General features: G+C 43.1%; 30 protein-coding genes, 3 long non-coding RNA genes and 2 pseudogenes across 158 annotated transcripts; 17 read left to right on the forward strand and 18 right to left on the reverse strand.

Annotated features, from left to right (window-relative positions):
* Positions 1–1274: 1274 nt before the first annotated feature.
* On the forward strand, positions 1275–34085 carry DGKZ (diacylglycerol kinase zeta). 20 transcript variants are annotated; one of them, XM_081279914.1, is made up of 34 exons: positions 16002–16165; positions 16298–16372; positions 17471–17587; positions 20927–21673; positions 21989–22097; positions 22406–22501; positions 22798–22875; positions 23922–23978; positions 24379–24447; positions 25277–25348; positions 25452–25568; positions 25661–25732; positions 26036–26131; positions 26397–26479; positions 26578–26638; positions 26734–26847; positions 26928–27068; positions 27594–27672; positions 27821–27876; positions 28004–28066; positions 28167–28240; positions 28323–28434; positions 28817–29016; positions 29469–29569; positions 29676–29755; positions 29840–29909; positions 30042–30082; positions 30606–30745; positions 31760–31791; positions 32062–32105; positions 32547–32667; positions 32742–32775; positions 32980–33094; positions 33302–34085. In XM_081279914.1, exons 2-34 carry the CDS (start codon positions 16311–16313, stop codon positions 33431–33433), a joined length of 3585 nt encoding a protein of 1194 aa, XP_081136040.1. In that variant the 5' UTR covers positions 16002–16165; positions 16298–16310; the 3' UTR covers positions 33434–34085. The 20 variants fall into 20 exon arrangements, with proteins under 20 accessions (XP_081136053.1, XP_081136047.1, XP_081136052.1 ...); XM_081279916.1 differs by having other exon boundaries at positions 16002–16885; XM_081279931.1 differs by having other exon boundaries at positions 16002–16372; positions 16466–17587.
* Positions 34086–34143: 58 nt separating this feature from the next.
* On the forward strand, positions 34144–37118 carry MDK (midkine). 5 transcript variants are annotated; one of them, XM_081279957.1, is made up of 5 exons: positions 34144–34488; positions 35504–35580; positions 35698–35865; positions 35985–36146; positions 36790–37118. In XM_081279957.1, the coding sequence occupies exons 2-5, from the start codon at positions 35505–35507 to the stop codon at positions 36813–36815; spliced, it is 432 nt and encodes a 143-aa protein (XP_081136083.1). In that variant the 5' UTR covers positions 34144–34488; position 35504; the 3' UTR covers positions 36816–37118. The 5 variants fall into 5 exon arrangements, with proteins under 5 accessions (XP_081136083.1, XP_081136080.1, XP_081136081.1 ...); XM_081279954.1 differs by having other exon boundaries at positions 34145–34701; XM_081279955.1 differs by having other exon boundaries at positions 34217–34800.
* A 1219-nt stretch (positions 37119–38337) lies between these two features.
* On the reverse strand, positions 38338–39774 carry CHRM4 (cholinergic receptor muscarinic 4; the record flags this gene model as incomplete). Its single annotated transcript, XM_081281792.1, has 1 exon — positions 38338–39774. The coding sequence occupies one exon, from the start codon at positions 39772–39774 to the stop codon at positions 38338–38340; it is 1437 nt and encodes a 478-aa protein (XP_081137918.1).
* An 8358-nt stretch (positions 39775–48132) lies between these two features.
* Positions 48133–238633, reverse strand: AMBRA1 (autophagy and beclin 1 regulator 1). Of its 5 annotated transcripts, XM_081279911.1 has the most exons (19): positions 238411–238632; positions 199458–199711; positions 199045–199103; positions 198334–198517; positions 197443–197615; positions 195961–196027; positions 194504–194650; positions 193218–194254; positions 164039–164125; positions 159541–159717; positions 146490–146570; positions 145274–145374; positions 97122–97232; positions 81657–81845; positions 80112–80266; positions 67801–67940; positions 59402–59494; positions 57770–57963; positions 48133–49693 (listed from the first exon to the last, which is right to left on the reverse strand). In XM_081279911.1, exons 2-19 carry the CDS (start codon positions 199590–199592, stop codon positions 49197–49199), a joined length of 3627 nt encoding a protein of 1208 aa, XP_081136037.1. In that variant the 5' UTR covers positions 199593–199711; positions 238411–238632; the 3' UTR covers positions 48133–49196. The 5 variants fall into 5 exon arrangements, with proteins under 5 accessions (XP_081136037.1, XP_081136035.1, XP_081136038.1 ...); XM_081279909.1 differs by having other exon boundaries at positions 193218–194650; positions 238411–238633; XM_081279912.1 differs by lacking the exon at positions 164039–164125.
* A 13286-nt stretch (positions 238634–251919) lies between these two features.
* Positions 251920–260381, reverse strand: LOC308641382. 2 transcript variants are annotated; one of them, XR_014020442.1, is made up of 3 exons: positions 260235–260381; positions 258492–259310; positions 251920–252693 (listed from the first exon to the last, which is right to left on the reverse strand). It is a non-coding gene; the product is annotated as an uncharacterized lncRNA (long non-coding RNA). The 2 variants fall into 2 exon arrangements; XR_014020443.1 differs by having other exon boundaries at positions 260188–260330.
* A 273-nt stretch (positions 260382–260654) lies between these two features.
* ATG13 (autophagy related 13) lies at positions 260655–311029 on the forward strand. 7 transcript variants are annotated; one of them, XM_081279947.1, is made up of 19 exons: positions 260655–260990; positions 261563–261675; positions 287791–287872; positions 288824–288904; positions 289363–289482; positions 291743–291789; positions 292689–292829; positions 294661–294701; positions 295178–295274; positions 295620–295718; positions 296393–296486; positions 300120–300218; positions 300957–301067; positions 301475–301611; positions 304193–304307; positions 305101–305178; positions 305391–305507; positions 305991–306119; positions 308851–311029. In XM_081279947.1, exons 3-19 carry the CDS (start codon positions 287804–287806, stop codon positions 308926–308928), a joined length of 1653 nt encoding a protein of 550 aa, XP_081136073.1. In that variant the 5' UTR covers positions 260655–260990; positions 261563–261675; positions 287791–287803; the 3' UTR covers positions 308929–311029. The 7 variants fall into 7 exon arrangements, with proteins under 7 accessions (XP_081136073.1, XP_081136076.1, XP_081136072.1 ...); XM_081279946.1 differs by lacking the exon at positions 261563–261675 and having other exon boundaries at positions 260656–260990; XM_081279948.1 differs by lacking the exon at positions 261563–261675 and having other exon boundaries at positions 260656–260990; positions 300984–301067.
* Positions 311030–313388: 2359 nt separating this feature from the next.
* Positions 313389–339204, reverse strand: ARHGAP1 (Rho GTPase activating protein 1). 2 transcript variants are annotated; one of them, XM_081260633.1, is made up of 13 exons: positions 339081–339204; positions 335187–335346; positions 334878–334973; positions 322075–322162; positions 317974–318105; positions 317240–317326; positions 316984–317082; positions 316572–316679; positions 316423–316499; positions 316145–316222; positions 315565–315693; positions 315258–315361; positions 313389–315131 (listed from the first exon to the last, which is right to left on the reverse strand). In XM_081260633.1, the coding sequence occupies exons 2-13, from the start codon at positions 335317–335319 to the stop codon at positions 314943–314945; spliced, it is 1320 nt and encodes a 439-aa protein (XP_081116759.1). In that variant the 5' UTR covers positions 335320–335346; positions 339081–339204; the 3' UTR covers positions 313389–314942. The 2 variants fall into 2 exon arrangements, with proteins under 2 accessions (XP_081116759.1, XP_081116758.1); XM_081260632.1 differs by having other exon boundaries at positions 335187–335358; positions 339081–339201.
* Positions 339205–339372: 168 nt separating this feature from the next.
* ZNF408 (zinc finger protein 408) lies at positions 339373–345372 on the forward strand. 2 transcript variants are annotated; one of them, XM_081260623.1, is made up of 5 exons: positions 339377–339628; positions 339928–340196; positions 340820–340881; positions 341288–341547; positions 342435–345372. In XM_081260623.1, the coding sequence occupies exons 1-5, from the start codon at positions 339580–339582 to the stop codon at positions 343961–343963; spliced, it is 2169 nt and encodes a 722-aa protein (XP_081116749.1). In that variant the 5' UTR covers positions 339377–339579; the 3' UTR covers positions 343964–345372. The 2 variants fall into 2 exon arrangements, with proteins under 2 accessions (XP_081116748.1, XP_081116749.1); XM_081260622.1 differs by having other exon boundaries at positions 339373–340196.
* A 6554-nt stretch (positions 345373–351926) lies between these two features.
* F2 (coagulation factor II, thrombin) lies at positions 351927–370609 on the forward strand. Its single transcript, XM_081260651.1, has 14 exons — positions 351927–352236; positions 352601–352764; positions 353282–353306; positions 353481–353531; positions 355097–355202; positions 355278–355414; positions 357565–357879; positions 358190–358318; positions 358398–358524; positions 359026–359193; positions 359719–359892; positions 360109–360290; positions 369893–369963; positions 370079–370609. Exons 1-14 carry the CDS (start codon positions 352158–352160, stop codon positions 370217–370219), a joined length of 1869 nt encoding a protein of 622 aa, XP_081116777.1. The 5' UTR covers positions 351927–352157; the 3' UTR covers positions 370220–370609.
* Positions 370610–373095: 2486 nt separating this feature from the next.
* CKAP5 (cytoskeleton associated protein 5) lies at positions 373096–484531 on the reverse strand. Of its 6 annotated transcripts, none has more exons than XM_081279045.1 (45): positions 484462–484483; positions 440413–440498; positions 439874–439967; positions 437947–438140; positions 436211–436417; positions 431504–431675; positions 430620–430752; positions 430300–430400; positions 428210–428323; positions 426923–427027; positions 422917–423006; positions 422638–422802; positions 421961–422089; positions 421057–421239; positions 417238–417351; positions 416952–417062; positions 415991–416083; positions 412908–413093; positions 411507–411601; positions 408762–408819; positions 408541–408666; positions 407525–407664; positions 406669–406843; positions 405382–405495; positions 405013–405141; positions 399616–399810; positions 399133–399268; positions 397243–397331; positions 395393–395518; positions 393944–394093; positions 393469–393672; positions 393158–393293; positions 392399–392592; positions 390677–390849; positions 389342–389515; positions 388973–389093; positions 382096–382275; positions 381256–381443; positions 380363–380438; positions 379469–379657; positions 379235–379372; positions 378631–378714; positions 378384–378543; positions 373980–374131; positions 373096–373812 (listed from the first exon to the last, which is right to left on the reverse strand). In XM_081279045.1, the coding sequence occupies exons 3-45, from the start codon at positions 439928–439930 to the stop codon at positions 373567–373569; spliced, it is 6102 nt and encodes a 2033-aa protein (XP_081135171.1). In that variant the 5' UTR covers positions 439931–439967; positions 440413–440498; positions 484462–484483; the 3' UTR covers positions 373096–373566. The 6 variants fall into 6 exon arrangements, with proteins under 6 accessions (XP_081135171.1, XP_081135170.1, XP_081135168.1 ...); XM_081279044.1 differs by lacking the exon at positions 484462–484483 and adding an exon at positions 453621–453685; XM_081279042.1 differs by lacking the exon at positions 440413–440498 and having other exon boundaries at positions 484462–484531.
* LOC308641802 (meiotic nuclear division protein 1 homolog) lies at positions 473270–473508 on the forward strand (the record flags this gene model as incomplete). Its single annotated transcript, XM_081280394.1, has 1 exon — positions 473270–473508. Exon 1 carries the CDS (start codon positions 473290–473292, stop codon positions 473506–473508), a length of 219 nt encoding a protein of 72 aa, XP_081136520.1. The 5' UTR covers positions 473270–473289.
* Positions 484532–488524: 3993 nt separating the features above from the next.
* LRP4 (LDL receptor related protein 4) lies at positions 488525–551458 on the reverse strand. Of its 7 annotated transcripts, XR_014020694.1 has the most exons (40): positions 550665–551458; positions 535996–536142; positions 534415–534531; positions 534063–534176; positions 533600–533716; positions 533151–533279; positions 532794–532913; positions 532323–532448; positions 531664–531789; positions 531339–531473; positions 530820–530945; positions 530103–530333; positions 529044–529200; positions 526992–527209; positions 526659–526835; positions 526115–526237; positions 523746–523954; positions 523500–523581; positions 522524–522629; positions 512600–512801; positions 510407–510596; positions 510190–510321; positions 509343–509483; positions 508886–508972; positions 508608–508779; positions 507987–508149; positions 507641–507866; positions 506966–507269; positions 505243–505461; positions 504951–505085; positions 504059–504167; positions 502173–502317; positions 501808–501921; positions 501234–501366; positions 499052–499119; positions 497904–497991; positions 496270–496411; positions 494854–494915; positions 493820–493917; positions 493570–493674 (listed from the first exon to the last, which is right to left on the reverse strand). XR_014020694.1 is itself a non-coding variant. In XM_081282721.1 (39 exons), the coding sequence occupies exons 1-38, from the start codon at positions 551104–551106 to the stop codon at positions 494871–494873; spliced, it is 5814 nt and encodes a 1937-aa protein (XP_081138847.1). In that variant the 5' UTR covers positions 551107–551458; the 3' UTR covers positions 493532–493917; positions 494854–494870. The 7 variants fall into 7 exon arrangements, 5 of the variants coding, with proteins under 5 accessions (XP_081138844.1, XP_081138847.1, XP_081138845.1 ...); XM_081282721.1 differs by having other exon boundaries at positions 493532–493917; positions 494854–494912; XM_081282719.1 differs by having other exon boundaries at positions 493532–493917.
* Positions 551459–561661: 10203 nt separating this feature from the next.
* CSTPP1 (centriolar satellite-associated tubulin polyglutamylase complex regulator 1) lies at positions 561662–752567 on the forward strand (the record flags this gene model as incomplete). 4 transcript variants are annotated; one of them, XM_081282728.1, is made up of 10 exons in its annotated part: positions 561662–561762; positions 563636–563947; positions 601790–601892; positions 655817–655947; positions 728449–728533; positions 745460–745545; positions 747215–747410; positions 747974–748134; positions 750439–750502; positions 750755–752565. In XM_081282728.1, exons 2-10 carry the CDS (start codon positions 563902–563904, stop codon positions 750921–750923), a joined length of 1041 nt encoding a protein of 346 aa, XP_081138854.1. In that variant the 5' UTR covers positions 561662–561762; positions 563636–563901. The 4 variants fall into 4 exon arrangements, with proteins under 4 accessions (XP_081138854.1, XP_081138856.1, XP_081138855.1 ...); XM_081282729.1 differs by lacking the exon at positions 561662–561762 and adding an exon at positions 598363–598510 and having other exon boundaries at positions 563820–563947; positions 750755–752567; XM_081282730.1 differs by lacking the exon at positions 750755–752565 and having other exon boundaries at positions 561664–561762; positions 748025–748134; positions 750439–750506.
* LOC308634881 (large ribosomal subunit protein uL16-like) lies at positions 611198–616868 on the forward strand (annotated as a pseudogene). The gene is made up of 4 exons: positions 611198–611247; positions 615975–616204; positions 616422–616658; positions 616732–616868. The product of its transcript is annotated as a large ribosomal subunit protein uL16-like (transcript).
* An 802-nt stretch (positions 752568–753369) lies between the features above and the next one.
* On the reverse strand, positions 753370–763266 carry ARFGAP2 (ARF GTPase activating protein 2). Of its 2 annotated transcripts, XM_081282723.1 has the most exons (17): positions 762759–763266; positions 762473–762591; positions 761822–761894; positions 761177–761308; positions 761018–761098; positions 760205–760286; positions 759816–759872; positions 759146–759187; positions 758739–758791; positions 758199–758335; positions 757982–758113; positions 757029–757157; positions 756815–756949; positions 755609–755735; positions 755361–755454; positions 755123–755241; positions 753370–754529 (listed from the first exon to the last, which is right to left on the reverse strand). In XM_081282723.1, exons 1-17 carry the CDS (start codon positions 762828–762830, stop codon positions 754509–754511), a joined length of 1605 nt encoding a protein of 534 aa, XP_081138849.1. In that variant the 5' UTR covers positions 762831–763266; the 3' UTR covers positions 753370–754508. The 2 variants fall into 2 exon arrangements, with proteins under 2 accessions (XP_081138849.1, XP_081138850.1); XM_081282724.1 differs by lacking the exon at positions 759146–759187.
* A 261-nt stretch (positions 763267–763527) lies between these two features.
* On the reverse strand, positions 763528–771354 carry PACSIN3 (protein kinase C and casein kinase substrate in neurons 3). The gene is made up of 10 exons (XM_081282734.1): positions 771161–771354; positions 767701–767791; positions 767394–767550; positions 766488–766723; positions 766223–766378; positions 765479–765654; positions 765233–765353; positions 764933–765069; positions 764403–764524; positions 763528–764064 (listed from the first exon to the last, which is right to left on the reverse strand). The coding sequence occupies exons 2-10, from the start codon at positions 767752–767754 to the stop codon at positions 763949–763951; spliced, it is 1275 nt and encodes a 424-aa protein (XP_081138860.1). The 5' UTR covers positions 767755–767791; positions 771161–771354; the 3' UTR covers positions 763528–763948.
* Positions 771355–777525: 6171 nt separating this feature from the next.
* LOC308643086 lies at positions 777526–781688 on the forward strand. 2 transcript variants are annotated; one of them, XR_014020696.1, is made up of 3 exons: positions 777526–777712; positions 779011–779300; positions 781193–781688. It is a non-coding gene; the product is annotated as an uncharacterized lncRNA (long non-coding RNA). The 2 variants fall into 2 exon arrangements; XR_014020697.1 differs by having other exon boundaries at positions 779187–779300.
* Positions 781689–784290: 2602 nt separating this feature from the next.
* DDB2 (damage specific DNA binding protein 2) lies at positions 784291–799066 on the forward strand. The gene is given in 13 exon segments (XM_081282726.1): positions 784291–784604; positions 785955–786091; positions 786446–786637; positions 792969–793114; positions 794855–794954; positions 795045–795222; positions 795538–795680; positions 797692–797856; positions 797991–798036; positions 798342–798397; positions 798400–798432; positions 798434–798450; positions 798452–799066. Coding segments are annotated over 13 exon segments (1389 nt in total). The 5' UTR covers positions 784291–784483; the 3' UTR covers positions 798507–799066.
* Positions 799067–799222: 156 nt separating this feature from the next.
* On the reverse strand, positions 799223–806614 carry ACP2 (acid phosphatase 2, lysosomal). Its single transcript, XM_081282725.1, has 11 exons — positions 806419–806614; positions 805745–805840; positions 804997–805083; positions 803867–804019; positions 803663–803761; positions 803494–803583; positions 802914–803046; positions 802112–802194; positions 801892–801995; positions 801600–801775; positions 799223–799765 (listed from the first exon to the last, which is right to left on the reverse strand). Exons 1-11 carry the CDS (start codon positions 806533–806535, stop codon positions 799632–799634), a joined length of 1272 nt encoding a protein of 423 aa, XP_081138851.1. The 5' UTR covers positions 806536–806614; the 3' UTR covers positions 799223–799631.
* Positions 806615–812513: 5899 nt separating this feature from the next.
* NR1H3 (nuclear receptor subfamily 1 group H member 3) lies at positions 812514–821270 on the forward strand (the record flags this gene model as incomplete). 4 transcript variants are annotated; one of them, XM_081279247.1, is made up of 11 exons in its annotated part: positions 812514–812670; positions 812840–812988; positions 813642–813721; positions 814225–814404; positions 814912–815178; positions 815424–815632; positions 815738–815917; positions 816109–816208; positions 820518–820631; positions 820843–820937; positions 821124–821270. In XM_081279247.1, the coding sequence occupies exons 3-11, from the start codon at positions 813679–813681 to the stop codon at positions 821268–821270; spliced, it is 1335 nt and encodes a 444-aa protein (XP_081135373.1). In that variant the 5' UTR covers positions 812514–812670; positions 812840–812988; positions 813642–813678. The 4 variants fall into 4 exon arrangements, with proteins under 4 accessions (XP_081135373.1, XP_081135374.1, XP_081135376.1 ...); XM_081279248.1 differs by having other exon boundaries at positions 812514–812578; XM_081279250.1 differs by lacking the exons at positions 812514–812670; positions 814912–815178 and having other exon boundaries at positions 812677–812988.
* A 954-nt stretch (positions 821271–822224) lies between these two features.
* On the forward strand, positions 822225–874360 carry MADD (MAP kinase activating death domain). 48 transcript variants are annotated; one of them, XM_081279196.1, is made up of 36 exons: positions 822347–822822; positions 826306–826342; positions 826571–826729; positions 827309–827905; positions 828324–828627; positions 829133–829264; positions 830150–830263; positions 831004–831084; positions 833407–833585; positions 834366–834601; positions 835206–835362; positions 835644–835747; positions 835840–836030; positions 836418–836671; positions 836920–837059; positions 838582–838683; positions 839963–840022; positions 840382–840484; positions 840844–841030; positions 841127–841277; positions 841584–841790; positions 844490–844590; positions 845868–845951; positions 846272–846430; positions 848768–848870; positions 849149–849211; positions 849443–849563; positions 849669–849774; positions 851419–851529; positions 854388–854495; positions 868376–868540; positions 868770–868842; positions 868949–869055; positions 871126–871195; positions 872978–873024; positions 873343–874360. In XM_081279196.1, the coding sequence occupies exons 3-36, from the start codon at positions 826668–826670 to the stop codon at positions 873445–873447; spliced, it is 4884 nt and encodes a 1627-aa protein (XP_081135322.1). In that variant the 5' UTR covers positions 822347–822822; positions 826306–826342; positions 826571–826667; the 3' UTR covers positions 873448–874360. The 48 variants fall into 48 exon arrangements, with proteins under 48 accessions (XP_081135366.1, XP_081135322.1, XP_081135368.1 ...); XM_081279242.1 differs by having other exon boundaries at positions 845868–845948; XM_081279243.1 differs by having other exon boundaries at positions 845868–845939.
* Positions 874361–874498: 138 nt separating this feature from the next.
* On the reverse strand, positions 874499–893072 carry MYBPC3 (myosin binding protein C3). Its single transcript, XM_081279251.1, has 31 exons — positions 892972–893072; positions 892762–892869; positions 892598–892681; positions 892364–892512; positions 891537–891654; positions 890959–891007; positions 890770–890799; positions 890560–890613; positions 889795–889815; positions 889423–889586; positions 887522–887663; positions 887095–887219; positions 886909–887014; positions 886648–886814; positions 886110–886275; positions 885367–885473; positions 885237–885266; positions 883691–883830; positions 883410–883490; positions 882444–882603; positions 881721–881825; positions 881444–881632; positions 878870–879004; positions 878567–878734; positions 877837–877925; positions 877466–877661; positions 877090–877229; positions 876749–876908; positions 876519–876655; positions 876067–876253; positions 874499–875858 (listed from the first exon to the last, which is right to left on the reverse strand). The coding sequence occupies exons 1-31, from the start codon at positions 893066–893068 to the stop codon at positions 875848–875850; spliced, it is 3615 nt and encodes a 1204-aa protein (XP_081135377.1). The 5' UTR covers positions 893069–893072; the 3' UTR covers positions 874499–875847.
* On the forward strand, positions 879370–880784 carry LOC308634887 (methylthioribulose-1-phosphate dehydratase-like; annotated as a pseudogene). The gene is made up of 2 exons: positions 879370–880297; positions 880746–880784. The product of its transcript is annotated as a methylthioribulose-1-phosphate dehydratase-like (transcript).
* A 2710-nt stretch (positions 893073–895782) lies between the features above and the next one.
* On the reverse strand, positions 895783–913090 carry SPI1 (Spi-1 proto-oncogene). Of its 2 annotated transcripts, none has more exons than XM_081262380.1 (5): positions 912905–913090; positions 909708–909804; positions 898808–898995; positions 897850–898012; positions 895783–897482 (listed from the first exon to the last, which is right to left on the reverse strand). In XM_081262380.1, the coding sequence occupies exons 1-5, from the start codon at positions 912947–912949 to the stop codon at positions 897163–897165; spliced, it is 813 nt and encodes a 270-aa protein (XP_081118506.1). In that variant the 5' UTR covers positions 912950–913090; the 3' UTR covers positions 895783–897162. The 2 variants fall into 2 exon arrangements, with proteins under 2 accessions (XP_081118506.1, XP_081118505.1); XM_081262379.1 differs by having other exon boundaries at positions 909708–909807.
* Positions 913091–916490: 3400 nt separating this feature from the next.
* LOC308641340 lies at positions 916491–928658 on the reverse strand. Its single transcript, XR_014020438.1, has 4 exons — positions 928302–928658; positions 925814–925952; positions 918286–918515; positions 916491–916629 (listed from the first exon to the last, which is right to left on the reverse strand). It is a non-coding gene; the product is annotated as an uncharacterized lncRNA (long non-coding RNA).
* Positions 928659–938097: 9439 nt separating this feature from the next.
* SLC39A13 (solute carrier family 39 member 13) lies at positions 938098–946325 on the forward strand. Of its 2 annotated transcripts, none has more exons than XM_081282571.1 (10): positions 938098–938257; positions 939657–939965; positions 942415–942528; positions 942826–942947; positions 943321–943422; positions 943529–943618; positions 944347–944397; positions 944636–944768; positions 944927–945026; positions 945133–946325. In XM_081282571.1, exons 2-10 carry the CDS (start codon positions 939665–939667, stop codon positions 945206–945208), a joined length of 1089 nt encoding a protein of 362 aa, XP_081138697.1. In that variant the 5' UTR covers positions 938098–938257; positions 939657–939664; the 3' UTR covers positions 945209–946325. The 2 variants fall into 2 exon arrangements, with proteins under 2 accessions (XP_081138697.1, XP_081138698.1); XM_081282572.1 differs by having other exon boundaries at positions 944636–944764.
* On the reverse strand, positions 944882–954657 carry PSMC3 (proteasome 26S subunit, ATPase 3). Of its 2 annotated transcripts, none has more exons than XM_081282568.1 (12): positions 954406–954657; positions 954088–954171; positions 953349–953474; positions 952833–952937; positions 952655–952717; positions 952270–952407; positions 951675–951818; positions 951425–951573; positions 950288–950384; positions 949927–950072; positions 948825–948906; positions 944882–944920 (listed from the first exon to the last, which is right to left on the reverse strand). In XM_081282568.1, the coding sequence occupies exons 1-12, from the start codon at positions 954478–954480 to the stop codon at positions 944897–944899; spliced, it is 1233 nt and encodes a 410-aa protein (XP_081138694.1). In that variant the 5' UTR covers positions 954481–954657; the 3' UTR covers positions 944882–944896. The 2 variants fall into 2 exon arrangements, with proteins under 2 accessions (XP_081138694.1, XP_081138693.1); XM_081282567.1 differs by lacking the exon at positions 944882–944920 and adding an exon at positions 948473–948651.
* A 6658-nt stretch (positions 954658–961315) lies between these two features.
* On the reverse strand, positions 961316–969927 carry RAPSN (receptor associated protein of the synapse). 2 transcript variants are annotated; one of them, XM_081279565.1, is made up of 8 exons: positions 969409–969927; positions 968546–968884; positions 964763–964921; positions 964188–964286; positions 963988–964110; positions 963438–963479; positions 962117–962316; positions 961316–961592 (listed from the first exon to the last, which is right to left on the reverse strand). In XM_081279565.1, the coding sequence occupies exons 1-8, from the start codon at positions 969598–969600 to the stop codon at positions 961520–961522; spliced, it is 1227 nt and encodes a 408-aa protein (XP_081135691.1). In that variant the 5' UTR covers positions 969601–969927; the 3' UTR covers positions 961316–961519. The 2 variants fall into 2 exon arrangements, with proteins under 2 accessions (XP_081135691.1, XP_081135690.1); XM_081279564.1 differs by having other exon boundaries at positions 963426–963479; positions 969409–969920.
* A 10284-nt stretch (positions 969928–980211) lies between these two features.
* CELF1 (CUGBP Elav-like family member 1) lies at positions 980212–1064183 on the reverse strand. 16 transcript variants are annotated; one of them, XM_081279557.1, is made up of 17 exons: positions 1064001–1064128; positions 1057937–1058012; positions 1017415–1017454; positions 1011411–1011562; positions 1001996–1002183; positions 1000209–1000291; positions 999769–999817; positions 997318–997452; positions 996513–996592; positions 995888–996049; positions 993255–993330; positions 991325–991453; positions 990861–990974; positions 989789–989974; positions 987551–987694; positions 986521–986687; positions 980212–983140 (listed from the first exon to the last, which is right to left on the reverse strand). In XM_081279557.1, exons 4-16 carry the CDS (start codon positions 1011479–1011481, stop codon positions 986560–986562), a joined length of 1545 nt encoding a protein of 514 aa, XP_081135683.1. In that variant the 5' UTR covers positions 1011482–1011562; positions 1017415–1017454; positions 1057937–1058012; positions 1064001–1064128; the 3' UTR covers positions 980212–983140; positions 986521–986559. The 16 variants fall into 16 exon arrangements, with proteins under 16 accessions (XP_081135683.1, XP_081135678.1, XP_081135675.1 ...); XM_081279552.1 differs by lacking the exons at positions 1011411–1011562; positions 1057937–1058012 and adding an exon at positions 1005526–1005666 and having other exon boundaries at positions 1064001–1064137; XM_081279549.1 differs by lacking the exon at positions 1057937–1058012 and having other exon boundaries at positions 990861–990971; positions 993255–993318; positions 997318–997449; positions 1064001–1064137.
* A 10766-nt stretch (positions 1064184–1074949) lies between these two features.
* On the forward strand, positions 1074950–1083684 carry PTPMT1 (protein tyrosine phosphatase mitochondrial 1). The gene is made up of 4 exons (XM_081279568.1): positions 1074950–1075543; positions 1075649–1075729; positions 1081557–1081748; positions 1083414–1083684. The coding sequence occupies exons 1-4, from the start codon at positions 1075370–1075372 to the stop codon at positions 1083543–1083545; spliced, it is 579 nt and encodes a 192-aa protein (XP_081135694.1). The 5' UTR covers positions 1074950–1075369; the 3' UTR covers positions 1083546–1083684.
* An 876-nt stretch (positions 1083685–1084560) lies between these two features.
* Positions 1084561–1089268, reverse strand: KBTBD4 (kelch repeat and BTB domain containing 4). Of its 3 annotated transcripts, none has more exons than XM_081279545.1 (4): positions 1089140–1089268; positions 1087604–1088221; positions 1086805–1086911; positions 1084561–1086142 (listed from the first exon to the last, which is right to left on the reverse strand). In XM_081279545.1, the coding sequence occupies exons 1-4, from the start codon at positions 1089156–1089158 to the stop codon at positions 1085282–1085284; spliced, it is 1605 nt and encodes a 534-aa protein (XP_081135671.1). In that variant the 5' UTR covers positions 1089159–1089268; the 3' UTR covers positions 1084561–1085281. The 3 variants fall into 3 exon arrangements, with proteins under 3 accessions (XP_081135671.1, XP_081135672.1, XP_081135673.1); XM_081279546.1 differs by having other exon boundaries at positions 1089035–1089181; XM_081279547.1 differs by having other exon boundaries at positions 1087604–1088217; positions 1089035–1089176.
* On the forward strand, positions 1089253–1096223 carry NDUFS3 (NADH:ubiquinone oxidoreductase core subunit S3). The gene is made up of 7 exons (XM_081279567.1): positions 1089253–1089363; positions 1089475–1089540; positions 1090971–1091068; positions 1091281–1091430; positions 1093704–1093829; positions 1093966–1094085; positions 1095874–1096223. The coding sequence occupies exons 1-7, from the start codon at positions 1089300–1089302 to the stop codon at positions 1096039–1096041; spliced, it is 792 nt and encodes a 263-aa protein (XP_081135693.1). The 5' UTR covers positions 1089253–1089299; the 3' UTR covers positions 1096042–1096223.
* A 1346-nt stretch (positions 1096224–1097569) lies between these two features.
* Positions 1097570–1099416, forward strand: FAM180B (family with sequence similarity 180 member B). The gene is made up of 3 exons (XM_081282246.1): positions 1097570–1097762; positions 1098739–1098809; positions 1099000–1099416. Exons 1-3 carry the CDS (start codon positions 1097624–1097626, stop codon positions 1099150–1099152), a joined length of 363 nt encoding a protein of 120 aa, XP_081138372.1. The 5' UTR covers positions 1097570–1097623; the 3' UTR covers positions 1099153–1099416.
* A 225-nt stretch (positions 1099417–1099641) lies between these two features.
* C1QTNF4 (C1q and TNF related 4) lies at positions 1099642–1107694 on the reverse strand. Its single transcript, XM_081279782.1, has 2 exons — positions 1105086–1107694; positions 1099642–1101716 (listed from the first exon to the last, which is right to left on the reverse strand). Exon 2 carries the CDS (start codon positions 1101709–1101711, stop codon positions 1100725–1100727), a length of 987 nt encoding a protein of 328 aa, XP_081135908.1. The 5' UTR covers positions 1101712–1101716; positions 1105086–1107694; the 3' UTR covers positions 1099642–1100724.
* Positions 1107695–1119783: 12089 nt separating this feature from the next.
* On the reverse strand, positions 1119784–1141577 carry MTCH2 (mitochondrial carrier 2). The gene is made up of 13 exons (XM_081272129.1): positions 1141351–1141577; positions 1139020–1139104; positions 1138764–1138870; positions 1133489–1133515; positions 1133261–1133323; positions 1130523–1130580; positions 1130213–1130264; positions 1129765–1129824; positions 1128251–1128344; positions 1126417–1126464; positions 1125552–1125619; positions 1123307–1123382; positions 1119784–1121304 (listed from the first exon to the last, which is right to left on the reverse strand). The coding sequence occupies exons 1-13, from the start codon at positions 1141435–1141437 to the stop codon at positions 1121218–1121220; spliced, it is 912 nt and encodes a 303-aa protein (XP_081128255.1). The 5' UTR covers positions 1141438–1141577; the 3' UTR covers positions 1119784–1121217.
* Between the last annotated feature and the right edge of the window lie 9172 nt (positions 1141578–1150749).

Raw genomic sequence — 1150749 nt, forward strand, 5'->3', positions numbered from 1 at the left:
ACACACATATACAATTAAAGAACTAATTATAGAGCAGTGTGATTAAAGAATGTTTGAGGAAAGCACGATTTCCTCCCCAGAACAAGCCCTAAGGATAAAGAGTGTGCCAAGGCACACTCCTATAATCCTAGCAACTCGGGAGGCTGAGGCAGGAGGATCCCAGGTTGGAGACCAGCCTCAGCAACTTAGGGAGGCCCTAAGCAACTTAGGGAGACCACTTCTCAAAAAAAATAAAAAGGGCTGGGGATGTGGCTCAGTGGTTAAGCACCACTGGGTTCGATCCTGGTACCCCAGTCCCCTCCCAATAAAATGAAGGAATAACAAGTAAGTGTACACATTACTATTTATTTGCCAAATCCTCATGATGTCTTCAAACTCCAGCACAGCCTAAGCTCTGGAGATCTTTCCAGTCCCTGGTCACATTCCTCTGGCTCCTGTTCTCCCAGGTCAGCATGTGAGGCACTCTCTTGATTCATTTAGGGCCGTTCTCAAATGTTGCCTCAGAGGAGTGAGGTGTTGCGTGCCCCCTCCCCCCTCCCCCTTCATTTTAGCTCCCTTTAATGCACATGGCAATACCTGACATTGTATTAGGCATGGATGGTCAGTTTCCTGGTCATCTCCCCTGCCCCCAACCTCTGAGCCCTGTGAGGACAGAGCCCAGCTTCCTTGCTTACCATGATACTCTCCAATACAGAGCCTGGTGCTTGGAAGGCAGCCAATATGTTTTGATCAAATAAATTAATTTGCAAACCTTTTCACCTCCTAATTAACACATCTGTGCTCTATGAGTCTGAGTTATTATTCCATTTTACAGATGAGAAAATTGAGGCCCATTAGTTTACCTGTTCATATCTTACCTTATTTCAAACATCTTCATTGCTGCTTTTACTACCATCACTGTCCCTGTGTTGGATGGTTGATGTACACAGAGAGCTGCTGTGGGCTGGACGTCCCCAGCCAGGGTACCAGGGGGCATCGTGAACTGAGAGACCTCAGCAGGAGCAGGTGGTACAAATCAGACAAGTGAAGAGGAAAGCCAGGTCGGGTCGAGATGCAGAGTCGAGTCCGGACAGGCCTGGTGATTCTGGAGTTTCCTCCTGGCTGTGGGCTGGGCTTGTCCCCACCTGCCCCTTGCCCTCCCATGCAGCTCTTTGCCCAGCCAGCGTCCTGCCCCAGCCAGCGGAAGGCGCCTAAGAGCCCTGTGGTCCTCTGCTTGGGCGGCCAGCGGCCTCTAGCAGGGCCCCCCCCGGTCAGGAAGTGCCGAAAGAGGAAGAGAGTCGCCGGGCAGGATGAGCGCGCTGGGGGCTGGCCACAGTGCCGGGGGAGGCTGCAATGTGGCCGCAGCTCTGGGCCCCGCTGAGGCGCTGGGGACAGAAGAAAGGGAGCTGCCGGGGACACTGAGGCAGATGTGGCGCTACCGCTCCTGGGACGTGCCACAGATCCCAGCAGAGGCCCCCCAAGCACAGTAGGTACAAGGGTGGCCTGAGAGTGGGCCTGGGGACCTCCATCTCCCGGAGGGTGGCAGGGTAGCAGAAACCAGGTGACCTGTCTATCCCCCAGCAGCTCTGTGGAGCCCAGCAGAGGGCAAAGAGGTTCTTGGCAGGGTGTTGGGAGCTCTGATGTCAAGGCTGTTGGGTGGCAGCTTGGTGAAGGGCCGAGCTGCCTGGAGGCTAGGAGCTGAGGGAGCAAGGCAAGGCTGCGGAGAGAAGCGTCCACAGGGGTGTGGCATTTGGTGCTGGTGCTAAAGGTTTCTGAACAGGCTACAGGGCTTTGTGCAGACTCAGTGGAGTCCCCAGCTGCCCCAGGCTCTTCCTTTGGAGCTTGGTGTCAGTACCATTGGAAAATTTCCTCAAAGAAAGCACATGTACCCCAGGAGGCCAGCGTCGGGCCAGTTGGGGACTTTTCTGCCAGCCTGGCACCAGTTGCTTACAGGAGGGCTGGGGCCCCACCACCCTGCTCAGAGCTTCACCAGGCCCACAGGAAACTTGAAGGGAGCAAGGACAGGGGTTTGGGTTTCAGGGTGCTGGCTATTTCTCAAAATCCCAGACTTGCTCACAGGTCACAGTACCCCCAGCCTTAGCTATTTGTGGTTGTCTCAGGCTGGAAAATGCCAGAACCCCAGAGGAATGGGTGAAAGTGAGGGTGACACAGGATGTGGCTTTGCAGAGTGAAGTGCAAACTGAAACAGTGAGCAGCTGGTGTGGGCACCAGGGTGGCAGGGTTAAGGGGGTGGAAGGCCGGGCTCCAGCCTCCCAGCCTCCCTGTGGGGCCATCAGACACCGCCGGAGCTGTGGATCAACAAGCATGTGTGATGGTTGTGTCCCCACAGGCGACTGTTCTGGTTCCAATTGCTCATTTCTGGAGGACAAATTCTGCTGCCTTTGGGGGTGTTTGTGTGTGCCCATGAGGTCTATTTTTGGGGTTGTGTGAAGAGAGAGGGATGAAGTTCTGTAACAGTTGTCCTGGGCGGGTCATTTGTGTGTAGGAGATAAATGTGTATCTCTACTTGGGTGAATAAGTGGATGAGCTTGTAGGCTGTAACTGTTGTCCTGAAGTGTGATATTGGATGGAGTGTGTAAGAGGTGTGCAGGTGACCCCTGCAGTGTAAGAGATCAAGAGGAGCCACTGGACACTGTGGGGGGGGGAATTCGTGTTAGACAGAGTACAGGATTGGAGGCCACTGTGAAGAGCCGTGGAAGGATGACCTTGAGAGACGTGGAAGTTCTTTGTTGGTGTGCAGGAGGGTCATTAAGTAACTCCGGGCTGCCCAGTGTGAGGCTGGGGTGGGAAGTCTGGGTTTGAGTAATGAGTGAGCTGAATTGTGTGTGAGAGGTGTGTCTGCTCTGTGTCCATGGGGAGCGTTGTGTGACTTTCATTCCGTGGGTGTGATTTGGGAGAGCCAAGGGGGTCAGGGTGGAGATCGTAGGAGTAACTGGGTGAGCACAGAGAGTGTGAGTGTGCGAGAAAGCAATATATTCCTTGTGGATGTGGGAAGGGAGGTGGTGACGACCGCCCTCGCGGGTGTACACTTGAGCGTGTGGGTGTTTGGGTGCGGGAGAGCTACAGGCAGAAGACGCCCGGGTGCACACAGTGCGCGCCGTGTGTCAAGCCAGGAGCTTCTGTTCAATCCAGGCTGACCGGCCCCCGGGGCCGAGGAGGCGGGGCTTCTGTTGCTCCGCCCCTCCGGGCCTCCTCGCGGGCTGCGGCGCGGGCTGCGGCCAGCAGAGGGCGCCGTGGGCCCGGTGCCGCTGCGCGGCCGAGGGGGCGTGCTCGGCGGCGGGCAGGCAGCGGCCCGGCCAGCTATGCGGGGTCCTGCGGCCGCGGCTGGCGGCACTTCCTGGAGCGGCAGCGGCGGCCGCTTCCCGGGCACCTGGGCGTGGGGCGCGGGGGCGCGCGGCACGGGGCGGGCGGAGCGAGCGCGCGCCATGGCTGCGGCGGGCGGCGCGGAGCGGGCGTGCTGAGCCCCGGCCGCCGGCCCGGCATGGGCGTCTCCCGCAGGCCCGCCGCCGGCCGGGGCTAGGGCCGGATGGAGCCGCGGGACGGCAGCCCCGAGGCCCGGAGCAGCGACTCCGAGTCGGCCTCCGCCTCGTCCAGCGGCTCCGAGCGCGACGCCTGTCCTGAGCCGGACAAGGCGCCACGGCGCCACAGCAAGCGGCGCTTCCCAGGGCTGCGACTCTTCGGGCACAGGTGAGCGGGGCGGCGGCGGGACGGGCACCACGGCACTTTGCTCGGCCACTGGCGGGACAGGCCACGTCGGAACTAACTCCCAGGGGTGTCTCCCACTGGCACGTCTGTCTTAGCGCTGGCACGGCATGGGGGTCATCCCCCAGCACCCGGCGCAGGCGGTCCCGGTCGTCCCGGCACTGGCACCTGCTGGCACACTGGCCTCATCTGTAGCACCGGGTGGACTCACTCCCAAACATAGGCGGGGAGAAAGAATCTCCCTGGGCATCAACAGGCAGGGTACCCATGACCGGTCACCCACCCCTTCTGGACACTGATAGAACAGGGCCTCCCCGAGCCTCTTGGCACAAGTGAGGCGGGGATCACACTGCCCTTTGCGCGTCCGTGGGACCCATTTGCCTGCCACCTCTGTTTGGCATCTGCTGAATGTGGCCCCGCTGATACTGTCAGACACATGGCTGTGCCCAGAGCACTGGCCACTGACTTAGTTGCTCAACATCTTTAGCTTCTCCCTGGGTTTCGGGGTATCTGGCCACCTGCTCTACCTCTGCTCTTAATTAGCAGGGAAACCCCAGCCCTTCTGGTGGGCAGTCATCTCTTTCCCTACCAGTTCCAGTCCTTGCTGGAAAAGGGATGAAGTGGGCTGTGGTCTGGAGTCTGTGCTTGCTGTTCAAGCTCTCTTAGGCTCCCTCCCCCCAGCACTCCAAATGTCACCATATTGTGCCTGTGACAGAGCTTTGAGCAGGACACCGATGGGGAACTGGGGGAGGGTATGGAAAGATTGAGTGCAGGTAGTTGGTGGCTGTGTGCTGGTCCTGCCTACCCTCCGCTGCCTGCCCTCGCAGCTCTAGGGTAAGGTGAGGGAAGGTGCTGCCCCTGGGGTACCCCACCTGGCTCTCTGAGTTTTTCTTGTCTGACCCTGGCCCTACCCTACTGGCCAGAGAGCTTATAGCCAATCAGCTAAGGACCCCAGTGCTACCTCAGAATGGACTCTGCCCACTTGGACTCTGGCCAAACCCTACCTCTCTCTTTTCTGCAATTGCCAGGCTTCATGGTATTAAGCGCCTCCTGGGCTTTGCCTTGTCTCTTCCGAGGGTAGACTATCTACCAATAACCTGGGCAGTTTTCTGTTGTGTGGGTTGGTGTAACTATGATGCTGACCAGTGCCCTCTGCCAGCTTTACTCTAGCCAAGGCCCTGCTCTTTGCACCTAACACTTTGTCACTGAGCACACACTATGCACAGAAATCTGGATCCTTACACTGGCAGATGGAGCTCCCTGGGCTCTCCTAAAGCCATGTGGGCTTCAATGTCATGTAAAACAGGGCAGGCAGTGAGACTTCCAGTACTTCTGTTTTGTCACCCACAGCCCTGCATGATGGAACAGTTTACACCCAGCTCTGCAGGATGTAGCCTCTAATGTTCACAGGCTCCGGAGGGGGAGGGAGGGGCTCCACCAGAGGCTTCCTGTCACTGCCCACAGGGCACCAAGTGTTAGGTGCTTCTGACCTGTAGCTGTACCCATTTTGAAGGGCACAGGTTTGTGCTAGTAGAGATGAGCCTCAGGCACATTCTGGAGGAAGAACAAGAAACCAAAGAACTGACAGGTACCTTTATATAATTGCCTAATATAAGCAGGATAGGTGTTATTTCTTCATTTTTTTTTAATAGATGAAAAAAACAGGGTCAGAGAGAGAGGTGCTTTGCCCAGAATCACATAGCAAGAAGAGGCAGAGACAGTGTTTGAACTCAAGTTGGTTTGATTCCAAAATCTACATCTCTCTGTGTATACCAGGATTCCAAATAGAACATCACAGGGGAATGGGGAGCTTTAAGAAATACTCGGATTCTTAGATCTTGCCCTTGGCATGTCTGGCTCATCGGATATGCAGGTAGGGCTTGGGCATTTTTTTTTTTTTTTTTTTAAGAGCTTCCCAGGTGTGTTTCTCAAACTTGCTCCCAAGTTTGAGAAACACAGATTTACATCACTCTGGGCATGGTAAACCAGGGTACTTAATGAGAAGAAAATCAAAGAGCACCTTTGGAAGCTTGGAAGGAGTATCCATTGCTTGGTAGCACTTCACTGGGGGCAGCAGGGCCTTCAGAGACCAGAGGGATGAGGCTTTCCCCTGGCAGGCCTGGAAGCTAAGAATCAGTGCCTACAAGGGCTGACCTCCCTCCTTTCACTTGATTTGATGCAGGGGAGTGACGTTTAAAATAGTGCCCCTGCTCTGGGGTCTACCCTCTTTAATTCTTCTTTCTGGGCCAGTTACCATTGTTGGCTGATGGATGGCCACCAGTAAAAATCCTCAGAAACCTTCCTTCCATCTTCTCCCAGGCTCCATGCTCATTCATAACGTCGTTCTTGCTTCTTAGACACCATCCTCTTTAGATTCCCATCCTGCTCCCCCATCCCACCCACATTCACACCTCAAAACCTTGGGGCTGAGGGGTCTGACAAATGAATGGGCAGCAGCTAGGAGGGGGTTCACGGGTAACAGAAGGTTGGTGGCTGCTTGAGCTGTGTTGGGAGCACTGTACTGGTATCTTGGCTCACCTGGGAGTTCCAGAAACAATTATTGCCTATTATGAGTTTGGCAGGGGGGTGTGATGGCACATGGGCCACAGGTTTGCCATCTCTGGTCCATTCAGAAGGAGCAGTCTTTGTGGCATCTTACTTAAAGAGCCTTTTCCTTAAAGCCAATCTCTGTCCCCTACAACTGGCATCATTTTCTGGGAATCTGGGGAGCAGTTTGCCATCTCCCTTTTTTTAGCCCAGTGAGACACAAAACTGAGCTGTGATCCTCCCCAACTTATGGATTCTTCCCGCCCCCAGCTCCATCCTGCCTCACTTCTCCTTGCTGGGAACCATCAGCCCCCTCCCTGAGGAGGAGAGTGAAGAGGAGGTGTAGGCCTGTTCTAATCCCAAAGCTTCCGGTTTTCTTCTACCCTGAGTTAGGAGGGCGGGACCTTTGCATTCAGGTTCCAAGGGCCTAGAGGGTTGGTCAGTCACAAGTGGGAGGGAGGTTGACTCCTCCTCCTGCTCTAGGACCCACTGGGAGAGAGGGAAGACTTGCTTATCCTCTGGCTTGATCCCAGCAGCCTGATCCTGGGCAGGTCGAACAGTTTGTGGATTAGCTGGTTTTGCACCCCAGGGGCATCAGAAATTACCTAGCACTTTGCACATCTAGACAGAAGGAGCTTTGGCCGACAGAGCCCCTGGGAGCCTAAGCATCTGCTCTACCATCTCCTGCCCTTCATTAAGCTCAAAGTCATAAGCTCTCAGAGGGCAGGAAACGCACCTGTTGAACAAGTTTGAGACAATAGGTCTCATTTATAGACAATGCCGCATGGCCCCAGTGAAGACCGTCCTGAAGTCAGAGGGTGCCCGCCAGGCAGCCTAAGCAGAAGCAGACCTTGTTTGGGTTGGTTTGCAATGAATGGGGAGGGACATGTTGAGGGATGCCTCGCATTCAGAGAGAGAACCCTGTCTGTGGTGCCAGGATGTCTGGGAGCAAAAGGGAGCCTCTGAGCGGTTGTCTCAATTAGGCCAATGCTGGGAACAGCACAGGTGGCTGTGGGAGGCAGGCCCTGGAGTCCTTGGGTTCCAGCCAATTTGGGGAAGAAAACGGGGCCTCAGTGACCAAGCTGAGTCCATCTCACTGTTCACTCCCCACACAAGGCCATGTGCTGGAATATGGAGCTTGTGCAGGTGGGGAAATGAGGATAAGAATCTCCTGGTCCCCATCTGCTGCCACCTGGCCAGAGCCTCTGGCCTGATGATTGAGGGAGGAGATAGGTGATTCCTGTCTTTTTTGTCCATGCGCCATAGTCCAAAAAGGTTAAATCCCAGGAGGTGGAGCCACCAGGATTTGTAAATGGCACAAGAGAGGACAAGAGTGAGTGTCCTCTCAGGCAAGGACAGAGGAAGGACTAATGACCTCTGGTAAGAGAAAGCCTAGGTCCTGGATAGCTGGGACTGGGAGAGAGTGACAGGCCTGCCCTCCTCATCTTCCTGGAGGCCTCTCCAGAATTCTTCAATATCTTCACGGACCAGCCAAGCAGAGGAGGGGGTCAGTCAGGTTATCTGGCCTTGAGACTTGGGCTGAGCTGGTCCCTAAAGGAATCAGGAACCTGAGTCCCTTCTGCCCCCACAAAGGCAAGAGTTTGGAGCTGCTCTGCAGAGTTTCTGCTCTGCAGTATCACTGGAGGGACACAAGGGGGCAACAGCTGCCACTGGGGGAGGACAAGGGGTGAGGAGATTCTTGTGGCCAGTTCACTTGCTCTTGCTGTGAGTGGACTCACAGACATCTCCTGATGGTGAGTATCTGATATTCTGGCTGCCACGGTGGAGCCAATCAGAGTGAGGCAGAAGGTGTGTGCTTCCATCGCTGACCCCATCCCTCCTGTCCCTGAAGATCAAGGCCCAGACAGGTAGCCTTGACTCAGCTGAGGTCTCACAGCTGGGTAGGGGTTGTCTGGAATCTAGTGCTGGTCTTGGGTACTGGGGGTTGAACCCCGGGCCTTGTGCATTAGGCAAAGCTCCACCCTGAGCCACACCCCCCAGCCTCCAGCATGGGTCTCTTAGCTCCCAGGGCCATGTTCATTTGTGCCACATCACAGGATGCCAGAACCTTGCTTGTCTTCTGAGAAATCCTCATCTGGCCCTTTCCAGCCTGTCTTCTGCCTCTTTTGACTGTCCTGGAGGCTGCCGCTGCTCCTGAGCAGCCCTCTTAAGTCAGCACAGGGAGGGGCTGTGTGTGTGTGTGAGGAGGGGGAGCAGCTGCACCTGCTTCCAGACCCTCGCCCCCCTCCTTCCTCGAACTCTTCTGGGTGCTGCCAAGCACTTGTTTCTTTCTCTTCTCAGCCACCTCCTCTGTTCCATCTGGGGTCCCCTGATGCCCTCAGGGTATCAGGCTGTGGTGCTGTTCCCCCATCCCCTGTGCACTCAGCATGGTGGGAGAAGGGTAGCCTGGAGCAGGGACCAGATGGCTTGTGGAGCTACCATTCTCCCACCTTTCCTCTTTTCCCTTGCCTAGGCTGACACTGTAGATAACGGGGTGGGAGAGTGGGTCTGAGTGAGGCCAAGGGTTCTTCCTGAGCAGGGAAGTTGGGAGTTGAGGGAGGAACACCCCCCACACACAGGTGAGTTCTGTCAGCTCATCTCTTTCTGGCCACTAACAGGTGCCAGAAGCTTATAAACCCATCAGTTTCATGAAATCTTCACAATGTACAACAGTTGGTCTTAACTCCTGTTTTACAGATGAGGAAACCAAGGCTTGGAGAGGTCAGGGGCTAGCCCAGGATCTTTTTGGGTGTGTATGCTGGCGATGGAACCCAGAGGTGCTTGACTATTGAGCCACATCCCCAGCATCCTCAGCCCTTTTGTTTTTTATTTTGAGACAGGGTCTCTCTAAGTTGTCCAATCTGGCCAGGAACTTTTGTTTTTTATTTTGTTTTTTATTTTGAGACAGGGTCTCTCTAAGTTGTCCAATCTAGTCTCAGCCTCCTAAATCACTGGGATTACAGGCGGGCACCACTGGGCCTGGCTCTGGCCCAGGATCTTGAAGCTCACACTGGAGCCAGCCTTAGGGTCTTCCACAACACTCGGCTGCCCTACTTATTAACACTCTTTTCTTGTGTTTTCCATCCCTCAATTGGTAGAGCCTAAGAAGGAGTTTGAATGCTTCATGGGGTTTAGTGAGAAGTAGTTTGCCTCACGTGGAAGCAGTGTGAGACCCTGAGTTGATCTGTTCCTGGATTCCAGGGCAGGACTGCCACCAAGATCCCTAGCTTCAGGAGGCAGAGGTTGGGCTGTAGAGATCCTAGGTAGGAGCTTGGGGCTGGAAGCCGGTTGTCCCTGGCTGGATCTGAAGTGGAGGGGCACATCTGTGACCTTTTATCCTGCTTGGTAGGTACAGAGGGCAGAAGGCCCAAAGGGTAAGTTCAGAGGCACCCCTGAAAACCCCCTTGGGTCAGTGGGTGGCCGATGGTGGGGAGACATTGGGCAACATTTATACCCAGCACCTTCTCCCTCTACTGTCACCTGCTCCCCGTTGCTCCTGGCAGACACCAGTGCAAAGCTCCCCTAGAGAGGCCTCTCCTCTGCCAGGGCTGAGCCCCAGCAGCACAAGCCAAAATAGCTGTCTGGGAGCCCGGGCCTGCACCACCCACGCCCCAGCATCTTGTGGGTTAACAGCTTGCTGTCTCTCCGCCCCCCTTCCCCAACTTGCTGACATTTTACAGAGAGAGGCGGGGGTGGTTATGAAAGGGGGCAAGCTGGTTCCTGCTCCCCCACCCACACAGACGCCCCACTGACACAACCTGCCACTGCCCACCCACCTCTGGAAGGCATCCCTTAGGGGGAGACCTGCCTTCCTGTCTGCCTGTTATGAGACAGTGACACACCATTGAAACTAGCTGGTGGGGGAGACCAAGGCAACCCAGGGAGCTGATCTCCCTCTGAGAGTCCTTTTAAGAGATTATTTAAGGGGCTGGGGATGTGGCTCAAGCAGTAGCGCGCTCGCCTGGCATGCGTGCGGCCCGGGTTCAATCCTCAGCACCACATACCAACAAAGATGTTGTGTCCGCCGAGAACTAAAAAATAAATATTAAAAATTAAAAAAAAAGATTATTTAAGAACCCTTTTTAAAGCATTAAATATTTTGCAGTTAGAATACTGTACAGAATAATGAACTGCCCACTGCTTATCTTGGTCAAATCTAACCATTCCACCCTATTAGCTTTAGGTAGAGATAGAGGCCAAGAGTCTTCCCCAGAGGAAACCAGAAGCCTCATTTGGGTGTTTGTTGTTCTGTTCCTGTTCTTAAAGTGTGTCTAGTCAGTGTGCATCTCTACCAACATATAGTACTGTTTGCAATTATCAAGGTTTTCACCTTGATTTAAATAATTTCCTGGACATATTCTAAATTTGTTTCTCCCCGGCCATTGTTTTAGAGATTTGCCCATCTAAGACCCAAGCTCAAGGGAACCGGGCTTACCCTGCCGCTTACTTCCTTGTCGTCTTCTGTTGGACATTCAGGAGGTTTGCAGTAGGCACCCCTGCGGGTAATCCTCCAGAGGCCATCTGGCACCCTGCTCCTTATGTAGTCCGCCCACAGTGCTTGGTTACTGGCATGTGTGTCTTTAGCTTAGACAGATGTTGCCAAAGTGAGTTCCAAAGTGGTGGTCCTGTGTATAGGCCTCTGGGGACATAGTTCCTTTAAACTTCTGGTAAACTGAGGAAACGGTTACCATGACAACACTTTCTCTTTCAAGCATACAGCAGTCCTGTGAGGAGAACAAGGTAGGCATTCATGTGGTTTATCAGAGGAGAGTGAGGCCCACACAGATGAAGAGGCTTAGCCTGAGGTGGTGCTGGTTAGCCTCAGAACCCCTCTGGACCTGTTTCCAAATCCACATTGAAGACCTGAGTTGCCTGTGGCTCGGCGTTTAGGCACAGTTCCTAATCCAAACTCTGGATTGCGTGGACTCCTGGAGAGAAAGTGTACCCTGGGTGCTGATAGCTGAGCTACAATCTTCCAGGTAGTGAGGGAGGCCCCTTTGGGATGGGAGCCACTGCCCACTCCGATTCTCCATGGCTTTCTTTATGAGACGCAAACAGCAGGATTGGGTGACAGAAAGTCACAAAGCGGGAACAGCAGGGGCTGCCTTGGGTGCCTAGGGCTGGGCCTGAGGTTTCAGAAGGTTGGGGGGACGTTAAATCTTGAATGAGGGGTGAGGGGGGATGTTTTGCCTAGCAGATGGGGAATGGAGCTTGTGCAGACACAGGAGAAGGTGAGGCGAGGGAACTAGTCACCAGAGACGAGTGGGGGTTGGGGTGCTGTAACAAAGGGGCCCAGTTGGGAGACTCAGAGGGAGACATACTGGCCTTCCCTTGAGGGATCACTTTCAGTGCTGTCTTCAGGACACAGGACTCCGCCCAGACCAGCAGCCTGTCTACCTAGTGCTAGCAGGAACACCTCAGGAGGAGGCCCTCCAGCCCTGATCCACGAGGCTGTGGGGACCGTTCACTTTCCCTCACTTCACTCTCAGGCCACACCCGGCACTTCTACACCCTGGGGATGCAATTACTAGCAGTACGATATCTCTGGGGCTCGCCGTCTTGTGGGGGTACAGACTCCCAAACCAGGACTGCTGGCCCAGAATAACTGAGAGAGGGCGTGGGAGCAGCTAACCCCCTGGGAGAGGGGAGAACTTTCTGGCAGATCCAATATCTGAGCCAGCTCTTACAAGATGAGAGGGAAAGAAGAGGCAAAGTTCAGTAAGCAGAAGAGCAGACTCATATTCCAGTATAGAGATTTCAGGTGCTAAGCATAGAGGCATGTACCGTGTGACAAAAGCGTTTAGAGGTAGAGGTCTGGACCTTGGAGCACACTGTAGGGTTCACACCCCAGCTCTGCTGCCTCTAGCTGTGTGGCCTCTAGCAGGTCACTTAACCACCGTGTGCCTGTGCCTCAGTTTTCTTACCCATAATCGGAGGACACGGGTAATAGGGATAACCATTAATTAATTTTATAGGATGAATAGATCAATATTTGTAGAAAATTTAGAGGCATGCAGTGGCTGAGTGAGGTATGTTTTTGTCAAATAAAATAGACAACATAGGAAATAGCTGGGGGGCTATTGGCAGTGGGGAGCCAGCGATACTAATGAGTGCCTTCAAATGAGTTCTGGGGGCCACAGGAGGACGGCTGGAGAAGAGGTGCTAAAAGGATGAGTCAGTTTCTCCTGCTCATTCCACATGCCTCTGTCCCAGACCTGGCAGGGGCCAGGCCCTGAGACAAGGCCCCAGGACATGAAGGAGAAGAGACTGGGGACATTTCCTTAAGGAGCTCAGTTAGAATCCTGGCCCAGCCCCCAAGCATCTGAGGCAGCCAGCCCTTCTTCTCCCCTCCTTGCCTCACTCCCACCTTGTGACTTTGTGTCACCCAATCCTGCTGTCCAGGTTTCATAAGGGAAACCATGGAGGGCTGGGGATGTGGCTCAACTGGTAGCGCGCTCGCCTGGCATGCGTGCGGCCCGAGTTCGATCCTCAGCACCACATACCAACAAAGATGTTGTGTCCGCCGAAAACTAAAAAATAAATATTAAAAAATTCTCTCTCTCTCTCTCTCTCTCTCTCTCTCTCTCTCCTCTCTCCTCTCTCTCTCTCTCTTTAAAAAAAAAAAATAATAAATAAGGGAAACCATGGAGAACATGGAGTGGGCGATGGCTCCCAGCCCAGAAAGGGGCCTTCAGCTGTCGCTCAGATCTCCTGGAAAGGAGAGGAAGGTAGCCACGAAAACAAAGGCTGTTACCATCCCCTTGTACCCAACAAAGAGAAGTGGCCTGGGCCTGTGGCCAGCCCTTGGGTGCGGTACCCAGGGGAGGAAGCCCTTCTCTTCCCTGAAGGTTGTGGCCCCTCCTCCACGGAATTCCCTGTTCCTTCCTCCTGAGCTGAAGAGCAGTAATCACCAACTGACTGTTCGGCCTGTGCTGGTGTGCCCAGTGGACCAAGGCCCAGCCCCTAGGAACTTGTGGTCTGATGGAGGAAGGAGGTGTGGGCCTGGAAGAAGCAGGCTTTCAGGGGCTCCGGTGGCACAGCAGCCAAATGGCTGATGTGAAGGCCTGGGCGTGCCTCGGCTGGCGGCTGGAGCAGCTGCAAGCAGTGGAGCTTTTGAGAGCCCGTGGGGAGGGAGGCCCGGGTTCAGAAAGAAGGTGTGCCGGGTATGGGGCACCATTTTTACCTGAGCACCTGACAGACAAGCTAGTCAAACTTGGGTATCTGGCAGACATTTTCGACATTTTCTCAAAAATGAATGAAGTGAGCCTGTCACTTGGAAAATAGTGAGCCGGACAGCCAGACTGGACAGAAGATGGTTGGCTTGGTTAGAACCAAGGGCTTGTGTCATGGCCAAGGAGACTGAGTTAGTACCACGTCGCAGAAGCCACTTTGGCCAGGCTGGAGGATTTAGAACCCACTGTGAATCAGCAGGTAGTAAAGTATGGTCCTCGAGTGTTTTGGGGGTTGATGAGGGAACAAGGTGTACAGAGCTGTTCTGGTTCGCAGTTGGCTGTCCTAGGTGCACCTGACCTGATGTTGCGGAAGCCGTGGGGGTGCAGCTGCTGGAGTCTTCACACCCATCCCAACCCCGCCCCCCCCCCCACATATCACTGCACCCACTCCATACTCTCAGGTTTTTTTTTTTTTTTAAGTAGTAAAAATCGCCGGGTGCAACGGCACATACCTGTAATCTCAGCAACTTGGGAGGTTGAGGCAGGACAGTTGCAAATTCGAGGCCAGCCTCAGCCACTCAGCGAGACCCCATTTCAAAATACAAGTGGCCGGGACGAAGCTCAGTGGTAAAGTACCCCTGGACTCAATCCCCAGTGCCAAATAACAAAGAAGTTAAAATTACTACCTTTATTAAGTCAAGACCCTGAGCGTTTGTCTTTTTAATATCCTGGGTGAGGAACTACGGAGCAAGCAAGACGAGGCACTTTTGCTGCTGCCGCCAGGCCTTGGTGAGGAGGAGCGCTAGGCCGCCACGTCGCAAGCTGCACCCATCACTTTTTTTTAAGGAGCACCATTTTTACTTGAGCACCTGACAGACAAGCTTGTCAAACTTGGGTATCTGGCAGACATTTTCTCAAAAATGAATGAAGTGAGCCTGTCACTTGGAAAATAGTATCAGTATTTGTTTCCAGTGAGAAAATTTGAGCTTTTGAACACAGATGAGATTTTTGGAAACCTTGTATCCACCTTCTAGATACAGATAACTTCCCAGGATTTAAAACTTTCTGATGAGATCAGTAGTGATAGCAAATGTGATCTTTTGATATTGTCTGATGAAATGTGTCAACATCTGGAAGACCTGCATAGCCCAGGAAATTAATATTCTCCAGTGACCTCGCTTGATGTTACAAAGTTCACATTGCAAGATAGCCTAGGCCTGGTGGTGTGATCCATAGCCCCAGCCACTCTGGAGGAAGAGGCTGGAGGATAGCTTGAGCTCAGGAGTTCAAGACCAGCCTGGGCAACATTGTCTCAAACAAACAACCTGCAAGATAGTCCCAGAAAAAGGTCATTAATATGCTCTCAGATTCTACCCTTCAACAAACCTTTAGCAAACTATTACTTGTCATATTTGGTGTAGAAGCTAAGAAGAATGTTTGTAGCTACTGAAAAGGCTGGTAAACTACTCCTTCCTTTTCTAATTACACGTCAGTGTGAGTTCTCTTGTGCTTCAACCGGAGCAACCTGTGGTAATAGACAGCTACAGGAGTAGATGTTGCCCGAGAACCCAGCTGCCTTCTGGTAAGCCAACATGAGAAGAGGTTTGCAAAAACATGTAACAGTGCCACTCTTTTAGCTAATATTTTTGTTTTAGAAAGTATAGTTTATTTTCATAAGCATGTTATCAAGGTTAACGTGATGAGATTCTTGTTTTTAAATGAGTTAATAAAATTTAAAACATTTCTCAGTTTTAACTCTGGATATGGTAAATTTTAATAGCTGCCCCCCATCCCTGGCCCCCACAGGAAAAAAAAAAATTTTTAGAATCTCCAGTATTAAGAGTGGAAAGGGATCCAGAATCAGGACGTTTGCTGCCACTCTAGATCCTAGGGAGCCATAGCAGGACTGTGAGCTAGAGGATGGCAGTCCAGGTAGGGTACGTGTGACACACCTGCCCTGTCCTGGGTGTCCTTTAGCTTGGCACAAGCAGGGGCGGTTCTGAAAGGCTTTTTTGGCAGTGCCAGAGGACACATACCCTGGAATCCCCAGTCAGCCACCAGCACTTCTGGCCCCATCTGTTCCTCAGGGACAGTAGGCCACCTGCAGGGAAACTGCTGTCTCCTGCATGATAATGCTGGTGAAGGAAGCTTTCCTAAGGGGTGAAACACTTCTCAGATATTTATTTATGTGGTTGTTTTGTCTAGAGCTTAACTGCCTCGGACCCCAGAAAACGTGTCCTTGGGACCCAGCGCTGTCTTCTTGAAGGGGAATCTTGTTGGACCCCCACCTCTCCCTCCTTAGTTAGACCTTGTCCCTGAGCAAGCTGAGGCATGGCCTGAGCTCTGCAGGGAGGAGAGGCTATTGATGGGGCTGTCACGCAGCCTGGCTTCCAGACTTGGGGAAGAGGAGCCAGGAGGCAAGGCTCGTTCGCCTTTTGTGCCACCGGGTGCCACCCACCCACCCACCGCCTGCCTGCTGCAGGGCCTGGAGCCGCCGCTGGGAGAGGAAGTGCAGTCGGTTACCAATTGGGCTATTTTCATAACGGCTGTCACAGGCTAGGGGGAGGAGGGTGGCGAGGGGGAGGGGGCAGATAAGCAGCCACTGCAGCTCGAGCTCCAAACTAGGACTTGCTCAGCGGAGGAGGCCGGTAGCCCAGAGCTGGAGCCAGAGCCAGAGCCGCCTGGAGACCCCAGCCCCCACCTGCTTGCCCACCTCCTGCCTGCCACCCTGCCTTCCAGATCAGGTCAACGGGGCTCCCCTGACCCTTCCCTGCCTTCTGATCCCTCCCTTCTGCATTTTCTGGGTGGGTCTGGAAGGGGTGGATCCGCACGGGCCCAGGCACCACTGTTCCTAGAGGAGGGACTTACCCTGTCAGGTCCCCAAAGCTGATGGAGAAGGAAAAGGTCCCGTCAAGCTCACACTCCTGCCCAAGCCACGGGGGCCCTGGAAGGTAAACGTCCTACTGGCCTGGGCCCCCCTTACTGTCCAGCCCTGGCCCCTGGATCCCTGTGTGCATTTGTGTTCCTTGTTTTGTTTTCTGCAGGGTCCTTTTAGTGAGTGGAGGCCTGGGGAAGTCAGGACCCTGCCTCTCCCACTCCTGGGGATGTGCGGGCTCCCTTCCAGCTCTCCCACCTCCTCCGCTCCTACCAGGGCTGTGGGAGCCGAGCAGCCAGATGTGGCTTCTGGCCAGCAGCCCCCTAGGGAGGCAGCTGCAGGCCCTTTCTCTGGGGCTGCTGGAATAGGAGCATCATGCTCCATGCCTGGCTTCACTGAGCAGGGGACTAGGGGCCCTGGCCACAGCATGGAATGGCCACTTTAGCTGGATCCCACCGAGTTCCTGTGCCAGTTCCTCTGGAGGCAGAGGAGGCCCCAGGGATCAGCCTGATGCCAGAGCCAAGGGCACTCTTCACAGCACGAGCAGACGCCCAGGTGGCACAGGCTGCCAGGCTCTGTTCCTCATGTGGTGAGTGGTAGCCACCCAGGCATGCCTGCTTCCCATTCTGGGATTCCACCCCCGCTGTGGACAGGAGACCCTATGAGGTGGCACAACCACAGGCTCTTGGTCTGTTTGGATGTGGGCCCCGCCATGCCCCTGCTCTGCCAGGTATCGTCTGGTACCTTATGTTCACCATTGCTTCAGAGCCACCCTGTGCCAACCTTGGGAACTAGGAGGCATGATCTCCATTTTGCAGATGAGAAAATGGAGAATCAGACTAGTCAGCCACTCTAGGGTAGCAGTGGCAGATGCAGGGTTCCAATGTGCTTGGTCCTTCTCACTTGCTGCTGGCGTTAGGAGGCGGGCTGACCCAAGGCCGGGATCCTCCCTGGCTGGAAGCTGAAGCACTGAGCCCCCCCACCCCCGACCCCACTGCACCTGCCTCAGCCCCACCGTTGCAGCCTCAGTCATCTTGAGCACATAGTCAGACACCACTGCACCTGTCTCCAGGCGTCCTTGTGTTCCCACTGGCCTCCCGTCCTCAGGGCAGGGCTGGAGGTGGACAGGGGGCCCCATGAACCCTTTCCCTTCTTGTCTCCTTGGATGTGGCAGGTTTCTTCCAGGGTCCGGCAGGAAGCCAAGGGGCAGTCACTTTGCTGTGCTCTCAGTGTCAGAACCCTGTGGGGCTTCCTGCAGTGACCTTTATGTGTCCTGTGTGGTGTGTCTGAGGTGAGAAGAAGCTGCTGCTGGGGGCTGCACCATGGGAGAGGCTCAGGCCCAGGCAGGGTTTCCAACAGGTCCAGGCTGGGCTTCTGGTGAGACCCAGAAGAAGCCTCTGCAGAGATAGGAAGTAAGGAGTCAGGCGACTGCTGACCAGAGGACAGAGGTTTCTATGGAGACCAGAGGAACAGGAAGCATGGGACCTGGGGGAGGGGAGAGTGGGAGCCCAGAGGTGTGGGTGCCTAGCAGGAGAGCTTGTCATAAAACCTGAGCCAGTCTCACGGTCTCCTCGGACAGACAGGGAAACTGAGGCTGGTGGCACGTAGTCGTGCAGTGCCGGCGCTGCCTGGCCTGCCTGGAGCCCCTCTTAGGCCTGCACCACTGGGTAGCTGAGGATTCTGCACACATGGGACCTGGCCTTCTGGAAGCATGTGGGGCTGGGTTCTTTAGGAGCACCTGTAAACTGTCTCCATGTTGTGATGGGGGTTCAGGCCACCTCTGCCTCCTGGCTCCTGTCATTAGTACAGGTCTGGGACAGCGGGCAGGGCTGGCCCTTACCACCACCCAGGGAGCACAGCAGCACCTCCCCCACCCACACTGTGGCCTTTTGTTTTCTGGGTGACACTAGCATCAGGCGGTGTGTCCGGGTGACTAATCTGTTCCAGGCTGGGCAGCTGTCACAGGGCAGCCTGGGCAGATGGGTGGGGAAAGCTGACACCCTGGGGAGTGCCGGCAAGCCAGTGTCCTGGCAGCGGTGGTGGCTAGGCCTTCAGGAGCCTTCCCAGGACACAAAGCAGACCCCAGATCAGGCAGACCTGGGCACAGGTCCCAGCTCTGCCGCTGGCTGACCGGGTGACCGTGGGCATGTTACTGCACCTCTTCAAGCCATTTCCCTCATCTTGCGAAGGAGCTGCTGGTCCTGCTTCCTTCCCGGGGCTGCAGTAGGAATCAGATGAGGCAATCAAGGGCTTACCCAGAGCCTGTCACTGTCACAGGACCAGAGCACATAGAATAGCTAGTATATCATTCCCTTCCCAACCCCTGAGTCCCCACCTCAGGGGCCAAGAGGAAAGACCCGATGCTTGTCCATCTGGGGTGCAGGGCTCACCACCGGGTAGTGTAGGTTCCCACACTGTCTGCACGGGGATTGGCTGTGGACTTCAGGCGGCACCTCTCTGCACCTAGTTTCCTGGGCAGGAATGTAGCACACAGTACCGTTCCTCAGGGTCGCTGTGGTTTATAACATACGTGTGTCGAGGGCTCAGCACAGTGGGAAGTGAGAGTTAGCTGGGATGATGCCAGTTTTAGGAAATCAGGGACAGTGTGCCCAGGCCTGCTCTCCTATCCCTGGGCTCACCTCCTGCTCGGTCCATCTGTTTTGAGGGGACCGCCTTTGGGGGTGAGAGCTCTGTTTTGCGCCCGCCTGTCTTGAACACTGCTTCTTCAGGCACAGCAGCCTCGCTCTCTGATGGCGCCAGAGCTCAGAGCCTTCTGCCCACTGGCCCTCTGCTTTCACCCTGCACAGGTCGTGAAGCTGCCTGGGAGACCACAGGGCAGCAACAGGGCAAGGACCGGGAGGCACTAGGGGTGCAGCCATCGTCTCTGGCCCTGCTCCCTCCTGCCCACCACTGGTCTAGGGCACACCCCAATATCCGACTTCAGCCAGACCCTCGGTGGGCAGAAGTCTTTTCTCCTGTCAGCCTAGGCAACATCATTTCATGGCTGTGACTTGCACTCTGTGGCTGCTGGGGACTAGGCTGTCCTACCCCCATGGACTTCTCCCCAGGCTCAGGGCACAGGGCCCAGAAGATAGGGGTGCTCTGGAAGCATCACCACCCTGAGCTGTACCAACTTCACACCCTCCTCAAAAGTTAGGAGGCTGGGTGTGGTGGTACACACCTGTTAATACAGCACCTGAGGAGACTGAAGCAGGAGGATCACAAGTTCAAGGCTAGCCTTAGCAACTTAGGTGGACCCTGTCCCAAAATAGAAAATAAAAAGGCTGGGGATGTGGCTCTGTGGTTAAATACCCCTAGATTCAATCCTTGGTGCTCCCCCCCCCAAAAAAAGAAGTGTGGGCACAAGAACCGGCTGCCAGTGGCCTGTGGAGGAGGGAAGGGCGGAGAGGAGGGGAGCTGGCAAAAGGAGCCCAGCTCAGAACGGCATGAGGGTGGCCGTGGGGTGCAGGGTGGTGTCCGGAGCCTCTGCCTCCTTGCAGGAGGGAGCTCTGGGAAGCTGGTGCTGGGAATTGTGGGTCGTGGGGCTTCTAGAGCAGGCTTCCTCGGCAGCAGTACTGGCAGGGTTTCCAGGCATGGCGCATGGAGTGTCGTATCTGCCCCTTCAGAAAGGTGGAGATAGTCGCTGGGAACAAGAAAGTTCTTAGAGACAAAGGTGTGCACACATGTCGGTCCAGGAGGCTTTTCTTTTGGCCCAAGCCTCTTGCTTCCAACCCCTGAGTGAAGACAGTGTGGCTTTCCCTGAGGGGCTGACATTCCTGTTTTCTAAGGCCTGATTTCCCCAGGGTCTCTGATCCTGACCCAGAGTCATAGGACTGTGTTCCTAGGTGCCACCCTCACTTGGGCTGACCCCAGGGCTGGGGTTAAGAGTTCTGGAGTCTTATCAGGACTGAATTCCTTTGCGGGATGCCTTGTGTTATAATCATTGCTTGGTTTGGGCCCTGTTCCAGCAAGGGACCCAGCCTGTTCCACATTCAGGGCAAAGCAAAGGCTGGCTGTGTGTGACAGCGCGTACCTGTAGCTTCCCCAGTTCAGGAAGCTGAGGCAGGAGGATGGCAAGTTTGAGGCCAATGTGGACAACTCAGCAAGACCCTGTCTCAAAAAATGTAAAGGGCTGGGGGTGTGGCTCAGTGGTCGAGCACCTCTGGTTCCATCCCCAGTACTGGAAAACACAGATAGAAAAGGCCAAAAAAGGCTGCTCAAGAAGGAAAGGCCCCGGGCCCCACAGCCTGCCTGTGCCCGCTCAGACTCCCAGTTTTTCCTTTCTTTTCCACCACCTTCTGGCAAAGGGATGAAGCCCTTTAGGTCCTGGGCTTTATGGATTCTGGTGCCTGGGCAGTGGAAGTCCCCTTTCCCTAGGACTTCAGAGACAGTCTGGGGTACAGCCGGGGAGAACATCCTTGCCCCAGTAGCTGTAAACGCGGGTTACTCTGTGTATCCTCCCAGTACCCTCAAACACTCTGCTCATGGAAGCCAAAGGCCAAGGTTATCCTTACCCTTAACTCCAGTGTCCCTTCTCTGTTCATGGGGCATGGGCTGTGAAGGGCTCCTGGGCACAGACTGGCCACAGCCTGGCTGAGTTCCTGATGTTCCTGGTCTCTGTGCTCAACAGCCACCAGCCTGCCCCTCGCATGGAGACCTTCTTTAGGAGACATTTCCAGCGGAAGGCACCAGGCCCTGGAGCGGGGCAGCGGCGGCCCAGCGGTGTGGGGCTGCTCACGGGCAAGGCCCGGCGTCGCTCCCCTGCAGGGCAGGCCTCCTCCATGCTGGCCCAGCGGAGGCGCTCCAGTGTACAGCCCCAGGGCTGCCTCCTGGGCTGCGGGGTGGGCACCCAGGGTACCAGCCGCCGTCGCTCCAGCACCGCGCCCCCTGCCTGCAATCCCCGCTTTGTTGTGGAATCCGTGCCCACCCCTCCGCCTGCCACCGTTGGGGCTCAGCTTCTGGGTGCACCTCTGCTCTTGGCTGGGCTTGTGGGCATGAAAGAGGAGGAGGAGGGTGTCCAGGAGGAGAATGTGACTGCTGGGGCATCAAGTGCCACCCAGCCGGGCACCAGGACACCTCCCAACACTGCAGGCACCCGGCTGCTGCCAACCCTGCCCCGATGCCTGCGTCGAGCCTCCTCCCACCTGCTTCCTGCTGATGTGGTATATGATCATGCCCTCTGGGGCCTGCATGGCCACTATCGTCGCCTCAGCCAACAGCGGCCCTCTGGCCAGCACCCTGGCCCTGGGGGCCGAAGAACCTCAGGCACCATGGTGGGCGCCATGATCCCTGCCCGGGTGCGCCCGCTGACCCGCAGGCGCCAGGTAGCCCTGCGGCGCAAGTCGGCAGGACCCCAGGCCTGGAGCACCCTGCTTGTGTAGGTATAGCTGCAGCAGGGGGGCCGTGCTGCAGCCTCTGAGGGGCTGGCTAGGGGTGTGGGCCTCAGAGCTCTGCCTGGCCCCTCTGGGCAGTGCCTGAAGCCAGCTCACCCAACAAAGCTATGAAAAGGGCTGAGATGCCCACAGGGAGCCTCAGTGCCTGGGCTGCTGTGGGATCCTCTCCTTTCCCTCCTGTCCCAGTCTTGGCCTTGGTGGAGGCCACATGAGGGCAGAGATCCCATGTGGCGGGGAAGGAAGTAGAATCAGCAAGTGCACAACTGGCCCTAGAGCCTCAGCTGTCCCCGTTTTTGTAGGAAAGCTATCACCAAGTCGGGCCTCCAACACCTGGCACCCCCTCCCCCAACTCCTGGGGCCCTGTGTGGCGAGGCCGAGAGGCAGATCCGGAGCACTGTGGACTGGAGTGTGAGTAGCTGGGTACTGGGAGAGGCATGTACCTGAACACTACAGGCATCGGCCCCGCTGGGCTCTGGGACCTGGGAGCAGCCCAGGCCTAGGGATCCTCTGAGCAACTGAGAGAGGAGCCCTGGGCCAGTGGAGTTTGGCAGACTTCCTGCGGGTGGCTTCCCTTGAGCCAGACCTAAGTAGTAGTGAGTGGGAAAAACAGGAAAATAGATTGTGGTACCTGGAACAGGTTTGTCTTGTGAGATGGGGCTGCTGGTGGGCAGGGGAAGCTGAAGATATGCACTGAGCATGTTCATCCCGTGGTCTAGGAGTCAGCAACATATGGGGAACACATCTGGTTTGAGACCAACGTGTCGGGGGACTTCTGCTATGTTGGGGAGCAGTACTGTGTAGCCAAGATGCTGGTGAGTGAGCACTGCAGGGCTTGCTGCCCCCTTGTGGTGAGGCAGGGTCTAGACGCCTGCCGGCCAACCTCTGCAGGTAGACCTTCCCAAAGGTGAACACAAGCTCTCACCTGAGCAATCCTGCTTGGGCTGCCTAGGAGCGGGAGAAATGGGCTTTGTCCTGAGGCTGGATGCTGGGGCTTGAGATCCTGATGCACAGAGAAGCTGTGCTGGGGCAGGTGCAGAAAACTGCTTGCCCTGAGGCAGTGTCTGGGATGGAGTTACCTGGTGCCTCAGGGGCCCTCTCTGTCTTGCAGCAGAAATCTGTGTCCAGGAGAAAATGTGCAGCCTGCAAGATTGTGGTGCACACCCCCTGCATTGAGCAGCTGGAGAAGGTGAGTGTGGCCACTCAGCCTCCCTTTTGGGTGTGGAAGCACATACACTTGTATATCTGCATACAGATGTGTGCATTACACAAACATCACCTGGGTTACACAGTTTGTGTGGTAGTGAAGACTTAAGGACCCTGGAGCCAAAAATGCCTGCATTTGAATCCTGCCTCCCCCCATTTATTAGCTGTTGTACCCAGTTCCTTGAATACCTGGCATAGAGTGGGGTTTGTTGTATATGACTCAACAGCATGAAGTGACAACGGTATTGTACCGTTCTATCTTGTCCCAGCTAACAAATAGAAGAGGCCATGGAATGTGCTAAAGCCTGCCCCTGTCCTCTACATTCTGCTTGTTCAGAGACCTTTCTCCCAAGGACCATTGGGCACCCTGTGTCTGCCGCTGGGGGCATGTCTGGGCACTGGTGGGGGGAAGGGAACACTGGTGAGTGGGCCCATCAAGGTAGGTGGGGTGGATGAGCTCCCCAGCCTGCGGAAGCCAGGCCAGCATTCAGGAGACTGTGTAGGACTAGGAGCGGCATGAGCAAGGCCCACGCGGCTGCTTCCCTTGGCCCAGGAATCGCAGAGCCTCCCTAGAGCCTCCCAAGAATTGCAGAGACTCTTCTGAGGCTGCAGCAGGGACAGTTAGGAAAAGAGGAGTAGAAACAGCCCTAGGCACTGCAGCCCCATTGACAAAGGTGGAAATTGAACCTGGGTTCACCTCATTAGCTAAGGGTCTCCAGGGGCTGCTCAACAGAGCTGTGAGCAGGATGGGGTTCCTGCATTCACCTAGGTCTGGAGTGCCAGAGGGTGGGAAGAGTAGAAAAATGAGTAAACCGTGGTCCCAGTTTAGTGGGAGAGGGCATGAAACGCTCAGCCTCTTCGTCCCAGAATCCTGGGCAGAGGAAGGAAAGAAAGATCCCTTCTGGTCAGTGGGCATGTTCCAAGGGTTACTGGGGTAATCTGGGGCTCCCGCTACCTTTGATGGTGACTCTGGATGACCATGTCGAAAGGAGATTCTGACATTTTGGTGGTCATTGCAATGTCTCACAGATAAATTTCCGCTGTAAGCCATCCTTCCGGGAATCTGGTTCCAGGAATGTCCGTGAGGTATGTGTACACTGTACTTAGGGTCAGGGAGGCCCCAGGTTCCTGAGGGATTTCTCTGCAGTGCTTCCAGAGTGCCACTAGGGGGCTCAGCTCCTTCTAGGCAGCTTGGGGTCTGGGCAGGTCCTGGGATGAGGCTCTGAGTCTCCCAAGGCCAGGCCTGACTGGCGCTGCCTGAGAGAGCTGCGCATCGCATGCCTCTCTGTGCCTCCCAGCTCTCTCTTTCCCTCCGAAGAATCTCAGTCTTCCCTCCAGGCCACAGACAGAAGTCTTCACATGCAAGACTGCAGAGAGCCCCGTAGCCCCCAGCCCTCACCATGAGACATTGAGGGGCCTAGGCCGTGCTCAGGGTCAGCCCTAATTCACCCCTCCAGTGATATTTTTCTCCCCCCTCCTCCCCCAGCCAACCTTCGTACGGCACCACTGGGTGCACAGGCGACGCCAGGATGGCAAGTGTCGGCACTGTGGGAAGGTGAGGGTCCTGCCTAAGATTGCTATCTGCCTACTGCCCATGGACCCTGTGTGTTCAGCATGGCCTGACCCCACCAGCTGTGGCCCCAGAGTGCAGACTCCCCAGCTGGCTCTAAGCCTGGCTGTGGCCACTTAGTCTGCAAACACCCTTGCCACACTCTTGGTCTCTGGGCTAAGGAAAGTTTCCTTCTAATGTGGTAGGTCTAGCCTGTTTTGAACTTGGGGGAGGGAATTCTTTGAGAACCATGTAGACTTTTTCATTCGTTAACTCAGCAGATATTTATTGTGCAAATATTGCATGCCAAGCCCTGAGCTGGGCATCGGGTTCCTGCCCCCGAGGGGAACATGGCTGAAGACGGACTGCAGAGCATCTTCCCCAGCACAGCCCGCAGTTGTTTTGTTCACTTACTTTTTGCCTCTTGTCTGTCTCCTTCAGCAAGTGCAGGCTCTCAGAGGTGTAGGGGCTCGTTCCTCCATTTAGGCTTTGTTAATGTTTTGTGGAGGGGAGAGGGAGTGAATGCCGTGGGTACCACAGGAGGCCGTGCAGCACTTCGGAGGCCCGGCAAGCTCTGGAGGCAGGAAGGAGGGGAACCCAGAGTTGGGCGGTGGTTGGCCCTCAGATCTTCAAGAATACATGTGCACCCAGACTTTGCAGTTAGCTCTAGTCATGGGCCCCTAGCTAAGCATCCCTGCCCTTGAGGCTTATTGTGTATCTGGGGCTTTTTTCTTCTGCGCTCAGTTTCCCTGTGTGGAGAGAGGTTGGCAGCAGAAGTGGGTCAGGGGCTATGCTTTAGGTCACCCTGTGCCCCAGCCTCCTTGTCCACCCTCAGGGCTTCCAGCAGAAGTTCACCTTTCACAGCAAGGAGATCGTGGCCATCAGCTGCTCCTGGTGCAAGCAAGCGGTAAGAGGTGACCCCACCCCATGGGCCCATGCCACACAGTGCTGAGCTTGGGTCCCAGGACTCAGCCTGGCGCAGCTCAGCCTGGCCCGTCACTCCCCTCCAGTACCACAGCAAGGTCTCCTGCTTCATGCTGCAACAGATCGAGGAGCCCTGCTCCCTGGGGGTCCACGCAGCCGTGGTCATCCCACCCACCTGGATCCTCCGTGCTCGGAGGCCCCAGGTGAGTCCTTCCCACACCCTTGGCATCTCCCACACTCTTGCCAGACAAGCCAACTCACCCTCCTTGTCACCAACACCCCATTTTCCTTGCAGAATACCCTCAAGGCCAGCAAGAAGAAAAAGAGAGCGTCCTTTAAGAGGAAGTCCAGCAAGAAAGGGCCTGAGGTTAGATAAGGGGCTGGTGGGAGGGACGAGTTGGGGGCCAGAAAAGGGGAGTCTGTTCCTTGGGATCTGGAGCCCCTGAGCCTGATGTTGCCAGCTCAGCCTTCAGCAGGTCAGTTAGGGCCTACAGGCCTGATGAGGGCAGAAGATGGCTCCAGTTTTCCCCATGGCCAGGTTCCCCATGAAATCTGACCTAGTTGGTACCTGAGGGTGTGGTGTGGGATGGGGTGTCATCCAGGGATCTGCTGAGGATGAGGGTAGGGTCTCCAGGGCAGAAAAGAGCCTCAGAAACTGTGTGTCTCCAAGGAGGGCCGCTGGAGACCCTTCATCATCAGGCCGACCCCTTCACCCCTCATGAAGCCCCTGCTGGTGTTTGTGAACCCCAAGAGTGGGGGCAACCAGGTGAGCACAGCTTTCCTCTAGAGAGATTGCCATAAGGGTTGGGGTCACTTCCACCTACCAGTTGTTCCAGCGTCCATTTCAGGCTTCCAACCCTGGCCCTCTACCTCAGGGATCCTAAGAAAAGCCATCTCTGTCCCTCACCCCTGCTGAGCCTGGTTCCACAGTCACATCCTTTTCCCTGTGCTTCTTTTCCCCACTTCACCCCGACTGCTTCCTCCTGTCCCCCCTCATCCCTTCTACAACACTTGGCTCCCTGTCCCCCCAGGGCGCTAAGATCATCCAGTCCTTCCTCTGGTACCTCAATCCTCGACAAGTCTTTGACCTGAGCCAGGGAGGGCCCAAGGAAGCGTAAGTCCTTGCCCAGGTTCCTTGGGGAATGGCAGGGGGCTTGCCTGGCTCTGGGGCGTGGCACACATCCTGACTCCATTCTGTCTTCCCCGGCCCAGACTGGAAATGTACCGCAAAGTGCACAACCTGCGGATCCTGGCGTGCGGGGGCGATGGCACGGTGGGTTCAGTGTGGTGGGTTCTCCCAGGGCCTGGATGGGGCCTGCGGTGCTGTCCCCTGCCAAGCCCAGACTTTTGGTATTTTGCCCTCTCCAGGTTGGCTGGATTCTCTCCACCCTGGACCAGCTGCGCTTAAAACCTCCGCCCCCTGTTGCCATCTTGCCTCTGGGTACTGGCAACGACTTGGCCCGCACCCTCAACTGGGGTGGGGTAAGCAACTCTGGGAGTGGGGGGTGGTCATGGGGGTCTCTAGCCACAGGAGAGGCTCAGTCCTTGCTTCCCTCCACCAGGGTTACACAGATGAGCCGGTGTCAAAGATCCTCTCCCACGTAGAGGAGGGGAATGTGGTGCAGCTGGACCGCTGGGACCTCCGTGCGGAGCCCAACCCCGAGGCAGGGCCTGAGGAGCGAGATGAGGGGGCCACAGACCGGGTGAGTCAGCCGGGGCGGGACAGGGTCTGTGGTGTCTGAGATTCTCGGCAGATGGGGGCTGGGCCCCACTCTTCCACTGTTGCCTCTGAAAACTTAAATGAGTCTCTTCAGTTCTCCCAACTTCAACTTCTGTCTCTGTCCCAGGGGAATAATGGTCCTCAGCTCATGAGATAGCTTTTGTATCCATCCACCTGGCAAATATTTCTCAAGGCCTTGTTACGTGCCCAACACTGTTCTAAGCAGAGAAGACAGAGGCCCATGCCTGGAGCTCATGCTCTGTATGGTGTGTGGGGAGGCAGTGCTGCGGCATCCAGCAGGCGCTCATGGAAGCCTCTCGGGATCTGGGAGGGCAGGGCATGCCTTGTGACACAGTGCCAGGTGGGAAGCACTCAGGGAGGTTTCACTGGACAGACAGCCTCTAGGAGCAGACAGAATGCTGAGCAAGTGTGAAGGCTGGACCCGGCTTGGGAAGGGGAGGCATCGGAGAGGCCCAGGTCTCTTTATGGTCCCTTGACCTTTTTCTAGCTGCCCCTGGATGTCTTCAACAACTACTTCAGCCTGGGTTTTGATGCCCATGTCACCCTGGAATTTCATGAGTCTCGAGGTTGGCAAAATTCTGAGGGCAACATGGGAGGTGGGAGCAGGGTGGGCGACAGGAGCATCTGGCTCCCCATTAAAGCACACTCGCCCAGCCTCTCCCCACTTTAGCACCAGCAGGTTAACTGACTGTCCCCCAATTTGTCTCTATCCAGAGGCCAATCCAGAAAAATTCAACAGTCGCTTTCGGAACAAGATGTTCTATGCCGGGGTAAGTCCAAGGTTGGCCAGCCCCCTACCTGCAATGCCCATCAGTGTCTGCCAGGCCACGGGAGCCCTGCTGCACGGAGGCAAGGGTGTTCCTGTCAGGAGATGGTGATACCCTCTGTCTCCCACAGACAGCTTTCTCTGACTTCCTGATGGGCAGCTCCAAGGACTTGGCCAAGCACATCCGAGTAGTGGTGAGCAGGGCTGAACCAGCAGGTGGAGTAGAGGGCCAAGCAGGGGAGGAGACCACCTGGGCACTCACATCCCCCGACGTTCCCCCATGCCTCTCTACAGTGTGATGGAGTGGACCTGACCCCCAAGATCCAGGACCTGAAGCCCCAGTGCATTGTTTTCCTAAACATCCCCAGGTGAGGAGGTTGGGCTCCGGGTGGACCCTGCTCTCTTGTCCTGCAAAGACTGTGCCGAAGCCAGGCCATTGCCCTCCCTCAGGTACTGTGCTGGCACCATGCCCTGGGGCCATCCTGGGGAACACCATGACTTCGAGCCCCAGCGGCATGACGACGGCTACCTCGAGGTCATTGGCTTCACCATGACATCACTGGTGAGTGGGCCTGGCTCTACCTGAACACTTCTCTGCCCACAGTTCCTGGGAGCATGGCCTAAAACTGGGGGTCACCCATGCTTCCCATGATTGGCCAGGGTTGAGGAGTTCACCTCACTTCCCTTCTCTGACCCAGGGCTCACTGTCCCTTCTTCTCTCTGACTTGAGATGACTCTGAGCCTCTGTCTTCTTTCTGTCACTTGTCCTGATTGGGAAGTCACTCTCATTGCCTCCATCTCCTCCCTTCCCCTCTATTCTGCACTCTGTCTGGGGTCCCTGTCTCCTCTCTGCTCTGGTCAGAGCCTCTCTGGAAGGAGCAGAGCTCACCCCCTGCCTCCATCCCATCCTGGCACCACCTGACTGGAGCTTCCTGTACCCACAGGCAGCACTGCAGGTGGGTGGGCATGGCGAGCGGCTGACACAGTGCCGAGAGGTGCTCCTCACCACGGCCAAGGCCATCCCGGTGCAGGTGGATGGCGAGCCCTGCAAGCTCGCAGCCTCACGCATTCGCATTGCCCTGCGCAACCAAGCCACCATGGTGCAGAAAGCCAAGCGGCGGAGTGCCACCCCTCTGCACAGCGAGTATGTCCCTGCCCTGCCACCATGCAACATGGGTCCTGAAGCCAGGCACAGGTCCTCTTTTTTTTTTTTTTTTTAAGTTGTAGTTGGACACAATATGTTTATTTTATTTGCTTTTATGTGGTGCTGAGGATCGAACCCAGGGCCTCTTATGCTCTAGGCGAGTGCTCTACTGCTGGGCCACACCCCCAGCCCAACGGGCCCTCTTTTGATCTTTGGTTTCCCCACCTGTAAAAGGAGCTGGGAATGAGGCTCAGTGGTGGGATGTTTGCCTACCATGTACCAGGCCCTGGGTTTGATTTCCCAACACCCACAAAAGGGGAGATCTAATAGTCCTTCTGCCCCAGGGAGCTGGGCAGGACATCCCTCCCAGCGCTTGGTTTGGTGTCTGGACCAGGGCTGGTACCCTGGGCAGGGCCCTTGCCGAGTCCCCTCTCACCAGCCCTGCCCCACAGCCAGCAGCCAGTACCAGAACAGCTGCGGATCCAGGTGAGCAGGGTCAGCATGCACGACTACGAGGCCCTGCACTACGACAAGGAACAGCTCAAGGAGGCCTGTGAGTGCCAGCAGGGCTGGGGACAGGGAGGGGTGAGGAGCTGCCAGGTCCCCTGGGGATGGACAGCAGAGACAGCCAACTGTTGATGGGCTGTTCTGTCCTCCAGCTGTGCCACTGGGCACCGTAGTGGTCCCTGGAGACAGTGACCTAGAGCTCTGCCGTGCCCACATTGAGAGGCTCCAGCAGGTAAGGAGGTACCACCTGCCCTGCACTCCCCTCCCTCCCTACCCCAGCTCTGTTCCACCTTGACACTTGCTTCTTTCTCAACAGGAGCCTGATGGTGCTGGAGCCAAGTCCCCAACGTGCCAGAAACTGTCCCCCAAGTGGTGTTTCCTGGATGGTGAGTATGCCCTGAAGGGTCAGCTCCTAGCAGTACCACATTTGCTCTTATCTCTTGCCTGAGGGAGCCTGGGTTGGGCCCAGAGGACTTGGAGAAGGACCTCCCTTATCCTCAACATCTGTCTCTCCACAGCCACCACTGCCAGCCGCTTCTACAGGATCGATCGGGCCCAGGTGAGCCCCGCAGGCCTGCTCCGCTGCAGCTGGTCTCTGTACCACACACCCCTCTCTCCAGGGAAGCCTTTTCTGTCAGCTCCACAGGCATACTGGCCTCTGTTCTCATGTCCCCTAGTCCACTTTCATGAGGCCATGACCAGGTGTGGGTGGCCCTATCCTCTAGGCTAGCGTGCATTGGAATGGTGCCAACAGAGAAGGGAGCTGGGGCACACAGGAAAGGTTTGCTGGCTGGCCTTGGAGCACAGAGCAGTCCAAAGAGATGGAAGAGAGTGGCCAGGGCCAAGCTACCTGGCTAGAGGATTGGCTGTGGGAAGTGGCTGTGGGCCTAGTGGGACTAGGTTTAGACGGCAGGGATGGAAAGGAGGCGGCGGGAAGGATTGGCGGTCCCCAGCCTCCCTTTGCTGTTTACGCTTATATCAGAGGCTTCTCCAGGTTTGCTGCCCCTCAGCCTCCACCATCAGGTACCTAGAAGGCTAGGTGCCTCGGCCCTGACCCTGAGCTTTGACCTTCCCACCCACAGGAGCACCTCAACTATGTGACCGAGATCGCACAGGACGAGATTTATATCCTGGACCCTGAGCTGCTGGGGGCATCGGCCCGGCCTGACCTCCCAACCCCTACTTCCCCTCTCCCCAATTCCCCCTGCTCCCCCACGCCCCGGTGAGTGCCAGGGCCCCATCGCCTCCATTTCCCTTGCTTTGAATCTGTCTTCAGGCTGGCAGCTTCCAAATTCCTGCCTTCAGCCCCAGCTCCTCCAAGAGCAAGCACCAGTGCATACACCAGCTAGCTGCCTGCCCAGCCCCCTACCTGGTGACAAAATGGCATCAATCTGAACTTGGCCAGAGCCCAACTTGGAGCCCTCAGCCTCACAATTGTGGCCTCCCCCAGAGAGCAGCCTCATGTCTACCCTGCTGCTCAGGCTCCCTCCTTGCTGCCTCAGCCCCTACCCATACCTGGCCTTCAGCAGGTCCCACAGTGCTCCCCCGCCACGGGAGCACTCCTTCCCACCTCAGTGCCTGGCCCCCAGCTCTATGCCCCATGCCCTCTGGTGGCCCAGTCTCTACACAGGCTAAGATGCAGGTCGCTACAAGCATTTCCCAGCCTAGAACCTTTCTTAGCATCCCCCAGTCATGGACCCTCCTGGGTCCCACTGCCTGGGTGCCTTGACCCCAGCAGCCTCCCCTGTCCCCCACCACAATCCAGCAGCACTTGCTTCTTAGTGGCCTGAGGCTGGCCCAGCTTTGGACTTTTGTCCTTGCTGCCACACACTTGCTTTCTTCCCAGAACACCTGCCCCAATTTCAGTGTCAGCTTGGCTCTTGCCCCTCAGAGAGGTCTTTCCCAGGAATGCCATCTAAAGGCACCACTATCCCTAAGGTGCTGCGGTCCCCTTGGCCACTCAGTCACATGACCCTGTCTGTATCGATAGCACTTCAAATTTCTTATTTATTGCTCGACTCGTGTGTGTCCTTACACTAGAATGTGAGCTCCATGAGGGCAAGTTCTCCATCTGTCTTGTTCCCTGCTGTATCCCTTGTGCCTAGACTAGCGCATGACATGCAGTAGGCACTTAATAAACTGTTGAAAGAATGAAGGACGCCACCCACTGGGCTAGGGAGGGCAGCCAGTTGGGCCTGGCTGAGCTGGGTCACATTTCATCCTGCTCTGTTTGTAGGTCACTGCAAGGGGACTCTGCACCCCCTCAAGGTGAGGCCTTTTCTCCCAGGGTCCCTCCCCTCTCCCCCGTCATAGGTGTGAGGCTCTGTGGGGGTGAGGCCCATAGCACCACACAAGGACAGCCTGAGCCCTACATGGTCACGTTTTTCCACAAGCCCAGCCCTCAGCAGCCTGGCCCTAGCAGGAGTGCCTTTCTGTACAGTGATGCACACACGTGTACACAGTGATGAAACACGAGTGCAGCACCAACATGAGCCTGAGCCTCAGACCTTAGAGTTTAACTGGCAGTGTTTTGTGCAGGTGAGGAGTTAATTGAGGCCGCCAAGAGGAACGACTTCTGTAAGGTACTAGCTCCGGGATGCAGCCTATCCCCTGCAGGCCCTAGGGAGTGGGGCATCTGGGTGGGGCCAGAGCTGACCTGTTCAGGAACTGACACCTGTGACATCTGGCTTTGGTGGGTCTCTGCAGCAATTGTCCCATCCCATCTTTCCCCATGTGTCTAGACCACAATAGATGTCTCCCAATACGGGCTTCCTTGCCCAGTCCTCCAGTCCCTGGTGCTTAGGGGCAAGTTTTAGGGGAGCAACAGGCTCCAAGGCTTGGTGGTTAATATTCCTGAGGTGAGAGAAGCCCACTGAATCTCCCCTTAACACTCCAGAGACCCCCAGGGATGCCTAGGGAGTAATGCATGTGAGCCTGTTCTGGCTTACGTACCTGTGGGCCTGTGTGAGACTGGGAGAGAAGGCCCCCAGGAGCCCCAGACCTGCTCTGCCTCCTGCCCTCAGCTGCAGGAGCTGCATCGCGCAGGAGGCGACCTCATGCACCGGGATGAGCGGAGTCGCACGCTCCTGCACCACGCGGTCAGCACTGGCAGCAAGGAAGTGGTCCGCTACCTGCTGGACCACGGTGAGCTGTGCTCCTGGGGCCAGGTGGGAGGAGGGGAGGATGCCAAGCCTCTGACCACACCCTTCCCCCTACAGCACCTCCAGACATCCTTGATGCTGTGGAGGAGAAGTAAGTACCTGGGAGCTCAGGTTCCTGGCTGTCCTGGAAACCAACCTTCTCCATACCTTCCCATTTGGTCAGAGCCCATGAACCTTTGCTGACCAGCCTGTTGTCCTCTGGGCTGCCCCTTCCCTCTGGTCCCCAAACTTCCTGCCCTTTCTGATGGCACTTGGGAGAAGGCCTGAAAAGGGACTAGAGGAGGTACACAGCCAGCCTCTGCTCCCCCAGCGGGGAGACCTGTCTGCACCAGGCGGCAGCTCTGGGCCAGCGCACCATTTGCCACTACATCGTGGAAGCTGGTGCCTCACTCATGAAGACGGACCAGCAGGTGAGCAGGCCAGCAGGGCACAAAACCAGCATCCCCAGATGTGGGGGTGGGGACTGCCCTTGTGAATTTGAAGCTGTCCTTCCCCTGACAAAGTCCAGATCCTGAGAAACCCGAGCCAGCAGGGGAGGAGGCAAGGCAGAGGAAAAGACTCTGCCCTTTCCTAAACGGGGTGGGGACCTTAGCCTGTGGCCACTGCACTGATTGCAGCTATCTCAAATCCAGGGTGACACTCCCCGGCAGCGGGCTGAGAAGGCTCAGGACACAGAGCTGGCTGCCTACCTGGAGAACCGACAGCACTACCAGATGATCCAGCGGGAGGACCAGGAGACGGCTGTGTAGTTGGGGCAGCTGGAGGGACTGTGGCCAAAGGATGAGCTCCTGCCCTGCCCACCTCACTGCCACATTCCAGTCAGATGGCCACGGGGGGACCCATGACCCAGGGAAGGAGCCCTGTGCCATCCCTGAGAAGCCACCCAGACCTAGGGCTGGACTCTGAGGAGCTGGGGCTCTTACCTGTCCCCCTGAGGTCCCCAGTCTGACCCCTAGGCTCACAGGGGGATCAGGAGGCTCACAGGGGAACAGGAAACCGGCTGGGCTGGGAGACTGGAGCTGGGCGGCTTCAGGGCAGCCCCACCCTCACTGCAACAGATGTGCTCCGCAGCGGCTGGACACTGGGCCGGGCAGAGTGGCCGAGGCACAGTCAGGGAGGCCTTCAGGAAGAGGCTTCGCAAACCACCTGGACTTTAGGACCCGCCCCAGGCTCCTGGGAGCTTAGACCCTCTCCTGCCCTGACACCCCTCCGGGCCTCGACTCGGAAACCCAAGAGCCGGCTGCACTCGCCTGCCCGCTGCCCTGCTTGGCACCTACCCCGTGACCCTCCCGTGTACCAGTCATTCATCGAGGGCTGTGTGGCCTGGGGGGTGGGGGTGTTCCCTCGGTGACATGTTTACAGCTGGGTGTGACTCAGTAAAGTGGATTTTTTTTTCCCTTTTCTGTTTTTCTCTCTTTGCTGGGGAGGCCTTCCGGAAGCCGCAGCGCCTGCTGAGTTACCCTCGGGGTGGGGGCTGGACACTGTCGACCCGGACCCTCCCAGGAGGCCCGGGCTCCCCAGGGGGTGGGCCTGCCCGGCTCCTGACCTCTGCCCGGCCCCGCTCGTCGGGCCGGGGGCGGAGTCGGTTTCCTCGGCTTCCCGCTTCCCGCTGGGGCGACAACAATGAGAGTGAAAGGGGGGAGCTGGCCGGGGTCCGCCGGCCCGTCGCCCCGCGGCCTTGGGCTAGCACCCTCCCCAGGCCTGTTTCGGGGGTCGGGTGAGGTGAGCCCCGTGGCCCCGGCTGGAGGGGGTGGGCGTCTCCCGCCGCCGCCACGGTCGGTCTGGAACTTCTCAGACGGCTCTGGTCAGCTCCAAGTGCCACCAGACCGAGCCTGCGGGCTCCTCCGCCCGCCCCCTCCAACCAGCAACCCGGGGAGGCGCCGGCGCCCTCCGCGCCCCAGCCCGTGCGCCCTCGTCCCGGCTCCGGGCTCTCCGCCGCAGGGCCGTTACCTGCCCCGGGGGTGGCGGCGCGCCCTCCGCAGAAACACGCGGGAAACCCGGGGGCTGCCGGCGGAAGGTGGAGTGAGACCTCGACGGGCTCAGCAGAGCCCGGGGCTTGTGACACACGGGTTCCGTGACCCTCCTGGGACTACGTCTAAGGCTCCAGGCGGCCCAGGTCCCGGGCGACCGGCGGGGAAGGGGGACGGGCCTCTGAGGGAGGCAGAGGGCCGGGAGGGAGAGATGGGGCCAGGGGCTGGGAGTGCGAGGCCGGGACGGCGGCCCAGGGCCCGGGGTGGGGGCGCGGGCGGGGAGAGGCGAGGGTGCGGGGACCCAGGCCGCGAGGCCGGGGCAGGGGCGCGGGGCGGGAGCGGAGGCGGGGACGCCGGGGTCGGGGGCGGCGCGGGGCTGAGGGGAGGGGGCGGGGCGGGTCCTTTCTCGGTTGGGGGAAGGTGGGGAGGGGGCGGGGGCCCATGTGACCGGCTCAGACCGGTTCTGGAGACAAAAGGGACCGCGGCGGCCGGAGCGGGACGGGCCCGGCGCGGGAGGGAGCGAAGCAGAGCAAGCAGCGAGCGAGTGAGCGCGCGGGGCGCGGAGGGCGCGCGGCGGCCGTGGCCCGTCTCCGGCTCGGTCGCTACCACCCCGGGGGCTGAGGCGGGATTGGGGGTCCGAGCCGCGTCCCGGGCTCTCGGTGACGCCAGGGGACAGACACATCCGGAGACGCGACCTGGCCAGCGGGAGGGGCCCGCTCCAAGCCCTCCCTCTGCAGCCCTGTTAGCGGCCCGGAGAACCGAACAAATGGGGTGGGAGGTCCCTGCACGCGGCCCCCAGTAGTGGGGAAGGGGACCGGCGAGGGACTCTGACCCCTGCTCTTCCACCAGGATGCAGCACCGTGGCTTCCTCCTCCTCGCCCTTTTCGCGCTGCTGGCGCTCACCTCCGCGGTGGCCAAAAAGAAAGGTGATGGTGGGGGCGGGCAGGTGAAGCCGGGACCGGCCGCCGGGTTTCCGAGCTCGGAAACCTCCGAGGAAGTCTCCGGTGGCCCGCGTCCTGAACTCTGTCCCCTGCGCGTTGTAGATAAAGTGAAGAAGGGCGTCCCAGGGAGCGAGTGCGCAGAGTGGACCTGGGGACCCTGCACCCCCAGCAGCAAGGACTGCGGCGTGGGTTTCCGCGAGGGCACCTGTGGGGCCCAGACCCAGCGCATCCAGTGCAGGGTGCCTTGCAACTGGAAGAAGGAGTTTGGAGGTGAGGTGGGGCGCAGGCGGAGGGCAGGAAAGGGGGCACAGTTTCACTGAACCCTGGGTAGGGCCGTGGAGAGAGGCCACCAGCCGCCCCAGCTCTAACCCGGGCCACTCTCGCGCCAGCCGACTGCAAATACAAGTTTGAGAGCTGGGGGGCGTGTGATGGGGGCACAGGCACCAAAGCCCGCCAAGGCACCTTGAAGAAGGCCCGGTACAATGCCCAGTGCCAGGAGACCATCCGCGTGACCAAGCCCTGTACTCCCAAGACCAAAGCCAAGGCCAAAGGTCAGTGAAGGGAGTTGGGTGAGGCTGTCGTGGGGGGCTACCCTCCACCTGAAATTTTGGGCCCTGGCGCGTAAGGACAAGAGGGAGGGCCACTGAGCTGCTCAGGAGATACTAAGTGATCTCTGGCTGGAGGAGGGACCCACTCATTGTTCTGTTGAAACATTTAGTTTAGGACCCAGGGAACACTTGTCTTTGTTATCTCTCCAGCCAGAGGGATTCTTTGGTCCTCTCTGCCCCTTTCTGGTTGAGGAAGGACTTTTCAGTGGAAAGGTCTCTCTTACTTAGCTCATTCCTGACTCACAACAGTCCAGACAGGCCAATGGGCAGAAGTAAAGCTGCGCTTCTAACTTTTCGGTGGACACATCTTTGTTTTATTTGTAAAATAAAGGTGCTGAGGATCGAACCCAGCACCCCGCGCATGCCAGGCGCCGCGTGACTTGGAAGTTTTTTGATCCTGGTGAAAATATAAAGTTGAGGGAGTAGGGAACATCTGGCATCATAATGGCTGCCCTGTCCCACCTACTTCCAGGTTAGCTGGTAGAAGACCACTAGGGGGCAGGATTTTCTCTCTGATGTACCTGGAGGGGGGTCTCTCCTGAGCACTGTAACTGGGCTAATGTGGTGTTTCTTTCTTGTTTTACAGCCAAGAAAGGGAAAGGAAAAGACTGAGGCCAGGTCGGGATGCCAAGGAGCCCCTGGGCTTACCCAGGACCAGGCCTGCACCCTTCCTGCACCCTCAGGCCCAGGATGTAACCTACCAGTGCCTTTGTCTGCTTATTAGCTTTATCAATCATGCCCTGCTTTTGTCTTTTACTCCCCACCCGACTCCAAGTGCCCCAAGTGGGGAGGGACAAGATTCTGGGAAGCTTGAGCCTCTCCCCAGAGGGATTTGATTCCCAATACCCGCTTTGTTCTTCCCCACCACGATACCTGTTACTGAGAAATAAATAAAATGAATCGACTTCTTTTTTTCCCGAATAAAAGCTTTTTTTTTTTAAATATATAAAAGCCCCTTCCCAGGGAGTTTGCTGTGCAGCTTTGTTTGTGGGTGGAAAAGTGGGCAAAGACAGGCGGTAGGGATTGATGGACTGAAGGGAACTGGTAGCTTGGTGGTGAGTACTCCCCAGAGCCCATGGAAACAGCATAAAAGGGTCCCCCATCAAATCCAGTCCTCATTTCTTCCAATAACCACACCAGGGCTGGGGAAGGAAACCAGGATGACTCACTAGAACGAAGCCTCACCAGGTCAAAGGTCTTTTGGTCCAGCCCACTCTCCATCAAAGGGCTCTGCCCATTGGGGAAGGTAGAGATGGAGGGTGCTTGCCTGCTTCACCCTGCACTGTCATTGAAGCCTGCATGGGTCACCAACTTTACCCCCTTTCTGTCTCCCTTGGGCCCACATCTCCTTCAGGGCAGAGGCAGAGTGGAGAAGATGGTAGGGCACTGCCCACTGCAGCCCCCCCCCTTTGGTGTGTGACCCAGGATAGGCTCTCTCCTGGGGGAGGGAAGTCCATCTACGCTGGACCACAGAAGCCTAGACTTCAGTTCCTGAGTGAATCCCTGACCTCCCAGCTGCCCCACCCTGAAGTGACAAGGACAGTGCTACAGGGGAAAGGGAGGTGCCTCAGAGCACTGAGCCTAGCCTGGCCTGCTCCCCCATGCACGTAGCCACCCAGAGCCCTGGTTGAGCAGCTGCAGGAGGGAAAATTCTGCCCCTGGAGTGGGGTTTTGGGGGGAGGAGCTGAGCCTACATGCAGGGTGCAGGGAGGCGGAAAGCACCAATTACAGCAGAATGGGGGACCCCACCCTTCTACCCTTCCAAGACTGGCCCCTTTGCACCTCTGGAGACGCTCCTGGCCTCTGCCCCCTTCCGGGTGTCCATTCTCTTGTGATGCTCCTACGAGGGGGCAGCGCTCACCCGGGCCAGTGCCCCCCAGCTCCCTGAGGCAGGGCGACAGACATGAGCCAGGTGGTCCCAGTTCAGAGGCTGAGCCCCCTCGGCCTGAGCCGGGATCTGGTCTCTGAATCCAAACAGAGCCTCTTCCTCGAAGTGTGGTGGAGAGCTCAGTTCTCCTCTTCAGCAAATGCAAGCACGGAATGGGGCCTCCTAGTCTCTTCCCCACAGCAGGTGAGCCATGTGGTCTCCCAGCACACGTGCCACACCAGCACCTTCTAGGGCACGCCTACCTGCCTACCTGGCAGTTCCGATGTTCCGATACTGGCAGAGCAACAGGTGCCGGAAGGTCTTTTTAAAGGTGGCGTTGCAGAGTGCGTAGCAGGCGGGGTTGATGGTGCTGTTGACGTAGCAGAGCCAGTAGCCGATGGACCACACTGTGTCAGGGATGCAGCTCTGGCAGAAGGTGTTCACCAGGACCATGACATTGTAGGGTGTCCAGGTGAGGATGAAGGCTAGCAGGATGGCAAAGATGGTCCTCGTCACTTTGCGCTCCCGGGCTGCCATCTGCCGCTTCTTGCGCACCTGGTTGCGAGCAATGCTGGCAAACTTGCGGGCCACGTTGGCTGCCGGACGCATGCCAGCTGGAGTGGCAGGTACAATCTCGATTGCTGTCACACACTCATTGCCTGTCTGCTTCGTCACAATCTGGATTTTGGACCATTTGGAGGCGGGGTTGAGGGTCCGTGGCTGCAGATTAGGGGCAGGCATGGCGGGCGTGGTGGCCTCTGTGGTAGACAGCTCTGTGGGTGGTCGTTCCTTGGTGTTCTGGGTGGCACTGCCTGAGCTAGACTCATTGGAGGTGTCCTTGTCAACCAGGGGGCGTGGTGGCGGTGGCAGGGCTGGCGGAGGGGCCTCCTCTAGCTTCCCGTTTCTCAGCTCCTCCCGAGCTGCTCCTCCCGGTGGGGGTTTCTTGACACTCTGCTTCATCAGGGGGCTCTTGAGGAAGGCCAGAGTCTTGGCCTTCTTCTCCTTGGGGCCTTCAGGCCGGTGCTTGTGAACTCGGCTGCGACTGGCTAGAGAGATGTGGATGTAGAGCACCGTCATGATGACCACGGGCAGGTAGAAGGCAGCAATGGCTGTGCCAAAGGTCACTGCTGGGTTGGACAGGAACTGGATGAAGCACTGGTTGTCCGGCACTGTCCTCTTGCCCACCACGAACTGCCAGAACAAGATGGCAGGGGCCCAGAGAACGAAGGACAGGACCCAGGCAGCAGCAATCATGAGGCCCGCCATCTTGGTGGTACGACGGGCGGGGTAGGTGAGGGGCTTGGTGACGCAGAAGTATCGGTCAAAGCTGATGATGAGAAGGTTCATGACCGACGCATTGCTCACTACGTAGTCCAGAGCCAGCCACAGGTCACAGACCACAGCCCCCAGGGGCCAGTAGCCCTTGATGATGTACACGGTGTAGAGGTTCATGGAGAAGGCGCCTATGATGAGGTCGGCGCAGGCCAGGCTGAACAGGAAGTAGTTGTTGACGGTCTGCAGCTGCCTGTTGACCTTGATGGACAGCATCACCAGGATGTTGCCCACAACAGTCACCAGGCTCAGTGAGCCTGTCACTGTGGCGATGAATACCATCTCCACGGTCTCATAGCGGTTATGAGTTGACGTGACCAGGCGCACAGACTGGTTGCCCGAGCTGCCATTGACTGGTGTGAAGTTCGCCATGTTGGTTAGTAGCAGTGGGGTGGCTGGGGAAGGAAGGAAAGATAAGGGATGAACTGTTGAAGAGGCTGGGGGTGGGATGAAGAGAGAAACTGGTATCAAGGTGATGGAGGAAAAACACCTGGCAGAACATAAGTGAGCTCTGCCATTCCTCGTGTGCTCATTCACTCAACGTTTATTGTGGGCCTCCTTGGTGCCAAGCGCCATTCCAGGTGCATGACACACACGGTCCCCATCTCAGCCTGTATAATCTATTGGGGGGCAGGGAAACGTGGGCAATAGCAACAAATGCTAGAAAGGAAACAAGGCAGGGTGTCCCAGAGTGAGGGAGTCGGAAGACAGGACGGGGATGGTTCCTTGCTAGGTGACCAGGAAAGGCCTCCCTCAGGAGATGAAGAGGGTGCTGACAGCCTGCAGCCACAGGAGGCGCTGTAGAGGCCAGTCCTGTCAAGGACTATGGCCTGAGCACAGGCCGCGCCAGTGCGGCTGGTGCCCAGGGAAACAAGGGGGAGGGAGAGGATGTCCAATGAGTGGCACTAGAGGCTGTGCGTGTGGTCTGCTGAGAGGTGCTCATTCATACACGTGGTCATTTTCTTTTCATTTTTTGTTTGTGCTGGAGGTCAAACCCGGGGCCTTGACACATTCTACACTGGAGACCAAAGCACTAATAGTATACATCACCTCCCCAACCCATATTCATTGTCTACCAAACACTTTTAATAATAACAGTATTAACTCACGACATTCTCACAATAAATGTAGGAGGCAGTTATTTTTCACTACCTACACATGGGGAAACTGGCACGGAGATGTCAAATAACCTAACCAAGACTTGGAAACCCCTTGATGTCCTGTTGTTGGAGACGTGCGTGTGGGATGAGCTGAGAGCTGTCCCATAACTCAGGGTTCTAGCAGAGGGAAGCCAGAGTCACCAGAGCCGGTGATTCCAAGGGAGTGTGTGTGTGCGGGGTAGGAGGGATCCCAGAGGACGAGAGGAGATGAGGAGGAGCGGGGCACTTCCAAGAGGAGGAGCAGCAGCTGTGCAGAAGAGTCTCAGTATTCCCTCCCTGGCCCTCACCTCCAGCCCAAGCCACGGGGAGCTAGCGCAGGGGTAGCTGGCGCTCAAAGCCCCAGGAGTCAGAAGCCTAAAGGATCCAGCAGCCCAGGAACAACACGTGACTTCCCCAGGGCCAAGGCCAGCCCTGAGGCTGGGCCGGGAAGGCAAAATAGAAAAGGATTATCTCAGGGAGACCCTCCCACACCCAATGCAGAGGCTGCCCCAGCTGGGGTCTCCCAAGCCCCAGGCCCCTGCCCTGAGCCCGCGCTCCCTCCCACCAGCCTCTCCTCAGCTCTCCTCCTCCTCTTCCTCTTCCATACATGTGAGGGAGGCCCACGCCCAGCGTGCTGTGCCAGGGCAGCCGCTCAGCCCAGCCTCCTTAACACCCGCCAACACACACACCATTCCACATACGCACACGGCCCCATCTCAGCCACACGCAGGTCGTAGACGCAGTTCTGTGCGTCTGTGTGTGTGAAAGAGGAAGAGCGGGCGTGGCAGCCGGGTGTGGAGGAAGAAGCACTCACCCTGCAGCCAGCTTGCTAGAAGCCCAGCGGGGTGGGTAGAGGGCAGCCCCAGGGATGCCACCTCGCCTGCCTTCCTGCACCTCCTTTCTCATTTGCTGAACAGGATCCTGCCCTGAGACAACCTCCTGAACAGCTTTGGGACTGGCCCCTCAACTTCCTCTCCAGCCTGGAAATGGCACTGAGGGCTGGAGCCTAGCACCAGGGTGTCCCCCAAGCCTGGCCCCAGTGCCCTACTTCACCATCACAGACACAGACCCAGCCTCATGGCCTCAGACTTCAAGTCCTCCAGTTCCAAATCCTTGGTTGACAGGAGGAAAGGCTGAGGGAGGTAAGGCCACCCCCAAGGTCACTCAAGGAATCAAGGGCAAAGGGCAAAGAGGGCCTTCGCCCAAGAGTCTGACAGCTTCGTTCAGCTCTGAGAGCCTCTGAACTAGATCCTCAGGTGTCACCCTCTGAATTGGAAGGGCAGTAGCACCCAGCACATTGAGGCTGCCCAACCCAGGCACATGCCCATGAGAACAGGGTGGGCAAGAATGATCCAGTCAGCCTCCAGGAAATCCTCACACTGGCATCATAGGGTCAGGACTCGGGCAGCAGGGAGTAAGAAATAGGGGGGCTAGATGTGCCAAATATGAAATGAAAACAGCTCTTGTTTATTGAGTGTCAAAGTGACACAGGAACCCCTCAGAGCTTTTTATATAGATTGTCTGGTTTATGCTTCTTACAACAGCCCAATATATCCAGGTATATTAGTAGTCTAATCTTATGGATATAAATATCCTCTTAGAGAAGGATAATAGTAAATAGCTTGCCTAAGTCACTCAATTTGTAAAGCAGGGCAGGGGCAGAATTAGAACCGAGAGCCACCTTCTTAACTCGGGGTACAAGTGCACAGTCCTCCCGTTCAAAGCCACACAACTGGGGGACCCATTAGGTCCTTGGTCCCTTCCTATTTCTGCCCTCTCCCGCACTTAACTTTCTTGGACAGGAGACCTCTTGTCCTGGATGGGGTTAGGCTGAGCCTGAACAAATAAGTGGCCGGTGATTTAGTTTCCTTCTGGGGCCTGCCAGTTGCAGACAGGGCAAACTCTGTCTCCACAACTTGATCCAGGCTGTCTTTCTGGACCCCTCTGGGTCATCCGCAGACAACCTGACCTCAGCTCCTTTCCCTGGAATCCAGGCCCGCCCAGGATCTGAGGAGGCGAGCCAGATGCCGGCCGCCCGGAGCTTGCGCACCACTAGATGGCAATGTCGGTCCCTGGGTGCCAGCTCGGGGACCCCGAGTGGGCAGCCGCTCGCCACCGCCCCTAACTTCAACCCGACCGCAAACCCCGAGGAACCCCTAGGCAAGGCTTCTTAGGGAAGGGGCATAGGGTTCCATTGCCAGACCCTACTTGAGGTCGCCCACAAAACTGCCCTCAACTCTGCCAGGGGTTCAAGGGTTAGAAAGTTTAGGGCGCCCGGATTCCACCCGGCACCGGGAGAGGAACGTGTGGGCGGGAACGCGAGTGCGAGCTCTGTTTGTGTGTGATTACCAAGGAGCGCGAGTAGACGCTACTAGCTGTCTGCATGTGCGTGTGTGCGCACAGCCACGCCTGGATACCAATGCGCCGGTAAGCGCGTGAGCATGCCCGCGCCATGTGGACACGTGCATGTACATGCATGTGCCTTCCTGGAGCATGCACACACACGGTGCAAGTGGCTGTGCTTGCGAACTTGTGTTCACGAGCAAATGCAGGGCCGACCCATTCCAACCGAGGCCGGTGGACTCCCCTAGATTTAGCTGTCTTCCTGAAGGCCGAGAGGGTCCGCCAGGAGCCAGCGCCCGGATGGTGCCTGGCTTGTAGATGGGGAAGGGCTGAGGCCAGACTACACTACGGAAAGCGACGGACCCCAGACTTTGAGACATCATTTAGTCCGACGCTTGGGGTAGTCCGCGTCCTCAAGGATGAGGCGTGGAGTCCCAGCCTTGCAACTGACTTCTGTCGAGGGCTGCAATAGTCGCCCAACTTGGCCTTGAGGGACCCCAGGCTCAGCTCAGCGTGCCCAGTGGTGAGAAGGCAAGGGCAGCAGAATTACAATGGAGAGACCCGGCTTGGGCTTGGGTCAGACAAGTTTAAGATTCTTTCTCTCCTTCATTCGTCACCCTGCATCCCTGCTCCCTGCTAGAGAGGCCCTGCCTAGCCCTTGGGCCAAAGTAGGCACCGTTTTCCCAAGCCCTGGGCTCAGGGGAGACGCGAGGATCAGCTTGAGGATTACTCCTGGGCCCATCTGGGGGCTCCTCCACGGCAGGGTGGTGGTCGGTGAAGCCCTCGCTCTCCGGTGCCCCGCCCTCCCGCCAACCCTCTAGCACGCAGTTGCAACAGCCTCTGGGCGTGGGCACCAGGCTTTCCCGGGTCCCCAACCCTTCCCCGTGCAAGGCAGATGGATGCTCTGGCATCCTGTGTGGTGGTTTGGGACATTCGTCCTCGGTTTTGAAGCTGCCATTCCAGGGCTCTGGAAAGCTGTGGCCCCTGGATTTGTCCCTGGGGCCAGAGAGGAGACTCCGGAGTTCAGGGGAGGGAGAAGGGTGTAGGGGATTCGGAATGGACGAGGAACCCCACACTTCCGCTGCGAGTCCGGAGGGTGGGGTGGTGGTGGTTGAGGCTAGATTTCCTCGGCTCAGAGCCTGGGCCACAGCGGGGGTTAGTCCCCGGGAGGGGGAGGGGCACTGGGAGAGGGCAGGGGTGTTTTCCGTCGGGGTTCAAGGTCGCTGATAGAGGACTCCATGGGCTGGAGTGGGCTGGCAGCTCCCGGGCAGTCAAGGGAGGAGGGGAGGGCGGGGAGACGAGCGGGAAAAAGGCTCTATTGGGCACCAGAGCCCGGAACCCTGCAGAGCTGCCAGTGGGAGGGATGGAGTGCAGGGTCCCGACCCGACGGCTGTCGCTGGCTTGGGGGGCTGCTGTAGGCGGGCACTCCTCTGCCCCGGACCTGCTGAATGGCCATCTTTCCCTAGAGGCGCACCTGGAGCAGTCTCCGAGAGACCCCGGGCCTTTCTTCCAGAGGGGTGGCCCACCCCCGAGGCCCTCTGCCGCTCCCAGCACCGCGCTAGCCCCTGAAGAGGTCTGGGGCCCTGTGCCAGTGGAACCCACCTCTGGAAACCCTCAGAGGGTCCTGAAGCCCTGCAACCTTCTCTTCCAACCGAGCCCCCCGCCCCCGCGCCGCAGCGGAGTCACTCACCGGCCGCCGCTGTCCCGCTTCCTTCGCGTCGGACAGACGGCGGGACAGACGGGAGGCCCCGCGGGCCGGAGGGGCGGGCGGCCTGGCCGTGGGCCGGGGGCGGGGACGGGGTGCCGAGGGGCGGCCCCTGCTCCGCCTGCAGCTCCCGGCGCTGTGGCTCCGACTCGCGCTCACGCTCGCACTTTTCCCCGAGCCGCGTGATGTCACGGGGAAGCAGCCAATCGTGGTGGGGCCGCGCCGCCCGCCCCGGGCCGGTCACCCAGCGGCGACGCGCGGGGGTCACCACTCGGGGCGTCGGGGACCCCAACGGCTTGCGCCTTCCCTGAAGCCGGCGGGGACTCCCGTCTCGGGCACCGTGGGGGCACCGCCCACAGTCGCCAGTGCGGGTTAGCAGGGGGCGCTGCCCTTCGGGGGGTGGGGGGGGTGTTAGCGTTGTCATGGGGACGCGGCGCCCCCTCGCGGGATGGGAAGGAAGCGGGCTCTGGGGTCTGACTTCGCTCCCCGCCTCCGCCCTGACCACGCACCCGGGACCCCGAAGTGTTTTCGCGCCTCTCCGGGACCTCACCCGGCTACACTATCCCGCTGGCGGTTCGACCTCGGGCGCGAGTATTTGACCCCAACAGGAGGTTATGGGTGGGTGAGGTGGATTCGACCACCACGGTTCCGTCGGGGCAGAGGCCGGGAGTTTCTAGCCTTGGGCAGCAGCCGGGCAGCCCACAGGAGGGGCGCCGTCGGGGCCTGGGAAAGAGCAGGACAGAGACGGGCGAGGGTCTGCCAGGGATAGAAGAGCGCGCCCACCGCAGACAATGCGCCCCCAGCCCCTCCCGGTTCCCCGATTTGCGCTCCGAGCCGTGGAAGAGGCTCCTACCCACTCTGCCAGCCCTAGGATGGGACGGTGCACCGCCCATCCAGCCGCGGCTCGTAAAGCGAGTTTACCGCTGCTTGTGAGGTAAAAAGCCAGGTGCTCAAGGTCACCTGGGACGGAGCCCGGGAAAAGACCCCAAGGGCAAATCGCCAGTGTCCCAGATCTCCCGGGACAGCGCTGGCTGCAGCCTCAGGTCGGCGGGCCTTGCCTGCGCAGGGCCGAAAGTGGGCGGCTTCAGCACCTCGGAGAGCACCACCTCGGCCTCGGCCACGAGGCCTCGACTCCGCCGCACTGGCCACCGCGCTTGGGTCTCCCTCTTAGCCCTTTCTGAGGCTAGGCAGGGTCGAACGCGCCCCTCCGCGTCCGGGTCCTGGGACCTGCCACCCCAACACTGAGCTTAAACAACCGGTTAACCTTAAGGCGGTTGGTTCCTTCTCTTGGATAAACAACCCAAGTCCCGCCCTCCCGGGCCTGCGGGGGGCCGTTGGGGGAAGGCGGAGGCGCGGACGGCAGTGGAGGAGAGGCTGAGGCGGCAGGAACTTCTCGGCAGAAAAGCGGGGAGCTGAGCAAGAGCCAGTGCTGTGGGCCCTGAGTGTGAGATTCTCCATGCTACACAGGAAGTGGAGGTCGGGTCCCCTGTGCGACGGCTTGTCAGAGTTGGGAACTTCAGGGCTGGACTTGAGTTTAGGGCTAGTGTGGGAAGCCATATTCCCTCACCTGGGGGATCTGATCTCCAGCTATCCTCTTAACAGGGTGAAAGGAGCACTATTGTTCTTGCTCCACTTCACAGAAGAGGCTCAGTTGGTTCATATGACAATGACAGACCTGCGCTTGTTCCACTTTGCTATATTCCTCCTAGGGGCGGGGGTGGGAGTGCGGGATGCTCTTAGGAGACTGGAAATGTGTGTGTGGATGGGGAGGGCAGAATCTTAGATGGGGAAACCACCAAGGCCAAGGACTGGAAGCCCCAGAAACGAGAAACGAACGTCCCAAATTGTCTTTGAGCTCTTCCAGAAACTGTCAGGCAAAGCCACGCTGGTTTCCCCACAATCCCTGCTATGGGCTGGGACTTTATCCTCCCCTACCCCCTAATCCCAGAACCCACAGTGGAACCCTGGAGGGCTGATTTGGGAACCAGAGAACATGGTTTAGTCTCTCTGCTCTCCTTTTGATCCAACTGGCCCAGTAGACAGGTCACAAGTTTCTCCGAACGTGCCCTCATCTCCAAAGGGATTTATTCTTGATCTTTGTCCTGCTGATCCAGCAGCCTTGTGTTGTGTGAGGGGTCCTGCAAAGGTCCTCTTTGCTATCAAGGAGGCTACCACTAGGTGAGAGCCAAGGGAAAGGGATGGTGTGGAGACAGGCAGGTGTTGATAATAGCCTCCAACAGGGAGCATGTGGACTCATCCTTGGCCAGAGCTCACAGAGGTGGATCACGCAGGGCCAAAATTGGACCACCTCATCCACAAGGCCTCCTCATACCTTTGTTCCAAAAGCAACAGTGCAACTCCAGGTCCCATTCTGTTTTTCCTAAGCTGTCTTCCTTCTGTAGGAATTAGTGGCCAAGATGTGTGCTCTGGAATCATACACTACCGAAGTCCAAACCCATGCTCTCCGACTTAGTTATGTGGTCTGGGGCGATGGCAGTAACCATTTTAGAGGGTTTTTGCATGTGGATATAATATACACGGAGTCCTTGTCATGTGGTTTACACTAAACAAATCCTTCAATATTTATTTCAAATCCTACTTTTTAAGGTAGGCCTGCCCTCACTATGTTCTCTGAGCAGGAATGACTCAAGATTATAAAGATAAAACTAACTTTTTAAGACTTTGCTTACGAGGCTGGGGCTGGGGCTCAGTGGTGGAGCACTTGCCTAGCAGTGAGGCTCTGGGTTTGATCCTCAGCACCACATTAAGCATATAAATAAATAAATAAACAAACAAAAAAAGAGGTTGCTTGCCCAAGGCCATACAGCTGCTGATGGATCTTTTAGTTCAGCCTACTGATATAATTTTCTAGAAAATTTGAAAGTTTCTAACTATTTAACTTTGCATTGTTCTGGAAGTACTTGCTACCCACGAAACACCCAGGGTTTGTCATATTTTGTTACACCTCTCTTAAGTTGGGGCAAATATCCTTCTCCCACTTTCTAAAATGGCTTGGAACTTGGAAGTGGCCAAGTCCCAAGGACAATGCAGGCTTTTCAGTCACTGTCTGGGAGACACACATGAAAAAGGCAGACCTGGAGCAGAAGGCATGGCACCTTCAGGGTGCCTGCAAACAAGAGCAGCTCTCTGCTGGCTGCAGAGACACCAAGGCAGATGGTCTCCCTGGATTGAAGGGGATCTATTGCTTTTGCCATTTACATCTTCAGGTCCATAATCCTGGGTAGGAAGGGACAAGGATGAGCAACCACTCCTTCCTGCCCACCCACCACTGAGAAGCTGCCCCAATCCACAGCAGGCACCTGGGAAGCAAGGGGTAATGGTCTAGAAAAGCTGTGTGAAGCAGAGGTGGTAGCCCCTTAACCCACCGGCTCAGCCAGGGTCAGCCAGGGCTTTTCCACTAGAACAGCAGTACCACTGAAGTACCTGGGGAACACCAGAGGCTGGCTCAGTTCCACATGCCCCCCACCTCCCAATTCCCACCCCTCCTCCATTTTCCATAGAAACAAACAGAGGAGCCTGGCGAGGGGCATGTCATCATTTTAATGATGTAGATCTTTGGTGTTTCCCTCATTAGCAGTAGACTATCCCCTCTCCTCCCACCACAATGTTTCTATGATGAGTGACAAACAGAAAGGAAATCACATTTTCATACTAAAAACAAAATGATCAGAGCCTTGATTTCTCCACTAGAAACTACACATACAGTTCAAGATTCCACATGCAACACCTTAAACCACAGACCAAGACCTCACATTCTGACCCGGAGTCTCATCCCCTCCCCCGCCTTGGGCGGGCTTTGGCCTAGGCTCAGATAATACTGACACCCACAGGTGCTACTCTGGGGGCCTTGGAGGAGGGAGGAGCTTGGTGGACAAGCCTGGGGGTGGGCCAGCCTACATCCCCCACTCCTGAATGAGGACCTGCCCACCATCCCATGACCCCATTCTGTATCAGGGAAGCAGGCTGTCCCCTTCACCCCACAATTATTCCACACCAAGTGTGGAAAGTCCCTGCCCTCAGGAACCCGGGAGCCCAGACTGACCCCTGACTGTGTCTCTGGATGGGATAAGATGATGGAGAGAGGCTGGAGCTCTGGAAGGCTCAGAGATGATGGTTTCTGGGGACAATGCCACTCCTCCTGTTTCTGGGCTCCTGGTGGCTCTGCCCACCTCACAGGTGGGCTGGGCAAAGCTGCCCCACTGGCCTCTGTCCAGGATGGTGTGGGCCAGGTCTGGAAGACTATTCACTCTTCTTGGGCTCCTGTCCAGGGCTGAGTCCCCTGAGCCCATGATCCTAGGAGAAAGGGGGGTTCATGGCAAAGACACCCACTTGCTCCTCCATTCACACTAGGCCCAGCAGCTTGGCTCTCCTGGACTCCAGATTCTGGAAGCTTCTAGTCCCATGGCGGGAGCCTTGCCCACTACACTGCCTCTGGCCCACTGACTAACTCCTCCTCATCCCCACCCTCTTGCTCCTCCTGTTCCTGGTGCAGCCAGCAGCGCTTCCGTGTGTACAGTTCCCAGTCAGCTGTGAGGTCCGGCTTCTGCTCAGTGGCTAGAGGGAGGCACCAGTGCACACCATTGTCTCTACCTGTTCCGTGGCTCCCCGCTGGGGCCTGTAGCCTCCCCCCTGCTGCCACCACCTCCATCAGGAAGGTGGTTATTATTGGTCAGGTTGTAGTGCAGGCTTGGTCGCTCAGTGCTGGGAAGGGGAACAGGAATAGGGACAGGGGAGGAAGGGGGCAGGGTTGGCTGGGGTGGCTCCCGCCCAGAGGTACCAGGCTGGTCCCAGGAGGCTGTCCGGGGGCTTAGGCCTCGCTCTGTCAGTTGCCCAGGTTCTGGGAGCAGTCCCCGAGAGGTGGAGGGCTGGGGAGAGGAGGTGCGGGCAGCTCCAGATTCAGTGCCTGTCTGGGAGCTGCGGTGAATGCGGTGACTGACGATGATGTTGTTGCCAAAGCCACCCATGGAGGCCATGGTGGTGCTCTGCTCCCGCTGCACCACAGCCGTCATGCCCCCCTCGGCCATCAGTCTCTGAATCCTGCTGAGGGCATCTTCCCCACTGGCACCGTACTCTGAGCCCTCACCTGGAAGGTACGAAGCAGAAGAGAAAGGGAATTAGCTGCTGGCCTGGGCCATTGAGTCAGCTGGCAACTGCTGGCAGGAGCTGGCGGGGTTCTGGGCAAAAGCAGGAATAATAGGCCCAACTCTGTTACCATGAAAACCAGACTCCTGAACATGAAACAAAAATCCCCATATGATCACAATTCAAGACTCTGCATTACTGGTAGAGAAACTGAGGCCTAGGTGGTCAAGGATACTCAGCTGTTCAGAGGCAGGACAGGACCTGGGCATGGTGGCAGATACCTGTAATCTCAGTGACTAGGGAGCCTGAAACAGAAGGATCCCAAGTTTGAGGTCAGCCTCTGCAACTCAGCAAGGACCTAGGCAATTTAGCAAGACCCTGTCTCAAAATGAAAAATAAATAAAAAGGGCTGGGGATGTGGCTCAGTGGTTAAGAGCCCTGGGTTCAATCCCCAGTACCAAAAAAATGAAATATAAACAAACAAACAAATAAATAGAGGCAGGGCTGGACCCATGGTAAGTGTTTGCCTTTGATCAAATCTATCCTTTCAGCACTAGAGGCAGGGTAGTCTGAAAGAAGGCTGAGCAGGTGGGCCCACAGCTTGCTCTGTCTGCTCTTGGGTGATTTAGAACCAGGGGATGGGATGGGGAGAGCTGCCTGGTCTTTGGAGAAAAGAGACACCTTACAGGGTGCAACCACAGGCAAACAGCCTGCTTTGCTTTATTTCAGCACTGTTTTCCTGTCCTTTAGTGTTGTTTTGTTTATGTTACTTTCTAAAAGCCTAGGAGGAAGCTTGGGGTTTTAACTGCTCCCTAGGAAGAGTGCTGCTGCCTCCCTCCCTCATCTCTTTTCCCTGTTATCTTCTAGTCTTCACAAGTTCCTAAGTTACTGTTCTCCTGGGGTTAAATGTCTCCTGACACCATATATTCAGAGAGAACCAACTGTTCAGCCCAGGTATGAGGCCCCAACCTGCAGCTCTAGGGAGAGAGAAAGGGATTCTGTTTCCTTTCAAGGCTTTCCCCTGTGGGGGAACAAACAAGCTTTGCTCAAATCTCAGCTCTGCCACTTATTGACCAGCTGGCCTTGGCCAAGGCCCTTATTATCCACCTTGTATAGTGCTGGTTAGAGGAAATGAGATCATACACACCAGGAACCAGCCCAGTTCCCAATCAGCCCTCAGTAGGGTAAGAACCAGGTCAACCCATGTACAACTATGACCAAGGCTCTCAGACTGCCAGAAATGGCTCTAGTGAACAACGAGGCTACTCACTGGACAGGTTGGGTTTTGAAGGCCTTGAGCATGAGTTTTTTTTTTTTTTTTAAGGGTACTGTCAGCAACTACTTTTATTTAAGTTAATTAGCTAACTAATTTATTTATTCTGGGGTACTATGCACTGGACCCAGGGTCTGGCACATGCTAGACAAGCACTGTATCACCAAGCAATATCTTTTTTTTTTTTTAAAAGAGGGAGTGTGAGGCGGGGGGGAGAGAGAATTTTTTAATATTTATTTTTTAGTTTTCGGCGGACACAACATCATTGTTTGTATGTGGTGCTGAGGATTGAACCTGGGCCGCATGCATGCCAGGCGAGCACGCTACTGCTTGAGCCACATCCCCAGCCCCCAAGCAATATCCTTTTTAAAAATTTGTTTTTATTTTATTTAGTGAGACAGGGTCTCACTAAATCGAAGAGGCTGGCCTCAAACTTGCAGTAGACTCTTGCCTCAGTCTACTGAATGGCTGGGATTACAGGTGGGTGTCGTCAGGTTTCTTTTTTTTCTTTTTGGCAGCAGTGGCGGGGAGAAAAGTGCTATCATGGGGTACTAGGAATTGAACCCAGGGGTATTTTACCACTGAGCTACATCCCTGGCCCTTTTAAAAGTTATTATTTAAAAAAATTGAGACAAGAGTCTTTTAAGTTGTTGAGGTGCTGAGGCTGGCTTCGAACTGGAGAGCCTTCTGCTTTAGCCTCATTTTCACAGCCAAGCTGTGTCTAAGGCCTAAATCTCTTCCCGTTCTCAAGTGCTTGCTCATGGTTCTCCCTCTGGCTCTGAAACCATTCTCCCCAAAACCATTCTTCTCTGCTTGGGTTTTAAGTGATGTTCAGCTTGCTTTTCTCAAGGCCTTCTGAGAACTGCTCCCATCCCTCAAGATGGCTGCTCTCATTCACTGTCTCCTGAGCAGTCCAACTCCAGCTTCCTGGACTGAGAAAAACCCCTAAGGGCTCTTGAGTCTCTCTAGGCAAAGCATTCTAGCAATGGGGCAGAGGGTAAGGAGAAAGGCTAACCTAAGGCCTCAGTGCTAATGCAGCCTCTACCATGTGAGCTGCCCATGAGGACCTCCCAGGGCTTGCAAGAGCCCCCACTGCGCTGCTTGACAAGTCGTCTCTGAGGATCTCAGCCTGGGCTGGGATGTGCAGTGGGCTGGCCTGAGGCCTGCTGGTGCTGGAGTTCACCATGCTGGGCTCTGTGCCTGCCGAACTACCAGCTCTTTTCATAAGCTCATTTCTAGGCATATGAAAGGCTGCCTTGGGACCCTAAAAGAGCTGCAGCAGGCATTCAATTGGGGCCCTCTACCATCTCCCACAGTTTGCCTGAAGCTCTGGCCCTGGTCACCTCTCTAGAATCATAGTAGCTAGTGGTGTTTCCTAATGATCTTCTTGCTTCTGAGCCCCTTTTTCAGCTGGTGTCTTTTATGCTGCTGCCATTAACATTCTAATTCAGCTCTAATTGGGATCCAGTTAAGTACAAAAGCTGTGTGAAGCCCAGTAGCTCCATGAGCCCTCAGAGTAGTTAAAATCTCTTAGCTTGACAGCTGAGGGCCCTGAGGTCCTCACCACTTTTTGGACCACACCCTTCTGCCCACCATCTTCATGGAACCCAAAGGTACTCTACCACTGAGCTACACCCCCAGCCCTTTTTATTTTTTAATTTTGAGACAGTTGCCTAGGCTGACTTCAAACTTGTGATCCTCCTGCCTCAGCCTCCCGAGTCACTGGGATTACAGGTGCGCAACACCACACCCAGCTCCATCATTCTCTTTTGAGTACTTTGTACCTGGTGTTAAATCAGGTAACAACATTTACCCAACAGCTTTTACTCTACTAGACCTGGTCCTGCTTCCTGCCTATGCATGCTGGGACACAATATGCAAGTTCTATCTCCTTGGTCACAATTCTCAGATTCAAGTGCAAGTGGTCACACTCTTTGACCCAGATGGAAGGGATGCTCCTCTCAAAGTTGTGACAGTGCTCCACATCTCTATTAGTTATTGGTGGCTGTGGCGTTTCTCTTTGAAGCTATAAATTCCTGAAGATCTTGGACTGAGTTTTATTAGGTTCTGGGGATCATGTGTAACACACAGTCTGACATACAGCGTGTATTCGTTTAATACATGTACAAATGACTAAAAGGGCTCTCAGGCTACACATGGGGCTTCAGATTCATAGCAATTTTGAAAACTGGTTTGAAAGTTGGTTACTCTGCTGCTGAGGCATTTGTACGTCTGCTTCCTCCTGGGCTTGCTCTTTAAGGGACAGAACATGATGATGGCTTCCTTTCTGAGCGTGATTCCCTTTCTAACACCTTTGGGTTCACAGTACCTGATATAACACCAGATACAAAGTGCTCAAAAGGGAAAGATGGAGCTGGGTGTGGTGGTGCGCACTGTAATCCCAGTGACTCAGGAGGCTGAGGCAGGAGGATTGCAAGTTTGAAGCCAGCCTAGACAACTGTCTCAAAGTAAAAAAGCGGGGTGGCGGGGGCTGGTAGAGTACCCTTGAGTTCCATCCCCAGTACCACAAGCAGGGTGGGGAGAAATGTTTTTTTTTTTGTTTTGGGGGGGTGGTACCAGGTATTGAACCCAGGGGTGCTTAACCACCAAGTCACTTCCTCAGCCCTGGATGAGAGATTTAAAAATGTGCACAAAAAGGGTTCTTGGGGCTTGGGTGTGGACAGCTTCAGTGAGGAGCTATGAGTTGTGCTTCTCTCCTGGGAATGCTAAGCTGAGGCTAAGAGCCACTGAAGGCAGCTGGGATATTCTTCAAGAGGAAAATACATTGAGGATCAGGGAAAGGGTTCCAGGAGCAATGGTGGCCACAGGGATTAATTCTGATGTCTTCTTCCTTGTTGCAAAAGTATTTCTCTTATCTTTGAAAAATGGGAAATTATTTAGTTTTGATGTGAGATCATTTTCTTGGCAAGTTCTAAGGTAGATTGTATTTTGTTTTTGTTTTTGGCTGAGGACTGAACCCAGGTCTTCACACATGCTAGGCAAATGCTCTACCACTGAGCTACGTCCCCAGCCTCCTGAGGTACATTTCTGATGGAGAGGTGAGGGTAGGATCAGCAACTTCCCATGATGCCCTGCAACTGCATTTAATTCTAAGTGGTTTCACTGCCTAGAAGAAAAAAGGAGGGAACCAAGGTTCAGAGAGTCCAGAGAGGGGTTGCCCATCCTGATCTGAGGGATACTATTTTCCAGCTTCTCCCTTTTTACACTTGCCTTTTTCTGGCCCAGGGCTCAAGGTGCTGCAGCAGGTCTGGCCACCATCTTTATCAGTCAAGAAATAGGCCCAAGGCTCAGAGGCAAAGCCTCTCTCAGCTCCATTCATTCCTCCTGCATGCCTAGTGCATGCCAGCCAGGCAATGGCTCAGAGCGAACAGTGAGCCCAGCCAGAGAACCTTCCCTTCCTTTCTAAACTGCCTCCTACCCAGTAAGAGGGAAAACTGCTGCAGGGGCAAGTTCAAGTTCTAGGGGAATTCAAGCTCTTTTGTTAAAGCTGGACCAGTAAAAAAGCCAACACCAGTCAATGGCCCTGTAAAGAGTTCTTTCTGAAGTTCTGGGAAAAGCTTTTTATGGTTTGGATCTGGAGTGTCCCCCAAAGGCTTATATGTTGAAGGCCTGGTCCCAGCTAGTGGCTCTACTGGGAGGTGGTAAAAATTTCAGGAGGTGGGGCCTAGTTGGAGAAAGATGTCTCCCTTGAAGGGTATACCTTATTCCTGGCCCCCTCTTTCTCTCTCTCCGCTACTCAGTTGTGAAGAGGTGAGCCTCTTTCCTCTGCCATGTCCTATACCATGATGTCTTGTCTCACTACAGGCTCAGAAACAATGAAGCCTAGTGACCACAGATGGAAACTTCTCAAACTGGGAGCCAAAATAAACCTTTCTTCTTTCTTTCTTTCCTCTTTTTAAGTTGATTTTTCTTAGGTATTTTGTCACAATGATGGACAACTAACACAGAGCTGAATGGATTTGAGAAAAATTATTATTTTTTTAATATATATATTTATTTTTTACTTATAGGTGGATACAATATCTTTATTTTTTATATTTATGTGGTGCCAAGGATCGAACACAGTGCCTCACACATGCTAGGCAAGCGCTCTGCCACTGAGCCACAACCCCAGCCCTGAGAAAAATTCTTATGAAGAAGTGAGAAGTAGCCAGGAACCCTTTGCTGCTGATGGAATGGGGCTAAAGGAGGTACAGGCACAGGACAGCGATTACTGAAAGCAGATAGGGTCCCCACACTGAAGACTGGCCACTGTGGGGTGTGTGTGTGATGGCATTCCCCTTCTACCTAGTCCCAGCAGGGTTCACCTCCTTGACCAGGGTTTTCCTATCCATGTTCCTGTAGACCTGGCTACCAGTTTAGTTAAAATGAGGAGAGGAGTCAGGTGTGGTAACACTCAGGAGGCTGAGGCAGGAGAATAGCAAGTTTGATGCCAGCCTGGGTGACTCAGCGAGACCCTGTCTCAAAATTTAAAACAGGCTGTGGTGTAGCTTAGTGGTAAAGTGCCTCTGTGATTGATTCCTGGTCTCCACTGCAATGAATCTGGTTTATCAGCTGTGGGGAAAGCACCTCAGCGCAAGGCTCCTGGCTTTGGGAGAGAGACAGCAGGACAGACACACGCACCAGCCAATTCCTCACCCTCCTGTAACCTACACTTCCCTCCCTGTTTCTGAAAGAGACTAGTATGCGCTGAAGACTTTGGAGTCCACAGCTCTCAGCAAAGCTTGCAGGGCCACACACAGAAATAGCAAGCCATCCTAATTTGCCTTCTGACCAGTGTCTGGGCCCAGGCTCCCTTTACTACCTGTTCTGCTTTATGAGGGGCACAGACAGATAAGGAATGAGGTTCTGGTCTCTTGAGACTGGGAAAGACAGCTTCCTCTCTCCTACCTGCCCTTGGTCCCTACTACTCAAAAAAGAAAGGAACAGGAGCTGGAGATGTGGCTCAAGCGGTAGCGCGCTCGCCTGGCATGCGTGCGGCCCGGGTTCGATCCTCAGCACCACATACCAACAAAGATGTTGTGTCCGCCGAGAACTAAAAAATATTAAAAATTCATTCTCTCTCTCTCTCTCTCTCTCTCTCTCTCTCTCTCTCTCTCTCTCTCTCTCTCTCCTCTCTCACTCTTTCTCTAAAAAAAAAAAAAAAAAAAAAAAAAAAAACAAACAAAAACTGACTGCAGGTCAAAAACAGCAAGACAAAAAAACAGAGGATTCTCTGGAAGGTGAGACACCAGGGGATGTGCTTCTTGCATTGGAAGCTCCTGCTCCCATAGCTTCTGCTGCACTTTACCATCAGGTCAGAGTGCCCTCTAACCAGTGCCTTCTGATGTCGGCCCACCCCCCTCACCCACCCTCAGTTCTCAATGTGTACGAGATGTGCCACGAACATAAACCTGTTACTGGGCCTCATCGCACTGAAGTAATCATCTGCTTAGGTGTCTGTTTCCTTCTCTAAACCGCAAACTTCTTGGGGGAAGGAGAAGCTCATTCTCCATCCCCCTCATGGGTAACCCTCAGGCTCTCTGGGTTCATCACAGGCTCTCATGGATGCCTGTCCAGTGAGGAGGGTTGGGCACTATTGTCCCCCATGAGCCTGGCTCTCTGGTTTCCTGGAAGAGGCCTACTGGACTCCAAGGCAGCTCAGCATCCACAGAAATCTGCAGAAGTGGGCCTGGAGGATGGCTGGTCTCCTCCTCATTGAGGCCCAAAGATGCAGCTGGCTGCTTCATCCAGCACTGCCAGCTGCTCATGTCCCTAGCAAGGGGATTGCCAACCCACAAAGAGCCAAAGGCAGGAGATGGGCTGGGCCACAGACCAAAAAGGGAGTTTGGAAATTTTCAGTTCATGGCAGAGAGAGGGAGAGTGCCCTGTGGGGGACTACAGTGTAGAAAGCCATTCCCTGGGGGTAACATAGGCAAATTTGTTACTCTTTGCCTGATCCACACCAGGGTTTCTCTTCCCATGGTCTCTTTAAAGCAAATGGCTCCACCAGACCTAGAAATGTCCGTTTGGAGGCTGCCTTGTTTGAAGCTGGGAGCAGCAAGGGGGCTAGGGACAGGGGGTAGGGAGAGTGAAGAGTGAGAACAGTCTGTTTAACACAGCTGCTGATGGCTCAAAAAGTGGCCTGAGCTGACTGCTGGGAAGTGCTAATTGGTTCTTAAAAGTGTGAGGCCAGCACAGAGAGCCAGCATTTTGGAGGTTGGCTGGGCCACACCTGAGCTCGGTGAGAGGAAGTGGCTGACAGCATGACTGGCTGCAGCCGAAAGAACAACATGCCATGGTGCAACAGGAGCGGCAGCTCCCTGCCTGTGGTAGCATCACCTTGCCACACCAGCTGTGGAAGACACACTGGCCCCGGAAGCCTGAGCCCTGGGTACATGCCTCTGGGAGGAGAGCTGGCAGCAGCCTCACTTGCAGTCAAGACTGTGACCTGTGTCCTCGCTTTGGAAAACCAGCCTGGGACCTTCCAGTTTTGAAGAGGGTCAGATTACTTGGGGGGAGCTGAGCAAAGCTGACAGAGTAGTTCAATTTACTGGAGAGAGTGATCCAGCTCAAGAAATAATGTCCTTGTTCCTGTTTGAGGTGCCTCCAACTGCCACCAGGTAGGCATTACCCAAATCTATGGAGTCCCCTTCCTTACTGGGGAGTAGCATTCATGCAGCACCCTCAAGCCATGCAGAGGGCCAGGGGTCTTAGGGTACTTTCCCGGGGGGGGGGGTAATGATGCTCCCAGCAGGCCACCCCCTAGACACATTTCCCCTTTTAGCAGCATATATATCCTACCTTCACCAGGACCCGAGGCCACCATCCCTGGCTCCTGTTCCTCCCTTTCAGTCTGTGTTTCGGCATTCTGCAACTGAAGAGCCAGAGTCTGGGTGCCCTGAGATGTCACGGAGGTGGTGGGGTTCCGGGGCTGCAGCCCAATCGCATTCATCAGACCCATGTCTCTGTCTGTCCTCCAAGTGGCTCTGCTGGTTCTAGGGAGGGAGAGACAGACTGAGGTCAGACTTGGGATAGCAACCTTCACAGAGCTCTGAGGAATCTACCAATTCGCAGGATATGGCATGAGCCAGGACTGCAGGCTGAGAAGAAAGCCCTATGCTTCCACAGCTACTCCTGATGGTGGCTAACTGCATCCACTCTTCTCCGAAACCAGCCCCTGATCTGTGACAATGAAAGAAGGCCATGAAATCACCAGATCCTGCACACCTAGCTGGTTTAGCCACTCCTTAAACAACAGGCTAAAGGAGGGTTGATCTCAAAAGATCTGTAATCAGATTAAGGAAGCTACTAAGAAGATCTGTGAGACAAAGAGTAAGGAAGTCCATTCTTCTTCTTCCTCTTCTTTTTTTTTTCTTTATAAAAGATGGACACAATATCTTTATCTATTTTATTTATTTATTTTTTATGTGGTGCTGAGGATTGAACCCAGTACCTCACAAGTGTGAGGTAAATGCTCTACCGCTGAGCTATAACCCAGCCCCAGGAAGTCCATTCTTAATTTTACCTTCCTTCTAACTACATATGATAAGACTCCAATTTAAATCCTTGGACTTTCCAAGTGAACTCTACTTTGGAGGAACGCATAGGACCTCTAAGGAGGATTCCAGAGAATCCTCCTTCCAGGGCCTTCTGAAAACAGCCTCTATTAGTTAGGTGGCAAAACTAGTTGCCCTGCAAGGAAGGCCCAGGCCCAAGGCAAGTACCTCCTTTCCTTAGGCATTTCCCAGGCAATGACTTTTGGGACTGCTGGAGCTGGCACCAAAGGAAACCCAACAGTTTTGACACTGTCCAGAGATACTTTTGGGACTTGCCTCCAGCTGTGCTGAGCAACTCCTATAGGAAGCAGGAACTGTACCCAACTTTCATTTTTCTCAAAACATTCTAGTCTTCAAGCATGAAAAGAGGATCAGTACCAGATTCCTACTCTCTCACTGGTGCCTGGATCACCTATTTCTGGGCTGCAGCCCTGGCCAGCTTGGTCCCTGGAGCATGGTCATTTGAGACACCCCCCCAACACACACACACACACACACACACACACACACACACACACACACTCCCCCTGGCTCAAGGAACAGAACTCATGGGATAGCAATTTTCTCCAGTGTCCTCCTGTCTACTGTCCTCACCGTTAAGTGTGCCTAGACACCACAGCCAGGATGCGGGGAAAGGGTGGGCAGGGCGTTCTAAAGCAAGACTCTGAAAGGATAGGTTTTGTTCTCTTTCTTGCCATGGAACACTTTCTCAAATGAAACTTCATGTAAAAGCTCAAAACATGAAATGGATAAAGAGAAGCTTGGCTGTGGAGGAACCCGGAGCCTTGAGGAACAGTCTGAGGGCACTGCTCCAGAATTCATCAAAAGGAGGAAGGGAAAGGCCTTTAGACAGTTTCTGCCCTCAGTTTCAACTTACCCAGGCCGCTCGCTGCTCCTGCTATTGGAATGAACAGTGAAGACGGTCTCATTCAGCTGGTCCCAGTAGTACTCAACACCAGAGTTTAAGGCCCTGAAAATCAGTTGGGAAGAGTGGGAAAAGGTGGGAGGTATTAGTAAAGGGTGATAAGAACTCCTTAAAGTTCCTGGGCTTTGGGGACTGTGGCCTGCTGGCCCATCCTGCCTCTCCTGGACAGACTGAGACCAGGACTAGAGATGCTCCCTCATCCGGAGGACACTCAGTGCTAGAGCACTTCAGACATCTGATCTCAAATGGCACAAATGTCTGCAACAGTGCTTTAGTCTCTTCCTTTCCCCGGACAAAGCCTGAGCAACTCCTCGCTGGGGCCAAGAGGCAGCTAACACAGCAATAGCAGACGTAGGTAGTGTGTTCCTGATGTTCTCCAACACCAAGAAAGGAGCTGATGACAAATTAAAGGATGGAACAAGACCCACTGGAGAAACACAGTGCCATGGACAAGTGACAAAGGGCATGCTCAGTCCTCAGAAGCAGGGGCTCTGTAAAAAAGACAGTTCAGGGTCACACCCCTAAATCCTTCCCTAATGCCATGGGCTGGAAGAAGAAGAAAGGTACCTTAACATTCTTAATTTGCCTGGAGCTCAGAAGTCTAAACAGGAGGTGACACAGTGGTACACACCTGTAACCCAGCTACTCCTTAGGAGGCTGACATAGGAGGACTGCAAGTTCAATGCCAGCCTAAGCAACTTAATAAGACCATGTCTAAAAATAAAACCAAATTATGGCGTAGCTCAGTGGCAGAGCACTTGCCTAGAATGTGCAAGGCCCTGTGTTCAATCCCTACTACTAATCCACCCTGCCCCCCCCCCAAAAAAAATGTCTAAGTGGAAAAAAGCCCTCACTGAATGAGAATGATCCACTTTTTTTTTTTTTGCTTAGAGTCTCCTTGGCCAGGTCAATGGGACAAACAAATGGGAAAGGTGCTCAGTTCATGCAGATCCTACAGGCATGTGCCAAGTTCCTAATGGAGTGGGGGAGAGAGACCCTCTCATGGTGGTAGGCTGTGCTGTTCATGGCAGAAGAGACAATTTATATCTGCTGAGTTCTCCAGGCTGCCCACCTCTCCCTGCATGGATGACCAGGCAGTTTCTTCTGATCTCAAGCCAGCTTCCAAAAGGGAAGCAGTGGCCTCTCATCTTTCATACTGATTTAGAACCTCAGGCAGCAATCCTGGCTGACAGTTGTCAGTCCCAAAACACTGAACTACTTTGCTTTAAAGATTCCTCCCCAAAGAGGAGTTGCCTAGTACCAGTTACTGTGGTGAAGAGAAGGGTACCAGTGGTGACTGTGAAGTATGGGAACAGAAGAGGAGTTTTTGAGTTCACTGATTAGATCTCTGGTGCCGAGGTAGAGATCTTAAGAGATACTCAAAACATCACACTGATTCTAAATAGGGTGGGGCACACACACACATTCTTGAAAAGCGCTGCAGCCTTAACCCCCAATGTGTGTGAATCTGAGGGTCTTCAGGAGGTAAATAAGGTTAAGTAAGTTCAGAAGGGTGGACCCCAATCTGAGAGGAGGGCGGAGAGAGGAGAGGAGAGATATGCCTTTCTCTCCCCAGCAATGAGAAATGGCCACGCAGCTAGGAGTGGTTGCACACAAATATAATTCCAGCTACTGGGGCAGCTGAGGCTGGAGGATTGTGAGTTTAAGGCCAGCCTGGGCAACTCAGTGATATATCATTTTTTTTTTAATATTTATTTTTTAGTTCTCGGCAGACACAACATCTTTGTTGGTATGTGGTGCTGAGGATCGAACGCGCTACCACTTGATCAAGCGAGCGCTACCGCTTGAGCCACATCCCCAGGCCCCCCCCCCCTTTTTTAAGGTAGAAGAAAGCTGTTATTTATAAGCTGGGAAGATAGCCTTCACCAGAAACCAGCTCTAATGGTACCCCGGATCTTGGGCTTCCACCCTCCAGAAATGTGAGAAAATAAATGTGTTATTTAAAGCATCCGCAGCTATTTGTTATAGCAGGGTAAGGGGACTGTGGAAAATTCTAGTAAAAGCTAGCTTTTAACCTAGAGGCTTGGGTCACCCTCCTTAAAAAAAAAAGAACTTACTCCACAGAGAGTAAACAGATCGAAGTCAGGGAGTTTAAGTACAATCCAGAAGAAGGTAAGTTTGGGGAGACAAGTGAAGGGCTTTCTTTCTAAACAGGAGTAAACAGGAAAGGCCTGACAGACCTAGATGAGAGGGTACTGCACAAGGAGGCTGTGCCACCTCAGACAAAAGGCAGCAGGACCAGGCCCCAAGGCCCCAGATCTGAATGGCTTTAGGGGAAGGGGGAGAGACCTAACATTATGGGCACAGGTACATTTCTTTACAGGGAGAGACCACAGCAAAACAGAGGAGCTCTTCCTTTCCTGCTCTGCACTAACCCCTTTTCCAGCTCCTGTCGGAGGCCTGCTGGGCTGCAGACCTGCTGTGATATTGAGACCATTCCTTTTAATGGTCGTTCAGTGGGGGAAAATGTGTGTGTGCAAAAAAATAAAAAGCAGTGTTTCCTTCCTCCTCCAAACACTCAGCTACTTCTTTGAGACTGAGGCTTTCTGAGAACAAGACTAGCACTTGAGGGCAAAGGTGAGAGCAGGTGACCTTATGTTAGGAATTAGGCAAACAGCCAGAAGTCAATCGCCAAGGCCTCCCAAAACAGTCATCACTGCTTTTTTGGTGATCGAACCTTGGCTGCATTAGGCATTATGTGAAGCCAGCTGCCAGGAAGCCTCTCATTTACAAACTTGTCAAGGTTTTATTGACAGGTTGAAATACCATGTAGGCCCCTGCCAAATCGCTCCTCTGTAATTCTTGCTAGCCAGGGCTGGTTAGTGACAATAAACTGTTTGCACCAAATGACAACAAACAATTATGTATTGACCAGGAAACTTCCTCCCGATCTCATAAAGGAAGCTGTGAGAAGGTCCAGGAGCTAAAAGGGGGTGTCAGTCCACATGATAGTTACCCCCTCAAATGTGTTCCACTCAGGCAGCATGTACCATCAGCTAGAAGCACTGGGCAGGACTATCTATCTATCTATTGTGGTATTGGAGACTGAACCCAGCAGCTGGCCATGCTAGACAAGTTCTCTACTACAGAGCTACAACCCCAGTCCTTTTCTTATTTATTTATTTATTTATTTATTTATTTATTTATTTATTTATTTATTTATGGTACTAGGGACTGAACTCAGGGGTATTTCACCACTGAACTGTATGTCTAGCCTTTTTTATTTTTTATTTTGAGGCAGGGTCTCACTAAATTGCAGAGGCTGACCTCTTCCTTGGTGTCCCAAGTTGCCAGGGTTACAGGTGTGTTCCACCATGCTTGGCTTTATTTTGAGACAGGATCTCAGTGAGTTGCCCAGAGAGGCTGGGATTATAGGTGTGCCCAGGTTTGGCTACTCAATGAAGAAGTCCACCAGCAAAGAGAACAGGAACTCCGGCCACTGTAGCAATGTGCTGTTCCACTCGCTTTCTACCTCAGGTCACTCTCCACAAACAGGTCTGACCCTAACCGGATCTGCTCTACATCTGTAGTCAGCACCTGTTGACTGATTTCAATTCCCAGCACTGTAACAAGGAACAGAGGTGAAGATAACACCTCTGGCTACTGAGTCTTAGCGTTCAGTGTCCAATGTCACTGATTTCTGTCTTTAAGGTAAAGAATGACCATAACCAACATCTTCCTTCTTGGTTCTTGGTGAAAAATGAGTCACCAGGGCTGGGGATGTGGCTCAAGCAGTATCGCGCTCGCCTGGCATGGGTGCGGCCTGGGTTCGATACTCAGCACCACATACAAACAAAGATGTTGTGTCCACCAAATACTAAAAAATAAATATTAAAAATATTCTCTCTCTCCTTCTCTCTTAAAAAAAAAAAGAAAGAAAGAAAAATGAGTTACCGTTTGCTCTAGATTCTTTCTGGGAGTTAAGACAAACAAAAGGGATGAAGAAGAATGGGAAGGCCAGTCAGGAGCAGTCTGTTCAAGTGGATTTCCATTTAACACTTGGCCTCCTGCAGCAGCATCTGTGAGTTGGGATGGGCTCAACAACTTCTTTACTGCTGGGAACTTCTTGGGCTTCTTAAATATGAACAGCCAGCCTGGCTTCCTCTGAGGTCCCATACTTTCTCTACACAACTTGTGACTCTTGAGCTTTCCAATGTCTGGGGAATACTCCCTTCAAGAACACTCTTCTTTAGGCCTAGATGTAAATGTCTCCTTCGAAAGAAGGACTGATTCCAAGAGACCAGCATTAAAGTGGGCACCTGGTTTCCATGGGTCAGCTTTGGAGGATGGACTCTCTGTAGCCATTCTGGCTCCCCCTTTCATTCAGAAGTGGGCCTTTCCCCTCCTTGGGCCATAATGCTTGATTATAATTACTATTTACAGTGGTAGCTCACTCTAAAGGGACAGGATTGGGGCTCTGTCAGAAGTCCCACACTTGGCCCACAAGCCACATACCCCTTCTCAGTCTACTTCCCTTCTGCCACTAGTGCCTCCATCTGTCTTCTGAACTGACTCTGAAAAGCAGTGGTCTTCCTATCAACACCTCCCTTCCACCCCCATTTATAGGACCAATCTATGAAGCTGTAAGTGAGCAAGCACCCCCATCTCTATGGTAGTCAGCCCCAGGCCCAACAGCAGCAGCCTGGGACTTCTCCCAGAGCAGGTGGGGGAGCAAACCAAGGAGAAGGGCACGCCTCGCTGCTGGCAAGGGCAGGGTGGTGGGCTACCAGCCACTTTGAAGGCTGGGGAGAGAGGCTGGAGGGCCAGTTGTTTGTATTCTCCTATGTCCTAAGACTTCTTTCCGTGGTGAGAGGGAATATTCTCTAATGCCTTTGTCTACTGTCAAGTGGGGCTTTAGTACCACCAAGAGATGTCCAGAGCTCGTTGCCTGCCTTTGTGCTTGGCAACAGTGCTGAGGCTAAGACAATGGGAGAGAATCAGGAGCAGAACTGAGAGAGCACAGAATGAGGTGCAGCTGCCTGGGCCTGGACAAAGGCAGACAACCACCTGTTTCGGAGGGGGGGCTGCAATCTTGGCTCAGATGGTTGGTTGGATCCTGTGCCCTTGGGAATGGGTGTGCCAGGGAGCTGCATTACCCAGGGACAGGCAGTGAGCCTAGGCAGCTGCCTATGAAAGACAACCACCTTGAGCTCCTGCTTCCCTGTTTAGGCCAGAGACCTACCATATACTGTTCAAAAGATGTCTGCATTCCCACTCATCCTCTCATTTCTCATCACACCAACCACACTTCTACACACACTCCAGAGCTTCCTTCTTTACCCAGAGCTTGACAGAATCACAAAATTATCTGTGTTCCTATGGTATGTTTTTCTATAGAAGACTACCCTGCTTTCTTTTTTCTTTTCTCTTTTTTTTTCAGTACTGGGTATCAAACCTAGGACCTCACCTGTGCCAGACAAGCATTCTACAACTGAGACACATTTCCAAGAGTACAGATTTCATCAGAATTTTAAATGGGTTTTTGATATAAAAAAGGTTAAGAATCAGCTATAGAAAAGAGCTATGTATTGGAAAGTTAGGAAGCCAAATTCTGTCCCTGATCTGTCGGGAGGCCTAAGGTGAGTCTTAACTTCCTCACCCGTACATTGTTCATAGTTTTCCTTGCCTAAGCAAAAATGACAGATATGAGAACTGGGGAAGATTTGAAGAACTGAGGACAACGTCATGTCCATGTCAAATTTAAACAGTACCCTAACTTTCCAGCTCTGAGGTTTTGGGAACCCAAGAAACGGCAACACTATCTTTTTTAGATGGGTTAAATTAGTTTCTTCCCATTCCAAAACAAATTGGTCTGTGATGGGGCACTGCTCCATGTGCCATTTTACTACAGGAAGAGTTCCAGTGGGCATGAGTTCCCCATAGCCCAAGAAGTCTGGGGCCTGCTGAGACTCTAAGACACTGAAAACAACATCTGAGTAGAAAAGAGAACACAGAGGCAAAGTCAGCTTCATGTTTGGCTGAGGAGCCTGTGACACATCCCAAGTATGTGGGCTGGGGTTTTAGACACAGAACCTTAAGAGCAAATGACTGACAGGACAAAGCACCCCCTGTCTTCAAGACAGGACTGATTAAATCAGGTCTAGACAATAGGTTCTCTTTGAGAGAGACTCCAAAAATTGTAACACCTCTTTGAACCAGGTTTTCTCATTCTGGAGACACCCACCTAACTTAGCTGACAAGGTCAACCACTAGTCATCTACCCAAGAATTGATCCAAATATACAATCTAGGAAAAACCACCATGGGGCCCCACAGAAAGACAGTGTGACTGAGCCAGGTGTGGTAGTGCACGCCTGTAATCCCAGCAACTCAGGAGGCTGAGGCAGGAGGATCTCAAGTTCGAGGCCAGCCTCAGCAACTTAGTGAGACTCTGTCTCAAAATAAAAAATAAATAAAAAGGGCTGGGGATGTATCTTAATGATAAAAATACCCCTAGGTTAAATCCCCACTACCCACCCCCCAAACACAAAATAAAGGCAATGTGGATGCTCCCAGTAGCCGGAGACCACACCAGACCAGTTGTGCCACACTCTGATCGGCAGAACACCCTGGGAGAAGACCACACCAAGTAGCATTAGGACAGCATTTAGGCAGAAGTGGCATTTAGTCGGCTGGAACCCTGCAGTGTCCCGCACAGCAATCAGCCTGATCTGCAATAAAGCACAGAGCTTCCTGCTCCCCACCTGGCTGGGTATGGAAATTGATGACAAACCTGGCCAATTCCCAGAGTCTAAACGAAGGCCTGGATATGGTCCTTTACCCTCCAACAAGCCAGAGAAAGGGAAAGGATGTCATCAGGACAGAAATGTTTTGGTTCCCTGTCCCTTCTTACTCCCTACTTCAAGACCACATAATAATCACTTTGACTTTATCTTAAAAAGTGTTTGTTTGATCCTTCTACTTCAGCCTCCCAAGTCACTGGGACTACAGATGTGTGCCACCACACCAGGTTTCACTTTGACTTTAAATTGAGCTTTTATTTCTTTTTTGTTTTTTAATTTAGTTTTTAGTTGTAGTTCGACACAATACTTTATTTATTTTTATGTGGTGCTGAAGATTGAACCCAAAGCCTCTAATGTGCTAGGCTCAACCGCTAAGCCACACCCCCAGCCCTAAATTAAGCTTTTCAATCTGCTTTTGCTATTATGAGCTAAAGCTTCAAGCAGAAAAGAAAAGAGGCAGGACATGGAACATTCTGTTAGAGATCAGTGGCTTGACAAATTAGGGTTTTAACAATAGTCTATTTCCAATTTTACTTCTTAAGTTAATGTCTATGACATTTACATAAATCCAAGCCCACCTGTTGAATAAAAAAAAAAAAAAAAAAAAAAAAAAGAACATTTGATGTCTATCCTTTTGCCTGCAGGGACTTTACTATCACCAGGAAACCAGAGAACAAAAGGCAACAAAGGAAAAAAAAATTACTGCCTTAGAGTCCAGAGAGCACTATTACTAAAGCAGTAACCCTTACCCCCTGGGGCTGAGGACTGAACCCAGGTCTTTGTGCACACTGAGATAAACCCTGGCCTTTTTATAGATTCTGAGACAGGGTCTTGCTAATTTGCCTAGGCTGGCCTCAAACTTAAGATCCTCCTGCCTCAGATTCCTGAGTAGTTTTTTTAAAATACATACATTTTTTAGATGTATGGACCTTAATTTCATTCATTTATTTATATGTGGTGCTAAGAATCGAACCAAATGCCTCAATACATGATAGACAAGTGCTCTACCACTGAGCCACAGCCTCAGCTCCTGATTTCTGAGTATTTTTTAAAAAACATTTATTTTTTAGTTTTAGGTGGACACAATCTTTACTTTATTTTTACATGGTGCTGAGAATCGAACCCAGTGCCTCATGCATGCTAGGCGAGCAAGCTACAGCTTGAGCCACATCCCCAGTCCCAGAGATTCCTGAGTATTAAAACAGTCATTTGACAAAAAGGAACCTGAGAATACAGTAGGCTCTAGCAGGATTTTTTTTAGGGCCTTGCTAAATTGCTGAGGCTAACCTTGAACTTGTGATTCTCCTGCCTCAGCCTCCAGAACCACAGGGATTACAGGGTATGAATCACTCTGTCCAGATTTTTAAAAAAATTTTGAGAGTCTCACTATGTTGCAAAGGCTGGCCTCAAACCTGTGAGCCTCCCAAATTGCTGGGATTATACACCTGTACCACCATGCCCAGCTCTAGCAGGATTTTGATTTAAAAGCCTTCCCTTCCCCCCACAGCTGGTCAGGCCCACTGTTGACTGCTACTTACTTCAGGTCTAGACCCAGATACTCTCCACCCCTCACCCCTTAGCAACTCACTCTGGTCGGCAGATCACCAGGTCTCCTTTGTTGGTGCCATAGGCTAGGCCGAGCCCTGGCTCAGGCAGCCAGCGGGCAGAGTTGATGCTGACATGTCTCCGCTGATCAGCAGGCATGGGGTAAAGTACATTGAAAACTCTCTGGGTAGGGGAGAAAGAGGGAAGAAAAGAGAATAGGAGGAGAAACAATTTGTTACTGTTAGAATAACAAAATCCAGGGAGAAACAAATTAAGCATAGGGAGGAGAGGAGCCACTAGGCTGGAAATAGGCTGACTTGCAGCTCATGTCTGAGAACTCAGGGAATCTCTGAGTTCTCTGAACTCTGGGAGGGGAGGACCTCTTACTTTTGGTGAGAGCTAGGTTTCTTTTAATAAATACCAGGGGTGTACTTGCTGTGATTTCAGAGCCACTTTGAACCTCATTGCTTAGATGCTAACCTAGGGAAGGCCCCTCCAGAGCACAACACACTGGGAAAGACTGTCCATAACTTTCCTCTGACCAAAACAACCGGTGAGAGGCAACTTGGGCTGGTAGTCCTATTACCATGGAAACCACAGCACTCTCACAGTAATGGGGAACTGGAGGTGACAGGGGGGCGGGAGGGGGTGATAACATCAGAGAACAGTCTTAATTCATCTAATTAAAAGCACTGTTAAAATTGGCATTGTTAAGGAAATCTAAAGTGTATTCAGATGGAGGAAGCAGCGCAGAGGGGAATCTTGAACATGCAGGTACATAACTTCCTTCTAGCTTATATAAATCATCATTAAATCTATCTCCCTTTCTCAAAGGGAGAGATTCTCCTTTCAACATCTTCCCAAGCTAGTGTTTTCTCAGGGGAAGTCTGGCTGTCACAAGGGTTTGGGATGAAGCAAAAACTTCGTGGTCTCTTTTGTTGTCACCTGCAAGATGTTTCAGAAGCACCCTTAGGCAGAGATAGGGGCAGGACAGGAGAGGGATGCACTTTCACTTAGAATGCCTTGGTCTTGAGCCTTGATGCGATTGTGCAATAATTTCTCTAGATCTGGGCTTAAAAAGAGCACCTACATTTAACTATTTAGGGAGATTAAAAGAGATGATGGGAGTTGGGGTGTAGCTCAGAGCTAAAATGGCTTATTGCATGCATAAGGCCTGGGTCCCATTCCTAGGACTGCAAATAAATATATGAATAAATAAACAAATTTAAAAATTGCATAAGCAAGAAGGACACAAAAACACTCAACACAATGCAAGCTTATAAATGTTAACTGCTGCTGCTGTTACCAGGAACCAGCATCTGGAATGTCAAAAAGGGCCTATGAAAAGGACATAGCTGGGCATGCTTGTAATTCCAGTTACTGAGGAGGCTAAAGCACAAGAGTTGCAAGTTTAAGGCCAGCCCAGCCTAATCAGGAAGACCCTGACCCTATCTCAAAATTAAAAGGGCTGAGAATGGAGTTAAATGGTAGAGCTTGTGCACAAGGCCCTTGGTTCAATCCCCAGCAATGAAGAAAAAAGAGATTCAGAAAGCAATATTCATAAAATGAATTAGGGTGTCTTATATACATACATACATGTATTTTTTCTGAGAAAGGGTTTCTCTATGTTCCTAGACAATTCTGATTCATGAGCTCAAGTGATTTTCTTGTCTCAGCCTCTCAGGTGCATGCCTGGGATTACCATCATGTACAACCATGCCCAGCTTAATAAATTCTGATAAAATTCAAAAAAGGGGAGAAAAGTAAAGAAGTAATAACTGAGCTAAGGATTCACTCCATAATTTATACAAACCAAGTGACAAACAGTCCTAGATTTGAGAACATGGGCAGATGTGCCTTGGGTACCTACCTACCTAAAAGGCCAGGACTACCTCCAGAATAGAGAAGACACAGTATCTAACTAACTAACACACACACACACACACACTCCTGTAATGAGTAATTTTCCAGGTGCTAAGAAATGTGCCTGGTAGCTAATGGCACCCTTCCAAAATGTCCTTGCTATATGGTCCTGACATTGATATAGATATATGTAGATATGGAATTGGATTTGGCTTGAGACTTAAACTGACTTCCCTGTGGGTGCTACATAAGAACATCTTATGCCTTCCCTGTATGAGTCAATTCTAGTTGTAACAATTAGCAGGGATCCTTAAATCTTTGGTCTAGCAGAGGAGACTATTTAAAAATAGAGTTCAACAGAATTTATAAACTTCTATACCAATTTTTGAGAATTAGTATAGCTCCTTGATCTGTGTATAATCTCCTCCTTGTACATACATATTGACAGTAGCTCTGAGCAAATTCATGGACTGCCCTCCTCCTGACCTCATTGCTGATGACCCACTCAGATGGCAATACAATTCCTTTCCATTTGCACCCAACAGATCATGGACCTTTAAATCCAGAAATGGGTGTGTTGGCTTTATTGTTTCTTTGCCCAGAAGATAATCAATGGTCTTTGTCCAGTGTATAGGTTACATAGTTAAATACAATGTGGCGAATAGACTAAAAGGATAATATGCCCATGACCAAAAAACTGTGGCTGGGATTACTTAATCTCTTTAATTTTCCTCTCTCAAATGGCATGCGTGCATATACACCCAGAGTTAGGGAGGGATGACTACTGACTTCAAAGGGTTCAACTAGGGGAGCTATGGTTTGAGGCCTGTCTCACAACAGAATTCCCCTAAAACCAAACCGACTTATTACAGGGAATGGGGCAGAAGGGCTAGAAAAATGACTTTGCAAGAGGGAAAAACAAAACAGCAAAGTGCTAGTAAATCAGATGCTTACAGGTTGTGCTGAGTGTTTTGATGGGAGTCAAAAAATAACACACACGCACACCCTCTTTTCTAGAAATTTTCCAGACCAAGAAAGAAGTAAACAAGTCTTTCGTATGTCACAAAGTTACCTTTCATTGTCTGTTGCTGCAGAGGGAGTAACAGACAAATACAACCAATTTGCTTCTTATTTTAGGAACTTGCTTTGGGGACATAACTCCCAAAAGGTCAATAAGGGAAATGAACCCAGCTTAGGAGACAAGATTGCAGAGGAATTGGAAAGAAGTAATTTAGGGTTGAGATACACCATTGCTACATGCCCCACCCCGGCCACTTGCTAGCCACTTGACAACTTCTGAGGCGACAGGAGTCATGGGGAACATAAGATTTGTTGTCCTTGGGCTATGCCTCACCCCACCCCCTACCAATTAAAGTCCTTAAACAGTGCTGAAAGGGCAACTCCCAAGGGCCCACCTCCTGCAATTTTGGGGTATTAGGCTAAATCCTGCTTTGTGGCAGTAAGCCAGAAAATGTCCTGTGAAGATCAGCTGCCTCCAGAATTCCTGATAAGCTCTTGCTTGTTCACTCTCCTCCAGTGTGGGCAGGACAGAGGGAGATGAAGGTAAAACACACAGCGGGAATGGGAGCCCAGAGAGTGCAGGATAGGTAGCAATTACTGACTCTTAGGTTCTAGAGGCCAGCTGGACCCGGTGTCTTTATTGCATACATGTCTGCAACATAAGGGCCCTACAGCATTAAGAATCTGGCTCATTCGGAAAAGCACCCAGAAGTGTGGTTTCGATCCTTTCCCTAGTCAGAGTTGAACAGTTCTCAATACATCTCACCAAGGGGAAACAGATCTCACAATTAGTCAGCCAGGGAGATGAGAGACTATCCTGGCAACACCTTTGCTGATACAGATTGTTAAGTAGCCCCAGCTACTCCGAACCATTTATGGTTTCACCTACTAGTCTTTCCAGACTCTAGTCTTTCACTAGAGTGAACTGTGAGTTTCCTCCCAGATTTCAATGGGGACTGGCTCTGTAAATTCAAAGTTCATCAGTACTAACAAGAAAGAAGATCCAAGATAGTGTTAAGGATTACCCTGACCTTCATCTAAAGGCTCCCAAAATGCAGCTTAAGTAAAGGTTTCCTTAACATAAGTCAGGTGCCCTGAAGCTCCCCAGATGATATTAAGGACAAAAGTGTCTTGACAAATTTGACATCCCATGAGGTACAACACCAAGTTCTATTACTCTAGAGGAGGATTATCAGGACCTGGGGACCCTCTGTGGGGCTGGATACAAAACAGAGCTGCGGATTCATGTTAGAAGAGTTCTGGTTTCACCTGTCTCAGCTTCAGCTTTACCCTGGTATATGACAGATGCTGACAGCCACCTCCTTCCTGTCCCAAGAAGACTGTTCTAATTTCTGTCTAACATCTATGAAGGAAATTAGAATCAATATGCTGGAAGGAACAGATTTTTTAGAGTCAGTGCAGTCTCAGCACATCAATAGGGAATGAGTCAGGTCACCAAATCTTTATGGTTCTAAGGAAGAGAAGAAAGATAATGATCCCTCCTCTTCTGGGGTCCAACACAATCTCTTGTATCACTTGCCTCTCATCCCTAAACTTTAACTAATAGGAAGTAGGAGCAAAAGAAGACATTTCAAAAAGAAAGATTTAAAAAAAAAAAAAAAAAAGGTCTGTTTCTTGTTCAAAGACAGGCTGGAAAAGAAAGAGAAGTTAGTGGGAAATCTTTCTCTCTATCCCTTTAAAACTCAGAGAAAAAAATGTATTTCAGCTCTCAATGAGATGCTTTCTCTTCTACTGCATGCCAATAAAACTCAGACCATTAGTCCAAGCAGCAAACTACACTGCTCAGATTAGATCAAGAAGAAAACATTGTGTGGTTGTTTAATTTACATTTATGAATCCCATCATTTGAAAAGGTAAAACCTTACAGGGATAGAAAGAGGTCTATGGCAAATGGCATATCTCATTTATAAGACAATGGAAACTGGTTGGAGGAAGGTGACTAGAAATGGAGGTTGGAAGGGCCATGGGAGAAGGTGAAAGTCGGGGGCTATGAGTAAGAAAGGAACTAGGAACTGTGAAGAGGTAAAATGGGTAATGCTGGGAATTATTGGAAGCTTTAAGTTTTCAAGACTGGATACCTAGAAGAGAATCAGCTGTCCTGGAAGAAGGGTTAAAAAATAAAAAAATCAGAGACAGCTAACCTTTCTAGTGGAAATGGATGGATACTCACAGGCTAAGAAATACACATATCCCATTGGAGGCTGGGGAGAGACACTAAGGTCACTGTTTCTTGCTTTTGAACTGTTGATTTGTTTAGCTTCATAAATGCTTGGAGTTTCTTCATCCCCAGGAAAACCTGATTTTCTAAAAAGTTTTTCAGAAACTAATTTTATTTATTATCTCGAAGTCTTCCTTTTTTGTGTAGTGCTGGGGATTGAACCCAGGAGCACTTTATCATTGAGCTACATTCCCAGACAGGACCTTGCGAAATTGCTGAGGCGGGCCTTGAACTTGGGGTCCTCCTGCCTCAGCCTCCTGAGTCACTGGGATTAAGAGGTACATGCCAACACACTCAGCAAGCCTTCCTTATATTCTATTTGGGGTTTATAGCTTCCAGAATGTTAATCCAAATTTTTTTTGCTTATTTTTGTTTTTTGGTGTTGCTGGGGATGGAACCCAGGGCCTCCCACTTGCTAGGCAGGCAATCTACCAATTAACTACACTCCAGTCTGGTCTGGCTTTTAAAGTGGTTATCTGAAAACAAATCACTTAATTCTCCCCCTTTCATTCATTTGAAACAGGAACAAATCTGCTTAGATCACACTTGTAAAACCAAAGCTATCCCAACAGAATGGTAGAGCAAATATCTCTTTTTCTTAATTCTTTGTACTTTGTTGCTATGTATAATTTACTGCCTTAAAGTAATTTCTAGCCAATCAAATCAGGAGATTTATTGAGACCTCTAAGCTTTGTCTTAGTTCATTTGTTCCTCATAGAGATTCCAAAGATAAAGATCCTCCTTCTTCCCTCCCTCCCTTTTGTTCAATATTGGGGATAGAAACCAATGGTGCTCTACCACTGAACTACATCCTGAGCCCTTTTTATATTTTATCCGGAGACAGAGACAGGTCCCATTAAGTTGCCCCAAGTGGGCCTTGAACTTGTGATTCTTCTTCTGCCTAGCCTTCTAAGTCACTGGGATTACAGGTGTGTGTGCCTGCCTTGGTATAACAATACTCGGCTTTAGATCTCATGGTCATTTTTTCAAACTGCTATCTAGCCTGGTTGCTGGTAGTGGCAGAAACTTGTCCCAGGACCTGGTTCTTTTCCTGGGTACCACCTATAATGGCTCAATAAACAAATGCTTTTATTTCAGAGCTTCCTAGGTTTCAAGAGTGTTGGCCTAACATCCATGGTAGGGGTGAAATAACATTTTCTCAAGTAAAATGCAGTATAGACTCCACTCTATTAAGAGGACACAGGAAAAAGAAATTGTCAGAGCTATATGAATCTGTCATGGAAAAATTTGCCTAAAACTAATGGCTTTGACTGCAGTTGGAATGTTATTTTTAATTTTGTATCTTACCCTCTCCCTTCCCTGACAAATTGCATCCCAGACACCTCTTACGTCTCCCATTCCCCTCCCCCTTTCCCTACAATGTTCTGAAGAAAGGAACTTTTTGAGGATAGATGCTTTGTACCACATCTCAGAAGTCAACTTTAAGATAATTGCAGCGGAAGCAGCTTTTAATCAACTGACAGGCAGCTTTAAGAAAATTAACGAGGACAGAATCTTAGGAAGGAGTAAATCACTTCTGATAACAAAACTGTCTCTCTTTTATCCCAATCTCCCCTTGAAGAAATAGTACCCTTCCAGGAAGCAAAAATAAAACATCTTTATTTTTGGTATTTGCCTCCCTCAAGGCCAGACAATTTTAAAAGGCAGCTCAGTTCCTTTAGATTTCTGACTACTCTGGATTCAACTAGAGTTCTGGGTCACTTTTGAAAATTAAACTCTTAAAATCTAGGGATGATTAGGATTATATCACAAGCTAAATTCAAGGGCAGGGAGGGAAGGAGTCATAGTGAAGATTAGATATTGAAGAGTAAAGATAGGACAGGTCAAAAGAGTTTATAAATATGAAGTTATATAAACATTGGTCAGGGCTGATGGCACCAGGCAACCATCCTGCCTCAGGATCTATAGTTGTGGTAATTTGAGTACTCTGGATACCAACACTTTTCTATGGTTCATTTTAATGAACTTTTAATAGTCTGCATAATGAGGCTATGTGATGTGATGATGGCTATGAAACAGTAAAATTAAAAGCAAGCCAATGCATGTTTTCTTATGGTCAGGATGACACTAAAATACTCATTAATAGGTATCTGATAGGATATCCCATCCAAGGATAGTAGTGAATTGAAAAGGGACTCAAGAAATAATCCTTCTAGAAGCCAGGTGTGCCAGGTGTGGTGCTACATGCCTATAATCCCAGCAGTTTACAGGAGGATCACAAGTTCGAGGACAGTCTTAGCAACCTATCAAGACCCCTGTCTCAAAATAAAAAATAAAAAGGGATAGGGATATAGTTCAGTGGTAAAGCACCCAAGGGTTTAATCCTTGGTACTTTTTAAAAAACTTGTATTAAAAAAGGAAATACTCCTTCAGACAGGGAAGGGGCTGAAGAGAGATGAAGATATTACTGCTTACACTTTGGGCAAAAAGAGTTCCGCATTCCTGCATGGAAACAAACAGATATGGGCTTCCAGTTCAGAGTATGAGTAAAGTCAATTGTGGGCAGGCAAGAATGTTAACCAGAACTGGGAGAAGGCCTCATGGCACTAGTCCTTATGCTCCTCAAGGTCCCATCAATGAAATGCTAGCATAAAAGCTCAGGAGCAGGAGATACCCCTACATTTCATAATTGTCTAGAAATCTAAAAGATCTGGTGAGTTGGACCCAGGGAAGTAAACCAGATGATAGTCTATTGCTGAAAAGCAGAACTCTTAAGGGCAACAAGGGAGGAGAAAGGAAGGGAAAGGGAGAGGGGAAGTGAAATGGAGTCTTTAACACCCCCTCCCAACTACAGATCTGTTTGGGCATTTCTCAGCCCTTGAATACATTTTTATCACAGAGCAACAAAGTTTCCAATAAAACTGAACCTATGTATGTGAAGCTTTGCCTTTAAGAACACAATGCTGTTGCACGGAGAAGGGGGAATTAGACTACTTTTTGTCCTAGACCTTCTCCCAACAAAGTCAAATGATGGTGTCCATTTTCAACAATTAGGCCAACAAAATGACCAGAGAGAAAAGTAAACCAGAACCTGTGAGTTGAGCTCCTAGTGCCTCAAGGATCTGCAGGGTTTATGCAATGAGGATCCTTTTCCAATTTTTTTGTTTCTTTTTTTTTAATAATAATTTTATTTTATTTATTATGTGGTGCTGAGGGTCCAATCCAGTGCTTCACGCATGCTAGGCAAACGCTCTACTACTGAGCTACAACCCCAATTTTTTTTTTAATATTTATTTTTTAGTTTTAGGTGGACACAATATCTTTATTTTGTTTTTATGTGGTGCTGAGAATCGAACCCAGTGCCTCACGCATACTAGGCGAGCGCGCTACCACTTGAGCCACATCTCCAGCCCCCCCAATTCTTAATAAACCATTTTTATGCCCACAATCCCCACCTGCTGGGGAGGGGGTGGTATATATATCTGGAACAAAGAGTACCTACCTGTTGATTCCTGTGATGAAAGCACTAATCCTTATTCTTGCTTTCTAGCTCAAAATGTGCTTACACTGCCCACCTTATCCTGCCCCTGTTGATGACTTTTGGCCCATCCCTAAGTAACATAGCACTTATTACAATACAAACTGAATAGTTGGGTACATAACTATTTCTGGCTTCATTAGTAATTTTGTATTTTTATTATGCTTTCACTTGGTTACAACCAAAGTTATTATAATGTGCAAGTTGCCACTATTTTAGAAAATTAATTGCAGTTTTCTGTTACAATATTGTGCCTGTTCCAATTAGAAAATGAAAGCCGTGAGGAATACAGGCAGTTTAATGTTTTGAGAATTCAGCAAAACTTCAGCTCAGCAGTCTCCAAAGCCTAACTTGAAACAAAACAGAAATTAACAAAAAGCCCTCACTGGCTCAAGTGAAAGGGAGTCAAACAGAAGACTCTGAGTCACAGAAAGCAGCGTATCTAGACTACAGGAATTGTTGTCAAAGGACAGGGAGAAGGGAGACAGAAAATAAAAGTTGCGTTGATTTCTCCTGGTTTGCCAATATTATTTGCCAATAAGGCTGGTCTGTCTCAGTAAAGAGAAGGGGAAGACTAAAAGGACCCTGGCTTGTAGAAATAAGGATAAAAATTAAAATGAAAAAACATGGGAAAGAAAAGACTCCTGCACATATGGACAGATGAGGGAGAAACCTGGAGAGCAGCAACAACTGGGAAAAGATGGGACACAAGGTGCAGACAATCCAAAGGCTGAATCTGGGAGGAAAGAGAACACAACACTATGCCTGCAATAAAATCAGCAGAGGATTAAAGCATCACATGCAAAAAACCCCAAGCTAAGTAACTCTGAGACCCTGGTTATCTCTACCTTGCTGTTAAGGCTGAGGGCAAAAAACTAAAACAAAGGAAAGAAGATATTAAGAAAACTAGCTCTCAGACTTAAAAGTATACCAGAATCATCTAGAAAAGTTGTTTTAATAATACAAATACTGCTCCCATTCTTTTATGACTTGAGGTCTGAGGTGGATCTATATTTTAACAAGGACCCCAGTTTGAGAAGCACTGATCCAGAAGCCTGAAGAAATGCTTAGAATAAGTGCACTAAGGTTAATTAACTGCAATTAGTAATTCATTTTGGAAGAGTTTCACATGGGATTGTGTAAGAGATAGTCTCTTAGGGAGATATTCACTTAGTGGGAATTAGAATAAATCAATACCCTGGAGGATGTTCTCCTGGGAATGGATATTGGCCCAACAAGTTTGCCTCTCTGAACATTACCACAGTGACTTCTAAGAGGTAACACCAAAGAGAAGGGAATACTGGGAAGAGAAGCGCTAGAACAAGTCTCTTACCCACACAAGTATTCCCTCAAGGTCAGAGTTGCCATTAGGGATGCAGACACCACCAACCCTTAGCTGTGCAGAGGGAGATACTGTGCAGTCTATTAAATCCTCACTCTCTGTTCTAAACAAAAGTTCACTGGTGCCTTAAGCAGTGGTGTAGCATAGATATGCACACAAGCTGCTGTCTTCCTGATCATCAAAGAATAAATTCAGGAACATCTGTTGGTGCTTCGGTGCCCCTGGGCATGAGAGCAGCCAGGACCTGGAAAACCAAAAGCCTTTCTGTGACATGGGTTTAGTCAGACTGGGTAGACACAAGGTTTGCCTTCTTGAGATGCCTTGATCCTGTCTTTCATGAGAGAAACATTTCTCAAACAAACTTTTTCTAGCTACTTTAGCTCCCTTGCCTAGTGGCAGATGGTACCTACTGAGAATCAAATATTCTCACTGGGAAGTCTCGGAAATAGCTCTTTTCATGAGGCATACAGCTGGCTGGTTGCCATGAGCCCCTTAGCAGGACAGCAATGGACTGAGTGGTTTACCACCTCTCCTCAGCAGAGTCCTCCAATAGCATTCCCTTAGTTGCAAGCCAGTATATGACAAAAGATCCCACCATCTTAGCTTCTACTTTATAGTTGTTGCCCTTAGCCAGATGTTTTGGGCCAGGATTCTAGGTGGTGAAGGGCAGATATCAGGCGCTTTTTTACTTTTCACAACTGCTAACAATAAGCCAAGACATAATTAACTAAAACTCAACTTCCATCCCCTAATATTCAGAGAAGAAAAAATCTTGACAAACTTCTCTCCTTTACCCAATGCCAAGTATTTTCAGAGTCATATGGAATTCAAGAATCAGAACTTTCCTATTGTATAACTGTAAGGGCAGTGACTGCCTTGTTTCTGCCCCTTTCAGAGGCTTGCAGAGATAGGGTGTCACTTGTCACTGGTTTTACTAGTTACCACCTATGTTAATGAGGATGATTTCCTTGAGATTCTCTTTTCATTCATTCAGTTGCTACTAAATGTCAGGTTCTCTATCAGGCACTTAGACTTCAAAAAGAGAAAACAGACATGGTCTCTGATCTTGAGATAAATCCAAGTTAACAGACCAAAATGAAAACTGGTAAATGCAGTTTGGTGTGATGAGTATTAACCTAAGAACGTGTGTAGGTACAGTGGTTGCACAAGGAGTAAGTGATTAGTTTTATATAAAGGAAGGTGCCTGAGAAGGGGAGGAGCTCATGGGCAGTTGTAGATGCCTGAGACAAGGACATTCAAGGTTAAAGTGCCCTGGAAAAAAAATGCCTTATCAAATTTAAGGAGCTTGAAAAGCAGTTCAGCATAATCAGCTAGAATATATTAAAAAGAGTCAGGGAGAAGAGGCTGGAGAAGCAAGGACCACACCAGGCTACCAATATCTCTAGAATTTTCTTAAAAACAAAACAAACCAAAAACCCTTCTCATTCGAGGGATTCAACAAGCATCTATACACAGAGCACTAAGTAGGGATCCTGGGGGATATGCCCCTAAAGAGCTTATACTACACCAAATTGGGCAGATTAAACATACATAGCACACGACTGAAGAAAACAGAAAATACACCAACATGTGCATCAAACTACAAATAACACAAACTACACAAGGACTAAGGGAATTAATTCACAGGTTCTTAAGACTGAAGCAGAGCTTAAATATTATCTAATTAGAGAACTGTTCAAATGCTTGACTCCCCTTCACAAAATCCTAGCCAAATGAGCTCCCATGGGATATGGGAAGCTCAACCGGGCACATTAATTTGGCTGAGTTCAAAGGCCACTAACCACACAATTTGCCCAGAAAGTTTTTATGGTAATACAAGAGAGGTATACCTTAGACAAGGGATGGCCCTAAGCAGGGCCTTTTCTGGTGAAATGCATGGTACAATTAAGCACAGAAACTGACTACAGTCCTTACCCTCCATCACAGTTATGATTTCAGGGTATATGATCACATTTTATAGTGTGCGTTTTCAAAAAAATTTTTTCACTTAATAAGCATAAATATCACATTGAGTCCTTTATGGATCTCTATACTTAAAGTTCCAAGTTGAGGTAAGAACGTCTTTTAAATTTATTCTTTCTCTGAAGATACTCTCAGCATCTTCAGGCCTCTGGGGGACTAGCTCAGTATCAGGCCTCTGGGGGACTAGCTCACTATCTAGGGTGTCAGAAAACCCATGTCTCTCAACAGTCCAGAGCTCCCCAAAGTGAGGCCTGCTAGTCCTGAATGGACTAGACCGGGGCCCTTCTTTACTGCTTCAGACCATGACAGTTCCACTTCCAGTTGGGAGATCACAGCATGTGTGTCCTTCACTACCCTGCCTAGCCTAGGGAAGCTGTATATAATGCAGACACATACAATGGCACTCACCCTCATGGAGGTCTCGCCACCATGGGCCTGTTGCAGCCTGAAGACCTGGGCCACCATGTGCTCTGTGGAGGGGTGCAGTAGGATTCTTCGGGAGGCCAAGCCCACCATTACGTATCGGCCCATCGGGGACAGACTCACTGAAATGGCATTGGGACCTGAGGGCCAACAGAACAGAGAAACATTTCCCAGAGTTCTTGCCATTTCAAGGAAATACACTCCTCGTCTTTTTTCCAATCTTCATAATGGTTTGCTCATACGGTTGTAGTGCATAGTAAAATGAGAAGGCATACATGTATTGAGTACTGTCTGATATATAGAAAGTTCTTAATAAATGTTAACCATTGTTACCATGTAACCACATTAAAATATTGGTATCAGTCTATAAATATTGTTTTGAAATCTACTTTTTCACTTAGTATATTATGAATGTTTCTTTATTATTAAATATTCTTCTGAGAGCACTTTTTTGTTTACCTTGGCACTGGAGATTAAACCCAGGGGCATTTTACCACTGAGCCACATCCACAGCCATTTAATTTGAGACAGGGTTTTGCTAAGTTGCTGAAGCTAGCCTTAAACTTGCAATCCTCCTGTTTCAGCCTCTGAGAGGTTTGTTTGCCTTTTTTTGGGTTACTGTGGATTTAACCTGGGAGCATTTAATCACTGAGTCACATCCATAGCCCTGTTTATTTAGAGAAAGGTCTAAGTTGCTTAGGGCTTTGCTAAATTGCTGAGGCTAGCCTAGAACTTGCAATCCTCCTGCCTCGGCCTTGCAATTATTGGCATGTGTCACTGAGCCTGGCCTCTGAGAGCATTTTTAAGGCTAATTGTATTCTATCCTATTATTGCATCATCACTTGTTTAAGCAACTCTAAAAGAATTCTTAAAGCAATAATCTTACATTTTTCTGTATGATAAAAAATACTGCTGTGAACATCCTTGTATGTAAATCTTTGCACAGGATTTTAATTCCTTGGAAGTAGGATTTCTGGATCAAAGAGCACACATATTTGGGGTTGGGGCATTTTTTGGGTACCAGGATTTAAACCCAGGGGTGCTTAACCAGTGAGCCACATCCTCAGCCATTTTTAATATTTTATTTAGAGACAGGGTCTCACTGGGTTGCTTTAGGACTTTGCTAATTTGCTGAAGCTTTGAACTCACGATCCTCCTGCCTCAGCCTCCTGAACCTGGGATTATAGGTGCGCACCACCATGCACAACCTTTGGGGGTGCTTTCAAAGTCAAACTGCCTTGCTATATGTGTGCTCAGTTCCCCACACCACGACCAAAGCACTCCTTTCTTGCTCCCAGCACCATAACAGAGCATGCTTGTGATGCTACTGTGGTAGAGAGGACTCTTATTATTATTCTTCAATGCTACTAGACAAGATTCTTGCAAAGCAAGCTTTCTCTGGCTTGTGCCCTAGTGAAGGTAGGGGCAGTGCGTGACCATTACTTTCACCCAAGCCATGCCTCACCTAGGAATTCCCATGCCAAGGCACCAACGTCCCTCTGTCATTAGGCTGGGCTTCCTATCCCTTACCAAATCGCTTGGTGTAGAGCATTTCACCCAGGTTGTGGGGGGCCAGAGAGTACACTGCCAGGATGCCTTCATCAGGAAAGCCCCTCTGGCTGCTAGGAATGAAAGCTGCCAGGAGCTGGCCATCTGCAGAAATGTCACAGCTGGCATCATTGTAGATCTTGCAGTTCTGCACCAGCACATTCACGGAAGCTGCATCACAGAAAGAAAAGAGGAAAAGAAACTCTGAGTGTATGCTGTAAAAAATTCAGAGACAAAATTTGGGGCCTTCCCAAGAGCCTGAACCTTATCTATAAAAATGCTATACAGGATGCCTTATTATTCAAACTGTCAGGGAACAGGATACGTGAGAGGCAATAAAGACATCTTTCCTACCACTTCAGTAGACACTACAGGATGCCCACAATCACAGTCACCTACCGAGTCGTCTTAGTTCACACTTAGGAAACATCACTTGAAGATCAACTAAGGAAAACTTACTAAAAACTTTACCAGAGAACTTTCCCAAACTGTTATTGTCCAGGAGATCAAAACCGAGACAAATGAAAACACAAACCCAGTGACTCCAAGGAAAAGCAGAAACAGGTAGAGTTTTCGAGGGTGGGAATCCTACTCAACACCTGCTCTGTGATCTCGGGGAGGGAAGTGGTCTCACCAATTTGGGCTGTATTTTCTTTTTTAAAAAATTGTATGTGTGTATATACACACACAGTTGTTGATGGACCTTTATTTTATTCATTTATTCATATGCGGTGCTGAGAATCAAACCCAGTACCTCACACATGCTAGGCAAGCACTCTACCACTGAGCCACAACTCCAACTCTTGCTTCGTATTTTTCTTTGCACTAATCCCTAACTTCACAAAGTGGGGATAAAGAGAAACAAAGCCCAGTCCTGGCTGAATGGCTGGGGCTCCTTTTGTTTCTCACTAGGCTCTGTCTTTTTCCATATTGTGAACCAATGTAATGTACACAGGAAGAACTAGTCGGCACTTCGCAGTTACTCAGACTAAAGCATAGCACTGGCCAGAGAGCAGGCTCAGGCTGTTAAGGTAGCAGGATGGGGGCTGAGGGCTTGTCTGTCTGTGAAAATCCATTCCACATGATAGGACACTGAGATGTTAGCCAGCATGGGGAATGTACCTGCATGCCTGGCACTGGTTTGCATTTGAACCCCTCTGCAAGTCCTACTGTGTGATTTCCTGCCAGGATGAAGTTTCTTATCCTTGATGTGAGATGGAACATGATACTTCATGGGTACTGGCAGAACAGAACAACAAGCTTCTCTGGGCTTTCTCTCACTTAGATCTAATGCATGCAAAGTGACTTTCTATTCTGTCTCCTATTTGAAGGAGATATTAATTGTCAGAGGCATTATGGTTAAAAAAAAAAAAAAAAAAAAAAAAAAACAGCCAAGCTTAGCTGCCCTCACCAGGTTCTAGGTGATTTGCTCCAGTAAGCAGATAGGACTGGGAAGTCAAGAGCAAGTTTTCCTAGGAAATCAGCCCAAGGAAAACAAACAAAGAATTGATTTTCCAGGGTGCATGGGATCAAAGACTCAAAATAATCGCAAAACTCTGCATTTGTTCCTCTTTCCCTGTGTGTTGCTTATGAAGCTACAGAGATGACAGTAAATCAAAAAACACATGAGAACACATTGACTCGCTGTTGTGCCAACTCTCGGGGGCTGACACCTACAGCACAATTACACATAAAACTGAGGAGGGACCACAAGGATGGTTCTGTTTGCTAACTAATAAAATAATGACATCCAAATACTCATGCTATCACCATTAGGCCTCTACTGCTCAACTCCCAACCCACCATCTGCTCTAGCCTGTATGGCTAGATTTATCTAGTTAGCACTAGGACCGTCTGCTCCTGACACAGGGTCCCAAGCCTTTTGCCAAAAACATGACAATTTCCTTTTCCTCCTCTGTACTAACACATGATGCCAGTTGGGGACACAGAATCAAAATGACTGTGGGAAGCTTCAGGAGTGAGTTCATTTGGTTTTTTAATCTTGAGGTTGGTGTAACCCTCAAAAACATTTAAAAAAATTAACAATTTAGAATTGTACTAACAAAGGCAGGGGGAAAGAGAAAAGTACCCAAAATATTAATCAGGACATGACAATACATAGGGAAGAAGGGACCCTATGGATTCTAAGACAGCTTTGCAGCTACCATTTTATCTATCCTTAATGTAGATAAAGTTCAGTGGGTATTTTTTGCTCTTTTATCCTGCTGTTACATAGATCTATCTCACTGGGTATTAATATGTATTTTGGTCAAATGCAGAAGCGTATAAGGACCCTCAAAGTTCTCCACCAACACACACAAAAGTTTCCAACTGTTTACAGGGATAAAAGGTGAAGAGAAAAGTGTATGTGAGGTTTTCCTTCTTCTGGAAAGTTTGGCTTGAAACTCCTAAAAATTGGGCAGATGAACAAAAGCATTTTGTCAGCCTCAATTTCAGGAATTGTGCTTGTATTTCTATTACCTAAAATTTGTCCCTTCCTTCAATGCTACCTATTTTCACGTATGTTCCAGGTTATTATGGTGAGCTGAGAGACATGCAAATGATAAATAAAAAGAGAATGCTGAAAATTATAACAGATTCTCTAGTGGCATATTTGGTTTCAGGAATTTGCAGCTAGTGATCCAGCTGTACTTCTACAATAATGAAAGGGCTGTGACGGGCACAAAGTGATTTGGTAGCTGTATTACAGCAAGTGCGGGGCTGTGTATTTACAGTTTCATTTTTATTTCAAAGCCCCAAATAGCAACTTAACTGACTGATTATTGCCTATTAATTTCCCACATGGAAATGGAAATGGTCAGTTACAAAGGTGAATGGTCACTGCTTTACCACGTGTGCAGCTTCCTCTCATAAAGCTAAAATTGTGATGAGTTAATTTATTCAGGAAGTGATTTTTTGATTTCTATTATTTGATTTCTATTACAAAAAAGTAATATCCTAATGATAATGGAGAACTCATCCTTTTTGGATTCATCAATAATACACGCTGGTAGAAAAAAGTGAAGCAGTCCAAATGTCACGGGAAATCTTTTTGTGCTCCATGCCTTACTTGGCAGTGGTGGTTCATAACTAGAGCAGGCACCACAGTCACCTGGAGGCGATATCAAAATACTGACTGCTGGAGCAGGGCCTGAGAATTTACATTTCCAACAAATTCTTAGGTGTCCCTGATGCTGCTGATCTGGGACCACACTTGAGAACTCAGCAAATGGCTTTCACTTCCACGTAAAATCATACTGGAATAGATGATGAGGCAGTTAGCTAGGTAGCTAAGAATGAAATAAAGGCTAGGAAAGAAAACATATCTCAAATCAAAACTGCTGAAGAGCTTCAGGGGGCAGGTCCAAAGGGAGAAAAAAGGATGTAGGAGACAGCAGGAAGCCATGTTCCAGACTCTGCAATGTAATCTCCTCCCAATTAGAAATTATTTCCAAGTGAGAATGCCCTAGCAGGGAATGGGAGGGGCTAGAAATACTGATGCCTGGAGGAGCAGATGGCTCTGCCTTCCTATCAGCACCATAAATTATAAAAAAATACCTTGTACAAAGATCAATGGGTAGCCTGTTGCTGGCTGGTCAGATGAGGCCATGGGAGTGATTAGTCGTTGCAGTGCCTTTGCAAATGCATTATATACTGATTTGGAAAACTCAAGGGGGTTGAAATCAGCAGGAAATTTTCCTCTTGACTATCTTTGAACCTCTCTGATTTCAACAGAAGACCAGAGTTCTACATGACACCAAGCATCCCCAAAGGCACCAATCACTATATCCCTTGTGGTACTACCCTACACTACTTATCCACTGGATTTCTCAAGGCCTATTCCACCAGGAACCCTAGTGACCTAAGCCATTCACCTAATAAAAGTTTACTCTTGCCAGGTGCAGTGGTGCATGCTTATAACTCCAGCAATTAGGAAAGCTGAGGCAGGAGGATTCCAAGTTCAAAGCCTCAGAAACTTAGTGAGTCCCTGTCTCAAAACAAAAGATAAAAAGGGCTGGGATGTGGCTCAGTGGTTAAGTGTCACTATGTTCAATCCTTGGTATATGCATGTGTGTGTGTGTGTGTGTGTGTGTGCGCGCACACACACACTCTACTTTTAAAAATTACATTGAGTCAAACTGTGGCACATGCCTATAACTGCAGAGACTCGGAAGGCTGAGGAGAAGGATTACAAGTTTGAGGCTAGCCTCAGGAGTGGGGAAAAGCACCCCTGCGTTCAATCCTCATGAAAGAAGGAAAAAAAGAAAGAAAGAAATAAGTTAGAAAGAAAGGAAGGAAGGAAGGGGGGAGGGTGGGAAAGAAATAATTAATTTAATTGTGCTATTTTTTTCCTGAAAAAGCAGTTTCAAAATTATCTATGCATATGAGGCCTTATTCATAAACTTCTGAACTCTGCAGATTCATAACCCCCCTAATGTTAAGTGAGAGAATGGTAGGAATTTTTAGGGTGAAATGCAATTCAGATTATGTCAGATGACCAGCAACGTGGTGGCTGCTGAACCCATAAGTAAAATTCAGAATCACAGTTCCTAGGTCCAGGCTGTTCCAAAGTTAAAGGCTACCCTCTATTGGGAAGCAGGTGACTTTGAGAAATGAATTCTACAGTAAAAGTAATTCCCAACTTATGCTACTAATCATCAAATCTATCAAGAGTGAAGGGCTCAACTGTAAATATGCCTCTTTTGGACCAACAAGGAAACAGTTAAGAGTGAGCTGGGCATAGTGATGCACACTTATAATTCCAGCAACTTGGGAGGGCCTAAGCAATTTACCAATACCCTGTCTCAAAAAAAAAAAAAAAAAAAAAAAAGGGCTGGGGATGGACCTGGGTGGTAAAGCATCCTTGTGTTCAATCCCCAGTACCAAAAAGAGAAAAAGTGAATGATACAAACCTCAGTTAAAAGTGACTTCATCTAGAGGATAATACCATGGAAAAGAACATTGGCCATTATGAGATATATGTGTCCTGACTCCTAGAGTTCAGGATTTTCTCAAGAATCAAACTCTTTTTTTTTTTTTTTTTAAAGAGAGAGTGAGAGAGGAGAGAGAGAGAGAGAGAGAGAGAGAGAGAGAGAGAGAGAGAGAGAATTTTTAATATTTATTTTTCAGTTTTTGGCAGACACAACATCTTTGTTGGTATGTGGTGCTGAGGATCAAACCCGGGCCGCACGCATGCCAGACGAGCGCCGCTACCCCCTGAGCCACATTCCCAGCCCAAGAATCAAACTCTTAAAAAAAAAAAATAATAAGGTACTGAAATTGAACTCAGGGGTGCTTAACCACTAAGCCACATCCCTAGCCCTTTTTATTTTTTATTTTAAGACCGGACTCACTAAGTTGCTTGGGGCCTCAAAGTTGCTGAAGATGGCTTTGAACTTGTGATCTTCCAGATTCAGCCTCCCAACCCTCTGGGATTACAAGCTTGCAGCCACTACCCCTGCCAAATACAACACTTTTAAAATGCTAAATTCTAACAATTCAAGTGATTTAAATAAGAGAGAAAGGAGAATCATAACTACATAAGCTGATTTGGTTGTTCATGATGCTCTAAGATCAGCTCAAGTTTTACAAGTCATATTCAAAGATGGAAGAGGGCACACAGAATCAATGACAAATAAAGAAGAAAATGATAGGAAGCTGTAGTGTGAATGAATTGAAGCTTGCAAAAATTTTACTTATTTATTTATAGCACTAGGGACTGAACAGAGGGCTACTCTGTCATTGACCCACATCCCAAGCTCTGTCGCTTTTATCCCAGAGTTGCATGGATAATTTAACATACACAAATCAACAAATGATTTACCACATAAATAAAATTAGGGACAAAAATCACATAGTCATTTCAATAGCTGCAGAGGAAAGCCTTCAACAAAATCCAGCACCCATTCATGATAAAAACACTGAAGAAACCAGGGACAGTAGAAACTTACTTCAACATCATAAGGGCTATATATGACAAACCCAGAACCAACATCATAGAGAACAGGGAAAAACTAAAAGCTAAAATCCAGGACAAGATAAGGATGTCCATTCTCACCACTGCTAGAAATTCTAGCCTGAGCAATTAGGCAAGAGAAGGAAATGAAAGGGATAAAAATAGGAAAGGAAGAAGTCAAATCATCACTGCAGATGATATGATCCTATACTTAGAAGATGCAAAAAGCTCCACTAGAATACTGCTAGAACTAATAAACTCAGCAGAGGTTACCAAATCAATATACAAAAATCAATAGCTTTACTATATACCAATAATGATATTGGTATCATTATTAAATGGTGGTATTCATTTAAATAATAAACCTGCTAAGAAAGAAATCAGAAAAACAATCCCATCCATTATACCCTCAAAAAACAAAACCTAACAATAAATCTAACCAAGGAGGTAAAGGACATCTACAGTGAAAACTCTATAGAACAGTGAAGAAAGAAACTAAAGAAGACACGAGTAGTGGAAAGACCTTCCATGTTCATGTATTGGCAGAATTAATATTGTTAAAATGACAAAGCTACCAAAAACAATATACAGATTCAATGCAAAACCCATCAAAATACCAATAATGTTCTTCACAGAATTAGAAAAAAACAAAAATAGTCCCAAAATTTGTTTGGAAGAATAACAGGCCCAGAAAAGTGAAAGCAATTTAAGCCCCAAAAGCAATGCTGACTTCAAATTACACTATAGAGCTGTAATAACAAAAACTGTATGGTACTGTCTTAAAAATTCACAGACTCATGGTACAGAATAGAGGACTCAGAGACAAACCCACACATACAGTCATCTATTCTTGACAAACGTGTCAAAAAACATACACTAGAGAAAAGACAATGTTTATAACAAATACTGCTAGGAAAAAATGGTTATCCATATGTAAAAGAATAAAACTAGATCCTTATCTCTTATCCTGCACAAAAGTCAGCTCAAAATGGATTAAAGACCTAGAAATTAGACCAGAAACTAAGACCAACACTCCAACAAAGATAACAACTTTTTCAATAGAACTCATAAAGCTCAGGAAATAATACTAAGTAGATTAACCAATGAGATGGTATCATATTAAAACGCTTCTGCATAGCAAGGAAAATAATAAAGAATGTGAAGACAAAACCTACAAACAAGAGAAAAATTTTGCTAGCTACCGTTCTGACAGAGAATTAAACCCCAAAATTTTTAAAGAACTCAAAAAACTTAACATGAGGGGCTGGGGATGTAGCTTAATTGGTAGAATGCTTTTCTCCTATGCACAAGGTCCTTGGTTCAATCTCCTGCACTGCAAAAATAAATAAATTTAAAAAAAAAGACTTAACATAAAAAAAAAGACACAATTAATAAACGGGCAAGCTGGGTGTGGTGGCGCATGCCTATAATCCCAGTGGCTTGGGAGGCCGAGGCAGGAGGATTACAAATTCAAAACCAGCTTTAGCAATTTAGGGAGACCCTGTCTCTAAATAAAAAATATAAAAAGGGTTGGGGATACGGTTCAGAGGTAAAGCAGCCTTAGGTTTAATTCCTAATACCAAATAAATAAATAAACAAAATTTCTATTTTTTTAAATTTATATATATATATATATATATATATATATATATATATATATATATATATATATATATTTTAGTTATCAGCGGACACAACATCTTTGTTTGTATGTGGTGCTGAGGATCGAACCTGGGCCGCATGCATGCCAGGCAAGCATGCTACCGCTTGAGCCACATCCCCAGCCCTAAACAAAATTTTTAAATGGGCAAAAGAACTAAACACTCCTCAAAAGAAAAAATGCAAATAGTCAACAAACACATGAAAACCTTTTTAACATCTTTAAAAATTAGAGAAATGCAAATTAAAACTACACTGAGATTTCACCTTATTCCAGTAAGAATGGCAAACATCAAGAATACAAACAATAGTAAATGCTGGACAAGATGAGGAGAAAAAGGAAGACTTTCACACTGTTGGTGGAATTGTAGATTTAGTATAACCACAATGAAAATCAATATGGAGGCTCCTCAAAAGACTAGGAATGGACCACCAGATGACCCAGGTATCAATCCTAAAGAATTAAATTATCACCCAAAATTTAAAAAAAATTAAAATCAGCATACTATACAATATATGAATACCCATATATACAGCAGCAAAATTCATAATAGCCAAACTGTGGGAATAACCTAGGTATATGTAAATGAATGAAGAGATTAAAAAAAAAAATTAAGCATATATGCACAATGGAGTTTCATGTAGTCATAAATAAAATCATGTCCTTTGTAAGACATTATATTAAGTGAAATAAGCCAAACGCAGAAAGTCAAGGGTCATATCTTTTCTCTCATATGTGGAAAATGGGGAGGGGGGGGAAGAAAGGTGGTAGTGGGGGAATCTCATGAAAATTGAAAATTGAAGGAAGATCAGTAGTGTAAAGAAAAAGGACCAAGGGGAGAGAGGAAGGGAGAAAAAAGGGAAATACTGGGGAATCATATGAGCCAAATTATATTGTTATATCACATGCATATACAAATATGTAACACAGATTCCATTATGTATAATTAGAATGTACCAATAAAAATATGGAAAAAAAGGGCCAGGGTTGTAACTCAGTGGTAGAGTGCTTTGCTAACATGCATGAGGCACTGGATTTGATCCCTGGTACCACATAAAAATAAAAACAAATAAAATAAAGGTATTGTGTCCGTCTACAACTAAAAATATTTTAATAGTATTCAATAGTACTTGATACATGTTAATTCTTTTGATTCTCATAACAATCCTATGAAGTTTGCATTATTACATTATTACAATCTTTATTTATAGACAAGGAAAATTAAGTATAGAGAGATTAAACTACCCAAAGTCATACTGCTAGATGGTACTTGAGCTGAGATTTGAACTAGTGTAGTTTAAGAATTATGTACTTGGGGCTGCTTGCTGCGCATGCATAAGATCCTGTATTCAATCCCCAGCACCCATCTCTCTCTCTTCTTCTTTCTCTCTCTCTCTCTCTCTCTCTCTCACACACACACAAAAAAAAAATTATGTAATTATGTACTTAAGCCAGGAGGAATGGCTCATGCCTATAATCACAGTGACTCAGTAGGTTGAAGCAAGAGAATCACAAATTCTAGGATAGCTTTGGTAACTTCTTGAGACCCAGGATCAAAATAAATATCTCAAATAATGTCAAATAAAGTTGACAGAAGGTTATCAAAGCATTCACTTCTCTTTATGTTTTAGCTGTGGGAGAGAATCAGACCCAGATCTTTAAGAGCAAAGAAGGGTAAATAAGGGTTTCCTTGGGCAGCACATATACTAAAATTGGAACAATACAGAAGATTAGCTTGGCCCTTGCATAAGGATGACATGCAAATTCATGAAGTGGTCCATATTTTAAAAAAAGGTAAGTAACTCCAATACTGCTCTGAAGTTCTTCCAGTTATTCTTTAAACAGCTACAGACAAAATAAGGAAAAAGAAGTTATATTTGTAACACAAACAACACTAACACCACACCTACAAAAATATCATTAAAAAACAGAACCACCAAGATCCATTTTGTTTATCAATATCAATGAAAAAATACATTAAAACCAGGTAGGGCTTAACCAACTAATATAAGAATGGGTGAAATGTTATATGACTTATTTTTTTGTACTGGGGATTGAACCCAGGCCAGGGGAGCTTATCCACTGAGCTACCCCCAGCTCTTTTTATTTTTTTAAATTTATTTTTTTAAATATTTATTTTTTAGTTGTAGGTGGACACAATATCTTTATTTCATTTTTATGTGGTGCTGAGGTTTGAACCCAGTGCCTCATGTGTGCTAGACAAGCACTCTACCACTGAGCCACAACCTCAGCCCCTTATTTTTTATTTTGAGACAGGGTCTCACTAAGTTGCTTAGAGCCTTGCTAAGTTATTGAAGCTGGCTTTGAACTTGTGATTCTCCTGCTTCAGTTTCTGGAGTCACTGGGATTACAAGTGTGTGCCACCAAACATGGCTATATAATTAACATAATTGATTACATTAGATCTAAGAAAAGAAAAATTATAAACTCATAATTACAAAAATTATAAATTATAAAATCATAAATACTGAAAGGGCATAAATAAGTTCAATACTATTCTTGATAAAAATGACTAGTAAAAGAGGAATATCTGGATAATTTTTAAAATAATAAAAGTAGTTCTAGTTCAACCCTATAGCTAGTAATACACTTAATGGGGGAGGGTATATACAATATCACTATTATTAGGGTTAACACTAATGTACTTAGAGAAAAGAAATCACAAGCTGAGCACCATGGCACACACCCACCTATAATCCCAGTGATTTAGGAGGCTGAGTCAGAAGGTGTATAAGTTCAAGGCCAGCCTCAGCAACTAGGCAAGACCCAAGCAACTTAGTGAGACCCTGTCTCAAAACAAAAAATAAAAAGGGCTGGGAATGTGGCCTTGTGGTAAAGTACCCCTGGTTCAATTCCTAGTATCAATGAATTAATCAATCAATCAATGTGATGTGGCTCAATGGTAGTATGTCCCTGGGTTAACCCCCAGTATTGCAATAACAAAATCACAAATGTAAAAAACTGGAATGGAGAGGGTAAAATCATTATCTCCAGGAAGCATACTTAGATAACTCCATGAGATTTAATAAAGTAAATACTATAACCAGTAAACAAAGGCAGTATGACAGTTAAAAATCTTAAGAAATGTATAGGATTTATATGAAGACGACTTTAAAACATTCCTATGAATACAAGAGAAATTTGGATAAACTGAAAATCATATTGTAGGATAAGATAAAGATATTTAATCTCCTTAAGTATTTATATAAATTAAATGTGATTATAAAAATTATACTGCCAGATTCTATTTTTAAATTTTTTTAAAATTATGTATTCATTTTGTGTATGTATGTATGTATGTATGTATGTATATCAGGGACTAAACCTAGGGGTGCTTTACCACTGAGCCACATCCCCAGCCCTATTTTGTATTTTATTTAGAGACAGTATCTCACTGAGTTGCTTAGTGCGTTGCTGTTGCAGAGGCTGACTTTGAACTCATGATCCTGCTGCCTCAACCTCCCAAGCCACTGGGATTACAGGCATGTGCCACCGTGCCAGGCTAAAAGGTAGTTTTAATGTTCCTATCAAGAGAAAAAATAAAAATGTAGTTAAAAAAAATACAAAAGTAGACAGAAAAACTTAAAAAAAAAAACAAAACACAAAACAGTAAACTAGTTCTACCAGATTCTAAATCTTCTAAAATGAAACCCACACTGGAAAAAGTGGCACATGCTTATATACTTGCAGCAACTTGAGAGGCTGAGGCAGGAGGATCATAAGTTCCAAGCTAGCCTCTGCAACCTAGCAAGTCCCTGTCTCAAAATAAAAAATTAAAAAAGGGTCTGGGAAGGCAGCTCAGTGGTTCTACTCCTGGGTTCTACTCCCAGTACCACAAAACACAAAAAACAACAAAATCCATGTGAACTCTCATCTGAACAATCAGCTCACTATAATAGAATAGCCAGAAAATATGTCTGGATACACACAGAAAATTAATAGTATGATGAAAAATGACATTCCAAATCAGTGGAAACAAATGGAATATTAATGGGCTGGGACAAATAATGAGCCATAATGGGGAGAAAGTTGGATCAGTCTTCTTATGGGGGATTAAGTTTCCTAAAGAATCAAGGATTTTAAATACAAAAAATTAAAATATAAAGTACTAAATGATCTTAATGATGACACAAAAAACTAGGAACCATAAAAGGAAAGTTGTATAATTTTGATTTAAAATAAGTTCTATGACAAAAATAACCTTCAGCAAAGTCAAAAGATAAATGACAGGTAGGAAACTCTTATTATAAGTTAATTTTCTGATTTATAAAGAGCTTCTGTAGAGTTGCTGAGGAAAAGACCATTAACACAATAGAGAAAGAGGTAAAGCATGTAGGCAGGTCAAGACAGAGCAGCAAATGGTCAAGTATACAAAGAGACACACAACCTTGTTTGGGACCAATTTAAAATGTGCACATACTACATTTTAACCATCATATTTGCAAATATATAAGAATTCAATAAAAGTTATCAGAAAGAGTTTAGGGAATCAAGTACTCTCATGAATTGCAGGTAGGAATTTAAAGTGGCACAATATGCTCAAAGGGCAATATGGTAAGATCTACCAAAATTACCAATGTACATACTCTTTTCCTCCGTGAAATTTCAATTTCTAGGTATTTATCTTATCAATATGCTTATTCATGTGCAAGATGACAAACTGTAATATAGTTTGTATAGCAGAAGGTTGAAAACAACCTAATAGAACACAAGTTAAAAAATAAAATTTATTCAATGAAATACAAGGCAGCCATAAAAAATGAGTAAACTCACTGACTGAATGTAGTATTGGGGATTGAACCTATGGCCTCCTGCATGGTAGGCAAAAATTCTACTACTGAGCTACACATCCTCAGCTTTGAATAATTTCTTTCTATACTGATATGTAAAGATCACTAAGATATACTGTTAAAGAAAAAACATAAGAAAAATAGGTACAGTGTGCTGCCATTCAGAATACATAAAAGGTGGGAAAATATTACTTTGCATTTGTTTTTATACATACATAATATCCTTGAAAAGACAGACAAGAAACTGTTAACAGTGGTTGCCTGTGGTAAGAAATGGTAGGTGGCAGGGAACAGGATTGGAAGGCTTCATATTGTACATCTTTTTATATTTCTAAAATTTTTGAACAGTGACTGTATTACCTAATTCATATTATATCAATAGAAAGTGACAAATTAAGGAAACAAATTACCTGTAAAAAAAATTACAGCCAGTAAGATTTGGGCCAGAAAAGTAGAGATGAACAAACACATTTTGGTTTTCTTTCTTCTTTCTTTGGGGGTGGGTGGATGGGTGGATACTGAGGATTGAACTCAGGGGCATTCAACCACTGAGCCACATCCCCAGCCCTATTTTGTATTTTATTTAGAGACAGGGTCTCACTGAGTTGATGAGCGCCTTACTGTTGCAGAGGTTGGCTTTGAATTCGAGATCCTCCTGCCTCAGCCTCCCAAGCCAATGGGATTACAGGCGTGTGCCACCAAACCCAGCACATTTGGTTTTTGATAAGGGAAAGTAAACTGCTATGGATTCCTAGTAGGATTAAAGAACAGATTATTGGACATACCTGGATTATAAACATTTAGAAAGAAATGGATGAGATTTCACTAAGGAACAGAACATAAAAAAACCAACCTCATTTCCTTTGATAAAAATATCAAGAGTGTTATACAGTTGGGGGCAGAGGCCTGTAATCTCAGTGGCTCAGGAGGCTGAGACAGGAGGATCATCAGTTCAGAGTCAGCCTCAGAAATTTAACAAGGCACTAAGCAACTCAATGAGACCCTGTATCTAAATAAAATACAAAAACGGCTGGGGATATGATTCAGTGGTTAAATGCCCCAGGATCAATCCCCGATAACCACCTCCCCACCCCCCACACACAAAAGAAGAAAACACTGGCATACAGGGAAATGCCACAAATAGACAACATCTTAATTATTTTAAGGTATCCAACAAATCCTTTCTACAGATAAGACAGGAAACATATACTTCAGATGTGAATAACTAAGTCCTAAAATGTAATTTATGAACCCAAATCAACAGACAAAACCCACAATACAACAAAGCTTAGTGCAGTGTCCTGATTCACTGATTTTTCTTTTCTTTTCTTTTCTTTTGGAACTAGGGATTGAACCCAGAGGTGCTTTACTACTGAGCCACATTCCCAGCCCTTTTTATTTTTTATTTTGAGACAAGATCATGTTAAGTTACTCAGGGCTTCCCTAAATTGCTGAAACTGGTCTTGAACTTGCAATCCTCCTGCCTCAGCCTCCCAAATCACTGGGATTACAGGCCTGTGCCACCATACTTTGCTTTGATTTATCAATTTTGCTAATAATCTGAAGGAAGAAAGGGGAAGGGTGTTTATCAAATTAGTAGATGATATAAGAATGAGAGAAGACTAATCAAAGTTCAATAAGATATTGAGAGGCAAGAGCTAGGAATCAATGATGCCATGATAAAATTTCATGAAAACAAATACAAACCTGCTTTGGTTTTTAAAAGATTCCAGCCACACAAGTTAAGTACAGAGCATTTGAGTTTTGGCTTAATAATAATAAAGCAAGAAATTTTAAGTGACTGCAAACTCAATAGTGGCTTCAGAAAAAGCTGTTGAAATCTTAGGGAAGATGAATACTGTCCAAAGTACTAGGTACAAGCTCATGTCAAGACTCTTCTATTCTGTTCTGTGTCACCTCCCCTCCCACCTCCACACCCTGCCAAAGTTAAAATGGAAGATGAGCAGAACTGCCAAGGATTTGGAAGCGACACAAGATAAAGCAATCTAAGGCAGTAAGGCCTGAAAAGAAAGATTTAAAGGGAAAAGGCAATTTACCTTCAAATAGCTAGAAGAATGTTACTTGGAAGGCATCATTAGGCTTGTTCTTACTTTTTCTTTCTTTCTTCTTCTTCTTCTTTTTTTTTTTTTTTAGATTTTTTTAGTTGTAAATGGTTGGTTGGTTGGTTGGTTGATTGATTTATATGCAGTGCTAAGGATCGAACCCAGATTGATTGATTGATTGATTTATATGCAGTGCTAAGGATCGAACCCAGGGTCTCACACATGCCAGGCAAGTGCTGTACCACGGAGCCACAACTCCAGCCCCTCATTAGGCTTATTCTATGGAAATTCAGTGGTAAAACCGAACAGGAAGAAGGGGAACAGGGGCTCACAGTACAATAAAGAACAGTTTAACAGAAATTCTGCAGTGATGGTTAGAATCTCTAGTCAGATGAGGCCTACCATCAGAAGAAAACAAGCAAGGTCTGAACTACCACTTTTCAGGAATGTGAGAAGGTCCTTCCTTAAACACCAAATGAAATGAAATGTCTACAAAGTTGTGATTCCAAGTGAATAATGGGAACATGAGACTACGAACTTCTCCAGAAGCAAGGAAAAAAGAAGTTTTAGACAGATATATCTGTAAAAAAAGAAATAAACCATACCACTCACTTCAGTCCAATCAGGACTGGATTTATAAATGAGCTTAACATCACTATATTCCTCTTCAAGGGTCACAAGGTGTAGCCTTCAGTCCTGATACTACCTTCTATTTCTGATCCTTTTAGTTCCATCTAACTTTTAGACTTTGGCCAGTGAACTACTAGACCATAAATTCCTCAGGGCTCAAGACATGTTAGCTGGAGTGCTGAGGTGAGCAGAAGAGCTGTAGAATGGCCTGTGTCCATCAACTACCCAATGAGACGATTAAAAATCCAGTGCTACGTGAGGCTTTGAGTTCTGGCTCACCAGAAATGTATCCCCTTCCACCAGGACCCCAGGTTGATACTGGCTTACCATTACTTATCTCTGGAAGGTCAAACTTAGTGAAGTCCCACCACTGGAGCCGATAGGTGGTATTAGCAATGTTACTGGCCACAGCAGACTGTCCATCACCAATCACTGCCCCTGATGGAGGAGAAAACAAAGACAGAACAATACATCATTTATCTGCATGTTTCCATTGTAGAACAGAAAATAATAGTGAGATTAGTAGAATGGAGAAAAGAGAAAGAACCACAACTAAAGTTGGGGGAAAAAAAAAAAAACCTGTGGAATCTCATATGGCAAGGTTTTTACCTCAAAGAGGAAACATACTATATCCTAAGGAACAATTCTATGTGGAAATATAATTCCATTTATCAACCCTTCCGTTATCACTTAACATTTATTTTGTGCCAACACTATGGTAGGTCCTGTACGTATACCATCTAGTAGAAGGCTCATGATCTAAAGAGACAGATGTGTTTTTATAAAAATGTGGAGAAAGTAAAGTAAAAAGTGGGAGGACACCATGAACATGGAAAAGCCAAAAGCTAATTTTAGTCCTTGGATGTTTTGATAGTAAGCAGCACTGTTTTGGAGAAAGCATCTCCTTTGTAGATGACCTTCTTCCTCATAATACATCTCAAAAGAAGGCTCCCTTCAGGGAAGAGGCAGCTAGCACACAGCTGACTGGATAGAGAGACGGTAAAGAACAAATGAGGAAATATTTGTTAATCTCTTTCAGAATCCTGGCATGTAACAGGGCAGAAATTCATGAGCTAGTTTTGCAGCATCAGAATATTTTTATTAAGACAATTTTTTATAATTCCCCCCCAAGAACTTCCTTGAATCCAGATTTGCTTGTAATATTTCACAGTTTAACTTTCCCTGATATATACTTCTGTATGACATTTTTCCCTTGGTAACCAATTAAATAAAAATGGATTTTTTTTAACAGGGTGACACTTTAATTTGCAGTTGTATTTCATTTACATGAACATGTCATTTCCTCCTCCTCCTTCCGAGGTGCATTTCATACACAACCACCCTTGTGATCAGACAGAGCCAAACCCTCTTGGGAGAATAGAACATTCTTAGATGCCAGATAAGCTAAACGGTATTCTCTGTTACAAATCAACTCCTATTTTCAGAAACTGAACTTGTTAGAGCATACTAGCTTTGGAACGATGGACAATTTTATACCTGGATTCTTCAATATTAACCTACTCTTTCCCCTCCACATATCATTGCAAAAGCATCTTGTGATCTGTGATTTCTTTTTTTTTTTTTTAAGAGAGAGTGAGAGAGGAGAGAGAGAGAGAGAGAGAGAGAGAGAGAGAGAATTTTTTTTTTAATATTTATTTTTTAGTTCTCGGCGGACACAACATCTTTGTTGGTATGTGGTGCTGAGGATCGAACCCGGGCCGCACGCATGCCAGGCGAGCGCGCCACCGCTTGAGCCACATCCCCAGCCCCTGTGATTTCTTTTTCCTTTTAGAGAGCTGCATTTATTGCTCTGCTAATCCTGATGTTTGCCTATTCTTTCCTCAACTGATCAAGGTATTGTTCAGAGAGAAAATGTCTTCCATACAAGGCATAAAATAAAGAAACACATTCTTTTTACTCTTATAACTGCTGCAGGCCATCAGAAGACACTTTTCAACATTAATTTATTAACAGTCCTTGTCCCAGTTTTAATTTGTAAGGAAAGGTACAAGTAACAGTTCATTTCCAAGGATAATGATATATCTCTAGATTTCTGAGGTCTCAGCATGGGTGATATTGCCTTCATGGGGGTTAAAACTGCATGAGGGCCAGGGGAAGTGAGATAACCATTCCCAAAAGACACTGTAATCATTTGTTCCCCTCCCAAATGCCAGAGTATATAAATAATTTTATCTATGACATTAAAATTTCATGGAATGATGACTGGGGGAAAAATGTCTAAAAAGGTTTCTCAGGAGGATAATAATGAAATAAAGGTTGAAAAATAACTGTTCTAGAAAAACCAATACCCTTAATTTTTGAATCTTACAAATTCACAGATAGTCCCAAACTATCATGATCTACATGAAAACCTGAGAAAGATAGCATTTAGGAGTGTTGTCAACATACCCACTGACCTCAAACCCTTATTGAGGACCCTATGTCATACTGTTCAGATGAGGTTAAAGCATGTTCCTTCCTTTAACCTTAACAGAAAAATGTTTCTTCAATAATCACATGTGATGTGAGAATATGGGAAACCTTTGGTCATAAAGAAGGTCAGATACCAGCCAGACTTTCTTTTTGAATATTTTAATCAGCTTTATATTTTTTTATGATTCTGGAATCTGGTAACACCTCATTCCATAAAACAATGAGTTTGCAGAATTTTCTTAAAATGCACTTTCTTGTTTTTCCTAAACTATATAATAATACAAATAATTTTTAGTTTGAAGTTCTACCATTTTCTTTTAAAGACTTAAGTTTCATTCTGACCCACTGAGCTTCTTAACTGTTCCCCATGCTTGCTTATCTATAATCTAGATGGCTGATATCTATCTCCCTTTGACTACCAGTCTCACAAATTACTTTAGATCCTTACAATTTCCTCCAACTTTACTAGAAGAGCATATTACACAAAAGGAAAGAAGGTAAATTACTTTTTTAGTCTGTGATGAACGAAATGCTAGTTGCTAAGAGAGGAAGGAAAATAAATGAAGGAAACAAACTTCATATTCTGGGAGCTTATTCTGGGGGAGGAGATGGTAGCTACAAACAGGAAAACAGTTCAGGAATAACCAGATGCTTTCCAAGTGCTGTGGATCTGCAACTGGGAACACAAATGATAAAGACTCCAACCCCCCTCTCCAAAGGCATCCTGTATGATCTATGCCTCAAGAAACATTTTCTGGAGAACAGCTGTGCAATAAAATAAACGAGTAGGGTAGCACTGTGAAGAGACTAGGGAGGTGTTTTCTGCCAATGGTGCCAGAGTGCTGAGGAGGAACAGAGCCTGGCACCAGGGAGAATTGATTTTCAGTGCCATGTAAACACAGATTAGGGAGCTAAAGATGCCAGCAACAGATTAGAATATTATCACCAGGTTCTCTTTTGTAAGAAATGCAGGCCAACTGAGCCTGTCTCTTAGAAACATCAGGAAGAATATAAGTACTACTCTGTTAAAAAAAAAAAAAAATTTAGTAGGCCTCTGGCTGCTAAGTTCAAGGTATAGGAAATGTGCCAGAGCAAGTTAATGGACCAAACCACAAAGTATTTACAGAGGAGGCACTTAGCCTCAGAAAACAAATCCTGAGAGTCTGCCTAGGGATTTCTAAGGCTTCAAGGTTCTCCATGTAACAACAGAATGTAACAAGCTAGACTCAGGATTTCTCAAGCATCACTCTGCTCGTGTTTTGGGCCAGAGAATTCTTTCTGGGGGTAGGGAGGACTCTCATGAATTGTAGGACATTTAATGGCATCTCTAAACTTCATCCACTAGATGCCGATAACACCCATCTCCATCTAGTTGTGACAACCAAAAATGTCTCCAGACATTGCCAAATATTCCCTTGGGATAAAAACAATTCTTGTTTGAGAAACTCGACCCCAGATGAATACAGCCTACATTTTACCTCCAAAAATGGTACTTGTGAAAGCACCACTTCTGGAATGCCTGCTGCCAAAGGCACCAAAATTGTTAGTAACACTGATCATAGAAACTAATCAAAGGCAGAGAATTATACAAATGGTATTCTGCTTCTCCTTAAAAGAAGACATTTCAAGAGAAACTTATATTATGAATTAGGACTAGGTAGGTCAATAGAAGAGCACCTGCTTAGCATGCTCAAAGCATTGAGTCTGACTCCCAGCACTGCCAAATTAATTAATTAATTAATTTTAAAACTAAATTGAATTAAATAAAAATATAGCTTATCAAAATTTGTGGGATGCAGTAAAAACAGTGCATAGAAAGAAATTCACAGAATTGAATACTAAAAACCAAATGATATAACTATGTAGACAATCCCAAGGAATCAAAAACAAAAAACCTGGAACTATTAAGTGATTATAGCAAGCTGCAGAGTAAAAGTCTTATATACAAAAGTCAACTGCTTTCAAATATACCAGCAGTGAACAAAGAAATGGTTTGAACTACAACACCATTTACGTTAGCACACACATATATACACGAGAGAGAGAGAGAGAGAGAGAGAGAGAAAGAGAGAGAGAGACAGAGACACAGAGAGAGAGAGAGAGAGAGGAGAGGAGAGGAGAGGAGAGGAGAGGAGGGGATGGGAGGGGATGGGAGGGGAGGGGAGGGGAGGGGGGAGGAGGAGGGTATATGGATCTAAAAAAGTATATAGAAGACTTACATGCAGAAAGCTGTAAATCTGGTGAAAGAAATTACAAAAAATACAACTAAGTTGGAGAGATATCCTATGTTCATGGACAGCAAGACTTAATACTGTTATGTCGATTCTTCCCAAACTGGATCTATAGATTCAATGCAATTCTAATAAAAATGCCAACAAATTATTTTGTGATTATTAAGAAAATTATTGTAAAGTTTATATGGAAATGCAAGAAACTCAAAACAATATAGAAGGAAATTTAAAAGTTGGAGGACTGACACTGACATTACTTAACTTCAACACTTCCTATAAAGCTATGATAATCAAGACAGAATGGCTTTAAGGGCCGGAGACATGGCTCAGTGGTAGAGTGCTTTCCTAGTGAGGCCCTGGGTTTGATCCCCAGCATCACAAAGCAAACAAACAAGACAGAATGGCACTGGCAAAAGAATAGACCCAAAGATGAATGAAACAGAAAGCCCAGAAATAGATCTGTATAAATCTAGTCTGCTGATCTTTGACAAAGAATCAAAAGCAATTCGATGGAGAAAATATAAGTCTTTTCAACAAATGGTGCTTATATAACAACTGGATATCCATATGCAAAAAATGAAAACAGAAAAAAAGCATCCAGACACAAATCTTACACTTTTCACAAAAATCAACTCTAACTGGATCACAGACCCTAGGATAAAACACTAGAAGATCTAATCCCTAGAAGACTTAAGAGAAAATCGAAGTGACCTTGGGTTTACTGACGACTTTGAGATATAACACCAAAAGCACAACCCATGAAATAAAAAATTAAATTGGACCTTATTAAAATTAATTTCTGCTATGAAAGTGATTGTTAAGAGAATAAAAAGATGAGCCAGACTGAGAGAAATATCTGTCCAAAACATTTATCTGATAAAGGATTGGTATCTAAAATGTAGTTTAAAAAAAAAAAAAACCTCTTAAAACTAACCAAAAACAAATGACAACCTTATTTTTGAAATGGGTAAAGGACCTGAATTGACAGCTCACCAAAGAAGATATATAGATGGCAAATATGTTTATGAAAAGATTTTCAACACCACATTCATTAGAAAATTTCAAATTTAATTAAAATAAGAAACAACTACCCACATATCAGAATGGCTAAAATCCAAAACACTGATAACACCAAATGCTGACAAGATATGGAGTAACATTCATTGCTGGTAGGAACGCAAAATGGCATATCTACTTGGAAGAGAGTAGGCAGTCCTTGCAAAACTGAACATACTCTTACCATATGATCCAGCAATCCTGCTCCTTGATATTCATCCAAATGAGTTGCAAACTTATTTCCACATAAAAACCTACACATTGATGTTTATAGTAGCTTTATTCACAACTGTTGAACCTTGGAGGCAACCATGATATCCTTCAATAGGAGAATGAATAAACTGTGGTTACAATGGAACATTGTTTACTTCTTTAAAAACACACTATCAAACTATGAAAAGACAAGGAAGAATCTTAAATGCATATTAACTAAGTGAGAGAAGCCAAAAGACTATATACTATATGATTCCAACTACAGGTGGGACATTTCTAATCTGAAACCCAGAAACCCAAAACCTGAAATACGAAACTTTAAGTCTATGCAAATATTCCAGAATCTGAAATACTTCTGGTCCCAAGCATTTCAAATAAGGGTCCCAATCTGTATATGACAATATGAAATATGAAAAAGGCAAAACTCTGGAGACAGAAAAAGGTTGGTGGCTGGTAGGCAACGGTTTGGAGGGAGGGAGAGATGAATAGGTGGAGCCCAAAGAGATAGGGGGAGGGCAATAAAGTTATTTTGTATGATACTACAGTGGTAGATATATATCATCATGCATTTGGCAAAATCCATATAAGTTAAATCATCAAGAGTGAACACTAACATGTACTTTGGATTATAAAACTACGTTAGTCCTTCCATTGCAGCAAATGTACCACTGTGGTTTAGGATACTGATGATGGGAGAGGCTGTGAGTGTGGGAGAAGGGGTATATGGGAACTTTCTGGGCTTTCCATTCAATTTTTCTATAAATCCAAAAGCCTTTTTTAAGGGACTGGCAGTGTAGATCAGTGGTAGAACTCAAACTTAAGTTTGGTTCAAGGCCTTGGGTTCCATCCCCAGGACCATAAAAAAGGGGGATATGGGCAGGGAGAGAACTTTTTTAAAAAGTCTATTAAGAAAAAAAAGAAAAAAAAAGAGCCAACACTTTTATTAAGTTCCAGGAATCTTTTTTTTTTTTTTTAAAAAAATAGGCTTCTAATTTTTATTTAATTACTTCACTTATTCTTTGTAGGTACTGGGGATTCAACCCGGGGCCTGATACATGCTAGACAAGTGCTCTGCCACTGAGATACAAACCCAGTCCTCAGAGTCAGGTCTTTAATTAATTGGCTGGAAGCTTCAGAAATGTGTCTTGTGGGGTTGATGTTGTAGTTCAGCGGTAAAGAGCTTACCTATTGTATGAGGTCCTGGGTTCAATCCTCAGCACCACAAAAAAAAGAAAAAAGAAATATCTAGGGATAAAAATCATAATATTCATATGAGAGTCACCTGATTGGTCTACCAAGTCTGATTGCCTGCATGCATCTCTGTGCCTCTGTTTGTCTCAGATTCTCTCTTCTGTAGCTTGGAAAAAAGAACTGGGAACCTTTTGTCAAAACAGTTTCTTAGCCTCTCTCTAAGATCTGTTCTAGAAGCAGGGAAATGATGAGTATGATTCAACAGTTCAGTGAGAATACAGAACAATGGGAATCATTAGCAAATCTATCAGAAAAGCTAATTTGGGGAGGGTAAAAAAGGGTAAATTGCAAAGAAGGAAATAATTAAATTACATTTCAGTCCTATAAAATCAGTTTCATTTCAGGCTGCATAATTCAAAATGGCCATGTCTGTTCTTTTTGTTGCTGGGAAGATGAAATAAGAATGGGGCTGGGGGTACAAGTACTCATTGACCTAAAAGAAAAAATGGCAATCTTTCTGCTTGGTAAACTGAGGTAAGAATCAGCTTGTTAACTGGTCAGCAGAGTTGAGCCTAGAAATCCCAGGGCAGTTCCAAATGAATAACTTTTCAAAATTCTTCTCAGAAAGCCACATGGTGCATGATTCCATTTATATAAAATGTCTAGAAAAGGCAACGCAACAGCTATGAAATGTAGATTAGTGGTGGCCTAGGGCCAGAGGGAGGAGGGAAAGGAAAATGATTACTAAAGCCTTACGGGGATTTTTAGAAGGTAATAAAAATGTTCTGAAATATGCTGGGTGAAGTGTGGCAGGAGGCTGAGGGAGGATCCCAAGTTCAAGGCCAGTCTTGGCAACTTAACAAGACTGTCTCAAAAATTTTTTTTAAAAAGGCAGGGGTGGGGGGTGGTGTGAGGATGTAGAATGCCCCTGAGTTCACTCCCCTCCCTCTGAAAAAAAAGTTCTAAAATATACTGATAATAGTGATGGTTGTACAACTCTGTCTATACTAAAAACCATTGAACTGCAAACCAGTAAATAGGTGGAACATATGGTGGGTGAATTAATAAGGCTGTTTATTAAACACTCTTTAATATAAATTTTGGTCAATTTGTTAAGTAAAAAAAATGATACTTCTAATTTTGGTATCCATTTGCACTTCTTAATAACTTAGAATACTGGTGAGCATATTTTCATTTGTGTATCAGAGCTTGATGTATTTCTTTTAATGTGCACAGCCTACCCAAATCTTATGCATATTTTTATGTTTGTTATTTTGGCTTTTTCTATGTATTTGTCCAAGCCCTTTTAAAGTGAACAAACTGGCTTCTGATAATGAAAGGTAATCCTTCTTAGATCAGTATAACACAGAAATATTTAGCCATGAAAACCATCTTTCCTAAGTGTATAACTGAATATAATCCTAGGAATAACCACTTAATATTTTCAGAAAGTTTCATTCCAATACAGTCTTTAAATGTGTCCTAAGAACAAGGCATAATTAAGCACTCAGTCCCACTCACTTTGTCACCACTTAACAATCTCATCTAAAATTCATAGTCAAGTATTCTGTAGTGGGGCCTGAAAAGGGTGCCTGATGGCAAATAACAAGATTTCCTCCCATGAGACAAGTGCCCCCAAGTTTCTCTTAGTTACCATTTATGGTTCTCATTGAGTAAAAGGGTCAAACATGTATATTTCTTTAAAATTTACAGCTTTATCAAGATATACCTCATCATACCTTACAGTCTGCCTATTTAAAGAATTTGATTCAAAGGTTGTTAGTATAGTCACATAGTTGTGTAACCACCACATCATCAATTGTACAATCATCACTATTGTGTAATCGCAGAACATTTTCATCATAATCTGTCAGAATCCTTTACTCTGTTATATTCTCTCCCTATCTCTTCACAATCACTATACTTTCTTTCACAGTTTTGTTTCTCAGGAACATTCATGCAATAATCATAGTAAACCTACTAAACTGTATAATTCTTTCATTAGCATAGTGTTTTTAAGGTTCAGATATGCTATACAATGTCTCACTACTTCCTTCGTCTTACGGGTAAATAATATTCCATTGTACATTTATAACTGAGGCATAGGTTTACATGAGATACTAGTATTAGATATTAGTATTTTTTAAAATTTGATAGAAAACATGCTGCAAGGAAGCACATAAAAATACTCAATGCTCTGGGTTTGATCCCCAAAACCACATCTCCCCCAACAAAAAATTTTTCAAGGGAAACAATTATTTCCTTTGGAAGGAAAAGGTAGGGTATCAAAGATCAATTCTCTATAGTTGCAACTGATTCTTTGCTTGAGGCCAAAATTAAAGATAAGAGTAATATAAGAGGGAATATCATTTTCTGTCAACACACACATACACCCCAAAACAAACAAACAAAAAACCCAAATGCAAAAAGACACCATGTGGGTATCAATGATTCTGGCACAGGAAATAGTCTATGTAAGGCATTTCATCTGTCATTGGATTTAGGCTGTCAAATAGCTGCTTTAATGGTCACTTCACCTAGTGCTGAGCTTTCTTTCTTTCTTTGGTACTGGGAATTAAACTCAGGGGTGCTTAACCACTGAGCCACATCCCCAGCCCTTTTTTATTCAGAGACATGGTCTTGCTGAATTGCTTAGGGTCTTGATAAGTTGCTGAGGCTGGCTTTGAACTTGTGATCCTCCTGCCTCAGCCTCCCTAGCTGCTGGGATTACAGGCGTGCACCACTGTGCCTAACTCTGATGCTGAACTTTCTTTTTTGAACCTAGGGCCTTGTCCGTGCTAGGTAAGCACTCTACCACTGAACTACATCCTCAGCCCTAATATGATATTGAGGTCAATTATCATATAAGTTTGAAATATGTAAATTTAATGTGAATTAAAAGGTAAATATTTTGTTAATATAGACTTCAATAATTACATGTGTTCTTTGCAGAAGTGAGGCCCATAAACCAACAAAATTTTAATTGTTCAATTGCTAAAGGATCCAAAGCTCCTGCTCTGAATAACAAGAGTAATATTAGTCCACAGACAAATCATGAGCTTTAGGGGCAGAATCAAGAAAGATATTATTCAGAAGGCCAACAAAATAAATGATAGTCAAAGAGCTCAACATAGAAATTACTAAAGCCTAGAATATGGGTAGTAAACAAGAAAAGAAATAGCCATCAAATATTTCTATACATCACAAGTTTCATAAAAATTTTTTTTTCTCAGTTCAAACTAGGATTGTTTGGCTACAGCAAAGCAAAGTTTACAACAGGCCAAGAGAAGCAAGACAAAACAGTCTGATGCTCATTGTAGCCACAACAGTGGTTAGAGCCTTCCTATTCAAAGTAAGTGTAAGCAATATGAAGAATCTGGTATTGTTTTTTTTTAAATGGTGGTAAAAAGCACATAATATAAAATTTACCATTTTAGTCATATTTAATTGTATATTTGCCAGAGTTAAGTGTATTTACACTGTCATGAAACAGATCTCCAGAGCTTTTTCATCTTGCAAATCTGAAACTCTATGTCCATTAAACAACTCACATTCCCCATTCACCAAACTCCTGTAACTACCATTTTATTTTCTGTTTCTGTGAATTTGACTACTTTAGATATTAAGTAGAATTACATGGTATTGATGCTTTGGTGTTGGCATTTGACATATGCCTTGAAAGAAGAGATGCCTAAATAGGGCAGCATGCACACAAAGTCATTCACAGTCATGGCATGAATTCAGAGCAATACTAAAATCTAGAAGAAAGTAGTTAGGTCTAACTAGAGAATGGAACTTCTAGACTAGCACAACCATTCTTCTTAAAAAAAAGTAAGTAAAAAGGTCAAACAGAGGACAGAGCCCATGCTCTGGGCAGACTGGGGATAGCAGACTGCCATCAGTCTATTTTGTTTCCTAATTCAGCAAACCCCAATGATTCAGTCACATTGCCTTAAATGCACCGGTGTTATCTGGAATTCTACAATGTGTTACCACCTTCCCCACAAAAGGAATAAGATCTCCTTATCGAGTCCTTCCTCCTTCTTCCCATGGTATCAAAATCCAGGATTAATCTTGGCTACTATCAAGGCAAATGAGCTTTAGGGGCAGAATCAAGAAAGATCTAGATCTTGACCTAGATCTCTGAGGTCAAGCTAAGAGGCTCCTGTGTGGGTAGATGAAAAGGCTGAAGCCCATTTTCATCACCACTGTGGAGTCCTGCCCTTCTTCAATATATATGTCCTAATGAAGCAATTACCTGCACTTATACTAATGATGTAATTGGGACAAGTAATTATGAAAGCAGAACATCCATTTTCAAAGAAATGAATATCATTACCTTTCTTCCACCCACAAACATTATTTAAGACAAAAACAAATAAGCTCACAAGAACACATGTACTGAAAGATTCTTAGGAACAGCATTCCAAAAATCACAGCATTTAGGTAAGGGGGGGAGCAGAACCTCACAAAAATTCCCAAACAAAAAACACATAGCATTCACTCCCACCAGACAGGGATTTCCTCAAAGCCTCTACCTGTGACAGAAGACATGCAGATAAATGAAATTATTCTAGGGGCTGGGATTGTAGCTCATGCTCATGAGACCCTGAGTTCAATCCCCAGAACCACATAAAAAAATAAAATTAACAAATAAAAATAAAGATATCATGCCTATCTACAACTAAAAAAATATTTTTTAAAAGAATTATTCTATCTCCACTTATACATCCTGGCATTTCCTATATTTAGATCCTAACAACCTGGTTTGGCTGGAAGCATGCTGGCTTAGCCAGATCCCTTGGTGAAGCCAGGGAAGCCAGATCCTCCAGTGCCTCAGCAATATAAGGACAGGCAGAGAGGGGAGGGTGGGAGGAGGACTGAGGGGGAAAGGTGAGAGAGAGCCACTGACTGACTCAAGCACTGAATAGCTCTCACCAATCACTTGTCTTAAATTGCTGTGACTCCTGTGGTTTTTATTGTTTGGTGAAAGCACAAGTGAGTGAAATTGGACCAGAGGGTCTTGGGCTTGTCAGCAGCAGGAGGGAAACGACCTTTATTGCTGCAAAAAGGATGCAGATTTCAAAAGCCTAAAATCTGCAATGAAGGGAAATGGAAATGTGCTGAACGTGGGTTTGACTGGCAGCTTTCCTCATCTGTCGATCACAGGGTAATAAACACTGGGAGATGGCAGAAATGAAGATAAATGCTTTCAGCAGCACCATTCCCCACCCTCCCCTCCTCTTCCGCCCCCACTCAGCACATGACAAGAGAGTTAAAGCAAGAAAATAAATCAGCTTCTTAACCAACTCTTTTGTTAAAACTTTCCTTACAGGCCACCTACACGTGAATTACTGCTCTATGAGCCTACATTCTCATTAGGGGGCCCAGTTTCTAAAGGGTGAAAAGCTCCTGTCAAAAGAGCACCTGTACATTTCAGGGTACAGCATCACACATTAATGTCAGCTGGGGCCAACAAGAAAGAATCCAGGCCTGGCCTCGGAGAGAGAAAAGGCATAGAATCCTCAAGTCTGTCCAAGGCTAATGCAAAGCTTGGCACACTCAGGCTCCATAGACAACACGGCGATGTCACTTCACTTGTTACCATTTACGCAGGGACAGAAAGATTAAGCTCCAAAGGCTAAGAAAGAAGCCTCCAGACACTCAAGGGAATAAAAAAAGGTGATGTTAGATCAGAAAACAGACTCTAGAATCCAACTGCCCACCAATTTCACATTCACACTGAAATGAAGGAAAAATTTAACAGGCCAATGATTTTATGGGTTCAAGGGAAGTATTTCTTTTGGGATGTGAGATAAAGGATTTAGAAGGGACTGGTTTTTGTTTTGAGACAGTGTCTGGTTATGTTACCCAGGCTGACCTTGAACTTGCAATTCTCCTGCCTCAGCCCCCTGAGTGTCTGGGATTACAGGCCTATGCCAATGCATTCAGCAGAAGACTAGAGTTTGTTTGTTTTGTTTAGATACTGGGGATTGAGCCACAGCTTCACCCATGCCAGGCAAGCACTCTACTACTGAGCTACATCCCCAGGCTAGGACTACAGTTATTTGGGTATGGGCAAAAGATTAGCTATTTCTAATCCAAGTGGTAACAGCTGCTTCTAAGATGGCTGGGAATTTTGTAAAAACTAGATCCTGATTCTGCTAAAAGTAGGCCTGACAAAAATGTTAGTATGTAGATGATTTAAAAGACATTCTGCACTGATGGGCCAGACACACTGTTTTCCCTTAGATTTTGAGGGGGAAAAAATTCCAAAACTTTATTTTCAAGTACAGGAATCCAATGGAAAATTGGTAGCAAAAATAAAAGGGAAGAGCATGGTGAATAAGCCTGTTACACTACAACCTACTCAGATACTTTAGTCCCCAGAATGAGGCACATGCTGTGGAATCCTGGGAAGCATTGCACTTACCATACAGATAGCTAATGTGGAATCATTTCTAAATTAAAATCCAGTGTTCAAACATTAATACCAGGCACACAACAGAAAAACAATATTAACAAGCCATTTTTGAGATGCTGCTAAAAAGATGCAACTGGAAGACGACAATCCAGATTAGCCTTTCTAGTCTTAAGACCCAAATAAAATCTTACCTCCTCCCAGAAGCTTTCCTCAATCACAGAGAAATTCCTGCCCACACAATATTAGCTATTTTCATAACACAAAACACTTGTCATCTGTCGAGTTACCTGACTACCAATACATAAAGTTTGTTCTGAACTCAAATGTTTCTGTTTCTGCATGAAGCCATCAGTTTTTAGTTGGTACTGCATGGTTTTTCCTGCTGGTGAGCTACATGAAAGAAGGATCTGCTTTCCTCTTTAATTTTAAATATTGTACCATCATGGAACTTAAGAATGTTGCTATTCATACAGTAAATATGAAATACACAAGGATGAGAAAAACTGATGGTTTTTTAAACTGTTTCTCCTACAAGGGAGATGATATGTCCTAGACAGCCTTTACAACTGGTATTAGCATATTTTCTATTGCCAATAACACGATCACAGAGTGAGTGAGTTATAAGGAAAGAGATTTATTTTGGCTCAGTCTTAAGATCCAAGGTTGAGGGACTACATCTGGTGATGGCCTTGTTGGCAGAGTACCAAGGTGGTGTAGGTCATCACATGGCAAGAAACAGGAAGCACACTGCTGGTCTCTCTCCCTTACTAAGTCACTAGCATTCAATCATGGGAGCTAATTCCAATCACTTCCCAATGGCCCCATCTATTAAACCTCTGGCAGAAAGGAAGACATTAAAACATATCTTAATCTCCTTTTACTTTCCTTTGTAAAACTGATAAATTTCTTAGAAATGTATCTAACTTCACATTAAAAATAAGCTCTTGGGGTTGGGGTCGTGGCTCAGTGGTAGAGCGTTTGCCTAGCACTTGTGAGGCACTTGGTTTGATCCTCAGCACCACATAAAATAAATAAAATAAAGGCATTGTGTCCATATACCACCTAAAAAAACTTTTTTTTTTTTTGTACTGGGGATTGAACTCAGAGGCACTCGACCACGGAACCACATCCCCAGCCCTGTTTTGTATTTTATTTCGAGACAGGGTCTCACTGAGTTGCTTGGTACCTTGCTGTTGCTGAGGCTGGCTTTGAACTCAGGATCCTTCTGACTCAGCCTCCCAAGCTGCTGGGATTACAGACACGCGCCACTGCGCCCAGCACTAAATTTTTTTTTTTTTTTTTTAAATAAGCTAGTTGGGGCTGGGATTGTGGCTCAGCAGTACAGCACTTGCCTCGCACAGGCAGGACCCGGGTTGTCTTGTCTTCAAGGTAAAATGGTACATGGCATCAGAGAGCACTGATGAGAAAACATGGGGACTGGCATGTGTGAGTGTTTCATCTGTGCAGATTACTGTTCCTAGTTTGAACACAGAAGCCTGCAAGTCTCCATGATGATGGGATACAAAGTTTGTGTGGCTTTATGTCATTCATAGCACACCAATGCAGTAGCACAAGCTTCAACTTGATTCCAACATTCAGGACATGTTTCTGTGGGTGTAATCATTAATGTCAGGAATTCCAAGCAAACAGAATGTAGCTTCCCTACCCACTTTAGAATTTAGTGGGACTCAAAAATCCAAAACTATTTCATGATAGCCAATTACTACTCCCCCATCCATACCTTAATGGACAAGGCTTAAAATTATGGAAAAGCATGTAAATGTTCTTCTTTCCTTTGTATTTCCAGTCGCTTGTTTTTCTGTTTGTTTCTTCCTTACTTCTTATTGTGAGAAATTTTTTTAAATACCAAAAAGTAACCAGGCACACTGGTGCACACCTATAAGCGCAGAGACTTGGGAGGCCGAAGTGGGAGGATTACAAATTCAAGGCCAACCTGGGCAATTAAACTAGACCATTTAAATTTTTTTTACAAATAACAGCAAAAGGAGATTAAGATGTTAAGTTTTGGCATCTTCCTTTTTGCCAGAGCTATTTGCCTGCACCTTTCAGAAATACTGAATCTGCTATCAAATCTCAAGGATACCTGTGAAACAACTAGCATATTATGTGCAGCACACACCTTTTAAAGACCAACTCTGTTGCTGGTCATCACAAAGACTGCATAAAGACCTGCAAACTTCTCTAAACACCCCTTAGAGTATGGAAAACATCATGAAGTCACCTAGCAGTTAACCCTAAACAACTGGTCCCCTTCCCTTACAAAACCATCTCTTGTCTTCTTTATTCTTCTCACTACATCTTTCAATGCCAGACTGACTGTTTTTAAAAGCAGACTCTTGATTGTATCACCTACTTAGAAAGCTTTAATGGCTCTACAATGCCTAAATTAGGGTAGACTCCTTAGTCTGCTATTCAAGGCCCTTAACAATTTACCTATGCTCTACATTTCTGTGCTTATCTTCCACTGCTGGTCATTCACATCATTTTGTAAATGTGTTTTTAAAAATATTTTTATAGTAGATGGACAGAACACCTTTATTTTATTTTTATGTGGTGCTGAGGATTGAACTCAGTGCCTCACATGTCACTGAGCTATAACCCCAGTACTGTAAATGTGTTTTAAACATATCCTCATATTTATACTTTTGTTCATATTGCCTGCTACCAAGACGCCTCCCTCCCTCTCCCCTAGTAAATGCTTACTAAAATTCCCTGATCCCTTAGCTTCTGTTCCAGACCACTTTTAAGTTTTTTTCTGATTTCACAAACCTGATATGATGTCCTCTTGGTAGCCCCATAGCATTTTCTCTCTCATTTTGTCACTTTCTTTCCACTTGATTTCCTACCCTTCTGTTCAGGCAGTATGCTCTATTGTCATTCACTCTGCCTGAGGACAGGTCTAAAACTTCCACCACCAAGGGCCAACTCAAAATCTACAAGCCAAGTGTACTTACTTGTACCCCTGCAACACTATCCCCACACCTGTATCCCCTTAGAAATATGTTCTTTTGTTAGCAAGGGCACACACACTTTCGTCTTCTTTGAATGAAATACCTTAATGGTCTGACACAGAAAGTATGTAATAACTCTACACTAAATACAAAACAAAGGATCACTTGAGTATGTCTGACTCTTACTACCAGCCTGTCAGCTCCTTAAGAGTAAGAAAAATCTTAAATTGCCCTGAAAGATGTAAGTACCTCCAAGTCCTTGCACCCAACTAAAGAGCACCCTGTACAATGTAGAGTTGCAACTCAATTTGTTGACTTGACTCAGATAATGTCTGGCTTTGAGAAATACTCAACCAGCAGAAGAACGCTTCCAGAATTCCTAAAAACACTTTTGTTTGATTTCTGCAGCTCCACGAAAGCACCCAACCTCTGAAAACATCTAGCGCAGTTCTCGGGGCACTAAGAAATTGATGGTTTAGTACAGGAAAATAGTCCAAGATTTTACTTCTTTCATAACTGCAGCCAAAACAAAGCGGGGGTGGGCAGGTTTCCCACAGCAAGTTGGTAAAATGTAAAAAAGTTTTCCCCTCTGGCCTGTGGAGGATCCAAGCTGGGAGCAGGCCTTCTCCTTTGTTGGCCTCTGCAAGGCTTTTGCCTTGAGGCCAAGAGGATTAGCACAGCCATTTCATGCTCTGAAAAGTCAGAAAAGGGAGATGCTGGAGCTTTTTACTTTAGGAAATGCCTACCAGTCAGAGACTGGTTCTGTTTCTGTTCAAAAGATAAGCAGGGATGCTGAGGTTAAAAAGCAAAATTTGCAACAATGGTTAATGAAAGGTTTGGAAACAATGTACAGAATTAGGCATGGGATAAACTCCAAGAGGAGAGGAGCAGGTGCCAGAGCAAAAATGCAGCAGATAATCAGCACTAGACATTTTCATGCATTCAAAAATTTCCATGTATTTAAAATGTCATCAGGACGCCCTGTGAACAGAGATTTGATGCAGCAATTAGGGAATACAGGCTTATCCTCTTGGCACAAATACCCACAAATAAGCTTCTGGTATAAAGTCAAAAGAAAGTAGAAAGAAAAGCTTTACCATAAAGTCGAGCAGTTGCTACATTTTCCAGCTTTAATAGTTGATTAGCTAGAAACCCTCAAACACTGTATTAAAAAGACACAGTGGTTGCAGGACCCAAGCTGGGTTTTGAACTTTGGGGTCTGGACTTCAGAAGGCTCAAGAAACACTGTAATAGCAAATAATCTTGTGCATGAGTGCACAGGTATGTGTTATTATATTAATCATGTTTTTAAATTGCCTGACATCTTGTAGGTTCTGCAGACAAAGGACTGCCTTTCCCAAGGTTAGTTAATTTCTAAAGGTAGCAAATAACTTGCAAACCAATTAATTCAGAGCCCATAACCCAACAATCCCCTCTATTAGACTGGTACACACCAAGCCCTAAATTCCCAGGGCAAGGCATAGACAACTAGCAACTACTCCTACAGCCCAGAGATCTGAGACAAAATTATTCAAACTAGTCTCATTCTAAACTTCTTCAGCATACCGACTCCTACTTTACCCAATCTATCCCCTGAAAGCTCCAATAAAGGCCATTGCCCCTTGCTTCCCCTCACCCCATTCTGCCTCCTGACTTCCTGGTACTTTTTCATGTGACTTTGTGTTACTTGGTGTGGTATGGTGTGATACCCTGTCCAGTGACAATCATCTCCTTATCCACTGCCCTTACCATACCCGAATAAAATCAGAATCCAACGTATACATAATGCATTTTTTTCTAGCGTAGGGCCCAAGCTTTGACTCCAATATTTCAGAAAATTCACTGTCCCATAAAAGATTAAGAACTAGTGAGCTACATGTTTCAGGTCACATTGGAGCTTCATCTTAGTGGGTAAGGACACATCTCAGATGAAGCTCCTCTAGGATACATGCAAAGGCAGGTGATTGTTCTCAGAACAAAGAGAAATAGTGGAGGTTGCAGAGGGCTTTGTTTACTTTTGGCATTTCTTGGTTCTTTGCAGCACAGGAGATCATGATACAAAGGAATATAAAGGAAGGTTCATAAATATCTAGTGATAGTAACAACAGATTAGCATTTCTCCCAAATAATAGAAAACCTCTGAAATATATAGATATGATTTTGTTTAAACAGTCACAGAGTTTGAAAGATAGAAATTGTCCATGTTATGTTCTGTAAAAACAACTGAGGCAACCAATGACAAATCGCCTGCGAAGAGATAAAGACTTGGCCTTCAGCCTCACAAAGGCTAACAAAGATACAGATTCCTGATGTAGACCAAAGTACAGAGTCTTGAGACATGCCCAGAATAGAGAGGACTGATCTCAAAACAGAAAGCTTTTTGATGGCTGAGTGGGACCTGAATATTAAACAGATATTTATCAAACATAGCACTGTGGAAGATGTATATAAAATGGTAATAAGATGTGCTTCTTGCTTGGTTGGAGCCCACAATCCAGTTGGGAAGATAAGACTTTCATCAAAAATATTATAAACAAGAAAAGGGAATGTGAGTGTCTAATGAGGGGATAGATAACTAGAGCCTTCTAGGAGGGAGTCACTGAGAACAGGCAGGCACGTGAGAAAGATCAGGAAAGAGGAGCTAGGGCTTGAAGGAAAAGTGACAGAGTTTAGAAAACATCTCAGAAAAAAAAAATAAAGAGGCTACTGCTCAAGGTGTTCAGGGTTGAAGTGCTAATATTAGTTTGGTGAAGAAAAGGCTCACATAAAGAAGAATAAAAAAATCAGATTGAAAAAAGACATAAAATTTGACATCTGTGTGGCAAGAAACAAATACTTTGAGATTTTTAAAATAAGGGAATAACATAGTAAAAACTTTTGTTTTTGCTTTAAAGTCAAAGTACTACATACACTTTAATTTTAAAAGGTAAGGAGTATTACAAGGTTAATAACGTTAAAGACCCATGATCCATTCTCTTAATTTTTGCTCCCTAGAGGCAATTTCTTTTCATATCTTTTTGCTGCTTTTCTTCTGACAATTAACCATCATAGTTCTATTACTGATTTTTCTATTTGAGCTGTTGTCTTATAGGCTTCCTCTGATGGGAAATGACTTTTTCCTATCCTCATTCCTCCCCCACTCATCAAAATAGTTACATCAATTTTTTTTGTTACTTACGGTATTACTGCTATCTCAAAATATAAATGCACACCCATTCTCTTGGGAAATGTAAATAATAAATTATCTTTCAGTAGCAGTTGTCTCTTTATCTGCTGCCCTTACCATAGTATGTTTATATTTCCTTTCACATGCAACTTTATTTCCTCTTAAGGAGAAACGCTCTAAAATCTAAAAAACTATTTAAAACACTCAGTGTAAACCAGATGTGGTAGCATACACCTGCACTCTCATCCACTCCAGAGTCTGAGGCAAATTCAAAGCCAGACTGGGCAACTTATTGAGACAGTGTTTCAAAATAAAATAAAAAAGGGCTTAAGGTATGGCTTAATAGTGGACTACTTGCAAGGCCCAAGATTTAATTCCCAGTACCAAAATATTAAAAAAAAAAAAAAAGATCCACTCAGACCAACTATGTGTTTTTCAACTGTCTCTCCCAAGTGTTTGAATAAGTTCTGAAATCACATAAAAAAGGAATGGAGAAAAGGTTTTATCAGCTTTTGATTAATAATTCAATAAATATGCAGAGTGATTAAAGAGCATGAGCACAGAAACTTATCCAAAATGCAAATTTTTATTACCCAAATTGGATCTCAATTAGGGAACAGCAATGTGAACATTCATATCTAATATATTTTAATAGAAATTGCCTTAGGTAAAATGTGGCGTTGTATGCTGAACTCTCTAGCTCCTAACCTTTTTCCACCTCTAAAAATGAAATTATTGTTTTTATTATTTTTTAAAAATTTCTCTCAATGTCTTAGGAACCTTGGTAAAATAGGCTGTAACAGAAACATTGGGGACCAGAAATATGAAAAAAGACAAGGTTCTTTACTGGAGAAACTAACATTTTAGAAGAAGAGAAAAAATAAGTATACAAGTATCAGAATACAAGAAATAGTATAAATACACTGAACAAAGTAAACATAATTTGAATATAATTTTTTTTAAATAAAAAACTTACACATAACAATTGTACACATTTATGGAGAACAGTGTGATAATTTGACACATTTATATAATGTATAATGATCAAATCAGAGTATTTAGCATTTCTTTTTGCTGGAAAACTTTGAATTCCTCTCTTCTAGTTATTTTGAGATATATATATAATAAATCATTAAAAAATACAATCACCTTATTATGCTATAAAACATTAGAACTTATTCTTCCTCTAAATATATTTTGTGTTATAACTAAAATGAACCTAAGAATTAGATAGCAATATCTATCTGTCTGTCCATCCATCCACCCATTCACCCACCCACCCATTCATCTACCTACCTACCTGTTTTTATGGTACTAGGGACTGAATCCAGGGGCTCTCAATGACTGAGCAATATCCCCAGCCCTTTTTATTTGAGACTGGTTCTCCCTATATTACTGAGGCTGGCCTGAAACTTGCAATCCTCCTGCCTCAGCCCCCAAATCCTAGGGATTACAACGATAAGTATCACAATACCCAACTCATTATTTAAAATTATAATAATCTCATATCCATATATTGCATTCTGATGTAACTGAGCATTATGATTTATGATCAATTTTTAATGTATGTAGGCAGGATATTTTAAACATTATACAAACAAGAACTGCATTATGTTTCTTAGAGCCTAGTAAAATTTACCATTTACTACCATTTTTTAAATGTCTATGAAGTGCCAAGTGGCATGGCAAATTTTTTAAAGCTCTCAACCTTTACCCTAAATGAAGTCTCATTAGGCAAATGATTTAATGACTGCCTATTTATTACATGTAATATATAAGCAAAACAGACAAAAATTCCTATCCTCATGGAAATTACATTCTAGGGGAAAGAGATCAAAGATTAATATGTTTGCCACATAACATTAAATTATATTAAGTATCATGAGAATTACGAAACAGGGAAAAGGAATGAAAAGTGGAGGACAATTTTAGATGGGATAGTTTTTGCAAGGTTTTGCTGAATCCCGATTTTACAGACGTCGGGGAATTGAGAACCAGACAAGTTAAACAAATTGCCTGTGGTCACCCAGTTAGTAAGAGGTAAGGTAAACTCTGAATTCAGCTGCCCTTATTATTAAACTCTCTTAATTGGGTCTCCAAGTAAGTAATAAATTCAGAAACGAAGATATGCTTTACTGGATATTTCCTTAAGTCTATGTTGGCATTTTTAATCCCCCAAAGAATTAAGAAATAACTTTCTATTTCAGTATTTGATGTTTCATTTCACAAATTAACTTTTTCAAAGAAGTCATGAGTGGCCTAAGATCTTTGGTTGATATTACGTTCTTGTAAAAGCTGAGAAGAGATCAAAATAACAATTAGCCAGGGATAGTCAAAAAATACTTCTTGAGCTACATTCAGCCTATGAGATTATGAACAAATCCTGGACAAGTCCTACCTCCTTCTCCTCATTGCTGCTGTGGCCACCTCTATTCAGTTCAAAAAGAAGTTTCTATTTTTTTTTTTTATTGGTTGTTCAAAACATTACAAAGCTCATGATATATCATCTTTCATACATTTGACTCAATTGGGTTATGAACTCTCATTTTTACCCCAAATACAAATTGCAGAATCACATTGGTTACACACTCACATTTTTACATAATGGCATATTAGTGACTGTTGTATTCTGCTACCTTTCCTATCCCCTACTATCCCCCCTCCCCTCCCCACCCATCATCCCTCTCTACCTCATCTGCTGTTGTTCAATTCTCTCCCTTGTCCCCCCCCCCTTCCCCTCACATCCTTTTCTATGTAATTTTGTGTAAGATTGAGGGTCTCCTACCATTTCCATATGCTTTCCCTTCTCTCTCCCTTTCTCTCCCCCCACTCGTCTTTGTTTAATGTTAATCTTTTCCTCATGCTCTTCCTCCCTGTTCTGTTCTTAGTTGCTCTCTTTATATCAAAGAAGACATTTGGTTCTATTTAATGTCCCAAGGGTGCCTAGCACAATTCAGATGTTTCTTAGAAACTCCTTTTATTAAACTGAGATGGAACCTTTTCAGCCACCTGAGCCTGCTTCTTAGTATTAAGGTGTTCCTGTCACTGAAATATCAATGGTTGGCAGTCCCAACTTGTCTCAAATAGCTCAGGTACTGCAAATAATGTAGGTGCTAAGGCATACATATATTTTGATTCCTTTTGGCTTTAGATAATAGCTTTTTCAAAGGAAGGTAGAGATACCAATTTTTCCTTCTTAATGCTGGAAAAAACATGGAGGTAGGCACCACCCCTTTACCTGCCAAGTGGACCGAGATTAAGTGACTCACTCAAATTATTTGGCAAACTAATGAATGAACCAGAATGAGAACAAGTCGGCTGTCAACTACGTCATTTTCTAAAACACGAGATCAGTAGTTCTCAACATTTTTGTGTTCGTGACATATATATTTGGATAACTGACATTTTTGGTAGTTCAACTGAAGTCAGGAAGGTTAAAACAACAATAAAATCAACAACAATAATAACAGGATCACTATTATAATGAGGCAGTATCTAAGAGTCTCTATCTGGCGGCCTTTAGCAGTGTGTCATTGGGCAGAACTGTTCTCTCTGTACTGTATTCAGTCATCTACTCACGAGGCAAACTTCTCTCAGCTCCAGTAAACACAAACTCACTCTTTGGCACGAGATTCTCACTCTTAACAATCTACACCTCACTCTGGTATACAGTATGTGACTTCTGACCTCAACATCAACATGACATTGCATTAAGGGTTTTAGTAAAAGTGCATTGATCAAAGAGTTCGTGGCATACGAATGTGCTATGTCATACAATAAAAGTCAGTCTACCTTAAAGATAGAACAGCTTCATCAGATAAGAGGCCAACTCAAATTTAGTAGTTGATTAATATTTCAATGCAGCATCACCAGGAAATAAGCAACTGACAAATGATTCCAAAGGTACTCATTAAGGACTACATCCTCCTGTACCATATCAGAATGACAGCCAGGTAGAGACAACTGACCTTGTCTCAGGAAGCCAAAACTGCAAAGACATTGTAATTCTCCCAAAATGCTTGTTGAGGTAAAGACAGCTGTTTAAGTATGATTTTAGTGGTAGGAACTTTAGGGAGACAGGGAAAACAAGAGAGGTGACTTGAAGTGATAATTTATATTTTTGTGACATTTCTCTGATAAGTAAAGCCCTATAATAGAACAAAGTTAGGAACTGGGGTTGTTAGTTCAGTGGTAAAGTGCATCCCTTGTATAGGCAAGGCCCTGGGTTCAACTGCCAGCAACAAAGAAAAGGAGGGGGAAAAAGGACAAGAACAAAGTGTTACTATTACTTGGTAAAACTGTGACAGAATGATATAATGATGGAGGGTAAGAAATTACATAAAAGTCAGAATTTTTATATATATATATATTTTAGTTGTCAATGGACCTTTATTTTATCTATTTATATGTGGTGCTGAGAATTGAACCCAGTGCCTCGTACATTCTAGGCAAGTGTTCTACCACTGAGCCTCAACCCCAGCCCCAAAATACAGGATTTTTGAGTGTAGAATGACAATAGTAATTAAGGAACTGAAAAGGAGGAGAATAATATCAAATCTAGGACACTTTTTAGTGAAGTTAACAATTTTCATCGTTAAAAAAATTCATATAGGGGCCAGGGTTGTAGATCAGTGGTAAAGTGCCTGCCTAGCATGTATGTGGCACTGGGTTTGATCCTTGGCACCACATAAAAATAAATAAATGAAATAAGGGCATTGTGTCCATCTATAACTAAAAAAAAAAAAATATTTTAAAAAAGTGCATGTAGCCAGGTGCAGCAGTGTGCATCTATAGCCCTAGCTATTCAAGAGGTTCAGGAAGAGGATCACTTGAGCCCAAGAGTCTGAGGACAGCCTGAGCAATACAGTGAAAGCCCTAAGTCTTAAAAAAAAAAAAAAAAAAAGCGGGGGGGGGGGGGCTGGGAACATGGCTCAGTGATATAGTGCTTGCCTAACAATGTACAAGGCCCTGTACAGCACCACAAAAAAATTTTCAATTTTTTAAAAGGGGAGAGGAGAGGGGCTGGGGATGTGGCTCAAACGGTAGCGCGCTCACCTGGCATGCATGCAGCCAGGGTTCGATCCTCAGCGCCACATACAAACAAAGATTTTGTGTCCACCGAGAACTGAAAGATAAATATTAAAAAATTCTCTTGGGCTGGGAATGTGGCTCAGGCGGTAGCGCGCTCGCCTGGCATGCGTGCGGCCCGGGTTCGATCCTCAGCACCACATACCAACAAAGATGTTGTGTCCGCCGAGAACTAAAAAATAAAATATTAAAAATTCTCTCTCTCTCCCTCCTCTCTCACTCTCTCTTTAAAAAAAAAATTCTCTCTCTCTCTCTCTCTCTCTCTCTCTCTCTCTAAAAAAAAAAAGGGGGGGGGTGAAACCAGGCACACTGGAGCACACCTGTAATTCCAGCAACTTGGGTGTCTGAGACAGGAAGATTGCAAGTTCAAAACCAACCTCAGCAACTTATTGAGGCCCTCAGCTAAGAGACACTGTCTCAGAATAAAAATGGAAATGACTGGGAATGTAGCTTAGTAGTAAAGCGATCCTGGGTTCAATCCCCAGTCCCAAAAAAAGAAAAGTGGGGGCAGTGAGGGCACACAGTAGCACTCAAGAAGAACCATCCAAAGAATATATAAAGTTGAAAAGAGGACTATTATTATCCATTTGGATAGCAATGAATGCAATAGCAAAATCTATCAGTTTTGTTATTTTTCTTGGTTGCATAATTTTATGATGAAGTTACTAAACATTAGCACCATTGTCGGGAAATACTTTCCAAGGAATAAGGGGAAAAATGAACAAGTAATTGTATATGATCAATAGGTACTTCTCAAATAAAAAAGATATATATCATTCTAGTCTTGTTGTTTTATTTTTTTTTTTTGTAGATGGATACAATAACTTTATTTTGTTTACTTATTTTTTTATGTGGTGCTGAGGATCGAACCCAATGCCTCACACATATTAGGCAAGTGTTCTACCACTGAGCCACAAGTCCAGCTCTCTGATCTTTTTCTCTAAAGCACTTACATCATCTGATGGACAAAAGAGGGGAAATCCATAAAGAACCAAGACTCTAGGATTTTCCCCTGGTTCACAGATTAAGAGTAGGCTCAAGGACAAAAATATAGTACTGGTTCACCGAAAATGTCTAATCTGTATAAACATCTTCCAAAAAGAGACACTGGACATGGTGTTTAAAGACAGAAAAGTGGAAAATGCAAAGATCAAGAAAGTCAAAAGAGAAGGAGCAAAGTGTACAGTTAAGAAATGAAAATTTTAAGGTTCAGGTTGAGAAGGTTCACAGCTATCTTATACCATAAGGAGCTGACCTCATGAAGTTCCTACAGGATCAACCTGAGCACTTGGAGAGATGAGAAAAGAAAATGAGTGGGGTAGATCTGGGTATATTAACTGGTTAAAAAAAAAAAAAAAAAGCCAAGGAGAAAAGGGAAGGAGGGGAGGGGGAAAAAAAGAGAAAGAGGGAGGAAGGAAAGATGGATGGATTGATTTTAGGTCCCTTGGCAAAGCAGAATAACAACTAAACTAACTTCAAACCCTAGCCAACCTATCTGGTAGGCAGCTTCCAAGGCCTAATGCTATGAATAATTTGGAATATAAAATATTAATCACAATTAAGAGAAAACTTAATCTTTGGTCTCATAAAGAAGGCAGGTATGATGTGTTTCCCTGACATTTTCTAGTGTTCTACATTTAAGAACATCAAAGCCAAAGTGAAATATTCAGTAAGTTAATGTGCAGGTCCTTACTTAAAAAAGTGAACAGGGGCTGGGGTTGTGGCTCAGCACATGCAAGGCACTGGGTTCAATCCTCAGCACCACATAAAAAATAAGTAAATAAAATAAAGGTCTTTAAAAAAAAGTGAACAGACAGACTTGCATATCTTTGGGGAGTAGACTGGCCCTTAATCCCACATGCATTAGTTTGCAATATTCTTTCACTGAATCCATTCTTCTGAACACAAAGTACTCCTCACATCAGAAACTACTCAACCAAGAAAGGAAAAGATCTAAGAGAAACTCTGAGTATAATTTAATTTGTCAAAATTAGAAGGCTTAAGGACTCAAAATTCCAACCTTTTCCTTTAGTAACAGGGCCCCTGACGCCATTCCCAGTTTGATAATTTATTTCAGCGATGCTACCAATACAAAAGTTATAAGTCATATAAAATTGTAAAATGTCACATAGTCAAGTTGCAACCAATGCTGCTTATCTCTTTATAAAAGAGAATCCTATAATCTCTATTCCTTCCTTCCTTTCTTTTTTTGATGGTACTGGGGACTGAAATAGGAGTGCTCTACAACTAAGCTAAATCTCTAGCCTTTTAAAATTTTTTTATTTAGAGGCAGGATCTCACTGAGTTGCTGAGACTGGCTTTGAAGTTGTGATCCTCTTGCCTCAGCCTCCTAAGTGGCTGGATTACAGGCGCTCGTCACTACAACATAATTTCTTGCTTATTAGATAAACTAATTAAAGCTAAAATAAATTGTTTTAAATATCCAGTTTCTTCATTCCTATGCTGTAGTTGGAAGACCACAGGGACAGATTAGGAGCAACTTCTGTGAAGAAGTTTCCGTCATTCTAATCTTTTCTTAGCTAGAAAGAATTTTAAGGGTGCAGTGAGTGGCGCACGACTATAATACCAGCAGATTGGGAGGCTGAGGCAGGAAGATCAAAGCCAGTCTCAGCAACAGCAAGGTGCTTGGCAACTCAGTGAGACCCTGTCTCTAAATAAAATACAAAATAGAGCTAGGGATGTGGCTCAGTGGTTGAGTGCCCGAGTTCAATCCCTGGTACCAAAAAAAAAAAAAAAAAAAAAAAAAAGCCTGATGATACAAGTATTGGTGAGGTTATAGAACTATGGGAACTCTGAAAACTATGAATGGGGGCTGGGGTTGTGGCTCAGTGGTAGAGCGCTTGCCTAGCACGTCCCAGGCTCTGGGTTCGATCCTCAGCACCACATAAAAATAAACGAAATAAAACTATTGTGTCCAACTAAAAACTAAATATTTTTTTTAAAAAAAACTATGAATGGGAGTGTAAATTAGTATGCTCACTTTGAGACAATTTGGGCAAATCTAAAAAGTTCAAGAGGTGCACCTGGGTATAAGGAAATGTGCAGCATTGTTTCTAATAGCTCCCACTGGAACAACTGTGTGTCTCTAGAGAAAGAGAGGAGGTGTGGGGTCCTCACACTCACTCATGGAATTCTATTCAGCAGTTAATCAATAGATTAACTCTCCTTCTCTCTCCCTCTCCCTCTTTCTCCCTCTCCCTCTCCCTCCCTCTCCATCTCATCAATATTGATAAATCTTAAAATCTGAAGTTACAAAATGACACATAAAGTTTGAAAACAAGCAAAGCAAAACTATATAATGTTTTAAGAATTTAGGCTGGGGTTGTGGCTCAGTGGTAGAGTGCCCACCTAGCATGCATGAAGCACTGGGTTCAATCCCCAACACCACATAAAAATAAAATAAATATATTGTATCCACCTAAAACTAAAAAATAAATATATAAAAAAAATATATGGCTGGGTGCAGTGTCATATGCTTGTAATGCTTGTGCAGTGTCATATGCTTGGCTGTGGAGGCTGAGGCAGGAGGATTGCAAGTTCAAAGCCAGCCTCAGAAACTTAGTGAGGCCCCAAGCAACTCAGCGAGACCCTGTCTCTAAATAAAATATTAAAAAGGGCTAGGGATGTGGCTCTTGGTAAAGCGCCCCTGGGTTCAATCCCTGGTACCACCAGAAAAAAAAAAAAACAAAACAGAATACAGACATTTGTATGATTTACTATAGTATAAAAACATGCAGAAGAATGCTAAACACCCAAGTCCAAAAATCCTGCTGGTCCTGGAAAAGAATTGGGATGAGGGAGGGGTATGCAGGTGGTTGAATGGCATCTTTAATATTTTACAAAATTTTTAAAAATTGAAGCAAGGATGGCAAAATCTTAGGTTTAGAAGAACTGACTACTGGCAATACAGGTGTTATGCTTTTCTCTATAATCTTCTGAGATTTTAAATACTTCACGTAAACCAAAAAGGATCGGTAGAGAGCATTGAGAGGAATAGCATTCTGGAGAAAGTGAGTATCATGATGGGAAAGCACTGCACTTTCACCAATGATGCCTTCAAGGAACTGGGAGGCCAGTAGGCCTGGATTTAGAGGCCTTCAGGGGCAGAAGGAGGAAGGGAGGGCCTTCCAGACCACACCTTGGTCTAGGTCTTTATCCTGCCAAGACCTGCCTAGCAATTGCCCAGCTATCAGTTTTCTTGGGAGGCTCCAGAACAATGAGGCCGAGCTGCAGCATTGGGCCTTGAGCCTCCAGCCCTTCTTCAAAAACCGAGGGCAGGAGCAGGTACGGAGACCCCGGCAGGAAGGTTTATCACCGCCTGGGATCTCAGAGCCCATTTTTTCTTACTAGGTGCAGCTCCAAGTGGTCTGGGACCTGTGGTCAGAGGCACAGAGGCCTGAATTTGAATTACAGCTCTCTTGCTTCTAGCTTATAACATTAGTCAAATTTCTTTGCCCCGCTGGGCTACTCTTTCTAGCAAAGACAGTCACTGAGCTTATCTCACAGGATTAATGAGATGAAATGAACTTGGGAATATGTAGTGCCGACAGAGTAAACCCCTAATGAGTATTAACCATCATTGTCATCATTAACAGTGGCAGGTTTCTTAGACCTGAGAGGGCAGTTGGGGTTTGGTGTGCACTGGAGGCACAGGCTAGAGTCAGGGGAGAGCAACGACCTGGACATCCTGTGCCATCTGAGCCTGAACTGGAGTGAGGCAGTTTGTGCAGCACCCACATGCTTCTGATGCAGTGAGGAAGAGGGGCAGCCCTCAGCAAGTGTCCTGAACCTTCATGGCAGCCTGTTCATCCCACCTGGGAAGGCAACCCCAGGTGGTCTCATCACTGCCCCTCTCATGGCCCTGACAGTAAAAGAGATTGCAGAGGTGCACCACCAGCTCCAAAATGGGGACACACTTCAGCTACTCCCATGAAGGACACTAGTCTTTCTCCCAAAAGAAGTTCAGTCATGAATGGTGGCTCTTCATTCTGACCTGGCTGCTGACTGGTTTCCCCCCAAAGTGGACTTGAAACTAAATAGCTAGCTTCCGCCTGAGACCTCCGCCTGGATAGGAGCTGGCAGCACTGACTTCCTCTGAGCTGTTTTTACTTGCTCTTTGGGGCTCTTTGTGCACGTTAAATCAGGTAAAATGTACTTCCTGATGGTAACTAACACTCACCTTGAGTGCCTGTTATACACTAAGCAAAGGGCATCATTGCATTGATAGTTCTTTAGAGTCCTAAAGAATAGGAACTAGAATTATCTCCTCTTTACAGATGAGGAAACTGTGGCACAAAAAGAAAAGGTAATTTCACAGGTGAGTGGTAGAACTAGGACTTGATCTCAGGTTCAGCTAATCTAAAACTTCAGAAAAAAAGGTGCAGCTCATGCCACTAGACTAGGGAGGCTGACCCTTAGGGGTGAAGAGGAAGTTGGCAAGTCAGTAGGTTCCGGGTGGAAGCTATTGCTTCCTTGGCACCCACTTACCTCCCAGCTGGCCAGCGCATCCCAGCTGTTGGAAGTCAGCAAGGGAGGGAGAGAGTGGCCAGACCCCTTGGGACTAGCTCAGACCCTGCCAAGAGCTCTTTCTTCATTCCAGTTGCCTGCCCTGGACTCCACCCTACACATGGTTCTGCTTAGAGCCAGCCTGAACCCAAATGCCTTCATTACTCCCCCCAGAGGCCCTCTCTTGAGCCCTGGGGCATGGCCTGCAAGGAGCCCTCCATGATCCAATAGATTTGTACAGACTCTTGTTGGCAGCAGCTCCCTGCTGGCGCCACTTCAAAGCAGGGGCGTCAGGCTCCTCCAGGTGTCAGAGGCAGCTGGCATGTTAGCAAAAGGCCTCTGGCAGGAAGGGTTATTGAGCCAACTGCCATCCACTGGAAAACAGCACTTGTGGATGACCTGTCTCTGAGAAGATTCCTTCTTGAGCCCCCTGAGGGTGGTGGTGTGGGTAATGAGGAGTTTTGAATTCAGCCTGAAAGAGTTGTCTGTGGAGATGGACAACCTTTGACCTGAGGTTGTCCCTGTTACAGAAGACAAAGATGCACCAGTAGCTTCCTGCCTGCATTTCCCCCACAATTTGGCTGGGATTTCCAAGCAAGATGCAGATACCCAGAACTTCCATGGGTCAGAGCATTCGTTTGGAGATGGACAGTGAAGCAAATGGTGTTTTTTAAAAACACCTTTATGTAAGTCTTTCAGCATTTGCTGCAGTCACAGCCTCTGAACAGCCAACTTTCCCCCACCTGAACCAGCACCGGCGGTTCTGGTCCACTCTGCCGGGATTGGAGCAAACAATCTGGGATATATGAGCCTTTCAGCTTCTGCATGAACTTCTCCAGCAACAAGCAGCTCACTCTTCACAAAGCAGCCACAATCCTGAACCTGGGAAGCTTGAAAAAGTCTTCTAGAGCCAAACTCAATATCCCTGTGATATCTTCCTCAGAGGGGCCCTCCAAGAATTGGGTTAGTGGGCACAATGGTGCATGCCTGTAATCCCAGCAACTCAGGAGGCTGAGGCAGGAGGCTAGCAAGCTCAAGACCAGCCTCCACAACTTAGTGAGACCCTTAGCCACTTAACAAGACCTTGTCTAGAAACAAAAAAGGATTGTGGATGTAGCTCAGCAGTAGAACCCTCCTGGGTTTAATCCCCAGTACCAAAAAGAAAACAAAAAAAGAGTTGGGTCTCAGCCCTCACTTCCTCTGAGCCTTTTCTGCTAAGCCAAAGGATCTAAACACAGCCATTTGTCTGATGTCATAGTTTTTAGACTTTGTACCACTCTGACCCCCTTTTCCATGACTCTAGTTTATCCTCCTAAATGGACTGTCCAGAACTGAATGTAGTGTCAGGGTGTCATCTAGCCAGGGGAAAATAAAAGGGTAGCAGTAGTGTAAACTTTCTTACTTGTTCATGAATTTAACAGATATTTACCGAGTGCTTGTTCTGTGCCAGGCAACATGCTGGACCCCGGAGTCAAGCAATGAGCAGGGAGACAGAGTTGTCACTTGGTGGAACTTACAGTCCTGGGGCAAAGGCAGGTAATGAGGAGTTTTGAGTTCAGCCTGAAAGAGCTGTCTGTGGAGAACTGCGGAAAGAAGAGAGAACTGCGGAAAGAAGCCGGCAGTAGGGAGGCCCGCCGCAGTCTGGCAGGTGGTTTCTTCTCTCACTTCAGGCTGTGCAGGCAGGAGTAAGGTGGGGTAGGGGGTGGAGCATTGTAGGAGAGGAACAGCTGGTGGGGGACCTGGGGAAGGAGGCCTGGGGAGGACTGCAGGATGAGCGCAGCTAGAGCAGCTGACATTTGATGAAGGATGCTCCCGGGGGCCCTCAAGTCGTGAGAGCTAAGGGGAGATGGGTGGATCGGGTAAGCTTATAAACCAGGGCAAGAATGGGGGACTGTGTGCTGAGGACAGTCAGAAGCCTGTGAAGGATTTTAGGCAGCAATGGTAAAATGGTCAAGTTTGCATTGAGTACCAACCACAGTGTGGATCCCCAACTAGAAGGCAAGTAACTGCAGGAAAACTGGGGAGGAAGCTGCGTCATCAGCAGGAAGAAAGAGGTGGAGGCTACAGAAGTGGAGAGCTGACTGAAGAGAACTTTCAGCCATAGGATTGACAGGATTTGGTGATTAATTGATTGATTGACTGGGAGGGGGGGAGGGAGTTTCAGGATGTCTAGGGTGCCTCCCAGGTTTCTGGCTGAGAGAACTAGTAGGTGTTGTTGCTGTAGGAAAACCAAGAATCCCATTGGCTTTGTGGCACCCAGTATCACTGTTGGCAGTGGAGAAAACTCCTCAGACCTTTTCACACAAATCCCAGCCACATGACCCTTAGAAAGAAGGCCCCTGCTTCTGTCTGTTTCCCTTGACATGCCCACTGTCCCTGCCAACCCATAGAAGTTTCAGACAAGCAGGCAGCCAGGACAGGAGCAGCGCACACCAGGGCCACCCTGGCCCCACCAAAACTCGCCTTATCGTAGGGCCCATCTTCAAAGAGGGGCTGGTCTCTCTTTCTTGTCACTGCCTCCAGAGGTGGCAGCCATAATGGCCACCCCTGAGACCTTTTGTGAAACCCAAAAGACCAAGAAGTTCATCTGGCACAAGTCTGACCAATATGTCAAAATTAAGTGTAACTCCCAGGCGCCGTGGCGCTCGCCTGTAATCCCAGCAGCTCGGGAGGCTGAGGCAGAAGGATCGTGATTTCAAAGGCACTAAGCAACTCAGTGAGACCCTGTCTCTAAGTAAAATACAAAATATGGCTGGAGATGTGGCTCAGTGGTTGAGTGCCCCTGAATTCAATCCCTGGAAACCACCATCCTGCCCTCCCACCCTCAAAAGAACATTGCTTCTCTCTATAGCTAGTTAGCTGTTTAGAAAAAAAGTCCTTCTCCAACACCAGAAAGACAATAACACCACAAAACAAAGGATGCGGGGTAGGGGAATGGGCTCCACTTGGAGCCTGAAAACATAGGATTGATAAATCCACATTAATGAAACCTAAAACACGGGAGTAACTAAAAATAATGGTGGACAGTTTCAAAAAGCATGCAGTTGAGGGGGGAAAACAGCCAGTCAGCCTTTCCTTCAATACTATAATCTCCAATTCTATAGCCAACTTCTCTGTTACTTCCACCCAATGGCAACTTGAGAAATTTTATAAATGAGTCTTGTTGTTGGCAGCTGAGTGGCTAGGGTGGAAACAGGTTAGGTGATTTCTCTTGAAGCTTCCAACAGAGCAAGCACACCACTTTTCACTATTTTGAGGAGTGGCTTTGGTGTTGATGATAGTGCTGAGGAGGTATCTAAAGTATCCCACAGCAAACCTTAATGCTAAGGCTGCTTCTAATCCATAGGACCTTGAAATTCTTCCTAGCTAAGCCAAATATTAGAATAGCCAGAAACTTCTTCTTTTTTTTTTTTTAAAGAGAGAGTGAGAGAGGAGAGAGAGCGTGAGAGAGAGAATTTTTAATATTTATTTTTTAGTTCTCGGTGGACACAACATCTTTGTTGGTATGTGGTGCTGAGGATCGAACCCGGGCCGCACGCATGCCAGGTGAGTGTGCTACCGCTTGAGCCACATCCCCAGCCCCACCAGAAACTTCTTAGCAATAAGAGCTCTTAAGTTGTCCCTGAGGTCTCTCTACCTACCACATGTGTGTGAAGCAACTGGGCATCAAACAACTTACTAGAGCTTTGCATTGATATTTTCAGGTTAAATTAGTTTACCTAAGAAGTAACATACCATTTTACCACTTTTCCCCAGTCACCTAACTTTAGCAGAATCGATGAAAGTATTTTTTTTGTTGTTGTAGATGGACACAGTATATTTATTAATTTTTATGTGGTACTCTGAGGATCAAACCCAGTGACTCACATATGTGAGGCAGGCTCTCTATGCTGAGCTACAGCCCCAGCCGTCAAAGAAAATATTTAGATCAACTTTGTGGCTTTTACTAGCTCTCTATTAGTTCCTATGGTAGCTGTATTAGTTCTAATTTAAAGAAAATAAAATTCTGTTTAAATACTGAAACCCACGAGAGAGAAAGAGAAAGGGAGGAGGAGAAAAGAGAGCCACAGAGCAAAGGCAAAAGAGGACACTGGCTGAATCTCATCTCCCACTCTTTATCAGGCAGGAGGAGATAAGGTGGTCTATTTTCTTTGGGGAGAGTCTCTGCCTCTTTAGATTACAGTCTGTACATTTTCATTCTCAGCACTGCTGTTCCTTTCCGGAGTGTATCGCTGCTCCACCTCCTCTTGGGAGTGGAATCTACATTTCCCACTTACCCAGCTATATGGCGATGTCACTTCACTTCTCTTTCTGGGAGCATACATGGCCACACACACATCTCTAGCTGTGACAGTGGCCCCCTTTTTGCCTCACAATCATTTTATGAGCCTTGGTTAAGCTCTGAGGCAAGGCAATGAGATGTTTAACAAACAAGCTAACCCACAGGATGCCCTGCCGAGCTCCATGAAGCTCTTGACACAGGCAGCTTAAATATTCAAAGAGACATTTTTTTCTTATACAGAGTCTATACTATTTAAAATGCAACTGCAAGTGCAAAAGCCAGGGCTTACAACAGCAGAGCCTCCATCCCACCTCATGGGACAGCTCTGAAGAAACAAAGATATCTGAAAAGGATGACTGGTGATACCGAATCTGTCTATATGTGACCTGAGGCTCAATTCAAGTATTCACGTTTGGAAACCATAAAGTAGTGTTTAACTAATGTCTGAAAAAGCAAAAATTTCATACTTGAGAAGAATTTAGTTCCACCTCCTTCCAACAATCACTCCAAGAAAGCATCACGTGCCACAGTGATTGGACACACAAAGATCCCTTGCCTTAGATTTCAGGAACTTTTCTTCCAAGTTGCTTCTGTTAAAGGAGCTGTGGATTATAAATGATACCATGGGTACAGGTTCACTTACAGCCAATTTAGTAAGTGCTCACACAGTTAATTCTGTCAGTCTTCCTCCTACACAGAAATACACGTGGCCCCAAGGGGTCTAACCACCCACAGAGCTCTTTTGCACATCTTTTTACCCTCCAGCACACAGAAATAGAGGGCTACAGCCCAGTGAACACCCAGGGAAAGAGAAAAGGTAGTTTCTCTGAAATGTGACATCTAGAAAACTAGAGCTCAGATTCTTATTTGGATGTCATTTATAAATTCATTCCCCCCCTCCAAATAACCCAAATAATGATCCAACATATGCTTAAAAGTTCCAAATCTGTACACCAACATCCCTTGGCATGCTGAATGTGTTCTCAGCATATATGTAACGACACTTTTTTTAAAAAAAAAAAATTTGTTTGGAGTAAGCTACTAGATCTACTCAGGGCAGAATGTATATACAGTAGTGGTCCCTAATTATTTAACCTTTCCAAGGAGGACCCTTGCCTTTAAAGTCCCTCCCTAATCTGGGTTTAGCCACAAGGTTTAAGCTTTAGCTATGGGACAATAACAAAAAAGGCACAAAGACTTGCAAAGCCCCCAGGACTTGCTTGGGGCCTGATATCTCTTTCTTCTTTTTAGAGCCCTGAGATACCTTGTAAAGAAATATGAGTTAATTTATTGGTGAAGAGAAAAGTGACAAGACATCCTGGTTAAAGCCAACCCTCCTGCCAAATGTCAGATATGTATATAAGGTCATCTGTATTAGTTTTCTATGGTTACCAAAACAAATTACCAGAAATTTAGTGCCTTAAACAACACAAATTTTATCACATTTCAGTTCTGTGGGTCTGAAGGTTTCATTGGGCTAGACCCAAGGTATTGAGACAAGGCTTCATTCCTTTCTAGGAGATCAAGGGGAGAGGATCTGTTGTTTTCAGGCTCATTTGAGTTGCTGGTACAATCCTATTCCCTGTACAACTGAGGTCCCCATTTCCTTGCTGGCTGCAACTCAAACTATTCTCATCTTCTAAGGCTGCACCTCTCTGACCATTCTACCTTCCTTTTCTAGATGAGTAGAATACATTGGGTCTACACAGATAATTCAGGACAATCGCTACATTTCAAGATCTGTAACCCTCATGGCATCTGCAAAGGCCCTTTTGTCATAGAGAGTAATATATTCACAGGTCCTGGGTATTAGAACGTATACCTCTTTGGCAGACTATTATTCTACCTATTACACCATCTAACAATACCCATATCCAGTCAAGAGAAGTCAAGTGGCCCAGATCAGATAACAGCACCCAAAGAATTGTAAGAACAATAAATGTTGTTTTAAGTCACTTAATGTTGGGGTGGTTTCTTGGGCAGCAAAAGCTAACTGATACAATAACCAATGCTATACACCACTCTTGAGATCTATGCAACCCTTTAGAGCAGTAACTTTCCTTCTATGCACTAGTTTAAAAAGCATCGACTAGGAGGTCACTGGCAATCTTCTGTTTTCTGAATCCTAAAATTTCTTTTTCTATTTCTTCTACTCTAGCCAGATCTGAATATTACTGTTGAAATTAAACTAAAGTTGGCCTTACTATCTCAATACAGCCTTAAGAGGGGCTTTTTGATGTACAACTAGAAGACATATACATGAAAAATAAACATGCTGGAAGTCTTTGAGAAAGATCTGTAGGAAGGACCACCTTTTGATAGTGTGAAAGCTGCTGATGGAAGAGGTAAATTTCACTGTCACCCAACCATCACTGCTCTCTGTATAAACAGCAAGGAGGACTTTGCAGCAGTCTCATAACAGGGGTCTCTAACCTTTCATTAGGCAAATACATTTTCTCAAACAGGCTCCCTCTCAAGTTTGCTGATGTTTGAAGGTCTGGAAAGCTTCAGCAGAAGGAAAATGCCAATAGCAAGTTAATGTCCCCTTGGCTCTTTTGGCCGACTTCCCTGTGACTGGGTCTTGACTATTAATTGAATGCTATTCAGATTCCATCTCAAAAACAAATGAGGATGGAGACCAGAGGCCTGCCTTCCCCAGACTGATAAGAGCAGCACAGTGCAATTATACCAAAACAGCTTTGTTTTGGAATGTAATCACCGCCCCAGCCTTCTTCCCAGTGGGATGGCAACAGTGTAATTACCTCTTCAGGATCCATTGTTTGGGAATGTAATTCTGCTACAGAGCCTTCTTTCTAGCCAAAAGGAGCTACAAGAAGAATATAAGAATATAAGAATCTGTAGCCTCCTGGCCCTTAGCACTCTTGCAAGCTGAACAAATTATTTTTCTTTTTTTTTTTTTAAACCAAGTTCAAATTTCAGCCTATTTTCCACCAATGAAGACTCACCTACACCTCTCAATGGTTCCAGGTGAAAAATCCCAATCTAAAGCCAGATGGGCAGAGTTCCAATTCTAACTTTTTCAAGTACTACCTCTGATCTTTGGCAAATTACTTTATCTCTCTTTAGCCTCAGTTTCCTCATCTGTAAAAATCAGTAACAAGAGTATATCATAGAAATATGTGAAGATCAAGTAAATTAAAATGTGAGAAGTGCTTAGAATAGTACTTGAGTAGCATAAATGCTCTTTGTTTGTTTCTATACATTTTGGTGCACTATATTCCATAATCACCACATTTTAGAAGTATGGCTTAATAATAGCTCATGGCCAAATCTAAGCTGCAGTTACTAAATTCTGCCTTTTCACAATCCCTTGGCCAGTTTAGTACAATGGGCAATGTTTTGGATAATTTCAAAGGTTGCTACAGAACTGTCACAGTATCAGAATTATTGGCATGAGTGAAACTTCATTCTAATAAATAAGGATGACTGTGGATATTTCCATGTCATTGTTTTCATATATGTTGCTGCTTCAAGAGAAACTACAATAAGGGCAGTGTTGTGAAATCTTGCTATTGGGGAAAAAAAAAACATTACAAAAAGCAGTCAATGGCGATATATCAATATGGCAGATCATAGAAACAATTCACCTTACTAATAATTTCCATTTATGAAAATAAATACTATATTTTCTTCATGGGTCTACTATGCATCCCACTTCTCTTTAAATTCCCAGATTGTGCAGCTTTCCTTCTTTTCCTTTGGCCTAAACCAGTAAAGGAACATCTTGGATTCTGTTTTACCAGCCACAAGCCACAAAAGTAAGAATTATGAGTTGACAGGCAGCCCAGAAGAAAACAGCCCCATAGCTCAAGACTGGGCAGTGAAGCTGGGTCCTTCCTGAATGGCACACAGCTGCAGTTGGCTTGGTTAAAATAAATGCAGGCACTCACTTAGACACCCCTGTAAGATGAGAGAGTGTCTTTACAGGATAAAGTGGTAAAGGGACGAATACCTGGTTCTGGAGTGACACTCAATAGATACCCCACCAAAAAAACATGGCTCCTCCATTGCAGTCTAGGATCCTGAGGCAGTCGGATCACAAGTTCTTGGCAACTTAGTGTGAGACCCTTTCCCAAAATAAAACACAGCTCAGTGGTAGGGCTCATGGGTTCAATCCTCAATACCAAAGTCGGGGAGGAATACTCCCAGGATTCCAAAGGCCCCCATTCACCCACCTGTAGTTCATGGCTTAAACCAAGACATCCAATGATGTTGTTACAGTTGACAGACACAAGGACCTTGGGGACAAGCTGGCCTTGTGGATCAACAGGCATTAAAGAGAGGAAATTAACACCCACAGGTTGGCTCTACTTTGGTAGAGAGGGTGAGAGGTGCTGTCTGCCAGCTCCCATGGCATTTCCAGCCAGTTTGGAATAAATGAGGCTGCTTGGGGACATGAAAAGGGAAAGAGAAAGAAAAAACTAATGTGAGCTCAGAGCCTTAAAAAGAAGTGGAGCAGAAGTCAGCTTGGGTTATTAGCTTCTAGCACTCATGCTGATCACTTAGGGAAAAACTGATGGAATACTAGGGACAATCAAAAGGGTTGTTCCAAGTCTTTCCAGGACTAATCCTAACCAAGTTTTACACTTGAGAAATTTCTAAAGAAAGCTGCTGTTGCATCCACTGGAAAATATGGACTTTGACCTCACATTTGGCTTTTTCTTCCCTTACATCTTCTTTGCACATTTCTAGATCATATCATTTTGGCCTTGGGATTGTAAACATCTCAAAGTACATACCAATCATCACCTAAACAGAGAAGTTTAGGATTCTGGCATTACAGGTTAGAGAGCATCTTTAGCCAGCATCTTCAAAATGGGCAGTAATCTAGAGTACACAACCTTGAGACTTAATAAGTTTTGAGATCACACAAGATTCACAGAGGCCTCAGAGGACAGAGAACTTAAAATACAAGTAAACGGTTGGGGAGGAGAGGGTACCCAACCCAGACATAGTATAACATTTCCTTTTTTGAAAGAGGAAAGGAACAAGTGCAAAGTTAAGCTATAAAGTTGGAAGAAAGGTTGTAAGGTAATCTCTCCTGGGAATGAAATGCCAAACAGACATGATGAGAACCTGTTGTCCCAGCACATAAGCTAAATGATCTTTTATTTTCTGCTGCAGAAATGTTGTAAGGTTCCCTGAGCTCTCACAGCTAGCCTTCTGTTTATACTTTATTTTACCATTTAGCATAACACTCTCTATCCTATAGCTCTTTATGAGCACAATATTCAGTAGGAATATGCCTATAGAAGACAGAGATAGTATTTTGTTCATCTGAATACCATCAAATACTTAACACTATACTATAAAATAGTTAAATAAATGCTTATTGGGTCAAAATGGCTAATATACTAGCTAAGCACTCTGCAGGCTATAAATTAATTCATTTCCTCACATTATTAATAGCTCCAGACCAAGAGTTACGCCTCAGGAGCTCACCAGCATGAACACATCTTGTGTTCCTGGTGTGCATACCCCTTTAAATGTGGTACCAAGTCATCTCTTCCCATGCCTCTGCCTTTGTTTTTTGGCTTGAAGAATTAATCTAGGCAGTGGTTCTCAAATTTTAAAGTGCACCAGAATCACTGGGAAGACATTTTAAAACACAAATTCCTGAGCCCTAAAACCAGAGTTTCTGACTCAGAGGTTTGGGGTACAGAACAAGAATTTGCATTTGCAATAAGTTCCCATGTGATTCTGATGCTAACTATCCAGGAACTACATTTTCCGGAATCCCATGTTGCCATGACTACATAACAGCAAGTACTTTATCTACAGAGTAGATGTTTATTTCATCAGCAAAGAAAAGAGTTTTTTAGGGGCTGAGGTTGTAGCTCAACAGTAGAGTGCTTGTCTGGCTTGTGAAAGGCTCTGGGTTCGATCCTCACACCACATAATAAATAATTAAATAAAGGTATAAAAAAAAAGAAGAGGGTTTTTCAAATGCAAACTTTGTGATTACTATTTACTCTTTGGGTAACATAGCTGTAGGCAACAGTGGATACATAGATTGTCAAACTGTCAAAACACAGACCTTCAGTTACCGTATGTTGGTATCCTGGAGCCCAGGCTCCCAGTCTTTCCAACTCATTATAGCAAAGGGGACAAAGCCCTGCTCGGGACCCAGAAAATGCACTTCTGGAGAAAAGGCTAAAGCTATGAGAGATTAGTATAGTTCTATCAGTGAGGGAACTGCCATAATTCTAATACATATTGGCTCCAAAACTTATAATAAAAACCATATAATGATAATAGCTAACATCTATTAAACACTCATTGCATGCCATACAATATTACTCTTAAGTATTTCAAATATACAAGTTGAGGAGTTGAGTATCCCATATTCAAAATGCTTGGGTCTAGAAGTAATAGTATTTCAGACCCACCCATTTTGGAACATTTGCATATAAATAAGGAACTTTTTGAGGGATGGAATTAATTTTCTGCTAATCACACAACACGGAATTCATTTATGTTTCACATACATATAACCTGAAGGTAATTTTAAATAATCTTGTACATGAAACAAAGCTCCATGATATGGAATTTTCCACTTGTGGTGTCATGTTTTTGCTCAAACAGTTTTGGATCTTTAAGCATTTCAGATTTTGGAATTAGGAATGTTCAACCTATACTAAACTCATTTTATTTTATCCTTTCAACAATTCTATGTGCTAAGTATTATTCTTAGGACCATTATACAGATGAAGAAACGGAGTCCCAAAAGGTAAAATAAATCACCAAACATTAGAATGCTAGAGGTTGGGCAACGTAGCATACACCTTAATTCCAGCTAATTTAGAGGCTAAAGCAGGAGGAATGCAAGTTGAAGGCCAGCCTTAGCAACTTAACAAGATCCCAAATCAAAATAAAAAAGAACAAAGACTGGTGATGTAGCTTACTGGAAGAGTACCCCTGGGTTCAATCCCCAGTAAAACACACACACACACACACACACACACACACACACACACACAAACTCTCTCTCTCTCTTTCTCTGCTAGGAAGTACCAGAATGAATATTTGAACTTAAACAGTTTAGCTCCAAAGCCCAAACTCTCTCTTAAACATTTTGCTATGTTGCCTCACAGGTAAATGGTAGCTATCTTTCCTGTGCCTCACTCAAAAGATGAATGGGGACACAAAGAATTTTATGAACCATATTCGAATACAGATAGTATTGATCAAGCCTACATTTGAGCTACAGATCCCTTAACAAAACTCTTAGGATTGGTAGTTAAAATCATAGGGGAAAGGATTAAATTTTTAGTGGCAAGGTCAAAAACAAAACAAACAAAAAACCAAGCTGGGCTCTGTGGCATATGCTTGAAATTTGACTGACTGGGGAGGCTAAGGCAGAGTAACTGGCAACTTTAATAAGTAACAACTTTAATAAGACCCTCTTTCAGAATAGAATAGGAGAGATACCCTTGTAACACACATATACACACACCCCAACACAAAAACACAAATTCTTACTATTTCCTGGCTTGATTATAAACTCCATAAGGGCATTTAATTCTCTTGTAATACCCAAAGTGCCCTGGAAAAGGTTAAGCACTTAGAAAGTGCTGTGTACATTCCAAAGTGACAATACATAAAGGGCACAAAAAGAAGTAAGTGGGGAAAGCAGCACAGAAAGCAGCAGTGGGAAAAGATCAAGAGGAAATTTCCTGGGGAGAGACAAAAGCACAGGAAAACTGAGTCAGACATAGGAGGAGAAAAACTCACTGACAAGGCCCAATATTTTCCCTAGAAAAGCATAAAGAAATACAAACAATTCAACATAGAAACTGGAAGCCAGGTTCCCAATAAGCACACCCCTCACTAGTGGTATAAGATGTGGTAAAGGGCTGGATAGAAAGCACATGAATGTTCCAGGATCAGTGCACACCAAATAAGTAAAAGGCCCTGGGTGCTATCAGGCAGCTGGGAAGGCTGTGTTCTCTGGGAGGAGTGCTACATTTACTTCTGTTTCCCAGGCAACCAAGCAAACCCCTTATCGCTTCACTTCCATCACTGGAGCAGAAGGAAAGGTAATTGGGTTAATTATTAAAGCAGCACTAGTTAGTACCACCACCACTAATTGTCCATTTATCTAGGGTTTATAAACAGCCATCCTAATTGATGTTGAGTTGGAATGTGCCACTCACTTTATTTGCCTGGCTACTGGGCACCAGAGGGGTATAGAGCAGAGAGAGAAAGAGTTCAGCCGAGGAGATAAAGGGTCCAACACCAGGATTATTATTCATTTCTACTCATACTCACTTCAATAATAACATGAAGGCACTTGGCTGCATTAACTATAACCCATCTTTTCCAGTTTTGTGACTTTTAGTGAAGATTTGATAGTGAGGGATCAAGCAATTTGCTGTACTGGACAACTGTGCTATCAGGTTGTGAAATCAGGCTAATTCCTAAAAGTCAATAAGCCCTAGGCTCCAGATGCCCACTAAGTAGCCAAATTAAACTAGAAGCCCCTCTGAAAGCTTCCCTAAGGAACCAAGCAAGTGGGGACCATCTAAGAGAGAGCAATAGGAGGGGAAATGACAATCAAAAATAAAGTTAACAAGGGAAAGATAAGTAAATTATTGTCAATACCAGTCACCAAACTGAAGGATGCCTGGGCATAAGGTTACATAAAGCAATATAATTATTGGATATGTAATATATATTTGTAATATACATGACAACAGTAGCCCAAAGGAGGGGAAAGGGAATGGAGCCATAATGGAGAATATTTGTTTCTTACCAGAATCAAGCCTTATAAATCTGAAGTAGAGCCTAATAAAATATACTTCAAAATTCAATAAAGTGCTAGGCACAGTGACACGTGCCTATAATCCCAGCTTTTCAGGAGGCTAAGGAAGGAGGATTGCAAATTCAAGGCCAGCTTAGGGAATGTAATAAGGTTCTGTCTCAAAAGTAAAAACAATTTTAGCCTATAATCCCAGTGTCTTGGGAGACTGAGCCAGGAGGATCATAAGTTTGAGGCCACTCCTTGGCAACTAAGCAAGATCCTGTCACAAAACTAAAATTTTAAAAGGGCAAGGGGGGATGTAGCAAAGTTATAAAATGCCGTTGGGTTCAATCCCTAGTACTAGGGGAAAAATTTTTTTTTCTTTTCTTTTTTCTTTTTTTTAAATGTCTGGGGACATAGCTCAGCAATAAGGACTGGTTTCAATTTCCAGTACCTCCCACTAAAAAATCAGGACTGGAGTTGTGGCTCTGTGGTAGAGTGCTTGCCTAGCTTATGTGAGGCACTGGATTTGATCCTCAGCACTACATAAAAATAAAATAAATTAATTAAATAAAGGTACTGTGTCCAACGACAACTAAAAATAAAAATCAATAAATGAATTAAAATGGTATATTAGAGGATATTCATTTAATACAGAGTCAGTATAGGAAAAACTGAGGAATAAAGAAGACATTAAAAATATGGAAAACAAAATGGTAGACAAAAATCCACAACGGCGTTAATAACATCATTAAAAGTGAGAGGACTAAGTAATCCAGAGGTTGAGACTGTCTGGCAGGATAAAAAAACAAGAGATGAGCATGGTGATGCATGCCTATAATCTCATCGACTAAAGAGGCTGAGACAGGAGGACTGCAACTTCCAGGCCAGCCTCAGCAACTTAGCAAAACTCTGTGTCAAAATAAAAAATAAAGAGGACTGGGGATATAGCTCAGTGGTAGAGAACACAGTGAAATTAAATAAGAAATAAACAACAGAAGAAAACTGCTGAAATTCACAAATATTGAAATACTGAAAAACACATTCCTAAACAGTTAATGGGTCAAAGAAGAAATTATAACAGATATCAGGATGACTGGGCAGAAAGCCATCTCTAGCCTAAGATATTTGACCAGGCTCCAATGACCTGTGGGAAAAAGCAGGAAAATCCTGACACTTCCCATTGATTTTAATCAAAATAGTAAATTAAGTACATCAGGACCACATCTGCCAGGAACAGATGCTCATTAGGATGAAAGTCAAAAAAATTATGCAGGACATATAACTAATATCCTAAATTACCCAGGTCGCTATCCCTCAGAAGATTTTTGTTCTTTCAGTAATTATAAGGAGGCTGTCAAATGTCAGGACTTCTCATTTCACTTTTATGAAGCCTCAAACATGCAGAAAAATATTATAAGATTAAGAACCTTTTGGCAGTTACTCCCTACTTGAATAAGTGAAACAGCACAGAAGATAGAATAAGAGGTTTTATGAGTCAGGCAGACATGGTTTAAGTTCCAAGTCTGAGACAGACATGTAGCACAGTGGTAGACACTTGCCTGGCATAAGGTTCTCTGTTCAATCCCTAAGACTGGAGAGAAAAAGGAAGGAATGAAGGAATGTAAGACAGCCTCTCACAGTAATACAATGGGCAAGTGACATAACTTCTGTGAACCTGTTTTCTTCCCTGTAAAATGGAACCACCACCACCTGCCTCATAAGGCTGATACAATGATTAAAGGAGAGCACTTAGGACAGTACCTGGTCCACTGTTGGAAGCCCTTGGCATCACTACACAGAACTAGACTTATCTGCTAAAAAGTCAGCAGGGGGAGCTCCCTAGACTTCTGCCAGTTTCCCCAAAATCTACCTGGCAGAGTGGCAGTAGCATTAGATGTATTTACACCTCTTTAAGTATGGATTCAGCCTGAACCTGGGTTCATAGGCGGCTGGAGGCCACCAGAAATCCACACAACTGTGGGGAAGGCACCACAATAAGGCAGAAGGAATGGAGATTAACACACTATCAGAATTCCTGTGCAGTAGCTTCTGTTCTCTGTTATCATTCCAAGGCTCTTGAGGGAGAAAGTAGACTGAAAGGATCTTAATTTTCTGCACATCCATTTTTGTTGATGTTTCTGAATAGCTTTGGTAAGGGTCCACAGGAGACTCATTAGCTACCAAAGTAATGGTCAGACCTCCTAAAATTGCAGGTGAATGTCTGCTTTGTCCCTCCAGACAGGCCAAATGTCCATACTTCACCCCTGCAAAAAGCCTCTCACCATACAAAGGTTCTACTAACATCTGGAGCCAAGAACTAAACAGCAAAATTAAGGGATGGCCTGCCAAAGAGACTTGGAGCTACAGAGGGCAGGGATCACGTCCATCTTATTTACCCTACTAGCCCAGAACAGAGTCTGGCACATAACAGCTGCAGAATAAATACCTGCTGAATGTAATTATTCTGGGACCATCACAATCTCATTTCAATCATACAAGAGAAAGTGCCTTTCTAGGAAAATTGGGAGTGCTTACTGCTAAAAGGCCAATTTCTCTATCACTCTGAAAGCCATTATTACAACAGCTCAAATACATGATCACAAATAAGTTTAATAAAAAGCAAAACTTCTATATTCAGGAGGATAAGAAGGCTTGAGGAAAGGGCTGTTATAGTACAAAATTTTCTTCAGTAAGCACCATTGGGTTATAAAAAGTCATGTCTAGGAACTACATAAAATGAAGGAATTAAATAACAAAAACTCTAAAGATCAGATAAGTTCCCTGGAACTAACCCACCCTTCCTTCCTTCCTTCCTTCCTTCCTTCCTTCCTTCCTTCCTTCCTTCCTTCCTTCCTTCCTCCCTCCCTCCCTTTCTTCCTTAATACCTTTATTTTATTTTTATGTGGTGCTGAGGATCGAACCCAGCGCCCCGCACATGCTAGGTGAGCACTCTACCGCTGAGCCACAACCCCAGGCCCTCTTTCTTTGTTTTATTAAAGGTCCTGGAAAAGGAATTCTACTTTGATGCTTTCTTCTTTAAAATAACAGTGGTCAGGCAGACCAAGAAAGTGGGTAGACTGCCAAGCCCTGAAGTCTACTGCAGGGCCCATTTCTGACTCCTCTACTTCCTAGCAGCATCACTGTGGGCAAGTTAATCAGGAAACAGCACTCCTTTCATAGAAATGAAATATGTGAGCTGGGTGTGGTAGCATATTCCTATAATCTATTCTGGAGGTTAAGGCAGGAGAATAGCAAGTTCTAGACAAGCTGGGGCAATGTGGTGAGACACCCCCCCAACATAAAAAAATAATTTTTAAGATAAACTGAAAAGAAGAAATATGTGTAATGCACTTAAAACACTCCCAAGTACAAAGCCAAGTACTCAAAAAATATTAGGTCCAAATATTTACAAATGAAGGTAGCTTTAAAGGAAGACCAATACTCTAACACATACCTTAAGAAAATAAGAGAAACCCATCTAATTGTAAATAAAAATCATTTGTAATTTAACTCAAGAATGAGTTCCTTTTGCTAGTGGCATTTAGCATCATTTAATAGAGAATTGTTCTTAGTAAACTCCACATCTATAAACAATTGCTGCTAGAACACAGCCCATAGTTTGAAAGAAATCTATAAGTGCAATTAGGCCACTTGGGGTCAGACCACTGGTCATAAAGCAAGGAATAGGAAATGGAGGTAAGAGTTACAGGAGGCGAGGAGGAAAAAACAACATACAGCTGTTCCAAAAAAGCTAAATGCCAAGAAAACAGAGATTTGCCTGCAGTAGAGGAGCAGGAGGTGCTGCAGGGGGTGGTGGAGGCAGATGTCTGAAACAAAGAAGGGTGGAAAAGATCTCTGTAGTATTACTGTCTGGCAGCAAATGATTATCTGCCAGTGAGGAGCTTCCACATGCCTTCAGCCAAGCCACAAAGCAGTGCCAGGCAAGGAGAGGCACAAGGCCACAGGGTCTATTTAACAACTAGGGCAAGAGTCCTCCTCAGACAAGGCTGTCAGGAGATTGCAGCATAATCTGTTCCCCTGCTGGGCGAGGGCCTATGGAGTACTGATGTTCAGCTGAGAAGCCCCTAAGGTTTCTGGGATTTCTTGGCCTTGATGTTGGGTCACGGATACTACTTTGGGGAGTTCAGATCCCATGGCTGCCTGCCTGTATCACAGCAGCTTGGTAGAAATCCCTATTTAAAAAAAAAAAAAAAAAAGTCTGAAACATTTTCCCAGCCTGACAGCACCACTGTCTTTCTTTGCTTTTAAACCACCACATAGCCTAGGTTTCCACACCAGAATGGCATTTCAAAACTTCTAATAAAGATGCTTATTAAAGATATTCCTAAATGGGGCTTGAGTTTTATTCCTTTTTGGCTTTGCATACATAAACGTATAAGCTGGTAGTGAAGATGGGAGTGGGGGTAAAGAATGTGATGGGGAAACAACCTTTGTCACACACAAAAATTAGAATTCTGCTTTGTTTCCTTCTCTGGAGACTCTCAAAAGCTGATGCTCTCACCGTATCTCAGAGCCTGGTCACATAATATCTCAGAGCTAAAAACAGAGGTCCCTAAGCAATTCAGTCATCATAAAACTGCCTCTTTGGGGTTTACCCAGCCCATTTTTTATTCTGTGAAGAGTTTTGAGTCAGCTTCATGAGTCTGTTCCCTCCTCCTTCCTCAGAAGATTCCACAGTGCCTGGAAACTCCATGTGCTGGCAATAGCAAAGGGTTGGAGAGGTGTACATTAAGCTCCTAATTAAATCATGGGTCTGGATCATGAGGATCTCACAAACCAAAACATGAACAAGATATCTTCATGATTCAATTAAAAGCAGAGCCAGGATTTAATTGCTAGATTAAAAACCAAGTGGTTTCAACAATTTCTTTATTTATTTTCTTCTTTTCATAACAAAAAGGTCTGAAGGAGGTAGGAATAGACAAGAGAAATGGTTTTCCTCAACACTTTTTCCTGCCTGAAAGTGAAGAACTGAGTCTAGGACCCAAAACAGAGTTTTTAGCCAGATGCCAAGATACTATCATACTAACACAGGTAAAAGAAAGAGAAGTTTCATCTGGCTTCCTGCCCCTTCACAATTTTATAAAATCCAAAGACACATTTCCTTACCTGCCAGGACCCTGTTAACAGAAGAGTGAGTAGCCAAACCAGGCTGTCCACGTTCATGAAAAATCCCAGCATAAGGCAGGTACTCAGGCAACAAAAAACGCCTATAAGAAGAAATCATGTGTGAAAAGCCAATTAAAGACTAGAATAAAACAAAGGCAATACTATCTACCCTCAAAAATCTAGGTTAAGGGCTGGGGTTGTGGCTCAGTGGTAGGGCACTTGCCCTGCATGTGAGAGGCACTGGGTTGGACTCTCGGCACCACATAAAAATAAATAAATAAATAATTTGAAAAAATCTAGGCTAAGGGATATACTGATGCTAAGCATTCCACAGAAGTCCAGAAACATACAAGAATTCCAAGAATCATTAGGTGTGGTGGTACATGCCTATAATCCTACAGACTTAAATGGCTTAAGCTGGAGGATCACACATTCAAGGTCAGCCTGGGCAACTTAGTGAGATACTGTCTCAAAAATTTTTCAAAATGGGATGGGGATGTTGCTCAGTGGTAGAGTGCTTGCCTAGCAGGAGTAAGACCCTGAGCTCAATTCTCAGTACTATAAAAAAATAAGACAAAAGTCCCAGGATCTATCCTTGGACAAATTATATTTCCTTCCTGCTCCTCTAAAGTAAAGCCACCAGCCAGGCTTCTATCTTTGAAGAGAACACTCCCAGTGCCTTTTTTCTTCTTCTTCTTTTGTGGTACTAGAGAATGAACCCAGGGACTTTCTATCACATCAACAGTCCTTTTTACTTTTTATTTTGCGACAGGGTCTCACTAAGTTTCACTGACTGGCCTTGAATGGGGTCTTCTTGCCTTAGCCTGCTTAGTAGTTGAGATTACAAGGTGTGCACCACTGTGCCCAACTTCAATGCTATTTTTCTATCTATTTTCATTGCAGCTAATAATGTATCAGGAAACAGGGCTAGAGTATAGGCTCACTAGGAAATAATTAAAGTTAGAGATAATCCAAAGACCCCAAAGTAGGTTTAAAACTAAATCCTTGGGCTGGGGATGTGGCTCAAGCGGTAGCGCCCTCGCCTGGCATGCGTGTGGCCCAGGTTCGATCCTCAGCACCACATACAAACAAAGATGTTGTATCCGCCGAAAACTAAAAAAAAAATAAATATTAAAAAGTTCTCTCTCTTAAAAAAAAAAACTAAATCCTAGGCTCTCATAAAGGCTCCCTCTATTCTCGACAACCTAGTTCTTACCTTGGGACAAAGCGTCCAAGTGAAGGCGCAGACATCCGGGCATTTCGGGGAGCTCGGTGCCTGGATCTGTCACCATTATCCCTGGAGAAGACAAAAAGACTACACATAAGAGAGTCACTAAGGCAGAATCATCCACCAGCCTAAAAAACAAGAATCCCCCAAATTAAATTCCTATTCTTAGAGGAGATGAGCCCACAGAAATCAGTGATCTGGTATCTCATTGATTTGGATGGCATATTACTATACTGCATTTCTGGACTACCTCAATAAAGGCTCTACACGAATTTACCAACAGTTCAGGAAGAAGAGAATTTTTCATGAGTTAATGTGATCCCTGAACATGGCAGCATGTGAAATTAAAGTCAAGTTTAGGTTTTGGGAACTGAAATATATATATATATGTGTGTGTGTGTGTGTGTGTGTGTGTGTATGTATATGTATACACACACACACACACACACACATATACACACACACAGTGTGTGTGTATGTGTGTGTATGTAAACTTGTTTTACTGAATTGAAAAACTGGCTTTTGAGGATCCTGAAGGAAGAAAAATTCCTCCTACCAATATCATTTGGCAAATGGTCATCTTCAAATAAATCTGTTCAGATCCCTATGTAGAAAAATCAATGACAAGTGAAAGGAAAACAAGAGCACAATAACAAAACTAGTTAGATACTTCTTGGAAAGACTGAAAAATATGATAATAATGGAGACTATCAGAAAATATAATCCTAGGGCCCGGGCTGTAGCTCATCAGCAGAACACTTACCTAGCACGCATGAGGCACTCTGTTCAACCCTCAGCACCACATAAAAATAAACAAATAAAAAACTAAAGGCATTCTGTCCATCTACAACTACAAAAAGAAAAAGAAAAAAAATGAAATACTAAGCTAAATCCTTTGAGTAAATACAATCTGTTTTCTTTATGGACTATTAAAATAATAATAATAACCACCATTTACTGTCTACTAAATTCCTATACTACGTCATTAACATGTTATTCCACTTAATCTTTCTAGCTATCCCATGAGGTATCATTAGTTTTGTTTTACAGATAAGAAAACTAAGAACCAGACAAATACCCAAGTATACACAGATACTAAGAGGGTAAGGCAAGATTCAAGATCTGAATCTTTCTGCTACTTTTCACTGCTTCTTACAAGAAAAGAGAGGAAAGGAACTTCACATGGTTTAGTTTCCAATGCATCAAAGGAACAATAAGCCAAAGGGCACTGGCTGGACAGAGTAGTTAATTAGCTGCTTAAACAACTCTACAAAATAACTGACCCTCTGACAGCTTGATCTGGAACTCTTTTTTTAAATTCTCCCTTTGGATTATCTTCAAATCAATGAAATAATCTTCAAATTGGCCCTGGAACCAAAGTGAAGGCAACACTTTGACTTTTAAGTGGACCACTGGGAGATATACAAGCCAGAAACAAATGCCTAGGAAGGTTTTTACATCTTGATAGAATTGGCTGCTGAGCATTAAGAGGAATCAATACTAAGGATATTGGAATCTGAACCATTAAAAGGATTTGGTTTTTATTTTCCCCAAAGAGAAAGCACACTATTATTTTTCTTTTCTTTTTTGTCATATTCCTTTGACTTGAAAGTCTATAAAGAAAAGGAGATAAGACTACACAGAAAGTAAAAAGGACATATAAAAATAATGAGATCAGAAGTCTCTGACCAACAGAATGCAATTATTCTATAGCCCCCAAAGTATTACACATGTACACAATGAAGTACCCGAATATCAAATAAGATAGCTCCCAAATTAAGCATACTATTATTTTTCAAAGATATGCAGAATCCAGTTATGATGAGTTAAAACACCAATTCATTTAAAAGTGCAACTGAATTCATGATGGCTTTTTATTATTGTACATTTAACTTAACAATGGGCACAACCAATTATCATGAGAGGAATTAGGAAATATTTTGAAGTTAAAAAGTGTCCTAAGAAATGCAAATCAAAACTACACTGGGGGCTGGGGATGTGGCTCAAGCGGTAGCGTGCTCGCCTGGAATGCGTGCGACCAGGGTTCGATCCTCAGCACCACATACCAACAAAGATGTTGTGTCTGCCGAGAACTAAAAAAAAAAAAATTAAAAAAAAAAAAAAAAAAAAAAACTACACTGAAGGCAGGTGTAGCGGCACATGCCTATAATCCCACCTGCTCAGGAACCTGAGGCCCTAAGTATTTTACAAGACCTTGTTTCTAAATAAAATAATAATAATAATAAAAGGGCTGGGGATGTGGCTCAGTGGTTAAGCGCCCCTGGTTTCACTCCCCAGTACAAAAAGAAAAACTACACTGAGATTTTTATCTCATACCAATCAGAATGGCAGCCATCAAGAATATAAACAACAGCCAGGTACATGCCTGTTATCCCAGAGGCTCCGGAGGCTAAGCAAAAGTGAAGCCCTAAGCAACTCAGTGAGACCCTGTCTCTAAATAAAATAGGAAACAGGGCTGGGGATGTGGCTCAGTGGTCAAGTGTCCTTGAGTTCAATCCCTGCTGCACCCCTGCAAAAAGAGTACAAATAATAATAAATGCTGTAAATGATGTGGAGAAAAAGAACCACTGTTACACTGTTGGTAGGATTGTAAATTAGTACAATCACTACGGAAATCAGTATGGAGGTTCCTCAAAAAACTAGGCATGGAACCACCATATGATCTAGCTATACCACTCCTTGAATTTATTCGAAAGAACTGAAGTCATCATGCTATAGTGATACATGCATACCCGTGCTTATAGCCACACAATTCACAACAGCAAACTATGAAACCAGCCTAGGTATCCATGAATAAATAAAGAAGCTGTGCTATATATTTACAAAACAATGGAGTTTCATTCAGCCTAAAGAAAAATGGAATGGAATTATGTCATTTGTAGGAAAATGGATGGCACTAGAGACCATTATATTAAGCAAAATAAGTCAAGTTCGGGTCAAAGATCATTATCTTTTGTCTCATATGTGGAAGCCAGAGATGAAAAAGAAAGGCTGGAGGGGATAGAATCTCATGAAAATCAAAGGGAGATTTATAGAGAAAGGGACCAGGGGAGGGAGGGAAGAAGTATAGGTTTTTGATACTGACCAAATTATATTGTTATATTGTGTGCACGTATGAATATGTAACAACAAATCCCATCATTATGTACAGCTATAAAGCATCAATTAAAAAAAAATGTGGTGGGGGGGGGGTCCTAAGAAGGAAAAAAGGCACAGACCCCTAAGCTTCAAGAAGATAAAAAACTAAACTAGAAAGAAGCACCATGGGGCAAATCCAATTACTCTATGGCTCTGGGAGAGAGCTGGCCTCCAGAATCACATTAAGGAGCTGACAATTTGCTCCTGCAAGTCCAAGTTCTAACTCCTTCTGGGCAAGAAAGAACACTCTATCTGGTATTAGTAGATATGAAAGGCAAACAAGGAAGGAGATGCAGTGTGTAGGACAGGGCTGATGAGTTGCCTGCATCCAAAGAGCTTGGTGAGAGGACTCGGAAAGACAACTTAAAACAATGTACAAACACCAGGACTAGGAGAAAATGTAAATACCTGTAACGTGCATCACAAATCTCTTTTTGTTGTTATTAAAACCTAAAAATAGTCAACTTCTTTCTGATTCATTTTCTTCCTCCATTTATTGGCGGTGGGGAGGTAGCAGGGGAGATGCAATACTAGATTGAACCAGGTGAACTCTTCCACTGAACTACATCCCCAGCTCCCCCCTTTTTTTTTTTCTTAATTTTATTTTATTTTTTATTTTGAGACAAGCTCTCTCTAAGTTGCCCAGGCTGGCCTGAAACTTGTATTCCTCCTGCCTCAGTCTCCCAAGTCACTGGGCTTACTGAGGTACTCCACTGTGCTGGCTTCTTTGTCCATTTTTTTAAAAAAAGCAGAGAGGATTAAAATAATATTTGTATTATATTTATTTTACCACAATAAAAAATTAAAATTGGACAAAAGAGAAAGGAGACTGGGCTGGGGATGTGGCTCAAGCGATAGCACGCTCGCCTGGCATGCGTGCGGCCCGGGTTCGATCCTCAGCACCACATACAAACAAAGATGTTGCCCGCCGAGAACTAAAAAATAAATATTAAAAAAAAAAGATGTTATGTCCGCCAAGAACTAAAATATAAATATTAATTCTCTCTCTCTCTCTCTAAAAAAAAAAAAAAAAAAAGAGAGAGAGAGAAAGGAGACTGAAACCTGTCTAGAGGTAATGATTTTAAAGTGTTCATAATTACCAGAGGATATAAAACAAAAGAAAGAAAGATCAGCTGGCTCTGGCTCCAATGCAACCAAATTCTCAGATGAAAGAACAATATAACATAGTAGAGGCTAAAGGTGTAGCTCAGTGCTGGAGCACTTGCTCAGCATATGTGAGGCCCTGGGTTTCATCCTCAGCACTGCAAGAAATCTTTAAAAATAATTTTTTTAAAAAAGTACAAAACACTGAGTGGCAGTGCCTTTCCTGGTACATAGCTTAACATCTTGGCTAAGGATAGGAAAGTAAGGGTTAAGTGGCATCGAAGTAATATAGAGAAGTCTTGAAATTAAAGTGTTAAGACTCTAGCAAAGAAGGAGAAATGACATTACAGGAACCAGACTTATTAGGAAGATAGGAAATGCTGCAAACACACAAATGAGATGCTGCCTGGGGCAGAAGGAAACAGCTTCTGGAGAAAACAGCCCATCAAACAGCTCCCTCACTCCCTGCCCCGGAAAACCTTATAAACAATGGAGTAAGGTGGCAAAGGTCAGAATGCTCAACCAAAGGACAAGGCAGAAAACAAGAAATTAAAAAGTAGGGCTTGAAAATCCCAGGCTAAAGGTATGGCTCCCAATAACCTAGAAGTGAAAAGATAACTAAAGACTCTTCAGATTCTAACTGTCTACAAGAAAAAGAAGAATCAAAGAAAAGAAGACTGGGAAACAAATTTCAACAAACAGGAGATTTGCGAAGAGAGCTAAAGAGAGAGGAGAAGGATAATGTTTAAGAGTCTCAAGAAAAGACCAAATGAATTAAAAGTTCTTAAAATAATGATGTAGTCAGAAAACTAAGAGTCTGCCATGCACTTCAGTGCTGATACAAGGTCAACATAAGGCAAAGCTCCACAGGCAGAATGACACAAAATAAATCAGGTAGAGACTGAATGTGAATAGACGGGAAGGTGTTTGCCAGATGAGAGAGAGTTTATCTTAGAAATAGTGGAAGTGCCAAATACTGGGCTCCAACAATATAGCCAATACCCCTTTTTATGTGGGAAAGTGGGGGGCTTTAAAAAGTGAAGAACAGATTGTGCAAAGCTCGTCCAACACAAGAGGAATACTTTCAGGGAAACACCAGAGAAATCCGCATCAATTTTAACAGCCAGAAACTGCCTTAAAGTCAGCAGGATAGAAGCTGGCTGGGTTATTAATGGCTTTCCCAGTTGTTGAACTCTGTACATCTCTGATTAATCTCAGAGGGGTATTTGGGAAAGAGAGGAGAAAAAAACTAAAATCTTTTTGTAAATGATTTTACAAGGAAAAAACACCCTTCAAACAATCAAGTTTCCAAGGCAAGTGATGAATAAAAGAAGCATCTTCAGAACAAGGGAGAAACACAACAGCACCTCTTTGCTAAATGACCAGGATTAATTGCCTCAGAGAGAGGCTGTTAATTTAAAGGAATGAAAAATACACCTACAGACTACTGTCTTGAGTCCTGACCAGACAGTCAAGTTGTCATTGCTCCTCGGTGACAAATAGCTCTGACTTGAGCTTTTATAAATGAATCTCTTCCGCCAAGAAGCTCAAAAGGCCATTCTCTTCTTGACAGCACACCGTTGATGTTGCTGAAAAGTAGAGCATTTTAAGAGCATTTGTTTTCCCTATGCTTCTCTGTTTCTACTCAATCTCTAGGCAGTATTCCTGCACCTAGAGGGCACACAATGATCTCAGTGATCTCGGTCAAGTCCCTTCCTTATTTGGTGCTGTAAGAAAGTGAGGCCCTGGCCCAAGTCTGTCCAAGGACTGTACACTTAAGCAAGAGCTTTGATTTCTGGGAGAAAGGCAGATTCCCAGTAGAAATTATTCACAGAGGATACTTAACAACAGACCTAGAACTGTGGAGTCTTCATTTTCTTCCAAGGAATAGTAATATAAGAGATAATTATCACTTACAAATTCCTCTCCTCCCTTATTCTTTCTACCTTTTAATTTCATCGCCTACGTTATGCTAATTCATATTCATATTATGCATTTTATGATAAAAAACATATAAATCTAAGTGGTTATGTATTCTTCCCCACACCTCCTGGCTGTTTAATTCTTTCTTTCTGTATTTTCCCATTTTAAGCCTGGGAACAACCCAGACGTATTCCACTTTCTTCTGCTTCTCTTTTTCTATTTGTTTCTCTTTTTCTATTTTTTCACACAAACAAATATTTATATATATTTTATTTGTCCAGAAAGAGTACTAATTTAAAGCTGTTAAGTAATATTATACATTTCTAATCAATAGGTCAAAATCCTATAATAACATTCAATTAGGTACTTTTTTGGGGGGGCTACTAGAGATTGAACCCAGGGGCTCTTTGTCATTGAGCTATCCTTAGTCCTTTTTATTTTTTATTTTGAGGATAGCCTCAATTTGTGATCCTCCTGCCTCAGCCTTCCAAACTTTGCCAGGATTGATAGAAGTGCACCACTGCACTGACCTGGGTACATATTTTATAGACACTGAGGCATGAAAAGGATTAATAGCCTATTTCCTAATCCTTAGAATATCTCACTTTCCTGAGTCTTTTCATTTTTATACATCTTTCTGAGTATAAGGGAAAATAGTAGTTAACACCAACAAAGATCCAAGAATCTTTGGACCAACAGAAACCTAGACGATATTTCATCTCATTTAACAGATTTAACAGATCAGACAATGAGGCCTATGTGGGAAAGAGACTTGCTCAAAATCCAGTGAGAAGATACAGGCTCAGCCAAGACTAGAATCCAGACAATAAGGCCAGCAGATCTTACATCCAATCTGCTGCTCTGGGGGTCAGTGAATTTACAAACTTAGTTCAAAACTGGCTCCAGTAAGAGTAAAAAAGGATTTGGGTAGAATTTCATTTGGAGAAGCAGGAAGTGAGATGGCTGAGCTCTCAGAACATCCACAAACAGGCTCCACTCAGAGAAAACACAAGGACTCTTGGACTCAATACTTAAAATTCAACCCTCAACTGTCCTATGGCACTTGCTCTCTTTCTGGCTCTCCTGCATCACTACACTTGCCTCAATAGGCCATCTAAACCAGGGCTATCAGAGTCAGTGCCTAAAGTACAATGGCCTCCCCTACCCTACTCCATGCAGTAAACAGAAAGACCAAACCTCCCACCCAGGCATTTCGTGCCCTCTGATCTCTCTCCTACCACCAATATTCCCAGTTCTAGTAACAGATTTATTTAGGGTCCCTGAATAAATCCTATAAATCTCCAGTCTCTGGGCTTTTTCTTGAGTTGTTCCCTTTATCTAGAAACTTTTTGCTTACAACTATTCTCCTCATGCCTCCACCTTCCAAAGTCCTATAGTCTTCAATGTCCAGTTCAAATCCATGAAGCCTTCTCACATTTCTCCAAATTCTCTCCTCCTCATACAAAGATATCCAGTGTTTCAGTGGTAATTTATTACAGTCTATCTTTTCAGATATTTATGACCATGTTATTTCACAGCTTAAACACTTCAATAACTCCCTGTTTCCTACAGGATAAAGTTCACCTTCTTTGCAAGTTACATCAGACTTGTTAAGATCTTTGCCATGTCAACTCTCAGGGCTCACCTCCTGTGAAGATCTTAGCCTTTACTCTAACCAAACCATCAATAAGATTTCCAAAACACTCCATTCTGTTATACTATACATCTAGTTGCCCTTCTCCTAAGTACAGGTACAGAAAGGGTCTATTTTAAGACTTACACCTTTCTATTTAATAAGCCTCTTTACAAAAATTAATCAACCACTGTAAAACTTAAGTAAGTGAAATTATTTAAAATCTCTAGTAAATAGGAAAAGATTTTCTTTTAATCTCATCTCACATTAAGAATTAATTCGCTGGGGTTGTGGCTCAGTGGTAGAGTGCTTGCCTTGCACGTGCTAGCCCTGGGTTAGATCCTTAGAACCACATAAAAATAAATATATTACATAAATATTTTTAAAAAAATTAATTCTGGGGCTGAGGATACAGTTCAGCTGGTAGAGTGCTTGCCTCATATGCACAAGGTCCTGGGTTCAATCCCCAGCACCACACACACACACAAACAAAAATTAATTCTGGGCAGGAGTTGTGGCTCAATGGTAGACAGCTTGACTAGCATGTGTGAGGCACTGGGTTTGATCCTCAGCACCACATTAAAAATAAATAAATAAAATAAAGGTATTGTGTCCATCTATAACTAAAAATATTTTTTAAAAAATAAGAATAAATTTGTGTATAACCACAAGACTGGGTTCCTAATTAGATAAAATGTACTCCATGTTTGAATAAATATGTCAAAATATACTCTACTGTTATGTATAACTAAAAAGAATTTTTTATGAAGTATTCTGAAGCTGGGTGTGGTGGCACACATCTATAATCCCAGCTACTCAGGAGGTTGACACTGAAGGATCACAGGCCAGCCTAGGCAACTCAGCAAGACCCTGTCTCAAAATAAAAATTGAAAAGAACTGGGGGTGAAGCTCAGTGGTGGAGCATGTTGAGAAACCCTGGGTTGCACCTCAGCACAGTTAGAACAACAACAAAAACAAAGTATTAAAACTACCACTCAACAAATGTAGATAATTGGTAGATCTCTGGCTGATTGTAGTTCCAGTCTACAAAGAGCAAGTAGTTCAAGTCTACAAAGAGAATAATAATTTTACAGTGTTGACTTTCTCTTAAACTTCTAATTTCAGAGTCTATAGTTTACAGGTCAAAGGAAGAGACAAAAACAACACTATTTCAAAATGAAATAAATGACATCCCTCTGAAGATCAGATGCCAAAAGTTACCCTTCCATTTCATGGCTATAAGTTATGTATTTATTAAAGACTAGTCACTGACTCCTACAGAAGTCCTGGAAATCCCAGGGTCAGAACAGAGGGTATGAGCAAGTACTAAGAAGGACATGTGGGTTCACTCTGCTGAATTTCTAGCCAGGAGAACATGAAGTAAATATATGAATCTCACAAAGCCATCAGGATTATCGCCTGATTATAAGAGGAGTGTTATCTGGTTTCTAACATATTTTCTTTGCCATGGCTGAACTAAATTTCAGTTATACCAAAAGGAAGATGAAAAATATTAATAAATTAAAAGAAGCAACTTCCCCTATGCCACATACAATCAGATATCAAAGCTGACAGTCTTCAGAGCTCCCCTCAGTGACATCATGTACCAAGGAGACCTGTTAAGGACTTCCTTGCAAGAACATGTCTAGCGAGGGTCAGCTAGGCAATGTGGCACAAACCTGTAGTGCAAGCTATCAGGAGGCTGAGGTGGGTGGATCACTTGAGCCATGAGTTCCAGACAAGATCAGGCACATTCAGGTTGGTGTGACTGTTGACAAGCCAATGAATTTCAGAACAGCCTTAGCAACAGTGCAAGACCCCACCTCAAAAACAAAAAGAACGAGAAAGAAGCTCCCAATATAGGAGGTTCTCTGTACATTCGTATTACTGCTAGAACATATTATGCCAAATGAAGAGACCAGAATTCATCTCTGGCACCCAGAGAAACTGCATACTTAACACTATACATCATTGTGTATTTGATGAATATATGGATTTCTAGGTAAAGCAGACCCACATGAAACAAGATAAATTTATAAAGTGAAGAAAATAAATTAAATTAACCTAAAGAGACTTCATCTTAGAGCCAAAAGACTAGGATTCTCATGAGATGTTTTTCCTAGGCCAAAGTCCAAAGTATATTCCAGTGTCACAACTGGGAATGAAGGGTTTGTTTCTCTTCTGTGCTAGCCACAATTTTAAAGAAGCTGGATATAATTACCCAGTGCCTGGTATGTATGGTGAAAATAACTGTGGTTGATCTTATCTGAAGCATCTCTAGTACTGGCTATCATTAGCAAGGAACTTTGCTTAGGGTACCCTTTGCCTTAGAAGGTAAAATAGCTCTAGAAAGAGGTAAGAAGGGCAAGGATATGAGCTGGGATGATTCTGGGACTATAATTAGATTCAGAATTACAGATAAAAAAGAAAGGTACAATGCTAACTGGAACAATAGTCATAAAGGCACACATACCACCTCTTTTGCAGGCTTACCAACTACTAGGAACACAGCACTTAACCTGGGATTTATAAGAGCTATCTACCCTATCCTCTTTCCAAAGGATAATGAAAATTAAAACAGAAGTTTTCCTTATGTTTATGTGCCATTGACATTTTAGTAGTGGTCTGGGTTTGTGGTCTAGGTCTAGGCAGACAACATCACAAACAGGCAAACAACAATATCACAGGCAAACACACCTTTCATCTCTTATGAATATCTTTATGTAAAGACAACTGCTGAGGGCTTCAGGAGAGACTTGCTGACAGCAGGTTTCTGAATGCTGTTTGTGCATTCTGATAAACACAGGATCCTGCCATCTCAATCTTCACCACAGACAGAGATGAATGGCAGAAGACACCTGCCTGGGAAGATGGTCATTAACCCAAACCATAAGAGAATAGAAATTTTAACCTAATGCTGACCAATCTCCAAGGCTATTTTCCCTACAGATAAATCTTAATGGTCTTATTCCACAGCAAGCTTATGAATAAGCTCAAATATGATAGTATATAATTTTTTAAAGATTTTAGATCTGCAGGACAAAGTATAGGATATTAAATATGCTTGTTTCTGTTCTTTCTCATCTGAAACATCTGATTTGGTCAAGTCTCAGTATCCTCATTTAGAAAAGTACAATAGAGTAAATAACTAGCTAATTTGGTTACTGTAAGGATTGAACAAGGTGTGTATGTGTGTGATGTTTTGTTTGTTTTTTGATTTGGTGGTTGTGGGTGATTTAACCCAGGGATACATACCCACCCCATTTTATTTTTAATTTGAAACAGGATCTTAATAAGTTGCCAAATATTTGCCTTGAATTTGTGATTCTTCTGCCTCTGTCTCCTAAGTAGTTGAGATTATAGGCACACGCCACTTTGCCCAGCTAAACAAGGTTTTCAACTCTGTATCTTTATCTAGATATAGATATATAATTATATTAAATGGATACATTAGTATATATGATACAACTATTTTATAAGTTATCGATCAGTATACATATAAAACAATATTATAGCTGACACTTTTCATTCAGTAGATGATGGAAGGGAATCAAAGATAGGATCTGAGTAATGGCTCCCTTGGTTTTCTGAGAACTCACTGCACTTTGATGGGAAGAGCTCAACAATGCCAAAACAATCTATGATTTAGCAAATGAAAGAAGAATAGAGGAGTCAATCAGGGGCATAATATGACACGCAGGTGAGGAACCCAACAAAAGAATAGTGACTCTTAATGGTGTCCCATGTGTTAGGAGGATTTGAAACTGAATGTATCTTACCTGCTTCTCTGTACCTGAAAGAACTATGAGTTGTGACTATATAATCCTCTAAACCAGTTACCAAAGCTAAGGAAGATAATTAGGGTATAAAAATTAAAATAGGCTAGTACATTCCTTAATTTCTCACTCTCTCCCTCCTCAGCACTAGAAATTAAGAGAAGAGAAGCAAGTTTACAATAGGGAAGGAGATAGAAAAAGAATGGTCAGACAGTACAACAGTATCAACCAGCCAGCAACACCCTTCACTAGAAGACCTGGACTACTAATGTTGAGGTGACTAATCCACAGCTGCTATTAAAAACAAGATTAAAGTGTGCATCAGCCCCCAGAAGAAAGGCAAACAGACAGGGGAGGGACTTTCAGAGGGGCATCAGAGAAATTAGCCCATTGTTATTAACCAGAGAATGATACAAGATCTCCAGGGAAAAAACAATGGTGAGCCAGTGCATGAAAGGTGAAGAGAATGTGAAATCAGGTCGTGCTGAAGCCAGGGGGGAGGTGAGAGCACAGGTGGGCTGGGGGAGCTCAGGAAGGAGGCAGTCTGACACAGTAAAATCGAGGGGGAAGGAAAGGGAGAGGGAGGAGGTGGTAGCAGAAGAAAGGGAAGGTAAGATGAGAACAGAACATTTTAAACTAACCCAGAACTCCATTGTGAAGGACAAGTCACGAGGCAGGATACAGCTCAAAGGTATGAGCCCCACATTTCAACACTTGCTAAGAGATAACATAGCTTTCCAAGCATGCACAGAAAGGGGGCTAGACGATCCACAGCACTGACTCCCAGGACACCACAGGATTATCAGCAGAAAGACATTTTCAGCAGCACTAAGTGCCAGTAGCCTAGCATAAATGGTTTTGGGGGATTTGTTTGTTTGTTTTGATTTGGTGTAGTTTCCATTGTTGTTTGCTGTGTTGAGGATCACCAGGGCCTCATAAGTGCTGAGCAGGCATTATACCCCACCCCCTTGGCATGTATGTTTAAACAGCTTTTCTGAATGGACCCTGGTGCTGAAAAAAATCTATGGAGAACATATGTCACTACAGGTGTCTGCCTAGCTAAGGGAATGGAGTTCTGTTCACTGCCGGCATATGCATCCAAACTTGCCCCTAAGTGGACAGAGGGAGAAGCATTTCCATTGTCATGTTCATGCAAAAAGGAAATACACAAGTTGCCTGGCAAGCCCCAACCATCCTTTCCCAGTCTGGCCTGAGGCCCAATGGACCATCTCTTCCCACAGGCTCCAGTGAATCAGCAAACTGTCAGAGGTGGGAGTACTTTGGGGCATCTGAGCCCTCTGTCCTTTACCCCAACCTATTACTCATAAATAAGAACTTAAGGGTTGGAAGCAAAATGTTCACCATTGTTGGTCAGGCAGTGGCCAACTTGGAAGCACTCACAGCTTGGGAGGAGGAGAAGAAATCAAGCTGAGTATGTACTTACTCAAAATCCTCAAATTCCAAGTCGGTTCCCTCTACTGATGGACCCTGGTTGTCTGAGGAAGAGGAGGTGGAAGAACGGAGACGGTTCTGTTGGTAGCGCATAGAGCGCTGGCGAATACTGTCTCTCCGTGAGAGATACTGGATCATCCTCTGGGCGTAGTATGCAGCAGGAGATAATCTGAGTGAGACAGAGATGGACAAACACAAACTAGCACTAATGTGGGGAATACTGTGAGAGACAGTAAATTCAGCTCTCCCATGGTATCTCCCTGCTGAGGCAAACTCCAGACACATGAAAAATAAAGGGCATTTAACTAACTAGGAGGTTTGTTCTGTACAATGTTTATCAGACTATCGCAGTATTTATGTTCTGAGATAAGGCCAATAGGCAGTTTAATCAGTCATATTCTAATCAAAGCTGCCCATTCCCAAGAGGATTAATAATGGGCCTTTCTTTTAAACTTCTCAAGGGACCTGTCTTAGCTTCTCAGAGTGCACTTAAATAGATTCACAGCTTTTCCTTGATCACTACCCATATGCAAAATGTAAGAAATGAAAGATACCTTAGCAATCATCTTCTCTTTCATTTAACAGATGAGAAAATAGGTCAGGAGATGGTAACCTTTAGATGCTTAAAAAAGGCATTCATGGGCATCATTTCACTAGGACTTCATTCCTCTCCAACAAACACACAGAGTGCCAGATTTGACCTAGCTCCTTAAAATGATCTCTCTGCACCTCTTATCATTTCCTTACATATTAATCATAGATATTTGTAACCTGGAGAAAATATTCAAGACAGGGGCTGGGAGTAATATATACTTGGGAGAACAAAAGATCTAACAGAAATTTTTCTGTTCTTACAAATCACCACACTAGGGCTATTCCAATAAATAATCAGACTTACATTCTTCAAACGAAGGCTTAAATAATATCTTGATTCTCCCTGACAATTTCTAGTGTACCATAGAATTCCCAACATTGCATTCCCTCCTTTCCTACATCTTTTACATCACTGTTATATAATTTGAGGCTATGAACTAAGAATATGAGGAACAATAACTAAAATGTTTTATATGATATTATTAAGTGGATTGCTAAGCAATTTCAAGACTTAAAACCTGAGGCACACACTATGACTCAATAATGCCACTAGAAATATTATCCTACAGAAAAACATAAGATACACACCAGGAAATTCATTTGAAACATTGTCATCCTTAGTAAAAAGAAAAAAAAAAAAAAAACAGGAAATAATCCAAATGCCCAACAACAAAATAAATAAATTATATCCACAAAAAGAAATACTATGGAGCTATAAATAAGCATGTTATATGCTCAAAAGGAAAGATATCTAAAATAAAATTTTAAGTAGGGAAGAAGTCTGAAGAATGATATGTATTTACTAATATGTATACAAAAATATATATTTTTCCAATTAGGAAAAAAAACTAAAAAGAAACACAGCAATCCTCATGAGGATTCTTGGGGACTTACATTTCATATACTTAAATAATGTTTCAATATAAAAAGGAAAACAAAGTGTCTGTTTTTCCATTTTTTGTTTCTTTAAATGGGAATTTGATAGGAAATAAAAAGTTGTTTCCAAATGATACAAAAAAACTTTGTTACCAGGTACAGTAGTTTGTACCTATAATCCCAGCTACTCAGGAGGCTGAGGCAGGAACATTGTAAATTAGAGGCCAGCCTAGGCAATTTAGAGTGAGATTCCCCTATCTCAAAAACAAAACAAAACAGGCTGGGTGCAGTACTACACCCCTATAATCCCAGCAGCTACAGAGGCTGAGATAAGAGAATCCCAAGTTCAAAGCCAGCCTCAACAATTTAGTGAGATCCTATCTCTAAATAAAATACAAAAAAGGGGACTGGGGATGTGGCTCAGTGGTTAAGCGTCCCTGGGTTCAATCCCAGGTACAAAAAAAAAAAAAAAAATTGCAAACATCCTACAGCCTGACTTTTTAGTACTCTTGAGACTTTGTCCTCAATAAGTCTACCAGCCCAGGCCAAAGGAGATCCTGCAGTCAGCTGCTATAGAAACTGAAGCTGTCTCTGAAATGCCTGTCATCAGAGGTAGTGTCCTTCTCGCCAATCATCAAATGGAATTCCCAAGGAGGTGGCTCACAATTTCTGGAACTGAAAAATGTGTGATACAGAATAACAGGCTACATTGAGCAACACTGAATACAATTTATGTTTGAATAATAAGTAGGCATGAGATGCACAAATGCTTTGGCCAAGATAACCAGAGCACAAGAATTATTCCCTAAAAGCCTCAATTGATGGAATTTATCATCCATTTGGGTCCCTCATCCCATGCATTTCACAAGAATGAATCACGGAACATGAAAATTTCAACAGACAGAAGTCAATTCTCTTGAGTTGTTCTTATATTTACCAAATAATTGGTGATGATGGTAAATAGAATACTGATAGTGATAATAATAAATAAGGACTGTTCTATTATGTGGGGATACAATCATTCAGCACTAGGTAACCCTAGTTGTTTAATTCCACTCTAGGACAGAAGTTCCCTAAAACTATGATGTTATATATCAATGGTAAGAAAGGAAAAGAAGGAAAACTGATTCCTGACATCCTGACCTTTGTTCTTTTATTATACAAAGGGAAGTTGAGTTTCATGCTAAGGAGATATCTCACAAAGGCTTTGACCTATACACAGAATATAAGGTGTAGCCTAAGAAGAAAAAGAAATTAAACAACAGGTGATGAGGTAATGACAAGCATCCTCTTAAGGAAGAGCTGGAAAACCATCAAACAACCCTAAAGTGCTCCAAGTGAAATTTTAAGAGTTTAAATAAATCCTCAAGTTTTCTTCCAAGAAAAAACAATTTTCCTTCAAAAAAAATCTATTTTGTGTTCAAAAAGAAAAAGTAAAAATACAACACCACAAAGTATGACACTGTTGGTAATTCAGAAATCAGAGTAGAAATAAATAACAGATCACATGAAAGGAGGACAAATAACAGTCTTTAAGAACCACGGTTAAATTCTGCCAGGCTAAAATTTCTGGGGATAAGACTTCCACTGCTGTCCTCAAAGAAACTGTTGTACATCAAGAAGGTGTCCACCTCTGTTTCAAAGTATTTGATTCACACACACACACACACAAAAAAAAATCCTTCCTTTGTCAAGAGCTTATAACTATAACTTGCAAACATAATTAGAGGCTAACATAAACTTCCTGGCTTCAGTCATCTTCTAAGTCTAATCTATTTTTTGTTGTTTTCCAGTACTGGGGATGGAACCCAGAAGTGCTCTACTACAGAGCTACAACCCTGATCCTTTTTTTAATTTATTAATTTTGAGACATGCTCTTGCTAAGTTACTGAGACTGGCCTAAACTTGTGACCCTCTCTTCCCTCAACCTTCCAAATAGCTGGGATTAAATGTGTGCACCACCATGCCCAGCTCTGCCTACCTGTTTTAAAAGTCATCCATTCCTATGTTCCCTGATTCTTAAGATTTGCCATTTCTGGGGTGTGGAAACAAAAGTAAGAGGATAACAGAGAACCCTTTCACTGGTATCTCAAAAAGAATGTGCAGTTGTCACGACATAACTGCCCCAATGACAAAATCATTTAGTATCCCTGAAATCAACTTGGTCTAACAATGCTTCCAAGTGGACTTAAAAGTCTTAATTTTGAGCAAAACTAATTTAGTTTTATTTGACCTATATTGCTAACTTGCCAACCCCACCATTATAAACATTATAAGTTATGCTTTTCTTTTGGCAAAGCCTCACAATGTACTCTGCTCCAATAATGTACAGGTTACCCCTTTTTAGATGATTAAAAGATCAGTACATCCTGCTATGAGCACCCCAAGGCACTGCTCTCTACAAATAAACATTATAAAAGAGTTCAATGTTTCATTCTTGGTTCACAAAAATGGGCCCTGAGCTAATCTAAATTTTCTTCTCCTTAAGAATTTTTCAAACATCTTCTAAAAAATATAAACCAAGCACTTGTTTCATTCAGTTTATCTCTTCCTTTATCTCTTCTTCAGGTAGTCTCCAAATATTCAGTAACTAAAGGAACTTGGCTTCTGCTCTTTGATATTCCAATTATCGCAAATAGGGTTTTTGTTTAACTGGCAAGTATTTTCCCTATTATTGTAATAAACTCCTCTTTCTCTTTTGGTTGTCCATCTGACATGCAACAGCTTCGTGGGCCAGCAGGAAAGAATATCCTCTGATGGCCTGTGGCCTTCACAGGTCTCTTTTCTAGTGCCCCAACGACAGAAGTGAGCCACAAAGGACAAGAGCTCAGTCTCCAGAGGTGCTATTCACTTACCTGCAACACTTCCCAATCACCTGAACCACCTGTCTCAAAAACTTTAACTGAAGAATAAAAGAGCACCAGGACCAGAGAGGCACAAGGACGGGGCTTCCAACAGCTTGGCAACCCCAAGGGCCGCCCCTCCCCCCCACCTAGTGCCATTTCTCACTTTGGCCTTACCTCGCTGGGTCTGGGTAAATTGGGTGCTCTCTGGATCCTGCTCCATCATAACGGGATAATGAAATGAGGGAAGACTCCAGCAGCCTCCTAGCAGAGATTAAAAAAATGGCAATAATCCCTGTCAATTACCAACTCAGAGGTCATTTATTAGGGGAAATGGGGGAAAGATATATAACTTCCCCCATTGTTGCCTGCTAACACCTATTATCTGGGAGCACACACTTCAACAAGCTAAGTATGTAGAAACATAAATTAAATAAGAGCTATAGCGCTCCCACACTGGATGCAGCCACTGTATTATGCTGAATATTGTTCTTCAGTGAGTAATGAACAAGTGCCTCAGAAACATGATCATATTTCTATTTGCAGTACCATCAATAGACAAACAGAAGGTTGGGATCAACACAGGAGGGAAAAACTAGGTGCACTTGGAGATTACTACATAGTGCCAACATTTTTCTTGGCGTTCAGTTCCTTTGTACCATTATAATCCACATCCCCTTATCTTCTTCTCATTCTGCTCTGCCCATATTCTTTTCGTGAGTAAGAGTATTCTTAGGATTCCCTTAACAACTGACAAAGACCTTATATGATCTAGCCTAACCAAAAGTACAACTCACCATGTGCGATACACACTTTATGGAGCACTTTTTGAGTACCAAGTGGTATACTAAGAACTTCACATGTATTTAGTTAGAGACCTAGAGACAGATATCACTAAATACATGAGAACACTGGGCCTAGAAGTTAAAGTATGTCGCCCTGTGGCACACAGCTGTTAAGAGATAGTGTCAGAACTCCAGTGAAGGCCTATATTAAATCTAAAATACTTCAAGCCTCTATGCTGTACTGCAGGACCTTCCAGGGCCCACCCGGGGAAACAAGTACATAAGGGACACAAGTGCCTATTGTATGCATTCCTCATGAGCAAGGGATACTGGTAAACAGGAAGGTATGTATCCCATCACTCAACACCAGCAAACAAGCTACAACTGCGCTAGTGTTGCTGGCTCTTCCCATTCTTTGAGTAAAGCCAAAACTTTGGACTTTTACATGAAATCTTCTGATTATTAAGAACATAAACTTTTTATTTCTCTTCATACAATAAGAGCCAGTTAATATGGCCCAGGGGCTCCTTGGTCTACCATAGCTGCCATACTACTTCTTAATTCATATAAGCCTTGGCATCCAGTAAAGCTCCTGACATAGAAGACATTCTTAAGAAAGTGGTCTCAGAGCTGAGCTCAGTGGTGCAATTGTCGGGGCGCCCTGAACAGGAGCTGAGCACACCCCCTTAGCCTTGAGTAATGAGGGTGTGGAACTGGCACATGCAATGGGAAGTAAGCGGGCCTTAACTTCCCTCAGCAAGGAACTGCAGCTCTGGGATTGGGCGTCACCCAACAGATTGGGCTACACCTCCCTGTTTGTTGTAACACAATCTCTTGCTTTATTTGGGTGGAATATTCTATCGAATGTCTTCCCCTAATAAATACTAGGGTTTGGAGTGTGCTCGCTCTCTTGCCTCTTGTCTCCCTTGCCCTCCAGCATGGGAGTTGACACCTGAGGTCTTAGAGCTGTCCCTGGCCCTGGAAAAAGGTATTTCTGTGTTTGGGTGGTCTTTTAGTTGCCGGCCAGTCAGGTGATGACATCCAAAAGACTTGAAAGGCTGACGCAGGAAGATCCCAACTTTAAGGTTGGGAGATACAACTCAGTGGTACAGCACCCCTGAGCTCAATCTCAAGTACCACTACACAAAAAGAAGAAAAAAAACAAAAAGTGGTCTCAGAAGTAAGTGCATATTGTTCCTCTCCAGCAGCATTTTGCTTAAGACTCCCAGAGTCTACAGTTCCCTGCCAGATTCTTCTTTAAAGCAGATCTGCAGGATAAGGACAGCAGCTACCAATCTTTTCCAATTGATTTAATTCAATTCAGCGTTATTAAAACCAGCTGGCTTTAGGTATAGTCATGTGCAGTCACTTTACTCCAGCAACTGGCCTACTGCAACATTTCCCATAACAGCCCAGGGAAAAGATAAAGGCAAGGCCCCATCAACCTGGCTTACAACCATTTCTGCTCCTGAAAACCACCTGTCAAAGATGTTTTTTGTCTAGAAAAGAACTATATGCCCACAATTTAACGCCACTAAATGTGGAAAACACAATACAACCAGTGAGAAAAAGAGGAAAGCAATAAAATACAACTCTCTAGTTGAACACCCAACTCCTCAGTGATATCACAATGTTCACAGAAATGGTGTGCTCTTCATCAATTCCAAAACACTTTTTTTCCCCTGCGTTCTAAGGTGTCAAAAATTTTTTTCCAATCGGGACACATAAAAATTGGCATATCCAAAGTTTGTTTTTTTAGTTGTTGATGGACTTTTATTTTATTTACATATATGTGGTGCTGAAAATCAAACCCAGTGTCTCACACATGCTAGGCAAGCACTCTACCACTGAGCCACAACCCCAACCCCTTGTCTTTGAGTTTTTGAAATACAAAAATGCTTGTGTGCAGTAGGTAAGTGAGAGGTGCATAGGTTGGAGAAAAAAAGAAAAGCAAAATTTTGAGAAGAGTATCGACCTAGGACATTTAAGTCCTCCTTCCAAAAGCTTATTTTTTAAGTGATACATAAAACATAAAATTGTAGATATTAGTAGGATACTAGGTAATGCTTTAATACATGGACACAGTATATAATGTGTAAGTCAGGTTAAACGTCTTTTTCTTCAAATATTCTTCATTCTTTATGGTGAAAACTGTCAAAATCTTTCTTCTAGTTTTTGAAATGCATAGAACACTATTATTACCTATAGTCACTCTACTGTGCAATAGCACATCAAAACATCTGTTTCTATCTTAACTGTAACTTAGTACTTATTGATCAAAATGTTACCTTATAATAGTAGTATTATATTAACTAAAACTAGTTCTTTAGGATCAAAGAATGAGTTAAAGAATGAAAGCAAGATCTGGGAGCAGCTGCCTGCCCTAGAAAACCTAGACAATTGTTCCACTCTTAAGTGCTTTGGAGTTAGTCCTGAGTCCCTCCCAGCCCTGTTGTACCATCCTTGAAACAGCCACTTAGTAAAGCAGAAGAGCTTTGGTGAGGAGCATCCTCCAGTGTGACCAAAATATATCTAGTAGTTAGGCCTGGAAAATTAACCTGGTAAGTTATGAGGCAAATATTGCCCCCTACTGTGTCAAGGCAACAACAGTACTCAAAGAAAAAACATATCAGGGATGATATAAAGGAGATTCCTGAACTGGAAGAAAAAAAAGCAAAGAAAATTTGATTTAAAATTTTGATTTTAATGATTCTACTTGAAAATCCTACAGTCCTACTTCCCACTCTTCCTATCTTAATTAGGAAGACTTCTTTAAATCAGAGTAGAATCAAAATGTTAAGCTTTGTCCCTGTGGAGTCTCTGATGAGATTCTTTTGGAACATACATTCCTTGTGCCTACTTACTACAGAATCTTCTGGCACTAACTGCTACCCAGACAACATAGAAGGACCAGCAAAAAAAAAAAAAAAAAAGTATTATGTATTATGTATATATGTGTGTGTGTGGGGGGGGGGTATATGTACATACACACACACATATGTGGCATTTTAGCTACTAATACTCAAAATCCAGAGAGCAAATAAGAATGAATAGTACTTCTATACATATACAAATCAGTGATAAAACATAAATTCTCCCCAAGTAAAAATAGAGCTCTCCAATCAATTTGGAATAAAGAAACAGAGCTACTAGATAGGTACCACCACCACTCCTAGAAATCTCAAAGAAAAATCTTTCTCTCATATTGTTAGCTTCTTTTAAAGAGCTATCAACTGGAAATGGCATGAGAAAATGGAATGGGATAGTAGCTGTGCACCTTCTGCTCTGGCCCCCACAAATCTGACTTGACTTAATATCATGCAATTTGATAATGCAAAATCAGGAAGGAATGAGGGAGGGGTCAGTTAGGGTTGTTAAGGCTTAAAGCAGCTATTTCATTCTGACCTACAAACTCAGTTTAAAAATATTTGGGGTGGGGTACGGGGAACTGAACTCAGGGGCACTTGAACACTGAGCCACATCCCTAACCCTATTTTGTATTTTCTTTAGAGATAGGGTCTCACTTGGTTGCTTAGCGCCTCGCTTTTGAATCTCAATCCTCCTATCTCAGCCTCCATAGCCATTGGGATTACAGGAATGCACCATAGCACCAGGCTAGAAATATTTTAAAGAGTTAATGGAGTGTGGTGGCACACGCCTGTAATCCCAGCAGCATGGGAGGCTGAGGCAGGAGAATCGTGAGTTCAAAGCCAGCCTCAGCAACTTAGTGAGGCCCTAAGCAACTCAGTGAGACCCTTTCTCTAAATAAAAACACAAATAAGGGCTGGATATGTAGCTCAGTAGTAGGCACCCCTGGGTTCAATCCCTGGTACAAAAAAAGGTCACTGAATTGGGGCACGATGGTACCAGCAACTCATGAGGCTAAGGCAGGAGGATCACAAGTTTGAGGCCAGCCTTAGTAATTTAAGAAGACTCTGTCCCAAAATAAAAAGGGCTGGGGATTTAGTTAAGTGGTAAAATGTCCTTGAGTCCAGTCCCCCACTACCACCAAAAAAGCGGGGGTGGGCTGTCACTGAGGCCTTCAGAACAAAACAAAAACCCTTTAAAACTCCTTTCTTTTCTCCCTCAAGTGCCTGGTTCATCTGTGGGTTATTTATATGGGTTTTTTTTTTTTGGGGGGGGGGGCAAGGGAGAGGTACAGGGATGACTGAAGTCTTTGCAATTTTTCTGCAAGTCTGAAATTACATCAAAATAAGAAAATAAAAGCATCCAATGTACAAAAAATATAAAAGTGAAATACTGAAGTCAAAGGGGGTAGTCATTCATTTTCACAATTATTCACTTCTAAAAAAGATTCCTTCACATCATGTACTACCGTTTATGTATGATGTGTCAAAATGCATTCTACTATCATGCATAACCAACTAAAACAAACAAACAAACAAAAAATAAATAAATAAACAGTCCTTCAAATAGCAATTTTCTCTAATGCTCTACAGTCAGTTTGGTAAACTATAACCCTGTGTGAGACAGCTTTTTTTGTAAATAAATTTGTCTGAACACAGTCACATCCATTCATTTACGTATTTTCCTTGGCTGCTTTGGAGCTAGCAAAGCAAAGTTAAGAGACAAAGCCACTTAGCCCTTTACAGAAAATGTATGCCCACTTCTGCTCTAAAATATTTGCTTATGTAAAATTCCTTGAAAAACAAGGTACAATTATTAAGAAACAGAACAATAATAACAATAAAACTATAAATTAAAGTTTTATGCATTAGTGAATGTTATCAAAAATGATTACTGGAATGTATGATATATCAAAAGTACATAAATGCATTCTATGGTCATATAATTAAAACAAATTAAATTTTTTTTAAAAAATGATTGGGCTAGGAGTGTTAGCTAAGTGGTAGAATGCTCGCCTAGCATGAGAGAGGCCATCCCCAGCACAAGAAACAGAAAGAAAGAGAGGAAGGAGGGAGAGAATCAAGGAGGAAGTAAGGAAAAAAGGGAGGGACAGAGGGAGAGAAGAAGGATATTAAGCCCTGCTGAAGCCCTCAAGAGGCACACAATTCAGGCTGTAAAAGTCCTAACACTGTAAATGAACATGACTATCTGTTCCTTCAATTAATATTTTAAATATTTGGAAAGGCGTTACTTATATCAGCTCTATCTTTTGATGACTACTGATGTCTAGGAAGACAATAAAAATAGCGGAAGAAAACTCTTGAACAGAAAAAGTGATCAGGGTAGATGAGATGAACCATCTTTTTTTGTTGTTTTTTTAAAGGTTTCCTTTCAGATTCAATAGACATCAGTTGAGAAGCAGAAAGTCTGGGAACTGGTCTAGACAGAATGAACAAGTCAGTGACAACTCCTCCCTGTTAAACAATTATACCCTGAAGTCATTCTTTTAGCTGGTTGTCAGATCTCAGAGGAAATCAATATTCTAAAGCAAACAAACATGTTCAGACTTTCTCCAGACATTGGAAACAATCAATCGCCAGAATTGTGGCCTCTTCAGTTAGGGAAAGCCTGCTACCAGAAGCTAAGATGCCACTGGTGCCCCATGCTTAAGGAGTTATTTCCTTGCCTGGTTTCAAAGTCAGGGTGGCATCTGCTATTTCAATTCAGCAGAGCCAAACCCAAACTAACAGCTCCCTTCTGCCCAGGAAATAAAATACAAATTCCTCAGCCTGGCATCCAAAGCTTTGCAGCAGAACTTCTCATTCCTTTTGGATATACTATATGCTCTAGCCCAGTGTTTTTCTTTCTTTTTCTATATTTTTTGTTTTGTTGTGCTTTGCAGTACTAGGGAATTAACCCAGGGGAGGTCTACACCACTGGGCTACATGCCCAGACCTTTTAAATTTTATTTTGGACACAGTCTCACTAAATCGCCCAGGCTAGTCTTGAACTTACGATTCTCTTAACTCCCAAAGTGCTGGGATTATTGGCATGTACTACTGCACCCAGCAGAACTGAGGAATTAATACACAAGCCCGCGTTCAATTAGCCATTAGAATGACATCATTACACATCATGTAACCTTACTGCATACCTATGAAAGGATGACAGTGAAAAACACAAAGAACATTTTTGCACAATTATAAAAATAGCTTGACTTTGGGGATCCCAGACTACACTTTGAAAAACATTGCTCTAGCTGAACTATACAAACCCTTACTATCCTGATCCTGTACTTATCTTGACTGTTTTTTCTTCCTGGAAAGTTCTTCTCCCTCATCAATGCCTGTAAAAATTTTTCTAAGTTTAAATGCCTTACTCCTACAACCAGAAATTCACCCTCCTCCTTGATACCCCATAGCATTTTGTACCTTTCTTAAGAGACCTTCTCCCAAGCCACCTTATTTTGCAGTCACTTAGAAATATATATAGTCTCTGCTACTGGACTATAAGCTACATGAATGAAAGCAAGTACTGTTTCCAAGACATCTTTTTATCCCCACCAAAACTCACATCCTAACTCACATGTAACAGAGACCAACAAATATCAAAGTGAATCAATCAGCAGCCCTAACTAGAATAGGAAGAAGTAGTAAGACAATTTATCTCTTTGTCCCTCAGTGACCTGGTGACTCTCAGACAAGGTTGCCAGATGTCAAAAAATTCACATCAAAATTTCTATAGGAACAAAGTTTTCAAAAACTGCTTACATCACTCTTCATCATTCTGGTCACTTAAGCCACTCAGGTTAAAGTGCTGACACAGTTGTCCTGATAAATGCAGTGCTGCCTGGTCCCTGGGAGACTCATTAAATCACACAGTCAGAGGCTGGTTATTTGCCTAGGAAACTACCACCGATGCTCCTAGACTGTATATTGCCAAAAGAGACCTTAGAGAGGAAAGAGGGCAATGAAAGGGGGAATGAAAAGGCAGGAGGTCAAAGAAACTCAGTTGCACTACTAGTTTCATTTCTGAATCTTGCTCTGTAAGCCCAAATCTGTGCCTTAGGCGCATGCTTAGGCTGGGAGATGACAAGCCCTTATTCTTTGTAAAAAATAATTGTGTGTTCTGAAACGACACCTCTATTATGATTTCTGAATTGACATCTCTGCTTTAAAGCAGAGGCTTCCAAGCCTCCCCATTTCACACACTAGCAATTATCGTTTAAGTTATCCAATGATAGGCACTCATCTGATAACTGCAGGGCCCCCTACATCTAGGAATGCACTTATAGCACGTGGTGCAGTTGCCAGCAGAGCCTGGCAGACAATTCCTACTCCTGCTGTGGGGTGGACCAAGGCAAGGCGGCATTGCTAAAAGACTAACCTCAGAGAAAAAAACAGACATAGTACAGAAAGGGCTCATACTGCCTATGGTATAGCTCAGCTTGATTTTACTATCATCAAGCATAAACAATTCACAAGGCTCAAAACAATGCCTTCTACCAGAAAACCTCAACAATGTCTATACCAACATTAAAGTACTTCACAATGCCTCTGAGCAGTGAGCAATAGATGGTAAAACATCAGAACACAACATAATCACATAGACACCAAAAGGGAAGAGGCTGGCAACAGAAATTATATATGGTGCACAATCATGTATCCAGCTATATAAAAGTCTTGCTTGAAAAGTCAGCCATGCTCCTTGGGGAACAAATGACCCTCTGCTGTTTGGTGAGTGGTTATTTTTCATACATTCATGAAAATGATTGCTCAGCACTACGATTAGCTCTTACACACTCTCAACATATTACAATATGGTTATAAAACTTTATTTATTTAAAAAAATTCACTTTTGTCTACATATAACTCAAAGGCCCAAAATGATCTACAAGGATGTCTACATTCAAATCCATTTTTGCCAGCAGGCTTGGAAAGTCTATTCACAGACCTGACTTGTTTTCAAATCAAGAATTTAGATCAGAGGCTTTTCACTAGAAGATGAGTAAGAGCAGGACTATGAATAAAAGTTCCACAGCTAGCTCTGATACTCATATGCACACATGTTCCACAAGCAAGAGCTGGTATATATAGGTTCAAACCTTAATTAAGAGGCAGTGCATCCTAATCGACTGATTAAAAAAAAAAAAATCAAGGAGAGACTTACAGAATTCCATAACCATGACTTCTCAGTGAACTTTTTGTGTGTGTGTGTGGGGGGGGGGGGGGCGGGTACTAAGGATTGAACCCAGAGGTACTCAACCACTGAGCCACATACATCCCTGCCCCCCCCCCTTTTTGTATTTTATTTAGAGACAGGATCTCACTGAGTTGCTTAGGGCCTCACTAAGTTGCTGAGGCTGGCTTTGAACTTGCAATCCTCCTGCCATAGCCTTCCAAGCTGCTAAGATTATAGGCATGTGTCACCACCCCACCATCTGTTAACTTTATTCAAAAGAACATAAATCCTAAAAAGTATAACTCTGGGTCTACTAATTCTACAAAGAGTATGTTGACAGAATCCTCTGCTCTTCAAACAAACCAGTGTAGTCCTCTAAGATGATTTTTCACATTCCTGACCTTAAGTGTTAAAAATCCTTGACTAAGACCATTTATTAAAAAGTGACCTGACAGACAGTGCTCTATAATTGAAAGTAAAATCTTTTTTTGAAGTGGAAGATACTGGAGATTTAACCCAGGGATACTCTACCACTAAGCTGCATCTCCAGCCTTGTTTATTTATTTATTTATTTGAGACACTGTCTTGCCCATACTGGCCTAAAACCTGACATTCTCTTGCCTCAGCCTACTGAGTGACAGGAATTGCAGGCATGCACCACTGTGCCAGGTTTACAAAGTAAAAACTTAGGGCCAGCATCAGGAAGGCAGTGAGAGTGAGTATGAAGCCTTACTAGAGAATATGGAAAAAGGAAAGTACAGTGAGTGAGCTGGGGCCCTCATTAACCAGAAGCAAAGAGGCAGCTTTCCTGGCTCAAATCTATTCATATAATGAGGTTTGGGGATTCTAAAGAAATAGACAGGAGGGCAAAGACTCCAGCTTGGCCCTCAAACAATCTACTGGTAGCTCTTGAGCTAACACAAAGTTCAGAGTACATTCACTTTCCTTATAACCAAGGTTCATTCGGAACTGCTTTCCTTAGTAACATTTGATCTGTACTAATTTACATCTGGGGATATACTACTTGCCTTTCCACTGATCCTGACTTCAACAACCACCTTCATTCCTCTTGGACTCAGGATCTGAGACTCCACTGGAATAATTTCTCCATCATTTCCCTCTGTCTAGACAACATGAAATTGTCATAAATGACACCTAAAGTACAATTAGTAGAGAAACTGCAATTTCCACTCTCCTCCCCCGTTCCCCAAAAGAATCGCACATTATCATCCTCCAGCATGTCAATCAATACTACCCTGATGAAGATTAACTCTGTGGAGTCTGGAAGCCATTTAATTCCCAGCTTGCTAAAAACTATGCATTTCTCCCCTCTACTATAATTAGAAAACATGTAAATTGCCTTCTTTTACCAGTACTAATGGCTATAATCGCAGAGATCTGAATGCCTGCTGAATCGATACCTGTGTAAAAAGTCCTTGCAAATACCACTTTACCCAGCTGCATATTATTTAGGAGAATCACAGACAAAAGGGGAAGAAAAGGCAAAGAAGGGGAGAGTCAATGAAAGGCATGACTCAAGACCATCATAACCAGGCAATACTAGTATAATTATTATAAGAATAATGATTTGTAGTTGCTGCCAGTTCCTTATAAAATATATTAAAACAACAGAAAGATCAAAGGACAACACTAATCATCAAATGATTTATCAGTGGTTTTTAATGGGAGGAGGGTTTCCATGGGGGCTATTTGGTAATTTCTAAAGACAGTTTTGCTTATTGTAACTGGTGGGAAGTGCTACTACTGTCTATTAAGTACGGCAGGACTACTACTAAAGTCCTACAATGTATGGGACAGCCTCCCACAATAAGAAATTACCTATCTGAAAATGGCAAAAGTGCTATTGTTGAGAAATCTTCTGATATGTCTTAAGTGTCTGAGTCAATTCATTAGAAACGAAATAACTAAAATACAAAATAATTTGGTATTTGAGCTTTAGAATCAGGCAGATTGCCATTTAAATTCCACCCTGTATCATTTATTAGCTATATGACCTCAGACATGTTCACTATCTTCAGCTTCCACATTTTGAGGGGAAATCTCTATGTCATAAGATTTTTATCATTAACAGCTCTGTGTGGTGGCGTGTGCCAATAATTCCAGTGACCCAGGAGGCTGAGGCAGGAGGACCACAAGATTCAGGCCAGCCTTGGCAACTTAGAGAGACCATGTCTCTAAATAAAAAATAAAAGGGGAATGGGGATATAGCTCAGTGGTAAAATACATTTCGTTTCATTCCTCAGTAGCACAACAATTAAAAAAAAAAGTTTACAATTAAGTGAAGTACAGTAGACATATATTACAATAAGTAGCCCACTGGTTTTTTTCTTCCTTGGATTACAACCTCCAAAATACACAGAGGGAATATGATGTACCATGACCACTCAAATCACTATGCCTAAAAAGAAGACATGTGTTAAAGAAGAAAGTATACTGTAAAGGCATAAATGAAAATCACATGAATCCTATTGTTGTAGGGACAAACGAGGCAAGGCACTGAAGACAGCAAGAAACAGTTTTATTTGGCTGCAGCCAGGTTTAGAGGGCACAGCTTTTGCTGTAATCAATCAATCCCCTGAACCCCGAGTTCTGGTAGTTTCAGAGTTTTATTACCCAGCATGTAAGGGGAGGGGCTCAAAAGTTCAGAGTCTGCAGAAGTTCACATAAAAGCAGCTTTTTCTTTCACTGTTTTGGGCAAGTTAACCCTTCAAGAACAACACCTGAGAAGGGGAGAGCTTCTTCTCCCCTTCTTTCCTCCCGCTGCCAGCTGTTACCATGGCACCCAATTGTAACTTATCTTAAAAACATAGACATCTCTGTGAAGCCCAGCTCAAGGCCAGAGGCCTTGTTTGCAAATTTCTTCCAAGTACTATACTGGATACGTTTGTGAAAAACTAGTAAGGGGGAGTCCAGCACCTAGAGTGCTGGTATCTTCTCTGCCAGTGGCCAAGTAAAACAGGGAGACACAAAAATAGGAAGTTTATCTACATTGAACTCTTTGGCAGAGACTCTTTAGCTGACAGTCCTAAAATCAGCCATGGTGAAGATTTCTGGAGAAGCCCAGTTATGACTTTTCTGTGGAGAAAGGGGGTGCCACTTCACTATCAAGTAAACCAAAAGGAGCAGTAAGACTGCCATCCACTAATCTATACAATCTTTGATTCAAATTACAAATACTAACTGCCCACTATTGGTTATCTATTAATATAGGATGAGTACTTCTTACCCAAAACCAATCAATCAATCAATAAAAGCATTCCCTTATCCCCAAAATGCTCATGGGTGCTCAAAAAGTTCCAGTTGGGGGCCTTTTGTGTTTGGGATTAGAGATATGTGATCTGTATATAAATAGATATGGTTGTGCTCACTTTGGCAGCACATGCATTAAACTGTAACAATACAAAGAAGATTAGCATGGCTCCTGCATGAGAATAACACACAAACTCATGTTCCAAAATTTTAAGATGCAAAAGATCACCAAGACTCTGTCCAAGAAGAAAGAGAACAAGAAATAAAGTTCCCCTTGTATGCTTATATTTAGTGCCCTTGGTGATTATATAGATCAGCCATTAAAATAAAATAAGCCTTTATCTTTACGGGGAAAAAAAATAGAAATATATATGGTCCCTGTAGAAGTTCCTAAGATGGAATCCACTTTCTGGCATTCTCGCCCTGTGTAGTCCCTTCCCACACTGAACCTAGACTGGTATATGGCTTGCTTTAACCAAAAGAATGTAGTAGCAATGCTAGTTATGGACCTACTTTTTTAAGATAATTGGCAGCTTCCATTTCCTTTTTCTTAAAACGACCACTTCTGGAAGTCTTAAGTTGCTGTGTGAGAAGAGGCCATGTAAGAGGCCACGTACAGAGACAAGTCCCTGAGACGACGTGGAAGGGAGAGGGACCCAGTTGTCCCAAGTGAGCGCTCAGTTGGCTCTCGAGAGAACCAAGGAAGACCAGGAGAAGAACTTACCCTCTAAGCCAAGTCTAGCCAAAGAAACATGAAATATAATAAAATGGTTGCTTTAAGTCACTAAATTTTGGTCTGTGTCTTGTTATGCATCAACTTATTAAAATATATATATATATATATATTTTTATTTTGTAGAGCCTTCAATCTAGTCATAATAGCAGCATTAGAACTAAGTCCTTTAAGTTAGATTACAGCCCTAAAGAAACTACATCTGAACTCAAAGAAACCAAAGGAAGAAAAGAAAGGATGGAGGGAAGGGGAGAAAAGAGATGATAACAATAAGACTATAAATTTGCTCACCATGTGTGTAAAGCATGAAGCCCTGATATTGGTCAGAGAAACAAACTAAAGTGAGAATGAAAGACTCATTGCTCTTTCCTACCTACCGCTATAAGGTTCCCAATATGAAGAAACACTTCAGCCCTGGATAGCTACTTCTCCATGTCTATAAGGTAGTTTTAGACTTTGGGAAATTAAAGCTTTCTGAGCTTCCTCACTTACCAAGAGACAGGACAAATCACTAAAAGAAAGTGCAGGAAGCAAGATAAGGTTGTGTACATTCAATCCCAGCCACTTGGGAGATTAAAACAGGAGGATGGCCCCAGAGTTCAAGGTCAGTAGCATGGACTACATAGAAAGATACTGTTTGACTGATTAAGTGTGGTGCTGGGGATTGAACCCAGTACCCTGCACATGCTAGTGAGGTAGGGGAAATAGGCAGTCAGAGCAGAAAAGAACAGTGAGGATCAATAAGGAGGACAGATGTCAGGATCACCATTTGAGGTGTGCTCCAGCTTGTCAACATCTGTTTCCCAAAAGGGACAAAAGACTCCATTCTAACAAAAAGATACTTATGCAATTAAAATCTCAAGGACAGGTTATAGGGGGTTAGTCAACTTCCTCCTTACAGTATGCCTTTAAAAGAAGGAATGCCAAGAGACCCTGGCCATACTCTTGCTTATCCCAAACTGTCCTTTGGGAAATTTCTTCCAAACCTTAACTTCCTCTATAATAAATTTCTTCTACTCACTTGCTTACCTTGGTGTTCAGCATGTTCATTCTTCAACTCCATGGAACACAGTGGACCCAATCCCAATTTCTACAGATAACACTAGGGCAAGTGCTTCACTACTGAGCCATTTCCCCAATTTTTTTTTAATATTTTATTAGTAGGTGATGGACCTTTATTTATTTATATATGGTGCTGAGGATCAAACTCAGTGCCTCACACATGCTAGGCAAGCGTTCTACCACTGAGCGACAACCCCAAATGTTTTTAAATTTTTATCTTGAGACGAGATCTCACTAAACTTAGTGTTCAGGCTGGCCTTGAACATGTGACCCTTGCCTCAGCCTCCTGAGCACCTGGGCTTACAGGCGGGCATCACTGCACCCAGCTGCCTTAAAAAAAAAAAAAAAAAAAAAAGAGGAGGAGGAGGAGGAGGAGGAAGAAAGAGAAGAAAGAAGAAAGAAGAAAGAAGAAAGAAGAAAGAAGAAGAAGAAGAAGAAGAAGAAGAAAGGCGAGGGGCCAGGGGCAGGAGAAATTAGGATAATATCCCATTCCCTTGCTGAACTAAACTATGTTCTGTATTATGGCACTTTCTAAAATAGATCCATTTTGTGTCTCCTGCAAGTAATTAACGACAGTAACCAGCCTCAGCCCTATCACAACAGCCATGCCTTATGCTCCCTTTAAAAGGGAACCTCACTTTCCACTCAGCTTACTCCAACTTTAAATAGTGGGTATGTTAGTCAGCTTTTAGTTGCTGTGACCAAAATACTTGATGAGAACAACTTAACAGAAAAAGTTTATTTTGGGATCATAGTTCCAGAAGTCTCAGCCTATGGTCAGCTGACTCCACTGCTCTGGGCCCAAGGTGAGGCAGAACACCATGGCATGAAGGAGGAAAGTTGCTCAGCTCATGGCAGCCAGGAAACAAGAGAGAGAAAGGAAAGGCCAGGGGACAAACACAGTGTAGGCCATGCCCCATAGTGACCTACTTCCCCTGGCCATGCCCCAAATGCCACCTAGTAGTCCATTCAAATTATCAATCCATCAAATGGATTAATCCACTGATGAGGTTACAGCTCTCATGATTTGACATTTCACCACTGAACATTCCTACACTGACACATGAGCTTTTGAGGAGACACAAAAGATCCAAACCATAATGGTGGGATCTCATACAGGAAGCCTTTGCTTCATAAATTAATACAAGTGGACAGAAAAGAATGATATAGCACATACCTATAATCCCCACAACTCAGGAGGCTGAGATAGGAAGATCACAAGTTTGAGGCCAACCTCAGCAACTTAGCAAAGCCCTGACTCAAAATAAAAACTAAAAATGGGTTGAGGATATAGCTCAATATATGTATTTATGAACCAGGTTATATTTATGAACCAGGCATAGTGAAACACAACTGTAATCCCAGGTGTAGAATGTGTGTGTACGTGTGTGTGTGTGAGAGAGAGAGAGAGAATATATATAAATTTTTAAAAAATAAATTTAAGGGACTGGGAATATAGCTCAGTTGGTAGAGTGCTTGCCTTGCATGTACAAGGCCCTGGGTTCAATCCCTAGCACCACAATTAATAAATAAACAAACAGGGCTGGGGATGTGGCTCAAGCGGTAGCGCGCTCGCCTGGCATGCGTGCGGCCCGGGTTCGATCCTCAGCACCACATACAAACAAAGATGTTGTGTCCGCAGAGAACTAAAAAAAATAAATAAATATTAAAAAATTCTCTCTCTCTCTCTCCTCTCTCTCTCTCTCTCTCTCCTCTCTCACTCTCTCTTTAAAAAAAAAAAAAAAACACATAAGAGCAGAAACTAGAAAACTTCTGGAGAAAACAACAGAGGAACGCTTCCTGACACTGGAATAGGCAATGATTTCTCACATATAACATCAAAAACATAAGCAACAAATGAGACATCAAACTTTAAAACTTCAGTGTAGCAAAGGAAATAATCAATAGACTAAAAAGGCACCCTATGGAATGGGTGAATATACTTGCTAATATACTTGCTAACCAAATATCAAATGAGGGTTTAATATCCAAAATACATTAAAAACTCAACAACAACAACAACAACAACAAAAAACCACAACCATTTTAAGAACTAGAAGACACTCCTCCAACAATATTACACAAAAAAAACCAATGTTCTTATTAAGAAAAGATACTCAATACACTAACCATCAGGGAATTTAAATTTGAAAAACTATTAGCTGGGTGTGATGGTGCACATCTGTAATCCCAGCAGCTTGGAAGGCTAAGAAAGGAGGATCACAAGTTCAAAGTAGGCCTCAGCAACCTAGCAAGACTCTGCTTCAAAAAATAAATAAATAAATAAATAAAATAAAATAAAAAAGGGCTGGGGATGTGGCTCTGTGGTTAAGTGCCCCTAGGTTCCATTTCTGGTACCAAAAAAATAAAAAATAAAAACACAACTATTACCAGGTGTGATGGTAGGTACATGCCTGTAATCCCAACTACTCAGGGAGGATAATAAATTCTAGGCCTGCCTGGAAAATATAGTCAGACCTTGTTTTGAAATAAAAAACAAGACAATTTGGGGATATAGTTCAGTGTTAGAGTGCCCTTGGGTTCAATTCTCAATGTGGGGGGGGAAAAATTACCTAATGTAGTCAAACTCACAGACATACAAGTAGAATGGTGGTTGCCCGGGGCTTATTAAGTTGTTCAATGGATGTAGAGTTTCTTTTTTTTTTTTTTTTGAATTTTTAATGTTTATTAATTTTTTTAGTTCTCGGCGGACACAACATCTTTGTTGGTATGTGGTGCTGAGGATCGAACCCGGGCCGCACGCATGCCAGGCGAGCGCGCTACCGCTTGAGCCACATCCCCAGCCCCTGGATGTAGAGTTTCAACCATGTGGGCAATATGAAAAACTTCTCAAGATTTATTGCACAACAATATGAAGACAGTTAACAATATTGTTAACCATCGTGAATCCTTGAAAAATTGTTGAGGGCAAATCTATGTTACAGATACCAAAAAGTGGAGGGGTGTTACATCTGTACCTAGAACAAAGAAAGAAAATTATAAAAGCCATCTCACCAAGGTGAAGTGATCTAAGAGGGCAGCAGGAAGAAATAAGCCAAAGAAGCTGATAACCACATAAACATATGTAGGAGAGGGAAAAAGTAGGAGAAACAAAAAATTCACACGTATACCTTCTAATACAGCAAAGGAAAGGGGCACAAAGTCAACAAGCTACAATTCTCTATGACAGGTCACACTATCTGCCTCTGATTTATTTATTATTACAATTTTCTGCTTCTGCTCATAATTGAATTTTTAATTTCCTAGCAGGTGACACCCAAGTCAAGCACCCCTTTCGCTGTAATACACCCCTCTCTCCAATGTGCTCTGTTCACAGGGACAAGAAGGTTTTTAAGTGCTCCATTTCCATATTCCAAAAGACGGTTGTTCTCGTGCTAGGTAACCTGACATAACAGAGATCTACTCTCTAAAGTGAGCCTCATGCAACAAATTAGCTGAGAACACCATTTTTCCCCCTTTGGAAACAGAAGAGGAGTTTGTTAATTGTTGCTATTTTTAAAAAATCAGGCTCTTTCTCAGGTGAAGGGGCTGTCAGCATGTCAGCCTAAGCCAAGAGAGGAATTTCTATGAGTAAACTAAACAGGATAGGTGGGATGGAGAGGAGGGCCCTGCAATATCCAGTGCCTCCAGGGTGAAGCTCCATGGAAGGTCACTTGGGAAATATTCTATATCTAACCATCAATGTATTTCACTTGAGTTAAAGCAATGGTCACATACAGAAAAGTCAGTTTTCAGTTGGAAATATGTCAGCCCTAGTATAAAGTAAGGCATCAAGGAGGTCCATGCCTCGACTCAAGAGACAACAACTTTCAACTCCTGCTGTTATGTGGAAATACAAATCAGTGTTGCCTGATTTTTGTGATTTTTTTTCAATCAAGCCCAAAAAGCTGAATTTATGTTGGAAACTTTTAAATTTTTTAAACATTATGAGAGCCAAACATACAATGAAGATATTTTGTAATCTCTGGGTAATTACCAGGCCTACTCACTAAAGCAGAATTTGCTCACACAAACATGTTGTCAAGAGTACTCTCAAGAAGGAGCAAGCTGGGTGTGCTGGCACACATCTGTATTCCCAGCAACTTTGGAGGCTGAGACAGGGACATCACAAGTTTGAGACTAGCCTCAGCAATTTTGAGAAGTCCTAAGCAACTTTACTGAGAACCTGTCTCAAAATAAAAAGGGCTGGGGATGTGGCTCAGTGGTAAAGTGTCTCAGGGTGCAACCCCCAATAACAGAAAGAAAGAAGGGGAGGGGGAAAAGGATAGGGAAGGAAGGAAGGAAGGAAGGAAGGAAGGAAGGAAGGAAGGAAGGAAGGAAGGGAGGGAGGGAGGGAGGGAGGGAGGGAGGGAGGGAAAAGAAAAGAAAAGAAAAGAAAAGAAAAGAAAAGAAAAGAAAAGAAAAGAAAAGAAAAGAAAAGAAAAGAAAAGAAAAGAAATAAGGTGTACTGGACCTTCCCCACAACCCTACAAATATATAAGAAACTCAGGGGCAGAGGGGAAGCTACTGCTTAGCTCTACTGGGGCTGGTACCGACTACAATAAGCAAAATATATTATGCAAATGGAACCCCCACACCTGGGGTTATTGTCTGAAAAAACCTTCAATGCCCACTTTAGAGCACTACTCTGATAGACACAGGAAAGAAGGGGACCCAAAGTGAGAAAGATGAGTACATGGGAAATTGTATTTGCAGCAAACATATAGATTTCACTACAGTCCCTGTGGTGCTCCAACCCACTGAGCTGACAGAAGTGGTTACATTTTTCATGTTTCAGTTTGTATACAAAGCACACCCCTCCAGAGAGGGATAATTTAGTTCAGCCTAACAGGTGTTAATTTGACCTGCACTGGGAAAAGGGCTGCCTGAGGACCTGGGGGGTCATACCGTCCCAGCCAGGGTAGCTGCCTCACTTGCACGTAATTCTCAAGATACACCTAAAGTGAGGATGAAGAACCTTGCTTCAAGGCAGACAGTACAAGAAACAAATTCTTTAAGCACTTATGCCTGCATCTAGTCCAAATTACAAAGAAAGAGAACAAGAAAAAGTAGAGGAGTCCCCTACTGACCTCTTCTGGACCTACACTGTCATGAAGTCTTTTATTACTCTAGGACCTGACTCTTCCAAATCACTTTCATATAAAGCAGGATCGACAAACTGAAACTCGTACGCCAATTCAGGCCCACTGTCTTTTTGTACAGCACAAAAGAATGGTTTTTATACTTTTAAATGATTGAAAAACATCAAAGATTTTTATGACTTGTGGAAATTATAAAAATCAAATTTGTTTCCATACCCAAAGTTTTACTGGAACACAGCCACTCTCGTTTACATATTAGTCTATGGCTGCTTTGGAGCAGTTGCAACAGAAACCATACTGCCTGCAAAGCCTGCAAATATTTAATTGCAAATATTTATCCTTGTATATCCATAAAGCACCTATTTTTAAAAACTATAATAGAAGGAAGACCAGAAGAGTAGAGGAAGGAGAATAAGGGGAGGAAGGAGAAAGAAGTACTAGGGACTGAAGTGAAGCAAATTACATTCCATACCTGTGATTATGTCAAAATGAATTCCAATATCATGTTTGACTATAAAGCACTAATAAAAACATTTTAAAAGAATAAGAAAAAATTAAGCTTAAAACAATGTATCTTGTCCTGTAAATTTACAGAAAACGTGTTCCAATCCCTATCGTAGAAAGTACAGCAAACACCAGACTCAGAATTCAAAGAGGCTCAAACAAGTGAATGGGGGCTAAAGATGTAGCTCAGTGGTAGACACCTGCTTAACATTAGTAAGGCCTTGGCTCTGACACCCAGCAGGCATGCGTGTTCACACACACACCCACAAACACACACAAAGAAGTGAGCAGCAAAGGTGAGAAAGATTAACAGCAATAGTACCTCTCCTCCACTCTACCCTCATCTCCATGTTGCCAAAGAGAGAAATGAGTTGCCTAACCACCCAGGATGACAAATATACAAGTGTTACTGCCTTATGATGAGCAATGAGCCAACTGGATTCTTCCAGTCATTTAACAAGACCAAGTGGTTCAAAGCCTATGTATAAGTGAATGTCAGAGATGGGAGGGGGGAGCATGTTGGAGAAGAAAAGTACAGTAACACCTCCAAGTGGCAGATATTTGGAATTAATAAAAAAGTCTTTCTCAGCCTTGAAGAGGGGGTTCCTGAAAACCAAATGATGAGATGACTTTACTACTAAGAAACTTAAGACATATTTATAGGGCAAAAAAACAAACAAACAGGATTAGAAGTCCCAATCTCTGAAATTATGACATCTATGAAATAATGTCATAAAACAGGATATAGGACTTATTTAAAGATAAGTGGACTTATTTAAAGATAATAATAAATACTCTAACTTTCATTTACTGTTAACACTCATCTCTTTGGCCCTAACAACTCCACTTCTAGAAATTAATGCTCTAGAAACACCAAATATGAAAAGTTACTATGGCACTGTGAGACAAAAAAAAAAAATCCAGATTCTACCAGCAAGGGACTGCTTAAATTAATTATGATGCATTCAATTGTTGGAATACTGTGTCATTATAAAAAAAGAACATTAAACATGAAAAAATGACCATGATATACAAATCAAGGAAAGAAATTTTTTATTTGCATAGAAAAAATTCTGGAGTAAACACAAATTATTAACAGTGGTTATCTCTAAGCAGTGGCTGTGCAGAGGACATTTAGTTACTAATATCACACATTTCTGAAATGTTTAAATTTTTATAAATAAATTTGCATTAGTTTTGTAAGAAGCAAAACCTAGAATTTTAATTTCTATTTTTAATCCCTGTTCAATATAAATTTTTCAAGTTCTCCCTTCCTCACAGTTTTAGTAACACATTTCCTGACTTGAGGGTTGTAGGGGAGTGGAGGGGTATTGTTGTAGGTAATATGCCTAATAAAGGGAATGATTGATTCATTCATTGATTCTGCAGCTCTTTATCCACATATTTAAGGTTTTTCTTATTCTGACACATAGTGACTCTTGCCACTTAATTTTCACCATAGTTAAAACACAAAATTAATCTAAAAGTATGTGAGGTAGGTATAACTTTAATTTACCCCATTTAGCAGAGCCTCCTCAGTCTATTCTTAACCAGCAGCCACAGTGATCCTTTTAAATCACAGAAGATCTTTAATATAAAATATCATGCCAATCTGATGGCATCTCAGATCACTCAGAAGAACAGGCAAAACCCCTTAAATGGCATAAAAGACCCTACCTAATCAATTAACTCCTTCTTGTGCTCAAGCTACACAACTGACTGTGGCAAGCACCTCTAGGATGTTGCATTTGCTCTTCTCTGTGTGGAATGCTCTTGCCCTCGATATGGGCAGGGTTTGCTCACATAATTCCATGAGGTCTCTGCTTCAATGTCACTTATCAAACCTCATCTAATCATCTTATTTCAAACTGCAAACTTTTACCCCAGCGCACCCTACTATTTTTAATACATTTTTCTTTTTCTAAATATAATTTTGTTATCACCTAGTATTCTAGATATTTCATGTATTTACTTATTGTGAGATTAAGGCTAATATTTAAATGGTTCCTAGTACACAGCAGGTGCTTAATAAATATCTGTTAACTGAGTAAGTGAATAGATTAATCAGACTATTCATTTTCCAAGCCCAAGTCTTGGGGTTACTTTAAAAGCCAAGCTCACATTTGGGGCAGCCCTATACTACATACTCCACAGCTCCTTCCTCAGAGGCCTTAGCTTACCTTCCCCCCCTCCCCCCGCTTCCATTACCTCTTAAAAACCAAGTTGTTTAATTCCACCATAAGCTTTGTCCCCTTTTTGACTTCCCAATACCTGGTTCTCTCTTTTCCCAGAAAGAACATGATTTGCTCATATCACAAATAAAATTCTCTTGATTGGGATTCTTCCCTATTGTCCCTAAATACCAAACTTCTGAGTAAGAACTCAAAACGTTATATAAGAGTTCACTGTATCCTGAATACAAAGACAATAATTCCACCAGGCTTTTTAGGGACAACTATTCATATTCTACATAATTAGAGCTGGGCATGGTAGCACATGCCTCTAATTCAAGCTACCTGGAAGGCTGAGGCAGAAGGATCAAAAGTTCAAAACCAGCCTCAGCAACTTAGAACTCTTCTTTAAAAAAAAAAACCTTACTTAAAAATAAATCAGGGCTATGGATATAGCTCAGTTGGTAGAGTACTTGCCTCACATGCACACAGGCCCTAGGTTCAATCCCCAGCACCAAAAAACAACAACAGCAAAAAAACACCTTGTTCATACAGAAGAGGATTCTGTCCTGCCAGGCAACTGCACTGCACATGCCTATAATTCCAGTGGCTCAGGAGCCTGAGTAAGGAGGATCACACATTGCTTCAGCAACTTAGTAAGGCCCTAAGCAACTCAGTGAGACCCTGTTTTTAAATAAGATACCAAATACACCCACCCCCCACACACACAAAAGGGCTAGGGATGTGGCTCAGTGGTTAAGCACTCCTGGGTTCAATACCAGATACTAAAAAACAAAACAAACATTCATTCTAATGATAATCAGACCCCTCTCTCAAAAGGAGATGAAGCATACACTTTCTTAAGTACTGATCATCCTAATTCTTTTTTTTTTTATTGGTTGTTCAAAACATTACATAGTTCTTGACATATCATATTTCACACTTTGATTCAAGTGGGTTATGAACTCCCATTTTTACCCCGTATACAGATTGCAGAATCACATCAGTTACACTTCCACTAATTTACATATTGACATACTCATGTCTGTTGTATTCTGCTGCCTTTCCTATCCTCTACTATCCCCTCCCCTCCCCTCCCCTCCCCTCTTCTCTCTCTACCCCCTCTACTATAATTCATTTCTCCCCCTTGTATTATTTTTCCCTTTCCCCTCACTTCCTCTTGTATGTAATTTTGTATAACCCTGAGGGTCTCCTTCCATTTCCAAGCAATTTCCCTTCTCTCTCCCTTTCCCTCCCACCTCTCATCCCTGTTTAATGTTAGTCATCTTTTCATGCTCTTCTTCCCTACTCTGTTCTTAGTTACTCTCCTTATATCAAAGAAGACATTTGGCATTTGTTTTTTAGGGATTGGCTAGCTTCACTTAGCATAATCTGCTCTAATGCCATCCATTTCCCTCCAAATTCTATAATTTTGTCATTTTTTAATGCAGAGTAATACTCCATTGTGTATAAATGCCACATTTTTTTTATCCATTCGTCTATTGAAGGGCATCTAGGTTGCTTCCACAGTCTTGCTATTGTGAATTGTGCTGCTATGAACATCGATGTAGCAGTGTCCCTGTAGCATGCTCTTATTAGGTCTTTAGGGAATAGACCCAGAAGGGGAATAGCTGGGTCAAATGGTGGTTCCATTCCCAGCTTTCCAAGAAATCTCCATACTGCTTTCCAAATTGGCTGCACCAATTTGCAGTCCCACCAACAATGTACAAGTGTACCCTTTTCCCCACATCCTCGCCAGCACTTGTTGTTGTTTGACTTCATAATGGCTGCCAATCTTACTGGAGTGAGATGATATCTTAGGGTGGTTTTGATTTGCATTTCTCTGACTGCTAGAGATGGTGAGCATTTTTTCATGTACTTGTTAATTGATTGTATGTCCTCCTCTGAGAAGTGTCTGTTTAGGTCCTTGGCCCATTTGTTGATTGGGTTATTTGTTACCTTATTGTCTAATTTTTTGAGTTCTTTATATACTCTGGATATTAGGGCTCTATCTGAAGTGTGAGGAGTAAAGATTTGTTCCCATTGATCATCCTAATTCTAAGCAAATTCAGTGAAAAGCCTTTCACAGAAACAAACAAACATAAATAAATAAATAAATAAATAAAGCATCAATGGGAAACAGAACCTTCACATTTACTTTCAATTATTCACATCTAATTTGGACTATAACAAAATTAAGTGCCAGGCCTGCTAGCGCACACCTATAATCCCAGTGACTTGAGAGGTTGAGAAGGGAGGATCACAAATTTGAGGCTAGCCTGGGCAACACAGTGAGATCTTGACTGAAAATTAAAAATAAAAGTGGGTGGATAAGCAGTTTAATGGTAGATCATCTACCTAGCATGTGTGAGGCCCTGGGATAATCCCTTGCACTGAAGGAAAAAAAAAATCAAGTATACCTTCATCAAAACTGCTGACATATCTTTAAGAAGAAAAAAATGTCAATAGCTTTGAGCAACAGAGATAATAAAGTTACTGAGATGCCAAGCACATGACCCACCAGATTTTATTTCATCACCAGAAAGAGTTAACTATTGCTGCAAGCAGTGCCACACAGCTGTAATCCCAAAAGACTTGGGAGACTGAGGCAAGAAGATCTCAAGTTTGAGGCCAGCCTGGGTAACTTCTGAGACCCTGTCTCAAAACAAAAAAGGGTGAGGGTGTAACAGTGGTAAAGAGAGACACATTTGGGCTAGGAGTGTAGTTCAATGGTAGAGAGCTTTGCCTAGCATGAATTCCCAAGAGTGATCCCGAGCATTGAAAGACAGAGAGTGAAACTGGACTAAATAAGCTCTAGATTCCCTCCAGTTTTAAGATGCCATTTCAATACTTTTCTGTTTCTTAGTAGCCTTTAAAATCCAAGGTACTCCTACTGCAAGAAGCCAAATTATCCTGATCTCTTCTTTAATAAGTCTGTGTCCTCACACCAAAAAGGAAGTTTCTGGTACTGAAACAAAGGGCCTGACACCCAACATGTAAAGTGGAGTCAAACTACAGAAAGCTTGCCCTCTACTGCCCATAGGCAAAAGGAGACAAACCGTGTAGCAATTTTTACCATGCAGCAACAAAGAGTTATACTGAAAATACACACTGTGTACTTATTAATACTGTTGGTATTTGAATGCACTATTAACTATCCCTGCAGTACCAAGAATCATAACACACCTCCTTAGCATATCTTCCACTACAAGTCCAAAGAACAAGACCCTTTCCCTTCACATACAATCACCTTTAGGGAACTCTGCTCACTTAATAACAGCAGCACCTACAAAAAAACTGCTTTGTTATAGCCGGGTGCAGTGGTGCACACCTGTAATACCAGTGGCTCCACAGGCTGAGACAGGAGGATCATGGGTTCAAAGCCAGCCTCAGCAATGGCAAGGCACTGAGCAACTCAGTGAACCCTATCTCTAAATAAAATACAAAATAGGACTGGGGATGTGGCTCAGTGGTCAAGTGTCCCTAACTTCAATCCCTGGTACAAAAAAAAAAAAAAAAAGGCCTTATTATAAGATCCAACCTCCTACACAAACAGTAAGGATATCTCTTCTTCTCTGCCATCCTAACCCAGCAGCAGAAGCAGCAGCAACAGTGGTGACCCAACAGTGACACCTGCTGGAGAAATATAAGCAAGGGCTGACCCATCTGCCCTTTAGAAAGCGAAAGATACTGATTAGCACCTGTTTAGACTAGTGATTTACACCAGAATATAGCCATCCAATATATGAGGAAGCAATGGCCCTTATTTAACATGTATGCACTTAGAATATTTTACAACAGACCTCATCTTTGAGCCAGTCATCTCATGGTATACTATAACCTAGCTCATTTAAAAGTGACTCCATAAATAATGGAACTACTGTATTAATTCACTATTTTCCATTGAGAAATATGCAAAAAGCAAAAAACAAAGATAAAATTTTTATAACAGGATAACAAGGGGACTTTTCTACAACATACAATTTTAAATGTTTAAATTTTATTTAAACCTCAACATAAACTATTTTCATCACCAGAAAAAAATATATGTAAACAAAACTTCTGGTACATCCTTAAAAGCTTCTAGGTTTTAAATGACCTACTTTATGATGATCAATATTTTAGGTGTAGAAAGTAGCCACTAGTCACAGGTGGCTATTTATATTTAAATTAATAAAATTTTTAAAAATGTAGTTCCGGGCTGGGGATGTGGCTCAAGCGGTAGCGCGCTCCCCTGGCATGCGTGCGGCCCGGGTTCAATCCTCAGCACCACATACAAAGATGTTGTGTCTGCCAAAAAAAAACAAAAAAAAATGTAGTTCCTCAGATCCTACTAGCAGCATTTCAACTACTCCACAACCACATGTGGCTAATAGTTATCATGCATTTCCATCACTGCACAAAGTTTTATCAGACAATCTTATTCTAGAGAAACAGTGAAGTAGTTACAGACAAAATTATACGATGTCTGGGTTGGGTAGCTGGTAGTGGGTATAGATGAAAGAATGTTGGGTAAGCATTGATAATTTTTGAAGTCAAGTGATAGGTACATGGTAGTTCATTTAGTACACTTTTCTCTTTATTTTTATGTTTGAAGAGTTCCATAATAAAAAGTTACAAGGAAGGAAAAACAAAAGGCTCACTTAACAATGAGGTTATCATCTGGGGCTGGGGTTGTAGCATAGTGGTAGAGTGCTTACCTTCATGCATGAGGCGCTGGGTTCAATCCTCAGCATCACATAAAAATAAATAAATAAAATAAAGATATTGTGTCCATAAAAAGAAAAAAAATGAGGTTATCATAGTAAGGAATGTTAGGTGGCAGTTTGGTCAAAGTCCTGTCATGTAGACCAGAGTTCAAATCCTCAGAGACCTACTAAGTTTTTACGAGAAATTCTGACTCTGCTAAGAGTCTTGCTTTTCTATAGCAAAATAGGAAACATAACACCTGCCTTGAACAGCAGAGTTGTAGAAATTAGAAATAATGACTTTACCTCATTAATCTCCCCAAAATTAAAAGAAAGATCAGTTCCTGCCAAGCACAGTAGTACATGCCTGTAATCCCAGTGGCTCTAGAGGCTGAGACAGGAGGATCGCAAGTTCAAAGCTAGCCTCAGCATCTTAGCAAGACTGTCTATAAAAATTGCCGAGGATGTGGCTCAGTGGTTAAGCACCCCTGGGCTTAATCCCCAGTACAAAAGAAAAGAAAAAGAAAAAGAAAGATCAGTTCCTAACACATAGTAGGCACTCAGTAATTGGTATCTGAAATTATCATCATGCAGTAGAGTTTATTTTAACCACTTGAGGATTGCTCACAAGAATACCACAAGAAGGACTATCAGAACAGAATGAACAAAAACTGACCAGAAGCCCAATGCTACCATGGAGGCAAGAACTGCTAGAACAATAACAAGACAGTTCTTTTATGGCTGCCTTTACTAAACTTCAAGAGTCTACTACATGTCAGCGCTGTGCTGGATCCTTCTCATTGTTCTTGACAAAGAGAACAGAATCCTAAACTTTTGATATGGGCCATTATGCAAGACAAAATATTCCAAAACCAGGAACTGAGCTGTTTGTTCATCCAGACTGGTCTTACTCATTTGGACACAGTGACTATTCTCCATTAGTTTGGCCTACCCTTCATATCCTGCCAAGCTTCCCTCTGTCCCCTTAGTAACTACTTACATACACCATACACTTAAGTCCTTTAGTATTGCTGAGCCCCTAATACAAAGGTCTTTGTCTAAATCCTACCATTTTTCAAGATGCATTTTGTTAATTCTTGCTTGATGTTACCTCACCACTTTCTCTAAAATGACTACCTTTTTTATTATTGTTGTTTGTTTAGGCTACACTTAATCTCAGTACCACACAAGGAAGCGCTTGGTCACCTATACTTTTTCTTTTTTGATGGAACTGTGGATTGAACACAGGGCCACATAGATTGACCTACATCCACAGTCTTTTTAAATTGTGAAACAGAGTCTCACTAAATTTACCTGGTCTGCACTGGAATTTGTGATCCTCTTGCCTCAGCCTCCTGAGTGGCGAGAATTATGGGCCTGTGCTACCACACCTGGCTGATCATCTAAATTTCTGATAAATTTCATATAAATAAGTCTTGCATTATAATAACACTGTATACTCCAGTGGGCACAGTGCCTCCAAGTGTCTAACACAGTGCTAGAAAAATCATAACCATTCAACTAATGCTTATTGACTGAGTGTCTGTCTAAAGTAACCTCCCAAAATAACAAGTACATTATGTGCATAATCCCTATTCCTCCCCTTGTTAGAAGCTTATGGCAGAGAAATTTCAGTTGCTTCAGCAGAGGATATAATGCAGAACAATATGCTGTTTGGATCCAACAGGCATATTCTGGGAGCTAGTGATTTCGCTAGATTTGACCTTTATAAAATTACAGAAAGAAGTCCCTAATAAATCAAGATAGATGCGCACGTAGCCATTCATGGAACATGTAGTGGGCGATCAACTACACCCACTCTTGTTTCTTTCATCAAAGAGTTGGCCAGGATGCCAATCCATGTATGGAGAAGCCTTCCTTCCATGAATTCCTTTTTCCCACACCAGGATGAATGTCCATCTGAAAGGTCCAGTCAAAGAATCCTGGGGCTTTGGATGTAGCTAAGTGGTAGAGTGTGTGCTGAGCATAGAGGAGGCCCTAAGTTCAATCCCCAGCACCAAGAAAGGAAGGGTGTCACACACCTATCATCTCAGTTTTCCAGGATGCTGACGTGGGAGGATCACTTGAGTCCAGAATTCAAGACCAGCCTGAACAACACAAGGAAACCCCCATCTTAAAATAAATAAATAAAAATCCTCAGAAACAAACAAAAATACCACAACAAAAAATTTTAGTTGAACAACTTAGGTGCTATCTAAAGACATGTATCTAGCCAGGTACAGTGGCACATGCCTGTAATCCCAGCAACTGAGAAGGCCAAGGCAAGAAGATCACAAATTCAAAGCCAGACTCAGCAATTTAGCAAGACCCTGTCTCAAAATAAAATATAAAAAAGGACCAGGGATATAGTTCAGTGGTAAAGCATCCTTGGGTTCAAACCCCAGTACCAAACAAATACACACACACACACACACACACACACACATACCTGGAAAATGTTTTTGAATTTTACTTACTTTACATAAATATCTCTGTGTGTGTGTGTGTGTGTCTTTGCCCTTTGTCAAGCTGCAGTATTCCAAAAGGGAATGAGAAAACATACAGAGCCAGTACAATATACTAATCTAAACCAAAAGGAGTTCTCTTTTGCCACTTATTCCCAGACACTCTAAGACATTTTCTTACCTCATAGTAACTACTCCTACATATACAATTCTTAAGAAGGTCAAAAAGCAGGGCAGAGGTCAATGGTTCTATCTCCTCATGCCTCTCTAACCTATCTACACTCTTTTCAAGGCCAAAACCAGGGCCTTGGATTTAGCCAGAAATAGATCTAGTACTGCCAACTGACTCATCCTAGACCCAATCATATCTCTGCCACCAGAGAAAAATTTCCTAAGATGATGCAATGAGGAGATCAGAACCAGATGCGTGGGTCCAAGACACTTCAGCTAGAGCCACACCATCTATAGGACTGAAGGAAAAGATATGAGGACAAAAGGCAGGGATGCAGAGGAAAGCAACGGCTTACCTCCTGAGGGAATCTTCCTCAGAGCTTTCCTCAGGCATGTCCTGATGTAAGGCTTCCTGTGATACAGTTCCAGATCTGCTGGACTGGGTGTAAATTCTTTCCCAGTGGCCTGTCTCCTGGTTAAAGGCCACCCCCACAGTCCTCTCCTCCTGTGGACTAGCGGAGTTGCTCAACTCCAGCCTGCTGGAGCTGGGCGTCTGGCCTTCAGTCCGCTCAAGAGGTGGTAACTGGTTGCCACTTGATGGCATGCCCTCAAAGGAGGTGGGGACCTGCCAGGAGGAGCTAGCCTCACTAGATGAGTAGTTAGGTGTGGTTCTTTCCCAACGCAGGGTATCATTGTTGAAGGTCAGGAGATTATGGCAAGCTCGACAGCGATTCAGGTGGCCACGGGACAGGTTAGAGTTGTTCTCACTGCTGTGTGGAGTGGGCTGGTGGGAAGGGCCTGGCCTCTCAGATTCAATGTTATTGTTGAGCATTTCCTGGGCCTGTTGGGTCTGAGGAGCTTCCCCACTCAGGCTCTGGTCCAGCTCCTGCAGCCGGTCATATTCCAAAAAGAAGCGTCTCAGGTCACACTGAAGCTCGTGGCGAATGCTGCCTGAGTTGTTTTGGCTGGAGCCATTCCCTCCATCTGACTCAGTTGCCAACCCTGACGCTGGAAAACCCCTCCCTTCTGTGGCTGAAGTATACACAGACGCCTGAGAGCCACCTTCCTGCTGTCTCAACACAGACAGCAAACTCACTGAGGAGGCACTGGTTCTAGGTGGGGGCATGGATTCCGCCTCAGAACGTGAGTTCAGACTGAGTACTGTCCGGGTCCACTCAGATCCTGTCAGCCCAGGGGCTATTTCTCGGTGATACCTAGAAGGGTGGCTAGACAGAGGGCCTCCCAAAGAGCGACGGGTGGGACCCAGACTGAGGTTGCGGAGCGTGTTGCCAGCAGTGCTGCTCTGGACCGTACTGAAGGCAGACGGCCGGTTCAGGAGGCCCTGGTCCTGTTGCGTTGACGAGGCCTGCTCCGGGGGATGGAAGGGCTCGGTCTGTACAAAAGAAAAGGAAGGGGTAGTAGCTCTGGCAGAAGCAGGGGGGACACTGTCCTGGTGTGGCAAGTGGGAAGGAACTCGAGTGCCAGAGCAGCGGCTGCAAAGGCACAAGATCCCAGGGTGCTGGCAGCACTCAACTGTGTTGGGGTAACTGACCCGCTGTCGGAGCCTGATGTAAGCGGAAGTCCTGGGAGGCGGTGGGGGTGAGGGGGTAGCAGAATCTTGCACTGTGCTTTGCTCTCCCACCTGGATGCCAGAGGAGCGGGAGGACAGCATGTGCAGGAAATTATGGAGGAGAGGTGTCCGACGAACTGGCTGTGATTGCAGGAGAGCACGCTGACGGTAGTGGGATAATTCTGTTCCATCTATAGGAATTTCTGGTTCGTCATCACCCTGTAACATGAACCAGTGTGGGGCAAGGGTAGAGCAAGGCAGTTAGGTAGAAATTCCAAGTAAATCAAGAAAAACAACCACTAATCTCCAAAGAGAACCACCTTCTTAGATGAGCAACAACTTTCTACTCTTGAAGTACTAAGTACTAATAGACTTCAGATTCAGAATCATCATTCTGTTCAATTACTCACTTGCAATTAGCAACATATTTGAATGAGTACAGTTAGCAAACCAATTCTCTTATCAAAAGCATCTCCATGACATAAAAGTAGTGAGGGGAAACTCAATGTAAAGCAGCCAGAGACACACGAGTGATAAGCTATTCAACACTCCATATTGACGACAAGTGTTACTTTTAATGAGGCAATCACTTGGAGGGGATGTTAAGAATTGACTCTACTGTTTCTTTTCAGCAGCACATATACTAAAATTGGAACAATACAGAAATTAGCATGGCCCCTGCGCAAGGATGACATGCAAATTCGTGAAGCGTTCCATATTTTTTGGAATACCATTTGACCCAGCTATCCCCTCTCCTTGGTCTATACCCAAAGGACTTAAAAACAGTGTACTACAGGAACACAGCCACATCAATGTTTATAGCAGCACAATTCACAATAGCTAAACTATGGATCCAATCTAGATGCCCTTCAGAAGATGAATGGATAAAAAAAATGTGGCATATTACACAATGGAATATTACTCAGCAATAAAAGAGAATAAAATCACGGCATTTTCAGGTAAATGGATGGTGTTGGAGAAGATAATGCTAAGTGAAGTTAGCCAATCCCAAAAAAACAAATGCCAAATGTTTTCTCTGATATAAGGAGTCTGATTCATAGTGGGGTAGGGAGGGGGAGCAGGGGGGTAGGAGGAGAAAGGAGGGGGCAGGGAGTTAGAAATGATGGTGGAATGTAATGAATATCATTATCCAAAGTACATGTATAAAGACACAAATTGGTGTGAATATACTTTATATACAACCAGAGAGATGAAAAAATGTGCTCTATAAGTGTAATATGAATCGTAATGCATTCCACTGATATATATATAAAATAAATAAAAAATATATAAAATAAATAAAAAATATATTTTATATATGTATATATATATAAAATAAATAAAAATAAAAGAATTGACTCTACTGTCGAGATTATGGCTGTAACTCTAACTATATAATCCGAAATAAAGTCCTGACTAGAAAAAAAGATCCAGATTCTGAGAACTGAAATCCAATCCAATCAGAATTAAAGTTCTCATTTAGAAAGTAACTCAGAGTTCAGATGGAATTGCAACTGCTGGACTCTTACCTGCTGATTAGAGGGGTTAACAATTGCTGTGAGTAAATAGTGTCCAAGTGGATCAAATCTCACCAGACTGGAATCACAGAAGAAAGAAATAAAGACATACATAGAGAGATTATGTTAACTGAGAAGAGAAACTATCTTCTAATTCACAACAATTGTGGGATTACCTAGGTATACACTTCATGCTTTCAAAACATTAAGAGACTTAAACAGTAAGGCTAAATATTTCTTGCCAAAGTAAAGGAATGCATATTACAAAAATAACAATTTCACTTCTGAAAAACACCTAGGTTTGCATCTGAGAAGGCAGCATCATTAAGTACACATCTGTTCATATCTAAGAGCCCACTTCATAGTGAAGCACAGAATGCTCCTGTTTTCTACGGAAGGTTCAGTTCCTCCCTTATATAGCAGCTACACTGGCAAGAAGTATGTGCTCTTGTAACAATGAACAGTATCAGTATCAAGCAACATAGTTGAAACCAGAAAATCAGAATATATCCAACTACAATAGCAAAAGGATCAAAAGAAAACAATATATCAAAATAAGTAGAATTTCCTGTTTTATTTCTATGTCTTTTTTTTTTTTCTCCTTTTTCTTTTTGCAGTGCTGGGAATTGAATACAGGGCCTTATGCATGCTAGGCAAGCACTCTGCTACTGAGCTACATCTTTGGCCTACCATGTGTAGGTTTTGTTTTTGTTTTTTAATTGTAGATGGACACAATACATTTATTTTTATTTATTTATTTTTATGTGGTGCTGAGGATAGAACCCTGTGCCTCACACATGCCAGGCGAGTGCTCTACCACTAATCCACAATCTCAGTCTCCCATGAGTGTTTTGATCCTGAAGGCTCAATAAATAACACTTAGCAAATTGAAATCTCTATTGTCCAGTTCCACAGACAACAAAGGGTGAGAAATCCCCCACCAAGCTATCTAAAAGACCACCCAAATCTCTTTCAAGTTCCCCTGAGGAGAACAATATCAAATATAGCTTTGAATCTAAAAATAGTTTCTAATGACCCTGGGTCTACAAAGACCAGAAAATGAAGCTAATAAAATTATGATGGCTAGAATGAAAAAAATGAACTGATTAACCAGCTGTTTAAAAGCAGGAACAACGCTGGCACGGTGGTGCACATCTGTAATCCCAGCTACTTTGGTGGCTGAGGTAAGAGGATAACAAATTTGGGGCCAGTCTCAGCAACTGAATGAGATCCTGTTTCAAAATAAACATTTTAAAAAGGGCTGGAAATATAGCTCAGAGATACAGCATTCACAAGCCCCAGTCAGGTTCAATCCCCAGTACCACTAAAAAAATAAATAATAAAAATAGTAGAAGGAGCTGTGGGGATAATAACCTGCCTTGAATAGAGATAACAATTGCCCTAAGCAGGGATAACAACCTGTCTCCCAAAGTGTAAATGTTCTCTGCCCTGTCAATCCTGTGCCAGACATTGCCAGTGGGGCGGAGCACTCACCGGACCCGTTCCATCTCACTAGCTGTTTTCACCACAGCAAAGGGCTCCCGTCGGCTCCAATCCCAGAAGTGGATCTCGTTGGCAGTAGCGATCAGCAGGAGCTGAGCCGTAGGGTGGAAAGCCAGGGAGGCAATGGCATTGTTGCTGTCTGTGAACCAGCTTTCACTACCACCCTGCAAATGAACCAAGCCCAAATATTTTCAGATTATAAACTGCTAATAGACTGGGAAGTTAATTTCAAGATCAGTCCAACACTTGCACAGCATGTGCAAGGCAATGGGATCAACCCCCAGCACTGCCAAAAGAAAAACAAAAACAAATGAGCAACCCATTTAAGATAAAATGATTACTTAATAGGACAGACTTTAAATATGTCCTTCATACAATAATGTTCAAGATCAGTGATCTGACAGTGACACTAATGTATCAAATAATACTGTCAGGTCAGTTCTTCAAGTTGTTTGCAATCTATAAGCAACAAGAGTTCCCCCCAGTTCCTGTTTCTGAAGCCCGAAAAAACTCTAGTGAGGTGCGTGACATGGTACAGAACAACCAACCCACTGGCCAGTCAACAGGACAAGGAACAACCTGCTTTGACAATCATGATCCAAGTACAGTACAATCCTGCTCTTAGCTCTAAGGCATTAGAAATCCAGCATGAACACATCTAAAAACCTTCTATTCTATCTCACAATATGCAGGTAGAAGGATAGTCTAATAGTTTTTCATCTCAGAATGGAAAACTATGAATTAGATTGCCTATCCATTAAGTGGGAAATGATTACACACACTCAGATGAAGTCCTTAAGACCATGGCTAGCTCTTCCAGACTTAAGAACCCAATGGCAAATAAGAATACCAAAGAAAAGGGCAGCCTAAGAAAATACTTACATGTAAATCCCAAATCCTAACCTCCCCATCTAGGCAGCCAGAAGCAATAAGGCCTGAGATGGTAGGATGAAAAGTAACACACCATGGAGTGCGGCGATGTCCAATTAGAGAATGAACACACTTGCCAGTCTTCACCTCCGTAATATAGATATTATGGTTCACGTGGGTGGAGGCCAAGAGAGTCCTAGGGAATCAAAGAGTAGGAATGAAATTAAGAAGCATGTAGGAGGATAATAAACTTTTTCATTTTTGGGCAACAGAGAAAACTGACACTATTCCCATCCCAACATGAAAGAAACTAAGACTTGTGCATTAGGCAGCATATCTATGTACAACAGAAACAATCTAATCTTTAAAAGCTTTGGTTTTTCCACACTGTCCCCAAGTGACACTTATTATCTCATAAAATATTTTTTGCCAGCTGATAAGGCCATCATGCCACCGGTGTCCAATATCACCCAGGCAAAGGATTTGTTACTGAGAAACTTTCCAAGTTTTAATGTTCACAATTTCCTTTAATATTCCCATTATTTTTCTGGTTAGCACTGCTCATCTACTTTCTTTTCTTTTATGTTAAGCTGGCAAAGTTCCACTTACACAGTGTTTCAGAAAACCTCTAAGGATTAACTTGGAAGATCAAGCTAGCCCAAACATACAAAAAGTAATGCTATCACAAATCTTAAGGTGAAATTACAGATAAGGACTAGGTACCTGTCCGGGCTGAAGGCCAGTAAGAAAGTAGAGCGTGGACTATCAGGAAGTTCTACTCTCTAGGAGACAAAAAATTAAAATATTTATAAACTATGGCTTAACCTATCTCAAAAGCACATGGACCATTCTATATTAGAATTCATTATAAGTATAGGTTAAAAAAAAAAAAGCTGGAGACAATAATCAAGTTACAAACTGAGATAAGTCTAAATTACCATCAGAAAAAATGTCTAAACAACGATATTCCTAGTCTTTAAATTCTTTCAAAATTTGTAAACTATCTCCCCAAATCATATATTCCAATTGTTCCATACAAGATAAATTATATTTCAATTCTCTATCATTAACCCATTCTAAGGTCCCATTCTACTGTCATCCCTACAAATCTATGTCAAAAATAACTGTTTGCCTACCTTGCCCTCCCATTTCATCCACCGGGTTTTATCTTCCACCAACTCCTGCAGAAGCCGCTGAGCTCCCATGGCCCGAGTGCCCCGTTCCCGGCCCCAGAGTATCCGGACAGCATTCTTCTCTGGGACAACCTTCATGGTGCTCAGTAGCCACTGTCACACCAGGTGCAAGAAACAAAGGAGCAAGTAATGGCTCCACACACTGAAGCAGCTAAAATGAGTCCATTCAGGTGCTTGTCAGTTGTCCTCATGGAAATCTAAGGAATGGAGAATAATATCAAAGAACATCCATCCTGCAATTAGGGAAGTTTCCCACTACAAATACAATCCTAGCTCAAAGGGAAAAATATTCCTTTCCTATTTAATCATACCTTCCCCCAAAAGACACTTCTCCCCAGAATTTTTCTTTTATCCTGCCCTACTCTACATATCATTACTTTATATCTAAAGATCAGGTCATTCTCTAAAATAGCTAATCCGTAATTTTTCTTTCATCATGCAGGGAAAAACTTTTGCTCCTAATAAAAAGGCCTAAAACCCAGCTTTTAAAAAGAAAAAAAAATCACTGAGCATGGTAGTACATGCCCATAACCCCAGCAACTCAGGAGGCTGAGGTACAGGGATCACAAGTTCAATTCCAGCCTCAGCAACTTAGAAAAACCCTGACTCAAAATAAAAGATTAAAAGGGTTGGGGATATAGTTTAATGGTAAAGCATCCCTAGTCTCAAACTCCAGGACCAAAAAAGAAAAATAAAAGTAATAATTATGTATTATAAAATGTCATACAATATTTGGTTCCTTACATTTCTCAACAGGCTGCAATCTAAAAAGTACACAACCAGATGCATACAAATACAAACAGAAAGCCAATGAAGTGGCACAAGCCTGTTATTTGGAAGGTTGAGGCAGGAAAGAAGGGCAAGTTCAAAGCGCCAGCAACTTATCACCTGTCTCAAAATTAAAAGAACTGGGGCCGACCGGTTGTGAACACCTATAATCCCAGCGGTTGAGGAGGTGGAGGCACGATGATCATGAATTCAAAGCTAGCCTCAGCCAAAGCGGGGCTAACTAACTAACTCAGTGAGACCCTGTCTTGGCTTATTGGTCCAACGCCCCCGAATTCAATCCCCAGCACCAAAATATAAATGAATGAATGAATGAATGAATACATAAATAAATAAATAAATGGACTGGGGGTGAAGCTCAATGTTTAGGGGCCCCTGGCTCAATCCCCAGTACCTAATAATGATAGTGATGATGATAAAAGAAAGTAATGGGTTAGGGATGTGGCTCAAGCGGTAACGCGATCGCCTGGCATGCACGGGGCACTGGGTTCAATCCTCAACACCACATAAAAATAAAAAATAAAAGATGTTGTGTCCACCGAAAACTAAAAAATAAATATTAAAAAATTATCTCTCTTTAAAAAAAAAAAAAAGAAAGTAGTAATTTCAGGCTGGGATTGTGGCTCAGTGGTACAGTGCTTACCTAGCATGCGTGAGACGCTGGGTTTCATACCCAGCACCACATACATACATACACACACACATAAATAAATAAATAAACAAACAAACAAACAAACAGTGATTATAGTAATAGTAGTAGTCATATTCCACAGTAAGAAGACTCCCAAGTTCCTAGCCCTCTACAGCACACAGCTCCCTAGAAAGTGCCAAGGGAACAAACTTTAGACTCTATCCTCAAGATACCCCCCCCATCATTCTTTGTTTTGTGCTGGGGATTAAACCCAGGCACGCACTCTACCACTGAGCCACACCTCTGGCCCTTCATCAATCATTACTAAATAATATAAATATGCACATAATAAAAAAATCAAAGAGCTGCAGGCTAACCTCCTATATAGTATAAGAATAAATTATCAAAGGAAATAATCTTGGTGTCCCTGACAACTCACAAATTAGGACAAAAATTCTACATGTAAACCTAACCCAAGTTGCCCTTTGATCAAACTGCTACATAAGTGAATAATTACTAACCAGACAGGTGCCACCTTAATGGTCCACTGAGTCTGTAACTTTTTTTTTTTTTACCTAATATAGAGACATTCAGAAGACACACTTTGAAGATTCTTTATTCTAAAAGTGCAATATAAAAGTACTTTCAAGAAATACATTTAAGCCATTTATAATTTTACAGTGAAAACAGCAGCAGTCCAATTAAAAAAAAAAAAAAAAAAAAAAAACCCTGACCTTCTGACCTCCTGAAACTCAAGAGGAAGAAGAAAATATAGGTCATGAGCATTCATGACTCAGAAACTGTGATGTAACCTTAAGTTCCTAAAGGAATCAGAAGGAAGAGGAAAGAGCAGCTATAAATATCAATATCGAGACAACTAAAAAACTAAAGCTCAGGATTATCAAAGAGCATGTCTTACCAATTTCCAGGGACCTAAACACACCAAAAGTTCAAAGGAGAGAAAATCTGCCTAATTAGAACTGAGAGGGACTAAAACAATTGCATTTTTCTTTTTTTAAATGAAGACAGCTATTTGCTTTTGCTTTAAAAGGACAAGGAACTTCTCTGATATGCTCTTAATAGTTACCTGAGAAGAGATTTTACTGCATTCCCTATAAAACAAAAGGAGCTAAATCAAACTGAAGTCAGAAAGGCCTGTGGCTAAGGAAGAAATGCCAGTCAAGGGTGTTTTTCATTTCTCTTTTTTTGAAAGGAAGAAAGAAGTTTCCCAATCTGTCCCTTAAAGTAAAAGTAGACTTAGACAAAGGGTGCCAAGAATAGTCTGTGATGCCACTAGAGTCCCCAAATCAATTTTCAATCACTAAAGGCATTACGCACATAGAAGCAAAAGGATGACTGGAATATCTACAAAAGATAAATGCCCAGTTTCTTCCCCATTTCCAAACACACACCACCACCCAATAACATGAACGGACCCTGACAAATTTTTTTCTGCTTAATTATAAGACATACTTATTATTTATTCACTAGTCGTAAAAATCACCTAGAGTATGCTACAACACAGTGGAAACTAAGTTTATTCACGTTCCCCTTGCAATTTGATCATTTGCTGGCTTATTACTCCACCCTCTAGCTATATGGCTTTGGATATGTTACTTAACCTATTTTTTTCTCTTTCCTTTTTTTTTTTTTTAAGTTGTAAATGGACACAATATCTCTTTATGTATTCATTTTTATGTGGTTCTGAGGATTGAACCCAGTGCCTCACAGGTATGAGGGAAGCACTCTACCACTGAGCTACAGCCCCAGCCCCTACTTAACCTCTTTGATACTTAGTTTCCTCCTCTCTAAAACCAGAATTGCAATATCTATTTCACAGACTTGTGGTAAGGCTCCAAAAAGATCAGAGATATAGAAGTGTTAACATCATTACTGCTACTGTTGTCATTATAACTGAATCCTCTTCAGGGTTCATTAAGGATTCCCTCACCAAATAGTAGCAACTAAAACCAGAGTCCAGAATGACACAAGTTCCCCCAAAGTAGCAGATTTTGTTTTTCCTCTGGTACTAAGGATTGAACCCAAGGGCCACTCATCTGCATTCTCATTCCTTTTAATTTTGAGACAGGATCTCACTAAATTGCCAAAGATGGCCTCAAACTTGAGGTCCTTCTGCCTCAGTCTCCTGAGTCACAGGGATTATGTGTGTACCACTGAGCCGGAGAAGTAGCAGATTTTTCGGGGGATGGAGGGCGGGTGTTACTGGGTATTGAGCTCAAGGGTACTCAGGACCACTGAGCCACATCCCCAGTCCTATATTGTATTTTATTTAGAGACAGGGTCTCACTGAGTTGCTTAGGCCCTTCCTAAATTGCTAAGGCTGGATTTGAACTCCCGATTCTCCTGCCTCAGCCTCCCGAGCTGCTGGGATTACAGGCATAAACCACCAGCAGAAGTAGCAGATTTTACAAACAAAGTAAAAAGTATGGGGTAGGGTGGGGGGAATAAAATACCTTTGTCTGGCAACAGTAATTAAATGTGATTTGGGATACCGCTACATAGGTAAACTAAAAACCAGAACCAAGGCTGAGATATAGCTCAATAGTAGAGTATATGCTTAGCACACAGAAAAACTCTAGATTAGAGCCCAGCAGCAAGAACAAAAACACCAAAACAAACAACTTAAGGCTGTATTTGCAAACTAATAATTCAGATCCTAAACTTTCCTTTGAAAAACCTCTGGGAACAGTAATTCAGTAAACTATAAGACCTACAAGGTTTTGTTAAAATGGAGTCCAATGCTCTCATTTATTTGAGTAACTGCATCTCTCCTCTACTTCAACATGTCTATGAAGGCAAAGTCTAAGGATCAAATCAGCTACATACTAACAAATATTCTATAACACACAGATTAGACAAGAATTTAATTCTTAAAAAAAAAAAAACAAAAAAACTGGGGCAGAGTGGTGGAGATCAGTGGTAATGTGTGATTATCATGTACAAGGCCCTGGGTTCAATCCCTAGAAGTGGGGGGAAAAAATTTTTTTTAACATACTAAATATAAAATTGCAATCCTCCTGACTCAGGCTCCTAAATCACTGAGATTACAGGAGTATTTGTTTTTATTAATAAAATCTTCCAATAGGGCACTGCAGGATACTTCAAATGACACTGTACAGAACCCCAAGTCCAAAATCCAAGTACCACCAACCATAATGCATCTTCACACAGCCTTGGCCTGACTCTTAAGAATAGACAGAACTTACAAAAGGACACAGAATTTTGGGCCACGCATCACAAATCAGAATTGTAAACAAGTAACACATTCTGAAGACAAACACACCCAGAAACAGAAAAACTCCAACTATTACACAAACTGTTTTTCTACTAATGTATAGACCACTAAAGCATATTTTAGTATATGCCAACACGCTGTGGTTAAATATAGATGGAGAAGTTAAAAGTAGTGTTTATTTTATTTTTATTATTCATAATTTCTAAATTAGAGACAGTATAGTAAGTATAGTCATACATATGGACCTGATAATAAGATCGGCTGATCAAATTGCAGCTCAGGGTAGGGATGGAAGTGAGTGATAGAGTAATTGCCTACCATGTACAATGTCCTGGGCTGGGTCCCCAGCACCTAAAATCAAACAAACAAAAAGCTTTTGTGTGTGAGTGTGTGTGTGTGTGTGTGTGTGTTTGTATGTGTTTCATTTTGTTTGTTTGTTTTGTTTTAACAGTCATTTAACCTCCCTGAACCTTAGCTTCCTCATCCATAAAATATGACTGCTGATAGCATGTACATTAGGCTTACCCTGAGGATTAATTAAAAGATTTACCATGTGAAAAAGGCATGGTGGCACACACCTATAATCTCAGCTTATTGGGAGGCTGAGACAGAAGGATCACAATGTCTAGGTCAACCTCTACAATTTAGCCAGACCTTGTCTCAAAATATAAAAAAGGGCAGGGGATGTGTCTCAGTGGTTAATCAGAATCAAATCAGTTACATACTAACATATATTCTATAATACACACCTGTGGGTTCAATCCCCAGCACCAAAAATAAAAATAAATTCACTCATCTGGAATCCTCATAAATCAGTCAGTCAGCAGTAGATTCAAAATTCAAACAGTCTGGTTCCAGAGTCTAAATACATACTTATCTTACTACAGAAAGATAAAATCTCCAACTGTCTCTCTCAATATTTCATGTACAAGGCCCACATGTATGGGGGCTTCAATCATGTTCCAATGTATCAACTGAAAGGTGGCTTTCTATTTTTGATATTCATTTCCTCAGAGGAGGTCAAGACCACTATCCAATGCTGTGGTACACACCAGTAATCCCGAAGATTCAGAAGCAAGTTAGTAACTGAGCAATGTAGTAAAACCCTGGTTGAAAATAAAAAAATTAAAAAGGCTGTGGATGTGGTTCAGTGTAGAGCATCACAGGGCTCAATCCCTAGTACAGTAATTAAAAATAAATAAAAGTAGACTGCTAAACAATAAATAAAGGAATGATGCTGAGGAAAAATGAAAATCATTCTTTCACTCTCTCCTTTCTAACAATATATTTACATAGCTTTTAAGAGACAAAAAGGACTTCAAGTCCTCTGACACGAAATAACTCTGAAATCAATGAAGTACAAGAATATATACATCATAAAATTCAGCTACTCTGTATTCACTCCTTCAAAAAAAAATAAGAAAAATTACCTATCAGGATATAGAGACAGATGCCATAGTAAATATACTTTTGTCTGGCACCTGGAATAAGCCATTCATTTCAAAAAATAAAATCAACCGAAAATGTAATTGCAGAGTCTATCAAATCTGTGTATATCTTTTTGTCAAACATGAAACACAGAGTATAGATCAGAGGTAGAGTGCTTCCCTGGCCTCAGGGTAAAGGCCTGAGAATCTGTCCCCAACACCACACACACACACACACACACACACACACACACACGTTATATAAACATGAAAAACATAAGTATACTATGAACAGAAAAAAGGAAGTTTTCAGCAATACTCTCATGCCATCTTTTTCCCACCCACATGAAAGACACATGTGACTAGTGACTCTTGCAATTTCAGAGTTGGACCCAAATAAGGATTCTCTTTAACTACCCTCAGTTTATCTGCCTGTGAATTCTACCCAAAATACTCCCCACAAACTCCTTATAAATGTTAAAAACATGTTCTGCCAACAAGCAAGACCCCCCCAATTCTTGCTCTTATGCTATCCTACACCTATAAAGAACCAAGAATAACAGGATACAGTGGGGCACTCTTGTAATCCAAGTGACTCAGGAGGCTAAGGCAGAAGGATCACAAGTTCAAGGTCAACCTCAGCAACTTAGTGAGCAAGACCCTATCTCAGAATATTAAAAAAAAAAAAAAAAAAGGCTTGATGAAAAAGCACCCCTGGGTTCAAACCCAGTACCAAAAATAAATAAATAAAAATAGAAGTGAGAACCTATTCTTCCTTCCTTGAATATGAGCTGAACTTTTATCTTGCTTTGACTACAGAATGCAGCAAAGGAATGATATGCTAAAGAAATGCAGGATGCCCTGGAGAGAAAAACCACAGAGAAAGGTCCTGGATATTAAGACACCACAGGGAAGGGAGAGAGAAGGGAAATTGCATGGAAATGGAAGGAGACCCTCAGGGTTATACAAAATTACATACAAGAGGAAGTGAGGGGAAAGGGAAAAATAATACAAGGGGGAGAAATGAATTACAGTAGAGGGGGTAGAGAGAGAAGAGGGGAGGGGAGGGGAGGGAAGGGAGGATAGTAGAGGATAGGAAAGGCAGCAGAATACAACAGACATGAGTATGTCAATATGTAAATCAGTGGAAGTGTAACTGATGTGATTCTGCAATCTGTATACGGGGTAAAAATGGGAGTTCATAACCCACTTGAATCAAAGTGTGAAATATGATATGTCAAGAACTATGTAATGTTTTGAACAACCAACAATAAAAATTTTTTAAAAATTTAAAAAATTAAAAAAAATAATTCCTGGAAAAAAAAAAAAAAAAAAAAAAGACACCACAGGGAAAGAGGGAGGCCACAAGGAAGACTGTCAAGGTCTGACACAAATGGACCTTCTAGCCCAGCCCAATCACCAGCTGAAAAGCAAACAAATGAATGATCCTCAACTGATGCCATATAGGACAGAAAAACCATCCAGACCAGCCCTATCTGAATCCTAATCCACAGAATTTTGAAAAATAATCATCGCTATTGTTTTTGGCCACAAATTTTGAGGTAATTTGTGTACGGCAATATAGAACTAAAACATCACCTAATATCCAGTGCTGACAAATTATTAAGAATTTTCTACAGAAAATCTACTATCATGTGCATGAGGTGGCTCATACCTATAATCCCACCTGCTCAAGAGGGTAAGGCAAGAAGACCACAAGTTTGAGCCTCACCAACTTGGAGAGACCCTGTCTCAAAATTTAGAAAAATAAAACAAAAAGGACTGGGTATATAGCACAGTAATAGAATGCCCCCTGGATTTAATCCTTAGTACCATTAAAAAGAAAAAGAAAAAAAGAAAAAACCTTCTCAATGCTCTGAAATGTATCAAAAATATAAAAATTAAATAAATTTAGGTAACTACAGGTATCTCAAAATTATTTTTGATTTTGTCACATTTGAAATCCCTTGTTAAAACTCTTTCTTACTAAACTGCAGACTCTACGAGGACAAAACAATCTCTGCAGTAGTCCCAATACCTAACATAGTGCCTAGCATAGAACAGACTGAATATGTGTATATATTTATATTCAAAGTTATGGGGCGGGCAGAGGAGAGAGAAAAGAAATTCTCAAAAACAGCAACATTGAGAGAAAAATGTGGTCAGTTATGGGATGATACAAATAGATTCAAGGTCATAAATTCAGTTTCTACCAAATACCTTTAAAAAAGAGAAAAATCTGTACCATTACCAACTTATTCTCTACCATCATTATACACCTATTAGACTTTGTCATTAATCACATGAGAGCCAGGCAACAGAGTATAAAAGAATAAATCCATCAACTCCCATTACCATGGGAAGGAAACATTAAATATATTTAACACTCACACACATACATACACATACAGACCTCAAAGATGGACAGGTACTTTGGTGCACTCAAGTAACCTTAGTAACTCAGAAGGCTGAAGCAAGAGGGTTGCAAGTTCAAGGCCAGCCTCAGCAACTTGGTGAGGCCCTAAGCAACATAGCAAGACCCTATCTCAAAAAATAAAAAAAAAGGCTAGGGATGTGGATCAGTGGTTAACTGCCTCTGAGTTCAAATCTCGGGTACAAAAAGAGAAAAAAAGATGGCAGCAACACTTTTAATATCCTTGTATTTGAAACACAGTATATTTAGAAAAGAGAGGCAATAGATAGTCTGAGAACACAAACTTGAGAATGTTTGATATAAACTTGAAGGCTGGGGATGTGGCTCAGTGGTAGAGCGCTCGTCTAGTACATGCGAGGCCCCTGGGTTCAATCCTCAGCACCGCATAAAAAATAAATAAATAAAGGTATTGCGTCCAACTATAACAAAAAAATAAATATTTTTATAAAAATTTCAAACCTGAGAATGCTAGATATAAAAATTTCATCCTAATTTACCCTGAAAAAGTTGATCCTGCAATGGGCAAAGTAGGGGGGGGGTAGGTCAATACAACACCAATGTGATTTAATGGGTAAAGATAAAATTAAGAGGTAAGAAGCCTTGATGGTTTTTTTTTTTTTTGGGGGGGGGGTACCAGGGATTGAACTCAGGGGCACACGACCACTGAGCCACATCCTCAGCCCTTTTTTGTATTTTATTTAGAGACAGGGTCTCAATGAATTGCTTAGCACCTCACCATTGCTGAGGCTGGTTTTGAATTTGCAATCCTCCCACCCCACCCTCCCAAGTCACTGGGATTATTAGAAGTGTGCATCCCCACTTGTGAGTATGAAGTTCTTAAGAAAGTCTCAAGTTTGGGTCTTATGGTTTTCTGTTTTTCTTATGGTTTCCAGTTTTAATCACACTTTGTTTTGAGTATAAGCTTTTCTGTGTTTCATGCATTAGGTAGCATCATTGTGAGTTACTTTAGGAAGCTCTAGTAACCAATCTAGCTGAAAACCTGGTGCTTCATCCCCCCACCCCTCCAGTCAACTGGCATGGTGGCAACTCTTTTTTTTTTTTTTTAAGAGAGAGTGAGAGAGGAGAGAGAGAGAGAGAGAGAGAGAGAGAGAGAGAGAGAGAGAGAGAATTTTTTTTTTAATATTTATTTTTTTTAGTTCTCGGCGGACACAACATCTTTGTTGGTATGTGGTGCTGAGGATTGAACCCGGGCCGCACGCATGCCAGGTGAGCACGCTACCGCTTGAGCCACATCCCCAGCCCGGTGGCAACTCTTATAATCCCAGCAACTCAGGAGGCTGAGGCAAAAAGATGCCATGTTCAAGGCCATCCTCTCCAACTTAGTAAAATCCTAACTCAAAATTAAAAAAAAAAATTAAGTGGACTGGATTTTTTTTTTTAAAGAGAGAGAGAGAGAGAGAGAGAGAGAATTTTTTTTTAAGAGAGAGAGAGAGAGAGAGAGAGAATTTTTAATATTTATTTTTTAGTTCTCGGCGGACACAACATCTTTGTTTGTATGTGGTGCTGAGGATCGAACCCGGGCCGCACGCATGCCAGACGAGCGCGCTACCGCTTGAGCCACATCCCCAGCCCTGGATTTTTTTTAGATATATTTTTATAACTTTATTTACTTATTTGTTTATTTATTTATTTAATGTGATGCTGAGGCGCAAACCCAGTGCCTCACCCATGCTAGACGAGTGCTCTACCACTGAGCTACAGCCCCAGCACCTCAAAATTAAAAAAAAAAAATTTTAAAGGGGGCTGGGGATATAGCTCAGTGGGTAGAGTGCTTGCCTCCTATGCACAAGGCCTTGGGTTCAATACCCAGCACCACAAAAACAAAACAACAACAACAAAAAATTTTTTTTAAGAATTTTAAAAGGACTAGGGATGTTGCTCAGTGGTAAAGCACCCCTGGGCTCAATTTTCAACACAAAAAGAAAAAGAAACTAAAGCCCTGTGCCCTATTATAAACAGTTAATAGAACCTGGATCTCAAGTAACAACATTTATGTTCAGAATTACAAACACTCCAATGTAACTGTTCTGCATCCAAAAACTCACACTAACAGGTAATGCTGAACCAATTACCTGGTAGAGAAGTTGCCAACCTAAACACACCAAAATGATAAACAAGCAACGTAACCTATTTCTGTTCTCAAATTCACCTTCTCCCCCAGTGATTTTTATATACAAACTCATTATAAGGCAGACCTCTGTAGGAATATCACAAATAGGCTAACAACTTCATAAAACACTTTGTAGATACATAATAATTCTAATTGCTGTTATTACAATAAAGCTGGGGGTGGGGGGTGAAGCACCAGGATTTCAGCTAGACTGCTTACTAGAGCTTCCTAAAGTAACTCACAGTGATGCCGCCTAATGCCTGAAACACAGAAAAGCTTATGCTCAAAACAAAGTGTGATCAAAACTCTAAATAGAAAACCATAAGACCCAAACTTGAGACTGACGATTTTCTTTTTTTTTTTTTTAAAGAGAGAGGGGAGAGAGGGAGAGGGAGAGGGAGAGGGAGAGGGAGAGAGAGAGAGAGAGAGAGAGAGAGAGAATTTTTAATATTTATTTTTTAGTTCTCGGCGGACACAACATCTTTGTTTGTATGTGGTGCTGAGGATCGAACCCGGGCCGCACGCATGCCAGACGAGCGCGCTACCGCTTGAGCCACATCCCCAGCCCACTGACGATTTTCTTTACTCTCACTTACCTCAGAATGAAAAAGAAAAAAGAAATGAAGTTTTATCTGGAAATTATTCTGGGGAAAACAGTGCAATGAAATCACAAATCTCCTAAAAACTCAAGGAAGAACAAAGAGGAAGTCAGTGAACCAAAAAGAAATTAAAGCAAACTTTTTGACCTGGAGCTATCTATAAAGAATCAATAAGACCAGGAAGTCTATCCTTAAGAAATCAAAAATAGCAAGAGATTTTTCTATTTGCAAGAAAAGAAAAAATAGTAGCTTTTGATGGAAGAATTTCACAGCGATATAAACAACTTAACCCCAGAAATGGGGACTGAAACCAGCTGCCTCAGACAAACAGGCCTAATGACTTTGGCAACAACATATTCTCATCTACCAACAATATTAGGAGGCTGAAGTAGAGCTAATTTCAAATCATGAAGGATCACATCTCTCTGTCTTCTGCATAATTTTTGGCAAAGAGTATCTCTTCCCTGGAGCACCATATTGCCCCCAATTCTTCTTAGAAATCCCTGGAGCTACAGCAACAATATTATAAAAAGCTTGACACCAGGCATGCCTGTAATCCCACTGACTCCAGAGGCTGAGTCAGGAGGATCACAAGTTCAAGGCTAGCCTCAGCAACTTGGCCAGACTCGGTCTCAAAAAACTAAAAGAGCCAGGTGTGGTGGCACACACCAGTAATCCCAGGGACTCAGGAGTCTGAGGCAGGAGGATCATAAATTCAAGCCCAGCTTCAGCAATTTAGCAAGGCCAAAAGCAATTTAGTGGGACCCTGTCTCAAAATTCAAAATGAGCAGGACCTGGTGGCGCATGCCTATAATCCTAGTGGCTGAGGAAGGAGGATCATAAATTCCAAACCAGCTTCAGCAACGACAAGGCAGTAAGCAACTCAGTGAGACCCTATCTCTAAATGAAACACAAAATAGGGATGGAGATGTGACTCAATGGTCACATGCCCCTGAGTTCAATCCCTGGCACCCAAAAAAAAAAAAAAAAAAAAATTAAAAATGGAAAGGGGTAGGAATGTGGGTCAGTAGTTAAGTTCCCCTGGGTTTAATTCCTGGTACCAAAAATAAATACATAAATAAAATAAAAAGGGCTGGGGATACCATGGTAAAGCTCCCCTGGGTTAGATCCTCAGTACCAACTAGAAAAACAAAGTTTAGAAGAGGTTAAGAAATCCACCTAGGTTCACTGGATGAGTCAGTAATCAAGGCAGAATTTGAATACAGTTTTGCCTTCAGATCATCTCAGAGCTTGATTCCCAGTCCTTGGCACAATACAGTGTTCAGTGTCTCCAGTCCTAAGAGTCAGCCCAGGTCAGAATCTTGGCTAACTATAACAGGGAAAGGAAAAATTTCCCTCAAGGATTCAGGAAAAGGAGAAGTCAAATTTTTAAATGCAGAATTATGCTAAAAGGTTCACATGCCCCTCTACTCTGCCAATCACATTTCTCAGCCAGTCAAAATAAGACACTGAATTTAAGAACCTAGATTCCAATTCCCCAACTTTCCACATAAGAATACTAAAAAAAAATAAAAAATAATAAAAACACTCAGGGGCTGGGGTTGTGGCTCAGTGGTAGAGCACTTGCCTGACATGTGTGAGGCACTGAGTTCTATCCTCAGCAACACATATAAATAAATTTAAAAAATAAAGGTTCAGGCTGGGGATGTGGCTCAAGTGGTAGCTCACCCGCCTGGCATGTATGGGGCACTGTGTTGGATCCTCAGCACCACAAAAAAGTAAAATAAAGATTGTGTCCACCTAAAACTAAAAAATAAATATTTAAAAAAAAAAGGTTCACTAACAACTACATACATATATGTACGTATATATGTATGTGTGTATACGAATATATATATATATATACACACACACACACACACACACACACACACATTTATTTATTTATTTAAAAAAAACTCAGGAGGGGAACTATACAAAACACAAGAGTAATGACAGCCAGCCAATGGATGTTTATTGAGTACATATTATGAACTCAAATTGTTCTAGGCACTGAGAAAATAACAAAATTCCTGCCCTCAGAAGCTTATGTGACCACTGATCTATAACAATAAACTATAATAAATATTGCTATATTGCTATATAACAATAAATATTAACAATACTTTCAAATATTTATACATGCTAGGAAGGAAAATGAAAATACAAAAAAAGTCAACCTAGGGTGAGCAGATAAAGTCTCTCTGACATATCTGAGTTGAAACATCCTGTCTCAAGATGGGGACATAGTTTAGCAGTAGATTGCTTTTTGAGCATGTGGAAGCCCCTGGGATTGAACCCAGGTTCAGAGAACCCAAAAGTCCTTTTTAACACCCTCCCTTAGTAACTAGCCAAAGGAACTCAAAATCCTCTGTGATGTTCTAGAGGAGATACACTTGCTGGCTGACAAAGGCCCCACTCAGACTGCAGCCTCAAGGCCACATTCCCACCCCACAAAAACCCTCCCATCCCTTGATCTAAAAGGGCAGAGCTTTGAGAGTTAGACCCTTTATTATTTTTTTAATATTTGTTTTAGTTGTAGGTGGACACAATAAATTTTATTTTATTTTTTTTAATGTGGTGCTGAGAATCGAACCCAGTGCCTCATGCATGCCAGGTAAACGCTCTACCGCTGAGCCTGAGCCCCAGCCCCAGCCCCCCCTTTACCTTCTTTTGACCTGGCCATAAATAAACCTGATTCCTTCCTACCAACATTCCTCTCCCAAATACTGGTACTCATACTGGAGCAGTAGGCAACCAGGACATTTGGTTCCAGTGACACTATTACTTTGATGCTAATGAAAAACATAGAAATCAAGGTAAATAAGTTAAGTGCACCAAGAATATAGAGAATGAACACTCCAAAAAGGAACTACTTTTTGCCTTTAATTATTTTAATTGGAAAAAGTAATACCTACCACATGACCCAACAATTGCACTCAGAAGATTCATCTCAGAAAAATGAAAACTAATGTTCACACAAAAACTTAGATATAATGCTGGTGCATCCCCATAATCCCGGTGACTCCAGAGATTTAGGCAGGAGGATTGCAAATTCCAGACCAGCTTCAGCAACTTAGACCCTTTTTCAAAAAATTATCAATGGCTGGGGATATAGCTCAGTGATAAAGCACCCCTGGATTCCATCTCCCAAAACAAACAACAAAACCTCAAAACAGAATCACAATAAACACATATTACCCTGTTGCCTACTTTATTTATTTATTTTTTCTTCCTTTATTGGTACTGGGAATTGAGCCCAGGAGGGCTTTAACACTGAGCTACATCCTCAGCCCTTTTTATTATTTATTTTGACACAGAGACTTATTATGTTGCTAAGGGTGGCCTGGAACTTTTGATCCTCCTGCCTCAGCCTCCAGAGCCACTGGGATCACATGTGTGTGCCCCTGTGCTCAGCTCCTTTTTTACTAATTATAACTAAATCATAGCTTCAAAAAAAATTTTTTAACCTTTTCTAAGCACCAGACGAGAGGCTAGTACAGGATTCTTTCAGGCTGGAGCAAACCTAGCAAATGTTTACCAAGCTGATGTAGGACAGCTGAGTCAGTCAGAAAAAGACAGTGTGTGCAACGTGGAAGTAGCACTGTAAAGAGATCTGCAAAAATGGAAGGTCTCCCGAAGGAGCCCATCCCCACTCCGTGCCATAGAACTAGCCTGTAGAACCACAAAGGAATTAATCTTAAATGATTTCAGCATTAAATTACAAGCGGGGGCTGGAGATGTAGCAGTTTCATGGTAGAGCGCTTTCGTAACATATGCAGGGCCCTTGTCAAAAAAAAAAAAAAATCCTAAGAGGGCACTTTACCCCAGATTTTTTTTTATTTTGAGACAGGGTCTCACTAACTTGTGGAGGCTTACTTCAAACTTGGGATTCTCCTGCTTTAGCCTTTGGCATCTCTGAGATTACAGGTAGTGTTACCCTTATGGAAGTACAGTACTATTGTTAAAAATCAATCTATCGGGCTAGGGTTGTGGCTCAGTGGTAGAGCACTCGCATAGCACAGGCGAGGCCCTGGGTTCGATCCCCAACACCACATAAAAATAAAGAAAGATATTGTGTCCAACTACAACTAAAAGATAAATATTAAAAAAAAATCAATCTATCCTCCCAAAAGCAAATCTCTCACATTAGTTTCCTTACAATTATTCTAGTTTCAATTCTGCTGATAGTTTAAGTTTATAAATAACAAATTTCCCCTCTTGATTCCAGGGCATGAGGTTCCCAAGATCCTTTTACACAAAACACTGCTCTAGACATACTCAATAAGTATGCACATAGGCCTACCAGTCAAGTCAGCATAAACTCCCTTCCCCAAAAACAATGCTGTAATTTTTTGAAACTCTGGCAATGAAAATTCTTTAACTTTTTTGGTTATATCATGGATATGCTAGAATTAAATGTGACTTAGACATCATTTAAACACAAAATCTTGAAATCACTTGCCTAATAATTACAAGACTAAGGACAGCTCTGAGAAAAAAAAAAAAAAAAAGAAAGAAAAAAGAAAAACAGGTCCTTTCCAGGGCTGCTTCTTTTTTTAAGTCCAATAAAAATGAAATTCAAGTTTTCTCATTCATCAATAAAAGCTGCATCCATGGGGGGAAAAAAATAATTCATCCCCTCTATAGTGGCTCAAGTCTGTAGTCCCAAATCAAGAGATTCAGTCAGGAGGACAGGAAGTTTGAGGCCAGCCTCTGTGAGTTTAGCATACCCTGTCTCAAAATAAAAAATTGAAAAGGGCTGGGGAAGTAGCTGAGTCACAAAGCACCCCTGGGTTCCCAGTATTTGAAAAAATAAAAATAGCAATTTAAAGGTAATCTGAAGCTGGATACAGTACAACACCCCTATAACCCCAGCTATTCAGAAGGCAAGCCTCAGCAATTTAACAAGACCCTCAGCAACTCAGCACAACCCTGTTTCAAAATAAAAGAAATTTAAGGGGCTGGGGTTGTGGTTCAGAGGTAGAGCGCTAGCCTAGCATGTGCAAGGTGCTGGGTTCAATCCTCAGCACCACATAAAAATAAATTAAAGGTATGTGTCCAACAAAAACTTAAAAAAATAAAATAAAGAAAAGAAATTTAAGAGAACCGGCAATGTATCTCAGTGGTAGAGCTCCCCTGGGTTCAATCACCAGTACCAAAAAAATTTTAAATGAAGAGGCCCAGTGGCATACACTTATGAACTCAACTAGTTGAGAACCTGAAGCAGGAGGATCACAGGTTGGATCACAGGACAAGCTGATCAATTTAGCAAGATTCTGTCTCAAATAAATAATAAGTTAACTATCAATCTGGGCATGGTAGCACATGCTTGTGGCTCAGGAGGCTGAGACAAGAGGATCACAAGTTCAAAACCAGCCTCAGCAAAAACGAGGCGCTAAGCAACTCAGTGAGACCCTATCTCTAAATAAAATACAAAATAGGGCTGGGGATGTAGCTCAGTGGTTGAATATCCCTGAGTTCAATCTCCAGTATTAAAAAAAAAAAATTAACTATCAAAAAACAAACACATTGGGGCTGGGGATGTGGCTCAAGCGGTAGCGTGCTCGCCTGGCATGCGAGCGGCCCGGGTTCGATCCTCAGCACCACATAAAAAGATGTTGTGTCCGCCGAAAACTAGAAAATAAATATTAAAAAATTCTCTCTAAAAAAAAAAAAAAAACAAAAACACACAAACACATCAGGCACCACCCATAAGGTATATATAGTAGGTAAAGAATTGCATTTTGTTGTTGATATACTGGGGACCGAACCCAGGGACTTGCACATGCTAGAAAATACTCTTTGACTTGCCCCCCCCTTTTTTTTTAATTGTTTTTTTGTTTGTCTGTTTTGGTACACAATACCTCTATTTTATTTATTTATTTTTATGTGGTGCTGAGGATCCAACCCAGAGCCCTGAACATGCTAGGCGAGCGCTCTATAGCTGAGCCACAACCTCAGCCCCTGACTCACCCTTTTTTATTTTTTTTATTTTTATACTGAGACAGGGTCTCCCTAGGCTGGTTTTAAACTTGCAATCCTCCTACCTCTCAGCCTCCCACCAAGAAACCAGGATTATAGGCACACACCACCATGCTCAGCAAGGACTTTCTACTCTTGGTATGTATGGTAGAAGCTTTTAGGCATTTGAAAGGGAATTGTTGATATACCTTTAAAAATTGCCAGCAGTAGCGCTGGGGATGTGGCTCAAGCGGTAGCGGTAGCGCGCTCGCCTGGCATGCGTGCGGCCCGGGTTCGATCCTCAGCACCACATACCAACAAAGATGTTGTGTCCGCCGAGAACTAAGAAATAAATATTAAAAATTCTCTCTCTCTCTCCTCTCTCACTCTCTCTTTAAAAAAAAAAAAATTGCCAGCAATAACATTATCAACATTTTACCAATAGCTGGTACTGGAGGTGATTACTCTGAACCAGGAACCTGTTATTTCTAACCCTTACAACCATTCCTGAAAGGTGGGTTTATCACCAGACACAGTAATCCCAATAGCTCAGGAAGCTGAGGCAGAAGAATCACAAGTTCAATATCACCTTGGGAAACTTAGCAAGACAGTGCTTCAAAAGAAAAAAGAAATGGGGTGGAGGATGTAGTTCAGTGGAACAGGACCCCTGGGTTCAATCCCCAATACCAAGGGGGGAAAAAAATTTTAAAGGTGGGTATATATCCATTATATATATATATATATATATATATATATATATATATATATATATATATATATTTATCTTTGGCCTCCAAGTTTAGACAAGTATTCCCAGATCACACAGCCACCCCAGGGCTAGGCTAGAATTCAATCTATTCCCATAATACCAAATTTCCTAAGAACAGCACTGAATGTATGGCCGTGAAATCATGTCACTTCAAACTTTGACTCAATCTGGCCATCTTTTCAATCTCTAAATTGTAATTTAGCCTGGTAGTTACATAATTTAGACAGCTTTTCAATGTTCATATTGTTTATTTTATGATTCCCTAGATTAATGGTCTTCCATGTTTCCTTTTAAAAACAGAAGCAAAATTATTTTTTCAAATAAAATATTATGTTAAAAAACACTAAAATATAAAACAGGTCAAAGATGAGATACTCAAAATTTTAAACAGAGGGGTGGGGATGTGGCTCAAGCAGTAGTGCGCTCACCTGGCATGTGTGCGGCCCGGGTTCAATCCTCAGCACCACATACAAACAAAGATGTTGTGTCTGCCGAAACTAAAATAAATAAATAAATAAATAAATTTTAAACAGAGTGGGAGATCCAAAGCTTTTCCTTAACTCTCATAGCCATTTCCTTAACTTTCTTGGGTACCTCCAAGGAATAGTTTGCAGAAACACTGGGTGAAACACAAGACTGTGCTTTCTCCATCTCTGTTCTGCCATTCTCTAGTTGTAGTCTAATTTTTGACAATAAAGAATATTTCAGGGCTGGGGATGTGGCTCAAGCGGTAGCGCGCTCGCCTGGCATGCGTGCGGCCCGGGTTCGATCCTCAGCACCACATACCAACAAAGATGTTGTGTCCGCCGAGAACTAAAAAAAAATAAATATTAAAAATTCTCTCTCTCTCTCTCCTCTCTCACTCTCTTTAAAAAAAAAAAAAAAAAAAAGAATATTTCACTTTTTCTTATCCTTTACAATACAGATATCACTATTTACTTGGTAAGCTTGTGTCAATACATGGAGAATAAAATCTTATACATAGTAAGTATTCAAAAATTATTCCCCACCATTGTAGAACTATAATCCCACCTACTCCAGAGGTTGGGGCAGGAAAATAACAAGTTAAAGGCCAGTCTGGGTAACTTAGCAAGACCACCTCAAAATTAAAAATAAGAACATTTTTTTAAAAGGGCTGGGGATGCTAGGCATGGGAGCCCACACTTGTAATCCCAGTGACTCAGAAGACTGAGACAAGAGGATAACAAGTTCAAAACCGGCCTCAGCAACTTCAGGCCCTACGTAATTTAGCAAGACACTGACTCAAAACAAAAAACAAAAAGGGCTGGGGATGCAGCTCAGTGATAAGTCACCCTGGGTTCAATGCTCCATCCCATGACCTAATAATCTCCCAAAGGCCACACATCCTAATACCACCACCTTCTGGGCCAGGATATCAACATGAATTCTGACCCAACGTAAACATTCAGACCATAGCACCCTCCCAGGTCACCCACCCACAGACCCCAAAACATGATTTGATAACAGACAAGAGTTGTTCTATGAAATACCTTACTATAGGTATTAAGTGTGAGGTAGATAAGTTATGTTGTTCTGAGTACCCTAACACTGGCATTTCCTGAACTGAGTATTTAAACAGGCGATTTAATTCTGTATTTAAAAAGTATTTTTATGTTCACGTTCTATAACAGAAACTAATGTTCATTTGCCTATCGTTTGGGCCTTTCTTTCACTAAAGAGCACAAATTAAAAACACATCTATATTATTTGCACCTTCACCTAAGCAATTTTAACCTGGCATTTGTCTAAACTAGTCATAAAGAATCCATTACTGGACAGGATGCAGCAACACCTGTAATCCCAGATACTTGAGAGGATGAGGCAAAAGGATTGCAAAATTTGAGGTCAGCCTAGATGATTTAGTGAGAGCCTGTCTCAAAATTTAAAAATAAATAAATAAATAAAGAGGGCTGAGGATAGAGCACTTGCTTAGCAGGGACAAAGCCCTGGGTTCAATCCCTATTCCACAAAAATTAAAAATATAAAGAACCTATTACCTTGGTCTATTACTGCTAATGTGTTACCGTTTCTGCATGTATAATCAGAGACCAAAGCAACTTTTTAGGAAAGATATTCTCTATCCCCATCTAAACTCAGTCAGTAATCAAAGCAAATACTCTATGGAAGATGCAGGCTTTGGCTTTGATTCCTGTGGTTTAGGATAAACAACAACACATCACACAACCAAGAAAAGTCTCATTTAAGATTAATAAAAATAAGGCTGGGGTTGTGGCTCAGTTGTAGAGCACTTGCCTAGCATGTGTGAGGCACTGGGTTCAATTCTCAGCACCGCATATAAATAAATGAATAAAATAAAGGTCCATCAACATCTAAAAAAATATTTTTTAAAAAATGTGGACTAGGGCTGGGGATGTGGCTCAAGCGGTAGCGCGCTCGCCTGGCATGCGTGTGGCCCGGGTTCGATCCTCAGCACCACATACAAACAAGATGTTATGTCTGCCGAATAAATAAATAAATAATAAAAATTCTCTCTCTCTCTTAAAAAAATTAAGTTTAAAAAAAATGTGGACTGGGCTGGGGATGTGGCTCAAGCGGTAGCGTGCTCGCCTGGCATGCGCGGGGCACTGGGTTCGATCCTCAGCACCATATAAAAAATAAATAAAATAAAGATGTTGTGTCCACTGAAAACTAAAAAATAAATATTAAAAAAAAATGTGGACTGAACCTCTGAAAGTGTGAGCCCAAAATAAACTTAAAAAAAAAAAAAAAAAGCCAGGTGCAGTGGCACACACCTGTAATCCCAGAAGCTCAGGATACCGAGGCATGAGGATTGTGAGTTCAAGCCAGCCTCAAAAAGCAAGGTGCTAAGCAACTCAGTGAGACCCTGTCCCTAAATAAACTACAAAATAAGGCTAGAGATGTGGCTCAGTGGTTGAGTGCCCCTGAGTTCAATCTCCAGTACCTCAAAAGAAAAAGAAAAAAAAATGCCAGGGAGCTAGGCCCAGTGGCACACACATGTAATCTCAACAACTCAAGAGGATGAGGCAGGAGGATCACAAGTTCTGAGACCAGCCACAGCAACTTAGTGAGGCACTAAGCAACTTAGCAAGAACTTGCCTCAAAATAAATGTGGCTGTGGTACAGTACTTGCCTGACATGTGTGAGGCCCTGGGTTCCATTCTCAGCACCACATACAAATAAATGAATAAAATAAAAGTCCATCAACATCTGAAAAAAAAAATTTAAAGGGAGGGAGGGGCTAGAGATGTGGTTCCGTGATTAAGTGCCCCTGGGTTCAATCATCAGTACCAAAATATAAATATAAAATAAAATGCCAGGGATATTGTTTTGGTTAACCATCAATTATGTCCTGGGGCTACCAGCGACCTCAGTTATCTTTGTCATCTCCATCACTTCTAAACAAGCTCACACCTACATCATACCAAAAAGATGGTTACTAAGTCTTTAGGGAAGATATTTCACAATCACCCTTGGTAACATTCCAGTATCTTGTAGTCAGAAAGTTCTTTTGTTTTTTTAATTTATTTTTATGTGGTGCTGAGGATCGAACCCAGGGCTTTGCACATGTGAGGCAAGCACTCTACCCTGAGCCACAACCCCAGCCCCAGGAAGTTCTTTCCAACATGCAATCTATAGTCCTTCTGTTGCAATTAAAATATATTCCCTCTTGTCCTGTTCTTTGTGGAAGAACATCTGCTTAACACCACCTGAACAATACCCCTTCAAGAGAGGAAGCCCATTTCAAACAGCTTCATATAAATGCAACATGGCTTTATACAGGTCACCTTAAACAAAGAACATGATTAAGAGTTTAAATTCCTAATTCCATCACTGGCTTACTCTGAAGATGATAGGAAGTTAAAACCATGCAGATGCAATGCTTCAATTATCCCATCAGTAAAGCACAAATAATAAAATCCAATGTTAGAACTTAGTTCCTTAAAAAGTTAAAAAATGAGATTCTGAGTCCCAGTCTAAGTTCACCCAACAATCCTCAAATCACACACTCTATGGAAGCTGCAGATGTTAGATCTCCATTGGGAAGAATCTTAGCAATAACATCAATAACATATTACCATAGAACTTTGTAGTTCCATTCCAGTATATACCCAAAATAATTGAATATAAGTCCATGTACATGCATGTTCAGAACAACATAACTTATAAGAGATGTGAAAAAAATCCAAATGTCCATTAACAGTTATGTGGATAAACAAATTATGACATATACACTAAATGGAATATTATTCAGCCATCAAAAGTAAAAAAATACTGATATATACTCCAATGCGGATAAATACACCTCCAAAACATTATGCTAAGTCAAAGTTCCAAACACAAAAATCATAATATTACGATTTCACGTATACGAAATATCCAGAACAGGTAAATCCACAGAGACAAAATGAAGGCTGGTCATTGTCAGGGACTAGTGGAAGAGGGCAATAAAGAGAAACTGCTCTATTTCAAAGGTTTTTACTTTGCAGTGATAGAAATGTCTTCAAACAATAGGGAGTGACTGTAAAACATTTAGAATTAAACAAATGCCCCTGAATGGTTCACTTTAAAATGGTTAATTTTGTGTGAAGTATTATTAATAGCACCTCAATATGCTATTTAAAAAAAAAATACTAGGGAGGTGAGGCTGTAGCTCAGTGGTAGAGTGCTTACCTAGCATGTGTGAAGCACTGGGATGGATCTTCAGCACCACATAAAAATAAATAAATAAAATAAGGGTATTTTTTAAAATGCTAGAACTAATGGGGTTTATGTCCACAAAATGCTTAGCACTCCACAGGAAAGTTTTATAAAATTTTAGAAGCTAGGCACTGTGGTGAACAACTATAATCCCGCCTACTCAGGAGGATCAGAAGTTTGAGGTAAGGGCTGAGTTGTGGCTTAGCAGTAGAGCGCTTGCCTACCACATGCGAGGTGCTGGGTTCAATCCTCAGCACCACATAAAAATAAAAACAAGTAAAAATAAAGGTATTGTGTCCAACGACAACTAAAAAAAAAATTAAAAAAAAAAAAGTTTGAGGTAAGCTTCAGAATTTTAGCAAAGCCCTAAGTAACTTACTGAGATCCTGTTTCAAAAAATTTTGTTTTTAATTAACCTTTAATTTATTTATTCGTTTTGTGTGATGCTGAGGATTGAACCCAGGCCTCCCCTGTCCTAGGAAAATGCTCTAAAACTGAGGCCCCACCCCCCCACCATGTCTCAAAATTATTAAAAAAGTTTTTTAGAAAGGGGATATTGGGAATGTTGTTCAATGGTTAAGCAGCCCTGAGTTCAATCCCAAGTGCCAAAAAAAAAATTTTTTTAGACAGGACTGAAGACCAAATGTTTAATATTATCTTAATAAAGCCAATCAGAAAAAAATAAAAATAAAGCTAATCAGACTCTAAGCAATAAATGGAAAACAAAATAGAACCAAACATAAAGCTGGGTGCAGTGGCGCACAACTGTAATCCCAGCAACTCAGGGTCTGAGACAGGAGGATTTCAAATTCAAGGTCAGCTTCAATAATGTAGCAAAGCCCTGTCTCAAAATAAAAAATAAAAAGGGCTGGGATACAGTGCAGCAGTAAAATGCTCATGGGTACAATCCTTAGCCCCCCCAAAATATAAGGAAATAAAATAAAATATAGAGCATTGTCACAGTTACATAGTTTGTTAAATGGAATAAGGAGCCAATAAATGAGTGAATGAATAAAGAGGTTAACTAAGGACCTCAGCTAATTAAATACACCAACAATGACCACAGAAAAACAATAAGAAATAATAAAGATAGGGATGGAAAAATAAAAGCCAATAAACCAAGATACAAAGATTTTTTTTTTAAATATTTATTTTTTAGTTCTCGGCGGACACAACATCTTTGTTTGTATGTGGTGCTGAGCATCGAACCCGGGCCGCACGCATGCCAGGCGAGCGCGCTACCGCTTGAGCCACATCCCCAGCCCATACAAAGATTTTTTTCAGTAGGGAAGTGAAAAAAGAAAAACTGATGATAGCAAAGTTTAAAAGCATGCTAGGTTGTGCATGCCAGTAATCTCAGCAACTCGGAAGACCGAAACAGGAGGACTGCAAGCTTGAGACCAGCATGAGCAATTTAGAGAAACCCTTTATCAAAATAAAACATGCTGGGCATGGTGGAGCATACCTTTAATCCCAATGGCTTGGGAGGCTGAGGCAGGAGGATCATAAGTTCAAAGCCAGCCTCAGCAAAAGCAAGGTGCTAAGCAACTCAGTGAGACCCTGTCTCTAAATAAAATACAAAATAGGGCTGGCAATGTGGCTCAGTGGTTGAGTGCCCCCGAGTTCAATCCCGAATACCTAAATAAATAAACAAACAAACATAAGAAAGGACTGGGGATGTAGGTCAGTGGCATAGAGTACCGCACCCCTGGGTTATATTCTTAGTACCCTAAAGGTCCTTAGCTAACCTTAAAAAAAAGTCTGTGCCATTGTACCCCATGTTCAGGGAGCACTTCCTTTTTTTGGGGGGGTTCTGGGGATTGAACACAGAGACACATTAACACTGAGCCGTATGATAGCCCTTTTTATTTTTTATTTTGAGACAGGGTATCATTAATTTGCTTAGAGCCTCTAAGTTGTTAAAGCTGGCCTCAAATTTGTGACCCTTCTGCCTCAGCGCCTCAGACTCCCTGGTCTGGGATTACAGGTGTGTGCCACCCCGATCGGCAATCACTTCCTTCTTAAAAGAAATATACACCTGTTTCTGTAACACAATCTCTCAGATTGTTCTCTTAAATTCCTTAGAACTTGTTCTGGGGCACTCTCCTCATCCTACTATTTGAGCACATGCATTTTCTTTAGTTGTAAATACCATCTATATACCAAAACCACCCAGACTTCTCTCTAGCGCAACTTCCGAGCATCAGCCAAAAGACTGCTTCCTTGATGTCTCCACTTGTATTGAGGTATTCATTCCACTCCCCAACTCTAATCAAAATCTGCTATTCCTCCAATGGTTTCCATCTCAGAAATAGCACTGTCGTCTATCCAGATGCTCATGCTAGAAATATGGAATCATACTTTGACACTACCCTCCTCCCACATGACCAGTCAATCATTAAGTCTGTCCTAATTCTAAATTATCTACTGAATCTTGTATCTCTCTCCATCTTGCTGGCCTACAACCTAATCCAGACTATCATTATCTTTTGCCTGGACAACTGAAATGCATACTAACTATACTTCCCCCATTTCTTCTCTTTCTAAAACACTCCCCACAATGAAGTCAGGGTAATTTTTGTGTGGGGGGGAGGAGTTGTTTATTTTTATTTTTATGTGATACTGAGGATCAAACCCAGTGCATGCTAGGCAAACACTCTGCCACTGAGCTACAGTCCCAGCCCCCAGAGTAATGTTTTAAAAGCATAAGTTAGCCTGGGAATGGAGGCATATGCCTGTAATTCAGCTAACTACTTGGAAGCCTGAGGTAGGAGGAATACTTGACCCCAAGAGTTCAAGGCTAGCCTGGGCAATCCAGCAAGACCCCCATCTCAAAATAAATTTTTTCTTTTTAAATACTGGGAATCTAACCCAGAGGCCACTGAGCTACAATCCCATTCCTTTTAATTTGAAGGTCTCACTATGTTGCTGAGGGTCCCCATAATTTATTGAGCTTGTCCTTGAATTTGCAATCTTCCTGTCTCAGCCCCCAGTGTCACTGGGATTTGAGGCATGGGCAACCATGCCCAATTCAAAATTAATTTTTTTGATGTTTTATTTTATTTTTTTTAAAGAGAGAGAAAGAGATGGGGCAGGGGATGTGGCTCAAGCGGTAGCGCGCTCGCCTGGCATGCGTGCTACCCGGGTTCGATCCTCAGCACCACATACCAACAAAGATGTTGTGTCCGCCGAGAACTAAAAAAAATAAATAAATATTAAAAATTCTCTCTCTCTCTCTCTCTCACTCTCTCTCCTCTCTCACTCTCTCTTTAAAAATTTTAAAAAAAAGAGAGAGAGAAAGAGAGAATTTTAATATTTATTTTTTAGTTCTAGGTAGACACAACATCTTTGTATGTGGTGCTGAGGATCGAACCCGGGCCGCACGCATACCAGGCGAGCGCACTACCGCTTGAGCCACATCCCCAGCCCCTTGATGTTTTATTTTGAGACAGGGTCTCATTGAGTTGCTTAGGGCCTTGATAAATTGCTGAGGCTGGCTCTGAACTCACGATCCTACTGCCTCAGCCTTCCAAATCGTGGGATTACAGAGGTGCGCCACTTTACCAGGCCAAAATTAGAATTTTTAAAAGGGCTGGGTTTTAACTCAGTGGCAGAGAGCTGACCCACCTTGTGTAAGGTTCTGGGTTCAATCCTCAGTATAAAGAGGGAAAAAAAAAGCATAAATTAAGTCATGACATTCAAAATCTATAAAAACCTGGGTATGGTGGCATATACCCATGACCCTGCTACTCTAGCTGAGGCAGGAAGATTCCACATTTAAGGCCATTCTGGGCAAACCTAGCAAGATGCTATCTAAAAAATAAAATGAATTATGGATCTAACTCAGCTGTAGATCATCCCTGGGTTCAAACCTCAATACTGCAAACAATAAAATAATTAAAAAATAAACCGGGCATGGTGGCACATACCTGTAATCCCAGAATCAGAAAACGGAGGAAAAAGTATCCCAAGTTCAAGGCCAGCCTCAGCACCTTAGCAAGGCATAAGCAACTTTATGAGACCCTGTCTCAAAATTAAAAAAAAAAAAAAAATTAAAGGGATTGGGGGGTTTAGCTCAGTGGTAAAGCATGCTGGATTCAATTCCCACTCCAATTTAAACAAACAAGCAAACTGGGCATGGTGGCACATGCCTGTAAAAAAAAAAACCCAGTGATTTAGAAGGCTGAGACAGGAGGATCAGAAGTTCGAGACCAGCCTCACTAATTTAGTGAGGCCCTCAGGAACTTAGTGAGAACCTTTCTCAAAATTAAAAATTAAAAAAGGCTGAGGATATAGCACAGTGGTAAAGCACCCCAAGGTTAAACCCCTAGTACAAAAAAGAAAAAGAAAAAAAAAATCTTGTGATCCTCCTGTCTCAGCCTCCCAAGTAGCTGGATTAGCCATGCCTCAGCAACTTTGGGACTGAAACAAGAGGATCACAAGTTTGAAGTCAGCTTTGGCAACCTAATGAGACAGTCTCAAAATAAAAAATGAAAAGGACTAGGAATGTAGCTCAGTGGTAAACTGTCCCTGGATTCAATCCTCAATGGGGGAAGGAGGCAGGGGAGCAGCAACTGAGATTACTTGTAGTGCCACAATGCCCAATTGCTTATTTTTCAGAATTTTACCCAAGGAGATTTGTTAGCCTTGACTTTTTCCCTAAATATCATGCTTTTCCATTCATTTAGTCAACTTCCAAAGCTCTTAAACACCAATCAGTTCAAAAAGATGGCAAAATCAGATGGTTAGCTATTTTCTACCTGTTTTGCAAAGAAATGTTCTTCTAATCCTAAAATGACTCTGGCCTGTTTTGCTAAAATATCTTACAAAAATGTGTTATCTATCTTATATTTGGAACTCTGTTTCAGTCACTGTTGTTTTCAGGGCTTCTTACACCAGTAAAGACTCATCCTTCTGGTGGGTACAGTGGCACATGCCTGTCATCCCAGCAACTCATGAGGCTGAGGCTGGAGCATCGCAAGTTCAAGACCAGCCTCTGCAAGTTAGCAAGACTTGTTTAAAACTAAAAAAAATTAAAAACTCATCCTTTTAATGTAAAGGGCACTAAGGGAAAGGAGGGATAACTATTTTGTTTTACCTTCCTCTTCCCTATTAAAGTTTTCTCAAAAGCACCTATATTTCAATCCAAGTATCAATATTATTTCTTCTTTTGAAGAACGCATCTTTACTTTGTTATACTAATAATAGTAATGATAATAAAAGCTGGCATGGGGCTGGGGTTGTGGTTCAGTGGTAGAGCGTGCTTGGAAAGCATACATGAGGCACTGGGTTGATCCTCAATACCATATAAAAATAAAATAAAGGTATTGTGTCCACCTACAACTAAAAATATACATCATTTTTAAAAATAAAAAATGAAAAACAGCTGGCATATATAGTGCTATTCTAAAGGTTCTACATGTATTAATTCATTTAATTCTCACAACCATATGATATTTAACAGCTGAAGAGAAAGGTTAAGTAACTCACATAAGTTGCAGAGCCAGTAAGTAGTAGTACTGGGATTGGAACCCACCCAGACTATTTAGTCCCAGATTCAGTGCTGCTATGCTATTTATTATTCTAGAGTTAGGAAACAGACATTTTCTGCCCTATTTTCAATGATCGGTAAGACTGAAATAGTCAATTTCACTCCCCAAACCAAACAAGCGTATTAATCCTCTCCAATTCAGCAAAATTAGGGGACATGGTAATGCACACCTGAAAACCCAGCAATTCAGGAGTCTGAGGCAGAATTGTTACAAGTTTCAGGCCAGCTTCAGAAATTTAGTGTGCACCTTCTCAAAAAAAAAAAAAAAAATTTTTTTTTTTTGATAGTGCTGGAGATTGAACCCAGGGCCCTGTGCATGCAAGCCAAGCACTCTACCAACTGAGCTATATTGTATTCCCAGGCCCCTGTCTCAAAATTAAAATTTAAAAAGAATAGGGATATAATTCAGTGGTAAAGCACCCCAAGCTAGTGTTGTGGCTCAGTGGTAGAGTGCTTGCCTAGCACCTGTGAGGATTGAGCTTGATCCTCAGCACTACATAATAAATAAAAAAATAAGCACCCCTGGATTCATCCCCCCTCCAAAAATTATATACTTTATTATATCACATAAGCACATATGCACATACAAACATCTAACACAGTAATTTTGGTTCATGATAGAATACATGTTCTATGCTGGGGGCAGTAATAAAGAAATGATTAAAACATGAAATGTTAAATTTGCCTCAGTTCATTCTACAGATAAAAGCACAATTCCAATAAGGAGTAGTAAAAATTGTTTGCAAGACACTTTTTAATTTATTGAAAGAAAGGTACCAAACAAAATAGTAGGTATCATTTTATGTATACTCAACAATGGCCCACACTTTTCCTTCTCTCAATTTCACAATTCTCCTAAGTCAGTCCCCTAAATATAAGGCTCATAAGTACTTCAGCTTATTTATTCCCTACTGCAGATGCACCTGAAGGCAAATATCTAATATCCAAATATGTTGAACTCAACTTTCAAAGAAATTTAATTTGGAAAAAATTAATAAATGAAAACTAATTAAATTCACATTAAAGTAAAAGTTAAAAACCAGCCAGGTGCAGTGGCGCACATCTGTAATCCCAGCGGCTTAGGAAGCTGAGGCAGGAGGATCACAAGTTCAAAGCCAGCCTCAGCAACCTCAAGGTAGCAACCTCAACTCAGTGAGACCCTATAACTAAATGAAATACAATTTTAAAAAAAAGGGCTGGGGATGTGGCTCAGTGGTCGAGTGCCCCTGAGTTAAATCCCCAGTACTCCCCCCACCCCCCAAAAGAATAAAAAATTAGTTAAGCATACTGGATATTTATATCATATATATCCTTTAAAATGCCAAATTCAATGTCATAATAAGGACCAGACAAATACTACATGTACCAATCTTAAATGAAGATTTTCATGTTGATGGCGGCAGAGGAACTTTAATTTACAGAATCATGATGTCATGATTGTAACTTTTCAGGAGGATTATGGATCCAGGACTGGAGGCTCCAACCCCTGTGAACACCTAGTACCTGCCTCTTTCCCTTAAGCCTCTGTTAGTCCTTACTTGTTGCCTTCAGAGCAGTTGCTTCTGCCTATATATCAGTATTTACCTGATTCCTGGCCAACTATATTCCCTACTAGAATAAACTCCATAAGTGTAATAACACCCATGTGTACCTTGTATCCCAGAATCTAATTGAGCCTTCAATAAACATTTCTAGATGAAAAAACAAGTCTGAAAACATATCCAAAACAATTCAAGATAAGGCTGGGACATGGCTTAGTGATACAGCACCTGCCTAGAATGCGTGAGGCCCTAAGTTAAATCTCTAGTACCACCAAAAAAATAATTTAAAAGATTCAGGTCAGCTTACATGCATACATGCATACTCATATTTATTACAGTGCAACTCACAATAGCCAAGTTATAGAACCAGACATGGAACCAGCCTAGATGTCCATCAACAGATGAACAGATAAAGAAAATGTGATAAATACACACAATATAGTTTTTTTTTTATTGTGACGCAGGGTCTCTCGTAAGTTGCTTAGAGTTTTGCTAAATTGCTGAAGCTGGCCTCGAACTTGCAATCCTTCTGTATCAGCCTCCTGAGCCACTAGAATTATAGATGTGACCGACCACACCTGGCTACAATGGAGTTTTATTCAGCCATAAAGAATGACATTAGGGCTAGGGATGTGGCTCAAGTGGTAGCGCGCTCGCCTGGCATGCGTGCGGCCCGGGTTCGATCCTCAGCACCACATACCAACAAAGATGTTGTGTCCGCCGAGAACTAAAAAATAAATATTAAAAATTCTCTCTCTCTCTCTCTCCTCTCTCTCACTCTCTCTTTAAAAAAAAAAAAAAAAAAAAGAATGACATTAATGTTTCTGCAGAAAAATGGATGGAACTTGAGAGCTTTATATTAAGCGAAATAAGCTAGACTAGAGTCCTATGTTTTTTCTCATATGTAGAAGCCAGAGAGGAAAAAAAAAAGAGAAAAATAAAGGATAGGGAAAGACCTCATGAAATTTGAAAGGAGATCAGTAGAGAAAGGGGATCAGAGCAGAGGAGGAAAAAGAGAAGGCAATGTACTGGATAATGAAACAGACCGAATTATGTGTATTTATGAAAATGAAACAATGTATCCTACTACTATTTATAATTATAATGCACTAATATAAAAAGGTAATTAAAAAAAAAAAAAGAAAAGGTAGCCAAGTGCAGTGTTGCACACCTGTAATCCCAGCAACTCTAGAGGCTGAAGCAAGAGGATCACAGGTTCAAAGTCAGCTTCAGCAACTTAGTGAGAGCTTGTCTCAAAATTAAAAATAAAAAAGGGCTGGGATGTGGCTCAGTAGTTAAGCATTCTTGGGCTCAATCCCCAGTACCAAAAAAGAAAAAAAAAAAAAAAAAACTTGAAAAGGCAAGGGCTGAAACATAATCATAATCAAGCAACAGTTCCACAAAGCAAGTGGGGTGGAGGATGCCTGTAATCCCAGGAACTCCAGAAACTAAGGCAGGAGGATCACAAATTCAAGGCCAGCTTCAGCAGCTTAGCAAGGCCCAAGCAACTTAGTGAGACCCTGATTCAAAATAAAAAATAAAAAGGGTGGGCTGGGGATGTGGCTCAAGCGGTAACGCGCTTGCCTGGCACGCGTGCGGCCCGGGTTCGATCCTCAGCACCACATACAAAGATGTTGTGTCTGCCAAAAACTAAAACATAAATATTAAGATTCTCTCTCTCTCTCTCTCTCTCTCTTCCCCCCCCTCACTCTCTCTAAAAATAAATAATAAATAAAATAAAAAGGGTGGGGGTGCAGTACTTCAGTGTTAAAGTGCCCCTGGTATGTGAGCCCCCAGTACCAAAAAAAAGAAAACAAACAGCATCACAGGCTCTGGAAGTAGCTCAGTAAGAGTACTTCCCTATCATATGTGAGGCCATGGGATCAATCTCCAGCACAGTGAAAAAAGAAAAAGAACCAGAAGCCCAAAGGCTGAATGTGGTGGTGCATGCCTGTGATTCCAGCAACTCAGGAGGCTGAAGCAGAAGGATTGGGAGTTCAAAGCCAGAGCCTCAACAATTTATTGAGGCTCTAACAATTTAGCAACACCCTGTCCCAAAAGAAAAAATAAAAAGGGCTGGGGGATGTCCCTCAGTGGCTAAGTACCCCTGGGTTCAATCCCCAGTACCAAAAAAAAAAAAAAAAGAAAAAAGAAAAGAAAGTTCCAAAAGGTATAAAAGGGAATACTAGAAAGAAACCTCAACAGGGCCAAAAAAAAAAAAAAAAAAAAAAAAAAACAATACAAGAACAATACACAATGAAAAAAGGCAAAAGTTAAAGTAAAAAAGCAGAAATTGGGGCTGGGGATGTGGCTCAAGCGGTAGCGTGCTCGCCTGGCATGCGTGCGGCCCGGGTTCGATCCTCAGCACCACATACCAACAAAGATGTTGTGTCCGCCGAGAACTAAAAAATAAATATTAAAAATTCTCTTCTCTCTCTCTCTCTCTCCTCTCTCACTCTCTCTTTAAAAAAAAAAAAAGCAGAAATTAACGAACCTTAAAGCAGAGGAAGAGACAGAACAAGTCAGAGAGTTAGAGTTAACACTTACACTCATCTATAGACACATTAAGTCAAGACTTACTAAAAGAGAATGTGTAAATATCCTGAGTCTCATCCTAAGTAAACATGCAGCATCTAAAACTCCTGCCTTTCACTAATATTTACAAGCACTACTCCTCTCCACAGACATGTAGTAAACACATCCAGGGCTGGGTTTTTTCTTTTTTTTAGTTGTAGTTGGACACAATACTTATTTATTTATTTATTTTTATGTGGTGCTGAGGATGGAACCCAGCGCCTCCCACATACTAGGCGAGCTCTACTACTGAGCCACAACCCCAGCACCCCTAGGGCTGGTTTTAACCTTTGTTCACCTCTATCCTCAAGATTGTCTGACACAGGGCTGGGGATGTGGCTCAAGCGGTAGCGAGCTCGCCTGGCATGCAAGCAGCCCGGGTTCGATCCTCAGCACCACATACAAACAAAGATGTTGTGTACGCCGATAACTAAAAAATAAATATTAAAAAAAAAAATTCTCTCTCTCTCTCTCTCTCTCTCTCTATCACTCTCTCTTTAAAAAAAAAAAAAAAAAAAAAAAGATTGTGTGACACAAGGCTGCCTTGAAAGTAGAAAGGTGCCTAAGAACCTTCATAACAAGCTGATAGCTGCTCTAAGATAGCTAATATCTGAAGAACATTTTTAGATTTTGGTGTTTGTTTTGTTTTTGTGTGCTAGGGATTGAATCCAGGGCGCTGTGCTTGCTAAGCAAGTACTCTACCTTGCACTTCATCTTTTTAAAGAAACTTTCCCCAGTGTTTTTTCAACCAAAGCTTAATGATAGATATATTCTCCTTCCCATTCTTCTAATATAAACTAATCCTTAGCACCAAAAAAAAAAAAAAAAGTCTTAGATATGAATCTGCTATGTACCCTTGGGATATGACCAGAACTGGTCTCTTGGTCAAATTATTCACTCTCCCTAAGCTTCAGTATAGAGGAAGAAAAAATAGTATCTCCATGGGGAAAATAATATCTATCCTAAAGGGCTTTGTAGTATTAAATAAGTATAACACATGTAAAGAATATGACACAGGGGCTGGGGATGTGGCTCAAGCGGTAGCGCACTCGCCTGGCATGCGTGCGGCCCGGGTTCGATCCTCAGCACCACATACAAACAAAGATGTTGTGTCCCCCGAGAACTAAAAAATAAATATTAAAAATTCTCTCTCTCTCTCTCCTCTCTCTCCTCTCTTACTCTCTCTTTAAAAAAAAAAAAAGAATATGACACAATAAATGCCCCATCAAGGGCAGTAACCTTCCCTACAGCCTCCTTAAATAATTTGTACAAGATTTCTCAACTAGGGGCTGGGGATGTGGCTCAAGCGGTAGCGTGCTCGCCTGGCACGCTTGCGGCCCGGGTTCGATCCTCAGCACCACATACAAAGATGTTGTGTCCGCCGAGAACTAAAATAAAAATTAAATAAATAAATTCTCTCTTTCTCTCTCTCCCCCCCTCTCCTCTCTCTTTAAAAAAAAAAAAAAAAAAAAAAAAGATTTCTCAACTAGTAAGCTGGTAAGCTCAGGGCTTAAACTCAGGTCTCCTGATTCCCTAATCTATTTTCTTCTCATCACACTACATTGGCAGATTGCCACACACTACTGGGCACATAAATATAATTCTGACAATAACTGATCCCAAAATTCTTACCTATTAGTAACTAATCTTAACTTTTTGAAAAGAAAAAATAGCTCTTTAAATTAGCTTGGAGAGAAAGGACTTAAAAAGATCAAACATAAATTACTCCCAAACAGTAAGACAGGCTATATCATAATAATAATGTAAAAACAGAAATAATGACAAGAAACTGAAAGCTCTCTCTGGATTTATGAGGAACAATTGGAGAAAGAAGCAAAAATGACCAGGATTAATGAAACTTAAATTTGTTCTATTTTGGGGATGGGGGGTTGGTAAACCAAACCACTGGACAAAAAAAAGTACATCTCATTCCAAAATAACTCTATCAAGGCTGAGATACGTCTTAGCAAAAATGTGTTAAAAACAAAACTTTTAAGAGTGAGATAAACTGTTGACCTAAACTGTCAACATTCAAAAAGAAACTGAAGATAATAAATATTTGGATTCAATTTTCACAAACTGCACAAAGGAACGTGATCAAACGAATAAAAATAAGCTTCCTAAAACACACTGAGCTGGGTGTGGTGGCACAGGCCTGTAATGCCAGTGGCTCCAGGAGGCTGAGGCAGGAGGACTGAGAGTTCAAAGCCAGCCTCAGCAAAAAAAGCAAAGCGTTAAGCAACTCAGTGAGACTCTGTCGCTAAATAAAACTCAAAATAGGGGGCTGGGCTGTAGCACAGTGGCAGAGCACTTGCCTAGCATATGTAAGGCACTGGGTCTGATCCTCAGCACCACAGAAAAATAAATAAATAAACAAATAAAATAAAGGCATTTTGTCCATTACAACTACAAAAAAAAAAAATTTAAATACAAAATAGGGCTAGCGAGGTGGCTCAGTGGTCGAGTGCCCCTGAGTTCAATGCCCAGTACCCACCCCCTGCAAAAAAAACACATTGAAAATTATATAATGTTGAAATGTAAGTTATTAGCCTGTAATCCCAGTTCAGGGAGATGCAGGAAAATCAAAAGTTCAAGGCCAACCTCAGCCATTTAAGGAGACTCTGTCTCAAATAAGAAATAAAAAGGACTGAGGATGAACAGCTCATTGGTAAAATGCCCCTGGTTCAATCCCCAATACAAAAAAAAAAAAAAAAAGTAGTTATTGATGGTTATTGCTATATTAATAAAAAAATAACCAGCCTAATACACAGAATTCAAGATACTCAGGAAGCTGAGGCAGGAGGATTGTAAATTCTAAGGCAGACTGGGAAATTTTGACAGACCCTGTCTCAAAGTAGAAAATAAAAAGGGCTGGAGCGGGGCTTGGTGGCCTGTGCCTGTAATCCCAGCAGCTCTGAAGGCTGAGGCACTAAAACAACTCAGTGAGACCCTGTCTCTAAATAAAATACAAAATAGGGCTGGGATGTGGTTCAGTGATCACATGCCCAAGTTCAATCCTGGGTACCCAAAAAAAAAAAAAAAAAAAAAAAGGGCTGGGGTGTATAGAGAGTATAGCTCAATGGTAAAGCAAATCTCAGTTCAATCCCCAGTACCATAAAAACAGTTGTTTCATCAACTCTGTTCCAGGCTAAATTCTAGAATACATTCAAAGAAGTTCACACGTTTAATAATCCCCAAGAACTCTGTTACCACAATCTGAACCTAAACATTTCTGGAAAACGAAACCAAAAAAAAAAAAAAAAGCCCAATATGAATTTTATAGAACCACACAAGATTCAACCAAGTACTGGAATCCCAGTGAATGGGGAGACTGACCTGAGGCAAGAGGATCACAAGTTGAGGCCAGTCTTAGTAACTTAGTGAGATCTTTGGCAATTTAGTGAGACTATGTCTCAAATTCAAAATTAAAAAGGACTAGGGGGCGCTGGGGATGTGGCTCAAGTGGTAGCCCACTCCCACCTGGCATGCATGAGGCACTGGGTTCGATCCTCCTCACCACATAAAAATAAAATAGATATTGTATCAACCTAAAACTAAAAAATAAATATTTTAAAAAAGGACTGGAGATATAGCTCAATGATAAAGCACCCCTGGGTTAAATCCCCCCTTCAAAAAAATATAATATATATCAACCAAGCAAAATTTGTGTAATCTTCTATTTCAAAGCAAAGAAGCTGATAAGAAGCTCTATCCCTATCTATTAACCTCACACTCCACCTCCACTGAATTTCTACTCTACTTCAAGTCAACTTAAACCTCTGCCAATTATTTCCTACAAAAACAAAACAAAATGTTCCCAACATTTCTAAGTGTCATTCAATAGTAATCTCCATTTATTATTTAGCATTCATTAGGAGCCTCTGAGATACTACTTATAACTCTAAATTCTATGCAGAATCTATCAATCCCCAGCGGACAATGACAGTTCTTTCTCTAAATTCTTTCCTCTGATATACATTCTTTTTTTTTTAAGAGAGAGTGAGAGAGGAGAGAGAGAGAGAGAACTTTTAATATTTATTTTTTAGTTCTCGGCGGACACAACATCTTTGTTGGTATGTGGTGCTGAGGATCGAACCCGGGCCGCACGCATGCCAGGCGAGTGCGCTACCGCTTGAGCCACATCCCCAGCCCTGATATACATTCTTTTCTACCATAAAAATACTTTTTCAGAGAATTCACATTCTTAGCTTAATTTCCCAATCGAGATTCTCCTTAAAGATAGTCTGGTGGATGCTGGGCATAGTGGTGCACACCTATAATCCTAGCAACTCACAAGGCTGAGGCAGGAGGATTGAAAATTCAAGGAAGGGGCTGGGGATGTGGCTCAAGCGGTAGGGCGCTCGCCTGGCATGCGTGCGGCCCGGGTTCGATCCTCAGCACCACATACCAACAAAGATGTTGTGTCCGCCGAGAACTAAAAAATAAATATTAAAAATTCTCTCTCTCTCTCTTTAAAAAAAAAAAAGAAAGAAAAAAGAAAATTCAAGGAAGCCTTAGCAACTCAGCGAGGCCCTAAGCACCTTAGCAAGACATTGTCTCAAAAAATAAAAGGGCCTGGGGATGTAGCTCAGTGGTTAAGCATCCATGGGTTCAACTCCTCCTCCATGCCACCCCCATACCAAAAAAAGGGGGTGTCTGATGGCTCTTCATTAACCTTTTATTGGGAACACTGCAGTTCTGGTAACTAGGAAATTGCTTATGATCAAAGGCCCTTCATTTAAATCTCACTGATCCAGCTGGGGTTGTGGCTCAGTAGTAGAGAGCTACCATAGCATATGTGAGACACTGGATTTGATTCTCAGCGTCGCATATAAACAAATAAAAGTCCATTGACAACTAAGAACATATTTTAAATAAATAAATAAAATCCCACTGATCCCAGGGCTACGGGTATAGTAGCTCAGTGGTAGAGTCCTTGCCTAGCATATGTAAGACATGAGGCCTGGAACACAAAACATAATAGATCTTATTGGAAAAAAAAAAAAAAAAACATACACACACAAACAAACAAAGTTAGAGAAACAGTAGTCTTTCCAAAACTCAGAAGAGAATCCTAGAACTTCAAAGAAACACAGACCTATATAGTTTCTATCCAAAAACTAGGAATTTATTCCATACTCTAATCTTAAAAATATTCTCCACCAGATGCTAAATAATTTTTTTTAGCAGAAAAGACTTCTCCCGGAGGAAGAAGGGGACCCAAGAGGTGGAATCCCCAGATGCTAAATATTATGGAAACTTATCCAACGTAGGACCTCTAGGCTGATTTTTTTTTTCAATAAATAAGTAATACAGATTAAGATCGTGGTACTAAGTCCAATGAAAATTAAATAAGAAAACTTAGTCCCTAAAGTTTCCAAGTTGGGGGAAAAAGGGAATAATGGTATTCACATCACGTTAAACTTCAACTTAAGTATCTCAATATTGAAATTATTTTTATACACGGTCTTTTCAAGTCAGGTATACACAGGAAACTAAACCACTGATCAAATGTGACAAAACTGTTCCGAAAGAAACCCTTTGGGATTCTTTTGGATACTTCCTAGAAAGCAGACCCCAACAAGACAAGTTGCCTACGAAGTGTCTGAACTCTTTAAGTCTTAAGCATCCTCTGTAGGACACTAACCATAGCTGAAATTTTTCCGGACAACAGGTTAAAGAGAAGAAATCAGTAACAACCAGGTGGCAAACTGGAGGGGGCAAACAAAATTATTTATCAAGAAACAGAAAGAAACTATCATCGCTACTCCCGCTAAAATGATACAGACGTTGAAAACACAAAACCAGCCAAAAGATCACATAGTCCTCTTAACTTCCGAAGCCTCCAGTGACAGAATCTATATTCCTAGTAAAAAGTGGTCACAGGCAGACAAATCACTATGAGCCAAAAGTGACTGTTAAAATGGGAAGATGAAAAAAAGAAAACGGGTAAATGACAAAAAGTGACTTACTGAGCATTTAATGACCCGTCGGGGATACAGGGGAAAAAAAAAATCAGGTCTCAGACCTCAGCCTCAGTTTCCTTGCGGAAAAAAAAAAAAAAAAACAGACGGGGAATAACCTGACATTAGGTTCAGAAGAGCCCGAAGGCCTAGTTTCACCAGCCGCTAACCTACTCCAAGGTCCCTTCAAAGGCTAGACTCAGTGGGGATCCCCAGTGCAATTGAGTCATGACACCCGGAGCCTTAGGTGGGAGAGAAGGAGGCGGGTCAAAACACACACAGCTCTACCGGTTCCTGGAAAGCTATTTTCCCCCAACACTCTAGGGGTGCCGACACCCGCCCTAGACCCAACATCCCCTGCCGGGCAGCCCCAGCACCTCTCCCTCCTTCCGGCTTCTCCCTCAAGTCTGAACAGCCCTCCGGTCGCGCCCCCGAACACAGCCTGGCAGCCTCTCCTCAGGTAGTGTCTCGGAGGCCGGCCGGCTCGCCCACCCGCCAGCGCCAAGGTCTTCTCAACCCCGCGGCGGAAGGATGCCGGGCCAGGCCTCCCAGGCTCCTCCCGGGCCTACCTGCAAGGCGGGCAAGGGCTCGGCTTGCAGCCCAGCGGGCGGACTGAGCCACAGAAAGAAGGACTGAAGAGGCAGGAAGGAAGCAAGAGGTCCGCTCTACCGACCGGCGGGAGAAAGCGGCCCGAGCCCAGGGACTCGAGGGTAACTCAGCCCTCGACCTGGCGCCACCGCCGCCGCCGCTGCTCAGGAGACATCAAGCAAGAAGACGGCGCAAAAGATCACCGAATGCACGAACACCCCAGACATCAAAGGAAGAGACCCGAGCAATCGTTCAAGGAGCTACAGTAGAGTGTCGAAAAGCATCGCAACCCTTGCTCAAGGACCGGCTCCTGTCCAAGGCATAAGTAAACAAACCCAGATCATAAACTTTAGCGTAGTCGGCGCTTCTGCCATTTCCTAGTGGCTGCCTGCTATTTAAATTGTTTTGAGAATGGAGTTTTGTGTGAGCGTGCCTTAAGATCAACTCATAGCACAATAACATTGTTGTCTAGTTCAGCGACTACCTTATGGACTTCGCTACTTATCCCAACTGAGAAAACCACTTCACCTCTTTTAACATAAGTTTCCTAACAGTGAGGTGAATGAAATATGAGACTGAGGAACAAAGTCAACAGTCGCTATTAAAGTTCCAATTTAGCTCTTATAAGCAAAGCCAAGAGAACATGGGAAAACCCAGGGTTATGTATTCTGACCTTAGGGCAGGGGGAAAAGAGTACACGGTGTGCATATTTTCTTCCAAAGGCCTAAAACTGTGTGTTTCTTAGATGATGATCACAAGTTCAAAACCTGATTCGCATTTTCTTCACTACACTGGCTTTTCCTTTTTCCTGCCTTTTTTTTTTTTCCTTTTTGGGTGGGGGGTGCTAGTGATGCAAGCTAGGCCAGTGGAACAAATGAATATGCTCAGCACAAGTATGAATTGTATGCCCATTCCAGGTAAAATCCAATAAAACACAAGTATTGTATGGGTTACCAAGTATAAGCAATAAGCATCTAAACCTACCTCCTCCTAACTAGGGAGGAGACTCACAGAAGAAGGGTAAAAAGAAGGAAAAAAAGATAATCCAAGCCTTTAGGTTTTTTAATCCAAGCCTTTTAATAATTTATATTCTAAGTCAAAGAGTGCTTCTTAAAATATTAACCTCATTCAGAATTTACTGTGACTTTTTAAAAATCTCCTTCTAAGGCTGGGGAGGTAGCTCTCTAGCAAGTTACTTACCTCGCATGCACAAGGCCTGGGTTCTATCCCATGCACCACAAAAATAAGTAAATATATAAACCTCTTTTAAGTCAGTGAAAATGTTTAAAAAACAACCCATGTTATAAGATCAACCATCCATAGATGGACATAGTGGCACACACCTGTAATCCCAGTGACTAAGGAGACTGAGGCAAAAGGATCACAAGTTCAAAGCCAACCTCAGACTCTCAACGAGGCTCTGAGCAATTTAATGAGACCCTATTCCAAAAAAAAAAAAAAAAAAAAAAAGGATTAGAGTTGTGGCTCAGTAGTTAAGTGCCCAGTTTAAAAAAAAAAAAGGGCTAGGGATGTGGCTCAAGCTTGTGGCAAGCATGTGGTCCGGGTTTGATCCTTAGCACCACATACAAACAAAGATGTTGTGTCTGCCGATAACAAAAAAATAAATATTAAAAAAAATAAAAAATCCACAATATGCCATTCATGTGGACAAGAAACCAAGCTTTTCCTTTTTTTATTATTAATTAATTTATTTATTTTAATTAGGTATATGACAGCAGAATGCATTTTGATTCATTGTACACAATTGCAACACAACTTTTCATTTCTCTGGTTGTACACGATGTAGTGTCGAACCGTATGTGCAGTCATACATGTACCTAGGGTAATGATGTACATCTCATTCCACCATCTTTCCTGCCCCTATCGCTCCTTTGCCCAAAGCTTCTCCATTTTTTCCATGTCCTCCCCTCATTATGGATTCGCATCCACTCAAGCTTTTATTTTCTGTGATAGTTTTAAAAGCTTTTAAAATAAACATTATAGCAACATTTAAGAAAATCTAAAGAAAACAAAAGAAAGATCTTGAAAACATGCTTCCAAAACACAAAATTTTGCTCAGCATGGTGGTGCCTGTAATCCCAAACACTCCAGAGGAGGCAGAGGCAGGAGGATTGCAAACTCGAGACCAGCTTTAACAATTTAGCAAGTCCCTCTCTCAAAATAATATAAAGAACTGGAGTTGTAGTACCAAATTTGGTACTTGAGATTGAACCCATGGGCACTTTTACCATTTAGTTATATCCCAATCCTATTTTTTTTTTTTTTTTTTTGAGACAGGGAGGGTCTCACTGAATTGGTGAGGCTGGCCTTGAGTTTACAATCCTCCTTGGTTTACCCACCCCCATCACTGGGAGAGGTATTTGCCACCGAACCCACCTGGTTTCTACACCAAATTTTTAAAAGCTTAATTCAAGCAGAGATACAACTGTGTGTTTTGCATCATATAATTTCCCTATTAAAGGTTTTAATAAGGGGCTGAGGTTGTGGCTCAGTGGTAGAATGCTTGCCTGGCACACAGGATGCACTGGGTTCGATCCTCAGCACCACGTAAAAATGAAATAAAGGTATTGTGTTCACTTACAACTAAATATATTTATTTATTTATTTTTAAGAGAGAGAGTCATTTCCTTACAGTATGGTTTTAGCACACTTGTCAAAAGTCATTATAGCAGGGCTAGGGATATAGCTCATTTGGTAGGGTGCTTGTCTTCCATGCATAAGGCCCTGGGTTCAATCCCCAGCACCACAAAAAGTCATTACCCCAAGGGCTGGGATTGTAGCTCAGAGGTAGAGTACTTGCCTAGAATGTATGAGGTACTGGGTTTGATTCTCAGTACCACACATAAATAAAATAAAGGTTTTAAAAAAAGAAAGAAAGAAAGAAAATCTTTAATAGGCTGGGCATAGCAGCACATGCCTGTAATCCCAGCCACTCAGGAGGCTGAGGCAGGAGGATGGTAAATTTGAGGCCAGCCTGGGCAATTTAGCCAGTTCCTGTCTCAAAATAAAATTTTAAATGGGCTAGGACTGTAGTTCAGTGGTAGGGTACATGTGAGGCACTGGACTTAAGAAGGAAATAAAAATAAAGGCTGTAGTAATTGTTTTCAGTGATTGCACAACATTCCATTGAGAGGATATACTGACCATGTTCCCCATTGTTGAATCTATATGTTGCTTCTAAATATTTCCTGTGTAATAGGTATTGCTGCTGTTGAAAAGAGGCAGTTGTAACCTTATTATTTATGATAAGATCTTATTTTGGAGGGGGAAGTTACTGGAGATTTAACCCAGGGGCACTTTACCACTTAACCACATCTCCAGCACTTTTTATTTTTTATTTTGGGACAGGGTCTTGCTAAATTGCTTAGGGCCTTGCCAAGTTGCTGAGGTTGGCTTTGAATTTGTGTGCCTCCTGCTTCAGCCTCCCAAATCTGTGGGATTACAGGCCTATGTGACCACACCTGGCTCAGTCTCCTTTAGGGAACTCTTTCAAGTGTAGGTTTAAGCTTCAGTGTAACAATAAACTACTGCAGACACACTGGGGAGCCCCCATGAAAAACAGGACCTCCCCCACCCCACTCCGATTTAAGATGGGGATGAACACCTTTCAGGGGAAATAAGAAAGCCAAGCTAGCTCTCGTTTTCATGGAGTTGACGTCATACTAGAAAAGTAAGAGTTAAAAATTCTGCTGACGCCAGATGATGGCGCACACCTGTAATCCCAGCAATTTAGTAGACTGAAGCAGGTGGATCACAAGTTCAAGGCCAACTTCAACAATTTAGTGAGGCTTTAAGCAACTTAGAGAGACCTTGCCTTGAAATTTAATAAATAAATAAATAGGGCTGCAGATGTAGCTCAATGGTAGAGCATGTCCGGGATCAATTCCCAGAATAAATAAATAAATAAATAAATGTACCTTGCCAGTCAGGTGTGATGGAGTGTACCTGTAATTCCAGTGATTTAGGAGGTTGAGGCAGAAGGATCTCAAGTTTGAGACCTGACTGGGCAACTTAGTGAGACCCAGTTTCAAAATAAAAAAATATAAAGGGCTGGGGGGTGAACTCAGTGGTAGAGTGCCCTTGGTTTTAATTCCCACAACCACCATCACCACCACCAAAAAAAAAAAAAAAAAAAAGTTACTTGCCACTGTCAATCACATGGAATGAATTTGTAAAATCTATATGAGGAAAAGAGGATTGAAGGATGTTGGCTTGGAAAATTGTCTAAATTAAGGATTAAGGAGGAGACTCTTCCTTATCTTGGCTCTGTATTCTGAGAAACTACCTCTATAATGGTAAAACCAGGCTTGAACTAGGGTGAGACAACTCTGTAACAGTTCTTTTTTTTTTTTTTTTAAAGAGAGAGTGAGAGAGAGAATTTTTTTTTTAAATATTTATTTATTTTTAGTTTTTGGCGGATACAACACCTTTGTTTGTATGTGGTGCTGAGGAACGAACCCGGGCCGCACGCCCAGTTCAAAGCCAATCTCAGCAAAAGTGAGGTGCTAAGCAACTCAGTGAGACCCTGTCTCTAAATGAAATACAAAAGGGCTGGGGATGTGGCTCAGTGGTTGAGTGCCCCTGAATTCAATCCCCAGTACCAAAAAAAAAAAAAAAAAAAAAGAAAGAAAGAAAAGAGAAGAAAGAAAGAGAAAAATGAATGAGGTGCTTCCTTCTTTGTGATTATTTATATAGGATAAGTTTCCAGTGATGGAATTTATCAATACAACTTGAAATGCATGGACATTTTATATATATATATATTTTTAGTTATAGGTGAACACAATATCTTTGTTTTATTTTTTTTTATTTTTTTTTATTTTTTTTTTAAGAAAGAGTGAGAGAGGGGGGAGAGAGAGAGAGAGAGAGAGAATTTTTAATATTTATTTTTTAGTTCTCGGCGGACACAACATCTTTGTTTGTATGTAGTGCTGAGGATCGAACCCGGGAGGCACGCATGCCAGGCGAGCGCGCTACCGCTTGAGCCACATCCCCAACCCTCTTTGTTTTATTTTTATGTGGTACTGAGGATCAAACCCAGTGCCTCATGCATACTAGGCGAATGCTCTACCTCTAAGCCACAACCCCAGCCTGAAATATATGGACAGTTTAAGGCTCTAGAATGACAAAGGGGGCCGGAGATATAGCTCAGTTGGTACCGTCAATATGGTAGCTCAGTTACTATGATTTCCGAGGTCTACTTTTCTATTTACTACTGAGAGATCTCATCACTCAAATTTGATGATCCTAAGGGAGTCTTAGGGCATAGTCATGAAAAATAGAACTGTGAATTTTATGTGTTAGGATTGAGGTCCCCAGCTTTCAGGTAAGGTAGAATTTTGGACCTTTTTTTCCACATCATGGAGACACATGACTAAATCAATTAGGGTCACTACAAATGAATTTGGGCTAACTAAATAAAGACACAGACACAGAAAGTACCTTTTCTTTGGGTTCAGTGACCGCTGCTCCTCAGCCACAGCTCCCACAAGGGGGACAAGGCAGGGAAGAAAGAGAAGGAGCACACCTTTTATCTTTTTATTGGAGAGAAGCCATTCAAATGAGGGTAGGGTTACAACAAACAAGTGGGTGTAATCCAACCCCATCAGGTGACGCCCACTCCTGGAGCTGCACACCTGTCTTATCCCAGTGGAGGTAAGGTCCAATTGCATTGCAATGGGTTCAATACCAGTTCTGCACCTCTTTACTCAGGACTTAAAAGTGTGTACATAGCTCCTGTCCAGAGCAGCTCCTGACAGAACACAGTGATGGGATTTGTTGTTTCATATTCCTACATGCATACAATATACAATATAACAATATAATTCCACCAATACCACTCCCCAGTACCACCCCCTCTCTCCACACATCCCATCCCTTGGCTCCTTTTCTCTATTGATCTCCCTTTGATTTTCATGAGATCTGCTTCCACTTTTCCTTTCTTTTTCCTCTCAGCTTCTACATATGAGAGAAAACATAGGGACTTAATCTTCTGGGTTTGACTTATCTAGATATTTAGCTTAACATAGTGGTCTCTAGTTCCATCTATTTTCCTGCAAATGATGTAATTTCATTTTTCTCTCTGCCTGAATAAAACTCCATTGTGTACATACTGCATTTTCTTTATCCATTCATCTGACACCTAGTGTGGTTCCCTAGTGTGGCTATTGTGAATTGTGCTGCTATAAACAGTTTCTATCATTGTAGTATGATGACTTCAGTTCTTTAGGATAAATACTGAGAAGCCTAGTCTTCCATACTGATTTCCATAGAGGTTGTACTAATTCCTACAATTTTTGAAAACAAACTTATTTTTACTTAATTATTTGCATTACTGGGTGTTGAACCCAAGGGCACTCTACCACTGAGCTACATATCCACACCTTTTACTTTTTTACTTTGAGATAGGGTCTCACTAAGTTGCTGAGGCTGGTCTTAAACTTGTCATCTCCCTGCCTCAGTCTCCATGGTAGATGGTATTACTGGTATGCCCATCACAACCCAGCTGTACTACCATTCTTATAATGAATGAAGTCAACTCTGAGTCCATTATCTCTCATAACTACAATTTGTAAAATCTTGATGTGACCTAGAGAGCAAAATGAGCCATGAGGACACATACATACTCATTGTAAGATTTTTTTTTTGGGGGGGGGTACCAGGGATTGAACTCAGGGGCGCTCATCCACTGAGCCACATCTCCTTTTTTGTATTTTATTTAGAGTCAGGGTCTCACTGAGTTGCTTAGCCCTTAGTCAGGGTCTCACTTAGTTGCTGAGGCTGGCTTTCAACTCATGATCCTCCTGTCTCAGCCTCCCAAGCTGCTAGGATTACAGGTGTGCGAAATCACGTACAGCTCAATGTAAGATCTTTTATTATTATTATTATTATTATTATTATTATTATTATTATTATTTTAAATATTTATTTATTCATTTATTTTTAGTTTTCGGCGGACACAACATCTTTGTATGTGGTGCTGAGGATCGAACCCGGGCCGCACGCGTGCCAGGCAAGCGCGCTACTGCTTGAGCCACAGCTCCAGCCCCTATTATTATTATTATTATTATTAATGTCTTTATGTTACTTTATGTGGTGCTGAGGATCAAACCCAGTGCCTCACGCATGCTAGGCGAGTGCTCTACCACTGAGCCACAACCCCAGCCCAATGTAAGATCTTCTGATGTCTTATTTTCTTGTCCTCCTATCTATACCATTGCCAGGGACAGTGACACTAAGCCCAGTGTTTGAGTTATTTTCAGTTTGTGTAAGATAGGGATAAAAATCTTACTATGTGGCCCAGTGTAGACTGCATGCTAAACGTGCATGAGACCCTTTGCTCAATACTTTGCCCCAGAGGAAAGCAACACCAAAAACAAATAGAAACTTATTATTAAGTGTCTATTACGGGCTGGGGATGTGGCTCAAGTGGTAGCGCACTCACCTGGCATGTGTGCGGCCCGGATTGGATCCTCAGCACCACATACCAACAAAGATGTTGTATCCGCCGAGAACTAAAAAATAAATATTAAAAATTCTCTCTCTCTCTCTCTCTCCTCTCTCACTCTCTCTTTAAAAAAAGTGTCTATTACTTGTTTAGCCTCTGTTATTTGGTACTGGGGATTGAACCCAAGAGTTCCTTTCCACTAAGCTACATTCCCAATCCTTTTCCAAATTTAATTTTTTTTGAGACAGGGTCTCACTAAGTTGCCAAAGCTTGCCTGGAACTTATGGTCCTCCTGCCTCAGTCTCCCCCAGCCACTGGGATCACAAGGCATGCACCACCATGTCTGGCTCATTTTTCCCCAAAAATTTTGAGACAGAGTCTTGCTAAACTGCTGAAGCTAGTCTCAAAATCAACTCTTGTTCTGTTCATTTAAACCAAGAATATGTCTATGGTCCCTCATTTTTATAATTTAGAATTGGTAAACTAGTGAGGCTCCAATCATGTGTTATTTCCCCTTGATATAAGGTAGAACCTTGTGGTCTTGAAACATTTAAGGGCAAATCTGAAAAACTCCTATGCTAGCCAGACAGAGTTTTCTATGGAAAAATGAGGCTGGCATAAGATAGGCAAAATCCTGGATACTTTCCTAAAACCATGCCAGGAAGAGGATAAAAATCCACACAAAGGAACTCAAGGGGAGAAGCCTTCTCAATCAATTATAAAAAAAAAAAAACACCCTATTTTCCTATGTACATATATGTATACACCACAGTGAAACTCCATATCATGTACACAAGATAGGGATCCTAATTAGAATGTTATACTCCAGAGTGTATATCAAAATACACTCTGCTGTTATGTATTTCTAAAAAATGATAAATAAACTGGGGCTGGGGCCGTAGCTCAGTGGTAGAGGGCTTGCCTCGCATGCGTGAGGCCCTGGGTACAGTCCCCAGCACCACATAAAAATAAACAAATAAAAAAAGATATAAAATAATAATAATAATATATAAACTTAAAAAAAAATAAAACCACCTATGGACCTGGAACCTGTAAACCTCTGGAGGCTGAAGCAAGAGGATCATAAGTTTGAGGTCAGCTTGGGCAACTTAGTGAAACCCTGTCTCAGAATGAAAAATAAAAAAGGACTGGGAATGTAACTCAGTGGTAGAGTAGTAGAGTGACCCTGGTTTCAATCTCCAGTACAACAAACAAACAAAAACAACAACACAAGCCCAATCCCTCCCCTAGATCATTTTAGGGACAGTGTAACTATGGACTGAAAAAAATTTCTAACATAAAAATCCAGGTTGAGGGCTGGGGATGTGGCTCAAGCGGTAGCGCGCTCGCCTGGAATGCGTGCAGCGCGGGTTCGATCCTCAGCACCACATACCAACAAAGATGTTGTGTCCGCCCAGAACTAAAAAATAAATAAATAAATAGATATTAGAAAATCTCTCTCTAAAAAAAAAAAAAAATCCAGGTTGAGCAGGGCATGGTAACGCACATCTGTAATCCCAGAAGTTTGGGAGGCTGAGGCAAGAGGAGTTCAAAGTGAGCCTCAGCAAAAGCCAGGCGCTAAGCAACTCAATGAAACCCTGTCTCTAAATAAAATACAAAATAGGGCTGGGGATGTGGCTTGGTGGTCAAGTGCCCCTGAGTTCAATTCCCAGTACCAAATAAATAAATAAATAAAGTCCAGGTTGAACTGATATTAAAAGTGGACATTTGTTTTGAACAACCAATAAAAAAATAAATAAAATAAAAAAGTTTTGAACCAATAAAAAAAAAAAGTGAACATTTGTCGGTGCGCGGAGTACCAGGGATTGAATCCAGGGGTGCTTAACCACTGATCCACATCCCCAGCCTAGGCCTTGTAAAATTGCTTAGGCTTCATGCCGCTATGGCTCCCACTCAGGCTTCATGCCACCATCTAGTGAGTTAAGCTGTGAAAAACTACAGTATTTCTCTGTAGGGTGTGTGTGTGTGTGTGTGTGTGTGTGTGTGTGTGTGTATTTTTTTAGTTGTAGGTGGACATAATACTTTTTATTTTTATGTGATGCTGAGGATTGAACTCAGTACCTCACACGTGCCAGGCTAGCACTCTACCACTGAGCCTCAGCCCCAGTCCAAACCCCAGTATTTCTTACACGTAGTTATGTAAGGTTAAAATGCAGGGCATTTTCCTTGATCACACTCCACCTTGCTGATTATAATATGTGGTTGGTGGTTGGCAGTAACCCTTTCCTAGATGCCATATGCATAATAGAACAAAAACTTTATGGCAAAAACACCCTTGCTAAGTTGCTGAGGTTGGCTTTGCATTTGCCATCCTCTGTCTCATCCTCCCAAGCTGTTGGGATTACAGCATGCACCCCCACGCCCAGCTAAAGGTGTACATTTGATGAGTTGTCTTGTGGAATCATTAGGAAATAAAATGATTCCTGGGGAAAAAAACTGCCAGTCAAGTTCAGTCAGTTCAGTGCATAGAGATTGTCTTTGGTGTGCAAGAAAATAGACTTGAAATTGCTTTTGAAATCTCTCCAAGACTGTCCCTCCCACTCAGGCTTCATGCCACCATCTAGTGAGTTGTGAAAAACCCCAGTATTTCTTCCATTTAGTTATGTAAGGTTAAAATGCAGGGCATTTTCCTTGATCACACTCCACCTTGCTGATTATAATATGTGGTTGGTGGTTGGCAGTAACCCTTTCCTAGATTCCACATGCGTAATAGAACAAAAGCTTTATGGCAAAACACCCATTTCCAGAGACTAAGGAAAGACTGTGAGTCAAAACACTGCCTTATTAGAAAGACAAAGCAAGCTGAGGGTTGGGGTCACAATTTTTTTTTTTTTTTTAAGTACTAGGGATGGAACCAGGTCCTTGTGCATGTTAGATAAGTGCTCTACCACTGAGGTAAATGGCTAGCCCATTTTTTCTTTTTCTTTTTGCAGTTCATTAGAAAATGAACTCTGGGATACTATACAACTAAGCCACATCCCCAGTTTTTTATTTTTTAGAGCTTAGTTGCCCAAGCTGGCCTTAAATTTGTTATTCTCCTGCCTGGTTTTCTGAGTTACTAGGATTTAGGATTACAGGCCCCTGCTACTGCACCCGGCTTACAAGTAAATTTTACAAAGAAAAAATATATAACAGGGCACCTCTATTGTACAATAAATAGAACTAGTTTCCATTACCTCTTCATTGTTTACTCCCACCTCAATGATATCCCTGTATATATGAAGTACAACCTGCTGCCAAATGTACCCACTCTACATAGAGAAGGATAATGATGGGAAAGAACATTTGGAGTGGAAATAAACAGCAGATAATAATCCATAATTGTTTTTAATCTTGAGGATGAGTCATCTTCAATTTATTTCCAAATTTCTTCTGTCATCAGCTGTTCATTTCTTTACTTCAAAAATCACCAGATTAACACTGCCAAAGGCAGGTAGGAAAGGATCCAAGAGGACAATTCAGAAGTATCACATGGTGAGTGACTGAGGAACTGGGAACAAGACAATCCTCAGGAAAATCTTTTTTGTCCCAGCAAAGGCACCAATGTGTGAATCTAGTTCACACTTTCATTATTCCAATCAGGTTATTTTTATGTCAGTGTAATTTTAGAATAAGACTTGCTAGGGGATTGTTTCCTCAGAAATTCTGTCCATTATTCTGCATACAAAATATCTAAGGTCCAACTCCAGAATTTATTTCAAACCAAGTAACTCTTTCCTTTTAATCTCCCTTTTAAGATGTTCTACAGCCCTCTTTATTCCCTAAATCTTTTTTTCTGTATGAGAAATTTCAAAATGGAATGACCAAATAGATATGGTCATAAGAAACATAGAGCCTGGTGCATGGTGCACACATGTAATTCCAGTAACCTGAGAAGCTGAGGCAGAAGGATCCCAAGTTTAAGACCAGCCTTATCAGCTTAAAGAAACCCTATCTTTTTTTTTTTTTTTTTTTTTTTTTAAAGAGAGAGTGAGAGAGGGGAGAGAGGGAGAGAGAGAGAGAGAGAATTTTTAATATTTATTTTTAGTTCTCGGCAGGCACAACATCTTTGTTGGTATGTGGTGCTGAGGATCGAACCCGGGCCGCACGCATGCGAGGCGAGCGCGCTACCGCTTGAGCCACATCCCCAGCCCTCTTTTTTTTTTTTTAAGAGAATTTTTAATATTTATTTTTTAGTTCTCGGTGGACACAACATCTTTGTCTGTATGTGGTGCTGAGGATCGAACCCGGGCCGCACACGCATGCCGGGCGAGCGCGCTACCGCTTGAGCCACATCTCCAGCCCCAAGAAACCCTATCTTGAAATAAAAAAATAAAGAAGATTCAGGATAGGGGCTGGGGATGTGGCTCAAGTGGTAGCGCGCTCACCTGGTATGCATGCGGCCCGGGTTCGATCCTCAGCACCACATACAAACAAAGATGTTGTGTCTGCCGAAAACTAAAAAATAAATATTAAAAAAAATTCTCTCTCTTTAAAAAAAAAAAAAAAAAGGTTCAGGATATAGTTCAATACTAAGCACCCCTGGGTTCAATCTCTAGTACCATGCACACACAAAATGATAATAATAAAATAAACACACTGGGGGGACTGGGGTTGTGGCTCACTAGTAGAGCACTCACTTAGCATGTGTGATGCACTGGGTTTGATTCTCAGCACCAAATAAATAAATAAATAAATAAAGGTAAAAAAAAATAGACTGGGTTTTTAAACCCATTTAGCATCTAACTCTGACTCAGGGGTAAATAAGAGATTGGAGTTTAGATGTCTCCCCTAGGAACCACATTCAAAGTGTAGTCCAATTACCGCAAACATGCTAAAGATGGGAGCTTCAAATAGTCTTTAATGTCCTCTTTTTTTTTTTAAAGAGAGAGAGAGAGAGGAGAGAGAGAGAGAGAGAGAGAGAGAGAGAGAGAGAGAGAGAGAATTTTTTAATATTTATTTTTTAGTTCTCGGCGGACACAACATCTTTGTTGGTATGTGATGCTGAGGATCGAACCCGGGCCGCACGCATGCCAGGCGAGCGCGCTACCGCTTGAGCCACATCCCCAGCCCCTGTCCTCTTTTTTTTTTTTTTTACATTTATTTTTTAGTTGTAGTTGAACAAAGTAACCTTTATTCATTTTTACTTGGTGCTGAGGATCGAACCCAGGGCCTCACATGTGCTAGGCGAGCGCTCTACCACTGAGCCACAACCCTAGCCCTTTAATGTCCTCTTAAAAATACAAAGCTACTTGGGAGGCTGAGGCAGGAGTATTTCAAGTTCAAGGACAGCCTAGACAATATAGCAAGACCTTATCTTGAAATAAAAATTTTTAAAAAGGGCTGAGGCTGGGCATGGTGGTGCACACCAGTAATCCTAGCAGCTCAGGAGACTGAGGTAGGATGATTCTAAGTTCAAGATCAGCCCCAGCAATTTAGCAAGGCCCTAACCAACTAAGTGAGACTTTTTCTCCAAATAAACAATAAATTTGGTTGGAAGCCAGTGCAGTGGTGTACACCTATAATCCCAGTAGCTTGGGAAGCTGAGGTAGGAGGATCATGAGTTCAAAGCCAGCCTCAGCAAAAGCAAGGCACTAAGCAATTCAGTAAGATCCTGTCTCTAAATAAAATACAAAATAGGGCTGGAGATGTGTCTTGCTTGCCTAGTACCCCAGAGTTCAATCCCCCGTATCCAATAAAAACCAACCAACCAGCCAAGGCTAAAGATGTAGTTCAGTGGTAAAGCACCCTTAGGTTCAATCCCCGGTACAACATACATACACACACACACACACACATATATATATAAAGGGTTGGGGTTATAGCTCAGTGACAGAGTGCTTGCCTAGCATTTGTGAGGCCCTGGGTTTAATCCACAGTATTAACAAATAAAACACAAAGCCACGAACTCAGATCAATTGCCATTTACTTATATTAGAAGACCATTCCCTCAAATGGTCAATTCACTATTCACATTTGCCTACATAGGCAACAAAGAAGAAAAACTAAAGTATCACCCATATAATTTGGGACAACTATTTATTGTTTTCATTTGAAATACCAAATAATTGAAAATAAAAAAATGTTTTTGCTGTGTAGTTCCCCACTTTAGTATAACTTTGTAGGAATAATCATAAATGCTTGCAACCACTGCACTTTCAAATGAGTGGTGCTCAACCTGGAGTTCACTGGATAGTAGGAAACCCTTGACTTGGCTTCTGTTTGGTTGACACATTTTCAAATGAATCAAGATATTCTGGCATAGCTCCGACCCTTCTAAAACACACAGATTAAATGTCAATTTTTGACAAGTGTCTGCACACTCAGTCATGCTGGATGATAGAACTATGTAGGGGGTGGTGAGGGGGAACATTTGTCACAATTCCTTCTGGAAAGTCTCCTCCCTGTCTTCTACATTAGCTAAAATGAGTAAGCATCAGCTCCTGACGGATACGGTCAGCCTCTAAGTCCAGAGACTCCATGTGCTCATACTCTTCCTCAGGGGGCTGTTCCATGGGTTTCGTCATTGGAGAGGACCAAATATCCATTCCATGCTCCAAAGAGATGTTGTGGAGGACGCAACAAGCCAAGATGATGTGGCTGGACTTCTCTGGTGAGTACTGAAGTGCCCCCTTGGATCCATCCAGGCAGCGGAAACGGGAGCAGAGGGTTCGAAAAGTCTTCTCAATCACACTGTGAGTTGCAGAATGGGCCATGTTATACCGATTTTCAGCTGGAGTTTCAGGAATGGAAAGTGGGGTCATAAGCCAAGTGCGGAGAAAGAAGGAACTGTCACCTGTGTGGAAGGCCCAAAGAAATCATAAGTGATTATAAGTGTATTACAAGTAAGAAGTAAAATTCTGAAAGATATTGAGGATGGACAAGAAAATATAATGAACCAGGTGCAGTGGTGCACTGCTGTAATCCCAGCTACTCAGGAGGCTAAGGCAGGAGGATGACAAGTTCAAGACCAGACTGGAAAACATAACAAGACTGTCAAAAAAAAAAAAAAAGTCTGGGAATGTCGCTTAGTTTTCGAGAGCACCTGGGTTCAATCCCCATTCACAATCTCTCTCTCTCTCTCTCTCTCTCTCTCTCTCTCTCTCTCTCTCACACACACACACACACACACACACACACACACACATACAGCCTTTGGAACCAAGCACACCAGAAACAACAAGAGAAAAATGTTGTGGTAAAAAAGAAAGCTTGCCAAAGTCACGAGCTTAAGACATGAGTCTTGGCTGGGAATATCCTTGGTTAAAACCAACAGAAAAAAAAAAAAAAAAAAAAAAAGCTGAGAGCTAACAAAAGCCAAATCTGAAAAAAATACAGGAAAAAGGTGGAAGAACTGAAGGAAATAAAATTCCAGGGTTTTTGTAGTTTTTGAGGGCTGGGGATTACACCCAGGGCCTTGTGCAAGTCAAGCATTCTACCTTTGAGTTACACCCCAAACCCATGGATTTTTCTTTCTTTTTCTTTTTTAAAATATTTATTTCTTACTTATAGGTGGACACAATATCTTTATTTTTTATTTTATGTGGTGCTGAGGATCGAACCCAGTGCCTCACACGTTAAGCGAGCGCTCTACCACTGAGCCACAACCTTAACCCACCCATGGATTTTTCAATTCAGAGATATTTTTTAATAAAAGACTAAATATCCTTCTATCAAACAGCATCAGTCCCAGTGGTGCATGCCTATAATCTCAGCAACTCAGGAGGCTGCAGCAGGAGGAGCACATGTTTGAGGTCAGCCTCAGCAATTTAGCAAGACCCTAAACAACTTAGCATGACCCTGTCTCAAAATAAACCAAATAATTTTTAAATTAAAAAAGGACTGAGGATGTAAATCAGTGATTAAGTGCCCCTGGGTTCAATCTCCAGTAACAACAATAACAATAACAACAAAAGGGTTGGGGATATAGCTCAGTGTTAGAGAGCCCCAGAGTTCAATGCCCAATACCATAAAAAAAAACAATCAAAAGCATGCCAATCTTCAAAATCTCTAAAGAGCAAGAAAAATACAACAGAGAAAAAGAGTATTTCCAGCATGCTGGCATGTGCCCATAATCCCAGCTACAAGGAAGTCAAGAAAGGAACATCCCAAGCAGCAATTACAGATACACTGTCTCAAAATAAAAAGTACTGAGAATGTAGCTCTGTGATAAAACAACTTTGGATTCAATCCCCAGTACTGAATAAAGCGGGGAGAAAGGTGGGAGAGGGAGGGAGGGAAAACAAAAAGAAAGAAAAAGAGAATTCTACCAGAAGATCCCAAAACAATTGGGATTACTTTATCACTAAGCTTTCAGATCTGAAAATTCCTGAAAAATAGGAATTTCAAAGTATTCCATGGCACAACAATAATTTATCCTTCTAGAGCTGAGGAGGATAAAAGTCCCAGCATGTGTGGTAGTGATCAGAACTCAGGTGTTCTACCTTCCTAGCTATTGCAATAGAACTGGAACATAGTTTTGTCACAGAGGAATGGAAGAATTTTACATTAATAGGGAGAACATAAATATAATGATGTATAAAGAGTGAGAAGGAAATGTAATCAGAAGTCAATTAAAATAACACACATAAAGGCTGGGGCTGTAGCTCAGTGGCAGAGCGCTTGCCTTGCACATGTGAGGCACTGGGTTAGATCCTCAGCACCACATTAAAATAAACAAATAAAATAAAGACATGCTGTCCATCTACAACTACAAAAAAAAAAAAGCTAAAATAACACACACAAGGCATTCCCCTTAAGTGACTTCCTTATCAAATGATCCTGGGAAGTGCTAACAAAAACAAACAAAACTGGGGTGCAATGTCCTAACAGCATAATGATTCTATAATGTTTAATTGTCCTGACTCACTGTGTCTGGCAGATGAAGTGTGTCACACAGAGCCACATCCTGTTAGAAATCTGAGACAGACAATAGGCCCTGGAGTACCAACTTGCACAATCACTGTGCTTCTGACCCACCATCAATTACAGTAAATAATATGGATTGTTTAGTGCTGTGTTCCAAAAATAGAGGACTAGTTTCTTTCAGGAACTAATATTTCTTTTTTTTTTTTTTTTTTTTTTTTTTTAGAGAGTGGGGGGGGGGAGAGAGAGAGAGAGAGAGAGAGAGAGAGAGAGAGAGAGAGAATTTTTAATATTTATTTTTTAGTTCTCGGCGGACACAACATCTTTTGTTGGTATGTGGTGCTGAGGATCGAACCCGGGCCGCACGCATGCCAGGCGAGCGCGCTACCGCTTGAGCCACATCCCCAGCCCCAGGAACTAATATTTCTAACTGGATTAACTGCAAAAAACTAGAAAGCCACACAAAATTTAAAAATTTTATACTTATTTGACTTTTTTTCCTTCTTAGTATGACCTATTCTTTCAATTGACCTCATCCCTATTAAAACACCAAATTTAAGAAACTGATATTGTTGTGTTGAGTGTGGTGGCACACACCTATAAAGAAATCACAGTAACTGCAGAGGCTGAGGTGAGAGGAACACAAGTTCCAGGCCAGCCTCCACAATTTATGGAGATCTTGTCTCAAAACAAACAATAAGGACTGGGCATAGAGCTCAGTGGTAGAGTGCCCCTGGGTTCAATCCCCAGTACCACAAACATTGTTGTTTCCCTCCCTGCTTCCTTCCTCTTTCCACCTCTCCTTCCCTATCTCCCCTCCTCTGCTTTCTGTGTGGTTCTAGGTATTGAACCCAGGGCCACTCTACTACTGAGCTACATCCTCAACCCTTTTCACTTTTTATTTTGAAACAGGGTCTTGCTAAATTGCCCAGGCTGGCCTTGAATTTGCCATCCTCCTGCTTCAGCCTCCCAAGTAGCTGGGATTACAGGCATGTGTGAGGTTGTGCTAGACACTTTTAAATATTATTTCTTATTATCCAATCCCAACTCTACCAGGTTCGACATTAAATTCATTTTACAAACAAGAAGATCAAAATATATGTCATCCATCCTTTGATATCTCAGGCAAGGGGAAGAGCTTAGTCACTAAATGCTAATTTCAGATTCAGAATCACTAAAATAATGGTAAATGCCATAAAAGGAACTAAGATAAACATCTATGATGAATGCCTAAAAGCAGAGATGTTAAATAATATTTGTTATGATTTCTCTAAGAAATAGTATGGTCCCCAAATGGAGGGAGATATACAGGCCACCCAGTTAATTTCCTAAAATGTTCCACCATCATCAACTGGTTATACTGTGAACATCACTGTAAAACAGACACTTAAGAGGGGATTAGGATCAGAATTGTTAAACAGATTATAATTGCTTATATGATCAGTCATCCACAAGACATTCTGGCAGATTTTACCCAAAGCTGCTTAACAGGACTAGGCCAAGAACTGACAAAATAAGAACTCAGGCTGAATCATTTCCAGGAGTGGGTATATTTAGAGGAGGAGAATTTAGGTAATGCACCCAGAAGGGATAGATGAGAATGAGGACAGGAAGGGATACACTCTTAAGTGAATATATGCTAAAGAAACAAAGGAAAATCAAATCTTGTTCTAAGTTTGATATATCTAGAATATTTCAAAAATCTGATGGTGTGAAGATACAATCAGCTTTCTAATGTTTGTTACTCTCATTAAAATACCTCTTTTGAGCAGCTTGTCATTCCTCATACTTGAACCTTGTTTATTCCATTGTCCACACATCCTCTAGAGACCACTATCTTCCAATCATAAAAATCATTCAACACACTTGTTAAAAATGGATGTCTATGATGTATCCTTGAAAATTCTCATTCCTGAGTTTTGTTTTTTGTGATTCTGGAAATTGAATTCAGGGGTGCTCTATTACTGAGCCACATCCCCAACCGTCTTCATTTTTTACTTTGAGACAGGGTCTTGCTAAGTTCCTTAGGGCCTTGCTAAATTGCTGAGGCTGGCATTGAACCTGTAATCCTCTTGCCTCAGCCTCCAGATGCTGGGATTACAGATATAAGCCAAGGTACCTGGCTTTTTTTTTTCCCCCCAGCCTGGGAATTGAACCCAGGTTCTCCCACTAGAGTAGGCAAGTGCTCTACCACTGAGCTATATATGTATTCCCAGCCATACGATTTATTTATTTATTTTAGTAATGAGGATTGAACCCAGGGATGACGCTTTACCACTGAGCTGTATCTCCAGTCCTTTTTTTTTTTTTTTTGAGAAAGGGTTTCTTTAAATTACTGAGGGTCTCACTAAGTTGCTGAGGCTAGCCTCTCAAACTTGCCTCTGCCTCTCAAGTCAGTGGGATCACAGGTGAACACCACTACCCTGAATTATATGAGTCTTTTCATCTTGAAAATCTGTGAAACATTATACAAATCAGGGGTTCTCAAACTAGTTTTCCTGTTTAGAGCTCATGGAGACTTTCTAAGGGTATTTCTAAGGTAGTTAGTTTCCACTTTTTCAAATTCCATGGGTATATTTTTCTAGGTTTCTTCCTGCTTAGCATGTGGCCTGGGACCAAATTGCAACCTTAAATGTTGCAATATCCATCTCTCCCACCTCTACCCTAAACTAAAAACTAAAAACTAAGCTGTCAGGCTCAAGGATTTGGGATTTCTGTTTTGTTTGGTATTGGGGTTTTGGGGATCACACCCAGGGGTGCTTTACCACTGAGCTGTTACATCCCCAGCCCTTTTTAGTTTTTGAGATAGGGTCTCACTAAGTTGCTTCAGGCCTCAGTAAATTGCTGAGGTTGGACTTGAACTTGCAATCCTCTTGCTTTAGCCTCCAGAGCTGCTGGGATTACAAACTTATGGCACTCAGCCTGGCTTATTTTTTATTGGGACACAGGGTCTCCCTAAAATTTCCCAGACTGGCTTTGAATTTACAAATCTTCTGCCTCAGCCTCCTGAGTATCTAGGATTACAGGTGCATGCTATCATGCCTAGTGGGCAGTGCAAAGTTTTATATACTATATATATATATATAAAAATTTAGTTTTGCATACTTATGAACATGAATATTTAAAATAAATCCTTGGAAGTGGAAGACCTGGGTCAAATAATGTTTTTAAATTTAAGTAAATGTCTTTTTTTATTGTTGTTCCTGTAGTAGAGATTGAAACCAGAGGTGCTATACTACTGAGCTATGGCCCCAGTCCTTTGTTTTATTTTTTGAGATAGGGTCTTACTAAATTGCCTAGGTTACCCTCAAACTTTTGATCCTCTTGCCTCAGCCTTCTGAGTCACTGAGGTTACAGACATGTGCCATCACACCCAGCCTTAGTAAGTGTCTTTTTAAATGTTCATTATTTTAAACTATTAAGGATCAGGGGCTCAGGGTATAGATCAATGGTAGAGTACTTGCCTGGCATGCAGGCCCTGGATTTGAGCTTCAGCATCTCTCTGTCTCTCTCTCTCTCTCTCACACACACACACACACACACACACACACACACACGCAAAAAAGAAGGAGAAGGAGAAGGAGAATAAAAATTAATGCTCAGAGCATTTTTTACCTGAGATCTTACAAAAATTTCAAAGGACTCAGATTCAGGTCTGTAGACTCGAATACTTCATTCTACTCTACTACATAATTTTTCTATGACAAAGATTTATACCTGCAGACTTACCAAGAAGCCAGCTCTCTTTGTGCATCCCAGCTTCAAACTGACTGCTTAGAGAAGACTGCTGCAGCACAGCAAAGTCCTGTAGGCTACCTGGCCAGTTTGTCTCCACAGTCATTAGTGCTCCTCTGATGTCACACACCATCAGGCAGTTTAAAGAATGCAGACCCTTGCGGTTCACATAGGAGAGGTCTTCAGCATTTGGTGCCTTGATTGCCACATGGATACAGTCAACCACGCCTATCACCCCTGGCATCCCTGCCAACCCATAGAATTCATCTTTCAGAGCCTGTGTGGATGCTTCGTCAGTTGGAAAGTGAATGAACTGTGAGGCCCTTTCCACAAGTGCTTCTGTGACATTGGCAACACAACGACTCATAGAGGCCTGACTAATTCCAATAGCATCTCCCATTCGAGTCTGGAAGGAACCTGAGGTATAAAAGCCCAATGCTGCGAGGATTTGTGTCTCTGGGCTAATAGCCCTGGATCTTTGTGTAGGTCTAGAAAGACTTGCCCCCAAGAGCTCCACCAAATAATAAATGAATTGACGAGGAAACCCATACATAGACATCAAGTAGTCATCAGTTACATCGTCCAGTTTAAAACGGTCCAATGTCCGGTGACCTCGGCCATATAGCAAGAGATCACAATCAAGAACAGTTATGGGTATAGCCATACCAAATGTGAATGTTGTCTCTCCTTCTATCTGCTACTTTTTCTGAACTCTTCCCAATGAGGATGTTGGTACAAGAAGGTATTTAAGGAAGTGTCAGAATTCAACAGCTAACCACCAGTTAAATGGTTCTGACATTTATAATCTTCTGTCTGTAAAGGTTAAAAGAAAAAAAAATTAGAAACCTACTCAAGACATTAAAGTGGCTCAAACGCTACAACAGCACATTTTGAGTCCGTCCATTTTTGTTGAGGCAAAAGGGGTTGTATCTACAAGTTCATGGCTGCACGACAAACTTGGTCTGGTTTGAAGGATAATGGGAGTTAAGTTCGATGGTTCATTTAACACCTGGCATTTCAACTGAGAACAGCAAAAGATTAGTGGGGGTGATGGCACAATTATGGCAAGATAAAAGAAGGATGCTCCTATCTATACAAGCCACAAAACAGATGAGAAGTCATAACGACCTTGGTTAAGAATTAGTCATAGGTTTGTTATCCAGAGTCCCATGGGTCTACACAATAAATACCAGACAGATATCGGGGTGTCAAACCAGTTTCACGAGGGTGCGGAAGGGCGCGGGAGAAGAGAGGGGAAAAAAAAGTTTAGCAATGCACTACCCAGTCTGGGGGACGCGCACTGCTACAAAACTAGGCTGTGCCCTCACCAAAAGAATTCCAAACGGAAAGGCTAAAGGCTGGGAAGGAAGTCCAGTCGGTTTGAAAGGAAGGCGCCAAGGGAGAGGCGGAGAGAGCCAGGTTAGGAGGCGACTCCGCCACTTTTACAAAGGCGCGTTAACAAGGGATACCGAGCCCAGCGCGGTGGCCCATGCCTGTCATCCCAGCGGCTCTGGAGGCTGAGACAGGAGGATCTCCAGTTCAAAACCAACCTCTGCAAGGCTAGGCGCTAAGCAACTCAGTGAGACCCTGTCTCTAAATAGGACTGGGGATGGGGCTCAGTGGTCGAGTGCCCCGGAGTTCAAAACCCACTACCCCCCCAAAAAAAAAAAAAAAAAAGGCCGGGGGATACCGAAGTCTGACGGCGACCGCCAAAACGTCCCAAGGCTAGTCACCCACCTCGCTGTGGCTGCCAGGTTACCAGGCGGATACTCCACCCACCCAGCACAGGCCGGCCCTCCTCCGGAACCGGCGGCCGCACACAGGCTGCCACGAGGCGCAACAGCGGCACCACCCCCTTGGCGTCAGCGCCCGCCCCACGCCGCGTCCTCACTGCCGCTGCCGCCGCGGCCTACGGTTCGTCTCCGCACATTCCACACGGCTCTCCAACGGTCTCGATGTTTCAAAAACACCTCTCATTCGGTATTTTTTTGCTCCTGAGGGGCATGAAAAATTTTCCTAGGAAGACTTTTATAGAGGAGATATACTTTTTTTGTGGAGATTTTGGGTATCCAAAGGACTAAGTAGTGCTTTTTTTGGTGTAGCGAAAGTGCGGACGATGTTGGGTAGGTGGATTTCCGCCTAACTCTCTCCCTCCCCACCGCCAGCACTGAAGCGGATGAAAACAAACACTAACGATGGCGGCGCCGGGGAGCGACCGGCTGCTGGGTTAAGGCAGGGGTGATCGTTTGACCGGTAAGGGGAGTCCTGAAAAGGACCAGTCGAAGTGATTGAGACAACTTGCTCAGTGCTGCGAGCGAAACGCCTGGGGGGCTGCGATCCCGGAGCTTCCTCAGGCACGAGGTATCTGCGACCTGGGCTGTCACTGCAGCCCCGGAGCGCGGAACACTCAGCCAGGTGGCGCGGCTGGCGGGTCCCAGGCCCCGGCCTCCGGAATGAGAACTCCGAGCCGCTCTCTGTGCCGCAGCTTTCCAGGTATTAACTTTGGGGAAGGGTACCCCCAGATCTCTCAGCGCCCCCGGGTGGGAGGCTATGGATCTGCGGCCCGTCGGCCACCTGGTGGAAGCCGAAGCCTATTAGCTGAGGTTCCGTCCCTTGAGCCTCCAAGTTCTGTTGGGGAAATTGAGTTGGTGTAGGCCCAGTTGGTTTGAGAGGGGGGCAGTGCTGGGGGTTGAACTCAGAGGCACTTAACCACTGAGCCACGTCCCCAGACCTTTTTGTATTTTATTTAGAGACAGGTTTTCGCTAAGTTGTTAGAGCCTCGCAAAGTTGCTTGAGGCTTTGAACTCTAGATCCTCCTACCTCAGCCTCCCGTGCTGCTGGGATTACAGGCGTGCGCCCCCGCGCCCAGCCCCGTTGGCTTTTAATTGTTCCCAGTCTTTACGGAGACCCGCAGAGCTTCCTACTCTACTTTCTCAACTCTTTGGGTTAGGTCGTTAGGCTTTTTGTTGTAATTTTGGGGGCCATTAACTCCGGGGTTGGGTACCAATATGAATGAGGTAGGTTTTCATCCAGTCAAGATTTGTTGATATGTACCCCGCGTGTAGGTGAGGGTGACTGTTGACTAGTGAAAAAGGGGACCCAAGGTTCACGACTATCTTACTGGCAGTGGAACGACCTCTGGAAGCCTGCGATCCATTCACATTAATTAAATCTCTGGGTAAGTGGTTAAGTACCTTCTTTGGTTCATCACTAATACATCACGGTTTTCACTTACCCAGTCAATTATCTTCCAGTTGGTATTTCATCCTCCGCTGGCCATCCCATACCTAAAAGAAAAAAGGAAAAAGAAAAAAAAAAAAGAAAGAAAGAAAAATCAAAAGTAAAGCATTTGAAAGTACCCTGGTACTGGTACTGCAAATCCAGCCCCCTTTTCTTTTTTGAGACAGAGTCACTAAATTGTCCAGGCTGGCCTCGAACTGCCTCAGCCTCCAGCATTGCTGGGAATACAGATGGACCATACTGCACCCAGCCTAAAAGTACCTGTTATCTCATTCCATTTACTTTTTAACTCTTCTATCATGGAAGAATATTTTGAATACCATCACTAGGAGATGTACATAATAAGAAAAAACAGACCTTTTTTCCCCCCTTTGGTGTTGGGGATTGGACACAGGGGTGCATTACTACTGAGTTATATATTTTTTATTTTTAGACAGGGACTTTTTAGGTTTCTGAGGCTGGCCATCCTTCTGCCTTAGCCTTCCAAGTCACTGGGATGATAGGCCTGCACCACTGCACCCAGAATACAACAGACCCTTTCTTTAAACTCTGTCAACTTTGAAGTTTTTTTTTTTTGTGTGTGTGTTTTATGAGTATTAGCCCTTGTGTGGATACTGTATCCTTATCATTGGATATTATAACTGTAAATTATAAGGTTTGTTTTCAACTTTTTATTTTATGGCTCAGGAGAAGTATTATCAGTGTTTATTTATTTTTATTTTTTATAGTTCTGGATGTTGATCCCAGGCCTTGTGTATGTTGAGTGTTGAGAAAGGGCTTTACCAATGAACTATGTCGTAGTCATTTTTACTTTTATTTTGAGACAGGGTCTTGCTAAATTGCATGGTTTAGCCAGCAACTTTCCATCCCCCTGCATTAGCCTCCCTAGTAGGTGGGATTATAGGCTTGCACCACTTTGCCCAGCTAAGAATTTTTTTTTTTTTCTCTTTACCACTGAGCTTCACTCCAGCCCTTTTAATTTTTTAAATTTTGAGATAAGGTCTCACTAAGTTGCTTAGGGCCTCACTAAGTTACTGAGCTTGGCCTTGAATTTGCAATCAGTCCTCCTCTCAGCCTTCCGAGTTGCTGGGATTACAGGTGTTCGCCACTGTGACTGGCTTCCCCCAACCCTTTTTATATTTTACTGTTTATTTACTTTTTTTTTTTTTTTTTTGGTACCATGGATTAAACCCACGGGCACTCAACCACTGAGCACATCCCCAGCCATTTTATGTTTTATATTGAGACAGGAACTCACTAAATTGCTTAGGACCTCACTAAGTTGCTGAAGCTGGCTTTGAATTTTCAATCCTCCTACTTGAGCCTCCTGAGTCCTGGGATTACAGGCGTGTGCCACCAAGATAGGCTTAAAATTATTTAAAAATAATTAGTTGTTTTAAACTTTCTCTGAAGGCCAGTGTAGATTGTACAGGTAGTTTGTTTTATCCTAATGGTGTCCCTCATATGCCCTTGGTCACAAGAGAAGGGATAAGAATGTGAATCACCACTGCTTAGAATAACAACTCAATTGTACTGTTGTACTGTTGATTATTTGTTATCTTCTTAGTGAAAATAAAGTGAATCAAGAATTATTGAAAGTGATAATTTAGTGCCACTATGTTATAAAATACTACTTTCCTTTTTTGTTTATATACATGTGAAAGAAATAGAGTTAAAAATCATTTTTTGTTTTTAGTAATCTTATCATGTTCCCATCTCCTTTATCCTAATTTCCTTTGTATTGCAACAGTTACTAGGTCATTTGGAGATAATTCTAGATGCTTACTTAGATTAGATACCCTCATTGAAATAGAGGCTTAAAGTTTTTTGGTTTTGGTACTGGGTATTTGACCCTGGAGCCCTTAAACATTGAGCTACACGCCTAACACTTTTAATGTTTATGTTGAGGTAGTATCTCACTAAATTGCTTAAGGCTTGACTAAGTTACTGAGGCTGCTTCCTCTTTCACTGGGATTACCTGTGTGCACCACCCTGCCTGGCTTAAGGATGTTTTCACTACTAATTTATGTGTCTTGGAATTTTAAAGAAACCAGAGGTTGACCTTATTATTTGGATTGTTTTTTAAATTACTTCTAGTTAATTAAGCATAGACTTTTTTTCCCTCTTTCAATTTATTTTTGATTTATTTTGCTTTCTTTCTGGTTTCCAGAAATTAATATTTGAGTATTAATTATAAAGGTATTTAAATATATAAATTTACCTCTGAATTCTCATTTTATTGTATCATTTGTTTTGATGCCAAATATTCTGCATTTTGTTAATTTCTATATAATTTGTGATGTTGGTTTTTATTTCAGTACTTATTATTGAAAGGTTCTTAATTTACACATGGTTAACTTTTCATTGTTTATTTCTAGTTATTTGGATATAGGCAATATCACATTCGAATTTTTCCTTTTTATTTATTTTGGTTTTATGGCAATGTGGGATTGAACCCAGGACAGGATATCCAGCACGCTAAGCAAATGCTCTGTCACTGAGATATTCCCCAGCCAGTATTGGGAATTTTCCTGTAGCCAAGTGCACAATCAATCTATTCACTTTTATTTAATTATTATTATTATTATTATTTTTTTACTTTTTGCAATACTGTGGACTAAACCCAGAGGTGCTTTACCACTAATTTACATCCCTGGCCCTTTTTATTTTGACACAGGGTCTTGCTAAATTACCCAGGCTGACCTTGAATTTGCCATCTTCTAGCTCAGCCCAAGTCTTTGGAATTATAGGCCTGTACCACCTTGCCTGGAGCATGAGCTGTTTATGTAATATTCCTTGGACCTGAGATAAGAATGTGAAAGGTAGTGGGATGCAGTTCCTCACACATTTTTTTTTTTTGAAAGAGAGAGAGAGAATTTTTTAATATTTATTTTTTAGTTCTCGGCAGACACAACATCTTTGTTTGTATGTGGTGCTGAGGATCGAACCTGGGCCGCACGCATGCCAGGCAAGCGCGCTACCACTTGAGCCACATCCCCAGCCCCCTCACACATTTAATCCCAGTTGTCGGGGAGGCTGAGACAGGATTGCAAGTTCAGGGCCAACCAGCAATTTTGGGAGGCCTTAAGCCACAGAGTGAGACCTGTCTCAAAATAAAAACGTAAAAAAAGGCTTGGGATAAGAGCTGGGGTTGTGGCTCAGTGGTAGAGCACTTGCCTAGCATGTGTAAGGCACTGGGTTCGATTCTCAGCATTGGATATAAACAAATGAACAAAATAAAGATCCATCAATGTCTAAAAAATATATTTAAAAAAAGACTTGGGATATAGCCCAGTGGTCAAGTGTCCCTGATTCAATCTTCAGTACTAAAAACAAAAAAAGAAAATCCCTAGATACTGGGATTACAGGCATATGCCACCATGCCCTGCGATTTTTTATTTTTGAGACAGGGTCTTGCTAAATTGCTTAGGGGCTTGCTAAATTATGTTTAAATCCTTGATAAATTGCTGAGGCTGGCCTCAACCTTGGGATCCTCCTGCCTTAACCTATTAAATCACTGGGATTATAGGCATATACACTGTGCTCGGCTCCAGCCATTTTATATTTTTTGAGAAAGGGAATCAATAAATCATTTTTAGTTTGTCTCCATGAATACCTTTTTTAAAAATTGACTTTTAATTTTTAATTATTTTTTTATGGTGCTGGGGATTGAACTCAAGGTTTTGTGCATGGAAAGCAAGTACTCTACCAACTGAGTTATATTCCCAGTCCTCTATGAATACCTTTTGTTTGTTTATTTGTTTTTCTTTGCTGAGTGTTAAAACCCAGGGTCTTAAGCATGCCAGGTAAGTGCTCCATTCTGATCCAAATCCCCAGCTGTGCCTAGTTTGTTTTAAATATGTGCCCAACATTTTATATGAAAAATTGTACCAAGAATTTGTGAGTTAGGATGACCTTATCCCACATTTTAATTTTTTAATTTTTGGGGGTACCAGGAATTGAATCCAGGGGTACTGACCACTGAGCCACATCCACAGCCCTTTTTTGTATTTTATTTAGAGACAAGGTCTCATTAAGTTGCTTAGTGCCTCACTTTTCCTGAGGGTGGCATTGAACTTGCAATCCTCCTGCTTCAGCCTCCCGAGCCACTGGGATTACAGGCATGGGCCACCATGCCTGGCTCCTTATCCCATATTATTAAAACTGAATCGTAAATGCTGGGTTTTCACATACATATTTTTTGTTGCGCAACCTGCTAGTGAACTTCTGGGCGCAAGCAATACTCCTATCTCAGCCTCCCAAGTAACTGACTAAAAGTGTGTTCTACCTTACCATGTTTCACTTACATTTTTAACCAGTCAACTACAGATTTCCCTCAGTTCCTTCTTTAGGTTCAGTAATTTGCTGGAAATTCTCACAGAATTCACCAAAAAAAGTTTTGTTTTGTTTTTTTAGTATTGAATATTGAACCCAGGGGTACTTTGCCCAGCACAGTGTCCCATGTCTATAATCCCAGGACTCAGGAGGCTGAGACAAGAAAATTGCCAAATTCAAGGCCAATCTCAAAAATTTAGCAAGACCCTTTGTCAAAATGAAAAGTGCTGGGGATATAGCTCAGTGGTAAAGTGCCCCTGGGTTCAATCCACAGTACCAAAGCTACAAAAAACAAAACAAACAAACAAAAACTAGAGTACTCTACAGTTGAGCTACATCCCAACCCTTTTTTTTTTTTTTTTTTATCATTTTGTTTGGGTACTAGGGATTGAACCCAGGGTCACTTTACCACTGAGCTACATCCCGAACCCTTTTTATGTTTTTATTTTGAGAAAGGGTCTTACTAAGTTGCTGAGGGTCTGGCAGAATTGCTGGGGCTGGCAATGAATTTGAGCTCCTCCTGCTCTAGCCTACCCAGTCCTAGTCCTTGGGATTAGGTATGCATGACCATGCCCAGCTACTGAGCCCTTTTTTAAAAAATAAGTATTTTTTTAGTTGTAGATGGACACAATACCTTTATTTATTTTGGTACTGGGGATTCAACTCAAGGGTACTCAACCACTGAGCAAGATCCCCAGCCCTATTTTATATTTCATTTAGAGACAGGGTCTTAACTGACTTGCTTAGGCTGACTTTGAACTTACGATCCTCCTGTGTCAGCCTCTTGAGCTGCTGGGATTACAGGTATGTGCTACTGCGCCCGGCTATTTATTTTTTATGTGGTGCTGAGGATCTAGCCCAGTGCCTCACACATGCCAGACAAGCACTATACTACTGAGTCACAACCCCAGCCCCTACCCAGTTCCCTTTTTAAATTTTTTTTTACATTTGATAATAATAGGAAAAAAAGGAAAATTATTTTTGAGTTTTTAAATGTTACTTTTTTTCCTCTTTTCTTGCCCCTGTGGTACTGAGAATAAAACCCAGGGCCTCATACATGTTATGCAGGCACTCTACCAGCCCTTGAAATTTTATTTTTGAGATCGTCTCAGTTGTTCAGGTGGCTTTGAACTTGCCATCCTTCTGCCTCAGCCTCACAAGTCACCGGGATTACAAGCATGTACCTCCATGCTCAGTTGGACGCACTTTTTCGCCAGTTTATTGAAAAGGATATTATAAAGGATACAGATGACATACCAGAAGAGATCGACAGGCCAAAGTATGGGGTGGGGCCGTCAGGTGTACAGAGCTTCCATGCCCTCTATGGGTGTGCCACGATTTGGTGTTAACATTGGTGTTCAGCAACTTGGAAAGCATTACATCTGGTTATTCAAGAGTTTTTATGGAGCTTATCCTCCAGCCACCCTGCTCCCTCCCATGGGCAGGGCTAAACATTACAACCCTGTAATCCACTTAATCTTTTTTGTGACTAGTCCCATATTGAAGCTTTCTAGTGTCCCCACCCTAAATTAACTCATTAACATCAACTCCGGTATTATGGAAGGCCAAAAACTCTTATCACTCAATTTCCAAGTTTTTTGGAGCCCTTTGACAGGGACTGGGGATAAAGACTGAGTCTTACTTTATATCTTCACTCCCATTAAAGTGGCCATTATTAAAAAAAAAAAAAAAAGGAGGGGGGCAGGAGAAAATAGCAGAATTGGGTGAGGATTGAGAAATTGGAGTCCTTTTTAGTTTTGGTGGGAATGTAAAATGAGGACAGTTGATTTGGAAAATAGTATAGTGGTTTCTCAAAAACTTAAACATAGGATTACTATATGAACCACTTTTGGGTATATACTTAAAGAGAATTTGTAAACGGGGTGGGGGTGTGTACCGCACCTATAATCTCAGCAACTTGAGGTTGAGGCAGGAGGATCTCAAGTTCAAAGCCAGCCTCAGCAACTTAGCAATACCCTGAAAACTTAGAGAGACCCTGTCTCAAAATAAAAAAATAATAAGAGCTGGAGTTGTGGTTCAGTGTTAAGCACCCCTGTGTTTAGTTTCTGGCACCAAACAAACAAACAAACAAAAATAACCAGAGAGATGAGAGAAAATTTGTCACAGAAGGATAGGGAACTGAAGCTCCAAACTTCAATTCTTTTGTTGCAGTGAAAGAAAATTTTAAAATCGGACACCAAAAGTTACGCAAGAAAACTTTATTTTAGGAGAAAGTAAAGTGAGTGTCAAGCAGAGAGCTTTCTCAAGGGAGAGAGTAGGTTGTCTCCCAGCAGAGAATGACAAAGGAAATAGTGTCATTTCCAAATACATTGCTGTTTAATGTTTGCCTTGAGAAGTGAAGGTCCATCTGCTATACTGTTCGCCAGTCAGGTGTTCAACTCATTCACTTTTTCTTGAGGACTGAACGCAGGGATTCTTAACCACTGAGCCACATCCTCAGCTCCCCCCAACCTTTTTTTTAAGTTTAGTTGGACACAGTACCTTTATTTTATTTAGTTTTATGTGGAGCTGAGGATCAAACCCATGCTAGATGAGCACTCTACCGCTGAGCCACAACCCTAGCCCCAGTCCTCGGCCCTTTTTTTATATTTTATTTAGAGATAGGGGTCTCACTGAGTTGCTAAGTGCCTCACTAAGTTGCTGAGGCTAGCTTTGAACTTGTGATCCTCCTGCCTCAGCCTCCCAAGTTGCTGGGATTATAGGCATGCACCATCACACCACCCAGCTCCTTCACTTTCAACAGTGACATTTTGACCCTAGTTGGTCCTCTCTGGAACTGTCATGCTTTACAACTAAGCCATATCTCCAAACCTTTTTGTTCTTTATTTTGAAACAGGGTCTCACTCAGTTGCTGAGGATCTCACCAAGTTGCTAAGGCCGTTTTGAACTTGTAATCCTCCTGCCTCAGCCTCCTGAGTTGCTGGGATTACAGGCTTGTGTCACTGGCCAGGCTTTTTTTTCTATTTTAAAGTTTTGAGACAGGTTCTTGCCGTATTGCCCACACTGGCCTGGAATTTGCCATCCTCTTCCCTTGGCCTCCTGGGATTATAGGCACACTCCCCACACCCAGCTATTTAATTGTTTTATAAAAGAAAAAAATTCATCTTTCTTGTAAATAAAATATAGCAGTAGCACATCTATCTGGATTGTATATTATGGAATCATAGAATGAAAGAACAGAGGGACTGAAAAATAGGGAATTACTTGGAAATGAAGGAAGAAACCTATATATAGTCTGAGATCTCTGTCTCTTTTGTTCTTATTTTATATCTAGATCTTCAAATTCAGCCCACTACTCAATGTAAAATAGTACATCTGCATTGGAAAACAGTTTTGTAGTTCCTCAAAAAGTTAAATGTTGAATTACCATATGATCCAGGAATTTAGCTTCTAGTTATATACCCAAGAGAATTTAAAGCATATGTTAACCTAAAAACTGTACACAGATGTTTTTAGCAGTATTATTTATACTAGCCAAAAAGTCACAATAACTCAGGCCATCAAGTGATGAAAGGAAACACAAAATGTGGAATTTGTGTGTATATGCATGTATGGATATGGCTATGTGTATCCATATCCACATAGTAGAATATTATTCAGCCATAAAAATGAATGGTGTCCTACAACATAGATTGAACCTTTTAAACATATGCTGTGTGAAAAAGCCAGTCATAAAAGGTCACGTGTTGGGACTAGGGCTGTGGCTCAATGGTAGAGCGTTTGCCTGGCATACATGAGGCACTGGGTTCGATCTTCATACCATATAAAAAAGTAAAATAAAAGTATTGTGGGGCTGGGGATGTGGCTCAAGCGGTAGCGCGCTCGCCTGGCATGCGTGCGGCCCGGGTTCTATCCTCAGCACCACATACCAACAAAGATGTTGTGTCCTCCGAGAACTAAAAAATAAATATTAAAAATTCTCTCTCTCTCTCTCTCTCTCTCTCTCTCCCTCCCTCCCTCCCTCCCCCCCTCTCACTCTCTCTTTTAAAAAAAATAAAATAAAAGTATTGTGTCCACTTACAACTAAAAAAAATACATAATTTTTAAAAAGTCACATGTTATATGATTTCATTTATATTAATTTTCCAGAATAAAGAAATCCATAGAGACAGAAGGAACGTTAGTGTCTGATGATTCAGATTTGAGATTTCCTTTTGGTATGATGAAACTTTTCTACAAAATTGGTGGTGATGATCTTCATATCTTTGTGACTAATAAAACCTTAAGTCGTACATTTTAATATGCCTTTTTTTCTTTTTTTTTTTAGTACAGGGATTGAACCGAGAGGTCCTCTACTACTGAGCTACATCCCCAGCCTTTTTTGTTTTATTTTTAAAAATTGAGACAGGCCAGGCACAGTGGCACATGCTTATAATCCCAGTGGGTTAAGAGGCTGAGGCAGGAAGATCATGAGTTCAAAGCCACCCTCAGCAAAAGTGAGGCACTAAGCATCTCAGTGAGACCCTGTCTCTAAATAAAATACAAAATAGGGCTGGGAGTGTGGCTCAGTGGTCAAGTGCCCCTGAGTTCAATCCCCAGTACCCATCCCCCCCTCCAAAAAATTTTTTTTTTAAAGAGAGAGAGAGAATTTTTTTTTTAATATTTATTTTTTAGTTTTTGGCGGACACAACATCTTTGTTTGTATGTGGTGCTGAGGATCGAACCCGGGCCGCACGCATGCCAGGCGAGCGTGCTACCGCTTGAGCCACATCCCCAGCCCCAAAAAAACTTTTTTTTTTGAGACAGGGTCTTGCCAAATTGCCTAGCCTCTTGCTTGAGGCTGGCCTCCTACTTCAGCCCTCTGAGTTGCTGGGATTACAGGCATGTACCACGGCTCCTGGCTGTTGTAGGTCTTTTTTTTTTTTTTAAGTTGGTCTATTTTATTTGTATATGATAAGATTTGTTGTTACATATTTGTACACAATAATTTGGACACAATGATTTAGCCAGTATCATTCCTCCTCCCTCCTCTGTTGTAGAATATTTTTTTTTTTTTTTTAAAGAGAGAGTGAGAGAGGAGAGAGTTAGGAGAGAGAGAGAGAGAATTTTTTAATATTTATTTTTTAGTTTTCGGCGGACACAACATCTTTGTTGGTATGTGGTGCTGAGGATCGAACCCGGGCCGCACGCATGCCAGGCGAGCGCGCCGCCGCTTGAGCCACATCCCCAGCCCCTGTAGAATATTTTTTAAAATACATTTTTTATTGTAGTTGGACACAATACCTCCATCTTATTTATTTATTTTTATGTGGTACTGAGGATCAAACTTGGCACCCCACGCTTGCCAGGTGAGCACTCCACTGCTGAGCCACAACCCCAGCCCCGTTGTAGAATATTTGGTGGCAAATTTTTTGTTAACTTGATTTTTTTCTTGAAGAATTTTAGCTCTCCAGAGAAAATGTAAGAAAATTACAATGAATTTTCATCTAGCCTTCACCTAGATTCACACATTGCTTTTTCTCTTCTTTATTTTCTTTTTCTGTACTAAGGATTGAACTCAGGGTAACCTACCATTGTGCTACATCTCCAGCCCTTTTTATTTTTGATACAGCATTTCTGATATGTTGTACAGGCTGGCCTTGAACTTATCATCAACCTGCTGCAGTACCCCTAGTAGCTGGAATTGCAGATGTGTACACTATGTATGGCACTTCTTTCTCTCTTATATATCCTGTTTAATAATATGTTCCTTGTTTGTTTGTTTGTTTTTTCCTCCTTGCACCCTTGAAAAGTTACAGTTGTTATCTCCTGAAAATAAGAATGTTAACCAGAGTGTGTCAGGTGTGATGACAAAGGCCTGTGATCCCAACAATTTGTGAGGATAGGGCAGGAGGAAGCTAAGTTAAGGCCAGCCTGGGCAATTAAGCAAGATCATTTTTCAAAATAAAAAAAATAAATAAAGCTAGGGGCGTAGTTCAGTGATAGAGCATACCTTTAGTGCACATGAGATGCTGGGTTCCACTCCCAGTGCCACAGAGGTGGTGGGTGCTGGGGTGGTACATATACACAAAGAAATATTACTCAGCCATAAAGAAGAATGAAATTATGGCATTTGCTGGTAAATGGATGAAATTGGAGAGTATCGTGCTAAGTGAAATAAGCCAGTCACCAAAAAACCAAAGGCTGAATGTTCTGATATGTGGATGCCGACTCACAATAGGTGGGGGGAAGGGAGCAGTGGAGGTTCACCAGATTGGACAGAGTGTTTGCAGGGAAGGGAGGGAGGATGGGAATGGGAAAGACAATAGTAGAATGAATTGGACATGACTTTCCTGTGTTCATATATGAATACACAACCAGTGTAACTTCACATCATGTATAACCACAAGAACGGAAAGTTATACTCCATGAATTTATTCGTTTTTTTATTTTATTTTATTTTTATATTCCATGAATTTACGATTTGTCAGAATATATTCTACTATCACTTATAACTAAAAAGAACAACAACAACAAAAAGAGCTGGGCATATGAGTGTCCCAACAATGAAGGGGATTGAATATAACCAAAGTATAATTGTGTCAAATTAAATTGTATCAAATATAGGAAATTTAACATTTATGCATGTTGCCAATTGTTACAGTACTTTAGAGCAATTGGTAGGGGGCAGGTACTGGGGATTAAACCCAGGAGTACTTTACCATGAGCTTCATTCCCAGCTTTTTAATTTGAGACAGGGTCTGGCTAAGTTGAGGGGCTCCCTTAATTGCTGAGACTAGCTTCAAATTTTTCATTCCTCTTACCTCAGCCTCCCAAATTGCTGGACTTACAAGGAGTGTGCTACTGCCCCCCTTGCCTGTTGGTAGCAGCATTTTTAAAAATCCAGGAACTGGACTGGGGTCAAGGGTTTATTTTGTTTTTGTTTTTTGGTTCTGAGGAGTGAACCCAGAGCGCTTAACTGTTGAGCCACATCGCCAGACCTTTTTTATAGTTTTTACTTATTTAGAAACAGGATTTTGCTGAGTTGCTTCAGGCCTCTTTAAATTGCTGAGGCTAGTGTTGAACTTGCAATCTTCCTGCCTGAGCTTCCTGAGTTGCTGGGATTGCAGACATGCACCACCATGCAGCTCAAAGGGTTGCATGTAGTCATCATATCTCTTCATTTCTCCTTTATTCTAAAACAATTCTTGAGCCTTGTTTTTGTTGTTTTGCTAGTGATGGGGATTGAACTCATGGCAGCTCTATTACTGAGCTACATCCCCAGCCTTTTTAAAATTTCAAGGCAGGTTCTTACTACATTTTTGAGGCTGGCCCTGAATTTGTAATCCTCCTACCTTAGCCTCCAGAGTTGCTGGGATTACAGGCAAACACCACCTTGCCTGGGTCATTTTTATTTTTTGAATTTTTTGGATTTCATTTTTTAAAAATTTTTGAATATTTCCAAATTTATAAGGAGATATCTTGGGAGTGGGACTCAAGTCCTAACATAAAATTCACTTATATTTCATATACACTTTATATACTTAGCTCAAAGGTAATTTCTTTTTTTGAGAGTTTTTTAAATTAAATTATTTATTTATTCTAATTTGATATATATGATGGCAGAAGGAAATTCATTTCATATTACATATAGAGTATAATTTTTCAAGTCACTGGTTGTACACAAAGTATTTTCACATCATTCGTGTCTTCATACATGTATTTAGGGTAATGATGTCTAGCTATAAACATTGATGTTGGTGTGTCCCTGTAGTATGCTGTTTGTAAGTCCTTTGGGTATAGACCGAGGAGAAAGATAGCTGGGTCAAATGGTGGTTCCATTCCCAGATTTCCAAGGAATCTCCATACTGCTTTCCATATTGGTTGCACCAATTTGCAGTCCCACCAGCAATGTATGAGTGTACCTTTTCCCCACATCCTCGCCAACACTTATTGTAAAGCTGTCTAACCCATTCTACTGTCTTTCCTACTCCTCTGCCTCCTCCTTTCTCCTCCCCCACTTAGTTCTATCTAAAGTTCCCCCCCCCCATCTCCATTATGAGTCAGCATCCTCATATCAAAGAAAACATTCAGCCTTTGGTTTTTTGGGATAGGCTTACCTCACTTAGCATTATATTCTCCAACTCCATCCATTTACCTGCAAATGCCATGATTTTATTCTCTTTTAATGCTGAGTAATATTCCATTGTGTATATATACCAAAGTTTCCCTATCCATTCATCTACTGAAGGGCACCTGGGTTGGTTCTGCAATTTAGCTGTTGTGAATTGTGATGCTGTAAACATTGATGGGGCTGTGTCCGTGTAGTATGCTGTTTTTAAGTCCTTTGGGTATAAACCAAGGAGTGGGATAGCTGGGTCAAATGGGGGTTCCATTCCAAGTTTTCCAAGGAACCTCCATACTGCTTTCCAGATTGGCTGCACCAATTTGCAGTCCTACCAGCAATGTATGAGTGTGCCTTTTTCCTTACATCCTCTCCAACACTTATTGTTGTTTGTATTCTTGATAGCTGCCGTTCTGACTGGAATGAGATGAAATCTTAGAGTAGTTTTGATTTGCATTTCTCTAATTGCTAGAGGTGTTGAACATTTTTTATATATTTGTTGACTGATTGTATATCCTCGTCTGAGAAGTGTGTGTTCTGTTCCTTGGCCCATTTATTAATTGGGTTATTTGGGTTGGTTTTTTTTTTTTTTTTTTTTTTGGTGGCCATTTTTATTTTGATACAGGGACTTGGTAAATTGCCTAGGTTGACCTTAAAGTTTTTATCCTTCAGCCTTAGCCTAGCTGGGATTATAGGCCTGTGCCACCACGCCTGGCTTTTGAAATAGTTTTGAGGTTATTGCTTTTAAAGTTTCTGCGCTTAAAAAGTTTCTTGACTAAAAGTAGTCATTATGCAAATGTGAAAGTTAATGTGCAATTATTACTCAAAACAACTGAATGGGATTTATAACATTCATCCTTCGAATAAATCAATGAGGACTGGGGTTGTGGCTCAGCGGTAGAGTGCTCCCCTAGCATGCATGAGGCACTGGGTTCGAACCTCAGCATCACATAAAAATAAAGTCTCACATATAATTTTGCTTTTCAAAAACCCTAAAATTAGCTGCACTTGGCTATTACTATTTTAAATCCGTATTTTAAAAACATTGCTATTACATTATAATTGTCACCTTAGTTGATATCTTTGCTTCTAGTTTTGTCCTTCTGGCAGTTCTCTATACAGTAGCTGAAGCAATCGTTTATTTTCTTTCCCTGTAGTAATGACTGAACCCAGGCGTGCTCTACCCCTGAGCAACATGTCTAACACCTTTTTTTTTTTTTAAAGAGAGAGTGAGAGAGGAGAGAGAGAGAGAGAGAGAGAGAATTTTTTTTAATATTTATTTTTTAGTTCTCGGCGGACACAACATCTTTGTTTGTATGTGGTGCTGAGGATCGAACCCGGGCTGCACGCATGCCAGGCGAGCGCTACTGCTTGAGCCACATCCCCAGCCCACCTTTTGTTTTTGAGACAGGGTTTCACTAAGTCATTAAAGCTGGCCTGGAGCTTGGGATCATCCTGCCTTAGCCTCCTCTGTTATAGGATTACAAGCATGTGCCACAAGACCCAGCAGGAGTGTCCTTTTATAAAATCAACTTTATTGAGGTATATCTTGGGACATAAGATATATACATACATTTTAAATTTACCACTTGATCAGTTTTGGCGACACTTAGCTCTTATAATTACCACTACACTGAAAATGCAGAAATTCCTATCCTCTGTACCTTCTTCCCCTTTCCTTTTCTTCCATCCCCACCTCCCCTGTCACACCAGTCTGCTTTCTATCACTAAAGATGATATTTTCCTTTTCTAGAGTATCCTATAGCTGCAAGTCTCCTGTGTTTTTGTGTACCTTCTTTCACTTATTATGTGAGATTCCGTTGTATTTTTTTTTAAAGAGAGGAGAGAGAGAGGAGAGAGGGGGGGGGGAGAGAGAGAGAGAGAGGAGAGAGAATTTTTTTAAATTTTATTTTATTTAGTTTTTGGTGGACACAACATCTTTATTATTATTATTTTTTTTTTAGTGTGGTGCTGAGGATCAAACCCAGCACCCCGCGCATGCCAGGCGAGTGTGCTACCTACCACTTGAGCCACATCCCCAGCCCCTCCGTTGTATTTTTCAGGAAGAGTTTTTTGTCTGTATTTAGTGGGTTGCTGAATTGCATTATGTAATTATACCATATATATATGTATGTATGTATGTGTGCATGTTGGTTGTTTTTTTTGATACTGGTGATTGAATCCAGGGCCTCAAGCATGCTAAGCATATGCTCTACAACTGAGCTGTCCTATAATTCATTAATATATTTTCCCCTTATTAGATGTTTGAGTTGTTTCCCATTTGGAGTTACTGTGAATAAAGCTGTTATAAAATGTGTGTACAAATTTTTATGAGGATATATTTTTCATTCATCTTGTATGACTACCTAGGGATAGAATTGTTTGGTTATTTGGTAAGTAGTATTTTCTAATTTTATAAGAAACCGACAGACTTTTCAGAAGTGGTCTTAGCATTTTACATTTTGAGCTGCATGCTCATCCTTGTCCTCCAGCACACCAAGCTTTTTCTCATCCCTGAGGCTTTCTGTCTTTCCTTTCTTCAGAAATTCTCCTTGCTTAGAGGTCACCTCGATGCAAGGTCTTCCCTAATACCTTCCCTGCTTAATCTTTCTCTACAGCACTTATTTTTTCAAACATGTGTTTTAATTATTCTTTTTGTTGTCCTTTCCCCCATGTTAAAATATAAGCTCCTATAGATCAGTATTATTTGGGTTTTGTTTTTTCTTTTTAGAGGTACTGGGGATTGAACCCAGGGGCACTTAAGCACTAAGCCACATCCCCATCCCTTTATATTATTATCACTATTTATTTTTTTCTCAGTTATTCCTGACAGTAGAATGTATTTTGACATCATATATACATGGAGTATAACTTCCCATTCTTTCGTTGGTACATGATGTGGAGTTTATATTAGTCATGTATTCATATATGAACCTAGGAAAGTAATGTCCGATTAATTCTGTTCTTTCCTATTCCCATCCCCTGCTTTTTATTAGTTTTTATTTTGAGATAGGGTCTCACTAAGTTGCATAGGGCCTCACTAAATTGATGAGGATAGTTTTGAACTTGTCATCCTCCTGCCTTAGCCTCCTGAGTTGCTGGGATTACAGAAATGTGTCACCACACCTGACTAGTGGTATTTGATGTTGGTTGTGTGTTTGTGTATGTATGTGTGCGCACACATGTGAATGTGTGTGCATGCATGAGCATTTCTGGGGACTGAACACAGGGCCTTCCTTGCACAAGGTTAGCAAGTACTCTACCAATGAGGTGCATCCCTAGCCCAGATCAATGACACTTAAATAGGGGTATAGATTTCTAGTTAAATATGATAGATTGAGTATGTATATCCATCTACCTTTTCTTCTGAAACTCTATAAAAATTACATTAATAGAATAAAAGGGATATAGACATGTAAGGACAAAGGATGGGTCCCATGGAAAAGGAGATATTTCTCTTCAATTTTGGAAGTCAGAAAGTTAGAAAAGTGGTTGTAAATTATTTGGTGGTGCAGAAGAAGCCACAATCTGAGTGCTTAAGAGAGAATAGGAAGTGAAATAATTTGTACCACAGAATCCTGTGAGGATTAAAGAAGTGAAGGTACTACGTATCTACAGTTCCAATATCAAAATAAGAATGTGCCTTGTGGGGCACCATGGCACACATCTGTAATCCCAATGTTTTCAGAGGCTAAAGTAGGACCATCTCAAATTGGGGGTGAGCCTTAACAATTTAGTGAGGTCCTCAGAAACTTAGCAAGACCCTCTCTCAAAAAAAAAAAGAAAAAAGCCCTTGGGTTCAATTCCCATTACCAAGAAAACAAAACATGTACTAGGAATAGTACAAAGTTTGTGTTTGGGGTTGAGTAGAACAGTTAGCAAAAGACACATAGGGATAGATAAAGTGAAAATCAGCTTACTGATTTCTGCTACATGCTGCTTCCAGAAAACCGATAGGTAGACTCCTCCTCATGCCCAGCAATAGAGCAGAGACATCTGGAGACTTTCAGTAGTCCTAGAGGATATATGCTGACACTGGGTTTATCTTATTTGGGGGTGGGGGAAGAGCAGCACTGGTTTCTTTTTCTTTTAAGTTTTTTTTTTTTTTTTTAGTCATAGATGGACACAATATCTTTATTTATTTATTTTTATGTGGTGCTGAGGATCGAACCGTTTGCCTCATGTGTGCTAGAAAGTGCTCTACAACTGAGCCACAATCCCAGCCCTGGCAACTTGTTTCTGATGACCCCATTGTGAAGCCCACCAGTCTACCAGCCTCATCCAAACATCCTGGACTTAGTATGTTGGTGCCCCCTGCTCAAGTGTGAATGGAGCAACCAAGGGTTACCAGGCATTTGAAGAAAGACTCCCTGTTTTTAAGCCAAATGAAGAAGGAGTCCTGGGATAATGGTGTCCTGGAGGTTATATGTAGAGAGTTTGATATCCAAAGACCAGTGTCATCCTTCTGACTTAATGTCTCCAAAAGTTAACATCCAGTCTTCTAACAGCACAGAGAAAGGACATTTCTGGCCAGAGTACCATTAAGGATGGTGTGGAGCTGGGGGTGGCAGTGTAACTGCTTCTATGGACTTTCAGACAATACTGTCGTCGGCCCCATCCTCCACCAGGAGATTACTGATCTCTCTAAATCTTAGCCTTTCTTGGGTTCTGGGGTTTGGTGAGCTTACTTTGTTGAGTGTTTCCCTCATGGCTGGTTTGAATGTCACTTCTGTTTGCAGTCAGTTAGCCATCTTTATATTTTCCATCTTCTTGAACTTTGATGCTTTTATCTCTGTGCCTGTTCTTTTTGTCCATGTGGGTTTGTCCTTTGTACTTACCCCCTTGCCATTTTAGTGATATTTTACGAAGCAAAAATAAAACATAAACATTGATAATTTCGGGCTGGGGATGTGGCTCAAGCGGTAGTGCACTTGCCTGGCATGCGTGCGGCCCGGGTTCGATCCTCAGCACCACATACAAACGAAGATGTTGTGTCCGCCAAATACTAAAAAATAAAAAAAAAAATTTAAAAAAAAACATTGATAATTTCATGGTTAAACAGACTGTTTGCTTTTTGTTTGCCAATATTTTGTTCACACCTTTCATCTGCTATTTCCTCATCTGTTCTCTGTCTTTGAGCTTTATATATACAGTATTTCCACCTTACCCAAGGGGGATATATTCTAATATCCCAGTGAATGCACACCTGGTTTGAAGTCAAAATAATAGTGAACCCTATAATTTGTTCTTCTTAAGCTGAGAACTTTCACATTTTCCCTTAAGGTGAAAGAACTTTATGGCTTCTCTTTTGCATTGCAAAATCACCAACATCATTATTTTTTCTCTTTGGGGTCATTATTAAGTAAAATAAGGGTTACTTGAATACAAGCACTGTCATACTATGACAGTCAATCTGATAACCTAGGAGGATGCTAAGTGACTAATGGGCAGGTGAAACAGGAATGTTTCAGTATGGAGTGCAAATTAAAACTTCTGGATTATTGGCTGAGATGTATCTAATTCAACAAAGCTACACGTTTAGCATGATTTTATCCCTAGTACTGCAAAAACCAAAACCAAAAATCTTATGGATTTTTCTCCTTCCTTTCTTCCTTCTTTTACAGTGCTAAAGATGGATCCCAGGGCCTTCTACAGGCTAGGCAGGTGCTCTACAACTAAGCTATATACTAGCCTTTAAATTTTTCTGTTTAATATTTTCAGACAGTGGCTGAACACAGGTACCTGAAATTATGCAAAACCTCTTGAATATGGGGAGGACTAATGGAGCATAAATATTTATATACTTTTTTTTAAAGAGAAGAATTTTATTTAAATTTTTTAAATTTTTACTTGTAGATGGACATAATACCTTTATTTTATTTATTTATTTATTTATTCATTTTTTTTTTAGAGAGAGAGAGGGAGAGAGAGAGAATTTTTATATATATATATATATATATATATATATATATATATATATATTTTTTTTTTTAGTTCTCGGCTGACACAACATCTTTGTTGGTATGTGGTGCTGAGGATCGAACCCGGGCCGCACGCATGCCAGGCGAGCGCGCTACCGCTTGAGCCACATCCCAAGCCCTATTTTATTTATTTATGTGTTGCTGAGGATCGAACCCAGTGCCTCAATGTGAGGCCAGTGCTCTACCACTGAGCTATAATCCCAGCCCTGAAATATTTATATACTTTTAATTGAGGGTTTAAAAGATAGTTAAGATAATTTTTTTTATATAGTTTTGAGGATTGAGCCCAGGGGTGCCCTACTACAGAGCTATATCCCCAGCCCTTTTTCTATTTTATTTAGAGACACAGTCTTGCTAAGTAGCCAAGGTTGGCCTTGAACTTGAGATCTTTCTGCCTCAACTTTCTGAGTAGTGAGATATGCCCAGTGAGATTATTTTTTTCCTACTTACACGTAAAAATGTTCAAATTAATTTTTTCAGCTAAAAATAAAATTTCAGGGTTTAGAGTGGTAGAGCACTTGCCTACCATGTGCAAGGCCCTGAGTTCAGTTTGTAGCACTGAAAGAAAAAAAATTAGCATTTCAATACAAAGCTGAAATCTGGAAAACCTATATTCCTACCCAGTTATATGTTCTTCTCTCTGTTTGTCATTGTCATTTGCACTGAAGCATTGTCATAGAATCTTCTTTCTGGCCTTTGGATGTTGATGATTACTATGTAGAGTCATGAGACAAAAATGGGAGAATTAATTTTTTCAGATAAACTTTAAAACATTTTGTCTGCTACAAGTCTGTGCCTGTTCTTTAACACTTTGTGGAGCTGGGGTTGTGTCATTTGTTCTGAAGTTCTGTTTGTGAAAGTGACATGCAGAGAATGTTGCTAAATTGAAATTGCTACTTAAGGCAATAGTTTTATTTGTTTCTGCCTTAAGTCTTTTTTTTTTTTTTTAAGAGAGAGTGAGAGAGGAGAGAGAGGAGAGAGAGAGAGAATTTTTAATATTTATTTTTTAGTTCTCGGCGGACACAACATCTTTGTTGGTATGTGGTGCTGAGGATCGAACCCGGGCCGCACGCATGCCAGGCGAGCGCGCTACCGCTTGAGCCACATCCCCAGCCCCTCTGCCTTAACTCTTAAAGAAAAGTTTAATTAAATGATGTTAGTGGGCTGGGGTTGAAGCTCAGTGGTAGAGGCACTTGCCTGGCACTTGTGAGGCACTGGGTTCGATCTTCAGCACCACATTAAAAAAAATAAAATAAAATAAAGCTATTGTGTTCATCTACAACTAAAAATATTTTTTTTAAATGATGTTCTCAGGGCTGGGGTTGTGGCTCAGTGGTAGAGTGCTCGCCTAGCACCTATGAGGTGCTGGGTTTGATCCTCAACACCACATAAAAATAAATAAAATATTGTGTCCGTCTACAACTAAAAAAAAAAAAAACTTAAAAAAATGTTTTCAGACAAGAAATCTATAAATAAAGAGTCTACGGAAAATAGATGTAGATGAAGTTTGAAGGGACAGCAATATTTGGGGAAGCATTGTGATGTATAGATTGTATGAATATATTTTTTTACCTAATTAAGCCATTTTATAAAAGGTGACTGTTGGTAATTTAATCAGATATGAATGGCTGAGTGCTGTGGCACACCCTTATAATCTCAGCTACTTGGTAGGCCTTTATTTATTTTTATGTGGTGCCGATAATCCAATCCAGTGCCTCACACATGCTAGGCAAGCATTCTGCCACTGAGCCACAACCCCAGCCCCCTCAGTGACTTAGAGAGACCCTATCTACAAATGAAAATTAAAAGGGCTGGGGATGTGGCTCAGTGATTACATGCCCTTGGGTTAAATCCCCTAGTACCAAAAAAAAAAAAAAAAAAAAATCACTGATCTAGTAACCTTGTCTGATAATAGATAATAAGAATCCCATCTCAAAATGGTTCCTGGCTGAGGATTGCATATTCAAAGCCAGCCTCAGCATCTTAGCAAGGCCCTAAGCAACTTAGAGAGACATTGTCTCAAAATAAAAGATGCACTGGGGTTGTGGCTTAGTGGCTAAGTACCCCTGGGTTCAATCCCTAGGACCAAAAAATAAAAACACTTCTAGAAGAAAGTGTAGGAGTAAAAGGGCTTTAGACTTTGAGATCAGCAAAGATTTCTTTAATACAAATGACAAAGTGTTCAACATCAGAGGACAGGAGGACAGGATGAAACTGGTCATCAGAAGGTTCCCTGAGGTAGAAAATTATTGGGCAATAAAAAGAAATGGACTGCTGAGACACAACACAATACGGATAATCTCAAAAAAGAATGCTGAGGGCTGGGGATGTGGCTCAAGCAGTAGCGCGCTTGCCTGGCATGCGCGCAGCGCTGGGTTCGATCCTCAGCACCACATACCAACAAAGATGTTGTGTCTGCCGAAAACTAAACAATAAATATTAAAAAATTCTCTCTCTCTCTAAAAAAAAAAAAAAAGAATGCTGAGTGAAAGATGTCAGACAGAGGGTACAAACTATATGATTTAATTGATATAAAATTCTGCAAAATACACTTAGGGATAGGGAGTCTGTCCATTAAGGCAGGACCAGAGGGAGGAACTCCAGAGGGGTCTGAGGTAACTTTGGGGGAATGATGAGTTTGTTCACTATTTTGTTTATGGTGTTTTTTTTTTTTTGACGGGAGTTTATTTATTTATTCATCCATTCATACACTGATATCCGTCTTTTCACAGGTATTATTGGTTTCCAAGTTCATTTTCTTTTATTAAAATATTTTTTTTTAGTTGTAGTTGGACACAATACCCTCATTTCACTTATTTATTTTTATGTAGTGCTGAGGATTGAACCTAGGTCTCCCACGTGCAAAGCGATCGTTCTACCGCTGAGCCACAACCCCAGCCCTAAAATATCTTTATATTTTGAGTAGAAAGACATTATTTGAAAGATTCACCTGCATTAAGAAAACTTAATTTTTAGCCGTATAAAAAATATCAGATGAATGGATAATTGAATGAGGGGGATATGTCCAAGGAGCATCCAGTATAACTCTGCTGACATGGGACCTGGCCTGCCCATTGGCCTGGCAGAAGCCCTGACTGGGATGTGGGATACACTGCCAGTGTCTGTGGTGATTTTAAAGTTACATATATATGTGACACAAATTGTGCATTTGTATATGCTGCCTACTTCCAGTTTTACTTCAGTAAAGCTATTTTTATTTATTTATTTTTATTAATTTTTTTTATGGTGCTGGGGATTGAATCCAGGGCCTTGTGCATGTGAAGCAAACATTTTACCAACTGAGCTATATCCCCAGCCCCCCGTAAAGCTATTTTTATTGTGGAAATAAACAAGGACTTCCCAGATGAGAATAGGCAAAGGCCATTTGGAGCAAGAGAATCACCTGCCATCACTTGTATTTGGGTAGACAGAGGAACAGGAAAGGTTCATAGTAGAAAAGAGGGAAGGCTTTAGGTGTGCCTTGCCTGAAGGCATTTGGCATGGGGAAGCTGCAAGGGGGTCAACTAGAAATAAGGCGTCCTGTGTCACTGGTTAGGGGTGCACATTTGGCTTTCTCTGGTTAGTCCTAAATTGGAAATGGGACAAAAATTAGGGCATTAATCTAGTCCTGGCTGTTTGGGGGCTAATTGTAATAGTGGTTATTATTAGGCTACCTTAATGTATTTCGAGAGATAATCTGATTTCTAGATTGGTTACTGCAGATAGTAGGCTGACTTTCTGGCCTAGCTACTGAAGTTATTAGGCTGGTTTAATGGTCTGGTTGCTGCAGGTGTGGACCAAGTTTTTACATTTATAGACCAGCTTTTGTATATTGGTATATCCATCAGAAACATACCAACCATCAGATTCCATAACAATGGCAAGCCACATCTGGGGAAGATATGTATCCAACAAAATACTTATATCTAGAATATATTTTTGAAACTCCACTAAGACAAATCCAATATAAAATGGATAACAAGCTTGAACTAGCCCTTCAAAAAAGATGGTGTCTAAACAGCTCATCAGCATGTAAAAGAATACTAATAATTTTGAGACAGGGGTCTAGCTAATTAGGGAAATGCAGTTTAGGTGGGGTAATACTGTAGCCTTGTTACAATGGCTAAAGTTTAAAATTTAGCAGTACTGAGTGGTGGTGTAGATTTGAAGCAAATGGAACTGTCATACCCTTCTGGTATGATTTAAATTTGTATAGATGCAGCATAAGTGTTTGGCAGTGTCTATTAAAACTGAACATAGAGAGGCTGGGAATGGAGCTCAGTAGTAGAGCTCTTGCTTAGCATTTGCAATGTCCTGGATTTAGATTATCAGCACCACAAGAAAAACAAAACAAAAAACTAAATATAGATACTCTCTGTGGCCCAGCATTAACACCCTTGGCTTCACCTCTGATAGTAATGAATGTTTAGACACACACAAGAATAAAATAATTAAAAATAGGAAATAATCCAAGTGTTTATCAAAAGTAGAATTCTATTTATTTATTTTGGTTCCAGGGATTGAACTCAAGGTCTCTTTACCACTGAGCTACATCCCTAGTACTTTTGTTTTTTATTTTGAGACAGGGTCTGGCTAAGTTGCTGAGGGGCTCACCAAATTGCTGCACTAACTTGTAATTTGTGATCTTTCCAAATCCAAGCTAGCCTCAGCAATTTAGTGGATCTATTCCTTGTCCTCCCATATCACTAGGAATACTGGTGTGAACCACCACACCCGGCTCCAGTTTATTTTATTTTTTCCTGGGGGATTGAATCTAGGATCTCTTGCTTGCTGAGTATGTACTCTATCACTGAGCTAGACTCCCAGCTCCAGTAGAATTTATCTTAGAACTGGTGCTGTCTTTCTTTCTTTCTTTTTTTTTAGATTTTTTTTTTTAATATTTGTTTTTTAGTTCTAGGCAGACACAACATCTTTGTTGGTATGTGGTGCTGAGGATCGAACCCGGGCTGCACGCATGCCAGGCGAGCGCGCTACCGCTTGAGCCACATCCCCAGCCCAATTTTTTATTATTTATCGATGGACCTTTATTTATTTATATGCAGTACTGAGAATCGAACCCAGTGCCTCACACATGCTAGGCAAGCGCTCTACCACTGAGCCACAATCCCAGCCCCACTTGTGCTGTATTTATGAAATAAAGTATAGCAACGAAAAAGAATAAAGTACTGCTATATGAAGCAATACAGATGAGTCTTTTGGACATAATATTGAGTAAAAGACACTTGATATTATTTAATTATAAGAAATTTAACAGGACTTTTTGTTGATTAGACTCAGTAGTAAGGTGCTTGCTCATTATACACAAGGCTTGGAGTTCAATCCCCAGCACTTCAAGGGAAAACAAAATTAAACAGAATTAGCTTATGGTACAGTAAAGGTCAGAGTAATGATTACCTTTTGTTGTCTTTATTATCTGGGGTGGAGGTGGGTACAAGGAAGTCTTCTGGAATATTAGAAATGACCTGAAACTTGATCTGGATTGTGGTTATGCAGGCATAACATGTAAAGATGCTTATTAAGGGATGGGCTGTAGCTCATTGGTGGAGCATTTACCTAGCACGTGTGAGGCACTAGGTTCAGTTTTCAGCACCATATAAGAATGAATAAGGGGGCTGGGGATGTGGCTCAAGCGGTAGCGCGCTCGCCTGGCATACGTTTGGCCCGGGTTCGATCCTCAGCACCACATACAAACAAAGATGTTGTGTCCGCTGAAAACTAAAAAATAAATATTGAAAAATTCTCTCTCTCTCTCTTTCTCTCTCTCCTCTCTCTCCTCTCTCACTCTATCTTTGAAAAAAAAAGAATAAATAAGATAAAGGTATTGTGTCCATTTACAACTAAAACTATTTTAAAAAGGTATTTGTTAAGTTGTCGATCCAAGATTTGTGCAAGTCACTACTGTAAGTTGTTTCTCAATACATTTCTTTTTTTTTTTTTTTTTTTGTACTGGGAATTGAACCCACAGGAGGGGCATTTAACCACTAAGCCACATCCCTAGCCCTTTTTTTAAAAAAAATATATTTTAGTTTGAAATAGGGTCTCACTGAGTTGCTTAGGGCCTTGCTAAATTGCCTAGGCTGGCTTTGAACTCGTGATCCTCCTGCCTCAGCCTCCTGAGCCATGGAATTACAGGTGTGTGCCAGCACGCCCAGCTAATACACTGCTTTTTAACTCGTACTCATTATTTTCTGTTTCATCTCTCCCTTTTATTTACTCCTTTCCTTCAATCCCATTCCCCTCTGGCTTTCCTATTCTGTTGTTAAATGAAACTTATTATCTCACTTTTAAGTTATTCTTGTTTAAAACCCTGGTACTGGGCTGCAGTTGTGGCTCAGTTGCCTCAGCATGTGTGAGGCACGAGGCTTGATCCTCAGCACCACATAAAAATACATAAATAAAGGCAACTACAACTAAAAAATAAATATTTAAAAATAAATTTAAAAAAGTAAAGTTATTGAAATAAATAAATTAATAAACCTTGGCACCCCATGTCCCCTTTTTGCCATCAGTCTTTAAATCCTATCAGCACTTACTTCAAAATCACTCCTATCCATACTATTTTCAAAGCTTGCTTGTACTAGAATTTTAACTGTGACAGTCCTGAATTATTGCTCAGGTGCCTTTCTACAGTGCTGTTCTGTGGAGATGACCACACCTCTCACAGCCTTGAGTGGGATTCATCTCTAGCCTTCTAGATGTAGACCAGACTCCAGCATCACATTCAGGACTCTGGTGTGGTGCCAACAACTGTATCACTTCCTCAGACACTGGCAGTCTTTGGAAAATTGGAGCACTTAGTACTTCAAAACCCATTTGGCTTTCTGTTACTTTGACCTCTTTTGTTCATGCTCTTCATTCCCTAAGTGCCTTCTTCCTCATCATTACCTCATTACCATTATAACCAGGGGGTTGTTTATAATGTGCTTCATGAAATTCACAAATCCCCATGAAATTATCTGTAAGTATTCCCATATGTGCATTTTCTGGAGCAAGGGCTTTTTTGGCCATCATATTCTCAGAAAGGGTCTGTAACCCCAAAAAGTAGTTTGATTTAATGGCCTTCTAAAGTGAAGTAAATTTAATTCATTTTGTGTTGCTTTAGCATAGTTTTTATCTCATTAAAACTTAGTCCTAAAACCAAGGTGGGGGCTGCACAACCTGAAATCCCAGCAACTCCGGAAGCTGAAGTAAGAGGTTAACGAATTCCAGGCCAACCTGGGCAGCATAGCGAGACCCTGTGACACCAAGGACCAGGGATGTAGTTCAATAGTAGAGCATTTGCAAAGTATGCACAAGATCCTGGGTTTAATCCCCAGTGTCATCAAACAAGCAACTTAGTTATGAATACACTGAGTAATAAAGCATTTTAGAAAAGTTATGTTAAGCGCAGAGTTTCAGAATCAGGTAAAATGTCCTCATTATTTTATGTTCCTCAATATAGTTATTTGTGTGGAATTTAGTTTCTCAAGAGACAGTATCTTCATATTATCCATTGTGGATCTTAGTTAAAGGAAATTTTCCCCTCCCAATTCCACATGACTGTTATACAGAGAATAGACTACCATATCTGTGTGCGTTGATGTAACAATCCCTTTTTAAAGGTATTGGTCATGTTTTCATCACTTCTTTTTTTCTTTTTCTTCTGTTATAGATTCCTATAGGCAATGGAAACTGATCTCAATTCCCAGGACAGAAAGGACCTGGACAAGTTCATTAAATTTTTTGCCCTCAAGGTAACACGTCTATACTCTAGAGCTGAGAACTGTTAGAAATAACTTCCATGCTCCTCCCTTTAGAGAATCCTCTTTAGAAATGTGCATAACAGCTTGCAGCTTGCCCATTTTAAGGGATACTTCTGTCTGTTGTAAACCAAACTGTGAAGTATGGGGGTGGTATTGGGGGTGTAACCAAAAAGTAGCTTCCAATTTTCCACAGCTACTTGTTCAAAAAAATTTTTTTGCGAAGCTGTTTGAAGAAATGTCAAACTGTTATGCCAGGTTATTGGCACAATATGTTCCCTTGGGATGGGAACAAAGGCTAAACTGGAATGGGCAGCATTTGGGACGTCTTTCCCTAAATTTCACTAATACAGAAATGTCCAACTTTATTTATTGATCCCTTCTTGATAAATAGAGAATCAGAAATGGATTTTGAATGCTGTATTTTCCTGAATCCAAAAAATCACTTCCACCTGTATCACCCCTTCCTCGAAACAATTGCCATGCCAGAAAAATCCATGCTGTCGATTTTGGATGTAAAATTATACGGAAGATTTATGCCATATGGGCCAAGTGATATGAATAATTGTGGAATTCTTGCTTTAAATCTGCTATGATGACATAAGTTTGGTACCGTGAATATTTAAATCCCCAGTTGGACTTATTTATGAATATGAACGTCATAGCCACCACATGCAGCACTCCTTCTGCCATGTGAGATGTTACATAGATCAAGCCTTGAGCTCTAATGCCTATTATTGGTTGGCACTCTTTCCTCGGGAATGTTTATAGTATTGTTTTTGTGTGTATTTTTATTTCTGCTGTTAGGATTCTATTTTTTCCTGAAGTATATAGTTATCAATTGCTGATTAATAGGCATCTCTTTATCTGTGCATTGGTAAGGTTTTAACCCTGACTAAGGAACCAGTCCGTTTAATACTCTTCTTTTTTTGTTTTTCTTTTCAGACAGTTCAAGTGATTGTCCAGGCGCGACTTGGTGAAAAGATTTGCACTCGTTCATCTTCTTCTCCAACGGGTTCAGATTGGGTAAAATTTCTTCTTTGGGGGAATTTATACTGTGGTTTTTATCAGAAGGAATGAATGTAAACTTCTCAAGTACAGTTATAAGGCATGCTGTTTATAGTATTACTAAACCATACCATTAAAATATCTAGTTCCATTTGATCTATTCACATGGAAGGTATATTCCTTATTGAAATTAGTCCTGAATTTATTTGGTTCTTGACTTTCTGCTTTCGGAGATGAAAGGATTAGTCCTTAGAAGACAAAAATTATGGCTGTTACCTAATCCTTGTAATAGGTAACTAACCTTTTCAACCTGAGATCTGGGGCTTTGATGCCAGCTATGCCTTATGGGGAAGGGAGAAGTGCATGTATGTCTCCCATAATCAGCCCAAGCAATATCTGCATGACCGGCACGCTGCTTTGTATTCCTGCAGTGCTCCTCCAAAGTGCTTCACACAATAGTCCCTTTTGTCTTCTAGTTCAATTTAGCAATCAAAGACATCCCGGAGGTTACACATGAGGCCAAGAAGGCATTGGCAGGGCAGCTGCCCGCTGTGGGGCGGTCCATGTGTGTGGAGATCTCACTCAAGACTTCTGAGGTAAGTAAGGCAGTGGCTGGGATGGGGTCTTCACGCCGCACTCAAGGTTCCCCACCCTCTGGTTCCAATTCATTTCTCAACTTATTCCTGCACCTTTCCTCTCTGAACTTTTCATCGTTTTCCTAAGGGGCCTTGTTGGAGACTCGTTTGTTTTGCAGTGCTGGGGACAGAGTCCAGGACCTCACAAATGCTAGCCAAGTGCTCTACCATGGAACTACACCCTCAGTCCAAGGGTTGTGATTTTTGTACTTATTATTCCAGCAATATGGAGCAGACTCTTTGTTGCCCTCTTCTTCATATGACATTTCTACTCATCCTTCAACTGACATGCTCTAGGAAATCTCCCTTTTGAGGGCTGGGGTTGTGGCTCAGTGGTAGAGAGTTTGCCTAGCATGCACAAGGCATTGGATTTGATCCTCAGCACCACATAATTGTAAGATAGGGATATTGTGTCCACCTAAAACTAAAGAATGAATATTAAAAAAAATTAAAGAAAAGAAAATCTCCCTTTTGGGGGAGAGGTAACTGCTGTCCTTAGACTTCCTATGGTACTTTGTTTATATTTGGTTCCAGTATAATTTGCTATATTGTGAGTTTTAAAAATTGTCTTTGTTGGGCTGGGGTTGAAGATATTGTGTCCAACTACAACTGAAAAAATAAATATTTAAAAAAAATTGTCTTTGTTCACCCTAATCCATTATAGGATTGAGGCAAATATCGTTTTCATGAGTGTTTTTTGCTTTTGTTTGTTTGGTGGTGCTGGGGATTGAACCCAGGGCCTCATGCACATGAGGCAAGTGCTCTACCACTGAGCCACATCCCCCCCCAGTTCTTTTTGAGACAGAGTTTTGCCAAGTTGCGATCCTCCTGCCTCAGCCTTCCTACTTGCTAGAATTATAGGCATGCGTCATCTTGCCTGGCTGTTCTAGCATGTTTATTAATGTATTTCCACTAGTAGATTATGAAGCTTTATGATATAATAAAAGGCAAATGGAGTTTGGAGCTGTTCATAGATAAGTTTAGTTCCCAGCTGAGCGAATTTTGCCAGTTTACTTAACCCTGCCCTCATAAACACCACCAAAGTGACACTGCACTTCACAGTCTTGCAGGGCTATACTACTTTTTTCATTGAATCCTTAGTTTTAAACTGTTTCCCGTGACATATAATAGGTAATCAACACATGTTCCTGTTGCTCATGTTCTAACCACTCTTATTCTTAAGATCAATAGCTATGCCACTCATATATCCTTATGTTTTTGAGATTTTTATGAAATGAGGCAGAAAATAAATAACCACTTGTGTCCTCAGGACCAAGCATAGTGTCTGGGACAGCATGTAGTAAGCTTTCAAGATTTGTGTGTGTGTGGGGGTTACTGGGGACTGAACACAGGGCCTTAGGTATGATAATCAAATATTCTAACACTGGGCTGCTACCCCAGCCCTAAGAACTTTTTTTCCCCTTACTTTTGGTACCAGGATTGAACCCAGGGGCACTTAACCACCAAGTCACATTCCCAGCCCTTTTTACTTTTATTTTGAGATAAGATCTCACCAAGTTAGTTAGGGCTTCACTAAATTGCTAAGGCTGGCCTCAAACTTGTGATCCTCTTGCCCAAGCCTCCTCAGTTGCTGGGACTACAGGGGTGTGTCAACACGCTGTGTGTCAGTTTTTCTGAAGGGTGGTTTGGAAATCCATCAAAAGTCTTAGCTAAGGGTAGTAGCACTCTCCTGATAACCCAGGAGAGTGAGGCAGGATGAAGCTGAGCAGGATGATGGCAAATTTGAGACCAGCCTCAGCATTTTAGTAAGACCCTGCTTGAAAATTTAAAAAATCAATAAATGGGGCTGGGATGGTAGCTCAGGACTGGTACTGAGTTTAATGCCCAGTACCCCCCCCCCAAAAAAAAAATACAAGTGATAAAATAGTGTATATAGGGCTGGGGTTATGGCTCAGTGGTGGAGCGCTTGCCCAGTACATGTGAGGCACTGGGTTTGATCCTCAGCACCTCATAAAAAATAAATAAATAAAAATAAAGTTATTATGTCCAACTATGACTAAATTTTAAAAAAAATAGTATACATAAATGTGATCCAACTTTTTAGAAAAGCAACTGGTTAAATAGGTTGACATTTGTTTTTATTTTCCTTTTTGCTTCTGTCTACCTTTCAATATTTTTATTGGGCTATGTTGAGCTTTATAATTTAAAAATGAGATAATTTTTTGAAAACTGAAATGTTTTTTAATTGTCCCATCCACAGGGAGATTCCATGGAGCTGGAAATTTGGTGTCTTGAAATGAATGAAAAGTAAGTACTCTGTCTCAGGATCCGCGGCTGATAGCTGAGAATAGAGCAGATGATGACATCATGTGAAAGCAGGCCTTTGTGTTCAGAGGCACGGGGCCCATTTTGACCACTGAGCAGAGCCAATGGGTCTTTGCTACAATTTGCTTCATGCTTGGCTTCCAGCCTAGGCACAGAGATGACCTTCAGAGGAAGTGTCAGTTCAGAGAGCCTCACACACCACGGAGAAGGGAGCAGCAGAGAAACTGAAAAGGATTTTTTGTTTTCCCAGAGTACAGCAAGTTCTCTGATTAAATCCCTCGCGAGCTTGTGAAACATGACTGCTCTGTTTTGTCCGTTTTCTGTGTGGCAGTTGTCCAGGAAGGTCTCCCTGCACTGTTCTTTCACACACTGTGCCGGTCATGGATTGGAAATGCATGTTATCTCCTTCCTCCGATTTCTTTCTTTTAAGGCAAATTAGTTTACCTCCTACTTGAGGCTTCAGTTTTTAAGAAGTGTATACAGGAAGTCTTGAGGAAATATCAACCCACCAAAAGGAAAATCTCAGTGATAAGCATGTGTGGCAGGGGCATCATTATTATTATTTTAACAGAAGGCAGTTCAGTTGCCACGTTATGGTCCAAAATTTTAGTGCCAGACTGACTTCTTCATATTTTTTTGTATAGTTAGACAGCTCAAGTGTGCTGCTTTATTTCTTAGAAAGATAGCCGCTTCCAAACTAGAAAAAACATATAAGGTATTTTTTGGTGCTCATCTGCTGTGTCTCATAATTAAAGAAAGTCAACCTGGCTGACTTAGACAATCTGCTGATCAAGAACTCTAATCAGACCTTTAGTGAAGAACATGTTTAATAATGAATTGGCACGGTTCCAGCATTTAATAAAAGTCTGTGTGCTCCTCAGGTGTGATAAAGAAATCAAAGTTTCCTACACAGTGTACAACAGGCTGTCACTGCTGCTGAAGTCCCTTCTTGCTATAACTAGGGTGACACCCGCTTACAGACTCTCCCGAAAACAAGGGCATGAGTATGTCATATTGTACAGGTAAGCAGCATGGAAGCTCATCCTGATTTGGAGAAGGTGGTTGGTTGGATTATTGATAGTGTAGCTTCTGTGTGATCACTTTTCAGCCTTCCTTAAGAACCTCAGTGTTCCAGAAACACCAGATTCACTGCCCTTTTGTTTCTGCATAGTCATCATTTTGCCTCAAAGCTGGGAAAGAAGCTGAAGACTGAAAAACAGGCTAGGCTCTCCTGGGAAGATGCCACAGCCTCCTTGATTCCAGAGCTGACTTCAGACATATGGTCTAAGGAGCTGCTAATTTAACTGAAGTGTTCAAACTAGTTGTCTATGGAAGTAATGCTATGGTATTTTCCTTGCAGGATTTCACCTCCACACTGCATCGAGGGCCATTTTAGTCCTGACATTATGCAACTCTATCTTGGCCTTGCACTCGTATTTCTAATCAGATGGGAAAAGTTTGATATGTATTTTTATAATTAAAAACCAGTATTTGCAAACTGCATTGCAGTATTGGGGAAAGTACTAGGAGAACACAGAGGAAGAGAAAGATTGATGTTGGGGGGAGAAAGAAGACAGGCCTCATGGAGGAAGCTGGCATTCATGGTGAACTGTGAGGCAAAGAAAATTCAGCTGGTAGAAGTAAGGGAGAATAATCATCCCAGATGGATGTATAACAGCTGGCAAGGCATGAGAGCCATACTCAGATTGTCCAAAAGACTGGAGTGGAGGATATGAGACTATATAGAAAAATGTGAGCAAACAGGGAAAGCCAGAGCTCCTGAATCACCCAGGACTCTTTCCTTTGTGTTAGTGTTGAGCCATTGGTTTAGCTTTCGGATTACATATGTAGAGCTGAATTTTAGAATTTGTGTAATAGGATGGAGGGAGTAAGGGGTGTTATTTGTTTTGTCTGTTGTCTTTGTAGTACTAAGGATTGAACTCAGGCCCTTGCAGTTGCTTTACCACTGAGCTACCTCCCCTGCCTTTTTTTTTTTTTTTTTTTTTTTTTTTTTAAGAGAGAGAAAGAGAATTTTATTTATTTTTTAGTTCTTCGGCGGACACAACATCTTTGTTTGTATGTGGTGCTGAGGATCGATCCCGGGCTGCACGCATGCCAGGCAAGCGCGCTACCGCTTGAGCCACATCCCCAGCCCCTTTAACCAATTTTTAAAAAAATATTTTGTTTTAATTGTAGTTGGACACAATCCCTTTATTTTATTTATTTATTTTTATGTGGTGCTGAGGATCAAACCCAGCACCCCACACGTGTTAGGTGAGCATTCTACCGCTGAGCCACCCATTTACTTTTGAATGGCTCATGACAAGCAAGTAGAGTGGCCTGTAATTGAAAGCTACTTGACAAAACCTAGGACCTTCTCGTAGCAGTATCCTCTGTTTGCCAACTCTATTTATATACTTTATTTCCTAATAGGTATAATTTTCCTAAAAAAAAAATAAATATATATATATATATATTTTTTTTAGGAAAATTATATAATATATAATATAATTATATATATATATTTTTTGTCAATGGACCTTTATTTTATTTATTTGAATATGGTGCTGAGAATTGAACCCAGTGTCTTGCATACGTAAGGCAGGCACTCTACCACTGAGCCACCACCCCATCCCCCTAGTAGGTATACTTTTAAAACATCTCAGGGACATAGAGAAAAAACATAAATAGCGGTTTCTACTTAAATATTATTTTCTTCATTTCTTAACCAGCAATCTCCATATATATATATATATATACTCTATTTGATTTATTTGGTTTCCTGTTGTTTTGACCAGAGAGGTCCTGAGAGTAAAGAATCAGGTAACATTTCTTTTTCTTTCTTCCCTACAGGATATATTTTGGGGAAGTTCAACTGAATGGCTTAGGAGAAGGTGTGTATCATGGTCGGGAAACATTTGTAGTGTTAAGAGTGCTTCTAACTTCAAAGATGGGCTTGGTTGCTATCTGTTATAATACATGGCCCTTCATCTCCATACGTGTCATACAAGTAAAGCAAAGATAGGAAGGAAGGAAGTGGTCTATGTAGCTCCTAGGGAGGACCTAATAATTTTCCCAAAAGCACCTGGAACTCAGTAATTTTTATTTCTTTGAAGGTAGTTTTACCTGGGAATAGACTGCTTTTTCCTTTGCCAATATGGGGTCAAAATTGGATAAATTGGTAGGGGGAGTAAACACACATAACACACACACACACACACACACACACAAGAGAGTGAGGTTGTTGCACCCAAGATGCTAAGTGAATAATTCTAGAGACTGTACAACAGGCTGAATAATTAGGGAAAGACAAACTATGGTCCATGTGGCATTCTCTGGATAAAAGCTAATCACTTCTCTCTTTTCCTAGGCTTCCAGACCGTTCGTGTTGGGACAGTGGGCACCCCTGTGGGCACCATCACTCTTTCTTGTGCTTACAGAATTAACTTGGCATTCATGTCCACCAGGTGAGAGAAGCATCAGAATCCAAAAGAACCATCCCAGGGAGGTTAAGCCTCCTACCTTTCCCAAAACTGCAAGGCTAAGCCTACAGGTCAGCTTGCTGTTGCTGAAAGCATCCCCTTCAGAAGAATAAAATCAAGCCAAGAGTGTGCTCACAGTTGTCAAATTGGAGAATTTGAATGTCCCAGACTCAACTTGTCCAGAACATAGAGGTTGTAGTTTATATTTAGAGATTGCAATACCTAAGGCCAGTATCAGCCAATAGATATGAAGTGAGGGGCCCTCTAAGGACTTCAAGGGGGCTGGGAAGACATTCTAACAAATACTGCAATTTGCATATTGCATTACAGGCAATTTGAGAGGACCCCACCTATCATGGGGATTATCATTGATCACTTTGTGGACCGTCCCTATTCCAGCTCCTCTCCCATGCACCCCTGCAATTACAGGTGAGGAATGTGAAAGGTGCTTTCCCAAACTGCAGCTAGGTGAAAGCAGCCACTTGCCTCATGGACAGAAATCAAGGAGCTAGTTTCCCTTTCTGCTGCCTGTTAGGTACACTGTGACTTGGGATATGTAGAGTGTCCCAGAAAATTATTGGACATTTTGGATCTTGATGGTAATGATATGACTTCTCTATATGTCACAAGTTACTTGGAGAATGCAAGTGTGCCATTCATTTTTGGGGTGTGGTGGTTGCACACCTGCAATCCCCACTACCCAGGAGGCTGAGGCAGGAGTATCTCAAGTTCCAGGCCAGCCTGGGCAACTTAGTAAGACTCTGTATCAAAATCAAATAAAAAGGGCTGGGGATGTGACTCAGGGTAGAGCACTTGCCTAGCATGAGCCAGGCCCTGGGTTCAATCCCCAGTACCATATATACAAACAAACTAACAAACAAATAAATAAAAAAAGTCAGTAATTTGTGGAATATCCTGGAAAAATTAAATTGTCTTCATGTCGTCATCTGGCATTATGGACTCTACCTGAAAAAGTTCTAATAACAACTCCCATCCTTATTTTTTTTTTCTTCCCATCCTTATTTAACAACTCTTTCTCTACTTTCTGACATTGACTGCCATCACCACCACAGAATTCATTCTCTCTTCTCTCCTCACTTTAGAACTGCTGGGGAGGATGCTGGAGTGACATACCCATCAGTGGAAGACTCTCAAGAAGTGTGTACAACCTCTTTTTCCACCTCCCCTCCATCCCAGGTAGGGGGAAACAGGCTCTGGGCTGGTGGTGGTTACTTGGTGCGTGAGTTTGTATGTGTCCGCACACCTTATGGAATGGTATTCAAATTTATTAACAGTCCCTTTTTGTGGTGCTCACGATTGTTCAAGGGGGTTATTTTGAGGAGTGACCGTGTTATGCAGCACATAGTATTGCAGTGTTTCTCACCTGTAACCATTCTTAACCCACAGTATTACATAGCCTTTCCCTTCCTGGTAAGGTCTTAAATTCCCTAGAAAATCAGTCACTGAATTCCAAGTGCCTTCAGACACCAGAGAGATACTCCAGCCTACACTTGTTAATTTAGTAGGCTATTGCTCTTTTTAAGTGGTTTCTAATAATGGAAGGAGCCCAATAATTACTTAGTATAAAATGCCAGTAAGAAAGCAGTAATGTAGCTTTTCTTAATATTTAACAGTTTATCTGCCTGTTTGTATTCTTTTCTCAAACATTCTAACCATTAAATTTTCCACTGGAGTCAATCTTCAGGGACAAACCCAGTTTCAGTGAAACACTAGCTTGAAATGACATTGTCAGCTTACCCCAGGAAAGCATCTCTTCAGTCCTGCATGGATAAGGGGCTGAGATGACTTTGGCCAGGAAGTAGTTTTTACCAGTGGACTGAATTTCAGGGATACATTTCTTCCCTTCCACCCCAACTTCCTCCTCATTGCCTCCAGCTCCCTGTACTCCCTGCCCATCATCTCCATGATCTTTTTCTTTTGTGACTCTTACATTAACTAGTTTGTTCTAGCCCTACCCATTTCTACGTTCCTTTAGCCCCAGATTATCCCCTTTCACCATCTTATTTAGTAGCGCTACATTAATTAGCTCTCCATAAAACTTTTGTTTTCTGTATTATTTTAATTATAAAAATTTAAAAATTTTTCCCATCCTGGGTTGTTTGGGAGAAACCAGATTAAAATTGTGGTTCTCAGCTATTTCAGCAACATGAGTTAATGTCTGGGAATGACACTGCAGAATTCATGGGTCACTCTTACTTTTACTGAAAGATTTTTGCTCTAGGGCTAGAGGTGTAGCTCAGTAGTAAAGCATGTGCTTTGCTTTCACAAAGCCATGGGTCCAATCCCTAGCACCAGAATATAAAAGATTTCTATTCTAAAGTTGTCTAGATAGTTTGGTTTGGGGCGTAGGAATGATTCCTTTCCTATAAGTCTATGTGGGGCACGAGTGTCAGCATTATTCTGGCCATGGAGGGGCTGATGGTTTGTTTCTTGATGAGCAAAGTTGACACAAACAGAGAAATATACATGTTCTTATCTGGCATACATGTTCTAATCAGGGCATTCATGGGAGTAGATGATGATGAATGATGATGATGATGATGATGATTTTTGGTACCAGGGATTGAACCCAGGGGTGCTTAGCCACTGAGCCACATCCCTAGCCCTTTTTTGCTTTTTATTTTGAGGCAAGCACTCTACCAACTGAGCTATATCTCCAGCACTTTTGCTTTTTATTTTGAGATAAATATAGTATAAAACTAGTTTGCGTACAGCCTCGCTACATTGCTAAGGCCAGCTTCAAACTTTCAATCTTTTTGCCTCAGCCTTGTGAACTGAGGCATGCGCCACCATGCCCAGCTGGGAGTAGCTGATAAGAATATTTTATAGCTGATAAGAATATGGATATGTCACCTTAAACAGTCTAATTTTGTTTTATAACTGACAGATTCATGAACAGTAAATAAAGTTATGAGTCAGGGGATATGAGAGATGGTGATTCTGGACATAACACACCACTTTCTTTGATCCACTGGAAATGTGATCCTATAAGTTGTTTGTTGACCTGTGTGAAAAGAGGCTGCCTTTTTACGATATTTGTGACTGATGGTGTCTTGTCATTATTTTATCAATGATGTGCACTTCTTAGTGACCCCCGACTACCTCTAATCAAGGTTGGTACAGTTTGGTGCAGAAATATTTATTTTGAATGGATGATGCAGAAAAAAAAATGAGTTACTGTGAATTTTCTTCATTCCTGTTGATAGTTAATTCCTGTTGGGTGCCGTGGTGCACGCCTATAATCCCAAAGACTTGGGAGGCTGAAGCAGGAGGATCACAAGTTTGGGGCCAGCCTCAGCAATTTAGTGAGACCTTAAGCAATTTAGACCCTGTCTCAATATAAAATAAAAAGTGGGATGGGGCTGCAGCTCAGTGGTAAAGCTCCTGCCATGTATGTGTGAGACACTGGGTTCGACCCTCAGCACCACATAAAAATAAATAAAGATACTGTGTGTTTATAAAAAAATAATAATATAGAAAGGGCTGGGATGTGGCCCAGTGGTAAAACCCCTCTAGGTTCAATCCCTGGTACCAAAAAAATAAAAATAAAATAAAAAGGTCTGGGAATGTGGCTCAGTTGTTAAGTGCCCCTGGGTTCAATCCTTGATAACATCAATTAATTAATTAATTTTTCAATAGTTAATTCCTTGGCTTAATCCAGGTATTTTCATTGTTTAAAAACTTTTATTGGAACTTTTGCTTGAGTCTAATAAATACATGTTAATGTGATGTTTATTTTTCCAGTAAAATAAGGATCATTGTGTTACCTGGGCATGGACTTTAGGCATTAAATAGTTGTCATTCAGACCCTGCTACTGTGTCCTAAAGTCCTCCATCCCATTCTAAGCATTGATTAGCTAGTTGGACAGATTTGAAGACGGAGCAGCAAGACCCCAAACAATCATTATACCCTAAGTAGCTTTGTAGTCCTAAGAGTTTTGAGAGGACCCTGACTTTTACTCTGTCGAGTTGTCCCACACTGTCAGGGACTACAGGCATGCACATGTGTGTATGAGCGCGCGCGCGCGCGCACACACACACACACACACACACACACACACACACACACCTACCTCTGCATACCTCCTCATCTTCCCCAGGACAACATAGGAAAGTATACACCTGAGGTTTTTGAAGTTCCAGCCAATTATCCAGGTGTGGTCGCAAACGCTGCATCCCAGCAACTCAGGAGGCTGAGGCAAGAGGATTTCAAGTTGGAAGCCAACCTCAGCAATTTAGCGGTAGCCTGTCTCAAAATAAAAAGAAGGGTGGGGTGTAGCTCAGTGGTAGAATTCTTCTGGGTTCACTTTCTGGTATTGGGGTGGGGAGAAATTCTGGCCAACAAATGTCTGCTGTTTGAACCCATCCCTGAAGACTGTGGTTCCTTGAAAAAGGCTGCCAGTGTGACATTACACGCCCAGCATCCTTGTCCTTCTGCTCCCTTTGCACCTCCTCTCAGGCCCTTCCTATTAGAATTGTTCTCTGGCTTCCTCCCACCTTTTTCTGACTAACAAAGACTAATGCTTGGTTCAGGTTTCTCTGTTTGGCCGAGTCATAGCTGTTTGAGTCAGCTTCACTCCTGTCAGGGAGGCAGGCACGCAGGGTGCACCCTGGGGAAAGCATTCTTTCTAGGGACCCTTGAGGTTGTCGCTTTGGGAAGCCAGAGCGGTCTCCTAGCGCAGTCCTGAGTCCCTCCATCCCTCCAGCCTCTCACCGCAGCCCCCTCCAGAGGTGTTTCCACTTCTTTCTCAAGTCCCTTTTCTTTTTTCTTCTCTTGTTTCTCCTGTCTCTGTGTGTGTCTGTGCGCAGTGTGTGTTTACTGTCACAAAGGCACATTTTCAGACCCCTACTCCTGTGGTGACGGACACTCTGAGGGTCCCCATGGCAGGACTGGCCTTTTCCCATCAAGTGAGTTCATAATGGGAAGAAGGGGTTATGACGAGATGGCTTCTTCCTATTTGAAAAGTGCAAATGCAGTACAGTGTGTAGTTCCTTAAACATCCCTAACTGGTCTGTGGGATTGTTTTGAGTCTTGGTAATTGATTTTAACAGGACACAGCCACAGCCCAGCAGCCCAAAATAGGGATTTTCATTTGCCCCGCCTCCTTCTGTTGTGTGAAAAATACATGGAGTTATTTATATCAAATTCCAAATAAACAATTCATGACTGGTATTTTTTTCAATAAAAATAGGAACCTTCCCATACTCAGGGGTAATGGAGGGTGTTATTAGAGAAGATGGCCTTCTGTTTCAAAGGGACCTTAAGGACAAAGGAGAAAATAGAGTGACTTTGGAAAAACTGATGCCTTTGGCTGCAAGTTCTGCTCTGGGTTGCACCCCACAGATGTGCCAGGCTGGGACGGAAGCAGTTAGCTGAGCACTTGGGAAAGGGGAGCCAGGAGCTCGTTGGAGGTCTTCAGGAGGCTCCAGAGCCAGGGATCCCAATCTCAGTTTATACAAGCCTCTGAATTTTCTTACCTAAAAAGTGGTCTAAAAACGCCTGTCTTGTCCTTAATCCACACTGCACCAGGCCTGCAGGTGCCCCTGTGGCTGGGACCATTCCTTTCCCCTGCTGAGCCTGAGCTCACATCTAGGGCGCCTGTTTCTCCTGCCTTTCCTCTGCCCCTCTGTTTTTCTCTTGCTCAGCTCTCAAGCTCTCGCCTTTCCTATCAGCCTGCTGTCCTGGGCCTTGGATCAGCTGACCTGGCTTATCCAGTAGTGTTCGCTGCTGGCTTAAATGCTCAACACCCTCACCAGGTATCTTGAAAGCTGGGTGGACCGTGGGCTCCCCAGGGCTGTGTTCCCTCCCCGGGGCTGTGGAGGAGCTCTTACAGCGAAAGCATTGAACTGAGGGTTTGGAAGCAGAGCTCTTTGGTAACTGGAGGGCTGAAAGACTGAGAGAAGGGAACCGCTTAGACTCCAGAACAGAAAGACAACTTTCCCAGGTTCCTTCCCCCTCTCTTTCCTTCTTTCTCTGAGTCATTACATGCATGTCTTCCAGTAGCCAAGTCCCAGCAAGGATAAAGATCCTTGGGTGCCTGTCTACCTGGTGACAGATCTGGAGATGGGAAAGCCCAAAAGCAGACACCACTAAATTAGGGCACGCTGTTCGCTCATGCCCGACACTGACAAGGTTCACTGTCTCTTTCTATTTCCCCCCAAAGCTAATGGTTCCTGGGAAGGAAGGTGGGGTGCCCCTTGCTCCCAACCAGCCAGTCCATGGTGCCCAGGCTGACCAGGAGAAACTGGCGATCCACACTCCTGCAGATGTGGCCCACTGTGCTGCCACACCTTCCAGCAGGTAAGTCCCTGGCATGGCTCTGCCGCTGCTAAGGCCAGCCAAGGGCCTGCATGCCATGATACACAGACTTGGGCATGGCATTTGTGCCCCAAGTGGAAATCCTTGAATTTCTCTGATAAGAATCTTGGCATGAAGCTGGTATGTAAGGAGACTGGCCCAGGGCTTTGCTACTGACTAGAAAATAGCAGGAACGGGCAGGGGTTGGGGCTGGTGGTAGAGCGCTCGCCTGGCACATGTGAGGCACTGGGATCGATCCTTAGCAACTCATAAAAATAAAATAAAGGTATTGTGTTCATCTACAACTAAAAAAATATATATATATATATTTTTTGTGTGTATATATATATATATATATATATATTTTATATATATATAAAAAATAGTCATTTTCCTACAGTGTGGTTTTGACACACTTGTCCAAAGTCATTATACCAAGGGCTGAGATTGTGGCTCAGTGGCTAAGTGCTTGCCTAGAACATGTGAAGCACTGGGTTTGATTCTCAGCACGGCATATAAATAAATAAAATAAAGGTCTTTAAGGAAAAAAAAAAAAGCTCTAATAGGCTGGGCATGGCAGCGCATGAAGAAAAAAAAAGAAAAAGAAAATAGCGGGAGCTTGGTTCTGGTCACCCTCATCCTGTAGAGAGGTGGTCGGGTGTTTTTTTCCTCCCCCCAACATTTGTTGCTTTGGCATTGCCAGTGTTTGCTCAGGATGGAACAGGTGCTCACCACGGCCTGCCATCATGGCACCACACTGCATCTGCCATCGCAGGGGGATTGATCGTTTTCTGCTGCTTTAGAGCCTCATGGAGATCTTTTATTTAAGAAAAGAAATTAAATCTTCTGTCTTTTCTGAATACCAAAGTGACACATTTGATGAGATTAAAACCGTGAAGACAAGGATTAGGTAGGAAGTGAAAGTTCTTATATTTCAACCCTGCAAAAATGTCACTGTCACTTTTATGAGGAAGAGAGGGCTGGGGTGTGGCTCGGTGGCAGTACGCCTGCCTGGCACGTGTGAGTCCTGGGTTCCATACCCAGCACTGAGGAAAAAGAGAAAAAGTAAAATGATGACAGAACTTCAGGACCAAGGGATTGGCCTAAAATCTCTTAGCTTGCCCTACACTTGGGGCACAGGCTGCTCCTCTCCCGGGCCCGCGGCTCCCCAGTACCCTCAGAGCTCTCCCGGGAAGCTGCCCTTGGAGCGGCCCTGCCCCGCCTGCCCTTGATTTGGAAGGCCCTGGAGATAATGAGATTGCATTACCCCACCACATTCTTCATGAACTTTCTCATCGTTGAAATTCCTGGTATATTTTTCTTCATTCCCACAGTGGTGTAGTGGGCGGGAAATTGTTTGGGAAGATTATTTTTTGTGACATTTGTCAGGAAAAATAATTGACTCCCTCCTGGCTTTTCAAACTTACTTTTTTACCCCCCTCATCCTCCTTCTGTGGGATGATAGAGGAGATCTGCTTGTCACCTTATTCTCCAGTTTTCTGGTCCTCAGCTCCTGGGGCATGGCCAAGAGCAGCTACAGACAGAGGACCCTAGGGGAGCTGTTGGGTGCAGGTCCTCACAGCTTAGAACCCTTCCTCAGGGCCAGTCCCTGGGGCTCAGAGGCCACCTGCCACTGTCCTCCTGCCTTCCTTAAGACCCTACTTTTGTCCAAAAGACCTTTCTTGTCCCCTGCCACTCAAAACACTGTGACTGTTGGGCTGGCAGCCGCTGTCTAGGCCCTGTTTCTATTGTTTAGAGTCCCCTTGGGATCCAGGTCCCAGCATCAGTCCAGAGGGCTTTGGGGGATTGGGAGCCACAGGAGTAGTTGAATTAAATGTTTCAGTAATGGAGGGATGGTCGAGGGTGAAGAGGGGCAGATACGTGGTAGGGAGCACAGAGAATCCGGCCCTGGCCATCAAGAGTGAGAGAGCTCTGGCTGGCTAAGGCTTCAAATGTGGGATTCTTGTGAGCACATCCCTTGTGAGGCAGGGCTTGAAGTTAACATAGTGCTGTAAACTATATAGTTTTAGGTATTTTTAGATTTAATAACAACAACAAAAAGATGCAAAAAATGAAGAAGCTAAAATTTGGGGTCTGGCTATGTAATTGGTTAGTAATAACATCACGGTGGTTGGGCTGGGGTTGTGGCTCAATGGTAGTGCGCTTGCCTAGTAAGTGTGAGGCACTGGGTTCGATTCTCAGCACCACATAAAAATAAATAAATAAAGGTTCATCCACAACTAAATATATATAAAATTAAAAAGAAATCTTGGTGGTTTATGAGAGTGGCTTGCCTGGTTGATGGTCACTGTGTGCAAGGTAACTGATACTTGTCATTGGGATTTCAGATCAAATTTTAGGTAAGCTTTACTCAATTATGTATAGATTTTAATTGTTCAGGAAGTACAGCTCATGAGGCAGGGGGACAGCAGCAGTAGCCAGACCATGTAGTGTTGTGTCCACATGAACAGGCTGAGGGGCCAACTCCTGCCCAGGCTGCAGCCCCCCAGGAGGGTGGGCTTAGGGGACTTGTCTCGTTCTGCTGTGGCTTAAGAATGAGCACCAACTTCACTTTCTTCTCTAGTGAGGATACTGAAACCGTGTCCAATAGCAGCGAGGGACGGGCCTCTCCCCACGATGTCCTAGAGACCATCTTTGTCCGGAAAGTGGGGGCTTTTGTCAACAAACCCATCAACCAGGTGATCCTTCTGCCACTGCCACTGTGAGAATGTCTGAGTCCTTAGAGTGAGGCCCTGTGGGCAATATTTTGTGGAGTTACTTACATTGTTTGCAAAAGTGTGTGTGTATTTAAGTTTTTCTGTGTAGAGGATTTACAACTTGTGACCCCTTTCCAGAAAAAGTTAAGAATTATTGTTCTAGCTGGGCATGGTGGTGCATGCCTGTAATCCCAGCAACTTGGGAGGCTAAGGCAGGAGGATCGCAAATTATAGCTTCTATAATTTAGCAAGGCCCTTAGCAACTTAGCAAGACCCTGTCTCAAAAAATAAAAGGGCTAAATGGTAAAGTGCCCCTGGATTCAGCCCCCAGTACCAACACACACACACACACACACACACACACACACACACTCTCTCTCTCTCTCTCTCTCTCTCTCTCTCTCTCTCTCTCTCTCTCATCTGAGGCTCTTAAGTCTCTCACAGGAAAGAGACAAGATACCACTTAGTTCCCAGACACTGTGCTGTGCTGTCACCTCAGACTTCACATAAAACAGGAAGTTCCTCCTTGGGGGAGGGGGGCAGCAAAGCATTTTGTTCCTGTGGTCCTGTGGCTCAGGCTTCCTCAGCTGAATTCCCAGGGTCCTTGGGAACCCAGTCTTTATTTATGCTGTGGGCCCATGTGATGGGGGACAGGGAACCTGGGAGAGCAGTGTGGGCAGCCTAGATGTGCAGACTTTCTGGCAGCCTGTAAGGAAGGAAGCCCAGGAGCTGGGGGGAGGACAGGAACGAATGCCTTTCTCCTGTGTTTCTTTAGGTGACTCTGACAAGTCTGGACATACCCTTTGCCATGTTTGCTCCCAAGAATTTGGAGCTGGAGGATACTGATCCTATGGTGAGCCCACCGGTGACTACCAGTTTCCAGTAGATGTCGCAGTAGTCATCCCTCAGAGGCCACAGTCACTGCATCCTCCGCAGGCCTTAAGCCATGCCCCTTGGCTTATGAATTCGTAGCCAGCACTCACTGCCTAACCAGCTCCTCAGGTATTAGGAGGGACATGCGTCCAGTTTACAGAATAGCCCTGACTCTGCCTTATTCTGAACCAGGTGAATCCTCCAGAGTCCCCAGAGCCTGTGTCTCCTCTCCATGGCAGCCTGCACTCGGATGGCTCCAGCGGGGGCAGCAGTGGCAATGCCCACGATGACTTCGTTATGATTGACTTCGTAAGTTGCCCTCACCTCCCTTGACCTTTGCTGTCCCAGGGAAAATAAACCCAGAAGCATCTGTTCCCTTACAGAGACAACATAGGCCACTGCAGATAGAACGAAGGGTTTTGGGGCCCTGCCCTGACACCCTGCCTTGGGAGACATTTGGAGGCCTATGACTTGTGTTCCAAGTCTCTGGTTGAAATTCATAATGAAAGTCAACCCCACGAGGGTTTTGCAGTGGTGTCAGCTCGGGTCTGGCTCATGCCTGAATGGATGGCCCTTTACTTAAGAATGGAGTGAGCAGTAAGAGGACATGACCCTGAGAGGAGGGTCATCCCCAGGTTATAAGTTAGCAGCCCATAAGAATACGGTGTAGAGATTCCGCTTCCTAAGATGAGCCTGGAAGAAGGTTTCTTTGGTCATTTCTAAAAGGGTAAATTTCCTCTGATTATCCTTTGTGGCCCAAGGAAAGCTAAACTGATTGTCTTATTTTTTAAGAAACCAGCTTTTTCTAAAGATGACATTCTTCCGATGGACTTGGGGACCTTCTATCGTGAATTTCAGAACCCCCCTCAGCTGAGCAGCCTCTCCATAGATATCGGGGCACAATCCATGGCTGAAGACTTGGTATGGAAACTCCTTCCCCACACAGCTCATCCCTCGGCCTCCCAACCTCATTGATGGTCATCCCTGACCACAGGCCTAGAACATTCTTCCTGTCACTCCACCCACCTGTGCTTCCCATCTTCCCTGTAACAGGAAAGGGAGGTTTTTAGATTGTTGTCTTCACTTGGTCACATGTGTGATTGGCGCGGCACCTAGCAGCCGGCACCTAGACTTTGCTTGAGTGTAGCTCCCTTTCTTTGCACGTTCTCAGCAGCACTTCCTCATGCCCGCTCTGCTCCTGCTGTCCCCATAGGCTGCTCCAGCAGCCCCTCTGTTCAGCTCTGCAGTGGCCAGCAGATGCCCGTGGGGCAGGGGAAGAGGAGCACAGCAGTCCCAGGGGTCAGTGTTCTTGCGCTTCCCTCAGAGAGCGCCCTTCCTCCTGTAGCTGTTCTCTGACCGTAATTGCCACATCTCTGCTTAGGGCATTTCCTATTTCCTGCCTCAGAAGAGTACCACGTGGAAGCCACAAACTCGGGCTGTCCTACACCACTAAATCCCAAGGTCTCATGGTCTGAGGTGGGACTCTCCTATCTATAGAAACTAGGGACCCTAGGAATAGCTGCCCTTGATTTGGATTAAACAGAAAGCCATGCTCAGCGACAATATAGGAATAATAATAATTACTATTATTATTTTTTATTAAAGCTCTACAGTTCTACATAACAGTTGGGCTAATAAGTACTATTATGAACATTTATTGGGGCTTTCTGAGTTTTCTTTTTTCTGTGGTGCTGGGGATTGACCCAGTGCCTAATGCATGCAAGGCAAGGGCTCTGCCACTGAGCAACACCCACACCCCCTGCCAGGTGTTTTTAAAGTACTTTAACATGAACCACCAGCCCTAAAAGGTAGGCCGTCTTATGCCAGTTTACAAAAGAGAAAGCCAGCAGGCGCAATGGCACACGCCGGTAATCTCAGTGGCTGGGGAGTCTGAGGCAGGAGGATCGTGAGTTCAAAGCCAACCTCAGCAAAAGCAAGGAGCTAAGCAACTCAGTGAGACCCTGTCTCTAAATTAAATACAAAATAGGGCTGGGGATGGGGCTCACTGGTCAAGTTCAATCCCCAGTATCAGAGAGAGAGAGAGAGAGAGAAAGCCAGCACTGTGATTGAGTAACTTGCTGTGGTAACACAGCCAGACAAAGCCAGGTTGGCTCCTGCATTAGCCTCCTGCCGCCCTCTCCCCTGCCTCTCCTTTGACATGAGCTCAGAAGAAGGAGGGTCCCAGTGCTCTCGTCATGATCCCAGTGGTGCTAACCAGTTCCCAGGTCTTCTTCCACCTGGGCAGCTACACCCAGACCTGCCTCATTGTCAGGGTGTCCAGGCCACTGTCTGGGTTTCAGGCAGGAGAGTCTCTGACCTTTTGCCAGACCCTTATACTTAACCCCACCAGTGAAGGCAGGCCACTGCCTTATTTATTTATTTAATTTTAAAAAATAAGCTATCATTTTTCTTTTTTTAAAGAGAAAGAGAGAGAATTTTAATATTTATTTTTTAGTTTTCGGCGGACACAACATCTTTGTTTGTATGTGGTGCTGAGGATCTAACCCAGGCCGCATGCCTGCCAGGCGAGCGTGCTACCGCTTGAGCCACATCCCCAGCCCCTGACTATGTTTATTTGTACTAGAGACTGAACCCACAGTGCTTTACCTCTGAGGTATATCCCCAGCACTTTTTAAAAATTTTGAGAGGGGCTGGGGATGTGGCTCAAGCAGTAGCGCGCTCGCCTGGCATGCGTGCGGCCTGGGTTCGATCCTCAGCACCACATAAACCACATGTGTCCGCCAAAAACTAAAAATAAATAAATATTTAAAAAAATAAAAATAAAAAAAATAAAAATTTTGAGACAGGGTCTCACTAAGTTGTTTAGGGCTTCACTAAGTTGCTGAGACTGGCCTTGAACTTGTGATCCTCCAAAGTCGCTGGATTACAGGTTGTGCCACTATGCCCAGCTTCTCTTATATTAACGGTTGGTATTGTAGGGAGGTACAGCTAGCTGGTCACAGATCTGCTTTTCTGCTTCTCCTTTTTATTAACCCTCTCTGCCCCTTGGCTGGTGTGAAGATGCAGATGCTCACGCTTCCCTCAACGTGCAGGTGACTCTTGGCAGTGTAGCAAGGCTGTGTGGCTCCCTCCGGTCCTGCAGGGCATCCCCGAAAAGGGCATCAAAGCCCCTTTTCATATGGGCTGGGGCTGAGACTCAGTGGCAGAGCACTTGCCTAGCACATGTGAGGCCCTGGGTTCAATGCTCAGCACCACATAAAATAAATCAATAAATTATAAAGGTTACAAAATCTATTATTTAAAAAAAAACACCCTTTCATAAACTACTGAATTCATAGAGCTCTAAACTTGCAGTTTTATTCTGGGGTCGCTATCATCAGCCAGGGATCGTTCATGTTTAATTTCTGGACCACCCTGTTCTCTGGCATGGTCCACGTTCCTCTCTCATTTCGGGTATTGCCCACTTGAATTCCTATGGCTGTTGTGCAGTGCCACAGCCCCCACAGAGCCCTGACGGATGTGTCCCTCCCCTGACCAGCGCTCTCTCAGCTGCTCTGCCTCCTGCTTGCCCAGCTCGGCACTGCTCTGCTGAGCTCTTTGTCTCTACCTCACCCCCTTCCTCCACTCCAGTGGTGGGGCTGGCAGCCTCCCAAGGCCTGCCCAGTAAGCAGCTCTTCTCCTCCCTGTACAGGACTCTTTACCAGAGAAGCTGGCTGTTCATGAGAAGAATGTCCGAGAATTTGATGCCTTTTTAGAAACCCTGCAGTAAAGTTGTCCTCCAGTACCAGCAGCATCCCTTTTCTGTGGTCCCAGGGGACAGAGAGCCTCCCACTCCTCAGCTGCTCCCATCCCTCATGCTGCTCCCAGCCAGCTGGAGGGGAAGATGGTCCCTCCTTGGAGACCCAGAAATCCCTGCTCTTGGACCTCCTGGAGACTCCATGGTGGCAGTTAGGCCCAGTGACTGCATCTGTGAGGACCTGCCCTCTGCCTTTGGAGATGGAAGAGCCTTTGTAACCAAAGGGCCTCTGCAGGGCCATCTGTGTACCCCACCTATTGCCAGCTGCTTCACACAGGGTGTCATCAGTTCCTCCTGCTGCTGGCCCCCTGCCTGTCTGTCCTTCCTATCAACCTCTTGACATTCCAGCTGGTGGCCCCGTGAGGCAGAAGGAGGAAGGAAACAGTGCTGGGCAGAGGTAGGACGGTCCTGTTCTGTCTCCTCTAGTTCTAGGGTCATCTCCCTCTCGCCTCTCTCTGTCCCCACCCCTGTGCCCGTACTTTTTGGCAATACTACAGGCCTGCTCACCTGTGAGGGTGAGTGTTCCTGGGCCCTTCATCCTCACTGGGAGGGTTATCCGGCCCTTACCAGAGGTCTGTGCGGCCCCGGTGGCTGCCTATGCCCAGCTCCTCAGCTCCGCAGAGGAAAAATAAAAGCAAATCCTACGTCACTATGACATATTCTGTCATCGAGGATCACAGCAAAGGGCCTTCTCTTTTTCTCCCTCCTGTTTCTGCTTCTTGTTATAGGACATGGAAAATATTTATTACTTTCAGAGAAATCAGATATTTTATAGAAGAAATGTTTGCAGTTAGAGGTTTCACTTGGGGAAGGTGAGGGTGTCCATTCCTGAGATGGAGGCCTCCTCCTGAGAGGCTCCTCAGAATCTGGGTTGCTCAGACCATTCTCCTTCCCAGTATGTGTACGGTGGGATCTAAGAATGGGACTGACCAAGGGCAAGTGGCCTCCAGGCTTTGAACTGACAGTGGGCTTTCCCTTGTACCTCTGTGTTCTGGGTGGGAGCCTCCAGACTCGCAGTTTCTGCCGAGTCTTGGGTGCTAAATGTGATGACTCCCCAGAGTTATGCCACACGTAATGCCCAAGGGGCATTGTGTGTGCTCCCTACTTCTGGGGTACCTGATCCTGATCCTCAGGACTGGACTATGGAGCTTTTCCTCCTCCTGCTTTGGCCTGACCACCACCTCCGTTTAATCCCAGGGTCTCTACACTGCCCTGGGTTTACAAGCTGGATTGGTTCCCTGTTCAGAAACCAAAGCTGGGTGGATGATTTATTTAATCCTTCAGGTGTTGCTTGAGTAAGTCAAGTGCCTAGCCATCTGTCCTCCCCAGTCTGACCGGTGGCCTGGCTAAGGAGAACCAGTCTGCCCTGTTCCTCCAGTCTCTTGGGGGTACTCATTGGCAGCAGCTGTTCTTAGGTGCAGATGGCTCTCAACTGCTTGTTAGTAAACTGCATGTGACACTGTTCTCACCTACAAGGCTAACTTCTGGGCATCATAGTGGGCTCTGGGGGGGGGGGGGAGCCCTGCCCCTGTGCATGCTTCTGCTGCCATCAAGAAATGCTCCAGCAGTGCTGGCCATTGGCTGTCCTGTTTGGGGCTAGGGCACATCCATGGCCTGCTGAACCAATCAGATTCACCCCCAGGGCCTGGCACGCACAAAGGGGGGTGTCTCTGGTAAGTTACTGATGTCCCATCTCAGCTGCTGCCCTCTTTGCCTAGCATGGAAAGGCCTGGTAGCCATCGTCCACACAGTACTGACTTCCTGATTGTGGACTCCCAGGCAGCAGCCTTTCTCCAGGGCCCCATCTTTAGGGAGGCCAGGGAGGCTAATCCCTGACTGAGCTGAGTTTGGGAGGAGCCAAGCAACCAGCAAGGCCACCTCCGGCCTCTCAGCCTTGTGTCATAGAAGTGAGAAGGCCAGACCAACAACTCCTGCAGCACCCCGGGCTCCTGCTGGGACCAGTCATCTCTCCAGGTGACGGGGTCCCTCCTCTTCCAGCCTGTTTGTTTGGAAATGACTGAGGGATACTTCCATATGTACTCGAGATTTCCAATAAAATCTTTTCTGTACTTTATAGCTTCCAGTTGTGCAAGTTGTCTCCCACCTCTCTGTAGCTCCTGGTCATCAGCTGGCTCTGTGGCCTTGTGAAGGGCAGAAAGGCTTTGGAATAGGGCAGGGCTGCTTTAAATCCTGGCCTTGGCCACAGATAGCTGGGCAACATTGGGTTGGTCAGGAAGCTTTCTAGAGCCTCATTTTCCTCATGCTATTCCCCTGACATGTTGTGTATTTGAATATTCACTAAGAAAATGTATATGAAGTCCACCCATGGTAAAGTCGCCACAAAAGGAAGGCAACTGTCATCAGCTCTTTATGCCCCTTGGCCTGGAGCTGCTCTTGGCTTGGAGAGAGGATGAGTGAAGGTCCTGCCATGTTCCCAGAAGACAGGACAGGATGCTTGCTGGTGTAGTGAGTTGTGGCTGAGTGAACTGGAGGAAAGGGAAGGAATTGAGTCGAATAGTAGGAAGTTGAGGGCCCAAGCAAATTTGTGTTGATGCCCTGATCTCAAATGACTCCAGGAAGGGCACTGGGCTCCGAGAAACCATGAGGAATTGGAGAGATCTGCAGAGGTCAGTCCTTTCTGGCCACTGGGGTTCCGGCTGTAGGCATCTCAACCCTGGCAAAGCCAGCCCCTTCCTCCTAGCTGTGCCTCTAGTGGTGCAGGTGAGAGATGGTTCTAGATTCAAGATAACTGCCAGATCAGAACTGGGCAACTGCTGTCTGGGTTGCACCCTATCCTCCTTCGGGTTGAAGTCAGGCCCCAGGACAAAATAAAAGGGGGATGATCAAAAAAATTCTAAATTCAGTTCAATCCCAGGTCTGAAGAGAATGGAGCCAGCCCACTCTTGCTGGTAAGGGCCTAGGAGCCCTTGCCTGTTACTGAACTGCAGGTGACACTGACCCAGACCATGGAACCAGGCAGGGCCGTTGTCCAATCCCTGGGTCAGAAATGGAAAGCCTGTCCTGTGACTCCCTCTTCAATTGGGATCTCCAGAAAGTGAAGTGCCCAGTGTCCCATGACCAGCATTTGTGTCCTACTCCTTTAAAACATCTCCCCGTGCTCCACCCAGAGACCAGTTGTTGCTAAGGCCTTGGTAAATTGGCACTTGAAAAACTCGGCAGAGGCCTGCCAGGAGCCCAACCCAAGAACACAGCTCTCCCTGTATCTCATTCTCCTCTTCTTCCCTGGGTCACTGCCTCCGTGTTCCAGTCACTAGCTTAGAGCTAGAGAGCCAGCGAGAGGAGGGCGCTAGGGCCTCCTGCCTGGAGGTTCCTGGAGGGAGGCTCCAATTGTGCAATGAGACTACTTTCCTGGAGCTCAGGCCCGTGTTTAACCACCATCCTAACTGTCTCATCCTGCAGCTCTGGCCAGGCTGCCCTGCCTGAGCAAGCAAGAAAGGAGAATTAGGCAGGCCCACCTGGGCCACCACAGCCTCCTGATGCAGCAGCCAAGCCCTCAGCAACACCTGGAGCAGAATTCCGTCCTACCTTCACAGTGACAAACCATTTTTAAAGATTGGCACCAGGTGTGGTGGTGCAGGCCTGTAATTCCAGCTGGGGTAGGATTACAAGTTCCTAGCTTCAGCAATTTAGCAAGACCCCATCACAACAAAAAGAGCTGGGGAAGTAGCTCAGTGATAAAGTGCCTCTGGGTTTAATCCCCAGTATTTTGGGGACGGGGGTGCAGAACACATAAATATTTGCATCATTTTCAAGCACATTTTCCACCGCAGAGCCACACCCCAGCCCGCATTCACCATCGTAATCTGTAAAGCAAGGCAAAATGTGCTCAGAAGAGGAAATGGTGCAAGGTCTTCCACAGCCTCTGTGGCCAGGTGGCAGGTGGAGAAGCCCAGCCTCCCAGGCTGAGGCTGGGGTGGGAAGAAAGGGAGGTCAGGAAGTGGGGGTTTCAGTTCCCGCTGCCATATCAAGCTGGAAGTGTCACTTCACTCATTGTTAGGTACCACACACGTCATAGAAACATTTTCTGGTGAAAATAATCTCAGGTGAGATCAATTCTTTTTCATGCGTTACAGCTGGCCAGTGATTAGAATAAAAATTCAAACCCTAGTGTGTCTTCAAAGCTAATCCCAGTGTCCACCACAACCCCTCTAGTTTTCTGCCTTGCTTGCCTTAGATAAATCTAAGTTCACCTCAAGCTTAGGATGCAGCACGTGGAGACCGGCTGAAACGCTGAGGTGCAGGAGTGGAAGGTGACTACAGATACCTCCCAGCCCAGAAGATGGTCAGAAAGCTGGTCTCCTGAGTCAGATGGAGAAGGGGGCAGGCGGGCTGGGAAGGGGCTTCCTGACCGTCCCCCGCTTCCACCACATCCACTCTGCCTCCAGGCCTCACTTCCCCAATAGCCAGGTGGGCAGTTTTTCATCTCCATTTTTATTGAAGTATAAAAAGTGCAAACGGTGAAATACATGATTGGTGCCACTGAAGTCATCAGGTGTGAATGTGAACACTTGATTCACAGTACAAGTGCCCCCGGGGAACAGCCCAGCGGGGTAGGGGATGAAGAATGTCCAGACAGATCCAAAAGGCTCCCCAGTAAATGGGGCTGTGAGCAAGGCTTGATATACAAAGGAGGGCAGAAAGCAGGATGGCCCAACCCTGGGCCAGGCTGTAGACACAGGGGCTGACAGAACCAGCAGCAGGTCCACCCCCCTGGGTCTGATGTGCCAGAGGCCTGGGGACAGAGCAGTGAGATTGGCCCCGCAGCCCCTGGCTTACAGAAGGAGCTGCCCTGCCTGGCCATGGCTGTGGGAGAGGGTCACTGCAGAGATTCCCTGCCACTGGGGGACAAAGCTGTAGGAATGAGGTCCCCAGGTTCATTAGGAAGAAGTGGAATGAGGGATACCAACCATCGCTGGGGCCAGGTTTTCTGAAGGACAAAAGAACCCCGGGGCCCCACACTCCCTCAGAAGGTTGCTAGATCCCACCTGGCAGGGGCTCAACTATTAGTAAAATCTCTGCCCCTCCTGTGGGCACTGAGCCTCCACCAGACTCCCTCCAAGGGTCTCCAGTGGACAAGGCAGCTACCGTATATTCTGAGGCACCAAGTCACTTCTGGCCAGAGCAGGGACATGACTCCACAATATAGAGGTCCACAAGAGCCTATGGCCTCGAATCTGTGCATGTGGGACACAGGCAAGGCCTGAGTCACTGATACCCCCTGACACTAGGACTTAGGGGGCGGGGGGCACTATTTAAAATGGATGTCAGGACTCTGTCCTGTCATCCAACCTGCCATTCCTGGCATGTCAAGACATCCTGGGGCAGTACCACTTGGGGAAGGCGGACCCAGGAGGCAGAAATCGGAAGCAGACTCCGGCCTGGTCATTCCTCAGCTGTGGAATTACCCAAGGCTGAGCCTGTGGAGGGAGGGTGGGTGCAGGGTGCCTGTGTCCAGCTAGTGTACAGTGGGACTTCTGAAAAGCAGAGCAACTGCACCCAGACAGGGAGGCACCCTGGCATGGCCAGGGCAAACCATGGGCTCAGCTGCTGCTTCTCCAGCAATCAGGAAGGGGAGAACCAGCCCCAGCTACCAGCCCAGCCGGCAGTGATTTTGTCATCTACTGTTGCCAGGGAAACAGAGGCAGGAAGGGGTTACAGGGCTCAGGCCTTTTCCAGCTGGAAGAGCCAAGCCGGGCTCTGGAGCGCCTGGCAGGACCCAGGCACCCCAAGAGGCAGTGAGAAGTATAAGGCGAAGAAAAACGTCCCAGGGTAACAGCCCCCAGGCCTGTGAAGAGGAGGGCCAGACAGAGGGGAGAACCAGCCACCCAGCTAGCTAGCTCCAGCTTCCATCTCCTGGGCTTTCACCCCGTTCCTGGGCAAGAGCCCCAGGATCTGTGAGGCTGAAGCCAAGAAGAGGAGTCCAAACTGGGGGTATCAGAGAAGGGGCTTGGACGGTGGAGCTGGGCTCAGGGTCCCTTGCAGTCAGGGTTGGGGAACAACTCCCCTTGATGGTCCAGGAGGAACTTGGTGAAAGTGTTGATGGGATTAATAGCCTTGAGGGTGATGGCGGCATCCTTGGCCCACAGCAGGTTAGGGCCAAAAACAACAGCAAGGTTAGTGTTGGTCATCTTGTTCTGGTCAGAGTGGGCAGAAATCTGTGGAGGGAATCGGGGACTGCATCAGGAAGCCACAGGCCTGCCTCCTGGTTCCAGCCACAGTGCAGCTCCCCCTCCTCCCTCCCTGTACCCCAAGTGAGCAGTGGAGGCTGAGGTGAGTCTCACCTGCACCAGGAAGGCAGTCAGGAATCGAAGCACCTGGTAGTTCTCCTCAGGCAGTGTCTGGAGGACCTGCTGTGTCACCTCCACTCTCTGGCTCTCATCGATGTCTATAAAAAATCGGGTCATGGGGGAGCCGGGCTGGCTCAGGAAGCCCTGACACAAGGCAATGAGGAGACCCCACCAGACTTCCTGGGAGATGCCCGGGCCCACAAGCCTGCTGGCTGAGGTGGTGGGTAGACAGTCAAACACACCTGCCCCCAGTTTAACCCCAGACCAGGCAGAAGATGTGCAGGCTAAGAGGGCAACTCACTGAGGAAACCCACAACGTGGGGGTAGAGGTCAAAGGTTAGCAGGGGCTCTGGAAGCTCCCGAAGGAAGGTCTTGAGGATGACGGCTGGCAGGTGCAGCTCATTGTACTGGTCAAAATCCACTGGCAGCCCTGGGTGGGAGAGGCAGGCTGGAGATCATGTGGCCCAGCCCAAGGCCAGCAGCCACGTGGAGGCCAGGTGGGCCCCTTGAGGCCCCAGCCAGGACACAAGCCCCCTCCTCTCAGGAGCCACCTCTTACACCTGCCTCCTTTCCTCCTCTATGACGAGGGGATGCAGGTTCAGACCATGTGGGGGGAGTGAGCCCCCACCCCTCTGAACAAGCCTGAGCCCAGGGGACCCAGAGTCTGACAGCTGGCCTGGAAACAGGCAGGCACAGAGGGACCTATGTAGTGACACCAAATGCCACCTAAACCTCTGACAGGAAGAGACTCTGGGAGCCTTGTTTACAGGGTGGCAGAAAGCAGAGAACTCTTCTAAGTCACACGTGTGCCCTGTCCTCCCACACTCACACCCTCGGGGTCCACACCGACTCAGGGGCCTGCACAGCCCGGGGCCACTCACCCATGTTGTACTTCTGCTGCACCTCCCGCACGACCTGGGTGTTGGCTGACCTCCGGAAGATGCCCTCGGTGGTGAGAGCTGGGAACAGTGGGGCCTGGTGAGTCTCAGAGCTCTGGGCAGCGGGCAGCTTCCCAGCCCACTCTCTGTCTTCAGGTTCCAGGTAGAGTCAGTGGGGGTGGACCTCAGCCCTGCCCAGCAGCCTCCCAAGGGCAACTGGGGGCAGGTGACTTTGGAAGTTGGTGGCCCCATGACTGGGTGGCAAGGGCCCTGGCACTTACCATGGGCCTGCAGGTAGGCAACTGTCTCTCTGAGCACAAGTGGGATGGGATCCTGCTCAGGGTTCTTCTCCTGGAGGCTGTGGGGACAAGGGTGTTGAGAGGCTCTGCAGCCCAGCCTGGCCTCAGCAGCCCTCAGCCCTGGTACTCACTGCTGCAACGTGACCCCAAACTGCTGGTTGGGGAGGGGTGGTCGCGGTGGCATGGGCTTGGGGGCTGTTGCAGGACTCTTCTGTGTGGATTTGAGGAAGTCATCATACCTGTGGGGCAGATGGGACAGGGATCAGGCCCCCTGGCTTTGTAGTCAGCCAACTTCCTCAGGCCTTTATTGTGCAGTTTTACATGGATTATTTTATTTACCTCACAACCCAACTTCATGCTACCCATGACAAAGCAAACATTTAAAGAGATTGTCACACCCTGTGACAGAAATGGGGCTTGATTCTACTCTGACTCTGTCTGGGGTCCCCGAATCATGACACTCACTTCTTCTCATTACCCTGGGTTCTCCAGCTCCCTGCCCAGGGCCAGCTTGTCCTGCCCCCACGCACCCCCCCATCTCACTTGAGCACTTGGCGAGGGATCCCCAACTGCTCCAGCTTCACATGCTCGCTCAGCTCGCTCAGGTAATTCACGTAGAAAATTTTCCGCCCAAACTTGAAGCTGCCAATGGAAGGAAGGGCCTGAGTCAGGGCTGTGCCACCCCCCCTCTGCCCACCCAGCTCAGACAGAGGTCTGGCCCCAAGTGGTCTGCCGAAGGTGCTCGGGCCCCAAGACGTGCTGGAGGTGCAAAGGACACGTGTGAAGGCCACCTGCTCACCTAATGAGGGGTTTGAAGAGGATGAGCAGGGTTTTGATGAACATGGTTGGGTGCACAATGTACAGGGCCTTGATGTTCTTCTTATATCTGTGGGAGAAGAATGGGAAACTCAGGAGTGGACAGGGGTTCTTTGGTTATTTATTTATTTATTTTTTGGTTTCAGGGATTGAACTCAGGGGCGCTAATCGTTCCCAACCCCCTATTTTTTTTTCTTATTTTGAGTCAGGGGCTCACTAAATTGCTTAGGGCCTTGTTAAACTGCTGTTGACCTTGAATCTGTAATCCTCCTGCCTCAGTCTCCTAAATCACTGGGATTACAGGCATGCGCCATCACACCTGGCCAGATAGGGATCTTTTTGTGTGTGTGTGTGTGGTGCTGGGTTCGAACCCAGGGCCTTGTGCATGCAGGGCAAGCACTCTACCAACTGAGTTACATCCCCAGTCAAGATAGGGTTCTTAATGGGCAGTTTCTGATCTGACTACTCATGGTAGGCACTTGAGATAAGTGTCAGAGTTGCCCCATTTTGCAGATTAGAAAACAAGAGGCTCAGAGAGATTAAGTAACATGAAAGGTCACAGAATGAGGAAGTAGAGGAACTGGGATTTAAGCAGTGGCCCTCCGGATTCAGACTCTGTTTACCCAGGGCAGGGCTCCACCTCCCCCTAGCATAGCATAAGCTCCTGCCCACTCGAGGGCAGCCAGAGCCTGCAGAGCTGCTGGTTCCCCAACCCACTTTCTGTCAAACTCCCGGTAGGCATCCCGCAGCCAGCTGAGGGAGGGCTTGTTGTCACTGGTCAGCCCGTGGTGCAGGTACAGCAGCGTGTAGTCGCTCTCCACATACTGGTCCAGTGTGTGCTTCAGGTACCTTCAAGGGAAAAATGGCTCAGACATGACCTGCGTACAAGTGTGGCCCAGTCCAGGTGAAGACAGAAACCGGTGTCCTGGGAATCTGCTGCTTGCACCACACACACCCCCCACACCCCCCAGCCAAGGTCTGTCTATTCTGGCTGCATAATCAGTCGCCAGCTTCCTGTTGGGGAGGCAGAGGGTGGTGGCTGGGCCAAGCAGGAAAATAATGATAACAGCACTCATTTTCTTTTCCTTGGGTGCTGGGATTGAACACAGGGCCTTGTGCATGCTGGGCAAGTGCTCTACCACTGAGCTACATCCCCAGCCCCATAGCTCTCAATTTGAGCACTGACTAGAAGTCAGAAAACCTGGACTCTAAGCTGGGACCTCTTGCCTATCTGCAGTAAAAAGGGAACGACATTTCCCTCAGAGGATTGTCCCAAGTCAGTAATAACAAGAGCCTCTGTTTAGCAATGTAAGCTTTTAGGGTACGCCAAACACTTTCCATACATCATCTCATTCCTTCCTCGTAACAATGGGAACTGATATTATCCCTATCTACAAATGAAGGCAAGGAACAGAGACGTCAAGTGCTTATCCAAAGTTACACAGCTTGTGGTGTAGGGTGGAGGTGACATGTGCAACTCCAAAGCCTACATTCTTTTTTTTAAATTTTTTTTAATTTCTATTTTTTGTAATTATAGATGGGCAGCATGCCTTTATTTTATTTGTTTCATTTTTATGTGAGGCTGAGGATCAAACCCTGTGCCTCACACATTGCAAGGCAAGCACTCTGCCACTGAGCTACAGCCGCAGCCCAAAGCCTGCATTCTTGACTTTGGGACAGCATTGCCTTTCACATGTGAGCGCCTCCAGCACAGGCTGTAAAACACTGTGCCTGTGAGAGGCAACCAAGGTGGCCAGAAGATCCTCAGCTCCAGTTATTAGGCTATTATTAGACCAAAGAGCCACGCTTCAGATTCCTTATGCTCACAACATAGTACCTACCACCCCAACACACGCACATACACATGTGCTCTTAAGCATGCAGAGAACAAATGGAATGAAAAGAAAGGATGGAATAATTCAAAAAAGGGAGGGAAGTCCAGTGTAAAGTCCTCTTTCTGGCTGGTCAACCTGCCCCAAGGCTCCAGGAGGGACGCCACTCCAGACTGGGCAGGCCCAGCGCTAACAATATCAAAGAGGAGGAGAGGAGGGAAAATGCCCGGGGAAGTGCCCAAGGATTTGACCAAGTGCCAGACAGGACATGGTCGACCCGGAGAGGACAACCTAAACACTGTTCCTGGCACTGGCCTGGAGCAGCACAGGCAAGCATGAAATGCGGCTAATGCTGGATTATTACTGATTCCAATCGTTAACTACACAATAATTCACCCTTTACCCACCATGAGCACACTGCAGTTTACAAAGAGCTGTCGCGTAAAAGGACGGCATTTGCCACTTGAAAATAGCGGAAGACTGCAGTGAAAATGCACATTCTCATCTGCCGAGATGTCATTACCTTTTGGATAAATAACAAAGTGATGTTTATCAGGAGCTATAAAATGTTCAAACTCTTTGAACCTGTAAAAGTATGTCCAGGATTTAAGGATAAATGTGTTTCTGTTCCAAGTTGAACAGAAACTTTTTTGTAGGAGGCTTTCATCCCAGACTTTTATGATGGGGGGAAAAGAAAACAACAAAAATAGCAAGCCGTCCAACATTAGGGAATTGGTTAAAGAAATCATGTGACTTCTACAAATAGAATATCTCACAGGATGTTTCTTCAGAAAGCACTAATCTGTGAAGTCAGAATGTCAGAACTGAGGTTACTGTTTGAGGTGGAGACAAGGGACAAAAGGTCTCTGGGGTGTGCGTGACATGGGTATGTTCAGTTTCTAAAAGTCAGGTATGGTGGCATCTGCCTGTGCTACTTGAGAGGCTGGGGCAGGAGGATCATTTGAGCCCAGGGGTCTGGGGGCAGCCTGAGCAACACATTGAGATCCTGTAACGACAACAAAAAAATCAGGTAGCACACTTTACAATCTGTTCTCTTTCCTGTACACATGTTAAATGTCAATAAGTGTTTTAGAAGGATACCTTTGAGGAATGTTTAGTGCCCAGAAGAGAAAAACATCATGTAAGGTACAAAACTAACGGAAGGGTTCCTCATGTTATAGAAAAAAAGTAGGAAGTGAATCATAAAATATTAACCGTGGTTTTCTCTTTGGGTGGCAGGTTTATGGGAATCTTTATTTTTTCATTGTTATCTTTTTTTCTTTATATCTACTTACATTTTCCCAGCCTCTCAAAATAGTCACACTGTGCAAATATACACAATGTCATTTCATGTCTATTATCCTACCCACTGCTCACACAACCCTGTAAGGTGGGCACATTCTTTTTTTGTTTTGTTCTCACCGGGGATGGAGCCCAGGGCCCTGCACATGCTAGGCAACTGCTGTACCACAGAGCTATAACCCCAGCCCCATAGTTCTCATTTTTATACGGCTTGGAAGAAACTCGTCCCAAAGCACATAGCTACTAAGAGGCGACTGAAGTTTAACTGGCCTCTGACTCTAAGTTTCAGGCTTTTTCCATTTCAACCCGCAGAGCTGGCTGGGGAGCTGGGAAAAGCCAAGTCTGAGGTAATCTGACTGAAAACAGGACAGCCTGATCCCTGGAGGAAGAGCCTCTGCCCTCAGCACTGTGACCAGGCTGTGTGTGTGTGTGTGTGTGTGTGTACGCATGCACGCGTGCGCCTGCCTGCCCGGGAAGGATGGAGGGCCCAGAGCAGGGGTTGATGGCGGGGTTCTTGAACCTGGGGGAAGACCCAGAGCGGGTGCACCTCCCTCAACAAGCTGTCTCCCGAGGACTGGGTCTTTTCCATCCCCATCCTCTGACTTCCTCCCACGTGGACGATCATCGGCCAGCAGTCTATCACCTGGTACACCAGAGATGGTGAAAAAGCTAGAGGGGAGGGCAGGTGACTCAGCCACCCTCAGGCTGAGCTCCTTGGCTATTCCTGGCTGACCACGTGGTAGGCCCGGACAAGATTCTGCCTGCCTCTCCTGAGGAACAGTGGGAGGAAGTCAGAAGGCCAGAGAGAAAGAATTCACAGACACTGGGGGGACTCGGCCTCCAGCCCTGGCTCACCAGGGACTAGGTGAGACTCCAAACTCAGGCCGTTGCCCTTCCGCTGTGGCACCCTGGCCTTGCCCCCAAGCCCAGCCCATTCCATCCCCACACACAACCACCCGGGACCTCAATGAGGTCTAACTGCTACTGGCAGTACAGAAATGTTACATTTAGGGAGCGCTTTAAACTGGCCAGGAAAGAAGTACAAGATGGTCGCTCTGCACAGAGAAAAGGCAGAAGGAGGTCAGGTACTGCTCTGCTTGGATGCCCACACACCCTGACTGTGCTGGTCCCCAACGTACGCCCCGTGCTGGTTGGAGAGTGAATGGTTATCAGAACAGGATCTGCCACATGTCACCTTCAACTAGCCTATGAACTTGAATTCAGAGATGTCTCTGTTACATGTATCTGGCTAAAAGAACCCACATAGGTACAGAAAGCACAGGCACCAAATTTGGCACAAAATAATATCACACTAATTATGAATATAGATGACCAACTATCACGACCACATAATACACCATATGATAATTTGGATGGTATTTTATTTCTTGACACATTTTCACGTGCAGTATCTCACCCCATAAGGAAGGAGGACTGGATGACTGTCCCCCTGGAGAGTGAGAAAATGAGGCTCAAAGACACTTGCCAAGGTCACAGTTTCTGTGACTAGAAACTAGGTCTAAATCTTAGTCTCCCACAAATATAAAACAGCTCCTCATGGGAGGAAGTGAGGCATTAAGGGAGGTGGCCTGGTCCCCTAGCAGGGAAGGACAGTAAGGAAAATGGATATGGGCTACCTGGGGTCTGGGCAAAGGTCCCACGCCCCTTCTCCATAGGTACTCACCCCAGGAGCTTGCTGTGGTCCAACTGGTGGCTAGGGGGCATCCGACAGGCACTAAACACAATGATCTTCCGCCCATACTTGTCATCTCCTAGGTATGAAGAAAGATGGAGCCCAGTGGATTGAATGAACCAAAAGAATGGGGGAGGGGATGGGGTGTGGCTCAATGGTGGAGCACTCGCCTGCCACATCTTAGGCACTGGGTTCAATCCTGAGCACCACATAAAAATAAATAAATAAATAATAAAGGTTAAAAAAAAAGAATGGGAGTGAGGAACATAGAGGTGCCAGCCTGGAGACCTGTGCCAGTGAGTAACAGGCCTAAGCAGCCCAAGGACACTTCCTTCAGGCAGTGCTTGCACTCAGAGCATGCCACTTACGAAAGAGGGACTGGTTGCTTTCAGGCCAGTGAGCCAGGGTACAAAAACCAACATCACTTTTTAAAAAAATAATGCCTGGTATGGGCTGGGGTTGTGGCTCAGAGGTAGAGTGCTTGCCTAGCACATGTGAGACCTTGGGTTCGATCCTCAGCACCACATAAATATAAATAAGTAATATAAAGGTATGGTGTCCAACTGCAACTAAAATAAATAAATAAATAAATAAATAAATAAATAAATAAATAAATAAATAAATAAAGTAATGCCTGGTAGAAACAACCCAAATGCCCCCCAGTGGGTGAGTGGGTAGAGAAAATATGGTATATCCGTGCAACGGAACACTGTCTGGCCATTAAAAAAAAAAAAAAGGTTCTGATATGTGCTAATATGAATGAAGCCTGAAAACACGCTAAGTGAAAGCAGCCAGATTCAAACAGGCACCTACTGTATGATTTTATTTATGAGGTGTCTACAATAGGTAATTCCCTGGAGACAGAAAGCAAATTAGTGGCTTTGAGGTGCCGGGAGAAGAGGGACTGCTTAACAGGCACAGGGTTGGTACGGGCACAGGAGATGAGAATGTTCTGGAATCAGCTGCACACACTGTCCATATACTAAACACCACCAACTGTACACTTTAAAATGAATGATACTTTTAAAAAAAAACTGTGTTGGGTTGGTTTTTTTTTTTTAATTTTTTGGTACTGGGAATTGAATCCAGGGGTGCTTAGCAACTGAGCCACATCCCCAGGCCTTTTTTTTTTTTTTTTTTTTTTTTTTTTTTACATTTTTTTCAGAGACAGGGTCTTGCTAAGTTGCTTAGGGCCTCACTAAGTTGCAATCTTCCTGCCTCAACCTCCAGAGCTGCACCCCAAGGCCAGCGAAATGATTGATTTTGTTATATAAATTTTACCTCAATTTAAAAAACTCACATTCACCAAAGCATTTATTATCTTGCCAGTCATCTTAAAATCTGTCTGCACTTACGCACCCACTCTGAGGCACAAGTATCTGGAAAACCTCTTAAAGCTACCTTCTCAGCAAGTCTGAAGCCCCAGAGGAAATGAGCCTGGATACTTAATGGTCATGTCTTACTTTTAACCATTGACGACACATTCTGATTATACTACTGGAATGACCGATCACACTTCTAAAAATCATACACTTTCATATTAAAGAATCTGAAGAACATGGAATTCAAAGAGTGTGTAAACCTCTGGCAACAGGCTCACACGGGTGTGATCACCAGGGATGTCTGCCAACAGTTTAATGGTCTGACCAGCTGGCTCCATCACAATATATAAATGTCCCTGAAAATAGGTCACAGGACTCTGGGCTCCAGAGTAACACCATGCACACCTCCAACACATAGGCACTAAGCTTGTCTATGCCAGGCTGGGTTCAGCTTTCATACCAGACAGATCTTTCTTGAAGTTAACTCCAGTGAACGTTGGACACTCAACCTAATCTCCTCCCTGAAGCCTACATCCTCCCCTCCTTCCCTCAGAGAGGTGAGCTGCCCCTTTTCATGGCTCCCAGAATAACCTGTCATGACACTGACTCTCTCATGTAACTGTTAATACAACCCCTGTCTCCTCCTGACACCTGAAAGGTAGAAGACAAGAACTGTGTCTGGTCTGGCCTTAGATCTATAGTGCTAATCCAGTATGTGGCAGGTATTCAGTAGGTGTTGGAAGCCTGAAGTCACAGGTCACCAGAACATGGTACACACAGTTTCACTTCTGAAACCTGTTGATGTTTAGGTTACGAGTTGGACTGTGTTAGATAGTGAGTTTTCAAAGCCTGGGACAGAATTTCTCCTGACTGACAGAGAATCCTCAGTGTGCCAGAGGAAGTGCACCTCCTTCTCAGTGTGAAGAGGAAGTGCACCTCCTTCCAGAAGCACATCTACTCTGAAGGTCCAGATGCCACCTGCTCTCTTCTGTACCTAGCCTAGATGCTCATGTGCTGGGTTCCTTCCAGGCCAGCTGTGGGTGACTCTGGGCCTCTGTGCTGGCTCCAATTTACTTCTCACAGCTCTAGCAAGAGGAAGAACAGAGTGGCAGGGGACAGGGATAAGGGTTAGACTAATAGCCTGCTCACACAATCTGGTCTTCAGGAAGCTCAGGGTCTCCCACCAGGAGCCTGTGAAGACAAAGCACTCTGTCTGCATACTCTAAGCAAAGTAAATTCCCAGGATGAGGGGCTTCCAAGAGATTGTTCCTGCTGCTACCATAACAATAAGACAGCCCTCACTGCCTGGCAGATCTGAGGAGTTGGGGCAGAAAGTTGTGAGCTTTCATGGCTCTGGAATGTGAAGAGTTAGTAAGTGGCTAAGGAAGCAGTTGGGGTGAGTCCCAGGGGCCTGTGGTTCCCTCTCTCAGCTGGCCATAGCATCTGAAATGGGAGGCTTTGGGTTCTCAACAGGGCTCTGCCAATGCGCTCAGCAGATCCATCAACTCCCTGATGTTATATGAAAAATATTATAAGCACATGCACACTTTTTCTAGAGAGTTACCTACACTGGGGATACCTTTAGAGGTCTTGAAGAGGCCTCTGACCAGTTTTAAGAATTACTTCACTTGGGGCTGGGATTGTGGCTCAGCAGTAGAGTGCTCGCCTAGTACATGTGAGGCACTGGGTTCGATCCTCAGCACCACGTATAAAAAAAAAAAAAAAAGGTATTGGTATTGTGTCCACCTACAACTAAAAAAAAATTTTTTTTAAATAAAAAAGAACTGATTCGATTCCAACATGGCGGCGGGCGCGGAGAGATCAAGTCTCTGACCTCTTCAGCTGTGCAGGCATAGGGAGTCGTAAACAACCTAAATCTGTTTGCTCAGAATCACTAGGCAATGCTGAGCTGACGTGGATCTGGGGCGAACAGTCTGGGCCTCTCAGAACACACACTGAGCCCGGATCGGCTGAATTCAAGCTCCCGTTCGCCTGCTTCCCGCAGACAAACAGCTGTGACTCAGCACTAATCCATGGCTGAAACAACTGGTCAGCCCTTCTCATCCTACGGAGGTAAATGCCTACCGAGCCTTCATAGGTAGTGGCCACAGGTTTGAAACGGGGCTTGGGAGAGACAGTAAGGACCCACCCGTTGCATTGGTCGCCCGGCAAAGGGAAATGAACTGTCGCCATTTGCAAGAGATACCACCATGGCAGCGAACTGACGTCATCAGACTGCGGCGGAGGAGATAACTTCATTGAAACCTGCGGCTACAGGTGTGTAATTCCCTAGCCTTCCCCCTCCACACATGGGGAAACCTTAAGGGCCCCTCCCAGCTCTCCCATAAGGGCCCCTCCCAGCTCTCCCGTGAGTGCTACAGCCAGCCCGAGGGAATCAGAGGTGGTTCGGGTCCCGCGGCGCGGAACTACTGCTCCCACCAGGGCTGACAGCTGAGGTCTCTTGCACCAGCTACCGGGGGCGTGGCTACCGGAGGGCAAGTAAAATTCGCTGAAGATTCTCAGCCCCAAGCTCTACAAACTTAGGGTCTGAGGGAATGGCAAACTGGAAGAGTGTGCCCAGTCGTTCATGAAAACAGGGCTCCCAGGAGCAGCAGACCTGGCGTGTAGCCAGTATTGTCGTGAGCGGCACCCGTGAGAGGGGCCTGGCTAGAGGAAAAGTGGGAAGTGACTAGACACAAGAGGAGGCCCTAGGCACTCAGGATTGGAGACTCGCCCAGTCTGGGAGGAGCTGCTGCACAGTGATTGGTTCCCGCGTATTGACAGGAGAAACTTGGCCTGGTGGGCACAGCGCCACCTACTGGAAGAGAAGTTAATCAAACTCTAAGACTGCATTTATTAGTTTTTTTTTTCTTTTCTCTTTTTTTTGATTTGGGTTTTCCTTTCATTTTCATTTTTCTTTCTTGTTGTTTTTTTAAATTTTTTTTACAATTTTTAAAAATTTTTTTTCTTCTAATTTTAATTTTTTTATTATTTAAAAAATTTTTTCTTTTTTTATTTCCTATTTTCTTTCTTCTTTTGTCTTTTCATTTCTTTTAAATTATCTTATCCCCCCTTCCTTGAATTCTACCTGCTTACTCTCATTCTCTTTAGTGACTTCTTCCCTTCCCTTCTAATACCTTTCCTCCCAAGCATCAAATAAATTTATAGGAGTAAACAGTAACTCAGCAGTCAAACAGAACAAGAAGTAACATGAGCAACTTGAAAAAACAAGGAAGAAAAGGAGTACAAACAATGCAGGACAGCCTAAATATTCAGGAGGACCTAGAGTCATCAGAAAAATGGTCATATAAAGAACTCAAGGAACACCTTAGACAGATGGAATGGAACCTTAAAGAGGATACAAGACAGGAAATTCAAGCAGCGAAAGAACACATTGAGAATGAATTACATAAACAGATAAAAGAAGAAGTTAAGCATCTTTATCAGGAGATAGAGATTATAAAAAATAATCAAACAATAATTCTAGAAATGAAGGAAACGATAAACCAAATTAAAAACTCAATTGAGAGTATCACTAACAGAGTGGAGCAAGTAGAAGCCAGAACGTCAGATAATGAAGACAAAATATATCATCTTGAAAAGAGTCTAGCCAACTCAGAAAGGCTGGTAAAAAATCACGAGAAAAACATCCAAGAGTTATGGGATAACATAAAAAAACCAAACTTACGAGTCATCGGGATAGAAGAAGGTACAGAGATTCAAACCAAGGGAATGAGTAACCTGCTGAATGAAATAATTACAGAAAACTTTCCAGAAATAAAAAAGGAAACAGATATACAAATTGAAGATGCATACAGGACACCGAGCACACAAAATCACAGTAGACCAATGCCAAGACACATTGTTATGAAGATATCCAATATACAGAACAAAGAGAAAATATTAAAAGCTACAAGAGAAAGGAGACAGATTACATTCAGGGGTAAACCAATAAGGTTAACAACGGATTTTTCATCACAGACACTGAAAGCAAGAAGGTCATGGAACAATGTATTTCAAACACTGAAAGACAATGGATGCCAACCAAGAACTCTGTATCCAGCAAAATTAAGCTTCAGGTATGACAACGAAATAAAAATCTTTCATGATAAACAAAAGTTAAAAGAATTTGCAGCCAGAAAACCAGCATTGCAAAGCATTTTGAGCAAAACACTACACGAGGAAGAAATGAAAAACAATAACCAAAACCACCAGTGGGAAGTGCCTCGGTAAAGACAGAGGGCGAGGGGAAAGATAATCATGGAGAAACAAACTAAATTTTTTTTTTTAAAAAAGGATAAATAATCAAACATGGATGGAAGTACAAACCATATATCAATAGTAACTCTGAATGTTAATGGCTTAAACTCTCCAATAAAGCGACATAGGCTGGTATCATGGATTAAAAAAACAAATCCAACAATATGCTGCCTCCAGGAGACACATCTGATTGGAAAAGACATACACAGGCTGAAGGTGAAAGGATGGGAAAAAATATACCACGCACACGGTCCTCATAAGCAAGCAGGGGTGGCCATCCTCATATCGAATAAAATCGACTTCAAGACTAAGTTAATCAAAAGGGATAAAGAAGGACATTATATACTGTTAAAAGGAACCATTCACCAACAAGACATAACAATTATCAATATTTATGCACCAAATAATGGTGCTGCGACATTCATAAAACAAATTCTCCTCAAGTTCAAGAATCAAATAGACCACAACACAATAATTATGGGTGACTTCAACACACCTCTCTCACCATTGGACAGATCCTCCAAACAAAAGTTGAATAAAGAAACTATAGAACTCAATATCACAATCAATAACCTAGACTTAACTGACATATATAGAATATATCAACCATCATCAAATGGATATACTTTTTTCTCAGCAGCACATGGATCCTTCTCAAAAACAGACCATATATTATGCCATAGGGCAACCCTCAGTAAATATAAAGGGGTAGAGATAATACCATGCACTTTATCAGATCATAATGGAATGAAACTGGAAATCAATGATAAAAGAAGGAAGGAAAAATCCTACATCACATGGAAAATGAACAATACGTTACTGAATGATCAATGGGTTACAGAAGACATAAAGGAGGAAATAAAAAAATTCTTAGAGATAAATGAAAATACAGACACAACATATCGGAATCTATGGGACACAATGAAAGCAGTTTTAAGAGGAAAATTCATCGCCTGGTGGTCATTCCTCAAAAAAAGAAAAAAACCAACAAATAAATGAGCTCACACTTCATCTCAAAGCCCTAGAAAAGGAAGAGCAAAACAACAGCAAATGTAGCAGAAGGCAAGAAATAATTAAAATCAGAGCGGAAATCAATGAAATTGAAACAAAAGAAACTATTGAAAAAATTAACAAAACTAAAAGTTGGTTCTTCGAAAAAATAAATAAGATCGACAGACCCTTAGCCATGCTAACGAAGAGAAGAAGAGAGAGAACTCAAATTACTAACATACGGGATGAAAAAGGCAATATCACAACAGATGCTACAGAAATACAGAAGACAATTAGAAATTATTTTGAAAACCTATATTCCAATAAAATAGAAGATAGTGAAGACATCGATAAATTTCTTAAGTCATATGATTTGCCCAGACTGAGTCAGGAGGATACACACAATTTGAACAGACCAATATCAATGGATGAAATTGAAGAAGCCATCAAAAGACTACCAACCAAGAAAAGCCCAGGACCGGATGGGTATACAGCGGAGTTTTACAAAACCTTTAAAGAAGAATTAATACCAATACTTTTCAAGTTATTTCAGGAAATAGAAAAAGAGGGAGCTCTTCCAAATTCATTCTATGAGGCCAACATCACCCTGATTCCGAAACCAGACAAAGACACCTCAAAGAAAGAAAACTACAGACCAATATCTCTAATGAACCTAGATGCAAAAATCCTCAATAAAATTCTGGCGAATCGAATACAAAAACACATCAAAAAAATTGTGCACCATGATCAAGTAGGATTCATCCCTGGGATGCAAGGATGGTTCAATATACGGAAATCAATAAATGTTATTCACCACATCAATAGACTTAAAGATAAGAACCATATGATCATCTCGATAGACGCAGAGAAAGCATTCGACAAAGTACAGCATCCCTTTATGTTCAAAACATTAGAAAAACTAGGGATAACAGGAACTTACCTTGACATTGTAAAAGCTATCTATGCTAAGCCTCAGGCTAGCATCATTCTGAATGGACAAAAGTTAAAGGCATTCCCTCTAAAATCTGGAACAAGACAGGGATGCCCTCTATCACCACTTCTATTCAATATAGTTCTCGAAACACTGGCCAGAGCAATTAGACAGACGAAAGAAATTAAAGGCATAAAAATAGGAAAAGAAGAACTTAAATTATCACTATTTGCAGATGACATGATTCTATACCTAGAAGACCCAAAAGGGTCTACAAAGAAACTACTAGAACTAATAAATGAATTCAGCAAAGTGGCAGGATATAAAATCAACACGCATAAATCAAAGGCATTTCTGTATATCAGCGACAAAACTTCTGAAACGGAAATGAGGAAAAACACTCCATTCACAATATCCTCAAAAAAAATAAAATACTTGGGAATCAACCTAACAAAAGAGGTGAAAGATTTATACAATGAAAACTACAGAACCCTAAAGAGAGAAGTAGAAGAAGATCTTAGAAGATGGAAAAATATACCCTGTTCATGGATAGGCAGAACTAACATTATCAAAATGGCGATATTACCAAAAGTTCTCTACAGGTTTAATGCAATGCCAATCAAAATCCCAACGGCATTTCTTGTAGAAATAGATAAAGCAATCATGAAATTCATATGGAAAAATAAAAGACCCAGAATAGCAAAAGCAATTCTAAGCAGGAAGTGTGAATCAGGCAGTATAGCGATACCAGATTTCAAACTATATTACAGAGCAATACTGACAAAAACAGCATGGTACCGGTACCAAAACAGGCGGGTGGACCAATGGTATAGAATAGAGGACACAGAGACTAATCCACAAAGTTACAACTATCTTATATTTGATAAAGGGGCTAAAAGCATGCAATGGAGAAAGGATAGCATCTTCAACAAATGGTGTTGGGAAAACTGGAAATCCATATGCAACAAAATGAAACTGAATTCCTTTCTCTCGCCATGCACAAAAGTTAACTCAAAATGGATCAAGGAGCTTGATATCAAATCAGAGACTCTGCGTCTGATAGAAGAAAAAGTTGGCTCCGATCTACATATTGTGGGGTCGGGCTCCAAATTCCTTAATAGGACACCCATAGCACAAGAGTTAATAACAAGAATCAACAAATGGGACTTACTTAAACTAAAAAGTTTTTTCTCAGCAAGAGAAACAATAAGAGAGGTAAATAGGGAGCCTACATCCTGGGAACAAATTTTTACTCCTCACACTTCAGATAGAGCCCTAATATCCAGAGTATACAAAGAACTCAAAAAATTAGACAATAAGATAACAAATAACCCAATCAACAAATGGGCCAAGGACCTGAACAGACACTTCTCAGAGGAGGATATACAATCAATCAACAAGTACATGAAAAAATGCTCATCATCTCTAGCAGTCAGAGAAATGCAAATCAAAACCATCCTAAGATACCATCTCACTCCAGTAAGATTGGCAGCCACTATGAAGTCAAACAACAACAAGTGCTGGCGAGGATGTGGAGAAAAGGGTACACTTGTACATTGTTGGTGGGACTGCATATTGGTGCAGCCAATTTGGAAAGCAGTTTGGAGATTCCTGGGAAAGCTGGGAATCGAACCACCATTTGACCCTGCTATTGCCCTTCTCGGACTATTCCCTGAAGACCTTAAAAGAGCATGTTACAGGGATACTGCCACATTGATGTTCATAGCAGCACAATTCACAATAGCTAGACTGTGGAACCAACCCAGATGCCCTTCAATAGATGAATGGATAAAAAAAATGTGGCATCTATACACAATGGAGTATTATGCAGCAATAAAAAATGACAAAATCATAGAATTTGCAGGGAAATGGATGGCACTAGAGCAGATTATGCTTAGTGAAGCTAGCCAATCCCTAAAAAACAAATACCAAATGTCTTCTTTGATATAATGAGAGCAACTATGAACAGAGCAGGAAGGAAGAGCAGGAAGAAAAGATTAACATTAAACAGAGACATGAGATGGGAGGGAAAGGGAGAGAAAAGGGAAATTGCATGGAAATGAAGGGAGACCCTCATTGCTATACAAAATTACATATAAGAGGTTGTGAGGGGAATGGGAAAATAAACAAGGAGAGAAATGAATTACAGTAGATGGGGTAGAGAGAGAAGATGGGAGGGGAGGGGAGGGGGGATAGTAGGGGATAGGAAAGGTAGCAGAATACAACAACTACTAATAGGGCATTATGTAAAGTTGTGGATGTGTAACCGACGTGATTCTGCAATCTGCATTTGGGGTAAAATTGGGGGTTCATAACCCACTTCAATCTAATGTATGAAATATGATATGTCAAGAGCTTTGTAATGTTACGAACAACCAATAAAAGAAAATAAAATAAATTATAAATATCAAAAAAAAAAAAGAACTGATTCACTAAAGAGATAAACTTTTTTTGGCTGGGGATCAAACCCAGGCCTCACACATGCAGGGCAAATGCTCTATCATTGAGTTACACCCTCAGCCCTAGACTGTAAGTGAGTTTTTCCTCACTGGGCACTTAATACTGGCTTGTTCCAGAGTTCCGTGATATCATTCTACGAACTCACACTAAATGAAGCAAGGACAGGGATAGAAATGGAGGACGGCTAGGGTACAGTGAGGGATTAGATGACAAAACTCCCAGACAGGGAAGGAACGAGAGTAGGGGCAACCTTAGGGTCTAGCCCCTGCCCTCTCATCTCTGGGTTCAGCTTTCATACCAGACAGATCTTTCCTGAAGTTAACTCCAATGAATGTTGGACACACTAAAGTGGAGTCCATTACCCAAGTCTTTGGGTGGCCCGGTGCTTGGCAGCAGACAGGGCAGCTGCTGCAGCTGCTGCAAGAAGCCATGAAGAGGCACAGAACACTCCCAGCTGGCCCAGAAGGGAACCAGCTTCTGCCCTGGAGTCTTAAGGGAGAGGCTAAGCTGGCAGCTTTGCTGTCTCCAGAGGACCAGGGGAGAGTGCAACAAGGAGGGGCCTGAGTGTGTGGAAAGTGAGATGGGGCCCAAGAGTGAGGCCTCTGCATTCCCCAGATACCAATCAGGACTCTCCCAGGGTGGCCTGGGTGTTAATCAGCAACAGGACAGCTCCTCCAGCAGGCATTCTAGGCACTGCCGGACCAGCCCCAGCACTCACAACCTGCAGAGCAGGCTAAGGACACTCAAGAGGCTAGGACTGGCAGCCTACAGTGTGCTAGAGACACACATCTGTTAAATTGTCAGGAATTTTGTGAGCCACTTGACATCATGTTGGTAGCTTGAAACCAGCTGTGACAGAAATTGCAAATGCTTCAAATAATGGTCTTTTTTTTTTTTTTTCTTTTCTAGAGAGCCTCCTGTTAAACATTTACCAGCACACCACTGGAAAGAACCCACTGGCACTGAGTCAAGTTTGACTGAGGAGCATGACAGCCACTGCTATCAGGTACAACAGAGGCTGCAGAGGAGTTGGGGACACAGCCCACTCACCCTTCCTGCATGGGCTCTTTCTCTGTTTCTAGTGTCAGTGACATCACTGTGGGCTCATCAAACCAGCCTCATTTGGACAATACCAATCCAAATTACTCATCAACCAGAGAGGCATGCACATGGGGACACCATCACCCAGGGGTCTCCGAGCCAGCCCAGTGGCCAGACCTGATATGGATGAGGCCCCTCTGTCCCCTGGAGCTCCTTCTCTTTGGGCTCTGGGTGTGTCCCCACACAGCCTCCACCCTATCCTGCCTCCCATAAACTGCTATTTCCGGCTCCCAGGCTCCACGAGTTCCCAGGTTCCCAGAGTAGGGCTGCAATTAAGCTAGCCCCACTGGCCTCCACCAAGAGCCCTTCCTGATCAACAGCCCCAGAGGCCAGAGCCCAGAGAGGCCAAGCACAGAGAACTAGGACTAATACCTACCTGACTGGGCCCCCTCAGGCTCGTCATACCCTGGGGAAACAGAAAAATGCTACAGCTTTGCTGGCTGGGGAACAAGAGGACACTTGTGGAGGTGGGATGGGCAGCCTCCTCCAGCTCTGCCTTGTGACTTAATCACATAGGCTAAGAGGCTGTCTGGTAGACTCCTTCACATTGGACATCCCCACATTCTACCCAAGTTCACAGGGGGACTCTCCTGAGCCCAGGTCAGGACCAGGCCAGGAAGAAACTCTTAGCCTTGCTTCTGTAAGGGTGAGAGAGGTCAGGATCAAGGCCCCCAACAAAGGCAGACAACAGAAACACATTGGACATTAGGGGCAACCTATTCAACTGCCCCATCACCCTTCAGCCCAGCATTCAGAGGGCTGGAGCTCCCTGCTGCTTCCCCAGGCCAGATGCCTCCAGGCATGTGGCTTCTCCCACCATCAGTACCACCCTGGGCTCCAGGGGCTGCAATCTACTTGGCTCTCCTTGCCTCAGAGCAAGGCGAGGCTGTCACCCTTGCTTGTAGCTGCCTAGCCTCAAGGTTGCCTCTTCTGGCGGTGGAATCTATGGTGGAATCTATGGTGGTGGAATCTTCTGGCGGTGGAAGCTGTGGCTCACTACCTCCTGCTCCAGGTTTCTTCTGGGTCCTCCTTATGAGCAGGAAGGAGGAAGGTTCCTGAGGCAGAGACCCAAAGCGGACTCTCCATCCATTCAAGACAGGGTACACATCTGCCAGGAACTTGATACTCTAGGAGCTATGTTACTCTGAACTTCTGGAAGGAAGCTCTGTCCATTCCAGACATCCTTAGAGGTATGGTTTCCCAAGAGGGACTGACACGCCCCCTCATCTCCAATAACTGATTGGGTAGAAAAGTTGACCTCAGGGCCAAGGGGAAGGAAGGGGAAAAATGGGGAATGGAATGAATGGAATAAGGGGAAAGGCAAGGCTACTCACTCAGGGCCGACTATGCTCTTGCTCAGCACTAAGCCCTGACATACATTCATGATTTCATGACCCAGTGAGGAAGAGCTCAGAGAGCAGAGCTGGAGATCAAACCCAGCACTTTCTGACTTCAAAGTTACTAGGCCATATTGCCTCCCATGTATCATCTCAAACGGAAACAACAAAACCATAGATCAGGGAGGGGTGAAAGTATCAAGAGGCAATCACAATCAAGCCTGTGCTTTTTAAAGAAAGGTACATGTGCTGAGGAGCTCCAAGATCTTAGGTCAAACCATAGGTAGACACCAGCATGCCCCCCAGACCCCTCCCCTATGGTGTGAGGGGTGAGCTTCTTTAAACCAGGAGCACAGACCACGAGGAAAAAGGTGCAGAGCTGGGTGTGCTCACCTGCCACCTCCACAATCTGGTGCCGGGCAATGTCATAGTAAGGGTCATCCCACTTCAAGTGTGTGACTGGTTCCGGGGAGCTGCTTTTGGAGTCATCTGAGAAAAGGACAAAATCAGGGTATAAATCCAGATGGCTGATACAGTGCTTTCCCTGATACACCCTTGCTGGTCCTCTCCTCAGGAAGGCTTGTTTTCCTGGCCCAATCCTGGGGCTGTCTGCCCAGGTTGCTCCCCTGGGCTCTCCCTTCAGTAGGAAGTAGGTCTCTCCTCCAACGTGCCTATAGCTGCCCAAGACCTGGTGGTGCCCACCTGACTTGGGAAAGTCCGGCATTTCATCCGAGGGCCAGTTCTTCTCATCAATGGAGGCCAACTTCAGTTGGTTCAGAGCCTGGCTGGTGTCATCGAGGGTCAGGTCATCCTGCAGCTCTGAGAGCGGATCCATGGCAAAATCTGTCCTTTGTGGCAGAACCTGAAGGCAGAGCTGGGAGAGTTAAAAAGGTGGAGGGTCAGTAACCCCCTCTTTTCTTTTTTTTTTTTTTTTTAAGAGAGAGAGAGAGAGAGAATATTGATATTTATTTTTTAGTTTTTGGCGGACACAACATCTTTGTATGTGGTGCTGAGGATCAAACCCCGGCCGCATGCATGCCAGGCAAGCACGCTACCGCTTGAGCCACATCCCCAGCCCAAGTAACCCCCTCTTTTCACCTTCCGTAATTTTTTTGCAAGCCCTCCTGGCCCCTCTTCCCTCTCCTGGCTCCCTTGTCCCTATTCCTCAACACTTCTCATCTTGCCAAGAGTTCCATGGAGCATGTTGTCAGGAAAGGCAGCTGGGGCAGAGGACGGCACACCTTGGAACCTTCCCTCAGGTCCTCAGCTAGATAGGAAGATCTGTGCCAGGTCCTGAGCTGCCTACCACCCAACTGGCCGGGGGGTGCAGTCCCAGCTGCAAAGGGCAGAGGTCCATGTCCCTCTCCTCAGGGTTCCTGGAGTACAAAAGCCTCGTGGGTCCCAGCAGTTACACAGTGGATGTTAGAAGAATCTAAGGAATCTAAGGATTTCCAAAGTCCTTGCATGGCTGTGATCCTATCTTCTCCACCCCTCCCCACTGGCCTGAGAAGAGGAGTTAGCCAGAGATGTCAGGGTCCCAGAAAAAAAGTCATGATTGAGCAGCCCAACTAGGTTTGCCCCAGGACAGGAACCAGCAACAGGAATGGAATCTGCTGGCTAGTCCCAAAAGACAAATCTGCAGGTCTCCATGTTAAGACCTGTGGGAAGGTTCGCATACCACTTTCAAGGTGGAAAGGTGGACAGACTACTCTAAGGATTGAAGGGCACACATAGAAAAGGGAGTGGTTAGTGATATCTGGAGTGCTAAAGTAAGGTCAGCGACAGACAAGTAGGAAGCAGGGAGAAGAGGACACTGAACCAGGTTTCCTCGTCTGGGACCTGGCCATATAGTGGTGACACCCTCTGTCCTCAGTCGTATGGGATTCACCTCCTGCTCTCACCAGATGGGTGAGGGAGGGGTATTAATTCAATCCATTTTTCCAACCCTAGAAGAGACTGCTCTCAGGGCTGCTGCATTCCTGGAGCCCAGAAAATTACATATATGGTCAGAGAATCAGCAGGGCAGATAAGGAGAGCAGATAGGACTTGGGGGTGGGTAGGAAGGAGAGAGCTGTCATCTGAGATCCACAAGCTGGGCTCTAAGGCGACATGACAACCTCCCGCAAATTTCACAGCCAAGGACTCTGGATGGTGAGCCTGCTCCCTGAGCATAGCAACAACCACCCCGTTACCAGGGCAACCACTGAGTCAGTGGAAAAAGCTGTTTCAAGCTCCCAAATCAAAGGGTCAGAAAGTCCTCTTCTTCCTTTCTCTCTCCCTCTCCCCTGGCCTTATCCACATCCTCTCAGTGAGAACTAAGAACCCTCACTCTAATGCCTAACTCCCTTACTTCTCTGCAACCCTCAGCCCTCCAAAGTAGGCCATCTTCTGTCTTGAAGCGATTCACCCCATCCTTCTACATGCTCCTCCCCCATTCAACCAGGAGACTGTGGGTTGCTTCCCAACAGGGGCCTACAGCTGAATAAGAAGAACAGAATCTAATCCAAAGCAAAACCCTCTAGGCCTGAGCATTTTCTCCATCCTTTCTGTCTTGTCACTGCCCAGGCACCAGGGAGTCCATCATCACTAATAGATATCCCAGGGAAATCCTTCTGTATACAGTAGGTGCTTCATGTGATGGAAAAAGCATGGGGTCAAGTACATGGAATTCAGGGTTATGGTCCTGTCTAAGCCAACGAGTTGCAAAAATCCTGGGCCTCAATGTCCTCATCTGTGGAAGCTAAGGCTCCTCCCAGGAAAATAATTCTGCAGTGCTAAGAAATAACTTGTGCCGAAGTGAACAGAAGGATTAGAAGTAGCAGTTAGGGACTGAGCTATGTGTGAAGGAGAGAGAAGGACACATCTAACAGGGAGCTGAACTTGAACTCCACTTCTTTTCCATATACTCCTCCTCTGTCAAGTTTTTCTAAACTTGACCTCCCTCAATTCCCCACATAAACTCCTTTTTCAAAGGTAATCACAATGGTCCCAGCTCCCTGCCATACCAACTTCCCTAGTCCCCCTCTAACACACAGCTGTCGCCTTCTTTGAGCCCAGAAGTTTAGCTACAATCAGCAAGAGAGTGAAGAAAGCCAGTGAGTGAAAGAAAATTCTAAGATAAAGTAGTGGAAATCATGTATGCTGGCTGCCTAAGATACCAACCAATGGCAAGTCCTGTTCCATTCCATTCCATACTTCCCACTCTTGAGATCAATTTTTCCTTTTCAGCAGATCAACCATATAACTTTCCCCAAATCTTTGAGAATCACTTTAGGTACCAGTTTTAACTTTTGGGAAATGGTTGTCCAAAATGATGTCATTTGTGATCTTTTTTCCCTTAAAAATAGTCAACAGGTGTATGTAGACTTACGTGAAAATTTAAGGGGTCCACAAACCCCCTGAGAATCACTATTTAAGAACTCACTCAAAGGCTAGGATGCAGCTCAGTGGTACAGCATCTGCCTAGCATGCACAAGGCCCTGGTTTTCATTCCCAGTACCACAGAAACAAAAAACCTATTCATAATAATGCCTGGCACATGGTAGGTGCTCAATCATTAGGTGAATTACAGAATAAGTGAATTCTTTTCCTAAGTGGAGAAGGGAACTAATACAGTTGAGGGACATGAATTGGACACAAGCAATTAACTTCAAAACAGCACTGGTCCAGCATGTACTACCATGCCTGTTTACTGGGCCCATTTTACAGTTTGAGGAAAGTGAGAAGCAAATTGCAAAAAAGTCATACAGAGGCAAGATTTTAAATTTTTTTTTTTTTTTTTTTTTTTTTTTTTTTTTTTAGTTTTTAGGTGGACCCAATATCTTTATTTTACATTTATGTGGTGCTGAGGGTGGAACCCAGGGCCTCGTGCATGCTAGGCAAGCGCTCTACCTGGGAGCCACAATCCCAGCCCAAGAGGCAAGATTTTTAATTGTTCTCTGAGATAGACTCTTGGTGAAAGGCAATCCCTCAACAATTCATTTATGCGATTCTCAAGGTTCAAAAGAACAACTTCTCGATTAATCTTTCCTTTATGCAGACCAGAGATAGACTCTTGAAATCGTTTTTTTCTGGTGCTGCATTGGCCTATTAGCTGTGGCTCTAGAATTACAAAAACACATATCCCACACCATTACAATAACAAGACTCTAAACTACAATCACATTTGCGCTGAGTTTTTTAAAACCAGGATTGAGTGTAATTGATCTCATTTCACAAATTAAGAAAGTGATCTAAAAGCCTGGCGGAATAAGTGGCAGGGTGGAACACTTCTCCCCAAATTTCTCATCCTTAATGTTTCGCTAGATGGGATCTGGGAGACTTCTCCCTCCCACGGGCTTGTTCAAAGCTATCTGGCTTGGCCTCTGCCCTGGGTAGGGCAAGAAAAGTCAGCGAAAGAGACTATTTTCTCCCGGCAGGCGCCAAAGTGAGGGCAATCCCCGCAGCAGAAAGCCCAGGGCCCCAGGCGCAATTCCACCCCCTCTCCCTTTCCTTCGATCTGCTCGGGTCTCCCCTACCCAGATACCATTCCTTCAGATGACCAGGTCTTTCCCTTCCTGTACCCCACCCGGAGGGACCCCAAGCCCTGGAGCTTACCGCGCTCGGGCACTGCTCCCTCGGCCACGCCTGTCAAAGCTCGGCAAACATCCGGCTCCGCTGTGGAACGGGAACCGCCCCCTTCGGGTAGCCTCACTCCCCAACCACTTCCGCCACACCTCCAACCAGCTTCCGGTTCGCTGCCCGGTCTAAACATGGCCTTCCCTGGAGCCCCGTCCACTTCCCCGCACTGCCCGCCGAAATCCCTGCCTCGGGGAGGAACAACGTAACTGTCCGACTCGTGACTCCCCCGTTTCCGCAAGGAGGGTGATAGAACGCATTAGTTCCGCTTATGCAGATACTCGAATCCCTGGTGGGCCTCCAGAACCCTACGTTCGTATTGTTCTCGGACAGAGTTTTTCCTTCCAACTACTCCCAAATTCCCGGTCCTGTGCACCAAAGAGGTCTGAGTCTGGATTCTTTCCTAAGAGGAAATTTTTCCGGGAGGAGTTGAAATGAAGACGCTCACTTCCGGCGGAGGTAGGTATTTTGATCTGGGATGGAGGAGGAGGAAGCGCCGCACTTGAATGGGGAGACTCTGCAGCCGGGTGAGTAACTTGCCATGCCTACGGCCTTCAGCCCTGGCCTAAATGGCTCCAGCATTCTATACTCGTCTCTTTCCTCTCCAGTCCAGTCCTCTGGAGCCTGAGATCTTCCTCCGGCGTCCTCAGGGGCTCTCGGAGCTTCTTAAGAGTCCTCGAACCCCTTCAAACCTCTCAGGGGCCACCTTAGAGCCCTTGTTTCTCCCTCCCGACTCCTGAGGCCTCGCTGAGCATGCAGTTTCCTCCCGCATGGTTCCCAACGCCCGCATGGGCCGCTCCCTCATTGCTTTCCCGACTCTCTGCAGCCCCGGAACCGCGCCTGGACCCGGAGTCGGGATGGAGCCCATTCGAAGATTGTGCTCAGTGCCTCAAAGACTGCCCGCCTTGGGGAAGCCGGGCCATTCTCGCTCTAAAGAGCCTTCCCCGGGGCTTGGCCGTGGGTCCCTCACTCGCTCAGGAACAGCGTTTGGGGGTCTGGTGTGTCGGGGAACCCCTACAGCCAGGAATGCACTGGGACCTTCTGGAAGAAAAGGCTGTCTCCGAGAAGGGCGAGGAAGTGAAACGACAGCAGAAGGTAATGAAGGATGAGGCGACTCTGAAAATTGGGGGAAGATTTAGACATTTCCCGACGACCCTCCGGTTTGTTAGAAGCGAGTATTTTAAGCGGTTGGAGATGGTTTTGTGCCTTCTCAGCAAGGCTCTCCCTCCATAGTAGTTAAGGAATCAAGGTGTGTAAAGTTGTTAAAAGCTAAATTAGTGTAGTATCAGCAGTGAACCAAGGTCAAGAGCTAAGGTTATTAGACTTTATCCCAACCTTGTCACCTAGCTAGCCAAATTATATACATCCTTTAACTCATCTGTAAAATAAAGCAGTGGCTTTCTTCAGGATTATTTGGAAGACTAGATGAAATAGTGCAGTGCAGTAAATTGTTTAAGTCCATAAGTACTATTAAAAAATTATGTTCCTCTGTTAATGTGTTCACTCTACTAATTTTTCACACCCTTGGGAGGGAAATACTCTTTGGTCTTTATTAACTGAATCAGCCCTTAGATGCAGAGGCAGCACCAGAATCTGCTAACCTTACAGAAACTTTATCTTAGATTTGTCCCAGGAGAGGTTTCATCCAGTTTGGGTCCTCCTCTCCCCAACCTGGCTTCCTTAAATACATGTGAGAATGACTTATTGGTTTATTTTAGGACTTGTCACTAGACCCATGGGGGGCAGTGTGTGCCTGTGAGCAGAGTTCAGGCTGGACCAGGTAAGTACAGAAGCATACATTCTTTTTTCTTTTTTCTTTTTCTTTTCTTTTTTTTTTTTTTGAGAGAGAGAATTTTTATTTTTTTTAGTTTTTGGCAGACACAACATCTTTGTATGTGGTGCTGAGGATCGAACCGGGGCCACAGGCATGCCAGGCGAGCGCACTACTGCTTGAGCCACATCCCCAGCCCCAGAAGCATACATTCTGAATATGTTCCTTTGAGGCTTTTTTTAAAGGCTTAGGATGGAATCTGAAGCTGACTATCTATAATCCCCTACCCAAGGATATTTTCCAGTGTGTTTTTCAAGGGCATGTCCTCTGGGATTCACCCTTCCTGAGAGCTGGGGCTGTCAAGGAAGTTGGCTTGAAAAGAATCTGCTGAGCTAGCTCTTGATCTGCTTTGCAGTTTGGTGCAGCGGGGCAGGCTGGAGAGTGAGGGAAACGTGGCCCTAGTTCAGATCAACGAGAAGCTTCACCTGCAGGTGTACCGGGTTGTGCTGCCAGGCTTTGAACTGCTACTGTGGCCCTGGCCTCCCTCAGATGGCCAAAGCCCCACACAGCCCAGGCTAAAGGAGGAGGCAGCTGTGGAGGTGGTGGCAGAAGAAGAGTCTGATTTACAACAAGTGGCCTCCCCTGGAGAGGATGCAGCAGCAGACCCTTGCACAGGTATGGGTCACATAAATGCCTGCTTCCACATTCTCATCAAAACAACCTGTGATAAGACAAAGCAGAATTTATAGCTCAGTGTAGTAAGGAGAATACTAGAGTTGAGGTAGTCTTAAAATATGGTTTAAAGCAGGCCCAGTAGTGCCTATGATCCCAGCGACTTGGGAGGCTGAGGCAGGAGGATTGCAAATTCAAGGCCAGCCTTAGCAATTTAGCAAGGCCCTAAGTAACTTAGCAAGACCCTGGCTCAAAATAAAAAGGGCTGGGGATGTGGCTCAGTGGTAAAGCAGGGAGGGAAAATATGGTTTAAAGTGGATCTTGCAGTGTGGGATGAGAAGGTGGAGCTTGATTAGGATTGGGAATTTTCAGATACTTCTGTTGGAGTGTGACAGGTCTTTCCTTGTAATGAACAGTAAAGATATTTATAACTTTTATCTTTCTGAAGAATTTCCTGGAATAATAAGGACATATTGATGAAAACAGTAAGCTGTATACAAAGTTTACAGTTTCATAATTTTCTTATCTCTGGGGTGCAGGCAGGGATTCTTTTTGTTTTACAGAAGAGCTCAGGTGGGGAGGTTGGGGGCTTGGATCACAGTCTAAGTGTATGTCCCCAGGGGAGAACAGGAGGACCATACTCTGATGGCTTCCTCTAGGGATTAACTGTATAGGCAAGGTGCTGTGGTTTCCAGGAGTACTTCCCCAGAGGCACCTGAGACTGGGTAGGAAAAGAGTGTACATACAGCTCATGTTTCAGGGAAGAGATTGGTGTGATTGAACCCACTGAGGTTCGGGGGCTGGGAGAAAATACATATCCTGTAATTACCTGTCAATATCACCTTCTACCAAGTTCAATTAACTCCAGCACTCCATCTCTTGTTTTATAGATCTTGGTCACCAGTCACAGCACAGCATCCAGACAGAGAATGTGGTGAACTCTGAGCCTAAGTCCGAAGCCCAGGATCAGCCTTCCAAGAATACTCAACCTCTTGTCCCGTTGCTTCAGGATGGCAGTGTGGATAGTGTGGCTGAGGAGTGCCTGCTCCAGGCACAGATGCCACCTGAAACTCAGAGCAGCTTGGCCACCCAGCAGGGCACAGAGAGCAGTGAACCTGAATCTCAGAGAGGCTCCACTGCCCAGGTAGACTCAGAGAACTGTGAAGCCAATTCATCACCTTCTGCCAGGGGCACCCAGCTGCATGCCTGCCTGGCCAAGAAGTTATGTGGCCCCAATGATCAGTGCCCCCCCAGAGCAAAGACCTCAGAGCCCCGGGCCCAGCATTTCCCTGTACTCTTATGGAGCCCTGCTGGCCCTGCTGGAAATGCCCCAAAGCAGGGGCGACGGTACCAGTGTGGGGAGTGTGGAAAGGCATTCCTGCAACTGTGCCACCTAAAGAAGCATGCCTTCGTGCACACAGGCCACAAGCCCTTCCTATGTACTGAGTGTGGCAAGAGCTACAGTTCAGAGGAAAGCTTCAAAGCCCACGTACTGGGCCACCGTGGGGTGCGACCCTTCCCCTGTCCACAGTGTGACAAGGCCTATGGCACCCGGCGAGACCTCAGAGAACACCAGGTGGTACATTCTGGTGCCCGGCCCTTTGCGTGTGACCAATGTGGCAAAGCCTTCGCCCGCCGGCCCTCCCTGCGACTGCATCGCAAGACCCACCAGGTGCCAGCTGCCCCTGCCCCGTGCCCATGCCCTGTTTGTGGGCGGCTCCTGGCCAATCAGGGTTCTCTGCAGAACCACATGAGGCTCCACACAGGGGAAAAGCCCTTCCTGTGCCCACACTGTGGCCGGGCGTTCCGACAGCGGGGCAACCTGCATGGGCACTTGCGGCTGCACACCGGAGAGCGCCCCTATCGCTGCCCGCACTGTGCGGATGCCTTCCCCCAGCTGCCTGAACTGCGGCGCCACCTCATCTCCCACACTGGGGAGGCACACCTCTGCCCTGTGTGCGGAAAGGCCCTCCGAGACCCGCATACCCTTCGTGCCCATGAGCGCCTGCACTCAGGGGAGAGGCCCTTCCCATGTCCCCAATGTGGCCGTGCTTACACACTGGCCACCAAGCTGCGGCGCCACCTCAAATCCCACCTGGCAGACAAGCCCTACCGTTGTCCCACCTGTGGCATGGGCTACACTCTCCCCCAAAGCCTCAAGCGGCACCAGCTTAGTCATCAGCCTGGGCCACCCTCCAATCCCCCCTCTATGCCTCCTGCTGCTTCTGAGCCCACCATGGTGCTCCTGCAGACTGAGCCAGAGCTGGACACGCGCAGCCCAAGTGAAACATCTCCAGCCAGGGATGTTGTTGTCACCATTTCAGAGAGCCAGGACCCTAGCCCCAACCTGGTGCTAATCCATAAGGACATGGGCTTTAGTGCCTGGGCAGAGGTAGTGGAGGTAGAGACAGGCACCTGACACGTGGGCCTTCTCCTCACAGCTCTCCATAAAGTCTGTAGCTCTACACGTCTGCATCTTCTTTCTTTTTGGGTTACCTGGTAGGAACAGAAATCTAGGATGGTCCTTCCTGCTTATGAACCATTGAACTGTCTCAAGATTGCCAGGTCAAACCTCTCCTGGGTACTCTCCTTTTTGACTCCCAGGAGAACTTGCCCCTACCTCCTCCCCCGGGAACACCATGGATGCTTGTTCTGTGAGCCTCACTGAAGTGACCTTACCTCCATCCAGTGGGACAGCCAGTAGTTGGCAGTGCTCCTAAACCACTGGCTGTGTGCCAGGGTAGTACGCCCATTAAACTCTCTTGGGGATAAGCACTTCCATTTGGAACCAATTTGACTTCCAAGAGTTGGAAGAGCTCAGCTTGCAACATCACACATCTCTGTAGTTCATCTTTAGGTAATTTTGACAGCTTTTCATACCACCTAAGCCCTAAATTATCAATCTGTGCTGAAAGACAGCAAATTCCTTGGGAGGCAGCTGGGGCCAGATCTGCCCTTCTATGTACCTAACAGCCCAGTTCAGGGAAGGAGTAAGGAAGTAATGTGTTTTCATCTGCTGTGGGCTTGGACTGCCCTAGGTGCTGGGGGCCCAGCTATGAACAAGACAGAGGAAATGCCCTTTAGAACCACCAGGTCAGGGATGGGGCGACCAATCTTAGGGTAAGAGTTCAATGGGGGCACCACTAAGTGCTGTGGTATGTTAATAGGACTGACTATTTTAGCCTGGGGCACCAGGGTGGGCCTCCTAGTGATAACAAGGAACACTTTGGCCTTACTGTGAACCAGTGCTTTATGTGAGTATTTAACCCATGAAGCAACCCTGACAGGTAGGTAGCATTATAATCCTTGTTTTATAGATGAGGAAACAAGTACAAAACCCCTTAAGGATTCTGTCCAGGATCACAAAGCTACTAGTGTTTGAGATTCAAATCCACCTAGTCCTGCCAGCACTGGAGTTAGGCTCTTAACCTCTGCACTCCAGGGTCCCTTGTTCACTTGTGACCTGGATGAGCAGGTATTTGGAAAGGTATGATAATGGGGTGAGGGGTGAAAGCTGAGGTGCAGTCCTACAGTGGGTGGTCAGGGGTGGTCTTAGAAGACAACTTGAGCAGAGACCTCAATAACCCAGGGAAGTGAGCTGAGTGGACATTGGGGAGCAGCTTGAATCCTAGCAGATAACATGGTGGAGTAACGACTGAGGGGCCATGTCTGCGGGGGTAGTTACTTGGGGAGATCTGTTCACTGGGAGGTCCAAGTGACTGAATTCAAAGAATTGGTGGATAAAGAGAGCTGATCCTCACAGCTTGGGTGTTCTGTCTCCTGGGCGTGGGCCCAAGTAAACAGTTGGAAATAGGTACAAACCTGAGAGAAGAAAAACCTGGGAGAGGCAAATAGAAGATGTGGGAGTGGAAGATTCAAGGAGAGGGGAGGAGATGCAGGCCCAGAGTCAACATGGCCCAGTCCTTTAGGTTGGGGAGAAAGGCTCATGAGGGGAGTCTGAAATAAGCATCCAGTATAAGAGACATTTGCAAAGTGTGTGTCACTGCAGCTAAGGACACAGCATTTCAAAAAGGGGGAGGTGGTCAGCAATGCTGCTGTTGAGAGGGCTGAGGTTCATGGAAATCACTGGGGAGCTGAGAGTAGTTGGAAGCCACATTGAATTGCTTGGCTTTGAGGAAGAGTAGGAAGACAAGACAGGAAGCATAAACATTCTTTTTGCATGTGTTACTAGGGCTGGAACCCAGAGGCCCTTTTTGAAAATCAATTTTAAGACCTGGCCTTGCTAAATTGCTGAGGCTGGCCTTGAACTGGGAATCTTCCTCCTGTCTCAGCCTCCTGAGTAGCTGAGATTACAGGTGTAAACTACTGCCCACCCCATGGAGAAGCACATAAATTCTTTCATCTCTCCATTGCCCTACAAAATAGGTGATTCACAGATAAGGAAACTGAAAAACAGTTTTTAGGCTGGGTGTGGTGGTGCATGCCTGTAATCCCAACTGCTGGGGAGGCTGAGGCAGGAGGATTTTGAGTTCAAACTAGTCTCAGCTGAAGCCCTAAGCAACTCAGCTAGACCCTGTCTCTAAATATAATATAAAAGGGGGGGGGCTGGGGATGTGGCTCAAGCGGTAGCGTGCCCGCCTGGCATGTATGGGGCGCCGGGTTCAATCCTCAGCACCACATAAAAATAAAGATGTTGTGTCCACCAAAAACTAATAAATAAATAAAAATAATATAAAAAGGGGCTAATTGGGCTGGGGTTATAGCTCAGTGGTAGAGCGCTTATCTCTTGTACTTGGGAGGTACTGGGTTCAATTCTCAGCACCACATAAAAAATAAATAAAATAAAGATATTGTGTCCATCTGTTTAAAAAAGGGGGGGCTAGAGATGTGGCTCAGTGGTGAATCACCCCTGTTGAATCCCTGGTACAAAAAAAATTAGTTTTTAGTCATTCAACCTTGTTTCTTGGGGCTTGCCAAGTTCTTTTTTTTTTTAACATTTTTAGTTATGGATGGACACAATATCTTTTAAAAAAAATATTTTTTAATTGTAGGTGGACACAATATTTATTTTTATGGGGTGCTGAGGATCAAACCTAGTGTCACACATGCTAGGCAAGCGCTCTACCACTGAGCCACAACCCCAGTCCCCCCACATTCTTTTTTTTTAAGAGAGAGAGAGAATTTTTTAATATTTATTTTTTAGTATTCGGCGAACACAACATCTTTGTATGTGGTGCTGAGGATCGAACCCGGGCTGCACGCATGCTAGGCGAGCGCGCTACTGCTTGAGCTACATCTCCAGCCCCCCCACACATTCTTTTCTAGCATCATTCATTGTTAGGTTCAGCAGAGTGCACCTGTAATCCCAGAAACTCAAGAGGCTACAACAGAAGAATCCCATATTCAAAGCCAGCACTGGCAACAATGCAAAACCCTGTCTTAAAGTAAAATTTTAAAAGGGCTGGGGATGTAGCTTAGTATTAGAGCATCCCTGAGTTCAGTCCCCAGTTCTGGGGGAAAAAAAAAAAAAGAATCGCAATGAACTCCACTATTACGTAAAATTTTAAAAGTTTTTAAAAATAAGAATATAATCACATGTCATAGCACATCAAATTAATAAATATTTAATATAATCAAATACATAATCTACATTGAAATGTTATTCTCTCTTTTTTTTTTTATTTTGGTGTTGAGATGGGGTGTCACCATGTTGCACAGGCAGGGCTCAAATGATCCCCTCAGCCTAAGTAGCGAAGACTACATGTGCACACCGTCACAACCAGATATTTAAACATTCTTGTTTATCCAAAAAATGTCTTTTTATAGTTTTTGTTAAAAAATCTAAACCAATCATAGTAATTCAATTTGCTTTTGACCTTTGATTGTTAGGTCTCATAGACTCCTGTTATTCTGAATAGTCTTCCTTACTGCACCCCTTTATTTGCATGTCATGAGTTTGTCAGAGAAATGGGTCATTTGTCCTGTTGAATGTCCCTCATATGTTGAAGTCCCTAACATATTTAGGATTATGTTGGTCTCTAATTTATTCCTTTACCTTCTGTATTGCCTGTAAACTTGTGATTAAAGCTAGAGTTTTTATTAGATCATGTTCATGATTTTAGGACGAACCTTCACAGGTATTTGATTATATCATATCATGTAATAATGCTGCTTATTGGGCTGGGAATGTAGCTCAGTGGTAGAGTGCTTGCCTAGCATGCACAAGGCCCTGGGTGCAATCCCTAGTACTTCGAGAAATAAAAACAAATAAATAATGCTGTCTATGGAGTGCTTATTATGTGGCAGGCATGGCAATACTTAACATGTACTGGGGGGGGGCTAGTTTTTATTTCATACCATAAAGTTAATTCTGTAATTCAGCTAGACTTCAAGAGAGATAAAGGATATATGGAATCCAATTTTGTCTCCTTAGAGACAAAATAATAGCTGGGGATAAGATGAAACACAAAATTAAATTTATAAGAATGGCCTAGAGTCTTCTCCTGGTCTTGTCATTCTTGGATCCAAGGCACCCCACAACTTCCACAAGATTCATGCCATCTTTCACCTTGCTAAAGAGCACATCATCAGTCCTAGCTCTGCAGGAGACAACTTGGGAACTATTTGGTTGAGCCAAATAGTGGACAAGAAGTCAGGACCCATATTCTTCAGAATGAAGTTTCCATCAGCCAACTTCTCCCTCTATATTTACTGCCAGTGCTATAATGATGTCTAACTTCATCAGCCTGACACACAAACCCAGGAATAAATCTGAGAAAGCAGGAACCTTATAACCAGATCTCATTTTTCCAGTGGTCAGAGAACTGAAGTTTTAATGTACATTCTCTGTTGATAGATGACATTAAACCTTTTCTATAAATTTAGTGGGTGAAAAGATGTCACAGCACTAATTTATTTAAAATTACATATTAGGGGCTGGGGATGTGGCTCAAGCGGTAGCGCGCTCGCCTGGCATGCGTGCGACCCGGGTTCGATCCTCAGCACCACATACCAACAAAGATGTTGTGTCCGCCGAGAACTAAAACATAAATATTAAAAAATTCTCTCTCTCTCTCTCTCTCTCTCTCTCTCTCTCTCTCTCTCTCTCTCTCTCTCCTCTCTCACTCTCTCTTTAAAAAAAATAAATAAATAAGTAAAATTACATATTAGTAAGGGAAGTGAGTAGGACTCCTGAGAAGTAGGAGATCACCTTGAAGTAGGTGATCCCAGATGGCCTCCTTCTTCCCAGGACCAGCATGGGCCAGCCCTGGAAGGGAGAAGACACAGGAGGAGGACAAAAAACAAGGAGAGGCAAAGAGGGAGGTGGAGCTGATGACTGCTCCTTGTTCTCTTGCTATCAGGACTTCACAAGCCTGACAGCCATTCCAGCTTGAAAGAGAGCACTGGTTTGGAAGTTCATGCTCTGATCTTATCATCTGACAAATCGGAACTATAACAATATCCACCTCAAAAGGCTGCTGTTGAGATACTTCAGTAGGACCTATTGGTCTCTTTGCAGACTCTTATTTGTAGTTACAAGTTTGGTGAGTATGTGGCATGTCAGGCTGCCTTAACGAATTACCATAGACTGGTGGCTTAAGCAACAAGTGTTGATTTCTCACAGTTCTGGAGGCTAGAAGTCAAGGCCAAGGAGCCCCAGATTCAGTGTCTAGTGAGGATTCACAGATGGCTATCCTGTCATTGTGTCCTCACAAGATGGAGGACAGAGAGGATCCCTCTCTTGCCTTTTCTTATCAAGGTGCTAATCCCATTCAGAGGTCTCCACCCTCATGACCTAACCGCATCCCAAGTCCTCCCCTCCTCACAACAGGAGTTAGGATTTCAACATATGAATGCTCCTAACAATGGCCAACTCCTCAGCATGACCATTGATGAGGGGTTTTGTTGTTGTTGTTGTTGTTGTTGTTGTTTTGTACCAGGGATTGAACTCCTGGGCACTCAACCACTGAGCCACATCCCCAGCTCTATTTTGTATTTTATTTAGAGACAGGGTCTCACTGAGTTGCTTAGCACCTCACTTTTGCTGAGGCTGGCTTTGAACTTGAGATCCTCCTGCCTCAGCCTTCATAGCTAACAAGGATTATAGGCATGCGCTATCACGCCTGGCTGATGGGTAAGTTCTTGGCCCATATCTTCAGCAAGCTGTTTGAAGACAATGTTCCCAAGCAGAAAACTTCAGTTCTCTAACTACTAGAAAAATGAGATCTGGTTATAAGGATTTCTGCTTTCCCAGATTTATTCCTGGGTTTGTGTGTCAGGCTGATGAATTTATATATCATAATAGCACTGGCAGCAAATTTAGAGGGAGAAGTTGACTGATGGAAACGTCATTCTGAAGAATATAGGTCCTGGCATCTTGTCCATGACAACTATTGGCTCAACCAAATAGTTCCCAGGTTGTCATCTGCACAGCTAAGACTGATGATGTCGCCCCCACCCCCGACAGTCTTTTGTCCTAGAGACTTAAGTAAATCAGATGCCTACCTTATGACCCAGCAAATACCCTCCTGTAAAACTAAAGTTTATTTACACCAAAAGACATGTTCAAGAATATTCATAGGAGTGTGGTTCATAGCAGCCCCAAACTAGAAATTCACTGAAATGCTTATCAGCAGGTGAAGAAATAAACCAGATGTGCAGCACTCATGCAATGAGAGACCACAGAGCAACAAAGGGAACCAGCCTGTGATGCACACATCATGGGGGAATCCCAAGACAGGTGGAAGTAGAAAAGGCAGACATAAACAAATATATGCTGAGTTTCCATGTATATCAAGGTCAAGAACAGGCAAAACTGATCTCTGCTGATTGCAGTTAGGACAGTTGTTATCTTAGGAGGGACAGCTATGTGGTGACATGAAAGAGCCAACTGGGAACTGGTTACACAAGTTTGTACATGATTGTTTTATTGTCAGTACTGGGATTGAACCCAGGGCCTTGCACATGTTAGGTAAGTGTTCTACCACTGAGCCACATCCCTAGCTTGTATATATAATTTTGGACCAGTCACAGTGGCTCAAAAATTAAAAAATACATAAAATAAAAGTACATATAATTTGAAATTTATATATATGTTTGTGTGTTGTGTGTGTGTGTGTGAGAGAGAGAGAGAGAGAGAGAGAGAGAGAGAGAGGAGAGACATTTTTTTGTACTGGGTATTGAACCCAGGGGCACTTTACCTCTGAGTTACATCCCCAGCTCTTTTTATGTTTTTATTTTGAGACAGGATCTCATTAAGTTGTTTAGTACCTTGCTAAGTTGCTGAGACTGGCCTCAAACTTGTGATCCTCCTGCCTCAGCCTCTTGCCCAGTTTTTTGGTTTTTTGTTTTGTTTTGTTTGAGATGATATCTTGCTACGTTGCCTAGGCTGGTCTCAAGCTTGTAAACTCAAGTTATCCTTTCACCTCAGCCTCCCAAGTAGCTGATACTATAGGCATGCAACTCTATTTTGAAATTTGTAAATTCATATGTATTAGAAATTTACATAAATTTATGTAAATGTATATATAAATTTATATATGTAAATTTCAAATACATATGAATTTACAAATTTACAAATATATATGAAAATATATAGGAAGAAGTCTACTCAGGAATTAAGCTGGTTTGTGGGAGTCCTGGTCCCCAGGTCTCTTTCTTCCCAGGCTGTATATGACCCTGAACAGCCAGGCCTGGAGACAGGCAAGGCAAGTCAAGCACCTGGGCTTCTCTGTGTTCCTGCTCTTTGTCCCTCTGTTCTACTTAGACCCAGGACTAATATTTACTTTGCAAATAGGAAATGGGGGAGGGCAGGCACAGGCTGGGCCCAGAAGCTGTGTAGGACCAGAAGCCTCCCTAGCCTGGCACAGGGCAGACAGGTGGAAGAGAAGGGTCCTGCCCTGGAGACCCAGGGATTTGGACTGGCTCCTCCTAAGGCAGGAGATGGGAGAAGATGATACATGGAAGGCCCAAGAGGCCCTGGGCGCAGCTCCTCCTCCCAGACAGGCAACTGCCCCACACAAACAGTCCTCCACAGCACCCTAGCCAGGAAAAAGGAGAAATGGGCTGGGGCCAACGTTAGCTGTCCCTACCCCAGGTCATCCTAGGGCAAGGGGCCAGCTTCCATCCTGCCACACCCTTGTCTCCATTCCTTATACCTACGCACTATGATTACATAAACCTCCTCCTCGTTGATTTACATGTGTAGACCTACAAGTTATTAAGCACTTTCTGTATTTCATGGGCTTTACATTCATAATCTCCCTTAGTTCTGACAACAAAAGTATGATTCCCATTGTACAGATAGGGAAACTCAGGCCACAGAGGCTGAAGCACCCGTCACTATTTGTTAGGATAGGAAGGAACCTCAGGAAGGTCTGGTGGCCCCACTGACACTTTCACCCACGTCTCAGGGAGGGAGGGAGGGCATGGGCTATAAACTTACCTTTGTGACTTCCTCTCAGAAACCTGTCCCTGGTCCCAGGAAGACCTGTCCTCCCCAGTGGTGGGGGTGGACCAGAGGACTATCTGTCTACTTGTCCCCATGGCCCTGACCCGCTGACCTCTCCCTTTCCACACATTTCTTCATGTTGGTTCAACATTAACCGAGAGGGGTCAGGACAATCCCTCAGAGTCCCAGGAGCTGACGCACTATGGCGCACGTCCGAGGCCTGGGGCTATCTGGCTGCCTGGCCCTGGCTGCCCTGGTTATCCTTGTGCACAGCCAGGATGGTAAGGGGGCACTGGGAAGCTGGGGCAGGGTAGGGGCTATGGTGTGGGTCCGCGGGCTCAGCAGAGAGCCCAGGCAGCCTGGGGTGGGTCTCCGGTAGAGTGTCCCGCTTAGGGAAGTGGAAAGGTGCTTGGGGCGGGCAGGCCGGCCACTGCTTCTCCCAGCCGTGGTGGGGGAGTGGGCAAGGGGCACCCAGTTAGAGGAGGGGAGCTGGGAAGCGGTGTCAGCAGCCTGCAGGGAGTCGGCATCCCAGAAACCCCCTCTTGGAAGCCAGCAGGGCAGGCCAGGCTTGCTTCCTACCCACACAAAAATGGCTACGACAGCCGAGCTCTTTGAGGCCACCGTCCCACGACCCTCCTACTGCAGTGTTCCTGGCCCCTCAGCAAGCACTGTCGCTGCTCCAGCGGGTCCGGCGGGCCAACAGTGGCTTCCTGGAGGAGCTGCGCAAGGGCAACCTGGAGCGGGAGTGCGTGGAGGAGCGGTGCAGCTACGAGGAGGCCTTCGAGGCCCTGGAGTCCACCAGCGCCACGGTGAGCCTGGGCTGCTCCCAGGAGGGCGGCCGGCCGGCTCTGTGCCGCAGCAGGGGAGCAGGTCAGCCCTCCTTGTTGAGAGCTGCAAGATGGGTAGCCTCAGTGGCTCTTGGGAGGCCCCTCCACCTGGGATGTGTCACGGTCAAGTCCTGCTGAGGCTCCCTGACATCCAGGGCCTCCTATGTGCCTCCACTGGGCTCTTGGGGGTGCCTGGTCCTGGTGGAAGCTTTTCTGCCCTCTGCGCCACCCTTGGCCGGGAACTGGTGAGGCCAGGAGCCCGGGCTGGGGTCTCATGCACCTGGAGCTCTGGGCAGCCCTTCCCAGCCGGGGGCCCTGCGTGTCCCTCTCCCCCAGCCCACGGTGGGGTGTGTGCCGGGGACTCCTCTCTCCTCACACACTCTTCTCCTTTTGGAAGCAAAAGTAGGAGACTTGGCCCCACACCTCCCGCCCCTGTGTGACAGGCTGAGGGAGACAAACTCCATCCTGCCAGAGTCTCATCCCAGCCCTTGTTTTTCAGGATGTGTTCTGGGCCAAGTACACAGGTGAGTGCAGGAAGGGAGGCAGGGGGCTCCGGCCAGAGAACGCCCTGCCCCTGGAACCTCCTGGAGCATGCCACCCCCCCCCATCCCTGTCATCATCCCTGTCCCTGTCATCCCACTGCTTTTACTCCAGCCCGTCCCTGCCCCGATCCCAAAGGTGTTCCTGATCTCTTCCAGCTTGTGAGCCAGTGAGGAAACCTAGAGCCAATTTCATGGAGTGTATGGAAGGTGAGGAACGACACGGGCGGGGGCAGGATCTGCCAGGGCCACCTGGAAGATGAGGAGAGCAGGTGGGGAGTGTGGCCCTGACATTGAAGTCCCTGTCGTCAAGGATGTGTATTTGCATGTGGATCTCTGAGAGTCAGCAGGTGATTCATGTTGGAGGAACAAAGGAGTGAATGGATAATTAATTTTTAGACCCTCATTCTTGTTTGCCTGACTGGACCTTCTGTCTACCTGAGTCACAGCTCTGATGATGTCACATTTACTCTCTACAACCTTCAGTGACTCCCCATTACCCTCACAGAAAAAAAACAGGTGTCTTAGCCTGGCAAACTTTGCAGGTTCTGCCCTTAACTTCCTTTTCTAGACTTCCTGCTGTACCAAATGTGAACCCAAACCCCTGCTACTCTGACTACAAGCACTTCTGGAAGCATGTCAGGATGTTCCTACTTCTTGGTCCTTAATTATAGTGTCACCGTTCACTGCCCACTGAAAGCCCCTATTTCAATACTAGTTCACAGGCCTCCACCTTCTCTGAGCCTTCAGGGACCCTCCCTACTCCTCAAGTGTTCCAAACACATCTTCATTGTGACAATAGGCCGCATGACATGGAACTCCTATCACTAGCCATAGTTTCAATTGTTAAATAACTTAATAAACATTTTGGTAGGCTCCAGGCAGTGTGTCAGGTGCTGGGAATTTTAAGAAAATTGAACACAGTCCCTGCCTTCAAGGACCTCCCGATCTTATAGAAAAACAAAATACAAAACATGAACATGATCTCTAGAAAAGTTCTACTCCAGGTACCAAGAAAACACATGAGAAACTGGCAGCAGTGGTAGACGCCTGTTATCCCAGAAGCTCAGGAGGCTGAGGTAGGAGGATCGTGAGTTCAAAGCCAGCCTCAGCAATTTAGCAAGGCCCTAAGCAACTTAGCCGAGGCCCTGTCTCAAAAAAATAAAGAGCACTGGAGATGTGGCTCAGTGGTTGAGTGCTCCTGGGTTCAATCCCTGGTACAACACACACACACACACACACACACACACACACACACACACACACACACACGAGAAGCACATCTGGTTTGATAGCAGAAATCTGACCTAGAGGGATGCACTGGTGAAACCAGGAAACATGCCCTCAGAGGAAGTATCATGTGCAAAGGCCCTGAAGCATGAGCAACTAAGATGACAGGGGGAGACCAGAGCCCAATTAGAAGGACCTTGTTCACTTTTTCGTTTTGCTGGCCACAAGGAGCCAATGAACAGAAGCTCCATGGAGGCAGGCACCTACCTTGACTGTGACTGTCTTACTTATTGCTAGGTCCTCAGTACCTGGCATGGTACCTGTCACATGGTTCTCATGTAGTGAGCACTCAGTGACTATCTGGTGACAGCTGTTAAACGGGTTAGAGAACTGTTGTGTGCACAGGAGTTGCTGAGCAGGGATGTTGTGGGCTAAGAAGAGTGGGCCAGAAGGAGCTTGGGGAGGGTGGACAGACAGAGCTTTGCCAGGAGAGAAGGGGACAAATCCTCTGGATTCAGCTGACCCAGGCTGGGGTCTCTTTGCAGGTAACTGTGCCAAGGATCTGGGCATGAACTACCGAGGACATGTGAACGTCACCCGGTCAGGCATTGAGTGTCAGCTGTGGAAGAGTCGCTACCCACATAAACCTGAGTGAGTGGTGGGCTGAGAACGGGGAGTGAGGACAAGGGGCAGGCATGGCTCCTGCTGAGCAGTCTCCTATTCCAGCATCAACTCCACCACCCATCCTGGGGCTGAACTGCAGGAGAATTTCTGCCGCAACCCGGACGGCAGCACCACAGGGCCCTGGTGCTACACCACAGACCCCACGGTGCGGAGGGAAGAGTGCAGCGTCCCCGTCTGTGGTGAGCTGGGGCAATCAGGCGGTCGGCGACCAAGGCCCAGGGATCGTCCAGGGGTCTGACAGCCGGGAATGGGCAACAAGACCCTGGCTACCTTTACCACTGAAGTTAGTCATTCAAAACTGAATGTGCCTGTCAGGAGGTGGGGAGACCTGGGCGAGCCGACCTCCCTCTCGGGTCTTGGCTGCCTTCTCATCCAGGCTCTGGCACATTCAGAACCTGCTTTCTCTCTTGCAAGGCATTCTCTTCCAGGAAGCCTTGACCATTTCAGTCCCCAAACCCTTTGCTGAGCAACACAGAGCAAGCCTCAGACAGCTCAGGCCTGCAAGAGTCTGTTGTTCTCTCTTCCCATGGTGTGTGGCTTAGTGATAGCCACAGTAAGGCTGCAAAACAGCAGCTGCAGTAGCTCAGGGGCACGCAAAACCAGCATGTCCTTCTGGGCTGATCTGGGCTGGGCTGGGGTGGCTCTGCTGGTCTCAGCTGCACTCACCAGTGTGTCTGATGTCAATGGGTGTAGGCTGGGCTTGGCTCTGCTCCAAATGATGGGTCCAGCTGAGCCTGGCTCCCAGCTGCTCTGGCCCCAGAGCTGCTCCCTCATGCTCATGCTGGGGCTGAGGCTGCATGCCAGCAATTCCCTGGGGAAGCTCCTCCCCCCAGTGACGGCAGAATGTTTTTAATGTCTTAAGGCCTAGGCCAGAATGGGCAGTCAGTCCCACCCAAGTTCCACTGGCTGGAGCAAGTCACATGATCAAGGGCAACTCAAGGAGTAAAATACTGGCTGCCTCTAAAATCACAGGGAATGATGTGGCCGCAGGCAGGGATAAAGAATTCAGAACAGCGATTCCATCCAGGGAACGTGGGTTTCTGGGTTTTTTTCTTTCTGAATCCCTCTTGGACTCATAGCTTCCTTCTGGGTCTGGTCTTAAAGCAAGATACCAATCACCTTAACCAAAACAACTACTCTTATCTACCTTCCCCCAAACACACTGATGAGAAATGGGTTGCAGGCACGTTGAAACCACACAGGCATTCCTAGTAGACCCCATCAATCTTTCCTGCCATGCCCTATAAGAATACAGAACCCAAGCTGGGTGTGGTGGCCCAGGCCTGTAATCCTAGTGGTTTGGGAGGTTGAGGCAAGAGGATAGTTAGTTCAAAGCCAGCTTCAGCAATTTAGCGAAGCCCTAAGCAACTGAGCAAGACCCAGTATCAAAATAAAAACTAAAAAAGGCTGGGGATGTGGCTAAATGGTTAAGCATCCCTGGGTTTAATCCCTGGTACCAAGCAGTGGCGCACCCCTGTAATCCCAGCAACTCGGAAGCCGGACGTGGGAGGGTTGCAAGTTCCATCCTAGCCTGGGAAAATTAGTGAGGCCCTATCTAAAAATCAAAAATAGAAAAAGGGGCCTGGGGATGTGGCTCAAGCGGTAGCGCACTCGCCTGGCATGCGTGAGGCCCGGGTTCGATCTTCAGCACCACATACAAACAAAGATGTTGTGTCCGCCGAGAACTAAAAAATAAATATTAAAATTCTCTCTCTCTCTCTCTCTCTCTCTGTCTCTCTCTCTCTCTCTCTGTCTCTCCCTCTCTTTCTTAAAAAAAAAAAATAGAAAAAGGGCAGAGTGCCCCTGGGTTCAATCCCCAGTGCCATCAGAAACAAAAAAAAAGGCAGGGGGAACTCCATGAAGTCACTACCAATAAATTACAGATATTCAAGCCAGGTACAGTGTGTCACATAGCCTATAATCCTAGTGACTCTGGAGAGACCAAGACAGGAAAAGCCAGTCTGTTCAAAGCAGCCTGAGCAATTTAGCAAGACTCTGTCTCAAAGTAATAAATAAAAAGAACTGGGGATGTGACTCCATGGTGGAACACCCTCCGGTTCAGTCCCCAGTGCTGCAAAATAAAAAAATCAGAAAATCACCACCCGCCCTGGAGGATGAAGCTGGTTACGGATCTCCGGCTTGCCTGATGCTTATGCTGGACATTTTGTTTAATCCTCTCAACAACCCTGCAAAAGCACTAGTACTGGGGGAAAGCAGGGAACTGAAGCTGAAGAGGCCACTGAGGTCAGACAGACAGACGTCAGCTAACCCTAGCCTGCCGGGCTCCATGTATGGTCCACCCACTCTGCACCTGTCTCCTTCCCACCAGGTGAGGAGCGCTTCACTGTGGAGATGACTCCCCGCTCTGGAGGCTCCAGGGGGAACCTGTCACCCTCATCGGAGCAGTGTGTCCCTGAGCGAGGCCGGCAGTACGAAGGGAAACTGGCGGTGACAACGCACGGGTCTCCCTGCCTGTACTGGTCCAGCCCGCAGGCCAAGGCCCTGAGCAAGGACCAGGATTTTAGCCCAGAGGTGAAGCTGGTGGAAAACTTCTGCCGCAACCCAGATGGGGATGAGGAAGGTGCCTGGTGCTACGTGGCTGGGCAGGCTGGTGACTTTGAGTACTGCGACCTCAACTACTGCGGTGAGCAGGCAGGGTAGGGGTCTTGAGATGCAGAGGACAAAGCTGGGGGGAATAACAAGAACAGGCGCTGCCCCTTAGCCACACCAGAGTCTTCATCATAGCCTCACAGAAACCCAGGGTGTAGGTCCTATTCCCATTTCACAGACCAGCACATTGAGGCACTGAGGCAGTTGCCTAGTGACCCAGGTGTGTGTGTGTGCTCTTAACCTCAGCATCAATGTCTTCCAAGGCTGGCTGGGGTATATGGGGATCTAGGGCATGGGTGAGGAGTGCCCTACCCCAGCCCTAGCCAGTGCTGGGGTCCCTACAGAGGAGGCTGTGGAAGAGGGGCCAGGGGACGCACTGAGCGAGGATGGGGACGGGACCATAGGAGGACGCACCACCAAGGAGGAGTTCCAGACTTTCTTTGATGAGAAGACCTTTGGCAGCGGGGAGGCAGGTGAGGCATCCATGGGTGTCTGTGTCATGCTGGGGCTGGTACCCACGATTAGCCCCTCACCACCTGGTTTGCTCTGCAGACTGCGGGCTGCGGCCTCTGTTCGAGAAGAAGACAGTGAAGGACAAAACTGAAGATGAGCTTTTGGATTCTTACATTGATGGGCGCATTGTAGAGGGCTGGGACGCTGAGGTTGGCATCGCACCTTGGTGAGTCCTGGAGCTGTGCACTATCAGTCATTCCAGCCGGTGGGCTCTGCTGGTCCCCACCCCTCAGTCTTTGCAGGATCCCTCTGCCCAGAGGCTTGGGCTTCCCAGATGACATTAGCACCCGTGATCTCTTATCCACACAGCAACGTATGAGATTGGTTCTATTAATTGTCCAAAGCAGATGGCGGAGCTGAGGCCCAGAGAGCCCAAATGCCCCACCCCAGGCTCGCTGCAGCACTCCACTCCAGTTCTCCTGGCTCCAGAGCTGTGCTAAGCGGTGCAGACTCTGCCCTGGAGGAGGCTGGGAAGGGTTGCAAAAAGCAGGAAGCAGCCCTAGCATCACGTGGGGACTCTAGTCCCTCCAGCCCCCCAGGTCAAGTTGGGAGCCGAGCCCAGGAGGCTGCTCTGTCCGGCTAGGTCTTCAGTTGGGACTTCTTTCTACTTTTAGGGCTGGTGAAGGGCAGTGCCCCGGGTCCTAATGCCTCCTGCTCCCCTTACCAGGCAGGTGATGCTCTTCCGGAAGAGTCCCCAGGAGCTGTTGTGTGGGGCCAGCCTCATCAGTGACCGCTGGGTCCTCACAGCTGCTCACTGCCTTCTGTACCCACCCTGGGACAAGAATTTCACTGAGAATGACCTTCTGGTGCGCATTGGCAAGCACTCCCGCACCAGGTACAGAGCCAGTGACCTATGTGTGTCTGGCAGTGGTCTGTGTCCTCCAGGATGCCTGTGAGGACCCTGGTAGCTCCGGGGTATGTGGGAAATGTGTTCCTTCCCACAATATGACATCCTAGCTGTCCCCACCAGAAAGGCCCAATTGGCCATGTCCTGATGGAGGCTTGGAGCTGGGGTCAAAGAGTGAAACCCTGGTCTGTCCCCCACTCTACTCCAGACACCAGGACATGGCCCTGGTTGGAGTCTCTTCAAATAGTGACTGTGTGAACAGGGTGCATGGCCTGTGCTTCTGTCCTTGGCTCCTGGCCTGCCTGACCCCCAAAGCCCTGTGTGGGTTTAGGGCTGGGAGGAAGCTTCCAGGAGGCTATCAAGACAGGAACTAGCTCTGTCCCCTCCCTGGTGGCCCTGTGATCACCCTGCCTCCCAGACCCTGAGGACAGGCAGTTTACTTTTTGGGGGAACCACTGCCTCTTACTTGGGTGAGTCCATGGTCTCTCCGGGTCTCTGTTGGCACATGTGCAGGTACGAGCGGAATGTTGAAAAGATATCCATGCTGGAGAAGATCTACATCCACCCCAGGTACAACTGGCGGGAGAACCTGGACCGGGACATCGCCCTGCTGAAGCTCAAGAAGCCCATCACCTTCAGCGAGCACATTCACCCCGTGTGCTTGCCCGACAAGCAGACAGCAGCCAGGTGGGGCAGCCAGACCTGCGGGGGGCAGGATTTCTGGTGGGCTAATGAGGTGTGGCCTGGCTGCTGTTCCTTCCTCCTTGCCAGGCCTCAGTCTCAGGGAGGAAATGCAAGTTCTTTCCTGTGCTGGAGGTTTAGATTCTGGTCTCTAGGAGTGGGGTTGGGTTCCAGAGGCTGCTGGAGGGTTGGTCTTACCAGGTCCTTTTCTCTTTCCCCAAGCTTGCTCCAGGCTGGATATAAAGGGCGGGTCACAGGCTGGGGCAATCTGAAGGAGACATGGACGACCACCGTCAGTGAGGTGCAGCCCAGTGTCCTGCAGGTGGTCAATCTGCCCATCGTGGAGCGGCCCGTCTGCAAGGCCTCCACGCGGATCCGCATTACGGACAACATGTTCTGTGCTGGCAAGTTTGTGCTTCACAGGCCTGGGGACAGCAGGGACTCACACTGGTAGCTTGACACGAGTTATGGACACATACTTGGGGTTCTGGCTCCAGTCACTTATAAGCCAAGAGCCGAACCTCTTGGAGGCTTAGTTTCTTTCTCTGTAAAATGGAGATAAAATGTTCATGCCATAAGGTTGTGAGAGGGCCAAATGAAAGAGTGTATATAAAGCATCTGACATGGGGACAGCCACCAGTTCAGTGTTTAGTACACACGAGCTCAGCAATGAGAGGTCATGAGTGGGGAAAAGCCATTCATTCAATCATTCAGCAAATATTTATCGAGCGCCTGCTCTGCTCCAGGGGGTGCTCAAGGGTACACAATAGGGACCCACACAGAGGATACCTGTTTCCTGAGACAGCTTCCTTCCTAGGAGAGAATGTCAATGAACAGATCTAGAACATCAGTCCCTGTAAGTGCTATGAAGAAAAATAAGGCAGATTAAGGGAACAAGTGAGGATAACAAGGGTAATTGTGCTTGTAAATAGAGTGGGAAGAGAGGGTTGGAGAAAGCTTTAGAAGATGATGTTTGCAGAAACAGGAAGAAGCAGAGGAGTAACCGAGGCATGTTGAGGGGAAAGCACATGTCAGGCTGAGGGGGCAGCAGGTGCAAAGTTGGGAGAATGAGTTGGGAGAATGCATGGCAAGTCTGAGGAGTGCCAAGGAGGTCTGTGGGCTGGAGTATAGTAAACCCAGCAAAGCATCAGGAGATGAGGTGGGAGAGGAGTGCAGGAAGAGGGTGGGCACTTTCCTTAGTGCCTTAGTTCTTCTCCCTCCTCCCCCAGTATTAGAGATTGAAGGAACTACACCTCCAGCTCTTTTGCTTCTTTGTAAATTTGAGACAAGTTGTTGAGGGTGGCCTTGAACTTGCTATCTTCTTGCCTCAGCCTTCCAAATTGCTGGGATTATAGGAATGGATCACTTTGCCCTGCTTCCTGTCATTCTTTGAGTACTTCCTTACTTTCTGGTACAACAAGATGCACAGAAAAATGACTGCATTCTTGAATCAGTCATTTCTCAAGTAACCCTTCCAATAGGGAGTGGTATTTAGAAGCCAAGATGCAGGGGCTATTGTGCACATTGCTACTGGGGTGTCATGCTTCTAGGCACCTTTCTGTATGGAGAGAGCTGAATAATCATATGTGTACAATACCTGTAACAACATCCATATCCATTTTTATAGCTGTCTAATCAGAAATCAAGAATTCATACTGTGACCTCCAATTCCAAAGCAATACCACAAGATGCATTTTAGCTTCTCCCTTTCCATATTTGTAATTCTTGACAGTGAAATACCTGACTCCCATTATTCATGATGTGTTTATTTATTTGATCAATACCAGACCACACTGAGAATCCCTCATGCGTGACCCTGTGAAAATCCTGTTAACAAGAATTCAATATTTCTTAACCATTGCTTCCCTAAGAGTACACAGTGAAAATACTCAGTCCAAAAGTAACTGAGTTGGGTTGATTCTTCCCCACATTTCTCTGTATTATTTATTTTAAATACCATTAGACTTATTCATTTCTGGTTGTGTTCAATATTACCTCCCCCATCTTTGTTGTATTTACTTTTAAAGTAAGTGAAATGTTCAAGTGATCATAAAAGAGACAGGTACTGGACACTTTAGAGGTGACACTTCTGCTTCCTTCTATTCTCTCCCCATCCCCCTGCCTTCCAACCACATTTCCATCCTCTTCCTGTAATTAACCAATCTCATTTGTTTGTGGCTTGTTGTTTCTGTGTTTCTTTTTGCACCAATGAATAGACACATTTTCTTATTTCCTCTTATATTACACACAGCATAACACAGTATAGAAAATCTTTGTATTTCACTTTTTCCATATAATGAGTGTAACCTGGAAAAACATTCCATATTGGTTAAAGAGTTACATAGTACTCCATTATATGGGTATGCCATAAATTATTCAACAGTTTCCCAGGAATGGACATTTAGAGTATTTCCAGTAGTTCGCAGTTACAAACAATGCTATGGTGAATAATCTTGTGCACATCTATTTTTGGATCCTTGGAGGTATGTCTTCCAGTATTTCTAGAAGTGGTGTTGTTAGGTCAAGAGGTGAACTCGTGTAATTTTGTTAGGTATTTCCAAATTTCTTTCCACATGGGCTGTACCAACTTGCATTGCCATCTACTGTGTATGAAAATGCCCATTCCCCACAGCGTTGCCAACAGAATGCCATACTTTCTTATTTTCACAAACCTGAGAGGTGAGAGAGAGAGAGCATCTCCTCATAGTTTTAATTTGCCTTTTCTCATTGAAAATGAAGCCAAACACTTTTTCATATGCTTAATGATCATTTTCAGATAATTTTTGTGAATTGTTTTTTCTTGATTTTTAGCCCATTTTTTGGTATTTTTCCCATCAATTTTTAAGACTTCTGTGGGCACAGTGGTACATGCCTGTAATTCCAGCAGCTTGGAAGGCTGAGGTAGGAGGATTGCAAGTTCAAAGCCAGCAGCAAAACCAAGGTGCTAAGCAACGCAGTGAGACCCTGTCTCTAAATAAAATACAAAATAGGGCTGGGGATGGGGCTCAGTGGTTGAGTTCTCCTGAGTTCAATCTCTGGTACCCTCCCCTCTCCCCACACACAAAAAAAGACTTCTTCATGAACTTGTGATAGTAGGCCTTTATTTGTGATATATATCACAAATATTTTCTGCAGCTTTTCAGTTTTTAAAAAATTACTTATAATCATTTGCCATGCAATTAAAACAATAAATCTTATGTAGCTAAACATGGGGGCACATGCCTGTAATCCCAGCAATTTGGGAGACTGAGGCAAGTGGATTGCAATAAAGGTCAAACTGGGCAATGTAGGGAGCCTCTGCCTCAAAATAAAAACTAAAAAGGCCTGGGGATGTAGCTCAATGGCAAAGTGCCTCTGGGTTCAATCACAGTACCAAAAGAAAAGAAATTGAATCTGGATTTTGGTGCTGGGGATTGAACCCAGGTGCATTTTACCACTGAGTTACATCTCCAGTCCTTTTCTTTTTTAAAATTTTAAACTGATTTTTTAAAATATAAGTGACAGTGAAATGCATTACAATACTTATTACACATATGCAGCACAGTTTTTCATATCTCTGGTTGTATATAAATTATGTTTCCAGTCTTTTTTTAAAAAAATGTTTTAATGTTGAGACAATATCTTGCTAAGATACCAACTAGCTATCCCTACACCATTCATTCAAAATTCCATTTTTGCCCCTTTCATCACATTCTAGGTTTTTTTTTTTTTTTTTAGTTCTTGGCGGACACAACATCTTTGTTGGTATGTGGTGCTGAGGATCGAACCCGGGCCGCACGCATGCCAGGCGAGCGCGCTACTGCTTGAGCCACATCCCCAGCCCCACATTCTAGGTTTTTATGTGTACTTGAGTATGTTTTTGGACACATTGTTCAGTTATTTTGTGAGCCAGTAACACATTTGGGGGACGTTGCTGAGGATAGAACCCAGGGCCTCACCCATGTGAGGCAAATAAATGCTCTACTACTGAGCTTTGCTTTAGCCTTCAGGTTATTATAACTGGAGAGGCTTTAGAATATGTTGGGTGTCTAGTAGGGCTCATCTCTCTTGCTTATTCTTTTCCAGTGTTTTCCTGGCAATTCTTTCAGGTTTGGTTTTCCACATGAATTTAGTATCAACTTCTCTAGTTCCATTAAAAAAAGCATATTGACATATGTTACATTTATAAACTAATTTAGGGCGAACTGACATCCTTTTGATCTTCAGTCATACCTATCCAAGGGTAAGAAATGTCTTTCCATTTGTTCAAGTCTGCTATTGTCTTTCTTGAGTGCTGCAGTGGTTTTTTTTTTTTTTTTTCCCTCCTTGGTAACTTTTATATATTTGTTTTTTCTCCCTTATTTTTCTTGAGTAAATTAGCTAGTGGTTTGCTAGTTTTGCAAAAACAAATAAATAACACCTAGGAATTTGACTTGTTCCGTAATTAGGCCTATTGTTTTTCTTTTCTTTTCCATGAGTCTATCATTTGTCTATTCAGTAATATTTTTTAAAGATTATTTTAAAAGGGCTGGGGATGTGGCTCAAGCGGTAGCGCGCTCGCCTGGCATGCGTGCGGCCCGGGTTCGATCCTCAGCACCACATACCAACAAAGATGTTGTGTCCGCCGAGAACTAAAAAATAAAAAATATTAAAAAAAAGATTATTTTAAAAAATATTTAAAAAATTTTTTTAGATGTATGGACCTTTGTTTTACTCATTTATTTGTAAGTAGTGCTGAGAATTGAACCCAGTGCTTCACACATGCTAAACAAGCCCTCTACGACTGAACCACAGCCTCAGCCCCTTTAAAGAGTATTTAATTTTTTTTTTTTTTAGTTATTGAAGGACCTTTATTTTCTTATTTATATGTGGTGCTGGGAATTGAACGCAATGCCTCACACGCACGAGGCAAGCACTCTATGGCCAAGCTACAATTCTAGCCCCTATTTGGTAATATTTTAAATTTTTTATCTCCTGTGCTTTCTTCTGGTTTACTTTGTTGTTTTCTTTCTGACTTTTTGAACTGACAATGTGGTTTATAAATTTTTGTTTCTTATTTGGTCACTAGGGATTTAACCTAAGGGTGCTTTACTATGGAGTATACTCCTACCCCACCCCTCTTTTTTAAATTTTGAGAAAGGGTTTTGCTAAATTGTTGAGGTTGGCTGAAGTTTCTGATCCTCCTGCCTCAGCCACCTGAGTAGCTGATTCCTGGCATATGCCACCATGCCTGGCTGGTTTATTTATTTTTTATCTTCCATATCTATTGATTAGGGCCACTCATTTTCTTCTAGTTGTTGCCATTGTTTAAAAAAAAAAATCATTAAATTGTTTGTATTCCCTTTTCACCCAAGAGTTGTTTAAAGGTGATTTTTAAATTTCAGGACGGGAGCCAGATGTGGTGGCATAGGACTATAATCCTAGTGGCTTGGGAGGCTGAGGCAGAATTTCCTGAGACCATCTCTCAAAAAGTAAAAAGGAACTGGGAGATAGCTCAATGGTGGACACACCTGGGTTCAATCCTCAGAACAGTAAAATAAAATAAACATAAATTTCAAGATGAGAAGATCCTTCTGTATTTTGATTTTGCTAATAATTTTTAGTTTTACTTCATTGTGGTAAGAGAGTATTGTTTGTAATAATTCTACTTTTTGGAACTTAATTTTTGAGAGAATGATGTTTGACCCATTTCTGTATATGATACATATGTGCTTGAGAAGTGTGTCCTCTATTATCCATGTGTAGGTTTGATATAATATCCACTAATGTATCTTACTTCTTTAAAAAAATTTTTTTTGAAGTGGGGATTAAACCCAGGGGCACTTAACCACAGCCCTTTTTATATTTTATTTAGAGACAGGGTCTCACTGAATGCTTAGGGCCTCACTAAATTGCTGAGGTTAACCTTGAACTCACGATCCTCCTGCCTCAGCCTCCCAAGCTACTGTCTTTTTTTTTAGTTGTAAATGGTCACAATACCTTCATTTTATTTATTTATTTTTATGAGGTACTGAGAATCCAACCTAGGGCCTCACCTATGCTAGCAAGCTCTTTACCATTGAGCCACAACCCCAGCCTTTATTACTTCTTTTTAGGTAATTTATGGCCTTACTTAAATTCACTCAATCTCTTTTGTACCATTTGCTGTATTAAAATCCCTTATTGTAGCTGGGCTTGTAGATCAGTGGTTGAATGTGAGTTTAACATGACCAAGACTCTGGGTTTGATCCCTAGCACTATAGAAAATTTATTTGCTATTATTATTATTATTATTTTATATATATTTTTTAGTTGTCAATGGATCTTTACTTTTTTTTATTTATATGTGGTGCTGAGAATTGAACCCAGTGCCTCACACATGCTCAGCAAGTGATCTCTACCACTGAGCCACAACCCCAGCCCCCCAAATTTATTTATTTAATTTTTTGAAAATTTTTTAGTTATACATGGACACAATATCTTTATTTTGTTTATTTTTATGTGGTGCTGAGGATTGAACCCAAGGTCTCTCACATGAGAGGCGAGTGCTGTACCACTCAGCCATAACCCCAGCCCCAAAAATTTATTATTATTCTTTTTTCTTTTTTTTTAAAGAGAGAGTGAGAGAGGAGAGAGAGAGAGAGAGAGAGAGAGAGAGAGAGAGAGAATTTTTTTAATATTTATTTTTTAGCTCTCGGCGGACACAACATCTTTGTTGGTATGTGGTGCTGAGGATCGAACCCGGGCCGCACGCATGCCAGGCGAGCGCGCTACCGCTTGAGCTACATCCCCAGCCCCCCAAAATTTATTATTAATGTATTTCTGTCTGCCTCTTTTACATATGCTATAGTTTTTATTTTATAAATGTGGTTTCTTTATCATTTGGTGCAGATATATATAACTGTTACTTATTCATTTTGATTGTAGCTTTTAACATTATTCTTTAAATTATTTTCAGTTTCAGGATCACTGTTCCTGCTTTTCTTTTTAAAGAATTTAACCTTTATTTGTTTTTATGTGGTGCTGAGAATCAAACCCAAGGCCTCACCCATGCTAGGCAAGCTCTTTACCACTGAGCTACAACCCCAGCCCACTTGCTTTTTTTTTGATAACTCTTTGCCTAACCCTTTACTTTTAACCTTTATGAATTGTTGTTTTAGATGTGTCTCATAAATAGCAGATTCTTACTTTATAAGCCAAATTAAAACTTTAATAGGTGAGTTAAGTCCATTCATTTTTGTTGATGTGATTGATAGGGTTAGTATTAATTCATTATTTTAGAATTATTATGTATATTTCATGTGATGTGTTTTTTTAAAAATATTTATATTTTAGTTGTAGTTGGACACAATACCTTTATTTTTATGTGGTACTGAGGATCGAACCCAGGGCCTCGCACTTGCTAGGCAAGTGCTCTACTGCTGAGCCACAACCCCAGGCCATGATGTGTGAGCTTTGCATTTGAAAGTTTTATATATCTAGGAAAAGTTTAAACTGGGTGCAGTGGCACATGCCTGTAATCCCAGCAGTTTCTGGAGGCTGAGGCAGGAGGATCTCAAGTTCAAAGCCAGCCTCAGCAAATGGTGCTAAGCAACTCAGTGACACCCTGTCTCTAAATAAAATACAAAATAGGTCTGGGGATGTGGCTCAGTGGTTGAGTGCCTCCAAGTTCAATCCCTGGTACAAAAAAAAAAAAAAAATTACATTTTGCTCTGGTGATAGTCTTTGGGATCCCACCGTTTCAGACTGCCCTAATTCCTTGTTTTTCTTTTCTTTTGGTTGTGGTTATTGAACTCAGAAGGTGCTCTTCTACTGAGCTACATCCCAGCCCTTTTTATTTTTCATTTTGAGCCAGGGTCTTGCTAAGTTGCTGAGGCTGGCCTTGAGTTTGGGGTCCTTCTGCCTCAACTTCCCCAGTCACTGGGATTACAGGTGTATGCCACCATGTCTGACTTTTTTTTTTTTTTTTTTTTTTGATGGGATGTTGCTCTGTTATCCAGGCTGGGCTCAAGCCATCCTTTTTTTTTTTTTTTTTTTTAAAGAGAGAGTGAGAGAGGAGAGAGAGAATTTTTAATATTTATTTTTTTTAGTTCTCGGCGGACACAACATCTTTGTTGGTATGTGGTGCTGAGGATCGAACCCGGGCCGCACGCATGCCAGGCGAGCGCGCTACCACTTGAGCCACATCCCCAGCCCAAGCCATCCTTTCTTGCTTCCTCCTCGTGAAGCTCCTGAGAGGCTGGGAGTACAGGTGTACAATACCATGCTTGTCTTTGTTTTCTTAAATTTTCAATTATGCCTTTAAATTCCATCTGCCGGCTGTACGAAAATCAATGAGCTTATTTTCCTTTCCTCTCATATTTTTAGTTGTACTATTTCTACTTGTTAGAACAGTTAATTAATCCTCCTATTGAAGAATCCCACTCATATCTTTTTTTTCTTTTTCTTTTTAATTTTATATGGACACAGTATCTTTGTTTTATTTATTCATTTTTTTATGTGGTGCTGAGTATCGAACCCAGTCCTCTCACATGCAAGGCAAGCACTCTACCACTGAGCTACAGCCCCAACCCATCCCACTCAGCTCTTGGTTGGAGGAAGCTTAGCCATCAGAAGATTCTTCAAGAAGGGTTATGGGTGTGGAGTTTCCTGAGTCGTATGCTTGTTTTTTTTCATAGTCCTGGCATTAAAGGACAACTTTATTGTAACTAAAACCCAAAGTTAATATTCTTCTTTGAATTTTTTGGTACTGGGAATTGAACCCAGGGGTACTTAACCACTGAGCCACATTCAATTTGTTCTTCATTTCTGTGAAATTTTCTTGGATTATTAATGAAATACTGTTTCTGTTCCATTGTTTTATTGTTCTCCCTTAGGAACTCAAATGCCTTCTTTTGGCTTGAGTTCCATTTCAATTACTTTCTGCTTTTTATTTCTTCTCATTGTTTTGTCCATTTAGATTTTTTGGATTTCTGATTCAAGATTTTTTTTCACATGCACAAGTTTGAGGATATTTTATTCAGCCACAGTTTTGGAGTTGTATTCTGGGGAGAATTTTGTTGGCTCAGGTCTTTTTTTTTTTTTTTTTGAGAGAGAGAGAGAGAGAGAGAGAGAGAATTTTTAATATTTATTTTTTAGTTCTCGGCGGACACAACATCTTTGTTGGTATGTGGTGCTGAGGATCGAACCCGGGCCGCACGCATGCCAGGCGAGCGCGCTACCGCTTGAGCCACATCCCCAGCCCAGGTCTTTTTATTCTTTTTTATTAGAGACAGGGTCTTACTGAGTTGCTTAGCAAGCCTTACTAAATTGCTGAGGCTGGCTTTGAACTCATGATCCTCCTGCCTTGGCCTCCTGAGCTGCTGGGATTACAGGCGTGCGCCACCGTGCTTGTCAGGTCTTGTATTGTTTTCACATAGCCTCTGTCTATGGTTCTATTTAGTTTACATCCAGTTATTTGTAGATTAAGGGTTATTTATAAAATTCCCCATTTGACTCCATCTGCGTCTTCTATCAAGCAGCTATTTTCCATCTCATTCCTACATAAATTTCAGTATTTAGATATACAACTCAATATACTGAATTAATTTGAAATTTGGATGAGTGTTCTATTTATGTTGAAGGTGTGGTTTGTGTGTGTAGGCTGTGTGGTGGTTGTTCATCTCATTCTGTGTTGTTTGTTGAGGATAGTGGGGAGTTTTGGATAAAGGGAACAGCTATAATCCTCGGCTACCTATAAGTCTAACTTCCTTTAAAAAAATCATTCTCAGTTTTGTGTGTGTAGAGGAAGAATGGATTATAGGTGGGCAGAGTAGAACTGGGGAAACTGGTATGGCTCAGGGGAGAGGTCCAGGAGTGGAAGTGGTGAGACATAGTTGGATTTGGGATATATGCTGAAGGTAGAGCCAGTGAGATTTGCTAAAGGACTGGATGTGTGCAGTAAGGAATTGAAGAGGTCAAGGATGAGCGCTGGAAGGGGACAAGGGATCCTCACAGGCTATAGCCCTTGAATGGGAGTGGCTCCTGAGCCCTGCTGTTCTCTCTCTAGGTTATAAACCAGATGAAGGGAAGCGAGGAGATGCTTGTGAAGGTGACAGTGGGGGACCCTTTGTCATGAAGGTAAGCTTCTCTGAGGCCAAGGCTGGTGGGTAGATTTCAAAGGAAGCGGGAGGGTTGGGTGAGGAGGGACACTACCTTGGATTTGACTATTGGAAACTTCGTCTTTCTTTCTCAGAGCCCCTTTAACAATCGCTGGTATCAAATGGGCATCGTCTCATGGGGTGAAGGCTGTGACCGGAATGGGAAATATGGCTTCTACACACACGTGTTCCGTCTGAAAAAGTGGATACAGAAGGTCATTGATAGGTTTGGATAAGGGGCCACTCACTGCAAAGTGACAGAAACCAATCCAGTGAAAGAATTATTTTTTTGGTTTGTTTCTAAAAGGATAGTTCCCAATAAAAGTGACTCTGTCAATGAGTCTCAGTGCTCCCAGTGCTGTTCATGGGCAGCTTCCTGGACTTGGCTCAGAACAACCAGTAATACTACTGGTTACACAGGAAGACTTCAAAGAATCCACCATCTCCAGGACAGAGCCAGCTGAGAGGGGAGGTGGTAGGGTGAATATATAAGATTTTACAACATTCCACACCCAGAGCTTTAACAGATTGTCTTGATAATACTCATAAAATGTGGGTACTATCCAAACAAGAAGTAGGCAAGTGAACAGATTTGGAGAAGTAGCTTGTCCAGAGTTCCACATCTAAGAAAAATCAAAGTAGGAATTGAAACAAAGGTTGGTGAGGCCTGTGCTTATCGGCGGACACAACATCTTTGTTTTTATGTGGTGCTGAGGATCGAACCCGGGCCGCACGCATGCCAGGCGTGCTCTGCTCTAAAGAGCTTGTCCTAACCCCAGAGGAGAGGCTGGGGGATGGGGACACACGGAGATGCATCTGTCTTTACCTCAGACTTATCCTAGTAAGACCCTACATTCTTCTTCATGTCATTAAAATGGCAGATTTTTGCCAAGAGACTTGGTATTTAAAATGCCTTCATTTGATAGCAGTGCTCCTAGCATGACCTCTGGGTCAGATTTTGGCTCCAGCCTTGGATAGTACAACCATGGTTTAGTCCCTTGATCTCTCTGAGAAAATTTCTCAAATTTTAAAGGATGTACTTCTGTTCCCACTATTGCCTGGCAACTAGACTGGGTAGACATCCAGCCTGGCATGTTTGAAGTTTCTCTGCTGCTTACCTCCTCCCTTTTTTGATCCCCACAAATAGCCTATCGGGGGACTGTGGCTTCCTAAAATTCACACACAGCAGTTAAAACAGATTAGAGCAATTTGTTTTCCCAGGAAATAGGGCCTAGGGGTTGTTTAAGTGGATTTGTAAAAAGTTTGGATAAATTTAAAAATCACGAATGATAGGCTTTATTGTTTTTATTTTTATTTATTTATTTTTGGTAGCAGGGATTAAAACTAGGGGTATTAACCACTAAGTCACATCTCCAGCCCTTTGTACTTTTTATTTAGAGTCAGGGCTTCACCAAATTACTCAGAGCCTCACTAAATTGCTGAGGCTGGCTTTGAATTTGCAAACCTCCTGCCTCAGCCTCCAGAGCCACTGGGATTACAGGTGTGCGCCACTGCGTCCAGCTATGAAAGGACTTTAAAGATGCCCTTTCATAGCACATTCTTCAAGGTTATTGTTCACCCATTGATATTGGCTGAAGGGCTGTGTTGAGAGGTCACATCCCTGAGCTATAGGGAGTAAAACTTAATATCTATCTGCTTCAGGTATAGGATAGGGGAGTAGAGTATGGATGCCATGTGGTTCTCATTTTTGGCTTGGAATCTTCACTAACATGCATGGCTTTAAAGCAAGAAAGACTCTGAAGTAGTATCTTTAACCACAACCCCACATCCTTTTTCATTTTTCCATACATAAGGGAACAGAGAATTAGGACAGAGTTCCTTTCTCTCATTCTTTGGTTCTTGTTGACCAGAAAGCAGGGTAAACTGGGCACAGTGGTGCACACTTGTGCACTAGCTACTCAGGAGGCTAAGGTTGGGGGATTGAGAGTTTGAGGCCAACATGGGCAACCCAAAACCTGCTTTTTTAAACAAAGACACATCTCACCAACATCACTGTCTGTTGTAAGCTCTGGGCACCTGGGGTTTCAAATTAGTTGTGCTAATTCCAGACCAAAGTGCAGGCACTTTCCAATTATGCTCTTTTACAATGGCAATGAACTCCATTTTCCCTGCTGTGAACACTTACCCACTTCAATGCTTGCCCTATAAGGGAGAAAAACAAGGTTAATTTCAGGCAGACTAGGGACCACTTGTAGATGATGATTGGAAGTAACAGGGAATTCATTTAATAGAATAATCAAGAGTGGATTCAGTTTCCATCAGCCATTTTTTTTTTTTTTTTTTTGTACTGGGAATTAAACCCAGGGGTGCTTTACCCCTGAGTTACATCAGTTACATCTCCAACCCTTTTAATTTTTTGAGACAGGTTCTTACAAAGTTGCTGAGGCTGGCTTTGAACTTGCAATCCTTGTATCTCAGCCTCCCAAATTGCTGGGATTATAGACTTGTGTGGCCACACCTGGCTAGTCCTTCAGTTTTTGAATACCAGACGTATAGAAGGTGGGCTAGGAGAGCTTCCCAATTGCTTTAAGTCTCCCCCTGATCAAGAATCTTAGTCCTGAAGAGTCTTTGTCACCATGGAGGGAGGTTCTGTGGAATTTATTCCAGACTTGACTCCTGAGTTTACTTCTTGTTCCTCACTCATACTCATTGCAAAGCAACTGTTAGTCTGAACCAAGAGCTCAGATAACAGGAAATGACCAAGCTCTCCCCAACTCCATTAGTCCAATGAACCTAAATCCAGTTGTGGAGTTGGAATCACTATAGTCCAGCCAATACCTGAGCACAGTCTCATCTGTATTTGGGCAGCAAAGAAAGTGGTAGGATGGAAAAGCTCCTTGGAACTACTGGAGATGACTGAAGAAAAGTCATCACCAAGACCTCAAGATAGGGAAGGATGGAGACTTCCCTGCTCCCCTATGTGGAAAGAAGGAAAGGCAAGTCCTCCTGCCCACAGGAGTAACAGACAGCCCCAGTATGAGCTCAACAGGCAGCAATGAACCTTTTTCCAACTGGCTATTTACCCAGCTGATCCCCAAAAGGTGACAGAGCTGCCCTGCACTCCCAGATATGGAGCATCTTGGGAGACAGGTATAGTTAATGCAAACTTTATTTATAAAAGACTCTTAAATTAGTTGTTGTCTCATGCCATGCATTCATACAGAATACAGTGACCCTTCAGGGCTACAGGGAAAAGAGCTCACAAACTCAAAACTATTAAAGAAGTTCTAATAGTTAAAAGCTAGGAAAGATTAGGACAATTTTACAAATGAGCAATTAAAAATAAAACAAAAGAAAAAGGATATGGAATCTAGTCTGAGCTGAGTGGAGCAGCTGTTTACAAGTCTGTACACTAACCTAATCCACAGACAGTCTTCTAGAGGCGGGTGTCGATGGAGAGAAGCGGGGCACGTACAGACTTGTGCAACAGTTATTCCTCCCCCCGCTGCGGTCTGATACATACAACCAGTTTGTGTACACTAGGCCTGCCAAGGCCACTTCACACTATGAGGACTTCTAGTTTAGTAAACTAAAGCTGCAGGGTGCAGGGGGATGGGCAGCTTCATTTGCGACTGCTCTTTATTCTCTCCAGTCTTTTTTTCAAGTCGTCAATGTTAGTTGTGGAGGACGTGGAGGAGGTCAAAGTTCCTGCAGAGTGGGTCTGGTTAGAATCCAGGTCTGAATGCTGGTGCTGCTCCCGTGATTCCCGCAGCTGAGAGAGCTTGCTGTGGAGCATGTCTGTGGAAGAGGCAACTGGAGGAATTGCTGGTTTGGAGAGCAAAGAGGTCAGTGGAGGTCTGTCATCTTGCTGTTGAGAGAAGAAGAGACACTGTTTAAAACTGGGGAAAGCATGACAAAGGAAAAGATGCAGCTCTGGAACCACGTACACCAGGACGGAGCCACTTCTCTGTGGGGCAGCCTATCCCCAAACCATGTAACTGCTCTCCCTGACCCACAGTAGGAAAGGAGCAGTACCTTTGTGTTGTCCAGACCACATCGCTGTCGGAGGATTTTTAGCCTTTCCAGGTAGACAGATGGACCCACTTCTTCTCCATTTGTGTTACCTATGGAGGACACTGTGCTTGTGGGAGTGGGCACACATGTGACCTCCATCTGAGGGGAGATGCCTAAAGAGGAAAATGTAGAAGGAACATTCAAATATATACATACACTGCTTGGAGACTACTTTGGTCAATCTGTCACCAAAGAGAACAATTAAGAGTTTGTAGGGTTGGGGGTGTAGCTCATTGGTGGAACTTGTGTTAGCATGCACAAGGTTCTGGGTTTGGTCCCTAGTACCTAAAAGCAAATACCAAAAATTTCCATGGGTTTGAATTTTGCCACTGTACTTGAAAACTAAAAAATCCACAAGGATTCACCTGGATGAACTGGGTTCAATCCTCAGCACCACATAAAATAGATACATAAATAAAGTGTCCATCTACAACTAAAAAAATAATTTATATATATATATATATTTATATTTTCAGGCGAACTTCAAGGTTCTCAGATACAGAAAGGAAGAACGTACGTAAGTTGGATTGTCTGTATACAACCTGGTTATGCAAGCAGTTGCTATTCTAGTAATCCCAGGGCTAACTTGGACAATCCAAATAAAACAAACTATTCCTGAGTATACTGTAATTACCCAAATGAAAAACCTGAGGACCTTCAAATGTGTGGAAGAATCAGATTAGGTTTTGGCCAGGTGAGAAAACAAGAGAAAGCTCTTCTTCAAACCTGTAAAGGCCAGCAAGGAGCTCAAGGCTATGGGGTATTAAGGAAGAAGAGAGGGAAAAGCTGAAGTGTCCAACAAATATCTTTTTTTTTTTTTTTTTTTTTTTAAGAGAGAGGTGAGAGAGAGAGAGAGAGGGAGGGAGAGGGAGAGACAGAGAGAATATTTAACATTTATTTTCTAGTTTTTGGCGGACACAACATCTTTGTTTGTATGTGGTGCTGAGGATCGAACCCAGGCTGCACGCATGCCAGGTGAGCGCGCTACCGCTTGAGCCACATCCCCAGCCCTAACAACAAACATCTTTTAAAGCAGGACAGGCACCAGAGTATCTGTAACCTCATCATTAAGATCAATATTCTAACAATACAGGGGAAAACCAAAAATTAAACAAAAAATATAACCAAAAAGATCTATCTTGGTTCCAGGAGACTGAGGCAGAAAGACTGCCAGTTTGAGGCCAGTCTCAGCAATTAGGGAGACCCTGTCACAATATAAAATGAAAAGTGCTGGGGATATAGCTCAGTGTTAAAGTAACCTCGGGTTTAATCCCTAGTTAATGGTAAAAAAAAAAAAAAAAAAGCATCTAATTGTGGCTGGGCTTGTAGCTCAGTTGTAGAGCACTTGCCCAGCATGTGCAAGGCCCTGGTTTCCATGCCCAGCACAGAAAATCAACAAAATAAAACAAAAACTCCTAATTTGATTTCAATGAAAATGCATTATGTTTCCTAAGATAAGATACTGGGAGGAAAAACTACTTTATGATAAATAGAAAAGTAAAATGGGTATGTGCAGGGGTATGCACGCCTGTTAATTCTAGCAACTTGGGAGGCTGAGACAGAAGGATTATAAGTTTGAGGCCAGCCTTAGCAATTTAGCAAGACTTTCAGCAACTTAGTGAGATTCTGTCTCAAAAAGAAAAAAATAAAAAGGATTGAGGCACTGGGTTCGATCCTCAGCACCACATAAAGATAAACAAATAAAATAAAGGCATGCTGTCCTTCTACAACTACAAAAAATTAAAAAAAAAAAAAGATAAGAGATTATGTTGAGAGGGTGAGAAATGAATGAGGAATAATGTAAAAGCCAGTGATAAGAGATGTCTGAATAAATGAAACCAATTCAACAATCAATGGGATCACAGGCCGGTGTTGCAAATGTAGTGTTTAGGTCAATTAATTATAATTAAAAAAATTTTCTTTTAAGAGAGAGAGAGAGAATTTTTTTTTTTTAAATATTTATTTTTTAGTTTTCGGTGGACACAACATCTTTGTTTGTATGTGGTGCTGAGGATCCAACCCGGGCTGCACACATGCCAGGCAAGCGTGCCACCGCTTGAGCCACATCCCCAGCCCAATTAATTATTAATCAATATTAAAAACTTTGGAAAAGGAGCCCTAACCTGATCAACTGATCAACCAAACCATGGTATGTCCGTATGTGTATACTGTTTGACATTCTGCTCACTACCCTTCAAGAAAAAGACTCTGGAGGTTGGGGTTGTGGCTCAGTGGTAGAGTGCTCGCCTAGCATGTTCAAGGCCCTGGCTGGGTTTGATCCTCAGCACCAAATAAAAATAAATAGAATAAAGATATGTGTCCAACTACAACTAAAAAATAAATATTAAAAAAAAAAAAAAAAGAAAAAGACTCTGAAGGTTTTGGAGAAAGGGAATTTAAGGTGTCAAAAACAAGGAAAACCAATTAGTTAAGAGAATAACTGGAGCTTTACCACATGCAAGATACATGCTGAGAAAGAAAGCTGATTTGAGTCTGAAAACCACAGAGGAATTATGCTTTTATAGGTAAACAGCTTTGGAATGAAAGAGTAGGTGAACTTTACTAAACTTGGAAAAAATTTAACAATGGACAAATATGAGAGCTGAAGTCAGTTGGCCCCGATGAGAGGAACTTTTGCAATTGGGTCTGTGTTTCATTGGTTTAAGGTTGTGACAACTATTTTCTGTAACTGAAATCTTCTAAGTCTTCCTTTTGTCTCTAGATCCTGTGAGCACTGATTCTCAAACAATGGCTTATTCACTGTGGGAACAGTAATATTTCAGCTTAAACTTAGGATATACGTTCATCATTCATACCATTCAACAAATACCTAGTATGTGCCTGGCAGCAAAACAGATAAAAATCTTTCCCCTGTGGATTTTAAATTCTATTAGAGAGACAGACACTGGACAATTAACCTAATAGATACTATATCATGTTATGTTAGAAGTGGTTGAGTGCTATGGCAAGGTGAGGGTTAGGTTGCAAGTTTTAAATAAGGTCTCATTGAGATCGCAATATCTGAACACAGATGTGAAAAGAAAAAAGGAAGCTAGTGAATAAGGAAAAGCACTGTACATAAAAGACACAGCCAATGCAGGGGCTGGGTGGGGCCGTGGGTTCAGTTCCAAGCAGTGGGGGCAGTGGGAAGAAGCAATCCAAAGAACCTAAGGTACATGCCTGTGTGTTCTGGAAACAACAAGTGGGCTAGTGGGGCTGAAGAGTAGTAGATGAGGTCCCAGAGATATCAGGGGGTCAGACAATGCAGGGTCTCTAAGACCTTTATAAGGGCTTGCTTTTGTTTCTGCTGAGTGAAGGCTTCTGGAGAATGTTTGAGAAGACTCATTCTGATGCAATGTGTGGTTGTGAATATTGGAAAGCAAGGGTGGAAACAGGAAGATCAAACAGAAGGGCAGTGCTGCTCTAGTCCAGGTGAGGGGTAATGATGTATCTGACCCAGTAAGAATAAAGGTGAGTGACTCCGGAGGCTGAAGCAAGAGGTTCACAAGTTGAAGGCCAGCTTCAGCAACTGAGGAAGACCCTGTCTCAAAATAAAGCATAAAAAGGGCTGGGGATGTAGCCCAGCGGTAAAGTACACCTGGGTTAATCCCCAGTGCAAAAAAAAAAAAAAAAAAAAAAACCAAAAAAGAAAGAAAGAAGGAAGGAAGAAAGGAAGGGAGGGAGGGGGTAGTAGGGAGGGAAAAGATTTCCATGCATACATGAGTTTTTCAGGGCGAACCCAACTACTATGTATAACTAACAAAGCTTTAATTTAAAACAAACAAAAAAAAAAAAAAAACAGAGCCGGGTGTGGTGGTACATGCCTGTAATTCAGCATCTTGGGAGGCCAAGGCAGGAGGCTAAAAGCCAGCCTCAGCAAATTAGTGAGTCCTTAAACAACTTAGTAAGACCCTGTCTCTAAATAAAATACAAAATAGGGCTGGGGGGACTGGGGCTGTGGCTCAGTGGTAGAGCGCTCGCCTAGCATGTACAAGGGTTTGATCTTCAGAACCACATAAAAATAAATAAAAATAAAGGTATTAAAAAAAAAATAGGGCTGGGGATGTGGCTCAGTGGTTGAATGCCCTTGGGTTCAATCCCCAGTACCAAAAAAAAAAAAGGAGAAGTGTGAATGGATCCTGAAAACATGATTTGCAGATAGAGCCAAAAAGATTTCCTGACAGAGGAATTCCAAAAGCTCAGATTCTAACCAAACTAGAAGAAATGTTTTCTTCAATCAAAATGGAGAAGAGTACAAATGGAGCAGGATTGATTGGAATATATGAGCTTAGTTTCTGACGTGTTGAATTTGTGAACCGTGAGCTATATTGAGCTTATTCTTAAAGTTATGAAAGGAAACCATACCTGTTGAAGTGGGAATACGGCCTTTGCCCTCCCTCTCCATCTCAATCACCCGAAGGCCTCTTTCAACATAGCTCTGGAAGAACTGTGAGGAATTTTTCAGAAATGGTTCAATGTCAGCATCTGAATATTTCTTCTTATATTCATATAACTCTGCTAGGCCCTGTAAACAAGAGGTGGGGATAGATATCAATTAGTGCCCCTTTTCCACAAAGCAGATCCTCATTTGGTTTAATATTTCCATTCTCACCTCTTTAGTGTTTTCTTTAGATCCAATCTTCTTAAAAATCTCAGCTAAGAAATCATTCACTTTGGCCTTTGATGCTTTTTCATCCTGAAAAATTGGAAAGATATAAGAAAGGTCAGGTTAGACTTATTAATTAGGAGCCAATGGTTGGATATCAACAGAAAATATCTCAAAGTCTGGACCTTAATGGTATGTTCCTGCAGTTAATGGAGACACCAGCACTGCAGAGTCTGCAGCAGAACACCACTCTGGGTTACGGATGGCTCCATTCCCTGGTTTCCACCTCAACTCGATGAAAGTGGATACCAATTAAATAGAGCTCACAGTGTATTTATCAGTACCACTGCTTTGGGCAGAGGCAAAAAAAAAAAAAAAAAAAAAAAAAAAAAACCCAAAAAACAAAAACCTTCCTTGAGGACCAAAACACCACATGATTATTAGTTTATATTTTAAAATTTCAAGGTGGAAATGGTTACAGCATCACAACAGAAGACTAATTAGATCAATCCCTCACCTTGAGCCTTCAGTCTCTGGATGACCTAAATTTTAGACCAGATCTTTTCCAGTAAAACCTCATTCCCTCAATCTTTCCTATCAGGCCACTCACTATTCGAGATGCTCCCTTTTCTGTCTCCTTATCAGACTTGCTCCCAGACTGGTCCATACTATGCTTCATCATCCGGCAGAGGTGGGCCTCCAGTTCAGACTCATTCTTGTTGTCAATCATCGTGAGGTGGTCTAAGATCTTAGGGAGAAACAAACATATTCAAATAGAAGCCATGTCCTTTCCATGATGTTCTTTCAAGCACCCTTAGAGATTAGTTGTTATTCTCTCACTCACCTTGGGTCCTTTTAATTTGCATAAGGTGTGTAGCAAGGTTTTTAGGGTCCTTATGGGAAATTCACTTTTGCATTGCTTCAGTTTCTCTTTGGGGAAGACCTTCATGAAAATGTGAATGTCCAGAAGAATTCTGTCCAGGTTAATGCTATTGATAGTGTCAGGCAATAGTCTAACCATTCTCCAGAGACACTATTGAAAAAAGAAGTTAGGAGTGACTAAAGAATGAGGACAATTTTTCATTATTCATCTTTCTCAAGCTCAGGGGTCATATTTAAAAGATGGTCAGGGATATAAATGTGATCATATCCTTCCAATTCAGCTGCTACAACATGAAAAATTTTAATCATTTCATCAAGTCATGGAATCAAGTGTGACAAGTCATCCATCTACTCATCTACCTCCACTTCTCCCTCCCACTCCCCAGAGACAGGGGACATTATTTAATACTATGAAAATGTGGACCTTAGTACCTGAAAATAATTTAAACTCCTTAACTAAATCTAACCCAAGGAGACAAAATATTTTATACTACTGCAGTGCAATAATAGTATTATAATTTTATAGATATGATCATTTGGAGTCTTTTGTGAAAGAGACCAACATATTATAGGGCTACACACATATTATTCCCCCTCAAAGAAATGAAAATTTGTCTCATTGAACTTCTTGCCTTTTGATTCTAGAAAAAGTGGTAAAATAGCTATAAAGTAGCTCTTCCTTTTAACTTAGGCCAAGAAATTTTTGGCCTGAGCTTAGTGTATAAATTGGAAGATCAACTATATTTTTTTATTGGTTTTGGTTGACTCAGCCAATGTCTTAGCTCAAACTTCCTTTCCCCATATGTTAACAAAGTGATTGTGTCTTTTGAAAGAAATCAAATCATTTCAACTTTACCTTCATAACAAGCTCTGAGAATTTGGGAGAACTGGCTGTTGCTAGTAGGCTGTCTTGGAGCAAAACAAGTAGCGCACTAGAAAAACCACCAACACAATAGCATTAGTTAAGTTTCAAAATTCATTCTAATTAAAGTCATTAATCAAAAGGCAATATGTGAATATACTCAGGAACTGTCTTTATTACTTGACATTCAATTTTTTGTACCAGGGATTGAACTCAGGGACACTCAACCACTGAGTCACATCCCCAGCCCTATATTATATTTTTTTAAGTGTCAGGGTCTCACTGAGCTGCTCAGCACCTCACCATTACTGAGGCTGGCTTTGAACTCGTGATCCTTCCGCCTCAGCCTCCTGAGCTGCTGGGATTACAAGCATGCACGACTGCGCCTGGCTTGACATCCAATTATTTAAAAAAAAAAAGTCATCATTTAAGCTTTCAGCACTCAGTAAAGAGATAATGCTTATCATTCTATTTTTCATGTCATTGGTAGCTGAAAGATATCTACTTGAAATGTACACATTAGCAGATATAACTGACATATTTTATAGTCCTCTTCTAGCAGTTTTCTTCGAGAAAACTCATGGTTGTTACTTGGCTTACTGATTTGATATTAGTTTTAGGGGTTATCCCTGGCTAGAATACCTTTGGTCCACGTGGAAGAAGAGTAATAAAAAAACAAACAACTTATTAAGCAAACCTCAAATTACAACTGATCTAGTGACTTTTTTATTTCTTTCTTTCACTGAGCTATATATCTCCAGCCATTTTTTATTTTGAGATAGGGTACTGCTAAATTGCTCAAGATATTGCCAAGTTGACTTTCTGATTTCTATGTGTAGACTAAAGAGAGGCTGTTCTAGAATCTACTGCTAAAAGTATAAATATACCTCAGGATGTTGGTCTGGTCTGACTTCTCCAGAACCTTTACCACCAAGAGGTTCACAGAGCGGATCACCTGTTGTCCTTCTTCTAGATCTTCAATACGAGAATCCAGCATTAAGGTGATCAGGCCATGCATCAGGTCTTTCAGTACTCCAGTGGAGGCTTCCCGGGCCAGGCTCTCTATCTGAAATAGCTATCCAGTCCTAACTGTGTTAGGGAGGTTAAAACTCAATATTTGGAGCAAAGAAGATAAGTGTGATGGCATATTCTAATAAACATTCAATTATATTATAGTTTCAAAGCTCAGTCTTGAACCATTATATGGAAGTCTTTGATAATAGCCAAAATTCTTTTTGTGTGTGTGTGTGTGTGTACTAGAGAGTTAACCTAGGGGTGCTCAAACATGAGCTTCATCCCAGCCCTTTTTCTATATTTTGAGATAGGGTCTTGCTAAGTTGCTTAGGCTAGACCTCATTAAATTCCTAAGGCTAGTCTTAAAATTGTGTCTTCCTGCCTCAGACTCCCACATCTGGCTTATAATAGCATTTTAAAAGACAGCACATTTATCTGTGAAAAGCCAAATAGGGATTATACTGTATGATGGAGAAACTATCAGGAAGCAGAATTTTGGATAGCAGGTAAACATTCTACTTTATACCCTAATAATAAAGTAAACTGGAATGTATTCCAATACTCAATGCAAGTAAGCATCACCTTGCCATATATCATATATGGAAAATTATGTCAAATGACTCACTGCAATACCCGCACTGAGAACCTGGTTTGAGAAACTGGGTGGGAAGAAAAGATCAAAGGGAAGCTCCAATTCTGCAGAAGTGGCTTACCGAAATCATGTTGCCAATGATACAGCTATACAACTTGATGATCTCGTCCTTCTCCAACTTCTCGTCTGCCATATGTGTGTTGTAGATGAGTCTTAATTGCATGAACGTGGCTATCAGGAACTGATCAATGTGGCCAGACATAGCTTCAGCTTTGTCTTCCTGTCTCAGGACCTCATCTATCTGATAATAAAAATTCAAGATTTATTTTTCATATTTCGTACTGAAACCACATAGGACTTCTATAGAGTATATTAACAAAACACTTCCAATATCTTACCTTTCATAAAGCTTTGTGCATAAATATCTAGTCCTTATAGATTCAAACATTCAACATATATTTACTGAGCAAGATACTATTAAGTGAATTAGTTGTGGATCCTATTCTAAAAGGCTCATTGTCTAGTTCAGGGAATAATAATTCCTATGTTTAAATGTTCAATTTATTAAAAGAGTTCCTTTTAGACTCCTTATAGGACTGATATTATTATCTCCAGTCAAAAATAAAAAGACTGTATAAAGAAATAAAGGCTGGGCATGTAGCCTAGTGGTAGAGTGCTAATCCAGTATGTTGGAAGGGACCCGGGTTAGATCCCAGTGCTACGGAGGAAAAAAGTAAAAGATTAAAAAAAAAAAAAAAAAAAAGGAAGAGACCCATTTATGAGAAAAATGAGGCTCAGAAAGCTCAAATTAGTCCAACCTCAAATTTGAGATTTTCCGCACCTTGATCCAGTGGGGTTTAGTATACTGGTTGTCACTAATGGTAAAATATATATCTCCTATAAACTAGTAGAAGGATAGATTTTTTTTTTTAAAGTTATTATATTTTTAGGGCTGGGGATGTGGCTCAAGTGGTAGCGCGTTCGCCTGGCATGCGTGCGGCCCGGGTTCGATCCTCAGCACCACATACCAACGAAGATGTTGTGTCCGCCGAGAACTAAAAAATAAATATTAAAAATTCTCTCTCTCTCTCTCACTCTCTCTTTAAAAAAAAAAAGTTATTATATTTTTATACTTTTATTTATTTTTATGTGGTGCTGAGGATTGAACCCAGTGCCTCACACATGCTAGGCAAGTGCTCTACCACTGAGCTAGAACCTTAACCCCCACCTTTTTTGCTTTTTATTAGAACTTTATAGTTATATATATATTGAGCTTTTTTTCTTTTTCTGTCTTTTTTTTTTTTTTGAGTGCTGGGGATTGAACTCAGGGCCTCAGGCAAACTAAGCACACAAAAATAACTTTAAATAATACCCCAAGGCAACCATGGTAAATCTTCAGTAACCCTCCTTTTGAGTACAACTCCAGTTTGTGTGTGTGTGTTACAGTGGGGCCTCCTGGTGTTGTAGAAGCTATGGTCTTACTTTCATTATCTCTTTAAGTATGCAGACCTCATAAGCACAATTTTATGTAACTGGAAATGTTAACAATGATGTTTCAACATGAACACCATAAAAAATATTATATTCTTTTGGGAGACTTACTCCTTCCCATGGTGACTAACATTAAGAACCTGGCATATATTATTTCACGTTCACAATATCATATAAAAGTGCATGTATACACATATACAGATAGGATCAAGGTTTTAGGTATTGTTTATTTCATAATAAGATCGTAGCCAGGCATGGTGACACACATCTGTAATCCCAGTAGCTTGGCAGGCTGAGACAGGAGGACTGAAAATTCAAGGCCAGCCTTGGCAATTTAGCGAGGCCATTAAGCAACCTAGTGAGAACCTTGTTTCAGAATAAAAATAAAAAGGGCAGGGGGAGCTGGGATTGTGGCTCAGTGGTAGAGCACTCGCCTAGCATGTGTGAGGCACTGGGTTCAATTCTCAGCACTGCATATAAATAAATGAATAAAGGTCTATCAATGTTATCAATGTCTAAAAAAATTAAATTTAAAAAGGACGGTGTGTGTGTGTGTGTGTGTGTGTGTGCGCGCGCGCGCTGGGGTTGTGGCTCAGCAGTAGAGCTCGCCTAGCATGCACGAGGCCCTCGGTTTGATCCTCAGCACCACATAAAAATAAATGAATAATAAATAAAATAAAATATAAAAAATAATATAAAAAAATAAATGAATAAAATAAAGATATTGTGCCCAACTTAAAAAAAAAATTTAAACAAAAAAAGGACAGGGGATGTGGTTCAGTGGTTAAGCACCTCTGGGTTCATTCCCTGGTACCAAAGAGAAAAAATAAAGAAGATTATTGGTTGGGATTGGGGTTTAGCTGTACAGTGCTCACCTAGCACGTGCAAGGCCCTGGGTTTGATCCTCAGCACCACAGAAAATAAATGAATAATGGGGCTGGAGTTGTGGCTCAGCGGTAGAGTGCTCGCCTAGCATGCATGAGGCACTGGGTTCAATCCTCAGCACCACATAAAAATAAAATAAAGATATTGTATTCACATAAAACTGAAAAAAATGAATAAAAAAGGTCTTTTGTCCAACTATAACTAAAAAATAAATATTAAAAAATAAAAATAAAAAGAATAAATATTATAAACCAGCTATGATGGTGTACACCAAGCCTGTAATCCCAGTGATTTGGGAGGCTGAGGCAGGAGGAATACAAGTTCAAGGTTAGCCTTGGTAAGTTAGTGAGACTGTTTCAAAATAAAAAGGGCTACAGGTGTAGCTCAGTTGTAGAATGCTTACAGTAGATATACTTCTCTGCATCTAGTTTTCTAATTCAAAAGAAAATTATGAAACAACCCTAAAGTTAGTAGGAATAATCTATTTTTAAATGTTGCATAATAACCCACGTATGCATGAACCAAAATTTTCTCATTCTTTCTCTTACTAATGAACTTCCAGTGTTTTTACTTTGGCTGTTGTCTAATAAGTATTTTTGTATGTATATGTGTGTGTGTGTACATATATATATATGCGCTTGTGGTTTTATTTCTAAGAGAGTTCAGAGTATAATTTATCTGGGGAATATAATGCTTTTTTTGGGTGCTGGTCCTTGTGCATGCTAAGTAGCTATCATGTTAAGTAGCTAACAATTCATATTTCTACATTTAACACAAGAGAACTGCTTTTCCAGCATCTTTACAGCTATATGTATTACTACTTTTTGCCAGTTTTTTGGTTAATAGTGATTATCTTTTTTTATTTAAATATTTATTATTTTTAGTTTTCGGCGGACACAACATCTTTGTTTGTATGTGCTGAGGATTGAACCCGGGCCGCACGCATGCCAGGCGAGCGCGCTACCGCTTAAGCCACATCCCCAGCCCATGATTATCTTTTTTTTTAATGGATTCTTTCTTTCTCTCTCTCTCTTTCTTTCATTCACGGTGCTGAGGATCGAACCCAGGGTCTCGCATGTGCGAGGCGAGCACTCTACCGCTGAGCCACAAACCCAGCCCGTTTTTTATTTTTATAAGCAGCAGCACTTATAAGTGAATTCTAACCTTATTATTTCCTACTTTTAAATTCCTTCAGATTTTTTTCCCCCTAATTTCTATGGTTACTAAATCTTTATTTTAGTCTTTCATAAATAATAAATGCATTTCAGGCAGCATACCTTTCTTGAGTTTTACTTTTTTTTCCCCCCATTTTGGTACTAGGGATTGAATCTAGGCTGCATCTCCAGTCCTTTTTATGTTTTAATTTTGAGATAGGGTCTTGCTCAATTGTCCAAGCTGGCCTCAAACTTGTTATCTTCCTGCCTAAGCCTCCTGAGACTCTAGGATTACAGGCATATGCCATGCATTTGACAGAATTTTACTTTTCCAGTAGTTTTGCAGTGCATTATTTTCCTATTCACCATCAGAATTTTTATCTATTTATGTATGTATCTATTTTTGTGGTTCTGGGACTTGAACCTAGGGCTTCATTCATGCTAGGCAAGCACTCTACTCTCCCCAAATCATAATTATTTTTTGGATAAAAAGGCTATTTAGGGGCAATTTCACACTTTCAAAGTAGTCAGTATTTTTTATGACACTATTTATATGATTTATTTTTGAAAATGATCAGTGGAGATATGGAAAACAAATTATCTTTTCTGAGATTGTAAAGTTCCATGTATGAGTACATATTAAATTAAATCTAGTTTATTATTTTCTAACATTCTTTTTTAAAAATTGTTTTAAGAAAATGTTGGTGGATCTTTATTCTATTCATTTTCTTATAAGTGGTGCTGAGAATCGAACCCAGTGCCTCACACATGCTAGGCAAGTGCTATACTACTGAGCCACAACTCCAGTCCAATATTCTTTTTTTTTTTTTAACTGTAGTTTAAATATCATATAGCATAAGGTACAGATCCTAAGAGTACAACTTAATGACATTCTTCAAGTGTATACATCTGTGTACCTGCCATTGAGAATAAGCTCTAGGACATCTATTACACCAGAAGACCTCTTCCTCACCCTCCAACTTGGTACTGTTCCCTCCACCAGGGTTACTACTATATCTTATTACTTTTCTTACTACTATCCTGACTTCTAAACTGATAAAATTATTCAGATTTCCCTGTATCTTTACTTATTTTTGTCTACTGTATCTAAATCTCTCAATATATAACTTGCATTTCACTTTCCTTTGATGCACAGAAGTTTGAAAAAATTTTAATGTAGTTAAAATTTTCTATTGTTTTTTTGTGTAGCTTTAAAGAGATTCTTTCCTCCTACCTTGAAGCCAAAGATGTTCTCCTATTAAGTTTTGCTTCTCACATCTAGGTCTTTAATCCATCTGAAATATATTTTGGTGTAGGAAATAGCAAACTAATTATACTGTTGTTCTCATGGAAAATAATTAGTCCTAGCAATATCTACTGATTAATCAGCATTTATGAGAGATTTTTAATGTCCTCATCCCTTGATCAGGACAGTATCTTAATAACAGTGACTCTGTAACCTCTGCTGATACAAGTCTTCTCCAGTGTGTTATGTTTTAAAATTGTCTTTATACTTCTTAGGCCCTTCCATCTCCAGATACATTTTAGAATAATCTTCTCAAATTGCAAACAAACTTTTTGAGATTTTGATAGGAAATGCACTGAATTTATGGAGTAGACAACTGGTATCTTTCTAATCCTGAATCTTGTAAACAGTATATTTCCATCTGGAAATTCTCTAATGTCATTCAATAAAGCTTTACAGTTCTCTGTGAAGGTCTTATATACATACTGCTTAATTTACTCCCCAAAACTTAGCATCATTATTGTTGACAGTTCAATCTTTTTAAATTTTTATTTTCTTTAGCATAATAATGTGGTTTTATTTTAAATGTTTCTTTCTAGCAATACATAACAGTAGAATGCATTTTTTTTTTTTTTTTTTTTGGTTGGGGGCTACCAGAGATTGAACTCAGGGGCACTCAACCACTGAACCTTAGCCCTTTTTTGTATTTTATTTAGAGACAGAATCTTACAGAGTTGCTTAAGTCCTTGCTAAATTGCTGAGGCTGGTTTTGAACTCACAATCCTCCTGATTCAGCTTCCCTAGCCATTGGAATTATAGGTGTGAGCCACTGTGGCCACTGTGCTTGGCAGTAGAATCCATTTTGACATAATTATAAAAGCATGGAATAGATCTTGTTCTAATTCAATCTCCGTACCCTCCCTTCCCCCACCCCCTGGCTCTTCTCCCTCTACTGATCTCATCTTTTTAATATGGGGAGAATTAAATTTCTTTTGGTTTCAGGATTGAACTTAGGGTTGCTTTACCACAGAGCTATATACCTGTCCCTTTTCATTTTTTTTATTTTGAGACAGGTTCTTGCTAAATTGCAGAGACTGGCCTTGAACTTGTGATCCTCCTGCCTCAGCCTCCCAAATGCTAGGATTACGAGTGTGGGCCACCACACCCAGGCTTGATTCATGTTTTAAAAAGTGTAACACACACTCCCCATTCTGTGCCACCCCACACATTATACCCCATACCCAACACATGTGGACATCTTCCTCACTTTTCATGGGTTGGCTCCCTGCATGGACATCCTCTTCAACCTGCTTAGCCTCTGACTCCCAATTCTCTGCCACCCTTCTTTTAAGGACACCCTCATGATACTTGGGGTTTGAGATCCTCACGCTGGGCCACTATAGCTTCCTATTCTCACCCACTCACCACAACTGTGGGTGTACATCTAGCTCTGCCCTAATAGCTTCAAGATTGGACTATTAGGGAAGGGAAACAGATGAAGAGAACAATTTTTTAAAAACATATTGCTTCTGTTAGGGATGCAGCACAAGCATAAAGGTGTTTGATTAACATGTATAAGGTGTGCGCGCGCGCGCACATACACACACACACACACACACACACAGTAGCTTCTTTAACATTTTCTAATGGTTTCCCATCATTCGTAAAATCCAAACAACTTACCCTTGGACTTGTCAAGAAAGCCCTATATGAAGTGGTCACCCTCTGCCTCTCAAACCTCATTCTATACCATTATTCTACTCCCTGCACCCTATGCCCATATCTACATGGATCTTCCACTGTTTTCTTGAACACAGAAAGCTCATTCCTACCCTATAGCCTTGTGTACTAGCTGTTCCCTTCATTTGGAATGTTCTTACCTCTTATCTGCATATCCTGTTATTAAGACTTTCCCTGATCACTCAATCTAAGAAATTATTCAGTCCCTCTCCCATCACCCTACCTTTTCACAACAGTTACTACTACCTGACATCTTCTTGTTGACTTATCTCTGTATACTAAATTCTAAGTAAGTTCCATGACAGCTGGTCTCACTGGTCCCATTCCAGCATCTGTGCATAAATGCAATTACAAAAATGCAAGGTTTTATTACAGCTATGTCCTTTGAGGCAAGTGATGACTGAGTGTACTTTTTTCCTCACAAAAGTGACTTGGCTGGGGAGCAATTTATCATTCTCATTACCTGTGAGCATTCCCATTACCTGTGTCAGAGCTTGGATACTTGTGTTGATGTCACCACTGGCTACTTGGGAGATAATGAAATTGATTGTGGATGCTGTATTACTGTGCATATCATCAAAGTGTGGAGAAACAGCTCGGATCCTAGAGAGTAGAACAAAGGGGAAAATTCAATCTCCATTACAAAACATTCCAAAGAGTGGGAATTATGCAATTCCCCTCTAGAACCAGGTCTTAATAAAAAAAAAAAAAACAAAAAAAAAACAAAACTGCTATCAGCCAAAGAGTAATCAGTTCTAAGAAGTTTTAACTGCACATTTCCACTGAGGGCTCTTTTCGGATATATCCTCTGATGATCATTAACTGCTTATACTTAAATAAGTTGAACTTACTTGGGTTCAGGAATAAGGACTGGTTCAAAAATGTCATCCAGTTTGTGCTGAACAAGTTCTGGCATTTCACATCGAACTGTACCATTGTCATTCTCAATCTCATCTAGATCCAGCTGGAATTCTCGGCGAACCATTTGGGCTGCCTCAGGATGCCCACTCATGCTTCGGGCTTGGCTAAAGGAAGCAAAAAGAGGCTCCTGAACTAAGACAGACTTCTTAACCACAGGGCAAGAGTATAACTGACAGCTGACTCAAAGCTTCAAGACAGATGTTCAACTTCTGGTTTCAGCCCCCCTGAATGATTGAAGTCCTTGAGTCTAAGAAAGGTACCTTAGGCAATAACACTGCACTGGTTCATGAATGTCCTGAGAGTAGATAAGTTTAATAGTACTTACATTACCAGACAAGTTAGAAGTATTATCATTAATTTGCTAAAGTTAACAAAACTTGTACTTAGTTCTATTCCATATGGAACAGAAAATAACGTGTATTTATATGATTCAGACTCACTATGTATGGGCAAAAACAAAAGAAAAATATAGACTAGCTGGTGTTTTTCCACCAAATTAATCAGTGTTTAAGTTTTTCTAATCATAAACATTGCATCAGTCCATGTATACTTTGAAGGACAGTCACCCCTTTTTAAGCATCGTCACTCAACAGGTCATGGCCAGCATTATACCTCAGAAATAGGTATGTGATGTTTCCAAATTCAATTTGGTTAAAATTATACTCATGACACAACCCAGAATAGAGCTGTCTTGCTTAGAAGGCAGTATTTTGAGTCCCAAGCCAATTCTGGGTTGCATACTTTTTATTTAGCCTTATTTCAAGAACAAGAACCCGAGCACAACTAAATATAACCCAAGGAAAAAGGCAAATCAGTTTTTTAGCCACATTATAGTGAGGTGCCATTTCTGCTATCTACTGGACTTTTATGGCAGGCATGATATTTATGAATACCCTCTTTTCCTGGTTATAAACTCTAAGCCAGTCAGCCTCCAGAGGGGATGAATCCATGTTAGAAGTTAGAAAGATATAAGAGCCCTGCTAATGAAAATTAGCAGGCAGTACTTACATCCTATAAGTGCGATACATAATTCTGTCCACGGAAAAGCAGTGAAAGAAGGCACAAGACCATTTAGAAGTGGTTTTGAGACAAAGACAAAGACAATGAAGACTGAAAGATTAAACATTTGGTTACAAGACATTTACCCAGACACTCTGTCATGCATGATAATGACAAGAACTCAAGATTATGTTACAGGACAAGCTCTGAGCACACAAAGCTAAGTCCATAGAGATGCTCCCAGACAACTATCTCCATCCACATACTTGAGTTTGGAGGACATGTCTTCAGCTGGTCCCTTGCGTAGCATGTTAGCATTGGAGCTTATGTTCTGCATGCGCTGAGGTTTCTCTTCCACCTGTTTCATTGGTGCAGTAGAGGGCCTCTTTGCAGATCGCTTAATCCTCTCCTCAAGCATACTCATATCCTTTTCAGAAAGCTGTGAGACCAAATTTAACTTATTAGCATATCCATCTATAAAAATATGTGGATAATTAAAAACCTAATTAGAAGATTCAAGAATTATGTTGAAGCTACTATGCTAGGATTTTACTTTCAAAAACACTATATTATTAAATAACTGCTATTAATATCTGCCTACCTATAACAAGAGAAATTATAAAAAAAGGAAAGGATACAAAAATAAACTACTGATAATTACAATTTTTTTTTTTAGAGAAGAGACACACATGAATGCATTTTTACTCAAATTTATTTTACAGTGTAATTTTTAATTTCAATATGGGCAATTATTTTTTTTTAAAGAGAGAATGTGAGAGAGAGAATTTTTTTAATATTTATTTTTTAGTTTTTGACGGTCACAACATCTTTCTTTGTATGTGGTGCTGAGGATCAAACCCGGGCCGCACGCATGCCAGGCGAGCGTGCTACTGCACTTGAGCCACATCCCCAGTCCCTAATTACAATTTTATTAAGAGTTCAAAACTTAGATGAAGTTTCCTTGTTTTTGTTTTGTTACTACTAACTTGCTGGGTTGATTATGAACAAGAATCTTCATTTCTGGACATTTATAAAATTCCTACCTGTTTTCTCTCTTTCAACTGGGTGGCAGTAAAGATTTGATTAGATATAAGTAAATTAATTTAAGTGTAGGGTATATAAATGGTGCTAGGATGAGGTAACTGGAGTGAAAAACTGAGTATTAGCCATAGTACTGACTGGCTCAAAGGAAGCAAGGAGTTAGAAGCAGAATCTAATGTGTCTGAAAAAGTGGCTTGGAGCTGTAGGCTCAACATGTTTTCTTTTCCTTTTAAGATGGGGTCTTGTGAGCTGGGGTTGTGGCTCAGTGGTAGAGCGCTCACCTAGCAGGTGCTAGGTCCTGGGTTCTATCCTCAGCACCATATAAAAATAAATAAAATAAAGGTATTATGTCCAACTTCAATTAAAAAGTAAATATTTTAAAAAACCCACCAAAAACAAAAACAAACAAACAAAAAACAAAACAAAACAAAACAAAAAAAAAAAGAAAGAAAAAATATGGGGTCCTGTTATCTTGTTCAGGCTGGCCTCAAACTCACAATCCTCCTGCCTGAGCCTCATGAATAGCTAGGAATACTGGCATGCTTTTGATATGACAGGTAACAGTAGATAAAAAGTACTCCCTTGGGAACTATGTAACTAAAAACCAAATGCATTAAAAACTACAGAGCAGATTGCTGCGTAGAATTTAAATCCTAGACCAGCTCAGATTTCTTCATGTATAAATAGCTCTTATGTCTAAAGCAAACTGGTACAAATAGAACACTAAGAAAAGAAAATCTGATTTCCAGTAAAACAAAGCATAAATGGCCTTCAATTATTAGAGAATCCTCAATTGTCTATCTGGATTCTAGGATACACTGATGAGTCGAGTTTACTAACAAGTGGAAAAACTTAGGTATAGTTGATACTGCAGGACACTTGGCACCTAAGACACCTTGGAATACTTTTTATAAAACGCTGACACCACCCAGAGAAAAGTCACTCACATTTCCAATCAGTTTGAACACTTGATCTCCATGTACATTGTATACTGTTACAATGGTGTTGAGTGCAGCATTTCGTACAGCATTGTCTCGGTCACCTATGTGAATAGCAATCTCTTTTAAGGCTTTTCCTGGGGTTGGCTGGCAAACATTCATGCCATAAGACTCGACTAGACATCCCAGCTCTTCCAGGCACTCTGTTGGGGAGAAAAAGAACTAGATTACTGAGAATCAATGCACATGTGGCATACAGACTTCTCTTTTATAGGAAAGATTCCCTTTGGCATACATGAAGATTAAAATCTTATTCAAGCTCTACCTAGAGTTTTTTCTTGTATTCTGCCTCTTCTCAATGAAACAATGGTATTATAGAAAGTACTCCTGAAAGAAACGGATGTCTGTGAGTCAGATGGCCCCTGTGCACCTGATTTTGTCACCAGGGTAGTACTGAATGGTGTCTATATCACCCGATACCGACTCCATCAGTGTGCAACTCATCACTCTCACAGTCTAAATCAAAAGGTTGGCATCAACTACAAAGACACTGAAGAAATGTCCTTGTGTGTCTACAAACTATTTCTACAAGGGGGTCACTGTTGTAGACACTCACATCTCAATTTTAATTGTATAGACTGGTGGTATACCTCAGTGGCAGAGCACTTAACTAGCAAGTCTCTGGGTCTGATCCTCAGCATAACAAAAATAAACAAACAAACAAACAAATAAATAAATAAAAATAAAAAATAAAACAGTCTGCTTCACCTGCTCTCTGCTTAGAGTTTTTGGATTTGGTTCCTTCCATGATGAAGGGGAACATCTTGCTGGCTGGGTAGACAAGGCACATCCGATTCAGGATGGCACGAACATCTTTACGAATGACATCCTTTGGTTCTCCAACCTAGTCAACAAGGAAAATAAAGGCAAGATCATTCCTTGGCCACATCATGCATTACTGTATCTTGAAAGAGGAAAGGCATGAGGATATAAAAGAAAAAGAAAGAGGGAATAAATGTACAAAAACTGAAGTCAATTGGGAGCTTAAGCAATCTCCCAGGGTGAGAACAACATATTACCTTGAGGATGAGATAGGGAATGAAGGAAGATGCTTCATTCTCAGTAAGATGATATTCCTCCTCACTCAGCAGGGTAAAGAGCAATTTTAAATATTCCAGTGCTTTCATTAGGACGCTTGTATTGGTGTCAAAAAAACGTAGGGTAAGCCATTTTAAGATAAGATCCAGGCAACCAATGACACCTTCTTTTTCACTCTCCAAGTGCTTAAAATAAAACAAAACCCCACAAATGAGACTGTATAAAATTTTAAATTCTATCAGGCAAATACTTTTAAAATTTTACTGCATCCTTAAGAAAAAAAAAAGCTAGATTTTTAAGCCTTCAATTAAGACCTAAGAAATAAATTTATTTATTACATAAGAACTGAAAACATGGTATATTCAACTTCTTCTTTCCAGGCACTCTGATTATTTTATAGGGCTTAGTATTCTCACATGACTGAGATACATGCACATTTATCTATTGCAGACTTACATCAACCATGACAGCAAGGGCCTTATTGTGATGCTGAAAGTCTGAGTGAAACATCTCATCTTGTAACCATTTAGCTACACAGCTAGACATTTGAGTCTTGAGTTGTTCAATATATTCATCCCGTGGGGTAGTAAAATTCCATTTCAGCACCTGAAAAAAAAAAAAATTAAAGAGAGTTTGGATATAAAGTATTCAACTGAAATGAAGTAGAGAGCCTTATTTAAAGCAGCTGCAGGACTCAATAAATTTTGAATATTAAAATTGAAAAAGCACGTACCATTTTTTGGTATCTAATACATATATACATAAAGACCTACATTCAAAGATGTCTATGGCAGCACAGCTTGTAGTTGTCAAAAACCAGAAACAACCTAAAATGTTCAACATAATGGATAGGCGATAAAGAAGATATGCATATATAATGTGCCAGTAAAACGAAGTCACACACAGAATATTTATGATATTTTAAACATCATTAAAAGCAAAAGACATAGAACAAGTAGTACACTCTCTGAGGTGGGAGACAGGAAAGAAAGACATGCTTTTCATAGATACTTTAAAGACTATACTTTGTACTTGTTATATCATTTGAATTTCTGTTTTTAAAAACAATATATAAACTGAGCCGATGCAGAGGTGCACACCACTAATCCCAGTGACTTAAAGGCTAAGCAGGAGGATCATAAGTTCAAGGTCAGCCTTAGCAAATTAATGATGAAGCTCTAAGCAACTTAGTGAAAAAGGGCTGGGGATTAGTTCAGTGGTAGAGCACCAGAGCTTAATTCCCAATACTGTTAATAAACAAAAAATTTACATATTTTGGAAAAACAAATTTTAAACACTTAATAAAACCAATGATTTTTTTTTTTTTTTTTGCTTTGTGGAGCTGAGGATCAAACCCAGGGCCTTATGTATGCCCTGTAAGAGATCTACTACTGAGCCCAAGTGAAGTGATTGATCTAATCAAATATATATTTACTAAATCTTCATTTCAAAATACTACATACAGGGACAGGATTGTTGCTCAGTGGTAGAGTGCTTGCCTAGCATGTATGAAGCACTGGGTTTAATCCTTGGCACCCCTTTAACAAAAATAAATAAATAAAATAAAGTTATAAAAAAAAAGACATTACATACAAGAAAGATAAAGAAGCAGTCCATTGCATGTGTTCAATTAATAAAAACAAATGAATACTTATAATGTTTGATTAAAAAAAAAAGCAAAAGACTACAAAGTTACTTCTACTTAGAGGAAAAACAGGCACTAGGGCCTATAGTACTTTTTGTACCAATTACTGTTCTCGTACAGTAATCTTTGAGAATAAAGTACTATATAAGTAAAAGATTCAGTTAATTATCAGGTATTTAAAAATATGAATTTCATTCAGACTGAAAAGCTATTTATAAGTAACAAAATAAAACAAAGATAAGCAAAAAACTCTTCCTTACCTTCAATCCTTTTTCATCTTTCATTCTTTGCTCCTTTCCATTTGAAACAATAATAAAAATAGGCCCAGATTTGTCTTCATCTTCCTTTAAGCTGGTTTTGCTTGGCACTTTCTTTCCTTGTATACCCTACAACCAAAGTTCAGGGAATATTGATTAGTTAGGCCACTTCTACAGAATATGATGTTGCTGCCCAGGAAAAGGGCATTTTTACAAAAACCAGAGACATCTCTCTATATTATATTCCAACATGAAAGAAACAGTTGATACAAAATAAGTTTTTGTACTGTTTTCTCTAGAACTATCAGTTAGCTCTTGAGCTGGCAAGAAATATAGTTGGAAAAGCTATTACCTCTCTTAGTCTGAGTCACAGTCAATTTTTGTTTATTGGATAATTCTTTGCTTTCTTGAAATCTGATATTCTTTTATCTTTCATATTAATGATATTTTGAATGACATTTAAAACATTTCATATCACTTAGTTGAGAAAGCTCTTTTATTTCTCCCTATATTTATTTAATGTATCTATCAAAACAGCATAACTGGACCCCCTTTGAACCTTCTCCTAAAGTTGGTAGAAACACTTTAATGCTTATTCACTAATGTAGTTTTTAAAAATAATTCAAGATTTAGAATCTTTGTATCAGGTGAAAAGAAAATAGTGGGTTACAGTACATATAATTAAGGCAAAATTCAAATTTCATTACTGGAATTATTATTAGTATAAATGTAGCAAGAATTTACTATTTCTAGTTGGCCAGAATTTCTTTCTAGTCCAAACATTGAAGTCATTAATCAAAACAAATATGAGACTGCTTATGTAAAATTGTTTGTAAACTGCAAAGACAGGAAAAAAAAATTATGGCACTTAGAACAGAGTCAAAAATACTTCAATGCACTTGTGATCAAAATACTAAAATAAGCACTTGCTCATTTTAGGATAAGGAAGGAAGGACAGGAAAAGAACAACTTCAGTGCATAGTTTAGAAGATAATTACCCATTTAAATAACTCAAAGCTAAAGGACCCAAGCAGAGGGAAGAAAAATAGACAACTGTAATATATTTAAAGAAAGACTAGAAATTATCTATCTACTCTCTGATGGGAGTATAATAATAAGAGTACTGAGTAATATCTTATAATTTTTCATCCATTGCATATAGTTAATGAAACTGTTTTCTTCATTTAGATTTACTACTATTATACACTTCTATAATTTTCCTTTTGTAAGTATTAAATAATCAACAGTCTGAATGCAATGACCAGCTCAGAACTTTGATAAAAGTAACTGATAATTTGCTATGATTCAAAAATTAAATGAAAAAATTACCTGGGGCTTAGTTAAAAAATGAAACCCAAGAATGTATTTCTTTAAATCATCCAACTCTGCATGGTTATTGAAAAAATTAGTGATTCAAGTCCCACTGGCATAAGGACAAAAGGTATTTCTTCTAGACTATCAGAACACCTTCTAGTATTATGACTTAACTGAGCCAAATTGGAAGAGAGCTGATTACTATTCTTCTCGCAAATCCATATCAGTCTAAAGTGACCATTCTGCATATGCTTCCTTCTCTTTTCACTACTGCAAATCTTCCCTAGAGATCTGTATAACAGGAACCATGAGAGCAGGGTATCTGTTGTGGGGGGGGGGGTGTGTGTGTCTTACTAAAATGGATTGGAAACATAGCTCAATGGTATAGTGTTCCTGGATTCAATCTCAAATACTTAAAAAAAAAAAAAGTGATGTTCTATATACAATATACAATATGATCTTTCCTAATAGAATGACAACGCAATGTGTAAAACAAATGCAAGAGCAAATCTACATCTAAGTACGCTGAGTTTACACACCTTTACTTTAGAGGAAACCCCTGGAGCTTTGGCCTTTCTTGGATCAGGTTTAGCTTCTATGGTGCTGGAAACAGAATCTTCAACAGGTGCTTTGAGAAAGAAAGCATGTAAGATAAGGGTAAATTCTAATAATAACCCTTTTTATTTTGGGAAGGTTATACTAAGATAATAAGAAAACCAACCAGCAGTCTTAAACAAATCAATTTATAAGGTATTTTCAGTTAGTTTTTTTTTTTTTTACTAGTCTTTTTTCTCCCCAAATTCCTATTTTAGCATAACCTTAAAAAAGTAATTCAGGCAGGGCACAGTGGCACATGGTTGTAATTCCAGAGTCTCAAGAGGTTGAGACAGGAGAATCAAAAGTTTGAGGACAGCCTGGGCAACTTAACAAGACCCTCTCACAAAAAAAGTGATGGGATGTAGTGCAGTGGGACAAAGTGTTCAATCCTCAGAATTGGGGGTATAGGAAGAAAAAAGAAAATTCAGAAAGTCTACATCTCTATGTAAAATTGTGGATGTGTAACCGACGTGATTCTGCAATCTGCATTTGGGGTAAAATTGGGGGTTCATAACCCACTTCAATCTAATGTATGAAATATGATATGTCAAGAGCTTTGTAATGTTGTGAACAACCAATTAAAAAAAAAAAAAAGAAAGTCTACATCTCCTTTAACAACATTTAAATGGCAGTTTTAGCCAGGTGCAGTGGTACATGACTGTAATTCTAGTATCTAGGGAGTCTGAGGCAGGACCAGTGCAAGGTGGAGGCCAGCCTCAGCAACTGTAAGAGCCTACATCAAAATAAAAATTAAAAGGATTGGGGATGTATCTCAGTGGTAAAGCACCTCAGGCTTCAATCTTCAATATCAAAAACAAAAAACTCCTATAGTTTTAAAATTATCTTCAAATAAGGATTAAAAAATCACTTTTTGTCAGATTAGTACTGCCTTAATTGTAGTGTCTGTCATCTCTGAAACTGATTACCTGGGACAATGAAACTGAGATTCATTATCTTGTACGTAGTAATTCCAATAAATGTTAAAACTGAATATGTATGTTGATATGAAGAGTTTTACAGATGCAAAATTTCTAACTTTATAGCATCAATAATTTTTAAACTGCTAAATAGAATATTTTTATGTTTAATCAAGAAGTCTTTTTTAAAAAATATTTTTTTAGTTATACATGGGCACAAAATCTTTATTTTGTCTATTTATTTTTATGTGGTTCTGAGGATCGAACCTCACATACACAAGGCAAGAGTTCTCTCACTGAGCCACAACCCCAGCCCAACAAGAAGTCTTGAAATGAAGTGATTATACATTACAGAATTTTAACATAGGAATGAAGAAATTGAGAATATTCCTTTAAACATTAGTAGGGACTGGAACAAAGTTCAGTGGTTGTGTGTACTTTGTATGTACAAAGCCCTAGGTTCAAACCCCAGCACATGAGCGCGCGTGCATGCGCACACACACACATACACACACAATAGTAAATATTTGAATGGATTAGTAAAAAAGCAGGTAGCCAAGTGTGGTAAAAGGAGAACTCATTTGTGACTTAAGTAGAATTTTAAGCTGGCTTAGGCACTGGCTATTTGTCCTTATGCAAGTCACTAACCTCTTTGAGTTTCCTCATCTGCTAATAAAGTGGTTTAAACTAGATTTTCCCAATTCCTACTCTAACTGGAATAAACAATGTTAGAAAACAGTTGTAGAAATCTTAAAAACAGCATGGAATACTTTGAGAATTACCCTTGGAAACCAAATTAATCACTGTCATAACCTTAGCACAATTCCTGGCTCAATAAAAGGATGAAAACTGGATATCTTTTAGAGTTTCCTTAGGTTATTTCCTTTCCCTTCAACCTTCTCAAAACAGAGTTACCTGATGTAGGCTGGAATTTGGCTGGAGCTGACCCTCCCATTGGTTTGGATGTTGCTTTAGCAGGCGCAGCAGGCTTGGCTGGCATGTTAGCTTTGGCTTTCTCTAGCATGGCCAATACTTGATCTTTAGAAGTTGGCTACAGAGAGAATGTAACATAAATGAGAGGTAACATAAATGGTATACTCATACTAAGCTTACTAACAGATATGCTGTCAAATGACTGAGCTGCTAGCTTTGAAATACCAATGAAGGGAGGCAGCACTCAGTGCAAGAGAAACAATACACATTATGAAGTCACACTCAAGTTGCTATCATTCTGGAAGGTCACAGTTTTCACCCTGTAGGGCTGGCAGACTCTCAGAAATTCTACAATGCTAATTATTCTATTTTTGCTCTCATTAGGATTTCAAATATGATACTTTGCTTATATAAATTCATGTTCAATAGTTTACTAATGGCTTTAACAGCAGCAGCAAGTGGTACCTTTAGTTTCCCAGTAGCCTTAGCCATTTTTTCATATCCTAAGTGCATCATAAAGAATGGCAAAGCATCTTGGGCCTTCTTTCGTACATCTCCATTTCGATCTTCTAGGCAGGAGTAAAGATGAGGAACACAAAGGATAAGGTCTGTGGGGGTGGAACGAAGAGTAGGTAGTTTCTCAGCCAGCCAGCCCAGAAGCTGCCAAAAGAAAGAAAGATTAATCACACTTCAAATGGAAAATTGTTATTATTTGTGATCTCAGGCTTAATGATTTCATTAGTTACCAACACTGAATTAATTCTTATGCTACAAATTTTCCAATATGAAATCAGTATTTTTTATTGCTCAAGAACATTGTTATGTTGCTGGGTGCCACAATGCATGCTTGTAATTTTGGCAACTCAGCAGGCTGAGGCAGGAGGGTTGAAAATTTGAGGGCAGCTTTAGCAAATTAGTGAAGCCTAACCGAGTTAGCAAAATCCTTTTTCTTTTCTTTTCTCTGTCTTTTCTTTGGTAGTGGGAATTGAATCCAGAGGTGCTTTACCACTGAGCCACATCCCTAGCCCTCCTTTTTATTTTAAGATAAGGCCTAAATTTTTGAGACTGAACTTGAACTTGTGATCCTCCTGCCATAGCCTCCTGAGTTGCTGGGATTATCAGCGTTTACCACCATCCTCTGTTTCGCAAAGTTCTGTCTCAAAACAAAAAATAAGGACAAGGGATGTAGACCAGTGGTAAAGAATCCGTGGGTACAATCCCCATACAAAAAACAAAACCAAAAACACTTGTGTTACATTAAAATAATACGTGCAATGATGACAATCATCTTTAAGATAAGGACATAGGATCATCTTTGGGCATTACATTATAAAGTTTTAATAGTTTTTTTTTTTTAAATGGTATAGCAGTAACCTGGAGTATTCTACCACTTGTTTTTATTTTGAAATTGGGTCTTACTAAGTTGCCAAGATTGGCTTCAAACTTGTGATCCTCCTACCTTAGCCTCCCAAGTCATTGGGATTATAGGCATGTGTCACCATACCCGGTTCTAAATATATTTTAGGTGACTTTGGGATTGAACCAGAACTTTGTATATGATAAGCAAGTGCTCTACCATTAAGTCACGTCCCCAGCCTCCTTAATATATTTTAAAGATGAAAAACTTTCACTTACCTTCTTTAAATTCTAAAAAATATTTAAAGACCCAAAACATTTATTTGATCAGATGACAAATTCTATTAAGACTTCTATTTTATGAAATTTTTGTATATATATATATATTTTTTTTTATATAATTTTTCTATACTCCTAAAATAACTCACATCTCTATTTTTTCACTGAAATTTTTATTAAGATAATTACAGATTCACTTGCAATTATAAGAACACATAAAGATCCCAATTTCCTTCATTTATAACACATTACAAATGTATACTAAAATATCACAACCAGGCTATTGATACTGATACAATTCAGTGATCTTATTTTACTTGTACTCTTTTGTGTATGAATATTTATTTTTCTTCCATATTACCATGTATATGTTAATATATCTGCCATCACAGTGAGGATTTTGAATAGTTACAATCAAAAGGATTTCTTGAGCTGAACTTTTCTAACCACATCCCCTTTCCTGGCAACCACTATTCTCCATTTCCAAAATTCTGTCATTTTAAATGTGCTATATAGGACTGGGGTTATATAGCTCAGTGATAGAGAACTTGCCTAGCATTCACAGGGTTGGAAGTTTAATCCCAATATGGCAAATAATCAAAAGCAAAATAAAATAAAACCTAAATGAGTTATGAAAATGAAATCAAATAGTTTTAACTATTTGGGTTTGGTTTTGCTGTACAGCAAAATTCCTTCTGGAAAAATAGTGTTCCATGTATGAATGTTCAATAGTTGAAATTACCTGCTATAGGATATCTGAGCTGTTCTAAGTTTTGGCCATTTTGCAGTCAAATGTTATATCCGTTAGCTAAACCCGCAGTTTTAAGCTCTTATTAAGGAAGTTACTATGAATATTTATATTTCCACAAGCAAAATAAGAGTGATCACAATTCTCCCACATGGTTGCCAGTATTTGGTGTTACCACTATTTTTTACTTAACAATTTTGATAATTGAGTAGTGATACTTCACTATAGTTTTTTGTTTTGTTTTGTTTTGGGGTACCAGGTATTGAACTCAGGAGCACTCAACCACTGAGCCACATCCCCAGTCCTATTTTGTATTATGTTAGAGATAGGGTCTCACTGAGTTGCGTAGTGCCTCACTTTTGCTAAGGCTGGCTTTGAAATTTCGATCCTCCTGCCTCAGTATCCCCCCAACCCAGAGCTGCTGAGATTACAGGTGTGCGCCATGGCACCTATCACCTCATTTTAGTTTCTTTTTTTTTTTTTAAATCTTTATTTTATTTATTTTTAAGTTTTTTTTTATGTGGTTCTGAGGATTAAACCCAGGGCCTTGAAGGTGCTAGGTGAGTGCTCTACCTCTGAGCCACAATTCCAGCCCCTTAGTTTTTTTCTTTTCAAAAATAAAAAAATTTATTTTTTAGTTGTGGTTGGGCATAATACCTTTATTTTATTTATTTAGTTTTATGTGGTACTGAGGATTGAACCCGGGGTCTCGCACATGCTCTACTGCTGAGCCACATCCCCAGCCCACCTCATTGTAGTTTTAATCTTCATTTCTCTAATAACTAATAATGTCGAACATCTTTCAGGGGATAATTTGGCATTTACAAATCCTCTTCAGTGAAATGTATGTTCATGTCTTTTGCCCATTTTCTTTTTTCTTTTTTTTTAAACAGAGATTCCAGGAGTGAACTCAAACCTTTATTTTTTTTTTCTTCTTCTTTTTTTTTTTTTTTTTTTAAGAGAGAGCGAGAGAGAGAATTTTTTTTTAATATTTATTTTTTAGTTCTCGGCGGACACAACATCTTTGTTGGTATGTGGTGCTGAGGATTGAACCCGGGCCGCACGCATGCCAGGCGAGCGCGCTACCGCTTGAGCCACATCCCCAGCCCCCTGCCCATTTTCTAATGAATTTATTTATGTATTCTGGTGGTGGTGCTGGGAATGGAACCCATGTACGACAGGCAAGTGAGCTACATTGCCAGTATCCTCACCTCTCCTTTTTAAACTGCTGACTTTTTAGAATTCTTTACATAGTTTAGATATTAGTTCTTTTGTTTTGGTACCAGAGATTGAACTCAGTGGCACCTTCCACTGACCAACATCCCTCCCCCTACTTTGTATTTTATTTAGAGACAGGGTCTTACTGAGTTGCTTAGTGCCTTTGCTTTTTGCTAGGCAAGAACTGTACTACTGACCTATATCCCTAGTCCAAAAAGTTTTAAATTTTGATGTAGTGCAATATATTAATTTTTCTTATTATGGATTATGGTTTTAATTACAAATCTAAGAATTTCTTTTTTTTTTTGGTGGTCCTGGGGATTGAACCTAGGGCCTTGTCCATGCGAGGCAAGAACTGGACGAACTAAGAATTTCTTGCCAAACTTACATTATGATTTTCTATGTTATCTTTTAATAATCTTGTTATTTTTATTGTATATCATCTTTCCGTAGTCTTGACAGGTGCAGTGTTGCACCTGTAATCCCAGTGACTTGAGAGGCTGATGCAAGAGAATTACAAGTTCAAGGTCAGCCTCAGCAACTTTTCGAGAACCTCAGCAACTTAGCAAGACCCTGTCTCAAAATAAGAAAAGGAGAAGGAAATATATCGGAGTGGATAAAGCCCTTCAATCTCAAGTACAAAAAAAAAAGTTTCAGTCTAATGTTTTACATTTAAATCCTTTAAATCCATGATCTGTTTTAATTTTTGTGTAAGATATGAGGTTTAGGTCAAGGTTTAATTTCTTTTGTCTATGAATATCTTATTGTTGCAGAACAATTTGTTGAATAGGCTACCTTTTCCTCCACTGATTCACTTTTATAATTTTGTAAAAAATTAGTTGAATAGTGGGTGTGTTTGTTCATGCCTGCAATTCCATCGATGGGAGGCTGAAAGCCTTGTCAACTTGGGGAGACCCTGTCTCAAAATTTAAAAAAAGGGCTGAGGATGAAGCTCAGTGATGAGATCCTGGGTTGATCCACAGTGCCAGGAAACAAAAATGTGGTTCAATTCTGGGCTTTCTCTCCCACTCCACTGGTTTTTATTTTTATCTCTACCCTGTCTTCCTGTCACTGATACCACAGTGAATTGACAAGGTAAGCAATAAAGTAAACCTTAACATATGTAGAGTGATTTTTTCCTACTGTTTTTTTATGAAAACTGTTTTGGATATTTAAGAGCCTCTGCTTTTCTATATAAATTTTAGAATAAGCTTGCCTTTCTCTATTAAAAAAAAAAACTTCCTGGAATTTTTACAGGACATACATTAAATTTGTTGATCAATTTAATGAGAAGTGATATATCAACTGTGTTGAGTCATTGTAAGAGCTGACATCTTTATCTTGTTCCTAATCTTTAGGGCAAAGTATTAAGTCTTCTGCCAGTGACTATGATGTTATCTGTAAAGGTTTTTGTAGGTACTCTTAATGAAGTTGAAATAATTCTATTACTAACTTGAATTTTTTTAATAATAAGTGAGTATTGGATTTACTAATAATCATCAACTGATAAGATTATATGACTTTTCTTTATTCTATTAGCATGATGGATTATACTTTTGGACTTTTGAATGCTAAACTCTATTTTTTAAAAATATTTATTTTTTAGTTGTAGTTGGACAAAATATATTTATTCTATTTATTTATTTTTATTTGGTGCTGAGGATCGAACCCAGGGCCTCACATGTGCTAGGCGAGCGCTCTACCACTGAGCTATCTAAACTCTATTTTACCCCAGTCCTAAACTCTATTTTTATACTCTGATTAACATCTTTGATTTGGGGCGGGTGTGGTGGTGCACAATTGTAATCCCAATGGCTCAGGAGGCTGAGGCAGGAGGATCACCAGTTCAAAGCCAGCCTCAACAAAAGCAAGGTGCTAAGCAACTCAGTGAGACCCTGTCTCTAAATAGAATACAAAATAGGGCTGGGGATGTGGCTCAGTGGTCTAAGAGTTGAATCCCCAGTATCAAAAACAAAAACAAACAAAAAAAAATCTCTGATTTTACCATTTAAGAATTCAAAGAAAGAAAAAAAATCCCACAAAAATTAATCCTTTAAAAAGTTTTGTGAATGGAACGGGAAAGAAAAGGGGGGCATGAAAATACAAAAACTTTGGGAATTTGGTTTCAATTTTATTAACCTTTATAATAAAGTTCATTTTAATCATACTTCAAGTGTGTGTGTGTGTGTACAAAAGTTAGGCAGGCCTTGGCTCTTAAAGAGGTAAAGCACATGGTCAATTGATAAATTTATGGTACTAACCTCTTGCCTTAAGAAAGGATTTTCCTTTTTGAGCTCTTCAGAAAGATCTTCTCCCTCCAGCCATTCCTTCATGCCTGTCTGTTCTGCCCAAGCATTCACAGTTGCTAGCGCAGCAGCTCGAACATTGTTCTGACCAGAGAAGAGAATTGGAAAAAATAATATCAACTATAGTTTGGAGGTAGGGGAGAAAAGTTTATTATTTTATGAATGTGAACAACAGAGACTTCTCTAAGGTGTTTTTCTTCTAATTGTCTCATCTTTATAAACTTTTAAGCGTTTACATGTACTCTAGAAAAGAGAATTATCCTTAGCCCAAAAATGTGGCTGGTCTATTCCAGAACGCAGCATAGTGGAAAGGGTTAGGTTTACCTTACTGTCTCCAAGGACTGTGATGATAGGAATGCCTAAGTTCTTTACATGTTGCTTGATGTTTGGGCCCATGGCTACTGCCAACTGCTGGAGTATATTCAATGTCTGCTGCACCTGAATGGAAAGAGTCAACACTTTATGTTCAAACTATAAGCAAGATGTGCTCAAAGTTTTGCAAGATTGTTTGTTGCCATACAGTAAACACAGCAGATTTCTGGTCTGCTCAAGAGATAAAAAAATCTATTAAAGCTATGAATAAGTTTTAGCTCATAAAAGTGTATTGTTAGAATTTAAGATCATAAGTTATAATACGTATAATAATAATAATATTTTAAAGGTAAAAGCTTAGTTTAAGAAAACCCTGACATAAAAATCCAAATTTAAAAATTAGAAGCCGGGCACAGTGGCACACTCCTGTAATCCCAGCAGCTCGGGAGGCTGAGGAAGGAGGATCGAAAATTCAAAGCCAGTCTCAGCAAATTAGTGAGGCACTTAGCAACCAGTGAGACCCTGTCTCTCTATAAAACATAAAAAAGGGCTGGGGATGTGGCCCAAGGTAAAGCAACACTGAGTTCAATCCCTGGTATCCCCCCCCCCCAAAAAAAAAAATTAGAAATTAAGTGAGCACACACATGTGTGTGTACATAATGCATGTAGTTTCTTTTTGTTTTTTTTTTTTTAAAAAGAGACAGAGAGAGAGAGAATTTTAATATTTATTTTTTAGTTTTTGGCAGATACAACATCTTTGTTTGTATGTGGTGCTGAGGATTGAACCCGGGCCACACGCATGCCAGGCAAGCGTGCTACCGCTTGAGCCACATCCCCAGCCCTGCATGTAGTTTCATACAAAGATACTTAATACTGGATCCTTGTAAAAAGCAAAGTTTGAAATTAACAAAAATTTGATGAATAAGCTGGGTGTGGTGGCACATGTCTCTAATCCCAGTGGTTCAAAAGGCTGAGGCAGGAGGATTTTGAGTTAAAAGCCAGCCACAGCAAGAGCAAGGTGCTAAGCAACTCAGGAGACTCTGTCTCTAAATAAAATATAAAAAGGGCTGGGGATGTTGCTCAGTGGTGAGCACCCTTGGGTTTAATTAAAAAAGAATTGATGAATAAACCTGCAATATCTTGAGAAACACAGAAGAAATTTAATTTCCTTTAAGGAAGCTATTTCTAGGTCAAAGTAAATAAAGCAATAGTTTATTTTCTGCTAGTGAAGGATGTACTGATAAGGAATCTTCTGTACTGGGAAAGAAGAGAAAAAGAAAAGGCACAAGGTCTACATACCAAGATTTTATTTGAATCATTGAGTCGACCCTTCAAGGCAGTTGGAAGTTCACCTATATTTGGCTGGATAAATTTTGCTTCGTTGATAATTCCTGCCACTTCATCTAGGCCTTCTTTCCTTATCTTCCAATTTTTATCACCAATCTTGGACACCAACTCTGAAGTAATTTTATCACTGGAAAATAGAAGATATAACCTTTTATTTTAGGCTCCTAAAAGAATATGATATCACAGAAGTTCCCATCCCTGAATTCAAAGAGAAAGCACAATGAACTGGGTGCAGTGGCAGACACCTATAATCCCAGTAGGTATGAAGGCTGAGGCAGAAGGATTGCAAGTTCAAAGCCAGCCTTAGCAACTTAGTGAGAACCTAAGCACCACAATGAGGCCCTGTCTCAAAATAAAACTTATAAAAATGAAAAAGGCTGGGGATGTGTCTCAAGGGTTGAGCATTCCTGGGGGTTCAATCCCTGGTACAAAAAAAAAAAAAAAAAAAAAAAAAAAAAAAAAAATTTACAATGACGTGAAACTGGGCATGGTGATAACAGTTTGTAGTCCCAGCTGGGCTGAAGTCTCCAAAGTTACCCAGTTCTATAGAGTTATTAAATTTTCTTCCTCACAAAATCATCAATTTCTTATGAACTCTTCCAAGGAACATCACAAAGCTCAAGGCCAGCCTAGGCAACTTGGCAAGACCATGTCTCAAAATAAAAAGGGCTAGGAATGTAGCACAGTGATATAGTACTTACTAAGCATGCACGAGGTCCTGGATTCAATTTCCACTGCCACAAACACACACATCCCTGAAGAATTGAGTACAATGAATCAAGTAAATCATTCACAGGGTGAAACCAACCTGATCTCTGTCCTTGGCAAAAGATCGACAACATCATTGCCTCCATCTTCTGGTTCATCTCCATCTTCTCCTTCATCTGTACCACTTGTGCTATGCTTGGAAATCCCTCTGGTTGGAGCAGGTGGGCTTTGTCCCTGCATCTACACAAAAATGAATAAGGCAAATGAACTTGATGAAGAATATGAAAACAAACAGATTAGGGAAGGTGCCTATGTCAAACTATCTCATTCTGTCAAAATACTTACTTACATAGTAGATACACACACCCACACCCACACCCCATACATATATATGGTGTGTGTGTGTGTGTGTGTGTGTGTGTGGTGCTGGGGCAAACCCATAGATCCTCACACACAAACTTCTTAGAATCTGACTTCTTAATCACAAATTGCCCCCCGCCCCCTGGCATTACTGGGAACTGAATCCAGGGGTTCATGCATGCTAAGCAGCTCAGCCTTTTTTTTTTTCAATTAATTTTTTAATTTTCGGTGGACACAACGTCCTTTATTTTATTTTTTTTATGTGGTGCTGAAGATTGAACCCAGCGCCCCGCGCATGCCAGGCCAGTGCGCTACCGCTAGAGCCACATCCCCAGCCCTCAGCCCTTTTTAAAATTTTGAGCCAGGGTCTTGTTAAGATGCCCAGGCTGAGCAGGGACTTGCAACCTTCATGCCTCAGTTCCCAAGTAGCCGTGATTATAGATATATACCATGGTGCCTTGCTTTAGTTTACATTTTTTTTAAAAAGTTATTATTTTGTGTACTTTTTGAATAAGTAGTATGCTCACTATGTTTGAAATTTCAAAAGTACAGAAGAATATAAAGAGAAAAATATCTCATACCAGAGTTACCCGGTTCTCTTCACAAAATCAATTTCTTATGCACATTTTCAAGGATACTTTGTACACATAAAAGCAAATACATATATATTCTTCATTCCAAAGGTTTAAAAGTTTAGCCTTAATGAATGAGATTCTCAAGTTCACCAATGGACTGTAACATTTGTGGAATCTCTACCTTCTCAAATTCTGCATCTATCTGGGATAACAGTGCAGGTTTCTCATCCTCAAAGAACATTCGCAAAGAGGGACCAACATACAGGTACATCACGCCAAGCAGGGTAATGGCAGAAGTCCTCACAGCCTGCCAGAGAAAAAAAAAAACAACAACTTTCCAATCAGAACAAAACAGAACCACAGAAGGCTGTAATGCCCTTATGTGTGCCAGAATATACTCACTGGGTTTGTTGCAGCTAGAGCAGTCTTCACATTGCTAATGAATGCCTTGACATTCAACCTATAAGAAGAAATAACATTTAGAAATTGAAAACAAGGGCTGGGGATGTAGCTCAAGTGGTAGGGTGCTCGCCTGGCGTGTGTGGGGCGCTGGGTTTGATCCTCAGCACCACATAAAAGTAAAATAAAGGGCGGGCTGGGGATGTGGCTCAAGCGGTAGCGTGCTCGCCTGGCATGCGTGCAGCTCGGGTTTCATACTCAGCACCACATACAAAGATGTTGTGTCCGCCGAGAACTAAAAAATAAATATTAAAAAATTTCTCTCTCACTCTCTCTTAAAAAAAAAATAATAAAGATGTTGTGTCCACCGAAAACTAAAAAATAAATATTAAAAAAAAAAAGAAATTGAAAACAAATAAATGAAACCTTCAGAAGACTCAATAGAGCAATAGAGTTTTATAGACAGACTCTGGGATTGGATTCCTTGGGTGAAGTTTTCATCTATATCTACTTTCACTTTAAAGTAAGTTTTAAATACCATCTGTACGTTGATTAATCACATTATGCTTAATTAAGACTCTTAAATACAATTTTGAATTCATTCATGTACTCCAGATTCATTTACCCATCTACTTTATGACATTCCCATTTCTATGTCTCAGACATCTGACATCCAGTACATGAAAATTAAACTCCTGATTGTCTACCCGCCAATCTCAGAGTTCTCTAACTCAGTAAAGAGCCACATTCTTCTTCTAATTACTCAGGTTACTCTTGCGTCCATTCCTGATGTGTCTCACTATGTCTAATATCCTGTTCAGTTCTATTTTCCAAATATATGCTGAGTCATTACATTTACACCTCTACAATCTATGTCTAAACCATAATTTCTTGACAGGATTATTCAATACCCTATGAATTAATTCTCTCTCCCAGCTCTGCCAACTTTTGAATTGTAGTACTGCCATTCAACCCAGGATACTCTATTACTAAGCCATAACCCAGCCCTTTTAATTTTGAAACAGGGTCTTGCTAAATTGCCCTGTTTGGCCTGGAACTTACAATCCTTTTGCCTCAGCCTCCACAAGGACTGGGAACACAGGTGTGCACCACTGTGTCCAGCAAACAAGACTTTTACACTGCCAGAGGAAAAAAAAAAACTTTCCAATCAGAATTGAACTACAGAAGGCTGTAATGCTCTTATGTGTGCCAGTTCTTCTTTCAGATTATACCAAGTTGAAAACATCTAACCTTTTATCCTACACCTATAATCCCAGTGACTCAGAAGGCAGACGCAAGAGGATCGCATGTTCAAAGCCAGCCTCAGCAATTTAGTGAGGACCTCAGCAACTTAGACCATATCTCAAAATATAAATTGAAAGGGCTAGGGATGTAGCTCCATGGTAAAGCAACCCTAGGTTCTATCTCCACTGCTGAAACCAAAAAAAAAAAAAAAAAAAAAAAAAATGAGAAAGGTTTTTAAAAAGGAATTATAACAATAACTTGGACTTTGTGAGAACTCCAGAGATACTGACATTGAACAGTTCTTTGCTTAAATGATAATTGAACTGTATGGTAAATTCTCGAGTAGTGGAGTTTCTTCCATAAGTAGAATCAAAACACTGTTTTGTAAGATACTAAGAGGTCTGTTATAAAAAGTAACAAGGCACAAAGAAAGGCAACACAGTATATCAAGTATAGCATTCTCTTGAAACCAGAATGCCTAGATTCAAACTTTGGCTTTGCCACTTTCCTTGCTATAATGAGGGCAGTTAACTTAAGCATTTGGTCTTCAGTATCCTCATTTATAACTGAGCATAACACAATACTGTAGGTGATTTTTATAAGGTTGAAATCAAATTAATTATTATTTAAAAGGTGTTTTAAAAAAAACCTTGGATAAAGGAAGCTACATAAGATTTTGTTAAATAAAATAAACAACTGAATTCTATGTACAAGTAAGTTTGGGAAATAGTAGATTAAACAAAGTTTAAGGGGCTGGGGATGTGGCTCAAGTGGTAGCGCGCTCGCCTGGCATGCATGCGGCCCAGGTTCCTCAGCACCAAATACAAACAAAGATGTTGTGTCCACCGAAAACTAAAAAATATTAAAAAAAAAAATTCTCTCTCTCTCAAAACAACAACAACAACAACAACAACAACAAAAAGACCCAAATTTTAAAAATCTTTTCCATTATGGGATTTTTTAGAGTATTTAATATACCAAACTGCCCTGTAGGTCTCTAAACAAATGTGATTATATGTAGCAACTTCCAAAGTCATTTGAGTAGAAATCTTTGGAAATGGCTTTTCTGTGGAATAGTTATTAACACTTGAGGAAAAATAACTCAGAGGACTGTGTTAATGGATATAAAAATATAGAACACAAGCCAATACAGACTTTTAAGGATAAAAGTGGTTTTCTTGCTGGGAGTGATAGTACACTTCTGTAATACCAGGAACTCGGGAGGCTGAGGCAGGAGTTCAAGGCCAGCCGCAGTAACTTAGCAAGGCCCTAAGCAACTTAGCCAGCCACTACCCCTGTTTCAAAATTAAAAAAAAAAAAAAATAAAAAGAACTGGGGATGTGGCTCAGTGGTTAAACACCCCTGGGTTTAATCCCTGGTCCCCCTTACCCCCCCAAAAAAAGGCAATATTCTTTTATATAGACAATATAGCTCTTACTGCAATCACCAATTAGAGATAGCAAAACATTTAATTTTTACCTACTTTACTTCTTTCTGACTTACCCAGAAAAACCAAACTCTTTTATTGCATTAGATAGCCAATTCAGAGTTTCTGACTGATTCTTGGGATTCTTCTGTGAGAAAGCCATTGACATAACCTGGAGCAGGGGAAAAACAACATCAGATCTATGTTCTCTCATATTTCTTATAAGCATACAACATGACTTAAAGATGGCTGTGGGTTAAATATAGCTTTTTTGATGCTAAACAACTACAAGAAAAACGTAGGAACAAAAGATTTAACCCCCCCAAGAAAATGAGGTAAGTTACAGTAGTATTTAAAGCATGCGGGACTGCTTAAAATGTTTTATTAGTGGTCATTATGGATTTTAATGTCTTAAAAGGATTTTAATGTCCTTGTTGGGCACTGTGGTATATGCCTATAATCCTAATGACTTGGGAGGCTAAGGTAGTAGGATTCTAAGTCAGAAGCACAGCAACTGAACCAGGGGACCCTAAGGAACTTAATGAGACCTTGTTTGAAAATAAAAACTAAAGGGCTAGGGATGTGACTTTTAGTAAAGCACCTCTGGGTCCAATAACCCAGTACCAAAAAAAAAAAAGTACAGTCATTCTTTATAGACTATCCTTGACTTAGGTAAGCTTTCGTTATCAAGCAGCAATATATTAAAGGTAAAAATAATGTAATATTAAAAATGGTTTTACTAGGGGCTGGGGATGTGGCTCAAGCGGTAGTGCGCTCGCCTGGCATGCGTGCGGCCCGGGTTCGATCCTCAGCACCACATACCAACAAAGATGTTGTGTCCGCCGAGAACTAAAAAATAAATATTAAAAATTCTCTCTCTCTCTCTCTCTCTCTCTCTTTAAAAAAAAAAAAAAAGGTTTTACTAGGGGCTGTGGCTGTGGCTCAGCAATAGTGCACTTGCCTGGCATGTGTAAGGCACTGGATTTGATTCTCAGCACCACATGTAAATAAATAAAATAAAGGTCTATCAACAACTTAAAAAAAAAATGGTCTTACTTTAAAACTAACTTGGGGAGGCCAGGCATCATGGTGAATGCCTACAATCCCAGTAGCTTGAGAGGCTGAGGCAGGAGGATCACAAGTTCAAAGCCAGCCTTAGCAATTCAGTGAAGACCTAAGCAACTTAGAGAGACCATGTTTCAAAATAAAAATTTAAAAGGGCTGGGGAGGGGTTGGGGTTGTGGCTCAATGGTAGAGTGCTTGCCTAGCACGCATGAGGCACTGGGTTCAATCCTCACCACCACATAAATGTAAAAATAAAGATATTGTTCCACCTAAAACTAAAAAATATTTTTTAAAAAATGGCTGAGGATGTGGGTTAAGTGTGGTTGTGCACCCCTGGGTTTAATCTCTCTGGTGCAAAAAAAAAAAAAAAAAAAAAAATTAACTTTGGGAAAGAGCTTTGTGTTACTACTAACCTGTTCAGCAGTCCATGGTAACATACAAGCCTCAGCTATTGCTGTCATAGCTTCCTTTGCATTGTTTCCACATTTTACATCTCCAATTTTGTCTACAAGGCCATCTAAAACAATCTGAGCTGACGTTTTGGAAAAATTTCCCTTTTGGGCAATCAAAGCAACTATGTGAAGCTTCATCTGCATCACCTGAAAAGGATAAATATCAGGGTGTGAATTCTGGACAGGTAGAATAAGAATCGCTGAAAAGAGGTAATTTTATGTCTTACAGTAAAAAAAAAAAATAAGTCGCAAAAATTTCTTTCAGAAATTTGAAAATTAGCTAAAGGTTTGAAACACTATAAAAGAACAGTTAAAGAAAAGATACCAAGATCTCAGTAAGAAAAGTGAGCTTTCTGGAGATTTAATCTTCTTCACATCCTCCTCTCCCAGTCCATAGTATTCAAAACCATAGTCTTATAAATATGGTAACTGTGTATAGCTACTACAGGAGGCAAGACCAGGTTTGAAGCTCCTGAAAAAGTAATAATGACTATCATTATTTGACTAATTGGGCAGTATCCTAGAAAAGCCCCATTTTAAGGACCTGTTATTTGACCCGACTATCTAATTCAGTGGGAAAAAGGGCTATTCCCAGGGAGTTTGTTGAAAACAATTAGTAACAACTGTTCAATATTTACTGTTGGGGCTGCCTGCAGCTGCAATACCAGTTGAGGCAAGGGACCTTGGTCAACATCTTAAAAATAAGACTTAGGGAATAAGATGTCTACAGAGGACTTTGAAAGCTTCTATACATTCTCAAGAATCTAGATGATGCTACACATATTCAAGGCTGTGTGTGGGCACAGAAAAAAAATGAAAGGGCCCTAATATCTTACTTCTGGATGATTTTCAGGCCCTGCTAAGCAAGAAGAGAAGGCTGAGAAGAAGTTCTGGAGCACTCAAGGCATATCCCAACATACATACACACACACACCCCTGGCAAAAGGTAGAAGACATAATTGGTTCAAGGCCTTTAAGGAAATCTGTCTAATCACTAGATGACCACTAAGCCAAACCGAGCAGAGACTTTGGAGGCTGCAAATCAAAATTACAGCAAGATCATACTTCATACTCTCTAGGATGAAAAGAAAGAAAAAGAAAGAAAGGGAGGAAGAAAGGAAGGAAGAAAAGAAGGAAGGAAGGAAGAAAACCATTATTGGTGGGAATGTAGAGAAAACAGAACTCTCACACATTGCTGGAGCAAATGTAAAAATGATACAATCACTTTGGAAAACTATTTTTTCAATTCCTCAGAAAATTAAATAGAGCCAGGGGCAGTGGCACATGCCTATAATCTCAGTGGCTCGGAAGGTGGAGACAGGAGGATCACAAGTTCAAAGCCAGCCTCAGCAAAAGCAAGGTGCTAACAACTCAGTGAGACCCAGTCTCTAAATAAAATACAAAAAAGGCTAGGGATGTGGCTCAGTGGTCGAGTGCCCCTGAGATCAATCCCTGGTACCTTCCCCCTGCAAAAAAAAAATGTTAAATAGAGTTATCATATGATCCCTGAAATTCTACTCCTAGGTATATACTCAAAAGAATTAAAAACATAAAAATTTGAATGTGAATGTGCAAATGATTGGAAAAGTAAATTACGGTATATCTATACAATGGAATGTTATGTGACAATTAAAAAAAACAGGAACTAACACATGTTACAATATGGATGAAATTTGAAAACATTATGCTAAATATAAGCCAGACAAAAGGTCATATATTGTATTATTACTTTATATAAAATGTCTAGGAGAGGTAAATCCATAAAGATCAAAAACGGATTAATTATAGAGACTGAGACTGAGGAGGATTAGACAATGACTGCCACTGAGTATGAGGTTTCTTTTGGAGCGATGAAAACATTCCAAAAGTAGAGCTGCAGAAGTTTGTGAATATACTAAAAACAACTGCATTGATCTGGGTATGGTGCTGCATGCCTATAATTCCAGTGACTCAGGAGGCAAAGCAGAGAGCACAAGTTTGAAGCTAGCCTTAGCATCTCAGTGAGGCCCTAAGCAACTTGGTGGAACCCTGTCTCAAAATAAATTTTTAAAAAATTAAAAAATTTAAAAAAGTGCTAGGGATGTAGCTCAGTGGAAAAGCACTGCTGGGTTCAATCCCTAGTTCTTAAAATCAATCAATCAAAACAGTGAATTTTATAGTTTCAATAAAGTTGTTATTAAAAATATATACATAGGGGCTGTGGATGTGGCTCAGCCATATAGTGCTCGCTTGGCATATGTGAGGCCCTGGGTTTGATCCTCAGCACCACAAAAAAATAAATAAACAAATAAAGATACAATACCTTTGTGTCCAACTACAACTAAAAAATATATACTGAAAAAAAATATATATATACACATACACATAAAGGGCTGGGGTTGTGGCTCAGTGACAGAGCACTTGCCTCACACATGTGAGGCACTGGGTTCGATCCCCAGCACCACATAAAAATAAACAACAAAATAAAGATATTGTGCCCATGTATACTAAAAAAATATTTAAAGTATTCGTATATTTAAAATATTTAAAAAATATATTTAAAATATTTAAAAAAATATATATAAAATTATCCCTTATGGATTTAACCAGGAGGGTTTGGCTCAAATCAGGTGTCCTCCTTTCACTTATCTAGATGGCTGCATGAAGAAGAGTTTTAAAAGTGGCAGTATGGGGGCTGGGGATGTGGCTCAAGCAGTAGTGCGCTCGCCTGGCATGCGTAGGGGCTCTGGGTTCGATCCTCAGCACCACATAAAATAAAAAAAAGATGTTGTGTCCATCAAAAACTGAAAAATAAATATTAAAAAAATTCTCTCTCTCTAAAAAAAAAAAAGTGGCAGTATGAGGGAAAGATGGCAGGATGAGAATCTATCAGAATATATTTAGCCTTTGTGGTGATGACTGTCCTGGCTGAGGTGAAGAAACATAGGGAGGCTAAGGGGAATAGTGTTATAGATAAACTCCCATTTATATAAGTTTCACCTCCACAGGATGATGTAATAGAAATTACTTCAATAAAAAACATTAAATTTACAACTAAAAAATACCTGAAAATTAGTTTCTTTCCATCCAGGTTTCTTGGCCAGCATCCTCACTAATGCCTGGCATGGCATTTCAGTACGATCCATTAGTTCAACAGCCTTGAAATAAATAAGACAGTGAGAGTTAAGGGTTAAATATTAGTTACTAAGGAAGGTCAAATACCAAAGTCTAGTACTTGGTTACCTTTGAAGGAAGAAGGGGAATAGAATCGAGCAGGGTAAAAGAGGGAGCTTACTTAACTTCTATTCTAATGTTTTTTAATGAGAAATAATGGATACGTGGTACATGGCCATTATATTTATATCATTGAAACTATTCGATTTTACATTTTAGGAATTCTCAAATAATTTGCTCCAAGGAAAGTAATAGTAACAGTTTTCATATTTGCTTATTTTGTGGCAGAAATTGCTAATATGTATTTTATCTTACTTAATTTTCCTAAAAATATAGTGAAGTAGTAGGATAGAAGTAGTTAAGCATTAAATTTCAAAGACATACAAATTTAGGTCTAAATAACACAAGTGGCAGATACCAAACTGTAAGGTTCTTGCTTCAAGTCCCACTGCGCTTTCAGTTTTTCCACAGCTTGCTCTCATGAGAATCACAGAACATGCCAAAATAAGCCATGATGAAGTTTTTCAACACAAGTTTTTGATAGTTTTTTCTACCAACAGATGATGTCTATACCACTAAGAAATGATGACACAGTGGGTAAATACAGAAATGGATGAGGAATGGCTTAAGTGGAGAGATCTGTTTGCTTATAGAAGTCATTGAATGAAGACATTGAAAGATAAACAGCTACAAATAACAAAATAAAAAAAAAACCATCTCATTACTTAATACTATGAAACATGTTTGTTGCTTGTAAAATACAGTAATTAAGATACATTCTTCATTATGGATTTCATTATTTCCCCATTATCTTAATTTTCTTTCACAGTAAACTTATCCCTATGTATCTACCTTTTGGAACTCTTCCATACAGGCTAGCCTTTCCTTCCAGTTACTGCTGTCTAGTAGCTGTATACAGGTAGGGGGAAGGACAACTGAAGCTTTTTCTTCACAAACTTCCATCTGTAAGACACAAAAATATGTCAAAATTAGAAACTGCTTAAGGAAACAGATGGCAAGAATGCAAAAATACCCCAGATAAAACTTAAAGAACACTCCAATGGATATGCTATACTATCTGAGAATCTTCAATATGTCTCAACATTCCCAGCTTGGAGGCACAGTGCATCATACTGACCGAGAGTTCTGGCTCCACAATTTCTTTGGTCTCCAGTCCTTTCTTGTTCTTGGTTCCAGTGTTCCCTGCACCTCCTGGTGCAGCTGGTTTCCCCTTCTTAGGTGGTCCCCCAGGCTAAATGCAATTTTTTAAAAAATTAAATCATTTAAGGTTTAGAAAGTAGCTGCTAAACTTTTTGGATCATAAAACCCTCTGAAAATTTGATTAAAATGAAAATTACCCCAAAATAAACTTTTTTCATGCTCACAGAAAATTTGATTAAAATGAAAATTATCATGCTCAGTTTCATGGGCATAAAGACTCCCTTCTGAAGACCACTCATGGGGATAGAAAGATAATCTGCACACTGCATGTTAAGAACCTCTAATTCAAAATGAGTAGTGAAATAAATGAGACAAAAATAATGAAGTGGAATTGTATTAGATTTACAGATTAATTTGAGAATGACATCCTGATGTCTTTAAATGCCTTTACATTCCTTCTTATACCAGTACAGGACAGTCTCTAAGTTATAACATTTACTCAATACTTAATCCCAAGGTACTTTAATATTAGGAGAACATACTTATTTCTCATAATAGATCTATATAATTTACAAAAGAACAGAGGGGTTTTCATGAGAAATCTTACTGTTCCACTTATGTTGAAGATAAATTTCTTATAGAATCTTCTTGTTTTAGAATTCTTTCTAGGTGATTTGCTTTGAGTTTTAAGAATATGATTATACGAGCTATAAAAATGACAGTTTTGCCTCTCAAAATACCTCTTAATTAATACCTCTTAGTTAATATGAAGTCACTAAAAAATAATAAAGGTACTAACAAGCAGTTCTTCTCACTTCAATAGGATTATCTCCAGAATTTCATCATTATTAAGCACAATGCTGTCTTTGCTTTGGTATGTCTACTGCTATTTGTACATCTCTCTGTGTGTGTGTGTGTATGTGTATATACATGTATATATACACACATTTTTAAAAAAACATATTCAAGGACTGGGTTGTGGCTCAGCAGTAGAGCGCGTGCCTAACGCATGTGAGGCGCTGGGTTCAATCCTCAGCATCACATAAAAATAAATAAATAAAATAAAGATATTGTGTCCAATTACAACTAAAAAAATCTTAAAAATATACATTCAATCACGTCAAAGTATCCATTCATTTCTTTTTTCTTTTTCTTTTCTTTTCTTTTTGTTGTGCTAGCGATTGAACCCAGGTCTTTGTGCAAGCAAGGCAAGCACTCTTTCAACTGAGCTATATCCACAGTCCCATACCCATCCATTTCTATGTGGTTAAAATGTTTTATGAAAGGCAGGCACAGTGGCACGTGCCTATAATCCCAGCAAATTGGGAGACTGAGGCAGTAGGATTTCAAATTCAAAGCCAGCCTTAGCAACTCAGTGACTTGCAAAGCAACTTAGTAAGATTCTAACTCAAAAAAAATATAAAAAGGGTTGCGAACGGGCAGGGGTTGCAGCTCTGTGGTAGCGTGCTTAACTATTAATATGTAGTGTTGAGTTTGATTCTCAGAACCACATATAAATAAATAAATAAGATAAAAGTGTATTAACAATTAAGAAAATATTTTTTTTTTTTTGAAAAAGAAAAAGGGTTGGGAACATAGCTCAGTAGTAAACTGCCCCCGTGTTAAATCCCTAGTACCCAAGAAAAATCAACAGAATAACCAACCACCAAATAAGACAACCCAATAATGGGAGAAAATACTTGGAAATCATATATGGGAGAATTCCTAAAACTAAACAATCAAAAACAACACAAAGAGCTGCGGTTGTGGCTCAGTGGTAGAGCACTTGCCTAACACATGTGAGGCACTGGGCTCAAATCTCAGCACCACATATAAATAAATCACCAAAATAAAGGCCCATCAGCATCTAAAAACATATATAAAATAACAACTCAAATCAAAATGGGCAAAGGTCCTGAATATATATTTCTCCAAGCTGGGCACGGTGGAGCATGTGACGTAATCCCAGCAATGTGGGAGGCTGAGATAGGAGAAGTATAAATTTGAGGCTAGCCTCAGCAACTTAGTGAGATCCTGCCTCAATTTTTTTTTTTTTATGAAAGAAAATGTAGGAATTTATTGAATGCTTCTTAGGGAGTAAAGAGAAAAGGTTAACACTCTATATTACAACAAAAATCTAAAAATATTTGAATATTCTCCCCCCACCTCCCTGGCCCCCAAAGTTCCACTATATACAGTTGTCCAGTTTTCATCAAAAAATTGAAATCCTTAGCCATAGCACATACCTGTAATCCCAGACCCTTGAGAGGCTGACTGCCTCAATTTTTTAATATATTATTTAGAGTAGATGGACACAATAACTTTATTTTATTTTTATAAAGTGATGCTGAGGATCAAACCCATTGCCTCACTCATGTTAGGCAGGCACCCTACCAACTGAGCTATAGCCCTAGCCCGGTTTCAATTTTTTTTTAAATATTCATTTTTTAATTGTAGTTGGATACAATACCCCCATTTATTTATTTTTATGTGGTGCTAAGGACTGAACCCAGGGCCTCACACATGCTAGGTGAGTGCTCTACCCCTGAATCACAACCCCAGCCCAAATTTTTTTTTAAAAAAACTAAAACAAAACAAAACAAAAATGACTGGGGCTCACTGATAAAGCAACAAGAGAGACAGAGAGAGAGATAGAGACAGACAGAGAGAGAGATAGAGACAGAGAAAGAAAGAAAGATAGCTAATAATCACATGAAAAGATGTTCAACATCACAAATCATTAGGGAAATGCTGATCAAAATTTCAGGATAAATGGACAAGTAAAATGTAGCATATCTATACAACAGAATGATATTCAGCTTTAAAAAGGAACAAAATACTGACATATGATACGTTATGGATAAACCTTCGAAATGAAATAAGTCACAAAAAGACTAATACTGAGGCTGGGAGTGTAGCTCAGTGGTAGATTGGCATGTCTAGCATGGGTAAGGCCATGGGTCTGATCCTTAGCATCACAAAGAAAAAAAGAAAAACAAATATTGATGAGTCTACATAATAAAGGGTATCTAAAATAGCCAAAATAACAGAAACAGAAAAAAAGGGCTGGGGATGTGGCTTGGTGGTAGAGCACTTGCCTAGTATGTTCAAGGACCTGGGTTCAATCCCTAGCATCACAAAAACAAACAAGGGAAAGAAGAATGGTGATTACCAGTGGGTGATAAAAGGGGGTTTGAAAGATTATTGTTTAATAGGTATAGAATTCAGTTATATAAATGGAGTTATGGAGATGGATGGTAATGATGGTTGCACCAATTATGAATATTTAATACTACTAAACAGTATACTTAAAAATGACTAAGACAGCTGGCCTAGTGGTACATGCCTGTAATCCCAGAGACTTGGGAAGCTGAGGCAGGATTGCAAGTTTGAGGCCAACCTCAGCAACTAAGGGAGATCCTATCTCAAAAAAAAAAAAAATAAAAATAAAAAAGCTAAGGATGTAGTTTAGTGGTAGAGTACTTGCCTAGCACGTAAGAAACCCTGGGTTCAATCCCAAGCACTGTCCCCCCAAAAAAGTTAGGAATAGTAAATATTGTTATGTATATTTTACCATAAATTTTTTTTTTTGGAAAAAAAATGCACTCCTGTAATTTTTATCTCTGTAAGCCAAATATATTTCTGGAATATATGTCTTCATTAACACATGCTCTGCTTTATTTTCAATGTGGCCAATGAACTCATTTCTCAAATGAAGTCAGACTGGAAGAATAATCATGAACCTCAGACTCAAACTCTACCTTACTAAATCCTCATTTTTAAACCATCTATTAACCTTAGCAGTAGGTGCCTTTTTTAAGAGTCCTGGTTTGGGTGCTGAAATGTCCTTTGTGTCTTTATCTCCTGCAGCCCCTGAAGTAGTAGTCCTTCCAGGCACAGGTTTAAATTCCTTCTTATCAGCTACTAGTCCAGCTTTCTTACCATGAACCAATTCTACTTTTTCTGAACATTCTTTGATCTAGAGAAAGAAAGTGACATAAACATCATTTAGCCCAACTTTGAAACATAATAACCACATTATTACTTATAAGTCATTTCCAAACCACGACCATATATATAAGAATTCAGAGAAAAGTTTCCTTTTTAAAGATAAATTATCAAGATTTTCTTAATAGTAGATGTATTATAGGTTTTACTTCTTTACAAATCAGAATTATAATAAACTTATGATGGCCATAATTTTGATGGAAGACATTCACATTTAGAAAGGTAATTTTCTAGAATATTAGAAACGAATTTATCTCACAATGCTGTTTTCATCTTCTCTACAGATTGGGCACTCAGCTTTTGTTTGGTTATAATTTGAAAGATAGTTCAAATATCACCATTGTAGCCTAGGATAAAATTTAAATCCTCAGTAGTTATGCTTTCAAACTCTACATCTGAACTACGAGTAGAGAATGAAATAAATTTCACAAATTGATTATTGGCAATTTTTTCTTAATGAACAGAAAAGATTAAATTGCAAACAAAAAACACCAAAAAACATTCCCCCAAATTGTTTCAATTGTGCATGGGAGTATGCAATGTAATATATCTTAATGGGAACTGTAATTTTTAAAAAAATGGAGAAATCTGGATCAAAACTATACTAATACTTTCTAATTTGCAAGAGACAAAATCACAACACCAAGAGACAAGACTATTGTTTAATTTCTTATAATTCATTACTAACCTACCTTATCAAGTTTGAGTTTGTCTACATCGGCTAAGAATGGGTTTACTGCTTTCTCACCAACCACCTTCAAAGCTGTACCCAATGCTTCAAATGCAGCATCTCTGACTTCAGGAGCAGAATCATTGATGTGCTACACTCGGGAATTAAGCAAAAATATTCATGAATACAAAGTACTTTAGGAAATATTACTTCAGATATTTTAATTCAGGTTGGTAGTTCTTGGATAAAAATTACATCTTTCCTTTGCCAATTAAGAGTCACTTTTTCATAAATTATTTTTGGGTTAACAAAAACTCTGGTTATCTACTCAGCAAGCCAGTGCTTCCTTTTTTCCCCTTACCATCTGTCTAAAATTCCTCACTCCCAAATGATCCTCAAATACTTCAGATTTGATGCCTAAGCTTGGAAAGATCCAGTGTACTATGTGACCAAGTAAGAAACAAAATGTGTAACAAGTAGTAGAATAAGAAAACTAACTTGTGCTTTCCTTCAAGAATAGGAACACAAACAGTTACTAGAATTTGGATTCAGTCTCAAAAAATGCATAGGATCTACTCCTCAAAAGATCATTAATCTACAGTATGAAAGTCAAGTAGTTACTGTATATAATTAGTAAGAAGAAGGAAAAAAAAACTTGCCTAAGTATAAAATATCCCGAATTATAAAGATAGTCCATACCTTAAGTAGAGCAGCACAAAAAGGCTTTAACAAGCTCTTTGGCAGGGTAGAGGCAGTGCAGTGACGGAAACTTCTTGCAATAAAAAGAGATGTCTGTTGCTTAATGGTTGGATTTTTATTATCCATTACTGCTAAAACATCCTCACTGATGTTCTGTAGTGTGGTCTTTAGAAAGAAGATTGATCAATGAGATTTTCTCAGTTGTGAAGAATAGTTAATATAAAATTGATATAAAATATAAAATTTAGATAAAGCCACAAATTCACTCCATCAACTTACAGTAAGGAAGATTGCATCAATTGCCTCCTGCAAGGCTTGTACAACTTGAGGTTTCTTCTCTTTGAATTTCTCCAAAATGGTTGGCACAACCTGCAAAAGTGAAGAGCAGTAATTATATCTGGCAACAAAAAGGAATGAGGGGGCTGGGGTTGTGGCTCAGCGGTAGAGCACTCACCTAGTGTGAGCAAGGCACTGAGTTCGATCCTCAGCACCACATAAAATAAGTAAAATAAAGGCATTGTGTCCAACTACAACTAAAAATAAATTAAAAGAAAAAAAAAAAAAAGGAATGAGGGCCCAGGCTGTAGCTTAGTAGCAGAGTGCTTGCTTAGCATGTGTGAGGCACTGGGTTCAATCCTCAGCACCACATAAAAATAAACAAGTAAAATAAAGGCATTCTGTCCATCTACAACTACCAAAAAATAAATAAATAAATAAATACATACATAATTAAAAAAAAAGGAATGAAGCACAATATAGCATGACTGAACCAAAATTTTCAAAATTATGTTAAGTAAAAGCAATAGTCTCAAATGACCCCCATATTATATTATTCCATTTACATGACATGTCAAGTCCATAGAGACAGGGAGCAGATTAGTAGTAACCAGGGCCTAGAGGGAGAGAAGAGTGGGTAATGACTGCTACCAGGAACAGGGTTTCTTGCGGGGGGGGGGGGGGACTAAAAATGTTCTGGAATCAGGGATGATAGTTAATACTAAAACCACTGAATTATACATTTTAAAATCACAGATTTTTACAATATTTACCTCTCAAAAAATTATTAAAAACAATGAAGTTGGCTTTATTAAAAAAAAAAACATTAAAACTGAATAAAAAGTAATTTCCTTTTTAAAATTTTTTTAGTTGTAAATGGACACAATACCTTTATTTTATTTACTTTTATGTGGTGCTGAGGATTGAATCTAGTGTCTCACACATGCTAGACAAGTTCTCTACCACTGAGCCACAACTGCAGCCTCTAATTTTCTTTTTTGAAGGGCATAATAATCTTCCACTGGAACAATTAAAAGCTTTCATCCTGCTGTCTCTATACCCTGTATACAATCATAATCATTTCTATTTGTAACAGCTCTCATTTTACAAAAAGTATAAATACCAGCTAGGAGGATTCAGGTGAATAGTTGAGTATATAATTCTTTCTCTCCACTCAAGATGCTGATATACCTTATTGATTTGGGGTGTCATCTGTCCCTTACAACACAAAAGAAAAAAGAAATAGTACCAAAAATTTTAATAATTTGTTATCAGAATTATATCTTCAAGTCTCAGTGTAGATAGTAAAGTTGAAATTTTTATAGGTTTAGATTTATTGCCTAAAGTATTATTAATTCATTAAACATTAATGGCTAATATATACACTGAGTGCCAGGCACTGGGTTAGCAGGGAAATAAAAAATCTTTTTTATTTTTTAGAGGGTTCTGGGGATCAAATTCAGGGCCTGTGCATGCTAAGTATGTATTCTACCACTAAGCAACATCCTTAGCCCGAAAGATTTTTTCTTTTCAGTACTAAGGATTGGACCCAAGGGCCCTCTACCACTGAGTAACATCCCAAGCAATTTTTATTTTGAGATAGGGTCTCACCAAGTTGCCAAGCATGGCTTTGAACTTGTGATCCTTCTGCCTCAGCCTCCAGAGTAGCTGGAATTACAGGCGTGTGACACTACACCTGGCAACCAAAGATTTTTTTTTTTTTTGGGGGGGGGGGAGTATACTGGGTATTAATTTGCTAGGCAAATTCTTTACCACTAAGCCAAATCCCCACATCTTTCACAGACTTTTTTTTAATTTTTTTTTTTTAGTTGTAGTTGGGCACAATATCTTTATTTATTTTTAAGTGGTGCCAAGGATCAAACTCAGTGCTTCACACATGCGAGGCAAGAACTCTATCACTGAGCTACAACCCCAGCCCTGGCAAGAACTCTATCACTGAGCTACAACCCCAGCCCTATCAAAGATTTTTTAAAGGTTCAGAAAAGATAGCAAAGTCAATGGTATCCCCAAAAATTATTTTCAAGATTTCACAAAAGTGACCACAGACCAAGAGTAAGGTTTCCTTGAGAAATAAAATTGACTTTTTAATATAAGCTATAAAGCTTTAAAAAAATTATAATGGCTACAAAATTGAAGTTTACTTTTATAAATATCTCACAAAAGATAGTCTATAAATAGCTAAAGCAAACAAGGCTCATGCCTATAATCCCAGCAACTTGGGAGGCTGAGGCAGGTAGCTGGGAAGTCTGAGGCCAGTTTTGGTAACTCAGTGAGATCCTGTTTCAAGACAAAATAAAAAATACTAAGAGCCAGGGGTAGAGATTAGGAGTTGCCCTGGATTCAATCCCTAGTATCTCAGGGGGGAAAAAAACAAAGTCAAACACTAATATGTTTTGTTATCATACAGTATATATTGTATAGTTAAAAAAAAAAAAACCTTTAGTTTTTTATTTTTATGAGCTATAACCCCAGTTCCTACATCATAAAGTTTTGAGAAAAAAACAAAACTCCAATCATAGAGTGCTGGAGATGTCTTTAAGCTGAACAACAACGTGAAACAAAGCCAGAATCAGAACTCAAACCGAAGGGACTGGTAATTAGCCAAACATTATTTGGTAAATCAAAATGGGTTTTAAAAATTGTTTTTACCTTGAAAAGTTATTTATCAATAACACAAAAATGACCCAAAGTTAGTTAATATATTGATAGCTTACACATAGATATAAATACTATATACAGTTATAGATATAAATATTTGCTACTATAAAAATACATACTATTGATACAACTTATTTATTTATTTGGCTACCAAGGATTAAACTCAGGGGCACTAAACCACTAAGCCACATCCTCAGCTCTATTTTGTATTTTATTTAGAGACAGGGTCTCACTGAGTTCCTTAGCGCCTCGCTTTTGCTGAGGCTGGCTTTGAACTTGCAATCCCCTGCCTAAGCCTCCTGAACCTCTGGGATTACAGGTGTGTGCCACTGCACCTGGCCCAAATTATTATTTATAAAGGTTTTAGAGACCTCTTTTAAAAAATTATTTATTCATTAATTTTTGGAGATAGGGGTCTATTTTGTCCAGGCTGGTCTCAAACTCCTGGTCTCAAGTAACACTCCAGCCTCCTGAGTAGCTGGGAATATAGGCATGTGCTATGGCACCTGGCATTAGATCTTTATTTTTATTTCCCTGGTAAGAAATCAGTCATGGTTTATTTTTATTTAGTAGTATCTTCTTTGTTAAGTTGTCTGAAATTATTTTTAATGTTATGAGTAACCAACTTCTAAATACCATAGCTCAAGTGAAGCTAAATAATAACTTCATAATATAAAAACTGACACATGATTAGGGACTATAAAGGGACTCTTATGTCAATCTAGGAAATTAAATAATCAAGTGACTAGGAGGTTAAACTCTAAAGTTCAATTTTCAGGATGCTAAATCATTCTAACTAATTTAGACCAAATTTAGAGCTAATGAACAACTACCACAGTTAAAACACCTCAACACATTTTATATATTAACTTCATCTAATGTTTGATATTACCTTACCTACTATTAATTTCATTCTGGTCCTGGTTATTAAAATTCTTTTTGTGTGGGAGTAGGTATGCTGGAGAACTCAGGGCTCCTCTACTGAGCTATACCCCCTCCTCATGGTTTTATAAAAATTCATATTGTTATATTGCATATAGTTGTAAGAACAAAGCAAGATATTGATAAATAACAAGCAAATAAATCAACTCAAATAAGTACTTTTGGCCAACTGCCTGATTTTCCACATAAGCCTTATGAATTTAATAGTTGTAACTACTATCTGTTGATATTTGTGAGGAGCTATGTTGAACAATAAAACTTAGTGAGAAACTTATTTTGCCCAATATACAAAGATCTATGCCAAAAAGTTGGTTTAAAGCATAAAGCGGTCTAGCTGGCCATTTTTGATAATTTTGTGGATTTATTTCTAAAAAGAAGTGTTACTTACATGTCCTGCATATTGTCCAAATTTCTTTCTTAGCCCAACAGCCAGGCCAGTAAGACATTTTGCTGCCAAAGCTACTAACATGACATTGGTGTCCTTTCCAACAACCTACAAAGGGGGATAAAAAGGAAAACAAAACAGTCACAGCCCTATAGAAAGGTGTTAAAGTATACTCTCAAAAGAACTCTGAATGTTATTACACTCATGAAAGACAAATTTTATTTCCTATAAAAGAATAAAGTCTTTATTCCTCTTCGACAATAGTGAATTTAGAGGGGTTGGGGTTGTGGCTCAGCAGTAGTGCACTTGCCTGGCAATTTGAGGCACTGGGTTCGATTCTCAGCACCATGTTTAAATAAATGAAATAAAGGTCTATCAACAACTAAAAAAAATATTTTAAAAATAGTGAATTTAGGAGCCTCCCTTCATTATGTTTACTCTGCTATCTTCAAGTTCTACCAAAACACACACACAAAACCACAACTTCAAATTGCTAATTCTCTACTAGTGGCATATCACTGGCAGCACTGTAACTTGCAGGAGGAGACCCTGATAATGATAGAGAAGCTACAGGTTTACTGACTTTGCTTTGAGACAGGAAAACCAAAAGAATGTTATCTCTGAAAGATACCATAGGGCAGCAGTTCTCTAATATTTATACCCAAGAAGAACCAATGGAAACTGCTGCAGGTACCTTCAGGAAGGTAATGGGACTCTAAATTACAAAAATCTTTGCAACCATTCCTCTCTATATCCACACTGTTTGATCTCTACTTTAAGATTTTATTAAAAAAGAAAATACTGCATTAAAAAAAACTGGCAACAACATTCAACTTGGGTGGACCTACACAACACCAAAGAACTATTCTCTAAAAATGATTCTTTCTAAGTATTTATTTACTTTATAATTGATCACATATTTCTTCACTTTGCTTGGCATGCTGATGATATAATACACTGTGGTATCATTTGCTATTTAATAAAAAATACTGCACATTTAATATCTATACAATATTATATTCCACAGAATTACAGAACTATATTTTTGTTTTTAGATCAGGAAGACCCTCTTTTCTAATTTTTTAGAAGCTAAATCCTCCAAATTAACCTAGGACAATTTTAAAAATCTTTAAAAAATATATGTCTATAATCCAAATATCATCAATAGTGTTCCTTAAATGGCAATGTACTTGTGGTTAAAAAAAAAAAAAAAATTACTGAATCACTAATGAAGGGAAATTCAATGGCCTGGGCTGTTAAGATAGCAATGCTGAAACTCCTCCCACTTACCTTCTTTAATGCTTTTACTAAATCTGCATAGTCACCCGCTTCCAATTTGGGGTTCTTCACTAGTACTTCTACAGCCTCCAGGGCTTCTTTTCTTTCTTGCCATTTTTTTGCTTCCTGTAAGACGCAAATGAGTCACTTGAAAGATAGCAGAATGAAAGCCTATTTTTTGCACCCTACTAATTCAAAAGTGCCAAAACAAAACATAACTTTTTGTTTTCAGAAACTTTGTCTAAAGTTAAAAAACAAAACTGCAAAACTGCTACCAATCAGAATATTTTGTTCATACAATTTTTGTGCACGTATAACAATGTATTTTCAAAGATTTAATAACCTTAATATAAATACAATGTTGTACTTTTCCATCTCATTTTCTAGGCAAATGTTAATAAAAAGGCATCAAACAGAAAACATCATAAAAAGCATTTCTTGGGGCTGGGGATGTGGCTCAAGCGGTAGCACGCTTGCCTGGCATGCGTGTGGCCCGGGTTCGATCCTTCAGCACCACATACAAACAAAGATGTTGTGTCCACCAATAACTAATAAATAAATAAATATTTAAAAAATAATTAAATAAAAAGCATTTCTAGTCCATCTTATAGTGGCATAATTAAAATAAAGGAAATTCTATTTTGACAGCATTAAAAAGACAAGAATAATCATATAACCAGCAACCAAAACAGATCTAACTTTGGAAGTCAGTTTTCTGATTGTGAGTATAATTCTAATCCTTGTTTTATGATTATAAAGTAGAATATGTTTAATTTGAGATCAAATAATCATTCAACAATTTGAATACCCATTATTTGAAAGAACAGGGAATACAAAGATTATTGACACCCTGGAGGAGATTATAATTTAATCCAATTTATCAAATGTTTATTTGTTAGTCAGAAGTTAATTAGCTCAAGGAATTGATAGTATATCCAGAAATGTCTTCAATAAATAATTATGAGATCATAACTAGTATGAAGAACATGTACAAGCTGTTTTGTTACAGAACCAGAGAAATGAATTTAGTTGAGGTGGTTAGGACCCTCTTGAAAAAGTGATGCTTAAGGTGAGGCTTAAAAGCTGAAGAGGTATTATTTGGAGAACTATCGAGAGAGGAATATTATTGGTAGAAAAAACTGCATATGTTAATACCCAGTGGTTTTTTTAAAATGTTTTTTTAGTTATTGATGGATCTTTATTTATTTATATGTGGTGCTGAGACTCAAACCCAGTGTCTTGCACATGCTAGGCAAGCACTCCACCACTGAGCCAAAACCCCAGTCCAATACCCAGCGTTTTAAAAACAAAAATAGTGGTACTTTTGCTACTGGGAGATGCCCAGCATGGCCTAAAACAGGAGAGAGAGAATAATCAGAGAAATGGCTGGAAGGTAAATGGGGTCTTCAAATGTGCCACAAATGGTCTCCATGTCCATAGAATGATTTCTAAGACCAGTAGAAGTCACTGAAGAGTTTTATCAGGTTTTAGTATGGTAAGTTTGCATTTTAAAAAATGGTACCTAAAATTACACTGAGAAATGTGACAGGAAGAGGGAAAAATAGATGGTGGTAATTGGCGTAGGAATATTTTTTTTTTCAAATGGACATGTTAGCAATGTCTGGAGACATTTTTGATTATTATTATTTAAGGGAATGGTACTACTGGTGGGTAAATGCCACAGATGCTGCTAAATATCCTACAATGCACAGGAAGCTCCACCAAAACAGAGTTATTTGGAGGGGGGAAAAAAAAGGGCAACAGTACCAAGGTCAAGAAACCCTGAGTTAATGTAGTGGCAGTAGGGATGAAAAAAGGGGGATGAATTTTGAGAGCTATTTAGTGGTAAAATCAGATAACAAATGATGAAAAAGAACTCAAGAATAATGTTCTGATTTTTGGCAAAAAAATGAAACGAAAAGTACCAAAATATTTGCATGTACAAAGCAGTATGGGAGCTAAGAAAGCAACTAACTCATCCTACTAAGGGAGATATAGTCTGCAGGGGAATATACCAGAAAAGGGCTCAGCGGAACATTTTCTAACTCTGTCCAAGTAATTATTTAAAATGAAATAAATAAAAGAAGTTTAGCCATACTTACAATTTTGTCATAAAAGTCTTTGGGAAGTTTGGAAAGGATCTCTACTGCTTCCAAAAGCTCATAAGCATCTATTTGAGGCACCTCATCACCATCATCACCACCTTCGAGGAGGAAAAACAAAACAAAACAAACCTTAAAAATAGAAAGGTTTTACTTCAGTTACTAGTTCTTTCACATCCCTGAGGGGTAACAGTAATTAGTGCCACATGAAACTTAAAATTTATGAAAGCTAGTCCTTCAAAATATGCCCAGTAACAGAATCTTGTGGCAGTGGCAGTACTTACTAATTTTTATGGAAACTGGAGTTAAAATGAGCTTACCTCCCTCAGCATCTCCACCAGCAGACTGCTGCTGTTCCAATTTAGCTTCTAGTTCTTGTTGGGAACGCAGAAACCGACTTGGTTTAGGAGCACCTGTTGGCAGTTTGACCCATTCTTCTTCAAGTTCTTTCAACTGAAAATATAAAAATATTTTTATAAAACTTATCTAAATTCTACCGTTAGAGAACAAACTTAATATTTATATTCACTTTATATTGGCACTCAATTTCTTATTTATGTGGCTTTAATAGGGCAAACAAGAAAAAATAAATTTAAATTGTATATATTTTGTTGCTTAAGTCAAATCAACTTATATTTACTACATTGAAGATCTATGTCTCAAGCACTAATGGAAGAATAAAATCCACATTTTAAGACAATCTCATTAGTTCATGAATTCAGATTATATTCTATCAGAAATGTCTCCAAAACTAATTTTAAGAAAAAGCCAGATAAAATGTGCTTCACCAAAATAGAAAAGTCCAAGTCCTGCTACCTAATAGAAATATAAAGTGACATTTTAAACTGTTACAGATTTAACACTAGCATACAGGAATTAAGAATGGAGCTGGGGGGGCTGGGGATATGGCTCAAGTGGTAGTGCGCTCGCCTGGCATGCGTGCGGCCCGGGTTCGATCCTCAGCACCACATACAAACAAAGATGTTGTGTCCGCCGAAAATTAAAAAATAAATATTAAAAAGAATTCTAAAAAAAAAAAAAAAAAAAGAATGGAGCTGGGGGGCGGTAGCTCAGTGGTAGAGTGCTTGTATAGTATGTGGGATTATGTATAAGGACAGAAAAGGACAGAATATCAACAATGATAGAAAGGGAATATTTTCATATTAACCTTCTGCAAAGGAAAGTAGAGAACTTTGTGCCTTACCTGAACAGAATTTATATTTTGTAATGGGGGTCTCAGAGCATCCCGAATCCATCTGTAAATCTCCACAGCAATTAGTTTGGCTTCATCTCGAACAGCCTTTTCTCGCGACTCAAAGAGTTTTGGCAATACTTTGATAATAGGCTTAAGCAAGATGATTTTGGAACCAAATTCACTAGAAGTAAAAAATTGGGGGAAAAATTATCAACACCCAATGTACTTGGATTGGGTATGCAAGCATAATTTTATACCATTTATTAATAGAGTTATATACGTTGAACTTCTGTTTTTTTTTTTTTTTTTTTTTTTAAGGCAGCAAAAAGAAAAAAGGGGAGGGAGGAACTATGTATGTATTTGGGTGTCATCCTTAAAAGAGTATTTTTTAATGTCTAGGGCTCAAGATAACATTAACTTTCTAGGTAGTCGGACAAGGAATAATTCAAACTATAAAGGACAAAGACATGTAGTATCTTAACTATATAAAAAAATCTAAAAAAAGTAAGTTAGCTAATAAATATCTAGATGAGTGAAATCTACTTTAAGTAAACTTTAAATATTCTTATAATTAAGATAATTCACTCAACCAGAAGATCACAAATCCTAGCAGTGTTTCATTACTGATTTTGCTAGTATCATACTATAACTGCATGCAATTTAAATTAAATCTCTTTGCTTTAGTTTTTCATGGGGAAAATAATTGTAATCTGACTTCATTTAGAAAGGTATCATGCTGGGTGCGGTGTGGTGCATGCCTGTAATCCCAGCAGCTAGGGAAGCTGAGGCAGGAGGATTGTGTGTTCAAAGCCAGCCTCAGCAAAAGTGAGGCGCTAAGTGACTCAGGGAGACCCTGTCTCTAAATAAAATACAAAATAGGGCTGGGGGTATGGCTCAGTGGTCAAGTGCCCCTGAATTCAATCCCCAGTACCCTCCCCCCAAAAAAGTTATCATATTTAGAGCCAAGTAGGGATGCACATCTATAATCCCAGCAACTGATGCAGGAGTTGCATCAGGATGATGCAGGAGGATACCATGTTTGAGGCCAGCCTGGGAAATTTAATGGGATCCTCTCTCAAAATAAAATAAAAAGGCTGGGGATATAGCTCCGTAGTAGAACATCCCTGAAGTCAATTCCTAGTAGCAACCTCCCTCAAAAAAGAAGATAGCATATTTAACCTTATATATCTATCACATAAAATTTAAGAACTTGAAAATACAGTATGTGATAGATATATAAGTTTCAATTTTAGTTTTCTGAAATCACTACTAACATTTCTGAACAATAAATTCTGGAACAGGAAGGATTTACTTATGAAAGAAACACTGAATTTCTGAATGAGTAGTATGACCTAAATATATTGTTTATTATCTAACATGCATAAATATATTTAATTTGCACAAATTTAACAAAATTGTTCAGCAATAGCTATAGGCATATTCCAATAGATGAAAGAAAAATGTGAAAATACTTTCCCAAGAAAGTGATTTTTAACAATATTCCTGGCTATGTTATATATTTATAAATTAAAATAACTAAATGACTCTTAAATCTCCTTTATTTATTTATTTTTTTTAAAGAGAGAGTGAGAGAGGAGGGAGAGAGAGAGAGGGAGAATTTTTAATATTTATTTTTTAGTTCTCGGCGGACACAACATCTTTGTTGGTATGTGGTGCTGAGGATTGAACCCGGGCCGCACGCATGCCAGGCGAGCGCGCTACCGCTTGAGCCACATCCCCAGCCCTCCTTTATGTTATTAGGAAAGAAACTTAACTTGGCTCAGTTGATCTTTAAGACTAATGGAAAAATTAGAAATTATGGTGATCTTAAACCATTTAGTTTTGGGTTATTTAACAAGATGCCTGAAGAACCTAATAATTGAGTCTCTTAAATCTTCCTTTGAACAAAAGAAGGGGGAATTCTTCCTTTATATTACTATTGTTTCATCTTATTCTTTTTTTTGTTTCTCTATCTTAGCCTATTTCTGAAAAATAGAAACAAATAGAGAGAGCAAATCCACATGGAAAATAATTACCATAACAAATCCAAACCTAATTTTGATACTAAACATATTACTATAGAAAAAAATTGAAAGGTTTAAAGACTGTGTTAGGGACAACAGAATGTTTCTGAAACTCTTTTGAAGCTACCACTAACAAAGATAACTTGAAGAGATTTTGGAACTCCTAGTTTGGCTTCAAGGTTCAAGGTTCTTAAAGATCAGATATCTACCTAGTTCCACTATAGATTCTGAAATGCTTTAGAACAATTAAGAACCACACCAGGATGGACTAAATAACAAAATCAATAATGAAGACAGAGCTAAGGATATAGCATGAGTGAGGCCCTGGGTAAGAGCCCCAGTATTAAAACAACTACTACTACTACTACTGCTGCTGCTGCTGTAGCTGCTACTACAAGAGGAGGAGGATGACACAAGAAGAAATATCTAACTTGTTCTTTCCCTACTCTTATTTCCCAGTCAGTTAAAAGATGAAATAACTAGAGTATGTGATAGTTTAGACTAAGAACTTCTAATATAAAGGTAGAAGATTATAGTATATTTTGTATTTTATTAGGGAATAGAATTGTGCTTGTATCAGTAAAGCTGATACTTAAGTCAATTTGCTAAATTTCTATGAGAAAGAATAAATATATTATTTGATTCTCATAAAATACATATGTACTCTAAGCTAGAAATAAGGAAGACTTTATCACATAAGTATCTAGGTGAAATCAAATTTTTGCAAAAGACAATATAAAAGTTTAAGACAGGGGCTGGGGATGTGGCTCAAGCGGTAGCGCGCTCGCCTGGCATGCGTGCGGCCCGGGTTCGATCCTCAGCACCACATACCAACAAAGATGTTGTGTCCGCCGAGAACTAAAAAATAAATATTAAAAATTCTCTCTCTCTGTCTCTCTCTCCTCTCTCACTCTCTCTTTTTTAAAAAAAAAAAGTTTAATAAGACATAAATCAAAGTTAGTTTAACAACATTAAAGAATTATGATTTCTGGGCTGGGGATGTGGCTCAAGCGGTAGCGCGCTCAACTGGCATGCGTGCGGCCCGGGTTCGATCCTCAGCACCACATACCAACAAAGATGTTGTATCCGCCAAGAACTAAAAAATAAATATTAAAAATTCTCATTCTCTCTCTCTCTCTCTCTCTCTCTCTCTCCCTCTCTCCCCTCTCTCGCTCTCTCTTAAAAAAAAAAATAAAAATAAAAAAATAAAAAAAAAAAAAAATTATGATTTCACTGTTTTCTAAGGTGTCTAAAATGGATAGTATTGGAGATAGGATATCAGATTAGAAGGACTGCCAAATCAGAAAAAAAGTACTGATCTAAGTCAGAGTTTCATAACAAATTGCAGCCACTTATTTCTTTTCTTTTTATTTTTTTTTTACATTGCATCTACATTTTATTAGGTATTTTAAATAATGTACAGAAGACTTAAAGTATACAGGAAAGTGTACATAGGTTGTATGAAAATACTATATGAAAATACTTTGACATTTTAAATAAGGGACTTGAGCATCCATAGATTTTGATATCTGCAGTGAGTCCCGAAACTGAACCCCACTGGACACTGAGGGATAATTGTCCTTTCTTTTTTTTTTCTTTTTTTTTTTTATTGGTTGTTCACAACATTACAAAGCTCTTGACATATCATATTTCATACATTAGATTGAAGTGGGTTATGAACCCCCAATTTTACCCCAAATGCAGATTGCAGAATCACGTCGGTTACACATCCACAATTTTACATAATGCCCTATTAGTAATTGTTCTATTCTGCTACCTTTCCTATCCCCTACTATCCCCGCCTCCCCTCCCCTCCCATCTTCTCTCTCTACCCCATCTACTGTAATTCATTTCTCTCCTTGTTTATTTTCCCATTCCCCTCACAACCTCTTATATGTAATTTTGTATAGCAATGAGGGTCTCCTTTCATTTCCATGCAATTTCCCTTTTCTCTCCCTTTCCCTCCCATCTCATGTCTCTGTTTAATGTTAATCTTTTCTTCCTGCTCTTCCTCCCTGCTCTGTTCATAGATGCTCTCATTATATCAAAGACGACATTTGGTATTTGTTTTTTAGGGATTGGCTAGCTTCACTAAGCATAATCTGCTCTAGTGCCATCCATTTCCCTGCAAATTGCAGCCACTTATTTCTGAACGAAGATTCCATTCATGAAAAGCTTCATGCCAAATGAGAAATTCTAGGTTTGAAAATGACTTATTATGTAAAAGTCATTTTCTATTTGCTGTTGCTGTGCTTCTGCTTAAAAGCATATAGCCGTTTGCTTCCACTTTACCAAAAAGATATCTAAATCAAGATTTGTTATTGCCAACAAACTGTCTTCATAGCCAACACTTCAAAGTACATAAGTCTGTACTTGAGGACAGAAAAAGAAACTGGTGAAATACCTTGGGAGTACATTTCTACTAGATGGCTAATTTTGACTGGCTGACAAGTACCCCTGTTCACCTTCATTAGAAAGGGATTTAGAGAAAGTAATCACATAACACACTTGAAGGCTAAAACTACCCAATACAAAGTGCCACATTTGAGGAATGACTTCATCTTTTCCAGATCACTTTCCTGTTGTGGTATGCCAAGTCAAGTTTAGCAGTTTACATTTCTGTTTAAATCAGGAACCCAAACTCAGTTGACATCCTCTAGTTAAAAGAACTAAAGCAAAAGAAAAATCTTACCTTAAGGCTTTCCTCAGTGTCTCTATACAGGCCACAATTATCTTGGGGTTCTTATTGTCCAGGCCTTTTAGAAGCTCTTCTTGCACAGCCTCTCCTTTCTCAATCTCTATGTACATGAGACAAATCTCTATGCCAAGTTCCTTGGCTTTGGCTTTAGGCTGGTTGAATACTTTACTAACAACACCTGATACAACTTCTCCTGTGGTTCTACAACATAAACAAACACCACCAGACACAAAAGACATGCTTTAGTAGTCATGGAAATGAGGTATATAAGTACTTTTACAAATGCTTCAAAGTAAATGAGTTTCTAATTTGTAAATTTACATTTTAGAACATCAATAAAACCTTATGCAAGCGACAGTTTAAGACATATCACACCATAGCTTCAGTTTATAAATGTAAAAAAATTCAAAGAAGAAAGCAAAAATGGGTTTAAATCCTATCAAAGAAAACTATTTCCTATGTTTGATATCCATCCTTCTAGACCTTCTAGACCTTTCTCTCTTTCTCTCACGTATGTGTGGATATACAAGTATATGTTATAAAAATAAGAGTACAAAGTGTTTGCTTTAAGAAAAATTTTAAATCACTTTAAATACTTCTTTGGACAAGAGAATTTCTTCATACAAGGGCATAAAAGGATATATATACCTTTAATATGAAAAGACTGCTCTCAATTCCTCAGCAAAGTTTTACAGTAACGATTTGAGTCTCCTCTAAATAAAATCTGTACTCCTGGGGACTAGAAGAATTGGGTGGGTTGGAATTATGTACAGGATTTGTCAAAAAAGTTGTTTCTGATATTAAAAAAAATGAAAAAAGCAATGGTTTGCTGGTTAACTAAACTGTCATATAATTTCTTCTCTTTATTGGTTCAATTTTTCTGAATGTTTTTTTTAGTTGTTGAGAGACTTCATTTTATTCATTTATTTACAGGTGGTGTTGAGAATTGAACACAGTGCCTCACATGTTAGGCAAGTGCTCTACCACTGAGCCACAATCCCAGCCATATTGTTTCAATTTTTGAATCAAGTACATCTTTCTTGTGCACTTAATTCAGGTCCCAACATCTTTCTTGTGCACTTAAGTCAGAATCCCAACTTTGATTAGTATCAAAGATTCTAATCGATGACATAAAGACGTTAAAAAAAAAAACCAAAACATTAGGTTTACGAGGTATAGGAAAGAGGGTAAATGCAAACTTCTCTCACCTGTAGCTCAAGTCAAACAAGCCACGAGTCACAGAGTTTTAGTCAGCACTCCCTCTCCCAGGAGATAAAATGTCTAAACTTTAAGATAAAAGCTCAAGATCTGATTTCTATTTTTGGGGGGGAGGGGGTACAGGGGATTGAACCCAGGGGCACGTAACCACTGAGGTACATCCCCGGCCCTTTTTATTTTGAGACAGGGACTCAATAAGTTGCCTAGGTCCTTGCTAAGTTGCTGAGGCTGGCCTTGAACTTGTGATCCTCCTGCCCCATCCTTCTGAGCCACTGGGATTACTGTTGTGTGCCAATGTGTCCAGCTCTGACTTTTGTTTTAATCCTTTTAAAGAGATCCCAGGTACCATTTAGACTTTGAAAGTGAAAACTATGAAAAACAAATATCAAGGAGTTACAAAAGTAAGAAAATTCTTATATTCTAAAACTGTTAATAACTAAGGATTTATACATACATGTAACCTATATAGCTCCTGACAAGGATTGTTACCAGAACAATTAGAAACTGCTTACTTTCCTGCTACGTGGGCATTTTCAACATAAACAAGTGCAGCTTCTAGTCCTTTCAGTTGAACCACTGCATTGGAATCAGTGACAAATTTTTTGATCAATCCTAAGAACTTGGACCATTCTGGGCTCTTTTCATCCTTTATTTTCTGGAAGATCTTCAGGGCTTCTTCATATCCACTTAACCTTGCTTTCCACAGCTAAAATAAAAGTAATATTTTTGAAATATTAATAATTTTGAAAATATGATATTATCTACTATTAATCTGGAAGAGAAGAAGTAAAACTGAAAATCTTATACAAGTAATTTGAACAAAGGACCCCATGAATGGAAACAAGAAAGGAGCTTAAGAAATTCAGATAATTTTCAAAAAAAAAAAAGATAAATGTGTTTCATTTTGTTTCCAAGTATTAGTTGCCATTGAAGATATTAAAACTCAAGCATAAGAAATCACACTGATGAAACTTCCTATTCTCCAAAGGATGCTATTTTTAAGCATCATTTGTGTAACATTAGGAAGTTCTATACTATACTATCAATTTTAAAAAAATTGTATAGTTATACATAGATATAATATCTTTGTTTGTTCAGTTTTATGTGGTGCTGAGGATCAAACCCAGGGCCACACTTATGCAAAGCAAGTGCTCTACTGCTGAGCCACAACTCCAGCCCCTATACAACAGGTATTTAATATATAAAAACCAATATAGTTTTGGCCCTCCAGGAGCTTACATTCCAGTATTAGAGAAAGACTACTTTGTATGATTAAATACAAGGTAGCACAGTGGTAAAGGACTTGCCTAGACTTGCCTAGAATGCATAAGGCTCTTGTGGGGAGGGGCCTGAATGATGGTGATTATTACAGAGAATGAAGAAGTGGTTCTGTCTGAGGACACAGGAACTAAACTTTCAAATTTCTACTCTTCACAGGTAGAATTCTAATGATACAACTGTGTGAGTTAATAATTCTATTCTGTATTTTTAATAATCAACAACCATAAATTTAAATAATGAAGATTAAAGGAAACTAGTCATTAAGAACACAAAACAGGGGCTGGATATGTGGCTCAAGCGGTAGCGCGCTTGCCTGGCATGCGTGCGGCCCGGGTTCGATCCTCAGCACCACATACAAACAAAGATGTTGTGTCCGCCGAGAACTAAAAAATAAATATTACAAAAAAATTAAAAAAAAACACAAAACAGGTAACTTGAGAACTTAGAGGAGAATAAATTTACAAGGGAGAGAATGAAATACAAAAAAAAAAATCTACTAACTGGTAGATATTTGTTGTTTTAAAAATCATTAAAGCCAGGCATCATGGTGCGTACCTATAAACCCAGCTACTTGAGAGGCTGAGGCAGGAGGATTGCAAACTGAGGCCAGAATAGACAATTTTGGGAGATCTTGTTTCAAAATAAAATTGCATGGGATGGGGATTTAGCTCATCGATAGAGCTCTTGCATAGCATGTACCTCGCTTATACTTCTTAAATGTACAACTTACTTTCCACTTCACTAATATATCTTCCCTTCCTTCCTTCCTTTCTTTTTTAGAACTGGGAATTGAAAGCCTTTACTGCTAAGCTACATCCCCAGTCCTTTTTACTTTGGGACAGGTTCTTGCTAAATTGCTGAGATTGGCCTGGAACCTGTGGTCCTCCTACTTCAAACTACTGAGCCACTGGGATTACAGGCATGCAGCACCATGCCCAGCTCTGTTTTCTTTCTTCAATTCTTTCCCAAAACTCAAAAATATTTTTAAAATTGAGCTGGAGACACCTATTTTCAAAGACATGAAATAACATGCATCTAAAAGGCACTAGTGTTTTTTGAAACTGCCAATGTTTTCACATGCTTCTAAGTAAGAGAGCAATCCCATTGGTGCCAAAACAAGTCAATAACACTGAAATTTAAATTTCAGATGAGTCTTACCTTGTGTTCACATTTTTGATCAACTGGCAATTTCAACCATTCACTGTCATCTCCCATTGTGCTTCCAGTTTTTCCTTGGAATTAAAAGTAGTTCCTAGTCAGATAAAAGTAGACACTTATTATTTCCAGCAATCAATTTGTCTCTTAAGACAAAATTCTTTTTCTCAATTATTTTATATTGTATGCAATACAAGAGTAAAAAGTCCTTTCTCTGATCAAATGCCCATTAACAGAACATTTTCTAAAAACAACAACAAAAAAAAGTTAATCAAAAAATCTAAATTTAAATCAAGGTTAAGCATTTTTTAAAAAATGGTTATATATTTTGCCAAAGGAAAACTTAGATACATGACCAAATTAAAATAAAATCAAAGAGCTAAACTACTTGGCCTTTTAATGGGTATGGAAGACCAAAATATGCCACTCCAAAATCTATTTTTTGGGCATATTTCCATCTGGTCATTCAGAAAAGTTTAGACATGGGAATAGCTCTGAAAAGCTGTCCTTTTAAGAAGTTAATAAATACACAGGTAACCTACACTAGTAAATAGCAGAGGCAAGCAGAGGTCTTTTCTCTGAGGTCTTCCATCTGTCTAAAAATAGGATTTGGGGATGATGGTATCACCTGGAACAGAGAAAGATTGCCACAGATGTTACTTATTCTTCTGAGGGTAGTTCACTACCCATGAGAGACTTTATCAGCTTAAGGAGACAAGTTTCTATTTGCTGTGCTCTCCTCTCCTGCCTCCAGAAGCCCTGAGCCCCTATTTCTTTCTGAAGCTCAGGATGTTATAAAAACTTCAATCATTTCCCACATAATATGTTCATTAATTCAATTATCAAACTTTCGGAGGGCAAAGAAAAAAAAATTCTCTCCCCTAAAAGAGAACAAGAAAAGAGTTTTGGAGAAATCATTCTTTCAATTGTTCACCTAAAATTCCTTATAGAGGCCAGGTGTGGTGGTATATGCCTGTAATCCCATTGGCCAAGGAGGTTGAGGTAAGAGGATCACAAGTTCAAAGCTAGCTTCAGCAACTTAGCAAGGTCCTAAGCAACTTACTGAGACCCTGTCTCTAAATAAAAAGGGCTAGGGATGTGGCTCAGTGGTTAAGTGCCCCTGGGTTCAATCCCTAATACAAATAATAAAGGGAAAAATCTCAATGCTACACAACTCTCTATCTAATTCCAGTAAATATGATTCTAGTCCATGTTTACATAAATTAGCAAAAAATTAAATCCCTGAGTATTCCTTTATAAATATTGCATTTTTATTAAGGTTTATAGTCCATGTTCCTTTAACAAATGCTATCAATTTAGATAACACCCTTTTTTTCTGATTACAAAAGTAATGCATGTTAAATGAAAAAAATTTAGTACCTACTGAAAATACACAAGGAAGTACTGAAACATAATTTACCACCTAATAGTTATCAATTAGTAATTGCAATGAATGCAGTGTATAAATTATTTGAAAGAGCTGAGTGTGCAATGGTGCAGGCCTGTAATCCCAGCACTTGGGAGGCTGAGGCAGAAGGCTTACAGATTAGAGGCCAGTTTCAGCAACTTCACAAAACTCTGTCTCAAAAATAAAAAACAAAAAGGTCTGGGATGTAGCTCAGTTGTAAAGCACCTCTGGGTTCAATACTCAGTACCACTAAATAAATTAATAAATTAATTTAAAAAATGAATAAGAAAGATAATCCTCTTGTAACATTTCTCTTACCACAGCCATTTCCCCCTATTTGAGAATGTGACTTAATATCTACATAGCACTACATAGAAGAGATCCTGCTAACCTCTCTATTCCCAATCCTGGTTTCACATAAAATATATTTTCAGTAAATACTTGTTTAACAAATATATACTGCGGTAATTTCTATTATGAATTGGGTACTGGGCAAAGTCCTTTTAAATGTGTTATTACACCTGTATTAACATCAACTACATGGGGGAAAAAAGGGTGTTTTCCCCACTTCACACACTAGCTTCATAAAGATTAAGTAATTTGCCAAAACAACACAACTGGTAGGCAGTGTAATTATATCTTATTCCTTCCTTTCAAAAGAAGGAGATATTTCAGGAAAAGTTATATTTATATAAAAAGAAACCTGAATTGTGGAAGTTTTGTTTGTTTTGGTACTGGGAATTGAAATTACTGAGCTATATCCCCAGTCTTTTTTACTTATTTATTTATTTTTTTGGTACTAGGGTTTAAATCCAGGGTCTTTTAACAACAAAGCCACATCCCCAGCTCTCTTTTTTTATTTTGAGACAGGATCTCACTAAGTTACCTAACCTGCGAACATCTCAATTCAAACTTTTCAAATTCTATAGTGAAGGACTGTCCCCTCCTCCATAACTTGCTAAGTTGCTGAGGCTGGCCTTGAACCTGGGCTCCTCCTGCTTTAGCCTCTGGGGTTACAGGTATGTATCAATGTACCTAGCAGCAATGTGTTTTTAGAGTGAGTCAAATCATAATATAGGATCTGAAGAAACTCATAAATTCAGCAATGGTGGGACAAACTAGTGCAGTCATGTGGACAACAGTATAGGATTATCTAAATTGAAGATGCATGCATCTCACCATCCAGCAATTTCATTTCCAGGTATATACCCTAAAAACTGATGCAAAGGGACTGGGGCTATAGCTCAGAGGTAGAGCGCTTGCCTAGCATGGATGAGGCACTAGGTGTGGTTCTCAACACCTCATTAAAAAAAAAAAAAGTTATTAAAAAATGTTTAAAAAAATTGGATTGGGGTTATGGCTCAGTGGTAGAGTGTTCGTCTAGCACATGCAAGGTCCTGGGTTTGATCCTCAGCAACACATAAAAATAAATAAATAAAAGTATTGTGTCCAACTTCAACTAAAAAATATTTTCAAAATTTTTTTAAAAGTACAATGAATATATAGTGATGTATTCACAAAATGAAATATTAAATACCAGTGAAAAAGAATGAATTATGAAGTGCTTTTCAAACTCTATAGTGAAGGACTGTCCCCCCTCCATAATTAATTGTACACTGGCATGTTTATAAAATACACCAAAATTATTAGATTTTAAAATTCCCAAGGTAAATGCAAAACGGTCCAGTTGCTATGTAAACAATTTGGCACTTCCTCAAAATGTTAAACACAAAATTGTCATTTGATCCCACAATTCTACTATAGCCTAAACCAAAAACCAGCCCAAATATCCATCAAAAGATGAATAAACAGTGATATGTACATGCAATGAAATATCACTCTGCCATAAAAAGGAACAAAATACTGATAAAGCTACACCATGGATGAATCGCAAAAACAATATGTTAAGTGAAACAATATGTTAAGCCAAAGAGAAAAGATCCCACACTATACGAAACAGATAAATCTATTACAGAAAACATGCAGACTGGTGGCTGCCAGGAGTTTGGAAGAGTGGGGAATGAATAGAAAATGCTGAGAGGATGAGGGAGTACTAACAGGTTCTTTGGAATGATGGAAAGGTTTTGGAACTAGATTAGAGGTGGTGGATATACAACATGGGGAATGCACTAAATGTCACTAAGTTGTTCATTTAAAAATGGTTAATTTGAGGGCTGGGGAAGTGTGCTCTAAGAGCTGAGGGCATAGCTCAGTTGGATCAGTAGTAAAGTGCTTGCCTAGCACATGTGAGGCACTAGGTTCGATCCTCTTTACCACATAAAAATAAATAAAGGTATTGTGTCCATCTAAACTATAACAAAACATTTTAGAAAAAAAAAATGGCTAATAGGCCCTGGGTTCAATCCCCAGGACTACTTTAAAAATAAATAATTAAATTTTGTTATATGAATTTTACCTCAAATTACTTTTTAAAAAGTTCCTCTAGGTGATTCTAATGTGCAGCCTGGGATGAAAATCTCTAAATTTACTTAGTAAAAATTTGAACTGCAAAAGTAACCTTTACCTATCAGACTATTTTTCAAAGAGAAACACTCAATGAAAGCTTTGAAAATACTCTACAACCAAGATCATGTAAATAATAATATTCAGTTGTCATATTCTGAGTTCACTGCAATACAAAATGTTCCTGTTGTCCTATTCTCCTTTTAGAAACACAAAGGAAATGGCCAAACTAACTACCCCATATAAAATTTAGATGCATTGTGTTATATATTCAGAAATGACATCTGCTATTTTATAACCTGGTTTTTAAAAAGTTGTTCATGATTTTCTTCCTTCTTATGCAAAGGAAAGGCCTGCTTTATACTAAAAACTTATATGGCCACTAAAATAATGGATTCAGTGTTTGTGTATACATGTGACACTCAGCACTCTTGGTCTTTGTCTTTGTTCAGGATTGATATACTAAGAAAAAAAAAGAACTTCATTAACTTTTCCCCATAATTATTTTAATTTTAAAATATTTTCAGTATTTTCCACACACAAAAAACATACATAGTATATGTGTCAATGAGTTATGAAGTATTACAATAAAACTGGCATATCTACCAATCTAAAAATTGGAACACTGTCATTACTGTACCTGTGTGTTTCTTCCCACCCCATTCTTTTTCCCACAGAAGCACATTTCTGAAATGTTTGGGTTTATGCCTTAATCACATATCCCTAAGTAATAAAATTAACTGTGAATGATCATTTGTGAGCTCTAGAAAAAAGGTTATACTGTGTGTAGTCTTCTGTAACAAGTTATTTCACAATTTTGCTTGTGAAAAATAATCTGATGGTCCACTTTCAGGATACAGTATTTTGCCTTAAGTGTAAAATCAGAGGTAAGATAAAATCACAATCATTTTGAGCTTCCCAACCTGTATCCAATTGTAGCCATTTTAACTACAGCCCTTCCATTGTCCGCCCCAATTTTAAAATTAGCCAATCAGGCATATTGTAACCCCAAGCTCCTTCTATCAGAGCAGGGGCAGTGCTGCCTTAAGGATGAAAACAGGCAGACTACCAGCCCAAGTGTGCTTGCTTGCCGACTCTGTTCAGTAGCACACCCTTCTGCAGAAGTAAAAAGTTTGGCTTTCAGGGCTGGGGATGTGGCTCAAGCGGTAGCCTGCTCGCCTGGCATGCATGCGGCCCGGGTTCGATCCTCAGCACCACATACAAACAAAGATGTTGTGTCCGCCAAAAACTAAAAAATAAATATTAAAAATTCTCTCTCTCTCTCTCTCTCTCTCTCTCTCTCTAAAAAAAATGAAAATGTTAAAAAAAAAGTTTGGCTTTCTGAGTATGTGCCTAATTTCTTTGTGGGCTTGTTGTTGTTTATTTGTTTTGGACACCAGGGATTGAAATCAGGGACACTTAAACACGAAACCACATCCAAGGCCCTATTTTGTATTTTATCTAGAGACAGGGTCTCACTAAGTTGCTTAGTGCCTCCAGGTTTTGAAGGCTACAATCCTACTGCTTCAGCCTTCAAGCCGCTGGGATTAAAGGCATGCATGCGCCACTGTGCCTGTCTACATGCCTAATTTCTTGAGGCATCCCCATGTTTCTGACACTTATAAAATCTATCCAAGTAGTATACTATATAGTTCAGTGCTATTGGAAGTGTGCTCTAAGAGCTGAGGGCATAACTCAGTTGTAGAATGTCTGTCTAGCATGCACAAGCCCTGGGTTAGATCTCGAACACTGCAAAGAAACAAAACGAAACAAAAAAAGTGTGGTCCAAAGTCTTGTGCTGGCTCACAAACTATAACCAGAGATGAATACAGAAAGAGAGCTAAACATCTTAGAAATTTTCATAGCATCTGGTCTAACTTCTTTGATTTTGGTAGGTTTATTCAGCAAGGTTCAAGTGTAAATCCAAAAAGGAGAGTAAGAGGATGGAAAATAAAGTTGGGAAGTAGTCAAGTTTAGAACCTGGAAGGCTTTTGTAAGCAAATATTAAGTAACTTGGATTTTTTTTGTGTGTGTGTGTGTGTGTGCTGGGGATGGAACCCAGGGCTTTGTGCATGTGAGGCAAGCATTCTACCAAGTGAGCTATATCCCCAGCCCAGGAATTTGGATTTTAACCCAAGGACAAAAGATTCTGGAGGACTGTTGGTGATAAAATTACACATTATCAAACTTGGTTTTTTTTCAGAGATAATATAAATATAAAACAATATAAAGAATAGCTTGGAATATAGTAGAGATAGAGGGAAAACAGGTTGCAAGAAAGGTCTAAATAAAGATGATGGTAGCTTGCAAATATCAAAGCAGGCCCTTGTTGAGTGAATGTCGAAGAAGTTTAAGACAGTGATGGAGAAGGGGTCTTGGACAAACTGAGCTGGACATGCACAGTAAACAAGTATAGATGTGGGCAGCAGTTAGAGATTCAAGCCTGGAGCTCAAGAAGGAGATGTAACACAATGATTAAAATTTGGAGTTATTATATAGATTATGTTTATTACTTTCAGTTTCTGCCTGTGAATCTTAAGAAAAAAGAATTCTTTATCTTTAAAACCACTAATGATTTGCCGAGCATGGTAGCAAATGTCTGTAATCTCGGCAATTTAGGAGGCTGAAGCAAGAGAATCACAACTTCAAGACCAGCCTCAGCAACTTAGTGAGGTCCTCAGCAATTTAGAAGACCCTATACCCATTTGATTCAAATGTATGATATGTCAAGATCATTGTATCGTCATGTGCAACTAATAAAAAAATTAATATAAAAAATAAATAAATAAAATAAAAAATTTAAAGGGCTGAGGATGTGATTCAGTTGTTGAGCATCCCTAGGTTCAATCTCCAGTACCAAAACAAATAAACAAAACAAAAACCCCATTACCAACTTGAGGTGAGACCTTGGGTAAATATACTTAGGCAAATGTATATTGCCTCAGCACACTTTCATGTGAAGGAGAGAGAGAATAGTACCCACCTATTGGAAGTGTGCTCTAAGAGCTGAGGGCATAGCTCAGTTGGATCATTGTGGATTACGTGTTAGTTCTTGTAAAACTCTTAGACTATGTACTTAGCATTCTGCAAGAGTACAATAAATGGTCTTATTTTATTGTCATTATAAGTATTTGGCATTCCCAATTTGAAAATATTTCATTTTAAATTACATTTGACTTTATTTTGCAAATTAATAGAATTAAAAGAACAAACACAAATATCTCAAAATAAATTTAGCTAGAACATTTTGTTCATAAGTTACTTGAAAATGATACACTCATTAATAAGTCAAAAACACTTGAGGGGCTGGGATTATGGCTCAGTGGTAGAGCACTTGCCTAGCCATGTGTGAGACACTGGGCTCCATTTTCAGCACTGCATATAAATAAATGAATAAAATAAAGGTTCATCAATATCTAAAAAAAATTTTTAAAAAACCCAAAACACTTGAAAGAAAATAAAATGTACTATACCATATAGACTTTTGTTATAATCACTTTCTTTACTTTTATTTATGCATTTGCAAATTAAAGAACCGAAACTGAAAGCCCCCCCCCTTTGTTTAGTTAATACATGAGGGCAAGGTTCTCTTGTTTGTGCAAATATAAGATGAAATTAACACTGTTCTCATTTTGTCTTACTAGTCTACAAAAGAATTTTTTTTTATCTGTGCCACTAACCTGTGAGGTCTAAAAGCCCTTTTGGAGAATACTTTTTTTTCTTTCTTTCAGTTGTAGATGGACACAATACCTTTTATTTATTTATTTATTTATTTTTATGCAGTGCTGAGGTTCAAATCCAGTGCCTCATATAAATGCTAGGCAAGTGCTGTACCATTGAGCTACACCCCACAGAATACTTTTTAATGCATAAAATATAACACTATTAAAATTATGTTCGAACATATTTTAAAATGTGAATAATGATTGGGCTTCTCCACTAATATACTAAATAACAGGCGTTATTTAGCAGGTTTAATAACTACTGTTATTCTGAAGTTATAGTGAGCAAAAATATTTTGAGATATTGTGTCACACTTCCGTCGCATTTTATAATGTTTTTAAATATTTTAAGGTACACTGAACTATATCCCCAGCCCTTTTAATTCTTTCTTTATTTATTTTTTTTAAGAGAGAGTGAGAGAGGGGGACAGAGAGAGAGAGAGAGAGAGAGAGAGAGAGAGAGAGAGAGAGAGAGATAGAATTTAATATTTATTTATTTTTTCTTAGTTCTCCGCGGACACAACATCTTTGTTTGTATGTGGTGCTGAGGATTGAACCCCGGCCGCACGCATGCCAGGTGAGCGCGCTACCGCTTGAGCCACATCCCCAGCCCCTTAATTCTTTATTTTGAAACAGGGTCTTGCTAGAGGCTAGCCTTGAACTAGCAACATTCCTGCCTCAGCCTCACAAGTCCCTGGGATTACAGATGTGGGCTACCAGGTGCAGCACGTTCTGATTTCATGTCTTTTTTTTTTTTTTTCTTTTAAAGGTGTTAGTAATGTGGCTCTTCCCTATTAAACTACATGTTAAGATGCTCTTGAGCAAGAACTTTATTTATCTTTATACTCACAAATTAAAAAAAAAAAAAAAGGCTGTGGTTGTATCTCAGTGGTAGAGTGCTTGCCTAGTACCTGTGAGGCACTGGGTTTGATGCTCAGCACCACATAAAAATAAATAAATAAAATAAAGGTATTTTGTCCATCTACAACTAAAAGAAAACATATTTAAAAAAGAAAAGAAAATGGGATAAAGCAAGCATCATTATCCTCTTTTTACATATAGGAAAACAAGAGTGCAGTTAAATATGTTGTCCAAGCTCACTTAAGTAGGGGAGACTGGCCTATAGGAGGTTCTTGATTCCTAGTATAGTGAAATTACTACAATTTATTTACATATAGCTTCTAGATAAATACATACTTAAAACCATTCACACTTTATAAATAAGACATATTTTAATGATTACCTAACCCAACAAAAATAAAAGAATAAATGAAAGTATATGTGAAAAATAGTTTATTTGCTCCCAAAAGATTTAGGTCACTTAGAGAAATTTAAAATAGTTGGGAAGGGAGAATCAGCAGCTGCATCATAACCAAGACTAACTACCAACTGGATCTTAAAATATTCATCTGCCTTTGGATAAGAGAGACATGACCATAGTTTGTGATTTAGGGGTAACCATGCAGTTTAATCCCTTCCCTGGAAACCCTTATTCCCAGAGAGTTGAAAAGAAAACCTTTTCTTGACATGAACAACAAAATTATTTTTTCATGTGCATTATAAACATATATAACAGTGGGACTTGTTATGTATTTGTACATGCACATAATAGTATAAATTGGTCACTCTCATTCCCCTGTATCTCCCCTTTCCCTCCCCTCATCCTCTACGCCTTCCATTTTCACAAGATTCTCTCTTCCTTTCATTTTTCCTTTTTTCTTTCCAATTTTCACAATATTTTCAATATATACAGCAAATTAAAACCAAACATTCATAATAACCAAAAAGTGGAAATAACCCAAATGCCCATCAACTATCAAATAGATAAATGTGTTAAATTCATAGCATAAACATTATTATAAAGAAATAAAGTACTGACAGATTATAACATGGATGAGCCTCGGAAACATTATGCTCGAAGAAACCATTGAAAAAGGACTACACATGGTATGATTCCATTTTTACAAAATGTCCAGAATAGGGTAAAGAAAATAGATTTAGTGGTTGCCTAGGACTTGAATGTTTGAAGGTATTGGTAGTGGTAGTAGTGTTTGATGGCTAAGATGACTAAGAGGTATGAGAATTTCTTTTTGAGGTAATGAAAATTATTAAGTTGTATATGGTGATGGTTAACACAAATGGGTATACTAAAGGCCAATGATTTACATACTTTTAATGGGTTAACTGCATAGTAGTAAATTATATTCCTCAGTAAGGCTGTTTAAAAAAAAAAAAAAACTAATAAGCCAGGTGCAGTGGTGCATCCGGTAATCCCAGCAACTTGGGAGGCTGAGGCAGGAAGGATCCCAAGTTCAAAGCCAGCCCCAGCAACTTAATGAGGCCTAAGCAACCTATTGAGATCCTATCTCAAAATATCAATTAAAAAAGGCTGGGATGTGGCTTAGTGGTTAAGTACCCCTGGTTCAATCCCTGGTACATAAAAAAAAAAAAAAAATATTCACTCAATCTCCTTTCTAGTAAATAATAATATTCTCAAGGAATTTACAAATTTAAAAATTATATAAACAACGTATAATATAAAATATACTCTAAACAAATCATTATAATATGAAATATATTGTAGATGGAAAATGCACAAGAAGGGACAATAGGGTCATGGTAGTTCAAAGATAGGATTAGCAGCATGTGAGGGATCATCAGTGAGAACATCATAGAAAGGATCACATTTGAACTCAGTGATGAATGTTAGGTGGAAATTTTTCTTTTAAACAGCTGGTAGAAGCCAGGGGTGGCAGCACAACCCTATAATCCCAGCAACTTGGGACATTGAAGGAAGAGGATCACAAGTTTAAAGCCAGCCTGGCAATTTAGCAAGGCCCTAAGCAATTTAGCAAGACCCAATAAAAAGGACTGGGGTTGTGGCTCAGCGGTAGAGTGCTCGCCTCACATGTGTGACACCCTGGGTTCGATCCTCAGCACCACATAAAAATAAATAAGTGAATAAAGGTGTTGTGTCCAACTACAACTAAAAAATGAATATTAAAAAAAAATGTAGGGCTGGGGCTATAGCTCAGTGGTAGAGCGCCTGCCTCGAACGTGTGAGGCACTGGGTTTGATCCTCAGCACCACAAATAAATAAATAAGTTGTGTTCATCTACAACTAGAAAAAAAATATTTTTTTTTTTAAATGCAAAAACTTTATAAGATCAGAAAGGGAGACTATGGTCAGATCATGGAGATAATTAAATTATGCTAGACAGCAGGAAATGCTGGTTAATTGAAGCAAGGCAATAACATGATCCTACTTATTCAGATACATAAACTTAAATAAAATGAATCGGAAATGAAGCAAAATAGAGGTTTGATAGGAAATTATTGCAGTACTACAGGACTAAAATTGTGGTGCACACTTTAATTCCAGTGGCTCAGGAGGCTGAGGCAGGAGGATCATGAGTTCAAAACCAGCCTCAGTAACTTAGCAAGGCCCTAAACAATTTGGCAAGTTCCTGTCTCAAAATAAAAATTAAAAAGGGCTGGGGTTAAGTGGTTAAGCACCCTGGGTTCAATACCTGATTAAAAAAAAAAAAAAAAAAAGATTAAAAAGAGCCAGAACTGGAGGTCTTGACAATAGAAATGGAAAGGGGTGGGGCAGGGGAAACTGAAGTCTTTGGGAGGACAGGCAAGGAATTATGATGAGTTTGGCTTTAGACTTCGGAACTCTGATCTTCAAGTGATTAAAAATATGGTACCAGGAATGAAAAGAGGGATCTGAATTTTATAAACATAAACATAGAAAATCAAATTTTTTCATTAAGTAGCAGGGTTTGATACCTTGAGAGCAAATAATATTGCCAAGAAACATAAACATTAGTAAGATTTTAATCTGAACTATATATCATGCTTGCTTATATAGTTCATACAATCTAGTCCTTATTGAAATATCTAAAATTTCAAATTGTTCAGTGAGGTTTTACCCCAGTTTAAAACAGAGGCAAAGGAAAGGAGACCAGCTAAAATATATATGTTCTACAGCAATATCATCACCTTACCCCACTGATAATATCTAATGTCTCAAAGAGCTCAAATACCATATAGCTTATCCTGTTACCGAAAAACGTTTAGATGCAATTGTTTATTTTTAGATCAGAGTTTAAGAAATATTTTCAAGGTTATACATAAAGGTAGAACTTAGAATTCCAAATTGTTCAATAAAGTGCTCAGTGTTCAAATAACATTATTATGTACTATGTCCTATTGTAAAATATAGGCCCCAGCAACCTACCATTTTCTCATTCTTCAACAACTAAATAAAGTAAGGCACAGAGCGATTACATCATGAGTAATGTTAGAGCTGGGCCTAGAACTTGTCTCCTACTTCACAGTCCACCACTTTTCCCTAAACACCCACGGGCTCAAGTGTAGTGTCCTTTTATTTTAAATTCCTGTATTTTGAGAATCTGTAAGGATAATTATAGAGCTACTAACTAGATTGTTTTTGATTTCTACTTGGAGAAGCATTGACAGCATAACTATTTTATAGCAAATTCCCAAGATTGTGACCTACAAAAGCTCTTCACTATTACAATACAAGAGATCTGGACTTGATTACCTTTCTTGGACACCATGTCTGGCTAATGAGATGCTACTGCAGAAGCACAGCATGAGTTTGAGGGAGGTTTAAGGAAATGTTCTGCGCACTCAAAAAGCAATCTGGGGGCTGGGATTGTGGCTCAGAGGTAGAATACTTGTCTAGCATGCGTGAGGCACTGGGTTTGATCCTCAGCACCATATAAAAAAAATAAAATTAAGATGTTGTGTCCACCTATTAAAAAAAAAAAGCAATCTGCAGGGCTGGGGTTGTGGCTCAGTATAGAGTGCTTGCCTAGCATGTGTGAGGCACTGGGTTCGATTCTTAGCACCACATATAAGCATTTAAATAAATAAAGGTCCATCAATAACTAATAAAATATATTCTTTAAAAAAAAAAGCAATCTGCAACCCCTAAGTCAGGCAGGGTGGTACAACTGTAGTCTTAGTTACTTTGGAGGGTGACACAGGATTGCTTGAGCCCAGGAGTTTGGGGCCAGCCTGGGCAACATGCTATTACCTATTTCAAAACCACACACACACTCAAAATAAAATAAAATTAAAATAAAACTTTGAATGACCATTAAGGTGTGGTGATAGGTTCATTAAAAAATAAGACAGTAATTATGAACAAAGATAAAGAAGAATGCATGCACCCACTCAGAAATCTTTACTCAAACAGTGTCTAGGAAGGACAAGTGGACCAAAGAAGCATACAGTTATGTAACTGTCATAGAAAACTTAAGATTTTTATTATTTTGGTCAAGGCCAGACAAAATCTCATCTCTACAGGTAGCAAAAATGACAAGGCTTTCCATCTAATTTAAAAACTTTACTGCCTCAAGGTATTATCCATTAACCAGGGCAAGTGTTATTCTCTTACTGGCATATTCTGCGTTAACCAGAGACTAGAAATCTGAAGTGCTTCTCTAACAGGTCATCTAAGCAAACTTTGCTGTGTTTCTTTTCTCATTTTGGGATCATGGCTTCCTGCAAATTCCCTCAGAGATGAGACAGGTAAAGAGCTGTCTTTTACAGTGCTATTCGATCAGCAGGAAAGGTTAACTAGACTCTAATAGATGATCACTGTCAATGTCTCCAAAGGGGGACTGGATACAAATACAGGCCTGTGGGGAGAAGGAAAGCTAAACCCGGCTGTGAATTAGGTCAACTTTGAGAGTTACTGCTCTACTGTACCAAGGCGACTGAAAACCTAATGCTTACTCATCCCGAAGTTACCCAGGTGTTCCAATCCCAGGTTTAAGGACCAAAGGCCCAAAGCATTTGAGTCAGCTCCACCCACCCAGCTCAACTGGGTTACACTCTGGTAAAAGCAATCCTCTCCTCACCATAAGTAGAAACCAGGCTGGGGCAAAGCCAGGTAGCGGGCGCCGCTCACCCACTGCATATCCGAACAAGCACCCTAGGGACGCTGTCAACACCCAGAAGCAGAGCAGATGCCCAGGCTTTAGCTCACTGCAGCCGGCATTGTTTACGCTCTTTCACTGCCTTAGCCTATGATAGGCCAGGAAAGTCCCCAGTACGGTCCACCAGGACTTCCGGCACAGATAAGGGGGTATTTGCCCCTCAACCGCAATCTGACACTTACGCTCCCAAGCAGGGAGAGGTCGGGGGCCCTAAGGTCAGAGCAGGATCAGCAGGAACACCCAGCAGGCGGGCGGCGGAGGTATTGGTGCGGCGGAGCCGCTGGGAAACGCCTCCTCCGGGGGCGGGTCCGGAGCACTGCTGTCAGTGCCCGCCCCACCCTTAGTGCCTCTCCGCGAACACACTAGAGGTTTAAAGGGGCCGCAGCCCACCTTTGCCCAAAGGTTTTGCAGCCCTAAGGGTACTGCCTCCAGTCCACAGGCAAGAGCAGGATCAACTACGAAGACTACTGCACTTGAGTCCACCTCCTTTTTGGTGGAAACACCGGTAATGGTCCAGAGACAAAGGAAATGACCATTTCCCAATATCACAATCCTAATCCCCCCTCCAGGGGTAAAAAAAAATATATATATATACTGCAGGTAACAGCCAAACTACCACGGTAAATACACAGAGCCCATTTTATAAACTGCTCTTTTAACTTTCCTTAAAATTGAGCAAGTCTTCAAATGGCAATTCAAATACCCATTAAGGAATGCCAGCAGCCCCCAATGCCTGACCTTACTCTTTCACAGACTGTTCTATACAACAAGAGGAACTGTAGGCAATGATATCAGACAGGCATAAAGGTAATAGGAAGTAAAATAGAAAAGTACTCCCCCACCTTTATGGGGTACCAGAAATTGAGTTTAAGGGTACTTAACCACTGAGCCACATCCCCATCCCTTTTAAAAATTTTGAGACAGGGCCTCGCTAAATTGCGAGGGTCTCACTAAGTTGCTGGAGCTGGCTTCAAACTTGTGATCTTCCTAACTCAGCCTCTCAAATCGCTGGGATTATAGGTGTGCACCACCATGCCTGGCTATCTCCCCCTTCTTGTTAATGAAATGTGACATTTTAAAAAATGGCCAAGAATTCACTATGGCTCTATGTAAGTAAAGAAATAGTGCATGCAAAATACAATTGTGATGTGCATTCATCTAATTTTCCATGAAAAGTTACTAAGAAAACTGTAGGAGAAAATGCATTCGGATCTCAAGGAGTTAGGTCTTGACCTTTGAGATCTCCAAAGGTTATTAACAACTTTCAATTTTATTTTCATAAAAACAATTTCTGCATTTTGTCTCTTCTTCATACCAAAAGGAAAGAGATTTATGTAGTTTTAAGCCTATATTCCCCCCATGGTCTTCAGATAGATAAACATATCTTACTGAAGTCTTAGGCCATTAGCAAACTAGTGTGGGAATCATTTCAGTGAGGCTAAAGACCATCTAACCTAACATCTCCAGTCTGAACAGGTGTGACCAGACTCAGCCATTTTCTGGTTACAATAGTATCTACCTCAGGGTTATCAAGACAATTAAATGAATTAATTTTACATTTAATTAATTTTTTCTATTCAAGTAGAAATTTAGATTCCAAAGGACAGACATTGAAACTAGGAAGGAGATTCACTGAGGTTGTTACCCTTATTCAGAAGGTCTCAGAAAATTCTAGGATGAAGTTGTAGGGAAGAAGAAGCTGATTAGGATTAGAATAGTCTGATTTTGACCTGCCAAGACAATCTCATTCAATGCATTTACTGTGAATGATACTTCTGAATTAGGCAATTAACACCTCTCACTACAACCTCATCAAGTTTACCACTGTTCTGAGGGTAATGGTTAGCAGATCAGCCTTCCTCATCATATTTTGAGCACCTCTAGGGCAAGGACTGGATAGTATCTTAATTATCATTTCCTTCCAGTGTGATACAAAATAAGTACTCAATAAATATTTATTACAAAAGAGGGCTGGGGTTGTGGCTCAGTGGCAGAGCACTTGCCTCACACATGTAAGGCACTGGCTTCAATCCTCAGCATCACATAAAAATGAATAAACAAAATAAAAATATTGTGGAAAAATAGCATTAAAAACAAATATTTATTATAAAAGATATGACCAATGCTATTATCTAATATTTTTATAAGAGTGCAGATGAACCTCAATAAACATAAATGCGCACACACACACACACACACAAAATGGATTATATATAGCGTTACACTTTCTAATGAGTTAAAAATTAGAGGGAGAAAAAAAACCCCATAGATTCACTCTCATAGTTCACTCTCAAAATCAAAGCTTCAAAATTATTATTACAGGAATTTCTATCTCTGGTCCATTTTATATGGATATTCCTGAATAACTCTTGGATTTTCTTTTTCTATTTTTGCCATGCTGGGTATTAAACCCAAAGCCTCATGCTCATTCATGCTATGCAAGGCTCAACCACTGAGCTGTATCCCCAGCCCTATTTTGGTTATTGCTTCCTTTTCTTTACTATAACAAAAGAGACTAAATTGAATATATAAAACCTCCATAGTTCAACAAATTACTGGGCAGTAATTGTCTCCTTAACATAAGGAATGATTTGGTAAATATTTCACATGTATATAATAAACACTGGAAAACATGAGGAAACAATTCATGTATTAGAAGATGGCATTTCTAATGCTTTTAAAAAATCTCTACACCATAATTTTTTTCTGCTTAGTAAGAAGCTGGGTGTGGGGTACCTCTGTGATCTTGGCACCTTGGGAGGCTCAGAGGAAGATGGTGAGTTCAAAGTCAGTGTCAGCAACTTGACAAGGCCCTATGAAACTCAGCAACACCCTGTTTCTAAATAAAATATAAAAAAGGCCTGGGGATGTGTCTCAGTGGTCAAGCACCCTGGGTTCAATCCCCAACACACACACAAAAAAGTTATAGTTGAAGAAAAAAAAAACATAAAACATACATAACCAGCACAGGTAAAAGAAGTTTTACGTATCAACTGGAACTCTTTACCATATAATATTGAACAACAACAAAAAAAGCAGTCAAATATAGACATTAGGGCGATGGATTCTGCAGCCAAAACGAGTTCATTTATTTTATTTTTTAAAATATTTTAATTTTAGTTGTACACAATACGTTTATTGTTTATTTATTTTTATGTGGTGTTGAGGTTTGAACCCAGGGCCTCGCGCATGCTAGGTGAGCGCTCTACTACTGAGCCACAACCTCAGCCCCAAGTTCATTTATTAATGGTTGTACCATTTATTAATGGTGTGGCTGTGGGCAAACTCCAACCTTGCTGTGCTTCTTTTGTCTATTTATAAAATGGGAAAAATAATAAGTGTAACAGGACTTAGAGGTGGCTTTTGCTAAAAAGCAATGACTTCACTTGGGCTTGCAGATATCCAATGGATAACTAAAAGCAGTATAAAAGCTTAGCGTTTTTGTCTTCATTTTACATCTGTCTCCTTTGCTACCTTAAATTTTGGGTCAGATACCTGTTCAATTCTACATGTAGACATGTTAATCACTTAAGGAGCGTTCATGTAAAACTCATATTCCTCCCTTTTCAAGGTTGAATATATCAAGTTCAGAGTAACTAAAATGTTTTCAAGATTAGAAGGGATATCATAATTAGTAGATTGTCAATAAACAGCTTGTACAATGTCCTGTTCCAGACCATTGGAGCAGAGCCTACAAGTCTCCAGTCATTTCCCTAAACCTGAAGGAGGATTCAGTCATTGTCCTAACTCCATCTTGCCTTTCAGAATTGTTCTTTCTCTGAGTCATTCTCTTCTACAATCATTTTGGATCACAGGTCTGATACCTTAAACATCCTGTGACAAGATCTGAAAATACTCCCAGGGAGCAGCAACTTCCTTATCCCTAACAAGGCTGTACATGGCTGATACTGAGGTAATGATCAACCATACCACAATTTGATCAAGATTGTTGAACTATGAATACCCCTACCACCTTGTTCCTTCCCTACATAATCCTGAAACTTTTGTCAATAACCCAAAGATAGGGCTGAACATGCTGATCCTCCCAATGTGCCCACACTAAGAATAAAAATTCCTTTCCTTTGTTCTCTACCACTTGTGTCCTGTTTGGTTAATTGGGGAAAATGGCTGAGTCTGGTCCCAGAGTCAGGGGCCACTGACCTAGGACTCTGGTTACAATAATATCTACCTCAGAGTTATCAAGACAGTTAAACGAATTAATTTTACATTTATAAAGTGCTTATTAGAACAATGCCTAGAATAAAGTGCTACATGTTAAATAAAATATATTATGTTCAACAAATATTGTCTAGTTTATCTACCATATTTCTTTTAACGCTAAAAAGCAAATATATAGCCCCCTCACACTGGCTGCTCCAACTTCCCAGTGTTCCCAGCTGTCAGAGCAGAATAAATCAAGGATTAAAGAAGAGAGGGGAGCCCGACATGGTGGTGCACGCCTGTAATCCTAGCAGCTCGGGAGGCTGAGGCAGGAGGATCACGTGTTCAAAGCTAGCCTCAGCAAAATCGAGGTGCTAAGCAACTGAGACCCTGTCTGTAAAAAAAAAATACAAAATAGGGCTAGGGATGTGGCTCAGTGGTCAAGTGCCCCTGAGTTAAATCCCTGGTACCTTCCCCCACTTGCCAAAAAAAGAAAGGAGAGGGGAGATTCCCTGAGCCACGAGCTTTTATATTAAGTTGGGTTTACTAAGATATAAATCTTATACAGTAAAATCCACTCTTTACAGCATATAGTTCTGAGCTCTGACAAACACACAGTCACATATCCACCATAATCAAGACTACCTTATCTCCATCAGTCCAAAATTCCCTTGTGCTCTTTGTACTCCTCTCTGCACTCCTAGGACCACTGATTAATATTCTTTTCTTACAGTTTTATTGTTTGTTTGTTTTTTTTTTTGCTTTTTCCACAGTATTATAGAAATGACACCAAACAATATGTAGTATTTTAAGTCTGGCTTCTTCCATTTGATATAATACAACTGAGATCAAGGGTGGGGCATGGTTCAGCAGTAGAGTTCTTACCTAGCATGCACGAGGCCCTGGGTTCAATCCCCAACACTGCTAAAAATAAATCGAAAACCCCCCAAAGCACTGACAGCATCCATGCAGGGGCACATAATAGCTGTTTCTTCCTCTTTATTGCTGAATAGTATACAATATGTGATATAAATACATTTTGTTCCTTTACCAGTTCAAGATATGTGGGGTATTCCCACATTTTAGCAATTAAGAAAAAACTGCTCTCATCCTTCTCACATGGGTTTTTATATGAATGTAGTTTTTATTTTTTTTAATTTTTTTTTTAATATTTATTTTTAGTTCTCGGCGGACACAACATCTTTGTTGGTATGTGGTGCTGAGGATCGAACCCGGGCCGCAAGCATGCGAGGCGAGCGCGCTACCGCTTGAGCCACATCCCCAGCCCTAGTTTTTATTTATCTTGGATAAATGTGCAGGAGTGGGAATGCTGGGTGCTATGGCAATTGTTTATTTACTTCTACAGATAAATGCCTACCTGCTTTCCAAAGTAACTATATCGTTTTGTATTCTTACCCAATTATGAGAGTTCCATATTACTATGCATTACTAGTACTAAGCTCCAGAATGAATCTATATTTTTTATCTAAGATTTAAAGCCAGTTCTTTACACAATTTAATGCTCATGGATTTTAATATGCACTTCTATTTACAAATAAGTCATTGATCATTTGCTATGCATCTTAGATCCTACTTTATAACACTTTCAAAGGGAAATAACAATGAAAAAGGAGGCTGAGACAAGAGAGTTGCAAGTGTAACCTCTACTGCTAGAGGGCTTCCTATTGGGTTCAATTCCTAGTGTGGGCAGGGGAAATCACATCTGTGAATAATCAAATCTGGTCGTTTTATCTGGACTGACAACCTTTTTGCATCAACAAAAAGTATTTCTAGGAGGTAGAACAAATAAAAACATGCAAGTTAGCCAGGCATGGTGGCACACGCCTGTAATTCCAGCAGTTTGGGAGGCTGAGGCAGGAGGATCGTGAGTTCAAAGCTAGCTTCAGCAAAATCGAGGTGCTAAGCAACTCGGTAAGACCCTGTCTCTAAATAAAATATAAAACAAGGCTGGGGATGTGGCTCAGTGATTGAGTTCCCCTGAGTTCAAACCCCAGTACCAAAACAAAAACAAAAAACAACAACAACAACAACAACTTGTACATAAATGTTTATAGCAGCATTATTCATAATAGCCTGCGAAGTGGAAACAACCCAAATATCCATCAAACTAATGTATGAGTAAACAAAATGTGGTATCCATATAATGGAATATCATTCAATCACAATAAGGAATTCGAGGCATGGTGGCACACACCTGTAATTCCAGAGGCTTGGGAGGCTGAAACAGGAGAGTTCAAAGCCAGCCTCAGCAACCAAGAGGCGCTGAGCAACTCATTGAGACCCTGTCTCTAAGTAAAATATAAAAATAGGGCTGGGGATGTGGCTCAGTGGTTGAGTGCCCCTGAGTTCAATCCCCAGAACAACAACAACAAACAATATGAAGTAAGAAATGCTGCTACAACACTGATGACCTTGAAAACATGCTAGGTGAAAGATGAAAGATACTAATGACCATAGAATTCCACCGTTATGAAATGCCTAGCTTAGGTAAATGCTGAGAGACAGAACGTAAATTAGTGATTAATAGTAGCTGTGTGGGAGGGAAGGAGAAAGGAATGGGAAGTGATTGCTACTGGGTATGTAGTTTCTTTTAGGGGTGATGGAAATATTCTGGAATTAGACAGTAGTGATAGCTGCATGTTAAAAGTAATAAAATGATAAAACATTATGGTATATGAATTAACTCTCAATTAAAAAAAACCATTGACAGGAGACAATAAAAAAGCTTTGATATATTCACAGGAAAGATATTCTAAGGTCATGAAAACTGGAGGCATCTAACCATGGTGAGTAAAAAAACCGCTAGCTGCAAAACGAACATGCAGTATGATTATACAAACCCAAGCAATATAGTACTTAGAGATACATGTATTTGTGGTTAAATCAAAAAGGAAAGCACGGGAGGATATTCTGAAAAAGCAGCACAGAAAAGCCAGAGACTATAACTTGGGACACAAATAAGGAGAATTACACAGGATATTGGCAAATAATCTAGTTCTTCAGCTGGGTGGGGGAAAAAGAGTTCTGCCTCCAGCTAACAGAATCTTATAATTTAAATATTTGTTTTTTAGTTGTAGTTGGACACAATACTTTTATTTCACTTATTTATTTTTATGTGGTGCTGAGGTTCGAACCCAGGGTCTCCCACGTGCAAGTCGAGCTCTCTACCACTGAGCCATAACCCCAGCCCCAGAATTTTATAATTTAAAAACTTATACTCCACAGTGTACAAGCATAATTGTAGGAAGGCAACTTTTTTCCCTCTAATTTTTCTTTTTAGTCTGAGAATTGCCTTGGGCTGGGAGGCGGAAATCCCAGAATCCCTACTCTGCCATTAGCCATAAAACTTCAGAGGGCGCCTAATCTTTGAGGGCTTTAGTAATCTCATACATAAAACAATGAGTTTGTGTTGACAACTCTCCAACCTCTAAAAATGTTATGAAACAGTATTCCACAACAAATATTTATATATAATAAACAGCATACCCTCAATTCTACTAAGACAACTGCAGCAGTAGCAAAAATCTCATATACTCTGGTCCTTGGTTAAATAAATTACCATCAAGGAATGACAGTTTGCCTTATTCTACTATTACAGATAGAGTGGCAATCTAAACAGTTTGCATAAATGTGGATTATATCATCATTTTCCTTTTTTAGGCAACTTATCTCTGATAAAATATATTTTGACCCCAAGTCAAAAAGCAAGAATCCACACAGACTACTCAAAAGGCAAAATTTAGCCATCAGCCTATTAAGCTTAGCAATGAATGTGGCAAAAAGTATAAAGCACTAATTCAGGAAGTCAAAAATCTGAATTGTGTTTCCTTATTCATAATACAGAAAAGAAGAGTTTCTGGATCATCTATTCACAACTAGCACAATTTGTGGTACCAAGACATCTATATCAGATGGAGAGAATGCCTTCCTATGGCCTTGTGCACAGGGTGCCACACCCAGCTGAATAATCTACTAACCATCATTTAAAATGGTACACTAAAAGTTCAGGACCAAACTGCTTCACTGGAGAATTCTACCAAACATTTAAAGAAGAATTCATTTAGTAATCCTGAAATTTTTCCAAAAAAAAAAAAAAAATCAAAGAAGGAACACTTCCAAATTCATTCTACAAAGGCCAACATTATTCTGATACTAAAGACAAAGATACTGTAAGAAAACTACAGATCAATACCCCTAATAGATATTGATGCAAAAATAAAATAATTGCAAACCAAATTCAACAGCATATTAATGATGCAGGGTACAGTGCTGCATGCATGTAATCCCATGGGAGGCTGATGCAGGAGGATCACAAATTTAGGGCCAGTCCCAGCAACTTAGCAAGGCCCTAAGCAACCAGGGAGACTGTCTCAAAACAAAAAATAAAAAGGGCTAAGAATGTAGCTCAGTGGTAAATTGCCCCTGGGTTCAATCCCCAGTACAAAATAAAATAAAATAATATAAAAATAATACATCATGATCAAGTGGGATTTATCTCTTAGATAAGTTATGAGAATGGCTCAACATATGAAAAAATTAAGCGAATGTACCACATTAACAGAATGAAAGGCAAAAACTATATGACAATCTCAACTGATGCAGAAAAAGCATTTAACAGGATTTAATATCCTTTCTTATTAAAAACACTGAACAAACTAGGAATAGAAAACAACTCCCTCAACATAATAAATGTAACTTACATAAAGCCTGAAGCTAACAACATACTCAATGATGAAAGACTGAAAAGCTTTTTGTCTAAGATCAGGAACAAGCCAAGTAAATGGTTCTTGCCACTTCCATTCAACATAGTATTGACAGTTTTAGCTAGAGCAATTAATAAGAAATAAAAGGCATCCAAATTGGAAAAGACTTAAATTATTTCTGTTCACAGATGACATGATCCTATATGTGAAAACAAAAAAACTGTTAGAACAAATAAACTCAGCAAAGTTGCAGGGTACAAAAATCAACACACAAAATTAGTTGCATTTCTCAAGAAATTGTGCCAGTTGTAAATAGATAACCAATTCAAAAAGGAAATTAAGAAAACAATCCCATTTACAATAGCATCAAGAATAATAAAATACTTAGACATAAACTAAGTATTTTTTTTACCAAAGACGTAAAAAACTTAAGACAGAAAACTACAAAACACTGATAAAAAAAATTAAAGTGGAAAGACATCTCACATTCAAGGTTGCAATTCCTGGAACCTGAAAATGTTACATTATTTGGAAAAAGTTTTTTTTTTTTTTTTTTTTGCAGAGGCAATTAAATTAAGGATCTTGAGATAGAAGGATCTTGAGATAGATAAGGTATCCAGGTGGGCTTTCATAAGAGGGAGAAAGTGAAATGTGACACCCAATGGAGATGGTGATGTGAAGACAGAAGATTAGAAGAGGCTGAATGAAGTAAAGGGACCACAAGCCAAGAAATGCCAGCAGCCACAAGCAACTGGAAGACACAAAGAGAGATTCTCTAGGATCCTAGAGTCTCTGGTCCTGCAGACACTTTGATGTTTAACTCTATATATCTCAGTTCAGATTTCTGATCTCCAAAATTGTGAGAGAATAATTCCTGTTGTGTTAAACAACCAAATATGCGGTAATTTGTTACAGCAGCCTTAGGAAACCAATACAATATTATACATGTTTGACTGCACATCAAAAATTTCTAGAAGGATTCACAGAAAACTGCTAACCAAACTACCTCTGAAAACATAATATCCAGTTCTGCCTTAAAAAAATACAATGACCTTTAAAGTCTTTAAAACAATGTTTTTTAAGAGTTTTAAAACTTTAAAATTCTAGTTTAGAACTTTGAAGCTGGATATGCCCATATTCATCCTAATAAGCTGCAACTCATTTTTCCTTCTTAAATGTTTTTTGGGCAACCTATCTTCTTCAGAAGAAGAAACTAGTTTTTTGTTTTGTTTTTTTAATCCATCCTTTTCAAGATGAAACTAAATTCTATTCATTATCATACCAGCATCTAGCATAGCGCTTTGCATTCCAGTATATAATTCTCAAAATGCTAAAATTTCATCAAATCATAAAAAAGTGTCCCTTGTTATTTATAAAGAAAATTTTACACGTTTATATTTCAAATGTGTTGGAAAACATGTTTAATACAATTTTGAAGTAAATCCTTTTTCAAAATAAAAAACTGCTTTTTTAATATTTTTATCTTTTAGTTGTAGTTGGACACAATACCTTTATTTTATTTATTTTTATATGTGGTTCTGAGGATCGAATCCAGGGCCTCGCACATGCTAGGTGAGCACTTTGCCACTGAGCCACAACCCCAGCCCCCGCCTAAAACACTGCTTATTAAAAAAATTTCCCGATAAGATTTTTTGCTTACTCTTTGATTATAAAATCCACTAAAAAAGTATAATTAATTTTTAGAATCTATTACTTTGGCAAAGTCAACACAGAATAGTTGCCTGTAATAAATCTAACTTTAAAGAGCTCTAGTCAAGTCTAAACCTTGCTGGAAGGAGTAGCACACACCTATAATCCCAGCTACTCAGGAAGCTGAGGCAGGAAGACTGCAAGTTAGAGGCCAGCCTGGGCAACCTAGTGAGACCCTGTCTCAAAAAATAAAAAGCACTGGGAATGTAGCAGTACCCCTGGATTCCATGTTCAGTACCACAAAAACAAAAAACAAACCTGCTCTGCTACAGACTAGCTGAGCCTCAGTTTTATCACCCATCATAACATCACCATCTTCATGTGGTTCCTTTTTTAACACCACTTGCTGTGCATACATTATGTGCCCGGCACCATTCTAAGCAATTCATATGTACTTTTTTTTTTCAGAAAGAATTTTTTTTAAATGTTTATTTTTTTATTTTTTTGAGAATTTTAATATTTATTTTTTAGTTATCGGCGGACACAACATCTTTGTATGTGGTGCTGAGGATCGAACCCAGGCCGCACGCATGCCAGGAAAGCGCGCTACCGCTTGAGCCACATTCCAGCCCCTCATATGTACTTATTTAATCCTCTAAAACTCTGAAGGTGATATAATCATCCACATCTAGACAGATGAGGAAACTGACACAGAGGATAATGAAATGTCTAAAGTGATTTAATTGTTGTTGTGAAGACTAAAGATTTACCCCAGTACATGTTAAAAATCTTCCCCCTCCCCCGACCCAGGAAAAAAAAAAGAATCCCTCCCTAATATTTGTACTATTCTCCTATGCACCAAATAGGGTTGCACCAATCCGGTCATGTGAGGCTTCTATAGGCACTGAGTACAGGTTGTGCACAAGAGTCTGGGAGCAAGTACAATAAGAGAGAATAGCAGACACATCAGGTTTAGACTACGAAAGTCTCACTGAGAAAGTGATTTTTTAGGCTAAGAACTAGAGGAAAGTAACAGGGATTGACCAAGTAAAGACATAATGAATGAGAATAACAAAGACTATTTCAGGCATGCATGAAAATGTCTAAAACAGCTAAGAAAGAGTAAAGAGCAGGAACGTAACCCATGCGGTCAAATGGGTTGAGAGGATCAAAATGGAAAGGACCAGGTCATACAAATCCAGTGATTTTACACAAGTAGTAGTACTAATAGATGGCCTAGCAAAAGCATGAAGTAAACAATAGCTATCATTACTGTGCTGTTATTATACACATCATCCCCAGAATCAGAGATTTTAGACTGACTTTAGACTGATTCCTTACTTCAGTCTCTGGTTCAAGAAAGGACTAAGCCATGTTAGAGTTCTTAGGAAAATTACTTCTTTGGCTGTAAGAGTAATCTATTCCTTTTTAACCTACAGAAAGCAGACTCATCATTACTTTAAAAGCCAGATGCCACTAATAATACTCAAAGGGAATGTGGTGGCCCACACCTGTAATCCCAGCAACTCAGGAGGCTGAGGCAGGAGAATTACAAGTTCAAGACCAGTCTCAGCAATTTAGTGAGGCCCTGTCTCAAAATAAAAAATAAAAAGGGATGGGGATGTGGCTCAAGGTCAAATGCCCCGGGTTCAATCACTGGTAAAAATAATAACAGTACTCCTCAAAGGTACTGTCCATATTTTGTTTGGAGGAATCTCTCATATCAAACATTGCTCAAAATTAGCAAGCAGTCCTCTACAGCATGAAAATACAAAAACACAAAAAATTTATTGCACAGAGATTTCCAATATGTGATTTGGTCTTTACTCGAAGCATCCATGCTATTTCTAGACTAGGAAGTTTTCATGAAAGTTGGAGATAGATACAATACCTTTATTTTATTATTATTATTTATTTTGGTCCCAGGGATTGAACCTAAGGCGCTTAACCACTGAGCCATATCTCCAGCCCTTTTTTATGTTTTATTTAGACACAGGATCTCACTGAGTTACTTAGCACCTCCATAAATTACTGAGGCTGGCTTTGAACTCACAATCCTCCTGCCTCAGCCTCCTACGCTGCTGGGATTACAGACATGCACCATCACACCTATTTTATTTTTTTAATCGAGTGTTGAGAATCAAACCCAGTGCCTCACACATGCTAGGTAAGCACTCTACAACTGAGATTCTATTTTTAAACTTATCACAAAGAACCAGAAGTACAGAATTACAATATTGGTAAAATTCCCAAAATCTGCAAACAAGAGGCTTCATACTTCATACTGAAAATAAATGCAAAATAGAGGGAAAATTATAGCAAAACTGATTAGATAGCCAACTTTGCCAGATTTCAAGATTTATACTTATTTCTGAAACATTTCTATTTTATGTAACTTTAAAAATAAAAACTTCCTGGTCTTATTAAATAAAGTGTACTGATAATTATTTAAACTTTTCAGGATGATGCCTTTGGACAATCAATGCAATCCTACCCTCAAGATCTAGGGCCATAAATATATGAGAAAGTCCTTGCAAAAAACAAACAAACAAACAACAACAACAAAACCTTTTACTAAGGTGACTTTCTTGAGTTTTACTGTTTTACATTTTGTAGCTTTCCTTTCTCAACCTTTATGATCAAGTTAATACTTTTAGTTATCTTGTAGCAGTGTCCCTAAATTTAGCTCCTGATTTAAAGAACCAAACAGGCAGATATTGTACATAAAAGAAATAGAAGGGTTTGCTAGAAGGAAGTCAATACAATTTTTAATAAACTACTTAGGCTGCCAAAGACTTTTTTGGGGGGTTTATTTCCTGTTGTAGCCGACTTTTGGGTAAGTAAAATACTATTTTAACACTTATGATTAAAAAAAAATTAAATGAATTTCATTTTAAAATACTTGCAACTACTCAACTTTTTTCTCAACTTTAAAGAAAGGATCTAAGCCAGGCATGCTGGCCTGTAATCCTAATAGTTCAGGAAGCTGAGGCAGGAGGATCCTGAGTTCAAAGCCAGCCTCAGCAACTTAGCAAGGCCCTAAGCAATTCAGTGAGACTTTGTCTCTAAATAAAATACAAAAATGGGCTGGGGATGTGGCTCAATGGTTAAGTGCTCCTAGGTTCAATTCCTGGTACCAAAATAAATAAATAAAGGATCTAAAAGTCACGTTAATTAATTACAACCTCTAAGAAATATTACTAAGATATCAAAGAAATAGGTTTCTTATTTCTTCTCAAAGTAAAAAAAAAAATCATATTTTAAGATACAAATGATCATCATGGTTTATCTGCTATTATATGTATACCAGAAATGTAGGACCATTCCAACTGAATCAAAATTTGTGCTTTGAATACATATCTAAACAAAGACCATAAGCCAGGAACACACAACTGTTGCCAAGTCACAGAAAACAATGTTTTCTGTGGTACTTGAAAGGTGTTATCAGGGAGAAAAAGATCTCAGTAAGACAAATTACAAAGAGGCCATTTGTTCATGACCTAAATTTCCTCTGAAAGTGGGAGAATCTGTATCATTTCATATTTAGCTTAATATAAATACAGATAGAAAGACACAGAAATAATAACACATCTATGGGGATTAGTTTACATATATTACCTAATATTTTCAGCTGAGAGGGTCCATTTATGACACCCAGTAGCAACAAGTACCTGGATCTTGGTAGTATTCAGAAATACTACCACCCAGTAAAAGAAGCCAAAGTTCCTTGGAGAAATGTCTAATTCTAGGGGTGGAGCAGGGATAAAAAAAGATGAGCCTGGAGCATCTTGTATGTAGTACCATAAAGTAAGTATTTAAAAAGAAAAAGATGGGTGTATGTGAAAGGGACAAAGAAGCTCTGACTAATACTCCTCAAATTCATCAAAGACAGGAAGATAAGGAAAGACTGAGAAATTACCAAAAGACTAGAGGAGACTAAGGGAGATGATCACTGGACTGGATCCTGAAATAATAATAATAATATGAATAGAAGAACTGTTGAAATCCAAACAAAATATGGTTTTTTTTAAAAGTAATGTACCACCAGGCATGGTGGCACACACTTAGTTACTTGGAAGGTTGAGCAGGGGTATCACAATGTCAAGGTCATCCTGGGCAACCTATCAGGGCCCTGTCTCAAAATAAAAATTTAAAAAGGGCTGAAGGGCCGGAAGGGTGCCATGGTGCGTGCCTATAATCCCAGCGGCTGGGGTGGTTGAGACAGGAGGATAGTAAGTTCAAAACCAACCTCAACAAAGTTGTGGCATTAAGCAACTCAGTGAGACCCTGTCCCTAAATAAAAATACAATCTAGAATCTAGGGCTACGGATGTGGCTCAATGGCTGAGTTCCCCTGAGTTCAATCCCTGGTACCAATAGATAAATAAATAAATAAAAATAAAAAGGGTTGGAGGGGCTGGAGTTATAGCTCAGTGGGTAAAATGCTTGCCTAATATGTATGAGGCACTGAGTTCAATCCTCAGCCCCACACAGAAATAAATAAATGTATTTAAAAAGTAAATAAATAAAAAAGAAGGGGCTCAGTGGTAGAGCACTAGCCTAGTATGTGCAAGGAAGGCCCTGATTTCAATATTCCAGTATTGGAAAAAAAAAAAATGTACCTATGTTTATGCCTGAGTTTTGATAAAATGTACTATATATGATGTTAACAACATGGTACAGTGTGAGAGGAAATCTATATATCTGGTAGTAGAGATTGAACTTAAGGGTACTTTACCTCTGAGTAAAATCCCCAGTTTTTTTGTTTTTGTTTTTTTTGAGACAGGATCTCACTAAGTTGTTGAGGCTGGCCTTGAACTTGTGATCCTCTTGCTTCAGCTTCCTGAGTTGCTGGGATTACAGGTATGTGATACCAAGCCCAGCTTCATTTTTGCAACTTTTCTTTAATTCTAAAATTATCCCAAAAATGAAAAAAATTTTTAAAAAATATGTATATCTTTTTAGTTATAGATGGACACAATATCTTTATTTATAATTTATTTTTACGTGGTGCTGAGGATTAAACCCAGTGTCCCACATATTCGAGGCAGGTACTCTACCACTGAGCTATAGCACCAGCCCCCAAAATGAAAATTTTATTTTTAAAAATTTCCTCTTACTAAATTACCATTGTCTTCAAAAACAAAGTCAATGTCATGAAAACAAAAAAATTGGGTTGGGGTTGTGGCTCAGTGGTAGAGCCCTCGCCTAGCACATGCAAGGCCCTGGGTTCAATCCTCAGCATCACATAAAAATAAATAAATAAAATAAATGTATTGTGTCCAACTACAACTAGAAAATAAATTTTTAAAAAATTTAAAAAAAAGAAAAACAAAAAAAATGTTTAAAGTAGGAGCTATACCTACTAGGATGACTAAAATTAAAATTATAAAACTAAATGCTGTCAAGAATATGGGATGACAGGGGCTGGGGTTGTGGCTCAGTGGCAGAGCACTAGCCTAGTATGTGTAAGGTACTAGGTTAGATTCTCAGCATCACATATAAATAAATAAGATAAAGGTCCATTGACAACTAAAAAAATACGTGTGTGTATATTTATATTAAAAAAAAGAAGACTGTGGACTAACAGGAAATCTCATTCATTGCTGATAGGAATGTAAAGTGGTATAGTCACATTGGAAGATAATCTGGGAGTTTCTTACTATATGATCCAGCAATTATGCTCCTAGAAATTTACCCAACTGAATTAAAAACTTATACCTACCTCACAAAAATCTGCACATCTACAGCAGCTTTGTTCATAATTGTCAAAAACTGGAATTGGGGGGCTGGGGTTGTGGCTCAGCCATAGGTAGAGTGCTGGCCTACCACATGCAAGGCCCTGGGTATGATCCTCAGCACCACATAAATAAATAAAGATACTTTTCAATACCCATAACATTTTTCCCCCATTGCTGGGAATTGAACCCAGGGCCTCATTCATGCAAGGCAAGCGCTCTACCATTGATCTATATTCCAAGTCTCATAAAATGGATTATTATTCATCAATAAAAATAAATGAGCTATCAAGAAAGACATGTAGTAATCTCAAATTACATTGTGAAGCAAAACAAGCCAGTCTGAAAAGAGTATATATAGTATGATTCCAATTATATGATATTATAGAAGAGGCGAAACTATAGATATCAAAAATATCAAATGGTTGCCAGGATTTACAAGGAAGGGAGGGGCAAACAGGGATTTTTAGGGCAGTGAACCTATTCTGTCTCTTTTTAAAAATTTTTTGTTGTTGTTGAAGATGGACACAATACCTTTATTTTTTTATTTTTTTTTTAATGTGGTGCTGAGAATCAAACCCAGTGCCTCACAGGTTTTTTTGTTAAGTAAGCTACAACCCGAGCCCTCTCTCTCTTTGTAATCCAGCTCAAGTTTAATTGTACTAACAGCACAGGACAACCACCTCAGGTAGACAACACCCAGGGGTTGCACTAGTCCTTCTGTTATCACACTGGCAGACAGAGGCCTTTATCATGGAGATTCCATGGACACCTTTGGAAAGATGAGCTGACCTGAAGCTGAAGTTAGAGCTGAAGCTTCAGGTACAGCCTAGGCATGGGCCTTGGTCTAAACACTGGCCTTTGGCCAGCAAAGCCAAAAACCTTTAGCAATGTAGGAAAGACTGCCACTGCCGCAGTCTGGCTGGGCACAAATCACCGAGGTGCCACAAAGCACTTCCTGTTCAAACAGGAAACTTTATTGTGGAACTCCATGCACACTCCCTGGGAACTCTCCCAGCTCCCCCCCACCACCACCCCTTGAGAACTCAACCAGAACTCCAAAGTAGCGGGCTAGCAGGCGGGCCGGCAGAGGCAGCAGGAACCACCCTATTCCTGAGCCACCCTATTGCCGGACAGCAGGGGTTCATATACAACTGAATACACAGCTTAACATAACCATCATCATCTCAATGGCTCACCTCTCAACCACTCCCTTCTGGCAGAATGCCAAGAGTCATCCTCTGCTGTGGCCCTCAACATCCACTGTGGCCCTCAACATCCGCTGTGGCCCTCAACATCCGCTGTGGCCCTCAACATCCAACATCCTTTTGGGATCTTGGGCTTAACCTCCTTGGGATTTACGAGGTCTTTCACAGCCTGAGCAGGTACACTCAGAGCCTTGGTGCTGTTGGCCTGCATCTTCTTCAGGTCCTTCTTGTATTTATTGGCAAAACATATGCTCCTCTCAAGGCCTATCCCCTTAAGAGATGCATACCTTTGTGAATAGACTCACATCTTTGTGATCAGGGTTCCTTGATGTCATTTCTGGAACTGGTTGTATATGAACCTGACCATGTCTGCACCATTGCCTATTACTCCATGATCTTATAATGGTGGACAAATAACATTATGCATCTGTCAAAACCTACAGACTTTAACAAGAGTAAATTTTATTGTGTGCAAATTTATTTTTATTTATGGGGGGGGGGGACCAGGGATTGAATTCAGGGGTACTCGACCACTGAGCCACATCCCCAACCCTATTATTTAGAGACAGGGTCTCACTGAGCCTCGCTATTGCCATGCACGGGTGGCTGTGAACTCACCATCCTCCTGTCTCCACCTCCCAAACTGCTGGGATTATAAGTGTGCGGTATTGTACCTGGCCTATTGTGTGCAAATTTTAAAAAAAACATTAAGGATGGGAACAGAGGTACATGCCTATAATCCTACCAAATTAGGAAGCTGAGGCAGAAGGACAACAAATTGCCAGGACAGCCTAAGAAATTTAGCGAGATATGGTCTCAAAACAAAAAGATAAAAAGGACTGGGGATGTAACTCATTGGTAGACTGCCCTGAGTTTAATCCCCAGTACCAAAAAAATAATAAGACATTTAGGAGATTAAAATGACTTCAGAAATAAGTAGAATTCATAAAACTAAAGGCAAAAGCACTGTACTCTAAAATTGTTTTCCATTGGAGTCCAAAGTAATAATTCTAATACACACACAGATTTATGAACAACTCTGAATAACTAAATAAATGGTACAAGTCCCAGGCTTTTCACTGTTGAAGTAGAAATTCATATATTAGCAAGGGAAGGAGGATAGAATGATTCATGTGGTAATGAATCATATTTGGAGATATCTGTAAGCACTCATATTTAAATTAATATACATACAGATGGCCACATTTAAAAAATATTTATAGATACCTCTAATATACCTGGGGTTAACATATATACATACTATTCTGTTAATCAACTTTCTCTTATAACAAATAAATCAACTAATAAAGAGAAAAGGTTTATTCTGACTCATAGTTTTGGAGGTTTCAGTCCATGACTGATTAGCCCTGTTGCTTGTAGGCCTACTTATATCACCTCACAGCCATGAAGTACAAGATAGGAAGGGTAAGGGCTGGGGTCCAAATGCCCCCTTCAAATGCACACACCCAATGACTGGAAGACCTCTCACTAGGCCCCATCTCTAAAGTTTCCACCTGCTCTCAAGATTGCCAAACTGGGAATTAGCTGGGCACAGTAGCACACACCTGTAATCCCAGTAATTTGGGAGGTTGAGGCGGGAGGTTTGGAAGTTCAAGATCAGCCTCAGCAACTTAGTGAAGACCTAAGAAACTCAGTGAGACCCAATCTCAAAAAAAAAAAAAAAAGGACTAGAGATGTGGCTCAGCAGTTAAGTACCCTGGGTACAAAATATACACACACACTTTTTTTTTTTTTTTGGGGGGGGGTGCTAGGGATTCAACCCAGGGCCTTGTGCATATAAGGACATATAATACTTTTTAAAAAGGGCTAGGGCCCCCTGGATTCAATCCCCAGCACCAAAAAAAAACAAAACAACAACAACAAAAAAAAACTTAACTGGGAACTAAATCTGTAAGATACAGCCCTTTGGGGACATTTAAAATCCAAAATAGAGGGCGGCCTTGGCGACCCACCCGGCGCGGATCTCCGGCCTGGGCTGCGGGCTTGTGGTGGAGTGTGTCTGGGTGGGCGTGTGCCAGGGGAGCTCCGTGCGGCGACCCTTGGGGATCAGGCCTAGCGGGGCGGGAAGGCCCACAAGCAGCGCGCCGGGGAGAGCCGGGACTTACTTAATTTTCAATAATTGGAAAGCTTATGACAAGAGGGAATACCACCAAGTTCTACACTTATTGTGTTATGGTCAGCAGCTGGCCTAGGACAGATTAATGGAAGTTTTGAGTGACAGTTCACCCACTTTCTTCCCACTTGTTTTGAAACAGAAATCTTGTAAAAACTTGGATTGGGATTAAATTAGTGGAATGTCCTTTATAAAAGGTATCCTGTAGGCCCGCACGCCGACCCTGCTACCCGCACCATGAAAGATGTGTTTCAATTGAAAGACTTGGAGAAGATTGCTCCCAAAGAGAAAGGCATTACTGCTATGTCAGTAAAAGAAGTCCTTCAAAGCTTAGTTGATGATGGTACGGTTGACTGTGAGAGGATCGGAACTTCTAATTACTATTGGGCTTTTCCAAGTAAAGCTCTTCATGCAAGAAAACGTAAGTTGGAGATTCTGGAATCTCAGGATCACTAGGCAATGCTGAGCTGACGTGGATCTGGGGCGAACAGTCTGGGCCTCTCAGAACGCACACTGAGCCCGGATCGGCTGAATTCAAGCTCCCGTTCGCCTGCTTCCCGCAGACAAACAGCTGTGACTCAGCACTAATCCATCCGGCTGAAACAACTGGTCAGCCCTTCTCATCCTACGGAGGTAAATGCCTACCGAGCCTTCATAGGTAGTGGCCACAGGTTTGAAACGGGGCTTGGGAGAGACAGTAAGGACCCACCTGTTGCATTGGTCGCCCGGCAAAGGGAAACGAACTGTCGCCATTTGCAAGAGATACCACCATGGCAGAGAACCGACGTCATCAGACTGCGGCGGAGGAGATAACTTCATTGAAACCTGCGGCTACAGGTGTGTAATTCCCTAGCCTTCCCTCTCCACACATCGGGGAAACCTTAAGGGCCCCTCCCAGCTCTCCTGTGAGCACAATAGCCAGACAGAGGGAATCTGAGGTGGCGCGGGACCCGCAGCGCGGAACTACCGCTCCCACCAGGGCTGACACCTGAGGTCTCTTGCACCAACTACCGGGGGCGTGGCTACCGGAGGGCAAGTAAAATTCGCTGAGGATTCTCAGCCCCAAGCTCTACAAACTTAGGGTCTGAGGGAATGGCAAACTGGAAGAGTGTGCCCAGTCGTTCATGAAAACAGGGCTCCTGGGAGCAGCAGACCTGGCGTGTAGCCAGTATTGTGGTGAGCGGCACCCGTGAGAGGGGCCTGGCTAGAGGAAAAGTGGGAAGTGACTAGACACAAGAGGAGGCCCTAGGCACTCAGGATTGGAGACTCGCCCAGTCTGGGAGGAGCTGCTGCACAGTGCTTGGTTCCCGCGTATTGACAGGAGAAACTTGGCCTGCTGGGCACAGCGCCACCTACTGGAAGAGAAGTTAATCAAACTCCAAGACTGCATTTATTAGTTTTTTTTTCTTTTTTTCTTTTCTCTTTTTTTTTTTTTGATTTGGGTTTTTCTTTCATTTTCATTTTTCTTTCTTGTTGTTTTTTTAAATTTTTTTTACAATTTTTAAAAATTATTTTTCTTCTAATTTTAATTTTTTTATTATTTAAAAATTTTTTTTTCTTTTTTTATTTCCTATTTTCTTTCTTCTTTTGTCTTTTCATTTCTTTTAAATTATCTTATCCCCCCTTCCTTGAATTCTACCTGCTTACTCTCATTCTCTTTAGTGACTTCTTCCCTTCCCTTCTAATACCTTTCCTCCCAAGCATCTAATAAATTTATAGGAGTAAACAGTAACTCATCAGTCAAACAGAACAGGAAGTAACATGAGCAGCTTCAAAAAGCAAGGAAGAAAAGAAGTACAAACAATGCAGGACAACCTAAATATTCAGGAGGACCTAGAGTCATCAGAAAAATGGTCATATAAAGAACTCAAGGAACACCTTAGACAGATGGAATGGAACCTTAAAGAGGATACAAGACAGGAAATTCAAGCAGTGAAAGAACACATTGAGAATGAATTACATAAACAGATAAAAGAAGAAGTTAAGCATCTTTATCAGGAGATAGAGATTATAAAAAATAATCAAACAATAATTCTAGAAATGAAGGAAACGATAAACCAAATTAAAAACTCAATTGAGAGTATCACTAACAGAGTGGAGCAAGTAGAAGCCAGAACGTCAGATAATGAAGACAAAATATATCATCTTGAAAAGAGTCTAGCCAACTCAGAAAGGCTGGTAAAAAATCACAAGAAAAACATCCAAGAGTTAAGGGATAACATAAAAAAACCAAACTTACGAGTCATCGGGATAGAAGAAGGTACAGAGATTCAAACCAAGGGAATGAGTAACCTGCTGAATGAAATAATTACAGAAAACTTTCCAGAAATAAAAAAGGAAACAGATATACAAATTGAAGATGCATACAGGACACCGAGCACACAAAATCACAGTAGACCAATGCCAAGACACATTGTTATGAAGATATCCAATATACAGAACAAAGAGAAAATATTAAAAGCTACAAGAGAAAGGAGACAGATTACATTCAGGGGTAAACCAATAAGGTTAACAACGGATTTTTCATCACAGACACTGAAAGCAAGAAGGTCATGGAACAATGTATTTCAAACACTGAAAGACAATGGATGCCAACCAAGAACTCTGTATCCAGCAAAATTAAGCTTCAGGTATGACAACGAAATAAAAATCTTTCATGATAAACAAAAGTTAAAAGAATTTGCAGCCAGAAAACCAGCATTGCAAAGCATTTTGAGCAAAACACTACACGAGGAAGAAATGAAAAACAATAACCAAAACCACCAGTGGGAAGTGCCTCGGTAAAGACAGAGGGCGAGGGGAAAGATAATCATGGAGAAACAAACTAAATTTTTTTTTAAAAAAAGGATAAATAATCAAACATGGATGGAAGTACAAACCATATATCAATAGTAACTCTGAATGTTAATGGCTTAAACTCTCCAATAAAGCGACATAGGCTGGTATCATGGATTAAAAAAACAAATCCAACAATATGCTGCCTCCAGGAGACACATCTGATTGGAAAAGACATACACAGGCTGAAGGTGAAAGGATGGGAAAAAATATACCACGCACACGGTCCTCATAAGCAAGCAGGGGTGGCCATCCTCATATCGAATAAAATCGACTTCAAGACTAAGTTAATCAAAAGGGATAAAGAAGGACATTATATACTGTTAAAAGGAACCATTCACCAACAAGACATAACAATTATCAATATTTATGCACCAAATAATGGTGCTGCGACATTCATAAAACAAATTCTCCTCAAGTTCAAGAATCAAATAGACCACAACACAATAATTATGGGTGACTTCAACACACCTCTCTCACCATTGGACAGATCCTCCAAACAAAAGTTGAATAAAGAAACTATAGAACTCAATATCACAATCAATAACCTAGACTTAACTGACATATATAGAATATATCAACCATCATCAAATGGATATACTTTTTTCTCAGCAGCACATGGATCCTTCTCAAAAATAGACCATATATTATGCCATAGGGCAACCCTCAGTAAATATAAAGGGGTGGAGATAATACCATGCATTTTATCTGATCATAATGGAATGAAACTAGAAATCAATGATAAAAGAAGGAAGGAAAAATCCTACATCACATGGAAAATGAACAATATGTTACTGAATGATCAATGGGTCACAGAAGACATAAAGGAAGAAATAAAAAAATTCTTAGAGATAAATGAAAATACAGACACAACATTTCGGAATCTATGGGACACAATGAAAGCAGTTTTAAGAGGAAAATTCATCGCCTGGTGGTCATTCCTCAAAAAAAGAAAAAAACCAACAAATAAATGAGCTCACACTTCATCTCAAAGCCCTAGAAAAGGAAGAGCAAAACAACAGCAAATGTAGCAGAAGGCAAGAAATAATTAAAATCAGAGCGGAAATCAATGAAATTGAAACAAAAGAAACTATTGAAAAAATTAACAAAACTAAAAGTTGGTTCTTCGAAAAAATAAATAAGATCGACAGACCTTTAGCCATGCTAACGAAGAGAAGAAGAGAGAGAACTCAAATTACTAACATACGGGATGAAAAAGGCAATATCACAACAGATGCTACAGAAATACAGAAGACAATTAGAAATTATTTTGAAAACCTATATTCCAATAAAATAGAAGATAGTGAAGACATCGATAAATTTCTTAAGTCATATGATTTGCCCAGACTGAGTCAGGAGGATACACACAATTTGAACAGACCATATCAATGGATGAAATTGAAGAAGCCATCAAAAGACTACCAACCAAGAAAAGCCCAGGACCGGATGGGTATACAGCGGAGTTTTACAAAACCTTTAAAGAAGAATTAATACCAATACTTTTCAAGTTATTTCAGGAAATAGAAAAAGAGGGAGCTCTTCCAAATTCATTCTATGAGGCCAACATCACCCTGATTCCGAAACCAGACAAAGACACCTCAAAGAAAGAAAACTACAGACCAATATCTCTAATGAACCTAGATGCAAAAATCCTCAATAAAATTCTGGCAAATCGAATACAAAAACACATCAAAAAAATTGTGCACCATGATCAAGTAGGATTCATCCCTGGGATGCAAGGATGGTTCAATATACGGAAATCAATAAATGTTTTTCACCACATCAATAGACTTAAAGATAAGAACCATATGATCATCTCGATAGACGCAGAGAAAGCATTCGACAAAGTACAGCATCCCTTTATGTTCAAAACATTAGAAAAACTAGGGATAACAGGAACTTACCTTGACATTGTAAAAGCTATCTATGCTAAGCCTCAGGCTAGCATCATTCTGAATGGACAAAAGTTAAAGGCATTCCCTCTAAAATCTGGAACAAGACAGGGATGCCCTCTATCACCACTTCTATTCAATATAGTTCTCGAAACACTGGCCAGAGCAATTAGACAGACGAAAGAAATTAAAGGCATAAAAATAGGAAAAGAAGAACTTAAATTATCACTATTTGCAGATGACATGATTCTATACCTAGAAGACCCAAAAGGGTCTACAAAGAAACTACTAGAACTAATAAATGAATTCAGCAAAGTGGCAGGATATAAAATCAACACGCATAAATCAAAGGCATTTCTGCATATCAGCGACAAAACTTCTGAAACGGAAATGAGGAAAAACACTCCATTCACAATATCCTCAAAAAAAATAAAATACTTGGGAATCAACCTAACAAAAGAGGTGAAAGATTTATACAATGAAAACTACAGAACCCTAAAGAGAGAAGTAGAAGAAGATCTTAGAAGATGGAAAAATATACCCTGTTCATGGATAGGCAGAACTAACATCATCAAAATGGCGATATTACCAAAAGTTCTCTACAGGTTTAATGCAATGCCAATCAAAATCCCAACGGCATTTCTTGTAGAAATAGATAAAGCAATCATGAAATTCATATGGAAAAATAAAAGACCCAGAATAGCAAAAGCAATTCTAAGCAGGAAGTGTGAATCAGGCGGTATAGCGATACCAGATTTCAAACTATATTACAGAGCAATACTGACAAAAACAGCATGGTACTGGTACCAAAACAGGCGGGTGGACCAATGGTATAGAATAGAGGACACAGAGACTAATCCACAAAGTTACAACTATCTTATATTTGATAAAGGGGCTAAAAGCATGCAATGGAGGAAGGATAGCATCTTCAACAAATGGTGTTGGGAAAACTGGAAATCCATATGCAACAAAATGAAACTGAATCCCTTTCTCTCGCCATGCACAAAAGTTAACTCAAAATGGATCAAGGAGCTTGATATCAAATCAGAGACTCTGCGTCTGATAGAAGAAAAAGTTGGCTCCGATCTACATATTGTGGGGTCGGGCTCCAAATTCCTTAATAGGACACCCATAGCACAAGAGTTAATAACAAGAATCAACAAATGGGACTTACTTAAACTAAAAAGTTTTTTCTCAGCAAGAGAAACAATAAGAGAGGTAAATAGGGAGCCTACATCCTGGGAACAAATTTTTACTCCTCACACTTCAGATAGAGCCCTAATATCCAGAGTATACAAAGAACTCAAAAAATTAGACAATAAGATAACAAATAACCCAAGCAACAAATGGGCCAAGGACCTGAACAGACACTTCTCAGAAGAGGATATACAATCAATCAACAAGTACATGAAAAAATGCTCACCATCTCTAGCAGTCAGAGAAATGCAAATCAAAACCACCCTAAGATACCATCTCACTCCAGTAAGATTGGCAGCCACTATGAAGTCAAACAACAACAAGTGCTGGCGAGGATGTGGAGAAAAGGGTACACTTGTACATTGCTGGTGGGACTGCAAATTGGTGCGGCCAATTTGGAAAGCAGTTTGGAGATTCCTGGGAAAGATGGGAATGGAACCACCATTTGACCCTGCTATTGCCCTTCTTGGACTATTCCCTGAAGACCTTAAAAGAGCATGCTACAGGGATACTGCCACATCGATGTTCATAGCAGCACAATTCACAATAGCTAGACTGTGGAACCAACCCAGATGCCCTTCAATAGATGAATGGATAAAAAAAATGTGGCATCTATACACAATGGAGTACTATGCAGCAATAAAAAATGACAAAATCATAGAATTTGCAGGGAAATGGATGGCACTAGAGCAGATTATGCTTAGTGAAGCTAGCCAATCCCTAAAAAACAAATACCAAATGTCTTCTTTGATATAATGAGAGCAACTATGAACAGAGCAGGGAGGAAGAGCAGGAAGAAAAGATTAACTTTAAACAGAGACATGAGATGGGAGGGAAAGGGAGAGAAAAGGGAAATTGCATGGAAATGAAGGGAGACCCTCATTGCTATACAAAATTACATATAAGAGGTTGTGAGGGGAATGGGAAAATAAACAAGGAGAGAAATGAATTACAGTAGATGGGGTAGAGAGAGAAGATGGGAGGGGAGGGGAGGGGAGGGGGGATAGTAGGGGATAGGAAAGGTAGCAGAATACAACAATTACTAATAGGGCATTATGTAAAATTGTGGATGTGTAACCGACGTGATTCTGCAATCTGCATTTGGGGTAAAATTGGGGGTTCATAACCCACTTCAATCTAATATATGAAATATGATATGTCAAGAGCTTTGTAATGTTGTGAACAACCAATAAAAAAAATAAAAAAATAATAAAAAAAATAAAAATAAAAAATAAAATAAAATAAAATCCAAAATAGAGTAATTTGCTTGCTCTGTCAACTTAAAAGGCTTAAAAAAAATGATATCCCAGCAGCAATGAGAATACTTAGTTCCCAGGTCTTGGTTTCTAATAAAATTTCATTCTCCAATAAAATACTGACTCAGGTACAGGAAATATACAAGAGGAACCTAGAGCATCTTGCAGTACAGGAAAGTACTCAAGTATCAAGCACATCAATCGATGAACACACATATACAGAGCCAGGAGTGTTTGCACATGCCTGTAAATCCAGCTACAGGGGGCTGAGGCAGAAGGATTGTAATTTTGAAGCCAGTCTAGGCAACTCAGCAAGACTCTGTTTAAAAAAAAAAAAAAAGGTCTAGGGATGTAGCTTAGCACTTGCCTAGTACATACAAGGCCCTGGGTACACCCCTCTCCCCCCAACACAGATATGTCAGAAGGGAATAGACTAGAAGTCAACTAAAACAGTCATCAACAGACTAAGCTAGAACAATTTGAGCAACAACATATAGTAGTATTGGAATGCAGCCCAAAATATAAAATAAATATCCTTGAGCCTTTAGTGATATAAATAAATACTTCTATAAATAAATGGAGGGAGAGACAAATCTTCTATCTGGAATTCCAAATAAATTGTACAGATACTCCACCTTAAAAGTCAAGGAACATAACTCGCATTCCTTAAGTGTGGGCTGCACAGTGCCTTCCTTTTCAAGAGCACAGTATAGAAAAAGATGAAAAAGAGTAATTTTACAGTGGCAAAACTTTACAAACACTACTTCAGTCCCGTAACTGAAGTCAATATTAAGTCATAAATCATATTGATAGTATGTACCCTTAATAAGATGAGGTAAAAATGGTCCTTTACCTCTGTAGTCTTCCTACCAAAAACCCAGAGCCTCAGTCTAATCACAAAGAAAAAAGAAATTCAGAGAAATCCCAGCAGAATATCCTACAATATATTTAATTAGTGCCCCCCAAAACTAGACTAATTTTTTTTAAATTGGGAAAAAAAGATGAGTGTGGAAGCACACACCTATAATCCCAGCAACTCATGAGGCTGAGGCAGAAGGAAACCAAGTTCAAGGCCAGCCTGGGCAATTTTGTGAGACCATGTCTCAAAATTAAAAAAATAAAATAAAAAAAAAATCAAAGGGCTGGGCATGTAGCTCAGTGATTCACACTGGGTTCAGTCTCCAGTTCTGTGACAGATAGATGGATAGACAGATAAGATACTGAGACAGCCCACTGTTTAGTATATACTGTATTACTTCATCACATAGAGAAGACTATACTAGTTTTGGTCATTTGTTCAACAAATACTTTTTTTTCCCTGCAGTGGTGGTGGTGCAAAGGGGACCAAACCCACAGTCTCAAACATGCTAAATACTTTTTGACCACCTACATTATTCCAGGAACTACTTGACATATTGAGGTAAACTCAAAGAGGAAAAAAAAATATGTTGTGCTTTTTTTTCTGTCAGGGAATCTGACACAAGCAAACAATAAGTGACCTATCACATAATAATAAATAGAGGAAAGTGAGATGATTGTTGACAAGGGTATTACTCTAATTGGTAATTTAGAAAAATGTCTCTTTGGGGCTGGGATTGTGGCTTAGAGGTAGAGCACTCGCCTCGCTCGGGTGGAACCTGGGTTCAAACCTCAGCACCACATAAAAATAAAGGCCCCTTAACCCTACCCAATGTCACAGCTATTCATTTTCTACATAGTAAACACTGAATTTTGGCCTGCCCTTCAAAAAACTATGTCTGTCATTCATATTTCATTTATCTCTGATAAAAGGTGTTAAAAGGGGGAGGAGTTCTATCCAAAATCTGCTCTTGAATTGTCTTTAACAGAGCTCATTACTTCATATAGTATAACCATAAAAAAAAAATAAGGCCCTGGGGCTGGGGTTGTGGCTCAGTGGTAGAGCACTTACCTAATATGTGTGAGGCACTGGGTTTGATCCTCAGCACCACATAAATAAACAAAGAAACAAACAAACAAAATAAAGGTATTGGGTCCATCTACAATTGAAAAAAAATAAAAAATAAAAAAATAAGACCTTGGAAACAAACTTGAGGGGCTGGGGATGTGGCTCAAGTGGTAGCAAGGCTCGTCTGGCATGCATGCGGCCCAGGTTCGATCCTCAGCACCACATACAAAGATGTGTCCGCCGAAAAACTAAAGAATAAATATTAAAAAAGAAAAGAAAAGAAAAAGAAAAAGAAACAAACTTGAATTCAAATTCAGTTTCTATCACTTAGTTATATTATTTTGAGCAAGTTGGATAACCTTCCTCAGTTTCCTCATGTATGAAACATTGAAAGGATTAAAAAAGATAAAATGTAACCCCCAATGAGCATTCAGTAAATGTTAGCTACTGCTAGTAAGAGTATTTGGGAATTTATTTTGTTAAAGGACCAGGACTGGACTGAGGGATTATAGAAACTACAATGTGCTACAGTTAACTATTTGAAAGATAAAACTGTCAAACTCCCTTAGGTCAGGGGCTTTGTCTTTTTTTGGCTCACCAGTGCATTTCCTGGATCTAGAACAATGTTTAAACATCAAGCAGACATCAATCTCAGTATTTGTTGAATGAGTCCCCATTATGTCCAAGGAGCATAAGAGAGTCTAGCTTTACTTGAATATAAAGTTTTCATTCCCTATCAATATTTTTAAACTATTCAAATGTATTGTTAAAGATGTTAATCATTTTTAATTGTTTCCCCAAAACCTAGAACAGGTGTTTGTTAATATTGTTACTCATATTTTCTCCAACTAAAAGTGCTGCTAAAAGTGAACCGTCATAGTACACTGTATTTATGATGGAATTACCATACATCACTGTTCATAATTCAAAGTTGATGATCAAAACTTTAAAAGTAATGAACTATAAAGCATAAGGCATATTAATTGTTATGGAATGCCTTTGCCTTAAGTGAACAGCCTTTAAAAACTTGTGTAAAATTTTCTATTTGCAAGTTTACCAACCAGGTTGAATTTATGTTGGCAAAATATACTGATTTCACCTTTACCTATATCATTAAGTTTCATAACAACATTGCAGTTTGTCCACTCAAGAAAAATTTCAAAATGTCATTAACTTAGTTTATCTGCTCTTTAGGTCAAAGAAGGACTTTTCAGGGTCATGAAAATGGAGAAAAAGAGGAGCTCACCTTTCCAAAAATGAATTTTCAGTTACTATAATTATGTATAATATAAGACAGGAATCATATCTGGGCCAAGATTTGATGTCTTGGTTCCCATGAGAATTAAATTAGAGCCAATTAAATTAGAGCCATGCATAAATTTGGGGCAAGTTCTGCAAAACCTCCACTCTCTATTGATACTGAATGAAAAACTCATTAAGATTCATCAACACGAATATATTTGCTAACACACAGCCACCACTCTGGCAACATCTCTTTCCTGGTTTTCTATGCAAGAAACAAAACGAAAAGCATTAAATCCTGCCCGACAATTACCACGACAGCAGGTGGCTCCTCAACAGCTAGAGAATAAAAACTAAAAAGTAAGAATCCAGTTTACCAAGCCCCCAGCTTAAGTAGCAAGGCCTGCTTAACCCACACTGCTGGCTAAGGTATTGGTCCCCCCAACCTTCAGAGCTGGAAAGATACCTGAACTCTACTGACACCTTTTGAAAGAGCCAGCCAGATGTAAGGGCGGAGCGATGAATGATCAGAATCGTTAAAATCGCAGCGGGTAGGGACACAGGTGTGAGGGCAGGCCCCGGTACCACCGTCCTTGTCATGCTCCAAAGCGACCAGGCCCTCCACCACCACCACAGCCCTCGGCGACTCTCACTCATTCATTCATTCGACAATTACGCGAGGCGCGCTCCGGTAGGGCCGACTCGCAGGGCCCCCGCCCCAGCCCCAGCCCCGGAACACCTCAGCGGCCAAGCACGGCCCGGCGCCGCCCGCGTGCCCCTGCGCTGCAGCCCGCGCCCCGCTGCGGCGCGCTCCGGTCACCCGAATCACTGCCCCGGCCTCCACCGCACGAGCGCCCACGCCCCCCCCCCCGCCCTGCCAGCCGCGGGTTCCCCGGCCTCCGCCCCGCTTCGCCGCCTCAGACCTGCCGGGTTCGCGAGGCAAGGAAGGCGCGCGTCCGCGGAGCCCCCGCCCGGGGTGCTGGGACCCTCCGCGCGCCCGCGCGCGCGGCTCCCAGATCCACGGGCCTATGCCTGGGGGTCTGGCCCAGCGCCCACTCACCTCGTCGGGTCAGAACCGAGGGGCCTTCTCTAAGCCGTTTGAAACCGCTTGGGCCGCCGCACACCCCGCAGTGTCCTCGTTGTTTATTGGTCCTCGACGGACCGCCCATCGCCCTTTTATTGGTCCATTTGAAAGTACTGCGGGCACGCGCCGCCTGCAGTCTTAAAGGGGCCGCGCGCAGCCGCGTTTTCCTGAGAACCCAATGCTGCCTTTCCTTTCCAAGTCGGGAGCCTGTGGCTGGAGGGAAAGCTGCTGACCATCCCCAAAGAAGATGTGTGTAGATCTGTGCATTCAGGGCCGTCAGCATGTTTGTTTTACTTAATTACAGTTGCTATCAACAAATGACTTTTTATTTTTTGGAGCCACTGAATTCACCAAATGTCGATTGTGCAGTTAAGGTTCTGAGGGAAAACGAGAGATTTCTGAGAAGTAGTGGAAAGAGCAGTGACACTGGATTCCAGTGGATTCCACTGGAGCCAGGACACTGAGTTCCAGTTTTGACCTGCTCTGAGCAAATCACTTGTCTCAGTAAATCTGGAATTCAGCTTCCTCATCTGTAAGACGGAATAACAATATTTTCCTTACAAACTTAATGTAAGGATTTAGTATAATAAATAGAATATCTGGGACAGGGGTTTATGAACTGCAGTGCATTCTGCAAATGCTTAATACTCCTTTTATTATAATGAGAAGCTTGGTTAATACAGTCTCCAAAATTCTGGATCAGCTGTACTTTCAAGGTTTCTATAAGGTTGGATCTTTACTTCCAAGGAGTTTTGCGATCTACAGTAGTAGGATGAGTAAAACATATAGACAAATCACTAGAATTCAAAGTAGTATGAGAGCTACATAAGTGAAAAACCACTGATATTAATCAAAGGGAAAAAGTTGACCGAGAGGATCTATGAAAGAAATGGACTTTGGAGACTTAAAGGACATATAGTTTACAAACACTTTAAGTGATGGAGTGGGGTGGGTAAAAGTTAAATAATACGATTTTTGTTTTGTTTTGATCAAATTGACAAGGATAAAAAGATTCAACAATCTTTGGGTGGAAAAATAGATGCTCTATTGGTAAGCGTATAACTGGTGCAGCAAGGTGTGGGGCACACCTGTAATCCTAGAGACTGGAGGAGGCCAGCCTCACAACCTGGGAGACCCCCATCTCAAAATAAAAAGGGCTGGAGATGTCGCTCAGTGGTCTAGTGTCACTGGGTTCAATCCCCTGAACAACAAACTTTTGGTGAAAACTTTTAGGAGGACAATTTGGCAGTTACTAAAATGTAAAATCTACAGAATCTCTGGCCAATAATACCACTATTAGGCATTTATTGTACAAATCTATACAAGTATTCAAATAAAAGTGCACAAGAATGTTTACTGAAGCTCCTGGAAATCACATGTCCACCTGTAGGAAACATTTGGAAAAAGAGTAATTTATGTGTGCTGGAGTAAAAAGTGCACATATTTTAATTTTTTTTTTTTTAAAGAGAGAGTGAGAGAAAAGAGAGAGAGAGAGAGAGAGAGAGAGAGAGAGAGAGAGAGAATTTTTTAATATTTATTTATTTTTTTTAGTTCTCGGCGGACACAACATCTTTGTTGGTATGTGGTGCTGAGGATCGAACCCGGGCCGCACGCATGCCAGGCGAGCGCACTACTGCTTGAGCCACATCCCCAGCCCTATTTTAATTTTTAATTGAAAAGAGGCAAGTTGCAGAAAAGCTCATGTGGAATGATTTAATATATATAGTTATAAATGTATGTGTGTTTATGCTTGAAAATAGTTAGAACATTCCTGGAATTATAAGAAACTGAAAAGGATTGAATTCAGCAGGAAGGAAAAGGTAGGAGAAGGGTTTTTCCCTCCAATCAGGGTGTTACTTTTTTTCAATAGATGGAGCAAGGAGAATGTCTAGTAGCACACACAAAAAAGCAGCAAGATCAAGAGACAGAAAGTGCATTTTATATATATGGGATTGAATACGTGGATTTGATTTTAGGACAAGATTCATGGTGGGAAGCAGTGGAATACAAATTGAGAAATTTAGGAATAAATCTTGGAGGGTCTTGGATACCAAGACAAAGAATTTCTACTTTAAATAAATAGCTAGTGGGGAGCTACTGAAGGTTTCTGAGCAAGAGAGTGACAAAAATCAGGACTGTACTTTAGGAAAATTAATTAGCTTGATTATCAAAAATGAGTTAGAGCTAAAAGCCCAATTTGAAATCTGATATGAGATAACAGCAGTAAAAAGGATGAGAATAGATTGAAGAAAGAATGAAGGATTTAGCAATCCATTAGATTAGGTGCAAAGGCAAGGATGGGTCCCATTTAGAAAGATGAGTCAAAAAGAGTACCAGGATTTGAGCCTAGGGACTTGGAGGGCAGTTACTGCCCAAATGGAAGGAGAAAGTCAAGAGAAGCTGTCCCAAGGGGAAGGCAGAGAGTTTAGTTTCAGACTTGTTTACTTTAGGTACTAATGAGACATTCAGATGGAACCAATTCTAAGCAAGCCTAGAAAATTCAGGATGGAATCTGGGAAAATAAAGACTCAAATGATAGATATCTGGGGATCATTTCTATAGAGTGAATGAAACTATAAAAGGGGAAAAAAAGTGGAGAGAGTGAAAAGATGGGAGATGAGGACAGATTAACACTTAAGAGAGGAACCAAACTAAATGGTAACTTTCAAGGACTCTACAGAAATAGTCTTCTTCAGTCATTGGCCATTGGCATGTTTACTTTATTTAAATTTCATTAGAAATATACTGAAGATTACATTTAAGGAGAGGGTGATGGTGACCTGTAATTTGCTTCAGAAAGGATGTGTGCAGCCTGGATCCTAGAGAATTTTAGAATAAGATGGCAAAATCTTTTTTTTTTAATAATTTTTAGTTGTAGATGGACACAATGCTTTTATTTTATTTATTTATTTTTTATGTGGTGCTGAGGATCGAACCCAGTGTCTCACACATGCTAGACAAGCACTCTGCCACTGAGCTACAACTCCAGCCCAGCAAAATCCTTTTTTGTATTGAACCAGTGGGATGTAGCCCTAGTAGAAGATGAGCATTAGATGCCTGAATCCATTTATTTATTCATTCATTTAATAAATATTTATTAAGTACCTAGTATATAGAAGGTCTGCTCTAGGTACTTGGAATAATCAGTGAACAAATAGACCAAAACAAAACAAAACTTCCTTTCGCTCATGGAGCTCACATATGGTAAAGAGACATAGACAATCAATTCATAAATAACACATAGTATGTTATTAGATAATATGTGCAACAGGGAGAAAATAAGACAGGGTAAAGGATAGAGAAATGGGGGAGGAAAGAATATACTTTTTAAATGAGTTGGTTAGTTTAGGTTTCACTGAGATTGGAACAAAGACCTGAAGAAGGCTAAGTAGTTAGTCATGACTACATCTAGGGGAAGAAAGTGTCAGGCAAAGGGAAGGGCTATACAAAGGCCCTATGTTGGGAGCATGTCTGACAGGTCTGAGAAACAGGGAGACCAGTGTAGTTAGAACAGAGTAGTAGGCAGAAAGAGGGAGTGGGAGATGAATTCTGATAATGGAGGAAAAGGGCCTCATAGAAACCTAATATAGTACCTTGCCCATAGTGGGTGTTCAATTAATGTTTGTTCTTCATACTGGGGATTGAACCAGTACAAAGGTGCTATACCACTCAGCTGCATCTCCAATCCTTTTTTTTTTTTTTTTTTTTTTTTTTTTTGAGACAGGGTCTTGCTGAATTGCTGAGGCTGGCTTCAAACTTCCAATCCTCCTGCCTCAGCCTCCAGAGTTCCTGGGATTAAAGGCATGCACCACCATGCCCAGCTTTGCCAGTCATCTTTTACAGTCCAGGATTATTATCAAAGAGCATTTATCTGTGTATTTATTAGAGCCATGTGTGTCATTCCAGGGTTCTTTCAATAATTCTACATAAGGAGGATGGGTCAGCAGGCATTAGAGATTGCAGCATTCTTGCAACTGGAAGCAGGAAACTGATGTCAAACATTGTGGCTGCTGAGTAACTGTTAAACATTTCTTTATAAAAAAAAAAAGCCACTATTAGGGTTGGGACAGGTACTTATTCCACTGCAATCTCCTGCTGCATTCTTGTTGAAGCTTCCCCACCATAGGACATTGATCCATATTTCTAGCTTAAGAGGAGCAGCTTCAGTGATGAAACTTCCTTTCACCTTTCAATCCAAGTGCCCCTGCATTAGTCCCAGCAGATAGCAGTGGTAATATTAATACAGAGCTCAAATAGCTATGGGTTTTGTGCTTTAACTGGCCTCCAACCTATCCTAGCTTGCATTTGATTGCATTTAATAGGTAGTGGTTGAATGAAAGAATGAGGAGCCTTTTTTTTTTTTTTCTCATAGCCATTTCCCCATTTTCCATAGACTCCAAAATGCAGGCTGTCCAAGAACTTTGACCACAGAAACATCAGCCCCACCAAAGAGGAAGGAGGCAGTAGGGAGAGATAGGGACCTCATTAGCAGGCTATCAACAAGCTTTTAAGAATGGAAGGGAAACCATTGGGAAGCACAGGATATGTGAGTTCTTGGCTTTCTGTCTATAAAATGAAACAAGCAGATTGTGCAGCTTGGGGCTAACTTAGCCTTGGGTTTCAACTTAGACCCTTTATTAGGTTGTCTGGGTCTGTTTTAACACCAAGCCAAGTAGTCCAAAGTTGGGAATTCAAGCCTTGATTAGATATAAAACCATTGCCAATACTGAGCTTTGTTAGTTTCTGCCGGCTAGTTAACAGGAGAATGGTCCAGAGAGAAAATAAATAGGAGAGTAAGGGACTGTTTCAACAGACTGCCTAAAACATCCCCAAACATACATCCTATTAAGTGGATCATATGGGAAGTGGAGCCATCTTCCCATTAAAAAAAAAAAAAAAAAAGACATAGACTTTCCTCATTGTGAAAAGGACCCAACCACTTATTTCTTTTTTGTGGTATGTGCGGAGGGGTGAGCATTGAACTCAGGGCCTTGCACATGCTAGGTAAGCCATCTACTGCTGAGCTATATCCCTAGCCATATTTCATTTATCATTCATTATGCCCATAAATAGAAATCTGAAAACCAAAGCTTTCTGGATACCTTTGAGTGTCAGTGCATTACACTTAGAACTCTTGCACACCCAGCTCTTGACCATGCTCATTATTGCCTTTTAGTCTTCTTCAGGCCAAGGTCTGGTCAGCGTCAACATGTGGGTTGGAGATCTTTTTATCTTAGGTCCCACAATTTGTTCAGATGACACAGAAAGGCAGTGACTTTATTTTGAATTTTGTTTGAGAAAATATGTCTAGTGTTTTTAGGATTTGATCCACCTTCTGCCTACTTATCAGTTTCAGGTTTATATCCAGAGAACCAGGCAAGGAATTCTCAGACCTTGTTTTATCCTTGGTTTTCCTAGGTTTATCCTCAAAATTCTTTATCCTCAAGATTCCCGCTTTTCTATTGTTTTTGTTTTGCTTTGCTTTTAAAGATTAATGGGGGTGAGAGAGATGGCTATCCTTGAACTATTCCATTTGTTTTTGTTCTGGCACCCTGGCTTTTGCCAAAACTGGGGAAAATTATACTTTCTACTTAGATCTCTTGTCACTTACATATGAGAGACTTCTGTCTTTCTTGCTTTCATTATCTTTCTTCTTATTATTTCTCTTTTTTTTTTTTTTTGCAGGGGGTGGGGGAGTGTTAGTGATGCTGCTAGATTTTAAGCTCTGTAAAACTGTTTTGTTTAGGCATGGGCCTGGCCTATAGTAAGAGATGGATGGATGGATGGATGAATGAATGAATGAATGAATGGGGCATTATTTTATCAATGATTTAGGTTTAGAAAATAAACTATTGAGACTTAACATCAAATTCTAATCTATGCTAGATTAAATTCTAATCTAATCTAACCTAGCCTCGAGACTAGCATGATTCCCAATTTTCACTGATGGGTATTAGAGAACCTCAGAAAGAATCCCTAACTTCTAGTTCTAGTCTTAAGATATGCTGGATAAGCTATGAGATGTCAGCTTTTTAAAATAAATGGATTTTTTTTTGTATTGGGGATCAAACTCTGGGCCGTGCACATGCTAGGCAAGTATTCTACCACTGAACTATACCCCAGCCCTTTTTATTTTTTGAGACATTGTCACCGGCTAGCCTCAAACTTGCAAACCTCATGGCTCAGCTTCCTGAGTAACTGAGACTACACGTGTGTGCCACCACACCTGGCAAGTAAATGGAATCTTAATTATCATTTGTTCCATTCTTAGTAACTACAAAAGGTGCCAAGATCAAAGTTTTGTGACACTGAAGTCCTCAAAGATCTAAAACAGAAATAGAAGACGCATGGTATACATGCCATGACATTTCCTTCCAGTGCTAGAGATGTCACTAATGATCATGACACTCTTCCCATTGGTGTGGAAGGGCAGCTACTACCAACTAATGAGTTGGCACTCCAGATGAAACCTATCATCCCTCTTTTAGAAGAAACAAGGGTATTATAAGTTGAAGAACTTGTCTGGACTTGTCTCCTCAAGTTGAGCTGAAACTCCACCAGGAACCTCATACCCTTTATTGCTCTTCACTGTTCCCAAACCCCCATAGAACTCAGAGGTGATGTTGATAAGCAAGTTTTCTACAGCATGGGTCTGCCAGACAGAGCGGGTGTAGGATTAGTCACGACTCCAAGCCAGGCAAGATAATTAAGAAAAGCTAAATTTATATTAAATTATCATAAAGTCCTAAAATACTGAACATAGTGGTTAAATAACTCCAGAAAGTCCAATCTCTCCAGTGAGTAACGTTAAAACCATTACACATGAGCGCAGAACAATCACTTCCATTAGTTTAGGACAGAGAGATTTTGCTTTTTTACAGAGTAATCAGTGCTCAAATAGATATTTCCTCAAAAATGTCCTTCTACATTCTGAACAGCCCAAGTGCAATAAGAACCTTCCCCTGTCCAATCAAGAAAAGACCACTTTTCTACTTTCTCCTCCTTCCCAACTAAGAATATGAAGACTCAAATGCTTCTTCTTTTACTTCCTGGGAAATGTCCCCATTTCCGCCCAGAAGTGGCACCTTACCTTTTTCACTTGATGCACTGGAAAAGCCTTCTTGGCCTGGCCTGGCTGTTTGTATAGGTTCAGACCTGGGGCTGGCTACTGAGAGCATGGCTGAAGGCGCAGCATCTGTCTCTAGAGTTTGTTTGTTTGTTTTTAAGAACTGACTAGAAAAGATTTAATCTTGTCCTCTTTTGACCCACAGTTTGGCCCCTGATTTCTCAATACTAGTAACCATAAGAGATGTTTCAAATCAAGAAACTTCTCCTAAAACCCCTCCCTTCCATTTTCAGCCCCATCATCCTCTCCTGCTGCTTTTAATTCCTAGGGAGAACAGGCCTGGGTCTGCCCTGGGCTGGGAGGGCTTCATTTGTTTCTTTCTACCAGCCTACTATATGTTCACCCCTTTGCATCTTCATTTAGTCCTCCTCGGTGCAGGACTTTGGAGATTGCTTGTGCCACAAGGCTAAGTCAGAAAAAAGCAAACCAAGCCTCTCAAAAAGTAAAGAACTAGGGGAAAATTTCAGGGCAGCAAAAACTCAATTCCTTGATACAAGTCTGAGACACATACCCTTGATGTAGATGAGCATGAACCAAGTGGTGGTATTTCAGCATGGAAAGTAAGTCACAGCTGAGAAGAGTTCTGGAATAGGAACCACACCACCTCAGAGTCACAGGCTCTCTGTCCATGAACTCAGATATCTGAGTACTTGAGAAGGAACATAGGAGGTTCAACCCCGTGATATTTCTCTTTAGCCCCTGGGTATCCCATGTCTCTAATTCTCTTCCTGATCATTTATGAAAACGTCCAGTCCTTTGAAAGACTACCATTATAGGATATCTTCCTGCAGAATCCCAGAGAATTGGGGAGAGTGGCAGGACACTGAAATTTAGGTGGGATGCTATGTTTGGTCTAGACAGAGCTTAGACATTTTAGAAACCCAGCCCCCAGGTCCAACATTCACGAAGCCACTGGCTCACAACCTGATTACTTAAAAGACTTAGGAAAGGGATTGGCCAGTGGCAGCACCAGGAGAGAATTCCTAACAGCCAGTGTCCATATGATGAGGACCCCCCAGTCATCTAAGGTAGAAAAGACTCCAGACATTCCAGCAGGAGGAAGAACAGCTTGAGCCACATCCATGTCTCACCAGTATCTGTAGCTGACAAAGCAGTGACTCCTGGGCAAGAATGATGTCCACTGCCAGCAATGGACAAGACACCCAAGCCCAAGTATCCCCAAAGCTTTTTCATATTACCAACCCCCAAAGGTGGAGGTTTCCCAGGATGCCCAGACCAGCTGGGCTGATTCTTCCTTCTTCTTCTAGTCTCTATCCATCTCTCTTTACCCATGACCCCCTGCCCCAACCCCTGGTGGGCAAGTTCTCTGAGAAGCCGTCATGCTAGCTGTGATGGGTGAGAGGACAGTCTTGCATCATCAGCTCCATTGGTGCTGTGGGGCAGTCACTGAGGGTACCAGGGGAAAGGGAGGTGGAGCTCTACCCTGCAAGGAATTGTTACTGAGCCAAGTTTCAGGGGGCCCAGGACGGAGTGCAAGAGGTGAGGTTCATGGTAAAATCCAGGTTTAAATTCTTGAGAAGTGCCCTCATTTCTTGTAGCCAGGTAGTTATGGACTCAGGTGGAAAACAGCTCCGGTGGAGGACTTAGGAGAAGTTATGGGGTGGGAGGAGGATGAGCACACAGGAAGGAGGCCTGCTGTACAAGCGAGCACAGGACTGGAAGTCCATTAGAGGATACTGACAGGCAGGCAGGGAAGAGAACCCAGGCATTTAGACCTGGCTCTCCGAGGAGAGCTTGCGTTCATGTTTCCAGCCCGTGTCTGGCAGAGAGCTCCGTCTTTCTGGAGTGGCTGCAGTATGGACGCTGCTACACTCAGACTGCTCTTCCTGCAGTAGCTGCTCTGTCTCTGTGTCATCCAGAGAGCCAGAGCTGGCCTGGATGGACACTGTGTCTGTCTTCATGCACACATGATCCCGTAGAAGGCCCCCCCGGGAGCTGCGCAGCTGCTTGAGGTCATCCCACTCAGCATCATCCCCAGAGAGGAGGCAGATTCCTTCTACAATCTTGATTTTCTCCTTGGTGTAGTTGTGGTCAGGCCCACCCTAGGGTGGAGAGGAGGGACACATGGTTAGTTGGCTCTCTAAAGAGGATCTCTTTGTAGAAAGGAAGTAAATGAGGTAAAAATGGGCATGAAGAGCAGAAAACTCCACAAACTAATGTGATCACAGCAAATATATGAAGCCTCACCTAAGAAGAGGGGCAGCTATGATGATTATTACCATTATCATACAGGGTGGAGAATGATGGCTTCCGGTCCTGCATCAGCCACTCACTGGATATATCACCTTGGGCAAATTAATTAACATCTCTAAAACTCATTTTCCACATCTGCAGTGTGGGGAGAATAACAGTATCTGCACCTCACAAGCAATTACTGTGAGGGTTAAATGAAGTGATACACAAAATGCAATTGTTAGGATACTGGACTAAGTCGCACTAAAAACATGTTAGCTACTATTACATTTTTACTGTGGTTTATTAATGGGACATCATGCTGATATAAATAATCAAAAGTAATTGGCAAAAGCAATTCAACATGCATTTATTCAGGATTTTAACTACTTTATATATATGCTAATTTGTTCTTAATGATCTCTTCTTAATTTTGCTAAGGAGAAAACTTGAGAGGTACAATAGGAGGGCTCTAGAAAATCAACATATTTTCATTGATGAGGCCCCATAACCTTATAACCTTTCGGGGTAGGTTACTGTGGGCTGCTCCCATGAGCCCTGGGTTCATACCAGGGATAGCCTTGAATTCTGCTCAGGCTTCCTCCTTTATGGATTCCTCAAAGGGTAGCCTTTTTTCTTGGTTTCTGAGGATACCAATCAACATGCTCCCACTGCCAGGAGTAAATGGGCCACAGCTTGGGTTCTGGTATATTGCTTTGTTCAGATTTTTGCAACCATTGCTTTCTATTACTAACAATTAAATTCCATAGATAGTTATTAAGCCCCTACATTAAATAGGATACGTATTAGATGCTTTAATGATGGTCCCTATCCTCTGGAAGTGACAGTTCCCTCAGTCATGCAAAGGGATACGGATAGCACACAAGCACACATGGAGACACCCATTCACCCAGCACGCCCTCCAAGCTGAAATTAGTGTTAAGAGTTCTCATTACAGAGACAATGGGTAAGTCAGGGAGAGGAGTAGCATATGACACTAGTAATTCTGGGGACAGCATTCCCTCCTACACACACACAGCAACAGGTACCTGAAATCAAGAGGAAATCAGAAGAGAAAGGGTGAAAGGCTATCTGAGGGGTGAAAGAGCTGCTGAGGAAGAAGCAGACAATAGAAGAATCACATCATTTTTATTTTCTTGTTTCTTTCTTTTTTGGGGAGTGGGGATTGGTGCTGGGGATGGAACTAAGCAAACTCTTTACTACTGAGCTCTGTACCTAGCCCCATTTTTCATTTCTAACCAATGGCCCTCATTGTGCTTCTTTTCTGAAGCATCCATCACTCCATGAACCCAAGAATATTCAGTAATCTTTCTTTCAGCCATATTAACTGGGGAGGAGTCTATCATTCCCAAAAACTGCAAGCTGTTCTTACAGGTTCTCCTTTGTAACTTTTGTAACGGAAGATTTTCTAATATGGGAATTCATGGATCCAGAAAGCACAAGATTTCTTTATAAAGTGTATTCATTATGCCTGAGAACCCTACAGGTATGAGAGCAGGTTTGGCCCAGAGACAAGCCAGAGAAATAGGCTGATTAGGGTCTTTATAAGGAATACTTTCTTTCTTGGTACAAAGGATTGAATCCAGCAGTGCTTAACCACTGAGACACATCCCCAGCCCTTTTATTTTAATTTTGAGACAACGTCTCATTAAGTTGCTTAGTTAGAGCTTCACTGAGTTGCTGAGGCTAGCTTTGAACTTGTGATCCTCCTGCCTCAGCCTTCTAAGCCGCTGGGATTATAGGCATGTGCCACTACATCCAGCATAAGGAATAATTTCTGATGAAGGTTACAGGATTTTAGAAAAAAACACAGGTTATATCAGACTAGGAAAAACAATATCCCAGATTACTGCAGATCCCTTGTGGAAAGGGGCTATTTTTATTGACTAAATATTCAGCAAATAATTTTCCATTGAAGTAACATAGGAATTTTTTAAGTACATAAATTTTTAGAATTCTAGAGAAATCTCTGAAGACCCTGTGATAAGAGGAAAGATAATGAAAAACCAGCCCTTCCCAACCCTAGATTTGACCACCACCTTGGATCAGAGGTTAGAAAAGGGAGAGTTTAAGAGCTCTTGGGCTTTCTGGACATTGTCCAGGAGAGCTCCCTTCTATCATAGGGACACAGCCTCACTGTAGGGGAATGAGACTCTAGGAAGAAAAGAACCTATGATGCCTGAGATAGCTCTCCTGGCAGGGAGATAATATATTAATTGTTTTCAGACCTAAATCTTCCAAGATATCTTTCTAATCTTGCTCTAGAATCCCTCAAAGATTCTAGATCTCTCCAGAAATCCAAATTATATCTAGTTCTTCTGTTACTGTAACTTCCAAAATGGTAGAAGGAGCCACCTAGTATCCCTTACTAATCCATTCAGGCAACTGGAGCACAATTCCTCCTCCCCCCAGAAAAGAACTTGAATATAAATTTCCATTTTTACCTCTTTCTTATAGCACAGTTGATTGTACATGGCTGGTTTTGGGATTGCTTCAATTTTTACTTCCTGAGTAGAAGTTCGGTAAGAGGGATTGCTGTAGGTGAGGTTCCCCATTCCAGGATCAGTGAACTTGGATTTTTTGTGTCTTTAGGAGAAAAAATGAGAATTTAGTTCATATTTTTATGGAGATAAAACCTAGGGAAGTTGTAGCCTATATGTGGGAGGCAGCCTCTACAGGTTCTGGTGATCCCTGCCTCCTGGTATTCACCCCTTCTGAATCCTCTCCTATTGAATATTGAATATAGGCTGGACCTGGTGACTTGCTTCTAATGAAAAGATTATGCAAAAGTGATGGAGACTACATTAGGTTACAAAGAAACTAGCTCCCTTCTTGGGTTTGTATTTCCCCTCTCCATTGCTCTCTCTTGCTCTTGCTCTGAGGGGAGCAACCTACCATGGTGTAAATTGTTCTATAGAAAGATCCAAAAGGCAAGGGACTAATGAAGGAGGCCTCTAACCAACAGCCAATGAGGAACTGAATCCTGCCGACAATCATATGGATGTTCTTGGGAGGGAATCCTTCCACAGTCAAATCCTCAGATGAGAACATAACCCTCGTTGATACCTGGATTGAGACCTTGAGGCAGAAGCACCTAAGCCATATCCACATTTTTGATCCACACAAACTGTGAGACTATAAATGGCTGTCATTTTAAGTCAGTTCTGTTACGCAGAAATGGGGATAACTAATAACCTGAACTTTAGAATCAGGACAGTTGTCAGTTTCAATCCCACCTCTGTTACTTACTACCTGGGATCTTGGTAGACATAATCTAAACTTTCTGAGTCTCAGATCCTCATCTATAAAGTGAGGAATAATACCTGTGTTATAAAGTTGTGACATTGATACATATCCACAAAATGGTAAGTGGTTTTATTATTACTAGGAGCAGCAGTAAAATCCAAACATTTTTGCTGTGGTCTGTATTAAAGCTTTTTGGGGAAAATATAAAGAAAGAAGCACATAAGATCTTTTTTTTAAAATATATTTTTAGTTGTCAATGGACCTTTATTTTTTTTTAATTTTTATGCAGTGCTGAGAATCAAACCCAGTGCCTCACACATGCTAAGCAAGTGCTCTACCACGGAACTACAACCCCAGCCCTGCATATAAGATCTTAAACTGAAAATGATATATTCTACTTTCCTAAGATGATCTGAGCACCACTATATCAACCAATTTTGTAGTAAAGAATTATGTTTGAGTAGATGGAAATGATTTCCAATTTCAATGGTTTGAGGTAAGGTGGGTTATGAAAAGCATAGATGCTAGAGTTAGTTCACTTTGCCTCTTACGGTGTGACCTTGGGTAACACAGTAAGCATCTTAGCATCTTAGCCTATAATGAAAATCCCAAGGGTAGATTTGCTGTGGTCATTAAATGAGGAAACTGCATAAGCTGTGACCAGGGAAGAAGAGTAAGTATTCAGGTTTCCATCTTTTCCTTCTGCTTAGGGACCCAACCTTGAAACAAAGCTGCTCAGAGCTGGATTTAGTGAATTGTGGAGCTTCAGAAGATCCCAGATATGCTAATGAGGACCAAAGAGCACATGGCCCTGTAGCAAAGTTTAGATTACCTGTATAGCATCAGAGCCGCAATCACCACCAAAATCAGCAGAATACTGAGGAGTCCACCAATGGCATAACTGATATGAAGTCCTTCACCTAGGAAGAACAGAGACACACTAGGCTGGGATCACTGATAATCATCCTGATGGTGCTGGTGCAAAGGGTGGGAAGATAAAGGGTTGGGTCCATATGTTTTTGTTTTGTTTTGTTTTGTTTTATTTGAGGCAGGATCTTGCTATGTTGCCCAGGTTGGCTCCAAATTCCTAGGCTCAAATGATCCTCCTACCTCAGCCTCCCAAGTAACTATAATGACACGTGCGCACACTGCTCCTGGCTCGAAGGGCTTTTGTATGTGTGGAATCCCATACCATATGAGAATACTGAGGGCCTCGTTCTCAGATGAGAGCCATAAGAGGTGGGTGAGAAGGCTGAAAAGAAAACTATAATTCAGCCAGCATCTCCAAACTCAGTTCTACCTCTTGTTAGTTACATGACTTAAAGGCAAGATGTTTAATGTCTAAGCCTATGTTTTCTCATTACTCAAATATGAATCCTAAATTGCTCATGGGGCTGGTGGAGATTGAATGATAGTGTATACTCTTAGAGTTAGCCTTGCCTGATATATCGTTTCATTTTCCACAGTTTCAGTTACCAACAGGCAACCACAGCCCAAAAATATTACTAGAGTCAATGAGAATGTATGATATTTTGGGGAGAGCAAGAGAGATAACACAATCACATAACATTTATTATAGTATGTTTTATAATTATCTTATTATTAGTTAACTGTCAATCTTTTACTGTGCCTAATTTATCATAGGTATAATTTATCATGTATATATAAGAAAAAACTTAGTATATGTGGGGTTCAGTACTACTCAAGGTTTCAGACATCCACTGGTGGTCCTGGAATGTATCCCCCATGGAAAAGGAGGGCTACTGTATTCACACATACATATATATGGCATATATATGGCTTACCAAATGCCTGGCATATGGAAAGCACACTATAAGTGCTTTAATTATAATCTATAATCTACTCTATGAAGAGTTCATCAACCTCATGAGAGGACCCATGAAGGTTATGGAACATACCAGTAGACACTTAGATTCCTTAGATCTTCTCTGTCAAAACAGTTGGGTATTCAGGGCTTACCTGGAACAGCAGGTATGGCCTGATTGGAATGTGCACAGAGGCCTAGCCGGGCATCATTTTCAGAGCATCTGTGGGGCAGAGAAAACTGAAATGAGGATTATTTTTATGCAAATAAAATCTCTCCTTCCTCCAGGAAAGTGGGGAGAGGTATGAGAAGGTAACAGGTGGGAGATATAGAAGCATAGAGAGGCAGGACCAGAAAATAGAGAAATCGATGTGACTTACTATTTTCCAGCCAATGGATAAACTATGTTTAAATGTTTTTTCCAGTTTGAGAGTGAACTGGAAATCTGCAGAAAGATTACTAAGGTGAGCAATTCTAGGCTTTCTTAAACTACCAGGATGAGTGGGAAGCAGCTGCTAGCAAGGCAGATCTGATTGGTTAAGGGTTATCACAAGATCCACATATTTCAAGGTTTAAAATATATTTACCCCCCCCCACACACACACATATTTGTTTCCCCTTTGTTCTGTCATAAGGGAAAATACAAAACATCCAGAGGGAGCACTCAGATAACAAATCTAAAATGCTCAGAAGGTAACTGCTTTGTGGGGTATTATTAGCAGCCAACTAAAGGTATCTCCTTCAAGCCTGGAGAAATTTGCAAGAACATCTGAAGCCAAGAGGCATTGAATCTTCAAATGGTACTCCTACATTAAGGAAAGGTCTGAGGAGAGGTCAGAAATGTTCCAAATAAACCTAGGGGCTGGTGGGATAGATCAGGGGGAGAGTGCTTGCCTAGCATGGGTGAGGTCCTGGGGTTCAATCCCCAGCACTTAAAAACAAAACCAAAAGGACCAAAGAAAATCCAAGATTAATAATGACTGACAGAACCTCAAAGATAGTGAGAAAGCTATATGTTTATCCTCAGGCATTTGCTTTTCATTACAAACTGTACTACAAAGGGAGAGAGGGGCATACAATATATGTGCTTGATCATGTGCAAATCTTAAAACTTGGGAGACATTAAGTTTAGAGTACTTATTTGGAACTAGTATGCTTCTGCTTTCAGAATTGAAATTAAGTGTCAATTACATTTTAAGCTATAGTTGATATAAAATAAAGACATCAGAATATTTTAGTGAAGAAAAATTGTTCTAATTAGAAAAATGTCTGAAAAGATAAATATCAAATTATGAAGAGTAATTCCACACAGGTATACAGGGACTTATTTCTTTATTCCAATCTGTTTTTCCAGACTTTAAAAAATTTTTTTCATTTATTTTTTTAAATTTATTTTATTTTATTTATTCTAATTAGTTTATATATGACAGGAGAATGTAATTCAATTCATACTACACAAATAGAGCACAATTTTTCATGTTTTTGGTTGAACACAAGGTAGAGTCATACCATTCGTGTTTTTATACATGTACTTAGGGTAATGATGTCCTTCTCATTCCACTGTCTTTCCTACCCCTATGCCCCCGCTTCCCTTCCCTCCCCTCAGGCTTTTTTAAAATAAATAAATAAAAATGCTGAAGAATTTCTCTAGATTGAGTGTAACATCCTATCACATCAATTTTAAGATGTGCCTTGTTTCCTATATTCTAACATCTCTGAAGTAAGAAATGGGATTTAGTGGTATCTAATAATTGCTGCTATTCATGTTTATCAGTCTAATTTCTCAAATCAGAATGAATTAAATAACTGATAGCACTTTCAATTTAATGAAATATTTTATACTTGATGTTAGCCCTGTGTATAGTTATACTTGCTTATTTAATAATGGTGTGTATGGTGTACACAAATGCATATATGTTTGAGTGCTAGGGTCATTATAAGCTAAGGCCACCATACCTCTGGGAAAACTTTTTGTTCCAAGTCATAAAGCTACACAGCTCAGAGATCACTGTACAATGAGATCAAATACTAAACGTGACACAAAAGCAAGTGTCACAGAGACAGAGGAGGAAGGAGGAATGCATGTGCAAGACTCTTCCCAAGTGATTTCTCTTGAAAGCTGTTCTTAAAGCTTCTTGCCCTCAGAGCTACAAAGGGAATCATTTGCAAAATCTACAAGTCTAAACATTGTCCTAAATAGTGGAGACTGGTGGTTAATGTGATCTTCCTCCCATCTTCTGGTATTATGGTCTAATTCTGCTGGCATAATGGTCTAATGCTAGTAAGTCTTGGTGACATAAATCAAAGGGCCCTCAATCCTGTACTAACCCTACTTACCTGCCTTCCACTTCTTCCAGAGATATACGGGTCCTGGTGGTAGAAGAATGCAAGGTGGTAGGGGTGTTAGGCAGCACCGGGCTCTTTTCACTCATGCTGGTAGCCTTGGGAGCTGGGGGCACCAGACCAGGTACTGTAGAGAAAAGAGAATGAGAATAGGCCACCGGAGTCCAAAGCCTCTACAGATTGTCTTAAGAGTAGCAGCTGGAAGACTTGATAAAGCAATTTTTTAGTTTCCCTAATCTCAGGTACCCTCACTTGATTCTGTAAATAAAAAGGATTTGGATTCAAAATTAATAGTTCTGGATGGCCCATAAAGATCAGGAAGATAGAGTAAAGCACAGCCTATCATGGCAGAGATCTAGAATCAAGAGACCTGGATTATCTTCTAGTAAATGCCAGAGGTCAGACAAACTCAGCTCTGAATGATTCCAAAGCCTAAACACATTGCCGGCAGTCTTTCCACTCCACAATCTTTGGGAGGTGGATTCTACCCAGAAGGACAAAGTCGAGGCTGGTGATCCCCTGCCCTTCCAGGGGCCCTACTGTTCCAGGAGCCATTCAGTACACTCACCAAGGGAGCAGGGCCGGCTATCAGGCTCATCAGGACAGGCACACACAAAGTCTGAGGTTCTGGCAAAGCAGAGGTGGGTACAACCACCATTGTTCACGCCACAGGCATTGGTCCCTGGAAGGAAAGCAGATGAGTGTCTGGTCTAGGACAGAATTGGGTCTCCCAATTTAACACTTCTCAAAAAGTAGGATTACTCCACTCCCAGGAACAGTAGGGCAAGAAAGGAATAACAGTCACAGGGGTTGAAAAGATCTAAGAGCTTCAAATATGAGCTAAAAGGCTCTCCAGGGCTCCTAATTATCTTGGTTCACTAACAGCTAATCCCACTGATGGTGAGGAAGCAGGCTCAGTACCCAGGGGCCCACCTGTCTGTCGTTGAGGGGAAACCACGATGATGTCCATGAGTCCCTCCACATTTGCCAACACTGTCTCCTTGTTGCGGCCTGAGTACTTGTCAACACGTTGGATGGACTTGGTCTGCCAGTCTGTCCAGTAGATCCACCTGTCCTGCTACTCAATATGGAACCCAAAAGAGGAAATATCATTCAGTAGTCAGACCTCAATGCAGCTTTTGTGCTTCAGCATGTGCTACACCTTCTGCTGAAATGCCCTCTTCCTCTCTCATCTACTAGGTCAACGTCTGTGCGTCCCCAGATATGGCATGTTCAGGAAATCCCCTCCAATCCACACAGTTCTCCAAACTGTTCTGTACCTTGTAGTCACTTCTACATGTGAGTTTTGATCCTCTTATGGTAATTAGTTTATGTGTCTGCCTATCCCACCTGATTAAGTCCTTCAAGGACAAAAATGTGCCTCAAATCTCTAGTCTGTAGCATCCACACTCAGTCCTCAGTCAGTTGGTGTGAACTGCTCCCTGCCCAGCAAACAGGAGTAAACTTGTTCTCTTGGGCCTTTTGCTCAAAGGCCTGACCCAAATCCTCTGCTTACTTCTTCTGCAGACTCTTTCTAATACACTGATGGTGAAATTCTCAACCACGAGCGGGGAAGGGCAAAGAAGGTGTTTTTTTCTCCCACCCAGCAGTCTAACAGCAGAAACTCCAGGGGAAGTTTGTAGATTGAAAAAACTATCAGTATTAGCCTATCGTTAAGTAAAGCCAGACAAAATCTTTTTGGCTGATAGAATACAATACAAAATACAGGGCTGGGGGTGGGGTGTAGTTGAGTGGCAGAGCATGCCTGAGGTCCTGGGTTCAATTCCCAGGAAAGAAAGAAAATCAGAAAGAAAGAAACGATACAAGGAGATGATGTTTGTCAAAAAGGGAAAATATTTTAAATGACTAAGAATCCCTATTTAGCCTAAGACTGGTAGATCTTCTTTCTCCAAATTATCTTACAGTGTAACAATTCTCAAAAATGGCAGCTAAAAATAAACAAGATGATTAGAGATAATATGCAGTGAGTGTTTACCTTGTGCCAGGCACTGTGCTAATGTCCTGTGTATATATTAGGGGGATACTATTATTAAATTGATTTATTTTTTAGGTAACTGAAGCTCAGTGAGATTCAGTTCCTTGCTCAAAGTTGCATTGTTTAATAATACAGACAGGAAATTAAACTCAGGTATTTGGCTCATTGAAGGTGCGCAGCACACACTGACGGCTGGAGGCTTCCAAACTCTGTTTTTTTGTTTGTTTGTTTTGAGAGAGAGAGAGAGAGAGAGAGAGAGAGAGAGAGAGAGAGAGAGAGAGAATTTTAATATTTATGTTTTAGTTCTCGGCGGACACAACATCTTTGTTTGTATGTGGTGCTGAGGATCGAACCCGGGCCACACGCATGCCAGGCAAGCACGCTACCGCTTGAGCCACATCCCCAGCCCCAACATCTTTATTTTATTTGTGTGTGGTGCTGAGGATTGAACCCAGCGCCCCACGCATGCCAGGCGAGCGCGCTACTGCTTGAGCCACATTCCCAATCCCCAAACTCTGTTTTTTAACCACTACATAAGAGCTGCCTGAGCTCCAATGCTGGGACCACAATGTTAGGCTCAATGGTGTAGCTTATTAAAATGCATATTCCTGGGCCCAATCCTTTGTCCTTTGTGAGGACCAAGCAGATTCTCTATAGCCAGGACCCATGAGCCTGCAATTTTAACAAGCTTCCCAGCTGATTCTGTGCACCACTGTTTGAACATAGAAGTGGTGCAGCAGGAATAGCAAGGCACTTGGAGGCTTAGAACCCCAGGGAAACACCCAGTCAAGGAGGTTTAGTTACCTCTCTCCTGAGCCAGTACCTGTGTGAGGGCAAAGGGGTGGGACACATGGCTGACCAAGACCTGCCGCAGCTTCCCATTGAGGTCAGCGCTCTCAATCCGGTCCAAATGTGCATCTACCCAGTAGATCCTGTGAAGAAGAAAGAACGGTGGCTGCTCCAAATGCTTCCCCAGGAGCCCAGCTCTTCTCTCTCAGGACCTGTCTTTGTCCTCCAGAGCTGAACTGGCAGGTGCTGCCAGCCATCAAGAAGTACCTGTGATGAGAGGCTACTCTAAGTCCCAAAGCCAAAGAGGGAAGTTGGTGATTCATATGTAGGGAGGCCAGAAAGGCTAGACTTCAGAGGGGCCTCTGCCAGCCTCATCTTCAGCAACTTGATCACCCTTTGATCTCTACCCAAAAATCTTAGGCCAAATTCTTACAAATGGTCTTCAAGAAGAGAGTTCAGTCAACATGGCCCTTACCAAGGTTAAAGTAAGAGGGCACTCTGCCAACTCTCTAGGCGACCTTGATCCCTTTCCTTTCTTTAGGAAGGGGAACAGACTGCTTCAGAGCCTTTTTCCCCTCTCCTTCCTGCCCTCCAGCATTTTTTAAAATCTAGAGCAGGTATTGCAAATTCCAGTGTCCACAGGATTGGATGAGTAACAAATACAAGAACAGCTGTTGAATAGACAGGGAAGTGGGTCTTATGGTCCAGGCAGAGGACACACTGTTAAAGGCCCTCAAATTAAAAACACGAGAACCAGGCAGACACAAGCCATGTAAGGAGCTAGCTTTAGTAGCCCCTGCTCTAAGAGTATGTTCCCTCTTCTCACTGCTTCCTCTTCCCACCCTCCAGGGGCTTTCCATCTTTTCATTTTCCCTACTTCAGTCTCCACCCAATTTCCAGGAGGCTATTTGGAGCAGGATTCCTACCTGCGGGTATCATAGTCCAAGGTAAGGCCATTGGGCCAACCCAGGTCTGTGTTGATGAGTACCTTCCGGTCGGAACCATCCAGATTTGCCCGTTCAATCTTGGCAATGTGGCCCCAGTCTGTCCAGAAGAGGTACCTGAGACACAATAGTGCCATTGTCACCAAGGCATAGTCTGCCAGAAGCTGACAGACTATGGGGACACACCAAGACCACTAAAATATAGGCACTCTTCCCAGGCCTCTTACCAGACCCTTTCTTCCCTGGATCTCTTTTCTATTGGCCATAAACTTACCCCTTCCTGGGGAAAACAGCAATGGCCCGGGGCTCATCCAGGCTGTTGTTGATTAGAACTTTGCGGCAGGAACCATCCAGCCTTGATGCCTCGATGGTATTTCGGCCTGTATCTGTCCAGTACAGGTTCCTGGCCACCCAGTCCACTGCCAGCCCATCGGTAGTCTTCAGCCCATGCCCAATCACTGTCTCCATGTTGTTGCCATTCAGGTCTGCTCGCCTTGGAGAGAGCCCAGGGTTGGATGAGTGACCAGAATGACCAAGAATAACTGAAACTCCTTTTATCCATAATTGGACCCCCACTAGACTGTAAGCTCCACAGAGACAGAGACCAAGTATCTACTAGCAAATTCCTCAGCACCCAGCATGATAGCTGCCCAATAAAACATCTGCAGAATGAATGAATGAATTTTTAGGAGGACAGAGTATTTCCTGCAAACTGGAAACATCAGGCCTTAGGGTTCACGTCTTGCCAGAGGACAGATTAGTCACCCATCATATGTCTTTGGGAGGAGACAATGATCAGTAGGAGAAAATTATAAGGCAGATTTGTCAAAACCTGCCAAAGCCCTACACGAGAGAACTCAACTTCAGGATGAAGAATATATTATAATCACCTGGGGGACTTCGTTCTTGCGTAAGCCCACCTGCCCCCAGCATGAGATTCCAATACACACGCAGGGAGACAAAAGCAAATACCTACCCACTGTTCCCATGTGAAAATCTCAGCCATGGTAAACTGCTTTTTTTTCCTTATACTTTTTGCTGTAAAGATTGGGAATTTTACTGGGGATTGAACCCAGGGATACTCTACCACTGAGCCACATCCCCAAACCTTTCTATTTTTATTTTGAGACAGGGTCTTGCTAAGTTCCTTAGACTGGCTTCATACTTGTGATCCTTTTGCCTCAGCCTCCAGAGTCTCTGGAATTATAGGCATGTGCCACCACACCTGGCTTTGTGTGTGTGTGTGTGTGTGTGTGTGTATGTGGTATTAGGCCTAGAACCCAGGGGCACTTCATTAATAAGCTACATCCCCAGTCCTTTTTATTTTTTGAGACAGGATCTTGCTAAATTACACAGGCTGGCCTTGAACTCGCAATCTGCCTTGGCCTCCTGAAAGCTGGAATTACAGCTGTTAAACCACTAGCACTGATAGCAGGGCATCATAAAATATAAAAATATAAAATAAAAATATGAAAATAAAATCCAAAATATTAAAAACAACAACTTTGCAACCACAGTAAGCTTTGACATTTGGCCAGGGCTCCTATACTGCAATATGGATACTAGCTATGTATGTGGCCCCCTTATCAATGAGTCCTAGGTGTTCTTGAAGCTCCCTCAGGGCCCAGTGGTAGGTAGAATTTATCTGGTTTTTTTTGTGTGTATGTATTGTTGTTTATTTATTTTACATATTTCTACATAATCTTCATTTTCACTTATTGTTTGCGTAGGGTCCTTCTACATTACTCTGTCTGGCCTCAAACTTGCAACCCTCTTACCTCAGTCTCCTGAGTGTCTGAGATTTATATAATCATTAAACAAAAGTTTAGAACTTTGAACTAAATGATAACACTATAAAATGAACAAGTCAGAATTAGAACTAACTATCCAAATTGCCAAATCATTCAGTCCATTTAGACGTTAACACAGAATGTCACTTCACCCCTGGGGATCAGAAGCAGGTCTGTGTCCCCTGAAGGTTTCAGTGATACTCATACCTGATAACATCCAGAAACACATCTGTGTAATACACCTTCCCATCTACACTGTCATAGTCCAGGGAGATGACGTTGTTGAGCTCAGGAACAGGGACATGTACATCTGTGTGGTCGCTGGTGTCCAGTGAGATACGCCGGATAGAGCCTCGGCTGGAGAAGAGCAGGTAGGTCTCAGGAGAGGGGTCACAGGTCTTCCCATCGTCCTTCAGCTGGATGCCTGTGGGACAGGCACAGGAGAAGCCAGAAGGCCGAGGCAAGCAGAGATGAGAGCATCCACCATTTCTCGAACCACACTTGTTAAAACCTGGTAAGAGAAGCACAAGCTTTCACACCCAGCCTGGAATACTGCCCAACTCTTATAAAGATTCCAGTTTTTTTTTTTTTTTTTTTTGTGGCTGACTTCTTGCTGTTCTATGTGACAGGATTTGGTGTCTGGCAGGGCAGGAATGGGACAGATACAGAAGGAGTGTCTCCAGGAGTCCTTTAAAGGTGACAGCATCATTCAGTTGTAGTACCAGCCATACCCAGAGGGAATAGAGCCTGTTCCGGGAGGGGGCTTAGGCAGATCATTGTCTCTCTGACTGTAAAGTAGTTCTGTGCTCTGAATATAGCTCTGCTGTTGAGATAGCCCCAGAAATCCAGAGGCTCTGACCCAAGCCCCAGGGGTCTTCTCACCCAGTGCCTGCGTCCGATCCACAGCCTGGATGTCCATGAGGCCTGGCAGATTGGATCTCACCAGGATGACATTGCTGCCAGTACCCTTGTCAGCGCGGTGGATGCTACGGGTCTGCCAATCAGTCCAGTAGATATAGGAGCCAAGAAGGGTGAGGCCATACGGGTGCTGCACTGGTGATACCAATGTGTGCCGATTGGCACCATTTAGGTCAGCGACCTCAATTCGCTGCAGAGAGGAAGAGGGTGGGAAGTGGCTGTCAGTCAACTGGGAACCCTCAGTGCAGATGCTGGACAGGCCTTTTCCATCTTGCGAGGCTTCTGTGAAGCACCAGGGAAGAGTTCTCACCTCAGTGTGCGCATCAGCCCATAGCAGTTGGGAGCTTGCCTTGTCCACAGTCAGTCCATTGGGCCATCCTAGGTTGTTGTTGATGAGCACCGTTCGATCTGAGCCATCCATTCCAGACCGCTCTAACTTGGCATTCTCCCCCCAGTCTGTCCAATACATGAACCTAAATGAGGAAGAATAATAGCTGATTATTCTGGCAACCACTGTGTACCATGAAGACTTTATGTCAGACACTTTGCAAGGTATTTCACGGGCATTATCTCACTTAACCCTCACAGGGCCACAAAGTATGTATCCCTTTTTTACAGGTAAAGAAGTTGAGGATCAGAGAGGTTAAGTACTAGATTCAAAGTGATACAGCTAATACTTGATGAAAGAATATAAATCCTAGTCTTCCAACTCCAAGGCTCAGACTTGTAACCTCTGTATTGAGCTGGCACCCTGAAGGAGCCACAGAGGAGTGGAACAGTCCCAGAGAGGCCAGTCTACATTGACCTTCAGAGTTCACAATGTTCCTGTGAGGCATGCCTGCTATCCAGCTCTCCACTGCCCACCTCACCCTGTCCATAGCCCCAGCTGAGCCAGCCCATACAGCTACCCAGAGCAAGAGTCAGCTCTCACCCCATCTCATGGTATAGAACAATGGCCCGGGGACTGTCAAGGTTCTGCCACACCAACACTTTCCGCATGGACCCATCCAGGTTGCCCACTTCAATCCTGTTTGTTCCTGTGTCTGTCCAGTACACTTTCCGGCCAATGGCATCCACCGCGAGCCCATCTGTGGTCTGCAGCCCTGCAGGAAGTCAGAATATCACACTGGCTCCTGCTTTAAGACAGATGGGATATTTCTCCAGCTCTGTAGCCAGACAGGTGGTCCCTGCGCTGGAAGGAAGGCCCACCTGTGGTGATGATGTCCTCGTGCTGTGAGCCATCCAGACTGGCACGGCTAATCCGGTGCAGTGTGCTGTCAGACCAGTACACTTTTCCTGGAAAGGGAAGGCTTGGCTCAACCCAGGCCCCACCCTCCCACAATGGCTCACACAGCTGATCCATGCCCTGAGACACCAGTGCCTCTCAGAGACCCCCATGCTCCCTAGCAGAGGAAATCAAGGGAAACACAGAAATATTCTAACAGAATAACTCTTAGAAGAAATGGAGAGAGGAGGGCCCCAAACTGTGACTCCACAATCAGAGAGGAAGTGCTGCAGAGACAGGAGCATGGGCTATGCCAGGGGGTGGGGGGAAGGGCAGCTGGGCAGCCCCAGGCTCTTAGCAGGATGCAAAGGAGGTGGAAAGGAAGGACAGTAAGAAAGGGCAGGGTCAGAAGTCCAGGTGGGAAGGAAGGGCCACACAGACCTTCCTGGGGGTCTACTCCAATGGCAATGGTGTTCTTCATGGTAATGTTGATTGGCACCACCACGTCGGCAAAATAAGGGATGTCTAGGGAGACCATGCGTACATCTATCCTCCTGGCAAAGATGAGGAAACTGTTCATGCCTGCTCAAATGGAAAGAGGAGAGAGGACAATCATTCAGGAACACCAATAAGAGGATCTGGAATCAGACAAACTGAAGCTCATGCCCTGACCCTGCTAGTTTCTAGTTGTGCGATCCTAGGCAAGTTTTGGAATTATTTAAGCCTCGGTTTTCTGATCTATATAACCGGGATAATAACAGGGTGGTAATTTGAATGCTTATAACTGACGCACACAAATACCTTGGGAGTTTTGAATTCAAATGAAGCCCACCATGCAGCATTCCCAGGGGAAAACCCTGACTTCCAACATCTCAGTAGCCAGGTCCTGCTTCTGGGACCACCCCCTTATGATTGTCACATAGGTCATGCATGCAAAAGTGGCATATCTAAAGGAGTTAGGGAGGATATCATTATATCGTAGATATGATACATGTTTATATTTATTATACCTGAGCAGAAGGAAGTCAAGCATCTTGTTCTAACCAAATCAGCATGTTACAAATTTCCAACAGATGCAAGGAAAGAGTCTTGAGAGAGGAACATCTTTTTCTAAAATGCATGTATGTAAGAAGCAGTGGGACCCCGATTACATGCTCCCCTGGATCTCCCTCTTTTAAAAGTTTTGTCTCTCCCCTAAGCTTTTAGAAGTACCAGGATTTAGACCACATTGGAGCATATCTGCAGGGAAGAAAGCCATTTTCCATCCCAGATGTTATGCTTTACTCACCTGGTGAACAGGTCTTGCCATCAGAAAGCAGGTTGATACCTGTAGGGCAGGTACAGCTGAAGCCACTTGGACTTGGGGACCGAAGACATAGGTGGCTGCAGCCTCCATTCTCCATAGCACATGGTGTGATCACTGGATAGGGAGGAGGGAGGTCAGTGGGGCTGGCCAGGGTATAATAGGGCTGAGGAGAAGTCATGGCAGACTAAGGGCTGCTCACCTGGAGGCCGCCTTCGGTGGAAGACATGGATGTCCATGAGATTCTCCAGGTTCTCCTGCAGGGTCTCCCGGTCCAGCCCAGTCAACCGGTCAGCACTCTGTATACTCTTGGTCTGCCAGTCAGTCCAATAGATACGCTCTCCATAGAGAGTCAGCCCAAAAGGATGGGGGAGCTGGCTTCCAATCAGCACCTGCCAGGGACCCAGCACTTGTGTCATCCCCAACAAGGTCTGACATTACAGAGCAGCAGTCAAGAGGTGGGCATGGAGTCAAATGCAGCTCTGCCACTACCATTTACTGTGTGATCTTGACCAAGAGAGAGTCACATAATCTCTCTGCACCTTGATCTACCAATCTGTGATAACAACCATGACCATGCCTAGCTCCAATTGCTTGTGATGATTTTAAAAGATCAAGTATTGCTTATATAATCAAAGGAAAAATAGAGACTTTACAGTAAACACCCCCTTAATCATGCAATAAAATAGACATCAGGATAATGGGACAAGCCTACATCTGTACCTACTGGTGAGACACATAGAGAATTTAGGACATGACTCCACTAAATGTAGTATTCCTGTCCCAAATGCATAATCTGAATCCAATCACAAGGAAACATCAGACAAACTCAAGGAGTATTCTGCAAAAAAATTTTTACACTTTAAAAATGCAAAGATTGGGCTGGGGATGTGGCTCAAGCGGTAGCGCGCTCGTCTGGCATGCGTGCGGCCCGGGTTCGATCCTCAGCACCACATACCAACAAAGATGTTGTGTCCACCGAGAACTAAAAAATAAATATTAAAAAAATTCTCTCTCTCTCTCTCTCTCTCTCTCTCCTCTCTCACTCTCTCTTTAAAAAAAAAAAAATTAAAAAAAAAATTAAAAAAAAAATGCAAAGATTGGGTTGGAGATATACTTTAATGATAGTGATCTTGCCTAAAATGCAAAAAGCCCTAAATTCAGTCCCCAGTACCACAAAGAAAGAAAGAAAGAGGGGCTGGGATTGTACTTGGTAGTAGAGTGCTTGCCTAGCATGTATGAGGCACTGGATTCAATTCTCAACACCACATAAAATAAAAATCCACTGACAACTAAAAAATATTTTTAAAAAAAGCAGGCAAGCAAGCAGAGGTCAAAAAAGACAGAGCATGGTGGTACCTGTAATCTGTAATCCCAGAAGCTCAGGAGGCTGAGGTAAAATCGTAAGTTCAAGGCTAGCCTCAGCAATTTAGTGAGGTCCTAAGCAACTTAAAATAAAATATAAAATACTGTCTCTAAATAAAATACAAAAAAGGTCTGGGGACGTGGTTCAATGGTTAAGCAACCCTAGTTTCAGTCCCAGTAAAAAAAAAAAAAAAAAAAAAAAGGCTAAGGAAGTATTCCAAAATTAGAGATTAAAGAGACAAGATGCTAAATACTAAATACAATGAGTGATCCTGGATTGGATTCCAGAGGGAAAAAAAAGGAGGGGAAAGAAATGAACATTATTGGGAAATTGATAGTAAAACTGAACATGGATTATGGAGTATACAGCAATATTTAAATTTCCCAATTTTGATAATTTTACCATGGCTATTATCAAAATTAATATATATTAATATTATATTAATGTTAAATTTCCCAATTTTGTAATTTTACCATGGCTATGATAATTTTACCTTGTCCTTAGGAAATATGTACTGGGATATTTTGGGATCAAGGGCAGGATTTCTTCAATTCAATCACAGATGATTCAGAAAAAAGTGCATGCATGCACGTGAGAGAAAATAAGAGTGTAAGAAATGTGGCAAAATTTGGTTATTTATATATTTTTTTATTATTCTTGCCATTTTTCTGAAGGTCAGGAATTATAACAAAATAAATGATATCAAAAACCAAACAGAGATCAATCATGGGCCTGGTGTGCAACTGGTGACTAATTAGTGTTAGCTATGATGGGTATTAGGAAGGCCTGTGCATTTATACCCCCAGCCCACAAAACACACAAATCCCTAGTTTGCTTTCACCATCAACCAGCAGCCCCCACCCCTACTCCAGTTCTGGAGGGTGGCCACAGCTTCAGAGAAACAGCACATTCCCCATGCTCATCTCATAACCCCAAGGTTCCCCTACCTATCTCCTTTGAGCTGCCAGCCAGGGAGTCTGTCCTGGAGGCTGTTGGGGCTGTGGAAAGAGGCCTTACTGACACCCTTACCTTCCTCTTGCTGCCATCCAGTCCAGCAAATTCAATTGTCTTCATGCCAGCATCAGCCCAGTACAGCCGCTGGGACCCATAGTCAATAGCTAATCCATTGGGCCAGGTCAGATTAGAAGAGATGATGACTTGGCGGTTGGAGGCATCCATGCCAGCTCGTTCAATCTTGGGACTTGCACCCCAGTCAGTCCAATACATGTACCTGGGCATAGGCAAGGCATGTCTTACAAGCTTTCTAGTTAATATCCAGGGGGAGGCTAGGGCTATAGCTCAGTGGTAGAGTGCCTGCTGGCACATGTGAGGCACTGGGTTCAATCCTCAACACCGCATAGAAATAAATAAAGATACTGTGTCCAGCTACAACTAAAAAAATATTTAAAAAAAAATCCAGTGGGAATCCAGGATTGTGGGGAGCCATTCTGACACGTGATTGGGTGACTCCCGTTAAGGGCCTGAGGCACTCTGGCTGTGTCGGAGTTATCCCGACCCTTTCCTGATGAGAGAGCCCATCCGTGTGGGGGTGTGCGTAACCACTGACCCTGGAGACCCAATCACTGACCCTGACCTTGGAGTGCAGCCCCCCCTCAACCTTCATTGGATGGAATTCTCCCCTGAATCTCTTGTTTCCCCCAAATAAAAGGCTGATCCCCGGCGTGTTCGCTCTCTCTCTCTCCTGCTAGCCCAGAGTAATCCTCGCTGCCCTGCTGAGCGGCTGGAGGCAGGGAAACAGGGAGACCGAGCCGTCTCGGACCTAGCATTAAAATAAGGTACTGTCTGTGTGTTTTATTTTGATCTCTTCTAACTAACTGAATGCCAGAACCTCATTAATGAAACCACTGCGCAGGCCGCGTGGTAGAATTGGCGCCCAACGTGGGGCATTCTGAATTAGTTAGATTGAGTGGGAGCGCGCGCTAAAAAGATTAAGGGAAAGAAATAAAGAGGAAATAAGGAAGATAAAGAAATAAGAGAAAGGAAGAAGTGACATTTGGGTCACAAAAGTAATAAAGAGAATAAAGAAAATAAGAAATAAGAGAAAGAAAAAAGTGACATTTGAGTCACAAAAGTACCAGGAACTATTGAAGGAAAGAGACGTTAATTTACTTAAAATGGGAAATTCTACTTCTTCGGATAAGGAAATGTATCTACTATTTTAGACAGTATAATTAATCAGAAAGGAAAACAGATAAAGAAAACTCAGTTATTGCAATTCTTAAAGATTGTAGGTGAATATTGTCCTTGGTTTTGTGACCAAGAGTCTCCAAATTTACTTACTTGGGAGAAATTAGGAAGAAAGTTACAGAGAGTTTGTCTTTCTACTGAAATACCTGGAGGCATAGAGAATATACAGAAAACTTGGACGGCCCTAGAAATTTGTCTCTTTGAATACATGGACCAGAGTCCGTGGCCACCAGAAGAGCTTCTGAGAGGTATTCAAAGAGCCATTAGGTCTATTCAAATGGAAAATCAGCCTGAGGCTAAGTTAATTTCCTTTCCTTTGAGCCGTTTTAAAACAAAAGCGCTAGGAGCTAAAACAAAGGTTAGAAATGTGCAAGCTAGCCCGCAGACAGATTATACAGAACAGCATGATAAAGAAGAAGCATCTCTAATCTTGGAGAGCCCTCCAGAAGTGGTAACCAATCTTCCTGGAGAGGAAAATACAAAGGAAACTCCTAGCGGGGCTCAGGTTTCTTCTCAGCCACGTGAGTTAGAAACCCAAATTCCAAATGGCGATAGTACAGAGTCTGATAGCAGCTCGCAGTCTGAGGAAGAAGAATTAGACATAGAAACTCAGGACTTAGAGAGAAATTTTAATAGATTGCATTTAGCACCACCTGCCCAAGCTTTTAAAATTCAGCCGATACCTGCTAGAAGAACCAAATTTAACAGGTGTGCTGAATTAAAGATGACTTTTCTTACCCCAGTTCAGCAAGGTATTAAGAAGGCTCAAGAAATGGGGGAGGATACTACTGGTTTTCACCTCTTTCCAGTTTTTGAGCAAACTGATGAGCAAAATCAGAGAGTTAGAATTCATGCTGTAATTCCATTTAAAACTATCAAGGAATTAAAAAATGCATGTGAAACGTACGGCCCAAATTCGCCTTTTGTTCAGAGTCTGATAAAAAATATCTGCTCACAACCCCTTCCTCCTAGTGACTGGGTTTTTTTAGCCAGATCTTGTTTGAGCGGGGGAAATTACTTACTTTGGAAAACTTACTGGACTGATTTTTGTAATGAACAGACAGAAAGAAACAGAAGACAGGGCATAGAAACGCCAGTAACGATGTTTTTAGGGACTGAAGATTTTGCTGATTTAGAAAGACAGTTAAATTATGATTTTGTAGTGTACAATCAAATAACTGATTGTGCAAAACGTGCCTGGAGGCAAATTGTCCCCAAGGACCAGTCCAATTTAGTTCTTACCAAAATCAGACAAGGTGCCAGTGAGACTTATTCAGATTTCGTAGCCCGACTATATCAGGCTGCGAACAGGTCCATCGGAGACCCAGGAGCTAGCGAATTTATTGTTAGACAATTGGCTTTTGAGAACGCAAACAAAATTTGCCAAGATGTTCTCCGCCCCCATCGTAAGAAAGGAACAATTTCTGAGTATATTCGCTTGTGTTCTGACTTAGATTCCACTCAGTTGCAAACGGTAGCCTTAGCAACAGTATTAAAGGAAACTTTGGGGCCACAAAATTCAGTTCAGAAGTCCCGCAGCAAGTGTTACGTTTGCGGAAAACCCGGTCATTTCGCCTACGAATGTCGCCAACGCAAATTTAGGTTTAGGGCTCCATCTACTGGCGATAATAGATATTGCAGGACTCGGCGCCACGTGGTTGATTCGGGTGGCGCGGATGAGCCCGCCTTCTCGCCACAAGTATTTCCTCCTAGCGAGGGGACAAAAAACTTCCGTTCGGCCCCTCCCCGGGCCCAGAAACAATATGGGGAGACGTCGCACAGTGTGACGTCACTAGCGGCGCCGACCAGGACAGTCCGCGATTTTTACCGGAGCAGAGACATGGATCACAGACAGTTTTCTTAGGACCTTCAGAGACAGTTGAATTAGATCCTGAAACGGGACCAACACAAATCCCTACTGGGATTTTCGGGCCGCTTCCTGAAAATACTGTAGGTTTAATTTTGGGGCGTAATAATTTAAAGGGAGCTATTGAAGTAATACCTGGTGTGATAGATTCAGAATTTAGAGGGCAATTATATGTTACTGTAAGATCCAATTATGCCCTAAGACTCACCCCAAAGGATATTTTTGCTCAATTAATATTATTGCCTTGTGTCTCAGAAAGGCACCTGCCGGCAGATTCAGTTTCTAAACCGCCGGACAGAGTATATTGGTCCCAGTTAGTGCGACAAGAACGCCCTTTATTAAAACTTAGAATTAATAATAAAAATTTCCTAGGAATAATTGACACAGGGGCTGATAGTTCAATATTGTCCAGCCGATTTTGGCCCAGGACATGGCCTCTACATACAGCCTCAGCTAATCTAGAAGGAATAGGAAAAATTTCACAGCCTGCTCAAAGTGCCAACTATCTCCGTTGGGAAGATTCTGATGGGAACAGTGGAATATTTAAGCCTTATGTGTTAGAGTCTTTACCAGCTAATCTATGGGGAAGAGATATACTAGCCAAAATGGGACTGCTACTAGTCACCCCAAATTCTATAAGGTCAGTTGAAGAAATTAATCAGAGGTATTTTCCTGGAGATGATAGGGAAAACTTTCAGGAAGAATATCTGTTTACAAGCCAGTCTACACGGCAAGGATTAGTAAATACTTCAGGACAAAATTTTATTAGGGGCACTGAGTACTTCCCCGATCCTTAAAACAGCTGAAAAAATTACGTGGCTCACAGAAGAGCCTATTTGGATTTCTCAGTGGCCCATCTCAGGGGAAAAGCTTAAAATAATTCATAGATTAGTTGAGGAACAACTTCAAGCTGGTCATATTGAACCAACACTTAGCCCTTGGAATACACCTATTTTTGTTATTAAGAAAAAGTCAGGAAATTGGAGATTACTGCAGGATTTAAGGGCGATAAATCAGACAATTCGGCCTATGGGATCATTACAGCCAGGACTTCCCTCCCCCACAGCCATTCCTTTAGATTACAGCTTGATGGTAATAGATTTAAAAGACTGTTTTTTCTCTATAAGGTTACATCCTGAAGATTGTGAAAAATTTGCTTTCACTGTCCCAGCAGTTAATTTTAAGGAACCTGTTAAAAGATACTGCTGGAAAGTCCTTCCTCAGGGAATGCGTAATAGCCCTACACTGTGTCAAAAATATGTTGATCAGGCAATAGATCCCATTAGAAATAGCTTCCCTGATGCATACATTATTCATTTTATAGATGATATATTATTGGCCCATGCTAATTCAGAAGTACTTTCAGAAATTTTTACTCAGTTAGAGACCTCACTTACAACATTGGGTTTAAGTATAGCTCCTCAAAAAATTCAAAAGGTATCTCCTTTTCAATATCTAGGTCAGATAATTCAAGGGAGTACAATCCGTCCTCAAAATCTTCAGATAAGAGTTAAGGAGTTACGTACCCTTAATGATTTTCAAAAACTATTAGGAGATATTAACTGGCTAAGACCATCCTTAAAGTTAACTACTTCTGAGTTAAGTCCTTTATTTCAGATATTACAAGGAAATCCTTCTCCAACCTCTCCACGTCAACTAACTTTGGAGGCCAAAGCAGCCTTAAGGAAAGTGGAAATTGCAATTAAAAATGCACAACTTACTAAAATAGATCCTAAAGAAATACTGTATTTATTAATATTTCCAACTGAACATACCCCAACAGGAGCCATATGGCAAAAATTAGGAGTTATTGAATGGATTTACTTATCTCATTCCCCTCAAAAAACATTAACACTTTTTCATGATTCTACAGCTCAATTAGTGATTAAGGGTAGAACTAGGATTTTACAATTAATTGGATCTGAGCCTGATATCATAATTATTCCATTTTCTGTTCAACAGACTAATTGGCTTTTTCAAACTTCTAGTTCATGGCAGATAGCTTTTACAGATTTCCCTGGCCAGATAGATAGCCATTATCCTCGTGATAAGATTGTACAATTTGCATCATTAACATCACTTATTTTTCCAAAGATTGTACTTTCCCATCCAATAGAGGGAGCTTTATCGGTGTTCACAGATGGTTCCAGCTCTGGTAAGGCAGGTTTCTTCAGCCGTGTTCATACAGAGGTAATACAAACTTCTTATACTTCAGCTCAAAGGGCAGAACTTCAAGCCCTGATTTTGGCCTTAGATTATTTTTCAAATGAGCCTATTAATATCTATTCTGACAGCTTATATGCAGTCAGAGTTACCAAAAATATTGAAACCTCAGTTATTGGGTTTACTTCATCACAGGAGTTATTTGAATTATTTCATAATTTACAAAAGACAGTGCTAATGAGGAAGTACCCATATTTTATTGGACATATCCGAGCACATTCTAGCCTCCCTGGACCTTTGGTTGCAGGTAATGATAATATTGATAAATTAGTAGCTTTTTGTCAACAGATGTCTTCATATGACTGTGCCCTAGCTTCCCATTCCTTGCATCATCAAAATGCTTCTAGCTTACGTAAAAAATTCAGTATTACCAGAGAACAGGCTCGTCAGATTGTAAGCCAATGCCCTAAGTGTGTTATTTACACTCCATCTCTGCCATCAGGGGTAAATCCCCGTGGTTTAAAACCAAATCAAATATGGCAAATGGATGTAACTCATATTCCTCAATTTGGTAAGCAATGTTATGTGCATGTCATAGTGGACACTTATTCTAGATTTATTTTTGCCACAGCGCGTACTAAGGAAAATACTCAACATGTAATTTCTCATTGCTTAGCAGCTTTTTCCGTTTTAGGGTGTCCTATGCAGATTAAAACAGATAATGCTCCAGCTTATGTAAGCTCTGCTTTTCAACAATTTTGCCAAGAGTTTCAAATTAATCATAAAACAGGAATTCCTTATAACCCCCAAGGTCAAGCCATTGTAGAACGAGCTCATTTATCTATTAAACTTCAATTACAAAAATTAAAAAGGGGGAATAAGATAATGACTCCCCAAAATAGCCTTAATCATGCCTTATTTGTTTTAAATTTTTTAAACTGTGACACAGAAGGTCACACTGCTGCTGAGAGGCAAATGTCTCCCTCGGTGACAGGCCCATTAGGCAGAGTTCTGTGGAAAGATTTACAGACTGGTCAGTGGAAGGGCCCAGATCCGGTAATATCATGGGGCCGAGGGCATGCTTGTATTTTTCCAGAAGGTGCTTTTCGTCCTATCTGGGTGCCTGAACGTGCTATCAGACATGGAGGAGATAGAACCCAGACTCAAGCGACTGAGGATAGACACGGAGGAGCCACAACCCAGAAGGAGGAGATATCGGAAAAAGATGAAGAAAGACCAGATTGAACCAGCCGAGAAGCTGATTTCATGGAAAGATGTGAAGAAACTGACAACCCAGGCTTCCCAAATACTTCGACGCCTAGGAAAGAACAGGACACCAGTCTTGATGGTAGCGACAGTAATTGCCCTACTGGGCTGTCAGGTAAAAGGGAATCAAGTAGACACTTATTGGACATATTTCCCAGATCCACCCCTGGTACACCCAGCTGTGTGGACTGGAGAATCTATTCCAGTATTTACTAATGACTCATTCATGATGGGAGGATTTACAGATGCTCATATTACTCCCAATCATGTGACTAGATTTAATTATTCTGGCTACAGTGCCCAATTACCCCTATGTTGGTCACATGATAAACATGCTGGCTGTCTGAAAGTATCATTTGAAAAAAAGACAGCGATTGGTAAACCTAGACTGACAAATAATTCTATTTATGGAGACTTAAAACCTAATACTAGATCAATAATTAAGATGGGACTTTCCCATAACAAGCCAGTCATTTCTGCAAAACCTCCACCGGTACCCCACTGTCCAAATAGTTCTACAATTAAAATTGGCACCTTTCCTAAATGGATGGATTGTGTAAATACCTTTCCTGTACGACATAAGGTGTCTAAAGCTAGTGGGTATATTTTAGACTGGTCTCCAAAAATTGATGAGAGACAATTACGAAGAAATTCTGCTATGACACCTGCAGGATTTGTTAGTAATATTTTGACTTATAGTGAAGGAGGCATTCAAAGAGATATTTGGCGTTTAATTGCTGCCTCAGAGTATTTACATTTTACAGACAAACCTTTACCAAAATTTGTTGGCAAGAACTGTAAAGAGGGATCTTGCTATGGCCTAAGAGCCTGTGTCCAATCTCCTTATGTTTTAATTATTGGAAATGTAAAAGTTAGATGGATAGATGATAGATATTTTGTTACTTGTAATAAGTGCAACCTAACCAATTGTATTTCTAGGTATAATGGAGGAAAAGGAGTGCTGATACTTCATCAGCCCTCTTTTGTTTTATTACCTGCTAATATTTCAGAGCCATGGTATGCTGATGCTGGTTTACAAGTTTTACAGCAGATTCATGCCCAGCTAACAAGACCTAAACGTGCTATTGGAGTCATAATTGTTGGTGTCTTAGCACTAGTCTCATTTATTGCCTCAACCGTCTCTGCATCTCTGACATTGTCTCAGAATATTCAGCATGCAAAATTTCTTAATAATTTAGCTCAAAATACTTCCAAGGCTCTGCGTAATCAAGTAAATATTGATGAAAGGATTAAAACTAAATTTAACGCCTTAGAGGCGACTGTTATTAACATTGGTAATGAACTTTCAGCCTTAAAATTTAAGGAAAGGCTTAAATGCCATGCTAATTATAAGTATGTATGTGTTACAGCTGCCAAGTACAATGCTTCTCTCTGGGATTGAGAGAAGGTTAAAAACCATTTATTAGGTATTTGACAAAATAGTAATAATAGCTTGGATATTCTGGAACTTCATCACCATATCCAAGACATTCAAAATAATAGAGCTGATTTTTCAGATCCTTCTTCTTTGGCTAACCAAATATTGAAGGAATTAAATGGATTCAACCCTGGAAATATTCTTAAACACTCCGCTTGGTACATTATTGGATTATTCTCTTTGCTGTTAATTCTCTTTTGTATTGTAACTATAGGATGGCGAGTCCTCCAATCAAGAATCCGGGGACTCCAGAGAGTGAACCGCCGCCTCATTGTTAAGAATAAAAAGGGGGAATATGTGGGGAGCCATTCTGACACGTGATTGGGTGACTCCCGTTAAGGGCCTGAGGCACTCTGGCTGTGTCGGAGTTATCCCGACCCTTTCCTGATGAGAGAGCCCATCCGTGTGGGGGTGTGCGTAACCACTGACCCTGGAGACCCAATCACTGACCCTGACCTTGGAGTGCAGCCCCCCCTCAACCTTCATTGGATGGAATTCTCCCCTGAATCTCTTGTTTCCCCCAAATAAAAGGCTGATCCCCGGCGTGTTCGCTCTCTCTCTCTCCTGCTAGCCCAGAGTAATCCTCGCTGCCCTGCTGAGCGGCTGGAGGCAGGGAAACAGGGAGACCGAGCCGTCTCGGACCTAGCATTAAAATAAGGTACTGTCTGTGTGTTTTATTTTGATCTCTTCTAACTAACTGAATGCCAGAACCTCATTAATGAAACCACTGCGCAGGCCGCGTGGTACAGGATATCTAGGGTTTTAGGGTTTCTGTCAACAATAGCTGCCCCAGCCTCCTGCCTCACTGCCCAGCCCAGTTCTGGGATCAGAGCTGTCCCCAGAGGCCTTTGTATCTTCTATCACTATTGAAAGGCAGAGCCCCATGGCTCAAGAGTACACAGCAAATGAGGCCTACTCGGGAATAAAGAAAGGGGAGGGGAGGAGAGGGATTAAGAAACACTTTCTTGATTGGGTGGGCTAAGTAATTATGGTATATAATTTTAACCAAATTCTATATAACCATGAAGAACAAGATAGAACTATATACTTAAAAGGAAATATATACAAAATATATAGCTCAACCAAGTAAAAAACAAACAAACAAAAATATCCAAGTCCAAAAACAGTATGCCATATTTAAAAAACCCAAACCACCACCACCGCCAAGTATTTATATACATTTAGAAGAAAATCTGGAAAAAATATCCCACACTGTTAACAGTGGTTGTTGCTAGACAGTGAGATGATAGAGAATTTTCACTCTCTATGATTTAATTTTCCTTGACAACAAGTTACTTTTGTAAGCAAACAAAGTATTTTTTTTTTTTATAATTACAAAAAATAAAGAAAGTTTTTAAAGTTTCCTTGTCCAAGGCTGGGGTTGTAGCTCAGGTGGTAGAGTGCTTGCCTAGCACAGGTGAGGCACTGAGTTCGATCCTCAGCACTACATAAAAGTAAAATAAAGGTATTGTGTCCATCTACTATAAAAAATATTTAAAAAAAAAAAAGTTTTCTTGTCCAGACAAGAGACAAGGTTGTCACTGCCTTCTGTGGTTTCTACAGCTGCCCTTGCATCTTTTTTTTTTTTTTTTAAAGAGAGAGAGAGAAAGAGAGAAGAAAGAGAGAATTTTTTAATATTTTTTTATTTTTTAGTTTTTGGCAACATCTTTGTTTATATGTGGTGCTGAGAATCGAACCCGGGCCTCACGCATGCCAGACGAGTGCGCTACCGGTTGAGCCACATCCCCAGCCCCATCTTTTTTTTTTTAATATTTATTTTTTAGAAGTAGTTGGACATAATAACTTTATTTTATTCATTTTTATGTGGTGCTGAGGATCAAACCCAGGGCCTCGCACGTGCTAGATGAGTGCTCTACCACTGAGCCATAACCTCAGCCCCTACCCTTGCATCTTTGATATGCCCGAAATCTGGCTTCTCTCCCTAATCAACAGACTCCCCTCTAGTACTCAGATCTTGGGGAGAATGGAGCTCCTAAGTGGAAGCACTCACCCGCCCATGGGTTCTACCACGATGTCTCGAGGACGATCAAGGTTCTCCCAGATGAGTACTGTCCTCATGCTGCCATCTGTGTTGGCTACTTCAATCCGGTCTGTACCTACCAAGAAGTAAGGGCAAAGATATGAACTCTAGTCTTGTTCATTCACCTTATCCTCCATTCTTAGCAGACAGCAGGCATGCAAGAGATGCTCAATAAATATTTTGTGATAGATGCACAAAACATGTTTAGTGAATTAAACTGTGATAAGAAATTCAAGAAAGTGATCAGTTTCATTTCTTAGAAAAGCAAGAATTCAAGTTGAAATGGATTCTGCTGTCATGTATAACTAAGTAGAACAAATTTTTAAAAATTAAAAAAAAAAAAAGAAAACCAAGACTTCTAAACCTAGGCAACCAACTCTGTCTTATAATTTGAGGCAATGATTCTCCAACTTTAGTATGCCTAAGAATTAGGAAAGCTTGTTAAATTACAGAATCTAATCTAATTTAATCTAATTCCTGAATCCAATCCCCAAAGATTCTGATTCAGTAAGTATGGGATGAGGCCCCAGAATACACATGTCTAACAACTTCCTAAGGGATGCTGATGCTGCTGGTCCAGGGACCACAGTTTGAGTAGCATTGGTTTAAGGCATTCCTTTTGCCTCTCATACCCACCTGAAATGGTTTTATCCAGACAAGGATGAAAAGAAAACTACAGGGCATTGGTTCATCATCTGAAATGCTTTAAAACATTTCCAAGCATCAATTACATCATGTATATAGTTGCCATTTGCCTAACAAATGTCTAGACTCAGATGTGAGCTTCTGGCTTTAACTCTATAGCAGCCCTATCACTTCTGCCTACCAAGGACTTCAGGTCAAGAGAGACACAGTCCAAGAGAGGCACTGGGCTCTTTTACCTGAGTCCAAGGTTTTATATAAGAGGAACCCCAGGCAGCCAGGCCATAGGTCCCCTTTTACATACCTGCATCTGTCCAATATAGCTTGTTGGTGACCCAATCAATGGCCAGGCCTGCAGGACTCTCCAAACTGGTATCCACTACCACCTATGCAGGAAGCAAAATTGTGTCGCCAATGGTATTTTCACTCCAGCTCTAGAGCCCAAACTCCACAAATTCTCAAGGTATGGGAAGCCCTTACCCTGGAAAGGATGGATTCTACCCCATAATTTCTGCCTTCCCTGAGAGCCTGAGTCCATGCTGGGACCTACCTCCTGTCCCGTTCCATCCCACTTAGCCCTGCTGATGGTATCAGTGCTGACATCTGTCCAGTACACATGGTCATCCCGGGAGTCCCAGTCAAGGGCCACAGCACTGCGCACGTCAGCCAGTGGGATGACATCGTCGGAAAGATCCTCTGTGTCAAAGCTGATCCGACGGATGTCCATCCTTCGGGCAAAAAGCAGGAACTTGTCAAGACCTGATCAAAGGCCGAGAGGGGTCTTCTTTTAATGTTCTAAATCCAGTAACAGTGACAGACACAGACGCTCACCTGCGTGACACCTGGTCAATCACACTTCCTGGGACCTGGTGCCCTTTGCCCCCTACTCTTCACACTACAGGCCCCCTTGAGCACTGGGCAGAATCAGTCTTAGAATCCAATGGAAACAGACTCTACCCAGGGCCCAGAAGTATATGTTGTTTACGTGTCTGTTAGCTTCGTCTAAGTTTTTCTCTCTTCTGACTTTGCCAGGTCTCTTCCAGTGCACTGGCTGGATTACTGCCAACAGCTGGCTCTGCTGCTCTGCTTCCACTGTTTTGGGGGCTCTGATTCTCCTCTATCATCTAGATCCTTCCTCTACTTGTTCTCATCACAGTTTTAGCCAATAATCACTGAGCACCTTCCTTTCCAGGCATTGAGCTTAATGTTCAGGAAAGATTTGAGGCACATTTTTGTCCTTTTGTCCTTGAAGGACTTAATCAGGTGGGACAGGCAGACACACCAACCCTTTGTGGTACATGTTATTCTTGCTCTCATTTTCTAGATGAGCATCTCTTCAGTTAACCGAGACCAAGTAACTTGCCTAGAATCTCACAGCAACAGACAGCAGAGCGGGGCTCAGTTCCACTCCAGAGGAAGAGCTACCCACTGTTCTCTACAGTGTTTTCCCAGCAGACTCTTCTCCATCTTCTGCCCTTACTCTGGTCTGTCTGAATATTTTCCCAATACAATCATCCCTTGGTATCTGCGGGGCATTGGTTCCAAGACACCACAGACACAAAAATCTGCAAGTCCCTTTTATAAAATGGCATTGTATTTGTATATACCTGCACATATCCTTCCATATACTTTAGTTTCAGCTTTTTTTGTTTGTTTGGTTTTGGTTTTTGTTGTTGGAACTTGGGATTGAACCCAGGGGCACTTTACCACTGAGCTCCATTCCCAGCCCTTTTTATTTTTATTCTTTTAAATTTTGAGACAGGGTCTTGCTAAGTTGCTTAGGGCCTCCCTAAGTTACTGTGGGTGGACTCAAAATTGTAATCTTCCTGCCTCAGCCTCCTGAGTTGCTGGGATGACAGGTGTGTACCACCATGCCTGGCTCTTCCATATACTTTAAATCATCTCTAGATAACTTAAAATACCTAATTCAATATTTTTACTATTGATTTGATGCTGGAGATTCCAAATGCAAAACATATTCTATGATAATAGTTGTTACACTTATTGTTTAAGGAAGAATGATAAAAAGTCTGTACATGTTCAGTACAGACACAATTTATACATATATATATATATATATATGTACTTGCATGTATATACATATATACACACACACATAAATGTATACACACACATATACATTAAATACATATATTCAAAGTTGGTTGAATCTGCAATTATGGAACCCACAGATTCTCAACTATATATTTTTCTGCCCATAAGACACTTCCTCCCTAATTTTACCATCTAAGGCCTGGGTTCAATCCCCAGCACTGCAAAAAAATAAAAAATAAAAAAAAGAACCCCCCCAAAAAAACCCCTAAAACCTAACTTTACCATCTTTTTTCTTCCAAGCTCTAGGAAACCCTCAAAGAAAAGTGTTTGGGGAAGCATTTTTGCTTCTTACTAAGATAACAGAGGAAGAGATGAGCAAGAAGAATGCAAGGGCAAAATGCATTGCACAACACTAGGTTCTCAATCACTGTGTCTGAAATGAAACCTCTGAGTGTTCTAATTTTGGCTCCCTGATCTAAACACTGAAAGAAAGTTTCAAAACTTTCTTTTGGGGATGAGGCTAAAAGTAAAGAGGCTGGAAATCATTCCCCTGCTTTCTAGAATAGCCTAAAACCCTCTTTCTGCCTAGAGATGAGGCATCCTACCTGGTGAAATGAAACATAAGCCTGTTTGCAGGTGTTCATACTCAACTGGGTGGTGTCACTGAGCCTTTGGCAACTACTGCTGGGCCCTCAGTCCTCAGTTTTGATATAGGATCCCCAGAGTCTTAAGTTCTTTCTCTCCAGTGGCTACTGAGGAGACTGGCTCTTCCTCTGACAGGATATCCTTCCAACACGTGTCTTTTTCCTTCCGCCCACCCGCACAAGGCACTTCCTCTGAGGCTGGTGTTCCAGACCCACTTACTCTGGGCACAGGCGTGGCTGCTGATTTTGCGGAAGCCAGTAGGGCAGGCACAGGTATAGTTCTGGGCACTGGGAAGACACAGGTGGGTGCAGCCTCCATTGTTGTCTCCACAGCGGTTTTTCCCTGTTCAAAGAACCCAGAGCAAGAGGGTCACGTTAAGACTAACCATTTCCAAACATACCCCCCTCAGGTCAGAGAGTAGGCTGTAAACTCCCCAGAGGGAAGAATTATGTCTTATTGCTTTTTATATCTGCCCCAGCAGCTAGCACAGTGAGTACCTGACACAGAGGAGAGGCCCTGTAAATGTTTGCATGAATTAAATGGAACACTGAAGCCAAGGAGTCTGGTGAGTTTTGATGTTGTACTACCCTAAGTGTCCAGCAGAGGGAGGAATGAGCCCGTGTTAATGCCAGCCCTGAATGTCCCGGCCTCCTCCCATTAGAAAAACTGGCAAAAATTGCAAATTACAAGAAATTTCTAAGAGGCTCCAGCAGCCACATCATCCATGAGGCTATTTTGCCTCACCTGTTGTGTAGGTTTTTACCTGCAGGCTGGCGTTGGGGGTGCAAGGTATGAATGTCCATAGGGAAATGCAGCTTGTTGCGAATGATTTCCTGGTTCTTCCCAGTAAACTTATTAGCACTATTGATGCTCTTGGTGTGCCAGTCTGTCCAATACAGGCTGTCTTCAAACACCGTGATGGCGAAGGGATGAGGGAGGCCTGGGGAAAGTCCCGAAAGACCTCAGTCCAGACATGGTCTTGCATGGCCCTGAGCCCAGGCCTGGCAACTGTACCAATCTCACCCTCTGCCAAGGCTCTGGGAGGCAGGGATAGGGGAAAGCATGAGAGATGAAGGAGAGTGGGGAAGGGTCTCACCCTGGCTAATGACAGCCTTGCGATGACTCCCATCCAGGTTGGCCCTCTCAATGACGTGGTGTTTAGCATCTACCCAGTACATGCGGCGCCCAGCATAGTCAATGGTGAGGCCATTGGGCCAGAAGAGATGGGTATCTGCAATGATGCGACGTCCAGAGCCATCCATGCTGGAGGCCTCAATGCGAGGGGTGTTGCCCCAGTCTGTCCAGTAAATGGTACTGGGAAGAAGAGAAGAAATTGAGAGGTGGGCAGCAGAGGATGGATCGGTAGTAAACAGGTTAATAATCAGACAGAGGCTTCTAGCTATTTAACCCAGGGACTCCAGCTGTTTGTCCAGAGAGTATTTTTTAAATATTCTAATTTAAATGTTTCTAGACAAAAAAAAAAAAAAGACAGTTCTATCTTAGGCTGAGATATACCAGTGATAGGTCAATGTAAGTCAAAGTCCCAAAGCTCATGGAATTGACAATATAGTTTAACATCAGTAGGACAGGCACTTTCATCTTTCTCACAGTTTCTTTCACTGCCCTTGTATTTTATATACATCTACATGCCCAGTTTGTTTCTTTTTTTCTTTTTCTTTACATTTTAGAGGACACTGGTGATTTTTTTTTTTTTTTTTTTTTTTTTTTTTTTGGTACTGGGGATTCAACTCAGGAGTGCTTAACTACTAAGTCACATCCCCAGTCTTTTTATATTTTATTTAGAGACAGCATCTCAATAAGTTGCTTAAGGCCTTGCTAAATTGCTGAGGCTGGCTTTGAACTTGCAATCCTCCTATCTCAGCCTCCTGAACCACTGGGATTACAGGCATGTACCACGGCACCCGGCCCTTGGCACTGATGGTAGAACCCAGAACCTCATACATACTATAGGCAAGTGCTCTACCATCTGAGCTACCTGTTTTTATTTGATTTGATTAATTAATTGGAGTTGAATCCAGGATGTTTTACCACTGAGCTATATCCCCAGACCTTTTAATTTTTAAATTTTAATACAGGGTCTCGCTAACCTTGTTAAGTTGCTAAGGTTGCCCTTGAACTTGTAATCCTCCTGTCTCAGCCTCCTGACTCACTGGGATTACAAGTGTGCACCACCACTTAATACTGGTTTATTTTTAATTTTTATTTAATAATTTTTTTTTAGTTGTTGATAGACCTTTATTTTATTTATTTATATGCAGTGCTGAGAATCAAACCCAGTGCCTCACACATGCCAGGCAAGTGCGCTACCACTGAGCCATAGCCCCTTATTTTTTATTTTGAGACAGAGCTTACTAAATTGTCCAGGAAGTCCTCAAACTTGTGAACCATCTGATTTAACCTCCTGAGTAGCTCGGAATAGCTCAGATTCCAGGTGTGTGCCACCATGCACAGCACAAACAGAGTTTCTACAACAGTTAACATGAAACTGAAGGATCTTATAAGACATCTCTTCAGTTGATGGCATTGAATTTTTAAAAGCCACAGCTGGGGTTGTTGCTCAGTGGTAGAGCACTTGCCTAGCACATGTGAGGCACTGGGTTCAATCCTTGGCACCATGTTAAAAAATAAATAAACAAACAAATAAAGTTAATAAATAAAAGAGAAGCTTGAAGAAAAAAAAAAGCCAGAAGCTAGGAACTTCTATTTTTAGAGGCTTTGATTCATGAGATATTTTCTGTTAGCTTTTTAGTTATTTTAAATTAATAAATTTTATTAATTGGCTCAACCCTATGAGCTAATAATAAAAAAACTAATGACTTAAAAACTTACCTAACATGTATGTTGTATTATATTTAAAATGCCTCTCTCATTTAATCTTCAGACAACTATGAGGCAGAATTTTATTTTTCCTTAATTATCAGTTTGGAAATGAATAAAGGGAGCAGAAAGAGATTAACAACCCCAAGGCCACATGGCCAGCTGTTGCAGAGCCGGTTCATAGACTTAGGAGTGTCTAGACGCACACCACACTCTGAGGAGACACCCATGAAGACTGGCTCAAGTGGCCTGAGAACTGCCCCTACAGGTTGCAAGAGGGATTTGGAAGCCTGAGACCCAACCTACTCACCCCTCCATGGGGTGCAAGGCAATGGCCCGGGGCTTCTCAAGGTTCTGCCACAGTAGCACCTTTCTGTGGGCCCCATCCAGGTTGGCCACCTCGATCCTTGATGTCCCTGAGTCAGTCCAATAAAGTTTGTCATGGACCCAATCCACAGCCAGACCCCCTGGTGGAAAAAGTAGAAAAGTTTCAGGGATTCTGCAGGGGCTCCTGTGTGCCTTAGTAACAAGAGAAACTAAAGCAGTTTCCGGGGCTAAGCACTACTGTAAGAATCTTGCATATGATAACTCATTTAATCATCACAAATCTGTGAACTAGGTACTATGATTCCCATGAAGATGAGGAAACTGAGGCACAGAGAAGTCAAGGCACGGTGCAACGTCAATCACATGCCATTTGCTGAATTCTGGCTCCTGACCCACCCCCAGTTCTCCCTACTGCATCAAGGTCAGGTTTGCAAATTGACACCTAAGGTTTTGTAGAGGCATTTCAGAAGTTCCCAAAGCATTTGAGTCAACTCTGCTCTTAACCAAATCCTTCCTTTCTTCCTTCTTTTCTTTCTTTCCATTTCTCCTTTGCAGTGCTAGAGATTGAACTCAGGGCCTTGTTGCATGGTAGGCAAGAGCTCTACCACTGAGCTACAGCCTGAGCCCCCAATACCAAATTCTAACCCACTTCACCTACTTAGTAGAATAGCCTGAGACTGCCAAGTAAGATGTTGCTGTTTTTTAAAGCTATAAAACATTTGGATATACTTATCTGAACCAATCAGAATAATCTTGATACTAAGCAATCAAAACAAAACTTAGAAGTGAGCTAAAGCTGGTAGAGAACTGTAACTGTCCGCAAGTCTCTAATTCCAGTTATGACATTCACCAAATGTTACATCTAAACCTATAAACTTAATATGTACTAACAAATATTTTCTATGTCAGAGTTCTACCCAATACTTCACTGGGAGGAAGAGATGTTCAGCTGCGGAAGGTTTGCAAACACCATCCTGCCCCTTCCACTATAGCTTTGCAGACGGTGTGGCCCTGTCCCTCTCTAGGGGGCCTTGTTGCCTACCTGGGCTTTCTAGTCCTGTAGACACAACCTCTTCCACGTTGCTGCCATTGAGGTTAGCTCGGAGGATCCGGTCCAGGGTGACATCAGACCAGAAGACAAGCTCGCGCCGGTGATGGAAGTCAAGGGCAATGGCATTCTCCAGGTTGTTGAGTAGCAGGGTGTACTCAGAGCGGTGTGGCAGCACCTGCCGGATGTCAATGCGATTGGCGAACAGCAGCACAGGCTCTGGCCCTGGGACACAGTATAGAAACAGAGTTGGGCTTCAGAGCTACCACATACTCATCAACATGCTCCCCCAAGTCCTCAACTGTCAGAGGGGGGCCTTGCCACTAAAGCATGCCTCAAGCTGCTGGCATCTCTCCTGGAAGAGTGGAAACTCCTCCTACCCCAATCTTTCCACCTCTCAGCAAATCCCTGAGCTCCAGAGCACCTGAAGTCTCAGTGTCTGTCTGTCTGTCTGTCTGTCTCTCTCTCTCTCTCATACTGGGAATTGAACCCAGGGGTGCTTTATCACCTGAGCTATATCCCAGACCTTTTAGTTTTTATTTTGAGGCAGTCCTCACTAAGTTTCTGTGACTGCCCTGGAACTTTCAGTCCTCCTGCCTCAGCCTCCCAAGTCATTGGGATTAAAGGTATGTGCCACTGTGCCTGTCTACATGGCACTTCTCCATGCTCAGTCCCCCCATGCTCACCCAGCCAAATACAAACACCCCTTACCCAGAGCCTTGCAGCTGCGCCGGTCGGGCCGTAGTTCATAGCCTGCTTCACACCAGCACTGGAAAGCTCCTTCACTGTTGGTGCATCCCTGGCTGCAGTACCCCTCCTCAGCACACTCATTTACATCTGCAAATGCCAGGCAGGGTCAGGAGGTCCCCTTCTGCCATCCTCCTGCCCCAATTCCCAGGCTGACTACCTGTTTTTTTTTTTTTTTTCCCCACATTCCCATCTACTTTCCAGGGAAAGCTGTGTAATAAGCCATAAAAGGCTTTGAGGCCATGCAAACCTGGGCTGGAATTCCACCTTTGCTATTCACTAGCTGTGCAGCCTTTGGTAAGTTACTTAATCTCTCTGAGATTCCATTTCCCCATCTGTGAAATGAGAGGGATGATCTCCACTTTCTAGGGTTATTGTGATAATAAAATAAGGTCACATCCATCTAATGCCTGACCCTTAGAAAACAGGCTGTCTATCTCCTGTCCCTGCCCAGCATTCTGACTCTGTTCCACACCAGCTCACCATGGCACGTGTGCCCGTCCTCTGTGAGCCGGTAGCCTGTGTGGCAGGTACACTGCACTGCCCCCCGCACCATCTGGCACTTCTGGGAGCAGCCACCGTTGTTAACATTGCAGTTCTCCTCACCCGTCCGGGGCCCTGTGCCAGCCAAGCCAGAGTTGGGAGTTGAGCCCAGAATCCTCCCCCGGATGGCCAACTTGGCATTCCACCTGGACCATGAAGAACAGCTCCCAAAGTGCAAGAGTCCCTAGGGAGGATTCCCTTTGAACCTTATGGGTGGGGTTCAACCACAAACCACAGGCCAGGACCGCCCACCAGGGACACTCACGGCAGTTCTGCTGTGGGCTTTCGTCGCTGTTGTCACCACAGTCATTGACCCCGTTACACAGCTTCCTCTGCCCAATGCAGCGCCCATTCCAACACAGGAACTGGTCGGAGGCACATTGAGGGCTTCCTGGAGAGAGAGGGGGGAGAAGGAGGGAGGAAGGGAGGGTCAGGGCTTGGGTCAACAAGGGATGGAAGCCTGTCATTTTCTAAGGTGAGCTAGAGACAGATGACATCAAGGAGGGAGGGTTGGGGTCCACGGCAGGAAACAGCTCAGACAAGACAGGCTGGGCGTCTGCATTCCCACCCCCCAGGACACCACAGCGGATGAGGGATGTGGAACAGAATAATAAAATGCACACACATGTGCAGTGCTAGATGTGGCAGGGGAGCGGGCGTGGGGGTGTCAGGGGTGAGCCGGTCCCCCTGCACTCGGCCAGGGTGGAAGGTACTGGCTGTGTGAGTTAGTACATGAGCGGCCGCAGTCAACAGTGCACCCAGAGGCGACACGGTCACTTGCAAGGGCAGGAAAACTCCAGGCCACGGGAAGGATCTGAATGAAGCATCATCTTGGCCTACCTGGAGAGCTGGAGTGACAGCCCTGACCCCCACCCCTGCCACCATCTGTAGGTTAGGGGATCTGGGGTCCCTGGGAGACTCCACCTGTGTTCTCGCAGTTCTCTTCATCGCTGTTGTCTGCACAGTCGTCCTCCCCATCACAGCGCCAGGACAGGCGGACGCAGCGGCCTGACCGACAGCGGAACTGTTCCGCTGTACACATGGAGGTGGCTGGGCAAAGCAAAGGCCTAATGAAAGGGTGGCCTCAAGCTTCACCCTGCCACTCACAGCTGAGCTGCACTTTCTATCAGTACCCATATCACTCTTCTTGACACATGTGTCAAGAGGTGGTCTATGTGGCATCTTTGTGTGAATCAGAAAAAAAGGTGCCCCTTCCTCAAAGCAATTTACTGCTATAAAAGGGACATCTATTATGTGAATAACATTCCTTTGCCACTGCAGTGCACAACTTATACAACCCTACATGCCATCCAGTATGTCTTCAAACTTTATTGGTAATGCCCTCTATGACTCCACAACACTCCCCTCAGGCTTTGGAGCCATTTTTCCACTCACTGCAGTTGCGCTCATCAGACTGGTCATCACAGTCCGCGTCGCCATCGCAGCGCCAGCCTGCATTGATGCACAGGCCACTGTCACACATGAACTCCCCAGAGCGGCAGGGCTGGTGGGAGGCTGGGGAAACAAACATCTTCTGTCTCTAGCTAGTCTGTGCACACAGTGTCCCAAGGTAGACCAGAAAGCCCAACTCCTGCCCCTCCCAGCACCCCAGTCCTCTAACTCTGTCCTAGAGACCAGAGAATCCAGAAACTCCTGTCCTGAGCACCTGCCCCCACTGGCACCTGTGCCTTGCCCCTGGAGGAGTTCCTTCCAGCCTGGCCTCCCCTCCTCCCCGCTGGCCACAGCACTCACAGCAGTCAGACTCGTCTGACCAGTCCCCGCAGTCATCATCGCCGTCACAGTGGTAGATATCCAGGATACAGCGGCCGTAGGCACACTGGAACTCCTCCAGGTTGCAGGGGGGCGCTGGCACTGCTGAGGCTGGAAGGAGGTCAGGGAGCGAGGGCAAACACTCAGGCTCTCACGGAGGAGAAGGGTCCCTATCCCTCAAAGGGCAAGGTGCTCAGGCAGGGTGACTTCCTGAGTGAGATACGACCGGGGTTCTTTTGGGATGACCCTGGAGACTGCCATATTCAGGTGGACCACCTGGCGCACCTGCACCTCCCCAGATAAGCCCAGGAGCTGATTCCTGAGCATCCCCCACCTGCCCACTGCAGGGCACTCCTCGGCCTGCCCTGAGCCCTGGGGACGGAGCCTTCTCCCTTGCCCAGCCCAGTGGCCTTAGGTCTGGGGCCACTCACGACAGCTTTCCTCGTCCGAGCCATCTTTGCAATCCGTGTCACCATCACAGTACCAGTGCTCAGCAATGCAGCTCCCGTCACTGCAGCGGAATTCCTTGTCGGAGCACTTGCGCATGTCTGGGGAATGCGAGGGGATGGTCATGCCAATAGACAGAGTCCCACAGGCACCCCTCTTACCATCCTCCCTGACCCCCAAATCTCGCTGGCCCTAGAGGAGGGTATCTGATGAAGCCCCTGGAAGAACCCACAGATTCAGTGCAGACTCTGGAGGACATCAAGGCCAGGAGAGCCTGGCCTCAGGTTCCTGGGCCACGATTCCTGGGAGCCTGGACTCTTCCCCCATCCTGCATTCCTTCAAGATTCCTGAAGCAGTATTGGGGCATTTGCTGCTATCTCCTCCCTTGGTCAGACTCCTCTCCAGTCCCCCAACCCTGCCTGCTTCCCCAGAGAGCCCACCACTCACCACACTGCTCATCGCTGTTGTCACCACAGTCATTGTCACCATCGCAGTGCCACAGGCTCCGGATACAGTAGCCATTCTGGCAGGGGAACTCATCCTCCTCGCACTCTCGGGGGGCTGTGGGCACAGAGCAGTCAGGCTGCTGCAGGCAGTGGGGTGAGGTGCCTGGAGCTGCCCCTGGGGCTCAGGAGGAGGTGGCCGCCTCTCGGGGGCTTATCTGACCAAGAGAAGGAGGTCAAAGGACAAGACAAACTGCTGAAAACCCAAGAGTTCATGTGGGCCTGGGGCATCGTTTTCTGATTAAAAATCCTTTCCCAACAGAGCCCGGTGGAGTCTGGTCCCCTCCAACACTCACGACAGTCCTGTTCATCCGAGTCATCCTCACAGTCATTGTCCCCATCGCACACCCAGGAGCGGCGGATGCACTTGCCATTGTCACAGTGGAAATCCAAAGGGGAACAGGTGGGCAGCACTGAGTCCCGGGAGAAGAATGGAAAAGTGAGTCAGGCAGGCAGGCTAAAATGAGCCAGAAATCCTTTCCCAATACCCTTGTTCCAAATCCCCTGTCCTGTAGCCCTGCCCTGTGGACTCCCACGCCTGCCTCTAACTGATGGGGAAGCGAAGCAGCTGGGAAGACAGAGTAGCGTGATGAGAGACCTACAGGGTAGAAGCAGAAGAACCCAGAGAACTCAAAGCCACGAAGAAAGCAGCAAGAAAAACACGGCAAGTCTTTTACTCTTATGAAATGATGATTGACACATCTGGGCTCAATTTCCAGTTCTAGAGTTCATTATTTATAACACTGAGCAGGTCATTTACCTTCTCTGAGCTGTAGTTTCTTCGATGGTACAATGGGGATAATTACACCCAGCTCATAGAGGTCTTTTGAGACAATGCATATGAAAGTGCTCTATGAAAGTGAAGCATTTATCATTACCACAATTAGCTAAAATGGTTAGGGTTAATGATGTCTGGGTTGTAGGCTCATTCTCGTTAGGCCAATTAGCCACCCCCAGACATAGAGGCTGCAGGTCAGAGATTTTATCCCTGAACCCAGAAAACTGGCTTAGCAGTGATATTTTTATTTTTTTTTAAATTTTTTTAAAGAGAGAGTGAGAGAGGGAGAGAGAGAGAATTTTAATATTTATTTTTTAGTTATCGGTGGACACAACATCTTTGTTTTGTATGTGGTGCTGGGGATCGAACCCGGGCCGCACGCATGCCAGGTGAGCGCGCTACCGCTTGAGCCACATCCCCAGCCCCAGCAGTGATATTTTTATATATCCAAGACAGGACACCCTGGCCATCGTCCATATGTTACTATGCCAGGGGAAAAGGGAAATTTAAATAGAGGATAAGATTTCTTATAATGTTATTTTAAAAAAGGTGTGACTATACAGAGCACCAGAACAAGAAACGTGGAAATAACCCACATCCATGTATAACGTGTACCTTTTTTAAAAAATATTGTTTTAGATGTTGATGGACCTTTGTTTTATTCATTTACTTATATGCAGTGCTGAGAATTGAACCCAGTGCCTCCCACATGCTAGACAAGTGCTCCACCACTGAGCCAAAACCCCAGCCCAGTACATAAATTTTTAAATGCACAAATTTGCAGAACACATATGCAAATCATATAAATATAGTGAGATATATTTAAAGAGACTACTCATGGTTTCAAGAACATTTTCTTGTATATTGGTTTCAAGTTTGTTTTATTGAGCATATAGGCATGAACCACCCAAATATGGGACAACTGGAGGCATATATATTGTGAAGAAACCTCTGCTCGGTCGATACCTGTCACTCTAGCAAGAGTCTAACTCTCCTGGTCCAAAGCAGTAGATGCATTGAACACTCGTCAGCCTTGTCCTTGGCCCCACTGCCAGGTCCCTTTTCCACCACCTCCGACCACAGCAGGGGCAGCACTTACTACATCCATCCTCGTCGCTGTGGTCCCCACAGTCATTGTCTCCATCACACTGCCACTGGGCAGGAATGCAGGTGCACTCGCCGAGGGCACTCACTGCACAGGTAAAGTGGCTTCTACCACAAGCACATTCAGGGCTGCTGGCCAGACCTGGGCAGAGGAGAAAGAGGGGGACTCGGTTCCTGCTCTTCAAAGCCTATGGCTGGTCACTATCACCCAGGGAGCCACGGTGACACTGCAAAGGAGATGCAAAGGATCTGATTGTGCCTCCCACCCCCATCCAGAGGTTAAATGGTCCAAAAGATACCCTCTGGTTTGGGGCTCACAGACAGCCCAGGTGACCGGGTCCATGACAGGGCTTTTTCGCACAGCACCTCTAGAGGCCCAGAGACAAATGGTGCTACCTAGAGGTTGACGTTCTTGGAAAAAGCAAGGCTGAGAACAGACAGGTGAAGTTGATAGGTCTCTATATGCCTCTTTAAAACTAGATTGAGATATGAATGCTTTTGCCTCTATCCAAGAATAGACCCTGGCACGCTGACCAGGGAGGGTGAGAATAATAGTGGAGTTTAAATAGTGGCGCCTCATTAGGTTAAAGAAGTCACAGAGGGAGCAGGAAGCAGCCGGCCAGTCCCACGGTCAGAACTTGCTCTTTTTTTGTTGTTAGTAGACATAGTCATTACATTTATTGTAATAACTACTCCATCATAGGATTGACTTGAATCTATTTGAACAAAAGATGATCTGAAAGCAAAGCTCACTAAGTTGGGTAAAGAAAGCAAACATTCCCAGTCATTTTTTGCATGAATATAGATGACATTTTAACACAGACCCGCAGTCACACATTATGAGAGAGTAAATTTTACCCATAGTACAGAGTCTCTTCATGTAAGATCATAAAAATACAATGCAATGTGAGCCCAGGTTAAAAATTAAATGCAGCAGCTGGTATCAACACGCACACATGGCTTCTAAATGGGATGAGAGAGACTGAATCTGGTGTCTGCTAAGACTCATTATGGGGGATAATCAGGTATAAGGAACTAGAACAGACTGAAACAGGAAACACAACCATGCCCAACAGTCACACAAGGTCAAATGATCATCTCCACGACCAAAAGAACCCACATGAAACCCTCAGCCAGCCCAGGGAGGCAGTCAGCATCCTGTGCTCAAGCAGGTTCCCAGTCAGTGGCAGGAGATATCTCTGCACCCAACAAAGTCATGGAAGGCATGGGGAGTCTGCTTTCACGGGACACTGGACATTTCTAAAGGAAAGTCTGGCATTTAACTCTCAAAAATGAAATAAAAATTAAGCAGAACCTACTGAAGGATACATGTGAAGTGATTATAGTGTAACCTTCACTTCCCAGTGGGTATAATTTAAAGACTCAAGATTTTAAGAGCACTCCAAAATTATGCTACAGAAAAGCAATCCTAAAACAACTTGGCCTCAGTGAGAATTCCAATGGCTCGCACTGAGAGCCTGCAGCTACCTGGAGATGGCCTGAAATGGGCAGGGCTCATGGACTGAAGAGCCCCACTGCCCTTTGACCCCGGTATCCAATTCTTCTAGAACACTTCCAGTAGGAAAGGCAAAGGAGGGTTTTTAGTGAGACCAAGTGAAGATGAGGGCTATCCTTTTATCATCTTCAAGGCATTTAAGGTCTTTCCTTTTAATAGTCATATTTTAGTTGTTTAAAGTGACAAAGTTACTAAATCAATACCTCTGGAAGAAACAGATCCCCATAAGTTCAAAAGACGTGCCCTCCCAGGATCATCCAGTGAAAGGTGACTTTGGGAAGCAGTCTGTCAGTTATGACTGGGACCCACATTATCAAGGCACTGCAGAATTTGGGGGGAATTCTTTTGCTCACATTAATAGGCAACTGTAAAACTGGATCCTCAGAAAGTATTTATGGAAATAGATATTCTCTTTAGCAAAAGAAAAAAAAAATCCTCATGCCTGGCAGATTGTAAAGGTTCTTTCAAGCAGCAGAGAAATCCCCACACCAGTAACACTAGCTGAGGAGTCCAGCAGGTACCAGGCGCAGGTGATGAGACCTTAGTTTTGAGGAGGGTGACTAAGAGAAGTGAGGACGGAGGTGGAGAAGACCTGGCCACCTCAGGGCAGAGTAATTCAACCCAATCAGGGCCATGGCCTAGAGGAAGGCCAGCAGACACAGCCCCTCCCCCAGCCTCAGCAGCATGCAGCTGGGCTTCCCTATTGAGCATCAAGCTATCTGCCTGGCCAAGTCCCATGACCGGCTGCTGTGCCCCCTCCCCAGCGTGCCCAGCAGGATGCCCTGGGATGGCCTGTGAATGGCTCAGTGCCCCTGCTCCAGCCTCAGCTGGAACAAAGGGTTCTGCCAGGGTCACTTCCCCCTCCCAGCATTCATCTAGCCCGCTGGCTGGGCTGCTTGCAGCTGGGGAAGGAGGGGGCCAGGCTCCTTGCTCATCTCTCCCCCCAGCTTTCTTCTCCTCTTCCTCCCCTTGACTAGGCCCTGCCCTCAGGCTGGGCTGGAACTGGGAAGGAGTCAGCTCCCAATCGCCACTCCTCTCCTTACTCTTCACCTGACCCAGCTTCACTTTCCTGATGCTCACCCTCACTCCCCATAACAATTACTTGGCCTGACCTAGGGATGAAGACCCAGAATGAAAGGGTAAACTACCAAGCCCTCCAAAAGCTAGGAGAGACTCCTGGACCCATCTTTCTCCACTTCAACCCCCAGGGTAAGTGTGAGCACAAGGCACACACTCCTAATCTGAGATGGATGAATGAACAAATTGATGGATGGATGGATGGACGCACAGACGGACAACCTTTGGGACCTATGAACCTCTAAAGCTATCAGCAAAATGTACGTTTCTGGGGTAAGGGACCACAGATTTCTACCAGATTCTCAACTGAGGTGTGGCGCTCCCCCTCCTCATACTAAGGGAACCAGCTGTCTTAGGAAAGATGCAGGATTTCCTGCAGAAGGCAAGGGAGTGCAGAATCTCCCCACACCGCACAAGAGGGCCTCATTGCAAGCCCAGAGCTCCCGTCTCTCGTCTCTCTAGCTCTCTCTGCAAGTGCAGGCCAGAGGATTCTTCCCCAGGGAAGCATCCAAGACTCAGCTGCCCCAGCCCCATGCTTTCTGGACTGTTCTGAGCGCTGAGAAGAGAGGAAAGCTTCTCTCATTCAGAGCCTGAGGAACACTGGCTCATTGCAGTACAGGCCTCCTTTAAGGAACCATGGCTGGATTAAACAGCAAAGAATAACTTCATGCAATGAGGCTCTGACACAGAGATCCCCTTGATAGGGAGGCCTGGTGAAGAGGTTTAAGGCTTCATCAGTGGGTCTCAGCTAGGGATGATTCTGCCCCTCAGGGGATATTTGGCAATGCGCAGAGACATTTCGGTTGTCATGAGGGTGATGCTACTGGCATTTAGTAGGCAGAAGTCAGCGATGCCGCCAAACATCCTCCAGTGCACAGGACAGCCCCTGCTCCCCAATTATCTGGCCCCAAATGTCAACAGAGGTTAAGAAACACTGCTAGCCAACACAGCAGGGAATGGGGACACACCAGAGGGGATAAAAGGGGTAACAAGAACAGGAAGAAAGAGGGGACAGAGGGGAAAACACTGGATCCCAGCAGACAGAACTGGGTTCCACGGATTAGTTGGATGGCTTGTGCAAGTCACTTAGCTCCTTAAGCCTCAATGTCCTTATTTGTACAAAAAATTTTAAAAAATAATAATAAAAACAAAACAAAACCCAGTGCTACCAGGATTGGACAAGAAAATAAAGATGGAAGAACACTGAAGATGCTCAAACAGTGGAGACTGGGTGTGTGGGATACAAGGCCCGCATGTTCCCCAAAGGCCTCGATTTTAAGACTCCAAGTACCAGGACGGGGACGGGAGGATGGGCAGCATCCTGGTGCGCATGCCAGGGAGAAGTGCAGAGGGCAGGGGATCTCAGCTCCTGTGCCTGAGGGCCCCACCCCCACCTCTGGCTGAGTGATAACAGAAGTCCTGATTTCCCGGCAGATTTCAAGAACAAAGCATTCCATCGGGTGGGCATCGAGTTAGTTGCAGGTGGCTGAGAGTCACGACTTCCTGCATGTCAGAGCAACATCTGAAGTCAGCGCTGTGGTGAAGGTCAGGCAGCCAGCAGCCGGGAGCCCCGACTTGGGCATTCATACAGGAAGCAGACACATTAGACGCCAAAAGGCCAGCTTTTTTGGACAACTGCTGTCCTTCTGGGATACCCAGAGGTGGAATTCTGCCTTTTCAGTCAAGTCCTGGCTGTGATCCGAAAGGGCAGCTTTTAACCCTTTTTAGGTAAAAGAATGGAGAGTGAAGAAAGGGAACAAATGGCTGTGGAGGGCAAAGGCAGCCTCCGTGTTAAGAAGTATTGAATTAGAATAGTCAGCTCTGCTTCTGCCCTCAAGAGCTGTTTGCCAGCCCCATTGCAAGCTCCCTGGCCCCCAGGGGCTTGGCAGTAGCCCTTCTCCTAAAGTAATCCAACAAGAAAAAGGGTTCCTGATCTCTGATCAAGTCATTAATGTTTGGGATATATGTTAACTGCCCACTGGATCTTCTTAAAAGGTTAACCAAAACCTCACTATTTACATCTCATCTTCCTCAGCCCAGTCACCTTAGCAATTTCTCAATGCTTTCTTTTGAACTAGAGAAGGGAAATACTAATTGAGTATATTAGACTCAATGTAACACGATAGCACCACTAATTCTACATATTTAAACAAATTAGTCAATATCTCCAAGACTCAGTTCACTCACCCATAAAATGGGTAGAAGAACAATTTTACTTCAAAGGGTTGGGGGAAACTCTAGTTAAATAATCCCATGTAAACTGCTTAGCACAAGGCTTTCACACAGCAAAAGCTTCATAATAATAAAACCATTATTTGCTGAACACTTACTAGGTGCTTTTCATCTGCTACAATCACTGAATGGTCTCCACAACCCCTGGAGATGGCATGCTTATTATTATCACCACTTTATAGCAGAGGACAAAAAGCAGAAAGTTTAAGTTTGTAGATAGGTCACAGGGATATTAAGGGTTGGGGCCAGCACTTACCCCCAGGAAGGTGATTATACTGCCTCCCAATAAGTAATATTGCTATTATGAGAATCTTCAAAGGTCAAAAGGAGAAAGTACAACTTCTGGGTTCCTCTCCTTCATATATCCCCTAGTAGCAAATCTGTAGTGAATTAATGGGTCTCAAACAGTGACCTCTCCTTCTGGTTACTGCTAAGGTAAAGACCAATTTCCTTTGCCCTAAGGTAAAGTAGTAAAGCTGGGAAAAATCTGGAGCCCCATCCCTTTTGAACCAGCACTTGGGTGTTATGTGGGTCCAGGAAGGAGCAGGGACTTCTGACAACAAATAATTACACTTTGCAGTTTCTCTTTAGAGTTGGTGAGCTACTTTGGTGTGAACACTTGCATTCTCTTTCAATCATCACAGTAACTTTGAGTAGTTACTATAGTGCCCATTTAATAGATAAGGTGGAGCTGAGGATGTAGCTCAGAGGTAGAGAGCTTAGGAAGCATGTTCAAGGCTCTGGTTTTGGTCCCCAGCACAAACAAACAAAACCAGGAAAAGTCACTGGCTTTGGCCAAGGTTGGTAATGAGATAAGTAGAACTAGGCCAACAGCCCCACTCTGACTCTTAAACCAGCATTCCAGTATTCTTTCAGTGTGACCTCAGAATGCAGACTTTTTATAAGCTTTGCAGGTGACACCAATGCACAGTCAAGTGTCTCTATCATGCTATGGAACGCTCAGTTAAAGGTGGGCCACACCTGTCACGTGGAGGCACACTGAGGACAGTGACTACACACAGCTGCAAAGCAGCTTTTTCAAGTTGAACCAGAGATAAGAAGGCTTAAGGAGTGCCCAGTGAGGTTGTGGAGGATTCTGGCTACAGGGTGTGGAGGGACTAGGATTACAATGGCAAGGGCAGGAAGCGGCAGTCCTAAGAGCATGCTTTCTTCCATCCTGCTAAAGACCCCTCTCTTCCTGTCCACTGGCAGCCATGGAAAAGTTATCAACCTAGGAAATGAGAATAAGTTATTTGAAATTTCTCTAAAGTACATCAGGTCAATGATTTCAGCTCCTTGGGCAGCCTACTTGGTGACATCTTTCCCGGAAGGAGACACCATGTAGCAAGACAAAAATGATAAAATTAAAGGAGTGACAGCAAGCAGCTACATGGGGATGACCTTATTTTCATCTAAAAGATCTAAGAGATACCGATGTCTGAAGAGACCCGTACAGAGCCACTGTCTGAGGGGAGTTTGCCCAGGGAACATTAGTACCTATATCCCTACCCCGTCCCCCAGAAAAAAAAGGTAAGCAGTTGGCAGCAGGAGGCCAGAAAGTAAAACCTTCCCTGACACTCCCCACCTGGACCCACTTGGCCCAGGTTGAGTGGGAAGCCCCTGATCGGAGCACTTTATGTTGTTCACTTGTAGACTCAGCTTCTTGGCAGTTGGAATAGTGTGATAGCTTAGTGTTTGTACTCCCAGTGCATAAGTCAATGCTTAGTATGTATTAGATGACCAATAAAAGTTTATTATTTCAGTGAATGAATAAACAACACTTTCCTCTAGAGTCTTGTGAGAGATAGTGTCAAAGGAAGAAAGAGGCCCAGAATATAAAAAATAAATGTAGTCATTTCCAGGCCTGGGGATGTGGCTCAGTGGTTAAGTCCCACTGAGTTCAATCCCCGGTACCCACTGCCCCCCAAAAAAGTAGTCATTTCCTACCTAACCAGGATTCAAGAGAACTAGAATCTTCTCCTTCCCCAAGCAGCTTCCTAGTCCTATCCTGTGAAGCCTATACCCTCTTCCTATAAGAGTTCCTTTTCTCGCTGCATTATCTGGCTGTGCAATGGACATGTCATGGCTGTACTTGTTTCTGTCTCTTGGTCCATTTTATTCCTCTGATCCCTAGAGGACAGGTTTACTTGGTTCCTCTCGAAAGGAACACATCAGACACATGATTACTGGTCCCAGAAAACTCAGCCCTCTCTTAAACACAGAAAAGAAGCTTTTAATGGCCAGCCTGGAAAGTGATAAGGCGGAAGTGCATAATGTTAGGACCCCAGGAAGCATACGGCACAAAGTGCAAATCCTGGCTCTGCTAGTTCCTACTTATCTGACCCTGGGCAGTAATTTCATATCTTAGTTTCTCAGCAGGAAAACTGGGGCAAAAAGAGCCCCTACCTCATATGGATGCTGTGAGAATTAAAGTACTTGATAAGAAGCACTTGGCATCAGGCTTGGCATATACTGGTTGTCCATAAATGATAAATCTGGGGCTGTGGGGTAGAGCTCAGTGGTAGAGCGCATGCTTAGTTAGCATGCTGGAGGACCTGGGTTGGATTCCTAGCACCAAAATAAAGAAAGAAAGAATAAAAATAAGATGGGCACAGTGGCAGGTGCCTGTAGTCCTAGCAACTCAGGAGACTGAGGTAGGAGGAGCCCTTGAATCCAGGTTTAGGGCCAACCTGGGTAACACCATGAGACTCTGTCTCTTTAAAAAAAAAAAATTAAAATAGGACTGGGGAGGGATAGCTCAGTGGTAGAGCACTTGCCTAACAGCTGAGAGGCTCTGGGTCTGATCCCCAGTATGTCAAATAATAATAAGTTAATTAGTTAAAATAAAATTAAAAAGAAATGATAGCCCTTACTATTACTATCACAGATTTGACTAACCCCAGAACTGTCTTATGGAACCAACCCATTACTAAGACCTGCTCTTCTGAGCTTGAGATGGTTACAATACCTGCTGAGTAGCTTACTGTGTATCAAACAGTGGTGCCACCTCCATGGGTTGAGGTGGTGGCAGAAATGACCACAGGAAGAGGCAAGGCTCCTGCTTTACTATCTCTCTCAGGAGGAGCTTGAGGCACAGGGTATCCTTTATCCTGGCCTAATTTATTACCAACTAATTCCTAGGATGCAAGTAAGGAAGACCGAATTCAGAAATGGATTTGTTTCCTCTTCTGTAAAATGGGAGTCATCATGCTATTAATTTCATTAGGTGGCTAAGAGGTTTAAACAAGATAACACATGAAGTTAACAGTAAGCAGCTATTATTGTTGTTGTGACTGTGATCGCTAACCACACTGTCTTCATCTAGATGTACTCTCTTTCTCAACCCAGTCATATAGCTATAATCCTAGGCTGTCTCTATACAGGTTCTCAAAATTCTACTTAGCCTCCCCAGAAGCTGTCAACAGATTTCACAAATCCAACATGATTTGAACATGGCTGTGCTCTGTGAAGCCTGCTCAAAATTGTGCTTTCCTTTCCCCTACATGTCAAAATGCGGTCCACCCAGTAACAAAGGGCTTTGGGGAGTGACAGACCACATTTTCTAAGAGACTTTTAAAGCCTAAAGAATTCTGAATGCATTGGGATTCCCTAAGAAAATGACTGAAAATACAAAAAAGGTTAATCTGAGGGGTAGATCTTTCCAGCCTAGATCTTCTGGGCCAGGCTGGGTATCAAATACTCTGATCTAAGATGAGGTACAGGTTGGGGAAGTTCCTAGCTTAGACCCTGGGCTCAAATCCTGATGTAGTCACTCAGTGGCTATGTGACATCAAACTGCTCTGAGCCTCAGTCCCTCATCTCTAAGCCAGGAACCTAATAGTGCCTGCCTTATAAGTGAAGAATAAATGTGACAATATACACAGTGCCAGGGACACAGCAAAGCTCTTAAAAATGTTAACTTCCCCAGAAGAACATTATATTTTGGCGGGACTGGCAGGTGGGAAGTACCAGGGATTGAACTCAGGGGCACTCAACCACTGAGCCACATCCCCAGCTCTATTTTGTATTTTATTTAGAGACAGGGTCTCACTGAGTTGCTTAGTGCCTTGCTTTTTGCTGAGGCTGGATTTGTTTATTTAGTTTTTTTTTAATATGGTGCTGGGGATCAACCCAGTGCACTAGGCAATCACTCCACCACTGAATCACAACCCCAGCCCCTGAGGCTGGCTTTTAATTCACAATCCTCCTGCCTCAGCCTCCGGTAGCTGCCGGAATTACAGGCATGCACCACCGCCAGGCAGAACATTTGTATTTTTTTTAGACTACATGTCCCAGTCTGTGGTGCAAAAATGGTCACCAGAGATCATTCCCATAGGAGCAGAAAATTCTCATTTGAGGGACACACCTTTTAGAGCTATTGGGTTTTACTGCTTCTCTGAGCCTATATAGTTGAAACTTGTTCAAACTGCTTGGGGAGGGGAGGGTGGAAAGAGGAAGAGGGAGCTCCCCTTTCTGATTTGTTAGGCTTATGGATATTACAAGCTGGCACTTCCATTTGGTTTCTAGAAGGCTGTAGTCAACCCAACAGAGACACTGTCTCTCATTCTCATGCATGCTCCCAAGGTGGTGGCAGGCAAGCTCCCCCGGCTGGGGTCATGGAAAGGGAACCCTTGCCACAATTCCACCTCTGCCCCGCCCAGAGACTTGACAGAGAGAGATCCCTGGAGATACCCACAGCCTCTTCATTCCACGTGCTAATCGGGTGTCTCTTCCAGTACCCTACTCTGTACCTGCCTGGCCCTATACCCAGACAGGGGGAGGGTCCCTCTCTCTCTAAAAGGCACTGCCTGAAGTCAGGAGCTTCCTGGCTGTACAAACCTCCGGTGATAAATTATGCAGCAGCACCTTTGTGTCGCTGCCTCCCGGGCCAGATGGGAGGTTTGCTCCCAGTCTTTTGTTTCCGGCTTGGCTGCTGCTCCGATCCTGGGCTCCGCACAGAGGTGAGGGAGAGCTCCTACAGGCCAAGTCAGGGCTTGCCGCAAGTCCCAGCCAGGCTTTCCCCAGCTGGGTCTCAGGCAGCACTCCTCCCCTCCTCACTGTCACCTGAATAATGGGGGAGCAGGGCGTCAGGGAGCGCTCATCTGTGAGCAGGAATGGGAATGCCTGTGTGCACTGAAAGAAAGAAGCCTGCTCCGATGGGCGTAAGAGGTGCCCAAGGGCACCTAGGGTGTTTGCTCTTGCTAAATCGAAAATGCAGAACAGAAAATATTCAAAGGACCGTCTGGAAGGTATTGAGAATCCATTCTTTTAAGTGGCTGCTCTGGGTTACAGTCAACTTTCCACAGCTCCCAGAAACATCGAATTACTGACACCAACTTAAAAAGAAGAAACAAAGACAATGGGGGGGTCAAACATGGGGTGGAGGAGTCCAGAGCTGGAGGTCTGTATCAATTATCACCTCACATTGACAGGATTTTGGATTGAAGACGGTTGTTATGGGGGAAGCAGGCTCCCAACAGCCCAGCCCCCAAATTGGGGCAATTACTACCTGATGAGCTCTGAGGCTTGACTCTCTCCCTAGACCAGTGGGAGGGAGAGTTCAGAATTCTAAACTGTTCCAGCTACAAGAGACCTCCCGCAGCATCTCTCACCCTGGGTCACAGCTATCTTAGGGTGAGAGGTTGCTGGGCTGCATTGCTGACCACTCAACAGGGAAGTTCTCAAAGAAAAGTTCCATCGCCTGCACCTCTCTTGAGAGAACTAATGCAGAACAGGCTCCCCTAGACTCACATTAGAGCTTAACAGACCTCTTTTTCCGGAAGTATAAACAGGTAGGAAATATACTTAGGTTTCATTAGATTTTCAAGGGGGCAAAGCTCGGGGAGCAAAGGCAAGATCTTTCAAAGAGAAAAGGAAAAAAAAAGTGAAATGAAGAGGGACCAAGCCTCTACTTTAGCACATAACACTGTAGTATAATTATTATAATTATTTATTTACTGAGCTCCAATATTCCAAAGTCAAGAACCATCTCTGATCCAAATGCTATCAGCTGGGCTGGGGATGTGGCTCAAGTGGTAGTGCGCTCGCCTGGCATGCGTGCGGCCTGGGTTGGATCCTCAGCACCACATACAAATAAACATGTTGTGTCCGCCGAAAAACTAAAAAATAAATATTAAAATTCTGTCTCTCTCTCTCTCTCTTTAAAAAAAAAAAAAAAAAAAACAAATGCTATCAGCTGACATTTATCCAGTTCTACAACAACACAGTAGTTGTGCTGAATTGTTTGAACATACTATTATCTCATGCCTTCTTAAGTGAAAATTGACTACTATTCCATTCTCCCCACCTCACCCTCATTTGCAGATAAGAATCCTAATGTTCAGGGAGACTCTGTTTTGCTCAGGATCACCAAGAAGTACCAAAAGCCAAAATTCAAACCCAGGTCTGCCTGTGCTTCTTAATTACTGAGCTATGTACACAGTGATTAGATTAGGAATTGGCAAATATGTTTGCTGAATGAATGAACAAATGAATGGGTACAAGGCCCAGGTTGGGGAATGCTCCTGAGTGTACTAGGGAGAAAGAGCCTGACGCTGCCAGCTCTAAGTTGGAAGGACAGCAACAAGCACAGGGCAGTCATCAGAGCTATTTATAGGTCCAAACTCAAGCTCTGCCAGACAACCAGTCAGCACCTAGTCACCCCTGGGACACTGACTCCCACTAGGCTGAAAAGAGAAAGGCTTTGGCTGCTTGAAGATGAGATGGCAACTCAGACACAGCCTGGGACCTAGATGCCCTGTGCCCAGGCAACTGGGACAAAACTTGTGGCTAAGTTGCATCAAGGAATGTAGAGAGACCATTGCTGACCGACACAGCCTGGAATGGTCCCTTAATTATGAGATATGCCCAGTCACAAGAGAGACAAGACTATTTCTTAAAGTAATCCCTGAAATTATTCTGTTCCCATTCAAGAACCTCTCGGTATTGATTCTTTTTTTTCTTTAAAGAAGCAGCAACATAAATAATACTTCCCATTTTCCTTCTTCTCAGGGATCAAGACTAGCAGTTAATCAGTAGAGTGAGCAAAGAGCTATAAAACACCCTGTCCTCTGTGACCGCCTGTGTTCTGTGCTGGCCCGGAAGATGAACATGCCCAGTGTACTCTGTAACAGACATGGACAGACTTGGTTCCCTTGCAGCTGTCATTCTTAATACCATGGGCCAGTCCCAAAGATGTTATCTGATATCCAACAGGGGACAGAAGAGGAAATCCAAAATCAGTGACAAGCCAAGCATCTTTCACAAGTCCAAGAGATCAGGGGACAAGGTGACTCAAGTACCATGACAACCATGACAATAGACAGATGGGAAGGAGACCAGTCTCTGGTCAACTCTTTTGCACTTATCCTCAGAAGTGAATTTTTATCCAAAAGCTCATGGCAGAATTCTCAACTTTTTGCTTACCTAGAAGAAACCGCCAGGACAAACAGTTTCCACTCTTCATATAGTCATAACCCTCAGGATGAAAATAGCTATAGCTATTCCCAGCCATCAAATTTCCTTCCAAAATCTTTAAGGGCGGAGTGTTATGTAGGCTGAACTCAAACCTAGAGACTCTAGGAAAAACCCAAAGGACTAGCAGATTCCAAATAAGCACCTAAAATTTTAGTGTCCTGAGTTCACTTCTAGGTGAGGTCAGGTCTGCCTAACTGATCCATTACTACATTTCCGGAACTACCGAGTCCCTGAGATCCTGGGATTTAGTGTCAGGAATCCTCAAGGCTATAGTTTTGATTGTGCTGGTTCTAGGCTCTGCAATTGCTCAGTCTCACTGAGAATCTGGTCTCCTACAGGCTCCCAGAAGGGCTCAATATCAGGCCCAGCAAAAATGTAAATCTCCCTGCCTCTGCTTACCCTATCTGCACAGAAAATCCCTAGACTTAGAAATGTCTATTATATCTTTTCTCCCACTTAAAAAGGAACCCAAACCAGCGATCGGGAAACCTAACACTCTTTTTCTGTAAAACATTTTTCTCTACCCCCATCCTCTCTTTGGATGCAATGTGTGCAGTTTTGACAGCTCTGGAGCAGTAAAATTCTCTTGGCCCGTCTCAGCCAGGGAACCTTCCAGCTCCCCATTCCCTTGGGCAGAAGGCGACAATCTCCTCTCTGGCTTTGTTGGTATCCGTTTTACCGCACCCCCCCCCCCCGCCTTTTTTTTTTTTTTTTTTTTTTTTTTTTTTGTCCTAGTGCCTAACCATTTCCCTTGATCTTTTTCAAAACTTCCTCCAGGGGGCCGGGAGGAAAGTTCCATCCCCTTTCCTTGCAGCCCGAAGGGGGAAACCCCCCAAAAAGTATAGCTGTCCCTTTAAGGGGCCCATGTGGTGGGAAGAACAGCTACATTCCTACCCCAGTAGGGCTGCTGTCCCGACACGCCGAAGAGGCTACAAATAACCTTCTTGGAGAGAGCCCGGGAGGGGGAGAGCGCAGAGCTAAGAGGAACGTGGGTCGGCCAGGCTACCACTTCTCAGAAAGGGCTCAATCGGCTCTAGAGAGGATTGGAAAAAGCCACTGAAAACTCACGGATAGTTTAAATAATAGGCATGAGAACTCCGTTTTGGATTTCGGACATAAAACAATCTTTAAAGCAAGTGCCCAGACATCTCCACGCCCTGCCAGGCAAGTTCCGAAATCTGCACAGTTTCCACACGAGCTCCTCTACCTTAAAGAAAGAAGCGGTGCAAGGCCAGAGTCTGCAGACCCCTGGGTTCTGAACTCCACCCCCTCATCCGGGCTGCTAGGAGAACTAGAAGATTCGGATCTCCCCCGCACTGAAGAGCGGTGGGTGAATGAGCTGGAGCTCAGAGATCAAAGTTCTTTGATCTTTGGGCACAAACTTAGAGGCAGCTGCTCTATCACGGGGTGCACCCATGGTCGTAAGCGGCGGCGAAGAAGCAGATGCCACTGGAGTCCTAATCACACTCCATCAGTTGCGAACGGGCACCGAACACGTTATTAATAAGGAGCAGATGAAGCAGCAGTCCTGATCCCATCCGCACAGCTCCCCTGAGGCCGAGGCCCCACCGCGCGGGCCGAGAGGCTGCTGCCTTCTGAGTTCAGCAACACCCGCCCCCTGCCCCCAGCCCCAGCCAGGACGGATCTGCGGGAGTCTTCCAGCAGTTCCTTCCCAAAGTTCCTCCTCAGCCCCTTTTCCAATCCTCTCCCCCCACCCCTCCCCTGGGGAGGATCCGGGGCAGGAAGCTGATTGGCCGCAGCCAGGAGAGGGAACCTAAAACACCACTAAGGGGAGATGCTGCAAGCAAGCAATGCCCGAAGACCCTCGGTGAGAGCCGGGTCTGGGGGATTTGTTCCCGAGTAGAGGAATTCCCGGTGCTCAAGTACTTAGATTCCACCGAGGCCCCTCTCCGCAACCCACACGAGACCCTCAGCCCCTGGGAAGAGAGCTATTTACAATTTATGGGTTTAGCGACCGCCCTCCCCGCCTCCCTTTCTTTGCACACATTCATTCGCACCAAGGACACAGAGACCCTGTCTTAACCTGAAAGGGAAGCAGCCCCCAGCTCTTTAAAGAGCAGCTAAGAAGGCAAGCGAGCGCCTCCGGTCTTATCCCACCCGGCCCAGACCGGAGCCCGGGGGAGCTCCTCCACCACTGTCCCCTCTCGCACTTGAGGAGCTGGGGGAGCTCCTGGTTCCACCCCCAGCATGCAATTTCAGGGCCACTTCTTGGAGTGAGCGCGAGGGGTTTCAGGCCCCAGCCTGCGCCCTTGGGCTCCTGGGAGGTGAGTCCTGCAGCTGCCCAACCCAGGGACAAACTTTCCCGATGGGCCGGTCGGAGCGGGCGCGGCGACACAGCTTACCGTGTGCACAGAGCAGGGCGCCAACCAGCAGCGCGCCCCACAGCCGCCTCATGGTGCCGCGGCCGCCGCCGGCGCTCCCTGCCGGCCGGGGGTCCCGCCGACTCCCGCGGGACGGCGCGGCGTAGGGAGTCAGCGGAGGGTCCCGGGAGGGAAGCGTCCCGGGTCCGCCACGGTCCGCGTGCCCCGCAAGTCGCCCTCCGGCCGCTGCAGCCTCCAGTGCTGCTAGAGCCGAAGCCGCCCCGCCAGGGGACCGGGAGGGGGTGTCCCGGGCCCTGCCGCCCCGCCCCCCGCGCCGCAGCCCCCGCCACCGCCACCGCGCCTGGTCCCGCCTCCAACGCTGGCCCGGCCCCTTCCAGCCCTCGGCTCCCGCCCCCCAGTCCTCAGACCCCACCCGTGGGCACCTCAGGCTCGGGCCCCTCTCCTCCTCAAGCCACCCCCACATTCCTAGCCATCGAAAGACTCTCTTTCTCTGTCCCCATTACTACTGCTCAAATGTCCCCAATTTTTTTAAAAAAATAATTATTATTATCCTAGACACAACTCTCAGACTCCGTTCACCCTAGCTCCACGCCAGGGAGGAGCACCCGGGCTGACCCAAGTCGCCTGGACGTGACCCCAGCACCCTACCGGCCCCAAGTCCAGACTTTATTGATGTCCCAGAATACGCAAGGCTTGCTAATGCGTAATCCTCTAGGTCTTTATTGACATCAAACAAGGGCCATCAGGGGGCCTGTCGGGCTGTATCTTAACTAGCATTCTCACTGTCAAAATTCCTTTTCTGAGATTTTCTACTTGCACCCCCGCCTCTCCTCTGGTCTAGGCAGTGTTGTTCTAGGGCTAAATAATTCCGCGACCTCCCCTTTTCATTTACTCATTTCCTGAGGTAGTTGTCTGGGTCCTGTCGCCTCAGCTCAGACGTCCAGATTTGGCTCAGACAGACTTAGTTCCTCCTCGCTGTCTTTGTAAATCAATGTCGTTAGCCTTTTCACCTTCTTTGACTTTCTGATCTTGGCAAGGGAGGGAGGGAGTAAGGAAATGAGTCCTTACTTAGAATTGCACTCCCCCAAGACCTCAGCATTCTCCCAGCCTCTGACTGCAGAAGGAACTTCCAGCAATCTTTATCATTCGGGTTCCTACATAATTGTAAAAACCTCTCGGTTTTGTGACCTAGCCCTCTCCCTAATGAATATTAACAGTATGGATTAATTTTGCCACCTTCGATTTTTCTAGGTTGGATCTCATTTCGTTATCTTTGCCCAAGTCCCCGACTTTCTTAAGGCCAAGGTATCACTTTTCCCTCCAAGCTGATATGCCAGTGTTTCCTGGCTTTGGCTCATCTGTGGATTTCATTAAATCTCTTTCCTATCACCAAAATGCCAAAAAGACCCAGATACCCCAAGTGAGCTGAAAATAAGTGCAAAATGGATATTAGGATATTTTTCAAAATGGATGGGTTGACATTTCATCCTTGCTTATTTTCAAATTTTCAAGGCTTTCACTCCAAATTACCATCTTTGACCAAAGCTAACATTAACCATACTTTGTGACAGTTACAGCAACAAAAGTGATGTTAACTCTTTCTTAGTCAGTATCTTTCTATACTGTTTTGCCTGAAATTTTTATCCAGATGCAATGTGGTTGAACTAGCATCACCATGGTAACTAATACAGTGGCATTTTCTGGGTTTGTAGTTCTTCTTGCTGACTGAAGGCGGCAGTAGAGTCAGGCCAGGTCTGTAAGATCTAAGTGCTTGGGAAAAACAGTAGACCTGTCTGTCTATTCTACATGGGTCACCTTAGCCTAAAATCCAAGGAGAAAAAAGTGAAAATAGAGGCTAATTCCTTAGTCTTCTCTTCCTTTCTAATGCAGTTCGTGGTTGATCTAAGGGTTTTAATATATGCTGAAATAAAGACTTGCTTTTTAAACCTGTTGAGAAAGACCTTGTGATTCTGGACACCATATTTTGTTCCAAATGAAAACCAGACATGTGCTATATTGAATATATTTGTCCCCAAAAAAGCCAGGACACAAGGTCCCCATACTTTCAATGTCAGGGGATTAAGAATTTATAAACAGTTTCCACTCTGTATGCAAAGGACAGGTTCCTTTCCAGAGGCATGATTTGTGTTATTTTTCTGAAATTGGAGAGGTAGGAGGAGGCTTCCTGTCCCTGTCTAACTCAGGCAAGAGGGACTGTGTTTTCTGTGTGCATCCCAAGTTCTTCTGCATGGTCCAGGACAGTTCTGGTGCATCATGCCATCTTTGGCTGCTGTGAGTCACTGGGAATATCAATGGGTAGAAGCTAACTTTGTGCAAAGTCCCTGCTGGGGTCACCCCCTAGAGTGAGTTAAGTCTTGGCTGTCAGAAACTGCTCTTGTGCCAGGAGGACTAAGCCATATTTATTTTTACCAGGCCTCTCAGACTTTCTTGTTTGGAGTGAGAGATCCTGAAAAGCATGCCAGAATAGGCTGTTTGTCTCCCTTTTATTGTCCTCTGGGACATGCCCCTAGAAAAGTTGTAGGGGACTGCCAATTCCCGAGGGGGTCTCAGAAGCATTGGTTTCCTCAGAAACACCACCCCTTTCCTTCATCCTTCTAGGACAGTCCAGGGAGCTGAATTTCCAAGATCAGGATATTGCCCTGAATTAGACCATCACTAATGGCCCTTTCAAAGGAAACACAGGGAGTGCTATGGAAATAGATAGAAATGGGCATGATTTTGATCTAACTAGGTTGACAGAATTCTCTTGTAACCCAGGCATCAATCAACAACTGGAATTTCCAAATGTAATTCTTCTGAAAAAGAAAAAGACCTGAAGTTTCCCACTTTAAAATAATGGTTCTCAACCAGGAGTGATTTTTCAGGCGTGGTGCAATATTTGTAGACATTTTTGAGAGTACTGGAATCTGGTGGGTAAAGGCCCAGGATGCAGCTAAACATGCTATAATGAACAGGACATCCCTCCACGTTCAAATAACTACCCAGACCAAAAGATTAATAGTGATGAGATTAAGAAACTCTAGAAGATTAAGAACATGAATCTGCAAATAATTGCTCCATTATCTCTCTGAACTCCACTTTCTTGTTGAAGGTAATGCAAGTGCAGAGGAGGAGTACTTTATAAAACGGACACAGCTAAGGGAGTCCTTCACCTCTCTGGTACAAGGAGACATATTTTCACTTGGAAACTATTCATTAAAGGTATTTTACACCAGGCACTCTGGAAGAAGTGATGAATGGATTAATTGGATCCCTGGAACTTACAATCTGATGGTTGCAAGGATTTTCAAGTATGAAGAGCCATGAAAAGAATGACCCCACAAACAAATTCAAAGTTACAAATAATAAAAACATTGAAAGAGGGGCTGGGGATGTGGCTCAAGCGCTAGCGTGCTCGCCTGGCATGCGTGCGGCCCGGGTTCGATCCTCAGCACCACATACAAACTAAGATGTTGTGTTCGCTGAAAACTAAAAAATAAATATTAAAATTATCTCTCTCTTTCTCTCTCTCCTCTCTTCTCTCTTCTCTCTTCTCTCTCTCTCTCTCTCTCTCTCTCTCTCTCTCTCCTCACTCTCTCTTTAAAAAAAATAAAAACATTGAAAGAAAAGTACAGGGTTCTATGAAAAGAAACTTAATTTAGGTTTGGGATTTGATTTGAGGAAGGCCTGTCAGAGGTATTAACTTTTTAAGCTGAGTTACCATCAGGGAAGCTGGGGATGTGGCTCAGTAGTAGAGCATTTGCCTAGCATGCATGAGGCCTGGGCTGGATCTCCAGCATCACAAAAATAAGAAAAAAAGCTAAGAGCAGATGGGGAGGGTCTTCCAGGCAGAAGGAATAGTATGTGCATAAGCTCTGATATCACTGGGCTAGAGTTGTGGCTCAGTGGTAGAGTGCTTGCCTAGCATGTGTGAGGCACTGGGTTCGATTCTCAGCACTGCATATAAATAATGAATAAAATAAAGGTCTATCAACATCTTTTTAAAAAAGTATCACTAACTTATAGCAATGGATATGCTTTTGCCTAGGTTCTGGGGGCTACTACTGGAGACTGGAAACAATGACATCCTCAGGAAATAATCTGTTTTGCAAACACTCCATACCACCATTTCTAGTGCCAGCATTTTTCATGTTTCAACTTAGCAGTGGTACTGAAGTCAAAGATCTGGGGCATGTAGTTGATTCTGTTCCCTGGCCTAAATTGGGGCACACCCTAAAAGGTGGGGCTTTTTAGTATATTTTTATCTTCTGAAAGCTTGATATTTACACATCTGGCACAGATAAAAAGAGCCTTTACAGCAAATAGCTCATTTATCTTGATTGTTATAGCAAAGATAAATTCAGAATGGTGGATAGACATATGATTAATAAATATTCATTTAATAATAAATATATATAATAACCAATACTAAATGTGAATCAAGCATCCAAGTGAATGACTTATTTTCCCATACTTTGAAATTTGTTCTCTATACAGTCAGAAGAGTGACTTCTTTAAAAATATAAGAAAGGCTTAAAACCTTCCAATGACTTCCTGTTAAAGTTAGAATTAAAATACTTACTTCTTGCCTGGTCTTTTAAGGTTCTTTGTGATCTGAACTTGGCCTACTTTCACAATTTTTCTCCTCACTCATTCTTCTCTAGCCATGCTGGCATTCTTTCAGCTCTGCAGCATGCTATCATTTCTGTCTCTCTCTTTTTTTGGAAACAGGGATTGAACTCAGGTGCATTCGCCCACGGAACCACATCCCCAGCCCTATTTTGTATTTATTTAGAGACAGGGTCTCACTAGTTGTTTAGCACCTCGCTGTTGCTGATGCTGGTTTTGAAGTGGCGATCCTCCTACCTCAGCCTCCTGAGCTGCTGGGATTACAGTTGTGCGCCACCACACTGGCTCATTTCTGTCTTAACACTATCCATGTGCCATCTCCTCTACCTAGAATGCTGTCTCTCTAGATCATTCCTCTGGTCATCTCAGCTCAACATCACAACCTCAGAGAGGCCTCACCCTGAATGTGTCTTGTACTCACTGCCTTTATCTTATATGACTTTCTCTATAATATTTATCATTTAAAATAATCTTTTTTGTTGTTACATGTTTACTGTCTACCTCTCAACCACTAGATAATGAGCTCCAATGGACTCAGGGGTCTTATTTATTTTAGCCTCTAGTACCTTAAAATTGTGCCTGCTGCATATTACTCAATGGACTTCTCTTAAATCAGTAAAAACCAGAGTACTAGGGTTGGGTAAATGCAAAGATGAGTAAGGTAGGGTCCCTAACTCTAAGAAGCTCTGAATCTGCTGGAGAAGATGACTTGTAAAGCAATGACAGTGTCGTAGAATTATGTGTAAAGGACTGTGGAAACAGAGAAGAGAGCTCTCGTAAGTTTGGGGTAGCTGGGCCTTGAATGTGGAAAACATTTCACTATGTGAAGAAAGGAGAAAATAGAAGAGGAGGCACATTCCAGATGAAAGGAATGCCACAAGCAAAGACTCACTGTCTCAAAAGTGGTTGCAATGTTCAAAGAAGGTCCAGTAATTTTATTTTATTTTTATTTTTTAGTTTTCTTTGATTGTATGTGGTGCTAAGGATCGAACCTGGACCACACGTATGCCAGGCAAGTGCACTACCGCTTGAGCCACATCCCCAGGTCCAGTAATTTTATGTGTCTAGAAGAACATAGAGTGGTTGGGGAAAGCTGAAAGGGTTTCTTCTTTTCTTTTTGGTACCAGGGATTTAACCCAGGGATACTTAACCACTGAGCCACATTGACCCATTTTATATGTTTTTTATTTTGAGACAGGGTCTGGCTAAGTTGCTTAAGGTCTTGCTAAATTGCTGAGGCTGGCTTTGAACCTGAGATCCTCCTGCCTCAGCCTCCTAAGCTTCTGGGATCACAGGCATGTGCCACCATGCCCAGTGCTGAAAATGGTGCCTGAATTAAATGTACTTATTTACTTTTATATCTGTTTATTCAATGAACATTTACTGAGTTCTTACAACTCAATTAATGGGAGGGATTATATTATTCTTACTATTTAAATTCATCTTTCTGTTTTTCTGTACCTCTGACTCAGGACAATACTTTTCTAGGGAGAGAGGGGGACTCAGTCGTGGGCTAACAACTGGTTTTCTTTAACTGATGTTTAAATTTTACTCTGCTAAGAGAAGTTTATTAAATTAATTTAAATATCCTTAAGAAAATATCCCCCAAAGATCAAAAAATCTGCAAAGTCAGGACACAGCCTAAATCCTATCAAGTCTAGGTTTATGCCCCTGATGATGTTCCTAATGGGTACGTCAGGGGAAGTAGAATTGCTCTCCAGTGTACCCTTCAAAACCATAGGAGTATAACACACTTGATCCTGATATCTTTTCAGGACTATATAGTCCCTGGACATAACTAAGCCAATTTTGAAGCTGTATGTTTTTTGACAACTCCCTTAACTTTACTACTGTCAATACATAGTTTTCAAAAATATTTGTCTTACATTTACTGATTTCAAGTTTAAATTATTCATCTTCATCCTGACCCTCAATAAATATTTATTCTAACTTTCTGGGTAGGAGGAAGTTTATGACAGCAATAAAACATGTTCCCTGGTCTTAACTTACAGTCCATGAGAATAGACACTCTGGCAAATGAATAAATATATAATAAAATAAACACTAAAATACAGTGGTAATTGATTCCTTGGGAATTTGGATATGGCTTCATGAAGCTGGTGATATTAGTGTAGATCTTATAGGGTGTATAGTTTTCCCTCCAGAAAACATGGGAGAGGTACATTTTAGGTAGACAGCTTATGCCAAAGCAAGGGAGTGTGATATGTTTGGGGATATGAAATAGGACAGTATGTCTGGAGTGTTAAGTCTTTAGAAAGGAGTGAGGGGCAAGATGACTGGAAGAGAAGGTTGGAACCAAACTGTGAAGGGATTACTATGTCTGCATGTCATCATCCTAGTGATGGTGACTCGGCAACACCTTTTAAGTATGTAAGTAACAGGGCACATTTGAATTTTAGAAAAATAAACAATAAACTCTTGTAACAATGTAGAGAATAGCTTGGGGAATAACTTGGTGACTCCAATGTGTTTGTCCTGAGATTTTGGAATTGGGGACTGCCAGTTCATATCCTAAGTGGACTTACTGATTTTTTATATATTCCCTCTTATTTTCCTGATTTGAGTCTCATGTTTACATGCAGCTTTGTCTCTGACACTTTTGCTTAGTTACTTGATATTTGGTGGTGGGGCATTTTTAAAATATGGTGGCCTGTCACACACAGTATTGAGATGTAGGAATGATGTGCCATTGTTTTCTTATTGGTTTATTGTTTGTTTGTTTTGGGTATTGGGAATTGAACTCAGGGGCACGTAACCACTGAGCAACATCCCCAGCCATATTTTGTATTTTATTTAGAGACAGGGTCTCACTGAGTTGCTTAGCACCTTGCTTTTGTTGAGGCTGGCTTTGAACTGGTGATCCTCCTGCCTCAGCCTCTTGAGCTGGGATTACAGGCATGTGCTTCTACAACCAGCTCTGATTGTTTTTTTTTTTTTTTTTTTTTTTTTTAAAGAGAGAGTGAGAGAGGAGAGAGAGGAGAGAGAGAGAGAGAGAATTTTTAATATTTATTTTTTAGTTCTCGGCGGACACAACATCTTTGTTGGTATGTGGTGCTGAGGATCGAACCCGGGCCGCACGCATGCCAGGCGAGCACGCTACCGCTTGAGCCACATCCCCAGCCCCCTCTGATTGGTTTTTTATGCTTGCATTTTCTTTCTTTCTGGGTCTGGCTAAGTTGCTTAGGGCCTCACTATGTTGCTGAGGCTGCCTTTGAACTTGTGATCCTCTTGCCTCAGCCTGTTGAGCCCCTGGGATTACAAGTGTGCTCTATCGCACCTGGTGATGCCTTGAATTTATTTATTTATTTATTTATTTATTTATTTATTTATTTATTTATTTATTTATTTTTGAGATGGGAGTCTCACTTATGTTGCATAGGCTGCTCTTGGAATTCCTGGGCTCAACAAATCCTCCTGTCAGACATGTACCACCATACCCAGCTGATGCCTTCTATTTCCCTGACATTTTTTAATTTTTTAAAAATATTTTTTAAGTTGTTGATAGACCTTTATTTTATTTATATGTGGTGCTGAGAATCAAACCCAGTGCCTCACACATGCCAGACAAGTGGGCTACCACTGAGCCCCAGCCCCAGTCCCTTCCTGATCTTTTTGTTTATAATTAATTTGTTTTATGAGTTGGTTGTTATGAGGGAACCATAATCCTATGGATTTGATGGCCTTCATTTTTCTAGACTTTTAATCTAGAAGGAAGCAACTTCACTTAACAGCCATTTATGGTATAACGGCTTTTGGCCTGACCTTATGCACAGTCCTAGGAATTTAAAGATGAATGAAGACAGTCTCTGCCCTCAAGGAACTCACAATCTAGTAGGAGAGTTCAGATTACTAGAGATTGAACCCAGGGGCATTTAAACATTGAGCCACTTCTCCAGCCCTTTTTATATCTTATTTAGAGACAAGGTCTTCTTAGGTTGCTTAGGGCCTTGCTAGTTTCTGAGGCTGGCTTTGAACTTGAAGTCCTCCAGCCTCTGCTTCCCAAGTTGTTGAGATTACAGGCCTGCACCACTGCAGTTAGCTCAAAGAATAATTTTTAAAAAGAGATAAATACTTATAAAAGTGTGTACTCTAGGATAGGGAAGAGAACTAATTTTTGTAGGCTATTACGAATCAGAAAATCGGGCTGGGAATATAGCTCAGTTGGTAGAGTGCTTGTGTTGCATGCACAAGGCTCTGAGTTCAATCCCCAGCACCACACATACACACATACACACACACACACACACACACACACAAAGAATCAGAAAATCACTGGTGTGATGGCCCTTGCCTGTAATCCCAGTGGCTGGGGAGGCTGAGACAAGAGAATCATGAGTTCAAAGCCAGCCTCTGCAATGGCAAGGTGCTAAGCAATTCAGTGAGACCCTGTCTCTATAAATAAAACAAAATAGGGCTGAGATGTAGCTCAGTGGTCAAGTACTTCTGAGTTCAATCCCTGATACCAAAAAAAAAAAAAAAAAAAAAAGGAAAAAAGATATCATCCACCCTTTCAAATTATATGAAAGTGTAATTCCCAGTTTTTTGCAGCCTTTGATAATATGAAATAATAAGAAGGTACAAGTCTGTTATTGCCTTTGAGCTCCAGTTCAATTTAAGCCATGTCCTCTTAACCATTTTCTTAGGATGCATTAGTTATTCTTAACAGCCCAAGAGTTTGTGAACATTTCTTTTTATTTGCAATTGTTCCAAAGCTTGGTCTGTTGATACTTGGCCAGTTCAAAATAATTTTTCTATAGATAGCATTTTTAATTTGAACATGTTAATCCCAGACAATGGCATCACACTTAGTTTCTATTTTGCTCTTGTGGAGGATAAGTCTTTTAAGAGCCTCATAGCTCAGCATGAATTTCATGACCCGCATTTCTTAGTAGCTACTTTGCCTTTAGCATCTTTTCTGCTTGATGAGTTGATAAAAGCGTGTCCTAGTTTCTTCAACCTGTTTTGTAACAATAATTCAATCTGCTTTTATTCTTTCCTCATTGCTTCCTTGAGGTTTAAAATCTATTTAGTATATTCATGATTATTTTTCTGTAGTCTTCAACTCCAGGGAGGATTTTCTTCTCTGTCAGTCTCTAATAGATCCTCTGTAATATCTGAGATGTCTGTTAATTTTCTCTTTATAAAATCAGAAATTATAGGGCTGGGGCTGTAGCTCAGTGGCAGAGTGCTTGCCTAGCACGTGTGAGGCACTGGGTTCCATCCTTAGCACCACATAAAAATAAACAAATAAAATAAAGGCATTCTGTCCATTTACAACTACGAATTTTTTTTAATCAGAAATTATAATCTGATAGTGACGTATAAGCATATCCTCTGTCTTGTGGATGTCTCCCCCATTGTTCAGAGTACGATGCTTCATTCTTTATGCTGTAGTTCTTGCCTTTGACATCTCCTGTTCTATTTTTGATCAATTTCATATCACTTGTTTCTTTCCTGGATTGTGGCATTGTCTTCTGTCTTATTTGCTTGGGTGACTACTTGTTTCCGTAAATTTTTTTTTGAAATATGATAATTTAGGAACCCGAAAAGTTGACTTAAACTGTAGGTTGACTTTTTGTTTTATGGACACAATATCTTTATTTATTTTATTTATTTATTTTTTATGTGGTGCTGATCGAACCCAGTGCCTCACATGTGAGGAGCAAGCTCTCTACCGCTGAGCTATAACCCCAGCCCCTGAAGGCTGACTTTTTTTTTCTTTCATTAACATTCAACAGTATCACAAAAATATACATGATTTGGGGGCTGGGGTCGTAGTTCAGTGGTTGAGTGCTTGCCTCAATCCTCAGCACCATGTACAATAAATAAATAGATAAAATAAAGATATTGTGTCCATCTACAACTAAAAAAATTAAAAATATATATACATGATTTGAAGAACTTGTGTACATGTCCATTCTTCTTAAGACTGATGTTGTGTACATTTCACTGAAAAAATGTCCTCTACAGCTGATATGTTGCCAAAATCAATTATTACATAATCTGTGACCAAAGAGAAATCTAAAAGTAGTGGCTTCTTCTGGAAACAACAAACACTATCTGGAAATCATCACATCTGCCTAAAAAATATTTTAAAGATTTTTGTGCCACTCATGTATTGTTTGTTTTCAGGTTATAATACATGCTCATTACAGAAAAAAAATTAAGAATGTAGAAAAACACAAAGAAGAGAAATGCAGTCAGTAATTGTGCCACCTAAGAAAACCATCTGTTATTTCTGCAAAAGCCTAGATTTTCTTTTTCTTCTCTCTCTCTCTTTTTTTCTTTTTTTTTTGGTACCAGAGATTGAACTCGGGTACACTGGACCATTGAGCCACATCCCCAGCCCTGTTTTGTGTTTTATTTAGAGACAGAGTTTCATTGAGTCGCTTAGAACCTCGCTTTTGCTGAAGCTGGCTTTGAACTCATGATCATCCTGTTTCACCCTCTCAAGCCTCTGGGATTTTAGGTATGTGCCAGGGCACCAGGGTCCAGATTTTCTTGAAGCCTTAATCTAGCAACCTCTTTACCCCTAAGTCCTTCTCCTCAATAGACTGTTTAGAACATTCAAAGTGGAAGGCTAACTTTAAATACATGGGTCTTTAGGATTTTTATGGAAGGGATAAAACTGTAGGAAAAACCTACAAATTGGTCCAGAGATGACATCTTGTTCTTATTTAGCTTTCTTTGAGTCATTAACAGTCGGGCGCCACTGGTGCTGAAACTTATCATTATTATAACCACAAATGGGTTAATGCCCAAACAAAGCTATATTCTTGGGGCTGGTTCCCAGTTTTACCACACAGACCCCAGTAGCAGCACCCTCCATGTCCCAGGATAATGCTCCACAAATAAGAGGATGTCAAATGTTTAGCCTAGTCTTGAAATTCTCTTCTTTTATCTGGGGGGAGCTTCCAGTTGCCAGCAGGACAGAGCAAAAGAAAAAAAAATAAATAAATATCCAGCCAACAAACACTAAAAAAAAAAAAAGAGGCTGTGTTGTTTAGTGGTTAGACCAGTAGCCTGGATGTTGGGATTGCTGAGATCCTGTTCTAGCTCTCCCACTGACTGGATGGATGATACTAGACAAGTCACTTTTGTGACTCATGCCTCAGTTTCCCTACTTAGAAAGAGGAGAAGTGCCTTACATTGTTTTCGTGAACACATATGAAATTATCTGCAAATACCTTCAGGCTGTTTGGGAATAAAGTAAAATTATCATCTTTAATAATTACTATCCTATTATTTTATTAATATTACAGTAATGAGCCACAAGTATGAAACTTATGAAACTCCTATACCCTCAAGCTGCATGGGAAGAGTGGTGGATGGAGCAGGGAGAAGGCAAAGTTTTTAAAAACCAGATTTGTAGGACTTTTCATCAAATACCAAATTAGTAAATTCATTACCTCAAAATACTAAACACGGCTCCTAGTTTGGCTTTGTCCCTTTCTCCTTACCACATCCAAATTCGAGAGTGACTCACAGGAGCCTAGAATTGAGACACATATACAATTTTAAGGGAAAGGGAGAATTAGGAGGTTTGAGGCTCCTTGCTGGAGGAGGCTAAGAATAGGACACTCAGAACACAAAGAGAAGAACCTTCTCTTTCCTTCTCCTCCCAGTGTAGGTGGTCTATTGGTTTCCAAGTCCTTTTGATGGCATGATTTTTGTTTGCTTTCTGTCTTTTTCACAAAACCTCACCTTGTTGGAGGGGGTGGGGGGACATTTACTAAAAAAGCAAGGACAGAGTGGCTTTTTTCTGCTGGATTTAAACAGTGAAAATTGCTACAGATCTGTTATTGGGAGTGGAAAGTAGCGAACAGAGAAATATCTGGGAACCTGAAAACTAACGAATACTCTCTCCTCTCAAAGGAGAAGTAAGCAATTGGGCATGTGAAGAAAAAATCTAATACATGTCTTACTTCCTGCACCCTTCACCTTCAAGAAATAAAGTGGGTAGAAAAAAAGGAAAAACCCTTAGAAAAGGCATGAAATAATAGGGATGATAGTAAAAGGAGGACCCAAAAGAGGATTTGAAAGGAAATGGCAATTGACTTACTGAGTACTTAATGAACACCTTTTGTGTGTCAGCACTTTTGCAGGCTAAAAGACACATCCCTAACTTCAAGAAGTAGCCACGTTACAATATGCACGTGAAAGCACTTTGTAGCAATGTAAGACAGTACACGCTAAGGAGATAAAAATAGGTAATGAGACTGTTTATGGTAGTTCACGAGTGGGAATTATTGAGAGTCACGGTGACAGCTTTATAAACAGGAATAGGTATGAAATTCAGAAATTGCAGATATGGATGGCTGACAGTAATTCTTTGACATCAGGAAATGTGACAGATTCAAAGGACTCAAGATTCTTCTAAATCCAAGTCCGCAAGAACCGTGTCCAACGAAACCTCGGCCCCCCGCGAAGTGACTGCTTGCGGAACTTGCGTGGCGGACTCAGCGTTGCGCCCCGGAGACTGTTGGCGTTACACCTCCTTCGCCTCCCGTTTTGCCTCCCGCCACGGGTGCCATGGCAACCGAGAGAGAGTGCAACCTGGGTTCCGGAAGCCAGAGAGCTGGAGCTTGGAAGGTACCCGGGTCAAAGGATGCTGAGTCCCGAGCGCCTAGCCCTACCCGACTACGAGTATCTGGGTAGGCTCTTCCTTCAACTTTTGGGAAGGAAAGTGAAGATGAATTAGGCCAGGGTGTGGGGAGGAGGCGGGGTCTGAGTGGGAACGGGTCCGAGTGGGATGGGAAGGGGCGGGGAAGCTGGGGTTCCAGGGCCTAAGCGTGTAATGTAAGGCCTAACGGGGAGGAAAAACTGCAGCTGGGGAGTAAAGCTTACGGGGTGGATTGTGTTCAAAGAGGGACACGTTGGGGTATTATTGATCTGCTGGTAGTAGAGTAAGTAACCTTGGAACCTGAAGTGTCCTGTCAGTCATTCCATGAATAATCATTTTACCGTTACAGTGGCAGCTAAAGCTATTTTAGCTTTTCTTTTACATTAGGCACTATGCGAAGTATTTTACGTGCAGTATTCTTTGAAACTTCCCAACAGCGCTAGAAGAAATTATGTTTTCTTCCATTTTGCAGATGGTGAAATTAAGGCTGAAGAGGTAACTTGCATAAATAAGACCACACAGCTAGAAACAGTAGTGCTAGGATCAGAATCTGATTTACCTATGACTTAACTCTTGAGCTAAGGTTGTAGTTGCAGTGCAGTGCTTTAGCACATTTAGTGAATAAGCATTTGCTGCATGAAACACACACATACACGTACAGACATATATATATATATATATATGCACAGTCATGCATTTTTTATAGTTAATATCACAGATACTTTTGCATCCAATGCATAACAATATCAGTGTCTAGACTTTTGCTAAGGATTTTGTGTATTTAATCTAATTTACCCAGTACTCAATGAACCTGTGAAATAAAGCCTAGCAGGAGCATATAGTGCCTACTTTTTAAATATGTCTCAGAGATAAATAGGCTTAAATTTTAGAAGAGTTTTAAACTTCCAGAAAACTGAGCAGATAATAGAGTTCCTTGTTTTACCCACTCCCATTCAGTTTCTTCTATTACTAACATCTTGCATTTGTGTAGTACATTTTTTACAGTTGATAAACTGATATAATACATTATTAGTAACATAAACAAAAGTTTATGTTGGGCTTCTCTCTTTTGTGTTGTAAGTTCCTTGGGTTTTGACAGATTCATAATGTCATGTATTCACACAGAATAGTTTTGTTGCCTTAAAAATGCTCTGTGCTTCATGTGTTCATCCTCTCCCTGTCCCTATCCTTTGGCAACCACTGATCATCTTACTGTCTCTAAAGTTTTGCCTCTTCCAAAATATCGTATTTTTGGAGGACTGCAGTGTATAAACTTTTCAGATGGGCTTCTTTCTCTTAGCAACAGGCATTTAAAGCTTCTCTGTGTCTTTTTATGGCTTGACAGCTCACTTCTTTGTGTTACTGAATAATATTCCATTGTATGCATGTATCATACACATTTATTAATGAAAACCAATCCTGGATAAGATTTTTTAATTGGTAATATGGAAACTTGATTCAAAAAAATCACAACCAGTTGCTGTGGCACACACCTGTAATCCCAGTTACTCAGGAGGCTGAGGCAAGAGGACCTCAAATTCAAGGCCAACCGAGGCAACTTATTAAGACCTTGTCTCAAGATAAAAAAAATAGGACCAGGGATGAAGCCCAGTCATATAGTGCTCCTGGGTTCAATCTATCCCAATGTTTATAGTAAAAGTCTCTTCTAGCTTTTTTCCTCCAGGCTGCCATGCTCTCAGCCATCCTCAGACACCCGGACTCCTGAAGTAAATACTATTATTGGTTTCCTGTGTATATTTTTAGCTTTCTAGAGTTTATTAGGTTCATAAAGAAGCATATAGTGCCTACTTTAAAATATGTCTCAGTTATTTTGGTATCAACAGAGAGCTTCCTTGTTCTTTAAAATTTATTTTTAGCTACATAGTATTTGACTAATTTATTTAACCAATTCCTCATTAGTAGATAATGTATTGTTTTTTTATCCTTTTATCATTACTAAAAATGCCTCAATGAATAAACCTGCAGCTTTGTTTCTTCATAAGTATGTCTACAAGAATGAATTTCACAAGTGGAGTTGGTAGGTCAAGTGCAATACATTTGAAATATTTATAATTGCCAAATTGCCTTTTACAGGGGATGTGCCATTTTATACTGCCACCAACAGTGTAACATAATACTTGCTTCCTCACAATCTTGCCAGTGAAACAGACAAAACTTTGGGATTTATTTTCAGTCTGTTAAATGACATACTCAGGGGATATTTAATTTGCATTTCTTTTATGAAGTTGAATTTTTTTTACCAAGTTTAAGTTTTGGTCTTTGAAAGATTCATATACACATATGAATATATACACATAAACACATTGAGAAAGAGGGGTGAAGGGAGAGATAGCTTAAGAGACTGATCACATCTATTTTTTTAAAAAAATTTTAGTTGTTGTTAGACCTTTATTTTTTTAATTTTTATGTGGTGCTGAGAATCGAATCCAGTGCCTCGCACATGCTAGGCAAGTGTGCTACTGCTGAGTCACAGCCCCAGCCCCTGATCACATCTATTAATCAGCAAAATGGGAATAGTTAATATCACAGATACTTTTGCATCCAGTGCATAACAATATCAGTGTCTAGCTATACTTCGACTTTTGCTAAGGATTTTTTTTTTTAAAGTGACTTTTTTTTTTTTTTTTAGAGAGAGGGGAGAGAGAGAGAGAGAGAGAATTTTCAATATTTATTTTTCAGTTCTCGGCGGACACAACATCTTTGTTGGTATGTGGTGCTGAGGATCGAACCCGGGCCGCACGCATGCCAGGCGAGCGCGCTACCGCTTGAGCCACATCCCTAGCCCTTGCTAAGGATTTTTTGTGTGTAATCTCATTTACCCAATACTCAATGAACCTGTGAAATAAAGCCTAGCAGTATACTGTTCAGCTCCTTGGATGTTTGCTCTTTGAGTGACTTGGTGTATTTGATATACTGGTGCTTTGGTGAGCAGAAGTTGGTGATTTTTTCCTAGGTGGCTTAGGCAGAACACTAAATCAGTGGCAATGTTGATAATGAATCTACAAACAGAATCAGTGTCTTAGGTTGGTTCAAAGTTTCTGTGTTCTTGGAGTCCAACCACCCGCCTAATATTGGAATCCTGGACAAATCTCCTTTAGCCTTTAAAAAGGCAGTTAAGTTTCAAGTGTCTTAACTCCCTGTCCTAACTGTCAGGACATCATTGTGCCCTTAGAAGAGTTATGCCGCTGGCTGGCTCCCATGTGGTTCATCAGACCATACAATTCAGCTAAATTGCATTGTTTTTAGTTGAGAACAACCCCTGTCTGTTACAATTTGGTCTCTCTTAGAGGCATACTGTTTTGAAACATTCACCCTCAATTTAATGACCATTTAAAACCACTCCCTAAACCTGAAGAAGGAAGATCTTGAGTTCAAGGTGAGCCTGGGCTACACAGTGAGACCCCATCTCAAAAACACAAAAAACAATATTAAACTAAAAACTCCACTTTCTATAGATTAGATTCTACTTCTTGATTTAAAAATTTAAATGCTTTTGGGTTTTAAAATTTGTCTTTGTTTTGTTTTTACAAATTATAAAGTCTGTTGCATGTGTATAGGGCTTAGGGAAGAAAATACATAAAGAGCAAAGAAAATTGCAGAGACAGAAAAGCCCTTGGCATTCAGTGAAACAGAAAAGGTAAAGTTGAGTAGCCCTTGGTAAGTGCATCCAGAATCTCTGTTTAGGATTATGTATAAATTACAGGGATACCCATACAATGACTATCTAGCTATGGTCTCCCTTTCTTCCTGCTAATCAGGGATTGTACTTGGCTTTTTGACTTAGTGAGGAAAACAGTCTTTCATCATATTGGGTAAACTGATCCTTTCCCCACTGACTTTGTGGATTAGCAACCTGTAACCATGGCCTGAAATGGTTTAGGATTTGAAGATTATCATTAAAGAAGAGCTCAGTAATGTTCATTCCTGCAGTCATCAGAATGGAGGGATAGAAATTGTGTTAATGCCCAGGCCTGATGAGAGAGAGAGGAGTCTGGTAAGGACATAAGTATAGAACCTTTTGTGTAAGATCCATGAAAGAGTTCCAGCCCCATGAAGCTACTTAGTGGAAGCTTCTGCCAGAGGCTGAGGTGTGTCTATAAATCTGATTGGGTGTGGAGAACTCTCTAGAGCTGAAGGGCAGCCTGTTCTGGCCCTAGGTTTGCAAAATACACTACCTACGTGCTGACCTGAGTATAAGCAAGAGGGTGTGAGATTTATTTTTGACTCCACCTAATCTGGTGAAGTGCACACTTTCACTTACCCTCCCAGCTGGCTTCTCTGTTTCCATGGAACCTGCTCATTCTCATTCAGGTTGGGAGTGGGTTGGCATAACAGGTACCTTGAGGAGACCAGATGGTTCTTCTCCTTTGAGGTCTGTGCAGTTAGAGGAATCACAATAAACGGGTAGGGTTTTTTAAAGCTATAGTTTGTTATTTTTCTACTTTTGTGTTTTTTCTTTTTGTTTTGTTTGAGCTTTTTAAAATTGTTTCTTTTTTTAGATTATTTTCTGTTTTTTAGCTATACTTTTTGCACTCTCTGTATAAGACGGGCACTGTGTTTTATTTTGTTTAACATTTGCAACTACCATATGAAGTAAGTACTATTATTAGCACCATTTAATAATTATTAGTATCACCTTCTCATTTTAGAAACAAGGAAACTGAGGTTTGGAAAGACATTTATTTGCACGTGGTCACATAAGCAATGTTAGATTGTAAAGCAGGGATTCAAACCTAGGTTTGTCAGATTCCATAGCCTGTGCTTTTTCATTGCCACCAAAAAGATAAAAACAAACAAATAAAATCAACTATTGGCCTAAAGGATGGTGGTCTTTCTTTTTCTGTTAAGGATGGAACTATTGAATAGTTCACTAGTTTCAAATAAGTTTCCTAAATGAAGAATGGCTTATTCATCATTTTATACTGTTCTTTCACAATATAAATACTTCATACATATATGCTAAATGGAACATGAATAATCTGGCCTTAGGGTACCCAAATGTGAGTAGCTAACAGCAACAAGTAGGACTTATTAAGAACTTACACCAGGTACCATCTTCAGTGCTATATATATTTATACACATGAAGATAGTTTCATTTGTTGTTGCCATTTTCAGATGAAGACACTACAGCACTAAGATACTAAATAGCTACGTAGTAAGGGATAGAAACAGAATTCTAATCCAGAAGTCTGATTCAAGTTCATGATTAAACTCTGTGCTATAAATACTTTGAGCATCTTCAAAAAATGGGGCGTTGAACTATTATATTAACCTATACCTGGATCCTGGATTAAGTTCAGTTGACTCCAAAGGGCTTCACTTAACATTTCTGCCATGAGGGGGCAAACTAGGAATCAGGATGGATCAGGGAATATTAAAATTCCAATTCACTCTTGTCACTGGACTTTCTCTTAGGCAAACAGTAAGAAAGATAACTTCTAAACCTCTGAAATAATTGTATTGACAATAATTTGTGTACTTTAGATAGCTGTGTGACCTTGAAGAAGTTACTTAACCTCTCTGTGCCTTGGCTTTCACATCTGCAAAATGTGGATAATAGTAGAACTTAACTCATGCATATGAATATTTAGTACACAACCCAGCTGCCATGTTGTATCTACATTGTAAAAAGAAAGTACACAAAGAGTAAAATATCATCCTTTTAGGGCACCTGTGTAGGTGCTTAATAAATATTAACTCCTACTACTATTAGTATGATTTTATAAAAATATGTTATATATCTGTGGTCACCACAAAAATATGCCTGTTAGGTTTCTTACTACAAGGAGGAGAGAGAAATTGACTCCAACCCCAGCTCTAACCCTTGTTCACACAGAGGTCATTGACAGGCTATTTCCAGTCAATGATTAGGCAGGACAGAACCCCTTCTAGAAGATGTGTGGCTCCTCCAGTGGCCAACTTTGACTTCATTGAAGACTCCTTTCCATTGCACTGCCAAGACCCTCTGCCCTTCTTTCTTCTTTACCTAGGGTCAGACCTGCATGTGTCTTTTAGCTTTTCCAGGCTTCCTTGGCTCTTTTCTCATTTTCTGTCAAGGGCCTTTCCCCCAGTTCGTCTTTTGCGTGTGTGATCCTGTTTTGATGTCTGCTCTCAGAGTACCTGGACTAAGGCACATCTAGCAGTAACTGGTATAGTCCCTGCCAGCCATGATAGTTTCTTTAAGTCTTGGCAAAAGTTCTGACATGGAACTCTTTCCAGATGGAGGACTCTTTTAAGTGTTGCTACTCTTATTTTTTTTCTTTGTTGATATGATGACACATGAAATTTACTAGTCTGACTGCTAGACACAACTTTAATTTTTTGCTTTTGGATGGATCCCTATAAACTTATTTTTGTTTTAATATCATTAGTGAACTTTCCAAACCCAATTGTGTCCTAGGAAACATTGCTAATTACTGCTAATAAGCAGTAAATGAGCAGAAATCTTCTTAGGACCTAAAAGTGTTAGTGTTGTTGCAGAAGGAAATGAGATAAAATATAGATTTAAAAAATATTTATTTTTTAGTTGTAGTTGGACACAATATCTTTATTTTATTTATGTGGAGCTGAGGATCGAACCCAGGGCCTTGCACATGCCAGGCGAGCTATCTACCACTGAGCCATAACCCAGCCCCTAAAATATAAATATAAATATAACTTCCAAAATCTTTGGAAACTGGATTTATGATATGTGAAACTAATCACTTTAAAATAGTTATGAACTTGTTTACAGAACCATCTCTTTCTTCTTCCCTCCTCCTTATTTTCCTTTCCTTTCATTCCCTCTATATAAAGCAAGGCCTGAATGTAAGGTGCCTTTTACCATGAGAAACATGCCATATGTGGGAGACAAGACATATTCTTAAATGGCCATACACAGAGATGCCAGTATGGAGTGTGGGGGCTGTATGGCTCTGGAGCCAGCAGTTCTCTTGGCTCTTTCCCAGTTTGGTCAGCAACTTCTCTATCATGGTAGGGGCAGCAGTTCCCCTGGTGGCCCAGTGCTAGAGTGTGCCCTTTGGGAGTTGTTCTGAAAGTTCAGCTTAGACTTCTCTTTATTTCACCTTTCCAAGGACTCTGTAGGCTCTTCAAACTTTTTGTTGGGGTGCGGGGAGAACAAATGGTCCTGACTCTTGGCTACTCCCATTTCTCCAAAATAAATTGCAGGGTGATTTCTGTGTTATTCCAAAAGTAGCTCTTTCAATTTTCGACCTTGCTTATCATTTATACATGCAAGTAATCTTAAAATCTTTCCTTCAAATATTGTCTGAACATTGGGATCATTGTTTTTTGCACAAATACAATATTTGCTTAGTGAATGACTCTAGGAGGCTGAATAAGTAATTGAAGTTTAAAGAAAGTAATAATGGCAGAGCAGAAGAGACATGCTGTGTTAGCCCCTCCAGTTCATCATCCTGTCTATAGCTGCAGCCACGTACCACAGTTACCTTGTTTTCTACTTGGCTACTTGGTTATTGTCTATTTCTTCTTAGTATGTCAGCCATGAGGGCAGGCTTTTTCTCCCAGTATCTCTAAAATCTAGCACAGTGTTGGTCCAAGTGAAGTGCTCAATTGTTGAATGAATGGTCTGTTTTAAATAGCAGAATAAATTTTAAAATAAATGGAGGGAAAGAATTCAGTTTAACAAATAGTTCTTGAATTCCTACCATGTGAGAGACACTATGTTTTTTCTCCACTTTCATGGTTGAAAAAAATGGACGACTGATTCAAATCTGCCCTGGATCCTTTTGGATTTAAACTCTGTGCCTAAGGTTAATTTCTTGGTGATACCATAGTTTTTACCTTTTCGTAGAACAAGAGTAAGATTTAATCCATTTTTCAAAAACTGGTATTTTAAGAAGGAAGGAAATTTTATGCAATTTTGGGGTGTCTCTGTGAGATCCTGTCCTTTGGGCAGAGTGGTATGCTTTGATTAAGAGTGGAATTACCCTTGTAAACTAATCCCCAGGACCTCTTCTGTGCTGGTATCACCCTTGTACCACTTCCCTAGCAGCCTTAGGAAATAGCTCATTCTATGATTGGAATTTCAAGTCAAAACACATTTATCTGAGCAGAATTTTAATGATTTATCAAAGAGAGGAGGGATTTTCCCAAACACATCTGAACTTACCAAATTACTGATCCCATTAGCTATGTTTTTTCTTAAGCACCTTTCTTTAAACAAAGCAATTACTGCTGAAATCATCAAATGTATTTTTCATAAAAGCTTTTGACTAACTTTTGTTTGATTAGCAGGAACCAAGTAAAAGTAAATATTGTTTGAAAAGGCACTTTCAGAGCCCTTTCTTTTTCTTCATTGAATTAGCTTTTAAAAGCACTGTTCTTTGGAGAGAGTAAGAGCCTTTTTTCCAGCTGTCCTATTGTGTAGCTCAAGGTCTTGCTAATACTATTATCTGGCCCTGAGATTACAGGTAATTGTGATAAAACACAAGATTCAGTTTCTGTAATCTCAGACAGAAATCTGCTTGTGCCCCAGGACTTCATATCAGGTATTTGCTAAATTCATACTTCTCTCACCTGGGATAACCCCCTTGGCCTCCAGTAAACAGGTATCTGGCAGGGATAGGTCGCATTAGGGCCCATTGCCTTAAAAAAAAAAATCATGTGGCAGAACTCCTCCTGTGGCCAACTTACATATGACCTGCTCTAAATGGGAAAATTATATATTTTAAAATAGGCATGCTTGAAACAATAACACTTTGAATGTGAAATGTACCAAAGGCCACATGTCTTTGGCTTTACTTGTCAAATGAAGAGGCTGCCAGAACCACTCGGCTCCATGGTTCTCATGCCCCAAAGTGCTGCAAATTGACACATAAGGAGGCAACACACAAAGAAATTCAGCCCATGAGAAAGTGAGTGTGGGCACTTGGGCCGGCCTCCTTTCTCTCCATGTGGAGCTCTTTCCAGCTTGCTTCTTGTGTCCCATCTTAGTTTTTCAAAAAGGAGAGATTAAACGTGTCTGGTATTTCAGCATGTTAACTGCATGGGCCACATGAGGCTAGCACTCAGGCCACTGTTCAGCCTGTCATATGGAAGGAATTGCCTTTCAAGGGAGATTATAATTGTGTACGTAGCCACACAAATGCACATTCTGCCTGAAGGAAAATGCACAGAAGAGGAGGCCTTATGCTGCCACTCAGGTCCCTTTGTGGAAGCTACACAAGAAGCATAGTCACCTCCTTTGGGCTTAATGAGTCATCTTTTTGTGTGTTAGCTACTTAAAAAACACAAAAAAATAAAAAGGAAAGAAGAAATGCCCTCTCCCTAAGTGAGTTGCTTGTTTGGGCCCTGCAGCGTGGTCTCAGAGTTTTGTATATTCCTGATGACATCATTTACGATGCTAATGCACAGACAGTAAACAAAAAATAACCTAGCTTTTGGGCATTTAGACAAAACTGAAAGAGTCCAATTTAGAGAAGTGATAACACTATGCTTTATCAACACAGGAGCTTAAACAACCTGAGAGACCCCAGTCCTTTTTGGAATGTGATGCGCTGAAAGATGGCTGTGGAGCAAACTGGAAGCTCAGTACTCTTGAGTTATGTGCTGTTCAGGCTTGCGTCTGCCGTCTAGTGTTAGTCCCAGCAGTGTGTTCTAGTAATGGACAAAGTTGAGGGTTACCATGTGAGTAAGTTATTATGCTCCTTGTGCCATAGCATTTTGCCTAGAAAAATGGAAAGGGAAATATTGCCACCTACCTCAGAGGAATGTGAGATGACTGAGAAGATAAGCGTGCAGTTCTTTACAGGAAAGGTGTTTTGTAGATAAAAAATAGTATCATTATTCTCCTTGATCAAATTTCCCCAACAAGTGGAGTTGATAAAAGCTACCTCACAGAGGGTTGAGAAGATGAATTAATATATGTCAAGTATCTTGAAAGTAAACTATTTAATGAGACCTATAATTGATTATCTTTCTTGATAGTCTATAAACAATCAAACCTGCCATTTAGACAAATGATTACCCTATAAAATCTCACATGTGCGGTCTTTTGGCTTGTCTTCAAGGGCTGTCATGGTAGAGGATGGGGAATACATAGGTGAAGAAAATAGATTAAATCTTCAGGGAGAATTGCCATGGCTTTTTTTTCTCTTCAAGGTTATGCCTATAAATAGCTTCTGGAGTCTTGCTAATCTTTGTTGCCATGTCTGGAGTAGGGACTATTTCAACCTTTGCTCTTTCAGTAAATATTTATTTTTGATATCATATTTCTAAAGCAGAAACAAACTTACAAGGAAAAGAAGTAGTTGATTTGTCTCACCTTGTGAACTTTTTCTTATCTTTCCTAGTATGGTAAGAGAAAATAACTATTATTGACATCAGGCTCCCCAACTGGAAAGTTTTCAAAGGAATCCAAGTAGTAAAAACAACTCTGGGTATTATTGTCAGAGAAGAAGGGATACCAGTAAACTACACACACACACACACACACACACACACACACACAAATACACAAACACACACACATTTACTGAAAGAGCAAAGTTGGAAGGAGTCCGTGTGTGTGTGTGTGTGTGTGTGTGTGTGTACATGTACTACTAGGGATTGAACCCAGGGTTGCTCTACCACTGAACTACTCCCCAACCCCTTTTTAATTTTTTACTTTGAGACAGGTCCTTGCTAAATTACTGAGGCTGGCCTCAAACTTGCCATCCTCCTTCCTCAGCCTCCTTAGTTTCTGGGATTACAGGCATGCACCACTGCACCCAGCACAGTTTGAATTTTTTAAAATAAGTTTACTCCATGTATGTATACCTTTGTTTTATTTATTCATTTTTATGTGGTGCTGAGGATCAAACCCAGTGCCTCACATGTACTAGGCAAGTGTTCTCCCACTGAGCCACAACCTCAGCCCCACAATTTGTATTTTTAAATGACAGAATTATCACTGACATCTCTTTGTCCATTTTTGTTGATATTTTCACAAGATTTTAGGTAGAAAAACTTGAGAAGACTCCTTAGGTAATTTTACAAGTTCAGAATTTCGTGTTTTGTTTTTAAGGTTAATACCATTTAGGTAACTTCATTTCTTAAAAAAGGGAAAGGCTATTTCATTTAGATTCTAAATCCTCAGGCAGGGACCTGTCTCTTAATTAGGCATGGGTTATCCCCAGCACCCAAAAAACAGTCAACCCCCCAAAAAACACATATGCACACAGATAATATCTCAATTTCTAAGTAGCACAGCTGCTCCAACACTGTCTTAAGTGGAATATGGGTTCAACTAGATGTTCTTAGTGTGCCAGCTTGAGTCATTCTCTTATCCAAGAGGATAGAAGCAGACAGCAGTCTCATTCAGTCCTCACAACAGATTTGTGAGGAGGCACCAGACTGATCCTACTTTTCCTTGAGGAAAGCAAGATTTAGATTATGTAATTTGCCCATGGCTGCTAAGCTAATATGTGTGGAGCTGCAGTTTGAATTAAGTTATCTATAGCCAGCGTTTTTAGCTGCTGTGCTTTCTTTCAGTTCCTGTTATTTCTTTTTTTTAATATTTTAAAAAATTTTTAGTTGTAATTGGACAGAATACCTTTATTTTATTTATTTTTATGTGGTGCTGAGGATCAAACAAAGTGCCTCGCACGTGTGAGGTGAGCGCTCTACCACTGAGCTACAACCCCAGCCCCAGGTCCTGTTTTTCTAAGGATCCTTTTAAATTTAACAACAATTTCCACAGAATATATTATAGGTTCCTTAGATTCTTTGGATATATATATATATATATATATATATATATATATATATATATTTATTATATATAACTAATTATATAAATACATAATTAAACATTTTCTCCATCATGCAGTGTTGGTATTTTAGACACAGTTTATTATACTGTGCATAGATATGTTGTGACATTTACCCATGAGAGAACATGTTATTTTTATTATGCATAGGAGGAAAGAGGACTCAAAAAACTTAAGTAATTTTTTCTACTTGTATGCAGATAGCAATTGGTGGAGGTAAGATTTGATTCTAATTTTTATGATTCCAAATGTAATGGTTTAAGGGCCAATCAATTTTAGTTAAATTCCACCTCATAGTTTTTGTTTTAGTGCTGGGGATTGAACCTAGGGCCTGGCACACTCTAGGTAAGTGCTCTCCTCCCCCTCCTCCCCCTCCTCCCCCTCCCCCTCTCCCCTCCCCCTCCCCCCTCCTCCTCCTCCTCCCTCAAAAAGCGGTATTTATTCAAAGAAAAAGAACATAAAATAACAAGATGTCCATCCACTGGCTCCCTTCCCTCCCCCTTCCAGCTGCTCCTTATCCCCCAGGATTGAGCCCTGGCTGGAGGTAGGTAGCAGGACAGCCCCTCTCAGATGAGGTCAGCAACATTGAGGGGCATGTTGTAGAAGGTCTCAGTATCTCCCAGAGTCATCTTGTTTTCCTCTTTTACCATGTAAATAGCCACACCCTTTCGGCTAAAACAGCCACCTCCACGAATTCTGTGGATGTAGTTTTCCTTGCTGGTGGGAAAGTCATAGTTGATGACTAAAGAAACTTGCTGCACATCAATGCCTCTGGCCTATGTCAAGGAAGATGGAAAAAAAAAAAAAGAAAGAAAGATGGCAAATTTAGCCTGTGAATTGAGAATACTGTGAATCGATACATCCAGAGGGACGTAAATATGCATATAGGCAGTCAAAGGAAGGCAAAAGAAATCAAGTATCCTCTGTTTCCCAAAGACCTTAGGCATGACAAGTTTTCTTCCGGTTGCTACTTTCCTGAGAGAGGCACTCGTTGGCCCCATGGAGAGAGAATCACCTTGGATTAAGTGTTCTACTTCTGAACTCAACCCCAATCCTTTTTATATTTTATTTTGAGACAGGGTATTGCTAAATTGCCCAGATTGACATCAAACTCGTGATCCTCCTGCCTCAGTCTCCCAAGTAGCTGGGATTACAAGCGTGTGCCACAGTGTCTGATGACTTTGTAGTTATTAATGATAAGACCCCCCTCCATACTCATAATGCCTCTCCCTCCAGACTTACATTTTGTACTAGGTTTGTGAGCCACTGAGGTCTCCTAAACTTTGGCACCTCACATAGTTTTGTGCGGTTTATCTCTTAGGGGATTAGTTAGGGTGAGGGTCAAGCTGCTATTATAAAAAAGATCCATCTTTACTTCACCCTGGTCCATCCACCCTGGTACAGTAGCTTACAAAGAAAGAACTTTATTGTTCTTTTACTTAACCTAAATCCAGGTTGTGCAATCCAAGCCAAGATCTATCATAGGCAGTCACAGGATTTCAGGCTAGTTGGGCAAGCCATTTAAAATATATGGTTTCTGCATCATGTACAACCACAAGAATAGGATCCGAGTTAGATAAGTTATACTCCATGTGTGTATAATCTGCCAAAATGCATTCTATTGTCATGTATATCTTAAAAAACAAATAAAATAAAAATAATAATAATAAAATAAAATATATGGTTTCCAAGGATGGCTCAATTATAACCACTTGGAAAAAAATGAAAAGAGTTTTTTTTTTTGTTTTGTTTTGTTTTCCCATGAAAAGAGGAATGTGTGAGTCCAAGGCAAGGACCTTTAAGCAAGTGAAACAAAAGTTGTAAATATCACTTGTGCTCACATTTTATAGGTGAGAAGTCAGTATAAGGCCCCTGCTAACTGCAGAGGAGTCTGGGAATTGAAGTCCAATTAGACAATTGTGTGCAAGAAGAATGGGAGCACAGATTTTGGGGGGTACAATCTACCATACCTGGTATATACAGTGGAGATGTCTCTCCTACTCAAGAAATGTTATTGGTAGCTGCTTGTCCTTATTCTAAAGCAAAGCACAGATGTATTAGTGGGTATTTGGCTTTTTCTCTTCTACTTCTAACTCTTGAAGTGGAAAGATATTTTATCCCATGTCCCTATTCTCCATATTTCTACCTCCTACCACCACTGAGCTTGGTTGCTTCTGTTTTATTTTTTCCATTCTTTTCAGGGTATAGACTTATCATAAAAACCTAAGTCTTGTCACCAAATAATTTTACAGGAAATAAATATATTTTCTTCCTAGACTGAGATTGACTGGTAAGAGATAGAGGAGAATCAGGAAAGAACAGTGCCACAGAAACCAGGGAAGGGGAGTTTCAAGATGGAGGGAATGTTCAGTGGGATCTGCCCTCAGAGAGATTGAAGAAGGTAAGAGCTATAGGAGGTTGCAGGTAAAGTGCTCAGGAGAGACTTCTGTCATAATATGCAGGATGCCTGATTTGCCTGGAAGCTAGGCTGGATTCATTCCAAGAAGTTTGGCTAATTTTGAGGAGAGGAGATAGCAAGAGAAGGGAGGGAGAGTTTTATTTTTTTTAGTTTTTAGATGGGAGAGACTTGAATATGTTGGAGGAAAGGAGATCGTATATGTGTAGGGAGACTGGGAAGATCCAAGAGAAGAGAAGAATGAGTAACAACTGTGGACACATTTTCAGAAGAAGTGGAAGAATTCTGTGGTCAAAGGTAAAGGTGTACTGAGTGGGGTGGCCTACTCTTTTAATTCTAGCAGCTCTGGAGGCTGAGCCAGGAGGATCACAAGTTTTAAGCCAGCCCCAGCAATTTAGTGAGGCCCTAAGCAATTTTGCGACACCTTAACTCAAAAATAAAAAAAGGGGTGGGGGGCTGGGGACGTGTGTGGTTTGTTTAAGCACCCCTGGTTCAATCCCTGATACCAAAAACAAACAAACAAATAAACAAACAAAAATTGTAGCTGTGCAAGCCTGTTTTGGAAGTGAGAATCAGATCCTACAAAGAGATCTTTGAACTATCTGAGCTCTAACAAAAATATATCAGCCTTAAAGTATGTTCAGTTATGTATCTATTTAACACAATATCACTTTCATTGTTATATTTACTATTGACAAAGGCTTTACTGTTTTTGAAACATTTTTTTCTCAGTAGGAGGAATTCCCAAGTGAGAAATCAGATTCTGAGATGGTCATAGAATGGCTTTATAAGAACAATAGTGGTAGACTATAGTAAAGATGGTGGAAGACATATTTAAACTTAGAAATGTATCTAGGAGTTGATTATCTTTCTCTAATGACCTCTTCTTTGTCTTTGAAGTTAGAATGAAGATTATCTCCTTTGAGTTAGGGAAGCAGAAGTAAAAGGACAACAAAGAAAGTTTTTATTAGTTACTGGGGAAAGAAGAAAGAAGGCTTGACCAAGAACAAGTATAAGATTTCTGAGAACATTAAAGTACATGAAGTAAGGCTGAAAAAAAGAAATAACTAAGAACATTAGTAGGAACAAAGCTGACTATGTAAATTGGTAGAAGAAAAAGTACAAAAATATTGTAAAGTAATAATGAGATGACACAATTAACAAACTTTTAGGAAAATAAAATGTCACAAATAATAGGTAAGGGGAGGAAAGATCCAAATAGCACAAAATTCCATTTCTGCTATAGAAGAAAGTCCAGAGAATTGTTGTTGTTTTTTTAAATTTGATGTTTGTTTTTCCTAGCTACCAAATTTTAAGTCAAATAGATCTACAACATTAATAACAAAAATAGCTTGCCCCACAGCCTTCTCATCAATAAGTTCCACTCCTTAGATGAGACCATTTTAAGGTTTTTACTGTTTAAAAATATTTTTTGCTGCATTTTTTTTATTGCATTTATTTATTTATTTATTTTTATTGTTGGTCGTTCAAAACATTACATAGTTAAAAATATGGAACGCTTCACGAATTTGCGTGTCATCCTTGCGCAGAGGCCATGCTAATCTTCTCTGTATCGTTCCAATTTTAGTATATGTGCTGCCGAAGCGAGCACTTTTGCTGCATATTTTAAAATAACATGCTTAAACTGCTTTTCTTGATTTTTCAGTTTTAGATATTATCTAATGACTTTATGGAAGAGGAAGATTTAGTCCTTTTATATCTTTCAACTTCCCTTCCTCCTAGTTTTCCAATAAAATTATAATTTTTGGTTAAACCAATCAATATTCAGTGTTTATTGTATTTATATATATATAACGTAATATACTATGTATATTATATATATAATGTAATATACTATGATAATATTCCTCCTTTTTACATAGTTTTCTTCTTCCTGGAATTAATGATTGCCTGTCTTTTGTGCAGTTTTTCTCTGAACTTGTCTTTCATTCATCTCTAAACTTTCCAGCCAACAGTCAAGTCTTTCTCTCAGTTCCTGTGAACATATCAGGTATCCAGTATCATTAGCTTCAATTTCTTTTCTTTCAGATACAGAATATATATATATATATTAAAATATTTTAATACACACTTAAATGGTAGTTTAGGTATAAATATATATATATATTTACTTCTTTACCTGCTTGGTCCCCTTGCTCTAATCTGGTGTGGTTATTCTCTGAATTCTTTATCCTACTTATTACTTGTCTTTCTCAAGGTACATTCCATATTTCCTAAAGCCGGTGTTTACCTCCGTGTATATATCTTTTTGTAAAATAGCATCCTCCAGTAGCTCTCTGAGAAAGGGTGCATGCAAAGTAAAATTTTGAGGAATATTGTGTCTCTGAAAATATTTTTATACACACTTGAATGGTAGTTTAGGTAGTTATAAAATTCTATGTTGGAGAGAATTTTCTTGCAATTTTTAAGGCATTTCTCCACTGTCTTAACTTTCCACATTGCTCTTGAGAGATTGAATGCCTTTCCGACTTGTGATATTTTATGTAGATATAATTTGGTGTGGATTTTCTTTCAGTTCACTGTCTGAGACCCTTTTAATGTGGAAATTCTTATTTTTCGGGCCTGAAAAGTTTTTGTGAATCTTGTTTGGTATTGTCCTTTCTCTGCTTTCTCAGTTGATTGCTCTCACCTGTAGAAATACAATGAATTTTGTATAGTGAGCTTGTATCCTACAACTTTGCTGGTAGTTTTTTTTTAGGTTCATTTTTTATTATTTGTTCTAATTAGTTATACATGGGAGTAGAAAGCATTTTGACCATTATACGTAGATGGAGTAGAATACATTTTGACACATCATACATAGATGGAGTACCTGATGTAGATTTACACCAGTGCTGTAATCACCTATGCACATAGGGTAATAATGTTCGATTCATTTTACTCTCCTTCCTACTCCCATACCTGCTCTGCTCCTTTCATTCCCCTCTACCTAATCCAAAGTCATTCTGGTAGTTTCTTTGTGGATTCCTTAGGGAAAATATAAGTTTATTGGCTGATTCAGCAGTTTTCTGTCAGTCCCATTGCCTTTCTTTTTCTTATTTCTATCAGAGTGATCTTTTTAAAACCTAAATTATATTTGGTTTAAATTTTTCAATAGCACTTCAAATTATCATGGCATGGCATATGAAACTTGCCATATGGCAGAGTTATTTTCTTTGCTTCATCTAGCAGTGTTCTGTCTTCAATGTGTTTTTTTCCAGTTGTGCTGAACAGCCTGTAATTTCAGAACTTACAGTACTTTCTCTTATCTCTGGGCCTTGGTATAGACTATTTTGTTTACCTATAACTGTGATCGTAAGTTTGAGGCTAGCCTTAGCAATTTAGTGAGATTCTATGTTAAAAATAAAAAGTGTTGGGAATTATCTCAGTGGTAGAGTGCCCCTGGGTTCAATCCTCAGTCCTGGGGGGGAAAATAAAAAACTGTTATTATGGAAAGATGTTCAAGAAGTATTAAATAAAAAAAAGTTCTATGTACTATGTCATTATTAAAAAAAACACAAGTTAATGAACATTGGCGATGTATGTGTGATCACATCTAGAATTAGCTTTAGAAGATAAAAACCATTTAAATTGAATAGCCTGGGGAATTGGATTTAGAGGTAACTTACTGTCTTTTTTTTTTTTTTTTACTTCATGTCTTTTTGTATTGTCCTATATATTCATATATTGCTTTTACAAATTAAATGTTTTAAAGTCTATGTGGGGGAAGGTAAACCTAATTAAATGTTCAGACTTACTTATAATTAAAGCATTGCAAATTATGATATTTTGAGTTGGTTAAAGCAAATAGCTTTATATGGGGATAGCTCCAAATATTTCTTGGAGGTGATGTAATTGGTGTAGACTTTCTAGAAGGTAACCAGAACCATAAAAGTGAGCATATCTTTTTATCTAGAGCCCTATTTATGGGAATATAAGTAAGAAATTAACTGAAAAGAGAAAAGAAATGGTTTGTGCAAAGATATTTATAGCTACATCATTGTAAGTAATGGGCCAGGGATGTCACTCAGTGGTAACTCTTGCCTAGTGTTCATGAGGTTCTGTATTTGATTCCCAGAGCTGCAAACCCAAACAAAACCCCAAACAAAAAACCCAAAATTAATCCAGAAAAAAATCTATATTTAAGTGATGTTTTAAAATGCAATAATACGGGCTGGGGATGTGGCTCAAGCGGTAGCGCGCTCGCCTGGCATGCGTGCGGCCCGGGTTCGATCCTCAGCACCACATACCAACAAAGATGTTGTGTCCGCCGAAAACTAAAAAAAAAATAAATATTAAAAATTCTCTCTCTCTCTCACTCTCTCTTTAAAAAAAAATGCAATAATAGTAATGATCTTCTAATTGTAAAAAAGTATTAAATTAAATTGCTACCCAGCTTCATGTTTGTGTAATCTCAAGAAAGTGGAATTAAAAGAAAGTTTCTTTGGTCTTCCCTTCCCACCTTGGCACCATTCAGATTCTTCTCTATTTCTATTTCTAGCATTATTTGCCTCCTAGGTTGATTATAAATTCAGTGAGATAATGAATGTGAACATATTTAGCAAGCTTTCAGGAGAAATACAAGTGTTACTGTTCAAGTTATGAGAATCAGTCCCCTGTTCAGGATGCAACAAATGTTGAAGATGGTAGTGTACTTCTTCAGGACGGTATCTGGAAGTGCTCTGGCCCATCCTGGCACATTCCCCTGGAATCATGAGTGTTCCATGAGCCGTCAGAGCCAACACTTGCCAGCGATGTTAGTTTTATCCCCCCACCCCACCCACCCTTTTTTTTTCTTGGTATGGGATTGAACTATGGAGCAATCAACAACTGAGCCACATCCTCAGCCCTATTTTGTATTTTAAAGACAGGGTCTCATTGAGTTGCTTAGCGCCTCGCCTTTGCAGAGTCTGAACTTTTGATCCTCCTGCATCAGCCTCCTGAGCCAATGGTATTACAGGCATACACCACCATGCCCGGTTTGATCCCTTCTTTTATACTATCTGGAAACTATATAGATGCTTTATTTTAATTTTAAGCTTGCCTGCATTTAAGAGAGAAATCTCAAACAATATGGTTTAGCCAAGAGAGAACATTATTTCTCTTTTGTGGAAAAAATGGCTGCAGACAGACAGGCCACAGCTGGTGTGGTGAACTCTAAGGTGCTGTCTGGGCCTCCAGCTTCACTTTTCCTGTGCCAACATCCTAACCAGGAATTCTGCTCTTTTCCTCTTGATTCATGAGAACTGAAGGAGTCCCTTCTGTCCCTTAAGGTAAATAACCTCTCAGCAGAATCAGTTCCATTTAAGTGCCTTCTAGAAAATCCACAAAATATTTTGCCTACATTTTATAACTTGGTCACATGAGTAAAGCCTAGCTGCAAGGGGAGCTAAGAAAGATGATCTTTATGCCCATAGGATAAAGGAGAGAGTACTTGATACAGAAAGCATCCACATATTATATTATGCTGTGGCGCAGGCTGCTCTTTGTCAACTCTAGTAGTCTCTTTTTTTTTTTTTGTAGTGTTATTGTGATAATTTATTTTTTTTTATTTATTGGATGTTCACAACATTACAAAGCTCTTGACAAATCATATTTCATACATTAGAATCAAGTGGGTTATGAACTCCCATTTTTACCCCAAATACAGATTGCAGAATCACATCGGTTACACATCACATTTTTACATACTGCCATATTAGTGACTGTTGTATTCTGCTACCTTTCCTATCCTCTACTATCCCCCCTCCCCTCCCCTCCCATCTTCTCTCTCTACCCCATCTACTGTAATTCATTTCCCTCCATGTTTGTTATCCCATTCCCCTCATAACCTCTTATATATAATTTTGTATAACAATGAGGGTCTCCCTCCATTTCCATGTGATTTCCTTTTTTTTCTCCCTTTCCCTCCCGCCTCATGTCTCTGTTTAATGTAAAACTTTTCTTCCTGCTCTTCCTCCCTGTTCTGTTCTTAGTTGCTCTCATTATATCAAAGAAGACATTTGGTATTTATTTTTTAGGGATTGGCTAGCTTCACTAAGCATAATCTGCTCTAGTGCCATCCATTTCCCTGCAAATTCCGTGATTTTGTCATTTTTTAGTGCTGCGTAAAATCAGAGCAGAAATCAATGAAATTGAAACAAAAGAAACTATTGAAAAAATTAACAAAACAAAAAGTTGGTTCTTTGAAAAAATAAATAAGATCGACAGACCCCTAGCCATACTAACGAAGAGAAGAAGAGAGAGAACTCAAATTACTAACATACGGGATGAAAAAGGCAATATTACAACAGACGCTTCAGAAATACAGAAAACAATTAGAAATTATTTTGAAAACCTATATTCCAATAAAATAGAAGATAGTGAAGACATCGATAAATTCCTTAAGTCATATGATTTGCCCAGACTGAGTCAGGAGGAAACTCACAACTTAAACAGACCAATATCAATAGATGAAATAGAAGAAGCAATCAAAAGACTTCCAACCAAGAAAAGCCCAGGACCGGATGGGTATACAGCGGAGTTCTACAAAACCTTTAAAGAAGAATTAATACTTTTCAATACTTTTCAAATTATTTCAGGAAATAGAAAAAGAGGGAGCTCTTCCAAATTCATTCTATGAGGCCAACATCACCCTGATTCTGAAACCAGACAAAGACACCTCAAAGAAAGAAAACTACAGACCAATATCTCTAATGAACCTAGATGCAAAAATCCTCAATAAAATTCTGGCGAATCGGATACAAATGCACATCAAAAAAATTGTGCACCATGATCAAGTAGGATTCATCCCTGGGATACAAGGATGGTTCAATATACGGAAATCAATAAATGTTATTCACCACATTAATAGACTTAAAGATAAGAACCATATGATCATCTCGATAGATGCAGAGAAAGCATTTGACAAAGTACAGCATCCCTTTATGTTCAAAACATTAGAAAAACTAGGGATAACAGGAACTTACCTTGACATTGTAAAAGCTATCTATGCTAAGCCTCAGGCTAGCATCATTCTGAATGGAGAAAAATTGAAGGCATTCCCTCTATAATCTGGAACAAGACAGGGATGCCCCCTATCACCACTTCTATTCAATATAGTTCTCGAAACACTGGCCAGAGCAATTAGACTAAAGAAATTAAAGGCATAAAAATAGGAAAAGAAGAACTTAAATTATCACTATTTGCAGATGACATGATTCTATACCTAGAAGACCCAAAAGGGTCTACAAAGAAACTACTAGAACTAATAAATGAATTCAGCAAAGTGGCAGGATATAAAATCAACACACATAAATCAAAGGCATTTCTGTATATCAGCGACAAAACTTCTGAAATGGAAATGAGGAAAAACACTCCATTCACAATATCCTCAAAAAAAATAAAATACTTGGGAATCAACCTAACAAAAGAGGTGAAAGACCTATACAATGAAAACTACAGAACCCTAAAGAAAGAATTAGAAGGGGATCTTAGAAGATGGAAAAATATACCTTGTTCATGGATAGGCAGAACTAACATCATCAAAATGGCGATATTACCAAAAGTTCTCTATAGGTTCAATGCAATGCCAATCAAAATCCCAACGGCATTTCTTGTAGAAATAGATAAAGCAATCATGAAATTCATATGGAAAAATAAAAGACCCAGAATAGCAAAAACAATTCTAAGCAGGAAGTGTGAATCAGGTGGTATAGCGATACCAGATTTCAAACTATATTACAGAGCAATAGTAATAAAAACAGCATGGTACTGGTACCAGAACAGGCGGGTGGACCAATGGTACAGAATAGAGGACACAGAGACTAATCCACAAAGCTACAACTATCTTATATTTGATAAAGGAGCTAAAAACATGCAATGGAGAAAGGATAGCATCTTCAACAAATGGTGTTGGGAAAACTGGAAATCCATATGCAACAAAATGAAACTGAATCCCCTACTCTCGCCATGCACAAAAGTCAACTCAAAGTGGATCAAGGAGCTAGATATCAAATCAGAGACTCTGCGTCTGATAGAAGAAAAAGTTGGCTCCGATCTACAGATTGTGGGGACGGGCTCAAAATTCCTTAACAGGACACCCATAGCACAAGAGTTAATAACAAGAATCAACAAATGGGACTTTCTTAAACTGAAAAGTTTTTTCTCAGCAAGAGAAACAATAAGAGAGGTAAATAGGGAGCCCACATCATGGGAACAAATTTTTACTCCTCACACTTCAGATAGAGCCCTAATATCCAGAGTATACAAAGAACTCAAAAAATTAGACAATAAGAAAACAAACAACCCAATCAACAAATGGGCCAAGGACATGAACAAACACTTCACAGAGGAGGACACACAATCAATCAACAAGTACATGAAAAAATGCTCACCATCTCTAGCAGTCAAGGAAATGCAAATCAAAACCACCCTAAGATACCACCTCACCCCAGTAAGATTGGCAGCCATGACGAAGTCAAACAACAACGAGTGCTGGCGAGGATGTGGGGAAAAGGGAACTCTTGTACACTGCTGGTGGGACTGCAAACGGGTGCGGCCAATTTGGAAAGCAGTATGGAGATTCCTGGGAAAGCTGGGAATGGAACCACCATTTGACCCAGCTATTGCCCTTCTCGGACTATTTCCTGAAAACCTTAAAAGAGCACACTACAGGGATACTGCCACATAGATGTTCATAGCAGCACAATTCACAGTTGCTAGACTGTGGAATCAACCCAGATGCCCTTCAATAGATGAATGGATAAAAAAAATGTGGCATTTTTCTCTTTTTTTTTAATATTTATTTTTTGGTGTAGATGGACACAACAACACAATGCCTTTATTTTTATGTGGTGCTGAGGATCGAACCCCCGTCCCACCGCTGAGCCACAATCCTAGCCCAGTCTCTCTTTTTAAATATACTGCAATTTGTATCTATCAGGAAATTGGATAAAATAGAGATGGAATCAAAGAGAATATTTATGTCCATAGAGAGATAGTAGGGTGATTTGATAAAACTAAAAAGTTAAAAGAGTTTTTAGGGGAAAGCTTAAAATTCTGGAAACATTTTTAAATTTAGCAGCATTTATATGAAGAAATATTTACTATCTCAAAATAGAGTACTTCTTTAAAGTTTTAAAAAAACATAATACTAAGTAAAGGAAAAAAGGAAAGAAAAATCCTATAAATATTTAAGGGCTACTTTGGTTTAATTCAAATCCTCTTATCTATAATTATCTTTAATTCCTTTTTTCCTTACCTTTTTTGTTCTCTGAGGAATTTAAAATATTCAGTTTTTGCTATGATTTATTTTGCTTGCTTTGTATGAAAAAAATTAGCATTTTGGTTGTAGTTTAGAGCTTAGCATTTGAGTAAGCCTAAGAACTTTGTATCACTGAATCAAGAGGGAAAAATGAAGATAGACTTCTATTTCTTTATCCATAAAATTAGAGGAGTTGAATAATATGATCTTAAAGTCCTTCTACTTCTTGTTTTTGTAATTTAGGAGAAGTGGTGAGAATAGTAATGAAGTAACTCTATTATTTCAAGTTAAATAATGTAGTCCCCCTTATCTGCAGAAAATACATTCCAAGACCCCAGTGGTTGCCTGAAACCTTGAAGACTGTCAAACCCTGTACTTATCCAGCCCTGTGCAGTTAACTGAAATCAGGGAAAGGGGGGACTATTGTACAATCCAGAGGCCAATGGCACAGAGGCTGTGATAGGACTTAATTGATTTTGAATCCTGGTAAAGAGGAATAGTATGTTTAATGGAAACTGAGGAGGACAAGGAATTTCCAGGTCAGGGAGCTTAGTGGGTTGTCATTATATTTGTTGCAGAGCAACATTAAGGGTAATGGTAGGGAAAAAAGAAAGAAAAAGAAAATGGTCCATGTGTTCCTAGGAAAATAGATGTGGGTTCTGGGGTTGTTTTCTGACATGTGGGCAGTGAACCTTCAGAGGCACTGTAGATGAGTTTTAGGAGATTATTTTTTTGGGGGGGGCAGGAGTTGGGTACCAGGGATTGAACTCAGGAGCATTGGACCACTGAGCCACATCCCTAGCCTTATTTTGTATTTTATTGGAGACAGGGTCTCACTGATTGCTTAGTGTCTCAATAAATTGCTGAGGCTGGTTTTGAGCTCGTGATCCTCCTGCCGGAGCCTCCAGAGCCCCTAGGGTTACAGGCATGCGTTATCAGGCTGCCCAGTTTAGAAGATTCTTGAATGCTCTATTATATGGAATATATTAAATTGTCTCCATTTTTTTTTCTGTGAGAAAATATCTGCAGCGTGAATCAGATTTGTATCATAACCTAACCAAAAAAGCCACTTACTCATAAAAATAGATGATACAGATTCCAAATGATTAAAAATGGAGGAAAAGTGATACTTTCAAGGTGCTACAATGAATATGTTCATTGTGATGTTTTCAGAATAAACTAAGTTTCAATCAGAAATAGGGGATGAGAAAAAGATATGGAATGGAGGGAGATTTGCTACCATACAGTTTGAAGTCTTGGCTTACCAGCTGTGTGATCTTGGGCAAATTATCTACCCCCACCAAGCCTCATTTTCCTCAACTATAAAATGGTGATGAGTGTCTACTTTAAATTGTGATTACGAAGATTAAATATGACAGAGTACACTACTGTGGCACATAGTATCTGGCACATTTCCCCTTAAGGTTTTTTTATTTTCTGTATTTATTTTAAGGCCCTTATTGTGTATTTGACTCTGAAGCACTGGTCCTCAGCAAATCCATCTTCAGAGAACTACTCAGTGATGCTCACACTCAAGAAGACCACATCTTATTAAGTGGTTAGTTTAGAGGCTCTTTCCCATGCAGATTTGCAAGCCGAGAGTGTGTAAAAATCACACACTGCACTTGTTGCCTGGCAGCACGTGTCCCTGAGTGGTAGTACATGGTTTGCATTGTAATGTTATCAGTGCTGGGGCCAGCTGGCTGGACATGTACTGCCACTTGGGCTAGGGACTCCATTCCTCAACAAAACATCAGCCAGCACTAGGGTTAACAGAAAATGACAAACCGGGCATGGATGAGGGAGGCGCCAGCATAGCAGCGGGATGTCCTTTGATTTGCTTCTGTTATTTGCATGTCTTTCTTGTGATGTCTGTGAAATGTTCAGAATGACAAAAGTTTTTAAAAGACCTGCTGACTCTGCCTGGAAAATGTGAAAAACCTCCCTTTTAGAGACCTATTATGTCCAGCTAGCCTCCATTTTCTATATCTTTTTCTTCATTTTTTATTAATGCAAACATTTGCATGAAGACAGAACCTTTGTTTCTTAAAGAGTTCATCTGCTCCTGCTGCTTACTGGCCCTGCCATGCAAGAGCACAACAGAACCTTTGTTATGCTTTCAGCAAAGCTGTTTATGAACGGTGGCTTACTGAGGACTGCTTCCTGTGCTGTGTGCTTCCATTTTGTCTAGAAAGAAAAAAAGAAAATAGTTCTTAAGAGTGAAAAGAATTTGGACTTTCTTTTATTCAAGTCCTGGATGTTGAAATGACAAGTAGCCCCCAAATTTGTGAGGACTGGTAATTGCATCGAATGCATTTTTTCACTTTGCCTTGAACATAATGAGGCTCTTAGTAACAATAGAAGGAACAAGTGCCTTCTTATTGGAATAGAGAGAAGGAACAGTAAAAAGGCAAGAGAAAGAGTGGTTGAGAACAGGACAAAAGTGGCTTCCTGTAAGAACCCTAATATTGTAACAGAATGTGTTTTGGTACTTAGTGTTTCCCACCTGGGAGGCACAGTCCTGAAATGGTTGAGTTGAATAAAGAATAGCAGCAGAGTTTATAAATAGTCGATACAGTTTAGGTATTCATTCAGTAAATATTTGAATGACTACTATATGGAAGACACTGAATGCTTCTGAGTGTTAAAGGGGATAAAAGATAAGTGACTTGTCTATCTGTAAGAAGCAGGGTGTCCAATAAAGAAGAAAGCACACGTATAACAGAAATAACTCTTTTATCAAGGTAGAAAGTGCTACAGAATTATTTAAAATATGTGTTTAGGGAGTTCAGAAAAAGCAAAGATTGCTTTGACTAGGAGAGAATCTGGAAAAGTTTCATGAAGAAGGTGACATTTGAGTTGGACCTGGCAGGAAAGGACATTACAGTATTTCTAAAAGTGAAGAGTCAAAAATTAGTGTTCTGGGAAAATAGATCCAAAGTATATCTTTATAGGGTACTTACCACCATTAACTTAAATGATATATTAAATGTTGGCATGAGTTTTCTGTGTAAACTAAACTGGGGCCTTCCCGTCTGGCCTGTGCTGTTCCAGTCACTCCTCCCATATGATTTTTTGCTCTTTGGCCTAGACCTCTGGGGCATCTATAAATATCTACAATAGCATCTTTTACTTTCATAACCAAAATTGAGACTCAGTGGATTATTGAGCATTATTATAGCTATATCCCCTAAGCAGGGTGTGGACATAGTTTTTAGTGGGGATTTGACAGGTGAGACTCTCATTTGAAAAACAATCTCCATTTTTATCCAGAGGTATTATCACCCAGAAAAGAAAGGACTGGGGATTCTAAGCCCATGAGTTCTCGGCTCCCTTAAATTAGAACTCTTCTGTATCTGTCATTAGGAAATAAAAAATGAGATCCTGTTACTCTCATTTCAGTTGTTGTGAATGTCAACTAATTTTTATGAAGTATTTTAAAATAAAGAATTGCATTAGAATCTTATTGCATTCGTATCATTAATCTGCATATTACAGTTAAATGGCATATTATCAACTTAGTGAAAATCTGTGAATTTAATTATAATCTGTAAGTACAGTTTGCTCCTAAAAAGTATGATTTTTTATTACTCTGTAACAACTTTCACACTTTGATTTCACTACTTCCCTGACATAACATTGGAAGTGGCATATGACTGGCATATGTTTTTCAATTTACAGATTTTTTTTTTTAACTGTGGTACTTTCTGGAAAATAGTTGTGTGAATGTTTATGGGATTGATTTGATAACAGCACTGTTCCATGAGTAACTATTCTTGCAGAGTTATTGTCATGACAATTATTACTTGGGTTCTTTATGTGTTCCCTAGATTGTAACTGTGGGTAAACTTAAGTGCTACTTTAGATTTCTCTGGGGTTCAGGAAGTACATTTTGTTATGATCAGCTAACTGAGTGCTTTCAGTTTGAACTTCTATGAAAGCCTTCTTTAAAAAAAAAAGAGGGGGGTGAGGGAGAGAGATTCTGTAGTTTCTGGCACTTGAAAGTATAGAACTCCAACCTACTAATTCTGTATTGTGAGATTTAGGCTGGAAATACTGGATTTATGTACTTAGTCTTAATAGACATTCCAAAAATATTTAAAAATCACCAGTTTTAGGAAGGAGAAGGGGAGAAGGGAGAATTAAGGGATGACCAGAGACTTTTGGACTGTCAGGACTTTCAGCTTTGCACAGCCTTTAACTGGTACAGTACTTCTTTGGGTTAGGGAAAGTAGACTTTAGTTTTTTTTTTTTTTTTTTTTTTAGCTATGTTTAATTTTTAGTTGTTGATGGACCTTTATCTTATTTATTTTTACATGGTGCTGAGGATTGAACCCATTGCCTCATACATGCTAGGCAAGTGCTCTGCCACTGTGCTACAATCCCAGCCCTAGACTTTAGTTTTTATCTTGTACTTTACATAAAGATCTTTAGTCACCTTTTGTCTTTGGGGTGTCACAGGTGATTCTTAACATATGTAAACTTCTTTGCCTCTGGCATGTCTTTTAATATTTGAGTTTGACTCTAATAGCACTCTGATGGTTTGGCTAAACAGATGCAATGTATTACTTTTGTCTGTTTTATAATTAAGTATTAAGGTAAAAAGATCTTTCCTTAATTTGTAAATTTGTTCTTAGAAAACTCCATTTGAAGCCTGTCATACTGCATCTCTCTTCAAGCATGGCAGTTGTCTGCAGTGCAGACCAAAGGCATTCCGCTGCTTACTGCCCCTTTGACCTTAGCAACTTTAATTAAATTTCTAAGTCTTCCTTTTTTCTGTCTATAAAATGGGGATAAAATAAAATCTCTAACTCATAGGATTGTTGTGAGGAGTAAATTAATTAATACTCATAAAAAGCTTAGATTAGTATCATATTAAGTACATTAAGCTTAATAAATGTTTGCTGTTATTATATTTATAGGTTTAACTACTATTAAGTAAACCTTGTAACGATCAAGAACATTATAGGAGAGAAGGCTCCCACATTTATATCAAGCATGCTTCTTAGGATATTGATCTTCAATGTGTGATTCATTTGTAACTTTTTTCTGGGACATAAAGTTAAAACTTGACTCACAGTTGTTTTATATTCAGACATGGTTAGTACTTTTTAAAGAGAGATCTGATTTTTGGTTAATACCTTTTATTTTCCTCCCCTATAAATTTTATTTTTTGTATTGTATTATACTCACTGTGTTGATTGTGAAGTCTTTTTTTTTAAATATTTTTTGGATGTAGATGGACACAATACCTTTATTTATTTTTATGTGGTGCTGAGGATCGAACCCAGTGCCTCACACATGCAAGGCGTATGCTCTACCACTGAGCCACAACCCCAGCCCCATTGTGAAGTCTTAATTTTGGTAAGGGACCTGGTTAGCTTAATCTAAACATAACACCTGAAGAAAATATAGGCTAATAGGTTTACACATGCGGAGGACACCTTTTGAACAGGACACAAATTATATACAAAAAGCCAAAAATAAATACTTTTGGCTGTGTTGACATTGAAAATTTCTATGCATGAAAGACACTACAAGCAAATTAAAAGAAAAGTCATAATGTGTATGTTTATATGACTTATACAGAATTGGAAAAGTCTACAAATAAAGAAGAAAAAATAACCAGAGGGGAAGATTGGCAAAGGATACTAATAAATTATACACAGAAGAAGAAATACAAAGAAATATGAAAATATGCAATTTAGTTTTCATGTAATTAAGAAAACTAAAATTAGGGCCAGGTATGGTGGCCCACATGTGTAATCACAGCAACTCAGGAGGCTGAGGCAGGAGGATCACAAGTTCATGGCCAGCCTCAGCAACTTATTGAGGCCCTGTCTCAAAATAAATAAGTAAAAAAGGGCTGAAAATGTAGGTCAGTGGGAAAGCACCTCTGGATTCAATCCTTAGTTCCAATGAATAACTAAATAAATAAACAAACTAAATTAAAATGATGGAAGCATTTTTAATATTTATATATATTTAGTTGTAGTTGGAAACGATACCTTTATTTATTTTTATGTGATGGTGAGGCTCGAACCCAGCACCTCGCACATGCTAGGCGAGCACTCTCCCGCTGAGTCACAGCCCCAGCCCCAACAGAAGCATTTTTATAACTATTAAATTGGCAAAATTACAAAATCTTAGATCAAGGACAATGAAAACAGTTATTCTGATGGCCGATAGGAGTGTAAATTGTAATAACCACTTTGTAAAAGCAATTGCCCATATCTAGTAAATGTGAAGATGTGTGCATCTTATGAAGTGCCAATTCCATTTTGAGGAAGAACTCTTGCACATATGCACAGGCAAAAATGAAACATGTCCAAGAATATTTAACAAGGCCGAGGTCATAGCTCAATGACAGAGTTCTTGCCTAGGATGCAGGAGGCCTTGAGTTCCATCCTCGGAACTACAATTAAAAAGAATGTTCAACATGGTACAGTTTGTTACAATCAAAACCTGGAAACAACCTAAATATTTGTTAATAGGAAAATATTTACCTTTGGGAAGTATCAAAAGGGTGAGCTGGTTTCATATTGTTTTATAAAAGAACTCCAGACATTTTTGAGTGAAAAAAAGCACGATGCAGAAAAGTATGGGTCATTTACTTAAAAACAACTTTAAACAAGAACAAAAGCTTACGGGCTAGGGATGTGGCTCAAGTGGTAGTGCGTTTGCCTGGCATGCGTAGGGCACTGGGTTCGATCCTCAGCACCACATTAAAAAAAAATGAAGTAAAGATATTGTGTCCACCTAAAATTAAGAAATAAATATTTAAAAAGCTTATAAGCTATGTATTTCTGTATATTTGGAAGTATGCATCTTACTGATAACAGTTGTTATCTATGGGAACTGGAATTGGTCTTTAGCCTCTTCTGTATCATTTGGACTTTTAAACATAATTACATGTGTAATTACAAATCAATATTTGTCCCAGGTGTGGTGGGGCATACCTGTAATCTCAGGAGGAGGCTGAGGTGGGAGGATACCAAATTTGAGGGCAGCCTGAGCAAATTAGTGAGACCTTTTTTCTAAAATAAAAAGGGTTAGGGATGTAGCTCTGATAGAGCCCCCCTGGGCCCTGAGTTCATTACCCAGTAACACACACACAAAAGAAAAAGAAAAAAGAAAATTTTGTTATAATGTAACAATCTAGACAATACTTTGTCAGATTTACCAATTTAAGGTTTTTTAATCTTCACAGAAAAAGTCCGTAATTTCTAGATAATACATGTAAGATGAGACACATTGTAGGATTTGTATTTTTCTTGTTTTGTTTTGCTTTTATTTTTGGTTTTGAGAGGTAGTGAGTTCTAGTAGAAGGGCACTGACTTTGGAATCAAGTCTAAGTTTGAATCCTTCCTCAGTAATTTGGGCAGGAGTTCCTTAACCTCTCTGAGTTTCAAAAAAGCTATTACATACCTCATTGAGTTGTTTAAGAACTAAATGTCCTTATTTTTCTGATTTCCTCATCCCCTTTGGTTAAGGGAAATTGGCTAGTGTGGTCTAAGATCAAAGGTGGTCTTGTATGGATGATAAAATGTTTCACCAGAATGCACTTGTCTTGGACCTGGACATACTATACTGGTAAAGATGGAGGAGGTCTAGTAACTTTTTAAACTATTACACTATCTGTACCACGCAAGAGCAAATACTGTATTATGTTAGTGATTTATAAATGATATTGAACTTGAAGCATCTTAGCAGTTTACCTGGCATATTTTGGTTCATAGGCTTATTTTTATTATATTAGAGAACAGTTTTAATTTAGCTCAACATACACTCATTTGTGCCAGCCAACGTCTGAATCTCAAGAGGCCTCAGAGACCAAAATGTGTCTCAGAAAGATTCTGGTGCCAGGCTCAGTGGTACATGCCTGTAATCCCAGTGACTCTGGAGGCTGATATAGGAGGATGGAAAGTTCTAGGCCAGCCTCAGCAATTTAGTGAGATCCTGTCTCAAAATGAAGAAGAGCTGGGAATGTAGCTCAGTCATAGAGCACCCCTGGGTTTCATACCCAGTATCACCAAAAACAAACAAACAAACAAACAAACAACAGCAACAACAACAAAAATCCAAAAGCAAAACGCAGGTAAGGGAAAAAGTCACATTTAAAGTTAAAGTTGAATATATGTATATACTCTGATTTTCATTCACACTGCTATTGATTGCCCTTGTATCTGTTAATATCACATCTAGGAACTCATGAATATTTTTCCACTGAGACTTGTTTATTCTAGCATTGAGACTCTATTTAAATAATAATTTAAAATATAAAAGGGGTGTAACTGATGTTGCATGTGGAAATTCTAGATCCCTCAAGCAAAATTTTCCAAATGGGACCCTTTATTTAATTGCGAAATAAACAGCTTACACTTTGATGGTATTTATGCTTGGGAAGAGAGTAAAAGGAAATAGTTTTGGACTTTCCCCATATAAATTAGGGCCCCCTGAATAATTAGCAGTTAATAAGTGAATGCTTCCCACAAGTTTAAAAGCTATAGCTAAAATGTGTATGTGATTGTGTATATGTCATTATAGGCATAGGATTATACAAAATCCAAATATAACCTGGAAATAGTATTGGTTGGATGAATAGAACTTTAAGTAGTTGGGTAGGGGGCTAATATTTATTGAGCACTTACTATGTGCCAAGTACTATGCTAGGATTGTTATTGTAGATAATTTTATCCTTACTATGATCTTTAGTGGTAGGTATTACTATTGCCTCAACTTCACAGAAAGGGCAGAGAGATTGGGTAGCTAGCATAAAGTTACACAGTAAGTGCTGAGCTAGAAAGTAAATACAGGTGAGGGCCCATGTTCTTAACCATTGCAATAAATTACTATGCTGTTTTAATCTGTAGTCAGTATATAGCAATAATACAATCATTAATATGTTACTTTTTGTGTATATAAAATGGTTTCTTTTTTATGTATTTTTTAGTTGTGGATGGAGACAATACATATACATTGTATATATTTTTTTTTAGTGTGGTGCTGAGAATCGAACCCAGTGCCTCAGACATGCTAGGCAAGTGCTCTACCACTGAGCTACAACCCCAGCCCTATAAGATGTTTTCTAAGGCACTTATTTATTGTCAAACATAATCTTGGTATTACAACCCTTTTAAAGCAGGAGTGACTGTGATATAAAGAGATTAAATGATCAGCATAGGGGACATCAACAGAACCCAGAAGTTTCTTATCTACAATTACCTTATTTTGCTTGATTCATATAAGGATCATAGTGTTTCTTTACATTTCCCTTAGCTTTTTTTCAGTGTAGTATGATGAACCTATAAAATGCTTATCTCAGACAGTGATGATATCTGAGCAAGACATGTGCAGCTGGGTATTAGTGCGGATTTCAGCACCTCATTGGTACATCTTGGAAGATTAACCCTGATCTTGTGGAAGTGAGGTGAAGCTGAAGAGGAAAAGCCCATCTCGAATGGTTTTCCTTTTTCTAAGAGGGCAGCTAAGGTGGGCAGGTATCTTTGCCCTCCAGGGGTGCAGGTGTGCTGTTTTAATTCTTTAATCATTCACATAAATTAAAGCCTATTCCTTTGCATTTAAAAAATAATATAAAATGACACTCTCCATGTTTTATTGCCAGGCAAGAGCTTTGAACTTCTGTCTCATTGAAGTTTGATAAACTGTAAGGATTTTCCAGGGCTGGGTGGTACACTTAACCACAGAGGGAATATTTGGCTGATAAGAACTGCAGGTGAAAGAAACCACCAAGGAGCAGCAATTAGAGAGAGCTTCACACTTGGCTGTTGGCTGGTGTGAAATTCTCACGGAAAGGAGCCTTTCCCTACCTTTGCAGCTCATAGCTCCTTCTCTTCACCACCCACAGCTTAAAAAAGCACCAGGACTTCCTGTTTCCACTTTGTGAACTGGAAATGGGTGGGGTGAATACTTTGTGGTGGGGTAAAAAAAACTTTGAAATTTGGGGACAAGTTCTAACTTCACACAAATGGTATGCAGGTGGGGACAGGACAGAAAGACATGCACGTGCACATGCATATACACACATGCAGAAATTCACACAGACACAAAAAGACCGTATATCTCAGATGATCTTACTGTTACCGTACATACCTGTCTTTGTGCTCTTTGTAAAATGAAGATAATTTTTGCTTCCCTCATGGGATTATAACGTGTTAATGATGAGGCGGTGTATTAGAGCACAGATTCTTGTTATCAGACAAGCCTTAGTTTAAATCTTGGCCTCTCTACTTGCTTTGTAATCTTGAGCCAATTAATTTTTTAAGTCTCAGTTCTCCCATTTGTAAAGTAAAAATGCCTATCATATGATTGTTGTGAAAATTAAATAATGTGTATAAAACATTCAGCACATTTTCTGGCCCATTGTTCAATAAGTTGCACAGGGGCTCAAAAAAGGCAGCTGTTATTGTAATATTAAAGTAAATGTGTGATTGGCAAATAAATGTGAAACGGGTATAGTCCTTTATTTTTCTTTCTTTTCTCTCTCTTTTTTTAGTGTAATCTATTTTCCAAAAAATACCTCCTTTTTTAATTTCTGGGATGACAAAAGTGCTTTGATTCTAACTGCTCTAAAACATTTCCTGTGTAAAGGGCTTTCACACTAACTTTTAGTCCCTGGAGCAAGGGAGGAGAAGCAGCAGGATTTGCTTCTAAGTGGATCTCTTTCATTTCTACCATCAAGAAGAAAAAAAAAAATCCTGTACTAGCCTTAGGTAGAGGTAAGTCATAAAAAGGCCATATTGCCCAAGGAAGGAATTTTTTTTTGTCAGATTAGGGTACGTGGGTAGAGGAAGGAAGGGGCGCACAAGGTGAAAATACAGCTGATTTTACTGTTTGGCCATGTTTTCTTCCCAGTTTAATATTTACTTAGTTATAATGATTGGTATTTTGAAAATAATTATTGGCACGTTTGTCAAACAGCTTCATTTTCAGATTTGGCGCTTTTTTCTTTTTTACTGTTTTCTTTTCTTAGTGCTCGGGATGGAACCAGGGCCTAATTCCTGCTAGTGCATGCCCTGCCGCCGACTACACCCCCAGCTCCCAGTTTTGGCCTTTTTGTAGTTGTTGTTGCTATGTTTTTGCAGTACTGGGAATCGAACCCAGGGCCTCCCCAATGCTAGGTAAGTTCTCTCCACTGGGCTCTGTCCCCATCCCTTTGGGCCATTTCTTAAAGAAACAGTTTTCCTGTTGGATGAATTGAGTCATTGAAGCAATGGTTTTGTTTTGTTTTGACATCCTTTTATTGGGGGAAGGGCAGTTTGCAGTGGATGATAGTTGTTAGTTTGAGGAAGTACTTCATACAGGTAAGACAGACAACTCATGGAAAATGTGACCATGTTGCTTTTCTGGACTTCAGGCTGGTGCAAACATGGTGAAACCCTGGGTCACTATTGTCAGATGAAGAAGGCTTGGTGGATTTGTTTTATGAACTTCACTAGACTATCAGGATTTCAGAAATAGTATTTTGGGTTTTTTAAAATTAATTTACAGTAGACTACATTTTGACATATTGTTCACAAATGGAGCACAACTTCTCATTCCTCTGGCTGTACATGGTACAGAGTCACTCCAGTAATGTAATCATACATGTATATAGGGTAGTAATGTCTGTCTCATTCTACTGTCCTTCCCATCATCACAGCCCCACCCCTCCCCTCACTCCCCTCAACACAAACTAAAAAGTTCCTTCATTCTTCCCTATCCTTGCACCCCACTATGGATCAGTATCTGCTTATCAGAGAAAACATTCGGCTTTTGTTTTTTGGGGATTGGCTTATTTCACTTAGCATGGTATTCTCTAGTTCCATCCATTTACCTGCAAATGCCATAATTTCATTCTTTTTAAAGGACAAGCAATATTCCACTGTGTATGTGTACCACATTTTCTTTATCTATTCATCTGTTGAAGAGTATCTAGGTTGAAGGGTATAATAGTTTAGTTATTGTAAATTGAGCTGCTATAAACATTGATGTGGCTGCATCACTGTGTATGCTGATTTGAAGTCTTCTGGGTATAAAATGAAGAGTAGGATAGCTGGATCAAATGGTGGATCCATTCCAAGTTTTCTGGAGTATCTCCATACTGCTTTCCATAGTGTTTTCACCAATTTGCAGTCCCACCAGCATTGTGTGAGTGTACCTTTTCCCCCACATCCTTGCCAACACTTATTGTTTCTTTTTTTCTTTTTTCTTCTTTCTTTTTTTTTTTTTTTTGTGGTGCTGGGGGATTGAACCCAGGGCCTTGTGCATGCAAAGCAAGCACTCTACCAACTGAGCTATATCCCCAGTCCTCTTGTATTCTTGATAATTGCCATTCTGACTGCAGTGAGGTGAAATCTTGGAGTAGTTTTGATTTGCATTTCTCTAATAGCTAGAGACGATGAACATTTTTTCATGTTTGTTGATTGATTGTATTTCTTCTTCTGTGAAGTGTCTGTTCAGTTTCTTAGCCCATGTATTGATTGTTTTGTGGGGGTTAAGTTTTTTGAGTTCTTTATATATCCTGGAGATCATTGCTCTATTTTAGATACATGTGGTAAAGATTTTTTTTCCTCCACAGAAATAGTTTTTTGAAGCATACATTTTTGCAAATTTTAGGTAATCTTTCCATATTTTCCTGAGGAATGAAACTATACTTAAGCAAATATCAACCTTGGCAGCAACTTCTTAGAATTTCTTTTTGGCAGGATATTCATTACTTTTGAATTGGTCTTATTGCTCCAGAATAAAGTATTTTTCTAATTTTTGGGTGACGGATGTGAACATGAATTGGAAGCTCTTTTGTAAAGTATGTCAGGATACAATTGTCATAACTAAAGATAAAATTCAGGGTAAGTAGAAGAAGCATTAGCTGAGCCCTGCTATATAGGAAGCTCCAGCTTTTATTATTTATTAGTAAATCCCAATAACCCTTTCTGATAGGCTTGCTCCCTGCTCCTCCTAGGTAATAATAATAAACTCAAGACTTTATGCATGCTACACAAATGTTCTACCACTAAGGTATAATCCTGGCCCTTCTGATGGACTTTTTAAAAAAAATAATTTGTTTTAGTTGTAGATGAACACAATACCTTTATTTTATTTATTTATTTTTATGTGGCACTGAGGATCGAACCCAGTGCCTCACACATACTAGGCAAGTGCTCTACCACTGAGCTACGACTGCAGCCCCTCTGATGGACTTTTAAGAAAATGTATCAAGTATGTAGTACGCATTAGGCACTGTGGTGTTTTACATACCTTATTTTATTTAATTTTTAAAACCCTATTTGGCAGGTGAGGTAGGATTATTATTCACATTTTACAAGGAGGAAATAGGCTTGGGGATAATTTGTTCAGTGTCACACAGCTAGGAAATGGTAGGGCTGAAAATGGAACTTGGGTCTCCCTGAATTCCAAAGCCCATGTTCTTAAGCAATGATTCTTAAGCTTCAGAGCACATAAGAAACACCAAAGGTATTTATTAAAAATTACTGGGATCCAGTTAGAAGTTTATGATCCCTAAGTCTACAAATCTGCATTTTAATTGGGAATCCTAGTCAGATCAAGAGATTGATTATACTTTGAGAAATAGATTGAAATTGTATTGCTTTTCACACTTGATATAGAAGAAAACAGGTGTAGCTAAAGTAATTATCCCAGATTAAGTTATAAAAGACAGAGCCATGATTCAACCCAGATCTGATAATGACTTAATGAATCCCACTATTAAATATAATGTAACAATAAAAAATAACCCAAGTCTGTCTAGCTGTAATATTCACATTCTGTATTACAAGCCCAGTGTTAACTGACACATTTCTCAGTCACAACAAATGTAGAAAATATTATATGTAATAAATTGAGCTACCCAGATTTCATGCTGTTGTTATTTACCAGTGTCATAACTTACACCACAGTTTTGGAATTTCCATGGTCTTTAGCCTTTTTCGGTAACTTTTTTAAAATTAAAGAACTAAGTTTTCTTTACAGTCAGATCATCCTGGCTTCAGGAATGGAATTCCTAGAATAAGGTTTTGAACATGCAGAAGTGGCAGAGGGAACTTGGTGGAAGAGGAGTAAAGAAAAGAACTTCCAGGTGTATTTCTTAAGCGGTGCTAAAGCACCTCAGCACTGAAAGAAGCGTCTTCCTCACTGAAAGAAGAATGAAAGGTTGATGCTGATACTAACCATGAGCCAGATGACAGTAGCTTGTGTTCTTCACGTTTGTTCATCCCCTATTTGGTCCATTGAGATCATAGCTCAGTTAGGGCCAGTTAGGACTGCCTATTCCAGTCCACTTCCTAGGGTAGAGCTCACCTTGATTGACTTGTAAGGCCTCCTACTGGAATTGGAAGAACGTTACTGATCTTTAAAAAATCTCTCTCATTTTCTCTTTCTCTCTTGCTTTTTGTTTGCAGCCCAGCGACATGTCCTCACGTACATGGAGGATGCAGTGTGCCAACTGCTAGAGAACAGGGAGGATATTAGCCAGTATGGCATTGCCAGGTTCTTCACTGAATAGTAAGTACATGAGTGCTTTGTTAAAAGGGCGAACCCAAAAGAGGTACTTGGAAGCAGGCAGGATACATGAAGAATAGAGCAGAACAATGATGATTATGTAGTGGCAGCGAATGTTTAGTTCTCGAAGGTTGATTGAAGTCTGCCTGACATGTTTGGGAGCATGCCTTTCATGCAGCTAGTTTTGTCCAGTGATATGTCTTGAGGATGGTTATGACTATAGTAGTTAACAACTGCTTGTTTGATCTATTAAACCTGTTTCTTCAGGTTCCTCTTATAGTTTTTAACTTTCTCCTTTATTCATAATATTCACTCTGATTTCCTTTAGTTGGTGATCCTTTAGTCTCTCTTTTTCATGGCTTACTTTTGTCATGAAATTGTTTAAAATGGTGTTCCTGGGCAGTTTTCTTTCTGTAGGATGTCATACAAATCACTTAATGATTTATGAGCATTTCTAGAGGGATACATCTTTCATAGATTATATTGTTTGAAGAGTCATGCTTCAGGGTGAAATATGCCTGGAGCTGGGTGCAGTGTTACACACCTTAATACCAAAGACTCAGAAGGCTGAGACAGGAGGATCGCAAGTTTGGGGCCAGCCTCAGCAACTTAGTGAGACCCTCTTTCAAAATAAAATAAAAATGGCTGGGAATGTAGCTCAATGGTAGAACATTCCTGGGTTCAGTCTCTCATACTGCAAATAAATAAATAAATAGTACTGCAAATAAATAAATAAATAAAAATTATGACTGAGCTATGGAAAAGTCAAAATGGTTACTATGTTTAGAATATCACAGAACTGTTTTTAGGCTGAATGAGATAATCACTTTTTAAAAACACCTTAATCTTAGACAGGCATGTTGGCGTACACCTATAATTCCAGCTACTTGGGAGGTAGAGACAAGAGATCTGAAGTTCAAGGCCAGCCTGGGCAACTTAGTGAGACCCTGTTTCTATTAAAATAAAAATTTTCAACAAGACTTGAACTGTAGCCCAGTGGTAGAACACTTTCCTAGCACATGCAAGTCCCTGGGTTTAATCCCCAACACCAAACAAACAAACTAATGAACAAAAAATTCTCTTAATCTTCATGAAAAGATGTGCTAAGAAATACAAAGTGTTAGCTGGGCTTGGTGGCTCACACCTGTAATGCCAGTGGCTCAGGAAGCTGAGGCAGGAGAATTACAAGTTCAATGCCAGACTCAGCAACCTAGAGAGGCTCTGTCTCAAAAAAAAATTTAAAAAAGGGGCCGGGATGTGGCTCAGTAGTTAAGTGCCCTTGGGTTCAGTCCCTGGTACCAAAAAAAGGAAATACAAACCATTATTTTTATGGCCAATATGCCATCATATATTTATATAATCTCTTGGATTCTCTTTCCTTTTTTTCCTGGCTTTTTGGGAACATTCTAAGACAGGAAGAATAACCTCTATAGGCTTCCTGTTAAGGTGAATTATGAACTGAAGTCTATCTTCCTTTACCATAGATTCCCCGCCCCCCATCTATCCTCCAGGTTCTCATTGGGGATTAGACAGCTATTCTTTTTAAAATTAAAAGTTCTTAAATTTATTTAAAATTAAAGTCTATACTTGGGTTTCTGTTAGAAGAACACTTGTAGGGCTGGGGATGTGGCTCAAGCGGTAGCGCGCTTGCCTGGCATGCGTGCGGCCCGGGTTCGATCCTCAGCACCACATACCAACAAAGATGTTGTGTCCGCCGAGAACTAAAATAAATAAATAAATAAATTCTCTCTCTCTCTCTCTCTCTCTCTCTCCCCCTTTCCTCTCTCTTAAAAAAAAAAAAAAAGAGAGAAAAAAAAAGAAGAACACTTGTACTCTCCCTAGGTCTTTTTATTTTAGTTGTCAATGGATCTTTATTTTACTTATTTATATGCAGTGCTGAGAATTGAACCCAGTGCCTCACACATTAGGCAAGCACTCTACCACTGAGCCACAACCCCAGCCCTTCTTTTGCTTTTTGTTTTTTGGTATTGTGGGTTGAACCCAGTGACACTCTATCACTGAGCTTGCCTCCAGACCTTTTTAATTTTTTGATGTTGAGACAAGGTCTTGCTAAGTTGCCCAGAGTTGCCTCAAACTTGGTAATCTTCCTGCCTCAGCCTCCAGAATAATGAACTGGAGCTCTAATGGATTTGAATTTTAAGTTCTTGGGAAAACAAACTTTCTGGGCAGAGGGCTAGCTGCTTCTCCCAGCCTTCTAAAGGAGGATGAAGTACAGAAAGGAATCTTGTTCTCATGGTGTGGACTGAAGCAAGTGAGGTGGGCAGGGAATAAAGGCTAAGATTGAATAGCCTTGCTTGCTTTTACAGAACTGACAAGCCAGGGGTCAAGTTTCTAGGCCATTTAATCTGTACCAGCACTCAGAAGGCTCCTTGCCAAGTGAAATATGACTCTTCTGGGGGTAAGGCTTCTTCCTGGCCTTTTCTTCATTTAACCACCCTACCCCACTTCCTTTAGAGGTCTTTTCTCTTGTGGTTCCTTAACGGCTGGCATCATTTCTTCTTCATCTCTGTTTGCCTATTACTTGGTGTGGTGCATAACATGTAATAAATGTTAGGTAAATATTTCTTGCTCTAACTGTATCTATATTTTAAGCTATAACATGTTATCTATTCTTTTTCTTGATCTTATTATAATGAGGACTATTTTTCTTGTTTGTTTGTTTTTTCCCCTCTCTGTTGTTAATTTTAGGGAGTAGAACACTGTATTCTGCTCTTTAGGAAGCTGTGACTAGCACTGCAAGTGAACCCCACTGGTCTATGTAACTGATACTGAACTCTAGAGAACTAGTAGTGAGATTTATAGCTGTTTTAGAATGCTGTTAACTATAGATAGATTTCATCTGCAATTATACTACTGAAACATTTTTAAAGATTTTTTACACTACTGAGAGAAATCTAGTTGCCAAGTAAGTTGCTTCTGGTTCCCAGGAAACTAAAAATTACATAATGTATGTGAGTGGAATATACCTGACACTTCTATAACTCTAAGACATCAGATTGGCCTGAGGTTAAGTTATTTTGAGAAGTGAAAGGCATGCCAGCATCAAAGCTACAAAGACATTTTTTCCCCCTGTACCGGGGATTGAACCCAGCAGTGCTTAATCACTAAACCACATCCCCAGCCCTTTTTCTATTTTATTTTGAGACAGGGTCTCACTAAGTTGCTTAGTGCCTTGCTAAGTTGCTGAGGCTGCCTCAGCCTCCCAAGCCACTGGGATTGTAGACATGTGCCACTGTGCCTGACCAAAGACATTTTTTTTTTAATACTAAAAAGTTCTAGCTATATGACAGAATGGGAAGTAGAAGAAATAGCATTTGGTAAGCAAGGGATCCTGATTGTTAGAAGCTCCTGATTTTACTTTTGACTATAAAGATTTAGCTAGTGAAAATCCTTCTGTTTCAGGCCCCCAGTTTGTATTGATTCATAGGAGAAAGTTGAGCTCCTTATTCCTATAAATTCTCTCTCTGCGCCCTTAGGCACATTTCTGAAAACTGGCTTCAGTTGCCTCATCTATGAAAGAGGTTTAATAAAGCTTTACATGCTTATATTAATAATATAATAATTACATGTTATAATGGGCAGTTTTTATTAAATTCATGCTATGTCTCATCCACTACAATTCTTTGAGGTATTGGTACAATTATTATTTCTATTTCATTGATAAGGAAACTGAGACTCCTCGATGCAATGCTTTAAAGAACTTCTTCAAGTTCACAAGCTAGTAAGTGTCAGAGTTAGGAGTTTGCCTGCAAATTCCACTGTTGTCCACTGCCTTCACATCATTTTAGTGCCTAATGTTGCTGGAGGCCTACCCTGATAAATTTGAGATCTCTGCTAGCTATAATTTCTGCAATTCTTGAATTTTCCCTATGAATGATACTCTGTAAACTTATATCCTTTTCCAGTGACTTCAATTCATTACCATTTAAATATTTAGTATTGGCCTTTTGGGGGATACAGTTGGACCTATCTCTAAATAGCAGGAAGCTTGATTTAAAAAAAAAAATATGTTAACTGTACACTTCTTGCAGTTTTAAGTTCATGCCTTTTCATACATTTAATGATGGGTGATTTAACCTTTAAACAATGGCAGAGTTACTCCTTGAAATTGTTTTTGGGGGGTTTTTATGTTGATTTTCTTTTTTAAAAAAAGTTTTTTTGCAGTTGTATTTTGAAAGAATGCCTTTATTTTATTTGTTTATTTTTACGTAGTGCTGAGGATCGAACCCAGTGCCTCATGCCAGCTATGCAAGTGCTCTGCCACTAAGCTGCAGCCCCAGCCTTGTTGATTTTCTTCTTTAAAGTGCTTGCCCTCTCACCTTTACTGTTATCCCTTGGTTGTTTGTGTTTTCAAACAAGTTCATGATTATTCCAGCAAATATGGATGAAATGTAAAACACAAGGGGCTGAGCAGCACTATGTGTATGTCTGCAAGACAGTTAGGTCTGCAGGTCAGATTCCTCTGGACACTCTTGAGAGAAGGGTACTAAATTCCAGAGCATTTTCTTTTATGTTATATGTAACCTCTACTTCTGAGTTCTGTCCTTCAACCAGGGGAAGGTAAAAGAAATTAATATTTAAAGGTGCTACTCTAAGAATAGACCAAGTCAGTGCTGGGTCAGGCCCTCTGAAGGAGTGCATCCAAGAAAATGAGGCTGGAGTGGCTGTGACTTAGAGACCACAGCAGAGTACGACCAGGTTCTTGTGGTTCTTGTGGCTTTTTAAGACATTGGAAAATAATGATGGGAGAAAAACAGGCTGAAATCTGAGAATTCCTATCAGAATTGGGAACCATTCTTCACAGGCTAAATTGATAGTTATAACCCTGTGGCATCAGGGAGCTTGACCTCCACATACTAATATAGAAAAGAGTGATTACTCTGTGGTCTTGGTCAGTGGGCCCAGGAGGGCTCTTTCTTATGATCAAGTTATCTTGTTTTTGTTTTTGTTTTTTTAAATGATGGATTTTAGTTTCTTGGTGAAAGTTTGATGATGACTGTTGCAAGGAAAAGAAGTACACAGATTACCTTCATTGATGGAGGTTTATTTTAAGGATGAAAACACAGACAGCTGGGTATGGTAGCTCATGCCTGTAATCCCAGCAACTCCAGAGGCTGAGGTAGGGGGGTTGCAAGTTTGAAACCAGCTTTCACAACTTAGTGAAGCCCTAAGCAACTTAGTGAGACCCTGTATCAAAATAAAGAATAAAAAGTAGCAGTCAGAGAAATGCAAATCAAAACCACCCTAAGATACCATCTCACTCCAGTTAGATTGGCAGCCACTATGAAGTCAAACAACAAGTGCTGGCGAGGATGTGGAGAAAAGGGTACACTTGTACATTGCTGGTGGGACTGCAAATTGGTGCGGCCAATTTGGAAAGCAGTTTGGAGATTCCTGGGAAAGCTGGGAATGGAACCACCATTTGACCCTGCTATTGCCCTTCTCGGACTATTCCCTGAAGACCTTAAAAGAGCATGCTACAGGGATACTGCCACATCGATGTTCATAGCAGCACAATTCACAATAGCTAGACTGTGGAACCAACCCAGATGCCCTTCAATAGATGAATGGATAAAAAAAATGTGGCATCTATACACAATGTAGTACTATGCAACAATAAAAAATGACAAAATCATAGAATTTTCAGGGAAATGGATGGCACTAGAGCAGATTATGCTTAGTGAAGCTAGCCAATCCCTAAAAAACAAATACCAAATGTCTTCTTTGATATAATGAGAGCAACTATGAACAGAGCAGGGAGGAAGAGTAGGAAGAAAAGAGTAACATTAAACAGAGACATGAGATGGGAGGGAAAGGGAGAGAAAAGGGAAATTGCATGGAAATGAAGGGAGACCCTCATTGCTATACAAAATTACATATAAGAGGTTGTGAGGGGAATGGGAAAATAAACAAGGAGAGAAATGAATTACAGTAGATGGGGTAGAGAGAGAAGATGGGAGGGGAGGGAAGGGGGGATAGTAGGGGATAGGAAAGGTAGCAGAATACAACAATTACTAATAGGGCATTATGTAAAATTGTGGATGTGTAACGGACGTGATTCTGCAATCTGCATTTGGGGTAAAATTGGGGGTTCATAACCCACTTCAATCTAATGTATGAAATATGATATGTCAAGAGCTTTGTAATGTTGTGAACAACCAATAAAAAAAATTAAAAAAAAAAAGAATAAAAAGTACTGGGTATGTGGCTTAGTGGTAAAGTGACCCTAGGTTAAAGCCTCAGTACCAAACCAAATCAAACAAACAAACAAAAAGATAGAATTCATTCAGTAATTAGATTTCGAGCACCTACTATGTGCCTATTTGTACTAGGTAATGGAAGAATCAGGGAACAAGACAAATACGCTATATGCCCTCATGGACCTAGTGTTTTAATGAAAGGTAGTTAATAAACAAGCAATGATGAGAATAGTTGTCATAATAAATACTCTGTGTAAGGCACTGTTCTAAGAATATAATGTAGATTGTCTCATTTAATGTTCACAAAACTATGAGATAGATTATTAGTGGTATCCACATTTTACACATTTAGAAATTCAGGCACATAGAAGTAATATTCTTAAGATTACAAGATGACAACTGTAACATAAAATACAATAAGAAAATGACCAGGGCAATGTGATTCATAGAATGGCCAGAATAGATGACATTTGGATGCTCATCCCATCAGAAAGTCAGTGACTTAGCTCAGAGGACCACTCTCTTTCTCTTTGTCTACCTCAATTACCTAGGCTGACTGTATCTAAAAGAGATAATTTGATGGACTTTATTTGTTGCTGTTCAAAATGGAGAACCATTAATGATCAGTGTTCCTAAAAAAGCTACTTTATAGATAGATTACTGATCTCCCTCATGCCTTGCTATCTACCATGTGGAATAAATATGGAGATGGAAAACTTTATTTAAATAAATTGTTTTTAGAAAAGGAACATTGATTTCATTCTGACATAGTAATTATCAGATTTTTTTTCTTTTTAAATTTTTTAGTTGTTGATGCACACAATATCTTTATTTCATTTTTATGTGGTGCTGAAGATTGAACCCAGTGCTAGGTGAGCACTCCATCCCTAAGCCACAACCCCAGCCCAATTATCAGAATTTAATTGGAAAGTTGAATTCTTTTTTTGTATATACTCTTGCAGTAAAAAGCTTCAGCATGAAATTTCCTCTTTATTGCTTTAATAAGAATAAATCTATGAAATATGAACTTCATTAATTCACTCTGGAGAAAAGAGATTACATTATTCCTAAATCACTTAAATTTTAACTCTAGTGAAAACATGATTATAAAATATGGATTGTTTCTTCTTTTTTGAAAACAAGTCTTCTAAGCCCTATGAGAGATGATCCACTTCTTCCCTACATAATCTAGAACAATCGGGGTGTAAACTTTCAGTTCTAAAGTTGGCAGATTTTTTTTAGGATCATCCACCATCTAACATTTAAGTAATATTTTGAGTTCTTCTGGTGTCTATGGTAATGAAGGAGCAGAGAATTGGGGCAGCAAGAAACAGAGCAAACCAGGACTTCACCAGTTTCCAGGATTGCCATTTTGACTGAGGAATGGACTTGAGACTTCTCTGGGCCATTTCTGCTCCATGTTTTCCCTATTTATTGTTGTTAAATTGAGCCAAAATGTGGTGTGGTGAAATAATGGTGACTAATCCTATTATAGACTTCTTCAAAAGGGGTAGTGCTTCTCCCTGCAGCCTGCCCCCTCCTGCCTTTTTTCCATAGTTCAGTTCTTAGCTGGAGTTGACACATTATAACAAAAAAAATTTGCCCATTTCTCATTGTCAGCATCTGGATTCTCACACACAGGGAATTGCCAGGAAAAGATTTTGCCTTCAGTTAAAGCAATCCTGTCCTCAGTGTTACTGGCCCAGACATTTCTGTTAAGCCAACAATTTGTGAAATTTGTAGAGAATTCTGGTTCTTTTTTATTTAGCAGAGATACATTAGAGCAGAAGGACTCCAGGGAACCATAGCAGTGAGTTAAGAGTCACCAAAATCTATATTGACAATGAAAAGTACAGGGTCATTGAGGATACATGGAACTTCTATTTGTGTAGAATCCATCTTTCTTTTTCAGTTCCTTCGTGTTATGGTTACAGGAAACCATCCAGCAGCACTTGACCTGGTAACTGAGGAAGCAATTTCACAGTCCACTGGTCCCGTGATTCATTCAGAAGTCAGAGTTAAAGGTTACAGAAGTAATAATTGGGCCTAGAATCTCCCTGTCAGGAAAGACCCTACTTCTCCAGCCCTCCTTTCTCCAAGTTAAGAGAAACTTAGCTGTTGTAAAACCATTCAATAAGAGGAAATGAAGGAACTCTATCCATCCTTGGCCAAAGTATTCTTAAGACCCAGTAATAATATTTCTGTTTTCATGGGAGCTGCTCTTGCAGCTAGCTAATATAAAACTCATGTATAATTCTTCACCCTAAAATATCTCTCTTTGGAGAACTAATTTGATTTATTTTAATCTATAAATAATATAAAGGCTCTTTAGTTGGCCACACCCTGATATGCCTTGTCATCTGCCACTCTGATAATTTTTTCAGTGTTCCTCTAGCAGTCAAGTAGACAACCACAAGTGTGAATTCAAATTCTGCCTTGTTTTTTTTTTATTTTTTAAAAATTTTAATATTTATTTTTTAGTTCTCGGCGGACAAAACATCTTTGTTTGTATGTGGTGTTGAGGATTGAACCCGGGCCGCACACATGCCAGGCGAGCGCACTACCGCTTGAGCCACATCCCCAGCCCCTGCCTTGTTATTAGTAATGTAAAATAGCTCATCAGAAGTTAAGATGCTGATTTCATCAATAATATAGCAATTTAAATTTTTTTGTGCTTTTAATTTCTTCCAATATTTGTTCAGAATTCTTGAAGATCTGTGGTGCTGGTGGCATAGGCCTGGCACAAGAACAGGAAAAAGTGACATGATTTGGCACCTTAACCAGAAGGTCTTTAATGAACTAGGATGGGGTGGAGGGGATAGAGGAGAAAGAGGAAGGGCAGTTAGAATTTTGGCAGCTGTGCCAAGATTTTTTCTTCTCTAAAAAAAAGTGCAATGAAAGAAATGAGGTTTACCTCTGCCATCATGATTTGCTAAGATGTTTGTCTATTTCTTGGCTTCCAGCACCATGGCAGATACATCTTTGAAGTCAATGACTTACCCACAAAACAAATTGTTTCTCAGGTGTCATATCCAACTAATTTCCTGTCTGAGGCCAGAAGATTGCTTTTTTCAACTATCAGATGCCATGCTGACTAGCACAGTGGAACACATCTTATCAGAACATGTCATGAGCATGTAAGTTTATTATAGGACAGATGGGTTCCAATTTTGCTGACTTCTGAGGCTATAACAATAGAAAATATCATGATGAAAGCAGTTTGGGTAAAACATCATTTCTTGGGTGACCATAAAAACGCCCTTGAATTCATTCCTTTTTCATTGACAATGAATATCAACAATAAATGTCTTTGTTAATGTCCTTGCATTATGATTTTCCAGGTCTAGATCAATGCTAGGGATGATATAACCTATCTCAAAGGATTGTTATGCAAGTCAGATGAAATGACATGAATTAAGTATTTGGTTCTATATAATTCATTTGCATTGTATGTCATTCGTTTTTAGTTTAGCTTTAGTTTTCTGGAATTTTTTCATCTCTTACTTGGTGAATCTCTAGGAAAATGATAGTTTTCTCTCTCTTTAAATTGTCTCAGAGTTGAAGATCTTGAGGACTTTTTAGTCTCTCTTGTTTTCCGTAACACTTATTACTTACCCGGCATTTTGTGTCTTCTTCATAGATTGATGACCTCCTCCTGCATGTTTATTAGCTATTTTATCTTGACCACTTTACTTTTCATTTAATTCATTCAGAGAATAACTTAACAAACTTTTGCCTTTTCTTCTTCAGCTATAAGCCATTTCCTCCCCTCCCATCTGTACTTCCTTTCCCTGACTCCTAAATTAGAAAGGTGTAACAGGAGACCTGGGTCAGTCAAGTCTATCCACCTTGCATCGTTCCTACTCTTCCATCTAGCCAGGACAGTGATGGCTCAGGGTAATGAAAAACAGACCTTCTCTGCTGAGGTCATTGCTCCTCATGCTGGCAGCCTGCTCCAGGAAGCTGTTTATCTGTGCTTGTAGAGCCACACTCTGGCCTCTGAACAGTTGGAATGTATTGAGGAACCACAGAGTCCAAAGAGAGAATGTTATCCAGGCAGTTCCACGCAGGAGAGTATATTTACACTACACAAGCTACAGTTTACATGTCTGGGGATAACTGTTTATCTGTACACTGTCATACTTGACCTTCTATGCAATACAAATGCCCTCTCAAGAGGGTTTTACCAAGAGATACTATAGAAAATTTGATGTAAAAATTACCTTTTAAAGGTAGTGTTTTTCTGAATCAGATTTGATGCTTAGAATTTTAAACCATACAGGCCTGATGGCTAAAGCATCTAAAAACACTATTTCTTGCAGGGTTTTTTCCCCCCAAATTAAATGTTTTTCTTCATCCCTTTACCAAATACTAAGTTTTTTTGTAGAACTTTGATATGTGCTATAAGCTATAATATCAATAGGGTTATAAAATATGGCCACTTGCCTGTAAGAAGACGTAAGCTGGTTGAAGAGGTAATGCTTACTCGTTAACAATTAGAGAACAATACATTAAGTTGTGTGGCCCAGTATGCTGGGAAGGAGTAAGAAAAAATAATGACGATTAGTTAAAGAAACATCATAGAGGAGTTTGTCTTAACCTGGAAAGATGAATAGAATTAGAATAGGGGGAGAAAAAAAGGAGATATTATTTATGTGACATGAAAGCACTGTAGCTTGGTGTCATACATTTTGGTGTCACATAAATCTGTGTCTGAGGGTCTGCCACTTTCTAGTACATGATCTCAGGAAAATGCTTACACTCATCTATAAATTAGGAAGACACATATATAAAATATAAGATTCCACATTACATGATTGTTCAAAGGATTAAATGAGAATAATGAAGATAAAGTGTTTGGCATTCTATCCAAGATATAGTAAGTGTTTAATAAATGGTAGCTGCTATTGATGGTGTTTATTGATTTATTCAACAAATATTTACTGAGTACCTATATCTTAGTCAGTGTTCTGGGTATTGGGTACGGATAAAAAAAATGAGAAATCCCAACCCTCATGGAGCTTCCATTCTGAAATTATCTTAATTTCACCTTTTCCATCTGTGTGTAATAATTTTAGACTTACAAAAAAGTTGCAAAAGTAATATAGAGCTCCCTTATCCCTTTCATGCAGTTTCCACTAAGATTAACATTTTCTGTAATCACGGTAAAATTGTCAAAGGACCTTAACATTAATTCAGAACTACGAGGCTGAGGCTATGCTCTGTGGTAAGCACTTGCCTGGCATACACAAGACCCTGGGTTCAATTGCCAGCACTGCAAAACAAAAAGAAAACAGAAAAACTACTAGTCCATAGATTATTATTTGAATTTTCACTTTTAAATGTTTTTATTAGCAGGGGGTTCATTTTGACTTATTTCTAAATTCAGTTTATTTCATTTCAATCTCTAATACTTCCCTTTTCCTTCCCCTTCTCCTTACCCCCATCCTCTTCCTTTACTTCTCTTTCTTCTATTTATTTATTTATTTTTAATTGATGCATTAGAGTTATACATAAAAGTAGAATTCATTGTGATGTATTTGTATCTGCACTAGCATTTCACCTTGACTTTTATTTTATTTTTTGTGTTACTGGAATTGAACCCAGGGGTACTCTACATGAGCTATATTCTTAGCTCTTTTTTAAAATTTTGAGATAGAACCTTGCTAGGTTTCTGAAGCTGGCCTCAAACTTGGGATCTTCCTGCCTCAGCTTCTGAGTCTCTGGGATTATAGGTGTGTGACAATGAGCATAACTCTCACCTTTATTTTTTGAAGGATATTTGTTTTTCTAGTATAAATTCTAGGTTGGCAGTTATTTTACCATTCCGTTTCCACTTCTGGTTTCCATTGTTTGTTGAGACATCAGCTTTTAGTCTTGTTTTTGATCTTTAGAAAACTAACTGTCCTTTATCTCTGGCTACTTATTGGCAATTTGTCCTTGGTCTTTGGTTTTGCTATAATGTGCTTTGGTTTGCTTGTGTGTGTGTGTGTGTGTGTGTGTGTGTGTGTGTGTATCTAAACTATTTAGTGTTCTTAGTGCTTCTTGAACTGTATAGTTCAAGGTCTTTTATCAGTTTTGAAAAATTCTTAATTATTACCTCTTCAAATTTACTTCTGTTCTACTCTCTTATTCCTTTTGGGATCCCAGTTACACAAATGTCATAACTTTACATATAACCCTTGTCTCTTTATATATATATATATATATATATATATATATATATATATATATATATATATATTTTAGTTGTCAGTGGACCTTTATTTTTTATTTATTTTTATGTGTTGCTGAGAGTCAAACCCAATGCCTCACACATGCCACTGAGCCCCAGCTCCAGCCACCACCCCTTATCCCCGGTCTCTTTTGTACTTTTATTTTTTTATTTTTTTTTTGCACTTTTTATCATTTTTCTTTTGGATATTTCCTTCTGATCTATTTTCATTTTATTTAATTCTCTTCATTTGGGTCTAATTACTCTTTTTTTAGAGAGAGAGAGAGAGAGAGAGAGAGAGAGAGAGAATTTTTTAATATTTTATTTTTTAGTTTTCAGCGGACATAACATCTTTATTTGTATGTGGTGCTGAGGATCAAACCCAGGCCGCATGCAGGCCAGGCAAGCGCGCTACCGCTTGAGCCACATCTCCAGCCATGGGTCTAATTACTCTTAAACCCATCCACTGAGTTCTTATTCTAGTGTATATTTTAGTTCAAAAATTTCTACTTAGTTATTTTTTCGTTTGTTTGCTAAATCTTATTTTTATTTGTTTGAACATAGTAATACATGGTATTACTATTAATAATTACAAAATCCACAGTTTATCATCTAGATTCCCTTTTATCTGTTCTCTCTTTTCATTTTTTCATTCCGTTGCCTTATCTTGTGTTCTATACCTTTTTCCTCTTTTTGAGAGATGTTCATGGTATATGAAAAATTAGAGAGATGTGAGACCTAGAATTAGATTATCTTTCCTCAGGGAGGATTTATGCTTCCTTCTGGCAGGCATTATGGCCACTAGTAATCCTGAATCACCTAGTCCTTCAGGGGTTGGAATGATTTGAAGCTAGCCCTAAGTATCTGGGGAGCTCTTCAGGGTGCCAAAAGAGTCTCAGGGGTACATCAGAATCCTTCTTCCCAACCTAGATCCAATTTTTTGACCTCTGAGTCTCAAGAGTCATTCAAAATCTTTGGACCTTAACTTTAATTTAAAACTCTTACCTACTCTACATATCAGTTGCATCTTCCAGAACTGGCAGAGGCCCCTAGAAACTATCAAGGAATATAATACCTTATTTTTTAATGGTGGTGATTAGTATAAGTGATATTGTGAGATATCTAGTACAACTGTAATATGATATGAAAATGTCTTGAGATTTCTATATTGTTGCTGCCAAATCTACTGTGCTTATATTTATAATTAAAAGAAATGCTAAATTTCAGTTAGAAATTAGTAAAAATATAGAAAAAAATTATCATACAAGTTTATGGATAACTTAATTTATTAACTCTTCCCTTTAGAACTGGCCCATGTGGCACCTCATGCTGGGGTTCACATCCCTGGGATTTGTGCTTTCATAACCTGTCCTAGCTATTCTTCATTTCCTTTAGAATAGCTCTATGATGATTTTAAACATATGCCTTTGATAATTCATTTGACAAATTTTAGCCAGGAAGGTTAGTCTGAATTATCTAGTCTACCTCTGTTGAAGAGGAACTCTATTAGAACTTGCATTCTAATGGAATATAATTAGCAGAAGTGGAAAATACCATACACTGTAAGGGGTCATGAAGGAATATAATCTGATTTATGAAACACAAGTATAATAGAAAATATGTCTCTTTTCCTTTGGCGAGCCACTGAAGGTCCTGGTGTCGCCATGGGCCATATTGTAAAAACAAGCTATACCCAAAGTACCCAAAGCCTTTGTTTCTGCCGGAGTGTCCCTGATGCCAAAAGTCACATCTTTGACCTTGGGCAGAAAAAGGCAAAAGTGGATGAATTTCCACTCTGTGGCCACATGGTAACTGAGGAATATGAGCAGCTATTGGAGGCTACCAGTATTTGTGCCAACAAGTACGTGGTAAAAAGTTGTGGCAAAGATGGCTTTCTTTTTTTTTTTTAAATGATCTCATTGCACTTTTTTTTTTTTTGAGAGAGAGAGAGAGAGAGAGAGAGAGAGAGAACTTTTTAATATTTTATTTTTTAGTTTTTGGTGGACACAACATCTTTGTTTGTATGTGGTGCTGAGGATCGAACCCGGGCCGCACACATGCCAGGTGAGCGCGCTACTGCTTGAGCCACATCCCCAGCCCAAAGATTGCTTTCATATCCAAGTGTGGCCCCACCCTTTCCATGTCATCCAAATCAACAAGATGTTGTACTGTGCAGGGTCTAACAGGCTCCAGACAGGATGTGGGGTGCCTTTGGGAAACCCCAGGGCACAGTGGCAGGGATCATATTAGACAAGTCATCATGTCTATCTGCACCATGCTGCACAACAAGGAATGAATGATTGAGGCCAAGTTCAAGTTCCCCAGTTCTAGAAAGTAAGGTAGTGATGCAGTTCCCTTTTCCTACCTTTCCTTACCCCAGTCCTCCTGACTCACTTTGCATCTCTAGATCCACATCTCAAAGAAATGGGGCTTTACCTAGTTTAATGCTGATGAAATTGAAGACATGGTGGCTGAGAAGCGGCTCATTCTTGATGGCTTTGGGGTCAAATATATCCCAATCGTGGTCCCCTGTACAAGTGGTGAGCCCTGTACTCATGAAGGCTTCTACTGTGCTGTCCGCTTCTTAATCTCATACACACCAATAAATCTGTATTGTATCCAAAAAAGAAAAAGAAAATATATAATTAGGATAGGACCAGTTTGTGGAGGGCTCAATGATGTTGAAATAAAAAGAAAGACAAAGTAAAAGAAAAGTGTCTTATAAATGCTGAGAAATGAACTCTCCGCTTCTAATTTTTGAAATTCATATCCATTTATTAAGTGCCTACTGTATGCCAGACATGGTCTTTAAAGAATTCACTATTGTGTGAAAATGATAAACATAAATATAATTAAGTTAGAGCATTATAAATATTGGACTAATGAATAAACTTTTAAAAATATATTTTTAGTTGTAGATGGACACAATACCTTTATTTTGTTTATTTTTTTTTTTTATGTGGTGCTGGGGATCAAACCCAGTGCCTCGCGCATGCAATGCAAGTGCTCTACCACTGAGCCACAACCCCAGTCCTAATGAATAAACTTTCGTAGAAATGATTAATTGTACAAAGTCAGGAAACAGTTTCTGGAGAAATAACATTTAACTTAGCCTAGAAGACTAAGAAAGGAGAACAGAACTCCAGGAAAAGAGGACTACACAGGAAAGGAGTAGAACTGAAAACGCAGATAAGTTTGATATGACCTGAATGTAAGAAGGAAAGTTGCGGGTGGGGAGAATGGACATCATAGTGAGAAATAAAATTTCTCCAAAGAATGGGACTGGCTTTCTTTTTTTAAAAAATTTTAATTAAAAAAATATATTTTTTAATTTATTTTAGGTGTAGATGGACACAACACAATGCCTTTATTTTTATGTGGTGCTGAGGATCGAACCTGGGTCCCGCCCGAGCTAGGGGAGCGCTCTACCGCTGAGCCACAATCCCAGCCCAATTTTTATTTATTTTTTTTTAAAAATATATATTGTTTTTAGTTGTTGATGGACCTTTATTTTATTTATTTATTTACATGTGGTGCTGAGAATTGAACCCAGTGCCTCACACATGCTAGGCAAGTGCTCTTCCACTGAGCCACAACCCCAGCCTAGGACTGGCTTTTCTTTAAAGCGCCTCAAATTATATAAATTCTGCAGCAGTAAAGGTTTTTGGCTAGACCAACAGAAGGTGACTCTAGCAATCTTAAGCAAAGAGAAACTTTCTTTTATTTTTTTTTTTTTTTTTTTTTTTTTGTCCATACTGAGGATTGAACTCAGGGGCTTTTTATCACAGAGTTACATCCCCAACCCTTTTAAAGTTTGGCCTTGAACTGATCTTCCTGCTTCAATCTCCCAAGTACATGGAATTACAGGCATACACCACTATGACTGGTGTAGAAAGAATCTTTCATGGAAAGATGTGTCAGTTGCAGTAACTGTTTATAGATCGAATTGTTATGAAACCTTTGCCTAGTTTTCTGGATTATAGCTTCCAAAGCTTCCTAGATTCTTGTCTGATTTTGTCTTTTTTTTCCAAGCCTAGTCCTTCAACTACCTGTGGATTTTATGAACCCTTCTAGCAGAGCCCCCTTTTGCCAGATTTTTTTTCTGTTGCTTGCAGCGAAGAACCCTGTTACTATTATTGTTATCATTATTATTTGGTGCATTCATGGGTCTTTTAGGAGTATATTAGTTACCGTGTGAAACTTTATGTGGTGATTTTCATTTTGTAGCGAAAAAGGAAGAGGAATAATTCTGTTATACCACTGGTAAAATTCTTTTTTATTCTTTTAACTTCACTGTGATTCCTAGGAAAATCTTGGAAACTGTCAGTAGAAAAGCTATATTACTAAGTATTGGAAGTTTCCAGGAAAGAACACCTAATCAGTTTCCCTGGATGGGAGTCTTCCTGTTCAGTAGTTTCTTGAGAGCTGATAAAATCCCTCCCCCTAAATACTTCCCAATATATTGTTGAAATATTTAAGATTAAGGAAGAATGAACATATTAAAACTAATTTTCCAATGGTGACAGAAATGGAGTTGAAGCCTATTGAAACAGTTATTGACCACAATTAGTCAAAAAATAGACATTTGTGCAAGTCTGTCAAACTGTGTTTGTCAAAAATCCTGGGGACGATCCATTTAAAAAATATTTTTATTACATTTTTCTTATGAATCAGAGAAATATGCCAGATGGTAGAAATTTCAGAAAAGAGGTCTCTGACATTGACAGATTGAAAGGTGAATGGAGTTTGGAAGACAAGGATTTGGGTATGCAGATCAGAGGAGAGGAACTGAGAAGTACTGGCTTCTTACTTGCCCATTTTGTTTTTTGAAAAGAGACTAGGCAGGGGAAGTGGGAATACAGATTTTTCTCCTTTCATCACCCCTGTAATTTAACAGAGCCACAGAAGGCAGTGAGTGTTGAGGTGTGGGCATGATTTCAAAGATATAATCTACTATTGTGCTTCTCAGGAATGAAATGAAGGAGAAACTGAGAACAGTGTCTCCTAGATGCAAAAAGCTGAAACGTGGACCATGTATTCATCCTTGTCACACTTCATTTTTTTTTTTAATTTTATTTTTTTTTAGTTCTTGGCGGACACAACATCTTTGTTGGTATGTGGTGCTGAGGATCGAACCCGGGCCGCACGCATGCCAGGCGAGCACGCTACCGCTTGAGCCACATCCCCAGCCCACACTTCATTTTTTTTCCCCTCAGAATTGTGGATTTGCTTGTCTTTATGGCTTTTTAACTTCTAACTTCATTGTCCAGTTGGTTTATTTAATCTCCATCATTAATTCCCTAATTAGCAGGTTTTTCAACCCATTTTATTTTATGAAATCCCTATATTTTTCTTAATCACAAAATGGATTAGGTAGTTTTTTAGTAATAAAAGTTGATATTAATGTGTTGTAACATGGTAGCATGTGGATTAATCAACATTCCAGACAGGTAATAGGTAATTAAACAAATTAGTAAGGCAATTTCAGATAGTATAAAGTTCTGTTATGAAATTAGGGAGGGGACTGGGGATATGACTCCATGGTAGAGAGCTTGTGAAGAGGAAGGGGGGGGGAGGAGAGGGAGAAAAGAGAGAGGAGAAGGAAGGAGGAGGAGGGGGAAGAGGAGAGAAAAGAGAGAGGAGAAGGGAGGAAGGGTATCCAGCCCCTCCTCACCTTTTTTTGGTACTGGGGATTAAACTCAGGGACACTCAATCACTGAGCCACATCCCCAGCCCTATTTTGTTTAGAGACAGGGTCTCACTATGTTGCTTAGCGCCTCACAGTTGCTGAGTCGTGCTTTGAACTTGCCTGCCTCAGCCTCCTGAACCACTGGGATTACAGGCGTGTGCCATTGTACTTGGCTTATCCAGCCTTTTTTTTTTTTTAACATTTTTTTTTTTTTAGCTGTCAGTGGACCTTTATTTAATTTATTTATATGTGGTCCTGAGGATCAAACCCAGTGCCTCACACCAGGCAAACTCTGTACCACTGAGCCACAACCCCAGCTCCTATCTAGTTCTTTTAATGTTTTGTTTTGTTTTGTTTTTTAGACAGTGTCTTTGTAAGTTTCCCAGGCTGACCATGCCATCCTCCTGCTTCAGCCTCCCAGTTAGCACTGGGATTATGTATTCCAGCAGGGCTGTCAGAGAAGGCCTCACTGAAGCCTTCTGTTGCAATTTCTATTTTTGATACTTGCTTAAAACGTATTAAGTCTCAAGTTTTTAATTTTGTGAGCATAATAATTATTTTCAAAGCTTCCATAAGTGGTATATTTATTGTTCAATTTAAGTTTTTATAGGTGTTCCACATCTGGGATGATGGGACAAAATGAATTAAAGAAAGAGGGGGTCCTTTAAAAAGCATATTTGTAATTAAGATAATGGAGAAAGATGAGGAAGAGCAAAAATATTACAACTCACAGCTATACATGTGAAATGAAAAGAAAATGAGAGGAAACTTGAGCTTGTACTTTATTTGCTTTGTAAATAGCTTTTGACCATTTACTTCCATTTTAAGGGTGTGCTGATGACAGGAGTTAGTGGACAGGTATGACTGTGTTTACTCTGGGAATTGATTCTTTTAGATTTGTGCCATTATATCTTCTCTGAGGCCCTTTCTAATAGATCAAAATTGTCATAAATTTTAAAGGAGCCAAGAACTGAAGTCTTCTTTCCCTTCTCTCCCATGTAGTAACAAAAGGGGAAGGAGTGTTTCTGATGCTACTAAAGTCAGATATCCTTGGGTGAAATATTAAAGTTCAAATAAAAATTTTAGAAAGATCTTTTGTTACTTAGAAAAACTTGACCTCTTGTTCTCTTGCTATAGTGATGACACTTGAACAGAGAATGGCAATTATTACATTTTAACTCTACAACTCATTTTTATTGAGAATTTACTTTATGTTTATCTTTGTGCTAGGTGCTGTGAAGGATAAAAAGACTGTCACATACTCTGTTCTTCAAGAATAAGCAGTAATAGGAATATATATGTGATTGCAAATCATAGAAACCCAATTTAAAATGGCTTATGGGAGAGAGTAGGGGGAATATGAGTAAATAGAAAATTAACTGACTCCTGTAATCAAAATTGTCAATGACAGGTAATGTGTATTCAAACGGGCTGAATTCAAGTATTCAAGTAAAGTACCAGTAAACTGCTTTTGTTTCTCTCCGTTTAGTTTTCTTTCTTAGCAAAGCTAGCTCATTTCAAGATTGCCACTAGCAGCGCTGGGCCTATATCTTATGATTATAGAAATTCTGATGGCAAAGAGCTTCTCTTTCAGTAATAATAACAACAGCAATGGCAACAACAATGCCCTCGGGTTGACGTTGATTGGACTCTCTTTTATCACATACACAAATTTTAATCTGTTAGTGACCAGGCAAAAGAAAAAGGTTGATTAGACTGGCCTGGCACTTGTGCCCACCTTTGGTTGTCTTATAACCATTATTTGAATACCTGAATTTTGCCTATTTGAAACCAGATTGCTCATGCATGGGCTTTTTTGGTTATATGAGCCAGTTAAATTCACTTAATAATTGTTGGGAGTCTCCCTGAGAACTCACCGGGTCTTTCAAACATGGCGGTGGGCAAATTGCCAGTGGGCGGATAACAAGTTGTTTTGAAAATTTTCTAATTGGTCCTCCCATCTTCCGGGATCGTGATCGTGGACAGCTCATGCCCCCCCCATGAATCTTATGCAGGGTGGATGCGTGCACCGTAGGTGATAATCTGACCTTTACTATGATTGGCCCCTGGAGCTTCCTGGTTTAAGATAACTGACTCTCACTTTCTATATAAGCTAGAACCAGCTTGCAGTAAAGTGCTTCATCTTTGTCACTGCTATCTGTGTGTGTGCATTTTAATCTCCGACGACGACGAACCTTGGGCTTTCATTTGTGCCGAAACCGGGAGGGGAAATTCCTCATTCTGAGGACCCCCTCTCTCAAGGTTCGCCGTCCTCCTTCACCTTTTTGAGCGCTGCTACATTCCACCCAACACCGGCTCTCCAATAGGTGACTCCTTCTGATCAACAACCGGTGAGTCCCCTTCCCCCTCTTTTGGAATCCATCTCCAAACGGCTATATGCAAGGGCTTTGGCTGTGAACATCCAGCAAGGCCCTTGACGCCTAGTTTGGAGGAGAGAACGCACCCCACCACAACTTTCACAGTTACGGTGGACTCTCTGGACTCTCTGGATGCCCATTTCATGGTTGATGAGCTATAAGGGACAGAAGAATAGGCACTCTCCGACTCTCTCTAAATTTTCCTTCTCTTCTCCTGGGAAAAGCCCTGACGTCAGGTGGCCTGTGACTCCTGGCCTTCAGAAGGTCTTGCTGGCTGGGCTCTTGGGTGACAACTCATTTGCCCTCCTGGCCCCGGCTCTCCGGAGTCTCTTTGGTTGACTTCTCCTTCTGCAAGCGCTCAAAAGGGTGGAAGGAGATCCCCCTCTGTGGAGGCCTTTTCCCTCCTTCGCTTCCACCCTGAACTCTGCTTCTCCAATAGATCCTCACCCTCAGCCTTCTGCTCCAGACTCTGCTGTCACTCCTACCTCAGCAACCTGATTTCTCCCCTCCAATTACTAGATCAAGAACCGGCGGAGGTTTGGGTTTTTGCAGGATACTCAACCAAATCCGTTCCAGTCCAGGCCATTCACCTCTTTTCTGAGAAGTGAAGGCCGGACTGTTGTCTGACTGGACGGAGGCGGGAAGTTTGAACCTGGGAATGATCTGCTCAATGAGGATGGAGGCAACAGTGTCAGCAGTTTCCCTGGATGTAGGGAAGGCTTCTATCCAACCTGAAAAAGTATCAACCAAAGTAAGTAGGTAGTGAAGCTTTTTGTGCCTAGGCACAAGAGTGAAGTTGATCTATCAGTCTTCGCTTGGCTGGTGGCTCCTCATCTGAGGTGTGGGGAGTTTAGGTTTGATGCTTCCTTGTGGGGATGCTGTAGAGCAGACAGAATAAGCAGGTGGACCTGCTGGAGAGTAGTTCTCATTCCTATGAAGTGAAAGAGGGGTTGTGAAAACTGGAAAAAGGGGTTAGAGAGGGTTTTAGATGGGCACAGAGTCTCTGGAGCCAGAGGAGTTGGTCATGAGTCATAGGTCTCCATCTTGGGCACCAGGGCTGGTAGTCTTAAAGAACTAGCTGATTGACTGACTGGTTGGTGAACCTATATATCTGATCTTGCAGGAACTTCTGTAGGCAATTTAACAGACATGGTCCTATTAGTGGAAACATAAAGAGGACTAATAGGGGTCCTGTGAGGGGGAGGAGCCAAGGCCATACTTGACTGAACATTCCCCATGGAGACTGTTGGCTAGTTGCTATCTCCTTTTTTCTAGCTGTTTTTGTCTTTCATTACTCCTACGAATGACTTTTTGGCTTAACTGTTTTTGGTAGGTGTTTAAGATCAAACTGGTCAAAATTGACTTTGTTTCTATCTATTGTTAAGAGTCAGCCAAGTTCCCATAGGGGTCGCTCATAGGGGAACTTGAGAGCAGCTTCTTAGTTCTGCTAGTGCCATTTATGCTAGTCTTTATGGGAGCCTCTTCTTCCCTCCCCGCTGATTCCCCTCTCAAATGCCTTCTGGCTAACCTCAACCGGTTGTCCCTCACTCTGGACATCAAACCCAAACTCCTCGTCAAATTCAGTACACAGAATTGGCCATATTACCAATTAGACAACCAAAACCGATGGCCCCCAGAGGGGTCTCTAGATCCTCAAATTCTTCCAAGGGAAGCCACATGGTCAAGCAAGACCAGGTTGTTCAGCTAGTCTCCAAAGGCCTCAACATCACTTGGAGGCTCCACATCTCCTATCAACCCCAATCCTTGGGTAAAGTTGAAAGGCCTAACGGCATTCTCAAAGATCATCTCACTAAACTTGCTATTGAACTCAGGCTTTTCTGGCCCAATCTCCTGCTGTTGGCCCTCACCTTAACTCAGGCAGCCCCAAGGGCCCCTCAGGCCTTAGCCCCTTTGAGCAACTCTATGAGTGCCCTTTCTTGACCACCCAAAGCTTTTCAATCACTCCTCCTTCCCTTGTGTCCTACCTGCCCTATCTCACACTTCCACACAAACTCCTAAGGGAACATGCAGACTGGTGCCTTCCTGCGCCATTCATTGCCTCAATCCCAACACAACCAACCAACAAGCAGAACTTATAGCTGCCTCAAGAGCATGTGAACTAGCAAGAGGGAAAAAGCTTTCTCTATACACTTATTCCAAATATGTCTTTCATATACTGGTTTCTCATGCGGCTATCTGGAAGGAGAGGGAACTCCTAATGACTAAAGGAACTGCTATTATAAATGCCAGCCTTATTTCTAATCTGCTATGAGCTTCCACTCTGCCTTTACAGCTGGGAATAGTCCACTGTAAAGCCCATCAGACTGACTCTTCTCCTGCCACAGTGGGCAACTCTAAAGCTGACCAGGTCAGCTGCCTTACAGGTCCCATCCTCTTCCTCATTACTCCATCTTTCCTCTGAGGATCGACCTCCTGACCCTCATCAAATTCACCATGGAATTAAGCTTAGACTGGACTAAGTTCCTCCCCTTGGCCCTGTTGCGTCTCAGGGCTTTACCAAAGAAACCATCCAACCTTTCCCCATTTGAGGTTATGTACGGCCGTTTATTCTTAACCCCCCAGAATACAGACTGAACAATTACCTATACCTGATTCCTACCCTCTACCTCTCCTTTTCCATCTACACTCTGAACTTTGGAAATACCAGAACTGGCTTTTACCTGACCCAACCGTTACTCAAAACCCCTTCACCCTAACACCTGGCCAACAGGTATATTACTGCCCCCCCAGGTGAAAGACCCCAATTGCACCCCAAATGGGAGGGCCCCGCCTTGGTTATCATGTGCACTCCCTCAGCAGTAAAACTCAGACTCACAAATAATCAATTAACTCCATGGATTCACATTTCCAGGCTCAAACCATGCATCCAGGAAACTGATTCTGGCAACATCGGACCAGAGGACTCGCAAGAATCCACACCTACATACTCTTGCTCTCCCCACCCTACTGACCCTTTAAAAATTCGTCTTTCTCATGTTTCTGCCCTTACACCCATAGCTGAGAACATATCCAAAAATGTACCTTAACTTTCTGATCTTCATCCTCATCTTCACCCCAAGGGTAAGGCCTTCGCCATCGTATATCTGGAGATTCAAGGTGAGAGAAATATACACACAAAAAACACCTGAACCACCCGCTTGGCTACCACTTCTGACCGTCCCCTAACAGGGTGTTCCTTAGCCATCTATATTGTACTCTCTTTCTCTTCCTCTTCCTCTGAGCTCATTAAGCAAGCCAGCCACCCTTACTTATGTTCTTTATATGACCAAAATAAGGATTACTGCAAACAGTGGCCGGAAACCTACGGAGGCTGCCCCTATTGGTCATGCAGAATTCATGATGCATATTCAGGGCAATTAAATGTAGGAAGATTTAAACTTGAGTCTGCCTCCCACCAATACAAGCTGACCATCCCAGACCCTGGGAACCCACACTGGGCAGCAGGAGTAAAAGCTTCCTTTTATTTCGGTGTGTATGCCTCCACTCCCTGTGGTTCCTTATCCATTACCCAGGAATATGTTTCTATAGGGCCCCCAGTCTCTCTTGTCTCAACAAGCAGAACAACAGCTGCTCACATCCCTAGAAAGCCAACGCACTTCTGACTCTCAGGCTTCAGCGATCTATACCTGGTTACAGATCATCACTGACACATTGTCCTTCCTAAACCAAACCTTCCCCGCTGCAAGTCCAGCACATTGCCTTCTGTGCACTTCCCTAGCACGGCCCTTACTTGCCGCAGTTCCAATAAAAGTTTCCAGTGCGGATGTTTCCAGCTTGCCCAACTCATCCTACAAAAAGGATCCTATTAAACCCCTGCAGAATGTTCCTTTATGGGAACCCGAGGAAAATAACCACACCATAATTCCTCGGGTTTGCCTTCTGGGATCCGCAACTCCCAATTCCCTTCTGGCAGATTTTTGCCACCGAAATCTAACCATCAACCACACCACTTATTCCCCACCAGGTCTCTTCTTCTGGTGCAATGGCACTCTCACCGCCATTATACTCTCCAACATGTCTAGCCCATGTTTATTAGTCACCATAGTTCCACAACTCACTCTATAGCAGCTCTGAAGTAAAATCCATCCTTAACCCTCTAAAACGTGGAAAACAGTCTGCATTCCTTCTGTTAGTGATAGGCATTTCATTAACGCCCTCAGGGACAAGCGCAGGGCTATCCAGGGGAAACTTAAGTCATTCTCTATGGGCTGTCAAGGACATTGGTTCAAAACTTGAAGGAGCACTTACTTCCACAGCAGAATCTCTAACATCCTTACAAAAACAGGTCACCTCATTGGCACAAGTCACCCTTCAGAATTGAAGGGCCCTAGATTTACTCACTGCCGAAAAGGGCAGAACCTGTCTTTTCCTTAGGGAAGAATGCTGTTATTATATCAATGAATCGGGTCTTTTAGAAGACAATGTTGTTAAGCTCACTGACCTGGCAGCCACCTTAAGGACCCCAACAAGTCAAAACCTTTTCTCTTCCTTAATGTCCACTCCCCTTCTGGCATGGGTATGGCCTATCCTTGGACCACTATGTGTAATCTTTTTAACGTGTCTATTTTTACCATGTATTATAAAGTTTATTCAAACTCAAGTAGGTAAAGTCTCTAATCAAACTTTTAACCAGCTTCTACTTAGAAATTATCAGCTTCTGGCCACAGATGAATCAACCACCTTCTCCAGAGAACATCCCTCACAATGCTGAAAAACCCTTCAAAGATTCCTGGGATACCTTCTTGAGAGCGATATCTGATGATGCCTGGCTTGTACCCGCTGTAGAGACTTATACCGACTGGACTGAAGTGATAATGGACCTTTGGCTACAGGGAACATTTTGTGATGTCACATCTGACCTTATACCAATCTTTGCAGCTCTCTTGTGGGGACTTCTAACTTCCCTCCTTCAGACCCCTTCCCCGGCGACGCCCCCACTCAGCAGGAAGTAGCCAGAATGAATCTACTTCCCTTTCCATATAATAACAAAAAAGGGGGAATGTTGGGAGTCTCCCTGAGAACTCCCCGGGCCTTTCAAACATGGCGGTGGGCAAATTGCCAGTGGGCGGCTAGAACTCCCTGGGCCTTTCAGATAAGGAGCCCCTAATGCAACATGGTGGCAGGAAAGTTGCCAGTGGGCGGATGACAAGTTGTTTTGAAAATTTTCTAATTGGTCCTCCTGTCTTCCGTGATCGTGGACAGCTCGTGCCTCCCATGAATCTTATGCAGGGTGGACGTGCGTGCACCGTAGGTGATGATCTGACCTGTACTATGATTGGCCCTGGGAGCTTCCTGGTTTAAGATAACTGACTCTCACTTTCTATATAAGCTAGAACCAGCTTGCAGTAAAGTGCTTCATCTTTGTCACTGCTATCTGTGTGTGTGCGTTTTAATCTCCAACGACGAACCTTGGCCTTTCAATAATGAATTGGGTTCACCTATTTAAATCACATTGTAAATAGTGGGTTCAGAAAATTAGTACTGTTATCAAAAGAACATGGGTAGGGCTGGGGTTGTGGCTCAGTAGCAGAGTGCTTGCCTCGCACATGTGAGGCACTGGGTTCGATCCTCAGTACCACATAAAAATTAATAAACAAAGATATTGCGTCCATGTATAACTAAAATTTTTTTTAAAAAAAGAACATGGATGTTGGGAGGTAGAAGAAAGTAGCAGTATACATACTAAAAAAATCTTTCTGCAATGATTGTGGAGCTGCTATATGCTAGACATCATGCTAGTGAAGCACATGTGATGCCTAAGCCATTTGAACTTGAGGGATTTATGTACTTAATAAGAAAGTCATTAGGGCTGAAGTTGTGGCTCAGTGGCAGAGCACTTGCCTAGCATGCATGAGGCACTGGGTTCAATCCTCAACACCACATTTAAAGAAAAACCCTAAATAAACAAAATTAAGGTTAAAAAAAAAAAAGAAAGTCATTCATAGGCATAACTATTAAGATGCTATTAAATTGTGCCAAGTAGAATTTTAGGCAGTGTGTTTTGAGATAAATGGAAGGAAACATTTATTCTGACTAGGAACCTGGGAAAAGCTCCATGGAAGAAGAACTTCAAGAGGCCCCTAGAAGGAATAATAAAGAATGGGAAGGGAGCAGCGAGGGCATCTGTAGTTGAGGAACAGCATGAGCAAGACCTGGTGCATTTCAAAGACGGCAAGAAATCTATGGCCAGGTCATAGAGCTCAGAGGAAGGGTTAGAAAGATAGTGTTGTCATGGTACGTTACTCTCCCATGTGACTGGTAAGATATTGGTGCTGTTGACTAAGAGAGTTCAGGAAATATTTCTTTTATGCCCCTTGTATGCCTACATTTATGACAGGTGCTTGGAACAGTGATTAATAAGGTCCGGACTCTGTCTTAAGGGGGCTCTCAGCCCAATAGGCCAATAATAGAACTCCATGAGATTTGAGCTAAATAGAGGCCCAAGGTGCTAAGAATCATCCAGAGGAATAATATTGTAACTAAGCTTGAAGTGTCAGGGAAGTAGCCCTTTAAGCAGGTAGCCCTGAAAGCTGAGCATTCTTTTCCTAATTTATTTTTCTTTAAATCAAAGTTATACGTTCATACTGTTTAAAGGGGGAACTAGTTCTAGAATTGGTAGGGAAAAAATAGTAATTCCCCAGCTTTCTCAATATAATTTCCTATTTCCTAGAGGTAAGCATGTTCAGCCCCTTTTTTGTTTGACATTTATTTTTAAATTTCTAAATGACTTGCTTACGTTGTTTCTGCTTGATTTTTCAGTTTCAGGCATTATCTATTGCCTCCTTACTGTGTAAAATATATATCTAATTTCCTTTAACCTCTCTTACCACATATTTGTACTTTTACTACCTCCCAACCTCCTAATATACTTATATCATGGTTTTTGCTATATCCATATTCAGTATTTACATTTTATCACTGTATAAGCACTATTGATACCTGAGCCATATTGCACAACCTTTTGCCTTGAGATTGCTTTTTTTCTTGTTGGGTTCATGTTCTATGAACTTATCACCAGTATGTCTCCAAACTCTATCTACTGAATAAATTTCCCAATAGTACCACTGTCTATTTTCTATTTGTTCCTGAAGATCCTTTCTCCACACTACTCTGGAGGGCTGACATATATGGAGTTTCATCTATAAATTCCCTTACCATCAGGCATCTATTTTGGTTAAAGAATTTGAGTGTATTGGAGGAAATTGATGGGCAGAAGAGTGAGATCTGGGTTTGTGCTCACTTGCTTCTCTTCATGTGAGTTTGCTGTACGTTGGGGTTGGCTCTGTCCCTATGAAGGTCACAGTTGATGTTCAATAGCCGGTATCTTTTCAGATTCTCTCAGGTATTTTGTTTGTTTTTGCAGTTCTGGGGATTGAACCCAGAACCTTGCATATGAGCTCTACTATTGAGGTATATCCCCATCCCTTTTTCTTAGTTTTATAAAATTTGTCACAGAATCTCTCCCAGACTCTTTTGCTCTGTTTTATCTGTATATTTTATATCTATACCTATTACACAGCAGTTATTTAAGAATCTACGAAGTTTTACCTTTATACTTACTTGGCCTTTTGATCTTCAGGTTTCTGTGGATAAGAAGCAAACTGAGAAAACTACTCAGATGCAAACAAACTGAAGTCATTTGTGTGTGTGTGTGTGTAACTGAAAGAATGTTTCAGAAAGTGGTTCAGCAACCTAAGGTACAGTCAGGAGCCAAGGGGAATTGTTACCAGGGAGAGGTATTGGGCTCTGATCAATAACTGATTATATGCACCTGGAAGGATTTCAGAATTGCAAGGACTAGTGATTATTATATGCCTTCTTTCCCCCTCTTTTTGAATGAAAATCTATTGCAGTTATCCTATTCCTGTGTCACCATTGTACATACTAGATTGTGGGGTATATAACTTGATGTTAACATTCTTCTAAATAATCCATAGGTCAAAAAAGAGATCAAGACAAATGAGAAAAAAAATTACTTTTAAAGAGAGGGGGGGGAGAGAGAGAGAGAGAGAGAGAGAGAGAGAGAGAGAGAGGGAGGGAGGGAGGGAGGGAGGGAGGGAGGGAGGGAGGGAGAGAATTTTTAAATATTTATTTTTCAGTTTTCGGTGGACACAACATCTTCATTTTATTTTTATGTGGTGCTGAGGATTGAACCCAGTGCCCTGGGCATGCCAGGTGGGCATGTTACCGCTTGAGCCACATCTCCAGCCCTAGAAAATATTTTGAACTCAATAAAAGTATCCAAACTTGAAAGATGTAGCTAAAGCAATATTAATTTCTTAGAAAGAAATTTATAACAAGAAATTTGAAGAAGAAACATCTCAAATCAATGACATATTAGGTTCCACCCTAAGAAATTGGAAAAAGGAGCAATTTTTAAAAATGAGGAAAAATGTAAAAATAATAACTATAGTAGAAGACAATGAAAAAGAAAAAAGAAAAACAATAGAGAATAACAATGAAGCCAAGCTGGTTCTTTGAAAAGATAAATAGAATTGAAAAATTTTGAACCTCAAATATAGAAGGGAAATCAACAGAGTAGAGGAAGGAAACCAAGAGGGGAGGACAGAGGGAGAGGGAGATAGCAGGGAACGCATTTGATCATTATGCCGTGTCCATGTATGAATATACAGTGAATCCCACTTTTATATATAATTATAATGCACTAACTTAAAAAAATAATAGTAGAGTAGAGGAAGGGGCTAAGAGGAGGGATGAGGGAAGGAAAACAGGTGGTACTGGGGACTGATATTGACAAAGTTATATGTGTGTATGAATATGTCACATGAATCCCACTATTATGTATAATTAAATATACCAATAAAAATCACTGAATATTAAAAAAAAGAAAAAGAGTGAGCTAGACTAATCACAAAAGGGAGAGACAATACATGTTACTAATACCAGGAAATATTGCAACTATAGATAGTAAAAGGTAATAAGGAAATATTATAAAAAATTTTGTGCCAATAAATTTAACAGCTTAGGTCAAATGAACAAAGACATAAAAGTTTAGTTTTACAAGATGAAAAAAGTTATGGAAATTGATGATGGGAATGATTGCACAACTTTATGAGTATATTTAATACCACTGGACTGTACAGTTAAAAATGGTGAAAATGGGTTGAGCATGGTAATGTGTACCCAAGACCCAGCTGCTTGGAAAGCTGAGGTGTGAGGATCACTTGAGTCCAGGGCTTCAAGACCATTGTGGACAACATAGTGAGACTTTTTTTTAATATTTATTTTTTAGTTGTAGGTGGCCTCAATATCTTTATTTCATTTTTATGTGGTGCTGAGGACCGAACCCAGTGCCTCATGCATGCTAGGTAAGCGCTCTACCACTGAGCCACAACCCCAGCTCCCATAGTGGAACTCTTATCAAAACAAAACAAAAAGAAAAATGAAAAAGAAGGTACAGTTTATGTTATATGTACTTTACAACAATCATTTTTTTAAAAAAAATTAACTATTTTGGTCTGAATGCAAAAGCAGTCAGTGTGTCATTACACACAAATACACACTCTCACACACACCTCTCAGAATGGTACAAACAATTCATCTGAGGGCTAGGGTTGTAGCTCAGCGGTGGAGCACTTGTCTATTAAGTGTGAGACACTGGGTTCGATCCTCAGCACCACATAAAAATAAATAAATAAAATTAAGGGTTGGGATTCCACCTCACTCCAGTCAGAATAGCTTTTAGAATGAATGAATGAATGAGTAAAAAATGCTGAATAGGATGTGCAGAAAATGCAACCCTTATACACTGTTGTTAGGAAAACAAGTAGTAGAGCTACTATGACAAAGAGTATGGAGATTCTTCAAACAACTAAAAGTAGAGCAACATTTGATCCAGCTTTCACATTCCTGGGTGTATACCTGAAGAAAACGAAGTCAGTGTACAAAAAAAATGACACCTGAATACCAATGTTTATCATAGCACTGTTCACAGTAGTTAAGATATGGAATTGATATAGATTTCCATCAGGAAAAGAAAGGATAAAGAAAATATGGTATCTATACCCAATAAATGGAGTATTTTAAGGCCATCAAGAAGAATAAAATCATGTAATTTGCAGGAAATGGTTGGAATGGGAGGATACCATATAAAGCAAAATAAGTAAAATATAAAAAATGGTCTAAGAGTAGAAGAGGGACATTTAGGCAGGTAAATGTAAGGGAAAAGGGTTAGGGAAAGGGAAAAGATAACAGAAGGGAAGGTGGTGGACATGATGAAGGCATGACACATACATGTATGTTAATGTCACACTGAAACCCATTTATTTGTACTAGTAATGCATGTTAACAATACAGTATTTTTTTTTAAAGAGAGAGGAAAGGGGGAGAGAGAGAGAGAGAGAGAGAGAGAGAGAGAATTTATGTATTTATTTATTTATTTTAGTTCTCGGCGGACACAACATCTTTGTTGGTATGTGGTGCTGAGGATCGAACCCGGGCCGCACGCACGCCAGGCGAGCGCGCTACTGCTTGAGCCACATCCCCAGCCCCAACAATACAGTATTAATAATGATAATTGTACTAATAAAAATAGTCACCCTTAAAAAATAAATAAATAAAATAAAATTAAGGGATTTTATCCACCATAATTAAAATTTAAAAAAAAAACCCAATTCATCTGAAATATCACTCTTAAGAGGACCACTATTACCATCCTGGTGACCATCTCCAGACAACTCATCTACTTACATGTACACCCATTGACAAACAGATTTATGTAAGTGGTATACTACACATAAAATTTTGTATAGTGAATTTTATGTCATATTACATAGCCTATATATATATATATATATATATATATATATATATATATATATATATATTAAGATATATCAAATAATAAAACCTTGAAACATACCTACTTATTGTAGTATATGTGTGTGTATGTGTGTGTGTGTATGTATGTTTCAGCTGCTTCTCTCACTTGGAAGCATTACATACACCAAATAAAATGTTTTAATACTATATGTCCCAATTTAGACTTTTTTAAAAATATTTTTTAGTTGTAGTTGGACACAACACCTTTATTTTGTTTATTTCTTTTTATGTGGTGCTGAGGATCGAACCCAGACCTCACACATGCTAGGCAAGTGCTCTATCGCTGAGCCACAACCCCAGCTTCCCAATTTAGACTTCTGAAGGTATTGTTGCCATATGCCAAGGCATAAATTGGGAAATGAGCATGGCATTTGATGCCTTCCTTCTCTATTGCTTATCCTTGCCTTTCTACATGATGACCCCATTTGAAAGTAAATAAATAGTGCCTTTTGGAGAATAGTTAAGAAATACAAGATTTATGGGAAAAATATTTTCACACACAAAATAATATTTTATGGAAATAATTATTTCTAATATTAAAAAAAATTAAATAATGTATTTATTTTAGGGACTTAAGTTTAGTAGTGTAAACAAATACCTGTTTTTTCCCTCTTAGGAATCCAGCTCCTCTCTTTAATCAGCCAAACCATTTAATTTTGCTGAAGATCAGTTTTGTGCCATCTTGACCACTCAATGGAACAAGCAAGTGCTGGAGATCCCATGTGTTTTTCTTTAGTTATAAATTCCATCAGGCAAGCCTATTAGCTGCAGTGGATGAGAACTGGAGAGCTATTTATTTGGCAACTAGCAAAGGATAGTGGAGGAAAGAAAAATACCTTTCTGATATTTTTGCTTAGGAATTTGGGAATTCAGAGTTCAGTTTTAAACAACTAGATTTATCTGTTGAAACACCTTGAATCATTCCTTATTTTGTAACATATTAACAAGATCTTAGAGATAGCTAAAACAGTGGTTGGGAAATTCTGTTGTGGGTTAAAGATCCTCCAAAAACATCACCCACTAATAGACAGAGTGTTTGGGGTGATAGGAAAACATGAGTTAGCTAACAGAGTAAGAAATCTTGTGTCCTGGGGTTAACACCCTCTGCAGAGGGATGAGTCTGCAAGCAAGAGATTCTTTAGGGTTCACTGTCTCTGTTTTATAGGCTTTATTTTTTTTTTTTAATTTTTATTTTTTTAAAATATTTATTTATTTTTTTAGTTTTCGTTGGACACAACATCTTTGTTTGTATGTGGTGCTAAGGATCGAACCCAGGCCGCACACATGCCAGGCAAGCGTGCTACCGCTTGAGCCACATCCCCAGCCCCTGTTTTGTAGGCTTTCAAAAAAAAGTCTGAGAGATAACAAGAACATTGAGTGATGCTGGGTGGTAATCATCAGGAGTTTAGGATGTTGACATGTTAGATTGTTTAAAATAAGGCAGAAAGTGTTGCTTTTTACTAACTGCATCATTTCTGATAAGAACTTATTCTTTGCTTATTGGGCTTTTGTTGTTATAAACCATTAGAGAAATTAACTATTATATTGGCTCTAGCCAGATCTTTGTCTCCTTAGCCCTAAGGTCTCCTGGGGACCAGAAAGCACCTGGTCATTCTGAAAGCCTCCATCCTCAGTGATTGATGCTCATCTCTGCAGGCTCCCCAAAGTGCTCTTCCATTTTTTCTGAAGCACCTTCAAACATTTCTGCTTGGCTACTCACTGTCTTGGATTATACCTCCTCCTACTGCCTTACTGAATACTGGATTTCCCAGCTCACAAGTCTAAGAAGGAGCTTTATTCCAGAGTAGAAAGGGGCCCCCATATGTGGCCTATTATATCCATATCAACTTGCCTACCCTTTTCAAACAGCTATTGTCTTTTAATAGGGTCCTGCCTGGCAGGGGGAGTCCTTAATTCCTGCCATATAAGAATGGGCAGCTTGAGTTACAGCGAGCTGCAGTTTGGTGCTCTGATCAAAAGGCCTCTGTTGTTTTTAAGGTTTTTTTTTTCCTCCCCCTCTCTCTCTTTCTATATCCTGGGCTAATAATTCAGCACAGCAAGGTCATTACAGGCTTTGAATTGAGAGCTGAGAGTGTTAAATTACTGACCTAGAATAAAAGAGATCTGGGGGGCTCTCAAGAAAGATAAAGGGATTCCGGCTAGTAAAGTGCAAGCCCAGCAACCTCACTTCTTAACAATATTATTTTTTTTAATCCTCTCTGTCTCCTCCAGTCTTTTCTGGGACAGGGAAAGATCTCCTGCCAAAGAAATTAGGTTAGGAACTCAATGACATCTGAGAATTGTGGCCCAGGTGCTGGCAGCTCCTGGGGGCCTGGGAGCTGTCCTTTTTTGTCTCCCCACTTTGTCAGTATCTCGCCCTCTTCTACCTTGCTCCCTGTCTTCGTCCTTTTCTGCTGCTATAATTTACCACAAACGGGTAAATTGTAAACAATAGAAATGTATTCAGCTCTTGGTTCTGGAGGCTGGGAAGTCCAAGATTGAGGGTCACATCTGGTGTGGGCCTCCTGGCTGCATCATAACATGGCAGAACACGTGACATGGCAAGAGCATAGGCGTGGTAGGGGGAGGGGGCAGGAGGAGAAAAGGGGGCTTAACCCCCCTCCCCTGCCTTATAACTAACCCACTCCTATGATAATGGTCTTTATCCACTCATGAGGGCAGAGCCTTTAGGACCTAATTACCTCTTAAAGGCCTACCTCTCAACAGGTTACAATGGAAATTAAATTTCAACATGAGTTTTAGAGGAGACATTAAAACCATAGCATTCTCTCAGCTAAATATGTGGTCTTCTATCACATAAGTCAAATACATTTGTGATAGTTAAACTGAAAGGTAGTATCCCATGAAGGGACTTAAGGTACATGAAAAACATTCTACTTAGCCCCCACATATTTTTAAAACATGTTATCATTTCATTAAAAGCTACTTCCATTCCACTTATATTTTTCATGTACTATGAACTTATAGTCCTCCCATACTTTAACAAGAAAATAACTGTCTTGTTGTGAATGAATTTGATACCCCTCCTTTTCTACACTAGGTCTCCTGAAGAAAATCATTTCTGTTTCTTATACTATTATTACTTATATATCATTTTTTTCTTTATTTTTTTTTATTATTTTTCATGTGGTTTTGAGGATCGAACCCAGGGCCTTATATGTGCGAGGCAAGTGCTCTACCACTGAGCTACAACCCCAGCCCTTCTATATCATTTTTACATATAGCCAAACTATTATCACTTACATATCCTTTTTTATAGTTATCTCTTTTTAAAATTATTTTTTAGTTGTACTTGGATCCAGTACCTTTATTTTATTTATTTTTATGTGGTGCCAAAAATCAAACCCAGCGTCTCATATGTGCAAGGTGAGCGCTCTACCACTGAGCCACAACCTCAGCCCCTAGATACATATATAAATACATATATAAAATATTATATATATTAATTACATACATATATAAAATATATAATAAATGTATAATATATTTAATATACATATATTTAATATTTATTTAATATACATATATATTTATATATATAATTAAATTTATGGCTTTAACCCTTTTTAAGTGTTCAGTTCTGTGGCATTAAAAACATTCATTGTTCTGCAATTGACATCACCAAAACTTTTTTATCTTCCCAAACTAAAACTCTGCACCCATTAAACACTAACTCCCCATTTTCTCCTATCCTTCAGCTCTTGGCAACTACCATGTTACTACATTCTACATTCTTTCTTCATGAATTTGACTATTCTAAGTCATATAAGTGGATGTATATATAGCATTTGTCTTTTATATGACCAGCTTATTTCATCTGGAATAATATCTGCAGGGTTCATCCATGTTTAATGTATTAATCAGCTTTCTATTACTGTAACATCAAATACCTGACAAATCAGTTTATAAAGTGAAAAGTTTTAGCTGAGTGTGGTTGTGTAATCCCAGTCACTCTAGAAGCTGGGACACAAGAATCACAAGTTCAAGGCCAGCCTTGGCAACTTAGTGAAGCCCTGTCTCAATACAAAAATTAAAAGCTTTGGGGATATAGTAGAACACCCATGAGTTCAAACCCCAGTATCCAAAAACAAAACAAAACAAAACACAAGGAGCTGGGAGGAGTTTGTTTTGACTCATGTTTTGGAAGTTTCAGTCTATGGCTGGTTGACCCCATTGCTTTGCACATGACAGGGATATTGCTCACCTTATGGCCTAGACAGGAAAGAAAGAGGGAAAGACCAGAATTCTACAGTTTCCTTTAAGAGAATGTGCCCAGATGGTTTATATCAGGGAAAAATTCTTTTTTTTTTTTCTTTTTTCTTTTTTTTTTTGCAGTGCAGGGGATTGAACCCAGGGCCTTGTGCATGAAAGCAAGCACTCTACCAACTGAGCTATATCCCTAGCCCATTTCAGAATTTCTTTAAAAGCTAAATTTATATTCCATTATATTTATATATCACATTTTAGTGATCAGAGTTGCTTCCACCTTTTGGCTATTGTGCATAGGATTGCTGTGAGCATGAATGTGCAAATATCTGTATGTCCCTGATTTTATTTCTTTTGACTACCCAGACATGAAACTGCTGAATTATATGGTAGTTCTGATACCGCTGGTTATTAGTGAGGAGTCCTGCTTCCCCACATTTAAAGAAGCATGCTGAGGCAAGCATATAAAGCAGGGTTTATTTAAAAAGGGGTAACATAGACTTCTCCCACGAGGGAGAAGGGGGCCATAGCTGGTATCCTGGTATCCCAAGAAGGTGTTCTGTCCTTTTTATATGTCCTTGCCTTCCTTTGTTCTCCTGACTTTTCCCCCTTATCTTTCTCCTTCCTGCATACCTGACTAGGCCCAGGAAGGCTTGTGAGATGGCCCAAAGGTGGGAAAAAACAGGTGGGCTTTAGGGGGAAGGGCAGGATGGAGTAGCCAAGGACACATTAACAAGCTTATAGCTCCCTATAGGGAGGGGCAGTTCCTGGGACAGGTTACCTTACCAACAGGTTGAACCAGGTTCTTGATAAGGGAATTAACATTTCCATCCCTCAGAGGACAGTCTTCTACTTCCCAGACTCACTCAAAATTGGCCACCTTGATCAGATCTGACTCGATTTACCTATCTATACTGACTGCCTGTCTAATGCTGGCTACAGTTCTACCAATATCTTACTTTGCTTTGTTTCTGTGTTCTCCCCACCTGGCCTTTTTTTTTTTTTTTTTTAACATTCCTTACTTAAAGTAAATCTTTCACGATTTGGCAGGAAACGTGAGTTTTCGTTTTCAGTGTGGATTTCCATTAAGATTTATTGTTTATAGCTGCTCTATGGGTTTTTTTTGGGGGGGCGGGGAGCTGGGGAAGTATCAGGGATTGAACTTAGGGGGTACTTAACTACTGAGCAACATCCCCAGCCATTTTTATTTATTTTTATTTTTAAAAAATATTTTTAAGCTGTTTCTAGACCTCTACTTATTAATTTATATGCAGTGCTAAGAATCAAACCCAGTGCCTCACACATGCTAGGCAAGCACCCTATTACTGAGCTATAACTCCAGCCCTTATTTTTTTATTTTGAGACAGGGTCTCACTCAGTTGCTTAGGGCCTTGCTAAATTGCTGAGGCTGGCTTTGAACTCCTGATCCTCCTGCCTCAGCCTCCAGAGAAGCTGAGGATTATAGGCGATTATAATCGTGACCTACCAAGCCTGGCTTGCTTTGTGGTTTTAATAATTCACAAAAGAGTATTGAGAAAAGTCCTTTTCAGGATTCTTAGAAGGTTGGTAATAGATTAAATGACACCAAATATAATTAGAAAACATTCATGTTCCAAAATAAACCAATAATGATGGTTTATATCAGGGAAAATTTGTAATGAAAGAATTTCAGACTTCACTTGACGAACAGATACTCAGGAAACAGGTGAGCCTCTTGTTGAATTTATATTCTTCCTTTAGGATTTCCTGAAGCAGCCTTGTGGTGCACACTTCCAATCCCAGGAACTCAGGAAGCTGAGGCAGGAGGTTTGCAAGTTTGAGGCCAGCCTTGGCAACTTAGCAAGACTTTCAGCAACTTAGCAAGATTCTGTCTCAAAATAAAAATTTAAAAGGCTGGGGATGTAGCTGAGTGGTAGAGCACCCCTGGATTCAATACTCATTAACCGCCCCAGCCAAAAATTTTTTTAAAAATTCTAGAACAATTCTTTCAGGATCTTCAGAAATTGTGACACCTTTTTCTCTCTAGTCTTTAATAAATAACACATTAGATTCTTATTTGCTGACAAGGGTTTGATGCAAGATCCTACCAGATAATTATCAAAAATACAAAAAACAATCAGTGTTCACAAGAATGTGGGGGGAAGGTACACTCATATATTGGTGGGTCTGCAAATTGGTGCAACCACTATGGAAAGCAGTATGGAGATTCCTCAGAAAACTTGGAATAGACCCCAAAAGCCGTAAAATCAGCATGTTACAGTGATGCAGCCAAATCAATGTTTATAGCAGCTCAATTCAGCTAAAACTATGGAACCAACCTAGATGCCCTTCAACAGATGAATACATATAGAAATGTGGTACAGGTACACAATGGAATATTACTCAGTCTTAAAGAAGAATGAAATTGTGGCATTTGTAGGTAAATGGATGGAGCTGGAAAATATCATGCTAAGCAAAATAAGCTAATCACAAAAAACTAAGGCTGAATTGTTTTCTCTGATAAGTGAATGCTGATCTGTAATGAGGTGGTGGACAGGGAAAAATGAAGGAACTTTGGATTGGGCAGAGGGGAGGGTAGGTGGTGTAGGGGTGGGAAGAATAGTAGAATGAGTTGGACATTATTTCCCTATATACATGTGTGATTGCACTATGAGTGTGACTCTGCACCTTGTACAGCCAGAGGAATGAGAAGTTGTGCTCCATTTTTGTACAGTGTGTCAAAATGCATTCTACTGTCATGTATAACTTATTAGAACAATTTTTTTTTAAAAAAAAAGATCCTGCCAGATATCTAGAAGTTCTTTCCTTATGTATCTTTACAAATAAGATTTCCTGGACTGGGGCTGTAGCTCAGTGGCAGAGGGCTTGCCTAGCATGTGTGAGGCACTGGGTTTGATCCTTAGCACCACATAAAAATAAGCAAATAAAATAAAGACATTCCGTCCATTTATAACTACCAAAAAAATTAAATTTCCTGTTGGAAATAATAAACAAATTAAATTGAAAGAGCTAATAAGAAAATTTGAAGGGATTTTTACAAAGGTATCAGGGGGAAACTGATTTTTTTTCTAGAGTACTGAATCATTAACATAATAACTTTTTTCCATATCTTTTAATTGGTACATTATAGTTGTACATAATGCTGGCATTTGTTGTTACATATTCCTGCATGCACATATTATAACAATATAATTTGGCCAATATTCCCTAGCATTTCCCCTTTCCCTCTTTTCCTCCCTCCCCTGGTCCTTTTCCTCTATTCTATTGATCTCCCTTTAATTTTTATAAGATTCCCCCCATTTTTCTTTTCCTTTTTTTCTCTAGTTTCCACATATGAGAGAAAACATACAACCCTTGACCTTCTGAGTTTGGTTTATTTCACTTAACCATATGTTCTCAAGTTCCATCCATTTTTTCAGCAGATGATATAATTTTATTTTGTTTTATTTTTTTCTTTATGGCTGAAAAAAAATCATTTCTCTTTAGGGCCTTGCTAAGTTACTGAGGCTATCCTTGAACTTATGATTTTTCTGCCTCAGCCTCCCAAATTCCTGGGATTATAAGCATATACCATTGCACATGGCCCAGAAGCTTTTTAATTGGATGCCATCCTGTGTATTCATTCTTGGCATTATTTCCTGAGCTTTAATGGTTCTATTTACAAAGTCATTGCCTGTGCCTAACTGGAATATTAACCCTGTTTTCTTCTAGGAGTTGTATAGTTTCTGGTTTAATTCTAGGTATTTGATTCATTTTGAATTGATTTTAGAGCTGTGTAAGAGGTAAGGATCTAGTCTTATTCTTCTACATTTGGATAACCAATTTTCTCAGCCCCATTTGTTAAAAAGACTGTCTTTTCTCCAGTGTATGTTTTTGGCACCTTTGTTAAGGATCAGATGACTGTGTTTGTGTGGGTTTGTCTCTGTCTCTTCTATTCTGTACCATTGATCTATGTGTCTGTTTTTATGCTAGTACTGCTCAGTTTTTGTTACTATAGCTTCATAGTATGATTTGAAGTCAGGTATTGTACCTCCAACATTGCTTTTTTGGCTTAGAATTACTTTGGCTCTTCTGAATTTTTTTATTTTTCCAAATGAATTTAGGACTGTATGTTCTAGTTCTGTGAAGAATGTCATTGGTATTTTGATGGGGATTTCATTGAGCCTGTGAATTGCTTTTGGTTCTATGGCCATTTTAATAATATTCATTCTGCCTATCCATGAACATGGGAGGTCTTTTCATTTAGTTTTCTTTTTTTTTTTTAAAGAGAGAGTGATAGAGGGAGAGAGAGAGAGAATTTTTTTAATATTTATTTTTTAGTTATTGGCGGACACAACATCGTTGTTTGTATGTGGTGCTGAGGATCGAACCCGGGCCGCACGCACTCCAGACGAGCGCGCTACCGCTTGAGCCACATCCCCAGCCCCCTCATTTAGTTTTCATTGAAGAGGTCTTTTACCTCCTTGGTTAGATTTATTCCTAGTTATTTTCTAGAATATTTTTTAGTTGTTGATGAGCCTTTATTTATTTGCAGCACTGAAGAGTCAAACTCAGTGCCTCACACAAGCTAAACAAGTGCTCTACCACTGAGCCCAGGTTGGTTGGTCTTTCTTTCTTATTTTTTCTTTCTTTCTTTCTTTCAGCTATTGTGAATGGGATTTTTTTCTTGATTTCTTTCTCAGCAAATTCATTGTTGATATATAAGAAAGCTATTTATTTTTGTATGTTGATTTTATGTCTGGCTACTTTGCTGAATTTGTTTATTAGCTCTAGCAGTCTTTTGGTGGAGCTTTATGGATCTTTTAAGTGTAGGATCATATGGACTACAAACAGTCATAATTTGCCTTCTTCCTTTCCTATTTTTATCCCTCTTATTTCCTTTTCTTGCCTAATTCCTAATACATACTAAATAAGGGGAATGAGAATGGGCATCATTGTCTTGTTCCAGATTTTAAAGGAAATGCTTTCAATTTTTCCTCATTTACTATGAGGCTGGCTTTGAATCTTTCAAATATAGCCTTTATGATGTTGAGGTAATTTCCTTCTATTCCTAGTTTCTTTAGTGTTTTTGTCATGAATGGGTGCTGAGTTTTGTTGAAGGCTTTCTCTGCTTCCATTGAGATGACTAAATGATTTTTGTCCTTAATTCTATTTAATTGATAATTACATTTACTGGCATGTGTTAAACCATCTTGCATCTCTGGGATAAAGCCAAATTGTCCATGATATATAATCTTCTTAATATGTTATTGAGTATGATTTGCTAATATTAAGTATTTTTGCATCTAAGTTTTCCTTCCTTGATGTGTCCTTATCTGGTTTTGGTATGAAGGCTTCATAGTGAAGCAGGTAGATAGATCTCACATAGGCAACCAGGATAAGAGCCTTGGAGAAGGATAGGAGGGAAGAGGTCATAATGCCAACCTGAAAGGAGACAGCAGATCTGAAAGATATCCTGTGACTTGCTACTTCATGCCAGTGTTAACAGCAATCCTGTTTCTGTTCCTCACAGCCTCAACCACAGTAACCCTTCCTTAGTTACCCTTGCCCTGACACCTAGCCATGGCCAGACACAAGCAGACCCCTTTGCTTCCCCTTTCTAATAGATGTGTCAAAAATCACCAGGGAAGACTTGGCCTCTTAATTATATAAATAGGGATTGAAATTATGCCCTTCTGATTGGTTTATAAAGCCCCAAGCTTGAAGAGCTTGATTGGTCCATGCTGGCATCCCTCACCCCACCAATCACCTGTGCTGGCCATCAGACATGCCTTTAAGAACTCCTAGATAACAGACATCTGTGGGCATCCCTCTCTTGGGGCTGCTTGCCTCTGAGAGCTCCACTTTCTGTACTCCAGTAAATCCTCTTTCTATGCTCTCACCCTTGTGTCTGTGGATTTCATTCCTTGAATTTGAGAGACAAAGAACCCAACTGCCTTACTCATGTTACAATAGAATTAATTGGGAAGTGTTCCATTCCTTTGTATTTTGTGTAAGAATTTGAGGAGCATGGAGATTAGTTCTTTAAAGGTCTGGTAGAATTAAACTGAGGATCCATCTGGTCCTGGGCTTTTCTTTGTTGGGACGATTTTTATTACCGCTTCTATTTCATTACTAGTTACTAGTTTGTTTAGGTTTTCTATGTCCTTTTGACTCAGTTTTGGCAGATTGTATGTGTCCAGAAATGTATTCATTTCTTCTAGGTTTTCCAAATTTATTGGAGTGTAAGTATTCAAAATAGTCCCTAATGAGCCTCTGGATTTCTGCAATGTCTGTGGTGATTTCTCCTTTTTCATCTATAATTTTATTAATTTGGGTCATTTCTCGTTGAGTTAGTTTGGCTAAGGGCTCATCCATCTTGTTTATCTTTTCAAAGAACCAACTCTTTGTTTTATTGATCCTTTGTATATTTTTTTAATTCTACATTTCATTGTTTTGGCTCAGATCTTAATTTTTTCCTTCCTTCTACTGGTTTTGGAATTGGTTTGTTCTTCTTTTTCAAAGACCTTGAGATGCATCATTAGGCTTTTTATTTGGAGTCTTTCTGATTTTCTTTTTCTTTTTTATTTATTTTTTTTTAGTTGTACATGGACACAATATCTTTTTATATGTTTCATTTTATGTGGTGCTGAGGATCAAACCCAGTACTTCACGTGTGGGAGGCAAGTGCTCTACCACTGAGCTACGGTCCCAACCCTGATTTTCTTTTCTTTTTTTTTAATTTTTAGTTGTAGATGGACATAATACCTTTATTTTATTTATTTATTTTTACATGGTGTGGAGGCTTGAACCCAGTGCCTCATGCATGCTAGATAAGCACTCCACCACTGAGCTACAACCCCAGCCCCCTTTCAGATTTTCTTATATAGACGCTCAGAGCTATAAACTTTCCTCTTAGAACTACCTTCATAGTGTCCCAGAGGTTCTGATATGTTGTATCACCATTCTGATTTGATTCTAAGAATTTTTAAATTTCTCCCCTAATTTCTTCTATTACCTATTCATCATTCAAATGTGTATTGTTCAATCTCCATGTGTTTATGTAATTTCTTAGGGTTTTTTGATGTTGGTTTCTAATTTCATTCCATTATGATATAAGATGTAATGAATTGTATCAGTTTTTTATTTTTATTTTTTAAGAGTTGCACTGGAGCCTAAAAATAATAACTTTAGCTGGTCATGGTGGCACATGCCTGTAATCCCAGCAAGTTGGGAGGCTGAGGCAGGAGGATCACAAGTTTGAGGCCAGCCTTGGCAACTTAGGGAGATTTTATCTCAAAATAAAAAGGACTGGGGCGTGACTTAGTAGTTACATGTCCCTGAGTTCAATCCCCAATAAAAAACAAAACAAAACTTTAACCTTTAAACTTTATAGCACTGTTATTTTAGGAGTTTCAAGTAAATGTACATGGAAACTCAGGCAATAAATACTTTGAAAATATATGTGGACTTACCAGTAGCTTTATAAGTATATGTGGCTACTGAAAGAAACAATTTATTTTCTAAAAAGTGGGACCAACTTGGAGATAATACTAATAAAATGAAAAGAATACACTTCTGGAAATAATGGCAACACAGGGCATGATGAAATGATAACCAGGGAGAGGAGAATGGAATCGGCATTAACAAGTCTGACATGGTGGATCTAAAGGAACAAACCCTACAGCCCAGATCCCTATGAGTGTTATCATCATTTTGAATTATAATCAAAGCCAAGAAGACTTGGCCTATTACCAAAGTATTTATTGAATGTCTTCTTTTAACGTAACTTATGTCATCATGAGTAAGAACAAAGTATGATATAGCTTGAAAATTACTTGCTAGACTTTAAATAAAGAAACTGATAAATTTAATTAAACTTCCAGCTCTTAAATGAGATGGTACTAAAGAAGGGGTTTGTAACATTTAGGGGGCCCATAAAAATAGTGTTGGATTTTCAGTGAGATCTGCAGAGAATACTAAATGGGAACCTTTTGCGGGATCATAATAAGAAAAAAAAAAAGAAAATCATCACCGGACATGGTGGTGCACACCTATAATCCCAGCATCTCAGGAGGCTGAGGCAGGAGGATCTCAAATTCAAAGCCAGCCTCAGCAATTTAGCAAGGTCCTAAGCAACTCAGTGAGACCCTTTCTCTAATTAAAATATAAAAAAGGGCTAGGGATATGGTACAGTGGTTAAGCACTCCTGGGTTCAATACCTAGTACCAAGAAGAAAAAAAACCAAAATGATGGCATAAAAGGACCTACTTGCTATACCTACAGCCAAAAAGAAGAAAAAAAAAAGAATAAGATTTACTTTAAAATGTTGTTTAGGGAAAGGAGATAATAGCTCAGTTGTAGAGCACTTGCCTAGCATGCTGGAGGCCCTGGATTCAATCCCCAGCACTGGAAGAAAAGATTTTTTTGGATGAGATATGCAGCAGATGGACAAAACCAAGAAAGAAATTAGTACTGAGTTGAAAGAACTAAACAAGAAAACAGACAAGAAATTAGATGAAAATATGACATGTGAGCTGGCAAGAAACAGAAGAAAGCTACTGTGATGACTGGCAGTAGTGAGGAGTCACTTTATGAAGAGGGAATGGCAGGATCTGTGGGTGACTGAGGGATCCTCAGTTGTGACAATATAACCTGAGACACTACCTAGAAGAAGAAACAATCCAGACAGCGTGATTTGGGTAACAAACAAAAGATGGGGTTCAAAGAGGTAAGAGAAAGAAAGAGCAGAGGACAGGCTTAGAGACTGCATAAGAAAGAAGCGAGATGTAACAGGTAGCAGCAGGGGAGATGTAACAAATACTGGGAAAGAGAGACAATCTTTGTCCAGAAACTCTTCCTATGGAGCTAGGGGATGATTCCCCTGAAACACCAGGGAAATACAATGACTCAGGCAGGCTTCTAGAAGCTCTGTTCTCCAGAGCTCTGCTTAGAGGCCTGGGGGAAAGGGCTCAGGAACCTTGAACAAAAAAATGAAAGATTTATGGCAACTTTCTTTTTTTTTAATATAGCATATGAAAAAATTTCTAAATTACTATACTGTTTATAAAATTTAAATCTCTAATATACTCTGCAGAGTATGAATCAGGTAACGTTTCCCCAGTGCTTGCTCCCTGCCCCCACACTTTTGATGGGCTCTCACTGTTGCTGGCCTCAAACTTGCAGTCCTCCTGCCTCAACCTCCAGGCACATACCACCATGTCCAGCTTTCCCAGGGTTCTGTGCATTGCTTTCCCATCCTGAGGTGCATATATTTCCCTACTCCTACTGGCCTGGAATAACCAACCTTATAAGAGATGTTCGTTCACATTTAAAGCTGCAAAGGGGAAACAGATGATAATGAATCATCTTGCTCCTCCAGGATACTCAATGGGTAAGGAACTGATGTGCTGGCTAGTCAGTTGGGGATTTACCACAGCATTCCAGGCCTTCAACAATAAGTTTTGATGTTAGAGGGCTTCAAAAAGGAGTTTGAAGCATTCCTTTACACTCTGGCAGGATTTTGACTGAATTATAAACAAAGATTCAATGGGGAACAGTTTACTTTCAGAAAAGCAATATGTGAGAACTAGATCATTTGCTTATTACCCTTGTTGGGGAGAATTTGCTTGGTGATCAACCTCTCTGAAAATATTATCGTCTCCCCTTAGCAACAGTCCCGCTTAGTATAAGTACTCTGTTCCACTTCTATTTTAGGAAGACTCTTTATGAGATCTGGTGACAGAAAAGCATTTGGTGAAGTGACCAAGGAAAGAAACTGCAGTATTATGTGTGCTTCCCATTGCAGGGCTCTCAGGGCCTGTGATCTATCTTGTGAGTTTTTCTTTTCATAATGCAATAAAATATGATCTCACTGATGTCATGGTCTGAAAACTAGCTCTGCTACTAAGGATTACTTAGGCAGAAAAAAAAATCTTAGTGTGAAATGAAAGTGCTGCACTAAAGTAAACTGATAAAACTGGTTTGGGGTTTTTTTGTTTGCTTGTTTGTTGTTGTTGTTTTTTGCTGTTGCATAAATTATGAATCCCATTTACCACAATGGCAGCTCAGATCTCCCAAATTGGCTTATCTGTTTCTACATAGTGACTGAAGATTGATTGGTCCTTATTGGATTTCTTCCTAAAATTGGGATTTTTAAAAAAATATATTAATTTTTTAGTTGTAGTTGGACACAATACATTTATTTTATTTATTTATTTTTATGTGATGCTGAGGATCGAACCCAGGGCCTCACATGTGCTAGGTGAGTGCTCTACCACTGAGCCACAACCCCAGCCCAAAAATTGGGATTTTTTAGAAGCTGAAGGTCTTGGATAATTGTGAGTCAATGTTGGCAATAAGAAGGTGAAGAAGACTGAGCACTCACCAATAGTGTAGCAGGTTTCTATTTTCTAATACCACTTTCTTATTTCATCATGGCCAAGAGAGAACCTATAATCACTGAAACCAAAATTCACCTGATGTATATCCATGGGCTGAAGCTCATTCCGAATATACCAAGTATTAAACAGCATTGTGGTATAGTGGTGAGCATGGATGCCTTCCTGCAAACCATATACTAAAACCACACTTTGTGGGAGGTTGAGATGGGAGGATTGCAAATTCAAGGCCAGCCTTGTCAATTTAGTGAGACACTGTCTCAATAAACAGAAAGGGCTGGGAACATAGCTCATAGAGTGCCCCTGGGTTTGATTCCCGGTATTCTATGTGCATGTGCGCGCGCGCGCACACACACACACACACACACACAACACACAAAACAAATTTGTCAAATTTCTCCTTGAACACAGGATCATATTGTTCACTTTTTCCTGTAGTGGGTGTACTTGCATGGTTGAACAATAGAATGGGGAATAATAATAGCACAATAGTGAAGGAGAAGTTTGTAAAAATGCTGCTTTAATCTTTTGTGTAGATTTTTTTTTTTTTGTAGCACTAAATAAGAAGCAGGTGCCAGGCAACTTCTGTTCAAGTATGTTGTTTAAATGACTTCAGGGTTCTGTCTGTCCCACTGATTTCTCTCATCAAGTTAGCACTGCCAAATTCTAAGGCAGATAATCAGTGGAAAGAAAACATTTAAGAGCTTCAGGCTTTATCCAGATTTCACAAGGAAAGAAGGAAAAAATCCAGAGATTTGTTAGTTTAGGGGACCGACTTATGCTATGGAAAGATATCTATTTGTAGAATAAAATTTCAGTTTGAAAACCTATTAATAGAATGTATTCCACAAAAGTACCCCCTACCCCAATGAAGATCTCATTTTTGTTCTGTATATAAAAGCATTAAAAGGTTGTTTTGAATGATGATATTTTCTGAGCACAGTTGTATACACCTATAATCCCAGAGACCAAGGCAGAAGAATTCCAAATTTGAGACTCCTTTGGGCAATTTAGCAAGACCCTGTCTCAAAAAAAAAAAAAAAAGAAAAAGAAAAAGAGCTAGGGACATAGCTCAGTGGTAAAGCACCCCTGGGTTCAATCCCTAGTACCTAAAAGGAAGGAAGGAAAAGAGTGACAGTATATTCCCACAGCTTCAGAATATCTCCCCACAAGATACTTATTTACTACAAAGTGTAACTTTACAATGGAAAAATCAGGCGGATGCACTTTAACCAAACGATCAAAGTTAACATGATCAGTAACTAGACTACTTAATAGCAAGTGCCTCCTGATATGATGTGCAGAGCAAAACCCATCATCACTTTTGTGATAATACTGCCCAAAACACTCACCTGGATCTAATCATGAATAAACATCAGACAAACTCAAATCTGAAGTATGCTCTACAAAGTAACTTGTACTTTTAAAAAAAATGTCAATGTTATGAAATACAAAGACTGACTCAGGAACTATTTCAGACTAAAGAGCCAATGACAATTGAAAGCAAGGTATAATCTTGGATTCTCTTTTTGTTGTACAGGGACATTATTGGGACAATTGATGAAATCTTAATAAGATCTGTAGATAGGAAATAGTATCGTATTGATTTTAATTTCTGGATTTTGATCATTGAACTGCTATTATATAACCAAATTCCTTATTTTTAGGAAATACACACTGTAGAGGTAAATGAGCATCATATCAACAACTGACAATATCTGTACATGTGTGTGTATGTATTGGGAGAGAGGGCACGAAGGGGGAAAGGGAAGGGAAGGAACCCGAAAGAGAACCTGTTAGAATAAACAGCAATCTAGGCAAAGGGTATTTGGGAATTCTTTTTGGTAAATTTGGAATCATGTCAAAATGTTAAAAAATTAAAATCTTCAAGGAAAACCTCCAAGAAGTTAAAGAAAGAAAGAATTTGCTCAATGAGGTTTGAATACTGGTTTGTTTTGTACTATTGAGGATGGAACCCAGGGCCTCATGTGTGGAAGGCAAATGCTCTACCATTGAGCTATATATACCCCCAGCACTTTTTATTTTTTAAAGTATGAAACAGAGTCTCATTAAGTTGCCCAGGCTGGCTTCAAACTTGCAATTGTCCTGCTTCAGCTTCCTGGATAGCTGGGATTACAGCTGTGCGCCATCATGCCTGGCTTGCTTTTAGAGAAAGCAGTTTAAGACAGATATGTGGCATACCTCTATGGCCTTTAAGGTGTTTTTAGGAACATTTTGTATTTTAGATGAAAGATTGATGTCTACTAAAGAACTTTTTTTTTAAATTTTTTATTGGTTGTTCACAACATTACAAAGCTCTTGACATATCATATTACTAAAGAACTTTTTAATTTAGCTAAATACAAAGGAAAATTAGCATGAATACACATTTTTAGGGCTTGGAAGGGAGAAAGTTTATTTTAGTTTCTGGTCATGATGACTTGTAGGATTAATGACTTGGGCCTCCAATTCATTCCAGAAACATATTTTCTAAAGAAAAAAATTAAGGAATATATCCACGTGTAAAACCAATATAAATTCATCTATGGACTAGAAGCTAAACAATACCACAATGCAGCAAATGGGTCTAAAACCACAGACCTCCTGCACTCTGGGTTAGAAGGGATCTGGGGTAGCTGAGAATTCATTTCTTGTGAAATGGTAGATGCTAAAAAGGCCACATTCAGGGCAGGACACCTGGAGCAAGCCTCTTTTCTGCCTTTTGAAGAGAGACTCAAAAAAAGTTATGGTGACTACCTGGGAAATAGCTTACATTAAACCTGGAGTGTATGAGGAAGCAGAGCCTTACAACCAGAACCTAGTGGTCTGAGTCACTTGGGGGTTCAGTGACAGTCTCTTTGATATTGCCAATAACATCAGGAATGGAGTCAAGTCATCCAGTATAAAAAACTAGCTCTACACTAGTTTTGTCCCCTGAGAGAGTAAAAGTCTCACACTTAATATAAGCCTGTACACTGAAACTGTAAACTATAAAGGGAAACTAATGCTAAGAAAGCCAGACAGTAAACTCAATAAACATGTATAGGATTCTTAGCTAAAGAGATATTGATGTTTATTTTAAAAGAAGAGAAAATTGGGAGATAAAACATGCAAAATGAAGAAAAAACTATGTGTATTCTTTAAAGGATAAATCCTGGAAAGATAAAATAAGTTTCTGAAATTCAGAAAAACCAAAATTCAATAGAATAAAATCTAGATAAAACATAATAGAATAGAGAATTAATATGGAAGATACTAACTATAGCAAAAGATAAAAACTATGAGAAGACAGGCAAAAGACATTGAGTGGGGATATATATATATATATATAATATAAAATAGGAGGCAAAATGATAAACTGGTAAAGAAGCAATATTTCAAAAGATAATGATAGAATTTCCCAGAATTGACCCCAAAATATCAGATTAAAGTGCTGTGCAGGGCCAAACTAAATCTATATGGTAGAATCTGCAGGATATTAATAATAAAGACAATAGCTAATATGAATTAGGAATGATTAACTCAAAGGGATGGCAGGAGTTTGACAAATTGTGGACTTGATAACAATGATAGGTACCAGATAATGGAGTAGTATCTTGAAAGTGCTAAGAAAAGATAAGTGGTAACCCAGAATTTTCCACTGAATAAACCATCTCTCTCCAGAAGGGAAGATAGATATTTTCAGGCAGATGCACACAGATCATTCACCTCTCACAGGCTTTTGCTGATAGAGCTAAAGGTTTATAACTACTGAGAAATCATAATCCAAGCCAAGAATGATAACCTGGCTTGGTTAATAATCCCAGCTACCTAGGAGGCTGAGACAGAGGATCAGAAATTTAAGGCCAGCCTTGGCATCTTAGTGAGATCCTGTCTTAGAAGAAAAAGAACTGGGGATGTAGCTCTGTAGTAGAGTGCTTACCTAGCAGGTGCCAGGCCCTGGGTCTAACAGAGCTACGAGAGGTCGCGGGCGGAGGGAAGACAACCTACAGAATAGGAAAAAAATAATTGCAAATCTTTATCTGTTAAAGAATTGGTATACAGAATATATAAAGAACCTCTACAACTCAGTAGCAACAAAACAAAAAATCTAATTGAAAAATGACCAGAGATAGGGGTCTAGCTCATGGTATTGCCTACCATGCACAAGGCACTGGGTTGGATCCCCAGCACCAAGAGCCTGAGTTGCTGGGGATGAAGGAGCCAAAGGACTTGAATAGACATTTCTCCAAAGATTTTATATATGTCTAATAAATATACAAAAAGATGCTCAATCAACATCATTAGGTATTGGGGAAATACAAATCAAAACAATGAGATACTATCATACCTGCTAGGTTGGCTATCAGAAAAGAAAAAAAAAAGAAAAGGAAAAGAACACATGTTGGTGAGGACTCAGAGAAGTGGGAGCCCTCGTGCATGGCTGCTAAGAGTAAAATAATACCGCCACTCTGGAAAACAGCTTGGTGGTGTCTCAAAAGGTTAAACATAGAATTACCATATGACCCAGCAATTGCACCCTAGGTATATATCCAAAAGAGTTGAAAGCAAAATGAGAACAGATGCTTGTACACCAATGATAGCAGCTTTATTCACAATAACCAAAGGGGGAAGTAAGGTGGAATATTGTATATGCATACAATGAAACATTATTCTTTTTAAAAAATATTTTTAGATATAGATGGACACAATACTTTTATTATTTGTTTATTTTTACGTGGTGCTGAGGATTGAACCCAGGGCCTCACACATGCTAGATGAGTGCTCTATCACTGAGCTACAGCCCCAGCCCCAGCCCACATTATTAATTCTTAAAAAGAGATTTTGATATATGCCACAACATGTGTGGACCCTAAAAAACATTATCCATGGTGAAACATGCCAGACACAGAAGGACAAATATTGTAAGATAACACTTATATGAGGTATCTAGAATAGGTAGATTCCAGAGACAGAAAGTGAAATAGAGGTTACCAAAGTCTAGTGGGAGGCCAAAAAAAGACATTATTTACTATCTAATGGATATATGGTTTTTGTTGGAGATGACAAAATGTTTTGGGTATAGATAGTGGTGATGGTTGTGCAGCTTTGTGAATTTTTAGGTTTTTTAGTTTTTATTTTTTTGATACTCGGGATTGAACCCAGGGGTGCTTAGCCACTGAGCAACGTCCCAGCCCTTTTTTGTTTTTTTATTTGGCAACAGGGTCTCACTGAGTTGCTTAGAGCCTCACTAAATTGCTGAGGCTGGCTTTGAACGCGAAGTCCTCCTGCCTCAGCCTCCTGAGCTGCTGGGATTATACGTGTGCACTGCCACACCTGGTTATTGTGAATATTTTTAATGCCACTGAATTGCACACTGACAAATGGCTAATATTATGAAAATTATATATATTTCACTACCTTAAAAAGTTTTCCATTTTAAAAATGTAGAAGTAAAATTCTAAAAGATAATAGAAAATGTGAAAATTGTGTGTAAATTATTTAAAGTGTGCTTTGAAGCCATGGCACAGGCATATAATACCAGCAGCTCAGAAAGCTAAGACAAGAGGATTGCAAGTTCAAAGCCAGCCTCAGCAACTTCAAGGATGCTTTGATCCTTGTCTTGTTTTAGAGTGATAGTGAGTAACTGTCAACATTTGAGAAAAATGTACACATAAATATTTATATGCTAAATATAATAAATAAATGTAAGTATGCTAAATTTTAAAGAATATTTAAAAGATTTCAGATTCTGTCTATACCTTTACTAACAAAGAAGTAGAAAGAATTTTTTTTGAAAAAAACCCCACAAAACTGTACCAACAAAATAGAAAGCAAGAAAAGAGGGAAAAAGGCAAAGAAAGACAGTTCACGGAAAGGACCAAATAAATGTCAGATGTTAATTAAATACACTTAAAATACATATTTTACTATATAGAGACTGTAAATTAGGATAGAGAAACAAAATTAAACTATATACTATTTATAAGAGACACACCTAAAACAAAATGATCTGGAAAATTTTAAATTAAAGACATAAAAGGTACATAATAATAAAAGATACACCAGGAAAATACTAATCAAAAGAAGGCCAATTGCAACATTACAATACCAGAAGAAAGGCCTAGACTTTTAAAAACATTATAAAATATGGACTTTTAGTATTTCATTATAGAGAGCTGCAGATATTCATTCTATTTGGTATTACTAACTTTTTCTTATCTTTCAAAATCAACTACCACAAACATTTATGGAGTATCTTTGTGTTAGGTAACAGTAGAGACAAAGAGGAGTACAACCCAATTGTTTACTACATGAACTTGCAGTCTAAAAGGACTTTAAAACAAAACAAAACAACGAAATAGTGTTTTGTTTTGTTTTTTTTGAGAATTGTAAGTGAGATAAGAGGGGAATTGGAGGTAGGGGATAGGATGGGGAAAAGGCTTTTTGCAAAATGTGGCATTAAAAGCTATTAAAAGGATATAGTTTCACTATTATTAGTTGTTTGCTGCTTAGACCACAGCCTAAACACAGGCTTTTCCCCTTAGGGTATGAAACACACTTTGGGCCTAATTCTTTGTGGGATTGCTTCATAAATGTAGGTTACAATGTTATCATTTTAGGCTTCTTTTGCTGGAAATGTAGCCTGACCCATTTACCTGGAACAGCTCATTTGCTATATTTTCATTTTCCTGTGTAGGACATAAACGGCATGAGTAGTTTAACACTTTAACGGATTTTTAAAAACCTCTCTTCTAACATAATCCTTTGACAGATGTTGTTCTTATACTTTCTTATAGTGTCTTAAAAGTGGATTTCTATGCTAGTTTTCTAAGAGAAAAGATGAGTGTGCAATTTGCTTTTTTATTATAGTACTGTTAATATTAATAGGAAGAGGCTGATTTTATCCTAAATGGTAGCATAGTCTCTGTTAAAGACAGTAAAAACTTTCCCCTAAATTTGGTCTAGGAGAAGGGCAGTGAGATTCTTTTCCTGTTCAGTTTGGAGATTCAGATCCCCACCCGCTTTAGATGGTCATCAGATGCAAACTGGAGCTTGGAATTACCACTGTTCCCTCCATTGCTTGCCATCTTCAGTTTAGTGTCTGCTTCTCCACAAAGATTAACATGTTTTCCACCCGTGATTTACTTGTCAGAGAATTTAGGAGTTTTCTGGAACCTGCAGTTGGCCCTTGGTAGGGATGATTACTGGATAATTGCCTTTTCTTCTGTGGAATTTCCATTTTTAGATTACGCCAAGCTCTACAGCCTTTATTTCTTTGGCAGGGAACCCAAAGGCAATGGAGTGTGTTTTTTCCCTTCCCTGGCCCAGTTTAAACACTGACTCACTTGGGCCCTGGGGCCTTGCTCCATTCTCTAGTTAGGGGCCACTTTCTACCCTTGTTCTTCCTATTTGCCTTTAGTGTACTGTTTGGAACTTTTCCTGTCCTTTTCCACATATGATTTGTCTCTGGGGTTACTGTCAGGGAGGTATATAGCAGCACCCCTAAACTAGAACAGACACTACTCCCCCATAAGCCATGTTATCCTTAGGGCAGCTGCTATAGACCAAGGGCAGTACAAAAAGAATACTTTAGGGAAGCATAATTCCGAATGGGATAGAAGGAGAAATATTCTCCAAAAAAAGAGTGCCTGTATCATCCAGGTAAAGATCGAAAGAGTTCCCTTTATAAGAGGGAACTCTCCATTGACTGATTAAATAATATCCTCAATGTGTACATGTTGTAGGCAGGAAGTACTCAGAGGAACTGGACTCAAGAATTTTCAGAGGGATGTGGTTATCTGAAGAGACTTCCCTTTAGAAGGATTTTGTCTAATCTGTATTTCCAAGTTTTGTTGGGGGAAAAGATAGATTTCTCCCACGTCTTTGGCAGTGGTTCTCTCTGGTATTAAATTTTCATTCTGAATGCAGCTTTCTGAATTCCACCTGATGATGATTTAATTTTTGTCTTTGCAGTTTTACCAGTGTATGCCAGGGAACTCATATTCTCTTTCGAGAATTCAGCTTCATCCAAGCCACCCCCCACAATAGGGCATCATTTTTACGGGCCTTCTGGAGATGCTTTCGAACTGTGGGCAAAAATGGTGGTAAGTCTTTCCCAATTCTGTTTGTTTTTGTCTATTTCTCTCCTTCCTTTCTTTTCTTCCTTCTTCTCATCCTTCCTTCCTTCCCTCTGTTCTTCCTTCCAAACTCTTTCTTAAGTTCCTATAAATACTGTTCAAGGCTTTTGGAATACCTTGCTTTTGAGGAGATGGCAGTATTGTGTCAGAAATGTTCCTGCCACCACTACCATCACTAGCGATACCTTATTAAGAATCAAGTATGGTTTTGAATGCTTTAATCCTCACAAGATTTAATCCTCACAACAGCTCTTCATGGCAGATGCTATAATCCTCATTTATAACTAGTAAAACTGAGGATCAAAGGGGTTAAGTAACTTGGAAGATTACTAGTAAATGCTGGGCTCAGATTAATACCACAGCAGTCTGGCTTCCGAGCCCTTGCTCTTGGCAAATATTAAAATACTGTACAGGAAATACAAGGAATAATGTGAATACAGACATACCTCATTTATTGCATTTTGCTTTATTGTACTGTGCACATTTGTGCTTTTTATACTAACTCAAAGTTTGTGGTAATCCTACATTAAGCAAGTGTGTTGCATCATTTTTCCAAAGGCCTGTTTCATGTTGTGCATCTATGTCACATTTTGGTAATTCTTGTAATAGTTAAGCTTTTTTTGTTACTATATCTGTTATGATGATCTGTGATCAGTGATCTTTGATGTTACTATTGTAATTATTTTGTAATTATATCCACAAACCATACCCATATGTCAGTAAACTTAATGGATATGTTGTGAGCATTCTGACTGCTCCACCAACTGACCAGTTCCCCATCTCTCTCCCTGTCCTTGGTCTTCCTCATCACTGAGACACAACATTAAAATTAGGCAATGTAATAACCCTACAATGAGTGTTTAAGTGAAAGGATAAATTGCATGTCTCTCACTTGAAATAAAAAACTAGAAGTGATTAAGCTTAGTGAAGAAGGCATGTCAAAACCTAAAATAGGCCAGAAGTTAGTCCTCTTGTTCCAGAGTTATCCAGTTGTGAATGCAGAGTTGAAAAGCAGTTGAAGAAAATTAAAAGTGCTACTCCAGTGAACACACAAATGATAAGAACGTAGAACAGCCTTATTGCTGCTATGGAGAGAGTTTTAGTAGTCTAGATAAAAGATCAGATCAGACACAACATTCCCTTAAGACAAAGCCTAACGTGGAGCAAGGCCCCAACTCTCTTCAATTCTACTAAGGCTAAGAGAAGCTGCAGAAGAAAAGTTTGAAGCTAGCAGAGGTTGATTCATGAGGTTTAAGGAAAGAAGTCAACTCTACAACATACAAGTGCAAGGTGAAGCAGTGAGTGCTGGTGTAGAAGCTACAGCATGTTATCCAGAAGACCTAGCTTAGATAACTGATGAAGGTGGCCACCCTAAACAATAAATTTTCATTGTAAACGAAGCAACTTTTATTGGGAAAAGATGTAGTCTAGGACTTTTTTAGCTAGAGAGAAGTCAATAGCTGCCTTCAGAGAACAGGCTACCTCTCATGTTAAGGGTTAATGCAGCTGGTGACTTTAAGTTGAAGCCAGTGGTCATTTATCATTCTGAAAATCCTAGGACCCTTAAGAATTATTCTAACTCTACTGTGTCTGTGCTCTGTAAATAGAACAACAAAACCTGGATGACAGCACATCCGTTTATAACAAGGTGTACTGAATATTTTAAGCTCACTGTTGAGACTTGCTTACCAAAAAAAAAAAAAAGAATTATTTTCAAAATATTACTACTCATTGACAGTGCACCTCATCATCCAATAGCTCTGATGGAGCTATTTAATGAGATTAGTGTTGTGTTGCTTTCATGCCTGCTAAATAGCATCCAATCTGCAGCCCATGGATCTAGTAGTAATTTTTATTTTCATGTCTTATTATTTAAGAAATACATTCTTAAGGCTATTATCTGCCAGAAGTAGTGATTCCTCTGATGAATATGGGCAAAGTAAACCCTTCTGGAAAGGATTCACTATTCTAGATGTCATTTAAAACATTTGTGATTTAAGGGAGAAGGTCAAAATAACAACATGGACAGGAATTTGGAAGAAGCTGATTCCAGCCTACCCTCACGGATGACTTGGAGGGGTTCAAGATTTCAGTGGAGGAAGTAACTGTACATGTGCACTATCTCTGGTTCAAGAGAACTAGAAATGGAACCCAAAGACATGACTAAATTGATGCCACCTCACGATAAAACTTTGATAAGTGAGGAGTTGCTTTTTATGGATGAACAAAGAAAGTTTATTGACATGGAATCTATTCTGGTAAAGGTGCTGTGAACATCATCATTGTTGAAATGACAACAAAGGATTTAGAATGTTTTGTAAACTTAGTTGATAAAGCGATGGCAGGCTTAAGAGGATTGACTCCAATTTTGAAAGAAGTTGTGCTGTGGGTAAAATGCTATGAAATATCATCACATACTGTAGAGAAATCTTTCATGAAAGGAGGGTCAATTAATTTAGCAGACTTCATTGTTGTCTTAGGAAATTGCCACAGCCACCCCAACCTTCAACACCCCCTCCATGACCAGCAGCAGCCATCAACAAGGCTGACCCTTCACCAGCAAAAACATTATGAGTTACCGAAGGCTCAGATGAACATTAACAATTTTCGGTGATAGTTCTTTTGAAATAAGGTATATACATTGTTTTTAGACATATTTTTTAAATAAGGCATATACATTGTTTTTTAGACATATTTTTGTACATTTAATAGAGAAAAGTATAGTGTACATACAACTATTTTTTTCAATACTGCGTATTGAACCCAGGGTCATTGAACTACATCCCCAGTCTCCCCAAACTACATCCTCAGTCTCCCCCACCCCTTTTTATTTTATTTTGAGACAGGGTTTCTCCAAGCCTAGGCTGGCCTTGAACTTGGGATCCTCCTGCCTCAGCCTCCTCCCAAGTAGCTGGGATTATAGGCATGTGCACCATGCCCATCTTAAACATAATTTTATATGCAGTAGGAAACCAAAAAAAAATTGTGTGTTTCACTTCATTGGAAGAAACAATACTAAGGTGGTCTGTAGAGATGCCTGTACAAAGAAGAAAACTCCTGAATGGTAGGAGTGGAAGTAGAATGAGGATGCCCTTGCAGTAGTAGGAAGAGAATAGTGGATTAGAGCGGATTGTGAGAACTGGCTGTTGGATCTAAGTTGGAAAGGAAAAGTAGGAACTATCCATATCAGTAAAGGAGAAAAGGGCATTCTAAGTAGGGTTTGCGCTGAAGCACAAAAGAACATGGAGTGTTCAAGGAACTGAGGAGATCAGAATAACTAGCACTTATGAAGGAGGTTAGGAAAGATGAGCCTGTAAAGAATGAATCTTATTCTGAAGACTTGTTTTGTTTGTTTGGTTTTGGTTTTTGCTTTGTTATTAAAAAGAAGTTGGATTTTGTTCTATGAACATTACTATTATAAATATTATTTTAAGGTTCTTACATGGGAGAGTGGTGTGATGATATCTGTATTATAAAAGACCATTCTAAAGGCAATGTGGAGGATGGCTTAGGAAAATAGTAGTGGAGGTGAGAGGTAAGAATCAAACTTAGGCAGTTTCCTTGGAAATGGAAAGGGAATTTTTGGAGAGAGACTCTATATAATTTGGTGGTTGGGTTTGGAATGTAAGGTGAGTTAGATGACCAATGAAATTTATATTGGAGGGGAAATAGATTTACTGGGGAAAATATGTTGTTTATTTTTTTAATTGTGATAAAATATAAACATAAATTTTATGTGTGCAGTTTTATGACATTACATACATTCCTGTCATTCCACAACCATCATCACCATTCATCTCCAGAAATTTTTCATCTTGCAAAACGAAAACTCTGTACTCATAAACATGAGCTCCCCTTTCCCTCCTACCTCTAGCTCCTGACAACCACTGTTCCACTTTCTGTCTCCATGAATTTGACTACTCTAGCTGTCTCATATAAGTGGAATCACATAATATTTGTTTTTTTTGTGAATTTCTTATTTCACTTAGCATAAATATATTCATAGTTCATCCCTGATATAGCATGTGTCAAAATTTTCTTCCTTTTTAAGACTGAATAATATTCCGTTTTATGTGTATATCACATTTTGCTTATCCATTCTTCTGTGAATGAACACTATTGTTGCTTCTCCCTTTTGACTATTGTGAATAATGTGATATGTTATTTGGGAAAAGTTGATATATCTTTGGGATTCAACTAAAAAAATTTCACTTGTGGGAGGCCAACCTTACGGGTGACTGAGTTACACTCCCCAGCTGGGTGCTGAGGCGCTCAGTCACAGAAATGGGTGTGTCTTGCTACAGCCCCATGGGTGAAGCTATGCTCACCTGTTCCTTTGTAATATAACCCCTTGCCCTGTTTAGGATAGAATCTTCCATGGAAGTGCCTTGTGTGTGTCCCCTCCTCTTACTGTGCCCTTGGGTGTGGCCTACCCAGGTGTCAGTCAATCTGCTGACAGTGGACATCATGAAGATAGACTCAGCCCCCTGAAACCTGACCCCTTGCCTCATTTGAATAGTCTCCTCAATAAAAGGGGTCAGCGCGTGCTCTTTCTCTCTCTTTCAGCAGACCCTTAAGGTCAGAGGAGCCGTCACAGCAACCCCAAAGAAAAAGGTATTTGTGTCTCTTGTGTGGTTATTTCGTGCAGCCCAGTTAGCCCAGTTTAACTAGAGTGACCCCTGAGCCTTTTAGTTGCGAGAACAGAAACCCGGCATTCACTAAGCAGCAGGAAGTATAGGTCAGGTTCTAGAAATAGAGGATTGGGGAAGTAGAGTGAAGCTTACTGGTCTTTCAAATCATCCTGAGAGAAGAGTAATGTGAACTAGAAAATGCAAGTCATTTTTATACTTGAAAACTGTTGGTTTGGCATCTCATGATTATATTTCAAGGCAAATATTAAGAAAGACACTGACTGAAAACATCCATATTGGGCTGGGGTTGTAGCTCAGTGGTAGAGCATGGCAATGAGTTCAGTCCTCAGCACCACATAAAAATAAGTAAATAAAGGTATTGTGTTATCTACAACTAAAAACATATTTTGAAAATATCCATATGAAGATGTATGTTGGTGAGATGAAGGGTTAAAACACTCCCATTGGGAGCTTTAAAAAAGTGTCAGTAGATTCTTACATTCAGAAAATTAAAGTAGTTTAAATTGCTCCAATTTTTTTAGATTTAGAATCTCTGCATAAAATCTTCTTTAACATCTGTTCTCAAGGGTCTGTTCTTGTTCTCATTTTCATATTATGTGGTTTTCCAAGTAAGTATTTAATATGTCAAAGACAGTTTCTATAGTGATCCTGAAAGAAAGGGAAGACATAAAGCATTTCTTCATCCATTCAAAACAAATATTTCTGGAAGAGTTATCATGTGCCTGCCACTGAGGTTGGAATAGTGGACAGGTACAGTGCTCTGCCTGCCTTTGCTGCACTTACAAAATCCCCTACTCTTCTCTAATTGGTGCTCCTTTACTTTATATATAGCTATGAAAAAATGTTCAGAAACTTTACCCAGTACTTTACTAGATTATTTCAACTATTCTAACAAATAAGTAACGTGCCTATTGTAAAAGGAATTAAATTGTGTAACTTGCAGAAGGATTACACAATGGTTTAATTGCAAGGCTGCCAATAAAACTCAGAATTGCTAATGTGTTATTTCTACTTTTATCACAGTTTCTTTGACATATGACTCTAGAGATTATCCATCTTTATTTCACTCTTGTGTAAGAAGTATTTAGTGTACTGAAAATAGCATCATTTTCTTAATGGGATGTATGCACTAATAAGTGAAAAACAATATGAACTCAATTCTTTTCTTTTTAAAAATTTTTATACATATAAATTTTTTAGTTGTTGATAGACCTTTATTTTATTATTCATTTTTATGTGGTGCTGAGTATTGAACCCAGTACTTCACACATGCCAGGCAAACACTCTACCACTGAGCCACAACCCCAGCCCAGTATGAACTCAATTCTAAGTGAACTAGCTTGGAAAAACTATTCCATTGGTCTCTATGTAAACAAAATTTGTATCTACATAAACATCTATACACTGTGAGTTTACTGATAAAGTTTGTACTATTTCATTAGAATCTGTCTTTTCCAGTCCTTCCCTAGTCTGTCTGTCTGTCTGTCTGTCTGTCTGTCTGTCTCTCTCTCTCTCTCTCTCTCTCTGGTACTGAGGATTGAACTGAGGGGTGCTTAATGAGCCACATCCTCAAACCTTTTTATTTTTTATTTTGAGACAGGGTCATCCTAAGTTGCTTAGGGCCTCTCTAAATTGCTGAGGTGGGCTTTGAACTTGCAATCCTCTTGCTTCAGCCTCCTGAGCCACTAGGATTATAGGCATGCACCATTAAGCCTGGCTTTTCTTTGTCTCTTAATCAGAAAATATTTATTAATATCTATTATATTATTGAAGAATGGTGTATACAGCTAGAGCTGTTTTGTGGTATAGCACAGATAACTATGTAAAATAGTCTTCAGATAGCCTTAATTTCCCCCCCTGATTTAGAAGTGGAGCCTCTTCAAGAATTTATTTACTAGCACAAGGGATTCATATTGCATTTGGATTCCACACAGATGTGGGTTTCTTTATCTTTATATGAGCAGCTGCCAGTGATCCATCCAGCTGCTAAGGGGAAAGGGCTCCAAGTTCCCCCTGATTCTCTTGTGCCATGAACAAAACTTAAGCTTTTTACTGGATATTTATTGTTAGGCTACTTAATCATACAGCCTCTGATGATTTTCTTTCATACTTTGTACTAAAGATTGAACCCAGGGGGGCTCTGCCACTCAGCTACCTCCCAGGTCTTTTTATTTTATTTTATGTTTATTTTAAGACAGAGTATCACCAAGTTGCCCAGACTGGTCTCAATTTGTGATCCTCCTGCCTCAACCTCCAAGTAATCAGCATTACATTCATGCCCCACCACAGCTGGCTGATTTCTTAAGGACTAAATGCAACATTTGTGTCTAAGTGATCTTAAAATCTTTAGTTAAATACTTTTAATATATTCTCAGTTTTTTCCAGGAAACTGGGAACGCTTTTCAGTCCCAGAATGTGTCGAGTCCCAGTTTTAATCCAGAATGAGCAAAAGCTTTTGGAGGCAAGGTTTGAAAGGAAGATTTATTAACTTCCACTTTTTCAATCAGAATGCCAAGTACCTACTCAGTGGAGCTGCTACTATGTTGTTCTTTGGCAGATAAATTCCTTAGAATATCATGTATATATTTTAACATTATCAAGAGGAAACTTACTCTTCTGGGGAGGGGAGGAGGAGGAGGAGGAGGAGGAGGAGGAGGATAGTAAAACATATCTAAAAATGAAGCCACCTGTAGAAAACTAAGGACCTGATCCCTTTTGGCAAGAAACATTTTCTTCCAGTTTTTAGCAAACACAGGGATGCAATGTCATTTCTGCATGGCTGGGTACTGAATGATGCTAATTTTCCTATGTCTGAGTTTCAGATAATCTCACGAACACTATAGTGAACCTCTTGCTATCTAGGCAACTTTAGACTCTTAGAAGCAAAAGATCTATTCAAATGTAAAAAGCCTGTAAAATTCAACTTCTCACTTTGGTATTTCTTTCAGTGTCGAAAGATTAATCTGAATTTTCCAAGTTTGACAAAGACTGAAATTCCTTTGAAGTAAATCTTCACTTCTGGTTAGGGGTATCAACTCAAAAGAGCTTTTTGTCCACGGTGTATTTTCAGTTAGAATTTAATTTTGGGCTTTGTGCTTTTATCAATAGAAATATATTTATCGGACATATATTTACATATGTAATATGTATATATATTATTTTTTCAATTAATAAAATAGTGATAGACACTTCTTCTTTTCTCCATGAAGAAGTACCTACTAAGGGAATTGTCCTTTTGCCACAAACAACAAGAAAATCAGACATTATCTCAAATAACTGTTTTCAGACATTAGCCAGGCTAATGGTGACTGTAAGACCTGAGAGGGGTTTCCAATCAACAGTGCAGGGAGGGAGATTCGAAGGACCTGACAGGGTTTCTTTTTTGTTTGTTTGTTTTGTTTTTTGTTTTTTAATTGAGGAGGCAGAGATCAGGGTTTAGGGAGACACAAGTGGCCAGAATTTACAGGCCAAATACCAGAGAAGAGGGGTTGCTCAGTGAACTCTAGACCTGTGAATCTCATCCTACAAACTGTGTACTTGTGGGGGTTGAAAAGGCACCAGCTGAGGGCTGGGGTTGTGGCTCAGCGGTAGAGGGCTAGCCTAGCATATGCAAAGCCCTGGGTTCGATCCTCAGCACCACATAAAAATAAAATAAAGGTATTGTGTCCAACTACAACTAAATAAACAAAATATTAAAAAGAAAGAAAAGGCATCACCTGAAAACAGTGGCCCAGACAATTCCTACAGCATACACAGCCTGGGGATAGCTCACCCTCTTACCAGCCAAAGGAGAGAGACCTCAAAATCCTCCAGGCATTAGATGGAGTCCTCAGCAGCTTAAAAGCAAAAATATTAAGCTTATCTATAAGGAATTTAGCTGGACAGATGATCCCTGATTTATAAGTTTGATTTAATGGTTTTTCAGCTTTGCCATGGTGCAGAAATGATACACATTCAGTAGAAACTATCCAGTTTTGAGCTTGAATCTTTTCATAAGAAAGTAAGATGTGACAGGATACTCCCTTGTTCTGCTGAGTGGTGGCCAAGAGCCACTGTTCCCATCAGCCACACAATCACTAGGATAAACAACCAGTACATCTATGGTGTGTTATGTTTTACTGTGTTGCTAAGTGTATTAAATGCATTTTTTACTTACCAACACTTATTGGGACAAAACCCCACCTTAAGTTGAGGTTCATCTGTATTCCAGAACAAAATTTGATATTCTTTACAGGAATTCAATAAAATCCAGCACTCAACAATGAAAAATTCACAAAGTTTGGCACCCTATTAAAATTATCAGACAGTAAAAGGAGCAGGACCCATAACCAGGAGAAGAATTAATAGAAACACAGACCCAGAAATGATAGAGATGATAGAATTAGATAACAAGAACCTTTAAACAGTTAAAATATATATATATATATATATTAGTTGTAGTTGGACACAAACCTTTATTTTATTTATTTATTTTTATGTGGTGCTGAGGATCAAACCCAGTGCCTCATACATGCTAGGTGAGCACGCTACTGCTGACCCACAACCCAGCCCTTAAATAGTTACTTTATGTTGTTTAAACATGCTCAAAAATATAAGGGAAAACATGAATATGATGAGGAATGAAATGGAAGATATTTAAAAATCCAAGTAGAATTTCTAGAGAGGAAAAATACAATATCTGAGAGAAAATAAGGAAAATCATAGCAATGAACATTTATTAAATGCTTCTATATAGATTGTCTTGTTTTCTTCACAACAATCCTGTCTCAGGTAGATAATGTTATTAGTTCCATGGCATAGAAAATTAAATTAAGATTTAGAAAGTTAAATAACTAGCTGTAAGTCATTGCTCTATTAAGTGACCAGCCAAAAGCCTGACTCCAGAGTATATTATTGTTTCCCTGTGTTCTCCATCAACACTGTATGAAATGCTGGAAATACAGATGACAAAGTGGCAATACTTGACCTCAAGGAGCTCACATTCTATGAGAAGAAACAAAGTGGTCCACAAACAGTTTTCAAAGAGTTTAAGTGATCATTAGAGCCAGTGTAAGATTCAGTAATAGTACAAGAGAGGAAATAATTCTTCCTGCAAAAATAGGAAAAAACTGTAAAGGAGCAAAGACAGTAGGTATGGATCCTGGGGTGTAGAAAACTATGAAGCAAAAAAAAAAAAAAAAAAAAAAAAGGAGTACATTCTAAAACAAGAAAACAAGATTTTTGAAAGTGGAAACAATATGACTCCTTTGGAAAAAGGTAAGAAATTTGCACTGGCTGGCTTAATATATAAGAAAGAAACTTTGTTATAGATTAAAAGTAAATAATACTGAATTCTTACTGTGCACCAGCTACTGAGCAAAGTACATTACATAGGTCATTTAATTCTCACAACAAACATATAAGTTGGTATGATTATTATTGTGTTATATGATAAGAAGCAGAAAGAGAAATAACTTGCACAATGCCACAAAGTTATGAAAGTAGCACAGCTCATATTTGTACCGAAGTGTTCACAAAGTCCATGCTTGTACCAGCTCTGCTGGGCTGCAAGAATACATGTTGCCTCAGGTAATGAAGGGCTTTGTGTTTTCTCCTGAAGTTAGTAGAACCTTATCGATTTGTGTACTGTTTTCACATGTGACACTGACCAAAAATATAGAAAACTGAATTCAAAATAGGTAAGACTAAAGACAGGACTATGCTAACAGAACAGGAAGTGACCATGAAGATGAAGAGCTGTTTAAGGAGTTACATTGACAGTATTTGCTGATGAGTATGGAGTGTGGGAAAGAAAAAGTTGAAAATGAGCACCAGGATCTAATATTGTTAATTTCATTCCCCCCACCTTTTTTTCTTTAACCTTTTTAAAAAATAAATTAATTAAAAAAATAAATTTGTTTTAATTAGTATACATGACAGTAGAATGCACTTTAATACATCATATATCATGGAGTATAATTTCTCATTCTTCTGGCTGTACATGATGTAGAATCACACTGGTTGTATAGTTATATATGTATATAGGGTAATAACGTCTGATTCATTCTACTCCCTTCCTACCCCCAAACTCTCTCCCCTCCTTTCACTCCCCTCTACCTAATCTAAAGTAACTATATTCTTCCCTAGTCCACCCCTGCCCCATTGTGAATTAGCATCTTCCTGTAGGAGAAAACATTTGGCTTTTGGTTTTGGGGAATTGGCTTATTTCACTTAGCATATTTTCCAGCTCCATCCATTTACCATCCATTCACTGGCCAATGCCATAATTTCATTATTCTTTAAGGCTGAGTAATATCCATCATGTGTACACACACACACACACACACACACACACATACACACACACCACATTTTTTAATCCATTGATTTGTTGAAGGGCACCTGGGTTGGTGCCGAAGTCTGGCTGGGCACAATTCAGGAGCCACTTGTCAAAAGAAACGAACTTTATTTTTAGAACCACACAGTCCAAACAAAACAGCTCCTCAGGAAAAACCCTCAGGCCCAACTGCACCACCGGCTTCCCACAAGCCTCTCACCCCAACACAAGCCTCTCTCCACCTCCCACAATCCTCCTGCTCTTGAGGCCGATTGGCTGAGTCACGTGGGCGAAGCCAAAAAAGTCCCCCAATGAGCAGCTCCGTGGTCTGACAGGGCAGGGAAACAGCCCAATGAGCATCACCACAGAGGAGCCAATCAGCTAGATGTTGCTGGGGCCGCTGTGAGCCAATCATCAGCCGGCAGCTGGAAGTTTGCTGGGGCCCCTTCGGCTGTGGCTGTCAACAGGTTGGTTCCATAGTTTAGCTATTGAGCTGCTATAAATATTGATGTGGCTGTGTTCCTGTAGTATGCTGATTTTAAGTCCTTTGGGTATAAACTGAGAAGTGGGATAGCTGGATCAAATGGTGGTTTAATTCCAAGTTTTCTGAGGACTCTCCATACTGCTTTCCATAATGGTTGCACCAATTTGCATTCCACCAGCCATGTATGAGTGTACCTTTTTGCCTACATTCTTGCCAAAATTTATTATTGTTTGTATTTTTTATAATTGGCATTCTGACTGGGGTGAGATGAAATCTTAGAGTAGTTTTGATTTGCATTTCCCTAATTGCTAAAGATGGTGAACATTTTTTCATATATTTATACTAGAGAGCTATAGTTACAAAAATGGCATGGTATTGGCACCAAAACAGACAAGTAGACAAATAGTACAAAATAAAAGATGCAGAGACAAAATCCACATAAATATAATCATCTCATATTAGACAAAGGCGCCAAAAAACATTCACTGGAGAAAAGATAGCCTATTCAATAAATGGTGCTGAGAAAATTGGAAATCCCCATGTAACAAAATGAAATTAAACCCCTGTCTCTCACCATGCATGAAACTCAACACAAAGGAGATCAGATTTAGGCACTAGACCAGAGACCTTGTGCCTAATAGAAGAAAAAGTAGGCCCAAATCTTCACCATGTCTGCTTAGGATCTGAATTCCTTAACAAGACTCCTAAAGCATAAGAAGTAAAATCAGGTTCAAACTAAAAAGCTTCTTCTCAACAAAGGAAACAATAAGGTGAAGAGAGAGCCTGTAGAATTGTAACAAATCTTTAACGCATGAACCTCAGATAGAGCATTAATCTCCAGGATATATAAAGAACTCAAAAAACTTAGCACAAAAAAAAAAAAAAAAAAAAAACCCACCAAATAACCTAATCAATGAATGGGCCAAGGAACTGAACAGACACTTCACAGAAGAAGAAATATAATTGATCTTTCACTTTTAAAAAAATATATATGTATATTTTTAGTTATTGATGAACCTTTATTTATTTATTTGTTTGTTTATTTATATGAGGTGTTGAAAATCGAACCCAGTACCTCACACATGCTAGGCAAGGGCTCTACCACTGAGCCACAACCCAGCCCTCCTTCACCTTTTTAAAGTGTTTCATTCTGAATTCACTATGGTCTTATCTTCATAGTCCAGGTGGATTCATTCATTCAGCAAACATTTATGCTGGTGACAGAGCAAGAACATGATTGGGACAAACAGAAATTCTTACTCTCATGGGATTTGTGGTCTGATCATTAGAGAACTGATTTAAAAAAAAAAAATCCCTGCTTTTATGTAGTTTACATTCTAGGAATCAGTGATCTAATTATGTGAGTTAAAAAAAAAAAAAGTCTGTTTTTTTTTCCCTAAAATAGCTGATGTCATAGTAGATGAAATGATCTCAAGGGGAGATGCAGACAGTTTAGACTCAAATAAAGCATTGGGCCTGACTTTTCTTCATAATTGCCTCAAACTTCCCCTCGATTTTGCTTGTCACTAATCTTCATCCTCCTCATTAAAAACCGTTTTGAGGATCAACAGCACTTTCTTCAGGAGTAGGGTGGCTGTCTTGTTTGAATGATAAAAGAGTAAATGTTACTTTTGTAATTTTTTCCATAAGCACAAACCCCACCATGTTGTCCCTTTGTTGCTGTGGACCCTTCCAGTCAGTCAGTAACTGTCACCTGCTTCACTCAGGCCTTCCTCCTCCTGGTTTTCTCAGAAACCTGACATGAACAATAAACAACTTCTTCAGTTCTCATTTAAGTTAGTTACCAATTTCCTTTTTTTCTTCAAATTATTTTCTCCAAGAAAAAAAAAAAAAAGTTGACAATTTATGTCTCCTCAAAGCTTTCACTTCCCTTTCTCTAATAACTTTAATCTTTCCCTCTATTTAACAACCCTCCCCCATTTCAATTATTTGGGGCTGTCACCCAAGCATTCCTGGAATGCTTTTGTCACACACTACTCTTCCACTCTAACCTCCTCACCCTCCATACAAAGTACCCTTAGGTTGCTAACTCCCTTCATCCTTTTAGGTCTTAGTTTAAAGGTCAGCTCTTAAAGGGGCCTTCTCTCTGACTCCCTCATCTGAATTAGGTCCCTTCATTATTCCTTTTCTAATCATCCTGTAATTTTCTGTTATATCATTTATTACACTTCTTCACTAGGTGTTTATTTGAATAACTATTTGATGTCCATCTTCCTTGTTAGACTGTAAGCTTCATGAGGGCAAGAACCTTGTTTGTTTTGCCAGTAACTATATCCCTATATCCCTAACATCTAATGTGGTAGATTATTTCTCTTTTATTAATTAACATGAAAGTTCACCATTTCCTAGTCACCATCCAGGGGTAGATAATTGAAAGGATTATATTATCATTTCTTTTGTTTTAGCGAGAGTTGGTTTTGAAAATCTGATGTACACTAATTTTCTATTTGTATAGGGGCCTTTATTTGAAGTAATAATAAGCTGGGCATAGTAGTGGGTGTCTATAGTCCCAGCTACTTGGGAGGCTGAGGCAGGAGAATCACTTGCACCCAGGCATTCAAGGTCGGCCTGGACAACATAGTGATACCCCATCTCAAAACAAAACAAAAAAGTAATAATAGCTAACACTTATTAACCACCTAGTATTTGCTAGGCACTAAACTTCATGTTCAAAGTACTCCACTAACAATGGCCTAATCAAAGATATGCTATCTTAAATAATATCGAATTTGAATAATATTTACTAACAACTGATACTCTCAAAATTAGGATTTGAAAGATTTAGATCATGATCTGAATGTAGACTTTAAACACTGGCAAGTAGTACTTCCATTCCTTCTTTGTATTCTTGAGTCCAGCCTTTGCTCTATGAAAGACATCACAAACCTAGTGCCTGGCTGGCTATGTACCTTGGCCTCCAGATATGTTTCCTTGGTTGGTAATGTTAAAAATAGTTTTTTAAAATTAGATACCAACATTTCATATAAAAATCTCAATTCCATTTTCACTTGAGGAATGGAAAATCCTCCCAACACCATGCCCACATTCCTGCAAGAAGACAGTTCATCAGGGTGGAGATGCAGCTGCTCCTGTTAGGGCATATGGCTTCAGATTTACCACCATCCCCAGCTGCCCCGCTTCACCTGCTTATGCGTTCTGCCTGGCCTCTGTAGGCATTTGAGTTTGCTACTGTTGCTAGAGCTTCTTAGTTCATGTATAATCACTAAAAGGTAGAGTTACACTCTTAATTCAGGTCACAGAGAGTCATGAGCTTGTTTCTCAACTGGATCCTCTCTTTTCTTCTTGTTTTCAGAGGGTCTCATAAAATTTTAGAATTAAAAGAGATCTTCTGTCATTTCAACTTAGCCAGGAGTGGAGTCACACACCTGTAATCCCAGTAACTTGGAGAAGCTGACACTGGAGGATCGAAAGTTTGAGGCCAGCCTCAGTATTTAGTAAGACCCGATTTCAAAATAAAAAAAAATAGAAAGGACTGAGAATGTAGCTCGGTGGTAGAGTATCTCTGGGTTCAATCCCTAGTACCTCAACAACAAGAAATAAAGAAGAGAAGGAGAGAAAGAAAAAGTGAAAGAAAGCATTTCATCTTGAAACTAGGTCTTTTTTAAAAAGCATACTTTAAAAAACTTTTTCTGTGGTAAAATGTAAGTAACATAAAATCTACCTTTTACCATTTTAAGCATATAGCTCTGTGACATTTACACTGTTGTACAAGCATCACCCCCATCCAACTCCAAAACTTTCTTAATTCTTGCAAAACTGAAACTCTGTAATTAAACTCCCCATTTCCCCTTCTTCCCAGTCCCTGTAAAGCACCATTCTACTTATGTCCTAAGGTACTTGACTATTCTAGATACTTTGTATTTTGGAATTATACAATAATTATCCTTTTGTGGCTGGTTTATTCACTTAGTGTGAGGTTTTCAAAGTACTTCAATGTTTTACTATGTAGCAAAACTTAATCATTTTTATGTGTCTATACCACATTTTGTTTATTTGTTGATAGACACTTGGGTTGCTTCCATATTTTGGCTGTTGTGAATAATGCAAGCACTCTACCACTGAGTTATATCGCTAGTCATATAGATTTTAAATAAAGGTATCTTTTTAGTAAGAATTGAAATTAAGCCAGGTGCGGTGGTGCACAACTGTAATCCCAACGGCTTGGGAAGCTGAGGCAGGAGGATCATGAGTTCAGAGCCAGCCTCAGCAATTTAGGGAGGCCCTTAGCAACTCAGTGAGACCTTGTCTATAAATAAAATATAAAAATGGGCTGGGGTTGTGGCTCAGTGGTTAAGTGTCCGTAGGTTCAATCCCCCATACCAAAAAATAAAAAAAAAAATAAAAAGAATTGAAATTAAACATTTATAAGACCTTATAAGGGTCTCTGAAAAAGCTTAAGCTTTTGTGGAGGAGCATGATTTGAAAACTGCTGATCTACTTTAACCCTTCCCTATTGGGTAGATGTAAAAATTGACGACAAGTTCTCCTAGCCAGTTGGTTATAGAATGAGGACTAAATTCAGGTATTCTAACTTTCAGTCCAGTTCTCTTACCTTATGTTTTGCTGCTAAGTAAAAATAAATAGGTTTTGTACCATTCAGTTTTTGACGTGAATATATGATTTTCTAGCCCCAAATCTAATCTGATTAAATTAAGACATAAGAATGCGATTATGATATTTTATCTTCTGTCATTGCTGCACAGATAAAAGAAAGGTAGCTTTAATTTTAAGTTCCATGTTTTAAGTTTTACCTGTCTTCAAGAGAAAAAGTTATTGCACTTCCATGTAAAATAAAAAGTCTTAGCACAGTGACACATTGCTGTAATCTCAGTGACTCAGGAGGTTGAAGAAGGAGGATCACAAATTCAAGGCTAGCCTCAGCAATTTAGAGAGACCTTGTCTCAAAATAAAAACTAGACAGGTGTGGTGGTGCATGCCTGTAATCCCAGCAGCTTGGGAGACTGAATCAGAAGGATCATGAATTCAAAGCCAGCCTCAGCAATTTAGTGAAGCCCTAAGCAACTTGGCAAGTCTCTGTCACAAATATAAAAAGGGCTGGGTATGGGCTAGGGATGTGGCTCGCCTGGCATGTGCGGGGCGCTGGGTTCGATCCTCAACACCACAAAAAATAAAATAAAGATATTGTGTCCACCTAAAACTAAAAAAAAAAATATTTTTTTTAAAAAGGGAGGGCTGGGTATGTGACTCAGTTGTTAAGCGCCCCTGGGTTCAATTCCTGGTACCAAAAATAAATAAATAAAAACTAAAAGGACTAGTGATGTAGTACAATAGTAAAGCTCCCCTGCGTTCAGTCTCCAATGCCTAAATAAATAAATAAATATTTAAAAATCTCTTCTTACTATAGAGGGAAAACTATAGTACTTGCTTTACTAAATGTTTCATGCTTTGAAGGACGTAATAAGCAAAGTCTGGAAGTTGAAAATACACCCAAGAACTTTTTTAAAAAGCTAGGACTGAAGTGAGATTTTAACATGCAATATTATTTAAACCCATTCTGTAAAGCATATCTACCAGAAATTAAATGATGACTCTTATGTATCTGAAATCGCTTGCTCTCGTGGTTCTGTTAGAAACAAAAGTAAATGACTAAATTAGAGTTTATACACTAGGAATCACAATAAAACCACCTAGGTTAAAGTTGTCAGTTTAATAAACCACACTCAAATTTGATTGTTTTGGTGGGTTTTAAGCTGGAAGTATATAAAAGTAAGTATAAATAGTGTTGAAAATTTAATCTTTTCCAGTTTTATTTTGCTTGGCATAACTTGCTCTGTATCCCCACTGCTGCCACCTGACCCTAAGTAAACAGATTGGAGAGTCTGTTAAAAAGACAGAGTCTTGGGCTGGGGTTGTGGCTCAGTGGTAGAGCGCTTGCCTCGAATGTGGGGACACTGGGTTTGATCCTCAGCACCACATAAATAGATAAAATAAATGTATTGTGTCCATCTACAACTAAACATTTTTTTAAAAAGGTCCTTGATCCCGTCTTGAACCTATTTTATCACAGCTAGCAGTCAGTGGGTCTGGGAATTTTTATTTAATAAGCATTTCAGGTGATGCTTATGATCCTCTAAGTTTGGGAAACATTGAATAACTTCTTAAGTTTCTTTCATTGCTCTAAGTTCTTGCACTACATAAGAGATTTCAATCCTGGTTACGTATTAAGATCACTTAAAGAGATTTTAAAAACTACTTATGCCCAGGCCCCACCCAGTCCAATTTAATTAGAATCTTGGGTCAAGGCCCAGGCATTTTAAATATGCTGCAGGTGATTCTGATATACATCAAAGTTTGAGAACCTTTTATAAATGTAGTTCTCTAAAGCACAGCACTGCCTTATCACCCTGTTTAGAACATGGCTAGTGCTGTGTTGCCTACTATTGAAATATGAATCCCATGAGTATGCTTTAGGTCTCTCAAGATCCCGCTGCTGCCTTTTCAGCCACACGCTGGCCACACAGTAACACCACTTTTTCCAGACACTCCTTATGCTTGCCCCCTTGCATACCTTTGTCTTTGCTTCTCCCTCATGAGGAATTTTCTCCATGTCACTTTCATGCTCATCTTCAAATAGCCCCAGCTAGAGTACTGTGTCTTTTCAAAGTCCTTTTGATTCCTGTTTCCTCCCTTTTTGTCTTCCCTGACCTCCATTCAAAAGTGACCCCTCCTATGGCATTTGTTCTATCATACCTTAGGGTTAGTTACTGGAAAACACTATAATCTCTTTCCTAAAAGTTGTATAGGGTTAAGAATAAATGGGTTTTTGTCTTTCCTGCCTTCCCATCTAGACTGTAAGTGTGTAAATCAAGCATCTGTTCATCTCTGTGTGAGGTACCAAAGAAAAGGACTTTAGAGTCAAGCGGCCTTAAGTTCAAGTATCCTTTTTATTGGATATAGCTGTGTGACCATGGTGAGATTAATTTTCCAAGTCTTCCTTTTTGTATCTATAAAAATAGTGACTATAGTACTTCAGTGTTGGGAAAATGAAATTGGACAACCTAAAGCATTTAGTAATCAGAGCACATAATACTGCCCTGTCATTCGGTAGCTTTTGTCATTGTGATGATTATTATTTTTATCTTCTTGAGCATGAAGACTACATATTTTAATTTTGAATCCCCATTCTGTACTTTGCCTATTGTATGTGTTCAATAAATGAGTGAATAAATTAACAAATGCCTGCTGGACTGTGCTTATTTATAGCCCATTTCCAATCAGTTCAGCCTGTCTTGGAAAGAGCAGTTCAGATTTCAATTTAACCATCAAATATAGACAAAGTAGGATCTCTACTAGAGATTTTTAAAACTGTATTAAAAAGTCCAAATCCCCACTATAACCAGAAGACAGCTGCTCTCCTTCTGCTGCCAGGAAATGGGGAAAACCCTCCCCAGCTATTTGCTGTTTGTTTGTTCATCTTGGGATAAACATGCCGTGACTTGGGGAGAGCACACACTTCCCCTGCAGGCAAGCTCCGTTTGGGAAGTTGCATGTAGCAGCAGTGAGGCAGAAATCCCCCACTCCCTGGGAGAGGTTTCTGCAGGGACTCAGCTAAGCCCATTTGCAGTTTTGCTGAGTTATTTACTAAGATGAAGGGACTGGGTGTGGCTGGTCTGAGATTCCTCCTGGGAAGTCACTTCAAGAATCTCCCTAATTTCCTTGCCCTTCATCTTTGTTCTCTGGCTTTGGTGCAAGGGTGCAGTCAGTCGCACCCAGTTGGCTGCTGTTCCCAGCACACTGAATTCTTTGAAGCCGGCTGTTGCAGCCAAGGATTCCCTGCCCTGTTCTTTCCCCCTTGTCCTGATTTAAAAAACACTTTTGCAAATTCTCATCTGGCATGGAGATCGATGAGAAAGAACCAAGTGGGTTGCAAACCATTTTTTACATTCACAGGACCCAAAAGGACCATTAGGGCTTTAAATCACCATTTCTCAAAAACTCAATGTGGTCTGGTGAGGTGGGTGGTACACACCTGTAATTCCAGTGACTTGGGAAGCTGAGGCAGTAGGACAGTGTCAGCAATTTAGCAAGGCCCTAAGCAACTTATCCAGACCCTGTCTCAAACTAAACAATTAAAAGGTAGCTCAGTCATAAAGACTCCTGGGTTCAATCCCCAGTACTCAGAACAAACAAACAACCCCCCTTACACACACACACACACACACAAAAAAAAAAAAAAAAAAAAAACCAATAAGATGGATTTTATATGGACAAGTAATACAATGTAGGCTTTGCCATCACAATACTCATTCAAACAAGCTACTGTCCAAGTGAAGTGAAGCTGACCTAGGAGAGTACTTACCACCTTGTCACTTGCAGGAGGAACGTTAGGATGTAATAACTGGTTGAAAGCTCAGGAAAGATGTATGACAGAAGAGATAAGGATTAATGGGTAGTTTAGTGTTTACCAGGTGGGTGACCAATATCTTAAAATCAATGGATGAATAAATGAATTTAACCATGTTATAATTATAATGGATTTGAGGACCACAGAATTAGCTGTCTGAAAAATACATAATTCCAATTTTCAGAACTTTGTTTGATGGGCCAATGGGTTAATAATTCTTTGGAAACACATTTTTACTTTAAAAATATATATTAAATTCAGGAAATTTGTATTGATGGGCAAATACATCAATACTTGCTGGACACCTATATTTATTGTTGCAAGTTGTAGAACAATATAACATTAAAATACTATTTATACAATATTATATATCTTTATTTCTTTATATGTTTATATACATACAAAAATGTTGGAAAGAGGTATATACCAAAATGTTACTAATGGTTTTCTCTAAGTGCTGAGACTTTAGTTTTTTTCTTCACATTTTTTAATAGTGTTTGAGTTTGTCGTTGTTGTTTTACAGTGCTGGGGCTTGAGCCAGGGCCCTGCACTTTCTTTACCACTGAACTACACCCCTAGTCCCTTGCTTGAGGGTGTTTTTTTTAATATATTTTTTTAATTGTACATGAACACAGTATCTTTATTTATTTGTTTGTTTGTTTATTTTTTATGTGGGGCTAGGGATTAAACCCAGTGCCTCACATGCCAGGCAAGTGCTCTACCACTGAGCTACAGCCCCAGCCCATTGAGGGGTTGTTTTTTTAATCATCACTATAAAATAAAACTATTTTTATTCTGAGAAAAAGAATATGTTAAGCACCTGCTATGTGTCTGAAGTGGTACTGGGAGTTACAAGGTATAGAGGAGAAGGCTGTGGCCAAGCCTCCAAGATGCCTACAGTCTTGGAAGATAGGGGATGGAACAATGTAGAGTGTCATTAGGAGTCACACTGGTGATGCAGAGAAATGCTGCAGGAATCAGGAAGAGGAGAGGTCATGTGCAGACTTTCACTGAAGAGAGGAGTCTTTAGTTGGACCTTGAAAGGCGGGCAGAATTTGAATGGGGGGGAAAGAAGACATTTGAGGCAACCTGAGCACTGAAGTGATGACAATAATAATGGTGTTTGAAAAGATAAAGAGGTACTGGGCTTGGTGGCCCACACCTGTGATCCAGGCAGCTTAGGAGACTGAGTCAGGAGGATTGCCAAGTTTGAAGCCAGCAACTTGCTAGACCCTGTCTCAAAATAAAAAGTAAAAGAAATGCGGATGTACCTCAGAAATCAAATGCTCCTGAGTTTAATCCCCACTATGAACGACAGAAAAATAAGGAGGAAACCAACTTTTCTAGAATAATAAGCAAATATGATTTTTGGCCAAGAAATTTGCTTTGTTATTGTTTCTTTCATAGGATATTTTTATTTTAACATATTGTGAACTGTATTTTAGTATACTTGAGAGCATTTTTAAACATAGATCCTAGGGCTGGGGTTGTGGCTCAGTGGTAGGACACTGGATTAGGGTTAGGTAGGTTAGGGTTGTGGCTCAGTGCGTGAGGCACTGGATTCTATCCCTGACACACATAAAAATAAACATATAAAATAAAGGTATTGTGTAAAAAAAATTTTAAAGTATATCCTAGAAACTGCTGGTAAAATTTCATTATTTTAGTGTATTGGGATGGACTTCAGTGCCTTTGCCCTGTAATCCTGCTGTCTGCCCATAACTTGTTCTCATCAGACAGTGGCTTTATTTTTTAATATTTTTTAAGATGATGATGGACCTTTGTTTTATTCATTTATTTATATGGGGTGCTAAGAATTGAACCCAGTGCCTCACACATGCTAGGCAAGCGCTCTACCACTGAGCCACAACCCCAGCCCCAAACAGTGGCTTTTTATAGAGTCTCTTACTTTATGGTTAATATGTTTCTATACTTTTCTTCTATTAAAACAATCAAAAAGGGCAGGGAATGGGGCAAACAAACAAAAAAGGTTTATTTTTTAAAACGACATTAAAACTTTTCAAACAAAGGATTCAGAATTAATTTTCAAAAATTACCTGGTTGCTAGGTGTATGTATGTATGTGTGTGTGTGTGTGTGTATATATATATATATAATATATATATATATAATATATATATATATATATAGCAAATGCCTATAATCTCAGCAACTCAGGAGATTAGGAGAGTCACAAGTTTAAGGCCAGCCTTGGCAATTTAGCAAGATGTTTTCTCAAAATAAGAATTAAACAGACTGGGATGTAGCTCAGTGGTAGACCACCCCTGGGTTTAATCCCCAGTACTACACACACACACACACACACACACACACAAATGACACATTAAGTGTGTAGTATACACCCTATACTGTAGTCATGTAATCTGTACTTATGCATAGTAGTCTTTCTGAAAACCACATACTTGAAATTTTAAACACAAAATGACACTCATAAAACTTTCTTGTGTATTTTATTAAATGATTTAATGTTTGGAACACTGTGCTAAATGAAAGGTATTCAAAGAACTCATTCACTCATCTGTTCATTCATTCAACAATAATTGTTGATGTGTCCTCTGTGCCACATGTTATTCTAAGTGCTGCTATTTAAAAAGATAAGAATGCCGGGCATGGTGGTACCCACCTGTAATCCCAGTGGCTTGAGAGGCTGAGGCAGGAGGATCTCAAATTCAAAGCCAGCCTTAACAATGGTGAGGAACTAAGCAACTCAGTGAGACCCTAAATAAAATACAAAATAGGGCTGTGGATGTGGCTCAGGGGTTGAGTGCCCCTGAGTTCAATCCCAGTACCCCCCCCCAAAAAAAAGATAAGGATGATATATTTCTATTTTTAAGGAGTTCACAGTCCAGTTTGAAAGAAAATGTATATGTAAATAGTTTCAACCCAATGGTAGAAAGTGTTAAGCAAATATATATGTTTTTTTTTTGTTCTTCCTGTAGAATGTCCAAAAATTATAATGGAGGGAAAAGGATTAAGGGAAAAGGACAAAGAAAACAAAAGAGGAAATTATAATAAATGAGGGCTGGAGTTGTGGCTCAGTGGTAGAGCACTTGCCTAGCATGTGTGAGGCCCTGGGTTCGATTCTCAGCACCACATATAAATAAATGAATAAAATAAAGGTCCATCAACATCTAAAAAATATTTTAAAAATTATAATAAATGATAGATGTCAACCAAATTTTAAAAGGTGGACAGTACATGGATAAGGAGGAACTGATTTAGCAGAGACAGCTGACTATTTCTTACACAAAAGGAAAGGTATCCATTTGTGCCATAGAAGTCTAAAGAGTTAAAGAATTGGAGGTATCGGGTACTGTGAAATTGGGGGTATGCAGGAAACTAAAAACAGGATGGTTTTTTGAAAACTTTTTTTTTTTTTTTTTGGTTCTGGGGATTGAACCCAGAGGCACTTTTACAACTAAGCCATATCCCCAGCCATTTTTGTTTTTTTATTTTTAGGCAGTCTCACTAAATTGCTTAGGGCCTCACTAAATTACTGAGGCAGGCCTCAAACTTGTGATCCTACTGCCTCAACCTCCTGAGTTGCTGGGATTACTGGCGTGCATCACTGCACCTGCAATGTTGAATATCTTTATAAGGAACAGTTCTGTTCCTTACTTCAAGTATCGTGGTCACTTCCTCCTTCACCCCAGGAAAAGACTAGAGCAATTAACTGGAGGAGCTCGCCACTCAGGAATACCAGCCACAGAGCAGAGGTGAAGTGCCATACTTCCACTCCTGCTTTGCTCTCAGAATGCTGATTTCCTGATAGATGCCCCCAAACCCCAGAAAGGAGTCTAAAGTATTTTCTGGAAAAACTGAAGAAGCTGCAGAAGAAGTCTCCACAAATCTGACATCAAGGAGTTGCACCAAGCAATTCCACCCATTTATTCTACAATAAAACTCAATATAAATGTACCCCATCCATTTAGATAACCCCTCTCCAAATATGAATAGGCTCATTCAAGGATCACCAGAAATTTGGGGAAAGTCTCTAACATGATAGCTAGGAGCCAAAACAAGCAGGGGAGGGGAGGGGAGAATTCAGAAGGAGCAGTGACAATAAAGGAGCAGAAGAAAACTACCATTAATATCCTCAGGAAAAATAAGAGAAGATACTGAACCATTAAATAAGAATTTCCAGGGCTGAGATTGTGGCTCAGTGGTAGAGCTCTTGCCTAGCATGTGTGAGGCATTGGGTTTGGTTCTCAGCACCGAATGTAAGTAAATGAATAAAATAAAGGTCCATTGACATATAAAAAATAAAAATAAATACATACACACATATAAAGATAAATAAAAAGAATTTCCCAGTTTAGTATGCTTATAATCCCAGCTAATCCAGAGGCTGAGACAGAAGGAGCTTGAGTTCAGGAGGTTAGGACCAGTCTGGGCAACTTAGTGGGACCCCACCTCAAAAAAAAAAAAAAAAAAAAAAGGAAAGAGCCAGACACAGTGGTGTATGCCTATAATCCCAGCTTCTGGGGAGGCTGAGACAGGAGGATTACAAGTTCAAAGTCAGCCTCAGCAATTTAGCAAGACCCTAAGCAACTTAATGAGACCCTGTCTCAAAAAAAAAAAAAAAAAAAGACTGGGGATATGGCTTAGTGGTAAAGCACATCTGGGTACCAAAAAAGAAAACAAGAATTTTCCCAAGAGGATTTTTTTTTGGTGGGGGGCAGGTACCAGGATTAAACGAGGGGCATTTAACCACTGAGCCACATCCCCAGCCCTTTTTCATTTTTTTACTTTGAGACAGGGTCTCGCGAAGTTGCTTAGGGCCTCACTAAGTTGCTGAGGCTGGCTTTGACCTCAAGATCTTCTTGCCTCAGCCACTGGGATTACAGCAAGTGCCACTGTACTAGGGCTCCAAGAAATAATTCTTGGGAATTAGAAATTGCAAGAGCAGAAAGAAAGCATTAGACAGGCTGATAGACAAAATTAGGGAAATTGTCCAGAAAAGGCCAATTAAAGGAAAATTTGCAAGAAAATTAGAGAACCAGTACAGGGATATAATATCTAAAGTCCTGAAGTTCTAGAAAGAGTGAATAAAGGAACCAGTATGTTGTCAGGCCTCTTAATAGCAGCACTGGTAGCTAAAAGACAATAGAGTATGCTGTCAGAACTCTAAGGGAAAATTATTTCCAACATAGAATTCTATACCAATCACCTGTGAGGATAGAAATTTTTTTAAAAAATATTTTTTATTTTAGTTGTCAATGAGACCTTTATTTATTTGTTTGTTTGTTTGTTTGTTTGTTTATATGTGGTGCTGAGAATCCAACCCAGTGCCTCACATATACTAGGCATGTTCTCTTCCACTGAGCTACAACCCCAGCCCAAGGATAGAGATTTTTTTATTTTAAATATTTTTTTGGTTGTTGATAGATCTTTATTTTATTTATTTATATGCAGTGTTGAGAAGTGTGCTACCCCTGAGCCACAGCCACAGCCCCAAGGGTAGAGATTTTGTTTTAGTATTTATTTTTTAGTTGTTGGACACAAATACAACTTTATTTATTTATCTATCTATTTATTTATTTGTTTATATTTTTATGTGGTGCTGAGGATCGAACCCAGGGCCTCGAATGTGCTAAGCAATTGCTCTACTGCTGAGCCACAACCCCAGCCCCAAGTGGGCAAGATTTTAAAATTTTTAACTCCCTTGCACCCTTTCTCATGAAACTACTGGGTTTCATCAAAAAATGAGAATAAATCTAGAAAGAGAAATAGGATCTGGAAACAAGGGATCCAACCCAGGAGAGAGAGAGAGAATTATTAGAATGATAGTGTAGGGTAGTCCCAGGACAGCTGTTTGTGCAGGAGAGCTAGAAAGCAACCAATTCAGACAGAAGTGGCAGGACCGAACGCTTCAGGAGGAATGTGTGCAGGAAGGTTAAAACTGATAGATGGTCTCTTGTGGTGGGCCACTTAAGGTGGAAGATTAGAGATTGATCCTTGAGTTGAAGAAGAAGTGATCAATACTTAGAAACTCCAAGCAATCCAAGAAAGAGATGATTTTAAGAAAAACAAAAGTTGTTTAAGAAAGAAAAAGTAATAATAATAAATCTCATGGCTTGGCTGTGAATTATATTTATGTAGTCATGAATAAATAAATACTAAATATTTGTAATCTCAAATCAATACAATATATATATATATTGAAAGTGTGGGAGAGGGAAAGTATGTGTGAGTAGAGACAAAGATAATTTATCCTTTTCAACTTAGAGTTCAAAAATGATGTCTAAAATTTAATAAATGAGACAGTAACATAAGCATTTAAAAACGCAGAATGAAAACCAGAAGACTCAATTTATTAAGCAGGATTGGTTAAGACTTTCTACAGTAGTTTAGGATGAAATGAGTTTGAGAAGCTAGAGAATCTTTCAAATGAACTTTTATAGGAGGGATTCAAGACTGATCCCCAGCACCACATAAAAAAACTAAATAAACAAAATAAAGGTAGAAATACAGATGATAGTTAAATCACATGGATGAGAGGAATATAGTAACCCAGTAGCTCAGGAGGCTGAGACAGGAGGATCTCAAGTTCAAGACCAGCCTCAGCAACTAAGCAAAGCAGTGTCTCAAAATAAAAAATAAAAATAGCTGGAGTTGGTTTAGTGGTTAAGTTCACCGGGGTTCAATCTTTAGTACCAAAAAAAAAGAAAGAAAGAAAGAAAAGAAAAGAAAGGAAGGAAGGAAGGAAGAAAGAAAGAAAGAAAGAAGAACACACAGAGAGAGAGATATGGTCAAAGAGGGATAAGGGTAAACCTTGGGTAATGATTTTTTTTGTATTTTTAATTAATAATTGTGCATATTTCTGATATACAGTGATAATTTAGTACATGTACACATTGTGTATTGATCAAATCAGGATAATGATCATCTCTATCTCTTGAAATATTTATCATTTCTTTTTGTTAGGAAACTTTGAATTCCTCTCTTCTAATTCTTTATAAAATAATAAACTGTTATAAACTGTAATCATCCTACTATGTGGTAGAGCACTAAAACTTAATTCCTCTAACTGTAAACTCTAACTGGAGTTACTGGTAACTGTCAACTGACCTCTCTTTCCTGACAGGGAATCCTTTTATTTAAAGGGTAAGAGAAGGAAGAAAAATCTGGGGACAAGTTATCAGAATGTTCAGAACTAGCATAATGTGGCAGGAGCCAACAGACAAGGATTTCAAGGAAAGGATGGGCAACAGCATTAGTTGTTGCAGGTGCAGAACTAAGAAAAGATCCTTCGCTACATAGTTATACTCATTGGGAGATCACTCATAACTTCCAAGAAAACAGTTTTAGTTGGGGAATGGAAGTGTCATTGAAGGACTTAGTGAATGAATGGATGGATGGTAAAAAGGGAGAATATATCACACTCTTCTGAGAAATTTGGCTTCAAAAATAAAAAGAGGGCTGGGGACATAACTCAGTGGTTAAGTGCTTGCCTAACATGCATGAAGCCCTGGGTTTGATCCCCACCAGCACCTGTTGAGGGGGGAAGAAAATAACTTAAATGAGTTATTTTCTTCTATAAAATATTTTTTAGTTTAAGGGACCATTTAGGCATGTGTGGGTGGATGGCAAGAAGTTCGTGGAGATACAAGATCAAAATGCAAGTGTAATGGGCATAATTGGTGGAGCAAGGACCCAGAGTGGTTGAGATGTGGACCTGATAACAGACGGAGAGATTCATCTTAGTTGGAAAAGGGAAAGATTTCTATAGAAGAGATTCATCTTAGTTGGAAAAGGGAGATTTCTATAGGAGAAGGAAAAAGTGGAGGAAAAGTGAAGATGCAGAGAAATATTAGGATACACAGGAGGTGCTGGGGTTGTAGCTCAGTGGTAGATCACTTGCCTAGTACCTGTGAAGCACTTGGTTCAATCCTCAGCATCACATATAAATAAATTAAATAAGGTATTGGGCCCATCTACAACTTATTTTTTTTTTTATTTTTAAAGATACACAGAGGAGGGCTGGGGATGTGGCTCAAGGGGTAGCGCGCTCGCCTGGCATGCGTGCGGCCCGGGTTCGATCCTCAGCACCACATACCAACAAAGATGTTGTGTCCGCCGAGAACTAAGAAATGAATATTAAAAATTCTCTCTCTCTCTCTCTCTCTCTCTCTCTCTCTCTCTCTCTCTCTCTCTCTCCCCTCTCTCTCACTCTCTCTTAAAAAAAAAAAAGATACACAGAGGAGGGCTGGGTTGTGGTTCAGTAGAGCACTTGCCTAGCATGCATGAGACACTGGGTTCGATCCCCAGCACCACATAAAAAAACAAAATAAACAAAATAAAGGTATTGTATTCATCTACAACTAAAAATATTTTTTAAAAAGTTTCATAGAGTAAGGAAATCAAAAGAACTTAAGAAATCATATGGCTTCAATCTTTCTAATAAAATAAAGGGTTATTTGCTGAGAGTTGGTGGCCAGAGCATAGGGTTGGTTTGGAAATTTGAGAATGGAAAGTGTCTGGAGCAGCTGTTGTAAGGAATGTGATTCAAAGTCAAAAGGAGATGACTAAGAGTTACCAGTAGCCCTGAGCATCCAGTTGAGGTTAGATAGTACAAATTTGTAATAAAGCCAATCAATATGATTTCTGAACTTCCTTCAAGAAGGCTGTATCTCCAAAAGTTCTATCAATCATTGCCTTGGCTTGGATAGCATTTCCTTGGAGTTTCTTAAGATATCCCAGGGTTCAAAAAAATGTTAGAAAATGTTTGCTGCTCAGTAATACCAGAAAACAGGTTTCCTTGTGGAATAATTCAATGTGGGTCATCCAGAGGTCTTGTGGGAAGAATCATGAACAAGGAAAAAGAAATATATTTAAGAGTATTAAGAGATACAAAGCCATTTGGTATCAAAAAGATCTATAGCTGCATGGATATCTAGACACAAATCTGAGGGTGGGAGCATGTTGGAGAACATCTGGATTCAGATAAAAGAAGAGCAAAAGAGAAGTGACATCATTTTGGGATTACACTGTAGGCTGCCTAGCCAGATGGAAGAAATAGATAAAGCATTCTTGATGCAGATCACAAAACTAGCTTGAGTCAGGAGAGTACTGTGATAGGGATTTGAAACATCAAGACATAAGCTCAAAGTTGCACTCAGCCAAAAAACAGTATACTTGATTAATTCCTTTTTCCCTTTGTTTATTTATGTTTTTCTGATCATCAAAGAAACTTTTGCTTATTGTAGAAATGTAGTAGTGCAGAAAAGTGTAATGAAGCAGAATAATCACCCATAAACCAACCACCCACAGCTTTCACCATTAAAATACTTGCTACTCATTTCTAGTGTTTTCTATGCATTAGTGTTTTTGCATAGTGGAAATTATGCTGACTATATATTTGCATAACCTGCTTTTTTAACATAGAATCATCTTCTTATGTATATTTTCTTATGTATCTCTCATATATATTGGAAATTATTTTAAATTTTTGATTTGCCTTCATGTTATGTCATCTTTCAGATGGAAGAAATTTGAGCTAGAATATCTAGATATAATTATAAAACAATTTCACATTTACTGTTTGCTACTAATACTCACATTTTTTAACTATACCAATCAATGATTAAGCAGGATAAAGAAATAAGAGACAAAAAATTTTGAAGAGAGGGGGAAATTTGATTATTGCTAGAGACATAATACTTACCTGGAATGCCCGAGGTAATCAAATTGAAATCTATTATAAACATTAAAATTCAGCAAGATAGGTTGGCAAAATGTACTAAAATCAATAATTTGTTTAAAAAATAATAGACTTCATAAATTCAAACAAGAGAAAAAGATCTTGTTTTTAATAGCACAAGACAAAATGCTAACAATAAACCTAAGAAGAGTATTCAAGAACTATCTAAAGAGGGCTTTAAAATACTATAGACGTACCCAAAAGAAGACTTGGGCATATAGAAAGGCATACTATGTTCCTAGAAAGAAAGACTTAAAAGCATAAAGCTGTCAGTGATCCTTAATTTAATTTATAAATTAACATAGTCCCGGTAAAAAATATCAAAATAGTATTATTTGGTTTGTTTGCTTATTTTGTAGAGATAAGCTGATTATAAAGCTGATGCAGGAAAAACAAATATCCTGAGAAAGAAAAGAAATAATGAGGGTACTAGCCCTACCAGATAGAAGATTAGATCTATTATAATAAATCTACTAGTAATTGCTAACACAAAATAGGTTGTAATAAGTACTGTTTGAAGCACTTCAGATATAGTAGTTCATTTAATCTTCACAACAGCCCATTCAAATTAACTTGCTCCAACTCACATTGCCAATAAATGGCAGAGTGTAGATTTGAAGCGGGGGGGGGGCTAGCTCCAGAGCACATGCTCATCACCACACTTTGTTTTCTTTAGTTGGTGCTGGGAACCAAACTCATATACCTCACACTTGCTAGGGAAGTGATTACCACTGAGCTATAGCCCCAGCCCATCACTACTCTGTGCATCACCAGCACATAAACAGATGGGCAAAAAATTAGTAGACTAGAATCAGAAGCCTCAAATTGGCTCAAGTATGAAAATGATATTAGCTGGGCTGGGGCTGTAGCTCAGTGGCAGAGCGCTTGCCTAGCATGAGTGAGGCACTAGGTTCGATCCTCAGCACTCCATAAAAATAAACGAATAAACTAAAGGCATTCTATCCATCTACCCAAAAAAAAATTTAAAAGAAAAAGAAAATGAAATTAGCTGCACTGTGGTGCATACCTGTAATCTCAGTGGCTTGGGAGGCTAGAGCAGCAGGACTGAGAGTTCAAAGCCAGCCTAACAACTTAGCTGGGCCCTAAACAGCTTGTTAGCAAGACCCTGTCTCAAAAACACAAAGGGCTGGGGATGTGGCTCAGTGGTTAACTGCCCCTGGGTTTAATCCCTGGTACCAAAAATAGAGAGAGAGAGAAAGAAAGAAAGAAAAGAAAATGAACTTAATATAGATTGGGGAAGGCATTTAAGTCAATGCACAACTACAGTAGCCATCTTTGAAAAACTAAGTTGAATTCCTTATTCACACCTAACATGAAAATAAATCTCACAGAAGGGAAAGTGTTTCTAAGTATGACAAAAAACCTAGAAGCCCATAAAAGAAAAAATTGATATATTTCGTTACATAAAAAGGGGGAAGAAATCTGCTTGACAAAAAAAATTCTATAAATAAGAACAAAAGATTAACAGTAAACAGGGAGGAAATATTTACAACTCATCACTGATGAAGGACTAATTGCTTTACATATAGAAGTGCCCGAAACCCATAATCAAAAAATAGTAAAGATCAGGAGAAAATTAGAATTCACAGTAAATGGTTCCTCTGAAATTATTTTAATAAATTAATTAAGATATAATTTACATACTATAGAGTTTACTTTTTTTTGATGCTGTGGATTGTACCCAGGGCCTCATGCGTGCTAAGCATGTGTTCTACCCCTGAGCTCCAGGGTCAGTCCCATAAATTACTTACTTAAAGGTACAATTCAGTGGGGTTTTTTGGGGGGAGCGGGGGTGGGGTATCAGGGATTGAATACTTGACAACTGAGCCACATCCCCAGCCCTGTTTTGTATTTTATTTAGAGACAGGGTCTCAATGAGTTGCTTAGCGCCTCACTTTTGCTGATGCTGGCTTTGAACTCCTATCTCAGCCTCTAGAGCCACTGGGATTACAGGCATAAGACACTGCACATGGCTAATTCAGTGGTTTTCAAACTCTGGACTCAGGAAAAAACTCCATGTTCATTATCAGTAACTTTTCCCTGCCCACCAATGCCCAACTCTAGATAACCACTAATCTGCCTGTTGTCTCTATGGATAATGCCCATTCTGGAAGCTTCATATAGATGGAATCATATAATGTGTGGTCTTCTGGGTATGATTCTTTGCTTATTTTCAAGGTTTTATCCATATTATCATATGGATTAGTACTTTATTCTTTTTCATGGCCAAATAATATTTCATATTGTTTCTATAATATTACCACATTTTAGCCATTTATCCATTTATTCATTGATAGACATCAGCTTGTTTTCACTTTGGGCTATTATAAATAATGTTGCTATGAACATTTGTGCACAAGTTTTTGTGTGAACATATGTTTGCATTTCTCTTGCATACATTCCTATGAATGGAATGCTGGTTCATACATTACTTCTATGTTTTCCAAGGCAGCTGCTCTATTTACATTCCCATCAGCAATGTGTGTTCCTACCAACACTTGATATTATCTGTCTTTTTAATTATAACCATCTTAGTGTGAAATGGAAGTTCACTATACTTTTGATTTGTTATTTCCCTGATGACTAATGATATTAAACATATTTTTATGTGTATATTGGCAATTTATACATCTTCTTTGGAGAAATATTCATCCACATTGTGGTATGTGTCAGTAATTTTTTCTTTTTTTTTTAACTGAGTATTTTTGTTCATCTGTTAATGGACAGTAGGTTATGTAGAGTTTTGGCTAATATGAATAAAGCTTCTAGGAATATTTTTGAGTATTTTTGTGGACATATGTTTTCATTTTTCTTCAGTAAAATACCCATGGTAGAATAGCTGCCTGACTGCTTTCCAAAGAAGTTGTAATGTTTTACCTTCCCGCCAGCAATATATGAGAATTCCATTTTTTACACTTCTTGGTTAACACTTGGTATTATCAGTCTTTTTTAGTTTAGCCATTCTAATGGGTATGAAGTGATATTGTAGTTTTTGTTTGCATTTCCCTGATGACTAATAAGGTTGAACACTTTTTAAATTGTTTATTGGCCATTTGCATATTCTTTGTGAAGTGCCTCTTGAAGTCTTTTGCCCAATTTTTATTGTTTTTTTGTCTTTTGTCAGTAATAGGGATTCTTTATATGTTCAAATATGTGTATCATGAATATTCTATCTGTAGTTTATTTTCTTAATGATGTCTTTTATTTAGCTTTTTAAAGCCCATTTCAGAATTTTTTTTTTTCTTTTAGAGTTAGGGTCTTTTGGAGTCGATCTAAAAAAAAATATTCATTTTCCCTATGTTGTGACTAAATTAACCTGTATTTTATTCTAAAAGCATTAGGGTCTTAGGTTTTATATTTAGGTCTGTAACTAATGTTGAATTGTTTTCAGTAGTTGGTTTGAAGTTGGGGTCAAGTTTTTTTTCCTCTCCCGTATTCACCCCTCCCCATGTGGACAGCCGGTTGTTATAACACCATTTATTGAAAAGACCCTTTCTTTCTTTCATTTTTTAAAGACTTTCTTTTCCCCACTCATTTGTTTTGGGTCCTTTGTTCAAAAAAAATCAGTCGATCATATATGTGCATGTCTGTTTCCGGATTATGGATTCTGTTGCACTGATCTAATACGCACCCTTCAACTTTTCTGAGATTATTTTGGTCATTCAAGATTCCTACCATTTATAATATTTAGAATGAACTTGTAAATGTTTATTTTCTTGCATCTGGTAAATGTTTATTTTTTTCATCTATTAAGGTGATCATAGTTTTCTCCTTTCTGCTTAATTGTGATATTATCCTTTTTACATATTGCTGGATTTCTTTTACTAACATTTTGTTAGTGATTTTTGCATCTATCTTGCATGATACATGTTAGGCTATAGGTTTCTTTTCTTGTAATATAGATCATCTTGTTTGAGTATCAGGATTATGCTGGCCTAATAAAATCAATTTAGAAATGTTTCCTTCTTGGAGCTGGGACTGTGGCTTAGTGGTAGAGCGCTCACCTAGCTCGTGTAAGGCCCAGGTTTGATCCTCAGTACCACATAAAAATAAATAAATAAATAAATAAATAAATAAATAAATAAAACAGAGGTATTGGGTCCATCTACAACTAAAATTAAAAAAGAAAGAAAGAAAGAAATGTTTCCTCCTTTTCCAAAAGAGATTGGTAATATTTCTTTTTTTATAAATGTCTCTTTTCTACAGAATTTTCTGGAGTTTTAAATTAGGTTTAATATATTTTTCTGGCTCTTTTTCTTACAATTATCACATATATAATTATTTGCATACATTCTGTCTCTCATTAGACTGTAGAACATTTATCTGTCTTTGTTACCCTGTATTCTCAGCATCTAGCCAAGTGCCTAGTTCAAGTAAATATAAATAAATATTAACTGAATTGTATAAATTAAAGGGAAAATAAGAGACTAGGAAAACTGAGAATTGTGACAGAATACCAAAGGCAATATAAAAAGTTTTCCTTTTTAAAAGTACATTGGGAGCTTAAAAATTTTAATGAGTTTTTTTTTAATTCAGTGGTACTGAAATCTTTGAATAAAATTTTGTCTTATATCTTAAAAAAAAACGTACATTGGGAGCAAAAAAGAACAATGAGACCCAGGTGGGTGGTAAAATATTAATGAATAAAAGAAAATAGAGCACTCACTTCTGTTTTGGTTTAGTCTTCTCTGTCAACGAGAATGCTCTTTGGATTGGAAAAGATAAACACTGGTTCCAGGGAATGAAATCAAACATAGCTGAGATTGTAAGAGATCACCTAACCATTTTGAATGAGCTCACGTTCCTTGACTTGGTTTACATTCCAAGGTACTGAGGACTAGGGGATGAGTGGCTGAGCCGTGGCTGGCAGGCGTCAAGCGTGAGCACCGGCAGGAGAAAGGGGGGTGGGTAGGGGTAGAGAGAAGTTTCAGAGGATTGGAGTCAAGAAGCTAATTTTCAGAAGACTGAAGGCTGGTGATGTTGACATTTACCTTTGTGAGAGTCTTCAACTGTTTATTAGCAGGAATAAATTTAAAATATTCAGAAACGAAATTGTGATCACTATGAGTTTATCAGAATTTATAGAAGATGCAGAGGAGAAAGAGGAAGAAAGGAGAAGGAAGAGGAAAAGAGCCCAGGGTTGGTGGGTAAAGAAGACCTCATTTCAATCCCAGCTCCTTTCATTTCTTAGTAAAATGACATGGGACAAGTTAATAATAACTTCCTTATGGTAAAAATAGAAATAAACAAAGAACCTACTTAATAAGGTAGTTCTGAAGAATTTTTTGTTTTTGTACTAAGGATTGAACCCAGGGGGTACTCTCAACCACTGAGCCACATTCCCATTTTGTTTAGAGACAGGGTCTCACTGAGTTACTAAGTTGCTGAGGCTGGCTTTGAACTCATGATCCTCCTGCCTCAGCCTCCTGAGCCACTGGGATTAGTTCTGAAGATTTATTAAAATTTTATTTGTGTGTGTGTTGGGGGGGTGGTGGGTACTGGGATTGAACCCAGGGGCACTTTACCAATGAGCCACATCCCCAATCCCTTTTATTATTATTATTTTTAAAATTTTGAAAATAAAGATACTGTGTGTTCATCTATAACTAAAAAAAAAAAATTGAAACAAGGTCTCAGTTGCTCAGGGCCTCACTAAATTGCTAAGGCTGGCCTCAAACTTGTAATCCTCCTGCCTCATCCCAGGTAGCTGGGATTAAAGGCATGTGCCCCTGTGCCTGGCTCAGTCCTGAGGATTAAATCAAATAATGTATATAGGGCTTATAAAAATCAGTAATAACTGTGAAGACAGTGATGATAAATGATGGTAATGAGAGTAATACTGAAGGAGAAGGAAGAACAATCGTGTGAATTTATTCCCCTTTTGGAAGAGATTATTGAACTATTAAATTGGGAGGAAACTGTATTTAGTATAGCTATATTTAGTATATTTGTTGAGTTTGATTGGATTTCAACAAGACCTTGACAGTGTTTCCGTGTATCCTGTGAAGAAGCAGAAGGCAATAGGCTGATGGAACAGTTATACCCAAAGTGTGCTTGTTCAGCACCACAGGGTGTACAACCTGTTCTAAGTTACAGGAATCGTGGCGCCTTACCTCCCCATCCTTTATTTCTTATGAGAAAGTACATTCTCTTGTTCTTCTTCATAACCCCAATGTCAGTATCACATTTAAGAAAACTGACAATAATTTTATAACATCACCTAACATCCAGTACAAATTACACTTTCCCCAGTTGTTCCCAAATATTTTTAATAGCTGTTTGTTTTCCGACCCAGGATCTAATCAAGGTTTATATATTATACTTGTAATGTCCTTTATTTTCTTTTAATCTGGAACAGACCCCCTACTATTGTGTGTGTGTGTGTGTGTGTGTGTGTGTGTGTGTGTGTGGCATTGGCTTCTTTAACTTATGTTTTGCCTGACCCTCCTGCACTAATGTGTAAACTTCAGAGGGGAAGGGATTTGGATCTTTTTTGTTCAGTTTTAGCATGAAGAACGGAGCCAGTCATTTAGTAGGACTTAGTAAATATTTGTTGAAAAAAATAGATGAGTGAATGACTAATATGTGTATGATGTGTGCCATAAAAGGTGATTTAGCAGATGCCAGAGTTGCTGAGAATCTAATCTGTTATTGTTTGTGTGTAACTTTTATCTCTGTTTTATAGTCATATGTGTTCCAGGCTTGAGCAAAAGGCTCATTTGAAAAATCAAATGGGAAAATATAAATGTAATAAATGTAAATAAAAATTGAGTTAGGGGAGTATGGGTGTAGCTCAGTGGTAGAGTCTTACCTAGTATATGTGAGGCCCTGGGATCTGTCGCTGGTGCAAAGAGGGAGGGAGGGAGGGAGGGAAGGAGGAAGGAAGGAAGGAAGGAAGGAAGGAAGGAAGGAAGGAAGGAAGGAAGGAAGGAAGGAAGGAAGGAAGGAAAGGAGGAAGGAAGGATGTTAAAGAATATTTAACTAAAAAAGTTGGTCAAGAAAAAGAAGCATGAGAGCATGCACCTTGTACAGCCAACCACAAGAGACGTAAACTGAGTATTGGGCAACAGGTGCTGTGACCAGCAAGAAGTGAAATTAACTTTATGGGATATGAGAATAGAGGCTGGGCTGGGGTTGTGGCTCAGCAGTAGAGTACCTGCCTAGCACATACAAGGCCCTGGGTTCTACCCTCAGCACCACATAGAAAAGAACAAATAAAATAAAGGTATTGTGTCCAACTACAACTAAAAAATAAATATTAAAAAAAAAGAGGGCTGGGGATGTGGCTCAAGCGGTAGCGCGCTCGCCTGCCATGCGTGCGGCCCGGGTTCGATCCTCAGCACCACATACCAACAAAGATGTTGTGTCCGCCGAGAACTAAAAAACAAATATTAAAAAAAATTCTCTCTCTCTCTCTCTCCTCTCTCACTCTCTCTTTAAAAAAAAAAAAAAAAAAAAAAGAGAATAGAGGCCATAATGAAGAAAGGTGATTTTTTTATTCATTCATTTTTTTATTCAACACATACTTATAGAGTACCTGCCTTATGCCAGTTTGTGGTACTGTATACATAGAATTGAACTAAACAAAGTCCCTGACCGCATAGAACTTAACATACAATGATGATCAAACAACACCCACAATAGGAGTTTAGTTGTGAGCACTGTGCTTTCACAGGGAGACAACATAGCGTTATGGTAATGAGCAGTAGTTTTTGAGACTTAAACGTGGGTTTGAGTCCCAGCTGTATACTTCTGCAGTACTGGGGATTGAACCCAGAGCTTCATGCTTGTTTCGCAAGTGCTCTATCACTGAGCTACAACTCCAGCCTTTGTTTTCTTTTGTTTTTTGAGAAAGGGTCTCTTTAAGGTGCCTAGGCTGGCCTCAAATATAGTGATCCTCCTGCCTCAGCCTCCCTAGTAACTGAGCTTACTGGCATGCAGCACTAACCTGACTCAGCTGTATACTTTTTTGTCTGAGTGGTGTTGGATAAATTTCTTAACCTCTCAGAACCTGAGTTTTCTCCTGAGTAAAGTCCGGGCAAATAACAGTACTAGCTTCCTAGCCAGGAAAGGGACTCAAATGGTAAAGTGTGATAATTGCCTCACATGGTAACTGGCACTCACTAGATTCTTGATAAATGTTAATTGTTATTTTCATCTTTATTAACATTGACTAACTGAAGCACGAACCAAATGGTGAAGAATATTTAAAGAACCAGGAGCATTAAAAAAAGTGAAAAGAAAAAAAAAAGAAACATGACTACTGATTTCATAACATAACATGTGACTGGGGCTTGCTTATTCTATGTGACTCCAGAAAACAGAGTTAGGTCTAGTGGGTAGAAGTTATCAGGAAGACAAAATCACAATTTTAACAATTAGAATTGTCCATAAATTGAAAGAGCTGCTTGGAAGGCGATGGATTTTCTGTCATTAGAAGTAATAGATCAGGGCTGGGGTTGTGACTTAGCACTAGGGGGCTGGCCTAGCACATGTGAGGTCCTGGGTTGGATCCTCAGCACCACATGAAGATAAATAAAGTGAAGGTATTGTGCCCAACTACAACTAAAAAATAATTATTAAAAAAAAAGAAGTGATAGAGCAGCTACTAGTCATGCACTATCCAATATGGTGTCCTGTAGTCCCCTGTGGCTATTGAAATGTAATTATATACAATTATAAAAGCATATCATAGAACAATAGTTAACAAAGGGTGGAAGAAGTGGAAATGGAGAGTTATTATCCATATGGTATAAAGTTACAGTTAGGCAAAGTGAATATGTTCTGGAGATCTGCTCTACAGCATAGTACCTGTAGTCAACGAACCTGTATTATGCACTTTATATATTTTTAAGAGAACAGATCTCATTTCAAGTGTTTTTACCACATACATAAACAAAGTATACAAGGAAATTTTGTGGGTTAATGGATATGTCTGTTATTTTGATCATTATGATGTTTTCAGGAATATTTACATATATCCAAGCTCATATTGCACATATTAAATATGCACGGATTTTTGTATGTCAGTTATATCATCATAAGTCTGATTTTTTTAAAGTAAATACAATCAAAATTTCTTGGTTATATTAGGCAAATTTCAAGTGCTCACAAACTGTGTATGTTTAGTGGCTTCTACCATGTCGGACAGTGCAAAGTAACATTTCCAGCATCACAGAAAGTTCTATTGGACAGTACTTTTCTATTCAATCACTGAACACAGACATTAAGGAGGAAATTCAGACACAAGATGAGAAAAAAAAAGAGTTGGTTTAATTAGGTGACTTCTAAAATTCTAAGCTTGAGCTTTATAGATTCTTAAAGATCATATTTTTTAACTGTGTGTAGTAGAGACAGAGTCACTGCTTCACTTCAGGATAAAGGAAGGATAATTCTCACAGAAACAAAACTTGTATCATTTAGAGGTGTTTTTATTTTATCAATTTGACTTAAAAATTGCTTCTTGCCAGGCTGGCACATGCCTGTAATCCCAGGGGCTCAAGAGGCTGAAACAAGGATCACAAATTCAAGGCCAGCCCTAGCAACTTAACAAGGCTCTAAGCAATTTAGTGAAACCCTGTCTCAAAATAAATAAATGAAAATGGCTGTGGGGTGCAGGTTGTAGCTCAGTGGTAGAGCACTTGCCTTGCACATGTAAGGCACTGGGTTTGATCCTCAGCACCACATAAAAATAAATAAATAAAATAAAGGTATTATGTCCATGTACAATTAAAAAAATGTTTTTTAAAGGATGGTGATGTAGCTCAATGGTGAATTGACCCTGGGTTAAATCCCCAGTATTCTCCCCACCTTCAAATTGCTTCTTGACTGAGATTGGAGGCTCACACATGTAATATCAGCAACTTAGGAAACCGAGGTAGGAGGATCACAAGTTTGAGTCCACCCTGAGCAACTTAGCAAGACCCCATCTCAAAATAAAAAATAAAAAGGACTGGGGGGCTGAGGTTGTGGCTCAGGGGTAGAGCACTCACCAAGCACGTGTGAGGCCCTGGGTTCAATCCTCAATACCACATAAAAATAAATAAATAGAATAAAGGTATTGTGTCCAACTACAACTAAAAATTAAATTTTTTTAAAAAAGGACTGGGGATGTAGCTCAGTGGTAGAGCATCTTTGGGTTCAATCCCAGTACCATACACCAAAAAAGAATTGTTTCCTGTCAACTCATCACTCTAATTAGAGAAATATCTAAGGAGAAATGGCCAAGAAGTGACATGCCCAAGACAAAGTACATTATTTGTTGCATCTTTTTCCCAAAATTTTGTAGGATTTGTTTAGTTTAGCCTGAAGAGCTCTTGTGACACTTAAAAATCACTGAGGGGAAGAAAGGGGGCTGAGCTGGGCCAGTGGTTTAACAGACATGAGGGCTGAGTCTTGTTTCAGTTGCTGGTACTGGAGAGGATTTAATCTGTGAACTTTGTTCTCTTGTCCAACTCCAGTTTCTACAGGTTTTCTTTTTGCTTTTCTCTGCAGTATAAAGAAAAAATACAAATGTGATTATTAGAAATACTAGAGCAGTAAATTGTTTGAGAGACTTGAAACACCCTTTTTTCTTGCCCTTCAAAGCCTTAAATGATACTTGCTTCACTGAAGCTTAATGATCATTAACAGCAGTCCTGCCTGGATGATGTAATATATATTTTGACTTCCAATTGAAAGAAAATCTCTTCCAAACTATTCTTTGAGTCATACAGAATATTTTCTTTTTTAATTTTATGTTCTTGAGTATTACAGTACCTTGTCATCACCTGCCATATACAAAATTCCCATATCTTCCTTGTACCAAAAATGAAGCCTGGTATCTCCACTAACATGTACAAATTCCTAGCCCTTTTCAAATATGTTGTTATTTGCTTATTTTCTGTATTGTGGAGTAGTGTCCTAGGGAAACAGAAATAACACAGAAGAGCAATACTTTTATGGATGATAGTAACATTGCAGACCAGAGCTTTTTGCGTCTCTGTGGCTTCGGTTTAGAGTAACTGTAGATTGGCAGGGGCCAAGCTGTTTTCAATTTTACTTGGTTAAGTAAAAAACTACATCACAACTAAAGATACCCTGTTTCCTGTTAACTTACAATCAGATTCACAAAATGAACTGACTAAGAAGAAAACAACTAGCCAGTCTGGGGGGTGGCCAGAGAATCTATACCTTTAATAAGCACTCCAGGTGATTCTGATGAACAGGCAAATTTGGGGAACTGCCCTAGGCTACGTTATTTTGTAAAAGATTTTTAAAACACATATTTAAAAAAAAAACACATATTTTTATTGTAAAATATATGTAACATAAAATTTGCCATTTTAAAGTTGCATCAAGGACATTCACAATAATGTACAACCATTACCACCCATTTACAGAACCTTTCCTCATCCCAAATTGAAACTCTGTATCCATTAATAGTAACTCTTATTCACCTCTATTCTACTTTTTGGCTCTGTGAACTTACCTGTTCTAGGTACCTATTATAAGTGAATACATAATTGATTTTTAACAGAAGTTAAAATTATTAAAATTATTTTTAACAAAAGTTTAATTATTTTCTTGCCTGGAGGCATGCGTCTGGGTGAAGGGAAGCAAGCATTAATTGGGTGCCTTAACAAGAAAAGTCAAGGTCATGTTCCCATTTACTGGATTTATCTTAAGCAATAGAAAACTTTATTTATAAACTTTGGTTTCATGGAATCGTAAAGACTGCTTTATCCTAATTATTTTTATTTTGATCTGTGTGTTCATTTATAGAATTTATTCATTCAAAATGGTTACTGACATTTAGTAGATATTCAGTCTTATTTTCTCATAAAATTTAAAGCATGTTTTTGAAAACTCCTTCTCATTTTTATCATTCTAAGCTGTTTCTGCAATAATAAGGCCTAGCAGAAAAAGAATTACCATCAAAATGGTTAGAAGTTTAAAAGCAGAGGAATTGCTGCTTTTTAGTTTCTTTTTATAGAAAATATCTACTTCTGAACCGGGTACAGTGGCACACACCTGTATCACCAGTGCAAGTACAAGAGAATCACAAGTACAAGGTCAACCTAGGCAACTTGGTCTCTGTCTTGAAATAAAATAAAACAGAAGCTGGGGAGCTGGGGTTGTGGCCCAGTGGTGGAATGCTCGCCTAGCAAGTGTGGGGCATTGGATTGATCCTCAACACCACATAAAAATGAAATAAAGATATTGTGTGTCCACCTACAACTAAAAATAAATTTTTAAACAAAACAGAGGCTAGGGATGTACTCAGTGGTAGAGCACTTATCCAGAATGCATGAGGCCCTAGGTTCAATTCCAACAACACACACACACACACACACACACACACACACATACACACACTCACAGAATGTACTAAAAGCCACAACAAATAAGTCATCTGTTACATAATTTAGCACTTGACTATAACCCTCTTAACTTCTTTTATATCTCCTATGTAGCAGGAAGCTTCTTTAGGCCTCATGTACTACTCTGGGGAAAAAGTCTCTATCCTTTCTAGAGCAGGCCTTCAGGCACCTGCCACTTGGCATATAGAACAAAGGAAGTGACTATTTTGTTTATTTTAAAGAATATTCCTTAAACTTTTAAAGCTATCTATCTGTGACATGCTCACCACCTTCCCTGCTTGACTAAGTCTGATCCGTCACTAACATAGTTTGGCAACACCTAATTATGTTTGTACAAAACTATGGAATAAAAAGCATTACCTGTTACTCACTTAAACCTCTAATCGTAAATCATTTTCTATATCTTTGTCCCTGAGGTTGGACCACAGTATTGTGATAAACCATTGGATGATAGATCTTCCTACCCAATCCTTTTCTCTATTGAAAAAAAAAATGTATTCAGGTTTCTACGTCTCAAATCTCTAAAGGCTATTCTAATTACCTAGGTCTAACCCTGTTTGAACTGAACCCTCTCTGGCACAGATCTACTTTGTAACTTTGAGCAATATTTATATTATATACGTAGCTTTCTATACAATTGTTCATTGAACATATAACTTCAGATAATAATGCCACCCATACCAAAAAGGATTAGTGACTACTTATATCTGGAAGGGAAAATGCCTTCCTATTTTTCCTTCTGAATTTTCCCTTTGGTCCCTGGCCCAAACAAAGAAGTGTAGCATCCATGGCTACCAAAAGGAACATTGCCATGCAGCCTTTGAAGGAGTAGAACAAAGCCTTTACCAGTGTGTTTGTAGGATCAGCACCTTAGAAACTTGGGGGCCCCGCTCACACCCTCCTTGGGAAGTCCTTTTCCTAATGTTGCATTCAGGTATACACCAATATGCAGGAAAGACATTCTTCCTTTAACAAGGTTACTTTTCCTCCCAAAGCTGTGAGGAAGGTGGGGAAGGGAAAATGGGAACTGGGTATTCATACTGCACATGTTTTGAGTACTGCAAATAAAAATGTTTGATAACTACAGTCTTGCTTTTATTGCCTTATTATACTATTCATTGGAGAAAGTGTTTTCTTTGGCCACCTGACAATGAAAAAGATTTGTCTTTTCCTGACTAGATATATTGGTAGAACAAGATAGTCAGATACTACTGAAATTGACAAATCAGTATTGGAGTATGGTAACACATTTCTCCTCACTGCCCTTTCCAATTCATTGATAATTGCTGCAAACAGTATGAATGGATTTGGGTTAGGCTCCCTTTCTCTCCTTATCTATTTCAACTTATATTTTTAGTTTAGTTCCCTTGCTCTGATGTCCAAGACTTTTTCTTTTCTTTTTATTTTGTTTTGATACTGGAGATTGAACCCAGGGGCCCTTTACCACTGAGCCACATCCCCAAAATTTTTATTTTAAGACAGAGTCTTACTAAGTTGCTTAAGGCCTTGCTTAGTTACTGAGGCTGGCTTTGAATTCTCAATCCTCCTGCCTCAGCCTCTGGAGCCACTGGGATTACAGGCCTGTGCTACCACACCCAGTTTAGACTTTTTCTTTTTTGGTAGTAGTAGGGATTAAACCCAGGGCCTTGCACATGCTAGGCAAATGCTGTACCACTGAATTATACCTCCAGCCCTTATTATTTTATTTTAAGACAGAGTCTTGTTCAGTTGCCCCGACTGGCCTTGAACTTGTGACCCTCCTGTCTCAGCCTCCCAAGTCACTGAGATTATAGTTTTGTGCTACCATATCCAGGACTTTAAAGAATTTGCCTCTTCCCCCAATCATTCTTATTTTATAGCATCCAGTAAGATTTTTTTATTTAAAAAATACCTCTTCTATAACATGAGTCACCTTTAAGATTTCCATACCTTATATATCTTAGTTTCTATTTTTAGTGCAAAATGATTGTAATTTCATTTTCCTTAAGACAGGTTATGAAGATTTTATTTTTTGGCCTTAACTCAAATTTATTCACTTTTAAATAAATTTGAGATAGGGTCAAATTTATTTTTTTTAATTTATTCAAATTTATTCACAGCAAAAGAAATCACTGGCATAGCATTTCTGTATCAGAAGCTAATTGAGTTAAATGTATTACTTTGATATTCCTCTTACTATGTCTTTAGATTGATCTAGGCTGTATATTTCGACTTTGGGTATTCTGAATTAAAGTTAATGCCTTTAACCCTCACCAGCTCATCTGCATCTCTTCAAACAAAGAGGAAATGAATTTCTATTGTAGTGTGAAAGACTTAAGTCCTACATGAGAGCAAATTTATTAGACATGAGATTATTTAATGCTAGGTTTCTAAATAGTATTGCAGAATACCCTTCCCTGAAGTTGTTTTCATTTTTAATAGAATACATACTCATTATGAGGAATGGATTAGGTACAGATCTACTTGAAGGTTTAAGATGACAAGTTAACTCTTAAAGTCATTCTTTAGAACAAGTAATTGTATCTTATTCTGTGGGAAGTTTAACAGTGATTTAATTGGAGGAATTAAAAGAGCCTGATGCAATTTACAGAAAAAGCCCTCTTAGATACATTTTTTTTTAAAGAGAGAGTGAGAGAGGAGAGAGAGAGAGAGAGAATTTTTTAATATTTATTTTTTAGTTCTCGGCGGACACAACATCTTTGTTGGTATGTGGTGCTGAGGATCGAACCCGGGCCGCACGCATGGCAGGCGAGCGCGCTACCGCTTGAGCCACATCCCCAGCCCTAGATACATTTTTTATTTGGCTTGCCAAACTCTAATTCCCACTCACTAATGGAGAGTCAGTTTCCATGACTGCTAAATAAAATATGAATTTCTCATATTCCTTGAAGGCTATTTGTGGGTCTTGACTTGGGTCTTTGTATTTTCTGAGGAGCACATTCTAGTTTAATGTTTCTCATCCAAATATACAATAGTAGTTATATTTACTTTACAAAAGATTGCATTCCTCCCTATTCAAGATTCTGCAAGGCTGGGGTGTAGCTCAGTGGTAGAGTGCTTGCCTGGCATGTGTGAGGCACTGGGTTCAATTCTCAGCATCACATATAAATAAATAAAATAAAGGTCAGTCAACAACTAGAAAAAAATATTCTTTAAAAAAAACGATTATTTAAATGGCACTATTTAAGCCATTTGCTTGTGAAACAATAAATTTTAGAACAATAGCCTGAGTTCTCTTTGTCTCTCCCCATCTGTCCAATGCTTAGAGATCTCACTCAGCACCTTCTTTACCTTTCTCCTGTCATGTGGAGAGAGAAGTTATCTCCAAGGTAGAGAGACCTTTATAAACTCCTCTCTAGCAGAGTACCATCATCCTCGGTTAAAGTAGGAAACAGAAGACATGAGGTCTAGAAATCCTCAGAGTGACTCTGTGTGACAGATAAGATGTTTATATGAAGAAACATCACTCCCTGGGACCTACATTAAGCTACCTAATCTCTAATGCCATCATTTCTGTGCTCGTAGGAGGGGAGTAGCAATACCAATCTTCCTCTGGAGTTTGGGAGAAATTTAATGAAATAATGAACTCCGTTCTACTTAATTCTACTCTTACAAGGGAACATATTGTTGACTTTCAGGAGAATGAACTATTTGGGGGTCCCCAAGGGGCCTGAAAATCTATTACCTCTTCCAGCACTAAAATAGGACTATTGTAAAAAGCTAACCCACTGCCAAAAGTAAGCCATTTATTCTGTGGATAGATCAGGTCATGTGTGGAAAAAGGATTTTGATCTCTTCTTTGGAGAAACTATCACTAACTAGATAGATACAAAGATATCTTTTTCCTTCTTTCTTAAAAAAAAATCAAAACAGAAGTGTAATTGTGTTTGATGGTTCGCTTTGGGAGAATATTAGGTTCAGTCCTGGAACTCATTAAATCAAATGATTTACTCTTTTTAAAGACCTTCTAGAACAGCTGGGTATGATGGCACATGCCTGAAATCCCAGTAACTCGGGAGGCTGAGGCAAGAGGATCACAAGTTCAGCCTGAGCAAATTAGTGAGACCCTGTCGCAAAATAAAAAAGCAAAAAGGGATGGGAATGTAGCTCAGTGGTAAGTGTCCCTGGATTCAAGCCCCGCTATGAAAAAAAAAAAACAAACTTCTAGAATATGCATTCTCAATGGAGACAATATTGCCTCCAAAAGAGCAGAAATTATTCCTTTGGGAGGTAAAACAATGAGTGTGTGTGTGTGTGTGTGTGTGTAATTGTGGCTTCCAGTACCAAAAAAAGTTATATAATATGCCTCGGATATTAAAATTTCACAGTGAAGGAAGACAGCTAGGAAAAGTGTCTAAAAAGGCTCAGGTGGGTGGGGGTGGAGATAATGGGAAAAAAAAAAGGTTGAGAAACATTGCTGTAGTCTATAATAAGAATGTATCCGTCAGTTCCTTTTTCAGACATGTTTGTCCCTAAGCATAGGCAAGTTGCAGATTGTCAGGTCTAATACAGATTGCTATTGATTATTCTTTCATTATGAGAGGAACTGAGTACATAGAAAACTTGAAAGAAGATGAAATTTGTACCCTAAGGGGTAATGGTTTCAGACAAACAACTTAAACGTAAAATCTGCCTGTTAGAACCAAAACTTTGTACTTAAATAAAATGCGGTTAAATCTTTAAGGTAAGAGTTTTCTTTTGTCTCCTGCCTTTTTAGCCTTACAGAAAGACACATCAAGAATAGGAATGATCTTCAAAGAGCTTCACAGAAGAAGCCAGATTGGGAGAACAAAGAAGGTGTGGTCCCCAAAGGCAGGACAGGAATAATTGTCTAAGTAGTAATGTTAAGTATGAAGCTTCCATGAGAATTGGTGGGAATTGACATTTAAGAATTTAAAGAAATGTTGAGGGCTGGGGATGTGGCTCAGTGGTAGAAGTACTTGCCTAGCATGCACAGGGTCCTAGGTTCCATTCCCAGGACTGCAAAAGCAAAACAAAAACATATACCTAAATGTGTAGTTTGTTGTTGCTGCCAGTATTAGTAAACATTTATTTATCAAAGTAGTTTCCATTCCGTCCCCATCCTATGTGTTCTCTTAGCAGCCTCGAAACCATAGAATAGCAGTACTAAAACAGACATTCTCTCCAGCCTCTGGACCTTTCCTTGCAGCTTACTCATCCTGTTCTTTGATGTACATAACCATAATTTGGAGGAAAGAGCAACACTGAAGATTTCTTCCTGCTTTCCCATGTCACAGTGAGGCTCAGGACAATGAGTATTCTTTCTCTAAGCCAAGCATTTGCTAAGCATTGCTATGGGCATTGAACTGCCTTATGGAAACTCACTCCATCCTCTGCCTAGGGAGCTCTTTAGATCAAATAAGAAAATGGAATGAATGCTAGAGAGGCCTTCAAGCTCCCTGTCACCCACCCATCTCCACCCCTCTCCCCAATTCCAAAATTTAACACATTGTCCTTTTCATGGTTCCTCCCTTCAGCTTCTTTTTGTTACCCACTGGGCGGGTGTATCCAGCCTCTGTCACACGGGGCCCAGCAGCTGGGCTCCTCTCTCCCCATTGCATTGCCGACATTCTTTTCACATCATTTTGTCCTCTCTGCTGCATTCCCTCCATTTGGCTTCATTCCCTCTGTGCAAACTTCTGTTTCAAGGGACAGGAGTTTGCCAAGGAGATGCTGGCAGAGAGAATCCAGTTCCCTCTTTTCTATCTGAAGAGCCCAGTGTCACTTATTAGCATATGAGAAGAATGGTTGTAAATAAACATCAAATGAGGTTAACGAGCTACAGCTCATCAATATTAATGAAGTCCACCTCTCAGCCTTGAAGTGAGGTACCAATGGCTCTAATCACAAGAAGTAGTTTCATAAGGCCCCAATTACAGGACAAGAAGGGTCAGATTCATCCTGTTGGAATGTTTGTCATTTCATGACCCTAGGAATGCTGCAGAGAAAGGCTGTCTGATATCAGATCTGTGCTTGTGAGCTCCTCCTTTATTCAGATTACATCTGTTTGTCTCAACAGGTGGAAACCTAAATGAGCAAGGATATGTCCGCTAAGCCAGAATCTGGGGTGGGAATATTCCAGGTCAGTATATTTTCCAAATCAAAAATGAAGTCCCCAGAGTACCAGAATTCAATTTCTTACCACCTTTGATCAATAACCCCATGAAACCCAAATTTTTGTTTCTAAATCACTGAAAGAAGATCTGGATACCTTCTAAGCCCAGCTTAATAGAGAAACTTCCATTTCATGCAGCTCAGGGGCTAACCACCAGTTAGATTCCTCCACAGAACCATGTTTGATTCCCATGCCTGTATCTAGAGCTGTCATAGAGTATAAGTACAGTCATCATTTATTGAGCACTTACTGCATCCCAGGAACTGTACTTAACAGTTTTGATATGTTATGTGCCCCTCACATTAACCTCATGGGGTTTCCCCACTTTATAGATGAGGAAACTCAGAGATTTTTCTGTAAAGTGTCTAAGAATACACAAGTGGCAGAGGAGGAACTCAGATCTAGATCTGTTGGACCATAGAGCCCATGCTCTTAGTCACCACCCTCCATGGTGTCTCAATCAGTGACATAAAGTATGCAAGCTTTTATGCTGATCCTTCCTGCATATCCTTCTCCAGTTGAAGAGACTAAACACAAAGTTGTTCCCTGAAAGTAGAATCAAAGCACCTTTTGGAAATTATTTTTTGAAAGGAAACATATTAAGTGTGCTTTTCTATGTATATAAGTTTAGGGTCAGAAGCAATGTGCTTTAAGAGTGTGCGCGCTCGTGCGTGCGCGTGTGCGTGTGTGTGTGTGTGTGTGTGTGTTGGGTAGCCTCAATGCTGATTTATGCATCTTGTCATACTAGTTCCTTTTAAAAGCAGACACCTTCTATGAGGCAGTGACCATGGAATCCAGAGAAGCCACCTGGCTCCTATGACTGACCTCAGCCTATGATACTAGCCCCAATTACACTATTTCAACAATTGAACCCCTAGTTTATTACTAAAAGTTCATGCTCTCCACCCCTTATCTATGATTTCCTTCAAGGTGGGAAGGAGAACCTGATGCTTCATCAAGTGATTGTTATCACAAAAGCCACACCTGATAATTTTAAAGACAACTCATAGTGAAAGGATCTGAGGGTGAAACAGCCATTTTGTTGTCTGCTTTCCTCTTTGAAAACCCAGGGACCTTACTTGTTAATTTCTATTTCAGCAAAATGCCCAGCAATGTTTCCATAGAATGGCACCCAAAGCCCACCCATGCAGGAGCCTTTCCTGCCACCAAGGTAACCAAGAGTAGGAAGCAATTGAAACTGGGCCTTCCTTTCCCAGGCCTGTGACTGTCAACTTGGCTCAGAAAGAAGCAGACTGATGACTTTGTCTCCTCACCCAGTCACACTACCCACAGTTCTCATTTGAGCCTGGTCACATGGCTATGCCTTCTTATGGCCAAATAAGGATAGGCTGTTTCCATTCTTTGCACTCTGGATTTAGCCTGGACATCTTGAGTTGAAACCCATCAGGACCCCCAAACCTTGAAGCTTTTCCAGGGACAAATTGCATGCAGTGGTAAAAGGAGGAGCTGAGTTGAGCAGTGGAATAGTGGATGGTGTGCAGTCGGGATGTTTGCAAGAGCCAAGGGGTTAGTTCATTGCTGCTTTGTATACTCAGGCACACCAGAAAACTCAGATTAATAGGCTGTTTATTCTTCAGCATGTTCCTTGAATCAAAGGCTCTGGATGGTATTATTAAAGAGTGTTTGTGAGACCGCCCTGGAACACTCCTCCTGGGCTCTGCTCACTGAAGAGGAACCATTGAGGCCTTTCATTTCCTGGGCAGCATCCCTCTCGCTCATTGCTCACTCTAGTATAAAGGTCTGCAGAACCTTTGTTAGAAACAGAGTCTTTTGTTCTGTCTTTATGAGGTCCCATTACCTACAGCACCTTGGTCCGTTGCACTCTAATTAATGTTCTTGTCTTTGAGCTACCTGAAACTAATGAATGCAGTACACTCTGTCTCAGGGAGTTGTTTTGTTTTGTTTTATTTATTTATTTAATTTTTTGGATGTTGGCTCTATTTGGCACCAGTTCCCTCTTTAGGCAGTATTGTTCATTTTTAAATGGTTGTTTAAAATGAATTTTTCCAGGAGGGGAGGAAATATCCCCCCTGAACCCTATTTTGTGAAGCAAACAAACATATGCATTTTGTTATTGAAAGATTTTCCTCAGCTATAATGAAGTTTCTTCAGACCTTGCAAGTGAAGTATGTTGAATCATGAGAAAATGTTGAATTAGTAAGTGCTGCCTCCACTACCACCCACTGTGGTAGAGATTTCTATAGGAGAAGGTGGCCAAAAGAATTAGGAGGGTGATGGCTTCTCCACAGTCTCTCCCAATGCCCCTTCAGCAGCAGCATGCTAGCATATGAGTGGTCAATGTTCCTGCTCCCTCTGGTATTTATACTTTTCCCGTGGCCTACAAAATATTGTCTTTCAGGTCTTCTAAAACTTCTCACATGCATGCACTCACACACGTGTAACATACCCCTCCAGAATATTGCAAAGGAGTCAGAGGTCAGTCAGTACTGTAGTCAGTGCAGGCACTCGCCACAGGATAGATATGCATACGTATCAAACAAGCCCAGTATAAGTGATAAGCTATAGTTTTGAATCTGGAGCAATCCTTAATTGCCACAGCCAGAGGCCAGAAATTGAAATTGGTTCATATATCTGGGATGAGAACACTAGAAACTATCTGGCATCCTGTAGCCCCAGGTTCCACCAGGGAGGTGCACCTTGGAGCAGTGGGAGTCCAAAAGATGCTGTCCCCGCGCTTCCCTCGAAAACCAGCACAGCTGTTTGGATGAAGACAATTTGCCATATATACACTGAGACTAAGATGTATACACACAGCCTGGCATCACGCCTGATTCCTTCCGTGAAGTCCATCTGTTTATCCAGTTCCAAATCCCACAAGGCAGTCACCAAAAAGTAAATAGTGAGAAGGGACAGAGTTTTTTTCTTTCTTTTTTGATAAACATGTTCCAATGAACAAAACAGATTTTGCAAACACATTCCATCCAGTAAATCTTACCCTCACAGCTGTGTGAGGAGGGGTTGGAGGAGAGAAGGATGGGGCGTGGGAGGGACTTGGGACTTGATTAGGAGAATTAGAAAGCTCATTTATCCACAAGACAATGGCACTTCACTTCTATCCACTTCTTGTAGGATGGAAATTTGCTTCTGTCCATCGTTCTAACCTCTCCTTCCAAACCTAGGATTTGTGATACGCTCACCAAAGATAAGACCTGGCTGCAGATATCAGCTTCTCTAGCAGAAAAGTTCACTTACCCAAACTCGGCTCCAAACACAAAAAACAATAGGAGATGGAAATGCTCATTACCTTGATTCCGTGGAAGCCAATGTGTAATGACACACCGTATACATTTATTGAATCATCACACTGGACTCCATAAATATGTACAATTATTATGTGTCAGAGAAAGGACATGTCCTGCACCCTTTTCCTCTCCTACCGACCCTGCTCTCAGCCATCCAGCTGTAATGAACGGCCCTCCATTCAGACAATGAAGTGTTGCCCCAGAGCACCCCATCCAGCCTGTCTCTGCTTCACATCCTCCCCTTTGACTAGGAGAATGAGGGACTGAGCTCAGATCAAGAACTTGGATTCTGAAGATCCGGGACAAGCACAAGAAATTGACCTTTTGCCTCAGAGGCGGCTGGATGTTTGTGTGTGTCTGTTCGATGTCGAATTGGCTCACTGAACCATTCAGGAGTTGTTTTTTAAAAATGTTCTCCTCTCTCCTCATTTGCGGGTCAGATGCTTTAGATAATCCGGTGGAATTCTCTCTGCTTCACTGCTGGCCACTGGCAGACACAGAGTGCTAAATCCCGTCAGTCTGTGACTTGAAATGATGATGTGTGAAACAGTGCTTCGATTTGGACATCCTGTGCTACGTTCACACAGACTACTTTGCCAATTAACCATGGCAGTGAAAAGTGGCAGGGTGGGGGAAGGGTAGTTTCTACAGCCCTTACCTTATCTATATTCTGGGAACAGCTACCTGCCCATGTCCCCACCCTCCCCCATGGCAGAATGTCTCTTCCGCAATAAGTAAGTCCCTGGATTCTGTTTCATTCAATACTGCTCCTTTCCCAGGCCTCATAGGGCAATTTCTTTAACAGATTGCGACTTACCAGAGACAGAGAAATAGCATTTGTGTGCAGTACAGGGAAGAAAACACTTGCTGCTGGCTCCTGTCTCAGGGTCTTTGCCCTCGCTGATCCCTCTCTTGCTGAATTGAGGGGTTGGCTCCTCTCATCTGGTCAGTTCTCACTTCCAGTGATACCTTCTCAAAGAGGTTGTCCTCCACTGTGCCATCAAATATTGTCCTACCCATGATCACTCTGTCTTACCACTCTCTTTTACTTAACTCATTGCCCTTATAACCTTCTGAAAGTATTTTATTTGCCTACTTATTTATTGTCTATCTCCCCTGGCTTCACATTCACCCACTAGAATATAAGTACCATGAAAATGGGGATTTTTGTCTGTCTTATCTCTGGCTCTTTCCCCAGAACCTAGCATAGTCTCTGGCACACAGTTCACACTGAATAAATAGGTAAGAACTCAGCAGTGGCCAGCACAGTGGCACACACCTGGAATTTCTATGACTTGGGAGACTGAAGCAGAATTGCAAGTTCAAAGCCAGCCTCGACAATTTAGTGAAACCATCTTAAAATAGAAAATAAAGGGCTGGAGATATAGCTCAATGGTAGAGTACCCCTGGGTTCAATCCCCAGGACCAAAGAAAGAAAAGGGGAAAAAAAGCAATGAAGAACTCCACAGCAAATATACACAGTTACTATCAGGAAATAGTAAAGGCAGAGGGACATATTGTTGGAGGAATGGACGAAATACAAATTTTCATATGCTGATTTTAATAATGGTTTTAATTACAAATAAAATGTGTTGCGTGGATGGTCCCATGCATTCAGTTGCTCTGCATTGCTTCTAACTCACACTAAACTGCTCCCTCTTGAGTAGGTTAAGTCAGGGTCATGGAGACCAAGTGCTACAGACATTCTTGCCAAGCTGGCATAATTAAGGCCACAAAGGTTGCCCACTTCCAATTTCCACTGGATAGTGCCTGGCTTTGCTTTCCATAGGGCAGGAGCCAGAAGAAGCTGGCACAATTTAAAGCAGTTCAAAGCCTGGCCTGGGTATCTCCATCCAGCCTTTATTATGACCTTGCCTGCCTCCAGCTACCAAAGAAACCACATTCCTGTGTGCAGGTGGGGGGCCCACAGCACCTTCTGTCGGGAAAGCCACAGAGGGCGGGTGGAGGGTGCCTCAGCCCCTCCTTCCCGGTGTGAGACAGTATGGCCAAAGGAAAACTTCCTTTTCGTCTGGCAGACACAGGGCACTCATCTCCTCTGAAGTCCTTCACCTAAATGAGAAGTATTCGCTTCTCAGAAGTTACCTTTGTCTTGTTAGGGCAAGACCAGTGCCTAGTGTCAAGAGACAGAGATTAAAGATTAAAGAGCCTCCACAAGGGAAAGGGATAGTTTTGCCTGAATCTCTTAATTTGTTTTTTCCCCCATACAAGCGCTTTCATGTTGTGGGTTCCCTGGCTTACTCCCCAGCAGTTTGTAGTCATTATTATCATGACGTTGTGGTCTCATTGATATTAGGATGGGTTTCAATAGCTGTAGGGGACGCTTCCACGCTCCACTGCTTTTTCTTGTACATGGCCAACAACTCTTCTGTTGGTTTCAGCCTTTAGCCAAGCCCACTCCACTCCACGCCCATCTCTTGCCCTGTCTTTTATTGATACTGTGTTGACTTTGCATGCCTCTGTTAGTTCAGTTTTCTGAGCACCTGCGGAGAATTAACCATCTCTCCTTGCTGCTGGGGATCACCCAGGCCTTTGATCTTTTTGATTTCTGTACTTTGGGAAATGTTGAAGGACTCTCTAACCCCACCAAGGTATACAAAAGGTGCTGTAGTCCCTGCAGCCTGGCCTTCTAGACTAGCTCTGCTTAGAGACCAGCAGATATTCAATAAATACAGACACATGTAGGTACTATTTGTTAAATGTTTACCATGTACCATATACTGTGAATGAGTCTCATTTAACCTTCACTCATTGGACTAAAAGGACATGTGTGAACTGCCCCAGTCATTTCTCTGACCCTCTCATTCCTTTCCCCCTTATTTTCTTGGCTTCAGCCACACAAGCTTCCTGCCTATTCTTCCTGTCTATAGGTGAACTACCTCCTGAAGGTGTTTGCAGCTGCTGTTCCCTCTACCTGCTCTTCCTCAGATGTCTGTATTGGTTACTCCTCAACTTCCTTCCAATTTTTGCTTAGGTATTAACCTTCTCTATGAAACCTATCTAGACCACTCTATATAAAATTGTACTACCATTCCCGCCTCACACCCTAGCCAGCTTGCTCTGTTCTACTTTTTTCCATTATACTTACTATAGGGTTTACTTGTTTATTTATTACCTGTCTTCCCCACTGTAAGATAAGCTCTATCAGGGCAAGGAGCTTGCCTATTCGTTCCCAAATATATCCTAAGCCTAAAAATCAAGATCTGGCACATAGTAGATGTTTCATAATATCTATTGAATTAATGAATTTTGTCCCTCTTAAAATCCTGTGAGAGCCAGATGCAGTGAAGCATGACTATAATCCCAGCTACTCAGGAGGCTGAAGTAGGAAGATTGCAAGTTCAAGGCCAACCTGGGCAATTTAATGATAATAAAAAGAGCTGATGGGGCTGGGGGTGTGGCTCAAGCAGTAGCACGCTCGCCTGGCATGCATGTGGGCCTGGTTCGATCCTCAGCACCACATACAAAGATGTTGTGTACGCCGAAAACTAAAAAAAAATAAATAAATATTAAAGAATTTTCTCTCTTCTCTCATCTCATCTCTCTCTCTTAAAAAAAAAAAAGAGCTGAGGTTGTAGGTCATTAGTAGAGCATTTGTCTAGCAAGTTCAGTTCCCATTACTACAAAAAAATTACAATAGGGCTGGGGTTGTGGCTCTGTGGGAGAGCACTTTCCTAACATGTGGAGGCACTGGATTTGATTCTCAGCACTGCATATACATAAAGGTCCATTGACAAAGAAAAAAATTTTTAAACAAAAATAAATGGGCTGGGGTTGTGGCTCAGCAATACAGTGCTCACCTAGCACGCGCAAGGCACTGAGTTTGATCCTCAGCACCACGTAAAAATAAATAAATAAAATGAAGGTATTTGTCCAACTACAACTAGAATATAAATATTTGAAAAAATATGGGGCTGGGATTGTGGCTCAGCGGTACAGCGCTCACCTAGCATGCTCAGGGTCCTGGGTTCGATCCTCAGCACCACGTAAAAATAAATAAATAAATAAATAAATAAATAAATAAATAAATAGAATAAAGGTATTGTGTCCAACTACAACTAAAAAAATAAATATATAAAAAAATATAAAATATAAATAATAAAGCTGTGAGGTAATTACTTCTCTTATCTCATTTTAAAGATGAGGAATTGAAGCTCAAAGATTTAAGAAACAGTCTTGCCCCAGATTATTCATTTTGTTAGTACTGGAGCTGGAACATGAATCCAGGATTGACTAACTCCAAAAAGTACACTTTCAACTACAAGGCCAATCCTGACTCACAGAAACTATCCGTTTAAATGCAGATTCTCACATTATAACCCCAAGGATTCTTCTTCTATAGGTTTGGGATGCAGATAATCCATGAAGCATACTTTGAGGTGCATTAGGATATACTACATTGCCTTTAAGGGTTTGGCATCTACATAGTAAGGCACAGATGAAATTCACTGGACATTTTAGACTACTTTGTACCAGTCCCCATGATATATAAAGGCAAGTGATTGCGGGTCCCTACCTCAAAACTTGATCTAGTGGGACCTTGGAACCCTGCCTTGATTCTGCCAGACTATCTCCTTTGACAAGTTCCATACTTTTTAGGCTTTAATTTCTTCATCTAAAATGGAAATAATCATCAATCAATTGCTTGAGATCTTCAAAGGCCAGATCTATGATGCTGTGATTCCCAGGCCTCTTTTTAAGTTGTGAAGTCACAAAATAGACTAACTTCCAATGCTGAGAACAGTGATGGGGTGGTGATGGGGCAGACATGTCGATGACAAGTCAGTCAGTAATTCAACCATCAGTAAGTAGAGGAATACTTAAAATCACATGCTTTGGATTCAAGCAGACCCATGAGTCAAAGTCTCAATGTGCTGCTTACTAGTTATGTAAATTACTTCACTTTCCTTGTCTGCAACTAAAACAAGAATGCTTATCTTACAGGACTGCTTTGAGAGAACAGATAAGAGTCATGATGCACAGCATTTTGTTTGTTTGTTCTCTCTTTCTTTCTGCAGGAAATCCCATGTGTAAACCCCGGGTCTTGCACCTGCTAGGCAACTGCTCTACCACTGAGTTTTACATCCGCAGCTCTGATAGGCAACACTTAGTAAGGTAGCTTAAAAACAGATAACACACCCACAAGGCAGTATATAAGCAGTGATAAATGAATAGTTTAGAGCCAGTAAATATAGAGAGACTGGAGAATTTTACAGCCTACTGTAAAATTAATTTGGATACTAATTTTTTCCTGCTGTTTTTAATATAATTTACAAATCTGACTTTGTAAATTTGAAATCTTTTAAATATACATACAATATCATTCCTTGCTTTCTTATATAATTTATCTTGGCATCTAAACATCATCTTTAGAATCTTAATTATTTTACTATGCTGGAAGACGTTGTTATCCACTGAAGTGTTCCCTAAATGCATCCAGATTGTATTTTCAACATTCCCTACTGCCTCTGTTCTATATTTTTTCTTTTTAATATTGAACACTTTACAAATTTGCATATTATCCTTGTACAGGAGCCATGCTAATCTCTGTATGTTCCAATTTTAGTGTATGTGCTGCTAAAGCAAACACTGCACCTCTGTTCTGTAATTCTATTAATGCGTGTTTCTCACTGCTGTCCTTGCACCTGTCTTTTACAGTTCCTTTTCCTCTCCCAGTTTACTTTGTCTGCGCTATATGGAGTATTGGGAAACAAGATGTCCAAGCCTTTTAAAACTATGAGTGTCATCAGCTTTTTTTAAATATTTATAGATGGATACAATGCAGTTGTAGATGGACACAATATCTTTATTTTATTTATTTTAATGAGGTGCTGAGGATCAAACCCAGTGCCTCATGCATGCGAGGCAAGCACTCTGTCACTAAGCCACAATCCCAGCCCTGCCATATCAGCTTTGTGTGTGAACTTTGTGACACTCTTTTGCCTAGAGAGTTATTGGAATTTAAATATTTGAGATTGCCTGCATCAGTTTGAAATGGACTAGATATTACTGTTTACAGTGCAGAAACCCAGAAAAAAACCATTTTCATTGTTCTCAACTTCCTTGGAAGTTAGTTCATTTTTGTGACTTCACAACTTAAAAGAGCCTTAGGAATCACAGGCCTTTGCTCTCAGTAAATAATTGATTATCATCTCCATTGTGCTGATGAAGGAACTAAGTCCTGAAGAGTAAGTAGCCTGCTCAAGTGAGGTGGACTGGCAGAGGTCAAGGCAGGATTTCAAGTCTCCTGTGCCTTCCCTTCGGCTCAATCACACCGTTCCCAAGTATAAACAATTGTGTTAAGCTGTGGAAAAGAAGGGAAACCAGCCATAAATATGGCTAAAGATTAGAAAAATGGAATCCATGGGGAATATGGTAACTGTTCGTTCCTGAGCCCTGACTTGGTAAGTGTTTTTCCTCTCACTTCTTTCTTCATTTGGAAGAGTGTGCTGCCTGACTGTACCACCTGAGCCTGACCAGTACTCTAAGGGAGGACCAAAGGACATCATGTTAAGATCCAAAAGCATATAAAGCATTCTAAAAGATGATCATCAACTTTGGACCTCTTTTCATTATGGACAAAACAGGTTTTAGGAGAAAAATCTAAATGATATTCAGGTTACTTAGGGAAGATAAAGCCATTGAGAATGAAGGACATGAAAACAGGTTTCTAAAGGAAAATGAAGACTTAATCTCTCTAGATGGTGTTCTTTCTCTCTCACTCCTTCATTCTCCCTCCTTTCCTTACTCCCTACCCCCACTCCCTTTCTTTCCTTCCTTCCTTTCCTTTTAAGACAGCTTCATTGAATTATTATTTAGATATCATAAATTTGAATAGCTTTTATTAAATAATTTTATTCTTCTGATTTCAAGGAAGTACACATTGCTTGTAGTTCCCAAACCCAAAGTTAAGCACCATTGTTAAAATTTAGGTACATTCCATTCTTTTTCCTATACAAATTTATATTCTCTGTCTCTGTCTCTCTGTCAGCAAAGATGACATCATACACTGTAACAATTTTCTGTTTATATCATAAAGTCATCTGTTTTATTTTTGTCTTAAACTAGTTTAGTCAGATTCATTAAATCTTTATTGTGAAAGCTTCCAAAGAGAAATTCTTCACCTGGGGTTGAAAATTTAGAGGCCTATGGTGGTCAGGCAGGTACATAAGAAGCACAAGTGTCATTTAGCGGTAAACTGGCAAGGGCATCTTCCTCCTAGCTCCAGTTGTTTGCAGGAATGCTGGGCAAGTACTGCCATGTCTTCTGGTTCTTACAAAAAAAGACCCCTCAAATGTAAATGGTATTGTGGGAAATATCATGATTATTTAATGTTTTGGCCCTGATTTTTTAAAACCAAACAAGACTAAAGTTCAAGCTGAACAAAACCTATCCACTAACCATATTCTCTGTCCCAGACAACAACTGCTAAGAGCTTCACAAGCATTATCTCACTCTTCAGAGCAGCTGCATTCTTAAAACATTTATTAAGAAGTAGCAATCAGGGCTGGGGATATAGCTCGGTTGGTGGAGTGCTTACTTTGTATGCACAAGGTCCTGGGTTTAATCCCCAGCACCATAAAAAAAGAACTAGCAATCAATTAAAAAAAAAAAAAGTCAAGGGCTGGGGTTGTGGCTCAGTAGCACGTGCGAGGCTCTGAGTTCGAACCTCAGCACCATATAAAAATGAATGAATAAATAAATAAAATAAAGGTATTGTGTCCAATGTAACTAAAAAAATGTTAAAAAGTCAAAATCTTTGCCCTCTTAGATCTTGCATTCTAGTGTGGAGACAGGTAATACAATTAGCATCGCTTGTATCTGGAATATTCCCCAAAGGCCAATGTGTTGAAGACTTGGTCCTCAGACCCTAGTGCTGTGGAGAAGTAATGAACTCTTTGGAAGGTGAAGTCTAGTAGAAGGAAGTTAGCCCACTGAGGCATGCCTTTAAAGGGGATATTAGAATTCTGTTTTATTCCCCTCTCTCTTTCCTTCCTGGCCATCATGAGATGAACAGTCCTCCTCCATCATGTGCTCCCACCATGATGACTGTGCCATCACAGGTCCAAAGCTGCAAGGTCAAATGACCATGGACTGATAACTCTGAAACTGTGAGCCAAAATGATCCTCTTTTCTTATCAAATTGATTATCTCATGTATTTGTTATAGAAAGCTAACACAATTAAAAGTATGCAGTGGATTATACAATAAGTGATATGCAAGAAAATGAGAAAGGAGGAAGAGAGTCGTGTTATACACCACGGTCAGGGAATCTTTCCTTATAAGATGGCAACTGAACAGAGACCTGAAAGAGGCAAGAGGTATACAGTTATCTAGAGGCAGAGGGGACAGCAGGTGCAAAAGAATGAGGCCAGGGGCTGGGGTGTAGCTCAGGGAAGGAACACTTGGATAGTATACACAAGATCCTGGGCTCCATCCCCAGCACCACAAAACAAACAAACTTACGGCAAGAGCATGTTCAAGGAATAGGAAAGCTGGAATATTCTGGGCAAGGGGTAAATATAAGGAGATGCAACCAAGGCAATGGAAGGGCCCCCACTGAGTAGAGTCTGGAAGGGATGATTTATGACATTTTACATATGAAAAAAAAATTTGTTCAAAGAAGTTTGCCCAAGTTCACATAGCTGGGAAATGGTAGAGGCTTCCTCTGCCCACCTCCCCTGACACTGGGGATTGAACCCAGTGGCACTCTACCACCAAGCTACATCATGTGCCCTTTTAATTTTATTTTGAGCTAGGGCCTCTCTAAGTTGCCCGGGCTGGCTTCATCATCCTGCCTCCACCTCATAAATCCCTGGTGGTGTGCAGCAGAAACATTTTGAATGCAGGCCTATCTTAATTTCAAGTCCTATATTCTTGTCTTCCCTGTGATGCTATACTGGAAGCATTAGTGAGCTTCACAGCATTTCCAGTCTTCAAGAAAATTACATGCTACATGGATTCAAATTATGCCCTTCCTGGTCTACATGCTGCTGCCTCGACCACAGAAGCACAGTTGACGAATCATAGAATGTTAGACCCAAAGAACCTGGGGGATTATTGAGATAAAAGATTTTGGTCATTTAAAAAATAATGGTGTTTTCTCTCTCTCTCCCTGCCCCCCTCTCTTTTTTTCTGGTACTGGGGATGGAACCCAGGGCCTCAAATGTGCAAAGGCCATATCACTGAGTTACCCCCCAAATCCTGGTCTTGCTCTTTGAAGACACTTTGATGTCTTCTTTCTGCTCATACTTTTGCTTTATTTTCTTAAGTTTTAAAATAGATTATACCTGAACTTGACAAAATTCAGAAGGTCAAAGGGCACACAATCTTGCATCCTTTAAAATATATTTTACTTAGCTAATCAGTTCTGATCATTATATGTGAAGCATGACAGAGGAAGAAACTGAGGCACAAAGAGTTATTACCCAGTTGAAAGTCATTCATCAGTGATGAAACCAGGTACCAGATCCAGACCCCAATGAGGAGACCAGACTTTGTCTTTTAGAATATTTGTATATAAAAGAAATCAGGTGGGTTCATCCTTTGATGCCACTGAGGCCTGTTTTATCTTTTTCGTTTTCTTTTTTGTATGCCTGCCAGTCCCAGTGAAAGATAAGGATCAGGGCCTCAGAAATTTTGTGTCATATCCCAGGAAGAACAACACTACCATTTGGTTCACATTTTTATTAAAATAAGATGAGTGATGCACTCACATTCCAGGCAAAGGATCCTTTACCAGGAAAACCATACTTTGAAAAACAAAGCTGATGATTTTAAGGAGCAGTAACTGCTAACATCAGTTTCCTTTCCCATCTAGTCCCCAAGCGTCAGACTCGTCCCCATCTACTGCCTCTCCTCTTACCCACACATGCACATATAATTATAGACATGGTACATTGCCTATGCCCACAAGAGTCAGGAAACAGCAGAAAAGACAAAGGTGAATTCATCTAAAGAGATGTATGTATTTATCTGTATCCAGCCCTCTTCTTACTTCTTGCTGTTTCTGGTTCTGAAGTCTGTTTTTTAGTGGATGGGTAGCCATAAATCCATCATCATTGGTGGAAGTTAGTGGATTCTGATGAGGGGACAGGCTGCACTCTTTATAAATCCGCCTACATGCTGGCAGCAGCCCTCTCCTACTTGCACACCCATCAGGAACCAGAGAACTTAGGTGGTTTCTTTTTATTTTTAGTCTGTCTTGGTTCAACTCGCCCTCAGTGAGTAACCCTACTAGCCATTGCTTCTGTTTATGTTTATTTGGAAAAGAAGGAAACTGCATTTTAAGCAAATCAAATACATAATCTGGCCCACTTCTTGTTTACTCTGTGGCTGTTTTAGACAGTGGAAAACTTAGAGAAATAACTTTTTATTAGTTTTTGTTTTCTGTGGTTTGCTTTCTTAAGCCCCCATCAGACAATTTTGCTGATAGCTTATAAAATTCCATCCTGTCTTAAATTGGAAAGGAAAAGATAGTTGGAAGTGTGTAGGGGCATGTGTGTATATTAAATATACTTTTCTGTTGCTAATCGGTGTCTAATCCTATAAAATGGCAGACATAGGCTTATCATGGCTTGAAGCGTTCATTAATTTTGCTATTCTCTGTTTTGTTATAGGTATTAGTATCAGGCCACTTAAAATAGAAAAGTTCTGTCAATTTGTTTGGGGTGGGTGGGCAGCAAGAAAGCTGGGAGATAGACTTCATCTGACCCTGGAGCCAGCCTTCAAGAAAGATGATAGAGATAGAATCACTGGTAGCAGATTTAAATGTTAACAAAAATAATAGCTGAAGCTAATATTTCTGAATTCTCATTGTGGGACTCCACTGTGACTACATATTTTTTATCCATAAAATAAATAAAAGCAAGCCGAGTTCCCATGGACTTATGACCAAAGAGAAAAGGACATCATAGAGTTCCTGCCTCTGTTGTAGGAAGAGGCCTTGCCCTGGGCTGAAAAGGCTTGATTTGATTCTGTCACTACCGCTTGGTGATTCTGTCCCTTACTGAGGTTCATTTTCCTTGTCTATAAAAATGGGAGGTGGGGGGAGCTGGGTATGTGGCTTGCCTAACACAGGCAAGCCCTCGATTCAGTCCCTAGCTCTGAAAAAAGAGGTAAGGCTTTGATGCCATTATCTTGTCCTTGCCTCACAAGGTGCTTATGGGAATTAAAAGTGATCATGCATGCAAATATGGTTTGCACAATTATACAGTCTCTCTACAAATAGGAGCCACTAGCACTATTAAAAGTGGGGTGACAGGGCTGGGACATAACTCAGTTGGTAGAGTGCTTGCCTCGCATGCACAAAGCCCTGGGTTCAATCCTCAACTCTCCAGCACCACGTACAAAAAAAGTAGGGTGACAGAGAGTTGGCAGTACATTGGTGATCAAGGAAAATGGTGTGCACCTGCCTCAGGCAGGAAGTCTGTTACTCATCAATAAAGAACAAAGGCATGATAAAATAATCATGAGATAAGGAGTGAGGTTGGTTCAGCCACCCACTGGCCTGGGCTGACGGGAACTTCCATGAACTGTGCCTTTTGTGAGCAGGTGCCATCCCACCTGTTTGCCACGAACATAAGAAAAGAGTAACAGAGCAGGTATTACTCATTGACTGCTCCCCTGAGCTGTAATCAAGTACTTTGATTATCATCTCTCTCTTTTTTGGGGGGTAATCAACTCTTAATTTTCTTGAAAACTCTTAGTACTATCATTATTCATACTACTAATAGCATTTATAGCACTATTATTATTCACTCTCATTTCTCATTGGCTTGCACAGTGTCCCTTGGTTAGCTAGCTGAAGAACGAGGACCTGATTTGGCTGATTCAGGGGCGTCGCTGTCAGCCTGGCACTAGGTGATCCCCACCACTGGTTAGGGCAGGTGTTTTTAGACTGCCCTTGGCAGAACTCAAGCATGGGTGAGGGCTACTAAAGAGAAATTTGGGTAAGAAAGACTTTGGTTTTGTTTTTACTTTTATTTATTTGTTTGTTTGTTTGTGGTTGTAGATGGACACAAATACCTTTATTTTTTCTTATTATTTATTTTTATATGGTGCTGAGAATCAAACCCAGTGCCTCACAGGTGCCAGGCAAGCGCTCTATCACTGAGCAACCCCAGAAAGGCTTTGTTTTAATCTATGGTATATATTAAGATTCCTTATAAGATTTACATTTTTTTTAAAATATCTCTCTTAATTTGTTTATCCTCCTATGCTATAAACTCCTTATTTTATAGGTGAGAAACAGGCCTAGAAAAGTTGTGTCCAGAGGAATGTAATCAGTGCTTGGCAGAACTTAGACCAGGTTCTTTTCTTTTTATCATGTCTCTGAGGTAGAACAGACTTTTTGTTTTCAGAAACCACATGAAAACTTTCGTTTTGGTCATAAAAACATGTGTAAGGAAATTTAAAATACTGCCTCTTTTTCACAGGCTGAGTGAAGCCTATCTGACATGTCCCTGTGGGAAGGACAGGGTGTTTCCTCTCACCTTTAGTCACTGTGAGGAGGGACTAGGGAGCCTTCTCTTTATCTTTTTGCTGTAGAACCACTGCTATTCACATAAGAGCAGGAATGGGTCACAGACACTCCACAGCACAGGCCTCTGCCTTGAGGGCAGTTGTACCTTGGCCCTGAGGGTCCTTTTCAAAGGGCACACCCTGCCATCCTATTTCCAAACAAAAACACCCGCTACCAACTCCTGATGGAACGGCACAAGCCTTTGAGCCGTGGTGCAAATGGCTTGGCTTGGTTTATTTCCTTGATGGGCTGCTGGACCCTTTGGGAGCTTATGGTGCCAAGATCCTGCTCCACATCTTAATGTCCAAAACTCCCTGCCATTTCCTCAATAAATGGATAGGAGACTGTGCCCTGTCAGAGTAGCCAACCCCATTACCACCAGGGAGGCTTTCTCCTCTCCTGCACTGGTGCCTCCTTCCCACAGTGCTGTATGCCGCCCACCCTGCATGTGTGGCCTGTTGGGTTTCATGTCTTCAAAGATGTCTTAGGGATGGGGGGTGTAGCTCAGTGTTAGGGCACTTGGCTAGACCGTGTGAGGCACTGGGTTCAATCCTCAGCACTACATAAAAATGAATAAATAAAATGACGTTATTGTGTCCAACTACAACTGAAAAAATTTTTAAAAAAGATTTCTGAGACAGTGGCTTCTCCCAGAACACCTTGCATTGGTTCTGCAACTCTCAACAGTCTAGAAGATGGCCATTAATCTGATGCAGTATATAGAGGTTTCCTGTCATAGCAGACCAGCCTACAGACCGGACCAGATTGCCGTGATGTATCATATTTGATCCCTAAGGAGTAATTTTCAGGTCCTTATTAGAAATGCCCACATACCTTTAAATCTTTTTCTAACATTAACAGTTCCTGGGGAGTTGGTTTTGTTCATTCTAAACATTGCCTTGAAATTGTTACTATGTCTTATCTAATACTTTTCCTAGAACATGTATACTAGTCAAACAGAAATAGGCTAAATGCATTTCTCACTTGGTGTTGGGCTTAGTCATAATAAAATATAAAACTAAAGTGTCTGGCATTCTGCCCTTTTTGAACACATTAAAGATGCTCTAGGGAGATATGAGTTGGCAAAAGATAATGTTAATAATGGCCCCAGTACTTTACCCGAAGGTATCACTGGAAGCCTTTGCTTCTCGTTCCTTTTGTGGGGTCATTTCCCTTTCAGTAAATTAATTATTATTTCCCTCTATTTGTAATATAAAACAATAGTGCTGCCCAAAAAGGTAAAAATACAAAAACATAAACTGCTCTTCTCCTGGGACTTTGCTTGACAGGATCATGGCCCTTAGAACTTTAGCAATCTTCCTGTGACTTGTGGTACCAAGTGCTCCATGGGGAGTGAAGCTGTCATATGTCCTTCCTCCTTCTTCCCCCTTCTACCCACTCTGCCTCACTTCCCTCCCCCTCCTCTGCAGAGTAGCACTGAGACATATTTACTCAGCTGTGGCCTGGTAACAAAGCCTCCATGCCCTGGGAATGGGAAGGGGTGGTGTGGCCGGGCCCTGAACTATCCATGTCCTTCCGAGCATCTCTTGGCAGAGCAACCTGGCTGAGGGTGTCATTTAGAGTGAGCCTTCACAACCCCTGCATAAAGAAACATAAAAACAAATGCAACTGAAAATTGGAAAGTTCACTCATGGACTGTGGTTTTCTCTGGCCTCTGTGGTAGTTTCTATTGAAATCTTGCAGCTGACCAAGTAGAGATTGTTGGGTCCTCTGAGTTTCCCATGGCTTGGAAGCATTTCATTATCTCCAGCCCTTGTCTAGCACCAGCTCACCCAGCCAACACTCAGGCACTTACAAATGAGTTCAGACTAAACCCATTTCATCTCCCACATTTGGAGCAAAAAATCCTTGATTCCGACATTGGGGAGTGCTTTCTCCAAGGAAGGGACAAAGATATGGCACCAAGTCCTTCCATCCGGCACTCCTCCACTGGTCTTTAGTGACACCACTCTGACTTGGCAAAGGCACCATTTCCTGGGAAGAACAGAGGCATCTGAGTATACAACCACATACCGCCACAGTTCTTGTGAGTAAATGTTGTGGACACACATGGTGGTCTGCAGAAAGGATGTAGAAATGACTAAGCTGCCCCCACAGAGCTTCAGAGGCAGGAATTTCTATAGCAAGAAGGCAGACCAGATGTAGAAAAGACATCCTCCTTTCTCTATAAACGAGAATGAGTTGGTCCTTGACTACATTGAACATCAGTAATTTCTGCCTAGGTTAATTCTCTTGGCTAAACAACCTCATCTATCATTCTCTAAGATTAGAGTGGAGATAGCTACCCAAAAAGAATATTCTGAGTCCAGCCCTGTTTGTCATAAAAGCGGTGGTATTTGCACTAGAGTTGTAGCAGGGGTGAAGTGCATTTCCAGGAAGTGAACCCTAGGCTTCCTGTGATTTTTATAGTAAAGTTGGCGATACATTCCTATGAAAATAAATATTCAAGCTGAATTAATTGAGCATTTGGTGAGAAGATTCTAGAGTCAATAGGCCCACGAGCTGGAGTACACCTGCCATGGTTTATTGTGTTTGCTGAGAGTTGCAGTACTGCCAGGTAAGACATTTGCCTTTTTCAGCTCTTTATAGCTCCTGGCTTCTCCTCACACACACACACACACACACACACCCAAATTTGCAGGGAAAAAAAGTCTCCTGTGCTGGGAGATCCTCCAGCTCTTTGTTCATACAGTCGCCAAAACTTTGTCCCTATGAATTCTGACTCGGACACTAAGTGATGTGCGTTTTATTCATGCATTCCTTCAACTGGTGTGAGGCATGTCCTAAGTGCTCTAGTTCAGTCCACAGATTTCTTAATTTCAGGATGTCATTTTTTTTTAGTCATTGATGGACATTTATTTGATTTTATATGTGGTGCTGGGAATTGAACCCAGTGACTCACACGTGCTAGGCAAGTTCTCTATCACTGAGCCACTACCCCAGCCCCAGGATGTCAATTTTTAATTGGTTACTAATGAATAAAATAATACTGCCATTTATTGAGCACTTTGCTAATTTTTCTTAGAAAAGTATCTTATATATAAATTACCAGTTGATATTTTACAGTGATCCCATTTGGTAGATACTGTGGTTATTCATGCTTTTTAGACGAGGAAACCAAGATTCAGAGAAGTGGTATAACTTGTCCAAGTGGTGCTAATGGCAGGTATCGAAACAAAGCCATCTGTGCTCTGCATTAATACAACTGCCCTGCCCATCTACCCTGCCCTGTTTAATATGACCCGCCTGAAAGGTATCTGTATATTTAACTTAGATACAGACTGTCAGTCACTTAGTGTGAACAATCCTATCATCAGAAGTTAAGTCCTCCAGAGATCAGCTGGATCCCACCTGCCAGGGTGGAACTCACAGGACCTTTGGAGCCAGATAGACTTGGGTCTGAAGCTCAGCCCTCCAACCACCTGTTTTCTTGAGAAAGTAATTAATCTCTCTGAGCCCTAGTTTCTTTCTGAAATAGTAATAGGAAATACCAAACAGCACATACAACGGCTCAGACACTATTCTAAGTACTTCACCTTAATGCAACAGTTCTGTGATGTTTCTGTATGGTCGCTTTATATATGGGGAAAGTGAGGCAATGGAATTATTTCACCAAGTAATTTGAAGTCAATGGCAAAGCTAGGATTGGAACTCAGTCACTCTAACTCTAAAATCCATGCTATGGTGCCACAGTGTACTGCCTCTGGAGATAATAGGATCAAGGTGTAAAAACCTCTGGTCTGGAGCCAGGCACCCAGTTGGTGAGACTATTCCAAGGTTTAGAAGAAGAGAGTTTAATAGCTCTGGCCACCCACACAAAGAGAAGCACCAATTTGTGGAGAGTGCTGTGATTTTTTGATCTTACACCAAAACTTTCTTATGTTTTTGCCTTTGAACTTTGAGGACCTGCTGGCTGAGCTTTCCTAATTGTGGGGGATTCCTTTAGAGAAGGCGTCTGTTAGCACACACCACATACCTTCTCAGCACCTGCCAGACTCCTAGGGCTACAGGTGGGCGGGGATGAGAGGCCTGCGCAGCACAGGTGAACACTCCACCCACCTCGCTGCCTGTGGCCTCCAGCCCAGCTCCCTCCGCTGCTGGAGCTTCAGTCTTTCCTGTTGACGGTAATTAGAACCTTTCAGCCTCAATTTCTTACTTGAAAAATCCCAATTCACTTGAATTGTCTCCTTGATCCAGTTCACCTGGAGCTATTTAGTTTCTGCAGCTTGTTTGGAGGGGAAAACAAGCTCCTAAGCCTTCACACATTAGGGCTGATAAGATCAAGGTGCTCAGAGTGGTGGGGGTAAGCTGCCTGGATTTGAATTCCAGTTACACTTCACAAGCGTGCACAATCTGAGTTTGTGTGTCTGTGAAGTGGGAATAAAAACAGTGAAGATTCAATGGTGTAACACACATAAAGCCTGAGGAGCACATACAATGGCTCAGACTCTATTCTAAGTACTTCACCTTAATGCAACAGTTCTGTGATGTTTCTGTATGGTCACTTTATTATGGGAAAGCGAGGCAATGGAATTAATTCATCAAGTAATTTGAAGTCAATGGCAAAGCTAGGATTGGAACTCAGGCACTCTTAACTCTAAAATCCATGCCACTGTGGTGTGCATGCACAAGCCCCTGGGTTCAATCCCCAGTAACAAAGTTAGCGGGTAGTATTTTCATTATTAAGCCCCTCTAGCTATCAGCCCCCTTCCTTTCTTACCAACTTGGGATCTTGCTCTTTCTGGAAAGATAGTCCCCTTCTTGTCCCCCACACTCTAGGCCTTCCCCTAACCAGGTTATTTCATCTCTAAGCTTCCAAGTCCTTATCTGTGAAATGGGACTTGGGATAATGAGGTCTGCTTCATAAGGTTGCCACAAAGGTTAAGTGCACTCATTCAAGTGCTGAGCACTGTGCTCAAAGACTGTTCACTCTCACTACTGTTGTTCCTGCAGCACAAAAGGCTACCAGGAAGGGCCTTTGAAATCTTAGAGCACTAAGAGCCAAAGAGCCCATCATACACAGCAGTATTTGGAGTTAACACATGCCTGAGTGGGAGCCTCCGAGCTGGGACACTGCTGGCTTGCTCCTGGCTGAAATTCTGCACCTGGAATGCAGGAGACACATGGGGATGCTAGGTGACTGGGTAGAGCAGAAGAGCGTTCAGAAATGAGTTTGTTCAGGCAGCCTGGCAGATAATTTTCAAGGCAAAACACAGGTAGGTGTTTGGGCATTCCACCCCCCCCCCAGAAAGAAATACCTCCCTGCTCTCCTTTCCTCTACTGTCTTTACTCTCGGGATTTAAAAACAAAAACAAAATAACTCCCATTATTTGGTGGTACTAAATTCTACACATTCTGCTAAGTACTTTGTAGACAGTTTACTTCATTTCAGTCTTGAAAAGCAGTTATTATCATTCCCATTTTACAGATGAGAAGCTGAGATGGAGAGAGATTAAGCAGTTTGCCCAAGGTTATATACCTGGTAAATTGTAGAGCCAAGATTTGGAGCCTCACCTATGGGGCAGAAAGGGGACTGCACCTATATGCTCATTAGTGTTTCAGTTTTAGAATTAGTCTCACTATAGACCCCACAGATGCAGGAGTGGCTCCTGTTCACCACCAGAATGGCTTTTCCTTGGAGTCATCTGGTCTTGACATTATCTGGCCACTTCTTAAATAGAATCAGAACTGCGCTTGCTTGTGTATCCTGCTCTCCTCACTCACTCTCTCTTAACAGTTGTTTGCTTACTTGCATTTTCATGAATCTCTTTATATGACCACTATCCTGACTTAATAATTGAGGGAGTCAAGTTCCAGAAGTGTTGGGCAGGGTGTCCTCTGTTGTCAGATTTTCAAGAGCTCTGTGTTGCTTTAGTGTTAGGGTTGGAATCTGGAGTATCCCCCAAAGACTCACGTGTTGAAAGCGTGGTCCCCAATGCAGCAATGTTTAGAGGTGAGGCTTTGGAGAAGTGATTGGTTCATGAAGTCTCTGACCTCATCAGTGAATTAATCCCTTGATGAATTTATAATCTGAATTGACTTTTGGAATATTGAGGAATCTATAGGAGGTAGAGTCTAGTGGAAGGATTGGGCCCTTGGGACTATATCTTGTCTTTGGCCCCTCCCTCTGCCTCTGCTTTGTGGCTGCCATGGACTGAGCAGTTTTCCTGTCACACCGTGCCATAGAGTCAGCTGACCATGGGCTGAAACCTCTGAAATCAAGAGCCAAAATAAATCTTTTCTCCTCTAAGTTGATTTTCTCAGGTATTTGTCACGGTGACAAAAATCTGACAAGCGCAATTAGATATGAAATGATTTTTATAAATTATTTTGCCCTTTGGAAGTGAATATTTGAAGTGTATTAATTAGAAAACATTAAGAACCAGCCAGACACAGTGGGGCACACCTGTAATCCAGCAACTTGGGAGGCTGAGGCAAGAGGATAAAAAGTTTGAGGGCAATCTCAGTATTTTAGCAAGATCCTGTCTCAGAAAAATAAAAAATAAAAAGAGCTGGAGGTTTAACTCAGTAGTAAAGCACCACTGGGTACCATCCCCAGCACCCAAATAGACACTAGTATTGCTATATGTATAAACATGACTGTAAGACCAATGCGATTCTGCAACCTGTACACTCAGAATAATGAGAAATTATACCCCATTTGATTCAAATGTATGATATGTCAAGATCATTGTATTGTCATGTGTAACTAATTAAAACAAATTTTTAAAAAGGAAAAAAATTAAAACTAGAGAAAAAAAATCAAGAACCTAAAGAGGGCCAAGACTCTAAAAACTAGGAGGCTGAGATTGATTCCAAGCATTTTTTTATATTAGATAGGGGGATTACTTTCTCTCTCTTTCTCTCACTCACTCATGCATCTTCTCATTTTCTTTCACCCTGTTTATCATCCCAAGATTATTTTCAAAGTAATTTGGGGGATAAATGTTAATTCCTGTGAAACACTTTGACCCTGCTCTCAAAAATGGTCTCAGATATATTTGCCAAAGTTTATCCTACAAAATCACTGGTGAGTTCAAAGATTTAACTTTCTTTTATTTACTCCCTGACAGAAAGCACTTCCCTCTCCATACAAAGTCCTGGTGAGAATAAAGGGAAATTCATTAGGTTCAATGACTTTTCTCCCTTCCCTTACCTCTCCTGTTCCTCACCCCAAATCCTTGAGACTATGGCTGTTACTCCCTCCCTGAAGAACAAGACCTCCTGCTAGGCTGTGCCCGAGGTCAGGCGAACAAGGAGAGGAAAGTGCCCCCTCCACTGTGGCCAGCTGAAGGCCACAAAAGCCATCTTGATCCTTTGACCTATATTGATGCTGAGTCTGTTCCTTTGGTGTCCCTGACTTTGGCAGTGTGGTTAGTTTAACTCTCTGCCCCCACCTTGAATTGAGCTTTGATGAAAAAGTAGTAGGAACCCAGGCCTCTCCCTGGAGATTTGGGGTTTTTGTCTTGGAAAAGCATCAACCAAACTAGCAGGGGCAGGAGATCTGGATTCCTGTGGCTTGGGCTAACTTAGGTCCAAAGAAACCAAGTGCCTGTGATCATCGTCTTCATTCCCCAAATGTAGCCATGCCCTCTGGATTCCCTTCTCACTCATCCTCCCCCAGTGAGGATGGCTTCAGGGTGGATTGCTCTTCTTTGACCATTAGCATGTCCTTCCATATTTGAAAGGCTTTGGTACATGAGAATACTTGCAGATTGCTGTTGCCTGGCTGACCCAAAATCTTTTGGCTTTAGTACATGCAATACCAGAACAACTATAAAGCACCAGCCTATTTTCTCTCCCTTGAGATCCTATAAACCTCTCTGAAATTTGCCTCTTTGGCAAATCTGGACCACAGAGCCTCCTGGCTACTCTCTCCCCAGCACTGCTTCTGTATATCAGGAATCTTTTGGTGGTCCTGATTGTATTTCTTGGACCTTTGTCTTGGCTTCCTATAATAGGATGACCAGATTTGTGTGCAGAAATCCAAAAGAAGCCAGCCTCCTGTGAACCCAGATGACAGAGTAATAAGGTCTGTGGGTTTCTGTGTAATACTCTTCTCCATATATGCAAGACTGTTTGCCTCGGTCATGCCTCCAGATATTCTGCGGGTGATCTTTGGGCATGCAGTGGTGAATGTTACTGTGCCAGAGAATTTCAACAAATTTAACCAATGACGAATGACTCATTCATCCAAATCTTTACACACAGAGGAAAACCAAACTAGGAAGGCTGAAGAAGTTCCCTATCTTGTTTCCTCTCTTCACCTGACCATTCCTCAAATCAGTAAAAGCTCCTTTGGTCAAAGTGGTTGTAACTGGGTGCCTCCATCCAGGACAAGCTTTGTAGAAATACTAATCTTAAAGTCTCACCCCAGAGGTTAATGGCTACACACTGTAACACTGACTCCCCTTAAAAGAACAGCTCTACCAAGACTGGATCTGTAACCAGGAAATGACCAAGAGAAGGCAGCGACTTGAAATACAGAGACCTAATGTATTTCTCTCTATTGCCATTCCAGATTTGCTGACGATGAAAGAATATCACTGTCTGCTGCAGTTACTGTGCCCGGATTTCCCACTGGAGCTCACTCAGAAAGCAGCCAGGTATGTCTCGGGCTCTTGCAGCCCGCTGAGTCTTCCAGATGAGGGCTTTTTAGAGAAATCTGAACCATGTATGAGTGAAAAAAGTCATTAGGGGAAAAATTGGCATTTGGAGAGTGGTCTATTTGGGGTTTGCCCCAAAACAATACTTTCTGCGTTTCTTAAGGGAAGCCAAATGATCCTTTGTGGTTTCTGTGGGGAGCCTCAGGGTCTGAAGATACAGTTGGAGGATGGTGAAATGAAGAAGGAAAAAAAAATCCAAACACAAAACACATGTGCGCACGCGTGTGCACACACACACACACACACACATACACACACAAGAGGACATTCTGAGAAAAGAGGGGGCAAGAGTTGGCAGTGACTCATGATGAAGAATGCTGGGGACCAGAAAGGCATGAAGGTGATAAAACTCCAATTGAGGGAAGGACAAATTGAGGGAAGGGTATTATGTATGCCAGAAGAAGGCTTTCAAGATTAGTCCAAAAGCAGGACTTGGCAGACATAGTTAAGAGCCCTCATTTCTATGTTCAGTTTTACTATCATTCACATGTTTTAACCAAATGAAGTAGTTGGACCATGCCTCAGTTAATGTGTACATATTTAACATTAACTAGGCATGCAAATGGAAATATAGTTTTAAAAAAATAAAAGAAAGAGATCTTGTTTCTGAAAGATGCCCAGCTTCCCTAAATCATATTGAAGGCATTTACCTCATTGTTCCATTTAAATTTGTTTACCTAACTATCTCACTTAATCCTTATAAAAACTGTTACATCGTACTTTACTGAAGAGGAAAATAAGGCTCAAACAGATAAATAACATTGACTAGATTTATTGAAAGCTTATAAGCAGCAGACGCATGAGTTGGACCCAAGTCTGCCTGAATTCAGAGGCTTTGCTTAGTCCCCACACTCCTGCCTCTGTGTCGTGGCATCATTTCTGCTTTGTCTGGGCCTCTTGAGACCAAAGGTGCATCAGTTGTACTGCACCAAGAATCACCTCACTCCTTCCGAATTGAGCCAGCCAACCCCTCTGCTGACTTGGATGATGGGAAGTCCATTGCTACCAGCAGGAGACACCAGCCTCCCACTGGGGCAGGATGTCCACCGTTCACATGAATTAATTTTGCTGGTCATGTGAGAAACCTGTTTAGTGATCACATATCCAAAATTTTATAGTTTTTTTTCTTCCCTCTTTATTGTTCAGTGCATAATTATCCCAGTGGCAGCTAGCCATGGGTAAAAGTTCTAGATCATGTTTTATCATTTTTATTTACCTATATCCAAAGGAAAGGAGATTTGGATGTTTTTTTTTTCTTAGCTGAAGATGGAGGGAGGGAGGGAGGGAGGGAGGAAGGAAGGAAGGAAGGAAGGAAGGAAGGAAGGAAGGAAGGAGAAAGAAAAGAGAGGGAGGGAGGGAGGGAGGGATTATCTCTTCTAATTTAAAAGCAAGCAAGTGGAGTTAGCTTCAGGTTTCCATGATGCTCCCTTTGGGTTCAGATCATGTAAAGAAAGATTCAGAATGGGGGCAGGGGTGAATTCAGCATTCTTAAAGACTGGACTGATGGATAAAAGCATGAGCAAGGTGTGGCGGCACATTTCTATAGTCCCAGCAACTCAGGAGAGGCTGGGGCTGGAGGATGGTGAATTCAAGGCCAGTATGGGCAACTTCATAAGACCCTGTCTCAATCAATTTATCATTCAATTAAAAAAAAAAGCACAACTCTATGTAGAGAATTTTTAAATAAAGAAAAGATCCACACATATGCATGTGTGTGCTCCAGGAGAGCAGGCAGGATCTAAACCAGTACTGCTCACTGCTGAGATCCTGTCACTTAGCATAGTACCTCAATGCATGCTAGAAGGTATCTGCTGAATAAGTGAATGTGTGGAAAATGTGTGAATGAATATTCTGTGTCTGTTTTTTTTTTTCCAGTGCTGAGGATTGAACCCAGAGCCTCACACACATGCTAGGCAAGTGGTCCACTGCTTACACACACACACACCCTTGTCTGAAATTTTACATGGTTCTAAGTAACTTTAAGAACAAGAGCCAGCAACTGTATTTTTTTTTCTTTTGTGGTTGTAGATGGACAGAATGCCTTTATTTTACTTGTTTATTTTTATGTGGTGCTGAGGATCGAACCCAGTGCCTCATGCATGCTAGGCAAGCACTCTACCACTGAGCTACAGCCCCAGCCCCAGCAACTGTATTTTATATTCAGTTATTCACTTGCTTATTTATCAAATATTTCTTTTTTAACAATCTCTTTTTGGGGGGATACTATTTACATACCATCCACTTGAAGTATAAAATTCAGTGACTTTTAGTTTATTTTTAGAGTTGTACATCCATTAACACAATCAATTTTAGAATATTTTTATTACTATAAAAAGAAATCCTAGCCAGGTACAAGGTACACAACTATAAAACTCCAGTTACTCAGGAGACTGAGACAAAAGGATGGCAAGTCTGAGGCCAGCCTGGAAAACTTACCAAGATCCTGTCTCAAAACAAAACAAAACAAAAAATCTGGGGCTGTAGTTCAGGCTGTGATGCCCTGTGTTCACCCCTCAATCCTGCAAAGGAAGGGAGGGAGAGAAGGAGGAATGGGGAAAAGAAGAGAGGAGAAAAGAAGGCAATGTAACCCTTAGCCATTTTTCTCCAACCCCCTGTCCTCCCCAGCAATAGGCAACCACTAATGTACTTTCTCTATATATAGATTCACCTATTCTGGGCTTTTGAAGTAAATAGGATTATAGTATGTGGTCCTTTGCTAGTGGCTTCTTTCACTTGGCACGAAATTTTCAAAACTCATCCATATTGTAGCATGCGTCAGTACTTCATTTCATCAAATATTTCTGGAGTGCCAATTTTGTGCAAGGAACTACTGTGTACACTGTGGATACAGTCACCAGTAAGACATCATTCCTGCCATTCGTGGAGCAACATTTAATTTAGAAGGGAATCACTTGGGTACCAGTCACTGGCTACCACCTCTTTTGATACATCACTTTGGTTTCTATCATTTCAGAATATCCACTCTTTCTCTTATTGGAAAGGTAAAAGTGAACTTATGAGAGTGAGTCTTCTATTTGATTCTTAACCCCACCAGCTTGGGCTACGCATTTGCCGCACACATCTCTCCAGGCATTTGCAAACCATCTGACATAGGAAAGTAGTGCAAGACTAGGGTATAAATGATAGAGTCTTCTAAAAACCCACAAATTCTTAATAAGTTTGAGTGTTACTTGGCATCCTTATTGATACAAAGAGGTTTCTAGCATGGTGCTCCTTTATTTGTGGTGGGAAGCTTATCTGCTGACTTAAAACAACAACAACAACAACAACAAAACACTTTTTGGTTTGAAGAGGAAGCATTATAGCCAGCTCTGTCAATAGTAGTGTGACGGGATTATGGGAATGCAAGTAGAAATGGCAGAAGGACCTCAGAAAATCTGCAGGGGACTGGCTGCAAACTTAGAGATGAATTGGGAATCAGGGATCTTTGTTTTCTCCCTGGGTATGAATATCAGGATTATCTGTTCACCCTGACCTCCTCAATGTCTCTCTTTCCCTACTCCACTTCTGATATCCCAGAAAATGCCATCTGATTGTTTAAGTTATTCTCATTGTGTCCCAAAGGCCAAGATCCAACTTCCCCACACACATGCCCAGGCATCTACCCAGAATCACAAATTGGGGTGGTTAGTCCTGCAAAGCAGTTATTGTTGCTAGAAGAGGAAGTGCCCTCACCCATTCCACTGCCAGGCTTATTTAATCAGAGCCCTGAGGTCTGGGGACAGACTGCAGAAGGAGGCTCCAGTCTGATGATGTGTACGTAAAAGAATGTAATCCACAGGCAGCTGTACACCAGAGCCTGTGCCGGGCATAGTGTCTCCACATGTGCATGCTTTATGGGCTGACTATAAGCATCATGGTCAGGCCCAGGGCAGCAGGTGTGAGCTGGAAATATAGAAGGAACAAACAGACTCCACAACGGCAGCCCCAGCCACAGATCCCCTTCACCTCATGTATTCCTGCAACAGTGGGACAGTTAAATAATTGTATCCCCAGATGATCACCACTGCATCTTCATCTCTCCAAGCTGGGAAGCTTTCCTGATGGTTAAGAAAAAGTAATTTAGTTGGGCCTCAGTGTCTTCATTTGTAAAATGAGAATAATAATAGTTGTAATAAATGAAGGAAAATTACGTAATATGCTTAAAAGGGGTCCCTGGCACAAAATAAACTTACAATAAATGTTAGAAGTAGTAGTATTAACCATGACCTATAGGAACACAGGCACCATGATGTTAGAAAGACCTAGTTGTACATTCCACCTGCCTCATCATTAGATGACCTTGAGGATATCTCTTAACTTCTCTGAGTATTGTTTCCATATTTGTAAAATGAGTATAATAGTAATAAAAATAACTATAGGGTATTGGTGAGATTTCAACAATAGAAATATGTCAATTGGTTAGCACATTGCAGACAGTCAATAAATAATAACCATTTGCTATCATAATAATGTTGGTACTATTGTTATTACCAGATTTTTAAAAATAATATTCCTGGGCTCCCAAAGGCAGTGCCTTCTGGACTTTTTCACTTCACAACACTCAGAAAATAAAATATAACAAAAACATTGGGTAAAAACAAGACTGGCTGTGGTTGGGCTGCAGGTTCTGGCCTTCTCCCCAGATGGGCTAAGGGGACCATCACACTTACAAATTATTTGAGATCTAAGTGTCACAGGGTTGGGACATCTTCAGGGATAGAGATTGAAAGCAGTGGTTCTCAAACTGGAGCAGCATCAGAATCACCTGCGGAGCCTGCTAAACCTCACATGCAGCCCATCCCCGGAGCTGAGAGGCCTGGGGTGGGGCTCAAGAACTCATACTTCTAAAAAATTCCCAGATGATGCTGATGGTCTGGAAACCACACTTTGAGAACCACTGATTTAAAGTGTTGCCTGCCAGTCTCACTCTGGCATTTTAGAATTGGCTGGATTAAAATGAGTTACATTCCCTTCTCTTTTGTCATCTGAAACACGATTTAACTTCTCCCTCACCAAAGGCCAGCAGCCATGGTGAGTACTACATATTTAGTAGGAAAAGCTCTGTTAATCATGATTATGTTATAAATACATGTCTTGAGGCGATTCTCATAACCATCTAGAGAATCTAGCTTTATGACTCTCCATTGCAGAGTCACTTTTTAGCTGGTCCCTGTGTTGCAAAGCTACAGTATAGTCTAACAGCGAAGGACTCAAGTGTTGGAACCAAATATCCCTGGATTCAAATCCCAATTTTTTTACTCACTAGCTTGACTTCTCTAACTCTCAAATTCTTCATCTATAAAATGGAAATGATTGTAGCACCTACTAATGCGGTTGTTTTAAGGATTTAATGACATAATCCATTAAAATACCTGCCATGTAGCCCCTCCCATTACCTATTTTTAAAATTATAATGTTGCGAATGGGGAATGATGTTTCATTCCTATGTGGACTCCTTGTGCCATGCCCCAGCTTTAGCTTTTTTGGTGTCTCTTTCTGCCTCTATCCATGGTATCCTTCCCTAGCTGTCTGTGCCCGTCACTGTTGCACCACAGGGTCTTTCCCCAATACAGACGATCTTTTCCTTCCCCATTCTTACCAAATGGTTATTGAATTACTTTTTACACGCCATCATTGTGCTTTGTGGAGGGGCTATGACAGTGACCAGAAGAGATGTTGTCTCAGCCCTTGTGGAATTTACAAACTAGATAGAGCAGCTGACATTAAATAAATGCAGTATTCAATGCTGTAGGAACATAGACCAGGAGAACCAGCTTAACCTGGAGAATCATGGAGGGCTCTTCCATGAAGAAGAGATATTTAATATGGGACCTGAGGATTAACAGAGATGAACTTACTTGCCTATGAGATATCCAGACTTACTATGGGATCATAATAATTCAAAAAGTATGGTACTAGAGTAACAATAGACAAACAGGCATACTAGATAGGCCAGTATAGATCCACTTATTGATAAAAACTTGATGTAGAGCCAGGTGGGGTGGCACAAGACTATTATCCCAGCTACTTAGGAGGCTGAAGTAGGATGATTGCAAGTTAAAGGCCTGCCTGGGCAACTTAGTGAGACCCTATTTCAAAATTTAAAAAATAAAAATGAAAAGGACTAGGGATTTAGCTCAATGATAAAGGGCCCCTGAGTTTAATCCCCACTACAATAATAATAATAACCACCACCACCTTTATACATAAAATGATAGTACTGAAGAACAGTGGGAAAACAGATGATTCAAGAAGTGATGAAGGAGAAAATGGTTAGCCACATAAAAGAAAATTAAATTAGATCCCTACTTTGTTCCACACTCAGAAGTCAACTTCGCATAGATCACAGACCTATGAAATGTGAAATGCAAAGCTATATTTATGGTTACCAGATAGCAAAAGAATTTTATTTTTTCAGTATGAGGTACTAAACCCAGGAGTACTCTACCATTGAGCCACACCCCCAGCCCTTTTTATTTATTTTGAACCAAGATCTCACTAAACTGCTGAGGCTGGCCTTGAATTTACGATCCTCCTTCCTTGCTGGAATTACAGGCGTCCATCACTGTGCACTGTGGCTTTTTGTAGCTTATTTGGTTTAAGAACTCTTTTGCTATTTGAGCTGGGCATGATGGCACGTGCCTGTAATACCAGTAACTCAGGAGGTTAAGGCAGGAGGATCACAAGTTCAAGGGCAGCTTTAGCAATTTAGCAAAGCCCTAAGCAACTTAGCAAGACTCTATCTCAAAATAAAAATTAGAAAGAAAAAAAAATGGGGCTGGGGGTGTGGCTCAAATGGTAGCGTGCTCATCTGGCATGCATGAGGCACTGGGTTCAATCCTCAGCACCACATAAAAATAAAATAAAGATATTTTTTAAAATCTTTAAAAAGAAAAGAAAAAAGAAAAAAATGGACTGGGGATGTAGCTCAGTAGTAAAGCACCATAGGTTCACTCCCCATTGCCCCCACCAAGAAAAGATACAAAAAGCCCACACGGAAAGCATGACATAATTGACTGCAATCTTCTGAGTGAAGATCGTATTCCTTCACTCAGTCATCAGTGCTCATGGAGAATGCCTGCCACTTGCCCAGCACTCTTCCAGGTGCTGAGGAGGGAGCTGTGAACATGGTGTGGATACCCTAGAGAGGAGAAATGCCAGCTAGGAGGCAGGAATTCCATAATGACAAGTCAAAACCCGGCCACAGGAGTGAAGATGTCAAACCCTAACCCCTGGATGACCAGGAATTAAGAATTTATATGTTTTGTTCTACATGAAATACCATAAGGAAAGTTGAAAGACAAACCAAGACTATAGAAGGATACTTATCGAGTATGTTTCCAAGAACTTTGTTTTTGTTTTTGTGCAGGGCTGGGAATTGAACCCAGGTCCTCATGCTTGCCAGGCAAGCACTCTGCCACTGAGCTCCACCCTAAGCCCATCTTCTGGAATTTTTTAGTCTCAAGAGATTGGTCTCTTGAAATTTTTAGTCTGAAGAATTTTTCTTGTAAAGAATTCCTACAAGGGGCTGGGGCTGGGGCTGGGGCTCAGTGGTGGAGCATTCACCTAGCACGTGCGAGGCCCTGGGTTCAATCCTCAGCATTACATAAAAATAAATAAAATAAAGGTATTGTGTCCAATGTCCAACTACAACTAAAAAAATAAATATTAAAAAAAAAAAAAAAAGGATTCCTACAAGCCAAGCCAGGCATGGTAGCACACACCTAATCCAGCAGCTCTAAGCAACTGCCTCAGGAGACTGAGGCAGGAGGATCACAGGTTCCAAGCCAGCCTCAGCAACTTAGCAAGGATGTAAGAAAACTATTGAGACCCTGTCTATCTCGTTTTTTTAAAAGGGCTGGGGATGTTGCCCATGGTTAAAGCACCCTTAATTTCAATCCCTGGTACAAAAAAAAAGAAAAACCCTACATGCCAACAAGAAAAAGATGAAGAACCCTACTAAAAAGATAGTGTAAAGACATCGACAGGCACAGAAGAACATTAATAAAAATTGGGGCATATTTTCATGCCCCAGTTAACTAGTATAAATAACTGCCAATTAAATTGAGATATATTTCACACCTATCAATTTGGCAGAAATGTTAAAGTCTGGTACACACCGTGGACACCTGTGATCCCAGTGGCTGGGGAGGCTGAGACAGGAGGATCACTAGTTCAAAGCCAGTATCAGCAACAACGAGGTGCTGGACAACTCAGTGAGACCCTGTCTCTAAATAAAATACAAAATAGAGCTAGAGATGTGGCTCAGTGGTTGAGTGCCCCTGAGTTCAATCCCTGGTACCAAAAAAAAAAAAAAAAAAAAAAAGCCTGATGATACAAGTATTGGTGAGGTTATAGAACTATGGGAACTCTGAAAACTATGAATGGGGGCTCGGGTTGTGGCTCAGTGGTAGAGCGCTTGCCTAGCACGTTCCAGGCTCTGGGTTCGATCCTCAGCACCACATAAAAATAAACGAAATAAAACTATTGTGTCCAACTAAAAACTAAATATTTTTTTTTAAAAAACTATGAATGGGAGTGTAAATTAGTATGCTCACTTTGAGACAATTTGGGCAAATCTAAAAAGTTCAAGAGGTGCACCTGGGTATAAGGAAATGTGCAGCATTGTTTCTAATAGCTCCCACTGGAACAACTGTGTGTCTCTAGAGAAAGAGAGGAGGTGTGGGGTCCTCACACTCACTCATGGAATTCTATTCAGCAGTTAATCAATAGATTAACTCTCCTTCTCTCTCCCTCTCCCTCTTTCTCCCTCTCCCTCTCCCTCCCTCTCCATCTCATCAATATTGATAAATCTTAAAATCTGAAGTTACAAAATGACACATAGAGTTTGAAAACAAGCAAAGCAAAACTATATAATGTTTTAAAAATTTAGGCCGGGGTTGTGGCTCAGTGGTAGAGTGCCCACCTAGCATGCATGAAGCACTGGGTTCAATCCCCAACACCACATAAAAATAAAATAAATATATTGTATCCACCTAAAACTAAAAAATGAATATATAAAAAAAGAATATATGGCTGGGTGCAGTGTCATATGCTTGTAATGCTTGTGCAGTGTCATATGCTTGGCTGTGGAGGCTGAGGCAGGAGGATTGCAAGTTCAAAGCCAGCCTCAGAAACTTAGTGAGGCCCCAAGCAACTCAGCGAGACCCTGTCTCTAAATAAAATATTAAAAAGGGCTAGGGATGTGGCTCTTGGTAAAGCGCCCCTGGGTTCAATCCCTGGTACCACCAGAAAAAAAAAAAAAAAACAGAATACAGACATTTGTATGATTTACTATAGTATAAAAACACAAAGAAGAATGCTAAACCCCCAACCCATAAATCCTGCTGGTCCTGGAAAAGAATTGGGATGAGGGAGGGGTATGCAGGTGGTTGAATGGCATCTTTAATATTTTAGAAAATTTTTAAAAATTGAAGCAAGGATGGCAAAATCTTAGGTTTAGAAGAACTGACTACTGGCAATACAGGTGTTATGCTTTTCTCTATAATCTTCTGAGATTTTAAATACTTCACGTAAACCAAAAAGGATGGGTAGAGAGCATTGAGAGGAATAGCATTCTGGAGAAAGTGAGTATCATGATGGAAAAGCACTGGACTTTCACCAATGATGCCTTCAAGGAACTGGGAGGCCAGTAGGCCTGGATTTAGAGGCCTTCAGGGGCAGAAGGAGGAAGGGAGGACCTTCCAGGCGACTTGGTCTAGGTCTTTATCCTGCCAAGACCTGCCTAGCAATTGCCCAGCTATCAGTTTTCTTGGGAGGCTCCAGAACAATGAGGCCTGTCTGCAGGGAAGCTGCAGCATTGGGCCTTGAGCCTCCAGCCCTTCTTCAAAAACCGAGGGCAGGAGCAGGTACGGAGACCCCGGCAGGAAGGTTTATCACCGCCTGGGATCTCAGAGCCCATTTTTTCTTACTAGGTGCAGCTCCAAGTGGTCTGGGACCTGTGGTCAGAGGCACAGAGGCCTGAATTTGAATTACAGCTCTCTTGCTTCTAGCTTATAACGTTAGTCAAATTTCTTTGCCCCGCTGGGCTACTCTTTCTAGCAAAGACAGTCACTGAGCTTATCTCACAGGATTAATGAGATGAAATGAACTTGGGAATATGTAGTGCCGACAGAGTAAACCCCTAATGAGTATTAACCATCATTGTCATCATTAACAGTGCCCACACCCTGTGGCAGGTTTCTTAGACCTGAGAGGGCAGTTGGGGTTTGGTGTGCGCTGGAGGCACAGGCTAGAGTCAGGGGAGAGCAACGACCTGGACATCCTGTGCCATCTGAGCCTGAACTGGAGTGAGGCAGTTTGTGCAGCACCCACATGCTTCTGATGCAGTGAGGAAGAGGGGCAGCCCTCAGCAAGTGTCCTGAACCTTCATGGCAGCCTGTTCATCCCACCTGGGAAGGCAACCCCAGGTGGTCTCATCACTGCCCCTCTCATGGCCCTGACAGTAAAAGAGATTGCAGAGGTGCACCACCAGCTCCAAAATGGGGACACACTTCAGCTACTCCCATGAAGGACACTAGTCTTTCTCCCAAAAGAAGTTCAGTCATGAATGGTGGCTCTTCATTCTGACCTGGCTGCTGACTGGTTTCCCCCCAAAGTGGACTTGAAACTAAATAGCTAGCTTCCGCCTGAGACCTCTGCCTGGATAGGAGCTGGCAGCACTGACTTCCTCTGAGCTGTTTTTATTTGCTCTTTGGGGCTCTTTGTGCACGTTAAATCAGGTAAAATGTACTTCCTGATGGTAACTAACACTCACCTTGAGTGCCTGTTATACACTAAGCAAAGGGCATCATTGCATTGATAGTTCTTTAGAGTCCCATGGAATAGGAACTAGAATTATCTCCTCTTTACAGATGAGGAAACTGTGGCACAAAAAGAAAAGGTAATTTCACAGGTGAGTGGTAGAACTAGGACTTGATCTCAGGTTCAGCTAATCTAAAACTTCAGAAAAAAAGGTGCAGCTCATGCCACTAGACTAGGGAGGCTGACCCTTAGGGGTGAAGAGGAAGTTGGCAAGTCAGTAGGTTCCGGGTGGAAGCTATTGCTTCCTTGGCACCCACTTACCTCCCAGCTGGCCAGCGCATCCCAGCTGTTGGAAGTCAGCAAGGGAGGGAGAGAGTGGCCAGACCCCTTGGGACTAGCTCAGACCTGCCAAGAGCTCTTTCTTCATTCCAGTTGCCTGCCCTGGACTCCACCCTACACATGGTTCTGCTTAGAGCCAGCCTGAACCCAAATGCCTTCATTACTCCCCCAGAGACCCTCTCTTGAGCCCTGGGGCATGGCCTGCAAGGAGCCCTCCATGATCCAATAGATTTGTACAGACTCTTGTTGGCAGCAGCTCCCTGCTGGCGCCACTTCAAAGCAGGGGCGTCAGGCTCCTCCAGGTGTCAGAGGCAGCTGGCATGTTAGCAAAAGGCCTCTGGCAGGAAGGGTTATTGAGCCAACTGCCAGCCACTGGAAAACAGCACTTGTGGATGACCTGTCTCTGAGAAGATTCCTTCTTGAGCCCCCTGAGGGTGGTGGTGTGGGTAATGAGGAGTTTTGAATTCAGCCTGAAAGAGTTGTCTGTGGAGATGGGCAACCTTTGACCTGAGGTTGTTCTGTTACAGAAGACAAAGATGCGCCAGTAGTTTCCTGCCTGCATTTTCCCACAATTTGGCTGGGATTTCCAAGCAAGATGCAGATGCCCAGAACTTCCATGGGTCAGAGTATTCGTTTGGAGATGGATAGTGAAGCAAATGGTGTTTTTAAAAAACACCTTTATGTAAGTCTTTCAGCATCTGCTGCAGTCACAGCCTCTGAACAGCCAACTTTCCCCCACCTGAACCAGCACTGGCGGTTCTGGTCCACTCTGCCAGGACTGGAGCAAACAATCTGGGATATATGAGCCTTTCAGCTTCTGCATGAACTTCTCCAGCAACAAGCAGCTCACTCTTCACAAAGCAGCCACAATCCTGAACCTGGGAAGCTTGAAAAAGTCTTCTAGAGCCAAACTCAATATCCCTGTGATATCTTCCTCAGAGGGGCCCTCCAAGAATTGGGTTAGTGGGCACAATGGTGCATGCCTGTAATCCCAGCAACTCAGGAGGCTGAGGCAGGAGGCTAGCAAGCTCAAGACCAGCCTCCACAACTTAGTGAGATCCTTAGCCACTTAACAAGACCTTGTCTAGAAACAAAAAAGGATTGTGGATGTAGCTCAGCAGTAGAACCCTCCTGGGTTTAATCCCCAGTACCAAAAAGAAAACAAAAAAAGAGTTGGGTCTCAGCCCTCACTTCCTCTGAGCCTTCTCTGCTAAGCCAAAGGATCTAAACACAGACATTTGTCTGATGTCATAGTTTTTAGACTCTGTACCACTCTGACCCCCTTTTCCATGACTCTAGTTTATCCTCCTAGATGGACTGTCCAGAACTGAATGTAGTGTCAGGGTGTCATCTAGCCAGGGGAAAATAAAAGGGTAGCAGTAGTGTAAACTTTCTTACTTGTTCATGAATTTAACAGATATTTACCGAGTGCTTGTTCTGTGCCAGGCAACATGCTGGACCCCGGAGTCAAGCAATGAGCAGGGAGACAGAGTTGTCACTTGGTGGAACTTACAGTCCTGGGGCAAAGGCAGGTAATGAGGAGTTTTGAGTTCAGCCTGAAAGAGCTGTCTGTGGAGAACTGCGGAAAGAAGAGAGAACTGCGGAAAGAAGCCGGCAGTAGGGAGGCCCGCCGCAGTCTGGCAGGTGGTTTCTTCTCTCACTTCGGGCTGTGCAGGCAGGAGTAAGGTGGGGTAGGGGGTGGAGCATTGTAGGAGAGGAACAGCTGGTGGGGGACCTGGGGAAGGAGGCCTGGGGAGGACTGCAGGTTGAGCGCAGCTAGAGCAGCTGACATTTGATGAAGGATGCTCCCGGGGGCCCTCAAGTCGTGAGAGCTAAGGGGAGATGGGTGGATCGGGTAAGCTTATAAACCAGGGCAAGAATGGGGGACTGTGTGCTGAGGACAGTCAGAAGCCTGTGAAGGATTTTAGGCAGCAATGGTAAAATGGTCAAGTTTGCATTGAGTACCAACCACAGTGTGGATCCCCAACTAGAAGGCAAGTAACTGCAGGGAAACTGGGGAGGAAGCTGCGTCATCAGCAGGAAGAAAGAGGTGGAGGCCGGCTGGGAGGTGGTGGCTACAGAAGTGGAGAGCTGACTGAAGAGAACTTTCAGCCATAGGATTGACAGGATTTGGCGATTAATTGATTGATTGACTGGGAGGGGGGGAGGGAGTTTCAGGATGTCTAGGGTGCCTCCCAGGTTTCTGGCTGAGAGAACTAGTAGGTGTTGTTGCTGTAGGAAAACCAAGAATCCCATTGGCTTTGTGGCACCCAGTATCACTGTTGGCAGTGGAGAAAACTCCTCAGACCTTTTCACACAAATCCCAGCCACATGACCCTTAGAAAGAAGGCCCCTGCTTCTGTCTGTTTCCCTTGACATGCCCACTGTCCCTGCCAACCCACAGAAGTTTCAGACAAGCAGGCAGCCAGGACAGGAGCAGCGCACACCAGGGCCACCCTGGCCCCACCAAAACTCGCCTTATCGTAGGGCCCATCTTCAAAGAGGGGCTGGTCTCTCTTTCTTGTCACTGCCTCCAGAGGTGGCAGCCATAATGGCCACCCCTGAGACCTTTTGTGAAACCCAAAAGACCAAGAAGTTCATCTGGCACAAGTCTGACCAATATGTCAAAATTAAGTGTAACTCCCAGGCGCCGTGGCGCTCGCCTGTAATCCCAGCAGCTCGGGAGGCTGAGGCAGAAGGATCGTGATTTCAAAGCCCGCCTCAGCAAAAAGCAAGGCACTAAACAACTCAGTGAGACCCTGTCTATAAGTAAAATACAAAATATGGCTGGAGATGTGGCTCAGTGGTTGAGTGCCCCTGAGTTCAATTCCTGATCTCTAAAAAAAAAAAAAAAATTAAGCATAACTTCCTGGAACCCAGAGGTATCAACTGCAGAGTGCAGAGGAGACTCAAGGGTCAGATTTGATGCCCAGCATTGGTTACAGGAGCAACGAGAAAACCAAGCACATGTTGCCCAGTGCCTTCCAGAAAAGTCAAGGAGTTGGAGGCGCTGCTGATGTGCCACAAATCTTACTATGCTGCACTTGCTCACAGTGTTTCCTCCAAGAAGGGCAAAGTCATCCTAGAAACAGCAGCCCATCAGAGCAGAGTGTCAGTGCCAGGCTGCACCAGGAAGAAAATGAGTCGATAGCTCCTGTGTTTAAATAAAATCATAAACACTAAACACAAAGAAACAAACAAAAACAGGGGGAAGTAAGCTTAATCTTAAAATCAAGGACAGCACCTGACAGAAAGCTCTGCCTGTTCTGCGGCTGGAAGGATGCACACAGTTTTGCCCCGTGTGGGCTAGGGAGGATGCGCTCCTCTTTGTTGAGCAGGGTGTGTTATAGTCCAACCTGTGGCTGAAAGAGGAAGATGTCCGTGACGATCTTCAAAGCCTCAGTGATAGGACCTGTCTCGGGAGCATGCTGATGAATGGGGATTACAAAAGGAGGTAACGTCTAGAATTAGTAGTGATGGCTGCACAATTTTTTGAAATACTAAAACTTTGAATAGCACTAAAATTATACATTTTCAAAGGGTGAATTTTATTTCATTTTAATTGCATCACAAATAAATAAATAAAAAGACAAATAATAAATGGAGGTAAGGGGCTAGGGTTGTGGCTCAGTGGTAGAGTGCTTGCCTAGCATGCTTGAGGTGCTGAGTACGATCCTCAGCACCATATAAATGTAAAATAAAGATATTATGTCCACTTAAGAAAAACTAAAAAATAAATATAAAAAAATAAGTGGCAGTAATGGCTATAAACAGGAGCAACTGGGTTCCAGGTTAGTGATAAACGAGAAGCATGTATCAATTTCAAAGGCTTCAGAGTCTCCCTCCTGTTTTCCTGAAGGGTTTGCTGTCAGCCTGATGCAGTTCTGAAATCATTAGCTTTGGGCCATTGGGGTGCTGGGTGTGGGGCAGGAATTTCTCTGGCTTCTCTTCTCCTGAGATGCTCCTCCCTGAGCACCCTGGGAGTGCTCCCTTTTCCTCTGTGGTTTGGGTGCCTTTATTCCATCACCTTCTACCTCGCTGCCCTCTACTTCTCTCTCCCCATCCAGATGTCATAACTGGGCTCAGTGTCTATCTTCCTTTTGCCTGCCCTGGTTTTCCTTAGGTTATAAGAGGTGGGTAACTACTTGCTTGGCCTGTGTAATCCCATGAGCCACTGATGGAGGGACCAGAGTGCCCTCCTGTGGCCCTCGGCAGCATTGCTACCCTTTAGCCTGTATTTTTTTGGAGGTGGCTTTTTTCCTCCCCAAGAAGCACATAAGAAACAGTTAAAGCCCTAAGATCTGGATGAGAAAAAAAAAAGAAGGAACATAAATTATCCACAGAAGCTAAGAGATAAAATTTCAGTGTTTCTATTCTGCTTTTCTTCATTTTTAAGAGGTGGTGTGACTCATTGACAGTACCCAACTATGGAGTCGTGTAAACTCATCAGCCATGTGGAACTCTGGCAAACTGACTACTCTGCCACTTAGACTCTTCACCTGTAAATGGAGTTAATAACAAGAACAACCTGATAGGATATCTTGGATACAATTTAGTTAATGTAGCTAAATACCTTCTACAGTGCCTGCCTAAAGTAGGGCACTCAGTAAATGGTGCCTGTTTCTATTATCATACTTACAACTAAAGACTAGCTAGGAAACTTTTTCTCTCTTCAGGGAGATCTGAAGCCAAGTCCAGCTGACTTGCCCAACTCTAGCAGGGAGACCACTCACACTGTGTTCGAAAAAGCTGCTTCCCTGAGAGGCGAGCAATGCTGGCTCTATGGAGCTGATCCAGTTGCCAGTTTGAGGGCCCTCTGACAGGGAAATGGAGAATTAGAAAAATACAGTCAAGCAGTTTTTAAAAAAGAAAACATAAAGCCAGAAGGGCACAGTCACAAACAGATTGGGGGCCCAGCTCCACTCCAGTAGAGGAGTTTGGCACCCTGCCTGGCACACGGATGGAGCCCAGCAAGTGCTAATTTCCTTCTCTTCCTGTCCCCCGTCAGATGTGACCCTGAGCAAAGTATGAACATGGCCTGGTCTGATCCCTTTACTAGTCAAATGGTTTTCTTCCTGTGAGGTGGGTGCTCAGTGGAGGGACTAGAGTCGGGAAAAACAAGAGGTGGTCAGCTTATGAGAACAGACAGCAAGGGGCGGTGCCCATGAGCACACGCTAAAGCAGGGAGAGGGGGAGCAGCCTCCACTGCACCCCAAGAAGGGATGTGTTCTCTGACCCTCTCAAGTGCAGCCCCCAATAGCTCTTTGCCCTCTCTTCTGCCATCTGTGTCCCAGGGTGGAGGTGCCTGTTGCTGTTCTGGCTGTTTGGTAGCTTATTAAATCTTAGTACCACTTGCCAAGACCCCTTGAAACCTCTCGGCTGTTCTTTTTGCCTTTTCTGATCAGCTGTATTTATTCTGAACTAAATGGTCCTCACTGCAGAATAAAAGGATTTACTGCTTAAGTATATGAAAAGAAATCCTGGCTGCATTACAGCTGACCCTCTTCTTGCGGCCCACCCCCACCTTTCTGCCCAGGCTCCATCTGCTGGCTGGTGCCACTGAGACTGAACTGGGAACCCACTCTTGGTGCAATACAGTCAGCTCAGTTTGGTGGCAGAGTCCAATTGATGGAGAAAAAGTGAGGTGACTGGGAGGAGCTTGCTTTTGGGAGCCCTCTCCCAAGTGGCCTATGGAGACCCCTGTGCGTTCTCTCACGCTCACACACACTCTGTCTCACAGCTCTCTCTCTCTCCCTTCAGGATCGTGCTCATGGACGATGCCATGGACTGCTTGATGTCTTTTTCAGATTTCCTTTTTGCCTTCCAGATCCAGTTTTACTACTCAGGTGAGAGTGTTCCAGGTCCCATGTGGCTCCTGTCTAGGCCATGGCTCCCTTTCCCACCCTGTCGTTCTTTCCATCTGTGTGCCTGGCACACGTTTCCTTCCCCACTTCCTCTGGGGGTGTGCTGCACCGAGGGCGCTAACAGGATGTCTAATCCACACTGGTGATCACCAGATTCAGTCTGCAGAGCCTACTTCCTGAAGACATTGAAAACCACACTGCTTCCAGCCAGCAGCACAACAAATCTGTTTAAGTGATAACAACAATAACAACATTAATAGCATCCACTCCTTACTGAAAGCTTATTATGTCTCAGGCATAGCCCTGAGAACTTTAATCTTCAACACCCTGATAGGTCCTTTAAGAGATAAGCTTACAGAGGTAAGTAGCCAAAGTCACACAGCTAATAAGTGGTGCAGCCCAGACTTGAACAGAGGCAGGCTGTAAATCCTGAGCTCTGAGCCACTGCCTTGGCCCTTGGGCACATGTGTGGACACACATCCTACCACTCTCGTAGCTTTAAATAAGCACACAGCGGTTCTATCTCACAAATCACTCTGCTCCCCAACTCACACCAGCTACGCCCTTAAATCCCTTCTGGAATCAGGTGGCATAAAAATAGACGAATAATTACAAATGTATATATAAGCAACATCAAATGGAATGTGGGGTTTAGAAATTGCTGACTGTGTCCACAAACAAACTTGTTTAAAACAGGCTCTTCCAGTAAATAGAAGGCTGTCCTTGGAGCTTGGAGATGGCCGTCCTGCCAACTGGTGGCCCCAGCCAGCCCTGGACTCAGGCGCCACATTCTGTTTACTTGATGGCAGACCAAGGGCTATTCAGGCAGGGGCTGAAGCCTGGGGTCTTGCCACCTGCTCCTAGCAGCACCAGACAACTATTTCCAATTTTTCTAAAGCTCTTGGGTCCCAGAGAAGGAGCAGCCATGTTTGGGAAAACCATTTCCCCTCACTGCCTTTGGGGCCCTCCTCTCACAGCACTCCCAGAAGGACAGGGCAGCCCACTTGGGTCTCTAGCATCCTGACCCTGCAGAGCTGTGTGTGAGTGACAAGATGGGCTGCAAGTCACTGATTGCTAACAATGACTCAACTATAAAAATCTGAAAACAATTTCAAGCAGTTACTAGGTTAGCGAGTTGGAGGCTTCTTGTTCTTCACTGGGATTCCAGCATGCTTTCTTAGAAGAGGCAGGTGGCCTCACAAGATAGGGCTTACCATTGTTTCAAAACAGTTCTTCTAATGTTTAATATTGTGCCAGCCACAGTGCTAAATGCTGGAACAGGGAAGAAATAAGGCATGACTCCTGCCTTGAAACAAGGTCTTTACATTCCAGCAAGGAGACAGGTTAACCGAAGTAACTGCACTGAAAACTTGTCATTGGATAAGTGCTAGCAAAAAAAGTATAGGGTGCTATGAAAGTACACAGTGGGAATCTTGCCTAGTCTGGGAACAACTGCCCATAGGGTAGGACCTCTGAGCTCTGGAGGGTGGCAATCAAACCCTGTGCTGGGACGCTCTGCTCTTGCGGCGCCATGCACTGCACATGGAGGCTGGGGTGAAGCTGACTGTCAGCAGAGAAGGGAGGACACAGTGAAAGGACCAAATATGTCCTCCCTGAAATGAACTGTGTCTTCCTACCCCCACGGCACCAGAATTCCTGGACAGCGTGGCTGCCATCTATCAGGACCTGCTGTCAGGCAAGAACCCCAATACCGTGATTGTGCCAACATCATTCAGTGGGCAGCACCGCCAGCGACCTGCCTTGGGCGAGGCTGGCATGCTGGAGGGAGTGGAGGCGTCGCTGTTCTACCAGTGCCTGGAAAACCTGTGTGACCGGCACAAGTACAGGTGGGAAATGGGCCTGCAGACCCCACCTCAGCCTCGGGGACCACAGGCTGCTGGCCTGGGAACAGGTCTCTGATGGGATGTTCTGATTGGCCCAGGGCTTCTAGGGCCCTTGATGGTCATGATATAAATCATAACAGGGCCATTTGCCCTGAAAGCAGGTTATAACTAAAAAGCCTTCCCCATGGCTCACGTAGAAGGGATATTTTTCACTTGGGCAAGACCAACCATAGCTGACCAGCTTGCCAAGAGACAGACTGGCCTTGATTTCTTAAGAAGGAAAGAGCATTCACTGTTCCTAACTTCTTCCCACAGAAAGGGGAGGTTAAACTGTCCCGTGTGGTGCAAAGTCCCAGGAGAGAAACAACAGTCAGTTTTGGTCTCTTCCTAGAACTGGCTGTCACCAGTAGCAATTTCCTCCTCCCTGCCCTCCTTTACCCCTCTGTAAAAATCCCTGTGAACACACCAGCCCTTCCTTCCTTGCTCCTAAAGAACTGCCATGCTCCTCCTGGGCCTTAGGGGTCCCCCAACAGGTCTCTGGGTCTTGACTTTGATATCCTTCTAAGCCCAAAGGTATGGATGAAAAGATGGCACTCCATCTGTATTCTCCCTTCTAGCTGCCCACCCCCAGCACTCGTCAAAGAGATCCTAAGCAACGTCCAGAGACTGACCTTCTATGGATTTCTTGTGGCCCTCTCGAAGCACCATGGAATCAACCAGGCCCTAGGTAAGCCAGTGCTAACTGCCAGCACCTTCCCCCACAATTCAGCTAGCCTCCTGGGCAGCCATGGCCCCATGGGGATAGGCAGTATCTTAACCTGCTTTGACTTCGCAGGGCCAGCCTCTGGGTCCTAGGGAGCCGGAGTATGCTCCACGCAAGACCGCCTTCATAGGCCTCTCACACTGCGGAGCAAGGGACAGCCTTCCTGCCTCTAAGGGAGCAGCCTCTCCATGGCAAAGGCATGCCCAGCCCCTCCCTGTAGACTCCCCAGTTCTGCTTGAGGGAGTGGACTGCTGGTTTTTGACACAGGGCTATTGACTCAGTGGCTCTGGAGATTTCATATCATAAATGTCTGAATCCCATTTAGAAATAGGGCAGAGGTGTGACTGGGAGGCCTGTTTTCCCAGTAGGGAGGAAAAAATCTGATTAATCTGAAAGGAGAAAAAAGAAAAGCGGGGGGAGTCTGCACTGGCTCAGCTTTCCTCCTGTCACTGTGTTGGTTTCCTCCACCCACCCCACTCTCCCCTGCCCTCAGCTACTGCTCCCCAGGGGAAGAGCCAGCAAGCCACCTTCCTGTTGGAGTTTTAAGAGTTCCTATTTGTGTCTCCTCAAGAAATCCTCCTCATGTGCTGGGATCCAGGTTCCTGAGTCTCAAAGAAGGAAGTTTTGCCAGTTGAAGGAGGACGAGGGGGGGGGGGGCAAAAGTTGACATTCACTTAATGCCCATCACAGTGCTGCTCAAGGGGCGGTGTCCACAGCATATCCCCTGCCAGGGGCTCTCTGGGAGACATGTGGGTGCTAACCCCATGCTAACTCCCCATGTGGCCACCTGGCAGTCTGGTTATTTTGAATCGGGGACCCTTCAATTGAGTGAGGTTGGTAGCCAAGGTCAGCAGCAGGACTAGGACTAGAAAGAAGGCAGTCATAAATTGAGAGAGGGGGCTGGGGATAGAGCTCAGTTGGTAGAGTGCTTGCCTCACATGCACAAGGCCCTGGGTTCAATCCCCAGCACCACATGAAAAATAAATAAATTGAGAGAGAAGGGAGCAGAGCGGGTATTTGCTAGGTATCCTTTCCACTCCTAGGTCACTGCCCATCTTCCCTTCCTTTCCACCAGTGGCAGCTGCTAGGAAGGAAAAGGAAAAGCTCATCAGTCACGGATCCTGGTTGTGACCCATCACTGTTCCTAAGGACACTTACACAACTTTTACTGGGCATTAATGTTGACTAGAGTTAAAGACAGAACAAAGCATATAGTCTCTGCCCTCGCTTGCGTCTCCAGGGTAGGAGCTAGAAAGCTAGAAATATCTTGGTTGAAGCCAGTAGTGGAGAGCCCCCACCACCACAGGGCACCACCCCAAAATGAAAGGGTTCCATGGGACATAGTTTGAAAACCACTAACTTAGAGCAAAGGGAGCCAAGAGGCATCATCTGGAAAAGATTTGGAAAATTCAGAAACTGAATTAGTGCCAGATTGTATCTTTCTGGAGACCAGCTTTTTTTTTTTTTTTTTTTTTTTTTTTTTTTTGGTGATGCTGGGGATTGAACCCAGGACCTTGTGCAGCATGCCAGGCAAGCACTCTACCAACTGAGTTATGTCCCCAGCTGCCAAGACCAGCATTCTTGACTAGGTTCTAAACTACCAATGAGGTCTTTTCCTTCAACGATTTGCTAGTGAGAATCTTCCTGCCTGCAAACTTCAGCTTCACCTTCGCACCTGAGTAAAGAACTCCTGGGAGCATCTAAAACTCTCTCCTCTCACCTTTCCCCAATACCAAAGAGTTAACCCCTCTTAGTTTATAGCTAAGGAAACCAGCAGAGACTGGAGATGGGAGAGATCTCAGGATGGGATGGATCATCTCTTGGATAGAGTCAGCATTTTTTGCTGTCTCCAAAATGGAATACTTGGGGACATAAAATTGGGTGATTTCTGACCTTTGGAGTTAGCCTGGGTCATATACCTTTCAGTCCAGTACCTGGGTCCTTAGGGAGTAAACCCTTAGCACCAGCTCACGAGCCACTGTCTCTTGGAAGCAGATCACCCTATTTAGAGATGTCTCCCTGGCTGTTGTGTTTGCTCCAAATAAGGGATGGAGGGCACAGGGGTTCATTAAATTTACCAAGTGGCACCCAGGACATCCTGCCCCATCACTGTCTGGGATTTCTGTAGCAGTCCCCAGGTCTTTTAGGTCAGTTCTCCCAGGGTCAGCAGAATAGGCACACATGAAGGTGAGGGACATGGAAGCATCTGCTGCCTGGCCAACAGACCTTCAATTTGTCTTGTTGTCTCTGCCCCCCATCATCTCCTAGGAGCTTTGCCTGACAAAGGGGACCTGATGCATGACCCAGCCATGGACGAGGAACTGGAACGACTGTAAGTGTCAAGTGGGAAGGTGCTGCCCTCTTGTGGAATCAAATCTGAGTCAGACATGGCTGTGCCCCATCACAGGTCACACAGCACGTGTGTCAGTAACATGCCACACTGGTCAGAGAAGGGCTTGGGGGCCAGCAGAGGCCTGAGCTATCCTGAGTCCTTGGGGGTTCATCCAAAAGCAAGTGAGCATGGAGGTCCTGGGCTCCGGACATGTGGCACCATGCTGCCCTCCGGACTTTTTCCCTTCTTCAGGTTGGTCCAGGTCCCAGGCCTGGTCAACTCTGCCACTCCAGAGGCCAGCTGCCTGCCTTCCCGGATCCCTCCCCGGGTTGGCTCCCCATGGAGACCTCTCCATCACTCCCGCAAAGTGGATGCAGAAAGCGATGGCTCCACTGAAGAGACAGACGAGTCCGAGACTTGAGGAATCTCTAGGGCCCCGCCTGTGCCCTGTACTTTCTCCCACTCCAGCCCATGGCACCTCCACTGACCTCCTCTCCACACCTTGCTGTGCTGCCCTCTCCTGATGAAAAGGCTGAGTAACAGCCTCAGCCAAAGGCCAGTTATCAGCCAAGCCGAGCAGTGACCCTAGAAACTAAATAGCCCATTCTCCTTGGCCATCAGCCCTTGGGGTTTCGTCAGACCTTAAACTATGGACTGCTCTGAGGCCTCCTCATCAATGGAAAGGGGACCTGGCCTTAGTCTTTTGTTGACTAGTCCTTCTAATTATTAAGAGCAGCAGTTTCTTTTCAGCCAGCCTCTGCTAGTGCCCTGATGAGGGTCATCTCCTCACAGCAGCTCCACTAAGGGGGAGACGTGAATAGCTATGTAGGGCCATGATGGTCAGGGTGACACCTAAGAGCAATTACTAGGAGGACATACCACTGTGGCTTCTGCTGGAGGAATCAGACACCAGCCATGATTGGAAGAAGGGTGGGCAAGAAGATAATTTCATTTTCAAAATCTGCTTTGGGTTTCCTGTATCTAATAGTTAAAAGTCTGTGAAATAAAGTCCCTTGTGTCCGATAAGCAGTGAGTCTAAAACCACTAGGCTGAAGGGTGAAGGGAAAGGGGAAGTTTGGGTTTGAGTGCTTTACTGGCACGAGGGGCAGTGGGGCTGGTGGGCCCCTCATGCCTGGAGACCTGCTGAGCTGCCAGGGGTCCATCTGCATGTGAGCAGCCAAAGGAGGGGTGCACGCAGCTGGAATGGCCTTCAGAAAAGCTCAGAGGGTTCAGGGACAGGTTCCCATAGCCTTCTAGACCTGGCTACAGAGGGCTGGCACTGTACAACCTTCTTGAAACACTGGACCTGCTCGGGGTTAGGGCGGCAGGGATGCAGCTGTGAAAACAGGCCTGAGGTGTACAAGCTCCTTAAGATTGGAGGAAGGTAAGGCAGGTAGTCTCTTAACTTTTTTGGGGGTGGGGGCCCAAGGGGCCCAAGCAAAACAGGCTGCCTCTTCTGAAACAGGTGTCCCTACTACTAAGCAAACACTTTCCTAGGCTCCTCATTACCCAAACTAGCCATGGATAATTGCAAGAAATGGCTCCTGAAGTCCTGTAGTACTCAGGCCAGGCCTGGGAGGCCTGTCCTAAAACTATTCCAGTTTTCTCCAATCCCAGTGAGCATCAATCACAATGCAGCTACTTCCTAAGTCTCAGAGTGACTCTGGATGGGGATCCAGAAATCAGGATTTTTTCTTCTTTTGGGGTGGGGGGAGCCACAGGAATTGAATCCAGGGATGCTTAACCACAGAAACATGTCCCCAGACCTTTTTATTTTTTTTAATTTTGAGACAGGGTCTTGTTAAGTTGCTTAAGGCCTTTCTAAGTTGCTGAGGCTGACCTTGAATTTATGATTCCCCTTCCTTGGCCTCCTGAGCCACTAAGCAAGTGAGCATGGAGGTCCTGGGCTCCGGACATGTGGCACCATGCTGCCCTCTGGACTTTTTCCCTTCTTCAGGTTGGTCCAGGTCCCAGGCCTGGTCAACTCTGCCACTCCAGAGGCCAGCTGCCTCTAAGATTACAAGCATGTGCCCACCATGCCCAATCAGATATAAGGATTTTTTTTTGGGGGGGGGGTAACCAGGGATTGAACTCGGGGCATTCAACCACTGAGCTACATCCCCAGCCCTATTTTGTATTTTATTAACACCTCACTTGTACTGAGGCTGGCTTTGAACAAGCAATCCTCTTGCCTTAGCTTCCCAAGCCGCTGGGATTACAGACATGCGCCACTGTGCCCCGTAGAAATCAGGAATTTTTATGAACACTTGAAAGGATTCCAAAACTGGAACCCCAGGACCACACTGGAAGTCACTGGCTTTGAGCCCTATGGCTCTACCCATCCTAAGCCTCTACTACCTCCCAGACCAGTAGTTTCTAACTGTACTTGAGGATTCTAAGGGTCACAGAGATGTTTCAGGGGCCCTTGTCAGGAAAGGGAGATCCAAGCCAAGGGGGGGGGGGGTGTACACAAATGCATCCACACTTTCAGGATTAAAAATGTCCCACTTACGCCTAAATATATATATATATATATATATATATACTTTTTAATTTAAACTCAGTACTGAGACCCATCCCTGTTTCAAGCCCCCTGTCATGAGGAATAGGGCTGCTAAGGTTGCTCAGCCCTAGGCTCTGCAGGTGGGCTAAAGGGCCAACTAACACCAACTCTTTCCTCCGCGTGCAACAGGGTGGTGAGGTCGAGGCTGCAGCGGACTGCACGGCAGCACAGGGGCAAGAGACAAGCTGGAGGCCCCAGAGAGAGTATTCTTGGCTTCAGCAACGACGCCCAACCAGTATCGGTGGGAGCCCAGAGAGTGAGCAAGGGGCTACACTGGGCAGGGAGGCAGGATGGAGGACACTCCTTCATGTTGACCCATAGGGCCCCGTGGGGGCTTTATTTTGACACCACTTTGTTTCAATACAAGCAGTCCTGAAAGAAAGTCATGTCCCTCTGGGGAAGGGAAGAGGGAAGAGTGGTCTGTGTTGCTTGGAAGCCCAACCTGAGACCCACAGGTAGGGGTTGGGCCCAGACTGCCAGTATGGCAGGGCAAGATGGCACCAAGGATGACACAGTGCATGGCCCAGCTGCAAGAGGTGAAGCCTGCAGGCCATTGGGGGGCTGTCCAGGCCTCCTCAGCCCAGGATGATGTAGAGGAAGGAAGCTGAGCCCAAGGAGCCTGCTTCTGTCCCTCATGTCCTCAGCTTCCTCAGCCAGCTAGGAGCATACCCACCACCTCCAGTCAGGACACAGGGCAGATGAGACCCAATGTGGGCATCAACCAGGGAAGAAGGGACAGAGTCCCAGGCGCAGACAGTGGGTGCCATGACCCAGTGATGATAGGGAAGGGTTCAGGGATATCTAGCAGAAGTCAGCCTCTGTGGTGGCAGTGAGACAGGCCTCCAGGCTGATCCCAAATGAAACCTTTAGGTGCCAGATAGTTTCTAGTCTTTAGTAAGGCCTAGAAGAAGGTCCTTCCACTCCCCTGCCTCCAGAAGAGTAAAAGCAGCAGTGGCACGTCCAGAGCTTCTCCCCAGGAGCTGGTCTACAGCATAACTCTTGCTAGGCCTCCCCCTAGTTCTACTGGACAAAGGCCCAAGCCCCCCACCACCTAAAAGGATCCTAGAGCCCACAAAGCCTTAGACTTTCACGTTCCCAACCTGTGGAAGGGCTGGACCCAGAATAAGTCACCCAGAGGCAACTCCCCCCCTCACTCCCAGCGTTACAGGCCGAGCGAGCAGCAGCTTTTGGGCAGGACTGGAAGGACACTAGCACACAGGAGGGGGCGTGAGGGGACCAGAATAGGGGCTTAATCCACAGGCAGAGGACAAGGGCTGGTGCTGACCATTCCCCTTGCCCAAGATCCTCCAAAGTCACCCCACTCACACACCACACACAGAAAGTAACAAATCCTCCCAGCTTCCACAAGGCAGGTATCCCTGGCCTGGGAATCATGAGTTCTTGCTTCTGTCACCACCAGAGGCCTAAGCAAGGAGCTTGTTATCAGTAGGAACCATAGCGATCCTGGGGGGAGGGGAGAAGAAAAAAGAAAGTCAGCATCTACATGGCAGCAACTTCCCAGGATGCACGCTGCTTCCCCCAGTCCGCCCACAGTAGAACTCTAGCAGCAAAGGGCTAGGCCCCCACAGGTAGGAGTACTTGATGAGAGCTGGGGAGGGGAGCATGGACACTAATCCAAGGAGCTAGCCCTCACACCTGAGAGAGTGGTACAGTTGACAAGATGGGAAAAATCACTGGGCACGGTGGTGCACACCTATAATCCCAGTGGTCAGGAAGCTGAGGCAGGAGATCACGAGTTCAAAGCCAGCCTCAGTAACTTAGCAAGGCCCTAAGCAACTAGTAAGACCCTATCTCTAAAATAAAATATAAAAAGGGAGGGGAATGTGGCTCAGTAGTTAAGCGCCCGTGGGTTCAATCCCCAGTACAAAAATCAACACAAGACACAGCACTGTCTTAGGGAGAGGCCCAACTCTGGAACAGAGTTGAAAGGAAATGCTCTCTTTAAGGCTGCCAGTAGCATGTCTGAATATGGTGAAGGCAAAGCTCCAGGCACTACTCTTCAGACCTTTTCCCCAGGTTCAGCAGCCCAGTCTCACCTGCAAAGAATTCATCACGCCATTGGCCAACACAGCCATCTTGCCAGCCACAGACTTGACACCCTGCTTAAACTGGGCAATATCAGCTGTAGGAAGCACATTCCCCAGAGACACACTTCCTGTAAGAAGCAGGGAAAGGGGTGACTCAGAGCCCTGCAGGAAGCCATTCCTAAAAATAGGGCCCTCCCAGCTGTTTTCTCAAGCCTTGCTTAGTGCCCACCACCCTATTGGGCCCTACCTGCACCATGAGCTCCATCCATGTCCCCAAAGAGGTCCGAAGAGCTGATTGCATTGCTGCCTGAGAGCTGCTGTAGTCGAGACCTGGCTTCATACTAAATTGAAAAGGCAAGACCTGGAGATATTTTGGCCAATGACACAGGAACTCATAGGATGAGCCCTTCTGTTACTAAAGCCCAAAGCAGAGGCAGGGAGAAAGTTCTTGCTTCTGTTTGCTACTGCCAGCCTCAGGTAGACAATTCCACTTACCTCAGCATCCACCTCCCGCCCAAAGAACATGTCAGATGAGATGGCTTTTGCTCCTGCAAATTTCTGACGTGCTTCGCTGGACTCGAGGCTTGAGCTCCGGCTCTCCACTTCCCTCCGGTTTGTGGCTCTGAGGGGTAAAAGTGGAACGTCTCTGACCTTTCTCTTGGGATAAGCAGAGTACAGAGGCCAAAAACCAAAAAGCACCAATGAATGGCCTTCTGGCCGTGGCTTACCATGCCCTATTCTGTCTGTGGTTCTAAGACTCAGGGACCATTTGCCCTGGTGAGGAGCATTCAAAGGGATACCAGGAGGCCCCTTCTTTTCTCACACTGGAACTGAGTCACTGACAGCCTGAGTTATCACATTACTCAGGGTAGAAATATGGTTTGGAGGAGCCTAAAGTTCCACCCCAAACCACTGTGGCTTCATCAAGGTCCAGGAGGCCATGTTGTCACTGCTACTATTTTACTCCTAGTTATAATTTGCCTAACACTGGAGTAATCACGTCTGTTTTCCTGAGCTTATACATACTCCTCTGTCATGATTAACTGTACCACCCTTTTACTCTCAGATGCATCCTGATGAACAGGTACATGGTCATTCCTGTTCCAGCACTAATTATGCACAGGCACTAGACTAGGGGTTTTACAAGTCTCATTTCATTTAATCCTTCCAGTGACCCTGTGACCTAGTTATTTATGTCCCCATTTTATAAATCAGTGCTTTCAGAAAACTTATCAGTAAAACATTACCCAGATTAAGATGGAATAAGGTTTAATAAAAAGGAGTTAGGTGTATAGCTCAGATGTAGAGTAACTTGCCTAGCATATGCAGGGCCTGAGTCCTATCCCAGCGCCCCAATCAATCAATAAGATGACCAGGGACATGCCTTTGGAAGGGAGGTCTAAAATCAGCCCTCTCCCACCAGAGAAACAGATCCCAAACTAAATAGGCTGCCAGGCTGTCTGTGACACAGCACAGCTCAAACCAAAGCCAGATTCCCTGTCTGATGAGCTAGCCACATGTGGCTATGTACATTTACTAATATTATATTAAATTACATTACAAATTTAGTCCCTTGCTTACTAGTCACATGTTTAGGACTCAGTAGTTATAGCTAGTAGCCATCATACTGGACTTCACAGACATAGAACATTTCCATCATTGCAGAAAATTCTACTGAACAGATACCCTAGAAGATTCTACCTTTCTGAAATAGGCCGGATGGTTGAGATGGTCACTTCTGGCTCCTTGTCCTCTACCTTGTCCATACCCCAGGTGGCATCTGTGTCCCAGCGAGAACCAAAAGTTTCCCCCAAGGAAAAGGGGTTGTCCTTGTACCTAGGGAGACAGCAGAGTGGCTCAGAACAATCTGATAAGGGACATGGTAGCCAAGTCTATGCCCCAGCAATAATCTTACTTTGGGGGTCCAGAGGCAAAAGTTCCAACATCATCAAACAAGTCCAGCTGTGAACGAGAAGATTTTGCACTCACTGGTGTTTCTTGCTCAATCACCTGCATCTCAGACAGCACCGAGTGGGAGACAGAGCTGTGCAAAAAATGAAGCTGGCATGAAGCTGGAGGTACTGGCACTGCAGCACAAGACCAGCCACCCAACTGTTGAGTGCTTCCTCAGGCACCACTCAGAACCTTCTTCCCCTGCCCATGCACTATTAAATATTCCTTTTTTTTTTTTTTTTCTTTTTTGGTACTGGGGATTGAACCTGGGGCACTCAACCACTAAACCACACCCCAGCCCTTTTTTATTTTTGAACACAGGGTCTTGCTAAGTTGCATACGGGCTTGAGGGCCTTGTTAAGTTGCTGAGACTGGCTTTGAACTTGAGATCCTCCTGCCTCACTTCCCAGGCCACTGGGGTTAAGGCATGAGCCACTGAACCTGCATGATATTCCAATTTTTAAGAGACCAAAAATCTATTCCTGAAGTCTCTGCGTTAAGTGTGGCACAAAATGCATCACAGCTGTTCCACTTATAAAGGTAACAATATAAACCCAGTGGTTCTGAAACAGAAGGCATGTTCCCAACCATGTGTAGACACTAGAAATGCCTGGCAGTTCTCAAGAAGGTCTCAGAAAATAAAGAACTGTCCCAGCCTCTCTAATAAACACCACCCTAGCCTCCTGATCTTAATCTTATTTAGTCCTGATCCTATTTCACTTATGTAACAAATACTTAATAAGCACATACCTACTATATGCCAAGCACTGTGGTAGGTGCTTTAAGACAATAAATAACATCATGTATCCAACCTCAGAGGAAAACTAAGCATGAATCCTGAACTGCTGGAAGACCCTGCACGGGTTCTCAGAAAAACAAGGGCATTTCCCTGCCACACCCTGGGCTGAACCTCACCTTCGGGCTACCAAGCCCATGCCCAGCCTCTCAGCCTGCTCACGCTTCTTCCCTTCCAGATTTTGTAGCTTTTTCTCCTCCTTCTTCCGATCAATCTGGAGTTCCTGGTAGGCCAGACGCATGGAGGCAACCCTACAGGGGTGAAGGGATTGGCAGCTGGCACCTGTGCTACCCCCACCCCCTACCATCAACCAGGCCCACTGTGGCAATTGCTCACATGGACTCCTCCGCCTGCTTCTTGGCATCAGCTGCCTGTTGCTCACGGAGTTTCTCTGCCACCTGGGCCTGCCGCTCAATCTCACTGAAGCTCTGGTTGCTCACCTTCTGGGCCCCAAGTCCTTTTTTGGCACCCAGCTGGGGAGAGAACCATGTGACATGGGGCCTGCCAACGAGGCCCCGCCACTCCCTCCCAGGCATCAATACCCTAGCTATACCCACAAGGAAGAGGTCCTCCTTAAAGTCTAGGGTCAGAAATAGAAGCCCAGTGAGCATGGCTGGCAGAACAATGGTTCTGCTGTAGCTGGGCATGAGGTGGCTCACTCAGTCCCAGCAGAGGCCTCAGAGAATGAGGACAGTAGTTAAGGCTGACTAGGATCTGCTATGTGCCAAGCACTAGATGTGCTCAGTCTGTCTCCCCACAGCAAGTCCCTGAGGATGGACACCTTTAAATGAGACAAGTTAAGTACCATGCCAAAGTCATAAACCCAGGCAGTCCCACTCCAGCTCCTAATCACTCTACACTACTCTCCCCACCTACCCCTTTCTTAGCTGCAGCTGGCTTCTTCTTGCCAATGATGGAACTTTTCAGTTCTGTGTGAGAAAGAGGGTGGGCATGAGCAGGAGAAAGGAAGGTCAGAGGCAGCAGCTCAGTCCACACCATGCTTCATGGCAAGAGCATCTAAAAACAGCTTCAGGCAGGGGAAGGCCAGGCTACCACCACCAATTCCAACTGATGGCATCCAAGCGAAAGAAAGACAAGGTTAGGGGAGCCTTTTGACTCCTAGCAAGTTGCAGCAGGAGCCTAGACCTGAAGCACCAGAGACAAAAGTCCCTGAGCCACAAGTGAAGACCGTTAGGTAGGGGTTAGATGCCAAACACTAGCCTCAGCTCCTAGAGCAGAGAGCTGTGTGCAGAAGGTAGGCTCCCCAAGCAGCTGCAGGTTACCTCTGGCTGGAGGGGCCCCTTTAGCTGACAGAAACATGGACTCTGGAGGAAAAACAGACTTGTGGCTAACAAGGGGCCTGCCCCAGAGCCTCCATATGCCTTCCAAGCCCAGAGGCCTGTACAGAGCCTGCTTTAGACCCAGTCAAGCCAACATTTCCAGGGATCAGCTGTTTAGTTACTCTGCTGGGTTCCTGCCCCAACCCCCAAGAGTCAACAGAACCAAGGTCAGCAAAGGAGATGTTTATTCTAACCAAGTTCGAAGGCCACAAAAGACAGTAGAAAAGAGCTGAAGGACCAAACCAGGGTCAAAAAGACAATGTAGCCTCTAGCCATCAGCAGCTCAGAGCTGTCCCCCAACCCTCAACAGGACCAGACAAGCCAGCCCTACCTGACCCCAGGGATAGATGTCCAGTCTCTCAATGGCCTCCCCACACTTTGGCTAGATCCAGTCCCACACTCAGAGGCAGCCCACCCTGGTCTGTCAATTCAAAGGGCCCAGCTCTGAAGTCAATGTTGCAGCCACTACTTCAATTAGAGTCCCAAACCCAGACAGGTCGGGTGTTCAGTCTCCTATGGCCTCAGTTCACATGACTAGGCAGCAGGTATCTGTAAAGAACACTTGATGCCCACCCTCTCCCAGCCACCCACACCTGCCAGCTGGCATACTGACCCAGAGAGGCTTTGGGTGAGGTGCCAAGCAGGTCGGTGTTCGGGCCTTGCTCTGGCTCTGTGGATACAATGATAGGCATTACGTATAAGGCTCTTGGCATCTTATAACCTCCCTTCAAAGAAAGTGACACATCAAGAGTGCCTGGCTTTCCTCAGCTTGCCATCAAAAGAAAAATTCCCACCACTTCCTCCAAGTTACAGATGAATTCCATCCCACCCAAGGCTAAAGGAAGACCTCTCTCTCTCTCTCTCTCTCTCTCTCTCTCTCTCTCTCACACACACACACACACACACACACTCATTTCTATTTCCTTGGCCATGTATCCCCTTCATAGCTCCAAATCCTTTCCCAGGACCAGGGTACTTGGTTAGAATCTGGGTTGAACTCACGTGCCAGGCCACTGCTGTCTGCAGACGGGACAGGCTGCTGGGTGTCTGAAGGCTCAGTGTCTGGTGCATCCCAGGTAGGGGGCTGAAAAGGAGGCCAGATCACAGAAGCCTTAGTGAGCCACTTATTGCTGGCAAGGAGTGCCAAGAACCTGCAAGTACCTTGAGGGTATAAGGCCCTATTCCTAGCCCATAAGGAATGGAGACTGGAGGTCAGCAAGTAAATTTCAGTTGCTATTCACCAGAAAGACGCAGGAAACCAGCAGCCCCCTCCTTCCCTCCCTCCACTGTTTACTTAAAGCCTGAGCACATTCCCCTAACAGAAAACCTAACTACTAGACACTTTCCATGTACCAGGCACAAGGCTAAGGGCTCCTCATAGACAAACCACTTAATTATCACAATCAGCCCTTTGAGGTAGCTACATTCCATTTTAGAAACTGAGGTTTGGGCAGGTTAAGTGACTTGGCCACATCACAGAAATGCCAAGTGGAGAGGCAAGGGTAAAAACTAATGAATCCAACTTCAATACCCAGTGCCAACAGAAGGGAAGCCTTTCTCACAAGGTGGACCATAGGGGAGGGGATCTTTTCAAGAAAAGTCTCCAAGCACAACGCCTCTCTTATAGGGGTAGAAACTAAGAAAAGTTATTTGGGGCCTGAGACTTCTTAAGCCTGGAAGAAGCTTCTCTTACACTCTACCTCCCCAGTTCCTAGGGGTTCATTTCTAAGGAGGATTCTATCACCCTTCTACTTACCTAAAGAATAAAACCATCCATCAAGGACAACTGGGGAAACATTCCCTGGGGGTACTCACTTGAGTGTGTTCTGTGAAGAAATCAGAGTCCTTCTTCTCTGGAGAGTGACTAGGAGCACTTCCCATGTTGTCTATCCAAAGCTAAAAGGGAGATGGTATAAAACACAGGGCTCTGAGCACCCTTTCCCCCACTGCCCCAGCCCAGGGACAGGCACTTACATCAGTGCCATGCCTAGCCAGGGCTGCACTCCCCAGCTGCCGGATCTTCTCTCGGTACATCTGGGCTGCTCGGCTATTATATTTGGTGTTGGCATCACTGGCTGTGCATCCATGCTGGCGGAAAAAGGCTGTCTAGAGAGCAAAGAAAAGAATGGAGTGTGCTGCAAGTGATTCTCACCAGAGCAAAAATATTATTGGCAATAGAAGACATCCCCTTTTAACATCCCTGTTATTATTTATACAGACTGATGCACTATTGACACCAGTAGTTTTTCACAGAGGTAAAGTTCCTCTGAAATTCCTGCAAAAAATACTTTGCCACATCCCATTCTCAGAGATGACTGAATGAAGCCCAGCCCTCACTTAACTCCTCCTGAGGACAGCATGCCATACCCACTCTATCCATCTTCCATCTAGGCAGGCCCACAAGAACTCAATGACTGGTGACAGTCAAACTTCCTCAGCCTTTTCTCAAGAACATCTGTCCAGTTTAGTCTGAATTTGAAGCCCCTTTGAGAGATACTATGCTGGTGTTGTAGACCAAGGGACCCTCTGAACAGAGAATAAGGCCCCCTAGGAAATAATTGCAAAATTAGTACCCAGGCAAAATTATGAAAAATTGGAGGGAAATTAAAGGAAATTTACCGCATTGGCATTCCCACCGACTTGCATACACCTCAGCTGGAACCAGTTCCAGTTGGAATCCAACTCTGTGGACCTATGTACAAGAGCTGTGTGTCACCAACAAATAACAGGAGACCTGCTTCCCTGGCAGGCCCACACATGTTATTTGATGTCTGGCTGCTGCAGGCACACAGGAAACATTAATTAGTCACTGCCCCAATTCCTCCACTCTGCCCTGTGCTTTGCCCTTCATTCACCTGTTTCAAAGTGTGCTAATTATTTCCCCAGATAAGAAAGGAAGTCCCACTTTCAGGCACACAAGCTTGGATTTGACTTTACCCTGAAAAATGGTCAGTCTCACTAAGGACATATTCAGCCAAGCTATCTGCAATAACAAGGTCAATGCAGGCTAGTTCTTTCCCCAAAATAACGCTGAGAGTCTCAAGCTGGTAGACCGTGAAGAAGGAAGAAAGTTTTGATCCAAACGCGGAGAGGACCGTTTATGTGGCAAGGGGTTCAAACAGGTGGTACCCAGGCCCGAAAAAGCTACTGGACCCCTGCCCGGCCCAGAGGTTTCAAACACCGAATTCAGGATGGTCAAAGTCGAGGCAGCCACTCTCTTGCTGACCACACAGCCCTGGTGGAAGCACAGTAACGGCGCGGAGAACCCACCTGATAAAGCTGAGATGGACGCCCAGGGAGCGGTGCACCCCGGAGCAGTCAATGCACAAGAAAACCCCATACGTGATACTGGCCCAGCTCGGACTCTTGGCGCCGCAATCGAAACAGGCCTGAGAGGATGAAGCAAATAAGCAAACAGTCAGGGCCCGAGTTGAGGCCGGGCACTGACATCCCAACAAAACCGCCCACCTCGGCTCCTCTCCCTCTCTCAGGCCACGGGGGAAGGGATATCGCTTCTCGGCAGGTGCCAGACCCCGCGCCCCTCCCGTTCATGCACCTTGTTAGTTGGAATTGCTCGAAGTCTCTTAAAAAGGGTCTGAATTTCGGTCTTGCTCGGCTCCGCCGCCATTTTCTCTCCTTCCCAGACACAACCGCGACCAGCCGGTTCTGTCGCGGGCCAATCGACGGCTGGGAAGGCGGGCTAAGCCGGCCGGCCTCCGCGCACTCAGACCAGCTGAGGGGTGGGGTGATCTGGGACGGATCTGAGCCAATGAACAGCCGGATGAACAGGAGCGAGACGTCACAGCAGCGATCACCAGCAGCCGCGAAGTAAACGCCCAGCCGCGTCAGGCCAATCCGCAGCAGGGGCGGGCGACGGCTCGCCGGCAGGCCCAAACTTCCTCGAGAACGCCGCCAGGGGGCGGAGCTGCCTGCCGCCGGCTGCCTGCTGGAGGCGGGCAGGGGAACTGGGGGCCCTAGCTCTGGCCTGTTACCGATCCAAGAGTAATGATTAACAGCCCTCCCAAGTTCTTTGTCCCACCGGCCCGAGCACACCGGCCGAGCTTCCGCTCAACTCACAACCCAGCACCCAACTTCGAGCCTTGGCCAGCTAACACCAAGCTTGATCACCAATCCCTTCCAGCCCAGGTTAGAGTTCTTAAGTTCCAGGGAGGTACCAGGTGGCAAACCTTTGCCCAGCCCTAGCGCCCTCTGCCCCATAACACATGATGTGCCCACAGATCTCCCCCAGGGCCTCCCTCCAGGTGCAAGGGTAGAGTATCAAAAAATGCACACAATGCCTGATGGTACTTTTTTCTTTTCTTTTCTTTTTTTTTTTTTTTTTTTGATCAAGTTTAATACACACTAGAGTAAGTCACAAAAGAGGGTACTGCAAGCCCAGAACTATGCTCACCCCCAGCCAACCCCCAAGAGCCCCCAAACAGTCCAGGAGCTGGATCCTCTGCTCTTGGAGAGACCAAAGTGCTCGCGGGGAGGCCAAGGCATCCTTAAAACCTTCTTTTACCTCTGACCTCCCATCCTGCTCTTGGCCTACACTCAGTTGGCCCTTCCCTACCAGTCCCATCCTAGACACAGGCCCCTCCCTTCCCTGGGTCCCAGGACTTCTTCCCTCCTCCAGCAGAGGGACAGCAGCAGCAAGATGGTTCAGGGCCCTCAGGTCCGGTTGTCCAAGAGCAGCTGGGCTCTGACCCAGGGTGGAGAGACATCGCAGAAGGACTGTCAGGGTACTCAAGCACCCACACACTCCACATAATTGGCAGGGTACAGGCCAATGCGGCCACTCTGCAACTGGCCCTGGCACCAGCCCTGCTCATCCTCCTCGCTCATCTTCAGCAGTTCTTCCCCTGGAGGAAGGGGGATTGGTCACTGCTAACTGTTCTGGCCCCCAGCCATTCCCACAACTGGGTCAAGTACTGAGGGGAATGGGGTAATCTAAGAGCCTGACAGCAAGCTACAGGAGACCTGGCTCAGGCTGGGGGAGGCCATGGAAACCAGAAAGCTGCCCCACCCCAGACCCAGAAGCAACAATCAGGCCCCAGCTAGCTGGACTCAGAACAGCCTGAATGGCCAAAGAACTGGCTTTTAGGAATGAAGTATCTGGCTTCCCTTTTCCACACCCCTGCTCAGGCAAGTAAGGCAGGGACTGAAGCCTGAAAGAAACAGGAAAGGGGCCCCTAAGTACCTGCTCGGAAGCTCAGCTCATCAGCTTCCTGGCCAGCGTAGTCATAGAGTGCCCTCACCCGCACCCCAATGGCAGCCTTCCGGGGAGTCTCCTCATCTGACCATTCCTCATCCTGTCCACTGCTGGAAAGGGGAGGCAGAAAGGAGCAACAGCTCAGGTCCCAGAATACCTTGGGCTATAGATCTCACCCAGGACTCAGGGCAAAGGGCTCATCCCTCGGAGGGATGCTGCAGAGGCAGGCAGGGAGGAGCTCAAAGACTCTAGTCACACCTCCGCCATTCACAACTGTGAGCTCAGGTGCAATTCCTGTACACATAGCTGAGGTGCAGCAGAAGGGAGAGGGAACATGGAAACTGATTGGAAAATCTAAACCTCTGCAAAACCTAGTATCATTCCCTCTCCCGAGTTGGCCCTTAGGTCCCTGGCACCAATTTTCAACCCACTTCAGGCGTGAAGGGAGGAAGCAAAGGAAAGAAAGGCCAGATGGAGCAGAGCTGTTTCTTTGCCTTAGCCAGGCTCCCAGTTCTCACCCTGGGGACCCAGGGGGCTGGGGTGGGGGTGCAGTGCCATCTCTTGTAGGTACGATGCTGGTCAGAGTAACCTCATCGGGGCTCCGGCCACCCTTCTCCTTCCGGCTGATTGTCCTCTGTGTGTCTAAGGACCACTCCTGTGGGGACAGTGCTTAGGTCAGGCTGGGCTGCAGCTGTAGTGGCAGCAGGGCCATCCAGACCACCTTCAATGACCATACTTCATTCCAAGGCTGGCCTCTCTCCTCCAGCCCACACTAAACTCAGCCCACCTTTAAGCCCCACCCAGCCTGCAACACGTGCCTCAAACTGTGGCCAGTTCATGGCCATGCCCGGCCCGTGGGTGCTGCGCCACCAGCGCAGATCCTCCTCATCACTGGCTGCCTCGATGCCTTGATGCAGGTCTCGGTGAAGTTCATGGAACCTATGGCCCAAGACACTCCATCAGATGGGGAAGTCCTAGGCCCTTGTACTCCCAATGCCATTCAGCCCAGCCAAAGCGAGGAGGCAGAGGCAGAGGGGACCGGAAGCCCACCACACAGGCCATACTTGTCACTGCTGGAGAGGTCAAGGTGCTGGTGCAAGGTGAGTAGTATATCCTTAAAGAAGAGAAGTCGCTGGCGCTCAGCAGCCTGGCAGCTCTCAAAGGCCTGCTCCATGTCCTCCATGTAGCGTGGTGTGTAGCGATGCAGCTCAGCCAGCGTCTGCTCATAGTGCATTTTTGTCTGGGTGAAAGAGAAGGGAGGTGCCAGTGAGGATGGGACCACTCTCCACTCAGAACAGGCACAGCCACCATGGACAATCGGGCCTGAGACCCAGTTCCTGTCCACAAGGACCCCAGCATCCTAACAAGGGAGGTGACATCCAGGCACAGTATCTGTAAGAGTCGGGTGGAGAATGAGATGGGGTCAACTACAGGAAAGGGTGTGAGAAATCAGAAAAGTTTCCTGGAGGAGGTAGAAACTGAATAGCACCTCAAAAGATGGGGAGGATCTAGATACGTAGCACTGGAGGGAAGGGCACTCCAGGCAGAGGGGGCAATCTGAGAGCCAGTCCCAGGTGGCACTCTATAGGAAAGGAGCTAGAAGTTCTTAATGGCTAAAGACACCCCAGTTGCCTGAAATCTACTATTTCTCCCCCTAGGCCAAGTATCACCTTCTCTCAGGTCCTTCCTTTAAAAGATCACCTGGAGAGAGGGGAGGCAAACGAGGACTAGAGCAATAAGATGCTGGAGACCAGAAAAAGCATTCAGGGAGCAAGTTTCATTGAGAAAGCCTTGCCCCACGCCTGTACCTTCTCTGCCTCCTTGGTACAGCGTCCGACCCGCTCTTGCAGTTTACGCAGCTGCTCCTGGGACGTGGCGCTGTCTGCCTTTGCATGGCTCTCCCGGGTCTGGGCAGTCTTCTCATCCTTCCGGGCTGCATGATAGCTCTTCTTGGAAGCCTCAACCTGACATGTGTGGAAACAACACTTGACCCTAGACACCATGTACTGTCCCCCTTGAGTCCTATGCAGACCCTGAAGGGGCCTGTCCAATCCCCACCGAACCCAGCCTCACCTCCTTCAACCTCTTTAGCCAGGGCTTCTGGGCCTTGCGGAAGCCATCCTCTGCAGCCCGGCTCTCGCGGAAGCCACCCAGCACTGGCCGGTGGAAGGCGCCCCGCTGCCAGGTGCGAACTCGCTCACTGTCTGGCCCATGCAGCTTCTCCCGCACCTCCAGGTGCAGCTCGCTCAGCCGCTCAGCTGCGGTGAAGAAGGCATGCCAGGCCTTCTCCAACGTGCCATACTGGGGGCCTGCAGATGGATGGAGCTTAGGCCAGGCTGGGGGTATCACCCCAAACAGCACAACCCCTCTCACTGGTGCTACTCTGGGTGCCAGGCACAAAGGCAGGGGAGCGGGGTGCAAAGATGAATGCAGTGATGTCAGCTGCTGCTTACAAAATGCCAATTTTGTGCCCTGAGAGGGCAAATCTTACTCAATCCTTGTCTCTACCACTATTGTGATACAGTGTCATTACCAACATGGAGGCCCAGAGAAACAGAGGCCCAGAGAAGTCAATTTAACTTGCCCAAAGCACTGGAGTGAAGCTGAAGGCAAGTCCCACAGCTTCTCTGAACTTCCAGTTTCTCCTCTAGAAAATGCACAGAGGACTGGTAGTATAACCCAATGGTAGAGCACCTGCCTAGCATGCCCAAGGCCCTAGGTTCCATTCCCAGTACCAAAACAAAAAGAAAGAAAAATGCATAAAACGGACCATCTCTATCCTAGATTTGTTAGAAATATCAGAGTAACTCACGGACATACTTTGCAAACTCCAATGGCACAACTATGTAGGTAACCAGGAATTTAAAGGGAAGGCAGAAGTAGAAGCCCTGAACTTTCCACAAGTGTAAAAAGAAGCCACCCTGAGGGTCCCACTCTCACAGTTCTCTCTGCTCCCTGCTAGGCCTGCGGATGGCTCACCTTTCTCCACGGCGCCTCTCCACTTACGAGCCCAGTCAGCCAGCTGCTGGGCATAGGCCTTCTCAATGCGAGCACGCTCCTGGAAGCAGCTGACCAGGTCTCCACACAGCCGGTGCCCATCCTCCACCCGCTGCACTGTCCGTCTATAGTTGCCAGCCTGGGGACACATATGAGAAGGGCAGTTTCACAGGAAGAAGCCCCCTCTCAGGTTGAGGTTGACAGCTAGGTTCTTCTTCTGGACAAGTGCTGAGCCCAGAGAACAGGGGGCATTTCAGTGCCACCCAAAACCCAGGCCCCAGCTGCTCACCTCCCAGAAACTGCCCCCGAAGGCCTCCCCTCCAGCGTCCTCTTCTGGAGCCATGGTGTCCCCGCAGCACGGAATGGTGGCAGATTTGGGGCTGTGGAGGGCAGATAGGCAGATAAGGAAGCTCGACCTATACTTTGGGAGCTAAGAAAAGACCTTCTGCTATCTCTGGGTCTTATCCCACTCTCATCCCCACCACCCAGGAACCATCAGAGCTAGGACTGAGCAAGCAGGGGGCTGGAAGTCCCCAAGCAGAGCCTTTAAAGGGTCAAAGATGGCAATTTCAAAGCTCTTCCACTTGCCCTAAGTCTGCCCTTCTCTCATGTACCTGGAACCCAGAGATCACTTCAGGGACCTAGATGTCCAGCTCCAAGCTGCCACTGTGATCTGCCTTGAAGTGAATAAGAGCAAAGCATGGGGGTAAGGGTGGGGGCTTAGTGTGTCTTGGGCGGTGCCCGCTCCCCGATATAGCAACTGCTGTCAGAAGCCAGATTCCAGGCAGGAGAATGCCAAGCGGGTCACACGATCCAGCCAGGGATTAGGTGGCAGGCGGGGGTGTGTGGTGGGCAGAAGGCCCCACTCCCCGCATTCTGGATGAGAGAAGACGACTCCTACCCAAGCCAGGGCTCCTCTTGCCTCCCCTTGAATAAGGCAACCCCGTTAGCAGACCAGGCCAAGTCAGAGGGTGGCCAGCCACAGTCCCATAGCTGCCTGGGCTGGCAAGAGCAGAAAGGGAGCCAAGAGGCCCAATCCCATCTTGGCCAGGAAGCGCAGACAAGTACATTTTATTGTCCTACAAGAGCATCAGCTTCTCTAAGGTGGAAACCCCTTTCCCCAATAAGCTTCCATGCCAGGGTAGTGCAAGACTCAAACACGGCAATGAATGAAAAATGCCAGGGTCCCAGCAGTCATAAGGAGATACTCCTTCCCCTCCCCAACATCCACAGAGGTCCCTCAGTGCCCCATGGGTAACAAACAACACAGTCCTGCCCTCAAAAAGCCCAGAGTCTGATGCAACATGAGGAAGCCAGACAGGCCACTAGCCAGTTAGAAAAGTGTTCTCCAGAATGGCAAAAGAGGGCAAGGCGAGTTCTGATCCCGCAGCCACCACCTAGGGGACCAGAGGACACAGGGGTATGTGACCACTCCCGCACCCGCCTCTGGACAGGATCTCAGCTGTCCCGGCACTGACTCACAGCCCCTAGAAGGAAACAGCTTCTTCTAGGCAAGCCCATGGCCCAAGGGACAGTTAGGCTTGGGGGACAGAGTGTGTGCCTACTAGCCCAAAGCAGGGCTCTGTCAAATGCTTCCTTCAAACTACTGAATCTCTGCTCATCCTTCAAAACTCAAATGGGGACATCTTATCCATAGCTACTCCCCTCTGTCCCTCTATCCTCTGGACTCCCACAACCCCTGTAAGACCTCAATCAGGGCATATATCCCATGGAATGTGACTGACAGGACATCTGTCCCCTGTTATTGACAGACTTCAGCAGTTCTGAATTTGTGTTTTCCCAGGCATTGGAATCAGAAATAATTAGCTAAAAAAAAATAAACAAAGGACTAACTCAGTGGTGGAACGTGTGCTTAGCATGTGCAAGACCCAGGGTTCAATCCCCAGTACCAAAAAGAAAAGAAAAAATGAATGATGTCCACCTGAAGACCAGGAAACCCACTGGCCTCAGCAGCTGTGGGAAAGCCTGGCCTTGGAGGCTTCCTGCCTCCAATTGCAGGAGGTACAGCTCAGCCCTCTCTGGAGACCTCATAGGGCTACAGGCAATGGAGGTATCTGAGCAAAGAGCAGCTGCCTCACCAAGGCTCTTCTTCACCTTGCTTCCTCTTAAGTGGGCCCCACTTATCCAGAAAGAACTTGCCAGCCAGAGAGAGAGAGAAAGAGATCTGCAGCCATAAATCACAGGGCCTTTGGAGCTAAACCAATGAACCATCAGGGGTGGGGCGGCCCCTGCCTGCTTCAGCCTCCCTGCTCCCTGCTCCCCAGAGAGCTGCCCCCCACTAGTTCCCTCTGTGGCCCCAGAACAGAGCAGGCTGTGTGTACAGGGTTGGCACAGCTCCCCAGGGCCTCGCAGAGCAAACACAAGCTCAAGCCTCAGGCACAGCCAGGCCCCACAGCCGGGCTTCATCTAGCTCCTGGGGTGGGCCTTAGTCCCTGATGAGAAGGGTTGGCACAAGGTGAACTCAGCAGAAACCCAAATCAGGCCAAACACTCTGCAACAGGCAAGAGCTCAGAAAGCAAGTAAGAAAATCTCCCCAGGCCAAGGGAGCACACCTACTGGGCCCAGAGAAGTCTTCTGCAGCTTGGCAGGGTCTACTCACAGCTGCTGGGGCCAAGGTAGGGAGTCCTGGATTTCAGGGAAGAATCACTCTCCCCACCTGAGGCTGGAAGGTGGCCGGGCCCCACATCAGCCCTCACCCCTACCAGAAGCTGGGGGCATGCCCCTGGGAGGGAGCACAGCCACCCGGCCCTGCCCAACGCTAGGTCCTGAGTCACAGGCTGCGCACAAAACCTTCTTCCCCAGCAGGCCCTCCCGGTCAGAGTCAGCCCACAGCCCTAGGATTTGAAGGCACAGGAGCGGGCAGTCGCTGGCCAGAACGGGGCGCTGAGGCCGGTGGGGCTGGCACCAGCAGCCTGAGCGCTCCGAGGCTGGGGGAGGGGGTGGTGCCGCGAAAGGGGGAGGAGGCCGGGCCAGGGAGGGGCATAACAAAGGGGCTCTTTTGGAAACCCGACCTGCCGGCTGAGGTGCCTGCTCCTTGATGACGCACTCCAAACCCGAGACTCCACACCAAATCTTGGAGCCCAGGGCCTGCGCGTCTCTGGCCTCAACCCTTACGGGACAGAGCCCCTCAACAGACCCCACTCCACCCCTGCTTCGGCCCAGCGCTGCACAACTCTGAGCCCGTGAAGCCCACGCGGAGGCGGCAGGGCCAGGCCTAACCATGGAGGTTCTAGGACTTCTTGGCCAAACTTGTTGAACTTGGTTTCGGCGGGGGTGGGGCCAGCCCGTCACCGAGGAGGAGAGTGGGAGCCCCCAGCCAGGGCCCGCACGGCGATGGACTCCAGATGGTAGCCCTGCGCGGCCGCCCCAGGAATTGGGGCTCTTCGAAGAGGATCAGGGGTCGCCGGAGAGTGAGGCCCCTTTAGGGGCCCTAAGGCAAACGCAGGGAGGGCGATTTGGGACGCCTGGGGAAATGGTTTGACCCTCCAGCCCCGACGTTACCCAATCCCCTACAGGCCTGAGGAATCACGGAGTTGGCGACGCCGCGAACGAGACGCCCCCTCGCCTCGGCGGCAGCCCTTCGCGGTTCCAAGCAGAGCCGGGTGGCTGGGGTCTCCCGGAGCGGGAGTCGGTCCCAATGCAAACTTCAGGAGCCTAAGGACCAGAGGGCGGGCTGGAGCCATCGCTCCCGCAGCCGCGTGTCCGCGTGTCCCCTCCAGGGCACTCACCGCGTCCTCCCTGGGCCCCTCGGCGGGTGGGGGTCCGGCCACGCTCCGGCCCGAGTCCTACCACTCCCCGCCCGGGCCGCCGCCTCCCGGAGCGCGCCCGGCCCTCCCCCGGGAAGCCCGGCCCCCGGCCCCGCCCTCTCCGCGCGCTGCAGCCCCAACCCCACCAGCCCGCGGCCCCGCCGCCGGGGCTCCAGACACAGCCGAAACCCACGACTCTGCGGGCGTGGACCGTGGGGTCCGCCGTCGGGCGAGGAACACAGGACCGACTCCCCAGGGTGGCGCCGCCAGGCTTTCAGGGAGTCAGATTTCGGCTCTGCCCCTCCGCAGGGCTTGGAAGAGTGACGAGTACCGGGTCTGCACCGGCACCCTCTGGAGGGATACCCGTGGAGGGGGCGGAGAGCTACTCTGTCTTACATTCTTTGCTGAGCGCGGTTTTCTTAGAATTTGGGGGAGGCTCACGCCTACCCTCTAGCATTAGGATTCCCATTTTACAGATGGTAGAAACTAACGCCCAGAGACCGTCAGAGGTTTGCCCGAGGTCTCCAATTCGGCAAAGTCCGATTTCAAAACCGTGGAATATCTAGGCACAGCTAGGTGTGCTACTCTGGGGCGCATTCTGAGACTTGGGACAAAAAGGGGTGGGACAAAAAGGCACGAGCTCCTCCCCATCCATGTTCTTTTTAAAAATATATATATTTATTTTTTAGTTGTAGTTGGACACAATATATTTATTTATTTATTTTTATGTGGTGCTGAGGATCGAACCCTGGAACTCGCACGTGCTAGGCGAGCGCTCTACCGCTGAGCCACAACCCCAGCCCCCTCCGTGTTTTTATTCCCAGATTTTGCACAATTCATTCTTAAATTCTTATTCCCCTCCACCTTCTTATCAACGTAGTAGATTTTTCCAGATCGCCACTCTGCCACCCCACCCTAAGTAAATCCCTCTTCCTCACTCCCTCCCAAGCCCCTCGGGATTTTTCAGAGCCTGCCTGTTATTTATATCCACTGGAACTGTCCACGAATATTCCCAGACTGACCTAATCGCCACCTGCTTGGCTTCCCTCCCCCTCCCTCTCCCTCCTGGGCCTGGTGACCCAGCGGCGGTGCCTTGCGCCCCGGAGACCTGCGCGAGCGCGGGCCAGCTAAATCTTCGGGGCTCCAGGGGTCAAGGCGGCGCAGATTGGCTCGGGATTGGAGAGACCCGGTCGCGCTCCAAGAAGTGCGCCCCCAGGGGGCTGGCGTGCTCTCTGGGAAGCCGGTGGGCTCCGCTGTTCTCTCTCCAGCACGTCCTCTTCCAACCCAGCCCCCACTCCCTTGAGGAGAGTGAGTACGTGAGCGCGGATTTTTAAAAGGCAGATTTAAAAATAGCAAAATCAAGTTGTTTCTAAATCCGGGAAGACTTATCTTTATGCAGATAAATCTTCTCACAAAATGGAAAGGAGGCCTGGAGAGAATGAATGGAGGTAATTTCAGAGGTGACATTAGCTGATGAGGGCTGATATGGGAGCTTGAAACTGCCTCAAGATGCCTGTGAAGCACCTAAGTCACCTTTGGCCTGAGGACTCTGGCCGCGTTTGGCAAATATGCCTGAGTAGTGGATCTGAGGATGTAGCTTCTGAAACCATTTTCAGTACTCACTGTCTCCTGGGGCTTGGGCAAGTCCCTTCTCTCCTTATCTCTGTTCTTACCTTTATAAAACCTGACAGGTGACCTGACTGACCTTCCACTGAGTCAAGGGCCCCAACTACAAATCAGAGGGACTGGAGAAATGTCTAATGACAGCCATAGTGTTTGTATTATTTTAAATCAGTTAACACCCTACACAGTGCCTGGGGGCCTTTAGGCACCTAGACAGAAATTGTGGAAATATAAGAATGAAATTAATTACAGGAGTCGCCTATTAAAAGCTCATTAAAAATAAAGTTGGCAGCCAGGCTCTGGGATTTGGGGAAGCTAGGTCACAGAGACTTAGAAAACAGGGCCGTTTTTAAGACCACAAGGAGAAGGGGAGGTGGAGTGGAAAACATCTGGCTTCCCTTGGGTTCAGATCTGGAAGCAGAAAGCAGAAATGTTGCAGCTGATCCTAATTGTCCCTAAGGTGCTGGAAGGGAAAAAATAAAATAAACCAAAACCCAGAGCATACTGGGCTCCTTCAAAGGTGAAAGGAAACAGACATAGTCTTAGAAAACCAACTCCCAGTGGGTGCTGCCCCCAGAGCTCAAATTTCTGTACTCTGTAGCCAGGTCCCTTAACACACACTGCTCCACCAGTGCCATCCCCAACCTAAACAGAGTTCAAGATGAGATGCCCAGGGCCAGATGGCCCAATAAAGACAGAAAGCTAGAGAGAGGTGGGTGGGCTCCGGGTACCAGGTTGGAGGTGGGGATGTAGCTCAGTGGCAGAGTGCTTGCCTAGCATGTGGGAGGCCTTGGAGTCAATTCCTAGCACCCTAGCATGGGGGGGGGGGTACCAGGTGGCAGTTTGGTCTGTAGCCAAATATCAGGACACTCGCAGACTCACCTTTAGTTTCTGGAATGTTCTAACCTCTGTGTTTTTATTTATTTGCTTATTTATTCATGCATCCAGCCAAGAAAACATGTGACTTTTTAACTCTTTGCTAAACCCTATGCAAGGTATTTAGAATATATAAACCAGGCTAAGTGTATAACACTGATACAACCTAGATGTGAAGAACCATGGCAAAACAGGCAGGAGAGACCACCTTTCACATGACATTGAATTGGGCTTGAAGAGAAGGAATTAGTCATGTGGAAAGGCATTCTAGGCGGGAGCATCAGGGTGTGCCAAGCCTCCGGGTATTAGTGTCCTAGCAATTCTGTTTTTTTGTTATCTACCCTAGAAAAACATGTGTGCAGGTGCAGAAAGAATTACAATGATGTTTGCATATAGTATTGTTTGCCCTCGGGAAAACTAGAAACAAATGTCCATCATGAAAAAACAAAAACAAATGTCCATCATGAAGGAGATAGTTACATAACTTAAAGTTTATTTATGGATTACTCTGCAATAACTCAAGAACAGGGTTGAGAGAGATTGAACAGAGATTGACTCAGGACCTAGTACATGCTAGGCAAGCACTCTAGCACTAAGCTACACCCCCAGCCAAGGATAGAAATGCATTCTTTTTCTGGAGGGTGGGGTGCTGGGGATTGAACTAAGAACACTCTACCACTTTACCACTGAGGTACATCCCCAGTCATTTTTAATCCCTTCTCTCTTTCTCTCTCTCTACACGTACCCAACCTCTGCCTCTCCCTCTCTCCTTCTCCCTCTCCCTCTCTCCTTCTCCCTCTCCCCTCTCTCTCCCTCTCTCTCTTCTTCTCCCTCTCTTTCTCCCTCTCCCTCTCCCTGACCCTCTCCCTCTTCCTCAAACTCTCTTTCTTGTTTTTAAGACATAGTCTTCCTAAGTTACCCAGGATGGCCTCAAACTTAGATCCTCCTGCCTCAGCCTTAGCCTCCGGAATCACTGGGATGATAGTGAGAATGAGAGACTTTTTATTTTTTTTAATTTAATTTTTTTTTTTTTTTGGTACCAGGGATTGAACCTGGGGCGCTTAACCTCTGAGCAACATCCCCGGCCTTTTATATACTGTATTTAGAGGCAGGGTCTCGCTGAGTTACTTAGGGCCTTGCTAAATTGCTGAGGCTGACCTTGAACTCAGATCCTCCTGCCTCAGCCTCTGGAGCCGCTGGGATTACAGGAGCACATCACTGCGCCCAGCTGAGAGAAATATTCTTGAATGAAGACCCAGGATACTGTTGAGGGAAGGAAGCAAAATGAAGATATGCCAAACTGTTTGGGGTAGTTATCTCTAGGGAGAGATCTCAAAATTAGAAAGGGAGGGTTTTGTAATGTTAGAAAATTTAACACCTGGTGAGGCCAGGTGCAGTGGCACATACCTGTAATCCCAGTGGCTCTGGAGGCTGAGGCAGGAGAATCACAAATTCAAAACCAGCCTCAGCAAAGGCGAGGTGCTAAGCAATTCAGTGAGACCCTGTTTCTAAATAAAAATGAAAAATAGGGCCGGGGATGTGGCTTAAGTTCAATCCCCGGTAGCCCCCACCCCTCCCACCCTGCAAAAAAAGAAAATTTACAGCAAGGACATGGAATGTAGGTCAGTTGTGGAGTGCGTGCCTAGAATGCACAAATTCCTAGGTTCCATCCCCAACACTGAAAAACAAAAATTTATAATAGGAATGTACCCATATGTAAGTTATGTAATTAAAATGAAAAATGGGAGGGGTGAGTAGGAGTTGGGTTTAAACAATGCTGTTCAATAGAATTTTCTGCAATGGTTGAAATGTTCTATAGCTGTGCTGTTCAATGTGATAATGATGAGTCACTTGAGGCTACCAAGAACTAGTGTGATGGAAGAATAGATTTTTTTTTTTTTTTTTGGATGGCAGGGGAGGTTCTCTATGCCCAGACTGGCCCTGAATTCCTGGAATCTCCTTAACTCAGCTTCCCTAGTAGCTGGGTCTCTGGGTGTGCACCACAGCACCCCAGTTATCATTTTATTATCTGTGGTTTTGTTGGGAGGGGATTGGGGTGCTGGGAATTGAACTCTGCATCTCATGTGTGCTAAGCAGTCTCTGCCATTGAGGTATGCCCCCAGTACCGAGTTCTTCTTTTTAAGAACTCTGTCAGCCTTGTGGAGAGTAAATTCAAGCCAGCAGAGTGCTGCAGGCAGGGCCAGAGTCTTCTGAAGGCTACCTGTTTCAGCCTCTGGACATTGCCCCAGCATTCCAGGCAGGCAGCTGAGTAAAGTGTCCTGATTTAACAGCTCTGTTTTTAAGATCTCAGGGAACCCCAGGTGGGAAAACTGGTCTGAGTTATCCAGAGGGGTTAACCTCAGTAGGGGAGGCTGTTTCTGAGTTTGGAAGGCAAGAAGAACAGAAAGGCACCAGAGTGAAAACAGCAGGTTTCTGAGTGCAGCTACAGAGAAAACTTCTCCCAGGTCAGGAATTTGCCCAGGGCAGATTCTTTGGAAAGAACCACAGAGTTGGCACAAAGTGCCATGGGAGCTGCCGTGCACAGTCCACCTTTCAGCTTTGTGGGCTGGGAGGCTTCTGCTCAAGAAGTCAGCCCTGGTCCATCCTGGAGCCTCCTTTGCCTGTGAAGGAGGAGTTTTAGTGGAGGGTCCTCTCATTTAACAGGCTTTCAGGGGACAACCCTGTGTGCCAGACACCATGCTGCCTGCTCAGTCCTCAATTTGAAGAACACAAACAATATCCCCAACCTCATGGAATTTTCCATTAAAATTGAATAAAGGTGCCCCAGGAGGTGCCATTGCCTAGACTATTGTGATAAATGTCCAAATAGTGGAGTGGGGAAAGGGGAGTCAGGATGCGGCGATAGTGATGTACCTCAGTGTTAGGTCAGCCCTGGGTTCAATCCCCAGTACTTAGTGTGCTTCACATGTGTGAAGGTGAACACTCCCAAAATCAAAAATAAAAGCACAGAGTGCTGAGAGAGAAAAAGAGGGGGGGTTGTAATTTAGATTGGGGGAGGATCAGAGAAGATGTCTCCGGAATTTTAAGTTTCCCCGAATGACCCAAAAGGCAAATGGCAGCCAGGTGAAGAGGGAACTTATAGAAGAGCAGTCTAATGGAAGAAACCATGTGCACACAGATCCTGAAGTGGGAGCCTGACCTCTGGAATAAGGGCAAAGTGGGTAGGGCATGGTGAGTGAGAGGCCCAAGATGAGGTAAAAGAGGCCAGCAGCACCCAGACACTGCCAGGCTTTGTGAGTTTCTCTGGAGTGCAGGAGGAGGCCCTGGGAGGGATGTAAGCGGAGGAGTGAACTGAATGGATGTTGTGTGAGGAATGGGCCAGGATGAGACATCAGCAAACCATGGCCTACACAGCGCACAGACTGAGAAGGGTTGTTATATTTTTAAATGATTGGGGAAAACAGCAGCTGGGCATGGTGGCGCAGCCTGTAATCCCAGCGGCTCAGGAGGCTGAGGCAGGAGGATCGTGAGTTCAAAGCCAGCCTCAGCAACTTAGCAAGGTCCTAAGCAACTTAGTAAGACCCTGTCTCAAAATAAAATATTTTAAAAAGGGCTGGGGATATGGGTCAGCAACCCTGGGTTCAATCCTTGGTACAAAAAAAAAAAAAAAAAAGGAAAAAGGGAAGAAGAGGAATATTTTGTAGGAGATTAACATTTCAGTGTCTATAAATAAAGTTTTATTGGAACATAGCCACACTTCATCTCTTCATGAATTGTTTGTAGCTATTGTCACCACAATAGCAAAGGTGAATAGTTGCAACAGATCGTGTGGCCTACAAAACCTCAAATATTTATTATCTGTCCCTTTGCACAAAAACTAGGCTGGTGTATGGATTAGAGAGAGAGAGAAACAGCAGGAAAAACCAAGGGGAGATTGTTGCAGTACTCCAAGGTGAGATGGTGATGGTGGGATGAGTTCTACGGTGGTTGCTGTGGAGTGTGAGATTGATGCTGTGGATTGAAGTCATTTGAGGAAAGACCCACGAGAACTTGCTGATGGGTTGAAGGTGGATGGTAAGGGACAGATACATTTCAGAATGATTTATCAGGTGTGGTGGTGCATGCATATAATCCTAGTAATTTGGGAGGCTGAGGCAGGAGGATCACAAGTTTCAGGCCAACCTGGGCAATTTAGTGGGACCTTGTCTCAAAATAAAAAATAAAAAGGACTGGGGATATAGCTCAGTGGCAAAGCACCCCAGAGTTCAATGCCCAGTACCAAAACAAACAAACAACAACAACAAAAAAAAACTTCCAACCTGTGATTTTGGATTGGATCCTAGACCAGAATATAGCATTAATTGAACTTTTGGAAAATTCGAGTAAGATTTGTGGGATCTGATAATAACATTGTGAGTATTAACTTCTGCATCTTGATAATTATGGCTCTGGATGATGCTACATTTGGAGAATTCAGCAAAGGTATAATGAAATTCTTTTAATCTTTTTTGCAACTCTGAAGTTGTTTCAAAAGGAAAAGTTAAAAAACAAAAATAGGATAAATAAATAAAATAAAGGTATGGGCTGGGGTTGTAGCTCAGTGGTAGAGCATTTGCCTAGCACATGTGAAGCACTGGGTTCGATTCTCAGTACCACATAAAAATAAATAAAATAGGGCTGGGTATGTGGCTCAAGCGGTAGCGCGCTCGCCTGGCATGCGTGCGGCCCGGGTTCGATCCTCAGCACCACATACCAACAAAGATGTTGTGTCCGCCAAGAACTAAAAAATAAATATTAAAAAAAAATTCTCTCTCTCTCTCCTCTCTCACTCTCTCTTTAATAAATAAATAAATAAATAAAATACTTCTTTAAAAAATAAATAAATAAATAAATAAAATAAAGGTATGGTATCCATCTACAAATAAATAAAAAAATAGGGCTAGGGATAAAGAAAAACAATGACTCCCATCTATTAAGGTGGAACATCTACATGGGAATGTCATTTACTAAGATCAAGAGTTCACTTTTTTTTTTTAAGAGAAAGAGAGAGAGAGAATTTTTTTAATATTTATTTGTTAGTTTTTGGCGGACACAACATCTTTGTTTGTATGTGGTGCTGAGGATCGAACCCGGGCCGCACACATGCCAGGTGAGCGCGCTACTGCTTGAGCCACATCCCTAGCCCAAGGGTTCACTTTTAACACTGGGTGCAGTGATGCATGCCTATAGTTCTGGCTATTTGGGAGGCTGAGGCAGGAGGATTGCTTGAGCCCAGGAGTTCAACACTAATAAGATCTCATTTCAGAAGAAAAAAAAATTTTAATTTTAGATACATTTTGAAACATTGATGTATGTGATGTCCACATGGATAGGAAGGCAGGGGCGTGTGCTATTCTGGGCATCACTGGCAAGCTGGAGACCTGGAGAAGATATAGAAAACATGGTCCTCAACCTTGCAACAGGAGTGCAATGCCTGAGGTGGAGCTGGACTGAGGAAGTGAGGAGAGAGGACAGGAACTCAGGCACAGGTCTTGTCTGTGGTCCACAGGGTGTTCTGCTCAGCAATCGTGAATCTCACAAGTCTGTGGCGTGCCACCTATTCATCCCATGTTACAACGGGGAAAACTGAAAGAGTTGTACTACGAGATGCACAAGGACACAGGTAGGAAGTGGGGAAGAGAGTGCTGTCTAACCCACCACTGGTGAGCAAATTTCCCCTTTGGTAATGATGAGCCCCCATGGCAGAGAACGGTGAGTTAGTTTACTAGGGCTGCAGCAACCAATTACCACAAATGCACAAATGGGTGGCTTAAAACAACAGAAATTGATTCTCACACAGTTCTGCAGAGGATCCAAAACCTAAAATCCCAAATCACAGTTTTGGTATGACCACACACTTTCTCCAGGCTTGGGGGAGATTGTTTCCTCATCTGGCCTCTGGTGGTGACTGATGATCTGGAAACCTTTGGTCACCTTTGGCTTACAGCTGCATCACTCCAATCTCTGCCTTCATCTTCACAGGGTCTTCTCTTGTGTCTTTCTGTCTGTGTCTGCATCTCATCTTCTTCTGCCTCACTTTCATAAGTCAACCTACTATGCCAGACTAGGGAGCAGACCACAGCTGTTAGCTTCAGAAATCTCACAAAATGCTTCTTGAGCTTAAGTAGGCAGCCTTCCATAGTTTTTCTTCATCCAGTTTCATAAATATACCTCTCTGCAGAACGGATCAGCAGCCCTAATGCTGCTAACACCAATGTGGCTTGATCTTCTAGATTGCCTATAATTATGACAAAAACCCTCAGATTCTGCAGCTTTATGACACAGGGGTAGTTGAGCATGAGAGGGTATGCACAATAAATGTGTCTGCAAGGATGCCTACTTAGAGCACAGAATGTTGGGCAGGACATGTGTGGAACTGTACCAACACACCAAGAGACCAGGCCCCTGGCTTCACAAATAAAAACCACAGCTGCTCAGGCAGCTCACCCCACATCCTTCCACATCATAGCTGGGTTTTGTGTTTTTGTTTTTTTTTCCCCGGTATAATGCTCCTGTAGTTACAATGTCATAGTGGGACAGGAGCCAAAGCAGTAGAAAGGGGAGTGGGAAGAGGGGAATGTAAAGGAATGTAAATGTAGTTCTCTCAGCCTCACTAACATGTGACTCATCTACCCGTAGAGAACAGGCTTGGCTGTAACACAGAGAATCATTTTTCTTTCTGCCACTTGGGATTTTTGTAGTCCTTGGAAAAGACCTTTGGGAAAAAACAGTAGAAGTCATTTCCAGAACTCAAACCCCTGATTTCTAATTCTCTGATTGCCCGCTCTTTCCAAGATGGCTATCTGACTGGTCAGGGCTCTTGAGACCAACAAGAGCTTCTTCTCCACCTTTATCAGATCTTATTGATAAATAACATATTGCCAGGAGATTATATAACAACTCCTATTTGTGGAACATGATATAGTTTGCAAAGCATTTCACATAGATTATTTCAGTACGCTGACAATTCCTGTGTGAATCTGGCTACCTAGAAAAGATGCCTGGCCTCCTGGACAGATGGTATTTCAAATAGGATATTGATATAGTGCCTGGATGGTGCCTTGTGCCCCACAGTAAGGACAGAATGTATTTGTTTGTTTGCTTGTTTTAGTATTTACATAGTTGTGTGATACTTCCAAAGCTACCCCAAATTTACATATATATGTGTGTGTGTGTGTGTGTGTGTGTGTGTGTGTGTGTGTGTGTATATATATATATATATATATATATTATTCTGTATGTAACTCTATACATGTATCATTTGGTTTTTTTGAGGTTCTGGGGATCAAACCCAGGGCCTTGTGTATTCTAAGCCTGTTCTCTCTCACCGAGCTACATTCCCAGCCCCAAATTATATTTTTGAGTATAATATTCAGTATTCCCAGAGGGTAGGAGTCATGCCTTCAATTAACATTATGATGAATTTGCTCATATTTGGGCATTTTATTGGAGATGCCAAGCAACAAGAACTCTGGATGCTTTAGTTCTATTCAATCTGTTTCCAATCCTTTGAAGGAATTTAGACTTCGGTTCCCTGCAAGCTCTGCAGAATCCCAGACCCTGAGGCTGTCATTTGCAAACCACTGCATGCAATAACCGTGTGTGGGAAGCCTGCACATATCATCTGTGTGGATTATGGACGGTTTTGCAGACTCAGCAAAGTGGATCCATACAGCTTGAACAGAATCAGAGTCAAGTATCAGCCTGCATGAGGAAAATGATTTCCAACCAGACGGAAATTTCCCACGAGGAGACTAGAGTTGAAGGCTGGTTTTTGCTACTTTTACAAAAAGTCACAAGATCACAGATTCAAGACTGAAAGGGATCCTGAGGCCCACTTAGCTACTCCTCTTTCATTTTATAACAAGGAAACTAAAGCATGGAAGAGCGAAATGATGAGCCCAAGATCACATAGCCTAAGTACAATGCTCTTTCTATTATACTATATTATCTGTTCCAGAAAACACCTCAATAAAGCCACATATTGTTTTGCAGATCAAAGAAACTGGCATTATTTAGAGTCATGCTCATGGTCTGCCCAGCTTCCAGTGTGAACACGAGACTTTCATTTGCTGTCACCAGCAGCTTTTGAATGAGTTACCTTGTGATGCCTTATGTCAAAAGTAGTTATCATAAGCAGGACCAAAACATCTGTAAATGGATTTTCATGGCACAGAGTTTCCATGACATGAAACTGGAGCAATGCTACATCATTCATGCCTTATTGGATAAGCAGTATCAAATATATGCATTAGGCTGGGAGGCTGAGGAAGGAGGATGGAAAGTTCAAGGCCAGCCTTAGCAATTTATCAAGACCTATCTCAAAGTAAAATAAATAAATAAAGGGCTGGGGATGGAGCATAGTACCACAAAACAAACAAAATTATACATAATAAATGTGTGAACAGGCAGGTTTCCACTGCTCATATGTGGTTCCTTCTAACCACCATGGAAAATTTGCCTGATCCCAAAAATGGATTCTGGGAAAATCTGGCATTAAGCAGGAATATGTCCCTTGCTCATGAATCCATTATAGCTCACTGTCACCTTTCTGCCTTTGCATCCCTTGCTCCCTCTGCCTGGAGTGCCCTCCCCTTGCCCTCATTTGATCTCTCAAGATTCAGTTTAAGTGTTACTGTCTTTGGGAAGACTTTCTTGACATCGCCTCTTCTTTACTCCAAGCTGATTTAAAGTGTACCTTTTTGGTGCCCCTTCCTCACCATCCCTGTGCTTCCTCTCCCCCCACACTGGTCACACTCCCTTGTTGTTGAAAGGTACATGGTTTTATTGCTCTTTTCAATCAGAAAGATGGGACATCTCTGTTAGAGGGTGTTCAAAAGGGTTTATAGGGTTTGACTTGTGTTGGGTGATTTGGGGAAGATTTCAAGGACGTGGGGTTTTGCTCTGGATTGGAGGCTTTCAGGACATGTGGGTCATCTTATGATTGTCTATTGAAGGGATCAGAACATGCCACCCCCGACTATGCCACTTTGATGTACTTCTTATTTTGAGCTGAAGGCACTTGAGAAACAGCAAATGCAATGAAGATTCTGGATGCCCCCTTTCCAACTAAAAACAAGTCACAAGATTTCCCATGAGAAAGGTGCCCTTCCTGCACTAGGGAAAGAACATTCTTATCATCAGAAGCCGAGAGTCCATCTTGGAATGGACCTGTACAAACCTAATAAAATAACTTTTATCTTCCATTATTTCCCCCATATACTTCCTAGTCCACTGTCTAGTCACTTCCTAGGCAGTAAATTGTGATTTACTGCCCCTGGTTCCAGCTTCTGCTTGTCATATCCTCACAATTGATTGTTCTTTGTGTAAAAGGGTACACAGCCTAAGCTTTTGGACTTAATAACATCTTTGGGTCTTCCTCTTCCTTTAGAAGTCTCTCATGTACCTTCAGAAATATTATATAAGGGGCTGGGGTTGTGGCTCAGTGGTAGAGCGCTTGCCTAGCATGGGCAGGTTGGATTCTCAGCACCACATAAAAATAAAGGCATTGTGTTGCGTCTATCCACACCTAAAACATAAATATTAAAAAAAAGAGTTAAAAATATTAAATAAAAATTTGTATGCTTTTTTACTGTTAATCTGTTTTACATCAATTTAATTCTTAGGCCCAACCATTGACCCTAGGAAGGGAGGAGGTTTTTCCTCCCCTACAGTATATTCTAGAAAAAATTTTAAATTAAACTCATTTTAAACGGATATTTAAGAATATACAATTAGAAGGCTGCGGTTGTAGCTCAATGGTAGAATGCTTGACTGGCACGTGTGAGGCACTGGGTTCCATCATCAGCACCACATAAAAATAAATAAAGGTACTGTGTCTATCTACAACTAAAAAAAATTTAAAAATATATAAAGTTAGACATATTATGGGGTACAGTCTGGTGTTTCAATCGATATATATACATTGCACGTTTTAAAACAATCAGGTTAAATATATCTATTTCAAACATTTATCATTTCTTTTTTTTGGTGGGGAGTATCGCGGATTGAACTCAGCAGCACTCAACCACTGAGCCACTTCTCCAGGCCTATTTGTATTTTATTTAGAGACAGGGTCTCACTGAGTTATTTAATGCCTCGCTTTTGCTGAGGCGGGCTTTGAACTCGAGATCCTCCTGCCTCAGCCTCCCAAGCCGCTGGGATTACAGGCGTGGCACCGTGCCCCCGACTAACATTTATCATTTCTTTATGGTGGAAATCCTGCTAGTGTTTTTAAACATAAGGCACACTGTCGCTATCTATAGTCACCCTACAGCGCAATAGATAGTACACCGACACTTCTTATCTAATCTCCGTAGTGACGTTAATAAAATCTATCTAGAAGAAAACAAATCTATCTAGAAGAAGAATACAAAGCTAGAGCTGTGATTGGTCCCAACAGGGGATGTTCGGTCAGTTGCGTAGCCTGGACAATGTTCCTATCTTTGCCTGTGTTCAGACACAAGCCACCAGGTCTTGCCAGGGCCATCACAAAGGCAATGCCCTGGGGAAAGCCAGAGAAAAAAAGCCACCGCCCTGCGCCGCGCGGGGAGGGGTCGGCCCCTCCTCCCACGCACGTCCCCGCACTCCGCGCGCCCCGCCTCCCCGGAAAGGGCGGGGCCCGGGGGGCGGGGCTGGGGCGCGACGCGAACTGGCCTGTGACGTATTTGGCGGGAGGCTGGCTTCCCCCGGCTACCTGTGGCTGCGCGGGATTTCCAGTTTCCGCCCTGTCTCTCCCTGAAGCTACTCAGTCCTCCCTCCATGGTGTCTGCGTAGGGCATAGTAGCCTTTCCCTCGGAGGACGCGATGGCTCCCAGGAAACGCCCGGAAGCCCCGAAGACCCCCAACGTGGCGGCGCGTCTCCGGAGCAAGAGAAGTCCCCGGGAGCTGGAGCCCGAGGCCAAGAAGCTCAGGGTGAAGGGCTCCGGTACTGCCTATGCCTGCTGCTTTAATGTTTCCGCAGTTTGGGAGGCCCGCGTGGGGTCGGGCGCCCCTAGGTTCTGAGGCAGCCCCAGGTCGCGGTGCCGCAGGTGGTGCTTTTCGCCGGCCGGTGCGTCTGTCAGCGCCGGAGAGTTTAAGCTTAATCCCCGCCCCCCCGGTGGCAGGACGAAGCCGACGGGCTTTCACGTTCCTGTAGGTCCTAGGAATAATCCTAGCCTTCCCGGCTCGCCCGCTGCTGCATTTCGACCGGGCTTTAGCTGTATGTCCATGGTTTCAGCTGCGAGAGCCCGCAATCCATCCCTCCTCCCTGTCTTAGAAAGCTCATTCTCAGAGGCTTCAACCTGCAGTATAAGGAGCAGGGGCGGCTCAAAAGACTGGGGGTGGACCAAGTGGGTTTTGTCCATGAGAATAAAGAACTGGTTGTCTAGAGTTTGGGTACAATACATCTTGGCGATCCAGAGTTGCTTTTTTCTTATTATTGTTTAACATCCTCCCCCAAATAACCTTTTTAAAATATAGAGCTATTCCAGACTGTATGGATCCTGCTGGTTTCCAGGAGAACCAATAGAATTTGAAACTAATACTTTGTCACCGCAACATTATTGTAATACAGGACTTAAAGATGCTTCTTTTTGTTGGAAATGCATCTCAGTGGTAAAGCGCATGCCAGCTCACCAGGCCCTGGGTTCCATTTCCAACACCCCTCAAAAAAACAAAACAAAAAAACTTTTCCTAAACAGTCACTGCTGCTATGCTGTCCTTTTATTGTGCATTTTATGTGATTTTAAGATTAGCACTCATCCCCACAGTGGAAAATGTTCTTTTTTCTTCTTCCTCTTCCTCTTTTTGATTAATGGCACTAGAGATTGAACGCAGGGGCTCACATTTGCTAGGAAAGCCCTCTGCTGAGTTAACCCCAAGCCCCCCCTCCCCCCTTTTTTAAAAATTTTGAGAACAGGAACTCACTAAGTGAGTTGCCTGGGCTAGCCTTAAACTTGCTGTTTTCCTGCCTCTGCCCCCCCCCCCCCACCCCTCAGTTGCTGTGATTAGAGGCATGCGCTGCCACACCCAGCTATTCTTATGTATTTGTTTGGCTCAGCTCTCAGGAACCCTGCAAAATCATATTTAGTTTCACTTAAAAATTAGTGTTTGGGGAAGGAGTGAGCTTCTACTCCTCTCTTCTTTCTTGTGCTGAATGGGACTAAACAGACTATAGAAAAGTGATGTGACAGATTGGCCACGCTGAATGAAACAGTGAGGCTTTCTTTATAGGATTTCAGCTGAAAAACCTTCCCTGAGATCAGAGGGGAAAATATGTGTCTGTTCTTCTTGGCAGGTTCTAGCAGGAGATATGACTCAGGCTGCCTTTGGGCGGGGTTGGCTAGCCTGCAGGTCCCGCCACCAAGCAGCAGCATCGTCAGGGCCCTCCACCAGTATAAGTTGGGCAAAGCTGCCTGGCCATCACTACAGCAGGTGAGGCATTTCCTAGCTGAAGTGCTCAAGGATTTGCATGATGCTTTTTTTACTGTTGGACACTCCAACACTAGATAATGGGTTGGTTTAGCAGGTTGTCAGAGTGATCAGATCACCCTGACCCTTCCATCTGGCCTTCTAGGCATTCCAGGGAGAAAAGTCTTACATTGTAAAGGTCTCAGCTGGAATACACTACATGGTAGTTCATGTATAACGCAGATATTTTCATGCACAGGGCCAGGCAGCTTTCCTTTGGTGGGAAGACTTGACTCTAAGACTCATCTCTGAAGGAGCCAAGAGATTGGTAGTTTACACAGGTTTCAAGTCAACTTAATTCTATTTTCTCTATGTCAGGGTCTTCAGCAGTCCTTTTTGCACTCTCTGGCTTCTTACCGGATATTCCAAAAGGCTGCTCCCTTTGACAGAAGGGCTACATCCTTGGCATGGCACCCGACTCATCCCAGCACCCTGGCTGTGGGTTCCAAAGGGGGAGATATCATGCTCTGGAACTTTGGCATAAAGGAAAAACCCACCTTCATTAAAGGGGTAAGCAGTTCCAGGTGCCAGATGGTAGTACTGAAGAGTTATTTGATGAAGGAATGAAAGGAATGTCGACATCAAGTAGCCAGATGTTTGGGATCAAAAGTAACTGGGCACTTTTAAACATATAAATGATAATGAACTCAAATATTTATTGAATGCCTGCCCTTGAGATATTCAAAGGTATAGATTTAATGATCACTAAGTCCCTTTGTATCTCTTAGGTCCCTCTTAGGTCCGTCTTTTCTTTCACTCTGTGTTTAGCCACACCAGCTATTTCTGTTCTTGAAACTTTGATTGGTGTGCTTTTCCCAAGGGCTTCTTATGATTGACTCCCTATTATCCTTCAGATCTCTTCTCAATCTACCTTTTCAAAGAGGCTTTCACTGTCTCTCCTACTCAGAACGTAGACCCTACCCCACCTGATCATTCTCCTGCTTCACGTTCCCCCTCAAATGTTTATTGGTGTCTGAAAATACTGTGTTTCTTTGTGTGTATTTACCCACTGGAAAGTTGACTCTATAAGGGAAGGGACCTTGTCTTTCTTGCCACCATACCCGGCAAAATTTACCATCTTAATCAATTGTTTTTGGAGACAGGGTCTCACTGTGTTGTCCAGGCTGGTCTCAAATACTGGGCTCAGGTGTGCAGCCTCCCCAGTAACTGGGAGTACAGCAATGGCAATAAGTAAATTGTGTAATCAGTTGCTATACTTTCTGAATGTTGGGACTAACTGAGCACACATCTGAGCTGGATTGAACATCAGCTCCCCACTTTTCAACTGTTCTTGTGTTTTTCTTTTTGGTACTAGGGATTGAACTCAAGGTTGCTTAACTACTGAGCCACGTTCCCAGCCCTTTTTATTTTTTTATTTTGAGACGATCTTGCTGAGTTGCTTAGGGCCTTGCTGATTTGCTGAGGCTGGCTTTGAACTCATGATCCTCATGCCTCAGCATCCCATCACTGGGATTATAGGCATGTGCCACCATGCCCAGCTTCAGCTCTGGTTTAGAGTTGGAGGAAATGAAGGGAAATCTGGTATGAGATCTCATAAATGGAAGGGTTTGAGGAACAGCCCATCCAAAAAGGCCAGATTGGACAGGCGTGGGAGGTTGCGATTCAAGGTGTGAAATGGTTGTTAAAGAAAACAAGTGTCAGAAGCCAAAGGAAAGCCTGCCAGAGAATTGTCGAGGATAGAACTTGTTGGGTTTCCTGCCTGCCCCTCTAATAAGGCAGGTGACCACTAGGAAGGGAGCTTTAAATTGAAGTCAGAACTAAGAACTTGGCAAAAAGAGATTTATTTTTTTCCAAGAATCTAGGACATGAAAATAGAGAAATTTGGTTAAGCCTGGAGGTGGTAAGAAGCAGTCTAAGGTATAGAGTAAGTGGGTCCCAACTAAAAGGGAAATGACAACTACTTTGAACTTGTGCCAGACTGAGGCTGGCTGCTTTTTTTTTTTTTTTGCATCACAATTTTTTTTCTTGTGGTGCTAGGGAACAAACCAAATACCTTGTGCGTGCTAAGTACAGTCTAGCAGTGGAGCTACATCCCTAGCTCCTGATGACACCTTTTGCTATTATGTGCATGTAACTAAAGTTGCCTTATGCCATCACAGAGGTTGACCTGGGCATTTGAACTTTGTGACTTGTGGGCAGCTAGCGTGGCGTAAAGGAAGGGTATACTGATCTAGAGAACGTATTTTTTATCCCAGATGTGAACAGCAGAAAGTTGATTTGAGACCAGTTACTAGGGGATCAGCCATGCCACATTTTGTTACTTAAATTATCTGACCTTGGCTGTGCTTGTCATATTTTTCAGGCCCCTTGGTTAGGGAACATATATTACATTTTCAAAATGAAGACAGCTTTATTTTATTCTTACACAATTTATGTTGTGTTTTTTGTTTTTGTTTTTGTTTTTGTTTTGATACCAGGGATTGAACCCAGGGGCATTTACCACATCTCCAGCCAACCTTTTTTTTTAAAAAATAAAATTAAAAAAAATTTTTTTAATACCTTTATTTTATTGATTTATATATGGTGCTGAGGATCGAACCGCACGTGCCAGGCAAGTACTCTACCACTAAACTAGAACCCCAGCCCCTAAAAAAATTTTTTTTTTGAGAGAGATAATTTTTTTTTAAATATTTTTTTGTTTTTTTTTTTTTAAAGAGAGAGAGAGAGAATTTTTAATATTTATTTTTTAGTTCTCGGCAGACACAACATCTTTGTCGGTATGTGGTGCTGAGGATCGAACCCGGGCCGCACGCATGCCAGGCGAGCGCGCTACCGCTTGAGCCACATCCCCAGCCCCGAGAGAGATAATTTTTTTAATATTTATTTTTTAGTTTTCGACGGATACAACATCTTTGTTGGTATGTGGTGCTGAGGATCGAACCCGGACCGCCCGCACGCACGCCAGGCGAGCACGCTACCGCTTGAGCCACATCCCCAGCCCTTCTAAAATAAATTTTTAAAAATATTTTTACTTGTAGATGGACACAATACTTTTATTAATTATTTTTTTATGTGGTGCTGAGGCTCTAACCCAGTACCTAGCACATGCTAGGCAAGTGGTCTGTCACTGAGCCCTCCAGCCCTTTTTAGACAGGTTCTTACTGAATTGATTAGTTTTTCGCTAAGTTGCTGAGGCTGGATTTGAATTTTCTGTCCTCCTTCCTCAGCTTCCCAAGCTGCTGGGATTATAGGCATGTGCCACCATGCCTGGCTATTCTTATATAATTTATGTTTAACATAAAAATTCAAAGAGTAAGAGTAAAGTATAAAGAATAAAGTAAATATGATTCCAGACTCCCATTTTCAGCATGTCTTCGTTCATGTATATAGTGTTACACACATTCATTCTCCTATTACTTTTTTTTTTAATGCATTGTTTTAGTTGTAGACGGACACAATACTTTTATTTATTTATGTGGTGCTGAGGATCGAACCCAGTGCCTCACACGTGATGGGCAAGTGCTTTATCACTGAGCCCCAGCCCTTCTATTCTCCTATTTCTGTTATTACATAAATGTTCTATCATAGAATCTGATGTGATTTACTTACATCAAATATTCTAGTTTAATCATACCATACCAGAGGAAGACCATTTAAAAATATCTTGTAATTTTGTTTTTTTGTAATGCCTTTGGTTTTGGTATCAGGATAATGCTGACCTCATAAAAGGAGTTGGAAAGTATTCCCTCTGCTTCTATTTTCTGGAAAAATGTGTATATAGAATTGGTATTGATTCTCCCTTTAATTTTTGTAGAATTCACTTGGGCCTGGAGTTTTTCTTATTTTAATATTATTTTTATTGAGGTGTATACAGTAAACTACATATTTAAAGTCCACAGTTTGATGAGTTTTGGACATGTGTACACACAATCACCATAATTAAAATAATGGACATATCTATCATTCCCAGAAGTTTCCTAATGCCCATTTATAATCCATCCTTTTCTACCCTTGGTTCTGTCCCCTGGAAACTACTGCTCTGCTTTCTGTCCCTATAGATTAATTTGTATTTTTTAGAACTTTATATATATGCAACCATAGAATATGTAATATGTGTTTGTTTTGGTCTTACTTCTTTCACTCAGTATAATAATTTGAGATTACATTTTTATGTGTATCAGTAGTTTGTTTTTCTTTCTGAGTAGTGTTCCATTATAACAGTATACTATAATTTATCCATTCACCTGTTGAAGAACATTTGGATTTTTTTTTTTTTCAGTTTTTGATGCCTACAAATAAAGCTGCTATGACCATCCATGTATAAGTACTTGTTATGGACATGTTTTCCTTTTGGGTAAATACTTAGGAGTAGAATAGCTGGGTTGTAGGGTGAGAATCTTTGAAAGATGTTTTTTTTTTTTTTGTGGTGCAGGGGATTGAACTCAGGGCCTTGTGCATCCCCAGCATGTGGAATGCAACGAGTGTTTATGTCTGTAGGGAGGTGAAGAGATGAGTAGCTATCTGATATTTTTCTCTTTGTATAATGAGCAAAGAGAAATCAAAAGGTAATGGGAGGGGGCTGTGGCTTAGTGGTAGAGTGCTTGCCTAGCATTTGTGAGGGTTCCATGCTCAGCACCACATGTAAATAAATGAATAAACTAAAGGTCCATCAACATCCAAAAAAATTTTAAAAAGAAAACAAAAGGTAACGAGAGGGGAGAGAGTGGCAAAATGAATAATGAAAGGTTTCAGAAATTTTATTTATTTATCTGGTTCTGGAAATGAACCCAGGGGTGCTTAATCACTGAGCCAAATCCCCAGCCCTTATTTTGAGACAGGGTATTGCTAAGTTGCTTAATGGTACTGAGCATTTTTCATATGCTTTTTGGCTACTTGTTTATCTTGTTTGGAAAAATGTTTACTCAAGTCCTTTGCCTAGTTTTAGTTGGGTTATTTAGGGGTTTTGTTGTTATTGTGGGAATTTTAAAAATATATTCTGGATATTAATCTCTTGTAAAATTTATAACTTGGAAATATTTTCTCCCTTTTCATAAGTTACTTTTTCGCTCTATGGATTGTTTCCTTTGATGCTTGACTAATTTTTAATCATTTAACCCAACCTTGGAATAAACCCAACTTGGTCATGATATATTTATCCTTTACAAATATTACTGCATTGAGTTTGCTAATATTTTGTTTAGGATTTTTGCATTTGTGTTTGGGTGTAAAATTAGACAGAGATTTTGTTTGTTTTTGTTTGGGTACCAGGGATTGAACTCAGAGGCTCTCAACCACTGAGCCGTATCCCAATCCCTATTTTGTATTTTATGTAGAGACAAGGTCTCACTGAGTTACTTAGCACCTCACTTTTGCTGAGGATGGCTTTGAACTCACAATCCTGTCTTAGCCTCCTGAGCCACTTGGCCAGAGATTTTTGTGTGTGTAATACGTCCCTGTCAGATTTGAGCATCAAGGTTACGTTTGTCTCATAAGCTTGGGAATTATTCCCGGTTTTCTAGTCAATGGATAATTTAGGACTAATAACTCTTCTTTCGTTTCCTCATCTTCCTCTTTCCTTACCTTCCTGAACACTTCAAACCAAAAGTTATTAAGTAGGGTCCAGCAAGAGAGACTTACATAGTGGGGAGGAATGGTAGCCTGGTGTCAGGTGCTGGGGCCCATGAAGTAGAGGTGGGTGACAGATGGTGACAGAGTGGCATCTTAGCAATAGAGTCAGCACCCAAGTAGGGTAAGGAGAGCAGCATCCATGCAGGCAGGGGCAAGGGACAGTGGTACCCTGTGGTGTCCTAGGACACGAAATAGTGAAGCCTGAGAGCTGGTAGGAACAGAAGATTGCGGTACTAGCAGTGAGAGTTTGGCAGACCATGGGCACTGATTAGAATGTTCTGTAGAGCAGGGAAGTGTGCTAGTTAGTGTGTTGGGTTAGTTCAGTACTTGTTGTGTAGGAGATCTTGTTCCAGCCTGTCCTGCTAGATAGTAGCAGCATAAGGCAGAAGTGGAGAAGGAGCTCTTGGAAATAAAAAAAGTTCTTAAAACAATGCCTGCTATAAATTGAGCACTTAATAAGACAAAGCTATTAATGTTTTTACTTATTCATTTATTTATTTCTATAGTTCTGGGGATCCCAGGGCCTCGTGCATACTTGGCAAATGCTCTACCATTAAGCTATACCCATAGCCCTTTTTATTTTATTTTTAAAAAAAGGGTGTTAGCTGAGTGTGGTGGTACATGCCTGTAATCCCAGTGGCTCAGGAGGCTGAATCAGGAGAATCGCAAGTTCAGAGCCAGGCTTAGCAATGGTGAGGTGATAAGCAACTCAATGAGAGCCTGTCTCTAATAAAATACAAAATAGGGCTGGGGATGTGGCTCAGTGGTCAAGTACCCTGAGTTCAATTCACGGTACCTAAAATAAATAAATAAATAAATAAAGGTATTAAAAAATAAAAATAAAACAAGGTCTTGCTGTGTTGCCCAGGTTGTCCTCAAACTTGCAATCCTCCTGTCTTCAGCCTCCAGAGTAGCTGGGATTATAGGCTTGTGACACCCCACCTCCTTTATGAGGGCATTTTCTGGGGTGAGATAGAATTGTTCTGCATCCTGATTTTTGTGGTAGTAATTCAAATCTGTATGTGTTAAAATTCATAGAACTCTAAACTAAAAAGTCATATTTACTGTATATTAATTTAAAGTATAAAATAAAACTATATAACTAAAGTCTCAAAGAAGACTGTGGAGAGCATCCTGCTGTCCAGGTGTCTCAGCAGGCCAGGCTCAGTTGGAGTGGGGTATGTTTACCCAGGCCTGGGTCCTCACTTCCTGGTCCATCATCACTCACTGACTTTTTCCTTCCTTCTGTTAGATTGGAGCTGGAGGGAGCATCACTGCGCTGAAGTTTAACCTTCTCAATACCAACCAGTTTTTTGCCTCCTCAATGGAGGGAACAACTAGGCTGCAGGACTTTAAAGGCAACACTCTCCGAGTTTTTACCAGCTCAGATACCTGCAAGTGAGTAGTTTAACTAGTAAGGGAAAGAGCTTCTAAACTTCAGGTGTCATTCTGTCAAGGGCATCTTATATAATTATGGGGGGTCATGCTGGGGATTGAACCCAGGGGTACAGTACTACTACTATATCCTTGGCTCTTTATTTTGAGACAGGGTCTCACTGTCAAGTTCCAGGCTGGCCTTGATTCTCCTGCCTTGTTAGTCTCCTAAATAGCTGGGGTTATAGTTGTGCGCCACAACACCCACAAACTGGTGAGAGCATCTTAGTCCCATTTTTTTTTTTATCTCAGAGCTGGTACGTGGAAGAAAGGGAAGATGTTAGCCACTTTCTCCCACTCCTTCCCTTCCTTTTCTTCCTCAAACTCTTTAAATTTTCTGACCTTGGTCCAGGTAAGTTATTGGTTTGGAAAGGTGTTCCAGAACCTCAGCCCTTTTTAGTGAAGGAAGGGCTTCAGCAATTTTTGTTTTTTGATTTTTGGTGATGCTGGGGATCGAACCCAGAGCCTCATATGTGTTAGGCAAGCACTCTACCAATCAGTCGTACCCCCAGCCTGACTTCAGCTCTTCTATAATTAATTCCCATATTGTACTAGACCTTGACTCTCACATGACAAGTTGACAGGGCCTAGAAAGCCTCTTAATGAAACAGGAACTAAGAACTGAAGACTTAATGCCCTCCATTCACTAGAGTGTAATGACCTGGCCAGCTCCTTGGTGGAAGCTTAAATGGATACAATCCTCTCCTAAGAGCAAATGGCTGGAGAAACTAGAAAATGTAGGTTACTTTGATTTCCAGCCCAAGGCATGACTCTGACTGCTCCCTAAGGAATTAGTGAGGATGTAGAGTCTAAATAACATTAGGTGTTATCCTGAACTACCCCACTCAGTGAGAAGTACATGAGCCATCATGACAGGTGACAGGACACAAGGCTCCAGGTTATTCTTTCCCAAGAAGCCCTTCCACTTACAGATAGTCGGCAAGGGTGGCAAAAGACCATGTGGTTTGGGCTGGGGTTGTGGCTCAGTGGTAGAGTGTTTGAATAGCATGCATGAGGCACTGAGTTCAATCCTCAGGACCACATACAAATAAAATTGTGTTGACCTAAAACTGAAAAATAAACATCAAGGAAAAAAAGGCCACGTGGCTTGGATTTGATGGCTTCAGAAGAACTATGTGAATTGGAGCTCTCCTGGCTGGGAATTAGGATCCACGAAGAACCCTTCCCAAAGAAAGCCCTCCTCCTCAAGTCATCTGCAGAAGAGCTTCTGGATTGTGTGTGCTTTTCCCCTAAATGCTCAGAAGGGGGCAGACGTTCATTTCTAGTCAGCTATGAGGAACAAAGCTGGAGAATTCCTGTTTGGTTTGTCATCTCTTTTGGCCCCAATCTACTATCTCCCTCTACCAAGTGATGGAGAAGAGAACAGGAAATGAGGCTTCTTTAGAACCTGGGCAGTCTTAGGCAAGGTAGCCTTGGGACTTGCCTTATAAATATGAAGTCAGTGACTTTCTAGCCCAGGATGCTGGGGCCAGCAGTTAACAGGGTACATTTCTAAACCCTAGTACCCCATTCTGGATGGTGACAAGTCTGAGTGTTCCTCACTGGGGATCCATGGCAAGACAATTATTCATTCAACAATTTATTTATTGAATGCCACTGTGGGTTAGACACTGGAGCTGTAACAGTGAATAAATGGACCTGTCTCAGGCCCCAAGAGTCTGATGGCACAGTCTTTCCCTTTAGCGTCTGGTTTTGCAGCCTGGATGTGTCTGCCAACAGCCGAATGGTGGTCACAGGAGACAACGTGGGGCATGTGATCCTGCTGAACACAGATGGCAAGGAGGTGCGTTCTCTGTAGCCAAGGTCCTCCCTGTCCCTCCCTTGCCCCTGACTCAGTTCTGTGTCCCCACCTGAACCGGGCTCTCTTCTGCAGCTTTGGAATCTCCGAATGCACAAAAAGAAAGTGACCCATCTGGCTCTAAACCCCTGCTGCGACTGGCTACTGGCCACAGCTTCTGTAGATCAAACAGTGAAACTCTGGGACCTGCGCCAGATTAGAGGGAAAGCCAGCTTCCTTTACTCGCTGCCACACAGGCATCCTGTCAACTCAGGTACGGTAACCCATGTCTCAGCTTTCCTGCAGACCCTGCCTATCCCACCACTGCTGGGGTTCTTTCTCAAAGTTTAGAAGGTACTAGGTCAGACTTTTACCCTCATAGCATCTACCAAACTGATATCTGGGAACTCTTCTGGCCCTTTCCATTGGCTGCTGAGTTTCTATATTTTTGTTCACAGCCAATTCACCTCTCTCTGCCACCCATCTAGAGAAGAGTGAGAGACAGGGTGCCCTGCAAGAGAAGGCCTTCAAAGGCCGGGATAACAAGGGGCTTGAGTTCTGTCAGCTTAGAGGCTTTTTATTTTGCCAGCTTGTTTCAGCCCTGATGGAGCCCGGCTCCTGACCACTGATCAGAAGAGTGAGATCCGGATTTACTCTGCTTCCCAGTGGGACTGTCCCCTGGACCTGATCCCACACCCTCACCGTCACTTCCAGCACCTAACACCCATCAAGGTGAGTGATGGAAGGAAGACAGCTGTGATCACTAGGGCAGACAAGGTCTGCCCAATCCCAGATCTCTTCTTGTTCTGATAAAAGCAGACTCTTAACCCTTTGGTTCTCTCTGCTCCTTCTATCTCACTCCTGTGATTCCATTTTGTTGAATTTTGTTCATGTATCTCTGACAAGCTATTTTTCTGAGTTCTTTTCAGCCCAATCCTGATCTGACTGGGCGTTTTCTATGATCCTGACCCTCTGTTCTATCCTGTTGCAGTTACATGTGTATGCAGCTGATCCACAAACTAACCTTCGCCTTCTTAGTTTGTCTTGCAGGTTTAGGTGGCTTCTAATAATAGAAATAAGTCCCTTACTTTCCCAATTTGGATCTCCGTTTCCTCATCTGTAAAAAGGGAATACTAGTATCTAACTGATAGGGTTGTTGTGAGGATGAATCAATATACTTAAAGCACTTGACACCATGCCTAGCACCTGGTGAGTACTTAGTAATGATGATTTAGTACCCCATGTCAAATCCAGTAATAAATAACATCAAGAATCATCCAGCAGTTGGTATTCTTGCTAATACATTTGTCCTCATCTCTCTTGTATCCTGCCAGGCCAGTTTCCCATCTGTGATTTGTTAGTGACTTATTTCCAAGCTATTGTATATCCATTTCCTCCTTACAAAACATGTCTTTCCTCCTTCAAAACCTCCATGACCCAAGTGTGGTGGCAACTGTAATCCTTGTAACTCCAGAGGCTTAGGCAGGAGGATCCCAAGTTCAAGGCCAGCCTCAGAAACTTAGCAAGGCCCTTAGTAAGACTCTGTCTCAAAAAATAAAAGAATTAAAAAAAAAATAAAAAAGGCTGGGGAGGCTGAGGTTGTAGCTCAGTAGTAGAGCACTTGCTTAGCATATGTGAGGCACTGGGGTCTATCCTCAGCACCACATAAAAATACAAAAATATAAAAATAAATAACTAAAAAAAGGGGGGGTGGGATATGTGACTTAGTGGTAAAGCACCCCTGGTTCAAATTCCCTAGTACCAAAAAAAAAAAAAAAAAAAAAAAAAAACTCAACCAATTCTGTCATTCCAGTGAATATCAGATTTGTTTCAGGTAAGGCAAACTGGAGAAAATGGGTTTCCTCTCATTTTTTAGTAATTTTTTCTATCCTAGCCTACCAAACTCTACTCTACCCTACCTTACCCTACTCTACCCTATCCTATCCTACTTTGGTGCTGGGAATGAGTGAACCTAGGGTCACTCTACCATTCAGCTGCATTCCCAGCCATTTTTATTTATTTTGAGACCAGGTCTTGCTAAATTGCCCAGGCTAGCCTCAAACTTCTCTTGCCTCAGGCTCCTGAGTGACTGGGATTACAGACAGGTGCCACTTTACTTGGCATCACTATCAATTTTATACTCTTATTCATGTGTCTAGAGGAGGTTTATTAGTGGGGTTATGTTAGAACTTATATCCTATTTGGTTTTGGTCACCAGAGGCTTTTTGCTTTGTTATAGGATCACTTCCTAGGTTAATGCCTGGGCCAAGCTGATAAATAAAACACTTATCAAGCACTGGGGGTGTTGCTTAGTAGTACAGTACTTCCCTAGTATTCATGAGGCCCTGACTTTGATCCCCAGCACTGAAAGAAAACAAGAAAACCACATTTATCAGTTGAAATTATCTCAAGACATGCAAAAGAGATTGAAGGTATGAAAGTGTCTTAAAGGCAAGGGAGGCCACCTAGAAATTAAAAATTTGCAAAGGTAGATGCACACACAGTTGAAAACCATCCTTGTAATTTCAAATAAGTCTTACCTCCCATTAGTTATGTTACAGGCTTGTTAGTGGCAAAGAATATGTTTGTTTTTGCAGTACTAGGGATGACACCCAGGGCCTCACATGTGCTAGTCAGGCACTCTACCACTGAGCTACACCCCCAGCCCCACAAAGAATACTTTTAATGCCCCTCTTAACGAGGTTCTGTATTTAATTTTGTGGCCAACCTCTCCATCTCCTAGGCAACCTGGCATCCTCGGTACAACCTCATTGTTGTGGGCCGATACCCAGATCCTAATTTCAAAAGTTGTGCCCCCTATGAATTAAGGACGATTGATGTGTTTGATGGAAGCTCTGGGAAGATGATGTGTCAGCTCTATGACCCAGAATCTTCTGGTATTATTTCGGTGAGGCATGGGCACTCAAATGATGGGGGGGAAGCAGGAATTCACCCAACCTCAGCAGAAATTAGTCCTGTGTGCCCTTCTGTCTCTACCAATACCTTCACCCTCACTTCATGTTGATACTCTTGTCTCTGCAGCTCAACGAGTTCAACCCCATAGGGGACACGCTGGCCTCTGCCATGGGTGAGTAGAAGCAGGTGTATCTCGGAGTGGCTAAGCCCAATACTATTCCCCAAGTTTCAGTGCAAGCTAAGCTCAATTTAGCCCTTCCACATTTACCTCAGGGCAGTAGCCAGTGAAGATGACTGGGATACAGTGGTCTCTCTGGCCTGGGCCCTCTTCCCTCATGCATTATCATGGTCATGGCAATGCCTGGTTGCTGTCCAGTTTCCTAGCATTTCCTTACCAAGACCTAGGTTCCTTGGACCAGCCCCGAGCTCTTGACTGATAGTGGAAGGTACAAGTCAGACTGTTCTTATTCCTTCTAGGTTATCACATTCTCATTTGGAGCCAGGAGGAGGCTAAGCCATGGGATGAAAATGAGACACATTGAAGAAAGTGTGGGCAAAGCAACAGCTACGAGGCCACAAATGGAAATGAGTGCTATGAAGAGGCAGCTACCTGTTACCAGGCCAAAAGTATCCAAGTCTTAGGATTGAAGACGGGCACTGTGGGACGGGGACTGGGACATTGGAATGTTACGGCTTTTGATAGCTCCAGAAACTTAGGGTGATCCAGCTGCCCTAAGAGTCCTGTTATATCTAGCCTGGAGCCAAGCTTATCCTGAAGCTAAAGTACTTTTCTCCTTTCTGATAGGTGGTGGCTGAGTGATCAGGGCGTTTTTTTTTTTTTTTTTTTTGGGTTTGTACTCACTATTGACAAGGCCAATAAAACCAAATCCAACTGAGCTTCTGAGTAGGTATGGCACTGACCTGGTCAAAGGGGCACTGGAGTCTCAGAAATGAAAAAAAGGCACAAAACCAGCATTCACAGTCCAAAACTTCATTCTTCGGGAGCTACCTCAGCCTTATTCTGTGCTAGTTGAGCTATCCAGTTCACCACCTACATTTACCTCAGGTCCCTGGAGAGCCCAATCCAGCTGAGGGAGTATTTTCATGATTCTATATGATCTGCTCCCTCCCACCTCCCCCAACTCCCTCCCCAGTATAATACAAACCCCCTTCCAGACCTGCTCAAGTCACCAAGGGGTGACAAAAGTGCCTGAACCATTGAGACTAATGGTAGCTTCAGCTGGACAAAGGAAAACTTGGTTGGCTGGTTGTTGGGGGATCCAGGTCCTTGGTAGCAAATGTTGTGTACCCCCAGAGTTGTGCAATTTTTCCCTCTAAATAAGCACTGAGAGGCAAGATGATGTCCGATGACCCATTTGCCAAAGACTCCAGGCTGGAAGATAAAGAGCAGGGCTTGGTGGAAGAGCAAGGCGGATCAAGCACCGACTCCTTCAGTTTTTTTTATCCCAGGTCCTGAGTGAAACCCGAATGCTTGTCTACATCTCAGGTCCTTGGGGAATATGGAAGAGGCAAATCCTGTTTGGAGAAAGCCAATGTCCAACACAGTACTTGGTGAACATCAGGCATGTGAATGCCGAGAGAACAGGTACCGTGGGCCAAGCCGAGCCCCACTTGCTCGTCTGGGCTGGTGTAATTAAGGAGGCCCAACCCAGGGTCTCCTGTCCATAGGCTGAGGAGCAGTAACAGTCAGGAACAGGGCCCAGCCCACCTCCCCTAGGAGGCAGAGGGAAGGGGGCTGAGTGGTTGTCAGGCATGGTCCTCCCCATCTGCAATGTGGCGGTAGCCAGGAGGCTGGGCCTGCATCCGGAAGAGGACGGTGAGGAGCAGCACTATGAGAAGGAAGAGTATGGAGCCACAGACGGCCAAGGCCACGATCACCTCTGGGCAGGGGGAGGGGAAGAGAAAGGTAAAGTTAGCATTCTTCCAACAAATGTTGAGCATCTACCATATGCCAGGTACTGTTCTGACATACAGGGGATATGCAGGCAGCCCTCATGGAGTTTATATTTAGCACATGGGTTCTATTTTCCCAGTGCTGGAGATCAAACTCAGAGCTCACATATGGAGGCAACTGCTCTACCACTGAGCTACATCCCCAGGCCAAATTCACATTTTAGGAGGAAAGATCCAATAAACAAGCAAATGGTAGGAATTACAGGTTAGTGATAAGTGCTATAAGAAGGTCAGTCAGGGAAGGCATCAATGAAGAATTCAGACCAGACAATGAGTGAGACAAAGATATAAGAGCAGAGTGGGGGTCAGGAAGCAACTACAGATGGCCCCAATATGGGAATAAACATGGCATGTTCCAAGATAAGCAAAACAGTCTCACTGGACAAAGTAAACAAGGGGCAAGTAGGAGATGGGGCAGAGGACCAGGCTAAGGAGGGCCGGGAGGTCCTGTCGAGAACTTGGATTTCATTCTCTATGAAATAGGAAGCCACTGGAAGATTCTGACGTGATGAGAGATCAACACAGATATGAATAGAACCAGAAAGAATGCTAGAGACTTTTCAAGAGTTCAGGCAAGAGCTGATGGCATGGACTAAGGAGGGAAGAGCATGCACCTGAAAGACTAAGCTGACAGGATCTGCTAGTAGGCTGGATGTGGGTTATGAGAAAAATATTGCCTAGGGTTATACTGTCAGTAGGGTGACTAATGTGGCATTTACTAAAATGGGGAAGCCTGGAGGAAGAGCAGATTTGAGGGGAAGAGCATCTGGTTTTAGACATGTCAACCCAAAAGCCCCATTGGACGTCCACGTAGAAACCTCAAGTCAGCTGGACATGAGTTTAGCCCAGAGAAGATGTCACGCATCTGCAAGTCATAACAAAGACAGGACTTAGCATGGAGATGGTATATGGGAGCCATGGGGCTGAGATCATTTCAGGAGTCAGGATAAATAAGAAAAGGGCTGGGAAAAGCTGGGGACCATTGTTTTATTAGTGGGGAGGGAAGCCTGTAAGTAGGAAAAAAACCAGGCGAAACCAAGAAAGTTCTTTCTTTTTCCCACCTTGCGGTGGCAGGGTTTGGCAGTGCTGGGGATCATCCCAGGGCTTCTCACATGCTGGAAAAGTGCTCTACTACTGAGGTACACCTCTGGCCCCAAGGGAGTGTTTAAGGAAGGAGTGATCAAGTATGTTAATGCTGCTGAGAGGAGAGAAGCTAAGTACTGGTCACCTTGACAGGGGTGGCTTCAGTGCAGTGAAAGGTGACATGAGACTATCTAATGTCACTTGGAGAGAACAAGTAGTGAGGAAGTAAAGCCAGAGTCTAGGCAACTTTTCCATGAATTCTACCCTCAAATGAATCAGGGGAGCTGGAGGAATGGGCTTCAGGGGTCTCTGTTAGGCTCTGAGATACGACTATCCAGGAAAGAAGGGAACACTGAGGCGTCAGAGGTCCTCGTGAAGAGCAGAAGCAAGGGATCCAAAGTGGAGCAGCTGCCCCTGCTTCCTGGCTAAAGCCAACTGTGAGCCGGTAGGTCTGAGGGTGGGAGAACGAGTGCTCTCTCCTGGCTGCTCTTATTTCTCAGTGATGTAAGTGAGTGCATCCCCTGAAGGTGGAGTGGGAAGAAGGGGTAAAATGTTCTCAGGGTGGAAGAGGGAAATGTCCAAGGAGATGCAGTAAGATGGCTGGAAGTGTGACAGCTCCCTCAAGATTTGTGGATGTGACCTGGGATGTGACTAGCACAGAGGCGGGCAGCAGCTCACCTGTGTCTGCAGTACTGCTTGCCAGCTGGCATTCCTGCTGCCAATCCTTGGGCACAACGGACTCTGTGAGGCGAAGGAAGTCCTGCAGTGGGCAGCGTAGAGGGCAGCCAGGCAGGATCAGTGGCCAGGGGTCCTTCTTACTTTCATTCCGAAAGTACATCTCCACTGAGAAATTCCTGGGGGTTGACAGCAGGCGACAGGAACTACTCACCATGCCTGTAAATGAGTCCTTGGGCTGCCCCCAGCCATACCTGAGTGCCTCTCCAGAGGTCACACTGGTAACTCGACTTACCCATTATCTTCCCAGAGTTCAAATATGTGGCAGGAGGCGTAGGGGGCTTGTTTACCATTGTAGACATCCAGTGCCATTTGCAGAGCAACAAGGGTAGTGTCGTGCTGTAAGAGAGATGGCCTGTCCATCAGCACTGCTCCCCAACACCCCCAGGCACTGAGTAGAGATGAAATCCAACCACTGGCTTGGTGTCAGCACGCTGGGGAGTTCAGCATCTTACCGCAGAGTACACCAGCAGCTTAGGGAGTTGGGAGGTAGTTGCCATTAGGGTCAGGTTCTTCCGTATCTGAGCCAGCAAGACTCCTGAAGAAGAAAAGTCCTCAGTGTCACTGGCTATAGCCATCATTATCATTGGATCAGACCCATTTGCTCCTCTCAAGCTCTGCTAGTCCTGGTTCTAATCACCAACCCAGGTTCACAAGGCCCATGTCAGAACTCTAAACCACTCCCTGCCCTCCAAGAACTTTCAAATTTACAGAGGGAAGCAAGATAAAACAAGGTATCTATATTTAAACACAGATGAAGAAAGCTGCCCCTACATCAGTGAGCTATGAGGCCCTTCCCAGTTTGATTACTCCAATGTGGAATAAAATGTAAACTTAAGACTGCTCCACAACACACAAGATGGTGGCTCCATGCCAGGGTGACTGCCATATGTAGGTTCTGAAAACTACTGAGGTGTCAGAAAGGCTCGACAGCTGGCACACTCTTGGGTGCTATAGCATGGAAGCTGGCACACGTATTATTCTCAGTCTTCCCTCAAAATAGCCCTAGCAGTTCTCTGGAGGAAGTATTCAGTCAGGGGAGGGAAGGTCTTCTGACATGGGTGAAATTTAGTAAGTATGGCAAAAAAGAAGCATGTAAATCTGACTGGTCACAGGGCTAGGTGTCGAGAGAGCTGGACGACTAAAGGGGAAGACAAGGGAGAAACCTGGTTTTGAAAGAACAGAGAACATTTCATGAGCAGCCCCATAGCAGATTTTCAATGTGGAGGGGAGTGACATGCTGTCCTTGTCACTCACCCCCCTGAAGCCGGGCCTTCTCTGCCTGCTCATGGATCCCGAAGAGGAAGCGGAAGCTGAAGTCCTTTAGCTGGCTCAGACGCTGCATGGTTTGGGGTGAGGCCCAGGGTGGCAGGAGTAACCCATGGGTTTGCTGTGTATTGTATGGGGCAGGTTAACTCCCCAGGCCTAGGCCAGAGCTTCTCTGGGGCAGCTCTCTTCCCCAGAGGGAAGGTGCCTGTGTGTGAGGGAAGAGGAGGAGAGCAGAGGTGAGGCAGAGGGGCTGGAATGGCAGGCCGTGTTGGGCCTGCAGGGCACAGGAGAGGAAGCTCAGGCACAAAGAGCAAGATTCAGCAGAAAGGCGCCTGATACCACAAGAGCCCTGGGTGGAGAGGAGTAGGAACTGCTGACCACTAGTAAACATTTCCCACTCTGAGACTTTTCACCCGTGGGGGAAGTTCCCGTGTTTCACAGGCAGCAGCTTGCTGGACCTCCCCAGTGGGCATGACCGAATTCAGGCATTGTGTTCTACCATCCTGGTGACTTGGGCCTGCTGAGGGGGAGAGAGAAGTAATCCCACTGGGCACCTCTGTGGGCTCACCTCACAGAAGAGTGTGTCATAGACATTCCAGACAGTCTCCAGAGTCAGGTCTGTAAGTCCTGTCTCATTGGCCACCATGTCCAGAAATTGCTATGAAAAATGAATTAGGGGATCAGTCCTGCCCTGGGGAAAGAGCAGTCTGATGACCTCCGGCTCAGCCCCCACTCACTGCATTCCGAATACTCTCATTCTGATACTCTGGTGTCTGCCGAGTCTCATTCTGCAGCTGCTCATAACGCGGACACGGGCCCAATGGAAACTTCAGCAGCTGCAGGCCAAAGGAAGGAAAGAGAGGCAGAGAAGTCTGAGACCAGCAATCCCATGGCCACAGTTGTCCCCCTTGCCCCTCCAGGGAAGGGTTGGCCAGTCTTACCTTGTCCTCAGTGATGGGCACAGTGTGAACAGGGATAGGCTGCCATGATATGTTAGGGTTGAAGCGCTGCATCCCATTGGGAGGGAAGAGTCCAGCCAGGTTGGCCTCAGCACTCATGAGAGTACGGTCAAAGTCCGTGCTTCGCACATACACCTGCAGAGATGGCAACATGAGTCTCACCTGTGTATACATGTAGGGGCACTCTAGCCCCTCATTGGGGCCCCAAGGAGAGAACCTGTTCTTGATGGCCACCCAGAAATTGTAAACCCACCATCATCCCCTTCTTTTGCCTTTCCCTCCCTCAAGGCCCCAAATATCAGCTGGGACTATCAGCACTGTGTGAAGAACTCAGACTGTGGGAATGGCTCTAGTGCAAATGTCCCTTCCTCCTAGTCAAAAGTGCTTAGTCAGTAGTAGGCTGTCCCTGGTCTTTCTGAATACTCTCATTCTGATACTCTGGTGTCTGCTGAGTCTCATTCTCTATAAACTGGCTCAGAGACTGAGGTGGGGAAAAATAAGGAACAGAGAGAGGGTTTGTGAAAATGGGGAAGAAGCTGGGGAAAGGCAAGCTCAGGATAAAGCTGGGCCTCAAGGAACAAATAACATGTATAGACTCTTGAGACAGCTGTGCTGAGAGTGGTAACCAGAGGAACAGCTATAGCTACCACCATCTATCGAGTGGGGAGAGGAGCTTAGGAGCAGCATCTGTGCCACTCTTCACTGTTCCCTTTACCTTGTCTTTCTGGTTTATCATCTGATACCCCCAGTATACTCTTAGCTTTGTGGAAACAGACATTGTATCTGTGTGGTGCACAACTGTATGCAAAACACTAGCACAGAAGTTACTCAATAAATGTTTTGGAGGGAAAGCCTGTTACTTCACAGCCAAAAACAACTTTTCCAGGCCCTTCCTTAAGTCTGAGTTGGGTGCTTGATCAGTCTTGCCTCTTCCCAACCAAGCAGAGGCAACTGAGCCTCTAGGAGTATGTTCTAGATAGTTCTTAAATGTCTCATCCTATGACCAAAAATGCAGGAGGAAGGCCAGAGTGTTTAGCCTTATCCTCAGCTTTCTGAAGGAAGAGAATGAGAATAGATCCCATTCCTCTTGTCACTTAAGTTCCCATGCTTACCTCCTGACGGTGATAAGAGGTATTTAGAAAGCCATGGTAGCGCTGCCGCAGAGCCTGGCCCAGCTCCCAGTGCTGTAGCATCCCTTCCTGTGGGCAAGTCCAACGGTTAAAAGGATTCAGAGGGAAGGAATGGTTTATAAACCCTATGGATTTTAGATGCTGTTGCTTTGTAAGTATACTTCTGCTAGAAGAAGGAATGGGCTATTTTAATCCCAGGAGTCATTTATTAAGTGGCCAGCTATACGTGGCATTGTCCTAGGCATACAGTAATGTAAGGTTAAGAAACTCAGTCAGGGCTGGGGATGTGGCTCAGTAGTAGAATGTATACTTAGCACATGTGAGATCCTGTGTACTTAGCACATGTGAGACCCTGGGTTCAATCTCCAAGCATCACAAAAACAACAACAACAAAAATATGGTCAGCCAATACCCATGTGGGAACTGGCAGTTTAGGGGGCCCCAAGTTCTGTAACCTGCTCCAGAGGTCACTCATTTGTTGTTGTTATTTCCAGTACTGGGGATTAAACCATGGGGCACTCAAACACGGAGCTACATCCCTAGATCTTCTTAATTTATTTTTAAATTTTGAAACAGAGTCTCACTAAATTGCCCAAGCTGGCCTTGAATTTGCAATCATTTGCCTTCACCTCCCAAGTAACTGGGATTACAGAACTGTGACACCACCACGCCTGGCCAAAGGTTATTCATTCTACAGCTAATCCTGAGGGTGAGCTGGCTTCTGACCCACCTTGGTTAGTTGACCAAACCCCTGGGGCCATTCCTCTTCCTGATAGGGGTCCTTGGGATATGTCTTCACTGGTGAACGGTCTCCATGTCGGTAAAGCTGAGGAAACAAAATGATTTGCCTACAGGTCAGAAGGGTCTCCTTGACAGGAACACAGAGCATACCTCTGCCCCGTGTTGGGGAAAGGGAGCCTCACTCTCTCTGGGAAGCCTCACCACTACCCACTGCAAAAGACCAGAGTTCAGGAGGATGCTAACTTGACTAAGCAATGTAACTGGAGACCATGGGGAAGCCAAAGGCACAAGTGGGAAGAAAAAAACAAAACAAAACAGTGAGAATAATGCTTTCAGTGGGTAAAACTGAAGGGGAAAAAATCATCAAAGTCGTCTTTATTGGCGAGTCTCTTAACCTTTTAATCACATCCTTGTCCCAGAGAAGACTCATCCCACCTACCTGCTGATACAGAACTCCTTACCAGAACGCCCTGCCCCCCAGAATGACCCAGGGCTCCACATCAGTTCTGAACCCAGCCCCTCGAGCTCCCCAGGCCAGTGGTCTACTAAACCAGATCTTCTCCTCTAGTCCTCGACCCCCATCACAAGCCCTGCCCCTCCCTCCCAGCAGGCCTTTGCCCTTCTAGCTCTACCAAACCCTCTGGTGACACTGTCGCCCATTACCAAGGTAACGAAGCGCAGACTCCGGGCCTGGGTGAGTGGCATCACCATCAGATTCATGCCAAGAAGGAGCTGGAGAAGAACCGCCCAGCTCCAGCCGTGCAGTCTGCCGGCCATCATCGCTCTAGTGTGTGTGCGCGCAAAGAGGGCGGAACGCGCTGAGTGGCACCAGCTGCAGCCGCCCGGACACACAGGAAAGGACACACGCCGGAAGTGCGCTCGCCGCCATCTTACTAAGGGGGGGCAGCAGGGATGGTAGAATTTGGAAGAGAATACGTGGAGGAGTTTCGCCATCTGGCAGTGGGGGACACACGTAGGAATGTAGGGTGACATTGCGCGGCAAAAGGGCTTGAAGACCTAGTCTTGGTAAAGAGCACACGGGGTCAGAGCTGCCCCTTCCTAAGGTGGCACTTGCCCTGGGCGGGGCCTTGGCCTGGAGAGCGAGCGCCCCCTCAGGCCGGGGTGCAGCTGGTCCTGATCCCAGAGCCCGAGAGTGCTGAATTGGAATGAAGGGTAGGGAAATATGGGGCGTCCCTCACCACGCCCCTGGCCTTCGGGTGGAGTTTGAGCCTTGGCTCGGTCCGCATTTCCCGGGAGAGGTGCAGGGCAAAACGTGTAAACAGCCCTTTGGACTCCCTGTGCCCTTGAGGTTGGTCCCAGTGTAGTCTACTGTTCATGCCTGCCCGGAGCAAAGCTTCAGAAGCCCTCTCACTTGCTTTTTCCAGTGCTTTCCCTGTCTTTCCTCTAGTTTACTTACAAGTTTCAGTTTAGAGTCAAGACGTCATACTTCTTCCCAAAGGAGTTGGGTTGCACGGGATGTTCAGACTTTCCAAACCCAAACCAATGAATCCATAAAGGAGAATTTCAGACCTTTGGAGAGAGATTTTTGGGGCAGGCACATAATATAGAGTAAAAGTAGGTGGGGTTTCTGCAGAATCAGAGACCCTCTTGGCTTTGTCTCTTAGGATTCAGGTGTCGCCACTTTGGCCTTAGGACTTTGTTGTGACTCTGAGCTTGGAGTGACACAGTTTTGAGGGACAGATCACAGACCCTTGGGATGCTTTGATTCAGATCTGCCCACTAGACGCAACTTCACCTCATCATTGACAAATAAAACTGATCAGAACTGTTATTATCTTGCTCTAAGACCCCAGATTCGAAACACACACACACACACACACACACAATGATCTAAACTTTACTTCAAGAAATGTCATGAAGGAGGCTGAGGAGTAAATAGAATAAGAAGGTTAGGTAGGCAAATAGCTCTTAACCTTTTCAGTCACAAGCCCCTTTATGAATTGGATGAAAATTTAGCCCTCTGCCTTCCATAAAAATGTTCACACACATAAACATACATTAGAATTTTGCTTATAATCTCAAGAGTTTCACAAAGACACTTCATAGCTTTATAAACCAGCATCTCTGAATCCCTGATCTAACCTAATCCTCTTATTTTACAAATTAGGAAAAAACTAGAGAGGCAAGTGACATGGTTCAGAAGCATGGATTCAAATTCAATTTTCTCTTCCCAGCTAAATAGTCTTTGTAATGGACTGTTTCTTACAGGATGCAAACTGCATGCAGGCTACTCAAAATGCTTTGCTAAACTATATTTGGTAGCTCCAGAGTACCTTTAATAAAGAGATTTCTATTAAAAGAAACTTTTTCTCCTTAGTGGAATTAAGTGGGTCATTACTAACTGGCAAAATGCTGCATAAATATTAGGCTTTTTAGATTTTTATTTTGATTTATTTGTTTTATTTTATTTATTGCAGTACTGGAGATTGAAGGATACACTACCAGCCCCTTTTATTTCTTTTTTATTTTGTTTAATTTTTTTCAGCACAGGGAATTGAACCCAGAGGCCTTATACCACTGAGCTTCACCCCAGCCCTTTTTAAATTTTGAGGCAGGTTCTCATAAAGTTGCCCAGGTGTCCTCAAATTTTCAATCCTCTTGCCTCAGTCTTCCAAATAACTGATTACAACTGTGTGCCACTGCATCCAGCTAGATCTGCAGATCACCAAAATTTAGCAAGTAGAACAAAAAATTGCCGAAACCCATCTTTTGCTTTTCCTCCCACTTGCTCAAATGTCTATATCCTTGGTGCTTACAATATCCCATGTAGGAGGGATTGATGAAGCAGATGTTATTTTAATTTTTATAGTGAGAAATGATTCCAGGAAGGGTGGGGAGTAGGAGGAGATGGTAGAACCTAGAGCAGAGCCTTGATTTCCTGATTCCCCAGCTTTTGCATATTTTTTACCAGATGATTCTTTGTTCTTCACACCTTGGTTCCTAACTACAGATTAAAAAGAGACATGTATATGGATAGATGGATATATGGGCATACCCTAGACTAAAATCATGCTCTGAAGCATGATAAGACCAGGTTTGGAAATCATTGTTCTACTCTGTGTTGGCAGAAGCAAACCTAAATCCGGGTGAATTAACTATGGTTTTTTTTTTTTTTTCCATCTGGAGAGGCTGCTTTGTGTAATGGAATAAAGTGGTTTTTTTTTTTATCATCATCATCATCTTGTGGTACTGGGTATTTCACCAGGGATGCTCTACCACTGAGCTACATCCCCAGCCCTCTTATTTTTTTTATCTTGGGTTAGTCTAGCTAAGTAGCTGAGGTTGGCCTTGAACTTTTGATCTCCTTGCCTCAGTCCCCCAAATTCCCGGGAATACAGGGGTGCACCACTGTGCCCAGCTATGTTTTGTTTTAATTTGAATGTGAGCTTGAGCTTTTGGGTCAGCTTTACTTGTATTCAAATTTGGTGCTCTGTACTTTACTGGTAACTGTCTTTTTATATTTATTGTGAGAATAAATGAAACATTGCATGTAAAGATAAATTGTGTACATGAGACTAAGTAAATGTTATTGTTCTTCTTCATTTTCTGCCCTCTGTGTCATCTCTAAAATTTATAGGTCTTAGAATTTATTCCTGACTTCTTCTATCTTGTCATTGGGAGGTTGGGCAGAAGTCACTTGAGTAGATACTTGGTGGTCCGAAAGATATCCCCACCCTTTCTACCCTTCCAGAACAGTGAAGGAAGGAGCAAGAAGCAGTTGCCCCAATCCCTTCTACAACCCCAATCTTGTGGCCTACTCCGTGGGAATGAGTGCCTTTGGGGTAGTTACCCAGTAGTGCATGTGATCAGGGACTGGAGAATGCTCCTATTTCTGCTTCTATGTTCCCTTTGCTGCTGGAAGAAGCCTCTGGGGGTTTGGGGGGTCAGAAATGTGACTTAGGAGGTTCCCAAGTATGTTCCTAGGAATGCTGCCTCCTGCAGGAGCCAAGGAGACAGGAAGGGACTCTAGGCCTGGGGTGCTTGGACCTAAGCCTGTGGGCTGAAGGGACTATGTCATGAAGAGGGGCTGGCAAAGCAGAACATGGGATTCTAGCTGTGGATCACCTGACTGCTTGCCCTGGCTTGGGGCTGAAGTCCCAGGGACTGGTCTCAGGAAGATAGCATCCTGTGGAAAGAGTGCCAACAGGTTTTGGTCTTCTCCCATTTCCTTTCCCTTCCCCTCGTTGTAGGGAACTCCTTAACCTTGTAACCTGAAGGGATAGCTCTGGCAGTGAAGTGCTAGCAAATGCTTTCTCCCCTAGAGGAGACCAGGCTGAGCTGACTCCCTGCCTTGGGAGAGAGGTTGCTGTGATCTACTGGCTCTACTTTGGGCAAGAGGCCTCTAGCTGGGGCTTGTGTATGCTCTGGGTCCTGGGAAGCCACCTGTAGGGACACTAGAGTGTCAGCAGAAGTTGAGGATCAGGAATGGATGAAGGAGGATTTCTTAATTCCTGGAAAATGTGTCACCAGGCTCCAGACCATGTTATATCCCCAGTTCCTTGAAACCAGGTGTCTCCAGGACAGCTCTGACCATGCTGCTACACTGGAGCTTGGCAGGGAGGCTCTGGATGGGTGATGGGACAGAACAGCTCCAGTGCCCCAGCAGCTGGTGCCCTGGTTTCTCCTGTCCCAGGACAGCAGGGGGCTTTGTGAAAATCAGAGCAGGAACACATGAGAGGAACAGAGAGCCTTGTGCTCATGACTCAGAAATGCCCAGAGTAGGGTGGGGGCCTTGTGAGGGGATAACCTTGTGATGAGAGGGAACAAGAGCAAAAGCTGGAGGCAGAAGTTTGAGATGGGGGCCGTCAGAGGGGCTTTTCTAAAATGAATACACAGGCAGATTTTGCAACACCCCCAACCCCGCCTGCTATCTTCTCACATGTGTCCATGCCCCCGCCTGTTCCCCTGCCCTACCCTGTGCTTCCTCCCATCTTTCACCAAACCCCCTTTCTTGTTCAGCTTTCCCATCCTTCTCCCTTCCTGTTCCTACTGTCCTCCCCCACCCCCTGTGTCCACTCTTTCCCTGTTCCTCTGTTCTCCTCTTCCCTGGTGCCCTGTTCATGTCTGCTTCAGTCCCTCTGGCAGCTTGCCCTGGCCCCTGTCCTCTGCTTTAATGTAGGCCCATGGGAACTGAAGTTCACAGCAAAACAGGAAGAGCCTTGAGCAGGAAACTGGGAATGGGTCAGGGGGTGAACAACCAAGAGTAACCTCAGCTCCTGCCTCGCACATCCGAGCTAAAGCATCTGCAGTGCTCTGGGCCTCTCCCTGCAGCCCACCAGCCCTGGCTCCTTCCCTCTCACTTCACTGGCTCATCAGACCTGAGAGGCAACAAGACAAGAACGTCCTGCACTCTGATGCCAAGAGAAAAAGAGCACAGGGACTGGAGTGGGAACATCTGGATTCTGATTCCAGATCAGCCGCTGTGTGTGGTCTCGCGAGGCCCTCATGTGAGCTTCAGTGTTCCCTGTAAAATGGAGTTGATTTACCCTCCCTCCCTCCTGGCAGTGCTCTAAGGACTGAACAAGATGGTGAGGGACTTGTATATAGAAACAAGGACCCGGAGAGTGATGTATAGCTTCATGTGGATAGGAAGACCTATATCTGAAAGGATTGGAGTAGTAAGGATAAACACTGCCAGTTCTTGAACACTTAGTATTTGCTCTGATACTATCTGCTTGAACACGTACATTGTGCTATGATGTGTTTAATTCTCACAACCACCTTACATGGCAAAACTGTTATCTCCATTCTATTTATTATTTTTTAAAATTTTAATATTTATTTATTCTTTTTTAGTTTTCGGCAGACACAACATCTTTGTTGGTATGTGGTGCTGAGGATCGAACTCGGGCCGCATGCATGCCATGCGAGGCGCTACCGCTTGAGCCACATCCCCAGCCCTCCATTCTAAAGACACAAAGAGGTTCACAGACATAAGTAACTTGCTTGATCAAGATCACACATCTGTGCTGGGGGTGTAGGTCAGTGGTAGAGAGTTTGCCTAACATGGGACACATGGAGTCGGATCCCCAGCACCTGGTGGGGGGAATCACAGCTAAAGGGAGGCAGGATGAGGATTTGAACCTAGACTCATCCCAGACCCCCCAAGCCTAGTTGAAATTGAGCCAAAAAGTATGGGATAAGGAAGATTATATTTTTCTTCTTATCCATTTATCAAACAAGAACACAGTACCTACTCTGTTGTCTCCTCTCTGCCAGCTCCTGTTTCAGGGATTATGGGAGAGAGAGAATCAGTGAAACACGGTGTCTTCCTTCAGGGGTGGATCTGTGTCCCAGGCAGGAAAGCTATGCTGTGAGGCTCAATGGAGCCTGCCACCACTTCAATGGGACCATCCCCAGGATGAGGCAACTTCATGCCTTCCTGGGTCCAACCTAGGCTCCCTGTGTTGCTGTCATCTGCTACCCCTACCACTGTCCCAGGTCTGCGGTTGTTCAGGGCTGACTTCCTACCAGCCCCTCTCTCCTGGCTTTCTCCCCTCTGTCCCCCCACCCCGACCGGAAGGGCACCCACAGACAGATTCCCTGGAAGGCCCAGCACCTGCGTTTCTCCACCCTTGGAGTTCTACCAGCTTGGCTCTGTCCTGGAGCTAGTGGGGAGAGCTTGGCCCCTTCCCAGAGGCCGGGGAGGAGGAGGGAGGCTGCGATCGCAGGCTGGGGCTGGGTGTCGCAATTCTGGGCCGAGCCGAGACCTTTGCTCCGCGAGGTGTCTATGGAGGGGAGGGAACGCTGACTCTGGAGGCTGCCGGGATTGGGGTGGGGGTGCCTGGGAAGCAGTCCTTCAGTAAGAGCAAAGAGCCTCCAGGGTGGACAGAGGAAGGGGAGAGACATGGAACCGGGCCGGTCTGTGGGGAAATGCGACTGTCTCGGTTGAGGGTAGGGGCCGGGTGGGGTGGCGCCGGCCGAGGGGGTGGCTGGCCGGGGAGGAGTCGGCCTGTGGGGAAGCTACCCCGTGGGCGGGGGCGAGGAGGCCAGGCTCCGTTTGGTCGGCGGGAGGAGAGGTGGCCCGACCCTTGTCAGTTCCTCCCTCAGTCTTTCCCCACAGTACTACTTCCCCGGGGCTCCGGGTCCCTCAGCTCAGCTCCAGTCGCCGGCTGGCCGCGCGGCCTCGGGACAGGGGACTGCACCATCCTCCTCTCCCAGCAAGGGGGCTCCAGAGACTGCAGCCAGGAAGTCTGGTGGCCTGGGGATTCGGTGGGTCTTCTCAGCAGTGGCCTGGGGGTGCTGCGTGTCTAGGGTCGGGTGGGGGGTTGTTCTAAGGACCTTAAAAAGGGTCTCTTGGGGAAAGTGCCGGGTGAAGGTGATGGGGGCTTGGGGCAGGGACAGGGTTCTGTTAGGTGGCAGGACTCCTGAGGGGAGCTGGGGAGGAGGTCGTGGTGTGAGTTAGGGAAACTTTGGAGCAGAGGAGCCTTGCTCCAGATCCCAGAAAGCAGTGGGAGTGAGATTTTCTGACAAGGTGCTTGTCTTCAGGGAGTGAGCCTTGATCCCATCTCTTAGCGCTTCCTAACTTTGGCTCTCCTAAAACTGGAGTGAGGGGGCAAGGGCTCTGACAGACATTCCCTGATGGCCCAAAGGAGAACTAGGGAGAGAAAGGTGGCATGGTGGTCAAGAGCTTAGACAGTGGAGTCAGATTGGGCTACTGTCTTGGCTCTACCACCATCTAAAAGTGTGACTGTAGGCCATTACTTATCTTTTTGAACTTCAGTTTCTGCATCTGCAAAGTGGGTTTAAAAAAATCCTGTAGGTCAGGGGGTAGCTCAGTGGCAGAGCACTTGCTTGGCAGGTATGAGACTCTGGGTTTGATTCCTAGTACTGAAAAAAGAATATAACCCTGGTCGTTCCTGTAGGACAGTGTCTTGGTAATGTCCAGGGCTCCAGGAAGAGATGTCCTTGTGGCTGGAGGCCCCTGTGCTTGATGTTTCTCCTGGTAAGCTTCTTTAATCCAGTCCTCTCACCTGAGCCAGAACTCCTCTGGTGGCTTCTCTCCTCTTTCAGGAATCAGCCTCCTTCGCTACCTGCATTCTGCCTTCCTGCAGAGAGCAGTCCAGAGCTGTTCTTTGTATTGCTTGCCTCTTCTCCAGACCACCTCTGCCCTGATTCTGGTACCTGGCCCTCTGGCCCTTGTAAACTTCTGCCCAGTGCTCCTCAATCTGGGCTTGCTGCTAGGGGGAGTTGGCATTCTGTTGCTTGCCCAGCTTTGGCTTTGGAGGGTTCTGTCTGATCTCTGAAATGGGTGTCCCAAAGATTAGCATCTTTGTTTAAGGTCTTGATGTGCAATGGATTACAATTGACTGGTCCTGGAGTCACAGAGCATGAGCTGGGGTGTGGCTGCCCTCCGAGGAGATAGGTTTGCAGTTTCCCAGCTAGGACGTTAGGGAGTGGAGCTGGGATGGGACGCGGGACCCCTCTGTGCCTCTCCTTTTGGTTCAGATTCTGCCGTGGAGCTGTGGGATCCAGATGTCCAAGATGCAAGCAGCCAGGCTCGGGGAGGCCGCAGCTGCGTCCTTAGGGAGGAAGCCAGGGTGCCCCAATCTGCTGAGGGGATGGGGCTGGAGTCAGCAGAAACCACAGCCCTATTCCCCAGGGCAGAGTCCCTTCCAGAGACCACAGGTGAGGAGCTTCTGTATTTGGGGGAGGTGCAGGCTCCCTGGATATGGGAGGGACACCCTGAGGCCCTTTTCTTTATAATACTATGGTTAAAGACTTTGCATCAACTAGATCCAAGTGATCTAAGTATGAATTTTGTTTCTACCTTAGGCCTTTCTGAACCTCATTTTCATTATTTGTAAAGTGAGATTAATAATTATGGTTATCTAAAGGATCAATACTTATAAAGGGCTCATACAGTACCTAGGACATAATGGCCCTGGCAAATGAGATCTACTGTTGTTATGATAAATAGTCTAAGTTACTCCTTCTGGGGGCAACTGTAGTCCCAGCTACTTGGAGGCTGAGGCAGGAGGATCTCTGGGACCCAGGAGTTGGAGGCAGTGGGGGAAACAGTGAAATCCTGTCTCCAAAAAGAGAGACTAGACTTCATATAATGAAGGGAATGAAGGTCACTGAGTGCCCAGTGACTGAGTCAGGAAGAATATTAAGGCTCTTCCTTATATCCAGAGCTCCGTCCACAAAAGCGGAAAAAAGGGCCAGCCCCCAAAATGCTGGGGAACGAGCTGTGCAGTGTATGTGGAGACAAGGCCTCTGGCTTCCACTACAACGTGCTGAGCTGCGAGGGTTGCAAGGGATTCTTCCGCCGCAGTGTCATCAAAGGAGCTCGCTATGTCTGCCACAGTGGTGGCCACTGCCCCATGGATACCTACATGCGTCGCAAGTGCCAGGAGTGTCGGCTTCGCAAATGCCGCCAGGCAGGCATGCGGGAGGAGTGTGAGTGTGGTGGGGGGGGGCAGGCTGGGGAGACACTGATGGAAAGAGGGCACCCTGGTGTGAGGGCAGGAAGGTGCCCATGCCTACAGGGGCTTCCTACCCAGTCCATGAGGATAGATTCAAATCTCTTCCTGGCTTTTACCCAATGCTGTCTGCTTTTCTGGAGACTCAAACCACCACCTCTGCCCCATCCTTGCTTCCTGTCGCCCCACTTCTCCCCTCCTCACGTCTGGCCCTGTCCTTAGGTGTCCTTTCAGAAGAACAGATCCGCCTGAAGAAACTGAAACGGCAAGAAGATGAACAGGCTCAGGCCACATCGGTGCCCCCGAGGGCCCCCTCACCTCCCCAAGTGCTCCCCCAGCTCAGTCCAGAGCAACTGGGCATGATCGAGAAGCTGGTCGCTGCCCAGCAACAGTGTAACAGGCGCTCTTTTTCAGACCGACTTCGTGTGACGGTAAGGTACTTGATGGGCCTGGGGAGAGGTGGCCAGGGCACCAGCTGGCTTCTGGATGTCTGAATCAAAGTGCTTTGCCTTTTCTCTCCTTGCCCCCCTGGGTAGCCTTGGCCCATGGCCCCAGACCCCCAGAGCCGGGAGGCCCGTCAACAGCGCTTTGCCCACTTCACTGAGCTGGCCATTGTGTCTGTGCAAGAGATCGTCGACTTTGCTAAACAGCTCCCAGGCTTCCTACAGCTCAGCAGAGAGGACCAGATCGCCCTGCTGAAGACTTCTGCAATTGAGGTGGCTGGACAGGTCAAGGGATGGAGGGAGAAGCAGTGTGGCATTGTCTGTGGGGGGGGGGCATGCAGGCATCTGGCAGGGAGAGCCCAATCCACTGGGAAGTAGGGAGAAGGAGACTCAACTGTCCCTCAAAGGCCTGTGTCCCAAGATCAGCCCTCATTTTCTCTGGTGGGGCTGCTACTTGTGTGCAGGTGATGCTTCTGGAGACTTCTCGGCGATACAACCCTGGAAGCGAGAGCATCACCTTCCTCAAGGATTTCAGTTATAACCGGGAAGATTTTGCCAAAGCAGGTGAGAGCTGAGATCACAGAGGGACTGAGCTGGATGGACAGGTGTTGTTTGTCATGGAGCCCATTGTGATTTCAGAGCCTGGGCTGAGGTTTGGGTGGTTGTGAAGGGAAGGCCAATGGTTTGTCCAAGAGAGAAAAGTTAGAATGTTGAAAGGCCTCTTTCAACTGCTCCAAATAGACCTCTGTCCTCGGCTGCATTAGGTCTGTTGTTTTGGAACTGTATTTCAATTAGCCTGAGGGGTTCTGGAAGTCACCTTAGAGAAGATACAGGGAGGCAGAAGAATGTCCTTCATCTTTGCTTTAACCAAATAAGAAGGTCTATTTAAATCTACACTGGATATTATAGTTCTGCATAACATTTTCCTTGAAGAAAAGACTTTATATCTAGAAAAAAAAAGTTTGAAAACCACTGAACCAAGCCTTTTATTTTATTTTATTTTTTTTGTACCAGGGATTGAATCCAAAGGCACTTATCCACAGAGCCACTTCCCAGTCCTTTTTTTTTAATGTTTTATTTTGAGACAAGGTTTTGCTAACTTGCTTTAGGGTCTCCCTAAGTTGCTGAGCTGGCTTTGAACTCATGATCTTCCTGCCTCAGTCTCCTGAGCTGCTAGGATTACAGGTGTGTGCCACCATGCCCCGCTGAACCAAGCCTTTTAGTAGTCAAAAATGAACAGATCTTTTCAGATGTGCTCTTTAAGGATCATGTGGGCTGACTGCCCCCAACTTTTTTGTTTTTTGGTACTCGGGATCAATCCAGGACCCTCACACATGCTAGGCAAGCGCTGTGTCACTGAACGCTCTTATGGCTGGGCTCTCTCCCCTGTTCTTTTCCAATTGCTCTTTCTGCTGACCCTCGGAACTGGAGCTGAAACATGACAAAGATACCCAGATGGCACAGTTGTAGGACAAAGGCAAACAATTCTATCCTCATCTTGTACCTGGAGTGTTTTCTCTAAGAATTGATTTACATTGTTACGTTTGGTGGCAGCCACCTGTAAGCCCAGTGACTTGGGAGGCTGAGGCAGGAGGATCACTAGGTTCGAGACCAGTCTCAGCAACTTAGCAAGATCCAGTCTCAAAACTTAAAAAACAATAAAAAAGTTAGGGATCTGGGGGCTGCGGTTGTGGCTCAGTGGTATAATGTTCACCTAGCATGCATGAGGCACTGGGTTCGATCCTCAGCACCACATAAAAATAAAATAAAGATGTTGTGTCCACCTAAAACTAAAAAAAATTTTAAAAAGGGAGGGGATGGGGCTGTAGCTCAGTGGCAGAGTACTTGCCTAGCATGTATGAGGCACTGGGTTCGATCCTCAGCACCACATAAAAAAAATCAACAAATAAAATAAAGGCATTCTATCCATCTACAACTACAAAAAAAAAAAAAAAAAAAAAAAAAAAAAGGTTGGGGATTTGGTTTAGTGGTAGAGTGTCCCTGAGTTCAATCCACATTATTGCAGGAAAAAGAAAAAAAAATTAGTTCTCATTGCTGCTTTCTGTCTGATGATGGCTTAGTGTTAAGCAGGGGTTTTCTTCATTTTTAGCTACTGGTAATGTTTGTGTGGGGAAGCAGGGTTGGGAAAAGATGGAAGACCACCGAGGAAATGTTGGAGGAACTGGAATTGGGGCTCAGTAGGAGACCAAGTAGCTTAACAACAAACAGCAGGTCTGTAACATATATGGCTGATGCTATGACTCCATTCTCAGGGCTGGGAGATCCTGGTTTCTAGGCCAAAATTCATAAGTCCTTCCCTGGTTTCTGGTGACTCAGGACACCTCATGTGTCTCTTATCTCAACATGGGCCACCCAGTGAACTTTCTGGGAAGGCCTCCCTTAACTGTAGGGCAGGGCTGGGCTGTGTTGGCCCCTATTGCCTTCTGTATATCACTGGAATATACAGGCACCTGATTGGGGTGATTAGAGGTCTTTATCTAGCTGTAAAGCCTGTTTTCTCTACCAGGCCATCTTTTTCTCCAAATTGTTTTTATCCCAGACCTCTTAGTCTTCTCCTTTAGAACACCCTCCTTCCTGAACCCTTTCCAGTTTTAATATCTCTGTGTCCCTTCAGCCCTGTGACTTGAGCTATCTGAATCTATACCTATTTATAGATTTCTTTATATAAGCCATTCTGATGTCATCAAGTTGGCTTTTAATTTCTCATTTCATCAGAAGTGAGGTTTTAGAAGGAACTAGGGGTTCTTTTTTTATTTATTTTTTATTTGTTGTTGTTTTTTTTTCTTTGTTACTTATTGTTTTCTTCCTTCAGGGCCTCTATTATGTTAGGTCTCCTTCCTCCTCTGCATCTCCAACCATATGCCGCCCATGATAGAAAACTAAGGATGTGGACTGATCCTATGTGAGCTGTTCATCTAGTTTAGAGGGGCTTTGGGACACACTTGGGGGCTTAAAACCTCACCAAGAAATGCTTTATAAAATAGGGTTTGCCCATTAAATGGATCAACACAGCATTTGATAAACATCAGGGTGAAAGTACAGGAAGTGACTAATCAAGAAGCCTCCCAATGGAAAAGTGTAGCAGATGGTTGCTAAAAGAAATCTGAGAAAGCCTAGAGAACAGTGTGGGTGCAAAGACTTTGAAAATGTGTGTGGGAGAAGTGTCCACTAGGTGTAGTGGCTTTAGGTCACAGTTTGTCATGTTTTAGTTTTTTTTTTTTCTCTTTAAGAAGACTTATTCCATTAAGATAAAATTTTTAAAAATTCCAACTAACATTTACGTGGTAGATACATCTATGTCACTTATATTCTAAGGACTTTATGAAGGAGGTAATGTTATCATCTATATTACAGATTGGAAAACCAAGGCCCAGAGAGACATAATAACTTACCCAAGGAATTGGGGTTGTGGCTCAGTTGTAGAGTGCTTGCCTAGCATCTGTGAGGCCCTGGGTTTGATCCTCAGCACCACATAAAAATAAATAAATAAATAAAGGTATTGTGTCCATCTATAACTAAAAAAATTAAAAAACAAAACAAAAAACCCCCAAAAACAAACAAACAAAAAATTTATTCAAGATCACACAACCTAGTAATGGTAAAGATAGGACTGAAATCTTGGCAATCTGGCACCAAAGTCCACACCCTTAACCACACTGCTGTGTTCCCTCTGGGATGTGCTATATGAAATGTATGCCTCGGGCTGGGGCTATAGCTCAGTGGTAGAGCACCTGCCTTGCATATGTGATCCCTCAGCACCACATAAAAATAAATAAATAAAGATATTGTGTCCATCTACAACTAAAATAATATATATATGTATATATGTATGTATATATATATGTATGTATGTATATATATATATGTATGTATATATATATGTATGTATGTATATATATATATATATAAATGTATGCCTCATATTCAGATAAGATCATTTGTCAGCAAAAAATCTTTTCCCCCCTGTGGGTACTAGGGATTGAATCCAGGGGCACTTTACCCCAAGTTACACCTCCAGCCTGCTTTTCTTTTCTTTTAAGACAGGATCTTGCTAAATTGCAGAGGATGGTCTCAAGTTTGAAATCTCCTGCCTTGACCTGTTGAGTTGCTGTACTCAGAAAGATCATAAATTCCTTTTTCTTTCTTTCTTCCTTTTTTTTGTGGTACTGAGGTTTGAACCCAGGGGTGCTCTACCACTTAGCCACATCCCCACCAAGGTCTTGCTAAGTTGCTGAGGCTAGCTTCCAGCTTGCAATCCTGCCTCAGCCTCCTGAATTGCTGGGATATAGGGAGGCACTACCTCGCTTGGCTTGTTATTAGAATTTTTGAGAGCCCTGTGTATCTAGAAATAGAAGCATCTCTTCCTTTGGTTAAAAAGGAAGATAAAAATATCTTTTCAAGCCATGTGTAGTAGCACAGACCTGTAATACCAGCAACTCGGGAGGCTGAAACAGGAGGATCACAAGTTTGAGGCCAGCCTCTGTACTTTAGCAAGAACTTTTCTCAAAAATTATTAAGGACTGGAGATGTAGCTCAGTGGTAGGACACTCCTGATCTAGCACTGGGTACTGCAAAAAAAAAAAAAATAATAGCAGAATTGTTATTAATTCAAAACCTCCTATCTGCCGTGCTAAGTGCATCATGCTTTCACATTTAACCATCACAACCTCATAGATTCAGCTATGGACTCCCATTTCACAGAGGAGACTTAGGTTAAGAAATTTGCCTTACACAGCAGAACCCTGGAGACATTTTAGTGAGTTCCTGGTTGTTCCAAGATAAGGCACTGGAGGAAAGAAGGAAGTTCCTGCTGCTCCTGCCACACACTTTAGCCTCCCTTCTTCCTCCCCAGGGCTGCAGGTGGAGTTCATCAACCCCATCTTTGAGTTCTCCAGAGCCATGAATGAGCTACAACTCAATGATGCTGAGTTTGCTTTGCTCATTGCCATCAGCATATTCTCTGCAGGTGTGTGGAGGGGCAGGTGGGAAACCCAGTAAGACTTGCACCCCAGAGGACTGCAGGACCTACAGGGCAGGATTATGCGGGTGGAGCCCTTTGCTGTGATTTTGGGATGGGTGAGGTTGTGGGACACATCCCTATTTTTGGGCAGTGATCTGGGGGTAGGGGACTGAGGCCCTGGCCAGACCTGTTCCTAAACTCTGTTGGTGACCTATAGACCGGCCCAATGTGCAGGACCAGCTCCAAGTAGAGAGGCTGCAACACACATATGTGGAGGCCCTGCATGCTTACGTCTCCATCCACCACCCCCATGTGAGTCTCCCCAGGTGCCTTTTTCCTCTGCTCCATGCCTGTTCCCTGACACATCTATTTTCCCCCCAAGAATCCCTCTGCCTACATCTAGCACGGACAGTTCTCTACCTCTTCCACAACTCCCTTGCTTTTGTCCCTTTTCCTGGGGAGAAGCAAAGGCTTAGCTTGTCCCTCTCCTTCCCCCAGGACCGACTAATGTTCCCACGTATGTTAATGAAACTGGTGAGCCTCCGAACTCTGAGCAGTGTCCACTCAGAGCAAGTGTTTGCGCTGCGCCTGCAGGACAAAAAGCTTCCACCACTGCTGTCTGAGATCTGGGATGTGCATGAGTGACTCTTCTTCCCCATGTCTCCTGAGTTCTGGGCAGCACAGCTGAGGCCCCTTGGCTGCCTCCTGGAAGTGGAACAGATTGAGAAGGGCAAACATTCCTGGGAATTGGGCGAAGGAGATCCTCATGTAGCATTAAAGGAGAGTCAAAGGGTTGGGAGTTTTGTGGCTGCTGGGCAGTGGGGGGGCCTACTAAAGCTGTGCTCCATCTGAAGACCTACTGACCCAACCAAATAGATGAACCTGGGGCCACTTTGCACAGAGTTCTCCAGGGCCCTGCCTCCACCACTTCCTGTTTTTCCCCACAGGGCCCCCAAAGAAATTCTCCAATGTCACTCTGTGGCTTGGCCATAAATACCTCAGGGTGGCCTCACTGATAGGTCCCACCCTGTTTGTTGGAGGGAGATCAAGAAGCTACAGAGCAAGAGAAAACAATTTCTGAATTGGGCTTACAGCAGTGGAGGAGAAAGCCTGCATCCTTTAGGATCAGCCTCCAGACTTAGAGGAGGGAGGCATGTCACAAGTAACAATCTTGGCAGTGAGGGGGACCTTCTTTTACTAGCCCCAATTATGCCATATGGGTGAATGAAATGCTGAGGCTTAGATACCCTCTCCCCAATAATAGTAATGCAGGTGGGAGCGAGTGGTCTTTCTGTGGGGGTAAGAGGAGCTGTATTTAACAGCCAATCAATCACCTTTCACGCGTATGTGTCTAAAGCCTTAGTTTTTCCCCTGGCATCTGATAAAAAGGACGCAACCTGAAAGACCCAGGGCCAGGTATCCCCTCCTTTCCGCCCCCAGGGCTCTCTGGGACTGGAAGAAAAGTCCCACGGGGCCTGGGAAGGCTGCCTAGGGTTGTGTTTGAGCGTTCAAAAGGACCGGACTCCATTTCCCAGCGGGCACCGCGGCACCGTTCATGCCCCCTTCCGTGCGTGCCTGGTGTAGGTGATACCGCGGCCGCGCCTTCCAGCCTCAAGTCCCCCCGCCACCCGGAATTGGTAGACTCCACCGGCTGGGTAGCCAGCTTTCCAGCTCAGGCGGCCGGACCCTTCCAAAACGCGAGTGGGGGTAGCAAGGTGAGGTGCGGGGAGACTGTCAGGAAGTCTCAGGAGCAGTTTATCTTGAGAAGTCACTTTCAGGTCAATGAACATTTCCTTGAAATGGGCTCTATGACAATGCCTAATTAAAATCTATTTGAGCAACCTAAACAAAAGGTATTCCTTTGGATCCTCCCCTTAGCACGCAGCGGCGCTGGGCTGGCCCAGTGCTTCCCATCCCTTCCCACTCGCACACGGATAGGTGTGTGCTTAGCCTCCTTTCTTCCGAAGTCGGCTCCACCTTTCAGCGGTCGGCTTGGTGCAGCCCTGCCCCCGGGGCGAATGGTACAGCCCCAGCCCCCCTCAGCTTCCCCCTTCCGCACCGGCTCCGAGTGGTACGCGCCCCCCGGTGCGGACGCGGAACTGGAGCCCGGTCGCAGCGGCGCCTCGCGAGGCAGCGACTGACGCTCGACTGCTGGGGGACGTCCAGCCGGCCTGGCAGGTCCCCCGAGGCTCGGGAGGTAGAACAGTCCGGACCACTGGGGGTCTTGGACAGGCATCTGGGGACTCCTGGGGGAAGCGGGCTCTGAGAGGGACGGGCTCCGTGAAGAAAGGGTCTCTGAGGAAGGACTGAAGGAAGGTAAAGGGTCATGGATGTCCAGAGGGACTGGGGAGTCTTAGGAGGAAGGGCAGCGGCCAGAGGTGTGGGCGCTCCGGCCGCCGAGGGGGTGCGGGCTCCGGGATGAGAGCAGCTCCCCTCGGTTCCTGCCTTGCGGGCGGCGCTGGTTGCGGGGCGGGGGTGGGGAACTGTCCAGCAGGTGAGGGGGCGGGCAGAAGTGTCCAGCCCGGGTCCCAGCCGGCCCTCGCGCCTGGCATGAGTGTGCTTGTGCGCGTGTGTGAGTGCGTGTGCCTTATTTCTGGGGAGGATTTGGAGGAGCCACATTTGTTTCTTTAAAATAAATACATTCTCAAATATATTTGTGTATATTTTGAACTTGATGCTTCAAAATTGACTTGCTGAAGAGTAGGGAGAGTGGAGGCACCATTTAATCTCTCCTGCAACTGCTCCCCCTTTCCAGGCTCGTGCATCTCAATTCTTGCTTCCTTTCCTGCCCTCCCCTCTTCCCCAACCCTGCCTATCGCCGGCCTCATTGCTCCAGTTCTCCCTCACGCTGGACCAGTCTGTGCTGATGAGCTTGCAAGGTCACTGCCTGGGGAGGGGGAGGAGAGGAGGTGCTCACGTCAGCAAAGATGTCATATCGCCCTCGGGGTTCCTGTGGTTTTACTATGAGATCCTGCCCAAACCGAAGGACAAATCTAAACGTTTGGTTAGCATGGTCATTTTAGGCTGAAAAGGCATGGATAACCTAAAGGATTGTGGATTCTAGATGTTGGTCATGTAGGATAGAAAGATATATGTTTTGAGTTTGATGCCTTAGGATTATATGGAGATGGGAGCTTGGTGCTCTGCCTTAGCAAATAGGGTTGAGGCAAGAGGTGGAGTCCTAGCCTATTTTGAAGATAGAGTGTGAGTTATAGATGGTGGTAGAAATTTTAAAGTCTGTGGAAAAGAGAGTGAGAGGAGAGAATGAGAAGAAAGCTTTTATCTTTGCAATCTGAATAACTGAAGGCAATGGTTGTTGCCGAGATGTGGATAATCACAGATCTCAGAGCCCTTGTGGCTGAAGGAGATGAGAACTGTAGAACGTGATAATGACTTGAGTTTTTTCAAATGGTTCTCAGTGGAGAGGACCTGGTATTTCACCAAGGCTAGAGAGGCCCTGTGTCTAATTAGTAGTAGGAGATGTTTCAGGCCTGATGGATGCGATCTTAGCCACAAAGATCTTATGGTTTTCTATTTAAACCTATATTTCAAAACTTAATCTAGAGTTCCAGTCCGGTAAATTCTGTTTTACTTTTTTTCACTGAGTTGCTTAGGGCCTTCCAAAGTTACTGAGGCTGGCTTTGATTCTCCTGTCTCAGTCTCCTAAGCCGCTGGGATTATAGGCTTGTGCTACTACACCAGCTAAATTCTATTTTTCTTTAAGATACTTTGTCTTTTACTCTAAACATTTCTACACATTTCTTTATAGAATGAATGTTTTTATCCACATCCCATTTCATTTCTCCATTTCTCTGCCTTTTTCATTCTGCCTAGGAGGAGCTGAGCTCAGCTGTATAATAATGCCCCGCCTTCTGGAGTATGCTCATGACTCCAGCAGTTGGGAGAACCAAAGGACTGTTTGGGGTTGTTAAACACTAGTGATTCCCAGAAATGAGTGAGTGTATGACATTCTCGGGAACTTGGTGATGAGGGGATATCTCTATCAAAAGCCAGAATGGTGGAAAAGTGCAGACTAGTGGCAGACAAGGGAAAAGATAACCTAATTTTTAGCAGGTGCTGTCATGGAAGAGGTGTCTCTAGGTTTACGGAGAGTGAATTGTTATGGGCCCTGGCGGCTCTGGAGTAGCAGCTGCTAGCACTGTGCGGTCACCAAGCAGGGGAGGGGCTGTAACTCTTCTATAAATAGTGCTAGGAGCAAGAGTCACTATGGAGATAAAACTGAATCCTATTACCTGTAGGTCCTGCATTGGGAGCAAGAGAAAAAAGCAATATTTTGAGGATGTGAGGCGTTGCAACTAGGTCTTGTTTATTATTAGGTAGGGGAGAAAAAGAGAGAACTTCTACTCATAATCTAAACCAAATAGGGCGTTAAGCAAACTGGGTGTGTGTGTGTGTGTGTTTCTATATGTATGGGAGTGCACACAGCAGCAGATGAAGGAGTGGTGTGTATATTTTGTAGTGTAATGGGATTCTCTGTGTGACTGTGTGCAGAGCAAAGGCAAAATTGTGGAGCACTGGAAATACCTTGTAGTGGAGTGAAACATTTTATTTAGAGAAGTATATGGAGACTCAACAGGAAATAACAGATAGTTAGGATCATGTAAGCTTTTCCTAATTTTCTTTTCTTTCTTTCTTTTTATTTATTTATTTTTATTTTTGGTAGCAGGGATTGACTCCAGGAGTACTTAACTACCAAGATATATCACCAGCCCTTTTTATTTTTAGTTTGAGCCAGGGTCTCACTAAGTTGCTTAGGGCTTTGTTAAGTTGCTGAGGTTGTCTTTGGTTTTGTGATCCTCCTGCCTCCTGAGCGCTGGCATTACAGGCATGTGCCATTGTGCCTGGCAACTTTTCCTAATTTTAGAACTATAGTTTAGGAATTCCTGTGAACACCTTTCCTTGAAACTGGAGAAATCCTAGCATGTCACACTTAATTCATAATTTCTATAAGATAAAGTAGAGGGCTGTGGCTGTGGCTCAGGGGTAGAGCACTTGCCTGGCACATGGGAGGTGCTGGATTCGATCCTCAGCACCACATAAAAAAATAAATAAAATAAAGATGTTGTGTCCATCTACAACTAAAAATATTAAAAAAAAAAAAAGGAGTAGAATAAGGCCTCATCTGTATGTATTGTATTACTGATTCTGATCTTGAGACCAGAATAGAGAGTAACTGCTTCACCACCAAGGGCAGAGCCAGTAGCCATGGCCACTGGGCCCTTTTCTTGCTTGATAGGGGAGAAAAATGGTTGAAATGGGGCAGCTGGGGTATGGACATTCTTCATCTGTGATCACATGAGCTAGAATAGCCAGCTGTTGTTATTGTCTGAGTGCAATTAACTAGACAGTCTATATGGTAGTTTCTCATCAAGCTAAATGAGGATTGTTGAAACAGAATAATTAGGTTTCCATCTAGACCTAGAAATACAGATTAGTGCTGATTGAAGAGTCTGGTTTGATCCCAATCATCCTTGGAGCAGTCCTGAAAGTGACTTAATTTTTGTTATCATAATGACTGAGTCAGTATTACACTGCCCAGGTCTGTTTTTCAGAAACAGAGCCCCAGGGGCTAGACTGAAAATGAGCCACACTTGATAGTGATGGGGACAGGAGCCATTATTTCTCCTCCTCCTTCTCTTTTTTTTTTTTTTTTTTTTAGGTGCTGGGAATTGAACCCAGGGCCTTGGCCCCGATAGGTAAGCACTCTACCACTGAACTACATCCCCAGCTCCTTATCCTACTAATCATTTGACTCTGTGAACTCATAAGCCTAGATACTAGGCTAGACAAGTGTCAAGTTCTCCTGTCTTTAGTACTAAAGTGGAAATTCTTCTGACCTGTGCCCCTGATTGGGATGAAGTTGCCAGAGGGATGACTCACTCAGGCACAGCAATGAAATCTTATCAGTCCTTTTTTCCTATTAGACTTGGATTATCAGATAATAATAGAATTCTTCCTAGGAATGCGACTCCTTGCTTGGTGCCCTGAAGTTTCTCTGAGATGAACTGATGAATTGGAACCATGGTGCAAAAGAAGAAGTTCTGTCCCCGGTTACTTGACTATCTAGTGATCGTAGGGGCCAGGTAACCAAGAAGAGATATCTTTGTTTTGTCATGTGGGATAGCCACAAAATATGCAATTCTTCTCTGTTTCCGTGTTGCTTTGCATATCTCAGTTTTTCCTTTTATTTTACCCTTATGGGAGCATTGATGCCCATAGGGAAAACAACACATTGGATAGATCCAGAGTGTTGGTCTGGATAGAAACAGAGCAAAACTCTGTTCTTAATTAGCATCTTTGTGATTTTGAGCAAATATAATTTTTTATATCTGAATTTTCTTATTTTATAAAAAGCAAAAGTACATTGCACTCCTAATCTACCTACGTATACTCTTTTGGTAATTCGTTAGCTAATACTCTTTGAAAGGTGTTGTCATAAGGTGTTAGTGATCATTTTATTGTTGAAACTTTTTTTCAGGATAGGTGTGTGTCTTCATGACAGTGCAGACTGCATTCAGCCTGCCAGCTAAATGTTTTCCAAGGTCCTGCAGTTGGGTTACTTTATCCACAAGGACATTCTGAGCTTTATTTGTTGACTGTGGTTATATTTGATAGCATGTTCTATCTCTTCAGGCTGCTGAGTTTGTCTTTATATTCTTCAGGCACCCGAGCAGTGACAGTGTGGCCCAGACTCCTGAATTGCTACGGCGATACCCGCTAGAGGACCACCCTGAGTTTCCCCTGCCTCCAGATGTAGTGTTCTTCTGCCAGCCAGAGGGCTGTCTGAGTGTGCGGCAGCGGCGCATGAGCCTTCGGGATGATACCTCCTTTGTCTTCACCCTCACTGACAAGGACACTGGTGTCACACGTTATGGCATCTGTGTTAATTTCTACCGCTCCTTCCAAAAGCGAATGCCTAAGGAAAAGGGGGAAGGCGGGGCAGGGTCCCGTGGGAAGGAAGGGACTGGTGCCACCTGTGCCTCAGAAGAGGTTGGCACAGAAAGCTCAGAGAGTGGCTCATCCCTGCAGCCTCCTAGTGCTGACTCCACCCCCGATGTGAACCAGTCTCCTCGGGGCAAACGCCGGGCCAAGGCAGGCAGCAGGTCCCGCAACAGTACTCTGACATCCCTGTGTGTGCTCAGCCACTACCCTTTCTTCTCCACCTTCCGAGAGTGTCTGTATACCCTCAAACGGCTGGTGGACTGCTGTAGCGAACGGATGCTGGGCAAGAAATTGGGCATCCCTCGAGGTGTACAAAGGTACAGTTTGCTGCTCATGCTCAGAAGAGGGGGAAGCGGTTAGAGGTTAGATATAATTGGTCTGTGAGGGGCGTGGGAAATTTCCTATGCAGGCGCTTTAAACCTATTTAAACACATTAGCCCTTAACTAAGCAGAAGACAACTGCCGAGCTGAACCTCCTATCATAATTGGGCTTGGAATAATACCGAGGAGTTTGATGTTTTATGGTGGGCATGTCATTAAGTCCTACTACCTATGCATTTTACAGTTGTTCTTGCCCTTATGTAAATAGCTTCTGGTCCCAATGGAGCTCAAAGAGTGGGATTTCCTAATGGTAGTCCTTTTCCAATTGTCATTATACCCTCCATAGTTATAATGGGTTGCAATGAGGTATCAGCTCCTAATGCTTATGTCTGACAGCTGCTGTGTGCTCCTTAGGGACACCATGTGGCGTATCTTTACTGGATCACTGCTAGTGGAAGAGAAGTCAAGTGCCCTTCTGCATGACCTTCGAGAGATCGAGGCCTGGATTTATCGATTGCTGCGCTCCCCAGTACCTGTCTCTGGGCAGAAGCGAGTAGACATTGAAGTCCTACCCCAGGAGCTCCAGCCAGCTTTGACCTTTGCTCTTCCGGACCCTTCTCGATTCACCCTAGTGGATTTCCCTCTGCACCTTCCCTTGGAACTTCTGGGTGTAGATGCTTGTCTTCAGGTGTTAACCTGCATCCTGTTGGAGCACAAGGTGAGAGGGCCAGCTGCACAGACTTTCTAGGGAAAGAGCTTGACACTGTGGCAGAGCCTAGACAATGAGCTCTTTGAGGACAGGGACTGATATTTTCATCTTTTCATTTCCAGGAATTACAATGCCAGATGTATGGCAGGTATTCATTAGATATGGGTTGAATTAAGGTACTGGTATCATGTAGGGTGTTTTCAGAGGCTTGTCACTCAGTTGAATTATCCTTAATTACACTGACTTAATTCTTAGGAAATATCAGTAGTCCTGTTCCACTTTTGGGATAGGGAGGGAGCAAAAAAACTAGGAAGGTAATGATTCAAGTGAAGATTACATCAGTGCTTAGTTAGGGAGGTGGCAGACATGGTAGCACATGGGACAGAGATGATTGTGGAAGCTAAGCTGCAGCTATAGACATGGTGAGAGAATTAAATTGTAGTATTCAAAGCTACAAAAGCTTGTCAACCCGATTTTATGCTGTTGAGTGACTCTGCTGGTGTGGCTGTTGCAGGTGGTGCTACAGTCCCGAGACTACAATGCACTCTCTATGTCTGTGATGGCATTTGTGGCAATGATCTACCCCCTAGAGTACATGTTTCCTGTCATCCCACTGCTTCCCACCTGCATGGCATCGGCAGAGCAGGTGAGTCTCAAGGTGTCTTCTAGCTTTGTAACCTGTATCAATGCCCAGAGAAGCTGTCAGTCAATACTGGTCCTCAATCCCTTATAATTTATTTGTCTATGACTGATGGATTTAAACTGACTTAGTGACAAAACCTATGCTATTTATAATTTCTTTATTTCTTCTCTTTAAAATCAGAGTTAAAGGCTGGGGATGTAGCTCAGTGGTAGAGCACTTGCCTAGCATGCACAAGGCCCTGTATTTGATCCCCATTACTGCAAAAAAGAAAAAATTCCATAATCACAGTTAATGATTATAGACTACCTGCTACACTGTTGTAGGTATAACATAATATACAGAAAATACATTGTTTTGCCTTTCTAAAATCTGAAAAGTTCTGAATTTTTTTTTTTTATAAGAAGAAAGGAAACCTGAATTCTTTTTTTTTTAAAGAGAGAGTGAGAGACAGAGAGAGAGAGAGAATTTTTTTAATATTTATTTTTTAGTTTTCGGCGGGCACAACATCTTTGTTTGTATGTGGTGCTGAGGATCGAACCCAGGCCGCACGCATGCCAGGCGAGCGCGTTACCGCTTGAGCCACATCCCCAGTCCAAAAATTCTGAATTTTAAAATACAACTAGCTTAAGGGGTTTTTTATTTTTAATTTTTTAGATGTTAGTGAACCTTTATTTTATTCATTTATTTATATGCGGTGCTGAGAATTGAACCCAGGGCCTCACACATGCTAGGCAAGCCGCTCTACCATTGAGTCACAACCCCAGACCAGCTTAAGGGTTTTGAAAACAGGATTTTGAGTCTATATTTCCTTATATAGAAAAATCCTGACTTGATAAGTGCTCATAATAGGTTTGAACTTTGTTTCTTATCTTCTTATCCTTTCTACAGCTGCTGTTGGCCCCAACCCCCTACATCATTGGGGTCCCTGCCAGCTTCTTCCTCTACAAACTAGACTTCAAGATGCCTGATGACGTATGGCTAGTGGATCTGGACAGCAATAGGGTAAGGTTCTGGCTGAGGCATTGTAGAGTAAGATTAGGTTCTAGACCCAATCCTGTGATACCCGTTTTTCTAGGTGTTTCTGTTGTGATACTCGTTAAAACAACTTTTACTCATGCTGCTTTTATTTATTGTCAGGATAGGCCCATGGTTAGATTTAAAGGATTTAGTTTTGCCAGAATTAAGTGCTCTTCCAGCATTCTCTAAGAGCAGTAGGACAGTTGCTTTTTTTTTTTTTTTGTAGTTGTAGATGGACAGCATGCCTTTATTTTATTTGTTTATCTTTATGTGGTGCTGGAGATTGAACCCAGTGCCTCACACGTGCTCGGCAAGCGCTCTGCCACTGAGATAGAGCCCTGGCCCAGGTATCATTATATGGTGTAGATCTCCTGATGCTTTTCCTGGGATATGGTTTCCAGTAAGAAATGGCCCTTTCAGGGCAGACTTAAAAAAACATTATATTTACATCTTGCAGCATGAGTACATTAAAACTTTAGAAAAACTTTATAAGTGTTCATTGGAAAACAAAAATACATGAAGAGAAAAAAATAAGAACTGTAACCTTATTATCTAGTCACCAATAACATTTAGGTATATATTTTTTTCAGCTGTGTCTGTGTGTGTGTGTAACATGTGATAATATTATACACATAAAATCTTCCTATTATCTTCTTTACCCTTATGGAAGTGAAACTTCTGATTAGTTATTCTAAGGTCTTGCTTTTATCTTTTCTCTGGTACAGGTGATCACCCCAACCAATGCAGAATTGCTCCCCATCCTGCCAGAGCCAGAATCATTAGAGCTGAAAAAACATTTAAAGCAGGTAGGTAAAGAGTGAATGAAAGGAAAGGGAGTAATAGATGCCCTGGGGTTGTTGTAGGAAGGCAGCTATTCTAAGACCCTGTTTCATTTTAGACTTTACAAAGTAGATTTTCACTACTTTACAAAGTAGATTTTCTTTGCCTCGGTTGGGTTCAAGAAGAGGTATATCCAATTTTGCATGCCAGGGGTGAATCTCAAAAGGATTCCTTCTAATTTGTTGTATGCCTTGTCACTGTATGATGCTGTATAAAATGATTTTTACTTTCTATTTCTTGTCATGTCTGCCATTCTTTATGGCCTTGGAGCATTCTCTCAATTTTCTAAGATGGGAGTTTGCAGTTTGGACCATCAGGCTTGGACCGTTGGGCTCCTTTTATACTGTCTTCTTGAATTGATCCTATAGTCCTTATAGAATCCTTTCCTCAAAAATTCCTGTTTTGGAGGGGAGTGTGGTGATGCATACCTGTAATTCTAGCAACTCAGGAGGCTAAGGCAGAAGGACTATAAGTCAAGGCCAGTCTTAGCAACTTAATGAGTCCCTGTCTCAAAATAGGAAAAAATAAAAAAAATGTTCTGGGATGTAGCTGAGTGGTAAATCACCCCTGGATTCAATCTCCAGCACCCCTTCCCCCTCCACCCTCTAAAAAAATCCTTTCTTTGAGTAATCCCTTACATCTGTTTTTCATTGGTTGATTTTCTTCTCTTCCTTCTGCATGCCAAACAGTACCTGGAGGTAAAACACAATAAGGCTACATTCCCTTCCCCTGCTGTATGTGTTATATAGGACAAGCAGTAGCTAGCACTCTGTTTATTTTTATTAATCCCACTCTCTTTTGAAAGGTCTTTAGAAATCTTTTTTCCTGTGTTGTCTGAAGTATTCAGTAGTTTCTCTAGATGGTATATGTTTGAGTTTAAATGGGTCATTTTGTATCCTTGTCACTCTCCCTTGCTTCATCACTGCTGATGTAATATGATACCTTGCTGCAGAGTCTGGTAGGATTGCAAGTTCAAAAACTTCTAGCTGTCTTCATTTACTGTGTTTTCATTATTGATAATTGTTTAAGTATGACTGATGAGATGGAGAAGTTGATATAAGAAATTATGTCAGGGGGGCTGGGGATGTGGCTCAGGCGGTAGCGCGCTCGCCTGGCATGCGTGCGTCCCGGGTTCGATCCTCAGCACCACATACCAACAAAGATGTTGTGTCCGCCAAGAACTAAGAAATAAATATTAAAAATTCTCTCTCTCTCTCTCTCTCTCTCTCTCTCTCTCTCTCTCTCTCTCTCCCCTCTCTCACTCTCTCTTAAAAAAAAAAAAAAGAAAAGAAATTATGTCAGGGGCTGGGGATGTGGCTCAAGCGGTAGCGCGCTCACCTGGCATGCGTGCGGCCCGGGTTCGATCCTCAGCACCACATACAAACAAAGATGTTGTGTCCGCCAAAAACTAAAAAAAATAAATATTAAAATTATAAAAAAAAGAAATTATGTCAATTTATTACTTTAAATGTTTATAGGAACTAAGATCCTTGAGCTCATTGATTTTTGTATTCTGATCACTGCTTCTCAAAAGTGTGGTCCATGGACTGAAGCATTAACATCACCTGTAAACCCAGTTACTTGGGAAGCTGAAGCAGAAGAATCACAAGTTGGAGGCCAGCCTGGGCAACTTAGCAAAATCCTGTTTCGAAACAAAAAATAAAAAGGGCTGGGATGTAGCTCAGTGATAAAGCACACCTAGGTTCAATCCCTAGTACTGAAAACAAAACAAAACCTCAGAACCATCCCAAACATACAAAATTAGAATCTGCATTTTAACAACATCCTAGGTGATTCCTGTGCTCACTAACTTTTAAAAAGCATTATTGATCTAGACCAGTGGTTTTCAAATTGCCCCATGGAGCCTCCTAGGGGCTGATTTCAACTGGGTACACTGCACACATGAAGCTCTGGTTCCTTCAGAGAAACTTTTAAATTTTTAAATTTCAGTTATGTTTCCATATAGAAATTTGAAAAACTGTTCATTAAAAAATAAAAATAGAAAACTATTGTCAGATTTGATCAAGTTGTCTTGAGCTAGGTTGATTGAGAGCAATATTCAGGCTTAATAATTCAGGCAGTATTCTAAAGACTAAAATATTTGGAATCTTTTTTCAAAGATGAAGGCTCTGAAATGAATTGGCTGTGATTTGCAGAGCACAGTTCTCTGTTGAGAACTTTTTGGTCAGAAAGTGTGATGTAGAAGACTTTAAGAATGCTCTTTCCTAGAGTTGAGATTGGCTAACTGCCCAGATACCTTATATGAGGAGTTTTTTGTTGTTCCTCAGGCCCTAGCCAGCATGAGTCTCAATACCCAGCCCATCCTCAATCTGGAGAAATTTCATGAAGGCCAGGAGATCCCACTTCTCTTGGGAAGGCCTTCTAATGACCTGCAGTCCACACCTTCCACTGAATTCAACCCGCTCATCTATGGCAATGATGTGGATTCAGTGGATGTTGCAACCAGGTAAGACCAAGCAAACTAAAGAAATCCTGAGTTCTTAAATTGGTTTCTTTGCTCCCTTGGGTTTGGGGCTAGCTACTTCCCATAGCCAGAGTTTCTTTATGTATAAAATGTGTTTGATATTTTGTTATATTTTCCACCTTAGCAAAAGCAAAGAGAATAGTTTATCACCTTTTTAGGGTAAAGAAAAGACCACAGGGCATGATGGCACATGCCTATAATATAGTAGCTCCGGAGGCTAAGGCAGGAGGATTGCAAGTTCAGAGCCAGCTTCAGCAACTTAGCAAGACCCTATCTCAAAATAGACAGACAAATAAATAAAGGGCTGAGGATGTACCTCAGTGGTTAAGCACCCCCTGGGTTCCATCCCTGATACAAAAAAAAAAAAAAAAAGAGAGAGAAAGAAAAAGACCAATGATTCTCTAAATCTCTTCCAAGCTAGGCTTGATGACGTACACCTATAATTCCAGTGGCTTGGGAGGCTGAGGTTGGAGGATCATGAATTTAAGGCCAGGCTGGGCAATTTAACAAGACCCTGTCTCAAAATAAGAAATAGAAAAAAAGGGCTGGGGATGTGGCTTAATGGTAGGCCCCTTGTTCAATCCCTGTAAGGCAAAGTGGAACAAAACAAAACAAAACAAAATAGATGAAAGATATCTCTCCCTTGGATGTTGGAAATCTGTTGAAGAATGGCTTTGGGAGGTGGTTAACACCATGGATTGTGGAGTCCTCACTTTACAGGGTATGGTTCTCAGCTTATCTCAGCATCATCTTCTTCCCCAGAGTGGCCATGGTACGGTTCTTCAACTCTGCCAACATGCTGCAGGGCTTTCAGATGCACACCCGCACCCTGAGACTATTTCCTCGGCCTGTGGTAGCTTTCCAAGCTGGTTCCTTTTTAGCCTCACGTCCCAGGCAGACTCCCTTTGCTGAAAAACTGGCCAGGACTCAGGCTGTGGAGTACTTTGGAGAATGGATCCTAAACCCCACCAATTACGCCTTTCAGCGAATTCACAACAGTGAGTTCACCTGCCCTCTGTTCTGCTCCACCTTCTATCTTTGAGCTCCTAATGGCCCTTCTTTTAGCTTGTTCTCTACTAATCTTTACCTGTCCCTTCCATTCCTGTTTTTTTTTTTTTTTTTTTTTTTTTTGAGGTGGGAGGTCCCAGGGATTGAACTCAGGGGCACTGGACCACTGAGCTACATCCCCATCCCTATTTTGTATTTTATTTAGAGACAGGGTCTCACTGAGTTGCTTAGCACCTCGATTTTCCTGAGGCTGGCTTTGAACTCATGATCCTCCTGTCTTAGCCTCCTGAGCTGCTGGGATTACAGGCATGCGCCACCATGCTTGGCTCCATTCTTGGAGTTTTTTTTTTTTTTTTTTTTTTTTTTTTTAATATTTTTTAGTTGTAGTCGGACACAATACCTTTATTTTATTTATTTATTTTTATGTGGTGCTAAGGATTGAACCCAGGGCCTCATACATGCTAGGCGAGCGCTCTACCGCTGAGCCACAACCCCAGCCTTCCATTCTTGTTTTGCTTTAGACTTTTTCCTTTTTTTTGTGTTTACTTGCCTTTTACCCCTTGCTCCCAACTATTCTTTTTCTTCCTTGGGTAGATATGTTTGATCCAGCCCTGATTGGTGACAAGCCAAAGTGGTATGCCCACCAGCTGCAGCCCATCCACTATCGAGTCTATGATAGCAACTCCCAGCTGGCTGAGGCACTGACTGTACCACCAGAGCGTGACTCTGACTCTGACCCCACTGATGACAGGTGAGCAGTCCCTCTTATTAGCCCTTCTCCACAGCACATAGTGGGAGGCAAAACCTCTTAGGAGTTAAGAGTCAAGTCTTCGAAGCCTGGTATTTTATTTTGGTTGATTGTTTTTCTTGGCTTCCTTATTTTATCTTATTCCTGAACTTGAGTTAAAGTGTGCTCCATTTTTGTTTTTCCAAGTTCTGATTGCAGATTTTTTTTCCCCTATCCCTTTCTGGTTTTGTTTGTTTGTTTCTTTTCTTTTTTTTTTTTTTTTTTTAATGTCCTTCACTCTGCAGTGGCAGCGATAGTATGGATTATGATGACTCAAGCTCTTCTTACTCCTCCCTGGGTGACTTTGTCAGTGAAATGATGAAATGTGACATCAATGGTGATACTCCCAGTAAGTGTGCTTTGGTGAGATTGGCCTGCTCTAAACAGGGATTAGGCTTGGGGATGAGATGATCTATACCTGTCTCCCTTGGGTTCTGGCAGATGTGGACCCTCTGACGCATGCAGCACTTGGGGATGTCAGTGAGGTGGAGATTGATGACCTGCAGAACCAAAAGGAATCAGAGGAGCCTGGCCCAGACAGTGAGAACTCTCAGGAAAACCCCCCAGAACGCTCCAGCTCCAGCACCACTGCCTGCAGCAGCCCTAGCACTGTCGTCCATGGAGCCAGCTCTGTACGTGAGCATGAGGAGGGGTGGGTGGATGAGAACCGTGGGTGGGAGTGTGGGCTTTGTCTCTGTTAGGAAGGTCATGCTTTAGCTGTGAATTTGCCTTTCCTCACACTCTTCCCATCTTCCTCTTCAGAGGCCCTATGACTTTAGAGCCTCTGAGATATAGTTTTGACCCCAGAGGGAGGTCACTGGGCTTTGTTCAGGGTGCAGCAAAGATGCCCGTGGTACAGTTTATGGGGACAGAGAACAGGGTGCCACAGAGATTTTTTTCCCACACATTCTATAGGCTGGGAATGGGATAGACCTGGCCTGGCCCTGCCAGACTAAGAATAAGGGAAGGCATCACTAGGCACCATGTGACCATATTTTTAAATTTAATATGGCCCTTAGGAACCTGCTGAGTCTACAGAGATGGATGATAAGGCAGCAGTAGGTGTCTCCAAGCCCCTCCCTACCGTGCCTCCCAGCATTGGCAAATCGAACACGGACAGACGCCAGACAGAGATTGGAGAGGGGTCAGTGCGCCGGCGAACCTATGACAATCCATACTTCGAGCCCCAGTATGGCTTTCCCCCTGAGGAAGATGATGATGAGCAGGGGGAAAGTTACACTCCCCGATTCAGCCAACATGTCAATGGCAATCGGTGAGAGCCTGGGGATTCCTTCTAGATGGGTGACTGAAGGACCTCACTCCAGTGGACCCTGGGCAAGGGTTAATCAGAGAGTCTGAGAGTCTAAATGCTCTCATGGTTCTGCCATCCCTAAAGGGTGGTTCTTTGATCTAGGGGCTTAGCTGTGGGAAGGAAGCAGTGACTGCAGTGTAGTGTAAGGACCACACTCCCAAGATTAGGTACCGCTGCCTGGGGCTCATAGGTGCCGCTGTGCATTCAAGGGCTCAAAAGCTGCTGCGGCCCAACAGCTTGAAACTGGCAAGTGACTCCGAAGCAGAGTCAGACTCCCGAGCAAGCTCCCCCAACTCCACCATCTCCAACAACAGCACCGAGGGCTTCGGGGGCATCATGTCTTTTGCCAGTAAGTGCCTTAAGCTCTCTCATTGCTCTCTTCCTTTTTTTCTCTATGGTAGGGTCTAACTATGGCAGATGTGTCTTAGAACTTGAGATGTGGGCTGGGTTGGCATTACCAGGCTCTAATGCAGATTATTTGGGTGATACTAAATAAAGTACTTTTAGATGACATAGTAAAAATGTGGGTGCAGTGGTACAAACTTGTAATCCCAGCTACTCGGAAAGCCGGTAGGTTCTATCTAGTCCAGCCTGGGCAACTTAGCAAGTCACTTCTTCAAAATAAAGACAGTTGTGGCTCAGAGGTAGAGCTGTCGCCTAGCATGCATGAGGCACTGGGTTTGATCCTCAGCACCACATTAATAAAATAAGATAAAATAAAGGTATTGTGTCCACCTTAAAAAATATTAAAAATTATCTTTAAAAAATAATAAAATTAAAAAAAATAAAGAGAGTAGCTCAGTGGTAGAACTCTTGCCTAGCATGTGCAAGGTCCCAGGTTCAATCTCCAATACCTGGGGGGGAAAAAAAAGACTAGTCATTATTTTGTTATACCTGGAAGTTTAGTTTTATTTCAGGCAAGACAGATGAGTGGTCAACCATAAATTAAGCACTAAATTCAAATTCAGCTGGGCGAGGTAGGGCACACCTATAATGCCAGCAGCTCTGGAGGCTGAGACAGGATGATTGCGAGTTCAAAGCCAGCCTCTGCAATTGCAAGGGGATAAGCAACTCAGTGGAGACCCTGTCTCTAAATAAAATACAAAATAGGACTGGGGATGTGGCTCAGTAGTTGAGTGCCCCGAGTTCAATCCCAGATACCAGAAAAAAAAAATTCAAAATCACATACTTACTTGTATACTTTATGGGAATATTCTGGTCAATATTGCTTCAGATATATATTTGATACCTTCTTTGCCTGGTGAGGGCCTTTTGTGAACATGCTTTGAAATCTATACAGGATTGATTTTTTTTTTTTTTTTTTTTTTTTTTGATGGTGCTGGGATTAAACCCAGGGCCTTATGCATGTGAGACAAGCACTCTACCAACTGAGGCATTTCCCCAGCTCCGGGATTGATTTTTGATTTTTGTACTTAGAGAATTTCTAGCAATGAGGGGTGGTATCATTTAAAGATTAGAGATAGACCTCTAGACTAAGGACTACAGAGAGTCAACAGAGAGATAGTTGTGATTTTGTTAGTTTTTTCATATGCCAGGGAGGAACTGCACCCACTTCAGACCAGAAGCATATTAACTACCAGTTTTCATGCTGATAGAAGTAGATGAGAAACACGGATATTGTGGGAGGTAGCCAGAGAAGGTTGTACTGGGTTTTGAGCATTCCTGGCAGTGGCTCCTTTGTGTGCCCTAAGTTAGACTTGGTGCCTTCTAGACAGTGTAGGTTGTCTGATCTAGCACACTGGGATGCTGCCTGAAAGGCGAGAGACGAAGACGGTGCTACAGTCACTGGAGTAGATGCTTTGATTGTTCGTCCTGCTAACTCATTGCTCTCACCCTCCCCACCCTCATAGGCAGCCTATATCGGAACCACAGTACAAGTTTCAGCCTTTCAAACCTCACACTGCCCACCAAAGGTGCCCGAGAGAAGACCACACCATTCCCCAGTCTGAAAGGTAACTACAACTTTCTTTTGCCAAACTAGGTTACTCTGGAAGGTGTGTCAGGCCTATGGGTGCTTGTCAGGAGCCCTGTGTACTGTGTATCATTGGATTTGGCTGTTGCCCTTCATATTGCTTCTCATGGTTCTCACTGCACATCATGGGCTCTCGATGGTTGTCATATGGAGACCGTATCTGTAGCTAGAAAAGGCCCTGTTACATTATTGAGGATAGTGGCAATTGTGGGATTACTGTCGCTCTTGGCAGGGGACCTTGTTAAAGGTACACAGCTAACATAGGGATCATCAGCTGCCCCCAGTCAAGGGCAGGTTCCCACTGTGTGAATTTAGAATGAACTCCATCCCAAGGAACTGGCCCACAGAAGGATGGCTGCGGAGATCCTGGCAGTGTTTATGATGTCCAGCCTTTTACTATGGCTTCATGTCAACCTGGAGGCTGTGAGTGGGCCAGGTAGTATTAGTTGGCTTCTGGACCCCATTAAGACCTTGTTTCAGTTCACTTGTGATCTCTGGCAGTTTAAGAGGCTCTTCTGAATTTAATTTTATTTTCTTTTGTTTTCTCTGGATATTGTGCTGAAAGATTTAATCCTGATAGGAAGTATAGTGAGAAGCAAATCCTTATATTAACTGACTTCTCCCAGGGTTTAAAAAGATCAGGAGTCTTTGGTGGTGATGGGAAAATGCCATATGTGGGCAAAAATGACTTCAGAGTGGTAGTGTTGAGAACTCACTAGTGCTGCTCCCGTGCATCCATACCCGGCTGGGTAGGTTAGAGGTGGAAAGGTGTTAGTGTTGCTGGCTTTCCATTTGATACATTTGAGGGGAAGAGCAATTGGAACTCTCATTGCATGTTGATGCTTCGTCTCATTTGCTGCACTTATCTCTCCTACCAATTTCCCATCCTCACAGTCCTGCCCCACTTCCCATGATAGCATCAGCAAGATGAGTCTCTCCCCTGTGGACACCCACAGGCTCTCTGGACCCCTGTGCTAGATGTTTCATGAAAACCAGTGGCCCTTCTTTCATGCATGTGCCTGTTCAGCACCTCAGACTCTCCATCTCATTTACCCCAGCCCTGGCTTTGAGAGTTTTCCCCTTAAGGATGGTCTTCCACAGAGCCTTGGTTGTCTCCTGGTCACTTGGCTTCCAGCTCTGATGTGCCCACTATTTAAGCTCTGGGAAAATGCTTGGATGATTTGACTTACTCTCCATCGATGGGTACAAGGGGATGCGGTATTGTGGTGCACCTACTAATTGTGTATTTTGTGTCCCAGTATTTGGGCTAAATACTCTAATGGAGATTGTTACTGAAGCCGGCCCCGGGAGTGGTGAAGGTGGGTCTTGCCCGTGAGCTGTGCATGATCTTTTTTTTCCTAGCATCTTCTGTGCCTGCCTGAGGGCCATCCTCCTCATGAAGCAAGAGGCATCACATGAGTGACCTGCCTTGCCTATCCCCCATGACACCCATGCTGCCCACAGGGCATGCTGCTGGTGCATGTGGAGTGGCCTGAGTCTCCATCCCCACCTCCTTCACATTGCCATGGCTGCTTTCTGCCTGTGTGTGATGCCCTGGTGTCACCCCCACCCAGCCCTGCTGGGGAATGGGCATGGAACATGGCGACCCAGGGCTGTGCTACTGTGAGTTTCTGGACTATGACAGTGATGTCTCTCATTCTGCCTTCCCTGCTTATAGGAAACAGGAGGGCATTAGTGGACCAAAAGTCATCTGTCATTAAACACAGTCCAACAGTGAAAAGAGAACCTCCATCACCCCAGGGCCGATCCAGCAATTCTAGGTAATAAATGCAGAGCTGTTTTAAAAATTCTCAGGTGGAGATAGATTCCTGTATAAAGCTTGAGGGATGCTCAGGATTGGGAAAGAAGCTTTAAGGATGGTAAATGAAATCAGTTTCCTGCCAGCACTTCTGATCCAATCCACTACAGCAGTAACAGTTTGCAGTGTTGAAGAGGGTGAAATTGCTGAGGTGGGACTTGGCAAACCAGGTTATCTGCAGAGATGGGGGATATGGAGGCTGATGATATTCAGAGACTTGGCTTTGCATTTTGCCCCAGAAGGCAAATATATGGTCTGGTGAAAGGGGAGATGCTCTCCCGAGAAGCTGATAACCACAAAAGTGGTGTGTGGACCCTATAGTGAGAACCAGCAATTCCTGAAGGAGGTGGTACACAGTGTGCTGGATGGCCAGGGAGTGGGCTGGCTCAACATGAAAAAGGTACGCCGGCTGCTGGAGAGTGAGCAGCTGCGAGTCTTTGTCCTGAGCAAGCTGAACCGCACCGTGCAGTCAGAAGACGATGCTCGGCAGGACATCATCCCAGATGTGGTCAGTGTTTGGGCTAGGGGGTTGGAATTGACTGAGCAGAGGGCTGTGGCTGCCAAAGGGAATTTGCTAATTCTAGGACCTGGGTTGTCGTTGCAGGAGATCAGTCGAAAAGTGTACAAGGGAATGTTAGATCTCCTCAAGTGCACAGTCCTCAGCCTGGAGCAGTCTTATGCCCATGCAGGTCTGGGTGGCATGGCCAGCATCTTTGGCCTTCTGGAAATTGCCCAGACCCACTACTATAGTAAAGGTAGGGATCGTACCTGTTGGGCAACATGCCCTCTGCAACTGCCCCACTTGTCAGAAAGAGTCAGCACATTGTTCCCATGGCAAGTTTCCCAGTGCCTCGCTGCTTCCCATCAGGTCTTGGGGTTTTATTTTCTAGTGCATGTTTCTATGTAGTGGGTATTTAGAAAAATAAGTTCTTGGCTTTTCTTTCCTTGAACTTCTTCTATTCCACATCCTCCCATATCCTGGCTTCTCCTACCTCATTTCCCTGCCTCTCTTCCCATTCGCTTCCTTTTTTGACCTCTTTCTGTATTTGATCTCTTCTCAGAACCAGACAAGCGGAAGAGAAGTCCAACAGAAAGTGTAAATACCCCAGTTGGCAAGGATCCTGGTCTGGCTGGGCGGGGGGACCCAAAGGCTATGGCACAACTGAGAGTCCCCCAGCTGGGACCTCGGGTACCAAGTGCTACAGGAAAGGGTCCTAAGGAAGTGGACACTAGAAGTTTAAAGGAAGAGAATTTTGTAGCCTCTATCGGTACGTATCATGGTGTCTGGTGTGCTGAGGGGTTCTGGCTTCTTAAATATCCCTCCGTCCTTTCTATCCATCCAGAATCCTGCCTTTCTCTTCCCCATGCTTTGCTTTCTAAAGAGGGAGATAAGTCTGTCAATTTCCAGTGCATTTCTCTATGCTTCTCTATCCCTTATGCCTTGTCTGTAGCCACCCCACTGACATCTCAGAGGAAGAACAGAGGTTTTGTTTAGAGTCCCTGTGAGGCTTAGTGCAGGGAGTCTGAGCTATCCTCCTGGTCCCTCTTTTTATTTACATCTGAATTCTTCATATAGCAAAGAGACCATGTGAGTTCCTAGATGCTAGCAGGAAGCTTATAGATACGTCTTTGGGCTATAAAACTATAGTCATCTGGGTCTCTGAAGCCAATTTTCCCCCATCCAAAGCATTACACTGCCCTGGAATTCACGCCTCTGTAGCCTGTCCAGTGACTCTGTTTCCCTGGGTTCTAGACCTCAGAGGTATATATTTCTGTGTCAGCTCTTCTTTAAATCCTTCCTTTCCTGGACTTCATTAAAAGCTTTCTCCTGTTTGATAGTTTTCCATTCACTCTCTGGTATGACCATTGTTTGGCTCACTCCCTACTTCACCTTGCATCATCCAGGCTGTGTCTTTTCTGGTTCTAGGTGCCTGGGCATTATGCTTCCAGCTGATGCCTCTTTGCCACAACCGATAGTGATTGGCACTATGTCTGCATAAATGGTAATGAGGAGCCGTTTCCCTTTTCAGGGAGCTCCTTTCACTAGCCAGCATAACTTTCTCCTAGAGGCATTCAGTCCTGGCTTTCTCCTGCCTGGTGTGATGTTCTAGAAAAAGTACCTACCTGCCTGTCTGGAAGTCTGGAGTTTTAGTCTTGTATCATCCACCAACTAGGAATGAGACTTTGGGCAAATAACTTCCCTCACAGGGACTCTCTCTCCTCCTTTAGGAAATGAGAAGGTCACACTAAGTAAACTCTAAAGTTCCTTCCAGGGACACAACTATACCAATTGGTGTTGTTTCTGCTTTGCCCTACTGAGACACTTGTCTCACCATTTTGTCTTCTCTATCAGAGGCATTTCCCTCGAGGACTGGCTAAGAATGGGTCTCTTGGTAGGGCAGGCTTTAGTTCTGATGGGGAGTTTGTTTTTTGGGTAGCAAGAAGGAGGGATGCTGACTGTCTGCATGAGTTGGCCTCTGTCCAGTCCAGTGAGTCAAACAGATGGGTGCTGCTGCTTCTGAACCCCTTTGACTGCTTGAGATGATCATCTCTCTTATCTGTTGTCTGTAAGAGCTGCTGTTCTCAGCTTGTTTGGCAGAGAACGTGGTGTGATGGAAGTCAAACTGATCCTAAATTATGCGCTCTCGAGCACATGTTCCAGACTCTTTAGGATCTGTTTCCTCATGCCAAAATGAAGGAGCTTGATGAAGGGCCCTTCAGCTCGAATATTGTACAGGGTTTTTGTTGGCACATTGGGGTTAGTTTTAGAAAGTTGATGTCTTTTTTCTTGAATTTGGGGGAAGGCATTGGAATCTCTTGATTCTTCCTCCCTGCCCCCAAATAAAAATACTTTGTATCTCTTGATTGGTAATCCTGTGCCTGAGACTGAAGCAACTTGGGTGGGTGGGTTTCCACTTCAACATCTGACCAGCTTCTGACTCTCTCTGTCTTTCTCTCCTGCTTGCATTGCATCTGGGGTAGAATTGTGGAACAAGCACCAGGAAGTGAAAAAGCAAAAAGCTTTGGAAAAACAGAGTAAGGAACAAATGCCCCTTCCTGTCCTTAAGTCTCCCATACCTGCCAACTTCCCAGGCCCAGTTGGGGCAGGCTCCCTTTGTCAGCCCCACCCCAAATTTACTCTTGGGGGGTATAGGACTGAAAGCAGGTAGGTGGTGTGTGACTCCGAGGTATATGGCTTGTAGACTGCTTCTTGCCCCTCCCCTTGTAGCTAGCAGTGAGGGTGTCGACTGAGTAAAATCCCTTAGACTGGTTTTCTACTGCGGCAGAGTTGGTGGGGAGAACCTTTGCTGATTGCAGAGTCCCTCATTGGCTCATAGCTCCCTCACCGTTAGGAGGCCTGTGGGCACAGTTGGCAGAGATGGTTGCTGTCCCTCTGTGTTGAGTCTGTAGCTGCCCACCTCTCCCTCTGGTGGCTTGCCTAGGCACGCTTTCTGGCTTTCTGTCATTCTGTCTTTCTGCCATACCATTGTGGGTGGGTGGGGTAGAATGGGATTTTTTTTTCTCAAATGTAGGCATTATAGGATGGGGTAGGTGAGTGTTCCTCTCTCTTTTAGCCTAACCTTTTCTGGCCCCTTTGGGTGCATCTGCGTGGGAAGCACTGAATGACCTGGGGACCTTAAATGATCTCGGCATCAATGAAGCTCTGATTCTGGGTGCCATGGAATGTGGTTTAGACGTTTGTTTGTGGAAACTTCTCTGTTTTAGGATGATTTGCTTAGAATTTTCTCAGACTGAGACGATGGCTGCAAAGTCCCTTGAGACTAGGTCTAATTTGTACCTGGGGACCTCTTCCTCCAGTGATTCCTGGGGGTGGAGGGGCAGTCCCTGGAAAGGTGACTGGGACATGCTGAACAGGTCTTGGACCAGGCTGTGCTGCTGTCCCACTCCCTTCACCAGCCTGCCCCGAGCCTCTGTGTGTGAGTAACAGAAGTTTTCCCCTACTCAGGGCCCGACATAATCAAACCTACCTTTGACCTTGGTGAAACAGAGGAGAAAAAATCACAGATCAGCGCAGATAGTGGTGTGAGCCTGACATCTGCTTCCCAGGTTTGTGGCAACCTTGTTGAAAATCGTCAAGGTTAAATTTGCTATCTCGGGCTGGGGACATAGCTCAGTTAGTAGAGTGCTTGCCTTGCATGTACAAGACCCTGGGTTCAATCCCCAGCACCACAAAAAAAAAAAAAAAAAAAAAAAAGAAAAAAAATTTGTTATTTCACAACACATTTCTATTTGTTTGTTTATTTATTTATTTTTATGGTGCTCGGGATTGAACTCAGGGCCTCACACATGCTAGAAAAATACTCGATCACTGAGCTACACCTTCAGCCCCTATTTTAACTTCAGTTAAAAACAACAACAAAAAAGAAGCAACAACTTCAAAACAACATATCCCATTATAGAGCAATAATTTAATGAGTATACTAGATACAATATTAATATCTATTAAAGATTGTGTTTTCAAGCTAGTGTGGTGGTACACGTCTGTAATCCCAGAAGCTTAGGAGACTGAGGCAGGAGGATTGCAAGTTTGAGGCCAGCCTGGGCAACTTAGCAAGACCTTGTTTCAAAATAAAAAATAAAAAAGAACTAGAGATGTAGCTTAGTGGTAAAGCATCCCTGGGTTCAATCCCCAATCCAAAAAAAAGATTGTGCCTTCAAAAATTTAGTGACATAGGAAAATATTTCCAAAACTAGGTATACAATATTAATTCAATTTTATTATAAGAATGTATTTAGAGGGCTGGGATTGTAGCTCAGTGGTAGAGCACTTGCCTTGCATGCATGAGGCCCTGGATTCAATCCTCAGCATCATATTAAAAAAATAAATGAATAGATAAAATAAAGACATTAAAAAAAGTATTTAGAAAAAGACTAAAAGGAAATTATGAAAAACAGTGGTTAATGTGGGTGGCAGATTTGTGGCTTATTCTTATTTCCTTATTCTTTCATGTGTTTTCTGCAATGAGTGTGTATTTTTTAATGTGTATTATTTCTTTTTCGTTATGTAAGTCATAAATTTTCTATCAAAGAAAAAATAAGAGGCTGGGGTTGTGGCTCAGGGGTAGAGTGTTCGCCTCGCACGTGCGAGACCCTGGGTTCGATCCTCAGCACCACATAAAAATAAATAAGTGAAATAAAGGTATTGTGTCCAACTACAACTAAAAAATAAATATTTAAAGAAAAAAGAAGTTGCTCATGACCTCTCTAGAGATGATATCAGAAGGGTGGGGAGGGGAGAAGGAAGAAGGTACAGTATTTCTGAGGGAAACCGAGAGCAGGTAGGACACCTCTCCTACTATGTCTGTCCCTGTATCTTATTGCAGAGAACTGATCAAGACTCAGTCATCGGTGTGAGTCCACCTGTTATGATCCGCAGCTCAAGTCAGGATTCTGAAGTTAGCACCGTGGTAGGGGAACACCACACTGGCATCTTGGTGGGCGGAGTGTGGGTTCCCCCTTTGGAAAAGGGGGCTTCTTTATCTTTGGAGGCTGCTCTTAGTCTCAGGTCAGCATGGGTCTCATGGTGGAGATAGGTACCTTTCATAGGGACACATATACAGGATTTCACAGGGCTTCTCCTCATCTTATGAAGAAAGTACTTAGAGAAGCCACCTGACTCACTTGTAAAATTTGATGCTTTCTTATTGTAGCAGAGAGCTCAAATAGTGTGACATTTCTGGGGCCCTTCCCTGGGGAATATCTCTTACTACCTCTTTTCCCTTTCCAGGTGAGTAATAGTTCTGGAGAAACGCTTGGTGCAGACAGTGATCTGAGCAGCAATGCAGGTGATGGACCAGGTGGCGAGGGCAGTGCCCACTTGGCAAGTTCCCGGGGTACTTTGTCTGATAGTGAAATTGAGACCAACTCCGCCACAAGTGCCATCTTTGTAAGCTTTGTTTACTAACAAAAGAAGACCATTTCTTTAATGGGGGAGGGAAATAGGTTAGAAAAGAATGAAAAGTTGAGATACAATAAGAAGAAAAAGATGGAACTGGGGAAGGGTATATAGTTCAGTGGTAGAGCACTTGCCTTATAGTTGCAAGGCCCTAGGTTCCATCCCCAGCACCAGAAAGAAAGAAAAAAGAAAAGGAAAATGTAAAGTAAGGTATAGATAATATTTGGCTTTAAGAACAATGTTTTTTAAGGCATTTGTCAGTAATTTGACTCCAAGATCTAGACTTTTAGAACCCTGTCCTTAATCATAGGTGAGTTAAGTGTCCTTCTCAATCAGATATGAGCTTTGAATCATATGTAGTAATAATCCCCATATTTTAAAATTGATTGATTTTTAATTGATGCATTATAGTTGTACATAAAAATGGAGTTCATTGTTATGTATTCATGCATGCACATGGCATAGTCTATGATCCTCATATTTAAAATGGACCAAGCAAAACCTTTGTGGATATCAGGAAAATTGTAACTCTCATTTAGTGCCAGTCTACATATTAACTGTGGATCAGTCCAGTTTTATTTTGGTTACTGCTCTATTTCTATATAGTACCTTGAAACAATATTTCGGGACTGGGGTTTTAGGTTAGTGGTAGAGCGCTTGCCCAGCAAGTGTGAGGCACTGGGTTTGATCCTCAGCACCACATAAAAATAAAAAAATAAAATATATTGTACCTATCTACAACTTTAAAAAGTTATAAAAAATAGTATTTCATTACTAACATTTAAAATATTTACTCATTAATAAACATATGTGAAGTGATTGATAAGTGCCAGATTCCATACTAAAGGAACAGAGAGGAATAAGGCATGATTCTCACTCTCAATAAATTTGTAATTCGACAGATTGCTATAAATAGTCTCTTCTGATAGGCAAGGGGAACAAAGCCTTAGGAAAAAAAGAACTTGCCCTAGGTCACCCAAAGTTCTTGGCTAACTGTAATGAAATGAATTCTTTTTAGTCTTTGCCTTAGACAAGTAAGGCAAGTGTATGTGTGCCTCTTTATATGCATTAAATACTCTGATACACTTGCCTCTTTGTTAGAGAAGAGAATGGGTATTCTGTAGAAGAGCTCATAGATCCTTATCTTTGGTCTGTGGGGAGAATGGAAAATAAAATTTAAAAGAAATCAATTATTTAACTCTGGTTACTAAGACGTTCTGTAGATGTATTTCTTCTAATAGTGATTCCCAGAGTGAAGGTTAGGATAGGATTGGGAATCAGGGTCCCTCAAGTTAATGGGCCTTAACTCTGAGCTCAGGAATGTTTTAGCAAGAATATTTAAAATCCTTCCAATGTGCTTCTGTTCTGGATGTTAAAATTAATATCATGGAATATCAGTCTTCAGAAAGCCATTCATTCAGCTCTGTGCTACCTTTCCTAGACCTTCCTGAGACAAATTCTTACTTGTCCTAAGCTGGTGCAAGAGATCTATGTACAGTTGAGTTGCTAAGTGCAGTTACCTAAATTTCTTGGTTCAAAGAGCTGTTTTAACAAGAATAAATTATGCTAACTCTGTATGGCCCATTGAACAAAGTATTGGGCTGTGAACTAGGAAACTGGCATTAAGTCACACTAATTAGATATTGCCCAATAACCTTTGATCAGTTGCTCCTTTGCTTATTCTGTCCCTGTGTTACGAAAGGGCATGGTAATACTTACCTCTTACCTAGGCAGAAATGTTTTTGATTCAATAGAAAGTCTAATACTTCTGAAGTGACCAATGAAGTTAGTGATACTTCTCAGAGGCAGTAAGAGATGTAGGATAGAAGAAATTAACATTTTTAAATCAATTACCAACTGTGTGCCAGGCACTAAGTGCTTTTCATATTTAATCCTTGTGGGGTGTAGCTCAGTGGTGAAATGCATGAGACCCTGGTTCAATCCCTAGCACTAGAAAAAAATTAAATTTATTCCTTGCTGTAGTCCTATGATGAGGAAAAGCCTGTGTTCTTTCTACTATGTTGTGCTGCTATTCACTTTCTACTAATCTCTTAAGAGAATTTGCCTGGTTATTATTATTTTTTTTTAAGAGAAAGTTGTCATACAGAGTCTAAGGAGTGAAGATAAGTCAGAATGAAAGGTTGATCACTTGATTTGAGAGGCAGTAACAGAAAGCAGGGTTATCAGATTGATTTTTAGTCAAATCCTAGAGGCAAGCAAGGCCACTGGAATTTTTGTTGCTAATGGATGGTACCTGATGTGAGCCTTTTGGTGAGATGTTTGGTTTACCTTGTCCCTATTCACTGACCTATCACCTTGTCTCTCTAGGGTAAAGCCCACAGCCTGAAGCCAAAGGAGAAGCTGGCAGGCAGCCCAGTTCGCTCTTCTGAAGATGTAAGCCAGCGCGTCTATCTCTACGAGGGACTCCTAGGTGAGAAGTGGACTGGGAAGGCCCTTCACACTGAAAGAGAAAGCTGGGCTCAGCCAGAGGAGAGGGTAGTACTGGCCAGTAGCTGCTTGGCTCTTTGCTGATCTCAATGCTAACAATGGATAAAATTTCATTTCTGAAGCAAGCAAATTATTGGGTCTGGAACAAGCAGTAGGCGAAAACTAGATGAGATTGGATTTTGGCATTAATCAATAGCTGTCTTTCTGTGTTCCTTTCTTTACTTTCTTGCTGCCATGGTCTTTCCTGCTCACAATTGGCAGGAAGGGACAAAGGATCGATGTGGGACCAGTTAGAGGATGCTGCTATGGAGACCTTTTCTATGAGTAACCACTTTTCTTTGTGTGCTGTGTTCATGCTTCCTGCATGGGAGGGACTGGGCCTTACTCGGTATCATCTGGGTCTGGTGGCAGGAGTGTTAGATCTGGGGTAGAGGTTCATGTTTCCCATGGATTGGAATCACTCTCTTTGGTCTGGGGTTCACTCTCTTTATTTTTGTTTGGCAGCTGTATTCCTTCAATGTTAAATATTCTCTAAAAAGTCTTTATTCTACACAGGCAAAGAGCGTTCTACTTTATGGGACCAAATGCAATTCTGGGAAGATGCGTTTTTAGATGCTGTGATGTTAGAGAGAGAAGGGATGGGTATGGATCAGGGTCCCCAGGAAATGATTGACAGGTATGAAGCTTGAAAAACCTGTGGGAGTGTGCAAATCCAGCCTTCTCCCTGTTAGTTCGGTGGTCTCCTACCTGAGGGCTGACTTTTGCCTGGTCTTCTGCTTAGGTACCTGTCCCTGGGAGAACATGACCGGAAGCGCCTGGAAGATGATGAAGATCGCTTGTTAGCGACCCTTTTGCACAACCTCATCTCCTACATGTTGCTGATGAAGGTAATGTTGATTTTGCTTAGGTCTGGCTGTTACTGATGTTGGAAGGGCGAGGTTTGTTCCTATTGTCTAAATTCAGGTGTCCTTGGGAAGCTATTAAAACATTTTATGGGGAGCTGGGTGAGGTGGTGCATGCCTGTAGTCCCAGTGACTCGGGAGACTGAGGCAGGAGGATCACGAGTTCAAAGCCAGCCTCAGCAACTTAGCAAGGCCTTAAGCAACTCAGTGAGACCCTGTCTCTAAATAAAATACAAAATAGGGCTGGGATGTGGCTCAGTGGCCGAGTGTCCCTGAGTTCAATCCCTGGTACCCCTGATAAAAAGCATCTTATGGGGGATCTCTTTCTGATTGAAAAGTTTGATTCCTCTCTGTCAGCTTGCATAGGATCTCTTTAGCCGAAACTACCAGGATGTTATGCTAATGGGTGTTGTAAAGGTAATTGACCCTTTTATACTATGTTTATTTTGAATTTTATGTGGGCTCCCCTAAGTAGTCTTAGGATGCCAGTAGAGCTCCACACATAATACAATGGATTATTTATTCATTTTTTACATAGTAGTTTCTAAAACCTTAGAAAGGATGCTCAGAATTTACTTTTCAGCAGCAGCCTGTTTTCATATAGGATTTTTCAACAACTATAAAAAGAGCTAGCCATTAGCAAAGTAATGTTTGATATGGTTGTGCTTGGATTTTATACCTGTGGAAGAAGTATGGTACCAGATGAAAAGTCCTGCTCTGATAGGGAAACATAATTTTGGGGATCATGGGTAGAAGAGAGTTGTTTGAGAATAAGTCCTTGAGAAAAGCTTTCCTCCTGCTCTTCCCAGCTTCCTTAGATTTGAAGGGGTCAGTTAATCAAATGCAGAGAATTTTGGGTTGCTTCACTTTCTGTTGTAAGGTTCCCTCTACTCTGTTGAATTCCAGGGGCACCAGTTGACTGGTTGGGGAAAGATGGTGATTCTTAACCTTCAGAGGATCTCAGCTACTACAGGCTCAGAATTGCCATTCTGAGTCATTATTTCTACATTTTGCTCTGAGGAGCCCTTTAGGGGTGAATGTTATCTGTTGGGGATGACAGGAAGTGTCCCCTTGAAGCCTATCCACTCTCAGAGCCACTTTTTTGCAGGAGCTAACCAGAGATAGAACCAGGACTTTTCTCCCTGGTACATTGGCAGAACACCCAGTCAAAAGCATTCTCCATGTTCAGAGATGTGTTCTTTCAGAATCCCACTTCTTTATACAAAATACATGTATGAAGATGTGAAAAAAAAAGAATAGCGTTACCTTAGATTAGGCAGAGAGAAGTGATGGGAGGGGAGGGGAGGGGATGTGGGGATAGGAAAGATAGTAGAATGAAACAGACATTATTATTTCTGTGTGTATATATGTGACTGCATGACCAATATGATTCTGTAACCTGTACACTCAGAAAAATGAGAAATTATATCCCATCTGATTCAAATGTATGATATATCAAAGTCATTGTACTGTCATGTATAACTAATTAAAACAAATTAAAAAATTAAAAAAAAAAGAATCCCACTTTCTGTCAGATAGGAGGAAGCTCACTTGTACATTCTTTTGTCTCTACCTCAGTTGAAAGTAGTAGAGCAGATCCTTTATTAACATTCTATCTTGGTTTTCCAGGTGAACAAGAATGACATCCGAAAGAAGGTGCGACGTCTGATGGGAAAGTCACATATTGGACTTGTGTATAGCCAGCAAATCAACGAGGTGCTTGATCAGCTGGCGAACCTGGTGAGCATCGCTCGACCCTCCCCTGGGCTCTCCTTTTGATCACTTGCCATCCTCCCTGCTAGGCTTCTGGCCTAATGCATAGGTTTCCCCAAGGCCATTTCTCATCTGTGTCACTGTGCAGTCCAGTTCAGCCCTAGTTTTGAGGATAAGACAGTAGTCTAGATGAGGTTTTAGCCCTTATGTTCTGTACTAGGATTATATACTGAAACTACCTAGTGCAGAAGTTTCTACATGTGATCTTTGGATTCCTGAGAATCTACAAAGTAAAAACTGTTTTCATTATGATAGTAAAATGCCTGTTTCCTGGCAGTGGTGTGTAAACTGCTGACGCCTTAACACCCTGACTCCAAACTGTGCTAGCCCAGCCTCACCTCCATGATCTGTCACTTGTGAATGTCCTTGATAAATCAATGAAAACCATTGCTTTTATTAAACCTCTAATCACTGATCATATGTCTTTAATATTCTGAGTTACAAAATGGGAAGTATACATACTGCATTTCTGTTGCAAATGTAAGTACGATGAATGTTTTGAGGATAAACAGATTGAATTGCAAGATGAACTGTTAGCTTTGTTCCTGGATCACTACTTTTACTTGAAAGAATGACTAACAAACTATGGCTATTCAGAATTGAGTATTTAGCAGACATTTTCTCCAAAATTAATAGAGATGAGCCAGTTTCAAGGAAAACACTAGATAGTACTTTTACTAATGATAAGATTCAAGCTTACAAATGAAAATGAATATTTTGGACGATTTTTGAGCTTGAATTATCTCAATATTTTAAGAGATATTTTCTAATGAGATTGTTGATAACATTAATGAATTTTTTTTCTTTACATTGTGTAATGAGAAGGATTTTACAAATACAGTGTGTGATACTACAAGTTCAAGCATGGATAAAAGAAGCACTGAAAATATAATCTAGACAGGTAGATTTTAGTGTAATACTATGAAATGCTCATTGATGTGCTTTCTGGTTCTACCTAATGACTAACTTTTAAGAAACTGCTATTTTGGGGTTCGGGTTGTGGTTCAGTGGTAGCGCATTTGCCTAGTATGTGTGAGGCACTGGGTTCGATTCTCAGCACCACATACAAATAAATAAAATAAAATAAGGATCCATCAACAAATTAAAAAAAAGAAATTGCTATTTTGAGTTCTGGTATAGTGGCAAAGAAGAATATGCATATTTATCCAAAAAGGCTATTAAAATTCTTCTCCCTTTTCCAAACTGGTATGTGTAAGGTCAGATTTTCTTCATACACCTTAACCAAAGCAACATATTATAACAGGGTGAGGGCAGAAGCAGATATGAAAATGTAGCTATTTTCTATTAAGCCAAATATTAAAGAGATTTACAAAAATGTAAAACATTGTCTCTCTTCATTTTTGTTGTTGTTGGGGAAAATATATTTCTTTAAAAAATATGTTATTTAGGGTTGGGGATGTAGCTCAGTGGAACAGAGCTTGCCTAGCACATCTGAGGCACTGCTAGGTCTGGTCCTCAGAACACATAAAAATAAATCAATAAAATAAAGGTATTGTGTCCATCTAAAAAAAAGATGTTATTTATATTACCATATACTTGGTAGTTATTAATTATTTATTTTTAAATGAATTAATGGGGCTGGGTGTGTAGCTCAATGATAGAATGCTTGCTTAGTATGCTCAAGGCCCTAGGTTTAATCCCCAGCACTTAATAAAGAAGTTTATTAATTCTTTTTTTTTTTTTTTTTCATACCAGGGATTGAACTCAGGGGCACTCAACCACTGAGCCACATGCCCAGCCCTGTTTTCCCTATTTTGTATTTTATTTTAAGAGACAGGGTCTCACTGAGTTGTTTAGCACCTTCCCATTGCTAAGGCTGGCTTTGACTCATTATCGTCCTGCCTTAGCCTCCTGAGCTACTGGGATTACAGGCGTGCACCACCTTACCTGGCCTAATAAACATTTTTTTAATTCCTAGTTTTAATTTCTAGTATGGTAGATATGACTTATATAAACAAAAGCTCTTTGGAATCTTTAGTAATTTTTTGTTGTTGTACTGGGGATTGAACCCAGGCATGCTATCGCACTGATCTATATCCCCAGTCACTAAGTTGCCAAGGGTCTCTCTGAGTTGCTGAGACTGGCCTCCTGCCAGTCCTCCTGCCTCAGCCTAAATTTGCTAGCACATAGCATAGAAATTCTTTCGTTTTTGCAGTATTGGGGATTGAACCCCGGGCCTGAGAGTACTAGACAAACACTCTACCACTGCACTGTATTTCCAATTTCAGTAATTTTTAAGAGGTATAGAAGTTCTGAGACCAAAAGCTTCTTGAGCTGGGTGTGGTGGTGCACACCTGTAATCCTAGCCACTCGGGAGGCTGAGGCAGGAGGATCACAAATTCAAAACCAGCCTCAGGGGTTGGGGATGTGGCTCAAGCGGTAGCGCACTCACCTGGCATGAGTGCAGCCCGGGTTCGATCCTCAGCACCACATACAAACAAAGATGTTGTGTCCACCGAAAACTAAAAAAATAAATAAATAAATATTAAAATTCTCTCTCTCTTTAAAAAAAAAAAAAAAAAAACCCAGCCTCAGCAATAGCAAGGTGGTAAGCAGTGAGACCCTATCTCTAAATAAAATACAAAATAGGGCTGGAGATGTCACTCAGTGATCGAGTGCCTTTGAGTTCAATCCCCAGTACCCTCCACCCTCCCCAAAAAAAAGTTCTTGAACACTTATTTTCCTGGTGGCCAGGTGTTGAAAGATGAGATGATATTAATTTAATTGCTGAACAGGATATTCTTGGCCCAGAGCCATGTATAAAAGGGATGTATGAATGTCCCTAAAAATCTCTCTTTCCTCAGAATGGACGTGATCTCTCTATTCGATCCAGTGGCAGCCGGCACATGAAGAAGCAGACATTTGTGGTGCATGCAGGGACAGACACAAATGGAGATATCTTTTTCATGGAGGTAGGTACTGGTTCATGCTGGGGACCCAAAGGAACATTTGAAAGACATAAGGAGCTCCTAGGACTGGTGCCAGAATAATTTTCCCATTTATCTCATTTATCTTCATAATCCAGTTATTAAATTATTGCAAATAATTAAGTTAATGTGATAGGTTTTTCCCCACCATTTTTTGTGTGTCTGTGTATTTTTTTAAATAGGTGATATAGTCACATTGTCCATGAAGTAGCATATATTGGGAGGTCTTGCACTCATCCTGGTCCTCTTCTACTCAATTCCCCACTCACCTTTCCTCTTCATCCTGTAGGTAACCGCTTTTGTTGGCTTCCTTTGTATTTTCCAGTGTTTTTTATTATGCAAACAGATCTGGGGGTAAATTCTTATTTTTCCCCTTTCTTTCAGGCAGATGCCGCATTATATTCACTGGTCTATACCAGTGTTTGTTTTTTCATTAAATGTCATCCTGGCAGTCCTCTCTAACAGAACAAAGAAATTTCTTGTTCTTTCTATGTCCTTTCTTCCACTGTGTAATTGTGCCACAATTTATCTAGCCAGTCAGTACGTATAGATCCTTGTGTTGTGTCCAGTTTGTGTACTATGATTGACATTGTGCCTGCTTAATTTCATATATTGTAGTTGTGTCTGTAAGAATTCCTGGAAATGGGATTGCTGGACTAAAGGGACAGTATGTTTGTAAATTTGGTTGATATGACTGTTAGCTTAGCTACCTTTTAATATATTCTACCTGCTTGCTATTTATTTTGTTGAAGAAATTGAATCATTGGCTCTGTGGAGTAGCTCACATTTTAGACTTCGCATCTACCACGCGACCTGCGCAGTGGTTTCATTAATGAGGTTCTAGGCATTAAGTTAGTTAGAAGAGATCGAAATAAAACACACAAACCAGTACCTTATTTTACATTGCTAGGTCCGAGACGGCTCGCCTCCCTGGTTCCCGCCTCTAGCCGCCCAGCAGGGCAGCGAGGATTACTCTGGGCTAGCAGGAGAGAGAGAGAGCGAACACGCCTGGGAGCAGCCTTTTATTTGGGGGACAAGAGATTTAGGGGAGAATTCCATCCAATGAAGGTTGGGGGGGGCTGCACTCCAAGGTCAGGGTCAGTGATTGGGTCTCCAGGGTCAGTGGTCACGCACACCCCCACACGGATGGGCTCTCTCATCAGGAAAGGGTCGGGATAGCTCCAACACAGCCAGAGCGCCTCAGGCCCTTAACGGGAGTCACCCAATCACGTGTCAGAATGGCTCCCCACATATTCCCCCTTTCTTTTCTTAACAATGAGGCGGCGGTTCACTCTCTGGAGTCCCTGGATTCTTGATTGGAAGACTCGCCATCCTATAGTTACAATACAAAAGAGAATTAACAGCAAAGAGAATAATCCAATAATGTACCAAGCGGAGTGTTTAAGAATATTTCCAGGGTTGAATCCATTTAACTCCTTCAATATTTGGTTAGCCAAAGAAGAAGGATCTGAAAAATCAGCTCTATTATTTTGAATGTCTTGGATATGGTGATGAAGTTCCAGAATATCCAAGCTATTATTACTATTTTGCCAAATACCTAATAAATGGTTTTTAACCTTCTCCCAATCCCAGAGAGAAGCATTGTACTTGGCAGCTGTAACACATACATATTTATAATTAGCATGGCATTTAAGCCTTTCCTTAAATTTTAAGGCTGAAAGTTCATTACCAATGTTTATAACAGTCGCCTCTAAGGCGTTTAACTTAGTCTCAATCCTTTCATCAATATTTACTTGATTACGCAGAGCCTTGGAAGTATTTTGAGCTAAATTATTAAGAAATTTTGCATGTTGAATATTCTGAGACAATGTCAGAGATGCAGAGACAGTTGAGGCAATAAATGAGACCAGTGCTAAGACACCAACAATTATGACTCCAATAGCACGTCTAGGTCTTGTTAGCTGGGCATGAATTTGCTGCAGGACTTGTAAACCAGCATCAGCATACCATGGCTCTGAAATATTAGCAGGTAATAAAACAAAAGAGGGCTGATGAAGTATCAGCACTCCTTTTCCTCCATTATACCTAGAAATACAATTGGTTAGGTTGTACTTATTACAAGTAACAAAATATCTATCATCTATCCATTTAACTTTTACATTTCCAATAATTAAAACATAAGGAGATTGGACACAGGCTCTTAAGCCATAGCAAGATCCCTCTTTACAGTTCTTGCGGACAAATTTTGGTAAAGGTTTATCTGTAAAATGTAAATACTCTGAGGCAGCAATTAAACGCCAAATATCTTTTTGAATACCTCCTTCACTATAAGTTAAAATATTACTAACAAATCCTGCAGGTGTCATAGCAGAATTTCTTCGTAATTGTCTCTTATCAATTTTTGGAGACCAGTCTAAAATATACCCACTAGTTTTAGGCACCTTATGTTGTACAGGAAAGGTATTTACACAATCCATCCATTTAGGAAAGGTGCCAATCTCAATTATAGAACTATTTGGACAGTGGGGTACCGGAGGAGGTTTTGCAGAAATGACTGGCTTGTTATGGGAAAGTCCCATCTTAATTACTGATCTAGTATTAGGTTTTAAGTCCCCATAAATAGAATTATTTGTCAGTCTAGGTTTACCGATCGCTGTCTTTTCTTCAAATGATACTTTCAGACAGCCAGCATGTTTATCATGTGACCAACATAAAGGTAATTGGGCACTGTAGCCAGAATAATTAAATCTAGTCACATGATTGGGAGTAATATGAGTATCTGTAAATCCTCCCATCATGAATGAGTCATTAGTAAATACTGGAATAGATTCTCCAGTCCACACAGCTGGGTGTACCAGGGGTGGATCTGGGAAATATGTCCAATAAGTGTCTACTTGATTCCCTTTTACCTGACAGCCCAGTAGGGCAATTACTGTTGCTACCATCAAGACTGGGGTCCTGTTCTTTCCTAGGCGTCGAAGTATTTGGGAGGCCTGGGTTGTCAATTTCTTCACATCTTTCCACGAAATCAGCTTCTCGGCTGGTTCAATCTGGTCTTTCTTCATCTTTTTCCGATATTTCCTCCTTCTGGGTAGTGGTTCCTCCGGGTCGATCCTCAGTCGCTTGAGTCTGGGTTTTATCTCCTCCATGTCTGATAGCACGTTCAGGTACCCAAATAGGACGGAAAGCACCTTCTGGAAAAATACAAGCATGCCTTTTTCCCGCATTATTACTGGGTTTGGACCCTTCCATTGACCAGTCTGTAAATCTTTCCACAGAACTCTGCCTAAAGGGCCTGTCACTGAGGGAGACATTTGTCTCTCAGCAGCAGTGTGACCTTCTGTGTCACAGTTTAAAAAATTTAAAACAAACAAGGCATGATTAAGGCTATTTTGGGGAGTCACTATCTTATTCCCCCTTTTCAATTTTTGTAATTGAAGCTTAATAGATAAATGAGCTCGTTCTACAATGGCTTGACCTTGGGGGTTATAAGGAATTCCTGTTTTATGATTAATTTCAAACTCTTGGCAAAATTGTTGAAAAGAAGAGCTTACATAAGCTGGAGCATTATCTGTTTTAATCTGCTTAGGGCACCCTAAAACGGAAAAGGCTGCTAAGCAATGAGAAATTACATATTGAGTATTTTCCTTAGTACGTGCTGTGGCAAAAATAAATCTAGAATAAGTGTCCACTATGACATGCACATAACATTGCTTACCAAATTGAGGAATATGAGTTACATCCATTTGCCATATCTGATTTGGTTTTAATCCACGGGGATTTACCCCTGATGGCAGAGATGGAGTGTGAATAACACACTTAGGACATTGGCTTACAATCTGACGAGCTTGTTCTCTGGTAATACTAAATTTTTTACGTAAGCTAGAAGCATTTTGATGATGCAAGGAATGGGAAGCTAGTGCACAGTCATATGAAGACATCTGTTGACAAAAAGCTACTAATTTATCAATTTTGTCATTACCTGTAACTAGAGGTCCGGGAAGGTTAGTATGGGCACGGATGTGTCCAATGAAACATGGGAACTTTCGCATTAGCACTGTCTTTTGTAAATTATGAAATAATTCAAATAACTCCTGTGATGAAGTAAACCCAATAACTGAGGTTTCAATATTTTTGGTAACTCCGACTGCATATAAGCTGTCAGAATAGATATTAATAGGCTCATTTGAAAAATAATCTAAGGCACAAATCAGAGCTTGGAGCTCTGCCCTTTGGGCAGAAGTATAAGAAGTTTGTATTACCTCTGTGTGAACACGGCTGAAGAAACCTGCCTTACCAGAGTTGGAACCATCTGTGAACACCGATAAAGCTCCCTCTATTGGATGAGAACGTACAATCTTTGGAAAAATAAGTGATGTTAATGATGCAAATTGTACAATCTTATCACGAGGATAATGGCTATCTATTTGCCCAGGAAAATCTGCAAAAGCTATCTGCCATGAGGTAGAAGTTTGAAAAAGCCAATTAGTCTGTTGAACAGAAAATGGAATAATTATGATATCAGGCTCAGATCCAATTAATTGTAAAATCCTAGTTCTACCCTTAATTACTAATTGAGCTATAGAATTATGAAAAGGAATTAATGTTTTTTGAGGGGAGTGAGATAAATAAATCCATTCAATAACTCCTAATCTTTGCCATATGGCTCCTGTTGGGGTATGCTCGGTTGGAAATATTAATAAATACATTATTTCTTTAGGATCTATTCTAGTAAGCTGTGCATTTTTAATTGCAATTTCCACTTTCCTTAAGGCTGCCTTAGCTTCTAAAGTTAGTTGACATGGAGAGGTTGGAGAAGGATTTCCTTGTAATATCTGAAATAAAGGATTTAACTCAGAAGTAGTTAGCTTTAAAGATGGTCTTAGCCAGTTAATATCTCCTAATAGTTTTTGAAAATCATTAAGGGTACGTAACTCCTTAACTCTTATCTGAAGATTTTGAGGACGGATTGTACGTCCTTGAATTATCTGACCTAGATATTGAAAAGGAGATACCTTTTGAATTTTTTGAGGAGCTATACATAAACCCATTGCTGTAAGTGAAGTCTCTAACTGAGTAAAAATTTCTGAAAGTACTTCTGGATTAGCATGAGCCAATAATATATCATCCATAAAATGAATAATGTATGCATCAGGGAAGCTATTTCTAATGGGATCTATTGCCTGGTCAACATATTTTTGGCACAGTGTAGGGCTATTACGCATTCCCTGAGGAAGCACCTTCCAACAGTATCTTTTAACAGGTTCCTTAAAATTAATTGCTGGGACAGTGAAAGCAAATCTTTCACAATCTTCAGGATGTAACCTTATAGAGAAAAAACAGTCTTTTAAATCTATTACCATCAAGCTATAATCTAAAGGAATGGCTGTGGGGGAGGGAAGTCCTGGCTGTAATGATCCCATAGGCTGATTTATTGCCCTTAAATCCTGTAGTAATCTCCAATTTCCTGACTTTTTCTTAATAACAAAAATAGGTGTATTCCAAGGGCTAAGTGTTGGTTCAATATGACCAGCCTGAAGTTGTTCCTCAACTAATCTATGAATTATTTTAAGCTTTTCCCCTGAGATGGGCCACTGAGAAATCCATATAGGCTCTTCTGTGAGCCACGTGATTTTTTCAGCTGTCTTAGGGATCGGGGAAGTACTCAGGGCCCCTAGTAAAAATTCTGGTCTGGAGTATTTACTAATCTTTGTCGTGGAGACTGGCTTGTAAACAGATATTCTTCCTGAAAGGTCTCCTTATCATCTCTAGGAAAATACCTCTGATTAATTTCCTCAACTGATCTTATAGAATTTGGAGTAACTAATAACAGTCCCATTTTGGCTAAAATATCTCTCTTAGAAGCCTTGAAAATCATTAGGGGTTTGTACGGAAACTGTGGTTCCGCTCCGGTAAAATTAAAGATGGCGGCCCCCATGGCCGGCGCGATGACGTCACACTGTGCGACCTCCCCTGGAATTCCCGGGCTCCCGCTAGGAGGGAATGCTGGCGGTGGTGAGAAAGCGGGCTGATCCGCGCCATCTGAATTCTCCGCATGGGGCTGCGAGTCTAAGTTCACATTTCTAACTTTGGTCCCTAGTGCTTTTGTTCTTAAACGGCTCAAGGGAAAGGAAATTAACTTAGCCTCAGGCCGATTTTCCATTTGAATAGACTTAACAGCTCCTTGAATGGCTTTTAAAAGGTCTTCAGGGGGCTGCGAACTCTGGCCCATATTTTTAAAAAGACAGACTTCTAGGGCTGTCCAAGTTTTCTGTATATTCTCTATACCTCCAGGTATTTCAGTAGAAAGACAGACTCTCTGTAACTTCCTTCCTAATTTTTCCCAAGTAAATTTGGAGACTCTTGGTCACAAAACCAAGGACAATATTCACCTACAATCTTTAAGAATTGTAATAACTGAGTTTTCTTTATCTGTTTTCCTTTCTGATTAATTATACTGTCTAAAATAGTCAGATACGGGCTGGGGATGTGGCTCAAGCGGTAGCGCGCTCGTCTGGCATGCGTGCGGCCCGGGTTCGATCCTCAGCACCACATACAAACAACGATGTTGTGTCCGCCGATAACTAAAAAATAAATATTGAAAAATTCTCTCTGTCTCTCTCTCTCCCTCTATCACTCTCTCTTTAAAAAAAAATAAATAAATAAATAAATAAATAAAATAGTCAGATACATTTCCTTATCCGAAGAAGTAGAATTTCCCATTTTAAGTAATTTAACGTCTCTTTCCTTCAATATCTCCCGGTACTTTTGTGACCCAAATGTCACCTCTTCCTTATCTTTATCTTTATTCCTTATTTTCCTTATTTCCTCTTTATTTCTTTTTCCTTATCTTTTTAGCGTGCGCTCCCACTCAATCTAACTAATTCAGAATGCCCCCCTCGTGGGCGCCAATTCTACCACGCGACCTGCGCAGTGGTTTCATTAATGAGGTTCTAGGCATTAAGTTAGTTAGAAGAGATCGAAATAAAACACACAAACCAGTACCTTATTTTACATTGCTAGGTCCGAGATGGCTCGCCTCCCTGGTTCCCGCCTCTAGCCGCCCAGCAGGGCCGCGAGGATTACTCTGGGCTAGCAGGAGAGAGAGAGCGAACACGCCTGGGAGCAGCCTTTTATTTGGGGGACAAGAGATTTAGGGGAGAATTCCATCCAATGAAGGTTGAGGGGGGGCTGCACTCCAAGGTCAGGGTCAGTGATTGGGTCTCCAGGGTCAGTGGTCACGCACACCCCCACACGGATGGGCTCTCTCATCAGGAAAGGGTCGGGATAGCTCCAACACAGCCAGAGCGCCTCAGGCCCTTAACGGGAGTCACCCAATCACGTGTCAGAATGGCTCCCCACACTAGCACATTCTAGAGATTTGATCACTTTTCAATTCAATATTTTGCTGGAGACAGTGGCACATACCTGTAATTCCAGCAGCTCCAGAGGCTGAGGCAGGAGGATCATAAGTTCAAAACCAGCCTCAGAACTTAGTGAAGCCCTGAGCAACTGAGTGAGACCCTATCTCAAAATTTAAAAATAAAATAAAAAGGGCTGGGGATATGGCTCAGTGGTTAAGCACCCCTAGGTTCAACCCCTGCTTAATTTCATACATTGCAGTTGTATCTGTAAGAGTTCCTGGAAATGGGATTGCTGGATTAAAGGGACAAACATTTGTAATTTTGGTTGGTATGATTCTTTACCTTTTAATATATTTTAAAGTTAAATAAATAAAAATTAAAAAATTTTAAAAATCAATATTTTGGCAAGAATACTTCCTAGGCGGTGCTATATAGTTACTTCCTGTGGCCTCACAGGGTCCTCTCTTATGGTTCAGATGTGGGCAGCCTAAACCAGCCACTGTAAAGTACCTCATTTGTCTCCTGGTTTTATGTATGGTATTTTTTGCATGTAAAAATATTTTATTTTTATGTAAATTAGTTAACAGAATGCTTTTATGGCTTTGGATTTTGATTAATAATTAGTAAAAGCATTCTCCACTCCAGGATTTTCATGGAAATTGACTGTGTTTTTTTCATTTCCATGTTTTTGGTTTTTGGCAGTACTTGTGATTGAACCCAGGTTCTTCTGTCACTGAGCTACATCCTCAGCCCTTTTTATTTTATTTTGAGACAGGATCTTGCTAAGTTGCCAAGGCTGGCCTTGAATTTGGGAATCCTCCTGCCTCCTAAATTGCTGGGATTACAAGTGTGGGCCATCATGTCTGGCCAGAAAAGATCTATTTTTAGAATTAAAAACATGGAAATTTCCCTGGCCTTGGCTCATGACTATAATCCCAGCAACTTTAGAGACTGAAGCAGGGGGATTCCAAGTTCAAGGCCAGCCTGGGCAACTTAACTAGACTCTGTCTCAAAGTAAAATAATAAAAAGGGCTGGGGGTGTAGCTCAATGGTAGCATGCCCCTGGTTCAAGACCCAGTACTGCAAAAATAAATTAAAAATAAAATAAAATGGGGGCTGAGGCTGTAGCTCAGTGGTAAAGCGCTTGCCCCGCATGCATGAGGCACTGAGTTCAATCCTCAGCACCACATAAAAATAAATAAAGATACTATGTGTTCATCTACAACTAAAAAATATACATTAAAAATATTTAAAGGGCTGGGTTTATGGCTCAGTGGCAGAGCGCTTGCCTAGCAGGTGGGAGGCTCTGGGTTTGATCCTCAGTACCACATAAAAATAAATAAAGATACTGTGTCCAACTAAAAAAAAAAAATAAATATTTTTAAAAATATTTAAAATAAATAAATTGATAAAATAAAAATAGAACTCTTGGGGCTGGGGATGTGGCTCAAGCGGTAGCGTGCTTGCCTGGCATGTGTGCGGCCCAGGTTCGATCCTCAGCACCACATACAAAAACAAAGATGTTGTGTCTGCCGAAAACTAAAAAATAAATATTAAAAAGTTCTCTCCCTCTCTCTCTTAAAAAAATAAATTAAAAAAAAATAGAACTCTTATAAGTAATTTTAGAGACTGGGTACAACTTCTATGTAAGTTATTAAAATTAAACAGTCTACATGTTGTCTGTTCCCTTTTGGTTTAGTTGAATTTGATTTTTGAACAGGTTGTTCACCAAACACAGGAGTGTGTACTCTGGAATCAGGAGGGTATGTGTCAGTGTGTCTGAGAAGAGAGTCATTTTCATGTCACCATTTGAGGTGTAAGAATTTGGTAGGGAGTTTCTCCGAGCTGAGGACTAATTTAAGACATTTGCACCACAGTAGAGGTGGCAGGTGATTCTTTTCTTTTTCTCTTAAATATAGCCAAGTCATTATGGTGGCACATACCTCTGATTCCAGCTACTTTCGGGGATGAGGTAAGAGGATCACAAGTTCAAGACCAGCCTCAGCAACTTAGGGAGATCGTGCCTCAAAAATAAAAAAGACTGCACTGTACAGCAAGCCTCATGCTGAGTCTCTGGAGTTGGGGCAGGATGCCTTACCCTCCTACATGCCTCTGCTTTGAAGTGTTGCCATGTCAAGGAAGAGAGCACATTGGCCACCCTGTCACCAACTGACTACCAAGAGGCTCTGAGCCTTTCTCAGCACAGTGAGCTGGCCACACCATCAGACAGCAATTTGGGAAGACTTTTTTAAATTATTAAATGCCAGGTCCAGTGGCACGTACGGTATAATCTCAGTAACTCAGGAGGTTGAGGCAGTATGATTGCAAGTTCAAGGCCAGCCTCAGCAACTTGGCAAAACCCTGTCTCAAAATAAAAAAATAGGATGGGGATGTGGCTTTGTGGTTTAGCACCCCTGAATTCAACCCCAAATACCAAAAAAAAAAAAAGTTTTGTGTGAATCCTTTAAGACTTTAAAAATTGCATATTTGTATAAATACAACTTATTTGCTTAGAATTAATAAGTGGTATTAAACCACCAACATTAATATATAATTTTTTCTTTTTGTTGTTGTTGTTTGTTTTGCAGTGCTGGGGATTGAACCAAGGGTCTCACCCACTCTAGACAAGTGCTCTACATCCTCACCCTACAATTTACTTTTTTGTTGTTGTTGTTGTTACCAGGGATTAAACTCAGGGAGCTTAACCACTGAGCCACATCCCAGCCCTTTTATATATTTAATTAGAGACATGGTCTCGATGAGTTGCTTAGGGCCTCACGAAGTTGCTGAGGCTAGGTTCAAACTCTAGATCTTCCTGCCTCAGACTCCTGAGTGGCTGGGATGACAGGCATGCACCAATGTACTTGGCTCACAGTTTGTTTTTTTTCCACTTAATATATCATGAACATCTTTCCATGGTTTTTCATTTTGTTTTGTTGGTTTGTTTTTGTTTTTTCAGTCCTGGGCATTGAACCCAGAAGTGCTCTGTTTCTGAACAACATCCTCATTTCTTTTTTCTCTTCTTTTCTTTTCTTTTTTTTTTTTTCTTTATTTTTTTTGAGACAGTGTCTTGCTAAATTGCTGAGGCTGGCCTCAAATTTGTGATCTTCCTGCCTCAGTCTCCCTGGTCACTGGGGTTACAGGTGTGTATCTTTGTGCCTGGCCATCTTTCTACATTTTTAAGTGGATGCTTAGCCATTTTGGTATTATATAGCTATACCATAATTTATTTAGTGCTTCCCACTGTTTTTTTTAACATTGCTTCATTGAATATCCTTGAACATATATTTCTGCACACTGATGTGAGAATTTCTATAGAATATATTCCTAGACATGAAATTTCCAGATCAAGCTTATATATATTTAAAATTTTAGTAGAGTCTGCCATTTTGCCATCCCAAAGACTACCAGTTTACATTTCCACCAGGAGCATAGGTGGACTGGGAGTCCTACTGGCCTAGAACCCATTTCTAATTCTTACTCTGCTATTCTAATTGCCCCACCCCCACCTTTTTTGCTGGTGGGGGCGGGGGTGGGTGGGTTATTGATGAATTGAATCCAGGGGCTTTCCACTGCTGCGCTATATCCCTAGCTCTTTTATTTTGAGACAGGGTCTAAGTGCTGAGACTGGCCTGGAACTTGCCAACCTCCTGCCTTAACTTCCTGAGTAGCTGGGATTACAGGTGTGTGCCACTGTACCTGGCTCAGTCTTTTCTTTAGAAAGCTTTTAGAACTCCAGTAATCTCTTGTGTAGGAGTTTAAACCTGATAGTCTCATGTATTCCTTACTCATTGACCTGATACTTATGAAGCACTTAATATATGCTAGGCACTGTGTTGAGTGTGGATTATAGTAGTAAATATGACTGTTGCCCTTCTAGAGTTGACAAACCATTGGAGAAGTTAAATAACTAAACATAGAATGTTGTAGAATGAGCTTTGTAAGAGAAGATGATTGGGGGGCAGGAGTTATGGGAATATGTAGTAGAGAGTGTGGGAATTGTGGACAGCCCCTCTGAAGAAGTGATCTTTGATCATACACTTGAAGGAGGAATAAGAGTGACAATTACAGTGAGGGAAGGGAAGACCAGTCCAATGATATTCAAGATGGAATGATGGGATTCAATGATGGATGTAGTGACAGGGAAAAGGAAAGATTTATGCATCACTTGTTCATTTCTGGCTTGAGCAGCAGGGTGAATGATGGTGTCATTTATGGCAGTAGGGGACTTAGAAGGAAGATCTGTTCAAGAGAAGATGCTGAATTCAGATTTAGACAAGGTGAGTTTGAGGGGCTGCATATGAGGTATCCACATAAAAACAGGTCAAGAGCTCAGGAGGCCAGGCCTCATATGGAGAGAGTTAAGAACCTTCAAAGCTGGGTTTGGTGGCACACTCCTGTAATCCCAGCAGCTTGGGAGGCTGAGGCAGGAGAATTGTGTGTTCAAAGCCAGCCTCAGCAACTTAGCAAGGCCCTAAGCAACTTAGTGAGATCTTGTCTCAAAAAAAAAAAAAGTGGGGGGGGGGGCTGGGGATGTGGCTCAAGCGGTAGCGCGCTCGCCTGGCATGCGTGCGGCCCGGGTTTGATCCTCAGCACCATATACAAAGATGTTGTGTCCGCTGAGAACTAAAAAATAAATATTAAAAAATTCTCTCTCTCTCTCTCTTAAAAAAAAAAAAGCAGGGCTGGGGTTGTGGCTCAGCCTTGCATGTGTGAGACCCGGCTTCGATCCTCAGCACCACATAAAAATAAATAAACAAAATAAAGATATTTAAAAAAAAAAAGGCTGGGGAATGTAGCTCAGTGGTTAAGCTCCCCTAGATTCAATCCCTGCTACCAAAACAAAACAAAAACCCATCAACGTTGTAGTAATAATAATTATATTTCTTATGTTATTATAGCAGCTAACTGGGGTACTTCTATGGGCCTCACACATTAAGATTTTTATATTGCCAGGCACAGAGGTACATACCTATAATCCCACTACTCAGGAGGCTGAGGCAGAGGATTGCAAGTTCAAGGTCAGACTCCACAACGTAGCAAGACCCTGTCTTAAAATAAAAAATCAAAATGGCTGGGCATATGGTTCATTGGTAAAGTGGCCTTGAGTTTGATCCCCAGGACTGCAAAAAAAAAGAAAGAAAGAAACAGGCTGGCAGTAGAACACCCGTGGCTTATTCCCTTCTCTCTCTCTCTCTCTCTCTCTCTCTCTCTCTCTCTCTCTCTCTCTCTCACACACACACACACACACACCCACACACCACAAATGCCCATTAACTAACTCATTTAGTCTTCACAGTGGCCCTGTGCAGTTGTTACTCTTATGATCCTTACCTTATACATGAGGAGATGTAGATAGATAAATTTGCTCAAGGTGACACAGCCAGGCAATGGGAGAGATGGAATCTGAACCCAGGCGGTCGGGCTGAGCAGAGCTCAATGATGGAGCACTTGCCTAGCATGTGTAGGGCCCTGGGTTGGTCCCTCATACTGCAAAACTGCAAACCCCAGGCAGTCTGACCATAGACCCGCGTCTCTAACCAGTACGCTATAATACTCCCCACAGTAATTAAAGCCATGAGAACAGATAAGTCTACCTGAGGAAGATTGTTGTACAAGAGGAGAACGTGAAGGGGACTTTGCTTTTTAACTTATATCATCCTATACTGAAATAATTTTTATGCAATAAGCATTGTTCATGTGTCATGTGTGTAATTCATTTAATTATTTTTTGTGTGGTACTGGGGATTGACCCCAGAGGTGAACTGCTGAGCTAGATCTCCAGGCTTTTGAGACAAGGCCTTGCAAAGTTGCTTGAGCTGGCCTCAAACTTTCAATCCTCCTGCCTCAGCCTCTAGAATAGCTGAGATCGCAGGTATGTGCTACCATGCCCAGCCTATGTAACTCATTTTAAAGGATATTTTTATAGGACTAGGGCAGAGCCAAGATTAGGAAATATGTTAGCTCCAGTTTTTTCTCCTTGGTTAAGTCTGCCATAATCACCTGCCTTTGTGTCTGTCAACAGAGCTGAATCCTATACACAGCCACGAGAAGACACGCACGCCTGTAATCCCAGCAGTTTGGGAGGCTGAGGCAGGAGGATCACAAGCCTCAGCAACTTAACGAGGCCCTAAGCAACAAAATAAAAAGGGCTGGAATGTAGCTCAGTGGTTAAACACCCCTGGGTACAATCCCTGGTACCAAAAGGAGAAAAGGAAAAAAAAAAAGGAGGCAGCATGCAATGTCCTCTGAACACTTTGTAGATGATACAGGAAGTATTATACACCCATGGCCTTGAGAGTAGGCCTCCTTCCTTGTGCACAGGATCCTTTCAGTGACTCCATTTCTTTCAATGATTCTTCTAGAAGACTTTACATCCAGCAGTTCTGTGTCCCCACCTAGATATGAGGCAGAAAACCTGACATGGCAGCTCCCAGCATCAGTGTTCCCATTCTTCCCTGTGGGAAACATGCCATGTGGCCTGGGATACAAGAGTCTGTCAGAGAGCAGACCCACTGAGCTCTTTGTGCACTCCTCCAGGTGTGTGATGACTGTGTGGTGTTGCGGAGTAACATCGGGACAGTGTATGAGCGCTGGTGGTATGAGAAGCTCATCAACATGACCTACTGTCCCAAGACCAAGGTTTTGTGCTTATGGCGTAGAAATGGCTCTGAGACCCAGCTGAACAAGTTTTATACTAAGAAGGTACACAGGATCTCTGGGTTGGGGACTGGATAGGCATTGAGGGCCAAGTATTGAGCATCTCTCTGGGAAGTTAAAATTCCAAACTCCATGCCCCCAGCTGTTGTGTGGGATAACTAAAGCTGTCCCTGAGTGCTGGCATTGGCCTCACCCTGCAGCAGCCATCCAAGAGCAGGGGGCAGTGAACCCTGAAGGCTGCTGTGACAGGGTGCTCTCTCCCCTTGTGTCACAGTGTCGGGAGCTGTACTACTGCGTGAAGGACAGCATGGAGCGTGCTGCCGCCCGACAACAAAGCATCAAACCCGGTGAGGAGAGGACACTCCCTGAGAGTGCTGGAGGCCTGGCTAGGAGCCGGGCTGCAGTGAGCTGACCGCCTCGCTGGTTAGCTGACAACCTCCTTCCTCATTGCAGGGCCTGAACTAGGCGGCGAGTTCCCTGTGCAGGACATGAAGACAGGCGAGGGTGGCTTGCTGCAGGTCACCCTGGAAGGGATTAATCTCAAGTTCATGCATAACCAGGTAGGTGCAAGCAGCAGCACAAGGCTACCTGGCCCTGTTGTTCCACCTGCAATAAGGATCAGTGGCCAGGTCCCAGTGCTGTCCCAGTGAGCACGAAGGGAGTCTTGGACCAGAGGGAGGACTGGACAGCTGGCCGAGAGAGAAATCAAAGGGAGGGCACAGTGACCTTGGTGAGACCACCAGGCTCCGTGAAGGTGCAACAGGGAGCCTGTGGGGAGCTGGGACAGAGCATGAGGTGTGGTGGCCGTGCTACCCCCTCCATTAGACTCACACAGTGTGAGTGGGAGCGTCTCACTTGGCCCTCTGCGTGTCTCTGCCTTCCTGTGTTCCCAGGGTGTGCTTCGCTCCGTGGTTTTGCTTTGGGAGTCTAGACTGGCTCATCTCACGGATTTCTGGTGTGTGCGTGTGGCCTCTCTGTCCTCTAAGCGTGTGTGTTCACTTGCTTTTTCTTTCTGCTGATTCTTCTGTTCTTTTTCTTCCTTTGAGTGTTCCCACTCTGGGACCTATTCCCCAGGCCCCAGGCCCCTCCCTTTGATGGAGAGCACTTCAGGATCATCTTTCCTTCTTTGTGACTCCACCCCGGAGCTGACTTTTTCCCCCTCTCAGTCTTTTAACACGATGCTAACTTTTTCTCTCAGTGGACATTCATTAAGCTAATTCCCTCTGAGGCCAGCGCGACATCCCAGGTCCGTTCCCGGCTCTGACTCTTCACCCAAGTGCCTTTCCTCCCCTTCCCTGATGTCCTCTTTCCAAGGCTCTGAGCCAGATCCCAACATGAGGCCCCACAACCCCTGGCCAAGCAGCAGACACTCAGGGGAGGTGGACATTAACTGCCATGGCTCTCTCCATCTGTTCGCCAGTTTAGTTCTCTTCAGAGTCTAGCTGGGCAGACTGGGGTAACAGAAACAGCTGTGCAGGCTTCCTGCAGCCCCTGAGTGTATTTCCAGTCTGGGGCCTGGACTGGCAGTAGCCCTAAAGACCTGAGAATCAGCCCATCAGCCCAAGGAGGGGGTTAATCAAGTACTTTCTGACCACAAAGGTCCTGGCACTTCCTGGGGAGGGTCTTCTGACCACATTTCAGTGTTGCGGCCTCCCTTTCTGAAGACAGCTCTTGTTAAACTACCCCCAGATGCTCTGCCTATCTCCTTGTCCTGCCCTTGGGGCGCCCCCTGGGTACACCATGTAGTATGACATTTACTAGCTTGTACCGACTGCTTAGTGGTGAAAACTGAGGTTCCTAGAAGAGGCATTGTAAGGAGAGCAGGAGTGAAGGCTGTGACTCTTGGGTCCGACCTCACAGTCTGATAATAGGGAAGTGACCTGTAGCTGTCTTTTGCTGTATAGCAGTTGGGGTAGAGAAGCGCCAGACCCTCCCAGCAGTGTTTGGGAGAAGTACAGACTTGGAGTCAAGATGTGCTTGGATCTGAAGTTCAGCTTCATTATTCATGGACAAATATGCTTTTTGATCCTGTTTCCTCATCTGTAAGATGGGGGCAAACTGTGGGCCACCCAGAAAGCCATAGGAGTAGTGTTTGTAAACCTCCCAGATGGTATTCAGCAAGCTGCTGCTGTTGTCACCACACACTCTTGGGAGGTCCTGGATCCTGTGTCAAGGAAGATACCGACACCTCCCACCCCAAGGACAGTCTGAGGGAAGCTTTGTGCCCGTGCCAGCCCTCTGCGCCGGAGGAGGATGTATGGAAGGGTGGAGACCTATGGGCTGAGATGGGGGATGCCGGGGGCACCGTGTCCTATGAGCACTGCCCTGGGTAGAAGGTATGGGTGGGCAGCCCAGGCCAGCAGAAGGGCCTCTGGGTTGGGTTTGACCATTAAAACTAACGCCTTCATTTCTCTCCCATGCTTTCTCCTCCGGCCAGGAGCGGAAGGTACATGCCCTTTCTGCTATCTTCGCTTCTTAGCGCTTTTGACTGTGTGTGTGTGAATTCTTCTGTCCTCCCTTTGGGAGCTAGGTTTCCTGTGTGGGGGTGGGGCTGAGGCTGGGAGAGTGGGCTCTGCTGGGCAGGGGTGGAGCCTCCGGGCCTTACCCCGCCCTCCCTCCCTCTCTTGCAGGTTTTCATAGAGCTGAATCACATTAAAAAGTGCAATACAGTTCGAGGCGTCTTTGTCCTGGAGGAATTTGGTAATTACACTATTTTGCTCTTAGGTCTGGACTCACATGGCAGTAACTCAAACCTTGGAGCTCCAGAGAAGGGACTAGGGGCAGGGAGAAGACCACCTCTGCAGAGGAGAGGAGGAGCAGAGTGTCAGGGAGGAAGGAGCCCTCAGGAGAGAGGGAAGGAGGAGGAAAGCAGAATAGTAGCCATAGGAGAGCGAGGGGCTTAGGCTGGTTTAGAGTCTAGACGCAGGCAGAAGCTCAGCGACGACGTTAGCACCACTTTCCCTTACTCTGCCGGCCAGTGGTCAGAAAGTTCTGGGGCAGAGCAGACTGGCAGTTCCCAAGCTCTGCTGTGTCCATGTCGCCTGCTGCCATCTCTAGCTGCCCAGTGCTCCACCAGCCTCCCTGGCGTTGTTCTGCCCTCTGCCTAGCATCCGTGCTAGAGGGGGTGTGGGGAGTGGCAGGCAGACTCACTAAGGGACAGAGAAGCCTAGTGGGCCTCGAGGCAGAGGGACAGTCATAGGGAAAAGCTGGAGCCGGCCGCCCTGGCAGCACTAAGGAAAGGTGTAGCGGTCCTCCCGGGGGCTTTGAGTTCCTGCTGTGTTTGTGCTTCATTCTTTTGTGCCCTTCATCGCTGCTATGAAAACCTTCGTTCTCCAGCAGGTAAAGTGACCTCGGCTCGTGCTGCCTCCCAGGCCCCTGCCTCGGGCCCTGCAGGGGTGGGCGGGCTCCCTTCAACCAGCCCGGCTGCTCACATTGCCAGTTTGTCTCTTCCTTTCTCTTCCCGCCTCTTCCTTTCCGCCCCCTGGTGCTGGCTCAGTCTTCCAAGTTCTCTCCCTGCTGTGCTCCCTTCTCTCTCCTGCCAGAGAGATGTGTGGGGACTCTTCCAATTTAGGAGAATGACCCAGGGCTTCTTGCTCTAAGGAGTTCAGTCCCTGCTAACCCTGGGTGCCCGAATTCTACCTCCCAGGGTCAGAAGAAGGCGTGGCCAACTCTCATCCGACTTTGTCTGGCCTCCAGGGGATGCCATCTCCCTCCTCCCAGTCTCCTGGGGGCCACAGTGATGGCTGGGCCTGGGGGCCCTACTCCTTCCTCTGGCCAAGCAGAGCCCCTGCATGGTTGGGGCAGGGGGACTCCTAGTCTTGCATTCTGGGCTGTGGACATGTGTGTATTTGCCTGATGCTCCCTGTCACCTCCCTTCCTGGGTGCTGTACTCGCTGTCTCCTGCTCGGTGTGTCTGCTCCAGAGCCCTCTGACGCTCTCCCTCACACAGGCAGGCCTGGGCTTCTCATATGTCACTCAGGGAAGGACACTTCCAGATCTTATGGGTTTAGTGTCATGTTCCTTCTTCGTCCAGCCTCAGGACCTCTGTAGGGGCTGGCAGTGAAGGGGATTATGTTTAACATGAGACTTGTGGGCTGGTGTCAGGGCTGAGTTCACAGGCACCTCAGCACGGTGAGGCAGAGGCTAGCGACCATGTCTGCCCCACTGCAGCTCCACAGGGGCCTGGACAGCAGCCAAGGCTGGAGAAAGGCCAGTCTCTGCCACCCGGGCTCCCAAAGAAGTGGGTGGACACAGCCATCAAGTAAAAAGCCACTGCAGACTTCAGAGGACTAGCCGAGGAGTCTGGCTGGACAGAAGCCTCCCGTAGCCTCTGCTCTGTCGTAGCCTTAGCTGCTACAACAGCCACTGTGAGAGGCCACAGAGGGAAAGGGGACCCTGGTGCCGGGCGCTGCCGCCTGGGGGCTGGCACTGTCGCTCTTAGTTTTGAACTTTCTGTTTTGTCTCTTGCCTGTCCGGTTTTAGTTCCTGAAATTAAAGAAGTGGTGAGCCACAAGTACAAGACACCAATGGTGAGTATGCCACCCCAGCCTGGTGGCCACAGTGCACAGGGCTCCCTGGGGACCTAGGACAGGAGGGGTGGGCTCTCTTGGGGACTTGGTCTAGATGCAAAGATTCAACTGAAGCAGGAACAAGTCTGCCACTCTGGCAGATAAACACACACGTACTGATCCCTCTCCCAGCAGGACACACACGAGGTCTGGCCTGGGGCTCCTGGAGCCCAGAGGCCGTGCCCAGAGCTAGGGCAGGAGCTGCCTGCCTGGCAGACCCTCCACTGTGTAGTTTGGGAGTCTCAGTGACTGATCTCCCTGTTTTCCTGTCCTCTGTAGGCCCACGAGATCTGCTACTCTGTGTTGTGTCTCTTCTCGTATGTGGCTGCAGTCCGTAGCAGTGAAGAGGACCTCAGAACTCCGCCCCGGCCTGTTTCCAGCTGACGGAACAGGTGAAGCAGCTGGCCCATCCCAGGGCTCACCCCTTGCCTCCTGCTGCTCCCAAGTGCACCAAGTGACCGTGACTGAGAAGGGGATGATGGGTGTACGTTCTGCCAGCCCTGCGCTGTGGCTTCGCTGGTCCCCAGTTATACGTCTTTTGAGTGTGTCTTTGCGTGTGTCTGTGACAGAGCTAAGCTAGTCCCTTCCACCTTCTCCCTGTCCTTATCTAGAAGACCAGCCTACTGTTCCCTCAGGGCTCAAGAGTGTGTTGGGGGGGACAGTGTGAGTCCACCCTTGCGTGTCCTTGAGACATTGTGTTGTGGTTCCTCGTCCTCGGCATCGTGATCCTCCAGTGCAGGATTCCTGCTCCCCGTCCTCTGTGATCTAGCATGACAGGGCACCTTGGGCAGTTCCACTCTGGGCAGTGAGGGACACCTGGCCTGCCCTTCCAGACGAGGGGTGGGCAGGAAAAGGAAAGCAAGAGGCCGGGGCAGCTGGAGTGAGTGGCAGCCCCCCAGCTTCCCTGTGCATTTCCCAGTGGCAGCTCCTGCCTGTGGCCGTGAGCTCTGCTGCTGCCCACCACAGCTCCATTGCCACCGCGGGGCAGCACTGAGGGGCCACTGTGTGCCGAGCAGCGATTTTCCCATGGTCAGCCTGGCCTTGGGCATGAGAAGACAGAGTGGTTGGGGCAATAGAGTCCCAGAGACTGCTGGCTGCTCTGCCAGAGACCAGGGACAGGCGGCCAGGACCAAGTTCATTGTATATGCCCGTATGAGGCAGTGTCTCCTGGTGTCAGGTACCAGGAGGGAAAGATGGCCTGGGGGTGGGGGGATGATTGTAAATATCTCAGCTCCTCATTATTTATAGAAAATGTACAGCTGTGTGAATGTGAAATAAATGTCCTTAACTCCCCTGGTCCTTGGTTGCCTTGCATTAAATGACACCTCCTTTCAGCCCAGGCTTGAGGAACCTTGTGTTAAATGATGCCTCCTCTTGGCCCAGGGCTGAAGAGGCTGTCCCTGGACTCTAAGAAACCACCATGGAGTAAAAGGATGAAGGAGATAAGGTCATCCATGACCGGGCACTGGTAAATGAGGCCGCGGCTCCTGCCTCCCGCTCTCTGGGCTTGGGATCACAGAGAGGCTGTGGGAGGAAGCTCCTTTTTCCTGCAGCACCAGGGGGCCCTGTGGGGGCTGGGGTGCTGTGAACTGGCCACTAGAGGGAGCAGCCAAACTGGTCACTGATATGTGAACAAATTAATTTAACAATGACAGAAAAGCCAAGCCCATGGTCCTCTGTCCCCAGTACAGCTAGAGTCCAGAGAGAAACTGTGACATGGCCTGGGCCACTCTGGGCTCTTGGCCAGCATTGTGTCTTCCGTGGGTTAGAACGCTAAGAAACAACCCCAGGACCAGCCTTTGTGAAATTTCTATGCCATGGGGGAAACTGGCACTCCCTCACTGCCGGGCCACCTCTGAGACCTGCTAGCTTCCCCCTCCAACAGGGAAACAGGCCTGATGGTGCTGAAGCTCCTGGCCCTTCCCCTGCCTGCTTCCCAGCGTCCCGAGTTGGATAGGCCCATCTCCCACATGAGTCACAGGAGGGGATGGGCTCCTTGCTCACTGTGATGCCAAAGCAACCCATCAGCTCTCCTCGAAGGCCTCGTGGGCATAGAACTTTATTAGGCTGCACAGTGCCCCAGGCCCTGGGTTCTGGGAAGGAAAGCCTGGGTCCAGCCGTTACTGCCACCTTCCTCACCACAGCCTGAGCTGCCTCAGCTGAGGAGTGAATGCCTGAGGGAGGACCAAGGTCCCTCTTGTGTGTTTTATGGATTCAGGATTCCACTGTGGGCTTTGTGTCATCATCGGGGAATTAGAATACCTGCCAAGATCAAGTGCATGCCCCTATATATTTCTGTGAAAATAAGCACATGGGGCAAGAAGTCAGTCCCGTGACTGCACTGGTCTTTTATTGTACATGGAGAAGATGTACCCTCCTGAAGGGCCTGCTCCCAATCACCACTTCCTAAGCCTACCCACTTTTTATCCCAGAGATCTGAGAGCTCCCTCAGCAGCTATCAAAGTTTCCTCTGTGCAGAGCCCACTAGGCTTGCCCACCTAACTGCTGCCCTTCCTGTCCCTCCCTAGTCCAGCCCAGAGTACACACACACACACACACACACACACACACACACCAGCAGGAAGACGGCTCCTCTAGCGCCTCTCCAGGCTCCTGGCATGTGGGCTGGCATCCGGTTGTACCTGTGACACAGGCTCCCTTTGAGTAGACAGGTTTCCTGATGGCCACCCCTGGACCAGGATCCAGGGCTCAGCTTCTTACTTGAGCCCTGGGTGTTAGGGTGGTCTGGAATACGTACCTGGCTGCCCCTGGGAGCCAGCCTGGTCACTGAGGCACTGCAGGAGAGAAGGAGGAGCCCATGCCACCTGAGTCCTCCCAGTTTTTCAGAAGTCAGGACCCATCAGACATGACAGAGTCAGAGCAAGCACTTAGGCCAGGATGGCTGAGCCCAGGGTCCCCACCCCTGCCCTGCTTTCTGCACCTCCAAGGCTCTGGGTAGGCTTAGGGAGTGGTGATTGGGAGCAGGCCCTTCAGGCTCCTCACCTCTCACCTCCAGACGGCACTCACACTGTGCCTCGCCCTGCAAGTTGGTGGCCCTGCAGACATAGACACCCCCGTCAAAGGGGCAGGGCTTTCTAATCTCCAGGGTCAACACTCCCTGCTTGCTGAACATGCGGAAGCGGGCATCTTCTCCCAGGTTCATGCCATTCTTGAACCAGGAAATCTTGGGCTGTAAGTCAGGTAAGGAGAGGGAAGAAGGGAGGGAGGGAGGAAGAGAGCATCTCAGGCAAGAGGGGACTGGACAGGAACCCAGGGAGACTGGCATTGCTCTGGGGGCTTCCACTGGAGTCCCAAACTACTCCCAAGGCTGGGAATGAACCTGGAGCCAAAGTGAGTACCAAGGGGAAGGAAGCTGATAGGCACCTGGGGGAGCAAAGGCAGAGGCAGGCTGGGGAGAGGACCCTGCCTCCTGGACCAGGGCCCGCAGTCCCTACCTTGGGGCTACCCCGGACAGCACAGCAGAGGACAGTGTTGTAGCCCGCGATGACTGAGCGGTTCGCCAAGGGATGGGTGAAGCTAGGAGCCTCAGAGAAGTCCAGGGCCTTGTATTTGGGTGGCTCATATGTGATGCCTGTTGGTGATAGGACTAGTACCAAGAGAGCCACCTCAAGCTAGGCTTCCCTCCCTACACAACTCCCCCGGGGTGGGAGTGAGGGTACAGCACCTGGTCTGGGGATAAAGACAGGCTCCTTGGTGGTGGCTGCCCTGTCGCTGGGACCCACCATGTTATGGCTGAAGACCCGGAAATAGTAGCCATTGCCAATGATGAGCTCGGACACCACACAGTGGGTACGGCGGTAATGCTCCAAGACAGTGAACCATTCCTGGGGGGCGGGAGGCAAGGGAGGGATCTCTGGGTCCCCCCTGCCAGGGGTCTCTTGGGAACCCCTGGTGACTCCACTCCTACTATGAAGGGAGCCAGATCAGCAGAGGTGAAAGGGGACGAGTGGTAAGGACAGGGAAGGACAGCTGGACCTCAGGATGACCCATGGGACCTAGGCTCACCATGGTCTTCTTGTCAGCTTTCTGTACTGTGTAACCCCAGATCTCTGTGTTGCCATCATCTTGGGGTGGCTTCCACTCCAGAGCCACATTGAAGCCCCAGGCCTCAATGACTCGAATATCCTGAGGAGGACTTGGTTTGTCTGCAGGAGACAGATCTGGTTGGATCACTGCACCTTCTGATGCTGCCTGAGCAAGAGCAGGTGGCACCAGCCCCTAGGAGTCCCTCCCTCTGCCAGCCAGGACCTGGCTGGCCACCTTCAGCAGGGATGGAAAGTGGGATGCTGTGGGTTGAGTCTCCAGGCCTGGCCTGGGCCCCACAGCCCAGCTGAGGCATGAGAGACAACTGGGCTCAGAGGAAGGTCCCAGGGCCACGCACCCACGATCTGCAGGACCAGCGTGGCCTTGTCCTCCATGTTCTCGATGCGCACTGTCACCTGGTAGGTGCCTGAGTGCATGCGGCAGGCAGCCCGAATGAACAGGATGGTGTCCGTGGGGCTGTTGCGGATGCTCACCTCCTCGCCTACCAGTGGCTGCCCCTCTTTGGTCCAGGTCACCTGAGGCCGGGGCTTGCCCTAGTGGGAAGGACTGCTTAACCCTGAACTGGCTCTCTCCAAGGGCTGGCCACTACCCCAGCCTCAAGTACATGGGTGAGGCCACCGGGTCTGGTCAGTCTTGAGCCATCCTTCTGCTAGATGTGGATAACACAGTGTCCTCTCCCCTCAGGGACAGGGAATGGGGCCAGCCTACCTGAAAAGGAATGAGGAGGTTCACAGGCTCCCCGACCTTCTTCTGGATGGTCTGGCGCAGGTGCCTGGGCAGCTGAAGCCGTGGCCGTTCTTTAGGTACAGAGGGGGTGTCTGAGCAAGGGCCCTTAATGGCCCCAGCCCTCAGGGGCTCCAAGCCCATTCTCTCTTGAGGTAGGGCCCAGATGGCTGCAGCTAAGAAAAAGCTGCCTGCTGGGCGGAGCAACCCAAATCCGCTCAGCCCCAAATGATTCACAAAACTCCTGCTTCCCTTGAGCTTCACCACACTGCTTCAAGAGGCAGGAATCAGAAAGGGTAAGCAACTTGTTTCAGCTGCACAGCTGATAAATCACAGGCTTTGAGACACTATGCTCTCTGCTGCCTCTTTTCCATCTAGAGAACCAATTCTTACATGATTGATCCTTTGTTGGGACAAGGAACAGAGGAATAGAAAGTGGATCCCAGATGACCTTATCTGATCCCAAGGCCCAGTGCCCAGTCCTGGGGACATGGACAATACATTCCTGTTGGAGATGAGGAACTCACAGCACAGAGCTTGGAGATTGTGGCCTATATTCTCCCTGTTCTAGAACTGATGGGCTGACATGGAAAAAACAGGACCATTAGACATGGATGAAGGCCTGGCCCCTCCTCTGACAGTCTCCCTGACTGTTCCCACAGGACATCGAGGGCCTGGAGTGTCAGTAGCAGGTCTTGTGACGAGTGGCACTCACGAAGTATCTCCTGCACTGTAACAGGTTCCTTGGTGGTGACAGGGGCTCCAGGTCCTGCCACATTGTGTGCCCGCACACGGAACAGCAGCCGGGCCCTGGTAGGCAGGTCCTTCACCAGCATGGCTGTGCGCTCTGTCAGCCCCTGCAGGGCAGCCACCCACTCAGAGCCTGGGAGGGAGCAGGGAGGTCAGGCCACAGGCTGTGTCATACCCACCCTGCTGCCCACCCTTCCGAAGGCTGTCTGGGGGCCCGCAGGGTACCGGTGCTGGCCTGGCAGGGGGCAGCGCCCCAGGCAGCACTCACAGCCCTCCTGGCAGTATTCCACACTGTAGCCGTCCAGGCCACCCGCGCCCACGCGTTCTGGAGGCCGCCACTTGAGAGAGACTGTGGTGTCTGAGACGTCCTCCACGGCCAGGTGGGTGGGTTCACCGGGAGGGCCTGGGAAAGGGAGGACAGAGAGGGTCTGAGTGAGCTTGCTCTGTCCAGGAAACCTGGAGACCCATGACCCAGACCCTCAACGGCTCGCCAGTCTCAGCGTGCTGGACCTGCCCTTCGGCCGGCTTTCACACACTTTCAGGAATATTTCCACTGCATTAAAAGATCTCTAGGCTGGCTTCGAAACAAACAGCAACTACAAAAGAAGGGCCTAAAGAGTAACAGATAGCCAAGAGGACACACGGCTGCTTACAAGGAGCCACCTCTGTCGGTGTCTGGAATGCTATAAATGCAGTATTAAAATAATAGTAAAAAAAGTTGGCCAGGCATGGTGGCACATGCCTGTAATCCCAGTGGCTTGGGAGGTGGAGGCAGGAGGATTGCAAGTTCAAAGCCAGCCTCAGCAACTTAGTGAGGCCCTAAGTAACTCAATGAGACCCTGAATCTAAATCAAACACAAAGGAGGCCTTGGGGCTGAAGTAGACTGGGCGGAGCGCTGGGGGGAAACCATGGGTGCCTCTCATCTGGCTGCCACGCAGCGGAGGGAAACTGCTGCTTGCAGGGATGCAGCTCACAGGAAAATGGACATCAGCACCCCTGATCCCAGAATTCTGCAAACAGTTTTACCATCTGGGTTGGGTCACTGGGACTGGAGGAGGAATTAGCTTGAAGCATGGGACTGCATAAATTTCTTCCTACACCAAAGACCTATGAGTCCACTTGTCCGTGGAGCAATGAAATCTACATTGCTCCTTCAGGAGTGCAAAAGGAATGAATTCAGCCGGAAGATGCAATTGTGATATAAATGAGCAGGATATCAGTGGACCTCCAGCATCTAAGAAGCTAAAAAAAAAAAAAAAAAAAAAAAAAAAACAGTGCACTCCTCTTTTATTGAAAGATTACACAATGAGAGAAGCAGGCACAGTGATTCATACGCACTCTAAAGCTTCTGTCATGGTCACCCTCCTCTTTCCAGGACAAGAGTTTAAAATTACACATCAAGAGATGATCAAAAGAATAAGGAAATAAACCTCAGGAGAGTATTTTAGATATGATTATATGTTAGTGTTATTATTGAGAACACACCTGAAGGAAAAGACCTCAAAGAACGAATGGTCCGTGCAATGAGTGAATACCCGACTCCTGTGCAGTCAGGCGCCATGGAGTGTGTGGGGGGGGGAGAAAAGGGGAGAAGGCTAAAACCAGGTGTGAAAGCTATGACTGTCTGCTATTGCTGTATCAATGAAGAAAGTAGGACTTGAACCTACACAGCTCCCAAATGGAGAAAATGGAATGGTAAAAGCCAAACAAAAGTTTAATTATACAAAAATCAAACCTGATTATTGTTTAAGTAAAACTTGACCATTTTTTAAATGACTCAAAAAATTGCTAAAACACCATTAATTTGTCCCTAAATACTACAGGTGATCACATTTAATCTTTTCTGACATTGAATGGTATTTGCTCATATCCTTGTAATTTTAAATGACAGGACAGTGGAATAAAAGTTTTTTACTCGGTGTTTTTATATTTAAAAAAGCAGGGTCTGGAGATGGGGTTGAGCACCCCTGGATTCACTCCCCAGTACCAAAAAAAAAAAAACTGATATAAAACAGAATAGCCTATATGATTCAGTGAGCTGCACAAACCAGATGTCAGCCTCAAAGGCAAGCCTGGACCCTCTCCCGACAGACACACCTGATACCTGCCACCCCCCCACTCTGGGCCCCCTCTCTGGGCCCAGGATGCCTTGCCTGCCCTGCCACAGACAGCTGGTTCTTGAAGAGGAGGTGTCCTCACATCCTCCAGCATCTGTCCCACCCTCCCAGCTGCCTATTACAGGGATGAGGAAACTGAGGATTCAGGGAGACAGTGATTCCAGATGGCCTCCTGGGGACCATGGAGCTGTCTCTGCAAAAGACGCCTCCGATTATTGGTCCAGGGCTCTTTCCACACACAGATGCCCTTCAGACTCCTCAGGTCCCCACTTCTCTTGCCCCATCCCATACATGAAAAACCTGGGTTGAAGGGAGTGGCCAACAGAAGACAATGCAGTATGCCAGGCACCCTGTCCGCATTACCACATTTCACCCTAACAGCAGCTCTGTGAAGTGCAGTGTCACTATCCTCACGGTGCAGATGCAGAAGGTGAGGCTGGGAAAAGGAGCCAGGGTCAGGATGGTTTGGCTCAGTTCCACCCCCACAGCTATCTGCAATAGCCAACAGTCTAAGGTGGGGGATCCGGAGCAGTCCACTGAACTCCTCCCAGCCTCAGTTTCCTCATCTGTAAAACGGGACAGATTATCCCCGACTGCACATTAGACGAGACCAAGGATGTTAAGTAAATGTCCAGCGCGGCGGCCGCCTATTAGCAGAGCAGCTGCGACTACGTGACCCCTTGACCGTGATGGCCTGGGGACTGTGCCAGCAGGGCAGGCTCACCGATAGGCATGAAGGGCTGGGAGGCAGGGCTGGGCCTGGACATGCCCACGGCGTTAACTGCATAGACGCGCATCTCATAGGCCACGCCCTCGATCATGCGCCTGGCCTCGTGGCTGAGCTCCCGCAGCAGGTCAAAGTTGAGCCGCATCCACCGGTAGCTCTTTTTCTTCTTGCGCTCCAGGATGTAGCCTGGCCAGGGTGAAGCGGGATCTCTGGTCAGGGGCCCAGGCATCCTGGGACCGCTGCCCTTGGCTGACCCCTGTGCCCTGGTGCTCACCCAGGACCGGCTGTCCGCCGTCGTAGGCAGGCGGCTCCCACTGCACCGTGCAGGAGTCCTCGCCCACGTTGCTGATCTTGGGGGCCGCAGGGGCATCTGGCACATCTGGAGAGGAGGGAGGACCCACATCAGCCCTGCCCCACGCAGGGTTGCTAGTCCCTGACCATCCCAACCAACAACTCCAGGCTGCTTCCACTCCCCTAAAGCCAAAGAGATCTTTCTAGAATGCGTTTCTGATGATGTCTTAGGCCTGCACTCAGCCCCTTCTGGCTCCCCGCTGCCCTGAGTCACCTCCATCCCAACTCCTATTCTCTACCTCCCCGGGCCTCCACCTAGGAGGAATCCTGTCATCCACCCTCCATACCCCAAAGCCTTCCTGGCCTTCTGCCCCTGCAGTCTCCTCTGCCTGGCCTTCCTTCCCCCACCACCCCATCTTCTCAGCCTTCTACCACCCCCTGCCTCCAGGCACAAGGGATTGCTGCATCTCAGCACCCCCACAGCACTTCAGACTCGGCTCACAAGCAGTAATGTCGCAGGAAATGGCATTTCTGCTCCATCTCCCCCTAGCACAAGGCTCCTTGCAGGCAGCAAAACCTGCTCCATCTATGACACGGCCCAGCCCAACACATGTCCTGTGACATTCATTGAGGGACTGAATAAGTGAATGGGCCCTCCCTAGGGTTGCTCTTGCATCTTCTCTGGCCTGGACCTTGCTGGCCTCACCGATGACCTTGACTGTGAGGTTGACCTGGTCCTCGCCCACGGGGTTCTTCACTGTGACAGTGTAGACACCCTCATCCTCTTTCTCTGCCCCTTCAACTGTGAAGATGCTGCGGTCCTTGGTGGTCTCCACATGGACCCGGCCCTCGGTCTCACATAGCAGCTGAAGGGGAGGAGAAGGGGAGAGAGGCCCAAGTCAGAGGCCCCCTGAGGCCCCTCCAGCCTCTGCAATAGCCAACAACCCTGAGGTGGGGAGGAACTCAGCAGATCCGTGGGAAGTCCAAGCCTGAAGGAAACTGCCCCAGGAAAGCATCCAGTTTGCGACCTTCACGTGGCACCTACACTGGGTAGGACACTGGGCCAAGGGGCTCTAGCTCTAGCTTTGTCTTTGTCTTAGGACCTTGGACAAACACCTCTGTGCCTCAGTTTCCTTGTTCACTGGGAATAATACCATCCCACAGAGCTACTGTAAGGATCCATCAAGATGCCAGGTGCAGAAGGAGCGGTGGCACCGCCTGTAATCCCAGCGGCCAGGAGACCAAGCCAGCCTGAGCAAGAGCAAGACGCTAAGGAGCTCAGCGAGACCCTGTCTCTAAACAAAATACAAAATAAGGCTGGGGGTGAAGCAGACCTGGTGCCCAGGCAGCTGGAATGACTGGGGAACGACAGGGAAACCCACTCCCTCGCTGGGAGGAAGCCCCAAGTCAAGGGAGCCGGCAGCCCCATCACAAGGGCTTCCTGTCAAGGTCAAGAGCATCAACGCCTTTGTGAGGGCCTGGTCAGTTACCTGCTCCATCGTGTGAGTGTACCTTGAGGTGTGAGGGTCCATCCATGGAGACCCTGCCTGGGCAGGTACACGTACATATCTGGCCAGGTGTGGAGGTCCATGGAACCTTTGCCCGAGTGGACACCATGTGGGTAGAAATGACGGAGAACAATGAGCCATGTCCTTACATCAGCCTCACTCACCTTCTTGTCAAACACCCACTCGTCACTGGCACCTGCGTCCTCTGCAGCATCCGGGGCTGGCTGGGCTGGGGCCTTCTTCCCCTGGGGACAGAGCAAGACGGGAGTAGGGAACAGAGGGGCTCCTCATCCCCAGCCCCTCCTGACCGCTACCTGACACCTGCCTAGTCCTTCCACACGTCCAGCAGAACCCCAGGCTCCCAGTGGGTAGCCGGCCCCATGTGGGGTGGGGTGGGTGGTCTCACACACCATTACAGAGGGGAAAGTAAGGGGGGCCACAGTACCTGGGTGATGGTCTTCTGCCAAATCACAGTGGGAGCAGGGTCCCCAGAGATTGGGACATCCAGGCGCAACTTGTTCCCAGCCACAACCACAATGGTATCCGGTGTGCGGCCTGGGCAGTCCAGGTGGATCTTGGGAGGTTCTAGGGTGCAATGGCACAGGTTAGAGGAAGGGGAGGGGCAAGGGAGGAGACAGGTCACTGGGAGGGGGCACCGGGGCCTATGTTATTGGGTTTTTTTAAAGATACTTTTTTTTTTTAGTTGTAGTTGGACACAATACCTTTATTTTATTTATTTATTTTTATGTGGTGCTAAGGATCGAACCCAAGGACCCACGTGTATTAGGCAAGTGCTCTACCTCTGAGCCACAATCTCACGCCCTGTCATTGGGTTTTTATCAATTTTACTCAAGTGTAATTTACACAGAGTTAAATGATCAGATACGAGCATAGTTTTATGAGTTTTGATAAATGTATACACTTGTGTAACCACCAACCCAATTGAGTTCTAGAACATTCCATTGCCCTAGGAAGTTCTTTGGGATGTTTTGAACATTCAGGTCACCCTGGTGCAGCATTGTGCTTGGGGGAACACACACACACACACACACACACACAGACAGCTTCCATAGCCAAAAAAATTATGAAGTCCTGAGTGAAATCAAGTCCAGTGTGTTTCTTTATTGCAGAACTTCTCAGAGCCTTTAACATATCACTGACCTCCTGAATTGATAGGGAGGTGGATCAATTAAGTGTTTCCCAAATCTACTTCACCGTGGAACCCTTTTTCAATGAGTTAACGTTAACTGAACCCAGTTTGGAAAGCAGGGAGCTGGATAGATCAGGCCTCCTCCTGGACTATTCTGAAGTTAGAACACTAAAATATCTGATTAAGGCTTAACCTAGGGCTGGGGCTGGGGCTCAGTGGTAGAGCACTTGTCTAGCATGTGTGAAGCCCTGGGTTCAATCCTCAGCACCACATAAAATATAAATAAACAAGTCAGGTGTGGTGGTGCACTACTGTAATCCCAGAGGTTTGAGAGGCTGAGGCAGGAGGATCACCCAGTTCAAAGCTAGCCTCAGCAAAAGCAAGATGCTAAGCATCTCAGTGAGATTCTGTCTAAATAAAATACAAAATAGAGCAGGGGATGTAGCTCAGTGGTCAAATGCCCCTGATTTCAATCCCTGATACCCCAAAATAAATAAATAAACAAGCAAAATAAAGGCATTGTGTCCATTGAAAAGTAAAAAAAAATTAATTGTATAGAGATGTAATAACAAAACCTCACATCTGCAACGCCTTTTGACATCTCGCATAGTCTCTTATCCCCATAACCACGCTATGGAAGATGCACCAGCAACACCCCCATTTCAGAGTTGAGGAAACTGAGGCCAGAGAGATCATAACTGACCGCGGTGACGAGTGGCAGAGCTGGAGCTTGTCCTCAGGCCCCCCACCCAGGACCCTTGCTCTTCCCCATGTCTGGAGTGGAGGGGAGACATGGCTGGGTGTGGGGAAGTGGGCAGAGCACAGGGGCCCCGGGACTCACCCTGTCTGGGCACAAAGTCAATCTTGACCTCTGCAAGAGAAAGAAGAGTAAATGGCACCAGGGCCAGGGCAGGGACCAGCCCCGAGGGCTCCTGGTTCTGCTGCCCCCACCGCACCCTGGAGCTGCTCACCCATGAAGTGGAGTTTGGCTGACAGGTTGCAGGCGAAGCCCTCGGGCACAAAGCTGTAGTCGGCCTCGTCCTCAGGTGTCACATCGTCAATGGTCAGCTTGTGAACCCTGCAGGGCAGCGGTGGCTCAGGGGACCCCACTGGGCCACGCACCCCTGGCCCCACAGACACCCTGCTCCTCTGTGTTCTGGCTCTTTAAAAATGCTCCAGCACAAGGATTGAACCCAGCACAAGGCCCTGGGTTCAATCCCCAGCACCAAAAAACATAAAACAAACAAAAATGCTCCATTTCTCCGTTTTCACATTTCCCAGCTCCCTCGACTGTTTTCACAGGTGGGCGACATGACAGTGGTTTCTATACAGTGTTCCTTTGGCGGGGCCCTAGAGGCCAAGCAGGGCTGGTCGGTAATCTCTGTGACCTCGGGCCCAGCACGGCAGCCCAGATGCGCAGCCAGGAGCAGAGGCTGGAGAGCAGAGGCCTCTGGCCAGAGCCGCCTCCGCAGCAGCCTGTCCCGGCTCCGGTCACAAGTGGGGGGCAGGGCATGGGCTCTGACCTGCGGATCTGGTACTGCGTGGTCCTGCTGCGTCTCTGATGGACCCTCCCCGTCTCTCCCTATTTTTCTGTCTCCGTATAACTCTCCTCCAGTCTCTCTTCCTCTCTCGCCATTTCTTCTGTCTCTGCCTGTCTCTCTCCCCATCTCTGTGTGTCTCCGTCCGCCTGCCCCCTGCCACCCCGTGCACTCACCGCCCAATGTGGGACACCTTTATGCGACTGTCGGGCACCAGCTCCTTCCCGTTCTTCAGCCACACGCCACGCACGTTCTCATCGGAGACCTCACACTTGAACACAGCCTGGTCCTTGGCACCCACCGCCAGGTCCGCGATGCTCTGGTACACCTCCAGCTTTTTCTCTGGGGGGCAGGTGGGGACAGTGAGCCCGGGAGGGGGTTGGGTGCAGGGGTCAATCCCTGCGGGTGCTCGGGTACCCTGTGCTTGTCTGGCAGGTGCGAGTACGTGAACACGCGTGTGCATGTGTGACGTGGTGTACCTGGTGGTGCCGTGTACACAAGGAACCTGGGGTTCAGCTGCCCAGCCCAGCTGGCCCTCCCAACACCCTCTGAAGTGGCTCCTCAGTAATCCTGTTTTACAGGTGGAAAGACAAGGCACAGGTAGCCAAGTGACAGCTCAAAGTCACACAGGCCTCGGCCCCAGGTTTGCCTGATAGCTCCATGAGGCTGGGTGGGGTTGAGGCTGAGGGCCCACTCCCCCTCCCTGGGCCTCACCCTGCACGATGAGCTCGGCCAGCGCCTGGCCCCCGCTGGTGCGCAGGGCGTAGTGCCCCGCGTCCTCCAGCGTCGCCTCGTTGATGATCAGGTGGTGTTTCCGTCCATCCTTCTTGAACCGGTATTTGAAGGTCTCCTCCCGGGTCAGCTCCACCCCATCTTTCAGCCTGGCCGGATGGGTGGGCAGCAAGGGCTGTGGCCTCCTCTGGGAAGAGGACCCCACCCGCGCCCTGACCACATCCCCAGGCCCCTGGCACCCACCATTTGACCTGGGCCCCCTCCTCGGACACTTCGCACTCAAACTCCACGCGCTGCCCCACCATCACCAGCTGGTCCTCCAGGGCCCGTGTGATCAGCACAGGGGGCTCTGTCCAGGCAAGGACAGCATGAGGGCCAGCCCCCCACAGCCATGGCTCCCTTCCCTGGGCCTCTGGGTCCCCAGCCCACCTTTGACGAAGAGCTCGGTGCTGCACTTCTCACCGCCCACCACGCACTGGTAGGCCGCGTCGTCGGCCAGCGAGCACTGGCTGATGGTCAGGGTGCGCTTGGTGCCAACAGACTCGAAGATGTACCTGCGCAGGGGCCACAGGGGAGTGCCGGGGGGCCACAGACGCCCTTCCAGCCTGGGTGCCCCATCCCATGCCCCCACCCGCTCAAGCCGTCCAGGAGGGACTTACTTGCTATGAAACAGAAGGGGCCATTGGAGCATCCCCACGGGAGGAAGTGAGACCCAGAGAGAGACCAAGAGGAGACAAGGGCAGAGTCAGAAAGATGGGAGTAGATCCAGGGATGGAGCCATGGGGGACGACACAGAGACACAGGGGTGGGTGGGCAGGAGGATGGCTCACCCGCCCCAGCCCAGGATCGCGCCCACCCTGCTGACCTGCCGCTCATCTGGATCTCCTGTCCGTTCTTAAGCCACTTGACCTCGGCGTCAGGGTCGGCCAGCTCCACTGTCAGCCGGATCTTGTGGCCCTTGCTCACCTGGTAGGCCGGCTGCAGCTTCTTCTGAAAGGCTGAGCACCACCCCTCAGCCCCAGCCAGCCTGCTGCCCGCACCCTGCTCCCCCAGGCACAGCATGGTGGCTGCGGCAGGCACTCATGTCCTCCGCCAGCCCCACGTCTCTCCCTGCCTCTGCCTCTCTGTGTCTCTACTATGACAGCTTCGCCATCTCTGTTTTCTCTCCCTCTCTCTCTCTTTCTCTCTCTCTCTCTCTCTCTCTCTCTCTGTCTTGTCTTCCTTTCCTTGAGGTCCTCTCCACCTGCTTGGTTTAGGGACAGGGTTAGAAGCTTCCAGAAAGACAGAAGCTTGTCAGAAAGCCAGGGATGGGAAAATGGACCTCCTCTTCTTCTTGCCCCTGTTTTAACAGCAACCCCAGTTTTGCACTCCTACCAACCCCAGTTTTGCACCCCACCCAGCGCTCTCCAGTTCAGCTCTCGAGGCCAATGTCCTGTGCCCTGTGCTGCACAAGGGACACAGGAGTCAGCGATGACTGGCCCAAGGCCACCAGCCCCACTGGTATGTGGCTGAGCTGGGTCTGGAGCCCAGGGCTGGCCCAGGATGAGCCTCCTCTTGCAGTCAGGATTGTAAACCCAGCACTGCGAGGGAACCGGGCTCCACCTGCCGGGCAGAGGAGGATCCCGAGCCCTCAGACGCCCTGGCGGGGCCTGGAGCCTCTGGGGCAGAAGCAGAGCTCTGCCTGGCGTTCTGTGGTCTTGAGCTAGCTCCTTAACCAACCTCTCCGTGCCTCAGTTTCCTCACTTGTAAAATGGACATGATAATGGCCCCTACATCTGGGTGTTGGGAGAAGCAAATAAGGTAACATGTAAATCACTTGGCACCTGGCTTATTAGGTCCTTGGGGCTTTTTGTTGTCGTTGTTTTGTTTTTTACTGTTGTTACTATTACTACTCTCACTACAAGATGTGCCTGTCCCCTGGGACTTCCTCTGCCCATTTGCTGCTCCTCAGTCCCCTGCAGGCCTTGGCCAGAAGTTCAGAGGTTCATCATCAAGAGATTCCCGATACCAACGGGAGCCACCATGCAGGTCAGGGCTAGGCCGCCGTCCATGCAACCGGGTCTGAGAGGCAGTGGCTCAGGGACCCTGGGCAGGTGGCCAGGGAGGAATGAACCAGCTCCCCAGAAGCATGTGCGTGTGTGTGTGTGTGTGTGTGTGTGTGTGTGAGGGGAGGAGCTCACTTTCCATGGCCCTGCCTGGACACTGAAGGTCCTTACAGAGTGGACCCTGAGGACACGGGGTTGAGCAGGCAGCACGGTCACTGTTGTCCTGCTCACACCAGCCTTTGTCCATCAGATGATGGGGAAGGGCTAGCCTGGGCCCTCCTGCTTGACCTGCCTGGAAGGAAGATGGGCTAACCCATGGCCTCCTGTTTTGCCTATCTCTGAAGAGGACTAGGCGGCCGGCTCTCGGGCTAAGGCAGCCTCTTCCCTCTTCTTTCCAGGTGGGGAGGGGTAACCAGGTTTCTTCCCTTTTCAGAGAGGGTCGGAGAAAGAAGGGGCCACCTAGTTTTGACACAGTGAGGAGGGTTAACTTGTGGTCCTCTCTGAGCTAACCTCGGCTTCATTTTCTGTCTGTGAGGAGCGGAGCTAACCTGGGCACTGGGAGGCGTTAAGCTGGCCCTGCTCCTCTCCAGTCCCTGGGCTGAGCCAGGCTCCTTCTCCTCTGTCCCTCCCTGGGCTGAGCCAGGCTCCTTCTCCTCTGTCCCTCTCTAGGCGGAGCCAGGCTCCTCCTCTGCCGCCCCGGGGGAGGGCTAACCTGTGCTCTTCCTCTCGTCGCGCTTCATGCCCTTGAGCCTCCGGAGCATGCCGCGCAGGTCGGTCACGCCGTGCTGGAAGGCGATGCGCTCGTACTCGGAGGGGGGTGCCTGGCGCAGGATCTCCCACACGTCCTCCTCGGCTGGCGCCTCCAGCTTTGGGTCCCTGTGTCCCGCAGGCCGTGCTGAGAGGTCGGGGCATCCCCTGTCGCCTGGGGGGTGGGGCTTCTGGGGACCCAGAACCTAGGAGCGGGGCTGCGCCTGCCCTCTGCCCCTGCCCTTCTGGGGGGTCCGGGCAGAGTCTGGGGGCCCGTGGGGCTTGGGCGCTGAGGCTGGGGAGGGGACCTGAGCTGCGGGGCTTTGTGGGTACTCACCGCGGGGTCCGGAAGCTGCTGCTCCAGGTGGGGCGGAAAGGGTAGGGACACATTAGAGGTCTGGGCACCTCCCCACCAAGACCCGGGCCTTTACCTCCTCCCACACTCGCACCCCAACATTTATGGGGTACCAATGATGCGCTGGAGGGACCGGGCAGGACCTCCAGTGTGTGACGCCTTTCCTCATTACCCCTAAGGTCCCATAGACACCAGAGTGGCATAGGTGGCATCAGGAGCAACCCGAGGCTCAGACTCACCCCAGGCAGTGGGGAGCCTCACCCTGGTCTGCGTCTCTCACCAAACCCTGGCAGAGACCGTGTGGATCCCCAAAGGGTCAGATCAACACCCACCAGCACCCTGCTGCCCCACAGCACCCAGACCCTGTTCCTTACTCTCTGGGCCGCAGAGACACCAGCCACAATGGAGGAGCCGGAAGAGAGGGAGGGAGAGGACAGAGAGAGAGAGCACAGGTTAGTAGGGCCAGGCTGAGGGGCAATTCCTGCATCCTCAGGAACCCTCTCTCAGCCTATCTGGGTCCTGAGAGTCTACTACAGTGCACTGTGAAGGACACTGAGGAGGGCTGTTCACACATCTGCACAGACTTTTAACTCTTTTCTATGCAGGAACCACTCCTCTGGATAGACATGGAAACCAGCTCAGAGAGGTGCAGTGAGTTTCTCAGGGCCACACAGCTAGAAATCCACAGTGCTGGGATTTGAAACTGGGCCTCAATATCTGCACCAGAGATGACTCCCTGGGCCTCACCTCTTCTTCAGCAGGGAGCTGAAGTCCAGAGTCCCAGTGTCCTCGTGGCTGTCACTATGGAGAGAGATTCCTATGAGGATTCAGTGGAGGGGACTGGAGGCAGCTGGGTCGAGTGTGTGGGAGGAAGAAAGGCTAGCCAGATGGGGCTCCCTGCCCATCCCAGGCCCCCAGGGTCTGTGTACAGGGCAGGTGGGGCTGGGGAAGGGGTACCTGGTTCGCCGACCTCCTCCGGCCAGGCTCCTGTGGGGATCAGAGAGTATCCTCACCTGCCAGGGCAGCTCACCGGCCCCCACCTCCCTGGACTGTGTCCCCTCCCCCACCTCACCCCCAACCCTGACTCCACGGGCCTCAGCCTCCATCACTGGCCTCCCCAGGCCCTTAGGAGAGACGGCCACTCACGTGCGGCGGAAAGCTGATCGGAGGTCCAAGTCTCCGGGGCCAATGGCCTCTGGGACCACAAAGGAGACAGGAGAGGGAGCTTCAGGGGGTGGCGCTGGAGAAGCCCTTCCCTGGGGTCTCTGAGTATCCACAGATCTGCCCATCCCGGTCCCCCTGAGGGTGGGCATCTGTCCCAGGACCCCACTTTCTCCGCCTTCCACAGGTCAAGTTACCAGGGAGTGGGACTTTTATGGTCCCCAACCCCGTAAGGGGCAGCCTCACTGACCTCACCTCAGTTTGTCCTTCGCCTCCCCCACAACACTCGACGGCTCTGTGCCAAGAGCCAGGGACACCAAGAGGACTAAAGCCGAGTCCACCCCAGCTGACTTCCGGACTCTGTCCCAAGCCCACCCCCAAAGCTCTGTGGAGGTCCCCCACACCGTGAGCAAGCCGCCCGGGGATGGGTCAGCACTGGGGGTGCGGTCAGCACTCGTGTCTGGCCAAGGCCAGGTACCCTCCTTAGAGTTGGGAAACGGGCAGATATGGGAGGCCAGGGCCCACGGGGACTAGGAGCCCAGGACAGACACCAGGCCCCTCACCATGGACGGTGAGGTTGAAGTTGCAGCTGTCAAATTTGTCCTTGGTGGACACCTCGCAGCGGTAGCCACCAGCAGAGCTGGCCTGGGCATCGGTGATGTGAAACTCAAACAGGTAGACCTGTGGGGTAGGTGACTCAGGAGACTGGGGCCAGGAGATATTGTCCTTCTCCCTAAGGCAGACTGGGCATGGCAATGCCTCCCAGCCTTCTCACGCCCCCAGGGTCAGCTAACTCTTGTGGAGCTTTGTATAAACTAGAAAAAGGCTCCACCTCTCAAGACTGTGAGGCGGCTACAAGGCCAGAGGTGGCCACTTAATATAAGGCCATTTGGGGCAGTGCCCAGCCTGCACAGCTGGACATGTTGGCCCTGCCCTGCTAGAGTCTCCCTTGTCAGTGGTGGACTGTGCAAGACTGAAAGAAGCAGAGGCGAGGAGTCAAAGCACAGGGAGCTTAAGGTTCTAGGCCTGTGGGTGACCTTGGAGAAATGACTTTGCCTCTCAAGCCTTGGTTTCTTTGACTAATGAGGAATGATTCTGGCCAATCCCTTGAGCTCTGATACCCATCCACCCAAGGACTGGACCAGCTCCCAAGCTGGTATCCCCAGGGTTGCCCGGATTCCCCAGCCTTCCTGAGTTCCCAGGGGTCCCCTAAGTCCCCCACAACCCTCTCTCAACCTCGCCATGCGCCCTGTGTGCCCTGGTCCCTGACCCCTGCACCTCCCAGTCTCATGCTGTCCCCTGTACCCCTTGTGCCTCCCGGGGGCTCTCCAGGTCCCCTGCCCAGTGTCCCCGGTGCCGTCCCTGAGCCTCCCGCAGGCTCGGCTCCCACCTTGTTGGCCCGGTCGTAGCTGTCATGCAGCTGCAGGTGCTGGCCCACCTTGCTGCTCAGGTCCACCCACTTGCCCTTGAACCACTTGACGGTGGGTGGCTTCAGGAGGCTGGCCCCGGCCACTCGAGCTGAGAAGGTGATGCTGCCCCCTGCCAGAGAGGGTGATGCTCTGGGCTTGGGGTGCCCTGCTGCCTCCCTCCCACACCAGCCCTGGGCAGAGGCGCCCACACTCACCCACCGTCACCTCGCCATCCTGCGGCCGCATCACGAAGAGACCAATGGGATCATCAGGGCCATGGGGGGCTGCTGAGCTTGACCCTGTGGGCAGAGGCCTTTGAGACTTGCCCTGGGACACCCCTTCCCGCTGGCCCTGTCCATCCCTGTCCAACCCCTGTCACCTTCGGGACTCGGGGCGCTTCCTTCCGGCTCAGTAGCCAGGGCTTCTCCCGGGACTGCTGGGGCCTCCGCAGGGGCCTGGGCAGGGGCAGGTTGGGGCTCTGCCTTCTCTGGATGGGGCAGAGTGGGGTCAAGGCCTGGTTTCTAATCAGGGAGCCCCCCATGTCTCCTGGCATTAGCCCCATGAGCCCCCAGTCTGCGAAGCTTCTCACTTGGATGATAGTGTCCAGATCCCTCTGGGCCACGTCCTCCTATCCCCTGGGCCTCTCCCAGAGGTGGCACAGCCTGGCCCCGGGAGCCAGCCTGCATCTTGCCTTTCATTCACCCTCAGACTGAGCGCCCAGCACGGCCCTCAGGTCCACCCTGCTCTCCTCCGCCAGCCTGGGCTGGGCTCCGCGGGTGCCCACCTCCAGGGCTTCCCTGCCAGCATGGGGCCTGCCAAGTGGCCATCTGTAGTGTGGGCCCTGGCCAGGCGGCTCCACAGAGGGCAGGCTGGGCCTCCTTCCCACCTCGGCAGTGGCAGGAAGGGACCCGGGAGGCACTGGGGTGTGGAGAGGGGAGCGGGCAGCCAAGGCCAAGAGCAGGACAGCTCTGGTGCCCCCAGGTTGGCCCACCAAGCTCCTACCTGCTTCTATGACCTTGAGGTCAAACTTGACTTTGGAGGAGCCTGCAATGACGGCGTAGCAGCCCTGGTCAGCAGGGCCCACGTCCTGCACGGTCAGTGTGTGCCGCCTGCCCTCGGCCACCAGGCAGTACTTGTCACTGGCGGCGATGTCGCTGCCCTCTCGCTGCCAGCGCACCTTCACTCCTGCACGCTCTGTCTCCGCCTCAAACACCGCAGGGCTGCCCGCGGCCACTTCCGTTGACCGCGGCTTCTTGCTGAAGGCAGAGGCTGAAAGGCCAGTCGGAGGCTACAGGGGTGCCTGGCTCACTGTGCACCCTGCAGCTGCTGTCACTAAACCCTGTGACATGGACCTCCTCATTTAACATGAGTTGGGTGCGGTCACGTTCATTTCTCAGACGGGGACACTGAGGCGCAGAGAGGTTAGGATCACACAGCCAACAGGAGAAGAGACAGGGCTGTGGTCCTAACTGCCACACAAGACTGTCCCTGGATCCCCCACCCTACTTGCCTGGGGACACCAGTAGTGAACCCAGCCCCCACCAACAGGGGCCCTTGGCAGGAGGCCAGTACTCTGTCTACTTGGAATGTGGCTAAATTTGTCCTTCAAGGGCCTGAGGCTGAGAATCAGCAACTGAGATAAAGCTGGCCTGGGAGGGGGCAGGGGTTGGGGGCCTGGATCCCTGTCCTGGACAACCTTAGCAAGGACACAGCCCTGGTCCAGGACCATGGGCTGTGATTTTTCTCTGCCCTTGTCCTGGAATTGGGGCCTCTTGACTATTTTCTCCCAGAGAAGAGGGGTTGCATCAGACTCAGCGGGGAGGTCACACCTGGTGTGAGCACTCCAGGGGCGCAGGCTCACAGAGCACATAATGTCACAGCGGCAAGGAACCAGCCCAATACCTCTCTGCATCTATGGAGAAATCAAGACCCAGAGAGGGAGGCAGGGTCCCACAGCATGCAGGCCTGCAGCGGGGCTGGCTCAAGTCTTGTTTAAATTGGGCTCCTGTTGGCAGAGATCCTAACTGCAAAGTGGGGGCTGAAGACAGAGAGGGACCCCCTAGGGCTCTGAGAATGGAGTGATGGCCCTGGGCACTTCCTGCCTAGGCCCTCTCCCATCTTGGAGAAGCTGGGTTAATCCTCAGTCTCATTAGAGGCTTGGAAAGAGAAACAGAAAAACAGACTGAAGAGGACTGTCCCCTTCCAACCTGGGATCACTGACCCCCCCTCAAAAACTATCCCCACCCCTGCTCTCCACCTGTACAGACCCCCTGCCCCCACATCCAGCCCCAACCCCCTGCCGGGGACTACCTGGCTTCTTCCCTGGTTCAGGCATCTCGAGAGAGGTCACACCCGCACCAAGCAGCACAGGCCACCTAAGGAGGGACTGAGCGGGGTCCTGTCCTTTCTGCTATATATGGGGACCTCCCCCCTCCCCAGCTCTGCTTATCTGCCTCCTGCCCAGCCACCTGCTAAATATAGACAAATTCCAGGGAGCTGAGGTCCCTCTAGGGAGAAGGTAAGGCCATGTCTTCCCTGGTTGGCTTCTGTCCCTCCCCCCACCCCCAGTGCAATATGATGGCTTCTGCCTCTTCAACCCTGGGTGAACCTCAGGGGTACCCCAATCCCTGTCTGCATGTCCATCTGACCGCAGACTCTGCAGTGGGCATGTGCGGGGCCTGTAACCCCAAGCTAATGGATCCATGGCACCCTTGTGGTCCATGGTGGTGGCCACAGGCCCTGGGCTGCCCTGAGACCTGGCAGCTATTAATTCTGCAGCAGCACCGGGGTTCTCTCATCTGTAATGTGGGGCTGGGAAGAGCAGCACAGGACTGTTACCACATGAGCCAGGTTTACATATGAAAACGCTAAGCGCTGCCTGGCATGTGGAACACGCTGAGCCGATATTTGCTCTTAGGATTTGGCCCACATTATCGTAGCTCATGAGGCACAGAGCTGGTCTCATGCTGTGGATCTTGGACGGACTTAGTCCAAGGCCAGGTTGGAAGGAGGGAATACGGGGTGGGGGGGTGGGGGGTGGCTGGTGTCACTTAAAGGGAAGGGATGGGGGAGCCTGCAGGTAAGGGCGTGCGGGTAAATCTCTAAATACACCCTAAAGTAGAAGACAGAATGAAGTCAGCTCTTGCTCACATCACCAAGATTAACCAACGATTAATGCCAGAATGTTCTGAATCCCCTCCTCCCACCCTCGTTGTTTCTCTGTGACCTCTTGCCCACTGGGACTGGACACCTTTTCCATCACATCAGAGCCACGGATTGCCTCAGAAAGAAGCAAATTATCTGGGACCCCCCCAAACAAAACCCAATATCAGGAAAGATCATTCATCTCCCACCATCAGAAAAGGAATTCCATACACAAGCATTTTCCAGATGATAAAAACTTGCCATTTCTTTATATATCAAAATCCATTATTTTCTTCCATTTTTTAACCATATCACCTGCTTCTGAGCCTTTTTTAAAAGAAGACACTGAACACCATTTTTGCCATGCTGGAGATGAACCCAGGGCCTCACTCATACTAGGTAAGTGCACTGCCACTGAGTCACACCCCAGCCCCCACCTTCTCTGGGGGGCTCTGCAGTCAGGCTGGGAGCACCATGGCTGGGCTGTGATGAGCCTGCAGCCCTCCCGGTCTTTCTCCCTAAGCTAATGCTTAATGCTAAGGGTCCTAGGACCTGGGTTTTCTGAGGTGTGCAGACAGCTTCCGGAAGTTTCTTCATTCCCAGGCTGTCTGCTGCCACTACCCGCTATTTGCTAAAGCAAGATTCTTCCAGGCTCCTTGCTGACTGTGTCTGTTGCGCCTTGCTGTGTGGCGGAAGTCCGCCAGCCAAGTGTTCAGAATAAAGGGCTGCAGGAGGGGGACTGGAATCACCGGCCCAAGGTCTTGCAGGGCTGGAATCTTGTGAGAAGGGGTCTTAGTCTCTGCTCCTGCACAGTGAAGACATCTATTTCCAGATAAGTAAAGCTTCCTAGCTCATGGTGGGGCAGACCTGGAGTGGATCCAGCCTGGCCACAAGCCAGCTGTGAGAACTTGGACCAATTATTCCACCTCTGAGAGCCTCGGTGTCCCATTCTATAGAATGGGAGGACACCAGAGTCCTCATCTCAGTACTGCATGACCAGAAAATCCAGTGTTGTTAACAAGGTCATCCTTCTCATCGACATCATTTGCACCATATTTAACTCAGAAGATGGTGAATTCAAGCCTCATCCAGGCTTCAAACACCCTCTCGGGAGCAGAAGGCCTTTTACTTTGGTGTACTCTGCTAATAACAATGAAGGTCTTGTTCCAGACTCAGGCAGTGTGTGTCATTTGTCTCTGCGTGCCCAGGGCCCAGCACTGGGTAGACACCCAATGGCTAAATGAGGGAACCAGCCATGTCCCTGCCCAAGGGGGAGGGGACAGACAAGGGGCACATTCTGAAAGAGACTCTGTCGCTGCAAGCATGGTGTCTAACAAGACTTTACTTCCTTCCTAAAGGGTGAGGGCTGTGGGAGAAGGCGATGCTTAGAAAGGAGCATCCATCTACAGAAGTGACAAGAGACAGCCCCAAGGAAGCGCCCTGGCCACTGAGCGAGGCCGACGCCAGGGCGGCCTGCGGGCACCTCGGGGCTGGGGTCCCCTGGGGCAAGCGGGGCTGGAGGGGAGGCAAGGGAGGGTGGCCGCCAGTCCTGCCCTGGCCCCGGGCGTCCTCCCTGTGTCCGGGCCGGCGGGGGGTTAATGCTGTGGCCCGCGGGAGGCCTGGGGGCCCTGCGGGCTCAGTGCGGCGGGTGGCGGCGCTCGGCCAGGCCGCCGCGGCCCAGCACCTCGCCGCTGAACTGGTAGGTGAGCTTCTTCTTGACCTTCTTCACCTCGCCCGTCTTGCCGTAGTTGCGCAGCGCGCGCGCCATCTTCTGGTAGGTCATCTTCTTGCGGTTGCCCTTCTGGATGCCCCAGCGGTGCGCCAGCGCCTCCTTGTGCTTGGACGAGAACTGGAAGGTGCCCTTGTCCTTGTCCACCCACCAGATGCTGTCCTTCATGTCCCCGCTACGAAGCAGATCGAGCAGGAACTGGTACAGGCGGATCTTCTTCTTGCTGCCTGTGGGAGAGGGGCGCGTGGGGTGGAGGCCACAGGGACCCCTCAGGGACCGCCCACCCCACGGGACCGTATGGCGGGATGGTTCACAGGGGAAGAGCTCTCCCAGCTGCCGGGTGCACACTGGCACACACACGCACCATGCACACACACGCTCAGGCACGTACACAGCACACTTTGCGGAGAGCCCTGTTACACTCATAACACGTGCTCACAGAGCCCAGGTAGAGATGCTCAGAGACCCTGCAGAACGATCACACACACAGACTCCAGCCTGATTGCTGGGTTGATCGGCCTCGGCTCGGGTGTAGAAGGGGCAGGGGACAGAGGGCTGGGCCCAGCTGGGTCAGGGCCTGGGGCTGGGCCTTACCTGTTTCCCCATGCAGAAGGCCAGGCCCGGGCTCCAGGCCATCCGCCTCCCCATCAGAAACCTCCAGTGGAGGGCTCTGCCGCTCGCCCTCCTCCTCATCTGAGCTGGGCTGATGTGGGGACAGGGATGGGTATGGGAGGCACATCCGGGGCAGGTAGGGGACCTGGAAAGGTAGGGGAAGGAGTTGAGGTCAGGAAGGGACAGCTCAGGGCTCAGTAAGAGGAGAGGGAGTGCTGGGAAGCAGGTGGCCACAGGGGCAGGAAGATTAGGAAGAAGGCTGAGAAATTGGAGGCCAGTGGAGGCCACAACCACACAGGGCACAGGGCACAGTGACCAGGGGTTGCTGACATCCAACCCACTTCCCTTCCCACCTGGGCCCCCTGGTTCAGGGCAGGTCCCTGGGGAAAGGGCACCTTATTCTCATACACCCAAAGGTGCTGTCTGGCATAACAGTGGCCTTGGGGGAGAAGGGGGATGCAGAGGGGGTTGATCTGGAGCAAATGGGGTTTGATGAGTGACAGTGAGAGAAGGGGTGGCGGAAGTCACTAGGTCACTGGGGTTACAGCCCCTGGGACAGAGAGGGTTCAGTAAGGGGGTCAGTGGGTGTGGAAGGGCCCTGTAGAGGTTCATGACTTGGATATCCGAGGGGCCCATAAATGAGGCCTTGCAGTCTGTGAGGGTCCCCAAGACACAGGACCATGCATGGGGTGGGGAGCCAAAGATGGGGGGTTCTGGGATCATCTGGGGTCTGTCCATCCCCAGCGAGAGGAGATAAGGGGTGCAGGCCACGAGGTCAGTCGGGGGGTCAGTGGCAGCCGTTGGGGCTCCGGCCGCCGTTGGCGCGGTGGGGCAGGAAGCCACGTTGAGTAAGAGCCTGTGTCAGCTTCCTGTGAAGCTCCCGGGCCTCACCACAGGCCTGGCGTGGTCCTGAGGACAGAGGACAGCCAGCAGCACGCACCTGGTGGCCGAGGCTGGTGTGGGCCGGCGCCATGGGGGTGTCGAGGACGTGCATCTGCTCCAGCTCCATGTGGCGGTAGAGCTGCTGCAGCTGCGGGGGCTGCACGCTCTGCAGCTCCGTGAAGTGGTTCTCGGGGAAGCTCTCGAACTCGCTGTGCACGTGGTGAGGGTGGAAGTCCCAGTAGTGGTCTGTGGGGGGACAGGCCATCAGTGAGCCCCCGCGGGCAGGGCGGGGGAAGTGCCAGCAACAGAAACATCCATGCCGGGCCGCAGGGGGCTCGCTCCGCATCCAGACTGCAGGGCTCCCCTCACTGATGCTCCTGTCTCCTACTCCTGCTTTATAGGGAGGACCCTGAGGCTGGAGCCTACGCGACACGCCCAGCATCCATGGCAGAGCCAGAACCCAGGCCTGAAGCAAAGCCCTTGTGCTCAGCACCCACTTTCTCCTGCCTCCTGTCCAGTCACAGGGATGCAGGCTTCTGGTCCCCAAGTCTGAGTCCTGACTCTGCCACTGACTTGCAGTGAGACTTCAGGCACAGCCTGGGCCCCTCTGGCCGTAAATGAGGGTCATTGTTCTGGGGAGGGTTCAAAGGAGAACTCATCTGTAAAAATTCCTAGCCTCTGGCCTCTGATTCCCTTCCCCCACCTCAGACCTCCCTGTTCCTGAGGTCCCTGGCTTCCCTAGTCACACACAGGACTTTGTCACATGGCCAAGGTGTGACGGCCAAGTCACAGGGCTGACCTTCCTCACACTTCCAGAACTCGTCCAGACCCGCGTTGCTGCTCCTCCAAGCCCTGGCCTGAGTACTGTTCCAGGGAGGGGGCAGCGCCGCAGGCTCCCTGGGAAGCCCCATGGCTGGCTGGAGTCGGGAACAGCCACACCCCCGCAGCCTGTCTTGGGGCCGGGGCAGATCTTCAGCATGGTTTCTCTGGGCACCTTTTCCAGGAACAAAAACTGCCCACGTCTGAGGGACTTCCTGAGCAGTGTTTGGGTCCGAAAGAAAGTAGGGTGTGGAGATGAGATGGATTTGTTCATGGGCACAAAGAAGGAGTGTATGAGAAGCCAGTCCGGGCAGTGTCTTTGGGACGTCCACTAACAGCCGTGTGTGTGTGTGTGTGTGTGTGTGTGTGTGTGTGTGTGAGAGAGAGAGAGAGAGAGAGAGAGAGAGAGAGAGAGAGACTCATGAACATGCAGTTGTACACACATGTCTGTCATCCGCCTGCATTCCTCTCCCTCTCCCGCTTTCACAGGAACTCATAAGAAATCAAGTGTGATGCTCGGCACAGTGGCCCATGCCTGTGATCCCAGCGACCCAGGAGGCTGAGGCAGGAGGATTGTACATACTAGGCCAGCCTCCAAAATTCAGGGAAACCCTGTCTCAAAAAATAAAAAGGGCTGGGGATATACCTTAGTGGATTCAATCCCCAGATCTCTAGTATTAAAAAAAAAAAAAAGAAAGAAAGAAAGAAAGAAAGAAAGGAAGAAAGAAAGAAAGAAAGGAAGAAAGAAAGAAAAAAGAAAGGAAGGAAGGAGAAAAAAATGATTCTTTTTTTTTAGCTCTTGACCACATATCTGAGGACTTGCTTTCTAATCCTGCTAAGTGGTGGCTTTGCTGTGTGATCTCAGACAAGATCTTTCTCCCCCTGAGCCTGATACCCCATTTGGAAAGTCAGAGATGCAAGTGGATAGTAACCGAGGTTCTGTGCATGTGTGAAGTTGTGCGAGCCCACAACCCAGACAGCCCAGCCCTGCCTCTAGGAGACTGGAAAAGAGAAAGCCCACGATTTCAGGCAGAGCTGGTTCAAATCCTCACGGTGCCTGCGGCTAATGCCCACAAAGTGCCCAGAACAGAACCAGGTGCAACGTAAGACTCACTCGGCATGAACCACTCTCAGCATCATTGTATTCATATTTTATTCTAAAGAGCTGGCATTAGAACCAGGTGTGTGGGGCCCCTCTGTAGTGCCAGCATTTGGGAGGCAGGGGAGGGAAGGTCACTTGAAGCCAGGTGTTAAGATCAGCCTGGGTAACACAGGGAGACTCCCCGACACCCCCCCCCAAAAAAAGCTTGCATTATCTCTTGAACATGCAGTACTAGGGACTGGGGACCGAACCTAGGGGTGCTCCACCAGTGAGCAATCCAGCCCCTCTTATTTTTTGAGCCAGAGTCTCACTAAATTGCTAAGGCTGGCCTAGAACTTGTGATCCCCCTGCCTCAGTAGTGGGGTGACAGGTATGTACCACCACACCTGGTTTACCGCTGTCATTCTTTTTTTGGGGGGGTGGATGGATATTTGTTTGTTTTTTTGTTTGGTGCTGTGGATTGAACCCAAGTGCACTTTACCACTGAGCTTTACTCCCCAGCCCTTATTATTTTTTATTTTCAGACAGGATCTCACTGAATTGCTTAGGACCTCATTCAGTTGTTGAATGTGGCCTCAAACTGGCCATCCTCCTGTCTCAGCCTCCCGAGTTGCTGGGATGACAGGTATGCACCATGCTCAACTCAGTAGCCACTTTATTTTGTTTATTTATTTATTTTAGTACCAGGGATTGAACCCAAGGGCACTTAACCACTGAGCCACAATCCCCTTTTTATTTTTATTTTTTTATTTTGAGACAGGATCTCACTAGGTTGCTTACAGCCTCGCTAAATTGTTTGAGACTGACTTTGAAACTGTGATCCTCCTGCCTCAGCCTCCTGAGCCCCTGGGATTATTAGGCATGCATCCTGGCGCCTGGCTCAGCAGCCGCTTTTAAAATGTTCATTTCCTCATCTCCCTGCTCCCTGCCACCTTAGTGCCCCAGAGAAACAGCTTCTGAGGGACCTGTCACTTTTCCCCAGAGCCTGAAGTTGGAGCGCCAGTATTTTCAGGGAGTGATTTTGTTCCCCTCTGGGTTCCTGGTGCCTAATCATAGCAGACATAAACAGCGCTGTCCTGAGCAGATGAGCAAAGGAACAAAAGAATCTTGGTTTCTGAATAACTCTTTCTACAAAGTTATGTAAACCTGAAAGGAAAAACAAACTTGGTGACTCACACGTGTAATCCCAGCCCTTTAGGAGGCTGAAGCAGGGGGATTACAAATTTGAGGTCAGCCTCAGATACTTAGAAAGACCCTGTCTCAAAATTTAAAGATAAAATAAAAAGGGCTGGGGACGTAGCAGAGGTATAGCACTGTCCCCAGCCCTTTTTATTTTATAACAAGGGAGACTAAGGCATGAAGAAGGTTTCAAAAGTCCCAACAGAAACCTGCCTTTGGCCCTGGTTTGGTGCTCAGGAGATTAAGGCCAGAGTGCCCAGGGTGCGGGCTTTGGGCCTCCCTCCAAAGCCCGCACCCTGGGCGCTCTGGCCTTACATCTGGACACCCTTCCTGTTGGCAGTGCTTTATCCTTTCTGTCCCTTCACTGGGTCACCCAGGTGATCTCATTTAATCCTCGCCCCAACTCTGAGGAGGTGGCCACCATAGTATGATCTCCCTTTTGTCGGCTTGGAGACTGTGACAAATACGTCCTTTGTCTACAGCACTCATTGGTGGAGTTGGGCTCCAAACCCACTTGCATGTAACTTCAGGAACAGAGCTCTCAGCACCATACCACATCACTTCAGAGGAGCTAGACTGAAAGTGTTAAGACCTGGGGTGACACTTAATGAAAGCTCTCAGTAAAACCTGGGATGGCCCTTGAGAGACTTAGCTGACCGCTTTATTTATTTTTTCCCGGACCAGGGATTGAACCTAGGAACGCTTAACCACCAAGCCCCATCCCAGCGCTTTTATGTTTTATTTTGAGACAGGGTCTCACTAAGTTGCTTAGGGCCTTTCCAAGTTTCTGGGACTGGCTTTAAACTTGTGATCCTCCTGAGCTGCTGGGATTACGGGCGTGTGCCAACGTGCCCAACATCTGACTGCTTTTATCCATCTGTCCACCATTACCCCACCCATCATCCACCATCCATTATCTATCCATCCATCACTCATCATCTGTCCGTCCATCCATCATTAAACCACCATCCATCCATCCATCACCTACCCATCAATCATCCATCATTCACCCAGACAGCCAGAAATAACTCACTCGCCTTGATCACTCATTTCCTCCCTTTAAACTAGCTCTCAACCTGGGGCCAAAGTCCTGCCCATACATTCCAATTCTTACTCATTTGTCACCAGGACAAAAATAGAGTGAGATTCAAAACAACTCCACACAGAAATTCAGCCTTAAGAGTCATTCAGTTGACCTTATCTCCCCAGAACAGAAAGCTCAGCCTCAAACCCAGGGCTCTACCCAGGAGAACAGAAGTACAACCAAAACTGAGGAGAAAGATGAGGAATCAAGAGAGGAGGAGACAAGGAAAATACCCTTCCCAGGAAACCACAGAACGTTGGACATAGGTGGCCGGAGCCCAGCCTTCCCTGGAGATTGTTCAGATGTGGAAACTGAGGCCCAGAGAACTGCCGGTCTCAGAGCACTTGCTACTCTCTACCTTGTATCCTAATTATGAGAGTTTTAATTATTTCCCCTCTTATAACACTGAATCCAGTAGGACCTGTGTCCTTCAGCATCCAGCAATGCGCCTGGCATGTAAAATAGAATATTTATTAGAGAGCTCAGTGCAAGATGGATGGAAGGTTTGGTAGGTGGAGGGAAGGACAGCTGGAAGGAGGGATGAGTGGATGGTTAGATGAGTGTGTGAACAAATTGGTGAATCATAGATGGTTTGTGGTATGAAGTAGGCAGACATCTGGGTGAATGGGTAGATGGATGGTTGGATGAGTGGATGGATGAATTGGTGGATGGATGGGTGGATGGATGGATGGATAGATGGATGGATGGATGGGTGGATGGGTTGATGGGTGGATGAATGGATGGATAGATGGGTGGATGGATGGATGGGTGGATGGGTGGATGGATGGGTGAATGGATGAATGGGTGGGTGGGTAGATGGATGGATGGATGAATTTATGGGTGGATGGAGAGAAAAAGCCATACTTTGGAACTCTTCCTTCACCAGTCCCATCGCGAGCAGCAAAATCAGTCATATCCATTAGGATGACTACTACGAAAACCAAACCAACAGAAAATGACAAGTGTTGGTGAAGATGTGAAAAAAATTAGAGTCTTTGCACACCAATGGTAGGAATGTAAACACAGTGCAGCCCCATGTGGGAATGAGTATGGGAGTTCCTTTAAAAAATGAAAAATAAATCTACCATATAACCCAGCAATCCATTTCTAGTATAGATCCCGAAGAATTTAAGTCAGAGTCTTGAAGAGATATCCGTACACCCAAGTTCACAGGGGGCTGCATTTTTCACAGCAGCCCATAGTTGGAAGCAACCCAAGTCTCCGTGGGCAGATGAAGCGAAGGTGGTGTGTGCATCCAGTTGAACGGTAGTCAAGCTTTAATGGGGAGGGTTCCAACAGGTGGAGCAACATGCATGGACCTCAAGGACACCGTGCCAAGGGAAATGAGCCAGGCACGAAGGGGCAAATGTTGTATGATTCCAGGTATGAGACACCTGGAGCAGTCAGGTTCACAGAGGCTAGTGGGTGGCTGGAGGGTTGCAGTTTTGCAAGATGAAAAGAATTGTGGAGACGGATGGTGGTGATGGTTACATGACAGTGTAACTGTATTTTTTTTATACCACCCAGCTGCATGCTTAAAAATAGTTAAGATGGCCACGCCTGGTGGCGCAACCGCCTGTAAGCCCAGCTATTTGGAAGGCCAAGATAGGAGGACGCAAGCTCGAGGCCAGCCTCAGCAATGTAGCAAGACCCTGTCTCAAAAATAACAAAGGCCAGGGATGTAGGCTCAGTTGTAGAGCACTCCTGGGTTCAGTCTCCAGTACTGAGGTTAAAAAAAGTTAAGATGGTCGATTTTATGGGTTTTTTTAAATTTTTATTTTTTAGTTTTAGGTGGACACAATACCTTTATTTTATTTATTTTTATATAGTGCAGAGGATTGAACCCAGGGCCTCAGACACGCCAGGCAAGTGCTCTACCACTGAGCTACAAGCCCAGCCCCAGACAGGCTTTTTAAGAAGTTTACTTGTAGAACAACTAGGCACTGGAAGATGATACTAAAAACTTCCAGAGAGACACAACAAACAGAGAAAAATAAGCAAATGTAAACAAAAAATCAGGTTACTTTTGGAAAAGGGAATATGGAAGGGCCTTTGACTTCACAAGGAGAGCTCTAATAACCAGAGGACAGCAGAGAAATGTTTTCAAATTCCTAAGGAAAAAATGATTCTCAACCTGGAGTCCTAACATGGCTAAACTATTATTAAAGTGATAACAGAATAGCTGGAAGGCACGAGGAGGTAAAACACAACACAACCCAGCACAACGATGATAATAAAACCTGGGCATGGTAGCACATGCCTGTAATCCCAGCAACTCAGGAGGCTGAGATAGGAGGATGGCAAGTTTGAGGCTAGTTTCAACAACTTACTGAGGCCCTAAGCAATTTAGTGAGATACTGTCTGAAAATAAAAAATAACAAGGGCTTAGGATACAACTCTGTGGTAAAGTACCCCTGGATTCAATCCTCAGTACCAAAAGAAAAAAAAAAAAAAAACAAACAAACCTTGCCTGCCACACACCCTTCCCTTGGAGACTATAATGGTAAGGTAACAACTCCTTAGAGAAATTCAGTATTTTCCAGGTCTGTTCTGGTTATTTTACATGTATTATATCACTCGATCCTGACAATAATTTGATGAAGTGGGTGTTATTATGAAGTTAAGGTACAGAGAGGTTGACAATCTTGCCCATGGTCACTCCAGATAGCAATGGAGAGTGGGGGATGAATCCCTGTGTCTGGTTCCAGAATCAGGGCTTTTCTGTCCTGTGACACTGGCCCTAGGACACACAGGGTGGAGAAAGCACAGGTAATGAGAGGCAAGCTGAGAGTAATATCCCTGGGTCACAATAGTGGAAATTTCAAATACCAACTTAACAAGAGTTACCAGGAAACTGCCCTGGGAAGTGTGCACAGGTGTTCCGTGGGTGTGGCATGGCCGGCTAGAGTCAGGGTCTCCTTTCTCCTAGTAAGTGAATTGATGACCTCCCAACTGACAGACCAAGCAGATCCCTCTCTGCCTAGCCTCCAGAAGGTCCTCGGTCAGGGTTGGTGGATGAATAATGTTCTAAGGCTCTATTTCACATCCTCACTGGCTCAGTCAGACAGTGCTGCCACAGAAATCCTTCTTTCTGTTAGTAAAACAGCGGACACAAGGTCTATGTCACAGAGGAATATCCGCAACAGGCTTCAGTAAAAAATAGCAAGTTGCAGAACAGCATCATACAGTAATTTCATTTTTAAAAAATTTTTGTAGGGCTGGGGCTGTAGCTCAGTGGCAGAGTGCTTGCCTCACATGCATGAGGCACTGGGTTCGATCCTCAGCACCACATAGAAATAAACAAATACAATAAAGGCATGCTGTCCATCTACGACTACAAAAAGTATCAAACCCAGCGCCTCACAAGTGCTAGGCAAGTGCTCTGCCACTGAGCTATAGCCCCAGCCCCAGTAATTCCATTTTGAATGAATAGAATCTACATGTATATAGATATATATTTATAAATATGCAGGGCTATAGACATAGAATAAAAGTCTGTAATGATGTCTAAGGTACCCTTTAGTGGGAAGGAGATAGAAAAGAGGGAAATGAGCCAGGTGTGGTGGTGCACGCCTGTAATCCCAGCAGCTTGGGAGGCTGAGGCAGGAGGATCACAAGTTCAAAGCCAGCCTCAGCAACAGTGAAGTGCTAAGCATCTCAGTGAGACCCTGTCTCTAAATAAAATACAAAATAGGGCTGGGGATGTGGCTCAGTGGTCAAGTGCCCCTGAGTTCAATCCCTGGTACCCATCCCCAACAAAAAAGAGAGAAATGTTTCTCATGGGATGCTGGAGTAGTTTGTAAGTCTTAGAAATGAGTATTTTGTAATAATTAAACATTAAAGATTTAAAAATGTATTTAAATATCAACACACTCACACACACACACACACACACACACACATACACACACACTTTAGTTTATGTGATTTTCCTCCAAAAGCCGGGCACAATAGCACATGCCTATAATCCCAGCCACTTGGGGGGCCAAGGCAGGAGGATTGCAAGTTAGACCCTAAGCAACTGAGTGAGACCCTGTCACCTATCACAAAATTAAAAATAAAAAGCCTGGGGATGTGGCTCCATGGTTAAGCACTCCTGGATTAAATTCATAGTACCAACAAAACAAAACCTCTCCAAAATAGTGCTGATCTCTTGCCCAGTGTGCCTGGGGCTCTGGGCTCTATCCCTCACACAGCAAAACAAAGCAACAGAAAACCCACAAACAAAAAACTCTCCATAAAATAAAATCCACTCTCCCTCCATGTCCTTTAAGCCTCCTGTGACCCGTCCCTATGCATTTTATCTCCTCCATCTGGTTCTCAGCGGCCTCTGGGGCCTCTGTCAGGGTCTCCTTGTGCTCCCTTTGCCTGGACCCCTCCCCTCCTACACCTTCCTTCCCTCAAGATTTCAACTCAGTGACACCTACCCTGAGCTTCCCGGACCCTGCAGAGAAGGGTGTCCCCACACAAAAACTGCACTATGTCACTCTGGGTCTCATAGGACTTATCATTACGTGTGTGTGTGTGTGTGTGTGTGTGTGTGTTTGCGGATTTTCTCTCCCCTCCCTCCCGGAGAGCGGGGCTTGGCTGGTTCGCTGCTCCTCGTGGACTCCCAGGTGCCTGCAATACTGTGCGACAGTGACACACAGCGGAGGACCTTCAATGCTGAACTGATGCGGGAGGGGCGTCCATGCTAAGTGGTTGGAAGGATGCATGCCTGGGCGGGTGGAGGGGTGGATGGGGGGGCGTGGAAGGGTGTGCTTCTCCACCCCCCCAGCTGCTCCCTCCCTCCTGCCTTGGGAATGCAGTAAAGCTAAGGAGGCCCTCCCAGTTCACCGGGCCTTGTTCTCAGAACAGTACCTGGCCTTATAGACCATGTGCGTCACTTCGTGGAATCATCACAACGCAGAAGTATTTTCAGGCTCTAGACGAGGAAAGGGGGGCTCAGGGAAGTTATGTTACTTGCCCCAAGCTACACAGCTGGTGAGGAAATGGATCCAGGACTGACAGGGTTGGAGGGGGTGGGCAGGTCGGGAACACCTGAAGACTCTGGGGGCCCAAATTGGGGTGCTCAGGCATCCAACCAGGAGTCATTCCCCAGATGTAAGCACTCCTCTGAAATTCTCACTCCGTGGGCCCAGCCCCAGGCCTGGTGGGTTTCTGATATGTGGGCCAAACCCTCATACTCCAGGAAGGAAATCTGAGGCCACACAAGACTCAAAGGAAGTACCCCAAACCCGTGAATGGAAAGCCAGTTGGCCATGGGGAAAGCAAGCCTCGGCAGGAAGGAGGCCGCCCGCAGAGCCTGCAGGGCCGAGCCACCAGGGGGCGCCCTCCTCAAGCCCGACTGGTGATGGGTCGGTCCTGGAACCACTGACCGAAGGGAGGGTGTTGGAGCTGGGGTCACTCACACCCATGGAAGGAGAAGCTGGGAATAGAGTTGGTGAGAGAGACACCCTCTCTACATCGTGTGAATGTTCTACCAAGAGGATGTGTTTCTAGTGTAATTGCACATAAGCTTAAAAGCACAAAAGAGGTAGGAGGGCTCACTATGATCCCAGGCTGAGGCAATTCCACCACAAGTTCAAGGTCAGCCTGGGCGATTTAGCAAGACCCTGTCCCCAAATAAAACTTTTTAAAGGGTTGGGGATGCAGCTTAGTTTTAGAGCGTTGGCCTAGCGTGAGCAAGGCCCGGGTTCCATCCCCAGCAACAAAACCAAAGATGGTATTTCCTGGGTTGGGGGCCTTTCTGGCCCTGGGGCTGAAAGTTGGTCTTGAGGGGACGCCACCCTACCTCAGAGCTTCCAGGCGGAGTCCTTTAATGGATGCCGGCTGTGAGTACCTGGCACCCTGATGGGAGGGTTCTAAACAGACCTGCACACAGGCATCCCCTCAAGGGGCCGCAGACACCCTGGAGAACCCCCACTGAGGATTCAGTCCCTTAACTGGGCCACCTGACCTTTGGTTCAGGGATGCCTGCATCAGTACACCAAGATTCCCTCTGGGTGACCTCCACAGTCCTCTGTCAGGTCCCAGGCACCTGGGGCCAATCTGCTCCAGGAAGGATGCTGGACCCTGGGGTAGACAGACAAAAGAACCTTCTGGTCCAGGTCTCTGCGGTAACTGGGACCCTCAGCCTCTGCTGAGCAAGGGGTCCTCAGAGCTCTCCCCTGATCCAGCAGTACTCAGCTGGTTGCGGTAAAGAGACTGACTAGGTTGTCATGATGGGCAGCGTACTGGCATGGAGCAGGGAGGGGTTGAGGATGCTGCTAAGCCTCTTTTGGTGCCTAGGACAGTCCCCAAACAGAACTGTCCCGCCCAAAGTATCAGCAGAGAAGCTGCTAGACACACACAGCAGGGAGTAGGACTGTGGGTGGGGGCGAGTTTGAGGGAAAGACAGTGAAGAACTGAGGAAGGGGTTGGAGGGGGCGGCGAGTGTGCAGAGCACTGGCCTTGGGTCCAACCGACCTGGGGCCCACTGGCCGGTGGGAGCCCTGTGCAGGTCACTTTGATCCCTAAGCCTCAGCATCCTCGTGTTGAAATCTACGGGTTGGCTGACATAAATGTGCAAGAAGCTAACCTGGTCCTTGGCACATGGAAGAGGCTCATCAATGAGAGGCGGGGGATGCAGGGATGAGTAGCTCACTTCCCCCCAGAGCTAAGTTGACCTTGGAATTCCAAGGAAGACCCGGAGCCATTTCTTCTTTCTCCCCCGCCCCCCAGGTGCTCAGGCGCCCACCCACGCCTGGAAGGGGCGGCAGGCCCTGAACTCACCGTTGTGGCTTTCTCCATCACTGGTGATATACGGGTAATATTCATGCGTCTGGCGTTGGTACAGGTCCGTGTCATAGGGAACCAGGTCTTCTGACGGCTGCTGAGAGAGGAGGGTGTCAAGGCCTGGGCTGGTGGGGAGGCCCCAGCCAGGTTTGCGGCCCCCAGTGTGTTGAGTCCACAACACCTTCCCTCACCAAGGGACCCTGTTGACCCCGCAGCTCTCCCTCTGCTTGAAATCCACAAGGTCAGGGCCACAGGAAGGGGGCGGGGCCCCAAGAGAGCTAAAGGCAGTGATGGGGGCCCTAGAGGTCAGAGATCACAGGAGGACAGAGGAGAAGGTGCAGCCCCCCTGCCCTGCTTGGCTGGGCCCCACAACTCTTTTTGGTTTGGATCTGAAATGTCCCCCACAGCCTCATGTAGGAGGCTTGGTCCCCAGTACAGCAGTGTTCAGAGGTGGGACTTGGGAAGTGACTGGATCCCGAGAGCTTTGACCTCAGGATTACTCCATTGATGGATTCATAGCTGATTGGACTTTGGGGACCGGATAGAAACTGTGGGAGGTGGGGCCTCGTGGAAGGGAGTGCGTCCTTGGGGGTGGGCCCTTGGGGAGTCTACCTTGTTCCTAGTCCCTTCCTCCAAGCTCTCTCTCTTCCCAGCTGCCCGGAGGTGAGCGGCTTTGCTCCACCACACCCTCCTCCCCATGATGCTCTGCTTCACCACAGGCCCAGAGCAACGGAGTTGGCCACCCCTAGACTGAAACCTCTGAAACCATGAGCCAAAATAAATCTTTCTTCTTTTAAGCTGTTTTTCTTGGGTATTTTGTCATAGCAACGAAAAGCTAACAAAGTCCCCTCACGCTCATACTCATGTTCACGCCTGTGTGGTCCAGATCATGGTCTCACATGTTCACCTCTCACATCCACACAGATGCACCCATTCCCCCAAACGCACACACACTCCCTGTGACACTGGTACAGCCCCAATCCCACTTGTGGGCTCACTCTCACAGCTCATCCTCTCACTCTCTCAGCCACTGTACCCATCCATGCATGTAAAGGCTGACACCCTCATCTTTGTTGTTGTTTGTTACTAAAGGAACCCAGGGGTGCTTAACCACTGAGCCACATCACCAGCCCTTTTTATTTTTCTATTTTGAGACAGGAGTCTGGCTAAGTTGCTGAGGCTGGCTTTGAACTGGACATCCTCCTGCCTCAGCCTCCCAAGCTGCTGGGATTACAGGCGCGCGCCATCATACTTGGCACCCACACACACCTTTACATCCACTCACACACAACCCATGCACCCTGGTACACTCACCCCTGTGGGCACACGCAGAGTTGCATGAACTGACACATGCACACCCACTGCATTCCAGCCACCAAAGGTCACACCCACAACCTCCCACATTCCACCAGCATGCTCCACAGCACCCTGGGGTCCTCCTATCACAGTCTCCCTGCCCACCCCAACTCTCCCTCACAGCCTGTGTCCAGGTCCCAGACAGGCTCAGGCCCACCGTGATGACCATCCTACTAATGGTTTGTACAGAAGTCATCCTGGCAGGCGGCCTTGGGGGCCAGGGGACAGAGGCCTGGATCCCCCCCTCCCCTCCCCTCACTGGATACTCCCTTCCCTCCTCCTTCCTTCACCTGCCTCCCCCTCCCCCCTCCTCCCAGTCCTCCTCCTCTTCCTCTCTCCCCCTCCCCACCCCCAGTTTACTGGCTCCCCAGAAGTCCTCTGCCTCTCGCCACCCCCACAGCCTGTGCCCAAGGATTGCACAACAATTACCGTGACCCTTAGGGCTTGGCATGGGGGACCAGGGCTGTCTTGAGAACCCATTGTCCCCAGAGACACTCAGAGTGGCCCCTGGGGCTGAAAAGAGGGGCCGGGGTCTAAGGTGGAAACCCAGGATCTGTTCCCGACCTAGCTCTGTGGGGAGTTCAGGGTTGAGAGGTCAAAGGTCAGAGACAGTAGGGCCAAGCGCCTGGGCCTGGGGCTTTCTTGAGGCAGAATGGGCTCTTGCTGGGACACCCCCCTCCATCCTTCCCTGCCCCCAGCACCTGCTGAGTCCCAGGTTGGGGAAGGGGTTCCCTCGGGCACTGTCTGCCTCAGGCTAAGAAAGGGGAGCCCAGTCCTGAGCCTGCCTCCCTGGGTCCCAGGCAGCCAGCCCAGGATGCTGGCTGTGATGTCAGGCCGGGGTGCCTCCAGGGCTCCCAGCCGCAGCGGGAGGGGGAGGGGCGCTGCCGCTAGGCCGGGAAAGCTGAGTCAGGGGGCAAGCCTTGCCCTTCCCAGTCCCCCCACCCTGGGCCTCCCCATCGGACGTGAGACGGGAAAAGGGAGAAGGGTCCTCTCTGAGGGACCCTGACACCTGTCTTCGGCTGCAACTGTCACTGAGAGCGGGAGCCTTGCAGACCCGCCCGCCCGCTGCCCTTCCCTTCCCTGGGTCTCCTGGGACTCTGCGCCTCCACCCCCAGACCCAGTGCTCACCCTAATTCCAATCTGACGCTCATCCCAGTCCTACCCCAGACTCAATCTCAGTTGCCACCTGGTCCCAGCCCGTCCCTGCCTCTTCCTAACCCCAGCGCAGGCTCAACCCTAGCTACAGTGTCACTGCTCAGCCCCCTCCTGCCCTGCCCAGCCCAGCCCCAAGCCCCTGGCCCAGTCCAGGCCCCCACCCCCATCTCTCAGGGACCTGTAGGCCCAGACCATTTGGTCAACAGATATGTCCTCTGTGCCAGGCCCAAGACTAGGCGTTGGGGACTCATTGGGGGCCCAGAGTTCCAGGATCCTTGGTCTCTTGAAGTCGGTGGGCCCCCGGCTGAGACCTCTGCCTGCTGCCTTCAGCAGGCAGCCGACCCCTTCCTGCCCCGGAGCTGGCCTCCCGCAGGCCAGTGTCCCCATCTCCTCCTGTGCTTCTCTGCTGCCACCCTCACCATCCTCAGCCCAGTCCCCTGCCCTGGAGCTGGGCCTGCCACCCAAGCCCTGCTATAAATAACCGTTCAGGCCCCATGGGTCACAGCCCACGGTGGGCCAGCCCTAGCCGGCCAGGCCCGGAGGAAGCCAGTGGCCCCTCACAGGTCTCAGGCCAGGAGCTCCAGGGAGGAAACGCCAACTTCCCACAGATAGCGGCCCCCTCGAGTGGGCTGGCGGGCTGCTTCCGAGGGCCGCTGGGCCAGTGGAGGAGTCGCAGTACTCACAGGGGGGACGAGGGGAAACCCTTCCATCGTGCACGCCTGTAACATCCAGCCGAGCTCGGAGCCTGTCAGATCCCCTGCCTCGGTGGGGGCCAGCGCGGGGCCCCTCAGGACGGGGTGCCCCGTCGGGGGGCTGGATGGCCGTCGGGCGGACGCAGGGCTCAGGCCTGCCCCCTGAGCTACAGGAGCCCTGGGTGAGCCCCCTCCCTCGACATTGCAGGGCCAGCGCAAGTTCCTGATTTTATCGAAGGGCCTGCCGCTGGGAGATAGTCCCCTTGGGGTGACATCACCACCCCAGCCCTTTGCATAAATCTCTTGCGCTACAGGAAGTCTCTGGCCTGCTGGGGCAGGTGGTGCTCAAGGGGCTGGCTTGGGAGGCCATGGGGGCCAGGCCCCCTGCCCAGAGGAAGCTGGGGCTGGGAAAGAGAAAGGCTGGCCACCACCAGAGGCCTGGCCGCCCCTCGCTCGGGCCCTGCGGAGGCTCTCTGTCCCGCAGCCCAGTCACGTCTACTTCTTGTGAGGCCCCTATGTGGCCGACGTTTAGCTCCTTGGGGTCAGAGTGGTGGCATTTTGGGGCCTGTACTTTCTGGGGTAAGACTGGCTCTGAGCCCCTGACTGCCAGGCGGGCTGCCCTGTGGCCTGCACCCTGGCCGCTGGGCTCCTCCTGGTCTGGGGCTGGGCTCCAGGGCTCTTCAGGGTATCGCTGCTCTCCCCCTTCCCTCGGAGTCCCCTCACCTGACTTCCATTCCATCACGAGGGTCTCCTGCCAGCTTCCTGAACCCCACAGCTCCTCCCAAATCCCAGGAGTCTCAGTTTCCTGACCCTTTGTCAATGCTTGAATATTGGTTTGGTTTCCCTAGTTTATATTTATTTTTCTTCTCCCTCTCTCTCTTTCTTTTGTACTGAAAATTGAACTAACACTCCTTCTCTCCCTCTCTCTCTCTCTCTCTCTCTCTCTCTCTCTCTCTCTCTCTCCTGAGAATTGAACCCCGGGACACTTTACCACCAAACTATGTCCCCATTTTTATTTTTTTATTTTTAGACATGGTCTTGCTAAGTTGCTGAGGCTGACCTCCAATTTGTGATCCTCCTGCCTCAGCCTCCTGAGTCACAGGGATTATAGGCATGTGCCACTGTTCCCAGCATTTACAAACCTTTCTTGTCTGTCCATCCAATCATTTATTTCCCCATCCATCTAATTTATCTATCTATCTATCTATCTATCTATTCATTTATCTACCTATCAAGCCAACCATAAATTTATTTACCTGCTTATCCAACTGTTCACTAAGTTTTTGATTTATCTGTCAATTCATCTACCTATTCATCTGTTTATCTATCTGTTCATCTATATGTCTATACATGAGCCCATCCATCTACTATGTATCAGAACTTATTAGCACCATATATCCATCTACCAATCTAGTCATCCATTGGTCTATCCACCCATCCACCTACCCACTCATCCACCCATCCACCCATTCACCCATCCACCCATCCACCTATTCATCTATCCACTTATCCAACCCATCAGCCATGAGTCCATTCATCCTCCCAATGTTAATTGAGTTCCAGACTCTGGGCCAAGTGCTGGGAAACAGAAAGGTATTGTTCTAGCTTCCTGCCTTCAGAGATCTAGTCTGGGGGGTGCAGAATGATGAACAGAGGCCTCGATTTTCACCAGTGACCTCTGGTGAGTCCACTCTGCTGGCAAAGAACTTGAGTATTCTTGTCTCCCCTGTGTAATCTCCTCCCTTACCTTAGGTCCCCTCCCTTCGGGGGATAGCCTGCCTCATTCTTGCCCATAGATTCCCAGGACCCTGAAAGTTCCTTCACTGTCAGCAAAGACCCGGATTCACAGCCTGGGGCTCACCGTGAGGTCACCCTCCCTTCCATCTTCACTGATTTTTTTTTTTTTTTTTTTTTTTTTTTTTTGGTATCTGCACTTGGCACTCTCCACAGGTCCAGGTCACAAGTCTTCAGAACTCCTAGGAACCTGACCGAGGCCCCTCCCTGTCTCTCAGGAGGGGGACAGCTGGCTTGGCGTCAGTCCATCCTGGCTCCTCACTTCCTCACCAGGAAGGCCCAGCCCCAGGCGAGGAGATGGTGGGGGATCAGGTCCTCCTCTCCATCATCCATTCGTGCATTCCTTTGCTCCTTGTTGTCTTAATCTGATCTGGTTTTGTGCTTGTTACCTACTCACTCATTACCTTTTATCACGTGAAGCCCACATGCTGGGCCGGTAAGGGGAGACCGTGGGTCTTTGTGGAGGAGAGCACAGGAGAGGGAGGTGTGAGTGAGGTCACCTCACAGGTAGGGTGGCCTGGGAAGGGTGGGGGCAAGCAGTTGGAAAAGAACATGGGGACAGCGAGCTGCCGTCCTTGTGGCCAGAAGCAAGGCCAACAGCCTCGAGAGCCCAGCCCAAGGGCTTCGTTACCTGCAGAGCGAGGGCAGAGCTCTGCCTCGTTAGTGTGAACAGGAGGCCACGTTTCCAGGAGGATTACGATTCAAGAGGTCCAAGGGGAAGAAAGAGTCCATTGTCCAAGTCTGGCCCAGGCCAAGGAGCCTAGGTGAGGCAGACCAAAGAGAGACCCAGGTGGCCGTGGTGGCTCTGAGGTAGACCAGAGCTCAGCAGGCACGAGGCCCTAGGTTCCATGAGAGAGAAGCTCAGGGCCGAACATTCTGGAAGGGGCCAGAATGCCCCACGCCCCGCGCCCTGCGAGCTGCTCCCACCTGTGGCCACGCCACCTTCCCGCCCCTCTTCCAGCTCCCGCCTCCGGGAGGACAGCAGAGGCCTCTTCCCCACATCCCCAGGGACCTGCTCCTTCCCATTCAAATCCTTGGGAAGAGCAGGATCCAGATTCCCAGGAACTCCGAGTAGATCCTGGCGGTGGAGGTGGGGGGTTTCAGGGCCACCCCAGCCCGAGCCCACGAAGCTGAGCTTCTTTGACTTCAGATATTTTCCGGCCAGGTCTGTCGGGACGTAACCCCATCCTCCACCCTGGAACACTATTCTGTGAGACTTTTCATCCTAAGAGACAGGAGAATCTGGCAATCCACCAGCCCAGGCCAGTGCGTCCACCCTCAGGCTCTCACGGCCCAGGAGATCAGAGACCCCAGCAGAGTCCCACAGCCTGCAGGGGCTCCGTCAGGGCTCACGGGGAGGGAGGCAGGCAGAAGGAAGGGGGAGCCCTGAGAAGCCAAGGCAAGGAGAGAGCAGGAAAGGCAGGAGCCGAGAGGAAGGGAAAGAGAAAATGGAACTGACAGGTGCAGAGAGCCCGGAGAGCTGCCCAGGGCCAAGGGCGAGACAGGAGAGAACAGACAGAGAGAGGGGAAGGGAGACGGGTGGGGGACAAGAGGCAAGGTGGGGGACACGGACGGCAGAGGCCAGGAGGCGGCGGCACCCAGGGCATGGCCCCAGCCTCCTTCCTGTATAGTGAGGCGAGTGGGAGTCGGGGTCTGTGACTCGCCAGACGTCACCAGGTACACCTTGCCAGAACGTGGCTCTGACTCGTTCTGGTCGGAAGGAAACTGGCTTGGAACCAAGAATCCTGGGGTCTCCAGGGAACAGAGGAAGAAAAAATGTTTTCATTATTTTATTTTTGGGATAGATAATACAGACACATGGTACAAAATACCAAGAGCACAAAGGTCAGCAAGTGCTCAGTTCCTCTTCCACAGACGGTCTCCCCTGTTACCTGGTCCTCTTGTGTCCATGTAGAGATGGTCTAAGCAGACATAAGCATGTAGATAGATAAAGTCAATTTTCTATTTTATACAGAAGGAATCACACCAAACACATGACACTTCCCCTTGTTTGTTCACCCCTAAATCCATTCCACATTAATGATTACAGAGCTGTCTTGCCCTTCTTAAGGACAGTATAGTATTCCACTGTTTAGATGTACAGAAGGTCTCTTCCTTACGATGCTTCAATTTAGGATTTTTTGATTTAACGGTTCGACTTGGGATTTTTTGACTTCACGATGGTATGAAAAGGATGTGCGTTCAGTAGAAATTTCTACTGAAGTTCTTCAAATGTTGATTTTTTTTTCCTGTTTCGGGGATTGAATTAAGAGGGCTTTACACTGAGCTGCATCCCTGGTTCCTTTTTGTTTTTGAGACAGGATCTTGCTAAATTGCTGAGCTGACCTTGAACTTCTGATACTCCTGCCTCAACCTCCGAATAGCTGGGATTACAGGTGTGCACGGTGCTCAGCTTGAATTTTGAATTCTGAATCTTTTTTTAAATATTTATTTTTTAGTGTAGTTGGACCCAATATCTTTATTTTATTTATTTATATTTGGTGCTGAGGATTGAACCCAGGGCCTCACATGTGCTAGGCGAGCGCTCCACCACTGAGCCACAACCCCAGCCCCAGAACTTGGAATCTTTTCTAGGGCTAGTGATACGCAATCCGAGACTCTCCAGATGCTGCAGTGGCAGCCACCTCAGTCCTCGGTCACCACAGGATCTTGAGGGTGAAGGCTGAGCTACAGTGCACCGTGTTACTGAGCTGGGACGTGTAGTAAGTCAAGTGTATCAATTGCATTTTTGACTTAGTTTACCAGGATGCAGAGGAGCATCTGTGCTGTGATGTTTTTGGGGGGACAGTGTCTTGCTGTATTGTCTGGCTATCCTCAATTCTTACCTCAAGAGACCCTTCTGCTTCAGTCTCTAAGTAGCTGGAACTATAAGTGTGTGTCCCCTCCTTAGGCTGTGAGATTTTTAAATCATGAAAGACACATTCATAAAAAAGGGCACATAAAATATTTATGTACAATTTAATTATAAAGCTAACACTATGTGAACATTATCCAGGTCAAGAAATGAAACATTGGGCTGGGGATATAGCTCGGTTGGTAGAGTGCTTGCCTCACATACACAAGGGCCTGGGTTCAATCCCTAGCACCACCAAAAAAAAAAAAAAGAAAGAAAGAAAGAAAGAAAACATTGCCGGGCATGGTGGCGCACACCTGTAATCCCAACAGCTCAGGAGGCTGAGGAAGGAGGATCTCAAGTTTGAGGCCAGTCTGAACAATTTAGCAAGACCCTAAGCAACTTAAGAAGGGTTGAAGGTGTGGCTCAATGGGAAAGCACTTGTCTAGCATATATAAGGCCTGGGTTTGACCCAGAACTGGGGAAAGAAAAAAAAAAGGAAAAAAATAAATAAAAATTTAAAAAATAAATTAGGAAAAGAAAAAAAAGAAATAAAAGATTGCCAGGACCCAGAGCACCTCAAACATCCCCTTACTTCTGTCCTAACTTTTTTTTTAGAAATTATTTCCTTACACTTTCCCCGCTTGGTACGGTGCAGAACCGGGTCTGGTGCGTGCCAGCCCGGAGCCCTCCCATGAGCTACACCTCCACTCCCACCCCTTACTTTTCTTTATGAGCATCTCTAACGTTGTAGCTTAGTTTTTATCTAAACAGATTTGAATCTTGAGAGGAAGAGAAGGATGCTGTGTCCAGCCTCTGGGGTCCGGCTTCTTCTGTCACAACCTGCTGTGTTCACTCTCATTGCTGGACCCTTTTCCAGGGTCATAATCTCTGTAATCAGTCCCCTATTGATGGGCACTGGGTGTCTCCAGTCTTCTGCTGCTGCAAATAAGGCTGCAACAATAAAATGTGGTGAATTACACACGTGCAGGTTTGTACATAACAGGCTTATGTTTAGGATAAGTTTCCAAGAGTCGAATCACCAGGTTGAAGGGCAATGCACTTTTAACTTGATGACAGACCCGTAAGTAGATAGCTATTGTCATAGTGACCTTAATAACATTGCACCTCTTACCCTCCTACCAGCAGTGCATGTCGGTGATCTTTCCCCACCCTGTTGGACAAGTGGGTGACCTGCAGAGTGACACGGAGGCCAGGCAGGCCTGGGGTGGGGTGGCCCTTTGCCCCCACTGGGCTGGTGGCCCATGGGGGTTGGCTGGGTGCTAATGCAATTGCAAGGTGGGTAAGCAGCAGGAAACGGGCAGGCGTCCCCAGAGCTTGAGTCCACAGAGGGGAACCTGACCCCGGACCTCACAGACCCCTCACCCTCGGCCTAAAAGAGCTGGGAAATGAGGAAATGTCACCCCTCCCATTTTCCTATGAACCGTCCCCCAGGAGCTGTGACAGCGCATGTTCAAAAACGCAGGCCTCACGCCCAAGGCTGGGAAAGTCGGCCCAACCGAGCTGAGCCTGGGCAGGGAAATGGCGTGCACCGAGATGGCTGTCTTGCAACTTCCTCTCAGGGTTGAGACACTTGGGAAAAGGACCCTGGGGCCCCAGCCTGGGTCACTAGGGCCCCTCAGCGCTCCCCAAACTTTGGTCACAGCACTGCTGGCTCCTTAGAGCATGAAGATGGCCAGCAGATATTGGCAGGGCCTTCACATGCCGGCTGACAGGGGAGAAGGCCTTTGCCTCCTTGCCTTCAGGGTGCCTGCTCTCCGGCAGGAGAGGAGCCGGGGACACAGTAGATGGCGTGTGTCCCCGCATGCCAGAAAGTAATGGCCACTAGAGAGGAATCCCATGACGCTGGGAAGGGGGATCCTCGCAGCTGGGAGAAGCCTGGGCTAGGGCACAGCAGGGAGGGCCTCCTCCAGAAGGTCACCTTTGAGCAAACCCTAGAGGCAGCTGGGGGAGGGCACCGGGCAGTGTCTGGAAGAGGAGTTCCAAGCAGGGCCCAGCTAGCACCCATGTCCCAGGAGGGTGAGGTGGTCCCTGGGAACAGAGCCAAAATGGCAGGGGGTGAGGCCAGACAGGGCCAGGTCGGGTAGGACCTTGAAGAGGGGAGTGTGGGATTTGGTTTTAACTCCAAGATCAAAGGGCCCACTGCAGGGTGTGTTTGCTCCTATCCGAGTCTAAAGCTGGTGCCATAATCATCCCTCAGGTACAGAGGCGGCCACTGAGGCTCAGAAGTGGCTCAGTCAATCCAGGCCTCAGGGAGATGCACGCTCAGGTCTGCCTGAGACCTTGACCCTCGCTGGCAACCATGGCAGATGATCCTGAAGCGCAAGCCAGGCTGGCCCTGACTGAGCCCCTACTGTCTACCTGCCTTGGGCTCCTTCCCCTTCCTTGTTCCTGGGGGGCAGACCTGATCAGTACCACCTTACAGATGAGGGAGATGCAGCCCAGGGAGGTGAGGGGGCTTGCCCAAGGGCACGAGGCTGGCAGTGGGGCCAGAGCTGCTGCAGAGTGGCCCAGGGGCCTGTGTTCTGGAGCTGAGCCTGTGGGTCTCTTGCGGGTATTTCCCCAGGAGTCTTCCTTAGCTCTCAGGCCTCTAAGCCTGCGCTGGGCCTCCAACCCGGGGAGCTGGCAGCCTCCCCCTCCTCCACCCCACGCAGCCCCAACCCCACCCCAGCCAGAAGGCGCTGCTCAACATTCCCAGAACCTCTTTCTCAATCTCCCACAGCCTTGGCTCACAGGCCCACGGCCCTCCACACCCCAGGGCCTCTCTTTCAAGGCTCACCTCCTTCAGGCTGCCTCCTCAGACTGCCCCCTTCCCGGGTTGCCCCATCTTTCCTCAGTCTCTCCTTCCACTTGGGTGCCCCAGCCCTGCAGCCCCAGGCACAAACCCCCAGAGCACCTGCCTCCTCAGAGTCCTGCCTCCTCAGAGTCCAGGCGCTGGGATTTGAAGCCCCCCCTCCACCACACCCTTGTCTCGGGCTGACCAGGCCTACAGATGGGGCGCTCACCTCCTGGCCACATCACTCAGCCTCCGGCACCTCAAACCCACCGCCACCCACAGCGACTTCCGTCTGCTCACCACGGGCAGCACCACACCAGCTCACTGAGGAGGAGCTGCTTCCCCACCCAGACCCTCCTCTGTGGAGCCCCCTCTGCCCTCCTCTGCCCTCTAGGTCCCCTGGTCTCTATGCTCACCAGGATCTTCCCCCCAGGGATTGGCCACAAGGCCTCTGGGGAGTTTGTCCCTCTCTCTAGAGCTCAGGCACCCTGTTCTATAGGTCCTGGAGCGGTGCTAGGTCAACTAAAGGCTACTCTGTGCAAGTCTTTACCTGGTATACAGTAGGGTTCCAATTAGTGCATGTTGGAACTAAAGTCCATCCTCAGTTGGCCTTTACAAATGCTTACTGAGTCCTGCAGAGATCAGGTCTTCACCTCTGAAGACCTTAAATACTATCCCTGACCCTCCTCTCTCATTCTGTGGCTGAGGGCAAGATACTTCTTGGGGTCTCAGTCTCCTCATCTGTAAAATGGGAACAACAATGGGACCCACCTCATGGGCCTGTGAGAACGCAGGTATGATGTCTGTGTGTGACTAGGTGCCCGCCAGAGGGAAGGAAGCTCAGCCCTGTCCCCAGGGCTCAGCATCTCAGTCCTCAGCCCCTTGGAGCTCTCACCCCAGGCCTCTCCACTGCTCCTGGGAAAAGCAGAAATGTGGGGAGCCAGGAAGCTGGTAGAGCAGAGGCCTGAGACAGCCTCTCTGCCCACTGGACAAGGCCCCACCACCCTGGCTGCACGTCCCTCTCACCCTCCTTGAGCAACCAGCTATTGGGAGGAGAGCCAGCCCAGGAGAAGGGCCGGGGTAGGGACCCTGTGGTAGGACAAGCAAAGCTCTTTGAAAAGAAAAGAAAAACAAACAAACTAAGAGTTACTGAGTTCCGCTGTAGGCTCAGAGGCCACGGGCAGGAGTTATCTCCATTTTAAAGACAGAAACCAGCTCAGGGTGGGTGCTTCCATGGGCTCCAGGCCACACAGGGACTAAGGGCCAGAATCAGTATTTAAGCCCAGGCTTGTCTTACCCGCAAACCTGAGCTCAGCCCAAAGCTGCCTTAGGTCTATGAGTGTGGAGGAGGTGAGCGGACTCTAGTGGGCCACTGAGATGGTCGCCGAATTCATCTTGGAGTCTACGGGGCCCAAGGTCAGTGCAGAGTGGCCCAGAGGTCTGGCTAGGGCTGGGGGCAGCCAGGGTGCTGGAGCAGGAGGCCAGACCTGGAGGAGTTAACTGCATGAGGGGCCTGAGTGAATCAGAGGCTCCGCAGGCTGCGATGGAAATTCCCTGTGCATGGCGTGTGTGGTCACCCAGAAAAGGGAAACGGTGCTTTTCGGAGCAGAGGACAGCGGGGGCTGGAGCCCGGGAGCAGACGCCTGGCCGGGTGGGGCTGGCGACCGTATTAGGACCAAGGAAGCCTCACCTCTGGGTCTGTTCCAGGCCCTAGGAGAGAAGTGGAGGTGAGGAGCCACCAGGCCAGGCGAAGCCTGGTCGTGCTATGGCATGTCCATGGGCCTTGACAGATGGGCAGGAGTTCACAGCAGGGACCGGCCCTCCAGGCCATGGGAGCCGAGAAGCCAAGGCACGGGGCTGTGACTCAGCACTGAGCCCCCATCACCCTGCTCTTGCTGGAGAACTCCTTCCTGTCCTTCAGGGCCCATCCCAAGTAGCAGCGCTCCCCCCCCCTCCCAGGCAGCGTCCCACGGCCTCAGTTTCTCCCATGAAGCTCACAGGACTTGTCTGAAGTCCCCATAGGACTATGGGTTCCCCCAGGGCAAGGGCTGAGCCCTAGCTGTATAGACAGCTCACACCCAGGACCAGCCTGGCTCCAGGTATTTGTGACAATTCACAAAATTGAAATCTGCGGCTCAGAGAGGAGAGGTGGGACTCCGAGGACCAGCTGGCTGCGGCAGGAGGCCCTCACCCAGGGGTTTCCCTCGGCGGGGATGTGGCCGGAGGGAAGGAATGGGGCAGGGCCTGTGGCAAAGGCAGGGGCCAGTGGGCACCCATGGCGGGGCCAGGGAAGGCCATGTGGCCCTGGGGTCCAAGGCCTGAGCTCCAGACCCCTCTGATCCATCCTTGTCACAGTGCTGGGAAGTGTCCACCCTTCTGGGAGAGAGACTGAGGTACACGGTGGAGCCAGGGGTCAGAAGAGCGAGGCCGTGGGCTTAGATTTTCCTGGTGGAATCTAGAATCTCAGTCCAGACCCTTTAGCTGCAGACCCATGGTCCCCCCTGAGCCTCAGTTTCCATCTTATGACGGAGATGACAGAACAGGCCTTTTCTGAGGGGAATACAGACGGAGGAGAACTGTCAACCTTGTGTCAACGCGAGGGACACTGCCACCAGGGATGGTCATATGCTCTCTCTCCCTGTCGCTGCTGCAGCACCAGCCGACACACCAGCTCCTAAGCAGTGTTGAGCTGTGGTCTCCACCCTTGTCCCTCTGTCCCTACCCAATCTGCCCTGCACAGGGGCCTACAACCCACACCTGCCTGATGAGGGGGCTGACAACGAGTAGGGTGATGGCCTCACGCCAGAAGCAACCCTCGGATACAGAGGAGCACACCCCATCTCCTGACCCCCTACTTGTCTGCTGTGAAGGTCAAAGGCACCCAAAGGAGCCGCCCTCAGGCAAGGGCCAGCAGCATGGCGCCCATTGGGGTTGGAGCTTTTCCAATCCTGAAGGGGAACTGAGAACTGTGGGAATGTGCCTCGTGCAGACGGGGTGGGCTGGGTCCAGTGTGTGTGGTGCGGGGGCGGGGAGCTGCTTCAAGGAGCTCACACTTACAGGGTCCTGGGGTAAAGAGGAGAAGCGGAGCCCTGGGCAGGTGGCTACAGGGTTGGGGGTCACCATGGGGTAGCTTCAGGTTGTCCAAGCTGGCCAGGCAGTAGGAGGTTGGGGTGCTGTGTGGGAAGGAAAGAGGAAGCCATGGGGGGGCACTGCCGGGGATGGAGTGGGAGTGGGGGCTGGGGGCCTGGAGCCACTTTGGCCACAGCTACTTCACTTCTCCGGGTTTCGGTTTGTAAATAGCTGCTGGCTCTGTGCAGGCAAGATGGGCCCTGTCCCTTCTGTGGCCCGTGTCCAGGGAGGCCCAAGTTTCAAGAGCTACAGATGCTCAAACAGAAATTTGAGGACCCAAGGGGGCTTCGAGCCTATTAGCCTTTGGCCTGGGTGGGTGGGTTCTGGGGTCCACCCTGGGCAGCCCGACCTGTGGTCACTGAAGTGATGCAGCTGGGCCAGAGTTCTGCAGAATTGATGACTTGGCCACATGGGGCTTATTTATAACTGGGCCTTTGTGGCCAGAAGCAGCTGCTGTGCCGCAGACTCAGCACTCAGGCTGGCCGCGGGCACAGGATGGTAAGGGCCAGCCTGGCCCAATGGCCCCTCAGCCTGGGCCTCAGGATCTGTGGGACCTCTGAGGCCTCTTTGGCTGGGCCTGGTCCCTGTGCTATGATGGTAGATCTTGGGATTTAGGGGGAGCTCCTCGTGGGGCAGGCATCTCAGAACGTCCTGGACCAAGGGGGTGGCTGATTCAATCAGTGGACTGGTCAGGCCCCAGGGGCTTGCTTGGGCCTTGGCCTTTCTGCGAAGATGTTCCTCCTCCAAAGGCCAGACGCCGTCAGCAAACTCAACAAGAAGCAAAGTCATCTCCCCTCCCTTTCTTGCAATATCAGCTTAAAACAAAACAAAACAGATTCAGGAAGACAGCAGCATTGAATCCCAAGACCTGACCCTAATGATGACCCTCTAGGCAGACTGACAGGTGGGGAAAGGCACAGGTCTCCAAGGACCCCCGTGTCACACTCCAGGGTCCTCCATCCCCTTAGCAGATGGGAAGCCTGGCCCTGCCCCCACCCTGCACATGACCACCAGTCTTCCTTTGATGGGGTGTCAGACCCTTTCCTGGGGTTTGCCGGGATGAAGAGGTTCCTACAACCTTCCTCCCATGTTTGAGTCCTTCTGAATCAACTTGTCGCCCGCTATGTCCCTCTGTCCCTCCACTCTCTCTGTTCACATTGGTCCTGGCCCCCATTGCCAAGCCTTGTTTCAGCTGGCCCCCACCTGGCATGTGCTCTCCTACCCCCTCCAGCCTCTCCAGTCCCCCTCCCTAGGTCTTCCCCACACCCCACCTGGGAGGCCCAGCCTCAGTGCTGTCCCCAGAGCTTCGCCTCTTGGGAAGTAAAGTTCAATGAGTGGGCAGAAATGGGCTAGGATTCTACCTCCTGGTGCCATGTACTAGAAAAAGAAAAAGAGGCCTGAGTGGGTGAGAGGTGGCCAGCGGCGCTCAGCTCCAGACAAAGCTGAGCCCAGAGCCACGTGCCCTGACTCCTAGCCTGGAGCTCTCACCCCTGGCCCTCTGGCCTCCTGGACCACTGCTCGGCCCTGCCTGGCCCCTTCCCCTTGGTGGAAGCTGTTGGGGAAGGAAGGGGTAGGGGCTTCATGTGGGGGGAACTCAGGCCATCTACTGCCCAGGTCTGGGGCCTGGGGGGTTGTGGGCCCACTTAGGCTCCTCTGGGCAGGGTCAGGGTGCCCAGCCTGGAGCCGCCCTGGCTGCAGCTGCCCCTGTTTCCACATCGGCAGCAGCAAGGCCGGCGCCTGAGAAAACAGGAAGCGCCCAGTCACCACAGGAAGCATGTGTGCACTGCCTCCCCACCCCCGGCCCATTGCAAAACGCCAACAGCCCCATTACCACAGGCACCGCACAGGGACTAGGAGAAATGCTCCTGCCACCTTGCCTGCCGAGGAGCTGGACAGACTCCCCCCGTGGGCCAGGCCTCAGAGCGCTGTCCAGCTGCGACCTGGAGGAGCCCGGAATCTACCTAGGGACCAGAGCCTCAGGCCTTCCTTCCTCTGGATTCTCAGCCCAATCCCCAGATGGGCCTAAGCCAGGCCTACTTTGGCTACCCTTTAATCCAAATACGGGGTCAGGGGTCACAGAGAAACCATTCTGTGACCTACTATTTGGCATTTGAGGGCTGCCAGGCCTTCAGACATGACAAGGCCTGTTCCCAAGCCTTACTGAGGCCTTGACCCAGAGCTCTCCACCCCACCACCCTAGGGAGCCTGCTGCTGCCAAATCCACACCTGCCTCACTCTCTGCCCAGGCAAGACGCTGCCTGCCCCCCAAGGTCCTGCCTTTGAGAGGCTGGGTCCCTCCCCTTCCTCCCCTTGCTGCCCAACTCACCTCTGTTTCTGGCCCCTAGGCCCAGCCCTTGGAAGGAGACGGGAGTCCAGCAAGGTTGAGGCCGGGTGCCTGGGAGGCCTGTGTTCCTCCAGCCCCGGGGGACAGCAAGGAAAAGAGAAGAGAGCAGAGCATTTCATGGCTATAATAAATCAAAGGGGGAAGTCAGAACAGGAGAAATAAGAAACTTCCCTAGCCTGGGCACAGGGACCTGCCAGGCAGCAGCCCCCAGACACCCCAAGGCCTTCCCTCCCCTTCCCTCCTTCCTCCTGCCTCCCTAGCTAGCACCCAGATCTCTCCTCTGGCGCAGGTGCCCCACCTGCCCAGAGACTCTCCCTGGGCATCCAATGACCCTGTTCATGGTGATCCCTGGACCAGGTGCCTCTGTGCTCAAGTTTCTTCCTGAGAGGCACAAAAATCCCTGGGTCGTGCTGGTCTGGGGACATGAATGTAGAGAGGCATGAAGATAGTGACCACTATGAACCAAAGACCCTCAGAGGACGAAGGGAGGGGAGGGGCATCTGAGATTTGCTATGAGACTGTCAGGGCTGTGAACATGTGTCTGTGGGAGAAGAGAGCACTTCTCTGAGCAGAAGCTGGGCTGGCCCCGGACTGTGACAACTGGCAGGGTCTCTACTCAGCCCTGTCCCTCTTCTTCTCCCAAGCCCTGGGGGCCTGTGGTCCACAGTGCTCGCACGGGGTATACACAGCCACAGAACAGAACCACGGCCTGCTGCCCTGGCCTGGAGCGTCCACTCAGGTAGAAGACTGAGAGGGGAAATGTTTTAAAAAGGGGTCGGGGGATCCCACTATTAAAGAAAAGGTTGAAAACTTGTGTGAGTTTCTAGGTAAAATCAGAAATTTCAGACAAATTTTGGCTAGTTTTAGGACCACTATGAACCATGTCCCCTACGCCCCTGAGACATTCCTGCTGCTCCTTGGCTATCAGCAAGCAAAGATGGAGGCTCCAGATGCCTCTACTTGAAGCTGTCCTGAGATGGTGAGCTCACTCCCTCACTCCAGCTCTCTGCTCTCATTGAGCCACCTCTCCTCCTGATGATATCTCCTAAGTGCCACCAGCCTGAAGCTCTTGGGAGGGTGTGGCAGGCATGGGGACACCCTGAGGCTCTGTTTCCTAGTCGGAGAACAGGGAGCACACCACTGTAGGCAGTGACTACAGGAGTCCAGGCTCTGGAGCATGTGTAGTGGGTGACCCTGGGCAAGCGACTTCACCTCTCTGAGCCTCAGTTTTCCCCATTTGAATGCCTAAGTCGAAAGTCTGCAATGAGGGACAATGAGAGGTTGTGGAATGGGGCCTCGGGTGATCGTGTGGCCAGCATCACACCACAGTCCCCCTCCTGCCTCCTCCCAGAAGTCCCCACTTCCTCCCTCTGCTCCCTCTCACCTGCCTGAGTCAGGTGAGAACCTTGGCTCCCTTCTGTTCTCTCGCCCCCCAGGGCCCCTGGCCTCACCCTGACCCTTCCTAGTCTGGGACAGTGCTGGAGCTGAACTTCTCGGCTCCCACCCAAGGGACTCCCTCCTTGAGACAAAAACTTGGAGGCCCCAACTTCTGCCCTGGCAAGGGCTCCTCCCTTTCAGCCAGGACTGTTTTAACAGCTGGTGGATTCATCAGGCAATGTCTTAATTTTTGCATCTGCAAGATTATCTGCCTTTCTCAGATGAGAAGACTGGGGTTCAGAATGGCTGGTGCCAGGTCATCTGGCTAGAGAGGAGCAGTTTTCAAATGAGAACTCAGTTCTCCAGTCAGCCAGCCGCACAGAGATTCTATGTGAACCATAAGTAGAGTGGCGCCTCTTCTCATCTGGAGAGCAACTTGGAACTTTTGGAGGGTCACTACCACCCAGGCCCTTGGCCACTCGGCTTCTCAACCGTAGCACTCGTTCCAGATTCTCCGACTTCTCCTGATCCAAGCTGGAGAATGTCAGAGTTGGAAAAACTCCAGCCTCAGGCGCCCATGTGAACAAAGAATATAAAATCCAGAAGGGTGAGCAGCCTCCTGGTTTATGCCCTTGGCTCCCCACCCTGGGCATGCACACAGTGGGCCAGTAGCACTTAACCTCAAAAGTGACAAAGCAGCATTCCCTGTGGCTAGAATGGGGACGAATGTTTGCGGGTTTCAATCCCAGGTCTGCATCTGAGAACCGAGTCACTGGATGGGGGACTTGACCCTAATGTGAGGGGAAAAGTGAGTCCCCTGGTGTGGAGATGCTGCAGGAGGGACATTGGCTTCCAACAGCCCAGGGTTGGTCCCCCTCCTTGCACACTCTCAGCTCTGACTCCACAGGTGAGGGAGGTCGGGGAAGGAGGCTGCTCAAGGGCCTTCTGGGGATGAGCCAGGAGGTGGCGGCTGGCCCGTGAGTGGCTGGAGTGCCTCGCGTGCAGAACAGGACCACAGCCCTGATCAGAGGCCTGTTCTCGCCGGCCCCTGTTCTATCCCAGCGGCGTGGGGGAGGGGAGATGGGGCTCCTACCCCCATTTTCCCGCCGAGATAACCGAGGCGTGGAGCCCGGCTGTCACTTGTCACTTGTCCCGAGCGGGGCGGTAGGCTGGCCCCCACCCCCACCGTTCCCCTGGCTCCCGGGCCAGGATGCCCAGCTGGGGGGGGGCTCCGCCCGGCGAGGTGCGGGGGCGGGGAGGCGGCGCCCCGCACCGTCTCGCCGCAGGACCGACCTCGGCCCTTATCTGCTCCGGCAGCTTCCGCCCCCGCCCGCCGCAGGCCAGGCCCCGCCCCCGCCTCCGGAGCCGGACCCAGGGCCCAGGGGAGCCGAGCTGCGGCCGCTGCTGCCCAGCCCAGCGCACAGCGCCGGCCCCCAGGTGGGCAGCGGAAGTGATCACCCGGGGCGCCCCCACCCTGCCCGGGATGCCCACCCCAGCCCCGCGAGGGCTCCCGGCCAGGCCGCCCGCCCCGAGTGGAGCGGTCCCTTGAAACCCCAGGGACACGAGGAGCGGGTCCGTCTATACCGGCTCTCGGGGCCCAAGACCCCCCACCCCCACCCCCCACACACTGTGTCCACTAGCGAGGTCTTCCGAGTGGGAGGGGAAAGAGAAAGGTGAAGACACCTGAGAGAAAGTGAAAAGCAAGCCACAGACTAGGATGTGAGCCCTGCACCAGGGGGGCGGGTCCACCCCGAAATCCATGCAGAGTTCTTGCCCATCTTGCAGAAAAAGAGCAAGGGATCCAAGAGAAGCACAGACAAAAGTCACCAAGAGGCAGAAACAGAAGGGGAGACACATTGTCCAATAAACATCTTAGGGATGCTCAACGTCCAGTGAGGAGGGAAATGCAAATGAAGACCACCTCGAGATGCTATTTTACACCGTTAGAAGGGCAAGAGTAACCAGGCTGGCAGCACCCAGGGCTGGAGAAGAGGCGGGGCACAGGAGGGCCCTGCGCTGCCAGTCAGAGCGCAACTCCAGATAACCACTGGGGAAAACAATCTGCTTGTACCTTACAAAACTGAAAGATAGCAGAGGCTGTCACCCAGCAAACTCTCCCAGGCATAAAATCCAAAGAGGCTCTTGCACATACTCTGAGAAACACACACAGACCAGAATGTTCACAGCTGCATGTTTTTGAATAGAGTGTCTGGAAATAACCAAGTGCCCATTAAGGAGAGTGGATAAATAAATTACAGTAGATTGACTCAAACAATGGCACACCCTTCAGCAGAGCAAGCAAAGGACCCACGTGGCACACAACATCAGGAGACCCAGTACCATAGTATGCAGGGGAGAAAATCAGTCCCTGAAGACAGGTCTCCTTCTGGTGAAGTTCAAAACCAAGCCAAATCATATCTTTATAAATAATAGTGTGGTTCCTTCCAGTACTTTTGCTATTAGCGGAGGAGATGATTATCCTGAGTCTAAAAGACTCAAGGCTATCTGTTGAGAAACTATTAGAACCCTGAAAATGAAATTGGTTTATAAGGTATAAAAGGAATACATCAAGGGGCTGGGGCTGGGGCTTAGTAGTAGAGCACTTGCCTAGCACGTGTGAGGCACTGGGTTTGATTCTTAGCACCACATATAAATAAATAAAATAAAGGTCTATCAACAGCTACAAAAATAAATTAATAAATAAAGGAATACATCGAAATAATCTGCCTTCTTGTACACTACAGAGCCATTCAAAGTGTAATGGGAAATCGGCTTTTCAAAATATCCACAAAAATGTAAAATAACTAGAAGTAAATTTGTTAATAATTATTCAGGACTTCTAATATGAAAGAAAATTGCAGAGCAGTTTTTTTTAAAAAATAAGAAAAGCTAAATCAAAATATTGCCTAAACATACATATAGGTGTGAGAAAACAGCACGAGGGTGTGACTCGGTGGTAGGGCACTAGCCTAGGATGCATGGGTCCCCCCTCCAGAACTGGAAAAGAAAGAGAAGGACCAATCAGACTCATTCCAAAATTCAGGTTCCCTCAAACAGGAGTCAAGGAGATTGGGGGTGGGGGGCAATAACAAGTGAGCATATATGTAAAGAAACACAGAAATTAAATTAAAAAGGGCCCCGCAAGGGCCAAGATGAGAGTGGTATAGATGCACAAGGATGTCACACCAATTTGCCTACCTGTGATGGGCGCCTGGGAAAGGGAGGACTGAATGGATGTGTATAGACTTTTATTCAGAGTGTGGGCAAAAGCTTGTCCGTTTTCCAAGAGCCCATGCTGGAAGGACAAAGAGGAAGCCTATGGATACAGGGCCCCAAAGACACAACGGCACTGAGGGTCTTCAGGCTGCGTGAACCAGGAAGGCTTCAGGGAGAAGCAGGATTTCAATTCACAGAGCTGGTGAAGAGCACTTCCCAGGCCTGACTGGGGTGAGATGGGGGCTCCACTACTTGGCAAAAGCAGAGAGCCTGCCTTAGCAAGTAGTGTGAGCTCTTGGGCATCATGGAACCGTTGCTGAGTGGCAGGGGGAGAGGCGGGGGGGCCTGCAGAGTCACTGGGCAATGTCTGGTTCAGGATTCAGGAGAGGAAGCACCCCAGGAATGAGGAGGATGGCCAGGCCACTCCAAGAACAACCTGAGAAAGGTTCCAGAAAGGCCTATCCCTTTCAGAAAGGCCGATCTGAGTCCTGGGGGAGAGGGTGCCTGTGCCTCTTTTTGGCTCACCTCTCTGAGAGCCAGGTGCCTTTCTGTAAGAGACTGCCACCTACCCGCTGATCCCACAGAAAGCCCTGAGACAAGAAGGTGGGCTGCTTTCTCTTGGGAGGCTACACTCCGGAAGCATTCTCACAGCCACTGTCTGGTCAGCAGGCTCAGGGGTGGTCCACCTTCTGGGAACCTTTTCGAGGGCAGAAGTCTTCTTGCTCCCCAGTAAAGCTGCTGGAGAAAGGAACAGCATTTAAATTCAGATCCGGGCATCCCAGAGTGGAGTGAAGAAATGGATTTCCAACTTCCAGATCCCAGACACCATGCAGAGCCACGCCATGTCTAGGCCCATCCTATCACTTAGGCCCATCCCATCACCATCCCACCAGGAAATCCCTGAGGCCCCCAAATCACTTGATAAACGTTTCAGAAAATGCTCATTTGTGCTTACCAGGGAGAGGAGATGGTGACCCCACCCTGACTAATGTATCTATTCTTTTCATTACTTTTACATTTTCTTTATACTCCTATATTCCCACACCTAAAGAATATTAGTATGCTGCCAGGTGCAGTGACACAGGCCTGTAATCTCAGTGACTTTGGAGGCTGAGGCAGGAGGATCAACAGTTCGAAGCCAGCCTCAGCAACTAGGAGAGGCCCTGAGCAACTTAATGAAAACATGTCTCAAAATTAAAAAATACAAAATGGGATGGGGATATGGCTCAGTGGTTAAGTGCTCCTAGGTTCAATCTCTACAGAAGGAGAAGGAGAAGGAGAAGATTATTATTAATATCTAACCTTTCTATGAAACTTCCCATTGTCAGTCTTAAATGCTTTGTGTGTATTCATTCATTTAATCCTCACTACAATCTAATACAGTAATCCATTTTATAGATGAGAAGGCTGAGGTATAGACATTAAATAATTTGCCCCCAGAAATCTGACACCAGAATCTTTTTTGTTGCACTTTAAATTTTTTAATTTATTCTACATTTTTATTTATGATCATACATAACAGTGGGACTCACGGTGACATATTTCTACTTGCACATAACACAATTTGGTCAACTTCCCTCCCCAGTAACCTCCTCCTTTCCTTCCCTCCTCTCTCCCCCTGAACCTCATCCCTTAGTCTACTAGTTTACATGAACTCCCTTTTAAAATTATTTTTTCTCTCTAGCTTCTACATATGAGAGAGAACATACAACCCTTGACTATCTGAGTCTGGTTTATTTGCCTCAAAATGATGCTCTTCAGTTCCATCCAGTTTCCTGCAAATGACATAATTTTGTTCCTCTTTATTACAGTAGATTTACTCAAACAATGGCACACCATTCAGCAGAGCGGGCAAAGGACCCCTGTCACACCTCAGGCTGATCTTCTTTTGAGTTTTCTCACACATATATGTATGTTTAGGCAATATTTTGTTTGATTTAGCTTTTTCTTATTTAAAAAAGCTCTACAATTTTCTTTCATATTAGGAGTCTTGAATAATTACTAACAAATTTACTTCTAGCTATTTTACATTTTTGTGGATATTCTGAAAAGCCTATTTCCCATTGCACTTTGAATGGCTCTGTAGTATACAAGAAGGCAGATTATTTCGATGTATTCCTTTATTTATTTATTTTTGTAATGTTGATAGACCTTTATTTCATTTATTTATATGTGGTGCTGAATTAAAACTCCTTGGTGTCATATGGTGATTCCATTCCTGTTCTTTTGAGGAAACTCCATACTGATTTCCATGATGGTTGTACTAATTTATAATCCCACCAACAGTGTGTAAGTGTTCCTCTTAATCCACATTCTTGTCAGCATTTAGTATTACATGTCTTCTTGGTGGCTACCATTAAAACTGGAGTGAAATGAAATCTCAGTGTACTTTGTGTGTTTGTGTGTGTGTGTGTGTGTGTGTGTGTGTGTGTGTGGTGCTGGAGATTGAACCCAGAGCCTTGCACATTTGAGGCAAGCACTCTACCAACTGAGCTATAGCCCCAAATCCTGAAATCTCAGTGTGGTTTTGATTTGCATTTCCCTGATTGCTAAAGACGTTGAGTATTTTTTTACATTTTTATTATCATTTGAATTTCTTCTTTTGAGCCTGGCATGGTGGTGCACATCTGTAATCCCAGCTACCTGGGAAGCTGAGGCAGGAGGATTTCAAGTTTGAGTCCAGATTGTACAACTTAGTGAGACCCTGTCTCAAAATAAAAGATAAAACATGCTGGGCATGGTGGCACACACCTATAAACCTACAGGCTCCGAAGTTCAAAGTTCAAGTTCAAAGCCAGCCTCAGCAACAGTGAGGTGCTAAGCAACTCAGTGAGGCCCTGTCTCTAAATAAAATACAAAATAGGGCTGAGGATGTGGCTCAGTGGTTGAGTATCCCTGAGTTCAATCCCTGGTACCTCCCCCCAAAAAAGATAAAACAGGCTGGGGCGGGGGCTGTAGCTCAGTGGTAGAGCACTTGCCTAGCATGGGTGAGGCACTGGGTTGGAAAACAAAAATAGATATTAAAAAAGAAAAGGCTAGGATGCAGCTTGGTGATAGGGCCCCCTGGGTTCAATTCCCAGTACCACAAACAAAAACAAAACTTTTGAGACATGGCTGTTTAGTTCATTTGCCCATTTATTGATTGGGCTATTTGGGGGTTTTTTGGTGCTAAATTTTTTGAGTTCTTTATTCTGGATATTAATCCTCTGTTGGAATTGGAGCTGGCAAAGATTTTCTCAGTTTTTTGTTTTATTTTGTGCTTTGTTTTGGTACTGGGGATTTAACCCAGGGGCGCTTTACCACTGAGCTACATCCCCAGCCCTTTTCAATGTTTTCTATTTTGAGGTGGGGTCTCACTAAGGGCCTTGCTAAATTTCCAAGGTGATTCTCCTGCCTCAACCTCCAGAGGCTCTAGGATTACAGGTGTGCACCAACACCCCGGGCTTCTCCCATTTTGTGGACTCTCTTCACACTTGCTCTTTTTACTGTGTAGAAGCTTTTTAATTTGCTGCCATCCCATTTATTCAGCCTTGGTATCATTTCCTGAGCTGTAAGAGTTCTCTTGAGGAAATCATTGACTTCACTTAGATGTATAGTAGTGCCTTATGCAGTTGCAAACTTTCTGACTTAATTCCTAGATCTTTCATGATCCACTCTGAGTTGACTTTTTTTTGTATTTTTTCTCTTTTTCCTGGTACTGGGGTACTCTGCCACTGAGTCACATCCCTACCTCTTTTTTTTTTAATTTTTATTTATTTTTTTTTTTTTGAGAGAGAGAGAGAGAGAGAGAGAATTTCAATATTTATGTTTTCGGTGGACACAACATCTTTGTTTGTATGTGGCACTGAGGATCAAACCCAGGCCACACACATGCCAGGCGAGCACGCTACCTGAGCCACATCCCCAGCCCATCCCTACCTCTTTTTATTTCTTATTTTGATTTTTTTTAAATATTTATTTTTCAGTTTTTGGCAGATACAACATCTTTGTTTGTATGTGGTGCTGAGGATCGAACCCGGGCCGCATGCATGCCAGGCGCGCACGCTACCACTTCAGTCACATCCCCAGCCCTATTTCTTATTTTGAGAAAGTATTCTAAATCACCCAGGCTGGCCTCAAACTTGGGATCCTCCTACCTCAGCCTCCCAAGTCACAGGGATTATAGGTGTAAGCCACTGTATCAGCTTGAGTCAACTTTTGTGCAGAGTGAGAGAGAGGGACCTAGTTTCACTAGAGACAGAGATACAATTTTTATATGTAGCGAGATTTTATATGTAGTGAGAGATTATAAGATTTTATATGCATAAAATTTTACAGTTACATAAAAGTGATCATATACATATTTAAACATAATTTCTCTATTATTATTACTTATATTTTGGTACTGGGGATTGAACCCAGGGGCACTTTACCAGTTATGCCCCCAGTCCTTTTATAATTTTTTTAAATTTTTCTCTAAATAATTTTTTTTATTAAATTGCTGAGGCTGGCCTTGAACTTGGGATCCTCCTGCCTCAGCCTCCTGAGTAGCTGGGATTACAGGTGCTCACCACTGAACCTAGCTAGACATGGTTTTCCTTTGTTTTCCTTCCATGAAATTCATGATGGGGGAATGACACATGAACTTACTTATACCAATACTTGTAATCATGTATACATATGAAGTTTCACCATTATTTTATTTAAAAAATTTTTTTAGTTGTAGATGGACACAATATCTGTTTGTTTGTTTGTTTGTTTGTTTATTTATTTATTTATATGTGGTGCTGAGGATCAAACCCTATGCCTCACATGTGCAAGGCAGGCACTCTACCACTGAGCTACAGCCCCAGCCCTCACCACTATTTTAAAAGAGTGGATCATATTATATAAGCATTTCTGCATCCCACTTTTCTCACTTATATACCTGGAAGCCCCTGGCAGATCCAATTCGGTGTACTCTTGCTTTTTGTGATGCTGGGGATTGAACTCAGGATCTTGGGCATGCTAGGTAAGCACTCTACTACTGACTCAGTCCCTGGTGCTTTTTCTTAAATTGACACATAATAATTATACATATTTATGGTATATGCTATGATAACTCAATATATATATACAATGTGCAATGATAAAATCAAGGTAATTAGCATTTCCAGCTCCTTAAACATTCATCATGGGCTGGGGTTGTGGCTCAGAGGTAGAGCACTCGCCTAGGATGCGCGAGGCACTGGGTTCAATCCTCAGCATCACATAAAGCAAAATAAAGACATCGTGTCCACCTATAACTAAAAAATAAATATTTTTTAAAAAAATTTATCATTTCTGGCTGGGTGTGGTGGTGCATTTTGTAATCCCAGTGACTCAGGAAGCTGAGGCAGGAGAATTACAAGTTTGAGGCCAGTCTCAGCAATGTAGTGAGACTCTGCCTCAAAAATAAAAAATATTAAAAAACACAAAAAACACAAAAAACCAAAATGGAGTAGTAAAGCACCCTTAGGTTCAATCCCCAGTACCAAAATATAAAACAAATTTTCTAAGCATGGTGGCACATGCCTGTAATCCCAGTGATTTGGGAGACTGAGGCAGGAGGATCCCAAGTTCATAGTCAGCCTCAACTACTTAGTGAGGCCCAAAGCAATTTAGTGAGACCCTGTCTCAAAACAAAAAATAAAAAGGGCTAGGAATGTAGCTCAATGGTAGATCATTTCCCTAGCATATGCAAGGCCCTGGGTTCAATCCCCAGTACCACAAAATCATCATCATCATCATCATCAGGGTACAGTGGGGCACACCTTTAGTCCCAGCTACTAGGCAGGCCTGGTCAGGAGGATTGCTTGAACCCAGGAGTTTAAGACCAATCTGAGCAACATAACTAGACTCTGTCTTGATAAAATATTAAAAAACTGTACACAACAGCCAGCTATGTGTAGAACATTAGAACTTCTTCTAACTGTAGTTTAGTATTTCCCTTTATCTGTGCCTCTCTCCCTTTCCCAGTCTCTAGGGACCTCTAGTCCACTCTCTCTACTTCTGTGAGGTGAACTTCTTGAGTTTCCATGTCCAAGTCAGTATTTTAAACAGCGCACACGGGTCTGCCAACTGTATTTTTTCACCTGATTCTCATGCTTGTCTCTAACCCATTAGGGAGTCTGATGGTGGAGGTCCCAGAAAAGGGTAGTGAGTAGGCAGCAAGTGGCATTTCTGGGGGGGGGGGTCTTGCCCACTCCCTTGCCTGATGACCAGAAACCCTCAGCCCCCAGAGGCAGGAATGCTGACAACGTTATTGTGAAATCATTTGCATATTGTGAAGTGCTTTGCATAGGACGGAGTGATTTGCATAGAGGGGCATCTTAGAGGTCTCAGGGCAGCATCACTGAGTGTCTTCTCCTCTTCTCAAGAATCTAATCCGGGCTTCCATTTCATTCAGGAGGATGTCCTGGCAGAGCTACAGGTCTGGGAGGGGTAGACAGGGAACTTACAGAGGACAAGCTGCCCACCTGGAAGAAGCTGGGGGTCTGGGAAGGGCAGACATTAAAAGTATGAAGTAGGACAGGCATCAGATGCCAACTCATGGGAGCTGAGTGTGCCCTCAGAGTCCCTCAGCAGAAAAAAAAGTGGGGAACAACAAATAGGGAGGCTGAGAGATCCCATGGGAGGCTAATGAGGTTGAGACTCAAGAGACCCCAACTTTGTCACAGTCTCTGAAAAAATGCAGTACCCACATTCCCCTTCCTGAATACTCTCCCATGCTTTCTCTTATGCCCAGAGAAAGATGCAAAGTGGAACAGCCAGACCACACTCGCACTGCTGTTCAGGCTGAGAAGTTAGACGTGCTATTACATGCTCTGGGTTGACACCCAAGTTTCAATTCTGGCTCTGCCATCAGTGCCACTGTGTTACCTTAAGCTAACAGTACCCACCTCGAGGATCAAATGAGAATTGGGTGAGACAGTACAGAGAGAATGGCACGGAGTAGATGTTCAGTAAATCTTAGTTACTGTAATAATTACTATAATAATTGCTATACAAGACTTCAGAGTTCAGGTCTAGCGGCTGCTAGGTGAAGGGAGCAGAGTCCTTGCCCCGTAGGTTTGGACTTCTGAGAAGCCACTATGCATTGGACCCCAAAGGGTTACAAGTCCTGGAGACAGTGGCCTGAGGTTCCCAGTGAAAAACCAAAGCATAAAAATAATTCGATGAGTAAGAATAAAATTCCCTCTTCTGAGGTTCCCGGGGCCAGGCCCCTCCCTGCGGCAGGCACTTCCCTTTTCCCTTGTTCTTGGAGGAGCCAGGCTCGGCTGACTCACAGCAGGAGAGCCACAGCCATCCACCATCCTCCCATCCCCGCCCCAGGCCCGGCCCGGGCAGCGCGATCTGGCAGTCGAGTGCGCCCCCGTGCGGCCACGGGCGGGACTGCATCACTGGAGAGGAAGCAGCGGCCCTGCCGGCAAGCCCTGCGGCCACTCGATCGCAGTCCCCGCGGGGCCGCCACCCTCGCCCCTGCCCAACTTGGTTCGTCGCGGTACCGTGGAGTTCCCACTTCCGCCCGGCCCTCCCTGCCGCCCCGTCGTCCGGCCCGAACGGAAGTGCACTGTCCGCGCCGGTCCCCCATGGCCACGCGGCGGAAGCGCCCCCCGCCGCTACTCCCTCTGGCCCCGCGAAGCGCGGCGCGTCGGGTTCCGGACGGCCTCGTGTGACGTGGCCGCGCGCCGGGGGCGGCTCCGGGCTGGGGGCCGGGCGGCGGGGTCGGGCGGGGCAGAGCCGGGGCGGGGCACGGCATCGCAGCTGGATGGCCGGGCCCGCCCAGAGCGCCGCAGCTGCAGCCGCCGCCGCCGCCACCGCCGCCGCCGCACGGTGAGTGACCTCCGGACCCTCAGGGCTCCGTCCGGGGGGGAAGGACCCGGCTGATCCCCTGACCCGTCCCTCTGGTCCCGGTCAAACATGGGTCCCTTTCCCCGAACCTGAGAGTTGAACTTGCCCGTCTTGGACTCTTGTTCCCTTGTCGTCCCACACTTGGCCCCCATCTCTCCCTCGCTGCCCTCCTGGGCGCTGTCTCCGCCACCACCCACTCCGGCTCTCTTGACCCCCTGCCTCTGGCTCTTTTCCCTCTCTTCTCTGATGAACTCTCCCTGGAGCCCCTGCCACTCTCCCAATCTGTGGTCCTTGCCCTTCTATATGACCTGCCAAGGACTTGGCCTGGGCCAGTCCTGTCTTGGTCCCAGTGGAGCACAGCTGCTTCCATGGGGGTCTAGGTTAGTTAAGGCCAGGAGATCCCAGGTGGGCATCTTTCCCACCATCCAGAAGCAGCTGCTTTATCTCCCTCCCACTTCCATCAGCTGATGAGGAAACTGAGGCAACCCAAGGTCACAGCCAGCATGAGGCAGGGCAGACCACATTAAATCTCATGCCTGAGTTTCCAGATTGAACTTTTCCATTGGTTGACTCACATCCCCATCCTGTGATCCTCCAGCAGGGCACATTCCTCCCCCAGTATAAGGAGGGCCCCTGTGCTGCCTCCTGCCAGGAATCCACCTGCATTATCAAGCTGGTCTGGTCTTCATAATTCTGTGAGGGAGGCAGGATCTAGCTCCATCCCATGAATGGCTGAGGCTCAGAGGGGGCTTCAAGAATTGCCCATAGTCAGACAGCTGAAAGTGCAGAGCACCAAGTTAACCAGTCTCCACAGCCAGTGCCCGTCATCTGTGCATCTCCTAACTAAAGCATCCTTTAGTCTCACCTCCTGTCTGTCCCTGTGCCCCAGGAACACTGGGTTCATTTCCTAGGAAGAGGCTGTGTTGGCTCTCTCTAGCTCCTCTGCTCTGATCCTCCACCTGAGCCCCCAGTGCCATCCTATCAACCTAGACAGTGCTGGCCTCAGTTCCTGGAGTGTCCTCACCAACGCACATCCTGACTGCAAAGCCTCTCCTGGCAGCCAGAGACACCCGGCTGGGCTGGGCCTGCCGGTGGCTGAAGGGAGCCCAGCCAGCACCTCACCCAGTCATTAGGGAAAGTTTAGCTTCAGGCGGACGTGCTGACACACAGTTTGGAATCAGCTCAGAAGGAAAAAATGTGTGGTCCTTAGGAGAGGAAGTATGAAGAGAGAGCCCCTTTGCTCTGACCAAAGGGATCCTCCGATGCCTTTGGTAGAGCCAGCAAGAAGGTGGATGCCATGGCCATTAAGGGGGCAGGAGGAGGGAGATGCCACGTTTCCTAAGCAGGTGGCAACTCATGTAAATGGGTTTGTATTTTTCAGCACGCGGCATGCTTGGATGTCCCTACTCTGGCTGTGGCATGGAGGGCCAAAGGCTCCTCTTCGTCACTGCCCTTGCCCTAGAGCTCCTGGGAAGGGCTGGGGGGTCCCAGCCAGCCCCCCGGAGCTGGGGAGCTGCAGCAGCCTGTCGCCTGGACAACAACGAAAGCGAGTCCTGGGGGACCCTGCTGAGCACAGAGAGGCTAGACACCTGGATCTGCTCCCTCCTGGGCTCACTCATGGTGGGACTCAGTGGGGTCTTCCCATTGCTTGTTATTCCCCTGGAGATGGGGACCATGCTTCGCTCAGAAGGTGGGTGACCCTCCAGGGGCACCAGTGGGCAGCCAGCAGGTGGGAAATGTGCTGCTGCTCTTCTTGGAAGACCCCTGGTCTCAGGTACTAGGTCACAGTGTGACTGAGATGGAGGGCAGGGTCACCTCAGTCCTCTGGGCACAGGGTGCTGTGTTCATTTGTTCATTCATCCAGGCATCTGTTTATTATTTCAGTCAGCAAACATTTACTAGACTCAATGTGAACAGTGGTTTGAAATATGGCTCTACCTGGGCTTAAGTCCTGGTTCTGCCACTTAACAGCTAAATAGTACAGGGAAATTTACTTCACTTCCGCCTGCCTCAGTCTTCCAATCTTAAAAATGGGGGTAATGGGGCTGGAGATGTGGCTCAGTAGTTGAGTTTGATCTCCAGCAACTTCCCCAAAATGAGGATAATAGTATTTGTTTCTACCATGAAGAGTAAATGAACTGTCACACATAGAGCACTCAGATTGGCTAGTGTGGGGAAAGGGCTGGGTGTTCACATGACTCATGCTGAACCTTGGGATGCAGTGGTGAGAGAAGCGTCACCTCTCTCTTCAGTCTCAGCTCATGGTGTGGAAGAGTTCTAGGCCAGGAACTGCCTTTCCCAGGAATATGCAGGAGGCTGATGCAGGGCCTGCCTCCAGGAAGGGACCTGGGAGATGAGGCCAGGCGTGGATGGGGGGCTTTCGCTGAACTACACTTTTGTTCCATATGCACTGCCTGCCTGTTCACAGATAACATGTTATAATTAAAAAATTAAAAGATTACATGGCACAGGCCTTGTCATGCTAATTGGGAGGCTGAAACAGGAGGATCAGCCTGAGCAACTTAGTGAGACCCTGACTCAAAATAAAAGATAATGGGCTGGCGTTGTGGCTCAGTGGTACAGCGCTTGCCTAGCATGCAAGAGACCCTGGGTTCGATCCTCAGCACCACATAAAAATAAATAAATAAATAAATACATACATACATACATAAAGGTATTCTGTCCATCTAAAACTAAAATAAATAAATAAAAATAAAAAATAAAAAGGACTGGGGATGCAGCTCAGTGGTAGTAATAGAACATTTGCCTACCATGCACAAAGGCCCTGGGTTCAATCCCCTATTAAAAAAAAATTAAAAGATTATAATGGAAGCTACTAAAAATGCAGGTGATGGGCTGGGGATGTGGCTCAAGCGGTAGCGCGCTTGCCTGGCATGCGTGCAGCCCGAGTTCGATCCTCAGAACCACATACAAAACAAAGATGTTGTTTCCGCTGAAAACTAAAAAATAAATAAATAAATATTAAAATTCTCTCTCTCCTCCTCCCTCTCTAAAAATATATATATATATATATATATATATATATATATATATATATATATGCATGCAGGTGCCTATTTCCTAGCCCAAGAGTGTGACCTAGCTGGGTGCAGTGACACACACTTGTAATCCCAGCTACTGAGAAGGCTGAGGCAGGAGGATCACAAATTCAAGGCCAGCCTTGGCAATAATTAAAAAAGAACTAGGATGTAGCTCAGTGGTAGAGTGTCCTTGGGTTCAAGCCCCAGTGACACCAAACAAAACAAAACAAAAAAACACCCCAAGAATGACCTCTTAGGGCAGGACTGGGGCCCTAGGAGACTAGAAAAGAGCACCCATTAGGTTTGTGCTGCTTGCTAAGCTCAGGAACAGTTTATTTACCAGATGGTTCCAGAACTCTGTGCCAGGTTCTGGGCTGGGGGTTGGCACTATACCTGTGAACAGAATCCTTGTGGGGCCCTATCATGCCCATGTATCAGCTCATCCAAGGTCAACATAGGGAGCACTTGGATTATGAGTTCCATTTCACAGGCACAGAGAGGTTCTCTGACCAGCCCAAGGTTGCACAGCTTCTAGAATAGCAGCTTTCCTGGGGATGCCACCCCACTATCCAGCTGCCTCTGTCCTCTAGGCCTCAGTTGCTCTATCAAACCAAGGACTTAAATGTGGTTCCTGTAGGGCCCTTCCAAATCTGGATGCTGCAAGTCTGCAAAAGTTCCCAAATCTGCAAAAGTTCCCAAATCTGCAACTCTTATGAGAGTGTCAGCACAGAAGAAATTTCCACTTAATAAGCATTTGTCATTTTAATTACCACAAGATTCAATTTACAGACAGGGAAACTGAGTCTCAGAAGTTCTCTGAAGGACACCTGGTGTTTGTTAGGTTGGGGAGCTGGGACCTATCAGGCTCCAAAGCCCAGCCTTGCAACCATGATGCACTCTTGACTCATAGTAGGCCAGCAGATCGCAGTGTGTCTCTGCTGCGCACCCAGCCTTTTGCTGTGCCTGTCAGAACAGCAGCCCATAGCCAGGCTTCCTGAAGCTTGCAGTCTGGCTAAGACAACAGAAAGCCCAGTGAGCTGAGCAAACAGAGGTCAGGCCAGTGGCTCGGCCTCAGAACCCCGTGTCTCTGTCTTGTAGCTGGGGCCCTGCGCCTGAAGCAACTACTCAGTTTTGCCCTGGGGGGACTCTTAGGCAATGTGTTTCTGCACCTGCTGCCCGAGGCATGGGCCTACACATGCAGCTCCAGCCCTGGTGAGTGAGGCCGCAGGCTGGGGGCAAGAGGGCAGGAGCAGGGAGCTGGTGCCAATGCCCAGTGTTGGTCTAGGCCCTGCCTGCTGTAAGAGTGAGTGGGAGAGGGATTTGGCAAGGAACTTGCCCGAGAGGGAAGGTCATTGCCCTGGTCCCAGTACCCTGGCATCTATGGGAGTCCTGAGACCAGCTGCCTGGCCAGTTAGTCTTCGGACCCTGTCACTGTCCCAGACTAGGCCCCATTCCAAATGACCCCCTCTGATGGTACTGGCGTTGGCATGGCCTGTGCTCCCCCGGCAGGTGGTGAGGGCCAGAGCCTGCAGCAGCAACAGCAACTAGGACTATGGGTCATCGCTGGCTTCCTGACCTTCCTCGCATTGGAGAAGATGTTCCTGGACAGCAAGAAGGAGGGGGCCAACCAGGTGAGCCCTGAATCCCAGAGCCTGGATATGCCAGCCTGTTCTGGGGTGGTGCTCAGGGCCTGGACCAAACTCTGAGTTAAGTCCTTCAAAATAGTGGTCTCCTGGCCCTCTTTGGGAAGATCTGGGGAGGGAGGCTGGACCAACCTTGGGAAGATCTGGGGAGTGCCAGCATCAACCCCTGCCCTGGCTTGTGCTGGTAGTGACAGGCGGGTGGGAGTGAGGGTTGGCTGAGTTTGGGGCACCTAGGGGATCAAATGGCCGAGAAGCCTAGCCAGATAAGAGTTATTCCCTGTCTCTTCTCCATCTTACTCTCCCCTCTGTCTGCCCTGAGTGGGGGGCATCTAATATCACCTCTTTCTCCTCCTGGCTGTAGGCCCCCAGCAAAGACCCCACTGCTGCCGCGCTCAATGGAGGCCACTGTCTGGCCCAGCCGGCTGCAGAGCCCGGCCTGAGAGCCGTGGTCCGGAACCTCAAAGTGAGTGGCCCACTCCGGGCCCCCTTCCTACAGCCACAAAGCTGAGTGGCCAGCCCAGCTCAGCCCTCCTGCCTGGCTCAGCCTGGCTTTCTCTCCCCTCACCCAGGTCAGTGGCTATCTCAACCTGCTGGCCAACACCATAGACAACTTCACTCATGGGCTGGCTGTGGCTGCCAGCTTCCTTGTGAGCAAGAAGGTGAGTTGAGGCTTGGCAGCAGGTCTCATGCATTTCTGGCTTGAGGGGGATGATGGTAGCAGTGTGGTTCCACCACCAAAATATGCCAGGTCTGTCTCCTTGCGTTTTCCATTATCAGTACCTTCATCTAAGCTCCGATTTCACTGTGGCTCTCGTGGATGTTGCCATGGCCGCCTCCTCATCTCCCAGCGCCTTCACTCATGAGCCCCTACTGTGTTCTTGTTGCCCACACTCCTTGTTGGGGTGCCTCTATCAAGCTGCTAGGCTTGGCCACTGCCTGCTTCTAGGTGCTTCTTCCTTTACTTCCTCCCTGTGTGATCTGGCCTCAGTGCTCATCTGCCTACTCTTGAACTGGCCTCTTTCCCACTTCACACTCTGCCCTCTGTCTGAAATGTTCTTCCTCCCTCTTAGCTGACTCCTCATCTTTAGAGGCCTTTGCTGCCGGCTCCTCAGTCCACTTTGGTCCCTGTCCTCCCAGCCCCATAGCACCTGGTCCACCCTCTCCCTCACAGAACTGCTCTGGGAGGGGCCACACATGTGTCATGTGTGCAGTCCTTGTCTCTCCCCCTAGACCGTTAGCTTCAAGAGGCAGACTCCTTGTTGCTTTTAGTCACTGTTGTCTTTCCAGTAGCGTTTGCTCAGACTAGAGCAAATATTCGTAAAGTGGGTGGGCATGAGGGATACCAAGACCCTCAGCACAGACCCTGCAGACCCTCCCCTCCCTGCAGATCGGGCTCCTGACCACCATGGCCATCCTCTTGCATGAGATCCCCCACGAGGTGAGTGCCCAGAGGGTTACCTCAAGGGCCTAAGTCTGAAGGGTTCCCATGCTCAGCAGGGGCTTGGAGCTTGGGAAAGGCTTTGGGGTGGGCCTGCCCTGCAGTGGTAGGCTGGAGACTGCAGCCTCCTCAGTATTTGCCCTGGGAGCAGGGGACTGGGTGTGCATGTCCGAACCTGAGGCACTCAGGTGATCTGGCCCAGCTGAGGCCCACGGCAAACATCTGCTCCTCCCCCCAGGTGGGCGACTTTGCCATCTTGCTCCGGGCCGGCTTTGACCGATGGAGCGCAGCCAAGCTGCAGCTCTCAACAGCACTGGGGGGCCTTCTGGGCGCCTGCTTTGCCATCTGTACACAGTCCCCCAAGGGAGTAGGTATGGGCTTGGTGGGTGGCGGTGGTTGACAGAGGAGGGCCAGCCATGGGTTTGCAGGCGTGGGGCTGGGGTCTCTCTCATCTTCCCTCCACAGCCCGTGGGAGGGATGGGAGATGAGTCCCCTGGGCTCAGCAGTCAGGCATCTTCTTCACCTGCAGAGGAAACAGTGGCCTGGATCCTGCCCTTTACCTCTGGTGGCTTTCTCTATATTGCCTTGGTGAACGTGTTGCCTGATCTCTTGGAGGAAGATGACCCTTGGTGAGTGACCCACTGTTGGCAGTCACAGTGGGGCCGCAGGGTGGGGGGGCTTCTGGCCTCTGCTGCCCGCTCTGTGCTGCCCACGAGCCAGCTGCTCTCCCCACAGGCGCTCCCTGCAGCAGGTGTTCCTGCTATGCTCTGGCATCATGGTGATGGCGCTGCTCTCACTCTGCGTCGAGTAACCTCCGCTGGTGCCCTACCCCAATCAGCAATAAGAGACTTGGATTCACTCTGTGACCTTGTGTGTGAAGCAGAGAAGGCGAGTGCTTGAGAGAACCAGCCTCTGACCAGACAGGAGGGTGCGTGTGATGTGTACATGTGGTCAGAGGTGTGTGATCTCCGTGCGCAGGGCCCAGGATTGCACCTGCCCCAGCCCTGCTGCAGCCTCCTCTCCCTGCCATCCTGTCGTCTTGCACCAGCTGGAGTGAACAGTGAGGAATAGCAGAGGGCTTGCCCTGCCAGGACCCCAAAAGGAGTGAGAATAGCCCAAGGAACCCAGGCTGCGAGGAACCCCAAAGCTATACTGCCTCTGCTGGGGCCTCCTGGGCCTCTGGCTTGAGGGGGCAACCCTGTGCTCGTGCACCCCAGCCCCAAGAAGCCTAGGGGCCTAAGCTGGGGTAGCTTCTCTCTGCTGTGTCCATTTTCCTGGCCTTGCCTTTGCCACCTCGACAGCCAAAGAAAGGGGAGGCAGGTTCTCCTGTAGCCCCCAACCCCCTCAGCACTGACGGTCCTACCCCTCCAAGCACTGAGCAGGGAGCTGGAGGACTTTTCTTCAGGGCCGCCTGCCCAGACTAGCTCCTGTTCCCCTGGTGAACGCTCCCTGGCAGTGCTGGCAGCTCTTGCCACCTCCAGCTGCCAAACAGCAGCCTGCAGGGCAGCAAGCAGCCCCAGCCGGGCCAGAGGCCTCCCAGTCCAGCTCAGGGATGTTCCTGCCAACACAGGCTCTGACAGACATGCCTGGGGCAGGAGGAATGAGCCAGGCTGCCCTTCCCTGCTAGGCCCCTTCTCTTCTACCCGTGGAGGTAAGGTGGGCGTGGCGAAGGCTCCACTTTGTCAGCGCTCAGGAATGTGCTCTGGGAGAATGCTGAAGCCATAATCCCCAGCTATTTCCCTTGGCTGGCGCCCAGTTACTCAGCTGGCCCACTCCACAGCCAGGATCCAATCCTGCCGCTAGTCTGTGGATATTTAGAGAAGTGGCCATGGAGAGGGTCTCTCATGGTCCTACAGCCATGGTGCTGTAGTACCATCTGTATCTGTAAATACCTGTTCTATAGATATGAATAAATATTCTCCACAGAAGGGCCGCCTCTGTTCTGCACATCGGGGTTTCTGTTAAGGCTGTAGCCATGTCCTTGTCTGTTACCCTCATGGTGCTCCTATTTTCTTCAGTTTTGTTGTTAGGCTTCTAACCCAATGACAGCTGAGCATTGACACAAGCCTGGCCCTGAGCCTCTTTAGCCCCTCAATGCCCTCAAGTATGTTCTCTTTATTTATTTATTTAATATTTATTTTTAGTTATAGTTAGATAAAATACCTTTATTTATTCATTTTTTATGTGGTGTTGAGGATTGAACCCAGGGCCTCAAGGTGAGCGCTCTGCCGCTGAGCCCAACCCAAGCCCTGTTTTTGTTTTTATTTTATGGGCCTGTAAGGCAAGGATTTTTTTCACTGTCTGCCTCCGCACTCTTTAACAATTTAATCAAGGAAGGAACTCCACAAAATCATTTCCAAGTTTGACCCACTTGATATTATTGTTCATTTCAAAGAGAAAAAGAGAAGAGAGGATCCTTACTGGAACCATCCCTTCCTCTGAATGAGCTGAGTGTAAGAACAAGTCAGGCACAGAGGGCTTCCCATGGTGCCACCAGCTGACTGCAGAAGGGGAAAGGAGTCCTGTCCACCTCTTTCCTCTCCAAGCCAAACAGGACAGCCTACAGCAGCCTGCTGGCCAGAACCAGTGCGGTGGCCGGAGCCTGGTGCAGATGAGTGGGAACCCAAGTCAGCACCCGCTTACCTGGGAATGCAGGGCTTAGTATTATCAGCAAAACATTTAAAAGGGACTTAATATCTGCTCTACCAGGTTGTTCTTCTCCAATAAGAAAACTGTCTCAAGGACTTAATTATAGTTAGTCCAGGCCTGAAGGATCCAAAGAATAGACCCACAGCTGCCTCTCTGGCCCCACCCATAGCTCAGCAGATGCCCCTGGCTACAAGCTGTGGTATTGAGCCCTGCGAGGTAGCAGACAGATACATGTGATCATCTCAGTCCACTGAGAGAGGCAGAGGAAGGGACTCCATTTTATAGATGAAGAAACCAAGAATGGATGAGGATAGTGCCTGCAGGCTCAATCGGTTTCATGGCCAAGGGTGAATCCTGTCTAGTTAGAAGGGAAACGGTATGAAGCAGTGGGAACAGCCAAGTCAAGGCAGAAGACAAAATCACTTCAGAGACTGGGCTGCTGGGCCACTGGAGCAGTGGGGACAGGAAGTCAGCAGGAAGGCCAAGCAGAGGGTGATACCCAGGTGACTCAGACACTTGGGGAGGATGACACAAGAGGGTAAAAAGAGCTGGAAAGGAGATGGCTGTCTGGGAAGTTAGACAATAGCTTGCTGTGGTCACATGGAGAAAGAAAGAAAAGGGGGCAGGCAGGGGCGCTTCATTTGCATCTATAAAGTGGGGGTGCCCTATTGGTGGTTATTCTGATGATGAGATAATATATGCATTAAGGCCTATAAAGCACACATCCCAGGGCAAGCTCTCAAGTGGTCACACCTGCACCTCCAGGACACCCTCCACGGAGCCACCATACTAGCTCAGTGAGAGGTGGGAAGCTCTTATAGTCGGGACAGGCCCAGCAAGATCCTAAGCAAACTGAAAGGTGTGGGGCAGACGGAGGCAGGAGAGGACAGTCTGATGGAATCTTAGGCTTAGGAAGGCTCCCAGAGTGAATACTGCTTAAGGCTCATTTTTCAGTCAGAAGAAATGGGTTGAAAGAGCTACTGGACCTGTGGAAAAATCAGGAGGGGCCTGTAGAGAAACAGGAGGCACACAAGCCAGCAAACAAGGGGGAAGTCTCAGGGACCCAAGACCCCAAATCTGGCTTTACACGGACAGCAATAAGGACTAGGACCAGAGCACCAGAAATGCAGGAAAAGGAAAAGGCTGGCTTCTGTAGGCCCTGCCCTGTGAAATTGGAGGGACACAGTCTGTAAGAGCTCAGAGAGGAAGGGCAGGGCACACCGAGAAGGCTGTGCTGGGACCTGAGATGAGAGGCAGAAGACTAGGCAGCAGCTGCAGTGCCATGCAGAGCACCAGGGGCTCACCTTGATGAAGGGCTGGGGGCCCTCGGTTGTCTCAGAGATTCCCAGGCTGCAGCCCATGGGGAAGGGGCCTCCTGTGTATGTCCTATACCTTCTACCCAGAGCCCAGGGAAGGTGAGACAGGCGGCAGTGAGCCAAACCATCTTTTATTACAAACTCTAACCAGCAGCACTAAGGGTTGGGCCTGGGGCCCCTAGGCATAGTACTGCAGGTTGGCTTTCTTCTTGGCCTGCACCTCCAGGATGCCCTCCATGTAGTCCTCATGGGTGAGCTCGGTGGCACCCCTGCGCAGCGCGATCATGCCCTGCAGCCAAGACAGATGGACTAAGGTGCCTCCCCACATCCTTAGCCCTGCTCCCAGAGGCGTGGGCCTTCTCAGCCCCTTCCCCCAGCAGTCTCCACCAGCCAAACACCCCATCCTGTCTAGTGAAGGGACAAGAAGGTTTGAAGACATCCTCTCACCCCTCCGCCACTTACCGCCTCCACACACACAGCCTTGCATTGGGCCCCATTGAAGTCATCAGTGCAGCGGGCCAGCTCCTCGTAGTTCACATCAGGACTGAGGAGAGACACACCACAAAGCTCACTTACTCACAAGGGGACAGGAGACAGCAGATGTCCCACCATGCCACCCAGTAGTAAAGTCAACTGGCCCTGTGACAGCAAATCCCTGACTCGCACTGCCTTCTTTTCCTCTCAGTACAAGACAGGTACGGGACTGGAGCAGGTCAAACCAGGTTATTTCTAGGACCTCTGGTGCTCTAGCTTTCTAGGGACCAACTCGGCTTGAGGGAGGGGTTCAGGAGGTGGGTGGAGACAAAAGACGGCCTTTCATTCCCCCACAGAGCCAGCCCTGCATCGGCCAGCACTGTGCTACCACCACCGTCCTTATGTGCCACACATTGTACTTGACACTGTCACATCTAATCGTTCCCACAAGGCCATGAAGTTAGGGTTACTATCCACAAGGCCCAAATTAGAAAACTGAGACACAGACAGGCCCAGTGGTACATGCCTGTAATCCCAGCGGTACATGCCTGTAATCCCAGCAGCTCAAAAGGCTAGGCAGGAGGATTGTGAGTTCAAAGCCAGCCTCAGCAAAAGCGAGGTGCTAAGCAACTCAGTTGAGACCCTGTCTCTAAATAAAATATAAAATAAGCCTGGGGATGTGACTCAATGGCCAAGTGCTCCCAAATTCAGTACCAAAACCAGACCAAAAAAAAAAAAAAAAAAAAAAAGAGAGAGAGAGTTCTTGCCACCTGCTGAAGGTCTTACAACAGTAAACACAGGCCATCTGGCCCCTGCCTAGATTCCCTGGGACCAGGTTGAGCTGTGCTCATCTGTGGGGCTGTGGAGGCCAAGAAAAAGCATCTGCAGCATGCCCTGGGCAGGAGAGGGCAAGGTGCAGATGATTCTAGGAGCAGAGCAACCAGAATCAGGGCCTGGACCTCAGGCAGCTGGCATGTGCCTGCAGGAGGCAGTGGTGGTCATGAAGGCTGGGGAAGCTCAGCACAGGCAGCTGTGAGGAGAATGGACAGTCAGAGATGCTCTGCTGCTGCCCATTCACGGCTCTGCTTACCTGACGTTCATCTTCCGGGAATGGATCTGCATGATTCTGGCCCTGGCCTCCTCATTAGGCATAGGGAACTCGATCTTGCGGTCCAGGCGACCTGAACGGAGCAGGGCAGGGTCCAGGATGTCTACCCTATTAGTGGCTGCAATTACCTGAGGAAAGGGAGAAGCAGCAACTTGAACTGATGGGCACAAGCACAGTAAAAGGTAAAAGGCAGCCCAGAGTGTGTGTAAACAGGGGACCTTAAAGGCACAGGCAGATCAGAATTTGAATTCTAGCTCAACCATTAATTAGCTAGGTGACCTCAGAAGGTGCCACTTACCTCTGAATCTCATTTTCTTCACTGGGAAAGAATGAAAACACTCACCTTTACTTGGGTATTGGGCTGGAAGCCATCCAGCTGGTTCAGAAGCTCCAGCATGGTCCTCTGCACCTCCCGGTCCCCGGCTTTCTCACTGTCAAAGCTGGGGTGTACAGGAGGCCAAGACACTCGTGAGGCCACAGGTTGGGCAGAGCCCTCCCCTCTCTACCCACAAGAACCCTAACCAAACCTGCCTAGAGACTAACATATAAAAGGAGTCGCTAATTGTTGACTACACATTCAGAGCCTGGAGAGACTCCTGGGATCATATGCCAGGCTGAAGATAAACAGTGAACGAAAAACAGCCATGGCATGGGCTGTCACAGAGGAACGTATGACTGCCCGCTAAGCTAGAGCTCAGAAACGCAGGGGCCTGGCCTGGGCTCGGACTCTTGGGGATTCCAGGCAGGCATCCCTAAGAAGCATCCCTGAGACTGCAGACACACTAGCTAAGCAAACCCCAAGTGGAAAACAAGAAAAGACAAGTGGGGCTGAAAACTGAGGAGGGAGTCTGGATCTGGTGGGGGAAGAAGAGGGTGAAGTTGGAAGAGAGGGAGGCAGAGACATGTGAGACCTTACTTAAGGCCATGGTTCAGTCCAACACTTAATGCCAAGGAGCAATGAGGTGGTCCAGGAAGGTTTTTTTTTTCCTTAATATTTATTTTTTAGGTGTAAATGGACACCACACAATGCCTTTATTTTTATGTGGTGCTGAGGATCGAACCTGGGCCCTGCCCATGCTAAGTGAGTGCTCTACCGCTGAGCCACAATCCCAGCCCCGCAGGAAGGGTTTTAAATAAGATCTGTGTGGGGGACCATGGATGCATGTGAGTAAGGAAACATTTCTGGCTAGGGTTGTGGTTCAGTGGTAAAGTGTCTGTCTAGCATGCATGAAGCCCTGAATTCAAACCCAAGTACTGCCAAAACCAAACAAAAAACAACCAGATTTGTTTTGAAAGGAACATGCTGGCAGTTATGAAGAGAAAACAGGTTATTTAGGTGAGAATTTAGAAATCAGAACCACATTAAGAGTAGCTACTGTCCCAGGGGAGGAAGGGGTAGAGTGGGAAAGAGATGAAATTTAGTGCAATTGGGAGGCTGAAGTCTGCCAGAGTCCCTTTGAAACCCCCAGTACTCCCTTACCGCTTGGTGCCGATGGCATCCAGCTCATCAATAAAGATGATGGATGGTGCCTTCTCCTTGGCCAGGGCAAAAGCATCCCGAACCAGCTTAGCACCATCTCCAATGAACATCTGTACCAGCTGGGGGCCAGCTAGCTTGAGGAAGGTGGCCTGAAGAGGAGGTGGCGGGGTGGGGGTCGTCAGGCCTTGAGCCCATTTGGGAGAGGGTGGACTCCTACCCACCACCTCCTCATCCCTCCCAAAGAACACACCTTGGTCTGTGCAGCACAGGCCCGAGCCAGCAGTGTCTTTCCTGTACCTGGGGGCCCATACATCAGCACCCCCTTTGGAGGTTGGATCCCCAAGTTCTCAAACTTCTCTTTGTGGTTCATCGGCAGGACAATGGCTTCCACCAGCTGCCAGGAAGAAGTCCTGGGTAAGGAGAGTGAAGCCCTGAGGGATCCCACAGCCCAACCCTTAAATGACTTCAACCCCCATCTCTACCCCTCCTATTGCAATTCAGGGACACTGCCCTCTTTCTCCCGTAACTAGAAGGCTTTACAGAAAGTTCATCCTCACCAAGGCTGGCCCTGGCCTCTCTCAGAACACAGGATATGGTAGAAAGACCCTGAGCCAAGAACAGGGGACAGAGTACCAGTCCTATCTCTAGTTCTAACTTTCTGGGCCTTGGCTAAGTCACTTGATCTCTCTGGACCTCAGCCTCCCAACATATCACATGGCACCCTCCACCCCCACCCCTAGGCAGCTGCGAAGAGGAGATGTACAGTAAAGGAATGCATTCTTTCAACAAGATGGAGAAACACAAAAGGCTGGTGAGGCTGCTGGCAGCTGCTGTGTCTCTCTCACCTCCTGGATCTGCTTATCCAGGCCCCCGATGTCACTGTATTGCTCCGTGGGCCTCTCATCCACCTCCATGGCCTTCACCCGTGAGTCGTACTCTGTAGGCAGAGTCTCCAGGATCAGATAGGAGTCTTTGTTCACACCCTGAGGACACAGCATGGGAGATTCAGATGTATCTCTAGGCCTACCTAATGGGCTGGGTGACAGTCTGTACAGTGAAAGGAGAGTTACAGGACTGAGCAACACAGAATCAAAGAGCAAGCAGACAGGATCTCAGACTCTCAGGGTTGCTCTACTGAGACTCAGAGGCAACAGAGACCTGGAATTGCGGAGGGGCTACTTAGTGGGAAAAACTCTGGAAAAGCTTTGCTTGAGCTTAAGCAATCCTTACCACCAGGTCTCCCGGCTTCAGCTTTTCAGCATCCACCAACCCAATCACAGGTAGGAAGTATGTCTATAGGAAAGATTAAAGGTGCAGTCTCTGTTACTGTACTTGATAAGGCCTCAAAGTCCTGTCCCACACCCACGCCTCACAATCCTCTGCTCTTCTATTTTTAAGACAGCCTTACCTGTCGTGTGGAGGTTTTGATCACTGCACACTTTCCCTTCCTTTGAGAGTCCAGGTCGATATTGGCACCATCCTCTTCTTGGTCATTGGGATCAACATCTAGCAGCTGAGAAGGAATAAAGCTCAGCCCCTTGAACTTCCCAGAGCCCAGTGCTTCTAGAGCTAAGCTGAGACAATTCCCAACACTCACAGGGTTGCCTGGCCCTTACCTTACTCCTCAAACTAGCCCTGAGCTTAGCAAATGGGTGGTTGATAAGCCAGAAGGTTGGTAAGATCTGAGTTTAGGTGCTACTTCTCTGCACAAAGCTCATCTACTCCAGCAAGAAAAATCAATAAAAAAAGAGCCATGTTGAGACTTACAAGGTCTTTGTAGGACCAAATCTACAAAAGGAGACTGGGGGATGCAGCTCTAACATGCAATTTGGCCTGGGAATTTCTACCTATTCTATCCCTGGCCCCACCCCCAGCTATCTCCATGGCCCACTGACCCCCTCTTCCCCTCCACATACACACACACCTCGATAACATTGGAGACTAGGTATGGCAGGGTCTTGTTCACTTTGATTTTCTCACTGTTTTCTTTGATCTTGTCTTTCATGGCTTGAAGTTCATGGGTGACCCGTAATACTTCACTCTTCATGATCTGGGTTGAGGATGCATGGAAGCAAATGTTCAGCCCTGGCTCAGCCTGCACCAGGCCCTGGAGTTGGTGAGGTCCAGGCTGCCCATGGGGACCCTCCTGAATCTCTCCACCCAAATCTAAGGCTTTCTAAAGGCTAAGCCTGTCTATATTTACATTCCACAGAAGTCAAGCCAAGAGGTCAGTTTGGAAACCTCCCAGGGAGATTGATGTAGTATTGGGAAAAGAGCAGGCCTTTGAAACTGGCAAATAGGTTTTAAGTTTTATCTCTTGGAAAGGGCTGCCACAGTGGTGATAGGAAGGAAAAAAAAATATCTCTGAGCCTCAGTTTCCCCACCTGTAAAATGGGGATTTACTAAAAGGACGATCTTTGAGAGGAATAAAGACTTCATTGGAAAAGGCAGTTTGATAACTCCTCATCTCAGGCGTGGTTCCCCACCTCCCAGTCCCTCCTCTTGTCCTTTTTAAGGCTTAGTTTTCTTTTTCTTTTCCTGGTCCCAGGAGAAAGCCACAGGCTCCATGTCTCCTCCAGCGAGGCGAGGAAGGAGCAGAAGGGCACAGTGGCCAGGGCCTGCCTGTGAGGTCTCCACTGGCCGCACCGGGGCCCAGCGCCCACCTTGATCTCGCTGTCTAGAAGCCGTGTGCGCTGGATGATCTCTTCCGTGGACATCTTAAGCACCTCCTCTCCAATTCCATCTTGCTGTTTCAATAAAAAACAACTGACATTATTTACTTATTTACTTTTACTCACGGGGGCATCCCGCGATCCCCGAGCCTCCTGATTCCAGGATGGAGTCAGGACCACTGCCACGTTCCAAGCGGCCCCGGCCCCATCCTGGGATCAGGCCTGACCCCCAGTCACCTCCTCCCCTCCAGACAAGGACATGTCCCCGCTGGCGCCAGTTCCGCGACCCCTACCTCTCCAGGCACCCACCTCAGCCTCATCCCACACGGTCGCCATCTTCTCCTGCCGAGTCACTGGACTCTCAAGTTGCGGCAGCACATTCATTTCCTAGAGGAAAAGGCCGAAAAAGGGAATGGGCAGGAGCCGCAGCGGGAGATTAATACCGTCCCTTTTAACGCCTTTTCGTCACTAATGGCGAACGTCTCCCGCAAATCCTTTCTCTTGGTCGAGTCAACTCCAACCACGCCACCGGAGCGAATCTGCTGCTCCGACCCTACAGACCAAACTCGGGCCACAGAACACGCCCCAGCTTCCTGAAATGTTCCCGCCCTCGTCTTTTTTGTGCCGGGGGCGTGGTTGGAGTTGCTATTGGCCGTCGAGCGCAGGGGGCGGGGCCTGGTATAAAGCCGGAAGGGGCGGAGGAAAGGCGGGTGCCGCTGGGGACCGTGGGAAATGTGGTTCTAATTTGGTCGGTAACTGAAAGGGCATTTGTTGGAAGCCGTGTCTCCTTCCTCAGAATCTCACCTGATTAGGGGTGTGGAGGTTTTGTACCCTGGCACTGCTCTCCAAACTGTAAACAACATATCCAGCCGTGTGCAAAGGGCATGACCACTTCGGACTCATATCTACAGCTATTTATTTAAACCCAGGTTTCCTGGAAAGAAAGGTTAACCAGTTTTGTTTTTTCCTTTTTTTTTTTTGGTACCAGGGAATGAACTCACGACATTTAACCACCAAGGAACATCCCCAGCCCTTTTTTGGTATTTTATTTAAATACAGGGTCTTGCTGAGTTTTAGAGACTCGCTAAATTGCCGAGGCTGGCTTTGAACTCGCGATCCTCCAGCCTCAGCCTCTCAAGCCACCACCACGCCAGGTTCATTAACCAGTTTTAAAGAGAAGTTGCTGCTACTACCAATGTTAATGCATGGAATTGTGCACGTGGGAAGAGTTCAGTTAACAATTAGCCTGTACAGATAAAAACCTAACTCGGGGCTTTAATCCGTCCTTTGCTTCATCCGTGGTTAATTAACACAGTGAGCAGGGCAGGTCTGTGGATCATATAACACTAATTTGTTGTACCTGTGTCTCCTACGCGGATCTCTCCTTATTTCTTTGAGATCCCCAGAGCCCCCTTAAAATGAAAATCACATAAGCCACATAGTTTATATTGTAAATCAAACCATCACACTCAATAAAATTGGTGAAAAGGTGTCTTGGAATTCAGCTGAAGGCAGAAATTTATTTCTCTAGGTATCAACGTTTATAGCCGTTCATTTAGGCTGACAAAGCCTCTGAGGTAGCGGTATGTTATTCCATCCTCTCAAAAATCCTGTCCTTAGGGACAGATTCCATGACTCTCACTTCTAGATAAGTACACGGAGGCTGTGTCTCAGCATCAAGTGTGGGTGAGAGCCACCTCCTCTAATTTATTCTCCCTAGAAATCTGACCATGGTACCCGACCCTCTCAACAAATAACACCCCAAGGCCCCTCTTGAAGACTTCCCCTTGTTATTAGGTCAGAGCAACTTGCACACAGGCCCTCCCACTGTGCTGGGAACCCCCAGCCCCCAGGTAACACCTCCTGCTTCTTGGGCTTGACATCTGCTCTTCCCAGAAAGCCACAGGCCCACTGTAAACCAGAGCCTTATTTAAGTCAGCTCCAAAGCTCTCCCTGACTCCAAAGACCAGGTCAAGTCTTGCTCTTTCTCCCCCACTCCTTCCCCTTGGGACACTTACCAGATTTAGATTTTTTTGATTTGATTACTAGGCTGTTGTGTGATTATTTGGTTGATATAAAAAAGAAAAAAAAAACCCTGAGTGCATGTTTCTTATGTATCTTTTTTTTGGTGTGTGTGTGTGGGGGGGGGTTGGGGGTACCAAAGATTGAACTCAGGGGCACTCAACCACTGAGCCACATCCCCAGTCGTATTTTGTCTTTTATTTAAAGACGGGGTCTCACTCAGTTGCTTAGTGCCTCACTTTTGTTGAGGCTGGCTTTGAACTCATGATCCTCCTGCCTAAGCTTCCCAAACCGCTGGGATTACAGGCATATGCCACCTGGCCTGGCTTATACATCTTATTTGTATAACACAAGTCCCCAGGGGCCTAGGAAAGTGCCTACCCACTCCCCCAATTTTTTTTCCGAGTGAAATATGAATTAGGCACGGTGGCACAATCCTGTAATCCCAGCAGCTCAGGAGGGTAAGGCAGGAGGATGGAAAATTCAAAGTCAGCCTCAGCAACTTAACAAGGCCTTAAGCAACTCATCCAGACCCTGTCTCTAAATAAAATACAAAATAGAGCTGGGGATGTGGCTCAGTGATCAAGTACCCCTGGGTTTAATCCCCAGTACAAAAAAAAAAAAAAGAATTAAATTGCATACCACTGATTGGACAATTTCCTCTCCAAAGCCCATACTCTCTCCAGAGTGCTCCCTTGAGCCAGGCTCAGCAGGTCTCAGCCCCAGTTAGAAAGAGACTATGACACATTCAGGACCTTACACTGGGTCCTTGCATTGCTCAGACACAAGCCTTGGTGTCATCTTGGATCACCATATACCACATCCAGTCCACCTGGAATTCCTCTCATTCTCCCTTGAACATATATCCAGAATTCAAAATAAGGTCAGAATCAAAATAATGTAGTGAAGCATGTGGAGCTTGGGGTAAGGGGGTAGCCATAACGGAAATAAGATTGTCCACACGCTGAATATGAAGAGTTAGGGCTGAATGGAGATTCACCATTCTAGTCTCTCCACTCTTGTTAGGTGAAAATTTCCAAGACAAGAGATATCTCCTCCCAACTCCTACCCCAAATACGTCCACTTCTTACCACCTCCGTGTCCTATCCACTCTGGTTCAAGGTACCATCATGTCACCTGAATTATCACAGAGGCCTCTTCCTGGGCCTCCCTGTTTCTACCTTAACCTTCCTCTGATGGTTAACTTTGTATATCAAATTGACTGGGCTATCGAGTACCCAGGTTTTTTGGCCAAACATCATTCTGATTTTGTTTTTAGGCAAGATTAACATTTAAAACCAGGCACGGTGGCTCACACCTGTAATTCCAGCAGCTCAGAAGGGTAAGGCAGGAGGAACACAAGTTCAAAGCCAGCCTCAGCAACTTAGTGAGGCCCTGACTCTAAATAAAAAATAAAAAGGGCTGTGGATGTGGTTAAGCACATCAGTGGTTAAGCACCCTGGTATGAAAAAAAAAAAGATTAATATTTAAGTCACTAGACTGAGAAAAGCAGGTTGCCAACTGTAGTGGGAAAGGGCCACATCCAATCAGTTGAAGTTCTGAATAGAACAAAAAGACTGAGTAAGAGAGAGATCTTCCTGCTGTACTACCTACAAACTAGGCCAAAGGATTTTTACCGCCTGTCTTTGGGTGAAACATCAAATCTCCTTGGGTCTTGAGCTGGACAGCCTTCAGAGGGGAACTACACTACTGGCTTGGCTGTTTCCCAGGCCTTCATGCTCAGAACGGAACTAAACTGCCCTCTCTGCTGGGTCTCCAGCTTACCCACTCACCCTGCAGACCCCGGGACCTGCCAGATGTCATAATCACCTGAGCTGTGAGCCCAATCCTTATGACAAATCTCTCTCTCTCTCTCTCTCTCTCTCTCTCTCTCTCTCTCTCTCTCTCTCCACACACACACACACACACACACACACACACACACACACACCCTATTTGTTTCTAGACAATACTTTCTAAAATCTTTCTGAAAAAAACTGCATTTTGAAAAATGTTAAAGATACAAAAATTGAAAGAATAAACAGTGAAAACCTCTGTACCTTTCACCTAGATTTGCCAGTTGACAACATTTTGCTACATTTGCTTTTTTTTAAATATTTATTTTCTAGTTTTCTTTGGACACAACATCTTTTTTTTTTTTATGTGGTGCTGAGGATGGAACCCGGGCCGCACGCATGCCAGGCGAGCGCGCTACGGCTTGAGCCACATCCCCAGCCTCTACATTTGCTTTTGCTGTGACTGTGTGTAAACATGAACTTTTTTGGGGGAACCACTTCAAAAAATAAGTTACAGACTTCATGACATTTTACCTCTAAGCATTTCAGCCTATGTGTCCTAAGAATAAAGACATTCTCATATATAACTGCAATGCCTTGTATAATACATGGTCATACCCAAGGAATTCAATATTGATGAAGTAATACCTAAGATATAATCATTTTTTTTAACTCTACCAACTGAGCTATATCCCCATCCCCAAGATATGATCCTCATTAAAATCTCTTCAATTATCCACTGGATGACCCTTATAACCTTAAAACAAAACAAAACAAAACAAAAACAGTATAAATGTGGCACAGTGTCACTGCCTGTAATCCCAGATACTCAGGAGGCTGAGGCAGGAGGATTGCAAGTTCAAGGCCAGCCTTAGCAATTTATTGAGATGCCAAGCAAATCACAAGAGCCTGTCTCAAAATAAAAAATGTTTAAAAAGGACTTTCATACGTACCGTAGTGGTAAAGTAACTCTGGGTTCCATTCCCAGTACCAAAAAATAAAAAAATAAAAAAACATTATCAAGGGCTGGGGGTGTGGCTCAGTGGTAGAGTGCTTGCTACCATGTGTGAGGTATGGGATTTGAAGTCTATTGACAACTAAAAATATATTTAAAAATATAAATAAAGCCAGCTATTCATTCATTAAAAACAAACAAACAAACAAACAGTATCAAGTTTTTTTTTCCCTTGGAACCATTTCTCAGACTTTCCTTGGCTTTGTGACCTTGACATGTCTGAAGACCACAGTTCCCCTGAGATGTTTCTAAGGCTGCTCTCACTTCGCATGTTCTCCTGATCCCGGTCCTGGGCTGTACATCCTTGGTGGCATTGTCCCATCAGCAGCGTGGAGTTCTGCCCTGCATTCTTGCGGGTGGAGCATGACTCATTCCTGGAGGTGTTATCCTTTCTCATTTGATGAAGCTGGACTCTGTCAACCTTCCAACCAAGTCTTAGCTTTTTTTTTTTTCTCTTAAAGTTAAAAGATGTATTTTGTGGGTGAGAATTTTGGGATTATGCAGATATCCCATTTCTCATAAATAATAAATTTATTTATATCAGTATGGATTCTAGTTCAACAAAATCTGTTAGTATCATTGCTCTCGACTGAATAATTGTGTTCCAGAACCCATATGTCAAAGCCCCAGCTCTTAGCGTGATGGTTATCTGTAGATGGAGCCCTTGGGAGGTGATTAGGGTTAGATGAGGTCATGAGATGGGGCATTCAGGGTGGAATTAATACCTTTATAGGACAAGGAAGGGAGAAGGAGCAGCTCTTTCTCTGCAGGAGCACAGAGGAAAGGTCAGGTATGGAGACAGTGAAAAGGCAGATTTTACAATTTTCTAGCACTTTGATCTTAGACTTGAGTCTCCAAAACTGTGGTTGTCAAACCACCTATTCTGTGGCCCTCTGTGATGGCAGCCTGTACTGATGAGACAATCGTGATCACTCATTACTCACGAGCTGCAGGAGTCCAACTAAGATGTCTCCTGTTATCCTCATCATTCCTTATTTCCTGGTTTTCTGATAAAAGATATTCCAGTCTCGTACTTTTCATGGCCCAGGCCTAGAATCAGACCTTTTCCTTTGACAGCCTTGTTTCCTTTTTGGAACACAGTATTTAGAAGCCAAGATGAGGGTGCTAGGTGTGCACATCACTGCCCCAGCATGGTGAACACTCACATTTATAACTATATTGACCTCTAGCTGGGTACAGTGGCGCACGCCTGTAATCACAGCTTGGGAAGCTGAGGCAGGAGGATTTCCAGTTCAAAGCTAGCCTCAGCAATTTAGGGAGGTGCTAAGTAACTCTGCAAGACCCTGTCTCTAAATAAATTATGAAAAAGGGCTGGGGATGTGGCTCAGTGGTTAAGCACCCCGGTTCAATCCCTGTAACCAGAACAAACAAACAAAAACCCCCAACTCTCTGGTGTCTAATGTCTCTTCCTCTTTTTAAAAAATTTTTTAAGTTGTTGATGGACCTTTATTTATTTATTTATATGCAGTGCTGAGAATCAAACCCAGTGCCTCACACATGCTAGGCAAGTGCTCTTCCACACACACTCAGCCCTCTTCCTCTTCTTATAAGGACACCAGTCCATTGAATTAGTTCCTGTCCTAATGACCTCAATTGGCCTTAATATCTCCTTCAAGGCCCTGACACTCAGACTGGGGATTAGGTTTTGCCATAGTCTAAACACCTGTCCTACCCTTCACCACCCCTCCAGCCAAGACTCATGTATTAAAACCTGATCCTTAGGGCTGGGGTTGTGGCTCAGTGGCAGAGCACTTGCCTAGCATGTGGGAGGCACTGGGTTTGATTCTCAGCACCGAGTATCAATACATAAAAAATAAAAAGGTCCATTGACAACTTAAAAAAAAAAAAAACTGATCCTCAGTGTGATTGTTTTAGGAATGAGGACATTGGGAGGTGATTAGGTCATGAAGATGGAACCCTCACAAATGACAGTGCCCTAGTCAGGGACCCTGGAGGGCTATCTTGCCCTGGCACTGTGTGAAGTCATTGAGAGAAGGTCTCATGGGGAACCAGACTACGGGCCCTCCCCAGGCATCCAATCTGCTGGCACCTGGAACTTGGGCTTCCAGCCCCCAGAACTGTAAGAAATGAATTTCTGTTGTGTGTAAGCCACCCAGTGTATGGCATTTGGTGTTCGCAGCCCTGCTGACTAGGGCTTTAACAGGTGAGTTTGAGCGTTCTAACAGACCGCCCACACTTATCCCCCACCCCCTGCACATCAGCGTGCCACCAGCAGGGATCTCCTTGCAAGCTCACTGTGGAGTCCTGAGTGGAGGGAAGGTGCTCCAGGAAGCTCACATGGAGTGCCTCATTCCCCCTCTCCCCACCGGCTCAGACTGTGGGCAGGGAAAGCCAATCGGTGGGATCAGGTGCAAACCATTTATTTTTCTATAAAGAGCAAAGTACAAAGAGGCAGGGGAGGGCAGCTGGGCCTGAAGGAGCAGCAGTGGGCGGGCCCCAGGCCCTGGCTATGGCTGAGGAGGCCTGTGGCTGCTCCAGGAGCAAACCTGGGCCTTCAGTCTGATGGTGGAGGGCAACGGGAGTTGTGGGGGGCTGCTGCTGCTGCAAGTCATACAAAGCCAGGCTTCATGGATGAGCGGCGGCAGTTGGGGCAGCTCCGGGTCCCATTGTTCTGCAGGCATCTGAGGAGGCAAAGGGCTCTGTCCACTCACCCCCAACCTGTGGTTCCACTCCAGGTCCTAGGCCCTGTCTCCTCCCCGCCTTCCTGCTGTAGGGCTGGGAGGTATCCCTGCGGCCATTTGGCAGCAGAGGAAGGAAGGAAAGAAAGTCCTGGTCCCCAGGCTTCTGCTCTGCCCCAGGAGCCTTCAAGGCAGAGGGTGTGGGCAGGGTCAAGACTGGGATGGAGCTGGTATCGGCCATGACACGGAGGCAGGGCTGGCCTCCTTCTCTGATCCGATGACCTTTAAGAGGCCTCTCACTTCCCTTTGGGATAACTGGAAAACTTATCCTTACCCCTTCGAAGAACTTTGGGATACGGATAATGACAATGGCTGCCACGCAGGGCTGCTGGGAGGATTCAGGGAGTCAAATGGGGCGTTCTTAGAACACACCTGGGCCCCAGAAAGCACCTGGCCAGTATCTGCTGTATTATTAGTGTGACGCAGTCAGTGGGGCCCTTGCCTGGCCACCGTGCAGGCGCCCTCACCTGAGGTGGAAAATGTGGGAGCAGGGCAGGGCCTGCAGCCGGCTGTTCTTCTCGCCTATGGACTCCCCGCACAGGCCACAGTAGAGCTCCGTCTCCTCCACGCACTCGTGGAAGCGCACAACGTGGGCTCGCAGCTCCCGCTGCAGCCCCTTGCTGCGGCAGATGCCCTCGCTCAGGCAGTGCAGCTTGAGCTGGCTCAGCTGAGGCAGGAGAACAGAGTGGGGACAGAGACCAAAGTCACATACTGGTAAGGAACAGTCCCAGCCGTTTCCCTGCTCTGCTGACGGACCTAGGAAAAATGTCCTGCTCTCTCTGAACCTGTTTCCCTTGGAGCAGAATGAAGGAGTGGGTGAGGTCACAGTCTTCACGCCTAGATCTCCCTAGGACTCCATGTTTTGAACATCTTTATTGACCAAATCCACTGCACTGTCTCCCTAATGATTTGCTTTCCTTTTTTTTTTTTTTTTGTAATATACACATCTCATCAGCATTTCTGATTTTAAAAGAAAAGAAAAGAAAAAAAAAAAAAAGGATCTCTGATCAGCCTGGTAGCTGGATAAACCTGAGTGGGCATCATCTAGCCCAAAGCAAATACATGTGACATTTTAGTTGGACTGTGCACCTGATCCCAGAGAAATGCACATTTGCTGATTGACCCTGAGAAATGCTGAGCCTGTTTCCAATATTTTAAGGCCTGGATATGATTATAAATTTGGAGAGGCTGCAGTATGCTATGGAGGGAACATGGGTCCTGGTATTAAGATAGACCAGTTAGTAGGTGAGAGACCTTGAGCCTGAGCCTCACTTTCCTCATCTCTCCAAGGAGGCCCCTGTGCCCACCTCCCAGGAAGATAGAGAACTGGGGCTGGGGCTGGGGCTCAGCGGTAGAAACACTCGCCTAGCATGTGTGAGGCCCTGGGTTTGATCCTCAGTACCACATTAGGATAAATAAATAAAGGTACTGTGTCCAACTACAACTAAAAAAAATATGAAAAAAGAGAACCGGAACCAATACCTACAAGGGCCTGGGTGTGCCCAGCTCTTAGGGAGTGGAGGCCACCTCAGGAGTTTCAATGAATGTCAAAAAGGGTCTAAGGCATCTGCCACCCTCCAAGTAATGCAACTCCTGCTCTTCCCCCAGAAGTGACATCTGGGTAGGAAGGAGACAGGAGGCTGGGGACCTCCACAGGCAGCTCAAGAGGATCAGCAAGGGCTCAGGGCACCAGTAGGCCCAGGGGCCTTCCCTCAGACCCATGCTCCCCACCACTTGGCTGCTGACCATAGACTAGGAGACAGACGCAGGTCTGACCTTGTTGCCCACCTCCTCAGCCAGGTCCTGGGCTCTCTCGATGGCGTCCAGAGCCTGGAAGGTGAGCAGAGGTCAGGCCTGCAGGCAGAGTGTCTGACAGAGGCCTTGGCCCATAGCAAAGAAAGGGGTGGTGAGGGTGGGCCTGCAGACACCAGCAGGGCTAGGGCCAGGCTCCTGTGTGTGAAGGTAGTGGGAAGGGACATGCACGGCTGCCAGGGCTGTATCAGGACTGTGTGGTGAGTCACCTCCTGCCTCTTTGTGCAAATATGGAACAGGTAGAAAATGCCTCACAGGGTGCTATGGGAGCATGGAGGCAGTTACGCTACCCCAGGTCCAAACCCCAGCCCTGTCCCTTTATTAACTGTGGGCCCCTGGGCAAGTCATGGGCCTTCTTAGAGCTTGGAAAATAACTGGCCTCAGGGAAACAGGATGAGGCTGGTGTTAGAAACAGGGGCAGACAGCGCCTTGTCAGGCACTAGACCTCGGCCTGTCAGCTGACTGAGTGGCTCCAAGCAGGATGCGCTGGGGAATGCTGGGGGCGTATAAAAAGGCCTGACCTCACCTTGTCCAGCGCCTTCCTGGCCACCCAGCACTTGGCCACACCCAGTAGCACTTGCACCTGCCCCAGGCGGTTTCCAATTTCAGTCATGATGCTCATGGCAGAGTCGTACCTGGGGAAGGCTGTCTGCAGAGCCAGGTGGGAGGGGGCGTCAGGCTGGGCCAGGCCTGAGACCCCCTGGGCCCCCAGCCCAGTAACCTCACCTCCAGGTCCCCTCGGCTTCGGTGGATGTCAGCGAAGCAGAGTAGGCAGAGCGCCTGCAGCGGCCGGTCCCCGTGCTGCAGAGCGATCTTCATGGATTCCTGAGGGAGTGGGTGGCTCAGGCCTGTTCATCTGACCCCACCACTGGGGCACCCTCCACCCGGAGGCCCCTTGAAGGGACAACCCAAGGATCATCAGTATCCTCAGAGCCTAATACACCTATCATGGTGCTGAGGCTTCCTGCATCGAACCGCGGAGGCCACTTTACCCAGCGAGGCAGCTGTCAGTTGACAGATGGAAACAGGCTCAGAGAAGTGGCCTAAGACACCCAGCTAGTAAGTGGCAAAGCTGAGATCTGAGCCCAACACAGAGGAAACTTCAGAGAACACGCTCCTCTGAGAATGAGGCCTGGACAGATTGGGGGTAAGAAACACATCCTTGAGGGGCTCTGTAGAGAGCTGGGCCATGGGCAAGCCTCGAGGGCCTCCACGGGCTGATCTGGAAGCAGGAGGTCTTTGCACCTCAACCCTCAGACCCTGGTCCACACCACCACCTGGCCACTTCCCCGCTGCCCCACCTCACAACATTCCATGGCACTGCCCAGGTGGCCCAGCAGGCGGTAGGCCACGGCCATGTGATACTGGCTCATGGCCCGGTACTTGAGGCTCCAGCCTTTGCCATAGTCGTTGACAAGCTCCGCGGCCTTGCAGGGGAAGAACAGGGCTTTCTCGTAGTCCTGCAGGACAAAGAATGAGAGGGGGTCGCACTGAGTGGCAGACAGGAACTGCTCCCAGCAGAGGGCTCCAGGGCTGGCTTCTCTGGCTGCCAAGGGTCCCAGTGTTCATTCATTCATTTACTCCGGCTCCAGGGGAAGGGGGATGCAGGTAGAGGAAGGCCAGTGCAAAGTGTGGGCTCCAGGAGCAGAGGGATTCACTGGGATTGCTGCTGCATCCCAAGAGCCTAGCACTGTTCTTGGACTTAGTAGATGCTCAATAAATATTTGTTCAATGAATGAATGAAAAGATAAGGAAACAGTTGGCTCTTCTTTGCACCCAGTCCCCAAAGCCTCCTCAGCTTCACAGCCACACAGGACAAGGGATACTAGAGCCCCCATCTAGAGTCTGCCTGCTGGTGCTCAGTAGCAGCTGTTCCCTGAGGGCTCAATGACAGATTTCCAGGACCACTGGCTCAAAAGAACATTGGAACAGACTTGGTGAGGCAATGAGATAATTTTCTCACACCGTCTCCTCAAACCTCCAAAGGCCTTTTCTCCTTCTCTTTATCAGCTGGCAACCTGCCTCCTGGCCATTAGAAAAAGGGAGGATCACAGGAGTCCCCTTCCCCACCACCTGGTCCCACTCTGCCTCCATTCTGTCCTTGCTCCAAACGCCAGAACATCCCCAACCCCAGTGTCTGCATCACTGAGTTCTTCTACTGAGTCATCCTCGACAGTGTGCAACTTCTTACTTCATTTAAAAACTAAAGCCAGGTGTGGTATAATCCGAGTGGCTCCAGAGGCTGACACAGGAGGATTGCAAGTTCGAGGCCAGCCTCAGCAACTTAACAAGGCCCTCAGGCCCTAAGCAACTCAGTGAGACTCTGTCTCAAATGAAAAATAAAGGGGGCTGGGGATGTGGCTCAGTGGTTAAGCACCCCTGAGTTCAATTCCCAGTACAAAAAAACATAAAAATGGAAAATGGAAATAAATGATTCAGACTGTATAATATTTATTTATTTTTACTTTTTCTTTCTTTCTTTTTTCTTTTCTTTTTTTTTTTTTTTGTGTGTGTGATACTACAGACTGAATCCAGGGGTGTTCTACCACTGAGCTACATCCTCAGCTCTTTTTATTTATTTATTTATCTTTGAGACAGGGTCTCACTAAGTTGTCCAGGCTGGTCTCGAACTTGTGATACTCCTGCCTCAGTCTTTTTTTTTTTTTTAAGAGAAAGTGAGAGAGGAGATAGAGAGAATTTTTAATATTTATTTTTTAGTTTTTAGCGGACACAACATCTTTGTTGGTATGTGGTGCTGAGGATCGAACCCGGGCCGCACGCATGCCAGGCGAGCGCGCTACCGCTTGAGCCACATCCCCAGCCCTGCCTCAGTCTTCCAAATAGCTGGCATTATATGCATAAACCACCTTGCCTGAACATCATATTAATATAACCATCTTTCTTTCTTTCTGTTTTTGGTGCTGAAACCCAGGATAGAACCAATATAACCATACTTTGAAAGACCTTAAAACAAAAGTACCAGGACAGTTTATCCATAGTGAGACAATATTTATAAAGACAAAGAAGAGGGGCTGGGGATGTGGCTCAAGCGGTAGCGCGCTCGCCTGGCATGCATGCGGCCCGGGTTCGATCCTCAGCACCACATACAAAGATGCTGTGTCCGCCAAAAACTAAAAAATAAATATTAAAATTCTCTTTCTTTCTCTTTCTCTCTCTCACTCACTCTCTCTTTAAAAAAAAAAAAAAAGACAAGGAAGAGCCAGGTTCAGTGGCACACACCTGTAATCCCAGTGACTCGGGAGGCTGAGGCAGGAGGATCTCACTTGTTCAAGGCCAGCCTCAGCAACTTACCAAGACCCTATCTCAAAACAAACAAACAAACAAACAAACAAACAAATAATAAAGGGGTGGGGATATAGCTCAGAGGTAAAGTGCCCCTAATTCAGTCCCCAGTTTCCTCCCCGCCCAAACAAAAACAAAAACAAAAGAGGGGCTGGGGTCGTGGCTCATCAGTAGAGCGCTCGCCTAGCGTGTGTGAGGCCCTGGGTTCAATCTTCAACACCACATAAAAGTAAATAAATAAAAGTATTGTGTTCAACTACAACTAAAAAAAACCCCCAAAATAAACAAACAAACAAACAAAAAAACAGAGAGAGAGAGAGACACTCTCCAAGGCGGTTAGTTGATCGGTTTCTTCAGCAAGTCATGGAAAATAAAGAGGAAGGGAAGGAATTTTCTATTGAGAGAGGCATGAAAGACACAATGAGCCACTCTGATGTGTGGCTTTTGTTTGTGTTCCAATTTAAACAAGCTGAGGAGGGTGAGGATATATTTTTAGGATAAATAGAGAAATTTAAATATCGACTAGGCATTAGATGCTCTTCAGAGATTACTATTAATTCTGGAGTGTGTGATAATAGTATTGTGATTACATTAGAAAGTGTCCTTATGAAACAAAATGGCTTCTAAAATTTTAAGGTTGCATCTGAACTACTTTGACGTAAAAAATGTCATCACTACAATTTTCGGTCACAACACTTTAGATTAAAATGTGTACAGCCAACATGGCAAAAATAGGAATAATTTTTCCACCTAAGTGGTGGGCGCATACAAGACTTCATTATATTCTTGCTTTCACATAGGGTTGCTTTTAAAAACCTCTGTCCCTCCCCAGTCCTATCTCATTTCACTGACTGGCATCTAGTTCTTGAAAACAGTCTAGGTGGCTGTTCTCGATGCCCCTCATTTCCTCCTCCCCACTCCTCATCCAGCTGCATCGATATAGTCAGTTACCCCCAGATTTACTGAGTTTCTCCTATGTGCCAGGCACCCAAATCCCTGATGGCCCACGCAGCCGGGTTGCCGGGAGGGTTATGTTGAGAAGCTGCAGTCACTGACCCTCTGCTCCCCTCACCTGTGGTCCCCTAGCCATGTGGTCCCCACCCTCCCGCCCAGGGCAGGGCTTTGCCTGGAGAACTTTCCTCCAGATTTCTGCATAGCTCACACTCTCATCTACTTCGTATCACCAGACGTCACTCCCTGAGGCCTTCTGACCACTGTATTTGAAATTGTGTCCCCCACCCCCTTGCTGACTATCACCTCCTTGCCCTTTATTTTCTCCTAAGCACTTTCTAACATGCCATCCAGTTGACTTCCCGATTATGTTGACAGTCCTTTTCCCCAAGCCAGAAGGCAAGCTTCATGAGGAACCTTGCTGTTATTTCCACTGCCACAGAGAAACAGTTCAACAGTGCCTGGGATATAGTAGATGCTCAACAAATACCTGACGGACCAATCTTTACATCCCTGCTGTTGAGCTCTGTCTCCCTAGTTGATGGACATATGTCTTGGGGTTCAGAGAGTGGTGACTTGCCCAGGATCACACAGCAAATCTGTGGTAGTGCAGGCCCATGGGCTGTCCTCCCACAGGACCTTTCACTACCCCAGGAAGTCAGTCACGGTGTGAATCCTGGCTCTGCCCTTCTTGGCTCAGTGTTTTCCAACTTCCTTTCACCTCATCCCAACCTAAAAGGAGGGCTGGACAAGGCAGTGCAGCCAGGCATGTGGCTCATGGGAGGCTTTCAGGGAGTCCCCGTTACCCTCCCCCTGGGGCCCAGGCCCACCTTGACCTGGGCGTAGAAGCTGCCCAGGCTGCAGCAGACGCGGCACTCAAGCATGGTATCATCGTTGTTGTGGGCGTAGCGCAGGGCCTTCTCGAAACTCTCCAGGGCTTTCTGGAAGAGGCTGAGGCCCAGGAAGGCATTGCCCATGCTCAGGCTGACCTGGCCCCCCAGCTGGGCGGCTGCCCTGGTGCCAGGCAGACCGAGGCAGGTCTTGCAGTAGGAGATGGTCTTGTGAAACTCGCATAGCTTCTCATTGCTGCGCGCCAGGTTCAGGTAGCTCTCCAGGAGGAAGTCAGCATCCTCCAGTTCCCGGGCAGTGTCAATCTGGACCACGGCAAACTGCCCACCGGGGTGGCAGGCAAATAACATACCCTCAGACCTGCAGACTCCACACCTAGCCCTGGCCTTACAGCCAAAGCAACAGACCCCTGGCTCCCACCCATCAGCCTCAGACTCGATCTTGGGTCCCAGCAACAGCCTAGTAGCTTCAGCTCTTCAGTTCACTCATGGCCTTCAGCTTTGCACCCCCCGCTTAGGTCTGAAGTCTCTACTGACCACCAGCCCTCGCCTCAAACCCAGAGCCCACAGCCCCAGGCGCACACTCTGTACCCCAACAGCAGACTGAAATCCAGCAGCCAAGGTCTGGGGGACCCTGAGGACCTCAGACTCAAGGATTAGAAAATTGAAGTTCAAGGCCACAGGCCCACATCTGAGTCTCAGGGTCTCAGACGTGGATCTCAAGCCTCAGGTTCCAGCCACTTGCCTGTGAGACACACAGGAGCCTAAGGAGGCTGCGAGGGGCCCTGGTAGCCATCCAGCCCTGGCCCCAGCCAGCCTACACCTCCCCGGGAGGGTATGCCCACCTTCAGCATCTCTTTGTAGCGGCCCATCTCCGAGTGGGCTGTGACCAGGCAGCCCAACACACGGAAGCGCCCCACGAGGTCAGAGCTCTTCTCCAGGACCTTCATCCACACCTGCAGCGCCTTCTCAGTCTGGTTGGACTGGTACAGTTGCAGCCCCTTCTCAATCTGCTGCTTTGTCTGGTCCTGCCCCATTTTCTCAAAGCCCTGAGGCTCACGGGGGGACCCTGGTGGCTCTCTGTGCCTCTAGGCCCTCATGGCATAGGACCCAGTGCCGGTTGCCCACTGAGCCCTGGGAAGGAAAGCAGAGTCGGGCAGGAGCTGAACAGGGCCTGGATGGAGTGCGGGCGCCACCCTGGTAACAAAGCTGGTTCGGCCCCTGTCTGCAGCTGTCCCTGCCAGTTGGGGCCACGTGGCCTCAGAGGAATGTCAGCAGCAAGGTCACGCGGGCCTCTGCTGCACCCACCCCAAGCTGGAAGGTGGCTTCCCCATTGATAGTCACCCTGCCACCTGGGCACCCCCTTGGGCATCTTCAGCACCTCTAATACTGACCCTGACCCTTCTGACAGGGCAGGCCCTCCCTGAAGCCTTGCCAAGGAGAAGCCACTGAGGGGTTGGGCAGCCCTCGCACCAGGAGGGGCTGCCAGTGGGGGAGGAAACAGGGACAAGGCTGGACACACAGGCATCAGGGAGGCTGGGGCAAGTGTCCTGCCTGCTTCCCCATCACACTGTAACCCCCAGCCCCTCTCCTGGTGTTGTTCCTGATTGACTGGGCACTGTGGTCACTTACCCTGCACATGTCCACACCACTCCCAACATCGAGCCAGTGCTAGAGGCCTACATTCTAGCCTGATCTCACTCACAGTAGGACCCTAGCCAAGTCATTCACCTCTCCAGGCCTCGGTTATGTCAACTACAAGGTAAGGATAATAGCTGGGCAGGTGGTGCACGCCTGTAATCCCAGCAACTTGGGATGCTGAGGCAGAAGGCGAGCCTCGGCAACTTAGCCAGATCCTGTTTCAAAATTTAAAGAAAGTGAAAAGGACTGGGGAGGTAGCTCAGTGGAAGAGTGCCCCAGGGTTCAATCCTCCAGGAGTTCCACAAAATGTAAACAGGATACTAAACCCTCACGGGCAGTGACAAGGCAGTGATGTGGCCAAGCTGGCAGCCTTGGGATCCTGCTGCTTTCTGTGCTAGCCATGTGGACAGTGTGACTCTGGGCAAGTTACCTGGCTCTGTGGAGGAAGAGTGCCAGCAGAGAGCTTATGGGATCATTAGAACTAAATGATGTACTAGTTGACAAGGATTTAGCACCTGGCACACAGGCCACTTTGAGGTTTGAAAAGTATCCCAATTCCAGTCCCATTCTCTTGAATGGGTCCCTAAAAGTGAGCTTTAATGCCAGGTAATATGGAGAAAGGTGAGGGTCTTAGGGAGGGACAGACATTTGAAGCACTAATGCTCTGGAGTTGAAAAAGGAGCCCCAGGTGGTAGGGCCTCTGCTTACCTCCCACTTTCTCTCCTCTGTTCCCAGGCTTCTTCCTGCCCCAGGCGAAGTTTGTTTGTTTTCAGAGTGGATAATTCCATGTTTTTTTTAGTGTATCCACAAAGTTGTGCCACAAATTTCAGAACACTGTCATCATCCCCAGAAGATGACCTGTGTCTGGTGGCAGTTACTCTCATCCCATTGGTTATGGTTGAATTGTGCCTCCACCCCAATTCATCCGAAGTCCTAACCTCCAGAATCTCAGAATGTGACTATACTTGGAAATAGAAAGGTGAGTCATTAGGGTGGGCCTTAATCCAGTATAACTGGTGTCCTTATAAGAAGAGATTAGGACCCAGACACAATGGGAAGACCATGTGAACATGAAGGTAGAAGATGGCAATGTCCAAGCCCAGGAGAGGCCTCAGGAGAAACCACCGCTGCCGACACCTTGAACTTCAGCTTCTGCAACTGTGAGAAAAGACATTTCTGTTGTTTAAGTCACTCAGTGTTCATGGATGTTTTACTCACCAAAATGTTTCCAAGGGTCATGTATGTTTTATGTATCGATACTTCACTTCTTTTTATTCACTTACTTATTTAGTTGTATATGGACTCAATGCCTTTATTTGTTTTTATATGGTGCTAGGATTGAACCCAGTGCCTCACACTTGCGAGGCAAGTGCTCTACCACTGAGCTAGTTAATATTCATTGTATGGATAGATCACATTTTATTTATCACTGTGTCAGCTGATAGGTATTTGGGTTATTTCACTTTTGGGGCCATTATGAATAGTCATGAATAATGATGTCATAAGCATCCATGCACAAATTTGTGTGTGGACATGTTTTTATTTCTCTTGGATATATGCTTAGAAGGGGAATTTCTGGGTAATATGGTAACTGTACAATGACCTTTTTGAAGATTGCTGAACCGTACCTCTTGATTCCCTTCATCCTCCATACATATGCTCTAGTGAGAGTCCTACTTAAAATTAATCAGCTTATTATTCTCACAGAATTCTACTTCATTCTTATAAAATTATCTCTAGTTATATATTCATTAGTAAAGTTATTTGCTTAATGTCTTTTTTCCCACTCAAATGCAGGGCCAGGAACTTAGTGTCTCATTCACCACTGACTGTACCCCCAGAGCAAGGCATGTACATAGTGGCCACTCAATAAATACGCTGAATGAATGAATGGGGGAGAAGGGAAGGAAGCACTGTTTTAAGTTTGAAAGTGGAAGCAAACGCTGCAGGCTTAGCAGTGAATCTGCCATGGCCTGCACCACCTCAGGGAAACTGAGGAAAACAGATTCAGAGGGGTAATTTGGGAGCCAGAAGTGAATGGCTCAGGGTTCAATGGTCCAGAGTCCCTATACAAGCAAAAGTAGAAGGGACATCAGAGCAGGCTCATGGTCAGGTGGCTAGCCTGGTCTCCAGAACTCACCATGGGGAAAGTGCTCTTAGGCCTGGGCCACTGGAAGCTGAGAAAGAAATTGCAAGAGGGGAGGTTCAGAGGCCAGTCGGGAGCTGCTGGTGGCAAGAGAGCTCCTGAACCTTCCTCTCATCTTAGTGAGCCCACAGCAAAGTGCTGCAGAGCCAGTGGATTCCCTCCACTCAGCAGTCCAGGCACAAGTCTGGCAGGAAGGAGAGGATGGGCTGCCAGTACTGTCCTTCCAGGTACCTGGGGAACTCTAGTGACAGGATAAAGGCTTCCCCTGCCCCTGACTTCCATGATAGGGACTGCCACACCTGCTTGTTCTAGATAGAATACCTTGTTTCCTTCAGGAATTTTACTTCTGAGAAAATTTTCCAGAATTCAGCTAAGGTCTAGTTGGATGGAGATCATGTTTCTTTGGGGGGGGGGGGGTGCTGTGGTTTATCTCTGTCACTGAACAGACACAGGCAGAGTGAGAGGAGACCAAGAAAAGAAATCCAACTACATGTTCTGAGTTAAGCATTCCTTTCACTTTACAGATAACCCAGGTCAGAGAGTGAAAGAACACACTGCAATCTAGAGACTCAGCTGGTACTAGAACCGAAGTAACGTGGCTTTAGGAGTCCCACTCCTAACCAGGATAGTTTCTAGAGGAAAATGGAGGAGGAGAAAAGTGGGGAACTGGACACATTTTGAGAATTTATAGCGTTGTCTGCCTGACACAACAATAAAGTCACTGGGAACATTAGGCAAAACTGTGGGGTCATGATCTTGCAACACTTTTTACCGAGATATTTCATGTATAATGTGCATTTCCTGCTTTAGTTCAAGACCAGAAACTCATGTAACCCTGGGCGTGTGGCTGCACTTTAACACTTCAAGTGGTTGGTGTATGGCCCTAAGAGACTTATTAATGTCTCTTTCATCCACAGCCCCCATCACTCCCTATTCTTTTATTTTATTTAAAGAGAGAGTGAGAGTGAGAGTGAGAGAGAGAGAGAGAGAGAGAGAGAGAGAGAGAATTTTTAATATTTATTTTTTAGTTCTCGGCGGACACAACATCTTTGTTGGTATGTGGTGCTGAGGATCCAACCCGGGCCGCACGCATGCCAGGCGAGTGCGCTACCGCTTGAGCCACATCCCTAGCCCTCACTCCCTATTCTTAACCTAACACTGAAGTCAAACGCCACCTTTCATCTTACATTGGTCACCTTTCACTGGCCCAGCCAGCCACCTTCCCACCAAGATTAGTGAGATATGTGGAAAAGTCTCTCCTTCCTAGATTATTTTCCCCAGCTATAAAATGGGGATATTACCTCTCTGGCAAGAGATGATATCCAAATGAAATGACAAAGTGTAAGCTTGCTTTGAAAACATGATGTTGGGCTGGGGATGTGGCTCAAGCGGTAGCGCGCTCGCCTGGCATGCGTGCGGCCCGGGTTCGATCCTCAGCACCACATACCAACAAAGATGTTGTGTCCGCCGAGAACTAAAAAATAATAAATATTAAAAAATTCTCTCTCTCTCCTCTTAAAAAAAAAAACCATGATGTTGCACCCCAAATCTCTCTGCTGGCTGTTATTTATAATAGTGGGGGAAAAAAAAAAACAGAAATAACCTGAGTCCAACAGGAGGGTGGTCAATGCCATGAAATGCAACGTGGCCTCTCAAAAACAAAGTGGTAGATAAGACACCTTCATATGCAGTTGGAAGGCTGCCCGTGACAGCACCTGAAAACAGTAAGCTCAGAACATTCTGTATTATGATCTCATTAAGAAAAATTATGTATGTACATTAAGAAAAAGTCCCGACAGCATAACCACTGCCCTCACCCTGGCCCCTTTGTTTGAAGTTATCAGTGGGCTACAAGATGGAGCAGTGTGTTTTGTGTGTGTTACTGGATACTGAATGCAGGGATGATTTATCATTGATACCTCCAGCCCTTTAAATTTTTTGAGACAGGGTCTTGTTAACTTACTTAGAGCCTTGCTAAGTTGCTAGGGCTGGCCTTAAACTTGCAATCCTCTTGCCTCGGCCTCCCAAGTCACTGGGATTGCAGGCATGTACCACTCACACAGTTTATTGTTAGCACTCCTGGGGCTGAAGAGCCACAGTAGACTCCCTTCTTTCAGGGACTTCCCTGATTGCCAAGGGGAACTACCAACTGCGCAAGGCCCTGAAAAACAGGGGATGGGACCAGCACCAGTTTCCTTAGAGGGTAGAGACCCTGGTGAGGTGCCTTGCCAGCCTTCAAACTTGTAGTTCCAGAATTCCTGTAAAGCACCTTTGAGGGACTTGGCTGTCATTTCTGTTTCAAGGCCACAGAAGGTCTATGAATTCAGGTACTGACTGGTAGCTAAGAATCTGTAAACTGGATGCAAAAACGTCATTATGAAGATAGCAATTTCTAAAAGATCAAACTGCATATAACTCTGATATGGTTGAGAAGAAAAGCCACCAGAAAGCTCTTGGACAAAGCACCTATCATCTTCTGGTGTTTGTTCATTTACTCACTCTTCAAATGTTTACTAAATACTCATCTGCCAGCCAGTAGGAACATGGTTCCTACCTTCTTGAAGCTCCATTCTGAAGGTAGAGTTTAAGTTGGGCACCCCAGGGCCCACCATGAGACCCCAAAGGAAGATGTTCTACAGGGACTTTGGAGTCAGCCTGGCCTCTTGAATTAAAATCCAATTCTCAGGACTAGGGTTGAAGCTTAGTAGTAGAGTGCTTGCCTAGTATATTTGAGGCACAGGGTTTGGTTCTCAACACCACATATAAATAAATAAATTAATTAAAGATCCATCAACTAAAAAAAGAAAAAAATCCAACTCTCCTACTATTATCCATGTGTTAGGAAGGAGCTGCATCTTCTCTGTGCCTCAACCTCTACCTTTCCGTGCTCTTAGCCGCTGGGAGTACCAGAGCTGGGGCTAAGATCAGTAAATAGTGATGATTTTGTTTTCTTAAAAGGAAGCCAACTGTCTAGAATGGTCCTAACCACTGCAATGATCGAAATGTTCTATGTTGGCCCTGTCCAATAAGAAAGCGTGGTCAAATGCAGCTTTTGAACACTTGAAACGTGGCTAGTGAACATGAGCTACTGACATTTTAATTTTTTTTTCTTCAAAGAGAGAGGGAGAGAGAGGGAGAGAGGGAGAGAGGGGGGGAGAGAGAGAGAGAGAGAGAGAGAGAGAGAGAGAGAGAGAGAGAGAATTCTTCTTTAATATTTTTTAGTTCTCGGCGGACACAACATCTTTCTTTGTATGTGGTGCTGAGGATCGAACCCGGGCCACACGCATGCCAGGCGAGCGCGCTACCACTTGAGCCACATCCCCAGCCCTGACATTTTAATTTGAACTTAAATAGCTTCAGTGGCTAATGGATAATCATCTGGGACAAGGGCTGCAAGATTCAGGATGAGGCAGATAACATGTCACATAAGGAAGAGATGGGAGCTCAGGAAGTGGGAGAAGGGCTGCAGAAATGAGATGAGATCAGGGAGACCAGCTCAGAAGGGTTAGGAACAGCAGAGTGGATGGTACAAGGACCATGATGTGATTCGTTTTCAGGATGGAGAAGAAAGGAGAAAATGCCTTAAGAGGTAGGCAAACTGAAAGGCAGACAAAGGCCATAGGTCTTCTGACTGCATTTACATGAAATGTCCAGAATAGATCCAGCGGTTGGTTAGTGATTGCCAGGGGCAGGGAAAGGGGATATGGAATCTTTTTAGGGTGACAAAAATGATCTAAAAATTAGGCTGTGGCAATAGCCGCATCACTCTATAAACCAATGAATGATATGCTTTACATAGGTGATCCATTGGTGTACTGAGATGGTATGTAAATTATCTCAGTAAAGTGTTTTTTTTTTTAATTTTCAGATAGGGTCTCTTGCTAAGTTGCCCAGGCTGGCCTCAAACTTGTGACCCTCCTACCTTTGAGTCATTAGAAATTTAGGTGTGTGCCATCACGCCTGGCTTGTAAAGCTTTTCTTTTTTTCCCCCACATTTCAAGTGACCTCAAGTTAGTGGGACTCTCAGAGAGTGGGGATGGGATAGTGAAAGGTTTCAGCAGTGTCAGGGTGGCCTTTCCGAGTTGAATATATTCAATTTTCGTTTCCAAGACTGACTCTTGATTTAGAAAAACAAGAACCTTAAATTAACACCAGATGGTAGGGGCTGGAGAGGATTCCTATGAAGGGAAGAAAATGCTTGAAGAAGGTAGAAGGTGCAAGACAAAGCCCTCTATGACTTCTCCTGAGTAAAATGTTACCAGACATTAGAGTTTGATGTTCCCAGAGGTGAAAGCAACCTGGTCTTTAATTCCTTTCCCATCTGAGCCATTCTTTTTCCTCATCAGAGACTGAGCCGCTCAGGTGAACACAGTATGTGAGTTATAAAGCCATGTACTTACAGTCACTGCAGACAGGAAACAGCAATGTGGCAAAAAGTAAGTGCTGATCCATCTGTAGCAAGGAGAAAGGCTTTGAAGAGGAATACAAACTGTTTAAGGTACAGCTTTATGATTATAAAGATGTAAAAGTCTAATTTAAAAAAGGTTAAGCTGGGCATGGTGGCACACCTGTGATCCCAGTGACTCAGGTGACTGAGGCAGAGGATTGCAAGTTCAAGACCAGCCTCAGCAACTTAGAGAGATTCTGTGTTAAAACAAATAAAAAGGGTTGGGGATGTGGCTCAGTGGTTAAGTGCCCCTGCGTTCAATCCCTAGTATACGATCCCCCTGCCAGAAGTTGCCAGATATGACTACGTGCAGTGAACAAGTATAACCCCAGCTACTCAGGGGAGCCTGAGGCAGGAGAATCAAATTTGTTGTGGTCAGCCCAAGCAACTTAGCAAGACCATCTCCAAAAAAAAAAAAAAAAAAAAAAAAAAAAAAAAAAAAAAAAGACTGGAGAAGTAGCTCAATGGTAAAGTAGTGCTCCTGGGATCAATCCCCAGTTCTGCAAAAAAATAAATACATAAAGTTCAAAGAACTACTTTTGGCATACTCTCTTTCTTTCTCTTTCTCCTCTCTTTTCCACCCTCAGTACTGAGGATTGAACCCAGGGATACCCCTATCATTGAGCTACATCCCCAGGTTTTTTTTTTTGTTTTGTTTTGTTTTTTGATAGGGTCTTGCTAAGTTCTAGAGACTGGTCTTGAACTTGGGGTCCTCCTACTATTCCTCCTGTCTCAGACTCCTGAGCTGCTGGGAATACAGGTGTGCACTATTGTACCCCATGCATATTCTTTTTTTGGGGTTTTCTTTTTTGTGGTGCTGGGGATTGACCCCCAGGCTTCATGCATGCTAGGCAAGTGTTCTACCACACTATATCCCCAGTCCCAGACAAATTATTATTAAGTAAGAGAAACAACAGCCTTTAAGTCTGATGTTAACTGAAAGATGCTCAAGTAGTACTTAATATTCTATTTTCACATCAAGTTCTATCTCAGGAACACAGGAATCCCAAGACAAAGACTAAAAGAGAAGTTCTACCACTTTCCTCTTGAGTCACAGAACGTAAAATCTAGCTAGGCAGGAGAGGACTTCTCTTGTGCAGAAGAATCAGGCCTAGGAGTCCATGGAGGAAGGCCCTGACCCTCCGTCACCCTACTTTCTCAAAGTATGAAATATAGAACACTGAAAAGGCATTCAATGGACATTTCATGTTAATAGTTCTGTAATTTTATGTATGTTCCAAAATATAATAATTAGGATATCAAATTTGATTTTACAAATTATTAGTGGTTAGAATGAAGTTGAAAAGGTGATTTAAAATCTAAGTGGTAATAGAGACACAAATATTGTAAATGAACTTAATGCTACTAAATTAATAATAAAAAATAAACATTAGGTAAACAACAGCTGAGTCAGTACCAGATCTAGTAAAGAACTGAGAGTATAGAGTGGGGTGCCTTTGAGGAGCCCCCACTCTGTACAGGTGGCAGCACTTTTGTAGGAGTGTTGAATGACTGCGAGCTGCTCCAACACCAAAAAGGCCTCAGCAAGGAGGCAAAGACAAAGAGTCACCACCTGGGGGAGCCACGAGAGTCACAGGACCCCCTAAATCCCTTTTTGCTAAAGAGTGCAATAGGGCTGGGGATATAGCTCAGTTGGTAGAGTGCTTACCTTGTATGTACAAAGCCATGAGTTCAAACCCCAGCTAAAGAGTTCAATCACCTATGAGAAGATGCAGGTTACCGAAAACAGTAAGTAATTTGTAACCAATAGTGGTTAAGAGAATGGACTCAGGATTCAAATATAGCACTCTGTAGCAGGCCACCTAACTTTTAACCTGTTGGCTCATCCATAAAATAGGGAGGGGAATAATAGCCATCTCCCAGGAATGGTATAAAAACTGGAAGGACTGGGTGTGGTGGTGTATGCCTGTAATCCCAGCACCTGAGGAGGCAAAGGCAAGAGGATCGCCAGTTTGAAGTCAGCCTCAGCAATTTAGTGAGACCTCCCTCAGCAACTTAGGGAGACCCTCTCTCAAGATTTAAAACAAAACAAAACAAACTACTTGGGATGTAGTTCAGTGGTAGACCATCCATGAGTTCAATCCCCACTTTCACAGAGCACAAGACTGTAGTAGACAATCAATGGACATTAGCTAAGATAAATGTATTGCATGCTAATACAAATTTTAAACATTTTTAATAAACATAAATGGAGATATGAGGATGGGATGTAAGCTCAGTGGCAAAGGCCTAGCATTCATGAGGTTTGATCCCTAGCATTGCAATAAAATCTACACAAAACAAAAATGGTGACATGAATAAAACAGCAACTAAAAAGAAACTTTGGTTGACAAAAATCTTTTTTCTTTTTCTTTGGTGTGTGTATATGTGTGCAGCATTGGGACTCAAACCCAGGGACACATGCATGCCAGGGAAGTGTTCTACCACTGAGCTACATTCCCAATTCAGTTGACAAGATCTTTTAAGGTCCACAACCACCAAATTTTTGAGGGGTGCAAGTGGATAATATTAAACAGGGTTCAGTCTGGGAGATACTGGATTAAATCAAACCTAAGAGGTTCCTTTAGTGTCTGATTTCTCAGAGTCCTGAATATGCCACTAGGTGCTAGAAGGCAAGAGAGTATCCCCCAAATCTGTGGTCAGAACTCTTACTTCACAGAACACATCACAGCTAGTACGTGATGCACCCCCACTGAGGAATGCTACTCCTCAGATTCACCCCACTTGGAAGGAAAGCGAGGACGGGTTAAGGCCTGACCCAACCAGAGGTCTCCACGTGAGGACAGCAGTGGCAATAAAGGACTGGACAAGGAAGAGAAGGATTATTCTTAGCTAGAGGGCTTGAGACTCCTGAGAACTGAACCTGAGTTCTCAGAGGTCTAAGGGGAGCCCCAGGTGTAGGACCTTAATTGGGGAGAGATCTGGAATCACCGAGTTATAAACTGAAGGAATAAAAGAAGAGTAACTGCTTTGGGCCAGTGCCTCAAAGGTCTAGAGAGGAAGGCCCAGGCAGCCAAGGTATGGGATTTGTGCTGGCCACTACTAACTCTCAGGGACTATGAAGCACCAAAAGAGGGACTTCGGCAATAGTGGGTATAGACCAGTTCTGTGATAGGGAGCCACTATTGAGAATGGAAGAAGCACAAGAGAATTAAGGCTGCCCAAAAGTTTTAAGATGTTTCCATATCAGCAGCGATCCTGCAGAACACAAAAGAATACCAAGCAGGCAGTGTTCTTAAGATACATTACGTTTTCCTTTGGGTCCTTTGGTGGGTTCAGCTGCACACCATCAAGATAAAACCACCCGTCTGCTTTGTGTAAGGAACACCACCAACCCCAGCCCTCTAGGGATCCCCATCCATCCCCAGCAATCAAAAACTCTTGAAGACAGCATCAGTTCTTCTCAAACAGTTTAATAGCAAATAAACAAAGGAAGGTACCACACTTGGCAGATACAAAATGACTTTTTGTCCGTGTGTCTGTGCAATTAAAACAGATTTAGGTTCCCCATTGGGACAAAAGGAAAAACACACAAAAAAAGGAAGGAGAGTCCTTTTAAACACATACTCCCTTGCTCCAAACTTGTAACAATTTTTTTTTCTTTTTTAATCCACTACACAAACTCTGTGATTAGGTAAGAAAAGCAATAAGGGCTCTTCTTGCCTTTATTTAAACCATTAAAGTAAAATCCATAATTTTCTACAGAGTACAACACAAGTTCACACAAAAAAGACATTTTCTTTTGCAAATCAAACAGGAAAGAAAGGAAAGCTCAAACAAGGTCAAGGAAAAGCATTTCTACGGCTGAATCACGACTTTGAGTTGATTGAATCCCGTTGTTGCTGCAGAACAGACTGTGCGTTTGGTCATAGTGGCAATTTTTTTTTCTCTTCACATTGTGAAATCACTTTACATTGTTTTCTAGTAGAAAAGGCAAAAAACTGTACAAAACCCCTAGTGTTAAATACAACGTTTGTACCAATAAAAAACTCACACAGGTTTGTCTCCAAAATGTAAAGTTTCTTTTTTTTTTCTTTTTAAATTATTCACAAAAAGCAGCTGGAAATCAGAAAGGCAGCTGCCGCTCCAGGGTCTCAAATCCATTAAAACCACCACAGAACAATTAAAACAATCAGAGAGAGAAAAGGAAACAACGTCCAAAGTTTGGCATTTGGTTTTATCCACAGGTTTTCCCAGAGCTCCTCTTGGAATTGAAAGCAAAATATATTGGCAAACAAGGCTTCTCAATACACAGGAAGGGGAGCCTCAGTGCCTCCTGCCAACAGAGGCGGCTCTGTGCAGTCAGACTGTGGGGTGCACAGCAGTCTCTCAGGCTGGGACTTCTGGCCTTTTCCATCCAATCACCCCTTCCAGGAAATTAAGCAGCCTACCATACACTGGGCCTCCGCTTGGCTGCCCTTTCCTCCTAGTAAGAGTGGCCTCAAGCATAATACTGGGCAACCTGCTGGGTCCCAGAGCAGAAATTCTGACAGGATCCCTTTTTCCCTCAACCCCAGTGTGAACGATGCTAAACAGTGCTTCTAACCCACCCACCCCCAGGTCTCTTGCTGTACCTTGCCACCCTTCCCTGGACAATTCTGCTTCTCAGCTCTTCTTCCCACCAGCATGTAGGTCTGGGTGGGATCTGCTATAAACTCATTCCCTGCTATCCCTCCACAGATCCACCCCTGCCCTCTCATCTCCTCTGGCCTCTCCCCCTCCATTCACATTCTTCCTCAAGTCCTCAAGACCCTGAGGCTGGATGGTGCCACAAGAGAAGAGGGAAAGTTCCCCTCAGGGAACCAAAGAACTAGCTGGCCTGGCACCCAGGGACAGTAGCTATTTGGCTCTTCACCCAATTTAAAAAACAAATCCCCGCCCTTATCCCCACCCCACTAGCTAAGCAAGAGCAGAGCTGTGGTGAAGAGCCAGTATGGGGTGGTTTGTGCCCAGGGCTGTAAACAGTGTGAAGACTGTAGTATTGTGCTTGTCACCTAGGAAAAGCGCAGCAGATGTATAGCCGCTTAGTGTGCAGACGGCATCCTCTGGTGGTTAGGAGCACCCTCCCTCTGCTGGGTGCTAGCCCTACTGTGCTAAGCCTCCTGTCCACCCATAGCCACCTTCGGGTTCCAGCTCTGCTTCTTGGGTCTTCCCACTCCTGAGCAGAGCAGCCAGCCTCCTGGGAGCCCTGCTGAGACCTGGAGGCCGCATGAGGTGACAGTCTAAGTGCACAGGCAAACACTCTAAGGGCAATAGAGGAGAAAGTTGCCACTTCAAAATAAAACAGTACAATCTTGAAAAAAAAAAATCAACCCCACAACAATTTAAAACAGCTTCTTTGAAACCCTTTTAAATCGGTCAGTTTTTGCACAAACTATAGAAAACAGAGAGGTGAAGGTGATATATACGAAGGTGTGAAGAAACAGCAGGACACATGCAAAACTTGTTTTTTTCTGGGCATAATCTTAGTAGGAAAGAAAAAATTTCAAAACAAAAACAATACAAAAACAAAACAAAACAAAACAAAAAGCATCACATTTTGCTGTGGAGACTGTAGGAACAAGTATGGAGGAGAGCCCTGTGGGGCTGAGGGAAGGGGCAAGAGGGAGCCAAAGCTCCCCGCAGGGTGGCTCCAGGGAACAACCACAAAAGAAGAAAAAGAAAAAAGAAAAAGGGCTGGCTGGGGCCCAAACTGCAGTCAGAAAGGAAGGGGTGGGGGGTTCAGGTGTTTGCTGCAGTTGAGAACTCAGAAAAACAAAAATAAAAGCAACACATGCGTCTCCTCAAGCCCCACAAACTATGTCAGCAAAATGTGCTCAGGAGCCTCAAAGGTTTTAGTGACATCGTTTATTTCATTGTTTACTTCAAAGTTGTCTTTAAAACTAAGCACACAGAGAAACAAAGCCTAGAAACGGACTGGCTGTGTGTTCACAGAAATACAAACACCACGCGGTATGTGCTAGTAGGGCTGCTCTGAAGACAATTACAAAGAATTGGAATCACAAAATCAAGTGGTTATCTTATGAAGTTCTAGAAAAATAGATTTTTTTATATTCAAATGCAAGTTTAAATATTTCCCCTTCAGCAGTCGTTCTAGCAAAACCAATTTTGGCAGCACAAAAGGGAAAAAAAAAGGAAAGAAAAAAGAAAAAAACAAAGAAAGAAACAAACATAATAAAAATACACGTCAGCATCAAAGGTCAACACAAGGTCAAAGGTGAGAGTTCAAGCATCAGAGAAGCTGAAGAGACAGGGATTTGGACGATGTACTTGACGCCACATCGACATGCTTTAGGCACAACGATGAACAAACGGCAGGAATCTAGAAAAAAAAACAAACCAGAAAGAGGGAGACCCACTGAGTTACACAGAGCAATACATCCAAACAGAGAGAGAGAACAGGACACTCACTGTGTGTACAGCCCTGAAATGAGGAGGCGGGATGGGGCAGGGGGTGGGTAATGACAGGGAACTTTTGCACATGCTAACAATGGACACAGGGAAAAGTCAAAAAGGACATGGAGAACACCAAGAAAACATCCAATTGCCAGAGACAGAAGGGAACCTAAGGCTTGGATTTCCCACGAAGCACTCAACATATAAGAGAATGTCTCTTGGGGAACAGGGCCTCTCGGCCTTTCTCCCATTCCCGGGCCAAAACTCAGTGGGGCAGGGGGCAGCAGAAGACACTGGCTGGGGTGGGGAAGATTCTTTATGGTAGAGGGACAGGATTTCTGCTCGAAACCTATGGGGACCGCCCTTTGTTCCCAGAAATCCAAGCCCTTAGCTTCCACACAGGTCCTGGCCACTCAAACGGAACCCAGGAGAGACAGTGGTCTGGCTGCATTCAAGGCAAATCAATTTCATGATGTAACCCAAGTATGAAACAAAACGACAGCAAAACAAAAAAAAAACAAAACAAAAAACACATTGTAAGTGAAACCTCCACACAACAGAAAAGGATTGCTTAAGACTTGACTGCGAGTCTCTCCACTCTCCCAGCTGAGCTGAGCTGAGCTGAGCCCTTTCACACCATGAGACTTGTAGGGGAGCAGCTTCTTCACAAAACCATCTTTGGCCTGGGGAAAGAACTGTACTCAAGGGCAGTGCTGCTGCGGTGCAAACGCACTGGGCAGAGGGAGGAGAGAACAGAAGTGCATGATCTCACCAGCTGGCTGCCTTAGCAGCCCAGGACCCTGCTGGGGCATGTGCTCCTCTTACAAAAAGAGAACCAAAACCAGGTATGAAGCCTCAGGGTCTGTATCAAAGGCAGTGGATTGCACCTTTGCCTCATGTCATTAGCAAAGTCGTTTCATAAGGTCCCAGAGCCCAGAACAAATCCATGGACAAATGATGAAATGGGGGAGGGGCAGGGATAAGGAAAAAGGGAGAAGGGGGAAGGGAATGGAGTTCTGGCCAAGAAGGAAGACAGAACAGAAGGTTAGGGAGCACAGCACCGGCAGCACCCTGTGGAGCACAGCTCTCTCCTCTGCCAATTCACAGCATTAACACCTTCCCCTCGGGCAGGTTAGCTGGGCTGCAATCGGCCACAGAAAGTCAGTAGTTTCGATCATACACAGCACCCTGTGTGTACAACAATCACATTCTGGATTCTACAAAATCCTGGCCTTTTCCAGAGATATAATTTAGGTAATAAATATTCTCCACCCCGGAGCTGTATAAAACTTCTATAAAAATAGAAACGACATTCTTGGTTCCAGCCGGTTGGGTTTCAGAACAGCGCCTCCCCAACCTAGCATTTTTTCTTTTTTTTTTCTTTTTTCTTTTTTCTTTTTATTTATTTTTTTTGCTTTATTTAAAAAAATCCCATCATGACCCTGGAAGCCTTTAGAACAGTTTTATCCTTTGAAACACAGGACACATTTCTCCCAGTGCGCAGAATTCAAGTTTACGTGGTTCAGCTTAAGAAGTGTATGTTTCTCGTTTCTTAAGAGGACAACAGACCCAAGTTATCACTATGAGAAGGGAACAGCCGTCCCAGTTTCAATGGGATAATCCAACAGCACGAACTAACTGTACAACAGCAAGACAGTCAATCTCTGTTACCCACAGGGACAGCATGACAATGAGAGAGCCCCCATCCAACTTAATAGCAAACCAACCACATTACTCTGATCTCTGCTTCTAGGGGTCAGGACTCATTTGTGAGGTGTAAGCTTCCAGGGACTCAGGGACCCAGTCCCTGGTTGTGGCTGATAGTCATATCCTAATGGGGCTACCTCTGCCCAGGTGCACATTCCCAACAGCATGTCCTTCCTGGCTTTCCACCCCCACAGCATTTCACAGAGCAGAGGCAGAGCCCAGAGGCTGTGTGGGTCATAGGCAAGAGCTGGAGTGAGACCTGTGGGAGGCAGCAGGGAGCTAACTGTAAGCATGAGGACAAAATGAACACAGTAATACTGAGGTAAATGAACACTAAATCCATATGGAGGCTGTAAACATCCTGTTGTCTCCTCTGTCCCCAAGGGCAGAAGATAGGGCTGGAGTGGTTAGAAGAGGGGCTTGCCAGACCTCTGTGGGAATACTACCTTTGGGACACCTCATTCAAAGAGGCAAGCATGGACCTCTTCATGTTCTTAAGTATTAAGTTCTGGCCACTGGCAAATGTGACATCCTGATCTGAAGGGACCTTCTGATTCAGGTATATTAAGAAGCAAGCTCCTCTTCCTCCAACTAGATGGCTTTTGATCACTCTGCCCAGGAGAGGTGCCCCCTTCAGCAAGATGCTGCAAGACTTTTTTGGATTTGCCCTCATGAGAAAATTGTGGCTTGGGATGGGGGTGATGATGTTCCTTGCTGTGGTGAACTAGAAGAAGAAAACTAGGCAATGTCTTCCACAGAGGCCTTCTTTCAAGAAAGCTCTTGGAAATGGGCCCCTATATAATTTGAGGTTGGAATAAAATAAAAATGACCTCTTTGGCTGCTAATCCCAAATGGCCACCAGCTAGGTGGGGCAATCCAACAGCAGTGGTGGTCAGGGAAGAACAGCAATGAGTGATGTCTCCCTGCTTTTTGCATGTTAGGCTAATTTAAGAGGTGCTTTATTTCCAGAGAATTGGTGACACCTTTTAGAAAAAAAGGAGGCAGAAATCCAGGGCAAGAATCTGAACAAAAGGTGGCAAAAAATATTTGTACAGAAGGCAGCCGTGGAAGTGTTTCTGACTCCAGTTGCCAAAGCATTAGGTGTCAAATCACCCCCTCTCCTCCAAAGCCAACCCACCACTCCACCCCTGCAACTCTTGGATGTCAGTTTTCATTTCACTCACCCTTGCACTTGGGGAGATTCTGAGGGTCAACTTTTTGTTTTACTTTTAGTCTTCTGTTGGGGTGGTTTGGGGAAAATTCTGATCATTATCTTTTAAAAACATTTCCCCATTCCCTTCCCCCAGGCTGGTTTGGTGTTGGTCCTTCTCAACACACACTGGTTACAAACACGGCAAACTTTAAATAAAGGAGGGGGCAGAAAAAAGAAACTCAGGATATGGCACCTAAACTCCAAAGTAAAACACTGGAAACCAAAGCACAAACTTGTCCTCTGTACGAAGCGAAACTCCCACAGAAGGCAGTAGCCGAGTCTTCAGGGCAAGCTGTGCCTGCGAGAGTGGCAGGGATCAGGGTCCAGGGCTGTCAACACACAGCCTTAGGGCTTCGAATCATTAAGGGTGCTCCTCCCCCACTTACCAGAAGACCCTCTCACTCCAGTCTCAGAGGGGAGCACGCTCAGTAGGGCTTGCTGTCATTCTTCGAACGTTTGAGCTGCACTTTAAGCCTCTTCATGCCAATTTGAAAGCCGTTCATGGACTGGATGGCAGCTTGAGCCGAGACAGGATTGTCGTAACTTACAAAACCTGTGTGTCCAAGCAGAAATCTACGTGAGGGACACGATGAGGCAAGGAGTCTCAGTCTTCCTTATGCAAGAGATGTTTTATGTGCTTAAGTCTCAAGTCCCAATTTTTCTCAGCAGGGACATACACTTTGGAAACAATATTACATGAAATAAATTAGGTTTCTTTAAATTTATTTTTTGGTGGTACAGGGGATTGAACCCAAAGGTGTTTATCCACTGAGCCATATCCATAGCCCTTTTTAAATATTTTATTTTGAAATAGAGTCTCCCTAAGTTGCTTGGGGTCTCCCTAAATTGCTAATGATGGCTTTGAACTCACAATCCTCTTGCCTTGACCTCCCAAGCTGCTGGGATTACAGATGTGTGCCATCATGCCTGGCTCTTAATATTTTTAAATTTTATTGCTATTGAGGATTGAACCCAGGAACACTTTGCCACTGAGCTACATCCCCAGCCCTTGATAAATTTTATTGAGAAAGGGTCTCTTGCTAAGTTGCTGGGGATGGCCTTGAACTAAAGATCCTCCTGACTCTGCCTCCCAAGTTCCTGGGATGACAGATGAGCATGACCACATATGGCCCATAAGTTAGATTCTTAATAATAGTACCATCTGATATTTATATAGTACTTTAAGATCTTCTGCAAGCCATTTTTCATAAATTAGTTTTCCTTTTGGAGCAGTACTATGGGCAGAAATCATTACCTCCTAACAGATATGGGAAAACTGAAGCTCAAAAAGTGGTCAGGTGATCTGCCCAAGACTAACTTAAACACCAGCCCAAACTCAAATCCAGCTTTTCCCCTTGTCTTTCTCAGTAGTGAAAAACTTAATCCCACCCTAACACCAGAAGGGAAGTAACATACCAAAACATTTGCTCAGATTTGTCTGCTTGTCTATAAAAACCTTGGCAGACACGACATTCCCGAAGGGCATAAACATCTGCAGCAGATCCTGATCTCCAAACTCCTGGGGCAGGTGGTAAATGAACAGATTGGCTCCTTCTGGACCTTCAAAATACCCAATGATTAGAAAAGTGTCAGTGTCAAGCATGCTCATCACCCTGCATCAATGTTCTTTCATTCCTTTAACCTATGTCAAAACAATTATGATCCCAAAAAACAGAGATTCTTTGAGGGAGCTAAACAAATTCTCCAAACATAAGGCAGGGAAGCAAAGGGCAATCACTGGATTAGTTTTTTTCCCCCATGGTTAGCTATGCTCCTTTCCCTAGAGAGAAGAACTTTATGGAGCAGAAAAATAGAGACTGAGGCCACAGAGGAACAAGATAAGGAGGCAGAAAACTTATAATCGAAACAAGGTACAAAACTATGTCTACAAACTATAGAGAGGGCAAGCACGCTAGTTGTTGTGAGAATAAAGAGTGGGAGCAGCCAATGACTACAAAAGTGCGTGAAGGATGATGGAACTGGCTTACATTTGTGATGGTGGTGGCTGTATGTCTATATGTATTTGTCAAAGTTCATAGATCTATATACCAATATGGGTAACTTAGCCATGTAGAAATTGTGCCTATGTAAAAATAAACTTTCTGTACTAGAGATTGAATCCAGAGGTGCATTACCACTGAGCTATGGCCCCAGCCCACTCTATTTTTTGAGACAGTTTTGTTATGTTGCCAAGACTGGCCTTGAACTTGTGAACCTTCGGCTTCAGCTTTCTGAGTAGCTGAGATTACAGGAGCATGCCACTGTACTCAGCAGTAAAATGAAAAAAAAAAAATTTTTTTTTTTAGAGAAGAGAGAGAGAATTTTTTTTTAATATTTATTTTTCAGTTTTCAGTTGGCACAACATCTTTATTTTATTTTTATGTGGTGCTGAGAATCGAACCCAGCACCCCACGCATGCCAGGCGAGTGCGCTACCGCTTAAGCCACATCTCCAGACCAGTAAAATGAATTTTTAAAAAATATGCCTGATTAACATTGAGCTAAAAATCAGAACATGCTTTCTTTATCCAACCACTTACACTCAGTGACTTTCTAACCAAACAGATTTTATCAGAATTGCATCCAGTCATTCTCCAATGATCCTGGCCTCCTCACTGCTGTGATAGAATAAGGTGCAATGTGACCGCCTCAGGGCCTTTGCACTTGCAGTTTCCCCTCTCCCCATTATTCTTTCTCTAGATACTCCTTTGGGTTACTTCCTTCAGATCTCTATTTAAATGTCAATTTAGAGACTTTCTTTGGCTATTCGTCATAACATGCAATGCTCTGGCACTATTCTACTGGTCACTCTTCATAGAGCCATCTAAAACATGTCATGCTTTCAACTTTTTTATTGTTTATCTCTGTAATTTCCACTAAAATACTGGTTCTAATTTCAGAGTATTTCCCCACTGCCACATCCCCAGGGCAGAGAAGTATCTAATTCAGAGGAGGTGATGAGGAGGGATTAGAGCAGAACTCCTTGGGGCTACAGGATACTTTTATCTTTCCTACTTTAGTGCTTAAACTTTGCTGGCTTGTGATTATAAAAAACCCTGCCAAATCCAGGCACTAAGGAGACAGCAGAACTTTCTAGTTCTACAAATCATCATCAGGCCTCTGTCTGGAAAGCTTCTAAATTTAATTTCATTGAAATCAAATTTACTTCCATTATGTCAAAGTACAGACTTGCCACTTTCTCAACCCATTGGCTATAACTTCTTTGGTCCCATCACCTCTCAGTTTCTCCTCAATTAGAACAAGCATTGATCAGAAAGTGAAGGAAAAAAATACCAAATGATATAACTAAAAGGGACACCTGGACAGAAGATACTTTGACAGATGTACAACCCAGAGAGATGACATCCTAACAAAAACAGATTCTTTTCAAATGATTTCAGAAGCAATAAGGCCAGTATTTGTTTCTTTAGTTAAAAACTATAACCCTTACCCCAGGAGGGTGTACAGAGGATCTGTCTTAAGTTACACCCAGAAAACACTCCAAAAATATCACACTTTGCAATGTTTTTCAGTTTACTCTTGTCATTGGTCAGAAAAGTGTTCTAACCACCTTGCAACCTTTGCCCTGCCTTTTAGTTCTAGTGCAGAGGGAGAGATATGTCCAGCCCCACCCCTAATTTCCCTTGGCACTTACCTTCCTTCTGGCTTCCAGCAGCACCAATACTCTGCTGTGTCAAGAGATTCTGGTTGTACAGAGTGGGAAGCGCTGCAGCAGCATATTGCTGGATACCCGAGTAGGCCTGGGTGAGGGCCTCCATGGTGCTCCCAGTGCCATTGGAAAGGCCACTGCTTCCCAGGCCACCATTTAAAGCAGCCATCCCTTGGTTGGAAAAAAACAGGATTAATATACAAGAAAGACTCCTCTGATGCCAAAGACAGGTATACTTGAGACACCTAGAATAGGGAAAACCCCGAATTTGCCCTTTCCTCTCTGTCTTAGCTTCTCCCTAAGGAATACTCAACTGACTGGTCTGATTTTAGGGCATTTGTCAGTTGTTGCTGCTAATGTGAACATTTAAAATATACCATACCTAGGCGTGGCTCTCCCCATTACTTTCTTCCAACCTTTGGAAGAACTCTGATGCCACCTAAACATGCCAGACTCTTTGGCTATTTTGCCACTTTTTAATATAGAGCTGGAATTTAGTAAAACAAGAATCCCAGGGTTGTGGACTAAAAGGATTACATGTGATCTATAATAAGATGTGGGTAAAGCCTATCATCAAAACCGCAGTTAACGTTGTTTACTGGGTAGATTCTATGTTGCCAGGCACTACATTAAGCAATGCCCATTAGCACTTTACTTACCCTTTGGGGGCAGGATTGAACCCAGGGCCTCACTCATTCTAGGCAAGTGCTTTACCACTGAACTACATCCCCAGGAATCTATATTTTATTTTGAGAAAGGGTTTCTCTATGTTGAACAGGCTGGCTCTGACTTCATATCCTTCTACCTCAGCCTCTCAAGTAGCTGAAATTACAGGTGTATGCCACCATGCCCGTCTTCACTTAACTTCTTAAGAATCCTTCTACAGCTAGGTAAGGGACAGAGATGGGATTTTACTCATGTCACATTTGAAATCCCATGGTTATTTCTAACCTTTTTAGGCCACTCCAACAATTCTATTGGTGCCCCTACCATGGTTGCTTTAAGATATGCTACTACACAAGAAATGGCCTGATGACAACCAGGGGCTGCCCCTTACCTGCCAGAGAGCCAACATTGAGGCCAGCTGTTGCTCCAGCTAATGTCTGCAGGGCTCCAAGTGAGGCTATGGGGTTGACAGAGTTACTGCTGCTGGAGCTAGGTGAAGACCCTGCTATTAGAAATCCAGAAGTTAAGCGCAAGCCATTACTTGCCTATTTTTGTAAATAGAATCACAAAAGGGATACTATTCAACTATTCTATTTGCAAAGGTTTCAGTTACTAATACTGATAAGTGTCCTTGTAGGACAAAGACAAATGATAGTTACAGCACATTAAAAATTATAAGATTTTTCTTGAGTCAGAAAAAGACATTTGAGAATCTGTTGTTCATAATCCATCTCCTCTGAATATAGGTAGTAACTCTTTTCCAGGATGATATAGCCTTCTCTTTGGACTCTGCTTTCAAAACAGAAGATCTGCCCAAGGCACACAATGGCACAATAGTTCCTATATCATGCTTACCTGAACTGGTGAGTACACTGAGAGGACTGCTGGATGTAGTGAGAGCATTGGTACCACTTGGTGTGTTCTGAGCAGCACTAGCTGCAGCAGCTAATGCAGCCAAATTCTGTAATTGCATTGCATTTAACCCTGCAACATTCAAAGCAAGAGATTAGCCAGCAGATAAGGGTTTATAATATCTACTCCAGCAATGACAGAAGGTTGGTCCCAGATAAAGAACCAGATAAGCCTTACTAGCAAAATTATAGGGCTTAAAAAAAAAAAAAAATCAGATATCCTTTTTTTGGGATGGGGGAGCAGGTAGGTACTAAGGACTGAACCCAGAAACCATTTACGACCAAGCTACATCCCCATCTTTATTTCTTCTAAACTTGAGACAGGTCTCACCTTGACCTTGCCTTAGCCTCCGGAGTAGCTGGGATTACAGGCATGTGCCACTGTGCCCAGGATACCACTCATTAAGAAAACAAATTGCTTAGGATGTAAATCAGTAGTAGACGGAATGTTTAGCATGTGTCAGGCTCTGGGTTCAACCCACAACACCCATACCCCACCTCCAAAAAATAAAAATAAAAAAATAAATAGAAGATAATGAAGAAAGAAACTTGAATACTTTATAATTTATTCAGAGAAGAATTAATTCAATGGCATAGCACCCCATGTAAGCATTAATAAAGGGGTGGGCAATCAGGAGACTGAAAGAAGAATGTGTGTGCAGCCTACCATGAGGCCAGGAACCCAAGGAAACAACAATGCCAACCATGGTACAGAATGGGACTGCATCTAAGACCATCGCTCAAACTTTACAGGGGACTTGCTCTGTGCAATGGAGGGGAACAAGGAATAAGCGGAAAACACAGAATAGACCCAAAAGGCCCAGGAGGAATGACAGGAGAGAACATGTATGATAACATCAAGAGGAGAAAACAACAACAACAACGACAATAAAAAAAATAACCCACTGCCACTCCCATAGCAGATTAATCATCATCAGAAGATGGAAAGACCTGAAAGCAGAACCCAGATATTGTAGTTGAGAGGAGAAACCTGAATCGTGGTGTAAATGTTGCCAACCATTTACTATATGATGGAAACGTAGTTCAGAGGAAGAGGTGGAAGAAGTAAAAATAAAAACACAATACAGATTAGAATCTACTAACTTTTCAAAACAGCATTCCCTAGAACAATATGAACCACCATGAAAAATTTTCAAATGCAAAATGCAGTTCACTGCCAACTACCCCTTTCTCAAATGTACTTGCTCAGCCTTATCTTGCCAGAAGATATAGCATAGGCAGCTTTGGAAATGCCCTACTCCCTACCTTCACTGACCTTTCTGAAGGCGCAGGCTCAGATGTGTTGAAGCGCCCCATGTTGTTATAAACCCCGGTATTTTTCATTTAAGTTTTCCATGTACCATAACAAAAAAAAAAAAAAAAAAAAAAAAAAAAAAAAACAGGAATTCCCCTACAAAATAACATGTATAGGACCACACAGGTCAACTAACTGTCTCAGTTCTAGCAGTCTCAGATTAAGTCATCTGCATGGAAGCCATCCTTGGCCTTTCTTCGGAGTCACTGAAAATTACTTTACTGTAGAAATCAAGAGATCCTACAATTTTCTCCTTATCAGACAGAATGGCCACAGATAGTCCCTAGGTGCCAACAGCAGCAATTTTCCATTTTTCTCCTCAACAGTAATTTAAAGTGATGGGAGGCAGCAGACAACCTCAGGAGTAATGTGGTACTGACAATACAGGCACCTTACAGAGACAAGGCAGTTGAGTTCTAGAATGTTCATCTTAGGTTGGCTTTATATATGAGTGAACTTTTTTTTTTTTTGCACCAATGGGGCAAAATTCTCAAGACTGCTGGCAGCTGGGTTTGTTGGCTTGGGTGCTGCTGCTCCTCCACAGCAGTGAAACACTTACCTCCCATTGGGTGGAGGCTGCTCAAGGTGTTGAGGTTCCCAGAGGAGGCAGTCTGCTGAAGGAGCTGCAAATAAAGCTAGACATTACACCAAAAAACAGAACAAGAGTGAGAGTGAGGGCTGGTTCTGCATCTGGGATAACTCTACAGCACAGCAAAGCAAGAGTGCAGAGGCCCCCAGAGAGAAGAAAGTCGAAGACAAGATCCCAAGCTAACACAACGGAAATATAAGACTTATGGCAGCATAGGACAATACAACACAGCTAAAGCCCTGGCACAGAAGATAATATATTCATGTGATACTGAGCTAAACTCAAGTTCCTGGGCAAGAGAATGAAGCACAGCAAAGGCTAGAAGTAGTGCAGAGAAATAAGCAAAATTGAAGCAGCTGCAAGGTTGACAGCACTTACTATCTGTACAAATGATTGCCATTTCTAGTTTCTCTCTCCTAAACTCTCCTTAGTGAGGCCAACACATCTTATTCCAAAAGTGTTTCCATATGGATACTTGATTTCTACTCCATAAAACTATTCAAATATCATTATCTACCACTGCCCAAGTATTTCATAACTAATCAATTGCTTCCAAGTTATGTATCTATCCAACCCTATTTATTTTTTTCCTTTCAAATTGGTCTTTACTATTGCAGATGACCAAATGATTGATGGATCATTTCATGACCAGGTTCACTGTATATTCTTTCAGTGATCATCAAAACAAATGTGAGTTTATGGAACTCTACAGCCTTATCCTGTATACTCTGTATCATGGCAAACCACAACCTTCCCATTCCTATAAACTTCCAACCTAGTTCCTTTGTCATCATAAATTCTTCTAGGGCAGAGTTCATGGATTTCAGAGGGTTGACAAACTTCCAGAAAGAGAATTGGAAGAAGAAAAAATAAAGACACACAACTTTTACTACTTCTCAAAGGAGTCCATAACTCCACAAAGAACCACTATTCTAGTCTATTATAGCTCAGTTGGTTCAAATCCACATATTCCAGGAAAAAAACCTCATAATTAATGATGATTTACTATCACTTACACAGTCCATTAGCACCCACATGTCTTCATTTTTCTCTTCTTAAATACCTTGGTCAATGTGTACAGTTCCAACTGGTGAACTGTTCTAATGTACTTGGCACCTCCATTTCCTCCCTAAATGAGAAGAGCTCTTAGGGTGGGATCATGTCTAACTGAAATAAAGAGACCACAGCTCTCAGCATATACCATTATGCACTTGCTGGGTATGGCAATGACAGCAAAAGCGGGAATTTTCCCTAAAAAGTGGATCAAAAACTCTAAGGAGCAAATGGATTATCATGCTTATTTTCAAAACATCATCATTTGGCAGAAGATGAATCTTTTTGAATCATCTGAACTTATAAGCAATGTTCTAACACTAAGAAACAATTTAATCTACTGAAATATAACATATACACATGTGTGTGTGTATATATATTTTTTTAACTTCAGAGAAATACTAGCTAGGATAAACTAGGATTTCTGCTAAGATTTAAGAAATATGAAAACCAGAGGTATCAAATTAACCAAAACTCAGTTCTAAGGGACAGAAATCACTGCTTTTCCTCTGTTTCAATTAAGAATAATATCTGAAAGAGGGCTCAGAATATAGCTCAGAAGTAGTGCTATATTCTGCATCTATATTCATATAGATATGGCACAAGGCACAGGGTTCAATCCCCAGCAATACAAAAAACAGGAGAAATGAATAAGTACACTAGTTATTTCTATGTGGATATCCATATGAATGGACTATCCATATGAATATAGTGGTTTTATCATTTATAACTGTAGACATTACCTTTGGTTACTCACAGATAAGACAGTTTTAAAAGTCTTATTTTAAGAGTTAAAGCAGTAGTAACTCCCTGTAACACATTGTAGACCTACTCTAAACAACAAACTAGGACTGGACACTTTTTTGGATTATATGATTCAAACTCAACATTAAATAAAAGGAAATCTATTACAATATGGTGAGCTTAAGCACGCACCTATAATTTTCACTTCATAATGTTAATCTTTTGATCTTTCAGTTCACTGAAGAAAACATTTATCAAGCTTTCTCTTAAGATTCAATAATAACTTTTTTTTTTTTTTTTTGTAGCTGTAGATAGACAGAGTGCCTTTATTTTATTTATTTTTATATGATGCTGAGGAGCAAACCCAGTGCCTCGCACATGCTAGGCAAGCACTCTACCACTGAACTACAGCCCCAGCCCTCAATAAGGATTTTAATGATCCCCTCTACATCTGGTAGATATATGGGAAATGGTGCTTGGTAGTTAACATTCCCTTAGGAATTTTGCTCTTGGAGACAGGGAAACATGAGATATTTCTAAATCTTAAGTCAGATAATTAGGATTTCACTTTAGTTGTGGGAAAAGCCTCAAGAAATAAGCAAAGACACAAGACCAGAGAGAGACCAAGAAAGCGAGACAGACTAACCTGATTTATAGGAAAAAAATATCACTTTGCCTAAATTTTTACTCAAAATCTCTATATGCCACAAATTATAAATGCCACTGTGTGTGTTAGCTAGGGATAGCAGAAGAAGAAACAGCTGGGAGCTTGCACAGTCTGCAGAAAGCAAACCACAAAGACTCACTGCTAAATACTGGGGTCCAAGAGTATTTAGACCAGCAAGGTTTCCCCACACAGATGCTGCGCTGATTTGCTGCATCTGCTGCTGGAGCTGCTGGGCCATTCTCTTCTGTTCTTTGTCCTTCTGTGTATCAGCAAATTTTACCACCATGGGGGATGAGCAACCCTATGAAAACACCAAAAATCAAAGCGTCAAACTCCTCCTTCTGAGTGAATGGGAAAATCCTCCTTTCTGAAGATATGCAGACTGTATTCTAATTTCACTTGACTTTCCTGATAGAGGCTGGCACCAAAGGCAATTAAAAGAGCAACTGTTTCCAATGTTGATTTTATTACTTGTTTATTTAAAAATGGGATCTTATTATGTTGCCTAGGCTGGACTCAAACTCCTCCAAGTTCAAGCCGTCCTTCTACCTCAAAGCTCCTGAGTAAAGGGGACTACAGGTGCATATCACCACACCCTTCTCCAATGTGTTATTTTATTTATTTCCCCAACATATTAACTGTAAAGAAACCATTTGTTTAAGTTTTAGGGCAACTGGATGCTGAACATGTAACTGAACTTTGTTGGAACTGTCCTAGTATTCACAGGCTAAGGAATTTCCCCTTTACATCTATCTGTTCCCTACCTCCATGGTCTGTGCTTGATGCATTGCCTTGATAGCTGTCTGTGCCATGGCTCTTGTTGTAAAAGTCACAAATGCACAACCTGATAAGAGAAGAGTCAATAACTCATTCATTCATTTACACATTTATTGACAACTGGCTAAGCCCCTATTATGATGCCAACTATCATGATAGTGATACAAATGTGGTCCCTGTCTTTGGCAGGGCTCATGAGCTGGTGAAGAGACAGATATGCCACACTAGTGCAGTAACTGATTTAATGAAAAACCAGGGTACCACAGATAGGAAAGAAGGTGTTTGAGAGAGAAAGAAGGAATCATATCCCCTAGTTCCCCACAGAAAGAAAAGAAAACGAGAGAAGAAAATGTTTCCATTTTGGCATCAAGATCTTTAAGCACCAAATGAGAAAATTTTAATACACTGAAGTGCAGGATTTGACTCCTTAGGGAGGATAGGAAAACAAAAGGGGATCAACTCATGGGAGGAGCCTGATAGGACCCAGATGTACAGAACAAAGCAGCAGGCCTAACTTCTTCATGGTGACAGGGCTATGGTGGCTAGGAATCTGATTTCCACTGGGCCAATTAAAAAGAAACTCCAAATTTAAGAGAATTATCTTTAATAGCTAAAATTGTACCACCTTGGGGGCTGGGGTTGTGGCTCAGCGGTAGATCACTCTCACCGAGTACGTGCGAGGCCTTGGGTTTGATCCTCAGCACCACATAAAAATAAATAACGTGAAGGTATTATGTCCAACTACAACTAAAAACTAAATATATATATATATATATTTTTAAATTGTACCACCTCGGCTCAGGCCATCGGGTCCCCGCAATATCCGGCACTCTTCAATCTGTCCAAATGAAGAGAACATGACTCGGATGTCATTTTCAGTGCACTTCTTGGAAATCATACCAATAAACAGCTTCCTGTCTTCCACTGCTAAGAGAGTAAAACACAAAAGGCTTGAATGTTATTACTAAAATGCAGTCGAGCACACACTCAGGAGCTAGATCATCTGGGTATGAAACCTGGCTTTGTGCCTCATACCACATTTCAGATCCCAAGACATACTATCCCCCCACCCCCATAATTTTACATTTCTTCTAACCAGAGACATCTTAAAATTATATGAAACTGGAAGTACTGAGATGAAATTTAACAGCTTCATGCTCTTGTTGAAGTTACTTAACCAATTTGTGTCAGTTACCTTATCTGATTAATGAAGATAACTGCTTTGGTATGTTTGTTCTCTCTAGCAATACTACAAATACTACAATACTACAGAAAGAGGAACATTACAACTTTGATGTGACCAGAGGAATGAGATCAACTTTTCAGTGAGTAGACTGTCTACCTACCTTTTTGGACTTTACTTTTTTACTTTAGCACTTGAGTTTCAAACTCAAACTTTGCAAAGTCAAAATTAATACCTCTGAGTGTGAGCAAGGATAAAAAGGTTTCAACTTGTAAACGCATGTCAGTAATCCCAGAAACTCAGGAGGCTGAGGCAGAAGGATCACCAGTTTGAATCCAGCTTGGCAACTTGGTAAGGCACTATCTCAAAATAAAACATTTTTATGAAGGACTGGGGATGTAGCTCAGTGGTCAACTGCCACTGGATTCAATCCCAAGCACGTAAATGAATGAATAAATAAGTTTTGACCTTGTGCTCTGCTCTGGGCTACTATGCTTTGTCCAAATGAAATTATGAGCCAGCTGCCATCCAGTTTCATGAGATTCTCCTGCTTACAATTTCATTTGGTAGGTCCAAGTCCACAAGGATTACACCACCATGACTATTTTTGGGGGGGCAGGGGGTACCAAGGATTGAACTCAGGAGCACTCGACCACTGAGCCCTGAGCCACATCCCTAGCCCTATTTTGTATTTTATTTAGAGAAAGGGTCTCACTGAGTTGCTTAGGGCCTTGCCATTGCAGATGGCTTTAAACTTGTGATCTCCTACCTCAGCCTCTGGAGCTGCTGGGATTACAGGCTTGCACCACCACTCCCAGCTACCCATGACTCTTTTGCTTATTTTCATTCGGCTATTTCAAGTTGGGTAAAGCCAAATTAAGGTGGCCTGGAGTTGTGGCTCTGTGGTAGGGCACTTGCCTAGCATGTGTGAGGCCCAGGGTTTGATTCTGAGCACTGCATATAAATAAATTAATAAAATAAAAAGTCCATCAACATCTTTTTTATATACATATATAAAAGATCAAAGATTTACCACTGAACTTTTTCTCAAACTCAAGTACTACTTGGATTTTCTATTCCCAGGGGCATTCTACCATGGAGCTAAATCTCCAACCCTTTTAATTTTGAGACAGATTTTGGTAAGTTGTTGAGGCTGGCCTCCAACTTGTGATCTTCCTGCCTCAGTCTCCTAAATCCTTGAAATTACAGGTGTGTGCCATTGTACCTGGCTTCACTTAGATTTTCTGGAAAGATTTAAATTGAGAAACTTCAATTTCTTTCTTTTTTTTTTTTTCCAATTTCTTTTAGTTGGAGATGAACACAATATCTTTATTTATTTTTATATGGTAATAACTGACCCTAACGCCTCCTACATGCTAGGCCAAAGCTCTACCACTGAGCTACAGCCCCAGCTCACCAACTTCAATTTCTATGGCTCCTGTGACATTCAGCTCCTACAGCTGAGGGTTGAGGTCTGAGTCCATCTCCAGACATGCCCGAGACATGCCAGAGGACTGAAATTTGTCCAGCTTCTTCCCACTGGGATTTTGATGAGAGAGCTGAACATGGCCTTATCCTTGTTGCGTGCCAGCTGAGGAAACTCTGATATTCAAGAAAATTAAGTTCTCCTTCCCAATTTGTTCATTTTCCCCTTTCCTGCCCATAAGAAATTATATTTTTGAAGGACATTCCAGATCATTCTAATATGTTATTGTAATGTTTTCCAGTCAACCCTACTTTGATATCCTACTTTTAAATCCAGTCTCATTTATTTTTTAAAAATATTTTTAGTTGTAGATGGACATAATTCCTTTATTTTATTTTTATTTTTCATGCAGTGCTGAGGATTGAATCCAGGGCCTCACATGTGTTAGGTAAGTGGTCTATCACAGACCAAGCCACACCCCAGCCCTCTCATCTCTATTTATACTTATTTTACAAGGGAAAAACAAACAAACCATGACAAATTAGGTTTCTTGGAGCACAATTCAATCTAGAGAACATAAGAACAGCAAATGAAGTAGAAAGAAATAATGGGAAAATTTGGTATGCTTTCTTACCATTGTTCTTTTCGCTGTCGGCAGGCTTCATCTGTATAGGATGATGCATCTAAAAAGTCATACCATGAATGTTACTGAGTATCTGTACATACATACATACATACTGATGCATTCAAAAATATAAATGAAGACTCTAAAAGACATGCCAAAACTAAGGCCATAAGAGTTCTCTCTGAACACATGTCTGCCTCATGATCTTTTCTGGCAAAATGTAAGAATAGAAAGAACATGAGTCAGGTAGTCAAAATATCCAAGACTACTGGTTGTAAGAGAACTACTTTCAGTCTAATCTTCTTTGAAATGCTCCCTTTACATTAAATTTACATTAAATTCCACAGCAACTAGCTTATCCCCAAAATGATTTTCAGGGTGTTCCTGGTATGTATAACCATGTCCTATGCATCAAAACTACCAGTGTCATGTATTAGAAGTTGTCTTACCCCTGGGAGGACCTTCATGTTGTGAAGAGCATTCTGCGCTTCTAATGCAGCTTTACGGGTGTAAAATGTAACAAAACAGCACCCTGCAATTAACCAAGATTTTACAGAATCAAACTAGTGCTTTGAAAACTGACAATTCTTAAAGCACTTCTTCCTTCCATTGACAGGGTGAAACTTTAATAGGAGGCTGGGTCTCGTAAAACTGGCAAGGAGAGAGAGAAGGAGAACCTAGGGCACTGGGATTCTTTTTTTTTTAATATTTATATTTATTTATTTATTTTTATGTGGTGCTGAGGATCAAACCCAGGGCCTCATGCATGTGAGGCAAGTGTTCCACTAGTAAGCCACAACCCCAGTCCTGGAATTATTTTTAAACTATTTCCTTCATTTAGTCTCCTAATAATAATATTAAATAAATCTTCTATTTAGTTGCCTGTGCAATGTCCCTGGAAAGATGGCTTGCCTTAAAGGTAATATCCATTCCCTTAACCCACCCTACTTGGAGCTCTGGGTAGTAAGCTGGGCAAGAAGACTTAGGCACAAATCAGACAGGCAGGAACCCATACTCCTAAAGTTTGTAGTGTGCTAGAACTCCTCTCCTTACACTCTCAGAATAAGTCATTCTCCCTACATCATCGCCAGTAGCTACCACATGCCTCAAACATTCATTAAATCATTCATTAAATTCTAAAATGACTTAAGAGCAAGGACCCCTTAACATTTTTTGATGGGGGGAGGGGGGCAGGGGGACTTTTAGTTCTCATTAAATATAATTAAGCTTTTAATAGCACTTGATGCTGTCTGTAAATCTATAAATTTTGTTCTTTGTTTTTATTGGAGGATGGGAAGGTGTATCTTGGAAATCTTGGGCTTCAATGTTCTGATGCTCCCATATTTCCATGAAATACAATACAGAGTAGCTAGGGATATAACTCAGTCAGTGGAAAAGTGCTTGCCTAGCATGCATCCCGGGTTCAATCCCCAGTACAACCAAAATACAAAAACAGGTTTTTTTTTTTTTTTTTTAAATCATGGTGTAGTTAAGATTTGAAATATACTGAATGTTATATTGCCAGTCATTTTCAGAAACTACAATACTTTACATTTTTGTTAACTATGTCACAAAGAGAAATAATTCCTCTGCTCTAAGATCCTATGATATAGTAAGCTAGTTTCAAACATGACAATCATGCTTGCTTACATTTGCACTACAGAATAGCTTTCACAAAAAATTACTCTGAAATTGATCATTTGGAAAATAAGAACATGCCTGTGTATATAAAGCAAAACTAATGCCATCTACCATCAGTCTTATGTTCATTCTGCTGGTATTTCTGGTAGCCATTTTTTTTTTCCCCTCTACATTTATAAGCTACAACAAACAAGTTGCCTAAACAAGTTCTTCCTGAATGGCCTCTATAATACTAACAAGAAATCCTTGGGTACATGGACAGTATCTTTCAGCTTACTCAAGTCAAAGCACTAAAAAAAATTTACGTGGCTGGTTGACTTTTATTTTTGTCACTCCATTCCAAGATCAAATGAGACACTCACACAGATCTGTCTCTTGAATTTAGAGTTCTCACAAAGGACAGCACAGACCTAAAATTCAAATTATTCTCATGTTACCTTAATATTATTTATAAGCTATTAAATGTGTTTGCATTGGAAAATAGATCTCCTAATAAAAAGACAGTCTTTTCCCCTAAATGATCACAGAAGCATTCTGGCAAGAAGAGATAAAAGGCACATGGTGGGACTTACATGTAAAAACCCAAAGCCCTCACCTTTGCTCTGAGGAGGGTTTTGGCTCCTATCCCTTAGGACGTTGATTTCATAGACAGCACCATACTGTTCGAAGAGTTCCCTTAAGTCTTTCTCAGACCAGGTCCTCGGAACCTGGCCCACAAACATCTTAATAGCATCAAGATCTGGTTGGTCTGGGTGGTCCAGGGTGCCGTTCATTTTCTTGGAGCTACATTGAGATAAAAATGAAATTTCTATTATATATTCAAGTTCTTTCAGGAGGGAGTTATCTTTTCTTCAGAGATCTCAACTACATTATGAAAAAGCACGAGGAAAAAAATTCTACTTTATTCACTACCTCTATTCAACTTACTAGAGCTCCCTGGTCCACCCTCAACATGGCTACCCCATTTACATTAGATGCCAAACGTAAGTCAATGCTCTGATTAGGACCCCCTAGATTGTTAAAACCTAGGAACTGAAACATCACTTATATTTGGTCTAGCATGACATTTCTCAGAGGAACTTACCAGGTGTAAAGCTCCTAAAGCAAAATCAAGTTTTAATAACATTTAAGCATAGTTAAACAGAAGTATTTTTAAAATGTCCATAAAATAACAAAAGCCTATTTGTTACAGATACAAGTAAGGTGTCTTCAAAGTATAAAATGTCAGGTAAAGTCTTCTTTCAGGAGATGTTAAAACAGAAGCACCTGATTTCTAAGGCCAAAACTAGAACTGACTAGATATCAGCATTCAAAGCTGGGCACGAAGGCACAAGCCTATATTCCCAGAGGTCTGGGAGGCTGAGGCAGGAGGATCGCCAGTTCAAAGCCAGACTCAGCAATGTAGTAAAGATCTATGTAGCATAGTGAAGCCCTGTCTTAAAATATAAAGAGGGCACCCCTGGGTTCAATATGAAGGAAAGGATGGAGGGAGGGAGAAAGCTGGCTGTCTTATGCTTAATCCTACTGCTCTTGAGTTAGGTTCCTGGACCAAAACAAATCTTTGCATCTTAAATTTCCAAAAGTGATTGTAATATAAACAAAGCTGCTATCATCCTAGCTTTTTCTGAAGTTACCAAACAGTACTCTTCCTGCAAGTTGGACTTGCTTACCAACTGCAACCATTTTAAAGTCCATAAATTCCTCCTGCATCCTACTACATCAAACTAGTAACACTCTTGTTTTCCTATCTTCACTTCTACTCCTACCACTGCCAAGAACCTAGGGGGTTTCTTGTTCTAGAAATATTTCCAACTCAAGGGCTGGGGATGTGGCTCAGAGGTAGAGTTCTTGCTTGCCTATCATGCATAAGACCTGGGTTTGATCCTCAAGACCATTAAAAAAAAAAAAAAGGAACCATCTATTTCAAAGTCCTCCTATCACTGTTCCGAGGTCTTTCTTACTCTTAACATTTTTCCAAATCATTAACAATTTAAATTAAAAAAAAAAAAAAACCTACCTGGGTCAGCTTTCCTTTTAGTATTTACTGCTTAATCCAGAAACTATGTAGTTTATATTCAAATTTTCCAGGTTCCAATCCCGAATCTTAAATAAAATGCTAGTTTTCTTTATAAGTTTTTCTACCACTGTTATCTTCTGAATATATTTGAAGATCCTTAAGAATGCTGAATCTATAAAAGTAGTTCAACCTCTTTTAATAAATGCTAAATCTCATATAACTGAACACCCACAGGGTTTATTTTCACATCCCCTTTGCTAGTAATCTAGCACTAACTAAATGTCAAATACTATAAATGGCTTGTAGATCAACTCTTGTTCCTACATCTGTGAAGATTCCCCATATTCTTGCAGGTTAACTAGTTAGGTGCATCCTAGGACTCAACAGCACTAAATTTCCATCTTTACTATATATATATATATTTAACAGCTTTTTTTTTTTTTTTTTTTTTTATCTGCCTGTATTCACCTTTCCCAAGGACTGTCAGCTCCTTGAAGGCAGGAAAGGTTCTTATTTCCTATTCATTCTTATAGCACACCTGGCATGGGGCCTGGTTCAAAGTTAGCATTCAGATGTAGGATGGGAGGAATTTCTTGTTACTCATCACAATTCCCTGTTTAAGCAATTAAACCGGCCAAAATGAGTGTTGTACACAAAGAGGACTCTCAAATTTAAAAGAAGCGATCATATCTTATGATTATTTGATTGCCACAGGACCAAAGCACCTTTGTTTTTAAACTCTGTTACTTTAAAACTATGCGTTGGCCAGGCACAGTGGTGCATGCCTGTAATCCCAGCAACTCTGGAGGCTGAGGGAAGAAGACTGTAAATTTGAGGTCAGCCTGGGCAACTTGGTGAGACCCTAAGCATCTTAGCAAGACCCTGTTTCAAAATAGAATGATTGCAAGTTCAAAGACAGCCTCAGCAAAAGCGAGGTGCTAAGCAACTCGATGAGTCTCTGTCTCTAAATAAAATACAAAATAGGGCTCGGGGGGATGTGGTTCAATGGTTGAGTACCCCTGAGTTCAATCCCTGGTACCCCCCCACACACACACCAAAAAGGGCTGGGGATGTGGTTCAGTGGTTAAGCACCCCTGAGTTCAATCCCTGGTACCAAATATAACTAAATAACACACACACACACACACACACACACACACACACACACACACGGAAGAAAAAACAAAACAAAAAACCCACCCCATGTATTGGAAGTCACTGCAAAAATACAATGTAACTGCTTTTAGAAGTTTAATATTAATGTTCCAAAAGAAACCAGGCTACACTGATGAAAACAGCCCCATGACTAGTGAAACTACAATGGGTGTCATTCCCTATAAACTACCCTGAACAACTTTAATTACTAGTTTTAATAGCATTTTATTAAATATTGCTATTCTTTCTTCATATTTCTACTCTAGGGAGGGATAACAGAGAATCTCAATGGTGCTCAAATGGTTGCAATGATAAGGAAGCTAGTAGCTATTTCAAAAGAGGCAGGAGTTTGTTATTTTGGTTTTTTTTTAGTTGTTGATAGGTCTTTATTTATCTTAATGTGGTGCTGAGGATTGAACCCAGTGCCTCACACATGCCAGGCAAGTGCTCTACCACTGAGCCACAACCTTAGCCCTAGGCAGGAATCTATTAACTTGTATTACACTATAGGTAGAATCTCCTGGTTTGTCCTTTGCTTCTGTGTCTGTGTGTTATTTCTAAATTTTCTACATTATCATTTAGTGCAAAAGCAAAGTCAATGTAATAGTTTATCCAAAATCAATGAAGACTCAGGATTCTAGACATGTGTCCTCATTTTCTCTTCTTTTACTCTCCAAATTTCTGTTTCTTAAAGTCCACCTACTCTATGAACCACCCTTCCACCTTGATATGCCAACTCAACAGTCAGAAGAATCCCCTAGAGCAGTGTTATTCAAAGCTAGGTCCAAGGAACAGAAATAATCCTCAAATTAATCCTTTAGAAAATTTTTAATAAAAATTGGTGAGACATTTTAGACGTTATTCAATCTAATGATAATAAATACAAAATAAAAGCTCATGCATTGATCATTTTCATTTTATTTTACAAGGGTGTGAGAAATGAGATGGCTCACCAGTTTGATAAGCACTGCCCAGATGCAGCAAATCATACAGGCTCACGATGCTGTGAATATTATGCAGCTGGGGTACTGACATATACCTTCCTCCAATAAATACTGGGCACTTACTTATACATTGGTTGATGTGGTATACATCTGAGTAAGAAAAACACAGTATTTTCTTGGGAGTTCATGAGTTAAAAATGAAAAGAGGGGCTGGGGATGTGGCTCAAGTGGTAACATGCTTGCCTGGCATGTGCGGGGTGCTGGGTTCGATCCTCAGCACCACATAAAAATAAATGTTGTGTCCACCGAAAACTGAAAAATAGAAAAAAAATAACGCACCGGGTGCTGTTTAAAAAAAAAAAAAATGAAAGAGATGGGCTAGAGTTGTGTCTCAGTGGTAAAGCACTTGCCTAGCACGTACAAGGTGCTGGGTTCGATTCACAGCACCACATAAAAATAAATAAATAAATAAATAAAATAAAGGTTAAAAAATAAAGGTGACACCAAGATAAAAAGAGATGATATAGGAAGATTAATGATTTTTTATATTAGTATTACAGGCAATAGACATACTGAGAGAGAAAAGCAACCACATGTATACTTGTACACGCACAGAGTATAAACAGTCACAATCCTTCTTAACTGCTACTATGCATGAAGAGATGAGCAATAATGCTTTCCATTCTCCTCTTCCACATACTTTCAGCATACATGTTGTTAAGGTTCAAAGTAATCATAGAATAAAAAAGCTACTGGAGATAAGACTCTTGAGTATGATACTGTTTTACCAGAAAGTCATGGCAGCAACCCCCAACTTTTTGTTTCTGCTTCTAGCAGCAGAAGCAATAATGAGAGCAAATAATGTGTATTATGTGGTTTCATTTACATGAAATGTCTAGAACAGGCAAATGTATAGACAGAAAATACATTAGTGGTTTCAAGGAACGGGGAATGGGAAGAAGAGGGGAGTGAGACTGTACAAAGAGATGTACACCTGTAATCCCAGCAACTCAGGAAACTGAGGCCAGGAGGATCACAAGTTCAAATCAGCTTCAGTAATATACCATGTCCCTGTCTCAAAAATAAAAAATGAAAAGAACTGGAATATAGTTCAGTGGTAAAGTGCTTCTGGGTTCAATCCCTAGTACAAAAAAAAAAAAAAAAAAAAAAGGAGGGAAAATTAATTATTTTTACATTAGTATTACTAATGGGTTTAGGGCTTCGGGGTGATGAGAATGAAATTAGAGCTGAATTTGTGAATATACTTTAAAACTTTGTAAATGCACTTTAAAAACCTACTTTTTAAAAAAATAATTTTAAAGGGTAACTTTTATGGTATGTGAATTCCATACCCTAAGACAGGATGGAAGGATGACAACAAAGCCAAGCCATAACGTAAACTGAAGTTATTAGTCGGGTAAAGAGGAGAAGCAGCAGCACATGCAGAGTGAGCGGAACATGTATACTGGGGTGAGATACATGGAGTTTCCAGGTCTTTCAGATGCAGAGCTCCTAATTAACATTAGACTCTACTCGACATGCGTCCTTCAAAAATCCCTTGGTATATGTCAACTTGAGTGGGTACCTGATCTGTCCTCCTTCTAGCCAAAGGGTTAACAAACATGACCTTCACACCTGTTTAAAAATAATTTCTGGCTGGATGCAGTAGCACATGCCTGTAATCCCAGCTACTCAGGAGGCTGAGGCAGGAGGAGCACAAGTTCAACACCAGCCTTACCAACTTAGCAAGGTGCTAAGTAATTTAGTGAGACCCTATCTCAAAATAAAAAATGAAAAGAACTGGAGGTGTGGCTCAGTGGTTAAATGCCCCTGGACTCAATCCCCAGTGCTAAATAAATACATAAAATTTCTGAGACCTTTCATTATTTATTTTGCCACTCTCTCGTTAACTTTTTATTTCTCTTTACTCATTATTCACACAGAAAATTTTCAGAGAAAATTTTCAGAGAGCAACCAATTGCTCCACCTCCTACAGGCATAAACACTCACTGCATTCCAGATTCCACTTACTACCTACCACCAGATAGATCCCCATGGCTCACATACTGGGCTGTGAAAAAACTGAGAGAGAGATGCATGCAAATAAAAGGACCCCAGAAACACAGGCCCAGGTTTCTTTCCACATGTTCTCTAGTGAGAATAAGACAGAATATCTGTATATTCTATATAAAAAAGTAATTTTTATTTGGATAAGGAAGACCTTTCTGTCATGGGGGATAACGTTAATGCTACTGGCATAGAGTGTTATTTTTTTGTTTTGGTTTTTGGGGTACCAGGGACTGAACTCAGGAGCAGTTAACCCCTGAGCCACATCCCAAACCTTTTTTTGTATTTTATTTAAAGACAGAGTCTCATTGAGTTAGGGCCTCTCTAAGTTGCTGAGGCTGGCTTTGAACTTGCGATCCTCCTGCCTCAGCCTCCCTAACCTCTGGGATTACAGCTATATGCCCAGTTCACATAGGTTTTTAAGTTCACCTCCAATAACAGCACAACTACATGCGTTTGAAGGTTTTCAGCCTTTTCCCCTGAGGTAAAAGAAAATCTGTCGATCTTATCTTTGCAATCATCTACTACCCAAACAAAACAAAATCCTCAAAGGGTAGATAGATGAACTGTACTTTCCAAGTTCTTTCTATAGTGCCAGATTCTACCCACTACTGAGCTCTAAAAAAAAAAAAAAAAAAAAAAACAAGTAGAAAAATTCTGTGAAATGTGTGACAAACATGGTTTTACTTTATTTGGAGGAGGGGGAAGGTGTGTGGGGGCAGTTAAGCCAAATGGATTAGGCAACTGGGAAGCATTATATGGCATGAGAAATGAAAGCCTAAAGGGCGATGAAAAATTGATAAGGTCCAAGCGCAGAGGGGAGGAGTGAGATAGCATACATTAGAAAGGGAAAAAACAGACTTGAGAAGAGTTGGAGGTGAGGAAGAGGTTAATATAACTTGGGTTCTAGTTCAGGCACTTTGGGACATTGTTTTTTGAGAGGAAGACTTCTGATGGAAATGTCTGATAGGCTGTTTTAATTCTTTTTTCTTTTTTATTGGTGAATTATACATTAACAGTGGGCTTCATTGTGATATATTCTTACCAGCACAAGGCATTTTTTCTAATTTTTTTTCTTTCCCCCCTTCTTCCCTCTCCCTTATCCCCATCCTCCACTCCACTGGTTTTTATAAAAAGTCATAGATCTGAGAAGCAGAGAAACAGGTCAGTGCTCCTTTGAGCAGTGGGAGAGCTGCGGGGGGGGGGGGGGGGGGGAGACAAGGCTTGAGATATAACTTTTGGAAACTATCCATATCCTAGGGTGTAAGAAAAGTAAGAGGAACCAGTGGAAGCTTAAGAGTTACCAAAGTAGAATCGACGATATTGATTATAAAAAAGAAAGGAACAAGGGCCCAGGCTCCCAGGAGATTCTAGAGCTCCTTCATTGCTTCTTTATTGTAAAGGAATTCTGAATTAAGACAAAAGCTCTATTATATTTCCAACAAAATCATTTCAGCAATAAAAACTCTGATTTAGCTTACAGCTAAAGTAGTGCTTTACTGAATAGAGAAAAAAGAGAATTCAAGAGAGATTGTGAGCACACATCATCCTCAAGAACCTTCTTCTGGTGTTAGGGATGTTCATGGTGGTAGAGTGCTCGCCTAGCATGCATGAGGCCCTGGGTTCAACCCCAAGCAACAAAACAACACTTTCTTCTTGAAAGCAACTTACTGTCTTTGTGGTGGCTTTGTGTACTATTCCTGTGGGAGTGGGCTCAAGGACTTGTGACAATGGGAACAGTTGACGGGTAACCTATCCAGTAAGCAAAAATTTTAAAAAAGGTATCATTAAACTTGTATTTTAGACCAAAAATTGATATCAGTTATTCTAAAACGAGCCAACTGGGTCTCTCTCTCAACTGGTTTCCTCTTCCTTAACACAGAAGCAACAGCCTAAGCCCAGTTAATCTAACAAAGTTTTGGTGAAAATGGAGGACTAAAACAGATGCAAATGCACTGGGAAAACATTGACACTCCATTCTCAGTTAATTCTAACTCAGAATCCCTGTATTAAGGCCATTAGTTTCAAACTGTAGTGTCCATGGAAACTACACATTATACTTATTAAAATACAGAGTTTTAGGGGCTGGGAATATAGCTCAGTTGGTAGAGTGCTTGCCTAGCATACACAAGGCCCTCGGTTCAATCCCCAGCACAAATAAATAAATGAATAAATAATAAAATACAGAGTTTTGAATCCTACTCTAGCATAAGTATTCTTTAGATTTTTAAGTTCCAGGTGATATTCATGCAGTGATCCATGGTCCAGACCTCAGTAATACTTAATCAGTCCAAATTCTTAAAAGATGAGAAAACTGGATGAGAAAAAAAACTGCATCTAAGAGACTGAACACCAGACAGAGGCAAAGCATATAGAAAAAGTGTTACAATGCAAAGATAATTTGAGCCACAAAATTCTCTTTCTAGGAATCAAATATCCTTTTATTACATACTATGTTTTTATGATGATACTGTACTTTCACCTGACAACTACTGCTAAAATAGCATTTGGTAGTAAAGACCTGTAATAATAGACACATTAAAATTACCATTGTTTGGGAGACTGCAGAGAAGGCACAGGATCCATTTCAAAAGAGCAAGATGGCTAACTTGGAGACCCCCACAAATTATTCTACAACATATCTTGCTATTATCCACACTTGTTATTCCTAATCCCAGGTCAGACTGATTCACACATGGAAACCTAACCTCACAGACTTGCACTAACATCTGATATATATATATATATGGTTGTAGTTGGACACGATACCTTTATTTATTTATTTTTATGCAGTGCTGAGGATCAAACATAGTGCCTCTCACATGCTAGGCAAGTGCTCTACCACTGAGCCACAACCCCAGCCCCCTAACACCTGTTATTTAGGGAATGATCTATCATTTAATATTTTTGGCTTTGAATAACCTCCAGCTCATTATCTGAGCCTAAAGTGAGTAAAATCTTAAAGATAGACTTTGACCAAACTCAGGGAATTGGAAATGGATCGTTCTCTGCCAAGTCCAGAATTCGGGTTCCCTGTAACTCAGGATCAAGTGAGCATTTTAGCTCTGTACAATGCAGTTCTTGCACTCTTACAAACTAACAAGGTTTCTCATTCCCACATCCACAATTTATTTGTCAAACTGACAACTGAGATCAATCCACTTTAAAATTTTTTTTGGAAGATAGAGATAAATCTGATATTCCTGAAATCATGTGCTAATAAGCCTTATTTTCTATTAAACTTGGGGGGGGGGGAGATCAAGGTCTAGTATTACACTTTGCATCTCAATACAGAATGCTATATTTAGTACTAAAAACATCCTAACTACTAGTCTCCCCTCTGATAGGAGTTTAAGAATTTGATAATTAAAAGTTTTAAGTAAAACTCTTCCTCCCCCCAAAAAATGAAACTGCATACCCAAACCAAGCAATAAAGCCATAGTTAAAAAACAAAACAATAAAAAGCCTTGAAATCTATCATATGTGGAAACACTATACAGCTTGAAAGATTGGAGCCAGAACACTTGAGCTGATGTTGCTAGTCATATACATCAAGTGCACCCTTGTGCAAAGAACTTAGTTATAGCCTGGAGGAAATTAGCAGTTATGAGACAAAATCAGACTAAAATAGAAAATAATAGCATGAGAGAATTCAGATTTTGGCTTATTTCCCAAATTTTTACTCCCTCTTTTAAGGAAAGTGACCATTTTTAATCAGATTTTTAAAAAGAAAAGGAGGAGGAGGAGGGGGAAGAAGAGAAGGAGGAGGGGGAAAAACAGCCCATTTCCTCTGCTTATGATAAAAATTAGACAACAAAAATACTTACACAGGACTGGGATTCAAAGAGCAATGATCCACCATCATTTCTGGAAGGAAATCCAACTTAAACGCAGCCATCACCTCACTCTCCCCTTCAGAAGCCAATGATATTAACTTGCTGCACTTGTCTGATCCACAAATACACACAGCTTTAGCTTCCTGGGCCCCACAAAAAACACAAAGTGGAAACAGGAGCTCAGGGAAGCCAGCAGTAAGTGCCACAGAGACAGGTCTGGGGTAGGGACAGGGAAAGGGAGTACTGGATTAAAATGGGGATGTGACCATGTGAAGGGAAGCTCAGCCCAGCACACAATGAAAGTGCTGATGCGCCAGGGTTGTTTTGTGTGATTTTCCCTGGCGAAGCAGTACTAAGTGCACTGTCAGATAAATAGAGTGTCAGATCCATGAAGATAGCAGTGGCCAACAGAGCAGAAGAAATAAACTTGTTTCACATCCTTCAAACTCCTCCCTACGAATAATTTTATGAAGTGTCCTAAAGCCTAAAACTACCTGAAGAAAATGAACAACTCACCTTGTGTGGTCTGAAAACATTTTTAAAGAACTGGGTTGTTGGCTTGGCTTTAAACTTAGTTTCCATGTGCCAAAGACAGCAATGAGCACAGTGTTTGGATCCAAACTAACCTCAGAACAGTCACATAAGAAGGTAAGGCCATGAGAAGCAGGATAGAGGCCAAGCTGGTTGTAGAACTGGCTGCCAGAAACTTGCTGCTCACATATAACTACCTCTAACTGGACTGACCCTGTTTTCTCCACAGTGTTGAGACTAAAGTGTCCTGATGGTTGTTTCCTCAGTGATTTCTCAGTGTTATTTGGTTCAGTAACAGGTACAGGCAAAAATTTCTCTACTAAATCATTTTACTTGCCAGAAAGTAAAAAGGGAAGAGTAATATTCTTCCTCTTTCTTGACAATATACTAGAAAATAATGTCTTTTCAGTTTTTCACTGATCTTTCTAAAGAAACAAAACAAAAACCACCAGTAATAATAATGAAAAAGAACTGGATCTATTAGGGACACTCAAACATAAACAGGAAGGAAAAAGAAATATAGGCTAAATCTCTTCATTCTCTCCCTCTTTAAACTACTGCTAAGGGCCAGAAGTATATAGCTCAGTGATAGAGCTTAAGCACGGACAAGGCCCTGGGTTTGATCCCTAGCACCAAATTGGGGGAACTGTTGCTAAAATCAAGACAAATGAATGCACACATCAAAATTCTATTATGGGTGAGCAATAGAGATGGATACACTTAGCAGTCAAGGCAGATGTGTGCTCCCATTCTCAATTTAGCTCCACATCCCTTCAAACAACAAATGGTGGCATTTCAATATTTAGGCAGTGACTCTAAACTTTCTGAAGGTTCCCAAATTTCATAGGCTTTCTTTCCATTTTTATTCTCAGGATTGCCTTACTGCAAATATTTCATTTCACCCAAACTCAGTTTGCAACATAGGCAACTTTGAAAAAACAAAAACAAAGTTATGTTCAGTTTTATAAAGAAGTAATGAGGGCTGGGGTTGTGGCTCAGTAGTAGAGCATTTGCCTACTATATGTGAAGCACTAGGTTTGATTCTCAGCACTGCATATAAATACATGAATAAAATAAAGGTCCATCAACATGTAAAATATATATATATTTTAAAGTAATGAAAAAACTCCTAAACATATAGAACTTTTGTTGGTTTTTCTTTTTTGAACTGCTGGGGATAGAACCAAGGTCCTCCAGCATGCTAGGCAAGCAGGCTACAAAGCTACATTCCTAGTTCTATACAGAGTTACTATTTAAAAAATAATGAAAGGCAACATGTGATGGCATAGGCCTAGAAGTTCTGGTCTGTGTAACAATGGTTGACACCTGTCTACACCTGACCTGGGAAGGTACGAGCTGGTTCTTCTCTCCAACATCCAGAATTTAGAACTGTAAGAGAAGGCTAACTGCTTTTTCTGTTTTATCAGAGACTTGGGCCCAGTTGATTTGCTGCTGTGGAGGTAGAAACAGGAAGAACTCTCCTCCATTCTATTTAAAAACAAAAACAAAAAAAATTGCAAATAAGAGGAAACTGATCAACACATGGTACAATTCACCCAGACCTGACTGTCAGGCATAAGGTGGTAACCCTAGCTGGGACTGCTTAGGTCACTAGTAGGTCTGTCCTAGTTTCTCCTATATACACTGCAGGCGATGATATAACCCCTCTTATAGAAAGCTACCTGGACCAAGTTGTAACTTTGTGAGTCAAAAACAAACTTAGTTTTATTTAGGAATTCCTTTAAAAGGGCTGGGACTGTTGTTCAGTAGTAGAGCATTACCTATCACACATAAGGTCCTGGAAAAAGAATTCCTAAATTATTCACTAAAAACACTTAAATTCTAATCATATCTCTATTAATCAGAATCACATCATAACAAAAGAATAAACATGGGAGACTTAACTCTTGTCACCAGGCAATGCCCAGTGTATAAAAGGATGCAAACTTCTTAACAATAATATTGACTAAGCCACAAGCTGAGAAACACTGATTTAGAGGAAAATTTTAAAAACATTTTTTTCAAGCCAGGAGTGGTGGTGAAATCTGTACTCCCAGCAACTCCAGAAACTGATGCAGGAGGATTGCAAGTTCAAGATTAGTCAGTCTCCTCAACTTAGTGAGACACCCCCATATTAATATAAAAAAATTAAACAGGGGCTGGGGATGCAGCTCAATGTTTATAAAGCACTCCCTGGGTTCAATTCCCTGTAATCCCCCCGCCTACTCCCAAAAAGAGAAAAAAGAAAACTGAAGCAATTTCTTTTTCTCATTCAGAACTTTTGTTAAAAAGACATTTCCAAGGGCTGGGGATATAGCTACAGCACTTGCCTAGCATGTGTTCATGTGTTTACTTGCCTAGCTTGGGTTCAAACTCCAGAAACACCAATTTATAAAACCATTTTAGGAGAGGGGAAGGGGAAGTAATAGGGACTGAAGGGTAGAAAATTATATTCCATGTCTTATGATTATGTCATAATGAACCCCAATATTATGAGTAGCTATTTATAATGAATAAAATTTTTTGGTTGCTGGGGAAAAAAACAACAAAACAGTTTTTAAAGGAGTGGGAATAGAGTTCCACACATTCTGTGTTTACACTGCTATAAAAAATCCACTTTGTAATTTATAAAGCAAAATTGCTTTAAAACCTATAAGATGAAAATGTTATTACATCTCTTAGGCAGATCACAGGGGTTATCTCAGTATAAAATTAAATTCAGCATGCTTGTGGGATAAGAAACCACAGAAATTAATCGTAAGTCACTCAATTTTAGAAAAGGATTATAAAGTTAAGTAATAATAAAAACAACTGTGGGAATACAAAATTGTAGCTATTAAGGGAAATTTAAAAGTAAAATTAAAAGCCAGTTACACAGAAAATTACCTGTAAGATTTTTTAAAATTTCTTAATTAGATATACATTCCAGATTTTTCCCACAAAGAACACATTAGAAAAAAAGAGATGGCAGAAGTAGTTATAACCAGTGATTTGCTGCAAAAGGCGGTCTTAACTTTCCATTAGTCTCTTTTTACCTTTCCTTTTGCTCTGAATTTAATTTCATAATTCCTTCTTCTTTCTCTGGTTATCTACCTCAGTTTTCTTTTTTCTTGAATATTCTCCACCTTGTTTTTAAGGATCACAATTCAAAGTCTATTATGAGAGGGTAGGAACAAAAGCCTGATATAACATTAAAAACCTGAATCATTGGGCTGGGTCTGTAGCTCAATGTAGAGCACTTGCCTAGTATGTCCAAGACTATGAGTTCAGTGTATATGGAAGTCATCAAAAAGAAACTGTATAGATATGAGAAGTACACTTACTAGCATAAGTAAGATAGCATTTAGAAGATAGGAATGGAATACTCTCAACAGGAAAATGTTGTAAAACTGGACTAGAAGAGAGAAATGCTAGAAATTATGGCATTTGTTTTGCCAAAAGGGTGAAACAGTAGAGAAAAGCATGTTGAGTTTTGCGGTATGTGCAAAAATCTGTCTTGATTAAAGTAACCAGAGTCCAATTACAGGTGAACAGATTTTAGATATCCACCCAAATAATCTAAGTGCATTTGTAAAGGGAAATAACAAAGTCTGGTTATATGAGAACAGAAGAGATTAGAGTGTAATACTGAATTATAAAAGAGAACCTATGAGCTGGGCGCAATGACCCATTCCTATAATCCCAGCAATTTGAGAGACTGAGGCAAGAGGATCCTAAATTCAAGACTAACCTCAGCAACTTAGCAAGATCCTGTCTCAAAATTAAAAGGGTTGGGGATGTGGCTCAGTGGTAAAGTGCCTCTGGATTCAACCCCCAGTATCAAAAAAGTTTGATATGGAAACCAAAAGTGCAAAAACCTGAGGAATAGTCAGAACCACAGACTAGGTATTTTTTCCATGATGCTGCTGACAGATGCAAGATGGGATACAGAAAAGTTAGCAATTGATATCCAGCTGAAAATAACGAACCAGAGTTACTTAAAATTTTGGTTTAAAACAGTTATGGACTTGAGGGGCTGGGGTTGTGGTTTAGTGGTAGAGCACTTGCCTAGCATGTGTGAGGCACTGGGTTCAATTCTCAGCACCGCACATAAATAAATGAAATAAAAGTCCATTGACAACTAAAAAAACATTTTAAAAAATTATGGACTTGAATTCATTTCAAAAATTGAGTATAGGGGCTGGAGTGGAGGCTTAGTAATAGAGCACCTGCCTAGCATGTGCAGGGGACTGGGTTCAATTCTCAGCACTGTATATAAATAAATAAAATAAAGGTCCACTGACAACTTAAATCTTTTTTTAATGTAGTACTTTATTTATTTATTTTGTTGTGCTGGGAATTGAACCTATGGCCTTGTGCATGCTAGGCAAGCACTCTACCAACTGAGCTATATCCCCAGCCACCCAAATCGAATACTTTTAATATAATTAGTGGGTCAATAGAGCTCCCAACCTAGTGCCTTGTGGTATATGCCAAAATATAATGACCCAAATTGGTAATCACCTTTATGAAGACCTGCTTTGTAGGAGTTTCTGTTGTTGCAAAAAATGTCACAGTAAAGAAAAACTTAAACCAAAAACCCCTGATGAGTTTTATCAGTATATCTAGACAATGTAAAAAATTTCTGAACCTAAGGGGAGCAGGTAAAAAGTAAAGAAATAACATTATAAAATTTTTCTCCCTCCTAAATCTTAAAAAAAAAAATCACTGTATTAAAAAAGCAATAATTATGGGCCAGGGTTGTGGCTCCGTGGTAGAGTGCTAGCCTAGCATGTGCAAAGCCCTGGGTTCAATCCTCAGCACCACATAAAAATAAATAAATAAAGGTATTGTGTCTGACCACAACTAAAAAAAAATAAATATAGTTTTTTTTTTTTAAGCAGTGTTAATGATCTGTTGTGTGTAAGTTGCTTTTCGAGTAAAATTATCACATATGGTATAGTGAGAGTGCATGACAAGGTCAAAGGAAGGAAAACCAGAATCTACCTTGAAAGCTAAAAAGTTTTACATTTTTCCCCATGCTTAACCATTCCTACCTACCCCCATCAGTGCCAAAGAGAATGACTAGCAAAAAGAAACAGACCCTCTTCTGTGATTGATTTAGTCTCCTCAGCAGAAGCAGAAGCTCAGAGCCTCCCCTGGAGTTTCTGTGACTAACCCTGACATTACAGACTTGTCAAATTGTGACCACCTTTCAAATCAAGTCATATTTTCAAGTCCCAAACCAGTTTAGGAAGCAAGCAAGCAAGAAAATACTTCTAGCTTCCTTGGAACAGATGTTTTGCAAATTATATCTCATAATGTAGTAAAGAAGCCATTGCCTTTATGAAAGCAACTTTTTCATATATATATATATATATATATATACACACACACACACACACACACACACACACACACAACAGGCCTCATGCAATAAGGTTAAAAAGCCACACAGCACACCCATTCAGCAGTTAGCTCATACCTGTAGCTTTATACCTCCCTCTCTGGACTATGTCTTCACTCTAAAAATCCAAGGAAAGAAAAGTAAGTGGGTCATGCCTATTCTTCTCAGGACTTCAGATATGCAGCTTCTTTCCAAAGAAAGGTCCCTATGTCACCCCAACAACAACAACAAAAAAAGACTTCTCCCTCTCAGTTTTGAAATACACAATACCTTAAAGATAAACTGCATTTAACATCTCAAAGTTAATATTAAAACACCATCAATTTAAAAAATGGAGAAGTGAAGTACTCAAAGGCTTAAAAATGTTTGCCCCCAAATATCACAACAAAGAGCAAAATAATGACTTAAGGTTTATAAGGCTGAATTTCAGGTAACCAAAATAATCATTTGTAATATCTGCTTTGGGACAAGAGACTACAAAAAGCTGAAGGGTGTATAAAATTAAGAATTATGTTATTAATGTGGAGAGATCACACTCTTTACCCAAAGCCATCTTTCTGAAAAGGTAGGTGCTAGGCATGAAATTCTTCAAAGGCAACTAAGTTCCTGCCTCTGAAAATGCATCTTAGTGGCCATATTGTGGTGGTAAACCATTGAAACCAAAAAGACAGAAGATGGGGAAGTTAATTGAAGGTAAAAGCAAAGGAAGAAACCACAAAACCAATTTGTTTTATTTTTAAACATTATTGAACGATCTTGCAAGGAAAGATTCTATAAAGCCACTCAAATTCCTACAAACTTCTATTTACAACTCCTCTTGGCTGTTACTTCTGTCTGGCCCAAACCACAGACAACTACTCAAAGTCATAAGGACAAGGTCCACACTAGAAAGGAATAAGAATTCTGAAAGACAAAGTCAGACCCAGAACTAACTGCAATGACACAAACCCTCCCTGAAGCCAAGAATGTTTCTCAACTAGCATAAAATAGGTGGATAAGCAGTTAACTGACTTTTCATATTGTCCTAACTGGTTTCCAATTTTGGTAGTAAGTCATACTTCCAATAGCTATAAGACAAAATCTATATAAAAAAACTTGTAAAAGCTTTACTATGGACTACCTACACCATCAAAAGTAATCAAGAAGACTGGGGGTGTAGTTCAGTGGTAGAGCACTTGCCTAACATGATGATGCCCAGCATCGGGAAGGGGGGAAAGAAATTATTAAGTGGGGACTGGAGTACATGCTCAGCATGTGTGAGACCCTAAATTCAATTCTCAGCATGTGCATGCTATTAATAAACTGTATTAAAACACAGTTATTTAGAGAAAAGGAACTTTCATTAACTAATTCACAGTGTGAATTCACAATGATCCTTTATCATTATCACCATTTAAGGTAAGGACTACTCTAAGGATTCAGATTCTAAGGAAGAGAATCTGGACATGGTCTGCCAGATGGGAGTCAAAGCCCATGGTTTTGTCTCTCAAGAAATATGACCATCATGTAGGAGATACCAACTTTTATTGTGATGGTATATCTGTCTTGATAGGGCTCTAAGTAATAGTTACAGTGCAGCATAGAAAGCAAGTTACACTTCTACTAAAAGAGTTGTTCTGGAAGATTAGTAAAAAGCCATGGAAGCTGGGTATAGTAGTGCCACGCCTATAATCCCAGTGACTTGGGAAGCTAAGGGAGGAGGATTACAAGTTCAAGGCTAACCTCAGTAACTTAGCAAGGTCCTAAGCAACTCAGCAAGACTTTGTCTCAAAATAAAAATAAAAGTCAGGCACAGTGGCTCAGGAGGATCAGGAGTTCAAAGACAGTTTCAGCAATGGTGAGGCACCAAGCATCCCTGCCTCTAAATAAAATGCAAAATAGGACTGGGGATGTGGTCCAGTGGTCAAGTGCTCCTGAGTTCAATACCTGGCACCAACATAAATAAATAAATGAAAAATTAGATAAATAGATAAATAAATAAGGGCTGGGGATGTGACCCAATGGTAAAGTGAACTTGGGTTCAATCATCAGTACAAAAAACAACAACAACAACAACACCACAACAAAACCCCACAAACTCCAAACCAAAGAGAAAAAAAAAAAAATAACTGAAGACCAGGGAACTATGTTGCACTGAACAGTTTGAGAAACGTTGCCACTATGTGATTAGTTTTTAATGGCATCATTTCTTCCACCCTAAGAAACCAGACTCAGATTGCATGCTGGTCAGGGAACCTCGTTGGACACGGGGAGCAAAAAGGAGGTGTGGAGTTGTTAAGGAAGGCCAACATATGAAATGGTAAAGAACATACACTAAGTCTCAAAGAACACTGTAGCCCCTAAGGGACTAGGAACACCTCAGTTGCCTAGCCAAGAGAAAGAGATAAATGAATGCCTTTAAAAAGGGAAGAAGGGTCCAGCGTGGTAGTGGACACCAATAATCCTAGTAACTCAGGAGGCTGAGGCAGGAGACTCGAAAGTTCAAAACTAACCTCAGCAACTTAGCAAAGCCCTAAGCAACTTAGTGATGCATTACACAAAGCCCCAGGTTTGATCCTACACACCTCCAACAACAAAATCCACATCAATAGGACAGTAATCATCCTACTCCTAAACTGCCCAAAGACACCCTTACCCCATGCTGAACTCAGGATCTCATACATATTAGACAAACTCTACCACTGAGCTACATACCCAGCCCCACCCTCACCCCTTTTTTGAGATAGAGTCTCACTAACCTAAGTTGCCTTGGAACTTGTGATCCTCTTACCTGGGCCTTAAGAGTTTCTGGGATTGCAGGTATGTCCCCCAACATGCCTAGTTCCAAAAACTTTTTTTTTTGCAGGGGGTAAGGGGTTAGGGGGGATTGAATCCTGGGGTGCTTTGCCACTGAGCTATATCCCCAATCCTTTTTATTTTAAGACAAGGTCTTGCTAAATTGCTGAGGATGGCCTCAACCTTGAGCTCCTTCTGCCTCAGCTTCCTGAGTCACTGGTGTATACCACCACAACCAATCCCAAAGATTTTTTTATTTTTTTTTATTTTTTATTTTTTTTTTAAAGAGAGAGAGAGAGAGAGAATTTTTAATATTTATTTTTTAGTTCTCGGCGGACACAACATCTTTGTTGGTATGTGGTGCTGAGGATCGAACCCGGGTCGCACGCATGCCAGGCGAGCGCGCTACCGCTTGAGCCACATCCCCAGCCCCCCCAAAGATTTTTTAAAGGAAAACACACATACAAAAAAAGAATGAACAATACTGTATTCCTCCACAGTGGCCCTTGTCATTTGGAAGATAACAAAGGTAGGTAGTCTAAAACACTAAAAGGTATTTTCTTTAAAAGCTTTATTTTTCAGTTTTGCTTTACCCTACATTCTGTTGCCTATTCTGTAAGAAAACAGAAATGCTTTGGGTAAAAAGGAGAGCTGAATGGAAATGAAAAGCTTTATGTTTGAAGTTTTTTTTTTTTTAATTTTTTTTAAACACGTTTCCTTTCACTTCTATGGAGAACTGAACTACATTTATTTATGCTTTATTTCCTTAGAGCCCCAAAGATGTCTGTTTCCATTAATGTTATTATGCAAAAATGGAGAGGTATAAAGGCATGTCCCAAGAAGGGTACAAAAGCTAAGGTGGAAAAGAAGCACCAAAAGAGGGTATGGGGTAGAAGAAGACAAGTTAGCCAAAGGTTAACAAACAGTATTTTAAGAAAATTAAAATAAGACCTTATACAGAAGTTCTTAAATTGTACCTGATTAAAAAAAAAAAAAAAAAAAGTCCCTGGGAAGACAGCCACTGACTCAGTCATTATCAGCAGCTCTTAGATAGCATGTACTGGATCACAAACTCCAGAGACAAGGCTGGTACAGTAATAGTTAAAGAAACACATGAGGGCTGGGGATGTGGCTCAAGCGGTGGCACGCTCGCCTGGCATGCGTGCGGCCCGGGTTCGATCCTCAGCACCACATACAAAGATGTTGTGTCTGCCGATAACTAAAAAACAAATAATTAAAAAAAAAAAAAAAAAGAACCACATGAGAGTTCTGAACCTATGACCTAGGCTTCATTAAGGAGACTCATTCTTACTAACAATTGTTGGAGCCAGGCACAGTAGCACATGCCTATAATCCCAGCAAGGCAGGAGGAATACAAGTTCAAAGCTAGCCTCAACAACTTAGCCAGGCCCTAAGCAATTTAGCAAGACCATGTCTAAAAATAAAAAACCCTGGGTTCAGTCCCCAATCCACCCCCTTCCCCCATATCAAAATGTTAGTAAGTGCCCTCTCAATAATTTCCTTGAAAAGCTTTTCTGATTTGCAATAGAAAGCCAATGAAGATTTAACTACTATCCAGTTTAGAGATTTTCAAATACTTTCAAAAGCAGAAGTGGTTTTGAAACATGAACACGAGGCTGTTCAGGCTGAAGACAAAGAAGAGCAAGACAGGCCCCAACTGTCTGTTTCTCCAGGTTCACAGGGCTAAGTCTCCTGAGAGAATTGTGAAAACTCACATGGATAATTTAAAACAATAGATAACTCACCAATTTGATATCCAGCGTTGAGATGAACATTCATTTTTTTGGGGGGAGGGGGTACTGAGCATTGAACTCAGGGGCACTCAATCACTGAGCCACATCCTCAGCCCTATTTTGTATTTTATTTAGAGACAGGGTCTAACTGAGTTGCATAGCACTTCACTATTGCTGAAGCTGGTTTTGAATCCACGATCCTCCTGTGTTAGCCTCCTGAGCCGCTGGGATTACAGGCATGCACCACCGAGCCCAGCTGAATAGTGTTTTTTGTTTTGTTTTGTTTTTTTGATATTTATTTTTTAGTTGTACACATACCTTTATTTTGTTTGTTTTTTTATGTGGTGCTAAAGATCGAACCCAGGGCCTCGCATGTGCTAGGCGAGTGCTCTCTACTGCTGAGTCACAACCCCAGCCCAGAATAAAGTTTTTAATAGTACATTTTTCTATCTTTATCATCAATAAATGTAAATATATCATCAATAAATATACATCCTCTAATTGATAGAATATGACATTTAAAATTTGTAAACCCTTATCACCTAAAAGTAAGGAGAAATTTTCAGAAGTTTCCATGAGCATTTAGCATATGCCATGATCTGTTTGGGGTATTTTATATTTCATTCTCATATCTATTTTCATTTTTTCAAATGAATAAAAACAGAGATGAAATAACTTTTTGTTTTTTAAAGAGACAGGAGGGAGAGGGAGAAGGAGAGGGAGAATTTTTTTTTAATATTTATTTTTTAGTTTTCGGAGAACACAACATCTTTGTTTGTATGTGGTGCTGAGGATCGAACCTGGGCCGCACGTATGCCAGGCGAGCGCGCTACCGCTTGAGCCACATCCCCAGCCCTGAGATGAAGTAACTTTTTCAAGAACACAGAGATCCAGGCAATCACAGAGTTGGTATATAAAGTCAGGTCCACTGGGTGAAAAGCCTGCTTCGGGGTTAAAAACTGTCTCCAGTGGGGCACAGTGGCATAGGCCTGTAATACCAGCAGCTTGGGAGGCTGAGGCAGGAGGATCAAGAGTTCAAAGCCAACCTCAGCAAAAGCAAGGTGCTGAGCACAGCTCAGTAAGACCCTGTCTTTAAAGAAAATAAAAACAGGGTTAGGGATTTGGCTCAGTGGTTAAGCACCAGAGTTCAATCCCTAGTACCTTTCCCCGCACTCCAAAAAAAAGCTTTCTCCAGGGGCTAGTATATAGTTCTTTGACAGACTGAATGGCCCCTTCCCCAAAAAAATAGAAAAGAAAAAACTCCAAAGCGATTGCCAAGAAAGTTCACACATATAAACCAAAGAAAAGACTGTTTAAATGGCGAGGACCATAAAGTTGAGTCTGACTATTTTTCTAAGGGAAAAATACAAATACACAAATAAACAAAATACAAATATTATAAGTCTTTTCAAGAAATATGATTAAGGGCCTGGGGCTACAGCTCAGTGGCAGAGCGCTTGCCTAGCATGTGTAAGGCATGATGAGTTTGATCCTTAGCACTGCATAAAAATAAAGAAAGAAATATGATTAAGGACAGCGAAACTCCTACTATTACAAGGTAGAGGTATGACTTACAATGAGTTAATTAGCACCTGTGTCAGTTCCCTTACCTGTAAGAGGAGTTAAACTATATTTACATATATATGTATATATGTATATTTACATATATATATGGACCAGATAGATGCCTAAAATACAATCTAGCCACTACAAACTTTGAACAGAGAAATAAGCAATAAAAATGACCTTTTAAAACTTGTGCTTGTGCCAAATTATAAAAAGGTGATATTGTTGTATTATATAGAAAGCCAGGAGTGTTTATTGATTCCAATAATAAGCTGTCATATGTAGACACAATACCAAAATTCATAGTATAAACTAATATACACATCTTAGAACCACAATGTGTGTCTTCCATTATGCAAGTGTAAGGAAATTACTAATCAGAGTAAGTTCCCAAATGATTAAAATATGCTTATGTATGTAAAAGTTGAATTACTTTTACTCTTAATCATTAGTTCATTGCAATTTTTCTTTTCTTTTTTTTTTACTTTTTGTATAACTCATTTGTTGTGGAGGTTTAGTTTATTTTTAAATATCAATTTTTAAAATAAATGGAAATGAAAATTTAAAAAAAAAGCGTGCTTAGTTCTGGGTTTCACCTATTTAGTGCTGGCGCTTTTACACATCTTATTTTATTTATTATATCAGCCTTTGAGGTAGTCAATCTGCTATTAGTGTGTGCACCTAGTATCCTGGATTAGAATCTGATGGCAACACCCATACCCTTACTGTTGGTTCCCAAAGAGAATGGGTAAATTAAGCAGGTACAATAAAGCACACAATAAATTCCCTTCTTTCTTGTCCCACCATTTCCAGAATACCCCCTTCCACTGTAGTAAGCTGTGCTTGTTGGTCCTGAACTGTATCAGGCTTCTGACTTGTCTTGGTCAACAGGGATAAGACTTAACACTTTGTGGTAGGAAAATCCCCTTTTCTTGCACACCTGTAATCCCAGCGAATCGGTAGGCTAAGGCAGGAGGATCGTGAGTTCAAAGATAAACAACTTAGTAAGGCCCCGAAAAACTCAGTGATATCCTGTCTCAAAATAAAAAATAAAAAGGGCCTGAAATGTTGCTCAGTGGTTAAGCATACCTGGGTTCAATCCCCAGTGCCACCCCCGCAAAAATAATCCCCTTCCCTTTCCTTGTATTTGCTCTTTAGTTACTTACCTAGTCTATTTCCATGATTCAGATTTAAGTTTGGGGCTTTGACTCCTTATTGACTAATGAGTCATCTATGTGTGTCCTCTCCATGACCCTAGTAAAAACAGATCTTAATCTCATCTCCACACTGCTCAGAACCCTGAACCTGTCTGTAGTGGCAACTTTTTTTTTTCTCAGCTTCTTTAAAAGTTGTGATAATCACACTGTTGTGCAATGTGGCTACAATTTTTAAAGCATTCTTTTTTCACAAGGATTTTTTAAAGTACCAGGGATTGAACTCAGGAGCACTCGACCACTGAGTCACATCCCCAGCCCTATTTTGTATTTTATTTAGAGACAGGGTCTCAATGAGTTGCTTAGCACTTTGCTTTTGCTGAGGCTGGCTTTGAATTTGCAAACCTCCTTCCTCAGCCATCCGATTTGCTGAGATTACAGGCATGTGCCACCACACCTGGTTCACAAAAATTCTTAATCTGCTACTCCCATATCTCTTTGAAACTGGAAGAGGTCTATGAACCCTATCTAATCTAAACAGTGTGAAGATGAACACTAAGGTTTTATGAAAACAAACAAACAAACAAACAAGTATAAATTCACAACTTTCTTCAGATTCTCTTAGGGGCTCATGACCAATGTTAGATTTATCCCCTTAACTCCCTCCCTTCCCTAGAGTATAGGACTAGACTATCACTAAATCATCTAAAAATATAACTATGCTTTTTCTGAAAAGATTTCAAACAGTTATCTATTTGAGTGCCTACAATATATAGGATACACTTGGAAAAGACTCAGTATTAACCTCAGCTCTAAATTTTTGTTAATGAAATGAAAATTTCAACTGTTACCATTTTGTAAACTAGCAACAAGTTTCTCCTCTCTTTTATATTTATATCCCCAAAACACCAGGAATAAAGATAACACACATTAGACCTTCAATTGTTGAACTAAACCTAACCCCCACACTCGCCTACTAATTCTTAAAACTTTCCAGGACATAGACATTTTTTTCTTTTGTCATCTTCTTTTTGTTTTTTTTGGAGACAGGGTCTTGCTATGTGGCCTGTGATCCACGTTGATCTGGAACTTCTAGACTCAAGCGATCCTCCTGTCATAGCCTTCCAAATAGCTACAACTATTTAACCTCAGTTCTAAGGCAGAAGGATCCTTAAGTTCAAAACCAGCCTTGGTAACTTTGTAAGACTCTGTCTCAAAATAAAATTTACAAAAGTCAGGGATGTAGTTCAGCGGTAGAGCACCCTGGTTCCACCCCCAGTACTGCAAAAAAGCAGGTGAGGGGGTTGACTGAGGGTATAGCTCAATGGTAACGAGTTTTCCTAGCATGTGTATAGCCCTCATGTTTATAACAAAATGCTGCCCCCTCACTAGTAAAGATTAAACCTAGGGCCTTATGCTAGGCAAGAGTTCTACCAATGACCTACATCCCAGTCATATTATTTATTTATTTTGGATGTGACAGGGATTGAACCCAGGGGCGCTTTGCCACTGAGCTACATCCCAGCTCTTTATTTTGAAACAGGGCCACATCAAGTTGCTCAAGGCCTCATTAAATTGCCGAGAGTAGCCTCAAACTTGTGGTCCTTCCACCTCAATCTCCTGAGTTGCTGGGATTACAGTCACGAGCCACAAAGCCTGGCCTGTTTATTTTTATAGAGAAACACATTTTGTGTTATTTCCTACCAGAATCTTTTTTTTCCTTTTCGGTACTGGGGAATGAACCCAAGGATGCTTAACCACTGAACCACATACTTAACTCCCCCTACCCCGCCCTTTTAAGTTGCTTTATATCTTTATTTATTTTTATGTGGTGCTGAGGATTGAACCCAAGATTGAACCCAAGGCCTCGCACATGCTAGACGAGCGCTCTACCGCTGAGCCACAACTCCAGCCCCCAGCCCCCAGTCCCCGCCACCGCCCCTTTAAAGACAGGTTCTTGCTAAATTGCTTAAGGCCTGGCTTTGAACTCATGATCCTTCTGCCTTAGCCTCCCAAACTGCTGGGATTACAAGTGTGAACTACGGTGCCTGGCTTCTACCAGAATCTTTCTATGCATGTACTAAGATGCATACACAAATATACAGAAGTATTACCAAATTCAGTATCATACTCTATATAATACTACTTTTCTTACTTTATAAACATTTCTGGGGGAGTATGGGCAGCCCATATTTAAGGATCAGAGCTAGAACTGGCTTAAAGCTTGATGTACAAATAGTATCCTTACCTATATATCACAATAAATATAACACTATTTCTTAAAGTCGACATTAATTATTAAATCTTCTAAAGTTTTACAAACTGTAAAACTTTACAAACTGCCTCAGCCTTCCAATTTGCTGGGATTACAGGCGTGTGCCACCACACCTGGTTAGGGCTGGGTGAGTTGGACTCTATTCTCATCTTCCTCCCTGATCTGTCATCTTCTATTTCATTCTATGACATTTCCAAATGACTATACTGCATCTAAGTAAGAGATCATATCCACCTCTGAGGCACCCCATTTTGGGTATGCTCAGATGAAGCAGTCAGGGAATGCAAAATACATTTTTAAAACCTCTTTTTTTTCTCTGGGCTGGTGTTGTGGCTCAGCAGTAGACCGCTCGCCTAGCACATGTGAGGCCCTGGGTTCTATCCTCAGCACCAAATATAAATAAATAAAATAAAGGTATTGTTTCCAACTAAAAAAAAAAAAACAACCAATAATTAAAAAAATAAAATAAAACCTCTTTTCCTAAAAAAAAGTCTCTTTTCCTACTTTTTCTAAAATACTCTCAAAGTAATTTCTCAAATCCTTATTAAGCAGTTCCTCTCTTCCCCACACAATTCCCTGGTGGATTAAGGGTGATGAAAGAGGAAAAGGAAAGCAATCTCCTTCTTTCTAGAGCTCCTCCTGTTTCCTTCCCACAGCAGCACTATTGGTGGAGAGCAACAAATTGTTGGATGTAGCAGTAGCAATTTATAAGTGGTGGTAGCTAAGCTAATGTGCAGTTATCTCTGGACAGAACTGTGAATAGAATGTATCTTTCTAGTTTAAACCTACTGTTCCAGAAGTAGGGGTTCTATACTTGCCTCATATGAGCAAAATTCAATCCCCAGTACTAGGGGAAACAGAAGTGAGGGCTCTAAAGCCACAGAGGAACTGTGACACCAGACAGGGCACCTAATCTAAACACGAGAGAGTGGTTAATCAACTCTTCCATAATATTCATGTGCCACTTGCTCAAATTTGGCATGTTTTAAGGCCACCAATTCCTCCTCAGCTTCACTGCCCTGCCAGAAGGCCAAATCTGTCTCCTCTAGTGAGTCACTACTGCTCCTCTCTCCAACTGCATTTTGATTTCAGCCCACTTGTGCATCTCATCAGGGCTGCACCATATGTTAGTACTATGTAGGCAGAATGTGACTAATTTTCTTCCTAAAACACTGTCAGAGTTACTTTTAAAATTACCTTACAATCTTGATGCCTCTGAAGAGTCATTATCACACATAACCTTCTAGAAATTACTTTATAATTATTTTTCTGGGTGCTCAAAAGAGGTTCTTCAGTATTTCCACTTCCATTTTCCAGATAATGGAACTAAAATGAAGAGAATGGATTAACTGATCCTAATTCCACAACCAGTCACTGCAACTTGGACTTTCTTGAATCACAGTTTAAAAAAAAAAAAAAAAAGGCAAAATAAGTCACAGTTTATAAAATACTTTTTAAATTGGGAATATCTCTCTCTCTCTCTCTCTCTCTCTATATATATATATATATATATATATATATAAAATACACACACACACACACACACACACTCACACTTTTTTTTTGCAGTGGTATTTAAACCTAGGGGTGCTTTATATCCATCCCCACCCCTTTTGAGCAGAGTCACCCTAAGTTGTCCAGGCTGGCCTTGATCGAAAGAGCCTGCCTCAGCCTCCCAAAGTAGCTTGGATTATAGGTATTCACCACTTTGCTCAGCTGTTGTTTTTAAGGTGATTATGACCAAATGATTTCATGATATCTGCCTGAGTAGCTTAGGTAACAACAATTGAATTGACCCATAGGCCCTAAATATTTTTCTAATTGATAGAAATCAGAAATGGGTGAAACTAAGGACAGTAGAATGAAACAAACATAACTTTCCTATGTTCACTTATGAATACACGACCAGTGTAACTCCATATCATGTACAAACACAAGAATGGGAAATTATACCCCATGTATGTATAATATGTCAAAATACATTCTAGGGGCTGGGATTGTGGCTCAGTGGTAGAGCGCTCACCTAGCATGTGCGGGGCCCTGGGTTCGATCCTCAGCACTACATAAAAAATAAATAAAATAAAGGTATTGTGTCCAACTATAACTAAAAAATACTTTATAAAAAAATACATTCTGTCATGTATAAGTAAAAAGAAGAAATAAAAAATTTCAAAAAAGGTTTCTCAAGTTATCCAGATACTTCAGGTCCTATGCTCATTCTAGTAACTGTTACAAGGTGGTAGTTTGTTGTTGCATTAAGACTTCCCTCTCTAATAATAATATTCTTCAAAGGATAATATCAATTGCAAAATATTAAAGGGACTGTAAGTACTCATTAACACTGAATATTGAACATGTCCTTTTAAAAAATATTTTTACTTATAGATGGACATGATACCTTTATTCTATTTACTTATTTTTATGTGGTGCTAAGGATCGAACCCAGTGCCTCCTGCATACTAGGCAAGTATTCTATCACAGAGTTACAGCCCCAGCCCCAGAACATGTCCTGTGAATACAGCAATTCCAGTTTTAAAAATACAGCCTACAAGTAAATCTGTATATAATATAGACAAAGAGTGTAAAGGGGCATTCATAAGAACAGAGATTGTAATAGCAAAACCGAGAAACATATGCCTATTGATTGGAGGCTAAATAAATAATAACCACACAACAGAACACTTTGTAGCTATTAAAGAGAATATGGCAGCTGATTTATCAGGGTATCTTTACATAATAAGAAAGGAATTACACATGGCTTGTATAGGAACAGAATAATCTTGGGAAGGATAAAGAAATAACTGCACCGCAGTTTTATACATAGAGTACTGGTTGAATTTTTTTACATGTGGATGTTACCATTCTACATAAGTTTCTTAAAGAAAATTCTTGAAACTACAAAGCATAAAGTAAAAACAAACAAAAAAACAACCCCCCACCTCAACCTATGCTCTGTTCCAAAACAAGCATTAGGATTACTTTTGTAATTTCTTTTTTCTTCCTATGCCTTAAATGATTTTATGGAACTGCTACTGACCAGGTAAATCAGGAATGTATTACATGTGAACTAGATAATTATATCATACCATTTAAAATTACCCAAGCAACTCAAATGATGTTCATGTAGCTCAGACTGCAAATCTTATGTCTGGCCTATTTAAAAAGTTTAAGGCTATTTTCAATCACTCAGCTGCATATCTATGTGTACATTTTCTTCAATCAACCTTTTCTGCCAAGGCAGAGTGCAACATTAGCTGGATTCCAGTAAGGAAGGAGAGGGACAGGGTGAGATAATATGTCAAAACAAGTTCTATAAATACAGCTTTTGGCCTAGTATCTCAAAAAGGAATCAAAACAGCTTCAAGCTTAAAGAGAAAAATCCTACAGTCCTGCAATGTCTTACTTGACAGCTCTGGAGAAGAGGCCCAGGATCTGGAATCTTGTTTCTCACACTGTATCTCTTCTCCGTCTCCCTAATCTTAGAAGGAGGCTTGATCCAATTGTAGAATTTATCACTCCAAGACCACATCTCCCCTGCCTCTTCCCTTATCTTACCCCCACACTACCCAACATTTGCTGCAATATCCTCTCACTATGCTCAGTAACCTCTTAGGAAGACATGACCAACACAGATAATATATACCAGTCCTTCCACAGCACCTAGCACCTATCTATCTTCCATCATCTCCAAGATCCTTAACCAAGCAGCCAAGAACCCTGCGTGTACCATCTGCCCCAACTTCACCCCAAACACATGGCCACTCAAGCAGGATGTATCCATATGGTATTATCTCAGGAGGTTTGTCTTATTGTGTTGAAAAGCAAGAAACTTCATTCAGTCTCTTTTATGTTGTTGTTGTTGTTCTTCTTTTTGTTTAGTTGTAGATGAACCCTTATTTTATTCACTTATTTATATGCCATGCTGGGAACAGAACCCAGTGCCTCACACATGAGGCAAGCACTCTACTGCTGAGCGAGGATCCTAGCCCTCTTTTTATATTCTTAATACTTCAAAACCAAAAATTACTTTTCTGTGCAGATAATTTTTGAGACAGGTTATCTGTCAGAAAGTAAAAACTTACACCTCTGGTTCAGCCAGTCAGGGAGTATCCTAAGTATAGCTTCATTGACTCCCAGGGACCAATTTTAAATATCTACATATTACCACTTTTTTAAAAAGATGACTTCAGCCAGGCACGATGGCACATGCCTGTAATTCCAGTGTCTGGGGAGGCTGAGGCAGGAGGATTGAAAGTTCAAAGCCAGGCCTCAGCAACTTAGGCCCTATGCAACTTAGCAAGACACTGTCTCAAAATAAAAAATAAAAAGGGCTGGGCCTGTGGCTCAGTGATTAAGCAGCCCTGGGCTCAATCAGCATTAACAACAACAACAAAAAAAAAAGTGATTTCAATTATCATGCTTTCCTCACTCTCCAACTGTGCTCATAAAAGAGCTTCTCACATTTAATACCCACTTATGACTTCCATCTTCTCCTTCAAATCACTTCTAAAAAATAATCTTAACTGTTTCACAAAATTGAACTTGTCCATGCTTTGATTTCAGTTTTACAAAAAAGATATCAACCAAAAAAATTCACATTTATAATCCCAGAACTAAAGAGGATGAAAACACACACACACACACACACACACATATAAATACAGAAATGCAACTCCTGTCCTTATAGAGTTTATGATCTTAGCCAGGCATGATGGCGCATGCTTGTAATCCCTGTAGCTCTGGAGGTTGAGGCAGGAGATAGAAAGTTCAAAACCAGCCTCAGCTATCAGTGAGGCCCTAAGCAACTTAGCAAGACCCTGTCTCTAAATAAAATATAAAAAGGTCTGAGAATGTGGCTCAGTGGTTAGGTGCCTCAATCCCTGGTACCAAAAATAAACAATCAAAACAAAACAAAAACAAATATTTACTTCAAGTCTATTAGGTACCCAACCCCAGATTTGGAATCATATTATTGCTTTCCAATACCAGTTTTAACCCTCACTAGCCAGGTAACTTTAAACAAACTATTAAAACTTTACATCTCTGTTTTCTTGTGTGAAAAATTGTTACAAAAAGAGTACCTACCACACAGGATATTTCTTAGGATTAAGGATTTATATGGGTAAAGAGCATTTAGAACACTTCCTGGCGCAAAGAAAGTGTTCAATAAACATTTTGTTATTATAATTCCAGGCACTAAGCTTGGTACCTATATTGGGAAAAGTATGAGTCCCAAAGAAGAGTTTTCTTTTAGAAATGATTATATCTCTTCAAAATGTGTCACCTAAAATATCAGGGAAGTATTTCCTAAAGGAGGTAATAAAGTAGTGACTGGATGACAGATAACCTCCCACTGGCCTTTTCAGTAGCCAGTGTAAATAAATATACAGAACTTTTCAATATGGAATACTGAACCACTTATTCTAAAAACATTATGTATAAACACTTATCTATTCCCCTCATCATACCAAAAAAGATCTATATATGTCTTCAAAATGGATATAGTAGAAAAACATAAACTAATAAAATGAGCCCAAGATGTGGTGCTAAGGATCGAACTCAGTGCCTCACAAGTGCTAGACAAGAACAAGAACAAAGGGAAAGCTGAAATATATAGATGTGTCCATTTGCTTGAGCTACAATATCAAAGGGCTGTCATTCAATTTAATCATCAATGATAGCCCTATCTAGAACATACAATATTCATAGCATAAGTCAAGTACTAAGAACAGTCCAGAAGATGAAGCTAACACAACACCACACTCAACAGTTTTAGTAAGTCTTTTTTTGTGTGTGTGTGTGTGGGGTGCTGGGGATCGAACCCAGGGCCTTGTGCATGGAAGGCAAGCACTCTACCAACTGAGCTATATCCCCAGCCCAGTTTTAGTAAGTCTTAAGGAGATGCTTAGGCATGGTAGCACACACCTATAATCCTAGCTACCTGGGAAGATGAGGCAGGAGGATCCTAAATCAAAGGCCAGCCTAGCCAACCTGTTTCAAAATGAAAAATAAAAGGGCTGGGAATGTAGCTCAGTATTTGCCCAACATGCATGAGTTTAATCCCCAGCACCAGAAGGGAAAAACAAAAGATTTAAGTGTGCAGAACCCATCCATCCCAAGCTCAGGGGGCATAAATACATAAATATCCTGGACAGTTTCCCAACATGCTCTCCGTAAAACTTACAAAGAAAAAATTCAAATTCTTAAGATATAAGTGGCCTACCTATTAAGTATTTACTTGATTTTTTTTAAGAGAGAGAGAGAGAGAATTTTAATATTTATTTTTTAGTTTTTAGCGGACACAACATCTTTGTTGGTATGTGGTGCTGAGGATCGAACCCGGGCTGCACGCATGCCAGGCAAGCGCGCTACTGCTTGAGCCACACATCCCCAGCCCCTTACTTAATATTTTTATCAGCAAATTAATTCTTTGGAATTTTGAAATACTCTTTTTGCCTCTTGAAGGTAATGATACCCAGACCCTAGGCCCTAAACACATTATATCTGAAGCCAACAATGAGCAAGTTACAGAATAGATTCCTAATTGTTTGTTAGAGCCAGAATACATCAGCAAGTAATACCATGGAACCCCATATCCATATCACACAGACACAGGACCTGCCTCAGTAACGCTGCTTCTCCAGCATTTAAAGTCCTTTCTTCTCCTTAACCACCAAAGTTACCAACATGTCTCATCCCCACTCAGTTGACAAGTTCTATTCTACTCTGCATGTTTGTGACTCATGGGGCTGGGGGAGGGGAATAATAGGAAACTTAAAACAAGCAAACTTGACTTTAGACTTAAATGGAATTAGAAAATCTCACAAGCCAAGAAAGTATCCTTTTAAAATACAGAAACTAACACAATAGCATTTGAAAATAGCCTAAAATCTGTCTGTCATATCCCCTAGATAGACAGGACACCAAAGGGCAATAAAAGGCCTTTATAAGGCCAAACTTGACAAGGCATACAAATTGGAGCAAAAAGCAAAGGATGCTACAAAGCCCAAACAGGGCACTCCCCACAATTCCCTTCCCAGAAAAGCACACAGTCAATAGCCCCTACTGCACACACTCTCTTAAAAAAAAGTACACTAAATCATCTCTTAAGAAACCTTCTTAATGAGGAGATATCTTTTTTTTTTTTTACTCAGGTTTTATATCATGAAATCTATATGCCAGGAATTCAGTTCTACCTCAAAAGCTTATTTGTGAACTGTAAAAAAAAAAAAAAAAAAAAAAAGGAAAAAACACTACCACTTCAATGAAATGGTTTCTAAGGGAACCCAAAGACCATTTCTTTTTTCTTTTTCTACTTGTAGATGGACACAATGCCTTTTTTCTGTTTGCTTATTTTTACATGGTGCTAAGGATCGAACTCAGTGCCTCACAAGTGCTAAGCAAGCACTCTATCACTGAGCCACAATCTCAACCCACCCCCAAAGACCACTTCTGACACAGCATGGCACTGTCTCCCCAGGTTGTTATTTTATTAAAACAATACAAATCTCACCTCTCCAGCTCATCCCTAGATTCTGAGACATTTTCTATAATTTATAAATGATGAATCCAAACAAAACAAAAAAGACAAACAGGTAGGTCACCTCTTTCACTTGAAAACCTTAGTCCTCCACAGAAATGTACATAGACAGACAGATGGATGCACATAAGAACACAAACTGTGAGCCCTGGATGAGTCCTGAGCAGGTCTGAGGCAGCGTGGGTGCACAGGGCAGCCGCGAGGCCTAGCTAGTAGGCTGCTCCTGCTGTTGCTGTACAAATATAGAAAGCTAAAAAGTGGAACAGCAGCTTCAGCAGAACAGACTCTGCTCCATGCTCAGAGGGAGGAGCAGGGAACAAACAGCTTTTCCCATACATGGTTGCTAAAAGGGGGCCATCAGTGAAAGCCCAATTATCTCACACACATGCATTCTGTTCACATGCTCTGGACAAAAAGCAGAAACACATAGGCTGGCACTTGAAGGAAGGTTTGAGAGAATCTATTTCAGTCAAAGAATATCTCAATAATTTCAGTCACTTACCTCAGCCATGGGAAATGGAAAAACTTTACTAGGTCAGATTCTTACTAGATCAGCAATAGCCATGAGGTTCAATTTTACAATTTAATGTGCAAAAAAAGTTGTTCCCCATTTGTATGAGCAATCTTAATCTTTATTGATCCTTTGCTGCCTCCAGAATGAAGGTCTCATTCCAACGCAGAATGTTTGGGGGCCCCTCCCAACCTCCCAGTTGGTATAAGTTAAAATAAATTCTGATATAACTTTTAAAATTATTTCCCAAGTACCAGCTTATGTAACCAAAAGTCAATAATTTATGTTCCAAATTATTTTATTTAGAACAATTCAGGAATTTCATCTCAATGAGAAATACATGAAAAGTTTAATTTCTGACCCTATTAAGCTCTTCAAAGATAAAAAAAAAAATCAGTTGGTTGGCTAAAAGGATTGTTTTTCAGTTCTAACTAAATTAATCAAATACTCAGTGTGTGCTATTTATGTATCTATTCAATAGAACAGGGGTTGCAGCACCAATGAATATTTCTAAAATTGTTCCTCCATAAGATGACCTTATTAGATAATAAAGGTTTACAATACATGACTAGTGCTAAACTGTGGAGCACAAACTATCAATACTATGCATATTAAGAGCAGTAGAGTGAGGATAGACAGACCCAGACCTTCTGTGGGTCCTAACTACTTACACTCTAAGCTCAGCTGTGACATCGTCAATATAGGATTTGGACTACATTTTTAAGGTCTCCCAATTTCTGTAATTCCAACATAAAATATTTCATGTGGCATAAAATTAATATCACAGGGCTACTTCTGCCTACTTTAGAGAAAATATATTCTAAAGAATGTTAAAAACTGGGGTCAAGGGGGCTGGAGTTGGGGATCAGTGGTAGAGTGCTCTCCCTAGCACTGAGTTCATTCAAACCTCACACCCCCACATTGAAACAACAACAACAACAAAAACAAACGGGGGGTCAGGGATATAGCTTCGTTGTAGAGTGCTTGCCTAGCATGCACTAGGCCCTGGATTCAATCTCGGGCACAAAATATAAATAAATAAATATTCAGACCATAACTAACATCCACTATAACATCTCTCACGTTACATTCCTTGGAAAACTGCTCAGCCTTTTGAACAAATTTTAAACTACTCCTTAAAAAATAATAAAATCAAAAATATGCCATAGGGAAACAAATGGTGGGACTAGAAATGATGCTGATATACTCTGTGATCCTTGATTAGAAAATACTGCTACGTCATCCAGTCATCAAAGGGAGCTCCTGAGAAAAAAGCATTGATCATCTCCTCTCAATAAGGGAAGCATGCGGTATTTGTGTGTGCACCATCCCAAGTTCATGGGGCATAAATACACAAACATCCTGAATAGCTCCAACAATATATTCTAAAATTTATTTATTTATGGTATTGGGGATTAAACCCAAGGTCACTTAACCACTGAGCCACATCACCAGCCCTTTTTTTATATTTTATCTAAAAACAGGGTCTCACTGAGTTGCTTAGGGCCTCATTAAGTTGCTGAGGCTAGCTTTGAACTTGCAATCCTTCTGCCTCAGCCTCCCAAGCTGCTGGGATAATAGGCATACGCCACTGCCACCTGGCTACTCCTTAAAACTTAAAAGAAAAAAAAGTATTAAGATAAAGCCAGGTATGGGGGCACATCTCTGTTATCCCAACAGCTCGGGAAGCTGAGGAAGTTCAAAGCCGGCCTCAGCAACAGTGAAGCGCTAAGCAACTCAGTGAGATCTCTAAATAAAATACAAAATAGGACTGGGGATGTGGTTCAGTGGTCAAGTACCCTGAGTTCAATCCCAGGTTACCCCCTGCCCCCCCAAAAAAAAAACCCCAGCAAACTTGAATTCTCAATCACACTACCCAGGTCTCCCAGTGCAAGACAGAGAACCCTGGCAATGCCCTATAAGAAAAAAAAAAAAAAAAGAAAGAAAGAAAGAACGGAAGGACAGAAGGAAGGAACCTGAAACACAGCAGGATTCCAGAAGTGGAAGCACAGCCAGACACGGTGGCATCTCAGCCTCAGCAACTTACTGAGGCCATAAGTCAAAATAAAATATTAAAAGCATGGTGGTGGTGATTGGGAATGTAGCTCAGGGGTAGAGTGCCCCTGAGTTCAATCCCCACTACTGGGAAGAAAAAAAATGAGAAAAAAAGAAATTTCTTAAGTGTGTTGAAAGATATCCCACCAGACAGTTTCTTTCTTGCCACATTCTTCTTTTTTATTTTCTTTTATTTTTAAAGGTAAAGCTTCCAGTGTCCTACCTCTAATCCTACTTTGTACCTAAAGAACAGGAGGCAGGTACAGAGGGGGAAGAGATCTAAAGCATGCAGACTAAAATGAAGAAAACTGATAAAAGGCAGGCAAAGAAAAAAGATGCAAGAGAGGCATATGAGAATGGCTACTGCCCTATACCTCAATTGATAAAAAAATATTAGATAAAACAAAAGACTAGCCTTCACCTAAGAAAAAAAGTGCCCATCACTGAACCACTTAAGCCTAAAATTTAGGTTCTCATGACAACCTAAGTCAGCACACTGCACATACTGTATATAAAGCACATATTTAGAGGCATACCTAGTAAATTCAAAATGTGACATATGTGCAATGTAGGCGACAACATTATTCTGGGAACTTTAAAATCTTCCAACTTCTTTTTGCAGTCCCAAAGATGATATAATAGAGTCAACTATGGAGAGGGTGTAAGCTCAAGAAAAAAAGGTACAGAGAATATAAATAGAAACAAAGAGATGAAAGACAAGAAGAAAATTCAGACTATCAGGAAAAAAAAATTGTGAACACCTCTCCCACTGTGAATCAACCTGTAAATGAAGGCTTAAAAAGTAAGATTTCTGAAGACATACATCAAGATAGCATTGGGAACTTCCTTTATGTGAGCTTAGTCTAAAGAGCACATGGTCACAGAACTGACAGTTTGGCAAATGTGGCACCAATTGCACAGCAGTCTAAAGAGAACAGTGTTTTCTTTCTCTCTTCTAGGAGTTCATAGAACATGGCCATTTAAAACTAAGAAGCAATATCAGAACAAAAGGATGGCTGTGGTGTCTGGGGATTGTGAGAGGAAGACCAGACTTTAAGAAGAAAAATTAGAATTACAAACCTACTAGTAAAGAGATGTCAAGATTATGTCTCACAAAAAAAAAAAAAAAGAAGAAGAAGAAGATGTAATACCCAATTTTCTCAGACAGTAAATGACCTGTGGGAAGGTTACCTCCACCTATCTGCCCATAAAAGCTCCGTTTTGATCCATGCATCTCTTTTGAAAATATTTTAAGATGTAACGGCTGCTACCTACCTTAAAAACACATTTTCTGTTAGCTCACTGATAGAGAACTTGCCTAGCATATGTCCTGGATTTCAACCCCAGTATCAAAAAGAAACAAAGCAAAACAATCCACATACCCAGGCCATTTCTGTTAAATTGTTAAATTGTTCTGTTAAATTTCTACTTTTCAATAAGAAATAAAAATAGTTTTGAATATGACTATCTTCCTAACTCTCTAAAAGAATTTCTGAAATGAGACATTGAATTTACATTGCTGATTAACAGCTTGTTAAAAAGTATTCTACTGGGCTGAGGTTGTGGCTCAGTGGTAGAGTGCTTGCCTCACATGTGTGAGGCACTGGGTTCTATTCTCAGCACCATGTATAAATTAATAAACAAAGGTCCATCAACAACTTAAAAAAAAATGTATGCTACTCCATGAGCCTGCATGGTGGCATACCCCTGTAATCCCAGCTACTTGGTAAACTAAGGCAGAAGGACCACAAATTTCAAGGCCAGTTTGGGCAACTTAACCATACCTTGTTTCAAAATTTAATAAAAGGTAGAACACACCTGTAACCATAGCAACTTGGGAGGCCAAGGAAGGCGGATCACAGATTTAAGACAAGCCTCAGCAATCCAGCGAGGAAGATCACAGATTTAAGACAAACCTCAGCAACCTAGCGAGGCCCTGAGCAATTTACTGGGACCCTGTCTCAAAATTAAAAATTTAAAAAAGGGCTGGATAGGTATGTACCTCAGTGGTGAAGCAAGCCTATGTTCAATCCCTAGTACCAAAAATAAAAATAAAAGGGCTGGGGATGTAGCTCAGTGGTAGAGCACTAACCTAATATACATGAGGCCCTGGGATCAATCCCCAGTATCACAAAAAAAAAAAAAAAAAAAAAGTCATACTACCACATGAAAGGAATTGCTTACAAAATAAAATTACTTCAGTACTGTCATGAGACTGAGTCTCAAAAAGCAGGAAAACTACAGGAAAAGAGCACAGCATTGGGGCTGGGGTTGTGGCTCAGTACGTGTGAGGCCCTGGGTTCGACCCTCAGGACCACATAAAAATAACTAAATAAAATAAAGGCATTGTGCCTGACTACATCTAAAAAATAAATATTAAAAAAAAAAAAGTGCACAGCATTGTTCTGCTACTTAACAGAGGAGGTTCAAATAAGTTACTATCTTCGCTGAGGTTCCTAACTTGAAGTTTCCTCAGTCTATAAAATGGTGGTATGCAGCCATCTCTTAAATCTCTTGTTTATACATGTGTGTATATGTGTCTACGTCTATGTCAATGTGAGATCCAACAGAGCTAGAGCTAGTTCTTTCATTACACTATACCTTAGCATACTTTCTTATCAATGACAAATATGTATAATTAATTATTTTTATATATTTTTAGTTGTTGATAGACCTTTATTTATTTATTTATATGTGGTTCTGGAAATTGAACCCAGTGCCTCACATGTGCCAGGCAAGTGCGCTATGGCTGAGCCCCAGCCTCATACAATTAATTTTTATGCAAAAATGTACTCATCAAATTAACACCAAGAATAATGACTAAATGTTTTGGAATGAATGAGGAAAAGGGAACAGTATCGATTAATGCTGGGATTGAAATATTTCTTTCAGAAACATATCATATCTACTAATGACTAAAATATCTGATTCAACTAATTATTCTGGATGTACAACAAGTAGCACTAGTGGCTATGGAATTCTATAATATTAAAAACTCAGCCACATTTTCACTATAGCGTTCTCTACTGTGTTGAAGACAAGACAGCAAAGACTACAAACATTGCCAACAGCATTTTTACTGTAATTTTCTGGTAAGACAAAAATAAAAAATAATATTGGGAACCAAAGTCCCATTTTAGGGACATTTCAAGGAAAGGAATCTGTGATTATAAGAAATTAAAAACATTCCTACATATCTTTTTTTAATATCTATTTTTTAGTTATAGGAATCTCTTTTATTTTTATATGGTGCTGAGGATCAAACCCAGTGCCTCACGCTTGATAGGCGAGCACTCTACCTCTGAGCCACAACCCCAGCCCATTTCTGCATATCTTATTAGAAAATGTATGTGTGGACTTAAACTAAAAGGTACTTTTAAAAACCTCTAGCTAATAACCTTAACTATAATAATCCACAACTACTTTTCAAGCACTTCTGAAAGAACACAAAATAAAAACAGAAGCACTCACTGGTAATTAAATACTCACTAGTATTAAATAACTGAAACACTGAGCAACGTGACATTCAAAAAGTGGACCTACATGCCCATAATCCAGTTACTCCGGTGGCTGAGGCAGGAGGATTCCAAGTTCAAGGCCAACCTTGGCTACTAAGGGAAACCCTGTCTCAAAATAAAATAAAAACGGCTAAGGGCCCATTTTAGTGGTAAAACACAACAATAACAATAAAAAGAAACTAAAAATCCTTTTTCAGTGAGTAGATACAAAGAATAATTAACAAAATAATGTTAGTATAATCCCCCAAATTCACTTTTGTATAAATGTATCCACTCTATTTTGTTTATTTTTATTTGATGCTCAGGATCTAACCTAGCACCTCACACATGCTACTCAAACTCTCTGCCACTGAGCTTACAGCCCTAGCCCATGTATCCACTCTAAACAATGACAAAAGCATTTACAAATACACCACAAAACAACTTGCCTATTTGGCTTTTGATTCTTTCAAAATATTTTTGAAGGCTTTTTTTTTTTTTTTTTTTGGTGGTACTAGGGCATTCTACCACTAAGCTACATTCCCAGCTCCTTTTAATTTTTTATTTTGACTGAATCTCATTAAGTTGCTCAGGTTAGCCTCGAACTTGTGATCCTCCTGCCTCAGTCTCCCAAACTGTTGGGATTACAGGTATGTGTCACAACACACCAAGCTTGAAATCTTTGATATTCTTTAACTCACAATCATCTCTCCTTATTAAGCACATTTTAAAGTACGTCAGACCCAATATAGCATTTATTGTTATCTCTTCTCTCCCACTTATTAAAGGACTAGTTTGTTCAAGTATGGCATTATCTTTTCAAAGATAGGCACTATAAAATGCCTTGAAGGAATTATCTGTCTTGTCATGGCTGATAAGCAAGACTTAAATGGAGACAAATAGGCCAATGAAAAACATTCGGGAATTGTTCTGATTTACAACCATCATTATAAAATGATGGGGGGGGAGGGAGAATCATCTCTTTAAAATTTGAAATCTACTGTAAAACCATCTTCTCCAAGAACTCCATCAATGGGGCATTTGTCAACTAGACATGTACCTCCACATGAGGGAAAAGGCAGCAGTTGCCTGTCCAGGATGATGCAGAAGGGATTCTTTCATTGGGTAGACAAGTTTCCCTCCATGACCTTTCCGGTCCTTTCCTAACCTCAGGAACTGAGATTTCAATTTAAAAAGTAGAGGCAATGCGTGGATGGAAGCAGCAGAACAGAGTTGGGAAAATGTAAAGGCCTGGGCTTCTGCTTCTAAAGTGAACTTAAGGAGTTTCATTTCGCTCATTTATAAAATCAAAATTAGAGAAGGAAAATCTGAGGCTTCAAACATTCTGATCCTAGGGCTTACTTCCTCTTCCTCCTATGCCACCTACCACCACTTTCCCACTGCTACACTTTACCATAATTAGGCAGCTTTTTTTAAGCCTCTAATTAATGAAACACAGAAATTAAAACCTTAAACTTTCTTTTCTATTTCTTGCTCACTGCAAAATGTGCAACATTTTATCAAGAAGTAGTTAATGCCACATAGTTCTTGATATATACTGGCTTTTCTTTGAACTCCAGTGACAGTTTTAACAGTGATAAGTTGTAAGCAAGGAGTATGTTACCATAGGGACTCACTAGGATTTCTGGGGTGGATCCAGCAGAGTTGTTTCTTTTTTTTTTTTTTTTTTGGTCAAAGCACTTTCTGATATTCTAGATCTGACAATTCAGAAAGATGATCTAGGGGCTGAGGTTGTGGCTCAGTGGGAGAGTGTTTGCCTGGCATGTGTGAGGCCCTGGGTTCAATTCTCAGCACCACATACAAATAAATAAATTAAATCAAGGATCATCAATAACTAAAAACATATTTAAAAAAAAAAAAAGATGATCTGATTTTTCTTCAGCAAGTTGCCTTCAACACCACATATGCAATTCTGAATAAATGTGAAAAACCATTTATAGGTTCTCTCTTGAAAAAGCTAAATAGTCCCCTCTCTATTCATAAACAATTAAAATACAAACTCAATATGTATGCTGTTATTTCTTTCTAAACTACCAAACTGTATGAATTTTATTATTTAGTATTCTAATTAAGACTTAAAAGTTCTCCGAACTTTAACAAATATTGGGCTTTCCTACATTATTACATTAGAAATATATCAGACACACAAAATTATAAAAAACAAAACTGACGGTATTGGAATATAGAAGTTAAGATCAAATTTAGATAAAGGTGATATAATTCAGGAAGATGAAAATGGTCACTCTGCTAGTGTGTAGCCACTTATCTCACCAGAGACCAGAGTTAAAAGATATGTTAGGCAAGGTGCTCTTGGGGCTGAGGCAGGAGGATTCCAAGTTTGAGGCCAGCCTCAGCAATTTAGTGACATTCTAAGCTACTTAGTGAGATCTTGCCTTAAAATAAGAAAAAAAGGAATAAGTGCCTCTGAATTCAATTCCCAGTGCCTCCCCAAAAGAAGATATCTTTTTTTAACGAACATTTTTAAAATTTTGTTCTAATTAGTTATACATGACAGAAAACATTTTGACACTGTACACAGATGGAACACAACTTCTCATTCCTCTGGCTATACATGGCACAGTCACACCAGTAGCGTGATCATACATATTTACAGAATAAAAATGTCCAGCTCATTCCACTGTCCTTCCCATTCCCAGACCCCCCCCCCAATAAAAGCAGATATCTTGAAGGAAAGGTAAAATCATTTACAAATCTAATATGTGGATCTGGTTTGTCAGAGAAGGGAATCAGTCAGAATTGAAAATATTTTTCTAAGTCATAAGCTTCCTGGAACAGACTGAAGTCATTATATGAAAAAGTCTTAGCCCAGAACAAAGTTACACCAGACAAATGAACATTAATAAACAAAAATAGCACTTCATCTTATAATAACAATCAGTTCTCTTAGGCCTGATCCACAATAACTTGAGACCTAGAAAGCACCAGAAAAAAAGCTCAAAAAAGTCCCTGTATTCATAAAAGTCTTCCACTGACCTCAAAAATTAACAACTGCAAAACCTAAATAGAAATACCATAAGAAAATACATTGAAAATCAAATTCTTAATCATTTTATAAAAGCAAAACAGTAATCTTAACCCAAAAAGGGAAAAATGAGTCTAAATAGATAGGATACACTGTTGGTCAAAGGTAAGACAGGCAACCAGCATTGAAAGAGTCCACAAGATGTTGTATCTGGTTTGGTGACATTTACTCACCTAAGCTTTCCTGTTATGTGCCCATAAGGATTTGTTTTTGTTTCTTAACCCCACCTGTAACCTAAATTAGTTCAATAAAGAGGGTCTGCAAGCTTTTTTTTTTTTTTTTTTTTTTGTGATGGGGATCAAACGCAGGGCCTTGTGCACGCAAAGCACTGTATCAACAGAACTATAGCCCCAGCCCTGCAAGCTTTCTTTTAATTGCACTTATAATGTACCCAGAAGCTATTAAATAGAAACAGTATAAAATAAGAACAATGACTATGTAACAAACATGGTGTCTTTCCATGATTATTTCTCATAAACTTTTAAAGGGAAGTGGGAAACAAAGCCCAGAGGATAGTTTTGCTACATTAGTTTAATATCAGACAGCCTAGAGGCAAAAAGGAAAGACTTATACCACAGGACACAAGAGGATGCAAATTCCTAGGTGCTTTATTCATTTTTACTACTAGTTTACAATTTCCTTGATTTTATTTGGAAAAGCGTGTCTTGGTCCAAAAAAGCAAAAAAGACCAGACTGCCAGCAGTATCAGGTTCTCTTCTTCTTTTGAGCTACAGAAAACAGCCAAAATCAGAATTGTCTAGGAGCCTTCTTTGTTCAAGCAATATACAATCTGTTTCAAGATCACAGAGCTTCACAAAGCTTAATCTTTACCAACATTATGTATTTCAATGGAAGTCTGCTTACATTAAAAAACAAAACAAAACAACAACAAAAAAAAAACCCTCCTTGTCAATGACAGAGGGATGGGGGTTGTGGCTCAGTGGTAGAGCACTTGCCTAGCACGTGCACAGCCCTGGGTTCGATTCTTAGCACCACATAAAAATAAAGGTATTGTGTCCAACACTACAATTAAAAAATAAATAAATATTTTTTTTTTTTTAAAAGACAATGACATAGGGTTGGGGTTGTGGCTCAGTGGTAGAGTGCTCACCTAGCAAGTGCACAGACTGGGTTCGATCCTCAGAACCACATAAAAAAATTTTTCTAAAACTTTAAAAATAAATATAAAGGTACTGTGTCCATCTACAACTTAAAGAAAAAAAAAAGATAATGACAAACAAATTCACAGAATTTTGATTTTAGGTTTTCTTCCTATTCCTAGTCCTTAATACAAAACTCAAAATACCACTGGACCAGATAGAATATTCAACAAATACTTACTAAGTATCTACTTTATGCAAGGCCCCAAGATGGGTAAACAGTATGGATTATAAAATGTCCTCTGTGTACGGCATTCACATCAATACCATACACTCATATGAAGGCATATATTGTTTACATACATACATACATGAAATCACAATTTGATCTCTAATATCAAATAACAACTTCTATAATTTTTCTACCTTACAAACATTCTACCTGGTTGTATACAAATCCACATTTCAAAGCTAGCTCTTGACTCTTTTTAATTCCTGCTCATTAATTCAACAGGGAAATTTTACATTTCTCTGAATTAAAGTCTTTCAGCTTGACAAAAACCAAATGATCACAGGAAGAAAAACAATCAAATTAGAAGCACTAAACTGTCTTTCTTGGTGCTTGCCTCTCTCCCTCATTAACATTTCTCAAAGAGGAATAATACCACTGTGATGCTCCTGTTACACATCATTCATGAAGTTACCAACTGAGCCAGACCAGACAGACTCCATCAACTGGGCACACAGCCACTCACCATTACCCTTTGTTTAAAGTCTCAACTGCCATTCAACCCACATTATTGTGTTCCACTCAAGCCCATAAACATTTTTTTAAGAGGAAACAATCAGGAAACTAAAAACAAATGTGTTGCTTAACTAGAAATGAAGAAAAGACCAAATTCATATGCCTCACAAACAAAAATTCTTTTAAAGTGATGGCTCATTTAAGTTTTCTATCTGAAAGAGCAGTATTATTTTATCAGTCTTATCTGCCAAAAAAAGAAAGAAAAGGCCAGGCGAGGTGAGGCATGCCTATAATCCCAGTAGCTAAGGAGGCTGAGGCAGGAAGATCACAAGTTCAAAGCCAGCCTCAGCAACTTAGTAAGGCCCTATCTCTTAATAAAATATTTTTTTTAAATGGCTAGGGATGTGGCTCAGTGGTAAAGTGCCCCTAGGTTGAATCCCTGGTACAAAAAGAAAAAAACTGGGGCTGTAGCTCAGTAGCAGAGCGCTTGCCTAGCATGTATGAGACACTGGGTTAGATCCTCAGTATCACATAAAATAAACAAATAAAGGTATTCTGTCCATCTACAACTACAAAAACAAAATTAAAAAGAAAACTAGTTATAAACAAATAATCATTAAAATCTGTTTTATTAAGAAAAAGAAAGAAAACTCAAAATATTGATTTGACAAAGCACCAAAGAAAAGAACTCTGTACAGCAAAAGCAACAACACAAGAAAATATCTACACTACTGAAGCCAAGATCCCCAGCATCCTTTTGCCTGGCAATAAGGAGACTGTGAGAGGAAAGGGGGCTCCCGTCCAAAGAACCATGATCTCTGACATCACTATTCTAAACTCAAATGAATTTAAGAAGGGTTATGCAGAGCTCTGTACTAAATCTTATTTAAAGGTCTTTTGGATTTAAATAACAAAAACCTCCTTCAAACTAGCTTAAGCAAAAACAGAAATTAATTAAAAGGATGTTAGAGCACACCATCTAAATTTGTGTCCTGAGTTCTATGAATTCAGGTGACCTGTTTGTTCCCCAAAGATTTGACTCTCAGTTCCAATATCAAATTCCTAGAAGAATCTGATTTGCCTAGCCTGCATTGAGGTGCCCACTCCAGGTCCAGTAAGATGTTAAAAAGTGGGGAAAAGGTGCTGGGGTTGTTGCTCAGTGGTAGAGTGCTTGCCTAGCATGTGTGAAGCACTGGGTTCTCAATCCTCAGCACCACATAAAAATACATAAACAATGGGCTGGGGATGTGGCTCAAGCGGTAGCGCGCTCGCCTGGCATGCGTGCGACCCGGGTTCGATCCTCAGCACCACATACCAACAAAGATGTTGTGTCCGCCGAGAACTAAAAAATAAATATTAAAAAAATCCTCTCTCTCTCTCTCCCTCTATCACTCTCTCTTTAAAAAAAAAATACATAAACAAAAATAAAGATATTGTGTCCATGTATAACTAAAAAATATTTTTAAAAAATAAAAAAATAATGGTCCACTGACAACTAAAACAAAACTTAAAAAAAAAAAGTGGGGGTAAGGTCACAGTATAATGGGGGTAGGGACTATGCCTATCTCCCCCAAAAAGATACACAATACACTAAGCAACAAGGCTATTTCCATCCTCAAAAAGCTGGAAATCTCACTGAAAAAAACAAAGAGAGATATTATTAATAAAATACTAAGTCCTATAAATTGTAATGGAATTAATGAACAGAAAAGCTGAGTGGGGCATGGGAGCATAGGCCTGTAATCCCAAGACTTGGGAGGCTGAAGCTGAAGGATCACAAGTTTGACACCAGCCTGGGCAACTGAGTGAGAACTTGTCTCAGAATAAAAAATAAACTGGGCACAGCAGCACAGGCCTGTAATCTCAGTGGCTCAAGAGACTGAGACAGAAGGATCGAGAGAGTTCGAGCCAGCCTCAGCAACAGCAAGGTACTAAGTAACTCAGTGAGATGCTCTCTCTAAATAAAAATACAAAATAGGGATGGGGATGTGGCTCGGTAAATAAATAAATAAATAAATAGGATTGGGGATATAGTTCAATGGTACAGTGTCCCTTGGTTCAATCCCCCCCCCAAAAGAAAAAAATTAGCTATGACAAATAGGAATTGAACCATGAGCAGAGAGGGGCTAAAGAACATTCCTAAAACACAAAATGTTAATGCTTGCTCCTTTTGTTCTTAGCCATCTGAGAAATATGAACCTAAGGAATATACTCTTTTACCACAATCAGCTTCCACCTTAAATACCCATGCTGAAAGTCTGCCATAATGCTTAAAATGACTATGTGGCTACAAAACAGTCCTACTTCATCATGCAGAAATCACCAGCTAGCAAACAAATATCAAATAGTTATAAGCATCAAGTTGTCACCACCACTCTGACTTCCTTTCTCTCCCTGGCCCCCACAGAACTCTTACTCAGACAGCACTCAGAATCAGGCAAGTACCCAATAAATGGCAAAGGTTTCTCACTAGTAATACCCCATCCAACCTAGCATGGTAAGTCAGCAGCAGCATCACCCTAGGACAGAAAGAAATACTATACTACATGCCTGCACTGTGGGAGAAGGGCACTGGTGCAGAAAAAAAGACTGTTTCCCACACACAAAAGTTGCAAACACAAATAAAACTGGGGAAAGCCTACAGTAAATTATCTGTACAAAATATAAACTAGCAAAAACTTAACAGATGTCCAAATAATATTGGGTCAAAACAAAGTCTACTCACATTATTACCAAATATTACACATTCCCACAGTCTCTGCAAGAACTTGCATCAATCTAGCAGGTAAAAGAACAGAAAAAAAAATGGTGACAGTTTCTCATTTAGCAATCTTTTGCTGAAGAATAGCAATGTTTAGATGTAAATCTGAACTACTGACCTTTCAATCCCTTATACCAAAAAAAAAAAAAAAAAACCTAACAATAAAATTAAAAAAAAAAAAAATACAAAAAGGACTGGGTTCAATGGTTCAGTGTCCCTTGGTTCGATCCCCAGACCAACCAAAAAAAAAAAAAAATTAGCTATGACAAATAGGAATTGAACCATGAGCAGAGAGGGGCTGAAGAACATTCCTAAACACAAAATGTAATGCTTGTAAATCTAAACTACTGACCTTTCAAAATTAAAAAATATAACACTACAAAATTAAACAGATTTGAAACCAAAAAGTTTCTTTTTGTACAACCTCCAAACTAAAGTCATTTCCCCTCAAAAATAAAGTTTCAATGGAATGTTAATTTGGGAGGGTAAGTAAAAATTACTCAACCCCATTTCATCAAAGGTGAATATAGCTATCACAAAGTTAGTGAACAGATCTTTCTAAAGCCACACTCTTGTACCTATGAACACATCACAAAGATGGCACATTCAAACCAATTAAGTGAAATCCCTCCAGTATCTCAATGCAACCACTAAACTAGAACTCACCATTCTACTTCACATTTGCTGACATATTTAAAACAATTTTTTTTAGTTGTCAAAAGACCTTTATTTATTTATTTATATGTGGTGCTGAGAATCGAACCCAGTAACTCACGCATACCAGGCAAGTACGCTACCACTGAGCCACAACCACAGCCCAGCTACCATTTTTTTAAAGTGGAGGCAAAGAAAAATCAACGTATTAAAGATGTTTTGAAAAATCAGTCCATTTCTAATAAGGCAGGGAGACAAGGTTGGTCAATTCAGTGTCACACAGAACTTCATAAAGCTCTAAGAGTTAAAATGCTTTAAATAATTTAGGATACTGAAATATACTCAGCCTCCTTTAATTAGGCTTTCTTATGCCTTGAAGGGGAAAAAAAGGTACAATTTTTTAAAAAATGTTTTTTTAGCTGTAGATGAACACACTGTATCTTTATTTATTTTTATGTGGTGTGAGGATCGAACCCAGTGCCTCACACATGCGAGGTAAGTGCTTTACCACTGAGCTCTAGCCCCAGCCCACAATTTTTTTTTTTAATTTTTACTATTTATTTTTTAGTTTTGGGCAGACACAACATCTTTGTTTGTATGTGGTGCTGAGGATCGAACCCGGGCCGCACGCATGCCAGGTGAGCAAGCTACCGCTTGAGCCATATCCCCAGCCCCCACAATTTTTTTAAATATTTATTTTTTAGTTTTTTAGGTGGACACAATATCTTTATTTTTATGGGGTGTTGAGGATCGAACCCAGCGCCCCGTGCATGCCAGGCAAGCGTGCTACCGCTTGAGCCACATCCCCAGCCCCCACGATTTTAATACAACTTTTCATTCATGAGATTCATGGTTTCTGTATAAAAATTAGAAAATAAATATGAAGGGGAAAAAAAATCACCCATAACCTACTTCTCAGAGAAAATTTTAGAAGTTCCTTAGAGTTGGGCATGGTAGTTTATGCCTATAATCCCAGCAAGGCAGGAGGTTCTCAAGTGAGGACAGCCTTGGCAATCTGGCACTGTGCGTACATACATAAATAAATAAGGCTGGGGATACAGCTGAACGGTAAAGCACGAAAGTTCAACCCCCAGTACTGCAAGGGGCGGGGGAAGTTCCTTAGCAGAAAGAATATGGAAAGTCATGGGCTGGGGTTGTGGCTCAGTGGTAGAGCACTTGCCTAGCATGCATGAGGCACTGGGTTCAGTTCCCTGCACCACATACAAATAAATAAAATAAAGGTCCATCAATAACTAAAAAGTATTAAAAAAGAATATGGAAAGTCAAAATGGCATGTCTACTGGACATAAAACGTAACTAAAACTGTTTACGAGTCTGGAACTCACTTAAGTTTAAAATAAATATAAACACACAGCTTCCACAGCATATAACTACAGAATACTCCAGAACAGTACTGCTAGTTAATTCCATATGAAAATTTTTAGTTTAAGGAGATTCTAATAGCTAATTTTATTTTTTATTGATTTTATTTTTTTTAAATACACAACAACAGTAGAATGCCTTACAATCCTTATTACACATACATAGCACAATTTTTTGTATCTCTGTATATAAAGTATGTTCACGTCAACTTATGCCATCATATATGTACTTTTTTTGCATTACAATTCTTTTTTTTTTTAAGAGAGAGTGAGAGAGGAGAGAGAGTGAGAGAGAGAGAGAGAGAATTTTTAATATTTATTTTTTAGTTCTCGGCGGACACAACATCTTTGTTGGTATGTGGTGCTGAGGATCGAACCCGGGCCGCACGCATGCCAGGCGAGCGCGCTACCGCTTGAGCCACATCCCCAGCCCCACATTACAATTCTTAATACACATATATTCCACAATTTTTCATATCTCTGATTGTATATAAGATATGTTGACACTCAATTCAAGTCTTCATACATGTACTCTGTATAAGGATCACATTCCACCATCCTTGCTAATCCCCTTCCCCCTCCTTTTCCCTCCCACCCCTCTTCCCCATCTAGAATTAATCTAATCCTCCCATGCGCTCCCTCCTTACCCCACTATGAGTCACCGCCCTTATATCAGAGAAAACATTTGGCGCTAATTTTATGACAAGAACAAAGTTACAATCACAAGGATCTCATTAAGAAAACTGTATTTAGGGGGCTGGGGATGTGGCTTAAGTGGTAGCACGCTCGCCTAGCATGCCTGAGGCACTGGGTTAGATTCTCAGCACCACATAAAAATAAAGATGTTGCGTCCACCTAAAACTAAAAACTAAATATTAAAAAAAAGAAAACCGTCTTTAGGGGCCACAGTTGTGGCTCAGTGGGCTGAGCGCTTGCCTAGCATGCATGAGGCACTGAGTTCGATCCCCAGCACCACATAAAAAAATATGCAAATAAATTGGTATTGTGTCCATCTACAACTAAAAAAAAAGAAAAGAAAAGAAAACTGTCTTTAGTCTAGTGCAGTGGTGCACATCTGTAATCCTAGCAATTCAGGAGGCTGAGGCAGGAGGAGTTTGTAAGTTCAAAGCCAGCCTCAACAACTTAGCAAGGCCCTAAGCAACTTAGCGAGACCCTGCCTCAAAAAATTAAAAACGGGCTGGAGGGCTGGGGCTGTAGCTCAGTGGCAGAGCACTTGACTCACATGTGTAAAACACTGGGTTCGATCCTCAGTGTCACATAAAAATAAACAAAATAAAGGCATTCTGTCCATCTACAACTACAATTTTTTTTTAAAAAAGCAGGGGTGGGGGGGGGCTGGAGTTGTGGCTCAGCAGTAGAGCGCTCACCTAGCACGTGAGAGGCCCTGGGTTCGATCCTCAGCACCACATAAAAATAAATAAATAAATAATAAAGAGATTATGTTCAACTACAACTAAAAAATAAATAAATGAAAATAAATAAAAACAAAAAGCAGGGGTCAGGGGTTAGGGATGTGGCTCTGTAGTTAAGTGTCAACCCCAGGTACATAAAAAAGAAAAAACTGTCCTTAGTAAACTACACAACTCAGATAAACATTCTTTTTTTTTTTTTAATTTTTTTTTTTTAGTTATCGGCCGACACAACATCTTTGTTTGTATGTGGTGCTGAGGATCCAACCCAGGCCGCACACATGCCAGGCGAGCGCGCTACCACTTGAGCCACATCCCCAGCCCAGATAAACATTCTTGATACAGCACATGCCTGTAATCTCAGATACTCAGGAAGCCTAGGCAGAAGGATCACAAATTCAAGGTCAGCCTGGGAAACTTAATGAGAGCCTGTCTCAAAACAAAAAGGATTGGATTGGAAATACAGCTCCATGGTAGAGTGCCCCTGGGTTCAAATCTTTATACTGAGGGAAAATAAATATTGATAAAATATAGTTTACAAAACAAATAAATTTAAATAAACAAATTAAAAATTTCATTTATATTTTAACTCTAAATGTTAGCGTCCCCCTTTCCCTAATTCTGGTCACCTAATTAAACTGAGACCTAGTCTCAAAATAAAAAATAAAAAAGAACAAACATAGTGGTACACACCTGTAGTCCCAACAATTTAGGAGGCTGAGACAGGAAGATTTCAAGTTTGAGACCAGCCTCTATTAGAAACCCTATTTATTCATTTGTTTGTTTGTTTAAACACAGAAGCTTATTTAGTAGACTCTCACATGAAAAAAAGACACAATGATGATGAATCTAGAAAACCATATTATCAAGTATTCCACAAAGAACAATGAGATAAAAGATTCTATGGGGAAGGCTGGGGTTGTAGATCAGTGGTAGAGCACTTGCCTAGCATGTGTGAGGCACTAGGCTCAATCCTCAGCACTGCATAAAAATAAATAAAAAAGTAATGTGTCTATCCACAATTTAATTTAAAAAATTTAAAAAGATTCTATGGGGAAGAATAACTTGTTTAGCTAAATATTTCAGATGAATGTACTGGACTTCAAGAAACAAGTATCCTTTATACATACATATATATATATACACACACACACACACACACACACACACACACACACACACATACACGCAAAACAAAATACACCCAAGAGGACCAGGCGAGTTGGGGATAGTGATTCACACCTGTGAACCCAGAGACTCAGGAGGCTAAGACAGAAGGATCAACTTAGTGAGGCTTTAAACCATTTAGCTCTGTCTCAAAAAAAAAAAAAAAAAAAGGTCAGGGATGTGGTGAAGTGGTGAAGTGCTCACAGGTTCAGTCCCAGGCACCAAAAAAAGACAGGGAACCAGACAACGTGGTGCATGTCTTTGATCCCCGTTGCTCAGGAGGCTGAGGCAGAAGGATCCCCAATTCAAGGTCAGCCTGGGAAATTTAGAAAGACCCTGTCTCAAAAAATAAAAAGGTTGGGGCTGGGGATGTGGCTCAAGCGGTAGCGCGCTCGCCTCGCATGCGTGCGGCCCGGGTTCGATCCTCAGCACCACATACCAACAAAGATGTTGTGTCTGCCGAGAACTAAAAAATAAATATTAAAAATTCTCTCTCTCTCTCTCTCTCACTCTCTCTCCTCTCTCACTCTCTCTTTAAAAAAATAAAAATAAAAAATAAAATAAAAAGGTCTGGAGACATAGCTCAAGGGGCCAGTAACTCTGGGTTTAATCCACACATACACAACACCCAAAAGGGAAATTTTACTTCCTCTATATGGCACTGCTAGGCTTTTTACATGTTATTTATTTTACCTGGTTGACCACATTACTGACATATGAGGTAAGCAGTATGTCTACTGTAACTGATGGAAAAAGAAAATAGCAGTACCAACACTGTGCCTAGCATAAATTACCTCCAATTAATTCTCCCATTACCATGTCAGATAAGCATCTCCACTTTAAAGAGAAGAAAACAGACCCAGAAATGTTAAGGTCCCATTGGTAATACAATCATTAAATCTAATATGCTAACCTTCCTCAGATGTTTATAAACCCCATTCAAGTCATATCTTTTTTTTTAAGTACTGAGGATTGAACACAAGGTCACTTAACCCCTGAGCCACATCCCCAGCCCTTTTTATATTTTATTTAGAGACTGTCTCAGTAAATTACTAAGGCCTCACAAAATTGGTGAGGCTGGCTCTGAATTTGTGATCCTCCTGCTTCAGCCTCCAGAACCATTGGGAATTACAGGCATGTGCCACTGTGCCCAGCTAATTCCCTAGATTTTTTTTTTTAAGATGTTGACAGACCTTTATTTTATTCATTTATTTATATGTGGTGCTGAGAATCAAACCCAGTGCCTCACACTTGCAAGGCAAATGCTCTACAACTGAGCCACAATCCCAGCTGATAATTCCCCATATTTTTAATAAAAATTTTCTTGTTTCTACTTGACTTGCCTTTTGACCATGTCAAGTATACCTCAGCACTTGTAGCAAAAATACATACATAAATTTATGATTATATTAATAGCAGTCAACTTTGGGATGTTAGAAATTTCACTCCCAGAAAGTCTACAAAGTCAGCTCAGGAGGCTGAGGCAAGAGGATCATGAGTTCAAAGCCAGCTTTAGCAAAAGTGAGGCGTTAAAAACAACTCAGTGAAATCCTGTCTCTGAATTAAATACAAAACAGGGCTCAGGATATGGATCAGTGCGAGTGGCCCTGAGTTCAATTCCCGGTACACGCCCCCCCCCAAAAAAAAAGAAAGGCTACAAAGTTAATCTCTAGTCAAAATTAAACTTGTGAAATACCTGAACTTCCATGATACATTCTAACTATTACCAAAAATAATCAGGCATAAAAGAATAGTTTTTAACCAAAGGCTATTTGAGAAAAGGGTATTATGTTCTCCTGACACTAAAATAAAGACTTATGTGTTAAGTACTATAAGGGCTGTAATACCTGTATGGGACTAAAAGGTCAATGAAATTAAACTTCCAAGACCTGAGGTTTAATATTAAACTCCCACTATTACTACAGAGGAGGAAACTGGAAGGGGAATCTAGATCCAAAAAGCATAAACAATTAAGCAGACCAAAACCAGCAGTAAGTCTTATTTTAGCCTTGCATGGTGGTGCATGCCTGTAATCCTAGTGGCTCAGGAGGCTGAGGCAGGGGGATCTCTAGTTCAAGGCCAGCCTCCACAATTTAGTAAGGCCCTAAACAACTCAGTCTCTAAATAAAACATAAAAAGGGCTGGGGGTCTGCAGTTGTGGCTCAGTGCTTGCCCAGCATATGTGAGGCACTGGGTTCAATCCTCAGCACCATTTTTAAATAAATAAATAACAAGGTTATCATGTCCTTCTACAAAATATTAAACAAACAAAAAAAGGGGCTGCGGATGTGACTCGTGGTTGCGTGCTTCTCAGTGGTTAAGTGCCCCTGTGTTCAATCCCTGGTACCAAAAAAAAAAAGAGAGAGAGAGTTTTTTTTTAAATTATGGTGATGCACTCTTGTAATTCCAGCTACTCAGAGACTGAGGCAAGAGGATCTACAAAGTTCAAGGCCAGATTGGGTAACTTAGTAAGATCCTCAAAATAAAAATTAGAAGAAAAGGATCTGGGGTTGCGACTCAGTGGTAGAGCCCTTGCCTAGCATGTGAGGCACTGGGTTCGATTCTTAGCACTGCATATAAATAAATGAACAAAATAAAGGCCCATCAACATAAAAAAAAATAGAAAAGATGTTGGGTGCAGTGACACATGCCTATTGGGAAGCTAAGACAGGAGGATATCTGGTTTGAGGCTAGCCTCAGCAATTTAGTTAAGACCCTCAGCAATTTAGGGAGACCCTGTCTCAAAATAAAAAATAAAAAAGAACTGGGAAAGCAGCTCAATGGTAGAGCAACCTTGGATCCAATCCCTAATAGAAAAATAAATAAAATTTTTTAAAAAGAATTTTTTTAAATTTGTTACAAATAAAAAGGACTGAGGATGTAGTTCAGTGATAGAATGCTCCTGGATTCAGTCCCCAATACCACCCAAAAATAAAACAAAGTCTTTTACATAACTGGAGGATACTCTGAACAGCTTTGTTCATACTACAACAAACAGAAGCTTATGACTATCTTCAAAATGCTCTTAACTTATAAGTATTATTAATTCTAACTAGACCATTAATGTCAAGGTTCTGTAAATATATCTGCACATAATACGGAATACCTGAGATCAGTCCACCCCTCCTACAAAATCCATTCATATGAGGTTGAGGCTATAGTTTCATGGTAGAGAGCTTGCTTAGCATAGGCCCTGAGTTCAATCCCTAGAACCAAAAAATAAAATAAAATCCATTCACACAGCTATAAAACAAAGGCAGAAACTTGCTAATTCTTGTTCTCTTGATACTTTTTGAAAACACTACACAGTCAAAGATTGGCAATTATCATTGAAATAGAAATTAGAAAGTATGCTATAAACTATTATTTGGGTTACTGTTATGTACTTCTACACAGACACACTTGAATCTTCAGATTTGAATATGTCAGTGGACATTCCTCTGGGATTGGCAATCCATACGAAAACAATTAATTCTGATCAACTCAATAATTTTTATAAAATCTACAAAAGAAAGCAAGATAGCAAAATAAAAAAACTCCCTGACCTCAAGAAGCAATACAGTCATAAAAAGGAATGTGCCTAGATGCATGCTACAACATACACAGGCCTTCGAAAAACGTAATAATGAAACAGGCCAAACACAACAAGGACAAATATGCATGATTCTAGTTACATGAAATATTTAGAAAAGGCAAATTCATAGAGAAGAAAATAAATTTCAGGTTACCACAGGCTGGTGTAAGAGAAAGACGGTGAGCTGTGCAATGGTTTCAGAGTTTCTGTTTATGGCGGTAATTTCAAAATTGAATTTAATTAATGTCACTGAATTGTACATTTCAAATGATCAAGATGAACTAAATGTAACACATAAAACCCTGAAAAGAAAATCAAAAAGAAAAACTTCATGACCCTGGATTTGGTAATGCTGTTATGGATATGACTCCAAAAACACAGACAACAAAAGCAAAAATGAACAATGGGACTACATTAAATTTTAAAACCTTGCCAGGTGTGGTGGCACAAGCCTATAATCCCCCCAATTCAAGAAGCTGAGGTAGGAGGATCCCAAGTTCCAGGCCAGCCTCAGCAAATCAGTGAGGCCCTAAGCAACTCAGCCAGACCCTGTCTCTAAATAAAAAATAAAAAAGGTTGGGGGATGTGGCTTAGTGGTTAAGTGCCCCTGGATTAAACCCTAGGGACCAAAAAACAGAACAAAACTTAAAAACCTATGTGTATCAAAAGATAAACCAACAGATGAAAAGGCAACTGAAAGAAGGGGGAAAAGGGCTGGGATTGTGGCTCAGTGGTAAAGCGCTTGCCTGGCACATGTGAGGCTCTGGGTTCAATCCTCGGCACCATATAAAAACAACATAAAGGTCATTGTGTACACCTACAACTGAAATAAATATTAAAAAAAAAAAAAAGAATGGGGGAAAACAGCCTCCTTTGCAAATCTATAATCCCAAGGGCTCACGAGGCTGAGGCAGTAAGGTAGCAAGTTGAAAGCCAGCCTCAGCAATGAGAGAGGTACTAAGCAACTCCGTGAGACCCCATCTCTAAAAATATACAAAATGGGGCTGCGGATTTGGCTCAGTGATTGAGTGCCCCTGAGTTCACCCCCATCCCCTAAAATGGGGAAAAAGCCAGCAGTAGCTACAAGCCTGTAATCCCAGTGGCTCGGATCAGATAGGGAGGCTGAGGCAGAAGGTTCACAAGGTCAAAGCCAACCTCAGCAATTAATCAATCAATCAAGCAATCAATCAATCAATAAAGCAAGGCACTAAGCAACTCAGTGAAACCCTATCTCTAAATAAAATACAAAATAGAGCTGGGGATGTCGCTCAGAGGTCCAGTGCCCCTGAGTTCAATCCCTGGTACCAAAAATAAAGAATGGGGGGAAAAAATCTGTAAGTTATATAACCATAAGGGGTTAATATAATACTCAGAAAATAAGAATTCCTGAAACTCAACAATAAAAAAAAAACACCCGTGTGGTGATGGGGACCAAACCCAGGACTTTGCACGTGCTATGCAAGCACTCTATCACTGAACTTACTACATCCCCAGAGAAATAATACAATTTAAAAATGGGCAAAGGACTTGAACAGACATTTCTCTAAAGATGTCAAACAAAAGGGCTAGGGTGTGGCTCAATGGTAGAGTACTTGCCTAGAACGCATGAAGCACTGGGTTCGATCCTCAGCTCCACATAAAAATGAAATAAAGATATCGTGTCCTCTTCCAACTAAAATATAAATATTTTAAAAAAGATGTCAAACAAAAAGTTCAAATTCAATATCACTTATCTTCAGAGATGCAAATCAAAACCATAAGAGTGTCACATGCCTGTAATACAGTGACTCAGGAAGCTAACCCAGAGGACTGCAAATTCAAGGCCAGTCTCAGCAATTCTGCAAGACCCTCAACAACTCAGTAAGACCCTATCTCAAAATAAAAAATACAAAGGACTGGGGATGTAGCTCAGTGATAAAACCCCTCTGGGTTCAGTCCTCAGCACCAAAAACAAAAACCCACAGAGTAATTACCTCCCATTAGGATGGCTATCAAAACAAAATAAAGCCAGAAACATATGATGTAGAGGATATGGAGAATTAGGAAGCCCTGTGCAAGATAGTGGGATCATAAAATGCTATAGCTGCTATTGAGAACAGTATGAGAGTTCAAGTAGGATTACCTTATGACCCAGCAATCTCATTTTCTGGCATATACAAGTTGAACATCCCTAATCCAAATAGCCAAAATGATCAAACTCTGAACTTTATGAGTGCCAACATGTCACCACAAGTGGAAAATTTCACATTTAATTTGGTGTGATAAATCACAATCAAAATTCAGGCACACCTTATTTATAAAAATAATGTGTTTGGGCTGGGATATGGCTCAAACGGTAGTGCACACGCCTGGCATGCGTGGGGCACTGGGTTCGATCCTAAACATCACATAAAATTAAATAAAGACATTGTGTCCACCTAAAACTAAAATATTTTTAAAAATGTGTAAAATTATCTTCAGGCTGTGATAAGGTATATATGAAACATAAATGGACCCAGGAGACTGAGGCAGGAAGATCACAAGTTCAAGGCCAGCCTCAGCAAACTGGCAAGACCCTAAGTGACTTAGTGAGACCCTGACTCAAAATAAAAAGTAAAGAAAACTGACCTGGGGATGTGGCTCAGTGGTAAAGTGCCTCTGAGTTCAATCCCTAGTACCAAAAGAAAAAGAAAAAAAAACAAAACCTCATGTTTAGACTTACATCCCATCCCCAAGACATCTCATTATGTGTATGCAAATATCAATCCAAAGTCCAAATCACAAAACACTTTTCTGATCCCAAGCATTTACATAAGGAATATCGAACTGTAACCAAAAAGATGAAAAAACAAGAAGTCAGGTGTGGTGGCGCACACCAAGAACTCAAACAGAAGCCTATGTTCATAGCAGCACTGTTCATAATAGCCAAGAGGCAAAAACAACTCAAACTTCCATCAATGGATGCAGCAAATAAACAAAAAGTGATATATCCATATAATGGAGTCTCAAAAAGAAAAAAGTTCTGTCAAGTGCTACAATATGGATAAGCCTTGAGGATATCAAGCTATGTGAAATAAGTCAGTCACAAAAAGAAAAGCATTTTATGATTCCACTTATAAGGTATCTAAAGTACTCAAATTCATAGAAACAAAAAGAAAAGTGGTTACCAGGGACTGAAGGGCAAAGGAAAAGAGTTTTTTTCAAAGGGATATACAATTTCAGATCTACAAGATCTTTCCAGACTTCTGGAAATCTTTTTGCCAACAATGTGAATATATTTTTTTTAAAAATACATATATATTTTTTAGTTGTAGATGGACACAATATCTTTTGTTTTATTTATTTTTTAAATGTTTATTTTTTAGTTGTGTTGGACACAATATCTTTATTTAATTTCTTTATTTATATGTGGTGCTGAGGATCGAACCCAGGGACTTGCATGTGCTTAGGTGAGTGCTCTACCACTGAGCCACAACCCCAGCCTGTTTTATTTATTTTTATGTGATGCTGAGGATCAAACCCAGGGTCTCACACATGCTAGGCAAGTGCTCTACCATTGAGCCACAAACTTAGCCCGTGAATGTACTTTACTACCACACAACTGTACACTTTAAAATGATTAGGAAAGCTAGGTACAGTGGCCCATACCTATAATCACAGCAACTTGGGAGGCTGAGGTAGGAGAATCACAAGTTCAAAGCCAGTCTCAGCTACCTAGCAAGGCACTAAGCAACTTAGGAGACACTGTCTCATAGTAAAAAGGGCTGGGCATTTAGCTCAGTGGTTAAGTGCCCAATGTTCAATCCCCAGTATCAAATAATAAAATAAAGCACATCGTGCTCTTAAGCATTTTTATTCATAAATTAATTACAAATTAATAAATAAATCCCAAGTTGCTAAGATTACAGGCATACACACCACTCCCAGGAAATGGGTGAATTGTATCTCAAAAGTTTTGTGTGTGTGTGTGGGGGGGGGGGGGGTACTGGGGATAGAACTCAGGGCCTTGTGTGCATGGAAGGCAAGCACTCTACCAACTGAGCTACATCCCCAGCTGTTTGGGTTTTTTTCCAGTTGTAGTTGGACACAATTCCTTTATTTATTTTTATGTGGTGCTGAGGATCGAACCCAGCCCTCAATAAAACTCTTAAAAAAAAAAAAGTGCTTCACAAAATGCTATCATTCACTGGTTTAAAGAGAACAGAGCAATTTGTTATAAGTACCCAAAACCCTGCTTAGAGGAGCCTATGCTCCTGCTTCTTCCAGGTGACAGTTCTTCTCTTTCCACCACTATCATCTTTTAACTGCCTAGTTCCTATTTAGGTTCAGATTCACAGGAAAATAGTTAAAGAAGCTGCAGTGGCAGTCAAGGAAAGGGGAAAGGAATTCAGTACTTAGCTTTACATTTAGTAGCAGAGCCCAAATCTTTATTAAACACACACACACACACACACACACACACAACACATATACACAATAAGGTCTCTGCCACTTTCTTTTCCTCCTCTTGAAGCCCATCACACGTTTAAAAGGATTTCTCTGTTCCTGTGCTGCTTTACCCATCTACCTCATATGTGGATCTTTTTTTTTTTTTTTGATTCCCGGAGATTTAACCCTGGGGTGCTTTATCACTGAGCTACACACCCATCCCTTTTTAAATTTTGAGACAGGTCTTGCTGAAACCTTGCTAAATTGCTGAGGTTGACCTTAAAGCTGCAATCCTCCCGTCTCAACCCCTTAGGAGTCACTGGGATTACAGGCATGTGCGACCATGCCCAGGTATGGCATGGTTTGTTTTAGCAACCACTCAAAATGGAATTCTATATTTAATAGCTTCCACAGAGCAGGGCACAGTGGCACATGCCTGTAATTCCAGCGACTCAGGAGGCTGGGGCAGGAGGATCCCAAGTTCTGGGCCAGCCTCAGCAACTTAGTGAGACCCTGTCTCAAAATTTAAAAGGGGAGGAGCTGGGAATGTGGCTCAAGCGGTAGCGCTCGCCTAGCATGCATGCGGCCCGGGTTCAATCCCCAGCACCACATACAAACAAAGATGTTGTGTCCACTGAAAACTAAATAAATAAATAAATAAATATTAAAATTTTAAAAAAATTTTAAAGGGGAGATTCATGGCTGGGGATGTAGCTCAGTGGTAAAGTACCCTTGGGTTCAATCCCCAGAACCAAATTAAAAAATAAATAAATTTAATATCTATTATTAAATCTTAAAACATGCCAGATGTGGTAGCACACAACTGTAATCCCAAGGGCTCAGGAGGCTAAGGCAGGAGAATCATGAGTTCAAAGTCAGCCTCAGCAACTTAGCAAGGCCCTAAGCAACTCAGCGAGATCCTGTCCCTAAATAAATTATAAAAAGAACTGAGGATGTGACTCAATGGTTAAGTACCCCTGGGTTCACTTCCCACTACCTAAAAAAAAAAAAAATCGTAAAACCCACCATGAAACTCTGACTAAAGCCTACTTTGGTAAGTAACATATATATAGCATATAAAAAGGATGAACAAGATAAAAACCAAATATTAACAATCACCTCTGAGTAGTGGGACTATGGCTGAGTTTCCTTTTTGACTTATCTCTACTTTTTATAATGAATCTGTAACTTCTTAATATTTTTTTAGTTGTAGATGGACATAATACCTTTATTACTTTATCACTTTTATGTGGTGCTGAAGATGAAACCCAGTGCCTCATACATGCTAGGCAAGTGCTCTACCACTGAGACACAGCCCCAGCCCTGTAACTTCTGCAGTAAGAAAAAAATCATTCTGGCTCCCAATTTCACTGTCTGCCTATCATAACACAGATACTTTCACACCTTACTGCATGGAAGGGGAACTAGCACCATGTGAGACAGACACCATTTCCTTCATATTGCATATTAAAATAAACCAAATAGCTGACTAACATGGTTAGGGTAACTGACATAAGATTACAATTCATGTCTTCTAAATTTAAGCCCAGAGCCCTTTCCATTCCACCATATCTCAAAGGGCAATTTGCATTATTGCTCATGATACTTTAAAAAAAAAAAAGGCAAAACAAACCTCTGCTAAAAGACTGTTTTAAGAACATTTGCTATGTAACCTTGGGCAAGTAAGTCGCTTACTTCTGAAGCCCTCAATTTCCTCCTCTGAAAAGTGAAACGTTTGGAAAACATCTCTTAATAGTCCTCCTGCTAATGGATCGCAAATCTAGACCCTATCTTCAGAGAAGAAAACCCAAAGGGAAAAAATGAATGTTAAGAGAGAAGTGGAGGCCTATGTTCTGGGGCCAAGGACCATTCTTAATGGAAACAGGTGGTGGACAGTCATGAGGAAAGAACCACTAGGGGAACCATAAGCTTCCTGGTTAAAGCAACAGCTGAAAGCTCCAGATTTGCTTTACCAACAGCACTGCTTCTATCCTGGCTAAAAGTCATGATTAGAAATCCCACACTCCCTAAGTAAATCTAGAAAAATATAAAAATTACCTTGGGGAGAAAAATCACTACAGCAATAGTTAGTGCATGCTATTTTAACTCCGTGATTTTCAAAGTGAACTTTAATGTTAAAACGGAAAAAAAAAAACATTATTAATTCTATAAGAAGACCCCTTCATTCTCGTCAAGGATTTGCAGAGAACGTACTACACTTGTGAAAAGAGTACTACACTTGTGGAAAAGGTGAATGAATGCAATTAAATCCTCTCCAATTCACACAGAACCAAAGACGGTGAAAAGACCTTTAAAACGCGAAGTTCCTATAAAAGATTCATTGGGTATTTGTAACCTCTCAAACTACAGACATCATCAAGCATCTCATGCTCTCTCAAAAACTGTTAAACAGCCTTTTTACCCCACAGTAATAAACGTACAGCATCAACTCTGCTGACGAGAAAGCGATTCCATTTTGCTCAAACAGACTCCGATCAAAACCTCACCACCTTCCCCTCAACTATGGGAATGAACCCAAACCAATAAGAAGCTCCTTAGAGGATATGCAATGATCTCAGAGAATTAAAACATCCTGCCCGAAGGACCACAACCAAAACAGCACCGACTTGAAATCCAAAGCCAGGTCCCTGGCGAAGAAAGCGCTTTAATGTGCTCTCCACGTCCCCGGGTGCGAGTTTCCAGCTCGACTACTAGGCCATGACTGGGTGAGCACCTGATGTTGGGGGGAGGGCGAGCCAAGGCGCTAGCCGATCTGGGGCAAGGAACAGGGGGCTCTCGAGGCTCGGAGAAGGGCTACCCTCTAAGGGGAGGATCCTGGGGTGCCCCAGGGCAGGGGACAAGGAACACGTGGGGCGGAAGGGTCAAGGAAGGGGTGTGCGGGGCAAGCAGCCTGGATCCGGCAAGGCGGCTGGAAAAGAGGACGGGACTGCTCCTGGGCAAGGAACTAACCGCTGTGGGTTGGGAGGATGAAGGCAAAGGGCGCGGGGAGAGGTGTAAGGCCACGAGGAAGGCGGGTCTCTCTCGGCGCAGGGGCACGCGCCAGGCGAGCGCGGCGGGACCCGGGATGCCAGGGACCCCGACGCGCGGGAGATCACGGCCCTGCCTCCGGGGCGCGGGGAAAGAGGAGCGACCGCACCCGGAGGGCCCTGTGACCCGCCCCACGGCGCCTCCCTCCAGCCTCCGCTCCCTCCCTCCGTCCCGCGGCCCGTTATTCCCTAGCCCCCACACTCACCAGCGGCTGCACCTGAGCCTGCCGCTGCCTCAGCTGCTGCCTGCGCCTCCGCAGCCGCCGCCGCCGCCGCCTCGCTGCTGAGGCCGAGTCCCGGGGGAGCCTCCGCGTCCCGCCGCCGCTGTCGCTGCCGCCAGAGCAGAACACCCCAAAATGGCGGCACTTCCGGCACCTACCACCAGCGGGGAGGGCCGGGGAGGAGGGGGAGGACAGCGAGGGAGAACGTACCACCGCGGGCCGAGTGAAGCGCGGCTCAGGGGCGGGCCGAGCGTCGGCGCTGCAGCGCCCCCTCGGGCTGGGGAGTGGAGAAGCAGTCGCGCCGAACCCCCACCCCCACTTCCACCCCCCTTCGCCACCGCGGGCGGAGCCCTCAACCTAGGGAGCTGCAGGGTAGCATCTCTTTGTCTAGGAGCTCTACTGGAAGGTAGACCCAGGCTAGGAATATACAGTTCTGTCCTCTGTGCACCGCACCCGCAGGGCTTTGAATGACCCTGGTGGGCAAGCAGCGGTGCATACACGGAATGTACACTTAATAAAATATCCGATGAATGAATGAATGAATGAATGAATAGTGTTTGGCCAGAATTGGTCACAGGGCACGCCCTCCTTTTTGCACCACCGCACAAGCAACAGCATCCAGGCTTTCTTCCTTCTTTGTTGGCATGTAGAAAGTGTGTTGTAAGGTTTCAGACTTTGGTGAGTGCCTTCCAGCATGGTGATCAGCAGTGTGCACGCACAACCTGGCAAAATCCCTGAAACACCAGGAACTCATGGATTATGTTGATTGCCCAAGCTAACCTACTTTTCCCAGGAAAAAAAATAATAATAATAACTTTTTTAAAAAAAAAACCAGGTCTTTAAAGACCTCTTTCGGACTACCAAGCCTGAGGTAGAAGGATCTTGAGCTCAAAACCAGCCTCAGCAAGAGAGCAAGGCCCTAAGCAAGTTAGCCAGCCCCTGTCTCAAAATCCAAAATGAAAAGAGCTGGGGATATGGTTCAGTGGTTAAGCACCCCTGGATTCAATCCCAGGTATAAATAAAGACCTCCTTCGGAGTGCTGGGGTCTAAACGGAATGCAAACAGCAGTTTGTTGTTTATCCCTCAGCTTTTAGACTTAGTGAAATGCACACTGAGAAAGAAAACTTACTTTTGGTACTTTTGGGCTCCATCCATTTACAAATAACTCATGGGTTTGCAAATGATTTTTCTGTAACATAATCTGGCTTCCAGAGCAAGGAAGTTTTATACCCACAAATAATGATTACAGGGGCTGGGGATGTGGCTCAAGTGGTAGCTACACGCTCGCCTGGCATGTGTGAGGACCAGGTACAAACCTCAGCACCACATACAAACAAAGATGTGTCCGCCGAAAACTAAAAAAAATAAATATTAAAAAATTTTCTCTCTCTCTCAAAATAATAATAATAATAATAATAAAAATAATGATTACACCCTACTTACCACACACACACACACACACACACACCAAAACAAAACAACAACAACAAAAAGTGGGCTCCCAAGCAGAAACTTCAAGGGAGAAGCATCCTTTCCCCCTTTAAGGAACTGGTAGTATAGAATGGAACAATTAGCCCCCCACTTGCACATTATCATATTTCCTTGTGTTATAGTTTAATATAATTCATAGTGCCAATATATGATCGTATTCTTGTAAATAATCATATGTGTAATATACTGAAAACATTCTGTATTTATAGACCATTAAGTCTTACAGAATACCATCACAAACATGACTATGATTAATTATATATTTATCTCCCAGCTGTAGAAATGTCCAAGCCAAGAATCTGTCTTCTTTTGTGCTCCATAGAATTATCTAGATATTTGTGTGGCTTACTTCTTCAGGTCTTAAATGTCACATTCTTAGTCCAGCCTTTCCTTACCACTCTACTTAAAATCACACATATATGCATACACACAATTCCAATCCCCCTTTCTTATATTGTTTTTAATCAAAACACTAATCGCCATCTAGCATACCATAATTTTATTTACATATTTTATTTATTTGTTTTTTTTATAGCCTTCCCCCATTAGAAGATAAATTCTACAGAGATAGTGATTTCAACCATTTTTTTTAATATTTATTTATTTATTTATTGTTTAGTTTTCGGCGGACACAACATCTTTGTTTGTATGTGGTGCTGGAGGATCGAACCCGGGCCGCACGCATGCCAGGCGAGCGTGCTACCGCTTGAGCCACATCCCCAGCCCTCAACCATTTTATTTACTGCTGTATCCTCAGGGCATAGATAATGCCTAATCCATACTAGGTGCTTGATATTGTTGAATTAATAAACAGGCATATCTAGGTACTAGGTATGGAAAGAAAGAATGAATTGTTTAGACTTTAGAAGCATTTCTTTATTTATTTACCATCCATGAAGTAAATAAGGGCAGGCAGAACACCCATCTTGTCATTTTCTCTTATCTCCAGTGCTTTCCTGTGTCTGGCTCAATAGATATTTCTTGAAGGGCAACCAAAAACCTTTCCCTATGTTATCTGTCCCTTGACTAAGGAGTTCCTTTGCAGCAAAGGAGCTCCTTGAAGGGAACTAGTATCACTATTGTATCTAGTTACCAAGACAGGTCAAGGTGTATTAGCCCAAAGTTGGGGAGCAGAACAATAACATGAAGAGCACTAATGAGTCATAACTTCAAAGGGTTACAGCAGTATAAACAAAATACTCAGTCCAAATACCAAAAAAAAAAAAAAAAATCTACTGTAAGATTAAAAAGAGCACATAGCCAGGTGCAGGTGCAGTGGTGCAAGCCTGTAATCCCAGTGGCTTGGGAGGCTAAGACAGGAGGATCATGAGTTCAAATCTAGCCTCAGCAATGGTGAGGCGCTAAGCAACTCAGTGAGATCCTGTCTGTAAATAAAATACACAATAAGACCTGGGATGTAGAGATGTGGCTCAGTGGTTGAGTGCCCCTGAGTTCAATCCCTGGTACAAAAAAAAAAAAAAAAAAGAATTAGATTAAAATTTGTTTTGAAACATGGCCAGTGTGGCTAAGGGTTCAGGGAAACAAGCCTTCTCTAAGTATGAATGGAAGTAAAATTCAGATAATCTATCAGGATAAACTTAGAATTTTACATACATTTATAGGAATTTATCTTAAGGAAATAATCATGTAAGTGAAAAGATTGTTGTTGGCAGGGGGTTTACTAGGGATTGAACCCAGGGACATTTTACCACTGAGCCACATCCCCAACCTTTGTGTGTGTGTGTGTGTGTGTGTGTGAGAGAGACTCAGGGTCTTGCTAAATTGCTGAGGCTGGCTTTGAACTTGTGATCCTCCTGCCTCAGCCTCCCGAGTCTCTGGGATTACAGGTATGTGCCACCACACCTGGCTTGCGGAGATTGTTATTTAGACACAATTTAAATAGCATAAAATTTGATACCAAAGCAGATTGATAAAATAAATTATGGTGTATTCTTGACCTAGGACACTGTAATTTCAAATAATGACAAATAAAAATATTTAGTTATAGGAAAAGGTTTGTGATACAAGCAAAGTAAATAAAACAGGTGGTATTAATAGGTATACAAGGAGTATATATGTTGAAAGAGGAAAAAAACAGAAAGAATATATATTAGAAAAAGTGCAAAAATGTTCTATATCTTTGATATTAGGTTTTGTTAATCTGGTTTTCATTACTATAATAAAATATTCAAGGATGAATAACTTTATAAAAAAAAGAGGTTGGGTTGATGGTAGAGCTCACTAAAAGAGCTGGTGCATGCACAGTCCTGGGTTCAATTTCTAGCATCACCCTCCAAAGAGAAGTTGTTTTGGCTCACAGTTCTGGTCCAGGGTAGAGGGTCTACATCTGGTGGTGGCATTCTTGCTGACAAAGGCCTAAGGTTGCACAGGGTCTCACACAGCAAGAGACAGGAGGCATGCATTCTGGTCTCTCACCCTCTTCTTGGAAAGTAACTAGTATTCAATTATGGGGGTTCCACCCATGACCTTATTTAATACTAATCACTTCCAAAGGCCCCATTTCTAAACACCAAAATCAGATTATGTTTCCACCCTCTTAATACCTCACAGTGGGGATTAAATTTCAACACAAAAATCCTTGGGGAACACACCCAAGCCATATCCAAAGCACAGCATCAACCCTTTTAATTTTAGTAATTCTGATAGAGATGTAGCACCATTTTATTGTGGTTTAACTTTCTTTCCCTAATGGCCAATGGTTTTCATTACCTTTACATAGCTTATTGACCATGTGAACATTCTCTTTTGTGGATGCCTGCTCAAGCCTTTTTTCCATACACTCATCATCATTTTTACTGGCTGTCTTCCTTTTTTCAATGGTTTGTAGGAATTCTTTATGCATTTTGTTTTTTCCTTCGGGTTTTTTGGTTGTTGCTGTTTGTTTTGGTACTGAGGTTTGAACCAAGGATGCTTAACCACAGAGCTACCTCCCTAAATTGCTTAGGGCTTTGCTTAGATGCTGAGACTAGCCTTGAACTTGCAATCCTCCTGCCTCAGCCTTCTAAATTGCTGGGATTACTAGTGTTGCCACCACTTCTGGCTCTTTATGTATTTTGAAAACAAGTTCTGTGGGTGTGTTTGTATTACTTATATCTACTTCCTGTGTGTGGATTACCTTCTACTCTCTCTTGTTTTAATGGTTTATTTTGATGAACAAGGTTTTTAATTTTAACAAGGTCCCATTTATCAATCCTTATTTTTTTTAAAGAGAGAGAGAGAATTTTAATATTTATTTTTTAGTTCTCGGCGGACACAACATCTTTTGTTTGTATGTGGTTCTGAGGATCGAACCCGGGCCGCACGCATGCCAGGCGAGCGCGCTTCCACTTGAGCCACATCCCCAGCCCTCAATCCTTATTTTGTGGTTAGTGTTTTCTGTGTTCCCTTTAAGAAATTTTGTTCCCCTAGGTCATAAAAATTCATTATTTTAATTGTTTATATCCATGATGTAGCTCTAATTTTTATGTATGATATAGGAGTCAAATTCCTTCATTACTTTCTTTTTCTCTCTCTCTCATTTTTTTTTTTTTTTTTTTTTTTTAGTAATGGGGAGTGAATCCTGGGGTGCTTAACCACTGAGCCACATCTCCAGCTCTATTTTGTATTTTATTTAGAGATAAGGTCTCACTGAGCTACTTAGGGCCTTGATAAGTTGCTGAGGCTGGCTCTGAACCAGTGATCCTCCTGTCTCAACCTCCCAAGCTGCTGGATTACATGTATGAGCCATCACATGGCTTTTCTCACTTCTCTTCCTGTGGATTCCCAATTGATAGTGATAGTGGATACACTATTTGAAGAGATCATTATTTCCTTATTAAGATTTACAGTGCAGCTTTTCTTTTTAACTCTTACATTTTGTTGCTAGGAAGAAAAACTGGTACAACCAATACTGAAGGATACCTGACAAAATCTAAAAAGCTAAACAGGGCTGGGGATTTGGCTCAAGCGGTAGCGCGCTCACCTGGCATGCATGCGGCCCGGGTTGGATCCTGAGCACCACATACCAACAAAGATGTTGTGTCCGCCAAAAACTACAAAAAATAAGTATTTTTAAAAAATTAAAAAAATAATAAAAAATAAAAAGCTAAACGACTAGACTATACCCTAGACAGGCACAGTGGCACATGCCCATATTCCCAGCAACTCTGGAGGCTAAGGCAGGAGTATCACAAAATTGACGCCAGCTTCAGCAATTTAGTGGGAGACCCTGTCTTAAAATAAAACAATTAAAAGAGCTGGGGATACAGCTCAGTGGTAAAGTGATCGGGGTTCAATCCCCAGTGACACACACAGACACACACACACACACAAAATAATCTAATACCCTATGATGCAGCAATTATACTCCTGACAGAAAGAGTACTTTTTTCACCCAAAAAATGCCTGGCATGTGTGAGGCACTGGGTTCGATTTTCAGCACCACAGGTAAATAAATAAAAATAAAATTCTATCAACAACTAAAAGATACACACATGCACATACACACACACACACACACACACACACACAGACACACACACATATATATGAAGAATGACTTGTAGCAGACTTATTAATAAAATCCTAGCCAGGTGTAGTGGCACTCACTTGGAATCCTAATGGCTTGGGAGGCTGAAGGAGGAGGATTCCAAGTTCAAAGCCAGCTTAAGCAATTTACAAGGTCCTAAGCAACTTAGAAAGACCCTGTCTCTAATTAAAAGATAAAAAGGGCTGGGGTTGTGGCTCAATGATTAAGAGCCCCTGAGTTCATTCCTCGGTGCCAAAAAGAAAAAGAAACAAACAAACAAACAAATAATAGGGTGAAGTGTGTCCAAGGATGTTTTTTGTTTGTTTTGCAGCACTCTTTGATTCAGCCAAGTGTTTCTTGAGTATGTCACATACTGCACTAGACTATGAGGTTACAGGCATAAGTAGACAGAGCCTCTGCCTGTAGGGAACTGCTATGAAGAAAGAAAAGAAAAGAAAAGAGAGGAGAGAAAGAAAGAAAGAGAAAGAGAGAAAGAAAGGGGGGGGCTGAGGTATAGCTCAATGGTAGATCATTTATCTCCCATGCATGGCCCTGGAATCCATCCCCAGCACCACCAAAAGAGAGGAAGGAAAAGCAGCAGCAGCAGTAGCTACCCAACCATCCATCAATAAGGAAACAGTTAAGGGAGTGAGGGTACAACTCAATAACTAAATGCTGGCACATCAAAACTAGCACAAAATAATTGTGAGCCAAGTATGGTAGTCCACACCCATGATCTCAGAAACTCGGGAGGTGGAAGTTGGTGGATTGTAAGTTTGAGGCTAGACTGAGCAACTTAGACTCTGTCTGAAAATATAAAATAAAAATAAAAAGAACTGGCCGAGTGGCAAAGTACCCCTGGTTAACACCCCAGAGCTGCTACTACTACTACTACTAATAATAATAATAATAGCTGGGGATATAGCTCAGTTGGCAGAGTGCTTGCCTTATATGCACAAGGCCCTGGGTTCAATCCCCAGCACCACAAAGAAAGAAAATAATAAAAAATATTGTAATATATGTATTTTACTACAATTTTTATTTTCATATTATTATTATTTATTTTGGTGCTGGGGATTGAACTCAGGAGCACTCGACCACTGAACTAAATTCCCAGCTGTATTTTGTATTTTATTTAGAGATAAGGTCTCAGTGAGTTGCTTTGGGGCCACTGGGATTATAGGCTATGCCACTATGCCTGGCCCTTTACTACAAGTCTTTATTTTTTATTTTATTATTATTATTTTTTGTGTGTGTGTGTGTAGTGCTGGGGATTGAGCCCATGGCCAAGCACTCTACCAGTTGATCTATCTCCCCAGCACCTACTACAAGTTTTTAAATTGGTGTCACATTACAACTCAGATCCTGACTAATGCACAAATATATTAGTATAGGTTAAACTACTGTAGCATTTGGCCCTAAATTCAATAGCTGCAACAAAATAGAAAGTTTTTTATTTAGCAGTACTAGGGTACTCTACCACTGAGCTACATCCCAAATCCTTTTTATTTATTTTGAGCCAGGTTCTCATTAAATCGCACATCTAGGCCTCAAACTCTTGTCTCAGCCTCTTGAGTCCCTGCTATTTCAGATCTGCCCCACTTCAGCTGATGAGAAATTTATTTCTCTCTCTCTTTACAGATGAGGGTGGATGTTCCTAGTGGAGAAATGAAAAGAAGTAGCTTCTCTAGGCAGTTATTTAGTGACCCAGACCAAAGGGAACAGTGCCATCTGTTGTTATTCATGCCTGCTGAGATTCTTCAAGGCGTTATAATCCCCACTCTAGCCCACAGGAAGACAAACAGGGCATGGGCATTGGTGGAGATTTTGTGGACCAGGCTTATTAGCCCTATGAGGGCTGCAACTTTCACCTTCTACTGGAGAAAGTGGAGTCCACTGTTCCCTCTAACTACAAGGGACACTGAGCATCTGGCTACTCAGATACTACAGAAGAAGTAGATAAAGGATTCTGGTGGATAGTTAACAGTCCCTGAAAGCAAAAGGAAAAACCCCTGGGAGAATATGCACCTAACTCTACTCCTGATAGCTCCTGAGGTAAGATTCAGGAGGCCTTCATTTATTTTACACTATGTAATTTTGAAGTGTTTCCATTTGTCTGTCTGTGTGTGTGTGTGCGCGCGCGTGTGTGCATGCCAGGGATTGAACTAAAGGGCATTCAACCACTGAACCACATCTCAGACAGGGTCTGAGTTGTTTAGCACCTCATTTTGCTGAGGATGGCTTTGAGCTCGCACTACTCCTGCCTCAGCCTCCTGAACTGCTGGAATTATAGGCATGCGCCATCATGTGTTTCTATTTTTTACAACAAACTTGTCACCATTATAATAAAAATTTATAAAACAAAACCAGGTGTGGAGGAATTAACAAAAAACTGCATAGAAGTCGAAACAGCCAGTCATAGTGGCTCATGCCTGGAATCCCTGTGGCTCGGGAGGAAGAAGCAGGAAGATCAGGAGTTCAAAGCCAGCCTCAGCAACTTGTGAGACCCTGTCTCTAAATAAAATACAAAATAGGGCTGGGGATGTGGTTCAGTGGTTGAGTGCCTCTGAGTTCAATCCCTGATAACCTCCCTTCTCCCTCAAAAAAGTTGAAACCACTGATGCATTCCTAATTGATAAAATAGACTAGAATAAACCTAAATTTCTATCTTAAGAGAATGAGTAAATATTCCATGATATAAACGGGGGCTGGGGCTGTAGCTCAGTGGCAGAGCGCTTGCCTAGCATGTGTGAGGCACTGGGTCCAATCCTTAGCACTGCATAAAAAACTAAACAAATGGGGCTGGGGATGTGGCTCAAGTGGTAGCGCGCTCGCCTGGCATGCGTGCGGCCGGGGTTCGATCCTCAGCACCACATACCAACAAAGATATTGTGTCCGCCGAGAACTAAAAAATAATAAATATTAAAAAATTCTCTAAAAAAAAAAACTAAACAAATAAAGGTATGCTGTCCATCTACAACTATAATTAAAAAAAAAACATAAAATGGATGATTATAGATTGCTCGTTCTTTTTTTTTTTTTTTTTTTTTTTAGTTTTCAGTGGGCACAACATCTTTATTTTAATTTTATGTGGTGCTGAGGATAGAACCCAGTGCCACGCGCATGCCAGACAAGCGTGTTACTGCTTGAGCCACATCCCCAGCCCACGGATGATTATAGAGCATTAAAAATAAATGACCAGGGGCTGGGGTTTAGCTCAGCGGTAGAGCACTTGCCTTGCATGCATGAGGCACTGGGTTTGAACCTCAGCACCACATAAAAATAAATAAAGGTATTGTGTCCATCTATATCTAAAAATAAATAAAAATAAATAAATAAATGACCAATATATACTTCACAACAATGTGGTTATATCTTTAATTAAAAAGTCATAAAATACCACTTGTTTTATTCATCATTTTTATTAAGTATATGTATTTATGTGTTTAAAAACCATTTTGTTGGGGGTGGCAACATAGCTTAGCGGTACAGCACGCTTGTGTAGCACCACATACACACCCCAAAATTGTTTTTAATTTTTTAACTTTATTTTATTTACTTATTTATTTTTATGTGATGCTGAGAATCAAACCCAGGGCCTTGCATGTGCAAGGCGAGCGCGCTACCACTTGAGCCACATCCCCAGTCCCTATTTTTAATTTTTATTGTAAAAAATATATATTTATTTAACCAGGGATTAAACACAGATGTTTAATCCCTTTTATTTTTTATTTTGAGCCAGGGACTCACTAAATTGCTGAGGTTGGCCTTTGGATCCTCCTGCCTCAGCCTCCTTAGTTACTAGGATTATACAGGTGTGTCACCACACCAGACTGGCAAAATTAAAATTTCTAAAGTTAACTGTGATGATTACAAATATACCAAAACCCTTTGAACACTCAGGTTCTCAGGTTTGTCTTTAGATTACATAAATCTTTCACCTTTTAGGGCTAGGGACATAGTTAAGTGGTAGAGTGCTTTCTTGCCTAGCATGCTCAAGGCCCCAGATTTGTTCCCAAGTACAACAAACAAACAAAAACCAAAATAAAACAAAATAAAAACCCAGCAACAACCAAAACCCATTAAACTGTACACTTTTAAAGGGTGAACTTTTTAAATATTTGTTTTTTAGTTGTAGTTGGACACAATACCTTTATTTTATGTATTTATTTTTTTTAGGTGGTGCAAACCCAGGGCCTCACACGTGCTAAGCGAGCGTTCCACTGCTGAACCACAACCCCAGCCCATGGCTGAATTATTATATATGTGAGTTGTATTTTTTTTTTTTTTTTTTTTTTTTTTTTTTTTTTAGTGCTGGGGATTGAACCCAGGGCCTTGTGCATGCAAGGCAAGCACTCTACCAACTGAGCTATATCCCCAGCCCATGAGTTGTATCTCAATAAAGCTGCTATAAAAGGTGGTTTTTTGTTTTGATTTTGCCACACTAGGAATGGAAGCCAGGACCTGGCACATGCCAGGCAAGTGATTTACCACTGAACTACACCCTTAGACCATGAGTCTTTTCTTTCTTTCTCTTTCCCTTTCCCGTGTGTGTGTGTGTGTGTGTGTGTGTGTGTGTGTTGCTGGGGATTCAATCCAGGGCACATGGGAGGCAAGCACTCTACCAACTGAGCTAAACCCCCAGCCCATCTTTCCCTTTTTCTTGTACTGTCCCAGGGAGATTTATTACTGAGTTACATCCCTGCCCCCCCCCCTTTTAATTTAGAGAAGTTGCCCAGGCTGGCCTTGAACTTGAGATCCACCTGCATCGCTAGGATCACCGGCGTGCGCCACCACCCCACCGCAGAGGCCGTTCCTCATCTCTTCTCCCCTTTTATTTGGAGGGGGCACCTGGAGTCACTGCCCCTCCTTCCGGCCGGATCGGGGCAGTGCCCTTCCTCCTTCGGCCGGGTCACACTTCCACCCTCAGAGGTCGTGCCCCCTCACCTGGGACGCGACCCCTGCCGGCGGGGGCCTACCACTGGCCACAGGCAGGGTCCCAGTTTCGCAAGCCGCGGGCTCACAGGCCAGTGGCCCAGGAGCGCAGGGCGCTGCGCGCCGGGGATCTACTTCACGCCGACAGCCTGGTCCCTCCCCCGAGGCCGGCGGCCCCTCCTCCGAAGCCGTGGAGCCCGCCCCGGGAGCCCCAGGCCAAGACTCACAAGCCCAGGGCTGCGAGCCCCGGACCCTGGCTCCTGAAGAGCCCGCGGTGACTGCGCCGTCTCCCCCCGAGGCCTCAGGCTGCCCGCAGACCTCGCCCTCGTTGTCCTCGCGGTCGCAGACCTCGAGCCTGGGAACGAGCGGCACGTCGCAGCGCCGGATCGGGCGGGGCCGGATGGCGGCCTCCGCGTGGATGCAGGCCGGCCTGGCCCGGGCGCTCTTCTACCCGACGCTGCTGTACACGGTGTTTCGCGGGAAGGTGCGGGGTCCGGCGCACCGCGACTGGTACCACCGCATCGACCACACGGTGCTGCTGGGCGCGCTGCCGCTGCGGGGCATGACGCACAAGGTGAGCGGGGCGGCGGGGCCCGGCCTCCGGGCCGCCGGCCCCTTCGCGGCCCGGCCCACCCCGGGTCCCCGCGGCCCTTGCTGAGCCGGCTCTTTGCTTCGGCAGCTGATACAGGAGGAGAACGTGCGCGGGGTGATCACCATGAACGAGGAGTACGAGACGAGGTTCCTGTGCAACTCCTCAAAGGTGAGGGGCCCGGGCCTCCGGGGAGGAGCTGGGGTGGGGGCGCCTGCCAGCCAGCTTCGCCCACCGCCCCAGGCCTGGGAGACCCGGAGAAGTTTGGGGGAGGAAGTACGCAGCGATGACCATGCTCCAAGACAGGACTCTCAAGCTTGTTTGCCTCCTTGGGAGGAGAATCTGTCTGGTCTTACAAGCTCAGATGGCAGCAGTTGAAGATAGAAAAGTGAAAGGCAGACAAGTTGACAAACCGTAGGCAGTGCCCTGTGCCTTGGAGCCCCAGCACTCGGGAGGCTGAAGCCAGAGGAGTTGGAGGACAGCCTGGGCAACATTTGAGACCCTATCTCAAAACAAAACAAGAGATGGAAAAGTAAAGTTGACAAAAACCCCTTTATGCACAAAAATTTATTCTTAATTTCTGCCTTTCAAATTAGTAACTGAGCCGGAGGCAGTGATGATGCACATCTATAATCCCAGCAACTCAGGAGGCTGAGGCAGGAGGATCTCACGTTCTAGACCAACTTCAGCAATTTAGCAAGATCCTGTCTCAAAACAAAAACTTTATAAGATAAAAAAGGGGTGGGGATGTTAAGCGCCACTGGGTTCAATCCTCAGTACCTAAAAAATAAAAAAATAAAAAATCAGTGACTGAAATTGAAAGACAAAAACTGTGCCTTGCTCATTCCATCATTCATCCATGTAATACTTATTAAGTATTCAATAGGGATCAGGCACTGTGAGGCATTCAAGATGAAATCCCTAGCAAATGTAAGAAGAAAAGCACCCTCCCAACACTCTTACCATCTAAATGTGTCATAAAATTATCTATTAAAAAGCTAAAAAGAGTTCATTCATTTGGCTCTGATTTGGGTGAATGTTAGAGATTAGGATTGATCTCCGAAATACTGTCATAATAAAGTTCAGTCCAAAATGTAATTTTCATTAAATGTGAATGCTTGCTTGTGGACCCTTCTACAGTGGTTATTAGTAAATGCTGCCCTATTATTACTAAACGATGATCTTTCTCTATTATACTGATATAGATAGTGAAAATGCTGTTAATTTCAACCTACAATTTTTAAAAAATAATTTTAGTAGTAGATGGTCACAATACCTTTATGTTGTTTATTGTTTGTTTATGTGGTTCTGGGGATTAAATCCAGTGCCTCATACATGCTAGACAAGCACTCCACCACTGAGCCACAACCCCAGCCCAACCTACAAATTGTTTTGAAACTTTAAATTTGTGACTCACATTTTAAATATATAAGCCAGTGATTCAGGAAGCTGAGGCAGGAAGATTGATAGTTTGAGCCCAGCCTTCGCAACTTAGTGAGATCCTGTCTTCAAATTCAAAAAGGCTTGGGATGCCGCTCAGTGGTAGAGAATCTCTAGGTTCAATCCTAGTACTGAGAAAAAGAAAAAAGTGTGTGTGTGTGTGTGTGTGTGTGTGTGTGTGTGTGTAATTAGTGGCTGAGAGTGTAGCTCAGTGGGAGAGCACGTTTAGCCTCTCAGATGTGTGACCCTGGATTTGTCCCTAGCACCACACACATACATGCACATGTGTATGTTAGTATGAATTAGTCACGGCATATATATATATATATATATATATATATATTTTTTTTTTTTTTTTTTTTTTTTTTTTTTTTTGGTACTGGAGATTGAACTTAGGGGCACTCTGACCACTGAGTCACATCCCCAGTCCTATTTTGTATTTTATTTAGAGACAGGGTCTCACTGAGTTGCTTAATGTCTTGCTATTGCTGAGGCTGGCTTTGAACTTGTGATCTTCCTGTCTCAGCCTCCTGAGCTGCTGGGATTACAGGTGTGTGCCACCACAACAGCCATGGCATACATTTTTGACATGCCTATGGTGCTGGGAATTGGACCCAGGTCCTTGCTCTACTACTGAGCTACACCCACCCCCTCTTGGCATACATTTTTATTATGGTAAGATTGCAATAAATCACTGAGTCGATCTTATCTTAAAGCAGAAGATGGGACATTTATTTTCCAGCTGGTGGTCTGGATTCACCATCTGGTAGGCCAAAGGACAGGCTGCAAGTCTACATTCTTCAACCCCTTCCAAGGGTTAGAGTACACCTTTATAGTCCAAAACTACATTAATCATAAGTGGATGTTGCTATGATTCAAAACCATAAACAAACATCATGAGATCTAAAATCATAAGCAGAGGGGAAGTGGGTCAAAATGCCTAGTTGAGTACAAGTTGAAGAATGTGTACTAATATCTATACAATCATTCTGATAAGGTACATCATCCAAGAAAAATAGGAACCAAAAAGAGAAAAATTTTATGTTGTGTCCCATGACTAAACACTCAAGGTCACTCCAGGTGAACTGGGCTGGCACGAAATAATCACACAGAGACAGAGTAATACCTTTTTCTTTGGGTCCTGTGATAGCTCCTCTGACCTTAAGGGTCCATGGAAAGAGAGAGAGGGGAACACATGCTGAACCCTTCTAAAGGGGAAAGCCATTCAAATGAGGCAAGGGGTCAGGTTTCAGGGGTTGAGTCTAGCGGATTCATTACATCTAGGAAGGCCATGCCCATGTCATGAGCTGTGTGGGGAGCATAGGCAGAGTGAGCAAAAAGACCAGAGTGAGGCCCACCCAACCGGGGCAACGTGGATTCAGTCAGGCTAAGGGGTGCCCAGTTTGTTCCTATGTGGCAGCTCCCAACAATTTTACATTGTATGAGAACAGAAGCATTTGTGTTTCTAAGCAGGGTGTGCTAAGCAGGATCAGGATGGCAGAGATGGAATTTTCTCATGGGAGAAGCATTTCTTAGATGACATGGAGTCTCAGGGTAAAATGGAGTCTGTTTGTCATTGCCTGACCAGTAACATTTTAAGGAATGGATGGGGCTGGGGTTGTGGCTCAAGTGGTAGAGTGCTTGCCTAGCACCTGTGAGGCACTGGGTTTAATCCTCAGCACCACATAAAAATAAAATAAAGATATTGTATCCACCTAAAACTAAAATATAAATATTAAAAAAAAGTATGGATAACAGCTTCTTGGATTTCCCAAAGTACTTTGCAACAAGGCCTCGAAGGTCATTAGCCAAAACAGTAAATGTTCACTACTGTGGTCAGTCCTGTGGTGCAAGGGGAGTCCGAAGTTACTGGACATCTGCAAAATATGCTTGTCTTTCTATGTGAGGCATTGACATTTGTAAAATGGAGCTATACCATCCCACTATTGCAGGGAAAAGAAATCTCCAAGGCAATGGTTCTCACATTTTAATATGCCTAAAAATCATCTGGCAATCTGCTAAAATAGCATATTCCTACTTACAACCCCCAGAGATTCTGACTCAGTAACTTTAGGGTGGGGTCCAGGAATCTGAGTATTTAGCAACTCTGCAGGTGTTTCTGATGCAATTGATACATAAGCTACAGCTGCAAAACTCTTTCAGTTTTTGTTAATTTTATAAGTAGAATTAAATACAGACCTTCATTCAGTGTCATAAAAATCTCAGATACTCACAAAAGAGGTTAATAAAGAGTAGCTGGATTACAGTGTCTAAGCCAGGATAGCAAGTTAGAGGCCAGTGTGGGCAACTTAGACCCTATCTCAAAATAAAAAGGAAAAAGAACAAATTAAAAAAAAAAAAAAAGAAAGAAAGAAAGAAAAGAAAAAGCACTGGGGATGTAGCTTAGTGGTGGAGCACTTGCTGAGGATGTGTGAGCTCTTCAGTTCTATCCTCAATACTACTCCGCCATACACATACAAAAAGAGTAGCTGGAGCATATCTGAAGTCTTAAAGCAAATATAAAGTTGCCCAGTTTAACAGAGGCTTTATTCCTCCCATTTCTTCTTTTTAAGTGATAATATTTCACACAAGTAGATATGTTTCAGTTTTAAAATGATAAACCTATTTTTAGATGTATCCCTCAAAAAAAGTGGTAAAAATGTATATACTTGGGATAAAATATAGTACCCTCAATCTGCAGCTGAATCACTCACTAGACAGGTCTCAAAATTAGGCAAAAGCTTTTTTTTTTTTTTTTTTTTTTGATGTATAGTAGTGCTGGGAATTAAACCCAAACCTTTGTGCAGGCCAGGCAAACACTCTACCCCTAGAGCTACCTCCCCTTCCCCCATAACTTTTGCAACCAAATTTTATACAATATTTTGCAGCTAAAGATTCAAATATCTGAAGGGTACTTAGTTTGCAGTATTGGGGTTGGACCCAGGGGCCCTTTACCACTGAGCTACATCCTACCTGCCATGCTTTTTTTTTTTTTTTTTTTTTTTTAATACTGGATATTGAACCCAGGGGTATGCTACCACTAAGCCACATCCCCAGTTCTTTTATTTTCGAGGTAGGGTCTAAATTGCCCAGGCTGGCGTTGCTATCCTTCGGCCGGCCTCCACTTCCCAAGTAGCTGAGATTACAAGCATGTACCATCACACCCAGCTAAATAACTGGTTGGTTAGCATCTGGTTCTTTCAGGTTGGGTTTTTTGTTGTTGTTTTGGGGGTATTAGGGCATTGCACCAAGGGCCTTTCATATGCTAGGTAAGCACTGCACTCTGCCACTGAGCTATGTCTACAACCCAACTTTTTAAAAATTTTTATCTTAAGACAGGGTCTAGATAAGTTGCTGAGACTGGCCTTGAATTTGGGAATTCTGCCTCAACTTCCTGAATTAACAGGATTACAAGCACATGCACACTGCACCTGGTTTAAAGAGTATTTTAAGAGTAGTTTTGGCCAGGTGCAGTGGCAGACACCTGTAATCCCAGCAGCTTGGAAGGCAAGAGGATCACGAGTTCAAAGCCAGCTCAGTGGTAGAACGCTCACCTAGCATATGTGTGGCCCTGGGTTTTATCCTCAGTACCACATAAAAATAAATAAAGGTATTGAATCCAACTACAACTAAAAAATAAATACTAAAAAAAAAAAAAAAAAAAAAAAGCCAGCCTCAACAAAAGCAAAGCACTAAGCAACCCTATTTTGTATTTTATAGGGGTGGGGATGTGGCTCAGTGGTCAGAGTGCCCCTAAGTTCAATCCCTGGTACCCAAAAAAGAGGGGGCTGGGGCTATAGCTCAGCAGTAGAGGGCTTGCCTAGCACGCACAAGACCCTGGGTTCAATCCTCAGCACCACAAAAAAAAAAAAAAAAAAAAAGTTTGGAGCTGGGGTTGTGGCTCAGGGGTAGAGTGCTTGCCTGGTACGGGAGGTACTGCATTCGATCCTTAGGACTACATATAAAATAAAGGTATTGTGTCCATCTACAAATTAAAAAAAAGAAAATAAGCAAAAGAAAGTTATTTTAAAAAGAAGAAAATGGGGCTGGGGCTATAGCTCAAAGCACTAACTTTGCAGGTCTGAGGCCCTGAGTTTGATCCTCAGCACCACATAAAAATAAATAAATAAAGATTTTGTGTCCATCTACAACTATTAAAAAAAAAGAAGAAGAAGAAAAGAAAGAATAGTTTAAGGGCTAGGTAGGTAGCTCAGTGGCAGACGGCATGCCTAGCATGTGGTGCAAGGCCCTGAGTTTGATCCCCAGGACCACACACACAAAAGAAAATGCTTTAAATCTGGGACACAGTTCTAACTCAGCAGCATAGCTGTTAGATGAAAGACCAGCCATGTAGTCAGCCAGCCATGTAGTCAGCCATTTTAAGGGCATTTCTATTAAAAAATTTCTTTTTTTAGAAAATAGAAAAGAGTATATTCACATTGTAGTAAACTTTTAAATTTCCTGTTGCTTTGCTGTCCCTTGGGAGACAGACCCTCTTCATGCTATCCATAACAGGTTTCTTTCATTCTCTCTTTTATGCTGGTGGACCTGATTTCAGGAGTGGAAGAGAGTAGGAGTTGAGCAGCTGCGGCTCAGCACAGTCGACATGACTGGGATCCCCACCTTGGCCAACCTCCACAGAGGAGTTCGCTTTGCACTCAAGTACCAGTCATTGGGCCATTGTGTCTACGTGCATTGTAAAGCTGGACGCTCCAGAAGTGCCACTATGGTTGCAGCATATCTAATGCAGGTATTTTTGTTTTGGATGATGCAGGTATTTCTGGACTGATCTCTTTTATAGTAGACTTCCAGAAGTTCAATAGTATGGTTACTGGCAGGCCTTGCTGGGGGGAGCCATTACCCAATAATAGGCTGTCTGTAGGTGGTGTGGTGTCATGCAAAGCACCTGAGATTCATGGATAGGCTAACCTTTGGCTCTGACACCTGCCAAAGCATACAAAGTTGGACTCTCCTCTCTGATGTTTAGTTTCCTCAACTAAATGTGGTATGAAGCTCGAGTACTATAGATAATATTAGTGCTAATCATTTTCAGGTCTATAGTACTCAGGTTTCTTCAAATATTTCTTGAGTCTCAGGCGTGGTGGCTCATGCCTGTAATCCCAGGAAGTTGGGAGGCTGAGGCAGGAAGATCACAAGTTTGAGGCCAGCTTCAGCAACTCAGTGAGATCCTTCCTCAAAATAAAAAATAAAAAGAGCTGGGGTTGTGGCTCGATTGGTTAAGTGCCCCTGAACATTAGTTTCTAGAAAGAGAGTATCCAAACCAAATTTTACCTATTTGCTGACTAGCAGTAGGATGCTTAAAAATATTTTAACATGTGCTGTGGCATGTACCTGTAGTACCAGCTGCTTGTTACACTGAGGCAGGTGAATCACTTGAGCCCAGTTCAAGACCTGCCCAAGCAACACAGCAAGACCTTGTTTCAAAATAAATAAAAAACACTCATTTTTGTTACCAGTCTGGCCCCTACACAGTATTTTCTAAGTCATGTGGACAAAGGACAAAGGAAATGTGGTAATCTGCCTAGTTTTGTGTTACTGTGGACTGGTGAGTAAATGACTATAAACAGTACTCAAGGACTGGGGATAGGTTAGTGGTAGAGCACCTGGTTCAATCCCCAGTAACACAAAAAAACAAAAATACCCATTTTATACTCTTTCCTATAAATTTCTATTGGTGGTTCTGGTGATTGAACCCAGGGCCTTGTATATGCTAAGCACGCACCTTACTACTGAGCTATACCCTCAGCCCATCCTAGAAATTCTTCTAAAATTTCAGCTCAGAACTTAGGATATTGATGAGGCCTAGGCAGTTTTGAGATTAGGGTCTCAGCTTCACCTTTTTCCAGAGTTTGGAAGCATGAGAATTGGCATACTATTGTGGGCCTGGTTGACTGAGATGATTAAAGTGCTCTCCATTTATCATACGTGGAGTATGGGGTTTTGTTTTGTTTTTTTGAGATAGAGTCTTGCTATCTTGCCTAGACTAGCCTTGAGCTCAAGTGATCCTCTTGCTTCAGCCTCAAGTACCACACTGGTAATACAGCATGATTTTTAACACCCCTCCTCAAATGGCCTTTTTTTGGTGGGGATACAGGGAATTGAAGTCAGGGGTACTCAATCACTGAGCCACAGCCCTATTTTGTATTTTATTTACAGACAGGTTCTCACTTAGTTGCTTAGTGCCTCACTTTTGCTGAGGCTGGCTTTGAACTCATGATCCTCCTATCTCAGCCTCCCAAGCCACTGGGATTACAGGCATGTGCCACTGCGCCCAGCTCAAATGGACTTTTCTGAAAAAAGGAATTCTAGGAGTCCCTCAACACCCCCATAGGTCCAGGGCATCTGAACATCTGACCCTTTCTTTCTCTGTTGATTTCCCAACCATCTACTTTAGGTACACAACTATAGCCCAGAGGAGGCTGTCAGAGCCATTTCCAAGATCCGGTCCCACATCTACGTCAGACCTGGCCAGCTGGAAATTCTCAAAGAGTTCCACAAGGAGATTTCTACAAGGGCAGCAAGATGACACTTATGAAAGATATGAAATGTGTGGATTTGAAAGAACTAAACAATGCTGCTTGATACAGAATAAAGAAGTTGTATAGGACCAAAAAGGCTTAAGCCCAGACTTGACGGAACAGAAATGTACTAAGTAGTGGACAATTTTCTTGTGTCTTATTTTCCTAAATTAACACTGTTATATGCCTACAGAGGAAGACTTAGTGTATCTACTTTTTGTTTTTTTTTTTTTTTGGTAGATGGACACAATACCTTTTTATATTTACTTTTATGTGGTGCTAAGGCTTCAGCCCAGTGCCTCACACGTGCTAGGCAAGTGCTCTACCACTAAGCTACAACCCCAGCCCCTAAATCTTGTTTTCTTTAATAGCACCAAGAAATATTCATTTCAACAAAAATCTATTATGTACCTAAAATTATACTTAAAGATATTTAATATCATAACTCAAAGACATTTAACTGTAGAAAAAGAAAGGAAAAAATACTCAGCTCTGGCTTTTTGCTACTGTCAGAACCCCATATTTACTGGCCCTGTGGGAGCATCCCTCACACTTTTGGAGCATGTAAAAAAGAATGCATGAGGGTGGGCGGGGGGCTGGGGATATAGCTCAGTTGGTAGAGTGCTTGCCTCACATGCACATGGCCCTGGGTTCAATCCCCAGCACCACACACACACACAAAAAAAAAAAAGTGCATGGGATGCAGGCAGGATTGCTGATTTAGAAATACATGGATATGGGTATGCTGGGCACAGTGGTGCACTCCTGTAATCCCTGCAGCTCAGGAGGCTGAGACGGGAGGATCATGAGTTCAAAGCCAGCCTCAGCAAAAGCAAGGCGCTAGACAACCCAGTGAGACCCTGTGTCTAAAATAAAATACAAAATAGGGCTGGGGATGTGGCTTAGTGGTTGAGTGCCCCCGAGTTCAATCCCTGGTACCCTCCACCAAAAAAATAAATGTATGGGTATGTGACTAGTTCTTCTTAGGAAGTCACCCCTCAGGATTCAACACAGATGCACATATCCTTTCAAAAACTTTTATTTGTATGAACAGTTCCTAGCTCTTGATTTAGCTTAGAGCTTTTAAAAGAGCAGAGACCTTATATATTTGAGTCTGAAAAACAAGTTTCTGCTATTAATCAGAAATAATTCTTTCTACTTTCTAGCTTACCCCTTGGAGTAAGCCAAAAATAAAACCAAAGTTGCTTTTTCTGACAGAAGATGAGAAAATGATAAAAGGAACGTCCTAAATTCTAGAGTTGACCCCTGCTGGTGAAATACACCCTTAGCTAAGTCCATTTTCCCATCCAAAGCCTGAAGGAAAACTTAACACCTAATTCTTTGTGGTAAAATGATCAACTAGCCACTTCGTAGACTATAGAAAAAGTAAGGATGGGAATCTTTCCTTCCACCCTGGGATGAGGTGCTCCTATTTTACATTGATTAGGTAAAGAGGGGAGGCTGTGCCTAAGGTCTGAGAAAAGGCTCACACTAAGCAATCTGTAATGAGGCATAAGATCAGTGGGGATGGCAGAGATCAGGCTGGCCACCTCTCAGTTCAAGCAGCCAGCTCTACAGCAACAGTCTCAAAATACCCAAACAAAACACTTATGTGTTCAAGGAAGAGATGAGGTGCTGCCCAGAATAACATATAACTCTGAATTGGGGCTCAGGGAATTTTGAGTTTAGGGAGGAGTCTGAAAAAGGGAGGGTGAAGGAGTCAGTTGCTCTTCCTGTCACCACCTTAGGCCAACACGAACTGTAAATTGGTAAGCAGCACCTTAATGCCTCTAGTGACAGTTACAGCTGAAGTGGCAGGATCGAGTTTGTAGGTGTTGGCATCTCCCTTCTTGTATCGGTCCCTGAAGACATAGATGCTCCCATTGCAGCTGGCGATCTTCCAGAGGGATGGGGCGGAACTCCAGGCCTCCGGAAGGCAAAGCCTAGTGAAGCTGTCTAGCAGGGGATTGTAGCACACCAGGGAGTCCCCTTCAGCCACAATAAACACCAGATCCTTGTGCACTGCTGCATGCATGCGGCCTGCGAAGGGTAGTACATAGGGCTTCACGTGACACTTGTCTGTCTCTGTGTCAAAGCACTGGATAAGCCGGGAAGGTTTGGTAAAGAAGTCCAGGTCATTCTCCTCTCCCCCTAGTAAGTAGATGATTCCATTGAGATTGGCACCAGCGGCCCCTGACACAGCCACCTCTAGCTGAGTTGTCTCTGTCCATACATTATCACCTACCCGATAATAGATGACTGCATTTGAGAGGGTATCCTGCAGTGTCTTGCCACCCAGTGAATATATGGCATCTTTCCCAGGCACAGACACCAGGGTGTGTTGGAGCCGGTCTCGGGGCAAAGGTGCACACCACTCCCAGTCAACGGTGGCATTGTTGCACTTCCACATGCGCCTTGGGATGGAACCTCCCACCACATATAAGTCTCCACCATGCTTGCAGGCTGCAGTGATCTGGTGGCACAAGCTATTTTGGCCACTTACACTGATGGAGTCATCTTCAGCACAGTGTAAGGACACAGCTAACGAGTGGGTACGGGATGACTCTTTTCCAATAAGGTAAATGTGCACATTCTCCCCAATTTCCTGTTGCCAAAATCAAAATTATAATGACATGTCAGTTCAATGAGACAAGTATCTTTAAGTCCTGAGCCTCTCACTCGTATCCTTTTGTAACCTACTCCCCCCCCCCCCACCGTTGGCCTTCCTGACTCCTCTAATTACTCTCTTTCAGGCATTTGATACTGAGGTAGAGAATCTGTTGTGCCACTCACTCTTGCAGCTTTTAAAAAACTATCATAAATTGTGCTTCAGACAAAAGATTATTAACCAAATGATGAAAGTAGTTCACTTGAGGAGCTTTTGAAGCTCATAGATTGGTGGCTTCTGGGATCTCCTCTCCCTATCATAGCAACTTCAAGCAATAGACAATTTATTCAATAGTCATGAAAGAGGCCAGGCCAGGTGATGGCTGAAATGTATGGAGATTTAGGTGCCCAATTCTGTTTGTTTGTTTGTTTTTTGATACTGGAGATTGAACCCAAAGGCACTTCACCACTAAGCTCTATCTTCAGCACCCCTCCCCCCTTTTTAAATGGGGTCTTGCTAAATTGCTTAGGGTCATGCTAAGTTGCTGAGGCTGGCCTCAAACTTGTGATCCTCCTGACTCAGCCTCCCTAGTTGCCAGGATTATAGGTGTGTGCCACAGTACCTGGCTGGTGCCCCAATTCTTAAGAAATCTGCCTTACCTTCAAGCTAGTCCTAAGCGACTCTGCAAAAGCCTCTCTTTCCTCTTTATTAAAATTGATCCAGGCTTCTATTGCTTCTGTTGGGTTCTGGGAACATGGAACACCATCTGTAAGAGCCAAAGGAAAAGCATGGTCAATAACAGCCTGACAATTTGAAACAGAAATTCAGAAAAAGGGACTTTAAAGATGTGATCCAGTTTATTTGTCCAGCACTGTGTGTATGTATGTGTACACGTACATATGTGTGAAATTAAACTGACAATTGCCTTGCCTTTTTTGCAGTGCTGGGAATCAAACCCAGGACTACACTCATGCTAGTCAAGAGCCCACCATTGACCTACACTCCCAGACCTTTGCCTCATTTTTAAAAATTAAAATGGTTGGCTTGATATGCTCCTATTTGCCATGGAAGCAACCTACGAGTTGTGAGGGTGAAGCCCTCACACCTTATCTCAGTTGCAGGGTCAGGACTTTTACTAAAAAAGTTTATCTTAGATTTCTTGGTTCATCATCAATTTACTTAGGAAACTAATCTCACAGGCATGTGCAAAGTACAGGAGAGATGAGAACACTTAAGCACAGAACAGATTTCCCACCTTTAATGGGAAAGTGCTGCTTCTCTCAGGCACTCTGTCTCTAATTGGGGCCACACTGATTCTCAACTTCAATCTACATTCCTCCCGGGGATAATAATATATATTAAGAGCAGAAAGTTTGAGAATTCCTTTGTCTTGAACTAGAACAATCTGAACATCATACCCAAGTAACTGGGTATGATGTGCCCCCTCCCTATACTTACCTGAGATGATATCAGTGAGTAGATGGTGGGGCAAATGGAGAAATTCCTCTGTGCTCTGCAGCTGGGCCAGGTGAGTCTTGGCACAGTGCTTGGCTGCAGTGTAGAGCTCAGGATCACTGTGCCGATCTGCCAGCCACATCACCTGAAGGCAATTTCCCACTTGCACTGTGCGGGCCAAAAACCGAGAACATTCCTCAAAGAGAGATGTCAGCTGATACATGTCTGACACCTCATAAATTTCCTGCAGCTCATCAGCTCGAAGTTTCACAGTCCCATGGTAGATGTAATCAACTAGGAGCTGGAAAACTGACTCACTGACGTCCTGCAACACAATCACCCGGTTGTGAGCCTCCTTCAGATTGGAAGTGAACATGGACCGGAAAAAGCAGCTCTGAGCTGAGAGGACCAGCCGGTGCAGCTGAAACTCCCGGCCTTCCACTGAAATGGTGACATCAGCAAACAGCTCCTCCTCTAGACATAGTTTCATGATGCCTTGAGCCACCCGTCCTGAGTGGGACCGATCTTTGAAAGTGTAGTTCACAAAATAGTTCTCATCCATGGATGCTCCAGGCTCCTCTGGTGATTCCATGGTAGCCAACTTCTCTCTCTGCCAGCTGTCTGCAAAGCAACCTACCTTAAGTAACTTGAGGAAATCACACCCTAGTCTGTGAACCCAATTGTTCCACTCAGAGAGGGAAAAGGAAAAACTGAAAGCAAAGGGAGTCCAGACTGGCCTTAGTCCATACTGGCCTCTCCTTCAACCAAAGCTGGGTTCATTTTAATCTGTGGTGCCCTTCCCCTGATGAAATCAATAAAAGCTCAAACTTCTGATGTTTTGTCTGAGAGAACACTGACTATTCCTCTCCATAATGTAACAGAAGACTTGGGATTTAGGTTAACACATGAAAGCAAGGGTCTGGAGAAAGCTTATGATCTCAAACCCCTTAATATCTAAATAGCATGGGCATAAAATTAGTAAGAGGATGCAGAACCAGGTTGAGGGGAAGGAAAAAAAACAAAAAACCTCGCCACGTCCTTGGGGCGAGTCTTGGGACGAGTTTCCCTCGTCCCCTGCACATGGAGTTCAGACATTCCTACATGAGGCTTGGCCTGGGACACTCATCAGCCTCACTTTTTCTCTTTTCTGGGTTTCTGTTCCTCCTTTACCTGCTCGCCCTAATGAATCTCTAAAGCTTTGTCCCAGAGCTTGAAACAGAGCCCAGCTGTCCCCAACTAGGGGCACGAGGATGCCCATGCCCAGTGTTGTGTCTGGTTCCACCTGGAGTCGCCTGGGAAACGGTCGCTAGGGAAACTGTTCTCCCCACCCCCGGACCCCCGCCCGCCCGCCCTCTCTCCTCAAAAGCTTGGCTCGGGGAGCGGGGGAGGGGTATGGAAGGTAGAACTCAGGATAACCATCCCTTCTCCTCTCACCAGTCCGGTTCTTCAGCGTCTTCGCCGTGTCTCCAGTTTCTGCCTCAGCGGCCTGGGGTTAGGTTCACCTCACGGTTTCCCCACTAGCCGGTCTTGTTTTCTTACCTGCGTTCCCTCCTTTCATCCCGGAGCCCGGAACCCCTGCTTCCGATCCCACGACCGCCCGGAAGAAGATTTGTTGCACATTTCCGCTTCCGTTCCGTGCCCTTGGGGTTCCGTGTCCTAAAAGCCCTTCCCTTGGCAGCCTGGTTTGCATCCGAGGAACATGGCGGCCGTGGCGGCCAGGGTCTGGTGGCGGGGACTCTTGGGGGCTTCAGCGGTGGCCAGGGGTGAGCAGCGGGCAGCAGGCTGAGGTCAGGGTCAGAAGTAGTGGAGCCTCCAGCACAAAGAACTTCTCAAGCCTCACCCTACGCGTCTGTGCCTTTTATCTCCCTGTGCAGGGGCTGGACGACCGTCGGTGCTGTTGCAGCGGGTGAGGAGGGAGAGCGCCTCGGCCGACACGCGCCGTGAGTATGTGCGGGCAGCGCTTTTCTCCAGACTGTTAGCGGGTCCCTTCGTATCCTTCGTCAGATACTTGTCCTTGCCTAGGATGTCCTTCTGTGTTCTCCTGGCAAATCTCTGCTTGTCCTTGGAGACCTGATTGCCATGGTTTCTAACCGACAGGCAGAATCGAGCTCTCCCTGTGCTATAGACCTGTTAGTGGCCTTCCTCCTTTGTCCGTTTTCAGGATCCTCTTTTCTCTGATTAAGCTGACAGTTCTTTGAAAGCAGAAGATCTAACTTTTGGACCTCAGAGCCCAGTAACAACAGCAGCTTTCAAGTTAATTGGGCGCTCACTGCGTATCAGGCACCTTACCAAGCCTTTATGAATAATGTTATTTGGTCCTCACAACAGCTTTATGAGGTAGACTGTATTTAACTGAACATATTTTATGAATCAGGAAACAGTCCAGATAACTAAATTGCCCAGGATCTGGGGCTAGAAATGTACCTCAGTGGTAGAGCACCTGTCCAGCATGCCCAAGGACTTTGGTTGGATCCCCATCATCTCAAGATAAACAAATAAATAAATAAAACATTTGTTCAGAGTCACAGAGAAAGTTGGTCTGCCTGCTGCCAAAGGCACTTAACCATTCTCCCCAGTCTATACTGGGTGAGTGCCCAGTGATTAGGTTTGCATGAATGAGTATTTGGAAATTATGTTACAGTCAATATAAGCAGACTGGGAAGACCTAACTTTTCTGGTTTAGGTCTAGGTTTTCTTACTGATGCACACACCAAAAAGGAAGATGGGGTTCACAAGATAATCTGTGAGGGCTCTTCAGTCAGTCCTGAAGCTCTTAGCATGAGAATCTGGAGTAAGCTAAGGGCCAAGAAGATAAAGAGAAGCAAATGTGTGGTTCCTGTCCTTGAAGAGTTTCTAGTCTGGTAGGACAGCTGACACTATGCTGTGTTTGCAGAAGTATAGAAAGGGAAGAGCATGGCATAGTTTCAAGAAGTGGCAAACACCACAGTTGCAGTAATAAGTCTTTAGTGTATTATGTAGGTGAGGTGGCATCTTTCTCCAACTTTTCATTATTTCCTATACCCTGGAAGAAGAACTCTCCACCTACACCTTTTTTTTCTTTTTTTTGGTGTATGGGGGGGTAGTACAGGGATTGAACCCAGGAGCACTTAACCACTGAGTCACAAACCCAGCCCTTTTTATTTTTTATTCTGAGACACTAAGTTGCTGAGGCTAGCCTTGAACTTGGCAATTCTCCTGCCTCAACCTCCTAAACCACTGGGATTATAGACCTGTGTTATCACACCCAGCTCATGTGCACCTTCCTGTAGAGAGTCCTGCTGAAAGATGATACCCTTTATAAACCCAAGAGAATAGATGCAGAGCTGGTTGCTGCCTTCCTCACCCTGTTAAATGCGTCTTTTCCTTCCAGCCACAGTCAGACCACAGAACGATGTGGCCCACAAACAGCTCTCAGCTTTTGGAGAGTATGTAGCTGAAATCCTGCCCAAGTATGTCCAACAAGTTCAGGTAATATACACTACAGTTATTTGGGTTTGGGTCGAGAAAGAATCATGTTTTCAGGGCACATGGGAATGAGTAGCCTAGTTTCAAAGAAACCATAGATTTCTCCATCCCTAACTTGAGCTTCTTTCTCTATTTTAAGCTAAGTGATTCCAAATGAAGTTAGCTGCTTCCTCTGTAGATATTTCCTTTTTCTTTCCTCCCTTCTGTGTCTGTAGGTGACCTGCTTCAATGAGTTAGAGATCTGTATCCATCCTGATGGAGTCATCCCAGTGCTGACTTTCCTCAGGGATCACACCAATGCACAGTTCAAATCCTTGGCTGACCTGACAGCAGTGGATGTACCAACTCGGCAAAATCGTTTTGAGGTCAGTCAGGAAATTTGAGAAATTTTGGGGAATAAGGGTGAGAAAGGGACAGAGTCAGGCATAGTGGTGTCCTATAATCCCAACAGCTCAGGAGGCTGAGGCAGAAAGATCTCAAGGTCAAAGCCAGCCTCAGCAACTTAGCAAGACACTATCCCAAAATAAAAAAATAAAAAGAACTGGGAATGTAGCTCCTGTAGTTGTAAAATGCCCCTAGGTTCAATCCAGAAAAAAAGAAAGGGAACATAATATTTTCAAGGTGACAGCTACCAATGGGAACCATAGTCTCTCGAGTTTCAGTTTGGTTCATTCAGTAGAACACAGCAGTTAAACCAGGGCTTTAGAGTCAGGTAGACCTTAAGTATGAATCTTGGCTCTGTCATCACGTGACTTTGTGACCTCAAACATACTGTTTATTTTAGACAAAGTCTTATTTTGTTGCCCAGACTGATCTTAAACTCTGGTTGAAGTGATTCTCCCACCACAGCCTCCTGAGTAGCTGGAACTATAAGCATACACCCTGGTACCCACTCTATTTGATTTTGTGTGTGTTGTGTGCTTTAATTTTTTTTTCTTTTTTTTTGTACTAGGGAGTAAATTCACTAGCCACATCCCCAGCCCTTTTTATTTATTATTTAGAGACAAGGTCTTGCTAAGTTACTCAGGGCCTCACCAAGTTACTGTCTTTGAACTTGCAATTCCCTGCCTTAGCCTCCTGGGCCACTGGGATTACAGGTGTGCACCACCATGTCCAGTGCTTTAGTTTTCTCATCTGCGAAATAAGTGTAGGTGATGGTGGGGCAGGTCTGCAGGCACTGCTGAAGCCATAGAAAAGAAAACCTTTTATGCTTCCAGCAATTTCAGATGCCAAAAACATTCCCTGCACACAGGACTTGATATTATATGGTTCATTAGGATTTGTTATGGCTGTCCTTGGACATTTTTTAACTAGTAAGGTTAGAAGATGTGAGGGCTGGGGTTATGGCTCAGTGGTAGAGCACTTGCCTCACATTCATGAGGCATTGGGATTGATCCTCAGCACCAAAAAAATAAATGGTGTTCATCTACAACTAAATATATATATGTGTATATATATATATATATATATATATATATATATATATATATATATATTTTTTTTTTTTTTTTTAAGGATGTGATATTAGATAAGGAGGATTTATCTTAGTGATTTCAGGATGCTGGTAAGTATAATTTCTTTCAGCAAGGAACCCAGTAGAGAATTATCAGAAAGGCAATTAAAAAAGAAGAGCCAGGTGGGGCACAGTGGTGCATGCCTATTATTCCAGCAGCTGAGGGAGGCTTAGACAGGAGGATAGCAAGTTCAAAGCCAGCTTCAGCAAAAGCAAGGCACTAGGCAACTCAGTGAGACCATGTCTCTAAAAAAAATACAAAATAGGGCTGGAGATGTGGTTCATTGTGTCTCTGCATTCAATACCCAGTACCAATAAATAAATAAATAAGAACCAGGCTTGGTGATAAATGCTGTAATACAAGCTACTCAAGAAACTGAGGCAAAAGGATCACAAGTTCAAAGCCAGCCTAGGAAACTGAGTAAAACCCTGCCTCAAAATAAAAAAGAGCTGGGAATGTAACTTATTAGTGGAGTGCTTGCCTAGCAAGTGCATGGCCCTGGATTCAATCTCTAGTACTGCCAAAAAAGTTGTTTGTATCATGTCTGGTGGTTGTCAGGATGAAATGAGATGGTGTAGGTGACTTATTAGCACACAAATTCTCAATACACTTAACAATTAGTATTTTCTATTCATCTACTATGTGCCAGACCCTGGAAAAGAGAAAGAACATCTAGTATCTATCCTCCACACCTAGCAAAAGGTTTGTAACTTAAAGTAGTAATCTGTAGTACATAGGATGGTAGAGGGATACTTTAGAAACAGGTGGGGCACTGTCTGAAAGGCTTCTTTCAAGAAGATATTTATGCTGAATCTTAACAGATGAGAAGAATACCAGAAATTAGCCTCGTGAGGATTTGGGGCAGGTAGAGCAGAGAGATCTTCCAAAGAGTAGCACAAGCAAAGACAGGCATGCTGACGTGCCTAGCCACACTATGGCTGTGCCTTTGCAAGTTGTAAGCATAGGGACATCTTGACGTTTTGAACTTCAAACAGAAAGCAGGGTCACAGGTGAAACCCTAACCTACCCTGAATCCTTATAGCTAATGCTTACCCAGAGACTCTCATCTGAGACTCCTCAAACTGTGCCTTTCTTCATCCTCTAGTTCCCTCTGTTCTCCCTAGATTGTCTACAATCTGCTGTCTCTGCGCTTCAATTCACGGATCCGTGTGAAGACCTATACAGATGAGCTGACACCAATTGAGTCCACAGTCTCTGTGTATAAGGCAGCCAACTGGTATGAGAGGGAGGTGAGTTGGTGGATATGATGGGACTTGCCTCTGGGCCAGAGTTGCTGAATTAGTTGAAACTTGGGCTGTAATGTAGCTCCTTCCTCCCTATTGTAGGCCCTGTGGACTGGTTGCCTGAGAACCTCTTTTTTTCTAGATCTGGGACATGTTTGGTGTCTTTTTTGCTAACCACCCTGACCTAAGAAGGATCCTGACAGATTATGGCTTTGAGGGACATCCTTTCCGGAAAGACTTCCCACTGTCTGGTTATGTTGAGGTAAGAGCCTTGAAATTGGGGTGCTAGCCTTAGGGAGGGACTCACAGGGAATAGGGAATAGTGGAGATGCCACGATCTGTGGGGGTGGGCTCTGGATTCAAATCCTAGCTTCATTTTTGTAATCTGGGGCAAGGTACTTAATTTAATTATGGTTCTATTTTCTATACAGTAGGGACGATAATAGCTTAAATGATGTGTGAAGCTGGGTGTTTTAAGTGTGCTAAATATCAGTTGATGCTAGCTATTATTATAATAATCATTTTAATGATGAAAGCAGCCTTCAGAACAATCTGGCCAGGCACAGTGGTGCATGCCTGTAATCCCAACAGTTTGGGAGGCTGAGTCAGGAGTTCTAAGCCAACTTCAGCAAAAACAAGGCACTAACAACTCAGTGAGACCATGTCTTTAAGTAAAATACAAAATAGGGCTGGGGATATAGTTCAGTGATTGAGTGCGTCCCGTGTTCAACCCCTGGTACCCCCCCCCCCCCCCCGCAAATAAAAAAGAACAGTCTGCCCCCAACTCCTGAAAGTAGAGGATTATTTTTCCTTGCCCTAGATTTTCAATAAGGCAGGGAAGATGCTAAATGTCTAATCCTCACAAACAGCCACCAAACTGGGCACAGTGGCACACACCTGTAATCCCAGCAATTCAGAAGGCTGAAGTAAAAGGATCAAGAATTCAAAGCCAGCCTCAACAAATTAGTGAGACCTTGTCTCAAAATTAAAAAATAAAAAGGGCTGGGGATGTGGCTCAGAAGTTAAGTGCCTCTGGGTTCAATCCCTGTTACCAAGAAAAAACAAAAAAAATGAATAGCCACTGAGGCAGGACCAGTAATATGTCACTAAAAGAGTCTTATAAAGAATTCCAGTGGGCTGGGGTTGTGACTTAATGATAGAGTGCTTGCCTAGCATGTGTGAGGCACTAGGTTCAATCCTCAGTGTACTACATAAAAATAAATAAAAGTGTTGTGTCTATCTATAACAAAAAGTGCTTAAAAAAATAAATTTTTTTTCCAGTGGCACTGCTGATTGTCTATTAGCAGGAAGGTAGCCTTAAAAAAATAAATAAATTTTGTAGCAAGGTAGCTTTTTTAGAAATGTTAATTACAAGCATGAGCCAATATGCCTCGTTTAACTTCAGACTTTTTTTTTGGTCCCAGGGACTTAACCACTGAGCCACATCCCCAGTCCTTTTTTGTATTTTATTTAGAGACAGAGTCTTACTGATTTGTTTAGGGTCTTGCTAAGTTACTGAAGCTAGCTTTGAACTTGCGATCCTCCTGCCTCAGCCTCCTAAGCCGATGCATTACAATCCTGCACAACCACTCTTGGCTCTGAGATACTGACAGTGGAAATACCAAGGCCAGAAGGCCTGAAGTTGTGTCTGTCAGTTTACGTTTACTCTTTTCAGCCACCAGCTGCCTCCAATCCTGGACAAATGCTTTCCATTATCTTATGAGAATGGATGAGCAGAATCAGTTCTAGAAAAGGGTTCAGAGTTCACACTGTGGTGGGGCAGGCGACAGGGGAGTCTGAATGTTGCTGAAGTGCATGAGTGGTAGGAGACCATCTGGGAATTCCACTTACCAGGTTGTTGGAGTGTGACGCATTGTGACGGGTCACACAAATATGTATGGAGACTTGTTGACAAAAAAGGCTAGAATAGGAGTCAAGGACAGAGAACGATGATAGGCTGGGGGAATTGCCCATGGCCCGTGAAAGTGTGCTCCTTAGTGGCCATGACAAGACGTTCTTCAGTACTCAGTCCTGTCTTTTGTTCCTGCAGTTACGCTATGATGATGAAGTAAAGCGGGTGGTGGCTGAGCCAGTGGAGTTGGCCCAAGAGTTCCGCAAGTTTGACCTGAACAGCCCCTGGGAGGCTTTCCCTGCCTATCGTCAGCCTCCTGAGAATCTCAGGCTTGAAGCCGGAGACAAGAAGCCTGAAGCCAAATAGCTCCAGGGAAGGCTTATGAATTAAGGAGAGCATCTTATCTATGATTGTTTGTGTAAATAAATTCCTACTAAGACTCCACACTTCTTTTGTGCTAATAATGGGTAGAGCTTGACTTAGGTAAAGGCGGGTGCAGGCAAAGGTGTTTCTCTGCTCCCTTAGAATGTACCAAAGTTGCAAGTCTGTTTTTTTGTTTGTTTGTTTGTTTTTGGTGGGGGGTGGGTATCAGGGATTGAATTGAGCCACATCCCCAGCCCTATTTTGCATTTTATTTAGAAACAGGGTCTCGCTGAGTTGCTCAGCACTTCACTTTTGCTGAGGCTGGCTTTGAACTCACCATCTTCCTACCTTAGCCTCCCAAGCCATTGGGATTACAGGCATGCACCACCACACTTGGCACTGTTTTGGTTTTCTTTGTTGTTTGTTTGTTTTTTTGTTTTTGAGTAGTCCAGATTGAACCCAGGGGCATTTTTCCACTGAACTATATCCCCAGACCATTTTTTTTTTAATTGTGAGACTGGCTTCAAATTTATGATCCTCCTATCTCAGACTCCCAAGTCACTGGGATTATAGACATGTAACACCTCCCACAGCCTACAAGTGTATTTTAATAGGAGTAAATAGTGGTGTTGCAGATACTGTCACCTGCAGGCCTGTAATGTACTTCTGAGAGGGATTCTGACTAATTCAAAGTGCTCACATTCCAGTGGGTTCAGGATCTCTTTGGTGTGGCATCTAGTGAGAACTGGAGGGTCTCAATAACTGTTGGAGTAAGCCTCTCATGGTGGCATCTGATGGATTCCTGGGTGGAACCAAGGAATCTCCATTCTACTCCCACCCACACTTCCACAGGGTAACATGAGCCAATAGTCAAAGCTTGAAAGAACACCTTAGCTCATTTTTGAGCCTTGAATCTTGTATTCTCTCTAGCCTGATAGCTTGTCATTCTTGAGCTAGAGGAATCTGCCTAGTTTCTGGCCTGAACCAAGACTGGATCCTCGAGGAGACTCTAGGACTAAGGCAAAAACGCTAAGGAGTGGCAGATTTGTCTGTCAGGAGACAGTACTCGCTTCCCCAGCTGGTCTAGGGTCTCTTCAACCTGTGGCTGAATGCCTGAAATGAGAGCACTAGGCTCTGCCTTCCACGCGGCCACGCGGCCCACCCAGCATGTAGCTGGAGTACTGGGCTCTGCAGCTGATGCTCTTGGCACTCAAGCAGCTCCCTGGAGGCGGAGTTGGACTGGGTGTCAGGGGCTGGCATCCTGTCAGTAGCAGGATGTTTCAAGGGTGAGGACAGATAGTAAGGTAGCATTACTGCCTGAGATCTTTCCTCCCCCTTTGGAAGGTCAAGCCAGTTTGCTACCAAGCCCTTTTTTCTGTTAACTAAGCATCCCACCCATTAGGCAGGAACAGGCTGCTACTGCCAAAACCACAGATTCCCATTTCTGGAGGGTGGAAAGGGCCCAAAGAGGTGATGGAGGCCACAAGCCAGTCCCTCCCTATTCTGCATTGAAGACTGACATGCGTAACAGAATGCTGGAGCAGCCTGCAATGGAAAGTTAAGAGCTGTGGTATGTGGCAGGCAAATGAGGGAGCACAGAGCTGCTAGGAAGAGTGAGACTCAGAGAATGAGGTGCAGCATGGCCAGGACACCGCAGTTACTGGCTTATCTGGTGGTAGCCATTTGCCTCTGCCCTGGAGCAACAACAACCCAGCACCATGCAGGTACAGGGGCCTCAGGGTGGGTGGATAGGAGCCAAGAAAGGCTACTGGCAGACAGCAGTTTCTGCTGGCTCCAATTGATCCTCACAGGGCAAAGGATCTGTGGGACTGAAGTGTATGCTACAGTGGGTAATGGTGTGGACCCCACTTAATGCTGGCCTGAGTCACAGTTGGGCCCTGGGCTTATTTCAGCTGATGTCCAAAGCAGGGTCTCTTGATGTGTTCTGGGTTTGGGACAATCACTGCTAATGATACACACTTCATGATACAGGATGGAGGAAAATTAACAGTCATCCTGTCCTGCCCAGTTCTCTGCCTTACACACAATGCACTACTGAGGAGAAGCAAGGAAAGAGTAGCCCCCTCCAAAAAAGTCCTCATCTTGCTGGGCACAAAGCTGCATGCATATAATTCCAGCTACTCCAAAGGCTGAGGCAGGAGGATCACAAATTCCAAGACAGCTTCAGTAACTTAGCAAGACCCTGTCTCAATTTTTTTAAAAAGGCCTGAGAGTGTAGCTCAGTGGCAGAGCACTTACCTTGTACATGCAAGGCCCTGGGTTCAGTCCCCAGCATTGCAAAAGGAAAAGAGGTCCTTATCCTTTGCAGAGGGTCATTGGCAGTGGTTTAGGTCACATTATCCCCAGATGACTATAGGGAGGGAAAAAGGGAGGAAGTGACCTGTTGGTGTGGAGCTCTTTACCAAGGGAATTGTGCAAGTTAAAGGAGGAGTCCTGGGTATTTGCTGACCCTTTGGTATAACTTGGTATGACACTTTGAGATCACAAGATCCATGCCTGGAAGGATGAATGCCAGTGTGCATGTGGGATGGGGGAGGGGAGCATGAGATGGCATTCCTACACTTTAGTAGACAGAAGATCCAGGAGGGACCCCTATGAGGCAGCTGAAGGGCACTTCTGGGGCTCTGGGGTGTTCAGGGTGGAATATGACAAGGGCCTGACTCCTCTCTGCTGCCCCAGGGCAGCCCGAGGACAGCGCCAGCGTGGGAGGTGGCCTGCAGGACCCAGAGGCCCCCGAAGTGATGTTTGAGGTCATTATTCCCAGCCTGGGTTGTGGGGGTGGGAATTTCCACAAGTCCCTAAGCTTAGGGCTGGGAAGGGGAATATCAGGGTGTGCCTGCCGGGGGTGGGGGACAACCTGGCATGAGTTCTACTGCCTGCTTATGCTCCCTGACCAGCTCCCCAGGCTTCAGCCCATCCCTTAAATAGCTCCCCTTGCAGCTGCTCTGGGCTGGGCTGGAGCTGGATGTCATGGGGCAGCTGTACATCCAGGATGAAGAACTAGCATCCACAAGTCCAGGTCGCCGACTCAGGCTCCTCCTGCAGCACCGAGTACCCAGTGACTTGGGGGGTGCTGAGCAGCAGCTGAAATAGCTCCAGGACCTGCGGAAGGGGCTTCCTCTTTGTCCTTGGGACTTTGAACATCTGCTCCTCACAGGCCTATCCTGCGTCTACCGGCTCCATGCTGCTAGTGAGGCTGAAGAAAGGGGTCGCTGGGCCCAGGTCTTCTCCCTCCTGGCCCAGGAAACACTCTGGGACCTGTGTAAGGATTTCTGCCCCCAGGGCCAGCCCCCTTGGCTGGGGCCCTGGGCCTCCATCCTTGGCCCCTTCCCCTGACCCTTCCTTTTTACCTGTCATTTTCCCCTCCTATTATGTCCCCCCCCCCCAAAGAAAACAAAAACAACAACAACAAAAAAAAAAAAACCTGAGCGCCAGACCCATCCTGGGCAAGGACTTCTATCTGGCACCTGTTTTTTCCTACTCAGATTTATGGGCTGGACTTGCACCTTGACTCCCCCCACTTCATGCTTATCTCTACCCTTTCTTGTTCCATAGACTTTGATAGGGCTAAGAGCCCAAGGCATGGGAGGGGCAACAGGCACACAGCTAAGGGCAGGACTTGTGGGCAGTACATGTGTTGGGGCCAGGATTGAGAAATGTGTTTAAATGGTGCTAAAAGGGGAACAGCCCTAAGTATATTCAGGTTAGAACCTCCAGCCTCCAATTCCTACCCTAACAGTCTGAGAGGTCCTGTGGAATCTACAGGTATCTGTATGCCCAGCACCCAGTCCTAATTTAGATAGTCCTCTCAAGCCTGACCAGGGCTCTGGAGTCCCTTGAACCTGCAAGTTCCCCATCTGGATTGGGTGCCCAGGTTGGACTTCTTGAGTTCTGTCTGTTGGAGGAGTGGAGGGAAGCAGTGGAGGAACTTTAACTTCTTTGGAGAAAGGAAGGCAAATGTCCTATCTTCCATCTCAACAAATCTCAGATGAACATCTCAGAGGAAGGAATAAGGCTGGGAGAGGACTCACCCAAACCAGAGAGACTAGCTGATGCAGGCTGTGGTAGGTGTAGCTGGGATTCTGTGTATCTCTTCTTATAAAAAACTCTGTTCTGGCTCCTGGAGCCTGAGTCATTCTGTTAGGTTATCTAAAGCAACCCTAAGGAAACCACCCTCTTTATCCTAGGATGGCAGGAGGCAGAGCAATCAGGTGTCAAGCCCTCATCACATTCCCACACCCTACTGGAAGAAGGAACTTATGTTCCCTTTGAGTCCTGTGGCCTGGGGTGGGTAGTGGCATGCTGTCTCATCATGGAAAGGAATCAGATGGGCCCTAGGTCTAAGTCAAATGTGAGGTGTCAGGCGGAGTGACTGATTGGAACACGCATTAGATGAAATTTCCCATCTTCTCACCCTCCCAAGGCCTGATCCCCACCTCCGGCTGTGGGCTGCAGAATTCAGTGTTTTCCTGTCCCATCCCGAGGCAAAGCATCGCTTAAGACAGAGCGGACTCTTGGGCTGGCCGGCGCAGGCCCACTTTATTGGCAGAGTCCAGCCGCGCTGGGCAGGCCGTCATGCTCGCGCCGGTGGGGCGTTCGGGCCGCGGTCCGGCTCGGCATGCACGCCCCTTGGCCCTCCGGGGCTCCTCTGGGATCGGTCGGGGCTCAGAGCTCCGGGGGCCCGAGTCCCGGCGGGCCAGAGGGGGTGAGGTCGGGGTACACCAGGAAGCCGGAGAAGGTGATGTACTTGCCGTGGTTGCTGTAGGCACCGTAGCCATCATGGTCGTGGCTGAGCAGCCAGACCGCGTCGCCACGCCGCAGGGCCAGCATCACACTCTGGCTCTGCATCTCACGGCGCCTCGACGCGCCGTCGTCGTAGATCATGGCCTGCACCTCGTCGCGGTTCTTCATCAGCTTCACCGAGAGCGTCTTGCGCGGGAGCTTGCCCAGCGTGAAGGAGAAGTAGTAGGCGCCGGGCAGGCGGCAGCGGAACACGCCGGCCGCCGCGTCGAAGTCACCGCCAATGTTGACCAGCTCGGTGTCAAAGGCGAGCGGCCGGTGCCGCGGCCCAGGGCCCGCGTCCGAGCCCACCAGGCTGTGCGTGCGCGCCGCGGAGAAGGCAGAGCGTGGCTCGGGGGGCGCGGGCGGCCCGCGCGCAGGCGCGTCGGCATCAGCGTCGGCGTACACTAGGTAGCCGCTGAAGGTGGCGCCCGGCGCGCCGAGAGCGTACTGTGGCGCGCCATGGAGCCGCAGCCACACCGTATCGCCGTAGTCGAGCTGCAGCATGGCGCTCTGGCTGGCAGCGCGCCGAGCGCCTGGACGCCGCTGCTCGTCAAAGGCCAGAGCCTGCACCTCGTCGCGGTTGCGCACCAGCATCACCGACAGGCTCTTGTGCGGGGCTTTACCGGCAGTAAAGGAAAAGAAGTAGGCGCCCGGCACGCGGCAGCGGAACTGCCCTGTGGCTGCATCGAAGTCGCCTCCGATGTTTACGTACACCTTGTCGAAGGTCACTGCCATCTCTGAAGTGCCCTCCAGGGGTGTTGTGCGTGCAGCCGAGAAGGCTGAGCGCAGCTCTGATGAGCCTGGGTCAGCGGCCAGGCCCAGTGCCCAGCAGGCAACCGGGCTTAGCAGGCCCAGCAGGAGCAACAGCATGGCCCCTGGAGGAGAGGGGGGGACGGAAAGGAGAGTTGGACAGCACTCACTTCCAAATATCCTGCTCTCTGGACTGGAGGAGACATGGGTTTTTTTCCTATCCCTGTCCTTGACCCAGAACTTGCCCTCGATTTTCCTACACAATGACTAGGATGGTGCTGCTTAAACTTTAATGTGTTCAGTGTCACCTGGAGGGCTTATTAAAACACAGGGCCAGGCATGATGATGCACGCCTGTAGTCCTTCCTAGCTGCTCAGGTGACTAAGGCAGGAGATCGCAAGTTCAAGGCCATCCTGAATAACTTACGAATACCCTGTCTCAAAATTTAAAAAATAAATAAATAAATAAATAAAGGTCTGGGGATGTAGCTCAACGAACAGGGTTCAGTCTGCAGAACTGCAAGAGACAAACAAAAACAGCAACAACAATAATAAAAACTACACATAGTTGGGCCCTAGCCACATAGTTTATTCTGTAGATCTAGGATGGGGCCCGAAAATTTGTATGCTTAACAATTTCCCAGTTGATAGCCGTGTGTGGTAGTAAGTGCCTATAATCCCAGCCACTGGGGACACTGAGGCAGGAGGATCCCAAGTTCAAAGCCAGCCTCAGTAATTTAGTGGGACCCCAAGCAACTCAGCAAGACCCTGTCTGTAAATAAGATGCAAAAAAGTGGGGGCTGGGGATGTGGCTCAGTGGTTAAGTGGGTTCAATCCCCAGTGCCTAGTCCCAAAATCTCCCTGGTGATGCTCATGAAGCTGGTCCAAGGACTGCATTTTCAAAACCACTAGACTTAGACCAGTGATTCTCCAAACCTCTCTTTTTTTTGGGGGGGGGGGGGCGTAAGCATGGAAACTCCTTTCTAAAGTGAAGTCTGGAACATATATACCACAGACAAGCAGAAATGCTGTGGTTGAAGAGGCCCACAGCATTGTCTGCTGGACTCACCCCTTTCCTTCCCTCTTGACACCCAGGGCCCTGGTAACACAGGAGACAGGAGACACTGAGAAGAGTTTCTCTCAGACTCTAGTTCACTTCATTTTGTGTGGGTGTGGAAGTGGGGGGGTCTTCTCTGATCCTGGGCTTGCTCCTCACAGTGGGCACTGTCTCTGTCAGTGTCCTTCATAACAGTTACTATTTGAATGCTTTCTGGGAAGGAAGAGGAGTAACTGCCCTCTGACTCTTTCCTGGCCTTTGACCCACTTAAGGGTCAGCCCTCACACAGGACCTCTGGATTTCCTAGGGGTTCTCCCGGAATTGAGGAGGAGAAAGAAGCTGGGCTTTGAGGTAACTCCACCCTCATGAAATCTGAGTGAAAAAAAAGGCAACTCCTCTGCCTTGAGGCTGGACACTGGAGGAGAAGAGTCAGGGGTTGCTGGGGATACAGGAAGAGCAAAATTCCAGCAGGGCTTTGGTAGGACTGAAGTCAGTAGCTTTGTTCCTCAGTTGTGGTGGAATGGAGTAGACACACCTAAGTCTGGGCGGGGGTCTTGGCTCTACCACTAACACTGAAATCTCAGGCAAATTTCTTAACCTATCTGGGTATGGCTTCCTCTGTGTAAATGCTGAGAGAATGCTCTGAGATAGCAGGTGTGACCATGGTTTATAAAGAGAACTGCTACCCAGGTGTGCAGATGCTTCTGTGCTTAGCGGTAGGAAAAGCAATCTGATCAAGTTCTTGACATAAAGGGTTAAGGACTCAGTAACTGGTACCTAAGAGCTTAGGGAAGGAGTCGTTCTCTGATAGTGGGATTCCTAGTAGGGTACAGGCTTTGGGACCCTGAAGTGGAGGCAAAGTAGTAAGATAAGCTGGGATGTGGGTTTCTCTATGAAATGCCCTGGGAGAGTATGTAGCTTTGTGACTCTTGGAGACACTGGCAGCCTGTTGAGGAAGGGTTACCATATGCAGCTATGGATGCTTCCTGCACCAGGATGCTCACTTGAGGTTTGGTGGAAGCTGGACTCTAGTCCACATTCCACTTGCCTAGCTGTCAGAGTGGCATCTGGGGTAAAGTATGTCTTCTTCTAATTCTTATAATAAAAGACCCCAAGCCACTGTCCTACTGTCTCCTTCCAGTGGAGGTATTTTTCCTAATTCTCAAGAAGGCACCCTATGGGTTATGATACCCAGGAGAGGGCATTTATAGTGGTGAAGACTACACCTCACAAATGTCAGGTACATTCCCTTTTACAAAGCTCTTTTGGGCCACATTTTGGCCCAAGGTTATCCACGGAGCACTAAAGGAAGCCTTGAACAGAGGTTTTTTGTTTGTTTGTTTTGTTTAGGTCCCCACTCCCCACTTCAAATTCAATGTACCTTCTTTTCCACCACTTTTTCCTCCTAAACTAAACACAGGTATTTCCAGCCAGCCTTTCCTTTTCGTCTTTTCTCTCTCTCTCTCTCTCTCTCTCTCTCTCTCTCTCTCTCTCTCTCTCTCTCTCTTTTCTTTCTTTTTTTTTTTAATAGGAGACCAGGGGAATGAGAGTTGGGATCCAGTGTGAAGGATAACTACAAGCAAGCAAGCAAGCAAACAAAAAAGCTCTCTAGCATTTTGTCTTCTTGGAGCTTGGGAGCAGCTTAACTCTCTCCCACCCTGACGCTTTCCCAGCAGGTCCTTCTGCAGGAGCGCCTGTCCAGCCATCTCCCTGCCAGCTCTGTAGCTCCCAACACCAAAGGGTCTTCCTGTGTGCCAGACACCGGCCTCTGTTTTACTCACCACCGCCCAATTCCCAAGTCTCCAGGTCCCATCCTTCTCTGAAAGCTCTCCCCCGAACCTCCTTTCTTGAGAAGGCAGTGGTGGGGGGCAGGAGGGGGCGGGAGGGGGGGCTGTCGGGTGGGCGGCATGGCTCTAGAGAAGGAAATGGCTGTTCCTAGCTCTGTCCAGGTGAGGCTCAAAATAGACATCTTCAAAGAGAAAAACTGGAACGGAGCTGGGCAGACCCAGAGCCATGGAACCAACGGGGGAGGTGCAGCGATATCGGGTTGAGGACATGGCCAAACCCCTCTTCCCCCAAGCCCTCACTCCCCAGCTAACCCGTATCTACAGCCCCGCTAGAACCTCCTCGCCATCTACGTTGAAAGCCCCGCATCCTCCCAAGAAGAGCATTTCCACTTTCACGGGAGCAGCCAATTAGTCTTTACCCATGGAGGAAAAATCACCCAGAAAGGGGTACCCCAAACCCTCTCTCCCCGAGTCCTCCCCGCGCCCATCGCCCTGGAGTGAAAGCCCTTAAGCCTCTTTGGGAAAAAGCGCCCAGGTCCTCAGTTCAAGGAAAAAGGACCCAGTGGCCCCACGCCTCCCGCTGCCCCCGTTTGCAATAAAAGCGAAACCTGGCTGGCTCCCCCCACCCCGCCTCCTCCAAGATGCCCTCACCTGGCTGGCTGCGACCGGGATGGTTCTGTCCGAGCCCGCGATGGAGCTCCGGCTACGCGCTCCAGGCGGGCGCCTGGGCTGCGCACTGACCGCCTGCGCTGCGGTGGAGCTGGGCCTGCCCGGGGCGGCGGGGGCTCAGGCCGCGAGGCTGCGGCGGGCGGGACGCGGGTTCCCCGGACCCGGAGGCGTGAGGGATAGAGAAGGACAGTCAAAGAGGGAGACGATCGGGCGGAGGGGCGGAAAGACAGGGAAGAGGCGGGAAGGGGGACGGGGAGGGAGGGGCGCGCCGAGAGGAGGGGAGCGAGCAGCAGGGCCTGGGGCACCGCACGGAGCCTGCGCCGAGCGAGAGACCCTTCCTCACTCGTATCCTTAGCGCTTCATCCTCTGGGTCTAGAGAGCAGGCATCATTAATCCAATTTAGCAGATGGGGAAACTGAGGCCCGAGGCAGAGGCCACACTGGAGGTGGCCCAGGATACTCTACAGACTAGCTTCCTCCTGGTTTGGTGGGAGAAGACTGGAGCAGGAGTCAGAGACTGGGCTAGGCTTTGGGCTGCAAGGACGATGGAAGGTGAGATTTTGGCTGGGACAGATGTCCAGGCTGAGTGCCTTGAGGGAGAGGGGCTGAGGGAAGAGAAGGATAAATGGGACAATGTTACCAGTAAAAGAAGAGTTTAAAATGTCCTGGTTTTTCTCGCTCACTTCCAAGACTGAAAATGCCCACAAAGCATAGGAAGGAAGGAGGAAGACAAAGCCTGCAGATGTCTGCAGCCTGCATCCTTCTGGGGAGCTGGTGAAGGAGGAGGAGGGTCCTTGGGGCAGAATTGAATTTTCTGTTGAAAAAGGTTGAGAAGGACAGTGGGAGGGCTCAAAGGTTCTTTGCATGGAGAGGGACAAGGACACCCCGCCCAGCTGAGGCCAGGGCCTCAGGGTTGGCCACCTGCTTGAAAAGCAGGCTTATGGGGAGGGCACATGACAGGATAAGGGTAGGAAGAGCCTAGGTGTAGCAAGAGGGCTTCTGGCCGCTCAGGCTCAGTGGGATTATTCCAATTCCCATTGCAAAGACATGCTCCAGCAAAACCAAGTAAGATTTCCTTGGTGAAAACCTACTTGTAACTGTATGCTTTATTTTCTCTTCTCCTTTTCTTGTCTCATTTCCCACTCCTCACCCTGCTTCTCTGAATTATCTCCTAAATAAACTAATCACACCCAAATCCTTGTCTCAGAATCTGCTTTTGAGGAAACCCAAACTAAGACAATACACAATAACTGTGAGCTTGACATTGTGTTAAGTGTTCTTCTCATCCATTGCCCTATTTAATTTTCTTAACACCTCCCCCCCCAAGTAGGTACCATTAAGCTAATTTTTCAAATGAATAAAAAGTTTAGTCAGGGATAGGATTCAAACACAGTTCTCTCTAGCTCCAAAACCCATTTCTTTTTCTTTCTTTCTTTTAAATTTTTCTTTAGTTATAGATGGACACAATATCTTTATTTTATTTATTTTTTAATATGGTGCTGAGGATCAAACCCAGTGCCTCACATATGCTAGGCAAGCGCACTACCACCAAGCTACAACCCCAGCCCTCCAAAACCCATTTTTTAATCACTGGGCTCTGCAGCCTCCCTTCTCTGATCCTCTCTGGGCCTTATTTTTTCATCTGTAAAACAAGGAATGACCTCTTGAAGGGAAGCAATGAACCCAGTTTCTCTTGCAGCTAAGCATGGTCTTTTATTTATTTATTTATTTTTGGAATTGGGATTGAATCCAGGGGCACTTGACCACTGAGCCACATCCTCAGCTGTTTTTATTTTTTTATTTTGAGACAGGGTGTTGCTAAGTTGCTTAGGACCTCATTAAATTACTGAGGTTGACTCCTGTCTCAGCCTTTTGAGTCACTTGGATTACAGTCCTGCACCACCACACCTGGCAGAGAAAGTGCTTTTAAAGGGAACAACTCAGTTGGGAGACCCATTCTTTTTGCCCTCACTTCTCTTTTCCCTCTTTCTGGAATGTGGATATGAAGGCTGAAGCTCCATTTTCCAGGGTCAGGAGACAACAATGAAGTCTTCTAATGAACAGTGCTAGGTAGGTGCTCTTGAAGAAGCTGAGATGAACAAGCCCCAGACCTTGCCCTTTGGAGCTGATCATTTAGTGAAGGCACTAGGGTTGGGCTGGGGTTGTGGCTCAGTGGTAGAGCACTCACCTAGCATGTGCGAGGCCCTGGGTTTCCTCCACAGCACTGTTTATAACTTTAAAATAATTATTTTAAAGGCAGTAGGATGTGGACATAAAGAACATATGGTGGCCCATACCTGTAATCCTAGTGGCTCTGGAGCCTGAGGCAGGAGGATCACAGGTTCAAAGCCAGCACTCAACAACTTAGGCCCTGAGCAACTCTGTGAGACTGTGAGACACTGTCTCTACATAAAATTTTAAAAGGGCTGGGGAGGGCTGGGGTTGTAGCTCAGTGGTAGAGCACTTGCCTTGCACATGTGAGGCACTGGGTTTGATCGCCAGCACCACATAAAAATAAATAAACTAAAGACATGCTGTCCATCTACAACTACAAAAAAAAAAAAAAAAAAAAAGTGTGGCTCAGTGGTTAAGTGCCCTTGGGTTCAATCTCTGGTACTACCAAAAAAAAAAAAAAAAAAAGCAAATAAAAAATCTGAAAAGGCATCATGCCAGTAGCAGTAAGCCACAAAATACCAGGAGAGCTCAAAGAGGGTGCAGTTTCAGCTGGGGGAGATCAGGGAAAGTGGCAAAAATAGGCTATTTCTAAGTAATGAGTAGGGTTTTGACATGGGGAGATGGGGGTGGAGATGGAGGAGTGATCGGGGTATAAGGTCCAATTAAAGGTAAGAATATGAAGAGAAATGCGGAAGGTGGCATAGACAGGGACTTGGGGAGGGGCACTGTTCATGGCTCATTTCCTAAGAGAAGGGTTTGTGAAGGGAAGTTATGGCAGAGAAGATGTGTGGAGTTTCAAAGCAAGCTAAAGAGCTTTTATCTTGCAGCAGAGAGAAAGCGATGCTCAGAGCTGTATTTTCAGATTACTCTGGTTTCAGATTAAAAGATAGAAGACTGAAGAAGAGAGGAGAAGAAGGCAGATCAAGGAGAAGACAATAAAAAATGTCCAAACAAATCTGGACTCTGCAGGGACAGTCACAAAGAAAAAGAAGGGAGACTGAGAGATTTGGAGACTGTGACTGCACAAGCTCACAATTTAATTAGCCTCCTGGTTTGCCAGAGGATTACAGGGGAATTAGCAGAGCTCAGAGTCTAGGGACCTTGCTGAGAGTTGAGGGGAAGTTAATGAGAAAGACAACAACATGCCCCAGGGAGAAACGAAAGAGGAGGAATCTTTAGTCAAGCAGAGAAGCCAGCGGGAGAAACAGATGTCCAGGCAGAGTCTGCCTTCCCCAGAGATTCCAATCCTCCAGGAGAGCAGACATTTTAGGCACCTGGGTCAGGCTCTTGGTCCCATTGCCCCAGGTTCTGATCCCTCTGGGCTCCTAATAAATGACCCAGGAGCAGAAGAGCTGGAAGTGGCTGTGAAGATCAAATTCCCAACTCTCCCTGGGCCCTTTTCTCAGCAGGGGCTAGAGGTCCTGACACCAGCCCTTCTAGAAGGCAAGGCTGAAATGTATCCCTCCAGTCCCTTCTGCAGCTGGATGGGGAGGTGACCTGGTCATGACTGCATGTGGCAAATTTAATCTTCCAAAGATTGTAATAGTATCTCCCATTTCTCCTTGCTCTTCTTACAGTGTGACCTTGCCATTCCCCATAAAGGTTAGATTAGGTCATAAAAGGTGGTGCCACTTCTTTTGCCTGGATCTCTCTCTCTCCACACAGAAAATCCAGACCATACGGAAAGACCCTGTGGAGATAGATGTTGAGGTCAACAACCCCAGTTAAATAATTTGCAAGTTCGGTTCAAAATGAAATTATGGGCATTCTTGTTCAAAAACTGAGTTTAGAAGGAGGCAACACAGCATTAAATCAATCATGGTAGCTGGTGAGTAGAGTGTTCCCAGCATGTGTGAGGCCCTGGGTTAGATTCCCAGAACTAATTTCAAAAATGCAGTGCTGGGGGTGAAACCCAGGGCTTCTTGCATGCTAGGCAAGCACTCTACCACTGAACCACACCTGCAGCCCCATGGGGCCTTAGTGAGATGCCCAGTACATCTGTACAAGTTGCATGACCATGACACTGGGCCTGGCTCCAGCTGAGTCCCAGCATCATTGCCAGCAATGTGAAGGAAGAAGACTTCTCCAACGTGAGCCATTGCCTTCTGATTCTGATGGGTGGGATGGCAGTGGAGGGCTTGAATTACTTTGCCCATGTTTAGCTCAGGGAAGCCCCTGCTGGCAGGAGGAGTACTGAGTGAGGGGGAGAGCTTGGCATGGAAGGTAATACACAATCCAGTTGAGTAATCTCTGGAGCAGGAGAGGACAGGAAGAGCATGAAATATATCTGGTAGTTTCTCACTGTCTCCTCAGATTTTCACTTTTATTTTTTGCAGTGCTGGGGATTGAGCCCAGGACCTCACACATGCCTGGCAAGTGCTCTATCACTGAGCCACATCATTTAGCCCATACTCAGATTTTTAAGGAATATCTATAAATAAAACCATAGGTAAAGTGCAATGGGAAATAGGAAAGGAAATTCATCCTGAGTGGAGGGCGAGAAAGAGGAGCTACCTAAATAAAGTTGTGAATGCTGTGCTGGACTTTGTCAGGCACAATAGAAGGACCAGGGGCAGGTGTCCTTAGGGAGATAATACAGAATTTTGGTAAAGAGCTGAGGCTGCCATTGGAGTGCTCTGGTTTGAATCCCAGCTTCATCATTAATTGCATGATCTCAGTTTCCTCACATGTAAAACATAGATAATTAAAGGATCCATGCCTCATGGGTTTGTTACAAGCGTTCATAGACATAATTGATGTATGTGTTGGTTACTATTACTGTTTGGTATGTTTGAAAAATGTGTAGGACTGAGGATGTAGCTCAGTGGTAGAGCAGTTGTCTAGCATGTGAGTTCTTCAGTTCTATCCCAGTAACACACATACACACACATTCACAATACACACAAATGAATATAACGAGCTGTGTGATATTAATCTATAACGAAATAATCATTATTATAATGAAATACTTGAGGTAAGCACACTTTACAAAAAAGAGGCTTATTTAAAATAACTTATTTATTTTATTTATTTTCATGGGGTGCTGAGAATCAAACCCAGTACCTCAAACATGCTAGATGAGCTACAACCACTGAGATACAACCCCACCCGAGAGGCTTATTTTAGCTCATAGTTCAGCTAAAGGGTATGTGATATCAGCATCAGATCAGCTCATGGTACAGGGTATCACAATGGTGGGAGTAAGTGGTCACATCAGAAATAGGAAGCCAGAGAATCATTCAGGGGTCCAGCTCTTTCATTATAACTTGTTTTCTCGAGAGCCACCTGTGAGAACTACCTTAATCCCTTTCAAGAAAATATTTATTTTTCTCTGTACAATTTTTTTTCTTGTGGTACTGGAGTTCAAACCCAGGACCTTATGCATGCTAGGCAAGAACTCTGAGTTGTAACTGAGCTACATCCTCAGCCCCTTTCTTAAAAATTTCATTTTAAGACATAGTTTTGCTAAGTTGCTGAGGCTGGGCTTGAACTTGCCATCCTCCTGCTTCAGCCTCCCAAGTAGCTGGAATTACAGGTGTGTATGCCACTGTGCCTGGCTCTGTGTAACTTTTTAAATTTCCCAGACTTTGAATTTTGAATGTGTATTTATCACTTTCATTTGAAAATTAATTTAAGTATCAATAAAAACTATAATTCATTCAAATGTATCAAAAGAAGTGGATCAATCGAACAGAAAATAAAATATAGTATCAGATCCAAATACATACTGGAATTAGTAAAAGTCAGAGAGGAATAAAGATAAATGACTTAATAGATTATATAGGGACAATGAAGTAGCCATCTGGAAAAAAACAAAGTTGGATCCATACATCACACCTTATCCAAAACAAATTCTGAAGAGATGGATCAAATATTTAATATAAAAATTAAACAACAACAACAGAACACCAAAAGAAATCAGGCAATTTAAAAAACATTTTAGAATAAGCACACCTGCAATCCCAGCAATTCAAGGCTGAGGCAGAAGCATTACAAGTTCAAGACCTGCCTCAGCAGCTTGGCAAGACCCTCAGAAACTAAGTGAGACACCATCTCAAAATAAAATAAATAAAAAGGGCTATGGATGTAGCTCAGAGGTAGATCACCCCTGAATTCTACCCCTGGTACTCAAAACATATATAAAATAAAATAAATATATAAATAAAATAGAATAAGAAAGGATCTTAAATTATGACATAAAACAGAAATCATTAAAAAATTAATGGATTAATTTAACTACTACTTGAAAGGAGAATATATTTACATGATAAAATTGCCAGAAATAGCTGGGTGTAGTGGCACATGCCTGTAATCCCAGAGGCTCAGTAGGCTGAGGCAGGAGGATCATGAGTTCAAAGCCATCCTCAGCAAAAGCGAGGCACTAAGCAACTCAGTGAGACCCTGTCTGTAAATAAAATAGAAAAGTAGGGTTGGGGATGTGGTTTAGTGGCTGGATGCCTTTGAATTCAATTCCCAGCACCACCCCCAGAAAAAAAAAATGCCAGAAACAAATATAAGGCAAACTACAACATGGAAAACATATCTGTAACTCATACCACAAACTGCAAATTTTTTTTAATATATAAAGAGCTCTAACTAAAAAAGACAACTCAATAGAAAAATGGTACAAGATACATTTAATTTAAAAAAAAAGAGGGTCTGGGGTTGTGGCTCAGCAGTAGAGGACTCACCTACCACGTGCGAGGCGCTGGGTTTGATCCTCAGCACCACACACAAATAAATAAATAAAGGTTAAAAAAAGAAGAAGAAAATAACTGTCAGAATAAGAAAATTACACTATTATCATTATTATTATTTTTTCACCTCACCAATTTTCAAAGATGAGTAAGATTTATAACATATTCTACTGGTGAGGATGCACAGAAACAGTCATTAGTGGTTAACTGACGCGATTGGGCAATTGTACGCCACCTATTGAATTGAAAAATGTGTATGTCCTTCAATTTAGTGATTCAAAGATGTCCTTCAGATACATGCCCATGTGTTTAAAATTACATGTTACTAATTTTAGCATTGCTTATAATAGCAACTGGTTGTAATAGCAAAAAGGCATGTCATTCATTGCAGCATTGTCTGTAATAGTAAAATACTGAAAACAGCCTTTGCATCTAGCCATAGAGGGCCAATTGTATGCATTATGATACATATATACAATAGCATATTATGCATCTTTTATTTTGTTTTTTTTTTCCTTTTTTTATTGGTTGTTCACAACATTACAAAGCTCTTGACATATCATATTTCATACATTAGATTGAAGTGGGTTATGAACCCCCAATTTTACCCCCAATGCAGATTGCAGAATCACGTCCGTTACACATCCACAATTTTACATAATGCCCTATTAGTAATTGTTGTATTCTGCTACCTTTCCGATCCCCTACTATCTCCCCTCCCCTCCCCTCCCATCTTCTCTCTCTACCCCATCTACTGTAATTCATTTCTCTCCTTGTTTATTTTCCCATTCCCTCACAACCTCTTATATGTAATTTTGTATAGCAATGAGGGTCTCCCTTCATTTTCATGCAATTTCCCTTTTCTCTCCCTTTCCCTCCCATCTCATGTCTCTGTTTAATGTTACTCTTTTCTTCCTACTCTTCCTCCCTGCTCTGTTCATAGTTGCTCTCATTATATCAAAGAAGACATTTGGTTTTTGTTTTTTAGGGATTGGCTAGCTTCACTAAGCATAATCTGCTCTAGTGCCATCCTATGCATCTTTTATAAAAGCATGAGGAATCACTTTATACCCTGAAATGAGATAATCTCTAAGATACACTGTTAGGTGGAAAAAATACCTAGGTGTATAATATGCAAGCATTTATATGAACAAGTAAAATGCTCATATGTATAGATTCCTCTAGAAGGATCTACTAGAAACTGTTAACAGCAGTTGCCTCTTGGGAAGGGGAATGATTATGGAAGACTTATTTTCACTGTTTTCCCCCTTTATACTCAAAATAAAAAGGGGTGGGGAGAAGCACTATCTGTTAAAGCAGCTGCTCTGTTCCTAGGGTTTCTATTCAACCTGAAATCATTTTTGCATGCAACATTGTCAAACCAAATTTCTTTCATCCTGGGCTTGTGCAGCTGATTTAAAAAAAAAAAATCTAAATGCAGGTCTTTCCACTTATTTCTTTTAAATTTCATCCTGCTGGTTTCAGCCCACAGTTTTAAGTTATTTTAGAAGCTTGATTCTGACATTCAAATATTAGCTTTTCCCCCTAACAGTGACACTGTGTACAAACATGGTGAGCGTGAAGGCCATTGATGACGAGGGAACTGACCAAACAAGAGACTAGGAGCACGAACCTAAGATCTGTACTGACTGAACAGCCCACTGGAGTGCAGGGGCATAATAGTCAAATAGGCTATAAATCCACCCGACTGGGCAAAATCTCTGAGCTCGTTGTCTAGCTGTCCCCTCAATCATGAGGAATTCAATGTTACTTGGAAACAAGGAACTGTGGTCCAAGGAATTCTCCTAGATTTTAAAAAAATACAGGTCTTTCCACTTATTTCTTTTAAATTACATCCTGCTGTTTTCAGCAACACAGAAAATAATAAATTCTAAACAATAATCATTGGCAGTATTTTCACCATATCTTGCTCTTTGTGAAAGTACTACTTCTTTTTCTAGGTCTTCTCAAACCCATAGTTTGATATTGTATTCTAGAATAATTCGGGGGGGGGGGTGGGATTCTCCTCAAATGTACCCAGCAAGAGACTTGAGAATCTACCTTTTTATCCTGGATGTCAGGACATTTGCAGTCAGTCAGCATTATGGCCCCTTTCCTTTTCACTCTGACTTTCTCAACTCACTCACAAGGATTCCTGGATGTTCTCTCTAAAGAATTATCAACACCTTGGGATTTGCTGCTCATTTTGAAGGGCTAGGTGCTTAGGTCCTCAGCCAACTCCACCTGGGTGGAACCCAGGGCCTTGTGTATGCTAGGCAAGGGCTCTACCTCTGAGCTACACCCCTAGTCCAGGTTTTCTCTTATCTCTTCTATTCGAGGTTTCAGTTTCCTCTTTAAACCACATTTTAATTCTTTTCAGCTTAGCAATGTTTTTCCTTGGGGAAAAATGAAAAAAAAAGGGCTGAGTATTTTGCTTTCCTTGATAACTGCCAACCAAATTCATTCCTAAGTGGAACTCTGTCCTCTCTTACTTCTCTTACTCTGAACATAATCAGCAGTCTTTGCACCTATTCCAAGCCTTCAAGGACCTTACCTTTCCTCCCATCTCTTATGCCCCTGCTTTTTAAATTCTGAGCTTGTCAGAAACTCTACAGAGCTACACTGGTTTCTTCAACTGTATCTCTTTTTTCCACATTTTCTGCAAACAGGGTGTCCTAATTTCTTAGTTTCCATGTGCCATGTTCCTATCTAGTCTCTCTAAACTTGAGATCTTTTCTCGTTCTTAATTCATTTTTCTAGGGTTTTTATTTATTCAACCATCCATTCATTCTATACCCAACATGTCCTTCCCTCTCAATCCAGCTTCCTCCTGTGATTCCTGCCTTCCTGAAGATACCAGGTGATTCTTCCCTTGATCAGAAGCAAGGATAGGGGGAGCAGGCTTTGGTAGTGTTTTCGTCCCACTGTGAAGAAACTGTCATTGACACATGTGAAGTTTGTCAGTTGCCCAGCTGGTAGCTGTGCAAGACTGCAGTGGCCAAGGCATGGGCGGTTTCCCAGTGTGGTGCCGCGCTGCCCTTAGAGCTTTCAGAGCCGTCTTCCCACAGGGATATGGCTTCCAAGGGCTCATCTATCAGTTTCAACCTCCACGTCTGGCTCCTCCTGCATGGGCAGTGTGCTGAGATACAAAGCTCCAAGGATTTGGAGTCCAACATCCAGGTTTGGATTCCAGCTCTGGCACTTACTAGCAAACTGACTGAATCTGAACTTCAGTTTTCCTCATTTGGAAAAAAGGGCTATTACCTGCCTCATGGGGTGACCGAGTATCTTGTGTATAGAAGGTTCCAAGTATATCAACTCTCGTGCCCAGTTTAGTTCATGGATTCTCATGTGTTCCCTACATATTCTTGGTAAACTGTTTTCTTTCCCCTCTAATCAAGTTGTGTTTTTTTGGACAGGGTAAAACGACACTGTCCAGGGAATTTTTCTTCGAGGAGCCATGCCCTCCCTATTAGAAAACAGTCCAGCTCAATATGTATTGTTCTAGAGGGGCTGCTTAGCCCCTTCAGAATGGATCTGTGACTCAGGCCTGGCCAGCAGGGTACTAGATTAGTTCATCTCCCAGGCACACCAAATGGTTTACAGATGGGTGTGGGTTTCAAGCCAGAGTCCTCCTAAGGAATTTTCCTGGAGCATTTCAAGGAGATATTTGTTCTTTCTCTGGAATTACAAGCTCTAAGAAGCCATTAGTGCAGTTGCCAGTTGACATCTTCTTGCCACGTGGAAAATGCCTGTCTGGATGGGGAAACCCCAAATAGAGATGGGAAGACCCAAGGGATGCCCTTGTTTGAACCACTGGATTAACCACTGACCACTGGTTATTTGAGCCAGCAAATTCCTTTTGTTAAATAATTAAGCCAGTTTGATTGGGCTTCTGAGTATGCAACAGTACCATACAATGCTGACCATTTCACTGTTACAATAAAATCATGTGTTCTCTCTCATGGTTTCATATTAACTCTTCATTAAAATCAATTCCCCTAATTATATAGAAAAAATCCTAAAACTCAATGCATGTGCATGGCATGTTAGAAATTTTACAAATTTGGAGACCATGTCTGAGTTCTGGCTTTGCCATTTACATCTTGGGCAAACGAGTCAACCCTTCTGAGCTTCATTTCCCTCCCACTAAAATGGGGGTGATATTTTGTTTATATGGCTGTTTTATGGGTTGGAGCTAAGGGAAATACAGGAAAGGCATACAGAGGGCCATTAGCAAGTATTTTATTCTCAGGTAGTATCTCAATAGCATTTACTCTGTATCATTGTCTCTGGATGCTGAATTTATGTATTTCCCACTTCATTTCGTGTTACATCTTTTAGCCCCCATGGTATTCAGGATTGTGGCTCTGACCAAGGACAGGACAGGAACTTACAGGCTTTGGGGAAAGATGGGATATGAGGGGGTGGACAGGAATTTCAAAGCTCAAATGGGGGAAGAGGTGAAATTAGCCTTATTTAAAACATTTGTAACTGCAGAACTTTACACCCACTTTCCATTTATAAATATCCCTGTCTCTCAGCTTGACTCCTCCAGCACAAGACTTCAGTGGAAGATAACACAGATCGCAGCTGCCACAGAAGCACAAATGTGCAGAGCAGAGGAGGAGGTTGCAGAATTGGGACTATGTGGCTTGGGCTCGGGGTGAAAGGATTAGGATGTTAAGGCAAGAAATCTTAAGAAACTTGGGTCAGAAAAGGTTTTTGTCCTTTGTCACTTGCCAGCATAGGCAGAGGAAAGTTGAAGACATCATCCATACCTTGGTCTCCTATAGAGCTCTGGCTTTATCTACTGCCAACTGACTGTCCTGCCCTGGTGGCAGGAAGACCAGATAGAAGGCTGTTGCCACAGCTGAGCAGAGATGATGCACCAAGGTGGTGGGGATGCAAGGGAGGTGACAAATTCAAGAGACATTTCTGAGAATCTAGCAGTGAGTTTTTAGAAGCAGGGGGAGAGAAAGAGGCTTTTTAAAATTTTTATTTATTTATTTTTATTTTGGTGGTGCTGGGGACTGAATCCAGGGCCTTGTGCATGTAAGGCAAGCACTCTACCAACTGAGCTATATTCCCAGCCTGATCTCCAGGGTTTCTAATTTGAGATACAGGATTGGTGTCTGGGAGAAAGGTTTGGGAGAGATGCCTTTACTAACTCTTCGATTTTGCCCATGTTATTGCTAATCTGTAAAATATTCTCTCAAGACTAACAATAATAGCTGCCACATACTAAATAATTACCATGCCAGAAAACTGTACTCAACTTAATACTTCCACATGTATCATTTCTCATTTTAGAGATAAGAGCATGATGAGTAAGGGGCCACACACAGTGGTACATGTCTGTAATCCCAGTGGCTCAGGAGTCTCGAGATAAAAGGTTCGCCAAGTTCAAAGCCAGAAAGCCAGCTTCAACTTAGGCCCTCAGCAACTTAATGATACCCTGTCTCAAAAAAAAAAAAAAAAAAAAAAAAAGAAAGAGTATAAGGCTTTATATAGCTATGGGTTTCATTCCCAGCACTGAAAACTCAATTAAACAAAACAAGAAAACTGAAAATTAAGTATCCTGCCCAGGGTCCCACAGCTAATAAGTAACAGGGATAGAATTATTCCCATTCTACCATCCTGCCTCCCAAGGTCCTCACTATCCTTAGAACTTAGAAGACTAACTCAAGGGGTGGGGAATATAGCTCAGTTGGTAGAGTGCTTGCCTCCGTGCACAAGGCCTTGGGTTCAATCACCAGCACACACACACACAAAAAGAAAAAAAAAAAAAAAAAAAAAACCAAAACACTAAATACCACTCTTTCATGATGTCTTCAGTGATTCCCCAACAAAACAGGATATTTACCTCTTGACCCCACGGTGCTTAGTTTCAATATGTCCTGGCATATGCTGCTTCCTACAAGCAGGAAGTGATCACAGCAAGTTTCTCAGAGCTTCAGTGAGCATCCTTTTTCAGTGACTGTTTTGCATTTGATTACATGCAACTTCTCCAATACTCTGGTTTCTGTTTTGGGTACTAAAGCCAGGGGCTAAATCCACTGAGCAACATCTGTAGTCCTTTCTTTTTTTTTTTTATGTTCAGTTGCCTAGGCTGGCCTTGAACTTGTGCCTCAGCCTTCTGAGTCTCTGGAATTACAGGTGTCTGCCACTGAGCCTGGCTCCAACACTCAGTTTTTAAATCTGTTTCTCAGTGGATAATAAGGGCCACGGAGGACAGGGATATTTATCACAGGCCTCTGTGTCCTCCATTGCCCCTAGTACTGGGACTTTGCCCAAACTACTTACTTAATAACTGACAGATGCATTTTTAAACTCTCAATGTGGAATCCTGGGGGAAGGAAAAGCATGAGACACTGAATTCCAGTGGAGGCGAGCAGTATGAAGCGAGGCGTGCTTCTGTTTCCTTTTTCACCCTCCTCTTTTGTTTTCAGCCAAAGGACATTCTTACCACTCTTTCTGATGCCAGCTGGGCAGGGCCCTGACTGGATAGAACAGTTCTTGTCTTTAATCTAACCTCTGACTTTTCATGACATTCTGGAAAGAAAAGTAATATCTAATAGATTTTCCATGGTAATATGGAATTACCAGCGATAAGTCCATTTTTTTTTTTGCTACCTTCATGAGGCAGAAGTTGGTACTACAAAATTTCCTGTCACCCATGTATCATCTTGGACTTGGAGAAGGGAAAGATAAATGTCAAGATTTACCCCTTCTCAGGAAGCTGGGAGTCTTCAAGAGCAGCCCCAGGTCCCTGTCCTCCTCCTTGCCTTGGTGCTCTTTAAAGTAGCCCTTTACTCACATTTTGGTATGTGATACTGATCAGAATCTAAGTGAAGAAATTCTTTCCAGCTGCAACAAGTTGGTTCTGGAACAATATCATTTTCAATTAAAAATGTGCTCAACTATTTCTAAACAAGAGATCTGGGGCCCTGACAGCAGAGAAGTTCTCTTTTGAGACATGGCATAATAGGCTCTTCAAGACTTTGTCTCTTGGCCATGGGATAATGGCAGTTGAGAACATTGTGGAGACTTAACTCACATACACTGCTAGGACCTCCCCAAGACATTTCTCTAGGCAGCAAGCGATGAGGAAGCTCTCATATGGACAAGTTGGTTGGGAGAAAAACTTTCTCACTTGCTTTGGAAAAGTAATCCCCATTTGAGATACCTGAAAAACAGTTATGTTTGGTTAGGAGCAAAAGAACCTCTTACTTGCAACTTTCCCTCCAAGACAAAAATCAGGATGTAAGATTCTCTCTTAAAAACTAGGCAAGTGCCCAACTACTGAGCTGTATCCCCAGTCCTCTGCATGCGTGTGTGTTTGGGGACTGAACCAGGGCTGCTTAATCACTGAGCTACATCCCCAGCCCTTTTTTTTTATTTTGAAGTTGCTGAGGTTGACCCTGAACTTGCAATCCTCCTGCCTTGGCCTCTAGTCACTGGGATTATAGGCATGTGCTACCACACCTGGCTTGCATGAGTGTATGAAGAATATCTAGTTGCATTTACTAACCTATGAATAAACTTCAGTTACGTTAAAATTATTTTATGGAGGACCATAGCTATCGGCCCCTAATGAATCTATAACTTGGATGCAGCAAAAATGAAATGACTCAAATATTTTGACTGAGCATTTCCAGACATTGGTGAATTCAGCTGGCCCTATCATTCAATTCACATAGACAAAACCAAAGCCTTGGTGCCCTCTGCTGGTGGTGGGTTATTACAGTCAGACATGCTTCTCAGAGGGAGGCGTATATGTACACAGAAGCCACAGGATAAACATGGCAAAGTTTTCCTAGATCAGCTTTACTTGAAGATTTTTTTGAGGGGGGAGGGGGGAGAAAAAAGTAGGTAATGTAAAACATTTTTATATTAAAACAAATTCTGATAATATCGAAAAAAATATAAAACTTACATTACTTTTTTAAGACAGAATATTTGACATCAAAGACATTTCGAGTTAAGCTAGTCTCATGAGCTTCAGGTTGTAGCCTAAACCCTGCAGGAGGGAGAAGACCCCTATGTGCCCCAGTTACCTAATATTATGGGTGCTGCTACTTTGATAGACAAATCTAGAAGCAGCAAATTAAGTGCTTACTCATTTGGCAAAGTCCCAGTAGATTAAATAAGTGAAACCATAGGCTTTCTCATTTTAGGGCACATTATAGCCCTGAATAAATAGGAGCTTTATGCTTGAGTTGAATTTTATTTCCTTTGAAAGTGATTTTTCTTCCAAACGTTTATTAACATGCCTGAGGGTATGACATGCGAGGTGATAAATATCCTAAGAACCCTGTGGACTTACGTCCATATTCCCAGATACAAATACGCTTTCTGAGGGTGTCATCAGGAATTAAAACAAATTACTCACCTTTTGCAAAAATAACAAAAAGGAAACAAAACAAAAAACTTAGGAACAAAAGATCGAATATAATGAGAACCATATAGTGATGGAATTTAGGGACTGGCCAATACCTAGCTCTTAGAGAAGGAGGCTACTGCCACACTATTTGCTTTTCATATTTTAGGTAAAAACAAAAACTTCTTTAGGTGGGGGAAAAAATGTCATCATACTTTCTTTCCAAATCTTATTCTTTACAATCATTCTTTCTCTTTGATGTTGGTGACATTTTTTTTTTTCCTCTACAACAGACATGGATGGATGTAGAGATTTTTCTATGGTAATTTAGCAACATACTGTCTGTCCTTTCTTTGAAGTATAAAAGACAAGGTTTTAATTAAATGCTTAGAAGCATATAATGGGAGGCCAACTCTAATAGTTGTTGACTTATTATGGTCTATGCCAGAAAAAGTAATTCATAACCTCCTATATAATATGCCTTTTTAATTCCTTAAATTTTATAGAAGCATTTCTTCTTGGGATTCTACTCTTCATTTCACAAAGCCTTAAATTGAGACTCAAATCAACAACAACCTGCTGGTACCTTTAGGAAAATATAAGTTTTTTTTTCCTTTAGTTTACATAAAACAAGAATCTGGAGCAATAAATGTCCCATTTCAGAATAACTAATGGGGGAATATCAGTGGTAAATGATGTGCTAGGAAAAAGAACAAAAAAGGCAGACACCAGTCACCTCCATTTTCCCAAGATTAAATGATTATTAAAAAAGCGCGCCACACTGTATAGAAATCAACATTCTCTCCCATAATTCTGTGCGTCTGGGACTATAGAAATGTCACTGTCCCTGCCCCACATCTTCAAATTAACATTCTCAGGTCACAACAATAAGTCTTCCCAAAAGGGACCTTCCGGAAAAACAAGCTATTTCCTCGGCTCATATTTCCCTGGGGAAAAAAAAACAAAACACAAATATAGAATGAAGATGGAATAAGTCAAACGAAATCAGCAGAGATCCAATTGGACATGTTTCTAGAAGACACAACTAAAATGACCAGGACAAAACTGGGATCATCACTACCAAACGGCTCCCCCATTACCCCAGTGGTGCTAGATATCAAACTGAGAGCCTGTTCAGGCTCCACAAGTATTCTACCACTGAGCTACAACCCTAGATTGACAAAGGAATTCTCTTCTCTGACAGCCTGAGCTACAGTAGAACTGACTTCATTCAACTTCTCCTCATCGATAAGGCAAAAATTTCTTACTTACAGAGAATGTTCAGTTATGATTTGGATTATTAAAATAGTTATTAATAGCTGTTATTAAATTATTCAATCATGAAGAGCACTTAGAACAATGTTAAACACTCAGTTAAGTACTTTTCTTTTTCTTTTTCAGTGCTAAGGATTGAACCTAAGGCCTCACACATGCTGGGCAAGCACCCTACCATTTATCTTTTTAATGAAATGGTCAAGGTTCTAAATTTGGGGGTGGAATGGTACTAAAAATTGAACTCAGGGGCACTTGACCACTGAGCCACATCCTTGGCCCTTGTATTTTATTTAGAGACAGGGTCTCGCGCAGTTGCTTAGCACCTCGATTTTGCTGAGGCAGGCTTTGAGTTTGTGATCCTCCTGCCTCAGCCTCCCAAGCTGCTGGGATTGCAGACATGTACCACTGTGCATGGCTCAAATTTCTAATTAAAAGAAAAAAAAAACTTCATGTGAAAAGGAATCATAATGAACATAATGGTCTGGTTATTTTGAGAATTCCGTGGAAATTCCAAGTCTAATGTCTGATATATAGTGAATGCCCAATCCAGATGATCTGTTGTTAAGCATCTGTAGGATAACTGTTCCCTAGGTGTGTGTCTTGACACCCTAGTCCATTTTCAACCTTCTTTCTATAGTAGGAAGTTAGTTAAAAGTGGGGAAAGAAAGGCCATATTTTGAAATGGGGACCCACTAGGAGACTATCCAATAAAGAAAATTCACGATTGGTCTGTATGAAAATAACTCGAGGGTTCTAGTGTGGCATACAGCGTATGCACGCTGAGCAAAACCAACCACAGCAACCCTTAGGCCTTTTCATCAGTGCTCAGCTGTGAACAAAGGCCTTTGTCATAAGTATCACTAGAGTCATAAAATAATGCAACAAAGAGTGTCTTTATACACTTTCTTCTACAATCCTTTAAAAAGTGCCTCCCACTCAAAAACAGCTTTAAACTGATGGCCATTTTAAGTGTTCCATGCTGAATTTACTCCTCAGCTATATAATATTTTAGTTTCTGACAGAGTTTGATTTAGATTGATGAAAAATATTTGGTTGCAAATGACACGCCTCCCAGTAAGTGAAATCATAAACTGGAGTCTGGACAAAATCATTCACTAAGATTTTAACAAATGTTAAAAACAGTAACCAGCCCATTTTTAACATTTGTTACAAAATTTTTTTCATAAACAGTAATTTCTTGTTTTTTAGTCTCCTCATCCCAACTGTGGGAAAAGACTTAAATATATAAGGAGATTCTGAGGAGTGAAAAAAAATGTGAATTTGAGGAGCTGGAGTATAGCTCAGTGGCAGAACATGTGCTTAGCATGCAAATGACCCTGAGTTCAATCCCCAACACCAAAAAAGGCAAGTTTGAAACTGTCTGAAATGGAGGCAATCATTTGAATAATTAGGATAATTATCTATCTGGATCCTATTTGTAACTTGAATGTTATCACTCAAATAAATGGCTTCCAGTTCACATCTAGGGATTCTTACTTCTTCCTTTCCTCTGCTGATGATTTCTAAGCATTATATTTTATAATTACGCTAGAGTGGGTACATAGAACACTGTAAAGGGTATGCTAATTAGTAGTTACAGAGTAAGCTTACAAGAATTAACCTAGAATTCCAGCGATGTTAAGAAAACAAAACAAGAGAGTGGGAAAGAAGTACCTCTTTCTGTAGCGTGCACCAGCAATCTATCCAAGAACTATATATTGGGGAATAAGGAGGGCATCCACCAGCAAGCCTGAAACAGAAAAAAAAAAAAAAGATTAGGTATTCACACTAATTTTACAAAACATCCTCAAGAGTCTGACAAATCTTTTATAAAATTTCTTTCTATGTAGAAGATTCTCTCCCAGGTAGTTTTTGTTGTATGAAAATACTATACTAGAGGAGGAGAAAAATCAACCCCAGAATTAGACTCCATATCAACAAATAGTAGGCCAAACTTCAACCTAATTTTCTACATTTGAGTTTCACAATAGAGTTTGATTGAACTCTAGAACACAGAAACTGCATGGTAAAGAACAGGGAAGGGATTTAAAAACTGATTTTCACAAAGAACCTAAATATGACAATGGATATAAATACTGATGACTATGTGCTCCTACTCAAATATAATCCATAATCCACTTCTTGAAAAAATTATAAGAAATAATACATTAAACTCATTTTTCAAGTATGCTCTGGGCAAAAATGAAGCAGTTGCTCCAAAAATCAGAAAACAGAAGGTAACATGATAGTCTGTTCAAAACTCTACACAGCTAATGACATATTATGTCAGCTACCATAATGTAATGGTTTTGAATCAAAACAAAAGGCAAAACTTCTGCCCAACTTGGTACAATCACTTGGTATCTAGAAGTTGGAAATCAAGCCAGGCGAGGTGGTTCATGCCTATAATCCCAGCTGCTCAGGATGAGGCAGGGTGATCACAAGTTCAAAGCCAGCCTCAGCAACTTAACATCTCAAAATAAAACACAAAAAGGGTTGGGGATGTGGCTCAGTGGCTAAGCACCCCTGGATTCAATCTCTGGAACCAAAAAAAAAAAAAAAAAAAACAAAACAAAACAAAACAAAACAAAACAAAGAAAGTACAATAACTTTCTTTTTGGTACTGATGATTGAACCCTGGGGCTCTTAACCACTGAGCCACATCTCCAGCCCTTTTTATGCTTCTTTTTTTTTTTTTTTAAATATTTTATTTTTAGTTCTTGGCGGACACAACATCTTTGTTGGTATGTGGTGCTGAGGATCGAACCCGGGTCGCACGTATGCCAGGCGAGCGCGCTACCGCTTGAGCCACATCCCCAGCCCTTTATGCTTCTTTTTTAAAATACTTTTTTAGTTGTTGATGGATCTTTATTTATTTAATATGTGGTGCTGAGAATCGAACCCAATGCCTTGCACATGCTCACAAGTGCTCTACCACTGAACTACAATCCTGGGTCCCTTTTTATGTTTTATTTTGAGACAGGATCTCAATAAATTGCTGAGGGCCTCACTCAGTCCCTGAGGCTGGCTCTGAACTTGGAATCCCCCTGCCTCAGCCTTCTGAGCTGCTGGGATTACAGGCATGCACCACCACTCCCTGCTGTAAGTAGAATAATCTAATACTTGACCTTTTGAGGATAGGACCTATATAGTTTGTAAATGCATATCAATTTTTAAAAATTTATAAATACACAGGGTATTGTGGTACAGGCCTGTAATCCCAGCTATTTTGGGAGCCTGAGGCAGGAGGATCACATGTTCAAGACCAACCTGAACAACTTAGTGATATCCTGTCTCAAAGAAAAAAATAAAAAGAACTGGAGATATAGCTCAATGGTAGAGTTCCCTTGGGTTCCACTGCCAGTAATGGAAAAATAAATAAATGTTTAAGAAATACTATTTATGCCTTTCTGTATTCCAAAAAAAGGATATGAGGTAGTTGCTTACAAATATAAATTAATACTGCTGCATGAGGGCATATAGAGAAAAAATTACGAATCTAATACTAGCATTAAGTACATATTTACTTCCCAAATTCCCACTAGTACTGCCCTGTCAGGCATACAGGCAGCCAATTATCAGATAAGAAATGTAAAGTATAGGGGCAGGAGTTGTGGCTCAGCAGCAACTGGGTGAGGCACTAGGTTCGATCCTCAGCACCACATAAAAATAAAATAAAGATGTGTGTCCACGGAAAACTAAAATAAATACATACATACATACATACATACATACACACACAAAATAAAGGTATTAAAAAATTCTCTTAAAAAAAAAAAAAAAAAGAAAGAAAGAAATGTAAAGTATAGGAGTTGGGGTATATAGCTCAGTGGTGGAGCACTAGTATGCGTAATGTCCTAGGTTTTATCCCCAGAAATGGAACAAACAAACAACAACAAAAGGAATGCAAAGTACTTACCCACAGTTGTTGACGGCCATAAGGTTAGATACAAGCACAAAGGGATACGTCAACATACTGGCAAAAAACTGCAAAATGGCAAAAAGATAGCTAAATTATTAGGCCATTTCTGCTCTTCATTCTCTTCTTTCCTTTTAAAGGCCTAGTACTATAATAATCAACTACTTCAGTTTCTCAGTATCCCCAAAGAGACCAAGTTACACAATTTTTCGCCTGGAGATGCTTCTTCCTCCTAATATATCATTACAACCATTATTTTAACAAAGGTCACAAAATCTGCTTATCCTGAGACTAAGTTCTCATTCAAATAAAAATGAACTACATTATTTAAGAGAAAAAAATAAATATAATTCTACATCTATATACAGTACAAAGGAAGCATTTCAATCACCCTTGAGGAAAATAAGAGCTCTTTCCAAAGACTATGCAAAGTAAAGGCCTGCTATTAGCTGGGTGTGGTGTGTGCCTATCATCCCAGCTATTCCAGGAGGCTGAGGATCACTTAGAGCCCAGGAGTTTGAGACCAGCCTGGTAACACAGGGAGACATCATCATACATACATACATAAAGGTCAATATTCCAAGACCCCACAGTGATTAAAGAGGGTAAAGTTCTCTAGTGTTAGATGAACAGGACACAGTATTTACCCTTTGAAAGCTGAATAGCACCAAACTATGTGGGCTGTTATTACTGTTGCTATGAGGCAGCAACTGCATCATTTCTTACATTTGACAAACATTATCAAGTCTGAGGGAGATTTCCCAAGTGAGACATCTCGTGGCTTTAAAGCAGTGATCAAACAGGCCAAATTTAAAAGAAAAACAAAACTATTCTTAGAAGGTTAATAGGATTAAACAAAACTCACTCCTGTGACAGCTTGGGAATAACTTTTCATTTCATTCATGGTGGAAACCTAGAACAAGAAAAGAGCCTCTATTAGAATGAACCAGAATATTAAGCTGATATTAAGTTAACTGTCCCCAACATAACAATATATTTTATATCTAAATTATCAGTTTCTTTGACAACATGAAAATTCATTTTGAGAATAAAAATACAAAATATTGAGTACAAATATTAAAAAACAGCAGTCAGAATGATCAATCTGATTCAAGACTGACAAAGGCCTATTACATTAGGATGGTTTAAGAACAAATGTAATAGCCTTAATATTCCAAAAACAAAGGAAAACGAGATCAGTAAACTATCTTTCCATGTCCCAGTAATACAGTTCCTGAAAAACTTTGTTTATATAGCCAAGAGACAATTCACTACCTCTATATACAGATTTGGACCAGGCACCTTGGAAAAGCTCCATCCCTATAGTCAAGAACCCTACAATGCTGGGTGCAATGGTGCAAGCCTATAATCCCAGCAGCTCTGGAGGCTGAGGCAGGAGGATAGTGAGTTCAAAGACTGTCTCAGCAACTCAGTGAGGCCCTAAGCAACTCAGTGAGATCCTGTCTCTAAATACAATATAAAAAAGGGCTGGGGCTGGGGATGTAGCTCAGTGGTTAAGTGCCCCTGGATTCAATCCCTACTACCAAAATAAATAAAATAAAATTAGATATTGCTGGGCAAGGTGACACATGCCTATAATCCAAATGGCTCACGAAACTGAGGCAGGGGGATCTCAAGTTCAAAGCCAGCCTTAGCAATTTTTAAGGCCTTATGTCTAAATTAAAAAAAAAAAAAAAAAAAGGCTGGGGATGTGACTAAGTGGTTAAGAGAAGGGCCTCTGTGTTCAATCCCTGGTACCAAAAAAAAAAAAAAAAAAATTAGGTATCAATGAAGAGGTGATCTTAGCTGGGCACAGTAGTACATGCCTGTAATCTCAACTACTAGGGAGGCTGAGGCAGGAAGATTTCAAGTTTAAGGCTGCCTGGGTAACTTAGTAAGATCCTGTCTTAAGACACAAAATAAAATGGGCTTGGTATATAACTCAGAGGGAAAATGCTTGGCTAGCATGTACAAGGCCCTGGTTCAATCCCCACTACTAACCCTCTGCAAAAAAGTGATCTCTTTATAAACAACATGAAATAATGACAGGACTGGATTCCTCAGAGACTTTTTAAGGTGCATCTCTGTTAGCCTTGGAAAACTCACCTGATCATTTTTTTTCTATATAATGTTTAGTTTGTCATGAAGAAAGAGCATGAGGAAAAGACTACAGTAAACAAAGACGAATCGGGGGAGAGAAACGGAGAGAGAAGGGAAAGCATATGGAAATGGTAGGAGACCTTCAAGGATACATAAAATTATAAGAGGTTATGAGGGGCAAGGGGGAGGGAAAAAAAAAAAAAAAAAAAAAAGGGAGAGAATTGAACAACAGCAGGGGAGGTAGAGAGGGAAGATGGGAGGGGAGGGGAGGGGAGGGGGGATAGTAGGGGTTAGGAAAGGTAGCAGAATACAACAGTCACTAATATGGCATTATGTAAAAATGCGAATATGTAACAGATGTGATTCTGCAATCTGTATTTGGGGTGAAAATGGGAGTTCAAAGCACAATTTGAGTCTAATGTATGAAAGATGATATATCATGAACTATGTAATGCGATAAATAATCAATAAAAAAAAAAAAAAAAAATAATGTTTAGTTTGTCATATTAACAAACTCCTATCTTGCTTTAAAGCTAAAGGAGCTATCAGGTAAATGTAAAAAGCCCACACCAGCACAAGTCACCAAGGTTACAACCTACCCCGCTATCCAGTGCATAGGTATTGACGAGGTAGGCCAGTGAGTTACAGAGCCACAAAGAAATGATGTCACCTAGGAGGCGAGGAATTAGACCCCTACATGAAGAAACAATAAAAATAAGAACCAAAAAATGTGATCAGTGAAAAGAAAATCCACTCAAACACTTCTTAAAACATTCTAGGGGATTGAAGACATCAATTCCAGAATCTAGACCTCACAGCTAGTTCAGTCTATCTGACACTCTTGCACGTAGGCTAACCTCCAATGACTTTTGATCCCATTTTTAAAATGCAGGTCAGCCTTGCCCCTCTCAACTATGGCCAATGGCTCACTTTACTATTAATAACTGTAAGCAGGGAAGCCAAATATTTGTGAGCTACTTTGAAGAAAAGACTTAAATTAGGTTTTACTAAACAATGTGATATTTAATTTGGAGGGAAAGAAAGGAGAAAAATTGCCAAGTGAGAGAATGTCCAAATATATACAGATGAGAGACATAAAAAAACTTATTTCCAGGGGCTAGGGTTGTGGCTCAGTGGTAGAGCACTTGCCTAGCATGCATGAGGCACTGGGTTCGATCCCCGGCACCACATGAAAATAAACAAATAAAATAATAAAGGTATTGTGTCCATTTACAACTTAAAAAAAAAAAAAGTTTCCAGGGTCTGGGTGACCTAAGTGAGGTGGCATGGATCGGTGGGAAGAAAATTATTCTGCAGACTGAAGACTAGGGTTCAAATGCCAGCTTCATCCTTCATTAGCAGGTCATAGGCAGCAAATGAATGCTCTTTAGCAGGAGTGCTTTTTCAATTTTGAAAATATGGCTAATGATGGCTGTCTGCCTATTTTCTAGAGTATTGATGATAATTAACAAACAAACAAATGAACAAATTGGGACTGGGAGTAGAGCTCAGTGGCTCAGTAGTAGAGTGCATGCTTAGAATATGCAAAGCCCTGGATTCAATCCCAATCAATCAATCAATCAATCAAGTAGTGGAAACTCTCTGAAAATTCAAAAGGATCATTTAGTTATTAACACAAAGTTTTTCTTAATAGAAGAATACATGTAGTAGTCTAAATTCTTCCAAAGTAAATTCAAGCTTTGCAAAAACTTACTCTTAGGACAGGGAAAATACATGGTAAAACAATCTTTCTGTTTTTCAAAAATTAATTTTCCTGCTCGGTGTGGTGGCACATGCCTGTAATCCCAGCAACTCAGGAGGCTGAGGGAGGAGGATCACAAGCTTGAGGCCTGCCCAGCAACTTGCTGAGATGCTATCTCAAAATAAAAAGGGCTGGGATGTAGCTCAGTGGTAGAGCACCCCAGGGTTCAATCCCCAGTACTAAAAAAAAAAAAAAAAAAAAAAAAAAAAATTCAGAGAAGGCTAAATGGAGATTAACATAATCCAGGAAGTACCTTTTCCATAGGGATTAAAAAAGACTCACTGTCTTCATTCTCAAAAAAAGCTTTTCTAACACACAAAAATCACATGTAGACAAATAGCATTTACTCACGCAAAAAATCCTAGAATGCCCTCTTCCCGATAGATGGTTACTATGGAGTCACAAAGTCCACTAGGTACAGAACAAGGAAAGATAAAGTATGTTAAGATCATGTTGGAGCTATAAAAAAGCAATTTCAATGATTACTTGTGACAAAGTCAAATTTACAACCTTCCCTAGCACTTTCTCACTCTGCAAAGATAGTTAAATTTGAAGAATAAAGTGTAGATATCAACTATGAAGGGTGTAGGATACAGAGTTCAGGGTGAATTGGGTTTCAGTGGCTCTGCAATTTACTCTTCCGTCCTCAGGAGACTTTTAGCCCTGCCTGCCTGGGCCTATTTTGTCTTATTTTATTGCTTTTTGTACATATTAAATGATGCATTCACATATGAATTTGTTCTACAAATGCTAAGGAATCATAAAAATGTAAAGTAGCAAAGCTAAACAAAATACTTACCAGTACTTGGATTCTCTGCCAATGAACTGTACCATAGATCTCAGAGTGATCACTGTAGAACACAGAGAAAAGATTCTTAAAACTATGTTGAGATAGATTTTGATAGCCCTGAAAAAAAAAAAAAAGGTTTTCCACCTAAAGATACTTTGCTCTCTGGAAAAATCAGAGAAAAGCTAAAACAAACAAACAAAATACATGCATGTAAAGCACTTTGGTCAACTCCTATGTCAACCTATTTCAGTGGTCAGGAGAGATCAAGTTGTAAAAGAAAGATCAGAAATCAGATTTCAGTTATCAACTGCAAACATACCGTGGAAGGGATGTGTGATGAGGGTAGCAGCAGAACGAGCGATCATCTCTCGAGTTGTCTAGAAACAATCAACACACAACTTCTGAAATCTAAATAAACAATACTTGAATTCTTGTGAGAAGGAATGTGGGTAAATATTACAATACAGGATTTTAAAAAGGGGGACCACAGCCCCTTTGGATAATGGATAATACTCATTTCATCACATCTCTCACTGATGGATTTCAATGTTATAGTTACTTCTTAAAATCTTGCTGCAAACCAGATTTCTCAAACTGAATACTAAAAAAAAAATTTCACTCATAGAAAAAGAAACAGAAAGGGCCACCAGCTAAAATATTCTATGAGGCCTGTATTTAGACTGAATTGGTCTCTCATTGTGAGTGATTTCAGGGAGACTATCTATGCTAGACAAATGTCAGACTGCTCTATGAAATCTGCACCAACATCTCAATGAGAATAGAAGAGCTTTGATTTTTAATCATAACCCTGTAACTGTGCAATCTGAGAGCTGCTGGGATTATCCCAATTTATCTTTTTAGTTTAGGACTCTGTAAGGAGATGATAAGGAAAGTTAAATTACAACACATGGAGGTAGGGCCTGGTGTCATAAAGCAAATTTGTCATTTTTTCGGGGGGTGGGTAAATAACATGCACAGGGCCTGTTTCTTATTTTAGCACTTCTGCACTATAAGTTTTCAACACTATTAGAAGACTTTCAGTAAAAAAAAAAAACAAAAAAAAAACAAAAAAAAAAAAAAAACATCTTGTTGAGGGGCTAGGAGGCAAAAAGGAGGAAATAAAGAAGCACAGAAGAGGACAATGAGATATGACATCCTTAGTAGAAGGCAAGATTTCACTATTGCCAGAAAAAACTCTGTCACTCATTTTTGCATTTAATCATTCCCTTCAGTTATGGAGTTGACATTCTTCACCTCTATACTAAAGGTAGTTCTGAGAAGATCCTATGGGACAGGATGGCTAACTAAAATTAAGCAAATAAAAAGTGTACATTACTATATCCCTACATTTTATTTATTTATTTATTTTTGGTTACTAGGGATTGAACCCAGGGGTAGTTTACCACTGAGTTATATCCTCAGCCCTTTTTCTTTTTCTTCGCCATATTCCCAGCATTTTAAAATTTATTTTACTTTTTGAGACAGGGTCTCACTAAGTTGCTTAGGGCCTTGCTCAATTGCTGAGGCTGGCTTTGCACTTGTGATCCTCCTGCCTCCTGAGCTGGTGGGATTACAGATGAACCCAATACTCGCACATGCAATTATTTTATCACTGAGCTAGACCCCCCAACCCACTATATCCCTACTTTTAAACAAACTGATCTCTCAAAAAGTTTCAGAAGACATCTGATTTATCTGATACCTAGACCTTTAGAAATGGCTGTTTTAGAATAAATATTTTAGAAGGTAGTAATTATTGAAAAGTTGTTACATCATAGAAGACAAGACAATATGATGTCTAAGAATTAAAAGTGGTTCTGAGCCGGGCGTGGTGGCGCACGCCTATAATCTCAGCGGCTCAGGAGGCAGGAAGATCATGAGTTCAAAGCCAGTCATAGCAAAAGTGAGGCACTAAGCACTACAAAATAGGGCTCAGTGGTCAAGTGCCCCTGAGTTCAATCCCTGGTACCAAAAAAAAAAAAAAAAAAAAAAAAAGTGATTCTGAAAGCCAGGCATGAAAGAAACCTCAATGGGGGATGGGGAGGGGGGAGACTGGAGGAACTTTGATTGGGCAGAGGGGAGGGAGGGAAGCAGAGGGGGCGAGGGGGCATGGTGGAACGAGATGAACATCATTACCCTAGGTACATGTATGAATGCACCTATGGTATGATGCTACATTGGGTGTAACCAGAGAAATGAAAAATTGTGTTCCATTTGTGTACATGAATCCAAATGCATTCTGCTATCATGTATAACTAATTAGAACAAATTAAAAAAAGAAACCTCAATGACAGAAGATGGAGGTGGGAAATGAGTGATAGGACACCTTCAGAGTCAGAATAACATAGAAGCATCTCTGAATAAATAAAACCCAATACATACAGGGTCTGACCCCAATTTTAACACTTCTGTACCGTAAGTTTTCAACTCTATTAGAAGACTTTCAGTAAAAACTCTTTGATTTTTTTTTTAATTAGAGCTTTATGGGGGGAGGGGGGGTGTAAATAATTCCAACACATAGTAGTTGGAATCACACCAACAAATTCATACATGCACGGAAGTTAATTTCAGTTCATGATCCCCCCCTTTTCTATCCTGTCCTTTCAGCAAAAACCTCTTCAATGTTAAATAGGAAATGAGTGGACATGCTGGGTGTGGTGGCGCACTCCTATAATCCCAGCAGCTTTGGAGTCTGACACGGAGGATTTAGAGTTCAAAGCCAGGCTCAGCAACTGTGAGGCACTGTCTCTAAATAAAACACAAAATAGGGCGGGGGATGTGGCTCGGTGGTGGAGTACCCCAGAGTTTAATCCCTGGTACCAACCAACAAATAAACAAACAAACAACAATAACAACAACAAAAAACAAGTGGGCAAAACAAATTCCCTTGACTCGCTAAGCAGCAAGCACTCACTGCTCCTCTCTTATTTATGTCATGCATGTAGGAAAGCCCAATTTAAATTGAAGGTTTAATTCCATTTGGAAACAGGTCATGTGATGCCACACCACTTACAGTTTGAGCTAGGTAAATAGCAAGAAATATTATTCATCTCTTACCTCTTTGATAACTCGGTCAAAGGAAGATGAACCTTCTTTTTGTACATTTGTAGGTCCTAACTCCTACAAATTAAACAAACAAAAAATCTTGGAGATCTTGGAGGTTTTAAATAGAATTTCAACCAAGATAAAAATGAAACTACTTGGCTTTTCCCCCAAAGAAGCCCAAATGGCAATAATAACTTGAAAGGGAAAGGGGATCACACATAGAAAGCAGCTTCAACATACCTCAACCTTGTCGAATTCCTGGTAATGCTACAGAAGAAATGCAAAGAAAGAATAATTAGGCTGTTAACATGTCACGTGAGAGACGACAAATGAAAATTCTACTGGCATAAAATAGGTGATTTTTTTGTGTGTGGGGGGAGGGAGACTACAAATCTATTGATTTCTACTTCTAATTAATCAACTAGAAATAAATGTCTCCAAGATGATATTATTGCTAAGTTTAATCTATTAAAAAAACAAGCAAATGATCATGAAAAAGCTATTTTTCTTGTAATACTGAGGCCTGAACCCAGGGGCACTCTACACTGAACTACACCACCAGCCTTTTATTTTAAGACAAGGTCTTGCCTAGGCTGGCTTGAACTAACAATCCTTCTGCTTCAGTCTCCTGTGAAAATTTATTTTTTAAAAATTTAACCTTTATTTATTTGTTGTTTCGTTTTTATGTGGTGCTGAGGATTGTACCCAGGGCCTCACCTGTCCTAAGCAGGCGCTCTACCTCTGAGCCACAACCCCAGCCAGAAAACTAAACAAAACACAGCCAAGGATGGTAGAGCACACCTGAAGCCCCAGCACAGGAGGGTTCCAAGAGTCCTGGAGATCAACACTAACCTGAGCAACATGGAAACCCTCCCACCCACCCTCATGGTCTCAAAGAAAACAAAAAAAAAGAAGCCAAAAAGAACATTATTTACTAAACATACACGTTCAACAGAAAATAAGTTGGTAAAAACACAGCTCCCAGGCTGGGGCAGTAGCTCAGTGGCAGAGCACTTGCTTCACTTGTGTTTGATCCTTAGCACCACATAAAAATCAAACAAATAAAATAAAGGCATTCTGTCCCTCTACTACTACTACAAAACAAAAACAAAAACAAACAAACAAAAACCATAAAACAAAACAAAAAACGCAGTTCAAGGTTCCAAACCCTCTCATGGAAAAAGCAGAATCAATACCACATTAGGACAAAACTCTTTTCTTCACTACACAAAACAACAGAGAATTGAAATCATCTCAGTTTTCCTTTAGTATCTGACTTTCTAAAATAGGCAAGTGAGATTTTTTTTCCTCTTCTGGAGAAGACAATATGAACACCACTAAAGCCCAGACTATTATCAGATGAGGAAATATTGTTTGTGGGATATTACAGAAATAGAAAGTGGGCTAAGTGGCAAGAAAATAATCAGACAATTCAGTTTCTTATTATATGACAATAAGTTTTATTTTCTAGTCATATCAGATTTTAAAAGAGATATTTTGTAAAAAGAATTACTTAAAAAAAAATCAAGGGCTGGAGTTATGGCTCAGTGGTAAAGTGCTCACCTAGCAAGCACGAGGCACTGGGTTCGATCCTCAGCACCACCTAAATATAAAATAAAGATATTGTGTCTACCTAAAACTAAAAAAATAAATATTAAAAAAAAATCAGAGGCAAGAGCTGGGGGTATAGCTCAGTGGTAGAGCACTTGCCTAGCTCTGGGTTCAACCCCTAGCACTGCAAAACAAACAAAAGCAAGAGAAGAAATGTTAATATTAAATGTTAATTATGTGCTTTGGCAAAATTTTGGGTTTGTGGCTAGAATTAATTCTAATGGTTTCAGATCTCTTTAAACATTTTCACTCATTTCCAGATTTTGTTTTTTACCTCATTGATAAAATTGTCTACTTCATCTCTTCTATATTATCATGAACAAAATAAAATTCTTATTCAGATATACAGAACACTCCTTGTAAAGATTACTAGTTTTCTTCATCTTGAATAGGTCTTTCTTCAAACTGCATAAGTGGCTTTTGATACTAGTGCTATTATATTTCTTCTTTTCCACATTTAAAAAATTGATATATTATAGTTTTACATAATGATGGAATCTGTTATGTATTTGTATATGCACACAATATAAAAATGCAATTTGGCCAATATCACTCCCCAGTAAGTACTGTTACATTTCACTGCACTGTACATGTGAAACATCTTCAGGGTATCTGGCTACCTCAAGTTTGTCTTAGTTTTCCTGTACATAAAGAAACTTGTTCTCAAGCATTAATTTTGCTTTTAGTTTAGGTCTATACATAAACCTCTATGACTAGATAACAACTGCCTTTCCGTATGTAAATCTCATTAAGGTGAGAACACTTTCACTGAGCCCAGAGCAGGGTGTTGTTGGAAAGGATAGAGTGTAAACACCCACCCAAACACCGGCCCATTAACACTCTGGCACTCGGCCTGGTGGTCACCTGAAATGATGCTTCTAGATTGAGCAAAACAAATGAAGGGTAAAAGAGCCTCTGTGTGAGGAAAACTAAAAAACCTCTCAAGGTCAACAAAGCCTGCACAGAATTCAAAATCTGAGTCAACTAAGTAATGAAACTGACCAATAAAATCATGATTTGTTTATCGGATGATAAAACCATAGAACTGGAGGCAACTTTAATGGCTTAAAAAAATACACTGAGCCGGGAACAGTGGTACACGAACGGAGTCCCATCAGCTCAGGAAGCTGAGGCAGGAGGATTGTGAGTTCAAAGTCAGCCTAAGCAATTTAGTGAGGTTGTAAGGAATTTAGTGAGACTCTAAGCAACTTAACAAGACCTTGTCTAAATAAAATATTTAGGGGATTGGGATAATGGCTCAGTGGTTAAGAAACCCTGGGTTCAATCCTCATATCAAAAACAAAAAACAAAAAACAAAACAAAAAAAACACTGAAGATTGTATGAAGTACTATTTAAATGAGCAGTTAGTAAACACATTTTAATGTGATATATATACTATATAGTTTGAAAATATTATAGAGATTTAGTGAGCATATATCTGCTTGTGCACATGCCCTCTCTCTATCACTTGTTTTGTTTGGTGTAGGGGGTTGAACCTATTGTTTCCCGCATGGTTAGGATGCACTCTTATCACTGAGCTTCAGCCCTGCTGCTATACTTTTTTAAGAATTACAGTAAAGAAGATAACTTACCCCTGGTGCTAGGAGACAGAATAACCAACTAGAAAAACCCATGTTTATATTCTCAACCATATTCATGCTGTACAACCTTCCTTTGTACTGTTCTGATACAGAATTTTCATTCATAACACCTTTATAAATATAGCAAAGGACAATTGTGCCTGCAGAAGCACTTTCTAAACACTAAGGCTGCCTTTAAAGTTAATTCAGCTTGAGCTACACTATACTAGGTGCCACTGAGAAATCAGAATAATCAAAATGATAATACAAGCTTTCCTATTAAAAGTAAAAAGCTGGGAAAACAAAAGGATCACTAAGAAAGAAACAAATGTAACTGATGTTTGTAACTTTTGACTTTTCTTCCCTTTTGGGGAAGGATAATCCACATTTTACTTGTATATGCCTTTGCCATGTTGAGGATATAACCTTCAACAGAAGGAGCAAGGAAGGGGCATACACATGGGCTGGAACTCGTACTGTCCTCCCTTCCTTTAAGGCCATGTGCAAACCTACATGGGTTTTTTTGACACTAGATTGCTCCCTACTGTCCCCAAACTGACCAGGGACAGAGACCCAAACTTCTCTCTTTGATGCTTTAGCTCCTTTTGTTTTTCCATCCCAAAATTTTATTCCTGAAGTGAGAGAGAACACCAAGACACCCTGACCCAACCTCTCTTCCAAGCCTTCTGTAGAAGCCACCTCATCACCGAGGCTGACAACACAGACTCCTAACAACTGGTGACACCATCCACCCTGAGACCAAGACAGTGGGCATGAGTGCCTTATGTGTGTTAGGCAGGGCCACTATGGCAGGATGTGGAAAGTCACAGGGCTCCTGGGGTGTGCCTGAAAGTGGGGGCCAAAAGGTCCAAGAAGCCAAGGACATACATTTATTTGTCATGGAAGTCCACATGGGCTCCAGACTTGAACATTTCTTTTGCAGAAAGCTCCATAATTTCTGGGCAGACATTCTGCACTCCACCAGCTCCCTCTTTGTCCTCAACTCCTGCAGTCTTTTTTCTAAGTATGGGTCTCTGGAGGTTTCCCAGGCCAATTACTGCATATCTGTGTCCAGGGGACCTAGGGCATAGCTCAGTCTCCTCAAGCTAGGTTTCTCGGTGGCAAGACTGGAACATTATGTCACAGGCAATCTTCCATGCACAGTACAACGTCCAGCCCTTGAAAGACTACAGGGCACAGAGGTATGAGATGTTAACTGCAGTCCTGCTGAGGATAGGACTGTCAAGGAAGGCCTTCGGGATGCTGGTTCAGAGCCCAGTAGATATTCACTTCAGCTAGGTCATCCAGGTTCATGGAGCCTTTGGAAACGCTGCCAAGAGTGCCCATATTGTTGATGAGCAGCACTCACAGCAGCCTCTCAGGCTTGAGGAGCTCCTAAAAGGTTGCCTATCGGCCAAGAAGCCCAGGTTAGCAAGCACCTAGGTCACATGCAAGCCAGGTGATCACAGGTCTAGCTTGGCCTCCAGCTGCCATAGTACCTCATCACTGTGAGAACTTAGGAGGAACACCACGTTCAAGGCTGGGCCAGTGACCTGCTGAAGCCACTCTTCTTGCCATTGCCATTTTTCAGGTCACCGACCTCTGCCTGTTGGCACTGGGAACTAAGATCTAGCACTAACCACACAGTCATAGTAGAAGCCTTGAGTGATTATGATAGCATGGGCCAGGGTGGGAACCTAAAATTTAGGGGGCTTAGCCCTGGGAGGTGATGTTTTTAAAAATATTTAATGGGCTGGGGGTAGCCCAGAGGTAAAATTCATGCCTAGCATGTGTGAGGCACTAGCATAATTAAACAAAAAAAAAAAAAGAAAAAAAAAAAGAAAACCACACATCTCAAATATATGGAAAAAATTTAAAATACACTTACTTATATTTCCATCACCAAGGAACCATGACTTTCAAGGAACCTAGTATGAGGGTGCTGATCCCTTGGGGGGAACCCTAAACACTCTGCTCAAGATCTGTTACCTTCTTAAAGTGCCACAGATATAGCTGAAGTTCTACCACTCATCCCTTTCCCCTTCCCCAAAACAGGTACCATGCATTAATGTACAGTTTGATAAGTTTTTAAAGAACTTTAAAAATTAATGCATACACAGAAAAATGCATAGAACACCAATGTACAATATAATAATCAAAATACCTTGTCCATATAGCCATGTCCATGGTGATTAAAATCCAATGTCCATATAACTCTTATAGCTAGTTATAAATGTTACATTGAAATTGCTCTTAATTAGTAGAATAAATTGCATAAAAGGCAACTAGAACCTATAAGAACATTAGTTGATTTACCTCTTACCTGTAAAACTTTACCATGGACAACAGTTCCAAGGACTCCTGAACACAGTCTTGGAGTTAAGCCTGTGAACAACCCACGCCTCCCATCGATACTTGCAATGTGCTGAGCTAGGAACACAAGAGATTTAAGTTCTAGTTCAAAGAAATGATTACATAGAAATTTCAAGACAACATGCCTTCCACGTATTTTCTTTTAGTAACTTTTGCCTACCACAGTCTCAATGTCACCCATTTCCCAATAAATCAAAGTTACTTACCGTAACAAAAGAGACCAGGAAGCTGACATACTTGCCGCCCAAAAATATTTCGTCCTATTGTTGGGGCAAGAGGCTCATATCCCACCTTTAAAAGTAAGGGAATAAATACATTAATACTAAGCAATATTCCCAGAATGCTTTGGCTGCAAGGTCTTGAATAAAGAACAAAATCAGGGTCATAATTTTTAACACACTTTACGTTTTCCAAAGCAGTGATGAATTGTCATCTCTGTCAGTTTTTTGTTCTGTCAAACTGATTAAGACTGGGTTCAATAAACTACAAGTTGCTTTTTAGTTCAAAAGTCTTTAAAGTAAAAACCACGTAGCCAAGATAGATTAATGTCAGGGTTGTTTTTGTTTTTTTAGTGCTGGGGATTAAACCTAGGGGAGCTCTACCACTGACAAACACTTCCTAGCCCTTTTTATTTTGAGACAGGATTTTGCTAAATTGCATAGGCTAGCCTTGAATTTTCGATGTTTCTGCCTCAGCCTCCCCAGTAGCTGGGATTACAGACCAATATAATAATATCAGTTTTTTGAGAACTGAAAAATAGAATAAGGAAACTTTTGTGTTAGGAACATTTTACTGAAGAGGCTCAAAAAATATTTTCTAGAGAAAATCAAGGGCATTTAAAACATTTGAACAAAATAAGATAATATCCATCCACTAAGCCAGCATCAACTGCCATTTGGCTAACTAGACAAAACACTCAAAAGACAAAGGCAGACATACCTGAGTAACTGACTTGGGAAAAAAATTACAAGTTAGGTTCATATTACATGAACACACTCATTAACAGTCTAAGGAAAGTCATTTATACAATTAATGACTGACATTTTATTTGTACAATATATGTAGAATTTCTAGTGCTATGAGGATATTTGAGAGAATAATGCTCAGTTTTGGCTTTCGTTGCCGTGATTCCTTACAATTAAATAATTCCAGAGAGTGCTGCCATGTAACTATTTTTGAAACCAGTATTTGGGAATTTCACCAAAACCCCTGAGATACTTGGCAACCCATAGATGTTATGAAATCAGAATTAAGGCTATTCAAGTTTTTGAGGTAAGACTTCTGAATGTCACTAAAAAACGTCTCCTGAAGATCTGCTGAGTGGTGGGTTCACATTAGGTATACTAGAGAATGCTATCATCTCATGCTATCTAGCCTGAAAGGTGTCAATTCTCTATTTTAGACATCGCAGTACATTTCAATCAGTCTTTGTCCTAGTTCAAATAATTTATTTTACAATATCCTTTTACATATGGAATCTGAATCTACAGGAGTCAACTGAGCAACAAATAATCTGGATTAATAACATCTCAAGAATAATATATATCCCTGGTGAACTGTATAGTTTTTAGGGAAAGGCAGAGGACAGGGATTCTAAAATCTATTTTCCTCCTTATTATCAAGCACAAGATAATTATGTCAATGCTCAATGAAATTTAAAAAGAAAAAAGAATGACCTGGCCATAAAGAGGAAATTTGGAAAAGCAATTGAAAATACTATCTATCATCAGCTAAAATCTGGCCTACTTGCCTGTGAGTAGAAAATACCATTTAATAAATATTTTACGGTAGATGAAAAACTAAGGACAGGCAAGAGAAGACATCAGGAGTTTAATGCTCATGTTTAAACTCGCCCAAACTCTTTTAACTGATTTCCAGCTCTGGCAAACGTGATTTACATTGTCATGAACCACATGGGCTGCTGCAGGACAGCACTCAATGGATTCTTTCGAAATTTGACTTCATTATCACTTCTGAAAGAACTCCTTGTGTTTATCTGAGTATCTGGTGTTAAAATCTCTGAACAGAATAGCAGTAGTAACAGTAGCAAGGAAAAAAGGAAGAAAAGCGAATAAAAATAATAAAATGTCGGGTTTCCTATGACTTCAAATTTGTCTTCAACAAATACTTCCTGTCCTGCATTTGAGAATTTTTTGCCGGGGTGGGGGGAGGGAGCCAGGTAAGGTGAATGCTAATCTCAGAGGGGTGAAGGGGAGAGTCTGGATCCCTAGGTGGCGACCCGCCAGGATTAACCTCGGGGAAGGTAAAAAACAAAGTTCAGAGGTGCCACTGAGCAGGACAGGGTGGCAGTTGGCTGTGGGAGGAGGAGTGGGCCTCACCGCCTGGAGGGGAGGCGAGACCTCGGAGAGGCCCAAGAGAGAGGCTCCGCGGGTCGGTGGAGAGGGAAGAGGGCAACAGGGAAGGGGCAGCATCCCGGAGGTGGAAGGCCGAGGCAAGGCTGGAGCCGATCCGCAGCCGCCCTGCGCAGGGGCGACCCGGCGGGCGCTGGAGGGGAAGGGAGTGGCGACGACTCATACCTGGATGAGCACTTTCACGTACATGAGCGGCTGAGACAGGATGGTGAGACCGGAGCCCAGGAGAACCTGACTGGCCGCGTCCGCCATGATGGCACCCGCGGACGGACAGACAGACCAAGCCACCAAGCGACAGAGCCGGTCGCAGATCACGTGCCGGGGCCGCCGGCTCCACTGGCCCGCCCGCGGCGCGCGCGCGCGCGCACGCACCGGCGCGCCCCGTCCCAGGCCCCGCCCACCACCCCTCCCTGAGAAACGGCAGGCGCTCGCGAACGGGCTCTGGGGGCGGGCGGGGCTTGGGGGCGGGCGGGGCTTAGGGGCGGGGGGCGCACGCGTAGTGTAGTGGGACCCACGCCCGCCACGGGGAGTGACAGTTTCTCTAGCGCATGCGTGTGTGGAACTGTCCGGAAGGAGAAGCCAGGGTGTGGCAATGGGGTGTGTGTGACCCTGACAGCAAAGGCAAGGTCAGAGGAATAAAAAGAATTGAATGGGAGTCTGCGATTTGCTTCCTCCGTGCCTGCCCGTGAGCGTCAACTACATAGGATGCCTGGGGTATTCGGCGTCATTCTTACAGACTGGCCAACCAACGCCAAATAAGGCTGACATGGAATAATGAGTGGTCTGCGGGTTGCTCATCTTGCACGCGTGCACTCCTTCCTTCTATTAATGTATCTTCTCAGAACCACCTGTGACCACTCTAGTAAATTCACCTCCCCGTCTCCTGTCTCCTGTCCCCTCGGCTGGAATGCGAGCTTCTTGAGTGGGGGAACCCGACGGCCTTCGCTCCCAGTTGTTATTTCCAGTTTCTGGCACACATTACGTGCTCATTAAACATTAATTACAGCAGTGAACGACCATTTCAGTGCCGACGGGCTGCAGACTGTTAGAAGCAAAACTGAAAGAAAAAAAAACTTGTCCCTACCCTTCAGTCCCCAGCTTACATGTTCTATATCAAAGAACACTGAGGCAGAGCAGCACCAAGAATGAGGAATTAAGAATTAAGACTCTTTTGAATCCAGGCTTTTCCTTTATATCTGTCAGTTTATACTTTGCTTTTGAGAGTGTAGCTAAGTCTAAGGTTAACACTGCTACTTACCTCCCAGAGTTATTATGAGCATTAATTGTGCATTGAAATTGTGCATAGAAAAGGAGGTTTTCAAAACTGTAGTGAGGGGCTGGGGATGTGGCTCAAGCGGTAGCGCGCTCGCCTGGCATGCGTGCGGCCCCGGTTCGATCCTCAGCACCACATACAAACAAAGATGTTGTGTCCGCCGAGAACTAAAAAATAAATATTAAAAAATTCTCTCTCTCACTCTCTCTTTATATTGAAATATAAATGCTAGTTTTAATTAACATCACCCTGTACTATACCCCAGAGCTAGGTAATACTGGGAGGCAGTTTGTAAAACAGCAGAGGGTACATGGGCTTTGAAGTCCAATGGACCTGGTCCAAATTCTACCTCTGCCAGTTACTGTGTGACCTTAGATCACATTACCTCCTTGAACCTTACACAGATGAATTTAGTAATAATGTTGTGGGGAATGAATTATATGTCTACCTAGCCTGGCACACACGCAAAAAGCAATATAAAAAAGAAGGAGAAGGAAAAGGAGAAGAAGTAAAGAAATCAAATGGTAGGTTTTAGAATTACAAGAAACTCCCAAGTTTTCACTAAATCCAGAAACATTAATTTTGGTGGTAATAGGGATTGAACCTAGGGGTACACTCCAGCTCTTTTCACTTTTTATTTTGAGACAGGTTTTCACTAAATTGTCCAGGCTGGCCTCAAACTTTCGATCCTCCTGCCTCAATCTCCTGAGTTCCTGGGATTAGGCATGCGTCATTAGGCCTGGCTTCCAGAAACTTTTAGACATCAATCAAAACCAGAGAGACAATTTAGTAAGGGGATTCTTTATTTATAGGTTTGTGCATTAATACTGCCAAAATATATCCATTACCTCTGTCCCACTGAAGCCTGTGGGCAACGAGAGGCACAGTGTAATTTGCAAGGGGAGATGGTTAATTCAGGCTGCTCCACTACATTCTCCAGTGGTGCAGGGCGGAAGCTGCACAAGAAGTTTTGGGAAGACTCTGCAGAGGGGAGGGAAATGAAGACAGTATTATAGATAAGAGAAGTGCAGCAAGTACAGAACTGCTATGTTCAGCTGCTCAGGCTGTGCACTGCACAACTCCAAATGGGGCCATTTGTAAAAACTATGATCTGAATGGCATTCCCTGATATAGTTCAATATGATGATCCTACAATGGCTTCTATTGGGTGACTCAAGTGAGAAGAAAAGCCAAAAAGTAGCAGAACTAATTGGGAAGGGAAAGAACTAGGACAATATAATGTTACTTAAGTCAAGACAATTCCAGGTGTTTGTGGTAGAACATGCCTGTCATCTCAGCAACTCATGTGACTGAGGTAGGAGGATCACAAATTTGAGGCCAGCTTCTGCAACTTAGCGAGACCCTGTCTCAAAATAAAATAAAATGGATAAAATGGCTAATGGTGTAGCTCAGTGGTACAGCACCCTTGGGTTCAATCCCCAGTACCACAAAACAAATAAACAAACCCAAAATAAAACAAAACTTCCAAAAGGTCATTAATAGTGAAGCCTAGGAAAGATAAAGTGAGTTTACCAGTTAAGAGATTCCTGGCCTGGGAGGAAGTATGACTTGGGTGAAGTCAAAAGACCTCCCACCTCCCATTTTTCAATTCTGGTTCTTTCACTTGCTAGATGACCTTGTTGTTGTTGTTTTTTATATTAATACATTTATTTATTTATTCATTTATTTATTTTTATGTGGTATTGAGGATGGAACCCAGTACCTCCTACATACATGCAAGGCAAGTGCTCTACCAGTGAACTACAACCCCAGCCCCATGACCTTATTTTTAATCTCTTTGAGCTGAAGTTGGGTGAACAAACCCTCCTTCACTTTAAAAAAATTTAGAAATAACTTAGCATTCCCTGTACTCCTTTTTATTCTACTTAGCCTTTATCATCTTTTAATGGACTGTATCATTCATTTTAAAAAAGGGTTTTACCTGTACTGGGTGTTGAATTTTTTATTTTGAATCTCACTAAGTTTCTAAGGCTGGCCTTGAATTTGGGATCCTCCTGATTCAGCCTCCCAAATAGCTGAGATTATAGGTATCTGCCACAGCTCCCAGCTAAAATAGTTTTTTTCCTACTAAAACGTCTATGAATTTTATTATTAATGGGCTTAATTAGGACTATTATTTATTGACTTAATCAGGACTTTCTGGGTACAAATTCTTAACTGATTGGGAGTAAAAGTGGGAAGAAGAGGGCTGGGAATGTGGCTCAAGCGGTAGCGTGCTCGCCTGGCATGTGTGCGGCTGGGGTTCGATCCTCAGCACCACATACAAACAAAGATGTTGTGTCCGCCGAAAACTAAAAAATAAATATTAAAATTCTGTCTCTCTCTAAAAAAAAGAAAAAAGTGAGAAGAAGGGAATTTATTGACTCGCAGATGTGCACAGGCTTCAGGCATGGCTGGATCCAGGGTCTTAAAAAAAAAAAAATGATACCTGGATTGAGCCTTTCTCAATTCTGCTTTCTCCTCAAGGGGGCCTCCTTGAATCTCCCACCTTACACTGTTACAGTCTAGGACCAGACAAAGGAACCACTTTCAACCCAAAAGGCCTATCAAACATCTTGATTGAATTGCACACATGCTCCATAACTACTGGGTCTGATAAGACAGAAGAAATGTGCAGCTCAGTTGGGGCATAGATCACATGTTTTCCCTTGGAACTAGAACAGAATATGTAATTGAGAGTGGCACAATTTTCTCCTAAATTGGGCTGATGATGTGTGTGTGTGTGTATGTGTGTGTATGTGTGTGTGTATATGTATGTATATATATACACATATTACACACACACATGACCACTGATCACCGAGAAGATAAAGTTAGTATTGATTTCTTAACTAAAATAGTGCTATGAGGGTTAAGATATGCCTGAATTTGGTAGATCTTCAAAGAGTTGGTTCATGCTTCTTTAGTCAGTCCACACAGTTGAGCCTATTATAAGACCCCTGTGTCACATTTTCAGAACAGGTTGCAATTCCTAGTGCTTCTTCACACACGCTATTATTCTACTGGATTGTTATAACAACCTTGTGAAGTGGGCTGGCAGGTGACTCTGTTTTTATTTTTTTTTTCTTAATTGAATTCATGTTTAATAATTACAGGTACTGTGCCCCCACTTCCCCTTGCCCAGGCAGCAGCAGGGGTGGTCCAGGGGATAGGGCATATGCCCCCAGCAGTGAGGACGGCAGTCCCAAGAGTGATTTTCAGAAAATAAAAAAGGACCCCAGGGGCATGTTTTTATTTTTATTTATTTATTTATTTATTTTGCAGTACTGGAGATTGAGCCCAGGGTTTTAAGCATACTAGACAAGGGCTGTATCACTGAGCTACACCTCCAGCCCTTCTTCTTTATTTTTATTTATTTTTTTGGTACTGGGGATTGAATCCAGGGGCGCTTTACCACTGAGCTATATCCTCAGCCCTTTTTATTTTTTATTTTGAGACAAGATCTCACTAAGTTGGTTAGGGCCTTGCTAAATTGCTGATGTTGGCCTCAAACTTGAGATCCTCCCGACTCAGCCTCCTGGGTTGCTGGGATTACAAGGGTGTACCACTGCACCCTGCTTCTCTTTGTTGAAAAAGATGCAAAAACAATTTTGGAAAGATCAATGACTCTTCCAGGGTCACAAAGCTACTCAGTGCAGTCTTGCAACTAGACATAGGTCTTCCAACACAGTGCTGGGAGCTGAATTTCAGGAAAAATATTTCATTTGGGGCCTGCAGAATTTGCAATCCAGTTAGGGACACCAAGCTGTTGAGGACTACATCGTGTTGTAAATGCTTGCATGCAGAGAACAGAGAAATCCCTGAGGACTAGAGTTTGGAACTGACAGTGCTTCTTAGAAGATGTCAGTACTGAACTGAGAATTGAAGGAGAGAAAAGTGATCATTCACTCATTCAACCAACGAATATTTTGTGAGAGTCTCCTAGTTGCTGGTCCTGGCTAGAGAAAACTGCTTGAGCAATGCTGTGCAGCTTCAGTGGAAGGAAATTTGTGTAGCAGGGAGGGTTTGGAATTAAGGCAGGATAGCTGAGGAAGAAAGGTTCTGGACATTTGGTTATGAGCCCTTAAGGTGTTTTCTTTGTTTTGTTTTGTTTTGTTTTGCTGTGCTGGGGATTGAATCCAGGGTCTCCAGCATGCCAGGAAAGCCCTCTACCACTGAGCCACAGCCCTTTTTATATTTTACTTGGAGAAGGGGTCTCTCTAAGTTGCTTAGGGCCTCTCTAAATTGCTGAGGCTGGCTTTGAACCCATGATCCTCCTGCCTCAGCCTCCCGAGCTGCTGGGATTACAGGTATGTACTGCCACACCCAGCCCCCCATAGTTTTTTTTTTTAATATTTATTTTTTAGTTGTAGTTGCACACAATACCTTTATTTATATGTGGTGCTGAGGATCGAACCCCGGGGCCTCCCTCATGCTAGGCAAGCGCTCTACCACTGAGCCACAACTCCAGCCCCCCTACCCCCATAGGTTTTTAAACAGGGAATAGATAGTAGAAATGGGAAGGCCGCCTGGCTGGAAGTCAGAAACCCAGAAGTTCTGCTCTTGTTTGCTTTATGACCTTAAGTCCCTGCACCTCTCCAAGCCTCAGTTTCTCCAATTTGATCAAATAGGGAGGCTGAGGAGCTCCAGAGCACCATGCAGGGGGAGATCTGTGGGTTTACAGGGCTTCAGCAGTAGGCTGGTCCTGTGTTTGTCACAAGGATGAACTGAACAACAAAAATGCTATTTGCTTCTTTCCTGCCAGGCCTCACCTGCAAGCCTGCTCCTCACCCCTCTCCTCCCTGGGTCACACAGGGACCACCTTCTCCTTCGTGTTCAACCTACCACTTCCCCCACCCCTCTCTCTCATTCTCTTCTGTGTTCTGTAGGCTTTCTCCAGGCCTTGGCATTGTGCTTTCCGTCTTAAGTAATTAAATCTACTCCAAATGAGCTTCAAGAATAGAGCATATGTTTTGTATTACAGGAAGTCAGGAGTTCAGGTGGCCTTCTGAGTTGGATGAGTCTGTGACTAAAGGATGTTATCAAGGGCTGGGAATATACTTCAGTGGTTGAGTGCTTGCTAGCATACCCAAGGCCATGGGTTCAATCCCAAGAAGTGCAACAGGGAAAAAAAAATGTTATTGAAGTCTGCCATGGAACATTTGGCAATACCTGGAGATATCAGTAGTGTGGTTGTTAAGAAATTCCAGGATCAGGGTTGCTGAGGCACCAACTAAAATGTTCACTGCAGTGACCCAAGTCATGCCAGCGGGGGTCTTGAATTAAGTCTAAAAATGACCACAAGCGGGCTGGGATTGTCGCTCAGTGGTGGAGTGCTTGCCTAGCATGCCTTGGATTCTCAGTACCATGTATAAATAAATAAATAAAGGTCCATCGATAACTGAAAAAAAATTTTTAAATGACCACAAGGGGCCTTCTAGCTAATGGGACAGGGAAACTCTTTGCTGGACTAGCACCTTCCTCCTTTTATAAGCTTCCTAAGGCATATCTAAAACTTATCTCGCGCCTCTGAAGACCCTTTAATAGAGCAGCCTTTGCAAAGCTTCCATGACGGCTCCTCTCCATTACACTAATTTCATGTGCTTTAGAAATTTATTTTCAGATCTAAGCGGGGCACAGGGCCGTTCAGCAACTCAGGAGGCTGAGGCAGGAGGATCACAAGTTCAAGGTCAGCCTGGGCAACTCAGAGAGACCCTGTCTCAAAATTAAAAACGCAAAGAGATGGAAGTGTAGCGCGGTGGTAGAGCACTGCTAGATTCAATCCCCTGCACTTAAAAAAAAATGTTATTTTCAGATCTCTGATGATGGGAGGTATATTTATATTCTCCCTTTTATATTCTTTTATTTATATTCTCCCTTTCCTTCCTTTCTTTTTTTTTTACAGTTATATAAGTTTTATTTACTTTTAGGTATTCATTTATCCAGCAACCATACTGAGGAATGCAATTCTTTTTTTTAATTAATTAATTATTTTTTACATACATGACAATAGTGGAGTGCCTTATACTCATTCCTTTCTTATTATAAGACAAGTATTCACTAAATTGCTGAGAGTCTCACTCAATTGCTGAAGCTGGTTTCACTTATGATCCTCTTGCCTTTCCAGTAAGTGGAACTACAGATGTGCACCATGCAACCAGCAAAATATTTACATATTCTAAAACAGCTTTGGTTCATAGTTTAAAAACAAACTTTTACTCTGTGAACTGCTTGCTTTATGTTTGTGTTTTGAAAGACCACACTTTATATTATTATCTTATTCTCTATTTTTTACACAGTATCTATTAATAAATAAATAAATTTACATTCACTTCTTTCTTTTTCCCAGCTCCAATGGTATCCCACTTCAAAATTTCACATAATTGATTTTTGTGTGTGTGTGTATGGATGTGGTACTGGGAATGAAACCTAGCGCCTCATACATGCTAGGCAGGCATTCTACCCTTGAGCCACATCCTCACACCCTAATTTCATGTTTTGAGTAGATGGATATTCTATTTACAAGACTGAAAAATGCAAATACAAAAGGTAAAGACTTAAAGCAGGTTAAAAATAGCCTATACAACATGCAAAAAATACATTGGTATTTATATTAAAATATTTGGAAATATTTTAAAATATTTAGTGGTGTTCCCCTGTAATCCCAGTGACTTGGGAGGCTGAGGCAGGAGGATCGTGAGTTCAAAGCCAGCCCAGGCAAAATCGAGGTGCTAAGAAACTCAATGAGACCCTGTCTCTACATAAGATACAAAAAAGGGCTGAATACCCCAAAGACTTTAAAACAACATTCTACAGGGACACAGTCATGTCAATGTTTATAGCAGCACAATTCACAATAGCTAGACTGTGGAGCCAACCTAGATGCCCTTCAATAGATGGATTAAAAAAATATGGCATAGGGGCTGGGGATGTGGCTCAAGTGGTATCGCGCTCGCCTGGCATGCGTGCAGCCAGGGTTCGATCCTCAGCACCGCATACAAACAAAGATGTTGTGTCTGCCGAAAACTAAAAAATAAATATCAAAAAAATTCTCTCTCTCTCTCTTTAAAAAAATGTCCTTTCAGCATATTTCAAACATTGGTCAAAATGCTGTTCCTTCCATATCTGAAAAGTGTAAGAAAAGCAAATCTTTAAAAAAAAATGTGGCATATATTCACAATGGAATATTACTCAGCAATAAAAGAGAATAAAATCATGGCATTTGCAGGTAAATGGAGAAGATAATGCTAAGTGAAGTTAACCAATCCCCAAAAACCAAATGCCAAATGTTTTCTTTGATATAAGGAGGCTGATTCATAGTGGGGTAGGGAGGGGGAACATGGGAGGCATAGACAAACTCTAGATAGGACAGAGGGGTGAGAGGGGAAGGAAGGGGTCAGTGGGTTAGAAATGATGGTGGAATGTGATGATTATTATTATCCAAAGTACATGTATAGAGACACGAAGAAAAAAAAAGATAAACTAAAAAAATCAAGTTTAATTTTATAATTAATAATTTTTAAAGCATGTATTTACCTATATTAAATATTTTAGCAACATGCTAAAAAAAAAAGGCTGGGAAATGTGGCTTGGTGGTTAAGTACCCCTGGATTCAACCCCCAGTACCCCCACTGAAAAAAAAACCTGGAATGATTAAAAATTAGTTTACTATGATTATTTTTGGAAATTAAATAATTCACTTTTTTGTTTGTTTTTGAAGTGCTAGGGATTAAACCCAGTGCCTCACAAACACCAGGCAAGTGCTTTACCACTGAACCACATCCCCAGTCCCCAAATAATTATAAACATCCAATGATAAGTAACCCAGTTATAAAGAAAAACCATAAAGGAAACTAGAAAATCTCTCTAACTGAATGAAAGCAAAAATTCCCAACATATCAAAATTTGAGATGCAGCTGAAGTGGTGTGTAAAGAAAAATCTATAGCTTTAAATATTTATTTTATTGAGAGGAACAGCGATTCAAAATCAATAGGCTTCCATTTCAAGAATCTACAGAAAGAAGATCAAATCAAATTCAAAGTAAATACTAGGGAGGAAATAATAAAAATCAGAGATCAAACAGAAAGCAGAAATAATAGAGAAAATAAATGAAACCAAAAGTTGGCTCTTTGAAAATGAAAATGATAAAAAAAAAGCTGATGAATATTTGTTTAGAGTCATCAAGAAAAGAAAAAAGAGACAAGCTCCCCAAATAAAAAAATTTAAGACCTTGTAGAAATGAAAAAGTATCATAAAAACTTTATGCCAAGAAATTAGATAATTTGGGGCT

The sequence above is a fragment of the Spermophilus citellus genome (assembly GCF_964194105.1).
Source record: "Spermophilus citellus genome assembly, chromosome: 2".
NCBI classification, from domain to species: domain Eukaryota; kingdom Metazoa; phylum Chordata; class Mammalia; order Rodentia; family Sciuridae; genus Spermophilus; species Spermophilus citellus.

Coding starts and splice junctions, on each gene's coding strand:
- DGKZ (XM_081279914.1), top strand. CDS start 16,311: ATGGAGAAGGAAAAGGTCCCGTCAAGCTCACACTCCTGCCCAAGCCAC. Junction 28,435..28,816: donor GCTTCACCATGACATCACTG/GTGAGTGGGCCT, acceptor CTGTACCCACAG/GCAGCACTGCAGGTGGGTGG. Junction 29,570..29,675: donor GGAACAGCTCAAGGAGGCCT/GTGAGTGCCAGC, acceptor TCTGTCCTCCAG/CTGTGCCACTGGGCACCGTA.
- MDK (XM_081279957.1), top strand. CDS start 35,505: ATGCAGCACCGTGGCTTCCTCCTCCTCGCCCTTTTCGCGCTGCTGGCG. Junction 35,866..35,984: donor CTGGAAGAAGGAGTTTGGAG/GTGAGGTGGGGC, acceptor CTCTCGCGCCAG/CCGACTGCAAATACAAGTTT. Junction 36,147..36,789: donor GACCAAAGCCAAGGCCAAAG/GTCAGTGAAGGG, acceptor CTTGTTTTACAG/CCAAGAAAGGGAAAGGAAAA.
- AMBRA1 (XM_081279909.1), bottom strand. CDS start 199,592: ATGAAGGTTGTCCCAGAGAAGAATGCTGTCCGGATACTCTGGGGCCGG. Junction 196,028..197,442: donor AGTGAGATGGAACGGGTCCG/GTGAGTGCTCCG, acceptor CTGTGATTCCAG/TCTGGTGAGATTTGATCCAC. Junction 67,941..80,111: donor GTGGCGAGACCTCCATGAGG/GTGAGTGCCATT, acceptor TCCCCTACCCAG/AGAGTTTTCAATGTACTTTA.
- ATG13 (XM_081279947.1), top strand. CDS start 287,804: ATGGAAACTGATCTCAATTCCCAGGACAGAAAGGACCTGGACAAGTTC. Junction 291,790..292,688: donor TGTCTTGAAATGAATGAAAA/GTAAGTACTCTG, acceptor TGTGCTCCTCAG/GTGTGATAAAGAAATCAAAG. Junction 304,308..305,100: donor TCAACAAACCCATCAACCAG/GTGATCCTTCTG, acceptor GTGTTTCTTTAG/GTGACTCTGACAAGTCTGGA.
- ARHGAP1 (XM_081260633.1), bottom strand. CDS start 335,319: ATGGATCCGCTCTCAGAGCTGCAGGATGACCTGACCCTCGATGACACC. Junction 316,500..316,571: donor TTTGGGGTCACGTTGCAGCA/GTGAGTACCAGG, acceptor TTGTCCCCACAG/CCTCCAGGAGAAGAACCCTG. Junction 315,694..316,144: donor GCAGCAGAAGTACAACATGG/GTGAGTGGCCCC, acceptor TCTCCCACCCAG/GGCTGCCAGTGGATTTTGAC.
- ZNF408 (XM_081260622.1), top strand. CDS start 339,855: ATGCAGTTTCCTCCCGCATGGTTCCCAACGCCCGCATGGGCCGCTCCC. Junction 340,197..340,819: donor AAGTGAAACGACAGCAGAAG/GTAATGAAGGAT, acceptor GGTTTATTTTAG/GACTTGTCACTAGACCCATG. Junction 341,548..342,434: donor AGCAGCAGACCCTTGCACAG/GTATGGGTCACA, acceptor CTTGTTTTATAG/ATCTTGGTCACCAGTCACAG.
- F2 (XM_081260651.1), top strand. CDS start 352,158: ATGGCGCACGTCCGAGGCCTGGGGCTATCTGGCTGCCTGGCCCTGGCT. Junction 352,237..352,600: donor CCTTGTGCACAGCCAGGATG/GTAAGGGGGCAC, acceptor CTCCTACTGCAG/TGTTCCTGGCCCCTCAGCAA. Junction 352,765..353,281: donor TGGAGTCCACCAGCGCCACG/GTGAGCCTGGGC, acceptor CTTGTTTTTCAG/GATGTGTTCTGGGCCAAGTA.
- CKAP5 (XM_081279042.1), bottom strand. CDS start 439,930: ATGGGAGATGACAGTGAATGGTTGAAATTGCCAGTTGATCAAAAATGT. Junction 422,090..422,637: donor TTTGTGCTGCTCTACTTAAG/GTATGGACTATC, acceptor TCCCGAGTGTAG/CACATCAATGATTCTGCTCC. Junction 408,667..408,761: donor CTCTAGCTGCAACAAACCCA/GTGAGTATATTC, acceptor TTTCTCTGGCAG/GCTGTGAGGACTTCTGCCAT.
- LRP4 (XM_081282718.1), bottom strand. CDS start 551,106: ATGTGGGGGTGGCTTGAGGAGGAGAGGGGCCCGAGCCTGAGGTGCCCA. Junction 510,322..510,406: donor CCACCGAAGGCGGCCTCCAG/GTGAGCAGCCCT, acceptor CTCCCTATCCAG/TGATCACACCATGTGCTATG. Junction 501,922..502,172: donor TTCCCCTCAACGACAGACAG/GTGGGCCCCTGG, acceptor CTTTCCTTCCAG/GGACCAATGCCTGTGGCGTG.
- ARFGAP2 (XM_081282723.1), bottom strand. CDS start 762,830: ATGGCGGCGGAGCCGAGCAAGACCGAAATTCAGACCCTTTTTAAGAGA. Junction 761,099..761,176: donor TGGCTAGGCATGGCACTGAT/GTAAGTGCCTGT, acceptor TCTCCCTTTTAG/CTTTGGATAGACAACATGGG. Junction 759,873..760,204: donor AGACAGCAGTGGCCTGGCAC/GTGAGTTCAACC, acceptor TTGTATCCACAG/AGCCAGAGCAAGGCCCGAAC.
- PACSIN3 (XM_081282734.1), bottom strand. CDS start 767,754: ATGGCTCCAGAAGAGGACGCTGGAGGGGAGGCCTTCGGGGGCAGTTTC. Junction 765,655..766,222: donor GTACCAAGGAGGCAGAGAAG/GTACAGGCGTGG, acceptor TCTTTCACCCAG/ACAAAAATGCACTATGAGCA. Junction 765,070..765,232: donor TGAACTGGCCACAGTTTGAG/GCACGTGTTGCA, acceptor CTGTCCCCACAG/GAGTGGTCCTTAGACACACA.
- ACP2 (XM_081282725.1), bottom strand. CDS start 806,535: ATGATGGCCGGCAGACTGCACGGCTGGAGCTGGGCGGTTCTTCTCCAG. Junction 801,996..802,111: donor AGCTGCTGGTGTACTCTGCG/GTAAGATGCTGA, acceptor TCTCTCTTACAG/CACGACACTACCCTTGTTGC. Junction 801,776..801,891: donor GAACTCTGGGAAGATAATGG/GTAAGTCGAGTT, acceptor GTCAACCCCCAG/GAATTTCTCAGTGGAGATGT.
- MADD (XM_081279240.1), top strand. CDS start 826,668: ATGGTGCAAAAGAAGAAGTTCTGTCCCCGGTTACTTGACTATCTAGTG. Junction 826,730..827,308: donor CTAGTGATCGTAGGGGCCAG/GTAACCAAGAAG, acceptor TATATTCTTCAG/GCACCCGAGCAGTGACAGTG. Junction 841,278..841,583: donor GACCCACTACTATAGTAAAG/GTAGGGATCGTA, acceptor ATCTCTTCTCAG/AACCAGACAAGCGGAAGAGA.
- MYBPC3 (XM_081279251.1), bottom strand. CDS start 893,068: ATGCAGGCTGGCTCCCGGGGCCAGGCTGTGCCACCTCTGGGAGAGGCC. Junction 886,815..886,908: donor GAGGGGGCCCAGGTCAAATG/GTGGGTGCCAGG, acceptor CCATCCGGCCAG/GCTGAAAGATGGGGTGGAGC. Junction 881,633..881,720: donor CGGCGGACAGCCGGTCCTGG/GTGAGCACCAGG, acceptor CACCCTGGCCAG/GCTACATCCTGGAGCGCAAG.
- SPI1 (XM_081262379.1), bottom strand. CDS start 912,949: ATGTTACAGGCGTGCACGATGGAAGGGTTTCCCCTCGTCCCCCCT. Junction 898,013..898,807: donor ACACCAGCCTCGGCCACCAG/GTGCGTGCTGCT, acceptor CTACCTTTCCAG/GTCCCCTACCTGCCCCGGAT. Junction 897,483..897,849: donor CCTTCTGCATGGGGAAACAG/GTAAGGCCCAGC, acceptor CCTCTCCCACAG/GCAGCAAGAAGAAGATCCGC.
- SLC39A13 (XM_081282571.1), top strand. CDS start 939,665: ATGCTTGGATGTCCCTACTCTGGCTGTGGCATGGAGGGCCAAAGGCTC. Junction 943,423..943,528: donor CCGTGGTCCGGAACCTCAAA/GTGAGTGGCCCA, acceptor CCCCTCACCCAG/GTCAGTGGCTATCTCAACCT. Junction 943,619..944,346: donor GCTTCCTTGTGAGCAAGAAG/GTGAGTTGAGGC, acceptor CCCTCCCTGCAG/ATCGGGCTCCTGACCACCAT.
- PSMC3 (XM_081282567.1), bottom strand. CDS start 954,480: ATGAATGTGCTGCCGCAACTTGAGAGTCCAGTGACTCGGCAGGAGAAG. Junction 952,408..952,654: donor TGAAGCCGGGAGACCTGGTG/GTAAGGATTGCT, acceptor CTGTGTCCTCAG/GGTGTGAACAAAGACTCCTA. Junction 950,073..950,287: donor AGCCCAATACCCAAGTAAAG/GTGAGTGTTTTC, acceptor CCCTTTCCTCAG/GTAATTGCAGCCACTAATAG.
- RAPSN (XM_081279564.1), bottom strand. CDS start 969,600: ATGGGGCAGGACCAGACAAAGCAGCAGATTGAGAAGGGGCTGCAACTG. Junction 964,287..964,762: donor GTGCCATGGAATGTTGTGAG/GTGGGGCAGCGG, acceptor CCACTCCCTCAG/GAATCCATGAAGATCGCTCT. Junction 964,111..964,187: donor GAAGCCGAGGGGACCTGGAG/GTGAGGTTACTG, acceptor CTGGCTCTGCAG/ACAGCCTTCCCCAGGTACGA.
- CELF1 (XM_081279555.1), bottom strand. CDS start 1,011,481: ATGGCTGCGTTTAAGTTGGATTTCCTTCCAGAAATGATGGTGGATCAT. Junction 999,818..1,000,208: donor ACATGAAGGTCCTCCCAGGG/GTAAGACAACTT, acceptor ATGACTTTTTAG/ATGCATCATCCTATACAGAT. Junction 997,453..999,768: donor CGACAGCGAAAAGAACAATG/GTAAGAAAGCAT, acceptor TTACTCTCTTAG/CAGTGGAAGACAGGAAGCTG.
- PTPMT1 (XM_081279568.1), top strand. CDS start 1,075,370: ATGGCGGCCTCCGCGTGGATGCAGGCCGGCCTGGCCCGGGCGCTCTTC. Junction 1,075,730..1,081,556: donor TCCTGTGCAACTCCTCAAAG/GTGAGGGGCCCG, acceptor ACCTGATTTCAG/GAGTGGAAGAGAGTAGGAGT. Junction 1,081,749..1,083,413: donor TTGCAGCATATCTAATGCAG/GTATTTTTGTTT, acceptor CATCTACTTTAG/GTACACAACTATAGCCCAGA.
- KBTBD4 (XM_081279545.1), bottom strand. Junction 1,086,912..1,087,603: donor ACTCACTGATATCATCTCAG/GTAAGTATAGGG, acceptor TGGCTCTTACAG/ATGGTGTTCCATGTTCCCAG. Junction 1,086,143..1,086,804: donor CGCTTAGGACTAGCTTGAAG/GTAAGGCAGATT, acceptor TTTTGGCAACAG/GAAATTGGGGAGAATGTGCA.
- NDUFS3 (XM_081279567.1), top strand. CDS start 1,089,300: ATGGCGGCCGTGGCGGCCAGGGTCTGGTGGCGGGGACTCTTGGGGGCT. Junction 1,089,364..1,089,474: donor GGCTTCAGCGGTGGCCAGGG/GTGAGCAGCGGG, acceptor CTCCCTGTGCAG/GGGCTGGACGACCGTCGGTG. Junction 1,091,069..1,091,280: donor AGTATGTCCAACAAGTTCAG/GTAATATACACT, acceptor CTGTGTCTGTAG/GTGACCTGCTTCAATGAGTT.
- FAM180B (XM_081282246.1), top strand. CDS start 1,097,624: ATGAGGGAGCACAGAGCTGCTAGGAAGAGTGAGACTCAGAGAATGAGG. Junction 1,097,763..1,098,738: donor AACAACCCAGCACCATGCAG/GTACAGGGGCCT, acceptor CTGCTGCCCCAG/GGCAGCCCGAGGACAGCGCC. Junction 1,098,810..1,098,999: donor CCCCCGAAGTGATGTTTGAG/GTCATTATTCCC, acceptor CTCCCCTTGCAG/CTGCTCTGGGCTGGGCTGGA.
- C1QTNF4 (XM_081279782.1), bottom strand. CDS start 1,101,711: ATGCTGTTGCTCCTGCTGGGCCTGCTAAGCCCGGTTGCCTGCTGGGCA.
- MTCH2 (XM_081272129.1), bottom strand. CDS start 1,141,437: ATGGCGGACGCGGCCAGTCAGGTTCTCCTGGGCTCCGGTCTCACCATC. Junction 1,133,516..1,138,763: donor TCCATGGTAAAGTTTTACAG/GTAAGAGGTAAA, acceptor TTTCTTCTGTAG/CATTACCAGGAATTCGACAA. Junction 1,125,620..1,126,416: donor ATTCCCAAGCTGTCACAGGA/GTGAGTTTTGTT, acceptor GCCATTTTGCAG/TTTTTTGCCAGTATGTTGAC.